Consider the following 1008873-nt stretch of genomic DNA (forward strand, 5'->3'; position numbering starts at 1 on the left):
ATTCATGCTTTTATTCCTCACTCATATTTCTTCTTTCTTCGGCAGCAATGAAAGTGGAGCCTCCTCACCGACGACAACAGTACTTAGAGAATTTTAAAGTGCCATCGGAATGAATAGGTGTTGCACCGCTAAATGAATAATGAATCGAGGGGAGGCAGACTTTGAGAACAGAGGAACTGCTCCGGTGACAGCGAGCACCAACACTGTACACCTCGGTGAAGACAAGTCAAAGCAATTTCAGCAAAGAGAGCAGTTGAAACAAATCTCAGCGCTTTAGCTGCGAACAAGTGCAATTCATGGGGTGACAGGTCTGAGAAACATACTTTATCTCTGCCAGGTTTATATTGCGTTTTTGAAAGCTGCTTTTTTAAAAGCCCTTTTTAAGCATTCCCTCTCAAGATGACTTGTGAATTTAGTGCATGACACGAGAGAGTCATAACCTTAGTTTTTGGTTTGATAAGAAGGCACATCAAGTACGAATCATTTTACATAATATGTTCAATATGATTCGATTATCTAACCGTACTTTTCTTTCTCCAAAAATGCAGCTCTCTGCAAGTAAATCTCTTCAAATATTTGCTTCGTGTGAGCGCGTGGCCTGCAGCATGGTCATCTCTGATGTCACTTCTGTCTCGCTGTTGAATCGCTCTGCCCTTTCAGAACACTAATGTTTATTCATAAATCCCTTCTCTGGCAGTGAGTCAGCCTTTATAACAGCTCTGTCTCGGGAGAACAAGTCCGCTTTTCTGTTTACCACCATGTAATCGATACAATCATTGTGCAAAAAATAAAGTACATGCAGTACGCACACAAAGTTGCATAATCAAATGCCTCTGAAGCAAAGATCATTTAAAGCAAACCTAACATTTTTGAACCTCTTGCTCCGTATCTTCCTCCATTTCCCAGGAGGTTCACTCTGCCACCACGTCCAACCTAATCACGCCTGTCTTCTTCGTGCCTTCCTCTACTTCTTCATGTCCAACATGTCTCTCCTGTCAGTGAGTCCGGATTAGTGATGGTGAGATGTGGTTTCATGACACAGTATTGAAGGGTTGACAAGGCTTCGTGAAACAGTGTCCTGAATTTTAGAGGCCACCAGATGGCACGGTCTGCTCTGTAATGTTTGGACTTGAACTAATTCAATGAAACCTCACATATCTAAACCAAGAGCACCATCTAGCGGCCTCTGAAAATTACGACTATTTCATCAACCCTGCAACACTGCTTCATGATACCTCATCTACCCATCACTAGTCCAGATCATCTGTGACTTTCTAACTTCATCACCCAACTCCTCCATATGAGCCGTCCCCTGTGATGTACACGTCTAATCTAGTCCAAGGAAAAGTCAAAGCATCCTGAATCCTGGCACCTCCAACTCTGCTTCCTTTATTTGGCTATAGGACTATAAAGCTCAGACCACCGCTAGTGGCCTTTTCCACCCTGCCTTATTCTTCTAAACTGGATGAAAATCATTTGTTTTCACCATCACTACACCACTTGTACACGTTAAGTAAACCAGATTAACAAGATTCCAGTATAAATAGAAGAAAACTGCAACAACTCAGAGGTAGAGGAGACCCAAGCGCAGAGGCAGGAAGAGGAAACTAAATAAGCAAAAAATGATTTCATGACAAAAGAAGTGAAAACAAGTGGGACACAGCCCAACTATGAAAAAACAGCAAACAGAAAGTGAGTCCAATGGAGCGAAACATGAGGTGATAAGTTCACAGTCCAGAGTGCATGATCCAAGAATCAGACTCTATGAAACAAGACCAGAAGAGTCGGGCACAATCGGGCAACACACGACACGGACAACTAAAACAAGAGAACAGAATGAGCACAAGCAAAAAAACAACTAAAAGTCACAGTGGCGAAAAAGGAGGGCAAACCAGCAGCAAAAAAAACCCCAGCACAAACGTAATTCAATGGGAAAATACTTGCACAGACAGACGAGGAAAACATGGAGCACCATGTGTCAGTGCCATTTCAGCGCAGGTGGAGGTGATCAGTGGAGATTGTGTTCAGGTGTGATCATGCCAGGCTTTGTCAAGCTGGAGGAGAGGGAAACAGATGAGGAGAAGGAAGCAGTAAGAAATAAAAGCAGAAGTACTTTCATTTTCAACTTTGTTTACGTTTCACTTTTTTACTGCGTTTACATTACATTTACAAAAGGCTACATTTGGAGACTTTCATGTGGTGGGCATGAAGGATAATGCCGATGTGGATGGTGGCCTTAGTTGGGTACCACTACTGAGGAGTAGATGAGGTATCATGAAACAGTACTGCAGGGTAGATGAAACTGCGTCCTAATTTTCAGGGGGCGCCAGATGGCGCTCTTGATTTCAAAATGATGTGCGGGTTAATTGAATTCGTAATTGAAGTCTGTCCATTTTACAGCAGACTGTGCCATCTGGTGGCCCTGGACGCCGTGAAACCTCAACACTTCGTCATGAAACCTCAGCTACTACATGAAGCCTTTACATTCCGATCAGGCTTATACTGCGATTTGAGTGTTCCGTGTTGAATGATAAGAAGATCTGGCGTCTGAAATCAAAAAGTAACGTCATTTGCGACAAAAAAAAACAAACAAAAAAAACCCTGTGATTCAGAGTCTCATAACAGATCAGTTTCAATGCCACAGGATGTTAGAGGATGACTTGTTCATAAATTATCAGGACTTTTTCCCCGCCTCCTGCCATCTTCCTTTCACTGAAATGAGTGTCATGTGACATCACAACAAGATGCAGGAAGCGAACCTGTCAAAAAAAATCAAGACACGACAATCCAACATGCATCATTCTGCTGAAAAGCAAACATATGACGTCTGTGTATGAGGTTCAAAAGATGAATAAACCAAAGTATATCTACCAGCAAAACTTTTTTCTCCTACATGATTGAATATTGATCACACCATCAAACACATAGAATTTGCCTCAGATCTCTGTGTTTTATACAACTCACGACGGCGTTGAAATGCTGTCAGCGCCACTTTTTTTGCGATGTGAGTCATAAACGTCCAGATGTCAGCAAAGGTGAGAGAACACTTATCCTGGGTTTCCAAACTGAGGGGGTAGTTGATGCTTATCAAAACTAATGAGCTCTTGATCCCATCCACAACTTGAAACATCACAAATCTTCAGATCCTCTGGCCTGCAGACAAACTCACTTAATTGCAACCCCATTTTTCTCCCAGTACTGAACACGGTTCAGGTATACTTCAGTTAATATTCAATTATTCTTATCACTTCCCCCCAAAACCGACTCTCTCTCTCAGCTAATAAACTCATTACCGCTCGACAGCAGGGTGTCCCTGTTTTTGATAAGTGTTCAGACTCCTTCCCAGAGACAAGAAAAGTTATTCGCATGAAACAAATTTTAATTCAAAATATTCTACAGAGGCTTCCACTGATGAAACCCTGTTCACATGGAGACGGAGTCCGAGCTGTGTGTCGGACAGGGAGCTGATGTTTTCAGTCTTTGGCCTTGTAAGTTGGTACACTGAATGAGTAAATGTGGCTTCTTGATCCGTACAGTACTTCCAAGCCTTACCTTTTTGAAAATGATGTATTCTTCTGCTGATGTGGTCATCATCCTCCGGGACCGTGGATATGCTCACAATGTAAGCCTCATGTAAACAGGGAAGGTTTCATCTCCAATCTAGATAGATTCATTCGGACTGTGGAAAAAGCGCTAATGCAACTGTAACTAGTGTGAAGCAGAGTTCCCCCCTAGAGGTGCAAACTGGGTTTGGACAGGTTACCTTTATCCAACTGACCATATGGTGTCTCAATAGTAATCCTGCTTTTACTGTAAAATAAACCAACTGTTCACAGTGCTGAGGCCATATTCCTAAAGATTGTTAGTTCAAAGTGTTGCTCCTACTGCTGATGGGTAGATAAGGTATCATGAAACAGTACTGCAGGGAAGATGAAACAGTGTCCTAATTTTCAGGGACCACCAGAAGACGCTCTCGGTTTAGAAATGGATTGAGGTTTCATTGAATCAGTTGTTCTAGTCCAAATGACACCTGGTCATCTGGTGGTCTCTGAAAATCAAGATACTGTTTCATGAAACCTCTTCCACCCATCACTCGCTCCAGCTTGCCAAAATCCAAGGAAGTTCTTAGAATTACGATGACTTCTTAGAGTAAAAATAAATAAAGAATAAATAATAATAGAATAGAAATGAAGAGTTTCATGAGTGTTGAAGGGTTGTTGAGGTTTCCTGATTTTCAGTGGCCACCAGAAGGCAGCGTCTGCATTTGTTAATACAAAATAGAGTTGAAATGCATGAGTGACCACCATGGCTATGAATCCTCTGCAAGAAAAAAAGCATGTTGAGATGCAGCCATATCACAACTCATCAAACAGTGAACAGTAAAAGCTACGCTCTAAGCAAAATTGTCATCAACTGGATGTTTTCTGCATTTTCTTCTTAAAATTTGTATTTTCTGATTTTGAGCTGTCAAACGTTAGATTTTAAGTAATGTCAACTTAAAACCTGCATTTATTTGCCCCCCTGGATACATCCCATTTCTGGATATGTCAGTTTCAATTGAAGGAATCGTGTGGCATGAAATCTTGTTGCATGGACAGTTCACTTGATTCTTGAGTGTATTTATCTGGTTTTTAGATGTCCCCCTTTTGCACTTCATCAATGTTCATTCAGAAAGATGTGGGACTGTTGGGTGCTGTTTCTGTGTTCAATGATGGATGAGTAAGGATGGAAACTGGCAGACAGAAAACACAAAAACTGGCTCCTTCCTGGCATGTGGGGGCGGAGTCATGACAGGAAATAGCGGCCCACACTCTTGAGGATGTTATTTGATGATTGTAAATAGTCTTCATTCGTTCATTTGCGAGTGAGCGAGTTTATCTGTGCCCTGGGATTGGATGGGACCTGTGTCCTTGTCTCGCTGTGAGTAGGTTCCAGTCCCCCACAACCCTATGAAGGAATGAATCAATATTATTTCATTTCACTGCGGTAATAATGTCACTTTGCCAAGCAGTTGCACCTCCACCCTGGCATTGGATGAGCAATTGTGTTGATGGTGTTATTTCCTTAGAGCATCATATCCGGAGCAACAAAAAATGAATTTCCACGAATCAGAAGTTGTTTGAAATTCTCTTCAAATGATGTACGACTTTAGTTCTCTCCAAAATGTGTTTGCTTCTCCGCATGGCTGCAAACTCCGGAACAAACATCCGAATGTTTCAGAAGTTTGGCTTTATTACACTGCTAATCGTGCGATTGTAATACACAGATAGAGACACAGCCACAGATAGACATGCACGACACTAGATGTTTTATGTCAGAGACAGATGAGCGCAGGGCCAGGGGAAATAAGTGCAATCTGCCTCAGGTCAAATAGACACAGCAACCACATAATAACACTCCATCAATGGAGGCCGGAGCTGCACCGTGCCACTTAACCTCGGTATTGTGTGAGACAGCTGCTGGAAATAAATAAAGAGAAGCTGGATGGAAGGCAGAGAGAGGCGGTCAATAGCCAACATCCCCATCACCCCTCCGGAGCGTGAACTTTTACTGTCTTTGTTGGTGCAGCCAGGTTCATAATTTTCGACAAGGTGAGGGGGCGCTGCGTTGCGTCAGCCGCAACTTTTGCTAGCATTACTCCTCATCACATCAAAGGCGTAATCAGCTGGAGCGTCGAGAAACAAGCCGGCTGGGCTCCGGCGGGAGGGATGGGCGAGCGGCTTCCCCGAGGAGCCGGGTCGATGGCATTGATTGAGCTGGCCTGCATGTTGGAGTGGATGTGGGGAAGGAATTTTTCCATCATTCCTTTGACTGCATGCTCATGTTCGGGATCTAAATTTTGGGTAAGAAAGTCTTCCATATAGGCTGTTGTAACTTCGACTTCAGTATCCGGGAATATGAGGTTGTTCTGGGAGTCAGTTCTGCTCTATTGAATAATTTTTTAATAGCATTACAAATCTTTATGATTTTTTTTTGTACTTATTGACACACTGGACAATATTTCATGGTTGGATGCTGTAATAAAAAAGTTACTGTATGATTATCTAGAATCTTGAAGAAATATAACTTCTTTCATGTGTAAAGAAATAAAAATAAATCACAATAAAGTCCAAGTGAATGAGCACTGTACATCAGTAGAAAACTGCCTGCTATTTAGTGACAGGTAGCTGAGGTATCATGAAACGGTACTGCAGGATTGATGAAACAGTGTCCTCATTTTCAGGGGCCACTAGATGGCGCTCTTGGTTTAGAGATGATGAGGTGTCATTCCAAATGACAGCGCCATCTGGTGGTCTCTGAAAATCAGGACACTGTTTCATGAAACCTTTTCAATACTGTGAACCCTCACCTACCCATCACTACTGGTATTCATTTGTTTGTTGGTAGTGACAGGCTTATGACGCCTCATGATACAGTGTCCTCATTTTCAGTGCCCACTAGATGGCAATCCAACTTGAAAATTATTTCTAACTATTTAATTGAAACCCGATATCATTGTGAAACCGAGCAGCGCCACCTACTGAGCTCAATAAATGACAAATGTGTTTCATGAAGCCTCATCAGCCCATCACTTCTTGTCGGTCTCTGGTTGAAGAAGTTATCATCACAGTAGCATACAAAATCATCAAGTCCAATCAAGAAAAAAAGGCATGGTTGATTCTGAGTAAATATTAAATAATAAAAACAGACATATATTCAGGACAGTCTAATATTTTAAACTTTTTAGCTGATTACAGTTGAAAAAAAAAACATGCTTCAGCGGTTGAACCGTCACTAACACACTGTAGCTTAGTTCCGGGCCACTGTGACATGACACCTGCTGGTCGACTCAGGATTTCAGGACTATTGTTGTGAAAGTGGGTGCGGAGGATGAAAAGCAGCTCAGATCGAGTCATCAGAGCTGGACTTGGTCCTGCATTTATCTTCCTCTAACACCACCATTATCACCGCTGCCGGACTGTACATGAATAACAGGAAGCAGAGGAGGAATACATTTTCCTGTGTAAAAATGCCTCATTAAAAGCGTCTTCAGACTGGATGACATAACTATGATTTAACATTGTGTTCCTTCTCAGCTGAGATGTGATTACTCTGTGTTGGAACTTGGGGTGTGAGGAGAGAAGACGATAATAAGAGTCTGTGTGGAAAACACCCTTGCACATTAAAGGTCTGGCTCAGTCATGATGGAGCATCGCGATTTTTCACCTATGCCTCATATGACTGCTTTGCTGCAGATGCCAAACAGATTTGCATGTTCCCTTTGAGGCAGGTCTGCAGCACAAGGCCCTTTTGCTTTTTACGCGCCGGATTCATTCATTCAGTTTTTAAATAACAATGTGTCAATTAAAAACAGTTGTTTTGCTGATAATTCGATAGGCATTGTTGTCTTTTAGCTAATAAAAAATTGCACTGTTTTACCTGTGGCTTTTGTTGGTATAGTCTTTAGAATTCAGCCTGGTTTTGATCATATCTATCCACTGATCTGCTGTTACAACAATGATCAGAGTCATTCATCTACATAGACCGTCTCAACTGTCAAGTCAGTGTCATACTGGACGAAATTCACTGCAATTTTTCTTCAGCTTTTTTTTGTCACTCAGTTTGTTTCTTGAAGTTATCATCCATCCATCCATTTCTTTTTTTTTTCAACGAACTGAGAAGCTTGCCCAGGTAGGGTTATTAAACTGGACAAGGACCAGTGTGTTCATGTTGCTTTTGAATTCTCTCATTCATCCCTTTAATTTCAATCTGTACAGCAGTGTTTCAAAACAAAACAACTCCCTTGGGAGCTGGAGGGTGGTCAACTCCAACATTCGGAGGCTGCCGTGCCAAGTATCCTTGGACACGACACCTCAGCATATGTGAATGTGCACGCATGGTTATGGTGGTGGTCAGAGGCATTGTCTGGTGCCAGTCTTGTCCAGGTCAGTCGAGGCAAATCTTGAATGAATAATGGCTTTACGGGTAGGAGAGGTTTCACTGTATTGTAGGAAAGTTTCATGAAACAGTGTCCTGATTTTCAGAGGCCACCAGATGGCACTGTCTCCTGTAAATTGTTTGCACTAATCATTCAAATATAATTTCTAAACCAAGAGCGCCATCTAGTGACTCTTAAAATTTAGGACATTGTTTCATCAACTCTGCAATACTGTTTCATGATACCTCTGCTACCCATCACTAATAAACAAACAGTCGTCCTCAACTGCAACCTTAAAAGTCATGTGATGTCAAGTCTTTCAGCTTCCAGTTGAGTTTTGACTTTGACATTTTTTTCACTTCATGAAAAGTAATTCAAAGTTTTTTTTTTGAGGACAACTCTGACAAAACAGCATCTCCCTGAATGAAGATTTCCATCTGAAATGGAAGTGGACCCCAATCTCTTGCTCAACAACACAGTCTCCGTGGTTCCCAGTCAGCAGGGGAATTGTGGTTGTTGCTAAGCAATCCAGCTCAGGTCTGTACAGTAAGTTACTGGATAAAACTGCTCTCCACTTATGTAGTCCACTTTATTTCCCCATCACAGATGCATTTAAATGCTAAGTGTTTTCATTGACTGGAGAGCCAGTAGGGAAAAGAGGAGCGCAGAAGAGAGAGGAGACGGGAGCGGGCGAGCGCGGATGCTGTCTCACAGTTTGAATCCGACAGATGGACCGATACGGCGGCCATATCTCATTTTCTTTTCTTCAGCTGTGGCCGCTGTATCTCACAGTTGCATCGTTTATTTATTTGTCTTCTGGTGTGTGTTCACTGTGGTGTTAATCAGACACACAGATCTATAGCCACTGTAGAGAGAAGAAAGGCGGACAGGAAGTCATTTTAGACTATTGACTGGTCTCGTGTGTGTTTGCAGCTGGTCGACAACACAGAGCAGTTTGGCAAGTCGTGGGTGGCCTCCAGTATCCATCCTGATTACTCCATCGATCCAGGGAGCGAGAAGGTTGAAGCCTGGGCCATCAAGGTGCCCAAGTTTCAGACGCTACTTCAGCTTACAAAAAAAGTCTCTCTCAAACAAACACTGAACACACCTGTGCTACTCACTGCAGATACACTTTTTGGCATCAACAACCATAACAAAATTTTTGTATTTACCAAACGATATTATTATTAAATCAAAGAGCGTCACATACATTTTTCTGACAGTTAATGGTGCATATTTTTGGTGCACTCAACTAATATCCGCCATCTAGACTTGCTGTATAATAAAAAAAAATGAATCAATGTTAACCTATTACAAGTGTGTTTATACATACAAGGTCATTTGAAAAAAACAAGCAAAAAAGAGGCACAAAAATGCATATTCATTTGTTCATCTTCTACCCCATGTTCACTTTTGGAGGTTGCGAGGGGCTGGAGCTAATGATAGGTAGATGAGGTTTCATGAAACAGTGTCCCAATTTTCAGAGCCCACTAGATGTCGCTCTTGATTTACAAATGATGTGTGGTTTCATTGACTCAGTTGTTCAAGTCCAAACATTTTACAGCAGACAGTGCCACCTGGTGGCTTCTGAAAATCAGTCCACTGTTTCATGAAACCCCATCAACCCTCCACTAGCTGGAGCAGATCTCAGCTACTTTTGGTGCGAGACAGGGGACACGCTGAAACATGATGAAACTGCTTTGTAGTACGGATCCCTCCACCGGCACAAGTCATGCCCACCTATTGATTGATATATGGATGATAAAATGCCAGCAAATAACAATGCAGGTAACAGTGGAACAATGCAGGTAGTCAAGGATAGAAACCCACAGACACAGAACACAAAGTGTGTTTTGTGTTATATTTATGATTAGATTGTGGTGGCGTACTTCTTCTTCTTCTTTTTACAATTATTGTCATTATTATTATTATTATTATTATTATTATTATTATTATTATTATTATTATTATTATTATTATTATTATTATGCACTGATACAGAATATAGAGGAAGGAAAACCAAGATTGCAATCGAACGAGGTTAGAAGAAGAAGAACAAGAACAAGAAGAAGAAGAACAAGAACAAGAAGAAGAAAAGGAAACTAGTTGTAGAAACCAGTACAAAATACGGATCAGAACAGAAGCCAACATGGCAGTCAGAACACTCAGGTGGAATAAGACAGAATGAATGTGGAACAGAAGGCCATGAACTTCAGGTCTCTGAAACAAACAAAACTCAGACCAGAATGCAAAACAAACCAAGAGCACAGGAGGGAAGCTAGTGGAAATGTCTGAGGGGAAACATTAGAGCTGGCGTCCTGATTGGCTGAGTAGCTCCAGGTCTTTGGTATTGTTGAAGTACACCACGGTAATAAAACAGGAGCATGACAATACTGGCTGATTGGACTTTTACCTCATGCTAACACATGATCTTAGCAATCTGGCTCTCGTGGATAGGCTTTTGTTTTATTTGTGTTGATGTATGGTCGTAATTTCCGCACCACGACCTGAAGTGATCAATACAAATAGCATGAGTGCACTCATGGGAGCTGCAGCCTATGATGACCTCGGTCACGGTCTTTCCCAGGTGAAATGAGTAAACACTGATCTCACCTTTGATTCACTTTGCATTCCTCATAACAGTCAGCACTGTATGAGTCTACTTTTTGTGTTGGTACGTCAACTTCACAGGTTCTGCGGACGCTGTTGATGTGCACCTCTGTATTGATCTTGCTTAACAGAGTCAGCTCTCTGTGAAATGAAGAGATAATTTAGAAAAGAAAAAATGCATCAGCCGCTGCGCAGCCAGTTGAGATGGAAGAGAGAAGCATATGGCAGACACAAGGATGCAAGTCAACTTTCCCAACGTCAATGTATTACGCCATAGGAGTGAGGATGGGTTGTTTGTGAAGATCTACATCTTTTCAGGTAGAAGCACAAACAGAAGGCTCTGTCCGGATTCGTCTGTAGCGCTGAGCATAAATGGGTCTTCATACTTCCACTGGTGCAATAACATCATCCGGTTGCCACGCAGCATTCCAGCATGTCTTCACTGATATTGAAGCTGAAGAGATTATTTACGATGACACCACATGGATTAGACGGCAGGATATTCCTCTTATGACACCGAGGTTACAAGATCATTTCCATTTCTGTGCATTCACCCATAGTTCTGGCCCTTTATATGTGTGTGAGCCTGGTGTAGACAGCTGTAACATTAACCCACCTTGGTATACATGTCAAGTATCTGCTGCTGCTGCTTCAAATCTAACAACATCACAGAAGAACTCCAGAAATGAGCTCCAAGAAATATCAGCCAAGAGTTCAATCTGCTCTGTAAGAGGAAGAATGAGAGACATCTCTATGTGTTAACACATAAAAAAAGCCTCATTACAATAATGGAGCGGCAGTAGCTGGTGGTTGTAAAACTCTAATCACTCATATTTAGCTTCGAACTGTTGGAAATGACCTTGCCTTCGTATTCACACGGCTCACTTTGTCAGTATGAATCCAATTTTACAAGTGTCAAATGCAAGGGCACGGTAGAAGGATTCTCCTTAAAAGGAATTTCTTGCTCTTTTTTCGGCTGGCATTCTACAGTAAAACCTGGTTCCAGCGCCTTACACAAACTCTGACTGGCTTAGACACGGTCAGGCCATTTCAGATATCCTTGGAGGACTCCAGGTATGAAATTGGAGGAAAAAAGGGAAGCCTGTTACACTCGAAAATATGTGTGCGTGCGGTGTATAGCCCACATTTTCCCATTTCTTGTTGCACCCATACAGTTGTTAGTGCAACAGGACATTAAGATTTTCAACCTGTGCTTCCAGAAGGATGGGAAAGTTACTTATCAGTCAACAAATACTACGTGCAGCCCATTTTTGCATCAAACAGAAGACAAACAGAGGAACGCAGGGAGTGCAACTGTCGCATCTGGTGATCCTGCATTTGGCTTCAGGGCATCAGGGACAAATTCCTTGCAAATGGACTCAATTAAGTTTCAGCTTTCAACTTTCAAACCTCCAACAGATTTTCCACCACCATGGAATCTGAAGCCAGTTCCACTGGGTATAGGATGAAGAGACATGAACTGCAAATCGATCACCATCATATTAATGGACATTTGTCCTGTGTTTAAATGCAAAGACTACTCACTATTTGGTTTAAATGTGCTCCTTTTTGATTTTTAGGAACAATTAATTTCATTGAAGTATAGGCACATGTGAATCTGAAACCCACCTAACACTTTACATTTTGAGCCTAATCTTTGCATTATTTAATTTCCAAAGCAATATTTTCTTGAATATTGTTTATAGCATCCTGCGCTATGGCTTTTATTTGACATTTAAAGATTTATTCCCCTCCTTTCAGTTCATAAATCATTCAGCTCTGATGCAAAACGCGTTTGGGCCAATTTGCTTTACTCATTATGTTTGTTAATGATCCGTATCAGCTTCAGTCCTTTTAGGTTTACTCCAATGTCTGAAAGAAATTTGTCTAGATTTGAGTCAATATTTGAGAGCCTGCAAGTGATGCCTTTGGCAAACAGCGAACTCAGACAGGTACCATTCGTACATTCACCTTATATGCAGCTCAGTATTGCACTGAATCCCTGCAGGTGAGCACACTTGTTTTTTTTGTTTTTTTTTCATCTGCTCTACAATGACCTATTGCTTGTGGCTAAAAGACAAATTGAATTTGGCTGAAAGTTACAAGTCATCACGGTTATCTCTGCACTTTGTCTTCATCCTCGGAGGCATACGTGGTTAAGCATAACATGACCCCATTTTCATTGCCTCAACAAAGTGAAAGGGGAGTTCAGGATGGGAAAGCTATTTAAAAACCTGAGTTTTCAACTGCAGCCATTGCCTCTAAATGTGACCTCTAGTTTATCTTCCAAGATGCAACAGAAGTCACTTGTTGTCATAAATGATCAGTCATTTCTCGTCCATACTTAGTTTCAATATAATGGATAGAATTGTCACTTGGAAAGTCTCAATGGTTGAATGAGTGAAATTGATGATTTCATGTACGAGCAAGGTGAATATTCTGGTGGGAGAAGCTTCTGACATTTTGCCTCTGGCAGTGTATTCTTCTCATAGTCACACAAGAACAATACTTTGACCCCCGGAGATAAATGATTCAGAGATTGAAACTTTATTAAATGTTAATGTTCCTTTCTTTTTGTACACTGCTGATGTTCCAACATGAGCACAACTGTGGTTTTTGTTCTTGCAACACATCCTCACTCCCATGGTGTAATATATTGACATGGAGAAATGGGATTTTTACGTCTTTTTGTTACAACAAAGGCAGCCTCCTGCGTTGCATGTGGACGTTTTTCAATTGAGGCACAGGGTCAGCCTTCTGCAGTGGTAAAAAAAAAAAAAAATTGGAGGTTGGGGTTAGTTAAACCATAAGATTGAGCTGCATTCATTCTGTGTCACAATCAGTCAAGCTATATAAAGCACATCAAATGGTACTGCACTTTGGTTCACAGTGACTTAAGGGCTTTATAAATACAAGTAACAGCCGACTTACGACCGGGATTGGTTCCAACCAACCGGTCGTAAGTTGGACGCAAGTCTAATGCCATTCAAAATAGCAGATGCGTGGTAGATCGCTGTGCGAGAGTGAGATGCTGGGATACTGTGGTGTCATAACTGATGTACGCATTGATGGGCTGCTACGTGATGCGGTGCCAGACATTGAATAATTTAAATACTTAATAAAAAAATCGGATTAAAAAAAATAAAATTCTGCTGGCCGTGGTTGTAAGTGTGGGTGGACGTAAATCGAGCTGGTTGTAAGTCGAATGTTACTTCTAGCAAATGACATCCAGTATGATTCAGTGAAGAGTCTATACGTCTCCCCCACTTGTGTGCATAGTTAGTGGGGTACACACACATCTGAATCTGTCTTCTCTGGAACAAAAGACAATATTTTTATTGTCATCAAATCAATAATTGTCAAAACTTTCCACTTTGCTCATGTTTTCTTCCACAGTGGCATCACTTCTACATTGGCGACATTCCCTTCACACACTCACCCAGTTCAAGTCAGGGTCCACTGGGCGCATCCAAGTCTTGGAGCAACTGAAGTCACATTCTGTTTCTTCTCAACAAATACAAATTTTGCAGTGACCAGTAACCTGTGACAAGGACTGTGTTTGATGTCTTGGCCCTGTTTGACTGAGTGTGATCCCACTGCCTTATATGTCCATTGCATGTTTGTGATGAATGAAGGTGGTATTCCCCAAACGCTTCCTTGCACGTGCTCCATAGTATGTGCAGGGCAATTCCGTGCACTCTGCTTCAATGACTCCTGTCTATTGTCGTCATAACAACTCTGTATGCAACAAGTACATTACATTGTTGTCAATTCCTACTCGATATGTTTTCACTCAGATCACTACTCTAGAGGCTACAGTTACTGTATAAACACAGTTGGATGCCTGAAACACATCAAATGCCTGATGATCGGCACATTCCACCTCCATTATTCCACCAATTCAACTTTAAGAACTTGGCGAGGACAGATATCCACATATTCTGATCCACTTGAGCCAAAAAAACAATTCAATTCCTGCGTTTCATTTGAAGTTGGATGACGCTTGAATTAAAACTGCATTCTTTGCACTTTTAATAAGTCATCCACTTCATGCATTATTGAGTATTCGCCAGAAGTTGTGATGAGATGATGCATTAATAATAAACGTTGACCAATTTGCACTTTGTGTAATTTCCTTCACTGCGGCTGGAGATTGGACTGACCCTGTGAACCTGCTTTCCTGGTTTGATCGCACAAATTGAGCTGCAGCGCTTCACTAAAGATGCCTTAAAGAGGCTGTTTATGCCGCACGGTTCATAAAGTCTCCTTATATTAAAGTGAGCTGCAAACAGGACGGTAATAACCCAAAATGTTGTCAAAGCTGTCTCGCCAGTTTCCAAAGATAAGGCAGAAGTGGAGCTCCCGGAGCTGGTTTGAACTCTTTTTCAGCCTTTTTTATTCGCCTCCCGGCGCTAACACCTCTGGACAGCTGGGAAGAGGTTAGCAGCCTCCCAGCTCAGCTTTCATTCCCCGCTGCGTCTGCGCTTCGGCACCTTCAGAGGTAGGAACGTATCTGGCATGACAGCACAAACACGCACTTTAATTTTCCTGCGTGAGACCAAAACAGTTGACAGCCAATGTTTTAGAGTCCCACGCCTCAGATGTTTGCTTGAGCCCAGATAATTACGCTGTTCCCCGTCCTCCTTTTTTCACTCGGGTTTTTGATGCTGGTGCAGGTGCTGAAAATGTGACAAATGGGCTGCTGAACTCACAACAAATAAAAGCTAATGTCATTAAATTTCTCCTTTTTCCTGTTACACTGTAGTTTCAGAGAGATGTGTTCAAACTTTACTCAGTACTCAAACTTGCTGGTTGGAATATTTGTATGCAAGATGGTATTTTCTATTATTCTTTATCAGTGAACATGATTGACAGGGGGGGCAAACTGAGCAAAATATCAATCCACCTTGTCGCAGTTCTTCTCAAGTGCGTTACTCAGTGAACTATCACATGCTGCTCTTACCGTTATTCTGCATTAAATCCATTGCAGTTCATGCATGAACGTCATTATTTTTTCTGAGCAGAAGAGCGGCTTCTGGCCTCACAGCGTTTGTGCTGCCTTGTAACGCTCTGTTGACAGGATTAAGCGGGGTCAACAGTCTGAGTGACTCACGTCGCTCCACAGGATTTGGGTTGCACTCAGGGTTCACTGACTCACTTGGATCCATGGACGATGGCAATTCCGTGCTTCAGGCTGACTCCTTGTCTCGTGTCTTCTGTCACATTGCACCACTCAGATCCGTGGAACGGAAAATCTACATATCTGACTGGAATCCTGTTGTGCAGGTTTAGAATGCTCTTCTGTTATCTATTATTAGGGGTTATGCTGACCTTTGAACACCAGTATTCTTAATCTTACTACAAACACGTTGCATGATCTACCTGCTCCTCAAGGACCTTACAAGAGACAACCACAGAGGGTGAAGAACCACAATTCTTACACTGTCTACAAACCTTTCAGAGAGGAAAAAAAAAGAAAAAAAAAACTCCTTGCTTCTACATCACATTTCACTTCACAATTATTCTCCCCCAGTACTTCAAACTGTCTCGGAAAATATAGTGAAAAATGAATGTCAAAAGACGTCGCAAAGATCACTCAAACTGCTCTTTTGATGATGATGTGTCGCAATGTGTTTTGTCCAGCTCTATTGTATTGTATTTGGCAGATAAACTAAGTGAAAATATAATAAAACAATCTGTTGATTTTTTTTTTTTTACACAAGCCTGAGGAAAAGAAATCAATAGCCTAAAATCCTAAGTAAAAAATGCTGCATGTTACATTCATGAGCACCCACATTGCCTTTAAACAGCCCATCCTCACTCCCTTGGTGTAATACACTGACGTTGGGAAAGTGGACTTTTGTGTCCTATACTGACGCCAAAGGTAGCCTTCAGCATTGCATGTTGACGCATAGGCTTTTCAATGGAATAAAAATGTTTTCTTTCTTTCTTACAGTGGTGTACGCTCAAAAGCTGTCTTGACTGAATTACATTGTATGTTATGCTATGTATAACCCCTTATGTGACGGTGCTCCTTACAGACGGTGCGAAGTCACTGTGACTGAAAGTTTTTTGTTAATGAAAAAACACCGCTGTTCATTTGGTAACATTTACATGAGGACATAAGTTTCTAACCAGTAAATGAAACGTCACATTGCTAGATAGTTAGATAGTGTCACTTTTGGCGATATTGTCTGTCACAGATCATCCCTGTCGACCCCGCCTGCTGTCTCTTCTTCACTACTTCTCTGTCCCTTGTTGTGAGTCATAACTGGTTTGGAGAAAATAATTCTGACACAAACATGAGAAGCAGATTGTGAGCAGTCAGAGATGAAGATGTTGGGGTTTTCATGGACCAGGAAGCTCATGATTGGACATGAGTCTATCAGAGGGACAGCTCACGTGGAGAAAGTTTGGAGACAACGTTAGGGAGTCCAGTTGGTTTGGACAGGTAGAGCTGCAAGGGAGGGACTTCTGGAAGGTGAATGTTGGTGTGTAGATATGGTGAAGCTGGACATGAAGACAGGAGTGTCTGTAGAAACCAAAGTTGGTCTGGTGGAGGAGGTTGATAAGCTGTGGCAACCTGAGACGGGAAATGAGAATGAGTGAATGAATTGAATGAGCTTTAATAGAAATTGAATTTTAGGTTGTATTTCATCATTCATCTGAAATTCAACATCCGAGTTTCATGAGATCAAAATATGAATGAAGTAAACAAGAAAATGCAGTCACAAATTGTTACTTGATGAAAAATCATTTTAGAAAGTGGCATTCACACAGTTCTGTGTTCGAGCAGCAACAGTAAACTGTCGATGAACAAACACTAAATGCCACAGTGAGAACAGTCGGGCTTCAGCTGTGAAGTTTTGAGAAAGAGCTTGTGTTTGATACTGTCTGCTCTGAGGAAGGCTTGTCGGCTGCACGTCAGTCGAAGCCAGCTCCTTGAAACTGGAGAGGCGAGGGAGGAGACGTGGCGAGAGGAACATGAGGCCAGTGACAAGAAAGGAAGTACATGAGGCTCAAAGTGAGCTGTACCAACTACGCGATACGTCTGTATGATGTACTCTGGAAAGTCAGCCGGGTGCATTTGTTAGCTGGAGAAGTTTTGTTTGCAGCTCAGAGCAGCTGTCAAGCAACAAGCAAAGCTCGCCCGCCGCCGACTCAGACAGTTACATGCCGACACTGAGGATCAGGGACAGAGAGGATGAGATAGTCTGCCAAATATCTGCTGGATACAACAAAAGTTTTGTCTCCTCCTGAGATTGTTAGCTGTTGGTTGAATTGTTCCGTCACAAATCATACTTTTCCGTGCACTTGCCATATGGTGTTTGTTTTCCTCTGGCACTCTTTTTACACAATAAATTTGAGGTGTAGTTATCGAAATCATTAAGCAATGAAATGGAGTAGAAAAGACGGATCTCATGAAAGTCAAAGGATTAAATGGGTCTCGAGGAGAAGGCTTTGACGTGTGTAAACATCTCCAAATCCCTCGCACATATAGACTTTTACAAATGACCTCCGCTTCCATCTGCACCATTTCACAGCGGGTTTAACAGACGATCGTAACAGTCAGTGGGCTCAAATATGAAGGCAGATAAGATGCTGCAGACTTTACCTCCGGAGATGATTAGAACAAATTCCTTGCCCTGAGGCACACATCTGTCTGCCTCTGCGGAGCCTCCTGGGTGACAGCACACAGAGGGGAACAAACAGCACCCCTTCATCCTACACAGCACCTGTTATGTTTGGACGTGATCGGCCTTGTGGGAAAGCCCTGGTGCTGGATCTACCTACACCGGAGACTCATTCATTAGCAAGCCTCTCCACAACAATCTGCTCACACGTGTAGCGTCTAGTGCAGATATGCTGAACGGGAAGGTCAAAGTCCTCATTTCTTTTGTTCAGTATCACAATTATAAGTATTTCAGTCAGATTCTTATTCATGAATTGACAAGTGGAACCCGCCTCAGGCACCAATACAAGTGGTGACCTGAACAAGGCCATGCTTGGGCTTCTACTGTACAATTCTCCCACTAATTCAGGAGTCAGGCACAACTGCAGACCAAACTGTTTTCAATTTGAAATGAATTACATTAACGTATAGTCAATTTATTTTCTGTTTGTTGAAGGCAAGTGCGATAAGCTAATGTGAAATCCATATCATTCACTGATCTCATGCAAATTCACTATTACCTATTGGCAGAGGGTAATGTAGTTTCAATACCTGCCATCCATCTGCTACTCCAGCCTTTCATTAAAGGGGACCGGTTGTTCGGTTTTTCTTCTTCAGTTGCCACATCTCACACCCTAATGAGTAGCTTCACATCAAATACCATTTGAAATGTTTGCCATTTCAATGGTTTCCAAAATGGCTGCCTGACTCGAAACGCTGTCTCTACATTAAGGACTACAAAAAACTACAAAGATGGGGTGACGTCTCATGCAAACTGATCAGAAATATCAATCGCTGCAGTATTTAAAGCAGCTTGAAGGAACATGTTTAGAATGAAAACAAAACTGACTTATGTCATCTTAGCAAGATGTTATAGCTGCATTTTAATACGCAAGATGGTGCCAAACTACTAACAAACTACATACTAAAGGTCCATTTTGCCCCCTCTATGTATGAAATTGTACCCATCTGTTTCAAAGATGGAACCATCACTGATCACACACATCCAGGCACTATTTGTGTTGGCATTGCTGTTCACCAATATATCCACCAGGGGGAGCAGCCCAGTGCCAAAGTCGATGACAAGGACAAACTCCAAAACAAACATGGTGACAGTGGAAGATGTATTGATGCGGAGCGCTGTCACTGTTTGTGCTGAGATATTCCCTTCCTTCTTTGTTTCCTACCAGTGATGGGTAGATGAAGCATTATGAAACAGAACGGCAGGGTTGATGGAACAGCATCCTAATTTTCAGAGCCCTTTAGATGGCGCTCTTGGTTTACAAATCGTGTGGTATCATTGAATTAGTTTTTCTAGTCCAAACATTTTACAGCAGACAGTTCTTGCCGTGGACACCATAAAGCTCACAGTTTTACTCATCCAAAAGGAGTTTTTAGTTCACGGCAGAGCCTCTCCAGTGAAGTGAGAGTCACAGATTCTGATCGCCATCAAAGTCTAGATCCAGGTTGAGTCTTTGAAAAATCCCTATAATTGAGCATAGGGGCTCTCGTCTCACAGCTGCCGCCCTGAAAAACACACTTCATTCTTCATGTATTAAGTTGGTTTATTCTTGGATAAAAGTCTGTCGTGCCTCATGCGCTATCAATTCGAAGAGCCTTTACTTGTAACATGAAGACGCTACTGAGATCTATAGGCAAGAGCCGTCAGTGGAATGAAGCATCTAATGTAAGCGTGAAAAATGCAATATTTCAAATGTGATTATTCCTAAATGAACATGTCTGTTTCACTCTTCAGTATATGTTAAAGCGACATCTCTTCCTGCTAATACTGCTGATGGGCTATTCAAAACAGTCCTCAAAGGGCTGGAGTGGTGCAGTTCCAACCCATCAAGCACATGCAGATTAACCAATGAGGTGTCGACTGAAACAAGCTGCACACTGAGAATCAACTGATTACGGTATTGATAAAGCTGTGTGTACTAGTTGGGTTGGAACAAATCCCATCCCACACTTCTGAAGACTGTTTTGGACACCCCTGCTGTAGATAGCGCTGAAAACATGAAAGACCATAATAGGGCTCCTTTAAATCAGGGTGGACGTTCAAGCCTGCCGCATGAATGCAAGAACATTTTAACATATTCCAGCAAGGTTAAAGGCTCTGCAAGGTCCCAGGGTTAAAAGACATTGTGGAAAAATATATCTGTGGAATGAATATGCTGACAGATGTACCTCTCGGCTACAGTGCTCGAAGGAAAAAAAAAGAACAGCTTCTGCCCCTCAGATGCTGGCTGCTCCCCGTGGCATCTGTGGTCCAACTTCACACTGTCCATCCTCCAGGACATGAATTTATATACATGTAAAAATAACTGTTTCTGTTTACAACCACTCAGGCTCCATAAATGGAGATGGAGGCTGACAACTTTCACCACTGGCTGAATGTTTCACCTCTTCTTTATCGACCCTTGTTACGACAAAAAGCTTTCCATCATTGGTGCTGACTTTATAAGAGCAGCTGATCTCTCAATATCAGCTATCATTTCACAATAGAATATAAACAATGTTGCACACAGGAAACATTGCATTCACTGATCACTTTACAACGGAATCATTTATGATGACAAGCAAAGCAGACACACACCACTTCAATTGCAAGACAGCAGATCATACTAGTGATGGGTCGATGAGGTATCATGAAACAGCATTTCAGGGTTGTCTTAATTCAGTATCTTAATTTTCAGAGGCCACTGTCTCATTACTTCCTGCTCGAAGGTCTCTGTCATAGTCTGAGTCCACATAGTTTCAGGACTATTGACAAACTCAGCTGCTTGTGTTTAATTTTTCAAATTCATTTATTTCTTTTTTGAGGGTTCCTTCGATCACTTTCGGACTTGAATCCCCAGAGGCTTCTTGGGTTCTGATGGTCTGGGTTCTGACAAATGTTCTGACCAATCACTGAGCCACTTGTATTTTCACCTCGGCCATGCCTTATCTCGACTGATCTGGAAGGCATCCCATTATACATTTACCCAAGTTTTCATCACTGTATGAAGAATCACATAAACTCTCTATATTTGTCATTTGACACCACACAACTTAACATTAAACTTAATGGTACAATAGCCTGTAGGGCCAACATAAGAATGCAAAACGCCCCATTTAATATATCACATATATTTAATATACCATCTATTGTTGTATCATATTTTTATTCACAAAGATTTGAAACGTGTGGCTATTTTTCAATTGATACATAATGGTGCTCAGCTGGCAATTTAAAACTCAGCTGCGCACTTCTTTTGTGACCTTTATTGCCATGTTTGAAAACACCTCACCACCATTAAGATGAATGTTGTACATTTTTCATTTTTTTAAATGTTACCAAAAAGATGGACGAAGAACTTCCCTCTGAATCCATCCATGTCTTTTTTGTCCTTTCTTACTGTATTCCATCACAGAGGTGCCCTTTCTGTTAGTAAACTAGTGTCTCCACAAAAGTTAGTACATGTTAGAGTTAGAACATGATTATGTGAAATAGAAGAGACAGAAGAAATAAACACAAATTTGCATGTCACTGGACTTTGAAATAAAATGTGAAACTGCATTACAGTGTCGGAAAAGCGAGAGTAACTAGCAGAAAACATTAATATTAAGAAATTCATTATATCAGAATTGTAGCTTATAGCTAGGTTTCACTCTCTTCGCTAGTGATGGGTAGATGAGGTTTCATGGCACAGTACTGAAGAGTTGATGAGGTTTCATGAAACACTGTGCTGATTCTCAGAGGTCACCAGATGGTACTGTCTGCTGTAAAATGTTTGGACTCAAACAATGAATCTTTCCAACATTTCTAAATCAACAGCGCCATCTATTGGCCTCTGAAAAGTAGGATATCATTTCATCAACCCTGCAATATTGTTTCATGACACCACATCTACACATTACTAAGCTTCTCTGCACTCTTTTTCTCCCCAAACACAACGCTTTGCTCGGTATTTTTCTCAAAACTGGCTTTGCTATTCTCTATCTCCACCACCTTTAACCCCGCCACCCACTTCCGTCTCATCACCGCGGTGTGAAAACACAACTGCGAAGCTGCAGCTGGATGTTTCTCTGACAGGGGAATGTCGTCATCACTACAGACCTGAGGAGAACATCAGCTCCTTTTGAAGAAAACCTTTCATCCATCACTGTGTGGTATTCGGCTGCAGATTATTCGCGCTGTATAGAATCACATGACATAGGGTTGCAGCCTTCTTGTTTTCGGTCTCTCACCACTGCTGAGGGTCCTCTTCTCTCAGTACTGGCGAGTGTTTGAAGACCACCTAGGAATATGCTACACAAAGAAATCCAATGGGGTCCACTGAGACTTCCCTGAGAAGAAGAAGGACAGTCGCTGAAGGGAACAGGAACAAGTTAGAGGTTTCCGTGTGAATTGATGTTTGGAAAAGCGTAGTGAAGGAAAAAAAAGGCAAGAGGAAAGTCGCAGCTGGGGAAAGATAAAGAAAGCCGCTGGAGCTTGAGCAAGGGAAGAAGTGAAATGCATGGGCTTTAAGCAAGAGAGCATTCTGAAAAATATTAATGAGTAGGGCATGGGGGTCTAGCTGTCAGGCCCTTGTGCTGTCAGCCCGGCTAATTTGAAAACATTTTAATGGTTTTCCATCCTTTTCACCCGCGCCACACTTCAGCTCTATCGCAGGCACAGCAGTTGAGCCACAATGAAGAACCTGACAGCACACAACCAATGAAGGAGGTGGAAAGAGAATAATTCTTCCCACTCAAGAATATATTACTCAGAATTGGCACATTGTGTGGTTCCGCATGACAGTTTGCCACGGGGCCCTGGAGCAGCTACTTTTACATAAAACATTCAAATGTTTAAAAGCATGAAAGTGGAGTTTTTATCGCAACATTAAAAGATAGGAGTTTGTCGCAGCCTCCCACCAACCGCTGCGTTCCACCGGTGGAATTCAGCAGAGAAAACAAGCATCCCGCAGAGACACCGACTCACCTCAGTGGAACATTCGGGGCCCGACTGTTACCAGTGTGGAAATGAACTAGGTCATCCTCTGCACAGTCGTGATATTCTGCTGTGTCCCTGTCCAGACGGTTTAAGCGTCACGGTAATGGTGTGCTGACAAGGTTAGTGTGTCTGTGTGCTCAGTGTTGCAGTGTGTGTCTGTGTGTATCTTCTCCTGGGGCAAAGAGGAAACTCTCTGGGGGATTAACCTGTACTGCCAATTCGCTCATGGGCTTGTGGTACTCAAGCAGATTTTTATTTTTATTTATTTTGGGTGTTTTTACGCCACGACTGAAACGACGAAATCAATCCAAAGGTTCTACATAGCTACAGCAGGGTCACTGTTTAAAGACACAAAAATGTAAATGGATGAAGAAATGAATGCTTGTTTATAAAACACTTTTTACACAGCCATGTAACTGAAACTGCGGCCGTATCAAAAACCGTAGCCATACATCTATACTCTCCTGCAAACAATGACTCACGTCACATCACTCATATTCCAGGTTGGGCCAAGAAAGATGGTAGATAATAAAAGAAGTTAACTCTAAACAAGAAAAAAAAAGGTCATACCTTACATTAAGGAACATATATTAACCATGAGTAAACTAAATACTTGTTTATTTATTTTTAATAATGAAGTAATTACATTGTTAGGGTAAAATACAGCTGTACAAGACACAACTCAGTACTGTGTAACGATTATTAACAGACAAATATCATCGTGACAACAACATGCTTCAATTTGTCTGATGTGCTCTCGTCGCAAGCAAAACTTTGGAAAAAATCTGTAGTGGGTTCCACAGGTGCAGGCCACTATAGCTGAAAGTGGCTGGTACACATGAATAAATACTGTATATATTGATGTTTTAGGATTTTCCAATCACATCCATTGGGGACTACAGAACACATTAGTACTAAGGACACAGAGGTTGGAATCAAGTAAATAAAGAAATAAATAGATCCCTGAAGTTATCTCAAATTTGTTGTGACAACCTCATGATGGCCGCCTTTGACTTACTGTTTGTAGGATGGTTTTTTTTTCAGCAGGAAAGACACAAAGGACTGTGAACAATGATATTTACATGTCTACACGCCACGGTCAACCAAGTAATAGAAAGCAACCACTAACAGAGCACTTTGAATGGATTCATGCAAACAAGAAAGAAGCGCAGTCCATGCCTGAAGTGGTCAAAAATGAGACTCATTCTCATTTCCAACCTCACACTCTATTGAGCAAGGATTTCTTAACTATACTCTTCATCATACCTGCCTGTGTCGTTGGTCACATTTTTGTGCTTCATTTGTAGTATTCACTGAAGCAGGGACTCTGACCAACAAACATTTGTTCAGCGTGCAACTTTAAAGTGCTGACAGCTGGTCATATTCACGGTTTTAACACTTGGTTTTATAGTATATCCAAGTCACCAAGAGGCTTCATCTGGTTTCCTCTCAAAGTCTATACATTAGCCATGAAATGCATGACTGTGAGGTGCGGAGGAAGGTCAACATTATATTGATTGGACTTGAAGCTCTCAAAGAACTAAAAGGAACATCGCGGAATTGCTTCTTTTAGAACTGAAGTGTGTGCAATAAATGGAGTTAAAGTGTAATTGCTGAGAGCGCATTCAGATTTTAGATTTAATGTAGAAGGATTCAGAGTCGAGGGCTGAGAGCTCTTCACGTGAAATCTGACAATCAAGTACACCAAAAATGATATCAGGGTTTTATCTGTACTTTTAACAACCATGAGTGCACTCCATGAGGACACACTCGCGTCAAGCTCTATCAAAAAAACTTGGCTGCTCTCCATCAGTTCAAATGGAGTAGAGTTTTTACCCAAATGTGTAATGCTCTGGTGTAAAACAAGGGCGATGCTTTTCCTTGGTGAGCAGATTCAACACGGAACAGCTATTATATTATTACCAGCACACTGCACAGGCCCATTTGACGCCAACCCTAGATGTAGTGATGCCTTATGAGTCTCCAGAGTACTTGTGGAAGCCAGTTCGAGGGAAGTTGTGTCATGGTTGACAAAGGATCATTGAGGCATGCCTGCAGCGTGTGTTCAAAAAGGTTGACAAATCTCCCGGTTCATCTCGGTTTGTTGTGCCTAGACCTGTGGATATGCTGACAAGCTACAATGCCCGTGCTTCCAACTTCCAGTAGCTGGAAGCACCAGGTATGAAATTCACAGGCATCAGAAATTGACAGGGCGGAATCAAGAAAAACAGTTTCCCTGAACTTTGCCGGGCACTCGCCTCCTCCGTTGTGTTGAGCATTGTGGTCTCTCCGGACCAGACACAACTCAGGCAAATTTATTTTGCAGTAATGGACTTGTTTTAGTATTGAGTTTTTGATTTCATGTAACCTTCTGCCAGCACTTTTGAGCCATTATGAATCAGTTTTTAGTCATTACAGGATTGGTTTCGACCAACTGGTCGTAAGTCGGGTAGGACGTAACTCGAATGCCATTCAAAATAGCCGACACAATGGTTATAGGTACTACTGTACTAATTTGGTAGGTCGCTGTGTGAGAGTGAGATGCTGTGATACTGTGCTGCCATAACTGTCGTACGCGATGCCGGCTGGCTGCTATAAGTAAGTGCGGGTGGACGTAAGTCGGGCAGGTTGTAGGTCGGATGTTATTTGTATTTGGTTCCTAATGCTACAATTCTAAGGATTCATAGAACAGGACTTGTAGGAGATGCACTTCGAAAGCGTGATTTGGAGACAGTATCTCTGGCACAAAGACACAAAGGTCTGAAAGTAGGACAATGTTTCATGAAGCCTCATCAGCGCATCACTATGGATATGGAGGAAACACGTTGACATCTTGACGGTGCCAGTCTATACAAGTTTTATGTACAGTATATAGATGTCATTTTTAGGAGAGAAGACAGAGAAGCTCAGAGTAGCAGCTACGTCATCAGTATTTACAATGATCAGATTTTTATGTTCCCATTTTGTTTAGTATGCCTTTACAAGCCAATTATAGCAGACATGCAGTTCCATCTAAACTTTTATTATGTGAAACCTTTCCTGTGTGTGATTTCAGTTAAATAAGAATGTAGGAGGAATTTTAGGCACGGCCAACTAGGAGGAGACCGAGTGGTCAAACCAGGACCAGGGGGAGGGACTATATCTCCAGTCGGAGCGAGTGGATGTAGTGAGTTTGGCGCGACCTTCGGAAGCTGCAGCGTCCACGACCTGGCAAAATGTGTGCATTTATGTCCATTAAAACATATTCTAATGTGTACATATTCTAAAAGGTTGTTTCCACATTTCTGTTTATGTCTGCAGTTTTAATCCTGACTTTATTCCTCAACTATAGCATTCTAGGCTAGCGATGGTTAGATGAGGTATCATGAAACAGTATTGCAGGGTTCATGAAACAGTGTCCTTATTTTCACTGGCCATTAGATGTCGCTCATATTATAGAAATGATGCGAGGCAAGATTGAATTTGTTGTTCAAATCCAAACATTTTACAGTAGACAGTGCCATCTGGTGGCCTGTGAAAATCAGGAAACTGTTTCATAAAACCTCATCAACAATTCAATGTTTTCAATATCTATGCAGACAAGGAATATTTTAAATGGCGGTACCATTTAAAACGAGATAAACAACTTTCATGGAGGCGGCAAATGAGGGCATGAAAAGCATCGGTGTGACCCGGGACAATGATAAACACAGGTTAAGGTGGAGGAGGAGGAATTTCTATCTTCTACCCTGACGGACACAAGAAAATAAAAATGCAAAAATAAAACAAAAATAATAATGGAACATTGTGACCTTGTTCAGATGGCATTATCCTTCAAAACATCAATTTTGAAGACGAAGGGGAAAAACAGATGAATGGCTCTGGTCACCGCATATGAGGAAATGGGTAGATACAAACTGAGATTATCTGGGACACCCTGTCCTGTCAAGAGGGTGAAAAGATTTAGAGATACACAGTGAAGAAGCTGCCTGAAGAGGAGGAAGGAAACAACCGGTTTTGTCTGTCATATGAGTCAGACTTTGTTCTGTCAGATTCTTACCTTTATCTTGACCCTTTCACTGATTCCTCCCTCACACCCTGTGGTTGCCTGTCTGCACCTCCACATGCACTTACCATATAAATTGAATCTTGGAGCTGCTGGTCTGAGTGGGTGGAAAACTCTGACCTGATTGGCTGCCATCATCTCCAGTTTGGCAGCTCTCCAGATAACATGGAAAAGCCCCAAGAGCATCACACAGCAGCTAAGAGACTAGTCAATATGTTTCTTTACTTTTAAGGCTGCGGCGCCGATTTTCATTATGTACATCCGCCCCCCACCCTGAAAGCTTGTCAATGTGTGTCAACATTTTAAACCCAACAAGTTAAGATCCTATCAAGACTGGAAGTTTCTGATAGTTTGCTTGCCCTTCGTTGTCGGACACTTACAACGTGGTGTGTTTTGTTATTCCAGAGGAGATTCTTGACCTGTTCCCAGGCAATGAGGGAGACGAGATCATTGGCGGCGTGAGGTCGGAGGTGCGCTGTGTGGGATTGATGGATGCAACCACAAAACCGCTAGAAGAGAGCTTCATCGACCCATGTTGCAGACAGCTCAAGGTGAACCAACCAGAGCATTAAAGAAGTTTAGTTTGCGAGGTGTTGCATGACTCAGACGTTGTGTGTATATTTCAGGGAATGCTTTATTGAAGTTAAGCTTTATCTGTGTTGCTTGTCTTAAAAGTGTCCGCATGAAATCTGAACACCCTGCTAGCATTGACTTGTTAACTGTTCGACTCACCTGGGGGGAGGATCAATGAAATGGATAAATGCAGTTTTCTTTCCTGGCCATGTGACACAGAGAATTGTGAATGCATTGGTATGTTATGCATGGTTATGAATGCATTATAAACGTAAAGATTTGATAAGGATTTTTGTGGTTTGAAAATAAATAAATAAACAAAAATGAGATGAAAAAACTTGCTTGCTTTTGGAGCTCTGAGAAAATAAAATTACATACCTGAAGTCACAATAAAAAACATGAAGTAATGACTTCAGAGAAATGTCTGAAACGTCCCTGTGTCAGGCTTCATCATAGCAAACATCTGATATACTTCAAATTCCTCCGGAAACAATCAATCTATATCTTTTTTACAGCTGAGACAAGTGCGCTCCCTCTGATAAATGGCAATATGGTGCTGAGATCAGGACACCGGCCAAATATGGAATCAATTTTGTTTCAGCGAACAGCATCAGTAGGACCCAATGAATATCGTGGTTTGGTTCTGTTCATAAATAATTATTATTTTCAATTGGAAATAAATGACCTAAAATTGTTATACAGTATTCATAATATGTACTAAGTAAACAACAACAACAACAACAACAACAACAACAACAACAATAATAATAATAATAATAATAATAATAATAAATTAAATTAAATTAAAATAAAGGAAGAGCAATTTTCACACATTTTGTTAATGACGTAAATGTTTTGAGTAATAGAGTGGTACTAGATTTACTAGTTTTAAAATTAGCTTTATTTCTTTCTTTATTTATTTTTATTTTATTTTAGATCACATGGCAGTCCAGGGTTTCAATAAATTCAATAAATAAATTCTCATTTTATGGAAACTAGTTTACACTACTGAATCCAGAATTAAACTGTTATTATATTTAATTTTTCTTTCACCATTTTCCACAAAGAAACCCATACAGGGGGTGGCAAATTATATACTTGCAATTTTGCGAGGGGCTAATCCAGTTTTCCTTATTAAAAACAGTAATACTATGGCAGACAAATGAATGAATAAAATCATTATTTTAGGGGGAAAAAAAACAGCAACATACATACATACATAAAACATACAAGAAACATAGACAGAACAATGAAGCCTGCGTCTGTGGTTACTTTCATACTTTCACACTGACCTCATGAGAGCAGGATAAATACAGGTAGAAGGTTGCCTTTGTGCTTTGCCTAGTTTGAGGCTGCCACATGTCCAATGTCATTGCAAAAGCTTCATGTCTGACATCCTGTATATTTAGTAACCAATTGAAAGATACTCACTGTTGTATACTAGTATTCATTCAAAAGGAAATGACATGGTTTACAATTAAAAAGTGCCCCCCAAGATTTCACACAGGGGCCGGCAGCTTCAGTAGCTGTCGTCATAAATCACAAGTAGGTGCAGGAAAGCTGTTAGCTGCAGATCATTTTAAACGCTTTTGTTCCCCCCAGGGGACAAAGGACTTTTGGGGGGTGTTTCTTATCCAGTTATTATAACTGCATAGCAGCACTACCCTCAGCTTACACCCCCGCCTCGCTCCCAGTTGATGGCTGCCTCTGATGGAGAGTGAATAAATGAGGAAGGAAGTCTCCTGGGCCCAGGATTAACACTGTGCACAGTGAATACATGGAGTTGGAGGTGCGGCGCCTGGTGAGATGAGTAAGCACTTGAACTCGTGGCAATTAGATGACCCTGGCTGCTTTGCATTCTCCCATATTTAAACGTATCCTGGACTGTTTTGAAGGGTGAGGAAAGGGATCCAATTAAAAGAGTAATACAGTCGTTCATTGGAATTCATCTACGGCTGGCGTCTCTGCAGATCAACTCACATATCAGTGTGGGTGATCTTCATTATCAGGTCATCCATTGTTTATGAGTTGCGCTACAACATTTGTACCTGTATTTCAACAGGGCTTGGTTTCTAATGGATGAGTTTGGGGAGCGTAGGCGGAATCAAGCGAAAGGTAATAAACCCTCTCCGTTTTTCTGGATGGAGCTTGGGTCCATCCAGTGTGTGCGGCTATTTTGCACTGTGTGTGGACAAAAAAAAATCATTTGGGGTTTGGGGCTACCTCGAGTATGGGGGTGTGCACGAGGCCTGCAATGCAACATCAACAGCCAGAAGTATCAAGAAGTGATAGGTAGATGAGGTTTCATGACACAGTATTGAAGGGTAGATGAGGTTTCATGAAACAGTGTCCTGATTTTGACAAACCATCAGATGGCACTGTCTGCTGTAAAATGTTTGACTTGAACAAATAATTCAATGAAACCTCACATCATTTCTAAACCAAGAGCGCCATCTAAATTACATTCTAAACCACAAGAGAGACTACATTCTCCTTCTCATGCTTCAGCTCCTAGTGGTGAATAGTGATGGGTACGCTTCAATACTGTGTCAAGAAACCTCATCGATCCATCACTAGTTCTGATATTTTTGTTCTATATGTGTACTCAAAATAAATTCTATGTATGACCAAACATTATTTTTGTTGAAGTCTAGGAATGTCCCTGCCTGTTATTTAAGGTAGTTCTGACTCCAATTTATCAAAGGTTCTTCCTTGTTCCTGCAATTCATCTGAGCGACAAAACTCTTGCAGCAACTTTGCAGCAATGAGTCCTTAAAACAAAGGGTTTTTTTGTACCCTCCACTGCTTTGTTGAGGATTTATATGTATGTTTATGTGCTGAATATGAACCACAGGGATCATAATGCTCTTGTTAGGAACAATAGGGACTTTATAAGCATTTGATATAACAATTCTCCCGTTGACAGAAAATCCTATTGTTTTATGACTGATCGACTGAATGACCGTCATAAAACTAAAGTACTACACTCTCATCGCTGCCACAGTAGCATCACAATGGTCTTGTGAACAGCTACATAAAAAAATCGGTGCTTTTGTTTTGTAAAATATGACAGCTGTAGTAAATTACTATTGTTTCCTGTCTGCCAGTCAATGCAGACGCAGCACAATATACTTCACAAGATTGAAAACATAAAAGTCTTTTAATTAAAACATCTGTATATAGACAATAGACCTTTATTTTTCCATATGTTTTCTCTTTCAGACCAAAAATCACTTAAATTTAATTCAGTTCATCATTTGAAAGGCATGAAAAAAATGTTTCCAAAATGGTTCCAAGGAATGTCTTTAATATTCCCTTTCAATTATTCATAATGAAACATGAATCCTTTCATTTTTTGTTTGTCAGGCAGTGGTATAGGTAGATCGACAGCAAACACCGTCCAAATAGAGTCTGCACTTTATGGTGCAGGTCAACTAGTGGGCACAAAATTAAATGTAATAATAATAATAATAATAATAATAATAATAATAATAATAATAATAAGAACAATAATAATAATAATAACAACAACAACAATAATAATAATAATAAAATTCATAATTATATTGTTCTGTTATTTTTATAATAACAGAGTCTAAAATTTAAATGTAAGAAAATATGTACTTTTTGTTCATTTATCACCCCAAGATTTAAAATTGCTCATATGTGGTTCAAACAGCAATAAATATTTTCATAGTTTGTGGTCACATTTTTACTGCAATATTCTCATCATTGACCTAAACTCAAGTCAACTTAAATATAAATATAATGTTTTGTTTTTAGAAAATGTGGTTGTTAAAGTATATTTGTCATTCTCGGTGAATATCCAGCGAAACGTTCAAGTCAGTCTCATTTTTGGATCATGTAATGATGTGTCATCTTTGACACTTTGAGAGAAGAAAGATGGGTCCAATAAACACGTGCATGATGTATTCAAATGATTTTCAATGTTGTGTTCATGTTCATGTATGTCTTTATTTATTTATTTATTTATTCAGTATACGAGCATCTGTACCAGATTTTCTCTGATCCAGCTGTTTGTTTCGAAGGGTTAAAATCAGTCTGACGAAGCCGCGAGCACAACAGCGTCTTTTAATCCTCAGACTTGCTGCAGGCTCTATTTGCTTAATGATGTAGCTGCAAATAATGAATTCCATTTCCCATTCTCATCCTGAAATATGCTCTTTGTTTCAGTGCAAATGTGTGAGGGCGTGCATGAGCGTGTGCGTATGGATGCATCCATAAATTCAGATTCTTTTGCTTGCAGGGATTTATTAAGCTTATGGAGTCTGTAAAATAATGCATATTTTTTCCACTGATCAGTGGGGCCTTCGCTTCTTTGAAAGGAAATGTCTTCTTCCATGCACGCACAGAAAGGAGAGACTGACCTGAAGCAGCACTGCAGCTCCAGCTCTCAGGTACTGACCTTTCTGACTGTCACACTAAATGTTCCTTTACTCACATACATGTGGAGAGTTCAGAAGAAGTTTTCGTCGGGTAAGCAAAGTGCCATTATAAATAGAACAGAAATGCACCCCACAACTATATTTGTTTCAAACTTGCTCTAATCTAAATACTGAATTTGATCCCTTCATGTCAAAGATGAACTAACAGCGCCAAGTGAAATTGTAATAGGGATGAGTCTAATGCCAAAACAGAGACTCTCACTTGGGGTTGACCTAATTTACCGTTGTTGGGATTTCTCAGCGTCGTGCATGGCGCTAGACAAACAATCTACTGGTGAAAAATACATGACCCTGTCGCTGTTAATATTTTAGGTTCATTTCGTGACATGACTCTGTTGGGGAAGCACTTCAAATGCCTCACAAAAACCATACAAATTCATATCTGTACAGCGCTGCGATACTTAAAAGTCTCAACATTTACATTTTTCGGTTGTTGTGTTGTATTTTTGCTGAAGTTTGCATGAAACATTGATTAAATCACTGCACTACTAAGAATGTACCACCAACCTTTGAGAGACGAAATGAGTAAATTATTGAAATCTTAAGAAAGACAAGGAGTTGTAAGGACATATTATGTTATATTAAATTCTGGACTATAAGATGCTCCTTTTTTGGGGGATTTCGGTTTGAACCCCGTGACTTATACAGCAGCCCGGCAGATGTACAGATTTTTACAGACATATGACTGTCATGCAGTATTGGCATAGCTGTACGCCAATATATCAACCAGGGGGCGCAGCTGAGAGTCAGAAAAACAACAAACTCCAAAACCAACGTGGTGACTGCAGAAGAAGTCTTGATGATGAACCTCTTAAACAAAAGGAGAATTGAAAATTTCCACCATTGTTATGGCTTTTCTCACTAGCACTACGTATCGAGTAGTAACAGCAACACTGCCCCCATTTGGTCAGTTTATTTCATATAAAAAAAAAAAAAAACAAAACAAAAAAAAACATGATGAATCATGTATAAAACCTTCTTTCGCTGGGAACATTTTTCACTGCACCAATTCCAGAAGCCCCACTTTATACAGTGTGATGCTCAAACCCCAAAAATCTAGATTAAAGTAGAAGTGCAAAAGAGTTTGCTGACTGAACTCTTCCACCCTGACTGTTAAGTTCATCTATCAACTATTCAACTTAAATTTGATCACTTCACTTTAAGTAATAGATGTATGAAACTCTTTTACAACAATATGGAGTTTTAGATTTAACAGAAACGATTGAGTCAATCTGTGTGCAAACACAGTAAGATCTACAAACAGAAGTGTGTGGCTGTCCCTCCTACTGCCATATAAAAGTGCCTAACCATGCGTCGGTGACCGACGTCATGAGTTCATGCCAGGTCCAAACACGGTGTTAGCAGTCATCCCTGGTGATGCGCCCAACCTTCTCCACGCCCCCTGCGCATGACAGACCCACCACAGATGACAGCCACCTGTTGAGAGCCCAGAGTGCGCTGTGTTTTCAAGCTGCACTGATCCAAACACACATATAGGGTCCACATGGTAATCGAGATCGCCCCCTAATTAGACGGCAGACCTGCAACCGCGGCAAGCAACCGTTAATGCGCCCGCTGTTCGCTTGTGCATCCGTCCTGCTATAAATACTGTTAGTTAACATTCAGTGTAAAGGGATCCTGGAGCTCTCCAGAGGGATGCTAAACAGGGTCCAGGAGAGGAAGAAAGCGTCCCTGTCTATGTGTCTGCAGGGGGGTGTGAGTGTGGGACTCGAGCTTCTGTATGAGCCTATGAGTCATCCACATATGCATTAAAACATTTGTCTTTTTTTTTGTTTAGCGTCTCAGACTCTACCTTTCGGCTCAGCTACTCTATTATAGAAGGGACACTATTTTTTCTTCTTTGAACTGAACTGATAGTTAAGATAATAGCGGAAAGGTCACCAGGTTTCTTTCAACAAGTAGCTATATGTTTTTTTTTAAATCGATGATGTGAAGGTTCAAGCTGGAATTATTGGCATGTTGGGAGGTTATAAATCCCTGCTGGCTGTGGAAAGCCTTGGGGCTCCATAATGAGAGCGGGAGCAGGTGTCTGGGTGGGAGGACGTCTGTTTTGTTGTCTCCGAAGAGAAGGTGTCCAAATTCCTGCTTTCATTCACTTCACTGTGCAAATCTGATTCGCTGTACCCGTTGTTTTTTAATCAAAGGCTCGGAAATGACAGCGCTGGATAATAAACCTGTCATAATACATTCACTCTGGTGTTTGAAAATGAGTCATCACTCCGCCACTGTTTTTAAATTAATGGATAAAAACAGCAAGGTAATGCTGATTGCGCCCATCTTTCAATCATGTTTATTTTAATCAAAAATGTTGTTTACTTTTCCCTGAGATGGATTCTTAATTTGCTTGGATGTTTTGTCTAACTCCCGTGGTAAGTAACCACAGAACAAGAAAAGCCCTCCGACAGTGCCGACCTATTTGGCCACTCATTTCTATTTTTGTTCAAGATTGTTTTTTGTGCATAATTCAAAGTGATATTTAAATATTGGACACTCATTGGTGGAAATGATGAGGCGTCAGAAAGCGGTGACATGAACAACTACTTATTTATTTTTTTAAACCGAGAGGGCCACCTACTGACCTCCAAAAATGAGCATCCAGTTTCATGAAGCCTCACCAGCCCATCATTAATAAACTTGTTATAGACTTTACTCACGGCAACAATGAGTGGAAAGTGCTGTGGTCGTGATTATCATGTGCGTCATAAAACACCCCCGCCTGGAAGAAGTAAATGTTTCATGCCCCCCAACTCTCCGCCACCTCTGAAAATAATATCATTTGTCTATAAAATTATCATCAGTACACCTCTGCATAACATTTATCCTTGATAATGCCGTTTTTCGGTTTTTGTGTGCTTTTATTTTGTTATTTCCTGTTTTCCTGTTGTTTCTGTTTGCTTTGTTTCCTCCCTCATCTGCTGATCACCTACACCATGGTTCCAGATGGTTGCTCTGTGTCCTGCGGTAAATTTCCCCACGTGACTTAGTTCTATCGCGTTCTTGTTAATGTTCGATTGTGTGTGCTTCTTCTGCCGCTTCCTTGGTTTCTTCCTTGTTTAGTGACCATCCTTTTCTATCAGCGTTTGTGCTTGTGTGAGAGTTTCTGTGCTCATGTCCTGTTATATCTTGTTTGCTTTTTCTTTGTTGCGTGTCTGTTTGAGTGTTCCACCACAAAGCGTTTTTTGTCGTTTCGGTGCGCGTGAGTTTATTGGAGTGCATTTTGGTTGTCCCTGTTAGTTAAGCTTGAGGGTTTCCCTCGCTCCGCGTTTCGGTGGCGACACCTTCAGTTCCTTGTTTCTGTGCCTGTTATTTTGTGTTTGAGTCTTCTGTGAGCCAGCTACAATTTAGCATTTGGATCCGTTCACTATGACAGTTAACATTAAAGAAAATGAAGAAGAAAGTAATATAGATCAACTTACAAGAAAGAATAACTTTACTGACATTGTTTTTGTCTTTAACAGAAAAGACTTGGAGTGCATCAATTTGCCTGAAAAAGAGTGGATGTGCAGTTACACTTTATTCTAGTCCAGAAACAAAAGTATGTTCTGAGGTCACATGCCATTGTGGTTGTGTTTTTGAGTCCATTTTATTGTTTAAATGTATTGCATTTTACCCTGAGCTATGTCTAAACATCTTGTGTTTGTATGTAATGTTTCTCTAACTGCCCTTAAAACCTGATTTCATGCAACCTGCCTTTTATCCGAGCTCTGTCGACAATCTGCTATACTTTGCTTTGATGATGCTTTGATTTGTTTTTTGTGCTTTTGTCTCTGTTTATCCAGATTTGCTGACTTCCACTGTGCTTCTCATTGCGTTATTGCTTTTGGACTTTAGAGTCATTTATTGTCTGGTACTTTTCTGACTCCTTCTATGGACCATTTTGGAATTTTTTTTTTTTTGTTTTTTTTTTTGTTTTTTTTTACGTAAAATGGGATTTATTTGTCTGCGCCTACACCTGTTCCCAATTTGTGCACCACCATTTTTCTGTTTATGTCAGCATATGATCTAAATAGCGAAATAACACATCAGAATTCTTCCCCATGTCAAATCCATGCGTTTTTTTTCAAACCAAACATTGTCCATGGACATCTCAGATTGACAGCTGTTCGACTGAGAATACAGTAGATACGTCTCAGACTTCAAATCAGCTGACTCTTGACGGTTCTTTGCTTTGGAAATTACAGGGAAAAAAATCCCTTCAAAGGATCAGAAATGGAAACATTTGACTCCCTCAGGCGCACCAAGCCAGATGTCTCTTTGTTGCCTAAATGAAGCTATACTTATCAGCACAGCCACGCCAGCCAAATAGTCAAGTCCAAATAACTCCATGGAGTTGAAATGCTTCTATTGCTGTACATTTCAATATCAAGCCTAATCTCCCCCTCAGACTGTAACGTATAATCACAGCCAGGCGAAAAGAGTGGGCTGCGAGCGCAGGATTTTCGGCATTAGAGCAACAAAGACACCACTCAGATTTATTGAATATCACAGGTTTCTCCTTCCAATTAGTTTCTACCTCTCACCCCCTTCCCTCCTCCTGTGTTCCCCACAACCTATTCATCATGTTGATGGCTCACTTGGAGCTTGTCTCATAGTCGACCAAATCTTCGCCGCCGCATTGTCACGATCTGAGAGGGCTGTCTTGCCTGCGGCCTGATTGCCTGTTTGTTAATTAGCTGAATGACAAGGATGAGAAACAGCCTATTTTTATTTCCCCACTGAAACGTCTCAATGGTAATAGCCCAGCATTATTTGTGAGGGACTTACTGTATGGGGAGGTGTGTGGCTTTAGCCTCTTGCCGCTGTCTCCAAACTGAATGTAAAAGCAAACATTCATCAACATTAAATGGTGCATTTTATTTGCGATTAATATTCTTTAGCTGAGAAACAAATAGTGGCACATTTTCTTCACTGGTTTCACATGACTTAATGGAAACACAGCATGGTTGCAAAAACTGTGTTGGCTCACAGGAAACCCCAGTTCACCAGGGTAAGAGAGTCTTGACCACCAGAATACCTCCCATGTTAGCTCCATTATACAGTATTCCTGAGATATTAAAGCAATCTTGGCTTGTGTAATGGTGTTGTGTTGAGGTTTTTCTCTCTTCAACATGAAAACAATGGTGGGATTGAGCCACGTGTCATGTGTACTTTGGAAGCCGTAGCCAAGCTGCATCTTCCCCCTGCAGTGGAAGTGTTTACATTGCTAGCGGGACGTCTTCTACCCTGAGTTGAGTCAGGGATCCACACCATGGTTCAGAGTTTGGTTTGAAGTATGCGGTGAGTTTTGCTCTCGTGATCGTGAGTCTTTACTGTGTTTATTGACTCTCCTGTGTGCGTTCCGTGGTGTGAGACAAAGTATTTCACACAAAGAGGTTCATCTTTGTGTTAGCTGCATGTAAATGTAACCAGTCTCGGGATGCTTCAACAATCGTTGCTTTGTTTTCAAGACAACGCAGGAGCATCTTTTTTATGTTATCTGTATCAGAAAATACAAGATGCGAAACGATAGTAGCACACCTCCACATGGTCCCTGGCATGCCTCGTGTCATCTAACAACTCAATCTATTTCACAAATACACATTTCAGTACATTAATTCAAAACCCTTTACAGTATAGAACCCTGCACATGTACATTAATGCAATATTCAAATTGTTCCTGTATCAGAAAATACAGAATGTGATAAGGAAGTAGCTCTATGGCGTGACCTCGTCTTTCTAGCTCACAATAAACACAACATTTTCAATACTTTTAACGGGTTAAGTTCCTTCCTCAGAGCCTTCCATAGAAGGCCCCTGACGTTGTTTTGCGCAAGTGCAACACCAAACATAAAAACAATGTCTTACACACGTAGGTTGGTCCCACAATCTTTGTGGGGACCGCTCATTGCCATAATGTTTTCCCCAGCCTCTCACCCTAAACCTAACCATCGAAACCAAACGGATAAACTTAACCAGGACTCTTATCTAAACTTAAATCTAATTCTCATGACCTTGTTGAAGACTCAATTTGGGGCTTAAACTTGAGGGGTCCAGCAAAAGGAGGAAAGCCCAAGAGCCCCGTAAGGAGGTGAAAGAATATTTAGTATTTTCTGATATAGTTTCATGCAGAGTAGCAGTAACGGCTGGATGTCAAAAAAGTGAATGACAATTCCTACAAACCTTCCAGATTCTTCAAAACTCTATTCCATCATCAGTTCCTCATGCTTTCAGAACATTTCGAATTACATTCAAGCGGAACTTACGCACTATAACACAATCTTCTTGGCGGAGTTAACAACATGGAGAATGATTTGTTGGCTATTTTGGGCAGGGAAAAATAAGAGCCAGAGCCCCCTAGACCGGTTTCCATACATTACTCATGTCTACCAAATAACAGCCAAAATATTATTATACAAGAGTATAAAGTTTTTACTTGAAACGTACCTTCTTTTCTTTAAGGTTAGTGGCTCATTACTTTTTCAGTGAATTATTTAAGTTCTTCAAGTTAATTTTGGTCACTACTACTGTTTAAGGTGGGGGGTCATTTTTTTTTTCTCTGCTTGTATGAGTTGATATATGTAGATCTTCTTCATATAATTACATGTAAATTCCGACGCAGGAATCCATGCTTAATGAATGGAGATAGGTATGTATGTATTCATGGATGCACATCCACGTGTGTGCGCACGGAAAAATTAAAATTGCAGATTGAAATACATAACAGTGCTGCTATGGCGCTGCAGTGAAGAGATGCCACTTTGGTGGCCAGGCACAGATCCTTTCAAAGTCTTTGAAGCAGAAGGAGGTTCCACTGTTATTACCCTGGATCATTAGGAGAGAAAACCTCTTGACTCTGGCTCGGGAGTGTCGACAGTTTCTCAGTCAGATGCGGCAGAGGGATTTATTTTGAGTTCTCTGATGAAACAATAGATTATCTGTTGAAATGAGCGGTCACTTCTAAGCACGGTTTTCAAGAAGGGTGAGCATCCCTCCTGCAGGCTGTTTCCCCTCAGCATGATGAAGCTGAGGCCTAATACCTCTGGTATTTATTAGAGCTTAATGTCCATGGTACATTCACAGGATGATGATGTGAGTTTTGGCAATCCACTGTTAAGCAATCTCCTGAAATCTACTGACAGCAGTGAAGTCATGATAGAATGTAAGAAAAAATAGTTTGCCTGAAGCTGTACTGTATATACAAACATGATATTAATTTTTATTACGCAGCTAAGCTGCATCTGGGGAAGCGTTCGGGTCAACGTGTTTCGAAGCCCAGCAGCTTTATTGCAAGCCAGGATGCTTTAAAATTGATGACTACTTCATCCACTTGTTGCTTTAGGACATTAAAAATAAGAGAGGATGAGTTTTCGTAGTTCCCGTGGCGTCAGTGGAATATCTTAAGCACACACTCTCATCCGGACCTGATCTTGGCTTTAGTATCTGCCTATTTGAACCAATGACTCACTACTCACCCTGCTTCATCCTCTGATATGTGGTTGACCTTAAGGCCAAAGCGGCTGCTCAAGAAATGAACTCGAGCAGAAAAGGGAGGAAGCCGACGAGCTGATCCCTGCAAAATCATTTACTCTCAGTACACAAGAAATATATATTTCCTCCTTCTGCGCAGTAACTCGTGCTTCGGAGTTTTATTTTAACAGGTTTTGAAATATGGGCCTCCAAGGCTTTCTGAGCTGACCTCCGCCATAAAACACTTTATGGCATTTGGCTTGCAATGCTCAACACAGGAAAAGTGACATTTAGAGCAAAGCTTTGCCACTATTTCTCCCCAATAACAAAAGTCCAAAACCAATGGATCTGCTACATTTTCAGAGTAAAACATGCTGACTTAAAATCACATTTCAGCGAAGTGTCATCATGACAACGGCGCCGACGCCACGATCTCCCTAAACTCTTGGCACGACATGCTTGTAAGTCGCTTTGGCTAAACGTGTCTGCAAAATCACATAAGAAAAATCAGCACAACTTAACAATGGTTTTGTTCAAAATCCAAAAATGCATCCAACAGGATGGATCCAGAAAGCAGTGGATTCGACAAACTAAAACAGGAATGTCCAAAAATGAAGCAGAAGGTTGGGGACTGGCACTTAGAACTGACAAATAAGAGGAGATGAGAGAATAAACAGATATGACGTTGAGTCCACAAGGTCTTCTCCGTCATTTCTTTATATTCCAATCTGTTCGCTTCACACAAACTGTTTTTCCATGTCCTCACTGCAGCCCTTCAGAGCGCTCAGATGAAGCTGAGACTGCTGGCCAGCAAAGGCAGCAACCGATGTCACAGTCACAGATGAACAAATGGGATTTTCTGGAAAACCTCGTAATGGTCGAGCGTGGCATCTGGATTCATATTCAGCCTTGCAGGTGAGACGTTAAGAATTCAAGTCATCGCCCAACCACATCATCTGAATTATAAATTTGCTCAAATTGAATACCATTACAAATTCCCCCACAATTCATACAGGCATGCATAACAGAGTAGCAGTTGGCAGCACAGCCACTCCATCATCGCTTAGCTTCATGCTATATTCCCATGCAGTTCTGATATCCTGGATGCTCCCAAGTGTTCAGCAACAGTCGCAAAACAAACGACCAATTCTGTAAGCACAAAGGGGCGCAGTGGGTGCAGGTTTTTGTTCCAACCAAAAAAGCGATGAAAAAGTACATTGTTGGAATAAAAACCTGAACCCACTGTTGCCCTTTGATTCCCAGTTTGACAACCTTGATGCAAATAGAAGAGTGGTGTCCTCCTGTCAGTAATCATTTGGAGGGTGTTTATTTCGGAAAAGCAGTGTAGCAGTTCCAGATACACGCGATAATCCCATTCCCTCCAAATTGCAAGCGTCATTTGCAAGCGATTGTCTTATTTTTTGCCTTCGCCAAGGAGGTTATATTGTCAAGGGAGTTGGTTTGGTTAAATTAATTTGAAAAGTTATGGTCAGGTTTGGATTCCATTTTCAGGAAATATGTGACAATGACGATTCAATTTTTAACTCCATAGGCAAAGCAGATCATTCGACTGTAGGTCCCTGCTTCAATCCCATTGTGACATGGGATCCCTTTTAGGTAGTTTTATTTTTACGTCTGAGCTGAATAATGAGGTTTGTTTTTTTCCATCATCACATGATTCAAAATTTTGTTTGGTTGATCTGTTTTTCTTGTAAACAAAACTGTTTTTTATTAAACTGTTTGTTTTATTTTATCATTATTAAATCATTTTTTTCATCACCTTGGCACAGAAAATAAAGTAGAGTATAAAGCTCTCAATATTCGTATCGTGACAATTAAATAACTTGTAATTTGTAGTCATTTATGATGGAGTCCCACTTACTGTATTATTCTATCACCAGGCCGCCAACTGACTAACAGTCAAACATTTTCTATTTCCCCTTCTTTTGCTTTTGTGTCTTCGTTGAGATGAGAAGGCAACATTATGCTTCCCAGCCCTCGAGGTGTCAAGGAGGAAATAAGGTTCAACATTTGATATAACTTGCAACAGCTCCAGACTGCATGCAATGGGACGAGAGCAACTTCATTTCTCCGGGTGACTGAAACGATTCAGTCAATTCCTGTGCAACTGTCATGTCCTGCGGACAACTTGAGCACCAGATTAACACGAGTACAGTAAATAGCCTTCCCTATTGAATGGAGTTGATGAATTACTTGTACTATTGAAACAACGCACCAAAACAAATCCACAACCGTCTAAATCATCTCATATTATCCATTGTTTAACACTGGTCCAATGTAAATAGTACTGCAGGAAACAACCCACACTAAATCCCGTGGTATAACATACTGTTTATATACTGTTTTGGGAAAATACAGCCTTCACTGCTGCATGTTGACAAATACGAGTAGGCTTTTCCATGGGGGTGGATGGTTACGGTGGGCCATTTCACTTCCAATATAGTGTTCCGAGTGGGGGGGTGGCCGCGGGGGCGGGGTGTGTGCACGAGAGGGTGACGGTATTGTCAACGCACGGCCGTTTCAGGGGCTTTAAATAGCAATTGACACATTGTTGCATGCACATGCTACCTGATTCAAACCTTTGCTGCGTGATGACCCGGATAACTGCGCACTCTCACAAACATGTACAGGCTCAATTTTACATGCACCATCCCATGACTTACCTAGCCTCAACCGCCATTGCTAAATGTTGGATGAAAAGAGCGCCATCACATGGCTTACCGAACCCAACAGTTTTTGTCTGTGTCGCGCTGCGGCGGGAGGCTAACTGTGCTTCATTTGAAAACCTAAACCTAACTAAGCGTGCGCATGCAAAGCCGAAGGCTGCCTTTGTCTTCAGTATAGGACGCAAAAGTCAGCTTTTCCAATGTGAAAATATTACCCCATGGAAGTGAGGTTGTCTTGCAACGTGTCTCTTGAGAACCATGGCATTGAACTGGGACTGAAACCTCATTGTGCATGGATCATAGGCATTCTAATCCAGTCCGATTTTTCCATTAACATCACCAATATCCCCCTGGTCATTCAAAATTCATGTCTGTTGTGAGCCAGGTGTGTTTAAAATAAAAAGGTCTCCACTAAGATGCCGGAGTCTAAACATGTCCCCTTTGTCTTTCACTGTTTATGTCGCATTGTTGAAAAGATATTGTGCGTTCTGTTCCATCATAATTCAACGCTGAGACCCCGAATGCAATACCTACTAGACTGATAAGCCGCCAGTGGTTTGGAGATGACAGAAAATCGCAGCTCTTTGATGCATGACTGTGGTTGAACCTTGAAGATATGCCACTCTTTTAATGATAGCTTGATGCTACAGAAATGGAGTAGAAAAAAAAAAAAAAAAACAAGGTGGGAACTTTGCAAAAAGATGCAGCGATGAATTGTTTTATCGTGGCTTGAGTGACAGTTGAGACAAGAGCCTTGTCTGCAGTGATACACTGCCACCAATTCATCAATCTAAAGTGCTAGAAGTGCTATTAAAGGCCTTTACAGCTCATCAATCACCAACTGCAGACATCAACCTGAAAATCTTATCAATACGTGAGCGTGCGCGTGTGTTTCTGAAGGTTTAATTCATTCAAATGTTTTTATCTGTCCCTATCTATTGCCTTGTGTGTTGGTGCGCACAGAAAAACGAGAAACTGAGACAGACGGATTCCGAATAAAAGAGAATAATCCTGCGATTAGTCTGCTGACCCTTTGTGTCTCTTCACCCATTAATCCTGTTTGTCCTTCTGCTAATGACTTCTCTCTGCCAAACATTGGAGAACAAGCGCAGCGAAACTTTTCACACATACTTGTCTCACACTCAAGAACCAGCCACTCTTTCTCCAAGTGATACTGCATCGATTATTGTCCTCGTGTGTCGGTATGTTAATGAGAACCTGGTGGAATCGGGAGTCGTGTTTGTGAAACTGACAACAAAACATGGGCAATATCAGTACAATTTGCAGTCAAACATGGACAAGCAAAAACTCAACTTTTCTTTGTTTGATCTTTATTGCCTCGCTGACATTGGCAATAAAGCTGATTCTGATTCTAGAAAATGTTTGGACTTGAACAACTAATTCAATGAAACCTTGCATCATTTCCAAACCAAGAGCGCCATCTAGTGGCCTCTGAAAATTAGGACACTGTTTCATCAACCTTGCAACACTGTTTCATGATACCTCCTCTACCCATCACAAACAAAAACCAAATGTGTTAAAGATGATTGCAGAAATCTTAAATGTGTTTAAGTCACTCAGCTTTTATCAGTCTTGAAATCCAAGTGTTTGGACAATATCGGCAATCGATATTGGATATCGGCAGTCAATGTTTCTGTGATCACCAATAGTCTTATACTCAACTTACCTTTGATTTTACCATCAATTATTACTGTAATAAACCTGTTTAAGAACAAGATATGAGTGTCACTGGCGAATAAAACACATTTTAATGTGATGGAAACTGAACATTGCATTTAAATAAAGTGTTCTGGACCGAATACTGAACCCTGGGGAACACCACTGACAATATGCAAGAATGACAGAGAAGGTTCTCCAGCTTCACTTTGTTTACTTATTTATTTTCTGTTGCTTAAATAAGAAAAAAAAGCTATTCTACTCTTTTTTTTTTGACTCTCTACAAATTCTCCAAATTGGTTAATTTTCCACATGTCACATATGCAACAGACAATAAGTACAATTACTGTCAAACGTCCAGGTTCATGTTCATTGGACGCTGTTCTAGTGGGGCTATTTTTCAGTATAAAGTAGTTTATTTCACATTACACCTTCAGCCTCTGATGTCAAGAGCCAAGCTAAATTGGATTTTAATTTCAGGTAAAACCATGGATCCCTGCTTAATCAGCTATCTGGGGTTTGTAAAATACCTCCCAGGTCACAACCTCATATTAAGAATCATCTTCAACCGCTGATTTGATGTGGGGTCATAGGGTTAACAGTTTCAGCAGGGACCACACTTCTCTTACTGTGGCCTCATTAGCCTATTGCTGAATCCATAAACAGCCTGAGGCACAGGAGGAGGGCACGTTATCATTTGCTTTCCAAACTCCAAATAACCTTGGACGACAGGTTTCGCTCGTATGTCCGGATTCTGTCTGGATCTTATGTCAACATGATGCTTATGTAAAACATAAACATAATATAGTGGTCTTTACTGTGGCATAAAATGGAACTGAAAAATAATTCAAAAGTCATACTTTGTACATTTGTGAAATAGTATTCAAATTCACCATACACTGCCGTATATACTTTTTTCTTTTCTGCATCTTTGCTCTGATACACATTTATGACATTCCAAATCACCTGTCAAGAACAGTCAAGATGAAGCAGTGTCATTTACCTGTGGGAGGTTCTCACTGTCGTGTTTCTATTCCAAAGGAGAAAGATATTGACTGTTGTCCTGTGCCACAGAAGTCAGCTACCTATGTTGCAAGTTGAAGCATATGTGCTAACCTAACCATAAGTGATGGGTCAATGAGCTTTCATGACACAGTGTCCTGCTTTCCAGAGGCCACCAGATGGCGCTGTCTGCTGTAAAATGTTTGGACCAGAAAAACTAATTCAATGAAGATGCACATCATTTCTAAACCAAGACTGCCATCTAGTGTCCTCTGAAAATTAGGTGATTGTTTCATGAACCCTGCAATATTGTTTCATGATACCTCATCTACCCATCACTGCTATCTACCTTCTGATTTTTCTTTCATGTTTTTGACAGTCCAGTGACGTGTAAGAAATGGCATAGGAGAGGAAACATGAGTCAGTTGAAAGTCGAATGCATCTACATGCAACGCAGAATGCTATTTTCTGTCTGTTCTGTTCAGAGGATTGTCAAGCTGTGAAGCTGAGCTTGGCTTTGAGAACAATGAAGCGCACAATACATTTAGTCCCGTTATGGGAGTGCAGTGTCGGTGCAGGTCGACGCAGACGGTCATCGTTTCTGAAGACAGATGAAGGGAAAGTGACCGAGTGGTACAAACAGAGGGTAGAGAAGGAGAGCTGCACCAGCTGCTGAGTGAGAAGGATGGAAGGCAGAGAGGAGCAAAGGTGGCTGAGAAGAGCATGAGGTCTCTCTCCTTCTGGAGTGTGTAACAATGAAGCTATAGGGAAGAGTCCACCTGTGTCTACAAGTTCGGGTCTGCCCAACAACTGCAACAGTTCATTAGGTATTTCAGGGAGTATTAAATATGCAGGGTAAGAAAAGAGGCTGCATGTTTACCTGTTTAATGATTATAATGGTACTTATTCTACATTTAAAGACAACTTCCCTTGGTGCCCTCGGGCAGCCATTTACGGAGACAAGGCCAAAGTAATATTTTCCTTAGGTTCTTGTTCTGACACTGGCGATGTTTAAACCTTTATTTCTGGAGAAAATAAGAGTCAACAGCTTGGCCCCTCATGTCATTTTATGCAGATCGCAGGACACTACAGCTGGGCTCTGACCTCAGCCATCAACCCCAAGAAATGATGTCATCACCTGGCAATGAAAGAGCTTACGAACCACAACTCTGTAGTCCAGCAGCAAAAACAGCAACACCATTCTCTCCAACAGACAATACTCTCTAACAACAACACATTTTTTTCCAAAACAGTTACACACTACAATTGGTTTAGCTCCCCAGCTGGCACACATTCCGAGGGCCGAGTGGGATTCCTGAAGTCCAAACCATAGATAAGTCCGGCGAGTTTTCCAAACAGTAACCCTTTCATTACTGGCATGAGTTTGACAGAAACTTCATAAATAGAATGTAGATGAGAGAAATATGTGATACCAAATAGATACTGAAATAATTACATGCAATATACATGGAATATAAGCTATTAAAAATGTGTACATGTTTAATAAGCATAGTTTGATTCAGAAATTCTCCAAAGGCATTGAAAGTTATCCACTGTGGCAAGTGCTCAGAATACATACTGCTGAAGTGCTCCAAATGGATCACCAACACAACTCGAAAGGCTAAAATTTGAAGGTCATAAATGATAATAATTAAACAGGAAAATGGTCCACAGTGTTGTGAATCGGTGGTAAACGAGTATTTAGATACAGTGGTACCTGGGTTTTTGAACATCTCGGACTTCGAACAAATCGGAGTTCGAACAAAAAAATTTTGAGATTTTTTTGCTTCGGTTTTCGAACGAAAATCCAGAACTCGAACACCCCCAAAAAAAGCCGGAAAAAAACATAACGTGCGCGGACCGATCAGCTTACACACGACGCGCTTTTGTGTAACGCAGCCTCTGTATGCAGACGTGTCCCGTTAGCTACATTTACTGACTGTTTTTTCTTCATATTGAGGTGTAAAACCTTTCCTGTCTCCGCACTGGACCGTGGTAGAGAGTCACAGGGGAGGAGCTCGCTCTCCACACCTCCGAGGCTGGAGCTCACTCCAGGGTTTGATGTCCTGTTGTGGGCTGGAGCTGGGACAGGAATGAGGCGAGTCTGGACAGAGTGTGACTTGGTTTATGAGTTTGTCACAGCCAAACTGCACAGAAGCGCACATTCAGAGCTGGACACGCACCGGGCACCTCTTCACTTCTGGAGAGACGTCACTCACTCGGCAACCCCTCCCACATGCAGCGGCCACACACATAGACGAACAGCGCACCTGCAGCAGACAGTCTACATTCACTCCTACAAAAGCCTATTTTAAGGCTTGGAACGCATTATTTCTTTTTTCCATTCATTGTAATGGGAAAAATCAATTCAGATTTCAAGCAATTCGCTCCTCGAACGGCCGTCTGGAACGGACTGTGGTTGAGAACCGAGGTACCACGGTATTTTGAAGCCTCATGTTACACGACGTGTTACACGTAAGGAACACCAGTATTGGAGTATGATAAAATGACTTTTTTCCTTATCAAAGAGTGCCATTTCTAGTTTAAATAAAAATTAATTTCGTTCAACATATGACTGATCAGATAAGGGTGGTAAAACACGAGTCTTCTTCTCACTAGTCTGACTACTGAAAAGAGCTTTATTTAATACACAGCACTTTTGGTCGCAAATTATTTTGAAATGCTGCCAGAATGAAATTGTCTCAGGGTTGGAGAGGCGAGCAAACTATAAACAAATAACCCCTCTGAACCGTCATTAGCCGCTGCAGCTGCAGTCCACATGACCGGGGAGTGTGTGGAGGAGGATCAACAAGGCGCGCTGGTCATTGTTCAAACGCTCCAGCAGGAGCTGAAGGTGAGGCCGCCCATGGAAACCCTTCTTTAATGAGGCGCACGGAAGGATTGTTCTGGTAAACCCAGGCTGAGGAGATGAAAGTGAAGCCGCCACATGCAGCGGAGAGAGAAGGTTCCTCTTACATCACTTGTGTTCAGGTGGAATCAAAAGAAAGAGTTGCAGGGATGTCAGGTGGGGCACACCCACTCATCATTATCTGTCTTTAACACTCCACATTAGTGGGGAAACATTTGCGTCTTGAAACATCACTGGCGGCTGCGGCGCTTTGAACGCAAAACACTCACTTGATGTCTTTGATTAAGAGCAGGGGATGTCTAATGATAGTTCTCGCAGATCAGTGCGCAGTGACACACGCCCAGCAGCAATTCTTTCAATCTCCCCGCAGGTCTTTTTTTGTACCTTTGGAGTATTAAACATCCATCCAGCCATTAGCTGGCATCAGCCCTAACAATCGCTAATCACATCTGACAGGACTGACACACAGACGACATTTCACAACATCACACTAAACCACTTAAGGCAATTTCGCAGATAAATAATTTAAAGTTTAGTCCCCGCTGTTTTTTTGACAACTTTTTTTTTGTGTGTGTGCGATTGTTACCGAACGAAATGTCAGCTGTAACAGAGGCTTTTGGAGTTGACTTTGATTTGCCACAGGGCTCTATTCTGCCTTGAATATTAAACAAAAAAAAAAGTTGGACTCGTGCTTAGATTCATTCAAAATGCATATATGCCCTCTGGTCATTTTCCATTGTGACACATGCAGTTTTTGATGGATTACGTTCACAAATCAACTCACAATTTCACGCCCAAATCATTTTATTTCATTAGTATGTTGTCCTTCTTCTCGCTTCAACCCTCATCTCAATTTTCAAATGAAAATTTGAGAGGACACTTCTATAATCATTAGCCCTGTTGCGCTTTAAACCGTCCAATATTGCCTCCTAATCCTGCAGTCATGCAGTTCTTTTTTGGAAAGGCCCGGCGGTGCGGTCGGCATCATCAATGCGTTTTTTTTTTTTTTTAACTGAACCGCATCATTATAATTTTTAAATGTCAGCACAAGTGTTTGTCATTCTGTCTGCGCCCATTTTTCGGGCCTTTCAGCCATTCAAGTCCCCGCTGATTTCTAGACTTGAAAATAACTCGCAAGCATTTTTCAAGGTAGTTTAAAGGTAAAAAGCTCAGTTGGCTTCCCCCTCCCCAAAAAAGTGCTGTCTTCTGCAGAACTCAGTCTTAACCAGTAGGAAGCCATGCATGTATTATTGGCCGCTGGTTGCAGCCACGGATTAGCACACTTGGTGGTTTGAGAGTTTTCCCGGAAGGAAGTGCGGAGGGGATGAAGTCAAAATAATCTACAGTGTAAGTGTGCGGGTGCGTTCGTCTGAGGAAAGTGAGAGAGGAGTCCTTAAAATACCCTGGCAGCTTCCTAGGAAAAGAACACAATTAAGGAAATGTAAAAAAAAAAAAAAAAAAAAAAAAAAACAATGGCAGCTACGACTACGGAAAATACAAATTAAGATGAACAGAATATGAAAAATATATTGGGAAATCGCAAATGCTGGTGTGCTCATCATTGTCTTTCCTTTTCCAAAACAAAGAGAAGTTCAAGTTTAAAACTTCAACCACATGGTGTCTTTTTGCGGTTTACAGAGGAAAAAGCACAGAACCGAGAGTGTCCCTTGCTTCGACTCATTGTATCTGGGGTCCAGTCTGCCGTGACCATTGCAATTTCAGGAATAGTGGAGTGAATATTCATGAAAAAGATTGCTTCTGCAAGTCTTTGAGAGGAGACACGCGAGGGTCACCATTTTTTAATGGATTAATTAAATTATTTAATATTTTTTCTGCATGTTTTCCATTTGTGGAAGGCCACAGATACTAAGAGGTAATAGAAAAAAAACTGAAATTCAGTCCAAAGAAGGCTCTGCATACAGTACCTTCACCTCCTAGTTCCCTCACTGATGCCCCATGTTATATAATATCAACATACAGTATACAGACAAATGGTGCCTCTTGAATTTGGCACCATTAAGCATCCACCACAACATTTCCCCAATGAGTTTTTGTCAACATGTGTGAAGACGAAACAGTTGTGGTCATTTATCTCACATCATTTTTACATCCGCAAGTCATAAATCCATCCATACATAAGTCCAGTTCAGAAACTAAAACAACAGAACTTCAAAGCCTCTCCACAGGTTCAAAGAAGCCAGCACGGATTCTAGTCTCACGCCAGAGTCTCCTGGAAGAACTCACAAATGTGGAAGGGAGTAATCCATCATAATCAACCTTTTAATTCCAGGATTGATTTGAAACTAATTAAACGTTGAATTGACGTATTTCATGTTTCTTCCAGCACAAGCTCATGTGCTGATTGTTGAAAGAAAGCTCTGACAGTTTGAATCAAAATAAATTTAGGGAAACCAATGTTCAATTTTGGACTTGAACATTAACCGGATGCAATACAAACCAGTCTATTTTTCCAGCCCTGAACGTCCACTTTACATCGACCACTTCTAAGTCATTGTTTACTAAATAAAATGTAAATAAAATGAGGAAAGGAACAGAGGAAACTGTTAAAGGTTCATCCTCAACTACATGACTCAATATCTTGGGGGGTAACAGTCACGCTGGAGGAAGGATGGAATAGGAAAATCACCTTCACCAGTCTGACCATGCTCAACATCGATGTCCACCAGATGTGGATGTGCGCTGTTTCCAGGATGTCAGTCCTGGATAACAATCATTGATAGACCCCGGAAGAGTCCGGCCCTTTGGACATTATTTAGGCCTAAGGTCAGCAAACGATCCACACTTCCATGGTGTAATATATCAACGTTGGGAAAGTTGTCTTTAGTGTCCTATACTGACGACAAAGGCAGCCTTCACAGGTGCATGTTAACGCATAGGCGTTTCAATGCACTAAGGGTGCATTCCAATACTTCCTTAACCTCCTTATCCTCAACCTCAACCCTCAAAAATGTACGTTTTCGCGAGGGGCTAAGACTGTCCCAATTCTAAGGAGGTTAAATTGAGGAACAAGATTGAGGAAGGTAGTTCCCCAATCTTGAGGAACCCTGCAACTTCCATTGGTAATGAAGAATACCCGGAATCCTTTGTGTACTATCCAGGATGGCATCGAAAACAAAGAGACCAAGCTCCAAATCTAAGTATTTTCTTTGTTAGTGGAGATATAAAAGACAAAACACAGCTGCAGACGCCATTGTCGCTGACCCAGTAAATGCTCCTTGCTCCTTACCCCTCTTCTTCTTCTGAATTGACAGACGGAACACCGCTTTGGCGTAATGCTGTCTCCAACAGGCTAAGTACGTACCTGCATGAAGGAGTGTCCCACTTCCAAGGTGCAAAATCTTCCTTAACCCTTGGTGTGGAGGAATGAGGTTAAAGACTGAGGACTGAGATTGAGGATTGAGGTTTAGGATTTAGGAAGGAATTTGAATTCACACTAAAAGAACTTCCTGTGTCGCATTCCAGATGGAGAGAGTGTGGATCCCTTGTCGTGTTGGGAGCGCACAGGAAGATAAAATAAACATGATTTCTCCTATTTAGTGATGACACTGTTTTAACACAGAATGCTAACAACTCATCCCCAGTGTACGCAACAGGACAACAGCGGCGAACAGGGTCTCGTGGTCCATAGTTCTGCATGTTATAATAAAAACAAGACGAATATTAACACAAAAAAACAATAAAGCACAAAAGAATAAAGCACAAAAAATATAATCTAAAAACTCACAGATGACAATAACTGCTGAAACATGCTGCCATGTTACATGTACATGCTTCATGCTACATGCTACATACCTAGCCCCATCCATTAAACGTGCGTCCCTTTTGCTTCCTCACTATCGGACGCAAAAGGCAACTTTCCTGACATCAATATATTACGCCACGGGAATGAGGGTGTGTTTCCGACAGCATTACATTTGTAAGCCATGGTTTGTAATGTGGCCACTTTGGAAATATAATTGTCCACCCTTCAGCGACACATATTTCAGTGAATGCGTTGAAGTGTGGCCTCACTACGTACTCAAAGGACTTCGTAAATGGCTGCCCTGGCATGAGGCATTCTAGTCCTTACGTGTTGTGGCATTCAGGTGGATAATCGTTTTTCATTTAAATGACTTCCCTGCTGTGCAGACCCTTGACCCCTCCATGGGTCCACTGAAGCGCTGTCCTGAGCAGTCATTAATTTTCATGGATTCATTAGCAGCACATCGTTGCGTAACTTTGGGCCTAGTGCATGGCGCAAATGTAAATGTTAGCAATTAGGTGTGAACACGCTTGATCAAAGCTTGCGGTGCGTAATGATGCCTCGCACTTGTCTCATAGACAATCTGCTCTTTTCATGTCGGTTGTTTGAAATGGATTGACGGCGAGAGCGACGGTACGATGGCAATTAGAAAAAAAAACAAGAAAGGAGCAAGGCACTTTCTTTATTCCTTAAAGGCTCATGTCGTTGGCTGTAATCCCCCATTTTCACTCCTGGTGCATCTGGTCGTGGACAGAACGTCTGAGGGATCAAATTGGAAGTTAATATGGAAACTCCACTAACAGGCCAGGCACATTCACTCAAACACAATCTCATTTGCATTTTGATGGTTTTTTAAAAGGGTTTGTGTAGCCGGGGGCCTCTGCAGGTTGTGCGGTAATCTGACCTGCAGCCTTTCATCCATGGACAAATCAGCATTTTTAATAAACAGAGGACGGGGGGGCGGTGGCATTGTCTCTCAGCAGAATTCAAGAGAGAAATCCTGAAAAGTGATTTAATGAAGCTTCTTCAATTAGCATTTCACTGGGATGGAAGGTTAAAAAAAGCCTCGGTCTGAGACTCACTTATCATATTAATTCACAGCCAAGTTGTGGGTGGTGGTGCAGAAAGGTGTTGACTCCGAGCACTTTTCCTCAAAAACCTGCAGGATGAGGAGCTGAATGGTTTTGGTTTTTTTTTGTCACCGGTAAACAAACCTGATAAAAATCAGCAGGCCGATAACAACACGGAGCAAATTGAGAGTACCTGCTTCCATTCACTGAACGACTCTCCGCTATTATACCTTTTAATGAGGTTAGTTTGCCGCTGTGCCGCAAGATAAACACGCAGTGAAAAAAGCCCGCCGCGCTAAAGACGGTCAGGAAGCTTAAAATGTCAAGTTGCCTTTTTGGCGAGCACAAAGACGGCGGTCTGCGCACGACCTTTTACCGCAGTAAGTGCCTCTCCCTTCGCGCACGTCCAACAACACCTGTGTGTGATTTCATGCTCCAAAACCCGCTTTAATAAGTGCTGAAATGCTTCGTTTTCCAAATTAACACACCAGTGCTACTCCTTGGCCCTAAGTAGTCATTTGCCTAAAAATGATAGATGTAATATCCAATTTTAATCCCAATTAGGTTGTTCTGCTGACTGGTTAATTGTTTGTTTTGCCCACCCCGGGGTAATTATAAATACAATATGCCGCAGGACAGTCAATTGTCGAAGACAGACTCATTATTGACTCAATTTGGGATGGGTTTCGGTGTTTGTCTTTTTTCCCTCGATGAGAGCCGGGACAAGCAGAAGGTCAGTGTTGACTCACAGTGACAAATGTCTTCTGGTTAGATTCCACAAGTCAAACTCATTTTGTCTGGTGTAATTATTTTCTCGATGTTTTTCTCTGCCTTTAAATATCACACATGATTTCTTTTAAAGCTGATGTGAACAGAGGACTGAACCTCAAGGGGATGTTCTAAAGTGGGTCAGGAGGCTCACGATAAGAGAGTCAAAGCCAGAATTACTGTACATCAACGGTACTGGCATTGTGCAATGTCTTGAAGTATGTTGTAATATTTTCACAGGTCCATTCACATGTCACCTTAACTGTCATATTGACAAGCAATATCACACGCACATCCATATGCGCGAACACCACTCGATTCATTTTGTTCTTCTGCACATCAAACCCTTTTTTCTATCCTGTTCAAAGCTGAAACTTGTGGGATCAATAAAGTCTCTTATCTTACCTTATGATGAATAATAAAGTCAGCTGAGGTGGGATTCAAAATTTTATTGCCACTGTTTTGAAGTCGTCTGTGGCGGATATTAAAATCAACTGCAGATCTCCTCAATGCCTTTTGACTGACACATGTCAGGTGGCTCTTTCGACACTCTTGATGTGAACACAGTTACCACCAGAGTTTACTGGTAGTAACTGTGGTGTATTTACACGGTGATGAGGCTCGCATGGTTGCTGGACTTCATTTTCAAAAGCTGTCAGGTTCAAGCAGTGCCAACACTATCGCTGATAACACAGTGTTCGAACCTAAACTATGTGCTTACCACTCTGTACTGCCGTTGTTCTGAGCAATCCATCCTCACTCCCATGGTGTAATACATTGACTTTGGAAAAGTGGACTTTTGCGTCCTATAATGCCATTTAACAATGTGTCTGCAGTGACCGCAGGAGATGCAGTCAACACAACCCGCCTACATGTCAACATGCAACGTCGAAGGATGCCCTCAGTGTCCGCATAGGACACAAAAGTCCACTTTCCCAAAGTCAATTCATAACATCATGGGCTCACTGTGTTGATGGGTTGTTCACAGAGTCCGCCTCAACTGCAGAAGTCAGTAAATGTACCTTTGTAGTGCAGAGGATTGAGACAAAACCCAAGGAAGACGGCCATATTGGATATTAAATGATCCTGTTTCTCTTCAGAATACATGTCGTCCGCGTGTGTCAGGGGGTCAGGACCGCTGTGAGCACAGAGAGGAGAGATAAATGACAAATGACGATGAAGGTTTTTGAGTTGACTTCATAAAGGAACACGTTTTTGTCATGATTCCGCTTTTATTTTGGTCCCTTGAGTCCCATTTTGTTTTCTCCCTCCTTCCTTCCTGTTTGCCGCACAATTGGCTGGAGCCAATCAACCCCGAATCTTCCAAGTTTAAAAACACCTGGACTCCAGCAACGTGTGCCAGATCGACTCCTTTGCTCCTACTGGTAATCTGCTCAGTTTGTTCTTCTTTGCCGTCGTACATTTTGTCCGTCTAAACCCTGGTGCTCTGAGTTTTTATATTTAGATTTCCTTTGTTCTCCCTGCTCCGCGTGGCTTCTTGGTTTTTTTCTCTGTAATCTCTTACTCGTGCATTCCTGTTGACAACCTCTATAGTTTACTTTGTGCATTACAGACTCTTCTTGCATTCTTTCTCCCGGTTTCTTTGACGCTTTTCGTTTGGACTCATTCCGTTGGGGACTCTTCCGGTTTTTAGTGACGCTCTGGATTTATTTTCTGTTTTCTTTCCCGGTTCGGTGACGCCTTTTTTTTATATATATTTTTGTATTTTCTTATTAAACAATTGTATTGACTCGCTCCAACCTCCTGTGACTCTTTCACTTGGGTCCCGTCCTGCGTCTTGAACCATAACAGTTCTGTTCTACTGGAAAGATAACCTACAATCATTTCTGTTCAATCATTATTGAGAGTGAAACTGGTGCTGCTGCTGGGCATCCGGAGCATTGTGGTGGCTCTTCTGTCATTGCACATCGTGACACTATTCCTCAGCCACACGAGAGATCTCACAAAGTTCCACCGTAATTACCATTATTCAAAGCTTGAGGACTTAAAGCGGGGGAAACTCAAATGAAGGAACGTCATTATCAGGCTTTACCAAAGAGCTACTACAGACTAATGAAGGACAAAGGGGGATAAGGCAAACGAGAGGGAGTAACCTTTAGTTAACAACTTTGTTCTCTGAATGACAAGCTTTGAAAAAAGTTTCGCCTCATTTTATTTTTTTTCAATAAAGAATGCACAAGGGGGGTTTCGTTTAAAGAAATGTAGTCGCTTCAGTTTTAGAAGGGACGGCCTTCTAACTATCTTCTCATGAATATATTCATTATTGAATAACTGCCATGACTTTCTGTATAGATTGATCAACGTCAGAACTCCTTCCCTTCTAAAAAGGACGGCCTCCGCACAGATAAAGTTTGTAACCAGCCGGAAGCTGGCTAATCCACGATGGAGCTTCCCCCTTTTGTTCCAGTGGAATCAATTCGGGCTGTATCGATTATTCCTGGCTTTGAGGTCCTCCTCAGTATTCTGGTGCTTGTGTTGACCTGCACCTTCAAAATTTCCCACTGCCTCAGGTATTGAGTGTCGTTCTAGTGGTGTCACGGTTTTGTTTTCACCTAAAAATGATCAGAATCAGTTATCGTTCATTCAGCATTAAAAATATGTTGCTACTACCACTGAATCAGGCGGTTGGAGTGTATTAGTCTCTAAGCAAAATAACTAAACAATCAATGAACTGGTTCCAATAAAAAATTCAGGACATATTGAAAATTAAACAATAAAAAATGATCAAATAAGGATGTTGTTCCAAATCACCATCTGGGTATGCGAGTCATTTGAAGATGGGTCACTCTCTGTAGTCCAGAACAAGTTGTTATACCTTTTGAATACAGTGTGACCTCCAGAGGGCAACTGCCCCCCGCTGTTCCATTGCACTCATTGCTATCAACAACATTTCAAATGCTAAAAAAAAAAATGCATTGTACTGCTTGTCAAAAACAGCTAGACCTCGAATCATCTATTGGTAAAGCTACTAAAATTTCGGTCTTATCTCGAGGATGGAGGCGAGTCCATCTACAGATCAGAGGTGGATTTACTGCTGATGCAGTAAAACAGTTACGATGGATAGATTTCCAAAGATCTCCAGTCACCTCCAGCCGACTCACCATCAGCTGCACCATCTTCATCCATCACCTGACATGGGAGATGAACTTCAGGCTCATCATGAAGAGGCCCAGGTGTGGATACACTTCCTGTGTCAACTGTGGAAATTCCACCTTCCACTGATGCTGGTGCAGTTGCCCACCATTATGAAGTCCACCATCACCTCCTCCCTCACCATGCAGTACTCTACTGCAACTGTACCAGAATGAAACAAACTGCCCCGGATCCATTTTGCAGGGAAGGTGTCGGGCTGCCTGCCTTTAGACCTGAATGTCACCAGGACACTAAAGCAGGAAGGCAGGATCGCAGATGACTCCTCCCCTCCTTATCTTTATCCATCTGCTGTTCGAGTCACTACCACATAATGCTCTGATGTGATATCCGATCTTCATTTCTTTTTATTCTATGATACACACAGGCTGGGCGGAGGCCTTTGTTTTTGCGTCAGGATATGCCACCAGAGGAGAAACAAGATTCAATTGAAGGCTTAACGGCCGACTCCTGCGTCACTCTGAGACATTAAAATCCACTTGACAATAGTCAATGTTTGACGCCTTCGGAGTGATAATGTGCTGGCCTTCATGTTATTACACGTATCTGTTCACCGTTCCAATCTAATGAAAACAATTTGCTTCCCACCAAATAAATGCAGACTGTCCAGGATATTGCATTCAGATCATTTAGGGGGCGCAGGTAAGTAAGTAAGCACCCTTCAGACAAGATTCAAATACAGCTCTATCATGTATCCTGTTTGAATCTGTGGGTCTCAATTTTCCTGGGTAATCGATCATTCGTGGATCACAATGTGGGGTAAATAGCAAGGAGCGTGTGTCACTGAGGCAAATCTGGAATCCATGTCATGCTTGCATGCCAGATATTTTCGCTCCTGTCATGTGTATATCCCTTGAATGGAGCTCTTAATGACCATGATGACTGGAAATGTACACCCGCAGGAATGTGTGAAGCAAAGCACACCATGCTCATTAGTGACAGCAATGTGAACATTCACATCGCTCCAAGCTCAGGCTTTCTCCTGCTGGCAGGAAGCATGCACTAATGGCATTTGGATGGACACAGCACACACACAAAATAAATAGAGAACACTTGGTCGTGGTGCATATGGAATTTGACCCCAGACAGCCGAGTCATTCTGGTGCTTACAGTTTATAATGAGGTACATTTGGTATGACTGTGTAAAAATCCCTCGATGCGTAGTGCGTGATCAAATCATTAAAATACTTCCATGATAGTGTCACACGTGTGCCCGAATGTGAGACAGTCCTCAGCACAGGTGAACAAAATGAAGGTGACATCGAAGATCCGCTGTTGCGCCTCATAAAAAACGACCTCAATAAAACAAGAAATGTAGAAGTTCTCTCTGAAGAGTTTGACTGTAACCAATTGTGTTTGCTTCCCTCAGAGACCCCTCCTTACACCCCCTTTACCATGCTCATCCACTCCTACTTTCATTTGCTCATTGTGTTTTATGCTCTTTGCCCGGCGTTTTATTGTGTTTGTGGCTCCCTAATGTGGTTATGTAGAGCGTAATGGCTTTCATACTGTCAGCGAGCGAGTGCTGGGTGAAGATATGGTTTGCAATCACTCTCACCTCTCTGCAGGTAGCTGCCCCGGACAAAGTTTCCTCCAACACCAGTAAATGAAACGTCTATATGCTTTCAGCCTGGTGAATAAAATGAGCACACATCATAATATGCGTTCCTCATTGTCCTTTAAATTAAAGAGGGACACTGAGACCCCAGAAGTTAAGTAGAAGAATATTGAAGTTGAATGTTGTCCTGTAGCAGCAAACAACGCATGTTTTTGTGTTGATATATGAAAGTCAATCGATCGTCTGTGTACGGAGGAACAGAGCGAGACGTGTGATCATCTTTGTCATTGTAATTTTGTGTTGGTGTGGTATTATTTTACCTTAAATTCAACATTTAGGCTCCACTTACTTTCATTTTTGAGCCTCTATTTTACAATATGTAATCTTCATCTCTGCTAAATTTGAACTTATTTTATTCAAATCAGCAATTTATTCACTTTGTTTATTAAGGTTTTACTGAACAATATGAAATTATTATTATTATACATAATAATAACAATAATAATACACTATGACAATGTTCTGCATGTGCGTGATAACAATATTCTGGAAATACATACATGCATATATACAAGTACACATCCAGTATTTGTTACTCAGCACGCACTGTACCTGGCCATGACAAAAACACAGTTAAAAACACACATTATTATTGAATATAATGAATAGATAATAATTGTCAATGAAAGAAAGAGTGTTGGCTTTTAATTTAAGGAATATATTTCTCAAAGAAAAAGCTTTAGTCATAATCTGCATATCATTATCTGTCTTTTTAGCCGCTTAACTTTCCCTCTTTTTAAAAGTTTGGAAGGTTGTACATGAATTTCATTTCATTTCATTTAAAACTGAGGAAAGGAATCACGTTCTATGATCTATGATCTGTGTGTGTTTCCATCAAATATTGGAATCATTATCAATTACAATCAAACTTTTCAGACAGCAAGGTGAAATCAAATGGACAATATCTCAGTTATTATCATTCAGTTATTGTCTTTGTTCTCTCCCAGGATTAGACCACTCTCTGTGGAACCAAAGGCCTAACAGAATCATGGATCTTATAAACATCACATGCTAGAATCACTTTTGCATTTCAGAAATCCTATAAACACCAATAGGAAACCCATCACTTTTGACATTAAAGAACACTTTCGATTATACTTGAAGGTTACAAAGCTAAACGCTCTGCTGCGTGATCTCAGAGGAAGGTCAGCAACCTCATTGACTGTGTCTTCTACTCACCAGTGGACGACTGCTGGAGTGTGACAAGCTCACGTACGAGCCCCAGCTCGCCTTCCAGGTGGGAAATGAAGCAGGTTTCATCTTCTGCTTGGTTTATTTCCAGAAGCGCACTGTCACTGAATCGGCATCTCCTTGGACCAGGAGTGCTGTTGGGATCTAATCAAGTGGAAAGGAAATGTGGTTTGTGTAGGAACTATAAGATTTCAGTCTTTCTTGTTTGTTGTGTCCCTCGGTTCTGCAGATGAGTCAAGAAATAAGCCCCGCAGACCTGGAGTTCCTTCTGGAGAGTTCAGACAGGTGTAGATTCAACAGTGGACTCTATAACTGGCTCCCCCTGGGTGAGATCACAGCATCAGCTCTGCCAAGTGACACTCGCTAAATTGTCTCTTGCAAACACATTGAAACAAATGATGGCGACCATCAGAAAAACTTAACTTTGTTCAGTGTGTTTTTGCTCCGTTGAGACTCATCTGGAATATGTCAGGGCTTAGTAACGTCTACCTAGTGTGACAGAGCTACATCAAGACCAGAGATGAGATGAGAGATACTGACCCCCATTCAGCTAAAACATTATGACCAACTTTAGAGCGAGAGAAGTGTATCTGTTCGCAGTAACCTAATATTGCTCACGAGTGGCCATAGCATTAACACTGCTGCCAGTACATGACTTTCAGTCATCATGATAGAACACGCTCCTCCAAGGCTTCTCGAAACTTTTATTGAAATCACTCAGTGAAATGTAAAGACAAATAGTAATAACAACCAGGTCTAAATCACAGTGAATAGAATAGATTTTAAATGATTAGACTCAAAACAATTTCCTTAAAAATGCACATTCAAAGAGTAGTTTGGTGCTTGTAGTTCACTCAACTCATCACGCACTCCTGATCCAGTTCAGCTGAAATACCTTATGAGCTCAAACCGGCAGTATGGAGTCCGAAGATGCTGGAAATGGAAGCAAAATTCAGCTTATTAAAAGAACTGAACACGTCTCACATGTCAGATCAGTTTAGCGGCATGATAATCTCTAAAGGCAGGGAGTTTCTCAGTCTCATGAATTTTTTAATCTCTTCGCTTCAAGTATTAACTCAGACAACATGCACAATGGACCGCAGCGTAGAGGTAAAAAATAAATGAATAAAATTACCAAACTATTAGCGATGGTTATCGGCATCCAATCCTGGCCAAAATGATTGGATCAGATCCAGTCCATAGTCCCAAATATTCAGTTTCACTATGTGTGACATGCTGTATTGTCTTGTCAAGCTAGTGTGTTTTTGTTTTGTCTGTTTAATTATTGCAGTATTTTTCCAAGTTGCACTTTTATTTATGCTGTCAAAAGCTTTATGTTTTAATAGAGCCAAAACAGTTGGGCACAACTTCAGTGATGTGGTGTTTTTAGGTGACAGTATTAGGCACTTCACATCCATAAACATTAGATCTTTTGTAGTGACAAGTAGAAGGTATCAGATCGACATCAACTGATTCTCAAGGCTCCGGCATCAGTATCAGTATCAGGTATGAAAAAGCGGTAGGATGGAAGGATGGATGGATGGATGGATGGATGGATGGATGGATGGATGGATGGATGGATGGATTGATGGTAGTACAGAAGGAAGGAAGAAATGAATGATGATGGATGGATGGAAGGATGGATGGATGCTTGGTTAGTTGGTTGGATACGAGGAAGTAAGGAATGATGACGGGATGGATGGAAGGAAGAAAGGAAGGATGGATTGGATGGACCTTACCGTAACAAACTACATATATCTTGTGTTTATTACAGCAGTAGGATTCATCTTTCACAGACAAGAAATCAGAATGTACAGTGCTCCGTAAGTAAATGCTAATACAAAAGATAAAAACAACAACATAACAACAAAAAGACACACATGACAAAAAACCCTTTAACTATACTCTGGAAGGAAGGATGAGACACGTGTTGCTAGCTTCTTGGCTTGAGCACCTGATCCTCCAATTTCTACTCTTGGTTGGGCAGTGCCGATGGAAGTTCTGGCTGGTCAGGGAAGAGCGATTTATAAAATGTATAAACAAATTAAATGTGGTGGTGAAAACAAAACCTGTTGCACAGTATGTTCTCCCATCTTCACTCTTTATTTCCTTAATTAAGCCGGTGACTACAACAGCACTCTGAGAGAGGTTTATAACACTCTAATAAAACTTCCAGCCAAGTACTTTCACTCTCACTTGCTCCCTTAAAGAGTTCAGTGTGGGGTTCTGTAATTGTTTCTCACGGCGTATCTGCTCCGCATGACACCACCAATCTCCAGAGATGAATTAAGGCATCCGTCAGCTCCTGCTTTAAAATGAAGCCCCTAATGGTGGTGTGACAGATTCATATTGCGAACTGCCCCGCCCCCCCGCGGCTGTTTCCTTTCATGGCGGAGATTGTGTTTGCTCAGCATCTCCCTTTGAATTTGATTTATCTATGAAGATCTTGATGAAAGAACAAAAAACAAAGTTAGTGTTTTTGCTTCATAAAGCAAAAATGTTTGTGAAGGACAAATATAATTTACTCCCTCTTTTTCCTGAAGATGTGTTGATGGATGCAGAAGAACAAGGTTTTGAGTGGGATAATTAAAAGCAAATATGAAAAAAAACCTTTCCATTCCGAGTGAAGTTTTTGAAAGAATGGAAGTAAACCGTCCCGCCGATGTGTGTGCCACCAAGACGACATGACCCAGACAATGGGGTTGGAAAAGGGAATCACTACTTGACCTTTGTTCCCCGATCTATGAGGTCGACTGTGATGGTTGTTGACATAGAAAAGGTTAAATACCTTCACCTTTGGCTTTTGGCCTGAACTGACAGCAAACCTGTGCTGCCCCCTGACTGCCTCTGTATTTCTGAAGCAGCCTCACCTTTACTCTTCTGCTCTTTAAATCAATAAGCCTCATTTACAGAAAACCTCCACACAGTGATGAAAAGAGAAAAAAAACTTTTTGTGTGTTGCAAGTATTGATTTTTAAAGTGCTTAAAAATCATTTAATTAGAAGAACAAATAGCGGAATAATAACAAGAACAGCCGAAGGTTTTTGCCGGAGGGTAAAAATATTCCGTGCTTCGTTTGCAAAGTCTTGAAATTTGGACACAAATTTGGTTTGGCTTTTGAGATTCCACATCCGTACTGGTGATAAGGTCTTAACAGCTGAAGTGTTAAGCAGCACAACAGATCAATACATGGAATAATCGTATACTTCAGTGGTCCATATGCTCCACATCAACACCCTGTTACGGCTAAAGTAAGGGCCCTGGAAAACTTTTAATCACCAGCATCAGGTGCTCCACGGTTGAAAATCTGCAGGCAAGAAGTGAGAGGAAACATGGGAAGAAAAGTGAGGAGGAGAGAGCTTCAAAATATTATTTATTTCAAGCCATAATGTTTTGAAAAACATCCAACATCACTTGCCCACCACACAGACAGGGTAGCGTAACTATCCCCCAGAGCAGATCTGGACAACCTGGTCTTTGAAGGGTTGGTGTGGTGTGGTTCCAACCAGTCAAGCACACACACTTTAACCAATGAGGGTCAGCTGAAACAAGCAACACCAGACTGACAATCAAAATATTAATATCTTAAAACACCTGGTGAAAAGGTGTCCTCTAGATTGGTTGGAAGAAAAACCTGCTCCCAATGTGGCTCTTTGTGGAACTAATTGCCCACCCCTGCCCTCGAGATAACTGCATAGTCATCATGGAGATATTCGGAGTAGAACCGTCCACCTCAATGAAGGCCATCTTGGATCTGTGGCTCAGGCATCTGCCAACTGAATGGTCATTCGAGTACATCAAAACACGCCCAAGGCCTCAGGTGGAGATCCGAGAGAAACAATGTCTTTTGGCTCAACCAAAAAAAGACCTCTGGTCACAGCAAGCCACTCCAAGGGCACTGTGTGACCCACCATCAGTTTAGCACAGTCTTCTGTAATAATGAGGTATATTGGAGGATAAATTCCATTCCTCTCTGATACCTATCCCATAACAGAGTTTTCAAAATGGTTACCCATAGTGTAAAGAGAAAGGGAACACAAAATCTTTTTTGGGGGGAAATTTTCATTTACTTATGTATTATGCGCTGGAGTTGGACATTGCATTTTTCTGCTCACTTGCCAACCTGAGAATATCATCTTCTTTAGGTATGTTCCAATTGCACTTTGCCATAGGAAATCAGCCTTAACCATCTTTTCCTGTCACAGTCATCCCATTTGTTTACCCCAAGTTTGTCCCTTCCCCACATAAGCAGTCCCTTGCATACACTAATGATAAACTATGATTATTATTATCATTCAATTTATTCGTTGTTGTTTTTTCTATGAATAGTTAGGCGAATGAATATACAGTCAATGTGTTGTATTGCAACACATTTTGCCTGTGTGGACTGAAACACCTATATATTCCGACTGCATCACATGGACAACATCAGGCTCCGCAGCAGAACATTTCAATTGCACTTTTGCAATTTTTTTCAATGTCAAAATGTCAGACAAACCACCTCATGAAAGCGCAATAATTTGGAATCATAGATAGACAGATAGATAGATAGATAGATAGATAGATAGATAGATAGATAGATAGATAGATAGATAGATAGATAGATAGATAGATAGATAGATAGATAGATAGATAGATAGATAGATAGATAGATAGATAGATAGATAGATAGATGATAGACAGATAGATCAAATCTGTGTTGTTGAATGAATAGCGAGGGAGCAAAAACTATGAATAGAAAAATATAGATTGGGGGCATTTTTGTAAGAAAATAGCCCATGGAGTTGGCTCACTGGTGTCTTTAGTAAAGCCCAGTCATCCCCTGCAGTTATTGCTGGAGTCACCTCATGACAAGCTGCGGCTGCTGCTGTGTACCAAAAATCATTGATGCCCGCAGAGATGGTAACTTTCCAGCTTTCACAGGGACATGGGAGGTCACGGAAACCTGCTGAAGAGTAAGGCCTTCAGGAATGTGCTTAGAGGGATCCCTAGGTGGTAATGTGGAGTGACAAGATAAATGTTTGTAGACAGGGGTTCTCTGCTGCCGCAGATGCTTCGATGATCCATCAAACGTGGTGGATCATTAAAGAGATAAGCAGTGAAGAGGCCTGAGAATTTTTTTTTTTTTTTTTTTTTGGTGCTGTAGTATTGAGTTCGGTTTGTGGCAGGTATTAGCTGAGTGACGATTTAAACATTTTATCTGTTTCTTCTTTGTGATGTGAAAACAAAGTCCTTGTGTTTCGTTGCAGCCCATCTGCCCCTTGTCTCCCCTTGATATCAGACATCACTGCCAGCATACAACGGACTCACATTGCAGGGATTATCCTAAAGGTCATGAATATATGAGACAACACCAGCGTGTATTAAAGAAACCCTCTAGTAAATGTCAAAGCTTTTCCAGTATTTTCGCATTCAAGTTTTGGAGCAGAACTGGGCTCTCTGTGGAAATATAATATTTGATGTATTCATAGAGCAAAAATTGTGTCATTCCAGAGGAAAAATGATTTCCAAGAAACTTCTCGAAAACAAAAGTCTGCCAGACCCTGCTTTTTGGTATTAAATGAAATTATTCAAACAGATGTCGTTCAATCATCTTCAGCCGCAACAAATACCACAAGTCTTCAGTGACGCAATTTGGGAACTCAGAAGGCTTAAGGTTTCCTGGCAGAGGCTGTTAGGTTTTTGTCCAAATCCTCTTTGATTTGATAAAAGCTGGAGTAAACTCCATTTTCCTAATTCACCGTGACTGTTTTTACCTGCAGAACAGAGTCAGACACTGAAAGAGTTTTGTTCGACCTTCTCTCGTGTTGCTGGGCTTCTTTGTGCTTTCCAGAGTGAAAAAGCCTCTTCCCAACAGTTTTCAGAAACAAGATTTTGAACAACCCATCCTCCCTCCCATGGCATTGTCATTGAAAGTGGACTTTTATGTACTATACCGACACTAAAGGCAGCCTACAGCGTTGCATGCTGACACATAGGCATTTCAATGGTGTACAAAGTGTTTCACAAACCATCTCGGGGACTGTTTTGAGGGCGAGGGGAGACGTTCAGGAGCTCTCTTCACTGACTTGCTAGTCACTGCAACTAAAATGGATGGCCGCATGTGGGGCTTTGAATAGCAACTGATAAGTCATTATGAGAAGAATGACGGATGTGCCATCCCATGCCTTACCTAACCCCTACCTCCATCTTTCTTTTACGTGATGCGCTGCCCACAGTGTCAGGATATGCCGCGGAAGGAAGATCATGTTCTTCAATTGAAAACCTAATGCTGCCTTTGCCGTCTGTATAGGACACAAAAGTACACTTTCATAATGTCGATATATGACACAAAGGGAGTAAAGATGTGGACAAAGGCAGCCTACTGGATTCCATGTGGACCCATATGCGTAGACTAAAATAACATTTTCCTTCCCATGTAGTGTTCCGGGCAGGGCAGGTAGAGCATCCCACACAGGGGAAGCGGGACTCACATGACAAAAAAAACTTTTCCTTCCATGTAGCAAAGTAGGCAGAGGGGTGCCTCGCACATTGCAGAGCGCCATACATGGGTCAGGCGAAGGCAGCATCGCTGGGGTGACTGAAACACACAGCAGTTCGACAGGCTTTATGTTTCATGTGGTTGAATGCATTGCCATCCCTTGGCTCACCTAACCCCAACAACCATCTTTTTTGCCAGTGCAATGCTGAAGGCTACACTGAACAACTTGGTTAACTTTACCAACGTCAATAAATCACGCCAAGGGAGTGAAGATGTGTTTTCTGAAAGCTAAAATAGCACACAATGTGTTGCAGGAGCAGGAAATGACTCTTTCTACAGTTAATGTGCTGCAAATGATTATGACCCGAGTCGTAAAAGCAAGTCATAGACATCGAAAATGACCTCACGTTGGAAAAGGTTGGCTCTAATATCCTTGGGGGGTTTCGGAGTGTTGAGCTCTGTCAGTCCCGTAATAGAAAAGTGTTCCGCCCAGTATGTCCCCTCTTCTCTCCAAATGTCAGCTTGGATCGGATTTAGCAACCCTGACCTGTCCAAAGTGATCAGTCAAGGATTACTGATCAACTGATTTCTGTGTGTGGGATGGATACTCTCGCACGTCACATGCTTCACAGCGGCACACAAACCGCCGGGTTTGTCAGTTGCACTTATTGATGTGAGATGTCTGTGTGGCGGTAAAATATTATCATTTAAAGCTGAGTCAGTGACCTTTTCCGTGATACTGTTCCAATCAACCGTCCCATGGCATCACTCACTGCAGGCAACATTAATATTCACAGATTAGCTTTGACATTCAGAGCCCTCACAGAAGAAGTGAAGAAAGAAGACTTGATCTTACTTCAATGCAACATTGGATCATGTACCACAGAGTAAAAGCAGGTGGTAAACAACTGCCAGCAAGTCAACATTTTACAAAAAAAATAGACAGAGACAAAGGGGAAAAAATGATGGGAGTCATAAGAGAAAAAAAAAAACACCATTGGTAGTGCACTGTACAGTAGCCCAGTTACAGAGAGAAATGAGTGGTGACTGATTTGAGGTATCATGAAACAATATTGCAGTATCCTAATTTTCAGAGGCCACTAGACGGCGCTGTTGGTTTCGAAATGATGTGATGTTTCATTGAGCTCGTTGTTCAAGTCCAAACATTTTACAACAGACAGTGCCATCTGGTGGCCTCTGAAAATCAGGACATTGTTTCATGAAACCTCATCAACCCTTCAATACTGCATCATAAAACCTCATCGACCCATCACTAGCATCCGAAAAAGACAATATCCCATCAGAGGTTCCTGATAATATTCAGAAATGCAGATCTAAATGAGTACCAATTCACAACTAAAACAAAATAGATCTGTATCATGTCAAGTTGTTTAGCAAGGCCCAGCTAGTTGTGAACAAACAATGCAGCGAAGAGCTGTTCAAATTTCACCAAATACCCCCGTGTCAGCAGTTTTTCAACTTCCTCATCCCTGGTGTTTAAATTCTCATCCATATTAATCTCCCATCGCCTTAAAACCTTGTGAAAACACAGCACCATACTGCGAAAAACCTTCCTCTCTCAGCTGACTGTGGCCTTCAGCTTGCACTAAGTTTACTTATCATGCCACCGTGCACATGACAAGAAATAAAAATTGTATTGACCAGCCCCTTTCATTTCAGAATGACTTTCAGAATCACCTGTGCCATAACAGATGCAGCATTTTGCAAACATGAATGCAGATTTGAAACCCATTAGATCAAATTGCTGCAATAAAACCGCTCGAACTGGGTGGTTTGCCGCTCCTCAACATAAGCTGTGATGGATAAATATCATGAAGTGGTGTGTAAATTGAAGAGAGGTGCCCAGCTTGCTGTCATTCCCCCGACCTGCATCATAATGCTCACCACTCAAGGAGAATCTGATAGGTTTGATGCTTCTCTTCTGACAACGCACTGTTTATTGGAGCATTTAACGGAGCCCAGATTTCATTTGGTAATTTCATTATTTGTTGTATTAGCAGTTCCACCCGCAGGCAAATAAACAGCAAGCGTCTGCCTCCCAGATATTTGGAGAGCACACTATCGAATTGTCAGTCCAACGACAGATTCACTGCCGCTTAATCCCAATGGGAACAAACAGGAAAAGGTTTGTAGAATGGAATGAACCTGCTGGTTCATCAGACTGTTGTAGCACAGACAGCATTTTTTTCCTGATATTATTGCAGTGTAGAATGGATCCTTCAAATGGAAAAAAAAGGCTCTGAGTTATATAGCGCTTTCCATGCTTATCCAGTAACCAAAGCGCCTTGCGCTAAGTCACCCGTTCACATACACATTCACACACTGACGGCAGTAGGCCGCGACGCAGCGCGCCATCTGAAACATCAGAAGCAAACCAGGGTTAAGTGTCTTGCTCAAGGACACAACGACACAGACACATCTGGAGCAGGGATCGAACCGGCCACCTCTCACTCACAGGCCAACCACTCTACCATCTATGAATCATGAGAAACTGTACGCACGCCGTATAGTGACTCTGCCTCTCAAGGGTTTTCAGTTTCAAGTCAGATAACAATCCACCGTGAAAGCCAGGGACTTTTTCACCTCATGTTTTGAGTGATGTTTATCGAGCTAATTTATCCACTATGAAATCACAGGAATGAGAACAGCTGATTGCAATAGCCTGCTTTATCCATTTATTTCTTCTGAGGAGCAGCTTGATAAAACACTGATCATAATATACACCAACATCCATGGGAGGGAGTGACGGTAAACCGATGGCAGCTCTAACCCCCGAGGAAAAAGCGGGACTGAATCTTCTTTTATTCCATCATGTGTCACGGTGACTGTGGCAGCACGGACCCCTCCACTTCCCTGTGCTGCAGTGCCCCGGGGAGCTCACTCCTTGGATGCACATGCCTGCACTCAGTACAATGCAGACTGGCTTCCCTACTCACACCCACACACTCAGCCTTCCAGTTTAGTTAATATTCTATGCCGTGCTCCGCTGCAACACAGTTGAAAGAGATGCATAGCCTCCCTATTCATGACCTGTTGACTCTTGAGAGACCAGAAAAACAGGCGCAGTCTGAGGCTCACACTAAGATTAGAGGATTGCTAATTGAATGTTGTCACAAGGCAAATAACAGGGAAATAAGATTGGAAAAATTCCAGGGCAAGTCTGTCCAAAAAAAGGAGTCTATCAGTCTAATGGGATAATGGTTTTATATTGACTGGCTTTCACTTTCTCCTCTTGACTTAAATACTTCCCCAATCTTTACCACAGCTGACCCTCCTCTGTGCCGCTGCGTACGGCCCTTATCTGCTAGATATACATCGATAAATTAGAAGAAGTACATTGAGAGGAGGCGTAACAGATTTGGTGTCTCACTATACTGCGTCAGTGCACTGTTTCCAATTCAAAGGGCTTTAACCGGGCCATGCCCTCTATGGGTCATGGGCAATTCTGGGCTAAGTAACAAGAGACTCCCTGGTCTCTTAGTCTCTTTCTGCAAATTGTCATTTTGATTGAAAACCTGCATTGGAAAAATGGAATGTGCCACAATATTGGGACTCTTCAGTGGTCAGATCACATCGGCATGTAGGACTAAGATAGATTTTAAAATCGACCAATGCAACATGCTGTCTTTGGACGACCATTTCTGGAAGTACAGTATTAGGATGACGTGTGCAGGATCAAACCTCTACAAATGTCACGACTGACTTAGTGGATACCCATTCTTGACCATATATTTTTTCAGGTCAAAGGTCATAAGGTCAAAATGAGTGAGCAAGAAACATCCTTTCGACAACTTTTGCTCAAAATGCTTCACTGGGGTATAAATTTTACCCAATATAGAGTGGTAGGAGGGGCTTAATGTGGGCAGAGAATAAACCCAAAATACATTTTTCCTTGGAACCTACTGATGTCATGCACCAGTACATTCTTAATTCTATCACAGAACATGTGAAGACTTACACTTGGTTTTGGTGTAATTCTGATTAACATCTGTTTCCTCTGAAGCACTCTGTGAATGTCAAAACATAAAATAGATCTTATAAAAAGTAAAAAAAAGTAGAATATTCACAATCATCTAGTGGACTTTGAAGTGTGTGTTGCACTTTGACGCATTACACTTTCCATCGAATCACGTTTCCTCCCATGAGAAATTTCTTGATGCAATATGATGTGCTTTGCGAGATTTTTCAAAACGTAAAAAACAACGTGGTTAGGGTCAGGTTATAGCCAAGGGTTGGTCTTCTGTATTCATGGTGCTTCATGGATTATCAGCTTGATTCATGGTGCCAACAGCCTCGGTAATATGATTCAAGCTCATGGTCGAGTGAAATTCAGAAGGGGAAACTGAACTGAAGCGCTGGATCGCCAAATGGGTCGACCTACAACATGGAAGCTCAGACACTTTCTGAACATCCACATCCTGCGACTGCGAAGTGAGTTTATGTTGCACATGTTGCACAAGGAAAAACAAGCCAGACGTGGAGTTTTCAGCCTCTCAAGTCTTTATTTTTGTTTTATTAGATTGTGGGAATTTGCTATTGTTTTTTTTTTTGTTCGTCACCATCAAGGGATTAAATTTGTATGGATGTATACATTTGTAAGCGCTGTACACTGCAGCTCTATGCTGCAATGATTCATCATTTCAGTTGGCTGGAAATGGAATGGCGTGCTTATTATTTTGAGAAAATTTGTGGGAATGGTCAGGCTAGCATTTCGGGCAATCTGAATAAACTCTGGCTTTGATGCATTGCTTCAAAAAAAGAGACACAGCATGGCTCCTTCAAGAAGTCCGGAAAATAAATAGAAAATGATCCATGTGCCTGAAAGAACCTATGAGACAGGCCTCCAGTTACAAATGAACTCACAGATGTAAATAACCTTCAGCCTGCGGCTCTATTTTCAGAATGGCATTTATTGTCAATAGGCCATTAATACGACAAGGACTAAGACGTACATAAATCAAAAACACATTTTTCAATCCTGCCTTTTGATAACAGGCTGTTGCAATAAATCTCATCCGACAAGCTTGTGACGCTGTCGGAGTGCCGTTTTGTTTATCTGAATATGCAAAAGAGAGCGAGACTTTTTAGTGCATTTGCTGGTCGAAGGTGCCATGGCAACCGTCTGTATGAAAAGCAGCTGTTGCTTCACGAGTTGCCGACGGATATTTTTTGCATAGCTTATACTTGGGGCCGGGATCAAACCAGAGTGGCACTCTCGCAGCTTGAAGACAAATGTTCCTGCAGTTCAAGGAACATGGTGTTCCTCAATCTTTTTTTTTTACAAGGTCCACCTTCTTAAAAAAATAAAATACACTGACCTGCCTTGTCACAAAATTGTTATCTGATCATATCAATCGATATTTTGGTGAGTGGTAAAGATATACTGTAGTGAGCAGACACCAACAATAAGATATAACACTTTCACTATCACCTGTATGCATAGGGATATGAAAACTGCTGGCCTGCTCATTGGCACCCACCTCCTCTAGAATCAGGAGAGCATCATTTGGCAATGAAGTCAGGGCAGTAACAACTGACTTTGTCTGTTGGTCACCTCCCACTCTAGCAAGCCATTGTCTTGCTGGTAGAGTTTCTGTCAAGAGACCCTGAACCTGACAGTCAAGACCAAGGCACACCAAGACCGAGTCAAGAGACCGGTGAGCGGTGACTTACCTTCCTTTTTAAAGCTTTTCTGCTGCAGGTAGATGGACAGAGACTCCAAATGCACAACCTTCATGATTGACGGTGGGAATTATTGATCATATTGATGTAGCATTTAGAGGGAGCTTGACACTCACAGGGGGAGCCTCTTATTTCCCTTCATTTCTGACGTGAATACGGTTGATTAATGGGTGCAAAAGGTTACACTCAGATGGAGGTTTTTCAAAAACAAGACTGAATTGGTTGTGAATTTAACTCCTGAGAGACTTAAACGTAAATCATATCAGACTGTTTGTGACAAAAAACGTCCAGGACTGCTAAGTCTGGACCTCGTCTATAAGCAGACCTTAAAATGTGGTCTTGACTCCAGCGCTCCTGTTGTGCTGCTGATGTGGATTTTATTTTTTTATTTCATATTGCCCTCATCTTCTTCAAAAGCAGCCCAGGTTCTGCTGGCCGAAAAGGCACTGCCAACACCTTGCGATCACTGAGGGCTGATGGCTCACAGAGGCTGTCGTGGTATAGGGCACAAAAGGGCGCATGATTTTACAATGCATGTCAACGGTCTACAGGCTTTGTTTATATTCACCGCAGAATTCAGTGACGCGAGAGAGGAATATATCAGTGGCACGATAAAAGAAAAATAGTCAACGGACCATAGCGGGACAAACTGAACCCACATCCCAACACTCATACCATACCTCAAAATATGAGTGAAATTCATGGAATTGATCCGTACGAGGTGAACTGAACATGAATGAGCAGCGGTGGTCGGCTCTGCTGATGCTACTTATGAAACAGCACAGCACATGTTTAGGTGGAAGTTTCAATGGAAACATTCCATAAACTTTAAATAAATCACATGAACTCCAACTTATTATCTGGTAAGCTTTGCTAACGCAGTTGGCATTACTATGTGCTGCTTAGGAAACAGCAGCACACAGTAACACGTGAATTCGTTGAAAGCGATGTTTAGGTGTCTTACAGCTGCAAGTGTGCCAGGCACATCTTTGTAATCCCAAGACCCGGTGTCCGGCACAGCAAAGCTTCCAGCCAATTCTGCACACGACGGACATCTGACATTTTTACCGCTTTAATTTACTGGCCAAAAAATTGTAGAACCCAGAACTAGCCAGTGACGTCCAGGGAAAAATATATACGCTAATACACGTATACGCGAAAATGAAAAGTTAAACATTCAGGAGTTTGTTCACCGCACATTGCTTTTCCGGTGACGTCACTATTCAGTGGCAATGTGAGTTTGCAAATGATGAACAGCAAGCTTTATATTGAAAGCACAAACAGCAAAGCATATTCACAAAAAGTAAAGTGCAAATGGACGTGTTTGTTTATTTACGTTTATCAAATGCTTTCATAACACTTCACATGCTGTATCTAAGAACCTAGCTAATGTGTTCGCCTGCGCTTTACTGTTTGTGTGTTAATTCGTTTTTTTTTTCCAAAACGGGTAGTGTACATGTATTTGAATTTGACTACTCACTGATACCAATACTTGCCTTTTTACACATCAAGTTATTTTGAGTTTTGTTTTCATTTTCTTTTTCCATGTATCTCTTTATTTGAACAACATTCCTAATTTTCTTTTCTTTTACATGGGTGAAGGTCACGAGTGTCACTGCAACACAAAGACAAATTCACAAAATTGTCATGCTGCCCTCAGTTTTGTGGAATAGGTGGCCATTCTATGTGTACAAGTAGTCAAGCCCAGTATCGGTATCGAGTCAATAAAACATTTTTGTAAAAAGTTTTCAAGAAAATACCAGAAACGCGAAGCACATTCAGCAAACTTCTATATGTTGTATTTACATTTTCGTGTATTTTATCCCACATATCAGTGTCAAGCTGCAATAGATGAGGTCCGCCTTTTTTTGTCTGCAAATTAGAAAGGTAGACGCATCAGTCATCAACGGAAGTGGCTGGTAGCCCCGCCTCGAGAAAATATCAGTAGCCGAGAATATGATTTACCAATTACCAATTATTCCTTAACCCTTCTTCCACTTTCAAAACAAGATAAAAAATGCAAACCAGTGTTTCACTGAGGTGGTCGTGGAAACCAGTGTGGAAGTCACGAATATGCCATGATGGTTAGGGCATCACGTCAGGCCACACAGGAGCGTTCAGGCGTAACCAGGCTGGTGTCGGACAGTGACATTGTCTATTCATTGTAAAGGGAAAACATATAGAAAGTAACACAAATGAACAGTGAAAACTCAATGTGCTGTTTGTGCCACCTTTTTATTTGAAATGGTTTCGAGAGGAAGATGTTTGTGCTGCAGTAGGGTGGAGCCCCATAAATAGGACCCATTGGATGCCTTATTCTGAGGGAACACAAAGCAAGTGTAGCGTTCAACTGGCAAAACTCGGCTCTTGCTGAAACTAATTGAGAGACTAAATTGGATCCTCTCCCTGAGGGATAGTAATCTTCACACAGGTAATATAACTAGTTAGAGCCTGAGCTGTAATAGCTAACAGCTTGATCCTGCCAGCACTCATTACATTTATGTTTGTAATCATAATTTAAACTTTGCATATCCACCTCCTCCCCCATTAAAATGATGTGGCGGTAAATGAAATGGTACAGAACTTTGTTGTGTTCTTGAGTCCCGCACACCTCGGCGCTGCATTCCAGTAGGGCTGGTTTGTATGATGGGACGGGCTCCTCCTTCTCTCTCAACTGACCTGACACTTACAGGATATCCAGCGAAGGATCAGCGCATGGCCAAGCAGCGCCCACTCCACTCGGAACACATCTCACCACGCTGCAGTGCCCGTTCCCTAAATCTAATTACAGCGCTAATAGCCCCAGTCATTCATTCATAAGCCTCTTTACTTTCCGTTGCTCTCAATATTTAATCTTCCTCATGATGGCTGAAGTTAGCTCGCTGTCCAAATTGCAGGACACGGGAAACGCCAGTAATTATTAGAAGAAACCTTTGAGAAGAAAAAAGGACAGTGTTGAATATTAAGAGCCGCGAGCTACAGAAGAGATACGTTGGCTTTGTCTTTTCTGCCTTTGAGACTAATGAATGTATACAAATTGGAAGTTCAAATTCTAGTGCTTTTTTTTTTTCTTCTTCATGAAAGCTGGAGAGCAGACTTTTTCTCTGGGCATGTAAATACTGTGGCTATTAAGGAGAGTCAACAGTACAAGTAAGAGACTGCCCCAGAACTTGTCAGTGTAATGAAACCATTCATCCTCCGGCCACAGAAGGAGAATCTAAAACCCATTAAAAGCCTGCCAGTCCATCCTCTTGTACTGAGGAGGGAGGACAGGCAGGTGGTTGGTGGGAAACGGGAAGATGTGATTGAATGAGAGATAGAGACAGAAAGTAATTTTGCTGTGGTGACCCCTAGAGGGGGAGAGGGAAAGAAGCAGATTCTGAATATGAATTGAACCGCAGCAGCCATCTTCATGTGTTAGTGTCAAACTGAAGTGGGTGTTATGCAGACTAAATCCAAGTGAGAAGGCGCAGCTCAGCCACACGCTCTGCAAGTCGGGTCGGAAATGATGAGATGTTTTGAGTGTAGAACCTTAATCTGCCTCTTTTTTATTTCAGTTAATGTGAATTATCTGATATGGACTTGGGAATTGTTTGATAGGAGACTGAATGAATAATGAACAGCGGTGCATTTAGGGCTGTTTTGCATACATGTCAGAATCTTGAAGCCCCAGGAACCAGCATGAAGATCTGGTTGTATCATTCAACAGTCAAACACCATCCTCTGACCATCCTGCTGTCAAACTGAACTAAGCCTAGGCCCAGTCTTTGGATTTCCAGCTAAGTACTATAGGTATCTGACACAACATAAAATAAATACTTTTTTTTTTTACTTTAGTGGTCCCAATAACTTGTATTTCACTTTGAATGGAGATGTATGTTACATATTGCAGTGGTACACTAGTACAGAGCCCTTACAAGAGTCATTTGAAAAGCCTCTAGATTGAGATTTTTTTTTCATAAACCATAAGATGTTGCTGCTTGCTAAGCCTTTGTAGCAGTGTGTCCAGGAAAGGCAACCCTCTCCCTCACAATCTGGGCAACACAATGACACTTTGCACTTGCCTCATGAACACACTTGCCACCCTTGGCTCCTACAGAGCGCACGGTGGGATCGTGGTTTGCGCCATTGCCTCTCAGCAAGATGGTTGCAGGGAAACCTCAATCCTTTCTTGTTGGAATTGTACTTTACCAGGCTTAACCGCTTCTTCCCACAGTTCCAAAACCTGGACTGGTAACCTGTTCAGGGTGTCCCCTGCTTCTGGCCCAGAGTAAATGGGATTGGCTCCTCCAGTGAGCCCCAAATGGGAATAAACAGTTGAAGCATTACTCCTTTTCATTCCAAAACGTTCTCTCTAAACATCAAAAGCCCAACAGGACCCTTTTTGAACAGCACAAGAAAGTGCTTCATTGTGTGAGTTTTTGACCACCACATTGCTTCCTGTTGCTTTTCACTGGACTGTTTTTATCACCAAGATTACATGTCTGACTGTCGTGTGTATTCTGTGTTTATGGGCTTGTACGCCACAAGCTTGACCGCCGTGTGATTGTATTGTTCAATGACGAATTATGTTCTTCCTTCTGTCCTGTGTTATTTCGCAATTTAATAATTTGTGAACGAGGATTCTTGTTGTGAGTTACGCTTGCACTTGGGTTCCGTGCACAAGCAGTCTCTGACAGCCAGATTAGGGTGAGGTGTTAGGGTTAGACTAAGTTCAGCTGGCTCTCTGTGATATTCCTGAGAAAGAAACAGTCCCCTGATATTGAAAAAAATAAAATAAAATAAACAGATTTAAATACAATAAAAAGACAGTTGCATATTTGCAAAAAAATAATTTCTTGAATCTTTTTGTGAACACACCTTTATCCTTCTGTGGTTGCTGGATAGCCATTGACTCCAGAGTTGCCTCAGGCCCACGCCCTTTCTGAGCCAACAGAAAACTTTCTCACTCATTTAAAATACGGTTTGTTTTTGGGTCCAAAGGACTACCTCATAGCTGTTAAATATTTAATGTGAGATTGTGTTTTGTGTTGTATGGAGAGACTCAGAAAAAAAGAATGAAACAAACGGCAGGGAAGATGATCATGAACAACCAATCCTGGATTGTCAGATGGACATAGTTAGTTCAAACCTCCAGCCTCGAGTGTTCTCATGCACCCAGGAGGATGTTCTTTCTAAAACATATTTTTGTCTTAAATTTTCACTTTCCTTGACCTCTCCACTGGTGTCACTCCAGATTATACTTTGTGCTTCACGTATGCACACTTTAACTTCGCAACTTAGAATCATGGCGTCATATGGTGATGTTTTATGCATTTTGTGTTTTGCTTTTATAAACAACCATCTGGCAACAGTGAGATTGGCTTCAACCCCCCCTCCTCCGTTACCAGAGCTTATGCTTTGGATACTTAGCTGCTAGCAATCCTGTCCGTCATACACCCAGGACTGAAATGTGTTCCAGACTGCTGTAAGTTCAGCTTGTGGATGAATGTAACACATAGCAGCGTAAGTCATCAAGAAAAAAAAACTGCAGCAAAAGCTACAGGGAATAATTGTAAGAAAAGGAGATTAGCACAGAAGTGTCGCAGACTGGAGGTGGAAAGACCTGCAGAGAGAGCGAGGAAGGAGTGAACACAGTTTGGTATTTCTGGAAGACATCATGTACACTAATGATATAGGAGCGGACGTGTTATGTTCTAAGTCAGTGCTATATAAAGGTGTGAAGTTATGTATGCACATGAAATCAGCCAGCGAAAGCAGTCAACCAGTCAAATGCCTGATCATCATAAATGATAATAATAATAATAATAATAATAAAGGTTTAAACTTCAGCAGAATTCATCTCTGAATTGCTGTATAGTATTTCATTAATTTACAAATTTCATGTCAACATGAAAAATGAAAAGGCATTGGAAGAATACCTGCCTCCTCCAAGATTCTTACGTCTGCTGAGCACATTACTGTTACCATACAAGTACAGTGTCAATGTAACTGAAAATCCTGATATCAAAGAAGAGACCCTCACGATGTAGTTAAATCCACTTTTTGCCTCCATAGTAATGTGAATATCGATATACAGTATTTTGATGTTTAATAAAGTCAAGTTTTCCAGCTTGTAGCCGTACCCCAATTCATGAATGTATAATTTTCTAACATTTTAAGAATAAAGAAAAAATGGGCTGCTGAAGGGCACTTTCTACATTCAGGTAAAAATGGCTATATTCGTGCACTAAACTGACATAGATCATCGTTTCATACACAGTTACGTGAGTGGGGCAGGAGCTTGTGCTGAGTTTTAACCAAAGAAGAAAGAAACTGCAGGAATTTAAACCAACACCGAATGAAGTCCAACAATTAAAGGTGATAATGAAGATTTGACTTGCAGATCAGAAATAAAAACATCTTAGATCCACTTATGTACAATGCACATAAACAATGAACAATACTGAAAGAGCCGTTATTTTGCATCTTTTTGTTAAACCGTGGAATTGTCCAGTTGCTAATCAAAAGCATAGAAAAAACAAGGAAACAAAACACCAGTGTCTGGCTGCAAGGGTTGCCAGAGGGAGGCTTTTGATTTGATCCACGACTTCTAACATTTAACTAATGAGACACATTTGCCAGGCTTCCTGTGCATGGGGAGTAAACAACAATATTTCCCTTTCCCTCAGTGACAGAAGGTAAAAGTTAACTTAGCATAAGCACAGCCTGCTGGAATGAATTTGCCTTTGCTTTCCCGACAAGTGTCCTGAAAGGGCTCATTTATGTCACCAGATAAATTCACTGCAACTGCCCCCAAGATGTCGCAGTCCCGTCTGCTGCCTCAACGAAGTCATTGTGGTATTTTGGGACATAACTACTAATCTAAGATGAAGTCATCGAGTTTTTTTGGGCGACGTCGTGACTCTTTTCACCTCAAACCTCTCCGCCAAAACCTTTTGAGGTTGGGTTCACACGGGCAGCACAAGGTAACTGGTAATGCAACCGTCTGCGATGTGACACATCGCAGTACATCGATGAGCAGGGAGGTGGAAACATTCATGTTTTATATTGTTAAACAAATGCAGAGATCCCTAATCCCCAAGGACATTGTTCATACTGAATGATAGTTCAGTATTTTCACAGGCATCTCTTCAACATTTGACTGTCAGCAGTGGTGTGTTGCAACATGAAGCTGTTCCAGTTATTTAAATGCTGGAAATTATGAATATACTGTCATGCATGGCATATGCAACACATGTTTGGTTTAGGTAAGAGTCACACGGTGGACGGAACAAATAGACTTTAAATCACATGTTCATCACTGGACTTATCCAAAATTGACTAAACCTGTCATTTGAAGCGACGCATGGCTGGATCCAATAAAATCAGTGACATGAGCTGCTATTAAAAAGATAGGTAGATAGAAAGATAGATAGATAGATAGATAGATAGACGGATAGATAGATAGATAGATAGATAGATAGATAGATAGATAGATAGATAGATAGATAGATAGATAGATAGATAGATAGATAGATAGATAGATAGATAGATAGATAGATAGATAGATAGATAGATAGATGTGTGAGACACCTTGTATATACTGTCTTGGTCAGACAGACAAGTTCCTAGACAAGTTCCTAAACTCCCGCCAAGAACACCTATTTGGTTAATCATGAGCAACTCTACCTTCATTCCTTCCTCAACAATGAAACAAAACCAGTCTCAACAAGAAAAAAAAGAAGCGTTGAACCTGTTTGTTTACTCTCAGTAGTCTCTTGAAATGTCTTCTTTTATTGTGTTGTGTGGCGTTGATGCGACGTAACATATTCAGCAGAGGCTTCAGAAGTGCATACAAGAGGTCCGTTGTGACATAAAATTGCTCTGTATTTTTTCTTTCTTTTTTAAATGACAGTTGTATATTAATAACCCACACTTCTTTCATTTGGTTCTTTTCAGTCTGACGTCTATAAAACTTTAAAAACTCATTTAAAATGGGGAAATCAAGCCCTTTTGCCTTGTCAGGATGGAGAAAGTGAACAGAGCATATTGTGCAAAATCACGTTTTCACCGGCCATTCTCACCTGCCGCTGCCTCTTATCTGCAGCTCTCTGCGGCGGATGGGATGGTTTCTGCTGTAAATGTGCGAAGAGGCCGGCGAATTCAGGCCACTTGAATCCTTCTCGCTCACCCGCGTGAGATATTCAACTCTAATCTGCTCGATTGATTGCCTCTCCATGGTCAAACACTCATGCACCCCCACACCTTCTGAAGCACTTGTTTTCCAAGTCTCTGCATCTCTGTCTCCCAGGCTCATCTGAGAGGGAACTACTCTTCTGCAGTATAATTACCCGTCGGTGAAGGGGAACCTGCCATTGACCCAGCTCTGATGTAGAAAGAGCCGGGTCTGGCAGCAAGAGAAGAGATATGGACTCAGAAGGAGGCGTGGAAGTGGGAGGACAGGCGGGAGTGAAAAAGCTGAGGTGGAGAAGCAGGTAAGGAATCGTGGGAGGACGTAAAGTAAATAGAAGATGCAGCAAGCAGAAAGGTGTCGCTACAGGTGAGTGTCATATCAAGAAGAGCATTGGTAATAACATAGATAAGACGATGACACCTCTCCTGGCTCCCTCCCAGGCTGGTGCCATAGGGGTGGCTCTCAGCAGGCAGACAGGCAGTCGATGATAAAGTGAGTGGGAGGTTTGTTGCCGTGGGGACGAGGCCTTTCGAAGCTTATTGATCAAGATTCTTATGCAAAGGTAATTAAACAACTGCTTGTCCATGCTTTTCCCAGATTCGGACCGGACACTCAGGGTACTCCGATCACCTCGCCGTGTGCACTGAAGAAAAAGGGGCTCGGTAGTGGGCCTCATATCTGTCAATACTTCCCATTATAATTCCAGCCAGGTTTCCACTTAAAATGCAAACACCAGTCTTGCCCTGCAGATAAGAGCAGAATAGACACCCAGCCTGTAGATATTGTAGCGTATAAAACGGAGGACTTTCCTGCTAGGTCATTCCTGCAGAGAATTACATTTTTGTACCATGTACCTGAGAGGAAAGCAAACGCTATGTACTTTATGGATTCAAGATTCTCCATTCATTGCATGCAGATGAATGCAGGCTCAAGTATGGACTATTAAAATGTGGCCCAAGTTTCAAGGTGCTATTGTGCAAAAAGCTGTCTCCCTCAGTCCACCGAATTCATGATCATGACCAATAGAAAGAAGAGATGTGGATGATGCCTTTGATGAAGTGTGTTGCAGGAATGTAACATTGTGTGTGGTGTTTTATATGTAATGTTTGCCTTTACTTGAGTGTGACCTTCGCTACTCCAGATGTGTCCTGAGGGTGAAAAATAAAGAGAAACCTTGGCGTTAGCAACAGTTATATATATAGAATAACAGTTCTGAAATGTCATTCATTTTTCCTTTGACAGCCATATGTGCAGCAGTTTGTTTTTCGTCTGGGAGGCTGAACATCTGACGCCTCTTTAAATGTAGCAGGCGCTGAGAAGATGCTCTTAACCAGTTCAAAATTATATGTTGCCCTGAAATGGATGGGAAATTGGCAAAAAAAAAAATATTGATGAACAATTTTCAAGTCCCAAGACGTTTGGAGTTGAAGCAAAGGAAGAAAGCACTTAGATATTTATTCCACATATGCATTTGCTTCCCATGAAGAATAAGGGAGGATCACAATTTCCTCAATCCTCAATGTAAACCCCCAACCTCAGCCCTCACAGCCCAGTGTTCAAAGCCATGTGTGGACTGTGAGGGGCAACATTGCGCAAAAGCCGGGTTCAATTTGTCAATTCAGAAGAAAGACTGACAAAAGATTGTGAAACAAAATAAATGGAATGTAAAAATGAGGCAAATTATCATTACCTGGGCTGAGATTATACAATGGTTTGTGTGATACTTAAAAAAACATTTGTAGAAAAGACATTTGTAGTCGCTTTCTTCGCTGCTTTGGACACCATTTTTATTAGTCTCGTTGTTCCTCAATCCTAAGGTAGGTGCCGGTGAATCTCAAAATTGAGAGAGATGCATCTCTCAATTGTGTTTCTCAGTTTAACTTCCTGAGAATTGGGATAGCCTTTGCACTTTTTTGAGGTTGAGGGCTTCCTAGCTTGCTGTCGCACTCAGCCCTCTCCCTAAACCTAGGTGAAGGTTCAACCGTCTCATTGGAGCTCATTTGCAATGCCATACTTTGAGGAAAGAATGTGATTTGACCTCTGAAGTTTGGTATTGACCTTTTGTGCTACTACTAGTGTGCAGGCATATGTCAAATTTATTGTAAACTTCTCTAGTAGTGCACATAACAAAATCTCAAAATCCAACCTGACTTGCACCCTCATCCACCCCCATCCACCAAAGCAGGAGCTCTGCACGCGTTCATCTGTACACAGTGGCGTATAAAGCACATTCCATGGAGTCTAAAGGTGCAGTGACAAGCTCCTGTGTCATGCGGGAGACGTTCCTCACCGCAACAGTGAGCAGAAACCTTCCACCTGACCAATCACAGCAGAGCAGGTACGGTCTGCGGGAATGAGATTTCAGCTCCCGCAAAACAAGGCATTTTCGCACTGTGTGATAGTGAAAATATTGCAGACCATACAGAATTTTGTGCAGACACACAATGGGGGTTGAATATTGTAAATTATCGTAAATTAAATTAATACATTAATTGCTCTTCATATATGCGAACAAAAAAAAAAATGATGAAAGTTGTGTATTCAAAACTGATATATTATCAACCAAAGCAGTTTCACTTTAATCTTAACCGCGTATATAGAGGTGCCAACGTGTAAGGCAGTCAGTGCCAAATCGTTTTTCAGCCAATCTTTCAACATTACTCTTTCAATTTGCCGATTTATTTTCTATTACAGTTTGCTGCTGGCTCTGCTAAGCAACGTATTATTTAACATAAATCCCAATTAGCAGGGTGGTATGTCAACTGCTGCTGCACACCAAAAGAGTCCGATGTCATTCATCTCAGTCCTCCCACACAACCAGCCCGTGAAAACGAACTAGTAAAAATTTGCGAGAGTGACTGTAATGTTCTCCTCGTACAGCACCATATGCATTGAGCACGAATCATCACGGACGGAGATGATCAAAGACGTCGCCAGCAAAGTGTTTTTAAATTATAGGCCAATATATTTCCCATCAAAACTTTCATCCAGACATAATGAGGAGAGTCACTTTGTTTGGGCTGAACGTAGGGGTTGCAGAGAAACCCTGTCCCTGACAAACTTCCATTCTCCTCCACACTTCTCTAAAAGCATGTTCATGTTCATTACGGACCAGCAGATGGAAAGTGTGGCATTTCTTTGGTCATTAACAGACTGAAGTGTTTGAATCTCAGCCAGGGTTTTCTCATCCTCCATATCCTTTCATCACAGTCCTTTGTCGGCAGTATTTCACAGAGAACACCTGAGCGCAAAGCATTTCCCATCATTTGGGATATTTAGTGCAAGTTAGGGCTTGTTAGTGCAAAAGTGCCGTGCTCATCAGAAGGAAGTTTGGATGAATGATGAAGGAGATGATTCTTTGCCTGTTCCGAAAACTTCTCAATGGGTTTCTATGTAGCTGTACATTGACTCTGATTTATGGACTGGAGTGGAAATTCTGAAGCTACGGTCCTGGCAACACAAGTGAGAGATAATGTTGCACTTCTGTCGGCCTGCAAAGTTCATGCGACAAACAGCTGGAGAACAATGTATGACTCAAACTCTTTGAATGACCTCAGGCTCTATGTTGCTGGGTTTTGTGCCTGGGGAAGGGATCCTGCGAAGGAGTCCCACTAAGAGCAAAACTATCAAATAAGTTAGGATGGAATGGGCAAATATGGAGTTGAAGACATGAACAACACTTTTACACTTCCAAGGTATCGTTCATTGACACTGAAGTGGAGTTTTGATTCCAATGTTGACTCGTAAATTCTGCGTTCCTGCAGCAATCATATTTTCTCATTACCGATATTAGTCTGCATATATGTGCCTTATGTGGCAAAAAGGTTGACTCACAGAATGTGGCAAGCTTATAAACACATGAGGTACCAGGTATACTAGGTGACATCAAAATGCATTCTGCGACATGGAGCACCTCGCATGGCTGATCCGTTACCCCGACCATTTTTTTCCTCTTCATTTGTTTAAATAAAGTGCCTGACACATCACACCATTTCTTATTACATCATCTACAGGAGGATGGACCTGAAAGAGACCAGTGACTGCAATGTGGTGGCAGGAAAGGCAAAGGCAGAGGACACGATTTAATGGTGGAAGCTGAGGCAGGAAGGGAATGGGTTGAGGGAAAGTGCTTATAGTGTGTATCACCGAGTAAAAGAATGGAGAAGAAGGGACTTGCTGGAGCGATGATAGTATCAGGAAAAAGAATGAAGCAAAGAAAATGCGGAATAAGCAGAGAAGAGTGGAGTGTAGCACAGAGTGTGTCGCCGATGTGTCACCAAGCTGTTATCAGTAGCTTGGTGACAGACAGGTATTGCTGCAAGTCAGCCAATTCGGTTGTTTTGGTCACAGTTTTGAGCGCTGCAGTCGATCAAACAAGTGTTTGGTATTCAGGACAGTGTTGCCTGTAGAATTCATCATAAACATATGATAACAATATATTTTTTTTACAGAATTATGGCGGAAATTCTGTCACATCAGAAAAGTAGCTTACAGCTGTTACTACAGTTTTAAAGTCACTTCAGAGTACTGTGAAAGTTGCTGCAGAAACAATTAAACCTCAGACCCAGCGACAAGCCGCACTTGATGAATGGCTGGGTGTTTGGCGACTAACAGGTTCAGTACAATTCACGGCCAGTCCTGCATAACCAATCTGACGGCGGTGACGTAAAAGCCCATTTTGTGTGCAGCTGGCGTGTCGTGGGCAGATAACCTTCATCAGGTGTTTGAACGGACAAATCCATCTGTATTATGACCTTACATCCTTTTGTTCGGATTCTAATCCCCTGATTGATTGCTCATACAAGTAGCCTTGGGAAAATGTTGACATGGGCATTCCATCGCTTAGCTACAAAATATGATGTGCACATTGATTTTCCGGAAGGATTACGGAAAACAAAAAGCTGCCTGTGCAAATTACATCTTCATTAATATTTATGAAACAACCTTTTTGAGCGTCCCTGTCTTGTAGACAGCCGACAAAAGTTGCAGCTATACATGGAATCGCTCTGTCTCACTCTTGACCTGACGGTACGCTTCCTATGGAAGTGCCAAAAATAGAATAATGAAGCATATTCCTATAGCGTATTCCTATAGAGAAGGCTGCAAAGGTTAGTTAAGCTAATCCTAATCAGGTAGAAATATCTCGGTCTCGAGCGTGACACTCATGATGAAGGTTGGGCGTTTTAAATACTCGCTTTAATGTCACTTCGCTCTGAGAAAAATGTGAGCAGCTTCTTCATCTCTGCATTGTTGGACCTTTAAAGGTTGTTTTATTTATGTTTATTCTTAATGTAATTGAACTGCATGTAACAAAGAACCCTGAAAACGTCATCCTGCTTGGATCCACGCAGTATGTCATACTTATAATGCCCATTTATTTTAGTGGTCCATACCAAGACTAAGCTAACCCCACCACTAAAATCAACACAATCGCAAACGCATCCTCACTCACAGGGAGTAATATGTTAGTACTGGGGACTTTACTGCATCTAAAAAAAGTTGAAAACTAAAATCCCAGCGTAGGGGTGGTCATTGTGGTGGTGGTCAGTGCGAGCTTAAAGCAATTGTGTGGCACTGTTTAAGGCTCTGCTTTAGAAAGACAATGCCACTTTACTTATATTATTACTTATATAGTAGCGATGAATAGATGAGGTATCATGAAGCAGTAGCAACGAGCCACTAGATGGCAAGCTTGTTTTATAGAGGATGTGAGGTTTCGTTGAATTTGTTATTCAAGCCGGAACATTTTACAGCAGACACTGCCATCTGGTGGCCTCTGAAAATCAGGACACTGTTCCATGAAACCTCATTTACTCATCACTTGTATATAGCATTGTCATAAGCTTACGATCGACACAATGGTGTGACCTTGTCTAAACACCAAACTTAAACTATTTTTGAACGACATTTGATTCTACTGAAATGTTTATGCATCAACGCAGAAGACTCAACTTTGGGTGCTGAAGTCTCCTTGATGATATTCAAAATATGAAGCTTTAGGAGAGTGAATATGTCCCCGCTGACAACACAAGTTCAAGCGGCCCTGGATCATTTACACCATACTAAAGTATTTTGTATACCATGACAGGACATGTGTGTGAATAAGAGGGACCCAAGTGGACAGGTAAAGATACAGGATTCAGAGATAAAGAAGGTGGGGCATTTGAAGTACTTAGGCTCAACTGTTCAGGGCGATGGAGAGTGTGAGAAAGAGTTGAAGAAGCTGGTGCAGGCAGGATGGAATAACTGGAGAAAAGTGTCAGGTGTGATGAGTGACGAAAGGGTGTCGACAAGGATGTAAGGGAAAGTGTACTAAACGGTGGTCAGGTCAGCTATGTTGTATGGTTTGGAAACAGTGGCACCGAGGAAAAGACAGAGGAGAGCTGGAGGTAGCAGAGATGAAGATGCTGAGCTTCTCTCTGGGAGAGAGCAGGATGGATAGGATCAGGAAGCAGTAGATCAGAGGGACAACACATATCAGGTGTTTAGGAGACAAAGTCAGAGAGAAGGTTTGGATGTACAGAGGAATGATATCCAGTACATTGGTAGGAAGATGTTGAGGTTGGAACTGCCAGGCAGAAGGTGGAGAGGAAGACCAAAGAGGAGATTGATGGAGGTGGTGAAGGAGGACATGAGGTTTGTAGGTTTGAGAGAAGAGGAAGCAGAGGACAGGGTGAGATGGAGGAGGATGATCCGCTGTGGTGACCCCTGAAGGGAGAAGCCGAAAGAGAAGAAGAAGATGACAGGACTAATCTCTACTCTTAGTAATAAATAACAAATTCCACAGAGACTGTAAGAGATGAGCAGATGAAGGCTATATGAATAAAAAATAAAAAAAATAATCTTTGGTTTATTCACATTTCAGTTCATTAAAATACAATACACATCATATTTTCAATCAGTCATTCATAGCGTCACTCCTGCTTTGAAATAAAAACCACCCTTATAGTGTGTTATCAGCATCTTGCAGAACACAGGCAAAGATAACTCCTGCGGATTACACCGCTTCCCTGACCGGCCATACTTCGACATTTTCCCCATGCAAGGTGAGTCAGTCTTTTCATCACTGATCACAAAGATTGTAAATCGCCCATTCATGTACACTTGTATCCTCCTTTGCTATGATCCAGGCGTCACTCACATCTTTAGTTCTCAAAAAAGGCTTGTAATACGGTGATAACACCCCAATCATTCCTGCAGCGCATTAACAGTTTGCACCTGTACAAAAGAATCATAATCAAACTGGCACCTGCAGACGTCAGTGGGGAGTTCTACATAAATTAGCTTTACAGTGCACCGGTATGTTCCACCTCCACTTCTTCACTCGTCCATGTCTCTGAGCGCATTATTAAAGCTTTCCAATAAGCAGTTGAAGGAGAGGCCGGGGATCTAGGGCTGAGACAACGCTGCAGAGCTGCACTGTAATGCGCACACTTGTCTACTGTACTCAGATGAAGCGGCAAGACTCTATACTTCCTGGATGTAGGAGGGAAAGTGTAGGCAGGAGAGTGCTTGATGTAAAATTGAAGAGGAGGGCCTGAACATTGGAAAGTGGGGAAATCACTTCAAATTTAAGGATTAGAGGAAAAAGAAGTACATTGTTCAATGGACACAGAAGTATAAGCACTGTGTGAACCAACAGAAGAAAGGATATGTTGGTGGATGGGAACGTTGTGTAGGTGGTGCTAAACATTTGAATGCATGTTCCTTTAACATTCAAACTGTCATATTTCACAGCCAACTATGACACAATGAACGCATTAAAAAAATGCAAAAAAACAAGATTACTCATACCAGCGATTGTTCAGAGACCATAATGTGCCCGGATCTGAATATAAAGGAGCAGTCTGACAATTTCTCTGTCGGACTATAGGATGTGTGCCTGAACTTTGCACATAGTGTGGAATCAATATTGTCCTTCTGAAATGAGGCTCATGTCTGGAGTTGGCACGGTTACAAGCAGCTGAAATGAGTTTCCTTCGACGTGTGGCAGGTTTTTCCCTGTGAGATGTGGTGAGGAACTCAAAGGAAAGCCACGGTTTCTCTGCATTGAAAGGAGCCAGAAGTGGTTTGGGCATCTGACAAGGATGCCCACACCTTTGGAGGTGTTTCAGGAATGGAGAGCTGGGGGAAGACTGAGGTTCGACCTTGGACCAGGTGGAGAGATAATGTCTCTTCAATGGCCTGCTAGTATCTTGAGATCGCCCAGTCAGAGCTGGGAGATGGACGTTTTGCACTCCCATTTGAAGCTGCTGTCCCTGCGATCCAATGAAGGATGGCATACCCTTCCCTGTTCCAACGAAAAGCATCTGCAGTGGGTACTGTAGATTTTTCAGACCAGTGCGTGATCGATCATGTGAGAAGATTGTGCTAGAGTTATAGCTCTATAGGCTTTTAATGGGAACAATGAGCGAGCTCCCGCTATACCACTAGGGTGTAAGCAGTAGAAAATGAATGACAGAATGAGCCGTTGAAAATATAATTGTCCTTCTCCAAGATAAACATTGTGAGATTGTCAGTTTGCTGCTGTTCAAATTCTGTTCGTTCTCTCTTATTTTGAAAGTTGACTGCATCCACTTTACTTTTCATCAAGTGAATTCCCACCTGAACCAACAAGGTTTTCAAGCAGCAAGTGCAAAAATGAGATCAGTATCGCATTTTAGGGGAAGGTATGCGTCACTGCGTTTCTGGGATGGTTCAGCGCAGATGCAAGGCACGGAAGGCAGCAGAACTCTTTTTGACTGGAACCAAAGCGATCGACGGGAACTGCACGTAGATGCTTTTGCTGAATGTGGTTTTGACGGCTCTTCCCCTGAGAGGTGTGGCCATGTCTGTAGATTTCCTTTAAGATCAAATGCCAGTTCTGCAATAGAAGCAAAAACATACACTAACTAAGCGTGGCTTGTAAATATAGTTCCCACACAATTTAAATGTCACTAGTAACAGAGATAAATAAAACACTTATTCAAAGATAATGTGAACTTTCTGAATTAATATGGAGAGGAATCAAAAGTGAGTCCAACTTCCGTGTCACGTAGCGTCTGCCATCCAGAACGCTCTTATAGGAGTTAGAAAGCTGTTCTGTAATCTGAGTTGGCACCAGCGATGTGAGAACAGACTGCTGTCATTGAAGAACACCCAAAAGTCAGCAGAGTACTTTTGAGGAGTCCAGCTGCCCTGCCTCTGAAAACACACTCAGTAAACGCAGTCAAATAAAGCATCCTGTCTTCTTAATTAATCCCCCAGTATTTCGTCAGAGACAAGTTCCTCTGTGGATGTGTAGCATCTTTCAGTAAAAACTTTAAATCCTGGTGACTTTGGAAGAAGCTGAGGTTTAAAAAAAAAGATAAGGAAAAAAAAAATTATATATATATATATATATATATATAAGAAATGCTTCGTCTGACATTTGAGTCTTATTCTTCAGTGATTTGTAGCAGCAGATTTATACAGTTCTAAATATAAGAAACAGAATGTCAATCCACTGGGTTCATTAAACCTCCATCATCATCGGGTTATCAACTACTGGGCGGAAAGTTTTATAACGAAAAAGAAGAGTCCAAAATAAATGCTGTGAAACTTCCTCTCCATGAATCTCCGACCATTAACGCTGCACTCATCTGCGTCCAGATGGTCTGCAGCCTTCCCTCCTGTCTGCGTCCCAAGGCACAACGCTGGCCTGGGAGCTCAGACAAGGGCATGAAGCCAGAGTGTTTCCCCTCCTGCTCTGTACAACCATTCAGTTAAGAGGTGGGTTGCTGGGATGTTCAAGTGCGCAATCTGTAAACTCGCCAATTAAGATGTCTCATGGGACGCTCGCCGAACGCAGGCTCATCTACTCTGGCTGGACATATGTAGATGGATGAGGGTTCTCGGAAGTTGCATCGCTCTCAGAGGTGGCAGACTGCAGCGCCAAAAATGAAGTCACTTGTGAATGGTACAGGTTTTAATTACTTAAGAGATCGCTAAGAATGCATGTGTGACATCATGCGAAAACAGCCTTAAGTAATAAGCAAGTGTGTCTGGACAAGAGTCAATTTTGGGGCACATGGAATTCTTTTAAGTGCTCAGGTGTGCAGTTAAGCTTCAACTTAGTGTGTAGACTGTCGGCTTGCACAATAACATATATTCTTCTTAATCACTCGGTACTACAATTCTATCCTGGTTGATGTTAATTTTTTGGCTGTAGAATTGTTTAGAAATACATATATAACTCAATGTATTGACCCTTTCCGCTGGTTACATTAAATATCTGGCAGTTATTCAACATTACCTTGAGTATTGCAGTTTATATGGGGAAAACAAGGCAAATCTGTTACTGGATCTTTCAATTCCATTTCATTGCCAGAACAGTAGAATGGTTGAATAAGCAACTTGACATGGTGACTTTAAACAATGAACTATTCTACATATTTACAATAGTGATGGGTAGATGATGTATTGTGTCTCAGTATTGAAGGGTTGATGTGGTTCCATGTGTCCTGATTTTCAGAGGCCACCAGACTAATTCAATGAAATCTCACATCATTTAGAACCAGCCGCGCCGTCTAGTGACCTCTGAAAATGAAGGCGCTGTTTCATCGACCCTGCAATACTGTTTCATGATACCACATCTACCCATCACTAATTTACCATAAAAACAACCTTTGACAATGTGTTTTTTTATTATTCTGCTTTTCTGTCACTTGCTAAAGGCAAGTGTGGTCGTACACAGCAGCCTGGTGAATTTTGTGATTTTTTTCTTTTTTTTTTTTTTTTTAATGTTGCAAAACCCATCCCAACTCACCTGCAAACAATAACAATACTGTTTTCTAACACATTCAAACACAATTAACACTGAACTCGCTCTACACCCCAACGTTCTTTTCTCACCCTCTCAGTGAACCCTTTGGTGCAGCTGCATGCGTTTAGAATTTTCTTATTATTTCTGTCTCAGAAGCTTAAGAAATCAACTACTCCATTGAGGAGTTATCGTCCCCCAGAAGTGTCAACCCATGTACCAGTGGATTTGTTCTGTGTTTGGGCGTTTCTGCTCCAGAAGTGCTTGGCATGAGCATGAATGTGGTGACATGCTTTTATTTTGGTTTTATTTTGTACCCGCACTTGTCCTCTCCTGTCCTCTGTTTTTTCGAGCTTCACCTTTGGCACACAGCTGGAACTAATCCCCAACCACCTGCTGGAGGCAGCAGCCTTTATATTCCGCCTGGTTCTGGTCTTGTGTGCCACACCATCAAGTTTCCACACTGTTAATATTGACAATTGTCTTCTCACCTTGGTGCATGAGCTCTCTAGTTGTGTTTTTGTTTTGTTTTTTCTGTCTCACTGTGTGTTGTCCTGACATCCACATGTGCTTTTGATTTCCAGACTTGTGCTCCCTTGGTTGATCCTTTGTTTTCTCCCAGGCTTAATGTACATTCTGGATTTTGGACATTTGAGACGTGGACTCCCAATATTTTGTGATTGTGGACTATTGTGAATTATCGTATTAAATTACTGAACTGTTCCTGCCCCGTTGTTCCCTCTACATTTTGGTCTTGGGTTCCACCCTGTTCTGCACAACGTCACAGTGAAGTCATAAGCCTCAGTTCTCTGCTTCCAGATGTCGCTTAAATTGTCATCCATGATGCCCATTCACTTTGTAAAAATGATTCTTCTGTCATCAAAGGTCAAGCTGTGACCTCCTTACTACCTGTGCCAAAGAGGTAATGTTTATGACGCCGTTGCTTTGTCTGTTGTGATCAAAACGACTTCTAAAGTTATGCATATATTTGGATGAAATTTACAGGAAATATGCAAAGTCAGACAAGGAACAAATTCCATTCCATTTTGGGAGTCATCCGGATCACCGCCCGGAGCCAGGATATTTTTTAGGATTCTTCAACAAAAGGGAGATATGGTTGGACCATTCACAGCACTTGTGCCACTTTGGTATTTGGATCCAGGATTTTATTCATTTATTTTTGCTTCATGGTGGATGTTTGCGCTCACTGAGTGCTTTTGTAGCCTCATTAAATTTCAGACAAGCCGTAAATGTCAAGAAATAGTGGCTGCAGGCCAACACTTTCACGGTCCTCCCACACTCCCTTCTCTCCTTTGTTGTTATCACATGACTCAGTTGAGCCTGGCACGCTGAGTGACATCTCATCTGTATCTTCTGCTCCTTAACATCCCTGACTCATTGGTGAAGACCGGGCTGACAGTAACTCAGATGCAAGCGTTGAAGTTGCTTGTCAACAGCAGCCAGTCCAATGCCTGGCACGCTCAGACTCCCCTGGAGTACTGAAATATTTTGCCATGCAGTAAACGTATGCTTCACACTATAAATATTTAATATGAAACATTGTGACACCAAACTCAGTTAGATGGGACCCTTTGGAATTTAAAACCACAATAAATGTGTTTAACAACTCGTACAGATCCTCTTGGATTCATAAAGTGTCTCCCAAACCTTTCTGGCAATCTGCTGAGGCGAGCCAGAGTGGGTCACATGTGCCGAATGTATTTCTCTCTGCATTTCACTTCAGGGTGGCTAATAGGGACTACTTTAAAGTGGACCTTTGTATCCAACGTTAACACAGATTTCAGCCTTCCATGTCGCACAGGTGTTTCAAATGCGTGACGATCCAAAAAGAGAGAGTTGGGAAACGGGGAAGGTGGGTTGACCAGGTTGGGTTACCGCATGATGCCGACTTGGAGGCACTTCAGGCTCTAGTCAGTGCAAACACATATACATATTCAGAGGGAAAGGTGTGAGCTGAAACCTGCTCTGAATGTTTTTTATGCAACAGATCTGCAAGGAAAACTTAGATTCAACTCAACGTCTAATGCATCAACATGGAGGGCTGGCTCTTGCATACAGAATGGATGGTAACCAAATTCGGTACTTCTGTTGGCACCAACCAAATTCCCGTTGGTTCAACAGAGTGTTGAGTCATGTAAACTCAAACGATATCATGTATCACATAATAACCTGATATGGACCATGCTGGACCCTTTACGCACCATTGCACACACTAGAGCGTAATGGTGTTCGCAGCATTGGAGGTGAAGCATGTTTTACAAATGTGACCCCTCCGTGGAATTGGTTCACATGACAGATGCGTGGTATGTAGGTTCAAGTGAGTCAGTTGGACTGTGAAGTACATGTATATTATAATCCATAAAGATAAAGTGTCATATTGAGGCAGCCATAGCAGAAATTGAATGGCTTTAGTTGAACCCATACTCTCTCATTGTTCTTTGGCCAGCTGTGTGACTGAGTCCATCCTTAACTCTAATTTCTAGCCATATGACAGGATCATAGCCACGCACTGAATGAACAAAAAAGGAAAAAAATATGAACAATTGGCGATGTGATGTCACACAGGAGGCCAGAAACTGGGCATTCAGAATTCAAACTCAAGCCTACAGGGTTAGTAGCTTAAGCTGAAGAGCAGAAGTCTGAAGCTTAAAGGCTTGGTTAAAGAGCAATGGACCAATACTTCTTCTCAAGTTTCCAAAAAACACCTGGATAATCCAGGCCCCTGGGCTCTTTCTGACAAAGGACAATTCTCACCAAAGTAGCCACACACATTCATGCAGATGATCACAGTGCTCATTTTTGGACACGCACCAGGTAGAGAGAGCTCGGGAGAGAACCTATTGTATATCACACATTCCCTCACATTAACAATTCTACATATTTTTCCAAAGTTCAGCCGTCCTCTCCTCTGGCCGTGCAGCATCTCTCCAGGCGATCCCTCTCCATCGCCAACTGGTGCAGCTCTGGAGGGCAGTCTGCCTGGCAGTCGAGTGCACCACTGATCTTGGTGCAGCGTCCAGCTTTTTCAAATGTATTATTACTTTGTTTTCATGCCTTATGTGAGCCCCCCGGCAAGTCAGTGAATGGAGCCAATTGTTTACTCTGTTGAATTGTTTCTAATAAATACAGAACTTAATAAAAGCCACCATTTTTCACATTTAATTTATTTTGCAAGTCGCCAGTGAATTGTTTGATTATTTTCAGTCATGCCAATGATGAGAATCTCGCCTAGGTTTATTGTCAAGCACCATGACTGACACGCCCAAGTGGCAGCTAGACCCTTCTCATTTTGCTCATTATGGCATGTTTAATCACTTAGAATCTGAGAGAATGAGGCACTTTCATTGTTTTTTTTCTTAACTGAGACAACGCGTGTTGCACAGTCACAGTTCTTTCCACCACTCACCACTGCCATCATCGCTCACACTAGCTTCACTCGATCTTAGAGAAGCGGTTCACAATTGTCAGATTCTCTGAGATTGTTAGCAAATGTTTATGTCTATGTTTATGTTTATGTTTAGCAAATGTTAACAAATTTTGGTTCCTCCAACCCGACTCAACTCGCTGCCGCAACCTGTAGCTTTGTATGGCGCAGAAGATGTGGCTATAAGACGACATCGACATCAAGGTATATTGATGGTTTGGTTGGATTGGTGTTCATTGTATGATCAGTGACAGTAGAGAAGCATGAAGTAACAGCTACGTCGACGGTTAGGATGGCACTAACTGCTGTTGTTGTCAGAGGAAATTAATGAGTTTTTAATAATGTCACATTTGATTTGTGCGAGATTTGTGCTACTACCGTGCTTGTTTTTACAGTGATGTCACGTTTATATTGTGATTCAAATCGGTCTACTTAAGCGGTATGATGAGCAAATATATTAAATGAGGTACAGTACATACATGTACATTGATTTAAATGGTTCACGTCGACCAACAAGGACCTCAGTTTAAAAGAACTGGAGCTCTCTGTCAACTGTTTCATGGCTCAGGCTTCACAGGGTTCATTTCGGTTCCAGATCAGACAGCACGACTCATTCCTCTTCAGCTGATGCTAAATCCACTGAGCTTTTTCAACTCTAAATGACAGTTACTCAAGTTTCCCTGTCATTTGTGCAACGCAGCAAACCGATCAAGAAGTTTTAAAGCATCCTTTTTGATTTGACTCTTTAAAAGCTGGCTGTCATTACGAACCAGACTTAGTGAGTGGTATCATAAATGGAACTGGTATAATGTGAAATGATACCCAATCTGATTAACCTGTTTCTCTTCCTTTATTCCATTGAGAATCGACAAGCGAATCACGAAGGAGCTAAACCCATTCAACAACAGCAACAGACTCATCAAAATCTTATCAATTCCCATCTCTGGTCAGCATGCAATACTGAAGGCAGCCGAGAAGCCTAGAACACTAAAGCTCACTTCCCCAACATCAGCGTATTATGCCATGGGAGTGAGGATGCGTTGCCAACACAGCAGATGCGATTCCACATGTGCCTCCGCTAATGTTTGTCCGTCATCTGCACTCACCGACTGCACACAACCTTGACAAGACATCTGTCTTGTCTTGACTAGCATTGTGATCGGAACCCACAGTATGCACCAAACTGGTTGAAAAACAAGGAAAAAACAGGGTCAGCGTGCTCCGTATGACTCAAACCGAGTGGCTCTTTTTTGCTTCAAAAACCGCTCCATCTGTACTAGAGTTGCAAATGTTGAGCATCCTCGTCCTCAATCAGAAACTTTCGGTGTGTGCCTATAATCGATTTCTACTTTCATCAAAATCAACTTTTACTTCAAGAACCGGTGTCCTATTTTTTCCATCTTACTCCCAAACAAACCAAACAAAATACTAACATCTTTTAGACAGAGTGAAACCGTCATCAATTTTCTGGCGGCTTTAGACTCAGGCTCCCTGCCGCTTTACATTCAGATGGGAAGCTGTCTCAAGGCCAGTAAACAGCAACAAGAAGTAAATTCTAAACAAGCTTTTTTTACTGCTTTCAATTACAGACTTTATGTTTACTGCTGTCGGTAGCTATGTCCTAATACCCATTTTTTTAATAGGGTGAATTCACTGCCTATGTTTCATTCACTCAGCACCACCTTCACCGTCTCACACATGAAGAGTAGTATATAATAAGTGGATAAGACTGTAGAGTAGCTCTGTAATGCATAAATGTATGAGGGTTTTTCATCCGTTTTACCTGACTAGTTTGTGTTGCAGAGTAAAGGTTTTCTTTGCACAAACATTGTGATAGGCAAATACATCTGACGTATGTGTAGCTGAACCATATACAGCTCTGTTCAGAACCATAGCACTGTTTGTTTTGTTCTATTCCTTCTGCTGAATACATCATGAGATCAACACCCTCTCAATCCTGCTTGATCTCTTAATCCCTGTGGGATCACAACTCACATTTCCATCTGACTTAGATCTGGTGGCTAGAGGGTCTTCACCTTGAGGATCAAGAAGTCCTCCACCTCTGCAAGTGCCCACAGATCTGCAATTGTTCTGCTGTAGCATGAAAAGACGGCTCTGTAGTCCAGGTAATGAAGGGTCTCGGCAGAGTCTCTCAAGGCTTGTTGAGGGGGTGATGAGCTTAGAACGGAATTCTGGTGTCACTGGGGAAAAAATGTTCAAGAGTTCATGCTTCGCATAAGAAGGAACATACCTGTTATGATGCGAGAGCAAGATGTCAGATGGTTGCTAGGTAACAGGTCAGTTTGGAGAGGCTGGTAATGTGAAAATGCCTCTCTCAGGGTAAACTGCAGAAATTCGTCTGAAACAAGATACTCGGCAACTATGGTCATGAGAAAGTACACTGAGGTTCCCTGAAAGGACATCCTGCCAATGTATTATTGTTCAGTCACATTTCTTAGTTTCCCCCGAGAGGATGTGACAATCTAGTGAATGTGTGGTTTCAAAAACGTTTTTAACATTATGTGAAATTGTCATTTCATATCCAGAAGAGAGAAAGAAAACTTGAGTGGAATCTGTGATGTGAAAGATTTTCAATGTTAATATCCCACTGGAAACTTGCTCTTTCCTCCCATTTGTAAGAATTAAAGGTGCAGTCTGTGTTCTCATGGTTTACCAGATAGAGGCGTGTGTTTAGAAGTTAGTGATTAGGAATGCAGGAGTTATTTGCTCTTCTTCTCTCGCTCATTTGTCATAATGATAGCTGCATTGTTGAAAATCACCTGTTCCCATACCATTCTTCAAACAGTGAACTCATTGCATGTTTATTTAATAAACGTGGAATCTGACAGAAGCCCATATCATCGATCGGATGTGCCAGACCAGGGGTAAACAGACTGTTGCAGAGAAGGCAGTGGGTGCAGGTTTTTGCTCCATCCATTCTAGCACAAACTACTTCACCAATCTGAAGACTGGAATCAGTTCATTGTCAGACTGGTGCTGCTTGTCTCTGCCAACCCATTCTCACTCCGGTGGCATCGTATATTGACATTGGGAAAGTTGACTTTCGCGTCCTCCACTGGCGACAAAGGCAGCCTTCAGTTTTGCATGTTGACACATTGGCAGCGCGGCACGTAAAAAGATGGGCATTAAGGTTATGTAAGGCTGTGCGTTTTAGTCACACATTTTGTGGAGGGTAGGGTTATACATAATAACTGATGTCCACTATGATTCAGTGAAGAGAAGCTCAGTATGTTTTTGTTTTTTTCCTATATGGTTTTTTTTTCTCTCCTTGTGCATTTTGCTCCGCAATGTGCGAACCCACCCAGCCTGGAAGGAAAACAACTGTATCTTAACTTGGTCCTATATCACAGCCAATTCCTTGATGGGACTCCTTAATATTGATGTCTCATTTTCAGTGCTCAGAAAACGGTGATCTGAGTTTAAATATGGTTCTGGGACTTGTTGAAATGCTTATGACACTGTTTCACGAAGCTTCATAAGCCCTTCACTACACCTTCAAAACATCCAGTGATATTATTTGACCTTTTTTAAATTTCGGAAATATGTTCTCTGCTCTTATCATTTACTCAAAATAAAAACATTTCTGAATGAATGATATATTTCATTCTAATTTGAAATTCATGATCACATGTGCCAAACTGAAAAAGTCTGCTTCATATTTATTTCCTCTGCTTGTGTTTTGGTCTAAGCCTTCCTCCTGGCTGCTGTGACCCAAAGAATTCAGCCATAGTTGGATTAGCAGCCCACAATCCCACTATAGTGCACAGCGGTCAGCTGCTGTGCCAACTAACCGGGAGACATGCGGTTTTTGTCTGGGATGGATGGAGGCTAATTAGCGTTGACAGAGCTGATGAGATGCTAATTAAATGTTTATCTTTAGCTGGCATCTGTCATAAAACAGAAGTCTGTTCGCTGCCTACAATCTGCAGATTATGGCAAAAATGTGGGGTTGAGTCCTGCTCGCAGTGAGATAAAGTGGAAGGAGAGTTGGGCCTCCTCTGGCAGGGAGAGCGCCTCACGCTCGCAGCGGATGGTGGCTCATCGTGGCAGTGATTGTTTCCGCCTTAACACAAGCTACCATACGCTCTGTCTTAAGCCATTTGAGCAGCCCCTCCCTTCTAAAGAACCAGACATATTGGGTGGATACGCAAGAACATATTTGACGTTCTAGCACACCATCGTCACGTAAAGTAAAACTGACCTAAAGGGCTGTACTCATGACCTCTAGAAGGCTTTTTGCCAGCGCCAAAAAATAGTGGTCATTTCAGTTCGTCCACCAGCCATGAACATTGTTATTTGTCAACCCTAACTTCAGATGATCTATTTTTGTCTCCGGGAGTTGCTCAGCAAGAAAGGGACCCATTCTAAGGGGGCATTGCCACTATAAGTGGGACCCATTTTTAGTGAGACGCCAGGCAGCTCTTTGTCACTGATTTTGTTGTCTTGTGTCGTAACTTTTATGAGTGTGGCTTTTATTTTTGATGGCCTTAGACTCTCTCAATGGATCGACCTGGGCATCAGCAAGATGAGCAGAGGAGTGCGGCATATTTTAATCTCACATGGTGGCACAAGGAAGTTTCCGCTTATCTATCATCTCAAGTCAGAGCTGAGCAGAAAAATCCATCATTGTTATAAAGTTCTGAAAGCTTCTCACCCTTGCTTCTGGTTGATGATATGATCCAGTTGGGTTTGTCTAGCTGGGACCACCACCTGTTATTGGAACAGGTTGGAGAGTGAAGAAAGGGACGCAAATGAGATCATTGTGATCAGAACCATGGTTCTCACTGGGACACGGGTGGAGTGCCCACCGCAGGTTGGAAGTTAGAAGCCATACGAATTGTTCAAGCAGACAGACAGCCAAAGATGCATCTCGCTACCTTAAGAAGGGGATTGCCTCCTGCATGGCAGCATGGCAGAACTAAAATTCCCTAGGAGGAGTCGCATCACTAAGAAATACATGCACACATACATAGTACGTTAACCACTGCTCAGTCCTGGTCAGGATGGGCGGAGTGCTGGAGCCTATCCCAGCGCTCATTGGGTGAGAGGCTGGAATACACCCTGGACAGGTCACCAGTCCATCACAGTCACTTTAAAATTTGAAATTGGTTCAACTTCCTTTTGTTGCACATTTACTCTTTGAGCTCAAATGCTTTCCATTTCTCGATGTTGGCTCATTGACCTGAAGCTCTTTGCTCTAATGACAATCGGGGTATTTGTTGAAACTGGCAACACTAATGAACTAGCTCAACAGACCTAGAAAAAAAGGCAGAGATTTTTACCCTAATATTTGTAGGGAAAGAGAGATGAAGCATGAAGACCAAATTAATGTATTCAGTTTGTCGTTGTCTCATATTCATGCTTATTTAAGACCAGCATTCAAAGTGAACAGGCGGGTTTAATCCAGAACAGTGTGTCCAGTTAGTCTGTTGTCATGTCTTGTTTTCAGTTGGATTCATTTTCTGTAAAATACACATGAATTAAAGCTAGTCATGGGAAAGAAAGACAGCACAGTGCTTCATGAGATGATAAAAATCAGCACAGAAAATGTGACAAAGAATGAAATACAGTCTGTAATCATCAAATATTTTCTCCAAATGGAAGAGGAAATTTTACATACTTAGTTGGAGAATGAATTTTGGCACCGAAGAGGAACAGAATCAGGAAATAGGCAGGGGTCTTTGGCAAAGCACAGCTGCCCAACGTGGTGGGCGGAAGGAAAACAAGAGCATCCAAATGCAGCTGGCAGATCACAGGTGCAGAGGACAAAAAACAAATAAATGAAAAAGATTTACACCGACGGTCACTTACCGCGATGTTCCTCATCTCCAAGAGATTCTTTCGTCCTGCTGTTGATGAGGTAAAACGGGTGCAGGTGCTCTCGCCAAGGGATGTCAACATCGTTGGTGACGAAGTCTACAAGTCATGTTCAGGCTGCAGGCATTTCCAATGGAGAGGGTTGGGCAGTGAGGGTGGAGGATTAAAGGCATAGGAGCTACTATAAGAAGCAAAACTAGAAAAGCAGGAATTGAGACAGTGCTTATAATAAAATATAATCTGGAACATGTTGGGACCCCGGAGCGGAAACAAGCAACTCACAGAAAAAAAGAAAAAAAAATGACTGCAAAAAGAAATTACTAAAAAACACTCAATAAAGCAAGCATCCAAAACATCACAATAAAGGAAATGACTCACAACAGCTGGTCTGAAAAAGCAAGGGTAAGGTACTCATGACCTATGGGTGTTGGGCATGACAGGATGTAGTCACAAAGGTCCCCAAGCAACAAGTGAAAGTACAATCGTGGAAGCAAAATATTTCAACAGCCAGGTGATAGGTAGATGAATGAAGAAATGATGTGAGGTTTCATTGGATTAGTTGTTCAAGTCCAAACATTTTACAGCAGACGGTGCCATCTGGTGGCCTCTGAAAATCAGGACACTGTTTCATGAAACCCCATCAATCCTTCAATACAGTGTCATGAAACCTATTCTACTCATCATTACCAATAATTTGGCATGAAAAAATAAGGTTGCTTTCGAAGGAGCTGTCTTTGTGTTACTTAGCTTTAGCTTTCAAAATAAAACTGGACGTTTGAAGGGCCATGACAGATCAAGGTTTGTCAGGCTTGAAATTGAGCCTTTGGTGTCATTGGTTACAGGGCTTCAGTGGCTTCGTACCAATTATTAAGAGTTTACTCATTGTATTACCACTTAGTTATAGCTGGTTGCTCATACACCTCCAATTGAATTGAACTTTTCAATCCCCACACCAATACCGCTCTGTTCTTATTGACTATGTATTTCTTCAGAACTTGTCTGAAACCAGCATTCACACAGAATAGATCACAGTCAAAGCAGAAGCAGTGCAGCACCTGAATCACGCTCATTGTTATCTAATGCGAGTTGTTTGGGGGCATCTGTGTTGATTAAAACTGAAATGCACTTTCCAGATAAACAAATGAAAGTGCAAATTGTGTTTGGGTTTTCAATTTCAACAACTTCTCAGTCATTTCCATTTCTTGAACTGAACACCACCGTTAATCGTGAGGACTGTATTAATGCAATGTCACATAATGCAGACTTTATCCCACAGCTTTTTGTCGACACAATGCTTTCTTCCCTCATGTTGATATGCAGAAACATTTGCTTAATTTGTTTATTGTTGTGCTACACTCGGTCTTTCTTTCTGATGTGCGCTTCGCAGCTGCTCATTTCAAGGTCTGAAAATGAGTCGGCCTTTTTTTAGAAGCCGACCACATTTTGCCTGCAGTGTAACGTCGTCCACAGCTTCCAAGATTTGACACTACGTGGGCTGCGAGCATTGTTTCCAGGTGTGAATGAGTTCAGTTTTAACTCTGCAAGATCATTATAAAGTCAAGTCAAATCCTATTTTCCTGGGGTTCAATGGAATAGCAGCAGAATCTGATGGATTTAATGACATTAAATCATGCACTTCTCACTCAAAACATTGTAGAGAGGTGCATTGACAGTGCCACCTCTTGAATCTGCTTGAAGGCACCTGTCGAGAAAGGAGCAGAAGGCTGCCGTCATCCAAGCCCTCATCAGCACGCTCAGCCGGCTCCGTCCTGCAACCTAGCTGCCAGCACAGGATGAGGCTGGTCCTACTGTTTGAGAATGTTGTTTCATTTTGTTCAATTTTCTGCTGTCAGTCACGCACACTTGTCTTCACCCTGAAACACTGCATTCATGACCCTTAGTAAAAGCAAGTGTATTCAAGTCTACTGTGAGTATACTTATTTTATGCTGAAACTGAGGCAGTAATACTTGAAGTTGTTCAAATACAAAGATTTTCATGTTGGGAGCGCCATCTAGCGGGGTCTGAAAATGAGGTTTCATGAAGCCTCATCAACCCATCACTACTTTCTAGTAAACTACTGGCGTATGGTCTAGAGCTTTTTTGTTATACTCAAGTATACTTAATAAAATTAAGATTAAGTGAAGGTAGTGGAAGATACACATGCCGTTATTTTACTTCAAAAGCAGCAGTCTAAAAAGCAGATGATTTACAGCAGCACATATCACTCCAGCTCAGTTCCAGACCCTCTGACAGACCCATGAACAATAAATAGACTAAACTAAATTTTTAACCGGCCCAGTAATCCCTGTGCCCCAGGATGGGCTTTACATTAAAAGTGCAGGAGATGTGTAAAGAAATAACAAGCTGAAGGAACCACTTCCACTTCAGAAGCGGAGAGACAGACGCAGCTCCTATTTTCGTGGAATTCTCTGTTTGGCCACTTTACTGCTCGCCTCTCCCCTGTTTGAGCTGCAGATCTCGTACCCTCACCATCTTACCTTCACACTTCAGCGGCGCCACCATCAATAGATTCTGTTTGATTGCAAATTCATATTTCCATTTAAATGCTGATGGGCTTGAGGATCAGTGTAAATTGGAAAAGCAAACCTATTCTGTTTTCCCCTTGTCCTGTTGTGATGATGTGTTTATGTAGGAGGCATAGATGTTTGCTGCAAAGATTTTCATGAATTTTAAGAGGATCTGAAATTGCAGTGACCAGCATTAAAGTGGATGACATTATGTGAGATGTCAGAGTTAAGCACTGACAGCCTCTAATCGCCAAAAAAAAAGAGTATTACACAGAGGAAATTAACTAATTCAATATGGCAGCGAGCAACACGACAAATATTGGGGCTCATTGGAGACCCCTGGTTCGTATGCAATAAGCAGCGTGCGCAGGGGGGACTCAGATGATTTACTTTGCCTGGCAGAGGACAGTCACCTGTCTTATTGGTCCTTTCCTTTGTGTACTTTAATTATTTTGTGAAGTGAGTTCCGTACATGCATGCGAAGAAAAAAATCGTCAACACGGATGGCCGAGCTCCACAGGCTTTGCGTGTGTTAATGTAAAGAAGACTGGGCTAAACACAGAAAAAGAGGTGCAGCTTGTTGGTAGTGATGCACTGGCGAGGCTTCATGAAACAGTGCCCTCATTTTCAAAGGCAACTAGATGGCATTGCTTCGTGAAGCTTCATGAATCAATCCCTTATAACAGGGTGTGTTTCGCCTCCCTCAAGGCCCATTTATGCGTTACATCTGGATCTGGATACGTTTCCACAAAGCCTACGGATAGAGACCAAACAGAGCAGTAACACCAGAAACCGTGGTGGCAGTGTTGCTGATACTACCCAATACAAGTAGCACTAATGAAACAGGAAGAAGACATAACAAAGTCGGAAATTCTTTTTAGTTTTTTTTAGATTTTAGTGACAGACAGATTGACTTCAATAAATGATGATGATGTTTTCATTGCCATGATCCTGCAGCTGCGCAGCTGTCTGCATGAGGAGAACACGATTTTTATCAAGTTATTGAAGATTACCAGACGATTGACTGATCATTTTTGATAAATCAAGACGTCCATATGACGCAGCTTGTTTCCACTATTTTCTTGTAAAATAAACATAATAACACTCTTTGACTTTTGGCTCTGGAACGCCACATTCTGTTACAGCCATGGCGGAGGCCGTCATCAGTTCATATCTGAGTTGGCAATGACTCGTAGTGTTAAGAAATGATAGAGAAAAAAAGTGGTCAAGCCGATGGTCGTAAATAGGTTTTGGGATCGTGACCCTGGTGTCACCAGACTGATGATGACTTGAGACTACGTAGAGAATACGACACATGTCCACATCAAAATGGTGGTAAGTTATATTAAATCTGAGCGTCTCGCGGCCCACGCGCCCCACGTGTGAAACAAAAAACCTTTTAGTGGCCCTCTAGGGGGCGTTTGCAGCCCAACCATGGGCCAGGGTCTTGTGGTTAAGAGCCATGATGTAAGGGATCGAAATGGCGTAGTGGGGAGAAGAGTTCTTACAATGGATAAACTTCCATGTCTGACACGGCTCTCGGTCATGCATTTGTTGTTTTTTTTTTGTTTGTTTCGTCATAATCGCAGTGTTTCACAAGTCACTGGTCATCGGTTCATTTTCTACAAGCAGTCTCTTCTACTTCACTTTTTTAGCAATATACCTGGTTTTCATTCAGGAGATCTTGCTATCTGCGACCGCCTCGTCTGGTGCCTTTTCGTGCCTTGGCAACCCAAGTTAAATATCTCTTTTGAAATCTGTCGGAAAAGTGTCAAAACTCAGCAGCTTTTAAACCTGAAGAGTTTTATCGGCTCCAGCAGAAGCAAGAAAGTCGTGATGAACCTTGACTTTGTTTGCTTCACTAAGCCAGAGAACAACCCTGAATCACACCTGGACGCCGGCCCTCGGTTGAAAATCTTTTCGTCCAGCAGCTGAGGATCCAAGGACCCATTTTCTTTACTCAATATAAATGACAATGATTTCATAGAATAGTTTTCTTTGATTTGTTTTTTGGAACTGACAGAATGGAAATATTTTTAATAGCTAATTGAGAACTAGATTCCATGTAAGACGAGTGGCACTTTTTTTATTAGGTGAAAGAGAAAAGTTAGGGTTCAACCGGCAGTTGCAGTGATTTTGGGAATGGCAATAGAAATGACAAAAAACAAAGGGATTTCTGATGTAAATATGCCCGATTGATGCTAATTTGAAAACACAATAATTTATGTTTGGTGACTTTTTTTCTGAACACATCTGACTGCATTCATCAAGAGGCGGAGCTAAATGGTTGCCAATGGTCCACTGGCCCCCCGCTGGTGTGGCGGTTCTAGAAACGCGAACAGGGTAACCCCCAGGTCAACATTGTTTGTTAAGCAGCATGTGCTATATAAAAAAAATAAATAAAAAAAAAGATTGTAGGAGTGCTTTTCTGTTCATCATCTGCTGTCACGGTCCTCCCTGGCATGCTTTTAATTTGGTCAGCTACTTCCTGCTCCTGGTTATGTTTTGTCCTCCTTGACAGCGCGGGCGCGATTGGCAGCTGCAACTAATCCTGATGATTGAACCTCCACCTCTTTAGGAGCAGCTGGAGGTAGATGCAGCGCCAGATTGCAAATTTCCCTATATTGTTGTATGGTTTTCACTCCCTTTCTGGCCGCTTTGGATTTTTCAAATTTATGTTCTTTTGTTTTCTAGTCCTCCGTTTCTCATGCCTGACCTATTGTGTTTTTTACTTTTTACACGACTCCCTGGATACTGGTCACTGTGTTTGCTCCTTTGGTTATTTGTTTTGGACTTGGGTTACGTCCCATTTGTGTTGGCTATGCTGTTTTTGTAATAAACCTTGTTTGTGTAATTTTCGTGTCTGCCTCTTACTTCGTGCTCTTGGGTGTCCCTCATTGTCTGAGTCTTCACATCTGCACAGCACTAGTGCTGCCCGCAGCACTAAGGCACTAAGCCAGCAGGTATGTGTATCACCTTTATTGGGACTGGAATATGGGGCACGGGCGATGAGGATGTGCTGAACCTAGGGCCAGTTCACCTCTGAGTCGACGGGGGGTGGGGGATCCTTTGCACAGCGCAAAATGACAACACTCTTCCAGTTAAAGCCAGACCTTAACTGTCGATCAAATAGCACATTTCATCCATGTTTTATTGGATAATGATGAATAAAAAACCTACAAATTCCATTTTTGCCTTTCATATTTTTTTCCTTGTTTCTGGTGAAAGATTATGCCATTTTGAAATGTAGTTTATTAGTTCAATAGTTTTCAGCTGTTATTTTTTGTATTCTTATGCCTCCCATTCTATTTTTGCATTTCTTCTACTTTTGTTTAAGTTACTCTGTTTAGTTAGTATGTTTTTGTTTTTTTCCCGACAAAACATTTCTGGCTCCGCCTCTTACTTCATCACAGGTCTTTTTGAAATAAATGAAGACCACTCTCTCCTTTTAATGCTTAGAAAAATATGGATGTTTATTAGACCCTTCTTTAACAAACATTATAATCCATTTCATGAAGCTCAATTCCTCTGATGTTAATGGAACACAGTCTACATCCAAGTATGAACAGTGGTACATCTGCTATTAACAAAACATTCATTCACTCCTCCTCCCCCACGGTTTGCAAAGACGCACAGTATAGTAATAATTGATCCTGTCAAATACTTGGTTAAGTGGGTTTCTATTCTGAACTCACAAAACAGTGATCATTTATAGCTGATTTTTTTTTTTTCTATTGAAAACATACTAATAGAAAGTCGGTCCCGTTCAGTTCGGACTTTCCCATGTTAGTGCTTCTAAATTAGCTTATTTACAATCGTCTACTTGAAGCAATAAATAAAAATTCTGCCATTGCTTTGATAACAAAACAAGCTAGCCATCACAATTCAGAAACTTAAAAAAGAACATACATATAGATATATATAGTTTTTCATTGATTGTGCTTTATAACCCACAAAACCGATTGTTTTTCGGAAATGGACCGTTTGACAGAGGCACCAGTCGCGAGTGCTAACATCCATTTCAGTTTCTCTCAATGAGATTCTACAGAGCTGTGAGTTGGGCAGAGCATGTCGCTTTGAATCCATGTATCTATATATTTATAAGTTCTGGTTCGTCACCTGTAGCGGCACCACAGGAGGTATTTAGTTCAACCATGCAAAGCCCTTTGAGAGTCGTCAGTAAAGGTCACAGAGTTGAGTTATTGGACAAAGGGCGTATAGAAAGGTTTTGAAAACACACAGTTGCTGTTTCATTTTTAAAATGCACAGAAAACAATTCAAACAATTAAGAAGGTGGAAATAATAGTTGACCAAAAAGCTTGAAAATACTACATGTCCCCCTTCCATGATGCTCTGTATGTATTGTACAGTGTCGCTTGTTGTCCCGGTCTCTTACAGTAAGCTAATGGATGATCTTGGTCCTGGAAAGGTGGATTTTGCAGGAACCTCAGTCAAAGAAAGTGAATTCCCAACCTGTTTGCTTTAATAGAAGGCCAGTGTGTCGTTCACCACCCGAGCCCGGCACTAACCATCTCTCTGTGAGGCTCTGGTGGACCCACGCTGATACTACACAGTAACCTCAGTCTTGCTCCCTGTGCGGTAGTGTTGTGGTTGCTGTGGCTGCTGGTGGTGCTGTGGGACATAGTGGAGCTGCTCCACAGTGTGAGTCCGTCTAGAGGCAAATGCTTGCCTTTTAGAAGTAGTCTGGTTCAATGCTAGCGTGTTGGAGTGCGGTGTGCTCCCGCTGGCCTGTGCGCCACCGCCTCCTCCACCGCCACTGTTGTTTGAAGCAGTGGGGTGAGAGTGCATTTTGGTCATCTTGTAGCGATCCATAAGGGGCGTGGTTGGGATAAACACATCTGTGTGGGAGATGGCTCGGGACATTGACTTGTCGCTGCCGTAAAACCCACCAGAGATGCTGCTGACCATGCCGCGCTTCAGTGACATCATCAGTTTGTCAGGCGAGAGCAGTGGATCTTGGGACAGAAGGCGGTCTTGTGAGTACAGGCGTTCTTGTGAATAGAGGCGGTCTTGAGAGTAGTGGCGGTCCTTAGGATAGAGGTGATCTTGGGACAGTAATCTGTCCTTAGAGTACACTCGGTCTTTGGAGTACAGACGGTCTTGCGAGGTGTAGCGGTCCTGCGGAAGGAGGCGTTCCTGCGATCGAAGGCGTTCGGCTGACAGGAGCTGTTCATCCGAGAGAATCCGGCCCCCGTACGGGGACACGCCGTTGGATGACATGTTGTAATCAGGCTGTGGGGTCCTATGAGGGGACAAGACACGGTCTTGCGACATAGCCCTCTGAACTCGACGGGGCCTCTGCCTTTGTTGGGATGGCTGCTGGGAGGACTGTGACTGAGAAGGCGCCTGGGAGATGGTGGACTGTGGCGGCTGGCTCTGATGCGGCTGCTGCGGTTCCCTATGCTGAAAAACAAAGGAAAAGAATATATTATTGAACCACCATTTTCTTACTTATAAAATTCTTACAAAACATGCCATGACTTCGATACCCTGCTTGGTGCGTCAGTAATTCTGTGTTATATGGTCTTCAAAGGTCTTAGAAACGTCTGATATAATGTGCTTTGGGTGGTTTACCTAATGTAAACCCAAGAAGAACATTGTTTAGCGTCTTAGCATTTTGCTAGCTACATCACGTAAACAAAGGAACATACGCTTTGTACCGCAACATAGTAGGACTAATTGAGCTTCATGAAGCAGAGCCCTCATTTTCAGAGCTCCGTAGGTGGTGCTCTTAGTTTAAAAAGGGTGTGGGGTTTCCTTGAACTAGTTCATCATAGCCAATGACTATAGAACAGAGTGTCACCACCAAGTCAATCCGACCAAATCGCTTTACCAGTAAAATACAACAGAGTTGTGTATTTTCAGCTCACTGCTGTCATATAGTTCAAGGTGAAGTCAAGTCCATGCAGACAAAGCTTTGAATCACATTCTACTCTGAAGCGTCAACATGACAACAGAGCCGATACGCCGACACCGACAGACAGAAGTCAGTATTCTGTGTTGCATTAGGTTATCATTTGTATAAAGTTCCCCCTCTTGCAGCATTTTCTGACGCCGTGGGCAGTGCCCTCATCGGACCACCCAAACGTAAAAACAGGATATGGTGGTCGTACAACAGTCGTGGGCAATCAAAGGGGTTCAGGTTCAGCTTTCCTTTCCAACCAGCAGGACAAGCTGTGACAACCAACTGATGACAGTGTTCAGCAACCTCATATCTGAAGCTGTGAGCTGCATGGGTTGGAACAAAAACCAGCGCCACCTCGCCTCTTTGAGGAACGGCTTGAACACGCCTGGGACACCACTCCAATAGTTCCACTCTTGAAATACAAGAAGATTGAGTCAAGCCCTTGACATGGAAGGTGATTCATATAGTATATAAAGTGCCATTGGAAGTGTGGTAATGTTGAAAGCTTAGGACCCCCATGGTTCCTCATTCTAACTCCACTGTTTCATGAAGCGTCATCAGCCAATCACTTCCAATGGACTGTGACATGATCGTCGATAGTGTCTTAAGAGTGGGAATGTATTGATCACAACCACAAATAGATTAGATTACATGAGAGAAGATATTGACTTATGGAGGCTTTCCACACACAAGTTTGAGACTGTACTCACTTGGTCCTGGCTCATTTTCAGAACATGTAAGGGAAGAGTGCCTCTTGCAGCGAGGTCTGGCAGGTGGCGCTTGCGAGTGTAGTAATCGTCAACTTCTTTATCTGCTGCAAAGGAGAGAAGAAAGAACACAAACAATTTGTGAAATGGCGAGAGTCAAACTTTTAATTGGCAGCACAAGAGTGCAGAGGACTCGTTTCACATCCCCGTGGTGACCATCGCGACATGCCAGGCACGACAACTCTCTTCATCTGGAATTCAAGAGGAAGCTGTGAGGGAAATCTTTTGAAAAGTTTGTGAGAGAATCGGTCATGATTGTCATGTGAGAAGGATGGAAGCATCTCAAATTGGCATGCTGGAAAGTTGGCTTGGTTATTGTGACATTTGACACCATGGTTTGAAGTCGACCTGACGTATGGTTGAACCCTTCAACAGACAATAAATACATGCATATAGACGCACAAGGAAGACAGGAGTAGAGTTTCGTCAACAGACAATCAAGAAACATCATGCTAGTGATACTGTAGCATGCTTGACATATTCTCACTTCCAATTTGGCCAAAAATAAAGTATTGGACTGGAGGAAATTATTTCACAAAGTTACAGATAATTCTATTGTGTGCTAACGTCACAGCGAAAATGGGCTGCAGTTCTGGAGACAATCCAAGTCAGGTCAAAAGGTGAGGTTGCGGGTGTCCAACCGGTCCTCAAGGGCCGCGGTGGGTGCAGGTTTCTGTTTCAACCAGTGCCCACACGGCTTCACCGATCAGATGTCAGAAGAATGTGACCGGTTATACTGTGTGTGCTTGAGGGGTTGGAACAAAGACCTGCACCCACTTTCTGGAACACTTTGGACACTCATGGCGTCGGTAAACCACCCCAGTTAGTTAGGGTACATCCCACCGAATTCATGCCTACAGAAAATCTCTCACATCATGGCCTGGTTTTGACATCAGGAAGGTGAAAAAAATAAGGCAACTCACAAAGGACAATTTGGAAAGTGAGAGCCTGCTGCTTCAAAACGTTACAAAAAAAAACCAAAAATGCTTGTCAGACCAAGTGATACAACATGAATTATTCAGGAATGAAAACATTTTTGGTAAAATGGTTGTCCTTTTCTTATTATTCATAACATCAGCACAGGGGCGAACAATGTTTCCATCAACATTACCTCCTTACTTTAGATCGAAAGTTTGTTATCTCTTTCAGTAACAGCCGCATGAATTTGTCCATCTGTCAACATTGTACTCCGCCAAAGTCTCCTTGAGCGAAGATCCAGCGCTGATTGATGGAAATTGTTTCATTATGAGAAATAATAAAGAAAAGAGACGTCCTTCTCTTAACCAGACCTGTGCGGGACTGCGGAAACAATTCCGAGTCGTTTGTGGCGTACACTGAGCTCCCCGCTTTTCTTCGGTTTGACACCAATTTGCATTAATATGCGCTCGTATTCCTGTCTTTTGTGAAGCCAACAATAAAAATCTCTTATCTTCACTGCAGCATAAGCCAACATGATATATCAGTGTGCAGACACGTTGGCTAGCAATAAGCAACTGGAAGCCTTTTGTCTGTTTTCTCTAACAAATAATTTGCATCGGAAGCAAAAAGAGAAGTTGACGAAAGTACAACGCCTTCAGACAGTTCCGTATTTTTACACCCCTCTGCTTCTGGGCAATGCTCTCTTATACGATTTGGTTTCTTCCATTGTCCGCGGCAGATATTATGTAAATACTCACAATATTCCCTCAAGCAAGCGCGACCAACAACAGTTTAATCTCTGAAGCCGTTTGGCCCTTTTGTTTGAGATGGTGCCCAAAAGCTAAAAGCTGGATTCAGTGTGGGAGAGAGAGAATGAGTTGTAGATTGTCATCCTTGGCTTTGACTGTGAGCCAGCAGTAAAGTAGGCCGGGCATGGAAGAAATTACACATGCCTGAAGGACTGTTTGCTTTTCTTAGACAATGCCATGAGATCATTACACTGCAGAAATCCAGCCGAGCTGGGATAAATCGATACTAATCCCGGCTGGGCACAATAACACTTTGTATGAGCAGAAAGAGAAATGGAGGTTGTAGGCCAGCTCAGAATTTTAGTTATTATTTCTTTGACATGATTAGGCTGGTATCAGCAGAAATTATTGTACCGGCAAGAAGTCCGTTTTCGCAAGTTCAAGAACCTTTTTTTTCCTCATAGAAAAAAACAAATTTCACTGATGCATGCCTTGATTCATCTCCGCAGTAAAAGCTTCGAGTCACTTGGTTGTCGCGGTCAGGAGTCACACTTTAATGCAGTATTCTCATCATGCAGTTCACCAGGGCAGGGAGTCTAACTCTTGCATTGTGCAGCGAACTTGGACCTACTGAGTTTCTTCAGGGACGAGAACCGGTTGAGGTCGGCTTTGACGGCCGCCTCGTAGGAGGGTGGCAGGTGAGACAGGCTCTGGAAGGAGCGTGAGAAAGACAGGTCGTAGGGCTCCGTCTGCGAGGTCAGGATGCCGCTTATCCGATTGCTTTCTAGAGACACATACATACATATACAGAGACAGAAGAGGGAAGAAAAAAATAGAAATGGGAAGGCTGACTATTGTTGTCCAACACCCTGCCCAGTGTGGGAAGGATGAGAAGACCTTGGAAGACCACCTGCTGACAATAAAGGGTCAGTTGGATGCTACATTGGAGAAGCTGGAGTTTTACTTGTGCAAACATTTCCTGAAGGTGAGATTAGTTTTATAATACTTCATCACCATTAAAGTAGAAGTCGCGTTACAGGTTTGGGTTCTGCAATGCTAGTTCAGCCTGAAACATCTTCGACACTACAGTAACTATGCATAGATTTGTGTGAAAAGGTTTTCATTTTTTTAATGATCATGTTGACATCTAGTTTCGAGTAAGTGCCGGTCCAGTCAGAAACAGAGTTGGTCACATGCACAAGGTCTGTGTTGAATAGGCCTTTCATTCACACAGAATTTTATTGAAACACTTATGTTGACACTTATGTGTCAACTTGCAAGCCACTTGAATACACTCATTATTGACGCCTTAGGACTGAGAATATGTTCTTATTTGCTATTAATTTCTACCACCAATTAACCTTTTTTTTTTATTATGGAGAGTGTCACGCCACAAAATCTGTATACAAGTAACATCCTACTTATGACTGGGATTGGTTCTGAGTCGAATGCTATTCAAAATGGTCGACGCGAGGGTTATAGGTTCTACTGTAGTGGTAGATCGCTGTGTGACAGTGAGATGCTGGGATACTGTGCTGCCATAAATGTCGTACGTGTCGCCGGCTGGCTGCCATTATTGTCATACACATTGTCGGGCTGCTATGTCCTACGGTGCCTGACATTGAATAAAAAAAAAAAAAAAAAGCATCTGCTGGCCGTGGTCGTAAGTACGAGGTTACTTGTTATAAGTATTCATACATATGATATGTCTGGGTGATGCTTCTGCAAAGCTGAATATTTACTGTGCCAGTGAATTCAAAAATATTTAGGAAAGGATTCACTGTATTTACTTGACTGTTTACCTTGAAGAAGTGGTTGCATTTTTAAAACTCCAACTTAGGTGGCGGATGGGGGACGAAGATTGCTACATCAGGTATTTTGAGGTTTTTGCTTGTGACTGACTGGACAAAGATTCTGACAGAAAAGGGAGGTGAAGAAGACGAAACGCACCATATGTGATGGTCAGTCACAAACAGGGAAGGGATCACAACCTGGACCAGATGTCTTTGACATGACATGACCTCAGCGACTACTTTTTATTCCCACATTTCCCTTTTGCTCGCCTCACAAATGCAGAGAAGTTGTCTCCTTCGCTGCTGTCTTCCACGCTCTGTCAATCTTATCTGCCCTACCATGCTGCCTCTGACTGTCCCGCTTAATTCTTTCTTGTCCTTTTAGAATTCCCTCTCTCATTTTCCTTTTCGCTTATACTCTATCTGGCCTTCCCCAGCGAACAGTGTCTGTCACGCAGTGCGGAGCAGCAGACATGGGTGCGGCTCAAGAGGAGTCTTCAATAAATGGATAAAAATAGGGCTTTAGTAACTGCTGCAGGATGGAGCGAGGGGAAAGGAGGAGAGATGTAGATAAGAAAATGCTTTAAAGGATAAACGGAGAAACAAGGAACAAAAATAAAAAAAAATACTGGGACACAAAGCTTGCTGGATGGGGATGGCAGGGGAAATTCTTTGGGCTCCCGGAAGCTATGTAAGGTTGCAAAGGTGTGAACCGTTTTGGAGACACGTCCACATTCATAAATCTGATAAAATAAGCACTTTCGCTTGTAAAATCATATGTTACAAATCCACACTGTATTTTAAAAATTGTAAGGCTGGATGATTCATATAGCCATGCTTGTTTGGAAATGATTCAGGGTTTGTTCAGCTTCTCAAACTGCGACTGATTATTAGTATTTAAAACAGAAGTTCTGTGGCAGGCGGCAATATGGACGTGATATGTTGCACTTCCGGTTGTTGACAGAGTGGACTGTTTAAACATCAATGGCCAGAGATAAATGAGAATGAGGAAACAAAGCAAAAGGAACACTAAACATGTGCGTGGGCATTTGTTGCATACTTTTCAACGACACTTCGGCGCATATCTTTTGCCCTTTAATTTTAGCTATAGAGAATGGGACTCTCTCATTGGCCCCTGCATAGTAGGTTGACAGGCAATAAAATATCAACAAATTCAGTTGTATAGATTTTAGTACGTAACAAATGTTTTCTTATTTTCCAATTTATTTATCAGAAGGAACGCGGCCTGAACTGCATTTTAAAATCCTAACAGGAAAGAATATGCACTTTGGCTTTTAAGAGGAGTGATGAATTCTAATGGTCCTGTCAGTGTGGAGAGGTATATTTATGTACAGAAGTTAAGAAGATTCTGACACACAGCCAATCAAAAGGGAACGGATAGTGCGAATTTAAGCAAGAAGCTCCAGAAATGATCTAGACATATGAGCTCTCTTAAGAGAATGATGGCACACAGAGCCAGTATTCACAATCTCCTTGCCAATAAACCCTCCAAAACTGGGCATTATGTAGCATAGCATCTGTTCAGACAAACATCGAATAGCCATTGAGGGGTTCAGAATTTAATGTCGATCAACATTTGAATCTGTCTCAACATATAATGCCAACCACTCTCTTATAGTCAAGCAACACAATTTGGTTTTGACTTGGCTTTGAGTCAGAAGATACAGATTATCCTGCATCCATATTCTTTTACTCCATCTTGCAACAGCAATTGTTCAGCAGTCTGTGTATTGCTTGCCAGTCCGTGGAAATGTATTTTTGCTTTCACTATTGATTCCTTCCATTTTTTGTTTGTTTGTTCTTACATTATATGAAACAATATATGCATTTGTAAATGTGATGCTTGTTTTCAGATTTTGTTCAAAAAGAAAATGGTTTTGATCATCATTGTTATTGGGTGTATCAGCATGAGAGGCCCAGGAACCACAGTGAGGAAAAAGATAACAATGAGATTCAGGAACATATTTTATGTCTAGGATGGAGGTTGCCCCCCCAGACTTTTTCAACTCAGCACGCAAAGGAGGGATACAGACCTAATGGGTCTACATTGAGGGTTTGCTTGGGTCAATGGCTCACTATCACAGAATGCACCAGCAACTGTCTGGCTATGGTTAACTTGAAAATGCTAACCTCTACCAAAAATGAGAAAAAAAGGTGGCATACAATGCAGGAGTCCAAATGAAAGCGAGCAAAAGTAAGAGTAGAAGGAAGAAAGAAGAAAAGGATCAGGAATCAGGATTGCCCTGAGAGTTGAGTAGATGGTGGTGGTGTCTGTTATCCGTGGCGTGATGGTGAAGGTGGCAAAGGAAAGTGTTGCAGTGAGAAGACATGGAAGAAAATCAGGATAATGTGTGGTCGAGTTCACGAGGCTCAGCATATTGTTATGAGCTCAAATGTTCTTGGTACGAGTTGAAAGCCATCATACTGCTGTCCAATGCCACAGGAAAAACTACTTGTATTATAGTGAAAGAGAGTATGCATTTCTTAAATCATAGGCTGCAAAAATGGCAACCAAAATGCCAGTTTACCTACCATTGAGGAATGGACTGAAATATGTTCCTTATGAATAGTATTTTGGCGATCATGTTGCAGGAGTGTAAGCTGTGAAAGGGACCCCAACCCAGGACACACACTAAATAATTTTCATCTCTGAAACATTTGGAACATGAGAGGGAAGCACAGACACAGTGGTGGGAGTCTAGCGTGTGTCACTTTCCTAAGGGAGTAATGGATGATTGTACACTAAAGTCAATAGGTGTCTGTATAACTTACCACGTCGCAAAGATCGGTGAGCTACCAAAACCAAATGAGAAACAAGTATTTCAGAGACATGTTGATGGAGAGAGAGAAGCACAAGCTACTGCACAATAATGAAAGTCACACTTCAGTCCGGGGACCGTCCATGTTGGCTTGTCTATTAAATCACACTCGTTTCAAAAGTGGGTTCGCCGAGGCCACTGGGTTTCTCATGGTTGTGGACCTGATCAAAAACATTTTGTGCAGAAATTTTTGAGGCTTTCACCAGACTTTTGATCAAAGTCTGTTAGATGTACGGCTGAAATGGATTTTTCATGCATCTCCGAGGCATCGCTCTGCTGTTGTGATCTGCTTATCTCTCGCCCGAGCCCCCTGCCTCTTTCTCTCGCTACCTATTTAATACATTTAAAATAAAACCTGAGGTCAATTACGGCTGTTTAGTGCACGTGGACTGCACGTTTACTGAACAGATGGTGCATCTAAGCTTTTTGAATTAAACAGAAGAGACATTGTAAAGATCAGAGTGAACGAATGAAAGAGACACTCAGCATTCCGCTCATGTCCTTCTTTTTTTTCCCTTTCATCTGCCTTTTTTCTAACTCTACGCTGCATCCTCAGCCAACCCTCTCTTCATGTGTGCCAGGTTGCAACCACGGGAATGTTTGCAGAGAAAGGGAGAAAACCTTTTTGGTATTACAACTTCACCAAGGTTGCATCAGGTTACAGGAAAGTTTCAGACACCCGAGAAGCGCCCGGTGGCTACCAGCTATTTGGTTTTCACTTGGGCCTGGAGCCAAGATGCTGTTAGGGGAATTAGTGACCTCAACTTTTTTGGTTGTCTCCACCACTTTTATCGGACCATCAACTAAGAGCTTCAAGGCACCTCTGAGGACCATTTTGAGACCATTGGGCCAAATTAATTATAGAAAGAGGTTAAATCTTGCAAAAGAACTTGAATATAAAGAGACAAATCAGAAATTACAGACCAGTGGAACAGTCTGGGTGCCATTGCTCATAAATAGCACTGACCCACTCCAAGTGAGGAAATGACTCCATCAGAGGTGCCATTTGCTAGTTCTGCCCATAACCAGAACTTCCTGCACAGAATTGTGATACAAAATGTCCCAGCCTTTTTAGCCATAATGTGACTCCGATGTCTCCACTGAGCTACACCAAATACCTAGGAATACTAGCGTCACATGGATGAAGGAAGACCAGCACTTGGTTCACGAGTAGAAAAGATGAAATAGCAAATGGAATTGGTTCACTGTCTGCTGTAATGTGGGAATTGTGTGGCTGAGGTCAAAGATTATTCGCGTTACTGAACTCACATTTTTATCAAGAATATTCCACTTTTCCACTTGTGGTATCTGGCACTGGTGGGATTTTAGCCATTTGCCAAGTTGCCTAATTTAGCGTTGTAGTACTCTAGATAGGTCTTGCTTTCGAGACCGGTCTCAACATAATTTTTTTCAGGTCTCGGTCTCGTCTTGGTCTCCAATGCATTTTCGCGGAGTCTTGTCTTGTCAGACTTGGGATTTCTATTCAAGACCAGTCGAGGTGGAAAGAGAAAACTGTCATAATTGGTAAAAGGTAAAGTATAAAGTATAACTGGTAAAAGAAGGATTCTGGGTTTTTTTTTCATTTAGTTTTGTTGTTTGTTTTTTGTGTTTTTTCTTTGATATTTATCCGGGGTCTCAAACTGATCCAAAGAGGACCACAGTCAGTTTTTGTTGCTCAAACAAAAGCCATTCACATCCATTAAGTTTGAGGGACAACGTCTAGTTGTTTAAGGGTCTATATCAAAGTCATTTAAGGTTGTTTTGCAAAGCAAAAAAGCAAAAATAAATACAAAACGAAGGTATTCTATTGATTCCTATGATTGGTAGAGTAGACATCGATCATACCATACCAACAGCGTTTCTTACCAACCAGTAGGCACAGGAGGAGCCTACTGGCCCATATGAATGGGTTGTATATACAGTAGTCTGACAACCACCCATTCAATTGAACGATCAGATCTGCATGGGGTAACTTGCCCACTAAATTTGGTGACTTTGAGTTTAGCCACCCAAGCATGAAACATTTTAGCTAACCAAATGTTGGTTTTTGCTGGTTGGTCTTTTTGTGTTTTCCATTCCATTAGAACCCTTGACATTAAATTATTGTGCAGTTTTGAAACATTGAAATGATGTTAAAGCATAAACATAGTCGAGTGGGTGCGCAAAACAACAGACTGGAAGACGGGTGAAGAAAAAGCAGAGGCCAAAACTGTTCAAAATGGGGACAGTATTAGCTGAAAGTAGTGCAAGTGATCACCTATTTCCACTCCCACTCCTTGTGCCCCGCACCCGCTAGATTTTCTTACCATTTTTAGGTGTGCGTGTGGGGCTACCTAAAGCCACATGGTTATAGTTGTGCTGATGGGTACCTGCAATGACAAAAGCAACGGAAATGGGGTTCAGTGTTAATGAGAGAAGCTCTGTATCGGTCAAAATACAGAGTGTTAGCAGCAAAAAGGGCAGCGAACAAATGGATATGTCATTGGGAAACATTTCTGGCAAATGCTCTTATTCGCTGATGTAAACAACCTGGCAGTGATTCAATATGGATGAAATATGAGTTTAATGTTCTCCGATGACAAAGATGGGAACAAAATAAATAATGCTGAATGAGGGATTAGTGTTCGCAGCATTCCCTTGTAACACACACCAATGGCATGTCAGTGCAAAAAAAGACAAAGTTGAAAGAAAGGAATCCAAGTCACTGTTGTATTTTTGACAGGAGGTCAGCCATGTGACTTGTTTACTAACACGTGTGGAGGGCTGGAGATTTGCAGGTACAACCTGCAAAACGCGGCTACCATTAATTCCACAATATAAAGCGCACCGGAATATTAGCCCCACCCACTAAATTTGAAAAGGAAACTTGATGCATAAGCCACACCGGCGTCCAGATTGGAGACTGACTCATGAAACAAACATAGCAATGTTCACTGAATCATGAACATCTTTTATTTACATTACAGCACTAAAGGCCACTGTTTTTGCCTGTGTGAACAACGTTAAAAAATTTGCAGCTTATTGTCAGTGAATTACGGTAATAAAACACATTGTGTCTTTCATGCTTTGCCAAGTCCAGAGAGTAGCATAAGGTAGCATACCGTGGTGATGGAATGATGAGGCTTCATGAAACCGTGTTTTTTTTTGCTTATTAAGTGACCCTCTCCATTTAAAAATAAGTTTTATTTCAATAGTTGTTCAAATCCAAAAATTTTCAAGTTGTGAGTGCCATCTGGTGGTCATTAAAACGGAGGATACTGTTTCATGAAGCCTCATAAGTCCTTCACTAGCATAAGTATTTTTCCCACCCGGAGAATTGCTGGATAGCACTCAAGCCTTGAAAAACTGTAAAATAATCCCAAAGTCATAAACAAGAAAGCAAGCGATAAATCTATGAAACTGCATTTTTGTCTTACCAGAAAATGAAAAAAATGTAAGTAAATGCTGCAAAAGGCCTACATGCTATTACATGCTATTTTACCGCTGCTTTACATTTTATTTTTTATTTTGTGAGCAGACGTGTTTGCGTGCTTCAACACACATAAACCATGGAAATAAATATACCCCATAACATTATTAAATGATTACATCAACATGTGTCCACGTGCACCTAACTGACACAAGCAGACAGGACCTTCAGGAGATGCAACAATGCCATCTGCACTCATCACGGTGTGCTGCCGAGGAACATCATCGTAGAGATGTGCAGCCAAGAGTTTGACAAGAGTTTAGTGTTGGACTCTATAGTGCAGTTCAACACTGAATGAATTTGGCAGTTAGTTCACCTGTCCTTTTCTCAGCCGCAGGGACACACACTGTCCAAAACCACCAGCCAACAGTGGAGGAGAATGGAAAATAACAGCTATGTTCTTCATTGAAAATCTGTACTCTTTAGTTGTCCCAATGTCTGCATTTGCCTTGATGTCAATTACACAAGAAGCTTTGAACAATTGCAAGCAAGTTGGGGGCAAATCATTTGATCCACCTGGTCAAGTCATATGCAATATATTTTGCATGACTGTAAAAACAAGACGAGTGCAGGTCATCAACACCTCTTTATCTTCCTCTCGCCTTATTAGTTGACCTCCTCAGAAACGCCAGCCTGTTCATGCCTGTCAAATCCACAAGTTATTTCACGTGTTATATCACCTCTTCCCTAAATCCCCTTCCCTAGCCCGCAGTAACATTCTTTAATATTTACAAAATCCACGGACTCAACAGCAAATCCCTCAATACCCCTTTACAGAGCCGTATTTGGACTCCATCCCAAACTGCAGTCTGCGAAGGTGGTTTTCCTCCCCTTGCTGCAGCCGAGCCCCTCTCACCTACGCACATGCTCACACACACGAACATACAGGTTTGTATCTCTATCTTTGTTAGGACTAGTCAATGCAATAATACTTTCTCCAGTCTCTCTCCCAAAGTCTAACCATCCAACACAAATGGCTAACCTTAAACAGGAGTTGGAACCAAACGTAAACCTATTTATCATGACCTTGTCACTTTTGTCTTCTCCTTCAAATTGAGACTTGGATTTGTGGGTTCCGGTCCCGACCACAATGCAAGGTCCCCACAAATAAGGATAAACCAGGTACACCTCTACAAAGATCCACACGTACACACATTTTATAAACATGATTCTTCTCTGAGCTTTGATCCAACCAACATACTAATACAAACTCCGATACACCTGGAACAAACCCAGGGAAATCACTTTACTTGTTTTTACACCCACAACCATTTGGTCAAAAACAAAGGCCATGCATGTGTTTGGAAAATAAATAAATAGAGCAGATTATTGAGAGCTGGAACAGCATCTGTTATTTGATGCAGCTGGATTATTACTATTATTTAATTTGGCTTTTTCTCCAAAAGTTATGATTCACTAAACAAATGGACGTTCTAATCTTTCACTTAAAGATCTGCACTCTTTCCTGCTAGAATTATTTCTTGATTTTATTATCATTTACATGTATTTTATACCTGGCTAATCCGATAATAATTTATTCCTATTCAATAACTAGACAGGTATTGAAGGGAGCGCAAAGTTTTTATCCAATAAAATTCCAACATTTAACTCATTGAGTGCTGGGTACATGAGGTTTCATGACACAGTATAGAAGGGTTGATGACACCATGAAACAGCCTCACATCATTTCTGAACCAAAAGTGCCATCTAGTGGCCTCTCAAAATCATGACACTGGTTCATCAGCCGTCTCATGCTGTTTCATGATACCTCATCTGCCAGTCACTACGAATGGTATTAGTTTTACAGCGTTCTGACCACATTTACAATACAATACAAAACAATTCTTGTGAATAAAGAAAATGTTCAAGATGACTCCACAGAATCTTATATAGAGCGCCACCAAAATCCAGCCTCAACTCCCAGCCAATCCTTAAAGTTTAACTGAAACATTTTCATCTCTTTTCAAGCTATTCTGTATACAAACGTTCCTGAGCACACACTGCAAGACTGGCTGACTTACACATGAAAACCTGTTTGGTCCAGCTACCTTCTTTTGCTCCACCGTAATGAGCACAGTTAAATGAGCAGCAAGAGTCGACCAGGGACACAGGAACACTTTAATTTCAATTCAGAGAACATCCAAGCGTTCCTTTGCATCACATCTCTCTGTTCCAAGGGTGCAGAGGTGTTATTGTCTGAGAGAGAAAAGGGTCCACTGCAGTGTGGAGGTGGTTTAGTTGAAGAATGAGGCTATTACTGACCACTCAGTTAAGGACAGTAAATGGTTACTTTAGAAAGTGTGTTTAACAACATGACTTCGTATGTGAGAAGAAGCTGGTAGAGACCTTGTCGTAAAGTGTGATGTTCATTTTCTGTCTGCTGCGGTGCCTGTTAAAAAATGCATTAGTGGCAGTTGCTGAAACATCCATTTACATCTGTCACAAAGAGGAGAGGGAGGCCCGGTGCGCACGTCACGGCTTTCAATATTTGCTCTGTGTGTGGAGATGGATGGGACGTGTCTGTGAGTGTGTCCCTTCATCACTTTTCGTTCATTCAAATGCTTAACAGTGAGTCACAAAGTAGAGATTATTTGAGTTCACGCACGCCTAAGCGGATATGTTCAATCTAGTCTGATATAAACACACGTCAGTAACCACATCCATCAATCTGGCTGTCAAACATCCACCAAAAATACCTTCAAAACAGCACAAATACTTTTATTCTGTCTGAGTTGATGTTCAGAAACGGCTCCCCTGTCATATCCCCAGGTAAACAGCCTTTTAGTTCAGCGTTAACTGAATCATCTGTTTGAAACATTCGGGGCCAGTTTGCAGTGATCACTGAAATAAATGACCAGAACTACATGAAAATGAGTCCAAGTTACTTTGAAAAAAAATGGTGGAGTACGGCCATTTAAATATCAGAGACTGTGTGTACTGGTTTTCAACTGTTTGAAGAGACAAAAATGCATGAAGGCACTTGGCCAGGCCTTGTTCAGCACCAAGGACAGCACTCAACTCACTGTTTTTACAGGGCTTGAGCAGCAAAAATGACAGAAAACAGGAGAGAACAAACAAAAAACAGTCATATATTAGAAGTCCCCAGCTCATGCATGATTATGTTACAATGTTTAACACAAGACTCTGTTGTTGATGAGTGCTGTAGTACTGGCAAGCCATCCTCGCTCCCATGACATCATACATTGATGCTAAGCAAGTGGATTTTTGCATCTTAAACACAACGCTTAAGGTTGCCTTCAGTGTCACTATCTGAATCAAAAGTCAATTTTCGAATGCATTTGAACTCAGTCTCAAGATTTCTGATGAAGGCATTTCGAGACCAAGAGAGTAGACAATAGTATATAGCATCAGCCTGGTGTCACACTAGGACTGACCACACCCCCTCTACAATGCAGATGAAGACCACTGAAGACGCTTGGATTCAATAACCATACAGCCCCAAGTGTATCGCAATATGACAGAAAAACACTAGTAATTTGTATATGCAATGGAAATGTTGTTGACATTGGTACTTGAAAGAAAGATATTGCTGTGGTACCTACTTACGTAACCTACCTACGTAAAAAAACAGTGCATGAATATGTTTCATCAAATTGAGTATATTTTGTTTAAATAATAATAATAGGAATAATAATTATAATTCATGTTGCCACTATTTTTGGTTCCTGGAGTACAAGGCTTGACAACGAGCGCATAAATACTACTACTGCAAATATTTCACAGACCAGCCTGGTCCATTCTCACATGCCATTAAAAAACAGATGTCAGCCATTGATCTGCCCTCTCTGCAGCATTTGTCAGTGGCAGTAAACCCTCTCCACTTCATCACAAATCCATGGACAGAGAGTTCAGCGTTTTTATACCTGAGATGGAACTATGCCCCACCATCTTTGCTGGAAATGCCAGAGTAAAGTGGCATCCCTTTGTTAATAATGGAAAGTGAAATATGATTGAATGTTGTGGATTACAGGCAGCTCAGAGATGCTACTGATCCATGATGTCTTTGCTGGTTTCTCAGGGAAATATGTCTGTCACATTACCGGCATCTTTCAGTGGTCTTTCAGAGATGCCTCGGCAGCTGCCGATGCCAGAAATTGTGCTGCTTATGTGAATCCAAACAAGCTCTGTGTCAACGTACGAATGAGGGATTTTTTTTTCTCACTACAGTCAGTGCACTCTGATGTGCAACACATACACATTGTTTCTACACACCGTTCCTTCGGAACATGCGAAATAGAGACACCATTTCTATGTGATAAATAGCAGACGGCAGATGGTGATTTTTTTTAATTTGCATTTTCTCGTCCTTGAACATGTAATTGCATCAATAAAAGAATGCAAAAACAAACAAACAAACAAAAAAAAATATCTACATCAATGTACTCAGATTTCAACTTTGGATCTTGGACAATTCAAATCAAGAAGTGATGTAATTCCAAACCACCGACCCCTGAAATGCAGCCTAAATCAAGTGCCAAGACTTTCATGAGTCAAACTTTATGATCATAAACTGTCAGAGGGGAACACTGTGTTTTGATGGACTGGAGTATCAGTGGTCCAACTATATTTTAACAACAAAGGAAGAAACTTTTTATTGTAGTTTGACAATCGTGTGTCATCATTAAAAAGTTTAAAAGGACTTTATAAGAACCAAGACACGGACCACTACTTTTCAAGAACTTTTGTCTCAATCTGGCGGTTTCCTCTGGAAGGCCGGTGTCCGAAGAGACGGCCGCAGCTGAGGAGAAGCATAAAACTTTTAGCTCATTAAGAGCCTGGACGGCCTTGTTCAGCAATCTCTCTGTAATCTAGGGACTAATTAACTCTGTTCAAGAGCAGGACCCGGCCCGAGCCGGCCCGAATATCTTTCGGCAGGACATCACTCTCCAAACTGCCTTGAGCTGACGTTGCAAAATAACTTTCATTTACAGAGTCAAATCCCCAGAGTGGCTACACAGAACTAGTTGTCAAAGATGAAAAGCTTGACAGTGAGAGGCGGCGCTGCCAGGACAGACAGGTGACCTGCGGCACTGGACGTCTCTGCATGGGCTCCTGTGGAACCCAGGAGAAGCAGGGAATGTGCCATCACAAATGTGCGATTCATACGTCTAAATAAAAACAACAGTCTAATTCATTACAGGGTATATGAGGAATTAATTGTGATTCATTCTTCATATATACATGATAATAATAATACTAAAGTTAATATTTCATCAAGAATGGCCTCATTTTAGTTGAATCTGTAAACATACAGTAGCTTTAAACATCAGGGTGGACGTGCCTCAGATGAATCTCTTGGCCGCGTGAGGTGCTGAAGTTTTGAGGCTTTAACCACTCTAACCATCAATTGATCTAAAAATACAATATCATCAGTTGCTTCTTTGGCATTGAATGTTAATAAAAAAAAATGAAAAAAAAGTTAAATTAATTAATAAAAGTTATGATATGACAAAAAGCAAAATAGCAGTCATTCATCCTGAAAAAAAATTTAAAAAAAACATAATGTTGGTGGTCAATAAATGTGATGCAGCGAGAAACACTTCAATGTCTCATCGTTCTGAATGAGTCACTGAGGCTTGGTCAGAATTGTGGAATCTCAAAAAAAAATCACAATTATTTTTGTATTTATCTGTCAAAAGTGATAAATTCAGGGCAGGAAAAACGCACGCAGTCTCGGACAATCCTAATATCTGCACTTTCAGACGTAATTGAAGTAATATTTCATCACCATAAATACGTGAAAATATGGTTATTTCGGTTGTGAAATTTTGAGCTCAACTACATGGACCTTCTCGCTCATCGTCACGCAGTTAATCTACACATCCCAATTTGTTTTCTTCAACGCGGCATTAAACGGACTGGCTAATTCACTGACTGATCATGATCGACACGCTCTTCGGAGAACGGGGGGAGAGGGGGACGAGGAGGGGGGTTTAACCGTGGGACTAAATTACTAAGTAAATTTTGCCTATATCCGTGTTGATGATTGCAGCTGTGAGTTTGTCAGATGGTGTCAGCCGGATGACGGGTCCACGGGGGAAGCAGTCGCCGGTCTCAGGCGTTATCCTCCTGCAGTTGCCGTTCATTACTCATATTTAATTTCACGACCCTTATAACGCCTCTCTCGGTAGCCAGTTTGCATAATAGGATCCAGATGGCGCACAAGTGACTCAGTAATCTGACATTTGTTGTGGTGCTTTTTCTCTTTTTCACACATCCATACATCATGTTCACATATAGCACACAGGGGAGGCATGTGGAGGCAACAGAACAAAGCCAGCCAAGGTTAACTAAGCATTTGCCGAATCAATTGCTCCTGCATGCCGGAAGGGACGAGGCAAACCAGGGGATGATTGATTTCCTGCTACGTGGGGTCTGTCAAAACCGTTTAACAGATTGTCAGTCATACGTTTGAGTCGCAGTTCTGCTTGGTGTGACCAAGATAATATTGGTTATACGCTGATGGTTGTTGTGCATCATCTCCATCCCGACATCCACTTTCAGGTGCTTATCACAGGTGGTCAAAAGTTCACGCTGAAAACTCACATTCTATCGCTGGAACTTGGCGTTTAACATGCATTTTAATGGTCAGATTTTGGCCTGACTAGGGCAATAATTCAGTTTTCTAGATGGTCATGTAGCCGTCACTCACATTTGCCTGATGTCCTCACCCAGACCTTCACAGTGGGTCAAAGTTTCAGTCACTAGTAAAGGTTTCTGACTATAGATGGCGGGAGGTGAAGCATTTTCCAAAAGGACAAAAAGCGTTTTCAAATGATATATTGGAACCTACAACAATTAATTCGAAAAATTAATCTAAGAATACAATTAGTGAAACAGTCATATCCAACAAGTCTGGCCTTGAAGGTAAGGTATTGTTTGTAAGGTTAGTAGTTTGGAGACCCCTTAGAAAAGTATGTTGATCTCTGATGGTAAAAAGATATTATGCCTTATATTTAAAACAAACATGATATCGTCTAACAGTGCGTTCACATCAACCAGCCGGTTTCTATCAACCAAAGCGACTTCTTCCACGTCACAAGTCGCGCAGTGAAAAAGTAGACTTGAGTCAACATGGCGAAACGGAGAGGCAGAAATGTAGCCCGTTATTTGGAGTGGAAGTATTATAATGCAAAAAGAAATTGGGTTTTGGGTGCTTGAAACACGCAACGGCTGCGACCATGTCACCTCAAACGTGTCACACCAACACCCAGTGACACAAGAGTACAGTTGCAGCGTAACCACTTTATAACTAGTAGTTTCCACTGTCCACAACAAACGCATATAAACCTGGGCAAGTGGGACCATGCACTCATGCTTTGTATGCTGTGTTTTATAAATAAATGGCCATCTCAGTGTTTGCTCAGTCATCTACACCCTTATCTACTGCCTTTCCTGTCTCAACCATTTAAACAGGATTCCATCCCAAATCTGGCTCAGCATCAGCTTGGCGCAGCAGGTGTGAACATGCAGATATATTTTCTTTGAAAGCGCGGATGTGATATAAATGCTGGAGGAACCGGATATCCTTCAAAGACAAAGACAGCAGAAAGAGATCGGACTGGATGTGAAGTCCAAATACTGGTATCTCTCTGAGACACATGACTGGGGGGACGGGATAAGGAGTGGGTGGTACCTAAAAACACAGTAGGCAGAACATAAAATGAGAGAAAAGACAGATCGGACAAGAAGATGTATTAAAACAGTGGATGTAGTGGACCACTGGGATGAAAACTGCAGTATGGGCCAGTGACCACACCGCAGCCCCCTAGCCGTCTGCCTCCACACCACCCACCCGACATCTATTAGAGAGCCTTCCTCGCCTCTGTGCTCCACTCTCCGCACGACATGCCTCTCTAAAACCAACAGCCCTGCCATCCCATTAGCCCTGCCAAGTGGAGCTGTTGAAGTTTTGAAAGACCCAGAGGAGGTGGAGCTGGTGGTGGTGGAGAGGGTACAGAGGGCACAGCATGTGTGTGTGTGTGACAGGTATGAATGTGGATATCTCTCTCCCACTGTCTCGGATGACAGCCTGGCGACACCAGCACACCCCTGCTCTCTTTTGGTAGCAAGAGGACGAGGAAAAGGGGAACCACTATGGGCTTGACATTTAACAACTGACAAAGACTGTTCACATTTAACCGCTTAATGTTAACTGCCATAATAGCCTCGATTCTCTCAGGTTATTGGGGGGCGGGATGTTTAAAGCTCTTGGCCGCCGGATAGAAGTATCCGCCGCACAGATGGGAGGAGGAGAAGGAACGCTAATAATAATGCTTAAACATGTGGCTAATTTTAGCTTCACCTTGACGATGAGTCAGAGTTTCAGCTTCAAGGTTTCAGCTTAAGTATGAAAAGCCAACCAGCATACATTCCTTCATCACAGCAGCAGTTTGATCATGATCTTCATCCTTCTTTTATTGTCAACTTCCTGCTAAAAGTCACAGTGACGTCTTGCATGTTACCTCCGCAAGAGACGTAATCGTGATTTTCAGCTGTCACTCTGTTAAAAAAAAAAAAGGGAGCGGTGTTGGAGGGGCCTCCCAAAACAGTGAATATTTTTGTTTGAAATATTCAGGCCATGTTTAAAAATGATAAACATTTTGGTTCCGTAGCCCTGTCACAATAGCTGGTCGTAACATTGTCAACAAACGATATTGTCCTCCACATTATTTTGAATAAAGTACATCCTTCTTTGTTTGTATTTATCATCGCTATTTACCATTGTAGGCAAAATGACTATTAAAGATCCTCAAAATGTCTTTTAAAAATACAATCATGCTTGTTTGGGCATGTTTGTTTTGATGTTTTTGCTGCTTTTGTTGTCACCGTGTTCAAATAAAATCGACATTCTGGTCCACATTGTTGTGCTCACCTCACACATTACTGATGGTAAAATATTCCCACAACAGAGATGTGGCATTTGGCTCTGTGGTCATGTTTCCTTTCCTCCATTTATTTCCACAAAGATTACAGCATCTTGTGTTGGTCCTCTCGGGTCTCGCTAACTTGCTGGACTACAAGACTGACTCTGAACTGACCGACAAGGAGGTTCACTCTGTTCATACGGCACAAATACGACCGATGAGGTGTCTGATATCATGGGCAGAGTGAACTCAGCCACTGTGCTGTTGTTAGGAGAGACGAGGAAATCAAACAAGCTAACATACACAGGTGAATTAATCAAAGGAACCAAGGTTATTTTTCATTATTGTATGATCAACTGACTTACTTGATATCGTGTTAAGTTCATAAATAAATACACCTGAATTAAAACATAAACTTAAAAAAAAAAAACTTTCCAGTGTTTTGAATAAAGGTACATCCCTTGTGGTTTAAAAAAAAACGGAAAAAAAAAACCTCAGTAATAATAAAAGGCAATTGCCGATGTAGAAGGATAAAGGTTAAGTCAAAATCTTGTTCTTGTCTATAAAGGAATCATCACGATGAATGGAGAGATGTGTCCCTGACAAGGTCAGCAGCCTCACACAATCATTCAGAGAGCAGGTGCTGAAAGCTTTTCCTGTCATTGAAACATTTTGTGCCATCGCTGCTCGACATAACAACACAAGAACCCTGACCCTGAATCGGATGACGAAACAATGCGTGTATATTTGCTCTGAATGGAGTGTTCCAATGAAGCGATGCAAACGTCGTAATAAACGTAGTCGATAACGCGGAAACCCTGAGCAAGTTGCCATGGCAGGGCTGCCAACTTATGAAGGTTAGACCAATGAGAATGACGGAGACCTGGATCTATCACTAGTGACGGCTCATAGAGTCCTGAAGAGTTGATGAGGTTTCATGAAATGGTGTCGTGAAATTCAGAGGCCACAAGATGGCACTGTCTGCTGCAAAATTAACTTTTCAAGTGAAATGTTTATGCAGTTCAAGCTATTACATGGCAGGTAAAAATCCCCTCCCGGGCCAGATTCTGGCCCCGGGCCTGAGTTCGACACGAGCATTTGTGTTGTAGTCAAGACTACCTAACCTGAGACCAAGTTAAGTCCAAGCCCAATGAGGGGCAAGACCAAGACAGAGACCAAACTGAATACAGAACATGCCAGAAGGTTGTTCAGATGGTAGCATTTGAGTTCTGGATCTACTTTGGAAAAAAATGTCCACTGTTTGTCTTGCAGTGAGAAATACATTTCTCTGTCAGTATGACTAATAGACTGAATTCAGTTTAGTCTCATTCTCGCCACCCTTGTTGATCTTGGTGTTGACTAGGTCTCAGGTTAGGTGGTTTCGACTATGACCACTAATGTGCAGTAGTGGGAGGAGAGGTTATGACAAACAAAGTTATTCACTATGATCCATTTCGTTGGGTCACTGAACAGGACCAAGCATAGCTTTACTGCAAAACAATATGCAATAAATAAAAATAACTACTATGGTAGCTAGCACAAATCATGACAGTTTGCTGAATGTTTATATACATTTAACAAAACAACCATTAATTATCGTATGAAAAAGACAAATTTAGTTTCAGTGACATTTTTCCTACAGCGTACAATAAAACCCCAGTGCTGGCTTTTGCCAGACCCATTTCCAGCGAGTATTGCTCTTTAGCTCATAACTCACAATCACCCGCAAGACACCAGAGGCCAAATGGTAACTTGACATATTATCTGCCTCTCCAGGCAGACAAATGTGCAGTGATGGTGTCAGGAGGGACGCGGGAGGGCAGCAGGTTGAGATGGCTCAGATATCAAGTTCATTTTGAAATGTGATGCACAGTGAACCCGCCGTCGACTTGTGTGACCCCGTGTATTAAGAGGCAATAAGAGATCCATTCTATTGCGGCGGTGCCTCGGCACGTTCCTAGAGACCTGCTTTCATGTGGCTCTTTTTACGACAAGGTCACGATGTAGAGGTAATAACTCTGGAAAATCAAACATCATAACAATTTCATGAAAAGCCATTTTCTCCGACAGATGATGGACATACCAACTGACTCCATTGTTGAAAAGCAGACTTCCAATGAGCAGAAGGCGAGGAAGAGGTAGAGGAGGAAGAGGAGGGTCCGTATATCGTGAGCAAGGATAAGCACAGATTTATCTGATGTCTTCTTAAAATAAAAAGAAGTAACATCATCAAAACTGCCTTTATCCATGCCTTCATAAACCAGCCCTCCTCTCCACTGAGACGGACACAGTCGAAGACCACGCACACCAGAGAGGTTAGGACAGTCGATTCGGTGCGACACACAAAAGTACATCAGTCAAATAGTACAAAAACATACATTTCAAAGGGGGGAGGATTAGAACAGAGGAGTGAAATGGGAGCAGTTGGGTTTCAGGGCAAATCACAATAAGAAAGAAAACAATGTGGGCCAGCTGCAACGACATCAAGAGGAAGGCATGGTCTTCTTTACATAAGGCTGTTTTGCTGAGATTTGTCCTTAATTAAAGCGGAGCTGCTCGCACACATCTTTGTGGGGGAACAACAAAAATCCATTTTACAATGTTTTTGAAGGCGAGCCCACATTAGCACACCACCGGTTACAACAAAACCCTACAGGGATGTAACAGTACATGCACCACCAACTCTTTAGTGTTCCGTTTGTTTTCCTTTAAATAATATAATCCCAGATTTTAAAAAAAGTGTTCTTACAAATCAAACATTAATGACAGTGAAAGTTGCAAGCAGAGCTACTAAAAATGCTCCTCAAAAAGAAAGCCGGCGATGGTCTGTATCCCCCTTTTTCTCCTTACAGGTGGTACACCATTGTACACATTGTGTGTATGACTGAGACTGCAGGTTCTTTTGTTCAGAATGGCAAATAACAGTTTATAAAAAATGGATTTATCATTATTTTTCTCATGTTCAGCTTTTATTTTGTCCTGTCTTTGTGAGCTTTACAGGAAATGGCACACACCCAGAACTGGATCAAGCAGTGTTTGATCTATGTGCCAGAACATTATTGCTCCTACTGTATGCTGGTACAGTTGGTGGTTTCATTTGTTGCTCTTGTGATCTGTATTATCTTGTTTCTCGGTCTTTTTGCTTTTGGTAAATAATTTCCGTGCGCTAGTTCTCACTCACTTCTGTTCCTTCTGTTGCGCTTCATACCATGTGCGAGTCGGCTCACCACACACAGATACGCAAAAAAATAAAAACGTTTAAATGTCAGGACTCCAGGGGTCGCTGTTGATGGGGACACAATCCAATCTCTAACTCTGAGCTTGCTCTTTTCTGTAGTTTGCTATTCAAACATTGGCAACTTTTGACGACTGGTACAATAGATTTTTTGAATGTATGAGTGAATGTTATGCACTGTTACACCCCTGAGATGGGAACACAGAGAACACGCTGTACAGATGAACTCAGCACGAAGACAAGAGAGCTAAATGTCAGGGAGAATACACAGTTTAAATATCTGAACAAGGGTCAACAGGGAAGGAAAACACTACAATTAACACTCCAGGTTCAAGCTGCCGCCAAACACTGATCAGATACTCTCTTTTTTTTAAATTGACCTACTGATGAGGGAGAGACGGAGAGAGAGAGAGAGATCATATTCAAGTGTTTAGGGGCAGAGTTGACCCTTTAACAAAAAACTGCCATCCCTACCATGGTGACTCTGGGAGCGGGAAGGCCAATGTTTTTCTCCTAGAAAACAAAACCAAGTGGTTATTGGATACAATGATTGGCTGTAATGGAAGTACAATAGGGAATGAGTCACATAAAAGAGATGGGAATTGTGGTCCGGCTGAATCGCAGAAATGTTTACGCATGTATTTCTTCCCCCAACATTAGGCACAAAACACAGATATAAAGGAAAAGCCTTGTGGATATGAAAACAATTTCAGTGCTTTGAAATCGATCCTTTAACCTTCCCATCAACAACACGATGTAACGTGACACCATTAGACATTGTATTGACTCATCTCTCTCTGACACACACATTTAGACACACATTGTGTTGTGTTCTTCAGAGCATGGCTAGTGACATTGAGGAAGTGAAGAGATTACCGGGAGGATTAGGGCAGAAGGAGAGAAGGAGACAATAATGGGATGAAAGGAGGAGTGTTAAAATTGGCTGTTGTTTCTGGGCCTGGACAGAGCAGGACTCCAGCCAAGCAGTACTTTGATCCATCTCCATCGATTTGCCATCACCCCCTCATCGGCGCTGCCTCCCACGCGACCCATGTCTTACCAATATGCAAATGTGTTGTGACCTTAAACCCAATGACCGAGAGAAAGTATGTGGATGAGATCTGTTTTACCACATATAAAAAGGCGGATTTGACTCAGGGTGAGAAATGCCAGTGGAACTACCACAGGTGGGCGGGGTCAATCCACACACACACGGTATGATGTTGTTTTGTCTTCTTGTGTAGCTGCTTCCTGAGATTTCCAGCAAACAAAAAACACGACATCAATGTGAAATAAAAAGATAAATAAAAAATAAGACCAGTAGTTGCTTCAGGAGACAGAAATTGGGCAATAGAGGGCAGCCATGATTTTCCACCATGTTACATTTTAGCCAGATTTACTGCTGATCTCTTTGCACCACAGTAGATCAACATCACATGAGGTCATTTTCCCAGGCAATGGGTCAGTTTGAATTGTGCATCACAGCCATTTAATGTACGTTGGAAAATTGAATCAATTAAGTAATTTATTTTTGTTAGTCTGCATGACATTTTTGCTAAATAAAGTAGCAAAAAAGTGGTGTTTTTTTATTTGTTTTTGTTTTTCATGCATTTAATTTCATGTATTTAGGATTTTTTAAAATGTTTTTTCGCTTTTTACTTGCGCCATAGAGTAAGCAGTGAGACGTCTATCCTGGATGCCATTTTCCTGAGCAACTTCTTAGGTCTGCTGTGCAATCCCAGCAAAGATTCCAAACTCCCAGGACCTTCTAAACATGCCTAGCCTTTTATTGACATTTATGCTGAACAATTTCACCATTCAGGGTGTGTTATTGGACAAATATGTGTTTAATTTCCTCCCATAAAAACTATGAGTCTTAATCTCTTATTGATCCCAACCTTGTCTTTGAGTGAGCAAATGTGATAAAAGGACATGACGTTCTCATCATGAGCACCGCAGCACATTCCAGTAATTGTAAAGATTACAGCAGAAAATGAAGACTGTTCGTTCCCAGGGTTACGTGCGCTAAACCATCCAATAATATGCATTGGTTCCAACAATTACCATTGATTTTTCCTTTTAAGTGGTCAGATGGGTTTGCGTTCCTCAAAGAAGCAAGAAGCAAAATTGGCAAATTAAATTCAAATTCCACTAAATCATATCATTTCTTCACTTCACAGTCATAATGGAGTATTGATCTGCACGTAATGGTGGCCGTCAGTGTATTTATTAAGGCTATTTAAACCTCATGATGCACAGAAATATGAACTCGATGCACCTCAGGGAACCATTGACATCTACAGTACATGCCGGTGTTTTGCCGAGCGGCGAGAGACTCTGTCTGGTGACCTTGAGACCATTCTCTGAGTCGATAATCAATCCTTTGATAAATGTGTCAAACATGTAATGCAAGGCTGAGGTATTGATGTGTTTCAGCTGCAGTGTCATATTGAAGTAAAAGGTGGGGCGGGAGGGAGGCTTCCAATATTGCCTTATCTGTGTAAGGATGGAAGAGGTTAAAATGTTCAGGAGCAGTTAAGTTTAAATCTTTGGGAATGAGACATGAAAAGTGTCATCCTTTACAGTCAGTCATGACCATATCTAGAAATCTGAACTGGGTGTGCTGGGAAGATGGAATTCCTGACCGTCCCATTCGCTTAAGACAAAGAGAAATGTTATACACGAACCAGAAAAATGTTGCTTTCCAACTTGTGGGAAGCTCAATTACCAGCTCCGGACCCAAGTTATGAAATAAATACAAAGGCATATTAATGACATATTCCAGCGGTAATTTTTATTTAATGATTCACAAGAGCATTTCCAAATAATCTTCTAATGTCGGCTAGGAGCTTCAAAACATTCCAAGTCCGTGCCCTCTCTTATGAGGATATACATTTTGCAATTGCATATTTTAAATGGTCAAATAAGGCAAGCATAAGAATAACAAAGCAAATCATACATATATTTTCAACTGCAATGTCTGAAGTCAACCTCATTCGGTGACACTAGCGACATCAATGGGACAATGTAGCCTATTCCATCAAAGCTTGACAAGACCCCCATTCCAGCTACTGGTAGAGCACACAGCAAGAGACAAAATGTGGGAGTCACAATCACAGATTTCTCTCTGTTGGAATCAATTTTTTTGTTTTCTAAATTGAGCAGTTATTACCTTAAAGTGACACCTGCTCAAGCTCAGCACAAATGTGGTTAGATGAGTCAGTGGGGACTGCATTCTCAGCCGCCTTCAAAACCATAGACAGTTGAACAGTCTTTCTGACGTCCATCCATTTTTCCATCTTCCACTGCTTATATGAATTTTGTCACAGCAGCTACTGGAGCAAAGAGGCCAAGACATTCCTCGGCTCATCTGTGAGGCATTTTCCCTCTTACTGCTCCAGGGTCTCCTCCCACTTGGAGTATCTCACCAGGAGGCATCTTAATAAGAGTTACCTCACCTGGCTTCTCTCAATGTAATGGAGCTGTGTTTACTTTTGGAATCTCTACCGAATGACTGATCTCAACTTATCTCTAGTGCGGACTCCAACCACCCAGCAGAGAACACTTACTTTATTCACTACGCAGAAGTTTATGTCCTCAGTTGAGGACGGAACATTGACCAGTATATCGAGATCCGTGCCTCTTGGCTCAGCTCGCCCTCATCAGAATAAACTGGGTTGCACCAATCTGTTTGGGGTATCTCACATTCGCTCTTTCCCACCCGGTGAACTCCACCACCGGGGGAAGGATGGCTCCTCAAGTCAATTCCAAGATGCAAAGAACCCCATTGAAGTGTTCTTGTAATGCACATAATATAATATGGTTAGTGCAAAACAATGCGCACAAATTATTATTAATAATAACATTATCAATAATAATGAAAACACAAACATTACACGAGTACTGAGTATATGAGGTATCATGAAACAGTACTGCAGGGTTAATGAAGCGGTGTCCTTCAAAGGTCACAAGATGGCGGTTTTGCTTCAGAAATGAGGTTAGGTTTTATTGAATTAGTCGTTCAAATCCACACATTTCACAGCAGACAGTGCCACCTGGTGGCCTCTGAAAATCAGGTAACTGTTTCGTGAAACCGCATCAGCCTCTCAATACTGTGTCATGAAACCTCATCGACCCATCACTACTTCACGCCTTTCTAATGAATGTTGTTATTGATCAGTTGACTTTCTGGGTTTATGGTTTGCACTCGAGCAATACTCCTCAACTGAGCAACAGGGAAAATGAAGGAAAGGACCCCATTTATCATAATCCATAATCTTGACTAACGACCTGAGTGCAGTAATGTGTGTTTTGTAACTGTTGCATCATTAGCGCCGGTGTAATTTGCACATTGTCGCTCAATCCCTCTGAGCGATGACTAGATAGTGGCGAGGGCATGAAGCAGTGTTTGTTCGGCACAAAATAAAAAAGCAATTAGACAAAATTACGACTCTCTTCATCCATTATGGGAACAAGAAAACCATCCACAGTCCTCCTGCTGTACTTCACAAGCTGCAGTGGCCCAGTAGCAAAAGAAAAATAGGAGACGCACAAGGAGATGTGTAATTAAAAACTCGGGGAGAAAAGTGCGCTTGGACGTCGAGGTGCACATAGTGTGGTGTGAGGTGTGAGGTCAGGTGGGGCAGGACGTTATGGTCAAACTGTCCTCAGGCTGTCCAGTCTGTATATATAATATTGTCATTTTATCTCATTTTTTAACTCTCCATATTGTCGACTATATATATATATATATATATATATATATATATATATATATATATATATATATATACACACATATAAAACGCTGTCTACCTCACTTGAACAGTTCCAAAGTGTTGCGTCCTCATCGAGTCTCCCTAAACAGCATCTTGCGGCGTCTAACGGACGTTTATCACGCCGCATTAGCATATTATCAAATCAATTGGCATGAACTTGTGTGCTGCTGCACACCTGTCGCACCTCACCAGGTTCAACATTGTGTGATTTTTTTTCGCATAGCGACACAACTAGCAGAACCACTCTGCTGGGTGCATCGGCTTATCAGTCACTGAGAAAGCTGCTTACATAACCGGGTTGTATCGCACCACGTCAGCCTCCATATTAGATGAAAGCATCTTAAATGGCTTGCTGACAACGTTGATTCGTATTTGCGCGTCATGAGAACGCAGCTCGCGTGAGAGCGAGGTTGCGCCCGACTGCGGCGTGAATGTGTTGAAGTGGAATAAAAGCGGATCAAAAACCAAAGTGGATCAAGCAGTTGAGTCCGCGTTGAGAGCAAGAAAAATAATTGTTTGTTTGGCAGCTCTCGTGATTGTTTAGGAAGCGCCTAAGAGTGAGATGTTAAATATTTATGCCAAAGTGGTTCAGGGGCAGGGATTGTAAAAGCATGAAAGCCAATCGTGACGCGATTAACAAAACCAGAGTCGGGAGCTGCCGAAGTTCTTTCCCTTCTTTTTATAGAAAAGAAAAAAAAAACCCTTTCTTCATTAACTCTTCATCGCATCCAGCAATCCCCCAAGCTCAGATAGAGTAGAGTGAGAAAGAGATTAAGGCGTAAGAGATTCCATGAAGAAGGGAGAGTCTTATTTCAGCGCTTCACTCTCTACTGGATGATCAAAGTCAAAATGCTGTTTTAATTCCAAGAATCATATCTCATCTCCTGTCCAAGAGCTTGTTACAGAGAATTATGCTGCAGGACAGAGGAGAAGGGGGAAGCAGCGCACCAAAAATAACCTTTACTTCCCAGTTAAAAATACCACTCCCTTACAAGCACGATGACTTACCCCCTTTGTGTTTAAAGAAGTGGCCCTTTTCAGCGAAATCTGAAGACAGGTGATGCTCCTGGATATTAGGATTCCTTGTCTTGTGAAGTTATTCTTACTGAGCTGGCCAGCCAAAAACCACAGCGTGTTGTAGTTTATAAATCAATGAAGTGGTCATATTAGATGCCAAATTCACTTGGGCAACCTACTTACAATAACGTGTCCGTTCTACTTCTCACTGTGAAGCACCAATGGAGTAAATTATTATTATTATAAACCTGTTCATGTCCAACTTCACAGGACACATGTAGTGTTGGTTCTACTGAGATCTTGGGCTTGACAAAGAAGGTGTCAGGGTATCTTCCTTTTGGTGTCTTTAGGTCATTTTTAGGGTGTGGTATTAGAGTAACATATTCACAACAGATGAAGGTTAGTATATATTGTTAAATAAACATTTATTGGCTCATTATCTACAGCCATTACATGGTAACGACGCTGCAGTGTCTGTTATGTATACGCATGAGACCCACTAATCTCTTGTGTATCAACTACAAACCATTTTACAGACTAAGTCATAAGCACAAACAACGTCAGTATCCGCGTCGCACCACTCAGACAGCAGAGCAAAGTGTTGCAACACTGACTGTTGTGACCCCAATTGTACTCTGAGACTCTCATCTATGACCAAGCTCTTCAACTTGTCTCAAGGAAACTCATGCACTCACAAGCAACACGTCCTCACTCATTCGGCATCACATGTTAACCATCATGACTGTTTTGTCCCAAGGTGGCGCGGGAGTCAGAACTAGAAGTAGCTGCTACAGTGGTCCTGCGACTTATACTCAGGCGCAACTTGTATATTGGATGCAATTGAAAAGTGTAATGCATCGACATGCAACACAGAAGCTGGACTTCGGTGTCAGTATTGGATTGTCAGTATGTTCCACCTTACGTCTATGAGTTACAGCATAACAAAAGTCCATATCCAAAAAATGTCTAAAACCCTCTTCAAGTCACTCATCCATCCACACCTGCTGAGCTTCCTCACATGGATAGTCTCCAGGGAAACTGTCCAATTCCACCACGGAAAGTACCTGGACCCCTGCATCTCAACATAGTTGTCTCCTCATTCCGCTCCACAGTCAGACCCAGCCAGGGCTTCAGTCGACACTCATTACAGCCAGTTAATAATAAATTCATTAACGGCTGAAACATAACAATAGTTTGCACAAAGGAGGAGCGTGTGGGTGGACAGCCTTTGCACATGAGAAAAAAGGGAAAGGCAAGGTTTTTCATAATCGACTGTCAGTCATTTGCGGAGATAAGGCTCTCTTTACGTCTGCGTAGGGGAGGGAGACCTGCACTTGCAATTTAATTAGCATTTTCCTCGACATGAAACGGAAGCAGGCCGTGTCATGACTGTGGAGGATTCTTGAATTAAAATGTGTTTCAATAAAAGAGCAAGTAGAAAGCTGCCGTCAAACTCTGACATGCCCATTGAAATTTACGTTTTGTTTTTTTCGGTGTTAAGCTCGGACAGGGAATGAAAAGACAAAAGCGTCCGATGTGTATAAACTAGTCTGGGGAAAAGGTTGAGGACCCCCTCTGCTGTTTGATTTCCCCTCAAGGCTCGCTCTTTTTTGGGGGAGCAAGCCCAGATAAATACTCTAGAGCAGGATCCAAACAATTGGATGCGGAATATTTGCCCCACCCCCTCTTAATGCGTCATAGAACCCACAAAATGACACGAAGAAAATGGACATTAAATAGTTGTACTTGTTTCTTCCAATTTTCAAATATTCAACTTTGCATTCTTTATGAGCAGACACGGTTGAAAGCTACAAGGATACATCTGGTGCAAGAACGGCGACGCCGGCAACTGCCGCTAATTCGCCCTGCGACGTCCCAAAGCCTTCCTGACAGTAATACTTCAAGGTAAACAGGTGCGAGTGGGCACAATCTAAATATCGACAGAGGACATTTAATCCAGCCTTGCCGTTATTGATGTGCCCTGTTAAATCTACTAAAGTATCTCCAGTGTCCCAGGGATACTGCTCTTTTCTGTCATGTTTTAATTGCCCTTGGTACGGCTTGCTGGGACTCATGGTAATGACTTAATAAAGTCATTGAGATTAAGCCAGCAGCCAGCGGCTACAGCCTTTCTACTGAGAATAGTCAGCTGTTCAAAGTAGCTGAATTAACGGTTGAGAAAGGTGCCACAGGTTTTATTGTCAGCATTCGTTGCAGGAGTTTCCATTGATTTCTTTGGATTTTCATCATGAAAACAGGCAAAGAACAAACTAGTGACTGTTTCTGATATCTAATTTGCCTCACTTCAGAAGCCCATAGATCTGAAACAATCGCTTTTACTAATCTGTTCGTCTTTGCAGAGCATTGATTTCTATTTACTTCACTTTCAATCAGCACCCTTTCATCGAATGAGTTTTATACTACCCGATACTAAATTACAAACCTTTGGATGACGCCACGCTCACTTCGCAGTCTACACCCCGTAAGCGATGTTCTCTCCAAACTCAATTCGACATGTCGGGCTGGTTGTTCCCGAGAGGGTACTTTCTTCCTGTAGCCAAAGCCATTCAACTGCAAAAAGCTAACAAACTTGTTGACATGAGCTCGCTACATTATTATATTGACAGAGTATACTGGAAATACAGTATGGCCAGTTACAGTAAAGCAACCAGTAGTGATGGGCTGGTGAGGCTTCATGAAACACTGTCTCATTTTCAGTGCCCAGTCAGTAGTGGTCTGAGTTTGAAAATGGTTCTGAGATTGATTTATAACATTGGTCAAATCCAAAGATGGTAGTGCTTTGAGTTCCATCTAATGTGCTCTGAAAATGTTTCATGAAGCTTCACAAACTCATCACCACCCACAAGCTGTGATGCTGACAACAAAGTCAGTATCCACCATGACCCAACCGTTTGATTGAAAAAACAACTTGTACATGTTCTTTTTCTTTTTTTTTTTTCATCAAGTGAGAAGATACAACGTTATTTTCATGAAAAGACATGAAGGGCATTTGTCTGCCAATAGAGGTTTTCACTCATTGGATTGGACTTTTCTTGCTCAAGGAATTTTCTTTTTTCATGTTCATGCTTCATGTTTGCCACTTAATGTCTGAAGTATCACGAACACTACACAACCTGAAGGCCATTTTGAAAACATCCAGATGCACAAAAATATAACGCTCCAGAGTTCATTTTCAACTGTTGTTTTTTTTTCCCCATCAGCACCACTTCAAGTACAAATATCTCCAGCACCTGTTGGGACTAACAACCTGCTGCATAATTAAGAGGCACTTTAAAAATAAGAACAGGACAAGGCCGGTGTGAAGGCGGCTTTGCAGACAGGAAACATTTCTGTGTGAAATTCCATCTGTGTCACCGCTAAACTCCGGACATGGCACATTTGAAGAGAAAGGCTGGAAACAGGTTGAGTCTGCAAAGCAACACGGCGATCTGTCAGCCGAGGACGACAGCATGTGGCTTTTGTTTGGGTGAAACACGTCAAACTTCCAGACAAATAGTTTGTTGATGGTGTGCGAGCGAGGCGTTTCTTTGGTCTTCAGCCGTCGCACTGCTGATATCATGTGGGGAAACAAATTGAAAAATGACTGAAGTGGAAAATTACTGTTAGTAGATTGTAACCCTATATGAACTGGTGAAGCATTGTAATTATGCACTGGAGCTGAGCATGAAATGTTTACCAAGGGAAACAGCTTAGCACGTTCGTAGATGCTCACCACGTCCATGTCAATAGATGAAATATGACAAGTCTTTATGAGTTAGTTTAATTATTACATTCTGCCGTTCTGGGGCCAATGTGCTCCCTCTGCCTTTGACAAAGTGTCATATTTCAAGCTGGCATGCGTTTCAGTCAAATGAAAGCGAGTCAGATTGATAGATGGAGGGCGTGCGGGGATGATGCATTCCCGCCGTGATTGCTTTCATGGCCATTACTCACAGCATCAGGTGATTAGTAGGCCTGGCAGCTGACACCTCGACTCACGCCTGCGTGACTCACAGTGGAGTCCAGTTACCTTTGCCACGACACTGATCCCTGATTGGTCGGCTCGATCGTCGGGCAAAAATAACAGATTGTGCGTCTCATATCAATCAACATTTTTGGCAAATGAAGAGGAGAGAATACTTCAGTCACTGTTTTTCTTTTGTTTTTTTTAGAGTATCAATTACATCTCCTCCCGAAATGTCATTGTGTTAAATTCCAGACATGTTTTGGGAGGCATCCGTCTCCTCTAACCTTGACAGGTGCTAGCGTCCGGTGTGCCAGGTGCCGTGATAAACTGGTCGTGCGACCCTTTCACTGACGCTTTACTGATGCCTGACAAACGTCACTCTGAAGGTGAGGCAGAATGAAAAAAAAAAAAAAAAACGAAAATGGAGTGCTGGTATTTTTAAAGATGAGACACATCCTTCTAGTCTGGGCTTTAACTGAAAAGTTCATTATTTTTTATCAGATATATTCTGTTTTCACTGAGCCCCAGGGCTTTACAAACTACACTCTTACCGTGTGTGTTTTATTAAGTCGTACCAATAATATAAAGACCTTCCCTTCCAGCCTCAACTACCTTCCAGGTTGCAACCACCATTCCATAAATTAACAATACATTCAGTTGGATTAACACAAAGCACAAAAATGGACAGATTGACAGAGAGTACAACACTCTTGTCCTTGTCAAACTAAAACAATTCCACTGACTTTTTCCTGCATTAAAGTCCAAATCAATTAGACCAAATGACGGTGCATTAGATATGCCCCATTAAAAGATCAAAGGACAGTCTTCAAAGAAGCTTTTCTTAAAGCTTTTTTATTATTATTATGATTATTTCAGCTCTATCTTTGGGATCTTTGGCCATGTACTGTAGTAGTGTGTCAAATCAAATTGAGAGGATTAATTTATTTCTCTGGCGAGAGTAGCCAGGGGTGAGGCCATTAGATGGGCTTGTTAGCCAATTCAACCATGGCGCCCTCGGAAATAGGCCATGCCCTTGGTCAGCGCCTTATATGAAGCCTCCCATTCCCTTTATGAATAGGACACAGACTCCATAATTATAGCGTTCACATTCTACAAAAGAAAACTTGTTGGGTTTTTTTTTTTCATTTTACTAAAAGTCATAAAGTGAAAAATTAACAGTCAGGTATGGAGCCAAAAGCTGATCGAGTCAAAAAGCTTGCAGTCAATATGCCTTTACAAATCCCCCATCTGAAGCCGTTACGGTTTTACGAGAGATTTCCTCTGGGGTGCTGCAGCATCAGCGTGGCCCATCTTCCTGGTTACATTTAATATCTGCTTGCCGCCCTTGATTTACTGCATCTGCCACATAAACCACTTCAGTCAATGGAGAGCACAAGGGAGCCACGGCATGTCAGATGCAGTTTGGAGCAACAATTCATTAAAGCATTAACTAAATAACGGCATGTTGGGTCGGAATATAAACAGCACTATCAGTGAGATGCTCATCCCGGAAGGGAACAGCACGAATTAGGTCAGGATCGAAGCATGTCGGGTATCATGTCTCCAACAACATGCAAAAAGTTGACTGAGCCTGATGCTTGTTTGATTCAGGATCAGTCTTATTTATTCATTTATTTTGTCTGATTTGCTAATCTATTCCCTTCACTTGGTTTTATACCCAGAGCAATTTCAATCCTCTTGGATTATGGGATATCATTTGAGCAAAAGAATTTTGAATTTAATTCACTTAATTCAGGATTATTGGTCCACAATAGTGCGATGGAAAAGGACATGACCTCATCTGCCTCAACACATATGCTTGAGTCGTGACTTATTCCACCATCATGTTCCTCCAGTTATTTCAGAATCCCTCCAGATCTTTCTTTTTTTTATTATAATTATTATTTATTTTTGATGTCACCCTGCATGTGTCAGTGGAAATCTTCCACTTCCTGCTGAAATATACTATGTATTTCATTTAATTTACTTTTATTTTATTGCACTGATTGTTTTAGCATTATCATGCTGGAAAGTAGTTGAAGCTAATGCTTATAGTTTCCTTGGAACTGGCAAATTCCCAGCTCTGCCTTCCCCATATGACGTCACGCTGACGTAGCTATAGAAGACGGCTGCTCGAAGTGAAGAGAGCGAAGAAGCGAAGAGACCTCCTGCAATATTGCATATATTCAACTTCAAAAATATTATTTCTAGTATTGTTTGACGCACAAAAAAGAATAAATAAATAAATAATTATTTTTATTTGAATTTTTTTATTTTTTATTTTTTATTTTTTTGTCAGCACTTTATTTGACTCCCCACTGACCATGGCAAAAAATTTAATTCTGATTCTGATTCTGATTCATACATAAAAATGTTTCTGTAGTGTACGGACCATGCAAACTGTGGCTATCACTAGTGTGGTCAATGTCAGCGACACGATGGAGTGTCTTCCTTTGGTAGTTGGAATGTCCTGAACTCAACTCTGACCTTCCACTTCCGATGTCACTGGACCGCAGCAATAAGGCATCTGGTGAGAATCATCCTAAGAATCAGTCGAAGGATTTCATATTATGTGGTTTCTTTTTTGGATAGAATAAGTCTATGACACATTACCGTCATTTGAAATGCACATCAGTGGCGACAGAATCTTAAATAATTCCATAAATGTGAAGCGAGAGGAAAGAAATGCCTCATTATTACAGCCCCTAACTTTTTGCGACTACTCAAACTAAGTTTAGGGGGAAACACTGATTTTCATCTTCACACCATGTATTTTTATTTCCAGCTCAAAAACACTGACTGAGGCCGCTCTGAACCTTCACTTTTCAGCCACAAAACTCATTGTGGCTGAAGAAAGGATTCAGCCGTACTTTATTAATGATTAATTTCTCACATATTGTAAAAGTAACTTTGTGAGGAATTGACCTCCTGGCAACTGAATCACTGTGTCCACTGAGGTGTATCATAAAGCTGCAAATGGAGATCAGGCACTGATGTGACTTTCCCCGCTGAGGGAATGAAGACAGGCGTGCACTTGGTTACCACTCCCTAGATGGACTGCGACAGAGTTCAGCAGCGTTTAGAGGGATCTGATCCAATATTGATGGCCCGGTGACACAGACAAAGCCCCGAACAGACAGATCAATGCCAAACCTGAAGCGGCATCGTGAAGGCAGCACCACTTTGTTTAAAACAAAATTGAACCGCTGACATTAGCCGTAAAGACTTATCCGACAAAGATTTATGGAAGAGATAATTACACTCCCTATGGGCTAATACTTCAAGAACTTTTTTGCATCCGTGGAAGACTGAGTCTGCAGTGTCACAGCACCTCACATCAGTGTTGCTGCTGTTTCCATGTTTGGTTTACCCAGAATCAGCTGACTTCATAAATTAAATGATGGAGCAAGCAAACACTGGTAGCGGTACACGAACACTTTCTACACTTATAGCACTAGTGCTGCGCTGTCAGCCTTCACGGTTCATTGCCTACGGCTGCAAAATACAACCCTGTCTCTGCTTCTGAGCTCCTTTTTTTCATGCGGGAAATGCTTGGATGCTCAGGCAGCGGATACACATGGCAGTTGATTGGTCTGTTGTTGGCGATGAATGTGATCCAGAGTTCTCTCTGCTACTCTGATTATCCAGTCTTTTAATTCAAAGCTGCAACAGCATTCAGTGAGACTCTGAAGATTCCTATGATGTCTTCACGTTGGTAGATTTGGCTTCCAGTCATTTTCCTTTTTTTTTTTTTCACATTGGACATCATAGAGATGAAGCTTGAATAAAACATGGCTGTGGAACAGTTTAAATAAAATACTGCTTTAGCACGTGTTCATCTGAATTATTGAAGTACTGACTTAGCTGCATACTGGGGTTGCTTCGATGAATGTGTCAGTCCATTTGAACCTTTACGCCTGTCAATATCTGTGTTCCAATTTGGAAGTTAGTCTGTGTTAATGTAGACTAGATGTTTACTATACCCAGATCAAAGGACAATTGTCACACTAGAGCATGTACAAGAATAGCCAATGCTGTTTACATACAGTAGACCAATCCCATTGGAATAAACACCTGATCTGAATGAAAGCGCTTCATCTAAACAGGCCTGATTCAGTGCATTCAAATTCACCAAATTCTGTCTGGGCTGATTTTTGTCTCACGTTTACCTCTCGTGTCATGACCAGTGAATGAATTCTGAGCAAACATAAGTCCTTGCCTCGTCGCAAAAAAAAAATGCTCTGACAAAGAGTCACTTGTTACGAGGTAACCGATGGCGGTTTGTTGGACAGAGAAAGTGATGGGGGGAAGACTTTCTTCTTCTGCGCTTCCAGCTATTTACCCAAGTCAGAGTAGTTCAGTGCATGAGCTCGAACAGTTGAATCAGTATTGTTTTGGGTCCTGAAAACAGGAAATGAAATGGGACCTTAGTCACTTCTAAGCCCCCAAGAGCTCGTGAATTGTACAATTTCAAGATCAAACTTCAGGTAATTCAAAAAAATTGTTTTGAGTATATGTTTTTTTTTTGGTATTTGAAATGTTGATGATCGCAGTGAGCTCAGTGGTGACAGTGGCATTACAGAACAAACCTGCACAATCCGTTTAAAGTCCGAAAAGTCTTCCAGGTGTGATAGACTGTGAAGAGAAATTCAATATATTTGTGGTGATTTGGAACACCACCTAAATTTCAGTGAAATCCGTAGAAAACCATGGCCGTAAAGGTTGGAGAGACAAATGCTGAAGGTGCCGACTTAATGTGACAAGATGTCACTAAAATAGGTTTAATTGAGCAATGTCCCACGAGTGTGGATAAGACACTACTTTCATTTTCATGGTGACTGAAGTAAAGATTCGTACTGAAGAGTCCAGGAAGAGAAGACATGGAACTGACAGGACAAGAGCCCAGACCAGTGATATAGTGGACAATGAAATGGCAATGTCCGCTGTCCGTTTTACTGTACTTGTAAATAGTTCAGATACAGCCAGCCATAAGGATTAGTTGTGATGATCATGGCTAATATCTGCAAGCCATTTTTTAGTACATCAGAGTATATGAATGTTACATCTTCAATCACCCTTTCATTCTGGAATCCAACTTAATGGACTTTCCTGTGATAGGGGCCTATTACAGAGCAGTTTTATATGAGGTCTATTTCAAACACATGACATCATTGGCGCCCCGTAGCGTTTGACAACGTGGACCATGGATGTCCATGTCCACGCTACCAAGAGATCAAAAGTTCTCGGATAACTTTGAACATTCCTGGGGGGGGGCTTCAAAATAAAAGAGCATCACGTCCTGAACGTCTTCAAAGGGAGGAAGCCAACGACTGGATGCCGGGACACAGTGAATATCTCTTTTACCACATCGAATGGATGTTTCAATCCTGCCGCACGTGCCTGCAGGGAATTCTCCCTCAAGCTTGCTTTTATTCTTTCTTCTCTTCTTCCTCTGGGATCTCGGCGCTGCTCCACACAGCTTCTGTCATCCGAAGGATGCTTGCTGGGAGCCATTTCTCCGACGCGTCCTCCCCAGGCTTCTGTCACCAACCACTGTCTATCGTAACAGTTCCTATCTTCGGCCATCTCCCACTAGCTACACAGTTTCTGCGCTGAGCCAAATGTGAAGTAATTAAGACGCACAACCACTCGGGTGTGGAGAGGAGGAGGGAGGCTCATATCCATCGTCTCTCAGATTTGTAAGGACACCAATTACAAGATGGATTCGCGGCTATGCGCATTTACTCTTTCAGAAATTAGATGCTTTGATCTTGAAAACACTTCTTCTCCCTAAATTGAAAGTTTTTTTTTTTTTTTTTTTTTTTTCAGGGGGTCGCAAACTCATACATTTGTAATTAATTATACTGTTACCCATCATTTAGTCAAGGGGAAGACAATATCAAACACAATGTCTTCTGTTAAAAATACATTTTCTTTGATGAAAAGTAACTTAAAACCCTGTTAATCTGACAAGGTCGCACCTTCTATTAGGCTCTAATAACATCGGTTTCCAATGAATGACTTAAACTAACAAAAATAACGGGAAGAACTGCATCCAAAAGCAAAACAGATTAAATCAAATATGAGAGCTGAAGCAAAAATATATCCCCATTGCGTTTCCTTCACACCTCATACAGTTATTACACTGTAACAGTGGGGTTTTGGGATTCCAGCTTTCTGAAATCAAGTTTGACTTTAGTGAAAATACAGGAATCTTAACAGGACACTTTCCATAACAAGGTTTTTGAGATATCCTTTGAACTAGCTTTGAGGCGTTCAGCAGCCACCTCGAAAGTCCGGGTCAAGGAAAATCAATAAAGTTGCGCTAAATTATTTAAGAAGGGATTTCGTTCTTCAGCAAATCAGCTGCTGGAGTTTGGGGTTGCAAGGAGTCAGGCAGTGTCGGGGGGCAGATGTGGGTTCTGTCAGGAGTTCATAAATGGTTGGCTTGGGTAAACAGAGGCTACAAATAGGAGTGTTGTTCTTCTGTTGGATAAACTTTAGGAAACGTATATTACGATAAATAAGCTATTTATTTCTATGTATATCAGCAGCATATGATCGAAATTCCATAAGCAACGGACACGTTCACTCTTGATATTCATTAATAATAGAATTATTACTATTGTTTTTTAGTGTTTTAATATGTTCCCCAACTTATTTTATTTCATTTAATTTTTTCTTTGATTCCTGTACAGTACCTGCATCTTACCAGAAAATATTTGTCATCACACTTGAATTTGAAATTCCCATTTGCACCCATTCGCATTTCTAATCTTGATAAATATTCAACCCATTTTTGAATCTTAATAATCCACTTCATCAAAGAAGGAATGAAAAGTGTTATGCATGTCATAAGTCAGACTATTGCAAGTGGTTAAAATTTGCTTTATCTCAGAAGCATATTGATACATGGAAGTGTGTCATCTTAAGACACTATGTCTGATCCCTATTCAATAAGTGCGTTTCGAAGTGATCCCTAATGAGGCCCAGTGAGCGAGACCCCTTCTGTGTTCCTAGACGTGTATCATATTCACACCACGGCCCTCTCGGCATGAGGTTAATAGGCTGGCTCCATATATATAAATATGAATGTGTCCACACCATCCGACACTCACCCTTTCCTTACCCTAATGGCCTCCAGGGAGGTTTCATTATTTATCACATTTAAAGTGGTCTTTCAATTATAATACCTTCGCAGTCCTGTGTGCTGCCCTGCAGTCAGGTCCTGCAGCATCTGTCCTTCCAAACAGGCAGAGTTTACAGACAACAACAGGGCGGAGCAGCGTTACCAGTCCTGATTTTTTTCTGGCCAGGTGATGCAGACAAGGCAGTGAGGTCATGAGGAAGCTGAAGTTACTTTTCAAAGTTCTAATGTCATAATGAGTGAAAATGGGATAAAGAGTGATCAGTGGAGTTCAGGGGCAAATGTCGATGGTCAAAATCGAGGCCTGCAGGCCAAACATGGCCAAGTAATTTGCAATGAGAGCATTAAAAAAACATGTTGACTAAAACCTGAATTATTAAGTTCGGTCATTTTAAAAACAGTCATTTTAAAATAATTGTAATTTGAACCACTTGAGTGGTACCTGACCGCACCACTGGCCTTTGGACCGGACCGGATCAGTCGAAGTCAGTGGAAGTGCTACAGAGACGACAACATTCTGTATCCGTGTCAAGCCCTGCATTAAAAGAAAAGAACGACTGCCATTGTGTGGATTCAATTCACCGAAGGAGTATTATTGCCACATCAACACATTCTCTCTCCAAAAGCATGACACAAATGAGGCACATTTCATCTTCAAGGCTGTTTCCAGGGACCGTAGGGAAAAATAAAGGAGCGGTTGCACTTGACCCTTAGCAATCAGTTTTTATATATATATATATATATATATATATATATATATATATATATATATAGTACACTGGTGAATTTTTAATTTTGGTTTATGCTCATGACCGCTCAAATCCGAGCTACTCCACTTGAACACAGCATGAGTTGAAACTGAATTTTATTGGGACGCAGATGCGTCAACATGCAGCGTTGGACTGGATGTTGGACTTTGCCGTGACAATGTGTTAATGTTCTTTATGTCATAACCAATGAATATTACAATGTGAAAGCTTTGCCTGAAGCTGAGCTTGAATGAAAGATGGGGGCCTGGAATACTGTCATAGCGATGGTGAACCGGAATAATGACATGTACATGCTCTATTCTATAGTTAGCCTCCTACTAACTGATGTCCCTGTCCGCTTCAACATTTCTTTCCTGTGAAAGGAGAGCTGATAAATGACACATTGTGTTCCATTCGCCTCATTCACTTGCTTCAATGTTTGAGAAAATGTGTTCGGTGGCTCTAGCAGTTGTTTGCATGTGAGTGATTTAAATGGAAAAAGATATTAAATGACTAGGACTTCAGCAGCACACACCTCTGATCGTGTTCAGACTGCTTTACCCAATTTAGAGTGGCAGTAAAAATAACTGAATGACTTGCGTTGTGCCAACTATGCTATTGTTTCAGGCGACTTGAAAGACCTTGGACTTTTTGGATTCCCATGGTTGATTACCAATAATTCATCCAGCAAGTTAAAAACCTCAACATCTTTTATTGACAACGCTTCCAATGATCTGACTTGTTCAGCTGTAATTTAGAAATGCTCGCTCTAAAATGTCTAATTCACCAACTGCAATGTTCATTTTGTAGAAGTGATGACTGCCGTGGGTAGAATTTAATTGGTACATTGTATCAGGACTCAGATCTTATTGCACAATTTGACTATATTTGGTTGGTGAAATGGTCTTTTCCTTCTCATTTTAGCTGCTTTTAAATGATATTTCACCCCTGTGGGGAGCTGTAGTGAGGTTTTTTTAGTAAAACACTGCACGTTTTGTATTATTTATAGAAGAAAATAACGTTTTCCACACACACAGGCCCCAGGTTTGAGGGCTGTTCCTGGACCAGGCAGCCCATTCCAATTGTTCCACTCTGCAATAATAACAAATAAAACTGACATAATTGTTTTTAAAGTTTTATTAACAGGGCGATAACTAACAAGAATTATTTATTGTTTTTCATGCTAAATTAATAGGATGAGTTTGCTGCACGAGATCAGCATTCAAAAGGCTGCCTCATTTTTCTGGGTCATTCCAGAACTGGAGGAAATTTTCATGGTGGCAATTGAAGAAAAAAAAGAAAAACAAAACATTTGGCTGTAGTGCATCCACACTTGTAATAAATCCCATCAAGAAGTCTCACCATCCATCATTAGTTACTGGAGGTGTAAGCATGGGCATCCCACAAAGTCCAGGTGTGATATTTACCATTAAAGCATTTCCCTGAGCCGTAATGCCTCAAAAGCAACTTTGTGATTGTTCTTATTCACCATACGATGGTGTTGTTCATTCTGAAGTGTAAAACTTTGAGAGATATTTGACAGTTTAATGGTCATCCTTGAGTCACTAGATTGAATTCAATTCAATTCAAAAAGCATAAATGACCAACACAAAATTGGGAAATCCCTCATTGAATGAAACTTTTTTATCTTCAAAGGAAAAATGACTTTGTGGAATCTCTGGTGGGCTCAACGTGAAACGCTCTGGAGACACCTGTCATGATTTTGAAACACTATGTGTAATGAAAATTAAAACTTTGCTCCTGCTTGTCCAGTAATAGCATTAGTCACAATTGCTGAATGTAAATTGAGAATGATTTCTGATAACTGCACCAGCCATGACATTTACCAGACCCGTGGCTCTGAAACAATCTAAATTGAAAAGAATCGAAAAACAAATTGAATCGAGGCAGTGTCAACAAACTCCTAATAAAAGATCTGATGTGTTTAATAAAAGTGGAAATGATAGAAAAACCAACACAAACCAGGCTGATAGTTGCCAATCATTTTCTTTTTTTATTTCAAAATGATGAATCGAACGTAGGAGATGAATCCAGAACTGGAGTTGATACAGTTTAATTTGATCCCACTCACACATCATTATTTGCACAATGCAACTGGCGGTGAAAGCTTATGTGCTCTGAATGGCAAGTCCATGGTTAAAATCTGCACTGAATACATAATCCCCCTCCTCTCTCCTCCAGCTCCGCTCAACATAAAGCAATCCTTCCATGTGTTTTCCCACACAATGGCCCCTGGATAATTGTTATACGGCGATGAGGGTGGATGGAGTAGAGAAAAGGCGACCAAGTTATCTGCCTTTTTTCAGTCTTCATCTCTGCCTCTTGGTTATGAATAATAGATTACAGATGAGAGCAGGAGTTTGCCTTGTGGGGAGGTGGATATGAAGCGGCTGGAGGTCAGCGCGACAAAGCCCAGACTGGTCTTTTGCCAGAACTTTTCAAACCACTTGCAGAGGTATCCTCAAAATGCCCTTAGCATGACTATTTATAACAGGTGATTTGTCACTTAAAGCAAGGACACCACTGCTCAACGCCCAGCTGTTTTTCAATTTGACAAGCAGCTTTTTCCGATGCTTTTTCTCACTTTTTGGGAGATCAGTCTGCCGTGACAGTGGAGCTGTAACTCTTCTGGTTTCAATACTGAGATGGACTGTTTGGCGATGTTATCGTTTCATTGCTGGATTCTGTTGCCCATGTGTTCGGGGAATTCAAAAGACTTTGCCATTCCAGTCGACTCTTCATTTCCCAAACAGATCCAGGACACAACAATAATAATATAATCTATACATTATGTGACGATCATCACCCAAACAACCTCAAATGCTCAAATTGTATTTATTAATATATTTTTTCTGATTAGACATAGAGATATTACAGTATTTTGCCAACAAGCAAAGTGCTTGTGAAATTATTTTGAAACAATGATATCAGATTTGTATCATCATAACAGTTGGGCACGTACTCTACGCTCTTATTTTATCGAGCAGAATGTTTGACCTATAAAAGTTGACCTAAATGCCACGCACATCGCAGCGTAAAGCCGTGCTCAGCACATTCTGAAGATTCTCACTGGGGCAGGACCAGCCTTCACCCAAATCTTTTCTGATAGTCAGGTGACCTCTTTTTATTTCACACAAGGCCCAAAGTGCTGGGACATTTTTTATGTTATTTATCATAAATCAAAGACAAACTCCATAAGTTAAAATGGAGTTCTTTACCATAAAAGGTCTCTGGCCTTAGTGTCAGAATCAGAATTAAGAATTAAATTAATTTAAAGTTTCCTGATTTAACGTCGACATGTGTAATTTCTGCTTGCTTAAAAACAGTCAGACATGAGATTCTCTTGTGGAGGTGATTTGGTTTATTTTGGTGCAGTGTCTTGTTGATTTTTATGGATCTCGACCCTAAAGCAGATTTTTATGTTTGTTCTGGCACCCTCACTTTGACAAAGGCTATTCTGTCAAGCAGTTGCCCATCACAAAGACATGTTTCCTTCATCTAACTCTCACTGAATACCGTCGTTCATCTCCAAAGCCAGAGAGTTCCTCACCTCATCACGAACCCAGGAAACAACTTTTCCAGCTATGATGACTTCAGCTGTTTCTTCTTCAAACTGGCTGAACTAATAACCTCAGGCAGAGATCATGATTGGCAGATTCATTGGCCAATCTGATGAATGTGAGGTCACAGGACACAAGAAAAATCCATGACCTCCCAGTGGGTCCATGAATTACTAGGTAAAATGCAACTAAACTGGAAGGGTACCGTCGGGAAGTGCTTAAAGATTTTGGGTCGCAATCCAAAATGTCAGGATGATTCGTCTTAAAAAATCATACCGCAACATTGCCTATGAAAATGTCCTTATCATCATCTTACTGTGCCGCCTTTAAATCAATGAATAGTTTGACTCTTCCTTCCCTTTTTCCCAGTGAAACCTTTCCATAGTTTTCACATCATGTGTTTAGAAAACAGTAGATTGTCTCCGTTAAACAAGTTAAGCCTAAACATATTATCATCCAAATATAATCGCAGTGGTGCTGTCAAGGAACTGAGAGAAGGTGAGCAGAACTTTCAGAAATTGAAATCCTGAGCCACCATCCAAACACCTTCCATCTGTTCCAAGGGAGAAGAAATCCTCAGGGAAAGAAATTTTGAGCAAAGTTCACAAGTTCATTCTATTTCACAGCCAGCCATAGCATTTTAAGTCATCTTATCATTTTGGGATGGACGTGCAGAAGGGTGGTGGAGTAAAACAGGTCAAGAAAGCTGAGATTTAAAGTTTTTAAAGGCTATTTTTCCGTCCGGAAAGTTCTGGGTGAAAGACTTTTCAGACTGTTTGTTCTGTACTTTAAAGGATGATAAATGCTCCTGCACATTAAGGCTGCACTTTTTTTTTCTATTTTTAATTGAACTCTGAAAAAAAGGTCTTGTGGAAACAACTGGAGACGGATCTAATATATTATTCGGATTCATTAAACAAATATAAAACCCCTGAGCTTGCTAAATAAACTCTGCGATCCACAGAGTTGATGCTTCAGCACATGGCAGATTCCAGATTCATCTGGCACCCTTTATTTGTGTGCAGGACCCTGCTGATCAAAGATGATGAATAACAAATCTAAAAGAGGAAAATTTGCATGAAAAAGTCCTTGCATTCCAACTGATGCATAAATATCTGCACTTACTTTAATGAGGTGGCGATAAAAGTTGCCACGGCGTGCAGCGGGCCGCCATGATTGATGCTGCACTTTAAGAGGAAAGTCACAAAGCTGGAGCAAACATCACAGCGGCTTTGTCGACCAACCGTCGCAACACTTTTCTCCTTTCTGCCGCGTACCTGTCAGAATGCTCTTTCTTCTGCACTCTGCTGTGTTTCCATCAATTCTCTTACTTTCGGTCTGCTTTTCTTTCCAGCAAATTAAACCTTCTCGCCCTGCTTTGAGATAAAGTTCCCCTGCCCTTCCCTCCTGAATACCTGCAGACAAATTGCTGCACTTGTTTTGAAGTGGCCACAACACAGGGCCTCGTGATAAGAGAGCTGTCTTCCCACTGTCATTTTCTCCGTCTACCCACACATCACACACCACTGTAATTGACTGCGGTGCATCTGTGAGTGCTAATGTTCCGCTGCAGCCCCGAGAGTGTTGTCAGTGATGGTCGCATGGCTTGTCAGTCACTGACCTTAACAAGACTCAGGCTGTATTTAGGCTTTAAAAAACGGGGCGACAAGGTGACGTGAGTAATTGAAAAGTGGTAATTCAATAAAAGTGGGATCTCAACAAGGTGCGACATGGGATGGAACCGATCTGTCGGAGATAGGTGTCAGACGGACAGCTTTTCGTTCTTGTCAAAATTGCCCTGGCGGCTCCTGTGATGGGAGAGTGATCTTGCTTTTTTGTTGCTGTAAAGTAGGGTTGTAGACGCAACTTAAGATAACCCTCGACAGCTAAACCAACTCATTAATTTAATGCAATAGAAACACCAATCATTTTAACCGACCTGTTTGAAATGATTGGATAGTGACATGTCTTTTTTGGAAAACAAACTATGACCATTGAAGCTACGGTTGCACAGCGATGGTGCTAGTTCACACTGCAGGAGAGCAGCACAGCACACACGAATCAATAACACAGTTAGGGACAAAATACACTCACAGAAAGCCATAATGCCTACAACACTGTGGTGTTCACCAGTCTTGACGTCTACTGGTATATATACTGTTTTAATTCCACCAACCGTAGTTGCATGTATTAGACTGTAATTTTGCCTGGATATGTACACTTGTCTATTAAAAGCATTGATCATTTGCTCAGTCTGAACCGAAAATGGTGTGTTTTCAAGATTAAACTTTCTCCTCAAGTCACTGGAAGAACTTTGGATACACTCTTTATCCATTATGAGACTTTGCATAAATAACTGAAGTTCAGTTACCTTCCCACTTCAGTGAAGTTGACACCTGTAACTCACCATGAGTTTATGCAGAACTACAGTATCCAGTACCTTTTGTCGTTCTCAAGCGACTTGAGAAACAACAGTCCTTCACTATATTTCCATTGACGGAAACTGAACAGATCTATATGGAAAATGCTTTGTTGCCACAATATGGGGTCATGATGAGCTTAAATTTGGGTTTTGTTTAGTGTATTGTTTTCCCTCTCCCCTTTCCTCTGCTAATGGCACACATACCGTACTGTAGTAGTACTCGAGATCGGTCCTGGTCTAGAGATGTGGTTTCAAGACCACGTATTCAGGATGCATTTTCACTTTGCTTTGTCTCGGACTCGCACTGGGCGGACCCGGATTTCCATTCAAGACCAGTCAAGACCGACAGATAAAACTGTCTTTGATATTTATCAGAGGCTGATAAGGGCCACAGTGGGTGTCGTTTTTTGTTCGGACTGAGGTGACTGTTAATTCTCAGACTGGTGCTGCTTGTTTCAGCTGACACCTGGCAGGGTAACCAGTGTGTGCCTGCCATCAGTTGAGACAACTCATGTCTTGGTCATGCCTCGGTGTCGATACTCGATAAAGTTTTGACGATACAATACTGAGATTGACTTCAACTGTGAGTCTCTCTGTTAATATCTTATTCTTCTGTGTTTGTTTTGACTGCCATCACATGTACAGTGTTCCCTTGCTATATTTCACCTAGTTTCACCTTCCAGCGATTCAGTCGTGAGTTTCTGCACAACTGCCATGCAAATGAGCCTGGTTGCAGTCTCCTACGCCACACTTCAACTTTCTCATGTGTCAAATATACGCCCTGATTCCTGTTGCTTCAAATCCTTTGCTGTGTTCCATCTGTTTCTTTCCAGACCCATTCGCTTCTCCTCTCTGTCTTCATGTTGTCCTGTATGAACATTTTAGATTGGGGAGCATTAACTATGAACTATTCATTAACTATTAATAAACGAATAATACTAACTTATTTGCAGTTGATACTTGGTAATGGTAAGTGCAATTTCCTAATCTGGAGGAAAGTGTGACCACAAGTGGTTTAATTTTAATCTCATCTGTTCCGGATTATTTGCAGCAGCTACATGCTTTCGGGTCGAGATCCAATCTCATGCCACACAAAACTGCTTTGGTTGAATGGTATAGTATCATAACTACTTCTACTAAAGCAAGCAGACTGAATCTGGGAATAAAATGTGTCCAGAGATGGAAACTGTTTTTGTTTTTTTTTTTGTTTTTTTTTTTCGTTGAGCATTGGTTTGATGAAAAAAAAACCAGCAACAACAATGTCAGCGTGTCCTTCTCCCTCCACCTGCAAAGACAACAGCAGGTAAAGCGCTTGCCGGCCAACAACGATCTAACCTTCATCCTGACACATCTTGAATATTCAGCAGCCGGCGCTCTAGAGACAGAGCAAGGACCGGAGATGTCCACTCATTTTTTCATATTGTCTGTCAGAGAAATCAGTCTTGATCTGTCCTTCGACTAATGAGTGCCACGGCCCCAGAACCGCACTCTCAGAGACCTTATTAACACGCTCTTATTGGCGATTCCACAGAGTGCTTAGCCAGCAGGTTAGCTGTCCCACCTTCCCTGAACCTCGCCATCAATTTGTATGAGCGGGTTCCCTGCGCCTGATAGGAGCCCGCTGTCAATCAAACTGTGCCTTTGAGCCAAAAGTGAGCTGTGTAAATGGGAGTTTAGCCTCTTAAAGTGATTTGGGGTTTTGATTCGTCCCTGAAGTGGGACTGAGCAGTATTTTCTAAATATTTTACAAGGGCGTTCAGGAAACTAGGCCCACGGTGGATATAAACCCTTTAATTCATTTTTTCTTTCTTTTTTTTAACTTCAAGGAGGCGATTTATTCAGCTTTCACCCTTTTTTAGATGTTTATTTATTTCATCTGAATTTATTTTATGTATTTATTTTGTCATTGTTGTCTTTTTTTGTGCTGGTGCCAGGGGGAAATATTTCCAGGTTTGCTGTGTACTCTCAACAAAAGTAAAGGTTTCCATTTAGGATCTTTTTAAGAACTGACTCATCAGCCGACGGCAGTTTTGATCACAGTCTGAGGAAGAACAACTCTGACTGTGAGCTTGTTCTTCTGATTCCTGCGAATGAGCTGTGAAGCAAACAGAGGGTGTCTTTTGCAACGCTTTTGTAAAGTTTCTCTCAAAAAGTAAACCAGCGCACTGATGACTATCAAACGATAGCTAGTGTAGAACATTGATGTTTCCTTCTTCAGAGTCTTACTTGTCGACTTCATGGTGGCAAACAAGTGCTGCAGAATGAGGAGCAATTAGTAGCTCTAGCAGTTATTACTCTGAGAAAGAGGCACGATGGAGATCCAGTCCAGTTTGGGGAGCAACTGAAGCCATGGGCTTGTAGCAACATGACAGCGATCCTGCGAGTTCTGTTGTGGCTGGTTACTGCAGGGTTCTCTTGGAATCCAGGCTGCCTCTGCCACTGGATTGTGGGGAGCAGTTTCCCACCATAAAGGAGAAGGGAATTTGAATTCTTTTTTCAGGCTTATTTTCTTTGTTGAGAAATATTGCTTATGTTTCTAATAAGAAAATCCTGGGCTGGTGGAGTGAGGTGCGATCAAAAAAGTAAGTGTAGAAGAGTGTCTCATTAAACACAAAAATATTGTCCAAAAACGCTCACAATTCTAAGTTTTATATGGCAGATATGCCATATAAAAATCTGGTTTTGGTAAATATGAGTGCCCCCACTGAAGACACAAAGGTGACGGTTAGATGAAGATCAGCAATTGAGGTAGTAATGACTGAGCTGCAAACACCTTGCATGGGTCGTCCACAGACGTGAGAACCTTGACAGGAGCGTCGTCCAATGAGATGGAATTAAAAAAAATTGGCATGCAAGGCATGCTTGGGCTCTTTAGAGATATAAAAAGCCAAACTGGGGTGATGTTTTCTCTTCATGTGGAACACACTACAGAGGAATGGCATTTGTGTGCTATCCACGATACCTAACCTGCCATGGTGTAATATATAGATGTTCATAAGTGGACTTTTGCAACCTGTGTTGATGCCAAAGTCGGTCTTCTGCATTGCTTTTTTTTCATCTAGTTTAATTTTATTTATTTTTTTTATTTTAAAGATAAATTGTATTTTTATGTTATTAGTATTATTATTTTTTTTTTAATTCTCTGTGTGATGCTCTTCCTGACTGTATGCCCTTTTTTGTCTCTATTGCTGCTGGAAATGTAAATTTCCTGGAGGGAGTCATCCCAAAGGGATCAAAGTCTAGTCTAAGTCTAAGTCTAAGTCTAAGTCTAAGTTGCATGTCGATGTGTGGGTGTTTCAATTGAAAGGCTGATGCATCAACTTGCAATGTAAAGGCTGGTTTTGGTGTCAATATAGGACACGAAAGTTCACCTCCCAACATGAATATACTGCATTAGGCCATGGGCATGAGAATAGGTAGCCACATTATTATTATCAATTTTATTTTTTGATGATGAACTGATGACTTCAGAACTGTCTGGGTGTAGCCATGATATGGTTGGATTCATAGAGATTGGTGCTGGAAGAGAATGTGTACTAGAAGACAATGATCAGTTGAACACCTTTAGGGAAATCTGAAGTGATAAGTTGGGCCTCACTCTGCGTAAACCCTCTGTTCTCTAATGAGATTGAATAATGAAAAAAGATGGACATGGCATAATGTCACCAACTTGTTTATTCCATGCCTATAAGACATAAAATTATTAAGGCCATTTGTAGTAGATACAGTCATTTCTATTGTGGGATGTACTTTTTATTGCACTGCCCTATTTTGAGTAAACTGAAAAATGTGTCATCTTGACTGTACTCTCATGTAATGTCAATGTTATTACCTGTGTGGCAAATAAATAACTGCAAAATGAGCAAATATACTTCAATATGTCATTCAGGGTTTGATGAGAATGACTTTGGCTCAGTGGGAGTTCTGAAGATTTCTACTGTGCTGTCGGTCATGTGACTTGTCATGGTGCGAAAATATGCAGAATACCTCAGTCTGCAGAATACTTTGCTACCGTTGGGTGGTGTTGCTTCACCAACCATTAGTTGATGGTCATGGAAAAACGTTTTAAACATTACTTTTCAAAGGGGGTTTCTCAATCCCACCCTATGATTCACCTTTTGCTTTCTTTCTTCTTCCTGGTAGTGTATTATAATTCACATTACATCGCCAATGTTTTGTCCTGGCTTCCGCATATTTTTGCCAGTCAGGGATTTTAGTTGGGGAAAAATTAATTGCCCACCTCAAACCCACATCATTGCCGACACATTGGCAATATTAATTAAAAACACAACAAGTTTGAGCTCCACCACAGGGCTGAATTAAAAGTTGGGTTTAGTAAGGTAATGAAGTCAAGGATGGAGGCTTTGTTTGAGGTAATCACTTCCCCTAGTGCCGTCGCTGGGCTCATATCAACAAAATGACATATGGGAAAATAATTAGAATGGACGCATTCAACCAATAAAATCTGGCAAGCTGTAGTTTTAATACAGCGTCACATTTGTATGCTCTATCCAATCTGGAGTCCGAGCCGGGGAACTTGCGTCAGTCAGGGCGGGTGAGTTTTAATCTGGCTGCATCAGTGGCAGGAATGCAGCTGCCGACTGCACTCAGCTTTCCTCCTCTTAAACATCACTGAGAAATGTGTGACAATGTGACAGTGATTTACGGCGTGGAGTTTCGCTGGGTGACAGTGAGTGAATAGAAAAGTACAGCGCATTCTTCTGTGACAAGCACGATTAATATGAGGCTGCTGTTGGGCTTTAGGCTGCCAACAACGATGCGGTGTACCATTGCATCACTTCTACCAGCAAACAAGCCCGGCACACTTACTCCAGCCCCGTCTCATCTGCGTCCTGAGATCAGTTTTCCCACAGAGCTTTATACAATTAGATTGACGTTTCACACCGCGGGCGGAGAAATAGTGCATCAGGGAGCATCCTTATTAGTCGAGCTGAGTCTGACAGACGCCTCAACCCCGCTGCCTCCTAATTTTGGACAACAGAACGCACAGACACAGCACTGTACGGCTCAGTCTTGCACAAGCAGATGGCTGTGGGGGCTGGAGTAAGGTGGGCAGCTGTGAGCGCCAAATAAAGTTTAGCAGTCTTGAAAGATTGTCAGCTCCGTCGTCATGAATCAAAACACCATAAACAACATGTATCCTCATGTGGGTTTTAAATAATAAAACACAGATATCTGCTCGGGAAGAAAATCCCTCAAATGCCAGGAACTGCAAGTGGCTTCGAGGGCAGATGGCTGGCTTGAAAAACTTTTAACACATTTTCTCACACAAATAGGTTTGTTCTGACGACACCGAGTCGCAAGATGGCACTCTGAATAAACAGAATTGCTCACAGAGTCCGAAATAAAGGGGATTTTCCGGCATGGTATTGAGAGATCCTGGATGGCAAGATGAAGTGATTAAAGTTTTGCAATCATTGGCACGGAAATGAGCCGCCAGAAACCAAACTTTTTTCCGTGCCAAAAGCAAACATGGTCTCTTGACAAAATCAGTGTTCCACTGATGCAAAATAGATTGGGGAGATAAGACTGCGGTTGGTTCACATTTCTGGAAAGGCTGTTACCCAGGGATTCCCTAAGGAGCAGCCTTATCGTAATACCATCAAGACCATGGACCAAAGAATAAACCGTGTTGTTAAATGTAGCTTATTATCCATTTATTCAATGTTATAAAATTGGAAAAAATGCAATAAAACACATTACATTATTTGCATAAAATGTGTGATTATGATTCATATATATTTTGAATATTGCAATATTATATTGATATTATGAGGAAAGGAAAAAATATATATCTACCGTATATAAAATCGTATATACTATTATATATATAGAGTCTATATAGTATAGTATATAATCATATACTTGCTTTGTTTTATAAAAAAAAAAATAAACACAGCCAGACTTAAACAAATATGGAGGTGTGTAGCCCAGATTTTATATATATATATATATATATATATATATATATATATATATATATATATATCCCACAATTTACAATTTATAAAGCTAATGAATAATAAAAACATGAAAAAAAAAAATAAAACTTATATATATATGATATAAATACTTAATAAGAATAAAACAAATGGGGAAAGAAAATGGACCTGAAAAAAACACTTAGAGTTAGTAATAGAATGGCATTTTCGTTTGACCTCACGAGGGCTGGCCACACTTTGTCCACCTGTGCTGCTACTTGTAAAAGCTTTACATCACTGCGTCTGCGTCTGCGGCTGTAGCGACATTTGATTAAAAAGAAGGAGTAATGAGAATGAAATAATGGTCATAAAAAATTCACCAGTTCAATTACGGGCTTGTCAAATGATGTCGATTATAATGACAGTGAGTACTTCATGAGTTATTGCATCGAGAAAAATGTCACTGAAATGTAATTTCAAAGTAGAAGGCCAGTGTAGCGACAGTAGGTGGTGAATTGTTGCGGTTAGCCCTGCACTTCCTACCTGACCACCCCATTCATTAGCTTTATAAAGTGGGGAGAAATAATACAATCGCAGCAACACTGATTCACTTTTTCTTTTTACTGCCGCTGTACAGAGGACAATTTATCCTATAAGTCTCTTTATGTTCACTCGCACAGTAAAGTCCAATCAGCCAAAATAAAAGGCTGCGATAATGTTCTCCTCGCTGCACATTTGGATGCCAGTAACTAAACAACACACTGACTGCACAGTGAGTAAAAGTGGGACGCAGCGTTAATGTTTGAGCAGCTGTTAGTGGCTGCTGGGCATCGCATTGTAGGAGGCAAGTGCACATCAAGAGCACATTCTGCAATCATGCAAGTTTGGCTGTACTCATGCTGATGTAGCCAAAGTTGAAGAACCGAAACCGTACACGCTATGATTTCAGATCTGCTGAAACTTCAGTGGCTAAGAACGTGTGCGAAATTGTCCAAGCAATAGACGGAATCCCTTATATGAGCAAGGTAAGGCGGTAAAGGAAACTTGTTTTCAATGATGACGTGCGATAATAAACCAAAAAACCTCACTGACGTCTGAAGGAATAGCTCATCTAGTCTTACTCTGATCCACATGCAGCTAAGCAGCGATGGGTAGATGAGGCATCGTGACACAGTATTGCAGGGTTGATGAAACAGTGTCCAAATATTCAGAGGACACTTGATGGTGCGCTTGGTTTAGAAATGATGTGAGGTTTCATTGAAATAGAGGCAAAACATTTTTCAGCAGACAGTGCCATCTGCTGGCCTCTGAAATGCAGGACACTGTTTCATGAAACCTCATAAACCTGTCAATTCTGTGTCATGACAAGGGGTGGTGCTAGGCTATTCTCTCAACTTGGAAGTTTTTGAATAAATAAAATAATCATAAGTGATCTTTTTTTTCCTGTTTTCTTTGAATTGTTAGATTGTATGTGAATATAGTTGCCACCGCCACAGAGCCAATGAGATAGTGTTGTCTGTATCAAGCTGAAAATTCCTGTCAACTATTGAATTGGATTTTAGGTTTTTATATGGTTCTAAAATCTGTGTGTGTGAACCCTAGCATAATGTTTAGCGATGTAGAGATCATGTGATGGCACAGCTACTGCCTTAAACCAAAGAAAATAATCCAAACTGGACCTCGTGAGTCACGACAGCTGATGTCAGGTTTCAGAACAGACCTCGACCTGGTTACAGCAAACGTCATTCTTTCATTCCTGCAATGTCACTCGTCTTCACCGCCTCCAGAGGAGTCGATTCTAGCCAGACAAAGGCAATAAGTCACCATTCTGGGCCGTCATATAACCGTGGCCATTACTCTAATGGAGACGTGTTCAAAATTATAAAAATGTTTTCTAACTGAATCTTCCCTCCAAGGCTCTCTGATGATTGAATATTGATTATATCCCTGTTATGCTATTTCTTTCAGGATTTTCATGGGGCTTTAACCTTTATTGACTTCACAACTCACCGCTGATGTTTTAATATTACAATGTGACCTTAACATCAGAGAAGTTCCGCCTACAATAATGGAGAGAATGACGATGCAGTCCTCTTCAGGTGAATCTGTGTGTGTGAGTGGTAATCGGTATTTGAGCGCTTTCATGTGGCCCTTGAAAGTCAAGAATGCATATAGAGGGCTTGAAATACATCATGATTCATGTTGATTTTGGGAGCTACGGTACGAAGTGGCCTCCTCCAGATGCTATCTGGGTGAGATGTGAACATTTGGGAAGTGAATGTGCTTTTGTTTAAGAAGAATGCCTACAGTACTAAGTACTAAGATTCTCTTCATTGGTCAAGTGAGTGACCATGTACGGCCTCACAAACCTAGTTTGGAGGGAAAACTTTTGCAAGCACAATAAAATTCTTTGCCATCCATCTATTCTACTTCATCTTCTTATCAGTTGCCGGGTCGCGGGGCAGTAGCTTCAGAAGGAATTCCATACCACTGGTTCCCTGCACCTGTCCTTTGAAACACCAAACTGTCTCGTATATGATATGTTAATGGGAAAAAAGGCAATTTTAAGTGCAAAAAGGAAGCATGGCCCTAGTCTACAGTGTGTGCACTAGTGATGAGTAGATGAGGTATCATGAAACATTATCGCAGGGTTGATGAAACAGTGTCCTAATTTTCAGAGATGCTGCTCTTGGTTTGGTTCTATTGTATTTGTTAAAATCCATTTTACAGCAGACAGTGGCATCTGGTGGCCTCTGAAATTCAGGACACTGTTTCATGAAACCTCACCATTCCTTCAATATTGTGTCATGAAACATCATTGACCTATCACTAGTGTACACGCATGTCTATTCAAACTGCTATGTTACATACAGTACGGTGTAACAATAATATATGTGTAGTTCACTTCTGGTGATTTTCGTCTGAAGATACTCTGTTACTCAGCTCTTCATAAAGTCACTTTAGACAACTTTAAATATCACTAATGAGTGAGTTTTCCTCTCTAATATCATCTGACAGCAAACACAAACAGCTCAGATGGAAATAAGTGATATTTCAATAGCAAAACCCAAACCCATCAGAACAACCCAGCAGAGTGTGCAAGTGGAATATCTGAGACGATATTGTCTTTTTTTTTTTCCTCCGCTGCCAAGTCAAAGCAATCTTTCTATCTGACAGAAACCCCCGAGATAATTTAAAGCTAACCAAGCAGAACTGTATCAAATTGTCTGAATGTTTCTGAAACGTTTTCACAGCAACTGAGGAAACTACTTGCTGCCGAGAATTACATTGTGAGTGCTGTGTGGTACAACTAAAAACTCAGATCACAATCTTTCTACTCGAAACGCAGGTTTCCAGTATGTATTTGGATATGGATTTGATTTTTCAGTTTATTTTCAGTGATTCCTATGAAATATGCCTGACCTGTCCAATGCATTCAAAATATCAGGAGTGCCAAATTTCGGAAATAGGCAGTAATAAATGTGGATAATAATTAAAACATGTTTGTTTTAAAATTTGATTAAAAAAATAAAAATAAAAATAAGTGGTTAAAGAACACATATTTCCTGAATTAGTGACATTAAAAACACTATTTTTTTTTTTTTTTTTTTTTTTTTTTTTTATTATATCTCTCCAGCAGTGGTCTCTCGCAACAGACTTTAGTTTTTATGATGTTTATTTCTGCTTTTTTCCGACAAATACACGCAAAACGTCATCATCATCCACCTCCATGAAGCATTATCTGTCATCGGTTTGTTTTAATGTTTCCACTTTTAATATGTTTTAATATGTTTGATCAAGTGAGATTTCATATATCAAACAGAGGGCATGTAGTCTCCCATTTAAGCAGCTGAAACGGTGAGGTTTGAACAGACAATATGTGTGTGTGTGTGTGTGTGTGTGTATATATATATATATATATATATATATATATATATATATATATATATATAGAGAGAGAGAGAGAGAGAGAGAGAGAGAGAGAGAGAGAGAGAGTGAGAGAGAGAGAGAGAGAGAATAAAGACACATAGTCTTTATTCAGGTTCAATTTAAAGCAGATTTAAACCAGATCATCATAACAAATCTCAGCTGGACATTTTTCCGGTCTCTTTTGTGAAACAGAGCTCAGCAATTAAAGCTGAGGTCCCATCGCACCGAGCCAGAGAAGGTCAGGTTCCGATCATTTGTGTTTCCCGGTGTACTTTATTTTTTTTAACTGAATGTTGTTTTGGCGTCCGTATAATTACCCAGGCTGTTTTGCTCGACAGCACACAGATGTGGAGCGTCTGTCTGCTCTGACACCCATCAGAACCTCCTGACCTCACCTGTCCCCCCGCAAGGCTTCCGCACACACAGAGCACAATTAGAAGGGAACGCTCTGTGCCGGGACAATTTAACACCGCAGCAGACGCCAAACAACTTCATCATGATGCCTGCAACATCTTTCGCCAACCTGACAAAAGCATAATTTGAACATCTGCTTTGAGCGTCAAACTGAGGAGCGACCGACGAGATGTTGTGTCTCTCTGTGGTTTTCAGTGTTGTTAGTCTCCACCAGAGCAGACCAAGCTGTGCAAACCTCCCCAGGAATAATGAAGCTACCATCACAATTTGAGAGGACAGATTAGTCTCCTGCTAATGAGTGAAACCTCAAGGTAACCTGACAGTCCTTTTACAGTTTATTTAGAATATGTCGCTAGCGCTGTTCAACAAGTTGAGCAGAGAGTAGAAATTAAATAAGATTGACAGTTTCAAAGTCCATCCAAATGTGTCATTTGTTGCAGTATATATTTCACAGGAAGGAAGTATCCATTCCTGGATTCAAATAAAAAAAAATAAAGCATTCAAAGGTATAATATTTCACATTCATTTCCACTGAGAGCAATTATATACATATCTCATCTTCAACGGTACATTAAATAGCTATAAACATTAAAAGAGTGAAGCGAAGAGCCACAGAGGAGTTTGACTTATATTGTTGTTTTCCCCTGACTGCTCAGAATTGATTGTTCACTAGTGAGCCGCTACATAAAATTCCAAGCTGCAAAGGAATCCAAACCAAATACCCAACCAGTGTTTCATTGATTTTTAAGATTCAATTCACAGTTACAGCTCCAGGCACAAGACAGCCCGATTAAAAAGGCAGCAGGTAGAAGCTTTGGAGAGTTCTGCCTGAATCCCTGGCTGGCTGCAACAACTTCAGAGGATTATAAAGTTTTGTCGGGGGCCAGCACGCAGATTGTTGTGGCTGAGTTGTTGCCATTGCTTTTGTCCATTCATGATGGAGCATTTGACCTTTTGAAAAACAGCTTGGTTTCTGAAAGTAAATAATTGAAGAGTGCATATATATATATATATATATATATATATATATATATATTTGAATGTTAAACTCATCTCTTTATAGTGATGGGTAGATGAGGTTTCATGAAACAGTGTCCTGATTTTCAGAGGCCACCAGATGGCACTGTCTGCTGTAAAATGTTTGGACTTGAACAACGAAACCTCACATCATTTCTAAACCAAGAGCGCCATCTAGTGGCCTTGATATATGAGATGATACCTCATCTACCCATCACTACCCAACACACTATCTATGTTAAGAATGTTTTTCCAACAAAATATGCTTCATTTTTTGAATAAGAATTTGTCGTTTCTCAATAGTTAAATGCACATCCTGGATGTGCTTGTGTAATAGGTCCGAGCAATGACCAGGTGTGGATTACTTTCACAACACAAATGAGTGCTATCGCGACACTAGATTTATCTACCACAGCAGCTCGGTGGAGCTTTTTTTATGTAACATGGTTCATTGGCTCCTTTAAATCATCATTGATTTTCTAAGCACCACAAAGAGGCAAATATCAGAGCAGTTCTTGCTGAGAATGCCGCATGAATGTCCGCGCTAGTGAGCTTTCATTGTCTACAGGGCATTCATTTCCAGTTTCAACAGCCAAGCCAAAAGTTGTGATTCTGGAATTTGGACGCCATCCTTTACACAAATGCCACATCTGACTCCAAACGGTGCACTTTCAGACCCTCCAGGCAAGTCGCCGAGCAAGGAGGTTTTAGTGATGAACTCCTACATTTCCTTGGCCCAAGTATTCCAATTGTAAATGCTAGGTGTTCGAAATGTGCGCTTGGTTTAAAAGCCAAAAATGCTAGAGCAGAGAGCGCCAACTAGTGGGCTCTGAAAATGTGAACACTGTTTCATGAAGCCTTATCAGCACTTCACTAGGTGCTTTGTTGTGGAGCTCCTGGGTATTGTTAAAAATGAGACCAAATATCAGAGAAAATATAAGACAGATAAAAACCAAAGATGAAAAATATTCTAAAAGGTGATAAATTTGGTAACATAAAATCATTGCAAACAAGACTCTTTAAAAAGCTAAACTAACTAAAAACTAACAAATAATAATAACAAATATAATAATTAAAATTGCATTGTTGGATAAAGTAGAAAACTACTACATATAAAAAAATGAAAATGGCATAATGTGCAGCGAAGGGAAATGCTGTCTTTAGACTATTATGACATGAGCGGATGACGGCATCCATATTTGTCCAAGGAACATAAAACACGATCAAATCATAAATCTTGGCGAGGCGGTGCTTGTTTGCTGGTGCGGAACCATCAGCAGTTTTTCTCCCAACATGAATGACTTTCATGGAGGGATGAGCCCCCTCCAGGGAGATGAAAACACCAGCAACAAAGAGCAAAAGTAAATTGCAACTCATTCCATGTAAACATAAATATAATCATTAGAAATAAGTGCGCGTCGGAGCTTCCTGCCCCCCGTAGGTTTCAGTACACTTTGATGCCCATAATCCTTTGCGGTAGAAACGTCGACCATCACCGTGCGAGAACCACGGCGCGACGCATAAATCCGACCTGGTATGTATTAAAGCAATGACGGGTCATCAGCTGCGGTAATTATGATGATGAACGGGAAACCAGCGGGTTTTGATGGTGAATAGGAAGAGGAGTGGAAATAGAAGTGGGGTGCAAAGCAGCACAGCGGTGCAGACGTAATGACATCAATATCCTGTGTTTTATAGGAATCTTTTCTTTGCTTTTACCAAAGCTGCAGTGGAACGTTACAAGCGATCTCTCTCCAGCACAAACGCTTCCAATTAAACTTTGGGAAATACAAGCAGGTAAAGGAATTGCCTTACAACCCCCCACGGAGGACACACACACACACGCACACACACGCGTGATTTGTGGAGGCAAAACGGATGAGGATAAATCACAAGAGCTCGGCCAACATGGCTGCATACTAATCAGCCATACACTCATGGGAAAACTCTGGCCCGGCACTAATGGCTGGATTTGTATGTGTGTGGTGCATACCCCTGTTTGGAGTCACCTTCTGCACCCCCTCCCCCGACTCAGCCATGCAGAGTGTATTCTTGCTTGTATTTAATTGGCAAACACTGAGGCAAAGGGGTTCACATGAATTGCACAGGAGGGAAATTGAATCTGGAAACATTTCACCCCCGTCGTGACTCCTTGGTGAACGGCAGTGTTGCAAGGAGACTGTAATGGGCTGTTGTTAACATTCAGCCGGTGTAATCGTAGATAAGAGGAGTTCATTTAATCTCCTGCATAATACATAAACTGGAACCAAAAAAAAAAAAAAAAAAACCAGACAACACTGTTACCTTTTTGATGGCCTCGACCAAGCGTCACAAAGCCAGATGAGATGAAGTTGTGGAGGTCGGCGCCGCCGCTGCTCCTCACGCTTTCTTTTCCGTAATGAAGACCTGTTGGTACAAACACAGCGCTGTCAGCTTTGTGTATCCAAATAATCCATGGAAAAATACACTCTCAATTTTTCATGAATATTTTCATGGTCTATAAATACCACAGTACAACCAATGATGAACACATCATGGGAGGGCAATCACATGATATTCCATGGCTGTTGAGAAGGGTTGGGTCTTAAATTTAACTCACATAAAAATGTGCAATTATTCCTTGATATTAAATACGCAGAAATGTTTGGTGAAATATTAAATTAAAAATATAATAAGATTTGATGTCACAAAATCTTTTCAAGAAGTGAATAGTTAATGATAGGATATATTTATCAATGTATTTAATGTATTTATTTGTGTAGTATATATATATAAATGAGCAGTTCTCTCTCTTATCTATCTATCTATATATATATATATATATATATATACTACACAAATAAATACATTCTATATATATATATATATATATATATATATAGTTTTATTTGTTTATTTTTTGACCTTCTTTTTTACACAATACAAATTACCATTAACGCAAAAATACATGTATCAAGTTTTAATGATATCAAAGAACGGTGGTGCGATAACCAGATAATTCAAGAACATGAACATATTTGAAATATATGTTGTTTATACCACTGTTTGCAGTATCGATGTGATAAGAAATGTACGCACATCTTCATCTAGCCTTGTCGAACTAAGCATGTGATGTCCATCCACAAAAATGTCCATCGGAACGTCACTAATGCAAACAACAGCTCAAACAAAGGAGCTTATTCTCCTTCATGTCTAGTTTACATTACACCAGACCACCAATATTATCCAGGTAGAGTCCGAGGATGACAGTTCAGGGAAAAGCTGGTCTGTTCTGGACTCCAAAAACCACCAGGATGTTGCATTTGCATGTCACTCTGGGTCCTACATACACATGTACTGCGCTGACAGATTTTAATTTCCACCACTTTTGCACTTTATAGAAGAGATAAAGGCCCAAATCTGAATAAAATAAACACCGTCCTCTACAGGCTAGTGACCAAATGCCTGCCTTAGCCACCGAGCTGGGTCTGAATAAATATAATTGAAATTGCGTTGCAAAAACATGTGCAGTATTTGTGAGAACATTTACTCATAATCTTCTCTTGGACTGCACTCATGTAAAACATTTTTACTCATCGAATGCAAACAGACTTCCTGGCGTATTTGAGCTAGGATTTTGACCTCGGTCCAAGAAAGAGTCCCTTATTATAGCGTGTGCTTACTGGCACATTACAGGCCTCCTGAAATCGTAAAGGGTTCGAAGTGTCATAAAAACCGTGTTTCAATATCCCGCTGCAGTACCTTCAAATTAAAAGCACTGGATTGGAAATTAGGAGTCATTGGGACGACCCAGTTAAAGTCAGTCAAGGCTAAACTACTGTCCCACGGAGAGGTGCGACTATCCTTGCTGTGATTACTCTTTCATTAACTGGACACGCTTCAAACAGCTCTAATGGCAGATGCCCTGTAAGATCCTTATGAGATGCTTCAACATGCCATTTAACCCTTTTATACGGGAGCAAGCCGAACTGTAGGGGTGACTTCAAATATCACCGCTGACATTTAAGAGAGGAAACAGCACCCACTAAAGGCAGATAATACTGCGACATCTTTACATAAGAATAGGCAAAGTTTGTGGCATCGTAATTCATGATGGACTGATGAGGTATCATGAAACAGTATTGTTTAAATACACTTGATCCCCATCACCCTAACCCTGAACCTAACCACATAGTACTTTATAGGAAATAAGATACACACTGTTTTCATGATGTTTCTTGGTTCCTCTACTGTTTGAAATAGCATCCTAATTTTCAGAGGCCACTTGGTGGCACTTTTTGTTTGGGTTTGATGCGCGGTTAATTGAATTAGTAGTTCAGCATTTTACAACAGACAGCGCTATCTGGTGGCCTCTGAAAATCAGGACACTGTTTCATGAAACCTCATTGACCCATCACTAGGTATAATGACTGAAGCAAAAGGTTGGCGGTAGAAGATCCATGGTGGCAGAACCAAGAAACAAAACAGAGAATTGAGACAAAGAGCTGCAATAGAAACAGATGTGTCAATGAGGTCGGAAACATTTTAGCATTAGAATAGAAGAGGTCTTCAATTTCAGACAGATGAGATGAAGCAGATGAGTGAGGTTTGAGCGAGAGAGTTGGTTAAGGTGGAGGAAGCAGAAAGGCATACAGCAAGAGGCAGAGCAGAGGATGGCAACTTCTCACCAGCTTCTCAATCATGTTGTGCATCATCACTTCTCTCAGTCTGTAATGCATTAGTAGTGCATTCATAAGACATCATAATACCTTCATAAGGCTTTATAGAAAGATGTTATGAATGTTCATGATCACGTATGTTCATAAAAGTTGTGGATTTAAATGAAATCCAGTTCTTGAGAGCCCTTAACCATCACCCTATCCCTGAACCTAACCACACAGTACATCATAGGAAATAAGATACACACTGTTTTCATGATGTTTCTTGGTTCCTCTAGTTCTTTTAAAAAACTATGAGTCAAGCTTATGGTGACGTCAGGCGAGATCACATCAAAGGACGTATAAGGCAGAACCTTTAGGAGCAGCACCAATGACCAAAACCTCAACTCCAACTGTCTTGGTTTAGAAATGTTGTGAGGTTTCATTAAATCACTTGATCAATTCCAAAGATTTTACAGCAGACAGTGCCATCTGCTGGCCTCTGAAAATCAGAACACTGTTTCATAAAACCTCATCAACCCATCACTACACGATTGAATAACATAATGACTCAGAAATACCTGGCACATCAAAAGGAGCGTTCACAGGATCTGTCAGTGCTGAGTCCATGATCACAAGAGAACTGCTCATTTAATCTTTTTTACTTTCTCCAGTGTCCTTTACTTTGGAATCAGAGTAAATAGTGAAAATAAATGAAACCAAAGCCGTTCAGCTCAGCAGCGAAGAAGAAAAAAAAAAGCAATATGTTTCAACCGCCCACATACAATGCACTTTGAACTCAATCACAAATCTCCCCACGCTGCCTTCATGGCTGCATCCAACATCTCATATCTACTGGGGTTATTTGCTGTTCTGTCATGTCTTGCATCCTGTGTTGTGTGGCGTTCAAGCGCCGTTGTTGTGCATTGTCACCTGTGCCGCATGCTGCTCCATGACTCACTGCGATAACCCTTGAATCTGAACGACCCCCACCTATCCTCATGCTTCTATTCCTTTTACCGTATGGAGAAGCTGCCGCAGGGAACGGATACGCGTCATGAATTCTGTGTCACAATAGAAAGAAATGTGTTTTTTTACGTGAGCAAATTGATCGAATTTTCTTTCATGTCGTTTGAGCTACTGCTGCATGCTGAACAGTAGCCACACACAGTGGAATAATTATGTAATTTTATCACGCACACGGCTGGCTGGGATGCGCCGGGGCTGTCATTGAGGAGGTGACCCAGCAAGGTCCATTAAAGCTGGAGTACAGGCACTTTACAACACTATCACCATGCAGATCTGCTGGAGTGGACACGAAGCTGCAGCTCTCTGTCTTCATTTCTTAATCTCCTCAAGATTTCAGCCCGAGATACCGACCAGAGTCTCCTTGGAAAAAAAAAAAATGAGGAGGCATCTTCACTGTCATCCTCCTGAATCCAGTGACACACACGTTCTTGCTCTTTGCGAGGTCAAAGGTCCTGCTGTATAATCGGGTGCAGTAATGAGATTTAAGCGGGAGAAGCCTCGGCAACACATGCAAACGCATCCAGAGTGAAATTGTTATTCTCTGACAGATGTGGGTGATGATGGGTGGGCGAGGTCGCGGTGGAGATGTGGTATTCACTTTAACTGTTAATTGAGGGGAGGCAGTGATGTGTTTGTGGGAGGTGCTGAGTAGAGCAGAGGTCAGCGAATATGAACGTGGAAAAGTATAATGGTGACTGTTGAGAATCATCAGCTCTGCTCAGGTCGTGTTTGTTTGTTCCACAGATGCATGATCGCACCAAAACGTGGACATTAAATATTATTTCCAGTACGTTTCCTCTTTTCTTCTGAGGATTTTTTTAATGTTGTGAGCCATCTACCTTCTCATCCGTCTGTTTGTTGATCAGAATTCATCCTCATTCACGTCTATACATCTTCATGTCCCATCAATCTGTCCACACCATTATGCAATCCATCCATCAGTGTAGCCACTGTTTCCCTCATCAAAGTGTATTCCTATCATCTATTTGTGCCCATCTATCCAAGTACCTATCCGTACCTGCACATTCCATTCATCCATTAATATCCATTATCCACTTGATATATCTATCCATATCCCCTCCCTCACTGTTAAGAGTGGTGGTGTATTTCTTTGTATGTTTTCTTTTGAGGGCTGATCTAGTAGGGCAGCAACAGTTTTTCAGTTTCAGAGTGAGACCTCCTCACCACCACTCGACATCTACAATCTAGATCATCAGCTCACCTGGTCCCTCAAGTGTCACCTCCTCTCCTCTCCTCTCCTCTCCTCCGCTGCCACCCGAAGAGAAGCCAGCCTCAGTTTGTGAGAACTACGAGAGTTGTTATGCTGGTTTTGTGGCTGTGTAACTTCAGATGGTTCTTGGTGTTACCAATCTCTATTTAGTTGTGAGTTCTCTGGTGAGCTAACCTCTGTTTCTAGGTTGGACACCCATAGATCTACCTCTTCCAACACAGACTGTAGGTAACCTGCTGTCTAGAAACACTAGTTTAGTGAGCACCACCCTGTGCACTTTTGGGGGACTGTACACCTGTTCTTTCATATTATGCCTTTTTATTTGGTGCCACTGAGTGTGTTCTCTGTTCCCTACATTGCTGTATGTTAATGCATTCTCCTTATCATAAATTATGCGAGTTATCATTTAAATAGTAATCCAATGTTTTTCATGTCTGGAGTGCCATCTAGTGACCTCTGCAAATGAGGACACTGTTTCTTGAAGCCCCATTGTTGTGACCCATCAGGGGGGACCAGCTCCAGAATAGGATTGTCATGTTTTGTTTTTTTATTTTGTGTTTTTTTTTCATGCATTAAGCTGATCATTAGGGGGATAACTGCGTTACTGACACATGCAGCATGATAAGACATTAACAGGAGGGACAGACGTGCAAAAAGTGAGAATACAGTGAATAGTGTCAAATCCGGACACATCTTGGTGCCACAGATGAGGCAAAGTAGGATGTAACGTCAAGCAGGTTCCACAAACTGACAAAAAATGTAAATGGTCTATGACATATCCATGACAAATGTTGAGCATGTCTTGTATGATCTTACTCAACCATTTTATTTGAGAAAGAGCATGCCGTTTTTCAATACCTTGAAAACCTAGAACAAGTGAGCACCTTCAGGATCACCTAACTTCCCTGATAGCAGCCTTGGTCCCTTGTTCACAAGTGTTGCTCCAAAAGCCCGAAATCTCTGCGTCCTGTTTTACTCTCCACTTTCATCCAACCTTCAGATTAAAAAAACAGTCCAGTTCTGTTTCTTTCATTAGTTGAAAATATCTAAATCAAGCCTATCCTCTCACTTGATGACTTAGAGAAACCTATTCATGTGTTCATATTCTCCCACCTGGACTCCTGCAACTCTCTCCTCATTGCATCAACAATCCAGCTCTAACCTACCTCCAGCTGGTTCAGAACTCGAGGATTATCTTTAAATATAAATACTCTGTCTTCCCCCTACTGAACTTCATTTCTCTTCTCTCCAGCTTCTCCACTGACTCTGACAAGAAATCGCTATATCATCTGCAAACATCATGGTCCCTGTAGACTCTTCTATAACCATCTCCATGATGTTCTCCTGCTCTCACCTTGAAGCCCTCTGCCACTCCCACAGCACACCTCACCACTGTCTGACAGTCCTCATGCATGTTCTGCACAACCCTCACTTCTCTGATGCTCCTGACTTCCTCATACAGTAGCACTTTCCTTTACTCTTCCTCCATTTCTTCTGTTTCATAGATTTTCAAAATGAACTCTTCATCAATTCATCCCTTCATACCACCATTCACCGATCATCTTGCGCCTAAATTGCTCTCTTTCCATTTGTCTGTTTGAAAATGAATTCTGGTCTCGCCATTCATTCACTCATCAATCATGCCGACTCCATCAAGATCCCCATGCATCCATTCATCAGTCGCACCAAAATGATTTGACCCCATCACCCTCCACCTGCTCAGTACTTCACATATCCATCCAACTATTCAATCATGTTTGACCTTTTACTCTGTCCAACTCTCCGTCGCTACATTATTCATGTCATCCTCCTTTAATAAATATAAAGTTATTTACCTTGTGACCGTAAGATCCCTGCACCTCCATCTGTTTGGGCGCTACTTACAAATCCCTCTTTCCTATCATGTTACACATCCACCAACCCAGCACTCTAACTATTCACCTTTTTAAACATTAATGCTTGCTGCACCCTCCATTCATCCATCACTCATCCAGCTTCATATTTATTTATCAAATCCCCACCTGGCCACCTTTCAGTCACACCACATTCACTTGACTTTTTCACCCTGCACCTGTTCACTACTTAATAAATCCTCCCAACTACTCAATCATCTTTTGACCTTTCCATCCATCCAACCACCGATCCCACCATTATCATTTTAGAGAACGATTTCTCCACACACCCAGTCTATGTGTATTGACATTTGAGATGAAAAACACAAATTTGGGAGCTGAAAGTCGCTCACATATGTCCACAAGTATTGTGAAATGCCTGTGCGTGTTTACGTGCTCATGACGCACTTGTGCATGAAGGAAGTGAAAAAGCTGATGGGCTACCAAACATCCGAAGGTCATGTCAAAGCCTTTAAATGGCTGGAAATGTTAAGCCATCATGAGGACCTCTAATTGTCCACAGTGGTTGACCTTTAAGCTCAGGAGGCTGGGCATCTCACACAAAAGGAACTGACCGCTCAAATCCCTCCCATAATAACCAGAAGCTTGAACACACACACAGATAAAGTCGCGGAGGGATTTGCGACCGCCACTGGAGCATCTAACACAGTTGTTCTTCGTCCTTTGCAGCCCCATAACTCATAATCCAATTTCCCTATTGTGTTCTCCTGCACAGCGGCTGCATGGCAGTAATTGTTTTTTTGTGTTTTGCCCGTAACACTGCGGTCGACTGGGCAAAACAGCTCCTCACTCTGTGTGCCATTTTTCATCATTTTGCATATTATGAAAGCGTCGGGGAGGAAGCCGCATGACAAAAACAAAAAGAGGAGCATCTTCGCTGGTGGTTTGCGCTCAATAAATCACGTTCATCTGCAGCTGTGAGCCAGACTGAATTACAAAGTGAAACCGTTATTATTTACCTTACCCAAGGCAAACTCATGAACAGGTACTTGGTCCTACTTTCCAATGTGCGCTCCATGTTGTGGCCGCGGGGTGCAATGTGTTTACAGCCCGCTCAAAAAGAGCATTGGAGCTGCACAAGGATACAGAGGGCGAATGAAAAATAGCAGCACTTGGTATCATATTATGCCATCTGGTCTGCTTTCGCCACAGGGCCATGGTTGTTTCTTTTCTTTCGCCCTTTCAAAACAAAATGGAGCGTTCTAAAGACGAAGGGAAGTTTTGCTCGCACAGTAATTTGACAGAGAGTGTAATTAAAAATGCTTCAGTGTTCATTGTTGGAGAGTCATTGAATTAGAAACTGTGCTTGAACCTCAGATGTGAATCTGAGACGGTGGCTTATGATGAAATAAATAAAAGCAAAACCTTCAGTTGGGTTTTGTTTGGGTGTTTCTAGTTATCTGCTTGTATTCAATGTTTAGCCCACGGATGTCACCAGATTAAACATTTTCATGTCATTATTCGCACTAAAGATGAGTTTGCACACAAATTTATCTGACATTTTGTATCTGTTCTGAATGTAACTTAAAGGAGGATTTCAACACGAGAGTATAATAAAGTCTGTCTTCTGCTGATTCTGTTTTTTGATCCCCACCACCTGCTTCTCCGACTAACTTGTGTTGAGCTGTTTTCCAGATCAGGCTGTGCTCTCCTTTTCATCCTAATCTCTGAAATAGCCAAAAATAGAGGCTGTCAATGAACATCTGGAGGTGATGAATCAGCAGAAGTTGAAGGGGAGTGTGTGATTCCCAGGGTTATGCCGGATACATGCATCTCTTACGGAGAGAATGGGACGCACATTCATGCATGACCTGTGAGGGGCAGTAATGAGCATTTGCTTCATCTGTTCTGCCAATAAATGACAAGAAGGAAATCGGCAGCAGCAGCAACAGTAGCTTTGTGAGAATGAGCTGGATACCATGGAAGACTTACAAGAGATTTCCTGGTCCCGTCTTGTTCCCGTGAACTCTTGTCAGCTGAGTGTCCCCTCACCTCCCTAATCTCTTATAATATTGAAAATAGTATGTCCTCTAGGAATCATATGTAGGGATACTCACTACACTTTTAGTTTTTATGCTCCTGCACTTACACTACATTTACAACCAGTAATATCTGTAATTTACAATCACACTTTTTTTTTATTATCTTGGTTTTAATTCTCGCTGCTTCCGAAACTTGGATGTGCTCTTGAAGACTATATCTCAGGTCAGATGTCGATGATAAATCCCTTTCACTGGCGCTGATGAATTAGTCAGATTGACATGGATTTTTATGAGGCAATGGTTTCATCTTGATTAATATGAATAAATTCCAGTTTAAGTGCTTTTCACAAGCAGTTTAAGCATGTCAAAGAGCCATTAGAAGAGTTTGTTTGTGTCAGCATCTGTGTGCCACCAAAGAATACAAGTTCTTGAATAGTGATATTCAAAAGTGTCATTTTATTTTATTTTATTTTCACAAATTGATACACTTTTTGGCACTAGTTAATATGATGGAAAGTACATTAAATGTACTTTAATATTGTGCTATATTCTTGTGATAAATCAGAGTTTTCTCTGGCACACAAAACCAGTGACTGGTTTGACATCCATGTCTGCATGGCAGCCAATCAGAATGAAGCACAGAACCAAAACCTTTCATCCCTCATGACAAACTGTTCTGAAATGGACATGCTCATCCACAAGATGGTGTTTTTGGCTCCAAACCAAGTGGCATAGCCGCCATGTAACCCTCAGGGAACAATTTTTAAAATGTTGAAAAAAAGACTTCGATGGTCCGGGGCAAGGAATAAAAACCCTGCATGTAAAGTGTAAACCAAAGTGCCAAATGACTGTCTCTAAGATGCTCCACTCTCTGCCAAATTCCCATTTGCAGAGCACATGAATAAGCATCTGCAATAAGAGCAATTGGGCAGGCGCTGCGACACTTCTAACAATTCACACGCCTGCATTAGTTACGCTTTCACTGCTGTCACTGCCTTTCATGTCCAAACATAGCAGGACCGCCGCGGCCCGTGGAGAGTGTCTGTGCGCTGGAGTCTGAGTGAGTTTGCAGGGGCAAGACTGAGAAGAGCCATGCAGGGGAAATAGTGGCAGTCCAGTTCAGTGACAAATAGAAAGATAAAGGGATGGGCAACCTTTAATGGGTATCAATACATGCAAGGTCATCAGCTCGCTGTGACATCCGTCTTCAAGGATGTAGGTAAAAGTGTAGTGCCCATTGTTTTTTTCCAAGTATATTCAATATATAAAGACGATGAGCAGGAATGAAAATCAAGGCGGGAGGGAAGCAATAAAGGAAGGGAAGCCATTCTTTTTTTTAATAGGCTTGGGAATTGAAAAGTCCTGATAAGTGACGGTGAATTCTTCCTATTACATTACATGAGATTTGTGTGCATCGTAATTTCATTCTGCGCCGCAGTGTGTTGCAGGGAATGTCACTGTCCTAGTTAACATGTTCTGTCAGCAAAGGTACAGATCAGAATTGCAACGCTGTTTTTCCATTCAAAGGAATTTAATGCTGCTGCACTGGAACTACAGCTGTTCTCTTCTGATTCCAATATTTTTTAGGAAAAAGGATTTCTGTATGACATTAAAAATTTGTCTTTTTTTTTTTCCCTTTGTTGAGATTGCATTCAGAGAATAGTCCCACAATCTATATAGTTTTCAATGTCCTGAACATACAGTTCCAATCTCTATCACTGGAGTTATGAAGAAGGATAAATAATTCGAATGATGCTTCTGAAAACAATAAATGTGAGAATTGGTCATTTAAAGATCAAGATAAATGTGTCGCCAATTTGATAGTACACATCAAATAGAACACATTGAATATTTAAGTTGAAGAAGGTGGACTTAGTTTCAGATCTTAAACATGTTTCAACATAATCCAGAACTTAAAATGACATTTCTTTAAGAGCTTCTGTAAATCATCTAATTTGAAATCATACACTGTCCCATAAGGTTGTCATTCATTCATGGTGTTCCTTCAGCCTGTCCCGGGCGACATTGGGCAGGAACCAGCCACACCCTGGACTAAAAGTGTGTCAGCTTTGTTAACTAGTCAGTCGGTACTTGACTGCAGTCGTCGACTATGCAGATACTATCTTGTGGAAAACCAAACACATTCACCCTCCATGAAGGATTTTAGGAGTATTACTACTCAGCTCATGTGTGGTTTGTGGATTTGCATACATATGAAAAAAATCCTAAAAAGACTTGAGTGAGTAAAGCAGAAATAGGGGCAAAGCAGCCTCATTCATCCAAAGCAGGGCAGTTATGAAACAGTCATGAAGCCGGAGATTCTTGGTGGTTCTGAATAATTCACAAACCATGCTCTGGAATAACAGCAAATCACAAATTGTCATAATTTTTGGCTCCATAAATGTGGGTTGCTTTCTTTTTTTTTCCTTTTTACTACATATCTGTCATATGACAACAATTGCATTTTATAGTTTTTTAGACCTTAATATGAAGTGATTTTTTTTTTAAGTTTGTCTGTCTATATATCTTTAGTATTTGATGTGTTTCATTCTGTAAATGTGATAAACAGAAATTAAAATCAAGATTAGGAAGATTTAGGATTTTTTTTTTTACTAAAACCAAACATCACGTGTGCATATGTGTGTGTAATTCAGATATTCAGACATACCTGCAGTTCAACTTTAGCAACACTTGTAGTACACATCAATGTTAGCTACACTGTCCTCCAAAATTAGAACTTCAACTCAGACTTGTCTATTCTTGAGGTGCTTTGATTCAAAAGCTTTAGCTTGAGGTTTTGGTGCTGCATTTCATTAATTATGAAAAGGAAAGGGAACAAAGTACACATTTAAATCCATACTTCTCCTGGATGTGTATGTCCTTCTTGATCCAAAGAGTAGTGCATTGGAATAATGGGTAGATGAGGTTTTGTGAAACACTGTCCTGATTTTCAGAGTCCACCAGATGGTGCTGTCTGCTGTAAAATGTTTGGATCTGAACAACTAATTCAATGAAATGTCATATCATTTCTAAACCATAAGTACCATCTAATGGCACTGAAAATTAGGACACGGTTTCATCGACCCTGCAATAGTGTTTCATGATACCTCATCTACCCATTGCTACATCATAGAAAGCAAAAACGTCTAACAATTATCTTTCCCAGCAGTTGCACCTCGCTCCCTGCCAGAGCTTGGGCAGTTCGAACAACAGGCACAGACTTTATTTGAAAAAACCCTGGTCCCCTCAGCATGGACGCCTCCAATATCCAAAAGATTTTAAAGTTGCTGATGTCTTCATCATTTAGCCATCTTCAGCGCTGCGATGTGAAAGTTCTCAATGAACTCTTTGCCATCACATCTGGTAAAGACTTTAAGGATCTCTGGGGTGCTGCGATGGGAAACAGGGTATAGGACTGAATTAAGATTCAGAGCAGCAGCAGCATTGACTCCACCACATCATTATGGGGAACAGAGCAGAGCCAGGAGCTTCGATCAGCCGGCGAAATTCTGTTTCTAATTCAACTATCAAGGGTTTGGTTTCCAGATGGTGGGTGAAGACCCCATCAGGGCTGCTATACACTCAGCTATATATTCAAGTGCATGAAGGCTGCCAAACCACAGCAGCAACTGGAGCAACACAAGTTTATCAGCTGTGACCTTGCAAACTACCCCATTCCACATGCTATACAAAGGATGCTATTGTACTCCTGACATTTGGATTTAAATACTGTGTCCCTCTCTTGTGCTATATGATATTATCATGCAATATCTGGGTCTTTATAAAGAGAGACAGATTAGTGGGAGTGCATGCCAACAATTGGTGTGAGAGTGATCTGGCGTCAGATAAGTGTCTGAGAAAGATGTGAGGCCTCAAAATGCCTCTCAAACTTGACACTTTTTGTCTTCAATTTTATATCCTAAAAACACTTTTTTCTACATTAAAGAAAATACAGATAAAGATGAGATTATGATTTAAATTTCCTAGCTAAAGTCGCATATTATATCATTTGACGGTAGGGAAAAAGATGGCGCCTGATGATAAGAGGATCCGTTTGTGACTTTAATAAATTTCTTTCTCTCTCAGTGACTCCCTGGTTTCTAATATCTCACCATGTTTCATCAGCGTCTCCGAGGAGTGAGGAAAAAGGAAAAGGTCCACCTGCCTCTCCTCTCCCATTATTCCTCCCTCTTCTGTTTTATTAGTCATTTCTGCTTCCTGTCTGCAGCGGTCACTGCGGTCTTTGCCATTGGAATCACTGAGATCTGCTACCTGTAATTATTTCCTGTGGTAAAACTCCCTCCCTGCATATATCTAATGATTACTGGATGTTAACAGGAGCGATCATGCTGCTGAAAGGTCGAGCGCAGTGGGTGGTGTTTGAAGGTGGAATGCAGATTTTACTTTTCACAGAGAGAGAAAGAATGCGTTGAGAGAAGTTGATGATTCAAGTTGATCTGAAGTTTGAACTTTTAACATGATAAAAATAGATTCAACGTTTGTTGTTAGCCTAGCAACCATTGAGCAACCAACATTTAGAATAAAAAAAAAATAATAATCCAACACCTTGTCTTAAAAATTCAATATTTGTGACTATTGATTCAAGCTACATTTAGTTGGTCGTTGTCATGCATGTTTCAAGTCGTTTTGGGCGCATGAGAAGCGGCAGTTGAGCTCGAGAAGCATGACACCATCCAATTATCTTGATGGGATGGATGTTTTTCTGGCTCCAAATGTGAGGTCAGGCTGGTGGGCCAACAAGACAGCCCACTTATAGGAAAAGGACGGAGCATGTCCGTCATAGTTGCTGAGGCGCTTCGCCTTATCCATTGCACTGAGATCCGCACATCATTGTGTAGCATGCCGCATCATGCATCGATGGGAGGCTGTTTTCTCAAAACACTGCAACTATTTCCATAAGTCCGAAAAGTGAGACCGAAGTGGCTGCATTAGGCTTTCAACAGAAGCACATGTTCAGCATGTCCGAAACATGGAGGTTGCGGCAAGGCTTAAGCCAGGGGATGGCGCTGCTTTGGCTCTGCATAATCAATAGTGTCACTTGGTTTATGACCTTAGTCATGCACTTTAGCTGCTGTGCTTACTTGAAAGTGCCATATATATCAAATTGAAGTAGCAGTGAGAGGTCATAATCGTCACCCCCCATGCAGGGGTCCATTCCACATACGCTACATTTGGAACGTCCGGCGGAAAGGGAACCATTTTACTCTGTTGAAAAGCCAATTTGTCAACAAGCATAGCACGAAGTGGACTTTGGCCTCAACGTTAGAAGCAGATAGTCTGTGTTTGACGCCTGGGGGGGTGATAATGAGTTGTCTCATTGGAATCAAATGTCTCCCCTCCTGGAACAGTTTGGACAGCTGTGTACTATATATATACAGTATATATAGCAAGTGACATGAAATTACATTTCAAGGGCAAAACCTTGAGGAGGGCCACCCCCTGGCTTCACCTTCCTTTTTAGTCATTCCTAACCTATCTACGGCATCAGCGGAAACGTGAGTCAAAGCTGACTTCTGTCTCATCCTAGGAAGCAAATGCTCGCATGAGGATTCTCGGTATTTGTTTAAGTTTTAACAGTGATGAAGCATTAGACAATACAACTAGGCATTCTTGGGAAGGATGCTGGTATTTCAGAGATAAGAAGAGGGGATTAGTTTGGATTCATACAAAGTTATGGAGAAAACTCGCAGCGTAGGATTCCCTGATGCCGAGAGGTGAAGCGTAATGAAGAGTAAATACATTGTTTCTGTGCTTAAGTGCAAGTTTTAAGTGTCTCTACTTTACTTTTTTGCCGGTAATTAGTACTTTCACTCCAGTCCATATGATGACAATCATCTGCACATTTGTTCCACAACATTTCTCTACAGCAGGCTCCTGGTTCTGCTCCACTGACTCTATACTTTCACGGTGACAACTTAGTCAAGCAGTGCAATTCCTTCAATCAGGAAACAGGTGGTGTCAAACTGAGTCGTGTTAAAACTAAAGAAGTGAGTGGTTCTTGATGTAATTCCCTGTGGAGCGGTGAGAGTTTCACAAATGCAGACCTTCATATACACAAAATTACTTTCATACTTCAGTACTTTTTAACTTTTAGAAAGGATAATCGCTCCAGGAGCAGTTGTACTTTTGTCCTGTAGGATTGTTTTCCGCCTTGCCGATGGGTTTGTTGCCTCTGCTAGTCACACGGCAACAGATAAGCTATCCTGTCAATGCATCTTTGAAAACACATTTTTTTTGCTTGAACTACACACTTGGTTTGTGTGCTCTCGGGTTCACTCAGCATCAATAATTGAACACAAATCAGCATTGAGAAAGCTCCACTTATTTACTGACAACAACCAGTCCGGCACTCGAGTCATGACAATATGAAACAGTTTGTATCGAACGTTTTTCATTTGTCTGTTCAGACCTATTCATATCAGACAAGTTTAATGAATTGCAATGATGTTTTTGACTTGACTTGGAAATCAACCAGAGACCAACTATAGCGCATATTTATTTCAGGCTGTTGTCGATTTCACAAAGCATCATTTTCTACTGATCGCAAACACAACACAAAAGTCGGCTTGGATTACAGAAAGACGTGGCTTTTATGAGTCAACTGGATCACAGTTCTGGTGGTTGAACCAAAGACTTCCTCATGATTCACTCACTCAGCGCTTGCATGGGGAAAACGATTTAATTAATAGATTACAGCTGCTGAAAATACACCTTGTGCGTCATCATCCGAGGAAATGCACTGTATATTTAAACTTCAGTGTCACCAAATTCCCAGCACTATGTCGAAGAGTCTTCACTCTTTATTTGGTTAAAGTGGAATAACATGATGTGCGTGCTCCTGAGTGTATTCCACATTGCTGGAGTTCAGCATCGAACCCTTGGAGAGAAAGCTGGAGGAAAACGTTGTGAAGAAGCTGCACAGATAATGTGACTGTGAGGTTTCGGTTATGCAACACATGTTTATTGAGTCAGTTAACTAAATGCCCTTGTTTCTTCCTGCATTTTTAAGCAGTTTGATCTTCACACGAGCTCACAATCATGTGCCTCATTTTATGCTGCAGCACCATACTGTATACAATTAAATAGGTTTGGCTCAGTCCAAAAGACCGCGGAGAGAAAATACTCCACGAGTTAATGAAAAGCTAAGTTCATTTGACATCCAAAACCGGTTGTCTACTTGACCATATTCAGAACCAATTTCTCCCACACCTGAGGTTCTTTCAAAATAGGATAATGTCCGGAGGGAAAAGGGCATCTTCAACCCATGAAAAAATTGCATTCTTACCGTGATTGGATTTGGAGCTGTGGACTGGAGTGTAGTGATTCTTGGATGAGGTTCTGACCGGCGTGTTGTCTTTGGGTGAGCCATTCATGGCTGCAAAATTCTCGCAGTCGTACTGGGATATTGGGATGGGCCCCTGCTGCCTTAAGATATCAGCCAGGGCCCTGCAGACCAAAGAAAAAAAAAAAAAAAGATACATTTCCATAGTGGCCGATAAAGTGATCTGAAGCGACAACAAGTCTGTTCTGCGCGTGTCCAATGGATGCTAATTGTTAAGACAGTGTCATGCCATTCTGTCTGATTCACTGCTGCTCTGCTTCTTCCTTTTTTTCAGGAATGTTCACTTGCAGAACGAACAACATTGGCGGTGTGAGTATCTCTTCTAATTAGGTTGATTTGAATGTTTTTCAGACCGCACCAGGTGCATATGGAAGCCTTCCACTCTCGAGGGAGAAGCCAGGGAGAAGCATTCATGATGAAAGAAAGTTCAAAACCCATTTTTTTCTCTGGTATTTCGAAGAAGAAATCATATCGCTTTTGCAACGTGAGCAGCTTTTGTGCAGCAAATGTATCAGCAGAATAGCCTTTTGCCTTCGAATGAATATTTCAACTCGCCCTGTCTGGCTGTTGCTTATTGAAAGTGCATCGGTGCGTGCATGTCACACGACCTTGATACATCCCAACATTAACACCATCCATTATTCACAGTCTTAAGATTGCTCAAGTGTTGAATAATGCATTTGTAAACTATTCAATCATGAGGAAATAATGTGTGTCAGCGTTTGTTCATCCTGCTGGACACTCGGGGGCCATAACACTCATGCGGTGGAGGGGGGGTGGAGATGAAATATGCCGAGTCCCGTCAACAGCCATGAGCTGATGTTTGATGATCTTGTTGGGGTTTGGGATTTGACAAGCTCCTCCGCCCGCTGTGTGAATGCTTCTACTGAGGATGTAACTTCTGGAGCATTTGTCATTCCCTCACTTGCTAATTAATTCAGGTTCAATTTGGATTTGCCGCTAATGAAATCTGACCTCGAGCTGCTCGCCAGTGGTTTATTAAGTCGCATAGCTGTATTTTTTTAAATTAAAAAGTCTAGCACAGAGAAGCATTGCACTTTAAAAGGTTGTTGACACTTGAGTTGCGCACTTTATGACATAGAAGTAAAGTATATGTTGATGTTAAGTCAGGATTCTCCCTCACTGTTCCACCCATCTCCGTCTGTCTCATGCTGCCACCACAAAACAAGGTCAACTCAATGTGAAGTTCTCTCATTTTTCATTGACAAAGACGTGTTTTTAGATGGAATGAAGTGAGTGAATGAGTGTTGCCATTTGATTTGGAGCTGAGCCTGATCTCATTCAGGTGTAGCAGATTATCTACTTTGGATAGAATTCAGGTTTCATTTGGATTAATTTAGAACTCGCGTCTAACAGCTACTTAGCTGTGGATTAGTCAGTCAAATTCAAACATAGACTTGCATTTGCCACATTAGTTCGTTTCTCATTATGTCATGTGACAGACTGGCTCATGACGTCAAACAGAAAACACAGGTCGCGTTTCATTGTGTAACGTTTATATCGTGCTGCATTCAAGAAAACCATTGTATTAAACGGTCTTGATCAAGTCTATTTTATTCAGGTTGTTTGGATCGTGGATGCCGTTCAAATCCATATGTCTATTGTTATTTTAAGGCGCGCTGTTTTAATATTTAAAGTTGTGAGTGACGAGTCAAATGTCCCCTTATAACAAAGTTGACACGAAGCAGATGCGATCTTACCTGTGAATATTCATTTCCTGTGGAGGTTCCGTGGCTTTGTCGTACGCAACTTTGACGGACACTCCCAGCACGATGATAAAGGCTATGATCCCACAGGTGATGTAGACCGCGGTGTTGGTCTGGTCCATGTACGACTCGAACGGCTCACCGGTCGGTATCGGGGACGGCGTCGCCGTCTGCACCCACACCGGAGTCTGGTAATTTTTGCAGGCTTTCTGGTCCAGTCTGTCCTTCTTATACTCGCAGCAGAACCGCAGGTAGCAGGTCCCGCAGCAGTATCGATGGTCGGTGTTGTTGCACTCGAACATCTTGTCATACTGCCCGCTGACGTCGTAGTAGCCCAGGCAGGTGTCATGGGTGCTGACCGGAGCCGGAGCGGGCGTCTTCTGCGGAACCACCGTGGGCACCGGGGTGGTCCTGGCAGGCTTCTTGGTCGGCTGTTTGGGCTTCTTCGGGGCGGCACCGAGCACGCTGAGAGGGTCCAGATAAACCAGCAGCAGCAGCAGGTTTGCGATCCACATGGTCGTTTGTCGATCTTCTGGTTCTGAGATGCTCTTCAACTCTGGTTCCGAATGGAAGTTTGTGTGGTCACTGACATGTCTACAGCTGGTGCTGTGCTCTGGCCGAACTAAACCCAGATGAAGCGCTTCGAAGGTCGGCGGTGGTGGAGCACCATCTTGACAGCGGAGGGTGCGAGGAGGGAACCCCGGACTGAGAGCTCTGAGGGCGGCGCGCGGGAGCCGCTGCGAGTCGCTGTCCGTGGTGCTGAACCCAGATCACCTCTGAACTGGAGATGCAAATGAACCACAACTAAAAATCATCTCAGGGCACATAGCGCACCACACCACTCGTGAATAATGTCAGCAAAGCGGGGCATTTTCTCTGAAATAAACTCTTTAAAAGCTCAAGTCTAAACATCAACACCTCCTCTCCGTCTGCTCGCAGCAACGGCTCTACTGAAGTTGACTGCAGTCTGCGTTCCTTAATATATTGAAGGGGTGTGGAAGTCAGCCTACCTCTGTGAGGATTCCCGCAGGGAAGTCTTTCTCAGTCTGACTCAGTGAAAGTGAGGGGACGTTCAGAGCTCTGGACCAGAGCCCCCTCCACTCTCTCTCCCTCTCTCTCTTCTCATCTCGCTTGCTCTTCTTACATCACTCCTGCTGGCGTCAGAACTCTGTCAAGAATTGGCAAACAGCAACCTCCTTGCTCGTTTTCCTCCCTAAACTAAGCGTGTTGCTTGTATTTATAATTCTTTCAAATAAAATCCCGTATACATATCTGGCTTTGTCGTCAAATTCTTGCACAGTCGTCCAGCCCAGGCTGGAAACACGCCTTGCTGTCAGGATGAAAGCAAAATTAGCTCCAGTTATTAGAGATTACATGGAGTAGAACAATTTCAGGCACCTGCAAGACTGTGAGTGGCAGAGAAAACAAAGCACATTTAATGAGCTGGAAAAGTGTCAAAATGTATCTGAAATCGTTTTACTCTCTGCGTGACTATCCCGCAGTGTTTCTTGCTTCCCTGTTTGGCTGTACGTTTTCTGGCTTTGTTTAAGCAACATCCTTGACAGCCTCAGGAGCCAAGGTCTCAAGGAAAAATGTTCCCAGATACTTTGATTTCCTTGCTCTCTTTTAAGTTTAACATCACATAATAGAAAGGAAAATCGTGAAATTGTTCAACTACAATGTAAGTAGAGAGACATTTCAAACAATTCATTTCTGATATCAAAATTAGTCGATTTTATGATGACAGAAACTGAATAAATAGAAATTAAAAGCTATTGAAAGCTGTGGACATAAATTCTATACACACTAACCCTTACATTACATTTCAAATGGAGTGCCTCTTGCCCATTACTGGATGATTGAAAATAAAAAAGTAATACAAGCATAATATCATAATTAAAAATATATAGATTTTGTTTTATTATTATTATTATTATTGTTGTTTTTATTATTATTATTATTATTATTATTATTATTATTATTATTATTATTATTATTATTATTATTATTATTTTGAGGTCAGATGTCTTTCATAATGCCTATATCTCTAATATCTCTATAACTGGATTGTTCCAAATTGTTTTTTTTTCTCTAAATGGTAAGTAGAAGTGGTTTCATAGAATGGCCCGAGTGGTGTTTCAACACTAAGGCAGTGAAATAATACAGCAGTTTGCCTCCGACTGACAAAGAAACTCCCTTTTATAAATGGCTGAAACCCATTCTTACACCTATTTTGAGATCATGATTGTCATTTATTCCTGGAAGTGCATTTGGGTGAAACTCCTTTCGAGTCAATCCAATTGAGCAGCCGAAGAAACCGTTTGGTTCTGATGGGTTTTACTGCGCTTTTTCTGCTGGAGGGCTTTTCTGTGCTCGGCGGCACTTTCTGATCGAACCCACTGAGAGTGTCACATACAAAAGGGGCTGAGAGCTTAATCATAGGCTTTTGCCGGATGGGAATTATTTCAGGTTATTTCCGGATGTTTCCGTCCATCCGTGCGAGCGATTGTAAGGACGGCTGCTGAGAAAGCAAAAGTGGTGACGGAAGAGAAAGGACACATTCGACCACAGGTGTTGTTGATATTGCACCTGTGAACCTGAAAAATATTGACTAGCATCTATGTTCAAGAAGGACGTTTAACAGCAAACACCGCGAGAGTCAGGTGTGAAATTAAACCACAGGGGTTCCATGTGATGTTACACCAGAACATTACGAGTGGGTACACAAAAAGCTGGTTGGGAAAAAAAACACAGAATGTTGCGTTGTTTTTGATCCACAGCAGACAGATTTGTTTATTTTTGTGCACAAAATATGTGAGTGCAAACAGCCTGCTGAACGGTGGTGTGTTTGTGTAGTATATACTTCACTGTTTAAAGTCTACTATTATTCTCAATTCAACTTAGATGCTTGATAATCTAAACTTGTAACAAGTTCCATTAAATGTTAATCAAGACCTCAGCTATATATACATATGAACAGAGTTTAGATATTCATACATGGGTCACTGGAGTCTTCAGAACCAGCTCCTGGAATCTTGCCCACCTTGGGCTAAACTCAAACTAAAGTTTGATTGATTTGTCTGAGGAAAAGAATCCCTGACTTTTGTGATTCAACTGTCTAACTTTTTGAGGCATTATTATATTTTTGGGAAAGACTTTTGGGCTATTGTGATTCCCATACGCGCTCACTGCTTATCTGCATGCCTGCAGTCTATTCTTCCCTCCTCTCTCTACCGGTCGGCAGATTGGAATCTTTTGCTGCGGTTGTGTTCTGTCCTGGTAGTGCTGAAGCTATTCTCTACTTTCCTCAGGCATGCAGCTCTCCAGGTACGGCCAGGTGCAGCTCGAAAGCATGTCCGACGTCTGCTTTTGAGACAGTTGAGGGGCTGAAGCGAGTCATGTCAAGTCGATGGAATTGTTTAACCTCACAGTAGAAATAAAAATATATCTGAGACAGGGCAAAATACATAGACAGCTGTCTACACACCTCATAATCTCTACATGACATGTTTAGGGGAAGGTCAATTAATCCAAGGTATATGTCAAACTCAATGACCAGAGTCCAAATCCAAGCCAGTGATTTGAACTCCAGTGGCCAGAAAAGGTTGAAATGTGAAATGTGAATACTAAATTAAAACACAAACAACAAATTTCCAGCATAATCCATGAAGATTAGACTATATTACATGATCTTTATTAGTCGCACAGTCTGCTCTGGGATTATAGGTGGCATTCCAAACACTGATGAAGAGAAAGGAATTCCATGAAGCACGATAGTGATGGGTAGATGAGGTATCATGAAACAGTACTGCAGGGTTGATGAAACCGTGTCCTGATTTCCAAAGGCCACTAGATGGCGCTCTTGGTTTAGAAGTTATGTGAGGTTTCATTGAATTAGTTGTTCAAGTCCAAACATTTTACAGCAGACAGTGCCATCTGGTGGCCATTGAAAATGAGGACAGTGTTTCATGAAACCTCATCAACCAGTCATGGGCGTGTATACATAGATTTCAAGGAGTAGATCAAAAGTGTTTTGTTTGTGACTCTGGTCAGCCAGCAACTGTGTTTAAAATTTTGAGCCTATATATGTACTTGTATGTGTTTGACACCCCATTTCTGACAGTAAGAAACACACAAGGAAGAACTCTGTTTACTAGAGTTGTGGCCCAAAGTTAATATACGGCCCAGATCCAATACTGATCCGGGTCTCATCATGGCCCAGACCAGGGTGCAATATGACAATAAGATTCCAGACTACAGCCGACACGGCGCAGGATTAGCGTGTCTGAATCCTATGCACATGTGGCATCCTGTAGCCGGAAACTGTCACTCACATTTCTTTTGTGGATTGAAATTTTAATCCAGCTCTTTTGGAAATTCACCTCTGTTTTTTGTGGTATTTTGTTATGTGAAATCAGCACACTGGTGGCTTTCTAGCATGCATAATCTTTATATCCAAACATGATGGGATTAGAGGCCTCTATGCCTGTAACATCTGTTGCTGCTGTTCAAACATTTGGTTGCCAACACATTGTTTCAAAGCATTTGTCAGACTTTACAGAGATCATGTTTCAGCTCAAGTTGGAGTTTCATTGTCTGCTAACTATTAACTGTGGCTCCCAAAGTCAAGTACCAACTCATTCACCCCCAAACATCCTGCAGCCTGCACAGCAGAATTCTCTGCTCTTAGTATTATCGTATTATTCCACACTTCAAACTCTACACACAGGTACTAGTGACTACAGCAGCGCGAACACTGATGCAGCTAACAGAAACAGACAGATCGGCTGATGATGTGAAACTTTTACATTCAAATATTTTCCCTCAGGAAGAGCAGCTCAAAACAAGCAGATTTTTCCTCAAAAATCCATTAGGCACATAAACGCACGAGTCCAGATGAATGCTAATGTTGCTCCCAGTCCGCTGGGCGTATTATAAATTGATATTGTGTCAATGTTTTTTCAAGTGGGGAAGTGAAAAAAAACTATTAATCCAGGATTAAGTTCGTCATTCCCAGCTGCACATCCAGTTACGTGTTGAGGCTTTAGCGAGATTGTGTTCGCCCGGAAGAATTAAAATATTTGCACTTTTAGTGTTTGCAGGATATGTGAGCACACTAATTAAAGCAGTGTCAACTTTACCGTGGGCTAGAATTCGCCATGAACTCATTTGTTATGTCTCAATACCTTTTTTTCTCCTCACTTTTATATTGAATTTCTTCTTTGTTAATTCTACAAAATAATATGGAGCCTTTTTAACATCATGTATCTGTGTTATTTTAAGATATCTTTGTTATTTAATGCATATGTGTGTGTGTGTGCGTGTGTGGTGGGGGGGTGCACAAGACTTTGAGAAACACAGACTGACCACTGAGAAACAGAAGCAGAAAATAGCCCATAAATTCTTTCCAACCCATAGAAACAATGCAGTCTAAAGCTATTTATTGCCCTGATATGTTGCAGACTGCTTTGTCTTGGTGCTGTTTGCTGGGTTTGACATGTTACTCAGGGTTTGTCTACTGTTATTTCCTCAGTGAGGACAGGAGTAAAATTGAACTCAGCAATTTAGTGTTTGCTTGATCGTACAACGTTGAAAAAAAGTATTCATTGCCAAGCTGAGCCATTTGAAATGACAAATGAAAACCTGGGACTCTTTGCATTGTGGAACAGGATGGATATATCTATGCTTCTAAGTGGTCATAAAACTATGGACATTTTTAGTGTCAAAAATTGGTTTGCTCTGCCGCAGCACATTTACCCCTTTACGTACAAAATTGTTCATTTCAAACAATGTTACCGTCACTGATCACATGCTTCCATACATTGTTTACGTTGGTAATGCTGTTCACCAATATATCCACCAGCGGGAGCTGCCCGGAGTCAAAAGTCTATGATTAAGAGGAAAACAACAAACCTCAAAACAAGCATGGCGACGGTGGAAGAAATATTGATAACGCACCTCTTGAACGAAAGAGGAAAACAGAGGTAGCAATGTAGGAGGCGGTGCTCTGTGAGGCATTAAATATATCGCGACTGGAGGATGGAAAATTTCCACCGTTATGTCTTCTTCCTGTCTCATTGGAGCTACATATCAGGCAGTAAGAGCAACACTGCCCACCACGGTTCCATTTGGTCCGTAGCCGCAATCTTTGTGGAAACGTGCAGAAATATGGATGAAATAAATGCAGAGCATGGGCATCAAAATATGGCGACCCGTACAATAATGGTTAATAAGGAGAGACCACAGTATGTACTGTGTCTCAAAGTACTGGCTGTGTGTGTTGGGGGAATGAAAATAATTTAATCCCCAAATGAAGGGTCCTGCAAAAAAAGTTTGAGAGCCACTACCTCAGACATATGTTGTAGCTCAGTGGTTAAACTGGTGACTCTCAAAGTCATTGTTAGACTATGTCTGGTCATACGTCTGCTGATAAGTGAGTCTACCACTACAACTGAAGCGGGTAACTGCAATACATGATCAAGTACAAATCCGGATAATACAAATGTATTGCCTCTAAACTTTCCTTCACAGGGAACATTTTTCAGTGCATCAATTCCAGGTGCAACACAATATACAACCAAAACAGGAAGTGAGATTGCACTGAAAAATGGAAAGGTTTGCATGTTGTTCTGAACGTTTTAAACAGCAAGTGTCACTGGAGCACTTCCACCCTGATGTTTCAGCATGTGTACGGACTGTACTTTACATTTGCTAATTTTTTATTTCTCTAGTTTAAAGAACACATGTGCGTATTTAAATATATGTGCATTAATAAGCCTCTACTTTCTGGATTTTGGTAGCAGCCTTTTGTTTAGAGGTGATTGTTGGGCCCAAATCCAGAGCAGTTAAGACCCACTGTTCTCACCCGATCGGCACAGATATGATTTAAACCGTATCGAGTTCCACAATAGATGTGCGATCGGCTAATGAAATTACAGGTGAGGTGTGAATGGGGATGCAGACATGAGTAGAGAGTGTGAAAAGCAATTGCCACGCCGCACAGCCTTGTGTGTTCGGAGGTGTGGCTGCCCGTTTAGATTTTCAGAGGTCCATTTTACACAAGGCTTGCATCCACAGATCCAGGATCTTCAGGGTGTAAAAGAGGACTATATTAAAATATGAAATAAAAACACAGTTACACAGCATAGCTGGGCCAAACATCTTCTTCATCCACAGCTTCACAATGCTGTTTAGAAGATGATCAGTATAAAAATGAAACATCTGGCTACTGTATCACCAATGTTCGGGAAGATCCGCTCTGCATCTGCTGGAGTTCTTGGAGAATGATGTAGGCACAGAAGAACTTTTTTTTTCTACATGTGAACGCTGGTGCCTTGAAACAGAGAGGAGGATTTTATTCCCATTTGTATTTCTAATCTGTCCTGTTATACAAGATATTCACAGCTTCTTACATCAAAGTTGGCTTCACTGGTCCAAACAACTGCATAATGCTGAGTGCACTCTCAAGCTGTTGTACCTGAATCACTAAGATGACTCACATTTATGTTGGAGACCATTAGACCTGAAAGTCCCAGATTAAGTTCGTTTTCTGAAGCGACTGTAGGCAGACAAAAGGAAGGAAACACTTAATCAGCGAAGTAAACTGGTAATAAGAAGATAAAAAGTTGGAGACACTACGACTGATCCGCTTTTTCCAAATTATTCTTTCGACACTATTGATAAACATACACACAGAAGTGACGTGAGTCTTCATTATCTTCATTGAATTACAGTAGAAGTAACATCCAACTTACGATCGGTTCCGACCAACTAGCCGTAAGTCGTAAATCGAATGCCATTCAAAATAGCCGACGCGAGGGTTATAGGTTCTACTGTAGTGGTAGATGACTGTGTGAGAGTGAGATGCTGGGATACTGTGCTGCAGTGACTGTCGTACGTGTTGCTGAGCTGCTCCGTGCCGCGGTGCCAGACATTGAATAAAAAAAATAAGCATCTCCAGGCCGTGGTCGTAGGTACAGGTGGACGTAAGTAGAGCAAGTCGTAAGTCGAATGTTACTTGTAGTTGCTCAAGTCCAAGCATTTTACAGCAGACAGGTTTCACGAAACAGTGTCCTGATTTTCAGAGTCCACCAGATGGCACTGTCTGCTGTAAAATGTTTGGACTTGAACAACTACAACAATGAAACCTCACATCATTTCTGATCCCAGATTGCCATCTGCTTTATCAACCCTGCAATACTGGTTCATGATACCTCATCAACTCAATACAACTGACTTCGGTGTCACTCTGGGAAGCAAAAATCTACTAGCCACTATTTGACAGCTTGGGAGTGAGAATGTGTTGATCGCTCACATGCCTGTTTGGGACAATTTGAAATCACTATCACAAATCACTATAAAACCCAGGCACAACTGGCGGCAGTTTACCCACATCATGTCAGTTTAGAGCCATATAAATTTGAAGTACCACCCAATTAAGCCCGCAGTAACTGTATCTAAGGAGAGATTAAAACTCTGCGTATTTTATTAGCTAAACACAAAGAGCGTGGCAACATATTGTCACTCCCATTTTAAAATGTATCCTAATGATTGTCATAGTGTTGAATGAAATGATGAAATAGCGTTTCTGTTGAGAGTACATGTACTTCCAGGATGAAGCAAAGAAGAGAGCAAGGGGCAGATTATAAATCAGAGTATCCCTTACATGCATTAATATCTACTGCTCACACACAGCCTATTGTTATTCATGCTATCACCACCATCACCTGATAAAACTTTATCTATAGCTCTGTTGGATGGTAAATTGTAACAGTGCTTCTTTCTCCACAAAAGGAGATGCCGATAAGATAAAGAACAGCATTTAAAAGTTTGTGCTGAAAATGAAATATGCACTTGCACTAACTTTGGTTTCAATTGTTAGAAATATTATGAATAAAATATGCTTGACTGTGGATCGATCAGCATTCTTCAACTCATCAAATCTGAAAATGAAAATGAAGTGTCACGATGACGTGTGAACTCGGATGTTTCTTGTCCCCAGGCTGGTAGAGTCAGAGGTGCCAGATTCATCCTGTCAGTATATCTTTAGAAGCTGAGCTGAAGCTACCCAACAGAGGCTAGTGGCCTGCTCCCTCTCCGGAGGAGAATCCAGAGCAGGTGAGGCGCTGGCTCACATTAGAGAAAACTCCAAGACTGAAAGAGTCGGAGGGAAACGCTCTGCATCTCTCTTATTTATCCCCAGCGGCGTGGTTCTCTCCAGATTGATGTCAAAGCCGATTTCCTCCAACTTCCTGTTTTCAGAATATCTGGCTGAAGTTGTCAGCCTCACTTGAGATGTTGATTCACTCTTCCGGAGGTTAAACTGTAATTCGCTCCGATCAAAAAACGCTTTGTTTTTGATTCGCCACGTTTCAAACACATCCATTCACCCTCGCTTTTGCACACTGTGCGACACGGCGAGGAGAAAAGAGAATATGACGGTATTTGTGCTTCAATTGCAAAGGCAACAACACTGCTGATTGGGGGGTTGAGAAGCAGTTGCTAAGTAACCGTGTTTTACGATGTACTTGTAATGAAAAATTTACTCCTCACTACACTAGTATTCTGTGGGACGTCGTCGAGAGATGTGTTCTTGACGTGGCACTGCTGTGGAGCTAAATTAGAAGCCCACATTCTGCACTTAAAAAAAAGCATACATATGGACATTTGTCTCTGTAAATAAACCATTAGAGTGTAGCTCCAAATACCAGAGGGCCCATGATCAGCCTCCATGTGTAAAGAGATTGCTTTAGCTGGGGAAGCTTACAACTGCAGCCCCAACTGCGAGAAGTTTACATTAATGTTTCACATCCATTTCTCTTCCTGCCTCATAGTAGATGCTGTGACCTGTGTGGTGATGCATTTAAATACTATCCCTGCATTCTTTTTTCATAGTACACTGATTTACTGTTTAAATAAAATACATTGAAACACTGTTTAAATAAAATACATTCTTTCTTATTTATGATATGTAGACATGGTTTTAATATATTTAATTTATTCAGAACTTTATTCAGTTTTTCCAATTTTTACATTAAGTGTATTTTCTTTTATTTAGTAAATTTTTATTTTAGTAAATTTGATGAATATTGCACCTGGTTCTGCTGCTGGTTGGACTTTTCGATGACAAATGAATATCTTTGCGATGATCACATGGTTTCATGTCATTTCACAAGGTTTCGGTTTGTTTATGTGTAAGAAGATTAAATATGGTTATTGATCACAAATGAAATCAAGAGTTATGAATCAGTTCTATTACTTCTTCGGGCCCTGGACCCATTTGTACTGGGAAAGGTGGGCTCCGTGATCGGAAAGGTTCAAAACCCCTGGCGCAAACCACAGTTAGCAATTAGCATATATGTGGCTCCAGCTAGCAGTTTTTTGTAAACATTCGACTCTTGTTCTTGTTTTGGCTTTCAAAATAAAAGTCTCAAATATTAAAGTTGTGTTTTCAATTGGCTGACTGGTTGAGGAACTTGATCCATTGATACCTTCAAGAGTCGTAATCATGACGTCCCACGTCGGTCTAAAATGTAAAGATGCAGCTTTATCTCTTGCAATATTGGAGCCCTTTGTGTTGCTGGAAACTCACATGTCAAAGCAGCAACAGTCAGTAACAACAAAGCCAAAAAAAGACATCCTGAGTGATACCAACAAACATCAAAGATCAGCATACGTAAAAACACAGAGCTACACAAAAAAAAAAGCAAATCCCATCACCGCCGCCCATCGACAAGTAACAAGTACTAACATTAGAAGAACCCGGAAGAGATGCCTTGAATGTTTGAGCGCATGTATCCTCTCAGTATTTTGATAGACATTAATATGTCTTCAATGCGTCTTTTATGGGTTTCAACTTTGTCTCATGTGACATATCAGGGCTGCAAAACGTCTGTTAATAATCAACATTTACCCATGAAGCCGAGCCACTTCCACTTTCCCAATTATTTCTGTTCAGTGGTGTGTCCAGCACGCAGGGTTGGTCAATAAATGCTTTCGCACGGCTTCATGGCAGGATATGTGCGTGTATAATAAAGCATAACTGCCAAGACAATGGCCAGGAGGGTCTCATCACTGCATGTTTATTATCTGGAGCTAATGGCGGCACGTGCCATTAACCACCCCGATGATACTGATGAGGGCTCAGGTAAGTCTCCCTCGGTTGGTTTGTGCAGATATTTGGAAATATTGGAAGCCAACTGCTCCGTCAGCTGTCGCTGATCTCTGAGGTCTCTCTCAGGTCCAGGTGCCAGATGTCTGCTTGAACGTGCGGCTGTGGAACAGCACTGGAGGCAGATCATGAGAATACTGGTGATTGGCAACAGCTCCGGTGGCGACTCCGCCACTTAGCATGACGGTTAGCGGCGATGAAATAAAGGAATGTGAGGAAGATGAGCGTGACATTAGTGGCGCCTTTTATTGGGAGCAGCCAAACACACCTGTGCAGTCACCAGGCATGTGCCATCTTCTGAATCCAGGTTGCATTTTTGGTTGATGGCTGTTGGGTTTTGGCTAGAAAAAACAGGGCCTTCTTTAAGATATGCTCATTTGCATGTCATTATTACACTGCCAATGAAACACCTTTTCAGTGCTGCTTTGGCGTGGTGACTGAATTTCTCAGGAACTCAAATCTTGTGTCCAGCGCTGGTCAAAGAGGGTAAGTCCAAACTCACCTCAAGTGCATTTGTTTACAAGGAAAGAGCCCAGCGAAACATCAAAAAATGTCATCACAGGTGTTAATATACACCATAGAATTCACAGGAGTAAAAGACGAGTCCACAGTCGCAGTGTTAAGATAAGTCCTTCTCCTCCTAAATCCACCTCATGTTTTCATCCAGGTCCGGTATTAAGTCCAGAAGCAACTATACCAAACGTCTCCTACTTACGATCCGCCTCCATGTCAATCCTTTCACTGAAACATTCTACCTGGAGCAGACGAGGAATCCCTCTCTTCCACATGACAAAACTTGTCTGTTACATCGTCCGGCTGATTGTTCCTTCATGCCGTATTCTTCTGCCGGTGCCATGACCTACTTTCTTCTGAGAACTGTTTGCCAAATTGCAGCGCCAGTACGAGTGCTTTTAAGACAAACTGTCCCCCTGAGTTTTAGTTAGCGTGCAGCGGAGTTGTACTCGTAAAGTGCTTTGTCAAGCATTTCCTGCAATGTTCATAACTGAGCCACAAGGTTTGTGCTGACCGCCAACAAAATGAGTGGTTGGGATCATCAGTGGTGTCATGGAAAAAGTCCAAATATTCAATTTGTACTGATGACCAGTGCGTATAAAAATAGTACGAAAGTCTCTAGCTTTATTTACTTGGTTTGTTCTGCATTCAGGAATTGTATAGTCTAGGGCTGGGGAGGGCAATTCAAATTCCAAGGGGTAACAATGTGTGACTGTTGTGAGTCGCCATCAAGCAAAATAGTAATAGTATTTTTTTTTTTTAATAGTCACTAAAATATGAAAGATGAACTTGATCGGAATCATTGTAATTAATTATTGATATTGTATGCTTAGTATATGTAACTTCTCATGTACTTTTTTTTTTTTTTTACACATTATAAAAGATTCTATGTACAAATCATAAAAATGTGAGGATCACTTAAGGTGTTGAACATCTTGGTATCAGAACAGTGTATAAATCCTGTCAATGTGAAATGGAGTCACTCACAATGCATTTTTTCAGAATCTTTTATTGCTTTTTTTTTTTTTTTATTGTAAATAATGTTAAAATGAGCACCACCCATTAAAATAATCAAACTCTTATTATTTACTTTAAACAGCTTCAGAGGAAGAAAAAGAGACACAAAATGGGGAATAACGGTTATAAAAACAAAACTATAAATATATATATATTGATATATATATATATATATATATATATATATAGAGAGAGAGAGAGAGAGAGAGAGAGAGAGATAGATAGATAGATAGATAGATAGATAGATAGATAGATAGATAGATAGATAGATAGATAGATAGATAGACAGACAGACAGACAGACAGATAGATAGATAGATAGATAGATCATCAAAAGTATATATTTTACAATGGACATATCAAGGACTTAAGTAAAATGTTTTGCAAAACTTGCTTTTCATAACACATTTTGTGCGACTAAACTTAAACTTCAAGTTTCATAACTACGTTTATATCAATTACTCTTTTACCAATGTAGTTAGCGTGTTCATCATCTCATACACATCATATGCCGACTAGTCGACTCCCAAAATACTCTAGCCCGAGCCTTTTGGTTCACATTTGATGCTGTATTGCCACTGCATAGTGATGGGTATCATGAGGTATCATGAAATTACTACAGGGTTGACGAAACATTGTCCTAATTTTCAGAAGCCACTAGATGGCGCCTTTACTTTAGATATGATGTGAAAGTTCATTGAATTAGTTGTACATGTCCACACATTTCACAGCAGACAGTGCCATCTGGTGGCCTCCAAAAACCAGGACACTGTTTCATGAAACCTCATCAGCCATCGTGAATGGGCCTTTAGTGATGAGTAACAGATGTCATGGTGAGTCAATGCAGATCAGTCCCACTGGGTCTTCAGCTTATGTGGTTAAAGTTGAGAGCCACCAGTTTTCAGCTTCAGAGGAGTTCCAAATGGCAAACATGACCATAAAACAATAACACCACCTCATCACTATAGACACCGGTAACCAGCACTAGTGTGTTTGTGGGGTAACACCATCTAAACCACAGGGAGTCCCACTTACTCCATTGCAGACCCGTAAATGAGCGTTTAACATTCCCGTGCAATTATTCATACTTTGTGGGTCTCAGATGCCTCCTGATAACATGCTGCAGTACAACATCTCCGCGCAGGTCGCTCCAATCATTCCACCAATTACTCCAGCAGCCATCACTCAGCGCAACGCGGAGAGAAGGAAGTCACCTAGGAGACGTACACGCTCGCGACGCTATAGGAAACACAGCGAGCCCCCGCAAATCATGTCAATGCCTCCCAGAGGACGACTTTTCCAGATGCCTCTGTTTTCCTCTTCACTGATGCATTAGAGCATGTGTGGGCGCGGGGATGTAAGTGTGCATCTCATAGCTTTCGTCTGAATGTGGGTCACAGCTGCCAATAGTCCAGTCTTTGCTCAATACCATGATTATCTTCAGCACAGAGAGAAGTGCATCATCCTTGTCGTTTCGCTGCTGTCATTCTGCTCTACTCGAAACATACATTGCTTCCATTGCAACGAGAAGGAACAGACCGACAACCCAGCAGCATAAATATTCCAAATAGGCTGTCCCACTCTTCCGTGGCTCCCTCTCTATCGCATATAGGCCGCTTCATTCCTCTTAGATATCTGCTGTCTTGTTTCCCGGGCTGCACATATCGTTGTTGTTGAGGAAAATTCATTTCGGTGCGGAGCGGTTTTCAATTTCGCCTCGGATTGTCCGAGTAGCTGCTTAATATTGAACATCCTGCAGCATGCAGAATTTGGTTTGACTCTTTGTTCCAGACTTAACAACACAACTGCGCCTGAAACAAAACTGTTTCTCTAAGCACATTCAACCATCTATTTGCTTCACTGGGATTCTTAAATTCAGGATATGAATTTGGGAGTGGATCTTCTCAAAAGGATGGCACACTTTAGAGACATGTTTTTACAAGAAATGAAGACAGTTTTAATATTTTCTTTTATTTTATTAGTTCTTATTAAAGCATATTCTCAGAGGTTTCATACTTCAACATTACAAAAAAATAATAATAAATGCATTACTAAATTCAATTATTATTTTACAACTGTTATGCCTGAGATTGTTGGGTTTTACTGACATAATAATAATTTAGCCTATTTGGGAAAAGAAACAACTCATGTGTAATTACAATATAATAATGATTTTATTTTACTCTATTTCATTTTCAGAAATAGACTTGATCATCATTAAGACTTGGAAGTCTACTTTCCCTCTGGTGGTACTGATCCTCGTCAAGTTATGCTCAGAACAGAACAACATTATGAGCACAGAAAATGTTGGAAAATATGACCTCAGTGTTGATGCAAAAACACACCTGAAGGGTTTTACTGGCCCTTTCTCTTCAGCACAGGGGAAAAATCAAACAAGAGGCCCTGTAAATAGAAACTATAATGGAGGCTAAAGTCAGTTACATTTTGTTTCTCTTAGCCAAAATATTCAGACAATTATGTAAAGGTTTTACCAAATAAATCTGCTTTGGTTTAGTTAGAACTCAATGTAGCATAGTATTATGTTACTTTTTGGGTATAATGATATCATTTATTTATAGAGAATAAAACCAGGTGTCTGTCGATCTAAAAAAAGAATCCTTGAAGTCAAATCCTATTTCAAATGATAAACATAAGCTTAGTCTTTGTAAATTGTTTTAAGTACATTTTTGCTGGATTTGTCCAGTCTAATAGAATAATTTAAGGATTTTATTTAGTGTCAGTATTTGTTTGTCCATCTGTGATGGATGGTCAGCTCGGGCCATAGATTTAACCATTTTTGCAATGGCCCTTTTAAATCTTAAAATTGTTGTTTGATGAGCGCATGTGTTGATGACTTACTGTACCTGGAAGGTACTGCCCTCCTGGACCGCACTTCGCTAGTTAGGTTTTGCTTATCTGTTAGTTTGAAGGTTGGGTGGTTCATTTCCTGTCAACTCACCACGTCAATTCAAGTAACAGTCTGGTTGAGTGCCGTCTCGTCTTGCCCCATCAAGTCAAGTCTCTGCATCAAGTCAAGTAACAGTCTGGTTGAGTGCTGTCTCGTCTTGCCCCATCAAGTCAAGTCTCTGCATCAAGTCAAGTAACAGTCTGGTTGAGTTCCGTCTTGTCTAAGCAAGTCATTGTCTTGTCTTGCCCCATCAAGTCAAATCTCTGCATCAAGACAAGGAAATGTTTGCGTGAATCCTGTCTTGTCTCTAGTCAAGTCTCCAGGTCAAGTCAAGTGACAGTTTGGTCTAGTCCCATCACCATAGTCAAGTCATCATCTCGTCTTGTCCTGTCAAGTAACAGTCTGGTCAAGTCTCATCTCATGAAATCCTTGTCTCGTCTTGCCCAGTCAAGACAAGTCTCCACGTCAAGTAACAATCTGGTCGAGTCTTGTCTGGTCGTTGTCTCGTCTTACCCTGTCAAGTCAAGTTTTCACGTCAAGTCATTGTATCGTCACATCCGTTTCATCAATTTTCAACCATCACTTTGTTATACCAAGTCTTATCAAGTCATGATCTTGTCTTTTCAAGGTCCAGTCTTCTCTAGTTACTTCTGAGTCTTAAAACTTGGTAGGCCTCATGACATCAGTCCCCTCCATACAACCACACTGTTTCTAAGAATAATTCGAATAATATTTTTAAGGAGCGATACATTTGAAAAGGTTGAGATTTTGCTGCCGGTGAAATTTAATTTTGCCGTGCTCACCCTTCAGTGTCCGTCCAATTTCCTGTGGAGGCAGCCATTGCCCATTGTCTGGCCTGATAGAGGAAGCTCAGGGGGTCTCAGCTGCGCCTCATGGATCTTAGTATGATATTGTTTGTTTACAATAAAAATAATTTTGTCACACTTGAAGAGATTTCCCTCGGCTGTAACTGCAGATGTTTTTCATCAGTGTTTGACATCGACTGCCTCTGAGTTCATGAGCATGATCTCTGATCAGGAGCTTCTCAGCCATCTTCAGCCGTTCATCTCAAATTCTGGCAAATAGTCACTTATTTTCATGACATATAATTAGTAAAGCAACTGAACATTAAATATAATAACACACTATGCATTCCAGTCGCACCTTTTGTGAACTAACTTTCAGAGTTGTTGTTTTTTTTTTTTTTGCCTCGCTCCATCTCTGTCCATGCATTTGCATTATTAAACAGCCTTGGTACTCTGTAGAATATTAGGAGTGAGGGGTGCATCCACAAAAGTGAGACCACAACTCACAAATTATTTATCAGCCGTGACACATACACGTCAGTCAGTGCGATATGGAGTAAACATTACTTTATTATTCCAGTTCATTAGCCACATTTACTTCAATCTCCATCTCCTCTCAGGAGACCGAGCGTCCGAGCTCGTACGGAGCCACCAGAAAATAACATGAACTTAGCAACGTGGACAATGCGAGAGTGTGGAGGAGCTCGGAGGGAAATGCTTCTATGTGTTGAGTTTCGCTAGATACTAATGAGCACTCCAGGCTCTCTACTTCTGCATCATCCATATGTTCAGGGCCATATTCACATGATGAAACTGCTTGAGCTACTGTAGCTCCCATCAAGCACTTCTGCCTCACTGCTGTGGGGACGGAAATCTGCCCGAGGCCTGTCTGTCTGCGATAAACAGATATTACAAACAGCCATATGGCCTCCACTTGGCAAGACTCTCTGTCATTAAGATGCGGTCACTCTTCTTAGCTCTCCAATAGTCTTCAGTAATGACTCTTGTGTATTTTTGGTTACCAAGAAATGCATAGTCCTTCATTGACTCAACTGGTTGGTGTTCCTTGCTGCAGAGTCATGGCATTTTAATACTAGTTAAATCAATGATGATATACAGTGAAATAAAAGATAAATATTTCAAACTGTTTACTAACCTTTACGTAGCTTCCCAGAATACTTTCCTTTCTCCGCGGTGGACATGAGGGAAATCGGCCTTTGATCTTTACTTGATGTTTACATCAATAAGACTTCTGAACATAGAGAAGATGTTTGTCACTGTGGATTGCTCACAAGAAATGCTAAGGGCTGGAGTTGAAAGGGTGAGCGAGCATGGCGCTAAGAATGGTGATTGTGCTTCAGGAGCAAAAGAGGACTTTCACGTTGGGCTCGTAATGAGCAGCCGTCCTTCATCAGTGCTATTGTTGCAGTGCTAGTCACTGTACTGTGTATTAATAGCTCGTATTTCGTGTTTGAGCTTTTTGGTTTTTATTTCCTCCTCCACTTTACATATCTTGCTCTGGTCACACCTATCTTCATCATGTCCACCTTCACTAGTCTTTCTCTTCTTTCACCTGGAGAGGCAACACCATGAAGGTCCTACAATAAAGTCTGTATTTATCGTAGTTATTGTGGTTATCGTTTCAGATGTAGAAAAGAACATAGTTAAGATGCGAGTCGACTGAGAAACAAGGAAGCAACGGGAGGAATTTTTGACATTTATTGCACTGGTGACCGTAAAAGTACTAGCTTTTAAGTAAATAAATGACTCATCTACAGCCACTGTCACCCGGACTGGGTCCATTCCGGTGTCTGTGATGTACATGCGAACCATTGTCATGGTCTTGTCATTTTGTTACAATGTTTATTTTTGGATTTTCCACTTAAAAACACTTACAACCACCATAATCATATCCATTTTGCCATTGTAATATTCACTCATTGGTCATGTCGGTCATTTACGAACATGTGAAATTATATGTTTTAATGTCGACCAGTCGCACCCTTAAGTTGCAGGACCAGCGAAACGTCGATAAAAACAGCAACTTCTAGTCTGGAAAATATGGTGCTCTTTTTCTGGTCCTGTCCTTCCCTGTCACTCCTGAGCATCTTCAACATTGACACTGCTAACTCTGCCTCCTGTCTTTGTGTCAGAGCTACTGTCTTCAACCATAAATCATGGCAGCTTTCACTACTGTCCTGCTGGTCACAGCGTTATAGCAGAGCAGCTTATCCTGTACTCATTAAAATGATACACAGCTTCACATCTTGAAGAAGAGACATCAAAAAGACAAGGTGAAGTCAGGAGCACGACAAAATGAACAATTAGTGGCCCTTATTCAACAAAGCCAGGTTGAAGAGAACTAAAATGTTATAGGGGCCCTATTAAGCTTTTCCATCTGTATGAGTTACAGAGTTCGCAAGATGAAACGTTGCCTTGACATATACTAGAACATGAGAGTAAAATCTATTTCCAAGAAATGAACAACCAATCTGGCGGCAACACAAAGTGATCAGTGCCATAACGCAATTATTACATCAGAAAATCTTGTACATGTAACCCACAAAGGATCGTGGGATCAATGTCGCACCAAAAGCATGCATTTTACTTTGGACACAAACAATCTTTCTGGGTTGTTTTTTTAAACTAAATTGAATGTTTAACTGCATGAATATAGACATTTAATGAGATGTAATTTTGATACTACAATAGCAGTGATGGGTAGCCATGGTTTCATGACACAGTATTAAAGGGTTGATGAGGTTTCGTGATACAGTTTCCTGGTATTCAGAGGCCACCAGATGGCGCTGTCTGCTGTAAAATGTTTGGACTAGAACAACTAATTCAATAACACCTCCCATCATTTCTAAACCAAGATCGCCATCTTGTGGCCTCTGAAAATCGGGACACTGTTTCATCAATCCTTCAATACTGTTTCACGATACCTCATCTACCCAACACAGAAAGTTACTATCAGGAAAATTGCACAATTGAGCCCCTTTACATGAAAGAGTTACACTAACACCAAAGTGTCCTTTGAAGTCAATGCATTTTCACTCCCAATGTGTCAAATGGCGACAACTTACAAGTGGACTTTTGGGTCCTATACTGATGTCAAAGTCAAACATCTGCATGACGCATTGGTGTGTAAAGGGCGGAAGATGTTTCTCCTCCCATGTGACATTACAAAAGAAAGGGTTGGGGTTTGGACACATACAGGCAGGAGCTTTTCTTGTGGTGCCTCCAAGAAGGCTACCCCTGAACTCCATCCTCCGTCTTCTTCTTCGTGACATGCTACCCACAGCATCACCTTGACCTTATGATAGACCCAAACGAAACATATGGTCATAATGATTTGCCATGGTGGGATACATAAAAAACAAAATTTCCCATAAATATTCACTCATTTTCACCTTTTGATGCCAAGTATCTGCAACTCCTTTAATCTGTTGTTTCCACTGCATCCGTTTGGGTCAATGTTTCACACTAAATAATAGCATGAATTCTAATTTTAGCGTCACTTCAGTTGACCTCTCGCCGGCATGTGTGGGACCCGTTTAACCGTGAGGGACAGTGATAAAGGCGCAGAGCCAGAGAGAGGAGGCAGAGTGCGGCGGAGAGAGCGGTGCCGGCGGATCAAAGGTTACACCCATGAGTGATGCTGTTAAACAAGCTCTTCTGCGTGGACATACGCACACATCAAAACAAGACCCAGCTGTGCTGAGCTGGCTGTGTATTATCTGTCTGCATGCAATCATACGCCTTCATGCATGTGAATTTGGAGCAGATATGAAGGCGCAGTGTGTCACCGAGTTCTCTATGTCTGGAGTTGACCTCCTTTCGTAGTCCTCCTTTTAAATCTCTGCATGTAATCGACGCAATTATTTTACAGTTGCGCCAGAAACCCAGCTGGCACAGAGATCTGGACCCAATTAGAGACTGATCACTGTTAAAAGCATCATGCACAGTCACTCTTCCTCTGTAGCGGAGTTGCAGTTCACCAACCTTCAACTTCTGGCAGCATCTGTAGCAGTGGTGAAACCAGTGACCGACATGGACCAGATAAAATCCTTCCAGATTTGGGAAGTTGTTTTGTACTACTTGCAGAGACATTTTGATCTGCCAGATTTTTATAACTGGACCACAATGAAAGAAACAGAAAATTCCAAGATGTTGTGAAATTCAAAATGTCAGCTGAGTGATACGCGTTTCATATCGCAACTCAAAGTACTGTAAAATATGAGTGACAGCAGACTAAGTTAAACATACAGATGTGCCGCAACAGTCATACACACCCCAAAAAACTCAAATGAGAGACAAAGAAACGCTGGCAACCTTTATCCCTCATGTAATAGTAGACTTCATGTGAAGCTCAAAAGGATTTGAGACATGACATCTGGCTTTAAAGGACGGTTACTGAAGTTCCTTAAGTTTTCTGCTGGGAAGCCGCACAGGGGAGTTGATGAGTAACTCTCTGACGGTGGGCAGCGAGTCGTCTCAGGCCATGCTCATGAGCCTTTATATTTAGATCAAACCTAAGCTACTCTGACAGAACATTCAGTGGCCTTATCTGAGTCTTTTTCTTTCAGTTTTTACGTCACAGAAAGGACTGTCTCACAGAAATGAAAGATGAAAGTCAAACGTGGAGCAGATGACTTGATCTTTGTCAGCACTGCTTGCTGATTTTTTTCGAAGGGCCAAGGTGGAACACTAATCTTTATAGGTCATGATGTCGACAGTCTTGTCTTGAGGATCACTTCTAAACTAGTTTTGAAAACGGGGTCAAGCATCGAGACTGACTCATGAAACAAAGTGGCCAATGTTCCTAACTTGTGTCATGAACTCCTCACATCTTTTATTTACATTGAAGCGTTCAAAATGCTCTGTTTTCACCAACGTCTCAAAAGTTCCAACACCACAGTTAGTCTCAGCTGCTGCTTCTCATCTCCAGCCCTCCAGGAGATCAAGCTCTGTTGACACGTGGGCGAAAACGGCGCATTTTGAGCGCTTGAAGGTAAACAAAACACCTGTCATTTCATTGGTTTGATGTGATGAGGTTCAGTATTTTGTCAACTTGATGCTCTTTAGTGTGTGAAAATCCATATATTAGTCACTTCGCTGTATAAGTCACAGGGTTTTAAACCACACTTATTTTTAAAGGAAAAAAATAGACAAAGACACCCTCAAAGGCATCGTGGCCAATGGTACTTCAAAAATTAGTAAAGCTTTTCACACACTGGTTGAACCACACAAAGACAATGAAAAACCTGTGGTTTGAGCTGTACCTCAAACCACAGGTTTTTGGTTTTTGGTTTGAGGTACAGTCTAGTGATGGATCTTTGCGGTTTCATGAGGCAAAATGAAAGGGTTGATGAGGTTTCATGAAGCAGTGTCCTGATTTTCAGAGGCCACCAGATGGCACTGTCCGCTGTAAAATGTTTGGACTTGGAGTTGGACACCCAACTAAACTCAATGAGACCTCCTAAAGGCAATCTAATCTAGTCTACTTATTTCTAAACCTAGAGCACCATCTCTCGGCCTCTTGACCATTTTGACAACCCTGCAACACTGTTTCATGATACCTCATCTACCCATCACTGGTACATTCATCTGTCATTACAAACAAAATATTTTTTTACAAATGTAATTCAAATAAAAGCAAATGGACGTAAGATACATCTTGCAATATCTGTATTATGGTGTGCCTTTGAATTGTGGACTTGCTTTGTGTGTTGGATACTGGATATCTGCATGAAGAGCCCTCAACAGTAAACATGAAGAGAGGCTGGTCACTGGAGGTGCTTAGTAATGTGCGATTTTCCCAGGTAAACTCGCTTTGAGTTCCAGTAATTTAAAAGTTGACCATCCAGCGCTGAGCCTTGTTGTCAGAAGTGAGTAATTGTGGCACCTTTATCTTTCCAAAGTGAATGCAATCCTGCGCACAGCGACTTCCAGTGAGTGAGGGAGCATCAGGCCTGGGTCAATGAGTAACCCATTATACAGATATACTCATGTGCGAGGAAATGGTGCATCGACCCCAACGACGTTTGCATGCATCTCTTTGCCGACGTAGATGTTTTTGACATCGCAGCAGCACAGACATTTAAAATCTTTGTTTTTTTACTTTTTCAGAAACAGCTTTCCTCCCATCGCCTTGGTTTAGTTTAAAGCTGGGTGCAGTATAATCTTGGCTTTTTCCAGCGCAGAGGAGAAAACGCGTCTTTCTTTATGGATCACTGCGACTTAATAGAATAATGGACCTTTATTATAACGTCCTTGGTCCCGACTGCTGCTGGGTTAAAACACAGAGACCTATAAGTGGCCCACTCATCCTAAATACCCCCCTCCTCATCAAAACCTCCACGAGAAGACTGAGAATTAGAACATTACGCACTTTTCTTATCAGAATAAAAACACCCATTTTGCAATCTCAGCATTCTCTCAGGCCTTCTGTGGGATCAATGTCATTGGTATGGAAGTGCTGCTGTTGTTCCTCCCCCTACCCATCCCACACTATAAGCCTCCAGGAATCCTCTTCAGCACTTTCCAAAATGGGATCCTGTGTAAATGCACAAGATAGGATTCTTTTATGAGGGTTTTTATTGACCTCCAATCACAATGCGTCGAATTATCATGATGTTAATCCAGCTCGCTCAATAGTCATGAATACTAGAGAGTTTGCTTTTTTTTTTTAAATGTTCAAGGCTGTCAACCTGATAGTTAAGGAGAACCAGATGAAATATATTTGAGGCTTATGTATGTTTAGAATTTTGAAAGGATGAAACTCTGGTCTTGAGCAGTTCAACACACCAGCCGAGGGGGGGGTGCAGTTTAAGGGGTGATATCCATGAGTATATATATATATATATATATATATATATATATATATATATATATATATATATATATATATATATATATATATATATATATATATATATATATACATATATATGTATATATATGTATATATATACATATATACATATATATATATATATATACATATATATGTATATATATGTATATATATACATATATATATACATATATACATATATATACATATATATATATATATATATATATATATATATATATATATATATATATATATAGCCATTGCGGGCCTTCAGTCAAGACTTCAAAGGACAACTGATCGATTTCTACTTCTCCACAACAGGTCAGACTAGGACAGGAAGCAGGCTCAATTCCAAAAACCCTGAAACACGAGTGTTTCATGTCTGCGTCAATATAGCGGGGTCATGACTGAATGAAGCCTAGCGCCGGGCAGTGCACACGCACAGTGCATTCATGGATATCTGGCCGCACAATAGTCTGCCTGGGGCTGCCATTTATGACCCTTACAGGGAGTGTCTCACAGAGATGTGATGGGATACATGGGGGTTGGCGCATGACACTAAAGAGTGAGATGTGTGTTCAACCAAATGGTTCACTGATCTGTTCATTACAGGGGAAGGTCGCCATAGTCTGACTGGAGGAAGAGATTGCAACGAGCCGAGAGGTGAAAAGTTGATGTCAGTCCGGTTAAGAGGACAATGATCTGAAAAGTCCTCTGATTTATAATAATATTCACATCAAAATATTTTTCAAATAATAACAATAGAATAAATAAACCATTGCTTCAGTGGGATTGAAAAATTAGGGCAAGGTAGAGGAGCGTGCACAGGTCTGTCCACCCCCCTTTTGGATTTCAAGCAATCGATTATGGCCCCATTTACAATTTAAAACAGGTGCCAATTGTTGGAGGCTCATCTTGTTTAGGCAGAAAGTGTTTCACAGAGCTATATCAGAATTTAGTCAAGACCATTCAACAACAGAACTGCTTCACTGGAAAGGTCCTCGCCGCTCTTTCCTCCCAGGCTTTTCATTTCCATTTGCTACTTAAGAAATTCGAGACAATGAGGTTTCTCGACGCGAGGCAGAAAAATTCTCTCTGGCTCGTGATGAAGCGGAACAGCAGCCACATTTTCAGTGCTCATTTGGTGGAGCTCTGTTTTAAAATGATGTGGGGTTGTGGGTCCAACCCAAAGATTGTGAAGTGCCATCAAGTGGCTTCAGAAAACTAGGATACTGTTTTATGAAACGTTGTCAGGCCATCACAGTCTCTGGTGTCTTCTGTCAATGACGGGGTTAAATTACTACATAGTCAGATGGCGCTCTCCTTTAAGAAATGTGAGGTTTCATTGAATGCTTTGTTCAAACATTTTACAGCAGACAGCGCCATCTGGTGGCCACTGAAAATCAAAAATCTGATTCATGAAAAGTCATCAACCCTTCAATACCGTGTCATGAAACCTCATCTACCCAACACCAGTGTAAGCAAACGTGGGAACACTATTCATTCATATCCAGTCTGGAGGACACATGAACAGCTTGGATTTACAGGCTCCATCTCCAAAAATGGTCGTCTAAAAAGCGCTGATGTAGGACATGAGAGATGTTTTCATTTGATTATTTATTTATTGAAAGCTCCCATGCACCGGCATGTAATCCCTGGTTCTGTCTCACAGGTTGAAATATTCATCGTAGTCACTCACTCAATAAGCTTTTTATCCACTTGGTTGTGAAATCATAACTCTGACACTTTTTGTGTACACGTAGAGTATTGCTGACTTTCATCTACAAAATGCCTAGCTTCAAATTGGTGAGACTTATCCATGTGTGATACAATCTATCACCTGACAACAACGCCACTGGTACCTCTCCAGTTGGAGAGACTGTTTTTTTTACCTTTTTGTTTTACCCTTTGAAGCTTAAGCCATGTGTAGTTTTGAAATCAGTGTCTCACAAGGTAGCTACTTGTTTCTATCACAGAACATCAGAGAAACACATACATGTGATGGAAAAAGGAAGGGAAAAGCAAACTATTGTTGCTGATAAATGCTGCTCTGCTTTCTGCTTTGAAACTTGATAGCTTCCCTAAGGTCTGACATACAGCTGAAATATTAGCTGGAAATTGAGCCATATATCGACCGTTTTCTCAGTTCAATATTGTTTTATATCCTCATTTATATGTGCACTTGAGTTGGATTTGGGATCTGTGTTGATCATGAAGATCCTGACCCTGAGTGGAAGTGGGCAGAGTTCAGGAGGAGAAGGATTCTTTTGGTGTCACTACCATTGTTGATGCTCCAGCTTCAATGGACACCAGCAGTTTTAATATTCTAGCTGTGTTGGCCAGAAGCCTGATCATTAAAAAAGAAAATACACTCAGTTCATTATAGGCTTCGTCTCACCTCCGAGTTTAGAAGGTTCACCAATACTGCCTCTCAAATTGATATGAATACAAGGTTATTTCTTTTTGGCTACAATTATAGCAGGTTCACGTAATGAGATTGAAATTAAACATCCTCCCCCCCGGAGCCATCAAGAAGCCTTGCGTGTAGTGTTGAGAATTACAAATTGAAGGTGCCAGTGAAAGGAACCGAGTGCCATACAGCAGTAGTTGCAATTGAACAATTAACGATTACAAGGTGAAGGTGTTTTTTTCTTTTTTTTCTGATTGTCGTGCTTTTCACCATTCAGTGACAAGAAGAGAAAACCATGCTGTTTCAATACTAAGCTAATTACTTACCTCATTTATTGCGGGGCGTCATGGTGCGACGGTGACGCATATGGACCCACAGGAGAGCCATTATACGGGAATGGATCATGTTGGAATACATGTGATAATATTAAAGGAGCCCTATGGTGATTGTTTTTTTCCCTCTTATTCTTTTCTTTGGTTCTTCACCTCTCACTGACTAAACAAGTAGGTGGAAGGAACTGACAGGGAATGAGCTAAAAGAGCTGTAACTCACAGAGATTTGCATGAAATAGGTGATTCAGAGGAAGCAAATATGTGCAAGAATCTAAAATAAAACACCCCCAAAAAAAATCAAATAAATAAAAATGGGGGAAAAATTCATTTCATTCAATTGAATGTGTTTCAATTCATTTCAATGTAGAAATTTCATTTGTCATACATCAGTTACAAGCTCAACAGAATAAAGCTTGTCACACCACTGTGGTATGATATATTTTTTTCCCGCTCAAAACATTTCAGCATTTATCACAACACTGTTGTCATCGTGATTCCAGAATCATGATGTACTTTATAGCCGAACGTTTACAAGGCAAACTTATCCACGGGCCATAAAAGTTCATAATCCAGATCGCACCAATGCATTCCAGCAGTTCATATATAAGGAGACATTTACAAGAATCATTTCTGCGGTGAAATACATCACAGAACATCACACCCAGGCATTATCCACCAAGTGCCACCAACAACACTAAACTGCTCCATTGCCTGAACAGCCTGCTCTCCACAGTGCTAAAGTGATTTATTAAATCACCTTTACAAATCACTTTTGGCAGTTAAAACACTCCTGAAATAGTGATCCTGTAACATGATGCCAGTGTAAGCAGAGCATTAAATGCAATTTTGTCTAATATTACAAACCTCCATTAACCTCTTGCTCCGGGTGATGCCGAAAGATTTCCGTGCTGAAGTTCTGCGATATTTTTATTTAACTTAATTCATTTGGCCTTTTCCCTCCACTGCTTGTGTTTCCCCACTCGATGCCACACTCCGGACACAATAACCTTTGTTGAGGTGCGGTGCATTACTCTAAATTTCAGTTTTTAATGTTGCCCTTTAAGCTCTTCAGCAAAAGTGTGGAGACCACAAAATAGAGAACAGATGATATGATTCTATTTATGAATTGATGACTTCACCTTTGTGTCTTACCAGTTTGCTCTGTCTATTAAACATTGACAAACTTAATCCGGAGATTTATTTTAAAACCCTGACAAATATTTTCTTATTGATACAGTCTGAATGATGTTGAAATGTAAAGGTAATGCTTTACTCTTTATTTCCAGCAACAATGACTTCATCTCTCAATGCATACAATTTGCAAGATTTAGATCAGTTAGAAAAGCAGTGATAGGAACTCAAAGTCAGCGATAGGCGGTTGAGGCTTCATGAAACACATTTAGCATTTTTCTTAAATGTTGAAGTGAGGATGAATGTTTGGCTGATGTGTACAGAAGAAAGTCACATGATCAAGGTGACCACTCTGGACAGCCCGGAAGTTGTGAGGGCCGTTCCCAGTCATCCGCAGTTCAGTTATAATCTAGCACAGTCTGGAGTATAACACCGAGATATAGTTATAAAGCAGTGGAAGTTACATTTTGGTTATGTTCATGACTGAAGTTTAATCATTTTTGAGGACTATTGTGTAGTGATGGGCTGATGAGGCTTCATGACACAGGGTCTTGTGTCATTTTTAGGGCTAGCAGGTGGTGTTCTCAGTTTAGGAATGACCTTGGAGTTTGGTTTTTGGATTTTGTTTAGTTCAAACCATTATAAAGCAGTAATGATGGGTAGATGAAGTAACATGAACGGTATTGAAGTGTGATGATGAAACAGTGTCCTAATTTTCAGAGGCCACTAGAAGGCGCTCTTGGTTTCATTGAATTGGTCGTTCAAGTCCAAACATTTTACAGCAGACAGTGGCAACTGTTTCATGAAACCTCATCAACCCTTCAGTACTGTGTCATGAAGCGTCATCTACCCTCAATAATAATCCGCCCATCACGCTTCCTGTGGTGTGCTGGGGAGCACTTGTTCCTCTCCAAACATGCTCTGCTGCAAATCGGTGAACACACACTGGCATTCTGTTCTGCTATAGGTTAGGCACGCAGCTTTCATAAATCGGGCGCCAACTTTTTTCCTTTCTCAGTATCCTAACATTAATGTCAATGTACATATATAAGAAGCAAAAAAAGCAAGTTGAAGTTGATTCAGGAATTTCAGCGTAAAGGTGGTTGAATTCATTTGTTTCTTGCTTGTAGTGAAGATCATAGTCAAAGTGTGGTGAGGCTGATGGAGAAGCATGTTGATTTATGTTTGAATATTCATGAAAAATGTAAAACAAAAATGACCTCCATATACCATAAAACCAGAACGGAGAAAGAGGGTGTAAATGAGGAGAAGTGGCAGACGCTACTCACCACACAGAGAAACCAATGACCCCTTTCCGGCTCTCACTAATTAGCAAGTATTAGACAAAGAGTCCTGGGAGAAAACAGAATCCATCCCATCAAGAGCATTGGCTCACTCATGCTGAAAAGGCTCTCGGAGCCAACTCACACTACAGAGTGCCAACAGCCCAAATCACACAATCCAAACACACCTTCAGCCAAAAGCTGTACTTCTGACACCAGAAACCAGGGTGGGTTTCTGGAGTTAGGCCCCAAAAAGTAACAGGAAATGCCGTCACATTGACAGTGAGTGACAAAAAGAGCAAATGCAATGTAGTTTGCATCCATCCTAGATGGTGGGGGGGTGCAGTACCTGAAGCTGCCACCTTCGACAGCTTAGTTTTACAGAAAAATACAGTTATTCTTAATAAGTAACAAGACGATAAGCACATTGTCTTATTATACAAAGTAGCTGTTGACAGCAGGGGGCGTACGTGCTGAGCACCACCTTCACACTGCTTATGCAAGACACTGTGTGACTCAAAGTCTGAGCTCAAGGTCTTTGTGTGATGACTTTAGCCACTTGGAATGTGCTATGAGTCGGCTCACCGGAAACCTCATGTGCAATGCTCCTTCGCTGCTGTGATTTAGACGCTAGTCAAAGTGGAATTGTTAAATTATCACGTGAATTGATGCATGTCTATAATCTTGAAGCCCCAGTTACAACTGTAAACTGTTGGGCATGTGTCACACTCAATCATTGGGCTTGAACAACTAATTCAATGAAACATCACATTACTTCTAAACCAAGAGCACCATCTTGTGGCCGCTGACAATCAAAACACTGTTTCATCAACCTGCGATACTGTTTCACGATACCTCATCTACCCATCACACCAAACCCAGGGAAATTGTAGGTTATAAATTTGCATTAGACTTTACAATTCAGCACATTACGTGAGCTAATTCAAAACATAAAACTAAATAACCATGGACATGTACAGAGAGACACCTAGTGGAGCTGAAGCACCAGCCCATTGCCCTGTTCTTGAGTCAGTATTTGTTAACAAGATCTTTACCTACTGTAGCAGCACATACCTGAAACCGATTCAAGACCACTCCCTCATAAGCCCTGCAGCTCCAGTGTTGTGTGCCAGCCTCTGGTTTCATGATCTCCTTTGTGGTTTGTATTTCTGGTGATTTATATTGGTTTGTTCCAAGAGCTAGTTTTGCCTGCCACGGGTTTTCTGTTCACCCTTGGTTCTCCATTACGCTCCTTGTTTACCAATATACTTTCCTGGTACTCTCTCTCCTTGCCGGTTCAGTGGCTTCCTGCGTTGTACTTTCTGTCTGTCATTGTTTGTGTGTTTCCTGTTTAAAAAAATGACTTGCTATCTACTTAAACCCTCCTTTGTCCAAGAGTGTCTGCAACCTGTTCACCACAGTTCTGCCTTGTACATTTCCTGACACTAGACAGAGTCACAACTAAGGTTAGGAAAAATGACAAGTCACTTTGGAGCAAAGTGGAGGTTGCACATGTTAACTGTAATCTGCTTCTCTAAGTAGCTGCATGAGTGAGACGCAGCCCTGAAACCTCCAGATGGTCTTTAATTCTTCTCATACATCGACTTTATAATGTAAAAGAATGGGCATCTCAATCAAAAGAGAGTTTTTGAAGCCAACAACTTGGTGCCAACACTTGCCATCTGTTCCTCGTGGAGGTTGGCGAAGTGTGGACTTCCTTTCATTGCTGTCAGCAAAACTTACTGTAAAACCCCTTCTTCAGCCTGTAAATGTTAACTTTAGCAAGGACCGAAGCGATAAGAAGGATATATGTAGATGAACGCAGGTTAGCAGCTGAGCGAAATATGAAACACCTCCAGGCAGCAGATGGTTGAGGGGCGTCATTGAACATGCAAGTGTGATAAATGCAGAAGTGTGAATCCAAAGCAATAGGCGTGGCCCCTGAGAATCAATCCATGATGAGGAAATGCGCCCGATACACATCTTTTTAAATCTGCTTCGAAGATACCATCTTAATTCCCAACCAAAGTAGAAGATAGTATCTCTCATGGCAGCAATGAGAAAAGGGAAAGAATCGCTTGAAGACACAGACTTTCCCTGGTGAGAGAAAGTGACATTATTCAAACTGAACGCCCATGGGTGCAGCCATGATGACTCACAAATGGGACGATTTTTACTCAAATGACAATTTGCTCAGTGAGACGTGTGGGTATTTTGCCTCCAAGGGTTTATTTTGTATGATTTAACAACACAACAACGCTCGCAATCTTTCATAGGTTGCACATACTGTAGTGTAAACGTAAGGCGTTAGATTAAAGCAGGCGTATTGCTTCAACCTCACCCCACACCCTATTAACAATGAACATATAATTGGTCATCTGTTGAAAGCTCACTGCTGCACACCTCAGGAAGGGAATGTCTGGTAGAAGAGGGTCGGACTTTGAAATTCAAAGCATGCTTGCTAAAACCATGCAAATTCTCACTTCTAAGGTGAAACATATTGGTGACTATCAAATGCTTTTTTTTGTCCCAGCGTGATGCGGAAGCTCGACTCCTGCTTTGTACACTGAGGCACTATACTTTCAAATGTCTGCCACATCATTTCCTAATGGCATAAACAAGGTCACCAGACGGTCCAATGTGTTAAATACATTTACAATAGTGTAAGAGTTAATCCATGGCTTAACTTAAAGGTCCTGCTCTTGAAATGGCATCTCATGTCACTTGGTACATAAGTGATCATGATCCGCTTGCGATACCTACTTCAGCACGGTGAATAAATATCATGCTCACATAAGTTATAACATACACCAAACAGTCAACACTGGGTGCAAAGGTGCATTTACCAGTAAGTAGTAATGCAGTAGTTTAATGCAACGTGGGAGTGAGAGTGAGTTGTCGAACCATTTTCCAAGATCAGCATCCCCAGCTTTAACACTGCTGAGTCAGGAAAACAAGGTTATCAAATGATGCTTTAGTACTTCTCCAGTAGACCCTATGTTTCTGATATTTCTGAGGCAGATAACTGTGATGGTAGATGATGTATCATGAAACAGTATTAACAGGGTTGATGTGACGGAATACTAATTTTTAGAGGCCACTAGATGGCGCTCTTGGTTTAGAAATGATGTGAGGTTTCATTGAATTAGTTGTGCAACATTTTACAGCCGACACTGGTGGCCTCTGAAAATCAGGACACTGATTCATGAAACCTCATCAACACTTCAAGACTGTGTCATGAAACCACATCTACCCATCACTACTGTTCAGTCAAGTTTGTGATTGTCTTTGACGTCTAGTCAGACATGCAGACATCAACTACAGTGTCTGCACTTTTTCTTCTGCCATCTAAAGGGAGTTCCTCTGGGAAAGTGATGCTGGGAGTCAGGCCTCCAATATATAATCACTGGCTGGTACCTCTTTCCAAAACCAAGTTGAGAGTCTGAACACAGACGGACAAATGCTAATGATCGGTGGCTGGGGCTTCATGAAACAGTGTCATCATATACTGAGCTCAGTAGGTGGTGAGCCTTCATTGAAACATTTGTTCAAATCCCAAGATATTACAGTAAAGAGGGCCATCTAGTGGGCTCAGGAAATGAGGGTACTGTTTCATGAAGCCTCACCAGCTCATCCTTAACAAATGCAAGTTTCAGGTTCAGGAATCCCCATAGTGCAAGCGAGTGAGGTGAGGTGCATCTCTACTTGGTGCATCTATGACGTTGGGTAATTCAAGGGAGACTTTTACATAGGAAGCGATGATGATAGCAGCTGTAGCAAGGTGAGGTGCACGGCCCACTGAGTTATTCCAGTTATATGTGTCTTGTTAGCCTTATGGCAGTCTTGTCTTAGCACTGTATCCAAACTACCCTGTCTTATTACACCACAACCTGTGGTCCCCTGGTTGACTGAGGCGTCGGCAGGGAAGCCCTTGTCTCAACTCGGGATCCGCTTCTTTTGCATCGCAGCACAGGATACATCAGGTTCATATGTGTCACAGCACAGGGCTACAGGAAGCACTTACCAATGCAGCATGCCCAACCTTCACACAAGCAGAAAAAGTGCCAAAAAAAAATCAACAGAAGGGCCAGTAAAAACTGGCAAATTTTGAATGCAGAAATAAAACCAATTCAGTAATCCAATGAAAAAGAAAATCTGTGACACAAACTGCTCCACACAGACATTTAAGTGGTGATTTGTTGAACACAAATTTTGCAAGTTAAACAATATAAATTCGATATATAACGCACCATGAGGCATAAATCTTTTCAATGATGGGCTAATTAGTCGTCCTGAAAGGCCTGGATTTTCTCTGACTCATTTGTCAAAATGTCATTGCTCTTTGGACTGGAGTGAAACACGGAGGTAATAATACCAAAATTTGCACATCATTAAGATCCTTCCTGTCAATGTGAACCTGTGATGTTCTTCCAACACTTTCTGAACCAATTGTTTTCCTTCATGGATGAAGGAGTATCGTGCTGAACTGGCGTCTGCCACTGCTATGTGTTCCAACACTTAGTAAGGTGGTACATATCAAAGAAACATTCACATGACTCAAGGGTTAATTTCAGAAGTATCAGCCTTCGCTTGTCCCAGATTTCATCCTGGTGCCAAAACGGACGGCGGGGTGCCGTCTCTTATTGTTCCATGGTCCGTTTGTGTTGCTCATGTGTCCATTGTTGATGCTGTTAGCCGTGCTCAGGGATCATCCTGACTCAACGTTATCACTCTTCAGACTTTGCTTTTGTTTTCCATTGAGTTTCTCCTGTCACAGCTTAAATGAGAGCCTCCGTGCATTCAGAATAATGAACTTTCACGTGATCAAAGGTATTATAAAAGTGAAGACATCATGGAGGTGGACATGATTGTGGTGGTTTTCAGGGTGTTTTTAACAGAAAAATCCCCAAAGAAGCATCACACTAACTCTATCATCATACTAATAACAGGAATATGTCCACTGGCCACTGAACTATGGTTACTACCATGGTACTGCAGATTGGAGAAAGATTTACTTCTGATGCTTAAAAATTATTGTTTTAAATTCAGTAAATGTCAAAACTACCCCCTCTGCTTCTTTGTTTCTCTGTCATCTCTTGATCATGTCTGCTCAGCTGTTGCTTTCCACCTTGGTTTAAAAAACTCCTAGCAGAAACCCTGTACTCCCTGCAAGGGACTTCGATATCAAGTAGCATTGACTGCAATTGCAATGAGACTCTTCCTTTGACCAATCGAGCTCTTCTCAACGCACAGGGACCAGATGAGGGTGGTCATGGTGGACATGATGTTCCCGTCCTCCGATTGGTTGATCACTTTCAATTTTGTTTAAAATTTTGTGGGCTCCTGGACACAGTATGGAGGATGGAAACAAAACATGAACATGTCTTTCCCCACTGGTTTTCTTGTTCTATTATTGTTCTATTAAAACTTGTGTTTTGCATCAAACACCTTCCTCTTTGTCATGTTGTGATGCATTTTCATACTTAAGATTTGTTCTCACCAAAACACGATCTGTGTCTGAAGTCACTGTCGAGGCATCAAACTTCAGTGATACAACATGGGAGTGAGGAATGAGACATGTTTGAGTCGCTGCTACTGCACATTTTCAGGCATTATGTGTCACATCTAATCCATAATGGTTGGCCAAACCAAACATTTTTAAAGCAAGGGAAAATTCATTTACAGGATGGAGAAATGAAAAGAAGTCGATGGGAGTGAACATCAGACAGTACAGCAGGAATTTGTGAGTCGCTAAATGTCTTGTCACTCTTTGCACATACATTTACAGATATAAAACTTCAAAACAACTTTCTTGAGCAAATGTTTATGGCTTTTGATCCATGCTGTATTAAAAACGGTAAAAAACTATTGAACATCTTTCTTTGTTTCAATATGGAGTTTGCAATTTTAGTATTGCGACTAATATTGCGACGATAAGTTCTTCATATCCTTCCCACTTGCAATTCTTATCTGACATGACTGTGTGCCTTTGAGCATACTTAAATCAGCTACAACCCTTGGGTTCCACTTGAGGCGTCTACATCCTGTCACCAGCACGCTACAGCACTCCGTGACAGAGTATGAGGCACTGCACTTCTTTAGACGCAGAAAAAGAGACGCGTTTGTTGTAATACAGCTTCACTCCCTTGACATAATATATTGACATTGGGAAAGTGGACTTTTGCTTCATAGGCTGACGCTCAAGGCAGCCATCAGCATCACATGTTGATGCCTTAGGCTTTCAATTGAAGCACATGTTCTGTCGATATGTCAGTATATTACGCCATAGGAGTGAGGATGGTTCGTTTTTTATGATTTCAAATGTGGTTCCACACAAAATCCCAGACATTTTCTAGACACACATCAACACAGAAATGGTTTCAGTACCATGTCAAATGGAGTTATTTTTCCTCTGTGATTTTTCCATGGACCAGTAGGTATTTTCTCTGAGTATACTCATATATATTCATCGCAAGTTCGCTTCTTAGTTATTATGGGCTGGAAAAATAGTGATAGTGCCGCTTCGTAATTATTATATATAGCTTCAGAAAATCCCCGTGTTTGCGGTCTCTTTCCATCTCCCAGTCAAGTCAGGTTAGTGCCGACAATTGGGTGTTTGAATAAGTGCTCCCGAGAAAACAATAAGTTGTCGCGTCTGATTGGCCGACAGTTGGGAGCGTGTGCTGCAAAGATTGCACGGCAGTAAATCTTAAGACGGATTCGCACACAGCCTTTAATAAAGAATGGAGGTAATTAGCTTCAGCTTTAGCAAGTGTCAGTTGTTATTTATTTAATTTCAGGCTGACATCAATAACAGATGCAAATTCGCTATGAAACCATATTTACGCATGCCAGCCTATTTGTAAACTCACGCTGGCAACTTGACTCCGGGTTTAAATCATGAAGCCTCCCGTCTGTTGGCATATTTCCTGCGACCAATTAAACTGCCCATTCCATAATGAATAACAGTGTTTATGCTGATTCCAAAAAACACACATTTATCCACTCTGTGTTTATACCTCATTTATTTTCATTCTCCTCACTTTCTCCTCGGTTTCAGCTTTCGCAGTTTGTGATGCATGACAGCAAGATTTTCTATTAGTCCCACCGTCTGCAGATTTGCCCGACTCTGAAGAGGTCTGTTTTGATACGAGAGGTTAGAAGAGAAATTGTTTTTTGGTTTCTTTTTGGGTGGGGTCTTATTTGTACAAGGTGCTGCGTTCAGGTCAAGTGTTGAAATTTAAATGTTTTTGTTTTCTTAAAGTCTGATGGACACAGTCGAATCCACCACTGCGCAATATTGACACGGTCACAGTATCAACTGTCAAGCACTGCAAGCTTGGATTATTTTCTCCCGGCTGAATTACGATGCGGTGTGAACTGGCTACTTACTGAGACGCCAATAAAAATGCAGTGAGGTGTGAAGATGTCTGTAAAAAGGTCAGCACCTCCAGAAAAACAGCGGATTGCTTTGAGATTGGTCCTGCATTGGTCTGTCCAGATTTTTTACTCTTCCAGGTTGTCCACTGTATCGACTCCACTTTACCCCTTGTCTGAATTTTGGGGCACTTCTGCGGAAGAGCGGGTGCATGGCTGCCTCATTGGGCAGCAGAGAATGTAAAGAGCAACATTTGCAGGAGGTTGTTGACGTCCAGAATGCAGTTGATCTGGAAACAAATCACTTCTCCTGCTTGGCCCATGATCCCTCATCCGAGCTCCCCTTCCTCATCTCTGCTGCCATTTTAAAATTCACAGCCATTGACATCATTTTGCACACTTACTCCTGCAATAGCGAGAGATCAGTCGTGTGCAGGAATACAATCTCCTTTCCATATTGCCCGCCATCTCATTCCTTAGATCCATGTCTGCAACACATCGATGATGCCACGCTCATTCCTTCTGGAGGCTTTAAAGGAGCCCTTTTACACTCTTTCATGTAAGCTATGGTGCTAGCATTTTGAAACGTCCCTTCAACATATACTGGAATGTCAATCTGGTGCTGCTCATTTTCCATAACTGCTCACATCCATTGCTGCTCAGAGTCACCCACTCCTTTCAGTTGCACACTGTGGAACTTAAACCTTTGGTTTAACAGTAGGACTGAACGATGTATGGCATTCGGACTGACATCATTATTTTATACATGATTTTCAAACATTTTTGAGATTGTCAAAGCTGAGTTTTTTTCGCTGTGGCGTTGCCGTGCATTTTATTTCTCAGCCTTTCTGCAAGAGAGACAGCATCAATCTTAGATGTAACAATGTTTAAAAACAGCAACCACACACCACAGTGCATTTCACAGATCTCATGCCTATTTGAGGAAGGCATATATCTTAGCTGTTTCTGTTCTGGTGAATGTGTTACACTTCACTCACACAGGATCGCTGAGACAATGTGCAGTATTGGGCGAGTGTTTTTGTTCTCTTCATCACTGGAATCGGTCTCAACTCACGAGATTGATTTTGTGTTTAACACTGGTTAAGTAAAGGCAGAGAGGGCTGAGTCCTGTGTGTGTGTTTAAGCATATCTATATGTGAAGCCCATTTTTGGGGGAAACATCATAAACTAAACTAGAAAGACCGCGATAACAACGAAACATGACGGGGAAAAAAAAAAAAAAAAATATATATATATATATATATATATATATATATATATATATATATCTTAAGTTACGAGGACATAACAGACCTGAAAAGATTAAATTGAAGTAAGTAATAATGTAAATATGCCATGAAGACTATGCAAATATTTCATTTCATATGTATTTTATTTGAATGTAAATCATCATAAAACTACGGATCAAACATCAAAGGCAGACAAAATGGCAATTTGAAAATTTATTTTAATGTATTTTGAAGAACAAAATCTAATGGCAAATGAAAAGAATAAACACAGTTTAGTCTTAAAATGAAATATGTTACATTGACTGATGAATTCGGAATGGCTAACAGGGCGCAAGGGTACAAAAATGTCAGATAAAAAGATTTGTTTTAGTCTCATGAGGACTGTAAATATCCAAGCAAAGGACCGAATATGGCCCCTAAGTCACACAGGTCTATAATACAAGTATCCAGTCACAGATCATGGACTCGTCCACGGCTCTGTGTGCGTGGGCGAGCATGTCATGTTGACTCTCCATTTAGTTTAGATCATAACAGCGTGTAACGTGAACTTTAAATCGTGTTGATCATGGAGCTGATGATAATCGCTGTCTTCTAGTCATGTATGAAATGGTTTCAAGAAAATCATGAATTCAATTGAAACCGCAACATTCTCCTAATAAAAACAACAAATCATAACAAGTGTGTCCCACAGATTTTTTGGAGGCTGTTGAAAGCCACTTTTTGATTGATCAAATCTCTCAATAGTCTCCTGTGAGTCTGTGAAACCACAGTTGAATCAAAGTTCAGGAGTCTCTGGGATGTGTTGAGTCAGTGTCGTCATTAGATCCTCAGATTGTGCCGTCTAAACTCTTGTAATTTAAATATAGTGTTGCTTTTAGATCAGTCACAAAACACTATTACAGTACAGCGGTGGCCATTTGGATAAATTGAATGTTTTGCAATAAGCCAGTTCAATCATTTTGGTCATTAGCTTGACTGAAAACAGCAATATCATTGATGATGATGGGAATAGTCAGATTTAATATGTAGTCTACATACAAAATAAAGTGGAGTCACATTCGCACAATATTCCTGACAGTCTATACCTAGCATTGCATCAACAAGAAATATGAATCTTGAACAAATATTTTCTGTGTCAACAAATTAAATATGCAAAAAAAAAATGGATGTATATGGCTCCACTTGCGTCTAAGTTTGGGGTGTGCATCCATTTTGTTACTGTCAAATTCTGTTTGCCCAAACATTTGCATTATAATGAACCAATCACCTTCTTTTATTTGCTGTATTAAAAAGCAACTGAAGAACTGGTCACTGACACTGAATATTCTCCACCATTATGAGTCACTCCGTAACTACGCAACCAGTGGACCTTGCACACCAATGTCGACATGAATAAACGGCCCAAAACTGAAAAGAATGTGGACGTGAATATTGACACATCAGGAGCATTGTTATGAAATACATGGCATTTGTGGCATCCAAGTCACAGTCAGTATTTGGGCCAAATGATTAGCCGTGATCACAGAATGGTCAAAGGAATTCCATATGGAATTGCACATGGAATCACAGAAGAGTGTCATGGAATTTAACATAATTCTGTGTCTAGGTAAAATTTGTTATGGGGGAAACTACTGCTACCAGGCGTAGCAAGCTTATTTTCCTCCAAACGTTCCTATAATCGTCATCTTTGTAGTTTTTATGTGTGTTGTTGTAAAGAACTGGCGCTGGGATATGAGCACAAGACAGAGGTGCGGAGAGCTCCGCAATTTACATCGGTATGAGCTTGATCATACGCACACCGTCCTCATATTCAATCTCCGCTGCTGTTTTCCTCCAAACATCCATGTAATACTTGTCTTTGTAGTTTTTACGTGTGTTGTCATAAAGAACCGGGTGCTGGGATACGAGCACCACGAGCACCTCCATCATGTTGAATGTTTGGGTATGTGATGCGTCAACAAACTTTTATAAAGGCTGAGATAATGCTGCTGGTGTGCAAGCTTGCACTGAGAAACTCCAGGTTAAAAAATAAATAAATAAATATAAATATTTGCAGGAAAAATACAAGCCTTGCAACTCATAGATCTCATGGATTCAAGCCACTTTAATTCAATTTTACAGAACATGTTCAGCATATGGAACCTACTAATGCAGTGCTGTGCTCTTTAGAATCACACGTGTTACAGGAGTGCACCCACAAGTGTGGGCTTTCAAGTGGACTGTCTGGTGTGGGCTCACCTGAGGAACTGACTCTGTTCAGCAGCCTGGCTGCGGGTGCTTCTTCATCACATGGCAGTTGTTTACCATACCATACCATGTCTTCATGCATGTTTCCATCCATCCATCCTTTGCACTGCGCTCTGAAACAAAGTGGATGTGCTAATCTGATGAAGTGAAACGGACTGACAAGCCCCAGAATTGAGTGAACACATTTGACGTTCAACCCACGATAAGGAAAAGAGACCCGAAGATAGCCCAGTTTTGTCATATAAAAATGGGAAAATGAGCTGAAATGAAGTTTTTTTTTGTTTTGTATTGTCAATATTTAATTCATCTTTATCACAAAGTGATCATTGTTGGTGACTCCTAAGTGAAGTGCTTCGCCTGGACTCCCGCTTTAGGTGGTGAATTATGGATAGAGAAGTCATCAGACGTATAAGTGAGCCAGGTTCCTGTGCTGGCAGCCAGGAACATGATTCCCCTGAAGATGGAGGTGTTTGACAGCCTTACCTCTCATTACACCTTGCTTCTGTGACTCAGTACCGGTGACCTTGCAGCACTTTGAAGGATAAATGTGAAGTCTAAATGAATTACTGGTGATCATATACGGCTGCTAATCATCCGACTCACTTGGACTGTGTTCTGAATCCTCTTTCATTTTTCAGCCGCCTTAGCTTAAGTGTTGTTGGCATCTCAAATTAAGTTAGCACCTTCTCCACCAGCTACGGTGTAAACACTTGATCGCATGAAGAAATTCCGCCGCAAGAGCATCGAGTTTCAGCGGATAATGAAATGCGCCGGCCCACTGGAGATGCTTACAACTCCAATTCAATGACACGACCTAAGACGGAGAGAGTTGTTCTTTTTTGCCGCGGAGAGGAGTTGATTCAGTGAAGCAGACGAAAGTGGAGCTGGAAAGAAAAAGGTAGCGCTGGATATTTAGGGAGAGAATTTGCTGCACGCATCGTTTGCTTCTTTAATTTAAGGATCTTAACAGGAGGAGTGTATGGCTGAGCGCCTCCATCCCTCATTATAAAATGGCTGCTTGTCTCAGTCCGCAGGTTTGCTCTTATTACTTCTCTGTTGCAGACACAGGTTATTATAAAGCTCTGCAACTTATTCTCAACAAGGGAGGTTGTTTGGGAGTGGCTCTTCCTTCCCAGATTCCAAAACTGGGGAACATTTCTTCTTACTTTGAAGAAGGCTGCAGACTAAAACCTTGCATCACGTCTAATTTTGAGAAATAGAAACATCATTATTTAGCGCCCGAGTTTGGCCAAGTGTCTTTGGCCCATCACGAAAGACCTTGCTAAATTGCTCCCATGTGAATCCTGGATTGCTCAATCGAAGGGTAATGGGTGAAGTATTGGCTCAACCAGTGACCTACCCCTTTTCTTCATTAGCTCAAAGGTGTATCTCATGAACCATCACCTGGCAAGTACACACAATATACAACCAGAGCATAACGCAATGTTCCAATGTCCGATGATGGTAGTACAAGGAACTGGACTGAGCCAGAGTAGTGAGTCTGCGTGGTTGGGAAGAAGAGGCAAAAGAGGCTTAGGACACTTACCTCTTCTCCCTCTCAATGCTTCATGTACTTCATGTAGTATTATGGTTTTCCTCTTGCAGTTTACATTACATAATACTTTATACGGTTATACTTAAGTCACACAACAGTATGTATTCCATTGGTTTATCATTTTCCACTTGTGAGACAACTGCACAAGGATGACAGGGACCCCTCCTTACACCAGAACACCCCAAGAACTTCTGGTTGCTTTCCTCATCTCTGTGCTAATGTCATGACTTCCTTCTGAGTTTCCTTCTTCCTCTTTAACCTGACAACACACCAAACGCTTTCTTTCTTTCCCTCACCATTTCCACTGTCCTCTGGCCGTTGCTGACCATCCAGAGCCTAAAGCCTTAACCTCTCCCTGAACTCTGACAATATCCTTCCTGCCTCCACTTCCACCACTAAATCAGCCTCCTCCTAGTCACTGGCCTCATTCCACAGATCACTGGCTTATGCTGCCTGACAACACCTGGCAATGGACATATGTATCCCCCACTACCATCTCCATCCTCTGACTCATTCACAATATGAATACCAGGACTGTCTCTGTATTTTGAACAGGACTTGACTGAGGGCACTTTCGTAATGCAGAGAAATGCAGTAGTAGAAATGCACCCCACTCTCAATCATCCCTCAGCGTGATGAAGTAGGAGACAAAATGACTCAAAAACAATCCAACAGTCTCCTTTGTGCACTCTGATTGTGCTGTGCACATTGAGTTGAATGACAGGACATGATCGCAATTAATACGACAGATCCAAGTGAATATCTGTCTGTGTTGGTTTGTCTATAGGGTAACCAGCAGAGGCATTCGACTGATTTAACTAATGTCTGGCTGTGTATTTGACACGTAAACATTGACGTACTGACTGACCGCCGCTGGGCTCCACTGTGTCTATTGCAGGGTTGTTTGATGCTGGTCCAAACTCCAAGTTTATCAGATCACACAACACAAAATGACTGGGTTTATCTACTATAAAAACACCCTTACCCACATGGTCACCTCATATACTCCAGAACTCCTCTTTCACTTCCTAGACTGCAAAAGATCTTGTCTCTGATGATCCAAGCCTTCCATCCTTCTGTCTTAGTTTCCTGCACTCGTCATATGGCTAGTGAAGGGTTGATTAAACAATGTCCTCATTTTCAGAGGCCAATAGATGATGCTTCGAAATGTAGTGATGTTTCATTGAATTGAGGTAGAAACATTTTACAGCTGACAGTGCCATCTGGGGGGCTGTGAAATTCGGGACACTGTTTCATAAAACCTCATCAACCCTTCAATAGTGTGTCATGAAACCTCATCTACCTTTCTTCTCATCATCTTCTCAGCTCTTAATTCTGCCCTACCCCACTCTTCCAATTTGCCCTCAGCCGTCCACACTAGATCTCCCTCCCCCTCTTTTGTTCTTTCCTTCCCAATGCCCTATCGGCAAACAACACCAGAGACAGACCTTGTTTACCCACCGTACTTTTATTAATTCTGATTTTCCCGATGTTCACCCTTGCAATGAACAGATATAGAGGAAAAAGAGATATATAGCAACTGTTAAATTCACAGTTTCTGATCAAAGAGGATTCACAGAAGAAGAGGTGTTTAAAAGGGGGTAGTTCATAATGTTTCCATCGCTGCCTGGAAGAAACCTTTCATCTGAACCATGGGTTCTTGCTGGCATGGCTCTCAGGCTGGTCGTCGGCAGCATGTCAGGGGTCCTTGAGGGTTCTGGAGAATCATTTTCCTTTGAAAATGTGTCCTCTCTGCTGCAGCAAAGTCTGAGTACCAGACTGTGCAGCCAAATGTCATGATGCTCTTGATGGTTCACTGGTACAATTGATGAGAGGCCACTGTGGTTTTAGTGTGTCAGGAAGAAGAGGCACTTCTGAGCCATCTTGACCACGCTGGTCCTATTTTGGGAGCCAGTGAGCAAAGTAGTGTCAAGCTAACAGTGTTGAAGTTGATCACAAGCTTTGCTCACTTCAGAACCCGCTTCATATCGCTATATATGTGATCCTGAGATGAGAAATAAGCAACAACCTAAAATATGTGTGTGAGTTTTCACGTCTCGCTGCATAAATCGTATTTTCATTTCGCAGCGTTCTGACCTCAAAACTATCTCCAATTCCTTTACTGGGAACAAACAACCACTTATAATAAGTGCTTTTGTTTCTGCTCCTGCTTCATTATTGATAACCTGAAAGATTCTTTCTGCAGTCCATACATCATGATGCTCCTAAATAGGTGTATTATTTAGTGGCAGCCACTGAATACTAACTTTTTTTTTCTTATCTCCAAAGACAGTCTTGCTGCCAGTTTGGGGGATGTGATTTCGATGCCATCCAAGAGTCTTGCGTCTGTTTCGTCCCACTGATGTTTGGAGTCACTTCCACAGTGATGCAAAGAATCAAATCTCTGCCTCCTACCTGCCTGTCATGAGTCTCGCTCGTCCTCCACCTGAGCCCTGCAATCACTTTGTTCTGGGATGTGATCCAAACTGAGCCTCGGCCAGAGGGAGATAATGCAGCCAGATAATGCATCCAGACAGTGTATTACTCTGATGGCCGGCTCAATGATGCTTGTGAGATTTCAGCCCAATCTTTACCTCTCTTTCTGGTCCATTTGGAGAGAAGGCAAGAGCGGAAGGATCGCCATGTAGTTGTCTGCAAACAAAAGCACTACTTGTGTTCTGTCTTCAAGCTTCTGTGGCTTCTTAGATGTTTGTTGCTGCTCGCCTTTGAAACAGTGACCAACAGAGCGGCCCCACTTTTGTTCAGCTGACAGGCCATTCAGACATCAGCCCACTCCCCTCAGTATCTCCTTGTCCTTACTTTGTCTGCCTCTCTTCATTTTCATTACCGCGTCTCCTTCTTGCTGTCACTCTCAGTGTCTTCCACCTCTCCCACTTCCAAATTACAATCTCAAGCGTCATTGGGGATCAGAGCTCAAAGGGATACACCAACATGGGAGCCATTTTATACACGGATAAACATCTTGAATGAAGTAAAATAAATAGTTGGACTGCAAGATCAATGTAATTGTACAATTTAATACAAAATACTGGATATTCCCACGTTACATACTTTGTGTTTTTTTTATGAAAAATGTCTTGAGAAAAATAGTAGAAATAAAATTAATAATAATTGTGTTTTTTTGTTATTATTTTGTTAATATTTCTATCATCTGAAATTGTTTAGCGCTGTACTCTTTTTTAATTTTTTTTGACTGTTTTTCTGGAAAATATGTTTTGACATTTTTTTTGTTTACTTTTTTAAAATTAAAAGCCATTATTTCCTGTTCATTGGACTATCAGTAAGATGGTATAATTTCAGATGGATTTTTTATTGTTAGTATTGTGTATACAATTAACAGTCTGGAGATCCAAGTTATTTATTGTTATTTTTGCATTCAAATAACCATTTCCTCAATCGATTTATGAAAAAAAAACAAAAATAAAAACTACCAACATGAACTTGAAATATAGGACAATTAGAAGTGTAGTAGACAGATGCTTCTCCTGCTTGTGTGAATGGGGACCAAAAACCTAAAAAAAAAAAGGAAAAGAAAAAAGAAATGAATAAAATATATATTCTTTTCGATTGGAGGGTTTTCTTTGGGTTTTTTTTAGCCTACAATACAAGCTAAGTTTTCAAATCAACATTAATTCATTCAATCTTCTCCACGGTTGTCAAATGTTTGAGCACTGCATTTACAAGTCTAGTGAATCTGAGTAAGGAAGGCTACTTGAATCAGTATTGCGTGATCTGAATAGGGAGCTGCTGACACATCACCACATGTTTGTGCTTGGCTCAGGATTCGCCGCAATCCACAGGATTGGGACGCCGTCACACCACCTTGGCTCCACTGCTAGCACGACTGGAGGCAAGGAAAGGAAGAGTGACCAGATTCTCCACTCACTCATCTGCCTCACACAATGAAGACGCCGGCCACTGCTGTCACAAAAATCTAGCTCACACACACATGGTTCAACAGAAAGGCAGCATATAACAAAGACTACAGACAACTCAACTCTTTCTTACTTTATCCTTTGATCATCTGTGTTACTCTCCAAAAGCTGAGACGGTCAAAATCTCTTTGAAATCTGCTACACTTGTTCTCCATTGATAAATACAGTATGTCAGGAGCGTTAAAGAGTTGGCCCAGCTTTATCCAATCTCTCCAGAAATGTGTATTACACAGGTTGGTTTTTGTTGCTATGAAAGTCCTAATGGAGAGACTTTTTTGTGATGTCAGTGACGATCCAGAGAAAACGTGACAGCCAACGCAACCTCCCACTTTTGCTGCAATAGCACACTCATTAACATGAAATAAATTCATTCTTAACTCAGTCACCATCAAAATATTCTTGCTGGTAAAGCAACTAACTTAAAGACTAATGAAGTGACTATCAACCAGTGACTTTTTAAAACAGGAATATATTATTTGATATGAATATTTGCTTGGAAAAAAACAGCTTTGCAATGATTTATCAATCTTGTATGAGCACCAGTCGTGCTTCCTACATCAAGCAATTATAAGCTATAACCCGAGACTCTTTCACTAACAAAGACAGACAAGAACAAGGCTGACCTCCTTAAAACTTGGTACATGTCTACAGTGTAACTCCACTCTTGACACTTGTTTTCACTCTTCCTTTTTCAACTGTCCTGGTCTTGTCTTTTAGAATTAGGACACGTGGAAGGAAGGAAGTGCGTGATGGCAGGCTGATAAGAGCTTATTCTCTCTCAAAAAAAAAAGGCACAAGGCATGCTGAAAGATCATAGCCAGGGAAAAAAAAACGCATCCACATTTACCGCTACTATTTTTGCTTTGCTTTTCCCAATTCCACATCTATTTATAAACCTCCCCAATACATTATTTATGATTTGTATTTGTCTTTTTTTGTCTCCGGCCGGATCCAGCTAAACTACATGACAGACAAGACTGCACTGTTTTTATTCAGTTTGAGAAATTGTTGTCAAAATCCTCTGGCCAAGGGAAACAAACTGATCATTCTTGTGCCACATTCATAAGGTACAGTCATAAAGAAAGACAGAGAGATGACAAGGTGGCAAGAGAATTAAACTCAGTCGAGCCCTGACTTGCTGGCATCAGCTAAGAGATTGAAAGAGACATCATAGTTTCAGATGTTTGTTCCTTTGGCAAAGGGCCTGCAGGGTGGACAGCATGTCAACGACTATCTACTATAGCTGCTTTGACAGTGACAGCATGTCGATGTTTTCAAGATGTGGTAAACATACGCTGTAGTACCATTGACTTTTCACAAAGAAACCCAAAATATGCTGACAATTCTGCAGTAAAGCTGTTGACTGAAGATCTTAGAAATTATATTAAAATGATGAGTCGATGAAGTTTCATGACGCGTCACGTCAGAGTCCTGATTTTCAGTTCCATAAAATGTTTGAATTTGAACAACAAATTCAATGAAACCTCACATCGTTTATAAACGAAGAGCACCATCTAGTGACTTCTTAAAATCAGGACACTGTTTCATCAACCCTGCAATAGTGTTGCAGGGATACCTCATCTACCCATCACTAGCCATTTTAGCCATTTTACAGTCCGGCGCTCCTAAAAATCCAGTATATACTGTTTTGACATTGTGTCTCTGTTTTAAATCAAACATAAAGGTGAAGCCACTGTTTTATTATTTCTGGGAAAACAGAGCTTCGTCTGTGTGGCTGTAATGTGTTTATAACTCAGGACTAAGCCTGTGGCAGTTTTGTACTGTGTACCTTCAATTCCTTATTAGAATTTGAGGGAGAGCTTGTCCGGATTACAGTTGGTGGTGGGCAGTTAAATCTCCTGAGGAGCCACATCATTTGCTATTATTGTTGTGACGGTCTGCCATATTTTTTATACATTAAAATAATTTCATTCAACACTTTGGTACCACTGTCAATGGGGGAAGGAAAACAGTGGAGGGAAAGAAAAATAAAGACCTACAAGATTGCTTTTATTTAGAATTCAATTCATAACTAAAGATGAAATGAACTTCAACTTCTTTGGTAGTTTTGCTCTGACCTCATGAGGGCCTCATAAGTGAAGCATATTTCCCCATGCCTGGTGTACAGTGTTAAACCCAGTTTTAACAGCTGTTTTTTCTCTGGCAAACTTGTTGAGAAACTCCATTCGGAGGCTTGATCCACTTCTGATAGCAAACACATCCATTTCCAACCCTTCTGTGCCTTAAAATTGTGGTCACCTGTCCGGCACTAATCTGATTGAAAATTCTGAAGAATCCATTTTAAGACTGGTTTTCCTGCTTTGTCAGAGGACACATGAGTCTGCAGGAAACAATATACAGGCACTTTATGATGACTTGGAACATAAAACCACGGAATGCTGTATATAAAGATAGGAAAGTATAACTCTTTTGCAACTTTGCTATGACCTCATGAGGGCCGCATAAACACAGGCACACTTTTCCCACGTCTGTTGTAGATTTCTTAATAATAATAATCTACGATTTTTGTTCTAAGACCCATTTTAACATTCTTTTCATCCTCAAAGGAACAACAACAGAGATCCTCCCGTAACAGTCTCACCATGAAGTTGTCTCCCCACGCTCTTTGCATTTCACCTGGCCCTGGGTCTCAATTGCTTCTCGGATGATCCGGTGGTGATGTGGCCCTCATACAGCAGGGTCCCCCTTTCACGTGCACTTCTTCTGCTGTGTGGTCATCTGTGTAATTAAAGATGGAGCTTTATTTTTGTTTGGTCAAGGATTTCCTGAGGTGAAAGAGTAATCACCTGGCAAGGCAAAGCAAGGTACTTCTTGGTCTTATTCATGTACAAATCACTTGGAAATGCTTCTCGTGGAAGGGAACACAAGAATGTGATTTAAGCACCTGGAGAAGCCAGGTATGGATAACACATTCATTTGTAGAGAAGCTCTGCTCGGGGGTCAGTGAGAAAACATTGCTGACTCGTACTGTAGTGATGGCGCTTAATCTATTTTTTTTCTCCTGCAGCTCAGAAAACATTTGCATTAATGGTGTTTGGTAGTGATGGGTAGATGAGGTATCGTGAATTGGTATCTGATTTTCAGAGGCCACTAGGTGGCGCTCTTGGTTTAGAAATGTTATGAGGTTTCATTGAACTAGTTGTTCAAGTCCAAACATTTTGCAGTAGACAGTGCCATCTGGTGGCCTCTGACAATCTGGACACCGTTTCATGAAACCTCATCAGCCCTTCAATACTGTGTAATGAAACCTCATCTGAATCGAGTGCATCATTGAGGAGTCGTATATAAAGCCATTTTATACTAATGTAAACGTGTTCCATGATCTGCCAACTGAAACAGAGTTGCACACCAGAATGTATTTGGTAGGAGAGTAAAACTATATTTATATTCTCAATCATACTTTCTCTTTTAGCCGCCAAAGCTACAGTTTGCTGTCGCTGAGGGGATTTTGTGGAATTTTACAGCTAAGGTTCCAACTCTGGTTGACCAAAAAGTGGACATGAGACTCCACTTGGTAGTGGTCACGCCAGGTTAAAGAAATTGTTCAACACAAGTTACATTGTTCCGTCACAACTATTAAGGCAGAACATTGATTCTGCAAAATTGAAGTCCAAATTCCGTCATTGGACAGTAAATGAAAGCATGCAGTAGTACCATCGTACCATAGTACCATGGTACCACAGCATCTTATTTTAAGACAGTCATAATGGATACACATTAACATAGTTGTGCCATTAAAAAACAAGGCCCCAAGTTTTGTTACATGTCTACAATATCAAAAATATACAGCATAAATCTAAATGACAGTTTTAAAAATGGCATTGGAATCTTTATCTGCCCTCAATACTTCCACTAACTGACTCCGCTCTCCCATGGTCTTTTTGCTGCTCTAAATTGGGACCCTTCAACTTTGGAGTGAGCTCAGAGTTATGAGAGTTGCTTCAGAGTCACGCCAGTATGACTTGGTTTCACTGCTGGTGTCAGCGTTCTCTCAACAAACTGTTTTAAGAATTTATGCAGCCTGAGCTAATTGATATGTGTTCAAGAGCGTAGAGAGCTGATGTGCCAAAGTCATTAGCTGAAATGTGAAGAATAATCATTTTGTTTCAGGGCCAAAGAGCAAAGGAAGTGAAGCCTTATTCTAATTCTTCCGCCAACTGAGACCCAATATGGAGCGAGCTTACCTGGAAATAACCCAAAAGCTCTGTGTGGAAGTTTTCCGTTGACATCTTCCAATGTCACGCAGCGGATTTTTGGGCTCACAAATACAGTCTTTATGGAGTTATGAATCTGCAGCTACTGGATTCTGATGGGAATGAATCAGTTAAATGTAAAACCAAAGACAAAAACAATACCTGGAAATGTGGTTCTCATTACTTTTGTAGGGACTTTGTTACATCGCTCATCTGTTAAAACATTGTCTTGTTTGCATTAAATTCTAAGACAGTTCCAGTGTTTGAGGTTCTCTTACAGCATTTATTCTGGGGTTGATGTTTAGTCTGTAAAATGTTAGCCAAAGCAGGTGTTAAAATGCTTTTTTAACACCTATAACGGAGGTGAATATTAAGAGTGAAGTGCCTTTATCGCAACAAACTGAGAGATAAATGGTGGGTGCGATCACGTGACTCACAATTCTGCAAAAGAATTTGATATTACTGGTTCCCCCGGAAGCATCGCTCCGTATTCGATTAGATTAGATTAGATGTTCTTTATTAGTCCCACAGTGGGGAAATTCAATATGTACACCATTCTCATGAAAGTCACTTCAATAGGTTATTTGTGTTGAAGTCGTGAACACCTAACCAGACACAGTCGTGACTGAGACCAGAGTATAGGGCGACCAAGTCCAAGACTTTGTAAGGCAGAGTCGAGACCAAGACCAATGAAGGGTGTGTTACCTTCACCGGGACCCATACCACACTGAAGAATTAAGAAGAAACAAACATTCTGTATTTAGGTTGGTCTTGGTCTGTGTCTCGCCTCCCTCATTGGTCTTGTTCTTGACTTGGACTCAGGCCTTCAAAGTCTTGGTCTGTGCGCTCTGGTCTCTGGTTAGGTGGTCTCGACTAACACTCACTTGTCTGTCCTAACTGCATGAGGTAAACAATTCCATCGTTCCTTCCCACCCACTGGTCTCAGGTTGCATGGTGGTCATTGTTGCTGTTTATTTATTTGTTTTGACATTTCTGCACGTTATTGTTGCATCGATTTAGTTTAGTTTAGTTAAGTCTCCTTATTGTATTCTTGTGTTTATCTGTATTATATTTATTTTTCTGGTTTTGTTTCTCCAGTAATCTCGCTCCAGCTCTGGACCTTTGCCTGGAGCTTTGCCTTTCCCTGTGCCTGCAAAGGTTTTCTACGGGCACTCTGGTTTCCTCCCACAGCCCAAAGACATGTACACTAGGTTAATTGGACACTCTAAAATTGTTTGTGAATGGTGTGTGTGCCCTGTGATGGACTGGCCACGTGTCCAGGGTGTATTCCTGCCTCTTGCCCAATGTCTACTGGGATAGACTCCAGCACTCCCCGCCACCCTGAACAGGACTAAGGACCGCTTAACTGAAGATGCCTGTGTGTTTCTACAGTATTGACTGTGTTGTTACTTTGTCCTTAAAGTCAAATGTTTGTCCCTAGTGTCTTAAACATTGCAATACTGCTTTAAAAAAAACGAAAAGTTCTCTGTTGTGGGAAGAATAAAGACAATCTAATCTGATGTTATCTAATCTAATCAAATAAAATTTAACTTGAAAATATAAGATCTCATCAGTCATTTTGGCTCAGCTGCTCTCCACCACCTCACCCTTCGATTGTGTCCTGTGTCTTGAGTCCTCGCAATGACAGTGTTGTCGTTCTATGCCAACCTTCTGGTCCCTCTGGCCTCTTGCAAGTAGCACCTTCCAGAGTTTAACCTGAAATCAAAACTGCATAAAATGAATGGTGAAAGATCAACATCCTGCAGTGGACCAAACGCTCCCGCCATAAAAACACCTTTCCTTCTGCAGCTGAACTCCTGAACCCCAGCTTCCATGGCAGGGTATAACATAGGTTTGAACATCACGGAAAATACACAAAAGGATGAAAAGCTATCTTCTCAGCCTGTTGCAAAGGGAGCTACAGGAATCCAAAACGTCTTTGTAAGAGGATCACAGGAAGAAAAAGGAACGATTGAATGGTTGCATGTTACAATTTTATTTTCTCTAATAACATGCAATAACATAAATAGCGTAAACTAATCCTATTGTGAAACCGCCTCTGCCTCTGCTCCAGTAAACCAAGACTCTTATTTTCCCAGTGAGTCACTGAGTGAATGTGAATGTACCAAGCGTCGGCTAAAACACCTCAGAAATACTGTCAGATTATCATAATGAGGGTTTACGTGATTGTGCGATACAACGGCGGCTAATTCATCTGCCTCTGATGATTACATTACAGCATTTTTGGACCTTTTTTGTCCCATCAGCGCAATTTGTTTCATATAAAAGGGCTTTAAACCCTGTGAAAAATCATCTTTGTGCCTCCTCTTTTCATGCAGCCTAAACCGGGGAGAATTGGGTCACAGGAAATATGTGAATGAAACGCGGAGTTTGATTCAGTTGCCAGGGGAGCCTGGTGACATGTGGAGCTGGAGAGAGAAGCCAGCGCACAGGACAGTTTTATGAATCAAGTTCTGCTTCTGTTTCGCCTGGGGAGTGGCCAAAAAACACCTGTAAACTCACACATGCTGATTCAGTGACTCGGGCAGAACCAGCCCATTTTATAGGCACACAGTCAAGTGCCTTGAAAAGCCATGTCATTTTGAAAACTGTGATTTTACATGCACTATTTGTGTCAATGGTTGGACAATGCTCATGACGGGATTGAGGCCACCCATGATGTATACAATACACTGGTGCTCATTTTGTCAATGCCTTCTCTTCAGTTTGGCACCTGTCAAGTATAAGTATAAGTGACAGAGAAATGTTCATACACAAATCCAGTGCTTCCACACATCTTCACTCCTGTGACGTAATATATTGACGTTGGGAAAGCAGACTGTTGCATCTCATACAACACCAAAGGTAGCCTTCTGCTTTGCATGTTGGCATGAAAGCATTTCAAAGGAGAAAAAAATTGTTTTCCTTCCTGTTTGAGGGGCGCTACGTGTAGAACCCAGTCCATGGCGTCTGGATATGCCGTGAACGGCTCAAAATGTCCTACAATTGAATGCCTAATGCCTAAACATGATAGATAGATAGATAGATAGATAGATAGATAGATAGATAGATAGATAGATAGATAGATAGATAGATAGATAGATAGATAGATAGATAGATAGATAGATAGATAGATAGATAGACAGACAAACTCTGGAATCACGGATAGAACCTGGGTACTGGTTATAAGTTATAGCAGTAATTCATGCAATGGGAGCCCCAACCAAGTGCTTTCCATATGTATGCTCTTCTGTAGTGCAACATTATGCATGGAAAATAGCTTGTATCCATTTTTTCTGAGATGTTAGATTTGTCACAGGCTGTACATCCTAGTCATCAAAATAGACAGAAATAAACACTTCAGAATATGTCTATCCGTGTAAACCGTCAATGTTTTTGATGCACTTGAATTTATTTTCTCAAGAAAATGTACTTTATGATGATATTCCAATTTATTAAGATGGACCTATTCAAGCTGAAATATTCAGCTAAAGTGATCTCCGCTCTCTGCTGCCTCTTTTTTTTTTTTAAGAGACTGGAGACACGGCAGATTCCATGGTAATGATGAGTCACATTATAACTAAGGCAGAAGTTGCTATGACTTTTTAAAATAACTCTTGAGAATTGCTGCGAATTAATGAGAGGATGGTCTTGGTTGCTGATTTTCTGTGTGCAGGAAGGACTGATTTTTTTGGAATCCAACTGTACTTGATCTTCTCTGTACCTTCACACAGATTTTAGGTGTTTGTTTGCTTGGTAGCTTCTCTTTACCCAAACGACATAATTTATTTCACTCAATGTCAGTGTTATACTTTTCAATCAGATTTGTATTCATAAAATACATATAAATAGAAATACTATTGTATCACATTATCATTTACCATGTACTCTTCATTATAAATGGCATTTTAAATCGCTCTTTTTTTAAGTTCGGCTGCTCCTGTGACTTGTGCTCTGGTACGACTTGTATATATTAGAATATAATTCACATTCTTAAATTTCAGGCTAGATGAGGTTTCATAACACAATATTGAAAGGTTAATGAGGTTTCATGAAACAGTGCCCCATGTCCCGTGACGCGTCACAAATGGAAAACGCAAAACGGATCATAAAAATGGACACAATTATGGTAGACTTTTGATGTAAATACAAATCCTGAAATGGCGGGAATGCTGGCGGAACTAAATATCCTGTGTACAGCCAGGACACTTGAATTGGGGGACCAGGTGACAGCGACTGCTGATGAGATTTATTTACTTCTCATGATTAATAGCTAGTATTATTACTGTCATCTGTGCAGTTTTCTTTCTTTGTTTCTCAGCTGGCTTGCTTGGCTCCATTCCATGTTGCAGTTCAAGAATTTAAGGGGTGTTTTTATTTTGAAGGGCACTGTAGAGGAAGTGTAGAGAATCGTGGGTTATTGCTCCTTAAGTGAAATCAGCCTCCATCTTATCCTTATCCTTTTAATAGCTACCTACTGTGGTTGTAACACTTCTATATTGTAACATTTCCACATCATAGCCCTGACTATATGAACGCCCTGGTGGCACAATGCAGAATTCTACCAACCTAACTGTAGAATCATGGAAGTTGTTTTATGTGATTGAATGTGTGCTCCTTGGCGGAGGTATGCACTGTTTCTGTCCTTTTCTGGTGTTGATATTATTGGTGCCTCCTGATAAACTTAAAGGACTGCTTGTCATGGTTGGCTCAGATGAACAGACCCAAGAGCTAGATTGTAGCGGGCACACAGAAGACTTGACACAGACGAGATTAAGTGGGAACAATATTTAATATACAATAAACAAAATAACAGGGCACAGACAGGAAAATGCGGAGCAAGGGAAGCACTCAAGGGCGGGAAAAACCTGAGAACAGAAAAGATGCAAATTATTAACAAAGCAACTAACGGGGACAACCAAAACCGCCCTGGGATATATGAACGAGGCCCAAACAACAACAAAAAAAACGCTCGATGGTGGAACTCAAACACGCACGCGAGGAAGAAAAAGCCAGCAAGAAACATGACATGAGTAAGAAAAACTCTCGCAGAGCGCACAATGCTGCTATGAAAGGTCGGTAACAAACTGGAAGAACAAACAGGAAAGCAGCAGAAACAACACGCACAATAGATAAATTTCAAAGAGCAAGTTTCGAGGAGGACTTTAACCAAGGATGTGGAACAACCATCTGGCAGCACAGACAGGAACCTAGGGGTAGAAATCAGCGCGGCTTGATCATCGGACGAGCTCCAGCTGCGCTGCCATGAAGCTGGAAAAAACAAAGGAAAAGGAAAACACAGACAGGTAAGTAAGTAAAAGCACAAGAAAAACACGGAACATAGCACTGCTATCATGTACAAGTATACAAACAATGGCAGTGTTTATGACAGGTTCTTGTTTTAACGCCATTCACCTGCTGCCTTGGGGATTATATTTCTTACCATAGAAAGAAGATTAAGTGTGGATTAAAATAAAGAATAGACTCTATAGGAGGTTGAGTTTGTGCCAGTCTTTCTTGCTTTGATTCATGAGCCACACAGCATCCTTGCCAGAAATGGGGGCGGATGAGACGATGATAGTTAAGCCACTACACCATAATAATTAGCATTCACCATTGTTTATTAAGACATGAGGCGGCCATTGTAGAATTGAACACGTTCTTCGACACAACATGTAGCCATTATTACAAACACCAAGTTTGGAGTTTCTGTGACACTTCTGGAGTGTTCCTCACAAGATTTGAGTTCAGTTGTCACCAATCCCAGCAGTTAAAACTTCATTTCACTTTCTGGTTCTGGTGTTTTTAAATAGTGGTTCTCATACATTTTGAATGCCATTTTTTGTGATCAAAGAGAATTAATTCAAGCACTTAAGCAAATGAATTCACAGACTGTCCTCCTGGAAATGAAAATCTGAATCAAACGGAAATTGATGAGAATGACGATCTGTTTTAAGTCTCACTCTCCTCCACTTGTCTGAGTTATCAGTCTTCACATTTTCATAGAAATGGCTGCATACAATGAACACTAAACATTATTTATTTTTATTTCTTTCTGAGCAAGTCATCTACAGACAGACTCTGTAAACCTCCATATTTTTTTGGACTGTGGGAAAAACCCGGAGTGCAAGCCCATACAATCACAGGGAGAACATAGATGCTCCTCAAAGAATGACGCCTGGAAACAAACCAGCAGTCTTCAACCTCAACTTGTGCCCTCCATTTTCTACTAAATTCCTTAAAACCCCCTTCAGACTCAGATCGTACCCAGTCGATGTAATTCTCTCCTTCAATTACCTGCAGAATACTGTAAACACTAGCGCTGTAGTCATAGACAGAGACCAAATTGAATACAGAACAAACTTGAAAGAGTGATGACTATTTAGTGTGTCTGTGTCAGAATGACCATTAGACTTCTGTATTCTGTTTTCAGTTTGGTCTCAGTCTCTGTATACACTGGTCTCAACATAGCTGTGGCTACTAGGAAAATCGTTCTCATTCATTTTAACCGACCCATGGAAATGATTGGACGGTGATACCTCAATCAAACTCAACTGTTCCACCCCTCGACACCCCCCACTCAGCTCAACATTCAATGAGAATAAATTCAGGAGACAGTCTGAAGAAAGGGGGGTCAGACTTTGTCCTAGATCGTCCAGTCCCCCTTTAAGGAGGATTGTGACATATCAGTAAAATGGAGAATCAAGTATAGCGACATCATTGACATTGAATGCAATAGTGATGCGCCTATGTTAAATTGTGTATTAAACACAGAGGATAAATGATGCTGTGCTTTCTATTTCTTAATGAAAATATGCAGTAAAATGAATGTCTTGTGTTCAGTGTTCCTTTAAATCTATTTGCTGTAATTTCAGCAGGGGAATTAGTCCTGCACACTGCAGCAACTGCCCTTTTCCACTTTAAATGCCTGCTCTCCTTTTCTGCGTAAAATGTGAGCAAACACTCTGCAGCATGGCCTCAGTTCTAATAGCAAGATCACGTTCCATCAAGCAGAGCCACCACAGTAGTGGGACATGGAATCGCAGTAAACAGACTGATAGTCCAAATTGAAAGCAATCACATTTTTCAAAGTGAAACGGAGAGCGTCGGCACACAGCGACTCCGCTAAACTCGACTGCAGCGTTTCATCAGTAATCCGCTTCCGAGTTTAATTAAATCTATAGTTACTGATGTAGAGGCACTTTGGAGCTCGCACACGCAGGCACCGGACAGCTGAGGGGGGGATTGAGGGGGGTTGTTGTCCTCTTGTTTGAGTGGGCTTGCTATCATTTAGCTGCAGCGGCTTGATAACTGGTGAATCCCTTTAATCTATTTTCATGTATCCCTGATCCTCTTGCTGGGGCTTCCAGTGTACAGCGAACCCACACACACACACACACACACACACGACGTAACACTTTATTCAGTCACAGAGAGAAGAGTCATTCCAGGATCGAGGTGAAACAGAAGGAAAGCCTGTGGGAATTTAAAAAAAAAAAAGGGTACTTACCTCGATACTTGTTGAGTCCTTTGTAGCGATAAAAAGGGAGTCACTGAAAAGAAGAATCAAATATCAACTCACTCTTTTACAGGTGCAGTGCTGCACTTGAAATGTGCACCTTCAATACCCCCCTGGTGTTGTACTTGGATCCTTTTAGTTGGTAGCGCGACTGACAAGTTGGATGTGACGAGAGCTGCATTGAGATTAAATCAGTCGTGAAAAGCTATCGAACAAAAAAGGTACAATAGGGCGGGAGAAGGAAACAGCAACCAAGCTACAAACAACGAAGCAGTACAAGAAAATGGAACCGAACATCAGAGCAAGCACGACCTCTATACTGAGGCATTTACAGAACCGCCACGAACGCCTTTGCATGTTAACATCCAGACTCAAGCGACAGAGCCACAACAATAATGGGAGATGTCAGCGTGATATGAAGCCATTTTCAGGGGAAAAAGCAATATTTTATTCCTGAAAAGAAGGTCAAGAAACAGCCCATAATGCTTTCCTCATGCAAACATTTGTTTACAAAAACTACCCAACATAACAGGTACTGGCAGGAACATTCTTCAGAATAACCTCAGAGGCTCTGAGGAGGCTTAAAAACATGCTAAAAGCATAACATTGTAAGCATTATTGTCCACTCTGGTGTTGATAAAAATGTTAATTTATGTTACATTTAGCATGATACAAAATGTGGGATTCATTTGCCATTAATCGCGGCAGCCTTTGTGCAAAAAAAAGAAACATCTTGGCAGCTTTTTCCTCATAACCTTCTCAAATGATCATGTTGTCCTGCTCCTGTGAAGCCAGTGTTGTGTCCTGTCTTCTCCCCCAAAGGCAGTTTAAAACACCAAATTCCACATCAACAGCAACTGATTGACATGTGAAGTCAATGTGAGTGTCACATCAAGTCCTGAAGTTGAAAAATCTGGATTCCATCGGCAAGTCACGGCGAGTTAACCTATCAGAGCCCAGATAATATGGTGATCTTGAGTGAAATGCAAGTCTCTGGTTACTGCATTTAATGACTCATTATTTGAGTCATTAATTGTTGACTCACCATTACGTTTTCTTTTTTTTTTTGCTTTTAGTATACTTCCTCAGTGGATAAAGGGCTACAGTTCTGCCTCTCTGATTCACCATGTCGACCTTCCTCTAACGTTAGACTCACCCCCAACAGTGTTCAATGCTACTTGAGAGGTGAGGATTAATGACTTTGACTCAGGTGTGAGTAGCGCGACAAGTGTGGCCAGGTCGCTTTGTTAAACTGAGTATATGCCTTAAACAAAACTGTGGAGGTTTGTAATGTTCTGGCTGATTTTCTACTTAATTTAGTGACTAGAAAAAAATAAAAAAATGTTAAAGACAAAAATCATTAAAACCAAAACTATCCCATGTTATTGAACCACTTTTAATTCACGTTTTAATCTCTTTTTTCCGTAGTATAAACTAATGACATGCTGTTTCCCTGTTTTCTGAATGTTTAACCTAGTTTATTGTTCCATCATCTTCAACGTGCCATTCTAGCGCACCAAGTAAGAGAAATGCTTCCTTGTAATTCTCCCACATATTTAAGTAAAGTATTCTTCTGGCTAATATCTGTATGTAGTTTTATTGATGTATATTTTTGGATCCAATTGTGAGCTTTTTCAAAAATGTCAGTTTTTGTTTTTGTCTTCTATCCAAAAGACCCCAGCTTCAAACCTCACATGGACAACAACAACAGCCCGCCTGCTGCTTTCCTTTCATCCAAAAAAACAAAAAAAAAAAAAACATTTAGCCCACATTCTCACACTGAGAAATGTCTGTGCCGCTGCAGCAAGGCAGTGATAAATAGACGTGTTGAGGCGACTCAAACAGAAGAGGCTAACAACTGAGAGCAGAGAGCAAGTGCAGCACGGGTACTTTAAAGAGTTTCCTGCGAGTCTCCGTGCTTGCAACCTGAAACAAAGCACACAGATACATTTTTCATTTACAGTTTTGCTGTCAAAGAAACACACTTTTGTTCTCAGACAAAGTCAAAGAGAATTGGGGTTTGATGCACCGCTGCTTATGTGTAAGGAATAACAACAATTGCTTCTCTGTCTGAGGCTAAGCTTTCCTTTGTTGCAACTGAAGCTTTGGCTTTTGTGTGTGATACGTTTTACTTTAATGGCTGCTGACAATATAACAGTGTTTAAGGTACTCTGTAATTATATTAGAACGGAAACAAGTCGGTGTTGCTAAGAGGGTGTGTACGCTGTCTGACACTAATGGAAAAGGAGGTGCTTTGTCTTTGGAAATTTTCCTTTAAAAACTGGTCATTGGATCAAATCCTAGAAGCATCTTTTTACTGATCCTCATAGCTTTTGCAAGATAAATGAACTTGAAATTGAACGCAAACAAAAGGCCCTACAGAGATGTTCTCAATTTCCCAAAAGTTACTTGGAAAGTTGCTTGTCATGAAAAGAGTTCGTAATAATTTTACTCAAGAGACTTAATGCAAGTTTACTCAAGTTAAATGTCATCTTGAACAACTAGCATAAGATCATTTTTATTTCTACTGCTGAAGGTAACTCGGAATCAACAAAATTCATTCATCTTCTGCAGTTTATTCTCTTATCAGTCTCACCAGGGGCTGGAGCCTATCCCAGCTAGCTAAATGAAATGTTATGTTTATTTACCAATCTGCCTTTTTTTAACTCAAAATCGCTATTCAGACATCGAGCAGAGATGGTGGTGAGACGTTTGCCAGTCGAGTTCCACCTTCTGCAATGACTCTGCTAACTGGGCTGCACGCTCCTCAGTGACACCAATAGAATTCAAATGTTCAAACACCTTACCTTCATGTCAGTTGTTGAGTCGATTTAATCAGTCTTTGTTTTGTTTGCAACTGTCTGAAAGCTCAGCACAAAATACAGCGATCAGAAACGGCTGAGCTACACAGTTCCACAGACTCATGGCAGGTGGCATCGCACTCGCCAAATGACGGATTCATCTTGCGACTCTTCACCTCAGTGTTGCCATACTAACTTCACCCTCAGGTATGATCAACAATCCACCAAACTACCTTGCAATTTTTACTGTGACTCACTCTTCTCCACTGTCAGATGTTTTTCTGAACCCTGAAGGCATCCAGAGCTACAAGAGTTGATGATGATTTGCTGTGCCCATTCCATGACAGTACACAGCGCTGTTGTAGAAATACATCCTACAGTTTTTTCTTAATAATATTAGACTGTGGGAGGAAACTAGAGTGCCCAAAGTAAACAGCAAAGGGAGAGTATATAAACTACACACAGACAGGACTGAGGTTGCCTCAAGCTAGAAGCCAACCTGCAATCATCTTGCTGTCTGAACCACCGGCGGATCCTGACTGGAATAAACAAAATTCTGAGATAGCCGCACACAATTGCGTCTCCCCACCAGTTGAGAGAGATCTGAAGCTTGTTCATTCACCAGAGACTCAGAGCTTTTTCTCAGCCAGGTCATCTTGGTGGAGATTACGCAACAGATGCAGGACCAGATGGAAAGATGATATCTGATGTCTGGCTTGGCTTATTATGAGCCAGACATCAGTATGAGCCAGGCATATATATAGGCATATATATATATATATATATATATATATATATATATATATATATATATATATATATATATATATATATATATATATATATATATAGTGGGCAGGAGAGTGGATTTACTTTTAAAAAGAATAAAACTAAACTTTTAAAAAACAGTATAAGAAATGTTCTTACTATCCCTTGATGGAGTGAAACTAAAAGATTTGTGTAAAACTGTTGGCATATTCTCGATGTACCTCTCTTTGAAGTGAAAAGAAGCTGAGATAAAACAGTTATGACAAGCTCGAAGCAACCTAACTGGTCTGAGCAGCAGACAGACTGTCAGGTCAGATGAAGCACTGAAGTGTGTTAGTTCAGTACTTGCGATGTCCCCTGAAGGCAAACGCTCCCACTCACCGGATGACCTGTCCCATATTTCACCACTTACCAGGTCTCCACACCCAGACAGGAATAACAGCTCGACAGTTTGCCGTGAAGCTGGGGACCATTTGATCATCCAGTTGAGTATCTGATGAACTGCTGAAAAGCCCTCCACAAATGCAGACAGTGATGCATGACCTTTAAGCAGCTTGCTGGTCACCGTTTTAGCTAACAGCATCTGTTTGGAGGCTGACCTCCAGCTTTATTTTCCCCCACTGAGCAACTATGCATGTGGCTTCTACTCACCACAGCAGGGCTACCGTATTCACTCTAAAAGCTGCAGGTTACAAAACTCACTAATGGATCCAGACAAAAACCCCTCTCTGAGCCGGCCGTCGAACAATACAGTGTCATGATGGAAAACCACTTGGTGGCCTTTTTTCACACACAAAATGGAGCGGAATCCACAAACTTGGCATTCAAATGATGCTAATGTATAAAAGGCACTCAAGATACACAGAAGTGATGTATTATTTATGTTGCATTTTCAAGTCTTAAGAAAAGCATGATGAGGCATATTAATAAACCAAAACTTTTCTCAAACAAAAGAATCATGGACGGACACTATGTCATGGTGTTACTGCTGGAGATTTGTCTCCTCCACCCTCACTTGGTTCTTATAGGTAACCAGCTTTCTGCACTTTAGGAAAACAATGTTAGAGAAAAAGGAATATATCTGTTTTTGAGAGAATTTTCAACAGGGTTTACCCCATATAATGAGGACTTATTAAATCACTCTGTCTGCTCTGTTCTGCTAGAGTGGAACCCGCTAACAGTAGAATGAAAATAATGATTATCAAACAAGTAGAAAAATATTCTGACAGGGATGATGCAATATGTAAGTATTATAACATGAATTTTGTTTTGGCATTGGATTTCCAGGGTACACCCACAGACCAAAGTCCAGTAGTGATGGGTAGGTGAGGTTTCATGACACAGTATTGGAGGGTTGATGAGGTTTCATGAAACAGTGTCCTGATTTTCAGAGGCCACCAGATGGCAGTGTCTGCTGTACAATGTTTGGACTTGAACCCTACCGTTCAGTGTGCTGCAAATGATTAAACCATGTACAATGGTAATTGACTGTTAATCCAAATGTTGCCATACTACTGAGGCTGATAAAATTGTGATTATTTCTTTCCGTGCCACAGAGTTCACATATGAATTACTGCTGTGTGTTCTTCTTTGCCTTCTTCCTGTGAATCACACAGCCTGTTTGCTGTTTGGCGATCCACTGTTATGAATCTTCACCAGCTTTATCTCCTTCTCTGGTCAGTTTCCATCAGCTGCGTTTCTCCACCCGGACGTTGCTTGGCCACTGTGGCATGAATACATCCACTGGGGATCCAGATGGAACATCAAGACAGACAGCACTGGGCAAATTCCTGAAACTGCAGTAATTAAAAACCTGTTTCAGATCCTGAAAACTTTAATGACTCCACAATCCAAACCTGTAACCCCTCAGCGGAAGTATGCAGCTCAGGTTCACACAGTATTGACTTGGACTTCTACAAATCACGGACGACAAAATCATGGCTGCTGATTCCAGACTTCCAGTCTTTCCCCTCAATGCCTGCAACACAATAACTCACCTTGTATAACTCAGGTGCTTTTTAAAGCTCAAAAAGATCACACCCAACCTAACTGCGGTGTGCCCCATGGCTCCACCCCGGGGCCTCCACAGCTTTGTTGTTTATCTCTCTTCAGAAAACATTGATTCAGTTTTTGCCTGAGACCCTGCTACAACTCCCTCTTAGATGCTCTCAAAGATATAAAAACATGGGTGTCAGCTAACTACCTCAAACTGAAACTGAATTCCTCCTTCTGACAGCTTCTCATTCCACTTTGATAAGTACACCATCCATCCCTCCTCTTGAGTGAGGAGTCTAGGTGTCATCCTTGACAGTCTTGTACGATGAATATTTTAATTGATGGTTTGGACTGTGCACTCCTGCTTTTGAAAAGTTGCCAAATCATTTTTTTTTTCAAACAAGTCTGTTTCTGAGAGATGTACTGATCCTGACATGCCAGAACACTGCTCCAATAACGGCCAAAGCTGGTGAACCAATCCGAAAATGCAAACCTTTAGGCAAAGAATACCGGAGGAGGAGGAACACAGACAATGGGAACACAAGGGTAACTGAGAAGACGTCAAAGCGCCTCACTGAAATAATTGCTTTGAAAGCTGCAGGACTTCCAGCTTCACCTTGTCCTGTGAATTATCAATAAAATCAAACCGATCCATTAGCAACAGCGAAGCCTCAAAGCTGTGTAAGAATCTGCCGAAGACTGTAAAGATGAGATCACTGCTCTGCACAGCAACGCGTAACTTTGCAGAATGGAAGTTGAAGGTTAAGTTGACGGTGATGTCAGGGAGGTGTGATAAAAGCCTGGTGTCTCTCCTTCGAGCACATCGGTGAGTATATGTCAAGCTTCTCTGCATAATCTTCAACAAGCAAATTTATTTATTTAGCTCACTGGAGTCAGCTTTTTCACTCCTCTCATGGGTCACACTGAAGGTCTGCTCCCCTAAAATCCCTTGTTATGTGCAGCTGAGTGCGTAAGTGCCACAGCACTGAAGCCTCATGCTGAGAGTTGCCTGACCTTGCTGATGAAGGAGTCCACATCATCAAATAAACGAATCAAGGAACATCGGCGCCTCTGAAGTTTAGTGCACAATCATGAGCTCTGACAAGCACCACGCTCTGAGTGGAGGCACGTGGAACATCATTTCCAACGACTTATCTGTTGCCGGGTTGAAGCGAAGGTCATTTCCTCGGTTCCACTACTCTGGAGATGATCAGGGAAAAGATAGAGTCAGGCTTTAATCTCGATCCACAACCCAGCTTCACTCCCATGGCGTAATGTATAGACATTAGCGTCCTATACTGACGCAAAACGCAGCCACCCGCATCTCATGTTGACGCATGGGTGTTTCAGTGGAGTAGAAACTATTCCTTCAGTGTAACCATGCAACCAGTGTGGGTCGCCCACTACAGGTCTGATGTGAGTCTTTCCCCCAAGTGGAGGAGTTTCAGTGTCACTTGTTAAAGAGTGAGAGGAGAAAGAGGATGACCAGCAGAGAGTGCTGCTGTCATAGGTCTATTGTAGTGACAAGAGAGCTGAGCCAAAATGCAAGGCTTTTGATTTACAGGTCAATCTATGTTCCAGCCCTCACCTATGGTCACAAGCTCTGGGTAGTGACGGAAGGGACATGTTCATGGATACAAGTGAGTCAAAATGAGCTTTCACCACAGGGCGTCTGGGCTCCACCTCACAGGGTCAGGAGCACTGACATCTAGGAGAGACTCTAAATAGAATCGCTGCTCCTCCATATTGAGAGGAGCCAGATGAGGTGGTTTTGGGCAGCATGTCTCCCAGATACCTCCCACCTCCCAAAGGAGGTGTTTCGGGCATGTCCATCAGAGAGAAGGCCATGGCACTAAGGCTGTGTCCCATTTTTCACCCTAACACTTGTTTTTGACTGTAACACTCGGTTTGGCGCGTTCATGTGTAGTGTAAGTGTAGTGTGTCCCAATACTCCTAAGACGAAGGGCACTCGTCGTTCCCCACTTGAAATGATCCCTTCAAACCAAGTTGGCTCCAGAGCTGACTTCAAACGTAGTGGGAATATGAAGTGTGGATAGATTTCCAGGATACCAAAGTACTCTATTTGAAAACAATGATGGATAGGACAACAGGGACATTTTAGTAACAAGGACTACACTTCCATTTACTTTCTCTCGTATCACACATTAGCGACCCAAATGGTCTTCCATGTCCGACCACATGAACAATACTACATGTACTTTATGTACAAAAGTATGTTCTTCTTAACAAACAACAGTCAACTAGCATCCAAGCTAACGCTAACATTGCCATACCTCTAACAGAGTTATCACCGCAACATTTTCTTCTCCTTTGGTTCACCAAACCAACTGAGATTATCAGAGCCGATACAAAAGGTTCCAAAAACATTAGAGCTTCCATAACATCTCCATCACTCGATATGCAGGAAACAAAACATAGCACGGCAGCAAATGACACGTCTTTACACGTGAAGTCATCACCAATTCTTAGGGACGACGTTCACTTCGTCGTCTGAGGGCACTTCATAGTGGACGACACTCAAAACCAAGTGCTCGTGTTAGGGTGGGAAATGGGACGCAGCATATATCTCCAAACTGCCTTGAGAACACCTCGGGATCCCCCCTGGATGAACTGGTGGAAGTGGCCTGGAGAAGACCCTGCAACCCTGACCAGGATAAGTGCATGGATGGATGGACCTGCAGTCTCTTCTGTGTAGAATACTTTCCCGTAAAGAAAATCAGACTTTTTAGTTTTCACGATTCCAAATGCAGCAATCTTGCCCTTTAGAATCTTGCCCTTTAGAGACAAGTGTTTTCTAACAAACTAATGTCAGTTATTTTAAGTTGTTAAACATTGATTGTGAATACTTTAATGAAAAAAATGCAGCTTCATCTGATACCAAAAACAAACAAATCAATCAAGCAGTTCCAGATTTGTGTTGCACTAAAGAATGCTGCCTTGGTTTCCCAGTCAGATCTGACGTACAATATGAAATAAAAGTCTCACTGTCAACATGACAAGTGACCTTGGTGCCTTCAGCCGTCATGCTACCAACCATGATGTCATCGTCGTCGTCATCATTGTTGAATATAACAAACAAAAGTTTAAAGGGACCAATTTAGACATAGACTATAGGGCTTTCTTATTGTCTTTCGCAAGGTTAAAAAAACAGAAATAACCAAAAATAGCAAGTAAGAAGAGCTCCACTCATTTTCCGAGTGAAGTTTAACAGCAAGTGATATATTATAATGAACAAACTTTTTCAGCCGCCAGACCTTTACTTCCCCTCTTCTTTCTGTTTCAACTTCCGTCTGTTTTCACCTGAACTTCCACTGTCTCCTTCCTGCTCCCTGTCCGTATGCATCCACTCCCACTAATATTGTCTCTTCATTCTCATTGCGCACAACTGTCAACCCATCTCCTAACTGCCTTGATACTGCACTCACTTCCATCCAGCGATCAAAAGTGTTTAAGCTTGTCATCTTTATTACTGCGCCATGTTTTGCTTCAGCCACTCAAAGAGTTGATTTATTGTTAACCTGAGCACGACGGAGTGAAGTGCCAGACCTTGTCGAGAGTGCACTTCAGGACTTGTCACACACTTAAATTTACACTCAGGTCCGTGCATCCGAGTTCATTTCATCATGTTTCTTAAATGGCTTTGATACTTTAGTTCTTCAAAATAATCATTACATTGTTATAAGCTACGTATTCTACTTTTTTTTTTAATATGGCTTAGCTCAAAGGCGTGGCATCAGTCAGGATGTTGAATTTCCTATTGATATTAATGTCATGTTTCCACTTGTCACGTAAACAACCGATATCACAGTGAGAAGCTGAGGAACACCAGTGACAGAGAATCATTCATTTGTTCATTCATATTCTGCAGCTTATTCTGTGGGCTGTATTTTAGTCCTCACCTGAAAGATTACACAGACCTTTAGGTGAAATGGGTCTTATGACTGGTCGTTGCCACTGTCAGCAATAAGATGTGGAGCTCAGTCACCCAAGTGAGAGACACTTACTGCCACGACCCAGTCAGTGAAACATCATCTGCAGATGAGTGTTGTGAGTGTAATAATGACTTCAAATCTTCGGTTCCTTTTTCCTATACAATTGGCATTATAGCATCACTCCGTATTATGGGTTGGCATGGGGCACAATTCCATTTTTTGCCCCTTATCCAACTGATAGTTTTTTCAGTCATAGTTGATAATTTTTTTTTTTAGTGATTTTTTTCCATTGTGAATACATTTTTTGCGATTACAGTGAAACCCAAATTCTCGCTGCCTACAGTATAATACAATTTTTTTACAATGTTGTTAGATTGTCCCCATAGCTACATAGTCATAAATTGTAGCACCATCACCTAAAGAATTTATCTTTGATTTTAAATCTAAACAATTTGGGTGACAGGGCTGAACCTTCCTCCACATTTCTTGCATTCTGTTATGATTTCTCATTGTCTCCTGCATTCATAGCCATGTTTTTCCATCCTTTCATTCCATTAGATTGTACGGTGTATCAACTCGGAATACAATGAGAGAAGGTACCTTCCATGGCAATTGAAGTCCAACCCACCTCAGGGGCTGCAAGTTCTGTTCTCCACATGCACCTGAACCACCAACCAAGACAAGAACAGACTGCTAGGGACTGCAGAGAGGATAATGTGTAACGTACTAATATGTGGACTGAATAGTGAACACATCTCACACAGCCGCTTCACCTTCATTCGCCTTGTGGTTGGCACTACAGAGAACAGAAAATAACACACTGAAACATAGCTGCATTGAACTTCACTCCATTTCTCCAAAGTCAAACTCATAAATCACTTGTGTTTTGCTTCTGCTCTGCACCTTTTGTCGCCTCGTCTTTTGATGTTGCAAAGAGCTTGACTGAGTCCCTTGTCAAATTTATGAACACAAATGTTTAGCTCTGTGCCTGATTCTGATTGATGAGTGGATTATTTCTATTGCATTGCATTTGTCAAACAGAAACAGTACTGTTGAACAGGAACAAGGACTTCATCATTGCATGATTCAAACTTTGGTATTTTCACTTGTCTTGGGGCTGGGAGGAGAATTATTTTATTTTATTGTATTTTATTTTATTGTATTTTATTTTATTTTATTTTATTTTATTTTATTTTATTTTATTTTATTTTGAGCTTTTGGGTCTCAAAGTGTAAGAAATAAGTCTCTCAGTGTCTCCCTCCAAGATGGCGCCGCTCTGCACATGTCCAGTCCAGTATACCGATAATCCAGACCCGATGTAGCTGACCACAACAGTTCAATTCAATTGTTGTGACAGAACCCAAGTCTTTGAATTTTTGCAGGCCAAAATGACTCTAAATCACATTTCAATGAAATAGTCAATGTTGTTATCACCATATGGACCAATAGCCTCCCACTGTGCCACCAATTTACAGTACACAGTAAGTGAAACTTATTACCTATGGACTCAATGACCCATAAAATGCCATTTAATGGTTGAATAATATCCATATTGAGTCGAAACAGTAGCTTTGTTGTGCGAGCGTGTTCCAAAGCGCAACTGCCTCAGTTGAATTGAATGTCAGTGATATCAACAATACTTCAAATGCTAAAAAATATCATCATGCTACAGGGTACAATATTATTGTATAGAAGTTCCACTATGGCTGGAGGTGAGCTGCATGGTGCAGAACTCCTCACACCTTCTTTTACATTTTCATTGGAAAGAACTGACGGAGGTGTTTGTACACTTGACAATCCGGAATGAATCATGAGGAGCTCTCCTGTAAACTAAAACTTTTGCTTGGTGAGGACAATTTATTCAAGCGCAGTCTCTCCAGTGTCCAAGAACATTTGTGGTGTTAGTGTTTGTGTTTAACAGAACAAGCATCCTGTGCAGCCCATTAATGAGCCTGTCATCCTGCTACACAGGCTCCCCACTTTATCCACCGGCATATATTTATACATTTAAATAAAGTATTAGTGTGACTCACTGATACGTGACAAAATATAAGTTATTCATGCAAGGCTTTATTCCCCATAAATGAGTGGGCTCACAAAATGACTCCAGAGCTTAAGTAGAAGTCCGTTACAAAGTCTTCTTAATTAACGTCGGCCAAATGACTCAGCAATCGCTGTGCATGTGACCTTCAGGCTCAGAACACTGTGAAGTCAGAAGTTTGTGATTGGCACGGAGCTGTGTGTGTGACGGGTTTATCCTCACTTGTGGAGAGCGATTCTTGACAAAACACCTTCTTGTGGAATCCTTGGGCATCTGTGGGGCCCTTCAGCCGGACCCCACAAGGTTCAGCCTCAATGTAAGGATGAAGACTTCACAAGAAGAAGGTCATTAAAATTAGGTTTAATATTGGTCCTGGTTAAGGTCAGCCATGTGTTTCGGATGGTTTGATTTAGGGTGAGAGGCTGAGGAAAGTATGATGTCAATGAGAGTTCCACAGATACAAGAATGTGTGTGTGTTCTTGGACTTTTATCTTTGTGAGGACATTGTGGTCGGTCCTCACTTTGGCAAGTCTCATTCCGAGGGTTAGAACTACAAAATATCTGGCTAATAATGGGTTTTAGTTTGGTTAAGAGTAAAGGTTAAGTTAAGCCATCTGTTTTAGATGGTTAGATTTAGGGGGGATGGCTAGAAACGCATGATGTCAATGTATGTCAATGACGGTCCTCATTAAGATAGGAAAACACGTGAGTGTGTGTGACTTGTATAGCTGTACTTGTGGGGACCTATTCTTGGAAACACACCTCCTGGTGGGGACTTTTTGCTTTTGTAGGGACCTTTTTCTGGGCCCCACAAGTATAGGCCCCAATTTGAGGATGAAAATGAGTTTGGTTTGGTCCTGGTAAAGTATGTTTCGGGTAAGAGGCTGGGGTAAGCATTATGTCTATGACTTCAAACACGTGTGTGTGTGTGTGTGTGTGTGTGTGTGTGTGTGTGTGTGTGTGTGTGTGTGTGTGTGTGTGTGTGTGTGTGTGTGTGTGTCACTCATTTGCTTCTCATTTGATTCAGCATTTTTGCTTCATGTTATTTCATCACCAGTGGATTTGAGAAAACCTGACTCATGTATTGGTGGAATTTTAGTATTTTATCAGCCACAGATTGAGTGTATGCTGCTCAAATCTTAGTTCATTTACATCATATTTGAAGGCTTCAACACTGTTTCAAGTATATTACAGTGTCTTTTTTTCCTTCTGTAAACATCACCTATAGAGTAGCTACGCATCAAATGAAATTTTAAATGTTAAAATAAAATAAATAAGTCTAATTAAAGCTTAAAATGTGTGTACCACTTGAAACACTGTTTTAAATTGAAAGAGCGACATTGACTACAAAAAATGGCCGACTGATCTCAAATATCAGTCACAGAAGCATTTAAACCATTCCAAAGAAACCTGTTTATTACTAGAAGAAAAGTGGCTCATGTGTCATCTTGACGCCGGTCTGTGGTGTTGGTGCAGCATGTCCACTGCGGCATGACATTGATCCCAAAATGCCTTGTGGGTACACATTTTTGTGACCTCAGTTTCAGTTTCAAAATGAGAAACCAAGTGTTTTTAGTTAGCGGCATGTTTGTTATTTTTAAGAGTACATTTCTCTGAAATGAATGAGCAGAAATGAATGAAAACACTTTTATCTTAACACTGTCGGTAACTCTGGAAACATGGGTGAATGCAATAGGGCCTTATGAAAGAAAAAAAGAAAAAAAACGAATTTTGGATAATGATTTATTTATGAGGCAGCCAAAGAGGACTCGATTATTTATTTTTTATTTTTTGATATTTTTTTTTTATTGACTTGGACAACATGCGGTATTGTCTGAGGCCATTATTTACTTTGAACGTAATTTAACTCTTAAAAGTTAAGATTATTAAAGATTATTAGACACTTTTATAAAAAAAAAAAAAAAAAAAACGTTTTCATTATTATATAATTATTTTGATGTTGAAGTCACTTTCAACAGAAGCATGGAGTTTCTGCTTTGGACTGATAAAGAAATTAATAATAATAATAACGCTATTGAAGAAAAGTTAATTCATTGATGTTACCATTTAAGTCCTAAACAAATAAAGAGCTGATTAATTCACTTTCACCTTTACATGTACAGAGACTGATAGAACTCTGTGTCACACAAAGGACCGATGGATTACTGGCTGTTGGACACCTGACTCTCCTCTTCTCAGTGGCGGCACCTTCCCTGTGGTGAAAGTAAACGGTTCACTGCTGCGTGTCGCCACTCCGAAACAAGCCCACTCCGCTCCCTGATAGCTTCGGTTCACCCCCTCCACTACTCCCGGACCACAACAACTTTGATTTCTCTGGGAAGAGGGGGTCGCGAAAGGCAGAGGGTGTGAGGCTGAGCATGAAGGCAATGCATCAAAACGCCTTTGCAGTGTTGCTGATAACACAGCTCTGCCTCGGGAATAATAGATTTGATTGAATTAGCCATCCATTTTTCTCCACGCTCGCGCAACTCACAGTGGCTCGATCCCACCGGCAGCCAAACGCCTGTGACTGAAGCTTCCCCGAGAGGGTGGGGGTGGCGGGCCGAAGAGGTGGAGGAAATTTTGAGATGTGACAAGAGAGGAAGAAGAGAGAGAGGAAGAGAAGTAGTGCGCTTGAATTTGAGATGACATGGAGGGGGTCGCGCAGGACACCCAAGGCTTTTGTTTCCCGCCCTTCAGATCTCGTCCTTCAGTCGCCGAAACCAAAGCGGAGAAATGATTTTTTTTTTTTTTTTCCTAAAGGGGGTATGTTCTCGGCTCTTGACAATTATAGACGACCAACAAAAAAACGCCCTTCACATGAATGATTAGAGATTATTCAGGATTAATCAAAGGGAGCGCTGAAATATGAAAGCATGGCGAAACATCTAAGTGCTAATATATAAAAGAACAGGTTACAAGGTATCGTCGGATTCAGCGAGTCGCACATGCCAGGAGAATATTAAACACGGAGCAGAGGCCCATCGGAGTGGAGAAAGAGGGGAGATGTGTCACAGTGGATCATGTTAGATCCAAAGGACCCAGACTTTGAACATCATGGCTGCTTATTAATATTCCTGTCTCACTGCGGGCAGTCATGGAGGCGGAGATGGGATTGCAGAGATAACTTGAAGTACACGGCGATAGATGCAATCCTGTGAATTACCTGAAACCTGACCGGCAAGCCAAGCCGCCCATAAGGCCGCCTGGAAGTAAATCAATGTCTGTAATTGGTTTGTTTCCCTCCCTCCGACACTCTCTGTCTCGCTCCCATGCTAACTCATAAACATAGTTGACACAGTCTCAATTTGTTGTCCTTATTGCTGTTTATGTAAGGATGGCAAATAATAAGTGCGAGCAGCAGCGGTGACAGAGTGGGAGACAAAAAGATTTAGGGGCTCCTCGGAGCAGGTCGTATTCTGCCGCCGTATCCAGATGTAATTTCCCCGACTTGCAGCAGTTTCTCCTCATTTGTCTTTGTTATTATTTCTGCACCGAGAAGCAATCATGAGATTTTATGTCTCCATTCATGGGGTAACGTGTCGACGCAACATGCCATTACTGTAATACGAATTCTGTCGGTGGACAATGGAGAGCTGTGCAATACTAATATTGCTGAATTCATGAGGCTTTAACATCACGGAGCAGCTCCTTCAGTGAGACAGATACCTGCGCAGTGTGCGACGATGAGGAGATGTTTAGGTTTTTGTCCTTAATGTCAGCATGCCGGACACTATACTGCAAGTTAGTTTGGCTGTTTATAAAAGTGTACTGCGTATATGGTTACATAAAATCTTTGCTAATATACTGCTATTGCCAGTAAAAGTAATGTTTAAATTTCTATTCAAGCATAAGTGATCATTTATTTACAATGTGTTGTTTCATTTGTGCCACTTCATTTCAGGAGTAATTTTTACAACAAATACAGTACATCTAACCCATTCCAAAACATTTAAGGATATCACACCAAGATGAATTTTTACAGCACATCTTTAGCTTTATGTGCAGGATCTTATGAAAGTGGAGTGACGGATGAGGTATCCTGAAATGGTGTTACAAGATTGATGAAACAGTGACCCAAAATTCCCACCAAACTGAGGCTGAGCAGCTCGAGGCTTCTTATTACGTCTCAAGAAGCACCACTTCAGGTTGGCGGAGAGAGGTTGTATTGGGCAGATGAGGCTTCATGAAACAGCGTCAGAGCTCACTGGATGGATCCCAACTATTTCAATTAAATGTCTCATCGTTTTGAAAAGAATGCCACTTACTGAGTTATGGAAATAAGTACACTGTTTCATGAAGCTTTGTCAGCCCCAGACAGGAAATCGGTTGGTGATTTGGTAAAATGTTTATAATTACACAATATGCAAAAGCTCGAGTGGCATTTTACCGTGGAAGAGCAAAATAAATATTACGTTCTAACCTGGAAAAGTGCTTGTGTAACTTGGAAATTACATGTGAAACCAGGACCAAAACACTACTTTACTTTACTTTACTTTACTTTACTTTAATAGCACATGTATTTACATGTCATTTAAGTACAAACACATTCTTTGTTGTTGGAGGTAGATTCCATAATACCCGCGAAATAATCCTTTCGTTGGTTCACAGCAGTGGCCGATGGTCTGCAGGGGCACCAGGCTGCCACCCCAGGACATGTTTCCCCCTCAGCGCACAAATCTCTACCATAGACGCTCAGTAAAGGTCCGAATGTGCAATAGCTCCCCTGCAGTACAATAACCAGGTCCATGTTCCGGCACTCTTGACTTGCGCCCACCCGATGACGCCTGTGTCACACATTTGCACGCAAGTATTGGCGATGGTAAATTCTACACACTCCAACAACTACAGTTATGAAGTCAGAAACAGAAGTTCTGCACATAATCACTTGGCAATCCTCACTACAGCTAGAATTCTGGTGCAGTAATGGAAAAACAGCCGATTACATTGATCAAGCTGGAGATGCCAAATGGAGGATGAGCTATTACTGAAGTGCTCTGACGCTCCCTCTCTAGTGTTTCTCGCTGCATCACTGAGGTCTAACACATCACATGGTCCTATTTCGCTCCAGTATCTATGAGCTGTTAAATGAATTAACATTGTACTCTGCAAACTCAAGGTCATTTCTCCAGGTCCTGGTTCCTGGATCTTTTCCACCATCACTTTTTCCATCACCCTCTTCTGGATTTTTAAACCACATTTGTCTGAATCAGCAAATGCACCGGCCTTTTGTCTCCCACCTTTCAAAATCATGTTTGTTTGGTTTTTGTTTTGGAGCCTGTCATTCGATGACAATGTTGCTATGATAGGGACACTTTGCCAAGTAGGATCAAGAGTTTCTGAGAGCAAATCTGTTGGCCTGAGTAGTTTGTAGTTTGTCTACTACCAGGTTAGCTTGTGATGAGGTTTTATGAAACAGTGTCCTGATTTTCAGAGGCCACCAGGTGGCACTGTCTGCTGTGTAATATGTTTGGACTTGAACAACTAATTCAATGAAACCTCACATCATTTCGAAACCAACAGCACCATCTAGTGGCCATTGGAAATTAGAACACTGTTTCATCAACCCTGAAATACTGTTTCATAACTCATCTACCGATCACAAGCTTGGCTTTGTGAGTCTAAGTATATCTATCCTTATGCAGTCCAATTTTGGGGAAAACACCCCCTTGCGGGGCCCTCACAAAAATGGGAAAAAAAAAAACACCTGTGTTTGTGTGTCGTGTCTTGTTTATCCTACTTTGTGGGAACTGTTTCTTGATTAAAACACTATCCTTGTGAGGACCACATGACTTTGTGGAAACAATTGGCTGGACCCCAAGAGGTTAAGTCCTGCTGGACCAATTCTTAGAAGCATATGAGGACATATGAGGTAAAGGTTAAGCCTCAATGTGAGGATTAAAACTTGGTTGTGAGTTCTAGTTGAGGTTAGTCATTGTTTTTGGATATATATGTCGAGGGTGAGAGGCAGGGGAAAGCATGAAAGTCCATGAAAAGTCCCCACAAAGATAGCAATGCAAGTGTATGTGTGTGTGCATGTTTACACGCACAAGCTGCTCCATTGACCTCCTTCTTTGTTTGGACACTCTGTAGATTGACTTAGTGTCTAAATATTTGTGTGCGTGCTTGTCTGTGTACCTGCTGAAGCAGGATTGAAAGTCATGCCCAACTGCAAGTTAGACCTTGTGGAACTGCAGCACTGGGCATTTCATATTGCCAATAGTTGCTGACATCTTTTCTTTGAATGTGTATATTTTATTGAAGTAACAGTCAGGAATTTCAAAGGACATATATTGCCAGACGACACACACACACACACGCACACACACACTTGAACAAATTAGTGGAGGTAGAGTGGCTGGAGGACACGCACATAAGCTCATTTTCATAGCGCCGATTGTTATTCTGTGGTCTACAGTTAGAATTGAGAGCTTAATGAGAATCCTGGCAGCCTTTGATGAACATCAACTCAGATGCTGAAGTTTCAGACTATATTGGAGTGAGACCACAGTCTTTCCCACAGTAATTGATCTACTAAAGTAACATCTAAAACAAAATAATTAACTGAGACAAAGTCATTGAAGCCATCACTTTTTATTATTGTTATTATTGAAAGTGATCATTTTGAAAAGCAGCATGAATCAAAGATCCTTTGGTGACATGTTATTTGTTGATTCATTCGGTGGTTTTGGAACTGTTCATCTGGATTTACGAATGTTATAGAATTCATTTGTACGGCTTCACTGCTGTGCAAGCTCTTGTTCTTCTGTGTCGCCACTCCACTGCCACCTGTTGTCTGATTCAGCTCATTGCTTTCAATGATATTTCAAATGGCATGAAGGCATTACATATAGTGCAACTCAAAAAGGCGCTTCACTTTGAACAGTTTATTCATTTATTTATTCATATTGACCTCAGGATTTACACCACAACACAAAACAAACCTGGCATTGGTTGAATACCATTCATCTGAATAATATTGGCCTGTGTACAAGTTGCTGGCTTGTCGGGCTCTTTTGGTTCACACATCTATGGTCTTATTTAGGAGCTTGTCGTTGAGCAAAGCTGCAGTTTATATTGAAGCTGGATGATAGAGGAAGGCTGCGACTCTTATGCCTTCACCGATGCCTTCTATTCCTGCCCTCCGACGTCTCCCTTCCACGATCATTCCCTCCCCTGTCCAGCTTGATGCACTCAATGCCCACTCCTCTTCGCCTTCTCCAGATTTGCCTCTCGGCTCCCCCCCCCCTCCCGCCACTGATCCTGTCGCCATGCAGACACAGACACAGCCGGTGGGGAGGGGACAGAAACTGCTTATTTCTGAATGAGGTGTCACCCATGTTGCCGTAGCTGACATCAGGTCAGGCTCAGTGGAATGCGACGCCGCGCCCATGTCACTCTGAGTATAACACATGGCAGAGGTGAAATGTGCGGCCACATCACTGTCTTCATGATAACCAGCTCGGTGCTTGTTTCCCTGGCCCCGTCTCTGACAGCAGACGACACGGGACAGTTTTGCTTGACGGTAATGGCACCTATGATGCCTAAATCACCCCACTCGCGGAATTGATCTCAAATGAAATGATTGATTTGCACTCCTTAGCATATCTACTCATCACTGTCATGATAAAGTGTCCATATACGACTCTGTGACAGTTTTATGGACGTAACTTACAGCCGACAGATTTCTGAAATTACTTTTTATTGATTAAAATAAGAATTCGGAAGTCAATGTATATATATATATATATATATATATATATATATATATATATATATATATATATATATATATATATATATATATATATATATATATATATATATATATATATATATATATATATATATATATATATCCCACAATCCGTTGCTTCAGAGGTAGTGACAATGTACTAAATTTAAGCATAACAACAACTGGTTTTAAGATGGTGAAATAAATGTGACTGTAAGATGATATGTTGTGATATGGCTGCATCTCAACATGCTCCGTACTAAGAGCAATAATAAACAATTGAATGTAGCAACATGTTTTATTTTGATGATACAGAGGCAGCAATGTAAAATATAATATTTTAACAATTTTAAAATTTACCTCATTTTGCATCTTGTCTATTGTAGTCAAAAAAGATTTGCTTATGCTTGAGATAAGATTTTTGTGAAAAGTCACAAACCAGAAATAAGAAATCTTTGCTATGCTTAAAATAAATTATCTAACACTTCTAACTCTTCTAGTTTCTTTTATCTTGTTAAGAACCACATAATTTGCGGGGTTATTATAATCATTTCTCCCTGAATACAATGAGTTTTTGTCGCCTAAAACTAGACAAAAACTACGACATGCAGGTCTGACTAAAATGAGACTAGAACTATTTTCATCCAAAAGACTTGAACTCAGACTAAAACTGAACTGGCTGCTAGAAAGGACGATGGTGTGCACCTCTCCGAGGACCTGTCCTGGAGCCACACTGCACAGCCATCACTGGCCCAGGAAGCCCAACAGCGCCTCTACTTCTGCGTCTGCCACAAGACCCTGCAGTGCATTGACGTTTGAACCCTCGGACCTAATGACGACCTGCCAAAGCAAAATGTCCTTATAAGGTCAGAGTGGCCTGATGGGCCTGTATAAGAATATTAATAGATGTATACACACACATTCTTGTTAACTTTATCTGGTGTCGTTCAAGTGAAGCACTGCTACTCTCTGACACTGGTTTCCGATCCTCAGCTCTTCAAATCTGATCAAGCTAAAAGGAAGTGGCTAACAGGAAGTGGCGTGCAGCCTCCCCGTGATCTGCTCTTCAGTTCCACGAAGCATCTGATGGTGTGGAGATAGAGACGATAAAGCAGCCGTCAGAGTTGTGTGTCTCACAGACGACACCATGGCTGCCCTGCTGCTGCTGCTGCTGCTGCCTCTCTGCTCCAACATTCAGGGTGAGGTCATCAGGGGCGTAGGGGGGCATCATCGCTTTCTCCTGGACGAGGCAGCAGACTTCTGCTCCGTATCCCGATGGACCACTGAGGGGAAGCAGCTCCTGTGGAACTCTTCAGGCTCCTATTATCGGCTACAACCTGTGAATGTTTCCCACTCGGGTCAGTACCAGGAGCAGTGCTGGACTCGGGGCAAGGTGACGCTGGACAGGAACTCCACGCTCCTTGTGTGTGACTACCGCAAGACAAAGTACCATGGGCCTGTGAACCTGAATGTTGCAGAGACAGTGGAGCTGAGCTGTGATGGTGTGGGACCAAACCAGAGTGTTCAGTGGGCCTATTGGAAACACGTTAGAGATGGATTACTTTTAATAGACGATGGAACACCTTCAGAGCACAAAGTCCAGCTGCTGGAGAACAAATCTTCCCTCCTGATCACTGCTGACAGACCTGATGACATCTCCTACTTCTGTCTGGAGAAGCAGCAGCTCAAGTGCCACCTTCTCAGTCATTTCTCTTTTGGAGTCCCAGCAGAGTTCATCCTGCGCTCAGTGGGAGAGAGTCTGGAGCTGAACTGTTCTGACGGCAAACAGACACACAGGTGGAGGATGGAGAATTCAGTGTTGTCTGGGCAAGTGACGGTCAAATCCAGTCTGATGTTTCCACCTCTGACGTTGGACCACTCAGGTGTATACACCTGTTTCCTGGGTGATAGTACTGAGGAGCGTTATCGTCTGTTCGTGTGTCCTGAGCCTGAGCCTCCTGCTGTGGAGCTCTTTACTGGGGGAGAGAACCTCATGCTCCACTGTGGGGACAGGAATCAGACTGGTAGGGTTCGCTGGTTCATGAGGTCCTACAGAACCGCAGGACGAGTCTTATATGTTCACAAGTTTCATCGATCAGACGCGTATCTCTCTGGCAGCAGCCTGGTAGTCAGGAACGTCTCTCTGCAGGACAGTGGACAGGTCTGGTGTGTGGTGACAACAGGTGACCTCTGTGTGTTCAGGTCTGAAACCCTGGTGGTGTTCGGAGAGCCAGAGGTTGAGCGCAACCTGTTGAGGTCCGTGCTGCTCAGTGCTGCGGTGCTGATGATGCTGTGTGTTGTTGGTGTTGCTGGGGGGTTGGTGTGGAAGGGCAGGAGAGGAGAGCAGCTCCCAGTACCTGTGGAGGAGCTGGAGATGTCCCAGCTGCCTCCAGAGTCAGACGCGCAGGAAGAGGCTCCGGTCTGAGCCACCATGATGCTTGTAAATAACCGCTGACCTTTGACCTCTTGTTGGGCTTCAATAAACAAACCATGCTTCTGAAACTCTCTCTGTCTGTGTGATGCTCACGCATATAAACACTTGCAAACACACACACACACGCAGCCACACTGACACGAATATGCCATACACATTAACACAAGATCCGAGTCACTGTTTACCGCTTCACAACTATACTGCAAACTATGTGATTCCTAACAAGGTATGAAAAAAAAGTGTTAATTTATCTTGTTTTAAACCTGAATTTCTTACTTTTCACTGTAACATCTTAAATCAAGTGTAACCTCATCTTTTCTGTCTAAAAAAGACCGGAAATATTAAAATCAGATAAATAACTCGTCTCAATATATTTTTTGTCTCCACCCCGTCTCATCAAAATGAATGCTGAGTGTTGATTATTGATACAGACATATCAGTCACCAAAACAGGAACACACTCACATCACTCCATATATATATATATATATATATATATATATACTGTTTTGGTTTAAGATGTCTGCATCATGTTGGAATATCATCCATTCACACCACACTGATTCGCTGATGTAAGCTGAGAGAGAAATTTCCTCAGTTGTCAAGTGGTATCTGCCACTCTTCACACCTGTAGCCATTTCAGCAAAGTTATTAGCAGATTCTTCCATGCGGCACCACAGCCATCAGTCATTTCCACTTTGATTTTAAGGACGATTCTGCACTCCATGGCTTAATGAATCTGTTTTTCTCAGGCTCACTCTGGCGTTATTTGGATCTCAACACCTTCCAGAACATAATCCTTTTCATCACATTGGATCTACTGTACACCTACCTGACTGACCGAGGCCAGCAGAAGAGGCTGGGATAATGCACCCCCCACACTGAACACACTGAAGACTGTGGGGATGATTGTTGACCCACTGATCCCTGGACACCACTTCTCCCTGGACCTGCAGCGGGAGAAAAACATCAGCTCCATTCTCAAGAAGGCACTGCACAAGATGTACCTCCTAAGGCTCTTGAGGAAACATTGTGTGTCCTAGACTCCTAGCTGGAGCAGTTCTACACTGCAGTTGAGGAGCCCACCCTGTGCACCTCCATCACTGTGTGCTTTGCCGATGGAACGGAATCAGACAAAGTACACTGTGATGACTGCTCAGCACATCATCCCCTCCACCATCAACCCATGACCTTTGGAGACCAGAAGAGCGAAGGGACCATCATGATGGACTCCTCTCACCCTGCACACAGAACCAACAGGCACCCGCTTCATCTCCCCGGAATTGAACATCAGAATATACATAGATATAATATATCGAAATGTTGACTTCTTTTTATCTGTTTGTAGCATGTGTTTCTTATGTCAGACTGCAGCATAAAATTCAAAATGTGATTCTGATCTTAGGAGACATATTAAGTGCTTCACTCTGAAATCTTAATGGCATCGTTGTTGTCAAGATCTGTGGTTAACAGGATGAGATGTCACTTGGATATTAGCGAGTTTTGTTTGTCTCCTTGTGTATTGTCTGCTGAAGGATTAGCACAGCTGATGTTGCAGCTTGACCTGAGCCACTCGGAACTTGTGATGTGGTGGAATTTGGAAAGACTGTGTATAAGAGCGTTCTTAAGGATAAACTCTGCCGTCTCGCCATTGCACACAAAGTCTATAAAGATGGACTTAAGAGTCTGATACATGGACAAAATCCCAAGGACTAATTGACAGCGGGGATTTGTATTAGCATTTTGTATTACTGTATATCACTTTTTTCTATCAAAAGACAAACTGAAAACTTTACTGACACCCAAAAGGTCAGTTAAAGTAATTGCAATTCCAATCGAATCATGTTTGTGTTGAGGTTTGTTTTAAATTCCGAACTATTTGACTTTAGAAACTTAGAGCTTTTCAGAAAGTGCCATTTAAAAAGTTCAAAAAGTTTTTGAAATGACTAAAGTGAGGCCATATTGACAGGTGTTTGTCTACGGAAAGGTCAGATAATGCATTCACGATTCTCCCTGAGCACATCCACAACCCTCCTCTCCCCTTCACCGCACAATGGAGCTATTATTGTGGAAACATTTATCTCGAATCTCTGTCAGTGATCCAGGGACAGCGTGTGACACAGCGAAAGACTACGCAGAGAGAGAAATATAAAATCAGAAAACGCCCACATACAGGATGTGGCAGGGAGCCGCACTGACTTTTATATTCGACAGAAGCTTAAATGTGCAGTGGTGATCAAATGAGAGCCTAAAATAGGATCAGGCAGAATCCAATAGTAGAGTCTTACTGCTTTGACTAGAAAATTTTGTGGCCCATTAGACTCATCTAGTGGCCTCTGAATATTGTTTCATCAACACCCTGTTTCATCAACACTGCAATACTGTTTCGTGATACCTCATCTCTTCTGATAGGCTATTTCATAGTGTTGGGTGGGTAGATGAGGTATCTTATAACAGTACAAGTAACATCCGACTTACGATTTGCTCGACTTACATCCACCTGTACTTACGACCACGGCCACCAGCTACTTTTTTTTTTTTTTTATTCAATGTCTGGCACCGCAGCACATAGCAGCCGACATCGCGTACAACAGTTACGGCAGCACAGTATCCCAGCATCTCACTCTCACACAGCGATCTACCACTACAGTAGAACCTATAGCCCTCGAATCGGCTACTTTGAATGGCATTCGACTTACGTCCGATCTGCCTTACGACCGGTTGGTTGGAACCAATCCCGGTTGGATGTTACTTGTATTGCAGGGTTGATGAAACAGTGTCTGGATCTGGGACTCGTGAATGTACAAGAAAAACGCAAGAATAAAAAGGTGAATGAAAACCAGGAAAAAGACACACAAACCTGAATAATATAACAGCTGAAAGTAGAAGTAAGATTGAATAAAGCAGACAAGGAAATGACTGCCAGCTTGCATGTGAGCTAATGTGCTAATGTACCCGCCAAAACTCACCTGCACCCCTTCTCTGTGAAACAGAAAACAAAACCCAGGCACCGAGCTGAAGCCATCAAAATTAAATGACACTAAAGCTACTCTTACTCTTTGTCTCTGCATGCAGTGTGATGAAGCAATCGTCTTTCTGTTATGTCTTAGGTACGTGTGTCAGCTTTGCCAAGCCAAAACGTACTGTAGAAGCTACATGCCAGCATGAAAAAGCTAATTTTTTAACGTTTCCATCGCCTTAATATGCTTTTAACGGTACATTTGCTATCCGGGTTGAGAAGGTCTGTATTGCTACTGTACTTTGGTACTGAACAAGTGTGTTCTGTTTCTGTAATGTGTGGAGTAAGTTTGTTTGTATGGGCAGTGCAGGTCTATGGTGTCATCTGTCAGCGTATGTGCATGTTTACTAGATGTGACAGCAGCATCAAGGACACCTCTGCAAGGCAGGGGCCAGTGTCTCACACGAGGACAGGGGTCTGGTGTAATGAGGTCTCCCTAGGCTTCACATCACCATAGCTGTCATACACAGACATGCACACGCATACATATAAGACTCAGCAAGACGCGACAGCTCACATCCTTCCACTGGTCTGATCAATATTTGGAAAGGGGTCTTGAGGTTCTTCAATCATTTCTACCGACAAACAAGGGACCCTTCGTGCCAACAGGGGGTCTCGCTCCACGTTTGGTTCTGCGGTGACGGATATCGAGTAAGATGTGGACTCTTCTGTGTCACTCCGGCCAATAATCAAACCCCTTGCACGGCTCTTTGACTTACAGTCGGAAACGGACGTGTGTTGGACTCACACAGCTCTCAGGCATTCATTAGTGTGTTACATGCTTAGTGGTGGGGAATGGCTTGACTTGTGCTGATCGGTCCCATAAGAGTGCCGATGCCCACGGCGTCAACACGCACCTTTTGCAGCAGGATAATCTCACGATGGGTACCGCAATCCAATTTTCACATTGTGCTGCACAAATGATTGTTGCCAGGAAGAAAACATATTGAAGATTTGCTTAAATCGCCACAAGCTCAGCCATAAATCAGCAGGGTCCTCTCTGGTCCAGTGGAAGGAGACAGTAGTCAGGAGGGCTTTGTTTTCGACGCAGGCTGGTAGAGTTAGCGGGGAAATTTTTAAGGGACCAAATCACATTATAGGCGTCTTAAAATGAAGTACAAACAGAATTTAAGCTTGTAGTTTTTGGACGTGAATGCAAATGGAGGCTCTCTCACTGGAAACAAACAGCTCCATCTAGTGCTTGACGTACGACTGCAGATGAGCCAGCATAAACGGGGATAAAAGAAAGTCAGACGGAGCCGCTCGCTTACATCTGCTCCCATCGCCATCTCTCTCACCTTATCTGCCTCACGACGAGACAAACAGACGCATGCCTGCACCACAGTCATCCAGCAGCAGACGATGAACATCTGAGATCAATAGTTTTCTGGGAGCACAGCCAGCGACACTTGTATGTTCACTGCTCCTCACCTGTGTCACTTACCACAGAATACTGTCGGCCTGAAAACACCACCAGATTTGCAGGCAAGAGAATCCCTCATTAATATTAGACCAGGATTGTTCTATTTAATGTGTGGCAGGGATTTATTGTTAACTATGCGAGGCGTAAAAAATATATATTATAGTCGCAACAGCAGTAAGGTTTTGATAAAGCTCTGCTTTACCCTATTAGGAGAGCCAATATGGTCCACCCAACCGGGTTTCAAAAATCCCTGCCCCCCCAAAAAATAAATCTAACAGCAAATACAATTCAGTCCAATGTTTTCGACATGTTTCTGGAATGCGTGAGCATGTTTTCTTCACTGTGATTTGCTCACTAACCATGTAATTAGTGGGTGAACTGGAACTATTCCATCGCAGCATGATTAAAATATTCTAGTTTTCAAGAATGTTTTTATTTTGGGTGAAAAAATTACCATAGTCTTAAAGTGTGTTGGCATCAGCTGAGAGGCTGTGGTTTGTATTAATACCATATTGCCCATATCCTATCAGAGAGAATGCAGAACTTCAGACTCGATATGGTATTTGTTCCCCTTACAGTGCAAACCTGGACAAAGTGCGTCCGGGGGGCCACCATGAGACCTCAACACATCCTCACTCCCATGGTTTAATATATTGACGGAAAGAGGACTTTTGCGTCCTATACAGATGAAAAAGGCATCCTTCTGCATCAGTAGGTGTTTCAATGGACTGAAAGTTTTCCTTCCATAGCATTCCAGGTGGGGCAGCGTGGATCGTGCGCGGGGCCACATGGAGCATCATCCATGCGCAATGTCCATATATTACGCTATGGGAGTGAGAATGTGTTGCTTCATGAGGTATTTTTATTTATTTATTTATTTCAAAATACAATAAATCTAACATAAAGTTATCGGTTTTACGAGTTTATTTGTTTTTATCTCAATTTGTTTTCACAAAAATCTTTTTTTTATTGTGATTAGGATATAAATACAATGTCCAGAAATACTGTTCCAGTGATGAATTGTTTTTTATAACACCTTCATTACACTTGTTATTATCATACTTTTACATACATACATACATTTTCTCAAGCATATATAAATATGTCACATATGTTTCATGATTTCCCATCTTGCTTTGGTCTTGATGGTCCTTCACGCCTGTCACAGTTGTAATAGATGAGGTTTCATGACATAGTATTGAAGGGTTGATCAAGTATAATGAAACAGTGACCGTGTTTTCAGAGGCCCCCAGATGGCACTGTATGCTGTAAAATGTTTGGACTTAAACAACTAATTCAATGAAACATTCATACACGTGAATAATTTCCATACCAAGAGCGCCATCTGCTGTTTCATGATGCTTCATCTACCTACCAAAGGCTAATTTCAAATGACATGTCAGGACCTACGTTCGCGAGATAAGCTGGATAAAATGTTGTCACCAACTATCAAATATAGTTATATATATATAGCTGCAGTTTATTGATCCCAAGCTGGTAAATAGCTGTTAAGTGTTGAATTCCCCCACTGTGGGACTAATAAAGGCCATCTAATCTAATCTAATCTCTTCAGCGGACATTGATATTTTAATCTGTTTGGAGTGGTGTGAGCAAAGATCATAGGAGCTGTCTGAACATTTTAGGTCCAAGTTATTTGGGCGAGGGGTTTCGGGCCAGATTAGCCAGCGACTTGTGTGGATAAGGTCCCCTTGGAGGACAGCTTTGTCTAAATGAAGTGTAATGTGATGTAATGAGCCAAGGCTGTGTTTGAACCACTTTGCTTTCAGAAGGATTTAAACACCACACCCTGCGTCACAGCCATTAATGTCGCCTCTGAGCTGACCAGCCACTTAAAGGCTTGGGCTGTCTGATCCAACAGATGACTCCAATTGTTGAAGAAAGTTAATACTGGTCCTGAAATGAGGATGAAAGGATATGCTTCACCACTTTTTGAATGTTGGACTTTTGAGTTAGGTACCCCGGTTTAACTACCTGAGATTTCTACATTTATCACCCTTGACCTTGTTGAAGGTTCCTTTTTTTCAATTTTCTTGAACTGAGGACAGGAACACCCTAAAAGAGCAGAGAAAGATCTACTGACACAATATTTCAATGTATACTGACGTAAATTCCAGGGCTCTCAAACTCAACCATGCATGGAACTAATACATTAAGCACAGTCCAAGCTGTGGGACGATACAAATATATGTTTATTGTCACTCTTTAAGAGAAAACAAAAGTAAAAACTTTTACCTTAACTTCTGATATGCTGCTACTACGTCTGTGTGCACATATGTATGTGGATGTATAGTATATTATCTGCTATATTCACATTAGTACTATTTTACCAACCTATTGGATTTTCCTTATATTTAACCACACTACTAGATTTGGTACAACACTAATATTAGTAGTATCAGTAGTTGTAAAAATACCTCCTCCACCGAGGTAATGCACTGGTTTGTTTGTCTGTGTTCAAAGTGACTTGTAAAATTATGGACGGATTTGGATGAAAATGTTCTTCAAATATGTGAAATGTCACAAGGATTCAATTTTGGGAGTGATCCAGATCAACATCTGGATCCAAGATTTTGTTTTAATATTATTTTGAGGATACTTTTTCAATGATAAATGGAAATAAGAATTCATTCAAGTAGTGTTGGGTGGGACTGAAGCTGCTTGACAAGTGCTTTTCTAGTCGGTATTAGTATTACATGCATCAGTACTATCATTATTGTTGCCATTGGTATTACTATTGTTGTGATTATTACTAGTATTATCATGTCTTAATATGCATATGTGTGTGAGGGTAGTGTGGAAGTATGTGTGTATATATGCACATAGTAGTGATGGGTAGGTGTAGTATCATGAAACAGTGTTTGAATTTTTAGAGGCCACTAGATGGAGCTCTTGGTTTAGAAATGATGTGATGTTCCATTAAATTATTTGTTCAAGTCCAAACATTTTACAACAGACAGCGCCATCTGGTGGCCTCTGAAAATCAGGTTGTTTTGTCTTGTCTTGTTTTCTGTGAACGTCTTCTTTAAAACATGTGTCTGTCTGCCCTCAGTCAGTCAGAGGCAAACTTAACAATAAAATACACCTGTGTTTTGTATAGACTTCCTCCGACCATCAAACCGCATCACATTTTGACTTTTATTTACTTTTAGTGTGGGATTTTGTTTATATGTGTTTAAAGCTCTTGCTGGCTGCTTCAAATACACCAACTTGTCGGGCCAGATTTGGCCCCGGGGCCTTAAGTTTGTGAGTTTAGTTGGCACTCTTCCTGGAGTTAGAGTCAGTCATTTGTGTTTGTTTGCAGTAAAGTATAACAGAGTAGTCGGCGTAAATCTGTAAACATTATGTGCTTCATTAAGTGAAGGCATGAAGGGCTAATTATTTCATGCAACAGCAACAATGTCCTCCATAGCTCTATTTAAGCTATTGAATCAAATAAATCTGTCTTCATTTGAGTTGTGCCCATGCTTCTCAGTCCTCTCTCATCACCGAACCAAGCTGCCTCCAGGGGAAATTCAAGATCTTGTGGATTCCCTGCAAGTCGTCTCCATGTTGATGCCTGATAGAGAATCCTGACAGAGGGCAGATTGCCCAGATGTTTTTGTAGCTTGTGAAAATAATGATGTGGACAGCGTCGCGGAGAAGGGTGAGGAGGTGGCGTTAGAGCTAAGTGTGTGAACAGTGTGTGTGTGATCAGTGAACGTGATAGAAAAAGAGAACAAGTTCTAGGTTTCTGGAGCAAATCAAAGAGCAGAACAACAACAGTGAAAATAGTCCAGTCGAGATGAGAATACATCTGAAAGCAATCTCATAAGTCCCTAAACGCACATGCAAGGAAGCCATACAGGCTGCTATCTCAAAATGGTTTCCCAATGCCCAAAACTGCATTGAACCGTCTGGCTTTTTAAGAGAAGCTGTAGATTCAAACAGTTTTAATTTTTAATAACTCATGTATCGTGAACCTCTGGTGCTTGTGTTTCTCACAGCAGCTATTTTATTCAAGGGTTTCATGTGAGCATTGTCTTTATTGGTTCCAAATGAGTGTGTTCCTTTTGTGCAAGATCCATCACCTGGTGGAGGACATTGTTATCTGCATTTGCACCCTCTAAAACAGAGTCATCCAACTTGATTCAAAGAACAGTGTCAAAATCGCATCGTTTTTTCTCTCTGTATAATCATCAATCTCCCAAGCTCAAAATTCCACCTTTTTTTTGGTTTGTGTGTCTGAGTTCTCCAAACTTTTGGCAGCACCACACCATGACACCCAGAGCATTTTCATCCCTCACAGTTGTTCGTATTACAGTCTGCTTTTCCATTTTCCATCACTGTTATCTACAGTAGTAGTGGTAGCATGATGAAACGCCACTGAATCATGTTGAATGTTATAGCTCCTTCGTGCCTCTTGGTCCCCTTTTGGGATTTTTTGAATATGAAAATCCCATCTATGAGATGATTATTATCTTAAATACGTGAGCCTCTGATTCATGGTTCCAATGACATTCCAAAGTCGCATCATAACCATTGTATTTTGTACAGATAGGTCATGACAGACTAAATATGTGTCTCGTGAGGACACTTCGAAAAAGATTGACTTTTATATCCCTGAATAAATCCCTTTTTCAGCCATCAGAAAACTGTGTGCATGAACTGTGGTCCTCCTTTCTGTGTGTGGCACACTCAGATATACACCACACAGAGACATACTAGTATTACAGTTTAAATGAAATGTGATGAATTTTTAATGCAAATTAGTGCCAGATTAAGGCATTTAATGAAGTCGTGAAGGAAAAAAGTCACTGGATTAAATAGGGGAGATTAGTCAGTAAACCAGTGTCTTTGCAACAGAAAGATTTGCAGTGAGCATTGTCAGAAAAAATATGCTCCTCATTCATTTTGTCCGCAAAATCGAACGTGGAACGGTTCTTAAATTTACTATCAGCTATCTCTCAGGTTCCTCCTCGCTCTGCAGGTCTTTCAAAAAGCGCTTCACGGAAAGCGAGGGAGCAAAATATAAATGGATGCGGGTGGCGGGTTTATGAGGAAGAAGCCCGGGAGGAGATGAGATCCTTCTTATCTTTCACGGCAGTTACACTTGGCGGATTGTTATCTCAGCTGGCAGAGAAGCGTGTGAGGCTCGCTTCATCTCGCGTTTACCTGATTATCTGCTTGTCAACATTTCTGACCATTACCCCTTTTCAAAGACCCCAGAGAGCTCTTTAAATATTGACTTCCACTCCAGCTGAATGTAAAGTTGCAAACCAAATTGAGTGTGCAGCCTCTTCGCCTGCCAAACCCCATTCTGCCGCTTTAGGAGAACACCGAATCGGCCAGTATCTTAACATCGACTCCACGGACAACAACCGCCTGTCAATTATAAACCTCATGGATAACAGGCAGAAAACAGCCAGTTCGATGCCACAAACTTCCAGCTTCCGCCTGAAGTCACCATATTTGGCGGCACCCTTCCCCTGGTCTGTGACTCATTTCAGAGGAACAATTACCATGATTTGGTTAAAATAGTCGTCTACGTCACTGTGTAAAAGGATTCCTAATGAGTGGCGGAGTAAATGGTGCCAGAGCAAAGAGAGATTTTCAGAAATCTAAATCCATTCACAGGCGGCAGGAATATCTTGGATGGAATTATGCATGATAAATCATGTCATTGTCCCGGCTGTAAGGAGTCATTACATTTTCAAATGAAAGAATTTCAGGAAACCTCTGAGCATGTCCTTTTCAATCACATAAGGCTGTGTCCTATTAACTTGCTGGAATTAATTTCTTTTGGAACCAGTCCAACATACCACTGTGAGTCCCTGCAGTATACTAAATATTGATACACGTATGTCAGGGAGGTAAGGCAGGTCTTAGCTTTTAGCTCCTTTATAAAGTTAATGGTTTGAATACCTGCATGTGTTTAAAATATCATTTTCTGAGTTCGTTTTTTTTTGGTTTTGCAGTTGGTTTGCTGCCCTGCTATCCCAGGTCTGTTACCAAAGGCTTCATGAAAAGATTAAGAGCATGCCTTTTTTGGGCCTCTAAAGGACAAGGATCCCCATTTGCGCCCCGACTGCTCTGTGGTCTACATGTTCATCAAACATGTGCCTTTGAGGGTTTTCTGGTGGGACCAGCTATTGAAGCGACAGAAGCATGTCTTGTTTCTGGCAGCCCTGGTCAACCTTCATTGGCCTCTCGCATCGGTAAGCTTTAGTTGGCAATGACCGTATGAACTGTTCAAATCCATTCTTGGAACACTTTTAACAGTTTGGGTGCCAGAGCTTTTCAATACAATATTCAACCTGGATATCTCTATTTCAAAAGGTTGTAGCTTGAAAATGCTTCGAGGTTAAGATAGATAGATAGATAGATAGATAGATAGATAGATAGATAGATAGATAGATAGATAGATAGATAGATAGATAGATAGATAGATAGATAGATAGATAGATAGATAATGACCTACAGTCATTGCAAGAGTGCCATCTACTACAGTTGCAGCACAGAGGCCCATGCCGTCGAATGGACTGCTAACAGCTGTGTTGGAAAGGTAGGTAGGATTCTTCAGCTCTGTGGAACCAGTCCACACCGCTGTGAAAAAGATATTTTAGCAGCCTTCCCCTCATTAGCACGTCAGATGAAAGAAAAAGAGGTCGATAGAAATTAGATGCCAGAATCATTATACCAAGCACCGGGCTGAATCCCGCGCAGTGTGCTGGCCCTGTGAATTAGGTTGGATGCCACCCCAATTTACACACTACCCTTAAGTGGGACATCCGACAACACCTTTGGGTCCAATCCCCGGATCAACTTGGCAGAAAGCTCACCAGCTTGATAGAATACTCCTCACGTGGTCACGCATTTGTGTTAAATAAAACTGACATGTATTTACTTCAGGAATCCCCGGCATATTCTCTTTGCACTCTATCAGTAACAGAACTGTTGTAGGTTCTTATTAAATGGAAACCTGAATAGTCCAGCGTCTCTACGTGTGGAGAGTCTTGAAGTTTCTTTTCGAGAGTTAAGCTTAATTCCAAGGGGTACACTGTCGTCAGGAGCCTGCGACTGTTTGAACCACACCACATGCTTCTTGGGCTGCAGTCTAACCTGAGCACCTCACATTAGCAGTGTACTTTATTGTTTAAAGTGATTTGTTGCAATTTTCCACGTACTGCGAGACGTGGACTCCAGGCATGGAAGAAAAATCCAAAGTGAATGACGCCCACTTCACACTGGATACCCCCTTTCCCTTGAGTCCCATCATTGTCACAAACAACCCAATCACTGTGGCGACCTTGCTGGGGACAGTTTGGCAGTAAGTCCCATTTGTCTTTTTGTTTCTCCACTCCATCTTCGAAAGTCCCTCCCTCCTTCTTCCTCTTTTAATCCTCCCTCTTTCTTGTGTGCTGTCTGATTTATACAAGTGGGTTGAAGACAATAGCCACTCGGAATGGCGGGAGTACAGGGAGGGCTGTGGGGGGGGGGGGGGGGGGAGGGGGGTAAGTGGGGTTCATTGGTGTTGTCACTATCTCAGTGATTTGCCTGGGCCGTGTAAAAGTGGAGTGGGTTCTGGGGCTGCCAAGGTCTCGCACTATAAACAGCCACAGCTGTCCTTGAGCTGCTCTCTGCACAACAATTGAGCAGAGATAACCTTTGGCCTGAAACAGACGTCCTGGTTGATCACATGGGCAAATGACTGTAAAGCAACAGATGCTACAAATTTGAAATACATGCCGGTCGTATTACAGCTTTCTGTGTTTCAGGTGTCGTTCTGTGTGTGTGTGTTTTGTTTTTCATTTGTTTTTTTTTTGGATGTGGAACGTGTCTGAATTGCAAGACAAAGTTACACCACATGAGCTTGTCTATCATTTTTCAACTCCTTCATGCATTTAAAAAATGTTCTGTTTTCATCACCATCATAAAAAATGATCATTCGCAGCATGTGTCAAACTCAAGGCAGACAGGACAAATCTTTCCCACCAAGCCATTTTATGTGGCCTGTCAGAACCTTAAGTGTGTGGAGTCAACTTAAAGTGAAATACTAATTCAATGGGCCTTGAAAACTGGAGAAGTGTTTCAAGTTTTGCCGTTCAGCAGGGTGTTCAAAAGGAGGTTATGAAGGTCTTCAATTCGTGTGGCAACTCCCAAATAGAAATGCTGCCCAGACAAGCTTTTTTTATATGATAATATGATCCAAATATGTTATTCTTTTCGCGCCAAGATAACTGGACTTGTAACATCAGACCAACGAAATTGTTTGATTTACATTGTACAAGTGTACAAGTGCTCAATGTGATGTTGTCGCCTGTGTATTACCTGGCCTTTCCACTAGTGGTGAGCTGATGGGGTCATGAAACAGTGTCCTCATTTTCAGAGTCCACTAGATGGCACTCCTGACTCGAAAATCTTTGGATTTGAACAACTACTTAAATGAAAACCCCCATCATTTTTAAACCAAGAACACCACCTTTTAAGGTCTAAAAATGAGGACACTGTTTCATGAAGCCTCATCACAATTTACCACCACTTCTCTGGTCTCTGCTTGCCTGGGCTCCATGCTCCAGCTGAGACCTACCGTGGAGCACATTGACGGTTTTAATGTCAATAACATGAGTGCTTTGATTGTTTAAGCCACGAGTTTCAGACGGTGTGAAAGAAGTAGCAGCTCATAGTTCGGAAATTACGGTACTAATGGGCTGATGGGGCGACATGAAAGTCCTTTTTTTTTGTTCAGTAGGTGTCATTTTGGTTTCAAAATTATGTTGGTTACACTGAAATGGTTTTGGAGCAGAGAGCGCCATCTAGTGGGCTCTGAAAATAAGGACACCGTTTCATAGAGCCTCATAAGCCCTTCGCTGCCAGTGATAAACTGTCAAAAATATTTTGTATGGCCTACATCATGTTAAAAATTGTGGCCCATTCCGTGATTTAAGTTTGACACCCTTGTTTTTACCGTGTCTCGGCCATTGTTTATAGACAGAGGTAAAATTAGTGAAGCATTCTAATAATAATTCATTGAGTCTTCTTGAAATGTTCAACTAAATTGATAGTTTTTCTTTTGTTTTACCTCTTCCATCCAGGCGTATATGTAACTACCACCATGTGCAGAAGTCAATAGGCTGAGATTTCTATGTACATTGTGTACGCAGTTCTTCTAGGTTAATGTGTCATGTGTTCAAAAGCTGAACTTGTCTTGGAGGAATCTCCCAGGTGGGCTAACCTGGATCTCCTCAGCAGGGAAGCGTCTTAATAAGACATCAAATCTGTCGAAATCCATTCCCCACCTAGTGGTGGAACTGCAGGTCTACTCTCAGGTGACTCAGTGACTCAATCGAGAGTGAGCCCTGCATGATGATGTGATGTGAGGTGATGCTGAGGTCTCCAAGCCTCGACTTTGTCTTTTTTTATCCTTTTGTTACTGTGTGGCAGTATATTGGACCTTCAGATAATACAGAAATGTGTGTGGACTGGTTTAGAAGCTTGTCATAGAAACACCTTTTCTTAAAGCCAGGTTCTCCTCTCCAGTAATTCAGCATGGTCCTGACCAGGGGGGCTTCGAAGAGAGATCCCCATCTAGTTGGAACAAGTCTCCAGGGAACCGCCATCCCAGTCAGCCAGCAAATTTTTGTTTTCAGGCATGTAGACGATTCCTTTCTTTGACGATTAAAATAGCCGCTGCACTTATAAGTAATAGGGTGGAGCATGAAAGTGCATTTTTGTGCTGATGTTTTTAACGTTATAAAAATATATAAGTACGTAAAAGTCAGGCTACATGAAGTTTAGCTTCAAATGAGAAAATATTTAAATGTATCTGCCTTGATCATGAGTTTGTCCATGAGTATGAAGTTCAAGAAACCGGGGTGAAAGTGGAAGCTGCGACAACAAAAGTGTTTAGTTTAAAACTAGCATTTTGCTATCTATATTCTCATCAGCACTCACACCCTGCTGAGGCGAGTCTTCAGTGTGAAGACGTTTCATGGGAAGCGTTACCTTCACACACCTGATACTTTTGAACTGAATACTCTCCCGGCCCCAAAAGGTTCTTCTGCAAAGGCTGCTGGGAATTTAAACAGATTCATTGTTGAATATTTAAAAGCACATTTACATCACTCAGTGTCAGTCCTGCATATTTGTGTGAGCCACATCGGCTCTGATAGATATCGATCATAGCCCAGTTTCAGCGCGGTTGTGTATCAGAGCTTTTGGGAATAAGCAGTTAATGTCTTTCCTGGAGAATGATAGTGTGCCGATGTTCTCGTGTGTCTCCCAACTCCACCCTCTGGGATAAACAGGTGAAAAGTAACTGCTCCACTGAAGAAAAAAAACTATCAGATTAAATGCAGCTCGACCAGGGGGGGAAAGATTGGAGACAAGCTCGACTCTCACTTGTTGACAAGGTATCATAAGCATTAGACGAATGAATAATTTTACCTCTCTGGGCCGTTTTGAGAAGCAGGAACGATGTTGGTGAAGTTACACAGTAATAGGGAGTTGTGTGGGCGGTTCATTGGGCGTGCAAGAGAAGGAACGGGCTGACCATTTAAACGCTCACAGACACCCATGCGTGTCCAGGCTGCCAACCCCCTGGGAAATCAAACCCAGGAAAGCTAAGGCTCCCCTCAATGATCTGGATTTTAAAGAGACGTGAAACTCTGAAATGCAGGCAAACCACGACCTGCCACACTTGGGGATGAGGAACATGTCATTTGTCGAACCTGTAAATTTCATGAGCCTTTCTCTCCTCTCTACTCCGCTTCATCATCATTGAGCTACAGTATTCGGAAGTGTCTGTGTATCTCTATAATGAGAACAACCCCCTCGATGTTATTGATCTATGTCCTCAATTACCTTCCAACTCTCAATTATTTAATACAGTTCCAGCGCGTGCACTTGCAGCAAGTGAAAAGAGGATGGCATAACTCTGCGCCGTTGTCTATTCCTGGCGAAATACAAAGTAGCTGTGTGCCATTTCTGATTGATTCTGCACTATAATGCTGCTGTCGGGGTCTTGCTTTGAAAAGAAAACATTTGCCAAGTTACCCCACAATACCAAGGTGACCGTCTCGCCGCCAAACCACCGCCGCACCTTTAAAAGCAAATTTACTGTGTTGCCAATGGAACAGTTTGTATTATTATCCAATTTTACCACGGCAGCGTGACAGTGCAGGACAATGATAAAAGGCGCTATAATAGTAATGAATTACAAGCAGAAGGGATGCGAGCTGAATACACGTCCCTAAAGGAGGCAGAGCGAACTGAAGCAGTGGTGTAATCACACGGCCTTTCTTTATTGAAAGTCTTTGCATGCTAAAGAGAAAATAACGAAACGGACCCCAGAGCACAAACACCTCTTCAGTCGTCAATCACTGTTTCACACAGGATAAGTTGAGCGTTGTCCAGTCAGGCTGAGAGCAAGGAACAAGACTTTCACTGCCACGTTCTTTAATTTACTTTATGGCCCTCTTGAATTTTCTTGTCCGTGTGATTACTCTTTAAAATCGATGGCTTCTACGATCACTTCCTTATCCCTAACTGTTCTTCTGCAACTGATGTTGACAAAAAACTGAGGTGTAGATGAGACCTGTCCTCTGTGTTGTCTGGACTCCTTGGTCAAATTTCATATTTTAATATGTATTTCAGTACAAGAACACATCATTGTCATATCATCCTATTCACTTAAATGTGCTTCAAAGACACACATCATGATTAATACATAACTTTAATTTGAAGAATGTGAAATCAAACAGAGTCACTGTGATATGTTTATTGGATAAGGTGAATATTGTTCTCGGTATAAAATCTCTTCAGATCCAGTTGAGAAGAAGCCACATTTATACTGAAGATAATTTGAGATTTATGGAGCCTGTTATTGCTGCTCCTCTAGGATTCAATATCATTCAAAAGCCCTTGAAATTAGCAGAGAGATGATAAAGCCCCATTAAAAGCCAAATTAAATAGATGTTTGATCTCGTGTTGTTGTCGAGTCTGCCTAACTACAGACCGAAACCAGAGCATACAGAGACCAAGTCTATGAGCGAGACAAATGAGGGAGCGAGACGGAGACCAAAATCAAAATGAGTATTGAACAACCTGAGCCAGTGAATACTATTCAGTTCTTGATTTGTTTTGTTTACTGCTGTTCTTTTGACAGTATGTGAAATGTATGTGAAGAAATATAAGTGTCTACATGAGTATTTGATTCTGTATTCTGTGTCCAATTTGGTCAGGTCTTGGTCTCGCCCCTTCATTTCAACTCGGCCTTGAACAACACATTCTCACCCCCATGACCTAATATGGACTTTTTGGGACAGTAGTCTTTTGCCTCCTATGCTGACGCCGAAGGGAGTGGTGGCGTGTGCTCCACACCTCCCCACCTGGAAGGCTACACAGGAAGGAAGGTTTTTTTACTCCACTGAAAAACCTATGCAACACAGAAGGCAGCCTTTGGCCTCAGTATAGGAAGCATAAGTCCACTTTGCCAACAACAGTGTATTACACCATGGGAGTAAGGATGGGTCGGTCTTGGGACCTGTATGCTCCGGTCTTGACTCTGCATTGGATTGGGTGACATTGGCTATCATTCATCATTTATCATCATTTAAAAATTATTCATATACAGTTGTATTAAGTGATCAAACTAAACAATCCTATACAGATGAAGTCAAAGAGTCGTGCTTCCACTTCTATAGTCTCTGATATGAAACCAGTTCTTCTACTCTCTTCCCTTGAACAGCAACACTTTACATTATTAAAGGAAATTAAATATTCATCAAACAGTGGGCTTATTTAGTCAAAAAAAAGCTTTCTTCATGCAACAACACAAACAGAAGAAGAACAGGGTTTCATGCCTTATGTGGACTAGAACAACAGGGATGACGTCCGTTTTTACTACAGGAGATACTGCTTCATGTGCGTTCAAGAAGCAGTTCGATTAAATAAACTCAGTTGTAAAGAGCGAGACAAATTCATCAATAAGGCTCTGTGGCTGTAGAAATCAACGCTTTGTGAATGTTCATCCTCGTCCAGTGAGATCCTGCATCTTCTCTCCACCTCCCTTTGAAAAAAGTGCCCATGTGTCAATGACCACAGTATAACATCCCATGTTCTTCTTCCATTATCCTCCCACACAGCAAAAGCCGACACATGTTCACTCACAAATCCTCTAATATTAATGACTGAACATTGGACTTTGCACATCAAATGATGACAAATTGAGTGACGCTGCAGCGTGCCATGAAATGGTGCACAAGCCTGTTGTTTAATTTACGATAATGGGGTTGGAGCACAGAGACGACAGCAGCAGCGGCACCGGGATAGTTCCCCCCGTTGATACTGAGTCAAGCGGTTCCTCAAAAAGAGCATGTTATCGTTGTGATGCGCAATCATATGTGTTTTAGGAATCTGGGATCGAAATTTGCAGTGAGAACATATAGCAAGGCAGATGACTGTGGGTTTGGTTACTATCCATGATTAATTGTGTTTTTTGTAGACGATTATTTCTTTTCTCAATTGGGAACAGATGTGTCTTTTTCAGCTTGGTTAGTCAGGAAATAATAGAGTGGATTAAAGGAGAAGCTAGATAAATTGGTTGGCAAAAGTCATTCCGAGCAGTGACTTTCAGCTATTTAAAATAAAAGTTGTGTTCCAGCTACGACTGACACTCCTCAAAGACCTTAAGCTGAAGGTCATTGTAGGCGTACTGCAGAGTAGGAATTCTGTCTTACATGTTCCAAGAATATGGGGCACCAAACCTGTTAACAGAGGGTTTTGGCTCATATGACTTCACCATTCCCATCCATATAACTTTAATGTTACAAATCATGAGTGATCCTAGGTGTCACATATTGATAGTGAAGTGGACTTTTATATGCTAGGTAGTAGGGTGAGTAGCTCAGTCACCCGCCTGTAATATTCCTGGAATATCAGTCTAGTATTTACATTTCATTTGGTGTGGCACCATCTGCGATATGTTTGTTGTAATTGACTGATGACGTACCTTAAATGGGTGTGATTAAAAGAATAGGATTCTGGGAAATAGAAGGGCCAGAGAAGTTGATGAGCATGTTGCGCTGTTATTAAAAGTATCTGTGTTTTCATCTTGGTTCGTCCTGATCATTTTTTGCAAGAACCCCAAGAACAAGACACCACCAGATCCTCAAAGGAGAATCACTGCAACTCTATATCAAGGCAGTTAAAGAGGCCTCCTGGACGCTTCCCTATAGTCTATTTAGGCAGAGGCCCAAGGGCCACAGCAGAACAGATAGGAGAGACTCCAGTGTCTCTCTTTCTGGGAAAGAGTGATTTAGGTGCCTGAATTGTTGTGTGGAAGTGTGGTATATGCTAGTGATTCATAGATGAGGCATCATGAAAAATGTACTGCACGGTTGATGAAACATGGTGGTTTAGAAATTATGTGAGGTTTCATTAAATTTGTTGTTTAACTCCAAACATTTTGACAGCAGACAGTTCCATCTGGTGGCCTGTGAAAATCAGGACACTTTCATGAGGCTTCACCAACCCTGAGGTTGGTGTACTGAGTCATGAAACCTCATCTATCTGTCTCTACTGGTTCTTTTATTTCTACTCCTTTCACTCTTCACACAGATTCCCACAATGGAACTGAAGTCGTGAAGATCAAATTTTGGCCACTTTGGTCACACATTTACTCCAATTTGGGGATGGCCAGTTTTCACTTTGAACCTGATATGGAGTGAAGAACACACTTGAAAAGGACGGGCGATGTCAGAACCTCTGGACTAGACTAGACTATTAATTTCTGCTGACTTCTTTTTGATAATGCCCAGAGAGCTCCCGACTCCTCCACTCCCTCACTATCCCAGCCCCAGTTAACCGATCCGCAGGAGCAATCTCATTCTCACACGACCAAAAAGAAGTAAAGAGGCAACTGTATTCCAGTGTGAAAGGTGGTTAGTTTCACTTTATCATGAAATCCAGCAGAAAGCAAAGATCACACAGCATGTTTCACATACAAGTAGCAGGTGACCAGGAGAGGCAAATTTCTTACCTAATGTTACCCAGCTCAAAGAGTTCTTCTAAGGCCAACCTCAGAAGCATGCAACCTCCTCCGACCCCAGTTTTAAAGAGAGGGTGAAAGCAGCTATGACAAATTGGATCAAGCAGGTTTAAGCCACATTCAACAGCGGCGAGCTTGTATATGTGTTTGTAAATTCCGCCGTAGCGTGCGGCTCGGGGAGAGAGAGGTGTGTGACTTTGCTGTGTCTCCTGCTTCCAATCAAAGCCTGTCAGACTCTGTGGGTTTAATCCCCCGTTTGTTTTGCCACACATACTAGTTAGTTTGCTTTTCTCTTCAGGTTTCATTTGCCTTGTTCGACTCCCCTCCCTGTCTTCTTAATTAGTTTAGATTGACTATTAAATCCCTTTGTCCATCAGCCTCCAGTGAGCCGCGGTCCAGTCCACATCCGTCTCTCTTAATGACTTGGACGTTCAGCTGAGAAATGGATGCTAAAACTCCTCACAGAGACGACTGCGATGTGAATACCTGTAATAACGCTGCTCATCGTAACCTCGGTATTTTCCTTTGTTTACCTGCTCCTGTATTTATGGCCTCTGGTGTCTGCGCGCAAGATTGTCTGGTTCCTAATAACAACTCACACGGACAAGATGAGACCAAGTGTGCCAGATAAAATATATATTTTTTTTTTTTTCGAGTCAGGCTTGATGACTTTTTGCATTTTTTTACACAGTGACTGGTTGCTGAAGCTTCATAAAACGGTGTCCTCATTTTCAGAGCACACTAGATGGCGCTATAATCTTTGGTTTTCAACAACTAGTTCAACAAGGTCTTATGATGTGCATTATTTTTAAACGCACAGCGCCACCTACTGAAGACACAGCTTCACGAAACCTCATCAGCCCATCATTATGGTCACACCCATATAAACCGTTGAATTGTCATGAGGCGTCATAAACACAATAATATTTCGACAGCTGCCTTGATGAAACCTCATCTTTTTTTTTTTTAACCCACTGAGCGCTAAAAATGAGGGCACTGCTCTGTGACGCTTCATCAGTTCATCCTGACCAGGTATACAACCGGTATAAAAATAAAATCTCGACAACAGAACGGTCCAAAGAACTCTATTTTAATGAAACCTTGCATCACTTTTTTAAACATGAGCACCACCTACTGAGCTCTAGAAGGCACTTTCTCGTCAGCTCTGCAGTCATGGCACTCAGAATAATTGATTTTGTTCATGTTATTAATGTGGAAATGTTACATATTGCATGTATGCAATTTATAATCTGCTTTACACAACAACAAAAAATGTACGTTCAATATGTTGCCCGCTATGTTGTAGTTTTGCCATGCTAAACTGGTGTCCAAATATTATTACTATTGTTGGAAGGTGTGCTGGTCAGTTATATATAATAAGACGGTTGAAATAAGCAAGGCGGAGATCCAGTGACGCCGGTCTCTTGTTGTGCATGGTCTCTCAAGAGAGGCAGTGAATTTATTTGAGACGAATGCTGGAAGATTTAAACTTTAAAAAAATTGAAAATAGTAACAATGAAAAATAAAAAGGTAGTGACACCCCTGAAGTCCTGAGTGTGGCTTTCACATGTGTTAGTATGAATGTTGTTGTTGTCTTCCTTGTGGCTTGGCTTATCAGAAACCACTGCAGAGAACGTGTGACTGTGAAGCAGTTGCGTTTCAAAGATGTCTGGCGCCCCCTAACACTCCAATCTGGTCCTGCAGTTTGTCTGTCAGCGCCACTGCGCACATCAGTGTCATGATAACGAACCACTGCACCCCTGTTCACTGACAGCATAGTCATCGATTATAGAGTCATGATTACGTCTGTCCGCTTTTGTAGACTGGAAAACATCCCCGTGCTCATCCAGTCGGTAAAGTCTGAGCGGATGGGAGACAGAGGAAGTCCTCCATGACTCATCCATCCGCTTGATCTCTGAGCTGAATAAGTCATCGCATCAACCACGGCGAATGTTTCAATAAAACTTTTGTATGAAAGATTGAGGTCAAAGACAGCGCGTCTTTTAGATACCGGCCCCACATTCATTTTAGAAATCAATAAGAACGAAGAGCTTCCTTATTAAAGCTCGGTGCTCTTGTGGTCGCACACTCTCATTAAAAAGGTCATGACTGTCTGGTTCATTCCTTCATTCCTCAGCATTGACTGTATTTTATTCCACGATTCATTTTTTTTGCATCCCATGCTAGCTATCAAGAAAAAAAAACATTTCAACGGTGCTGTACGCTCGAGCTGTTGAAATTCAAGTTAGATTTTAAAATCCATTTTTCATTCCTAGATGCATGCAGATCTTAATAAGATTGATCAGTTCATTCATGTTTTTTCGTTTAAACCAGCAAGTGAACAGGTTTCAGATGGAAGACTTTAAAGATGGTTCGGTTGAGTGATGCCAGAAGTTACATTTGAGACCATCTGTGTCATTTGTGGTTTGGGTGAAGCGATCTACAGAGGTCAGTCTGGTTTCATGGTGTAAAGAAAATAACCTTGTTCTCTACATAGAGAAGACCAAGGAGCTCATAGTGGTCATGACAGCCGCAGCTCATGCAGGATCTTGAAGTAGCCGATGCAGATGCATGATACTGAGACCTCAAGATACTGAGACCTCATTTTGTAGTTCAGTAGGTGAAGCACTTGTGAAGAAAACAGCCTTGTTCTCTACACAGAGAAGACCAAGGAGCTCATAGTGGCCATGACAGCCGCAGCTCATGCAGGATCTTGAAGTAGCCGATGCAGATGCATGATACTGAGACCTCAAGATACTGAGACCTCATTTTGTAGTTAAGTAGGTGAAGCACTTGTGAAGAAAACAGCCTTGTTCTCTACACAGAGAAGACCAAGGAGCTCATAGTGGCCATGACAGCCGCAGCTCATGCAGGATCTTGAAGTAGCCGATGCAGATGCATGATACTGAGACCTCAAGATACTGAGACCTCATTTTGTAGTTAAGTAGGTGAAGCACTTGTGAAGAAAACAGCCTTGTTCTCTACACAGAGAAGACCAAGGAGCTCATAGTGGGCATGAGAGAGAAGGGGACATCTCCTCAGCCGCAGCTCATGCAGGATCTTGAAGTAGCCGATGCAGATACATGATACTGAGACCTCATTTTGTAGCTCAGTAGGTGGCGCACTTTGACAACAACCTAAATGATTGTTCAAATCCATAGGTTTTACTGCACATAGTGCCATCTAGTGGCCTCTGAAAATAAGGACACTGCTTCACTATTCACAGACTTAAATGAGTGAGAGAAGTAAACAGAAGACAATAAAGCAACACTGGGGGGAAAAAAGACAAAGAATGAAGACAAATGCTTTAAAGGTATATTTGTTTTAAGGGTCCATATTGACGTTAAATGGAGCACAGATGAAATGTGAATAGCAGGATATTATATTCTAGAGTAATGATCAGAGAATTAAGGAGATGAGGAGGAGGGTGCAGGCAGGATGGGAAGGCTGGATCTGTCAGAAGGTATCTGTGACAAAAGAGTGGTAGGTAGAGTGAAGGGACACTCTATAGGACAGCAGTGAGGCCTGCCATGACCAATAGTTCAGAGACAGTAACTCTGTCGCAAAGTCAGGAAGCAGACTGAGAAGTGAAACGAGAAAAGAAACAAGTATATCAGAGGGAGAACTCATCTACAAGTTTGGAGACGAAGACTTAACAGGGAACATGTCCGGGAAAGAATGTTAGAAATGGAGGTATTGGGGGGGGGAAATACGGAGAGGAAGTCAAGCATTAAGCTTTATGGATGTGATAAAGGAGGATATCAAGAGGATGGGTGTGACAATGTGCAACATAGGCTTAGGTGGAGGAAACTGACTGGTGGCAACCACTGATGTGGACATGGAGAAAGCAGGGGAAGATAAAGGAGAAAGTGAAGAAAAAAATCACATTATAAAAGTCATGTTTTCAAAACATTTTTCATGAATTGTATTTGTGTATTTGTTCCCATCTGGAGGTCCATTCCTACCAGATAATAATAATAATAATAATAATAATAATAATAATAATAATAATAATAATAATAATAATAATAATAATAATAATAATAAGTCAACCATTAAAACATTTAATTATGAAATATTGATTTGGAACACAGAAATTGGGAGGACGGCTCCTGCATTGTAACAATGTGTTGTTGGAGTTGAGAAGGTCCCACCTTCGGCCAAGATGGCAGCCCGGGACGCTGCCATACATCCCATCCATGCCAGACGTCCGTAGCAGACATGGAAATGGATGTGTGAATTAAAACAAAAGTAAAGCTTCAGGAAAACGTAGCAGTATTGCCTCAGTACTGGAAGATCTTTGAGTCTGGTCCTCACTGACAAGGGCGCTGCAGGGTCTGCACCTCCAGTATCCTCAAGTGTTCGTTGAAACCTGGGCGGAGTGGCCCTCTATACCCAACAGATGGCGCTGTCTATTTAAAGATTCCACTTCTTCCAATAGTGTCGAGCCTACGGAAGCCTACGGGATTGTCGAGGAAACAGCGTCATCTATGGGTTGGAAAAGCTAAAGGTATGAGCTTTCGTTTGCATATTAACACATGCCGCAGTCCAGAAGAAAAATCCGTCCATGAAATAATGAAGTGTGAACCACTATAAGAACATGAAAAACGAGTTTGTCAGCTAAGAAATGTGATAAAGTGGGCGCGTATTTATCCCGCCCCTCCCGGTGAAATCTGGCGCTCTCAGTTGGAATGACGTGTACGGAGTGGGCGGGGCGTGGGCACAGGTGAGCGCCGAGCAGGTGGACGGAATCGCTGGGGGACATGTGCGTCCTGAGTCCGGCCGCGTACACTAGTAGCGCGCCCCTCCGCCGGCATGGCCCACAGCCGCGTGGGCAACTGCGCGCTGCTGTTCTTCCTGGCGGTGGTCTTTGACGTCACCGGCCTGGTGGTCCTGCTGGTCGGGATTTTTGGAAACCTGAACAGGGACGGTCGCTTCTACGGGGACTTCCTTATCTACACGGGCTCCATCGTTCTTTTCCTGAGCTTAGTGTGGTGGGTGATGTGGTACACTGGGAACATCCGGCTGAAGGACCGCCGGACCTCCGTGGACATCAGCTTCACGCACTGGGCCAGGAAACTCTCCGAACGGCTGAGCGTGAGCAGCCTGAAGACCCTGGAGGCTGGAGAGTGGAAGATGAGCCTGGAGAAAGAGCAGAGCGGGACCGCACGCTTCTCGGCTCCCGCGCGGGTCACGTGGGAAAGCAGCTGCGGCGGAGACTCGCCGGGTCACGACAACAGGGCGTTCGTTGGAGGCCCGGAGTGGACCCCGACCGACAAGAACATGGAACTGGGGGTGGTGAGGACCTCCTGCGTGGATGTGCAGGACAAAGCCGAGAGACTCCTCTGACAGACGGTGAGGGCATCAGCTTCATTCTGAGCCAAGTTGGCAAGCATTTATTTATTCCTTCTTTTTATTAAGTTTATCAGTGGTGTTGGACCCTTAAACTAACCTTTAAAAATAACATTGATTTAACCTTACTTTTGGATCCTTTACTCCATCTTTACCAACTCCCAACGTCCATCACCAAAGAGAACTCTGATTGATGAAGTTCAACACGAAAACTTAATTCAAAACACTTCGTCTTCTTGAATATGAACACAATTCAAAACCCTGTTAAACGTCTGCTCAGAAGTTAGTCTGGCTTCTTGAACTTCACTAGTCACACAATTTATTTTATATAAAACCCTTGACAGTAAAAATGACGCAACAAAAGTGATTAGGGCTGAAAGTTTCATACCCATGTGGAGTTATCACAAAATCACTGGCATTCATTTCCCTCCACTGGTCGGATATGATTGCCGTTGATTGACAGCTGAATTTTCATGTATTTATTTTTCAGAGAGAGACAACTTTTCATATTCACATTGTATCGATATGAAGGTATCTGGCATGAATATGAAATTTTGTTCATCCCTGATATTGATCCGATATTGATATTGATTGTTATTGTTGTTGCATTTTTATATATATATATACACACACACACACACACACACATTCAGTGTTGTAGAATGTATGCAAACTGAATCAGATTAATATTCTGAGAAATGCTCCATTGATAAATCAAAGTTTTACTTGAGAACTTGTGATAACTTGCCAGTTTCATCAGAAAATGTTATTATGTAACGCAAATCGACCACAGATAAGACTCCAGGAAGAGAAAAACCAGCAACATCGAGCTGCAACTACATTCAATAGTGGCTTTGATGTGCAATATAAAGAATGTAAGGTAAAATATCCATCATAAACCTACCAGAAGCAAAATGTTGACAACCTTGTTTATCTTCACGTGAATGTTGGTTTAAGATACAAAAACTCCAGTACTGGTGGTCACTTCCAGGTGTTTGTAATTGTGTTTTGATACTAAAAGCAACGATCTGTGTCAATCATTTCCATTTTCTTCATTTCGTCATCAAAAGCTCTGGATTCTGTTGTTGTAGTCAGAACCAGCTTCTACAGCCAGTTTGAGTTGGTTCACTGAAAGACAAGTCCTTCCAAGACATTGTCTTTGCTATAAATGGTGAAAATCCAATTCAAAACTAATTAAAAGTGAATATTATGACCTGCAAGGAAGAGTGTACAAGCTTTACCCCTCTACTGGGCAACTGGTTGAGATTATAAATGTCCAAAAATTGATGCTAGTAAACACCTCCTGCATTTTTAGAGGTGTCAGACATTCCTCTACTGGTGGGAAGAATAATGGCAGTCTAGTATAACAATGTCGCTCCTTTATGCCACGTCAACCAATCACAACCAATGACTACTGGGGAGAAACGGCTTTTCCATGTAAACACGTGGGATGATACTACGATTTGGGCTCAACATGGACGCTGAAGATTGGAAATTTAGTTCTACTTAACGGCATTTTCTGAACAAAGAATACAATTTAAAGACTTGTTTGGTGCAGGAGTTGGTCTGTGATTGAAACTTTTCCACTAATATCTGGCTGAAATCACAAGAAAGCGACGAACAAGCTGTCAAGATCAGCTTGTCTTCTTACAGTAAAATACAGTCTGGGGTTTGTATCAGTCTGGGCTGCAGCATCAGTTAATGACTTGAAATATGGTCTCCTCCCTATTGCTTGTCGTATTTCCTTACATTTACTGCATTGGCCTATAAATAATAAAAAAGTTTATTACCCTTTTATGGGCTCATACTTGACCGCTCTTGAAAGTTAGCCGGGCAACGTCCTGTAGTTTTCTACCTGGTTGTTATAAGCCTGTGAAAGATATTGCCCTGAGAAAACAAGTAAGGATCAGGTCATTATCAGTGTCCTGGTTTATATCCTTCCGTCAGTCTGTGTCCATCCGCTTCTCTTCCCCGACACTGTTATGACATGCCTGGCATTATAGTCTGCCGTCAGGTGACTCCTGCGGTGACTCCCCCCCACCCCCTTCCTTCTTCACATACAGCTGATCCCCTCAGGACCCTGCCAGCTCAACTCCCCTCATGAATATATCACTAATTAAATTTCTTTTTTCCTCCCCGAAAAAGATCTGCATTGGCCCGTGGCAGCTTTTTATTAATGAGCCTGACCGTTCCTGCTCACCTTCCGTCCCGAGCATTATTTTAGCCGTCACTTTGCTTGTACCTAGGTGGTGGGCCAGGAGCCCTCTGGGCCCAAAGGTGCAATTGCATTTTAATGGAACTCAGCAGTACTTATTGATCCGCGGGAGAGGAGCGTGGTAGGTGGAGAGGTAAGGAGGCAGGCCTCCCTTCTCTGTGATTAAATACAAGTCTTGCTCGCTGCACTAGTTCCAGGTGGTTAATTTTAATGGGCCGCAGCCTCGTTCTCTCATGATCTCACCTGCATAGTGATCATGAGATGTGGACCCGAGTGAGTTGGTGTGCCGCATACTGACACGCCAGCTGTTCATATGTCAAGCTTACGAATGGGAGGCAGAAATCCGCTTTAAACAAAGCAACTGGTTTTGTTTGGTTTCAGAATGTTGGGGTGTTTTTCTGCTTTAGATGCCGCAACTCATGATGTGGCTGTGCTGGTTTCCTCAGCAACCAGCTGTCAGAGCAGAAATTTAAAGAATATTGCTTTTTATTACCATTTCATGGGCATAGTAACTGTCCATTGAAGAGAGCTAGTTTTGATTTAAGCCCTAGTCCCTGTTTTTGCCAACGTTATTAGTGGTTGGCAAGTAATGATTTGCAAAAGTGTGATCATATGTTGCTGAAAGTTTTGGGCGCCTTCTCAGCAGAATGTTGGATTTGACCCACAACACCAAAGACTGTCTGCATCAGTTTTCACTTGCCGTTTCATAGATGGCTAAAACCAAATTATTGAGCGAGCTGAGTGAAACAATGTTGAATATTAGTCTGGGAACTCCTCAAAACCACAATGACATGGTGCAGTAAAACTGCATAAAACTTAGTGGTTTCTATTTTTCCCCTTTTATTTTCAAAACCATGTCATGCAGGAAATATATTAAATTCATTTTCCAAGTGATGACTTTGTTAACCTTTTTGTGAAAGTGATAGCCCCTTTTAATAGAAAATAAGTCTATTTTGTAATGTTTTTTCCACATAAAGTTCGTACTGGTATTTGCTACTTAAATCGATCATCCCCACAAAATCATTGATTTACATGATCCCGCCCATCTTTTAACATGTGAGCACACCTCTTAAAATCTCTATTTGCATCATTTGATCTTTTTTATTAACATATTTATTTACTTTTGCTAATGGTCTTAACATTTTTTTTGTGCTATATTTCACTTCCCGTAAATTCTGGACTAGTGAGTGCACCGGAATATTATCCACCCTCTAAATTTAGGAAGGAAAATAGATCTTGTTCATACATAACTTGCACCGTACCCGTGGGTACACTGGTGCTGTCTGCACCATAGAAAGGTCAGCGGAGCACCCGGCTTAAAAATGCATGAGGGTCACTTCTAAACTAGTTTTGAAAACAGGGTCCAGCATTGAGACTGACTCATGAAACAAACTCGGTAATATGCTGAACTTGAATCATGAACTTGTCCCATCTGTTATTTACATTAAAGCGCTGAAAATAATGCGCCGTTTTCCCCTGCATGTCCGAAGTTCCAACACCACAGCCAGTCTCAGCTGCTGCTTCTCATCTCCGGTCCTCCAGGAGATCGCTCTGTTGGCTTAGCTGCTGACACGCGGGTGAAAAACAGTGCATTTTTAGCATTTAAGGTCAATAAAACGCCAGTGATATCAGTTTGATGTGACGAGGCTCAATATTTTTGTCAGCATGATGCTCATCATCCTGTAAAAGTCCGTATCTTATTTGTACAAGCTGCAGGGTTCAGACCAGGAGAAAAAAGTAGCATCTTATAGTCCAGGAATTATTTTTTTTGTCTTTTGATTTGAGGATCTCTCACATCAGGCCAATTGAACAGTGCAGTTGCCCACCCCTGTTGTAGACAGAGGATTAGCATGTTCCGCTGCGGCCACCAACGCAACTGAAGGTCCTACAAGTGGGACAGGGGTTCTACCTAATTGGTGGATGCACTGTCACTGTCTCACTATTAGAGCAGCACTTTGTCATTGCACTTCCTGTATGTTATTGGGACCACAAGGGAAAACCCAAGACCAGACAACATCTCAATTCTGGCTGAGGAATGTCTGAGACACCACAGACCTGAGAATCGCACGGCTCCATGAACACTCATCCAGACCAATATCTGTCTTTATTCACACCAGGTGCAAGAGAGAATTATGACCTGGAAAAAGTGTTGAGCTTTCTTTTCTTTTAATGCCCAATTCAGGCATGAAATTGAGCGAGTCATTTTGATTCATTCAAATCAACTCCGGCTGTGAAAAGGGGCAGTAATTTAATAAAGGTGAAACTTCGAAATGTTACTTTGGGAACTAACGTGAGGAACCTGAGAAAGAGGCAAAGGGAGGAATACGTATAAAGCTTTATGGAGCGTGGTTATATTACAGCTGTGAGGAGACTTGGATTGTCCAAGTGCTCTGTACAGTAATGGCCCTCTGGCCCCCTGCAACCATTAGGTCCTATTTCTACCTTTTTTAATCTGGCCCTCTGGTCCACACCAAGTCTGCGACTCTCCAGAGCTGCTGGAGTTTAAACTCTTATGCATGTGTTTGTTGGTGAATTTCATAGTTTAGACTTTCCGCTTTGACTTAAGAACACCCAGTCGACCCCCCCCCTCTGGTTTTAGCTATGCTATAGATTATTGGAGGTCTGTTGTTAAGTTGCAGCATTTTATTCTTGTTGTGTTTGAAAGCCAGTTTGTTGAACTAATTAAGTGAAATAAATCACTTTGTTCCTGTACTTGGTTGCAGAAGAACACTTTGTAAAACACATAGTGAAAAGAAGAAATTCACTTTTTTTTTAACTTAAAATATTGATTAAAATTATCATTAAATTTCAATGATGAATAGTGCAAATAAGTGGTGCTTTTACTGTTGGATGTTTTTGATATTTTGACACCAGTGAACATGGAAACGATGATGATGTTGATGATAAAGTTCCTCAAATGTTTGGGGGAAAAATGAAGAAGAAATTTGCCATTACTTTGCCATTGAAAACCTGAGCGAATGTATTTCTTTGAAGAGGTTTTTGATGCACAACATTCCTGACCTGGTCATCAGTGTGGAAGTTACGTGCAACATGTTAAATTCAGTCTGCATGTTTTCACAACAACAATTGAATGCAAATAAACCTTTATATAAGTTTATGTATAGAGTTGTTAAGACTAGAGCTGGTGTTGATTCTGGTTTCCCAAATTGATTTCATTATCGACTCTATTTAGTTTAGGATACTTCAGCCACAATTTTTCCTGAATATAGAAGGGATTCTCAGAGAACCAATGCTGTAACCTACTGTCTTGGTGCATGATAGAAAGCATTCATGTGTTCTGTTTCATGCCAACTACAGGTCATACTACACACAGTAGAAAAAAACATAATAATTGATTCAGGGAAACACAACAAACAAAACAAAAAACAACAAGCAAAATATATTTCTAACCTTTTTTTATTTGAATCCAAGTCAATAACTATCAGAATGTTCTTAAACTGGACCAAAAAAAACAGTAAACCATCTCATATTTTTTTCTTTTCTTTATGTAGTTCTACCATTAGCTCATCGTTGAGCTCCAGTGACAGCTGGCGTGTTCTACATGAGCCAGTCAAAGTGTCTTAATGCTTCGATACACGCTTTGAAACGGATAAGCTCGATCAGCCACCTCGCATTTTAATGGCTAGCAGGCCTCTGTAAAACTTGGCCACTGTGCTCTGCATGGTTGTCCTTGATGTGTGACTGACTTTTATGTTGCGTTCCAGTTGCCTCCGAAGTGGGAAGATGGGGCTGAGACTGGCGTTACAGCGTGGAAACCATTCTCAAGCATAACGTGTCCAGATGTGGCCCACTTCTTGAGAAGTACACGCTCCGTTTACAACTAGAATGCCAGCAGCATGTGGAGGATTTTCCCAGCTTCCGGTTTGAAGAGTTACCTAGTCAATGAGTCTGTTTAGCCTAGTGTTGTTGAATGAGCTGGGCTACCGGGAATTGGACCGATAGGTCTAGTTCTGTTGCATCTCCAGTGTCAAGCATGGCCCAGGCAGAGTCATGGTTTGGGGAAGCGAAAATGCGTCTTGTGTTGGTCACCTCACATCTGTGATTGAACTAAGAATTGTTGCCATCTCATGCTCCCATCTGCAGGAACACTTTTTCTTCTATGTCAAAACGAATGTTTCAACAAGGTAATACTCCGTGAAAAACAGCCTGGGTCAGTAGAAACACTGTATAGGAGCAGTATTTGGTTCACCCATCGACAGAGGCAAGTAGGGAACAATAATATTAAGGGTTTGAAATTGCATACTTTTAAGACTGTCTGGAAAAGAAATCTGTTGATAAACATTGTTATTTTCATCCCACCAGTTAGACGGGGAGAATTTCTCTCTAAGGAAGAAGAGAAGTGTTTATCTTTGAACAGAATGAGAGAATTATACTTCAAAAGAGGGTTGTCATCCACTTACTTCTTTCCTATTGTTCTGTGAAGGATCGCGGTCTCTCCCAGATCTTACCACACATGTCACCTTCTCAAATATTTATTTATTCTTCTTGACCATGGTACTTCACAACACACACTTGTTGCATCACAACTCACAGATGACACTCTTAAAGCCACTGCCTCTGTAAGTAAGGAGCATTGTTACCACATATGGACACATGTTGCCAAACACATTAATTCGTCTTCATGCTGTCATTTCAAATCTATAAACCACTTATGAGTCAGGGAGAGGCAGTCCGTCTCTTTGTAATGTTGTCCTTAGGTGGAGACCTGTGTTTACTGCCCTTGAGTGCCCTGATAAAAACACTCTGTGGTCTCGACTGCAACACTTAATTTAGAAATACTCGGTTCCACCACACCCTCTTGAAGTTTCGCATGTGTTGTACTCAGAGGCCGCTCCTTCATTTGCCAGCAGTTGGGGGTTTGAGTATCACATTGGTGCTCTCCAGTATTGGGGTGCAGCAGGTCAAACTGGTTTGAGGACTGACCTGAAGGAATGGGGTCGCCACCCTGAAGCCTGTCATGGGACATTCCACCCAATAGTATTAAAAGCATGTGACACTTTGGTAGCGTCGATTAGCATCTGGTGAGGTTGATCTTAACTGGTTTTGGGACCTTCCATCCCCCCCAGAAGAAGGGGGGAGGCATGGTGAGCTGTTGTACCCGTTTTATTTCGGGCTTCATAGAGAGGGAGAAATGTTTGTGGCGTTTGAGGCGCTGGACATGTAGGGTCACATTGTTGTGAAGCGCCTGTTTATTTATTTATTTTCGGTCGAGGCGAGGCAAAAGGTGGCTGCCGTAACAATACTGTTGCAGGAAACCTTGATATATATTCCCTTTAAAATTACCGCTGGAAACGGCGTTTAAAAAGATTGAATTATCAAGACAGATTTTGGACTCAAAATTGTCCGTTATCATAAAACAGAAGTTGCTCAAGATGCTGTGTTTTGACTGTAAAACAAATATATCAATCAGTGGGCCATCACGACAATTTAGAGTCAAAGTTTAGCAGAAGAAAATAAACAACTGCCAATTGCACCCGATAGTTGCCAGGGCAGGGAGAAAATAGCTACTAAATTATCCCTGCAAGTCGAGTGAAAAGTGGAAGGTGATGGTTGATTACAGCTGCCTTTCTCTGAGGGTTATTTTGACAATCATGATGAAATGTTTTTGTCTGCCGGTGCACTAAACTGAGCCCATCCTCCGTCTTGTTTCCCCACAGGTTTACAGGATCCTGGTCCAACCATCCAAAAGACGACCAGAACACGTCACTTTGAAACCTCGAACTCACCATTTCTTCTTCAGGAATTAAAAGCCCAGATGCTCTGACTGATATTTTTTGCACAGACGTGAGAGAAGGTCTCTATTGATGTATATAGAAAATGACTATTTTTATGTGCCTATTTGTTTAAATTATTTTTTTCTGGAATAAAGTCATAAAGAAATGAACATTTCAGTGTTGTTATTTGATGGATAAACTCTCCTGTACCATTGTGGTTATTTTTGCCTTTACAGGTGGAGTTAATCATCTCGTGCTTCCGTCATCCTCACTTTGGAATTCCAATGTTGTTTTTAACCTAGTGATATTTTGACACAAGAAAAAAAAAAAGTCGTGGAATTTTGAGTATTGAAGAGATCTCTTCAGACAACAGCAATAAATAAATACGTTTAATGTTTGGCGCTAACAGGTTTTATCAGTCTTACTTTAACCTGAAGAACTGCTGAAGTCACAACATCTCACTCCCCGTCGACAAAACGCTGTCAGCTTCTTGAAAAAATTAGATGTAGATATGAAGAGGAATGTGAGCATTCCATCACCGGCTGGCTCAGTCGGAAGAGACGCTCACAAGAGCCCGAACGTTGCGCTATTGCCTTAAATCATCCACTTCCTCCGTCATGGATTACACTGCATTTCTTGGTCGGTGTTTGCCGTTTTTCTTCCTCGGCCTCATCATGGACATCGTCGGCCTCCTGGTCTTCCTGGTTGGGGTCTTTGGTCCATTTAGTTTCTGGGATTTCCTGGTTTTCACTGGACCTCTGCTCATCTTCCTGAGCCTGGTGCCCTGGATCTTCTGGTATCTGGGAAACCTGGAGGTGGAAATTGGGGATCTTCAGCCCAGACAAAGACTTGTTCCGCACTGATTCTGTCCCACATCAAAGGCTGCAGGTTTGGAGTGATATTCTGCAAAGCTTTCCTGTATTTAATTGTGATTTTTTTCTTTCAAAGGATGATGGAGGGAAGATTCCAATGGAACTGTTGATATTGTTTTAGAAGCGCCTCTCATTGTTTGACTTCCCTGTAAGCCATGGGTGGGCAATTCATTTTCATAGGGGCCCATATTGTATACTGGGGCTGTGGTGTGGGGCCACAGACAAGACACAAGAAATTCAACAGAATCTGTAGAATATAGAAAAAAATATATATAAATACTGTAAGATACATGAAATAAATATGTACACAAATAAGAACATTGAAAAGTGTGATCACATGACTTGTATGATGATGTTACACTTAATTTTATATACATATATTTTCAGATTTAATGGTAAATCACTAAATATGTGAAGATGACTGAAATAAGTGACTTATGAGTAAATGTGAAAGTATGATTACTACTTGAGTGTAGCTATCATACTAGTTACTTGAGAAGTAATATCACCAAATAGTCTTTTTTTTTTCATTTGTTTTTGTTTATGTTTCATAAGCTTCACTATGACTTCATGAGGGCCACATAAGTGCTGGCAAAGGGCAGTATGTGGCCCCCAGGCCACATCGCTTTATCGTCTCTCAATTGAAGACATGTCTCCTTGTAACTTGCTGGTCTGTAAACTGTAGTTCCTGTTGTGAAATCTGAGCAGCGGACCTTTCAAACAGAAACCAGTCAGACTGGGTCCTTCAGCGATTGGGGCGAGGGGTGCTCTCATTTTACAAGAATGGCCATTTGTGAGGAGGAGGAGTCCGCATGTTTCCCATCATCGCAACACAACAGGAGAGGAGCTGGATTCATTTGTTCTGCTCAAGGATAATCTGATCATCAAAAATGTGGAGCAGCTGGTTCTCCAGGGCCACACACTGTTGACAATGTGGCTTATAGTTAAACTCTTGTCTTTTTCCTGGCTTTGACTTGATTTGTTTTCAGTATTCTGCATTACAGATGGATCCATTTGTTTTATCCAGTGAACACCACAGGGTGATGGGTGCCTCATGCTTTGGTGTAACGGCAGCTCAAACAGGTGTCACAATAACCTCCCATCTCCAGGGGTTTGGGTTTCCACCTCACACCTAAAGTGTCTTTCCATTACTTGTCTGCCACACACACACGCACACATTGGGTCATCTGAACATGACACTGTTTGACTCTGTGCTGCGGTAACAAAGGGGACATGGATTAGGTTTTGCATGAAGTGTCACCATGGTGTTTGGTTGTTACAAACTGCCGGGAACTCACGCAGCAGCAGGCTCGGCCAGCGTTTGAAAGTGTGGGTAAAGATGGGGTTTTGCTCATATAGTCCGGTGTTATTAACGTCAAAGTTCTTTTGACTACTGATGATAATCTGTCATTAAAGTTAGGCAATACAAGGAGTGGCAAAATTCTGAAATAAATGCTGAAATAAATAAAGGACAATGTGTTCAAAATGAAAAACAAGCATATCCATACTCTTATTTAACTCTTTTGGCGCTTCAGTCTTCCGTTATTTAGTGGAGATACAGCTGTTCTCAGAAAGCTGTTGTCGAACATCCGAAGAAACGACTGAAATTAATTTGGATTTATTTGGGAGGTCATGAAACGTCATGAGGTTTCATGAAGCATTGTCCTGATTTTCAGAGGCCACCGGATGGCGCTGTCTGCTGTAAAATGTTCAAAAATTAAGTAAAAAAAAGTGTCATTGGAATGTTCAGTTTGAAGAGCCAGTTAAATAAACTACAACTGTTTATCCGTCATTCCATTTTCTCTGGATTATTTTCAGAGTGTTGGCAGTTGTCATTCAAGTCCATTTATTTAGAAAAATTGGGGCTGTCTATATTTCATCTGTTCTCTCAGTTATTTTGGACAAACTGGGCAAATATTTTGGTGTGTTTTTTTTAAACTAGGGTCTAAGGTTTAATCTTTTCAGCAGCTGACTATTCATGGTCTCCTGTTTTGGTTTCAGCATTAGTATGTAAACATTAGTAGCCAAGCACTGTGAAACTATGCATGACATGTACAAACACAAATGTAACATTACAACAGCGTGAAACAATATTCAAATGATCTTTCGTCTGTTTTTGTGGACTCTGTTGTTGCACACGAGGGTCATAATAAATGTCAGCTACTGAAGCCTCTGATGCAGTGCTTTGGAAGCTCCGTAGGTGGCGCGCTCAGTACAAAAATGCGAGGATTGTGACAGCCGTTCAAAACCGCACGTTGCAGAGCACAAGAAGACCCGTGTGATTGTTAATCAGACAGCGCCATCTTCTGGTCCTTAATAATATATACTTTTTGAAGCTTCTCCTGCCTGACACATTTACATTATGTAAATAAAACATCTATTTTTTTTTACCTTGAGGTCATAAATATTATTCTTGTCCAAGGATCAATCGTAGAATCTCACACTAGTCTCTTTAGGGTACAAAGTGTAAGGACTGGCGGTGAAAACCCCTATTGTTATTATGGTTATTATGTCTATTAACTTTACTTTCTTCCCTCATAGTCCTGAATAACGAATAGAAATCTACATTTTAAATCTAAGTGGGTTCTTGTTTCTGAATTCGAATCTAACATAACGGCTTCCGCTGCTTGTTGCTGCAATTCTCATTTTTCTCCAGCAGATGGCAAAGTTGCCATTTTGTAATGTTCAGTTTCTGCTACTACTACTACTACTACTAATAATAATAATAATAATAATAATAATAATTAATTGCCTTGTGCGTGTATAGGATTCTCTGTACATTTTTTTTTTTTTTTACCTCGGGTCTACTTTGGGCCTTTATTGTGTATCTACTTACTTACTTCTTTTTACGCTAGATGAAGCAGCGCATAAGTTAGCCGGGCCAGAGAACTCATTTCCGCTTGTGTGTTTTGGCTCACACAAACATCTGTGCTAATATATAAACACATGCATGGATGCAAACTCAAGGCTGGGAGCTTTGGTTTCTCACAAGAAACGGTGTGGATCTCACTGGGATCGACTTTTCGAACCTGCTGCGTTCGTTCGCACATTTTATAAAGGGTCAAGATTTGTCAGTTCGGAGTGTAGAAGTTTGTTAAAAGTCGTTTACTAAAATGCGTTTAGTTGAGTCATTTAGAAAACATTTTATGTATAAATTAAAGCAATTTCAGTTTTATTTTGAAACGTTAACCACGTAAAATCTTTATTACATTTTTAAATGATATTGCGAAGAGTAATATTGAATCGAAAAAACGAAAAATGTATGTAAATTTTAATAGATGTCTCTGCACATCTGCAGGCCTCATATAAAAATGTTTCAACATTATAAATGACATTTATCGTGCGGTAATTACACTGCTTTATGAATAATGTCTATTCCCTCTGCTCAACTGAAGTTGGATCGCAGGGGCAGTAGCCAGAAAAAAAAGAGACCTGTTGTGCTCGTCTTGTGGGAATCAGTGGGACACGTGCTCATTTCATTTTAGCGTTTCTTTTTTTTCACCATGAGTGAATTAACAGGGGCTTTTCATTCCCAGACTTCTTCACCATGAAGGAGTCCAGGACACATCCAAATCACCTCAACTGTCTCTCGGCGAGAGAAACCTTTACTTTGGTTCTACTCTGAGTCTAAGATAACTGAACTCCTCACAACATCCAGAGAAAAATATATTGGAATGTGTCTGAGAAAGGATTAATAGAGTGTAACGAAAGTATATTGTTTAAAGAACTTTGGGTATTTTCGTTCAAAATGTGTGTATATGTATTGGGCGGCTTGTTTCAGAGCGTTCCGTTCGCTTCATACATCGAGATAAGTTGTGCCTTTTCAATTACACGAAATCCACTCCGCGTCTTCATTCCTACACCACAACTGCGTGTCAGCCTTTAGTGCAACCGACCTCTCCGCTCTACGGCTATTTTTTTATTATTGTTGTCATTGGTAAACGTCATTCAGCCGCCCACCTATGCATGAATCTGATTGGCTACTGAGGACGTCAGCAAAGCGCTTCCGTCCGTTTGTCTGCTTTTGATTGGCTGGAGTTTGTCCCTTTTTTTTCCACCTCTTGGCGGCGGTGGCTCGGTGCCGCTGTAACCCCGGTCGGGCACGGTTCTTGCCGAATTCTGCAAGGTGGAAAAAAAATATCACTGTGTGGTGATTTAAAGCAGAGCGACAGCACTCGTCGATTCCCCTGTGGCGTTTCTCACGTTGTCCTAAACGCGGCTATACAAGAGAAGATGGCGGTGATGAGCGGGGTGTCGGGGTCGGCGTTAGCCCGGCTAGCGGGCCGAGAGTTCGAGTACTTGATGAAGAAGAAGTCGGTGACCATCGGTCGGAACTCCTCGCAGGGTTCGGTGGACGTCAGCATGGGACACTCGAGCTTCATCTCCCGGAGGCACCTCGAGATATTTACAGCGGGAGAAGACGGTACCGGCGCGGGGGAATTCTACCTCCGGTGTCTGGGAAAAAACGGGGTGTTTGTGGATGGAGTGTTCCAGAGAAGAGGTGCTCCCCCGCTCCAGCTTCCACGAATGTGAGTCGAACCTCCGGCATTTCTTATTCAGGCGTGATTGTGTGCGTTTTGTTGTTGTGTTGTCCCGCAGCAGCGACGCACGTGTTGTCAGGCAGCGGACGACGTCACCGTTTCTGTTGTGACGTCGTCTGCTGCTTGTGGACACACACGCCAGTGCGCGTGTGGAAAATGGACTCAAATGTAAACATGTCCCTCCGCTTCTTGTTTATAAAACTCGCAGCGCTTTATTGCCTCACATTTAACTCTTGAGTTTCTAACTGATAAATCCTCTACACGTTTAGTTGGCAGACTTCAGTTGTTAGTGTCCGCGGAGTGTTCTGGTGCAAGTAGGACGGCATGAAATTGAAATGTTGAGTAGTGCACACACACCACTGTTAACTGGAGCACATTCAAAATGGCGGATTGCGCAATACCATTCCATTAAAATAGTTGTTATGAATGCGCCACGCACTTTGTGTTCCAAAACCGAACTTTTAATGGGTAATTATGAGCTGACAAATAACCTTAATAATTATGTTTGTTTATTTTTTGGAAGCTCGCCTTATTTATTTCCCTAAAAACAAACTCTGTGTGTAAACATTCGTGTTTTCCTCAGCAACGTACCAGACCTAGCTGTATTCAGAAACCATTAAGTATATATTAGGCATGTTGGTTATGTAATAGTCAGTGAGGACCTCCATATTTAAACTGCTAAAATTCTCCAGCCAGCAACTGGTTGCAGGGCAGATCGCTGCTCTCTCTTCTTGAATCATCACGTCTGAAACACATTTAACACGGACTCTTGCACTTTTGTGTCTAGGTGTTGCCTTCGCTTCCCCAGCACTAATATAAAGATCACATTCACTGCACTGAAAATCGAAATGAGGGAGCAGAGAAATGCATCGGAGTCTCCAGTGAAGCCGGTGCAACCTCAGATTTCCCCGCTGACCATCAACATTCCTGACAACATTGCTCACCTCATGAGCCCACTGCCTTCTCCGACGGGCACCATAAGGTACTGTGGTCGTCTCAGTTTTGTCCGACTGTCTCGTTCTGTCTCACCTCAAAGCTGTAATACATTTTTAATCGCCGGTGTTTGATGTCTGCTTGCTGCTCTACACCAGAGGATCAAAGCTCAAGCACCAAATCATTACCTAGAGTGGTTTGTAAACTCTGTTGTGATGTTGGACTTTGTCCAGAATGGCTGACGGCCCTGGCAGAAAGCATGAATGATGCTGACAATGTGACCTGACAATATTACACAAATACAGGATTGAAGCTGCAGCACTAAAGTCACAGAACAGCATGCAGCCTATCAAACGGTGAGAGACGAACAAGGAAGCGGAGGAGGGAGATCTGCCATTTTCTTATTTGGTAACAATGAAAAAGATGGTTTTTAATCATGAGAACTAAATCTCTCTCCAGTCAGCAGCGGTCAGTCTCTTCATTTGTCCGTCTGGAATGCACGACTTGAATTCGGCAATCCACGGACAGTCATTATGATGTTTCTTAGAGTTTTTTTCCTGTTAAATTCACCTTGAATGTTGCGAGCTTACGTTCATTTGGAATTTGGTTACTGCATTGATCTTTTGATCATTTTAATTTTGCATTTGCAACAAATGTGTCACTTGGAACAGAACTTGTTGATATCCTTCATGATTATTTCTATATTTATGATAATGAGCAACATTTGTAGTTTAGTAACTGCCTAATGTTAAGTATTTTAATTACATGATTAATACAGTTGGTTCTAGCAAGGCCAAAGTTTTGTTCATAGAAATAAGGACTGAAAGACAATTCGCTTATGAAATGCGTTTCATAACTCCATAAAGCACTGAAGCTCGAGGCAGTTATCACTCATCCGCAAATGTGTGGGACACAGAAAGAAAATAGTATCTGCACCATGGTTCGACCGATGGTCCAGTGATCGTGGTGGAAAATCAGCTTTAAAACTTTTAAACTGCATCACCAGGATTACACGTTTGCATTTTATTTCAATGTTATGGTTTTGATATTTCAGAATGTTTCTTTCTTTCTTCTATATAATACACATCAGCAATTTGAGTTAAGTTCTGCCCTCCTTAATGTCTACTGTTACGTCCGGCGTGCAGTTAAAAGGTTTATCTGTTTCGAAAGTTACTGCAATGCACCTGTTAAAATCCTGAATTATATCGTTGCATTGAAACTGGTTCCCAAAGTTAAAGCATTAAGGTGCTCTGTTTCAGTGCCGCCAACTCTTGTCCGTCCAGTCCACGGGGGGCCGGACTGTCCAGCTACAGGACCTCTCGTGTCCTGACCTCTGACCTCATTGGAGATAACTCCCAGCTGGACAACGACAAGGAGGCATCCGGAGAAGACAGCCCGAAGGTGAGGAACCTCATGATGTTTGAGCCAAAACATGAGTCATGATTCCAGTGTCGTCTCAGTGAGAGATGCTAGCGATGGTGTGCAGGTCTGCATGTGCCGCTTGGAAAATATCTCCCTAATACTAACCTGTTTTGTTGTGTACACTTCCTCAGGACGACTCCAAGCCTCCTTATTCATACGCTCAACTGATTGTTCAAGCTATCACGATGGCCCCGGATAGACAGCTGACACTGAATGGAATCTACACCCACATCACCAAGAACTACCCGTACTACAGGACAGCTGACAAAGGCTGGCAGGTCTGAGATGCTCTTAGAGAGAAATAAACAGGGACTGGGAGAGGAAAAAATGCTCCGTCTCTGGGTTTTGGAGACATTAGATCCTACAATTACTGTTCCCAAGTCTGAAGAAAACACGACACTAAACGAAAACACGAATGTCAAGATTTTGGGACATTAAATTAAGTACTAGTCAAGCAACATTTATAACGTGTAATCCTAGGAAATATGTGTTTTTTTTGTTGAGGTAAAATAAGTTTGTAGCTTTGAAACAATGTTTCTCTTGAACAACTGACTACAAACTCCCAGTTGCAGTTTAAATCCAGGTGAAAGCTCTGATATCTGTGTCTTCAGAACTCCATCCGTCACAACCTGTCCCTGAACCGGTACTTCATCAAGGTGGCCCGCTCTCAGGAGGAGCCGGGCAAAGGCTCTTTCTGGAGGATTGACCCGTCGTCCGAGGGTAAACTAGTGGACCAAGCTTTCAGAAAACGCCGGCCCCGGGGAGTTCCCTGCTTCAGGACCCCTGTGGGGCCGCTCTCCTCCAGGTATTCATTACCATGTGAACCAGGCTGATGTTTGTCGAGGCTCGTTCACTTTCAGCCGCAGTCATTTTAGAGGACCAGCAGAATTATATTGTCTGTGATTGTTCTGTCCTAGGAGCGCTCCTGCCTCTCCCAACCACACGGGGGCGCTGTCAGCTCTCTCCAGTGGGATCCAGACTCCGGAGAGTCTGTCTAGAGAGGGATCTCCTATCCCCATGGAGCCAGAGCACCCGGCTCCTTCAGTCACCGCCCCGACTACTGTCGCGACCTCAGTCCAGCCCAAGCTGGCCGTCATCCAGGAAGCCCACTTCCCCCAGAACTCCCCTGGTAAGCGCCCATACCCCTGTCTTCTTGTTGGCGTTCATGACTCACTCGATTCCTCTGACAGGCTCGCCACTTACCAGCCAGCCAGTCCTCATCGCAGTGCAACGCCAGCTGCCTCAGACCACCATGAAGCCTGTGACGTACACCATGGCCACCCCGGCCATCGTGACCACTGCAGCCTCAGTTATGCAGAAGCTGCACGTTGTCCACCAAATTCCTGCCGCCACCATGGCCCCCATCGGAGGACTGCACTCCTCCACAGTCAAGCCGGAGCCCCATGAGAACGGAGGGCAGAATCACCAGGAGGTGAAGGGTGAGTGTCGGTCATGAGCTTCAGGGATCCGTCAGAGTGAGACTCACCCCCCACCTCCTCCTCTTGTTCAGTCAAAGTGGAGCCGGTCCCGACAATCTCAGCCTCGTCCCTCACCGGAGTCGGTCGCATCATACAGAGCTCACAGTCGGCTCCCCTGACCACCGTCACCATTGTGCAGCAGGCTCCGCTGGGCCAGCACCAGCTGCCGATAAAGGCCATCACACAGAATGGAACTCATCTGGTGCCCATCACCTCTGCAGCCAACAGCGGTGAGACCCTCAAAAACACTCTCTGCAGAGACTTCAGTGGAAGTGCACCCTGACACACAAGACATATCTTTTATATATATATGTATATATATATATATATATATATATATATATAGACAGACACGTCGCAGCTAGGATGATAACAACAACAAACATGTAGGAATCCCTGAACAAAAGCAAGCAAAAGTTGTTTTTGTTCAAGGAGGTTTTTCACTACATAATGGCCAGGGTTTCCACTACTCTGAATGTACTTCAATTTCTTATAAAATTGAAATTCTTATACAAATATTTTCAAGCTTATATAAAAACTTGAATATCGTGATTTATTTTGCTATTGTCAAACTGATGAAAAATTAACAATATTTTGTTTAAATGTATGTATGGGTCCATCATTAGTTTCACTAATATAACAAATTCATTCAAATTGAAAAATGTGGCTTCTTGTGGCAAATATTTTTATACCATTAAACTGCGATTAATTGAGATTAATTAATCACAAATTCTCGAATTAATTATATTATTTTTTAATCAAATCCCTCAACTAATATATATTTTTTTTTTTATTTATTTGCTAACCCTTGAATTAATGACTGTTGCTATTTTATATTATATGATATATGATTTTATTTTATTTTTTTATTTTATTTGGGATTCATTTTTACCACAGCTTGGAGCACAGCACCCTCTATTGGTAGCTCCACAAAAGTGTGATCGGGTCATGGCTGTTGATTAACTTATAGCAAACATCCGTGATATATTTCAGTCGTGAGTGTGCGTCACAGTCTCGGGCCTGGGTTTGTGCTGCGGGTCTCACGAATCATTCAAACGTGGCTCTCTACTTGTGTGTCCTGCAGCGGCCACCAACCCCCTCCACATCCTGGCAGCCCACGCATCCGCCTCAGCCCTGCTGCCCACCAAGCGGCAGAACGGGGGGGTGCAGGAGGAACCCGAGTCCAAGAAGATGAAGCAGCTGGAGGAGGACAAAGAGGCCAGCACCAACGGAGACGGAGGAGGACAAGTCAGTCAACTGGTGGGAGACAAGTAGCCCTCCACCACGCTGCCCCTCGCTGCCCTCCACCCACTGTGTACTCTGAGCCCGTCATCCGACCCGATCGACTCTTTAGGTGCCAAAAAGAGAAGCGATGTGGCAACACCTGCACAACATGGAATGTTCACACACACATACACACACATACACACACACACGCCCCGGTCTTCCTCCCCCGCCCCTCCCCCTTCATGCAGAGACCAAAACAATCAAAGACTTAATTGAGAAGCTACGAAAAAAAGCACATGATGAACTTCCAGATGAAAACCTCGCCCCGGTAGCATTACAGGTGTGTATGTTCCGTCTCTGGCAGCTAGCCTCCGTGTCGCCTCCCCCCACCCCCAACACCCACCCACCCTCGTCGGTAGTAGACGATGCAGTGTTCTGGTGTAACTGTGCGTCTGTGGGTGTCTGTGAGTGGTTCTGTCTCCTGCTGGGATCAGAAACACAACCTTCCCACCCAACATTTTTGGACACGCCCTCCCTGTCCCCTCCCTACCCCCACAACCCGCATATTTTTTTATGTGGACTGTTGTTCTGTGACATGAATGTAGTCTCCTTTTTAAAAGAAAACACTACGAGTGGATCAACGGCACCTGCGCACCCCCGCGGCTGTTCTTGAGCTTCTCATGAGCGCGCTTGAGCATTACGGAGTCTGCATGTTACAGATCTAGAGCCGATATATCTGAAGAACATTTCGACTGAATCTACAAGGAACGATTCGCTGCTGCACTTAACCCTTTTCTTTACAGGTTTCTCCTGTCCTCGTCATGAGCTGTGTTTTTGGGACCTTTTCCGTTGCTCCGTTCTGTTGTTTGACTTGGACTGTATTCTACATTATATGATGAAATTCATGGTAGTCCGTTCTGCTTCAGTGGGTAAATGCTTTTTATATAAATATATATACACATATATATATATATATATATATATACATACATTTATTTAAAACCCTCAGCCTCCATTTTTTTTTAAGTAAACGCCGTCACTGCTGCACCAACTGACAATGTGTTCTTGTGGACTTCTTTGGTTTGAGCAACATCCTCAGATTCACAAAGTTGTTGACATTGCTGAGGGACAATTGAAACTAGTGTTCAAGTTCAAATTATTTACAGCAGACAATGTCACCTGGTGGCCTCTGAAAATCAGGACACTGTTTCATGAAGCTTCATCGACTCCTCTGTACTCATCAGCCACTGACGAATTGAAAGTATGATGGGAGCTGCTCTCGTATCAAAAACTTATATTTTATCTTAAAATTAGAGGTGGGTGTCGAGTCAGAAAAATCTATCTTAGCTTTAAGTGGAATCTGTACATATGAGCTTAAACGTCAGGTTGGAAGTGCCCCAGTGATGAGGGAACTCTTCACTACTCAAGTGCTCACATTTTTTTTTTCTTCTTCTTATTCTGTAGTGTATATATATATATATATATATATATATATATATATATATATATATATATATATATATACACCAACTCCATCCATCATGATCAAGATTTGGCTACAGCTCAACTGTATAATTAGTGACTGAAAATGTCCTCCTCTGGGAAAGAAAGATTAGTCCGTAACTTTTAACCTGTAGTTTGTACATTAAAGATACAGCCCTAGTAGAAATATTTGGGCTATGCATTAGCCAGACTATCTAACTAGAAAATTATTTTCTTTTGTCTCTTAACAACAAAGAGGACATGTCTTCACAACTTTAGATTCTTATACCATGTGTTGAGGTAGATGGTGCACGTGGTTTAGAAATGTGATTTTTTTTTTTCATTGAATTAGTTATTTAAGTCATAACATTCTACAGCAAACAGTGCCATCTGGTGGCTTCTGAAAATCAGGACACTGTTTTCATCAACCCTGCAATGCTGTTTCATGATACTTTATCTACCCGTCAGGTCATGAGGCTTCATGAAACAGTGCACTCATTTTTAGTGCTCCTTAGGTGGAGCCTTCGGTTAACACAATGTTAATGTATAGTAGTTCAAAGATGGTAGACTGCAAGGCTGAAGCTTCTAGTAGATGTGACAGTAGTGATCCGGTTTCATGAAACAGTATCATGAGTAGGTGATGTCCTGAGTTTAAAGACAAAGTGAGGCTTCGTTGAAAAAAAGCTATCGGCAGCCAAATATAGTGCCACCTTGTGGACTCTGAATGTGAGGTCAACCCATCACTGGTCATGATTCCATCGACGAGGCATCGGACTGTAAAAGCAGACTATATTTTATTTACAAATCTGAACGCAGCTCATTCAAAATGCGTGACAGTTAAAGATCAACGACTGGGTGTGCAAGAGCTGAAATGTCGGTCAGGAAAGGATCAGCGGAGGTGAGATTTATACAGAGAGACCCAAACGTGACGCTCCTGGATCACTTGAGGAGATACTTGGTATGAAGGTGAAGTGGTTTATTTTCGACACCACCCTGGAAAAACGGTGAGAGCAGGACCTTTTGTAAGTGAGAATAAGAGCAGGTGCTCCATCAGGATGTCAAAACCAAGCGCCCCGTGCTGCTGTTACTAAGGTGAATGGTGCGACTCCCGCCTCAAAAATTCAAGAATTCTTAGCTAATAAGTGGAGAAGTGATTTGCATTTATTTCCACCGTGAATGTAAACATTTGAACCCGATGTATTGATCCTACTACTGGGCAGCAGCGGTGACGACTGTCGTGAAATCATATTGCACAGATGAAGCATTAACAAAAAGCATTGACTTTCTCCTATCTACTTTGTACAGTTGTGACGTTCAGTCTGTGTTGGGAAGGTAAATGTGATCGAGCGTGACAGGTGTCCAGGCGAGGCACTCCCAAGCGTCAGGTGTTGATGGAACTTCTGTGCGGTTTATAATCCTGTGGAAGACATCTTCAAAAACTCCCTCACGTTTGGTCCCGCCCCATGTCCTGCGAGGGTCCTCAGAGTCATTGCGGGTCCTCCGCCGCTCTCCCAGAGTCTGACAGAGTCACAGACGTGCGGTCGCTCCGCCCCGCTAACACTTTTTAACACGGGTTCGACACCAAACTCAAAGGTCAGATCTTCTCGTCAGTCATCTCCAGGAACTGGGCGTACACGTCCCGGGAGCACTCCCCCTTCTGGTTGAACAGGAACTTGTAGTAGCTGCCGTCAGCACAGATGGCTGGAGGGTGGGAGAAGTGAGACTGCTGAGTCAGCAAATGGGCAGAAGTTCGCCACGAAAGCTGGCGGGAGCGGAACTCACCGATGACTGCGTTGGGCTCGGTTCCGAAGGCACACAAACACGGGGAGCCAGAGGGCACCTGGAACTTGGAGAAGCTCCATTTAGAGCTGAAGTACTTGGGAAGGAAACTGGCTGAAGCCAAACTAGAGAAGGACAAGAGGACAAAGTGAAAACCTTTGTGGACATTATTTCTGAGATATAAGGGGCGATCAGTCCAGCAGGAAAGCAGCCGGGAAAGGTGAACGTGAACCTTGCAAAGTATTACGACACCATCGACTTAAATCTGTGATGTTTTATGATGCTGAAAATGAGGACACTGTTTCATGAAGCCTCCTCAGCCCCCATCACTACCTCCAGTCTCACCTGGACTGTTTGTTTCTTTTTGGATCCTCGGCTGCGAAGATGTGGACGGTGCCGTGGTCACTGGACACACAGATGAGAGAGGCATCCTGGTTGAAGTTGATGCTGCCGGGAGAAAAAAAAGTCAGTTGTTCAGAGATACTTTATCACAAGTCTCAGAACAGCCTGGACAGAAAAATGGATCTTCCACCAGGAAATGTTGATCATGTGAACAGATGATGAAATTACGGCACTGAACTGGATCCACAAATCATTTGAGGAGCAGAACAAACTGCTTTTGTTCGCGCTGTAGTCAAGACAAAGACAGAACCAAAGCCTACAGAGACCAAACTGGATACAGAAGACAAAAGCGCAAGTCTATTAGTCATACGGACACAACCAATTCTCACAGCAGAAGAAACTGTAGGATTTTGTTCTCAACACAGTCTTGACTACAACCCTACCATTAAGCATGCTGCAAAATTTAAACACTAAAAAAAAGTCAGATCATCTTCTTCTTTTCCTTTCAGCTTCTCCCTTCAGGGGTGGCCACAGCGGATCCTCTTCCTCCATCTCACCCTGTCCTCTGCTTCCTCTTCTCTCAAACCTACAAACCTCATGTCCTACTTCACCACCTCCATAAATCTCCTCTTTGGCCTTCCTCTCCACCTTCTGCCTGGCAGTTCCAACCTCAACATCTTCCTACCAATGTACTGGCTCTCTCTCCTCTGTACATGTCCAAACCATCTCCATCTAGCCTCTCTGACTTTGTCTCCTAAACACCTGACATATGCTGTCCCTCTGATCTACTGCTCCCTGATCCTATCCATCCTGCTCTCTCCCAGAGAGAAGCTCAGCATCTTCATCTCTGCTACCTCCAGCTCTGCCTCCTGTCTTTTCTTCAGTGCCACTGTTTCCAAACCATACAACATAGCTGACCTGACCACCGTTTAGTACACTTTCCCGTTCATCCTTGCTGACACCCTTTCGTCACACATCACACATGACACTTTTATCCATTTATTCCATCCTGCCTGCACCCGCTTCTTCACCTCTTTCTCACACTCTCCATCGCCCTGGACAGTTGAGCCTAAGTACTTCCCCCACCTTCTTTATCTCTACATCCTGTAACTTCACCTGTCCACTTGGCTCCCTCTCATTCACACACATGTATTCCGTCTTACTGTGGCTAACCTTCATTCCTCTCCTCATACCTCCACCTCTCTAGCTTATCTTTCACTTTCTCCCTGCTCTCACCACAGATCACAATGTCATCTGCAAACATCATTGTCCAAGGGACTTCTTGTCTAATGAAATCAGGGTAATAACATTGAGTAAAAAAGGTGAAATTTTTTTATTGTGACCCATACTACAGCCAGAGATTAAAGTTAAAAGGCACCTTATAGTACTTTTCAGGCTCACTAACTAACAATTACAAGATTGTTTCAGTGAAGACAGGAAGCGGAGCAGACCACTGACCAGTAGATGTTGGCGGTCTGCGAGCCCCGTCTGAGCTCCTGTATGAGCTGTCCAGCCGACGTGTCGAAGATCCGAATCAGGGTGCCCTGCGAACACAGCACACCGGTCACTCCCAGAAGAACACTATCAGAGTCTTCCTGTTGTGGACATCTGATGATCAAACATCTTAGCACGATGGAATGCGTCCTCTCGCTTCACTCTATCATCTCATTCATAATTTATAATCATCATCTCCCTCCTGGCCTTAATGGATTTGCTCTGTGGTCGCTCAGCAAGCCATTAGCTTGTCGCGCTGCGCCGCACCTTCTCCGACGCCGTAGCGATCCTGGTTCCCTGCAGGTTGAGGGCGATGCAGCACAGCGCTCCCTCGTGGGCAGGGATGTCCACCGGCGGCTTCTCTGTGTTGGCCAGATCGACGATCTGCACGTGCCCGGAGTGAGTCCCGGGAAAGGCCAGCAAGGAGTTGTTGCTGTTGGGACACAGCACGCACAGACCTGCGAGCGGAAGGAGCGGCGTGTTAGATAGCGCAGAGCGTCGCGGGGTGGGGTGTGAGTGACCGACCTTTAGGGTTGTAGCAGGTCTCAAACACATGCAGCTGGTGGGGGTTGTGGGTGAAAGTGAAGACTTTGATCATGGAGTCCAGAACGACAACAATCCTGGAGAGATGCTTGAAAATGAGTGTTTTTCGTCAAAATGTCAAGAGACGACACAGAAGAACCGGAGTAACATTCATTATAAGAATCACAAGGTGCTACATGTATTTAGAGTGGGCGTTGGAGTACAAAAATAGTATGTTGCAGGAGACAATGAAATCACGTGTTTAAAACAAAAAAAAACAGGTGATTAACCAATAAGAAAGGAGACCCGCATTAGGGGCGGGGCTTCAGTTACCTGTCGCGCCGAAGCTTCACTGCCTTCACCTCGGTGGAGAACTCGATCTCGATGACTGTCTTCTTCTTCAGGTCGTCCCAGATCATCACTGGAACCCAAAGAAGAGAGCGGTGTTTGAAACATGTACATGTTTGAAAATTGAGTTTAAAAAAAAACAACTGAAAAACAAGGCTGACCTTTGTTCGTGGGGTACTTGGGCTTCTTCCCTCCGCCCACCAGTGCCAGGTAGTTACACCTGAACAGCATCTCCACGTGGCCGACCCCACCCTCCAGGAACTCTGACATTTTGTTTGCAGGAAATGTAAAGTGACATTAGACTTCTGTTTGCTTATCTGATGACAGAGATTACGTCAGCGAGGCAGCACAGAATGGGAGACACCAGAACCAGTTCTGAGTCAGAGAGAGTCACACTTCTGTTCTCATAATTCCTCACACTTAAGTGTGGAATAAAACACAGAATAGAAGAGAGTCAAGTTTTCCACTTGGAAACCAGAAAGACAATACTGTAGACTGAAACCTCTTCACTCGCAAACCAAACTTGACAATAGCTGCAGTTAAAGCTCTAGTCGGAGGAGGGAATAAAAAGTGTCCAACCTTGCTTCTCCTTCTCTTTAAGGGGATCTGTGTTGTAGACACGGAAGCCATTCTCCATGCCACAGGCAAAGCATCCTGAGGAGAGACAGAAGCACAAGATCAATAAAGCTGTCAAATTCCTCAGACCACAGCAGCAAGGCCGTCTTCACATCAACACGCAGAGGCCTCACCTGCCAAGAAGATCATAAAAACACATCCGATTTCAGACACTCAATTGTTGAGGAAGAGATGAATCGATTCGATTAGATGGTCTTCATCCTTCCCACAACAGGGACGTTTTGTTGTTACAAAGCATAGCAACATTAAAGACAAACATTTTTTTTTAAAGTCAGTTTCATAAAAGTTCATTTCCTTGTTCATTGATCTGTGTTTTCTGATGTCATTGTTCTTACAACGCTCAGTGTTTCAGTGCTTCAGTGAAACTTGAAATGGAGGGTTTGGTGGTGCTTTCTACCACATGCAAAACATTTATAGCAAAAGACGATATTATTGAGTGTATTCCAACCATATGTCTGATGACGGCGAACGCATTGTGATTGGCTGCCATGTACTGCGACATCATCAGACCAGGAAGTAGCCTCGGACTCATTCCGTTCGGGTGAGCTGTCTACGAAGAAGTCCGACCCAGACTATTGTGAGAGGATGAAGTGTCTGAACGGATCAGAGAGATGTCGGCCAATCAGGATGCGGCAGTCGCCAAACCGGGAAGTGATGCCTGGCAAACTATCTGTTAGCATATATGGTTAATAAAACTGTCATAGAAACTGCCTTCGAATCCTTCATTTGCTCTTTTTTTTTTTTTTAAGTCCGATCATACTGCCAGACGTGACGTCATCGCCCGGACACATTCCACAAGAGGACACCTTCTAGTAAAGTACAACAGTCGCTCACTAGGCCACAGCACATCATGTGGCCACTGAGTCAATTGAATCACCCGCCCCTCAACTGAAGTGTGAAAAGATAATCAATACACCTTCATGCGTACAATATGGGACTATGGCAATAAACTGAATCAGGCCAAAAGGGGGTCACGTGAGGTCAACATGCCTCTATAGGCGGAAAATGTACGTTGCGCTCAGTTTAGACACGAAAATGGTTCTTAACAGTCAATATGACAATGACATGAACATATTTAAAAGCAACTTTAAAGTGATATACAGATTTCATTGAAGAAACCAAGTGACTCTAGTATGCTATTTGAGTCGAACGGACTTCGGTCCGTAGTTATCAAATATATACTAAAAAAACGGCGAAATGATAATAAGTAAAAAAAAAAAATTATCAAACTACTATTCGTAAACTAATCGGAGTCGTATTAGTTAGCGTGCTAGCAACGTTAGCTTGACCCAACAACTGCTGTGGCGTTCGGCACCCGACTATTCGTGTATTTGTGCGAAGAAGACGCGTAAACATGACATCGTTTCTGAAGGGTGTTATGTTTCTCTCGACAAGTGTCTTCGGCAAAACTGTTAAACGCTGATGACCTGAGGTTAGCTGCTAGCTGAAAACAAAACGGTTACCGCTCGCTCGAGTGGCAGAACGACAACTTCGGAACAATAGACACAGACTTTAGTTGAAATATAACGGTAAACGGAAAGGACAAACGCGCGTCGTCCACTCGCACACTCCAAACACGTCTTTTACCAGCTGATCTTAAGATTAGCGCCGTTAGCTTAGCATCTGCGACGCGACTGACTTCCATTCGAGAGGAAAACAGGGCGCTTCTTACCGTGATCTTGGTTGAACCCAGCGTACAGGAGCCCGTTCCCATGAGGATTCGACGGGAGTAAATTCATTATTCTGTTGAAATGGCCAAACGCTGAACAAGTTAATCCAACTGTCTCGATATCTTGCCGGCGATCATTCCTCCCGAGTCCACTGGCCTGAGAGCAGGAAAACTGAGGCTCGTCCCTGCTCGCCCGCAGATGTCAGCACTTCAAAACCGAACTTAGATCGATCCGACTATCGCGAGTAATCGAATCAACGCTGGGCTCATTGTGTTTCTTGGCTTATCGTGCGATAACATTCCACCAAATGAGCAATTTAATCAACTCCAGTTGTCGGATCGTACGTAACTTAGGGAGGAAGCGCGGGGCTCTTGCATCATACAAACAAACGTGATGACTCACGATGACGAGACGAGGGGTAAAGAATCATTTGTCGATCAAAAACTACTTTCATCCGGTGTTACAGGCTTTTCTCAATTCTATAGAGGAACAAAGACCAGCCACGTCGCGACAGCCCCAGTGGCCTAATGGATAAGGCACTGGCCTCCTAAGCCAGGGATTGTGGGTTCGAGTCCCATCTGGGGTGGTTTGTATTTTTATGTTGGTGAAACACTTTCTAGATAGAAATACGATGGAACATCATTCAGACGCACATTCATGACATCACCAACAAACATAAAGCAACCCTCCTTAGTTATCGCCACAGTCTCCATCCTTGTCCACTGGTCCCTATGGGATGTCTCAAAGCTTAAATTATAGGATTTGGCAGCACCAAATAAACTAACAAGGTGATCTGTTGCAGACTTTCACCTCCTTATGTTTGCACGTTATTCCAAAGTTGGTGGGATCCTCACTGACCATGGCAATAAAGGTCATTCTGATTTTCTGACTTTTAAAAAGCAGGTGGTTTGTGAAGCAAATGTCCGTTTACTTCCTGGTCTGACATCGAAACGCACAGTGATTGGCTGACATGACCACATTGGCATCAAACCAGGAATTAGCTCCAGCAGTCCGTGAGGGTGAACATTTTCACTATAATTGAATACACTGAAGTCTCTACCCATTGTGTACTTCGTTGTAAAGATGTGCAAATTTCGTTCTCACTTCAAAGCTCAATGGGTGGCGCTGTAGATTTGTAAATCGTGTGAGGCGTCATCAAAATTGTTGTTGAAGCTGTAGGTTATGGAGATCTGAGTGCTGGGGAGGCTGTGAAAAAGACGGTTCTGCTTGGTGAAGCCCATCCCAGCAGGCAACTCCACTCATTAATAAACATGTACACACCACAAATGACCAAAACAAGTCAACCTTTGGAAGCAAATGTACATTTTATTCATGAAAGAAAAACAACTATTTTCCAAATGAAGTCACAATTTGAACTTTGGAACAGAATTTTGTGAGGAACTAGAGCAAACAATTATGTAAAAATACAAAGTTACTTTTTTTTCAACTGTGCACTGTACAATTCCAACAGACTGTAGTTCATGGTCGCCAGAATACATGAGAAAGTCCAGCCGTTTTCCTTTCTCTCCATTCCTTCATAAAAAGGGAGGATAACAAGGCTTATATTAAGTAACATCTTCCAGCGTTGTCTAAGTGTGGACAAGCCTCCGGTGTCGCTTGAGGCCGTGCAGGCTGGAGAAGCCTTTGTTGCAGATGGAGCAGACGTAGGGCCTCTCTCCTGTGTGGGTTCTCATGTGCAGGGTGAGGAAGCACGACTGCACAAAGCCTTTGGAACACACAGTGCACTTAAAAGGTCTCTCCCCGGTATGATACCGCCGATGGATCTTCAGTTCTGCAGAGGACCTGAAGGATTTATCACAGTCGTCGCACTTGAAAGGTCTCTCTCCTGTGTGAATCAAAGTGTGCCTCACCAGAGCGTCTTTACCAAAGAACCCTTTACCACAGTGCTCGCATGGGAAGCGCATCCCTTTATGATGGAAGTTGTCGTGTTTCATGAGGCACCTGCGGGAGGAGAAGATCTTCCCACACTGGCTGCACGGGTACGTTTCCAGCGGTTTCTGCATCTCCGGCTCGCCGGTATTGTGCACTCGCTCCAGATGCCGGGTCATCGTCACGCTGTGTCGGAACTTCTTGCCACATTCCCAGCAAAGGTATGGGTACGCTTTGGTGTGTTTCCTCTGGTGCTCCACCAGGTCAGAGTAAGAGCGAAATCTTTTGCAACAATGAGGGCACTGAAATGGTTGGTAGCCGGTGTGTTTCCACTCATGGCGGATGAACCGCTTCAAGCTTGCAAAGGCCATCTGGCAGTGAGTGCAGATGTACGGCTCGGTGGGGTTGTGGACGTCAATGTAGTGCTTGTGAAGCGCCTTGAAAACGGGGAAGTGTTGTTCACACCGGTTGCACTGAAAGGGGGTGTGAGACTCCTTGTGCATGGCCAAGGCTTCCGAGTCACGGACCAACTTCATGCACACTTCACAGTAGAGCGGGTTGTGCGTCAGCTTGTGGGAATCCAATGTTGATTTGTATTTGAAAGCCTTGTCGCACTCGCTGCAGCGGAAGCAGTGCTTCACATCTTCAGGCTGCTCGGGATCCACCTGCTGCTCGCTATAGCAAATGCTGCGCTGATGGTACCGGAAGGTTTGCTTGCACTTGAATTCAGACCTGCAGTGAGGACAGTAAAACGGACCATCCAATATGCTTTTGGTGTCTTCTGGGCTCCTCTCCTCCAAACCATCATTGTTGCCCTTTTCAGCAGAGGTGGAGCCGTCAAGATCTTCTCCAGTGAGATCATGGGGCGACTGGTCAGCTTCGTCTTCCTCTTCTTGCTCTCCAGATTTGGTGCCATCTCTTGCTGGACATTTGTGCTGCTGCAGGTTGCGCTGACTCTTATAGACCTTCTTGCAGGCAGAGCAGGTGAGCTGCTCCTGCTGTGTGCTAGTGTGGCTTTCTTGCGTCCGCTCATCCACATCATTTTCATTTGACTCTGCGGCTCTGTTCAACGTTCCAACGGTCTTTCCCGTCTTGGTCCACTGTGACAGGTATCTCTTCATCTTGACCCCTCTGTTTTTTCTCACCGGCCTTCTCGGAGAGATCTCGAAGTCCGGGTCATCATCAAAGTCCCGTGGTTTGCTTTGCACGTCTTGCTTCCTTTTCCGACCACGTTTCTTGGGCTTTTCCATCACAAGGACAGAGACATGCCCGTCCTCTCCGATAATGAGGGTCTCGGGTTGCCCGCTGACTCCGTCAGGACCTGCCGAGTCTGGAACTATTCCACCATCCTCTTCAGCTTTGACACCGCTGTTAAAATCCATCCACTGACTCTGCCCACATGGTTCCGAGTGGCCAGCAACAGGAATCTCAGACTCCACCTCCATCTCAGAACAGACGGTATATGGAAGGTCTGTGGCGCTGTCGCTACGGGTCTGCCTACTGATCATATCATCTCTGTCCAGAGGGGGGAGACACAACACTGACAGGATGTCGCTGTCGACAGTGCATGACTCTGAAAAACAAACCACATCAATTCTCAACCGAATATTCATTCTAGTATTGGAAACAGCATAACAGGACCCTAGCAAGTCAGCAATCAATGCTCATTCTGCAAACAAAATGAACCACTGTCACCTTCAAGGATCGTGTGAGCAGATCAAACCATTATTACTTTACTATTTAAGCTTTACTCTACTATTTAACCTCACTGTCACTGTAATGGAAATTCAAATAGAATCCCTGATGGTCAATGCACAACACTCTCACTGCTTATCATTTTTCGAACCTCCTCCTTCTATAAACACAAAGTTGTGCAGCTCAAGTCTTTGTACCGAAGTCTTCAGGGTGACACATCTGGGATCACTACATTAGCGTGTCCAGACACAGGGGGGGGTCAGTCAGTCAGCCCTCAGGAAGGGGTGCAGTGACTAACTTTCAGACCGTTGAGGTGGTAAATAAGATCCATTTCAAATGAAAGAATTGGTGATCCCACAATATTGAGGAATATTTGGAAGACAACACAAAAAACAGTTGCTGAACAAATTAACTTACCTATGTTGTCCAGCTGGCTGAGGTCTTTGTGAGTGTCCAACATAGTTTTGAGCTCATGGGACGATGCAAAAGTCAGCATACACTCGTTCAGCACAGACGAGGCATTGCTGAGCAGGGAGGCGATCTGCCAAACAGACAAATCAATAATAAATCCATAACTATTAGCAGCAGTCTCAAATAAGGTTCCACAAGAAACAATACTTCGGTACCAATGGACTTCATGTATACAGGGGCGCTCACATAGTCCCACAAAATCATTTGCCGGTTCGCTTCCATCCAGATTGAAGTTTCAATTAGAAAGGGTTTGAAACAGTTTTTAATAAAAGGAAAATGTTTTGTTTTTTGTGGGATTGGATCAGTGTTCATAACCACGGTAAATTACTGGTGTAAAATGCTGCTGTGACAACCCAGGTGGAGTTGAAATACAACATACCTGTTGGAGAGATTGAGTGGGAAGTATTTTCTCCAGACGGGACACAAAAAGCCACATCAAGGACTGAATCGCTTTGTCGTATGTTGGTCCAAACTCCCCCGGGAAGACGTCCTGGTGCACAAACATGTCACGTCAGTTGTAACAACCACTTAATGCTGAAACGCCACTGTAACAAACTTACATGGAAAAAGTTTTTTCTCTCTTCAGAATCTCGCAGCAGGTTTTGAACCAGACCCATGAAACGCGAATCAGAAGATTCTTGTTCAGCATTGTCTGACTGTTATCAAAGAGTGACAGAAGTCAAATGATTATGAGTATTATCTGAGCGTATGTTTGGTCCTCACCTTCCACAGGGATTGCAAGGTCTCCATACGGTCCAGATGTGGCTGAATGATGTCGATGTCTGCCGTGTCTTCAGATCGACACAGCTCCAAGATGAACTACAACCAACCAGATTCAAGAATAACTTGTCAGTACCCTGCTGGTGGCAGTGGCCATCATTCATGGAATAATGTGGACAAACAAGTTGTCTGACAGAATACAGACACAATCTGTTGTATACCAGGTTAAATCTCCCCACTGTGTGACCCGTTTGGTCAAAAAAAAAAAAAAAAAATCTGTGTGACAAGGATCAGTTCTTACCCGCGCTCTCAAGCCCAGGATGAGCTCAGCCCGCTGTCTAGTGGACAGCAGCTGAGGGACCATCTCAGTCAACATGAACACAAACTCCTCCAGAAGTCCATAGTCGGTCACTATTTTCTGCTCCACAGTCTGCCAGATCGCTGCCGATAGCAGACGAATCGGGGGGACCAGAAGCTTCAGTGTGGAGAGGAGGGAAGAGGGAGCTGGACACAAGGCGACAAGAAGCAAGCGCAAATTATTTTCAGGTGTAGACGTCTACCAGGCATGACTTTGTGTCACTAGGCGTTACAGAAATATAAGTTGAGAGCATGGCAAATAGCAATCATCGCACTACACAAATGTGTATCAAGTCAGACATTAGTGCATAAACTCGTATCAAGCGAGACGGGTTTGATGAAGCTACCTTAGCATCGTTAGCATGTAGCCCAGAACATGGCTAAAAGCAGGATTTCCATGAGCTTAGCTACGTTTAGCTGTGATACGGGTTATCAGCAGTTACTTCTCACACGATTCGGGTATACTTCTATAAACAACTAAGCAAAACAGTCAGTTTGTTACAGATAGTTTGCGACGGCGATCCCGCGCGCGGGCTGCGCTGCGGCCTAGTCAAACAAACCGATATTTTAGTGATTAACACTCACATGGAGGCTCAGCGATGTCTCCGTCCATTCTCTCCGCTTGCTGCTGTCACATCACACTGGAAATCATACGAGCCTGGCTTTAATACGGTTCACTCTGGTCTACTTAGTCTTCCAAAAGAGAGCTTTGTACCAGAACGGTTGCCTTCAGTGTCCCTCCTTAACAACAGTCCGACCGACGCGCGTCAGCATCGAACTTCAGTTCCGCGTTTCATTTTAATTTCTCAGTCGCACAATGCCTGAATGTATGAAATTAAACAGCGTCTGTAACGCACTTATGTCATATCAACCTAATTTAAAGCTATGTCATACCGTTTATAACCTTTAAAAATCGAATTTAAAGCTGAATAGAAAACAAATACACGCACGCAACCGGTATAAATTAACATAAATCTTTTTTTGTTGAAATGCTAGAGTAAAACATAACGTTAAGCTATAAAAGCATAAATTGTTGAATTATTTCAAACACTACGGACCGTCACTGGTTATAACGCCAGGTCTCCAACTGCTGTGAGCCAATAAAATGACTTTTCATCGACTCAGAAGCTTCAAACTAGGTGCACCGTAATGTGGTCTGTCTTTCCTCGTCTCGCAGTGACCGCAGGTTTTACTTTGGAAGGCCTGGAAAGAGAGTTTCACAGTGGTTTTCATGGTTAATAAATGCATGAATTAGTGTCTCTGCATTGGTTTGAAAAACAAACGTCCACTCTCTCAAAATTATTTTAAGGACCTCTTTAAATATTTGTTAAAAAGGCGCCAACGTTTTTTATTTTTTCACAAAAATGCCCATAGTTTAAGGATACAAATACGGTACGGTGAAGGACGCGTCAGTTTTTATCCTTAGTTTGATGGTTAGACTTGTACACCTGGTTGTCATCATCATAACTTAAAACTGAAAGTTAATTCCGTGTCTCGCAGTGACAAGTGGATGCACGAATCAAACCAAAAACTGACAAATTAAGGCTGTAGCTTCCACAAATGATTGACACTTTTTTTGATGATTCTATTTTTAATGGTACAATGTCTTGTCTGCACACCTGGTGACAGGGCCCAAACCGTTAAGTCATCTGCATATTTTTTGTGCATAGTATAGGGAACTACATGACCATTCCTTTACAGTGAGTTTTAGATTTAATTCTTTAAAACACCACTGAAAAATGTGGATCACTGCAGACTGAAATCGCTCCACCAGGCCTTCACTTTCAGAAGGAAAAGGGTCAGTTATTTTACACTGGTCAGACCACAAGAATCTGCCTACTACCATATTGCTGGCAGGATAAAAAATGTTTTTCATGAAGATGTATAACAGCAGAAGCAGTAGTCTCCCTAGGTCACTGGGATAAGAGACTCCAAAATCCAAGGTAGTTTAGAAGACAAAAAGTAGGTTTAATGTTACATCAATACTTTCACATTCACAGCAAGTTGTATAAGTCTCAGAACTAAAAGCAAGGTGAAGTTGGTTTAACATCCTCCAGATGGATGGACAAGCCTCTTGTGTCTCTCAACGCTGTAGAGCTTTAGAAAAGCTTTCCCACAGATGTGGCAGACGAAGGGCTTTACCCCGGAGTGTATTTTGGAATGACTGTTGAGGTGACACAACAGTATAAAGCCTTTGCCGCAAACTTCACATTTATAGGGCCGATCAGTAGAATGACTCATGAGCATGTGCCTCTTGACCTCAGGATTGGAGCGATAAAGCTTTTCACATTCAGGAACGGGGCATTTGAAGGGCTTTTCTCCCGTGTGGATGAGCTTGTGTCTGCTGATGGACGATGAGGAGAACATTTTGCCACAGACGGGACAGGGAAAACGGAATAACTCCTTGTAGTGTTTTTGTCTCTGGTGCATGACCAGAGCTCCCTTCTCTTTGAAGGACTTGTCGCACAGCGAGCAGCTGTGCTTCCTCTCGTTCCGGGACTCGCTGTGGATGAAGTGGAGGTGCCTCAACAGGTTGGACCTCATGGAGAAGGCCTTTCCACAAACCGCACACAGGTGTGGTTTCTCTTTGGTGTGGACTCTCTGATGGCACTCGAGCTCATTGTCGCATGCGAATTTGGAACCACACTGAGCACACTGGAATGGCAGATGACCTGTGTGTTTCCACTCGTGCTTTATCAAGATCTGCAGTTTGGAGAAAGACTTGGGGCATCGCAGGCACTGAAATGGTGCACACAGTTTGTGAAGGAAGCGGCAGTGACTGATCAGGTGCTTGAAGACGGTGAACGTCTTCTCGCAGCGGGTGCAGTGAAAGGGCAAGTGTGAGGACTTGTGCCTCTCCAGCTGAGCGGTGTTCTTCAAAACCCTCCGGCACACACTGCAGTAAAGCTTGTGGTGCGTTCGCTCGTGCTTTGTCAACGCGTGTTTGTCCTTGAAGCCCCGCTGGCAAAGGTCACATTGGAATAGGCTCTCGCCCGGAACGGACTCCGCTTGCTGTTGAGTGTGTTCATTGCAGGTCCTCCTTAAATGCAGCTCCAGAGAGCGCAGGAGTTTAAACTTGGTATCACAGAAGGGACACGTGTACTCACCGGTGGGGAAGTGGGTTTTCATGTGAGTCTTGAGGCTCGTCTGTACCTGCACTTTGCAGATAAAACATCTGGTCTGACGGGTTACTTTTGGACTTGGTTTGGCTTTAGCTGCGGATGGTTTCTTATCTTTATTAGATTGAGGAGTGTCTGTCTCAGGATCTTTCTGGGTGACCTTGTCACCTGAATAATACGACCAGGAACCAGAACTGCGCCCACAGGAATCCTGATCCGAATAGTAAGACCATGAATCACACTCACTGTTGAGCGTGACCAAAGCCTTTCGTGAACTTTGCCTGGCTCCATTCAAGTCTCTACCCACCAAGTCATCAGGGCAGCTCGCAGTGGATGTGTTTATGTCGCTGGACATGTGAGTGGCCGTTGTCTTTTGCACACCTTGGTCTGCCTTTTTAAAACCTGAACTCACAGAACCATTGGAGTGACTCTTCGTGGATGGATTGATGTCGCCATCGTCGTCATCAATTTCTCGTTTTTCTTCCATCAGATACTGACCCATCCTCAAGCCTCTGTTCGACCTCACAGGGCGAGATGACTCCAAGACCTGAGTTTTTTTCCTCTTCTGACTATTGACTTTCAAAACAGAAGCAGCCGCCTTGACTTGATCTGTTCCGTTCTTTTCACGATCCGGCTGTGGAAGAGACGGACAAGTCTCGAGACTCTCAGGATGACTTTCTGTTATCTTGGTTGCTATCGTAGAATCATCTCTCTTCAACGGCACATCACCATTAGCATCATTCGGAAGTTTGGTCGGTAATGCTGTGACTGTTATTTGCCACATGTCCCTTTGATGCAGCAGCAAAGTTCTGAGGTCTTCACGCCGAGACACTGACACTATCGAGTCTTCAAGGACAGAGGACACATCAGAGCACATGGCAGCAACCTGGATTACAGAAAGGTACGCATCTTTGAAACCTTAACAATAAATGACATTTCCATGGCCCTGTTTTTTTTACCTGCTGAAACGTGAAGCTGGGAAGAAACTTCTCCAGTCTGGTCAGAAATATAACCATGAGTTTGTCCAGAGCATCGTCACACTGACTGAAGAACTCCCCAGGGTAAACTTTCTGTGCAAGAAAACAATCAATATGTAAAAGCTAACTGATATAACCGCAATGACATCGAGACATTTTTGTCACTAATGTGCGAAAAGAGTTCAAGAAAGAAGAGAGACAGAAACTGTGGCCAAAGAAAGTACCTGAAAAAGATTTTTCCCTTCCGATGGATTGTTCAGCAGCTGCTGAATGAACTCAGAAAAGGTGGATCCTGGCATGGCACCATGACAACTCTGAAAAACACACAAGGCATTAATCCTCATATATAGCATAAGAAAATTGAAATTAGACAATCACATCTGCTTGAAAGGCCTCAGCGAGTGAGTGAATCCTGCCCAGATGTGGCTGAAGAAGGCTGTGATCAACGATTCCTTTGTGCTTACACAGCTCCAGAATCAGCTGAAACCAAAAGGAAAGCTATCAGTACAGCAGGTCCCCTCTCAGTTGGAACCAAAAAGAAATCTTGCTGTAAACATTCTCAGTGACTTACACGTGCTCTGAGGCCTAGAGTGAGCTGTGCCCGCTCAGAGCTGGTGAGAAGCTCTGGAAGAACGCTGGTCACCACATCTACAAAACCTTCAAGCATCCCATAATCAGCCAGCATCCTTTTCTGGACTGTCTGCCAGACTGCTGCTGACACCAGCTGTAGTGGTGGAACCATGAGGCGAATGGACGAGAGAGGAAGTGGTGTGTCTGAGCAAGAGAACAGCCATTTTGATTTCTAAATAATAGGACTTTTCACGTGGTGGAAAAGAGGCAGTCACAGATTTACAGGATTGCTTACTATGAACAAGAGTGCAAGAAAGGAAACGGGATACACTTAAAAAAAAACGTAATAAATAAAGACAGACAATGAGACAGTTACAAAACCACTGTCAAACTACTCTTACATTTTATTTACAGAACGATAATAAAGTACAAGAATCAAGCTTGAGAGTATTTTTGAATAAACTGTTGTTGTCGCACTAAAATATGTCATGGACAGCACATTCTCTGTTATTTTAGAAAAAGGTGATGGACAAAAAAAACTTTAAACAAGCAACTGTATTAGTCATAACAGGACCAATGACTACCTTTGACATATTTGTAGTTGAAGAATTGTATGTGTATGTGGCAAACATAAAAAAAAAACATTCACAGCTTAATATAATTATAATGTCTTTTGGGTACTGTTTGTATTGTTTTGGACTATGGTGTATTATCCAGTACGTTATTTACTTGGATACTTGTGTAGTAGTAATATAACATGTTTGTTATATATTACTACTACGTCGATTATGATCGATCCAAAACATGATTTGTTTAGTATAGTAAATATATTACATTCACAAACACTTAACATTGCAGTAGTAGTAATAGTTGTAATCACAACACGAAGAAACGTGCCGTTGATGGATGGTGTGCAAAATTAGCAGCCAAACATTTTTACGCACAAGTTCGTCCTAAACATCACGTTGTGTATGTGATAGGACAGTTACTTTATCTATACTCTTCATCCCTTCAGCAATATTTTCGAGCAAGAGGATAAGTGTTTAGCAGCCTTAGCAAAATAAGTTCAGTTTCCAGGTTTACGTTCATACTTACGGCTCACACTTGAACAGCTACCATGGACCTCCATTGTATACGCAGATTCCTTTCTCTATGCTTAGTGGTAAAAAAAAAAAATAAAACGCTATAGAGTATAGCAAAAGACTACGTTACATATTTAAAGTAAACAATCACTCGACTGCGTCCATGAACGTGTCCGCTGATGTTTTGGGCTCGGGTTACACAGCGGAACAGTTCCTAATTCCTAACGTTAAAATAATACCGCATAAAACACCGAATCATAATATTCCCCAATGGACTAATATTTTACAATATAATGCAGTGAACATATTAATTTCTTTGGTAAAAATACTTATTGTAAGAAGCTTTTATTTTAGCGCCGAAATGCGATTTAGGTAAATAGTGACATCTACTGTCTGTTGCTGTGAAGTGCATCTCTAAAACGGAACCTGACTTCATGAACTCACGTTCTACACGTGCGCATAAACATCACGTATTATCAAGAGTGGGTTTCTTTATACGAGGCTGTATCTTTTAAAGAGGGGTGGGAAATACTCCGTATAAATTACGGTTCAACGGCTGGCGTGTGCAATACACATACATAAAAAAGAAATAAATTCATCAATATCAAATGTTTTTTTCAAATGATAAACAATACGGATATAATAAAAAAAAATCAATATGTAAATGTTAAAGCATAATGCAAATAATGAAATTCAGCTCCAATAAAATGATAAACAAATAAATAATATAAATATAGACAAAAAATGTAAAAATACAATGATTTCAACAAATTATTAAAATGTTTTCTAAAAAAACAATCCGAGTGCCACAGCTCTGGAAATATTCTTTCGTCCATGTCCAAGATTGGGAAGTTACTCTCTGTTTTGAATTCTTTAGCGTGCAACTGTATTGAGAGAGAAAAAAAAACAAGAACAAGCGACAAAGAATGAAACTAATTCTTCTGTGTCAAGATGTGGTCAGGAAGTAGCTCAAACAGCAGCAGGTACAATGTCAGCTCAGGAACGTCTCCCGACAGACTGAGGGTTGGAGGAGTGGACTCAAGTGGTTCAGGCTGGATTCCTGTCCTTGGGCATTGATGTGGCATAAAAGTAAAAAAAAAAAAACCTTTGCGGTCCGATGCACAGAAGTCTGTGACTAGATTATAAGTAGGGTTGGTACCAGGGTGAATAACTAGATCATGTTGTGTGAGGTTGAAAGAGTCTGACTCCAGCTAGTTTTGGGTCTCATGAGGGTGATGGTTGTGGCTTCTTCAGTTCTCCTGCTTTGGTTTAGTTTAAAACATCATTACTAGAATCTTTACAGCTACACATGACCAATAAATACATCACTTAGTACCCGATGGGCTGCAGTTTGTCAAAATTATATACAGCAGGAGGAGGTTGCACTGACTGTTTATTGAGGGGATGATATGTACAAGGGCACTCTCATGAAAGCTTCTACTTCAAAGGCAGTGCTCAACCACTTAAGTGAAACGGAACATGTATGTCAAACAAGCCAAAACATTATTAATGATGCAAAGTTTGCATTTTTCCATCACAGTCAAACTGAACAAGAAACAAAAATGACCTTCCAACATGAAGCCCAGCACATTTATTTTGATTGCAAATACAGTCAATAACAACCCAGCTCATGAGTCCACTTCCATATCACACAATGCCAAATGAGAGGCAATTTTATATCTCCACCTTAAATACACCAATGTGTCAAATCTTCAGCGTACACATTTGTATGTAGAAAACTTGTTTCACGTTTTTTTTTCTCTTACTTTGTACAGAGTATTAAAAAAGTGGAAGCAAGATGCATCAAACAGAAATCCAGCCCCTCTAAGGTGTTTGGGTTTCATAGGCGCTAGTGCAGACGGCGCCGCTCTCTGTCTCAAGCATCTTACTGGGGTGAGAAGACGGGGGAGATGTGAGAGCGTGGGATGCACCGGCTCTCTTGGTTCTCCTCCACCTGCCCACCGGTCTTCTGTCGGTGTCCCCATCCGCTCATCTTTGGCACTTAGGCTGGCAGACTCAACTTCTTTCCTTTCAGCACTGAAAAAAAGATTCAAAGACAACAGTGTTTGATTTGAAAAAATACTTCCTCATAACCGAAGAGTGCTTTCAGTTGAATGGCTTGGGCGATGAAAGAGTAACACAATACTAACCAGTTTGTCTTGTCTTGTCTGACAGTACATGTACAGTACATATTTTACACTAAAGAATCAAGACCGATATTGGAAATTGTTGTTTGTGTACTGCAGTCACTATCTCCAAACACACATGACCTTCTGGTCGTAATGTTATGCAGAGATTTAAGGACCAATCAAGTGTAGACAACTCTATCTTAGTTCTTCTTTTAAACCTAAATACTAAGAAAATTTTGAACCAGTGAATCGACTCACCTTTTGTAACATACAAATAGAAGAAGTCGCAGTACAGGATGGTCTGTACCACCCCGGCGACGATGGCGATCATGTCGAAGAAGCCCTCAAAGTAGAACCTCCATATCCAGTTGATAAGGTAGAGAGCTCTGTAGAGTCCCAGGAAGAACAGGTAATGGGTGGTGATGGTTTCAGCCTCCCCTGTCTTGCTGATCATGAAGAGCTGCGGGAGGATGGCCACTGACTCCAGATAGATGGAGAAAGTCCAGAGGATCTGATTTGGGGGAGCAGGAAGAAAAATAATGTTCTAGTCAGATGTAGATTCAAGATGCATTTGGAGGGAGCCTCAAAGGCAAGAACCCATCTGATACAATAAAATCGACTGTACAAGTTAAGAACATCCTAAAGAATGTGAGTTTAATGTTCATATAGAGACTGTGTCTATTTAGTTTGACGTGTTCTGGGTCGCACTCACTGGATACCTTTCAGTCGAGCAACAAAACTGGTTCAACTACAGCCACACACCTGATATTCAGAGCAGCAGACTCAGAACATTCAACACACTGGATATGTTTTTCCCATGAAAGTGAAGGAAGTTGAGTTGAGAAAATCGATTGTACAAGTTGTTGCTATGCATGACAAAGTCACGCGACTTTATGATATCAGCTCCTTCAACATGAGTAGGAGTTTCCAAAGAGCGCTTATAAACAGAAGAATGGCAGAGTAAGGCCGGGACCTTACCTCCAGAGGGGAGAAGTCGTGGTTGACCAGGAAAGCAAGTCCACCAACAGGCACGACCAGGAACTCCACTCTGAAAGTATCATGGTTTCCATCGTATGTCGCCTTGAACTTCATGTAGATGAGGTACACGGTGGCGTATGCACAGCCAATGTAAATGATCTGAAAGACACATCAGCACTCTGGTGAACACAAATGGAGCGTCAATGGAGCGCGCAGGGTTGTAGAATTTGATTAACAAGGGAGTGTCAAATTGGCATTTGCAGTGTGTGTTTAGTGTAGGGGGGGGGGAAGCAGCACCTTCATGGTGGTGTTGTACAACGAGATGAAGGAGGTGAGGAGGTCCAGGTAGCGAGTGGTGAAGACCAGAGCAAACAAGACCTGACTCTTTCCAGAAATACCTGCAGAAACAAAACCAAAATAAATCAAGTGTAACATGACATGAGTTATATACCAAAAGATCTAGGTAAAGAAGATAAAGGGAGCGATACTTTGATATGGATCTTATCTAAAGCATCCAATTATGTCTCAGTCAGACCTGCTTAATAAGCCCAGGAGCATTTTACCGTCCAACACTTGTTGTACCAGTGCTACCTGTTTCCTTGATCAAAAGGTACTTTCTTCAACAGTCAACAGTTTATACAATGGTGATGTCAGCACTGATAGCTGCGAATGCAAAACAGCTGCGACTGATCGGCATTGATTCATGTAATCTGAAGTAAACAAATAACTTGGACCTTTAGCCTCATGAGAAACAACTGCAATGTTTACAAGCCCTGTACACTTCAGGGGGAGACATCAGCTTCCTTCAGATGAAATCATGCGGACGCCACGTCAGACAGTTGACTTGTCACCGAAGCTAAGAAGTCAGGACTAAAACAATCGCCAGTGACAATCGGTCAACCACAGAATTTAGACACGTTTCCGTTCATTCAGCGCAGGGCCTGGCACAGCATGGCTAACAGTTACACATCAGCACTGCCACGAGCACAGCGTGTTGCTGTACATCCCGGAGAGACAGACAGCTGAGATGATGGTTCAGTGTGTCGCGGTCCAACAGTGTCAAACCTGAGTGACACTTGCGTCAGGAAGTGACAGGCACATGCTAGTAGCATCATTTAGCCGACAGTCAAGTAGCTACACAGCAGCACGGCTGAGGTACCTTTGACCGTAAGGCGTGTTATGAACAACAACGTATCAATAAAGGTAGAAGTGCGAAGACACTCACCGGCACAGGACCTGGTTTTCCATATCTTTAGCAGCAGGATGATGATGGCTGCTAAATGGGACAGGTCGCCGGTTAGCCTGAAGATGTTCATGTCTGTAGCGGCTCCGGGAGAACAAGGCGAGCGTACAAACTCGGGAGAGCGTTCGACTTCACTCTGTTAGCGTAAATAAATAATCTTTAAGTTACGGCGTCGTGATGACGCAGTGACAGCAGAAGAGATGGAATTCGGGTTCGGTAGTTGGGGGGAAAATGGCGAGTCAAGCGCGACGTGGCTCGGGGCTGTAACCAAGACAACAAGGGCCAATCACCGACGAGAAACCAAGCGGGGGTTAACCAATCAGAGGCGAGAGCTCCCGTGCGCTACATAATTCATGTGTGAGTTATGATACGAAGACCGCCGCATTCTTTGTAACCGAGATGACAAAGTGTAATGACGAAATATTTAAATTATGTTAAAAAAACGACTGGGTTTTTAACTTTATTTCAAGTGATTCCTTGTAATTATTGACGAACATAATCAGTTGTATTAGATAAATTATTTTTAAGCGCCTACCTTTTAAAAACAAAATGAAATACAACCTTCTTTTATTGGGACGAATTTATAAAAAGGCCACTGTCTTAGTTGAGAAAGTAAATCCATTTTATGTTATACTTGTTAAACGGCTTGTTTCCAATATTATTTGAGGTTCCACAGCTACGCGCTACTGTACAACCCATGCTGACACTTAACTTATTTAATCAATAACAAGTTTGACATATAAAAAAAACACCACAGGCCGCGATGATCGGCGCATGCTAATGACGTCACATGCATTCGTCTCTCTCATCCCGCACCATGGACGAAGAGGCGAAGAAACTTCAGCTTGAGGAGGAGGAGAGAAGACAGAACTTTATTATCATGTGCAATAAAGTGATGTCGGCCGTCCAGCGGTATCAGGCTCAAGCCGCGAGGCGCCAGAGACGGCGTCGCATCATGGTGAGCTCGCTAGTTTCCCAAGCTCGCAGTTCGTTGTGCGCATGGCGGTTAAGTTCTCATTCGCTCTGTGAATGCATTTCAGAGGGAACTCGCACAAAAGAACTTGCGAAGCCGAAGACACGGCGTTTAACTGGGCCTCCCGGCCACGGGTCGTCGTTGCTGTTGTTGGCGGAGGCCACAGAACATCCAGATGCAAGAAGACGCCAAAGTTCAAGTTCAAAGTTCAGCACTGTTGGGACTCCGAGGCGGCCGCTGCAGCGTCAGACGCGGTGTCGTCCGTGAAGAACTGCATCAGTTCGTGTTGTAATTGCTGTTACCTGCAATGTTATGTGTTTGACACATACTGTGTTTTCGACCGATAAATGGCTGTTCGCAGGTAGTTTTGATATTGTTTTGGAAATAAACGGTCAAACGTTGACTAGTTCCTCTTCATTGTCAAAATGGTGATCAACTGGAGCAAAAAAGTTGACCAGTAAAGCATCAGAAAATGAATGTAAATAGAAAATTAGAAAGCTCTCTGAGCCTTACAGCCTGCAGCAGGACTGCCAAAACACTGCTTGGCTGAAGGTGACATTACTCACTGCTGCTCCTGTCATCGTGAGCATCATCATTCAGAACAGATCTATTAGGAAAATCATGTCTTACCATGAGATGAGATTGATATACATGGGCCTGGGTCCTGAACCAGGCCATCTTGGACGGTCCATCAAGATTGATCTTATTTTCATTATACAGATTACATTTTATAATCTGTAATATCATAAAAAGTTATATTTTTGTAATATAAAACATATTTCAGAGAGTTCCAGCCTTTCCAGGGTGTCCCAAGCCTCTCCATATGAGGCAAAAATTGGCTGCAGGAGGAGCTGAAGGAAGTGTTTGGGGTCGAAAAAAGTTAAAATACTTATACCCTCACAAAGTCCACAATGTATTTACTAACACGTAAATGAGAACAGTCTCCATGAAACCTTTGTTGTTTGGATTTTACAGTACAGTACAGTGGTGCCATAGAACTGGCATCATCCTATTTAAACATTTTTTTGTTGTTGTCAATGCCGTCTAATGAATATCAAAACTGAAGTACCCGAGTTCCCTCTCTGCGGAAACCCAAATTGAAAACGTTTCCAGTCAAAGAAAGTCAGTTTGGCACAGTGAAGGGCGAAAGTGCTGGTCAATCAGTCCCTTTTTCACTCACACTCTCAGAGGCTCTCAAAACAAACACTGCATCATCCAGAACGTAGTAATCGTTGTACATGTCCCCTTCGCACAGGTACGGCAGCCGGGTCACGGCCACCAACTCAAACCCGGCCCGTACAAACACCTCATTGGTCAGGTTGGTGACTTGCTCCTCCCATGTCTTTCCGGAGACTTTAATGTGCTGCTTGGGCCGCTGCCACTTTCCCCCTGCGGCATAAAGACACACCAATGAACTCACATTTAAATCAGACCTGGGTTAAGCACGGCCCAGGGGCACATGTGGCCCTTATGAAGTCAGGGTGAAACTATGCAACTGGTCATCTACCAATGTTTATGAAGCTCAGCTGTAATCATTTGTAGTAGAGGCAATTCAATTGCTCACCCACTTTTCCAAAAGAATAACAAGACCCTCAGGTACATACCAACTTCCACGTAAGGCTGGAAGGGCAGCACTGCAGCCAGGATCAGCCTCCCTGAATGAGGAACCAGAGAGCGGCGGATGTCCTGCAGGAGAAGCAGCGGGTCTTCACAGCGATCCAGCAGGTTCAGACAGCTGATGATGTCATACTGGAAGCCGCTGTTCTGCCACTCATTGATCCCAAGAAGCCTGAGAGACACGGACGAGAGCAAACGTTCAGTTGACGGTGCAACTCCAACACTCTGTGTGGAAGGCACAAAACAGTAGCTTCCTCCTTACTTGTAGTTCTTCCTCTGGAGGTGCCACTTCATAGGCGGAGAAACTTCAGTGACGTAAATCTCTCTGAAATGTCCACTCATGACCTCGGTGACGCCCCCGTCACCAGCTCCAAGGTCCAGGAGCCGCTCCGCCCGCCATTCGGGGGCGATGCGTAGGAGTTTCTGAAATTGATCTGCCGAAAACACGAACATGGAGCCTCGGCCCAGGAACCTAAAAGGTCGAGGTCATCAGAGAAGCACGATGGAAGTGTGCGCGTTGGTGTTTAACCCACCCGTTGATGGAGGTGCGTGACACCACGGGGCTCAGAACTGAGGACACGAGGGAGTGATACATTTGAGTGAAGATCCAGCCAGATTTTTCCACGCTGCGTTTGAGGAAGGCCTTGGTGTCGGAGTCAAGATGGCTCTGGATGAAGAGGGGTTCCACCACTTCTCCAAGCTGGTCAGGACAACACCGGTACCACTGCAACAAGTTTAGAAAACACTGTAAACAACACCATACCTCCTTTCTGTCAATGCACTCAAGACTAGACTCATAAGCCATTCAAATACCTCCAGGGTTTCAACAGCTTCGGTTTCTCCCACCATGTTGCTGAGAAGTGAACGCACCACGGGACTCCGCACGTACTTGCCGCTCCACATCCTCCGGACCGACAGAAGGAAGCTGACGTAGCCCAGCAGCCAGGCGGCGAACACCAGCGTCCTCAGCTGTGGGTGACACATATCGGCCAAACAAGTTGATCAGATGCGCGGCTTCTGTATAAAAACCCACGCAGCAGCCACTACCTGGTGATAAGGAGGCTTAAACGGTAGCCAATTGTAAAGCAACACATGCCCCCGGCAAACAAAGCTGAGGGTGCGGTGGCTTTACAACAGATATTTACTCGCCATCTTATCCCCGTGAAGCCATTGTCTCGGACGGAGGAACAGCTGGAGTCTGCAGTTGCTCCCGAAAATCTCCACAGAGAGGCACGTCAGCTTCCACGACTCTGCCCTATAACAAAATAAAACACACCATCCGCATATTTGCACTTCCTGAGTCACAGCGAAATGCGTCCGAATTGGCCCCTCATGTGTCAAAGGTTCCTCCTCGTTATTTCTGACACAACCTCAGCGTAACGTCTCGAGTTTTCCGAACAATGAGGTGGATGGTTATGTCAGTAATGGAAATGGCGTGTGCATCAAGGCATTCCGTTTTTTTCCTCGATTGTCATTTCGAAAAGTGAAAAATTTCCTCGTCATATTTGGCACAAATGTGTGTTTTTGCTGCATTTCACATACTAAATTTATACTGACGCAGACTATGCAATTTTTACTTTTTCTCGAAATTAAGAATTAATGGAGTTTTAACAGATAAAATATTTGTCATTTTAGGGTGCAAAAAAAATAAGACAAAAAATCTCTTTGAATGAAGGATTTATTTTCCTAAATTTGACGAGGGAAAAAATCCTACATACAAGTTAAAAAAATAAAAAATAAAGACACCTGACAAATCTGTACATGCACATAATAAAAGTTTAGGGAAATCTTGAAACTAAAATTCACCATTTCAGAGAGAAGGCATGGCAAAGAAAGGGACTAAAATGTCCCTCTCAAGGACGTAAAGAGTTACCAGCGTCAGATATGAGGGTCAAATTCCCTATCCACCTGTGACTAGACATTTTTGAAACGTTTAATTTGATTTAAACCTTCTGGTTGGATGTCATTTATAAATGTTACTCTATTTTACTGCTATCAAAAATACGCTATTTTAATGATGGAATTGCCCCCTACTTGGAACAGTTTTGTCTTCACAGCCATCCAACCCTGTCTGTGGAAACAAAAGTCACTATTGGAATAATTCCTCCATTATACAAAGGCCAACAATCCCCCTGCTAAAGCAGACTGGACAACTCACCATGGCACAACGGACAGTTTACACAGGTAGTAATTTTATGTTTAGGATGAATAGCGTTTTTCACCATTGCAAATTCAACACCTATCTGCGCCACTCATTTTATCTGGCTTCTGGCCCTCAACAAAGACACACACTGCTGCAAAGGAGACTTGCCGCGATGAAGAAAATGAATTAGGATCACATGTATACAAAGGAAGAGTGACACATGTTGAAGAAGCCTTTATTAGGCGCAACAACGGGTTAACTAAGGTGGGGAACACTCACCCCTCAACAGTGTTGCTACACCAGCATCAGTCACATGACCCTTCATAGACACACACAAGTCTCAGGGGTGGTAAACTGCTCATCGGGCTCATGATACAAAGAGTAAGGGGAGAGCACAGTCAGCATTTCTGGATGCATCATTCGTGTTACTTTGTTATTGTGATAGGAACGAGAACAACGTTAAATAATGTTAGAAATACCATTATGACGTTCAGGTAGTAAGCAATGTAAACAAAACCAGAGGGCATGATCGCAGCATCAGAGTAACAGCACGTCTCGCAGCCAGCAGGAAGCCATCACGACCGGCCCGCAAGCGTTTGGAGAAAACACATGGCACAGACTGTAAACATCTTACTACACAGCTACTTTTCCAAGTATGAGAGAGGTTTCGGGAATGTTGAGGAATGATGTGGCCGTGGGGGGGTGGGGTTGCCTAGACCTCCCTTGCTTTTGCTCTGGACTCTGCCAGTGCGCTGTGGATGATGCTGCTGATAGACTCCGCCCCTTGTCCCTCCAGGAAGGTCAGGTGATCTCCATCGATGACGTGAACCGACATCTTCCCGTCGCAAACCTGAGGGAACACACAGCATAATCATGAATGCTAATAATTTTGGGAATACTGGCCACATTAAATATTCAGACAACGAGTCAAGCATTTCTCCATTTTCTCAACCATCTTTCACAGCAACAGTCAACATTTCTTTGGCCACTTGCAAGGTGGGCTTAACCTTGCAATTCTGCACTCAGCACTGTTTCCTACAGTGTCTGACTTGATGGTTTCAGGACGACTGTGTGTGTCTGCACCCTCCTGTATGTGTGTTTACTCATCAGGCTTTAAGCTAGAGAGGCATCATGAGTGCTTGTATAGCGCCCTTATCCTAGTGACATCATACTGCTTTCCATGAGAAGGGTGTTTCTCCCGGCAGCTTTGCGGAATGAGATCAATTTTCTCATGCCTTCGCGGACCAGCAGCTTTGCGCTCGACATCGTTTTCAGCAAAATCTTGCATTTGTCCACATTTCATGAGTAGCGACTCTTGCATTTGATTGACGTGACATGAAAAATGCCGTTATTAATGGAATGTCTGGCGCTGTTGGTGTTGTCTGTCCTCTTCCAGAAAGAGTGACGTCACAAAGTCACCGCGACACATCATGAGCCTTATGGACCACACAGGGTTGATGAATGAAACAGAATCCTAATTTTCAGAGGCGCTCAGATGATGTGAGGTTTCATTGAATTCATTATTCAAGTCCAAACATTTTACAGCCAACAGTGCCATCTGGTGGCCTCTGAAAATCAGCACACTGTTTCATGAAACCTCATAAACCCTTCAATATTGTGTCATAAAACCTCAGGAGAAAAAAAAAGATAGGCATAAATTTCCATTGTGGAAGAAATGTCAAGGACCTATGGTCTGGGAGGTAGCTAATGACTTAGATAACCTGTTACACTCAAACTAACATGTCGGTCAGTTCACAGCATAGACTGTATCTATAGGATCAATAATCAAAGTTTGAATGTGTAAAGCTGTTGCACAGATACAATTTAGCACTAGCGTTAGGTCATGGAGACCTTTCAACGTACAGAGACTTTCAAAAAGCTTTCTCCGTTCCATTTGCCAAAAGTCTCCTGCAGCTCACTGCAGAATGTCAACAGACACTGTTACTTACAAAATGCCGTCCATGGCCTGCTACAGATAGTGAAACCTTAGGAGCTTGACAGTCAACCTTCATAATCCTGCTCTGCTACACACACATACAGGGGTTGGACAAAATAATGGAAACACCTTAAAGCGTTTTTAGCTTTAAGGTGTTTCCATTATTTTGTCCAACCCCTGTATCTTGACTGATACCAGAGTAGCAATCTGACTGATCCCCTCCCATCAGCACGAGTAAGCGTTACCTCTCCTAGCTTGTAGTCGGCGCCCAGGTTCTGCTCGTATTCACTGTTGAATTTGGCACGTAACAGAGTGACGCTGCTGTTCAGCTTGCTCGTGGGGACGTAGCAGTCAGCGGCTTTAAGCTTCTGGTAGAAAGTGGAGGCAGCAAAGTGCAGTGGCTCTCTGCTGATGTTCTTATGTGTAGAGGAGATCAAGTTCACCGCCGTGTTGACCCTAGCCTCCAGGTCAGCGAGGGGCAGTAGTGTGTCCAGGATCTACGAGGAAAGAGGTGGTTATGAATAGACTGATGAATATGAGTTAAACATTATTAAAGTCACGTTGTGCCTTTGATTGAGCCTGGACGTCTTACCTTGTTGTACTCAACATCTGTGAACTGCTGGATGAAGGCACACAGAGCTTCTGTTTCGGCCTCTGACTCTTTGCCTGGGGTCAGCTTAGCTCTGTAGCTCTGGGGAACACACAGGAGAATGTCAGCTCTTGAACCAAATATCCAGAACTTTGAGGCTGTACCTGAGTGTATGCGGCCACGTACGAGTGGGAGCCATCCAACAGGAACAGATATTCCACTTGCTGGTGCTGGCTCTGCAGCTGAGTGCAGATTTCGAATGCCACACACGCACCGAAGGAGTAGCCTGCGATGCGGTAAGGGCCATCAGGCTGGACCTTTTGGATGCAGTCCACATAGAAGGCAGCCAGCGACTGGATGCTGTCCAGGGGGGCAGCTGATAGACGACACATCGGGATTTATTAGTCCAGATTTAAAGTCTGTATGTGGTACAGAATGTAAGCATGCCTGTGCATGGAAATACCTTTGGTACACTGTAAACCATAGCAAGGCACACTGAGCTTGGAGGTTAGAGTCCTGAATGCCGTGATGGACCCCTCGATGGGATGAACCAGAAACAGAGGACTCTCCTGACTCTGCACATCGTTGAGTGGGGCTACTGTGGGGCTGTCGGGGTTCACCAGGAGCTGAGACAGATCCGATTCAGACAAAGAACGCAGGACGGTTTTCTTATCTACAACAGAGAGACAAAACTGTTTAGAAAGACGCTGACTGTCCTCTGTCTGAAGAATCATTGTACCATTGGATGCAGCTGGTTTGCTGTTGGCCAGCTCCCGAAGCTTGTTGATAGTGAGCTGCCGAATCTCTCTCATCGCCATGACAATGTCATAGTCCCGCTCCAGGGTCTGTCGCACCTCAACACCCATTAATGAGTCAAGTCCCAAGTCAGCCAATGAGGCATCAGCATTGAGAGAGCTCACATCCCGGACACCTGAAGACATATTGATAGTCCATGTTTGTCAAAAGACGCACTTCAAGTATTAACGTTACAGATATTTCATGCGTTTACCTAGAATGTGGGCGACGGCTTCAACAAGGACCTTCTTGCTTCCAGCGTCACTCTTCACTACCAACCGCTCTGACAGAACGCAGCTTGCCATCACTGGCTGTGGCTGACACAGGAAGCGGTCCAGCACCTCCAGGCACGACGCCATCCTCTGCGGACGAGTTCCCCCGATCACCGCATCGTTTCCACCCATGGTTTCCAGCACCACACCCACATCTCCGATGGCACCCCACTGGATGGCCAACCCAGGCAGGCCGTCGTGGCGGCGCTTCTCGCAGACGCGCTCCATGGCCGAGTTGGCGTAACCGTAATTGCTCTGCCCAGCATTTCCACGGCCACAGCTGACTGACGAAAAGGTTACGAAGTAGCTGAGGTCTGGACACAGTTTTCTTGTTGCTCTGGAAGAACACAGTGAGCATCAGGAAGAGAAACTAACCACTTGGTAGCTGCAAACTTTTGAGAAGAATTTCAAGTATACGGGTCAAAACTGATGACCCACGTGAATGTAAACAACAACAGTGACACAATAACAACCATTAATAAAAACTTAGAAACATTTACATCCATATAAAAAGCTGCATTAGATTTAAACACAGAACCATTAATGAACTGTGTATAAAATTACAGAAAAAAAATAACGTAATGACGTAAATGACAGCAAAAAAATTTAAAAAAAATTTAAAAAAAATAAATCCAACAAGTATTATTCACTGGCTGGAAGGATTTACTTTATGAGAATTAGAAGTGCTATTGCATTATTCCACAGACACAACTATATATATATATATATATATATATATATATATATATATATATATATATATATATATATATATATATATATATATATATATATATATATATATATACATATATATATATATATATATAGGCGACATTGAAATACATTTTTCAGGAATTTAAGATAGATCATGTAAAATAAAACATACTCATCCAGGTTGATAGTGCCGTCATATTTTGGTCTGTTTACATCTAAGAAGAGCTGAGGAGAGAGATTCTCCAGCATCCCATCTTTCAACACCTATAGACAAACATCTTGATTAGCACAAGGAAAAAAGTATTTTGAGCATCACATTATAGAAAGTAATTTTGTCACCTAAACGCTTCTTAAGCTTCAAAGTTAAGGTCCATTTTATTGAGTGATAGAAATAATAGAACAGAACAGAATAGAATAGAACAGAAACCAACAGAAAACAAACATAAGAGACGGGTGTCTTACCATGGCAAGATGGAAGACACCTCCCACTGGTCCCAGCCTGCAGGCCTCAGTTATCAGTGTCTCGGTTCCCTTCATGCTGCTAACGTCACTTGTGGACACCAGAACCTCCACACCCCGACTCTGCCACTCACGGACTTGTTTAGCCTGATAACCTAGCAACAGCAAATAGCATCATTAAGTTTAGCCACAATTTTGAATCTGTGTACTTTTTCAATTTCAACATCCCATGATTCACAAGGTAAAAAAAAAACACTAATCATTTTAGTGCAATTCACAGTTTTGTGCATGTATCGATGCTGAGAAACAAAAATCAGAGGAAAATAAGAGATCACAAGCACAAAAAGAGCGGGAACTTTACCGTTTCTGATCCCAGATCTGGACGTCAGCACCAGTTTGCGAGCTCCCCTTTCTGTCAGCCACTGTGCCATCTCCAAACCAAAGCCCCCCAGTCCACCAGTGATGATGTAAGAGTGGGAGGCAGGGCAAAATGTTCTACAAATGGCTCTGATGGATAGAGGAGCAGGAGTTTGTCCTGCTGCCTTGTCCTCAGCGCGCACCTGTGTGAACACACATAAGGTCACAAGATCAGGATTCAAATTGTTTTTCTTTGGTGTAAAAAAATCATTGAAACTGACCTGCAGGAGCACCTTGCCTATATGCTTCCCCTGAGCCATGAATCTGAATGCCTCTTCAACATTATCTCTCTTAAAGACTGTGGTCTTCAGAGGTTGGACGACACCCTCTTTTATACCCTCCTTCAACAGCTCAGACACGTCCTCCCACTCATGGTTGCCCTCTTCAAACAGAGCATCTAGTAAGATTCCATGGAAAGCCACATTCTTCAGAAACAGAGCCATGCCTGAAGGGAAGAAATGAATTTCATGAAAACACACTCAACTTCTCTCTTTCCCAGAGGGAATCGCCATATTAATCTAGTCATCGACTCTCAACCAGATCCATTTGACACCTTACATTGAATGCATGATAAAATAAGTTTCAACTTTCATTTCGATATTTTCTGATAACTTTATTAACTTGGATGGAATTATCACAATGAATGCCTTTGGTTGTCACCTAATTATGAAGGTCTCAGAAAATCTGAGGAAAACTACATTTTTCAGCGAGCAATTTTTAAGATAGAATGAACTTTTTTAGTATTAAAAAGTCATTGTCTCGAATAGCTGGATGACAGTGATTGGGAAGAGAGGCTAACACAGTATAAATAGAGAAGTACATCTGTGGAAAAACACCCAAGTTTGCCTCCAAACTGCACTACATTGATCAGCACCGTGATTGCTCTTTGTGCGCCATTTTGTTTAAGAAAACAGGCTGTATCCAAAAATAAAAATCAATTGACCATTATAGACATCGGATGTGGACATAAACTGCTGGCTCAGTTCCCACAACCATCTTAACTCACCCAGGGGGGAGTTGTTGGACAGGTCATACTTTCCAATCTCCAGGAAACGTCCGTGTCTGGCCAGGCAGCGGATACTTGCCTGAAGCTTCTCTTCAGCCAAGGAGTTCAGTACCACATCAACCCCTGATGCACACAAGAAGAGGACATCAGAAAACATATCTGATACCAGCACTCATTGTTATGCACTTGTTTTCAGATCATAGACAATAGATTAATATCTGACCTCTGCCTTTAGTGTGGAGCAGGACATGCTGCTCAAACGTTGTGTCTCTGGAATTAGCAAAACACTCATTGGAAAGTTGAGGGAACCTCTGCTGCAGGTAGGTGCGCTTCTCTGCTGAGCCTGTGAGCAGAATAGAAATTAGTTTTTTCGGAGCATTTATTTTTGACAAAATACCGACAACTACTAACCAACGGTGGTGAAGACTCTGCACTTCTTGCTGAGGGCAATGGCAATAGCAGCTTGCCCAACACCACCCGACCCTGAGTGAATGAGAACACTCTCCCCAGATCGAAGTCTCCCACGAACCACGAGGGAGTAGTAGGCAGTGGCATAGACAACAGGCACAGAGGCGGCCTGCTCAAGTGTCCTGCACATGATAATAAAACAATGTTCTGCATAATGTAACTCATAATTAAAGGCAATCTTGTCTTACCACGAGGAAGGAACCTCCCAGAGGAAGCGATGGTCAGCATCCACACACGTTGCGAGACCTTTTGCGGGAAGCAGCCCCATCACACGACGACCGCTAGGGTCACGACCAGAAAACTCCATACCCAGCAAGCACTGCTGAAGGGCCAAGTCACCTACATGCAGACAGAGGCATGAATCAGTTCATTCTTTTATTTCACGTGTTTAAATTCTACACAAAGGTTGGATCTGTACCTGGGATGGCATCAGGGGGCAGCTTGCCCGTGGCCAACATAATATCACGGAAGTTTAGTGAACTGTAATAGACGCTGCACAGCAGCACGTTTGGGTTGTTGGACACAAAGTGACGGAGTGGAGAAGCAATCCATCGGAGGGAGGACAGGTCACCACGGGTCAAGACATTCACAAACGCCTGCTCTGTCTGCTCCTCACTTAGACCTACAGCAGACAAAAAAAGATGGTCCAAAGCCGGTTAAACACATATATAGTCAATAAAAACAAATAAAGCCATGACATATATTTTTTAATGCTTAGAAAATAGTTATGCAAAACATAGATATGCTGCTAAAGGCATGAACTTACCACTACTGATGTGCTGGTGTCTGAAAGTTCCCAACTGTCCATCTCTGAACACATTCATCACAAGATCCTGCTCCAGAACTTTTTGCATCAACTTGTCATTTGGCTGGAGACTCTGTGCTGCTGAGGTTTCCTCCAGGTTTGAGACAAATGCACAGCTGGACACACGGAAGCAGAAAACCCAAGAAAAAAAAATCAATAAACGTGCATTTTTAACCAATAATTTTGTTTGCTCTATATAGACATAGAATTGGCTGATACATCAGAATCAGCTTTCTGTCTACACTGGACCTACCGTATTCTGTTGCCACCAGGTTCCATCCGCAAGCAGTTGACCATTCCCACGACTCCACAGTGGGGTTTAGAAGCGGTCAGCCACACAGGCCTGTCCGAGGGTTCAGCAAGTGTAGCCTGGAAAGCAGACACACAGTCAAAGCTAACCAATAAATATCAATAATAATTTCATACATTTGAAAAGCAGTATAAAAACCCACCTGGAGCGTTTCCACCCACTTGTAGTCTGAAGTGTCCACTGGAAGGAAAATGGGTGTCTTGGCAGGTGTTTGACGCTTGCAGAGAAAGATAACTGAACCATAGTAAGACTTCTTCATAGCCACAAGAGACAGGGACGCATCAGAGATGGCCTTCTCCCAGTCAGCCTGCAGAGAGCAACAGAATGTTAACCTAAAACCCTAGTCCTAGAATTGAAATCATGAATGGGACATTCTTATATATACACACATTTCCAAAATGCAATGACAACAAATGAATGGAAAACTTTAGGACACCCAGCTTAGTCAAAAATAAGCTCCCAATTTTTTGGGAATGCTCACCTGTGAGAACAGTCCTTGTTGCTCCTTGTTCTGAGTCGTTCTGGAGAGGAAGGCAACTGTTTCTCCCATAGTTTCTCCCTTCAGCAGCGTGTGGAGAAGAACAAACCCTCCTTCTCGCGCTCCAGAAGTCAGATTGGCCACCAGCTGCCCCAGGTTTGTTCTTACTGGACCCCATGCATGGTTGCACACCACCAGGTCAGCCTCCCCTACGGTGCCACCAGGAGCAGGACCCGACAATGGATCCCACTGTGCTGAGGGAACGTTGAGCTCATCTAACGTGTCTTGGTATGGGGCTAAAAGATCCAGGTTGGCTGCCGTGGCGATGTACTCCATGTGAAATAATAGCTGAATGTTCAGTAGATGAACCACACGTGAAAAGAGCTGGCCATCATTCGAGAATGCCTGGTGAGAAATAGATAACAATAAACTAGTAACATTTTCCATTCTCAAATGAAGAACACAGTCATACAATTTCATTACTTCAAGGACTTTGATTCTTCCAGGGGAACTGTTCTCCAGTGTGGTGTCAATGCAGTTCCGCAGACTCATGTTATCCAGCATGCCTCGCAACAGCACGTCCTGAAGGAGACAAGCCCTCTCCTTCTGCACAGTCTGCTCCAGCTCAGAATCCAAGTTTCCATTGAGCTCCAAGTCACACAGCAGGGACAGCAGTCGAGCAAGCCCTGGTTCAGAGTGCTCGGTGCTGGGTAGGGGGGTGTCTGACACCCCCTGAAGACCCGGAATTGAGAGCTTCACACCATGAGAGGCCAACTTTTTTTGCAGCTTGTTTATTAATCCTACAGAGAAGTGAGAGAGAATGGAAAAGTATTTCATTAATTTTAATTATTTGTTATTAGTTAATATAGCATGCAAATAGTTCTAGTCTACCTGGTGTATTTTTATATCTTCGACTTATAAACTGATTTAAGACAAGAAAAAAAACACTGATGTTTTGCGGCCAATTACTATATATATATATATTTAATATATTTAATACTATATTAAATTGATCAAAGCGTAACATCATGCATTTTAATCACAAACCGCAACCCTTCATAGAACATTTTTACAGTTAATGTACTGTGCTATGAATGAAATCCTGCGAAATGAATTTTACTGCCATCTATAGAGTGACGGTTTCAAGAGATTCACCTTTGCATAGTCTCAGCTGCTCAGTGAGTTTCCCGCAGGCTGTGAGGCACTCTGTCTGCACATTGGGGACATACACAAACTCCTCCAGGGTTGGCGGGCTTTGTTGCTGCTGTCGACGAGGGGCTACTGTCGCATGTAGGCCACTGATCTGCACGCCTCCCGCTGTAATTTTGTCAAGGCAGCGATTGACATGGACAGGTACAGCTGAAAAAGAACACAACAAACTTATTTATGTGTGCTGAGTGCAAAGTTCACATGCAGTATTCTGCAACACATTGGGAACATATATACCAGGGGTACTCAAATAAAAATGTGGACGGTCCGCAAGGAATGTTTTTCAAGTCAAAAGGCCACTTAATGGGGTTGGTGACATGCCACGGCCCTAAACAACACAAATAGAAAACAGGACTGCTGTTTCAAACCTGGCAGAGTATGTACGTGTTTTTCAATGTGTGCCACTGATTCGACACTATTTACAAAAACAAACTTTCACCCCTGGACTTTTATTATTCAGTTTTTCCACAAATTTATGACAGCAATATCGAGAAGTTTTAGCCAATCTGGGCACGACTGAGCAGCCTGGTGGTCTCAAGTTCACTGACAGTCACAACATGGTTTTGAGTGAGAGCAATACTAAACACCAAACTGGCCTTTTAACAAAAAATAATTTTCTAATATATTCAACCGTCAATGAATCATAATTGGAAAGGTGCTGGGGACTACTGTGATGCAAAGCTCCAGTTCTCATCTTTCAGACGGAGTTTTCTACAGAGGAACCTTTGAGAAGTTAATAATATGCATGTCAAATCATGTTAGCAGCGACGCAATCGTCGATCAGGGGTTGTGGAGTAACAGGACCACTGATATGTGTCATTTACATAAAATTAGATTGATTCATCTAATGGGCTAGGAAAAGAAAAGTATGCGGTGTTTTCTTCATATTGAGAGATTTAAACTGAATAAACAAAAGCACCTTGTTTCCCCTCTGCATCCTCACACACTCTGTCCACGTGTAGCGCAGGGTCGACACAAACGGAGCGGATCCTGGTTGGCAGTCTCAGGCTACGACCTGGGAGTCCAACCACAATCATTTGCAGCATGGTATCCAAGAAGGTCACCCAGTTTCCTGTCCACTGAAGCTTCCCACTCTCTCCTGAAAACGTTCCAAAGTTTAAGCAGGGACAATCCAAAACACCTAGCACAGCCAGATACAAAATCCAAAGCAATTAGAAGTTTATTTCATTTGCTCACCTGTATTGTTGGACTCCAAGATACCCTGGAAAGTCTTTCCATAATCGTAACCACGCAGCCGAAGTTCTTTGTAGATCTCATGTGCCACTAGATTCATTTTAGAGTTGTCCCCCTCATTGTAGTACGCCTGCTGTTTTACTTGACTGTGGAACACATCGAGAGCCGCGTCCTCGAGAACGCTCACTTTACCTGATGATAAGAGAAGATGGGAAACTGTATGTCGAACTATGGAAAATAGCAATTAAAATAGTCAAGAAATGTAAGACAAAAATGTGAGGACATATTGACACATACAACGCACAAAAAAGGAAATTACTGTGGTTCCTAGTGGGTCATGCAGGAGAATAATAATAGAAAATAGAGAACATTCTACATACTACAAGTAATTGAAGAAAGTCTGAATGAAAAATGCTTTAAAAATAGTGTTACATAAAAACATGTAAGTGACAGCAAAAAAATAAGTAATTGAATTTATTAAAAGCTCAAATTGTTCGATAAAAACAGGAGAAAATCTAATAACAAAACACAAAAACCTCATGACAGGACAAAACGTAGGGAACGATGTTGATAGTTAAGTCAATCAATGTACTGCTTAATTTATCTGAATCCACTATAAATCAGGTGTCCACCAAGCACTAGGCCATGTACAATCTAAAATGAAAACATTTAAATTAAAGAAACCACAACTCCCTTTGATTTTAGACAGAAAATTAACCCAGACACCACACTCTTGGGATGCAGTTTGTCTGACTGCCATGGATGAAGTTGTAAATCAGTTCCATCTGTTCACAAAAACAACAAACAAACCTACCAGTGACTGCCAAGTTTCCATTTTCTGACACCTCAAACTTGTTGGTTGCTGGCATAAGACGCACCTCCAACTGCACGGAACCTGTGAATTACACCAGAGAAATGAATAAAATATATGCTGCATTCGCAGCACCATTAACTTTGAAATAAGAAGATCAAGTCAAGCCAGTCACACCTTAGATGGGTTGAATAGAAAGCCTATTTCAATGTTAATGTTGACAATTATCCACAATAACAAACATACGCTAGCATCTCACCATTACTGGGCAGGATAGTGGCTCTGTGTATGGTGACGTCCTCAAACACCACCGGTGTGGTTTCCATTACAATCCCGAGATTCCTCGCCAAGGTACGCCAGGCTAGGACCAAGTATCCAGTGGCAGGGTAAAGGACACGTCCATCAATGCAGTGTCCAATCATGTAATAATCGGAGGACTCAGGGTTCATATCTGTGAAGATTAATACAAAGCATTCATGTCATTGCCACTGAAAAACATGAAAAAAATGATGTACAGGTTGCTCATGTTTTGCTCACTGATGTTGTAGACAGCAGCAGAATTTGATCCTCCTGAACCGGCAGAGAAATCCTCCACCTTGGGGACATCCCAGGTTTGAGCATGGTCCCACTGCACCAATGGAGAGATCTGAGGGGTCCCAACTGGAACTGGGTACTTCATCTCCGGGCACAGGACGTTAGAATCCAAGTTGATGCTAAATAAGCATGGACAGAAAATCAATGTCAATACTGAAAAGCCACTTTTACGAGACCCAGACAACACTCACCCACACATGTGCATCTTGCCAATGTGTGTTAAGAAAAATTCAAGATTGTTTGCATGGCCTCTCTTCATCAGGGGCAGGATGGTACAGGTGGGTTTCAGGCTTCGCTTCAGGATCGCCTTTGGACACAGATTTAAAAAAAGCTTTTGAAGGCAAGTCATGTTTAATCACGGTACATAAAGTATACATGAGTTTGACTTGCTTTATAACATTACATGATGAACACACATTAGGCAAACATATTATTTCTAACCTAAAAGGGTTGTTTATTTTACTGTAAAATGATGAACAGAAAACCATGCATTTGCAAACATTTGCAGAATGTACAGCATACCTGCAGCAGAGCATGAGGAGCGATCTCTATCACCACCGCGTTGTCAGGGACCATGCTGAGGCCCTCCTGAAACAGCACTGGGCTCACCAGGTTGTTGACATGATAGTCAGCAGAACTATAGAGAGCCAGAGGAGAGTCCCACTCCGACTGAGGGATGCTGGTGCTCACCCAGCGAGGGGAGCGCTGCTTTGGAGTCTTGATCACCTGAAAATAACATTTGGTGTTTTACAAACCACATTTGTTACCACCCATTAACTGAAAGGGAATCATGTTTTATGAAAAAATATCCTCATTTTCACAAGCCACAAGATGACGTGGTTTGAACAACCATTTTAATAACACCACTCATCATTTTTAAACAGACAGTGCCAGCAACTGAGCTCTTAAAATGAGACAACAAATCCAGCTGAACTGGATTGAGCAACAAATCTACCGAAGTCATAACAAGTCCATACATTTTCCCAACATCCAACGCATGTTTACTGTCAACCAATGGAGTTGGTGTTCAAGTGTCATACCTTCTTTAGAGCAGACAGCAGAGCAGGAGCAATCGAGGCCATGTAGTAGGAGTGGAAAGCAACACCAGCACTTCGCACCTCTTTTGCAAACACACCCTGCTCCTTCAGCTCCAGCACAAACTTACTGATCGCCTCCTGTTAAATGCACAACATAATTAACTTGATAAGACAAAATAAAATGGAATATTATTTCTTACCTGAGGCCCAGAAATGGTGACAGTGTCTTCAGCATTGTGACAAGCTGGCACGACCCCTTGAGGACACTGCTCCATGCACTCTTTCCAGGTCAACCCTGAAACACGGGCGGTAAGTGAAAATTACCCATTCTGTCCTCACTTTGTACCAACAGAAGTCATTCCACACAATAAATTGGAGGGTCGAGGAGTTGAACTGTTGGTTCACAGGATGTCTGTAACATTTCTTGGGCAACACCTGAACGATACTGGTCACCACTGACCAAAGAGAGCAACCAGGATGGACCAAAAGTGAATCAAAGGCGTCTTATTTTGAAGAGATAAGATAAATATAAGATAAAGAAAAAGAGATAGATAAATATAAGTATAGCCTACAATACTGAATATAATATCATCATTTGAAAACTCACCAACAGCAGCCATGCCCCCAGGAGGAAGCTTGGCTTCTCTGATGCAGCGGCCTCGCCAGTAAGCAGCCAGAACGGCCTCAGCATGGCTGAGAGAGCCGTCAGCATAGCCGCATGCTAGCTCACCCACAGAGTGTCCTACAATGCCATCAGGCTGAAGACCCAACTTCTTAAGCATGTCAATCTGGGCAATCTGAAACAAACAGAGTTGTCATTCTCAAGTTTAGGTCACTCTAAACATTGTGTCCTGTACCTGTATGGCAGCCAGGCCAACGAAGGCATGAACAGTGTCTTCAAAAGTGGACTCATCAGCATCCATGAGGAGGCGAGAAATAACCAGGCCGGTGTCTTTTAAGGCTTCATCTGACCGCGTGATGGACTCTCTGAAGTCTGGCAGCTGCATCAGGCTGCGTCCCATCCCTGCCCACTGGGTTCCCATTCCTATGTATCACAACAAAGAAGGAAAATCGTCATAACCAAGTACAAAAAAGACTTGGTTATCACTTGGGACAATGCATTCATCTTTTAGTCAAAATGTGCCACACACAGACTGACCTGAACAGATGTACCAGAGTGGCCTGGGTGTAGCCTGCACCTGCTGGACTTCAGTGACATCTGACGTTGAGCCAACCACAGTGTAGCCTCTGTAAGGCATTCCAGCGGTGGGTGCTCTCGACACCTCATTCAGCAGGGACAGAAAATTATCGTCCGTGGTGAGCTCTTTTCCCTTTTCAAGCAAGCTTGTCACAGCTGCCTCTGTCCGACCGCAAGCTTGGACCAGCCTCGGAAGAGTCCTGGCCGGTGCGATGGCGTCAGCAGGGTTCGGCAAGCCCCTCACAGCAGGTCGGAGGATCACGTGAACATTTGAGCCTCCAAATCCAAAGGAGTTCACACCGACGATGCCACCACGCACAGGTATGGGTCGGTCAACAACTTGGATTCGTCCATCGGTGAGGGCAGGAATGTCAGGGTTAGGATTGTTGTAGTGCAGATTTGGAGCCCAGACACCTTTTTCTAGAGAAAGTAGCACCTGTTCAAAGAGTAAACAAGAAAACAACTTTAAGTAGATGCTCAACTATTACAGGATTCTGTTTCTGTAGGTTAATTACAGAGAGTCTGTCCTCTATGTTGCTCTCCTATATATACGACTAAATAATGAAAATGTAGGTTTCACCTTCGCTAGGGCAGCCAAACCAGATGCAGGTTCTGGATGACCCATGTTGGATTTGGTGGAACCAATGAGCAACGGCTCTTTTCTCTCATGGCAGAACACATTTACAATACCACCCACTTCCTGTGGATCACCAACCTGTGGGAAAACACAAAGTTGCATATACTACATTGAACAAATATTTTCCGAGACTCTAGTAAATCTAAACCTGGCAAACAAACCTTTGTTCCAGTGCCATGAGCTTCAATGTACTCGACCTGCTCAGGAGTGATGTTTGACTCACTATAAAGCGACTGCACTAATCTCTGCTGCATCGCACCTGAAGGAAATGTCACACCTGTGGACCAAGAGCAACCTGTTAAGACTAAAAACTAGCAAACAAAACGAAATAAATAATCCATAAAGACACTCAGAATAAGGAGTTTTACCATCCCTTACCTTGGTCTTTGTATCCATCTGTGTTGTTTCCAGCATTAACAACTGTAGAATAAATTCTCTTTGCTGCTGATCGTTTGGTCAGCAGTACAGCGACTGCTGCCTCAGAACGACAGTATCCATTCCCTGAGAGCATTAAGGTTAAACATTACTCATTATAGAGGTAAATGTTTTTTTCTGAATAATGAGCAAGAAACTAGCAAGGAATTAGCAAACCCAAAACACTGTTCAATCATCAGTCACATTAAGTTCCTGGCAAATACCAGTATACACTTCATCATTGCTATAATTTACCTGCAGCGTCAAAGGACTTGCATGTTCCTTCAGGACTGAGCATCCCAAGTTTCATGAACTGCACTGAGGTATTTGGCTTCAGCACCAAGTTAACACCTCCCACGAGGGCAGCATCACACTGACCCATGCGCATGGCGTGGAAAGCGTTTTCTAAAGCCAGCAAGCTGGAGGAGCAGGCCGTGTCGATGGCAGTGCTGGGACCTGCATGGGAGAAACCAACAGCAATGTTAGTTTATGACTCCCAAACTTGCTCGGTTACGATGTTATGAAACTGGGTGCTGAAGTGAGGGCTGTTTACCATTGAAGTCAAAGAAGTACGACAGTCTGTTGGCTAACATGCCGCGTTGGCAGCCAGTCATGCTGTAGCCCAGCAACTCCTCAGGATCTCTGCTGAATGCTTCACTTGCCTCTGAACCACTCACTCCAATGTAAACACCCGTCTTGCTGCCACGCAGTTCAGCTGGATTCAGACCTATACAACACAAGAAAATCTGGATTTGGCAAACACAAAATACCCACATTCATAAAGACAGAATGAAATACTATCAGTATCCAAATTATTATGGGCAAATTCTAAAGATTATACTCCAATAGATCTTCAGAAATAACTCACCACCATCCAAGATGGCCTCATATGAAATCTCCAACATGAGACGAAGCTGAGGGTCCATGGTATTGGCTTGTTTTGGATGGACTCCGAAGAAAGCAGCATCAAAGTGGCTAATGTCCTTGAGTTTCCCGTTTCTCTTTGGAAGGCCGTAAAGACCTGGAGTGTAGAGGTAGAAGAAGAAAAAGAAGTCAAGGTGGCAGGTACTTCATATTTATTATTTTCTATTCACATTTGTCCTACTTATGAACCATGATTTTTAAATATTCCTAGTTCATTCTCCTTTTTTTTATTCACTTATTACTTTCTTTCAATAAAATTTATAAACTCCTCAAAAATTCTGCTCACCTGGCTTCCACCTTCTGTCGTCCTCTGTCACCATGTCCACTCCATTGATGAGGTTCTCCCAGAACTCCTCAAGGTTGTTGGACTCGGGCAGGCGGCCTGAAATCCCAGCTATGACGATGTCATCCATGTTGAGTTACTCTGACCAAGAGCGGGAGAAAGAAGCATTTAGTATTCACTTGAATTAACAATGAATGACAGTGGATTCAGTCACAAGTCATATCTGGCCAAAATAATGTATTAACTTTTTCATCTGATCAATCCAAGAAAATAAAGCAAAACCGTGAATGAAAATCACATGGAACTTAACGTGTCAAATTCCTTATTGATGAGTTAAACTGTAGAATCCACGGATGCTTTTAAAATGATGCTTAGCAGACATTGATCTATCCATTTATCATTAACTGCTTCTCCCTGTTAAGTTGTGGATACACACTAGCATTTGTAAAGCAAACCCATTAACTACTGGATCTCACAATGGTCCCCTTGCAATTCTGTTGAATAAAGTTAAACAAATGTCACATACATGTGAAGACATCTGGCCCTGTCATCATATAAATATCAATATGCCCATAATAAAAAGGTAGGTTACAACTTAATGATCACAGGGGATGCTGAAGTTGTATCTTTATTTACAGACAAAAAAATAACTGTTAAACACTGTCACCAATCATTATAACACAAAGACCACAACATTACCACAGTGAAAGCTGGATTAAATGTCCAGTTTTGTCGACACCAAACACAGCTGAAATTTTTAGTTGGAAATGGACCAAACTGGAGGAGTTACATACTGATGTGAGGGGCATATACAGTATTATGTATACTTTGTATATGAAGAGAAAACTATATTTAATTAAATAGGTGGTGTAAATGGCCATAATTGAACAAATGCAAACATTAAAATATACCTAAATAGCGTGTAAACCTTAATATCTAAACAATTAATTGTGCCCCCTCAAAGTAGATGGTGGAGACGTCATGAGGAAAAGTATTTTCTTTTATCATCTTCATTTGCTGGGTCTGTTTGTTTAATAAACAAAATGTTTATAAAATGAACAAAACAAAGCAAGTCATAAAATACAGAAGAACAAACGGAGGCAGGTTCGATCTTATCCATCACGAGCCCCAATTAATGCAAGATAAACGTGGGTGTTTTATCATTGCACTTTCATGTTTTAGCATAACACAAATCTACTATAACATTATCAAACAGAATCGCCTCCCAAAAAACTGATACAATTGCTTTAGTCACATGTTTTGATGTGTAACTGTGTTCAAGCTGAGTGGCAGATTTGGAGATGAGACGACCCACTGAGCATGCATGACGGCGCAATCACGGCACACAATGTAGTCTGTGTGTACATCACTGAGCAAATTCATGATCCAGTCAGTGTGTACGTGAGCACGGGTCTCGTCTTTGTCTCTTTTCTAGGCCAGACCCCTATTGTGTCAGCTGGGTCAGGTGCTGCTCTTGACCAATAAGATACCAGTGCGTCACAGTTATGGTAGACTGCCTGTCTCCATTGAGAAAACAAACTGCTTCATTTTATTGTTTTAATCCATCAGTTTTAGTAGTTTATGCCTGAGAGACCAAACTGATGAACACTTTGCTATGGCAGTTGAGAAGATTTAACCTGCAGAATACCGTCATGGGATTAGATGATGAAGCACCTTCGGTGCATCACATGTGGCCGTACCTGACCCTGATCAGACACTAATACCTTCCACATGACACACAACAACACTGACACTCAGCATGGAAATAAACCACGATAGATGAGCACACTGCATCAATATCTGGCCTCAATAAGAAAACTGACGATGCAGTCTTTCAATATTCAGTCAGCGCTTCTCGCTCAATAGTATGTTTAAAATAGTTGAGGACAGCAAAGTTAAATTCAAGCAAAAAAGAAATGTGCTTTTGGTTTGCCATGTATTTCTGTTGCTCAAGAATGTCACTCTTGTTCAGTACACTTAGAAATTCTACCTGTACTAATCGAGCACATTTTAATAAAACTATGATAGTTATTTAACAATACAATTAATCCCAAGATATTGGGTCAGTTAAACTTAAATGTTTCAGTCTGTATTTAGTCAGTATTGAGCCAGTACTAAGATCAATATGGCATTGCCTCAAGCGGCAAAGACGGTGAAATTAAAAAGAAAGTACTTTGGATTGGAATTGGAAGCTGTTTATTTGTCCATAAAGATTAGTTTCTGTAGTTAAAGCATCAATACAGCTCAAAGTGAGGAGTGACCACAAAATGAAAACAAAAGAACTGTATTCAGTGACAATATTATAAACATTACTAAGCACTCTTCCAAGTCAATTCTCAGGCAGCACAGGACAAACAGCGACTGCACACTCTGGGAGAGAGGCCACTCATCCGCTTTAAAAAGTAGTAGATATCATAGCTGTGGAAGAAAACTGAGTAAGGTACGTAGCTCTTATCTCACTTGAAATTGCTTAGATTCAGCTGGATAGCTTGTGATAACAATTATTTTAGCATTATTGTCAAAACCAAATGCATAGGTACAAACCTGAAGTCACTGAACCTTTTGAAAAGCTGTGTAATACAAGCAATGTTTCTGTGAGATCTGATATTGGTTGGGAGACAAAGTCCCGCCCCAAGCAGTCTGTTGTCAATAACAGGTCAGACACGTTCAAACGACGACAAAAAAAAAAAAGCACATTAAAAATTAGCGCAGATGAGAGAGAGATGCGGTCGCTCCCATCTGTATTTTTGTCAAGAGTCATTCCCATCAGTCTGCCTCAGCAATGGGATGTTACCCACTTTCATATTTCTTAATTCAAATTCAGTGATGTCAAGATAACTCAGAAAATCATGCACAATAAAAGTAAACGTTGGTCATGATCATTGCAGGTTACAGCTCTCAACATCAGTCATAGCTGGACGTCTGTGACTCGCCGAGCACATACCTGAAACAGCTTACGTCAGCGAGTGACAAATCTTTTTGCGGTAGACTTTAAAATAATTCAGATCAATTTCCCGTGAGTATGAGCCAATAACTTCTAATCACTGTGAAAAAAATATGAAAACATCTGACTGCTTGAGACAGAAGGAACACCAATGGGTGCAGTACCAGTGTGTTCCAAACAAATGAAGAGCTCACCAAGTCGGTGTAACTTCACCAGAGTTAACTCTGTTAAACTGCAAATAAAACTTGGCTGTCCATCCTCCACAACACCGCAACTCAGTAACAAACAAAACAGAACTTCACATGATGACAATGATTTGAAAAATAACACAAAAGAACTAGGTGGTGTTGGTGCAGCAGGAGACTCAAAATCAAATATCATCCGATCACTATGTGATTCACTTGTCAATCAAAAGAGTCAATAGAATAATGCACATTGCAGGAAACATGGGATTAAAGTCAGAACATTGCACGTGATTTGAATAATCGTAAAGGATAAAAGCCACTGTTTGAGGACGCAGTAAAACAAAATCCGTACGTATTTAAAGCTTCTCGACACAGGGGAGTAAAATAAGGTGCTGTGGAATTTAGGACCCATCCGTCATCTGTATGCGTCGTACCCTCCGACCTCAGTCTCAAGACCAACCACATCCGTATAGCCGTATATACTTGATACGAGTTATACGGCCTAAGAACTCCTCGAGGTCGCTAAAAATGAAGCGAATGAGACTGGATTATCAGACTGAAGTGAATTATTTGGTCGAAAGTCACTTGCTGGTAACAAGTGAAGCCAACAAAGGGAAGTTTAGTATACACAAATTAAGTGACTAAATATACATTATTTACGTTTCCCGCTTCGTTTATTGCCTTTTACAATCGCTAAGGAAGATAAGCGAAAGTGTTTTATCTGCGTGGAGAGAGATAGCGGCTTACCTGAAGCTGCTGCAGCGGGAGATGCTAGCACTAGTTCGGCATGTATTCGCCTCCGTTAGCCGGCCTGCTGTCTGTGAGGTGGTCTGCCAGTCACGGTGGCATCGCACTCCTCTGGTTTCCTCCTATGAATTTAAATGTCTCACGTTGTTCCTGGCCACGCCACATGGGCTGACAGCTTGGCCGGCTGCTGCAGTCCAATGAGAGGAGAGGCAGGGTTCCCAGATCCTGCCCCGTCATCCAGGCGCGCGCACCGCGGAGACGCAGGCGCGCTCGCGAGCTGGCGGTCAAATACACGCTCGGACGGACGCACGCGCGCGGCGAGAGGAAGCGTGCGGAGGTTACTTGAGTTCAAAGTCATCGGAGGATTCTACAGTAGTCACACAAACCAATGGAATAGCAGCCTTCTCGACATGATTTCAAACCATTTATTGTTTCTTTCCAGCAAACTTGACCAGTAAACCTTTAATTCATTGGTAAATATTGTGCATTTCATGGCTTCGCATGGCGGCAGAAATAGAACGCAATAAATGTCAAAGTCTAAATATATATTTCAGTGAAAAGTTTAAGGAAACTCAACCTCGATTTACAACATTAACAATGAGGAATGTAATTTAGGGCTTTTTTGGCTATTTTATTTCTTTTTATATTTATTTTTATGTATTTTAATGTTGACCGTGTTGTTGCTTTGTGTCTTTATTCTTACTATGCTGCCGCAGCAAGTTCCATTTTCCCATAGTGTGATGAATAATTGCAATCTAATCTAATTCAGCATGTCGAAATCAATGTGTTTTCACTTCATAAAAAAGTGAGGGTCATTGGATGTGCGTGTGATTGCTCATGGATGCACTTCTGTTTAAAGTGATCTGCATTAGGATCAAAATGTGTTTCACATCATTAAAGCTAGAAGCAGACCATTGGTCCAATAATAAATGTACTACATTGTTCAGTAGTCTAGCGCACATTAAGAAGTAGGGCTGATCTTTGAACTTAGTTCACTCAATTGATTTCAATTGCTTTACATACCTGTTTAGCAACGTGTCATTTATTCCTACAATCATGTATAAACTGGGCAGTATAACAACAATTACCTTCCATGATGTTACATTCTTGAAAGTCCTAAAAGAAGTTGACGTGATGATCCAGACTGCAGCTCATGACAAACAGCCTTTGAGAAGACTCAGCTGTGGCCTTGACAAGTTAGTGCTGTTTTTCTTCAGATGCAAGAATCTCAACACAAACTCCCCTTTCTGTTTTCAGCTTTGTCTACACACAGGCATGCACCTGCCCACCAACACAAACATCATCAAAACATCAGGTGTATTATGTCTACTGAGGTCCCAGCCAAGATGACTATAGAAATGAAACTTGGATCAGGACTCACAGTCACGATGGTCCCCTCTCCGGAGAGTGTGATAATTTCATGACGAGTCAACTGGTCCTTGCACCACTGACTGCCGATCCTTTGATACACACACACACACACACACACACACACACACACACACACACACACACACACACACACACACACACACACACACACACACACACACACACACACACACACACACACACACACACACACACACACACAACTAGGGAAAAGTAATGAATGGAGGTCAGTCATATTCAAGGGACCCTGAACAGAATTCCAGTCATTACAAATAGACTGCTCAGGAGGACTGATGCCAACTGGTCACATTTTCATGGAAATGTTTCAGGCATGCCAAGTAGTCTGGAGTCAGTTCATACGTTCACTTTGACCTTGGATCTCAAATCACTCAGATGGCAGTGATAGAAATGACACACAGCAACGGAGAACATAGTTGCTGGAGAAGGATGAACGAAAAAGACAACTAAATAAAGACAACAGCTCACCCTCTGAATATAGCGTCTTATGTACCAGTTTATGAATATGTCTACTGATATACAAAAACATAAATATAAATATTCACAAATAAAAACACAAACAATTGTCGTATAGTGCAAATTATTTTTCGAGGTTTGGTCCTGACTGTCAAAGTGAACAAGCAGAAAAACAGAATATTTCCCCGTCGACTTAAACATTACGTAACACTCAGTCACACAGAGCGCGATTTTACAAGCACATCCTCGACACGTGGGAACACATACAGTTGAGCGCTTGACTGGCGCGTAAATCAGCCAATAGCAGGGACGGGGTGTGACGTTTATGCCAATCGCAAGGCAGAGCGCAGCTGTGCAACGAGATAGCGTGATAAGAAGGCGGGACAGATCCGATGAATGACGCAGGTTACTAAAGTTCAGCGTTTCCTCAGTGAAACGGCTTTCCTACTGACCTACTGCGAAGCTCGAGCGCCGATCTGGGCCGCGCTACAGACAAGCCGGATACTAAATTTAGTAGTTTTACATTTGACACTACGTTCTTATTTGGTCCCATTGATTCATAGTGGCAGACCATGACGCTATTCATTTACCGTCAGCAACTCTTGAAAAATGTTCAGCCTCAACTGAGTATCACTGGATCATTTATCCCCAGATGACTGGAATAAATGAGTTATACTGTCAGGAGATAAAATAAGATACAGCAAGATATGACAAAGTTCATTTTGGTATAAGCAGTTTTGAAAAAATGAAATATATAGATTAAATATCATAATGAAGTAATTATGAATATAGTTGTCTTGAGAAAAACATTGAAATATTCGGGTAAGCACAAAGGAAACTTCCGTGCTTGCAGTGGAAAATGTTGTTCAACAGGATGTGATTCAACACGAAACCTTGTGATGACCTTTCATTATAAACTCAACAAGAAAATAAATCAAAAGAGAATATCCAAATGGTAAAAAAGTTTATTTAAGTGTAAAAATAATAACATCACATGCTTAAAATAGAATTAAAAATGCTGTATTTTAAAGAAGGTGTTATGATATATCACAATATCTATGATTGATTAGTGATGGCATTAATCTGGTGAACGATTATCTCTGGTGATGTGTCAGTCTTTGACATTGTAGTTTCTGATCCGATTCTTTTTTCCAGCAGGTCCAGGCCCTCTGGTCTTTGTTGTGGTGGTGGTTCGACTCAATGGCTGGACTGTAGTTGGTTTATGGTTACAGAGTGATGCTGTTCCATCCAAGTTAGACATGTCCTTCCTGCCCTGATCACTTTCACCTTCAGACACAGAAGAAAAATGGGATTTTAGTCAGGGAAACTATACTTCGATCTATCTATCTATCTATCTGCATTAGCACAAAAAAGGTGTGAAGAAGACAAAAAGTCAAGCATGACACTAAGAATCTCTCAATTGTGTTCAGGAGAACACTTTCAGGATTGTTACTCAACAGAGTGGTCATTCCACTCACTCTGTTCTCCAGGGTCAAGAGGACTCAAGGCTCATCGGCCAAATCTGTATCATGAAGTCATTGTATGTGGCCCGCAAGAGAATTAAATAAAATATAATAGCAATCTAAGGTGCATGAAAGACTGGATGCAATTCATGTTGACACGCACAGAAATTAGAAAGCAACTGTAGTGACTTGTTGTGGAATAAAGAAAATAACACACATTTAGTTTTGGACACTTTGGAACACTGGAGCTGAATTATAAATAAACAAAAAACAATAGAAACCAATGAGTTCCAAACAGCGTCATTCTTTCATAAAGACAAAAATAAGATAATCCAAAACCTTCATCATTTAGTTTAAGATCCAGTTTTCTCCAGTTATACAGAATACAATTAGTTAATTAATTAGTTATATTCAGAATAATATATAATGTGCTCCTTTTAACTTTCATTATTTTTATACTTGAATATTTTTCTTTGCTATTACGCACATAAACCAAATGGTGTGAATAGTGTGGGTGAAGTTCTGACCTCCTTCGCAAGGGGTTCCAAGGTCTGAAAATGTGCTGTACCATTTACTTGAATTGGCAGTTAAAGGTTTGATGAATCCTCATATGGTTGTCTTTCCTCATATTTGTATGAGAAACGTAACTGCTATAATTTCACAAAAGTGACTGATGTGATTAATCTATTAACTCCACACATGACTACTTGTACGACAGTTTCTATTTAAAATGTGGATTCATTTCTGACGACTATCGCGCCACTGATTTACAAGCCGCTTCGATGCCAAACATCACAGCTGTGCTTAAATACGAATGACAGCTAAATTAAACCCTTGCACTCACTGACATGCTTTAATTTCACATTCCAAGAAACAAAACAATAAAAAAGGCATGAATGCTCGAGGCATGATTTTAAGGAGCATGACAACTTTCCTCAACACCGATCACGAGGTCACAAGCTTCTCCTTGTCCAGACTTGCCAATACGAGTCGAGTGAAACCAACACTCAAGTTGTGTAACTGGAAACACAACAGAATTAAGAGCTGCATTGATAAGCAAACCCAAAAATGCTTCACACAATGACGTTTCGAACTGAATGGGCGTTGGGCCCTGTCCAATCAAAAACAGGGCATGCTTGTTGGGAGATAGCGTGATTTAATTGTGGGCTTGACTGATGACGGAGTCAGTGAGCTGGTCTGACTTCTCTGGGTTACTCAAGTTCGACAGTTCACAGAATGATGGCGCAAAGAAACACTCGCTCTGACTGGGCAACGGTGAAGTCATGATTTGGGACTCAGGAGAAGAGATCCAGATCAGACTAGGCGACAGCTGAAGTGCGAACACTCTTCTTTGAAAAGCATTTTATATCCAAAAATTGTTCCAAGATTTCCTCTGCTTTGACCTAAAAAAGTCTTTCCTCAGTGTGTACATTATCTCTATGCTGTCCACGAACTGCAGATAACAAGTATGATCAAATATTTACCAGCACTGCTGTTCCAGATAACTTGACAGTGTGTTCTAGGGTTCACCTGCGTGTCACTGTGACTGCTAATGCAGACTGCAGGCACACAAGTGTCTGCGGCAAGGCCACGGGTTGGGCAAGACCATCGCATGGTCTCATGAAAGTACAGTTTGAGATGAGCCACACTTGAATCCATTTCATGTTCTATGGAAGATACATCATGAAGTTTTGGACCAATTAGTAGTGGTAAAGGGGAAAACAAAAAGCCAGCAAGAAGGTGTTGGGTCTGAAAACATCGCTGGAGATGTTATCTCTATAGGGTGAACCAGCCAGCTCCATGCTTCTGAGAAACTCATTGTAGCATCATGAAAAAGCAACTATGCTTAATATCTGGCAGCAATACGATATGTATCCTGATACAGAAGTAGTGATCCAACACATACTGAATACTGTTCAGTTCAGCAAAATATCGTAGTAAGAACCACTATTTTAAGGGGGGAAATCATGTGATACTGAGGCAACCTCTTCTATTTATTTTATATTGGTATTTATTTTTATTTCTTATCTACATAGCAGACAAAGGACTACTCATTGGCCATCATTGTTACTGTGATGATAAGTGCTTATGTAGCAATGAATTTCACCCCTTTATGTCCCCACAAAAACAGAAGAAACAAATTTAGATACTGTAATAAAATATATATAAGACAGGTATTAGATAATAAAGACACTGTGTCGATGTGGTGCTTAGGTATGTTTCTTTCTTTTTAAAGCTGAATTTCTAACGAATTTCTAACTAATTTAACATCGCATTTTTGTAAATCATAATTTTAGATATTTTCCTAAATTACCTAATAACCTTAGATCTATGCACATAAAACAACCAATCTTAAATTCATTTTTTTTGTAGATGCTATGTAAAACAAATTACAATTGGTGGTATAAAACTGATCTTCCAGACAAGAGGCTGGTTCTTATATTTGAGTCGTAGACATGAGACAAATATGATAACAATTCCTAAAAACTGTGTTTTAATTTTCTCTGCTGTCAGATAAGTCAGTTCTATGACTTTTTGTACATAGTTTGCATAAGCAGGGAATATAAAACCCGGTTAGGTTCTGACTCTAGTGACCTGTGTGTATACCTGTATGATTTTGAACATTACCTTCAGAAGGAAGGGACACACTGAGTCGGTGGTCCAGCATCTCCCAGATCTCTTTTAAAGGCTGTAGAGAGTCTTCAGAGTGAGACCGAAGCAGGACTGGATCTCCCTGCAGCTTCACTTCCACCTCCCTGTCTGACTGGTTGGCTGATACTGCAGCCTGAGTGAAGAAAGTCGACATCAGTGTTGGTTAACAAGTGACAAAAACCTTGTTGCAGTCTTACCTCAGGAAGTCTTTCTGACTTCTGGTCGCCCTGGGATTTAGCGTCATGACTGGATGGACCTTCAGGGGGTTTCTCCTCACCACAAAACATCTGCTTCAGCGCAAACTGCAGCTCCTGTCGAGCCAAACATGTCGCACAGTGACCTCTAGTGTTAGGATAAAAACATGACCATACATTCACACTCCTTGCTGTCAGTGATTTCTTTTTTTTTCCTGAACTGCCCGAGGAGCCAATAACAAAACGATAAATAAGTAAAATGTGAGCTAATGCTGTTGTACAATAACATTTTAATTCAGCTTGAGAACTGAGTCAGTTTAACATTGCTCACCTGTGTGGTGAGTTGATACTGAAGCTGCTCCAGAGCAGACAGTCGGTTGTTCTGCTCTTCATGTCCACCAGCATTCACCTCAGGTTCCTTTGATGCTGTTGAAGACAAAGTACAGGTAGGCTTAGCTCTGTGCAAGCTAGACAGACAGATGAAATGATGTGTTTAAAAAACAAGAAAAACAATGTTCCCTGTGTCGTTCTGTGTCCTGTATTTTTGTACCGTGTACCGTGGAAATGACCTGAGCTCGGAGGCTGTTGCCCATTTCAATCAGCTCCTGTTTCTCCTTGCTCAGCCGGGCAATGTGGGACGCCGCCTGCTTCAGCCGGGCCTCCAGCAAACAACGGTGTTTTTTTTCACCCGGGAAGTTCGTGGAAGCTTTGTCAGGTATTGGACAGTGTGGCGGTCGCTGGAGGTCTGGGTGGACTCCTTGGAGCTGACGTGCTGAGAGAATCTGAAAGAAGAATGCGATTTAGCTTCTGTCAAATGCAGTAATACCCGACCAAAGCTTGAGATGAAAACCTGTTCAATGATGCCAGCTACCGCAGACTCCATATTTTCCACTCTGGCTTCCTGTCTTTTACCAAGTGGGCCTGCAAATAACAAGAGAATGGGATGAGTAACAGTAAAACATTTACTGTCAAATTAGTGGACAAAATTCGGTTTCAAAAACATTCCCAAACTATGTGTTTCAACATGATTTGTTTGCTTGACTTTGATTTTAATTACACGACCAACCTTTCTTCGGTCCTTGTTTACACAGATATGTTTGATCTGAATTTGTGTTGGCCTGACGTGCGCTCTGATTGTCAGTGACTGATCCCGTAGCGCCATCTAGTTGCTCTTCCAGATTCCGGCATCGCCCTTTTAGCTTCCGCACCTCCTCCTCCAGAGCTAAAGCGTATCCTGAAGAAGAGAATTGTTTGGCAAGAGCATTAACCGAATTAATATAATGATAATTACACAAATCCTCATGCTGCACTTGCACAATGAAGGTATGTATATTATTAAAATTCTGTTAATGTGTGAAGGTTGTTTTTCTCCCCTTAGATGGAGAGATTCCTCGGGAAATAATATGAATGAATGGACATCACAATTTGTACGAGGCAAACCAAATAATGTGAAATCTACTGACTTACGCAACCTTCATTAAACTTTTGCATGCACAATCATTTAACCTTGATTCCATGCTCCAAATATTGCACAAAATAATTAACAAAGAGAAACAATGCAAGCAGGAATTATTCTACAATGACTTCTAATGCGATGGTCGACATCACTCTTGGGCTCATCTTACTGTCAGCTGCTGGCATGATGGTTGGTGCTCTGAGGCTTTCTGGATTCACAAAAGGCTGAAGAGGTGAGATGGCTTGTGCTCTGGGCCTGTGGTCAGAAGACTGATGACCAAGACCGTCCATGTCTTTCCTCATCTGGGACACCACCGCTCGCAAGATGCTGTTCTGCTCTTGCAAGGAACTGATCTCCTCTGATGCAAAGTGATCTGGAGCTGTCGCTGCACCCTGTGTGGGGTTGACACATACAACATCTTTATGTGAGGCATATCATTTATTTTTCATTATTTATTTACACATTTATCTCTGAACTTCTGGATGGAATATCAGGCGTGCCAAATCTGGGAAGGAAGTAGGAAATATAAACAGAAGTATGTTTTATTAACAACAACAACCACCATGATACTAATAATCATAATAGAATAAGAATACTAACACTATGAATATACATTTTAATAATTACATACATTGTGTATTACCATTTATCATATATTTCATACCTAACTTATTTTCCAAATTTACAAATAATGGGAGTCCTATGATTAAAGATAAACATGCAAATAAATAGAGCAACAATAATTGTTGAAATAAAAATGAAAATTTATTTAAATGGCAAAATATTTCAACTTTTATTTCAGTTAATTTCTCTTTGCCACATTTATATCCGAATTATAGTGCAGCTCAATGGGACATCATGAATGCTGTACATCAATATATAGATTTATATAATTAATAAGGAAAAATACATGGAAAATAAAATAAAGCACAACATGTGGGAATATGCTGTATAAGGAAAGATAAACTGAAATAATTGTGGAAACATAAATCGAAATATGTATAATTGATATCCAACTGGAAGGGCAAATATTACAGCTGAGGAGGAGTCCGAATCTCAATGGAGGCAGAGCTGATTTTCACTCCTAGTCAAACTTAATGCTGTCTATCAAATGAGGAGCTGATGATGTCGATCTTCAACAACTTAGAGACAGGCTCGTGCAACAGACAGTGCGATTAGGATCAGATTTTTCTCATCTGGACAGATTCGTCCTTGTAGCGACGGCTAAAACCACTTGACTTCAGAATAATGTGGCTGCTGTAGTTTATAGTGCAATCTGAGAAGGTCTTTTTGTGTTGGTGCGGCACACAGAGGTCATCCAGCTCAATGAGTCAATGCACACCGTCATGGTGACTCTCAGCACTCCTAAAAAAGACCCCAACAAGGGATGACTATTAAACACAAGGCGGTGAATGTGACACCATTGTGGCAATGAAATATTACTTTCTCGTACACTTGAACCATTTTAGCATTTCATTTCACTGATTTTTATGTGAAACACATACTTCCTTTTGTCGTCTTACATTACAGTACACGTTTCTCATGCTCACTTTTGGTGGGATTAACCCTCGCTGTGATGGTCTTTCATGATTGCTCTATAAACACAAACCTTTTCTGTCTGTAGTAGGTTTGAAACAATAGTGATTTAAAATATAACAGGAAACTGAGCTCAAACACAGCTCCCTGTTAATACAAGCGGAGGTCATTAAGGCTGTTTGAAGATGAATAGGTCCTAGCAGGCTTCAAAGGACGACTGCTGGGATGTAATGTAAATACAAACATGCAATGTCATGGAAAATGTGGACATGCTCATGCACGGATGAAGGCCAAATAAAGTTGTCTTCAATGTGTTGTGTTTAACGTCTCCATTTTGATTTTTACCAAAAGGTGTTCACTATTTCAAACCTGATATTCATGGATCATTAGTGAGTCTTTTTTCCTCAAGTCTTTTATAGACACGACTTCTGAGGTTGACATGAATCCCAGTCGACATCCCAATGGATTTGAGTGTGCACACAGAGATAAGAATGCATATAGAAAGAGAAGGACCTATGACGTGGCAAGGGAATTATTTACAGTCAAATGAGCAGAAAGAACGAAAAGAGAATTAGATGCAGTAGCCTTCTTAGTTTCGTCATGGCTGAGTTCTCAATTCCCAGCTTCCAGAAGCACAGTAGCTGCCATATTATAGGTCAAAAACACAACCCAAAACATTCTTCCTGGACCCAGTTGGGATTGTACTGCGTGAGTAAACTGTGTAGCGTTGTAGCGACTGGTGTCCATGGTAATGACTCAGGGATACTGTTTGTGAATACCATGGAGGGCAGAAGCATTAAGGATTAAAACTTCAATATTTAGCGTTGTGATTGCATGCTATGGATTTATGTGGAGCTGTAGGATTAGGATTGCCTTAAGGATTTGGGTAGTGATGGGTGGATGTGGTATCATGAAACAGTACTGCAGGGTTGATGAAACAGTGTCCTAATTTTCACAGGCCACTTGATGGCGCTCTTATTTCATCTGTCTTGGATGTGACGTTTCATTGAATTAGTTGTTCAAGTCCAAACATTTTTCAGCAGACAGTGCCATCTGGTGGCCTCTGATAATCAGGATGCTGCTTCATGAAACTTCAACCCATCACAAAGTTATTTCTCTGCAACACTGATGTGTTTTTCAGAATAAAAAAAAGTTCCTACCTGAACTGCTTTGTCTCGCTCATTTTTCATAGACCGTAGTAAGACGTGTAAATCCTCCAGTTGGTGTTCTTTCTCAGTGAGCTCTGCATTAGCCTGATGATTAGGATTAAACATCTATTTCAATATGCTACATAAAACAATATGATTAACCTGAACAACACTCATTTTAACACACACTTGAGGATCAGTTAAACCCTGACCTGGTCCCTAGCCTGAGCCAAGTCTCGGATCAGCGTCTCATTGGCCAGGTAGTGCTCAGCCTTCAGGTCTTCACAGCGTCTCTGCCACTCCAGGTCCAACTGCACCCGCTTCTGCTCGTGACATTGCTCTCGGTGCAAACTGGTACTCAGCTCTTCTTTGTACCTGACACAGAGGTTTAAAGACACCAAGCAGTTATCTTTAACTTTTAAAAATTTCTGAACAACCTTCAAGGCAGAGCTGAATATTGGGCGAATCAAAAGCCACTGGGTGCCCACTGAATTATTAAGCATGGTCCCATGTACTTGATATCAAATGAGTCATAACATCGACAGAGTAACAATGCAAACGGTAAATAGACCACATGTTTACTATAAAGCCAGAGCACTCAGAAATTCAATGTCATATTTTAAAAATATGTGGAAACCATACTTATCTGACTGTTTATGTGTACTTCTAAACCTTGCAATTCTGACCTTGTCAGTGCTCCCTTCAGTATATTTCTCATATAAACACTCCACTCCATGGGTTCTGAAGCAACAAGCCACATGTTCATGCCTTTAACTATTTTGTCCAAATGATGCTCCGATTTCGGTCCAATAAAATGATGAGTTAAAAGTTTTGTGATGTCATTACTGATATATTATTAGGGAATTCAAAGGTTCACAAAATAGGGATAAATATTCCCCCAGTGCACAAAAATAAATTAAAAATATAAGCAGTAGCGGGTTACTAGTTTTGGGAATATGTGTTTGATATTTATCATTTACATTGCTATATTAAGACAATGTAGTCTCTGGCAGCCTGGGAAAGCTAACTGCACACTCTGCTTTCAACCTCTTCTTCTTTTTTTAAAGGTCTGTTTGTCTCACCTCTCTATTTCCTCCCTGCTTTTCTTCAGTTCAGTCCTCAGTTTGTCCTCTCTCTCCTGCAAGGTGATCATCTCTGTATCCTTGGAAACCATCTCATGGGAGACCTGTGTGATGTACTGGTCCCAGCCAGTCCGTGTTGTTTCCACATCTTTGTAAAGCCTGTGAAAGAGGAAAAACAAGATAGTACCAGTTTAATAGTGCTTGTAGATACTGGGTTACAGCTTTCTTTCTAAAAGTGAGTGATACATTGACTGCAACTATTATAAGTTTAACACTTTTTATTAACTCACCTCTGTATTGTCTCTTCCTTTTGCTCAATGGACTCCTGATGCTCCTTGTGCTGAGAGTGTGCTTTTGTAGAGAGGAGCTTGATTTCATTCTGCAGTTTGCCAATGTGTTTTTCAGCCCGTTGCAGCTGCTGCTTGTGGGCACAACGCTGAGCTTCCAGCTGCTCCTCACACTTCTTCAGAGCACGGGCCACATCCCCATATCTTGAGTAAAGCAGCACAAAAGGTTAGTATTGGAGCTGTAAAAGAACCATTTAAACAGTCGACAAAACAACAGTTATAGTTGCAGTCATTGGTTTAGGGAAAGAGACACAGGAATACAAACCCAGCACCATTATGACGGTCATGATCGGTGGAAGTAGACATTATAAGACTGAATAGAAGGAACTTGGTGTGGAGTTCCTCCTAATCATTTCTTCTGCCAAGGGGGAGAATATGTTCTTGACAGTGTTGGTTTGTTTGTCAGCAAACTGACTCAGAAAATTTGGACATGTCAGAAATGGGACAAGGAGCATGCATGCATCATAACATTTCGGGGATGATCTGGATCAATGTTGGGATTCAGAAATTTCAAAAATGGTTCTCCATATATGCACACATCACGTCTGCTTTTCAGCCGCCTCATACAACTGCTATTTTTGTTGTAGAGTACCTGAACTGCTTATATGACCTTTTGTGTCTTTGAGTGCTGACTTAAAGTCAGACCACACGTAGGGTCTATGCGAGCGGTGACTAGTATCAATCACTGAGCAAAGTATAATCATAAGCTTGGAGCATGTTTTAGACACAAAATAAAGTTTGAGGGTTTGCTCTTCGATTGTTATATATTGATAACCGTAACATCTTTTACTTTGACACAACAAAACATTTAATCTAAAGTGGAAACAATCCTGAAGCAAGAGAAAATCTAAAGTGACAGAAACAGAAACTTGGAAAAAAAACTTCAAACTTCAAACCATAATATTGACAGTGTCATTTCCTGGAGAGCAAAAGTGAAATTACTGGCTCCCACTCCAACAGATGTACACATTGTGTGTTCATCTGTTGGGGTGGGACAACACCAGAACAAAAACAGCTACTCCCACAGAAACAGGCACAAATAACACACTAAGTTGACAACAAAGCCCACACATGACCTATTGATCAAATCAAGGGTTTACTAGGCTTTTAAACTAAATCACAGTTGGTCATGTCGAAAGGCAGAAACACACTGGCACTGGAACACCTACAGAGATGATTCAAACTCACATCTGATGAAGAGGAATATAGAAGAGGGATGCAAATCTAATGGTGTGGTTATGCTGTGAAGCAGAGAAATTACTTTGAAAAAGGAGCAACTGACCATAAAATGAACACATAAAGAGACCAAGTCTAACTATATTACAGTGTGCAAACGCCACAAAAGAGGTTAAATTATATTAACCAAAATAATCACCAAGTAAAACTGGAAAAAGTGCGGATGGTCAGTGATTTAAAAAAACAAAAAACAAAACTATAGTTCTTAATTCTGCTCCTGTTCAACCCTTCCATGAAATAAGATACAATGATGTGTACTATGCAGAGCAACGGATGGGACTGAAATACCGTGATTTCATGGGCATTACTAGAATCTTTGGCTGACTGACGCTTCTAAAAGCTTTATGAAACACATAATGTGCACTGCGCTCTTGTAACTGAGCAGCAGTATCTTAAATGTCTCAGATTCCTGGATATGAGACAGCAGTAAGAGTTGACCTGCTTTTATTATTATTTCGAAGCACTTTCCTAGTTGGTGGAATCCCCACTGACCATGGCAATAAATTCTGATTCTGATTCTGATTTGTACTTCAAGAGGAGACAAAGAAAAAAAATAGGGCAGCATGAAATGTAGATCAGCTCCATCATAACACATTATGTGTCTGAGTGAGAGAAAAGACTGTGTCCCTTTAGGCGACAATATATGGAAAGCCCTTGTACTGCAGTCCAGACGAATCTATCCGGAGATATTGGGAGGAACAGTCGGGCTATAAATGTATTATTGGGATCATCATAAGGTCACTCTTGCCGGCAGCATTTATTATATAGTGACTCATTCTTGTGAGCGCAAGTGCCACACTGAAAACTGCAAGGTAGTGCTTCTAGTGCATAGAAAAGTTACATTTCAATATGTATGCATATTTTCGCGCAGGTGTGTGTGTGCGTATCCAGGACCTGTGTGTTCTCCGCATGTGTCCACTCACTTCTTAACATGCTCATCTTCCTGCAGCTTCAGTTTGATCTCTAACTGTTCCTTCGCGTCTTCCACTTCCTTTATTCTGAGACAGAGGACATGTTCAGAAAAGTAAGCAAACACACAGACGGAACGGCGGTGAACCTTTTGTCCTTGGCAGCAGTAAGCCCTTTGATCGCCTCGTCTTTGTGATGCAGCTGACTTTGTAACTCCTTGCAGCGCTCCAGAGATGCTTCTAAAGACTCTGTGACTTGGAGCCTTGCCTGGGTGTGGACATCATTCTCTTTAGAAAGCAACTTCACCTGGTGGAGATAAAAACACTCATAAGACAACAAACACACTTGAAACAGGACGGACAGAAATCAATTCTTAATATTAGTCGTCACTTTCAACTAAAAAATCTTGACTCAGCAGATAAGGACACTGAAGTTAGTCCTTGAACTTCAAATAAGATGAACTAAATTGTGATTTATTGGGGACACCTTGGTGGGAAAAAAAAAGAACCTGCAAAGGGTTGGTCAGCAGTGACAGCTTGAATTGCACATTTCGTCACCTTTGCATCGTGAGACAACACCACAGCGCGCATCTCATCCAGTTTCTGATTGAACTCGTGCTGTTTGATTCTGAGTTCACTTTCAAAAGCTGACATCATCTCCTGTAGGCCAGACACACCAAACACTGGTTAGACGTCAAACAAAGACTTTAAAGGAGCAAGACAGTCTTAATTAGTGATGAAGCCTCATGAACATGGGTCCTCGTTTTCAGAGCTCAGCAGGAAGTGCTCTTGGTAAACCGTGTGAGCTTGACCGTATAAGCAGGGACTTACTTTCATCATTACATTCTATCAGTAATTTCACACCTATTAAATATTGTCTAACTTCTGTCTCCTTTGTGGCAGGAAGAACTCAACACCACGTCCCCTACTGTTCTACTCTTGGTATCAAACCGTTCAGCTCAGTTGAGGAAAGCGCAAATAATGCATACTGCGATTATCAAGTAGCAGCCTGGACAAGATTTTTAAACTACATAATACTAAAGATGATTTAATGGCAAATGAATCACACATACATAACTGTTCTGAATGTAACTTAAAGGAAAATATTAACACCAGATTGGCCAACAATGCTTTCCTCATGCAATTTACTCAAACAACCCAACATAACAGATATACTCTAGAACATTCTTTAGAATAACATCAGAGCTATTGAAGGGGCTCAAAACCATGCTAAAAGTACAACATTGTAAACATTATTATAGTGTAAACAGTGCAAAAAACTACATAGTATAATGCCATTGAAACATGGCAGTCGCTGCCTAGCTGCATGCAATTTAAGCACACAAACAAAACAGTACAGATGGTTTAGAATAGCAAAGTGCAACAGTTATCCCTACTTCAGACTTTGCAGACAAACCTTTCACAACACCATATCTACAGCTTCAAAACTCTGTTATCATACACAATTATGGGCAAAAGTGTTCGGCATTTTCATCATAAAAGCAAGACGTAGAAGGTAATTATGCTTTTTGGACTCCACATTGTTCAGTAGTTTAGTGAGTGCAAAGATGTAAGAATGACTTATGTACTTTTCCAATCCGGATCAACCTGTACTCTCTTGTTTGTGTTACTTTGTAGCACTACTACTGTTCTAATAGTTGAACTCAAAGAGCAAAGATTTCCAACCAGAAGGCTCTGAAAAAGTGCGGCACTCCAAGAAGCTTCATTACCTCACGTCTAGTTAGAGGGTAAATATGATGAACATAGACAGCACAAATATATTTATACTACACCTGTTTTTGTACGCATGCAAGTCTCTCTGCTTCTTGTATCCTCTGCTCTAGTTCAGTTTTTATCAATTCAAATTCCTCATTCTGCTTTTGAAGCTCAGCGTCCATTTCACTGCATTTCAAAAACACAAACACATTTTGGGAACAACAAGCTGTAAGAAAGACAATATCGAGCAAAATCACCTCACATGACCTTTGATGCTTTGATTCATATCAGGTTATTCACACAGGGCTGAAGGTTTGGGGGGTCGAATTAAATTTTTAAGGCAAAACAATGAGGAGTACACATGAAAAATTAAGTTGGTGATAATATAACAGCTATCTGTTCAGTGCACTAAAGGCAACACATGGGAAGGAAAATGAACACAGATATTGTCAGATTATCAGATATTTTTAATTGTAAAGTATTTTTTAACATTTAGCATTTAATTGGTAAATGAGAACATCTAAATTGCCCTCTTACGCTACACCTCGAGTCACAAACATCCAAGCCACCAACCCACACGATTTTCCATTTAAACTGTTGATATTCCTAGTCACCTGCTGTGAAATGCGAAACTCTCAAAATCGAGACAGGCAACATCGCTCAAGTCATGCTGCTAACATGGAACCTGATGTAGTTCCTACTTTAGACAAGCAGAGGGCAGACACCTGTGATGTCAACCTGAGCAAGATTTGTGGACATGTTTCTATCAAAGTTTAAGGAGTAAATATAGTTTGAAAACCACCCAGTGGGGAAGAGGGAGGTTGTGCAAGGCTGGAGTCTAGCAACGAGCAAGACAACATATTTGGCTGACTCAAATCTTGAAGAGGAATATTCACAACGATGATGCCCAGTGGTCAACTCAACATTGGGGTCGTCATATTGCACAAATTAGATGAACAAACAAATGTACTCATAATCCAAACTTTGGGTCATACTAATGAATTTTCATTCATCACTTACCTAAAACCATTTTCAAGTGACAATTTTTTGAAATAGCGATATTAGTATTTAATGGAAGAAAAAAAAACCATATGCCTAAAAGAGTAACATCATTGTTGGTGATTCAGAGTTTAGTGACTTTTAAATTGAAATGGGTTTAAATGTAAACCATGGCAGTATTTAATCATATGCAGGCCAGATGAAATTGATGGCGGTCCAGATTTGGCCCCTCGGCCTTGAGTTTGACACCAGAGAGTTAAGGAATGAAGCTACTTTTACAGCGTATTCCTTCACACTTTGACTTAGATATCTACAGAAATTGCAAAGTGTGTCACTTAGATTCACCCCTTCAGCTGGTCCAGTTGCAGCTGGTGTTGAGAAGCATTGTGATGATGGAGCCGCAGTAATTCCTGTTTCTCCTCAGCCTCTCTGGCCTTCTCTTTCTCCAGCACCACGAGCTGCTGATGGAGCCGGCTCAGCTCGGCCTGTCTGTAAATATCAGCAGATGTCAATAAGTGTCTTCCTGCTAAGGCCATTCAGATCAAATGTAACTCGGGTTTCATCTGATGCATTAGTGCTAGATCCACAGTGACACTACAAATGATGGTCTGTTATACAGCTCAGTCCTCCAAAATAGGACTGCAGTGTGTGAAAAGAAATGGTTAAACTCATTACAACTGGAACGGCAGTCCAGTGCATTGCAGCGTTAAATAACCCAAATCACGTTGTTTGCCTCATTTACTTAGGCAGCTGAAACACACACAATATTTTATTTCCAGCATCCAGGCACTTTTCTTTGTGTCAAAATTCACCTGCTGTGTTCCAATTTCAAAGCCTTGGTAGTCATGACATCATATTTCTCCAACTCTCTGTCTCGTTCATCCAGGACGGACAAGTTGAACTGGAAATCTTCCTTCAGCTGCTCATTTTGTTTTCTAGAATATTAAAGAGATTAAAATTGTGACATTTCATACAACAAATGTGTATTCAGTGGTGCCAAATAAGCAAAAACTAAATCATCAGACGAGTGACTGGGACAATGTCCTCATTATTCACCGCTACATTTTAACATTTTATCAGTTATCATAATATTTTTCAGATCAGATTTCACATGTATTACTAGGGCTACATCGAGATTTTTTTCGTGACAATATCAGACAATGACATTTCGGACCTGAATCAATTTTTTTCTACATATAATGCCCGCAAGATGTGACGTCATATCTGTTTCCTGGTATTCAGCTAGGAAGCCGAGTAGCCAATCAAACACACAAGTTTAATAGTCGTGACAGACACCAACTATGGTCAAATGAATCCTAGGGACTGGTAGGTGGATTCACTGAGCTGATGCTGGCATCGGCAGCCAACTGTCACTGTCACACAGTGCCACTTCGCGAGCGCACCACGGACTGCATTCATAATAGACTGTATATAATGTAAATATTAAGTCACTTGGCTGGAAAGATGAGATAAATGGGACAAAAGCCTCTTTTATGAGAGCTATACGCCGGTTAAGAGATAACTGGCCATCTTATGTTAAAATGTGAGCACAGCGCAGGAGGAGAAGAGGAGCCAGTTGCTTAGGTTGAAAACAAAGAAGCCAACATGAGCTCCCAAAAATCCTGGCTGAGCAGACTGAGTCATTCTGGGATGTGAGAGTCCACTGCTGAGCCTCCTGGAGATGGGATAAATCAGTGAAATGTAAAGGAGCAACCCTGTTAACTACCTCTTGTCTACATGTTTTCTCAGGCCTCTCCCAGCAACACCTGAGGAGCTGTCTTCTGCCAAGATATGCTGTTGATCTTGGTTCAGGGAGAAGGATGTCCCTACATTGCTTCAACACATCTTTTGTGTTAAACAATCCATGAAGAGCTCATAACTGTACAGTGTGACTTTACCTAATTTATTTATAACCAAAATGATTTCACTTGTGTGACAGATCGCTACCAACAAACCTGATTCCACAGTTAAAATCTCAATAAAGTATCTTTGTTTGAGAGGATCCTTATACAGTAGGATAGCATCTGGATCCATCCATTACTCAACATTGCACTACAAGTCATCTGAATGATTTATACTGTCAATGTTCTTTGTAGAATACAATGTCTGGACTACTTAGAGATGTATGAACTCAGCCAGTTGACTCACCAAGAATAGTGGGTTTTGTATTCAACAGCAGGCAGTGAAGCCCATCATCATACGTGGGAAATTGTGTAAATCAGAATCTTGACACTGCAATGTCGAATCCAGTTTGTGGCTTTCCTCAAAGGGAGAATTTAACGTTTCAACAGCAATCTGTCTTTCACAACGCCACCTGATAAAACACACACTTTCTTTGTAGGCGCTGAAAGTTAGGTATTCTCAACACATATTTCTAAACGTGAGCAAATAAAAACCTAACAATGAAAACATGGCAACACACAGTAAAATTATATTTCAGCAACTTTTACTGAGTGGAGGTCAAATGTTCAGGCTAGTTATGTGATTGATTAAATTGAAAATAAGCATTGATTTTGCAAAAGCAGAAATACCACAGATGAATCGTCTATAAACATTCTTTCTCAAGGGGCATTTTCCAGATCACCAGCACCAGGTGCACCACATGTGATGTCAAAACCAAAACTTTGATGATAGAGAAGACTAAATTGAGATTGCACTGACGGACAGAAAATTAAAGACTGGAAAAAAACCCAAAAAAAACCAAAAACATAACAGCATTGTTGTTAAATAAGATATCATCACTAGAGCACTTCCACCCTGATGTTTAAGCTTATGCTTATAGATTCAACTAAAATTTGATTCTGGTGTCAAATATTAAAATGTCACTGATCCTCTAATGATTATTTCAAATAAAATCCCACCCTTAATAACAAGGATAAAATGAGGAAAATAACATTTTTAAACACATTAAAAAAATAATGGAGATCAACTTTTATGTAACTGGAGATTGTACAGATACAGACTCTCCTACCTTTGAAGTTGGAAAAAAATGGACATTTCTGAGAACCCCTTCACGGGCATCAGGACACAGGTGTCTTGTTTTCGCAGAAACGGCTGTTGTATCACTATAAAACATTGACCTGGCCTTGGATACCCAGAGTACACCTGGGGACATGCTGGCGAGCCACTTTGCAAATTACAGCGTAATAAAGTCAAGTGAGTTGAAGAAGACGGCACACGGCACAATATTTGAACCCAATCTACATGAGCCATGTCAAATGCAGTTTTATCCAGTTGCTTTGAACCATGACTCAGCCTTATTCAACTGGAACAATCTATTTTAATACAGTAGCTTTAAATCATTTAAGAATAAAGCAGTCAGTGCAGAGCTACTTGGTAGTCATTCAAGCAGTGCCACTGTTCAGGCCGTGTCAGGCCAAAGGTTAAGAATAAAGAAGTATTATGGTGACAAAAGATAAAAGTGTAATGTTTGCGTATGAGGATGCAGGGTCACAGCGGGGTAAATATAATAATGTTTCATTCAATTTTTTATGACTGATTCGAGAGTAGTAGTATTTTCAGTCCATGACATATTACACATTTTCTGCACAATGTGTGTTAGAATCACAAATAGTCTATGACTGGCAATAAACAAGGACACTTGGATAAGTAAAACCTATAGATATATAGATAACTAAATTCATATTAACGTCTCATAGATGGAACTTTTGGAAGTTCTTTTTTAATTGAACATTTTTACAGATTAATTCAACAAAAGATTGAGAAAATGCTGCAGCGCCATAAGAGAGTCAAATAAAAAAAAAAACCCTAAAATGCAGCTAAACAGTTTTCATCACGCAGCATAGACAACAAAGGCCAATTCAAATAAAATTTAACGCAATTCCCTCATCAGAACAACCCACAACCAGATATACTCAAGTAAGACAGTTTTCCAGTAGCCAACACAAACACAAACAAGTATCAATTTTAGTCAGTTATTTGCAGCAGAGCTGAACAGAGCATAGTGGACCCTTTGGAATGTATTGAACTTCTTGTATTGTAAATAACTGTATAATGGCTGCATTTGATATATACATCCAGATACATGAATGTCCCAAAACCTTTCTGCACGGGCTCGATTTAACAATCAACACAATATTTTTTATTGCTTTTCAATCAGCACTTCAGGGATCGATTAAAATGTCTTATTATCCGCAACAATTCATTCAATAAAAAGTATCTGAGTCACCGCATGCTTATGAGCGGAACAAGCTGAGAAAACAGAGGAAGTGCAGCGGCCTGTCTGGAACCACAAATTCACTGCACCGTGCCAAAGAAACACTGATTTTAGCATGAAAAAAGCTTTATTCATTGTACTGAGTGGTTTTGATCACCTGGAGGGGTTTGTACTCGAGGAAGAGATTCTTTGATAAGAACCCCATGAGCAATGATCCTTGAAAGAGGCACAAATGAGACACAGTGACTTAAAAACATGGATCCCGGGACTTATTTGTTTATCCAAGTATTTATATGTTCCTTTCAAAAAGGCACGGGTGATTACTCCCAAAAACGAACAAGATATACTGACATTATTTGGGTCAAGCAGCTATGGAAAACAGCATTGGTCTATACATGTGACACAATTTGCTTGAAGAGATGTAAAGGCAATAGAAAGTTGAAAAATTGACTATGAATGTCTATATATCATGTTTACCAGAAAAAAAATCAGCTCCTGATTCATACGGGATAGACAGGAAATAATACAGATTATACAACGTACAAGCATAATATAGTTAATAACATTTATGGTATGATCATTGATGCTATATTGTTATTGACAGCTCCAGTAAATGTGCTTGTATTGTTAGTGGTAAAATTTTATGTAAGATGTTTTATTAACTAAGTGGAAACTCACTAAACTAAGTGAGAAAACAAAGACAGAGTGAAGTTAAAAAGATGGTACCTGAGGGTGAAGCACTCTTCCTTAGACTTTTTCAGAGAAGCCTCTAACTGGTGAACTCTGGCTGCCTGCAGCTCCTTCCATTCTCGCTCTTTACTGGCCACCAGAAACTCCAGTTCCCCCAATTTGTTGTCCTCCTCGTTGAGCATCCCGCTAATGCAAAACCAAAATGTTTTATTCATTGATAACTGGTATTTATGCTCAGTTTTAAAAACAAAAGTAATTATAATAACATCACAGAATGCAGACAGTGGACGCCGTCCACAAAAAAAAAAAAAAAAAAAAAACAGAATAATGAAACAAGTACAACAAAGACTCAAGTGAGGCACAATTGGGCCTTTGACTCCAATATCAAACAAGTGAATAGGGTCGCACCAGGATATTGAGTCGTTCAAAGCTCCATGTGAAAATAATAACAATGAAATAATGAATGATCATTTTTGGCTGATAATCATACACCACTGCCAAATACTGACAAAGACCAAACTGTATTTGAGACATTTTCCATGATCAGTGGGCACCTTTAACGTCCCCAACACAACTCTTACACTGGTTTCTATTTGTTTTTCAGTTTGTTTACATTCTAAACTCGATCCGTGCTGACTTCCAAAGCTGAGTTGAGAACTTTCTCTCCTGAAACTGTGGATGGCTTTTCTTTGTGTTGGGCACATAGTGACGTACATGCCAGGAAAAAGCCTATCGAATGTCTAAATTTAAAAATTACATAACAAGACGTCAATCAATCGCCTCATTCGGGACTCTCGCGAGATTGCTCCGCACTTCGACGCTTTATTTCCCACCGAAAACATACAAAGGACATGCTAAGCTTACCATTAAAAGGTTGGTGTATCGTTTGAGCCAACCGTACAAGATTGAGTCGCATTAATGGGCTGAGTGCAACTACTCATAACCGGTGTATAAAAGTAGATGACAATACGTGCAGAGTGAAACGCCACACTCACAACACTGGTTCCGCAGTGACTTCATTCGTTACCATAGAAACCGCACGTCTGCCAAATCCGTCCCCGGCATGCAGCGCCTGGAAAGGTAGTTCCTAATATGACGATGAAGATAAATATTCATTGTTTTATCTGACGCTACTCACAAAATAAATTACTCTAAATAGTTCGTCATTAAAAATCTTGATTTCTAATAAACTAGGTCGTATTCTATGTCGTTATAACGCTGAATTGGATGACATATATATTTAATACATAACTACTGGTGTATTTCTCTTAAATAATCACGCCAGTCACGGTGATTACGGGTTTAAAACCAAAACAAAAAGATGCTGACGTAAATTCAGATTTGAGGTTTACGAAAGATGCCTCACGGGTTTCCTGTGCACGCGCCGCCGTATATAAATGTGCCGGAGGCGCGCACGTGCGGTTCACGAAGAGGTGCTACTGCGTCGCCAGCATCTTCCAGGTACTGTGTACTTCTCTTTTCTTTCCGTTTAACTACCGCTTAACGGCCGACTTTTAGCTAGAAGTCGTTGTGATTTTGTGTTGTTCGTGTCCATCATTGTAATTTCGACCGTTTTGATTCATCCGATAATCAACAGGTAAACGCGCCATCACAGCCGACAACGTAAAGGATACTTTTCCGCTGATGTTTTTTCGTGCTTGTGGTCACCACTGAAGGTCTCCATATGCCAAAGTTGTCCTCAGAGTCGCAAGTGAATCCGGGTAGTGGTGTTGTTATGAGACCCTAGACAGACGCCTCAGTCCTCACGTACGCCACCTGGTTCAGCCGAGGCACATCTGTCACGAGGAGCACATCAGTAACTACACGTTTATTCACTTGAATTTGTACCACAGCTTTACCCCAAATAAGGAGATGCGGAGCTGAAGTAGCTGTTTCCTCTCGATGAGTAATGATGCAATCATTAAGCAACACAATAAAACGTTGAGACTTCTCTGTCATAGTGACGTCAAAATCCTCTACGTGCGCCAAGTGGCGTCTCAGTATGTGGACCACAGTATTTATTAGTAAAAGAAAATGTAAAAGAGAAAAAATAGAGAAACTATATATTGACTGCTTTGTGAAAGGTAGTGTTGTTATTTTGCCCTTTTCACTTTCAGTCATTACATAATTTCACTTGGGATTAATAAAGTTTTCTGATTCTGATTCTGAAATTATCTTTATGTACACAGAAGCATCATAACATGTTACTCCTATACATTACAGTCATTCAACCGAATTCACAAAAATGAATTCCAATCAATGAAGTGTGCATCTGGAAACTTAGACACTGACTGTTTATCTGTTTCATAATAAATTCAAGCATATTTATTTAAGGAATTTGAAATGAAAAACACCAGCAGTCGGCATGTATAATGCTGCATCTACTCGTCCTCGTGTGTTCATGTTTCATAGCTCCTAAGAAGCCCATTCTTTTTTAACTTTCTATTACTAGTACTTGAGGGATTTGAAAAAGACCAAAGCAGAGGAGGTAAGATTGTAAACCAGAGTTAAGTTGGTTGCTAGATTGGCAGCTGGTGTACTGGTCAAATGTCAGATGGATAATACCCATTACTGAGGATTACACGGCCTTACAAGCAGCAGAGTTTCTTTATTTACAAACAAAGGATGAAAAACATGAGAAATTTAATTAGAAATGAGAAAAAGAAAGGTGTTGAACCAGTTTTGTGTTTTTAAGGGTGTTAAATTATGAATAACAATTAAATCATGGGCATTAAATCCATTGCTCTTTTGGTGCCAGACAAGTTGAAGGTCACATTGCAGGCAACAACCATAGACAGTGTGCAACAGTGTCAAGTGATTGACAGGTTCGACACTGACAAATAGACACACATACAATAGTGGCCCATGTCCAACTACCTTTCATCTGTTTTCAAGTGTGCAATGTGAGTCACTGCGAGTCTTAATTTAGTGGGTCATGAGAGGGATGAGGGGTGTCGTTGGGGGACTAATGTCATGGATGTGGGTGGGCCTTTGAAAGGAAGGAATGTCTAGCATATACAGTATAGTAAATTCTAGGGCTGAACGATTTTGGAAAATAATCTAATTGCGATTGTTTTCTCTCAATATTGCGATTGCGATTAAATGTGCGATTATTTTTCAAGGTCCTTTTCTCATATATTGTACAGCAAACACAACTAATAAATCAATATGTATTATAATAAACCATATGTGATTCAGTATATATAATTGTTCTTCCTTATAGGCTATTCTTATGTTAAGATAAAGGCAAATGAAGCATGAATTAAAATGAAAGATGGTTTATTTGTCTACTTCAGTTTCAACTGTAGACTTACTAAACCAGCCCTGGCCAACCCTCTTTTCCCAGTTTCATGCGGCTCTTCACCAAACTTTGTCATTCCCTAAACTAAACGTATGGCATGTGTTTCACCTGTTATTCATTGTTGTGTAATTCAGTGAAGTGAAGATGAGACGCTCCAGTCTGCAGCGTCGCTCACACCCACAGACTGGGGCGTCATGTTATTGATGGCATGAGCCACGTAAAAAATATATATATAAGTAAAATAAATTGTGCACACATTTCTATCTACGTCGCTTGATATTTCAAGGAGGATCACGGTAAAAAGTATGAATTTTAAAAAATACATGCACAAGAGACATACGCTGGATGTGAACTATCAACCTTGTGACACACAGGGATGTGCTTCAACCACTATACTGACGCTCAGTCACGTGACCAGCTGTTCAGGTTGAGCGTTACAACCTTACATATTTGTAGGATGTGGCTCTTTTCAGCAACAAAGTAAAACAATGTGGCTCTTAGCCTCTGACTGGTTGGCCACCCCTGTGCTAAACTGATAAATCACACAAACTAAAGTGCATATTACAACAATAATGCAAACCAATATGTGGCTTTACCACTCGAACACATCCAACTCTTCATGTAAACGTAGATTGCACTTTTTAAGCACTGAACATAAACAGCCCATAATTAGTATTAAAAAAAAGCCGATTGGATAATAGACGTCACGTGACTACCGAGAACGCGCATGGCGTATTGCCGCCACTTCTACGAGTGCGCATCAGTTTTATTTACAGGTGCGAGAAGAGGTGCAAAAGGGTGCACGCGCATACGGATCGTGTTCTACGAGTATGTGGAACTGGTTGAGGTGGAAAACTTAGCAATGTGTCACAATTGCAGTTTCAAGAGCTCGTGTTTAGCCACTTCTATCTGTGCACTTAGAAAATGAACGTGAAATTACTTTTCGTGTTTGTATGAATGTAAATCTTCTTTTTACACGCATGTGCCACGGGGTTTACGGATGCAAATGTGCAGTTACGCGTATGTGCCTCTGACGCATGGATACGAGTCTTGTGTTACGGGTATGTGCCACTTTTGCACCCATTTTACCTTCATAGGCTAAAGCCGTAATTTACAGCTCAATGGCTAAAACTCACCGTTGTGCTGCGCCACCAACGTGAAAGTCACGTGACCAGTCAAATCGCAGCCTTACGGTTAGAAAATCACGTTTTATCATATTGCGGTATAATCGCAAATGCAATTAATCGTTCAGCCCTAGTAAATTCACCTGCAAGGGGCCTTTTCAGAAGGACAGCCAGCAGATGAAAAATTATTCAAAGAGTCCCGAATGGCTGCCACAGACAACAATAGGGCTACACAGCTGATTAAGAAAGATAAAAGTAGGTTTGATGTTCAGAACCAGTAGTACTCTATGAAGGCCTTCGTATGTGGTTAGGTTTCCTGTGACCGCATGTGCTTAGACACAGCTCTGTGTGAGTGTGCATCTGTGACCACAGATAGATTGGATGTGCATGTGGGCACAGCTTTTGTGTGAATGCAATGCAACATTCAAGTTATCAACTATATTACAGGAAAGTATATTTATAAGTATTTTACATTACAGGAAATGCACCACTCAGTCTAACTGAACTTAACCCCCCAAGTTAGTCTCAGGTGTGTGATACAAGTTTTTGAAATGTTTTGAAACCTTAGATTGTAATTGCGTAAAAAGCGGTTTGAAAGGCTTGTTTGGCAAATGTTTTCTATTTCGTCTTCTTTACCTTACTTTACTTTACTTTAGTCATACTTTGTCGATTTGGAACGTTATCGTCCAGGAGCCGCAACCATTTCTCTTATTGCGGAACAAACAGAGCTGTGACATCACAACTCATGAAGGCGTCTGCGACCAATTTCATAGCCGACTACACCAAATTGTCGTTGCTGCCCAACATGTAATTTAAATTATTTACATTCATCACTGCTTTGTTTTGGCATCCACTCTCATTGGCTACTGAGGTGAGGCTTCTGGGTGATAGCACTTTGGGGGGTCTTGAACACCCACCATATGGTTTGTTTGGGCTGTCTAATAGTATTTTGCTACATATCCAATAGCAAAAGATGCATTGAAGTGTTTGTAATGGAGGCGCTCCCTTGTTGAAACTTTGAAACCGGAAATACTGCTATTAAATCACGTCAAAGGGTGGTAATCACTGTATACCTTTCAACTGAAAAGTAGTTGTAGATTCATTTGGCTGTGGAAAATGTTCATCGTTGATCTTAGAAAATCCAAAAATATTTCATTTGAGAGCGTCAGAGTGCTCCTTCCCAGACCTCCTTATCAGTCTTCCTTAAGGGGAGGTCGAGGTGGTAGGCCACACTTGAGTACATATTGGCAAAACCACATCTTTCTGTAGGAGCGAAAAATGGCGATGGAGGGGGCTCCGTTGTCCTGCTACTTCAAAGATTAAAATATCTGTGTGAACGTATTTTTTTCAAATGAGAAGGCATTTGAGTCAAGTCAGAGTGATTTAGATTTTTAAGAATTTATGCAATGTGGATGTCAATGGAGAGTTCCCTAAAACATTTGAGAGCCAGGATAACACTTAGTTTTCGCCAGGTTTAGCAAATGATGTCTAGAAAACAGTGTTAGTCTGATAGGTCCATGATAACAAAAGTCTGAATGTTGGCTAGTCAAGATCAATTTGTGACTTGTCTCTAATGAGCGTGTGGGAGGCTACTGGAAGCCAAACAACAGGACAAAGAAGAGGGGCACAAAGAACTTGGACCAGTTGGGTGTCTGATTTCTGGATGAGTTTCAGAGGCAGGCTGGCATGAATAGTCAGACAAGCCAGAAGAGCGTTGTATGCTCAAGTGACTTGCAAAAAAAAAAAAATCGTTTTTCCTATTTTCCCCACAGTTTTTTTGGTTTCATAAACGTATAATCTATGACAGAGTTTGTTGCAACCCAGAGGTGGACGAGAGTCCCGTGAGTCAGTGATTTATAGGCATTTATTTAGGGAATGTGCATATTTAATCACAGAGGGCGACAGACACAGATGGCTGGGGAAAAACAGTCTTAAGATTTGGTGTGAGAGATGGATGACAAATCCACACTTTTGGGTTGTTTTAGGGAAGAAGGGACGCAAGGTGGCCTTCCACTCTTGTTTTGATTCCCTTCGATTATTTTTTAACAACTAATATTTTTTTGGACATCAGAAATGACAGGTTGGAAATGGGAGTAAGTTGATGCCAAGTGAGTCCACAAGGCATTAAAATGGGGTTAATGGATGCTTTGGCTAGATCCGTAAAGTATCTCAGAATGTTTTGCACATACAACTTCTTCAACTCTTTATACCGGATAAAGTTTATGTGTCTCCACAAGCCAGACGATTTAAGCAAATGAAATCGAGCCAATTCTGGGCTGGACGGACTCATTGATCGACTGGTCGATTCCAAAGATGGCTGCTGTTGATCAAAGCATTTTGTGCCAGGAGACAAAATGTGACCGGGTACATAGTGTTCAGAGCAGACGCCTTTTATAATCTATGATCAGGAAAAGCATCTAGTTTTTAAGTGTTCAGTGTCACTAGCTTTGGCTGCCCGTGACTCTGTCGCTGTGGTTTGGAGTCTCTAGTTTTGGAAATGAATACTTAACCTCATCAACACTGTCTTGTGGAGGACCTGAATGTGCCTCTTGTTATGACTTTAAATACCATTGGCTGTTCAGGGAAGTTCAATCCAGTCTGCGGAAGAAGAAAACATGCTCTGTGAACTGTACTTGAAGTACGATAAGGACACTTGCATGATGAAGAATAATGGTGGTTGAGTCGGCTATAATTAACAGCCATTAGTGACTCAGTTTGATGATAGTTCTGAACAAATGAAAGAATTAAATGTATTCTCATCGTGTGAGGGGCAGTGTTTTCCTGGCTTTATTCCTGTTTTTGCTCAATAGTCCTGGTTGATGGATGCAGGTGTAGAGTTACAGCCTGCTAGAAAGTGAGTGTCTGGAGTTTGAGACGACCTCTTCTTCTGCCACTGACTGACTTTTGTGACCTCTGAGAAACTAAATTGAGAAACATCTCAAGATGTGAATTGTTGTATTGTATGTTGTCCAGTTATGACAAGTTTTGTGGATTGCAAAATAACCCCATTGATGATGACATGAACTTGCATTGGTTGTACAAGAACGAGTTGAGACAGCACAGAGCCCAACTTCACTTCAACACAAGCTGCTCCAGGGTGAGGTGAACATTCAGTGACTAATTTGACTTCTTTCATCGCAGTATTTTGAGGAATTAGGAGTTTTTAAACCAAATATAATATAGGTTTTAGCCAGTAAGAAATTTGAGACACAAGTATGGGATTGTCAATTTCATTTCCTACAGGGTCAGGTTATACGCTGAGACAGTTCAGAGGCGAGAAAATAAAAGAATTTGATTTAACTTAAATTTCATTGCTAAAAGTAGGAAAAGGCATAATTGACCCATGACATTATGTATTTTAACGTTTAACGTTCAAAGAATATTGTTCACATTTTATTTTCTCAATATAGAAATTGATATTGGAAGGTCTTTTTTAGTGGTGTTTATTGCACCGTATTTTATATATAATATCATATTATTATATTATTATTATTGTATATATCTTATGTATTTTAATACTGATAAATGACCACGGCTTAATAATAGAATCTAATTTAATTTAACATATCAACATGCTCTTATGCTATAACTATTATATTAACTATTACACTATACGCTATTATACTAACAGCAGAAAAAAATCAGACACATAAAGTGTGAAAAAAATGTATGAAAAAGATTTGTATTTAGAATTCAACCAAAGCAATGACGGTGGAAAAGGTGCAATTTCTCTTGTGGTTTGCTCTGACATAACATATTTAGGAGCTTCATCTGAATGTCACGGCACAGCTTTGTTTTTTTTAAGATGCCGCTAATGAAACATCCTGACAGCGGTTGGTACTTAACGTGGCTCTAAAATGGAAAAGTACTTCACTCATGAAAAAAAGTCTGATGGTATTTAAATATAACCCTGGCCGCTAAGTAAGGGTTTTTTTTTCTAGCATGGAAACGCATTGTTCACCTCCTGAACGTGTCAAGGTATATGCAGTGCTTTATAGTGGTATTGATTTCACATGTCTTCACAAAACAGCGGGTGCTTTTGCCTCCCCATCTACATCCATTTTTTGCCAGCAGAGATCCTCAATGTACTCAAATGTTCTGTTTAAGCCACTTATTAGAGTTCCGTAAATTCTTGAGTAGATTGAGCTGAACACTGACTCTTTGACTGTAAGATGGAACAAGGAAGGAATATGAATGGAGAATAGTAGTATGCAAGAGAAACGTGCATGCAAGATCAAAATAATCACAATAACATAACATTATTGAAGCTTGTTTAGAATTGTCCACCAATTTGCCTGGCATCACTTTATCATCATCAATCTGTCATCGGTGTCGTCCGTCTGTCCTTCTTGAACTCTTTCCTCTGTCGTCCATTTCATTATCCACCGATCTCCTCCTACACATGAAGCCATCCTTTATAAATAGTGTTGATACTGTGCATCGTCTTCATGGGACATCAGTTGCTGCGTGACTTGCGATGGTTTTGAGGATGAGCCTCTATATGTGGTTGATTTAATGTTCATTTTGAAGTCGCCTGCTGAGAAACACTTCTTGAAAAGAAACACAAAATGTTGCTGTGCTGAGTCTGATAGTGACCTCTTGAGGGTCGGATGAAACCAGGCAGTAGGCCATATGTGTCCCCCTGGCTGTGCTTTGCCCTGGTTCGAGTTCATGAGCTATGAGCGTGTAGTGCCGGTGACAAAAGCTCACCTCTGCGCTTGGGAGAGAGTGCTCATTGTGTGTTAATCCAGGATTTTAGAACGAGTCCTCAGTCCTGACAAGCTGTCAAGATCCGATCATCATCACGTTCCCACATTTACACCCCCCTCTGCTCCTACCAATATGCAGATTGTCTTTCACACACGCAGTCCAGTAATAGAAGCGCTATGAAGTAAGCGCTGCTCACAGTATCCAACTGTCCTCGTCCACAGCGGCTGACCTGAACGCAAGAGAGCATCAATGGGAGGCGCAGTGGTGGACGACGGGCCCACAGGTGTGAAGGCTCCAGACGGCGGCTGGGGATGGGCGGTGCTGTTCGGCTGCTTTGTCATCACAGGGTTCTCCTACGCTTTCCCTAAAGCTGTTAGCGTTTTCTTTAAGGAACTGATTAGAGAGTTCAATGTGGGCTACAGCGACACCGCCTGGATATCATCCATACTGCTGGCAATGCTGTACGGCACAGGTAGGTACACTGATGTTGTGGCGTCACAAAATACTGACTTGTCTTTGTTGTTTACACCCACTTGTTACCACATATTAAAAATGAATGAACAAATTATTTGTTTATATACTGTTAATAATAAGTAGTGATGGATTGGTGAGGTTTCATGAAACAGTGTCCTGATTTTCTAATTCAATGAAACCTCAAATAATTTCTAAACCAAGAGCGACATCTAGTGGCCTCTGAAAATTAACCATGATACCTCAACTACTCATCACTAATAATAGAGAACTTTTGGTGACCATCCGTGGGTAAAATATAGTCAGGCTTAACAAGACACTCTACAGTGGTTCATTTACAGACTAATATCCTGCTCATACACTTACCAACATGTAGTTTGTTTATAGTTTCCTTATCTAAAGTGCAACCACAAATTAAAATTAGGGGTGTAAGTAATATTTTACTATTGTACATAATCTCATGTTTAAAAGTAGGTCATTTTACCAACTGTTTCAAAACGGGTGAGTTCATATCTGAGGTAAACTTAGTTACTGATCTCTCGATTTCATTGCAAAATCTTAAAGCCTGAAATGGTACCGTGAGTTTGACCAGTGAACTGACGTGCTCCTAAATGTATGCCAGGTCCACTGTGCAGCGTTCTGGTGAACAAGTTCGGGTGCCGACCGGTGATGATGGCAGGAGGACTGTTTGCCTCGCTGGGAATGATTCTGGCATCGTTTGCCACTAGAATAATATACATCTACCTCTGTGTTGGAGTCATAACAGGTGAGTCTGCGATTTTGTTTAGGTGTGAAATATGGATGATTGATTTGCACATCTCACCGCAGACGTGGTGTTTACGTCTCGGCATCTGGTGCTGTTGCGTAGTATATGGTACTATAGTGCTGGCGTGTGTATGTATTTTTAACAGTCATGTGGCCTATTGTGATCAGCTGGTGCTGCCAGTGCAGCAGTGGGATTTTGAAAGCCTGTTTGTTTGTCAGATTAGGTGCCCACGCAAGAGCCAAAACGCTCTCATTGCTAATGCGTCAAATACGGACTGTTCTCAGGTGGACTTCTCAGAATGATGCCGAAGTCAGCCGACTGGTATTGCTTCTTGACGCAATAGGCTTTCAATTGAAGCACATGCTTCACCATCCGTGTGCAGCTGGTCACGTAAAAAGTAGGTGGGGGCTGGGGTGAAGCCGTGGTGTGGCGCTCCTTTCACTCTGAATAATCACTTGTGTCACTCAGTATGTACAGTGTGTGGGTAACCACTGGGCAAGTGACCAACAGTTTAATGGATATTGTTCGTCATCTGGCTGTGTGAACCTGAATGCTTATTGGATTTAAGCATTTAGGCTATCAAAGAGGTTTAACAATAATGGTGAGAGGTCTGTCAGTGGATGCAGTAATAACCAAGATATTGAGTGTGACAATATCCAGCAGGGTTACAAGAGATGTGTTGAGGGGAAAAAGATGCAAATGATGAGAGGAATCAAACATGAAGCTCCTGTTGTTCAGTGCTGAGACAAGGTGAAGGAGGCTGCAACCCTATCACTACTGAACAACAAGGTTCGACATGACTAGCACATTTACAGTGGCCTTGGTTCCTGCTGTCACTGATGTCACTCGAAGAAACATTGTTATTCGCATACGTACAGTAGCCAGAAAACACAATCATTTCTATGCAAAACTACGGCATGGGTGTAAGTCATGATGTTTATATGAGAAACTTTTACTTTTAACAAAGCAGAGAGTGTAGAATCAATGACATAATTTTAAGAATTAAATCAATGAAAAAATGGAACTTGAATAAATGAATAAATATGTTCTTGGTAAAAATGATAAAAAGGTGTGGGATCAAGCAGCTGTGATACATATTTGACGTATTTGAACTGTGTCACTTGTCTCCTCAGGTTTGGGTCTGGCCCTCAACTTCCAGCCCTCACTGATCATGCTTAACCGTTACTTCAGTGAGAAGCGACCCCTGGCCAACGGGCTGGCGGCGGCGGGCAGCCCTGTGGCGCTCTGTTGCCTCTCCCCACTGGGACAGGTTCTGCAGTACCAGTATGGCTGGAGGGGGGGATTCCTCATATTAGGAGGGATACTGCTCAACTGCTGCGCCTGTGGCGCCCTCATGAGGCCGCTGGTGCCGCCCAAGAAAAAGCCTCACGAGCTGGAGGACGGAGAGCCCCCCGCCGAGGAGGAGAAGCCGCAGCCGAGGAGGAAGCTGCTGGACTTCACCGTGTTTAAAGACAGAGGGTTCCTGGTGTACACGGTGGCAGCCTCAGTCATGGTGCTGGGCCTGTTTGTCCCGCCCGTGTTTGTGGTCAACTATGCCAAAGGACTCGGCTACGAAGACACAAAGTCAGCGCTGCTGCTCACCATCCTGGGGTTCGTGGACATGTTCGCACGACCCCTGTGCGGCGTCATCGCCGGCCTGAAGTGGGTCCGGCCCAGAAGCGTCTACTTCTTCAGCTTTGCTATGATGTTCAACGGCATCACCGACCTCGTAGGCTCCCAGGTAGGCTCACCATGAACATTGATTGATGATTTTGTGTTCGTTTTTCAAAATGATTCATGTAGATGATGTTCGTCAACAGGCCATCAGTGTAAAAGAACAAGTTGAACATTGAACACTGAACATTCATATGTTTTCAACTGTATAAGGAACTTGTTTCCAGCAGTTGGACAAACACATAACCAGTGTGCAAGCGTCACTTAAAATAAACATTTAAAAGTCAGTTTTCAGATTCAATAGAAAGAAAAACTAAAACATAATAATATTGAGTATAAAATGTCATTTTTAAGATAAGTTTTTTTTAAGTGATGGGCAGATGAGGTATCATGATACAATATAGCAATTCGTGAAACAGTGTCCTAATTTTCAGAGGCCACCAGATGGCACTCTTGGTTTAGAAATGATGTAAGGTTTCATTGAATTGGTTGCTCATTTCCAAACATTTTGCAGCAGACAGTGCCATCTGGTGACCTCTGAAAATCAGGACACTGTTTCATGAAACCTCATCGACCCATCATCAGATTTTATTCAGTTTTTGATACAAGGCCCTGCTAAAAACCCAAATATTTCTTACTGTAATCCACACAATCTTGATGAGATAAGACACTTTAGACCTTAGCCAGACTTCTAACTCCTGTCGTCTCCTCCCAGGCCAGCGACTACGGCGGTCTGGTGGTCTTCTGTATCTTTTTCGGAATGTCGTACGGGATGGTGGGAGCCCTGCAGTTTGAGGTTCTCATGGCCATTGTCGGCACTGAGAAGTTCTCCAGTGCCATCGGACTGGTGCTCCTCATGGAGGCCATTGCTGTACTCGTGGGTCCTCCTGGGGCAGGTGAGTTACAGAAGACGTTTTTGTATGGAGTCATGTGTGTTTACTTAGGTCCATATAACACTGTCCACCTTCGACCTCCAGGTCGCCTGCTGGATTACACCCACAAGTACATGTACGTGTTCCTACTGGCCGGCTGCGAGGTGACGCTGTCCGCCTTCCTCATGGCCCTGGGCAACATCTTCTGCCTGAAGAGGAGGCAGCAGGAGCCGCAAGCCAGGCTGGAGATGGCCATGACTCTGGCGGAGAAGGAGGTGCTGAACTGCGTGGCAGACGTGCAGGAGGAGGCGGGCGAGTGGAAGGACAAGAACAACGGAGAAGCGTCAAGTGAGACAAGAGAGGCGGAGCAGGGGAAGAGCTCGGCGTGAAGACTGGAGCGGTGCAGGAGGGCAGAGTGACCATCTGTGGAAACACAGGAAGTGAGAGAGACAGGAAGAGGTTTAGTCATTTTCACACTCACTCTTATTTATGATTAAACGCTTTAGTCAGTGTTTTCAATTTGATCTGGGAAATCAGTAGAATTCATTATTCACTCATTAACACATTAATCCTGAGAAGCGACATATTTTTTTAGTGATATAAATCTATTTTAATAGTCAAGAAGCTTTATTTTATACAATCATTTAGAAAAATGACATCACTATATAGAGTATTTTTTTTCTTACTTGAGTTAAGTGTGGCATTACCACTGGGAGAGAGATGTTACTTATTCTGTTAGTACTGTATGGTGGCTGATGGATCTACTGTAGGTGAAGCAGCGTTTTCAGAGCGCCTTTGGTGAGCGTTATAAAGGATTAGAGCGCCATCTACTGGGTCCGGAAAATCAAGTCTGCTTTGTTATCCCGTCGTTACTGAGCAGCATCAGTAGACATCTTATGCATTCAGTTGAATCATAATATTTTGAGGTGCCGACTAAGATTCAGTTCATATCAGTTTTCAAAAAATAATCATACAATAATTGATTAAAATGCTGTGAAATGTAAGTGTGATCGAAGTTGAAACCACTTAAAAATTCACTCGCCAGAACAAAATCATATTCATTCGGCTTTGTCTGCCTTTCACGTCCTGGATTGCCTTAAAGGTTTGACTAGTGACGGGTAGATGAGGTTTCATGCAACAGTGTCCTGTTTTTCAGTCTGTTGTAAGATGTTTGGACCTGCTCATCATTTCTAAACCAAGAGCGCCATCTGGTGGCCTCTGTGAGTAAGGACACTGTTTCGTCAACTGTGCAGTCCTGTTTCATGATCCCTCACCTACCCATCACTACAAGGATGGCTTCATGAACTATGCAGCATCAAAGGCATTATTTATGTTCCACATTACCACACACCATTGATGTTATTGGAAAAACATCCCATGTCGATGGACGTCCATCACTGCCTTTGATCCGATACCTGGTTTGTACTTAACAATTTGCCGGTCAAATCGCTCACTGAATCTGTTGCTCGTTCAGACTTGCAGTTGTCTGTGTTTTCTCAATCACACCCTATAAGCTGCGGCCACACACGGGCCGAGGTCCAAGCGGGACAGAATCTACAATTCCAACATCTGAGTCAGGTGGCCAACTCTAAATGACTCCCATTCCGTTAACTTGTGTCCCGCCAGTTGGCGGTGAGGACGGCGTTCTCCAATAAAGGTAGCGCTGCTACCTTTATTTCCTGTTTTGATGCAACTTTTGATGAAATTCCTCCTTCAGTGTTCACTGACCGTTCACATATTTTGGTTGTCCCAACATGTCCTGCACTCGTCACCGCTCCTGTGATAGTAGGTCTTCCTGAACACTCCTTCAAGAGAGAAGCAAAACCGTTCTGTTCTCGTAGAGACCGCTTCATGTTAGCGCCAGTCAAAAGCCAGGAGTCTGTCTTCAATGGAACACATTGGCACTTTCATTAGCACTTTTGTTTTCCTGGTTGTTATTGACAGTACTAATGCTTGTAGTGCGCTCTGCTGATGTGCTGCAGTGAACTGTCAGTGATGCTGTGCTGCCTGTGTAACATGTAATGTTTGCACATGTATTCCGGGGAGGAAATGTTGCACAAAGCGATTATTTTTTCCATGTCTGGTTAATGTTTGTGCAAATATATGCTGAAGAACTTCAAGAGTTTGGGTCTTTACATTTACTAACTAGGTCCTGACACAAAAACCACAACACTTTCCATCTTCTGGCCAAACCAACAACAAAGTGAAACCAACAACTCCGATGTAGTTACAATTTATTTACACTTGGACAAATACAAAGGTGACAGAAAGCATGGTTGATAGAATCCATGAGTGAAAGAGTTAATGATTGGAAAACCAAAAAGTTTAAAATAATGCTGCAGAATGTTCCATTTGGACAAAAGTGGCAGTCAAGCCTCCCTCCTACATAAACTGCATTTCTTAAGACTGGCAGGACACACCTTCAGTGGCGTCAGCTCCGCAGTCTGCTTCATCTTGACACACCGAAACCTTCTAACAACAGCAAAGAGTTCTGTACAGATGCTTCTCCACATGGCCTGCGGCACTGCTCCAAAGTCTCAGGTGACTCATGATCCAATAAGGGCAGACCGATGATCGACTGAAGGTTGGTGGAAAATAACAAAACTCTATTTACACTTCTCTATTACTAGTATTTCACAGCTTGGAAATAATACAAAAAATGTTTTTTTTTCTGTACACAGTGAATAGAAATCTGGTCAATTGTATCAAATGACGCTCCGGCCCTCTACATAAAGTGCACTTGTTCTGTACAACACCAGAGAGGGTGCCGGGCTCACCGGACAGACCACCAGAACCTGGGAACTGCTGGATCTGTGAAAAAACATGTAGCTCAGATACAGCTCAGAGCTTATGGTTCTCCGGCAGGTCGAGCCGTCGTCCAGCTCACCTCAGGAGGGACTCCTGAAATGACTGGGTGTTTAGATCACGTAGTTGTGTGTTGAATCTGTACACATGATGTACCATTTAGAGCATGGGTCTGACCTTGGTGCGAGCTAACGTGGAAAGCCTGTATTGGAGAAAGCAAGACAGTGGAGGGAAGTTGGGGATTTGTTTAGTCCCAGACAGGAAGGCTGGGTCAGCAGGGAGGAGACTCTCCATAGAGTCATCGCGTGTATCTGACAGGGGGCAGTGTGGAGGTTTGTCCAAACATCTCCGGTCCATGTGGGAAGAAACTATCCTGAGGTCCAACAGGAGCTTTGGGGGGGACTGGGGAGGGAGAGTAAGAGACGGGGGAGGGGGGAGTGAGGTGGACAATCAGCTGGTTTCTATGGCAACTGCAGGCTCATCATCGTGGAGTCAGAGGATGGAGGCCAGCAGGCAACACACCGGACACCATCTGCAAAACATACAGGAAGACGGGAAGCATGAGTGTCTAAGCAGAAGCCTTTGGACGGTGTGTGCACGCGGCACTTCGAGGGTCCACATGGGCCCGTCTGGTGATGCATGCTGTGATGATGCAGCAGTGCAGGCAGCAGGTTAGAGCTCACTGCAGGACGCTTGCATAATACATGGAACAGCCAAACAGGATGTCGGGGAGTGTGGATCACAGGCTCAGTTTCAGGGTTAAACAAAAACAGTACGCATCACGTCTGACTGGGAATTGGGTTTTTCAAAACAACATCACTCAGTATAGTGAAGTGACTCTCAGTCGAGGAACTTTAACTTGACTGTACAAGCTCTGTCACCAATCGCATCACCACATGCATCTAAAGCAATTCCAGCCAATCATATGTATTTTTTAAAGTATCATCAAAAATGGCAGGTTGTCTAACTAACATGTCAGCACCATAATCACCCCATGACTGCCAGCACAGCCAAGTTTGACAGGTTGTAGTTTTGAATAACTCAAGATCCTGCATTAAATCCTCCAGCATTACAATAAAAATACAAACACTGAAGTCATTGTTTGAACAGACTGTATAACCATCCATTATACTACAGCTAGAAATTAAATGTCAATAAAACATTGAACATTTCTCGATAAGTCTGGTGTCCAACATCACTTTTGATTTAAAGTATAATTAAAATATAATTTATGCAAGTATTTTCAGACAATATCAGAGACCATAATGATGGCATCCAAGGAAGCGCCAAAAAACTGTCCAAACATAACTCAGACAGCTACAGTTATGATTCATGTTTTACAGAGGAAGAAGTCAGGAGAGGCTTAGCAACACAGCATGTGGTACCTAACCCAAGTATATTCAGGCAAAAGAACAGACTATCCTGTTAAAACATCAGCACTAGTCACAGGACCATCATTGAAACTGGGATCTCTTTTAACAACCCTGTGCAGTACAAGCACCCGTCCATCAGGGAAAATACAACTCCAAGTGGGAGAGTGGGGAAACATGTGAAACTGGTGAGATGCGCATGAATAAGGCCTATCTCATACTACAATCTCATCGTAGTGTGAGATTATCTCCCTCGGCAGATTGATGAAATGTGTGAGCACTTCTCATTTCTTACCTCTCCTCCTGCATTACTCTACACTCTCTGGAATAATCCATTAAAAACGTACAGAGGAATAAACTGTGGCAAAAGGTTGAGGTCTCTCTCTTTCACACCTGGTCACACAGTGCTAGTGCGGGCCATGAGGAGCAGGAAGCATACACTCAGCTTGATATCATGCAGGAGAGTTCGGTGAGAGTCGGGGAGGACAACAGCAAGACTGCCACGCAGGAGGGTCGAGTGGGGGGGCGAAGGTAAGTAGATGATAAACACGCTTTTTCGGGACACTTTTGCTGAGGTCTCAGGCATCAAACCAGGAGAGCAAAGCAACAAGACACAAGCACAAAGCTGATTTCAGGGTCACTTGTTCAAAGTAGGAGTTTTCTGGACTTGGTATGCAGATCTGCTCCAGTTCCCAGAGGGCTGCACCCACCCGATCATGTGGACGTGCGACATGAAGAACTAGCCTGGTGCTGCGGTGCGACCATGGAAGACTGAGTTAGAACATGCTTCGTGTTCATCTAGGATCATCACCATCAACTCGCTGCCTCTGAGGTCAATCAAACGTCTGCGGGTCTGATATTTTCACTGTGAGGATGCACAAAGTTCACTCTTGAAGCAGGCTTCATTCAGACTGTGGTGCAGCCCTGGGAGGAACTGGAGCTCTGCATGGTTGGTGCTTTGGGGACGTAACTCACCCAGTGTTGATACTGTCACACTAGAACATGGCGAGCGTCTACTTGGCGTGATGCTCGTAGGGAATGCTATTCTGAGGTTGGGGGGAGGGAGAGAGAAGGCCCAATATGTCAAGTTACAACCAAAATCATGGATCAACAAGTGAACACAAAGCCAGACTGGGCCACAAATTTGACTCCGTTCTCTCAATTGACTTCAGTCTTAGCTGGATTGAGTCCAAGTCAAGCTGTTATTTACGCAGGACAATGGCTGGTTCAGGTTAGAAGGCACTCGACGTTAGTTGTGCCAATCACTGCTACAACAACAAAAAGCTACATTGCTGGATGGAGGAGCAGTGAAGACGTGGCGAGAGAGAAAACATCTCTTGCCAGTGCAACAAGTCAGGACCAAATGGCATCAGGAAATGTTGTACCTGGGAGGTGGACATGCGCGAAGCATCTTGCCGTCCTGTTAGATCTGAAGAGGAAACGTTGACTGGAGCCCCGCGGTGTAACCTCATGCTCACTTTACGCTCGCGCTCCATACCAGAGGCTTGACGGGGGGACGCTGATAGACACAATAACAATTCATAGAATTAATAGAGTTCACTGCAGCTCAACAGCGACCTCTTTATTCAGAGACAGTGGACTAACCCGTGTGAGACGTCGGGGTCAGCGGTGTGGGCGGGGCTCCTTCCTGGGCTGCCCGAGGTCGGCCTGATGCTGCCGGAACTCCTCTGGCTCCTGGGTTTCTTCCGTGTCTCAGTCTGTCCTCTCTGTCCCGACGTTCTCGCTCTGCTTCCTCAGCGGCACGATTGGCCCCCTGCGAGTGACAAAAAAAAAAAAAAAAAAAAGAATGCTCAAACTCCCAACTTTAGCTTAATTTCCCCAATCCCTACAAAGTATTTACAAATCTAATAAAGGGCACAGGTTGTACTTTTCAGTGGCACCACAGTAGGTATTAGTACATGTTTCATGGCTACTCTTCTTTTAGACACAGACTCTAAGGTTGAAGAAATGAACTCTTTTTTTTTAAACCAAAACTACCTGATAGCCTATTCAACCACTGATGAACACATATTTCTGGTTTGAGGGAGGAATTATGAATCTTTTCCACACTATACATCTTTTAAATAAATCCCACACAGACTAGTTCATCAACATATTTGTACTCACAAACTTGAGCATGTTCCAGTCAAACACGTAGTCGTAAGAGAAGCCCTGTCTGTGAAAGAGGTTCCTGAAGAGCTGTCGCAAATACGAGTAGTCCGGCTTATCATCGAACCGCAGGGAGCGACAGAAGTTTAAGTAGGTGGCAAACTCAGCTGAGACACACAATACATGAAAATCAGTCAGGACCTCTTCAGAGTTGAGGTCAGAGATGAGACTTGTGTACATGATGTACAGATGCAGACTCACATGGGTATCCCTTGCACAGCACCTCAATAGGAGTGGACATTTTCTTCTCACTGATTCGTTCATATTTTTGCCTCTTGGTGGCAGCTTTGAGTCCCTGCCATGGCAGGGAGCCCAAATTAAAATACATGAGAACATAGCCCAGCGACTCCAGGTCGTCACGTCTTGACTGCTCTGTGGAAGCAAAAACAGGATGTGACCAAAGACATCACCGTTAACGTAAACTGCCCACAATGCCTTTACTTACCGATTCCTAAATGTGTGTTGATGGAAGCGTAGCGGGCAGTGCCAGTCAGGTTTTTATTCTCACGGTAAGGGATGTGCTGGTGTGTGCGTGCATCACGGTACTTTTTGGCGAGGCCAAAATCAATAATGTAAACCAGATTCCCTTTTTTCCCCAAACCCATCAGGAAGTTATCAGGCTTCACATCTCTGTGGATGAAGTTCTTGGAGTGGATGTACTCGATGCGACTGATCTGGTGAGGTACAAAAGCTTGTTTTAGGTCAGAGCTGCCCATTTGGGTTGCAGAGTTGAGCTGATAACACAAACCATCTGATCAGCCAGCAGAAGAACTGTCTTGAGGCTGAACTTGCGGGAACAGAAGTTGAAGAGATCCTCAAGGCTGGGTCCCAGCAACTCCATCACCATCACATTGTAATCTCCTTCAGCACCGCACCACTTTATCGTTGGAATGCCCACTATCATTACAGACAAAGCACACATTCAAGTTCAGATAATGACATACCCATACAAAGACCAAGACATTTGACCTTGTGTTAAAGGCACTGTTGAGGTCGAAGAAATCACTTATCTTGAGTTCTGCTCTGATATACAGGGCTGCAACGACTATTGACCTACTACCATAATGATTAGTGTCGGTATATGATGAGTAAAGGTTGACAAACACGCCGACATGTCTGATTGTAGTGTCATAAATAGCATTTTTTTCTAAATTGCTATTTAGAAAAAAAAATCCCAAAATACATGATATTTTGACCACGCCAGAGAAAATGTAGGACTCTATGGTCTACTTAAATTCAACATGCCAACTTTTCCAATGACTAATTTGTTTGTTGCTTTGTTTTCAACATATCTGCAAAGAGGAAGCAGCATTTATTAAACACAGAAAGAGGAGAGAAAGAGGAAGCAAGAAAGGTTGGAGCATAAACACGAGTCAGCTGACAGAAGCACCCAAACAGAGGAAGAAGCCTGCTGCGTGCACATGGTTCAGTCACCTCCTCCTTGCATCATCTTGTAGATCTTGCTCTCGATGTGGAGCTGGGGGTGTTTGGTCTTCACGCATTCCAACTTGATGGCGACTTCTTCGCCAACTGAAATATCAGTGCCTGGAAAGAGGAACACAGATTAGTATCGTTGTAATTATAATTCAAAGTAAATCAGCTTTATCAAGCTTAACAAGCTGGCAGCTCTGCAAAAATAGTTCTCCTCCTCCAACCTTGTTTATGAACATTATGTCCCGGTAACTACTTGATCGGCATTATTCTGGGTTGGATTTGACAAGCTACCTCCCACATTTAATAAAGGTGTGGTTGATACCAGTGAAACACAAACATGTTCAAGCCATCATCTTAGATTTTTGTTTTTTTTTGTAAGTTTACATGTACAGAGGATAGAATTGTGATCAGTCAGACTAATTCATCCATATTGCTATGTATAAATGTGACTTCCTAATATAGTGAGAGTGGAATATAGGAGGACGGGGGACAGCTGGTTTTCAGGCAGAGACAGAAAAGGTTATGTGGAGCCCAGTGTCGTAAATACATCGTATAAAATTAGCATTCTATTATAAATAAATAAATAAATCCAGTCACTAGTCATAGATAACTCCCTCCTACGTATCCAAGCATTCACATGATACTCACCATCCTATTATTGTGGCAAGCAAGTACATGAGTAATTTAATGATCACACTGGGTGGGGTGGAACCAGTTTAGTTTATGTAATGGTAGCGAGGGTGAATAAATCCCTCAGCTGTAAACTGTGGGTTTGACATTTCCAAACGTGGATGGAGTTAAATATATGTATACAGAAAACTAACACTTCAATCCTCTCAATAAAACACACAATAAATTGACAATGTGAAATGAAGAGACTACACTGTTTATTTTGTGAGGAGTCAAAGCACATCTTGATTGAACTTAATATTTTTATGATGAATTAAATATAATCACTGGTTCACTCCATCGTGGTAATATGCCCTTGGGCAAATTGTGTTCACATCTGACAAGTAAAATGGCACCTTAAATGTCAACCTTCAACGATTGTACTGGCCCAGAAGATTATATTCCTGTCTTAACACCGCGAAAAATGCGACTATAATATGGTGATTTCTGGATCACCTGACAGTGCCCTTGGGCAAGACTAAACCTCTCAGTGACAACCAGAACTTGTCTGGTTTCAACAATAACACCAGGAAGAACGTCATAAACCAACGTTGGTAACAAGCTGTGTGAATAGCTCGATTCTCAAACAGGACTTTTAAAAGAGCTAGTGGCCTTTTTTGAGGAACTCAGGGGGGAGGGGAGGGCTGTATTGTGTACAGATGACCGTTTCTCGGTCGACTGGTTTGGTGTTGACAACCGTGTAAATTCGGAAGTTGTGAGTTTTGAACTGGTTATTTTGATTTTAAATGTCTAAAATGTCGTTCTAGACTAACAATACTGACATGTTAGCACAACAGGGCATCTGCATTTTCCTCCAACAACCGCATAAACAACAGCGAACACTGAGCAGATTAGGAAGCAGACCAACTCAAAAGAACAACTGTTGCAACCTGAAGAATAAATATCTAAATAGAACGAACAAAACACAACCGACCCACATTTACTTACCTAAATAGATGTCACCGAAGGATCCGCTTCCAATTTTCCTCCCCAGTCGGTATCGGTTCCCTACTCTTAGTTCCATTTCGCTGTTTTTGACGTGGCTTTTATCCTTTCAATTCTGATAAAAAACAGAGAGTCCGCGGATTACACTGTCGTCCACCAACCCTCAATAAAAAAATCCCACCTACACTAATTGATTTACAACCCCCCTCAGTTTAACCTCCCTCTTACCCCCCGAATCCCGGATTCAGTGTCGGAGTCGAATCGAAATTTCACCATCCCTTTTTCGCGTTCCTGAGAAAATGCCACAAACAATTTCGATGGATTCCGATAGTTTCAGCTGTAAAGTTAATGTTCCCGTCGGTTTCGAGAACACAATCGACGTTAAAAGAGAAGGATTGAGACGGATTGTTGCCTAAACCCCCAAAACAACGGAGCTATCCACTACCAGATTCTTCCCTCTACGTGAACGCTATTACGCACGTGACGTCACTTCCCACAGCAACCACGGGCAGACGATGGAAATAGCCCCGTTTAAAGCTATTTTGAATCGAACCGAATTTAGTAAAATGCGTGATTTAAAATACAGCGGGATACAAAATATCGTGTAGAAAAATAGAAACAATGAGATTTGTTGTAAAGTGCGTAAATGTGTTTCGTTGCATATTAAAAGGAATGAGTGCCAGCAATTTTACTGTTCATTTTATAAAGTACATAGCTTTTGGAAAAAATGCATTTTAAGTATAAGTTATTTTTACACGATTAAAAATATTATTTTCCAACGCACAAACATATATTTTTAACAAACTAAGGCGCACATGCCCGATGCCGATTTCTGATTCGCTGAGCCGCTTCGATTTTTCCTATTGGTTAAGCCGTTTAACCAATCAGGTTCCAAATTCCGGAGCTCACATGGACGACCCGATGTTGAACAGATTGAGTAACCAGCTGTCACGTGTGTGTCAACGCTCTTCGTGCTGCAGTCATGTAACAGTCAAAACAACCAAGAAGAGTGACGCGCTTTTCCTAAGTAAATACAGTCAGTCAATGCGAAACAAAAACTTAATCGCGGAGTTGCTGCAGTATGTACTGTTTTTTTTCCCCACTTTTATACGTCACAGCATTCTTCACACTTAACTACCTTAGTATGAGATATATATATATATATATATATATATATATATATATATATATATATATATATATATATATATATATATATATATATATATATATATATATATATATATATATTATATAGTTTGGGAGATCATGTGATCTTTTGACTTTACAGGTAGTACCGGCATCCACATGGTAATCATGGATGTATGGACCGTAGTTTTATATGAAGTATGATATGAAGTATCATAAATAAATCCATGAAAAAAGTTTAGATTTTTAAAAATGTATTTAGGTATTTATTATGCCTACTGTCACACTCTACTCCATCTGTTGCATATATATGTGCTGTAGAAGCGTTCATGTATATTTCTTAAAGAGACCAAAAACCTGCCAAAGGTGAGCATATATTTTTTTCTAACTTGTTGCTTTCTGCTATACTGTTGTCTTCCCCCAGTGTGAGTCTGCAGGGTTACACAACAGCTGGCTGGATGTTGGAGACTGGAAGGGTGGAGTATGGACTTTTAAGGTTTGATTCTGGTCCAGCATGTTTTTTTCTTTGCTGACAATGAATTTGCTTTAAAGTAAATCATGAAACAAGTGTGAATAATTGTTCCACCTTTCTGCGAGTGGTAAATCTAGCTACTGGGTTTAAAAATGTCAGGTTTTGTTGTGGATCGTGCCCTAAAGCCCAAAACAACAAGTGAATAAAAAGGGTGTGTTGGAATGACAACATTTTTCACAAGCGAAACAGTGACGTCGTACCTCATTGTACATTCACTGTACACTTCTTGCCCTCAGTGCTTCAGAGATGAAGCTTTTGTTTGGTTCGTTGTGTCTTGTACAGGCAGGAACTGCTGCACGAGTCAGAACAGCGTGTGCTTGTCCATGCTGGTGGAGGGGCTGCCTCAGGTGGAGTAGATTAATAATCCAATTATTACCAGTGCAAGGCTGATACCACAGAACACATGCTGTATACTTCATGAAATGTGTTGGAGGTTCGCTAATCTCTCTCATATAACACAGTTATTTCCAATACATCATCTCTAACTGCTCCAGATAAACTAGTTAAAAAACAGCAAATGACTGAATGTTGGTATTGCTCTTGCTATGTACTTTCAAACCTGTTCTCTGTAACCAACTATATGTGACTGGCCTCTGCCTCACCAGCTGAACCAAACTCACTTCTACTGCTACTTCCTTCTTTTTACACACATTATCTCATGAGGATGTGGGACATAGTGTACTTCATTTTTTCATTACAACATCACGCAGCTCCTCTAGTTTGACTCACAGACGAACCTGTACACAGTTTTTGTGTGTAAGAGCCTATGCGAACTTGTAGAGCTCTGCCTGTGGGGACCAATTCTTGGAAACAGTTGGGGACGTCTTGCTGGTCCCCACAAGTTTAGGTTTTATAATTGAATTTGATTTTGGTTGAGGTCCTGGTTAAAGTTAGCCATTTGTTTTGGATGGTTAGGTTTAGGGGGAGAAAGCATGGACGTCAACTGTGTTTGTGTGTGTGTGTTTGGGAGGGGATCAGAACTATTGGATCAGACCTAAAGGAACCACCAGCACATTCACACATACATAATGTGAGTGAAGAAGAAAACGTGTCACTCTTAGAATGCCATAGTCATGTCACCCAACCCCAAGTTCTCTCCACCTCACATGATCTGTCAAAAACAATGAAGAGGCTCACCTATGAGGCACCGTCAGAGCCAACACCCACACTGGAAAACTCATACTTACATTAGTTTCTGGGACAGTCACCACACTGGTTGCTCCTGAACTACATTTCACATCAACCTTCGATGATGTATCAAAGGTCCGTGAGAATTGTTTTGGGGGGATTTGTGACTCACTTTATCGTCGTCATATGGCATGGCATTTTCCGTCAGTGGTTGCCACAGCTACTAGTCACCTTAACCCGGATGCTCCCGAAACACACCTATCTTCTTCATGTCCTCCTTTGCCAAATCTTGTCTCACTGTTGAATCGAGCACAGGATTTGAATGGGATACTGCCATCTGGTGGCTATTTTGTGTAACTGCAAAAGGGAAATTATGCCTGCACATCAACTAATAAAGTGAATTAAAAGAAAGTTACATGGATTAAACTTAGAAAAAGACTTCATATTGGGCATACTATCTTTGATTTATTTACCACTTTCATTTTAATCAATTTAGTTAGATCTATCAATAGCCTGAATTTTTCCAATATTTGCAAGGCAAATGAATTCTTTTCTTGTCTTAACGAAACGCTCAAACATGTCAATTTACAGGTGAAGACCACTTATATTTAAGAATCCAAATGGCTCCATACTAACAGAGACAATGGGTGCAACAGATGAACCGGATTAAGATCCAAACTCCCATGTCTGGTCATGTCAGTGAGAACAAACACTCTCCACTGAAGCATTCCAGGCATATTAAGACCACAAAGATGTGTGAAACTCTTCAGAGGCTTCACTTTATGAAATGCTTATTGAATAGCAAAGCAGCCGATGTGGCATGACCGATCAGCTCTTTTGAGTCCCAGTGCTCCTTCTTTTCTCACAAACATGTCAAACCATGATCTCCTCTCTTCCGCCTATTTGCTCATCTCTCCTCCCACTTGGTACTCCTCCACTTGTCTGGAGGAATTGGACTTCGGAGCCTGCTGTGTTTTGTGTTTGAGGAGTGAAGAATGGACCGATGAGCCAGAAAAGAAAAAATAAAGGAGCCTTGAATTTCGCTGTAGTAGAACAGACACACTCCCAGGAGCACAATCCAAACTGAGCTCAGCCAAAGTAAGACTTTTGTACATTTGTAATAGTTGTAACTTGTGAGTTGATGTACTTTGCGTCATGAAGGAGAGATCAGCTTGGTGTTGTTGTTGCACAGTGGCATGCGATAGGCTTCACAAGAACACTCACACCCACTCTCAATGAACAACAGCTGGAAGATCAGAACTTTTTTTTTTTGAAAGCCAGGAAGGAAAATAATCGTGGGATCATCTTAGTCATTTCATAAGAAACGAGGGGTGACTTGTGAGGAAGTTAAACGCTAATTTAAATTTCACTAATTTTTCAACTTCCAATATTAGAGTAATGAATACATGTAACTTAATGTATGTTTTATTACAACATTTTATATATAACATTAAATTGACAGAGAATTTAATGGGAATCCATCTTTAAAATATGTACATGTGTATCATCAAGCAACTCTTTTGTTTTATTTTTTTTTTATATATTGAAGAGTATTCCAAATCAAGGAATACAAATTAGTATTTCCACTGTTATACCTTACCTTACACCTCACCCTTTCATCACTCTAATCATGTTGTTTTTCCAGCAGTCATAAGGGGAAAAAAAACAAGGGAAAAAAAAGGAGAAAAGGAAACTAAAACAAACATTGCAACAAAGAATGATATGAAGGTGAATGTCAGGATAAACTTGAACATGCTGGGATTTTGAGAAAAAAACTATTGACATTTTTATTGATAATTCATTAAATTAAGTGCTATTAATTGTTGTTTTCTGTCTAGTGATGGGCAGATGACCGTGAAACAGTACTGCAGGTTGATGACAGTGTCCAAATTTTGAGAGGCCACAAGATGGCGCTCTTGGTTTAGAAATGATGTGACGTTTTTTGATTTAGTTTTTCTCGTCCAAAGCTCTTAAAGTAGACAGTGCCATCTGGTGGCCACTGAAAACCAAGACACTGTTTCATAAAACCTCACCTGCCCATCTCTACTTCTATTACCTCAACTACTTTCTCATTTATGTATTTAAAAAAATAAGTGATATATATATATATATATATATATATATATATATATATATATATATATATATATATATATATATATATATATATATATATATATATATATATATATAAGTGTGTTGAGAACATAAAAACACCCCAAAGAAAGGTGCTTCAGAAATGAACACACCAATAGTTGGAGAATTAAGTAGTTGAATAAGTGAAACCCCGATGATTCAGAATTTGACAATGTTGACGTGAATGTTGGTGTTGCCTGCACATGCCCCGGGCCTCAGTAAAAAAGTGATTCTCTGATCTGTTTGGATTTGTGTACTGTCAGGCAAAGAGGCAGGAGCGAAGTCCGCTATCTGCATACCAGTCGAACAAGATACACATCATGGCTGACGTGCCTCCATCAAGTCAGACGCCAGCCTCAACCTTTGGTTCTGTCCCTTTGTGTTAGATGACCAGATGTTTATGGACTCTCCTGCTCCTCTGCGTTTGCGCAGTGGACTCTTTCCGGAGCCGGAGCAAGAGAAGAGACCGCGACCCCATGCAAGGCTACATGGACCCCGACAACAACCATCAGAACTTCAGGTGACTTGAACCTTTGTCTGTGTTATGGTTTTGGTGATCAGGCTTATAGTAACCAGGCAACAACCCAGCTATTCACAGAAGGATGTTCTGAGCATAACACTTGTGATCCTCTGTCGCTGAAGACACCCAGAGATGAAAGAGTGTCGCCGCTGCTGCGACCCAGAAGAGGAAAGCCCTCCTCAGTACCCCGGCCATCACCCCCCACACTACAGGGTTGTTCCACACATCAACATCACATTGCTCAAAGGTAAAGAACTTTACCTTTATGAGTCAGTAACACTGCCCCTTTAACTTCTCCATAGACAAATATTGGATATTACATTAGACAGTTAAACAGTTATCGAGATTAACAAATGAGATTCAAGCATCTTATTTATTTTCAGAGATGATGGTGTTAGCTATCTTTGAATAATATTACAAAAATATCAAGTAATATAAAAGTGTTTTTTTTCTGGTTTTATTAATTTATTAGAGGAGAAAGGAAACAAATGCAATATTATTATTTCAAAAACAAAAAAAAAATGACTGCATATCTTTCACTTGGAAAATGAGTCATCTGTCATTCCCAGGTGAGAAAGGGGACGCTGGTGAACGAGGGCCCTATGGCAAACAGGGTAGAGCCGGACAAACAGGCCCTTCCGGGCCCGTGGGCATCAAGGGCAGCAAAGGCAGCATGGGCCTTCCAGGTGAACCCTGCAAGAGCCATTTTGCAGCCTTCTCAGTGGCTCGAAAGAAAGCGCTGAACTCCTTGGACTACTACCAGACGCTAGTTTTCGACACTGAGCTGGTGAATCTGTATGGCCACTTCAACATGTTCTCTGGTAAGTTCTACTGCTACGTGCCAGGCATCTACTACTTCAGTTTGAATGTGCACACGTGGAACCAGAAGGAGACCTACCTCCACGTCATGCACAACGAAAGGGAGGTGGTGATCCTCTACGCACAGCCCAGTGACCGCTCCATCATGCAGAGCCAGAGTCTGATGCTGGACCTGGACACTCACGACCAGGTCTGGGTCCGACTCTTCAAGGGTGAGAGAGAGAACGCCATCTTCAGTGATGAGTTTGATCTATACATCACTTTTAATGGACACCTGATCAAGCACAAAGACGAGTTGTAGTTCTGAAACAATGAAAACAATAGAATTTGTATGTAAAAATGAATGTCACTAAGGATCAATGTAATCCAGGTTGCCAGGGAGCAGATCTTGCACTAGAGGGCGCTCATCTAACAATAGTGTTAAAATCTCAATTCTCATATTTCTTTTCTGCTTCATCTTTTGAAAAGGAAAAACACTGATCACTGGGTAAAAGCGGCTGACACAGAGGGTTGTGCTGGCAAAGGACGGATGTATTCAGCAATATTCAGCAATTCTATTATTTCAATCTCTTTTTCCATTGTTTGAATTCCTTTGTGCACTTTTGTATTTAAACGACATAACTACTGTAACCAGTTAACACAGAATAATATACAAATTGTTTTGCCTTATATCCATAAATATATATATATATATATATATATATATATATATATATATATATACACACACACATATATATATATATATATATATATATATATATATATATACACATATATATATATATATATATATATATATATATATATATATATATATATATATATATATATATATATATATATATATATATATATATATATTTAAATTTCTGTCTCATTTTTGAATGTTGTCTTCTGTGGAGGTAAATTTGTACCGTTAAATTTTCAATCCAGGAAAAAGTATAACACAAACATCTTGTTGGAATTCAAAATGGAGTGGCCAATTCAAAACCTTGTTTTTTATTTTCAAAACATTTGTTTTTTTGATCCCAACCTTTTTTTTTTCAAATTGAAAACTAATTTTATGAATTTATTGTATTCTTTTCTAAACTTGCTAATTCTAGACCTTGTCATTCAATTTATTTTTTTTATTAAAAATATTTCCTTCAAAAGTATTTTTACAAATTCTATTATTTTGTTTTTCTTTTATTATTTCAAAACTTACATTGAAACGTTTTCTATCATATTCATTACCTTTCCCATTACATTTTTATGAATTCAAAGCTTGTCTTTAAAATACTATTTAAATATATTATTCCCCACCCCAAAAAAAAAAAAAAAAAAACTAGACAGCATGGATTTATGGACGTAAATAGACATAAAAAAAAAAAAAAATCATGTCAGAGATTTGCCTCTATTCAGTACTTACAGTCATATCATGACTCATTAATAATTTTCAAGGTCAAAATTCGTGCCAATGATGTTGCCAGTTCTACCAGAAGATTATTTAAAAAAATAAACACAAAACTTTAGGAAAACACATGCACACAACATACTTGAGGTGATTTACAAAAATCAGTCAAAAACCTTGTGTATGTTGCAAGTAAATATGTGCAAATGTCAAGTCAACCAGTTTTTGAGAAGTCATTAAACTATGCTGTTTCAAAAGACAGTTCGGTGGAAACTTTTCTTGCAATATGATTTGTTTTACATCTTTACTGTGTCTGTGAAAGGTTTCTGTCAGTGCAGAAAATAAAGCTGACTCACAATGATAAGCCTCTTTTATGTTTGTCCTCCCAACTGAGCTTTAATAAAAGCTAAGATTGGCATGCCTGCGGTGAAATCTCGATGAAACAGACTTTCTGCAAAAATCTGAACCGTCATCATTTCTGAGTGCACATCTGTAACAGGAAGTCAATGAACATTCAGCTTTAAAATGAGTGGCGAATTGGCAAAGGTTACATGCCATTTAGCAGATGACTGAAAGTGACTTAAGGCAGATCAGCTTGTGGCACCAAGAGCCCCGTCTACTCAGCGACTCAGCCACTAGATTTTTGGCTTATTTTGTGATCACTCTCTGAGTCTTAGCACTGACTCTTAGATGACTTAGCATTTCTGAAATTGTGAGCTTCGTATAGGGGATCAGTTAAAGTGTTCAACTTTCATATTATAGCACATCTGTAATCATAACCTACACTGAAATTTGATTTAATCCAAGAAGTGTTGACCAAATAAATATGGCTTGAAAAGCTGGTCATCCAGCCATACAGTAACTTTAAGAAGAACAAATCATTTTCGTCACAATTTTATTTTTAGGATATTTTCGATGTAGCTACGTACATAAAATGACCTTGTTATCATTCCCTTTGTTTGCAACTGAAGTAGTGAAATGTGATTTAATACTTTCAAATGACATTCACAAACCTGAATCATGTCAAAATAAATTCCTGAAGTCATTTCTTTTCCGTCTCCCAGTTCCCTCCATTGTTTTAAAGGCTCAGGCAGGTGCAGAATGAAGCGCTTCTTCTTCAGAGGAGGCTCCTGCTGGCTGTATGCAGGCGACTTCACGTAGCTGCTGCCTCTCTGTTGCACTGCAGTACTGCATGCCACTTTCAAGATTTTTTTCACACAGGACATCAGCGTCAAATAAAGATGCAAATACATTTCCTCGCTCACTGACATTCACGTGCACATTGAAGCACAAACACACGTGCACAAACTCATGCATGTCTACACGGACACATGTATCTATTCCTATCATTGTGGGGACATTTCATTGTCATAATCCTTGCCCCCACCCTAAACATAACCATCCAAAACAAATGGCTAACCCGAAGCAGGACTCTAAACCAAACATAAATCCAGCCACAGTGACCCAGTTGTCGAGGCTTAAACTTGTGGGGACTGCCAAAATGTCCCCACGAGTCCATAAGGTCCACACAAGTAGGTGTGTTTCCAACACTGACACTGTAATTCAGTGTTGGGGCTGCAATGCTCTTGAGTCAGGATTGCATTTCCTTCAGATAAATATTAAGACAGGACGTGTTTCACAACACCGAGAGGCCCGTCATGGAAGAGAGAGTCCTTCAGGACGAGCTTGCGTCGAGAGATTGCTTGCGGATGTGTAGTACCAAAATGGGTAAACAGTGTTATGAACCCCGTCGCGGAGTCTCTCCTCAAATATCTCTGTGTCCTCCAGAGTCTCCTCAGGCGGATCCTCGCACGTTCAAACTTTTCTCAACAGGGATGCTTTATCTTCTGCGGCTCCGTTGACCTTTCCAATGCAAACTCAATTAAAATAGTTATCATTACATCCCAAACGTGGAGTGATCCCGCGCTGATTTAGAGCCTGTCCTAGCTCATGAATGGTGAAAGGTTTATCAAGATGACTAAAGCATCTCATCTCATTTGCTCGTCCCTATTAGAACACGTCGCTTTCCTGCCATTTCATCTCTTTTTATTATCTGAATGAGGGTGACATTTTGGAAGTCTTGGCCACAAGGTCACCCCCATTTTTCTCTCTTTTTTTTTCTAGATTTTACCTGTTAACCGGTCTCACGCATGCCCATTGCCATAATGCCTCTCACCCTTAACCATCCTAAACAAACGTTTACTAACCTTAACCAAGACTGTGAATCAGACTCAAACCCGTTATTTTGACATTTACAAGCTCAAAACTATATGTGGACCAGCCAAAAAATGTCCACACAAAGTCAAATGTCCTCATAAGATCAGTGTCTTGTCAAAGATCGGTCCACGCATGAATATTAATACATACACACACAGACACACACACGATCCTCAGAACACTGAAAATAAATATCCAGATAAGCCTTGCATTTTCTAATTCATCATGTCATTTGTCCCAATTTCGAGAAACTCAGCGTGGGTGCCAGCTGTGCCATCTTTTTATATTAGAAGTAATATGGGCAATTATCACAGCCAATTAACGGTTTCATCGATAACTTTCAATTACCACCCAGTAATGAATGAGAAACTCTCAGATTTGTAACAAACTCGATTGCTAATATTTGTCTTCTGCTGGCACCAAAGTTACTGCCCACTTATAATTAGACTCAGAAGAACCACTTAGAGTGATTTAGACCTTCACTTACTTCCCATGCTGAACTAATTAAAATATCATTTTCATCTCTCTATTGTACTTTATTATAGAGGCATTTTAATCGCGGTTATGAAAAGACGGAATTACGCGGCGCCAGTGCCTGGTAAAACCCACTTTTGCTGTAAATGAGAGATCAGTGCTGCCAGTGTTTTGCGATGTTTGCCTCCCAAAACATGATTTAAACAGTGTTCAATGCAATATTACAAATTCCCCTTTAAGACCTTGCGTGGGATCCTGATCCCCGACTCCGACAATTTCTCCTTGAAATGTGTCTGATCTTGTAAAACTATATATTCCTTCTCATTCTCTCCACTTTTTGATTTTCAGGCCGTGTGTCCTGAGCCCCCCTCCGCTTTAGAAGAACCCCCTGCTGATATCAGACAGTCAGAGTCATTCCTGACTTTTGAAGCCAAACTTGGATTAACTTTTGGCTCCTGTAACAACTTAAGCATCAAAGTTGTCGCTCCCAGCCTAAAAAAAAAAAAAAAAAAAATCACCTGAATCGCTGCGTCAGCTTTATTTCCAAAGTAAGTTATGGATGTCCAACCTGTGTGCCTCTGTCTCCATTTTCGTATTCTTTCAGAAAGTGCTGCCAGTATCAAACAGAAATGAACAATTGCTAAGTTTTCATGCAGAGGAAAACTTTTTAAAGTTTTCGGCATTAAAAATAAAGGGGGTGGAGCCTCATTATGTTCGCTTGAGGGACCAGTTGCAGCCGTGTTGTGACCTCCAAGGCATGTAGAAAAAAAATCAAATGCACAAAAAAGAGGTGTATTGAAGTGTGTGCAGGCGACTTCACGGAGCTGCTGCTCCGTAGTGTAATATATAAAATGTTTTAACAATGTCTGAATTTAGAGAACTAAATAAAAAAAAAAATAAAAAAATCAGAAAATGGTTGAGCAATGCAAAAAAACAAAAATCCCAGAATTTTTTTTTAAAGAAGTTTGGAAATTTGTCCAAAATGTTGTAAACAAAAAAGTTTTTACTAAACTAAAAAGGTTGCAAAGAGAATAAAAATGTAAGAATTATAATTAAGAATGATAAAAAACGTTTTGAAACAATACAACAATGTAATAAAAAGGCTTTGGATTCAAACCTTTTTTTTTCAGATTCAAAACTTTGTGGCAGATGAGAAATTTGAGTCTGATCCTTGCAATTTGGTTTTCTCAGTGACCTTGCACCACATGCTTGAATTGGAATATTGCAGTTGGAGGGAAAACCTCCTGATATTATTCACTATAAGTTTTTTTTTCCCTCGCAGATTAAAGAAACTGTCACGCTCCCTCAAAGACAGTGGTGGGAACGGAAGCCAGATGTTGATGAGGACAACAACTGCGTTGTGTGCTTCCTTCCATTTATGGTCAGCCAGTCACCACAGCGCTCGCTTGTGCCTGCAAACATGGCGCCCCTGGGTTTTGAAGCCAGTGAGAATGTGCCCGAGGGCTTGTGTGATCTGGCAGAACACTCATTTGTTGTTCTTCAAACCGCTGGCTCAAGAGCTGTAAGGGAGGGAAGCGCTTTCGATGGCTCTAATGATGAGACCAAGCTCTCTTCGCTTGTCATTTTTTCAGCATCTCCACTGGTACTGCTTTCACAGTGTGGCAAAAATCACAAAACATCAATACACAAATCTTCCAAAAAGGTTTCGACAGCCTTTTAAATCGGAAACATCCATCCGCATCAGCGTAACTATTTCCTAGCCTCTGGCTGTGAGGTTGCAGGTTCAATTCCAGCTACAGAAGTCTTTGTGCGTCTCAACTAACCCATGGACTTGAAAGTAACGTGAAATACAAGTAAAAAAGTGAGGTATAAATGTATGTATGATGTCGTGAAATACAGACTTTTGAGACTGAACACAGAATACACAACCACATTGGTCATATAGGCACACTCATTTATTTCACATTTACTTAGCATTTATTTCAAAATCATCAAAACAAAAACAAGAAGTAGTTTTTTTCTTTATTCAGTCTGATCTCTGTCTCTGTATGCTGTGGTCTCCACATGGTCTTGATTCGGGCTTATGTTCAACACTGCCACACAATAATATTTACATTTCATTCATAAAAATCGAAATCACCTTTAAATGAATTAAAACAAAAAAATGAACAATTAATATTTTGACATTTTCGATCCACATATTTGAGTTACAGTAAAAACGCTCAAATCGAATTCCTTTTACGCTCGAGTCACATTCATGACACATTTATGAATCACAATGCACTGTGATGTTCTGACCACTAGGTGTCACAATTGTCTGTTATGTCGCGTAGCAGCGACAGCGTTAATTTGCCAATCTCCAGGCTTCTGCTTGTCTGAAGTCAGTTGTGCAACATGAAGGACCAAAGTGTTTAAACAGAGTTTAAAAACACTAAAGACGTCCAGTTTATCATTTTAAGGCGGTTTTTACAAATTTACAGTCATGGATAAAGCGAAATAATAACAATATATTTACCTCACGAATAATAGTTTGATGAATGTTTGTGTTAAAATATCGTTATTGCAATAGATTTTAATTATATCTTGCCCCTAAAAAAACAAAAGACAAACTTTTGGTTTTGTTGGTGTTCTGCCTTGAGACAATAGTCTGAAAAAAATATGGATTTGTTTTCTCAACTAAATATTTGATGTTCAGTCAGAACCACTGTTTATGTATAAAGTTGTTTTACAGCAGAGTTGAGCTCACAAACAGTCCATGAAGTAGTGTTGAGTTCTTGACGTATAAAGGTGCACTTGTTATAGCTGTACAAAGCATCTCCCTCGCTCACTTATCTCTGCACCTGTTTTGAGAAAATGCTTGTGTCACCATCTTCTCCCATTCGTTCCCCAAATAAACTACAAATGTGTCATTCAACACCCCGGAGCCCGCGTCCCTCGGGGACCTGCGGCCGCTCACAAAACACAGTCATCAAGGTGCCGGGTGTGCGAACGCAAGGGGCCACGAGAAAAATATCAATTTTTAATTCAGCCGGCTCTTTCAATGGACCGCAGCAGACATGTTGTCTATTTATTAGCATACGCCGACGGGAGGCCCGAACTAAATAATCAACCTATAAGGGGATAGCAGCACGGCGAGACATTAATATTTCATGGCACATATAGCGTGTTGTGTACCTGGGAACATACAACAGTGGGTATAAATTTTATCATGCTTTATTGGGAATTAAATATTAAACACGGCAGTTTCGCCTCTCGCTTTTTTCAATAATCAAGTGGACCATGACTAAACCTGACAAGCAACCAAGTAACACAAAGACAAGATTTGTTCTTCAATATACATTTTATTGTGCACATATATTGCGCTAATGCCTTTATTCATCAGGTGGGTTTCTTCTTTACATACTGTACTGAGCAACCTGTAAGACATTAGTGGAGAGGCAAGACTCTAAAATCTTGCTTTTTACCTTAAATATATGACTAGAGTTAAAAAGCAAACCTATCTTTCGAAGAAGTAGAGGCAGAACAGACGTCATTGAGGGGAATGAGGATAGAAAATATTTAAAAACGGTGCAAGAAAAAAACAGTTCAGGACTGATAAAGAAAAGTATAAATTCTCCGCCTGTGATCTATGTGTGTGATCATGGATGGTTTTCGCTTTTATTAATGAGGAAGTAAAGCTGATATGGGGTGGGGAGTGGGTCACCGGCTACAGCAGATTAAACAACACATCTGTGAGAGTCTCGCTCCACTCCAGTCAATCGATGACGGACACTGGTGGCTGTGTCAGCACTCGTGGGGCTCTGCAGCGATCTGCTCCTCTCTCGCTTCCTTTTTCTCTCTCTTTCATTCACACTTTAATTGACATTGAGTCAAGGCAAAGCCTGTTTTCTAAGAAAAAAAATCTACCTTTAATAAAATATATATATTCATTACATTGTACATTTAAACTCTTCTAAGCTTGAGGGAGAGTATTTGCTGTGGGTCCGTCTGATGGCCCTGTTGGAGAGGTGTAGGGAACCTTCAGTAGAAAGAAGGATCCGTTGGTCAGGAAAAGGTGGCTCTACTCATCTCCGTGTCTGAGGGCCTGGGAAGACAGGGATGCTCAGTCACTAAAGAAATGATCAAATCATGGTTGTGGTGGCTCGGAAGCAGCGGAGGGAGCAGAGAAAGTGCATTTGACTGAGGAGGTGGGAAAGGATACGGGACAGGGAGGCATCTACCACCTCATTTTATCTGATCTTTGATAATCTTTTGAGAAAAAATGGAATGTTTGAATGAAACCTCAGCTATTTCATGCTGACAAACTGGACTGAGCTTTACTCAAGACAAAGTAAAATTAAGGTGGAGAGTTAAACCTGTAACTGGACACTTTTTTGGAAAAAAATGTTTGGATTATTTCATTTATTTTATGTATTATCACTATTATCTATCTATCTATCTATCTATCTATCTATCTATCTATCTATCTATCTATCTATCTATCTATCTATCTATCTATCTATCTATCTATCTATCTATCTATCTATCTATCTATCTATCTATCTATCTATCTATCTATCTATCTATCTATCTAATGTGTAGAACAAGCAGCTACAAGAGTTCATCAAATCCCAGCAGGAAGAGTCGACTGTTCTTATTTAAAGATTAATCTTCAATGTCACTATTTATAATCTAATTCTGGGAGTATGGAGTCTCATTTTTAGGAGTAAAAATCTCGTGAGATTTTTCGTTTTAAATGTTCAAAGGTACAAATGTCTGAGACCCATATTTCATTCACATAAGCAGCACTGCCATTCGTATTCAAATGACACTTGCAAGGCAGGACACTATGAAAAGAAAGGGAAGGAAAAATACACAACATTGAGAGGCACATGGAAGAGAAGGAGAAGAAACATTCAACAAAGTCATAGAACAGGGGTCTTCAAACCAGTTCTCATACAGTGGGGACAGGGTGGTGCAGGTTTTTGATCCGAGTGAAGCACACATAGTTTAGCCTATCAGGTGACAGCTGAAATAAGCACTGGACATACAATGGACTGACTACAGTCTTCAGACACCTGACAGGTTGGATGAAAAACCTGTACCACCCTGTCCCTTTGAGGGTCGAGGTGAAGATCCCTGGGTCACAGTCATAGTAACAAGTCTGTCCAAGTAAAACTCCAGGAGACGCACAGGGAGAGAACAGTAAGTAAATACAAGTAACATCCGACTTACGACCAGGATCGGTTCAGACCAACTGGTCGTATGTCGGATTGGACGTAATCGAATGCCATTCAAAATAGCCGACGCAAGGGTTATAGGTACTACTGTAGTGGTAGATGGCTGTGTGAGAGTGAGATGCTGGGATACTGTGCTGCAGTGACTGTTGTACGTGTTGCCAGGCTGCTACGTGCTGCGGTGCCGGACTATGAATAGAAGAATAAGCATCTGCTGGCTGAGGTCGTGTGTACGTGTGGACGTAAGTCCAGCAGGTCGTAATTCAGATGTTATTTATAGAAATCTACACCAGGACACCAGTGAAAGAGAACAGACTTAACAAAAACCCAACTGCTGCATTGACAGCCACTGCATATAGAAGGAAAAATTGCATCGTGTTAGAATGTATGTGTGTGTTGCTGGTTGGCTTAGCTCTATGTCAGGTTGCTCTAAAGAAGGGGTCACTAAACTGTTCCAGAAGGGACTGGTTGGAACAAAAACCTGCACCCGCTGCTCTAAAGGAAGTTGGTTCTAACTTAGCCGCTTAACAGACTATAGGGAGTTTTCACCCCTTCTAGGTGATCGGAAAAAATGTATTTAAAAAACTTTATTTAAATGATAAATAATGACCACTTTTATTGCACTGACGGAGCAACACATCCACTGTTCAGTTGGACTTTTCATTCTCCAGTGGTGTCTCTAAAAGAGACCTGATCTCGATTCAATCCTCATGGTTAGCGGCTGAACACCATCAGAAACATGGTTGAAAGAGAGCACCATAATCTCTAATCACCAAGATTCCAGTTGCCTTAAACTGAAACCAGTCAAGATTCAAGATATTCTTTTAAATCACTGTGTTGCTTAAGGCGTCGGTGCACTGCCTGTTTGGGTCGAGTGGGTGACTGTGACCGGTAGCACCAAACACGAAACTCCCAAAAAGAGAAATGCGCATAAAAAAAAAACAGTGAAAAAGGCGACAGCATGAAATAATCATCAAGTCTTTCTCTTGTGCCAGAGATATATGAAACATTAATACACCCCCCACCTCTCCCTCCTCCTCCTGTGCGGTCTCAATCCTCTGCTTTTATCTCTGGGGAGAAAAACTAATAAAAAAAAAGAGGAAAAAAAAGAAGTTGATTGTATGCACAAGACAAAAACAATAGGATAAATGGATGAGCTAATATGAGAGGGAAGAGAAAAGGAGAGAGATGGGCTGGCGGACAGGGTGTGTAGGTAAGTGTCGAGGGCCAATGAGGGGTCGAGGTAGCAGTCGAAGAGGGGAGACATAGGAAGAAGTCGAGGACTTGCCAGTCTCTTTGTCTCACTAGTTAATATTCTAGCAGTCGACTTGGCACCTCCACCTCATTTCTGTCTGCAAATATTTACAGTGGATGGTTCTGTATCTATGTTTTCCCTTATCCACACATGCACACCCACTCTCACACGCACACACACACCTCATATGAAAACAGGGTTTCAGTTCACCTTCAGTCAACGTATTCAGTTGAAAGGTGATTCCTGGACTAGTCCTTCAACTCCCACTGAATCTATAGTATTAACCAGCAGTTATGAATGTTAAAATAAGCAATAAAACTCTGTGTTTTGCCTCAGATGGTGACACATTGTAGCAACATCTATTTCCTATATCACAAAATGGAAGATCCATTTTGTAATTCAATTATATGGCTGCACTTTGAGGGATCTAATAGCCCAAGAATTTTCAGAAATGACTTAATACCTATTGTAAAAAAGCGAAGTCTCACTGTGCTTTGCCATTGAGGTTGTTTATGTGCAGCACGAGTTTTGTAGTTCCGAAAATTGCACGGTGACAGACTGACCCACACCTGCCGAGTAACGCAAGGGCGTGCATCGAGTTCCTTCCTCTTCATTCTGTGAACAAGCTTGTTTTTTTTTCCCCTCAGCTATCCTCAACACACAAAGGTAATCCTCTAGTGTCCCCAGCCTGGAGTGGAGGTGGCAGAGTAAATTTCAAATTTTTTGGACTGATATTTCTCATCTGCCCTCCATCTTATATGCCACCAAATAAGAGTTTCTACATGAAAGGGTTGTCCTTACCGAGACCCGAGTCCCACACTCCTTCTCACTCTTAAAGGCAACACATGTTGACTGTCATCAAGTTGACGCAGTAGACTTTCCTATTAAATCAACTGTTTCCCCTCCTGTGGCATTTCCTGACTTTCAAAGAGAATGGTGCTGGAAGAGTGTGAAGCGGGGGTTGGACCTTTTCCAGACAACAACAAGTGCAAGACATGCTGGGTGTAGCAGACCATTCCCAGACGCACCACATACAACGACTATAAACTTGGGTTCTGATGAAGAAACTGCAACATCACTAGTCAAACTATCAGCAGATAATGAAAGTAATGCAGACAACTGAAGAAAGCAGGTGAAGATATGGTCCTCTAACTGAAAGACTGTTTGTGGGCTGAATATTTACCTCACCCAGATGAAAATTTGAGGTCTTCAGGTGCTATATGGTTGAGATGATGGGAAGACAGAGACATGACGGAGAAACAAGTGGACGAAATGAGTCCCAGGAGATTTTTAAGGGACTGTGTTTCTCAGTTGATCTGGGAATGCTTACCTCAGAAGAGCAGGGGACTGTTTCAGTGGAGAGGGAAGTCTATCCGTCGGCGTTCCGCCTGCCAGGAAATACATTAGTACTCCATATACTGTATGTGAGGATAGGCTGAAGCCAACAAGCTGAACCAAGAGTCGGATGTTATTAAATCCTCTGAATGAAACAGGCAAACTTATTTTCCTTTCTGCACTAATAGTGCACCATTTTCCAAACTATCCGAGACTTTCTACTCCATGGACCACCCAGTTATATGAAAATATCGTCTCTCAAGCAGCGGATCTCTCTTTTTATGGCGTTGTACATTACTGTGCTTAAACAGTTCGAGATCATTAAGCACCAAATAGGGTATTATGTTCTGATTTGCTGCATTTTACATTTGACAAATGTAAAATGTAGAGAGAATGGAAGCAATGAAGGAACGCGAGGTGGGAGGATCTCTCCAGTGACTCCAACACCATAAAGCATTTACTGTCTTTGTTGTTATTAAAGTACAAATGAACACACTGAGGCGCCTGTGGGGGGCAGAAACAGGGAAGAAGCACACAGTGGGGAGGTGTAAAGCGAGGTTGATGCCACTTACAGCCTATTTGAACGCCTATTTTATGGCTGTTAAAACACCAAAGGAGGCTTTCAATTCAGGCCGAGGCCAGATGTTGATATTCAGCTGGACCGCTCGACCCACCCCGAACTCCCTGCATGCCTCATTAATCGCAACATTAAACTATTTATCTCTATCGTTTTTCCACCTTTAATTCCAACTTTCCTTATTGTCCTGTTTTTTTAATTAAGTATCCGACCCACGTGAGTTCGGCCGTGCTTGTCGTGGTTTTCCTGGAAAATAGGACACGCTGGGGAGAAAGCACATTTGTCTGACTTGTAAACGATATTTGCACGTCAACGACAGTCAATGTTACACCCGCTCTGGGATGGACCGACTTATTGTTGGGAAAATTCCAGCTCAGTGGTGCAGGCACCAAAGAATACAGTTCAATCGACCCCTCTTGCTTTTCATATTTAATCATTTATTTATTGCCACATGTTATTGTTTTGTGCTGCGCTAAAATGCCCAGTTTAACCTTAAGGTAACATTTAATATTACCTGCAGTTATTATATTTTATTTTCTCCATATAAAATGGAACCCATATTGTTGTTTTTATTTTTCTCTTTAGAAAATCAAAACTTGAAAGTATCGCTGATGATTTTCTTCTTGTATATATGATTTTTTTTACGATATTTTTAAATGATTTATTCATATAATTTTATTTTAAAGCATTAAAAAACCCATAGCAACGCATGATCAGATGAATCCATGGCCAGTATATGATGAGGTGGTCACAAATATATATTACAACTTTTTATGACCTTCTAAAGTGTGTGGTGGCAAAAGTACAATAACTGGAACCAGGATGAGCTCAAGCAAAGCAAGACATTTATTGTAAAACAATTGTAAAACAGGAGAGCAGTCCTCACACCCTGTGTGCACAGAATCCAGTGAGACTTCTCAGAACTCAAAACATAGGTATAAAACATATATAGCACAATTCATTGACGTCATGCAGACAAACATAATTCCTTCTGTATCTTCATGACCTTGGACACATTTTCATCTCACACCTCCATTATTTTTATATTTCCTTTCTGCCACCCTGCAGGTGGTTCCTCTACTCATTGAAGGTCAGCATAGAAACAATGATAGCAGCAATGTCATCAACAGAAACCAGAGTATAATGTTCAACTGAATAATGAAAGCTACTGAATGTCCCTCAGTACAGATATTCTGTGAGCTATGTTTTAATCACATGCTAAAAATGCATGTGTATGAATAAATTACTATTAACGTTCAATGACTTGTGGCAAGTGACAGTGATATGGATTCATCGCAGCTTGATGTGCTTAGGTAAAATCAGTCTATTCTTTATAAAGTTGTGGTCATAATCTTCCATCACTTAACTCTGCAGTAGAGAGAGTCTTGATGCTGTGATCTTCCCGACCTGTTTTTGGAATGAGAATTTCTTGGCTCATCCTGGTTTCTTTGGGTGGTACTGTAAGGACAGGATTCTGACATTCTGGAGACTGGAGCCAAATGCAGACAGCAGGTGAGACAGTAAATTTGTTTATTCGTGGAAATCGACGAATCCCGGGAGAGGATCTTGTCTGGAGATAGGTAAGTAGTTTGATGGTCAGAGGAGGACATGAAGGCCACTGTGGGTTCTTGTGGGTAGATGAGGTTTCATGACGCAGTATTGAAGGATTGATGAGGTATCATGAAACAGTGACCTGATTTTCAGAGGCCACCGGATGGTGCTGTCTACTGTAAAACAAAACTACTATTGCAATGAAACCAACAGCGCCATCTTGTGACCTCTGAAAATAAAGACACTATTTCATCAACCCCGTAATACTGTTTCATAATGCCCATCAGAATCAGAATCAGAATCAGAATCAAATTTATTGCCATGGTCAGTGGGGAGCCCACTGACTAGGAAAGTGCCTTGGAATAAAGTGCAACAAAAAACAAATAAAATAAAATAAATAGAATTACATAACAACAAGGCTGTTCACGAATTTAACAGTCTGACGGCCGAGGGAAAGAAGCTGTTCCTGTGACGGGAGGTTCTGGTCTGGATGGACCGTAGCCTCCTGCCATAGGGAAGAGGAACAAACAGTCCATGTCCAGGGTGAGAAGGGTCGGCTCTGATCCGACCTGCACGTCTCTGGGTCCTAGAGGCATACAGGTCCTGAAGAGGTGGCAGGCTGCAACCGATCACCTTCTCAGCAGAACGTACGATGCGCTGCAGTCTGCTCTTGTCCCTGGAGGTGGCACTGTTGTACCAGACGGTGATAGAGGAGGTGAGGATGGACTGGATGATGGCCGTGTAGAACTCCACCAGCAACTTCGTCGGCAGTCGTAGTTTTCGTAGCTGCCTCAGAAAGAACATTCTCTGCTGGGCCTTCCTGATGAGGGACCTGATGGTGGGCTCCCATTTGAGGTCCTCAATGATGGTGGTTCCCAGGAAGCAGAAGGAGTCCACAATAGGAATGGATAAACCAGCCAACATGAGAGGGGACGGAGGAGCTGTTACTCTCCTGAAGTCTATGACCATCTCCACTGTCTTCTGAGCGTTGAGCTCCAGGTTGTTGTGGCTGCACCAGGACACCAGCCACTCCACCTCCCTCCTGTAAGACGACTCATCTCCATCTGAGATGAGCCCGATGATGGTGGTGTCGTCCGCAAACTTGATCAGCTTCACGGACTTGTGGCTGGAGGTGCAGCAGTTAGTGTACAGAGAGAAGAGCCATGGAGAGAGAACACAGCCCTGAGGAGACCCAATGTTGAGGGTCCGAGTGTCAGAGACAGTCGTCCCCAGCCGCACACGCTGACTTCGGCTGGTCAGGAAGTCTGTAATCCATCTGCAGAGGGAGTCAGGCACGTCCAACTGGCGAAGCTTGTCTTCAAGCAGAGCTGGAAGAATTGTATTAAAGGCAGAGCTGAAGTCCACAAACAGGATCCTGGCATAGGTTCCTGGGCAGTCCAGATGCTCCAGAACGAAATGAAGGGCCTGGTTCACTGCATCGTCCACAGATCTGTTGGCTCTGTAGGCAAACTGCAATGAGTCCAGGTGAGAAGCAGTGATGGACTTCAGGTGAGAGAGAACCAGGCGCTCAAAGGACTTCATGACCACAGACGTCAGTGCCACCGGTCTGTAGTCATTCAGTCCTGTGATCCTGGCCTTCTTGGGAACAGGGATGATAGTGGAGGACTTAAAGCAGGCAGGAACATGACAGGACACCAAGGAAGCATTGAAGATGTCCGTGAACACTGGAGCCAGCTCAGCAGCACAATGATTCAGGATGGCAGGGGAAACTCTGTCCGGACCTGCCGACTTCCGAAGGTTCAGCCTCCTGAACTGAGTGCGCACGTCTTGCTCCATGATGTCAAGAGAAAGAGGGGGGAGGTGAGGGGGCTCATCAAAAGTGACTGTGATCTTTGCTGTCTCAGTGACATCGTTGGTCTTAGTTGTGTCACTAAGAGACAGCACAGTCCTTTGTTTTAAAGTGGAACATGGGGCTGGAGAGACCACAGAGGTGTTGGTGCAAAATGGCTGCTCAAAGCGACAATAGAAGTTGTTAAGGTCCTGTGCAAGAGTGAGGTTGTTCAGACTGTGGGGGGCACGTGGCTTGTAGTTAGTGATCACCTTGAGCCCTCTCCACACCGCAGCCGAGTCATTGGCTGAGAACTGCTGCGTGAGTTTGTCAGAGTATGCGGCCTTAGCTTCCTTCAGCTCCCTCTGAAACCCATACTTCAGCTCTTTGTAGCAGCTCCTGTCCCCACTCTTGCGAGCTGCCTCCTTCTCCCGTCTAATCTGGCTGAGTTTAGCTGTGAACCAAGGTTTGTCATTTGCATAACTCACCTTGGTGCGTGTTGGAACTATGCACTCTTCACAGTAGCTGATCCATGAAGTCACAGTGTCTGTATATTCATCCAGATTATTGGTCGCAGCCCTGAACACCTCCCAGTCTGTGGTCTCCATGCAAGACTGCAGCTCCTCTTTAGCTTCACTTGTCCAGATCTTCATGCTCCTCACAACAGGCTTTGCCAGCTTCAGCTTCTGCTTGTATGTGGGAACAAGATGAACCATCAAGTGGTCAGAGAGTCCCAGTGCAGCTCGAGGGAGGGCGGTATAAGAGTTGCGGAGCGATGAGTAACAGTGATCCAGCATGCTCTGCTCTCTGGTGGGACATTTTACAACCTGCCTGTACCTGGGAAGCTCCTCACTCAGATTTGCCTTGTTGAAGTCACCAAGCACAATCACAGGAGAGTCCGAGAGTCATTGGTGAGTGGCACTGTCTCTCATGGTTGGTGTTTGTACTTTCCCAGAAGAGCTGTGGGGGCGTTTCTGTGAAGAAAGGAGCCTGGGTTTCTTCGCTCTAACTGCAGCCAGCTGCGACCTGATCTCTGCAGATGCATGGAGTTGGATGGTTCTGCTTTCAGTTCAGGCAGATCTCCTTGAGGAGAAGTCAACATCACCAGTTAGTTGATGAGCTGAGGGAGAGGTCTCATCTCTGCGGCTACTTACGCTACGTTTCAGTTACCTCTGAAGTGGGAGTTGGTGCTGGGAATGATGTCACAGTCAGAGTTCAGTGCATTCCAGTAACTGAATCCGGAAAAGGAGATAGTGACATCCATGGAGGTCCGGATAAAAGCGGCTATGCTCTACGTTTGCAACTAGAGATTTCGCAGGATGAAGATCTTCTTACATCGGGTGACGTCACGGTTGGTGGGGTGGGGTGTTCGGAGACAATTTCTAACACAACATCAACGCACCATTATCATTGCCTTGCTGAATGTGAAGATCCAATCTCTGACTACGGCAATGGAAGCCTTGAAATCTTCTACTCATTCACATACTGTAACAAACTTTTCTGTCCTCCAAAGTTAAATGATTTTTAAGTCACATTAAATTTCAGTAACTTTACACCTCTCAATTGCACCACCATCTGTGACTGGCCACTTTAAACAGTAGCTTGCTGGTCCCACACCACGGTGAGATGCCACCACAGGCTTAAAGACTTTCCCCATGCAGTTTTGATTGAATGAATTAAACCTGGACTGTTTCATTATTCACTCCTAACCGAGTCAGTGGTGAGTGCCTCAGGAGCCGCCGGTAGCTTGTGAGCTACATGTTGCAGACACACATATGGAAGACTTGTTAATTCAATTCCATTGTGTTCACTCCATTTGAGTAGTGGTGCCAAACTTCATCACTGAAGGGCTCAAAGAGAAAGAAAATACAGCCAACGACTAGCCAAACTCGACGTTTATTTTATCTAAGACTGATTACATTAAACTAGAAATACATATTTCTTAAATTGTTGCAGTCCATTATGAGACTTATTACTGGAATAAGCACAAGTATTTCAACTTGCATTATGTGTTTTAAAGTCATGACCCTTGACATGGAATTTACTCTCAGCACCGTCCCATTCAGACGTGTGCAACCAGAGAAACTCACACACACGCATGCACACACATGCTCACACACTCACTGCTCTGCGTCAGTGTAGCCCAGAACAATAAGGTCTAATTTGGTGAAATGAATCCGTCTACCACTGAGGATCTTCCTCCGAGGAGTCTAATCACTCTCAAATAAATGACTAAAACTGCGTGTGTGTGTGTGTGTGAGTGTGTTGGCGCGTATGTGTCAGGCTGTGATTGAAGAGATGCAACACAGGACAACGCAAAAGTCTTCAGCAGATTTTACAACGCAACTGGTGGCGTTTGAGGCCTTCCATTAAGACGACTGCGGGCCCACCATCTGCCTCAGACTCTCTCCGCTCCATTGTTCGCACCCCCTGCTCAGGAGCCCAAACGGCAACAGTCCTCCCAAATTCACCTCCCACTACTCCCAGCTGCAGCTCGCAGCCATCCCGGGGTTTGGGCTCCAGCAGCAGCGGAGGCCACGGCGCCGACTGGATGCTGGTAATTAATGGATTTACACACTGAGCTCTTGTCAAACACATGTCAAGGGCACGGTGCTATCCCAGCCCACCACAGCGATTAACTTCTTACTAACACACACTCACACACCGGCGAAGAAGGCTCAGAGTCCCTATGATATAAAAACTCCCCCACACCGTTGCAAAACACCCAGGCACACACAGGCAATTACCCCGACCTGGTGTTGGGAGGATTAAACATGCTGCATGTACAATGGATATCTGGCGATTCTTTTTCCTTTCCCGTCACTAAAGTATTAATCAGGATTAGCTGCTTGTTGAACTGACAATCATAAACCAAAATATTTTTTGAGGGAACCTACACAGAAATGATTCCAAGATTTGATCAAAAAGTTGCTTTAAAAGTTATAATAAATATACATATCAGAAATATATCGCTGTGATGAACACATAAATAGCAAATTTCATTTACTTGTTAAGCATGGTGTTCAGAAAAAACGGGTATTAATAAAGTGGTTCTTTTGTTTTTATTATCTCAACAATTCAGTGAGGCACCCTTTAATATAGAGAATAAAATGTTTAAAATTACTTTTGACATTAAACGGTACCATCTGAAATGTTTAAAACGTAATAACTTTGGCATGAAAAATAGAAAAAGATACATGGTACACAGTGATTTGTGTATTTGAAAGAAGAGTGTTCATCTGAAAGTGAAGAAGTAAAAGTTGATGACAAAATATGTAATATAAGACTGCAAAAGAAGCACATGTCTCCGTTTACACCTTTGGTCCACATGAAAATTCCAAGTCACGTCGGCAATAAAGACTTTGGGTTTTGACAAAACCTTACACTTTTGTCCACCACAAGTCTGCAGCATGTGATGGGATGACGAAGCTTCATGAAGCATTGTTCTCATTCCTAGCTCTCAGTCGATGACAACTTTTGCTCTGTAGTATATGGTTTTGAAGATATATTTTAATGAATCTTCACATGATATTTTAAACAAGCAGCGTCATCTACTGAGCTCTGGAAATCATGATACTGCATCATGAAGCTTCGTCACTATCCGCGGCTGATCAGAGTGGTTCCACCAGACACTCTGCTCGGAAACATTTTAGGCTCTTTCTGGCTGCCTGGAGCTTCTTGTTCAGTCGAGCAGGGACTGTCTCTTGGTGCATGCCGTGCCACGCAAAGCTAGGTATCCAATCTACGTGGCTCCACATGAAGAAATGGCTTGATCACAGCTTAAAACCAACAACCTTATTCATCAGAAAACGGTTGTGTTTATTGACGATCTACAATCTCGGGTATGACTCACTGAATATCCTTCTTCAATACATTGTCTTCTGCCTCTATTTTTTCAATAAAGGATGATAAGCATAGTCATGTTTCCATGAGGGAGGCAGCTGCTCGAGCACCTGCTGGCTCTCAGATTATAAGCTATCGTGAGAAAAACATCAGTATATTTAATGGCACGTCACGCTGGTCCATCTTTGCTAAACATTTACAACAGTTGTTGGCAGATTGCTGCACGGCAACTTTCATACGACCAGAATGAGGTTATCACTGTAAAACGTCTTCAACTCCACATTTTTTTTTCTGAAAAGATTTTCCTTTTATTAAATTGAGACTTGTGCTTTCATCAGCATTATACTTTCTTCTTTTTTGTGATAATTAAATCGACTTTCTAGTTTACATTCTGCCTTCAGGCAACGCTGGTTATTTTTTCCACAGGAAGTCTTTAAGCATGATATCACATTCCTGAATTTAAACCGTTCTTTGAAGCCTCAGCGCTTTCATGGTACTGTAGCGCTCGGAGAGGTCCAAACAAAACCCCGAAGAATATGTGTGAGAATGTGATCCATTGTTAAAACGAAAAGGAAACCAGCCCATATGTGTGTGGCGATGAGGACAGAGGGCAGTATTCAGTCTTAAATCACTTTATAGAACAGAATGAAAAAGAGTAACTTTCCTTCGTAAAATGAATCTAAAAAAAAGTTTTTCATGGAGGCACAGCCATCAGTAGTGATAAACAGATTAGGCCCAATGAACTCAATAAATAAATTCATGTAGGTAAAAAGGCATTTGTTGTGTAGGGAGAAATTGTTCCTTGAAGTCCCACAACTAAAACGATTTACCTTCATGTGAGCTGTGACCACTTCCACTTCACCAATCATCTATGAAACCAAGTGGAAAACATCTTTGTCACAACCCACCAATTTGAGAATCACTGCTCTGTTGTTTTTCCCACACACACATGTCGCTTCACCCAGTGCCAAGCAATGCTTTTCATGGCCGTATCCGCAAGTTCCTTGACAAACTTCCTCCAATTCCAAGATTCAAGACCGGTCGTGAGTACTACCAGAGTACCAAAAGCCTGTAGGCTCTTGTCCCAAAGCAAACCCAGCAAGGATTAAGATTTCAAAGATACGATGCATTTTCATATGCTTATAACAATCCATCCATCCATCGTCGTTGCTCACTTATCTGTTATTGGATCGTGGAGGTGGCAGCTTCAACAGGGAGCACCAAACAACCTTCTCTTGGGCAACATCCACCAGGATCCCTCAATCCTGAGAAACTCCCAGGCCAGCGAAGAAACATAATCCCTCCATCTGGTCCCGGTTTGACCCCTCTGTCTCCTCCCAGCTGGCCGTTCCGAAAACACCTCCAAAGGGAGGCGTCCAGGGGGCAGCCTCATGAGATGCCCGAACCACCTCTTCTGACTTCTTTTAATATCAAATCTCTCATAAGTGTCAGATTGCCTCACCCTATCACTAAGGGAGACTCCTGTCACCGGTTGAAGGAAACTCATTTCACCTGCTTGTTCTTTCTGTCATGACCGAAAGCGTATGACCACAGGTGTGGGTCTGGTTGTTCTGTAAAGTGGCCTAAAAAAGTGGGCAGGAGGTGAGGCAGAGCCAGGAACAGTGAGTGTCAACATTGGGCCTCAATGGACGCGAGTGCCTTTCAGACATGGAGGAGGCAAGGAAAGTCTACCAGTGATAGCAGATGAAACCACATCCCCTCTATTTTCCTATGATTAGCGTCTTATGATATTATCATTCTTCTTTCCGTTATGTTCAAATTTCCCTGTCCGCTCCTCACTCCAGACATATGGGTCGCCAGTGACACATAATTCCACCTCCACAGGTAAAATTGAAGTTCACAGAACAGTTAACAGAATAAAAGACAAATGTGCAGCAGAAGCGATGAGTTTACCGTCTTCATGTAAATCTGCTTCTGCAGCAAAACCTCCATCTTCACTAGTCAGCACTGCGGTTCCACACTTGACCTCTCGCTTGTATGGTCCAGTAAAGGAGCGTCTTCTTGTTTGTTGGTGTCAGTATTTTCCCGTCCAGACCCATTTTTCATGTTGGAGTTCATGAGAAAACTCTTCCACCACGACAGAAAACAGAGTAACGGGGTAGAGAGAGAGCATAGTAGATGAAGACGAGTGCAGCAAAGGGAAATAACAGAGTTTTAGCCTCTGATTACCTGCCTCTACTTTAAATACCATGAGCTGTCTGCTTCCCCTCAAGCCAGGTGCGTATGAGCGAGTGTGTGCCTGTGTGAGAAAGGTGTGTTTGTAAGAGAGAGAGTGGATGTGACTGAGATAGATGACCAGTTGTAAATAGAGCTATTATTCACAGCCAACAGTCAGCAAGGTCACTGACCACACAGCAAGATACTTACACTCTCTCCTGACTGTCGCTCCGAGCTTGTGTGTGTCTGTGTCAGTGCGCACACTCACAAGAAAAACATTGCTTCATAGATGTGTGTTTAATGTCGTCGGGGAGATCCATCCAACTTTTTCACTCACTCATTCATCCTCTCATCTATCATATATCTTTTCATCCATCAGAAAATACTTGCTCTCTATCAATATCTCTATCTTCCTTTCATCCATCTCTTGCTCCAACCTTTCAAATGCTTTAATTATTTTCCTGCTAAAAATTGAAGCAGCAAGCAAATGTGTCTACATTGGACACAAAAGTCCACCTGACAATGGTCAATATGTTTCGCCTAAGGAGTGAGAAACTGCTGAGTAAGTTTGCAGTACAGTTTGCTCAACATTCTCTAAAGAGTTTTACTTCAAACTACACAACAAAAATATATTTAAAAAGCAAAATTTGTTTCCACATTTTAGATTGCAACTATATCTTACCATAATCAAACTCCTTTTTTTTATTTATTTTGGTATTAGCAGCATACAAGCCAGTTATCAACCATCATTTTGTACTCATAAGTGACTTCTTAAGTCTCACTATAGTTTACTTTAACACCATAATTACCAAGGTAATAAAGAATATATCATCCTCATTCTCGAGCCGTAACAGCTACTACTGAGCACCATTTGCATAATTCAGACAAAGGTTATGTTTTTTTTTTTTTTCTGGACTGGTGTGTGATGTAAAATGGCCAGATTTATTATCCACTTGTAATAATTCTGCCGAGCCAAAAAATGCTTCCCTTTGTTTTTGTTCAAATCCAGCAAGAATATTTTGCCTTTTTCTTCATCAAACATTTATCCTACCTTCATAAATGCTCCATCCTTTTCACCTTGACTTTCCTTTCTCTCCGTCCAATCTCGCACCAATCCATACCCCCAACCAATTATCAGCGATCATCAATCTGCCTACACAGTCAAGAGCAACAATCCATCCTTCAATCCATAGCTACATCCATCTCATCAGAGCAGGTTCGGTGCCACAAAAACAGGTTGTTTTTTCAAGGCTTGGCAGGAACCCGCTCCCAAATGAGTGAGTTTAACTTCTCTTGAAAGACCTACTTTTCGCCGCGCTGGAGGAGAAAACGTCATGCTAAGAGATGAAAATGATAGTAAAAGCCCTCAGCACCCTGCCTTTGTTTGGTTCCGCCGCTCTGTCTCTCCAGCCACCCGTGATCCAATTGAAACAGGATTTCAATTGATTGTGACTATTAGCTGAAGGTGCACACACCTCTGCCATCCACAGTCAGTTTACCTGAACACAGAGTGACGGGAAATCGTAGGGTGTCAGGGAAAGTCAACAGTAATTGTCAGTAATTCCCCCCTCTAATTGTCGGGGGCTCACCGAAGAACACATTCAGCAGTAATCGCCATTCAATTATGCCCAATTATGAATAAATTATAGGGCAAACAGAGCTGATGTAATTTGCCAGCGATTTGTAGTTTAACCCTCCTTTTCAGTGAGGGACTGACAAATGAGGAAACGGAGGGTTCTGGAAAAGACCTCTGCTGTTTGAGGACAGACAAATGTGTTGTTCTGGGAGGGCGGCAGAAGGGATTTCACACTTATTTAAATCCATTATTAACTTTTGAAAGAGTGGGGTTCTCTCATAAAGCGGAAGCGTAACCAGGCGGCAAACGGCAGCAGAAGTGTTGAAGATGACTGATGGCAGACTGTCTTGCAGTGTTTGTGTCCCTCTCTTAATAACAACATGCACGCGACACATTCCCGCCTCGGAAGAGATCGTTTTAGGAGGGATTTATTTTGTGGAATGAATTACCCGCCGTAATTAAAAACCTTAATCTTTTTTTTTTTTCCTTCAACAAAACAATTTTGTTCAAACCCACAGAAGCAATCCAAAATTAATTTACCGCACCACTGAGTAGTATTAATGCTGTGCCCCCGTCCCCTGCCACCTCAGCCACCCATCCACATCCTCATCTCTTACATGGGTTGTGTGATACGAGACGATCGGCCGTGTGTTGCAACATGCGACGGCCGGCGTGTAATCATGGGGAACAGAACAATACACAGAGGATGGAGGGTATTAGCTCTAATAGACTGTCCTGTGAGGGACTCTTTGTTTGTGTGGGGAAACTGTGAGCAACCAACAAAGAGAACCACGGATGGCCACGCCATTTTAACCTGCATTCTTTTACTGTCCCTGAGGTTTCATCACACAGTATTGCAGGGTTGATGAGGTTTCATGAAACAACGTACTGATTTTCAGAGGCCACCAGATGTCGCTGTCTGCTGTAATATGTTTGGACTTGAATAAGTAATGCAGTAAAATCTCTCATCATTTCAGACATTCGAAACAATCACCTTCACCTTCACCTTCACCTTCTTCTACCGCTTATCCGGGGTCGGGTCGCGGAGGCAGCATTCGGAGCAGGGAAGCCCAAACTTCCCGGTCCGCACAAACCTCCTCCAGCTCCTCCCGGGGGATCCCGAGGCGCTCCCAGGCCAGACCGGAGACATAATCTCTCCAGCGAGTCCTGGGTCTTCCCCGGGGTCTCCTCCCGGTAAGACATGCCCGGAACACCTCCCCAGGGAGGCGTCCAGGGGGCATCCGAATCAGATGCCCGAGCCACCTCAGCTGGTTCCTCTCGATGTGGAGGAGCAGCGGCTCCACCCCGAGCTCCTCCCGGATGACCGAACTCCTCACCCGATCTCTAAGGGTGCGCCCAGCCACCCTGCGGAGGAATCTCATCTCAGCCGCTTGTATCCGCGATCTCATCCTTTCGGTCATTACCCAAAGCTTGTGACCATAGGTGAGGGTGGGAACGTAGATCGATCGGTAAATCGAGAGCTTCGTCTTGTGACTCAGCTCTCTCTTCACCACGACGGTCCGATACAGTGACCGCATCACTGCTGCCGCTGCACCAACCCGTCTATCAATCTCACGCTCCCTTTTTCCCTCACTCGAGAACAAGACCCCGAGATACTTAAACTCCGCCACTTGAGGTGCTCCTCCCGGTGGTTGATGGACTGATGTGACGATTTTGTTGCATGTATCCTGCTGTCTGTGATCTTTATGTGGTGTCTGTGATCTTTATGTGGTGTCTATGATCTTTATGTTTGTCTGTGATTGTATGTCGTGTCCAGGTCTGTGAGAACAGATATTTCATCCATGCTATATGTCTCGTACTGTAGCATATTTGACAATAAAGTTACCTTACCTTACTTACCTTACCTTTGAGGCAAGAACTCTCCACCAACCTGGAGAGAGCAAACCACCGTGTTCCGGTTGAGAACCATGGCGTCAGACTTGGAGGTGCTGACCCTCATCCCGGCCGCTTCACACTCGGCTGCAAACCGACCCAGCGCATGCTGAAGGTCCCGGTCCGATGAGGCCAGCAGAACAACATCGCCATCGTCATAGCGGAGATGAAATTCCGTGGTTCCCGAACCGGATCACCTCTGACCCCTGGCTACGCCTAGAAATTCTGTCCATAAAAGTGATGAAACAATCATGACAAGTCATTTAAAGAATCTGACTCAGAAAAACAAAAGAGAAAAATTAATACAAACTTCAAATGGTAGTTGTGCTTTTACTCTAACCTCACAAGCGCCACTTGATCCTAGATTTCATGATGCAGAGAGGGAAAATTGTTCAAGGCGAGGAAGCAAAATGGAAGAGAAGCTATGACTAGGTCTATGCCACCATGTTGACGTTCCACAAACTTAAGCCACGCCTCCAACCGATTAACCTTCTTTGTTAATGCACTTGACCGGTGGGGTGGGATTGTTTTTCTCGAAGGAAATTGACAACCACTTGGGTGACAGTCACAGTATAAGTGTGGCCAAATTGTGTGTAATTTTTGTCATTTGAAACATTGTTGATCACAAAGAGCTCTTGACCCACTGAGCTCTTTGCTACAATACTTCATGTGATAAATGTTATATCGCTATATTACACAGAAAACAATAACAATGGGTTATGAATCAATATATACTCTTGTCCACTTATAAATAATCAAAATGAATCACCACATTTTTTTTTAAATATCTGTTCCTGTATTGAGTCTAATTACAAAAATTCTGTGCATGCAACACAGTCCTGGGTGTACGTCAACGTTTGAACGTCGTCTGTCCGTGTGCACGCAGTACGAGACCGGCACTCTATGTGGTGAGTATCCCACCCTTCAGCTAATGTCAGAAGGGCTTAGCATCATGTCAGAGTTAGAATAATTGGTATCTGATGAATGAATAAATGAATAAGGATCCATCCATTATTCACTGTTATCCAAGACCAGGTTGTGAAGGCAGCAGACTGAAGTAGCAGATATTAATAACCAAACAGGGATTCAGGCAGCAGGACCACAACCAAGATACAGCGGAGAGGAGCTTGAAACAGCCGTGTCGACTGGTGAGGCCGTTATTTTATTTAACTGCATATAAACAACCGCAGGTAAACAATATGTATTTCCAGATTTAAAAAATGCTTTATTTGAGTCACATCATTTTGGAAGCAATGATGAATCGTGCATGTCAGAGGACCAAGTCTCCAATGAGGGGTGTGAGATAGACACCTTTGAAGTGAAATATACCATTCTGAAGGTCATAATGTAAACACAAGGATTTCCTCTTGACCTGGTGCGGTTGGCTGCTTTTCGACATGATCTTGATCTGAGCTGTTGGCCTTTGTTTGAAAACCATTGACCTGGCTGTCAGTTTCAGAACCTGTTTCAAGCTTAAGGATCCTGCACAACAGGCGACTCCTCCAAACTGTCTACATGATCAAGTTTATGGTTGAGACTACCAAACCCGAGTTGAGACCAAGACCAATTAAGGCGGCGAGACCGAGACGGAGAATAAACTGATAGATATGAATGAATGAATGTTTATTTCAGTACTCTGAATTTATTGCAGTGTTGAACTCCACAAAGTCCTGTCCAATGTCCAGAAAAGGCAGCAGCACACCGATACGATTGTCTTGGACTGTCGACAGCAGGGATTGTTTACTACACAATAGACCGCGATGACAAAGTGCTGCCGAAGTGGATCGATACCATGAGGTGTACGAGTCGGAGTGTGTGTCGGTGCGGACAGTGTGGGTGTTCCATGTCAGTATTATGGTATCAAGGTGGAAAAGACTCAAAGATGTGTGTGGGAAAGACAATCAGCTGAGAGTTTGTTTTGTTTAGGGAAAAGATTGCGGTGGAGATGGACAATGGCACTCCATCTTATGTCCCCTTGGAAATGGAATACAAATCGCTATCAGTGTCCCAGGAACCGACTTGTACATGTTTAGGTCTCTGTGAGCAGCAAGAGTGGATTTGTAATCATGGGCAGCAACAACGTGAACCTTGAGCTTTCTGAAAAAACAAGAAATCTCTGAGCGTGATGACTCACACTTTAGTTTACAGCCTCTCTGTGCTGTATGTACGCGTGAGGCGAACGTGATGACCACTACACTACGGAAACCTGTACAGGAACCTTGATACCTTATGAAAGAATATCGTGCCATACTAACGGTTGAGAAGAATTGCTGTTTCCGCCCGGTATCGAATCGGGGACCTTTCGCGTGTGAGGCGAACGTGATGACCACTACACTACGGAAACGTACATTGTCAAAATAAAAGAAAAGAAAACAAACACATCATTGATAAACCTCAGATCAGTGTTATTTTCAGATGCTCTCCAGTTCTGTCAGGTTGGCTGGTGAACCTTTGTTGACAGCCATTTGGAGGTCTCTCCAGAGATGTTCAATTGGGATGAGGTCAGGGCTCTGGCTGGGCCATTCAAGCATGTTCACTGATCTGTTCTACAAAAGCTGAAACCTGTACAGGAACCTTGGTACCTTATGAAAGAATATCGTGCCACACAAACGGTTCAAAAGAATTTATGTTGCGGCCCGGTATCGAACCGGGGACCTTTCGCATGTACGGCGAACGTGATGACCACCAACAAACTTCTTCCAATGAAGGATTATGGAGGAAGTGCCTGAAGAGCTCAGAGAAAGAATTGTGGAACGGCAATGCACACATCTGGCCAAGGTTACGAAAAGAAAGTATCTTTCATATTCACAGACATCCAGTGAGATCTATGACATACTTCAAGGTGGATTTATTGTTAACTTTGATCCTGCGAGGCAGAAGTAACCGGTGTGAATCAGACTGCACATTTGAATAGTCGGCTTTGCAGAACAAAAGCATTTTGTTTCCGCCCGGTATCGAACCGGGGACCTTACGCGTGTGAGGCGAACGTGATGACCACTACACTACGGAAATGTGCATTGTCAAAATAAAAGAAAAGAAAACAAACACTTCATTGATAAACCTGAGATTAGTGTTATTTTCAGATGCTCTCCAGTTCTGTCAGGTTGGCTGGTGAACCTTTGTTGACAGCCATTTTGAGGTCTCTCCAGAGATGTTCAATTGGGATGAGGTCAGGGCTCTGGCTGGGCCATTCAAGCATGTTCACTGATCTGTTCTACAAAAGCTGAAACCTGGACAGGAACCTTGATACCTGATGAAAGAAAATTGTACCATACTCACAGTTCAAAAGAATTGATGTTTCCGCCCGGGGACCTTTCGCGTGTTAGGCGAACGTGATAACCACTACACTACGGAAACCTGTACAGGAATCTTGATACCTTATGAAAGAATATCGTGCCATACTAACGGTTGAGAAGAATTTTTGTTTCCACCCGGTATCGAACCGGGGACCTTTCGCGTGTTAGTCGAACGTGATGACCACTACACTACGGAAACCTGTACAGGAACCTTGATACCTTATGAAAGAATATCGTGCCATACTAACGGTTGAGAAGAATTTTTGTTTCCGCCCGGTATCGAATCGGGGACCTTTCGCGTGTGAGGCGAACGTGATGGCCAATACACTACAGAAACCTGTACAGGAATCTTGATACCTAATGAAAGAAAATCGTGCCACACTAACGGTTGAGAAGAATAGTTCTTTCCGCCCGGTATCGAACCGGGGACCTTTCGCGTGTAAGGCGAACGTGATGACCACTAACAAACTTCTTCCAATGAAGGATTATGGAGGAAGTGCCTGAAGAGCTCAGAGAAAGAATTGTGGAACGGCAATGCACACATCTGGCCAAGGTTACGAAAAGAAAGTATCTTTCATATTCATAGACATCCTGTGAGATCTATGACATACTTAAAGGTGGATTTATTGTTAACTTTGATCCTGCGAGGCAGAAGTAACCGGTGTGAATGAGGCTGCACATTTGAATAGTCGGCTTTGCAGAACAAAAGCATTTTGTTTCCGCCCGGTATCGAACCGGGGACCTTTCGCGTGTGAGGCGAACGTGATGACCACTACACTACGGAAACGTACATTGTCAAAATAAATGAAAAGAAAACAAACACATCATTGATAAACCTCAGAACAGTGTGATTTTCAGATGCTCTCCAGTTCTGTCAGGTTGGCTGGTGAACCTTTGTTGACAGCCATTTGGAGGTCTCTCCAGAGATGTTCAATTGGGATGAGGTCAGGGCTCTGGCTGGGCCATTCAAGCATGTTCACTGATCTGTTCTACAAAAGCTGAAACCTGGACAGGAACCTTGATACCTGATGAAAGAAAATTGTACCATACTCACAGTTCAAAAGAATTGATGTTTCCGCCCGGTATCGGGCCGGGGACCTTTCGCGTGTTAGGCGAACGTGATAACCACTACACTACGGAAACCTGTACAGGAATCTTGATACCTTATGAAAGAATATCGTGCCATACTAACGGTTGAGAAGAATTTTTGTTTCCACCCGGTATCGAACCGGGGACCTTTCGCGTGTTAGGCGAACGTGATGACCACTACACTACGGAAACCTGTACAGGAACCTTGATACCTTATGAAAGAATATCGTGCCATACTAACGGTTGAGAAGAATTTTTGTTTCCGCCCGGTATCGAATCGGGGACCTTTCGCGTGTGAGGCGAACGTGATAACCACTACACTACGGAAACCTGTACAGGAATCTTGATACCTTATGAAAGAATATCGTGCCATACTAACGGTTGAGAAGAATTTTTGTTTCCGCCCGGTATCGAACCGGGGACCTTTCGCGTGTTAGGCGAACGTGATGACCACTACACTACGGAAACCTGTACAGGAATCTTGATACCTTATGAAAGAATATCGTGCCATACTAACGGTTGAGAAGAATTGCTGTTTCCGCCCGGTATCGAATCGGGGACCTTTCGCGTGTGAGGCGAACGTGATGACCACTACACTACGGAAACGTACATTGTCAAAATAAAAGAAAAGAAAACAAACACATCATTGATAAACCTCAGATCAGTGTTATTTTCAGATGCTCTCCAGTTCTGTCAGGTTGGCTGGTGAACCTTTGTTGACAGCCATTTGGAGGTCTCTCCAGAGATGTTCAATTGGGATGAGGTCAGGGCTCTGGCTGGGCCATTCAAGCATGTTCACTGATCTGTTCTACAAAAGCTGAAACCTGTACAGGAACCTTGGTACCTTATGAAAGAATATCGTGCCACACAAACGGTTCAAAAGAATTTATGTTGCGGCCCGGTATCGAACCGGGGACCTTTCGCATGTACGGCGAACGTGATGACCACCAACAAACTTCTTCCAATGAAGGATTATGGAGGAAGTGCCTGAAGAGCTCAGAGAAAGAATTGTGGAACGGCAATGCACACATCTGGCCAAGGTTACGAAAAGAAAGTATCTTTCATATTCACAGACATCCAGTGAGATCTATGACATACTTCAAGGTGGATTTATTGTTAACTTTGATCCTGCGAGGCAGAAGTAACCGGTGTGAATCAGACTGCACATTTGAATAGTCGGCTTTGCAGAACAAAAGCATTTTGTTTCCGCCCGGTATCGAACCGGGGACCTTACGCGTGTGAGGCGAACGTGATGACCACTACACTACGGAAATGTGCATTGTCAAAATAAAAGAAAAGAAAACAAACACTTCATTGATAAACCTGAGATTAGTGTTATTTTCAGATGCTCTCCAGTTCTGTCAGGTTGGCTGGTGAACCTTTGTTGACAGCCATTTTGAGGTCTCTCCAGAGATGTTCAATTGGGATGAGGTCAGGGCTCTGGCTGGGCCATTCAAGCATGTTCACTGATCTGTTCTACAAAAGCTGAAACCTGGACAGGAACCTTGATACCTGATGAAAGAAAATTGTACCATACTCACAGTTCAAAAGAATTGATGTTTCCGCCCGGGGACATCCCGCGTGTTAGGCGAACGTGATAACCACTACACTACGGAAACCTGTACAGGAATCTTGATACCTTATGAAAGAATATCGTGCCATACTAACGGTTGAGAAGAATTTTTGTTTCCGCCCGGTATCGAATCGGGGACCTTTCGCGTGTGAGGCGAACGTGATGGCCAATACACTACAGAAACCTGTACAGGAATCTTGATACCTAATGAAAGAAAATCGTGCCACACTAACGGTTGAGAAGAATAGTTCTTTCCGCCCGGTATCGAACCGGGGACCTTTCGCGTGTAAGGCGAACGTGATGACCACTAACAAACTTCTTCCAATGAAGGATTATGGAGGAAGTGCCTGAAGAGCTCAGAGAAAGAATTGTGGAACGGCAATGCACACATCTGGCCAAGGTTACGAAAAGAAAGTATCTTTCATATTCATAGACATCCTGTGAGATCTATGACATACTTAAAGGTGGATTTATTGTTAACTTTGATCCTGCGAGGCAGAAGTAACCGGTGTGAATGAGGCTGCACATTTGAATAGTCGGCTTTGCAGAACAAAAGCATTTTGTTTCCGCCCGGTATCGAACCGGGGACCTTTCGCGTGTGAGGCGAACGTGATGACAACTACACTACGGAAACGTACATTGTCAAAATAAATGAAAAGAAAACAAACACATCATTGATAAACCTCAGAACAGTGTGATTTTCAGATGCTCTCCAGTTCTGTCAGGTTGGCTGGTGAACCTTTGTTGACAGCCATTTGGAGGTCTCTCCAGAGATGTTCAATTGGGATGAGGTCAGGGCTCTGGCTGGGCCATTCAAGCATGTTCACTGATCTGTTCTACAAAAGCTGAAACCTGGACAGGAACCTTGATACCTGATGAAAGAAAATTGTACCATACTCACAGTTCAAAAGAATTGATGTTTCCGCCCGGTATCGGGCCGGGGACCTTTCGCGTGTTAGGCGAACGTGATAACCACTACACTACGGAAACCTGTACAGGAATCTTGATACCTTATGAAAGAATATCGTGCCATACTAACGGTTGAGAAGAATTTTTGTTTCCGCCCGGTATCGAACCGGGGACCTTTCGCGTGTTAGGCGAACGTGATGACCACTACACTACGGAAACCTGTACAGGAACCTTGATACCTTATGAAAGAATTTCGTGCCATACTAACGGTTGAGAAGAATTTTTGTTTCCGCCCGGTATCGAATCGGGGACCTTTCGCGTGTTAGGCGAACGTGATGAACACTACACTACGGAAACCTGTACAGGAACCTTGATACCTTATGAAAGAATATCGTGCCATACTAACGGTTGAGAAGAATTTTTGTTTCCGCCCGGTATCGAATCGGGGACCTTTCGCGTGTGAGGCGAACGTGATGGCCAATACACTACAGAAACCTGTACAGGAATCTTGATACCTAATGAAAGAAAATCGTGCCACACTAACGGTTGAGAAGAATAGTTCTTTCCGCCCGGTATCGAACCGGGGACCTTTCGCGTGTAAGGCGAACGTGATGACCACTAACAAACTTCTTCCAATGAAGGATTATGGAGGAAGTGCCTGAAGAGCTCAGAGAAAGAATTGTGGAACGGCAATGCACACATCTGGCCAAGGTTACGAAAAGAAAGTATCTTTCATATTCACAGACATCCTGTGAGATCTATGACATACTTAAAGGTGGATTTATTGTTAACTTTGATCCTGCGAGGCAGAAGTTACCGGTGTGAATGAGGCTGCACATTTGAATAGTCGGCTTTGCAGAACAAAAGCATTTTGTTTCCGCCCGGTATCGAACCGGGGACCTTTCACGTGTGAGGCGAACGTGATGACCACTACACTACGGAAACGTACATTGTCAAAATAAATGAAAAGAAAACAAACACATCATTGATAAACCTCAGAACAGTGTGATTTTCAGATGCTCTCCAGTTCTGTCAGGTTGGCTGGTGAACCTTTGTTGACAGCCATTTTGAGGTCTCTCCAGAGATGTTCAATTGGGATGAGGTCAGGGCTCTGGCTGGGCCATTCAAGCATGTTCACTGAGCTGTTCTACAAAAGCTGAAACCTGTACAGGAACCTTGATACCTGATGAAGGAAAATTGTACCATACTCACAGTTCAAATGAATCGATGTTTCCGCCCGGTATCGAACCGGGGACCTTTCGCGTGTTAGGCGAACGTGATAACCACTACACTACGGAAACCTGTACAGGAGTCTTGATACCTTATGAAAGAATATCGTGCCATACTAACGGTTGAGAAGAATAGTTCTTTCCGCCCGGTATCGAACCAGGGACCTTTCGCGTGTAAGGCGAACGTGATGACCACTAACAAACTTCTTCCAATGAAGGATTATGGAGGAACTGCCTGAAGAGCTCAGAGAAAGAATTGTGGAACGGCAATGCACACATCTGGCCAAGGTTACGAAAAGAAAGTATCTTTCATATTCACAGACATCATGTGAGATCTATGACATTCTTAAAGGTGGATTTTTTGTTAACTTTTAGGCGAACGTGATAACCACTACACTACGGAAACCTGTACAGGAATCTTGATACCTGATGAAAGAAAATTGTACCATACTCACAGTTCAAAAGAATTGATGTTTCCGCCCGGTATCGAATCGGGGACCTTTCGCGTGTGAGGCGAACGTGATGGCCAATACACTACAGAAACCTGTACAGGAATCTTGATACCTAATGAAAGAAAATCGTGCCACACTAACGGTTGAGAAGAATAGTTCTTTCCGCCCGGTATCGAACCGGGGACCTTTCGCGTGTAAGGCGAACGTGATGACCACTAAAAAACTTCTTCCAATGAAGGATTATGGAGGAAGTGCCTGAAGAGCTCAGAGAAAGAATTGTGGAACGGCAATGCACACATCTGGCCAAGGTTACGAAAAGAAAGTATCTTTCATATTCATAGACATCCTGTGAGATCTATGACATACTTAAAGGTGGATTTATTGTTAACTTTGATCCTGCGAGGCAGAAGTAACCGGTGTGAATGAGGCTGCACATTTGAATAGTCGGCTTTGCAGAACAAAAGCATTTTGTTTCCGCCCGGTATCGAACCGGGGACCTTTCGCGTGTTAGGCGAACGTGATGACCACTACACTACGGAAACCTGTACAGGAACCTTGATACCTTATGAAAGAATATCGTGCCATACTAACGGTTGAGAAGAATTTTTGTTTCCGCCCGGTATCGAATCGGGGACCTTTCGCGTGTGAGGCGAACGTGATAACCACTACACTACGGAAACCTGTACAGGAATCTTGATACCTTATGAAAGAATATCGTGCCATACTAACGGTTGAGAAGAATTTTTGTTTCCGCCCGGTATCGAACCGGGGACCTTTCGCGTGTTAGGCGAACGTGATGACCACTACACTACGGAAACCTGTACAGGAACCTTGATACCTTATGAAAGAATATCGTGCCATACTAACGGTTGAGAAGAATTGCTGTTTCCGCCCGGTATCGAATCGGGGACCTTTCGCGTGTGAGGCGAACGTGATGACCACTACACTACGGAAACGTACATTGTCAAAATAAAAGAAAAGAAAACAAACACATCATTGATAAACCTCAGATCAGTGTTATTTTCAGATGCTCTCCAGTTCTGTCAGGTTGGCTGGTGAACCTTTGTTGACAGCCATTTGGAGGTCTCTCCAGAGATGTTCAATTGGGATGAGGTCAGGGCTCTGGCTGGGCCATTCAAGCATGTTCACTGATCTGTTCTACAAAAGCTGAAACCTGTACAGGAACCTTGGTACCTTATGAAAGAATATCGTGCCACACAAACGGTTCAAAAGAATTTATGTTGCGGCCCGGTATCGAACCGGGGACCTTTCGCATGTACGGCGAACGTGATGACCACCAACAAACTTCTTCCAATGAAGGATTATGGAGGAAGTGCCTGAAGAGCTCAGAGAAAGAATTGTGGAACGGCAATGCACACATCTGGCCAAGGTTACGAAAAGAAAGTATCTTTCATATTCACAGACATCCAGTGAGATCTATGACATACTTCAAGGTGGATTTATTGTTAACTTTGATCCTGCGAGGCAGAAGTAACCGGTGTGAATCAGACTGCACATTTGAATAGTCGGCTTTGCAGAACAAAAGCATTTTGTTTCCGCCCGGTATCGAACCGGGGACCTTACGCGTGTGAGGCGAACGTGATGACCACTACACTACGGAAATGTGCATTGTCAAAATAAAAGAAAAGAAAACAAACACTTCATTGATAAACCTGAGATTAGTGTTATTTTCAGATGCTCTCCAGTTCTGTCAGGTTGGCTGGTGAACCTTTGTTGACAGCCATTTTGAGGTCTCTCCAGAGATGTTCAATTGGGATGAGGTCAGGGCTCTGGCTGGGCCATTCAAGCATGTTCACTGATCTGTTCTACAAAAGCTGAAACCTGGACAGGAACCTTGATACCTGATGAAAGAAAATTGTACCATACTCACAGTTCAAAAGAATTGATGTTTCCGCCCGGGGACATCCCGCGTGTTAGGCGAACGTGATAACCACTACACTACGGAAACCTGTACAGGAATCTTGATACCTTATGAAAGAATATCGTGCCATACTAACGGTTGAGAAGAATTTTTGTTTCCACCCGGTATCGAACCGGGGACCTTTCGCGTGTTAGTCGAACGTGATGACCACTACACTACGGAAACCTGTACAGGAACCTTGATACCTTATGAAAGAATATCGTGCCATACTAACGGTTGAGAAGAATTTTTGTTTCCGCCCGGTATCGAATCGGGGACCTTTCGCGTGTGAGGCGAACGTGATGGCCAATACACTACAGAAACCTGTACAGGAATCTTGATACCTAATGAAAGAAAATCGTGCCACACTAACGGTTGAGAAGAATAGTTCTTTCCGCCCGGTATCGAACCGGGGACCTTTCGCGTGTAAGGCGAACGTGATGACCACTAACAAACTTCTTCCAATGAAGGATTATGGAGGAAGTGCCTGAAGAGCTCAGAGAAAGAATTGTGGAACGGCAATGCACACATCTGGCCAAGGTTACGAAAAGAAAGTATCTTTCATATTCATAGACATCCTGTGAGATCTATGACATACTTAAAGGTGGATTTATTGTTAACTTTGATCCTGCGAGGCAGAAGTAACCGGTGTGAATGAGGCTGCACATTTGAATAGTCGGCTTTGCAGAACAAAAGCATTTTGTTTCCGCCCGGTATCGAACCGGGGACCTTTCGCGTGTGAGGCGAACGTGATGACCACTACACTACGGAAACGTACATTGTCAAAATAAATGAAAAGAAAACAAACACATCATTGATAAACCTCAGAACAGTGTGATTTTCAGATGCTCTCCAGTTCTGTCAGGTTGGCTGGTGAACCTTTGTTGACAGCCATTTGGAGGTCTCTCCAGAGATGTTCAATTGGGATGAGGTCAGGGCTCTGGCTGGGCCATTCAAGCATGTTCACTGATCTGTTCTACAAAAGCTGAAACCTGGACAGGAACCTTGATACCTGATGAAAGAAAATTGTACCATACTCACAGTTCAAAAGAATTGATGTTTCCGCCCGGTATCGGGCCGGGGACCTTTCGCGTGTTAGGCGAACGTGATAACCACTACACTACGGAAACCTGTACAGGAGTCTTGATACCTTATGAAAGAATATCGTGCCATACTAACGGTTGAGAAGAATTTTTGTTTCCGCCCGGTATCGAACCGGGGACCTTTCGCGTGTTAGGCGAACGTGATGACCACTACACTACGGAAACCTGTACAGGAACCTTGATACCTTATGAAAGAATTTCGTGCCATACTAACGGTTGAGAAGAATTTTTGTTTCCGCCCGGTATCGAATCGGGGATCTTTCGCGTGTTAGGCGAACGTGATGACCACTACACTACGGAAACCTGTACAGGAACCTTGATACCTTATGAAAGAATATCGTGCCATACTAACGGTTGAGAAGAATTTTTGTTTCCGCCCGGTATCGAATCGGGGACCTTTCGCGTGTGAGGCGAACGTGATGGCCAATACACTACAGAAACCTGTACAGGAATCTTGATACCTAATGAAAGAAAATCGTGCCACACTAACGGTTGAGAAGAATAGTTCTTTCCGCCCGGTATCGAACCGGGGACCTTTCGCGTGTAAGGCGAACGTGATGACCACTAACAAACTTCTTCCAATGAAGGATTATGGAGGAAGTGCCTGAAGAGCTCAGAGAAAGAATTGTGGAACGGCAATGCACACATCTGGCCAAGGTTACGAAAAGAAAGTATCTTTCATATTCATAGACATCCTGTGAGATCTATGACATACTTAAAGGTGGATTTATTGTTAACTTTGATCCTGCGAGGCAGAAGTTACCGGTGTGAATGAGGCTGCACATTTGAATAGTCGGCTTTGCAGAACAAAAGCATTTTGTTTCCGCCCGGTATCGAACCGGGGACCTTTCGCGTGTGAGGCGAACGTGATGACCACTACACTACGGAAACGTACATTGTCAAAATAAATGAAAAGAAAACAAACACATCATTGATAAACCTCAGAACAGTGTGATTTTCAGATGCTCTCCAGTTCTGTCAGGTTGGCTGGTGAACCTTTGTTGACAGCCATTTTGAGGTCTCTCCAGAGATGTTCAATTGGGATGAGGTCAGGGCTCTGGCTGGGCCATTAAAGCATGTTCACTGAGCTGTTCTACAAAAGCTGAAACCTGTACAGGAACCTTGATACCTGATGAAGGAAAATTGTACCATACTCACAGTTCAAATGAATCGATGTTTCCGCCCGGTATCGAACCGGGGACCTTTCGCGTGTTAGGCGAACGTGATGACCACTACACTACGGAAACCTGTACAGGAGTCTTGATACCTTATGAAAGAATATCGTGCCATACTAACGGTTGAGAAGAATAGTTCTTTCCGCCCGGTATCGAACCAGGGACCTTTCGCGTGTAAGGCGAACGTGATGACCACTAACAAACTTCTTCCAATGAAGGATTATGGAGGAACTGCCTGAAGAGCTCAGAGAAAGAATTGTGGAACGGCAATGCACACATCTGGCCAAGGTTACGAAAAGAAAGTATCTTTCATATTCACAGACATCATGTGAGATCTATGACATTCTTAAAGGTGGATTTTTTGTTAACTTTTAGGCGAACGTGATAACCACTACACTACGGAAACCTGTACAGGAATCTTGATACCTTATGAAAGAATATCGTGCCATACTAACGGTTGAGAAGAATTTTTGTTTCCGCCCGGTATCGAATCGGGGACCTTTCGCGTGTGAGGCGAACGTGATGGCCAATACACTACAGAAACCTGTACAGGAATCTTGATACCTAATGAAAGAAAATCGTGCCACACTAACGGTTGAGAAGAATAGTTCTTTCCGCCCGGTATCGAACCGGGGACCTTTCGCGTGTAAGGCGAACGTGATGACCACTAACAAACTTCTTCCAATGAAGGATTATGGAGGAAGTGCCTGAAGAGCTCAGAGAAAGAATTGTGGAACGGCAATGCACACATCTGGCCAAGGTTACGAAAAGAAAGTATCTTTCATATTCACAGACATCCTGTGAGATCTATGACATACTTAAAGGTGGATTTATTGTTAACTTTGATCCTGCGAGGCAGAAGTAACCGGTGTGAATGAGGCTGCACATTTGAATAGTCGGCTTTGCAGAACAAAAGCATTTTGTTTCCGCCCGGTATCGAACCGGGGACCTTTCGCGTGTGAGGCGAACGTGATGACCACTACACTACGGAAACGTACATTGTCAAAATAAATGAAAAGGAAACAAACACATCATTGATAAACCTCAGAACAGTGTGATTTTCAGATGCTCTCCAGTTCTGTCAGGTTGGCTGGTGAACCTTTGTTGACAGCCATTTGGAGGTCTCTCCAGAGATGTTCAATTGGGATGAGGTCAGGGCTCTGGCTGGGCCATTCAAGCATGTTCACTGATCTGTTCTACAAAAGCTGAAACCTGGACAGGAACCTTGATACCTGATGAAAGAAAATTGTACCATACTCACAGTTCAAAAGAATTGATGTTTCCGCCCGGTATCGGGCCGGGGACCTTTCGCGTGTTAGGCGAACGTGATAACCACTACACTACGGAAACCTGTACAGGAATCTTGATACCTTATGAAAGAATATCGTGCCATACTAACGGTTGAGAAGAATTTTTGTTTCCACCCGGTATCGAACCGGGGACCTTTCGCGTGTTAGGCGAACGTGATGACCACTACACTACGGAAACCTGTACAGGAACCTTGATACCTTATGAAAGAATATCGTGCCATACTAACGGTTGAGAAGAATTTTTGTTTCCGCCCGGTATCGAATCGGGGACCTTTCGCGTGTGAGGCGAACGTGATAACCACTACACTACGGAAACCTGTACAGGAATCTTGATACCTTATGAAAGAATATCGTGCCATACTAACGGTTGAGAAGAATTTTTGTTTCCGCCCGGTATCGAACCGGGGACCTTTCGCGGTGGATTTATTGTTAACTTTGATCCTGCGAGGCAGAAGTAACCGGTGTGAATGAGGCTGCACATTTGAATAGTCGGCTTTGCAGAACAAAAGCATTTTGTTTCCGCCCGGTATCGAACCGGGGACCTTTCGCGTGTGAGGCGAACGTGAAGACCACTACACTACGGAAACGTACATTGTCAAAATAAATGAAAAGAAAACAAACACATCATTGATAAACCTCAGAACTGTGATTTTCAGATGCTCTCCAGTTCTGTCAGGTTGGCTGGTGAACCTTTGTTGACAGCCATTTTGAGGTCTCTCCAGAGATGTTCAATTGGGATGAGGTCAGGGCTCTGGCTGGGCCATTAAAGCATGTTCACTGAGCTGTTCTACAAAAGCTGAAACCTGTACAGGAACCTTGATACCTGATGAAGGAAAATTGTACCATACTCACAGTTCAAATGAATCGATGTTTCCGCCCGGTATCGAACCGGGGACCTTTCGCGTGTTAGGCGAACGTGATAACCACTACACTACGGAAACCTGTACAGGAGTCTTGATACCTTATGAAAGAATATCGTGCCATACTAACGGTTGAGAAGAATAGTTCTTTCCGCCCGGTATCGAACCAGGGACCTTTCGCGTGTAAGGCGAACGTGATGACCACTAACAAACTTCTTCCAATGAAGGATTATGGAGGAACTGCCTGAAGAGCTCAGAGAAAGAATTGTGGAACGGCAATGCACACATCTGGCCAAGGTTACGAAAAGAAAGTATCTTTCATATTCACAGACATCATGTGAGATCTATGACATTCTTAAAGGTGGATTTTTTGTTAACTTTTAGGCGAACGTGATAACCACTACACTACGGAAACCTGTACAGGAATCTTGATACCTTATGAAAGAATATCGTGCCATACTAACGGTTGAGAAGAATTTTTGTTTCCGCCCGGTATCGAATCGGGGACCTTTCGCGTGTGAGGCGAACGTGATGGCCAATACACTACAGAAACCTGTACAGGAATCTTGATACCTAATGAAAGAAAATCGTGCCACACTAACGGTTGAGAAGAATAGTTCTTTCCGCCCGGTATCGAACCGGGGACCTTTCGCGTGTAAGGCGAACGTGATGACCACTAACAAACTTCTTCCAATGAAGGATTATGGAGGAAGTGCCTGAAGAGCTCAGAGAAAGAATTGTGGAACGGCAATGCACACATCTGGCCAAGGTTACGAAAAGAAAGTATCTTTCATATTCACAGACATCCTGTGAGATCTATGACATACTTAAAGGTGGATTTATTGTTAACTTTGATCCTGCGAGGCAGAAGTAACCGGTGTGAATGAGGCTGCACATTTGAATAGTCGGCTTTGCAGAACAAAAGCATTTTGTTTCCGCCCGGTATCGAACCGGGGACCTTTCGCGTGTGAGGCGAACGTGATGACCACTACACTACGGAAACGTACATTGTCAAAATAAATGAAAAGGAAACAAACACATCATTGATAAACCTCAGAACAGTGTGATTTTCAGATGCTCTCCAGTTCTGTCAGGTTGGCTGGTGAACCTTTGTTGACAGCCATTTGGAGGTCTCTCCAGAGATGTTCAATTGGGATGAGGTCAGGGCTCTGGCTGGGCCATTCAAGCATGTTCACTGATCTGTTCTACAAAAGCTGAAACCTGGACAGGAACCTTGATACCTGATGAAAGAAAATTGTACCATACTCACAGTTCAAAAGAATTGATGTTTCCGCCCGGTATCGGGCCGGGGACCTTTCGCGTGTTAGGCGAACGTGATAACCACTACACTACGGAAACCTGTACAGGAATCTTGATACCTTATGAAAGAATATCGTGCCATACTAACGGTTGAGAAGAATTTTTGTTTCCACCCGGTATCGAACCGGGGACCTTTCGCGTGTTAGGCGAACGTGATGACCACTACACTACGGAAACCTGTACAGGAACCTTGATACCTTATGAAAGAATATCGTGCCATACTAACGGTTGAGAAGAATTTTTGTTTCCGCCCGGTATCGAATCGGGGACCTTTCGCGTGTGAGGCGAACGTGATAACCACTACACTACGGAAACCTGTACAGGAATCTTGATACCTTATGAAAGAATATCGTGCCATACTAACGGTTGAGAAGAATTTTTGTTTCCGCCCGGTATCGAACCGGGGACCTTTCGCGGTGGATTTATTGTTAACTTTGATCCTGCGAGGCAGAAGTAACCGGTGTGAATGAGGCTGCACATTTGAATAGTCGGCTTTGCAGAACAAAAGCATTTTGTTTCCGCCCGGTATCGAACCGGGGACCTTTCGCGTGTGAGGCGAACGTGAAGACCACTACACTACGGAAACGTACATTGTCAAAATAAATGAAAAGAAAACAAACACATCATTGATAAACCTCAGAACTGTGATTTTCAGATGCTCTCCAGTTCTGTCAGGTTGGCTGGTGAACCTTTGTTGACAGCCATTTTGAGGTCTCTCCAGAGATGTTCAATTGGGATGAGGTCAGGGCTCTGGCTGGGCCATTAAAGCATGTTCACTGAGCTGTTCTACAAAAGCTGAAACCTGTACAGGAACCTTGATACCTGATGAAGGAAAATTGTACCATACTCACAGTTCAAATGAATCGATGTTTCCGCCCGGTATCGAACCGGGGACCTTTCGCGTGTTAGGCGAACGTGATAACCACTACACTACGGAAACCTGTACAGGAGTCTTGATACCTTATGAAAGAATATCGTGCCATACTAACGGTTGAGAAGAATAGTTCTTTCCGCCCGGTATCGAACCAGGGACCTTTCGCGTGTAAGGCGAACGTGATGACCACTAACAAACTTCTTCCAATGAAGGATTATGGAGGAACTGCCTGAAGAGCTCAGAGAAAGAATTGTGGAACGGCAATGCACACATCTGGCCAAGGTTACGAAAAGAAAGTATCTTTCATATTCACAGACATCATGTGAGATCTATGACATTCTTAAAGGTGGATTTTTTGTTAACTTTTAGGCGAACGTGATAACCACTACACTACGGAAACCTGTACAGGAATCTTGATACCTTATGAAAGAATATCGTGCCATACTAACGGTTGAGAAGAATTTTTGTTTCCGCCCGGTATCGAATCGGGGACCTTTCGCGTGTGAGGCGAACGTGATGGCCAATACACTACAGAAACCTGTACAGGAATCTTGATACCTAATGAAAGAAAATCGTGCCACACTAACGGTTGAGAAGAATAGTTCTTTCCGCCCGGTATCGAACCGGGGACCTTTCGCGTGTAAGGCGAACGTGATGACCACTAACAAACTTCTTCCAATGAAGGATTATGGAGGAAGTGCCTGAAGAGCTCAGAGAAAGAATTGTGGAACGGCAATGCACACATCTGGCCAAGGTTACGAAAAGAAAGTATCTTTCATATTCACAGACATCCTGTGAGATCTATGACATACTTAAAGGTGGATTTATTGTTAACTTTGATCCTGCGAGGCAGAAGTAACCGGTGTGAATGAGGCTGCACATTTGAATAGTCGGCTTTGCAGAACAAAAGCATTTTGTTTCCGCCCGGTATCGAACCGGGGACCTTTCGCGTGTGAGGCGAACGTGATGACCACTACACTACGGAAACGTACATTGTCAAAATAAATGAAAAGGAAACAAACACATCATTGATAAACCTCAGAACAGTGTGATTTTCAGATGCTCTCCAGTTCTGTCAGGTTGGCTGGTGAACCTTTGTTGACAGCCATTTGGAGGTCTCTCCAGAGATGTTCAATTGGGATGAGGTCAGGGCTCTGGCTGGGCCATTCAAGCATGTTCACTGATCTGTTCTACAAAAGCTGAAACCTGGACAGGAACCTTGATACCTGATGAAAGAAAATTGTACCATACTCACAGTTCAAAAGAATTGATGTTTCCGCCCGGTATCGGGCCGGGGACCTTTCGCGTGTTAGGCGAACGTGATAACCACTACACTACGGAAACCTGTACAGGAATCTTGATACCTTATGAAAGAATATCGTGCCATACTAACGGTTGAGAAGAATTTTTGTTTCCACCCGGTATCGAACCGGGGACCTTTCGCGTGTTAGGCGAACGTGATGACCACTACACTACGGAAACCTGTACAGGAACCTTGATACCTTATGAAAGAATATCGTGCCATACTAACGGTTGAGAAGAATTTTTGTTTCCGCCCGGTATCGAATCGGGGACCTTTCGCGTGTGAGGCGAACGTGATAACCACTACACTACGGAAACCTGTACAGGAATCTTGATACCTTATGAAAGAATATCGTGCCATACTAACGGTTGAGAAGAATTTTTGTTTCCGCCCGGTATCGAACCGGGGACCTTTCGCGGTGGATTTATTGTTAACTTTGATCCTGCGAGGCAGAAGTAACCGGTGTGAATGAGGCTGCACATTTGAATAGTCGGCTTTGCAGAACAAAAGCATTTTGTTTCCGCCCGGTATCGAACCGGGGACCTTTCGCGTGTGAGGCGAACGTGAAGACCACTACACTACGGAAACGTACATTGTCAAAATAAATGAAAAGAAAACAAACACATCATTGATAAACCTCAGAACTGTGATTTTCAGATGCTCTCCAGTTCTGTCAGGTTGGCTGGTGAACCTTTGTTGACAGCCATTTTGAGGTCTCTCCAGAGATGTTCAATTGGGATGAGGTCAGGGCTCTGGCTGGGCCATTCAAGCATGTTCACTGAGCTGTTCTACAAAAGCTGAAACCTGTACAGGAACCTTGATACCTGATGAAAGAAAATTGTACCATACTCACGGTTGAGAAGAATTCTTGTTTCCGCCCGGTATCGAACCAGGGACCTTTGTCATGTGAGGCAAACGTGATGACCACCAACAAACTTCTTCCATTGAGGGATTATGAGGAGCTCAGAGAAAGAATTGTGGAACGGCAATGCACACATCTGGCCAAGGTTACGAAAACAATGTATCTTTCATATTCACAGACATCATGTGAGATCTGCGGCATACTTCAAGGTGGATATTTTGTTAACTTTGATCCGACGAGGCAGAAGTAACCGGTGTGAATGAGGCTGCACATTTGAATAATCTGCTTTGCAGTACAAAAGCTACTTGGTTCCGCACAGTATCGAACCGGGGACCTTTCTCGTGTGAGTCAAACGTGATAACCACTACACTACGGAAACTTGTACAGTCCCATTAATACCTTATGAAAGAAAATCGTGCCATACTAACGGTTCAGAAGAACAAACGCTGCCACCCGGTATCGAACCGGGGACCTTTCGCGTGTCTGGCTAACGTCATAACCACAACACTACGGAAACCTGTACAGCTGCTTCGTTACCTTATGAAAGAAAATCATGCCACACTAACGTTTGAGAAGAATTCTTGTTTCCGCCCGGTATCGAACCGGGGACCTTTCGCGTGTGAGACGAACGTGACGAGCACTACACTACGGAAATGTGCGTCACCAAAATAAAAGAAAAGAAAACAAACACGTCATGGATAAACCTGATGCACCGCTACGTTACTGCTTTGGCAATCCTCACCAGGTTTGCTCTCTCCAACTTCCTGATATATCCTCATCATCAAATGACCAGACAGTAAGCAGAGATGTGTTCCGGGATTGCATCTCTCATCAGATCAGAGAATCTTATTCCTCACACCCCTTCACTACATCTCTGGAACTCAGCCACAGTGATCTTTAAGTTTTTCTTTACCTCTCTCCCCAATGCTCCTCTCCCACGATTGCTCAGTTTGGCAGGACGGCCAGGTATAGGCAGAATTCTGGTGGTGCCAAACTTCTTCCATTGAAGGATTATAGGGGCAACTGTAGGAACTTTAGGAACTTTGAGTGCAGCAGAATTCTCTGGCATGGCATTAGTTAAGGTGTATCCGGAAATAACTTTTGTTTCTCCAATGACTCCTGCTCATATTTTTTTTTAATCGTCTGCTTTGCAGTACAAATGCTTACGTGTCTCCACCCGGTCTAGAATCGGGGACCTTTTGCATGTTTGGGTAATGTGATGGTCCTGACTGACTGTCAGTCAGGACCATCACGAGGTCTTAGTTCTGTCCGGATTTGAAAAAAGAAAAGGGAGGTGCATGTTATTATAAATAAGTATTGAACTGTCGAGTGAACAGAGTCGTAGATTTCACTTTCATCGTTGCCTCATATATTACTTGTGCAAACCTTGAAGAATAATACATTGTCATGTCCTTTCCTCTTCCACTAAATTTTGAGCTAAGAAATAACGGTTGTGGAATTTCAAGAGGTCACATTACTTGACCGAAAGTTGTTTCCGTCGCCGTCGACTTGGCGAGTAGCGAAGGTGAAATCAACAACGAATGTCGAGTCGAGCTGCATCAGAGTCTAGCGTTTGAAGTATATTACTGGTGTGGAAAAGTCAAGCGCGGAGTGCAGGAGGTGGGCGTGGCTGTTTCTCCCCGCCACCGTCTTCACCGCGCTCGCCTCCAGGTACTTGTCAAGTCACAAGCAAGTGGTAAATGAATAATAAATCACTGTCATGTGTCTGATCAATATTCATGAGAAACTAAGTTTTATTGAAATAAATCTCCAATGATGCTTCATGATTTATGCAGTTCTGGAAAATTACTGCCCTAAATCTTTCATCCAAATAGTACGTTAAAGCACTTTTTTAAAAAGAGTTTGCTTGACTTTGGCTGCGTGTCTGCGAGCGCTCCATCACCTGAATATCCACTTGGCTTCCACAGTTCTGCAGACGACAGCAGTGAAGACGAATCAAAACACTGAGAGACTGAAATGGGGCAAAGAAACTGAAGTGGACACCAGGTTGCGTGTGAAACAGCTTTAATAGAACACCTTAACAGAGTAGTTACTGAGAAATGTTTCTTACTCATAAATATGGTATAACGGTAATAATCTGTGTGATAATAATGTACCAGTATTGTAATAAATAGTATTGTAGCACATTTGGAAGCATATAGAACAGAAGTAGAACGACGGGAAAACAAGTTCAAAAACAACTCAAATCCCTGTACCAATGCAGAATATACACGTAACAGCACCGTAGAGAAGTGTAGCTCGCACATGATCAGGTTTTTTTTATTTAATTAGCGGATTGGAAAACTCAATTTACCCCCCGTCAGTTTGACAATCGCAGCTGAGCTAATTACTACACATCATATCTGCCGCAGTTTATAAAAGATTACTAATTCAATTATTTCTAGAACGTACTTTATCAGCCACTATTATTTAATAATATTAGATAGCCAACTTTGTTTTTTTTCTTTCATGATTAACCTGAACTGAAGTTGATAAAATATGTTGAAATGAAAACACCCTTGACTCTTCACTACAGTTCTGTTTGTGTGCGCTCATGTAAAAAGTGTTGTGATTGCACAGGTAAAGTGAAGCCACACAATAAAGTTTGCACTTCTATTATACAGTAATACTGCGAGCGGCAGAGAAAAGAGGAGGATCTGTACAGATGGAATACAAAAGCACATTGAAGCATCAAATAGATCAAACAGACCATAAACAGACAGACAAATACAACAGAATGGAAGGAAATTAATCTTTTTTCTTTCTACGTTACTCATTAGTCATTCAAACCTTTGTGCTTTGGGGATCTGCATAGGACAGGAAAGATGTTTGGGAGGTTTGTTCGGGGGGACAGATGGGCTCCTAAAGGCAGCAGTATACACGGACCAGAAGACGCAAACTAAATACGGTTGGATTCTTGGCGTCTTTGTTCTGTACAGTTATTTACATCAGCGAGTAGAAGAAGGGTAAATCTGTTGGTGTCTTTGAAGTTTTGCATCGTGGTCCTGAGTGAAGTGAAAGGTCGCGACCTTGACAACCTCCTACATTATGTTTCCTGAACGGTGATCATTGGTAAACCTACTGTTTTCTATTTAACAAACTGACTACCTAGAAACTTACATGTGCATATTTATACTGGAGGAGATGTGCATTTTACAGGTGACACACCAGGTCTGCCTCTGATGAGTATTTACATTATTGGTCTTTATTACTGTGATATCTCTGTGCATGTCGCTTCAACGTCATGATCAAACACTCAAGAAACACATGGAGCCATTGGCAGGTTTAACTGTAAAATAATGATCGATCATATGTTCAACATACTTGGCCTCCTGAAACTCAAAATTAAACAAATGAAATTACAAAAACATAGCACAACATGGACATGAGTGTCTACACGAATGAATAAATACAAATTAATGAGAAAAACATGGATGGTCAACTACTACTAGCTGATGATATGTTGAAAAATATTAGCATCTGTGTCTTAGAGGCTAGTTTAATAAAATCAAACTGAGTTAATGTTTTATTTTTCTTACACTTTGCAGGCTGACAGAGAATGCTTTAGGTTCAAAATCATAACCTCCTTCCATGAAGCATTCTATGGAGGGTTAAAAAATGAAAATGATATAAGTATATAATTTATAGAAATTAAATAAAAAAAAATAAAATAAAATGAACATAAAAATGTTGAAACTGCAACGGACTTGCATAAGATTGAAGTATACGTTGTTGTTATTGTTTGCAGGCTGATAGTGTTAACTAAAAATAAACAAATTCTTGTGATAACAAGTAACTTCAGTTACATCATATCAGTTATATGAACAAAAGCCAGTTGAGAATCAGTTCTCATCTGATAAATGCTGCATTGACAATGTGACAAAAGTGATAACTAATGAGTGAATGAACAATGAAGCTTCATGAAACAGTGTCGTCATTTTCAGATCTCTGTAGGTGGCGCTCTCCTTTTAAAAGACAATATGAGGTCCATTGTTCAAAGCCAAAGACTATAGTGCAGAGAATGCCATTGAGTGGCCAATGAAAATGAGGACACTGTTTCATGAAACCGCATGAGCCATCCACAGTGTAGACAGCTATTCAATAGTAAATGAGTCATAATATTGAGTATGAAACTCTACCAGTATACCAGTTAAAGAGATGAGTGCTTGATCCTCACTTAACATCTGTGTATCATCACTGTCGCACATAAGAGTCTCGAGAATGAAATTCGACGTTTAGAATGCTATTCAAGTTTAGTTTACTGGTGCTTTTATTGGAACAACTCAAAACACTGAACTTAATCATGGACAAAGTTGGTAAATAATGAGATTGTAGAGATGTTTTCTGATCCCAAAATTATGTCGTGACTTGTTCGATTGTTGAGGCAAGAAGTGGAATAGGGAAGTGGAGTGAGAATTTGGACCAACGATTTGGTTGTGTTGAGCTAAGAAGCTGCAGACAACCGAGGCAAATACAAGATTGACAACTAAATAAAAGAGTTCCTTAGTGACTGGTAAAAGCCCTGCTGGGAGCATGAGACGGTATAAGCATATCCACTCCTTATTTTTTTATAGTCCACCCAAATAGCATCCCACTCCTGCACGAAAAAAACAGAACGGCAAACAGTGTTGTGACAGCCTTTGATGTCAGCATAGTTAGTTAAGAAATCCTTCACAGACAAGACTCACAGCCGGTCCTGTGGTCAGTATACTGCAGCCTTTATCATGGAGGTCAATGGGGTTTCTGCGGGGAGGTAGGTGTGGCTTTGGCGTGATGGTTATAGTATCAGGGGAAACGCCAAGTGGGAGCTTACCGAGGTCTGGTTGCAGGAAGGTTTCATAAAATAGCTGCTTGCATCTGAGGTATACAAAATATAACCAAACATGGGGAAAGTTTTGCAGAGGACCCACCCAGGTTTATAGCAAGGAAGCTCAAGGATTTCTCATATTGAGGGTTGAGAGCATATGAAAGGCCCCGGGGACCAGAGAGGGAGGGGCTTGAGGATGGAAGGGCATGTTCGCTTCGTCAGAGGGGTTGAGTCAAAGTTACAGTTGTCAGCCTTAGATAGTACCAGAGCAAGAATGAAAGCTGCTTCACGTCTTCTGTTTTCAAAATCTCCCCAACCAGTAACGGATGGAAAGCATTTACAGTACATGTAAACAAGATGGGAGTCTTTAACCGACAACGGAAGGAACAGAAAATATAAATCAGAACATGGCAAAGACCAGACAAAACCTGGATCTCTGCGAAGATTGACATCTTTAGTTGTTTTCATTGTTTTTTTTTTTGTTGGTTTTTCAAAGTCTTCTTTTGATCTTTGTCTTTCGTCATGAGTCCCAGCGGGCTCATTCAACAGTTCCAGTTGAGCTACTCAGGACGGTGGCGGTCAGGCCTTATTTTTTTTTGTTTTTTTTGGAATCCATTGGAGCCAGCCACGTGTCTGTTTAAGTCTTTGATGCAGCAGTGAGTCCACAACAGTCCTGCACTGTTGAAACCGACTGACCCATATTGGAAGAAAAATAAATGCAGATAAATGAAGATATAGCTGGATCGTTTAATACAGAGGAAACTCGGACTGTAACTTGACACTGTCAACATTCCAGCGGAAACTGGATGAGGGAGAGAGAGATGAAGACCAGTTGTGGACATAGACGGGAAAAAAAAAATCTTATTAAGTGCTTGGATCTAACTCAAGTGAATTAAGGCTTTTTCCACAGGTCTTACTTTATCTGCAACACATGGATCTTGATCCTAAAATGCATAGCTCATCACCTTAAGTGCAGGTATCAGGGTCTTCAGCAGGGAGCAATGATATGTGAGATTGATTGCATAATTGGAGAAGGAATCTTGAGACATGGTGGAAAAAGGGTGAGGTCATCAGTCTGCGCCTCACATTCTCACTCCTGCAGTGTCAAATGCAGACTATTCTCATGTAGACCTCTGGAGTGATGCTGAAGTTAGGGGGTTGGAACTATGGACTCCACTGAACCATAAAGCACTAAAGTCTGTCAGAGGAAGTAAAGAACGTGCTGGTTTGTGATAGAAATTTTGAAAGTTACTGGGGTGGATTTGAGTGCCAGGAATTTTTAACAATTTCCAGGAGCATTCACTAGGTAGAAGACCACTTTCCACTATGGCTTTGGTCCCTCTCTACGTCTTCTGTCAGAGCTAGGCGAAGTGATAGGGGTCATGGGCGACAGATTTTATTTATGCTGGTAGGTGCTCAAAACTTCATGTCCCATGGGAACACTGCACCATTTCGTGGTATTAGACAGGCCTCATTTGCGTGCCAAAAATAAACACGCGCACAGAGACAGGACAGTTCCGTAGCAACTCTGTGATTCTCTGGGAATTTCAGCGGATATTGTTTGGAGGTGCTGCTGCTTCCATTCTGCACCAAAATATGTGGACCGTACTGGTATCAACATGTATATTTAAAGATCAAGTTTTGTCTCCGGGGGAGAGGAATCGTGCAATCGTGGAATGAATCAATTGTTCCACTGATAGTGATGGTCTGGTGAAGCTTCGTGAAACCAGTAGGTGGCGCTTTTGGTTTCTTAAGACTTAGTCTTAGACTTGCTTAAGGTAAGGTTTTGTCAAAATACATAAAAAGTTAGTTCAAAAGCAAGGACTACAGAGCAGACAGCACCACCTAGAGGGTTCTGGAAATAGAGGTAATGCTTCATGAAGCTTCATCAGGCTTCATCTGGACAGAAATAGGGAATTAACAGGTCGAACAGGACCTGTCTCAGGTTCAGTAGTGGGAAAGTTTAGTTCTGAATGAACAAAAATCTGTTATGCCTTGGAGTTTAGGATGCAAGTCTAAACACATAAAGAAAACCATTTGAGTGTTTAGTGGTGGACCACCAATATCCTCACTCTCTCTCCCCCATGCAGGCTGCAGGGGTCGGCCACAGCAGCGCACCAGCGCGATGATACAAGCCAGGAGGAAAAAAAAATGAAAGGAAAATCAATATTTCACAAAAAATAACGTTCTTTTCATCTTTCCCTCCGACTTCCTCTCACACAGGACGAGCTGCTCCCTGTCTCCTTGTTCTCATCAAATTTGGAAAGCCTGGCTGAGAACAATTCTGACTGATCCTGTAATGCTTCCATATTTTCGCCTCTCCCACCCCGTCCCACTTGCTGCAGGGCGCCGGTCCACCCTCACCCCACCGCCCCTCCCCTCCCTTCCTTCATCTTTTCCTAGTTACAGTCTGTCTGGGTCAGTAGAAGATAAAGTCCAGCATATCATCAGAAACATTTTGCTATATCATTTACATAAGTATATCATTTACAGAGCACTGTATGTATTTTTTTCAGTATATATAAAACAACAACACCTACCTAGAAAGTTTTACATTCAGTAGCTGAAACCGAAAACAGAGGAAAATGTCACACCAGTAAAAACCTCATCATACGTGGACAGTGCATTGAATCCTGCATGAACGTTTGGAACTCAAACTGATGCTGAAGTTGCAGATCACAAATAGATATATCTATATTCATATATAAATGATTTCTTCTTACTGGTAGTACAATAAATACAACATTAGTAAATGGCTACAATTGACTCTCCGACCATGCCTGACAGCATGTTATTAGTACAACGTTTAAATATAGAAGGATGTCACTAAAGATCCATATAAATAGCAAGAGACGCTTAATAAAACTTTTGTTTTCTCTTGACCTCTTTTTTTAAGTTCATATAGGCCCCGCCCACATTTGATCGCTCCTTTGATGCATCTCGAATTTGATGGTTCCCACCGCCCCCCCCCCTCCCCACGGCCTGGTCCGCCCACCCCGACCCCGACATGACGTACAAAAGCAGTTCACTACACAGCACAGCCACCTCCACCACGACACCACAATGAATGTTGGGTAATGATGCTATGGATCCAGCAGACATGACTGACCTCTCCGCTCGGGTTGGCAAATGAGTTTTGAAATATAAAAAAAAAAAAAAAAAAAAGAAAGTCATCAGTGGAAGACGGGCCTTTGATTTTCTGTGTTAAATCAGAGACATGTCTGCTGGTCCAGCGACCCCCTGCCGCCCAACAAACACACCTCCCTGCCCGGTTGCTCCATAGCAGAGGTTTAGTGGACGGGGAGAGTGCGTTGCAAACACAGGGAGGGAGGGGGCGCTGGCATCACGCCACCTCGCCACCTGCTTCTCAACTGCAAAGACACATTTTTTTAAACTATTATATTACACACATATAATATATAATACGTCGATATGTACATTAAGTCTTTTTGCAAATCATAAAAAAAAAGTTTACAAAAATAAAATGTTTTATGGTGACCTGTCTCATTGGTCTCTTCCGCTCGTCAAAGGCTTTGTGTTTCAGGGGTCAGGGCCGGTGGGCCCCCGCTCCCCGCCCTCGTGGACTGCAGGCTCAATGGTTCAGGTCCTGGCCTTCAGAGGAGGCCCGAAAAAGATCCTTTATCCGTTCCCTCTGATCGTTTTCACTCTTGACAGCAGGGCTCCTTCACCAATATGCTCTTTTTTTTGTTGTTTTATTTATACAGTTGATCTTTTTGAGTGTCTGTCTGTTTCCGTGGTTTTTTTTTCATGGATGTCCATCTGATCTCATCCCTCTAGACTTTTATTTACTAGAAGAAAGGACATGAGAGAGAAATAAGCAGTCAGTTGGACAGGTGAGGAAATACCCATTTGAGTGCCAATGAACAGATATTTAAAGGAGGCTTGACAGACTTTGCAGAAAAGCAAAGACTTCAATGTGTTCATTTTAAATTCACTGTGATTTAACAACAAAAAACATCTTTTAACAAAGCAAATCTTTGTGGTAAAACAGGGGAACATAGCAGCTAAGTGATGTCAAATAGATTTTAAAGACTTAATACACAATTCAAACATTTCACTTTTTGTAAGGTATGAATCATCTTATTAACAATATAAACAAGAAAAGAGTGAGCAGACAAAAAAGTATTTTTTTGAATTGTCACATTTTTTACTGGTTAAAATACTTTTTACTCGACAATAATATAGTAATAACAGTTGTAATAACCATATTGTAATAACCAATGTATGTTGACCAAAATTAAAAAATAAAAACCTATGATAAAAAAGAAAGAAATAAACAGACCCCAGACAAAAGCTCAAGGCTCAAGTCACTGCGCAGGAAAAAGTGATTTACCTTTGCTTTACTGACATCGGCAGTCTGTTTTTTAAAGCTGTAATAACAGAGGACGGGTGTATCTGTGAAGTTGAAATGTGGGGGTTTGTGCCATTCAAACATGGTGTTAGTGTTGCAATTGAGAATGCTTAACCTGAATCTGAGTCATGACAAGGTCCAAGCAGGTGTGAGACCAAGTCCGAGACTGAGACCACTCTTGTCTATTTGCCAATGGTAAATCCAAAAAGAGTGACGTCCATGGTTGGTGGAGAATAACAGTTAGAGCTTCTTCCCCAAATCTCTTTAATGGTAAATAGTCAGCAGGGTAACATTCCACTGGTGTTTCTTTTTGTCAAAAACAAAAGACTTGGGTGGCAATTAAACAAAAATAGACATGAAAAAAAAAGAAAAAAAAAAGATTCAAATCCCAGCCACCGTGGTTTTGACCAAAAAGTCCAGATTGTCCCACAACCCAGACATTGAACATTTTTTGGGGGGAAAACCATGTTGCCTAGAAAAGGTTATTGTGAGTTATATATTACAACTTGTGTTTTGTTTTCGTCAACATAAAAACGTATTTTCTGTTGTTGCAGCACCAATAGTTGACTCCAACAGACCAGTTGGGAGACGTCAGACAACTGCAACACATGCATATCCATCCACTAAGACAAGAACAGATACAATTATGAACCATCTCGAGACAACCACACAGAGTCTTTGTTTTTCTTTTGCAACAGGATTAAACAGCAAAGTACATCAGGTAGCAGCCGGAAGCAAGAAGAAGAGTTAAACTTTGTCCCGGGAGGCTTGTCTTGACAGGAGGAGGTTTGTAGTCGTATGTGTGTGCGCTGTCAGGGACGGTTGGATCTTCAGAAGCGAAGAACAAAGGCGACCGACTGTAAATTCTTGTGCTGCTTTGTAGTTGCTGGGTCCTGCCCCTCTGCAGAGAGATGGCACCCGCGCAGCAGAGGCACTGCTGTGTCGCCAATCGCAGCCAATAACTGCCGTCTCTCGTCTCCGGCTTAACCGGCTCACACTCTTGCTGCTTTATATCGGAGCTGGAGCCTCATAAGGGACAGGCAAGCTAGGAAGGAAGTGGAGAACAGCAGGGGCTGAGGGGAAGGGTGTGGAGGAGGGTAATATGAGCCGGGTAATGGCCGGTTGAGTGAGATGGAGATAACCTCTCCTGAGGTGAGATAAGCTAAAGGATATTTGCTATCTCCAACTCTTGTGGAAGTTCCAACACACCTCCACTGTTACTGAGTCCATGTGAGACTCCAGCTTGCAGCACTCCAAGTGGATGCATCGGTGGAGCTCATGAGCCATAGCACTGTTACCCTATAAAGAAGTGGCGTACACGCGTGCGGTGGGCTCAAGCCCGCTTCACCCCCTGCTGCCGCACTACACACATCTATCTTCAGTGGTGTGTCCCATTTTTTCTTCACTCATTCTGGCCAGCTGGGGGTGGCCAGAACAGCAGTTTGAAGCATCTAATTCTACACCAAAGAAGATGCCGTCTCAGCTAGCTCTGGTTACTCAATAGTCTTTTCAAATGGATCAAATCCTCCTGGGCTTTTCCTGTGGTGTGGTGTGGTAGGGTGCAATGTATGATAGGAATCTTTGCAGTACAGTATTTGGACGCCCAACACGGAAGGCTAACTTTTGGGTTACCCTGAGACGAAAAAGTCAATAAGTGACGCATTAGGAATGAGAATAGTGAGAGTGTGTTGTGGCAGCTGGCTCTGTCAAACGCTGTTGATCGAGTTGAAAATGTCAGCGTCATAGTGTCTTTTTGTCGAGTTGTTTTCTTTCCAAATACCGCTGATTTTATTTCAACAGACTGTTTCATCGTTGTCTACTGTAACTTGAGCAAAGTTCCACACCTCCTGCTGTGCGCTTGTTGGAGACATCCGGGACAAAATCCACCTTGGCTCAATAACCACTTGCCTAGTCAGAGACTCTGTAGTGTGAATGGGAGACACCTCATATGAGGACCACAATTTTAGACGTCACACAACAAGAGGGAAGTGTGGATGTTTTCCTTCCTGGTTCACTTTGCTGCAATGGCAGGAGATAGACGGCAGAAATTCATGATTTTATTTTATTTATGTATGTGAGACTTTTGCAGTGAATTATACCAAGTAACAGGGACTCAGTCGGGTCTGTGGGATTCAGAACATATTGAAAATCACTGACAAGTGAGAGGATGAGTGAGTTTCAGGGGTAAATAAAGACAGGAATAAAGTGTCTCTTTGACGACAATGTATATTGACAATTGAGGATAAACAGTTAAACACTGGGTATTTTCTGCATAGAGACAAGAGATGAACTACATAAGGAAAAAAAACCCTTTTTTTTTTTTACAAATACTCATCATAAATTACTAAAATACAAATAACTAGATATATTAGTACATTGGTTACAAAAAAAAAAAAAAAAACATGCATCAAACTTCTGTGAAACCGTTTTTTTTTTCATTGTGATATAAACCTCGACCTCAGACGCTCTGGCCATGTGAATAATTTACAGAAAATGAGAGGCAACACATTAAAAAGACTGCCAACAATCGGAAACAGGCACATTTGTGGTTGAACGGGCGTAAAAAGCACTCTGGAGATGCCTGACGTGGACCAGCTGCATCTTAACACGGCTACTGGCTGGAAATGGCCGTGATAAGTTCTGCTACGGCTTTATGAAAAATATCTGGCCTTTAAATTGGCTCCCCTGTGGCTCTTGTGATTGGAGAAGCTGCTCTCTTCATAAGTCTGTTGACTCGAGGGTCTGTCACCCACAATCCCACAGAGGGAAGTCTCTGCGGCTTTCTGCTGCACACACTGGCTCACAAAGGTCTGGCATGCACTTGTGATGAAGACCACTAAAGGAAATGTGGAATCAAGTGTTGCAAAAACCCTCTTTGGAAGTGAATATTCTTTATCAGAGCCAGATGAAAATAGCGTCGTTTTATCAAAGCTCCTTAAAGTTGGCATCAAACCTTGATGTTTTTGTGTGAAATCCTTTTTTATTTTTTCCCAACAACAAATGCATAATGTTCATTGTTAAATAACTAATTACACAGTTGAGTTTAGTATGTTTTAAGTGTTTATATTGATTGTTATTATCATGTTATTACAATAATTCCAGGATTGTTTTGTTTGTTTGTTGGTATTCAATGTCAGTCAAATCAAATAAATAATTAAATAAATAAAAATAAATAAATGAATAAAAAAATCTAGAACGTTCTGAACATATTTAAGAGCAAATCCCATGAAAAGATGGAATACAATTTGAGGGAATCATGACTTAGTTGCTCACATATAGATTACTCTCACTCTGCAGATTTCCAGCCTGATTGAAATATCTTTTCTTGAGTTCAGCTTAACAAAGTCCAAATGAAAAAACTAACATTGATAAAAACCATGCCATAATCATTTACCGCAAACATTTCATCAAAGTCATCAAAGAAGGAAACACATGAAATATGAATGTGTTTTAACTGACAAATTGAGACTCTAGGTACAGTTACTTTTGGGATACTCTCTCATTTTGTATGCCAAGTTTTTGTTTTACAATATTATAGTAGGATGAGGAAATAATAATGGCTGTCCAGTAGTGATGGTTCGGTGAGGTTTCATGAGACAGTGTTCTCATTTTTAGAGGCCACCGGATGGCACTGTCTGCAGTGAAAAGTTTGGATTTGGACGACTAATTTGATAAAACCACACATTATTTCTACATCAAAAGCGCCATCCAGTGGCCAATGACAATGAGGAGACTGTTTCATCAACCTTGCAGTACTGTTTCATGATACCCAAGTCCAGTCCGAGACTAAACCATTTAGGTCTTAATCACGAGGGCCAAACATAATACAATGTTCTTTTGCTTTACTGATTCCACAGGTGAAAATCAAAGTGATGTGGTGACGGACTATTTCCAATTTCATGTTTAGTGCGAGAGAAACTCCTCCACAGGGACGCAACTGGTAAACCTCTTAATTAACTGTGTGTGTGTGTTTGGGTGTGTTGTATCGACTGTGGTTAAGCGGGCGAAGGAGTAAATGTGCTGGCGTAAACACAAACAGCCTAACAAATCCAGAAAGCATTTGTTTTTGGATGGACGCCCATTATGCCATTTTACAAATGACTGCATAAGAGAGCAAATTTCACTGATGATTTAAAAGCTGACTCGGCAGTGATTGTTGACCTGTCGACTGCCTCATTATTAATACTTCAATAAGTTAAAAAAAAAAAAAAAAGTCTGGGGCTTGAAAAGAACAATCTAATTTTCATTTGGAATTTTCATTGGCAGTTGTTTAAATGTAGCTTTCATTTCTGTCGAGTCAAGGTGGAGCCATTCTCAAACTGCAGGAGACTGAAATGAGCGTTTGTGTTGAGATGAGAAACACTTAAAATGATTAACGGCAAAGGCAGGAAACTATTATGAGGATATAAACTGTTGGAAGTTTACTTCAAAATACTTATGCCTGGAACACCGTGCCCCCGATGTTCACTTCCTTTGCCAATTATTTGGTGCTCTTCACCAACACAGAAAAACATCGTGAGATCAGCTAAACTCCTGCAGTCTGAGTTGAGCTGGTACGCACTTAAAATCTTTTCAAAAATGAATTTGTTTGGGCAAATAAGACAAAAGAAAATCTCATCCGGCACTTTACAGAACAGAAAAGGGATCATTCCACTGTGCCCGGAAAATAACCCCCTCCATGCACGAACCTCCCACCTGCTCGACTCTGAGTCTGTTTAAAAAAAACAGATGGAGAAAAAATGACTTAAAATAAATTGTTTAAAAATAACCAAGTAAATAACCAGATGGCGCGACGAGACACAGTATAATGAGGCCACGTACACATAAAGGACACACAATTCACAACACTCATTGTCAATATAAAATGCTGCCTTTATCAGACCCCTCACCACCAGCAGAACTAGAAAAGGAAATACAAATTTTTCATTTTCAGTCTCGGTGATACATCTTTTTTTTTTTTTAAAGTTTATGGTACAATATGTTGGCTCACTAAACTGCAGTATAATAAGTGTTAAATGCTTTTCCATCTTTTTCCTATGATACACTTGAACAACATAAATCTTCCAAAATTGTAAAGTGCATGAGACAATGATGAATAAAGACATACATTTGATTATTTACAAGAATATAAATACCAGATGATATCCCATCATCGCTAAATGTTTATTATACTCCGTGTAATGTTGCATTTGTACATACCTGTATAATGTCCATGTTCTTATGTGACTCTCATGTCATGTTTAGAATCCAGAGGCTTCACAGCCCAGAGGTATTTTCTGCACTGTCCTCTCTGTTTTCATACAAGTGAGTCTTTTTAATGGTCTGTTGAGCTAAAAACAACACACTATAGCGTATTTTACTACACACAAGCAACTAATAAATATAATGTTTAAATAGAAATATCTCTGGCACTAGTACATCATTTATTAAAAATACAAAAAGATGTTTTTTTTTTTCTTATAGTCATTTGAACAACTAAGAGCTACATTTATTTTTTCCACAATAGATGATCATGCAATCTGTGGAGTCCAAGCTGACCCAATTGTTATAACCGTTGTTATCGAGTCGCCTCATATTTACATTAGCTGGTCAGTTTAATTTGAATCATGAAATGACATAGAAAGTAAGAGCTTCCTTCATATTTAGATTTTTTTGTTAAACACTCTGGGGCGGGTTGTCTGCACCACAATGTGTGCATGATTGGTTGGTACTTTTGCAGCTGTGTTGTGTGTTCCAGGAGGTAAAAATGCTAGTACTGCAGGAGGTTTCCATCTTCTTTTTAAAATACATGCATCACCAAAGCATTTTATTTGTATACTGACAGAAATCATAGATTTATTAAATGAACTATAAACAATCACAAGGAGCAAATACTACATTTGGTGCCATAGATGACAAGGTCCAAGAAACTAACTAAACTGTGACGGTTTCAGCCAATCGAGATTCTACGTCTAACCTTTGAGGAGTGACAAGCTCAAACTGTATTTATGAGTTTTGTTGTTCCCACAAATCATTTAAAATAGCGTGTGTTCGGGTTGCATTTTGTTCTTATGGTATGTTTCAGCTATGCACGGAACTAGGTAATTCCCAGCTCCGGCCCCTCGATGGTGTCATCTGATGTCATTCCCCAGTCAGAAGGAGGGACAATTCCCACTACCCTGAGTACGTCCGTCCATAGTGTCAGCAGTGAGTCGAGCTCCTGTAATATCATAGCTACACTGAAATGTTTCTTAGGTGTAATTTCATATGCAAACTACAATGCTGACCGTGCTAACAACGACTATCGACTTCCAACTTTGGTAACTGGAACACACTGAAATCAGCAGTGATGCCATTCCCAGCTCCGACTTTCAACTTCCGAGGCAACTGAAACGCACCAGCAATTGTGGCTTTTGTCCACAGTATTTCAATTGACATTGCCCGGTGTCTGTCTTGGTGCTGAGAGGTCAAAGGAATGGTGAGAGACGGCAAGTGTACTGTGGTGGAAAACTCTGTCAGGGGTCGAGGACCCTCGGTGTCTGAGATCCTTGCTCCACTTTACTGCTTCTTATTGACTATTCTCAACTTGTGTTCAGTTATGCAAGCATGTAAAGGCATTTCTTTTAACCCAAAACCAGCCATGGACAAAAAAAAAAAAAAAAAAGTTTTTGAAGAGTGTGAGATAGAACTAGAAGGTTCCAGAGGAAGAAGCTGGAACAACAGAGAGGGGCGACTGGAAATATAAATCTGCTAAATAATCAATTTTACCGTCATTTTAAAAAATGAATTTTCGCATTTAAAAAGAAAATCTGTCCATTAAACTGTGATCACATCATGTTTGTTTCGTTTGTCATCACACTGATGCAGTGATTCATCTTTCCGAATAGGTAATGTGTCGTCGACAGCGATAGCATTAGCGACCGCTAGATTTGGATCTTGAAAAGAAGCAAGCCCTTCACTCGATAACGTCTTCACTTAAATGACAATCTGATGAATGAAAACAGACGTGTTGCCGCGTGGAAAAGAGTTGACATCATACCAAACAACTATTGATGTGGAACGCAGCTATCTGATGGCAGCGTTTGCTTATGTAAAGCGAAGGCGCGTCCAGACAGAGATACAAGATCGGCTCAATCCATATTTACGCTGCTGCAGCCAAAGACGAGCCAGAGGAAGGACGACCTGCACACAGACAGTGGCAGCAATTGTGTGTGTTTGGGTGCGTTTAGTTGGCCTGCTATATCTTCAAATGAGATCAGTGCTTATTGACTGAACTCTCTTATCTCTAATCTGAGGCGTAAATTGCCTCGGATACTGCTCCTCTTCACACACCCTTTCTTCCTGGGCTACTGATTCCCCGTCTTTACGATCCCATCAGACGCAGCAGGCACAGATGCTATTTACTGGTGAGAGAGATGGTATGTGTGTTTTTTGTGTATATGTGAGTGGAGGAGAGGGAATTGGCTGGGGAGCATTAGGAGGAGTTCGCTGCCTTTCTTTTTTGGCCTGTGCGAAAGAGCTGGCAAGTGTGCACCATGAGGTTTGATCATTAGTATGCAGATCTGGCTACAGTGCTCAGCCAGGAGTTCTGGGGAGGATTTAAGTACGAGTCACTAAAGAAGAGTAAAGATACACATTTGTTTTACGATTGTTGGTTCACAGACAAAGATACTTTTACACTTCCAACAATCCAGTTTTTGTTTTTTTTTCAGAGGGACAACCCAGTTATTTATTAGAAACAATCAATTAAAGGTCGTCGTAGCTGATGTATGGTGCGGGTGGATTGGATTTTTTAATTCGGTGTTGCCCATATTTCTTCGGAAATGAGCTTCACATGTAACACCAAGTGCTGTCTCACTGAAAATTGTGATTGTGATTTGCACAACTCCAGCAGAAATGCAGTCACAGCATGACTTCAGCTCCGATGACACTCCTTTAAATATACCTGTATGAACTGCTGACACTCCTCGAGCCAAGACGTCGTCCTCCCGACTCACACTATCAATTCGCTGGTGACGTTTTCTAGCGCACTGATGAATGACAAGGTGCTCTGTCTTCGGCGAGTTCAGTGTAAAGTTTAGGGTGGACAAGGTTTGTTCCTGATATTGACCTCCTCATCCATGTCTATCTAGATCAGCCATTCTCAACTGGCTGGCCACTTTCACTGGGCCTTTTCCCGGCAAAAAAAGCCAACAGCCTGGTTTCCATTTTGAATCAATTCAAGGTTTTATAGTGAATTAATCGCGATTAATCGCATTTTTAAAATCTGACCCGAGAATGATCAAATTTAGATGTATCTTAAATGTAGCTTCAACATCAGGCGAAGTGCTCCCCTGATGACGGAACTCTTTGCTCTGTCAGTTTTTAATTTCAATTAAACGCACTAAAGCTGAGTTAACTTCCACATTTTGTATCTGTCCTAAATATAACTTACAGGAAGCTTTTATCAACACCACAGTGGGCAGTAACGCTCACAATGTTATGTTTTTAGCATGTTGTTGAGCCTCCTCAGAGCCTCTTCTAAAGACTGTTCTGTATGTTCTGTATTCATTGAGATTAAAAATTTCAATTGATTGAGCAACTTTTTTTTGTGCTTGGATCCTGAAGTATCCTGAAGAGCTTTAATTTCCCATCCATCAGTAAAATCTCATGTCACCTCCTTCATCATGGATGTTTTGGTCCTGACATCACATTGTATCGTGTGGTGCAATTCGGAAACTTGTTCCGATAATCTGTTATTTTCATCACTTAGTTTTTTTCTGAGATTAATTAATCTATATGAAGGAATTAGTCCCTACTTCATACATGAACTTCAAACTTTATTCCGTCTTTCTTTAATACACATTTAAATAAGTGAGGGAGACATCTTGTCATTTAAAAGTTGTTTGTTACACCAGGAAAACGACTCTTAGTAGTATGTCATTTTGTTTGTTTTGTTTCCTTTTGCTTTGGTCCAACCCTCAAATTAGGGTTTGTTTCATAAAGGAACAAGCTTAATATGGCAATGACTTAAAATGCCTTGTAGACTAAAATTGCATCCTGTCAAAAGTGAAATTATCTTTGGTCATGAGAGACAAAATAAATAAAGAAAGTAATAAAGAAACAAAGTCTTAAATCGCTGGGAGCATTTATATATTGATGGACTTTTTGTGTGTGTGTGTGATAGCTACGTAAACTAGCGTAGTACAGGCAAAACCTCCCAGTCTAAAACCTCCCAGACAGAAACCTCAAGTGTCAGCTTCATGAGTCCGTCCTGCTCGGAGGGTAAAACATGACGTAAACCAAGGATCCTATTCCACACTCTGTGCAATATTTCAGTCTTTTTGCATATGCAGCAAATGTGGGATTATTGCTTAGTATGTGCAGGACATGAGAAGACGTAGAACTGTGAGAAATGTGCAGAAATAATGTTGTTTTCTCCTTTAAAGCCATTGAGCAGTAATGGGATATCTCCTGCCTGTGGCGCTGCGCCAACAATCAATTGGCTCCAACGCCGCTGCTGCCCATTCCCCAATGGCGGCCATAGCTCTTCCTCCACACCCCGCTATACATCACTTCCTCCTGCGCTAACATTTAGTCATAGATCACACTCGTCCTCCTCACCACTGGGCTTTCATTATGCATCACTTCCTGCAAGCATTCTGTCGCCGCCTCACCTTCTTTGGGCTAAACATTTCTGAGTCCCATTAAGTCGGGCTGAGACTCAGCTCCGCTCGTTGGCTCACTTATTGTGGCGCTCTTTCTCTCGGGGTGCAAATGGCTGCATCATTTACTTAATAAATCCAATGTGAATTTTGCTGAACATTACTGCTCTTAATGTATACGAGCCAAATGACGAATTGGAACAATAAAGGTCGGAAATGAGATGGAATTAAAACCAGCGGTGAAGCAACCCCAAAGGAGCTGAGGCCGACATCAGCGAGGAAGGAAGAGATTCTATAAACTCTTTTTTTTTCACCCCCAAAACAGACATTTCAGAGCGTATACATTGAAATCTCCCCCAAAATAAATACATTACATCCATTGAAGACGACATATACACTTTAAGTGACTGGCATTTTGGGGTTACATTTGCCACCTGGAAGCTTTTCGCTTTCACTGTTCCATGAAGAAGGTGGAGATTTAGTGATTTCATTAGTCGTTTTTGTTTGTTTATTTGCCTGATTTGTTGCGGAACGTGTCTCCCTCTTTTCTAGTAGGGAGTGAAGCGACTGCACCCTCCTCTGTAAAGGCTAGCCTGCAACATCAAAGATGAAAAAGCTCCAATCAGTTTCCAAAAGAGAAGCTATTACTGAATATATTCAGAAGACCTTCTCTCTTTTACCCCGAAAATCTCCTCCCTTTTTTCCTGGGGTGCATTTTTCAACTTAGATAAACACTAGGTAATTTTAGAAATCCATAATTTAAATGAGTAAAACAGGGATTTGATCATCTATGTATAGAACTAAAAGTGACATTCAGGACAAAAAAGGTCAATGTCCTTTTGAACTTGGAAAGTTCATGCCACAAGTCGATGATGACGCACCAAATAAACCTTTAAACACTGATGTCAAATGCTCTCTGGATTATCAACACATTGCAGTGCACTTTGAAAAGCACTTGAACCAAGAACCTCACCAGGAAAAAAGTCAGTTTGGTGACAACTTTCCTGTTATTCTGGCGAGGAGACTCAACAGATCCAGGACTTTAAGACCTGCATGAGGCTTTGTAAGTCACACACTGGTCATAAATCTCAACATAATTCTTCCTCTAATTTTCTGGAATAGACTATAATCGAAAATGCCATTGTCAGTGCCAGCGTTTGGAAAAAGGGAGGAGTAATTTGAAGACAAAAGAGAAGAAAGTATAAGGAGGAAAACACAGGCCACTGGTTTAATTAAGTAAATGAAGAGGAAATAATGGTCGTAATTAATGAAGGCTTTTAGCTAGCAGCTGCACTAAGGGAGTAAGCGAGACATTGGGGGGCACGTGGGCTTTTCGATTCCCATCACTACACGCGTGTCAGCACTCGGCATCAATCCTAATTTTATCAGGGTCCAAAAATGCCGCAGAGAGCAGCACAAGTTCCAATCTCCCTCCTTCACTTTCTTTCCCATTGTTTTCTTTCTTCGCCGTGAATCTCACGATCTTGTTGGAAAATCATTTTCATCTTTGATGTTAGCTGCAAAGCTAGCTAAAAACAAACATTAACCATTCGACTGTCTCCCCCCTGGTGGGAATTAGAAGAGAGAGGTGGACAATGTAGATCCACTACGGTCGCCGTCGAAAAGGACAAGTTTGGGGTTCATAAATTTGGATGGGGAGAAGGACATTTCAGAGCGTATACATTCAAATCTCCCCCAAAGTAAATACATCCAGTGAAGACGACATATACACTTTAAGTAACTGGCATTTTGGGGTTACATTTGCCAAGTTTGGGGTTCATAAATTTGGATGGGGAGAACGCTAAAACCTTTTTTCATTTACTGAAGTGGCGAGTCACACTGAGCAGTGAGGGCAGATCACATGATCAAGACGGCTTTTCTCCTTGAACCAAACACAAAAATGCTTGTGACAATGGAGAATCTTTTCTCCAAACCTTTGTCTTATCTTAAAGGTGGCTACAACTGGGTCAGGTGACCTTTGACATGTGCATTTTGCCCTTTTCACTGCTTGTAACGTGACATGTATTCAGACGGAATAATGTAAAAAAGACACTCACCATGGTGCCAACGCTGTATGTGGCTGCAGGTCCAATCGTGTGGTGATATGGGTCTGCTGTTGCATAGACTCTGCCGTAGCTGGAAACAAGGAAACAAGTCGTCTTTACCACATAAAAAGCGCAAGTTTCCGCACATACCTGCGCTATACATTTATCACTGTGACAGCATTGCCCCAGGAAACACTGAAGCATATTCTATCATTGAACACTTTGGATTGGCGAAGTAATTGAATAACATCTTGCACCTAAGAAGAACATTAAGATTAATATTTCACCATGAAAGTGGCCACAGAAATATACATATTTTCAGGTGAGTTAAACTTATAATTAATTGGAATATTGATGACTAGCCGTGAGCAACTCAGCAAATGTATGTTGGATTACTACTTTGAACTTGTTTGACAAAGTTTTTGGGTCATTTATACAAGCTTATTAATTTCACCCAACTAACTTTATTCAGCAGCCCACGAGACACAATCACGCTTAAAAATGCTGTTGATCGGCAGCTGGCAAATGTGAACAGAAACAGATCCTTGGGCCACACTGTAATTCGAAAATAAAATATAAAGTAAATAAAGGCAAAGGGCTGTCGTGTCTTGTCAAGTCTTCTTTGAAAATTTACAAATATGGGGGTCCATATCCACCAGATTATAAAAAGACAGAAAAAAAAGAGAGGCTTATGAGTACTAAAAATGTGAGTGAATCGAGGCCAAAATATATTATTAATATCAATAATATTATGAATAGCTTTTTTGATTCAAATATATATATATATGTGTTGATCCAGGATTCCACTACGTTTTATTCGTACCCTTCAGTTCTTCCCCGGCTTGTTCGAATCTGACTGAGACTGCTGTGTAAATCAGATTATCCCGCCTCAGTGATTTTCCCTCTTTTAGATATTTTTCAGCCCCTCCTTGCTGTCTGTGCCGCTGCCTCTTCTGTTCTGGAAATTATCTGTCGGCATGCTTGCCCTTCTCCGCCGACCTCCGTTGTGATCTTCAGACACATCTTTTTTCACAAGTACCGATCGAGTCCCTCGGGAGGATGAATAAATCCCTCAGACGACTTCTGTTTTAGAGAGTTTTTTTTTTGGTATTCCCAGTGGTTTATGACACGCACCTGGAGAGACGGATTTAAGGCCGTAATGAATGACAGTTTAACAGTCACATCGACCTGAGTCATCAGGTGAGCTGGATTGACGAGGCAGTCTGAAAACATTTATAAACAAGACTGAGATTGGCTGTTAACAAATGGCCTGCAGAGGACTGGCAACTCATTGAGAATGCATCTCTCAATGGCCGTCTGCCGAAACACCATTAGGGTCAATATAAGAGGTGGGAAATTAATGCATCTGTTGGAAATAAACAGTTGCAACCTGACCACTGCTCTTAACAAAGTTACCAACCAACTTTCTGACAACCTGCATTTGTGAGTGAGTAACTGCTGATCCTACACGGGGTATGGGATTACATTTGGAACTCAAAGCAAAACAGGTCCAGCAAATGGGTTATGGCGTACCTGGAGCATGGAGAACCCAGGAGAGGCACTCTTGATGCCATCATTTTTGTCGATATCCTAGCAGCTCAGTATGGTATTTACAAGTGATGGGTTGATGAGGTTTCATGAAACAGTGTCCTGATTGTCTGAGGCCACCAGATGGCACTGTCTGCTGTAAAATGTTTGGACAATTCAATGAAACTCGCAATATTAGTAAAGCAAGAGCACCACCAAGTGGCCTCTGACATTTCGGACATTTCATTAACTGCAATACTGTTTCATGACACCTCACCTACCATCATGAGTATTTTCAGTATGCTACATTTTATCGATTTAAATGAACATCAGTTCTACTTTCATCAATACCAACTACTGCAGTTGTCAGTACCCAAGGGATAGTACTGCACTGTAGATGATACGGCCTTTCAGCAATGAAATAAGCAATTTAATCTGCTTAAAGTGAAAATATATTAACCCAAATTGGCACAAATGAAGCAAATATGACTGTGTGTGTAGGTTTAATGCCATTTTATCATTAAATTCCAACCAATCACACGTATCTAAGAGCCTTAGGAATTCAACTAAGTTGTTTGGATACATTCAGGTGTACTATACTCGATCTGTGATGTAACACTTTTCATGCTTATTCAGCGTTACAGTGTACGACAGGCTGTGACTCAGTTTGCCAGCACGAGTGATGAGTCTTCTACAGGAACACATTTGGAGGTGGGATTAAACCGCTGTCCCAGTCGCAGGGCAGCCGCTCAACCAACTGGGCTTTGCCCATCCCATCGTGTCGGGGAAAAATAAAGTTTAAACTGACTTAGTTCTCCATTTCCCGCCTTATCTTGCACTTCCAACAGGTTTTCCGCCCTGGGACTGTTTAGTTTACGAGGAAATAGATTCCCATTCTGACATTCTGACTTGTTGTCGAAACATAAAAGTATATGGATTGTTTGAACCGACGCAAATCAAAGCTGGGTTAAATCAGATGAGAAATTGTTAATTATGTTCCTCCTGCCCAAATCCAAGCACCGGACATAAAGCTCCTGGATGTGGGCTTTCATAATGGATAGCCTGAGCAGACCCGACACAATGAGTATGCATGAGACATGTAAGGCAACGGGTCGTCGATTTTAACTGTGGTCCGGAGCGAGATCTATAATCATTTCCTACTAACAGAAAGCTCACGGGACGAGAATGCAGTCGCGTCTCCTAATAAATTTACATTGTAAAGGTGAGAGAATGTGATTGGAATGATTTGTTTTACCAGTTTCCATTTATGAGGAAAAGCAGATGAGTGTTTGAAGGATTGTAATAAAACTAATGTCAGCCAGGAAGGGGAGAGATAAGGGAAAAGCAATAGGCAGAGTGATAACAGTGGTAGGCAGATAGCAATAAGCTCATGAACAAAGGGAAAATTTTGAGAAATCATCCCGGAGGGCTAAAACATCAGGGACAGTAGGTGCGTGTGCCAGTGTGTATCTGTGACATATTAGTTTGTAAAGTGAAAAAAAAGCATTTCAAAGAAGGATGGTTGAAACAGTGGGCACAGAAAAGTCATTTTCTCTGAAGGTGTCCCATGCCTGGTTCTTTCTTCACCTCTATCTCCCCTGCTTGTCATCAACTCTCCCTGAATTCCTCCGTGTGCGAGTCTGTCTCCAGCGACTTATTTCCGGACTCTTCACCGGCACTGGGTTGGAACTAATCCCCTCCCCCAACACCAGTTTCTTTTCTTATTCCTCCCTTTCTTTGACTGAGGCTGCTTCGTTTAGCATCCGTCCTACTGTTGTCTTTGTGTCCAACTGAAACGTGAAGCGACGCCAGCATTGCCAGCACTGAAAGGCAAAGATAAGTGTGTGCACTGTTGACTGCTGTGAGCTGAACAATGCGATACTGAGTTAAAATGAGTGAAAAGCGACATCAACTGTCAATGGAAAATGTAAGTGACGAGAAGCAAAGTTGAAAGTATTTTCTCTGTTGAAGATGGACTACTGCTGTAGGTGTCTTGAAAAACCTCAGCTAGTATTACAGATGTATAGTCATCAGCCCATCGCATGGGTGTTTTCTTGGTACAAGTCACCCATCGGTTCCTGCGGTGCTTCCCAAATAGTAGAGCAGGCTGTGATCTCCCCCATTCTATGGGCAAAAGAATGGTATGAGGAAATCACCCCACCCAATGCCTCACTCTATAAGTAATGCTGTATTACTTGGGGTTGCGTTTCAGTTACAGTGACTTCGATGGCATGATCAGTAAGGTGGAGAGCCACATAAGGGGCTATATTTAGCAAGTGACATGCAATATAATTTAGTGAACAGAGGTTCTGAGGGGGAAGTTCCCTGGTACGTTAGATAGGACAGGAATATGTTTTTACTTTTTACTAAACACCTATGCATCCACATGCGACGCTGAAGGCTCCCTTTGGTGCCAGTATAGGAAATTCATTATCGTAATGTCAATATATTATGCCATGGGAACGACAAGTTTTACTTGGTTGATGTTCAAACATTTGTGGCACATTTTTGGCTCAGTGAGCCACTCTCAATGGCACATGAGCTACCAAGTGACGTCACATGGATGGGTCTGAAACACAAAGGTGGACCACCTGCACAGTTTAGTTTAGACTTGAATACAGCAAATGCCATGGCAGGGGTAACATACAATAGAATTCAGTTGACGTGTCAACAAGAAACACGGCAGGCTGACTTCTGTATTACCCAAAAGCCACCCACTTTGACACTGTGAGAGTGAAAAGTTGTTATGGGTCTGTGATGCCGGGGTCCATGGTGGCCTTGGGAATACTTTATATGCCAGTAAGTGTTCCACTGACCAAAATGTTATCAACTAGTTCTGGGATCCATACTCAACAGATAATTTTAGTTAGTTTATATACACTGCAGCCATGCCATCGAAGTGCTAAAGATGTTGGAACCATGAATAATGCTGAATTTAAATGAGATCATATTTTAAAAACGCATATTTAAAAAAAAAAACACCGGTCAATGGCTCCTCCTTCTTGAACTGTTGAACAGTCCGATGAAGCACCGCAGTGCCAAGCCATGCCACGGGATGGGAAATGTCAAGATGCAACATCAGCATTTTCCAATTGTCTTCTCACCGCACTCTCTTCATTCTGCATGTTATATTCTGTTAGTGACCAGGTTAGTTGGTTGACTACTACCAATATATGATAAGAATGTTGAGCCAAGCATCAACCATCCCTGAGAGCTACACGCACACGGCAGATGGAAGTGGCTCTGTGGATCTGCCGTCATCCCAGTCCCGGTGACAGTATAGATCATATATATTCATGGTGCAACTATTTAAAGCAACTATGTATCAATGAAATCGCTCTGTTTAAGTAAAATGAGTCTCCATGGCTGCCATTATCTTCCTCCGACTGTCTGCAAATATGGGAGCGGATCAAACTCTCTGCTCTCAGTCTCTCGGTGCAATTTTTCTTTCATCGCAAACTACAAGCTCCCCTCCTCTCCTTCTCTTCCTGATTTTCTTTTAAATCAAGGATGCTTAAAAAATAGAACACAACCCGGTTTAGAGGATGGAGCTGAGTGCGGAGAGCGGGGTAAAATACACCTCCGCCTGTGAGAGTAAGTGATGTGAGGGAAGTGTGAAGGGTAAAAAAAATGGAGAGAATTAAATAAGTCTTGTTGAGAAAGCCGTGCCCCTCTCACCTGCTTCGCTCTCCTCTGCTCTGTTCATAATTCTCCCGAGCCCGCCACTTCTCCACCCACCGCTCCTCGCCTCTGATGAATCTTACATTATCAGAGGCCTACAGGCTCCTGCTGTGGCCGTTCCTTATCTGGGCTGACATGCTCTATCTCCCTAAGATTAGCTCCCCGAGCACCGTGCTACACAGACACACACACACAGAGACACACACACACTATCTCATGGCTTAGTTCAGGTTTTCCGGTATCACAGGGCCAGCTCAATGTTTACCGCGGTAGATCACAAACCTAAGCTGCACTGATTCACACGATCGGATCAGAACCTGCCGGCAGCTTCGGCGCTGACAGTAAACAGATTTCAGGAAAATTGAGTCATCATTCTTGCAGGATACTGACAAGACGGAGAAATGCTGAGTTTTGAATATCTGAGCTGAGACCCAGCGCAACTGCCCACCAAAGCGACCCAAACACAAATCACCATTACTGAATTCGGAAGACAATATCAGCGTCTTTGTTGCGTTAAAACATTTTTCGGTGAAATGTTTAATCACACGAGAATTTTAAGATGAAAGCAAAGATCTAATAAACACATGGACCTCCACTGAGGAGGAAGAGAAACAGACTGTACCTGTCACTGTAGGCAGCAGCAGCAGTCGCAGTCGGCTGGGCATATCTGTACGCTGCATATCCTCCCTGAAGAGACAGGAAGTTGACAGGAATCGGAACATTGCGACGCAGATTGTGTGAGGCAAAACCTGCTGAAAATCAATACTCACATATATTTCTGCGCCATAAAAACCATCTTGGTAGACAACACTGGAAATAAAACAACGGGACGTTAAAAACAGACCACAGATGAGTTCACAATTTTATTCAGCCTCAATGAAACGGATCAGCTGCTGATTCGATGTCATTTGAAGGCGTTAAGTAAACCGATCCGCTCCTCCTTATCACAAACGCCTCTCTTTCTTTCCTACTCTTTCTCTTCCAACAGCCTGTGTGTCTCCGGCTCTGCCTGAATTGGGATCGTTGGGGTGTGGAGGGGGGTCATAGCAGTCTATTCACAGCCGAATAAAGAATGACACTTCAGAAAAAAGAGAGACAAATTTGGCCCTTCTGGAATCAAAGCGCAATTTTCCGCTCTATTAGAAGGTGGCCTTTTTGTTTTCCACTCGCCATTCTTCTGTGTGTGTGTGTGTGTGTGTGTGTGCGGACAAGTGCATCAGTGTATAAATCCTGGCTAGTCTGAGAGTGTTTTTTGCTGAATTAGATTTGTTCAGAACTGTGTTTTGGTCCTGTAGATCTGTCATACGCTGTTTATTTGATTATGTCTGGGATGTGTATGAACACCTTGCGTGTGTGTTTGTGTGTGTGTGGGTGTCACTCACGCTCCGTACGCAGGGATCGGTGGTGGAGGAGGTGCAGCACGGAACGTGTTGTAGACTGCTCTCCCCCGACCTCTCAAATGGGCTCCTCTGTAGGCCACTGCTGCTCCTGTGCTTGGGTACGGGAACCCTGTCACTGAGAGAGTAGCACCGGTTAAAAACGTTTAGCTCTGATAAAACACATAAAAACAGACACAACTTTGACAGTCAACTAAATTAATTCCACTCAACACAACAAACCTGTATTCTCTTTTTTATCTGGGAAGTTGTGGCTTTCTCTACTAAACTATAAACTGTCCTGTGATTGGAGTGAAAGACATTCACTTAGAACAACAGTCTATCAGGTGTCTTTCTCAGTTATCCAGACTCAGATCCAGATACACAATGACCAGGATCCATGTGGGGGACAGCTGAGTTCTACAACACAACCACCTTTGTGGCATCCTTGCAACATCTCCATGGACATCTACAGATTCTTCACACAAAATAGAAGCTTGGAGAAGTATTGAAGCTAAACTTTCAAACTTTCACACAAGATTACAGCTCTGACATTCAAAAAAAAAAAAAGAAACTAAGTGGTGACATCCTTTATAATGGCTTATAATGTAGAATTGTTTCTCTATGATACCGGTTTCCTGAGCGCTCAAAAATGAGTCCAAGCGACACATGTCCAGATAGTCAACATACAGATTTAAATTTCATAAAATTTCAACCAAACCTAAAAGTATGCCCTTGATGCAGGTTTATGTACCACTTGTAACGCCCATGCTCAGACAAGTACAAAGACAGTGTTTCAATATTTGACATTGCTCAACGTATAGGATAGGACCCAGGGACTCTGGTAGTTCCCATGGAATTTGGTCCTTTTTAGCAGTTAGGTCTGTTGGTTAAGAAACCTTAAAACCTTACCACCCCATAATCAGCTATCATGTAATGTGAAGGAAAAATCAAAGATTTTATTTATGAGAGGAAAACACAGGACAGGTTGCCAGTCATTGAAAGGTTTACAATAGTGCGAATACTTCTATCCTCCCCCTTAACCAAGTTAACTTCTACCATGAAAGTAAACAAACAAAAGACAATACCAAAAGTTGCTAAAATCCCATCCCATTTGATCATTCCAGAGTGATCTGTGACTTTCCGCAGCTGCAGTGAGAAACACAACGGCCTATAAGTGTCCAGAGACCCGGCGTTCTATCTCTCCTCTTCTATCCATCTGTCTCCTTTCCTCTCTGCAGGGTGATGGAGAGCCTGTGCACTCTGCTGTTTCTGCCTCTGCCTCCTCTAACTAGTCGAACCACGGCATTAATATGCCACGCAGCCTGCAAACAGTCCATTGGTGATATATTTTGGGCAAAAGATCAATTTCCCTGTGCTGCCCCCACCTTCCATCGCTCTCTCTCTCTCTCTCTTAATACCCAGCTTCCATATATTCCGACCTGCTTGCGTGTGTGTGTCGGGGGAGGTGTGTGCGCTTATGCATGAGCCTGAATGAGGACATGTGTATGTGCATGTTGTTTGTGGTGTGACGTATATGAATGCAATCTGACGATGAGCTATGGCTTGTGCATGCAACGGTGGTGCTGTAATAACCCATGAATCATGGCGGAGCTTCTCGCTGACAGGCAGCAGGCCCATAAAATAAACAAACAACAACATCCACTGATACACACATGCGTAACGTACTACATAAAGCGCCTCTTGAGGCCTCTCTCTCGCACACGCACATCAGGTGATGCATGTGGTGTGTGATAATAGCAGCACTCACAGGTGATAAGAACAAATGCGCAGATATGAAAATGCATTTCTTTAAGTGACTTTCAGATTTGATATTGAACAAATGCGTGATTATCTTTCTAGTGGGCTTTTAGCGCGAGCATCGTCGACTTGAGATATAAATCCACCCACAAAAAAGAGGTCTGCCATATATACAGTTAGATCTTGACACGCAACATCTGCCCTCTGTTTGATGAAGTCACTCATTTCTGGATCACTATTCACTGGGCTCATTTGGAAGTATTTACAGTAGGTATTTCACTGGGTCCCAAACCATATTAATGGAAGTGATCTGCAATATTCAGAAACATTTCTGCAGTCCAATAATGCAGCTAAAGAGCGAATGGTGAATGGAGAGGTTTTTGTTACTCATATCAAGCTCTGAGAAGATTCATAACTGGATCCTAATAAAGTCTCCACCTTCTCGTCTCAGATGCAGGGAGGCTGCACAACTTTGATCATTCATGATTGCCAGTTCTTATTTGGTTAAATTTGCTCGCTGAACAAATTCGCTGAACCTCTCAGAGTACTGACAGTGGCGTATTGCTTTGGTATCCTAACTTGTACAATTACTTTTAGTTCCACATGGCAGTAGTTGGAACAAACTATAGATAAAAAGGAAGCTTTGGCAACTACTCACTAAAATGTTTATGTTTAAGATATTTAAGAAGATATTTCACCAGGTGACTCGTCCTGAATATTGCAACAGGTCTTTTTTTCTATGAGAAAAAAAAGTCATGTAAACACTGCAGCGTGCTGATTTAGAAGAAGTTGATCCAGCACGAATTGTAAGTACTTGCTGTAAAAGAGTGAGGAGTTAAGCTTTTGCTCATTGTTAAAAAAATTTGTCACAGGGATGTACATAATATTTACCGCTGCGATTTGGGAAAAATGACCATCCACGGAATGACATAGGATGATACCAGCAATTTTCAAGTTTAATTTCACGTTATGCATTGTCAGGAATGGAAAAGTTAATTTATTTTAGTCAAAGGATCTCGAGTTATGATATATGTCTGACTTCCAACACATTTACATTATGTGTTGGAATTTCAAAATTGCACCCATTGTACAACAACAAACTCAAATATGGCGACTGTGGAAGAAGTACAGATGATGTACTCCTCCGCTAAAGATGAAAATGGCTGCAGTGTTGTAGGAGGCCGCGGTCAGTGAGGCAGTTAAATATATCTCGACTGGAGGATGGACAATCTTCTTCGTGTCTCATAAGAGCTACATATCGGCAGCACTGACCCCATGGTTTCTGGTGGTCCGGCTCCATTTGTCCCGTATCCGTAAGCTTTGTGGAAACGTAAATGAACCGAGAGCACGGACCTGTACTTAGTATTGAGCATAAATGGGTATAGTGAGTGTTTAAGGCATTAAACCAAGGAGCCATAAGAATTTTTAGGGGGACATTTTGGGCTATCTGCAATCACATTTGGTCCCTAACGCCTGCAAAATGCAGGTGGTCAACAGAACTGATTTGATGAGGACAGATCCGGCGTCAGAAAAGAAGGTGAATGAGTGTCAAAATATTGCTATAACACACAACCTTTGTGCTCAAGTGGTTTACACTATCAAAGAATATGATCATGAGCCCCTTTGTATTTTATGAAATCTGCCTTTAAACCTCTGAGATTACATGAGAAAAGTACCAGCCCTTATCACAAAAACACAATTTGAGTCCAAGTGAAGAGGAAGTTCCCGGCTCCTGCCCCGCTCAAACAGTAATTTGTATTTCTGACAGAGATGTAGAAAAGATTACACTCTCGGGAGAATCACAGAGCAATATATGGCAGTATGCAGTAAATGCCACTTTAATGACATGTGCTTCCTGAGCAGTCATTTATATTCAGGACACGCAAACCTGTGCAATAACGGAGGAATCATTTAACAAAAAAAAAAAAAAAAAAAGTCTGGCGAGATAATATTCGGATTCATATGCATTTCATGAGCCAAAACACATGTTCATGTTGCAGCCAGATCTCAGCTAACAGGTGTAAATATTGAGCAGCTTCTAACGCAGCAAACCCATAAACATGCCAGACGCGTTGACTTACGGTGGAGGGTCATCCGATGACAGTTACCGTTGGCTGGCCTTGGACCAATGACGGAGCACCGATATAAAAAGCCTGTGTCTGTCTAATGTCCTCCTCTTAACTTGCAAATTTCCAGCAATATGTAAAACAGCTGAGACGCTTGCCTTGTTACTTGCCGGCCTGCGTTTTTGCATTTTAATCTTATTTGTTGTGTTATAGAGAGGCGCGCTGCCAAGCTCAGCGTTCGCAACACACATCTCACTAACTCTCATACATTTGTTCTCTTTTGCATACACTCAGTGTAGGACACAGTCAATCAGTCAGTGTTAAATTTCCCTCATTGTCCTTCATGGCTGTGTAGGCCACTTTACTTACCTGAACATTCATGTGCGCCCACACAGACCCACACCTAACAATCATTTCTGACAGTGATGAGAAAGTCATTCACATGGCCCGAGCCTTAGACTAAACCATGGACGATTTAAATCTGTGACCTGCCAAAGCTTGTTTTCTGCCTGAACCAATACATTCTTTGACCTGCTAAATAGTACAGTTCTTTTTCATTGCATGTAAATATTTTTTTAAATGGTTGTAATTGCAATTCTTTTTGTCCTTAAGAACCTTTACGTCTTTAAATATGGTGTGGGTTACTGTTACTGTCTCTACAAGTTTGTAGACTTGAGTGGAAGAACCCAAAATGTGTACTTATATTATTCTTAACATCCAAAACTCCCTCTTTGAGCGCTACATATTGATGATCGAGGATCGATGAATGTTTCCCCTCATGTGGAATTTGCTGACACCAACTGCAGCAGGACACTTGACGCCAATGGTTGGTCAGGGTGATGTTGGTTTGGAGCTTCTAAAAATTCCACTCTTTTACATTTAACCTGTCACATATAGTTCCTCATGTGATCATAAACAAGTTCCGCCACATGGTGGTGAACAATGGGAGCTTATTATCGTACCTATCATCCTAACCCCAACCATTTTTTGAAGGGCACCAAATCCAGCAGGAGGGGAGACATTTGATCTTACTAAAGCATCAAATGTGTTAATATGCGGCACAAAACTCAAAGTCCTGTTGATCCTCGTGATGATCAACATTATGTTTTGACTGAAACAGTGTTGTTACCTTTTGGTTTTGGTTGGTCTCATCTATAAAATCTCCATGTGCTCAAGTCTGGGCTCTGTCACGGGTTAGGTGGACAACACTTTTTATTTGATCACGTCTCCATTTTTGACATTCATCACCACTATCTTCTGTGCACAACCTCTACATTTTAAACGTGATTCTTAAACTCCCTCTACAGGCCATTTCCACTTTTGACTAATGGACTCAACTGTTTTAAGGTATTTATATTCCATATTAAACTGGACTGTTTCCACAACAGTTAAATTCCTTTATTATGAGGACATGTACATTTTGCAAACTCTGCTTGTTCAAGGTGTCATAAAGCTAGCCTCATTTACTACACCTGGCAACTCAGCGAGTGTTCTCAAAGGGACAGACTGCCTGGCGCTAACAGAAAATAACTTTTCCTCTTCATAACACACTGAATATGAATTTCATTAATTGCCTGCCAAATTGCCTCAACAGTTACTTAGTCAAGACATTTGTTTCAAGCACTTACCTGACCAAGCATTTATACATGCTGAGAATACAGTATGTCATGGATGGACAATTATTTACCAAGGGTAAGGCTTGTGCTGTCCATCCTACACTGGTTTTCCTAATTTGAATCTTCCTTTTTTGTGTCTTCTGCGTCTTATGGTGCAGTTATGCTCAAGATACATACAGATATCCAATAGCATGTGAGCATGTGCGCCAGTGGAAGTCATCCGTCATTCTTCTGAATGGGATTTGCGCACAATAAACCTGTAGCCGAGCCCGCCAATGGAGATGGAGTGCACTGTCAGCTGGCCAGGATTTATGGAGGCCGATTCAGCTGATGGGCGCTGGGAAAAGCCGTCTGATAAAGAGTGATTAATCGCCCTTACATCCTGCTTTACATCCTGCTTTACTCCCGCCCCAAACTAGATTAAATGCAGTCATAATTATTCCAGCAGAAATGCCAATCCCACACGCTTTAGCTTCCTGGAGGTGGTTTTTCATTTTTATTTTTTTTTTTCATGGCAAGGTAGAGAGAGGGGTGCGTGGATGGTGGAGACTATTCAAATGTGCAGAAAATTTCATATATAGAACACAAAGCAAATGTGATGATCTGAAAGCTTTTTAGGATATCATGTTTCTATATTTTGCAAGTCGGGCATTTTTAAACTCCAGCACAGAGTTTAGAAGAAATTTATAAAGACGGGATGAGTTTTGTTTGAGGCGTACAACCCCATCACCATTGCCTTTGCCTGCACAGGGTAGGCCTTACTGTCTGTTTCTGGTCCAGTGTTTGCATCGGTGGTCTCACATCACACAATCTGCCCTCACTACAATTACCTCTTAAACGTGATGGAGCTAAGACTGGCCAGTTCCCTTCTGCATGTCATGTCCCAAACCTCCCATCCTACAATACGCGAAACACAAAATCTCTGACTTCCTCTCAAGAGGTTTGTCTCCAGCTTTTCACATCAGAGATGAGAGAGAGTGCTGGCTGCAAATGTGAGTCTGAGGACAGATTGAAAGATTGTTGAACTGGACTCTCTCTGAGTGTGAACACACAAGTAACAAGTAACTTGTCACAGTGGTTCCCAACATGGAGCTGAGAGCATGGGAGGGCCAACAGTGGAGACTTAAAGGAGTCAGGCCCATCTCCTCAACCTATTCCACGGGGGGTTTCAGGTGGTAGTTATCTCCGGGGTATGTGCAAGCATGGTGGGCAACTCGGGACACGAAGGGGGTGTGGCTGAGGCGGTGGCCCAGGGACATGCCTGCGTGCATGTGTGGCACATGGTACAAGGGTAGTGTGAGAAACGTGAGTATGATACAAAGATAGTGGAAGTATCATCACCGGTGCATGGTAGACTTCCTGGGACGAGTCACAATGACTCACAAAGGGGTACAAGTTGAAGAAAGGTGAGCACTGTACTTTTGCTCTGTGCACCTAGCTTACAATTCCACGTGGGTCACTTCTAAACTAGCTATGAAAACGGGGTCTAGCACTGAGACTCGTGAAACAAACTGGGCAACTTTCTGAACTTGAATCTTCAACTTGTCACACATCTTCTATTGACATTAAAGCGTGTCCGAAGTTCTCACACCATATCTGGTCTCAGCTGGTGCTTCTAGTCCTCCAGGAGATCAGCTCTGTTGGACACGTTGGCAAAAGCAGCGCATTTTGAGCACTTTAAGTTAAATCAAACGCCCGTGATTTCATCATTTTGATGGGATGAGGCTCAATATTTTGGCAGAATGATGCTCCTTAGCCTATAAAAATCCATATATTAGTCGCGTTGTTGTATGTTTCATGCGCCAAGACTGAAGAAAATATTTTCATTTATTTATTTATTTCTTGCAACAGCTTAAGAGAACCTGCAAAATACTCTTCTCACTTAAGGAACAACAATGAAACAAGTTCCTCACCTTCAAATCCATCTCATACACTCAGCAAATGTATGAGATGGATCCTTTTATTCACAGGAATAAAAAGTCAATTCCTGTGAAGATCCTGATGCAGCAAACTATGTGGGCTCACTGACCCTTGCTGATTAATTCAGGAGAGTTATGGAGCACTTTATTTGTTGGCATGAAGGACTTGAGTAATTAGTCAGCTGAGATTGGTGTCACTTAAATCGCCCTACGTACGCCCTAGTGTACGTTTTTGGCTGAACAAACATGGATGTGTTAGGACGGCTCCCCGAATCCCAGCCTCTAATTTCTTTCCAACAACTTTTATTTTGCATTTACTATCATGTTATTTATGTTGCAGGGATTTGCTTTTGCCCCCAAATGGGCAGAAAATCCCAACTGTCTTGAAAGATTTATGTCCACACCGTTGCAGGAATACACACAGGCAGACACACAAGCGTGCGCTGGTTACGGCATACGACGGGCATCCGAGCATGAAAACAGTGTTTAAGGGATTGAGGTCATCTGAGGATGCTGCTTGGTTGGGTCTGTGGATGGAAGGATGGATGGTAAGGTAGAGGGACGGAGGCAGACAAGCTGGGGGAAAGCGAGGGAGTGAAGGAGAAATAAAAGAGATGGATGGCCCTTCTCTGTCAGCGCAGTTATTTAAAGGAACGCTGTAAAGCTGTCTGGGAATGAACAGATTTCAGACTAATGAGCAAAAAGGAGAGCGGTTATGGTGAGCGGACACTCACGGTGCTTCTACCAAATGAAACCAGCCTGCCACTTCAAACACACACACACACACACACACACACGCTGACGTCTACACACTGTGTGGATATGTTAATCCGATCTATGCATTTCATTGTAGATCCCATGCATAAAGCTGACTGTCAAAAAATGAAAACATAAATTTGGATGTGGAAATAGTGAATCCATTACCTGCGTAAAACTCTGGACCATAAACTGCGCCGACCACGGGATTGAGCTTCCAGCCTGCGAAGGGACGGCAGACTTGTCACAACAGTGGATAATGACTTACACAGGGTATCTTTCATTGGATTAGCATTCATACAACAACAATAATATCATGTTTTTTTAATTCCTGTTCTGGTCATCAGGGATCAGATGAATGCTGGTTACAAGTCAGGTCTCTTAACTGTGGCGTGGGTGAGTGGGTGAAGATGCTTTGGACAGTGTACATCTCTGTATTTTTTCAAATTCCGTTACCCAGACATAATCTCACAAAGGCCTCTTCCAACTTGAAAATATGCCTGGATGTTTATTTAAAAAATAGAAAATCCAAATTACATTTTCCAGAATCTTCACTGTGTTGTGTCTCTTCCTTCCTTTCCACTGCTGACCAGGAATACAAAACAAGATCCACAATTTTGTCAACAAAGGTCAACATATATGAGTGTATGCTAGTGTGTGACTCCCTTACACTCCTTTACCTCCCTTTAAATCATGACACTCTGTGTCTCCTTGCAGTGCTAGTGATTTCCAACTGGATTTTTCTTAACATCTTCACACATCTGGGAGTGTTGACAAACTGATGGAAGTTATTACACAACAATTATCCTAGGTCAGTGTCAATAACCCATTCATTTCTTGCATATTTTTGTTTATGATTCGTTGTTCAGCTACAATCTGTCTGCACATCACCGAAGCAAGAGAGTGAACGTAATTAAAAAATGGAGTGAAATACAGTGTGTGTGTGTGTGTGTGTGTGTTCTGCTTGGACCTGATGACATTGATGAATGGAAAACCCTTCAGGGCTCATTTTCTCTCTCTACGCACCCTCAGACTGACTGTGCGCACGTGTGTGCGGGTGAGAGCGTAATGGTGAGCGAGAAAGGGGTGCTGACATGTCTGGCCATTTAATTCCCTCCCTTGTTCAATTCCCTCCTCCCTTCTTCACTCCTCTTCAGCGTCTCAGTCACTCTCTCGCTGTGCCCACCTCTCTGTCATTCAGTCCCCATGAACGAGTATTTGACAGAGCAAAATGCAACCTCATAGATAGGTTCTTCTTTCCTCCTTTTTTTTTGCCATCCACTATCATTCACGCATTGGCTCTCCACAACCGACGCAAAACTTGTGCCCCTCCCGCGCCCTCCCCTCCACCCACCTGCTGCCCAACTCTATTCCTTTTTTACCGCCTCTGCTTGCAGAGAAAGAAAAGATTGCTCTTTGCTATTTGCGTGATATTTCAAACTAAATGGACTCCCTTTTTGACAAATATTGATTTCATTAATCAAATGTGAAGGACTAGGCATCAGGGGGAACCTTTGCATTCACCTGCTCTTCCTTTGCTCTCCTCTTTCGTTCAGGTGATTTACTTAAGCGGTTGATTTAAAGGTCTCCTTTGTTGTTGCACGAAAACACGAGCGCACAACTTTTTCTCGACCTGTATTTTCTTATTTCAAGGTTCATCAACCTCCCGAGTCCGCCTGCCTTCACTGTCTGGTTTGCAGACAGATCCGCCTTGTCAAGGATGCGTGAGTCAGGGGTATGGTTAGTGCTGCTCCTTCACACTAAGAAGGTCCAGATACTGCCCAGGGGTCAAACCTTTTTATCCAGGTGTAATGATGATCGCCATTTGTCAGAACTGTCAGTCTCTTTACCGCACCACCTGGCTCGACAACTTAAATAGCGTAAGATAAAAATATGTTTTTGAACATAGTCAGAGATGGGTGGAGCTATGGAGTATAAAAGTAGAGGAAAAGAGCGTGAATGAAACTGGGATAAAAACATGAAAGCAACCATGACAGACTAAACGTGACCCCATTCTTGTTTTGCTAAATACGGTATGAACGGCCTATAAAAAGCCCATTTATGCTCAATGTACGATACGGATCCGGATACGGATGGAGACTTCTGTCCATGCTCTGCCTTCATTTTGTCTGTATTTCTGCACATTTCCACAAAGCTTATGGATAGAGACCAAACGGAGCAGTACCACCAGAAACCGTGGGGGCAGTGTTACAGTTACTACCTAGCTCTAATGGGACACGAAGAAGTCATAACAATGGCGGAAATTCTCTGTTCTCCAGTCAAGATGGAATCTACGGCCACCACCTCCTACAACGCTGCCACCATTTCGTCTTTAGTGCAAGAGGTACATTATCAGTACTTCTTCCACAGTTGCCATTTTTGTTTTGGAGTTTGTCGTAGTCATAAACGTTTGACTCTGGGCTCCTCCCCCTTGTGGGTATATTGGATAACAGCAATACCAATGTAAAGAACACATGGAAGCAGGAACATAGTTCGAAACGGACGGGCTCGTAGAAGGAGCATAAATGAGCCTTAAGTTGGCTCTTAAAACATCCACGTTTATGCTTGTTAAATAAAATAACTCTTGTTTTTCATGCCATATGTTGTAATGTATGAACTGAAAAAGAGATATTTTTCATTCTACTGGCTCGAACCACATATGGCTTTCCAACTGTGCCACGGGAACACTGAAAAAGTGCTGCGTTGCAGTCAGACACATCTGATCCTGATCCCCGATGACTAAAGTGCATCTTAAAAACCCAATTAAATTTTACACCTGCATTCCACAAAAACATCAAGCCTAGGTGGCATTTTATCCATTCAGTGGTTCACCAAAACCGTGACACCTTGTTGTGTGCTGTAAAGGTGAATTGATGGATGGAAAAAGGACACCAAACCAAACCAAACAAAAACACCCTGAAGGCAGTAGGTTCCCCTCAAGCCACTACGACTAATCATATTCTAGTCAGACTGGAGCAGGTGAGACAAAACGTATCAAGTTGGGTTGCTATCTACACGGACGCCTGCTTATCTCCTCAACCTGAAAAAAAGACCATGTCTAAGCACACGAAGAGGTCATTCATTTTGTTGCGGGAATTCACAAACAGGGCTGTGGGAGGCCAGAAGTCAGTCCCAGCTCCGAGGGTTCAGACCTGCACCCTTCTTGGTGTGAGGCTGAAGCACTAATGTTTATTAGTGTGGATCTCTATGTGACCCAACAATGTTTTCATCCAAACCTTCAATGAAAGACACTGATAAGCAAAACACCAAGTATGACTGTGTCTTTCGCTGCTGAAGCACATGTTCCTCCTGTCACACCAAGGAAAACAGAGTGACTGAAACATAAGCCAGTCAAATTTGTTCTGGGCGGTTAACCACACCTCACGCTTACAAGCGGAACCGACTTGGTGATTCAAGTGTGACCGAAGCATGAGGCATGTTATTATATATGAATGGAGACCGATTGAATTTCATTTATGGTATTTAGGAGACGTTTTTTCAGAGATACCACAAAAGACGACATGGGAAATGATGTGAATGAGACTGACACAGAGAAATGTAGTTTAGTTTTTCTGCCCATTGCCACCGTAGTGTTTCGCGAGGTGAAAATGGAGAGACATTACACCTATAGAAACTCTCGTATTGTAGGCATGAGCTCACAGTTGCAGAGAGCTTCCAAAATGAGGGACTCCAGTGCATGGAGAGTGTGACCAAGTCACAAGAGAGGACCAGACACTTAAGTGCTACTGATTTAGATTTACTGGAAGGTACTCTTACTTATGGTGGAAATGCCTGAGTAAAACCAAAGTTGATTTTTTGGAGTATATATATTTTTTTGTTTCTTTACACATGATACATAAAAAGAGGAGCAAAATACGCAACTATGAGAACAAGATCTTACCGTTTGTGTAAGGGTTTGCCACCTTTTTGTTGGTCATTACTCTCGCTGTTGCATTGTTAACCTGTCAAACAGTGGGGAAAAACAGAAGCACAATGTTTGAAATTCAAATGATCACTCCTTTGCGACCAACATTTGTGCCATTTCATCATGCTTTTTTGGAGTTTTTGTTTCATTCCCACCAATAAAACGACATGCAACAACACACCCAAAAGGATGTCACACACCAACCACACAATCCAAATAATAGACAACACAGTGTAGACAAAGTAAAACACATTCTTTTCAAATGAAATTCCTGATTCTACACATGGCCACATGGTCACATACACATCTGATTCTTTAAAGGATTTGAATTACTTTGATGCATAGAACGTGCGACTTTGTTAGTGAAACAAACCTTTATTCTGTTCTTCAATAAAATGCTAAATAAATATATTTCAGGATGTTACTTTTTTGAAGGAATAAGACGACTACAAGGTAATTTTCAATCATGTACAATTATGTTTGTGAGCTGCATCGACATCACCATTTTTGGGGGTTAAATCTGAGTTAAACGCTGCCGTGTAGGTCTGTGCCACTCTTGGTCTAACACACACACTTACAGCTCCGCGTTTCGGCATGCAGCGTTCAAGGTGCAGCAGGCAGGTAGGAGACACGAGGTAGATGGAAGAAAAGAGGAAAGGCATTGCAGACTGGCAGGCATTATAAGGACAGAGAGTCAGGGGAAGAAGGAAAGGAAAGGCACCTCGATTTTGCGTCCCTCTACGATTGTACCATTAAGTTTCTCCCGTGCGCGATCGGCATCTGCTGTAGTTTCAAATGTTACAAACCCAAAACCCTGTGGTCAACAAGAGGTGGGTGAAAGGAGGAAATGAGGGAAGGAGGAGAGAAAAAAGGACACGGCATGTGTGGGGTTAGAAAGCAGAAGAACAACAAAAAGGCAGGAGACAACAGCTGAAACAATTATTGAGAGACAGGAACATACGCTCTGAGCTCTATGAGATGTTTTTCTGAGCCCCAAGATGGAGCTCTGTCCTGGGTTATGCAATGATACATTTATTGACCCCTCATTGTTTGCAGGCCAGTTGAAACAGTTCAAACAAAGAGAAGGAACACAGTCATCAATTTACCTTTGACAGTATGGAAGCGTGAGCACCAACGTGAAGAAGAGAAAAAACAAACCAAAAACTACAGAGAAAAATTCCCTATACTGAAAGCTAAAACCCCTGGCCATTCTTGCTCATTCTGACACTGCACTTCGAACCTGTTATCCCAATGCACTGCTTCACGGTGCTTTCCTTCCTGAGAGGGGGACTCTCCTTTAAAGCCTCACGCTTTTCTCCTGATGTGCGGTTATTGGCTGTAATAGTTCTCAAAGGATTTCAGTTGAGCTGTACATTAGTCTTTAGAGAGAAACTTCCTGTGCACTCTTGCAGTGCTGCTGATCTACATGGTCTCCAAAACCCCACCTCCCCCCTTCTCTGACTCGTCTCTCCACACAGTCGGTGACCCACTTTGTCACTGTTGATTCATGGGACTTGGGCAGAGACTGTGTTAGAAACACTTGCTGCTCTTCTGTGTACTGAACATTTAATGTCAGGTAACAATCTGAATAAAGCAATGACTTTGATTCACAAAAAAAAAGGCAAGTAGTAGAACAAAAACATTTCAGTCAATTCAGAGTGTTATTCTGCGTGAAAGAGGACACACTTCTCTTTCACGACTGTTTACGTTACTCTGTATGAACATGGCTACAAACAACATCAAAGAAATCGATAACACATATCTCAAGAACATCCGGCCTCCTTTGATCTCCTTTTAGAGTTCATGTCGATATTTTTAAAGACCATAAAGATTCAGATTAATGACAGCAGACTCATGAGAAGTAACTAGAGGCTCAGAAAACCTCAAGAAAAGACAAGACAAAATTTCGATTGGCTTTTTAAAGCCCAAATGAATTTGCTGTGATCATTATAACTTTCCAGCAAACAAATAAAATTCAGACTTAAGTTGACCAGTTGTTTACTTTTGATCAACCGTCCGTCATTTCTCCAATATCTTTTGCGTTCACATCAGAAACCACCAAGAATCCTTATTATCAATCATTCATTGAATTTGCTGGAGAGGTTTTTAAAGAAACAAGATCCTACAAGTAACATATGTAGCAAAGCAAAGGCGAGGTGCTGAAGTGTGAGTGCTGCAGTTTAGTGCGCCTTTTCAAGCGAAATGACTTACTAAATAAATAAAAATCTGTGTGGCATAAAGGGAGCAAAGGGGGAACAATCTGGCAAGGGGTTTCTGGCCACCATTTCTTGCGTAAACAACCCAGCACTATGCCGCCTTGCCTCCATCATGTTGTCAATGCACCCTTGTTTTTCTGCAGAGGACAACTCAGTCATTGCGCTTATCCATTTATTATCTATTTAATTTTAATATTGTGCCCCCTTGTAATGTTTTGTTGAAATTTAAAGTGATATTCATGTCATCTAGACACAGAATTGAGACGGTCCCCACTCTTCTACTCAGGGAGTGTGGAACAACTGAAGCACAACTCCACTGATTTTACTACAACTTTGAACCATGTGTCTGCATTGATTTAAAACCACAATGACCTTTTAAAGAGCTGGTGCAGCATTCTGGCTCGGCAGAGTAGCAAATGCACTTCAGGCTTATCTCTTACCATTATGGCTTGGGAAGCTAACCAGGCAAGACAGTGTGGTTTTGCAGACTGTGTGATTCCTGATGTCAGCATTAAGATAAGTGGGAGTGACTCGCCTTGGCGTATATCACAATGTAAGGCAGGCCGAGTGCGAGGAAGAGCCGCCTGAAGGCAACTGCCACTGATGGGTTCATAATTACTATTAGACAGAGGGAATGAGAGCTGCGAGGACAGAGGGACCGGGACTGTGAGATATCGGGAGGCAAATACCAGTTAGAGCGTTCATGAATCTGGGTTCTCTTACCTTGGAGCCGCGCTCGTTAAAAATGATCTCCACATCCAGAATCTTGCCAAATTGCTGTTGAAGACAAGGGAGGAGGAATGAGGGAGGGACAGAAAAACGGTAGGAAACAATTAGAAAACATTGGCCAGCACTCGTCCAAAGAGACACTTGAACAACGTCCAACCGTTAATACCTAAACACTAAATGCTGCAAGTAAACATATTTCCAGTCTCAGTTTTTAATCTGTTTAATGCTGTGTTAGCTCTGCTGCCTTGGTGAGCCAGGATCCACGCTGTTTTTGAGCATTACAGTGGCGGCTCAATGCATACCACTGTTCTTTATGATGCTCATCACCTCATATTTCCACCGCCCTCCCCCCCCAAAAAAAGAACCCTGAAAGAGTACTTTTATATCGGGGATATAGTAAACATTCCCATGGATGGCTCTGAACATCCTCAGTTTCAACACCAAGAAAACAGAAGTCAGTGTGTCTGGTAACAGACACCGCTTGTCGGTCCTAAGGTTGACCTTGGCTCCATTTTTGAAACAGTCTGCCACCAGCCTCTGTATTTCAATTCATCCACTTTTAAAAATTTGATTAGCAAAATAGCTCGGGTTTGAAGAAGAGCTTTTTCCACCTCAGTCAGTCAGCAAATATCCAGTGTGGACTTTGAAAAACTCATCCATCCTTTCATCCCTTTGAATCTAGATTACTGCACTGCTCCTTATTTCCTTATTACGGGGTCATCCAGACCTTTCTCGCCCATTTACAACTGATGCAGAACACGCAGTCATGACCACATTACCCTCATCCTGTGGTGTCTGCACTGGCTTCCTGTACATTATAGAATACATTTTTAATATCCCCCTTTTACTACCTTAGGTGAAGGGGTGACCGGGTCTTTTCTGTGGTGGCCCCAAAACAATGAATCACTTTTAAAAAAATCATCCTTTTAGCCAGGCTTTTAGAGAATAAGTGATTTAATGTTTAACCTACTTGTATTGTAACATTGTTAACTTATTGTACCTGCACAACACTTTATAAATAAATAAAATGCAGTGGACTGGATGTTGCATTGATGGAAAAATAAGTGTATGTCAGTAGTTTAAATTGTAATATTATTTATATTAAATTGTAATATTGCAACTTAAGTCCACATTTTCAAGGTCTTTGTCTTCTCTTGTGTTCAATTGCATCTAGACTCATCTGGTCTCATCTGTTAAGGACCATTGGACCATTGTGGATGTTTTTGTCATATAATCTAAGACCAGTCAAGGCCACAGCTGCCGTGATTGAGATTGAAACAAACAAAAACTCTCCAATTTTTGGCTTCACCTGAATGCTGCCTTGGTGTCTATTAATGAATCTCATTTACACAAATGCAAACAACAACCCCCGATAGAAAAAATGGAAAAATAGCGTGTAAGAACTTTCCAACACCCAAATGAAACCTACTCTGACGTTCGAGCTGCTAAGAGGACCAGGGAATTTCCAGTACCTTGATGCTGCTACACACAGCAAGGTGAAGAAATGGTGTCAACAAATTTGAAGACTCCACAATGCTTAGTGACCAGCTCTGGGTTTGAGTATTCGCTACATGTATTCTCCACGACCTGGTGGAGTCATCTCAGGTGAGCCTAGGTCTTTGCTCGTCTTTATGAGCGAAGACCCGACAATCAGGCTTGCTGCCAGCTCATGTCTCCATTTTCCTCCTCAGGAGAAGACAGTGATTCAGCAGAGCGGCATCTCACCTCGCCAGCCAGTATGGTAATACAAAGCCTTGTGCACTCCGTAACTAGACCTTGAATCAGGAGGAACATTTCAATAAATAAATAAACATGGAGCAGACATCACAGCAACGGGAAGGTCACTGCATGGCAACCCTGAACTTAAAGGACACCGGACAGGAAAACTCCCTGTAAACACGATTTCCATCCGTGTGAAGGCGTCTTTCTTATTAGTGGACGAGAAGGACAAGCTGTGTCCCAACAAAGTAACTTGGAAAACATTCTCGATATTACTGACGATTTTTAAATCCTCCTGAGTCACACCACTACGCTTCATGTCTTCATCTATCAGACTCATGAATTTCAGTGTTCCTCTCCTCTACACATGTCCCAACTAACCAAGTCGGGACTCCCAAACTTTGTCCCCAAATTTCTCTGTCCATCACAATACTTTCTCCCAGTAAGAACCACAGCAGCTGCAACTACACGTCCTGTCTTTGCTTCAGAGCTACAGCCTCCAAAGCATACATGATAGGAGCAGCCATCACAGTATAAAGAAACAGTGAAAAGCTTAACATCTGACCTTTCTTCACAACAAAGACTATTGGCCTTATTCAGAAAAAAATTATATATCCTCAATATTAGTACGAGGTAATTACAGGGCATTACATTGTCTTATCATGCAAGGAACATCCTTCAGAGACAATAAATGCTCAACACGTGTGTATACTGGCTTTCAGAATGTCTGTCCATATGACTGAAGTCTCCATTTCAATTGATAAATTTGGATGAATTAAACTTTCAAGTTATTTAATAATCATTGATTTCAGATTCTACATTGAAATTAGATAAAGATAAAGATAAATGATACAAATCCAACATCCTCCAGTCTGGTTTCAAACCAGAATTATCGGAAAATCTGTTTCCCAAGCAGCTTCCTTGTTCTGTGGCTACATATCAGAGCAGCATTCCACCTTAAAAATAAAGTGAACTTAGATACCAATAGCCAGGTGCCCTTGAGTTTTAATGCATTATTTGACTCGTTGGTATTGACTGACAGGAGAATGGCATAAAATATGAACAGAGGAAAAAGTTGCCGTAAGTTGTTAAAAATAAAGACTACACAGTGTAAGTTCAGGAGATAAGGATGGATATTGGTTAATATTTAGCATTAATGATTGAATTTGAAGAAGGGATGGAGAAGGGAAGGTGGAGCAACTTCAAGAGTATAATGATGAAAAAAAAAAAAATAATAATACCATGCAGTAATTTGTGCAGCCATGGCTTATACCAGGAACATTATCTGGCAATGGCAAAACTTTCATGGTCATGACCATAGTTGAGAGAGTCTTTTAAAGATGCCTGGCCAGGGAACGCCTTGCTACTCCCCTGGAAGAGCTGGTAGAGGTCTCTGGCCAAGGAAAGTCAAGGCCTCCTTACCTGGGCAGATTAATGAGTAGAAAAAGCCAGTAGAAAAAAATAGTTTGCTGCTTCAAACGCCTTGTTTACATGACATGCTTCTGCTAAAACTTTAATATCTCGCGCTTGCTCTCAATAATAACATCAACATGTCCTTCGTCAGTAGTAAAAAAAACCCTGCAAGTGTTTCTGAGCGTCATGAACAAGTGGCTCTCCTCTATATTATTCCACTGACATGATCATCTGACAGGGACGCCAGAAAAAACTCTTCCCTTAATGAGAAAATCAGTCCTGTTGAAGAAACACGCTTTTTTTCTAACGACTTTTCTGCTTAGTGGCCCAATAGCACATGCCTCTTTTTGTTGTCCACTTTCCATTAAGGAAACTTAGACCTAATGAGGCATCTCCTTCGGATGAGGTCCATTCTGGCACTTTGAAAACATGTCCGGATCATTTATGTGGTTCTTTTCACCACAGATTTCGCATTGCAAGTGGGGTACATGTGTTGGAAGAGGGAGGGCCGATTTAAAGAGCTGACACAAGCCCTCCGGTTGTATTACAGTGTATTAAAAGGTGTCCAGTGCTATCAGTGTCAGGACCACACCACTGCATGTTTGGAGGTGACGGGAGAAAGGTAAATGACTATGATGTAGATTAGATTGAAGTGCTTTATTTTGAAAATTGAGCTTGACCCTCCTGAGTGCTGCTCCAGGAAATGTGTCAAGGTATCTACTTCTTAAGTTCCGAAAAAAAAAGCTGCTTATGCTCGACACTATTGCGTTTTAGCACTGAACTTGACGAGAACAAAGTGGCAAATAATAATTCCCTGTCACTCAGAAGGCCCTTCTGGGGTTTATATGAGGGTTTATATGAAAGCAGACATGAATGACATGAGTGACAGAATTTTTTCTTTGGTTACAGTGAAACTAAATGAGCCAGTTTGCGTCAGAAATAGAACAGAAACAGAATAGTTCAAATATAAAATGGGTGCTAAAATCGGTTGTTCAAAAGTGACCACCCGAAACCAAACCCACTCATCGAATGATGAGTTGACAGTTGCATCAGAGACCTCCCTTTTCTTCACCACTTCCACAGGGACTTAGCAGAGGGCCATGCTCCTGAGTGTGGATCTGGAGTTTGAGCTGTTTGTTTTAAATTGAACGCTCAAATACATTCTAAAATTTAAAAAATGAAAGATGAAAAAAAAAAGAATAACTTTAATAAATACATTTTTGGTTTGATTAACTTTTTTTCCATTAAGGAAGCAGCTTCCAGGTCACAACTGAGTTGGACAGAGTCAAAGAAGCATAAGTCCCAACATAGTTTATATTGCATTTTACTAAATCTACACGACTTCATGAGACACATGTAACAAGAAAATGAACATCATGCACAGCTGGGCTTATTTACGAATGGTTTGTACGTACAAAAACACATGCAAACCTATATGCTATTGTTAAAATAACAACACATACAAATAGATTCATTAAGTCCAGGCTTTCCAGGGGCTTCATTAGTGCTGATGAGGTTTCATGAAACAAAGTCCTGATTTTCAGATGTCACCAGATGGCACTCTGTGCTGTAAAATGTTTGGACTGAAACAAGCAATTCATGGGAATCACACATCATTTCTAAACCAAAAGAGCCATCGAGTGGCCTCTGAAAATTAGGCCACTGTTTCATCCACCCTGCAATACTGTTTCATGATACCTCATCTACCCACCTTTACAATATGCTATAGTTAAATGTATACTTGTGCGGCGTGCTGGCGAGTCTATATTGCGGTGAGTTACGACTTCTCTGTATGTTACGTTTCTTTACTCATGTGTGTTTTAATTCATTTATCCTCATGACTCTTGTACCAGGAATCAGACCAAATCTTGTATGATGGTCAAAAAGAGAGGTTGAGATTAGGACTCATGGCTTTGTGCTTAAGTGAAGCTCATGCGCATATGAAGCGCTACATATTTTGCGAAAATGAATTCCCTACAACTGACTTTTTTTTTAAGTGAAGTGTTGCTTGCGGCTCCTCGAATTGCTGTGGAAGTCCAAATGTGATTCAATTGAATAACTAATGTGTCAGTATCGGATGCAAATTGGCGTGTCTCCTACATTTTACTCACACTTAAGATACATGGAGGTGGTAGATGTTACATGGAGAACACCTGCAGCCTGTCGGTCATCGATCATCGGTCAGTTATAAAATCCTGAAGTATTTCAGAAAAAAGTTTAATCAAATTTCCTTGCTTGTTTATGGCTATCAAATCCACTTGATGTCTCAAGAGTATCTTCCAACTTGAGCAGGAATTTAAACCAACGGTGTTGATAAAAGTCTGCACTCAGTGCAACAATCGCTCAAAGAGGTTCACATTTGCATTACACAGCTCGGCCAAATTCAATTTTGTTGGTTGCACGTCGCACAGGGGTCTGAAACGCACACACACAAAAAAAAAGCTTGGGCATGCATGCATGCATACATCACACCACACTCCTATAACCAACAATATTATGTTCCAAATTTAAATCAGCTGGAATTACATTTAGACCTAGCTCGACGTAATGGGATATAAAGCAATAACATGTATCACTGGCCCTCTCTTTTCTAAACACTCTAATTGTCTTAATCAACTCAAACACACTGGCACCGGCGGGGATGCAACCGAGTCGGAGTTTCGCCTTTCTAACTACCCACTCTGTGCGAAATAGCTCCGCTGGTTGGCTGATATGTTGTTGTAAATGAGCAGATTTTCCAATTATAATTACATCTGGCCTCCTCAGAGGCAAAGAGGGGCTCGGATAGAGCCCTGTGGGATCAGCTTTGAATAGGAGGCATTAAAGAGAATTCCCTTGCTGGGAACGCTGGGTTACCTGCAAAGCTGGAAGCCTCCAGAACAGGTGATTAGGCAGGAGTAGGTGTCATTAAAACTCAATTACCTTAAAAACCCACCCCCCCCACGCCCAGACATATACGCGGCTACAGTAGAGACCCCCAGCCTTTTTCTGCATCTGCATGTGTTAGCCACTGTAGGTGTAACACATGCTATCTAATGGCTCATTTAGGAGCCCCACCTCTGGGAATGTGACAGTGAGGACACTCTTGCGGCCTGCTCACTAAGTGCCTGCTTATTAATTAAACACAGCCAAGGCTCCGGGGACAGGAGCGGACCTGCACATCAGCTTGTCAAGTTTCACTCCACGTGGGATGAAGTGAACAGGGGCCTTCAGCGAGCTCCGTTTTCACTCACACATACAGAGTTCCTCGCTGGACAAGTTCTTGACGGGCCCCTTTGAAAGCTCTGGAATACTGATTGATTTAAAGTGCAGCCCTCTGAATAGTGAAGGCGTCAAAATTGTCCCCCTTAGCAAAACACATGGCGTTTCGCATCGGAATATTTACCTAATCCGTCACCTAATTTCTATTTCAGTTGCGAGGGGTGCTATTGGTTGGGAGTCTTAAATGCAGGAAGGTTAGAGCACAAACCTTTCTTTGAATTCTTGCCTTGTATCTTCAAGATAGGACAAAGGTGAAGTGGTGTTCTATCAAATGACCAGGCCACAAGGCCAATATTCTCCAAAGGGTATCCCGTATTCCAGAGGTATTTTACAGGGGAGAAACTAGTCAAACTTGTCATCCACCAAATATGTACAGTAAAAGACATTCCCCTGTTCACATGGTTGGCAGGAGGCTGGGCAGTCTAACTGAAAGATTGTTGTGCAACACAAGGCTCTCGACTTGTCAATGGGATAAGAAGGTATATTTCTGTAGTTGAGCGTACAAAAAAACTCATTCTCATTCCCCCTTTACAACAGATGATGGAAATATAATGGAGTGATCTTAAAGCTAATAAAAGAAATCCACATGAGCGATTGTCTTTTGTCTTCGTCGTCCCTTACCCCTCACAGAAAACTGTAGTAACAATTATTAACATTGTACGACTCAACACAGCAACATATCTTGCTAAAAATACACTTTGTAACCCAGAAAATCTAATTTACTGCTGAAATCTTCATCAACATTTCCCCTCCCACAGGCGCACGCACTTTGGGGGCCTGATTCTCACTCGCACATTATTATTGTTTTGTCACTGAAATACACACACAAAGTGTATTCTCCATGTGCAATTTTAAATGTAATGCATGGAACTCAACAGTCTTAGAATGAAGCACTTTCATAATGCAGATAGCCACCATTAGGGGGCGTCAGGAATGTCACCCCTTGATTTTTGGAAATGTTGAAAAAAAATGGACCATCACTCATGATTTTTTTTTTTTTGGTAGCTCACCTACTAAAAATTGGTGTGACACAAACAGAGGAGGAGATGAACACTGTGTGTTGGAATCTTCAGCATACTGCTGATATAAAAAACACTTGTTTGCGGAAAAAATTATCCGACATTGTTGCTATATTCTATTCAGCATTTCACACATGGTTTTCTTTGCAACTGTACTGAGAATTGCAAACGCGATAATAGCCCTCGATGTGGCTGTAAAAGAGCGAGCCATTACTCGAGTCCTAGATTACAGATTTGAGCCACATGTTGAGAATGAGAGAATTGAATCAGTGAAGCGATGTAGCTAATGCCAATTATCATTCTACCATTAAGACCCTCTCCTCCGACCTAGTAATTTCCCTCCAAATGTGTTTTTCTAATTATGAATTAAACTGAAATAAGCTTGGGTAATGGACCCAGCTTTATTTCTTTTGAGGCCATACTTCCTCCCACCATGTATCTCGGTATACTGCAGCTACACACAATAATCTGGCTTCATTCCCCCTTCTCTGCTGGACTGGTATCACTGTGTTACATTGTATTGTTGTTCATAATACATAAATTCCCAGAAAGCTTGTGACTGCATCACCTTCGATTGAACTTCTTTATATGGCTTTGTTTAATGCTCTAATATTGCTTTTCTATTACAGCTTTTGCTGAAATGACTCAGAATTCCATTTACTGTAATGCCCCAGCTATTGCCTTTGTTTGCATTGTGCTGGTACTATAGTGGAACCATAATGGGAGATTGAGCGAATCGAGGGAGGAGAGCTCCGCTGTAGCCCATTGTGGTTAAAGCTGAGGCCAGGTTAAATCTAGACGGCCGAGCCTCTGCCCTACCCTCAGGCATTCGCTCTCAGAGCTGGACCATTACTGGAAAAAACAAAACTAAAAAACGTTGTTGCGTGTGTTCACACACTACAGACCTGCTGACAGGCTTTTACTTCAACCAGTAGAAAGTGCCCAAACACAATGGATCACAGCTGCTAAACTACTCTGCTGATGTGACAAAAGCAACATAAATAGTGACACAAAAAAAAAGTAATTGCAGGAAAGAACCAGCCAATGCGATTTCTTTTCAAGTCGTGCGCCAAGTCAGGCAGGTCTTCTTAAAGAATGGATCTAGATTTTGTCATGTGGTCATGGACGGAAATGCTGTTTGTGTGCTGCGCCTTGTGAGCGTAGAGTCAATAAGCTGCTGGATAACCATCACACTTTCACCGTTCACATCAACTGTCACCATTAAAGGTCTGTGTCGAAAGTTCCCTACTACTCTGTCAAGTAGCCTGGTCCTTGCCACTTCATTTGGCCCAATGGGTTTTCAAAAACCTGGTTCACCATTCAGCTGTCTTGTGTTCAAAGTAATGGATCATTTTCAGTTTGAAAGAAGTCTTTGTGTCTCAAACATCTTCATCTTAAAAGAATCATTTAAATTGAGGATAAAAATCTCTGAGAAACTCCATATTATTGTAGCATGAAGTCAATGACCAGATTTGGGTGGAAAGTCAAAGCTCCAAATATATTAGACAGACTCCAAAAATAATTTAGATATTCACTGTATTCCAAATTTCATGTTTAGTTAAAGCCCTTTGTTTTTCTGTTTTTATGAGTTACCTTCAGCGTTTTCACTGTGAATCATTACCTTAACAAATACTAAAATGTGAAACAACTATGTGCATCCATGCAGGAGTAATTTACTTTTTACAGAAATAATAACAAATATTGCGCCTAAAGAAAAGGGAATTTCGACAATTCTGTCCTGACGAATAGATGTTGTGAAATCCCTTAAATGTAACACGCAAAGGATCATGGGATTGATGACAAACCGCAGCCGGGCAACTTGAGAACTCCATGGAGTGACTTTTTAGTCATTCATAAATATTGTCTTGAAAGATGAAGATGTGTGTTTGCCTTTCCTAAAGGACTGATAAGAAGGCGTTCGTTATCGCGGAAGTGGAAAGTTGAATCTGGGAATAATTTCACAAACTTGTTCAAGAAAAACAAGATATTGACGTCCATGTATTCTCATGCGTGCCTTGTCCAGATATAAGCATCTTCTTGATAAACATGTGCTCTGTTTCCTTCTAGGATACCCACTGGATGAAGAGGAAACACCAATGTGTTTGGTTCTTTTTGTGTATTTCACTGATTCAATACTCCCTTGTACTCTCCAGCTTTGAAATCCAACATCTGGTGACATCACCATGGGTCGTAACTGGGAAATTCTCAATTCCGAACACGAACGAAATTTTATAAATTTGTAAATATTGTGTTTCAGGTGATGTGGCCATTTACAAAACATTTAAAACTTTCTCTTGATTCTAAACTGCTATTGCTATTGAAGAAAACATAAGAGGAGGCCACTTTTTATTACGATACCTGCTCACTATACTGGCTCTATCCTTGCTATACAAGCACCTTTGCGTCTGATGGTAACACAAACAAATGTCATTACCACATGAAATAACTTTCCATTAGTTAGTATTTCCCACGGTGCTGTCTTAAAGTGCCGCCGGGAAAAGTTTCCAGGCTCTGATGGCGGCGAACCCCTGTGATGCCACTTGTCAAACCAGCCAGCGCGGGCTGACCTCTGAACATCAGTGACTGTAGTGAGCTGGACCAGATTGTCTGTCTCTCCTCATTCCCCTCTTCCACACTCACGTTCTCGTTTCTCACTCTTTGAGTCGCTGCAAACGGATGCCGGTTGCCGGTTAATTGCGGCGCAGGGCTCAGCGCGCCGGAGTCTTTGCTAAGTGACTGGAGACTGCAGGGGGAAAGTTTAGAATCCCCACTCCTTTTCAAGAACGCACACACACACACAAATACAAATCCAAACACACACAGACAGTTACTCCCCACCGTAACTGGAGCTGTCACCCTACATACACGTAATGAGGATAAACTCCCTTTTAACCTCACTGAGGAATCCCATTAATTGTGTCTCCACTGACGGGCCCTGCCATCTCTGCGCCTTCTCTCCACATCAAGAGCCCTAAAGCTAGGGAAAGCCGGCTTCACTCATGGAGCCCACAGGAGCAGATGTTTCACTCCATTTGCGGAATGGGGAGGTGGGTGTTGGTGAGTCTCCAACCACCTATTATATAAACCATTCATGCTGGCTTTCTGACAGAGCTAAGAAATGTGACCGCGTGTGTGTTTTCCACGTGCATTTAGATATCATCGGCAAACTGGAGCGATGATAACCGCGCAGCATCTAAACAAGCTTGGACCCGGACTAGCACACACGCACACACAGACTCACACATCCATTAAGAACTGTTTGGAAAAAGACTGTCAATGTGTCCTCCCCTAGCACAGTGCAAGCTGTCCCATCTCTCTTTTTTCTTTGTGCTAATCAACTCCAGCTATGGGGCGTCTCCGCAACCTGTCTGGTATAAATATAGGACTTTAACTTTGGGATGGATGAGTTAAACATCATCCCAAGTGTTCGAAAGCGAAAAAAGCACCAGCAGGAAAAGACTTAACTTGTTGGGATTGAAATCGAAAATACAATTTTAAAGAAACTCAGGATGTAGTTTCTGCTTTGATCTAGCACAGCATCAAAAGCATTAAAGTGTCACGGCTCCAGAACAATACATAAAAATGCATGTGGAAATGATCGCTTATCGGCTACAGCTAAGCTAATGAATTACAATGCTAAATTGGTGTAGAACTAATACTAAGTGAATCAAATTCAATGCCTTTATGAGGTCACCGGAGGTAGATCCTGTCGACGCATCCATTAGAATACATGTAAAAAACTTTCCTGCTTCAGTATTTCAGTCAGAAATGCCGGACCGTTTCATGACTGCTGGCTGTGCCACTGGTTACAGTGAGCACGGAAGCCTGTTCTGACCAATAGATGAATAGTGTCATAAGAAATGGTGAGGGGCAAGTGGCAACCATCTGCATCGTCTGCGATCATTTTGCTGATCTGCCGGAATCTTTTTGCATGAAACCTCGGCTCAAAGAAACATAAACAAACAGCGAGCAATCACAGCAACATAACAAAACAGTGGAGAGAAACTTGCTTGTTGTTTACCCACATGCATTATATGTGTTGTACCGCGGGGCACTCTGAGCTGAGTGTAAGTATCTACTTCCACTTAAACTTTAGATTTTTATGTTGAGTGTTTCAGCTGTCCATATCTGATCCTACTCCTCGAGACACTTCATCCTTAGACAAGTGCGAGTTGTCGCTTTCACAACAACAAGGTTCGAATTAAAATGAGTCTAAATTTGCCTAGACCTCCTTTACTTCCTCAAAAACATTTGAGAAATCGCAAATTATTTGCTGATATTGCTACAACTTCCTTCGCTTCAGTGCACTTGGCTCTTCACATTTGGGATCTCGAGTGACCACACAAGATGGCCGCGTTTTACCCACTTACGAGAAACTTATCAGAATTACAACAGAATTTACCATGTCATGTATGAACACTAAATTTAAGTGATATATTTATTTATTTTTGTATCCACAGAATGAGCATTTTTTTCTTACTTATTCTGCGTTGGTTGAATCCATGTCTGTGACGCTTTTAGAACCTGCATCTGATTGTTGACCAACAACATTGCTGCAGCAACATGATGATCCTGTACAACATGAAGCCAAAACTTCTGACTCACACGGTCAGCACAAGTCCAAGGTCTGGTCATCTCACGTCTAGACGGCTGCCAAGCCTCCTGGCAGCCCAGTGAAATCAGATCTAAGACTGCAGTTCATTCAGAATGTGCAGCCCAAGTGGTTTTCAATCTCCAATCTTTTTCCTCAAAACGCTGCCTGTCAGCTACACCGGCTTCCGGCAGCTGACCACATCGGTTTCAGGGTTCTGGATGAATCAGGCCTGGTGCATCCTGGACCTGGCAGATCTGCAGCTCAGCAAAAGCCAGTCTGCATGCTGTTCATTTATCAAGATGATCAATGCTCACGCAAATGTCTGACTGTAGTTTCCTATTGACACCAGTGTGGCTGAGAATCCAGATTCTAGATAATGGACTAGATAATGATGAAAATAATCATAATTATTATTAATAATGACTTTGCCCTCCACTGACTTGAGGTGAAGGACGAACTTGAGGTTGAACCAATAACGAAAGTCACACTAGATAAAAATGTTGTAAAAATGAATGTAAAAATAGGAGCAACATTCTGAATATAGTTACAGTATCATGCAACGAAAATATTTATTTGCTCTTCCTAACCCGCAAACCAGTACGATTTTTGATGAAATAAGAGCAGGTACTGCTCAGTTATTTATTTATTTCTCTCTCTCTCTCTCTTTCTCTCTCTCTCTCTCTCTATATATATATATATGTATATATATATATATATATATATGTATATCACATCTAGATGGCTGCCAAGCCGTATATATATATATATATATATATATATATATATATATATATATATATATATATATATATATATATATACATAAAGACAGAGAGATAGATAGATAGATAAATAACTGAAGAGCAGTTATTTTATATATATATATATATATATAGCAGGTGACAGTGAGGAACAACTGAACCTTCAAAACATTCGAAACTACAGCTACTATCAAAATCAAATAATTTCTGTCCAGTTCCCATTTTCAATCAGGTCTGAAAGTTCCAAGGAAACTGTGTTTAAAATAATTCTGTTCGCAAACCAACCAACGAATTTTGGTCAACTTTCATTCATTACATTATGAGACATTTGTGTGTCTCAGGCAGATTCGTGCAACGTTTGACATACTTTATTTGTACACATGTTTTGCTCATTATTATTGATGCTACATTACTGGATGCTTTCAGAAACCTTTTACTTCCAGGCCTCACATCGCTGACATTAATTTATCTGGACGCTCACTTAGAAGAAGAAAGCCACCACACATGGCAATTCATTATTCATTTCTATGAATATATGTATATTATATATATATATTGAATAGTCCAATCTCAATTAACAAGTCATCGTCCATCTGTGAGCAAAAAAATAAACTTCAATGAAATGCAGATCAAAGTTCAAATCATTCTTCCCAATAGAGCAATTAATGATGCTTCAAAAGCAAAAAATCAAAATCAAAATCAGATTGTCATATTGAGGAAGTGATTAAAGTGCATTTTCTGGTAGAATCTATCCTTCACAACCATGGTTTTCAAGTGTCTTTGAAACCTCTGAAGGACTCCACTGACCTGAACCTGAAATCTGCTGCATTGTTCCTCCTGTTTGAGGACGTGAGGCAGGATGAAAATTTAATCTAAATTGTCTAATTTGGGCTAAAGGTCGTCCAGAGGTAGGGACATAAATTATTTACCCTTCCATAGCGTGGCGATTATGACCTACTTCTCGGACACTCGGCAGAGCTGCGGTTGGATTCCTGGCAGCTGAAGATGTTTCGACCCAGAGAATGTAAAGCGAAAATACTTGGATTCAAACGGCTGTTAGCATTAACAGCAGCAAATATGTAAGATTTCAATGAGAGTTGAAATCCTTTTGGACATGAAGCAGAAGTTACGCCCGTAGCCTGGGAAACGTCCATGGTGTGTCTTCACACACACAGTGTCTTCTCCAGGTCTTCTGTGCGCTAAGTCTCTCCACAATAACCTCTTGAAGCAACTTCATGTCCATGTATATGAAGCTGTGCACAGAGATGGGGGTAATAGCATAAACTTAAATTTAAATGTGTATCTTTTAAAAATTGTGTCATTTTTTGCTGGTAATATTTTCACACTGGCGTTAGAGTTTCAGAGCACTTTATTGCAGAAAATGTCCAATGGTCACCAATTTATGAAGTGCTTTTGAACACAAAATTATACATTGTGGATCATAAAATATTCTATAAACAATTCATTTCAACAGGCCCATTAAAAAAAAAATAGTGTTTTATCTACCGAACTCAACTGCCATTTGCCAAACCACAATGCGATGATGGGCCATTGAATTCAAATGACTGCTCACATTGTTTTTTCAAGATCCTACCTTTAATTTAAGTTTACAAGGAGTCGGAACCAACACCTTTACATTGGTGTTTCTTGAAAATATACATGAATCTCAAGTTTCAGATAAGAAAGGTAGAAAGTTTAAAGAACCACCAACTGGAGTGCAAAATATTCCGACCTGAGAGCTACTTGTGTTAGACAGTCAGTAAAAAAAATGTGAATATAAATGGAGGTGAATGGTCCTGACATTTGAAAAAACATCATAAAACACGGAGGCAAAGCTTTAATATGGCTAGAATTCACTGCTTTATTTCTTTTGTTCTCTTGATGCAGAATAGATTTGACAACTTTCATAAAGCCAAATAATATCTCTGACCTGCATTAGTGTTGCAATTTGGGTCTGCGGAGAAAGTTCTGAATAATATATACATTTTTTTCAGTCATAATAGAATTGGTTTGAAGTACCTTGTCTGATGAAACAGATGAGATACATCTGCATCTTTTGCCTTCATCTTTCCCAAAAAGTTATTTGATGTGAGTCCCGAGTGTGTCAGTCTTACCCCGAACATTTGCCGCAGGTCAGGGTCTCGGAATCGGAACGGGATGTTGGAGACGTGTAACCTTTTGGGCTGCTGCTTCTCTGAGGAGTCGTTCGGCTGCAGGTGCAGATGCTGGGATCCCTCCGTCTGTGCAACTTCCTCCTGCTGACGGAGACAGACACAGGAACGCACCTGTCAGTCACCAGAAGTGTCAAACAGCATAAACAACAAGTACAGTTTTTGTCTCGCCCCTTTTTGAGACCAGGACAAGCCAATTAGCTGGACAAAAGGATGTTGGATTTGCAGTGAAAAGTGTCTTCATTACAGTTATATCTTTTTTTTTCATGGCCTCATCACTATAGAAAGAGCGTGTTGCCTTTTTATGCATTCAAACGTTCCGAACAAGCTCAAGGATTTTGCTGAAGACAGATGTATTGGCTACTTTCTCTGGCAAGCGTCCATCTCAGCCCTATTCAGAAATCCGGGTGAGGGGTCAATCCCAAGAATGTGAGCCTACAGTGGGATGCAGAAAGCTCCTGTGCCAATTTGTGAGGCGTAACAAGATCCCCAGTCATTTCAGGTGATCTCCATTCTGAATTCAACTTAAAACACCTTTGTTTTCCAGCTTTTCTCAAGCCACTATAGTGCAGCTGCGTGGTGAGATGGTGTCCGTTGATGTGATGGGAATGGAATAAATGAAATAAAATAAATAGAGCTCAAATAGAAACATTGAAGCAATTGGATTACTTTTAAAATAAAGCTTCATGGCTTTAGACATATAGCTGTCATGGCACGTAGAAACACAGCAGCAGAGTCTTAAGAAAGAAAATCTGCACTCTTTATACTTGTCTCACATTGAAGTGCGCGTTTCTGTGGCAGCAAACTATGGTATTCTGACATTTAAAGTAGTTACACGGCCACTACATGCTGGAGCCAAGCACATCTACATCAGCATTGTTCATTCAGTGCAGGCAGTGTATGAAGAAATTGTTTATTCTCATCTGAGATATAGTGCAAATGTGGCCCTCTCACCCCTCTCTTGAAAAAAGGCTCAGTGTTCCGAGTGATCCTGTGGAAACAGACCTCCAGAAAACAGCCTGGATTCAATGTTCTGTTTCTACAGAGTCACCACATCCAGCGAGTTGTCCATCTTACAGATGGATTCTGCTAATTTAGAATCTGGCTTCTCATTTTTTCTTGAATAAGAAGAATGTGGAATAGGAGGACGGGAGCAGATGGTGATGGAGGAGAAAGAGGAAGAGAAGGCGAAAAAGAAGAAGATGAACAACAGAAGCGGGAACGTGAAAAAGAAGAACAAGAACATGAATAAATTGAGAAAGAAGAAGAAGAAGAAGATCAAGCCGAACTCGGCAAGAGCCAGGAGAACACAAATTATTTTTTATTCTTTTGTGCGGAGCGTTGGGAGGCCAGCTTCTTGATGACCAGTATCTGGGTCATAAACGTTCACATCCAGACACCCAAAAACAACTCGATGCAATCGTGCACTCAAATTTAGGATGGGAAAAATTTCAACGCTTCTGAGCGTGGCATTTCCTCTGGTGACACATTTGTATAATGAATCGGGGTTTTCCTGCCCAGCAAATCATTATCTGAAGATGCTGCTACAGCGAGAACAAAAACACGATGAAGAGAGCAAAGAGAGCTGGCGAAGAGGACAAATCCCCCCCCTCTGATGTGTTTGTCTGATCTTGTGATGCCTGCGCCCGGCCCAGTTTCAAATACTCCTGCTGAGTTGTTTGCAGTCGGCGGCAGTAAAAAAAAAAAAAGAAACAAACGAGGGAGTGAGAGAGAGTGAAAAGATTTTGGACCGACATGAAAAAGAAGGAAGAGGAGAGAAAGAATGACAGGGGGAGAGATTGAGATGGAGCGATGATGTCAGCTAAACCTGCTCGATCAATGAGGGAGAAGTGCTGAAGGTAGCAGCATTCAGAGAGGGCGGAGAGGCGAACCATGGTAGAGGGAGAGGCGAGGCAGGAGGGATGGAAGGAGGGAGGAGGCGCAGAGATCAGGGCGGGAGGGAGAGTTCAGAGATGCGCCCAAGCTAAGTGCTGATTGAAGAGAGAACAGTAAAAACGGAAAGACGGGCAAGTCAGGATAATGGCATTACATCACAACACACACATGCACTTACCACACAAACACACACACATGCACAAAAGCTGAATAGGCAAAGAACAGCCTTTAACTGAACGAGGGGAAGCAACAATCTTGTGTAGTTTTGTCTCTCGCCTCGTGTGTGTGTGCATACCTTCCTGCTTCAGCTATACTCGGAGGGACAAATTATTGGAAACACACCTACCTGTAGGGACATTGTTGCCGGTCCTCACAGGTTTAAGCCTCAGTTTGAGGATGAATGCTTCATAACAACTAGGTGATTTTAGTCATTTATTTTTAGGGTGAGAGGCAAGAGAAAGTCCCCACAAAGATAGCAGCATGTGTGTCCATTAAATTCCACTTGAAGTGATGGTTAGATGACGTTTCATCACACAGTGGTTGATGAGGTTTCATGAAACAGTGTCCTGATTTTCAGAGACCACCAGGTGGCACTGTCTGCTGTAAAATGTTTGGACTTGAACAACTAATTCAATGACGCCTCACATCTTTCTAAACCAAGAGTGCCATCTACTGGCCTCTGAAAACTGTATCATCAACCCCGCAGTACTGTTTCATGATACCTCATCTACCCAGCACTATTCTTTGGAAAGGCACATATCATGGTGAGTTGTTCCCCCCCAAAATAGCTGAGAAATTCTCTCTGGAGGTATTGAATGGTGAATTTATGTTTCATTTAACTCAGAAGACGGTGCTCAACACAGACTATTTTTCCCTCTGCTGAGCAGCACACTCTTTTACTTTTAAGTTCAGAAGGTTACATCTGGATGAGAACAGATTCATGAGCTCATTGTAACTTTTGGGGCTACTTTTAGTTTGAGTAAAGATGTTTTTATTTTGACATGACTGGTTATGCAGAGCGCAAAGAAGGTTTCATGGTTACAAGGCTGCAGCATCTTCACCTCCCTGGTTGGTGTCTCTGTTTAAATTCATTTGCTGCTGGAGACACCATGAACACAGCAAAACCTTCTCAGTGAAACTACTATGTTAAATACTGTTGATAGAAGCCTGCCATTTGTGACGATCCAGATCCTGGTCCCAGGTCCAAGATTCTCACCGCCGACGATTATTGTCCTCCTCATTACACTCCAAACACATCTGCTTTCCCTTTACACCGTGAGTAGACAACAGCCTTATTCACATTCACGTCCAGGAAGGTTAGCTCATTGATACCATAGCATCCCCGAAGCATTCTCCATCTGCCACGTGCTTCACCATCAGTACATCTATGCTTCGACTTCTCACATCTCCATAGTGGACGTCCACCCCTGTCTTCCACTGAGAGCTTCTTTCGCTCCTTTTCGTCTCCTCTTTCCTTTCATCGCATGCTAACTGAGCTGCGTGAGTCCGAGCGGAGCAGCAGAGGTGGGCGGTAATTAAAAAGAGGTGGAGCTCGGGGTCAGACCCACAAGGTGTGCGGGGATTCCTCACACTGAGGTTCCAGCTGTGAGGTGAGGTTTCAAGGTCCAGATTTAGTGAGTCCTTTTGAATTCGGAAAATGAAAGTAATATCAATTTTGAAGGAAAAAAAAACACCTAGTAATATAGTCAGCATGTGTTCATCTACATTAAAACACATTGATTAATGGTCATGTACATTTTTTGGTTAATTTTATGTTATCGACACAGCCATTAATTATTATCTATTTTTAACTCAAAATATAACTCAAAAACATATTAAAACATATAAAGACATTCCAATACATATTACGGATTGAGTGGAAATGGGCAGAACTGTCTAGCTTTTGGTGACCACTGCCACCTACTGTTTGATTCAGCTCACTGCGTTCAATGACATTTCAAATGCTCATATTTCATAAATGCAGGGCACAAACAGAAAACTATTATAAGCTCAATTCATGATATAACAAATGTAATGGGTTGATAAAAAAAAGTGTAGATGAAAAATGTATTGTGTGTTTTGGACAACAAGTAGTAACTTTAGAATCTTACTTGGAGTAGAATGACAAAGGTCAGGGCTGATTTGTCCATATTTATATAAGAGTTGTAAAAAGGGACTTTCAAATTTCTAATAAATAATATACCGTATATTGGAGCCATGCCTCAGCAATACTAGTTACATACAAACATGTCAGAAGAGAATATTAAATTGTTGCAAAAAATGGGGGCATATTTCCCTCCATGAAAACATTATTAAAACAGCAGTGAGAACAAAACTCACTGAAGATGAATATCAAGTTTACATCCCTTTTTCACTCAGCAAAGAGTTTGAGTCAAACTTTAGCAGCTTTAGGAAGCGCATTTCTCTGGACAAAGAGCTGAAATCCACGGCTACATTCGGTCGCCATGACGCCACCACGCATGGCTTGTGAGCACTCGGGAGGAAGAAGAAATAATTACATAAACATTATCATACACAAACAGCCAGCTTCTTGTCTCCTGTCACCAGGGAAACAGTGAGAGTTGTGGTTAGTGTGTGCGCTCGCATGCCAGGTGTGTGTCGACTGCAAACTTTAAACACAGAAACCACCATTATTGGTCGCAAAAGATCAAATCTTGTTTTTTTTCTGCGTATGTTTGACAGATTAAATGAAGCAATGCGTTATGAAATGGCATAAAACGGCGGCATATTACAGCCTCTTCTCCGGAAAGCAACACGGAAGACAGGCAACGGGGGAGTTTTTGAAGTGCTCTAGAATGTGACTGCAGAAGTTAGTTGTTCTAGCACTAATGAATTCTGCCACTTTTGTAGTTACAAGACGACGTGTCAGCTGGGGTTGAGGTGCTGTTAATACTGTTTTTTAAATTTTATTCCGTCTTATTCAATGTACCCAATAACTCCAGAAAGCAACATCAAGTTTATGCAAATCCTTTTTTTGCATTTAAATAATTTATCATACATTGAACTCCATATCTCAGATGAAATGAAGTGAGTCTCTACCAGTGAGTTAGTGGAACGGCCAGTTTAAGTATCTATAATAATGAGTCAGAATAACGGACAGAGTCAGGATTCTCAGGAGGGGGAGGAACTCAGGGGTGGGCAAAGTTCGGCCCGGGGACCACATGCAGCCCATTGCCTGTATTCATGTGGCCATTATGAGGTTAGTGCAACATTAAATTCACAATTTGAATTGCAAATGTTTGTTTTAAATTAATTAATTTATTATTTATTTTTACTGTTAATCATTTATATTTTTATTGATTTTTGTCCCTCAAAATTATTAAACCTAAAATACCTAGTAATAAAGTTTATTTTTAAAAATCATATTTACATTTTACATGTTTTGTTGTCAAGACTTTCCATTATTGATTTATATTGAGACAAATACAATAATATACAATAATATAATATAATTAAATTACAGATTTTAAACATATAATACCCTTGAGTAATTATATGCATTTTTATGATATTATACAAAAAATATTTTTCTTCAGAAGCTTGATGGCCCCTACTATATAATATTTTTTTGTTATGTTTTTTTTTTTTTCAGATCAATTTTATTCAAATGATAGAAACAAAAAAATATTTAGTTTGCTGTTCACAGTGTACGATACAAAGTCAGTGTGTGGGCATCCCTGCCTTTGTGTGGTATAAGCAGGGTAACAAAAAAAGGATGTAATCTGTACTTTGGTGCTCTATGAATCACAACCAAAACTAATCATAGCAACAAAGACTTCTGACACACACGCTCACATGCATGCAGGCACGCACACACGGCCACTGCCGCAAACAACAACACTTAATTACACACTCAATTAGATCCCAGCTGCGTCTTTACTATCTCCCCAACACATGTGCGTATGTGCGCGTCTGCCCGCGCTTGTGTGAAAGCAAGACTTGCTGAGCTCAGCAGCGTGTCTGTGAACTACCTCCACAGGCTTATAATGGAATCAGATGGGAGCATCAGCAGACAGGTAGATTACACGCTGCTACAGAGCCGACTCTCGGCGGGGATTAGACCCGCACACACACACACTGACACGCGCTCACACACATGACTAGACATCAATAGACGGCCAGATGTGTGTTTTAATGGAAACATTTACGTTGAGAAAGTTCCGGCGGCGGCAATGAAAGGAGAAGACATAAACAATCGTAAAAGGCCAGTAGGTTGCCATGGCAACTAGCTCCGATAACTGGTTTTCTTCGAGTTTTAATACTTCGCCATCTACAATCATGCTCAAATATTTGAGCTGCTTCTACATCTGCTAGTCCCACTGATGCCATTTCAGTGAAGAGCTAGTGAAGCTTCATGAAGCAGTGTTCTGAGGCCACAAGGAAGAACTGTGTGTCAATAACTGGCAGCTTCGTACAACATAAAATGCCACGGCATTTTTAAATCGACCACGCCACCTACTGAGTTCCAAAATGTAATGTTTCGTGAAGCATCATCAGCCCTTTGTTTGCAGTTCGTTGGTACTACTGTCATCTTTGCTCAGTTGGATAATAAATACAGGGACAACACACTGTCATCATAGCTGAAATTCAAGTCGGAAAACATTACTGTGGTATAGTTAAACGGTGTCGTCATTTTCAGAGGCCACTAGATGGCGTTCTTGGTTTGGAAACAATGTATGGTTTCATGTAATGAGTTGCTCAAGTCCAAAGATTTTACAACAGACAGTGCCATCTGGTGGCCTCTGAAAATCAGGATGATGTTTCATGAAACCTCATCAACCCTTCAATAATGTGTCATAAAAATCTACCCATCATTAGTTGCAACTATCACCTGGCAAGTGAGGTTTCATGAAACAGTGTCCTCATTTCTGGGTGTCAATAGGTGGCACTCTTGCTTAAAAAAACATTGTCAGGTTTCATTGAAAAGGCTGAGCAAAACTAAAGATTATAGGGCGCCATCTAGTTGTGAAAATGAGAACACTTTTTCATGAAACCTCACATGCTTGTTACTAGTTGCAACTGTACCGATTCCGACTTTTTGTACGATGAATTTCACTGTCATTGCAAATACAGACACAAGCGCAACACAAAATATTAATACCGCTGCACCTGTTTGATGAAAACCTTTTGCTCCCTTTTTGCACACTGCACCTTTGCCATATACTGCTATGCCAAACATCTGTGTTGCATTGTAGAAATACTTGATTCCATTAGAAGTCGGAGTAATGTTTTGCTTTTCTTTCATCAGAAGCACTTCACAACTTAAGTGAAGTAAAGTCATTGATTATATCCCTATATCAAATTGTAGTACAATAATACAACAGCAATCCACCAGTAATTAAGAAACGTATGACCGACTAAATAACAACCGAGTGCTTCTGTGGGTAAAGGCTTCATCCTGCAGCGCAGGTTTGACCCTCGTTACGGGTTTATTTTTTACGACAATCAGTGCAGTAAATGTGTGGTAGGCTGCAGAGAGAGAGAGAGAGAGACGGCGCCTCCTCCTTTACCCTGCAGTAACTGTGTCTCCTGACAGTAACAGTTACAGCCTGTGACAAACTCTCCACAGCGACTGTAAAACACTCCCAGTAATGCTGAGTGTGGACTCCCCCTCTCCACCGTCACTCCATACACACTCCCCATACCGTCCCAGCATGCTCTGCTCTTATTGGGGCTGACAGTTTGAAGGCTGCTCACCTGGAGACAAGTGGAGGTGCGGTTAACTAAGGAGTGGACCGAGCTGGTGTGTGTGGTGGTGGTGGTGGTGGTGGTGGAGTGGGGTGGGGGGTTATGGAAATATGAATCCTGTTCATTTGTCCTGGACTACCTGCTGTGTCAGTGAGTACACTTGCGCGTTCGCACACCGGCTTGATCTTATAGCGAAGGCCCGAGAGAGATAAGTACGCATCCTTTTAAGTGAAAGCTATCTCTTCTCTTTTTCTGTTTTGCATATCTTCTGGGTCTCATTTGCTTTCCTGCTTCATGCATTTTCTCAGATTTTAGAGCCGTTATTGAGAGACTTGGGTACTTTTAACTTCTTAAGTTTGAGGTTTCATGTTGTGTGAAGTGTGGCGTCAAAGGAACTTCAGAGAGACAGTCCTAGAGTCAACAAGAGAGGTTTCACACACTCCCTGCATGCCTCGCAGCGCACCACCCACCACTACAAAAGCATTTGGGCTGAGCTGAGAGCTGTGAGTGAACTCTCTGTCTCAGCCATCTCAAACTCTCGCTGCCTTCAAAGGCCAGTCGCACACGGGGGATTACTGGTTAAACATACATAAATTAATCTCCTGATTGTAAGTATTCTATTCACATCAAGCGCCACCTCACATCCATTGGCGGATACACACCGGCTCTCTTAACATAAACAAGATATGAGGAATTACCGGACTAGAAATGTAACATATGTTTTTGGGCTCCCTCTGGCAATTTGGTCAGACAGCATTAACTCTGCACCCGCGGCTTTTCAAAGCTACTCTGTATCAATATGAGATGACCTATTTAAGACACAGGCTGGATGCTGGTGTGACTGTGTGGACTTGGGATGGGCTCTCTGGGGATTCAGCAGAGCTGGGCAACTGCTACAACTGCTTTAGCTCACATAAAAATCCCAGAGCGAGAGAAGGTTTGAATATGTGTTGAGGGGAGACGCTGGGAAAGTTTAGAGCCAGTAAGTTTGTAGGTCTCTTCATGTACAGACACTGAGGGTTCCAGACTTGGAGATAGCTAGGGAGGTGTCTGGTGAGGCTACGATTATACAGACAGACAGACAGACAGACAAACAGATAGATAGATAGATAGATAGACAGACAGACAGACAGACAGACAGACAGACAGACAGACAGACAGACAGACAGACAGATAGATAGATAGATAGATAGATAGATAGATAGATAGATAGATAGATAGACAGACAGACAGACAGACAGACAGACAGACAGACAAACAGATAGATAGACAGACAGACAGACAGACAGACAGACAGACAGACAGATAGCTAGATAGATAGATAGATAGATAGATAGATAGATAGATCGACAGACAGACAGACAGACAGACAGAGAGAGAGATAGATAGATAGATAGATAGATAGATAGATAGATCGACAGACAGACAGACAGACAGACAGAGAGAGAGATAGATAGATAGATAGATAGATAGATAGATAGATAGATAGATAGATAGATAGATAGATAGATAGATAGATAGATCGACAGACAGACAGACAGACAGACAGAGAGAGATAGATAGATAGATAGATAGATAGATAGATAGATAGATAGATCGACAGACAGACAGACAGACAGACAGAGAGAGAGAGAGATAGATAGATAGATAGATAGATAGATAGATAGATAGATAGATAGATAGATAGATAGATAGATAGATAGATAGATAGACAGACAGACAGACAGACAGACAGACAGACAGACAGATAGATAGATAGATAGAGTTCCAGAAAAGGAAGTTAAGGGTGTTGGCACATTCTTAATTTAGAGAATAGAATCTATAGAATCTAGAATCTTGTTCAAACACAAAGGTTTTTTGGCTCTTCACATAAGAAAAGTCGAGGCATAAAATCTGAATTTTGATAATCCAATATTCCTGACTCACTGATGTGTTGATAACAAGCTAGTTGTATTCACTTTCTCCATTAGCTTTCACTCACCGTTACTGTGTTGGCTGTGAGGGCGGGGGTATTGCTGTCATTTACCGGTTGTTCGCTCTGCGTGTGCGTAGGCGTGTACAGCGTCAGGGCGTGTTCGGCCACCGTGGTCGCGCCTGTGAAGTCAGTGGGCGGGTGAGTGTGGGGCGTGGCGTACTCAGCGGGGATCCCATTCTGTGGTGGAGGAGGGTACTGCGCCGGTGGGAAGGGCTGGGCCATGGCTTCGGGGGGAGCTGGGGCCTCTTGGTTACCCTGTTGGGACAGAGCAAACACAAACTTAAGTATAGTTGTAGACTCTGTACACTCTAGTGGACATAAAGACTAGAGGTAACTTTTGCAGACAAACGTCATGAAGCTCCTCTACACATCGCCATGACCACAGATCAGAACAAGGAACCTGCACAAAACGTCAGACTTGGACAATATGTGACAATTGCGTTGCCATTGTTTTTGCGAGGTAGTAACTGTAGTTTAGCCGTTAAATGTATTTATTTACTCAAAATATGTTTCCCTTTTCAATCAGATTTTTTCAAATAATGTAAGAATATTTTTTCCATTATTATATTGATAAAAAGAAATGTTACATATATTCCATAAATTACAATTTGATTTGATATCAGGACCATTTCTGGAAGAAGACTTCTCGTAAAAAAAAAAAAACCCACACCATCTGATGATATTATATTGAGCACTATAAAAAAATCTGTTATGCTGGACTGGAAATGATTGACAGTCGATGGGGCTTGAGTTATGTGGAAGCAGATGCAAGTGGAATTAACTGTTGGACAGTTGAGATTAACAACCGGTGTTAAAATCTTTACAGTATCAGAGAAAAAAGTCTCACAAGAAGTCATCAAAATCACCGTCATAATCTTTAAAAATGTTACATGAGGCGATGTGTGTTTACAGTTTGTGTGTGCAGGATTTATCCTTTACGCAGAGAAAAAATATATTGGCGCTATTTGTAGAGCGGAAACTGCGTTTGATCACAGCATCATTCCCATGAAGAAATATAACGCGCACACAAGCTAAACGACAAACATGGAGACCAAAGGAAAGTAGTGCAAACTGCATACGAGATGAGCCAGATCAATTAACTGACAGGCCTTTGATGGCATGCTCGGTTTGAAGTGCGTGTTTCTAATTCAACTTGGCATTTCACTTCTCCACTTTTGCATGTATCTCTCAGTTGTGTGTGTGTGTGTTTTTTTCAGCCCCTTTCATTTTAAGGTGAAAATGGTTCTCTCCCTCTAATCTACATGCCTGTCAGATAATAATTTCCCTCGGCCGATGATGATGAATCCATCTGACATATTAGCGACCCACCTCTCTTACGCACCGCTTCCAAACTTGATGAAAAGTGGCTTAAAAAAATTTAAAAATCAATGGCCAGCAACTTTTTGAGGAGGGACGAGGCTTTGACCTTAGCCGTTTCCAAAGGTTTTTCCGCGATCAATACGCGTATTGGAGTTGGCTATTCTTATGCATGGAGATTGATGGTGTTGAGCATAACAAAGCCGATGGCCCGCTGACTGTTGCCGCGATGCACCCGCGCCAACATCCGCGTCCCGACTCCCCAGGCGGGGAAAACGTTATGCTCAATTAAGGGTTTACTTAGGCTCACCTCACATAGAAAAAAAAAAATAGATCTGCAGCAGGAAATGACTCACATCACCAATAATGAAACCAGACTCTTGCTGTCGATTGAAATGCTCAATAATCGCACACTCCCACAAGAATAAAGATTTTTTTTCTATTCTTATGATTAGCTTTATTCATTCTAATACTAGCGTATTACTAGACTCTGCGTCAAATCATGAACTTGTGGCGAGATCACCTGGAATGAAACCATTCACCTAAGCAAAAATCCATCTATTGATTCAGCTATTTATCATTAGCTCCCCGCATCACCTCGTTGCAACCTTCGCCGTCCACGGCAACTATTAATCCTCCCGGCCATTTGTTCATCCAACCGATGCTTGTGTTTCACATTCCATTCAATTAGGCTACTATTCATCGATTTCAGTTCAACAATCTATTCATCTGACTTCCAGCCGTTGAGAGGTCTGAAGAACTGCCCATGCAAGTAACACCCATTTCCTTCCCCATCTATACATCAATGAATCCATGAAGTATTCATTACTTTCTTTCAAGCCTTGCATCCATCTATATGCAGCGACACAAGCAACACTTGACTTCTGCGTTACAGTCACCGGACAGTCCAACACGTAAACACAACAATGGTTGGGGTATGAGTTACACCACGGGGTGGTGAAACTTATAGTACGAGTGAGGGGTTTCATGACACGGTATTGCAGGATTGATGAGGTTTCATGACACAGTGTCCTGATTTTCTGTCTGCTGTAATATGTTTGGACTTGAACAACTAGTTCAATGAAACCCCACATCATTTCGAAACCAAGAGCGCCGTCCAGTGGCCTCTGAAAAGTAGGACATTTTCATTCCCTGTAATACTGTTTCATGATACCTGATCTACCCATCACTACTACTTATGGCTCCGACTACAGAATGTCATTTGACGTCAATGATGACAAATATTTTGGGCACCAAAATAGCTACTGCATATACCAAAGTGACTTCATGGAGATATAAGTCAGTGAAAATGTTGCTATTGTAAATCCAACATTTCACACATCCACCATTGCTTATATAAATATACTCATCATTTTCAATAAAAATGAAAAAAAAAAACATACTTTTCCTGCAAAACCATCCATCCCGTCCATACAATAACACCAACGATACTTTCTGTCTATCTTGCAAGAGCATCATATTCATTGTAACCATCGATCAATAACATTCAATGTATCGCCACATCACTTTTGCCATTTATTCTCTGTATACAACCTTTAACATGTCGTCTTTAGGTCAACTCATTCAGTCTGTCATGCATCCAACTTTTTATTTATTTATGACTCCAACCTTTATGCAGAAACTCATCCGTCCATGCGTGCAACAATCCATTCCAGCACTTCTCTATCATTCATCATCCACTCTACAATCCGTTCATCTATTCATTCCTTCAGCCATCCATCTGTGGTTTTACCAGCTAGATGTTAATACTACTCTCCATCAACCCATCGGTACATCAGTTACTACAAGGATCCTTCCGTTTATCCAATCAATTATCATCCATTTCATGATCCATAGATGCAGCTTTTATCATCCATCCTTTATGCATCAATGCAGCAATTCCCCATCCATTAAACCATCTCCCCAAACATCTCTCCTTGCGGAGGTATCTCCAGGGAACCACATAGCATTCCTCTCCTCTAAAGCAGTGTCCAGCCAGGACTTTCTTGCAGCACTGAACAGAGGATTTCACTTTTGCTCCTCTTGTGATTACAGTTGTGGATGTGAAGGTTCACACTGGTTCTCACTTTTTTTCCCCTCCTCTGTTGTTCAGCTTCTTTTTCTGTTAATCTCTCCACAGTCGATAGCAGGGGTGGAACTGTGGCCTGGTGTGAGTTCAGCTTCACTAAAACAAGGAGGCTCATCGATAGGCCTCCCTGCTGTGCAGCATCAATGAAGACCTGCACTGATACACCACTGCCAATACACACCCCTGATCAACAAACTAAACATCGGCTAATTCGCAGGCACCACCAGTGAAGGGTTATAAATGGCAGGTTCATGGAGCTGCAGAGGAAATCCGAAATCAGGAGGTGATATACAGTCATACACAGGCACGCACACGGAGGGAGAGTCTTCCGTAGCTGGTGTGTAAGGCGGAAAAAAGGCGAAGAGGGAGAAAGCGTTAGAGACACTGAACTTCCATCATCCATCAAAGTGACTGAGGCGCTGACACACTGAGACATCCCCAGATTCTTGTCGACAAATTGCGCTAGTAAATGATTTCTCCTATCAGCTAAATCATACTATCCATCCCTCTCTCCCTCCATCCCACAATCTATCTCCCTGCATCACCACTTGTCTCTCCTTCTCCGTTCTCCATCTTTCCTTCATTGAGTTTATTTCTCTTTGGCTCAGTGGAGCACCAGGAGCAACGTCTGATAGACTCCGGCTTCACATTAGCGGCACATGCGAGGCTGCCGCTTTCACCGCACACAGACTGGCCATTTGTGGAGAAGCGGAAGGAAACGTAAAATATGCACTTGTTTAATAGTACTCGCTGATTTTATAACACACGTTTGGACCATACATTTCTTTTGAATGAAAGAATTTAGGCTTTAAATGTTAGTAGTAAAGAAAAAATGAAGTCAACATTGGCAAAAATTCAAGAGGAACCAAATCCTTGTTGTCTTGTTATTTGCCATTACTGCAGCGAGCTCCCATTACTTTGCATATGTGACTAAAATTAGTTTTCTTCTATGAAAGATGCTGACAGAAGAAGAGAGCAATTGTCTTGTTTTTGTTGTTGTCTCTGGCTCCTGCTGAAAAACTGGACCTTTCAGAGACCAAAGAAAATGGTCTCAGAAAGGCAGATTTGTTGGCTTAAAAGGTGTTTTTTTATGGCACAAAATCTGGGTGTAAATTCATGTAGACATGTCTTTTTAGTAGGTGGGAATAATGACACTGAAGGTTCTTATTTGTTCAGCTTTATTTTTCTCAAATCAATTTAAAGATCTCCTTGAACAAAACATTTTCACCCTAAAAACTAGATCAGCGAAGGGCGTGCCTTTGCTAATACAGTGCATATCCTCACTCTGTCGCTCAGAGTGCTTGGGAATACATCCTGAGATTCACTCAGCTGAGCTGCCATGCATACAGCTGGAGTGCCCACTGGGAGTGACTCGCGGGTTCACCGTCTTGTTCACGGACACTTTGACACATAGATACATGGAGCTGGGGATCAAACTGCCAGCGCAGAGATTAAGTGGACAACCTGTTTTACCTCCCGAGGCCTAGAGACCCTGAAAGCCTAATTTTAAAATAATTAAGAATAAATGCTCCGTGTGCCTCAGCTGTGAGGGAGAACCCTCCGAACATCTGCAGTGACAGGTCAATTTCACCAAAAGCTCCATCCAGCACCTATAATGTCAAAATAAATAAATGTCATCGAGCGTGAAATGTTGCGGTATCTTCAATATCTAAAATGAGACAAGATAAGGGGTTTGGTCTGAATGCCCTAAATGAAGAGGAGGAGGGGCCCCCCACCAGCAGGGAGCGGAATCTTTGTGGGCTGATTTAAAGATGAGAGGTTCTCGGTGTCTACAGCAGGGAAGATTAGACAGAAATATCAGGTTAATTCATTGCAGGGTAATTAAATAGCTCACGCACATCTTCACACAGCAGGTGTGTGTCTAATATTGATTCCCTTCTCTTCAGCTACTTTCCATAGTTGCCCGGGGCTTCTCTCCACCCCTACTAACCATTAACCAAGCTCTCTGCTGGGCAGAGATGCTTCAGATCTGCCCTCCTTTCTCCCCCAGCCGCCATGACTTCTCCCCCCTCTGGCTACACCACCCTTTGTGTCTGTATATGTGTGTGCAGGGTGTAATACATGGTAATGATCTGAGAGTGAAAGGGGAGTTGGCTGTGCTGCCGAAAACTATCAAAACCAAGCGCTTGATATACCCTCCGAACACAAAGTAAAGAGGCGACACGTACACTTAAACACAAGCTGTTGGGTGTGCGATCCTGCCAGTGCCACGCCGTCTGGGCCCCGTGCACATCACCTTTGCTTTATTGTTCCTGTTTGACAGAGAAAACTAATGAAGATTGGGGCTGGGAGCCAGTGAGGCCAATCAGCTGGGGACACACTCGCGCTCAGAAGTGAACAACATAGAAAGACAGAGAGTCTAGATGTGCGCTCAGACAATCAGAACGCTCAGTGTGACGGAGGGTCCTACTCTGCATTTAAAGAGAAATTTAGCGGCGACACACACACGCACACTCCAAAACACAATATCTATATCTGCATTTGCGCGTGTTTCTGCAGAGACCCGATGCAGTGGTTTGCCCAGTGCAGCCTTTTCCCCCCCAGACTGTGTAAACATGCCAGAAAGTTGCTGCTTTAGGAGGCAATAAATATTGATGTGCAGCGCAGACTTCAGACATAAGAAGAGAGGACAGAGGGGAAGAAAAAGTTGGAGGTGAAGAAAGGCTGGAAGGACGTTACAAACATGAAAATACTGCAGGCGTTTTGCAAGTAAACAAAAGGTAATGTGGGCTTAGCTGGGTTCCTCTTTAATTAGGTACAAGCAGTCATCTATTTAAACAAATGTAATAGGGAGACGTGAGAGGATTAAGGGTTTCAAAGAATGAAGGTTAGAGGCTAAAATCAACCTCTTTATTTTTATTATGAGTTTGCGGGAAGTCAAGAGAGGTATTGTGTCCTTCACTGTGTGATATTATCCAGTTAGATAAACAGACAAGAAGTAAACTCATGGTGAGTTCAAACAGTGAGACTTTGACGAAAGTCCGCTTCGAGTCCAAAGTGATTCATAGGAACGAGGTGTGATCCCAAATAAGAGCCCTGTGAGACGTCAAGTCCTGTCAGGAAAGTGGCACTTCAACTGAAATTCTCTAGTGATTTTTGGATTACTCTATGCTGCGGGGGGGGAGTATTTTGAAGTATTGTTTTTCTTCGTAATAACCAAAAAAACAAAAAAACAAAAAACAAAGAACAAACCAACAAAAAAGGTCAGAGCATGAAATGAAATGTGCAGAGAAATCCACTAATCATGTTAGAATTTTATGGTCACAAATATTTCAAGTACAAATTCATATGTTTATAAATCTAGGAAACACTCATTAAATTTGTACAAGTCTTGCCATTCGCAAGGCAAATGAAGATATTGGGTTAGATCGTTGAAAAAAACCCTTGTGGTGGTTCATTGTTTACTAGTGACTGGTGGAAGAGGTATCATGAAACATTGTCCTAATTTTCAAAGGCCACAAGATGGCGCTCTTTGTTTAGAAATGATGTAAGGCTTCATTGAATTAGTGGTTCAAGTCCAAACATTTTACAGCAGACAGCGCCATCTGGCGCCATCAGGACACTGTTTCATGAAACCATCACGATTGTTTACCAACTTCGACAACACTTCATATTGACGAACAGATATTAACTATTAATAAACTATACGGTTAATAGCTCAAGAAGCTATTGCTTCCTTTCGCATGTTAAAGTCTACATGAAAATCAAGACCTTTTTTTGTTTTTTTGTCGTCTACAGCTGGACGATGGAAGTCCGACAAGAGTTGGTGCAAAACTACGGTAGTTCTGACAGAGACACAGGCTCAGTTATTCATCTTCAGGCTCGGTGCACCCCAGTGATTCTGTAATAATTAAATAATAACATTATGATATATACTCTTATAATATATTATCCAGTGTATAATAACCTCCATCTGTTCACAGAATAATACAGTGATGAAATTAAATCCTCTCTTGCTAAAAAGACACTCATTCTTCATTTGATTCATTTCCCCCTCCCACTGCAGAGAAATGGATGAGTTACTCATGCAGGCGACGCCGAGACGGCTTCCCGAAGCAAGTCCCGGTGACTTGCACCGGCAGGCGACGCGTGCATCATTTTTATTTTTGTAATCATCATCAGCAAAAGACGTGTGGCTCCCCAAACTCTGACGACGAGACAGTGACCCAGTCTCTGAGTGAGCTGAGCACAATTGTGAGACACAAACGCTCACACACGCACACATCCTACTCTGACAGAGAGGCAACGGAATCTAATTTAACACTTGACTGAGCAGAGATTGGCCGACACTCCCAGTCCCTCACCGGCCAAGCAGGGACACTCCAAGACCCAACCACGATGCGTGCGTGAGTGTGTGTGTGTGTGATGATAGTTAAAGAACAAGGGAGCCACCAAGAGCGAGTGAGAGAGCGAAACAGTGAGTGAGTAGAGCGAGAGAGAAGTCATGTTCATGAAGGAGAAGAGCGACAGGGCCGAGGGAGAGCCAGGTCTGTTTAGAATTCAGCGTGCTGCAGGTCCACCGGCTGCCAGTTCCCTGCGGGCCTCCGACATGATATTCACTAACCCCCGTAACAATGGCAAACATATGTAAATCTACGTGTGTGCCCGGTTCAATCAGATCCCGACACAAAGCCACCGACGCCGCCGGTGCCACACTGGAAGACGACACACGGAGGACACACTTTTGAAAAGTGTGCGTCGCTCTATTCATGAGGATTCATAATGAAAAAGCCCCACACACACAGTGTTGATTGAACCAAATGTAATTATGCAGTCAGTTATAGGCAGGCTATGAATATAATCTAGAATAAGGTTAGATGATTTTTTTCGACTGAAAATAAACTCCAAAATATAGCTATGCACTGGGGCTGCAACACTCATGACAATATCATGATCATATGATTCATAAAGCCTGTGAAAACATCTGTTTTCAGAGCTTTATTGAAAAAAGAGTGCAAGTTACGCAGAAAAAACAAAACTTCAAATCTTGCCTAATAATCCAAAATAAATAAAACTACTGAAAAATTAAGGATTTACCGAGAACTAAGAACATATTTGCAGTAGTCCAAGTCCAGTTCTGATATCATACTTGCATTCATTGCCTCGCCTGAACATGGCATAGCGTATGGCAAGTAGTGCTGGTGGTTTGGAATTGGAAAGGTTTATTTTTCATTATCATTTATTTTATATCATTTAATTCCTGCACGCTGTCTTCAGGCAGGGGGGCGGGTCACACGTCAATGATTGACAGGTCTCAGTCAAGTGGCATAAAGCAGTTTTGCTTTGTTTTGTTGATCGTGGAACGTTTTGGCGAATTGAGTCATCTCTAAATATATCTGCATTTTTTTTTGTTTTTAGTTGTAATCTGGAGCTGAGTAAATCGCTGATGATCAGTGCACTTTAATCGTATTAGATGTGAACTTTTAAAGTACCCACTAATAACCCAAAAGTAAAATAATAATTTTTCAAGCATGCAATGAGCAGAATGGTGGAGCATAGGTAAGTGAATATAGTATTGCATTTAATATTGACAAACTGCTTTTATCCCTTTGTGTCATTTTTTAAAATTAATTTCATAAAACAATATAGGCATGTAAATCAGAGCAAAAATATCTTGCAGTCTGGTCATTTTTCTTTGCATATTTCTGGAGATTTTTCTGGATGCAATAAAGAAGGGGAACCCCGCCTAAAATTCTGTGAATTAAAAACAAGAAAACAGTGTTTCATTCATGTAACAACAAAGGAATCCATTTCCTGGCAAATACTCTCCACCAGAACCACAAGCGTCAGCTCGGACGACATAAGCAGATGCACACACATATCTGTACACACACACCCACACACACAATGTACTTCTCTGATCTCATTATGAGGGAGCAGTGAGAATCAGCAGGTCCTTAAGTGTATCATGATCAGAGATAACAGCGACTGGAAAACTATTAGGAATCTGCTGCTTCCCTTTGGGACTCTGCCAGATAACATCAGCCCTCATGAGCCACCGCTCTCATTTCAGTAATGACTGCCCTCATTCTGTTTGGATCCTCAGCACGAGCACATTCCCTGCTAAATTGAAATGCTGACATATTTGTTTTATATTTATTTATTTCAATATGTTTATATGTCTTTATCGTTCTCCCGGGTTGTGCAAGCAGGCCGCATGCGAGCCGCGCACGCACACACACACGTGTGGCCATGGAAATCCATTAGGCTAAATGATTCTAAACTGGCTATAGAGATAGACTGTGGCCAGCTCAATCACGCCAGAGTGCTTTGGACAGCGGGCTGTATCGATAGTGAACAATTGAAGCAGTGCTGATACAGTTGGAAAAGAGAGCAAGGGGAGCAATCAAGGGTCCTAAAAATCGAAGGTGGAAAAGAAGGAGGAGCAGTTAATAAGTGTTTTCATTTGGAGCGCAGGAATGAGATAAGTCGTGTTTTATAGGTTTTTCACCAAAGGAAGCAGGGAGGAGATAAGTGTCCTCTTGAATGCCTGTTTAGCTTTTAAACCCAATAAAATCCCAAATATAGCAATGATAGTGACATGCCAAGCCTCCTGCATTCATGAGAGACATGGGTTAGAGCAGAAGGTTGAATATGAAGCATGAGTTCCATCCATTCACTGTGGAAAAACCCAATGAATTTGTAGGTTATGTTTTACTAAAAAAAAATACCAGTCTTTAAATCTATCTTCCATCCTTTGGCTGAGCACACTCTTGCCTCCGTAGTGAGTTTTTCATCCTTGAAAATAACAATGATACACTTCATTAAATTAATAAATGAAACTTTGGCTTCTGTTTTTCAGCTATTTTCTGAAGATGCAGACTTTTTTCTCAAGGCTAGTTTGGAATTAATCACTGGGCGTCATTTTTCGAGACAAAACCTGCAAAGTTTTCCAGGTTTTCTCAGCGCTTCTTGTTCAGCGCTTCGATTTCAATTTCCAGAAATTCCAGAAACACCGCCATCCCATGTCAGTCTCCAGTTTTCTCTTGCTACTTTGACCAAGAGATTCTCACTTCTATGGCACCAAATATCAGCTCTTGTCAAGTGGACGTTTTCATCCCAGAGTGACACAAAAGTCAACCGTCTGTGCTGAAAGATGGTGCATACGGTTTTCTTCTGAATGACGTCTTCCCTCCTTCTGCATATTCTAGTGAGCATCACATTAAAAAAGTGAGTGACGCACTGGAGTCATGCCTATGTGTTCGCATGTAAGTTGACCCCTGAGTCAACACTGGACACCAAAGTCCACTTGACACAGGTTGTTATGTGAGGCCTTAGGAGTGAGAATGTGTTGCTTTGACAACTGATGTTCGACAGATTATCAGAATCCATTGAGGAGATGTTTCATTTAAGGCTGCAGGCATTCTCTCTGTGGTGTCATCGGTTGGAGCTCCTGGGTCACACTCGGGGTTACCAGCAGGCTGTTACCCAGGAGAAATTGGATGCCTTGTTTCTTTTGCAGGACACCCTAAATTTCCAATCATCAGGGCCCGAATAGTGCCCCAATTGTAACGCTGTGAAATGGGGTTTCCATGAAAATGGAGTTTCTCCTGCTCGTTGCGACACTCGCAGAAGCAAGATGTCAACAGCATGATTTAATTTGGACGTGTACCTTCTGTGACTTTATTGCCTGAGCTTATCCGTGAATGAATATTCAAGAGAGAAGCATTCAAAAGTGCGAAAAAAGGAAGTCTATCTTTTCCATCTCACCTTACACTAAACGCTGTTTTGCATACACCCAAATCTAGCTGGATTGTTAGACGAAGGCAAACCAGTCTGACCTTGTTTCATGCTTACAAATTCTCCATTGTGCTGATAGTGATTAAATACACTGTGGTAAAAATTGGGAGAAGTGTTGAAGTTGCCGTGCCCCCCAACCAGCCGTGCCCTTTAATGGAGAGAGAGGCCCTGTTAAATGTTTGATGCTTTAAGACTGTTTCATTGTAAAAGGAACCAGAGCAGAGTGATAACAACACTCCATTATTCATAAGGGGCTCTGTATCACTGCACTCTTTCTGTCTGAGGCAGAGAGAGATCAAGTCTGAGGAAGAGACATGCGGGAGAAAGGACGGAGAGACACTGATGGAGAGTGAGAGAGACCGCAGGAGACAGAGAGAGCATGGGAGGTCAGAGAGACTGACAGGGACAACATTCCACTTCTACTTACAAATGAACAATCGATGTAGGGTTCAAAAGGCATCAATATCACAGACACTTAACCAAACTAAACAACAGCCGAAACAAGGAAGTCTTCTCTTGTGTAAGTAGAATTTCAGAAATAGAAGTTTAGACGTTTCAGAGCCCATGAAAAGAGTCCCATCAAAGGGTTAAAAAAGTTGTCAGCAGGGATGTGGAGAATGTTAACCAGGTAATATTCACATATCAGTGACCCTTAATGGCATACGCTAGTAATTTGAGAATTTAATTTTCCAAGAATTATGTACGGTCAGCAAAGCACCTTCTTCTCTGTGTCACTGCGGGTGCTGATGCTGTAAAACACGCTTGCGTTTCACCAACCAATACTGCTCTTTGGGAAGCAACTCCACCACTTTTCCTTTAGTACTTATCACATTAAAAACTAGTATAAATGACAGTCCATTACTGTTACTGTCTTTAAGGATCCTTTTAAAAAAAAACTAAAGCATTTTTGGGGCTTTTATCATGAAGAACCAGCTGAAATGACTTTCAACACTGCACTGCATTAGCAACTGTCAATGCTTTTTGTTCTGTACACATTTTCAAAATTCCCAAAAGTGGACGGTTCATCACCACCAGGCAGCAGAAGTTCAAATGAGAAAACCACTGCCCAATGTGCTATCTAGTCAAGACTGTGTGAAGACCATGTTGAGACCGAAGCATACAGAGACCAAGTCCAAGATAAAGACTGTGAGATCCCAAAACCGGGTCCAGATCAAGACTGAGACGAAATGAACACAGAAAGAACCACACAATCTTGAACTTGAACTGTCTGTTTCGAAATTACACTAAAGCTCATAGATCTGACTGTCCTACCACAGTATGACAGCAACAGAAGTGAGAAGTAAACATTTGGAGACACACACTAATGACTCGGCAATCCAGTACAGTGTAGATCCGCGCTCAATCTGTTGAATATTTCATTCACCTTGGATTGGTGTTCACCATTTCCCTATTTTTTCAGGCAATTTCATCATCATTGTTGTCTTCTCCAAATGCTTCGTCAGTGTGTGGGACACAAGTGTGACTTCCAGAATATCCACCTATCTCAGCAACCTAACACTGGTGACAATGTGACTGAGATGGAGGCTAAAATACTTACTTTTATTCAAGTCACTGACTCACTTTCTGAGGAGACATGTTACATGTTTTGTCCAAGGGTTTTTTTTTTCTTGTAGTGGATATTTTCAAGCTTGGATTCTCCCATCAATCCAAATGTTTGATCATCGTCTCATTAGCGAACAAGATGAGATGAAACAAGCAAAAATCTCCCATGTCTTATGTCTTGTTTTACTGCATGATGTGAATTTTTAATGTTGGATAAATAGTGCCTACTCTGGAATAAAGCAAGTGGACTCAGGAAAGTATATTCATTTGACCATTTTTCATGCAGTGGAGTGTAAATATGCCGTATATATACACGTCTGTTTAATAGCCTATGATACTCTGGTTGATCTCCCATGACAAAAGGTGAGATGCATCGGTTAGTATAGCAGATATAATAATACTGACGTGGAGAAAGTGGACTTTTGCGTCCTATATTGACGACAAAGGCAGCTTTCACCTTGCGCATGGGCGTTTCAACCAAGTGCATCGATGTTCAGGAGCTCTCTTTACTGCATATTTAGCAAACTACCGCTAACTGCCCTCCTTTAACAGGAAATATGAGTCGGATTGTGATCATTGGAATCTTTGAGACAGTACATCCAGCACAATTGTTTTTGTGTTTGCCATCTTGAAACACTCATGACACAAAAGTCAGGTGCTTTCCATCAAATCAGATTCCTCCATATCAACTATGTTTTGCGAAACACTCTTCCACTGTTTCGCGTGTGACATGTAAGTCACTTCAACATTACTCTGCAGTGACTTAAATTTAAATTTTGATAAAAGGTAATGGCAGCCGGGATTTGGCCCTCGGCCCTGGTGTTCGACAAACTGTAAAAATGTAACTGCAAATACATCATTGGCAACATATTTTCTCCCTTTGACTTCTGTTAAATCCCAGATTACTGAATTAAAACAGGTAACAGGTAACTCATTTGCCAATTTGTGTCCTTGAAAGACAGTCACCGCCTGTGTTTCATGTGAGATGAAATGCGTCGGATTTGCTTGCGTGCGAACCATTTACAATCAGTGTGATTCAAGAGCTAATTATAAAGTAAAACAATTGCATTTACACAATCCGCCTCAAAGCAAACAGCAGACATGGAACAGATGGCCGGCATAGCGCACCATTTAGCAGCTGCAGAATAAGAAATATTTCTTCTTGATTAAGTTATGGCCAACAACAAATGATGCCAGATGAGTGATACGGTTGTTGAACAAAGGCAACGGAGGGATAGGATTGCTGTCACGGTAAAAGCAAGTAAGATCCAGCAAAGATAAAACGCTAAATAAAAAGCTACTGCGACCGGATGTGATGGTGGTGACATGATTTCAGGAGAGTGTTGATCAGCAGATGACAGATAAAGACGAATGAGGACACTGCGCCGTACAAGAGGCCAGGCTTGTTAAGCTAAACGGCCCTCAGTAAAGAAAAAAGCCTGATGGAACCAGTGGCCCACATCCATTTGTCTGATCAATGAGCCGGTCGCTTAGAGTGGAGCGAGATGGCCTGATCAATTGCCAATTTGGGTGCAAAGAGTTAGGGTCTGGAAACTGGGACTTGATCAATTTATCAATGCGCGAATTTACCTATTTTTTTCCCCTCCACAAAAGGCTTTGCTTCGTTGGATGATTAAATTAATTTGAGCAAAGTGAGTGAGAGATCATGTCTGACACAAACATAATGATTTATTCCCCCAAAATCAGATTTTGCTTTGTGCTGTTTTGAGTGCGGCAACTGCTCTTTGGCTGTAAACTTGCGCAGCAAAGTTGCGAAGAGGATCTTCGACAGCATCAAAGATTCGTTTATGATCAGTATGCTACTGTTGTAACGTGTTGACCTTGGGATTGTGGGGTAGTCAGAGGTTGCCTCTTTACCGTTTTACCCATTTTTTAATGTCAAATTCTTATTGAGTGAAGCCTCTTTGCAAAACGTATTATTATTCAAAACTTTTTAAATGAACGATGTAACAGTTTAGCATTTACTCATTTTTCAGGGCATTTCTTCGGACTTCATGCTGCAGTATGTGTGGACAGGGTGAAATCTAAAGACTAGTGATTGGTAGATGAGTTGCCATGACACAGCATTAAAGTGTTGATGAGGTTTCATGAAACAGTGTCTTGACTCTCAGAGGCCACCAGGTGGCACTGTCTGCGGTAAAATGTTTGAACTTGAACAACTAAATCAATGAAACCTCTTGTCATTTCTAAACCAAGAGCGCCATCGAGTGGCCTCTGAACATGAAGACACGTTTCAGCAGCCCTGCAGTACTGTTTCATGATACGTCACCCACCTATCACTACTAAACACCATTGAGGCACTGGTGAATGAATAAGTATGCAGATAGAAGCGACACTGACCAAACCTTCCTCACTAGCACTGTCTATCCACTCATTTTACATTTGTACTAAATGTTTAAGTGGGGAAGATGGAGTGTAACGTGATAGCCAAGTGCATGTCTTCTGCATTTTGCATGGCGTAGCAGAGTCAAAGCCCGAACCCGAAGAACTCCGGGTTAGGTCCAATTCAGCTGTTGACCAATTTAGATGTATTTTTCCAATTAACTTATGACAAGAGGTTTGCGCTACACAAGCTTTCTAGTCAGTTTCCTGAGTACTTCACTGTTCAGCAGGTAAATGCCATATGAGACGGGAACACTGCTGCGTTACAAGTCTCTGATTGCAAAATGCCGGCTTGTTATCTGAAATTACACAGTCATTACCAAGCTGTTGAGCCACGGAAAACTCTTACTGTGTGGATGTCAACATCACCACACAACATAAACACAAACAGTCGAAATGAGTTACAGCTGCGGCGCTGAAAGATCGGCTCGCTGACATTTCAAGTGAGCGATCCGATATTTAGAAGCCGCGAAAGCCTGTCAAACTGGGAAAAAAACATCTGTTGTCTCCTCGACTGTGCTGTAAATGTGCCTGTCGAAAAACAGATGCATCACTTGTGAAACATTTTCATGGAAAATTGAAGTTTATCATTCAGTGAGTGACAACACTTCCAAAACTGCTTCCCAGGACGGTTACTGCTAGTTGCCGGTCTCATAACTTATTTTGGTCGAGTAATACAAGGCGACGACACACAACCCATGGAGTGGCATTGTACGTAAACCCTTGTGAATTTAGTAGTCGAATAATATTTGTCTGCAAAGATCTGATCCAATTGACTATGTAAAACCCACCCAGCAATTTGGTTCCTGATACTGTAGTTTCTCTTCGCTTTAATGATTTTACTATTTATGCTCGAGCTAGTACAATGGCCTCTGTTATTATTTATTTATTTTTTAATAGTGATGGGTTGATGAGGCACCATGAAACAACATGAAACAATATTGCAGGTTGATGAAACAGCGTCCTAATTTTCAAATTTATTTATTTTTTTTACATTTGTGCAATTTCCCAAAATTGCTGAAAAAAACCCAAACATTTTTATAACCTGTACAGCGACACAACTCTACCCCCAAGTTGCATCTCACGGTTGCTCCCGGTCAATAAAAATGCTGGAGTTACTGTATATTATGAAATGATTTTGTTTCGGAGGGAAAATTTATGTCTCCATCTGGGTGTTTTCCATAAGAAGCTGCATGGTAAGGGAACAGTGCAACGCGACACAGGCATACACACAGTCATGTGCACTTCCACACAATCAAACGACACACGAGGCTTGCGCATAAACTGATGCAGTTGGAGGCCGTGCACAGTAAATAAAAATACAATTTTCCAAAGTGACACTTCCATTCTGTTCAGCGCCCAGTCAACTGCCTGTAATTATTTTAAACATTCAGAGAGAGAGAGAGACAGGGAGAGAGGGAGTGTGTGTGTGTGTGTGTGTGTGTTTGTCTGCGTATGTTCAACCTGAACCTAAAATGCACCATATGCACAATTCAGCACACGAACATAGTATATTGTACATAGCACTTCACATTCACACATTTCTTTTCTTCGTGGATTCAGGCTTTGAACCTTATATATATAAAAGAATGATGATTGATTCTCCATATTATTTGGTGTCTCCTGCAGGAGATTCATAAACCTGGTTAAAAAGGTGATTATTAAATTAATTATTAAGTTAATAAATAAATGAATAAAATCCGTGAGGCATCATGCCTTGTAACATCAAAGTGTAGTTGATCAAGTTAAAATTGACTTGGTCATTGTATTTGTATCCTGCTTTTATCCGTTTATCTATGAGCAAAATCACCCAAAAGGTTTTTTTTAATAAGGCTAACAATGCATGATCAGATGAAGTTTTAGTGTTGGATTCGGATAATTTGTTACAGACTGTACGGTGGCACCACGACGGCAAAATGGAAAGCTGAACAACAATATTGAATCATGAACTCCACAGGACAAACGTTGCCAGTGCCGTGGCCACTTGAGACGCCAACATGGTGATCTACTGGAGTGGTTCGACACATTCTTCGCTGCAGTTTAATTCCAAGTTGTTGAAGCACATTGACAATTGACCTCTTGATTTGCTTTTAATGCATGTTTTATAAAGTGATGTAGTTGAGCGCCTTCCTGTCCTTTCTATCTATGTATCTGTTTGGAATCCGACTATGGATAACGGATTCAAAGTGAATATTTCCACACCTAAATCCACTAAAACGATGTATGTCTCACCTGCTTACATTCATTGAAATAGCTGGACGTCTTCTTGCTTTTTGCATTTTCTAGAGCCGCTTGAAAACACAAATATTTTTCTCGTATTGACAAGCACGTGTGTGCAACCCTGATGAAACCCATGATGCTTGTTGTTCATGTTCACCTACGACGCTAGAAGTAACAGCTCAGCAATTTTTTAGGCTGTGGGTATTTTGCAAATATGATAGTTTGAGTCAGACGTCCAACTTTTCAAATATGCTTCACTTTTTCCAAGAATGCCGTTTTTCCTGTTTCCCAAAAATATCCAAATATGTAATCTCTTACTCAACAGGGGAGCTATTTTTGGCCTGCACCCGTCCTTCTGTCTGCTCTCTCTTTATCATCTGTGCTCTTCTGCTGCTATGTCCCTGTCTGCTTGCCCTGACTAATGGGTACAGAGTGCCCCAAAGTGCCCCGAAGTGCCCTTTTGCATTTCAACCACGGGCATTCCATCACACACAGAGACACACACACTAACAAAAAATAAATAAATAAAAAATAAAACAACAGGACAGACTTCCCCTCCATTTACACACACACACACACACAGATGCTTGCCTCAGAAACTCCTCCGGGCAAGAAGGGAGGACTGTGTTGGGGGAACCTTCCTTCCTCTGAATATCTTGCATAATGCGTTCTAAATAATGCAAATGCTCGGGCCAGCAGACGTCGGGTACAGCTTGTTTCCTTGGCCAAAAAGAGGACAATTTCAGGGTTACACACTTAAGTGGCCATGTACTATTCATGTAGAAGAAGGGGGAAAAATGTGTGGAGTTTGAATCCCTAATGAGCGTCTGTGCTCTCAATCTCTCTCAAACCCCTCTTTTGGTGGTTGGCTACAAGATATTAAGAGTCCAGAAACAGATATTAAGCGTGCAATTGTGCTTCCACCGCCAAAGTTCTGAAGCCCAATGCATGTACATCAGAACTGGCAGCATTGTTGCGTTCTACCTGCTCCACGTCTGAAAGATACTTCAATCGCTGAACTCAGTAACCAGAATATGTGTGTGTGTGTTTGTGTGCGCCGCACGCTGCCACCTCACTCAGACGCTGAAAAGCAGAGATTACCCTCTAAGCTCTTTTATATCTCACCCTGTCCTCTTCAGCCCCTGTGATTTCCTCACTGTTACCATATGAAGTGAAAGAAGACTGAAGACATAAAGAGATCCCCGCAACCCTCTCCACCACACAAGACCCATCCTTAACAGTGCAAGCACAGCATGTCTTGAGATGACAGAAAAAAAATGTATTCTGGTCATCAAAATGATTGTATTACTTAGTTGTATCACAGAGTGGGGGAGGGTCGTCCAGTGGCGATTTTGTTTCAAATGTTGGGACAAAAATGAATCCCATTGGATGACACAGGTCATTCTTTTTCTCACCCCAACCTCTGAACATGATTATCTCCTTTCCACTACATATTTTAAGTGTTTGTCACACTGTACACGATAATAGAACATAGTTTTTTTTGTTTTTATTTTTGCTTATGACCCCCAAAATAGCAAAAAATAGTTGGCCAATTCACCCCAAATAGTTCCAATCCATGGGCCAGCATTTTTTTTTTTTTGCTAGTGAATGCTGACAAAATTTTAATGGATCCCGGATCATATGGCGGTGGATGTAAGAATGAACATATGTCAGCTCTATCACGCTCTTTGACGGACGGGTAACCTTTACAGGGTTGACCCCACCACTTGCCCACAGAAGGCTAGACAGGATAAGCGGCAGAGAACACATACATGATGTGTTATATGTGTACTGCGCAGTGACAGTGCGGCCACACACATTACCTCTGACAGTCGGACACTCGGGCTTAAAGACACACTCGCTGTGACACACACTGTCGGCGGCCAGAGAGGCTGTAAGGTCAGACTTTAATTAAGTGTGCATGTTGCAGTGTGTGCTGCAGCAAGTGTGTTGGGGGGGTGAAATGGGTTGCTGCCCATAACAGCGGGGCTAATAGGACACTGTGCTCAGGAGTGCTGATGTGGGCAGGACGGAGTGAAATGTTCCTCCCTCTCCTCTCTGCACCATATATGTTTATTATACTCCATATGTGTGTGCGCAGTGTCACTATCTCCTCAAAACAGTGTTTTCCAATAAGAAACGAAGCCCCTCCCTCCTCCTGTCGGCCCTTTCCTCTTTTTCTTTTCCCACTAGAGCACGATTCATCATGTCAGATGTTAATATCCTTAAAGGTCAGAGAGAGTCATAAAAGAGGAAAATATGCTTTGTTAAACTTTTTTTCTCGCCATTTTTCCCTGTCGACACCCCCCCGCCCTGCTACCTCCCCATCCCCTGCTAACCTTATCATATCGGTGAGGGTTGATGTGGTGACCCGGGCGGCTGTTACCACAGCAATCTTTAGAGAATGATTGATAACAACAATAACCGGTGCTGGCGCTCACCGGCGCTCAGGAAGGAGAAGTGGTGGTGTTTTTGATGTTTCCCATGCAGAGTGGCACGTGAATAAGTCAGAGGAAAGTACCAAGGAATCATGTTTCTAAGTGGTGTTTAATATGAGAGACAGACATTTATATACCCATATGTTTCACTATTACCGTCTCTGATCACTGTTCACAAATATACCCACCAGGGGGAGCAGCCCAGACTCAAAGTCCAAAACAAACATGGTGACTGTGGATGAAGTATTGATAATGTACCTCTGCACAAAAGAGGAAGCATTATAGGAGGCAGTGGTCGGTGAGGCCGTTAAATACATGGCGACTGGAGGAAGGAGAATTTCCGTCATTGTTATGTCTTCTTTGTGTCTCATTACAGCTATGTATCGGGTAGTAACGGCAACATTGCCCCCACAGTTTCTGGTGGTACTGCTCTGTTTGGTGCGGATCCCTAAGCTTTGTGGAAATCGGGATGAAATAAACATGGAGCACGGACAGAACCCTCCGTCCGTCTCAGGATCTGCACGGAATGTTGAGCATAAACGGCCTTTAATGCTCTGTAATTCAGAATCACAAACAGAAGAACACAAAAAAGTTTTTTTTTTTTTAATCATACAGGCCTGAAAACGGCAATTCTGAAAAATATATTACATCAAGGTGCCAGAAGCTGTTTATCTTGCTACATAGCAAATGTATAAATAATTACAACGTCTTTATTGTCGGACAAATACTGACCCCAGAGCAATTTCTCTTTTTTTCCCCAACAATTTCGAGTCCTCCGCATTAACAATAAATGAGAAACGATCTCGATATGAGAAAAAGCACGCAGCACATTATTCAGTTGAGGCGCTCCAACATTATGTACACGTCTGATGTAATGAATCATTTGTCAGTGTAGTTTGGCTTAGATAAGAAACCGAAAATAAAGAGCATTTGTTTATTTCAATCTGCCTCTTGGCCTGACACGTGAAATGACACAATCATCATATTAATGTTTTCAGCGTACGCTTCCAATAAAACCAGATGAATGTATTGGATGAAATATTCATTCATGTACAGCACAGATGGAGATGGAGTGCATAACCTGCGAGTAGCCCGAGGCCTGCGCCTTCCAACGGCTCGTGCGCTGCATTTTTGCATCAAATTTCGAGAGTTGTTCATGTTAGTGGGGACAGTTACAGATGAAAAGCCCTGAGCTGGCAGGTCTGAACCCTGGCGTATGTTGGGGGGTTTTACATGTAGTATCGTGCGTGGTGAGAAGGGCAGGTGTATTTGCATGGATGCCCTTTCATCCTGAACACCATTTATCATACATCTATACGTCCTCCTTTACAAATTGACAGGGACTTTGAGGACATACGGACAGAAGGTACATGACTATCATGAATAAGAGATTAAACAGAAGCGCGGAGCCGTGACGCCGCCGTGGCACTTTATTAGTAGCAGATTAAAAAACCTGACGTGAGGGAAAATATGAGATGGGTGAGACATGTCCTGAAGATGACGTGCTAAACTACAAGCCGTCCCTGCGTGTGCGTGCAGGACTGCTTTCACCATCTCACCATCTAGAGTGAGGGACTGAGTGAGCCACCAAATAAGTGCTTGTGTGCCAAGAGAAATTTTGAACTTTTAAAACAGGTGCATATCATTGGGGGACAAACCTTTTTAAATCAGACAATGTTTTTCTGGTCTAGCAGAGTGACACCAATGTCACAAGCAGTCCCACGCGGTACTTCGTCGCATCTTGGACGGTACTAAAGCCTGATGGTTTTCGTTTCGTCAGCCTGCAACATTTGTCACTGTGGACAATTTCATCATGTAAAACGGAGGCTGATGTTGAGAGTTGAAACACCCGCCCTTTCGATGAATCCAAATTTTGTGTTGACATTGGAACATGTCTTTAAAAAAAACAAAACTCTTTAAAGTTCTGTTAACAAAGCTAAAATAAATTCCAAAAGTTCTGACAGGTTACACTTTCAATGTGTCTCCAGTGAGTTTTGGATTGGCTCTTGCAAAACCACGATGCTTGCTTTTCGTGACATTTGGGTATTACCACCCAACTAAGGGGTTACTTTGTTCCAAAGAGACTGGAAAAGGTTTCCAACAAAGCTAGCCTTCCAAATGCTACAGATTTTTGCGTGTCATGTTAAGTAATTTAGGGGCACTTTCGCTTTGGTGCTACATTTTGGGGCAGTGTTGTGCATGTTCACAGCACATAGACAACAATGCATTTGTAAAATACCAATGAAAGACGTGTTTTTTACGTGCAAAATGGCTCTCTGTCTTAATTGTGGGTAGTAAATATATTCATTGACACTTTATAAAATGCTTCTACTGTGTATGCCCCAAATTGCACATTCATAGGAGCAATAGTATTACTACCGCCAATAAGACTTCCATCTTGATAAAATCCTGTGTGTACATCCAGCATGAAGAGACAAATTTGCACGAGTTAACCCTACCAAAATAAAACCCGACTTGAGAATGTATACTGTACTTCTGTGTATCTTCAGATACAAGTGAGGGTTTTCTCTGTGTGTGTTTATCAAATAACCACACCATCTCCATGAAAGTGAGCGGGGGAATTGTGTCGCTGTCTCGATGCACTTGTATATTTAAGAAACTGTCTCAGTGCAAGTATTCTTGTATTTTGTCTGTGGGAGCAACAAAGCAGTTTTTTTTTATGAATGTATGCATGATTTTTATTGGTGGTATTTTCAGTTTTATATACGATGCACTCACACACCCACATGCACACAAACATCTTTACTTTCAAACAAGTGCACTCTTTCAAATGTATCAAATACAAAAAACACACAGAAAGACGGTCGCACACACTACTATGTGCCCTATGCGAGCGGACTCCCACTCCAACGCACACTCTCTGATATTGAGACTTGCAGAATGAGCAGCTGACTTCACCTGATTAAGATAATGTCGCAGGAAGTGGGGGAAGTGAATCAGTTTGGCATTTACACTTCATAAAGCTAATTCATGGCTTCCAAAATTCTGGAGTTTATAGCTTTACTGCTGACACAAACAGCCATATTTTAAAAGAGGCTGAACTTTGGGTGAATGATTTCAAAAGTTAACAGTGCCATTAAATATTCTCGCATCAGCAAGTAACAGGAGTGGGAAAGAAGTGTAAATCAGCTAGTGCAAACAGACACCAAAAAACTAGGACTTGAGGGAAGAGAACGAGGAAACAACTTCAAAGTATCACCCAGAGATTACAAAACATGTACACTGAAACAGCAAAGCGATCCTTCACAATAAAACAAACAGCACATCACACGTTTCCAAACAGAGAGGAAACCAAAGGCTCAGTGTTCATCCTCATCCTACTTCTTTTGCTTCTCCATAAATCTTAATGAGCTTCACTGGGCCTCTCATCCTGATATACAGTAGGTGTGTGTGAGACGGTGTGTGTGTGTGTGAAGGTGGGTGCTTCGCTCCCACTGCTACTAAGCAGAGACATGGCACTTCATCAGCATGTATGAGCGCAAATGAAGGAGGGAGTGCACGGAAGACGAGGGGCCGGGGACCATCAATTATTCAGCAGTGGACATTTTTCACTTATTACTTAACTAAATTCTCAACATTCACACGACTCTTGTCCAATTCATCCTCCACCTGGCTCAATAAAAAGCCCCAGACGAGATGGGTTTCATCTCTCACCCGAATACAGCTAAAGATCGGAAAAAAAAACAGTGTTATATCAACCATTTTGGCAGACAGGGGACATATTGGACTAAAGTATGCATTATTACACGTGTTGAATGTTGTTGAAATTCTCTGTTATTTTCACAAAGACTGTGAAACAATTTGTTTCGGTGTTCGAGTAGGTCGTCAAATGAAAGCTCCTCTGTAAGTATTTAGTCGCAGTGTCATCGAAGTCAAAGCAAAATTGGCAGCAGAGATAATACTTTATCAGTTGCCATTGATCTATGATTATTAGTGTTGTAGTCAAAACCACCAAGTGGAGACCGAGCTACTTTGTTCCAATGAAAGCATTTTTTTTCTCAATCCATTTGCAGTGAGAAATAAATGTCCACATGATTCTACACTACAGTATATGCTTCTGGATTCTGTGCTCATTTTGGTTTCAGTCTTGGTCTTGCCCCCCTCATTGGCCTTGATCTTGACTCGATTTCGGGCCGGTCTTGAGTAATGTGTTCTGGACTACAACAACAGTGACCACTTGGCTGCTGAAATAGCTGCCTTGTTCCTTCTTTGCAAAAGTAGGTATAGGATGTAAAAGTGATATATCGTTGGAAGGATTTTGGGCAGCCTGACTTGGAATTAATAGAATGTCCTCCTCTTAGATACATGTTGAGAGGAAATGTTCCAGAATTTGTGGTTACTTGAATTCCAAGAGCCTGTTATCAGATTGAAAGTAGAGGCGACTACAGATCAGGAACACCACCATAGCGTAACCCCTCCCTCTGTCTTCCTTTTATCTTAAAAATAGGGAGCAGGAGGCAAAAATGTCTGGGGTGAAATCAAAAGCAACCCTGAAAATTGTTGCTTTTTGATGCATCAGTAGGGACAATGTGTTGGTTTGTCCTTGTTGTTCGTGTAGCGCTAGCGCACGCGAATGGGCCAGTCCAACCCAAAGACGACATGCGACATCATGTTAGACGGAATAGTTCCAGCTTACCAGGAAACCTACAGTTTCGCATGAGGGACAGTTCTCAGCTGCAAGTACCTTATTGAAGTGAGTCAGTGCTCCTTTGTGGCAATTTAGAAAGTCAGTTTATCACAGTTATTAAGTATTAAAATTAGTACCATTAATGCATTTTTTGGGTTCGATTTATGGGTTGTAAAAACTCATTGCGTGCATATATTTTCCCATCCTTCTTTCACTTTTTTTGCACAACAAATTGTATCCATTATAGTTTATGATTTAATCATTTTTCATTGCAACAAATTTAATCCAAAGAAACCTTGAGATTATTCAGATTTTTTTTGACAGTGAAGTATTAATATTATGGAAGCCCTGTATGTAGTTACACAACATTTTAAGGAACTACATTTCTTCAAAGGCAGCTTCGTGTGATCTTTGGTGCTGCAGCCTCACCACAAAAGGGTTGCAGGTTCAACTACGGCAACTCACGAGCTGGAGTGAACCTGCGTCCTTTCAGTGTGGAGCTGTTCTCCATGTGAGTAAGTTCCCTCCCAGAGTTTTGTGTGCCAAGTGATAGGCAACTGGCAACCGGTTCCGGGTCTCCCCCTGCCCCTTGTCCAAGCAGGTCCGGCCCAGTATTTATTTTCAAATGAATAATGTGTAAATACCCACAATCCAAATTGTAAGTGGGAAAACTCTTGAAAAGATGATCACTGTTTATTTATTTATTTATTTAATTTAATACAGAATGCAACGTCTCCGGGCAAGAGAGCAGACTGAAGGAGACCGGGTCGTAAATAACCCTGCTGTGAAAATGCAAAACAGAGAAAACATGACTGCACTAAATGTCACAGCTGATAATACAGCAGGAAGATGATTAGTCACTTCATCGGGAAAAGAAGAAAAAAAGCCAAGGAGGAGCCGATCACTCCCGTCTATGAACAGATGAGCCGAGTGAGCGAGGGCGTGAACGTGCGCCAGCTGCTTCCAACATATCCCAAAACAAGTCCCTGTTTTAATTAAAAATCTTTCCCCACCCTTGCGTCACTTTCAAAAAGCAATCGATCATGTTAAAGGGCTACCAAGCAGATACCCCCAAATTAATCTGCACTAGTTTTGGTTTATGGCGACGCAACACATCATGCTGGTGGACACCGTCATGAAAGGCCCCACATACCGTCTGTCCTCAGTGGAGGAGCTGTGACATCAGACACCTGTCTGTCACGCAAATTGTCACTGATCCGTCGCTTCCCACTGAACGCTTTGATTTGGCTGCATCCCACTCATTATGTCTTCAAATGTTCTGCTGGTGAAAACGTCCTAAAAAAGATCTGGAATCGCTTCTTTTCTTTTGATCTACTGAGCCAGTGAGAGCATGTGTGTCGAGAGAAATGGACGATGAGGCTAGTTAGCTGAGGTAAAAATCCAAAGCTTTTTAAATAATGTGCCCAGCATTTCTTTAACTCGGAATCTGTCTGTGTTTGCTGATAAAAAAAAAATAAAAAATGTTGCGCTAGTCCAAGTCCTTAATTCATAGTGATGTGTTGGTGAAGCTTCATGAAACAGTGTCCTCATTTTCAGAGCTCTGTAAGTGGTACCTACTAAAATGGCAAGGCTCTGATCAGAATAGCAACAAAAACAATAGTAAACACCGCCATCTAGAGTCACACTGTTCGATGAAGCTTCATCAGTATAGACCTGTTCAGAGTTTGTAAACAATGATGAAATATGAATGGGTGCACGTGCATCATCACAGCAGAAGTATGGAGTTGTTCCGTTGTTTGTTTTCAAGCTACCTGCTAAAAGATAGCATTTTTTTCCTGCAAAAACAAACAGTGATGGATGAAAAATAGATCCCAGACCTGAATCCTGAATCTACTGAATCCTGCCGGGAACTTTATTCTATTCTAAAAAAAATTAAACATCACATATGTTACCCTCACATGCCGTTAATGATTATGATAATAATAATTGTAATAATAAGTATCCTTCATGATGAAGATTCTATTATATTGCACCAGTTGGGGTCAACTAAAGATGGATCGTGGGCCACAACTGGCCCACGGGTTATAGTTTGGACGTTCCTGTCATTTATGGCTGTGGGAATTTATGATGCAATAGTCCGGGTCAGTGCTAGGTTCTGCACCATTCACCAAAGGTCAGGCTGGTACCACCCTCACCAGAACACAGTGAATAACATCTGTGAAAATAGAAACGAATGCATCCGCTCTCACATGAGCAGAGCGAGGCAGGAAAGAGCCATGAGCAACTCCAGCTGTCTGAAATAAGCTGCCACACCGAGTGATCAGCCACCATTTATTCTAGATATACTGGTCCCCTCCGTTCCAAGCAGGGAGAGGATTTGGAATCCAAACATTAGTATGTTCTGTGAGCTATAATGTAAACGATTGTCAAAAGACAGTTTGGAAATTAATCGCTCATCGCATGTCCTGGCAAGCCAGGGCTTCACAATAACACATTTCATCATTCCCAAGTAAAACACTGCTCAGTTTCCATTGTCACTCCCTCCAGAAAACACTTTTTTTTCAGCCCATAAGCTTCTTGATGTGGAAAATGGACTTTATTTCTATGGTGGGACAAATTAAAACACTTCAGGCCTCACACCATTAAACCACTTGGGAGGACCAGAGGGGCAGGACGGCGAGGGATGTAGAGAATTAATGGTGTGGCGGGATGGGACACGGAGAGCGAGCGGGTCGCCTAAGGCAAAACTAATCTATGTGGCCTTCCAACACCGGTAACCACCCATCTCTCTTTCTTTTTTTCCTGGCCACAATATGAAACACAGAAACACACATGTTTACCGCCTTTTATTCCACATCAAAGTCCACAGTCTGCGACTCACACGTCCAACATTTTAGGTGAGTCGGTCAAGGATGTATGATTTAAAGATTGTGTTTATTGTTGTTGTGTGTACATGTGTACTGGAGAGAGGCAGCTTGGATGTGTGCTCATTTATTTCCAGCTACGGTCATTAATAAAACTGTGTGCGTGTGTGTGTGTGTGAGCATTTTGAGTGGCCAAATGCGGTTCACTGAGAAGCCGGCTGTGAATAAATGAGACATTTTGTTGAGTGAGTAAATGTATGAGTGATTGCGTTTGTGTGTGACAATAAAAACTGAAGTAGCGTGAGAGTGATTAAATGAATGAATCAATAAATACAAGTGAGTGTGTGTGTGTGTGTGTGTGTGTATGTGTGTGTGAGAGAGAGAGAGAGAGAGCTTGAAGAGTGTGATTCATTAAGCACGTCGGTAAATGAGGGTGGAAATGTCACAAGTCTTTAAATAAAAGAGGAAATTAGTTTGAATGAAACAGTTGGTGAAACGGCTTCACCGCGTGAAGGTCATGGGTTCGATTCCAACTTGAGGCAAGGTCTGTGTGCTGGGATTCTTGCTTGGGACTTAAACATAATCTTATTTTGAGTCTGCGGCTGAATGTTTGTCTGTATATAAGTCTGTCTGTGATGGATTAGCAACCTTTCCAGGGTGTCCCTCAGCTTTACTCACAGAGTAGTAACTCACTCAAAAACCAACTGATATTTGTTTGCAGTCCTGAGTGTACAATTATTATGGCGCAGTTTTAGGGAAATAAGAGTAATTAAAACACCTATCGATAAATTCAGTGACCTGAAAATAAAGTATGTCGATTTATCTTAGAGATTTCCACTTTTAGATTTTTTTTGTTTCATCTGAAGTACTTGTACCCTGCATACAAATATGTGAACTGAAGTCAGATATTTTATGATGTTGCTGCACAAGTCAAGTGATCAAGTCGGAAAACAAACAAACAAACAAGTTTAAATCACTGACTGATAGAAACACGCTCTGAAAAATGCTGCCGGTGTCGGCCCGACTGCACACACACACCCACTTATTTACACTCTCCTCCACCCATTCAGCCGGTGTGAAACCACTCTAATGGGCACACGGACTGAATTCAATAGGCGACGGAGAGCGAGGAGGCCAGCAGGTCTACACCATAAAAACCATTGTGTTCAGAAAGAATCAATCAGTGCTTTTCAGTGTAATTCGATTCTATTCACAATGGGCCGGGAAGCAATTTTAAAATGGAAATGCCACTTGACTTCAAGTGGGTTGGATGGAGGGTGGAGGAGGACAGACTCAAGCGATTCATTTGAGGCTGTCGCGTACTGGGCATCTCTCACAACGCCTGCTGCCTGAACAGTATAACAAATACACGTGACGCTTTTTAAACTGTTTTAAGAAATCTTTATTCACCTGATAGCCCTTTTAGCTTTTGCGCTAACACGTTAACATTAGTTTACAAATTCATTTGATTCGAATCATGCTTAAATATGTGACTCCAGAATGAGCCAATGTAAGTTGAATCTGAGCACATAGGCTTCAACATCAGGGTGGATGTGCTCTAGTGATGCAGCATGTGCAAGTGCGCACTTTTTTAAACCTTAGCTTTTCGCCTCCTTCATCATGGATGTTTGAGTGCCCATGCTCAATCTCTATTTGGATTAAATGACACATTTTCTGAGATTACAGAAGCAAAATGAGGGTATATTGAACCCCCAGTTATTTAACAATTATTTTTTCACGTAGAAATGTAGTTGCCAATTTGCCAACTTGCTTACAGATAAAAAGACAGTGATGTTTATCACCCTATCACCACTATCCCAGAACAAACTTCACAATTCTCTTGAGCCATGATGCTTTCCAGTTTCCTTTATTAATCTGTCTGTATGTATCGAAACCTATTGTGGGCTCAAAAAAAAACAAAACAAAAACTTCCTAGACCAAATTTGGCCCCCAGGCTTTGACTTTGACACATGACTTTCATCATGTTTTTCAGTGTAAATGCTTGAATAAACAGAGTCATGTCAATAACTTTCCAGGTGAGAAATAGTCTTTACAGGAGAGTTCTGTCTGGAGAATCTAGAAAAAAAAGGTTAGACGTGAAAGACATATGTCTTTTACAGCTTGTGGTGGATTTTATGAGAAGCCTGTCATTTCATGCTAGGATGTCAAAATTAATTTCCCCCCTTCAACGCTGTTTTTGCAACGCTGCATCCCGTTAAAACGTAATTTGGTGGATCATTAAATCAGCTGGTTGGTCGCAGTCGTCTCCAGTTGCAACTATTTTAAGTCACTGAACACCTTTGCGGGACTGGGACCATCCTTCTTGCTTTAAAGATGTCGCCACTATTGCTCATGAGGGCTCACTGGGTCCTTTTATTGACTTATAATATTTGGGTGTCCGTTACCAGGCCACACACGTCCAGGAACCTTTCCCTGTGCTTTCCAGGATTTTTCATCCCTTCAAGCCAAACGGTGGGAGGCATAACTGGAGGGTAATTCTTGGAAGTCATGCTGACTCCTCAAGAACCACAAAGAACTTTGTTCAACTAGGAAAAGTTTGACTTTCCGGTAGCTTTATGCACTTTGGTGCTTGAAAGTTTAACAGTAATTTGGGAGTTAACTGACTCACATTTGAACATTTATTTTTCAATCAAGATGTGATTTTCTCTTCTGCTGAACTTATGCCTTTTTTTTAAATTAAGTAATACAGTTTTGGTCTCAAATGAATGTGAGCTTATTGTGAGGCTCAGGGGCTGTTTGCGGCCGCTCATGTACATTGTTAAACCTAAATGTTTCAAAGATGCTTAGTGAGTCAAATAAAAAATGAAATTGTGCAAAGAGTTTTAGATCAGATAAGATTAGATAATTTGAAGAAGGTAGAGAGTCAAATTATTGTTGAGTCGAGTGACACATTTGCGCTTCATCCACATAAAAAAATAAAAAATAAAAACAGTATGTTTCAAAATTATTATTCTCCTTTACATTTTAAAATTCTGATTTGCAAAGACAATAGATTAACATGCAAAAAAATGATGCACATATTCAAAAAGCAAGCCTCAAAAAACAAAAACCCATAAAAATAAAATAAATGATTTATCATTATTATTGTTATTAATCCACTGAATTTGTTCCATTATTTTTGGGTGGAAATAATATATTCACCCTATTTCTTACACATACAAGGATCGGCCATATTTTTCCCCCTCATTGAGCGTTCATGAGCTCCACTTCATCACTTCTGGACATTATAGAAACCTAAACTCCTCTCATCTATGATGAAAAAAAAAATGTAATTATGCTATGATTGAATTGTTTCAATCTAAGATGAGTGAATTCTCATTAAGTCCACGGCAATGTTCTAATTTATTTAAACAGCTGGTGCTATCAGGCTCATTACCTGCGGTGGGAAAGTGACTTTAAGTGGATTTACTCCTAAAACTGCAATTCTTTTACTTCACTTTTTTTCCCCCCTTCATCACGGCAGATCCCACTGAGTCGTTATTTGCTCTCGGCCTAAGTAGGTCCTGTAATGGTCACCCAGGAGAACTGACACTGTAAAAGTTGGATGATGTAAGGATGTGTGATGATGACTGCAGAGCCGCGTGGAGAAGCGAGGCAGTCGCTGGCATGGAAATTCAGGGCTGGATGGAATCAGACAAAGGGGCAGTTTGACTGACGGTGCCTAAAAACAAACATGTCACTCCAAGGTGTGTGACAGTTAGCACCTTTCAGAATAAGTGTGTTCGCACCAAAAACATGTTGCTAATCTTTGGAAGGTAAAATAAAAATGAATTTATGTGCATGTGTAAACCTACAGCGATTGCAATTTCATCCATGTTAGAGGACGGAATTGATTTAGGTTGACACAAAACCTGGCTGAAGCAGCACAATATTGGCAATGCTGAACCTTTGTTGGGTGAAATACAACACTTGACTTGCCTTTTTGTCCGTCTATTCACTCTGTTTCAGTGATGATTTTTCAGAGAGAAAAATGTCCAGATCAGTCTCCATTCAGTCAACAGCTAGGAATTATAACATCACTTCTTATTCATTCTCATTCATTCATTCATTCTGTTTGTGGTGTTACATCTCAAGTGCTATAGAAATCGATCTATGTTACTCCGCATTTATTGTGTGCATGACCCGAAGCGTCCATCCTCTGTGGAGCTGTCCATGGTCCTGAACTACCCAAACCCTCACGTATCACTCTACAACACAAAGTCTTCAAACCTTGGCCCATTTTAAAGTGTACCTCTGTGACTCCACCCACTCTGGAGACCGAAGGCTCTTTGTAAATCCAAATATTTCATCAAGAAACACTGCAATGTTTGTCTGTTTCTTTTTTTCATCGGTTCCAATCAAGTTCCACTGAGACAAATTGAGTTACCACTGATTCATCATAAATAAGTCAAGAAATTCTCAGAAATGTATCCCCACTTTAGATCGAGTTTGCGAGACGCTGTTTCCATGACATCATACCTGATTGGACAGTAAACTCATAGGCCAGTGCCAAACTTCATTTCAGTAAATTTGAGACACAAATTCGAGCCAACACACGGATGCGTCATAAATATTTATCACAAAATCTAGTCACGTAATACACCTCTTTCTTGCTTAAAAAAAAACTGTAACAGAAGAACAGTATTATACAGGCAATGAAGATTTTCACCACCTAGTTATGGTGCCAAGTATAAATGCAGTCAATAGACGCCTCACTAGCTTTCGTCATTTTGTAATGTGACTTTAAAAAAAGGCAAGACCATTGATCCCCAAGTGACAACTTTGGACTCAGAACAGTAAGTAGTTGGAAAACTGGGGTTTTAACTTCCACCTAAGTTTAAAGCACAAGCAAACAGATGCTGCGAGGGAGGCTGAAGTTTTAAAATGCCACATAAAGAGCAGCAGCGTTGCTCAGGTTGAGCGGTCTGGCAGAAGGCAGGCAGCCATAGTGGGAGCGCAGCGCTGATGGCTTAAGTGCACCGCTGTGATTAAAAGAGTGTGTTGGATTTATGTTGCAGCGAGAGGAGGGTGGCATCTGAATGAAGTGGCAAGTCGGGCAGAGTTTGAGGGTGGGAAGGACTTTGTTTTGTCATGTGGGTGACATGAGGCCTGAGTGTCAGGACTGTTTAATGGTCTGACGCGGGGAGGCTTCCAGGATCCAGCAGCCTGCTCCCCCACAGATAAATTCATCTCATTGCCAACACACATGCCAAGCCTCTCCTTATGCGCACACACACATATATACATCCCAGCGGTGAGTGGTCCTCTGTCCAGGATCAAGCCAAGGTCAGCTTTGTGATTAGCGCTTAGCGCCGGAGGCTAACACTGGCAGGCAGTTTCCCCTTAATGAAGCCATCACTGCATGGAGAGAGTGGGAGAAATACTGCCAGTCAGCCCAACTGGACCTGCCTGATTTACAGCCGCAGCAGTCGACACGTCAGCCATGCTAAGGGAGTATACGGGGACGCGGGTAGAGGAGTAGTTAAACTTTCAGTGAGTGACAGCCTCATGATATAATGCCAGCTTCTAGTTCATTGGCATTTGGAAAGTGACACATTGTTTTTCACTTTATATTCACACCAGAAGCTCACCCACTAGGTATGAACTGGCACCGCGACTGGGAGGTGGCCTGGCTCAGTCGAGCGTGTATTTGATTCCCCCGTTCTCATCTGGCTGCGGTTAGGGAAGTCAAGGCAACATTTGGGGGGTTTCCCACCACATTTGGTTTCCACACCTACTCAAACATAGTCTGTCTGAAATAACCCCGAAAAAACACCATCCATCTGTTAAGCCTCCCAAGGCTTTGATGTCCATTGAAGAAAAATTAATACCATCTGCTATGTCTAAAAACATAGCTGGTTTATGTTGTATTTTTGCAGAGGAATTAATTATTGTTAATCTAGAATTATGCATAAGAACGTGTCACTCAGCTATGAAAAAAGAAAAGAAAAATCAGAATTAATAAAAACATCCAGAGAAACTGTACAAAACTAAAAAACAAACAAACAAAAAAAATCTTGAAAATGAACGCACATTTTGATAACAAAAACTACTTTCATACGCTGAAATAGAATTTCATTTTTCTCCAAAATTCACCTCTCGTGGCCGACATATAATAAGACCAAACGAATTGAAGAATGCCATTGTTAATTGGAAGCAAAGTACCTCATTCTACATTTGTCTGTTTCCCCCCAACAATCTCAGTTATGTCACTTGTTTTGCTTCCTGTGATTGCACGACTGTGAGAACAAAGGCTCCGCTAATGGCTTGACTAAAATGTCCGCATGCCATTTTCGCTTCTCAGAGTTCAAGTATATGGGGTCTGACCTAACACCATCATACATGGAGACGTGGAGGCGATTGCTGTCATAATTCTCCATAATGAAACTGCTACACACTTAAGACACACAGACACACACACACCAGCACCTGGAGCGACTACTTCAGGTGGCAACAGAGAAACGTGAAAATAGTGTCTCATAAATAAGATCTGAATGGAATAATGAATGAAAGTAGATCATGACAGCCTGGGCCTCAGGCTTCTGCTGCTATAACACAGCTTAGGCAGCCGGCGGGGGGACAAAAAGACCGGACCGAAGATGGCTTAAATCACACTCTCACACACACCCGAGGCTTCGAGAGTGAGAGAAAGGCCACGGCCGAGTCGGAGGAATTAATTGAGGTAGTTTGTTTCACAGCAGGGAGTCTATTAAATGCCATGTCACCACTGGGCCATGGGGAGAAGCATACTAACAGCGACAGGGAGGGGAGTGCGTGTGGTGCTGGCGGTGGGGGGGGGGGGGGGGGGGGTGACTGAGGTGGGATGGGTGGGAGTTGTCCTGAAGTCTCCCACCAGTACGAGCCATTCCTCTAAAATCAGCACTCATGTCGCAGCTCATTCATCTCTTACTCCATCTCTGTCTCTCTCATCGCCCTTTTTCCCTCCTCAACAGAATCCCTGCAGCAGACCACATCTGCTGCGGCTGATCCTCACTTTAGTGTAGGTTTCTGCTGCTATTTCTCATTTTCACTTTAGCATATGATGAATCACGTTTCACAACTTTTGGGAAAGACACTGCTGCCCCACTCAGAAGGAAATGCGAAATGTGAGTACGGCAAAAGTGGGATGTGATCGGTCAGGTGGCAGTCACTTCTGATTTACTGTTACTTCAAAATAAAAGCCCCTAATCTTTGAAGAATTCATTTCAACATAAAATAAATAGAAATTAATATTGTATGGTGCCAACTACATCGGTAAGAAAAAGAGAAATAAATAAATACACAAACCTCTAAAAGATAAGGAGCATAAAGAAAAGTAGGGATGGACTTTTTTGTTTTATTTCAAAGAAACGAAAGAAGAAATAAGATATGAAATTCATGAAAAGAAACTTCTTGTCAGCGGAGGTGGTCGGGTGAAGCTTCATGAAAAGGTGGCTCTCTTTGTTTACTAAGGCCGGGAGTTTGTTGGAATAGTTGCTCAAAAGCAAAGATGAGAATCACAAGTTGAATTATTCCTTTTATTTATTTTAATATTATTTTATTTGACTTTGGTCTTTTAACTGATTTTTCACCATTTTGTTTTTCTCATTTTAATCTCCCACAGATAGTAACTATTATATCAGATTCTAAAATTAAATTTGTTTATTTAAGATAGATAAGATAAGAATAAATAAAGGATATCCCAAGACATATGGTGAGATATTCAATACTTAAAACAATCTTGGAGTGTATGTGATTTATACAGGGAATCCTGAAATATAATGTACTCACATTACATATGTTACGCATATATGGTCATGGTGTCATTTCAAGGAACAAAATTAAAGTTCTATTTAGGATCAACAGTTGCAGTTTATAATGTGGCTCCTTAGGGAGTTTCATTTCAGTCAATGACCACTTGCCAGGACAACATGGACAAAACACGACTCAAAAAAGCAGTCATGGAGGCTGTGTTCCGTTCTGACTGCAACACCACTCACACCTTAATTATACATACACAGACTGGCAGATCTCACAAGTGCTCGTTCAGCATATGAGCTGGAATAACGCGAACACTTGACTCCAGATCTCATTTGGAAGTGAAGCATACATTGCTCACAGCTCCAGGATCTCCAAGAGACATTTCCCTGTTTGGATTATCTGGACAAACCTACGGAAGCTCGCTGTCGAGAGAGTTTTCCCCCAAAATCCCTGGCTGGAAATATTGACAAGCGAGCGTTTTGCCTGAACAAATTAATTTTCTCCAAGTTATGCCAAAGGTATTGTCGAGAGGAAAGAGGGAGGGCGTGTGCATGTGTGTGTCTGTGTGTGTTTATGTGTGTGTGTGGGGGGAGATCTCAGCTGACGATGACAGAAGGGAGATGAAGGAGAAGCAGAGTGGCAGAACAGACACAGAGGGACATGAATAAATAAATACTAACTGAATTTGATAAAAAGTGTGAAAGCTTTAGTTTAACTCTGAAGAGCTTTGATTTGTTTTATCGAGTTTCGTCCAGCCACCTCATGCCAGCATGCATCCCAGTATGAAATAATTCTACCTAATTTGGCCTTTTTGATGTCATAAAAATGCATTTGACGCAAAGCTAAATCGTCACATCTACAGCAAATCTGGCCACATGACAAGTAACTGTTTGCCATTGTTCAACAGCCGTTCAGGCACTGACTACAGCAGGAAACACTTTACAGTCTGTGTGTTGCCTTTACAAACACAAATAATCAAATGAACGTCGCCAACAACATATTTCAACTTCCGAACAAAAGTTGATCTGAAACTCTAACCAGGTTTCACACAAACTTTACTCCACGCCCTCAACATTCATTTTGTAGTTTCTCGTCTTCTTAACTTTTAATTGGCAGCAAAACCTGTGGAAAGATCTCAGGCTCAGGCTCAGATATCTCCAGCGATCGTTCTTCTTTTGGACGAAATGACAAACCGGCGCATTTGTCACGTTTGATTAGTTAAAGATGGCAGAAATGGGAGCAACATTGTTGTCAGCAGCATTGACATATTTTACGATTTGACAGATAATAAAATATAAATGATAACACTGTAGACGTTAAATGATGCATAAACAAGTTAATTACTCTTTTTGCCACGGCGATAAAAAACAATGTCTCGAGTTTGAATATTTAATGTCGAGCATCTTATGGGTTTTATTATTATTATATAGCCACAAAAGGAATACAGCTATGATGTTTGCAAGCAAGGGAGGTATGCAGCGACTGTGATTTGTGCACCCAGCCAATGTATCGATGCGAGCGCGTCTGCCATGGCGCCATATGCAGCGACTCTTGTACCAGGCCAGTTCATGTAATTGATTTGGAAAAGTGGAGGGAGGGCCATAAAAGTAAATAGGGGTCCAAAAAAATGAAATGGAAAGGAGGCATCTGTTCGTCTCTAAACTGCATAGAAATAACCAAATTACCGGTTCCACCCACTTTTCATTGCTTTTTTAACTTGAACAACCTCATTTAGTCTCGCACCACCTTTGCACTGGCTAAATATGACCGTAGATATCTAGCTGGGAAATAATGATAACGCTTTCACGCCACTTTCCTTAATATGAGGTTTGTCCTTCACTCATCTTTTGTGTAGTGTCGATACCGTGTTGTTATGATATAGTTGTCACAAGCAAAGTTCAGTTATGGCATACTGACTGCACAAGAGAAGCTTTTTCAGGTATAAATTTAAGAAATTATGATTGGAAGGTCATATTTTGTCAATATTTCTCTGCTTTATTCTTAAATTAGCACTGTAGTTTTAAATACTGAGGGGAAGATGAGTGTTCAAATGAAAGGAGAAAAAAAAGGAACTAAAAGTGGATATATACATTTCCATTAGTACAGATTCGCTACAATATTTCCTTTTTTTTATGTCCCCTCATTTTTACACCCCTAGTATTCCATGATATATGAAGTAACTTGCATGTTAGAAGGTTGCAGGATCGATTCCCGCACAGAACTGGTGGTCTTTCGCTATGGACTTTGCATGTTCTGCCAGTGGTGCGCATGGGTTTTCTCCAGGTTCCTCCCTCTTGATAGGTAAAATGGACACTCTAAAAACATTGCCCCTAGGTGTGCGTGTGTGTGAATGGTGTGTGTGCCCAGCAATGGACTGGTGACCTGTCCAGGGTGAAGTCCTGCGCTGGTTGACTGACAATGCATGCACAGTATGTATAACATGTTTTTTAAATCAGTGATATTGAGGTAATGGATATTTCCCCGCAATTGTTTGAAATTATTTTATGGTTTTCTATGAAAAGGTGAGGGGGATTCCAATGATATGAAATGGTGAAAAAATGAGGTTGGTTTCATTTATTTATTCAGTCCATACCCATAACAAACGGAATAAATGACAACACTTATTTACCGAAACAAAATTTTTTCTCAAAATGTATACTTAGTGGTTGAGACAGATTCTGATAAATCTGTCTCCTGAATCCATATTCAATGTGACGCTGCCCAAATAAATCATAGTTACTATTTGAGATTAATCACGATTAATCGCGATATTCACACATTTCAAATGGACTGCGATTGCTAATCGATTGATAGCTGCAGTCTGTTTCAATATCCCAATGGATGTTTCAAGGACTCGGAGTCTACAGTGATGTCCAACTCTGGATCTCTTCTGAGTTGCAGTATCAACTCCAGGATGCAGATTCACCTAACGTTCCGCACCGGCATCTGTGATTTATCGCCCTAGCCATCTCTCCCTGAAAACACCCTACGATCCAGTGAAATATGCGTCCTCCATTCACGTTGCTTCTCCCTGATTCATAAGGACCGGTTGGCTGTTGTTGCACTGCCAGCAAATAGAAAGTGGAGTGGGAAGTGACTCATTTGCTGGCAGAGAAAAAAGGTCAAGAGGCAGAGAGTTAATATCATTGCTGGCAATCTTACATCTGACATCAACCTTTAACTAATTTGTCACCACTTCAGTCTCCCATTCTTCCCTGGAGGGTAGTGAGACGCTGGAGATGGAGGGAAGGTATTGAAAAAAACTCAGGTAGAATTGCAAATATGTTATCACACCGTACCAATGATAGGCCTGTGATGACCATGCAGTCAATAGTTGCACCAACAGGGGCCACTGTTGATGCTGCAAATTACACAGTGAAGCTTTAAACTAAGCTCTAAGAATCACAAACGGCTTTCACAGTCTTTTTATGCGCATAATCACTGACGGCGGCTGAACAGACTCATTGAAGTGAACGCCACTTGTAGCCACCATTCAAGGATTCCATTCACAAATCTCGAGCCATGCATCATCATTTAACGGCAGCAGGAGACTTTTCACGTTGAAATTGTTGTCACTCGCAGCTAGATATTCTTCCATGAGATCAAATGATGCTGGATAACAGCTATTTCCACATACACACAGCCCTCCCCCGACCCTGCCTCCCCTCCAACTCTGACTCCATCGCAGTGTAATCCCTGGCCCCTTCGTAGTGTAGATGATATACATCTCAGGTACTGGTCAGAGCATCTATTATGAATGAGAAGCACACACTACTGCTCGCTCTGGTAATGGATGTGCTGGACACAAGCTCCGGCCACACACACACACACACACACACACACACACACGTACAGTCCGAGTCTGGGAATAGCCACACTAAGTCATGTTTGGGGCTGTAGCAGAGCTGACAACTCCTGCACATTCAGCACCGACTGTCCAGTTTGTTTCGTGCCAAGAGAGAAAATGTAGGAAAAGAGAGAAAGGGAGTGGGGAAGTCGTGGACAGATAATTTAAAGGTGTCATGTTGTTTTGCAGTGCGGGGGTCGCACATTTGCTCTGGTCAGTGGTGTATTCTCCCTGTTGCATCAAAAGAAAAATGAGTAGAACCCGGCTTATGATGTGCGCGAATAAACACACCAACAGTAATTTGAAAAAGACAAAGCATATATGTTTATTATTGCACTTGTGTAGTGTTAAATATTATTTTGACACTGAATTTGAATTTCTAAAAAAATGTAAAGGTATGTTCGACACGTCTCACTTAAGTACATTGTGAAATGTTCCACACGTGATAGCCATTTCTCCTCTTTCTACAGATTGTGCTAACTTCAGGTTTGGAAAAGATAGCAACTTCTCGATGCATGAGGCCATCTATGATCACCACAATTATTATTGTTGCAGCCATAAACGTTGACTACTTATTTAACAGCAGAAGAAGCCAATAACATATTCTAATGAGGCAAAATTATATACTAGTCGGCTGTGAGTAGGGGTGGTTATTGGTACTAGTTCAGGCTGAAATGTCTGGATAGTGTATTGGATTTATTTTTTCAAAAACCTGTCCATCAGCTCAAATATCTTCAATTTCTCTATGTGTGACATGCTGTAATGGCTTCTTAATTTCACGCTGGTGCATCAAAAACAAAGTATTTATCTTAATATTTGAGTAGATATTTCAATATTTTTGCTATATTGCGTTGTGTTACGCTTTAATAAATCCAAAGCAGTTGCGTACAACTTCTGTGGTGTGGTGTCTTTTGGTGTCAGTAGTTGGCATCTACTGTATGAACACTGTCGACTGCTTTTTGAGTGATGGTATCGGCTGTGACAAAAGTGAGACACACAGTAAGACGTTTATTATTTATGTATTTATTGTATTATTTTGGGGGCCAAGGACAGTGTCAAAAATGGAAAGAAAAATAAACAGAAAACAATATTGCATTTTGAGCTGAATTAGGAATGACCAATACAAAGGTACAAAATAAAGTGTCTTTTCTGGAGTTTGGTAATTTTCCTATGACCTCATGAGGGCCACATAAACACGCGCAATAGTCCGTTTATGGCCCCGGGGCCACGCCCCTTCCCGGGTCTGAATCATTTGATCTCTCACACACTCACTGAGATTAACTTCTACGGTTCTGGTAATAAAACGCATCACCTCACGTCTTGTTTGACAGTTTTAGCTTAAGGTGTTGCTAATGGTCAAGGGCTGCTCGAAATAACTGCGTCTGCGGTGACAAGTTTCATTATCAATGAACACTGGCACATACCTCGCCTTAATGTACTCCGGTGATCTGAAATGTTATGGTTCACAGCACATGCATGCTCCATATATTGCCGCAGGGCTGCTCGGAAAGGTTTGCATAAATTATTAGCACACCCACTTTTCAAGTCGCTGCCACTCCATATAATCTATTTCCTATAAAGGCAAATAGCTTGATTTAATCCTTGAGTGCCTCGTGCAACTCCAGGCCGTGGTGACTTTTGACCTAGCCTCCCAGTTTGTGACCCCGCCGGGGGTCGTGACCCATGGCTTAGATCTGAATGGGAGTGGTTCAGGGCGAAGGGTCAGAGATGGAAGTGGGCAGACCATGAATAGGGATCAAATCAACTCAAAGGGGTTCCCTTGGGATGTTGTTTAATAGCGATGCAAGAGCTTTGTGGTCTAGTTCCTTTCTCTTCTTTCCTTTTTATTGCATGCGTCTAAAGCGGTTTGCGACTTCAAGCCCATTTCTTTACTCAGCCAACATGTTCACCAACCATTGCCCTGTCCATACAGATCAATTCCTACTGTAGCTTAAGCCTGGAATCCTGTGGGATCATCAGTAGTTTTCTAGATTCCTAAAATTCGGGAAAGGATACTTTACATCCTGCACACAGTTCAGCCTTCCACCTGCAGGTGAGACTTGGCTCTCAAATAAATCATGAAATCCAATTGATCTCTTTCATCTTGAAAGCTAAAGGTTGAAGAGGTTGACCTGTCTCAAAAAAGTACGAGCTTCAACAATCCTTAATGTATTGCATATTGCTAGGTTCCCTCATAAAAAAAGTACATATGTTGATTTTTTATTTTTTTATTTATTTTTAAAGAAGTTTCACAAAAATGTTTATTAATCCATTGAGAACACTGGTATTTGAGATCAGTAGAACATGAACCACATTTCAAATATTCAACATGCATTCAAATATGATTTTATTTAACAGCTTTTAACCATGACGTAATGTGAGTGCTGTCCAAATAAATTCTGACTGACTGACCAATAACATTGTTGTTTATGTGACACAATAAACCTTGAAAGTTTATGGGCGCGATCATGGACTATGTGACAGTGAAAATACTTAGTTAGAGCAGGCCAGGCTTTGGCTCCAGGCTATGGACTTTGATTGAGGAAAGGCTGTAAAATATGGGGATGAATATCTTCAATATTTAATACAGTCATTGTAAGCCAGACAGACAGCTCGAGGGGCGACCACTTTTCAAATGAACCCTAATTTCCCCGGCCAAGTGTGAAGTTCTTCCATCTTTGTGTGGCTCCAATATAGAGGCAAAGCTTCGATAACTTTGATAAAATGTCAAGTCCGGAACTGAAGGGGACCGATGCAATTAAATAAATACCTCCATTCTGGCTTCAGTTTCCTCGATGATGGAGTGAAATGAAATGAGAAGTGGAGTGGAAATCAAGCCAAGCAAATATAAACATTTACAATGAAATGAAAAGTGATAGTCCCATCGGTCAAAGCCAAGTCCAGAAGTTGCGTTGCAGTGATACTGAACCTCACTACCCTCTTTCTGTGTTGATACATTTAATAAAGCACCAGAGGATTCCTGCATGGAAGCGAGGCACAGCATATGAGGGAGAGAGTCCCACTCGAGAGACTGATAGGTGACGTGCAAATACATACACAGCAAGAAATGAGATCAATGGATAGATCCACAGTAGTTGAAAGAGCATATCTCTCTATGCCGTAATTCACATTTATAATTCATTCAGCACAACATGGAAAAGGGAGAGCGAGCCAGAGCGCACTTCAGAGGAAAGATAAGGCCTTCCTCCGCTTAGCCGGAAGGATGGAGAGGAGAGAGAAGGTAAAAAGAGGTGACAGAACTAGAGTAGGAATCACACAAGGGATTATGTGGAGCTAAAGACCGTCTGAACGCAAAACAAGTGCAGAAAAAGGAAGGAAGTACGCGCGAGAGAGAGAGAGGGATGTGTTTTTGAAATGTGGAGCATGAGAGAATGTGGATATCTTTCAAGCAAATAATTATTAGTGATCTGTATCAGTAGAAGCAAGAAGAGAGTCTCATGAGAAGAAGGGCCACAAGACAAACGCTGACATTTTGTGGCTATCAGTCGGTTAATGCAGCGTGCCAATATATCCCACGGGTCGAACTAGTCCAGTTATGAATTTCACTTCAGAATATTTCGTTAAATAGAAATCCATTTCAACACTACAAAACTGAAGTATGAGAGCGTGGTATGTAGTGGTGAGGGCTTGTCGGGACGATGGGAAGTTTGGGTTTAACAGGCTTCCACTTTGATGCAAGACAAGACTGTTTGCATGTTTGCTAAATATTTCACTGAAAATTTAATACGAGAAAAATGCTGGTATTTTCTGTGTGACTGAAGGAAAAATACATATATTTACAGTAGCGTTTGGACTTAAAAACATTTATTTTTACATCTACTCCTACTACTACTGTCAAAATACAGTTCAACATTTACATCATAAACGTGATGGTGGAAATGCTCCGGTTCACTCTGCATAAAGTGCACATAACATCCCTTTTCTCTGTTTTTCTTTTTTTTTTCTAACTTCCTGACTGTCCATCATGGATCTTTTGGTTTTTCCATATGATTTAAAGATGTAATTTGAATCAAATATCTGTACATAATTAATTAAAATCAAAGTTCCATCCTTCCATTCCTATTTCTGGAATTATTAATAACAGTTTTGAAACACTGGATTTTGTGTTGCGAGCCGTCATCTAACACAAAAACACCATGCCAAGTGAGGAGTCTGATCCTGACCTGTGCTTTCATTTGAACCCTGCTCTGGCGATGGAAATGAATCATGCTGTACACTTGTGCCCAACATAAATAAAGCTCCAGGCCTCCGACTCCAGGACGTAAAATTAGAAGTTCATAATATTCAGATACATTTAACAGAAAGTGGAATTGGTGGCAACTAGACGCACCCAACCCAATTTTGTATTTTTATTGGCCTGACATATTGATGCATAATAGCAATCCCTCACTCCTTCAAGCCATGGATATTGATCACAACCCGCCTTCCATTAGGAAGGTGAGGGAACAAAAACCCATTTGAAAGCTATTGGATCCATAAAATCAGGGCAGCAGTTACCCAGCATGAAATGAGGAGGTGGACCTTTAACTCCCTCATCTTTCATTATCTTTTTTTACCTCGCTTTTTTACGGCTGCTTTATGTGCTTCTCCTCAACCTTTTGGTAATAATGTTGACTGAGCAACTTACTTTTATTCTTTAATTTGATTCCACTATGCAACTATATTAGTGAACAAGGCATTTTCCCCTGCTCTGTTTTTGTTTTTTGTTTTTTTTTAAATCAAGTTTGAGAGCCTCAAAAGTGTACTACAACAACTACTTCCCCTGATAGCCGCTCTGGGCTTTAAACATTCAAATTTGGTTGAGGAAGAAAAGAAATAAAATGTTAGCTTCCCAGGTCGGAAGAAATCAAGCTAACAAGATGTATCTAACACTTAGCTTATCATGGGTTGCTTCTCCATGTTTAAAGAGTACATTGGGTGACATTTAAACCGTGGCTCACATTGTCTTTAAAGATGAGGTTTTCAGTTGTGAGGGAGTGAAACATGTATTTGCCTTTCCTGTTTTATATATATATATATATATATATATATATATATATATATATATATATATATATATATATATATATATATATATATATATATATATATATATATATATATATATATATATATATATATATATATATACATACATATATATATAGACCCTTTTACAGACATGTCAAGCTGCATTTGAAGGTTAGTTGTAAACCTTTTATGCTCAAAGGAGCTATTTCATCCTAGATCTTGACTATTAATAAACACATTTTAAATGAATAAGGCACTGAAGTTCATCTAAGAATGAGGACAGACATTTGAACTGAGGGAGAAAGACAGCATTTTGACAGCGCTCTTCAAATCAGTGTCTCAGTCGGAATTGTGATGTAACGTGGTTTCAATGTTACACTTGCTCAATAAGTTCTAGCGGAAATGACAAAGATGTCAGTTTTGTTTTATTCACAAATGGTTTAGTTTAAGATGCTTTCAGCGGTTCGGTGATTGATTTTTGTGATCACTGTCACAGGCATGCCTCATCATCCAATTTTGTAGTCTTTGATGGTCTTTCAATGTTAAACAGCGTTTCGCACGTGGCGAATTATAATAGAATTATAATAAAAGTTTTACTCTTATGGAAAGCTACTGTTCTACAGTATGATCTGACATTTGATTGCTGAGAAAAAAAAAAAAAAAAAAAAAAAAGTCATTTAACATTTTCTCAACCACATTGCAGGCAGACACATTTTACACAAACGTGAATTTCGAAATGAAATGAAACATGAAACATGCAATACATCCCGTAACGTCTCAACATATCACATCGCTCTGTATCACTATGTGACATGTCATACTTTTCTAAGTTTCATTGTTGTTTTTAACTGAAACTGTTGGCACTAGTCCTTGGAAAAATATACTTTATATTTCACTCATGCACCACTGTGACAATATATAAGTGCAGAGATGACCGGTCCTGCCAAGCTTGGCAAATTCAACCATTATCTCCTCTAGCATGTCGTCTTTATCTATGTCCCAAAAAAAAGTACAATATTACTTTAAACTGACCATACTTTCAGGAAATTGACTGTCAACGCAATGAATAGAAGTGGTTTACTGCCAACAACCTTCATTCAATCACGCGTTCTATAGTTTCTTTAATATAATGAATGACTTGTATCAGCACATTCCCCACCGTCCTCCACTGATGTGCTGCGTGTGCTGGACGCACGTCCATGAGAAAGAACGCTTGCTGTTTTAATTTTGCAGAAGGTGTTAATATTTTATCTGACTTACTGGGATCATTAGGGAAGGTTGTTCAGCAGGTCGCGGCAGATGAATGGAGTTTGTTTTACAAAAGGGCCACAAAATTATATTTTCTTATCCTCACACCACCATGAGCGCGTCAAACAAAGAACCTATTTGAGAAAATCAACAGCTGCTATAAAAGTAGTAACAAGGTCCACATCGCACACGGTTTTAGAAGCAGAGTTGGCTCTCGGCCCTTTACGAGGGTCTATCTATTTATCTGTACGATACTCCTCGTGAGGAAATTAAACCCTTAGATCATCACAGGGCTCGGCTCCCCGCGTCAACTCAGCCGCGAAGTGGCTCCTCTGCAGGAGTGAGGGGGTTTAAGGTGAAGGGAAACATGTGAAGAAGGAAAGTTTGCTGCGAAAACGTGTTTGTCAAGCCGAGCACGAAAAATCCAGTCAAATTTCTGTCCGTATTTAAAGGGAAAATAATTCAATTTGTCATCATTGGCGCACACGAACGCACACACCACACCCTGTTGCGCCGATTCAGCGGTGGACCACCAGTGATGCTGTGCCCCGATATTATCGGATGAATTGAATTAATATAATCCCATTTCCTCTTAAGTGCTGCTTACCTTATTAAGTATTGGGAGATGCAGGGGCATGGACCACCTACTAGTTAGCCAAGTGTAACAGCATGTGAGAGTGTGTGTGGAGGTGTGTGAGTGTGTGAGTGTGGTGAGAATCTTAAGTCGGTATCAAATGTGAGCAGCCGAGCCTCTGTAAGGACACATGTAAGCATGATTGCATGCACTGACACACACTTATACGCAAGCACACACACACACACGCGCGCTCACGCGCCGCACGTACATTAATAGGCCTGCTACAGATGAAGCAATATCTGGAGGCTGCTGTAATTAGAGCCAATTCAATTGGACTCTGATACTTCATTATACACCTGCCAACAACAGCAGCGATTGATAGCCATATTTTCCTTCTCCATTCCGTTTTCTCGCTCATTAATGGTGTGAAATTAATGAAAATGGCTGTGAGTGGCCTCGCACGCGGCTAGAGGACGGCATTAGTGCTGTGTCTGGAGCGTGTTTGTGAACTTTTCACCTGAGGCGTCTGAACTGTGTTGTATTTTTCACGATACACAAGCCTTTAGCCACGCTATGAACCCTTACACACACACACACACACACACAGGCGCGACTGTCTCCGCTGCTAACGCTGGACGCATATATATTTCGCCGTCCTCCACACGCACATGGACGAGGGAGGCTGCTTGGATCAGTCTAAAGCGTGAGCCGATATTCATAAAAAAAAACAAAGCCGTGCATTGTAATCAATAGGTGAGCATCATGAGGTTGCCAGTTCAGGGCAGGGTTGCCAGAGTCACAGACTTAATGTCCCTAAAGAAGTGCTGAGTTTACGTTTCGGTGCCCACACCTTCACAGTGACTAATGGACTTGCCTGGTTGTGACCAACCTGTGTGTGCGTGTGTGTGTGTTGGTGCCGATAAACACAGCGGATCTGGACATGCAGCAGGTCACACACTCGCGGGATGAAAGCGGGGTTTGACAATCATCCTCATTTCTAATTGTCACTGATTAATCTATGCAAATGAGGGTTAATGAGGATCTATCTGAAGCATTTGGGGGAGAAATTCCTCCGAAAAACAGCTTTGTCAATTAGCATCAATATTTGTCTTCCACTTGTGATTCAATTTAGACCTTGTTCCCGCGTTAATGGCAACAATTAATGCAAATTACTGGGAGTGTGTGTGTGTGTGTGTGTGTGTGTGTGTGTGTGTGTGTGTGTGTCTATGAGCCGTGATTGTTCAAGAGCGGAATAAGCCGGTTGTCAGTTTGTGTATTTGTTCAGAGGAAGTGGAGCCTCGACAAAGCAGGAAGGAGGTGGCAGGAGAATCCCACCCGACAGCGTGGACACACCAGGCAGCAGTGATGATTCCACTGACACACACTTGACAAACACACCTCTGAAGTCAGCGGAGGGAATCCAGGGGTAAATACCGAGGGTAATTACTAACCACCCTCCCCGGCAAGTGTTGAGAACGGAGCCCGCGGACTTCTCAGTGATGAACATAACCTTAAACAAATGACAGGAGGGTCCTCCCCGGACGCTTCCGAGGTCAGAGCCTTTGACCTACTGACCCCTCTTTCTACTGTATGCTGTCACATCAGCGGCGCACTAACAAGCTAGCTTGTCTGGATAACCTTTAACTGCTCTGGCGTCCACCTGCTCTGGGACCTTTAGCTAACACGATGCTAGAAACCTCCGGCGTGTCAAGCTGCGACCTCCTCCTTGATACTCGCCTGTGGGTCACACCTTGATTCATTTTCCTACTTTTCCCTCGTATTTTCCTGTCCCATCCTGCTCCTCTGCTGTTCACCAGTCACTCATTTCACTGACGTTATTATTACACTGCAGTACAATTGATTCTGCATTAGATCCTACATCGGCTCTTATCAATTATTATCATGTCCAAACTGCAACGGAAATGTATTTTCAAATCTTGAGGAGTATTTCAACATATATATTCATGCATGAACTGCCAGATAATCTCTTCATTTTGCAGAGATTGCATATTTATTTTTAATGTAGATATAAATTGGTTGCCTCAAATTTTAAATACAATTTATTATGACACTAATAAGCATGAACTTACTTAAAAAATTATACTTTCAAGTGTATTTTTCAAACACATAACACATATCTTACAATCATGCACATGTGCATGTATCCCACTGCTGAGGGGGTAAACCTCCTTCAACTGTATGAGTCACACTGTGTGCGAGATTCAATGAGTCCTAATCCATTCCTGTTGAGTTTGGCAAGTCATTGCATGAGAACAACTTCCAGGTGAGTAATGACTTTCCTAATCTCCTGGTACATACGCGTCGATGACTCCTCACGTCTACATGGCAGTAACTCAGAGGTCGTTGGTGAACAATTGTGTAGTCATTCCCCTCATTCAGAGCCCCCTGGTGGGCAACAACAATTGTGAGTACAGTATTACAACAAGGGCTGTGTCTTCTTTGATCAAATGGGCTTGTAGAAAACTCAAGGTCTGGGGGCCAAATTTGGCCGTCCCAGTCATTTAATGGAGCTTGGACACGTTCCCATTCAATGGAAACATGGAAACAGGTCTTACTGTTTATAAGTTCAACAATTGATCAGGAAACTTCCAGATCAATTGTTGGGAAAGGGATTTTTTGGGGAGGTGGAGCAACACAAGTAGTGTTAAAAAAATAAGAAAAAACCTTCAAACAGAGATTGAAATTGCAGACTAGCTGTTCAACAAACACAGTATTTGTTCGGCTCATCACTTGGACTGGTCGTTTAAATGAGGCCCCTGGTGGGCCAACCTTACTTTACTGTTGTAGGACAATGTAACAGTGAATCCAATTCGAGACAAGCAAATGTGCTACGGCCACCTTTTTCATATGTGATCATATCTTGCCATATATCTACCTATATACTCACAGTGAGCTAATCTTGGTGAATCTTGAAGCTAGTTTCCTTGCTCCCTCACATTGATCTTGGATATAAACATCACAATATTTATTGTCTGGGTTACGGTGAGTTTCACCAAGACTTTTTTTTGACAATGGGAGAGCCTGACCACAGGGCGAAGCCGTCTCCCACAGGTCTGTGGTCTGTGATGGCCATCCAGGATGACTCATGCTTTGTTTGAATTCTGGCACTGCAGTCTCACCACGATGTCTTTGGAAGACCATGGCCATTCAATGTATAGAGGGTGGACCAGATTTGTCGGGCGCACTGTTGCTGAACCCTAATCCAACGGGAGGTTTGTACCTATTTTCTTAGGTGAAATGCGGTCGTCTTTTAATGGTATGCAGTAAGGGGAGTCCACTTTAAGAGTGAATAGAATATCGCTGCTTGATAACCACTCATAAATTAAACAGCTTCAGAAAATGAATGTACATTTCTTCAAGTCTTTCACCAAAACTGGGATAATGGAGTCTCTCAGTTGCCAAAACCCACAAGACAATGAGGGGATGGTAAGACAATGACATGCCAGCAGACGGAGGGGGTTGGAGACTGGGGGGTTGTCAGGCAATTGGAGACCCTCAGCTGGCTCAGAGGTCATGAATAACGGCTGAATGATGGCAGATTTATGAGACACAAATATTCCAGTAGCAGCCCGTCATTTCAGCGGCGCCATCACTGTTCCACTCTGCATAAGCGAGGACTTCTTTCTCTCCCATGTTTTTTTTTTTTTTTTTTTTAATCGTAATTATTTCTCGAAGTGACCTTTTTGGTTTTATGGCTGGAAAGTGCTACCTGTGCGTTGTTTACAGCTTTGTTGTTCCTTCATAACAATGAGGGTTGTAAATCAAACAGCAGCTGAAGCACAAGGAAACTTTCACACCGTCTGAGTGGAACAATTCACGGCAGGATGGCCCTGTAATCCAAACCACCATATCATTACCTGTCTGCTGTTTATAAGCCAACAACGTCAAGGTGAACTGTATATTTCACTGTCCAACAACGTGGAAATAAAGACAGAGTGTGGGGGAGCAGGGGTGGGAGACAAAGGGAGACAGGAATGTAAAGGAAAATAGAAAGAATGAATGAGGGGGAGAGACTTGGCTACATCCAATTACATCGCTCCTGCTTTATAAATTGGGACATGGGTGAGAAAAGCTAATGAGAGGCAGAACACTGTCTGACAGAGATCGTGTGTATGTGTGTGTGAGTGCTTTCATAACAGGATGAAAGAATGACATTAGGAATTCAGTTCTAACTTTGAGAGATGTAAAACATGTTCTGTTTGAACTTGGCCTCAGAGCAGGTGGGCTTATCTGGGATTAGGAAACTTGTCGAAGAACCTGACCGACTATCCAAGTAGAGAGAGAGATGGTTAAGATGGAGGTAGGAAGAGCACAGAAGATGAGCCAAAAATTGATATATATATATATATAAAGATATTGATTTGATGCTGATGTGTGTGGAAGGTAAAATATATATCCAACGCGCCATACCTTACACTGCCCCCCTCTTTAAACCTGAGTTGACATCAGAGAGCGGAGTTTGTTTTAAAGTTACTCGTGAACTACAGATGAGTTTAATTTTTTTCATCCAGATTTTTGACTGAAAGAAGTTACATTTCACAACACTCTTCCATGAACTATATAATATGTGTCGCCACCATATAGACTTTGTAATTCTTCGACTTTTGGATAAGATGCACTGCAACGCTGCAGCAAATGCCAGTTGTCAGAGTGAGAAGGGACATTCATTTATCTGCAGTTCACAGAGATGTCAGTGGTGTTTTTTTCTCATTTATTTATTTATTTTTTTAACCCTTTAGTCGCCTCACCAAAGGAAAAAATAAGACATACAGTTACCAAGCAAGTAAACTGTTAGGAGTGGGCTCCAGGGACACCTGAAGTGCACGCCATCTCTCTGCTTCACATAAAGGCGACCATGATTTGTGGATCTGAATAAAAGTAACTGACACAAAAAACGCAGTTGAAGGTGCAGTAATGTGCATGTATTATTTAAGGAAACGACGTGGCAGGATTTTGGAGGCAAAAACTGCATCTCCTCATTAATCAGCCTGGATTGAACTGTTATGTTCTCGAACACTGTTTGTGCTTCTCGGCGGATATTTTAATTAAGTCAGAGTGCAGTTGAGGAGTACAGATTGCCATCAAGGCCCTTGTAATATTTCAAGAGAAATTAATGAAAATGTCTGGAGCCGCCCCAAAATTGAATGGCTGAGCTTCACGCTGCAAAATGCAACTTTTTTTTTTCTCTTTCTGTCTGACATATAATTGTGGTTGAAGGTCCTGTCGCTGAGGCCAGAATATACATAAACTTAGTTGATGGTGGTGTCTCAAATACGCCGCGATGTTTTTCCAATTTACTCTAAAGTGACTCAAAAGGGAGGAGAAGAGGGACACAACCCATGAGATTCTGGATGCGCTAAAGGAGGATATGAGAAGAACAGGTGTGACTGAGGAGGATGCAGAGGACAGGTGACAGTGGAGGATGCTGTGGCACCCATAACAACATTATTTCAACCCTGAAATTTAAATTTTGTAATCGCTCAACTAAGCAGTTTTGACTATCACTGTTTATAACATCAATACGTAGCTAACTAGAAATCAATAAAGCTCAATAGACAATGATAATTATTACTTATTTCTATCCAATAATAAAAAAAAATAAAAAAATTCTCATCAGAATCAGAATCAGAATCAGAATCAGAATCAGAATCAGAATCAGAATCAGAATCAGAATCAAATTTATTGCCATGGTCAGTGGGGAGCCCACTGACTAGGAAAGTGCCTTGGAATAAAGTGCAACAAAAAACATTCTGTCAAAAAACTAATTCTGTCTGTCGCAAATGCAAATTGAAAACGTTGAATATGTTTTAAACTTTGGTAGATACTACAGATATGTCAAAAAATTCAACATCTTTTGCAACATTTTTAAGTATAAAACAAGCTGACAACAGCAAAGTGTGTCAGGTGGAAGCCTCAGTAGGATTTTATGCTGTAGCTGCTCCGCATCAAAGGCAGTGGACAAAGCAGAAGCCAGTCATGTTCGCAATCTTATCACTCATAGAATGCAAATGCAAGCTGAGGAAAATTTGAGAGTTCTATTTTAGGACTTATGTTGCTGTGACACCCTCTCTACTATCGTCAGCTGATCTCAGCGGTGCTGGTCTATCTATCTTTCTATTTATACATTTCTATATTAATATAATTTATAATAATATATGTATTGTCTTTTCACTCGTAACTACTTAAATTATATTTATTTTGTCATGATATTTGATGATATATTATGGGCGTTTGACAGCTTGTCACGACACATTTTTTATGTATGCTGATACTTTGTGGACATCTTGGATGTCTGTTGTGCGTCTTAAATATCTTTGGTATGTGTCAGTGTCTTCGTTGTCATTGGCTACTGTGACACGCTTGAATTTCCCCGCAGTGGGACGAATAATATAACATCATCTAATGTAATCTAATCTACCTCATGTGTTAAACCTGAATGCAGCCCTTCCACCCAGCGCAACGCAGCAGATCCACTTGCTTCTCACCGAGTCTGAAAATCAACTAAATCGCTCCACTAAGGGCCGACATAGAGTGTTCTCCCACAGCTTGGTGTCAGCACCCATTGACATCCGCGCAAGAGAATAGCTGGGACTGAGGTTCTTTTTCAACGTCTTGACAGAAGCAAATTACTCCACACAAAACAAGGGGCAATTTGAGATGGCTTTTGTGACTTGCTTCAGTCTGTAAAGACTTCCTTTTTGATTATGTGTTTCGGGGTTTGGATCACGGTTGTTTCGCGCTCTTCACAAGTTGGGATAAAAGCAGCTAAAAGATGAGACAGCAAAGACAAGTGTGAATATATCTGTCATCTGGAAGAAACTTGTAATGCAGGCTCCAAAGTGTCTCATCGTTCCAAGCATTGTGATGCTTCCGTTTTCGTTTGTCATGGATGCAATATGATGTATAATTGACACAGAATACAGTGTGATCTCTCACTTGAAAGTTACTGCTTTTTTTCAATACACATAATCTTCCTTGTATCAATGAACTTTGTTGATGTTTGTGTACTAATAGTCGCACATTTTGAGAAACAAATCAGAGACGCGAGTTGTAAATGTGAACATACATAGCTCACTGTAACAATTCCGAGAGTGACAGCTGATTTATCCGGGGAATACCGTGCTCTTCCCCCCCTCTAATGTCAGCTGAGATGATTGGCTCCAGGACCCCCCTGGCAAACCACTTAAGAATCAGCTGTAGGTTCTGACTGGATGTGTGGAGCTGTCCCGGGTGCTGAACCACTTCTTATTAGCCGCCAAACAGTGCGGACATCAGAGAATACAGATATTAAATAGAAATATGGAATTGATGCTTATAATTGAAAAATAAATCCATTATTCCATAAAATAGCATTTCTCTTCCTCAAACACTGACATTGATTTAGATTTTGTTATAATACGTAGTTGATACATTCACTGTGTTGTTTTACATTTGTGTCATTTCCTTTGAGATAAACATGCGAGTCAATGCAAAAGAGGCTTAATTTAGAGTCACAGTTCTTACTGTCTGCGTCCTGACAATGTAGCACATTATACATATTAGAGCTCTGAAGAAAAGATACATTCACAACAATTGTTTTCTTGCACAAAGCTACACAGAGAGAGAATATACTCCATTCTTCTTCGGAACCAATCGTACCCACATGAGACGCAGGAACAAACCGCGTGTTCCTTCGCGGAACAATACAAAGTGCTACAAAAGAGGGCGGAAAAGAACAAAGGGCAGGACATGAGAGGAAAAAGAGCGAAGAATAAAGCCAAAGAGGTGAGGAGGAGGAAGAGGGGAGTTTATTTCACCACATTCCTGGGTGTATTCCGACCAGCAGAGAGGAAGTGTTTAACTATTAGGTGCGCCTTGGTAAAGGATCCTCCTCCTCCCTCCCTCCCTTGGGAAAGCAGGGAAGCTTGCACAAGCAGATTTAGCACATCGTATTGACTTACGAGGACTTTTTTTTTTTTTTTTTCCAAGACATCGCCTTGGGAGAAGCGAGAGAGAGATACAAAGGGGCGTATTGGAGAAGAGAGGGTGGAATGGAAATCCAATATGCACGGAGGGATGAGATGAATGTTTTAGAGGAGCGCTGGTATGTTTCGCTGTGATCCATGTTGTCTGTTCAAACGGATGGATGAGGTGAACGCTATCGCTCACAAACATAAACACTGAGATGCAGAAGCAGCTCTGAAGTGACTATACTCGACAATGCACAGAGAACAGAGAGTCACTCATGACTTTTAAATCTTTGTATATTTAGTCACCAGGAAGTCCTTTGTAATTTCTTTTCCTCTTTCATTGTATACTTCAATATTCCATTCACTTCTATCTACCCTTCTTTCATTTACCAGCACCACTTTCAAATTAAAAGGTTTCGGTTCAATTCACTTTGAGCACACATGACACATCAAGCCATGAAAATCATTAACAATTCAATTTTAAATCAGAATTATTCACAATATTTTCAAAGAAGTCTCCCACTAGTGGAGGAGAAAGACAGATTGAAAGTGTCTGTTATGAAATAAACAGGACAGTGTGATGAATAAATGACTGAGCTCCGTCAGCAAAAACCCACATGCAGAAAAATCTGAACAGTCACACCTAAAAAAAAAAAGAGCAACGCAGCAGGATTAGATGATGAAAGTAATAATTATTCCCTCACAAAAGGACAAGCATGTGAACGGCACCATAGCACATCCGTGTTATATAGATTTAAGAGTCATAGATCAGACGAAGAAAAGAAAGGTGAAATCGTTTAAGCATGGTGGTGGTAAAAAAAAAAAGTGCTACAGTTTGACATGTTTTCTTCTGGCTTATGAATCAGTCATGAGGTGAGCACATTTTATTAGGATTCTAATTTGGGCATTTCTTCCACTTTCCAAAGGAATATGACAAATTTGAAACAGAAATAAAGAGCACAGTGTCATGAATAATAGGTGAGCTCCCTCAGCCATGAATATGGAAACTGAGGCGCCATAAAAAAGTTCAATATGAAATTAAAAAAAAGGAGATAAAGCAGTGCTGTCATTCACAACATGGCTGAAGATGCAGTCATCTTTTTAAAATGTAATCGAGCCGCCACAGCATCGGGTTAAATCGCCATACATTCCTGAGGAAATGACGGTGATAAATGTGTTGTTTAAATTTTTATTTGCGAGGATGTTGTTTAAAAACAGGTTTTCATAACATAAAATAAAAAGAGACGATGTAGAATCAGCCACCAAACTGGGTGATGAAGTGTAAGCAAGTGATGAGTATCGAAATGTCTTCAGAATATTGATATGTTCCTTTTTAAAACATCACTTGTTGTTAAATAAGCCAATATTCTCACTTTAGTTCCACACCCTTCTGAACGTTTATCTACTTTGGAGAGGAGCCTTTGAGCACAAGACTGAACGGGTCATGGGACCAGAATATTTTCATTAAAAATTAAGTATTCCAATTTTAATTTAAGCTCCTGCTCCTCAACAGAATACGTAGAATTTAAGTGTAGGGATCTCTGTTTTGAAATGAAGAGCACGGTCATGAATAATGAGTGAGCTCCTTCAGCAAGAGCACATGAAGATGAGAAGTGTGAACAGTGCAGAACTTGCAAAAATACCAAGACAAAATAAGTGATTCAGACAATAATACTTTTCTCGCTATGTGCATTGGAATGATACTGATGAGAAAGCAGGTCTTTAGATCATACTTAAACACATGAACATTGAAGTTTATGTCAGAACGGACATAAGGGAAATAACGAAAGGCTCCAAAGTTTTAAACTTCTATTAAGTTTTTATCTTTTAAAATAAAACTAAATGGACGCCCTTCTCGAGAAATTGTAAAATAATATTTAATAGGGCTTCCTCATGAGTAATAAACGATGAAATACACATTACTTTGGGACTAACAGACTGCTTCCCAGAGGACTCATGGAGCTCCTGTCCCCACATGGAGAGTAGAAGTGTGTGTGTGTGTGTGTGTGGATCCCAGCTGGTGCTGTGTGTGTGTGTGTGTGTGTGTTTGGGCCCATGTGTGTTGCCAGCCTGCTGGTGGTCTGGGCCGCTGTGTAAAGGTGATGTGTGGCGGCTATTTGGAGTCTGGACGCGGCAGGTTAGACCGGCACAGCCCGCTCATATTTTATACGGCAGCTCTCTCCAGTCTTATCATATTTTATACGGCGGCAATAACAAACTGTCCAGAGAAAACGGGGACCGCCTGCCACTGCACATGCTTCCAGTAGTGCCATAAAACAACAACAACAAACACACACACACACAGGCGGAAGTTCTGGCACCTATCTTTGCAATTGACCAACGTGGCGAGCACTTTTAAGTAAACAAACGGAGCCAGAGATGAACTGAGCAGCCACTCCAAGAAGTGAGCCAGCAGTCGTTTGCTTCTATTGTCTAATTCAGTTCTGAGCCGACATCTGTCCCTGTCCCGTTGCCCACTAGACACTCACAGCCTCACACACACACACACACTCCAGGGGGAGGGGTGGACTTCTCCATGTGTCACACAATTCAATACCAGTTTTGGGATGAAAAGAGGGGTGCGAGAAAAAGTTAAAGAGCCGAAAGTGGACACAAGTAAAAGTAACAATGCGCTTTGAAAAGTTGAAATGAGAGTGCGTGGGTGGGTTCTTACCTGGGGAAGATAGAGGAAAGCAGGGGGGCATTGAAGAGAGTGGGGTAACATCCCGGTCCCGGACAGCAGAACACAGCCAGAGTTTGCCATAGAGCACAGCATGTGGAGACGGGACCCCTTACTCATAGAGACACTCTGTTTACACGCTTCAGTCTGTCAAGCTCTCTCTGTCCTCGCTACTTCTTCTCCCCTCCCTCTCTTCACTACTGTCAGCGGCGGCAGCGGCGGCCAGTCGTAGAGTTACTACTTCAGCGGATACCGACGAGGGATGCTGACACACACTCACACACACACACACACACGCACACTGGAGCAGAGCGGATCGGCGTGGAAAGTGTGTGTGTGTGTGGGAGGCTAATGTGCACAGGCGGCAAAGTGATGCTTCTGTTCTTCTCTCCTCTGTTTACTTGGAGAAAGGAGGTGGGGATGCCGAGGCATGCAAATGGTTACGGGGAGGAGGGAAGGAAGGAAGGAGGCATGGAGGAGAGGGATGGAGAGAGGAGGCGGGGCAAGGGAAGCTGGGGAGGTCCTTGAGGGAAGGAGAAGGGGTGATTGGAGTAAGAGCGAGGAAAGGAGAGAGAGAGCGACAGAGAGGGAGAGAGAGAGAGCTGACGGAGGGAGGGAGTGGGGGCAAGCGTGCCAGAGGGGAGCGCGCACACACTTTAACCCCATCCACCACCTCTGATTATTCCAGATAAATACTCGAGCTTTGGTGCCGCCACTTGTTTTCCATAAAGCAAGAATAAATCCTCCACTTATATGCAAACAAGCAAATGAAAAACTGTCAGAAACATTCTCCTGAAGACATTATTCCTCCTCTAAATCCACTGAGCGCAGTGTTTCTGCAGGATTTACACCGTCCAGATGTTGTGAGGACGCATTCCAAACATCTGCTGGTGTTTACACACACTCACACACATCGCGCACTAATGCTTTGCAAGGTGGAACACAGACACACAGACACACACACACGTTGAAAATTATTTGATTTAAAAAACAATTAGGGACGGAAACAATTACAGCGATTGTTGAACGCCTTTCCCCCAAAATGGCAGAGCTGATGTGGCGGCTTAATTAAATTTATTGCTCAGTTGTGAGGAGGATATTTTCTTTAAGCGTAGCATTTCCCTAGAAAGGAGCAGGCTAATGGCTGAATAATGAGATATAGTACAATATACACCCCCACTCGTTCTCCTGCACCTTCCCCACGCGGGGCCTCGCAACAGGAACACGGCAGATTATTTATATTTTTGGCGGTGAATGTATATGAAAGAAATGAGTGAGTGTAATCTGACGGTGATGGAGGAGCGATGGTTCTATAATGAGGAGCAGTAGGAATGCATTCTTCACTTCTCTTCCTCTTATCTAAAACACACAATGGCAGGTGCACCTTTTTTTCCCAGTGTATTTGCTATTGTTTAGAAATATTCCCCATAAAGTCATTTCAATCATTGGTAACGTAATAATACTAGTCTGAGGTTGATAAAAATGTGACTGACAAAACCTGATAGAAGCCCCTTAAGAAGAGCTTTAAAACACACGGACGTTGCCTGAGATTTGAGTCCGATAGTCACTTTGAACAAGGCCTGATTCACCATCAATGCATCTTGATATCATGCCTTGTGAGGACTACAGTGCTCAAGTTTGCTGGTCGACATGCAAGCAGAGATCCTAATTGTAGTAGAGCCGCACCAGCACATGACCCGTGTGATGAAGCTTCATGAAGCAGTGTCTCCATTTTAGGGCACTGTAGATGCTGCAGTCTAAATTTGCTTCTATTTCAGCAAAATCTCAGGAAGAGCAGAACCGATTGAGCTTTGAAAATATTTAAATAAATATATAAATAGCTGTCATTGGTCACATATTTGACTATTCACCTGAAAAAACACATCATTCATTCATTCATCCATAATAACTATAAATTAGAGTGGTGCAAACATGGCAAAGACCATGGCAAAACCTTATCCTTAGTGTTTTTCAACCTCTTTCGAACCACGGCACACTTCGTTCATTGAAAAAATCTTGGGGCACGTCACCGAAGGTATGTCGGCCAAAGCTCAATTGTACTTAGTTGAAAGTCTGGTAGAAAATCCCTTTTAATTTGTCAAAGTCTACGAGTGTCAATAAAGTTTTGAAGGGAGATGTCATATTAGCTGTAGGATCTGCGGCGCAGACTGTCTTTGTTGTCACAGGTAGAGGCGCATCAGGTTTAAAAACAACTCGAAGTGGCACAGCTTCTTCACTGTCAGTGTGTGGGAAGATGGACATTGTGCGCAACACTGTGCTCTGCGAGTGATGGGCGAGTAGCGTCAGCATACATCTGTAGTGTATAGAAAGAATGTGACCAAATCCCTATAGTCTCCTTGCATTGGTAGCTTGTCAACAGGTTTGAATTGTTCATCATTTAATGTCATCATATCGTCCGCCGTCATCTCCCGAAAATGTGTGAAACTGGATCATTGTCTACGTCGCACCTGACACACTAGTGTGCCGCGGCACACTGGTTGAAAAGCACCGATCTAACTGACTATGTTCTCATCAGTGAAATGACTTTCTTCTTCTCTTCACATCTCCATCCATTCCTCCTGTTGACACTGGGGATAAGAAAGTTAGCAAGCAGACTTAAATGGACGGTTACTTTACTTTGATGGTGCAGTTGATAATAATGGCCACAGTTTCTCAAAATAAACACTTCATAAACTTCCTCTTCTGCTAGCGCGACAGACCAATCTGCATCATATCGTTTTCTTAGTATTTTAAAGCCAACACTTTCTCTGTTTGAGGCTTTTCTGAGTTTAAATGAATAAGAAGTAAATGTGAAAGTACAAGTGACTAAAATTGAGTTTTTGTTGAAACTGCTATTAGATACTGATGATCCATTACTTTAATGCAACCTAAAAATGTTAAGTACAATTCCCTACCAGCACCAAAAATGAGCCGCTTGAGTGGTTATCAGCAATGAAAAATGGGTTTGGTATAAACCATCGGGGACACCCCAAGTGCCTCTTAAAGGCTTCACAGCCCACCAGCTTGTCACAGGCACAAACCACTACAAGTACCAAATAACTCAAAACATCTGTCAAAAGAGAGACCTGTTATCAGCTGATCTTCCTCACAATGACCACTCCAAAAGTGGCATTTTGTCATATTCCCAGAGCTTCTCGAAGATGTTAGGAGGTTCACCAAAAGGGAACGGAATACACAAAATACCACCAAGTGACTTTAAATGTCATCCATGTGAAATAAAGCGCCCTTGAAATCTTAACATTTGGAGTTGAATGTTTCATCTTTATTTGTCTTGGTGAAGGTCAGTGGTATCACTGAATAATGGCACCATTACAAATAGTTTCATCTCATTTCCTTTACAGCATGATAACAATTATCCAGCAGGAAAAGGGACGCGCAGGTTCTCATCTCGCCGTAACGTTTCATTATCTAAAGATATTAGCGGCACGCTCCCCTCTCGCTGTGCAGTACAACAGCTAATGTTTCCGGAGTGTGTGTGTGTGTGTGTGTGTGTGTGTGTGTGTGTGTGTGTGTGCTCATGTGTACATATTGGTTTTATATCATAATCTACTGACAGATATATTGAGAGCTACATTAAGTCTAACACTTCTAATGAGGTGGCAATCGAGAGGACATACCTTCCGTGGAGCTTTTAAATTATTAAACAACAATGTAAAACACTATCACATTTTCGAAGCGATATTCATCTCGGCATATATAATGAATTGAAATATGACTCTGGAGCGGATGTACAGGCCAATCTTGTCTGTTTTCATTTGAATGAACACAGAGGCATGAAGGAAAAAAAAAGAAATCAGGGGTTTAAATATGTCAATACACGTCAATATGCTTGGAGGAATGATCCGAACGGAGAGGGGGGCTTGAGAAAGTCCAGCTGGAGTTGATTCATAAATATTAATGTGTGTTCACAAAAAAAAAAAAAAACATCTGAGACCAGCTACATGCGACGCAAAGGGTGAGCATGCTATCAGGCGACCCAGGCGGCTACAAGATATATAATTTTGATGCTCACCAAATTCGCTGCTTGCTGCCTGAGCTCAATATTGTGGGTGGGCACTGAGCACTGGATTCTTAAGTTGATGCTAGCTAAGCTCAGTCGCAGGAGTCCGGGCTGTCTCTGGCGTGTTTGACAAAGATCTTGAACTGTGTGTTCTTATAGGTGCGTTCTTGATTTGGACGTTCGCCATAGTGAGCAATAACATTACAAGAAAAAATGGTTCTCTTCTTTCCTTCAGGTCATGCAGTTGCATGGAAAACTCACGCAGTCTTATCTTCTATAAGCGCTGGTCGACACAGTGCTGACACAGAGGTCTGGCGCCATCACGTCTAAGATTCTCTCAGATCAATATCATTTTGTGATGCATGATGAAAATTAGAAAATATTTTAGGGGAGTCTTCCCGCTGTCATATGCCTGTTAAACCTATCATCTTTTGTCCCCATATTGAACTCATTAGAAAAAAAGAAGAGTGGTTAACAACAACAAAACAAAAACCACTTCATATATTTATAAAGCATTTTGTCATCGGTTTGAATGTGCGTCAGAAGCGACAGCATGAATGCGAGTCCTCATGAGCCCAAACCTGCAGGCGTCTTTTCTGCCATTGCTGTCTATAATCTATAGACGGCAATAGCTGATTGTGTATTTACGCGGTACACACTTGAAGTCGAAACTCATCACCTCTCACACTTTCCTTGGATGTGCATGTCACATTATAAATGGAAGTGATTATTTTAAGTCAGCTCATCTATCTCACATTGATCCCTGCCTCCTCAATCATAGTTGCATCTCTGTAGACCGCGTGGCATCAGCAAACAGCTAACTCGTAGCCCCTTCAATCAATATTATATACAGTATTATCAGGATGAAACTTGTGATTTACAACCCTAATAATAATGGCGATACATAAGGGGTCGATCGTGACATTCAGGATATTTTACGCAATGTAGACTTTGCTACATGAGGCATTTTAACATGCTAAAAAATGAACTCATACTGGATATCAGGAGCAAAGAGTTGTTGCGATCCATTGAGTAAAGGCATGAAACTTAGATCATAATAACTGAATTAAAGTCTTTCAGCAATGAGAAAAGCTCAGGTTTCTCTTTTGTGCTGCAGTGTGTTATACTGATGTTGACTTATAGAGGCCACATGATTCACCAGCTGTAGGAAATTCATCGCTATAAACCAAAAGATCTGAGTTATTTAGGGACCTTTTTTCATGTCAGGTGTGATCTGTGACTGAAAGAGTGGCATAGGACGGTAGTGAGATGATGCATGCCATGATGTATAGTGGAGAGACAGTAGCACTGACGTGAAGACAAGAGGCAGAGTAGATGGAGGCAGACTTGGAGATACTCAGGGTTTCATTGAGTGTGAAGGAAGAATCAGAGGAACAGCTAATGTAGAAGTTTGGAGAGCAGTCTATGGCGTTAGAGTTGGAAATGGCTGGAGACACCAGGAAAAAGAAGTAGTGGTGAGCACCCACTGACGTCGGTTTACACAGTAAAGGAGAGCATGAAGAATATAGGTGAGTAGGAGGCCGAAGAAGGAGGACGAGGAGCGGGAATAAGAGGAAGAGCGGGCAGAGGAGAAGAAGATGGAGAAGTGGAGCAGTGGAAGAAGAAGGATAGTGCTTGTCCAAGGGTATTCACCACCAGTATTTGTCACATATATCCATACAGTACGTGCTCTTTACAGTCTTGTTGAATATTTAATCAAGCATGGTATTCAACCTTTATCACCACAGACATTTTTAATGAAACCCTCAGAATTTCACAAAGTCAGAATACACTCAGAAGGACACAATAACAATCGGCAACGGCAGCCTACGGTTGCAGCGCTGAAGGAACAAATCAATTTCAATAATAATTCAAGATCCAAGACTTCTATTTGTCACTCTCCAGCATGCCAATGACGTGCAGAAAACAATGTTTCTGCTCTTGTAGGGTGTAATAGTGGGTTGTATCTCATGGCTCACTTTGCATCTTTGCCCACGAGGCACAAGCTGCATCCGACTCACTTCGAAGAAAAGGTTTAAACAGGGTAGTCTGCTAGCACCAATGCTAGTTAGCACCATTGCTCGTGCTGTGCTGTACAGAGGTCTGTGCCTGTCAACGTTTTTGATCACTTAGCATCAATTATTCAGAACAATGAAGGCAACACACTTTCAGCCCCACAACCAAATCGTATTGGAAAGATGACTTGAGGACAGAGCCGCAGGACCACTTACCACCACAAATGGCACTTGCGTATCCATCCACAGCAGCTACAAGTTGATCTGTTTTCGTTGGATGAGCCGATTGGAAACACAAGTGTCAGATGTTTAATGGAGCACAATGGTGAATAAACTTTCAGCTGTAATGAGCTGAAAACAATAATAATAAAATCACCAGACAACCAGCCACTCCCACCATCTGTAAAGTATTGTGACAAGTGTGTTGAACATTCCGACATTCGCAAGGAGGACGTGGTGTTTATATTGGTCAAGGTTTTACTTTCAATATCTGTGCTAAATGGTGAGTGAGAGGAAAGAGCTAAATGTATAATTGAGGAAGACAAATTTCATGAAAGACAAATGAGGGGAGTCTCAGTGAATTATTATATTTGCTGATGATAGAGTGATTTGTGGTGAGAGTAAAGAGGAAAAGGAGAAGCAGGATAGCGAGTGTAAGACGTGCACGTTCATGCAAGACGTATAAATGAGAGAGAGAGGAAGGAGGACCAAAGAAGAAGTATTTTTGATCAGTCATTGAAAGTCCTGTGACACAGATCATGGGAGGTGAAGAGGAGAGTGCAGACAGGGTGCAATACATGACTTTAAAAGAGTGCATCAGAGTAAGCGCTCGTGTAGAAAAGTTTGGAGACAAAGTTATGACCAATCAGGAGGCTTGGATATATGGAGAGGGAGACAGAGACGGGGGACAAGACCAGACCACAAATGAGGTTCTTAGGTGTGATGAATTAGGACATGGAGGTGAGACTAGAGGAATATCAGGGTGGTGACGTCAATGGTTGAACTGTAGGATGGAAACTCAGTGGACTCTATGATAGAGGGACACAAAGTGAGACTTTGATACACCTCCAACTTCAGGAGCTATTGTCATTGTCATTTGCCCACTGAGCCGGCACACAAAGTGAATCTTCCGAAGCAGTCTCTCATGGATGCATCACATCACACCCACTCCAAAAACACTTCAATCCAACTTTGTCTCTTTCCCTCCATCCCTGTCGCTCAACAGACCTGTAACTCGTGAGGCGTTTAATTACTGCAAACACGGAGTGTCACATCAGGTGAGAGACAGAAGCATGTTGAAGAGCATCTCCTGAAATGTAAACCAGAGACCATCGCTCACTCTGCTGTCATGTGAACTGATGCAAACGACACCTGCAGTTGTTTGTCCTCTCTGTTAGTGATCTGGCGCGCACCTACGAGGAGCATGATGTATATACATTAGATGTTTTTCATCTACTCTCTCTGAGTGCTACCGAGTCTGATGGTGAACTTAAAAGGCCGGTGACATTGAGGCTTCAAAGTTAAACCGCAGCATCAAAGCCAGTTTGAACATGTTGAAATATTTATTCTTTCTATTCCGAATAACTGCTGGCTTTTGGTTTGGGGCGTCTGCAGGACAGAGGTCAGAGGAGGAGTTCAGGAGAGTTTGCATTTTGTATCAGAAGAAAAAAAAAACACACACACACACAGTGTCTCTTGAAAGAAGCCAATGAAATTTTAAAAGCTCTCCACTGAGTGAAAAGGACAAATACAAGATGAATAAAGGCGAGTGAGTGAGACAGTGAGAAGGAGATACCGCCCGTAGGAGGAGACACCAGGAGTCCTTTTTAGCAAAGTGCAGGCAGGTTGACTCGGCAGCAAAAGTGACTTTGAAAGCGTGGGCCAGTCCCTGCTGGCGAGGTGAGGCGGCGTTTAGGAAGAAAGAGGCGAATCAAAGCGGCCCGAGGCTTGACAGGGCGACGACATTAGGCATTCTCCTCCTCTCATCCCCTAAGGTGCTCGTCCTCTGCAAGGTGGAACCACACTCGCAAAGTCGGGGAAGAAACAAAAGAACCTGCTTGTATGGGTTTTTTTTTTGTTTTTTTTAACTGTCCCGGACCATTGTGTCCTTCAATTGACTGTCTTTGATTGTCTTTAAGAAAATGAAGTTTTCATCTTCAAGGTAAAAATCATGCTTTTCTTCAAAGACACTCTTAATATTTAACAACCCACCAGGTACCAATTAAGCCAAGGACATCCTACTATAAATATAATAATAGCTACCAACGCTAGACTCTGAATACGGAACTTTTTTAGGAGAGGTATTGAGGGATCGTAACAGGAGAAAAAAAGAAATAAAGTTTGGAGCAACACAGCAGCCACGTCAACTGAAACCTAGACCAGTTTCCTGATTTTTACATTTCGACGATAACAATGATGTAACAGTGGTCGGCCTATTGTCCAATGTCAACAGGAGCCTGCGTTTCATACAGAGACAGTGTTGCGGAGGCTTTTTGTGCTGTCAGACTGGCTTCCACACAAATCTGATGGGAAAATATTTCTGACTGTGATGATGTCATCTGGCTTGTCGTAACTCTACTTTTAGTTGCCTTGTGGTGGGAACTTTTTTTTTCTTCTCCTTCCCCCCTCCTAGACTTTCTTCCACCTCAGAAACTGAATGAAAATACTAGCAATTTGGGTAGCAATATCATGCAGCAGACTGTCTCACGATACTTCAGCTCCTTCAGTAGCATATGGGGCTCCAAGTTTGGGGCGTTTGTAATGAATGAATAAGTGATGAATTTATGAAGGTAGCATGTGTGTGAGGTTGAACAATTCCCACCAAAGGTCAAGTAACTGATGACCCTTTTGGAAATTTTAACATGTCCTAAAGGTAGGGTATGAGATTGCTTTTTTCCCTACTGTTTTTTTCAAAACCATATTTCTTAAACTCTAAATTGAAAAATAAAATACATGTAGAACACTTGTAGATCCTCCATGAAACCTCCATCCATTTTCCCATCACCATATAACCCTTCATCTTTCTCATTGTTTGTTTAAACACTCAGAATGGCCATGAGTCTTCGTGGTCATGCTATCAGTATGCTTCGGAACTAATGTGGTCAGTGCGTTTTAAAGTAATATTGAATACAATTTTGAGCCAGATATGTTTGATGAGAGGCCACATGAAAGACCAAGTGGGCTGTATCAGGTCCGTAGGCATTAAATTTGACATATGGCTTTTCCATTCTGCATGAACAGATCTTTTGCGGGTTGTTTTGGGCAATCTAGAGGCTCTGTTGGGTTAAATATGGGTTGTTGCTCTCGTCAAACATCTTTCCCCTTCAGGAGATTGAATGTATATGCATGACAAAATGAGAATTTTCATTTAAACAGAATGAACATGGGATTACGGCGCTTGTGTGTGGGCACCTTCATGCACACCAACCATCGCACACATACACCAAAAGAAATAATAGAAGGAGGTTCAGCAGAATAAGTATCAGCACTGAGCGAGAGAAATGGTCGCTGAAGTTGAGACTTTTGTGCAGTCGCGTGGGTGTGCGCTAAAGTGTATAGGCCCCGGTCAAAACCCCTCTCAGCACTTCATCACAGACATATGCTGACTAGAGGCTTTATGCCATTTGATGAAGTGTGGCCACCAGTTGTGAGTTTGATATTCTGGATCTTTCTCTTTCACTCAGATCAACAAACAGAAAAGCTGAATTACTTGGGCATACACACAAATCCACACGTTATTCAGTGTTTGTACGAATGAAATTCAGTGAATATCAAAGTATATTCAGTGCACTGTGGAATACACGACATGCCTTTGCCTCATGAAATGTCACTAGTTTAATAATGCAGACTGTTCGTGTATGTGGCTGTGTTTATGTGTGTGTCAGCCCTTAAAACCTCAGTTTCTTAAAAGGTACAAAATAAGTGTTTGGGACTATTTTCAGTGAGAGATAAATCCACACTTGCAGCATAATGAGCAAATCTTTGGGCAGGACAGTTTATGTGGTTTCCTCTTCATGAATGTGTGTGTGTGTGTGTGTGTGTGTGTGTGTGTGTGAGGCAGTCAAAAAGTGTCTCTAAGTGCAACAATGTGGCTCATTTTTAATAGTTTCCCAACAACAATGGGACTCTGTGGCACAGAGGAATAATATATCAGGCTAAGGATACTCACACTCTACTTCTTAGCCGGATCAATTCATTGTTCCTCGCAGTGATACGTGCATTATGTGCATTTAAATGAAATAAATGAAATGTCAACACATTTGTCTCCTGCTTTTTCAGCGCCGTAACACAGAGTTTCTACATCCACCCTCCCTGTGCATATCTGCTGCTGCATAATTCATTCATAAATGTATTAAATGATTAATAGAGGAGGGTGTGTTAATGTATTCGGTGTCTACAGTGTTATTACACTGTGTCACTATCAGGCTTCTGACAATACGGAACAATTGATGGTGAGAAGGACGAGCTCTGGAGGATGTTAATTCCTCCGTCCCGGCGCGGCGTGGTGCGGCCGCTGAACGCTTGAGCCGCGCTGTCGCTAAACCAAATTGAGTTTGACCCCACGCTGGGCCCGATTGCATTAGAGCATGACTCAAACATATGATTAGCCTGCTCCAGTTAGGTTATTAGGGAATAATAGTAAATCTAATTGGAAGGTAATTAGCGTAGGATTGCTTGCTGTGTTGCGCTATGTGTGGAAGCGTGTTTGCCTCTGGTTATAAAAGGTGCGCAGTGAGGGACAATGACATTAAAAGTTGAATTTCTGCTGCTTTTCTTTTTAAATGACTCGACGTGGTTTGGAGTAAGTCGTACAAACTATATTCGTATAGGAATCAGCATTTTTTTTTGCAGCCGTACTCATTTAATATTCATATCCGTCAAGTCCAAAACTAGTGGTGGAAATTGTTTGACTCATGAAATTAAAAAAATGTCCTCCATCAAAACACATTTTAAGGCAGACTTGCTTTGCTTTACAAAAAGAAAGTTGGATGTTAGATATTGCAGTTTGGATTTACAGTGCCATTTGAAAATACAGATAAAAAAAAAAAAACGAATTCTTTTTGGATTCAACTCCGACTTTATGACAGGCTTCTCACTCAACATTAACAGTTCCAGGTGCGTAGGTCTCACATTTAACATCTACATATCAGCTTTAGGTTTGTTGTGACTAAATTCAGGTCCCACTTTTTTTCCCTGCGGTATAGCGATCCTCAGGAGTGGGAATCACAGGGTTCCTCATGATCAGTGATACCAATATAATCACCAAAAAATATATCTTATATAATAATATACAATACAAGTATATTATATAATAATATAATATACTTGTACCGCACATCGATGAGGAATGTTTGAGGCAGAAACCTCTGGTTACAAGGAAAGTGAGAACATGGAAGTAAGGTGTTTATATAGTCCAATAAGAGACCACAGAATCAGGTGGTGTTACACTCGATGTGTCAGGTACAATTTGGTTTTCTACTGGATACATGAGCATTTGACAGACGAAGGGACAAATAAGGTTGTTTTTATCTACTTGCTATGGATTGCTAAGGATGTTAAGGATGACATACTGACACCTTAAGCTCAGAGCAGGCTCAGAACAGTTGTGACCGAATATTACTGAACCTCCGAATCATTCTTCTTGGAGTGAACATTTGAGATGATTTCTGGGCTGGTGAAAGATGTATCAGACAAAACACGACAGAAACATTTTGTGCCTCATTTGAACATGCAAATGTTGGGGGGAGGGGAAATCTGCGATCAGTTTGGAGGTGAAATGGCTTCCTTTCTGTGACAGATAATAGTATCAGATTATATCTAATAGCGGTTAATGGGAGCACTCAACAACATAAATTAGCTATAGCGGTTTAATTTCATCCTGAAATCCATCTAGAACCAACAAATTCTTCATCTCTGAACAGAAGTTCAAAGGACCACGTGTGCGGGGAAACCCACAGCAGAGTGGCCGCCCTGAGACTGGCTGCTGGTTCCATCCCAGTACTATACTGTATCAACGTAAAGACCAATGTTGCCTTCTTATACAGTATTTACAACAAAGCCATAAGCATTCACATTCAACCTAAAAGCTCTGGCAGTTAATTTATTGGCCGCGTTGTTTTAATTTCCTTTCACACAAGCTTCTTTTGCAATTAAAAACCAAATGTTTTGGTGCTGAATCACAGCAAGAAAAGCTATCACTGTGTAGAAAAACAATTTGGGAAGTCCTGAATATATTGAAACATTGAAAAATATCAACACAAAATATCAGAAACACCACATGGTTCAGCGAGTGCTGGCTCCCCTGATGTGACTACCCAGATTTGTAAAGTCTTTGGGGGACATGAACAGCGGAGATTTTCAGTATTTGTCAACAGAGATTTGTTTGATGCAGATTGCCAATCGTATATGAAACGTATGGAGGATTAGAGGAAGAGTGAAATAATGGCTTCAAAATAATACCGTGGTAGCATTTTCAATTCTCTTTAGCATCTTCAGCGCTTCTTGCGTCTTCATACGAGGGCTTCCACGTTTCATGGAAATGAAATATATTAGAAGTAAATCCAGCTTCTTGTTGTCTGCACCCTGGAGGAATGTAAAATACTTGCACTTTCTGCTATTCAAATTAATTTGATCAGCAGTAAAGGGAAAAAAAAAAAAAGAGAATCGATACCAAGACCCTGACAAGCTCCTCTTTCTCTCTTTTTCCCCCCCTCCTCTTCTCGTCTCTGCTCTCCACTGAGGCGGAATGGAGGGGGCTGACACGGCAGTATTTCACCCACAGCCTGCTGACACCTGGGCTCTGTGCGAGGGGAGCAGCCGGGGACAGCAGCCCCCCGTCACTGACCAGGCGGTAGCCGACGCTCCCATGAGGACGCCGCAGGAACAGGGCCTTTAATTTTCAGTAAATCTTTTAAAGAAGCATCCATCATCGCGCGCAACGATGAGCCGGGACGCTCATCACTCCATCTTTTGTTCCCGCTCGTGTCACATCATCTTTTCCAGCTGCAGTATCGCTAATGTGCCAGAAAGTGTTGAGACGCATGCAGAGTGAAGGAGGGCAGAGGAGGCACACGAGAATGAAAACAATAAAAATAAAACACCTTTTTCGCGTTTTGACGTCACAATTCTCAGTCCTGCTCGTTCTGCTTTAGCACTCCCAATGGTCGGCCACGATATACATCTCAGGCAGACGCACGCACACACGCAGGCGAGAGGCAAGAGGCAGTAAAATATCTCTGGGAGAATTTAAGTGCACCACCACCAACATTTGCATTTCTGTGGAACGAGTGCATCTGATTTATAGAAGCTTGGCCCCGGAGCATCTTGGGAAATGAGGCGGGTGGATGGAAACTACGTTTCCCAGAGGCTGGATGTTCTGGCCATGTCAGCAGCAAACGCTTCAGACATGTTGTTCTGCAGTGCCGACGAAATTCCCCAAAACAAGAGAATAATTACGAGCGTGCGGACGAACAGACGGCCAACATCAAAACCACTTTTTCTGTCTGGATGTAACGCTTCTTTTCTGCAAAGGTAGAGAGGAAAGTTACACGGGCCTCCTCCTGCAGCGTGATGTGTGCTTTCGTGTTTCCTCGCTGGCTTCTGAAGATGAACAAATTAAGTTGTTTTTTTTATGAGGAATCCAAGAATGGAGGGGGAAGAAAATGAACTAAAGAGAAGTGAAAATTGAATAAAAGAAGGTTGAGGGCGAGTGCAATATAATGAGAAGAAAAGAGGCCCGGGAGCAGACATGGGAACGACAAACCTTTTTTGCCACACTATCATTACTGATCCTCCAGTCTCGCTCTGTAAATAAGAGATGGGGCACGGTGGGGGGGAGGAGGAGGAGGAGGGTGGTGGGCAAACCGATTCTGCACAGAGGAAATTACAGAGCGGATGGATTTAACAGAACGACTGAGTGGGAACGAGGGATGAGACGGAGAATTGAAAATAGAGAAAGCAGACGGCCAAATTAGTGAACAAACGCAAGATGGAGGGTGGAGGAGAGGGGGATTGACATGGGGGAGGGCCGGTGTCCCCGCCGAGTCGCTCTCTGTATTATCTATCAAGTGTGACTCGTAAATTTCCTGCGCGTACTGTGAGCTGATTTATCCGCAGTCAGACGGGTAATTCCGCCTCTCAGGGGAACGTGGCCCCCTGTCGCCCTCCCACACCTACTGACACACACACGCGCGCACACTAGCCTTATCAACCTACCATCACTGTTCACTTTTGTGAGTCACTGTAGGAGAATGGGGCTCCCGACTCTCCCTTAAGGATGCTGCGACCAAGACACCTAAAATCTGACTTGGCTGCTCTTAGAAATTCCAGAGAACAAGTGGAAATTATGATCTGAACCCCATAGTATGTTCACATCATTTATTCAGGTCAGACTTTCGGGAGGACCTCTGCTCCCGTGAAAGCAAGGGTCTCCAGAAAGCAAGGGACAGTTCACCGCCAAGAATTGGGAACAATTGCTCTCCACTTTATTGACCATTAGAGAGCATTTTTAAAAAGCGTAACAGTGAAATTATCTCACGTGCAGATGCGTGTGAAAAAAGATTCAGGAATTCCACAAAGATAATTCTGCAAATCATGGGCCATCTTGCAGATGTGCATGCAGAAAGCTCAATCTTGGACGATCTCCAAAAACCTCTGGCCATTTTAACATTTCATCAAGCTGATGCCAGATCAGTCAGCCCGACCGTCTGCAGGACCACACAGCCAAAACAAAGTCAAACTCCTGAGCTACACCTCATGAAAGAAACATGGCGGCCTGTCAGCCCCCGCGGCGTCTGCGTTTGGTCCAGGTCCTCATCCATGAATCAGCGTGCGTTCAGAGCCGCGGAGGAGCCATCCCTCATTGATGTCAACTCACCTGAGTGCCCCGGCTCTGACCCCTGTCAATAAACCCCGATGTCCATCCTGCTCGCTCTCTCTTCTGTGTTGCCTGTGGTCCTACTTCCGTGATGTGTTGTAGCTCTTGCACTGAACACCGGGAAGCCGAGAAGCTATCATATATTTTACATGACAGAGGCTGGAATCCACGCTGGCAACATGGAAAAGATCCATAACACACATGTCTCCTTTGGTTTTGCATCACAGCAGAGCAGATTTGGAGTTTGAAACACAGGTGGACTGAATTGTAGTGTGGGGCAAATGACGCCTCAGTGGGTGTATGACATACTCATTCGTTGAATCAACACTGCTCTGATACTGATCCAGTGATCCATAATGCCGCCATCTACTGGAATAAATTACATTGAATTTGAACACACCATGATTCATTGAAAATAAGTAATTCTTGCAGCATTTTGGGTCCAAACCGATTTATATTGAATGTATTTTATGTACCTTTCTGATTGGCAAAATATATGAAAGCTATAATGGATAGTAAATCCAAAATCACAGGAGCTTATATCTTTAAATACTGGTTGAATTATTACAATGAGAAATACATTGCTTTCCTGCATGTGTGGGAGAGGAGGAGGTACTTTGGACACCAAAGTACGATGGCACAACCGATGACTTCAGGGCGATAAATAATAAATGAAACGCTACAATTCATCCAATGTCTTTCACCATGTGTTGTACAACGCAGTTAAATGTGCAACTTCCAAATGACAGCAGCTGAATTGGTCACATTTTTTTTCTTAAAGTGACAAATAGATCGACGTGTTTCTATTGGAGGCCACATCTATGTGTCTGGGTTCATCCAGTCCAGTTCCAAATCCAGACATTTAATTTACAGCAGAAAAAAATGTTACACTATGGAACTCAAACTCCCGTGAATCCAAGCCATATACAGCACTATAGTATATACACTATTAATGCTGTCAACAGGTCAGAAAATGAAAACCTTTTCACAGCTATCTTGCCAACAAAACAAAATGAAATAATCTGTAATCTGAAATTATGCTTTTTTTTGGTAAGATACAGTGATTGATTGACTGTTATTGTAGCATTTGTTGGGCTTAGTTCTCTTGAATCAATTCGCAGCCCAAATTCCTGATCACACGGATGCACCTTTAACAATGCTCCCCTAACTGGAGAATGTTTCTGAGAGGAATCATACTATTCATATTGGTGAGAAATAACAATTATTTTCCAAATCAATTTCTCATTTTTATCCCTTTCTTACAGAAAGCATTTGGCCAATTGGATTACTAATTCCACCCTGGAAAGCACTGGCATGAAGCTCAGCGAGGCGAAATAGGAGCGAGAATAAAACGCATGGTGTGGTAAAAATCATATTCAAATCAAGTTATTCTGGAATCACAGCCAAAGACTGAGAGGGTCAATTCAATACGCTGCGTTCCATCTAATAAACAAGAATTGCATTTACACTTGATTTTTATAGAGAAAGCGACAAGCAGGAGCCTCGACTTCAGTGAGATAAACTCTCATATTGAGGAAAGCCTCGGTGAAGAGGGAGAAAAAAGAAAAAAAAGAGTGTGTATGTGCATGGGCGAGTGTGTGTATCCAGTTAAACCAAGCGAGCGGTAAGTCTCCACTGACACAGACTACAGGTCGTGTGAACTCTGCTGTTCACCTGTGCATGGATATGCTGACCCATAATTCATAGGCAGTCATCTTGCTTGAGGGGAGCACTGTGTGTGTCTGTTCGTGTGTGTCTGTCTGGCATGGTTAACAGCCCTGATGGCCACTGGCATCGGCACAACAGCTATTGCAGCACTGGTGTTGAAGAGAAAGGGAACAGCTGGCACTGCTGGGAAAGAGAGATGCTGGAGGGGCCGACAGAGAGGCAACGTGTGTGATTTAAGAAGCATGAACTCACTTCTGCAGAGGCTGGAGCAGTAAAATGCAAAACTACACTGGATCTGCGTGGCTCTAATGTGTCTGAGCACACAGTAAGAACCATTGCAGAGTGAACTATCGCTAAAGAGGGCTGGCGCATCATCACTACAGGATTATACAAAGCCAACTGACTGGAAGGAGAGGAAGACACGACAACAGCCAGGACATGTCTATTAAAGAATTAAGCCAAGTGACAGTGAAAAAGGCGGCTTAGACCTTGGACACAACGGCAGCATCCTCAAAATCAATTAGTTTCGTCTGAGCTTATTGTTGGGATCTGTATACTCACTGTGTCACTGAAAAGATCCAAGCAAGAAAGAGGGTTACCCCAGTCCAATTATTCCTAGAGTATGATCTAGCTTAGCACAATGGAATCAGAAGCACAGCAATTGATTTTTTTTAGAAACATCATTAAGACCATTGCAAGTCTAAAATGTGCAATAAATAAGCAAGGTTTGAAGATGTAACGCCTGTCTTTAAGAACAAAGGAGATTCTCTGAACTGTGGCTGTAACTGTGGAGGGGGAGTCGCACTGTGAAGGCGCGGCAAAGAGTTGTCAAATCCAGGCTTAAAGGAGAAGTGAGCATCAGTGAGCAGCAGTATGATTCATGCTGAGAATGAGCACCATAGATCCATTGTTTGCTCTGAGGGTGTTGATAAACAAGAAGGTCAGAGGGAGTACTGTGGCTGTAGAAAAAAACCTAGTTCCTAGATAGGAAGTGTGATACTGCATGAGGAGGTCAGGAGCATCAAACAAATACATGAGGGTTGTGCAGAACATGTATGAGGACAAGGGCTTCAAGATGAGAGCAGGGTTACAACAGGGATTTGCACGTTTTATTTACTATTGTCATAGACAGATTGATAGATGAGGATAGGGAGGACTTCATGGACTATGATGTTTGCTGACAACATAGTGGTCTCTAGTGAGACTACAGATGAGTAGCAGGAGAAGCCGGAGAGGAGGAGGAACCAGATGGAGAGACAAGGAATGAAGCTTGGTAGAAGCAAGACAGAATACATGTGTGTAAATGACAGAGGGGCAGGAGGGGCGGTGAAGATGAGGGAGAAGAGGCATTAGGGATCAGTCATAGAGAGTCAGAGGAGCTGAAGAGGAGAGAGTAGGCAGGTGGGAAAAGGTGGAGACAACTGTCAGGTGTGATCTGTGACCGAAGGGTAGCAGTTAGGGCGAAAGGGAAGCTCTAAAGACACACCTGCCGTGATGCATGAGCTTGGACGCAAAGACAGGAAGCAGAGTTGTCAGAATTGGATTTGCTCAGGCTTTGGGTGGAAGTGACTTATATAGTAGAAACAAATGTATAAGAGGGACAGCTCATGGAGAACCATTGTGGTTGATGGATGTGATAACGGAGGACATGAGGAGGACAGTTGTGACTAGGAAGGTTGTGACTTGCTGAGGCAACTTCTGATGGGAAATGAGAAGAAGAATAGAATAGCAACAAAATGAGCAATACTGCTACTACTACTACTGCTACTACTACTACTACTACTACTACTACTACTAATAATAATAATAATAAAACAACTAAGCAATGGTAAACTGAAAATGATCCCCAATGAGCCAGGACAGTAGGTTCTTTGCCACAATGAGATTGTTGAATCTTGAATTGTTAAGTCTTTAAATGCGTTTCTTCAGACATGACAAAAGTCTGAAGCCTGGTGTCCTTAAATACTAAATACTCTTTGCTTCACAAATACAGAGGGAAACACTGTGATGTTCACTTACGCTCTGAATGAATCTGAGCCTCACAAAAGTAAAACTGACTAAAGCCACAAGCCAATTTACATTTGCAATTTGGATTTCATTCCATACACCAGGATGGAAACCTTACATTTAATGTTATCCTGCAACACAATGCAAGTCTAATCCATGTTTTTTTTTATTACTCTCCTACCCACTCTGGTAGAAATTATAGGCACAAAGGAAACACAAAACTGTTTCACTGCACAGGGAGACGGCAAGGAAGTGTGAGGATGCTTTTGTTCACCAGGGATTCAAAGAGACTTTTGCCTCCACCCTGTATTTTCTTCTACTCGCCGCCGTGTTCTGTTTCTCATCAGAGGCGGCTGAGGGCAACAGTGGTGATAGCATCTCGTTATGTACCGAGGAGTAAATGACTAACCGCCTGCCGAATATTAAAAACACACAGCGCTGCTTCCTGAATGAGCCTTATCTCTGCCTGAGACAACACACAGTTGTCATCCGCTGCACATTAAATGATCATGAGAACGAGGAGGGGATAACAGCTGTTTGATCCCTCCATGTGCGTCTGTATAGGCAGATGATCCGGCGAGTGTGTGTCAGGCAGCTAAACAGGACAAGAGTGTAGACGGTCAGGACATTCATTGGTGAGAACGTTTTTCTTAAGCTCAACGAAGCCATTAGGCTGTGTGGCTGGTTCTGTGTGACACTCCCGGCAGTCCCAGGGGATTGAACCTCTGACCTTCCCTCCCTGCAGCCTCATGGATACATAAGTTTGGAATCTATATAACAGTGTTCCTAAGAGAAGCAGATATTTTGAGAGCCATTTTATTTTTTATTGGCGGTGAGAAGCCAAAAAGTGGATGAGGAAACCATCCTGAATCCGCATGGAACACCAACAAAATATAATCACTCTCTGGTGGCGCTAAGAAGTTACTGGCAGCTGAAACACATTTCACAGACCTTCTTTTTAGGGACTAGTTTGCGGCAATTAAGCATCACTGCGTACGTCTTAATATGATGCGATGCAAAGTAAACATGTTAAAAGCCTCTTTACACAGTTCAGGCCGGCACTCAGAGAGCAGCATGCTTTTTCGAAGCGGCGTATGGTTTGTGTTTGTATCGTAGGGAAACTTAAACACAACTAAGCCACTAATAACCTCTTAATGCCTGAATTAATTTGACATTATATTGAAAATATTCACGTATAATTGTCTCTCAAACAGATGCTGGATTCAGCTGAGACTTGATGGATGCAAATTTAAATAAAAATGAGCGACATTAAGGATGCAGGGAAAGTAGTAATGAGACAAAAGTTTGAATTGCAGCTGCGTAAATGACTTTATCGATGCTTCTGTTGCCTAAGCAGCTTTGAAATGGAACAGCGGCACGTCCCGTTGACTGAGTGCAAGCGGTCACTGCATTAAGTGGTCGGGCGAAACACAAATACTCACGGTGGAGAAATTGATGTCTCGCCCTGAAGAAGATTAAGCTTCATTTATGTTAGTACTTCCCCCCTTTGGATGCAACTTAAATGTGAATTAGAAAAAACCATGTGATGACTATATAGAGGAGTTATTTTTGTGCATGTTGTTTTAGCGTTACATTTACAAAACACTGGAATTCAAGTGTTAATATTCCGCAGGTGTCTCACAGCGTTGCGTGTCTGTGTGTGCTCACACATGGGGGTGTTGGCTCGCGTAAGACTAAACTCCGTAATCTGCAAACGGCGATTTTGCTGCTGAACAGCTAATTCTCTTGGATTAAAGGATCCAAGCGAACACAATTCCCTTCATCGCCGCGCTCCCTCTCGCCCCCTCTCTCCCTGTCTGTGGCATTTGGCGAACGATTTGTACTTTAAATATTAATGTGGGGATGAACGGATGAAAAATCGAAGCGAGGAAATTAGAGGCACCTCATTTCAACTGGTGAATTCACATGAAGGAAGACGCCACACACGTCCGCAGGCACAACCCTCTTGCACTTCAAACGCACCCAGGACAAAAGCAGAAGTAGATAATTGCGAGTATCAAAGTGCCGACACCGGGTGTTGGCGTCTTCTCTCTAATTTACAGTAAGCGCACCCAGTCAGCCGTTAAAGACTGATAACCTGATTGGTTCATTAGAGTTTCCACTTCCCTATTAACGCCTGCTAGCAAACAATCTCTCCCTGATAACTGACTCAGCACCACATGGCTTACAATCCACCGACTCCCTCTTGCTCCTGTGCTCCATGAGAAACCATCCCTCCACTTTAAATACCCCTCTAGCCGCCTCTCACTGCTATTACTTACTTGACTTTGCCATGAAACCCAATTACTGTCGCTGATATTATTTCTGCTGTAATTACACACGAGGTAGAACGTAACTGGCTCCGTTGTGAAATCAAATGAATCTAGGACTCTGTCTAATTGGCTCATTATTTTGTCTAAATCTCCGTTATTGGATGGATGGCAAAGGCATTATTTGCAGCGACGTAACAGCAGGTGCAGGTGTGTTGCTAATTTCATTGAACAGGTAATGAAGCTGATGGAAAAAGTTAATAGAAATGGGGGGCGTCCCACCGGAAATTGGTTTTCTGGCTCTCAAGTTAGCGTGATATAAGACCTTTTTCAACAATGGAATCTTCACACGTGATACGATATATCATTTCTGCGGTCTTTTACATTGTGCAGTCAGTTTTTAAAAAAATAAATAACGTGTAAATTAAAATATAATAATAATAACAAGCATCTGGTTTTGGGAGACGGAGCCATTTTTATTATCTAAAGCATGAAGTATTAAAGCCTGTTCCTTCACCACAAGTGTTGTTGTTCTTTAGGTATGTTATGGTTACTGACCGTTCATTTTCACACTCTGTAGGTGTTTGACAGAAATAAGTGAAATGTTTAAAAATAATAAGGAAAGTTCATCACCTCTTGCATGAGAAGTGATGCAAAGCTTATTATTTTAACTCAAACCAACAAGAGTGGTTCCATCGCATGCTCCGTTCAGAAATGTTTCTGCCGCGATACGATGCCACAATTTCTGACTCAACTGAGCGTCAGACTTGCAGCTACTGGGATGGAACTTGTCCTTTGGACAAGAAGGGGACCATCTTCAATGTTTAAGCTCACGTCTGACGTCACACAACACCAGATATACAAGTGCACTGTACGCTATGCGACTCATCTGCCATCAAAACAATAAACTTGGTCAAAACCCCAAGAAATTCACAATGTGCTGTAACGTATTGTGATCAGTGGGGTGAAACTAACCTGTCCCAGTTTCCTAACCCAACACCTGGTGAATTCTGCCTCATAATGTAGAGCTGACAGCAAAGGATGCTCTGAACACATGGTTGGCATGAGGCAGGTAAACATGCGGTAACATTTTGTGCTCAATCACATGCGTCAAAGCAGACAGTTATGTCATATTCCGTCTTTGTCTGCACTTATTTTGCCTATTCCTTCTTTCTTTGACCGCTCTTCTGTTCTCCCTCGACAGGTGATGACATCCGCAATCCACAATCAACTGCTGTTTTCCATAAATGTCCTTCCACAGAGTCACATTGTCTGTGTCCCTACGAAGTCGACCTCTTTATCCTCCCTGGCATCTCTTTTTAACTGCCACTTGGGCTTTTGTAAGATTTGTTCCCATGTGTAAACTTTCTGTTTATTCCTCCGTTGTTCTGATTCCTTTCAGAGTATGAATTTTCTATTTTCGAGTCTTGACCACCATAATATGTTCTTTTCTTTCCTTTATTTCTCCAGTTTCTTTTCCACTAAGTTTTCATGTGTTGTTCCTGTCAGTCCAGCGACACACGTTATTTTGTGTTGTGCTTCCTTGTAATACACGAAACTTCATCCTGCTCTGGTGAGTCTCCCTGTCTCCAGTGTTTACATGCACTTGGGTCCAGTTAGTTCCGCAAACCCTAGTTTTACATATACTAGACTAAAAACTTTTGGAAATGGTTCAATAAGGATGTGCAGAAAGTAAGTGAGTGTAACTTTGAATGCTGCAAAACAGTAGTAACACCTTCATTGCTACGATCACTCTGTTCTTTTCTGCAAGATTTTAAAAGTACTCAACATAGTGATTGATTCTGCGTCTAATTTAAGATCATAGTTTCTGTTGTGTCACTGGGAAACAATATTCTGGAAAGCTGTCGAAATTCAACGCCAGGACACAGCCAGGTAGAACGCACACGCAGGAACGCGGCAGCGTTCTTCAAGCTGACCAGATAAACAGTCCGGCCACTCCGGCTGTCAAATTAAGCTGTCAGGTGCCTCACATTGTCTGGTCAAAAAGTGATAGCGGTGCACATCATTTACATAAGCCTGACAGTCCAATCAATACAGCTCTGGCCGTTTGGAGAGAGATATTAAGGTATGGTATTAGCTTTACAGATATCTGATCATTTTAGTCATGTAGACAGCTGCTAAAGTTTGAAACTTCTGACAGGAGTGATGGATGTTTCCTGCTGAGCACGTAAAAATGACCATCAACCTTTTTATTGGTCGGAGTGGTAAGATGTGCAAAAACAAAATCAGCTTTCTTGTGACTCATACATGTATCTGATGCAAAAATGAAACATATATGAATACCCTGCAAAATCCAGACCACGGCAACTCAACAAACTAATAACTGTATGAAAGGCACCATGTTCAAATAATAACACAGACTGTTACAATTATGAAGGGGTTTTTAACTTTAAGACTTATGTGTGATCTGTAAGTCATGGAGCAAGATTCACGTAACATTTATTTGGTCTGAGGAGTTAACCTACACTGCAAAACAAGATTTTTCACATCAATGCAGGAGACACAATTTTCATAAAAACAAATAGTGTGACTTGAATTCAAACTCATTCTTCATTATGAAAGCTGAGCTACTTCTTTTTATCATGTAGTACTCGCTCAGTAAAGGTTCAAAAATAAATGTGATTGGAATTGGACTATGTGGATAAATAAATTATTAATAAATGGTTTAACACATTTTCCAATGTCTCAAGTCTTAGCAAGGATGACTCAACAGTTTGCCTAAGAGGTTTCAGCGATCTCTGCCATTACTTGACCTTAGTAATGTTAAAAACAACAAACCAACAAACAAAAACGGATTAAATAAATACATGAAAATACAGTCAGTATATATATATATATATATATATATATATATATATATATATATATATATATATATATATATATATATATATATATAATGCAAATAACAGCACTATTTCACAACCCTTTCAATGGAAACATCTGACCTCTAAAACTTCGTGACCCATTGTCGCTGGAGCTGAATTTGAATTCCGCCGGCTGCATTGTGCTTGGGCGGCGTGTCGTCTTGTTAAAGAGCAGCTGCTATTAAACAAACAGCCGGGACTCTCAACTGTGCCTGTACATATACTGTAGGTGTGAGAACATTAAGAAAAGTATACAGTGTAAACATGCACACAGACGCACACACACACACAGGAGGCCTCTCTCGCACACACACACACACACTGGGGAATTCTTATGCAACACCAGCATAAATCTCATCTCCCCATGGTGCATGTCAATACAGCGCGTGTGTGTAGAATAACCAAGTGTGATCAATTAAATAGTAAAAGAGATGCAACAGTAAACCGTGTTGGCGAGTGTGCATGCAGGCGGGTCGGGTGGCGATTGTTCCTTCGGCTTTCATGGAAATTCCACCGGCTACTGCGAGACACATTAGGTTTGTGGCGAGTACTTCTGACGGAAACTGATTAAATAATTCATAAAACAGAGTGAAATAAAAAGAACATTTTGTTATGCAAGGGTAATTACATAATAACAACATCCAAACCCTAATATGTCCCAAAAAATGACCCATTTCTAGGTTTGCAGGGCTGGGGCAATTTCTGAGAATAGTTTTGGATTTCTTGTTTATCTTTAAAATGGATCATTTTTTCCAGAATAACAACATACGTGAATACAACAATATTTTTCTTTAACACATTAAGGAAGCAATGTTTGAAGTTAAAAAAAAGATTAATAAAGGTGAAATGAACTGCAACAATTTACAGGACAAAGAAATGGCTACAAACAAACAGTTATTTGTTAAAGGCTCAGAAGTTTTTTGTCGTGAACAAAAATATTTCCGCCTCTTCTGAGCACGGGTGACTTTCGTTTCCCCATGCTCCAATGCTCATAAGAGCGAAGAGTGAGTCACAAGCTAGCGTTTGCTCCCACTTGTGCTGGATTTAGCCTTAGCCTGACTTCGAGCTTCAATTGTCACATACATAGTGGAGTGCTGGTTTGTTGTACTGAACGTTCTTGTAGCTAGTCCACGTAATACTTGGTGACACCCTCCTCAAGTGTCAATGTGACTCATTGCACAACAGCTAACGCTCGTATTATCGATCAATATCCATTATCATAAGGAAGATGGATGCATGGCTGATACAACAGTCAGACATTGAGATGACTAGTTGGCACATGGTAACAACAGGTGCAACACATTACAAGTCAAAAGCACTTTTGTAACCCCCACTGTTTTCACTGAACCCCATTAGATTTGTTCGTTTATAAAAGACGGATGTAAAGAAAAGGGCATAAAAGTCCCTGGATTCAATTTAAAAGTTTATTTCCTCTCCTTCATCACACTTCTCCCTTCAATTCTGGCTGTTTCCCAGAAAGCGTCTGTGCGACTCCAACGGAAGTGCGCTAAAAAGGCTTTTAGAGAATGTTACTCAAACCAACCCACGCATACACCCAGACGCACCCTGCACACCATTAAATAGTGTGAGAGACTGACAGTCAAATCCAGACGATCCCAGAGGGTCTCCATGCTCCGGAAAGCAAATATCCGACAAAATCAGCAAGATGCTATTACACGGAAGAGTTTGATGCTGTCCACTACTGCCCCTCTGAGACAAGAATAATGTGCTGCCCTTCTGTTTGTTCTTGGATTTGAGAGGTAATGTCTTTGTTTTTTTTGTCCTCGAGAAGTTGGAGCTCTTCACTCCCTAAAAGTAACTTTCAACTTATACCAACTGACTGAAAGAACAGCCGGACCAAACAAACAAACAAACAGCTTGTCCACTGTTTTCTTTGTAATAATCAATGATTCAATGTAGAGTGAAGTTTCATCTGGAGGGTTTATAGAATTTTGGTAACATCCTGTTCAACTCAAACAATAAACTACGGTGAATTCTGACTATAGAGTGCAAAGGCTCCAGTTAGCCCCACCCACTAAATTTAAGAAGGAAAATAGATCCTGTTCATACGTAAGATCAGAAGATCAGATCAGAATCAAATTTATTGCCATGGTCAGTGGGGAGCCTAGGAAAGTGTTTTGGAATAACGTGCAGTCAAAAAGTAAATAAATGAATAAAATAAATAATAAAATAAATAAATAATAAATAAATAATAACTACAATTTAAAAAATAAAATTAAATAAATAAAATAACAACAAGGCTGTTCACGAATTCAACAGTCTGACGGCTGAGGGGAAAAAGCTGTTCCTGTGACAGGAGGTTCTGGTCTGGATGGACCGTAGCCTCCTGCCAGAGGGAAGAGGAACAAATAGTCCATGTCCAGGGTGAGAATGGTCGGCTCTGATCCGACCTGCACGTCTCTGGGTCCTGGAGCACGGTTTATAAGCTGCAGGTGCAGTGGTGCTATCTGCGCTGTAGAAAAGTCAGTGGTGCACCCGGCTTAAAAATGCATGAGGATCCCTTCTAAACTAGTTTTGAAAACAGGGTCCAGCATCGAGAGAAACTCGGCAATGTTCTGAACTTTAATCATAAACTCTTCACATCTTTTTTTTATATTAAAGACCTAGAAACGCGCAGTTTTCGCTCGCGTGTCCGAAGCTGCGACACCACAGCCAGTGTCTGCTGCTGTTTCTCATCTCCGGTCCTCCAGCAGATCGGCTCTGTTGATGGAGGTCAGGGCAAAAACAGTGCACTTTGACTGCTTTAAGGTCAATAAAACGCCTGTGATTTCATCGGTTTGATGTGATGAAGCTCAATATTTTGGCAGCATGACAATCTTTAGCCTGTGAAAATCCATATGTTAGTTGCACTGTTAAGTATAAGCCGTAGGATTGGGTACATCTGAGTCCCCTGTATTTCTCAAGACAAACAAAGTGTTCCCTCGCTCTGATGGTTTGGCGTCCCGTCGAGTGTCCCTGCTCTCTGCCTCACAGGAGCTGAGGAGCCGCTGAGCCCACTGCACTGTTTTGATGCTATCCTTCATGAAAGCCTACAGAATGGAGCATGATGTCATCATACATGAGAAGCATCCTCAACACATGTCCTCATGCAACTCCAGGGCACCTGTGGCAAACAGGCAATATGGGGATAATCATCACCCCTTGCTGTGAGGTTCTTGAACAACATGATATGACCTTATTTTACCCAAATTGCCATGGACTGAAAATCCAAGGACGCAATGAGCGAGAATAATGGGCATAGACGGAGCAAACTGACTCCAAAGTTGATGGAAGTTTGCCCATGAAGTTAAAGAGGCCAGACTTGGATAGTTTGGGCATGTGGCGAGGACAGACAGGAAACAAGTTGGCGGAAGAATGTAAGAAATAAAAGATGAGGAAGACAACGACGAGGAGACTAAGAGGATTGGTGTGAGAGGCAGGCCAAGGTGGAGGAGGCTGGAGGGTGGAAAAAGACAAAGACTAAAGGTAAAACTGCATTGCCTGTGTGGCCAGAGCATAAAAGCATCAAACATAGAACATTGCAGGATACTATACATTTAAGACCAATTTCCTCAGTAAATAATTTAAGAGCATTTGCAAATCAAATATTTTGTTTTGCAAAGTCCAGGCATGGACCGTGTGTTATTTTTTTTAGCTCAATTTTAGCTCTGATTTTTATTTTATTTTATTTTTCAATATAATCCAAATCCTCTTAGTAAAAGCAGAATATAACATGAGGACAAAAATAATAAATGAATTCATTAAATGTCAAAAATGAAATGAAAACCAAAAGCCTCTCCAGTGTTGCCTCAACATAATACCTTTTATTTGGTCACAATATCTTAAAATGTCTTTCTTAGAACAAGAAACGCCCAAATTGTTGGTATAGTATGTGACATGACAAAGGAGGGCTTCACTATGCTTCATCATTCCTTCTTTTTGAAGCAATGATTGACGCACCATTATACCACCATTAAACAAACATTTCCCATCATGAATTTACATCGCACTTTCATTTAAAAAGTCCAAACACGCCACTGTCAGCTGCAGTGGCATCCGCCGGTTTCTTACTCAGCTATGCAAATGCACTCTTCCTTTATTGTTCTGGGAAATGAGTATATGAAATGAAAAGACTAAATCCCTGCTTTACTATAGAAGTGAGTAATTGTGTTTACAGGAGCGCACGAGAGGGCCATCGGGCTAAAAACTCAACATAAACCTGCAAGTTTTAATCTCAACCCACAGTGTCCAAGTCATGTGGCTGCAGATGAAATCCAAAGTTCCAGCTTGACCTGGTGAGAGGGGTGTAATTGAGAGAGAGAAAGAAAGAAAGTGGCAGAGAAAGAAGTGGAAAAAAAGAGAGTCGGAAACAAGCCATGTTCAGGTATAAAAGTTTGTAATTTATATGAGCAGTGATGCAGCCCTTTCACACCGCAGTGTGTGTGTGTGTTTCTGTGTGTGTACCTGCCCTCGCTGCCACAGTCTCTTGCGCTGCCCTATAAATCCTTTAAAAAACGTTCAATATCCTATAACATTAATGTCACTGGGTTGCTGTTCCATTTACTGTACGGCTCCTGTGTGTGTGCGTGCGTTTGTCCAAACAAGTTCTTAATGAGCCGTACTGGTCATTTGGTGTGGGTGTCCGTGTGTGGAAATAGGAAATTTGCCCCACGGACCACAATGTGTCTCGAAAGGATCATTGGCATCTGTGGCGAAATGGAAACTGATGGAGGAGTAAAAAGAGGTAAAAATACTCCAACCAGAGGCGCTTTAATTTAATATTGAGAAGCAGAACAACCAAACACCAGCCGTCCTTGTAACGTGATGCTCTCCTGGCATGTCTTCTGCACAATACACGGAATTAAGGTGGAATAACTAGATGAGGAGGCACAGCAGCTGGAGGGAAGTGCGTGAAACACAAACTGACACTGAAGAAAGACCTTCCCACTGACGGCTGCAGCTCTGTGGCGCACCTCTGGGACAAGAGGATCCTATTTTATTTTTAGCAAAACCTCATCCACAATCCCCAAATTGGATTACTAATGTAAATGTCGCATGTAAAACAAAGTAATAGCCAAACAAAAGTGCCGCAAATTTCCCTTACGATATATATCACCTTGCGGCAATGATGAGTAGATGATGGTCATGACACAGTATTGAATGGATGATAGAGTTTCAGTAGTATTGTAGTACTTAAGATTGGTCTTGGTCACCACTTCTTTGGGCTTTCGTCTCAGTCCTAAATGCATTTTTACTGTCTTCTCTTGGTCTCAGACTGGGTGGACTCGAGATTTCTATTCAAGACTGGTCGAAAATTATCGGTAAAAGTAAGATTCTGGCTTTTGTTCAGTTTTGTTGAGTTCTTTCTTTGATATCATTCAAGGGCCTCACCACCGGTGAGGTACAACACTCCGAAACAGTGACCAGATTTGCAGAGGCCACGAGATGGCACTGTCTGCGGTAAAATTCAGAGGCTTTTACAATGATTCCGGACCCCACTGAAGGAGATTTAACAGTTTCCTTCCAGGATACGTCTTCCTAGTAAGGGTTAAAGCTCCCCACTCACACTGAAAACCAACCTGATTTTATTAAAAAAGGCCTGACCAAACTGCCATAGACCAAAGTGAAAGAGACAGGAGTGATGATGGAAAAATAATTCTGTGCATGTATATATGTTTAAAGAAAACATTGCGTTCATGCTAACCAGTGTGTGGACGTTGTCAGAACATCATAAAACTGTAGGTGGCAGTGTAACGAAAAGCAGAGGACCACGTTATCCAACCAGAATCTTGAGAATCGCAACAGTGCAATAGAGTCTCTGTGCCTCCTTAAACTTGAGCATCTGTATTTGCAAATGCAAACACGCAAAGAAGGCTTGTACCGACATCAATTCTGCACCCACACCATATTGGTCACACTTTTGACGTGAGTAAGTTCTGTTACATACCGCTGGCATTCCTCCATTTTCCTCTGTTTACATGCCAACATGCAACCACAGTGCTTTCAAGATCTCTACTCTGCCAGGGGGTTTTCAAAAGCATTTTTCAGAAGTGAATTCTCTGTTTGTGCATTAAGAAAGGGTGCAAACAAAGGGAAATTTCATTGTTTCTAAAAATAGCCAACTATGTCTAAACGGGGCCTGAGTCTCTTGAATGCACTTCTGACCCAGCTGAAGCCTTTTCAAAAGTTGAGCAGCAACCAGAAAGAGTTATAAGGACTGTTTACCAGAGCAATCCACGAGTCAAGTGGAATGGAGTAGGCTAGCGTCCTCACGCAGTCGCAATATTTACGCTTTAGTGGGCTGTTTATTTGTCTCTCCATTATTTATTTAACCCTTTGTTTGTGCAGTCATTTGCAGTACCATATTTACACACGATGTAGAATATCTGTATTTAGACCCTTTCAATCAACAGGCTAAAATGTTGTCTTTAACTTGGTCAACCGCAAAAAATAAAAAATAAAAAATAAAAAATAATTTAAAAAAAATATGCAGGTATCTAAAGTTTCATGTTTTCTTTTTGTTTTTTTCCCCCAACAGTACTATAATGCATTACCGCATTCAAACCTCAGCAAAAGCCAGGTGTGTATGTATGTTTCACACAAACCCTTGTTTGTCCCTACTGTATGTTTACCACATATTTTTGTTGTAACCTTGCACTGATAACTGAGGGCTTCAGACATCGTGGATGGATTTGAAAGCTGCATTGCAGTGACTCACAACCTAGCTTTCAGCGAGGTGTCCTGATTTTATTAGATTCCAGATGCTTCACAAAAGTAAGCAACACACAAACACAAACTGTCACTTGCTTAACCTTTTTAAAACTGTTCATTTCATGCTCCTGCTCACCCACTGATCCCGCTCTTGAAACCCACTCACTTCATCAGGCCAAGTATCAGGGTGTGGACCCCAGGGCTGACCTTGTGCTGCCTCCTGGAGAGCCAGCAGAGGGGGGTGAGAGGTGGAGGCAGAGTATTGATTGATAGCTAACATTATTACCTCAAAGCCTCCAGCTCTTGTCTTTAAAACCCGGTGTGTATGTGAGGTAGACAAACAGAGACCAGAAGAAAGAGAAAGAGAGATACAGTGAGATGCAGCTAATGGTGCTGCTGGTGATGACTTCATATCGCATTTAAAGTGAAACGTCCTCTTCATTTATATCACATCCACAGCAGCTGGTCTTTTTAAAGTCCGGTAGTACCTCACAGAAGTAAAGACTGTGTGCTCATACTGGGTCAAACCGGTTCAGCATTTGGACCAGGATGACAGGTTTGGATTGGTTCTATTCATTTCATATTACGGATGTGAATGAAGGGGTTCAGGAACTCTTTCAAGACTGTCACCAAAGCAAGGACTTATGGGCATGTTCATCAAGCAGGTCTATTGCCAGACGATTTGGGTTTCATCATTCCATCATCTTGCAAACAGGCACCATTAAACATGAACAACAAGCGACCGTCAACACCCAGGGCAGTCATGTTACGGACCCTCGCCAAGGTCTAGACATTGTTTGTGGGATCGTACTGTAAATTGCCATTGAGCAATACCCCCACATTTATTCCATACACTTGTATTTGACTCATCCAGATAGATAGACACTGCCATAAACGACTGGGAAATTGTTGTCTGTGGTTGCTCGTCGACAATACACATTATGTTGTCATGACTGAGTAGTGCACACAGATACATTGCGGTTTTGGGAGGGATCTGATACCATCACAGAACTGCTCTGATAGTTTGTCGTGGCAGAGTGAACAGTGGTCATACACACTACTGATGGTCCATTTAGACCACATCTTTCTCCCATGGCCAACTATAATAAATCTTGACTCTTCTGGTGGATTGGTTTTTGTTTGTTTTCTCCACCAAACGTGGAATTTATAAGTGTGTAAACTAGGTCTCGGCAATCCAGTCCTAAGCGTCTCGATCTATACGTGTCACCTGTTGTGTCACGGCATCGCAGCTGATGGCAATCAATGGCGCAATTTCCACTGGCAACATTTCTGAATCCTGAATTCTAACCATGCTCACTCCCATGGCAGACATGAGGAAAGTGGACTTTTGTGTTCTATGGTGGCAGCCTACATTGTTGCATGTTGATGCATTAAGCTTTCATCTGAAAGACATGTGCCGCCTTCCTCGGCATATCCTGACGCCGTGGGAAGAGCGTCATGTGAAAAAAAGACGGAATAAAAAGAGGAGGTTGGGGTTCAGTCTACATGTTAATATATTGCCCCATGGAAGCGAGAATGGATTTATCTATGTATTGACTGAAAATCAAAACATCAACTTAAAATTAAAATAAATGATCCACTTTCACTCACATTTGCCGACAGACAACATATACTAGAAGGACACCCTTTCTTCAGCTTGTCTTTGAGGGAACAATAGAGCTCTGCTGGACTCACATTTCAAGATTTTGGAAGCTGAACGGAACAGAGACCAAAACCTGGGGGTATTGTTGCGCATTTATTTGTGAGTTACGACAAATGATGAATTTAAATCCAGTCATAGAATGTCCTCTGAAGTTTGATTGTTTGTCTTAGCTTTGTGTGGACCACTCAGACGTGCTGTCTGTCAGCACATGACGCAGCTAAAGAGCTAAAGAGTCACAGCCCAGGTAACATTCACCAACTCCCCCAAGAATCGGGCTGCGATAAGAGAACGTCGGAACGCTGACCTTTCCCGGTTGGTCCTTCTGTAAACACTTCTAATGATGACTTCAGGTGATAACACCAACCTCCTTCACTCTTCTGCTCTCTTTCCCTCCATCACAGACCTCTCTCCTTCTCTGAGTCGTACCCTTCCCCTCCCCTCTCATATCCCTTTGTACTCACTGGAGAAATCCTAGAAATCCCCTCGCCTGCTCACCGTTTAATCTCCTTATCAGTGTGGAGATTACAGCACACAGTGAACGAAGGAATAAGCGGCAGAGAGCCTGGACATCTCCAGGAAACCTCTGAGAGTGATATGCCGGGCCTGCAGGGATTACACGGACCCATAGATAGCTGCTGACACCCCCTCTGGGACCTGTACAATAGCAGTTGAGATATTATTAAATATTTCCCAGCATTTAAACCTGAATACATTTGCTTCAAGTGGATTAGCCGCACATTAGGGGAGGAAGATGTCAAGGTAGCAGGAGGTTCTTTGTGGGAGGAAGGGGAACACATTTAACCACTGTTCAATTATCGAACGGTATCTTTTATTGGTTCTAATTGGCAATAAAAAAAGAGGAAAAAAACCATAATGTGATTGTGGTACACTAAAATACTTTGCAGATGATGCAATTTATTTTGGGAGTGTTGGCTTTAGAGACAATATTCTTAATATATGTGTGATTATTTAGTTTGGACTTTGGATGATTTTGGATTATTTTGAGTTCAAGAAAAACAGTTTTTCAAAGACGGTAAATGATTGGATGACAAACAGAAGGCTCTTGATAGTTGTGTTGAACATTCACTGCAAACTGCAATTCCATTCTTCTATTCTTGCTTTCCAGCAAAAGTTCAACACTGTATACAAACTCTGGATGACTGAAGCACCGAAGCGTGCACGCGTGATACTTGACACCTTGGACAACAAAGAAATGATCAAGTAAAGAGGAAATCTATGAGGCATGGGTTGGAAAGTCAAAATCATTTCGACTTGTTTTAAACCGCTCCTGTTCGGTCACCAGCCGACCGGGCAGGGAACTATATCCCTCACTCACGATGAAGTGAGGGATTGTGTTGCCAGATTCCTAAAACTGCGCCTCTGAGAATGGTGGAGTGGGATGCCAGAGTTTTGTCAGCTGTTTTTTTTTTTTGCACTATTCGGCCGGATATATTTGGCGACTGACTAGTCGGTGCATCCCTACGTGACATTTTAAAGGTTAACAAAAAGTTAACCAGGATTTGGGGTGTTGGAGAAGTGTGTGGATTTGGAGGAGAGGTTTATGTTGGTATGAGGGTGGTTTCTTACGTGTGGGGAGTCTGGGGCTCCATGCTCGACTGCTGCCCCTAGAACCTGACCTTTTTGGACACATATTGGTATTGATTTCCATGGCGCTTCATTAATCCTCCATTAGCTTCAGACAGACACATGAAAAGCACTCAGCTGTCACTTAATGACTTTCTTGATGTGTAACACTGATGTATTTCATGATTCACACTTTGGTGACCACAAGCAAAATGTGTTGAAGTGCGGCTCTTCTGAAAAAGGCACAAAAGGAAACTGTTCTTGAATCATCTATGATTCTATTGCCCCATTTGATCGTCCCATTTCTTCAAGTCAGTTACAGGATCTGATCACATAAACGTACAACTGCACAACAGCACAAATCCTGCTTAATCTCTGCCGTGCCACATGTTCTCTCAACACCATATGCTGTGATTAATGAGCAAAATGCCACTTTATGTGTACATAATGGAATATGCACATGTAAACATTTTTCACACATCTGGCCACGAGGAGCAGCCCCGGATTAGTCAAGTGAAAGCAGCAGCTGTTTACCAAAGATTCATTCATCAATGCTCAATGGCAGCCTCAACTGAATCACGGCGCGGCGAAGAGTTAAAGCACAAGCGAGTGGACGCGCACACCTTTAACCAATTAACACTTTGGGGGATTTCTTGGATGAGTGAGCACCATTGGAGGCAGTCGGAGTCAGATACTCCATGTGGACTGTCACAGCAGCTAAATGATGTGTGTTGGTGCGTGATGTCAGGCATCAGTGTCAGGGAGAATGCGGCATACACACGCTAATACTTCCACATCTTCATAAATAAATTAAACATATCCACTGCCCAGGGAATTTCGGTTCACATCTTAATAATTGATCCAAAAAACCACTCACATTCCAGTTCCTTGGCATTTTTCCCCACCAAATTGATCGAAATCAAACCCATCACCTTGCAATTGTAGGAGATTGAGGATTTGTTCGGCCTCTGTCTTGTTCGGCTGCTACTGTTGTAGTTGTTGCCAAAGTTTAAGAGTGGAGGACATATCAACAACGAACATAGAACCAACACTCAACCAACCAACCTGCAACCAACAGTGGTGCAGGTTGGTCCTGCCCCATGGCATAATATATTGACATCTACACTGAAGTGGACTATTGTGCCCTATATGATGCCGAAGGCAGCCGTCAGTGTTGCATGTTGATGCATTAGGCTTTCGGTTGAAGCACATGTTCTGCCTTCTGCGGCATATCCTGCTGTTGTGAGCAGCAGGCATCGTAAAAGAAAGATCAAGTTGGAGTTAGGTAAGCCATGGGATGGCGCTCCTTTCCTTTTACATAAAACAAAAGCCCCTCAAACGGCTGTGCTTTTCAGTCATGTTGACTTCCTGGCGGTGTCCGCAGTAAGGAGGAGAGCCACATAAAGGGTTATATAGCAACTGACATCCAAGGTACTTCAGTGACAAGAGCTTACTAACAGTCCCCCGTGCCTCACGCCGCCCCTGTACCACTGTACTCTCTGCCCCCGCCATCCATTCCACGATGTGGCAAGCACCCTTTCTTACTCAGTTTCTACTGCCTTGTGTGTTTTCCAGAACAATTTTTTATATCAATGACATTGTAAATGCTAAAAAGGAATCATACTATAAAATCATACTATAAAATGTAATGTAATAATAGAGGGTGGAAATAACAATGTGTCTCTGTGATTTTTTATTTTATTGTTTACTTTATTTCAGGCTAAAATTATTTGTATTGCTATTTGATATGTTTCTCTTTTTTGATATGAAGCTCTCTAAAAGAAGTAACATTAATTCATTCATTTCCAGATGTCTATTCATTAAAAGTTTCTCACCATTTGTTTTTTGTATTCAGTGTTGACATTGACAAGCAACAAAATAATCCAACACGACGATAAATAATGTGATGTTATAAAGAATGAAGAAATGGTTAGTAGTGCATTTAATATGATGGTTAATGTGTTGAATTAGTATTCATGCTACAATAAATGATTATTATTTCATGATTTATCAGGAATTATAGGAACAACTATAATTATTATTTGTAAAAAAAAAAGGTACATAGTACAAACATACATCTTGAGCTGACCAACGCTTACTTGTTCAGGGTTGTGGTGAGTGTCTCATTGGTCGACAGGCAGGAACACACCCTGGACAGGTCGCCAGTCCCACACACACATTTCACAGACGCACACCTGCGGGCAATTTTAGACTGTCGAATTAACCTAGAGAGCATGTCTGTGGGAGGAAACCGGAGAACCCGGAGTGAACCCACGCAGGCGCAGTGAGAACAAACTCCACCCAGAAAGTTCCAGAGCTGGATTCGAGCCCTGAATCTTCTCAATTGTTTGTGTTAAATACTTGTATCAGGGATCAATGAAAAAGCATAGTCACAGTAAACATTGACTGGTTAAATGTCTTTTTTTTTTTCTTTATCAAGCCAAGTTTTCCGGCTTGTGCTTGAATCTAATCAGAGCAGGTCACATGACAAACCTGCAACACACACCCACCGACCCTAAAGTACTATTGGCATAGCACAGAAGACATGACTGGTGCACGCCACTTGTATGTACTTTTATCTTCAGGGTTCCCCTTTAACTGGAGCTCTGCTGAAATACACTCAGACATCTCACTCCTCTGTCAGAAGCAGGAGAGGTTGGAGGCTGCTGGAGCGTCCGGCAAGATGCAAACACCCTGAACACAGCGAGATCAGGGCGTCTGCTGGTGAAGCGACGGCAGAGGATCAAAATCATCTCACCCTCCCCTCCCAAAAAAAAAAAAAAAAAACAGGAGACGAGCAGCTGAAAGGATGTAATCTCTATTCTTGAGAGGCTCGTCATTTCACCGTCTAGCGCTCCAACAGGCCTGCCTCTCTCTCCTCCTCTAATCCACGCAGTCCCTCGCTCAGCACACTCAATTATTTATTAGCTTATAGACGCACCGAGGAGAGAGCGGCGCATCTCCTCCTCGCTGTTGCTCATCTCTCCTCCTCCCCGTGAGTGACCATCCCGCATGTAAGCATTAATATTTAACACTAACGACCCTGCGGCCAAAAAACAAGGGGAAGGGAAACACATGGGTCATCACCTTTTCCTTCTGTGCCTTCCTGTGTATCTGCTCGGATCCTGGCTCCCGACACGCCCTCCTTCTTTCCTCCGCTCCTCCCCCCCCTTCTCTCTCCTTCCGTTTCTTTTCTACCTGTTCATTAGTTCCGGCTACTGCAAGTCTTCCACCGCCTATTATCATCCTCACATCCCTCAAAACCGGAGGTCTTTGTTCTCATGGAGAGTCTCTAAAGGGATGGATGACTGTGTTTCAAGTCTACTGTTGTCAGAACAGCAGACATCAAGGAGATCACAGCAGCCTCTGTGTGTGTGGATGTGTGTGTGCAGCAAAGCTGCAGCACAACAACTGTATAAATACACCTGATGCACTTTCAGCTTCATTGCTGAAACTGAGTTTCATTTCGTTTTCCCCAACACCTTATTAAATCGACCGCGCGCAGGTATGAAGGTGCGTGTGCGCGAGCGAGCCTGATTGAGTTTTGTACGAAATTCTCCAATATGTGCTGGTGTTTATTTATAGAGCATTTGCGTCTCAGGGAGAACAAGAAAGGGAGCGAGCTGGTGAGCACTGGTGATGAAGAGGAATCGCTAATGTCAAGCGCACTAGCTCGCCGCCTCGGTATCAAAGCCCCCTGCTTGCTTCATATCTGCAGACAGCCACAAGCTACAGACTCCCCTTCATTAACTACTGTACAGCGCACCGGACCAAGCGAGAGCGCGGAGGGAGGGCAGCGGGGAAGGGGAGACAACGCCAGGGAAACAAGATAAAGAAGGAGTGTGAAAGAGACAGAATGATGAAGAGAATGCAGTGGAGGGCAAAGATCGACTCGGGTCAAGAGGTTGTTATGTCACCTCTTGCTGTCCACGCTTATTTACTTCCATATTTGTCTCCTCTGGTTATAGCTTCCCATATACATCTCTTTTTTTCAGTCGTGAAAAAAAATAACTTTGACATGTAAGATCCCCTCCCAACCCATCTGACTGTTACAGCAGCAAATGACTGCTGCAGAATAAATGGAAATAAATACGATGGCGGATCTTACATAAGATTTACGGTCACGGAGGAGATGGGGGAGCAGGTCACTTCCGATGTCTATGTGCATTCTGTGGGGAAAAAAATGATTTCGCTCAAACAGCATCAGCGGCGAAATGAATTCGGATTCGTAAAGTGCTTCACGTGCTGACGAACGGTTTGGGTTCTCCAGCAATTGCTCAAATCACAGTGCGAACTCCAAGGCAATGCGACAACAGAGAGAATGTTTACAAGAAGAAAACAAGCTCAAATATCAGCAAGGTGTCAACAGCCTCGGTGAGTCAGTTTACTCCAAGCTGCTGTCAGATGGTCACTTCCAAAGGCATCACATTCTCACTCCTGAAGCGTAACAAACTGACCACCGTCGAGCGGACTTCAGCACCTAATGTTACTCCTCCTGCAGGATTTTTTGAGGCAGAAAACAAATCAAGGAGCGTTGGGGGCGCTTAGAGTTGGCACCAAAAATGAAGCACATGCTTACACAAAGTACCAGACCAAGTGTCAGGAAAGGATCTGAAAGAGTGCCTTACCCCAACTTTCTTTTTCCTGTTTTGATTGTCAATACACAGTTCTACGTCTTGAGTGAGAGTCAGTTGCCAAAGAATCCGCCAAAACAAGGCTCCCTTTTCTAGTTTGAGAAGACACACCATCTGCATGATGGTTTATCAATGACGGAAGCAACAAGGGGGTTTGATGTAGAGAGTTGAAAATGTAACATGAATGAGCTGCTACTCAATGAACGATAACTGTTTCCAACATTTTCAATAGGTAATGTTGCTTGATGTTTGATGTCTGTAGATCGATCGACATGAATGCTACTGTAGATGCAGAATTCTGGTTCCAAATGGTAAACATAAGACGGTCTCCCCTTTCACAGCATCGATCTCTGTCAAATCCGACTGAATATGATCCATCAAATCATCAAATCTCTAGGTCGTAGTGAGGTGGAAATGCCATGATGAGAGAATGTCAAGAAGACACAAGATGCACAGACGCAGAAAACTTACAACAGTAATCCAGTGGCTGTAACCAGCAGGTGTCACCAGAAGGTGAGAATGTTTGCTGTTCACTTTTTTGGCTACTGTGTTGTGAAAGAGTGAACACCCAAACTGTATGGGGTCCGTCTCCATACAGAAACCCACTGCACAATCCAACGCAATGAACAAACGTGCACACTAGTCAGTACTTTTGCTCCATAATTTTAGGGGCAGATATTTCAATACAACTACCACAAAAAAAAATATATATATATATATGTGTGTATATATATATATATATATATATATATATATATATATATATATATATATATATATATATATATATATATATATATATATATATATATATATATATATATATATATATATATATAAATGCTATCATGACGCGACACTGCATCCATGAAAAGACAGACAGCACACTTCTCATGTCCAAATAGAAATTACTATTATTATTATTATTATTATTAATAAATCCACATCTAAACCCACACAATCTGCGGTGCCAAACTAAAAGGCTACAGATGACTGGACCAATAACAAGTCCAGGATGTTCATTGGAATCAAGGATGATGGAACCAGAAGCACGCTAGTTTCAAAGTGCGATTCCACGTCAACAAGTCCGCTTTCTGCGCCTTGTTCCTACTAGTGTACTACTTTACTGCTGTTACCATGTTTGACAAGCACGCGCAGAGACTGGTCATTCAATTTTAAAACTGAAGATGATCATAGTTTTCTAAAAAGTACCCGCCCCTCCCCCCCTCCCACAGCAAAGGATGGAGACGACCAGTGAACAGAACTGGGCGTGTTGTCGAGCAGCGGCGTCTGAACATTGTTTCAGTGGCCTCACCCTCTGATGAGTACTTGCCTCCAATTAGACTGAAGCAGGATTTTCCACAAGAAATAAACTGAGCCTGAGGGGGAGTCGAACATTTCCAGCGAGAGTTGCTTCTCATAATGTTGAGTGTTTTAATTTCTGGAAAAAGAGCCTGAAAGCGACCCCGAGCACTGAGTTGCACTGCATCACAATGCAAAGCCAGTGTTGAATCAATAAGCTGAAGCCTTAAGGTTTGCTGTTAAATAATACACGCGAGCCCACTTCAGCAATCAAACCGTGAACACTGATAGCTTGGAAACGCACACTTGACTCCGTGGGCATCCCTTCACTCCAGACTGGGGGAGAGAAAAAACACACACGCCCCGTGGTAGGCCTTCATTTCGGTGGGCTTTTTCATGCGAAGGTCAGAACATGCCTTATCACTGTTTTCATTGCGCATCAATGAAAATCCTCCTTTACACTCTTTGAGCTGAATATCCTGTCTAGGCTCAACTCCCAGGACACACACTGCGGAAACCCACACTCGTGCTCGCACATATGCTCGCGCCGTGTGATGGAGCTGCTAATCCTCACGATGTTTAACCCTGATAATGGGATATAGCGCAAGCATGCCCGGGGCCAGATGAATGACGGATGTGTGCAGCAAAATGATGTGTGTATCAGCGTCTATGATGACTACGGAATTTATTCAAGAACAGGCGAAGCTTGTGTGGCAGTGGCTGTGTGCGCACCAGCCATGCAACTTCTGACACTCGGACGTGCCACTGGAGGGTGATTTAAAGGCGTCTTTCCAAAATAGCAGCATTAAGAAGCGTTACAATCAATAAGTGGGCAAATCATTTTGCATAATCCTTCCCCAGTCTGATTTATCTAATACCCCATTATCCAATTTAAACTCCCGCCCTCAAAACGCCTGAAAAACAAATGAGGGAAATAGAAGCGAATGAAAGTGGTAGCATTATTTATTGATTAGCTTCATTCTAAACGCGTTTGGCGTTTTTAATCTGTCAAAGCTCCAGTTGCCTCATTGCAAAACTGATAGCCATCCGGTTCAGCAGCTTTACTTTAGGATATGCAGGTGTTCCTTGGTCAGATTGGAGATGTGATAAATGAGTTTGGTGTCACAATAACACATACATCTTCTCTTCCTCTTTGTCCTCCAGAGGACGGTTTGGGGGACATATGTATTTAAAACAAAAGTTATGACACATTCTGACTGAAATGTTTATAATTCTTATATTCAAATTCTGTTAAATTGAGAGGCACAGTTCTATAGTCGAGCTTCAAATTTGCACTTTTCCACTACAGGTTCACTGAGCAGAAAGCTAAGGGGCGAAAGGCGGAGGACACCCTGGACACATCAGGGAACCCATAGACAGGCAAAGACTCATACTTTCAAAAGGCATCAACATGCTTGTTTATTTATTTTTTGAGTGTGGGAGGAAATCAGAGTGCCCAGAAGCGCTCAAGAAAAGCTGGGGAAGAACACACAAACTCCACACAAGAAGGACTCATGATCCCTGGTGTATAATAACCCACAAATGGATGAACAGATCTAAATAAAATGTACATGACACGTTGGTAATGGGGAAAGGGATGCATGATATAATTTTCGTGGTGTTGTGGAATGTCTTCAAAATCCATAAGTCTGAAGACTCTCTGTCAAGCTCAAGAGCAAACTTCGCTAACATTTCCTCCTTGTTTGTGTGGGTTGTGTGAATGCTACTTCCACCAGCTGTCCCACTGAATTCTGTCATACAGAGGCTTCAAATCTAAAATGGCTAAACAAAGCTAAACAATGTTGGGTCAAAATCGCACCATGGGTGGTGTGAGCGGCTTGGCACAGTTCACTTTCTTCTGTGTTTTAAAAAGGTTTGCAAATTATTGTGCAGAATCCATGACATGGATACAAAACCCAACCTTTTTTTTCATTGTTCTAGAGAAAGAAAATCAATAAGAAAAAAAAAATATATATATCATTTGTGTATTTGGACTATATTCCAACTTTTCTGATTAAATAACGAAAACAATTAAATATTTGACAGCCCTGTGGCTACGTCTTTTAATGTTGCAATGCAAAGGTAAGTAATGAAATAAAAAATAAAATGAAATATATGTTTAAAATATATGAAAAAAAGTTGAATTAAAATATACACATATTCAAACTGGAAATTGAAGTAAACATTGTTGTAAACATAACATTGTTGGCTGCCATGCATCTCCACCTCTTGATCCAGAAGTATTCAAACATTTCAACTCTGTGAAAACAACAAAAGGCCAACCTCTAAATTTTCCTTCGTAATTCTGTGAAGCACAAAGTCACTTTTTGCACTGCACCTCCACTGGCTTGCAAAGGGCCTGCATGCGAATAACCGTAACGATGACATCACTTGAGTCTGAAACTGTATCTCAGACCTCATTTCTGCTGACTTTACTTCAAACTGCTAGGGAGACAGAAAAATAAAACCTGGACACAATCTTTCCAGAAATCCTCCAGCCATCAGCTCTAAATGAAGCCATCAATAATGTACCCTTCCCCACACGCAGCGCATCACAGTTCCTTTAATTCAAGATCCTTTAAATTTAATGTACATGAAATAAAGTCCTTAGCCAGTGATGATTCAACAGCAACTTCAGATTGAATAAAAGATCAGTCAGGACTGTCAGCTACTCAACCTTTCACAGAGACAATGGTAGAGCTGCATGAGGCCTTCGCTACTCACCCAAAAATACATCATCATCTCGGCTGAGAGGGGATGGGAGACCAAGGGGTCGAAGACGGGGGTATGCAAGGACACTGGCGAGGCCAGGGCTCTGCCAATTCTTCTCACTGTCCTGAGAATCCTGGTCTTCTTCGATCCTCTTCGGCTCGTGGTCTCACTTTTTCTCTTCTCTTTGGAAAAACAAAAAGTTCTGCACCGCAATTTGAAGAGTTTTAAGTCCGTCTGAGAAGTTGCTCTGTCCTTGAAGACACTTGCTCCTCCAATCCTGCTGTCTGTTGTAAAGTTCACACTCGGTGCCAACAATGTCGCCGAGCTCCCCTGAAGCTACAGGAAAGAGTGAAAAAGTGCTATAAAGCGTACTCTTCCTTCACTTTCTTTATCCTTCCTTCTCTAACTTGCAGACCTGAAACTTGCTTCCTCCCCTCACGCGTTCTCCTTTGCTCCGTTCACTCTTAAAGCCTGTCTGCTGCTTCGCCTTGTGAGTTTAGCTCTGGGTTCAGCTGCGGTGTTGGAGAAAGGAGAGCGCAAGCCGGACTTTCTTCTTCAGCATTCCCGGGCGAGGAGGAAAAGGGGGTTGGAAGGAGGTAAAAAAAAAAGAAGCTGAAGTTCACCACACGGTACAGTAGCACGGACGCTTTCAAGTGGGGAGAGACAAGTGCAGAGGGGAAGTGGCGGAGAGGAGGAAAAGTCAAGAAAAAAAGGAGCGAGTGAAGGAGAGAGGGGAGAGAGGGAGGGAACGCTGAGAAGGAGATGAGTTGGTGAAGGGATGCTGGTGTTGCAGTTACGCGCCGGGAAGCAGGCGATGGTGGCAAGCTGCGCAGAAGTTGTGGGATTCCCATGCAGGAGCCAGAATAAGGGAAGGCGAGTGACAGGAAAGAAAGTGGTCCTGATGTTGCTTAAAGAGTGTCAGCCGGATTCTTTGAGTTGCACCAGGAACCACGGGGAGGAGGGAGGGTTGTCGGTTCAGCACATGAGGCAACAAAGCAGTGATAGCAGCATAGTATATTGTTGTGCAGAGAAGTACAGGAAGCAAATTTCTTGTTTATTTCTTTCTTATTTCCCCCCTTGTTTCAGTGGATCCGGTAAGCTTTTGTGTGTGTTTGTGTGTGTGTGCGGTGCTGCATGCGCTGGTCTACAGAGATCCAGGTTTCAGAGCTGTGTTGCACATTAGTCTGTAGTATTTATTAGCAAATGGCTCGTTTATCTCTCTCTCTCTCTCGCGCGCACACACACACAAACGTACACATCAGCATCTACATCACTGCATGCATCTCCTCTTATGTGCGCCTGTGCATTTGATGGGTGTGTTTGCAACGTTGGCTGGGTGAGGCAGACGGAGAGGGAAGGGAGGAGGCGGGCGGGGGGTGTGTGGTGTGGATTGAACGTTGTAGCCTGCCTCAGCACATTTGCCCCTCAACCTCCCCGCCTCCCCACCCCAGCAACCACCAATACAGTCAATACATTCACGAGTGAGGCAAGCCGCTATGTTCACACGGCTACTCGCTAAAATGCTGCACTGTACTGAAAACACTGGGAAGGTGAGGGGAACTATGGGGCACTGGGAAATCAGGCATGATGGGAACCCTGGGAGAAGTGAGATTAAGGGACAGCGCTACAAACACCACGGCAAGGAGGCAATGCAAAGACCATTACGCTGAAACCCGGAACATTTTCCTGCAGGACTCATTAGGCTCTCGGAATGTTGGCTCAATCCACTACAAAATCCATATAATCTGGAGCGGCTAGATGAGAAGAAAAAAAGTATGTAAAAAGGCCTTTCCTATTTATAATTGATCATGAGGCAAAAGTGCATTGAGACAATAAATAAATAAACAAATAAATGAATAAAAAAACACTCCCCAGAGATGAAATATATATCATATATCCTTCATGCCCACTTCAAATTATAAACAGTATAGAGAAACGCTAACAAAAGGCATCTCATCTTTAGGCAAGTATTATCTACTCATAACTCCAAATTCGTCACCACTACCCAGTATGTCATTTTCGTGGCATGTTATTGACAAAAGAGCTGTTGTCACATTAAAGGCTTTCAATGATTGTTCCCTGTTAGCTTAGCATTAGCTCAAATTGCTTCACTGATTTCAAGTGTTATTAAAATAATGTTGGAACCCAGTGGAACGCTGCATATCAAGAAACGCTTCTTATACTTGTGCATTGTGATTAAAAATGATGTCAATTTTAGATTCATAAAAACAAGAATCATGAGTCTATTGTAAAAGTATTAGTTCAGCCACATGAAACATAGAAAATTAATAAGAATAACTGTTTCATAGTTCTGTGTATCTGTTCTGTGTGTGTATTTGAATTTAAATTCACAGGAGAAAAACAAAGTACTATGATTCCTTTATTATCACTTTATTACAAATTGTCTTTTAGGTTTTAATGGATTTTTCTTTTATATTTATTTAAGTATTTATTTTATTTATTTATTTTTTCAATTGTCAAATCTGAGACTTGGACAGTGAAGGATGAGATGTGAAATTGCCTGTGAAAACCAGTTTAAAAAAACTTAATTCTATACCTGTCAGGGATAATAAAAGTTAAGTTGAGCACTTAGACAAGTAATAACTGAAAATGATTAATCATTTAAAAAGCAATACACTTTTATCGATGAACTTGGGATTTCTGTAAACATTAAAAAAATCGAATTAAAATAATATACAAGATTTGTTTCTAGCTTAGATCAATGATAAGAAACCTTGGAGCAAAGAAAACTCAAAATAAAATGAAAATAAATACATGAATAATGACAATATACTGTCTCATCGGTGAGATAGGACAGAGCAACCCTGTGTTTCAGATCTTGCCAAAGGGTCCACACAAAATTTGTCGATGTTACCGATTTTACCATCAATCAGCTCTCTCCTCCAACATTTGTTAAACAATATTTAAAGCTGTATTTTACCACTAAATGACACAGGATCTACTCTCTGGACTGTATCAAGGCTTTTTCAGTTCAGACAACAGTAGAACAGAACAGAACCCTGAGGCAACACTCAAAAGTTTGAGGTTATAATATTAATAAAAAAATATAGTTAAATTTTGAGATTAAATATATCAGTATTTTATCACACTTTATATTGCAGTGTATTTCAAAAGCTGTATTTTTCCACACATCTAATAAGAAGACAAGCCTTTTTTTTATGAAATTTGGCAATGGATTTATCGAGCAGAACAATGTTTTATTATAATCCATGCCAGCCTCCCTCTTCACCTCTCTTGCTCATCATCTCTGCTCACCCGTCCTCTTCATGTCTCGAGTCATCCACCTCATTGGGGGTCTTTCTTTTCCACCAGCTCCACCAACACTTTCTCTCCTCTTCACTCATCAAAAGAGCTCACTCAACATCTTGTTATATTGGTTATTATTTTATATTTAGACGCCAACATCACTGTCTTCCTACCTTAGAGACGTTTTAGTTGATGTATTATTGCTGCAGTCTCTCTTAGGGATCTGAAAAATATGTTCTGATCTAAACCAGATTATGTGAAATCATGCAAAGAAAAGAAACATGAATTTAAAAAAAAAAGTTTGCTGTGAAAGTACCGGTCCTTTCAGAATGTTGTCCATTTGTTTGAACTGCGTACATAAAATCCTTAGTTTTGGTAAAGGGTGTTTGATGAGGAGACCAAAGTACAGAGATACATTTCAGTCATGGGATTCTTTGCAGTCGATAAACTATGGGCTGAATAGACCAGAATATGTCCCCTTATAAAGTGTAAGCCAAACATTTGGGAAATATAGAAAAACAAATTCACGGAGGACAAGGTGAAATAATAGAAGTCAACTTTCAAGAGTCGTGGATGATAATTGAGAGTGAAAAAGTTAGTAATCATGTGAAATATTCTAGACTTTATATAATAACGCTGGAGATGATGATCATATATTATAAAGTTTAAATTTGTTTTCACAAGTTTGCCAGCTGGAGGGACTATGTATGTGGGTTGCTGAGGTTTCATGAAACAGTGTCCTGATTTTCAGAGGCCACCAGGTGGCACTGTCTGCTGTAAAATGACTTGAACAATAAATTCAATGACGCCTCATATCATTTCTGAATCAAGAGTGCGATCTAGTGGCCTCTGAAAATTAGGACTCTGTTTCATCAACCCAACAATACCGTTTCATGATACCTCATGCACCCGTCACTCGACAGGTACAAGACAAGGTACAAATGATGTCCATGATCATTCGCCAGTGCATGTTGATGTGGCGACTGATCCTCTGGATCCTCTATATGTGGATTTATATATAGCACGATTTGTCGACAATTGGCCGGCATTTGGAGAATTGTACAGCACTATTGTTAGTGGCCTACTTCAACTGTACTGGAGTTCCTCTTTAAACACACAGAACAGTGAGTTTGATGTTATGGTTAATGTTTCCATGGTTTCCTGCGATGAGTAAAACCTCCATACTGGATAACAATAATTCAGATTGTTTCAAAGGTACGGAAGAGATTCGCGTAGAGTGAAATCAGTGTGCAGCAGGACGAGTTACAGTAGCAGTGCTGCTACAAGGATATTCCGAGCTCTGATTTATGCACATTAGCTCTTTAACTGCTGCACTGTAAATGCAGATGGGCTTATTTTAACATCTGCACGGGGAATACATCCCACATTAAAGTTGCATCAAATCCATTCACTATGGTAAGCGCCTTTTTTTCGCAATTTTCTGAGAGTTTTTGGATCATCCGATCATCAATAAGAGATTAGCACGTTAATTTTAAAACACCGGAATAATTATTGTAAATGAACCGAACCGGTACATATATTTTACAATGCCGGACTATATGGACCGAAACTGTGAATGTAAATTATTGATTCAAAGGAGGTTTATAACTGGAGCCTTATGGCTGTGTAGATTTATGACAGACAGCGCACGACTAACATTTACGTTTGACATAGACACCAACGCAAAGAAATAACGATCTAATTTATAGTAAAAACTGGATCCATTTGTGACCAAATTTGTGTTGAAATGAGGCCATTTACATACATGTATGCATGCTTGATGCAGCCTCGGCTCTCGGCTCTTCTTCACATCTCCCTCTGAGACGAGCGAGCGCGAGGAGACGGGCTGACTTCTCGCTTTCTTTCCCCAGCAACTACTACTCAAAAGAGAACATTTCCCTATCAGATTTGGTCGTCATGCTATTTCAAGTCTGGGTCATGAATAAGTTAGTCCAGACTGCATGTGAGTGCGCTAATGCAAAAAGAAAAAAAAAAGAAAATGACAGTCTGTGAGAGGGTGTCTTGGGGTGTTGGAGCGGATTTAAAACATCAGCTCAGTCAACGGAAAACGGAGAATTAGCTGAAGGGAGTGCACATGGGCAACCTTTACTTTGACCTTGCCAAGGTCAAAGTAAAGGTTTCCCTAGGCACGACATAAAATCAAGACAAGTATCAAGATCTGTATTTTCGAGCTCTCTGTTAACTGAAGCAGAGTTGTTTACACCAAATTTTGTGGATCCTTTCCTCAGCAATCTAATTCACCACAGCTCCTTGTGGGACTGTGTCATGCGCGTGTTGCAACTGAGTCGCTACTTATATGCAGCAAGAAACTGTCGGAAAGCTTCAGTTACTGTAGCACCTCATCAAAAGCACGATCACTTTAAAACGTGATGAATTCTGGTTGGTTTCAACAAGTTAGTCAGCGTTTTATGTAGATGGAGTGTAAACTACGGTAGCTCTGAGCTGCCAGCAGGGAAACGCATTTTCGCATCACGCTATTTCATGATATTCAAACTTTATTCCATAATATTATCATGTTATTTCATGTTATTATCGCATTATCTCACGCAATCACATTATTCCGTGACAGGTGTCATGGTATTTTGTGATACTTATCACGGTATTAAATGAGGTTATGACTTTTTTAACAATATAATCACATATTGAATTATATTATCATGTTATTTTGTGCCATCACATTATTTTGTGATTCATATCACGTTATTTTATGATAATATAACTGACTAGAAAAGTCATAAGGAGATGGATGGAAATGCAGTCTTCTAATTTCCAGCAGAACAAGCATCTCAGACTGGCATCTACTACATGTTACTAGAAAAGCTTCCATCGGTTCTCAGTCCAGTGGAGCACCTCCGGGGCGTGGTGGAACAGGAGATTCATGGATGAGCAGCCGACAAATCCCTGGCAACTGAATGATGATGTCATGTCATTATGGGCTCTTTTGACTGGGTAACACCCAGTTGAATACATGCAATGTAGAGCTGAGGCCACTCTGAGGGCCAAAGTCCAACTCAATATGAGTTAGGTGAACCTAAGTAAGTGTCGGGACTGTGAGTGATTTTTGGTGAAAGGGAGCATTTTCATGCTGAAACACATTATATTATACTTTAAAAGACAGGGATGGTTTTCTCAAATACAGGTTTCTTTAGGTTTGGGATAGAACTGTCAATATTCAAAATAAAATCTTTTCGGAAAGTGAAGCTACTAACCATGGATCGTGTGTTTCGGGACTGTTTCTGCACTACGTTAAATTGCAAATGCACTGTAAAATCTTCAATAAAAACCTTAACAAGACTGCTGAAGATTCAAGAGTGCTTACACCAGAAGCACACGGAGATCATTTAATGTTGTTGTCAGATCAAAACTCAAACAGAACCCCAAAATCCTTTAGAACAGTCTCGGCAATGAGGGTTTCCCGGTCTAGGATTTTTTAGTGAATGGTCTTCATAAACTACTGGTTTTATTTCACACATAACTGAAATTTCTAGCACAGGACCTCAGTATACAGCGATCTGGATCTTACATCCGTCCCCCATATACAGCATTTCTTCGAGCTGAAAAGCCATAAATGGGTCAGGATTAAATCAGAGGTGAAAAAAGGTATTCTGATAAAATGAGGCACTACATTAATATGAATTGTTAATGACCACTTTTATATTAGTTATTCAGATACAGGCTTCAAGCTTACATGACACACTTGATACACTTCAGTGGAGAGTCATCCTTCCAGAGACTGCCTGTTTTGCTGCCAACTGACTAACCAGTGTTTAGTCCTTCCAATCCTTAATCCTTCCACTGTCACGAATATTAAAATGTATAATTACATGTAGTGTTATGGAACAAGGATTTATTTAGATAGTTTCACTAGACTAAAGGTTTTCACCTTTTTCTTGCTGAAACAGTCACCTCCACTCATTCCCATTCCTTTCCCTGCTTTACATGGAATGATTTATTTCCACTGGCTTTAGTCACATCTTCACTGTTCCCCCTGACTCCATCCTCCTCATCCATTCTATCTATCCATTCTATACAGCCAACTTCTCCTCCACTCACAGCAAATCACTATATCATTAGCCAACATCATGGTCAATGACAGCGCACTATCTATCTATCTATCTATCTATCACTAAGAAGATTGCTTATGAATCAAATATCAAAGGTCATTGTTAGCGTAGCCCCAGTGATCACCACACACATGCTGCATGTTCTTCAAACACACATTCTCGCAGGTCATTAGCTTTTAGGGCAGTTGCCTTCGTCATCAGTTCTGGTGCCCAATAAAGCTGGTGGAGCAGGAGCTATGGAGATCTTGCAGCTCCGTCTCTGTCTGGATTCATTATTATTAGCTCAGTTAACAGAATAATGACACGTCCCCTCTGATCGAGATGATTCACAGACTGATGAGAAACGGAAACAGGTTGTTTTCATAGTGAAGCTTTGAGAGAAATGATCTAGAGCATCTGTTGAGTCGTCTGAGATGACATGCATCACAAACAGAACTTTAAGAATGAAAATACTGAAGAAAACAACCAGCAGAGCATGGTAACAATACTGAGCATTCACTGTCACGTTCACTTGTCAGTTAATGCAGGGCGGCTATATCGGGCGTAGCTCCAGAAGTACTTTTTTTCACTCGAATTATGATCTTCACCTTTGAAACTACCCACACAAATTTCACCCATCTTCAGATTTCATAACTAATAAGACCAAATTTGAGTTTCAGGGTTGCCATGTTGTTTTTCACAGAATTCAAAATGTCTTAAAACACAGTGTTTAAAAGCCTGTCGAGATGTTTGGAACTATCGTTTGAAATTAAAATCTATGTCAGTTTGGGAGGCGACTTTTTGCCCAGGCTGCCCAGTCACAATTCTGTGAGCCATCGAAACCCAGGTTATTTTCAGTAGTACAGAAAATTCCGACACTCCAGAACGCAGGCATCCAAGATACTTGAGTCAGTGCTTCACCTGAGAGAGTGAAGGAAATGAAGAAAAGTGGGGACCGTCCTGGCCTGATCAACAAGTGCAAGTAGTTTGATCTATGGTGGCCTGAAGTGGTCAAAAGGTAAGTCTCACTCAAAAGGGATTCATGAGAACGGATAAATACCACAGTGATATTTCACTTGTATTGAGTCTGTGTCACAGATGCTGTTATAGTAAACTAACGCTCTTGTCTACAGGAAACAAAAGTAGTTGGGCGCTACAAAGTGTCACCCAGGTGGAAGTAAACAACACACTGGTAAAATGACCAGTCGCGTCGATATTCCGAAAGCGTTTCTTTACTGAGATTGTTTTCATCCAACAATCAAGCATGCGATGGCTTTTGATGAGGAGGAGACACAGGCAACAGTTATGTTGAAGGCATCTCATTTGTAATAATCCAGCACATTCATTCTATCTATCCATTCTATACTGCCAACTTCTCCTCCTCTCGCACCAAATCACTATATCATTAGCCAACATCATGGTCTATGACAGCACACCTCACCACCCTCCTCTCACGGTCCTCATACAGGTCATGCACAACCCTCACATAATGCACCGATGTCCCGACTTCCTCATACAGTACCACACATCTGGGAACTCTTTCATAGATTTCTCTACAAAGACAGTGCAACTTCTTCTGACCTTCTCTATCAGCCCCCTCAGAGCAGATCTGTGGTGCTTGTTCTTAAAAGCTCTTTCCTACATTGTCTTGGTGTGACTCATCAACTTGACACCATTGCAGCGACTCGTGTTCCAAGCATTGCTTGTTTCCTAAGAATATATATATTTACTTTTATATTTTACTTTTTGATTGTTGGATGAAAACAAATAATCTCAGTAATAAGTCTGCATTTGCCAATATGCTGTATAGTGCAATCTTAAGTCCATTACACCGACCGACGCTGTCGTGGTTCACATTGTACCAACTTTTCAGGTTCCAACCCATTATTTATTGATTTATTCATTCTTTTTAAAAATGCCTGTCCGTGACTGGGATATTCTTCTTCGAGGAAGACATGGATATATTCCAAAACGACAATCAAATTGTGAAAGAGTTGAGCATCACGTTCACACACGGATGGCCACCACTGAGTCCAGACAGCTTTGTGGAGTCGTGCGACTGTATCATCAATAAAAGATCATGGCTGAATGAAAATAAATTACAGGAACACATCCCATTATCAAAGCCGAATGTGAAAACAGTGTGTGGTGTGACAGAAAAAATGAATGGACTTCAGTGAAGCCTGTCATCACTTCAACCTGAACCCTTTTGACTATAACTGTTTTGTACAACCTGACAATGTGGTGATGCTCGCACCGAGCATCTGAAATGGTCTTCAATGATGGAAACGGACCATGAAAAATACTGAACTTGACATGAGCATTCAACATCATCAGCAAACACATGAGGCTAATTACATGCAAGTCTATTATGGAAATGGACAGTCAGCACTTTCGTGTCTGACTGAGGAGCAACTGAAGGGAGTCGAAAAACAAAACAAAAAAAACCAAAACAAATGTGGTGCAGGGAGAGGACAGATGTTAGCTTTAGCATGAGGTCCGGCTCAGCGACACCCAACATCTGCAACACTGTGAATTAGTGAAAATAGCTGTGTGTGCGCATCGTACAGTGTAAATAAAACATGAATGATGTAGTTTTTGATGATATCAGCTGCTCTAAACATATACACATTTTAATTATTCACAGTGTTGGAAATAAATATTGTAGGTTTCCGGAAGCTGCAAGTCGGCACTATCTGACAGTCTGACTGATTTCTGCCATGGAAAAAAAAAAAAAAAAAAAAAAAACATCTATAAGAAAGAAAATACCATTGGTCCCTCATGAAGGGAAAATCAACTGTCTTTCATCGGAGACAAATCTGAGAATGTGTGTTTGTGTCGCGCGGACTTATGGGCCACTGATCAAACTGAGCCAGCAAATATCCTCCGCTGTATCCTGACAGGGGAGACAACATCAATATCTATCAAATATAACATTTATCAGCAGTTCAATAAAACAGAGCCAAGCAATCAGCCAGTGACACCGAGGAGATTACAGCCTAATTCAAAGTTAATTGAAAAACCAGTAATATTGCATTAGTTTGTGTTAATGCAAGAAACCAATCCATTATTTAAGGAGTGCAGAGACAGATGCCTTCATCATGCATGCGTGTCTGCAGCGGGGATTGCACAAATATCACTCCAGCAGAAGTCCTTGCGATGTTTCTATATTTCATACGAGGAGCTGAAGGAGTTGAATTAATGAAGGTAGTGAAGGACACTTCGAAAGCAGCATCTGACTGTAAACAACTCCTCAGATTAAATATCATCGCATCCAAAACACCTCGAATTTGCAGTGTTTATTTATTATTTATTTATTTTTACAATGGTACAATTGCCTTTGTTCATCTAAAGAGCGGTGGAGACATGAATTTATTCCACATCAGAATTTCAGAATGCACGTCCTTGCCTGCAGAGCTGTTTGTGCCAGTCTGGTGATCCAATATAAACAGTAATGATGGAACAGTTCAGCCTTCAAGTCAGTGATTCATTAGTGACAGGATCCTTTCTGTCACTGGATCGTAACCAAGAGACCTACTTTCAAGCAAAGTATGGAGTAAGCTTGTTTATCAAGCTGCTGAAGGTAGGACTGTCTGTGCTTCAATGATTATTTATTTGTATAGTATTGTAAGAGATCAGTTAAAAAATGTAACCTCTGCCAACCTTTGTTATCTACGGAGGTCCCGAAGGCCAAATGACAAACACAAAAGAAAAGTACGACTACAAACCAAAAGCACATTTACAAAACAGAATCGCAATTACTAAAATAAAATCGCAACCTCCAAAACAAAAATACATTTCCAAAAATGGAATCACAATAACTTTGATGCAAACCGTAGGAAGGAGGGAACCTGCAATGAAGCCTGTTGTTGCTTGGACAAATTGCACAACAGTTGCAACAGTTTTTGTGATTGCGGTTCCATTTATGTCATTGCGATCCTGTTTTTCTAAATGTGTCTCTGCTTTGGGGATTGCGATTTTGATTTTTTAATTTCGTTTCGTTTTTGTAAATGTGCTTTTTGGTTTGTGGTCGTGCTTTTCTTTTGTGTTGTCTTTTGCCCAATGGGGCCACCGTAGTTATCAAGCTCTGAAAAAGACAGAAAAGACCATGGATTGGTCTTTCGAGACAGAAAGAAAGAGTGTCATTCTGAAACACAGAGAGCTTTAGGATTGTCACAGTTCAACCCATCATCACTCCAATGGTGTAATGTGGTGACGTTGGTAAAGTGGAATTGGAGTAAAAAGCGTAGCTTCCAGGAAGGGGATGTGGATCCAGTGTGGTATTCCAGGTGCGGGAAGACGTTAGGAAGCGCCCTTTGCTGAATTTCCTTGGATGTCAACTGTCTCAAAGAAGTCACCGTGACCGAAACACTGAGTTGTTCGAGATGGTTTCAATGGCAGTTAACATGTACATGTTAAATGTAAGTCAACATGAAAGTCAACATGCAGCGCTGAAAGCTGCCTTCGCTGTTGGCGTAGGACTTAAAAGTCCACTTTCGCAACGTCAATATATAACGCCATGGGAGTGAGGATGGGTTGCTCAGTCTGGATCTGGACTCTTACTGCCCCTGTTCAGACAACACAATACCCAGAGTAGATGAGAACCATCGAGAGTCAGTTGCATCTTCAAAGTAGGATAGTTCTGTTTTAGCACATTAACAACCAGAAGTTTCTAAACATATTGTAGAGTAGCTCTCATTCAATTACACATAGTCTGAGTTCAACTTCCAACAATCCCTATGGAGGGAGCTCTGCAGAACAATATGACTGAAATGATGTAAGCTGAACAACAACAAACTCATCAGCACCAACAAATGCCAATGAACAGCATAGACAACTCTGACAAGTCTGTCAGTCAAGACCTTTGGCTGAACAGCAGCAGGTATGCCATCCTGCTGAAAGATTTTCTCACCACAAACCATGCGAGTCCAAAACCACGGCACAGTCAAACCACGCAAAAGAAAAATGCAACATGAAACTCACCAGTCTGGTGACGAGGGGAACCCCAAAGTGCCAAAAGTGCTCGTTGAGCAGGCCGCTGTACACCACGTTACCGAACAGAGCAATGGTTCCTGGTTTGCACAGACCACTTCCTGGCTTGGTTTCTGGAATTCAACACACATACTAAAATTAAAACAATTAAAAAAATGATTTGGGCTTTCAATGAAATGCAAGTCCAAGTCTTTTTTCTCACAATCATTTTTTTTGTTTTTAATTGTGAAGATGTGGACTGGTGTTGTAGTCGAGACCACACCAACCGAGACCAAGTCATTATTGAGACTGGTGACTACCAAGAGCTAGACATGCACATGATATTTGGAGGTTGAGACCGAGACAAGACCAAGACAGAATATACTGTATAAGGTGTCTGAGTGCTCAAACTGATCCACAAATTAACCGCAGTGGGTGCAAGCACACATTGGTGAACCAGTCAGGTGTCAGGTGAAACAAGCAGCACCAGTCTGACAGTCAACAGTCTTCAGACACCTGAATGGTGTTTGGTGTTTGGGTATCCTCCTGGTTAGTTGCAAAAAACAGCACTCACTGTGAACCCAGAGGATCAGTTTTGAGACCCCAGATAAATAAAAGTAAAAAAGAAAGACACAAGAAAACAGAAAAAAAGCCCAATTATGACCGTTTTCTCTGCTATTCTACCGGTCTTGAATAGAGACAAGAGAAACAGCCTAAAAATGTGTTATTGAGACTGGTCTCGAGACCAAGACCGATCTTTGCACGATAACACTACCGCAGACCCATTCAGAGTTTGTAAACAGTGTGTTCTATGTTGTTTGTCAAGCAACTTGTGAGGGCTACCTATGAAAGATCATGAAAGTGATGTGAAAGATGAGATATGGACCGGGTTTCAGAATCAGAATCAGAATCAGATTTATTGCTATGGTCAGTGGGGATCCCACCAACTAGGAAAGTGCTTTGGAATAAAATAAAATAAAATAAAATAAAATAAAATAAAATAAAATGATGACAGCAACAGTAAATTGAAAGTGCTCTCCAAGGAAGACCAGCTCAATTCCAACTTTTCTTTCTTAGAACAAAAGCCCAAGCAAGTTGCTTTTCTGTTTCACACTTAAAACAATGCACACAGTCAGTCAGAATCAGATTATCATTTATTCTTCACCTCCTATTTCCTTAATCGGACTGTTAGGACGCTGGACACTGTCGCTCCTCCACAGGTCGAGAGGCCATGGACCCTCAGGAGTGACTGCCAATCCACCCCAGAAAAGATTCCTATTGAAGGTTTCCTCATCCTCAAACTTACAAGTAGAAGTTTTGCATGAAATTGAGTAAAAAGTCCAGTCCCATTCAGAAGACTGGATCTTCAAGAAACCCCTGGCTGATCCAGTGGCTGGAAAGCTTCTACGGAAGGACTTTCACCTCAGAGTTTCTCACCTCAAGTCAAGAGAGAAAAGGCGACAGATGACACTCTAAGTCGCCATTGTGGAGACAGAGCGAGACGTCTTTGTTATGTTCGCAGTTCAACAAAGATTTCGCTAGTAGCAGGGAAGAATGCAATCCCCTCCATCTTCCTACATTACGGTTGTCACACGTCTCACACCTGCAGGGCTCCTGCAGGGTCTTTCAGGGAATATTCAGCAAAACAAGTTAAGATGTAAAATAATTGAGACAGCTTGCGCTCAGATAAAGGCAACATCAACCCGCAACTCATATGAGGCGGCACTTCAAAATCCAAATGAGAAACGTCAAGACAGTGGAGTGTTTTCCTGCAGGTCCATAAAGAGGGCTGTCTGCTAAACCCAGTGAAGAATTTAGAAGTGCTTTAATTGGGTCTGGGACTTGATTCAAAAATGAATAAAATAATGAATGGCATGTATATCGTGTTTTATGTACAATATAAATTGCAGGATATATTAATATTTATTATTTTATTAATTGCAGGATTAGCGTGGTGAATTACCTGAAAGTATAATCCTGATTGTGAAGCCAAATTCGTCCTCTTCCTATTCCCCTACACGCAAGCATACTGCCAAATTCAATCACAAACAGTACACGGTACACATACAGTGCTGTTCAACAAACTCCTCTGTTGGCTGGACTCATGGTGCCGTGCAACGGCTGTAAGTGCATGTTTTCGCACTTGATTAAAAGAGGTCTGGCGCGACCATAAAAGCAAGCGGATCGCATGTTCTTCCGAGTGTACTGAGCTATGTGTTGAAGTGTATCGGAGTAGACATCGGAAAACGCGTGCGACCGGAGATCAAATTAGTCGCTGACTTGTTAAAATATTTTATTCATTTATGTGTGGCACTTTACAAATTTCAGTCGGAGCCACTTCCAGTGGAATTCTTTTCTGTTTCTGTGATTCCGTTGTATTACCAAAAAAGTTCATAGGATTCAGATACTTAACAAACATTCTTTCTAAGCATGTTCGATTTATCATCACTGGCACACATATATATTTTGTGTACTTATTTATCCAGTACTACCCGAATGAGAGACAAACACCAGTGTTGTAGGCAAGACCACCTAACCCGAGACCAAAGCCAGTGAATGCAGAGACCAAGACCAAGACCAATGAAAGGAGTGAGACCAAGATCAACTGAATATGTATATATATATATATATATACAGGAGCAAAACTCCATTAGTCATATAGACACACAAATGCATTTCTTACTGTAAGAGAAATGGTAGTCATTAAAGAATAAAAAAATGCATAAAAAAAGTTGCTTTGCTCTCGGTCTTGGTCACGACTTGTTCTAGGGCCCTTTGAGACTTTGTCTTGGACATGTTCTCTGTATGCTGTAGCCTCAACCTTAAATCGGTCGCGGGATTAGGTGGTCTCCACTACGACACTAACAAACACTGATAACAGAATAAAACATTTTTTCCTAGCAGTGTAACTCAAGTGTTTCAAGGGATACGAAACACCACAAATATTTTCTCCATCAAGTATCGAAATATAAAGATCACAAACTATGTGTTGCCATCCATAGATTAGTTATTTAAAAAAAAAAACTGGACCGGCAAATGGTTAGATCAATGGTTTGGTTTAGTTTATTTTTCTGTTGCAGTTGCAGCAATGCCCCGCAGTGTGATTCAAATCGACCACTTTCAATAGAGAAAGTAAGTGAGAACAGACGTCAGTATTGGAAATGAAGTTATTGTATAACGCCTTTGAAGATCAACAAGACATTGATCCAAAAGCAAAGATGTACTAAGAATATAGGCCATTTCGACTCATCATTCCAAATCGCTGCTTTAATAACATGTCACTGGTCACTTTCATTTGATTTGCACCTATAAACGGAAAACATCAGACGTTTAATCCCAAGCATCTTTTGTCTGTTTCTGTCCATGCATAATTCATATTTTGCCAGTGTGAATTGAAATACTGTTTTCACCTCAAAGGACTTCTACCTTCATTTTTATTTTTTTTTTATTATGAGACAAAATAGCCAATTAAATTAGAAAGAAGCAGCTTCTGCAAAATTCCCTTTAAGCATGCTCGGTTTCCGCTGGAGGACAAAAGGAAGCTGGGTGCTTCATGATCTTCAAATCTGCACTGAATAAATTTGAATATGAATCCCTAGGATTATTATTTTATTTAAGACACATTCCCTTACAACCCTGAAAAAGAGTACAAGAGGCAGCCAAAACATAAAATGGATCAAGCTGCTGCTAAAATACAGGTGGTCGCTTTCACAATTGAAATATGACCAACCTTCAACCTGAGTGGCGTCACACGCCGAATAAAACACAAGTGTCTGATAGGATTTGACCATGTCAGGTTCTTTGCACTGATAACAATCATTGGTCTCAAAAAGCACGAGTTGGCACTGTGTGTTGTGGAACCACTATCAAATTAAAGTGCGTTAAGTTTTCCTGTGTATCATTTTTCAATTCCATCTGTTATGAGAAAAAGAATAATGCAGCAAACTTGAGAAACAAAGGAAGATGAAACTACTCTTGGGAAAATAAGTTTTGAACGTGTGATAAAATGGACACAAATTCTAAAAAAGTAACAGTAATAATAGTTTTCAGACTGGTTAACATTTGTTCAAGGCCTCAGGTGGGCCGACAATCTTCACAACAGTCACTTCTATTGAAATGACTTTTGAAAGTTTCAATTTTATACATCTCTGAAGTTGCACTACAGTAACACAATCAGACGAGTCACAGAAGTCAAACTTGATAAACTATAGATACACAAAATCTGCCAACATTCTAACTTGAAATGGCAAAGATTAAAACAAGGAAGAAGAATCAATAAATAAATTTTAAAAAATATCGATGTATATATATATCTGGAGAAAACGCACACATCCACAGGGAGAACAAACATAAGCAAGTTGAAGCTAAACCCTTCTTAAGGTGAGGCTTCAGCACTAGTACTGAGAGACACCACTGCTCGCTGTAAAAAAATAAAATAAATAAATAAAAATCACTGTTTAATGATGGAAAATACAAATAATAGCTGATGGACAGAGTCAAGGAGCTCAATAACAATAATATTCATAGTAACATAGGAATAGTGATTTTGAAAATGTGTTGAGGGAGGATCAAGTGTTTCCCTTGATAAAGTCACTGAGTAGATAGAACAAGAACAACTCAAAACTCCATCAGTTGAAATTAGAACGTAATAGTCGTGAGGAAAACAGAGTCTACTACAACTAATACTAATAGTCATCATCACCATCATCATCTTCATCATAATACATCAGGCGCCTTTTGAAGGACCAGAATGACTGTCACTTGCATCAAAAATACTTTTGGATACTCACTCCAAAAAAACAGAACTCTATTCATTGCCATTCTTTACAAGAGAATCATCTCATGCTGCAGCTATTATAGAACCATTAGACTTTTTTTTTTCAACTGTATGGGGGTAAGAATGTGCACCACACACACGATAAATGACGCTCATGCTCACCAGCCTCCTGAGAAAACAATACTCGCAGATTTATCACATGTCCAACCTTATTTTATTATCTACTGAGGGTTTTTATAAAGCCTGATTGCCGGGGCTGCTGTAACACCCTGACCACCTCCACCATAACTTTAATTGAGCGTGACTTCACGATTATAAATCTCTGGCCACTCAGAGACAGGTTGCTGCAAGCAGCGTGCGAATTTACAATTCTGGGTGGTATTTAAAAGGTTTTGGAGAGTGATTGGCTTATCTTACCATCGGCGCTGACAGTCGGTGAAGTGTTTACTGTAATAGTCTATAGATCTGTAATGGGGTGTACCATTATTGCACCAACCCCAAACAATATCACTTACACCTCTTGTTCCACACATTTTTATAGCCACTTCTCTCACAGCAGTTATTTTTTTATAGCTGCTAAATATGTTTTTTTTTTCAATTTACTTGTTCATTCAAACCCAAACTTAAAAAATACAGTCACAGTCTGTTGTCACGTAATGGTGCTTTATCAGGCAGCAGCAGGCCGAATCTAAAGTTTGTAACAAAGTGCAATGTAACAACACACACTGCTCTTGTTCAGTCGGAATTTCACTTTTTGTACCAAAGTACAAGTTGTTCCTCCATTGATTATTTCTTCCTTCGAAATTAGCCAAATGTGCTTTCTTCTGTTACGTGGAAATATAACAGAATATACACACACTTGCACTCAGTCGACTCATTCGCTTAGTGGCTCCAACTTGTGATGAGTATCTAAGGTATCATGAAACAGCACTGCAGGGCTGATGAAACAGTGTCCTCATTTTTAGAGGCCACAAGATGGCGCTCTTGTTTTGGAAATGATGTGAGGGTTCATTGAATTAGTTGTTTAGGTCCAAACATTTTACAGCAGTCTTCAAAACCAAGACACTGTTTCATGAAACTTCATCAACCCTTCAGTGCCGTATCATGGAGCCTATCCCACCCATCACTAGCTCCCATGATAGCTAGTGATATAAAGTTTTAGTCGATCATGAACATAGTCGCCAATTGCTGCTTGAGTTGGGTGTCATTTGGAGTTGAACTCTTCCAGTTGTATTTCCTATTCTCATTTTTTAAAGGGCCTCACCATGCTTTCTGATGCTTCAAAAGTTATCTACAGTGTCAGCAAGATGAAGTGTCACCTAAAGCATGAAGAAGTGTGAAAAGACCATGCTCATTCACTTGTATGGTAGCAAATTCCCACTAAATTCAAGAAAGAAAGATTAGATGCCCTTTATTGGTCCCACCAAACAAACATGGTGGCTACAAAGGCTTCCCTGAGATATATTAAATGATTCTGTGATTTATTGTAGTTCTTCCCTTTTTGGGCAAGACAGCGATTTTGTAAAATTGATATAATCTTGAAATGTTAAACAAATAAAATGTTATTTTGATGCAAAGTTACGACACTCTTAAGATGGTAGATGAGGTTTCATGAGGCTGTAGTGATGTGAAGGTGAGGTTTCATGACACATTGTCATGATTTTCAGAGGCCACCAGATGGCACTGTCCTCCGTAAAATGTTTGGACTTGAGACAGTAATTCAGTGTAACCACCTAGGCATCTAGCGGTCTATGAAGGTTAGGTCACAGTTTCACCCTTTAGCCACCCAGTTATCACCCTGCAACACTGTTCCATGCCTCTTCATCTAACCATCACTACATACCACAACAAAAAGACTTTCATCAAACGCCTCATGCTCCACGACTGATCATTTAGAGTTCAAATAACTGATTTTCAGGTGGATTTAAAATAGAAATGTATCTTGCTTGAGCCATGTACTTACTTCCAAACAGCAGAACTTAAACCAGCTGAGGCCCACAGTGTGCACTGACCATATAAACCATCCAATAGTCGACTGAGCGCTCCTGCTATTTTAGCTCTCTGTGGCTGTGGGAGCACTTCATTCCCCTGTGATGTGCTGGAGTCAGACAGCTAGAATGAAACAAATCTCAAAGCACAGTAATAAAGTTGATGCTAAACAGATACTAAAGGAGAGACGGTGCAGCTATGATAAGATGAAATGCAGGGCCAGAAACAGAAACCAATAATTGGCCAACCTCAGTGACAAAAATTTTAGAGTAAAATTAATGTATGTGCATCATTCACAACAAAATAGTTCTGCGGCGTTGACTAACCATGAATTCTCGCTGAGAGGGAGAAGTGATTTCGGAAAGTCAGAGTCACCATACTGAGCAATGACCCACTTCTATACAAGTTTAATGGATTCAAACAAGGCTTTTTCAACTTGGCTGCCTTCAGCCGGACTGGGAGTCGCGTCTGGGGCGTGGATCCTCCGAGCGGCTGAATACCAAGTGTTTGTCTGTAGATGTGATTAAAATTAAAGCAACTAAATTTAGCTGTTGAGTCCTGTTTTGTTTCGTCTGGAAGAGCTGGGCTAATATATTTTCACTGATAAGGAACGCCCAATCGCATCAGTTAATACTGTGTGCCATGAGATTGGCAACAACGATCTTCTGGCTATGAGAGGACCCTCGCTTGCATTCCATCACGTTAAATAGTCTGACACACACAGTGTTATGGCCTGGTTTGGCTTGGATGCTTCCTTGGCAAGTGTGTATTTGCTAGGCCTGCATCCCAGTCAGCACTTCAATAGTGTGTGTGTCAAGGAGAGAAAGAGAGCGAGGAAATGCTGCTCAGTCACTTGGCTCACCTGATGTTGATGGAAAGAATATAAGGACTCTTTCTCTCCCGCTCCCTCGACACGCACTCAAACACACACATTTACACCCTTGGAGAGTTGGACGTGCCCAGTTCTTCCTCAGTCGAGACAAATTTATCGCCCCCTCTCCTCCAGCATTCAGAAGCACTCTCTCGAAGCGGTAGCTCACTTCACAGTATTTATCACTTTCATTCCTGTGGGACAAAGATCACCCAAACGAAATCCAAAGGGAGAGGCCATTTGAGGAATTACGCCATCTGAGAACAATGTGATTCGCACATTGGAAATATGGGGTGTAAATTCACACACTGGCACTTGAAGAAAGAGGGTTTGTTATGAAGAGATTGTGCAGAACTATGGATTCTAATAATCGCGAGGTATTCAGAACACTTATTTAAGATTTCTTTATTGAGGGTTTAAGTCAAAGCGCTGACCTCCTATTGATCTCTGTTCACAACAGCAGTCGTAATGAACTGTCAAATGAATCGTTCAGGCTAACCAGGCGAACTCTTCCAAAGCTGCTGATTGGTTCATCCATAGCCGTGGGATTAGCCCACCACATTAAAAATTTACTTGAAAGAAACCTGGAATTATGCCGGTGTTTCAGTTGCATAAGGGCCATCATAGCCACTTGCTGGATTTACCTGAGTGTTTTAAATTCCTCCTCAAGATAGCGGAGTCAATAGCTAGCTCAATTATTTTCAAAGTTATACTGTGCATAACCGTCTCTTACTCGTGTCAAAAAGTTGGATTGTAGGCTACAGATACGGAGGCAAACTCAGAGGTTGTTTGTATTGTATAAGTAAATTAAACACAATGTAAAGCCAAGTCTTCTTATATGCCCCCAACATTTTTAAGGCGGGACTGGCAGCTGCGACTTGATTGCGCGCACCATTCCACAGAAATGAATATGATTAGAGACTCAAGCCAGAACTTTATTCCTCTCATTTCAGTGGAGAAATGTCCTCTGAAAGTGGTCACAAAAAAAACAAAAAAAAATGGCTGGCCCAAATTCAATATTTTCATAAAGCACACTGCACAAACCAGGCTGTGGCCATTTTAGCTTTTTTTTTTACTCCTTCAGTCACATTCACTCAGCTGCACATCTGGAGTTGTGAATACCACCATCAGGAAAATATTGTTTATGTTTATTTTGAGTTTGAGTGGGCTTGCAGGGTCAAGGGATCTCTTTAAAATTGTTCGGAGACACCTTCTCCTGTATTTTGAAGCACACATGCGGCTCAGGAAACGCACAGAAGAGCTTCTTGTTTCTGGTGAGTGCAATAAACACTAAGTCCAATAAATGCTATCATCGGTATAGGTGATAGGTGGATGGCTTTTCACCTCCACGGTTACGTGGTCCTTGACATATGTCTGTTGACAATACGGAGTGGGTAACACCGTCTTGTAAGGAGTTGGAATGTTCCCTTTGTGCTTGATTTTCTCCAGGCACTCAAGTTTCCTCCCAGAGTCCAAATATAAACAGACTAAATTGTCTGTGAGTGTGGGTGTAAATGTTTGTTTGTCTATATGTCAGAACTCCAGGAGGGACAAAGCAGAAGAGAATAAGATGAGAACGTTCACGCATGAGCCCTCAAAACTCCAGATTGCTGAAGACATTACTAGTGGTTTGTAATGCAAGGGTTTGTCACTTTCGCCGTTGGAACCTGGGTTTGATTCCTGGTCATGACACGTCCTTTTCACTGTGACCCAAACACAATTTTTCCATCATAGAAGTAGTTTGGACGGTTTGATTTTATTCTTTGTTCAATAAAGTCATATGAAATGAGCTCCTCTGCGGAGGTATGTGCTGTATTAACTACTATTAACCAAGTACTCAGTCAGCTTCACGCATCTGTGATTCTATCAGATCAATTTGACTTTGCTTATTGACTGTTGACACTTCCTTTGACCACTTCAGCCCCATGTGTTCGGCTATGATCAACTTGAACTGTGGGCGAGTTGGCACAAGCGTGGTGACCATCCTCCTCTCTTACTTACCGCAGCAACTTGGGATCATTTTGTCAGCTAAACGTCTTTAAGCTCTTTGGAAACACACTGAGTGGAAACAGAAACTTCTTGCTCTCCTCATCAAGCAATCTGAAAACCCAATAAAGACTTCACAGCCCATCAAGCCAGGCATTGGATTGGTCAGCACTGTTACTAATAACTGCTGATGAAAATCATAAAGCCCAATAAAAGCCCATGGATGAGCTGCTGTGCTTTTCTATTACCATCCAGTCATCTGGAGACAAATGTGTCCAGGACAGCATATCAGCTAACTGCAGGACAGTTTTACACACTACATCTGCAGCAGCTGCAACATTGTAAAGGCAGGTCCCTGGCGCAGTTCGAGGACTGTGAATCACCCATTAAAAAACAAGCTCTTCCTACATTTAATTAAAACTGGGATGCAAATGTATTTTAACACTTTAACATGACACTGTTAGTTAAATTCGACATTTGCGTAAGAGCACAGGACGACAAATCCCCAACAAATAGTGACGGAAAATTCAAACAATATCAGAGAAGTGTCTTTCCACCAGAAGTGGTCACTTTTCAGACACAGTAGTGTATTGGTCATGACTTGAAATATCAAACCTATTAAAATGGACATTTATTTTATTAGTTCCAAACACAATGCAGCCATGGCAACCAAACAGTCCCACGTATGAGGCGTCACATTTCGACACCCCAAAGTCAAATGTTCCACTTCCCACATCACGTTTCAAAAAGAGTGTTTAGGAGGACGACAGTAAGCTCGAACTGTACATGTAATGTTACTTGGTATACATAGTATTTATGTGATCATAAGCGTCACTCACAGGTCACTGGGTCATCTGCTGGGACACAAAAGTCCACTCGACAATGGTCGATATTTGACACCTTAGGAGCGAGAATTGAGAGTGAGAATGTGTTGCAAGGAAGAAGAGTCAAAAAGACACCAAATTGACAGTCAAGAAAATATTGAAGTTACGATTTAACTTTGTAAACATTAATTTTACTGTCCAGGAACCTGATGTGATATGCCAACTAACATGTCAACAATGCATATAGTGATCAAAAACATGAAACTGATCCATCTAATAATAACGTGTTTTCATAGTATCATTATAAAAACATTTTAGAAAAGAAATGTGATAATAAATAAAAATACACCTTCACCTTCACCTTGCAGGACAAGCATGGCTCCTTCATCGTGTCAAGCCCTTCAGCCCTTGGTTACAAACAAATACAAATTCATTTATTTACATCCACGTGGCATATTTCATCGTGAAGATGTGAGAATACGTTTTGCTCATACTTGGCTACTCAGTATTTCATGTTAACAATGTTGTGTTTCACCTGGAAGTAAGTCACCAAGTGGAGCCAAAGCACAACAAGCAGGAGCAACATAAGCTCCTGCTGAGAGGCAATCTGGAGCACATGTTATCGACACGTCGACCACAAGGCCCCTCATTGGTTCCTAACCTTGTTTCTTCACCTACATTTCCAGCCAGATACTTATTCATGAATGCTCCAAGACCTTTTTTGCCACACTGGCCCAACCTATCAATGCCTGGCTAAATCAATGCTTAACATCCTTGAGGATTAGCTCCAAATCATAAAAAGAGCCCTGACAAGCCATGTGGAGGAAGTAATATGATTCAATTACGCTCACTAACCTTCCCTCTGGTATAAGCACACACACTTGCAGACGCCCACACACGCCACTGTGAACGGCAGCCTAATAAAATAGCTCTTAATTGGCATACACACCAGCCGAGCGATCTGTGCCGCATGTTTATTCAACAAGGTGCTGCGCTGATAAGGAGAATCACAAGTAATTGGTTACTGAAGGACACAAGAAGACTGCGCAGTGCTCTACGCGTGTCATAGTTATGGCATTAGCCAGGCGCATGAATTATGAATAATTGAAGTAAAAGAAAAATTACATGACCACATAGGGGACGGTAATCGAAAACACGGACGTCAGTCACATTAGCAGGTGTCGGAGACGGTAGTGACCGCTGCTGTATACCTTTAAAATGCTCTACATTACTGTAAACCCTGGAGACAGGGGATGTGCCGTCTATTGAGCTTGACAAATATAGAGAGGCCTGTGACACGGACTGACTAAATACGGTGAAATCTATTAAAGGGAATCCAAACTGGCGTATCAATTCATTTCATTGCACGCTTTTCCTCCGTCCGCTCTGTTGCGACTCGCTCCTGTTAAGTACCGTCCTCTGCTTTGCTTTTCCATGTCTTATTCTATAATTCATTTTCATTCAGGCACATTATCTCCTCTCTCCCATCCTTTCATCTCGCCATCTTCCCCTTTTCTCTTGGCTCTCCACCAGGGACAGCTGGTTAGGTGGGTCTGACTGTTCCTGTCAGTTTAACTGGCTTGGCTGCGCGGCCTGTACGGCTTTGATCCACTACCAACATCCACGAGCCCTGCCAGGGCTGTTAAGCACTCGAGTCGCTCCCTGCAATGGCTCCCTGACTGTGGCCTGCGTGAGGTGGCCAACCTTCCCCACCTACTGGAAGTAGACACACGCAGTTATTGCCAAGGTCAAAAAAGGCCAATGGCACAGGTGGGGGGGTATTCTGAAGGGGAAGGGAATCCCAGGGAGAACCGGACACGGAGCATCGGTCCATATCTCCACTCTCTGTTAATCATCCAGCAAATTAGCAAACAGGAAAAGCCTTTGGAGCTTCTGCGTTTGATGACTAAGCCAAATTTAAAATTAAGATGTAGGGGGTGGAGGCTTTGACAGAGACAAGAAGCCCTCACCAACATTATTATCATAGCAGTTTTAAAGACCTTTAAGCACTTAAAAAAGAAGATAACTGGACCTGAAATGAGAAGGAAAAAAAAACAGCTGAAACATTCTGGAACGTAACCAGTGTGATGAGTTGGGCTTGACCTTCGACCACAGGTGCCCAATGTTTTACGATCACATTTTATTGTTTCTTTTTTGTCGCGATCTAAAGTGCTTGTAAATGCCTCATGGTTATGTATTTGTATAACTAATGTGGAAACATCAGTACCAATACCAATCCCTTACATTCACACTCTCAGTTTGCTCTAGTGAACTCTTATCTTTGTGTAGTTACATTTTTTTGGGGCACGTTTATTTGATAGCATATTTACTTTTTAAGCCAGTTATTAAACAACTACAGAAACCTTGATGCCCAACTATTGTAAATAAAGGTTTGAAATGAAATTCTAGCTGTTAGCTCTCATTTTGCCACGCAGATGAAGGTAGTCAAATAAGAGGAGAATCAGCCTTAAAAACATCTCAAAGTTGTGCTTTCGACCGGCTTGTTCGCACTTACTGTGTGAGTTTGTGCGCGGATATAATGCAGCCACATTGTGTACCAGGTTTCCTCTGGGAGTGACAGTCAGACTTTGGGGACAGATGTGATGAATTAACACTAGTGTCTTAAATGTTGTAAGACGATTGCCTTAATAATTTTAGTGGAAAAACAGACAGGAACGCACGGCGAGTTCATCCCCCTCAGAGCAACACATAGAAAGGGACCTGACTGTGAGAAAAAAAAATTCAAAACGGGTAGATGATCGCCAAGCACCACAGCCTTAGATACTGTATAGGCCCACCAGTGGACACACCCTATTCAATAATACTTAAGAATATAAAAAGGAAAGTTCCATTATCACTGAACTCATTGAAAGAGTTGCTTCTAATATTATAGTTACATTATCAGTGACCTTGATCCATGCAGAAGGATGTTAACTCTGGTGGTCATAAAACTGACTTACTAAAAGGAAACTTTTTTGTTTGGACATTTTACTGACTGTGAAAAACAGTCACTGCGACTGAAGGTGTTACAAATTGTGACGTTCTAATCCCCAATAATCACGTGCCCAAGCAGCATGTTTTCCACAATTCACAGGTCGCTCATACAAATTCCCTCCAGAAATACAGTGCAGTCAAAAGTTAAGCTGTTCCTGGTAGCGAAAGGCTTTGGGGCAACCCAACAACGCCTGCATACAAAAGAGGCACCCCGCTGTTGGTTTCAAGGCCTTCACATGAATTGGCGCAAAACACAACTAGTAATACACACGCAGCATGTTTTTGCACGGAGCTTCAAAGCGTCTTCTAACATGAGAATAGAAATGTGTTATTCCCTCGCAGCCTGGAATCACCTCGACTGCTCGCTTCTGTCAACAGCTTGCTTTGAGAGGATTCCCACGAGGCCAATGGGAGGACCGGGGGGAGGGAAGGGGAGGTCGCCAAGCTTTGTGCCGGCTTCTCCTTGTGTTGCCTGTTTATTCCAAAGACTAAACGCTACAAAGCCAGCTAACTGTAAAACAATTAGATTAGCATAAATATGTTTAATTATACATGCAGATTTAAGGCGCCGTACTTTGCAACAGGGACCATATCCCTGAATTATTCACAATGTACAAATATTGGTAAAATAAGGCCCAAACAACATGACGCAAATACTACTTCATTACTCGGTGCTGGCCTGGGAACACACCATATGCTTCTGTCCACATTAGTTAGGTTTTTATACTCTGTTTACTCACTGTTTTCCTCAAAGACCTGGGGAGTTCACGCTTACACACAGCGCATGAAACCTAATCCTTCAGAGCATATAAAGACTTTTAGACACAGGGAACATTCCCAATCAGAGGTAAAGAATTTAGCCACACAACAGCAGGTTTCCACACATCCCATTCCACTCATGTCCTAAAGACCGTCAAATGACGAGTCTTCCACCAGAAAACTAGGGTATTGAAAAAGAATGGCCAATGACGTTTAATGACAAAGATCGGGTTACAAGTTACGTAAATATTATTTATAAATACGTACCCTCGATTCGCCCCAAAGTCCCTTATTTTGGAAATGCTATCGACCAAGATGCTTGCTCCCTGGTACTGTGTCACATCAGAAGCATTTCGGAAAACTGCTTCTCATATGAAGCGGGGTCCTCCAGTTCAATCAGTCACACAAGGAACGCAATATCGCTTAAGGGTATTTAAAGGGAACAGTCAAGTAGCTCAGGGCTATCTATACTATCCAATCCGTTATTTGAACGCAACTTATTTCCTGTGAACGATCAATGGTGTCACTTTGTATAGAGCACACTAAATGATCATGCATTTCACGGTCCACACTTGAGCAACCCCATTGACCCCAACACCTCAGTGTCAACATGCAACGCAGAAGCCCGACTTCAGTGGCAACAATTATAGCCACTATTTGACCCTTTAGAAAGGAGACTGAGGTGTCATGTATCAAGTCACCGTGTCTGTCATCTGGTGACCGCTGGTCATGACATGATGCTTATGTTTCAGACTAAAAAAACATATATATGGTGTTTTATTTTGCAAAATGAGCAGATCCACTTTTCACTTTTTTGCCGACTTCCTTCCTGAGCGATCTGCTGTATTCTAAATATACGCAGCTTCCAAAAGGCTGGGGTTAAAATAGGATGCCATTGTATTCTAGGCAACGCATGTGCCACGCTGCTCTGGGGATTTTTGAGAAACATAGAGCGGCGTGCCTGGTGGGAAACCTCACAATGAGTAGATTTGAGGTGATAACAACAAAGAGAAAAAATAAAATAAATAAGATAACAGTTTTATAGTTAAGATGGCCTGTGGATGGATCTTCATTGGTGCATGGCCGGTTTGCTCTTGTCTTTAATTTGTGAGATGTCTAACACAAGCTCAGAAATGATCAGGTTTCTTACACTATACAGAAAGCCAAATTCCTCCTCCTTACTTGTGGGAGTTCCACAGCTGACATTGGTGACAGGTCAACAGCTAGCTACTGGAGTAGTGAGGTGGTGATGTTGAGGAGACGTTCATCATGGCGCCAGTGTTATTGCAAAACTGGGCCTGTGCCTAGGAGACATTGAATGGTGCGGAACTGGTCCCTGTTTGCTTTTTCCAGCATCTGTTCAAAATCGAAATGAATACAGGAACAAAACCCAGGAGTCTGGTCCCTCGAGGCCACACCCAGAGGTCCTCACTGTCCTGCTGTTCTGCTTGATTGCCCCAAAATCTGCCATTTCATTAATCAATGTGTTCCAGTGGCTTGAGGCATGGATTCCCCTGATGAGCTCCATATGCAAGGGTAACGCTAAGAGTAGCCCAGTCCTCTGGGATCCATCATTACCAAGGCTTGAAAACAGGGGCGTGGAATCAGGGGCTATCAAAAGCTGACTGCTGTGAGATAACAGAAGTGGCGATAGCAATATGCAAGAACACAAATGTCCTCAGAAGACCATGTTTTATTTGCACATAGTGTCCGAAACATTGTCACATTGGATCAATCTTCATTTCTAGGAGGTTGACTCAGGCCCAGACAGCTGGGAAGGCGGGTCTGGGCCAAACTGTGGACACTATGAGCACTAAATAAAGTGTGTAAATACCACTCTTTCTTTGGGATCTGAGTAATTAGGTCCTCACTCTTTAATCGTTGTTTACAACATTAAACATTTGTCACAAGGAGCTGGTCTGGACACATGCTGAGAGTCGGTGATCTACACTCCTGCCACCAGTCAGCAGCGTCAGCAAACAAGTTCCAAGAGCCTGTTGTGAGATGCAACTTCCTGAAAACCTTTTCAATTTGTCAATAAGTTTTACTTCATTGCAGGTATTCAGACACGATGCACTTTAGAAAGGTTCAACGTTTGGGAGGGTCCATACAGATGATGTGCCACTGAGTATACTGTACATGCTATAAATAAAGCTTGAGAAGGCTTTGCAAATAGAGTCTATCAGGTCACATTGAGCTTGTCACTCACTATGTAGTCACAGTCAGGGTATTATGTTGAGCTGGAGCGGTGGACGGCATTCTCCAAGGTTTCCTTAAAAGGGCTGTTTAAAGACAAGTATTAAAGAGCAAACAGTTAGGGTGTCAATAAATACAAACAAAAATTCCGATCTCAATTAATCGTGCTAAAGTTGAGTTACGATTAATGGCGAATTAAACACACATTTTGTATCTGTTCTAAATTTAACTTAAAGGCCGCTGTTCTCAACACTAGAGTGGGCAATAATGCAACATTCTAAAAGCAAACCATTCTTAACATTATTGGCCACTTTTGTGTTGAGAAAACCTTCCTTCAAATGACATATAGAAAAAAAAAGTGTGATTAATTCATCATTAAACGCGAGTTTGCTCAGCTTTAGAGCAGTTAATTCAGACTAATATTATTAATCTATTGTCAGCCCTACAATGGCCTCTAGTGATTCATAAAAATTTAAACCTTTGGATTGAAACCATTTTCCTCTGTCAGTAGAATGCGTATGGAAGTAAGATTTTCTGTTGAATGAGAGCATCCACGCTGGAATATTTAATTCCCCCTTTAGCATCAAGGATACTGGCCAATGCAATTCCAAAATAACAACAGATTCCTCTCACTATTTTTCATGTGGGCTACAGAGGTTCTACAGAAAAACATCTATATTTTTACAGCCAAACCAACTGATAAAGGAGGAAGTGACAAGATCTCTTACTAAAGAAATACACTGCCGGGCCAAAAAAAAAGTCGCTACCAAAAAAAAGGGTCATACACTGTAATATTTAGTTGGACCGCCTTTAGCTTCGATTACAGCACGCATTCGCTGTGCCATTGTTACGATAAGCTTCTGTGATGTCACATGATTTATTTCCATCCAGTGTTGCATGAATTTTTCACCAAGATCTTGCATTGATGATGGTAGAGTCCGACCGCTGCGCAAAGCCTTCTCCAGCACATCCCAAAGATTCTGAATGGGGTGAAGGTCTGGACTCTGTGGTGGCCAATCCATGTGTGAAAATGCTCCCTGAACCAGTCTTTCACAATTTGAGCCCGATGAATCCTAGCATTGTCATCTTGGAATATACCCATGCCATCAGGGAAGAAAAAAAACATTGATGGAATAACCTGGTCATTCAGTATTTTCAGGTGGTCAGCTGACCTCATTCTTTGAGCACATAATGTTGCTGAACCTAGACCTGACCAACTGCTGCAACCCCAGATCCAGGATCCAGGTGGCGACTTTTGTTTTGGCCAGGCAGAGTATTTTCATGGCAGACTTATCCAGAGAAGGACAGCCAACCACAAAGTTTGTATAATAATCCGGCACTAGTTTATATTGGAAACAATGGTGAACTCTGGCAAATCATGAACAGTGTTGATCTCAAATGCATGTTTTCATTCACATTATCCTTCAAAATGAAGAGTGCTCCCGGGCTCGACTACGTTCTCTTGACTCTCACAATAGCAGGTGCTGATTCTGTTCAAAATATTAACACACCATCTTCTGCACCATTTATGTTGGCTGAAACAAAGTTATATATATATATATATTTTTCAAAACAAAAGTAGAAACAAAGTGTGAGAGATTAGACATACTGTATACTGTATGTCGGTTGACTGCTACGGGTTGGTAGTGTGTACTGCGGTGGACAGTCTGTGTAGCCAACAGAAGCAGTAACTACGGTCCTCTGCCTCAAAAGCGTCTTTTATTGCTCATCGTCAAATGGAACAGGATTGTGACCTGCAAGCACGCCACACCTTTCGTCGGTGGTGGAGATTCTACCTTCCACTTTTGGCTCTTCCACCATGCTGATCTCAACCTGGTGTGTCAGAGACGCTGCTGCGCGGGAATATGAAACAGATCAATACAGAACATATTTCTCTTAATATGAGCCTGTGTACACACACATGAATAAAGAAACAACACGCGTGCACAACCCCATGTTGCCTAGGAGAGCAATAATCTGCAAGGTCAAGGGAGCCGTCGTTGATGTAGTTGGTGATACATACTTGTAGTCTGTCTAATGCTCGCTCCAGGGAAATCATTAAATCTATAACACCGGGATGTATGTGCATCACTGGAAGCTTTCGGTATGTGTGTCTCTGTGTGCTGGGTGTGTTGTGCGGAACTACCAAGGGACAAAGACTAGTCATTTCATGCATGAAATGTTCCTCCCATTGGTCTTAAAGGAGGAGAAAATCAACCTTGGAAGGATGCACGGATGAAGGAATGCAGCGACGGAGGGATGGGGCAGGGTTGAAAGAGGTGTTAGGGGTAGAGAAGAGGGAAGAATGTATTATAAATGAGCTTAATTTTAGAGTGGGGGGGTGTGCAGAGAGAGCAGGTCGTAACTCTCAGTTCAGCTTTAAAAAAAAACACCACGCTGCTGCAAATAAAGACGGACAACATAAACACAATTCTTTTTTTTTGCCTTTGATTCTAGCGCTTGCCCATCACACTTCGCGCTCTCTCTCTCTATTTCTTCTCCCTTGAAACGCATCCACACTCACTCATTCATGTAAACACAGCCTCTCTCCAGTGGTGCTCCATTACCAGCAGCTACCAGTGATTGAGGAATCCTGGTGATGTGGGGCTGCCCTGCTGCCATCTGGCTCCCGGTATGACTGATACCGCACCATGTGTGAGCAGGGTTTTTGTTGAAGCAGATAAAGACTACGCTGTATTCATTCAGTAATGTGCTTCTGCGATCCATTTCAAGGAAGGTGGCAATTTCTTGAAATCATCGTCTGTGTAATGTAGTCTGTATTGTTAGCTAGTAATATGGATGTATGTGTTGCAAAATTAAAAAGAACAAAAAACTACAACAGAAATACTGAAATAAAAATGTACAAAATACATGTTAAAATAGTTTTGCTTTGTTTTTCAATAAAGTAAATATACAATTCAGGACTGCCTATGATTAACCTATGTAAACATATCATTTAAGTTATAAACATAATACAATACACAATACAAATTGTTTTTGCATTTGTTATTTGCTTTAACGACAATATGTAGTCAACATTTTAGACTAAAGATAACAAAGTTTCATTTAAACCAGATCATCTGCTTTTGCAAGGATGCAAACGGAATTATTCAGATGATGTTTTACAGATTGTGAACATTGTAATACATTCTCACAATTGTCTGCACGAACATCGGAATTGTTCACATATGATATAAAAGAAATAAACATATAATGTTTAATGTCTGTGAAAAATGTATCTGTTTTTATTCTGCATGTAATGCTTTGTTTTATTGAGTTAGCAGAGATGATCTAAGACAGTCTGCTGACTGCAGCATGAAGCTTCGACCAGCCTAAATGTGAGTCTCTTGCATCACAAAAATTGTGGAACCTTAAACCGCTATAAACGTTTGATTTAAAAAATCACACTTTAAAAGTTCAAATAATAAACTAATACGGCACTTTTTAAAAAAAAATAAAGTTTTGCCAGACATCTTCTGTGATCTATTTTCCTGTAATCCACTTTATCAAGTGAATTTAAAAGGTTTGCAAAAAACAATGACAACAGTGGGGAAAAAAAAAAAAAAAAAGAAAGTCCATTTCAGTCACAGCAGGCAAACTTAATTTCCATCTGTCTCTGTTCTTTCGCATTAATATTTTTACTCTTTTCTGCTGTAAACTACCACATGTCAGCGTGTCCATGCCAGTCTGTGCTGCGTAAAAAGAAAAAGATTAAGACCATTTTATTTTTTTCCCGACAGTTCACTTGTTAAAAAAGTGTATTCAATTAAAGCACCACAGTCTGTTATTCATGTCTGGATCACCACTACAGTAGAGTGTTCAATGTAAAATGTAGCATAGTGGATGCTGAGTTTATCATACTTGATTTAACAAATACGAGTATATAGGAGACATGAAGTGTAGCTCCACAAGTGGAGTTGAAGCAGAAGTCATGCAGTGAGAATATCCACTTGCTGGACACATTGGTCACCATTTCCTTCGCAAAGCCTGTCACACAATGTGTGATTCAATGCCAGCCCAAAATAATGGGGTTCACAGGCAGATGCCAATGGCATAACAGTCGCAGTGGACGCACATTAAAAGCACAGATATTATTGTAAAAATAATGCATTTATTTAGCAAAAAAGGTTTAGTGGAAACCCAGCTAATGAGTGACTAGCCTCATGACACCTGTAGATGGCATCCAGGCCCACAAACACGTTTGATTTGGCCCCTCAGACTTCACATAATTCATGTACCATAAATCATGTAGCACTTCTTCATGTGGTACGTGTACAATACAAAAGTGTTCAATTGTTTCTAATTGAATATGCGTTCGGACTAAAGGACTAAAATATGTAGAACCACTTGGAAGCAGTTTTTTACATGCATTTTCATGAAACCAGTTTAGGAACCGCTCAGACGTCAGACTCTGCTGCAGCCTCTCGTGCGACACACCTGTCATGGCCTTATGGAGATTTGGTGCAATTTTAAGTGTCATGGAAACCCAGCTGTTGATTTGTTTGGGCCCCTCAAAATATTTTGGCTTCTGTGATAAGTTCCTTTTGTGCTTGTCTACAGGCCCTTCCATTGGTATTTGTATAGACAATGTGACCTGTTCGTCTCTCCAGCCACAAGTGTCAAGGATTAAATACTTATCTTTCTTTTTTTGTAAGAGTCCAACTACTTAAAAGCAGCAGGTGGGTTATGTTATTTAGCTTTCAAAGTAAACAGAGGACATTTTAAAAAGCTCCCAACTTGTATAGGAGAAGCACACAGAGAAGTTTCCAACCAACCATCAGTGAAGTTGACGGAAACATCGACTTCAAGTATGTGTACGAAGGGACGTCCGTTTGTTCATTCTCTGACCCGCTCGCTCCCTTGTTTTCTGATCCTTTGGTTTACCCTGGTCTCTGAGTTAGTGTTGTCATATTTGTGTGTTCTTGATCTGATTTCTGCATATTTCCTGTTTCTTCTGAATCTGTATTTTCCCCATCGTGAGTACGTTTTGACAGCTGCATTTGTGATATTGTTATTTCTGACCGTCGTTTTTGTATTTCTATTTCTATTTTCAGATTTACGTTCGTTGATCCCCTCGTTCCGTGACGCTTTCTGTTGGACTTTTTTGGCTCGTGTACATCTCCTGGTTGGGTGACTGTTATTTTTCTTTTTTGTTGTACCATTGTCAAATTAAATACTGTACTTGATCCTCAACTTGTCTCCTTGTGAGTCTGCCATCGAGGCATTTGGGTTCCGCTCGGCTCCTTAACTGGAGTGCGGCAAAGAACGGAAGGACAAATGATGCACTACAAATCTGCAAGAGAAATTAAACTGTGATCAGACCAGAGATCCATGGTATAAAATAAATAATAATAATGAAATATTTCCCATATTCACCTACTTATACCTGAAAGTCACACCTCAGCATCTCCAATGATTTGTTATTTTTGTGTCAGAGTGAGGCACAACAATTGCTCTCTTGGCTGCCAAATGAAATGGGAGAAAGCCTTCGCTGATGCTTCCATTTCTCCAGCAGCGCTGGAGCAGAAATTAAGCACATTTTGCTGAATAGATGCATAAATACCGCGATAGGTTTCCGCCCCTAGATTTCTCCTCTTGCTCTCCATCATCCGTCTTTCTGATGGATACTTAAACGTTTGCTGGGTCTGCATGGTTCGCTACCCTTCAGTGGCTCTGCTGGGCAGAGCCAGCCCCATATGCCCTGAAGCAGCCAGCGCAGCATTGGCCAGAACCGGTCTGGCCCGGCCCGGACTGGGCACCGGTGGTCCAGGTGGATGGAGGCCATTTCTCTTCTCCGTCCGTTGGAAAAAGAGCCACCAGGGGATCCTTTATGCAATAATGATTCACTGGATGACATGATATATGTGTAATTACTGGAAATGGCTCGCAGAAAGAAGACACATCATATCGCACGTGGCAGCCGTTGGTAATTAGCTGTAATTAGCTGCTGGCTGGGATGCAGAAGCTTCACCATCGACTATTGTTATAACGCTGGTCTAAATGAAAAGGAAACAAATCTTCTTCATTAACGCAACTGTATTGCTTTCCTGTCTTTCTTCTCTCCTCAATATCGCGCCACTCTGCTAAACATCCATGTTGAGGCACCGACAACTCTCACAGCCAGTGTTGCTACATGGTTGGATGACACCACCATTTACAATAGTACATTTGTTGTGGTGGTCATCGAACAGCGGCATTTGTTTTTGATCAATTCAATGCAGAGACACCACAGGTCCTCTCCACCAAGAGCAGGCTCCTTTCTACTCTCCTTCTAAGTTATAATACACACTGCACACCAGCGGCAACATGAATCAATGGCACGAAAATTCAAAAAAATTCTGATGCGCCTCGCTATGCACATCAGGATATGGGATATGAACACAATCAAATGGTGCCGTGCGATGTGCTTGTCCCGAGTGAAACTTTGGACAGATCGGCTTTGGCTTGTAAAAACTGAAGCCGCAGTTTTGCTCAGCGAAATAATGTTACTGGGGTTCAACAGCAGGTTTGAAAATAAATAATGTGAGAAAAACAGTTTTCTCAAACTTACTCACGTAAAACTAGTGAGGCTTCATGAAACAGCGGCTTCATTTTTAGAGCACAGCAGGTGGCACCATTCGTTGTAAAAGATGTGACGTTTCGTTGTCAAAAGCAAATATTATTATCAGACAGCACCATCTTGACGACATAAAAATGGAGACATGTTCATCAGTCAAGCTTCATCAGTCCATCATTACTTACAAAAATAATTCAAAAAGTTCAAAAACTTCAGGGTTTATTAAAATGTAAACAGTATTTCCTCATAGAATCAACCGCAGTCGGTCCCCAACTAGCTATGAGCAGTTGAAGCTTCATGAAACAGTGTCCTCATTTTCAGGACTCAGTAGTTGAGGGTCTTTCTTGATATATGATCGGAGGTATCATTAAAATAGTAGTTCAGAAGCAAAGACTGTTGTTAGACAGCACCATCTAAAGGGCACCAAAATACAGACACTGCTTCATGAAGCTTCATCAGCCAATCTACTGTTTTTCCAATCGAATAGCTTGCCTGTAATATCATTGTTGAGTAGTGGTGGGCAAATGTAAAAAAATGTAAAAGTGTGAGTTTTTGTTGATAAACAGAGACTATTGTCAGACTGTACCATATACAATTCAGCCACTGTTCTTGACGCTCCATAAGACCATCACTAGTGCTGAGAATGGACCCATAGATCCCATACCTCTAAACAAATGTAAAATATGAAAGGAGAGTGGGGACTGCATCATGCATCTACACTTCAACACCAGCATCGTATTGTAAGTGTTTATTGTTTAAATTCACACCATAACACAAATTTAAGTCCTCGCTAGTATCATATGTGTGGCAGACGCAGTTATTATTTTATTATTATTATCATTTTCTTCAGCAGGATCGTCAGTCCTTGGAACTTTTTCTGCTTTTATTCTGTGATGTCCTGGTTACTTTTCTTCAGGAAACATTTACGTATGACTGCTTGTCTTCATGAAGTGATACGAGAGAGAGGTGATGAAAGGTCATCCCCACCTGAGCTCTCCTGTGCAGTACACACGCTGCTGTGTGCGCTGGAAAACAAAGGAGACCAGGCAGCTATGTGGACAGCTAATCAATAGTAGACTTACTGCCTCATAACTGGTCTGGTTAGAAACTCAGTCTCCATCTCCGAGCACATGCCATCACCACTCCCTCATCAGAGAGAGAAATAGGGAGAGAAAAGCAGCGGGGAGGCAGCGAGAAAGGGCAGGTCTCCACGGCTGTTCAGCAGGGAAGTGTGAGAAAATCCCCACCAAAATGTTTTTTCAATGCACAAATCCCATGGTCAAAGACCCACACTTGGTTTACACCAAACATAGGAGACGACTGGTTTCACCTTGAGACAGGGAAATTTCATCACAATAAAACTTTATTGAAAAAGTTTTCACAATACAAAAACAGAAATGGTTGGAAAAGAAGTAGTTTAGTTGAATATGCCGTGTCACCGTTCACCATGGTTTTGTCATTCATTAAAACTACAAACTGTTTTAAGAAGTTGAATGATCATGAGGCAACACTAGCCACTTCTGTTTCTGTTGAAAACACTGGATAATATCACGCAAAGAATGTTTGAAGCAGTAAATATTTTTTTAAAAGGATGGATTTTACTACAACAGGATTTTATTTATATTTGAACTCTTGCTTGGTTTTTGCAATGCAACAAATTTTATTCCTGAATGTGGAGATAAGTTCCTTCCTGTAACTTCATATTGTTCAGTTGTGCAGTGATTTATTTTTTAAATAAATTTTAAAGTAATGTAAATTTTTGTAATTTAGTACATGAGACATGTTTATTGATACAATGCTGCCCTTGTGTTGAAAAAAGGCAGATCACACAGTCAGTGTGAGCAGTGACTACTAGTGATAGGTAGTTGAGGTTTCATGACAGTATTGAAGGGTTGATGAGGTTTCATGAAACAGGGTTCTAATTTTCAGAAGCAACCACATGGCACTGTCTGCTTTAAAATATTGGACTGAACAACTAATTCGCTGAAACATTTTTAATTTGAAATATTTTTCATCCAAAACTACTAGAGCTGCCAGATGATTTAAGTAAGAATTCCAAGTGGAATAAGCATTTTTTTTGTTGTACTTTTTGTCCAAAATCATGATTGCAGTATTGCTGATACTGTACTGGTTTACATGAGCATCTCATGACAATTCCATGTCTGTTTTCAATGGATAGCTGTCATTATGATGATAAACACTCTCCATGTTCCACAGCCTTATTGCTATGTTCCTAACTGAATGAAATAATATTGATCCACTTTTATTGTCCAGTAATTGTGTTACGATTATTATAGTGGAAGCACACAGGTTTGCTGTCAGTACAGTTTCATTAAACCTGAAGTTAAATATTGATGTTTGTCCACCATCTCATTTGGCCAAAGGTGTACAGTAAAGGTGCGTCGGTCTGTCTACAGTGGAGGAGCCACGTCGGACTGCAACACGTGGGAATACTCCTCTATCAGAGACTGCTGTTTTCCCATTACGCCCCCAGCTGGGATCTTCCAATTCACCCACTGGGCTGCGAGATCCATGCCCTGCCGCGCTCCTGCCTGCTAATAGGGGAGCTGTTATAGGACGTAATTGACTCCATCAATTAAGAGACAGCCGGCGTGCAGCTGTCTGTGATCTGGATTCTTGTTTTTACTCTTAAAAACTTTTGCTGCATTTTTTTTACTCCTCAATGCCTCTGGAGAATCATGACAACAGCTGAATTCGATGACACTCACACCCTTCATCGGTACACAAATGGAAGAGTAAAATACGCACATCACATGCACACACACACATTTGTCTTCCTATCTTAGTGAGGACCATCATTGAGATAATGCTTTCCTCAGCCTCTCACCTGAATCTAACCTGAAACAAATGGCTCGACTTAACCTTTACTCTTAACAAAACAAAACCAATTATAATAAACAAGCTATTTTGTCGTTTTAACACTCAAAAATGAGGCTCACTTGCAAAACTGTCGTCACTCTATTGAATAAAAAAATCACTAAGATGGAAGTACAAGAATTCACACACACACACACGGGCGAAGAAGCACCTGTGATTTGGAATCCTTAGCACAATTGCAGATGCAACGGTTGCAAAACGGAAGCTAGCAGCAAGATGCTGTCACCGCGGATGTAATGGACACTGAATTGAATAAGTGTAACCGTTCTTGCCGTCTTTGCTCTTCTTCGCCTCTGGCAGCGTGATAAAAGCGCTCACCCTAACTTGAATTGCACCACTGATAAATGGCTTCATAGCGTGAGAGTATTGTGCACAAATAGTTCGGCATTCATCTCCGGCACAATATGTGGCACACTGTTGTGCATTTATCAGTTGTAAAATGTCTCGCAGGAACAGAAAAAAAAAAAAAACCTTGCAAAACCAACAGCTGATCTTACACCGCACAGGGGTGAGATCCAAGATGGTCGCCATAGCTAGGGGAAAGTAGGAGGCTTAGGGTGGGTGGGCGGTCGCGGGGGTTTACAGTATAGAAGACAACAGCTGGCTGACAGTCACAAATGAGTAAACAAAGGCTGTGCGACTTCACCATTTATTATGGCATAAGTAGGCATTGTTGTTATTGTTGTGGGTAGACGAAATTGCTGTGTGTGTGTAACGGATGGCAAAGGAAGTGAATCACCTCACAGGAACATACAGTACTTTTTACTTTCATATCTGTTGGCGAATTTAGTGCGACTTATCAGAACACATCTCAAAATAAGTATTGTTGTTGGTGGTTTCTCAACAGCGCTAAAGCCAACGATGGGGAAAATAAATAAATAAATAAATAAAAATATCAGATTTGCCCAACTATTAAAACCCACCAATTTAGACACAAACATACCGCCACTACCACAAATGCAGCCACACAATATATTCATCATCAACACAAGTTAAATCAGTATTCGTAAGTATGCAGTATTTGCATTTGATTCCTAAATAATTATGTCATATGGAAAAAAGAGACTGAGGAGCTATCTCATCCACAGATGCTTTAGATTCTTATTTATGGCATTTTAGGAAAGTTTTTAGCAGCAGAACGGATAACTCAGGCTCCCAGGTGCCAACGCCATGAGGATGTCAAATGAGTTCATAAATATGAGCCACTCACTTTGTAGCAAGTGTGTATTCCCACCATTTCCGTTCACAGGGAGTAAAATTGATGTGTGGGATCACTTTCTCTGGGAAAGCCTTTTAAAGCAGTCGTGTCACTCAAGTACAATATGGTGATTTCCTTGGGAATTTCTATTTCCAAAACAGAGCAGTCAAAAAGAATACACTCATGCAATCTGAGAAATGCAAATAAATCACATAGAGTTTAAAATTTGGCGTGCACATATTTTACTATAGGCTCTGCTGGAATTATATTACTGTACATGACACCCTTGAAATTTGGCGCAATCTCAAATATGAAAAATCTTAGAAAAATCTTTAGACGCACTTGCATTTCTATCGTTGTGGGGACGTTGTGAGGTTAGTCTTTTTTCCCCAGCTTCTCACCCTAAACCTTACCATCCAAAACACATGGCTAACCTTAACCAGGACTCTGAACCAATGTTAATGTCCCAGTTATGCTAAAGTCTTCATCCTCAAATTGAAGGTCAACCTAATAGAGCCAAATCACAAAGTCATGCAGTCCTCACAAGGATAGTGTTTTGACCAGAACTGGTCCCCATGCACACACAAACACACACAAGAAAACTACACAGTTTCAGTTCTCAACATTGTCAGTATCAAAGTCAACAAATAACCGCGAATATCTACAACACAGAATAAAAAATATACTATCAGATCATCAAATGAAAATTTAAGAATATGACTTTTTTCAATAGTTACTATTTCTGCGAGAATGTGGATAATCCAACCCTGGATTCAGGGAATTTACTGTGATAAGAACTGGTCAGTGCTGCTCTCAACAACTGACAATGGAGTAACTGGGACACATTAATATGTGCGTTTTATTCTAAACAGAATAAGGATTTTCTTTTTTGAGACATTTTGTTTGTTCATGCAGAATGATTATGTGATTTCAGTTCGGGCTGGGACATCAACAATTTCAAGCAATGAATGAATTACGGGAAAGATATTGATCCATTAACAGATTAATCTTCCTTTTATAGGGAACATCTCCCAGTGCACCAATTTCAGGTGCAGGAGACTAAAGGAGATTGTACAGCTGACAGCAATGCGAATAACACACTCGGAATCCATGCACAGTCATGGACAGCACCGCACATAAATTCCATATCAGAAGAAGTCAAAGCAGATCCATGGATTAGGTTCTTCAGAGCACCACGGAGAAGAATATTAAGTCGCTCTCCCGTGTTGGAATGGCTTATTGTTTGAAACAAAAGTAGCTTTTCTTGGTCTTTCCCATTATACACAATCCCATCCAGTGAGGATTTAGTCGACAACACCAGAGAGTTTGAGATAAAGCAGAGTGGATCCCGACCAGTCATCCATGGCAAGTGTGGGCCTGCTAACCGTTTGGATTTGGAGGTCAGGAGGCAGCATCACTGCATGCACTCAGCCGGATAATAAGGGATTTTCCTCTCCACAGCGAGGCAGATCCAGAAGATCCCCAATCTCTAAAGCCTTCACGCAGAAACACAGATGCATAGAGTCTACCAGGTAAAAGTATTCATTCCTCAAGTGTGTGTAAGAGGGAGCAGTGGGTCACCCCCCTTTAAGTAAGAAGGATGGCGTTCTCGCTTGAAGAGTTCCAACTTCCATTTTAAATTCATCACATATTCCTGCCTGGACTGGAACAGAGCCCTCGCTCATTCATGACACACATCTACTCTATTGACGGCTTTCCCCTTCCATCTGTCAGTAACTCTTCTCCTCGACCAAACACAACCAACACCCACCTCAGACCGATATATTGTATTCTTTTTTTTTTCCCACTTCTCAAGAGCCGGTACCAGCCCCTCCCTCTCTTGGCAAAGTGAGTCATGATCTTGCTGTTCGGGGCCTTCGGGTGCACTTTCATTCAATATCAGCAATAATCATAATGCCACAAAGAGGAGGTGTTTTTCAGAAGCAGCGAGGCTCAGCAAAAGAGTCATTTATTAGGCAGTGGCACACAGACTGATGAACCAATATTCCCTTGTTGGCACACCCACTCAGGTATCACAGGAGATGGGTACATTTGTCCTGATGGCACTGAGACACTGTGCTTTGCAGTTTGCCATCAAAAAGTGAGTTAGGAAATGTGTAGCGCTGATCCCTTTGGCACTGATAAATAGAGACGCAGTGCATGAATGCACAGGGGACAAGGTGTTAGATGTGAGAGCTACGAATATCATAATCAATGAGGGACGAGATTTGAGAGTGTAAAACACCAGCAAAAATACTCTTTTATAGTAATAGAGTTGGAGATAGAAAGGTTGGTTGGTGAACATTGAGGCTACGGGTTGAGCTCAGAAGTTTGGCAACTGCAGGAGAAGATTGATGACAAAAGAAGATACAGGCACTGGATGTGAGGGATGTGGCTTCAGCTCATGGTGATCAGGTCAATAAGAAGTTTAGTGGTGACCCCACTCTGCCACCGATGGACTTCGGCTTGGATTGTTGAGGAGTGAAAGGGGTGACAGTTGAAACTGTCATGCTGAGGAAATACTCTTCCATCCAATGTTGTCGCAGAGGTAAGCTTTCCACATTGCAAATGGTTGCATCTGTGTTTCAATGGAGTCATTCAAAAAGAAAGGTTGGGATGTTTCTCATACCGCTATATGCTTCAGTCATGGGGCCAGCAGTTGAAAAGAAGTCCAGATGAATCAAGAAACCTTAAGGAGAGCCTCCTCATGGCTAAATCCTTGTCCCCACCACGTGGTCAGGAAAAGGCCAAAGGCATGATTCAAGTGAATCCCAAATGTGTCACCATACAACGCAGACACCCACTGTGTCACATCGTGGTGCGATAGTCCACTTGATAATAGTCGATATTTGACGCCTTCAGAGTCAGACTGTGTTAAACTACCATCTCTACAAAGAAGGGACAGATGGAAATGGTTCACTGGCAGTTTCTTTTTCAGCCGAAGGGGTGTCATCGATGGAGTTGAGGGGTGTGGCAGAGAAAATTATGTGGGGGAAATGGGGATGACATACAGAGGCGATCGCATGTATTTCACGGTCAGTGGTCTTCCTTAAAAGGCAGGAGTCCTTTTTTATTACTCTTTGTATATTGCTGCAAAGTCTGTGTATTTTATTTTATTGATTTACTTGGATACTTTATAGTGAAAACTGAATGAAGACGTAATAGGTTAAAGAAAGAGGTATCATGAAACAGTATTGCAGGGTTGACGAAACAGTGTCCTAATTTTCACAGGCCACTAGATGGAGCTCTTGGTTTAGAAATGAAGTGATGTGTCATTGACTTTGTTGTTCAAGTTCAAACATCCTGTGCCACCTGGTGGCCTCTGAAAGTCAGGACCCTGTTTCTTGGAACCTCTTCTCCCCATCACTAATTTGCATGAAATGAATGCAATCTTGTAAAAGAGTGAAATGCAATCCTTTCCTTTCTGACAGTGTAATCACTCCTGGTTAGATTTCTCTACCATCGATATGCAGCTTCCTGTGTTTCGATGTCTCTGGTTTTGTCACACAATAATAAGTCAATTGATCGAAATACTGATTGTAACGTGCACGAGGATCTAGATATAGATTTAGGCCAAATATTTTGACGTCTCAACCCCTACAGAAATCCACAGATGGTCACCAGAGGAACCAAGCAATGTGGACACTGACACAATCTCCGGTTATTGAGACAATGCTATTGCTATTGTTCATAATAACATAATGGCTTTTCCGTGGCAACACACAGTAAATAGGAGTTCATTGCAAGCACTGTTGGGATGAAGGCTGGACCCAGTAGGAGCTTTCAACTAAAGCCTCTACAGGTCCTTCTATAACAATGGAAACAGATGAAGAACTCAGAATATGCTGACTGTGAGTTTACGGAACAATTCTCCCCCAAAAGTGCTGTTGGTGTTTTTGGAGACTTTATTGTTGCCTGCGTTCAAAGAACATAAAAAAAAAAATCTCCGAGCTTATTTTGGACTCCGGAGCTATTTGTTCCTGGGTTGTCTCAGTTGGACTGTTTTAGCATTCTCCACATTAACAGGCCCATCATAAATCATTTGATATAACAAATGGACTTATCCTCTGCAGATAGTACTTCTCCTCCCAAAGCCCAGAACAAAAAAGCAAAGGTCAAATGATTAGCCTTGCTATGCCTGTGTGCTCTTAATGATTGTGCCGGAACCTTTGTGTATGGCGCGTGCCTCCTCAGCACATGCGGCGCTTGTTAAATACAGAACAGAGAGATAAATTAATGAATGCTTGCTCCTGCTGCTTTGTTGGCCTCTGCATAACCTAGCGGTGATGACTACGCAGAATCCTGGCCACACTAGTGGTGTTGTTCAAGAGCAGGAAGACGTGCGCCAATGTTGCTTAACAGCAAGACAGGACGGGTTTATAATTGGAAACACGTTCAAAGCGTTTTTCAAGGGGCCAACAGAAGAAAGTTTATGTCGTGGGAAAAAAGGAGTCACTGTTTGTGACTTAAACATTACGTCCATCCACAACTGAGCAGCAAGTTCATGAACAGACAATGACAATTCAATCACTGAATACTACACAAATAGTGTAAATCATTACTATAGATTCAAAATATCCAAGAAATACAGAAGTGATCGTGGATCTGTTGGCAGCTGGAACATCCGTATTACTACAGGTAGGGATGACAAAAGTATGTTGTAGTCAAGGCAATCCATCTTGACAGACCAAGACAGTGAAGTAGTGATGGGTCGATGAGGTATCATGAAACAATTCTGCATGGTTGATGACACAGTGTCTTAATTCTCAGAAGCCCCTAGGTGGCGTGCTTGACCTTGAAATTATGTGGGGTTTCATTGAATTAGTTGTTCAAGTCCAAACATTTTACAGCAGACAGTGCCACCTGGTGGCCTCTGGAAACCAGGACACTGTCTCATGAAACCTCATGAAACCTCCAATACTGGATCATGAAACATCATCGACCCATCACTAGTTTGAAGGAACAAGAGCAAGTCTGAGACCAAACTGAATGCAGATCCAATTCATTCATCTGCCTTTGTAAATCCAGCAAACCCACAGGGCACAAGTGAAATGAGGTCTTTTGTAAGTCACCTCCAACAGAGGCCAGAAAGTATTACTGAAATATCTTTGTCTGTTTTAGAATGAATTGTTGTTATGGACGGATGGAGACCCCTAACACTGTATAGGTACATACTCTCCATGATTGGCAGCGGTGAGTACATTGTTGCATTCAGTGCTAGCTGGACCCTTTTATTCCTCTCATTGGGGAATTTAAAGGAGGTTCATTAATGGGCATGAAGGTACACTGCAGCTGCGGTTTTCACTGGACAAAATAAAATAAAATAAAAATAAGAGTCTGTCATGGCTGAACCCAAGACGAGTCAAGACTTGAGTCCAGTCTTAGAGAGAGACCGGCCTTGAGTACTGCAACTGTAAACTGAGTGTCTCTGACATAGCGTTTCATTCAGCTCATACATCAAACACCCTCTACTGCATAGTGTTACCCGAGCCTACATTACCCGAGATACATTATGAGGTATTGGAGAGATCCCCAAATATCGGGTGAAATATTTTCCCCAAAAATAAAAAAATATATCTTGCAATATATGGTTGAAGCATTGTCGCACACACCAAAAATCCGTCCAATTCCATGATCATTTCCACAGTATCAGTCACAGTATCAAAAGTTATTATCTATTACAATGGCTTGAATGTCATGAAGGGCAGTGTTGTGAATGTCCTTGAAATGGTTAAGACAGTTGCAAAAAATATAACTGTAAAGGCATGAATTGAGTTCCAATTTGTGATGTTGAATAGTTTAATGATTTTTTGTGAAAGAATGAAGTAATTGGGAGAAAAAAAAAGTCAGTGCAACCATGCATACAGATACCAATTATTATAGTATTAGCATCTACATTTGAGATGTCATTTACGGCCATAAAATCACTTGAAGGTTTGATAAATCACTTGGTGCTCACAAGAAAATATCAAAATTTCCTCCTCTGAAAAAAACCAAAAAACAATGTCAGTCTTTCCTTACCTTGATCCTAGCATGTGCCCACCAAAGACAAAGCAACAGCACATATCAGGAGTAGTTTAACTCTCTTTCATGATTTAATCAGCCGATCGAGTTGCACATCTCCACAAACCAGGACTAACAAAAAATCCATAGGTAGCAGTTCTAACCTAAACGCCGCATCCTGCAGTCCTCTTTGACAAATAAAAACACCATATGTTTACCATTACGCAGAGATTGCATAGGGAACAAGAGCCAATTTGATGCCAAACAAGCTGTCAACTCCCCAAATAAATGTGTGCACCTGCAACACTGAGAGCGGCACCATCCTGTTGCTCCAACACTTGCCACAGCACTGGCCCGATAAAGTAATGCAAGCAGCAGAGGAAAAACACACAATATCAAACTGTTTTATGTACTACTTTAAACACTCACTGAGGACTTCATCCCCAGCAACTCCATTCCCCGCACTGTCTCCCCAGGCCTCCTCAACATTGCAGCCATTTACTCTGTTTCGATCTCCAGCTTATGGGCAATTATTAGCGCGGCTATAGGATGCGGAGCGCAGACTCAGCAAAAAAACGCAGTGCAAACACTCATTTAGCATGCCATCACAGGCGGTAAGGAAGCAGAGGAATAGGAGGAGGGGTGCACCGAGGAAGGGAGTCTTCACAAAGCGGCTGGAAATAAAGGTGGGGTGCATATGTGCGTGGTGACGGCGACAATTCCAGATGCAATCGAAAGAAGAGAACAGTTCCATGAGTGGTCATGGTTGCAAAATGTAATTGAGGACTACGTGCAATATGGAGGAAAAATTCAGTGTTTTCCATGTCAACATACAATATTATAAAAATTCAATCAAGGTCAGTAGAAAAAAAAATACAATTACTCATCATATCCCTAACTTAATTTGCTTTTGGTTGTTTGTGGTTGTCATGAAGAGCATGTCTTTGCAGCTCCAAAATGGCTTGTACTCCTGCAAAATGCTGAGACACTGCCAGATGCACACTGCAGCAGAGGTGAGAAATGCCAGAACGTTCTGGAGAACCACATTAATGGAAAGTGGTCACTGTTGCCTGCAGGGTCGAGTAGGCGTCTCAGGGGTTTCAATGTTTTAGCAGGACCTGCAGAACTTAGAGGAACAAGAGGGAGCAGAGCACATAACAACCATCAAATATAGAGTACCAAGAGGAATATAAAGGGAGTCCTGCAGGGTCAACGGAGAGTCCCTTCTACCTTGTTTCCAATGAGACCCAAAGACAAGAGACCAGACTACACTGTGATGTTAATTTGGTCACTACAGATAGTTAGTTTTACTACTGAGTTTGGGCTGAACTATTACTAGTACTAAAGGCAGACGTGATCAAGTGAGCCAGCAAGAGAGTATTGCAGATTACTCTCTTGCAGCAGAAACAATGTGTCTTTTCTATCGTGCTATGAGCTTAACTGCACTTTGCTGCTTAGTGGCAGCACTGGCTAGTAGCACTGTAGGAAAATACACTTTGCTCTTGTCATGTCTTGTAGTCTAGACATTTTCAGTCAAGACTTCCCTACGTCATTTCACAAGGTCCTAGTTTAGGTCCCATTCTATGAGGTAACAGTGACCCACCTTCTGGTCAAAGCATTCCAGCGTTGTAAAGTGCCTTTCCACAGATAACCAGACAACATAGATGATATATTGTAGGATTCTTGCTGTTCTACAGTGGCATGTCTAGGTGATGGCACCAGCTGAAGCAGTCAAACAGAAAGACCTAAAGATCTATCCCTCACCAAATCCTCCTAGCTTCCCTGATAAAAGTCTCCGCCCCTTGTCCAAAAACACAACTCCTATAACTCGAAATCTCAGCATGCTATTTGACTCTTTCTTTTCATTTGTTCCTCAGAATAAAAAGAGTCAAGTCCAGGGAGAGAATCTAGAGAATGCCTATGACAGAGTTCCTAGCATGTGAACAGTATGAGCAGGTCAGGGGCATCAGTTGTGCAGGATACATGTAGGGACACAGGGATCAGGCAAGTTGAGTGCCCATGTTGAGTCGTGTGCACGTTCGCAGTTTTTTTTTTCTTTAAATGTAATATCTCACTACAGCCTGAGTGAGTCAAAGATTCTGACACTAACTTAGTTACACACTTTCTGATGAATCATCAGTCATCACATATGAGTGTCGAACCTAATATAAAATGAATTCACTCGGCATAGAAATGGCCCAACTTTGAACCATGGGACTTCCTTAATGAAGTCTGCAACACTGACCCCACCTTGCCGCCCATTCTTAATAGATGTATATTTTATTCAACACTCATCTCATTATTAACCTCCCCATAATTACATTTTTGGAAGAATCAATCATCTGACTCATTCATAAAAGACATCAAAGATAATTTCAGCGGGAACATAGTCACTTAGTGCGGCGCTACAAAGATGAGCATTTGTTCATTTATGATAATTAACGCAGGACGCCCCGTCACATTTGTGAGGGTCTGCGTGACAGTAATGATATTTGGAGAAGTTAACAAATGCTTCCTTGAATCCCTGGATTCATCCAGCTTCGACTGAGACATTCATGGATCAGCAGGTGCAACATGGATAGTGCCCACTGGAAGCCAAGCAGGAATAAGCTGAGGCTAGAGGATGACCTCTGACCTCCTGCAGGCGACCTTGGCCAGTGAGCTATCTCTGCAGAGGTCATGGGAAACAACCGCTCTCCATCTGATCACAAAAATTCTATTTCACCGCATCATGTAGTGGCATGAACAAAATACATAAAACATAACTTGAGTTTCGCCTGTGTCCATAGCTGGGGTCATTATCTTGTTTGTGAGCGGAGGCATCTGGAGTGAGAGGAGCCGCGCTCTGATTAGCAACCATCACAGAGCTGCTTATTTTCACGCCGCTGTTTGATTCATGACACACAAGCAGCGAGTCAGCGCAGGGTCACCAAGTCTATTCATGAGTTATGAGAGTATTTAGCGGGTACTAGAGAGCCATTAGCGTTGGCTAATCACCACAGGTGTGTGTATGAGCGTGCCCCGTGGACGAGGTTAATTGCACGTAAGGAGGCCGTGAAATCTAGCAGGGGCTCCGGTGAGGAGAGGAGAGGTGCAGGAAGAGGTGGGCAAGAGGTGAACGGTCAGGGAGTTGCTCCGGGCTACAGTTATTGGAATGGGATTCACTCGTGGTCGCATGGACGTGCTTAAAAAGCAAGGCTGCAGTCACAAGAAACAATAATACAGAAACCTGCACGAAAAAAAAGAAAGAAAAAAGAAATATATATATAATAATAATACAAATAAATAAATAATAATTAAACAGCAGAAAAAAATGTGGACATTTATCTGGAATTGTTTTGTTTTTGTTGTTAAAATAAAATAAAATAAAATAAAAAACTTTGACAGTTAGTATGTAGAGTGCATGTCAACTGCACGTGTTCTTTTTGTGGCAAATATTATGTCAAATATGGCGTATATAATATCTGAGACAAGGAGGCAATTGTTCTAAATCTTGCTCTAACTGTGTAATTACTCGCCAATCTTGAGTATAACAGTAGAATGATCGCCATGATCAGAAAAGAAGAAACTCAAGCACTAGGGATTTAACTTCTTAATATTTGTAATTATAGTATAATTACACCAGAGTTGAGCGCTTTCTGATGTCCTTGATTTTGTGCTGGGAGGGAAGATTTAGTCAGGTGGCTTGTGTTTCCTCGAACTTGCCATGAAGGGGCGAAACTCCAACAACTTGTTTTAAGTAGTAACAACAATCTGAGTTCTGCTTGACAACCACAGTGATGCATCAGTACTCTGTCCTCACGACAACAAGGATCCATGCCTGAATCCATATCGGGGCAACTCTTACTTTGCAATGGACTGGTTTTCTTTCTGCTTGGTGTTTGTGTGGCACGTCCTCTGAAAACTCATATTTCCTATCACAGTCCAGCGCAGGATTAGCAATACCCCCTTTGAGCACCTGGTCTGTTTTTAGAAACACACCACCATTTATTGTTGACTTGACCAAATTTTTTTGTTACTGACTACTACCTGATACTTGTGGGATGGCTACAATGACAACATTAATATTATCCCCCAATCATGGTAGTGTGTCTTCATTCATAGACACATTACCATATGATCATGAAGAATGGATTTCAGTGATGGGTCGATGAGGCATCGTGAAACAGTATTGCAGGATTGCTTAAACAGTGTCCAGATTTTCAGACGCCAGTAGATGGCACTCTTTACAAATGATGTGAGTTTTCATTGAATTAGTCCAAACATTTACAGCAGACAGTGTCCTCTGAAACCCAGTACACTGTTTCATGAAACCTCATCCCAGCCCCATCGCTAATGGATTCCTGGTGTGCCATTTATTGAGTCAGACATTTGGTGCCCAGGGATGCCATGAGTTACATCTGCTTCCTGTCTCAAACACACCATGAACACTGCAGACCCTGCACTAGTGATACTACTTACAACCACAAGTGTAATAATAAGCACACAACTTTAATGCAAATGAAATGATTTCACTCGAAAACATAGTCTCATCTGTGGATCAGCAGAGCTCTGATTAATATAGTGAGCTTGTCCTTAAACATCTCGAGATAAATGTTCTAAACATCTTTGTTTGCAACTGGAAAACCCCTGTGTGACGAGAGTTTAGTCAGTCAGGATGTGGGTTGCTCTCATTCCAGGTTATATCCATCATCTGTACAATCCCCAAAGGTGAAGATTTCCCATCATGTTTACACCACCGAGAGGCATTCTACCAGCAGGAGAGTAGTGTGATACATCCTGTCTCCCATTTCCTGTTGTTCTTTCTCCCCGTTCTGTCTGTATATTTCTTCTGTCTTGTTTTTTTTTTTTGTCCATCCCTCCGGTCAGTGGACCATGTATCTTCCCAGCGGGGATATAACCACCGAAGCCACAGAAAAATCATGTCAATGTCACACCGTAAAACAGATTGAAAATATACTGTGATCCCTCTGGGAAAATCAGCGAGACAAAACACCAACACCTGTCTATTTCAATCTGCTTCCAACTAAACACTCTCCGACAATGCCGCATCGAGAGGGACGGTGGACTGTTTTATGATTCATGCCCCCGAGGATCAAAAGCACATCCTGAGTCTGCAAAGCGTCAAACACTTTACCTGAGCATCTAATGATAAGGACGCACACACGAAAACACACACACAGCAAGAATAAAGCGCTTATTCTGCTGTACTCCAACTACTGTAAGTGATCCAAAAAGCCAGCCACTTGGCTTTCCATTTACTTTGTGATGTATGTTTTCAGAACCACTTTGCTATATTTCTGAGGCAGCCAACGGAAAATTGAGTTAGGAGTGGAAAAACAGTTTACAATAACAGATTAAACATCACTCCACAAAAAAAAAAACCAAAAAAAAAAACTTCAATTTGGGTCAGATAGCAAGCTCAATTACATGTTAGCTCTTGCTGAACATTTAGACAACATTTCAACAAAGCAAAAAGATGCCCCCTTACTGTTGAATTATCATCATGCAGACTTGGAATTGTGGTACAAGTGCTTTAACTGAAATAGTGTGGCTGTAGTAGAAAGGAAATCTGCTGAAACAAGTCGGAAGTTTCTCAGCTGTAGGGCATCACAGCGTTTGAGACACGTTGCACTAGTGTGCTATGTGGTGTGTTATGAGGTGGACACAGCTCTTCAAACAGTCAGTCATTGGTGTTGTTTTGAAACGCATCAACAACACTTGTGTCTGTCATCCAACAAAGCATGAGTGGTCTGAAGACAACACGTGGACAGAGTGTAGGGTACATGAAAGACTCTGGCATACATATAGAATGTTCTGTTTTTGATCAATTTGATCATCAAATTATTGCACAAAAATCCACTGCCAACATTGTCATGAACTTTACTACTGCCAGTCTCACTGTGTAAGTGAAAACAATGCATTCTCTCTTGCAAGGGGGGAAGATGGTGAGCATCATGTGGGCTGGTTGACACACAGACGTTCCAATTGAATTAAACATTGGTGTTCAAAAAATAATGCTAGGGATGGTGATGAGTACGAGGTAGTGCTGGTGGACTTGCAACTGTGATGCAAAAAGTGCACTTGTCAACATGTTATGCCTTCGATGGCATATTCTGACGCCGTGGGCAGCATGCCATGTAAAAGAAAGACGGATGGTTCGGTAAGGCATGGCATGGAGCTACTTTTGTTCCACATGAACCGACGTGTATATTGCTATGAAAGTCCCTCAAATGGCTGTGAAGTTTAGTCATGGAGCACAGCCACACACAGAGTTACATATAGCAAGTGACATTCACTGTAATTCCTGGAACACTACGGGAAGCATTTTTTTTTCTCCATTAAAAGGCTTATGCGTCAACATATGACACTGAAGGCTGACTCAAAGACTCAAAAGTCCACTTCCCAACGTCAATACATTAGGTCAGGGAGTGAAGATGTGTTGAACAAACGTTGGAGGTCATATATGTGAACACCCTCCTCTACAATATGATCCGGTAACACGCCCTAGTTCATCTTACGCCACTCTTGTTTGGCGATGTATCACCTGAAACCTGAATTTTGTAACAATATATGATCAAGGACTACAATCTCTAACAATATGAAGTAAGTGAACTGGTCAACGGAGCACAATGGATGAATGTATGACTAAACTGTGGATGTAGAGCCATGCAGCAAGCCATGGAGGATAAAGATGTAGCTTTGGTAATTTAAATGTCACAAAAGATTTGGATTTAACATCTGATGCACACAGATCCACGATGTAATTTAGAACAGCCGCTTTTTCATGCAACTTTAACGTGGCTTATGTATCCCGAGGCATTCCCTAGCAGTGGAAACGTAACCCCTCTCTATGTCCAGACGATGGAAAACACTTTACATTTCTAGAAGCAGAGTGTGAATGAAGGATATATTCGACTGCACCCATTCAGTTCTGGATCTATTCTAGGGCACACCAACATTACTGACAGCAGAAAACAGCAAAGTCTCGCCATAGTTTCTCCAGTGTGCGGTGCCCAATTAAGTAAAAATGGCAGCATATTTGCCTGCTCAGCCGTTTGAGCCACCTCCTCTTATCTGTCGTCCCTCTCCTGAGTGACGGACTGAGTGACAGACGGAGAAAGTGCTGATTACAGGTTATCATCTCCAGTGAGGGTGATTAGCAGAGGTGCAGTGTGGTCCAAGAGCCAGGCGGTGACAGGGACCCTCTTAGGGATGAAGCGGGGGCTACAGAGATCCAGCACCAATCTCTGTCTACCCTCAGGCACAAATTGGATCAATCTCCTCTCAGCCCTCCATCGCCTCAAAATACCACGGTGAGAGCAGTGTGAAGGAGGCAAGCAGAGGCTGAGAGTGGAGCGATGAAACAAAACCATGTGTTTGGCACCATTTTATTTAGTAATGAACAAAATATCAGTGGAAATAGTACTGCATTTTATATCGCATTCGGAGCGGGGGAACAACATCTCAGCTGAGTTCAGTGTGGTCCGGTTATTAAAGTTAGAAAAAGAGATAGTGAAGTGCCTTGATATAAGCGATTTCTAGGTAAATATGTGTTGTGTTCGCAACTACAACACCTGGATGAAGAGGAAACATGGATTTGTGGATTGTCTTTGTTTTTTTTGGGGGTATTTCATTGATTCGAAACTTCTTCCTTCTGTTTTTGTCGCGGGAAGCCATCTCGGATTGCATTCTCGGACTGGAGAGGATTCTCCCACTTTCCGACTGTAACTGGGAACACCGTGGTGTTGGTCAGACAGCGCTGCCATATGAATGGAAAATAGAATGAATGCAAGCATATTAGAGTGATCAAACCAAATCTGTACCGCAGCAGGATTAAGTTCTATTTTATAGTGTAACTTTTTTATATAGTCCCCTGAGGTAGCAGTGCAACAAAAAAGAATAATGTTCAATACATAAAATTAATTTCAAGATTTTCAAATAATTCTCCTTTTCATTGTTGTGACTTTAAACTCATAAAATTCACTTTTTGTAACTAACTTTCCTCTGAGCAGTGGGCTTTTCCCCTTCCATCCACAGAAATTTGGGTTTTTTCCACTGCTCAACCCAGTATCAGATTACAACACAAATGCATTGAATAGGACCTAAAACTTCCAGTTTGCCAGTGCACAATGAATAAATTCACAATTTGTAAACAGTACCACAGCATTGAAGCAAACGACAACATTGCATAAGCCTGCCAAATACTGTCCGAATACAGCAATAGTACACATCACATCCAGTTCACACAGAAACTGGTTACTAAATCTGCATTGGTTGGACCAAAATCCTGCCATCAAAACACTGGAAAATGTATGTCAAGTAATACATCCCACAAGATAAATCTCTAAGGCAGCAAAAACTATAACACTGACTTACTGTATCGATAGAGCTGCCAATTCATTACGATAATCTAATCTTTTTTTGCACTAAAGCTCGGAGTTAACTCTGGATTAATGGGAAATTACTCACACATTTTGTATTCTAAACAGAGGAAAACTTTATCAAGAGTGGCCAATAATGTTTACAATGTTATGCTTTTAGCATGTTTTTAAGCCTTTTGAGTGCCTCTGAGGTTCTTCTGAAGAATGTTCTTGACAGTATCTGCTGTTCTTGTGTTGAAAGAACTGATAAAAATCTGCGATTAATTTGTTATTAATTGCGAGTTAACTCAACTTCAATTCATTGAGATTAAAAATTGACAGTTCTATGTAGGGATAATGATGACAGTGGCACTTAATGCTTCACACGATGTTACTAATGTGCTTTCACGCAGAGTCAGGTTAAAGCAATGTCACTCATATTGGACTCTATACTGTACTGGATCCTGGACTTGCTCAGACTTTTGACAGGGTTTAACCTCCACCGCACCAAATGTATTATCAGAGTCAAACTCATACTTTTCACTGTCCTCACTTTCTCCTCACAAATCCTTTCAGGAGCCTGTAGTCTCTCCCCACATCATCCACTTGCCCGCCCTTCTAGTCAATGAGTGGCTGGACACTTTTGAATCATCTGGGAGGAAAGTTACCTAACACATCCAATGTACTCAGAACCATTACATGAACGTAATACGGAGATGATGGCCCGATATCTCTTTCACTTACTATTAGCAGGTGCGATGAGAAACATAGTAAAACGTGTTGATAATGACACTGGTGTTTATCTACTGAAGGGAGGGAAAGTGACGTGATGTGATGGATGATATCAAACCGCAGGAGACGTCAGGACAGACTATTGATATAAGGAGAGGAGGATTTTTCTCCGCTGAGATGGACAGTGTCCTTTCAAACAACAGAGAGAGTCATAATAGCAGCTTGCCTGCCTCTAAAAGCATGAGTGTCATTAAATCAATAATTCATTTACTTTAATGAGATAAGTACTCGCAAAACTAATTGCACACCGCCCCATTTAGCCCAGCCAGTCAGGGTCTTAATGCAAAATATCTCATTGCTATTGTAGCTGCAGGACAAAGAAAATGAGAGAGTAGACAGATGAATGGAGATGGAAGGATTGGAGAAGTTGGCGGAAAAAAAAGAAGAGAGACAGGAGAGGAGAAATCAGGAAGCGGGGAAAATGTTTGCATGGGGAAAGGGAGAATGAGTGTCAGCGTCAAGGAAGAAAAGGAATAAAAATGAGACTAAAGCTTTTATCAAGCACTTATCTTAAGGATTTAAAATATATTTATCTTACTAACAGTGGAAATAAAGCCCGAAGATTCAAATGAGCAGCACTGTTTGAACCTCTCCGAAACTAAGCAAAATAAATATGAGAGTTCGAGTTATGATTTTAGTATTTGTTTGAATTCTATATTATATTTCACTCATCTTCAAAGAGAATATTCAAATTATTCATTTTATTATACAGCTACAGAAGTTGGAGGCAATTTTAAATATACTGTCATGTTCATTGGAATTGGAACAGACCCACAACAACCAATGCAGCACGACGGTCAGTCCTTCCCATTTCGGACTCTGCAAACTCCTCCAAGAATTGATGGACTCCAGTGGGTCATCTGTTTGCAGTGATTTGGAATGTTTAAAAAATAAACAAATAAATAAATCACCATTCCATTTCTGATATTGAGCTGGGATTGTGAGGTCGATCAGTCTTCACACAGATCCACATCTCATAGCTCATCCTGTACGTCAGGAGGTTTGTAATAGATCATGGTGTTTGGCAGCAGCCTGCTGACGGTGAGGAATTTGACTATACGCGGAAAAAAAATCTTGCTTTCACTCTGCCTGACATTGTCCAAGAGTTAACCCCTGAACTCCGTCACAGTGTCACCAATGGTTCTCCGGGATTATTTTTCCATTTCATCCATTTTCATAGCGAAGTGTCTCCAAGATGCTGTATATCGAGCCATCTTCGCTTCCACCAGGAAAGCACTGGGACAGTGCACGCCTATTCATTCCAACTTATTCTTTTGCAACCAATCCTCTCTCCCGCAGTGTCATATTTTGATGTTCGGATGTCAGTTGCTATTTGTAAGCCTTTATGTGGCTCCCCTCCTTACTAGAGGAGGAGCTACATAACCCCAAGATATGTCTTTCTGTTACTTAGCGCGTTACCCACGTTGTCAGGATACACTGCGGAAGGCAGAATATGTGCTTCAATTGAAACCATACGTCAACAAACAATGCTGAAGGCTGCCTTCAGTAAGAGTATAAGAAGTAAAACTCCACTTTCCCAACATCTACATATTACGCCATGAGAGTGAGGATGTATTGACTTTTGCCTGATGCCATTGCCAGACATGTACAGTAAAGTATCTACCTCATTTGTGTTCATAATATCAACAATGTGGTCATGTAGTGACAAGAGAGGTACATGTACTGTAGGTAAGGAAACATTGCTAAACACACCCTTCAATTTTGCAGTGCTGAGCCATGAGTCTGTGTTTCATGAAATAGACAGTTTCTCCCATGTAGCCATGAGTAAATCGCACGAGCCATTGTTAACCTACATTTGTCTTAGCAAACCAAACAAATTCCACAAGACTGCAGGTCCACATGAAGTCAGGAGCATCTTAGGGTAAAAAGAGATTTGAAAAACTAAATTGGCTTCATAAATCAGAAGCGTTCTTCAAGTTTACTCCAAATATTTTAGAAGCCTCATGACAACATTGACTGGAAAAACAGTTCCAGCTGCGACCTGTAGTATAGGATGTTATGTCCATGATGGTAGACAATGGCTCTTCTCCATCTTCTTTTTGAGACACCTCCCATGTTGCCATAGCAAGTCTCCGCCTTAGTTATTTTCTGCTTTAATCTGGTCTCCATTTCATGTCTCCAACCATCATGTCCCCTGTATTCCTTCACTGTGTCTAAACCATTTAAAGTCCAACCTGTTTAACTTTGTCTCCACAAGAGCTCTTCACCCTATTTCCTTTGTGTTTGGTTTCTGTCCGACTACTCTTTCCATCTTCACTCGTCCTCCTGCCTCCCCTCATTTACGCATATGTCTTCTCTTGCATCAAATGGCTTTCATTCCTCATCTCGCCAGTTCATAGCTCCACCTATCCATCTTCCCTAAATCTCCACTTTACTTTTACTCCAACTCACTAGTGCCGCACCAACCTCGTCTGTCAGTCTGTCCATCACCATCGTAAACAAGAGGCACTAAAAAGAACTACAAACAGTCCTCACAGAAAAGTATGTTTCATCAAGTTTGTAGCCCAATTTGAATTCTTGTCTATTTCAGTACCTAATTCAGAACCTAAGGCCCTAAATAAGCTTGTTCCAAGGGGGAGACAGTTGAAGGGTCAAGGGTGGTGTTTTCTCATCTAGGCAGTATTGTGGTACTTAACTAAATTACCTAGCATATCACCTGAAGGAACCTGTTCTCTGAAAGTTCTGAGGCAAAGCTTGCTTCACTTAAGGCCCAATCGCAGGGGCTTCCCAGCTGGAACTCCACTTCAATGATTCATAATGTCTTGTGTTGGTCTTAATGAAGAAGAAGAAGGTATGGAATCCTACAAAGCAGTGTCTGTAGTTCAGCTGCATCAATTTTTATGGCGGGTCAAATTGCAGCAGGTATGGTGGGTGTCGATAAAACCTTCACAGCTTATGCTTTTAAGTGTCTAGCGTGCTGCGTGGGAATGGAGGCATTTTATTTGTCACACAGGACGGACAGTGAAATGCGACTCGAGGAGTTTTAGCATGTTTTATAGAATGAAAATGAATTTGCGATGGTCTATGTCATATTAAAAAGCATGCCTCAATAACAGAGTAATGCACAAAAGAACTCCGCAAATTGGGAAAATTTGACTGAACTGGGGCGTCTCTTGCTGGACAAGGAAGGAAGCGAAAATGACCTCAGTGCAAGAACCACTGCCAGTGTTGAAGACAGGAGCACCAGCAGCCTTGTAGCAACAGTTAGTTTTGCAGCTATGCTTCACGTTGTGTTGCAGGCTTTTTGGTGTGAACTTGTAAAGGATGACGTTCATTTATTTGGGTTGGGTTGCATTACAAAGGGGGGGGGGACAGAGTTGGCTCTGTGCACTGATCTTTGAAAGATGCACTACTGTGATTTTGTTCCACCTTAAAGGAGTGGCTTGACAGTTTGGTGTGTGGTGTGTGCTGCTGCCTGAAGCTGAACCTACAGTGATCCCCAGGGCCATGTGCCAGTGGGTTACAGCATAAATTTGACATTTTATTGGAAATGCATCAACATGATTTCATTGACAAATCTTCTTTAAATTAAAAAAAAATCTGATTTCAACACATTTTGTAAGATTTGTCTTGTGACTTGTGCTTTAGAAAATGTATTGTGTGATGATTGGAAAGCACAAAATAAATAATACCAGCCTGGACGTTTTGAAACCATCAAGTATCTTCAACGGCTTCCATCACATTCTTCTTGTTCGACCAATGCCGCAACATGCCCAGGGGTTTTTCCAGCTACGCATCCGATTGATGCTGCAGTGCTGTTTTCATTTTGGCTGCAAATACTCACCTATTTTCTCACATTGTATTAATGTGCAGTGAAATTACAGTACAGGCAAAAAGTTAGGGCACATCTTCTGATTCAGAATCAGAATCAGAATCAAAATCATATTTATTGTCATGGTCAGTGGGGATCGCATCAACTACGAAACTGCTTCGGAATAAAGTTCTGTCAACAAAATAAAATAAAATAAAAAGTTTTTACTACTTTCTACTTTGAAGACACATACTGAAGACATCAAATACAGGATGCATTGAATTATGTTGCAAAGAAAAAAATGTTAAATAACTCAAAATGTTTTTAGTTTTGTTAAAGTTTTGATGACTGATAGCAGCCACCATTTGATGTGTTGACAGAGCTGTAGACCCTTGACCTTCTTCGAAAATAGGCTAGCGGAGTCATAATCAAGCAAAGGCTGACTCCATTGAAGACTCTAAAATAACAAACATGTTTTGAGTAATTGCACACTTTCTTGTTTCCTACATCATTCCATATATGTGTTAATAGTCAACGTGAACAGTCCTGAAAATGTGAGAGGTGTGTCCAAACGTTTGGCATGTACTGCACAAGCCTCAGTTTTACAAAGTTGTATTTAAAAAATAAATAAATAAAATAAACAAACATATTATCCATGACAACCTGGGCAAAAAACACAAACTAACTAAAACTCGGATTGTTTTGTTGCATATTCGACATTTTTTCAGGCCTCGTCTAAGTGTTGCTTTTGTTCAAGTTATTCATGCATGTATCAATATATATCTATATTTTTTTTTTACCATATTTCATTCTATTGTTAACAGGTACTTTCGGAACTAAATGAAACCCTAATCCAACAAGAAGACAGCAAGTCAGACTCTGCTCCAGTGTCCTCATACTGCAGTATTGAGAAGTAATTAACTACCCAGAACATTTAGATTCATGTCAGCAGAATAAGATCATGGTTCTCGGCAGGTGAATGCTTTCTGCACCCAAACAGTCCCTTCCTTCAATCCAAAACAACAAGCAAGACAAATGAGAGCAGTGTGAGTCCACCAACGCTCAGGGCTACGCTTCCTTACACAGTTACTGAGCTTCTGATGGGCCTCACTTGAAATCTGGTTTGGAATGTCCAGAAAAAGTCCAATATCCAGTAAGTGGATTATGCCAGCGTGGATGCTGGATCCTAAGTGATATTGCCGTCAAAACTTCACATCCCAACAGAGGAAACTTCAAGATTGTTGCTTACTTCACAATACTTCTTATTCCGACAGCCGAGGAATGATTCCTTCTCTGGGATCTTCAAGTGTTTGTTATTGAGATCCAATTGTCCCTCCATGTCTGGCACGTTTGCCGATAGAAACTACATTCCTTCCAGAGGTTTCGACAGCCAAACCCCGAACGTGATCAATAAGGCTGCAATCGTGGGACTTCAGCCGAGCAAATCGGAACGTCATGTGTCTGCTTAGGGATCCAGCTGTCCACCAAAGCCCCCTCCATCATGGTGGATGGAGGGATGGCCTGTCAGCGTGGAGGACAAGTGATACATGATACTCACAGACGGGGCTCGAGGTACTGAGCGAGCGATGATGGAGATTGATTGATAAAATAGAGGTGTTGTCTCTATCATGCGGTGAGTGATGACAGTGTGTGCGTTTGTGAGCGTGCGGCGGTTTCGTGTACTGTGTTTGTTCGCCGGTTTACATGACGTCCCAAGATCCAGGCTGTTGATTGATGATTATTGCTCAATGACTGATGAAAAGCTTTGCGATGATGAAATCAGCAATACCGACTGTAGCCTTTTCATATGAGCCGCCGCCTGCGCCGCCGCCGATGTCAGATAGAAGGCCCGTTCCTGAAACTGCTCGCTGTGTGTGATCGTGTGGAGGTGGTGAGGTCACTCGTGATTTAAAGGTGCCACCGTTGAGGGTTCAACGCCAGGCCAAACGCACTGGCAAGGCCATCAATCACAAAACGATGTCGGAGTAGACAAAGAAGGCTGAATCCACAACCTTCCACACCATGTTTGCAAGACTCTTGAATGATCGTAAATACAGCAAATGTTTGGTGGAGATAACTGTGAAATACTGTGAGTGAGCATGATGTGAAAGGATTAAAAACAATACACCTAAAACGTGCCATAAGGATGTGGCACTAGTCAACACATTCTCTATTCTAAGGCATCACGTACCGACAACCATCAAGTGCACTCCGACAAGTCTGCCTTCAGTTTGGCTTCCTAGTAGCATCAAATATTTCCCCTAACACTCTTATTTCTTGGCGTTTAAAACATAATGGTTGGAGTAAGGATGGTGACGCATGGGTTGATGATGACGTACTCTCTCATTGCTTCCTATATGGAATGTTACTCGGCATGTATAGTATCATACATGGCCATGACTTTGACTCACGGTGCCAAACTGGATGGCACAGCACCTCACATGAGTGAGGGGTAGATGAGGCACCATGAAACAGTATTGCAGGGTTGATGAAACAGTATCCATTGTCCATCAGTAAAATGATGTGAGGTTCTATTGATTTACCTGTTTGAGTGCCACCTGGTGGCCGCTGAATATCAGAACACTGTTTCATGAAACCTCATCTATCCTTCATTAGGGTATAGTAAGTCACATTAAATTATATGTCGTAAGGGGAACCTTCAGGAGCTCTGCCGACTGGCTGAACTGTTGCCACTTTATTATTATTGTTATTATTATTTTACTTAGATAGACTAGTAAAGTGACGGCCACAATGCCAGGCAATGCAGCGGGAGAGAAGCATTTGTTTCAATTGATGACCTCATGCAGGCCTGGCCAACCCACGGCTCCTGAGCCGCATGCGCCTCTTTCCCCAGTTTCATGCAGCTCTTCACCAAATGTGCCGCAGAACTGGCTCAGGTTTTGGTTGCTGTTGAGATGATGGTTTATGCAGACAAAAAAGACAAAAAAGTAAGAGCTGTTCTGGCGAAATATCAAAAAAATGTTCAAAGACTTTGACTTGTGTTAAATTTTGAAACATAAACAATAAACCTCGGCATTGAACGTGCTCCAAGTCGGGGGCTCTTGAAGCACGTTCATTGCCAATGTGAGTCACAGTCCCAAGACTTGGACCGCCATCAGATCCACTATCAACAGGATTTAACGTTAGTTCCACGTTTCACTATGTCGTTCCCTAAACCAAACGTGAGGCATGTGTTTCACCTATTATTCTTTGTTGATCTTCGTGAAGTTGTTCATCTGTCTCATTGTTAACATTTCCCTTCAACGTTATTAAAATCCATTCCATCCATAAATTATTTATTTTGGTAAAATGCTCATCAATATGGCTCACTGGTCATTTCTGCAATTACAGCTGCATTTTATTTTATTTTCACTGTTTTTTTCTCTGGCATCTGGGTTTCAACAATTTTTACTGCACTTATGCTGTGTCTTTAATGTGTGTCTCTCATGTTCGTACACTGCTGACAAGCACAATTTCCCCATTGTGGGATGAATAAAGGAAATCAATGAATCAATAGATGACCTCAATCAGACAGTAGGTGGCAGGAGTGTCACAGAGCTCCTCAGGAAGAGGAAGGCACCAATGTAGTGTTCCTGTCCCGTTGACATCTGTGAACTTTGAATGTTGGTACACACTTGATTTAATGTATGTTACCATTCTGGAGTGAAGAGCACAATGAGATGCAGCCTGAACACAAGGACAGCAGACACAAAGCAGACGTGTTTCAGTGTCAACTTGTGATGACTCTTCCTGAAGCCTAACAATTGTTCAATCAGGATTTTTGCTCAGCAATTCTTCTCAGGGCTCAACATGTTTGTTGTCAGCTAGAGCTCAGTCTGGCTCAACCACCTCCATTCCACCCTCCTGCTGTTGGTCCCAGGGGACACTGAGATCTCAGGTGCTCAGATCTCGTCTTCAGAAGCTTGTAGAGCCAGTCACACAGTCAGTCAGGGACAGCCTCCCAGTGCAGATTTAAACTGAAATGAACACCAAGTTCCAAGGTGTGTGTTTCCACTGGCAGGAGAAAAGACTTAGATATTTATTCCCACTTTCTATCTCAGTGTGTTTGTGTGCATGGCAGTCCAGAGCCGCAGTTGAAAATTCAAGTTGTGAAATCCTGAGATATCCACTGTGGTAGCTGTCAAACTTGAATGTGTCTACTGCCCATCGACACACACTCCCTCACGCCAACAGGGACTTCGTGCTGTGGGGTAGTGGAGTGGAGACGTAAAATATTCAACAGGTACCGAAACCTTCCCTCCTTCTATCCATCCACGAGTCTTGAAAGAGACATCTCTCACACTGAGCATGTGATGAGGTGGAGGTTGTTTTTTTTTTTTTTTCTCCTCTGGATGTGGAGCTTAGCACACAAACAGACACCTCTGTGGGATGAGAAGATCATGAAGATCCGTTGTCTAATCTTCCACCAGTCAATATCACAGATGTCTACTTCACACTTTGTGGGTTTCCTTTAAAGCTTCAAGAGCCATCTGAAGCCATTTTACAGTGTGTTTACGCTGATATAGAAACTCATCAACACATCTCAGCTCTTTTCACTTAAATGCCCCCAAAAGGATGCGGTTATTGATTTTACATATGAAACCATCAGCGCTGATGAAGAGGCGTTTAGTGTGACAATGGCATGCGAAAAGGATCCGGGTGTCGCAACGACCCCTCAGGGGCGACACTATAATGAGTCACCTGTTTAACAACGGGCTCTAGAGCGAGTCCATCACACACACTGCTGGTGGCCCCTGTACCTAATAAAAGCCTGTATTACACACTGAGAACATGGAGGGAGCGGAGGAAGTACCTCACGCTGTCGCCCATCTAATATGCGGATTCAGAGCGGGAATCGGGTTGGTTGGTCCGGCATGTTCTTAGCATGGTTAGTCAGCGTCAGAATGTACTGTAAAGTACAAGAAATGCCTTTGTGAGCCCTTCACTACAGTGAGCCAATTATGGAAGCATGAAGAAGATTAAAGCCAGAGTATCCTGTAATCTGTGAAAGAAACGGTTTGACATCTTGGATTTTCTGAAGTTTATGTGATGAGAACGACGAACATGCATCAAATCACATGGTGTGTGATGAAGCCTCTGTTGGGCACTTTGAAGACCAAGCTTTATGATATTTCCAGCACTTTAAAGCGAAGCTCGCTGACTCCATTCTCATATAGGGATTGTGTTTAAAGTGTTGAAAGCCACTCATTTATAAGTAGAGTCAATGTACAAACGCGAAAATGTACAAACTATTGGGCAACAGGATGGCAACGGAAAACATTTGGTTCACAGCTTCAGTCCGTTTAACTGACCCAGTAGAAGGTGTGGGAGACAGGAAGATCTTTCCCCATCCACAGTAAAGAACCCTTCTCACAGTGTTGACCCCTTAACCTGAGTGAAAAATCATGTTTAAAATCAGATATCAGTGATCCTAACCTGAGCTGATGGCCAAACACAAAAGCACATTCAGGGATCATATACTTTCTTCACTACACTCACTGCCATTCTAAAGCCTGAAAAACTGGGACACTTTTTCCGCTAGGTAAAGACCACCAAATGGTCTGCGGTGTCCCCTCCTCAAGCAATAAACTCACAGGGAAGGAATTTGGCGTCGCCTTATTTGTTTATGCGAGAACTCCACAAGGGCAAGTTTAATTGACACCTCAGAACGCAGAAACACGATTACAAGTCCAGGAGGGCAGTTAGAAAAGCAGTGAGATGTTTTTCACAGGTTGTAAAACCCAAATCCCACACCAACCCTATCATCTCCACCACGTATGCAAATGAAAACGCATCAGCCAAAACCCACTTGCTGAGACACTTTCCACTCGTTCTTCGACGTCAGCTTTTGTGTTTAAACCAGCTGCACCAACGGAAATGTAAAAAGGGATCCTGCAATGATTTGTTTTCATCACTGGATAACGCAACGGATTGTTTGTGAGGGTGCAAGAGTGTTTGTCTTTGCTCTGCTGTGTCTCATGGACTGGAGTGCTGTATCGATCTCAGCCTAATTATATTAAAACCACAGTCATCCAAGGCTGCGTATAGATTATCCTGCTGGCTGCGAAGGTCCTCAAAACACATATGTGTGTGTGTGTGTGGGAGAGAGCATCGCTCTGTGTGCAAGGGTGTGTGAGAGTTTGAGTTGAAACCAATGCAGAAAATCTACCAAACGATTCAAACCTTTTTTTTTTTCTTTCTTTTGTTCTAAACATAAACTTGTTTAAATGAGGACCACTTCCTTCCGAGGGTGAGGTCAGAGCTTTTGGCCCGGCTTCAAGATGACGCGAGATTGTTTGATATATCGAGGAAGCTTCCCGCGTCTCTGCTGCCTCCACTTAAATCATCTCGTGACTGAAAAATCATTTACTTGTACAGACATACAGTAATTAAAGTCATGAAATCCTAAGAATAAACTTCTAATATTCATTATTTTTTCGCTAACACGAATGTCAATTTGTGCTTTTCCTCCTTCTTGCCACTAGCTAATGGTTTTACATTATATATATATATATATATATCCGGCACTGAATCCGCACAGATCAAAGACATGTAGATCAGCAAGAAAAAGAAACAAATGAAGAAAAGCAGCGACAACAAAACCGGACGTAAGATGTGCGCATTCTGGTTTTCTAAAACAAACTTATTTCACTCAGATCAGCTCAAGCAGGTAGTACAAGTAGCTTGATCTATGGTGGCCTGGAGTGGACAAAAAGTAAGTCTCACTAAAGAGTGATTCATGGGAAACGACAATTATTTACGAGTTGAAAAAAATAAAAATCAATTGAAAAGCTGCCTGGGTGATAACCTGATTATTATTATCACTACTTTAATGGATTTTCTTCTTTTCATTGTATTTTTCACAAGTACTCAAAACTAACTGAAAGAAATTCCAAAATATATTTTGGATCTCCTTAATGTTTTGTCCATGATTATTATATGATGTACTGTGTATTGAGAATCGTCAAATAAAATGTATCTACAATGAAAGTGTCCTACGCAAACAAAACCTGTCCTTGCAACACTATTTTGTTTATTTATTTTTAATGTTTAATTTTATCTCAAAGATCTCTTTCTTCACCCCTTCTCTAGCTTGTCCTTCAGACAGCGCCTCATAAGAGCATTTCATGCGACTCTTTTGGGAACTTTACTCGCCACCCCTGTAGCCACCAACTGATATATCAACTGCTAGCGCAAATTACTAAGCGCAAGAACCCCGTTCATGAAGGATTTACAGGCTACTGAAAAAATACAAAACAAGTTTAATCTCACCAGTCTCCACCTTGTGTAGCTGGTGGATAACTTCACTGGTCTGCGCTCCTCATGCCATGTGTACGAAAAGCAGGGGCCGCAGAACCAAAGGAGGAAAAAAAAAAAAATCAATGCTTGGCGTCTCAATGAATGTGGCGAGTGCTGGATTGATCGCGACTCTAAATTGGGTCAACAGGATTGTCTATTTAAAGGGCAGGACCCCTTAATCATCGTTTTAGCTGAGATAGACTCACTGCCATGCACTGCTCTTTCACTAACACCTTGTTATCTCCACCTTGATACAAGAAAACACTCAAAGCTAAACGCACACCGAGAAAGACGTCAGACGTTGCCTTGCATGCACAGACCAATGATAGATAGCAAGACACAAAGTGCCCAACAGTTCGGTGGCACTTGGATTACAGCGGGTCAATCTAAGAAGCAACTGTGAAGAGTGACGGCAATAATTCTAAAGACTTGAAATATCAGTTGTGTTGAAGTAGTGTGGTGTGTTGTGAAGTTGTGGCTGACAGTCATATTTGAAAAAGTTGGAAAGCAAAGTTGGTCTTTCGTCAGCCTGCTGCTTCAGCTCTGTTCTGACGGTGTCTCACAAACTCGGTGTTGACACAGATAAAAACAAACTTGTGTCTGCACTTGACCAGAGCTCTTTTAATGTTTTAAAAATATTTCAGTATTGAATTTCATAAAAAATTCAAATACATTCAGAGTAGTGGAGACCCTGGCCATTGTGTAGCGAAAAACATCCATGAACAAAAGCAAACAGATGCTTATGTTTGCTTTTGTTCAGGGATTCCTCCATGTTTGTTGTTGCAGTTATCATGCTACCTGTGACGTGTCTTGCGCATCAGTGTGATTAGTGGACCTGGTTCCCTGTTGTCTGGAGAGCAAACAGTTAAATTAAATTATATTTATTGTAATTAATAAATCGTAATAATAATAATCCCACCACTAGTTGTAAAATGACTTCGACCTAAAAAAGTTGGGTGTAAATTAAGTTTTCACTGGCAACTGCTGTGGCACTGTAGGGACAAATGTGTTGTTTATGTTTGATATTTGATATTGTCGAGGTTGAATACGAACCATTCTGGGTCGTAGCAGTGCAAACATGGTGACGCAGTGTGACGAGGAATGAGTAAAAATACAGAGGGCAGTGGTTGTGAAACTGAGTGAAATGAGTGATATTTTTTGATAATTGTTCTCAGTGGTTGCCACAGCAAGGCTGCCTCTGACACCCAGCCATCATCCTCCCTAGTCACAACTATGTTCTTCATGTCCTCACTCATCCATGGCCTTCTTTGGTTATCTTCTTCACGCCAACATTCTCGGTCCAACTCTCTCTCTTCTCCACATGTTCAAACTGTATGACTCCCCCTAAGTTTGTGTCCAAAAGTCTGCATGAGATTTCCATCTTATTTACTCACAGACAATGTCGTCCTTTTGTGGTAACTCCCGACCTGACGCCTTGAGCACCTTCAAACCTGTCACTTCTCACTCTGCTTCTTGTCTTTGTGTTGGAGCTACTGTGGCTAAACCGTACTTCAACATATTATCACGAGTCAAGATAAAATATCTGTGTCAATGATCTGGTATTTCAAGCGCAGTTTCAAGACCACACCTTCATAGTCCTGTCTCGGAAATGGCTGCATCCGTTCCAGGTCTTGCCTCGGTCCACCTGGACCAAGTTTATTTACTTATTCAATTATTCATTTATTTATATTGCAAAGAGCTGTCGAGACCATCGCAGCTGCTGTGATTTTCCGAACCAATTAAGCCTTTTGTTTTGAGCGTTTCCGCCCACATGCTTGTTAATACAGGACGCTCCATTAATGAACCTTATTTACGTCGTAAGGAAGAGGGTCAAAGCAGAGCTCCGGCTGTGAGCGTCGAGTCAAGTGCACCATCATTAGCTTCAGGTGCTCGGTGTGTGTGTGTGTGTGTGTTCTTGAACATTTTATTACATGGTAGATGAGACTATTTCAGCTCTTGAATTTTTTCCACTTGTGAATCACCTCCTTGGTCTTGGTCCTCATAAGCTCTAGTGTTGGTTGTGACTTAAAAGTCTTGACACTACTATCTGCTCATATTCATATTCAGGTTTTTTTAGGTCTTAACAACAGCATTATCCACTGCTAGGCTTCTAATACCTACTTATCTGCAGTTGCTGTGATGAGACCAACCATGTTGCTCACATACGCAGCATCTCCTTGTACTTGGAAGTGCCAGTGACCTTTCCCCTCCTAGACATTCAAGGCCCTTGACTGCAGAAATATGGTAAGGCAGCGGAAGACCATTAACAGACCTGTTTATTTAGTTTCTAAAATGGCTTTCCGTAACAGACCCTCTCCTGGGAGCAGAGAAAACAGCCATTTCAGCAAACTCACACCCTGTTGCCCCCAGGCTCAATATTTGCGTGTCCAGATTGCTGGTGCTGGCGTGTATGTGTGTGTGAATTTGCCGTGCTATAACACGGCAAAAACAGAGTCGGTTGTTTTCCTCTTTGTACAGTGATGCTTCAAGTATTTTGCTCACCCTCAGATGTTCATGGCAGCAGGGCTCACTTATTCATCGCTGACTCTAATCCCAAGCCACAGCCGCTAAATCTGCATTCCGGCAAATCAATTGATTGCAACATTCATTCAGTGATACGTCGATTAATGGGCGTGTTATTCATGGTCAGTCTGACACATAATCAGAGGCTGAGTTTAAAAGAAAACCACCGGGCCGTTGATGACGTTCCGGTGCGCAGGGTTGCCCATTCCAGGTCTGAGGGAGTGTGAGCGCGGATGAAGGCACATGGCTTGAACACAACAGCCATCACAGCAAAATGTTGCGTGGTACGTGAAGTCACCCACAGTGCTCTGTCTTTCAAGGATCCAGCCGTTCCCTGCAACAGTTTAGCTCTTTGAATTTTAATTCAGATGGTTCAGGAGAAGGCTCCTGATTTAGGTCCAGCTTCAGGCAACCTTTCCCTTCGACATTCCCTTCTGACTCAAAAAAAAGTTTGTCCTACCAAAACAAATTGTTTTTTTGCTGTAGAAACACAAGAGAACCAAGAGCTACCAAAAAGTCAATTTTATCAAAACAAAGAGCAAAAGCACAAGTGTGCGGCTCCTAAACAGGTAATAAATACAGAATTGTGTCCAATATTTCAACCTTGCCTGGAGTCTTTATCATCATCATGCTGCAGTGATCACAACTGCACTTTTGTTTCATCTAATAACCCAGGCGTATAGAATCTTAGAACAAATGTATGTGTTGTATTTTATATTTTTGTCACTGTAGTATCCAGTGGATGAACTTTTGAATGTCAGTCATTGTCAATGTTTGTCCGCGTAATTTCCTAGTTGTTGAATACGTAACAAAGTAATGACTAAATGGAAACACTGGTTAAAACATAAACCAATGAGGCCAAGTAACGTACGTGATGCCAGACAATGCAAATGATTCATGAATTGTATGTTGGGGGCTTTAAACTCGCTCAAATCTTGAGACTGAAAACATGTTCGGAAATAACATCCTGGTATATGAAGACAGCACCAGACATTGGTGATCAGTTACATAGTGCTATCACCAGTAACCTAATAAACATTGAATTCTAATTGATTTAAAAAAAAAATATACAGTGAAACTACTCTGTCAATTGCCATAGAACTAACTTTGGAAAAAGAAATATATGGAGAAGTCTTCCTTATATGTGCTGCTGGAGCTGATAAACAACAACAAATGTGTCCACTTCCTTATGGAAGACAAACACAGTCCCGCTCATGACGGGAAGTAGAGTACAGTATCAAAATAAAAGCACCTGGTTAACTTTCAAAATAGAAGTCATATAAGCGATAAAACGTCAATAAATACATAAATAACATAAAATAACCGGGTCACAGTCTTCATAATCCAAGACAACATGACTCCACCTAATGTTGTGAGGCCATACCGGCTCACTCCAGCAGCCTGTTTTATTTGCATGTAAAAACAGGTTCTTGTGTATTTGTGATACATATTAGCTGTGTTGATCTACATTGGTGGCAAACAGCTCATTTGAATAATTAGTTGTGGGAGGTGTGATCTTCCTCCCTCCGCATCTCAGCACTCTAATGATGATGACGATGATGACCATCATAGTATTAATGATGTGCACCGGGAAAATGATGACTTGAAGCCGGAGGAAGAGAAGTTGCGCGATAGACAGGAAAAGAGGCGCAGGACCAGACATGCTTCTGTCTGCTATTTTTATAACATTTCAAACTGAACTTTTGGCCGGAAAGACGCGGATGCACTGTGGCCCACGTGAATCAAGGCGTCTCTATGATGCGACCTCAGTTGAGGGGGCGCGTGTTTTGCTGATGCAGTGCAGCGTGGAAGCGCACCTGTGATTTGGGAAGTGGTGGTTTGATGTGTAACGGTTTAATGAGGCTGTGACACACATTACGGCTGTCTGTAAGTCGTGCACGAGGGCAGCGGGAGACACACCAGCTTGATGAGAGACAGACGATGTGAGTCAGAGAGTTGTCAGCAAACAATTATGGAGAGGCAAACACCCGCATCAGGAGCGTCAGCGTACAGCAACAGACCAATAACACATTGAATTATTCATTTTCTATTGAAGAATACAGGAAAGCCTGCCGTAATACCATCATTTAATCCGTTTCTATTTAGTTCCATTGGCACAGATTTATTAAATTTGCTATGCTCCTTCCAGCATGATGGACATAGACTTCGATTTTAGGTCCCTGTTTTACCTTTATTTTATTTTATTTTTTATTTTTTTTGACCGACATCTCAAGCATTGACTTCTTATAGCCTGGGTGCAACAGAGGTGGCACATAACTCACCACTCAACTAACTACTCAACAACTAAATTGGGTTGATACTGTTGTCTTCCATTGTAAAGTACAATCTGGTAGGTAAAAGAACAAGTATATATATATATATATATATATATATATATATATATATATATATATATATATATATATATATATATATATTTTTTTTTTTTTTTTTTTTCTGCAACTATGTTCTGGACAGGGATAAAGTTTATTAATTTATATAGTTATGTAGTATCTGATTAAAGCCATATCTGATTTAAAAAATAAATAAAAATACACCCCAGGCAAAGCAAGGTTTAGCACAGAAGACAAAATTGAAATGAGGTCTCGGTATACACATCCAATTTCCGATTTTGTCCTAAGTTTGCAGAACAACAGCTATTAACCAACTTCACCTGTGGGTGTATTTAATTTCAAAACCACAACAGCAGCAAAAAATAAAATCTAAAACGTGAAAATGGAACATTTGTTTCACTGATACTCTCAATGCTAAACGTTTGTATAATGGTAGAATATCTACATACTGTACATATCAACAGATGGGCACTTGCTTTGTCATTCCTGGCATGTGATATTACATTGAGATCAATTTTCAGAAAACATGATTGCACTTTCTGTACTAGTCATCTTCAGTTATCCATTGCTGCAAAATAAAACAAAAAAACCAAACACAGTTTTCTCCTTCACACCTTGTCCAAGGTCATTTTTATGCAGTGTGTTCACGTCATAGTTGCAAATCAGTATGTACGGCTGGATACTTAACAAAAACCATTTGCTCTGAGCTGGCAAAGTTTATTTTCAGATCCTTCTCAACTTCGTGGAGGACTCGTGGAGGAGCACTGCGCTTTCCTCTGGTTCACAAAACACAATGTTGACAGCACTGTCCGCCAGTGTTCCTTTCGCCCCAAATATGATTTGCAACAGCCCTCGCGGAGACAGACATCTGCAACCTCCACATTAAATTGACATTTATATGCTGTTTGAATCAGCGGCAGACTCTGACATTCACACCTGTCTAGTTTTGTTTTCAGACATTTCAGCTGGTAGTTGCAACCGCAGGACCTCACTCGCTTTGCAAATTGATGTTTAATATTTAATACCGGAGTCCAGTCTTTTTTTTTTTTTTTACACAGACAAACATGCCATTTTATTTGCGAGAGCCAAAGCAGGTTTATTATTCAAAGGGCAAAAGTCAGCTCAGTTTTAAATTGACTTTGTCTTAGTTTTAAACCATTAAGCTCTCTGCTGGTCCTAGTTTTTGAAAATCAAAAGTAATATGCATCTTCTATTTTGTGCTAACTCGACTTGTCACTGGTGATGTTTTGGCGAGTGATGCAAACCTTGAATTGTATTTTTTTAAGTCACTTATACTTTGATTTCTTATTGTATCATACTGAACTAAAACACTAAATAAAAAAGCAGTTTCGATTCGAGACTAATGGCAAGCTATGTGATAGACAGACAGGCCCAACATAAACCATGTAGACACACATATTTCATTACACCGTGACAGCTTGGGAGGAAAAAAAAAAAAAAAAAAAAGAAATCCAATTGTGTGGTGAGGCAATCAAAAACGAGTGACCCTTCCCATTGAGCCAAGGGGAATATATCGAAAGGATTCAATTAAGGATGCAGAGTGATGGCAGGACGGCCGGCGTGGAGGGGGCCAGAGGATGGATGGGTGTAGGTGTGCTGCCAGTCAGACCAGCTCCGACGCACACCAAGGAGGCGCGTGTCAACCGTCCGTGCAGGTGCGCCGGTGAAATCCGAGAGGTAGGAAGACGACGCCATCAATCACCTGATCAATCACTCACGGAATCAAATGAGCCTCAGCGTGACAAATGGCGCACTAAGCAGGTTTGGGTTTCTGCGGTGAGACAAAGGATCGCGCCATCGTCGGTGATAACATAACAGGTCTTCACAAAGATAACCGACACTCCCCTACAGGATGTTGTCTGCTGCCCGTCAGGCCTGTTTACTAAACCTGAACTGGAGGAAGATTGAGTGTCATGTTAAACAAAGCGGGGTCTAAGTAAGAACGTAATCTATATTTACACCGTGTTACGCGTGCTTCATGGTGGAGTGAGATATGAGGGAGACAATAAAACACTGTTTAGGTGAGATTACAATGAAATCTTTGTCTTTAAGCATCTGAAGATCACACTGCACACATGAAGCGCCAGTCTCTGTTTCCTCGACTTAAGACTCGAAACCATTAAGTCAAAACCCGTCGGCTGTACAACTGACTCATTGAGTCCTTGAGTTCTTGCTTTGACACACACTCTTAAGAATGTGTGGGGCAGTTCAGATCACAACCAGAACGGCTACATCATCGTAGTTCAGAGATTTCTCAAAATGTTTCAGTCCAAACCTCAAGAAAAAATAAGTCTATGGTCGACTACTCTCACACATTCAGCCTTTAAAAAAACAAAAATAAATAAAGTGGACTAGGGGGCACTCATTGACATAGGTAGTCTTCAGGTTACTCTGAAGAGAAGTACACACACTAGTGATGGGTCAATGATATTTCATGGCACAGCATTGAAAGGTAAATGAGGTTTCATGAAACAGTGTCATGATTTTCAGAGGCCACCAGGTGGCACTGTCAGCTGTAAAATGTTGTGTGTTGTGTGTGCCCTACTTGAGGTCTTCAGCGATTCTTTGAGTCCAAATCACACACACACACACAGGGATTGGTGGAGCCCCCTGCTGGACACCAACCTTGAAGTAAATACAAAATAACTCGGCAGACACCAGGATTGATTTGCAGTAAATCCCAGTCAGCGGAAAAGCAGTTTCCCCGTCTGAATCTATTTAATAATTAAGGTTGCTTCTGTTTTCAGACGAATGAAACAGACGGAAAAATATTGAATTATGTCTGGGTACATTCATCTCGTTCCTGTTTTCATCTGGTCTTCTTGCAGATAAAATAAAACAGAGTTCAGCCAGTCTGGTTTTATTTTTACAACTGTTTTTTAAGAGTTCTTTTTTAGCAGAAAACTAAAGCTTCTCACGGCTGAGGGTCGGTGTGTAGCGGTAAACTTTGACATTCAATCCTACAAGCCAAAATCTGGTCGAAGAATGATCCTTCTTCGTTCCATTACCATCCATGCTGCCTTTGATGGGTTTGGTCTTTCGCCTACTGACTGTAGCACAGACGAAACGCAAAGAAGATAATCTAGATTTTTAAAAATGCATATCTCTGGTGAGAGGCCAGACCTGCAAGCGAACGCACCCAGGTGGAGAGCGCTGCTTCATCGGCTAAAATCCACATCCTGTGGGTTACACATGTTCCTGGGTAATCATACATGTTCATGGGAGCATTGAACCACATCTGCTCGTGCTGGCTACGATGAGACGGAGGGAGTCCCATCGCACGCCAACACACACACTGGCTCCCATGGAAGGAAATGCTAATGAAGTCGGAACATAAACGATGTGAGGCGCGAGGCAGCCAAAGACAAAGGGAAGTCTAATTAAACAGAGAGAGGAGGATTAAAGTGAGTTATTTGAACATATCAAATTAAAAAAGCAGTGATTTCTTCGCTTTGTGTCCAAACAATCTGATGTTTAAAATGGAATTCCTTCTCATTCGGGCTCAGGCTTCCTCCGCCCGGACTCAAACAGCGGGCACAGCCACTCCAATCCCTCACGGGACTCCAATAGGAATCTAATTAACCAAGATCAATATTAACACCATCTCTCGCTCTCTCTCAGTACTTTCTTTCATACCTGCATTCCAGCGGCAGTGGAAACTCATTCCAGCAGTCCGGCAGACTCAGAAGTCAGAGGCGGAGGATTTATTCGGATCATATAGCAACATGAGTTAACATGAAAAGATGGAGGGAAATAAGAGCGAAGAGCAGAGGGAGAAGAGCAATGACAAGTTGTGAGAAGGAGCAAGGCAGTGCCCAGATCGAGGGAGTGATTGAAGGGAAGATTTAAAACGTGTTAAGGGCTTAGTCTGTAAATGTCTCGTTGTATTGTTTCCCTGCATGCAGATGGCTTCAATATACAAAAGCAAATGCCGGTAACTGAATCAACAGATTGATGGTGTTTGAGGGCAAACAGGCTGTCGGCAGAACGCCAGCCAGAAAGCGCGAGGGGACTCTGAGACGACGTGCTGCTCGCTCGCTGATCCACAGCTGCAGCTTCTTTTGTCTACTGGAGTTTAAATCGGAGTAGGGATGTGTGGAGCTGCATGGAGTAGAAAAAAAATAGACTTTCTCCTGAATTCCACTCGTACAAGGGAGGAACCCGCGGCTTGTGTTATGGTGCATTTCCAGCTTCTCTGTGAACCTAGCAGGGAATCCTGAGAAACATTGAAGGGGTTACCCTTCACACGTCTTCCCCCAGTAAGACTGCTTTTTCACGTCCTCATCTCTTTTTCCTCTCATATGATCCATGAAAGAACTCCAGGGTGAGAATGAAATTTTCGAAATAATCCACAGGTTGTCTTTCTCCTTCAGTCTTGTGGTGGATTCGGGGACTAATATGCAGTCTCCCATCCTAGTGTTAACCGGGCCAAATCCTGCTCGTATCCAAGGGGAGATGGGACCCGAAGCGCCTCTTTAGATGGCGGTTCAAAGGCATTCTCAAGATTTTTGAGCTTCATAAGACGCAACATAAAAACAAACCAACTTCACAGCGTGGCCAAATTCAGCTCATGTTGAGCTCAATATTTCAAGGGTAAAGTTGGAACTGCACAATAGGACCCCTTTAGATGAAAATGAAGATTCACAAAACAGCTTTCTCATTGTCAGGGCCCCCTAGATGGCGCACTCTACGATACGATCTTTAACTATTTTAATGCAATGTCACATGATTTCTAAAGCAATAGCTCCACCTATAGTGTAATAAAGACACTGCTTCATAACCTTCCAGGTGACAGCCACCTCACCAGATTCTAAATGGCACATTCCACGATCTCAATAACTTGGGAGGTGTTTACCATCGATTGCACAACTAAACTACGTCTACCCAGTGGCAGTTTTCATTTCTTGGTGCAGAAATTATTTTCATTTCCAACCTTTACAGTACAACTAGCCCCAGTTCCAAGACATTCAGCAATGAACCACTGCGCTTCTGAGGATGCCGCAGATGCCCCCAAACTGCACTCCGGTGTACCGTACAGTCGTGATGGGCTACTAAAACTTCATGAAACAGTGTTCTCATTACCAGTTCTCCGAGGTTAGTCGTTCAAACCCAAATAAAATATAACAGAAAGTGCCATCGAGAAAGCACTCAGATTAAGAAGACACTGTTTCGTGAAGCCTCACAGTGAGGAACTAGCAACTTTTTTTTTTTTTTTAATAAAGGATTGCTTTTGCTGTTATGTATTTCTGTAAAATGGAAAATCAAAACAAAACAAACTGGTTCACCTTCACCTTCTTCTACCGCTTATCCGGGGTCGGGTCGCGGAGGCAGCATTCGGAGCAAGGAAGCCCAAACTTCCCGGTCCGCACAAACCTCCTCCAGCTCCTCACGGGGGATCCCGAGGCGTTCCCAGGCCAGACCGGAGACATCATCTCTCCAGCGAGTCCTGGGTCTTCCCCGGGGTCTCCTCCCGGTAGGACATGCCCGGAACACCTCCCCAGGGAGGAGTCCAGGGGGCATCCGGATCAGATGCCCGAGCCACCTCAACTGGTTCCTCTCGATGTGGAGGAGCAGCGGCTCCACCCCGAGCTCCTCCCGGATGACCGAACTCCTCACCCTATCTCTAAGGGTGCGCCCAGCCACCCTGCGGAGGAAACTCATCTCAGCCGCTTGTATCCGCGATCTCATCCTTTCGATCATTACTCAAAGCTCGTGACCATAGGTGAGGGTGGGAACGTAGATCGATCGGTAAATCTGGTTCTAAAACTGGTTCATTCATCTGGAATTCGTGGTATCATTCATATATTTTTCATAAAAATGTAGGATGAATGGGCTATTTGGAGCTGCATCTCCTGAGTACAGTACTGAGTACAGTACTTTTGGGACCTCTCATTTAATATCTTCTCAGTTGAGCATTAGGATGAATGGCAGAACTCTGTGGCACCAGTACCATTTTTAGCTGAGTGTTTACAATCCGACAAAGCCCCCCATGCTCACTGACAGTTCCCACTCCGGACCAAAAGTTTGAAAAGATTCGGGACATGGTCGATCACTCAGTGGAGTCCATCACGTCCCTTTCTGCGTAAATGGCATCTTGGAGTGACACAACGCCCTGCAACAATTACAGCTTTAAAAACAAATAACATGAGCCAAAGATTTGTGATCCTGATTTAACATGATCAGAAGTGTAGTAAATCCAAATGGACAGACATTCAGCATCACGATGACACAGTCAACTTTGCACCATTGGATTTGTGTGTGAGCGAAAAACACACTATGAGGAGGTTATGTGTGTAGTGGTATAAAATGGCAACTGAGGTATGAAAGATGCTGCAGAAGGAAGGAGACAAGGACACATTCTCCCGGGATGTCATCGTTGAGACCTTTACAGTGTTCAGATCTAATGAGGTACCGATGGTCATAAAAGGACAGTAAAAGGAGGTAACAACTACATAGAAGCAAAACACAATTAGGGAAAAAAAGGAGTTTATATTTTAATTGCTAATCCCTGTTTTTATTGGTGTGCAAACTCCCAGGTGTCTACCAACTGTGCTGTACTTGTGAGGGATTCAGGAGAACCGGAGTGAGTGAGGAATAAGTGAAGTGGAGCTGGAAGAGCTGCGATGGCGCAGAAGCTCCGGCGTGCGCGCCACAGAACCCTCCTGCTCCGCTCATTAGCCACAATGGCGAGTGGAGAGAGTGATCAAAGGGCGGTTGTGATCGAGCCGGCACACAGCTGTCACACTGTCACCACCGTAGGGAGGTGGAGAGACACCTATACCACACTGGCAGAGCGCGAGAGATGAAGCTGATGTGTGGAAGGGTTGAGATGTAAATAGGTGGAGGTGAGAGACGATAAGGGAAGGAGAGTGCAGAGGTGGGAGAACGGATGAGGAGGGGAACCAGGAGTCTGACAGGGCGGAAGAACATGATAAAGTGAGGATGTAAATAAAGGATGTGGTGAGATAACACTGGCTGAAAAAGAAAAAAAAAAGACAAGAAAAAGAGAGGAAACATGAAGAAGGATTTACTTAGATTTGAAAGCACAATGCTTAGGAATGCCATGCATGCAACTTTATCATATTTCCATCATCTACAGCACGTACACGATCATGCTATGAAGTTAAGAAGTGAAGGGATTTTAAACACAGATGATATCAATCATGTCACCCCAGGATTGTCCATCTCCCATTGTGTTCCACCAGTTCAGAGCGCATCACCATCCTCAAAGTCATCTTTCATCTCTTCTCCATCACCACCATTCCTTTGTCCATCTCCTCTTTGAGGGAAAGACAATAAGGAAGCGGAGGAAAGAGAGCAGCAGGGAAAGCAACGAGGGTCAGGGGGATAGTGAAGAAGCACCAAATGAGGAGTGAGGAGAAGATTGGGTCGAGCTTCTACGCTCATCCTACTGGGAGAACATCAGCAGAGGGTCATGAATGCACACGCAGCCCAGTGCAAGAGACAATTGACATGAGAGTGCTGCGAGCAACCGACAGCTCTAAGACACCTGCCGTTGGATATTTCACAGCTTCACTCATTGTCTTGGGGGGACGTCCATTTTTTTTTTTTCACTCCCTCATGGATGACATCACATATAATGTGGTATACTTCTATTATTCATTTTTGAATTGCTATATTAAGCTTAAGTGTCTATTTGAGACATTCTTATTTTATTTCAGAATTTTAATTTATTTAACTGAATCGCTGTATTTGTTTAACATTTTTGAAAACAGCCCGATTTTATTTATTTAACTGTATTGTTGTTTGTTTCACATTTTTGAAGACAGCTTTATTTTATTTATTTCACAGTATTGCTGTATTTGTTTGACATTTTTGAATGATGCACCTGGCCTAACTGGTTTGCGGATGTGCTTGAGCTTTACTTTTGGATTTCATTTATCAAACACAGTTCACCAATAAAAAAATTGATTTAAAATCTTCTCTTCTTATTGTATTTAATTGATCAGTCATACACTACATTTTTTAATATCCTAGGACTCAAATTCTTTATGAGGAGACCTTTAGCAGATATGACAAAAATGTGATTAATTCGATTTTACAAAATCCTGTAATTAATTCATTTTTTTTAATCGACTGACAGCACTGATATATATAAAAATATATATATCAAATCAGTCCTTCTTTTTTGTAAGTGTCATGAAGTGAACTGCGTCTGTCACTTGATCTCCAAAATCTAAGTACATCTGAAGGATAGGAAGACAAAGGTGGTGAGAAAGAAAGATGAAACAAAAAAAAAAAAACAGTGCGAGTTGGCCTCTTCCCCTCCTCATTAATTATGACCAGCTCCACTTAGAGGTCAATTACAATAAATCAAAGTAAGAATAATAAGCCCATCAAAGCCTTGTTCAGTCATTGGCCTCTGGAGTCTTATCACACAGCTTCATCATGTTTTATGTTCACTATATCACACCAAGGGGCAGTAGAAGGAGTATGACGACCTGAAAATCATCCCAGCATCCTTCATTTCTCTCCTTTCTCTGTTCCGAGAGCCCATCTGTGAATAATTGCACGACATGGTTTGATAATGGAGGGCGAGAAAAAAGGGTCCGTACAAGATTAGTGCGTCCATTGTGTGGCATTTCACCATAAAGAAATATAGGCATTTCAACATTTTATACTGAACCCGTGGAGAGGCGAAGCTTACTGAACGTTTTGCAATACTTTGACTGCAGATATAATATCAATATTTCATCAGTTAATTCATTTTTTTTCTACTAAACAGTCTGTTACCAGATTATTATATCAAATTAAAAATACAACACTTGTCATCTTCATCCACATTAAACAGAGAGGATTCGCATTTATGTGTAGCAACGCTGCTTCAAAACTCAGACAGATGCAGATAGAAAAAGACTCCATCTCTCCGACACACCTCACATAGGTTTCAATCTGTCAGCAAAGGAGGCATTCACACGCCCAAAAGGTGAAGCAATCGATAAAAAAAATGAAGAAAAATCAGTGTCTATTGCGTTTGACAAGCGACCCTTTTGTGAGTGGAGGACAAAGACTTTCATCATCCACCAACACTTGGCTTTGTTGCACCTTTCTTCCTTTTTTGTCCAACGTTTTATGATACTTAGTGAATCATGATGAGTTAAATGAGGTCGCATATGAACTTGTTTCACCCTAAATTGTGTTGCGCTTTGTTTTTAAATTAATATTTTCCTACAAGATTAACCTTCTGCCAAAGCAGTGGCTCCATTCCTCCTGCCCCCCACCCATCTCCCCTCCACACTGATCAAACAACAAGTTTATTGGGCGATAGACTTTCCATTAAAACCCTTTGCATAACCATGAAAGTATTGCATGGAAGACCAGGCCGTTGAGCAAATATTCAATATGACCTTTTCTGAAGGCCTGTATTCCAATAAATACTAATTTCCTGTTGATCTAATTAGTGCCTGGAGGAATTTGTCTTCATCAATAATTGAGGAAAAACAGGAGAAACTCCATGGTCTGCCATTGTAATGGATTTATTACGGTATGGGTGGAGGAGTGGTGGGGTGGGGCCACAAATGCAAGGCTATTATTTATTAAGCAGTTCTTTAATTGTGTTGAAACCGGCCGTTGCTGCCGTGCTACTGTGGCATATTGTCCCCAAAGGCGACGAGAGGCAGAGTAAACATGTGTATTCCCAGCAGAGGATCCTGCAATATTTGATACGGAGCTCAAAGCAGAACTGTTTTCTGATCTCCGTGATGAATGTGATCTTCAGACCCAGGCTTGAGTGTTGACGCGATGTTCGGAGGGCCACGCAAGAGAGCCTGAGGCTGGAAGTGTACATTGTCTGAGAAGCTTGCATGGCATCTATAGAGTCCATATCAACTTGACTCAGGGAACAACGGAAGCTGAGTGGGAGACTGGTGTAGTTGGTGATGGTTGGATATACGAGTATGGAGCCTGAGCATCATGACATGTACCCACGATGGCTTCTCAAATCCATGCGATCAAGTCGTCTAGTCAGTCAGTATTTTTCTTCTCTTAAGTGAGTAAATCCGAGCCACAAGAAAGTATGTAAGCGGTGCATGGGAGGTAGGGCCGAACAATTTGGTAAAATATCAACTATTTTGATTGGTATTCTATTCATAATTATTTATCACCATTATTCATAAAGCTCAGGAAAATATCTGTTTGTTTTTTTTACTTAACAAAAATGAGCTTTCAGTGTAATATTAGGTTTTAAATATGAATATGCAATCATGTATTAAAAAAAATAATATAATCCAAGAATTTGGGAAACTTTGGAAGTTTTCATTGAGTGCAACCGTGAGGGAAAGCAATTACAAAATACACTTTTAATGTCCCTCTCTCATTCCACTGACACTCTGCGGTAGCATGACAACCTAACATGTGAATTAGTGAGCATTATGTTGCGTTCCAGTTACCTTGGAAGTGGAATCTGAGCTGACACAGCCGAGCACAGTGTTTTCCAGTTATCAAAGTCGGAAATGAAGATGGTGTCGTCCAAGAAAGGGATTCCAGAAGATAAGCAACTTTTTGGTAACTATGTGTTCTGTTTTTGGCAAGAACACCAGCAAAGCAGGGAATGTCCCAGTTCAGAAAACAACCAGAATGCAGCTTAAATGTGGCTACTAGCAGAGCATCAGCTGTACGAACAGGTGGGTTTGGCACTCTCGTAAGCCATGGTTGATACCTATTTTCATCCACAGCTCATTGAAACAATGGTCTCCTGACCGCACACAGAACGGGGGGGCGTGTCATGCATCAATGATTGACAGGTCTCAGTTAAATATCACAGCATGTTTGTCTTGTTTGATGTGGAACCTTAGTGAATTACACAGCCAAACAGATGGACTGAGTGAGTCGGTCTGAAATTGACTTCTCTAAATTTGGTCGCAGAATTGCAAATATTTGGTCGCTGTCTGAATCACTGTAGATAGATCAGTTGAGTTTAATCATGGCAGCCAAAATAAAACGACTGTACTGTTGGAGGACACTGGGGTGGAAGCCCTGATGTGGAAACAGTGGCCTAAAAATGAATAGAAAATGATCAATTCCAACATGAAACAACCTTATGACGTGTCTTTTCATGTGAAGTAGAACACACATACGCATAATACATGAAGGAGCGAACTCAAGTTTGGAGTTCACTTTGGACGTAAAACTTGAGCAAGAGTTTTACGATAACACAATGAATTCAATTCATGGCGGTTTGTAACATGGGAATATATTTTTCACAAATACTGGAATAAATAGTTTTTCTTTCTTTGTTTTTTTTTCTTTGTTTTTTAAACTTCTGAAATCTTGGCTCTGAAAATACTTGCAGTTGCAGTATGACTCGGTAAATAAATGCCTTCATAAACTGCTTTAGTCGACGTGTGAATTCTTGAAAACACACCTCTGTCCTGAATTTCACTGGAATATCAAATGAATTTAACTCAGAGGATCTCGGCCTCCCTTTCAAGAGGAAATGATGAAGCAGCAGAACAGTCGCTGGCTTGGACAAGGATTTGGTGTCACCTCTACGAAAGTGATCTTCCTCCTGTCACACCACGACTACCACATCCAGTCAGTGGGTGAAAGCATAATTAAAAAGGTAATGGCGCTGGCAGCGGCCTGGCTGGACGGCTGCAGGACGGCCCACCGCTATCAGGCCAGCCAGAAATGAGAGGTTATCAATTTCAAAGTGTCCTTCCGCATCCCCTTGCTTTCACCCAGGAGCACATAATCTCGACGTCCTTCCACACCATTCGAGCTGGCCAGTGCTGAGGCAGAAGGTGGGAGTCACAGATACCGCCTTATCTCTGGGTTTAAAATTTAATTGTCGTCATCCCTCCACTAACTTTTTTCCTCCCCCTTCAGTTCAATCTTTAATGAAGATTAAGGAGTTTCAACAAGGCCTTATCAACATGACGGAGGAGGAGAGGTCTAATCAGGGAGAGTATCCGTGCACGCACACATTCACCCTCCTCAATACACGGAAATATGCTTACTAAATTAGAAATGATGAGGAACCACACTCCCTCAACCTTGAACTGGAGTACACGCCACTACAACAAAGTACAGAGTCAAAATGGCCACAAGCAAGACACGACATGACACAGCTTAGATGGAGTGGAACTGGTGGCAACTGTTTTATTTCATCAGCCACTTTGATCCATTCAGTCAATAGAAGCAGAATTTAGAATTCCATCCCAATCATGCATCCTGAAGGTAATGACTAGCTATGATGCTGTTCAATTTTAGGTCAGTAACAATTATGTTGAGCATCAGCGGCATGACGGTGACAATAGGACTTTCAACCAAAATTCATTGCGGTTATAGACGCTGGATAATGTTTTTACTTCTTTCCGCTCAGTGAACTGTGACTGACTACGGCTGCTACCGAAGTGTGCTACCCATGAGCAAGAACGGAGCAGATATCGAATGTGTAGAAAGTTAAGAAAAGTACAGTCCATATTGCACTGCAAGACACAGCTGCGAGAACAACAATCATGGACTTACTTAGAGTTGTCAATTTAAGATGCTTTGCAGCTCCTTCGACTTGTTGTGGATGAAGGACTGCTGTTACTGCCGGGTCATTTCAAGCACCCTCCTCTTGCCTACACTTATGCTTGGGGAACCTTCAGGAGGAGTTGACCAAATACTGTTGAAGCTGCTCTCTTGAATTTTTTATAAATTCAAAGCAGTATTGCATAACCTCAGTTATTTTGTCAGGGGACTAGAAAAATGTGTAGCTTGGGCAATGACGTGTTTTTAGAAATCTGTATTCAGAAATTCAGTATTATCATTGAAGGGAAGGAAAGAGAGGGCATTGTATTGGCATCTGCATTGGATCAGTGCTGAGCGATCCTTAAGTCTGTGATATCGGTATTGGACTTGAATAAGTGATGGAGCCAAACCTTCTTGTTGGTGGATACTAAACAGTCCCTCCAGGATTTCACAGTCTCTTTTATTGACAACCAAAAGCTGCTGATTTTGAGGCTGATTTTTTAACCTTTTTTTTGCAGAGAAAGTTACTATTTATTGTTCTGGAACAACGTGACTTGTTAAAATAAATAAATATTACGGTCACATTTTAGCCAGGAAAAGCTCCAGGCTGCAGTGATTTTAACAAAACATGCTTTACAGAGTGAATGAATGAACATGATGAATAAAAACAAAAAAAAAATGCTGATAAAATAAGTCCAACTTTTTTTTTCAATATGGTGTTTTGTGAATAGTTTCCTGGCTGACAGTGTGTAGTGAGGCTTGTTGTTACCGAGCTCCTGACAAGAGCAGAGACTTATGGACGTTTGGAGGGAGTCTGAGAGGTAAAGGTAGGGAATGTTTGTGTGTGTGAGTGTGTGACCAAAGTTGTTCTTATTATTGCAACCAATTAAAACAGTAACTGCTGACATGTTCCACAGGGTCGGAATGTAGAGAGTCACAAATAGCCTCGATATAGACGGATCTTGAGATCAGCCATGTTTGTTTACATTATAGTGTTTCGGTGACGCCGCGCTGCACTAGTGAGTTTTGCTTTCTAGTTCTGTCTGTGACTTCATCTCAACAAGGAGGGAGGGAATATAATGACGCACATGCCATGTAGAGGGGCGTGCGAAAGGAGTCTAAAGTGACTGGTCGAATTTGCGGGAAAATCGCTGTGATCGAACACAATTGCGTCAATAGTTGCAATCGCAACATCACAATTTCCTGGAGAGACTGACTAAACTCATAACACACTCTCAATTCACATCTACATCACTGTTTGTTTTTTGCACTGCGAGACTGCATTCACTTTGTGATGCCATCTAAAGATTGTCAGTCTTGTTTATAACTCTATAACCATAAAGTTGAGCTGAATCACAATCAATTGATCCACCAGACACAAAGTCAAACAGCAGTCGTGGATTGTGATGCCAAAGCACACAAATCGAGACGTAAAACACTCGTGCACAGCGATAAACAATTAATTAATAATGAATGTATTTAAGTGAAGCATGCTGTGCTGTTCAATCAGGCTGCAGATTGAGATATCATTTGATCAGTGGAATTGGTCTCTCTGTTAATTGTTTTGAGTCAGCACTATGGCACAGCAACAACTCAACAACCTGAGTGAATTCTATTGCAGCGATTGCTTCCCTTTCTTTGCCAACACGTGGCTAGGATTGTAACTCACGCTCTGTTTTTTGATTGTTGTTTTCACCCATGAAATAATAGCATTTAAAATATCATGATCCCACTCAAATCCGGGTCGCTAAAATCCTCACTACTGACAAAAAAAAATGCTATTTCTGAGCAAAAACGAAGCTTACTTCACATTTTACCTTGCAGACAACTTAGAGCAACAAATAAGAGCAAATTTCAAATGGAAAACAAGAAAACAAGATCACATTTCCTCCACTCCAGCATGAATATGTTGTTTCCCCCCTGTACATTTTTATTTAGGATCCACTAGTTGGGTAATGGAAGTGAAATTTGAAAGTTTGCACTGAACAGCGAGTCAATTCACGAGCAACGGGCGACTCCGCCTCGCGAGCTGAATCCCATATGGATGTCATATGTAAAATGCTTTCTACTGAGAAGAAATTACTACCGTTTGTGACTCTCGCAGACACACACTCACACGGGCACGAACACACACTCATATGCCATCAACACACCCGCACGCATATCTCGATGGCGACGAAAGAAGGGGAGGGAGAGATAGAACGAGGAAAAGCTGACTTAAACATTTTTCTCCATTTCACAAAAGTAGCTGTGCTGCTGTCAACATGATGAATGAGAGTATAAAATGTGTGAGAGAGAGAGACATAAAAAGAAAGCAGAGAGAGAGACTGAGTGTGTGTGTGTGTGTGTGTGTGAGAAGGAGAGAGAGAAAGCATGTTGGGAAGAGGGCGAGTGAGGAAGAGTATGTTTTCGAGGACGGCTTGAGTTGGAGATATCTGCCCTAAAGATGTGACATCTGTTAAACGGTTTCCAGCGCAACAATTTTAGACAATTATGCATGTGACATGTTTGTGTGTGTTTGCTTCGTGATGATGCTTTAGTATGATATCATAAGTGTTTATGTTGTGCATGTGCAGCGAGCAGTTAAGAAAAACTGTTTATTTTATGATTTTTTTAAATGAAATCATCACTAAATACAACAGAGAAACAAAATACAAAGTCTGGAAGTGGGGAAAGGTTCACAGCTGTGGTCCCATGATGCCTTGTTCACTGCTGAAGACGCCATGTCCTGAGGAGGAGAACAGCTACAGACCATTTGCCCTCCTCACAGTGAAGATGATGGAGAGAGTGGTCTTGCACCTCCTTCATCAAATGGTGAGCTCATCGCTCACTGGAGTTTGACTACTGGCCTGCGGTGACGCGCTCGACTAGCTTCTTCAAATATTCCTGTCACATCTGGAAAGGCCACTGGGAGGATCATAGCGCTCACCGGTGTTCTCCATCCAGCCTGCACTGCTCAAGGTCAAGTAGCTGGGGGTCAGAGTGAATCCTGACCTCACAGACTGAACCCTGGACCACAAATCATGAGGAGGAAGAATCATCTCTCTGAGAAGTTGTTCTGAAGTGCTGGCTCCCTAATTTAATCTAGTTTTCCTCACCATATTTTCACCTCTCAAAATGTCTTGCATGTTTTTCCAGATCTTTCCGTTTATAAAGGAGGCAGCTAAACAATAGTAAATAGTAAAATGTGTGTGTAGCAAATGGGAAAGGAAAGACATGGATAAAAACAAAAAAACATATCTCTTTAAACTGATATTTGACCTATAAATAAATAATACATTTCAAAGTCATAGTTGACCTCATGTGAGCTTAAATGTAACAATAACAAAGGTCGTAAAGGCAGCGCTTTGACCCCTCATGGTCATCTGGTCGACTCTTTCAATCAGATTGTTGCTAAATAAATATTGTAAAAGGCACGATTTATCAGGATCAGCTTGTTCTCTCGACAGGAAACAGCATGGAAACAGAATACAGAAATCTTTGGCGATTCATTTTCACTCTGCTTCTGCAGATCAGTGAACAGTGAAGCCACGGGGACTGATTGACCCACTACAAGCTAATTTAAATCGATTTAAAACCTCAGATATCTTGACGTGCTCTGTTTTTCTTTCAGCTTACTATTTAAATGCCACCCCTAAAATGAGAGTCTGGCCGAGACAGAAGGAAAGTTAAACATCTGGTACCACCTGCTGGTCAGATCCAGAGCTTCTCCAGTGACAGACGCCTGGAGAATCCGCTCCAAATCGTCCTGATTGTGCTTTTTAAAAGCAGAGAGGGGGACTTTATTCACTGCAGTGTTTGAAATTCATCCTCGGCCGGCGACTGCTGCCGCCTATTATAACCAGTAAAACAACATGAATATTGAATGTGAAACGTCCGCTCTCCCCCGGATGGCCCCGCGGTCCTGCTCGCTGATTGTGATCCATGGTAGCTGACACTCAGCCCATTGCGGAGGGCTATAACCTGATGCTTGCGCGCTGATGGCGGTGTGAGGCGGCCGCCTCAAACCGAGCAGTAATTGGACATTACTCCTGCGAAGAGAGGCTAAAAGCATCTCCACCTCTCTTTGTGCTGACATCCCTCTTTTACTCTCATCACACTCTTCTCCATTTCCCTTCGCTTTGGCCGGGGCTCCTTTAATTGTAATGGCCTTTCTGGGAGTGTTAAAAGCAGCTCGGAGACACTGGACATCACTTTAACAAATACAAAGAGAACCTTTGTCATTTACACTTGTGAGACGTCTGCGTGTTTGCGTCCTCAGAGTGAGAGGCAATAAAACCCAGCGCCATCTGTGTCCATCCCACCTCCCCCGGTCGTCCTAATGACGTCTGCGTACACCTGCAGCCGGACCCAGAATATTAGAGCTATATTTGGGAGTATTGTCAGTGAAACAATCATCACCGTGATTTTTTTTTTTTTTTTCCTTTTTCCCTTTTAGGCCCAGATGCTGGTGTTTATCTGTGTTAATAATGTAAAGGTGGCTTTAACAGCTCAGCAGTTGCTTTGTGTCATCGCCATTAAGGCCAAGCTTCAATTTTTAATAAGCCGGAAACAAACACACGCTTTGCTAACATTAACTAATGACTGCGAGGTCGGGCTCTGCCAATCGGCGTCAGGCAGGCAGCACGGAACGGCAAGTCGCCCAGAGCCGTCAGCGTCAGAGGCGCAGTTCGGATTAGCTCCTGTGCTGAGGGATCAATCAGCCCGTCAATACTTGTTTCACTGTCTCTTTGGTTGGGCTTTCTCTGCAGAGACTAGTTTGTGTGTTTTCACCACTTTACGCGACTTTGGACTGGTAGCATTACTACCTACGGCTTGTATTGTTACCAGTCAAGTAAAGACATGAGCTCGGGTTGCGCTGTTTATCCGCTTCTGTGAAGGAACCTTTGACATTGAAGGATGCTTATGGTGACTCTGAAACATGATATTTCCGTAACCTCCTGTTATTCAGGGGTCCAGGAATCGAAGTGGCCAAGGTCAGTGACATTTTTAAAGGTAGTGTATGGGATTTTTCCTGGGGCAGATTTCACTCTTTAAATCCCCTTTACACCCCAAGTGAAACCAATTAAAACACTCTAACCCTAAACTGAAAAATGTGACCTGACGAAACTATGGGATTGAAAGCCCTCCATCCAATCATATCGACGTCATATCGACATTGAAAAGATTGGATTGCAAAATGTCAGTCAAACTCAAGCAGGCTTTTCAATTGCAAGGTGTCTGGCGCCTTGTTATAATTTTCCTCCACTGTTTTCCACAGACTCTGAAAGTGATTTGCAGACTAAGGCTTTGTCCCATTTCTCACCCTAACACTCGTCTTTGACCTTAACACTCGGTTGTGTGTCCCAATACTCCTAAGACTTGAAAAGATCCCTTCAAACCGAGGGAGCTCCAGCGCTGACTTCAAACGAAGTGGGAATATGAAGTATGGATTCATTTAAAAACAATGTTGGATCGGACAGCAGGGACATTTTAGTAACAAGGACTACTCTGCTTTCTCTCGTACCACACGTTAGACACCCAAGTGGTCTACCGTGTCCGGCAACATGAACAATACATCATGTGTGTATAACAGTACGTTTTTATTTCTTCTTAACAAACAACAGTCGGCTAGCATCCAGTCACACCTCTAACAGATCTATCATCGCAACATAGCGCCGAAGCCGGCTTCATCTGCCCATTTCTCCTCTGTTGGTTCACCAAACCACTTCATAATGGAGGACACGCAAGACCAAACGCTAGTGCTAAGGGCAAGTGTTAGGGTGAGAAATGGGACACAGCCTACCATCCATTGGTCACTTCACTTGCCGATCAAATCTCGCAGGTCACATTTCATTTGTCTAAATTCTGTTGCTGTGTGGACGGCCTCAGAAAAAAAAATATTGCTAAAAGCCTGCCATTTGTATTTTCACTACTAGTATCATTTACTGGTGCGTTGATCACTTGTTCGGACTTATTATGTTGCTAGGTATATTCAAATCCAGAGATTGAGTCATGAAAAAAAGTGAATGAGGAGACGTGGCTTCTCAAATAAGAGGGTTGGACGAATGAAGTCAAACTGTCACTCAAACTGAGAGACTTCTCAAACATGCGGAACACAACAAATGAATGAAGGCATTTCTTTAAAGCATGACTTGCATTGATTTCTGAAACCTTGAAAGACATGAGGTGGAGTACGATTACAAATGTGGTCATGACACAGTTTAACTTTTATCATAAATGCTCTTCCTATGTCCTACTGCATTTTTTAATTGTTCATCAGTTCTGCTCATTTTTTGTTGCTACTTCTTTTATTGGTTTAACTTGTTTTCTTTGTACCTTCTGTTTCTAATAATCCAGATTTGACAGCTTTTATAATTTGGATTAATTATAATAGGTAAGCAAAAAATGTATTTTCTTCTGCAGTCAAAACTACAAAAAAGAAAAAAGAGAAAATAATGAATATTTGTTGAAGGGTAAATAAAAGCAAATAAAATACACAGCTCTCAGTCTTCTGCCATTTACACTTGTGTCACTGGTTTTAAATTAAATTTCATTGTGTTTCCTCAAAAAGGTCCCCCTGCAGAAGTATAATAAAATAATATATAATATTCCCATTCATTTATGTGTCCTGGAAACAAATCAACCCAGGCACTGATCTCTGAGGATCAACAACAATCTTAAAGGGGGGTAAGAAATCAACTAAAATGGGGGGCGAGTCCCAGCAATAAAAACAATATGTATTTTCAAGCATTTTGTGACTCTCCCGTTCAGAGGCGCAAAATATTGAAGGGATGGAATGGAAATTTATACAAATGGCCAGTGCACCTGATTTATCACCGCAGACTGGAGGTAGCAGCAGAGGAAATTGCATCTGAAATTTAATGTCTGCTTAAAAAAAAAAAAAAAAAAAAGGCAAGTGGCAAGTGTAGACTGGGTAGCTCTACGCGAGTGGATCCACACAGCAGCTGCGGGAACAAGAACCAACATTCTGTCGAGTAAAACAGCAGGGAAAACTTTTGAAATTTTAGTATATTGCACTTCTGGATCTCATATATCAGCCACTATAGAACCTTATCAGGATATTACATGAAGGAATACATTCATCTGGAAACCACCGACTGGACTTTTGATGAAGGGTTTGTCTGAAGCAGAAGCCGAGACGACTGACGCTAATCTGACACAAAAGTTGCTGTCAAACCAGCAGCGATATTAGGGTCAGAGGTTTTGGGGTGTTGAGCATCCACACTGTTGGCCATCATGCCAACATTCATGGAAGAAAGAGATGCTTCTTCTTCAGCACTCTAGAAGCAGAATGTGCTGAACAGGACTCTGATTCCCTCAAAATATAACCATTACAGGGAAATTGAAAGGCTTTCCTCAGCTGGTGTAAATAAACTGTGTGTAACTGTGTATACTGTCAACAAAGAAAATAAATATATAATAAATAAATTAAATTGATATCTGAAGTAAAAACCATATAACATTTATTTAACATTTAATTATTCCCAGCAAAATATCTGTTTCAGTTTCTGGAGTGACTTTGAGATGCACAAATGCAATGAACAATTGCAAGTTGTAATGAACAATGACTGGACTGTTAGGTCACCGGCATTAGATCAGTGGTGGAACATATTTCATTGCTGGTGTTGTAGTCTAAAATTATTTTGACCCAAAAGATCAGAAAAAAAAAAATCCATTAGAGCCACTAAGAAAAAACTATTATAATATTCAAAACAAATTATGATGAAAAATGATCAGTGGAAAAATTAGTCAGAAGGATGGAAAAAAAGAATCAGAAAACTTTATTAATCCCAAGGGGAATTATGTCTGTAACATGCTCTGTCCCCAACACATCACAATAAAATAGAAAGAAATTATATTATAGAGTGCAAAAAGCTATACGAAAGAGCTTAGAAACAATGTGCAAGAAAGGACAGAGTGAACAGAAAAAAATGAGCCAAAGAATCCTTCACTCTAGATACTGTAGATACACTGTAGATGTAGACAGTAATATATAGTTATATAAGTTATATAAGTTAAATAATATTTGATGTTTCATTTAAGATTATTTTTGTCTGTCCCGTCTTCTGGCTTCATGTTAGCCACAGGAAAGAACATACATCTTTTGAACTATGAAAACTATGACACTTGCCTGTAAGACTATGCGTCTTAGTAACAAAATGAAGAATCCCAAGGAAGTGGCTGCGTGAGACTTGAATGAGCGTCTCACAGGTGCATCACTGTTGCGTAGAGGTGACTCTAGACAAGTTCCAAGTCGGCTGAGAATCTCATGAGCAACGCAGCTTTCATTTCCAGCTGATGTCGATACCGTGTTTGTCACATCAGTTCTGGCGCTGTATCACCGACACATATCTCCGCGCGCTGCTTCAAAGCTACCGTGGCTCTCCAACAATGATCTTCACTTTGAGCTCAGCGTAACTTTCCAATTAGCTGCCACGTCAGTGTGATTGGGCGGCACAGCCTTGATTGGGCCCGGAGGCCTGTTGACGAACGCTGATAGAAGCTAAAGCAGGCCGGGCTGTAATTGAAAATTATGGGGAGACAAAGTGTGTGTGTGTAGACTCATCTACTGTGGCAACATATTACAATTTGCTATGATGTATACCAGTCAAGCAGTGTCCCGTCTTAGACTTAGATTTGGGGTGTTGTTATGGCTCCAGAAACAACCGTTGTCCTAGAACTACACAACTAACATCCGATTTACGACCTGCTCGACTTACGTCCACGCCAGCGGTTTTTATATTTGTCACACCGCAGCATGTAGCAGCTCTGCAACACGTACGACAGTTATGGCAGCACAGTATCCCAGCATCTCACTCTCACACAGCGTTCTACCACTACAGTAGCACCTATAACCCTTGCGTCGGCCATTTTGAATGGCATTCGATTTACGTCCAATCTGACTTACAGCTGGTTGGTGGGAACCGATCCCGGTCGTAAGTTGGATGTTACTTGTACGTGGGATTTCAAATAAGATAGATTTCACTGACATAAAGAAAATGAAACATGAATCAAACTCAAGCAGGTTTGAGATCCAGTCTGAGTGAGGGCCACTCACGATGGACCTCATTTATCCAGGGAAACAAGAAGTATGCTGAGATGGAGACGAATAAATGGCCTCCATGGGCTGTTGTTGGGGGGGCCACTCTCCACATGACATTGAGGCGAACGTGAACCACAGTGCAAATTCCAGCTCCACATCCCGGCCACAATAGAGTGGTATGAAGTCACAGAACGGGCCGTGTACATTTCCACACATCTAAGTTAGTTGTGATTGATCTTTCCTCTTGCTATTAGATTGCTATTGATGGGCCAGTAGGACAGATGGCCACACCTACAGCCAGGGTCACGCTTCAGAGCCACAAATTCAATCGAAATAATACTACAGTTTTATGATGGAGCTGCGCACGAGGCTTGGAAGCAAGCGGAGAGTTGCAGAGAGTGAACAGGGTAACATTAGGACGGGAGGTTTACAGCCTGTGTTTACGAGTCTGCACTAAAACACTCGGAGCGCGCAGTGAACACTGGGAAACATAACCGGCAAAAACTGCCCAGTATTTGTGCATTCAGTATTGACTAATAATTACATTTCATCAATGCTAATACATGCTTTAACTAGACGCGGAAGTTACGGTTTCTCACCGAAGTCTCATTTGATTAGACCGGAGAAAGAGCGAGAAAAGTGATGGAGAGAAATTGGATGGATGGATAGATGAGCAGATAAAGAGAAAGAGCGAGAGAGTGTGCAACAGCATGGCAGAGGGAGGCAGAATTAAAGAGGCTTTTTTGTGGCGTTTAATATCCATTCATTGGCTGGACTGCTGACACAGTCAGAGCACTGCGCTCAGGATTTATAGCCACATCTAATGGGCATGCCCAGAACCAAAGCACTGCAGTCAGCACATTCTCACTCTGCGCATACACACACTCGAGAAGACAGCCGGATGCACACACATACATCCACCTGGGGTGCAGTGCTGTGGATGTCTAAGTGCATGTATCAGTAAAACCCTCTTGAGGTGTAGAGCCAATACAGCGAGGTGATTGTTGGAGACACACACACACACACACACACATGCATGGACACACTCACCTGCCCAACTGGGGGTCTCCATGAACAGCCAACTGGTCGAAGGGAAGGGACCTTTGACAAGAGGAGACAGGAGGAGAAAAGGTTAGCGATCAAAACATTTCTGTTATGAACAACCAGCAAACCCTCCACGGAGACTACCTTGAACTGCAATATATACATCCATCCTATTGATGGTAAATCACTGCACTCCAACAGGTCAGATCATGGCAGGACACCTTTTCTTGGAAGTAAAATCAGATCCTTTTTCAGACTTCCAGTCACTTTTAACGTTTGTATTTCCGAGGAAACAGCTGGTGATGACTGAGACCAGATGCGTACAGTAAAGGGAAATCTATCAGTGAATGCAGTACTGATGGGAAAAAAAGATTTATAAAAAATCTGGAGTCAATATTGCGATCAATCAACTTCCTATAAAGTATTTTCTCAAGGTAATTTTCTGATCTGAAAAGCAACAGAAATCCTGACTCATGCTGCACAAATGAGTGCAGACAGCGTGCCTCCTCTTCATCCATAAAGAAGTTGACCAGGTGGAGGAAAGGTGTATATACATGTTGATGAGAATGATTGCAGTATTATTGCAGAACTAAAATAATCATACACAGAAAAACTGGAGGCGAGATCCAGCCTGATTTAAAACGTGGTGACTTGCGTCTCTGTGTGGCCAACTCTTAAATGGTTGGTATTAATCTAATCTGAAGCAATAATCCCTTCAGCGAGTGGTGGCAGTGTTGGTGCGTACAGGAGAAACTGAGGATTTAGAACTGAACGCACGTGTTCAAGGCCTACACTTATCCAGTGGATGAGCTTGTGGTGGTGTCAACATGTGTCGTGTCAGTTTTTTAGACTAAACTGAAGACAGAAGCACCAGTCTATTAGTCACATAGACAAACTTGTTTATTCCTTCTTATTAAAGAAAATGAAAGAAATGAAGTGCAATCCTTGGAACAAACTGGCAATTCATTCTGTATTTGGTTTGGTCTCTGTCTTGGTTTCTGTTAGTGATGGGTAGATGAGGTGTCACGGTTCAGAAATTATGTGATGTTTTGTTGAATTAAGACCCATTTGTGCTCTCCTTACATACAAAACTGTGCCTGTCTGTTTCATACAATGTCACTGATCACATGCTTCCATGGTATTGCTGTTCAACTGTATTTCCACCAGGGGGAGCAGCCCAAAGTAAAATGTTTAGATTTAGACTTAGACTTTCTTTATTGTCATTGCACAAAAAAATATCACTATATTATGGCAACGAAATTTCGGTCTGAGGCCTCCGGTTTCCAAAAATATATATACTACTTATATACTTATATAATACTGTATATATATATATATAATACTTGTATACTAAATATAAAGCTATAGCTGTAGCTATTTTCCAACGTTCAGCAAACTGACAGCACCAGGAACAAAACTGTTCCTGAATCAGGAGGTTCTGCATCGGATGCTGCGGAACCGTCTGCCGGCTGGCAGGACGGAGAACAGTGCATACTGGGGATGAGTAGAGTCCGAGATGAAATGACAACAACAAACTCCAAAACCAACGCGCCAATAGTTGAAGAAGTACTGATAATGAAAAGACGATGAAAGGCAGAGGTGTAGGAGCCTTAATGCCTTTCGTTGCTCAAGTCCACACATTTCACTGCAGACAGTAAATCAAATAAAAATAAAAATAAAAGTAAAAGTAAATCAAATAAAAAATAAAAGAGTGCAAGTCTGGTGGCCTCTGTAATTCAGGACACTGTTTCATGAAACCTCATCTACCCTTCACTAGTTTCTGTACGCCCTGGTCTCGGCACTGTTTCGATGACAACAACAGTGAGAGACAAATGAAGCCTGATGGACTTCAATCTTAGTCTGCAGGATACAACAGGTGGAGTAGAGTATTGTTAAAACATCAATAAGCTCAGCATAAAAGGAGAAGCAGTGCTTTATCATTCAACATTAGCCTTCTGAAATATTTTTGATTTAAGTCTGCCTCATGATGAGGGATGCCTGGCCTCTCTCTCCGCGACATCAATGTGAGAACCATAAGCTCAGATTCAGCGGCGGACAGGAGGGATGAAAAGGCAAGTGGAAACGGAGCAATTCCACACCAAATGAGGTATAAGCAGGGCGAGTCAATGGAGTAAAAGGAAGGCAAAAACAGATGACAAGTGAAGACAGAAACGAGACGGAACACAAGAGCGCGTACAACACTAATGAACCCATTCACAGCAGTGATAAAATTCTTTCAGCAAACAAAGCCAACGAGATAATTAGCTGTCAGCAAGAATATACTTTACACATCCCCCCCACCCTCTGACTCGCAGCAATATCACACGCATACACACATAATTTAACAAATATAGACAAAGTGTCCACCGCAGATGCATTTATTCCCTTTAACAAACAGAGCAGCCGGCAGAATGTAGCTGCTGCGGAAATAAAAATGTCTCCACTGATTCACAGCGTTTAAATACGTTGAAAGGAAAATAGATGATTGTGCTGCTGAAGTTGGGGGGTGGCCCGAGGTTTGCTGCAAAACTTTAGAATTTAGGTTAAAAAAAAAAGTTTAAATAAATAATGAGATGAGTAAATAAAGTCACAACAAAATGTGTTTATAATTCAATAGACACATGAGAAGCACATTTGTATTTCTGATTACTAGTGGCGGAAAAGGAAGTACTTTTTTATAGTGATGATACCTAGTAAAAGAGTCAGGAGTCAATAATTGTGTGAGTTGATTTATTTTTTTATTTCTTTATACTTGAAATAGCAAATGTGGCACCTCAAATGACCTGGGTGATGCGTGAACACACTTATTCCCATCATGAACAGAGAGGAAAGAACTGTCTGCTTCACACCATAACAGCCACATCTTCACTCTCCGCAGCTCCACCTCTTCATCGAATCAGCCTGACGAAACTTTGTGTGAGACTGTTTCACGAAAGGCGCTTCTCTCGGTGTGCGTTTATTCATTTGCGTGTCTGTGTCTAGCAGCGCGTCCAGGAGCCCTCGGCAGGTGACTGGGTCTGATTACATTAAGCAGCCAGTAATTTGACCCATGCTTAATCAAATTAACTTTAATACCTCCAATCAAATTACATCAGCCTCCAGTGTCCCATCACACTGAGCCTGAGCTGAGACGGAGGGATGGTGGCAGACAAGGAAGTGAGACCAGGATGTCTGAGTCGGTTGGCAGCAGCAAACAGAACGCTACACACTGTAGAGCAGGGCTTCTTAACCTTTCTGATCTCAGGGTCCAGCTTCTCCAGAACAAATGGGTCCGGGGCCCATTCAAGGAATAGAACTGATCTGTGAGTACTGATTTCTGTTTTCAGAATTATTACATTTTTTTCTGTGTTCAATAACCATACATGTAAACTAACCGAAACCTTGTGAAATGACATGAAACCATGTGGTCAGAGCCAAGATATTTGTCATGGAAAAGTCCAACCAGCAGCAGAAGCAGGTGCAAGTCATGTCCATCGAAAAAAAATACAAAATTGGAAAAACTCAGAATAAAATAAATATATATTTAAAAAAATCATAAATAAACTCTAAATAAGATAGTAAAGTGTAAATGAAAGTATCGCCATAAAATGTTCAAATTAATTTTAAAAAGCATGGAAGCTCCTATGCAGCAAAAGGTGAAGATGAAGAAGATGCTCCACTCAAAGATTTACCTAATCCTTCTTAAAAGTTAGTCAGCACATAAAGTTAGGTGACTTCACAGTGACTTTAAGTGAACACTTGATCAACTGACAACCTCATCATTAATGTGCCAATAACCTCCCCAAATGTTCCCTCACTGAGAGCCATAGAGGAGGAAAGAAAAAAAAAGTCAATAGCTACCATTCAAACCTGCTGCGACAGGAATAGGAACATGACACCAGAGTATAACAGTCCAATAGTTTATAATTCCAAATTTGAAGGACTGGGATGCAAATCTGAAGAGATAACTGGCTATTAAATAGCACTATGAGGAGAAGACTGATGTGTCCATAAAGTCCATATCATGTGGCATTTGGGGTTTTCCCAGTGGCTCATCAAATTTGCCTGTCATAGTCAGGGTTTTTTCAAAACGATTGTGGAACGCCGCCAAGCAAAATGAACCCTGTCGTGCCTTCAAAATTAGAATCATAATTCTAATAATTATTATTTTATTCACTTCATGATTGATTTGTCATTTTGATTTCATGTTACAAATGTCAATTACAATGCATGAATCATTTCTTAAAATATATAGTCTACATCTGTGCACTTTCAAGGACGGGAACAGAAACTTTAAATTGTATTAACTACAAATTACATTTGGAAAATGCACACTGGAGTCTGAGCTTCCTGTCTGTTCCTGAGCAGGGGGGCGCAACAAGGCTGAGAGAAAGGCTTCTAAGGGGGATAAGGATTTTTAAAACCTTCAGAGACCCCACACATGAAGATAAAGTGCGGTGTGCCCCGATAATGTCAGCACAGCACACCACACACATAAAGATTCCGTCCTGGCATCGATCGAGAAGCTCGTCCTCCGAGCCAGAAATCTTTTGAGATCACATGATAACACCAAGTGGAAACATCCCAGCAGAAAACACTAGAGGGAAGTGGAAATGAGTATGGTGGTTTTCGACATCTTTAGGATTATGATCACTAACTGGAACCCAGCCGCTGCTCTCCGAACTTGTTAAATCGCATCTTGACTGACGACATAATGTTTTTGATGGTTTGTGTTTTTCATCAATAATTTTGACTCTCAAGAAGCAGGATCGCCTCGCTGTGAAGCTCGAAAATCACCGATCCTCCACTGAAAAATACACCTATTTTCTCCATCAGAATGTCTGAAGTGGGCATAAATTCCAACTTTTATTTCATAATTTCTCCAGAGATCAGAGCAACTGTGTGAAAACACCGCAATACTGTTGATATTTTTGACAGTTCTAAAAAGTAATGATAACATGTATGTCCTCTCAACACTTTTCAGAAGTTTGCCCAGCAGGTAACGGTGCACCAACACCTCACATAGTCTCCTGACGGGGCAAGACGAATGACTACGCTGGCTGGCACATCTCCGCAACACCTTCACTAAACCCCATGTAGCAAATGTTAATGAGAGCCCCCAAATGCCAGCACACACAGGAGATAGGCCTGTTAAAGATACAGTCACTGATGGATAGCATCACCCGCCACAACACCAAGGAAAACCAGGGTGAAAGCGTAAAACAAAAGACACCTCCATTCATAAGAGAGCACACCAGGTGAGACCTAGAGCGGGAAATCACGCTGGGGTAGGGGCAGGTTGATGGAGTGCTGCGTGAAGACAAGAAAAAGATTCAAAATGTGGAAATGAGACGATAGAGAAGAATAAATGAACAGTGCGGGCATTATGCATATGAAGATCATCTTCAATAGAATGCAGAAAAAGAGAAGAAAAATTGCTGATGGGGAGGTTGTAAATATGAAAAACGACTAACTTTAAAGCCTCCAAAATAAACGACAGGAATGGATTAAATCCAAAGAAAAACATGTCGCTTTTATCCGCTGGGCCAAGTGTGAGTTACTACCCAGAATGCGATACTTTACTTCAAATTTCTGTTGATTTAAGAAAATATAAGACACCATAAAAGGTAACAAGGATGTAAAGCTGCCTCGTAAAAATACATCATGTCATACACAAAATCCCCCCTGGATGGGTGAGGAGTGAAATGGAGGGCGGCTGTCGTTGGCGGTTTGGCCAAGCAAGATTGTGAAAGTTCTTCATTGGACCGTGGTTGTGAAGTGAGAGGTGGCTGTGGCGGGGTGGAGGGGGTGGCTGTAATGATAGGAAGTGCGCTTGGATGATGTCAGCTGTTAATGCTGGAATCACAGCTTCCCCACCAGCAGTCATCTCTGAGATTCCATCTTGCTTAATTGGAAGCTCCGTCACTACAAGCAATGGTGCCCGCCTATGACACTACACCTCCCCTGTATCTCTCTTCCTTCTTGCCCGAGAACGTTTCCGGAAACCATGATGTTTCTGTACAGATTTTTTTTTTCTTCATATTTCTGCTATCGTTCTATAATTACATTTCATTTGCCTGAAGACATCAGGCACATGTACACCACAGAGCCTGACGGGATTCCACAGACTTTCAGTCCGCACTCCTCCCACCACGATGCAAATAGCTCATCGAGCTGATCTAGCTATCCGTGTAGTTTGCCAGATGGCAAATGAGGCTAAACTGCGGGGAAACAATGAGGGATCAGGGGTTTGTCCCTTACTTAAGCGACATTTGATGGCAGTGGTGGAAGAGGAAAATTGGGTTGGCGTTGTACATCACCTTTATAGTGGAATAAAAATCATCAGAAACCCACTGGAGGCCAGGAAGACAGACGACGTCACGTCTGGCGTATCAATAGTTATTTACATGGATGCTGAAACACAGCTTTTGACCTTTTTCAAGACAAGGCTACGCAGTTGTATCTACAAGAGCCAGGGACGGGCAACATCCACACTGCAAATGACATGGTTCTTTACAAGGTAAAAGAGAGTTAGAAGTGTTCGATAAGTTACCTTGGTTTAAGCGTGAGTTTCTTATTCTTTTCTGTCTGTAAGACACAACATTTTGATATTCGGTAAACAGTTGTTAGAATCTGATATTTTACATCTCTGCCCATGTCGATCAAAATAAATCTTGTTTTAAGATGAAGTAACAAACTCAAGTTGCTTAATTCAGGTGTTTATTATTGCACTTATTTCATGACCAGATACAGTTATATCACAACCCATCAAACAGTGATTTACTTCATCAATTCTGGAACTGTTAAAGGCTATAATCTGATCAGAATCATCTTAATGCCAGATATGTTCTGCTATTTTTATCTTAAATGTAGTATATTATATTTATTTTTGGGCTGTTGAAAGTTACATTTCAAGCAATATCAACTTAACTTTTTTGCTCAATTTACAGACTCCTGGCTTCATCTCAATCTCGAAATAATCTTGGTTCATGGACAGATGATTTCACATGTTTGTTCCTGGTGCATATTTACACAGAATGATGATGTGCCTCTTCAGTACAAGTCCTCCTCTGTGAATAACTTGAGTCACAACAATAGTCATGACAACGACAATAACAAGCAGATTATTTACACATCCTGCTGAAAACAAGTTTTCAAGAGGTAAATTGTGAGTTATGTTTTGGCTGGTTTATAGCCAAAATAAATCAAAAGACCTATCACATGCCCCTTTTCTCCAAGTAGCACAGTGCTGGTCAACACTATGAGAGACTCACGTCTGCCAAGTACCATGGTTTTGCTTTGTATAAAATGAGATGCAGACGTGCATGGCGTCATGCATCTCACCACAAATCTTACTACACTATAATATTTATGTTTTGAAGAGCTGATAGAGTGCCACCTACTGAGCTCTGGCAATGCTTCATGAAGCGTCATTATGCCACTGCTTCTGACTTGCCAGTGGACGATGGCAATTTATCATACAATCGTACCAATCGTACCTGATTCGTTTTCACAGGAGAAGTCGATGAATGCCCACATCATTAATGTATTCATATATTCCAACGAACAGCCTCATTGTCTTACATAGTGCTTGAGATGTATCACCACGTAAAAGTAAGACACAGCGAGTCAACCTCCTCCACCTAAACCCATCTGGATCATCCTTCATGAACGATCCTCATTCGGGACGGGAAGCTCAATGGTTATGTTCCTCTTCTTCTTTCACCTGGTGCCTCCGTGTCAGACATTCTCAATTCAACATGTCCCCTCCTTCTTCTATCCAAACCATCCGGCAGACCTAACTATCTCAAACAGCTAGGTCGCTCCAAAACCTCAGCATCTTTAAGGCGCCATCAAACTCTGCTAAGTTTCCAGCCCCTCCTGATGTACCACCTATGAAAACCAAAAGAGAAGATGACAACACTGAATATTGTGTTATTATTGGACGGAACATTAGCTCACATGCTCAGCCCACACCAGAGCAATTTTAATTCGATCTGTCTCTGGGTTGGGTAGCAATGTCCAACAGTAGAATAACAGTGGAGGAGATCAGTCAGAAAAATACGTTGGACCAATTGAATTTCAGTACACTGAAACCAATAATGCAAATATAGAATTGAGTGAATATTTGGATGATCCAAAATGGCAGAAAGGAAATATGCTACATATATTTTTTCGAAATTGTCTTGGTTTAGTGTCATATTCCTTTAATATTGGTGCAATAAATAAATATTAAATGATTCAAGAAAAAAAAAAAAATAATAAAATTAAAAAAATAAAAATAAAAAAATGTACGATTGAGACTAGAAAGAATGAAAGAACATTTAGGCCAAAACCAAAAGCACTCTTTGCACACTTTGCTTCATTTTTTGGACCACATTTATTTATTTCTGCATTTTGGTTTGAAGCGCCACCAACATGTCAGTGGAACATTGGATATATGGAGCATAAAATGATCACATATTGTCTAGAAATCGGATCTGTTGGATTGCAACGCAGAATAGGTGTCGAACAATTACTAAGTGAATCAAATTCCACACATAGAACAAGAAAGTTTGTGATAGCACAGGAGTTACTGTAGATCCTGTCTGTGCATCCAATCTAATGCAGGTAAGAGCGCTATAGCTGTATAGAGACATAGAGCGTCATAAGAAATGAGTGAAGCAAGTGTCAAGTACAAAAGACAAGTCGCAACCGTCAGCGTTAGTGATGAGTAGATGGACTTTCATGACAGATTACTAAACAGTAGATGAAGTTTCATGAATGCCAGTGTGTGAATGGTACTGTCTGCTGTCAAATGTTTGGACTTGTCATTTGTAATAATCATATTTAAACCAAGATCTAGTGGCTTCTGAAAATCATGTGACAAAGTGAAACATGATGTTGTGTAGACAAGAAGAACTAGTGTTCTGTGCACCCCTTCTTTTCACCAGTTAAAAATAGGTGGGATTTTGGGGGTATTTTTGCTGCCTCCTGTTTAATTGCCAAAGGCCCACATATTTTCTCCTTTATGGGAGGGCATTTTTAGAAGCCCAAGAATATGCAGAATAGCTGTTTCGGTCCTCATCCTGGTTTATGTGCCAGGTCCACATAAAAAGCTTGATTGTAGCCGTATACTGCAGTATGCTTGGCTGTGTGTTATGGCCACTGATCTTTATGTGTCTCTGCACAGGAGGAGAAGACCCCAGTCTCAGCAAAATGCCAGCTACACAGGCAATTGTGCTTCCATGCTGTGACTTTCTATACGTGCGCGTGATTGAACTCTCCACCACTACTGCCACCATCACCACCACACCACCAGTTCATCTGCATATATTCTCCCCGGGGATGCATACAATAGGAACACTTAAATGAGGCATGCATAAATGGATGAAGCCGCGGCCGCGTCATACACAAGGCCCCGTGTGGGTTTTTCCTGGGTGCATGTGTTTTATTCGCCTCTCTACATGCCTGCTGGTGGCAGATTGGTAATTGAAAGCAATACGGAGAGGAAGGTAAAGGAAGGCTGGAGAGGGGGATGAAAAGTGAGGGTGAAGTTGTACACGTCAGACGCAATTAACCCCTGGAATAATTCAGGGTTCTGATGCAGTGTAAACACCTGATGGGAAAAAGGGATTGACTGGGATGAAATGAAAGAGTGCAACATGATAACGTAATGAGTCCCACAGTGGGTACATGCCGGAGAGAAAGCTGTATTTCAGGATATGGTAATTGTGTATCTGTGTGTGCTGAAGTGTGGATCTCTATTGAATTTGACTCCACCTCGCTCGCTTTGTAAACATCTGAATGCCTCTATGTCCGATGGGTGAGTGGAAAGCTGCCATCTTTGATACGGTGAACTCTATTTCACGGGTTAGTGCAACAGTGAGCAACGACAGCTTCAAGCTTCTTGACTTTATAAAGTATAGTAAGCAGTGTCCTGCAAATACAGTCTCTCCGCACCGAAGGGGTAAGCTTCAGGGAGATTCCACGGCCAAAGTAAGAATTCAAAAAGCGCCGACTGTGTCCTCATTTTAATAGTAACCATGCAAGAAAAAATATTGCAAATGAGGACAAGGATGGACGACAGTGTGAGTATCCTTTTAAAATATTGATAGCTGGTTTAACATTTGAATCCCCCAATACTGTACAGCAAGCCAAAATGTCCCCAAAGGTTTAGTTAAAATTGAAGAACAAAACAAAAGAGAGTAGTGGATGCAGTGCAGGGAATCATCACGCTATAGAACCACTCAGTTCATTTTCATATTCACTTTTCATGTGACCATGAGTCGACTGAAATGTGGATATAAATAAATGTGGAAATAAGTACATAAAAATAAATAAATACATACATTTAATATAAATGTATATGTACATGTTAAAGAAGAAAAATAAATGCATAAAAAATATTGTATGAAATTATACATATATATATTTTGTATGTATTTCTGCATTTATTTATTCTTGCATTTATTTATTTATTTATTCATCTCTGCGTCAATAAAAAAAATTGTTTATTTTTCCAACAATTTAATACATCAATTATGAATGCAAATTGAGAGAAAAATAGCCAACATGGATTGGGTTTCAAATTGTAAATGGAAATTTATGTACTTTGCCCCAACACATTCTGCAATTTTTACATATTCTATTTTTTTTTTTTAACCCAACCATAGCTGAAATGTTAAACACACTTTTAAATGTGGTGATTATCTGATCAGCCAGGTTAGCCTTACTCATTACAGATAAGCACTTAAAAACTGAGAAAACCTGTAAATCCAATGGTCCAAATCTGATCAAAATATCATCAGTTGTCTTTGAATTGTGTTATGTCAAGACTTTATAGACAAACAATATAACTCAGAACAGGACCATTATCATTTTTTAAAATTCATTTCAGCAAAATTTAATCAAACAAAAAGTGACATTTGACATCTGCCGTCCTCATCTTCTTGATAGTGAGACAGCAAAGGTAAATCCCTTCTTGTAACCACAACACTAAACAACAATCTCTTTAGTTACACTATTCTGCGCGCTATAAACGACTGATCAGTGCGGTCATCACGGTCCAAAAGTGATTTTACAAAGACAACCTTTATCTGTCCACAACTTTAGCTCCACCGCTCCAAAAATAAATACAAGAGTAAATAAGCATTTGCTTCAAAACGGAGCCACTCATCCAGCTGCCGATGTACAGGAGAGAAACAAAACGGTGAGGTGTGGAGATATTTAGCCCATAGAGACATTAATACTCAGCAATGTTTTCAGAGCCTCTACAAGCCTTCCATGAGTGCTGAAAGTGCTGAGCTGAGAATAATCTAAGCTAGCATTATCAGCTTGTGTCAGTGGTAGAGGGAAACAATGCAAGACTAATGGGCGCCTGGTAGAATAAGTCCGTGTGCCCAGTGTGTGTGTGTGGGTGGGTGTGTGTGTTTGTACACCCAACAGTGGTTGTTACATTAACACTAACTCAGACTAAGAAATTCCACACTCCTTCGATTGATTTGTCTTGAGTTTGAGGTCTGCGAAGCATAGCCAGGATGTTGACCAGCAAGCATACGGTCGGCTATAAAGGGAGATCAATGTTGGGGAACCGAAGAATACTTTGAGAGAATCTGCAAGACAAGTCACTCAACGACTCCCCCTGTGTTCACACAACGCGGCCATATCCGGATTAATCATCCTCATCGCTGCGATCAGAGGCTCAGCCGTCCAGTAAAGGGAAAGTTACCGCAAGGGTCACATCCTCCAAAGTGACTGGCATTGTGATTTTGCCGGACACTTGGAAAAGGTACACGACCGCAAAATCCTTTCATTTAAGAATACATTGCCGTTCAAATATACTATTCAATTTATCCAAAGTAAAACACAGGTGATTGTACATGAGTCATACCTGCCACCCCACCTGAGCTGGGACCAAGGCTCCATATTTGCCACCAAATATTTAGCTGTTTGTGTGACATAGTTCAAGATCTAAATTGGTATCGGGATTTTTGCACTGGTTGAAGGTTCATTTTTCACCGACAGTCAGTGATGTGTAGGTGTTGGCCATGCAGGCCGTCTCCCTTCATCATCACAGGTTCACAATTATTACTGGTGAGGCTCATCTATGCAGCCGATCTAGGAAAGGGAAGGGATCGACCGGATCAATGATGCATGAATAAAGCTGTGGGGACCGCTGTACAGGCAGATTTAAGCGGAACACAGTCCCTCTTGATGCATGTTTTCCCAAGCAAGGATGATGAGATTGCATGGTTCATATTCAGAAGCAGACTATTTGGTTTAACACCAGGATTTAACGTCGGGTCTACACCCGGACTAGGTCCCCCCCGACTTCTGTTCAATGTTTCAGGAGTGGACAATTAAATCACCACACTGTATACTGTGACCATCGTCAAGCCGATACACAAGGGAAAAAATACATAAATAAAATTTAATGAAATGATGTGACTTGAATATTATGAAAGGGAAGAGAAGATTTTGAGAAGAAAAATAATAGAAAATTGAAAAATAATGCAAATAACCGAGATTCATCAGGGATCAATTTGCTTTCGGAGGCGACAGATTCAAAATAATGCAATATTTAATATTATTATGTATTATATTTATCGTAACATTAACACGTGGTGAATCACTAGGAATACCTCTTAGAAATGTTATTTATTTATTTATTTATTTGTTGTAGTTTCATTTTATTTTTTGTATGAGTTTTTTTTTTTTTTTGTTATGAGTTAAAGTTTGCAAAAGAAACATGATAGAAACATGAAGTGTGCATGTGAATCACTTCCGGTTTGAACAGATCACGAACTGTCAATCACAGAAACATTAACAATAATAAAGATGATGCAACAATTTAACCGACTCACATTAGTGAGACATAAATCCAGCATTTAAACAAGGAAGTTAGTGTCACGGTGAAACCATGTGACGCCACAAACCCCGACACGGAATGAGCGGCTGTCACTGGGTGCGTTTGAGGTGACCCAGACTGGCATGGCACCGATGGATGGGTGAGCACTTGCTTGGTTACCAGATGCAGGAGGAAACACATTTGACAGTGTTGTCAACATGAAGGGACCCGTGTTGCAGAATATTAAGAATATTTCGTTCCAATTTATTAACCCAAGAGGAGTTTATTGGTGTTTTAGAATATGGCAAAGTCACATTATACAGTTTCAGTGGAGAGATACAGTGACTCAGATGTCAAAGTTAAGATCCAGGCCAGGTCTTTGGAAGTGCTCCTGGGTTATGAGTGAGCGGATCTCAATGACACCTGTAAATGCAGCTGCGTACGGCCGTCAAACCGTCCACGGTGAGTGTGTTTGCTGCTAAAAACCACAAATTCAGCTGCTGCTCCGTCTTTATCATCCAGAGAGCGACGCAGTTTAGGTACGGCTCATACACGTTCCTCCTCCTCACGGACAAAAACACACATCTTTTGAGACAATATTTGGCAGTGGTTTAAAAGCTGCTCTGCAAAGTCCGTAAGCAGCTCTGTTTCAAGCGAGCGCCGCGTGATCGATCCCATGATTCTTTGCGGGTCACATAGAATGTTTTGTGCCGACAGATTCAGAAATGGATGAACATGGTTCTTCCACACTGAAACCATCAGTTAAGTTGAGGTTTCAACACGGTTGACACCTCTTAAACCATGGTTACCATTCGTGGTCGCCAGTAAAACATGCTTGACTCTATGCCATTTCATGTTACATACATTCTATTGAAGGATTCTCAATATAAATTATAAGTAATAGATAAGATGGTGAATATCTTGATGAGCACTATGGGTAAAAATACGACAGAAATTGCTTCATCGCAAGGTATTTATGAAAACTGTTTCAAAATCTATTACTTTTGTAATTGCTCTAACATTTTTAGGGCCTAAATAAGGGCCAAAAGTGGCCCCTGGGCTGTGTTTTGCCCACTGTTCTTTACGTTTTTCCTTCTACTGTACTTGGCTTTTCCCCAAAAAACTAAAGATTTTCTTGAATGTGGCGATGAAATATGCACCTGTGAGAGATAGAGTTTCATATTTACCTGTAAATGAGATTAATTTAGTCGGTAAATCCATGCTGTTAAAACATGCAGTATGTGTGACGGAGCGTGTGTTTGTGTGAGCCTTTAGAGAGCAAAAAAAAATTACAAATACAGGAAGCATGCAAAGGTTTCTGTAGACATCCCTCCCCCTAGACCTTTTTACCCATGTTCACAAACACACACATTGACCCGGGGTGTAAATCAATGCATCGATGTTGTGCATTTGTGTGTGTAAAGGTGCTGTGTGACTGTGATTACACTGTGGTATGAATTGATGTGCTGTGTACGAGAGCGGCTGTTAGCGCGGACAGAGAGCGAGTAGTCTGGCCAGACCGGGAAGATGGACGCAAAGCAATAGCGACCGAATAACCCATTAGGTGGTCAGACGAGACCCTGAGTGTCAGCACGGTGTGTCGCTCCTTTTAGTATCATTGTGTCTCGAGACCTGTGTGTGCGCGCGTCCATGTTGAAGATGGAGAAGGGGCCCTCACTGTGTGACATGATTGCCTCGTATTAAACAGCACATTCTGCTGACAGTTGCAGAAAGAAGCCGAATGGCAATACACACACGCAGAGACACACACACACACACTGTCTCACCCCTCACCCTCCTCCTCTGCTGCTTCTGCTTTATTGATTCTTAAATGACACCAGAGTCACTGTCATGGATCTGCTGTGACCACTCTGCTGCCTGGTATGTTTCATTATGTCTGGGAAAAGGAGGCAGTGAAGAAGGGTTTTTGGAGGAGTCTCACTCTGTAACACTCATGTTAAGTGAAAGAGAGGTAGGATTAAAGGGAAAATTAAGTGTGAGATTTTTCAACTCATGTTCAATAGCTTGTCCTCATCAGCTGAATGGTTGAGTAAGATGGTTCCAACATCTCTCTGGTGGCCACTTCAGCCAACCCTGACTGAAGGATCCGCAGACACTTCCAAGGCCTGATGCAAGACAAAAAAAATGAGAACCTGTGAGGAGCATCAACCTCAGCTTTCCAAAAGCAAGCTGCTTCCCAAAGACCTTGGGAGACTGAAGACACCCGAAACACCCAGGTTTATCTGTCAAATAGCACGGCAAAGAAACACTCATGAGCCATGAGAATAAAGCACATTGGTAAGGAAAGTCGTCTGAAATCTAAGAACCATGGCCAATGAATTGACGTTATTTTAAAAACGTGCAGCCAGAAGCAAGAGCGATGAATTCTTAAGGGGTCTAAACAAAAAACGATGAGTCATCTTTGCTTGTGCTGATCTTGGGTCTGATCAGATTATCATATAAGAGAATCCTTACATCTGAGTGAACTGGTGGTGATAACTGCAAACCGTCGAGGCTGACAATCCAAAACGTAAAACATATTAATGACCAAGGATCTCTCCTGACCTGAACTAAGACCTGGACTGGGAGGTAACCAATGACAGTCAAAGGTTGTGTTGCGGTTGCATTCAGAACAGGGAAATTTGTTATTACACCCCTCGTCCCCAGTGACGTCAACCACTGTAAAATTTCGGATAAAGTCGGATAATCCTCACCTCCACAAGTACGCTGTCCAAGATGGCTTCCCTACAGTGGAAGTTTTAAATCAGAAACCTCTGAGAATCTGAGTTTCCTCTTCATCATTGGCTTCTACTTGCAAGCAGAGCATGTATTTATCCAGAAGTTTGCATCTATTTGGCCATGGTACGCATGAGAATAACTTTTGTTGGCGTCAATATCCCGTTTTCCAACTTTGATACGACTCACTGAATTCGGCTGTGACATCATTCCCTGTTCTGACTTCCCATGCAGCAGACACCAACCAGGTCTTATCTCCAGTTTACGTTTCAAAATAACCAAACAATGAATACAGAACAAACCTCCCAACAACAGTCGTGGATTCTTCACTTTCACGAAAAAGAAACTAGCATCAACTGTTTTCATCAATTATAGATGCACTGGTCACCACAGTACTTCACTCTCACATTAACTGGACAAACAAGTCAGTCCCAGGTGACTGCAAAAAATAAAAATAAAAAAAATAAAATCATTCTCTTTTGATTAAAAGCTCTCAGTGAGTGTTCATTTGTCTGTGATTTGCATATGATATGAAAATTTCCATTGCATTGCATAACTCATTTTTACTGACCTGCCACCCTTTTTGTGAAGATCTTAGTCCAAATATGCTGCGTATGCATCACTTTATATCAAGCCTCTCCACCCACATGAAACTCCCCAACAGAACCCTTCTCAAGGGAAGAAGAGGCTGAAACCATTTTAGCGCTTTTAGCCCGCGGACATGCAGAAGCATTAGGTACATATCCTTTAGTTGATGAAGTCATCGGAGAGGTGGCATGACGGATTTCATTTGTCAACATCACTGCCAGATGTCAGGCAGCGCAAACACCGGAAGCCACCACGTCACCTGATACAGTGGTGTTTTCAAAAGAGGCAAAGCAAAATAATTGATAATGATATACTCAAATTTCTGTGGCAGATTCACAACTTTAGTGTGTCTGGACTTTAATATAAGGTGAGACATAAAAAAGAAAATAAAGTTTGGATCAGGGCACATGATGTCAATTTGCAAAACCAACTAACAAATAAACATCATACAACAGCGTTGATACCAAAATAAAGCAATAAAAGCAGATTATGGCGGCGATAACTCAAGAGCAGCGTTCAGAGTCCCTCCAGCCAAACACAATCTGTGTTGTGACGTGCTGGTCCCCATCCCCCCCTCGGGCGGCTTTAATTGAACACATCAAACCACTGTCTAGACTTTAATTACACCTGACAATCAAATACATGCCAGACGGTCAGAAATCCTCCGGATGAGATATAAGATCTCACGGGCAGCAGTGGATGTGATTTATGCACTCCAGAACTCCCACAGGATGTTTGAGGGTTGAGGGTTTCTCAGAAATTCTACCACAACATATTAAGAGTGACTGCCATGTTGAGGAGGGAAGTGGCCCGTCCTGCTTTTAAATCGCAGCCTGCTCCATTAGCCTTGCACCTCCTGCTTGCCCCAAACACATTGGCCCACGACCGACACCGCTCTTCAATGCCTGCTACATAGGGGTGTCTTGACTGGGAGGTCAAATCATCACAGGTTTCTTACCCCTGCATGGATCCCGTACGATGTAGGTCCACGACCCCTTTTCAGCTGAACTATTCAATCGCTCACTAACCTCATTTACACACACACACGCACGCGTCATGAAACGTCCATCAGAAGGCGCTCTCTCCTCTACAATCTGTGGATATTAAGAACTACTTCTTCAATGCATCTCAGACAATGAGAACTGTTTCAAGAAGGGTGATCATCTTATCACAACTGATCAATGAAAACAAATGAACCACTTTTGTTACTTCATGATCTGTTACTATATACCAATTGTTTCAGTTATAAAAACAAAGACTAATTCAAAAATAAATGTGGAAATAAAGCAATTAATAAATTTGTCTTTGTTGAATGGAAAGGAAATAAATATATCTGTTTTATTATTTCAGTTTCAACTGACTCCAGGAGGTAGTTGATTCTATATTAGGGCATTCCCTCTACAAAAGAACTTCTTTGCATGGTTGTAAAAACAGTTACAGTGAATACACGGATGATGGAATATTGGATGAAAAAGTATTTAAAATATGATGCAAAATGATTTTTTTCTAGCCATTCATGAAAACATTGCAAACAGAAGTGGCTTGTTAATGATGGCCACAAAAAATGGACTGGCAAAATTCAGTTTTTGTACAGTGTGAGCTTATAAACACATGGCATGTTTTCTGTACAACTCTTTTCCCTTTCTCTTTTCTTTATATATAAAATTATAATGAAAGGTCAGCCAAACAGGCAAGAAGTGAACAGCCAACAAAAACATGGTCCTTTGACCCCTGAACTTTAATCAATAGGAATACAACCACTATCACCAGATGAACAGCCCACTGTGCACAGTCCCAGAGGCTCGTCTGTGCACCACTCAGACAGACACTGAGATGCAAGCACATGCGTTACATTGCTGCGTTCTCCAGATAGAAATAAACCCACACCAGTGGAGTTGTTGAATACAATAGGATCGGCGACATTTGTGAACAACATAAGATCTGAGATTCATCCCTTGCCAAGATGCCTTCCTCGAGATGTTTTCTGGGCCGGTCCAAATGGGAGGAGGTCAACCCATAACATGACGGAGAGCTCATATTGGTTCCCCCGAAAAGAGCAGGATTCTGTGGTGAGGGAAGTCTGGGTTTCTGATGATCCAGCTACTCACTTTAAGCTAGCACAATTTCCCTGGTGTGCTGTATAGTTATGGCTTGTCATGGGTAGATGAGGTATCATGAAACAGTATTGTAGGATTCATGAAACAGTGTCCTAATTTTCAGAGGCCATGATATGGCGCACTTGGTTTAGAAATGTTGTGAGGTCTCTTTGAATTAGTTGTTGAAGTCCAAACATTCTTCAGCAGACAGTGCCATCTGGTGGCCTCTGGAAATCAGGACACTGTTTCATGAAACCTCATCAACCCTTCAATGCATCTTCGCTTAGCTGTCAAGACGTGCTAAAAATCTAAGAGCACTGTGGCACACTCGCTTGTTCTCACTCACCATCACACAAGTCCAAAATTCAACCCCAAAATAAAATGATAGAAGACGCTCTGTCTTCTCTGATGACGCTGTTGTGATACACTAGTCCGACACCTTTACCAAGTCACGACCTTGACAATGGGTTTTCTACAGGGAACCCTGCGGGGCTGTATAAAAAAGGGAGGATGGTTGAGAGGAGGAGCAGATGGACAGATGGACAGCTCACTGAGAGATGGATTTGCTAATCTACTTTAGGTTTGTCACAGGTGGCAATAGCTGAGTTGAGGGTGCGATTATTTACTCTACTGTAAAAGTGCAGGAACCCCACTATTGTGTTTGTGTTGTTAAAGCCCAGGCTTGGAAACATTGAGTTCCCTTCACGCCACAGTCACGAACCATTAATGCGATTTACATCAGGGACATGAAAGCAGTGAAGTCAGCAGCATATTAATGGTGGAAAAGCATACAAATCAATACTAAGAGCAGGACCTAAATGAAAACACACAAAACCCTGAACATACAAAGTATGGAATTATTCCGACTATTTCCCCCTCAAGTACATTATCCCCCTCCACTTACACCCCCTCCTTCCTCCCCCCCTTTCATATATGTGTGTAAAAGCATGTTCCTTAAAACACTTGAATTGTGTTTTACCAGCAACTCAGTCGATCATGTGGCTTATATATCTTGTTGATCACTGCAAAATCACACAAACAAATGCATTTAGCCAAAGGTGCGGGTCAGCATGCAACTTTTACTTTTCCCTTCAGATTGGGATGGTGGGAAAATCAATGGATGAACTATTGATTGAAACAATCTGCCGCATAATTTTACATATAGCACCGCTCTTTTATAGTCGTAGGCATGGTACGCATCAAGATTAAAGCTGTGCATTGAAAGTTCCACAGTTTGCAACTTTGTATTGGACATTCGCATGATAGAGAGGCTTAGCTGTGAGGGAAAAACTAAATCAACACGAGATGCAAGGTGGTACATGGGATCAAAGTCAGGCACATACAGTACAGAAGGTTTTTCAGTTCTCATCATTAAAAAAGTATATATATATTTTAAATGCTATGTCAATTTGTGTTCTACTACAAGTAACTTTCGACTTCCGACCTGCTCGACTTACGTCCACTCGTACTTACGACCACGCACAGCAGATGCTTATTTTTTTATTCAATGTCTGGCACCGCAGCACCTAGCAGCTCGGCAACACGTGCAACAGTTATGCCAGCACAGTATCCCAGCACCTCACTCTCACACAGCCATCTACCACTACAGTAGAACCTATAACCCTCGAGTCGGCTATTTTGAATGGCATTCGACTTACGTCCAATCTGACTTACGACCGATTGGTCAGAACCGACCGGATGTTACTTGTATATTGGTTCCGTCCTCCTCTAGTGTTCTTGGCTTCATATTCATTTCCAGTTAGGGTGAACCTTTAACTGTTGAGCAGGACTAAACTCAGCCGTGGTGCGTCAAATTGTAGACTATCCACAGCATGAGCAAAGGGCAAAGAACTATTAAGACGGTGCTTAAAGGTACACAATGATGTTCCTAATAAATTAAGTCTGGGATAGTGACTTCATGACAGGTTCTGGGAACATAGAAAGACCAAACGTGCTGTGGCCAGCAGGGGTGTGCAGGGAGCTAATAAATTATTCGATGGATGGTAAGCTAGTGACTGAAAAGTAAAAGAATATGAAGGGTTTTTGTTTGTAAAAGTAAGTGAAAGGGTTTAATACTTCCCCTTCCACGACTCCAAAATTGATCAGTTGGTTGTCATAAAAGTTTAATAATCAGTCAACGGAGTCAACAGTTAATGTTGGGCGCATGGCAAAAATAATGTGGTTGCAGTTTGTCCTCCCAGAACACAAAAAAGTCTATGCAATACACCTTTAGAAAACCTACCTCTAAATGAGCAATATCACGTGTACAAGAGCCAATGCACATATGAAGACGTGCAAGATGCTCGGCGGCACTTAATCTTGGCAATTCCAAAACTCATGCTGAGGATGAATCCAGTAGCTCAGACACAAGTGTCTGGATTCCACCCAAAGTTGCCTCGACTCTACTCGCACTATAAATAATTGATACAATTGATGATGCTGCAGTTTGATCGGACATTCCAAGAACCTCACTCGTTTGAATTTGTTCCATCCTTGATCGTCACGTGTGGACGACGGAGGCGGACACGCACGCAAGAAAGCAATGTTTAGTGGCTGTAAATAAAACATAAAGGCCGTTGTTCCCAGGAGAGGCCTATATTAGGGTTTCTGCAGCGGATGGCAAAGTTTGCAGAGAAACCACTCGCCCTCCGTCTCTACGCACGCTTTCAATTCTCCTTTATTCAATTTCAGTGTGATGCATCGCTGTAAATGTAAAGAACAATATTGCAATGGCAATAAGATCAAAGTCCAACACTTTTACATGAAATTGTTTTACAGTCACTTTTCAGTCTGAGTGCTGGCGTGTCTCTCCATCAGTCATTCATGCTTGATGTGCTTTTATGCAACTGAGAGTGACCTTCAATCATTTACCAGCAATATGTGACAGTCCTTTGAATATGATGCTTCCATCAGTGAGCTTTGCCAAACACCGTAATGCAACCCGTTGAAATTTAAAACCAAATGTCACACCGGATACACACATCTCACCATCTCTCTTTCACTTGTGCATTTACGCTCATAAAGGCTCCTGGTTTCCTTGGCTGGGTAGATATTTGTAGCTCTTTTACGGAACACCTGGGAATATAGGAACCGTTTTAAATAGTTTTTGGGGCGTCTGAGTGCTGACCTGTGTTATTGTTTTTAAATAAAGAGCAAACTTGCTGATTTTGGGAAAACTTGGACCAGTAATCAAACACCAATGCTGTATATGCAAATAGCACATCCAATAATAACAGCACATCCATAACAAAACATTGTTATGCCACAAAAAGGAGCTAAAATAAATCCATACAAAGAAGCAAACATACAGACCACAGGTGATAGCATGGGCAAGGGACAAAATAAATAAATAAATAAATAAATAATGAATTATTTTTTTTTTTCTTTTTTAATATACAACAATGCAATATCTTACATCAATCTCACCTCATCCGTTGACATACATTTCCTTTAATTTATGCATAATATATGTTACAAGCATTATTTTGTTGTACATTTGAGCGATTGGAAAGACGCAGGTAGCAGCATTTTTTGTTATGATGCTAATGTTTTTTAATGTTTTTTTCTTTTTTTACCCCACATTGTTTTCTTCGTCTATATAGTGTCTTTGTCTGTCTTGCTTACTTAAAGCTGCCTTTATTGTTTGTATGGTGCTGTATTTCTCTATTGTGTGATAAATAGAGGGAATATAATATAATATAATATAATAAACATTTCTGCAATTTATTCAAACTTTTCTTTCCTTTCCCAAAACCTGGATATTTGTTAATCAATTTAATAAAATTTTTTGTTTCACTTTTTGTTCTTCAAATCCATGTTGCTCCCGATCTTGAACGTTTTCACTCTTCTGAATATAGATGTAACTGTTCCAGTGATAGAATTTCAGTTCTTGATTTATTGTTAAAAGGTCAGTGCCCTTTCTCTTGCAGTAAGACTGTGTTGCTGACTAACACACTTATCCGTCTGTGAGGCCTCTGTCTTGGTGCCTGTATGCTCTGGTCTCCACAACAACACCATCTCAGGGTAGTGGAAACTCATCTTTGCCCGTTGAAACTGCGATGTTCCCCTGTATTTTCCTGGAAGTAAAACCTCGGGAAATATAGAGATGTCTGGATGGATAAAAGTATATAGCAAAAGAAAGGTGGTGTATCGCTTTCTACCTGCATTGTGAATTTTACAACCCTCATGCTTTAGCAAATAACTGACTTAAGAGTCTAACTCTCCTGGACTGGAGTGGACTGGATAAAGCACAAGGACTATCAATATATTCTTTATTGTGGCTCCCGACAAAGCCCTTTTGAGTGCTTTATGTCGGCACTCGGCGAGCCTGCCATAAGTAGCTGTAATCATTCATATAGAGTTATGGCCACTGGCTGTGCCTGTGAGGAGGAGGAAGCAAAAAAGACAGGCGGGGAGGGAAATCTAAGCAGAAAATAAAATCAGGATGGAATCAAAATGAAGAAAAGGCGCACCAATTTATGTTTGTGGAGTAGTTTGTGGCATGAATTGGCATGCATGTAATGTGTACACTCAAATACTGTATATCTGAGTCATCAAGTGTAAACAGGGGCCAAAACACAGCTTTGACATCTCTGCATTCGGAACTGTATTTTGTTATTTCAATTAAAATAATAAAATAATAATAATAATAATAACAATAATAAACAATTAATATATGTCAGTTTGATATAAATGATAATAAATTCGATCATATTTAAGCCTACAATTGAGCACCAGCACCATAGAAAGAAACCGGAAATTTTTCACCGCAGAAGAATGCTATTTTGAATTCATAAGAGAAGAGAGTGATGCTCAATAATCACTGACAATTTAGTAGTTCAATATATTTTCATCATCATATGAAAATTTGGGGGTGAAACCAGTCGTTAAACACCAAAACACGTGACTAGAAGCTCAGTCCATTCCTTCAAACATTCAGCCACATTCAAGATGCATTCAACGTTGGGGTCAATTTGCATGTAAAAAACATAACCACGGCAGCAAATACATGAAGTTAAAAGTTACAAGTAGCATGATGAGGAGTGGTAGAAGAGAAGGAGCTAAGTGAGAAATGAGAAAAAGGAAAGGAAGAGGGGAAGAGGGTGTTTGTGAGGGCAGGGGAGAGAGAGGGCAGGGCTTCTTAAACTAATGAGATATTGATTTGGGAGATACACACCTCCTCAGGGCTTCCGGCTGACACTCAGATAAATGGGCAGCCATTCATTACCCAGAGAGAGAAAGATATAACACTCATGCATGGAGAGAGAGCCGGAACGGGAGAGACAGAGGCAGAATTGGTAAAGGACGGGCGCAAACCAGGAGGGAAGAAAGCTGAGCCGTCACAAACACACTGGTCAGTGGCTGATAGGAACTGACTCTGCAGGAAAATGTGATCAGCCAGAAGTATGTAGAAGCAGGACGGAGCGCATTAAAAGGAAAATTCATCTCAGTATTGGCCGGGTCTGAGACGTGCCGGGCTTTATTGAATCTATCACTTATGACTCAGGCAAAGATTCCAGATCAATACTCAGCTTTAGCCGGAGCACGGACTGACACACGCTGCGATGACCGGGCCAAGTACTGCGAGTGAAAGGCCTCAGCAAAAATGTTGATTTTTCTTGGTTTTAATGGAGACAATGCAGGACAGTTGAATCTTCATAATCTCTTGATATTTTTGATCTTAGATTGAGGCAAGCTAAATGATGTAAAGGGAACAGTGGGTTAAGAAAGACCAGCATGCCACACCATCGACACACGTGCACTGGTGCAGCAGATTTTCCCAGAATTCTTTGAGGCAAACACGACTTGTCTTATCCAATGGCCAAGCTTCATGTGAGTCACTAACTGAAGTGTCAAACCTAATAAGAAGCTGAGGTTTTGACAAAAATCAATGCAAGTTTTTTATATTAGACAAATTCTAAAGTGAGTATTATTTACATGTTGGCCTCTTTACTCTGTGCCTACAGATAAAATTTCTTTTTAAAAAGACCAGAGCAAGCAAAGATCAAGGCTAAGCAGTCTTCGCACGCTGCTGACATTATTATTTACTTCTTTTTTTTGTATTCTCAGCAATAATATAAACACGCAACCTCTTCTATGCTTTTTTTTTTTGGTTGTGCAACAGGAGACAGCTATGGCAGGACAGTTTTGAATCTTGTGAGTTAAGTGGAGAAGACAGACAAATAGACCTGCCCCTAGTTTCCACGACATTTATTTAAACTCCAAACTGAAGCACCACATGTCACACAATGATCGCAACTACATGGTACTATATTGTACTACATAGAAGGGAAATAAAGGGGAAGAGAATGTCAATGATGGAATGTCTTGTGTTCATGTGTGCCTCAAGGTTTGACACACATCAACAGTATGGCACTGTGTCACCATCTCTCAGACTCACTGGACCACGGTCTGGTGAAGACTGAGTATCAAAATACTATTTGAAATGACCGACCCATGTCTCTCATGCTTGCTCTTCATGCGATCATTTGGAGGGTGAAGAATCAAAGGAGTTTGGGTCTGTTCTGCTGGCTCTGTCAACGTGTTAATGGCTCACTGTAAACCGTCATTCAAAGTGTGGATTCTAGTGATGAGTTGATGAGGTTTCATGAAACAGTGTCCTCATTTTCAGAGGCCACCAGATGGCGCTGTCTTCTGTAAAATGTTTGGACACACCACCCAGAGGCCTCTGAATATCAGGACACAGTTGCATCAACCCTGCAATACTGTCTATCCACTACGACTATGTTATATATGCCTCGACTGAAGTGACCAAGATCCATCGAAACCATTATTAAAATCATGTCTTAACAAATAACCCTAACCCACAGGAATCCGAAATCTGGAAGTGATTCTGAATGGGTAAGTCTCCTCATAGACAGTATCTCACAAAGAGGCAAGCTAGAAGTAACTTAATACAGAACAGTCAAAGACCAATATAGAACGTAATGTCCAACACTGCGCAGTGATGATATTGCCACTTTTATGTCGCACGGAGCTGCTTTGGTGGAGACCAGTACAAAGTGAGTTGCAGTATATACACCCTAAACAAACACAGATCATTTGGGATCTCAACACTTGGACACGGTCGACTGGGTCGTGTCAGCATGTGGCACAAGAAACGCCAAAGTTGGCGGCGCAAAAGTGCAACTGAAGCAAAGCCAGCTTCCCCCGACAAAAGACGGCCTTCCTTGCTTTATGGTCTAATTTTACTATCCACTGAAACAGATGACCACATTAGCAGTCTCCATTGTATTGGTGCACGGCACCAATGCATTTTGTGTGTTTTAGTGCAATTAACTGTGTTTAGGTATTGTTCCTCCGAGTGTGCTTGCATCTGCAGATACAACTTTTTAAGAGGGCTCGTGGCGGAAATACATTCAGGCACATCGTAATTAGGATGAACAAAATAGATGTATATTTAGGTTTTTGGACTTGCAAGTGTGGATTATTGAAATTAAACTCTTGACACAGACAAATGCCCCTTTACACACAGTGAATTAAACATATTGGCTTGAGGATAGATAATACAAAAATTGCCAATTACAAACTGGAATGCATAATTTGAGACATTTCCATTCCATAGGAACTTGTAAACTTTTATTCTTGTGTGGTGTTGCCGAGCTCTGATGACGCACATATGGGGGCACAAAGTGCCTTGAAAAAGAAAAAGGGAAAAAAATGAATTCACCTCCCAGATAGCTCATCTGTAACTTGGAAGTCCCACTGACGTACGTTCTTTCCTTGTTGACTTCCTCTGTAACAAACAGATAAAAGAACACGACCCGCAGAACAACGTCCTGTGTCTGCTTGAAAATCCACTTGCCTTGTTATGAAAGATAGATCACATATCTTACACCAAAATCATTCTAAGTTCAGCGCAGTATTGATTTTGAATAGTTTTTAATGAAAGTTTTCTCCCACATAAGACGACATTTGAAATCAATGTCGGCTTGCTGCTGGAACATTTTGTCTTTGCTACCCTTCATCCACTTTGTTATCCGTCAGAAGTCCAGCTTCAAAAAGGGACTTATGATGAAATACATCCTTCACCTAAATGCATCTAGACTTAGCTGACATTTTGCTTTCAGCATTATTTGAGGTGGGGTTTTGAAACGTCTGCTATGTGTAGATGACCCTGCCAAACTCAGGACGGGGAGAACATGCATGGCACACCACAACTGAGGTGGACATTTCCTTTTTTTTTTATTGTCAGTGGTTGGCTCCTATTGGAGAAGACTGACCAGTCAATATGAGACCAATAAAAACCCAATCAATTTATCGTTCTTCTACTCCTCAGTCACATGGTTTGGGCTCCAACATACATCCATGACTCACAAACTCAGGCTCAGCTTAATGCGACATTGATTCAGCCACAATACATAAATCAGGGTCTAAATTACAGAGGGGGTGAGTCATCAACAATTGGAGGAAGTCGATCTAGTCTACAAGATGAGATTGTTGGGAGCACACAAGTCTTGTCAATTTATGATTCAACTCAAGCAGCGATAAAACCAGTGAAAATACCATCTTGTGATCATAAAAGCAGCAACTAACTGCAAACTTTTCAACACGGAATGTGCTTCATTCTGACTACTTTTACGCTTGAATGTTATGTTCCAATGGCAGCATGAACTGTGCAAACACTTTTAGTTCATGAGTTATTCATTTATTCATCATATTTTCAGGTTACCCTTATGACGTGTGGTGCCATAAAACACACCGTTATTGAAGCAAGTTTTGGGGAAGTGAGAACGTTTTTAGCATTGCTGGTAAATATTCGATAGAAAGACAGATGCTACTTTTCACTACACATGATACGATCATTTGTTCTTCAGCTGTTCCATTCGTTTATCTTATATTAGTCACACCATCCCTGATGATGCTGAAAGATTTCCGATGAGCGAACAATCACCATGACTCACTTTCCTGACCCTTCTTGAGGGCCCAAAAGACACCATTGATTTTAGCCAGTGTCTGCTTCCCTCTGCCAGAATCCCTCCACCCCCGTTCTGACCCTCCGCGGTGGAGTATCTTCAGAAGGCCTGTTATTGCTACTCCACATCTTAATGGCTCTGCTATTGAGTGTGCACTGATTGTTTTAGCTGGTCGACGAGAGCCATTGACCCAGCTGGGCTGTCTAACAATAGGCCCTGTGGGACGACGAACCAGGTCCACGGACAACAACGGCAGAGATAAGTGCCCTCTCCCGAGACCAAGTGGGCAATCAAGAGGCTAAACAGATGTTGACTATGAGAGAGAGAGAGGGAGGGAAAGGTGTTGAGGTGGTTGTGCAAGGAAGAAGAGGGATGATAAAGGCCAGTGACAATCGATAGGGAGAAACGGTTGGAAGCGAGTTTGGAACTGCTTACAGAAACAGTATTGGAGTCCAACGTTAACGCTTGGGCCAGTGTGATATTGTAGAAGGGATATCAATGAGTCCCTATACGCAACAGTGTTTCAGCTGCCCATTGTAGTTGTGGATATTAATTCAAAGAAAGTTACTCGCTATACGCTCTTTTGAAGGACTCCACCGCGTGATGGCAAGAATATCCGGTCAATCATTTTTCTTTGGCCTCAAAAAACAATCCAGAAAGACACTGCAGACAGTCTCAGCTTATCGCTTAAAGCAGGGGTTCTTAGCCTTTTTGGTCTCGTGGCCCACCATTTCCAGAACAAATGGTACCAAGGCCCATTTCAGGAATATAACTGATTCATCACACTTGATTTCACTTGTGATCAATAACCATATTGAGTCTTCTTACACGTAAACAAAGCAAAACCTTGTGAAATGACATGAAGCCATGTGATCATCGCATGATGATATTAGTCTTCGAAAAGTCCAACCAGCAGCAGAACCAGGTGCAAGTCATATTTAGCACATTTACGGAAGAAAAAAATAAAATAATAAACTTATTGAAAATTGGAAAAACTGTATGCCATGAATACAATTCTGAATTAAATAAATGTGATAAAACAATGACTAAATATCATATAATAATAAAAATAATGTTTTTTATTTTCAAAATACACACTAAAGAAGACACAAGTACATTGTAAATGAAAGTATCACTGCAAAATTTTCTAAATAACAAAAAGAAACTGCTTCAACAGGTGCTTTCATGAACAGTTTTTACGGTTGGGAAGGGCAGCTTCACTTTCGTTATCATTTGTTACTTTTTCTAGAATTTGCAGCTGTCAAGTAATAGACAATGACACACCACTGCCACCATATTTGGCAAATTTATTAAAACTCTCTCCCTCTAGGGGGCGCTCACAGCTCAACGCAGCTCAACGGTGATATAATTTAAAGATATATGGCATGATCTCATCAAATTTTCATGCACCACCACTGGAAATGACATAGTTCCACACCAAGGCTAGTGAAGGAGGTAGGTGTAAAAGGGCAGGCTCAGCGGTTGCAGAAGCAACCATTGTGCTGTGGCCAAAACAGAGAACATATGGGCCACTCATGCAGCCTCAATTTGGACACACACTCAAGCTAGCGGTGAACCGGCGATGACGTCATGTGACGAAAGACCAAAGATGGTGATGTATATGTTCCCAAAATCGAACAAATTTCCTGAAAATTTCATCCTAATATGTCTATAGCTTTTCAAGTTATTTTCAACACAGACGAACCAACGCTGGCAAAAACAAAGCCTTGTTGACGGTAAAACTAGAATCCAAATTTGTCGAAACTTCACAGGACCACTTGCCATTACTGACAAAAGCGACTTGCGAAGAGGATTATTTTTACAATATTTTGAACAACACACCTGTTATTGGCAGTGAAACACAGAATACACCAGTGAACCTAAAGAAGACACAACAAGTCACATTCCTTTAGCAGGCCAAACACACATATATTAATGCATAATAAATGCTACACACAAATAAATACTCATACGCGGAGAGTAGAATGAAAAACATTACAGCACTTCTGCTTGTCTGGAGAGGCCCTGCGATGCCAGAACAATAGTTTTGCCCTACAGAATGCCTTCATGAAATATAACCCTATTCCCTGAGCCAAGACCATGTGGTTTTGTGATAAATCGCCCTCCGAGCAGCAATACACAAGAGAAAACATGCATAACCAATACCTGGACACGGCTCTGCCTCACGCTCTCACTGGATTAAAAGAAAAGCGTCAGTGATTTAGCTGCTCTGATATTTCCGGCGATGTCTTCCGCCGAAGCGTCAACTGGTTTATTGTTATGCAGAAAGAAAGAAGGGGATGAGATCAATCTGTCAACAGGTTGGCCATTTGACTTAAAGGTGAAATTTGCAGCTTATTAATGTGTCCATTAGCGCATTTCTTAACTCTCTTCAAAAGAGCAAAATGAAGTATGAGATATTTTGTGTCGGTTAGAGGTGTGGAAAGTATTAAATACACTGGCTCTAGCGCAGATGCTGGATGTCTTGATGTGGTAGACATTGTCACAAAGTTGGGGAAGATGAAGCCCACACGTGCCCCAGCACATTACTGGAGCCTTCATTGCTCTGTTGAAAAAACATTCCTTGGAGAGCGTTTTGTTACCTGCTCCCACTTCAGCTGGACCACAGTGCCTCACCAGTACTGTGCATGATGAATTCATACAATGAATGATAAATTAAATAATGTGAAAATGAATTGAATTTTAATTGAAAACATCACATCTTTAAAAACTATATGAATACATTTTAAGATATGTTTAAAATAATGATATAAATGTTAAAACATGGGGTGCAAAATGAAGAAATTTGAGCACATTTCTTTCAGTAATGTGGTGAATCATTTGATGCTTATTGTTAGAGCAGCCAGTGAGCTCAGCCGAACGAGATTTACACAAGAAACCGGAACCTATTGCATTTGTTTGTTTTTTTTTGTTTTTTTTTGGAAAGACATTAGCTGTGAAATTTCGATTTTATGACTCGCTTTCTCATTCATTTAGGTTGGTGTTTATAGCAGATGACCGGTCACTAGCGCATCACCAGCCATTTAGCCTCTGTTTGCTTTAGTATTTGAGTCGTAAAACAGTGAATGGCAAAACACAAACAAGCATCATAGACTTTATTGTTTTTCTCTTACACTATATTGTCCAATGATGGATAAAATACACTTTATAAAAATGATGATTAACTTGAAACGTTTTAATGTCGATTCAGTGTTTAATATATTTAAGGAACCAATGTTTCTTTGCACTTTCTGGACTGCTAACATTAATCTTTGTTTTCGTATTTCTGTTCAACATTTAATAAAGCCTTGTCATTTTGTTACTGTACTCCCAATGGCCAGACCAACGTATGGTGGTGAAACTCGCACTTAAACTGTACTTTAGAAGTATTATAGCTTGCACCTTGAGGTTTCCGTTTTATTAAGATTTTTTTGCTCAACTTTTAAACCTCCTTTGTGAAGACTTTAATTGTCTTGAAAATGAGTTGTAATAATTAATGGATGTTGTTCTGAAAAAGGCAATAGCGGCTTTAAAGGCAGGGCATCGGGGACCGCTTCAGCAGCAGTGATACAACTTCCCAGGGTTCAATTTAAAACAGTGTCACAACCCAGTTTGGTACTGCTCCTCGGTACCATCCATGCCCTCACATCCCTCTATCAGTACTTTATTTCTGGTTTCATTCCGTTACTGTCCGCTTCTTTTCACAGAGTCACTGGCCTGGAGAGTTCTAAAAAGTTTAATTTCCGGTCTTATTGATGGAATCGGCTTCTCTTACAAGCTGTGTCTGTGTGTTAATTAAACACAAGAATACCATCAACAAAGTGTCTTTTTTCTGCCTAAGTACCGGCCGATTGAAGCTCACAGTCACTCAGTTTCTGAAATGTATTTTTATTTTCACTAGTCAATCTTGGGTTTTGCTCGCAGGCCACAGCTTCAGTTTTCTAGGCAAATTCACTGAAGCCAAATGAAGACAAGACAAGGCACCGATAAACTGTCCAGGGAAGACTTGGGCAAAGCATTGGCAGGAGGCAAAATGTGGCCCTTTGCTTGTGTTTATATGGCCCTCGTGAAGTGACAAGTATTGGCTTTTTTCATTATTTATTTATTTATTGCCCTTCTGGAAGAGAAATCAGTGAAAAAAAAAGTTGCATATGCCTCACTGTCATATTTTCATTGTTTGCACATGACTCCTTTCCACTCAATTTGACAACTTAACCAGATAATGTTCACATACTGTACATATTGATTTAGAATGAAAAAATATAAATGAAATGCATCTAAAATAAAGTGTATTAAAATTGATGCTGTCAATGTCAACACCCAACACACTTGTTTGCACTTTTCTTTGGTGGTCCTTAAATGTCTCATCCCTGGGATGTTCCCCGTGTCTGGAGTTTTAGAAATATATAATAGTATAATATAATAGTGTCATATTTCAGAATGTAGAAATATTTATTGTATTATGTTGACAGAGATGGTCGCTCATTATTTTCACTATGCCCACTGACATAGAGTCTGATACCACACCACCTAGTGTGCGCTTATTTCATGTTTCACCCATGATGGGCATCTTTCGTCATTTTCCCCATGACCCAAAATTGTCTAGTGTATCTGGGGTTTCAGCCTGGTATCCATCACCATGGCAATCTCTTTAAAGTCTTCAGCTGCCTTTCGTCCACAAAGTTGGGTTTTTCACTTTGCCTGTCACCTCACTTTCTTACCAGTAAAGTCTGTGTGTCACTATTTTGACTGCTCTTCTACTGTTACTGTTCTCCTCACCTCCAAAACTATGACCGCGGTACACTGCTTTTTCTTTTTTAAGACCCTCTAACATTCCTCTTATCTACACCTCAAGTCACTCTTTCCTCCATCACGCCATCCCCCCGACACCGAGCTCTATTTAATTGCATGTCATAATGAAATCTCATTTGATCGGGAACAATCCATTGGTGCCTAATCAAATTAACAAAGTCCTCCTTTGATTTTCAATTATCTCCCCTCCGAGCTCCAGCTAGCTTTATTTCCTACCCTCCACTGGCTGCCCGCCATGGGCAAAAGATAGACTGATGGATCACACGCGCACTTGCACACACTTGACAGCCAGTCACAGGCAGGCCTCTCAAGTATAGAGACATACCTTTGAGTTGCTGAATATGCAAATTCCATCAGGTTAGAATTCACACAAAACAATGACTATCTCAAGGCCAATTCTAACCCTTTGATAAAAAGAGTGCAACCTAAACCGATGCATTTGTTTCCCTCTGAAGCTGGTGATCAGCAAGAGACCGTGGAAACCAATGACATTTTCTTCCCTGCTTTCATCCTCAAACAGAAACCTCATCAGACAGTCTTGTTCTTCAGTGACAAGACATCTGGAAGTGAAATGTATGGAATAAAGCAAGGATTAAATGTGTGTATGGTGAAGTAAATGTGTGTTTTAACTACTTGCAGGAAAGTGCAACTCACACTTCATTCATTATATGCTCTTATTTCGAGCCAAACATTTGAAATGTCTAGTGTATGGGGGTTATCTCCTGTTCTGAACCCGATAACAAAAGTTACATGAAAAAAAAAAAAATGAGTGAACTGTTCACATGCAAAACTAATCACTTTAAGTCACATATTTGGGGGAAAAAGGATGTGCTTTCAGCAGAATCTGCCAATTTGTTTCAGATTTTGTTTTTCACAATGTCAAAATGTCAAAAAGTTAAGATAACCTTTTGACATTAAATAATATATTATTTAATGATACTACATGACACTATATTATTTAAAAGAACAACCAGACAATAAGCTAATTCTTTTCTGTCGCGGTGTGACCACTGCGACGTACACAATGCGACTAATATAAGGATTTTTACAGGCTAAAGAGCATCATGTTGCCAAAATATTGGGCCTCGCCGCATCAAACCGATGAATTCACAGGTGTTTTGCATACCTTAAGGCACTCAAAATGCACTTTCTCGACCATGTGTCAACAGCTCCGCCAACAGAGCTGATCTCCTTGAGGACCGGAGACGAAGGAGCAGCTGAGACCGACTGTGGGCGGACACTTCAGATACATGGGCGAAAACAGGGCATTGTAAGCGGTTTAATGCAAATAAAAGATGTGACTTCAGTTCATGATTCAAGTTCAGAACATTCTTGATTTCAAGTGGTACTCGTGCATTTTGAAGCCAGGTGCACCACTGCAAAAATGGAGTCGAAACACCAGCCAGTGAGTTTGAATGGTGTCAGGTCAGACAATGTCCGACTGTCGGACATCTGATATGTAAATCCGCGTCAGAACCAGAGTCCAGAAAACTACAAACACAAACTTAATGGGCAAGTTTCAAAGAACACTCGACAACATGTCTTCACACAGTGTTTGTGGGCCACACACTAATAATGGAGAAATTGCCTTCTTCCGTCTGATATTGTAGCGTTAGAGCACAATAAAACCAGATGAGGGAACACTCACCTCGGACGCAGTTAGGAGAGCAGGCCGGCAGGTAATAATAAAAGTGCATGGAAATCTGATTTGGACCAAACAGAACACAGGAGCACAAATATTTGAAGCAACTTGCCTGACAAGCCATTTCATTACAGCTTTATCTCAACCTTGCTGGTGTTATCGATGCTGTATATAACGTGCATTATTAATGACCGGGGTGTAACTGCACTGGTGGTGTGCCACGCGGCAATTGTGCTGGCTTGGGTCAGGCGACGGACACACAGCAAAACCAATCATTTCCCAGGAAATGGCCACAAAGCCATCAAATGGAGTACAGCGAGCAAAAGATGTTCACATGAAGCCAGTCTTGTGTGTTCGAACCATATTGAAGGGCGCTCGCTCAGTGTGTTGCACTCAACAGCCGCGGAGATTCATGGCTTTTATTAGCCTCTGACAATAACTGTCAGCCAGCATTTCATATTCAAAGTAATGTGTATAATTACAGTTTTACGAGCGGCCTCTGAATACATTTAGACAGCGATTTTATTTCTGAATGTGATGCTGTTCCACAGATTATCAATAGTTAATGTGCTGAGAAGGAGAAAGAGAAGGAGTGAGAAAGAAAGGAGAGAGAAAGCAACTATACAGCAAGATCCTGCTGCCCATTAGTGTAGAGACACAGAGGGTTCAAATCCCAGACCAGTACATGGTCATTAGGTTGTCTTGAGTGCCGTTCAGCATTATACCTGAGAACAACTCCTGCTGCCAACCAGTGGGGCCCGAAGTCATCATCAAGTTGAAACTGAAAACCTTCAGATTTGGATTTAGATGAACTCACTGTAGTTCATCTGAAAATGAGACCTTGACACTCACTAATGGTCAGACCGTGTAGCGGTGAGACCTGCTGTTTACTTGTGTCTGTCAGCAAAACAGTTCGCAAAGTTCCCATCGGATTTCTATGAAATCTTCAGGATTTGTTGACGTGATAAGGAACTGATGTCTACATTTTGCTGAGAAGTTCCATCTGGATTTTAGGAGGCTTAAAGGGGTTTATATCACTTGTGAAATCATTCCATTCACGGGAAGTGATTTTTCTAAAACTTTAACGGTTTTATCTAAACAGTCTGGGTTTGTTTTTAATGTGTGTTGGGTCCTTTTAATATAACTTTGCGTGCATGTGCTGTACACAAGATATGGGTGGATGAGGTATCATGAAACAGTACTGTAGCGTTGATGAAACAGTGTCCTCATTTTCAGCGGCCACTGTATGGCGCACTTGGTTTAGAGGTTTCATTCTTGTTCAAGTCCAAACATTTTACAACAGACAGTGCCATCTGGTGGCCACTGAAAATCAGGACACTGTTTCATGAAACTATTTCAATACTGTGTCATGAAACCTCATGGACACATCACTAGTGTAGAAATTGTGAATGCTTTCTAAATAATAAAGTTCAAGGTACTCAAGGCAGCATGGATGGACAGAAAAAGCAGACATTCGACCAGAATTACCCTCAGAAGGTTTCAAGAAGTTCTTGGAGTTGATGCCTGAGGCATGCATTCTTTTTCCTGGGTAGCTAGTTAAGTTCAGAGAGAGTGGTGTGGTAGTCTACTAGACACAGGAGGAGACATTTCATGCCCACCGCTGCACCACTAAAAGAGGCATTGAGTATTTGAGCATTGAGTAGCGTTCATTGACAGAGAGTAGAACGATCAGAAACCATTTGAAGTTATAAAAAGGTCAAATAAGGGCAATAACATGGTCAAAAAGATTCATGATTCACTCACGTCAGAATGATCAGCACTTGTCATGCCAGTACGGATACATCCAACATACGGATCTGACAATCTACACATAAATGTCGCGCGACGCTGGAAATCAAAACTGACTTCATTTAGAGACACCTGGGAAAAAAAAAAAACACAAACAAGGGGGTAGAAATTCTGAGTTTTGTTCTTGCACTGCCCCTTTTCAATCCCTCATATGAAGTCATTGATGAAACACAGTTGCTGTGTGGGACTGAAAGAAGCATTCATGTAAATGTTTTCACCGACCCATCCTCATTTCCATGGCGTAACACTGATGTTGGGAAAGTGGACTTCTGCGTATTATACTGACGAAAAGGCAGCCTTCAGTGTTTGTCACGCATAGGTGTGTCAATGGAGTAAAACGTTTTCCTTCTAGGCGGGGCGGCGTGGATTGTGAGTTACGTGGGGACACATGGGGGGAGGGGCAGGACAAGGCAGGGGCTGAATGAGGCTGGATGTCAGGTGTTATTTATAACTACTCAGGTAGCTGTCCTCCTTAGTGACGGAACAGAAAGTCACCGGGACTAAAACACATAGCCGTTTAAATAGCAATTTGACATGTTACTAAATGTAGCATGACTTAGCCATAGCGTACCCCAACGTGTTAAGCTGCGTCAACATGCAGGGCTGAAGGCGGCCTTTTCCGTCAGTACAGGACGCAAAAGCCAAACTTTCCCAACGTTAATATATGACACCATGGGAGAGAGGATGGGTGTGTTTTCACATGACTGACGTATTTAATGTATTTTTTATTTCTCTCTTGAGGTGCATTTGTGTTACAGTTTTTGTTAAATGTTTAATTTTTATCTTCAAAATTGAGCGTGTGTTTACTGCACTGAAATGGAGGAAAAAAAAGTATCGTACAATAAAGCAAGCTACATAAAGTGATGACACGGTGCATTATCTGATATTTAATGATGAAACACAGTTTCATTATGGCATACTGAAATTTCACTATCCAAGCCATAACCTGTGTATATTTTTTATGTCTCAACAAATGCTGAAATTTAAGGTGACAATAAGCAACATCTTCAGCCGTGTTTCCTCAGTGCTCAAGATGAGAGAAGACTCTTAGGATATTCGTCACATCAACTTTTATGAGGGGAAACGGATAAACCGTCCAAAAACAACGGCAATAAAAGAAAGCACGTTCGGAGATCTATTGTGATACTGACGGACAAAAATCTCTTCAAGTGGTTCTTGTTCGCATTTTTGCTTTGCATTCCAAATGCACTTTTTCAAAGTGTGTTTTCTAATGTTATCATTATAATTTAAGTGAATTAAAAATGTATTAGCGTTGGAAAGCGTTTGCTGATTCACGGGGTTAAAAGCACCAGTAAGCAACACTGGTCATCCAAGATTGGGGTAAAGAGAATAATACACACTTTAATCAGGACTGCACACACATACACACACACACACACACACACAGCCTGGTCACATCAGCCCATCATCGTCCTTATTCACGTGCTTAGGGAAGCACAATGTCACATCCAGGAAGGAACGGTGGCCATAGTTTCAAGGTACGCACACTCCCTCCTTCCTTACATTTAACTCATTACTTTTACCTAATGCATGCAGATTTGCTTTCTGCCTGGCTGCAGCTACAAACCCGACACAATACAAATGAACGCCCCCCGCCCCCCGAATCCCAGGCGCTCTGTCTCTCTATGCAAAGTTATCCCGTAAACCATTCATCCTAAATTTAAATAATGTGCAGATAATAAAAGGAGAACGTGCGTGTGAAGGTGTGCGCGGGGGTACAGGGGAAACCTTTCATTTCCCATTCATCATGGCCATGACAGCTCTTTGTAGTGGAGACCCTTCCTCCTCACATCCACCCACGAGAGAGTGTAATCACAGGTGCCATTCAATCATTGAGAACGGTCAAACACACACACTCAAATACACACAGATCTTTGGCCATTTGATCTAATTACAAACCTGACCTTTAGTTTGAATGACTGCTGGTATAACAGTGCGTCCGCTGACACACACGCACACCGTAGTAATTACAGCAGCTCTACAGTCGATTTTCAAGTTGCGAAGCTATACATTTTTTTTTTCATCACCTTGAAAATCTTTTGCATCTTTTCAATAGAGTCCTGCAGAATTCTCTTCCCATAGGTTGTTTCAGTCTCGATGGAACTCCACCCTTCCTTATCCTCCCATGTAGCATCACGTCATGCGACCACCTGAAATGGGATCACTCAAAGTTTGTACTTATCCCAACTCTTACTCCAGAGATATGGTCATGGATACGTTGTGTTGTCCGATGACTATGCTGCGCATAAAGCTTGAGTTTATGAAATGTTGGGTTCTGGGTGGACGCTAAGGAAACACCGCTGCAGAGGTGTCATCAGAAAGGTGGCGGCTTGGGCGCTTGACGTTTATACTGCGATCGAGACAGTCAAACTCCCGCAGTGATGTCCGGGTGCTTGCTGACATGCTGTACAGCTGATGATGTCAGTGGACTGTAGCGCTTGAGTTCTGCATCCAAGCCAGCTGTTTCAACTCAAGCAGTTATTCTCACACAGAGTCACTCTCACTTTTAAACTGTCAATTGTCTCTTGAAACATGTCACACGCATCAAGCAAATATCACAGTTGGTCAGACTCACAACTCTTTTTCTGTGAACTGGTGACCCAGACCCAGAAAAAGGAAGCAAATGTGAGACAATTTATAATCCCACTCCCACGTTCACACAGATTGCTTTGTCTCCAAAATGCAGTTTTGAAAAAAAAAAAAATATATATATATGTACTGTGTATATATTTAGTGGTGGGACTTTAGTGAGTTAATTACGATTAATTAATTATAACAATAAAATAATTTTATCTAATTTAACAGTTTGCTCTCCAGACAACAGGGAGCCTTTGTAAGTGCAGGAGTTCCTGGTCCACTGATCACACTGATGCACAAGACACGTGGCAGCGAGGATGATAACAACAACAACAATAAACATGGAGGAATCCCTGAACAAAAGCAAACAAAAGTTGTTTGCTTTTGTTCAGGGATGTTTTTCGCTACACAATGGCCAAGGTTTCCACTGCTTCAAATGAACTTGAAATTCTTATAAAATTGAAATTCTGGTATACAAATATTTTAGAGCTTTATCTTAAATAAGGTGATGTAAAAACTTGAATACAGCCACCATCGTGATTTATTGTGCCATTGTCAAACTGATGCAAAATACACAATACTTTGCTGTTTAAATGTATGTATGGCTCCATCATTTGATTCAGTAATATTCCAAATTTGAAAAGGAAACAAATGTCGGACAGTGAAAGTCACCAAGTGGTGGAACTGAGATGCCTCGCGGAGGCCTCCGAGCGCTTTCCCAGTTAGTTTTGCAATTGTTCACATTGTGCCGTGATCATACTATAGCAGACCATGCTGCGACAATGTCTTCATTCATTTGTCTCAAAGCTTTGATGCTCACAGTGAGTAAAAAAAATAGACCCGATTATTTTATCTAAACTCCTCAACAATTTTTAAATCAGAGCAATGAGACTGCGAACACAACTTGTTTATACAAACACCTCCCCCGAAATGAAACAGCTCGGGTGATTTATCGTGAATTGCTCTCCTGACAATGGATCATTGAGTAATATGAAGATGAAGAGCCGGAAACTGAGGTGAAGATGAGCAACACATGAATCACAGCAGCACACACGTGCAGCCAGAGGCAGATGGTGGGGGAATTTTACAGCTAGTTAAAGTAAATGTTATTAGAACGACAAACTATTTACGTGGAATGTGACACCCAAATTTTACACCTTCTCAACACGCCAGTAAAGGACATGATGAGAGCATCTGCTCCATTAAACGTTTTTACTAGACACAAGTACAGACTTATATGTGTAAAGGCATCAACATGGTTCGTCCTGTGAAGACAAGAGGCTAAAAACAACATTAGCTCAAAACATAAAAGACACATCTCAGAGTCAAGTGCTCAAAACATGAAAGTCCATCACGTAGATGTGGGGTTCTATGAGGGAGGGATTATTACTGGTCCAATAATATACTATATAATAATAATATAATAATATACACTATAAAAACATATATAAACGTGTCGAAATGTGATTTATAGGACATACATGGACTTACTTCTTTCTAGAGAGAGTGCTTTACATTTTGTGTAAATGTCTGTGTCCGCAAAAGCTGGGTTCTTCAGGGTCCTCCATTAGGCCATACCTCAAAGGTAGAGTCCTATTCATTTCACTATGACAACATCTTGACAAAAAAGCTAGAAACAGCAATGAGGGACCCCGTGCAGCTAAAGTGCTGGGGAGAACCCTTGGCGAAGGTGAATGAGGGTGACCCCCTCAACAGTTGAAAGACCATATATTTGTATTTCTGTGACCAAGTTTCGGCAGTTGCACTGTCTTTTTGGTATAAAAGCAACAACAAAACACTATAAAAAATTACTAGTATTTTGTTATTTCTATACATTTAGTTTTTTTTTTTTCTTAGGAACTAAAACACAGTATTCAAAAATATGTTTATGTACTATTGCACTAGAGGGCAAATTTTTCCAATGCAATGCAAAGTTGTCTGAACCAAGCATTTACTGACATTTTCTTTATTAACATATTTTTACATAAATTATTAAAACAAATTAAAACAATTTCCATACCTCTTTAATGGACCTGATGCTCATTGAAGTGTCTTCTAACAGCGGTCTTAATATGTTTACATAATGATTGTGAAATGATCTCGCAGACGTCAGAACATCTTTCCAACACAAAAGCTGACAGCAAGATATGCAGAACTGACTTTAACAGTTTCATCTAACAATAAGAAAAAGTGTGAAGTTAAAAGCTCAGAGGAAGATGACGCTGATGAAGGTCTCAACAGCGAGTGTCATAAAACATGCTAAGTGCAAGGCACCAGATTTACAGGGCCTTTACACCCGTGCTGAATGCGCCATCATTTTCCCTCTCAAAACGTTAATGTCACACAAGACTGCAATAAATACATCAGTGCGCTAATTTAAGGGTCAGCACTGGATGAAACCCGTTCATTGTTCCCTCTTGAGGCAGAAAAATCCACTGGAACGACAGCGATTTTTATGAACACGTGTGGTGGTGTGTTAAAGGTGCAGCTCTGCTCCACACCCAGCAAAACATGTGGACTGTTGACAAGAGGAAACCGATGTTGAATCCAGAATTTCATTCACAAAGCAATAGATTGAAGCCCGCACAAACACTGAGGCGCTTTGTTGAGGTGAGAACCGAGGAATTATTAGACAACGTGCTCACAGATTGGATAAAAATGACCATAATTAAAAAGTACCATATGTGAGCAGCAAGCCAGTCAATTAAGCCGTTGTGCAAACAGTGTGAGAAATGAAAGAGACAGGTTTTATCATTCCCACTTGCTTGCCAGCAGAGGTCCTTCGCACAGGTAATACATGGCAACAATTACACAACATCCCATAATGAGGGGTGTAAGGGAAGACAATGGCTAATAAGCCAGAGAGGACCATTCGCCACTTTGCAGGGAGCTAATGGAAGCTTTCATTAAGTGTCAAACTGGAAGGCTGCGCAGGCACCACACTGGGTGTTTCTTCAAATCCGTCAAGAGAGTGCAGCCCAAACGGACGGCTAGACTGCTGCGCCAAAGAAAATAAGGCTTTTATTCCACGCGATGCACACTCGACACACACGCACACACACACACACACAGACGGAGAATTAAAAATTGAACATGTTTTGGAGCCCTTGTTTCTCGCGCTGTCCTGACTCAGGACCAGGTCACATACTGTGCGGTCAGCAACTCTCTGTCATCAGCACCTCAACCTGAGCTTCACTGATGTGGGACCCAAAATAAATAAATGAAATAAAAAACCATGCACAACAAGTACTTGAATATTTTTGATTGACTTGAAAGTTTTCAATATTGGATTTATGTCTAAAGGATTTCTAAGACCATCAGTATGATATTTTCATAACAAGGTATTTCGCCCATTTTTTAAATGAATATTTCGAAACATTATTTACAATGCATTTATCATGTTTTATAATGTAATATTTCTCCAAAATATGAAACCGCCGGTGGACGGTGTTACATCACTGAACAAGGTTCACTGTCACTTTCCAAGGTGCTGGTCATTTAAACTAGTCTTTCAAAGTAGAATGGGAAGACTCAGTGACTAAAAAAACAAAGGGGTTTTTGGAATGATATAAATCCAAGATTATCGCAAAAGAGCTTGCATGGTGGAGAATTTTTGCCAAATGGAAATTGGGACAACGTCAGCAGAAAAAGTAAGTGTTGCTTTAAAATAATTAGATAAGGTTTTTAGCTTTAATGGAATTAACCGGTGGTAAAGGTCTGATCCAGAATCAGGAAGGTTCTAGGCCTCAACAAATTTAGATGGGATTTTCTGCTTTGACAGATATTACTCAACAGGGTTTTAATCATTTGCAAAATTGTTTGGGGGTACATGCTTTCAAATTCTAAATTGGGATTATTCACAGATCACAGATCAGTAGAATAAGATTACTTGTTGTAAACTTACAACTGCCCACATAGAATACTTTCATCAGGGGGTAGCAGCAATATGAAGTGAGGTTAAACATGGTGGAGAAATCTGGAATTTACACTGGGATTTTTTTTTTCAACTCCCCTGACAGGACTGTGGATTACAGGTTCACCATAGGTGGTGGGTGGAGCAAAAATACTATTTTGTAGAACAAGATGCATCAGGAAATCAGCATGTGCAATAAGCATTTTGGACTTTGGACTCACAAGAAGCATCTCTCATCTTCGATTTTTCTTGAAATTATCCACCATCCACATCAATATTAATGGGATTTTCCAGATTAATTATTGACATTCGTACTGTCTACAGCGAGAAAACACCTTGTTAGACGGCAAAGCTGGAAAACTGGTGTCTGATGGATCACTGGAGGTGATCCTATGCGAAATGGATTTAAATGGACCGACTATGGTCCTGTATATTTGAAGTGCTATCTACTGTGTGGTTTTGACAACATGTACTGAAGTGTGACTCACAATGTCAGTGCTCCTTCATCAAGGAAGATGTTCAGGGAGGAAAGAAAAACCGTGAAAGATATATGTATATATTTCCCGTCAAACTCTGCATTCCAGTGATGGGTAGATGAGGTTTCATGAAACAGTGTCCTGACTTTCAGAGGCCACCAGAAGGTGCTGTCTGCCATAAAATGTTTGGACTTGAACAACTCATTTGATGAAACCTCCCATGACTTGTAAACAAAGAGTGCCATCTAGTGGTCTCTGTTTCATGATACCTCACCTCCCCGTCACTAAGGCACACTGAAATGAGAAGCAACAAAGTTCTTCTGTTTGATCACATGAGATGTACTTTATTTTCCAAGCTATTTAACTTGAAATATATTTTTACATTTTACATCACTTATGTGCCTTCAGATTGTGAAAACAATGATTTTGCAGCATATTTAAACACAAATAAATGCTCTTTTTTTTTAATACAACTGTGAACAATATGTTGTCCCAAACAAGAAGGAGCACAAAAGCATGAACCGAGGGAGGAACAGAAACACGGCGCTGCTCAAATCATGGTAAAATGCAGCAACTAACGTCTTACCAAGACAACACCAGTCACTTTATCTGTTATTAACCACATGGTCTCCTTAAGCTGCTTATAATGCTTCGGTGAAGTGTACTTTTGATTGGTTAAAATCGCCCATTTTTGTAGTCGTGTCTTTGTAAAACAGGACTTTTTCTCCAAGGCGACCATTGTGCAAATTTTAACTATAAATATTTCCGAAGATACAAACATTTTCAATTTCCTTTTTTGACTCAAAGTCACTCTGTATTGCTGGAGAGCCCATTACTGAATTATTGCAGGCCTCATGAATTGACTCGCTGGACCCTCAGTTTGGCACATTCAAGTGAAAAGATTCCAAGTGATGTGAAGCATAGTGAAGCATTATCCTTATTTACTGAGCCCACTAGATGGCGCTCTAAAACCTCTGGGTTTGAACAACTTTTTCTCACTGTTTATAACCCAAGAGCGCCACCAACCGATCTCTGACAATAAGGACGCAGCTTCATCAGTAATACATTTTCTGATATGGAGAGAAGTGAAGATTTACGCCAGTGGCGAGGAAGCGGAAGGTTCTGCTCGTAAATAAATCCTGCCCGCGAGAAGAAATCCAGGTGTGGTAGAGAGAAGCATCACATGCAGAGATGCAGGATTACGGAGAGCTATTCCTAACATAAAGTGCAGGAACCAACTTAAATGAGGCTGGTGTGATCTGTTTCCATGACATCCAGGTCCACGGATGTCTCTGATGGCACACACTTAAAGTGCCAATGTTTGGAAGAAGAGTTTTGAGACACGGGGTGAAGATGTTTTTTTTTTTTTTTTTTTGGGGGGGGGGGGGGGGGGGGGGGGGGGGGGGGTCTGTGTGTACGCAGCTAAAGGTCCAAGTGAGCCACTAGGGACTCGATGAGGCACTTGAAGCACAGCTTCCAATTGTGCCATTTGTGTGAGGCTGTGTTCACTTCATAGGACAGAAAAATTAAAATAAATAAATTAAATTAAATTAAATTAAATGGAAAATTCATTCCAAGCTGCAGCAAAAACATCACTAAAAAGAAACTGTATGTTTCCTTGGAATATAGTTCTGTAAAAGAACATATTTTAATTTTAATCCATTTATTTACATTTATTTACCTTTCCATCCACCTCTGCTTGCAGACTATAGGTACGGCGGTTTGTGAAATGCAAAGAGGTGTCTCACAAGAGTGATGTCAGCCCAGGCAACTCATGATATGGTACGATATGGGCTTGATATCACTGTTCAACAATTGCTGGCCTCTGTGCATTTCCAGTTCATCAAATCCCACCCTCTTTTAAAAACATTCGGGGCCTAATCTGGCATCTACCACCGAACTCAGGCTCGGAAACAGATTAAAAAGCCTCATCTTATGAATTTGAAGCCGTTTCTAATGTTTGGTCGGGTGATTTGTAACCGTCTGTGATGTGTACTTTATATACGTCAAAGCGCGGCACAGCACACTGACAGTGTCGGCCTCAAATTACAATTGATTCGAGTCAAACTTCAGTTTAATAGTTTCCATTTATTTCCCTTGATTTTGATCCCGCCCTTCCTCTGGCCTTGATCTCTTCAATCCCTCTCTCTGCACCTTGGTAAACAGACTCCTCATTTCTCCCATTGCATCATCTGTCAGCGTTTGCCTTTCATTTGGATTTGTTTGTGTCATCATTTGGATGAAATCATTAGCCTGGGAAATCATTTTGTTGTAATGCATCCAATCACCCATCTTACTTTCAGTGCCTTTTTTTTTACTTCCTGGTCCTCCAGAAACAGTTTTGCTGTCAGAAAAAAACTGCATTCTAAACACAGTGCAGATGATAATGGGAAGAAAAAAGCTCTCATCTCTGCTCATGATCTATCTCATCTGCCTTCATCTCTCTTGCTTTCTCTATTGGCTTCCACTGCTTGTTTCCCTTACTCTTCCTCTCCCACCGCTCCCCTCTTCTGGTTAGGGGGGAGGTGCCGTAATGACTGTAATTAATAATGGAAATAAATGCAGCTTTATAAAACTCACAGGGAATTCACTCTTATTGAGTCTTATTTCCCACATACAGCTGCGTCTCTGTGCAGGGACTGATTGCAGGTAAGGCACACACACACTTACATGCATGCACACACAGACCCCTCCACACACACACACACAGCCTGCAGATACACTTATTATAAAATAGCTGACTAAAGTGAGCAGTGGTACAGTGGTTAGTGCCTCCCAAACAAGAAGGTTGTGGGTTCATTAGGGCCTCCCAGCGTTGGTTCGCATGTTGTCTTCACAGCATGTGTTCACTTGAGCTTCCACACACGGACCATAAACTTCCAGGTGAACAGAACGTTTGCCCAGAGAGAGGTGGAAAAAGTAGGAAGTTATTGTTGAGCCCCATTCTGTGAAAATTTTTTTTTTTTTGAAAAAAAAAAAAAAAAGAATTTTGCCGTTTTTCAACATGTGGTGAGTGATGAACATGTCTGGCAAATACATAGCATTAATCTGTTATATATCTGTTGTTATTTTTACAATCCTTATTGTATTATTTTAATCGATTTGATTTAAATGACACTCTGACCATGTCAGATGGTGTACTCCCTTCCTCCTTAAATATTTGATACAGTCACCATCGGTCAACAGCAAACTGGTGAAGATGAGGAGCTTTGTGAACCTTTTGCTGACATGAATCATCAGGAGAATCTGGATCTAGCAAGCGAGGAGACAGACATGCTCAGTGAGACATATTGCAGAAAGTGATGCATTCACTTCCTACCAAGGTCACGTCACTTTGACAAAGGGCAGCAGCGGAGGTATACACAAGTCTCAGCTCCGGACGAATGAGATATTGTCAATATTACAACTGTTTTATTTATTCATGAGACTTGTATAAAGACAATGTATTCTCATGTGAAAAGAACATTGCTTTGCTCAATATCACAGATCAAAGAGGAGGTCTCAAATCAAAATTTGGGTCTAGACACAGGTTTGTCACTGCGTCTTTGTGAGTGCCGCTCATTGACATCATGCTTTCCCCAGCCGCACACCCTAAACCTAACCATCCTAAACAAACCAGCACCTTAACCAGGACCAAAACCAAACTTAAATTCATTATGACCTAGTTATTTCGAAGTCTTTATCCTCAAATTGAAGCCTAACCACGTCACAAAGAGCAAGGAGGTGTGTTTCCCACAAGTATAGCTATACAAGTTCACACACACACATATAGAAACACACACAGACACACACTATCATGTTTCTTTCGTTATTTTGGTGAGGACATCTTATTGACATACTGCTTTCCCCAGCCTGTCATCCTTAACTTAACCGTGCAAAACAAATGTGCCACCTTAACAAGGACTCTGAACCAAATTTCAATGGCGTCCTCACAATGTCCTCACAATGCAAAATGTCCTCACAAGAAGTTGACTTGTCAAGACTTGGTACTCACAAGTATGGCAGAACATGTCTTTCCACACGCTGAGGTGGGGAGTTTAAGACACACAAGATTTAAGTCAATCAATATGTGGTTTAAATCTTGTGGTGTAAATGTAGCACTGTTGTCAGGGAAGACGGAAACATTGCACTGTAAATAAATAAATAACCTTGAATTGTTACACTTCTACTTCCCCACTCACTGCAATCACAGGGCTTCTCTCTTCATTCACCACTTTGACTTGTCATCTACAGAATGATACAAGTTCCAAAATATCGTCCAGAAGGAGCAGCAACAATGCTACACCAAGTATTGAGCGGCACCACTTTGGTTTAGTTGTCTGGAATTTATTGTGAAAAACAGAGAATCACTGTTGTGTAAATACACACACAGACACATATTTGAATAGTATGTGTTTATGTACATAATATTATTATTTTTTGAATTCTATATAATTAAAATATGTTCTGGTTTCCTGAAGAAGCCAAATATCAAATGAATGGTGTTGATAGACACCAGTGAATTCACATTGTCATCATGAAAATCTTAGGGTCTGTACAAAAAAGTTATGTTTTACAATTCATTGAGAACAAAATTAAAATTCCCATTGGTTTTTAAAGCAGGTTGTATAGTAACTACTACAACCTTACGTGTTACTAAATCAAGTTGTGGGTCCTCCAGAAGTCTCTCAATGTGTGGTGATACTGCCATCTATTGGCAGCTAACTCAAACGACCAGCCCGCCGGAGCGCACAAGGATTCATACGCGTCATGTTTCTTGTTTCTCTCTATGTTCGTCACTGCTTCAGAACAGTGGGCTGATAATAAATCAGGTTTCCGTACATGTTTTTTTTAGCAGAGTTTATTTAGGCTGGATCAGCAAGAACTTAAACGCGCGCTCGGAGTTTCTCTCTGAACAGAACAAAGTCATGCAGTAGTGAGGTCTGACCACTAGATGGAGTAAAAAGCGCAGACATAACAGTGATCGGGGAGGCAGTGAACGCGTCACAACAGCAACATCAGATGAAATAGTTTTTATTTACCATACAACTAGATCATTTCGCCATAACTCTAAAAGAAAAAAAATACATACTTATATGTCAGTGCCAGGACAACAGGATGTTGTAGCCATTCATATTGTGGAAGGCCTTTCATACTGAAATTGGATTGTTTAAATTATTTTATTGAAGAAATGTTAACAAAAAACAAATTATTCTTTAAGACAATAAATACACAAATGATCATGGATTTGACACTGACCCCCTGTGACTAAACGCTGGCTCCCTGTTATGGATATAATTTGGGAGTTGAGAAAACTAGCTTGCAAAATTCAATAGTTTAGGATTCCCTCTATTTTGCTTCACAGTTAAATGTTCAAGTTTTATTCTCATCCTTAAGAACTTCACTAAATCATAATGAAATACAAATTAATTTCAGGAAGTTAAATCGCCGCAGACATGTTCAAATGCCGTGACATAATCACACAATTCCAGGGTGCTTCACTCATTGTGAGCCAGACTGGAACATGAGGCCTTCACTATCACAAACATACAAGTCCACAACCTCACACAATCAATTTCAACTCCTCACCCAGCGCTGAGGGGGAAGCTTTCTTCGCTGCCACCAACCGATCGACGTCTCCCGGGGGGGGAATAATCTCAAGGATGTCTGATGCGGATTACACTTTTCACGGAATCCTCCCACTGACTATGAAGCAACGAGGTGAAAGCAGCGGTCTTGGTGCTTCCACACGTGTGAAACTGCCAATGCAAAGAGGTTTTATAACAGCGAAAATGAAAGCTAATTTAATTACGGCCTTGAATTATCTTCTGTGACACAGAAAGCAAATACCATAATGACTCATCGCGGTGATGACTCAACTCAAAGCCTGAGAGGTGGGCGACATCGGGTTATGAATCCCTTGACTGTTTGCACATCCAAGCGCCGTGCGTCTGCTGGGAACGGGAAGAAAAGTGCAGAGAAAATGGATGTGCTGCGAGCAGCAAGAACAAGCTGGAGTGGATCAGGGGTGAATCACCTGTCCTTCTCACAAAACAAACTTGAGAAGTAAACAGTGGACTGACTTAGTGATGAGCTAGCAGAATCTTTGGCCAAGGAGGGAGTGCGTGAAGAAGCGCTCCGCTGGCCTCAGGCTACGGCTGCAGGTAAACACCCAATCGCTTCACACAGATGAACGGTAGCTCACCAGGTTCACCACAGACGAGTGAAACTGCTGAGCAAATCTCTTCACTGAGCACTGAAGAAGGGGAACGTCAGTGAATGGCTCTGACCTATTTTCATACATTTCCATGCTTCCTTTGATGTGACTGAGAAGAATGACTTGTTTATTTTAAGAATTTAATTTCGTTTTAAATGGCTGCAAATATACGTGACAAAAGTGGGACAAAAATAATAAGAAAGACAACAATGAAAATTAGGAAACAAAAAGACCACCACTCCTTTTGGGCATCCAAAAACTGTCTTCTCTAAACATATGCATTGGTCACATGACAACAGAGCTTGTTGGCCTCCCAAAGCACCATTCAGCTTCATGACTCCTCGGAAAATGGGTGACAAATAACATCCTAAAACTCATCGGGGGCCACCGCCAGCAACCCCAACAAGGAATAAGAAGGCGGGAAAAGAAGGGATGGGACACTTAAAGCTTCCACTGGTGAAGCTCTGTGAAACACTGCGTGCATTTTACAAGCAAAGGTGGCGCTCTTGTTTCATAAATGATGAGGGGTTTTATCAAGTAGCTATTCAAAACCAAACACTACAGAGATGACAACATGGTCTAGAGACAGCGCTTCACAACGCTTCGTTAACACAGATGGTGTTCAGCAACCTTCACGCTCGCACGAAAGGAGTGAAAGTGATATGAGGAAAAAGTACGGTTAAATGCTTCGAAAACTACTAACTCCCACAGGAACAAGTTCCAATCTTGAAGCGTTTATTTGCTGTCGCTCAGTCATCAAAGGATCGGCACATGCGCAATATGCCGGATCACTTTCCCAAATTGACGTACAATTTATAATACCACTAAATTGCAAAAATCTATTAATATTATGGCCATTTTTATTATAAATTAGTAACATATATTTCTTTATCTATTTATTTTTTTAAATCCAGATTGCGTTTCTTCGTCATTTGCTGTCAGACTACGATGTCGTGTAAAGAAAAAGCTAATTTCTGAGCAGAGAAAAGCATGCGTTTTTGTCTGCTTTTCTTGTTTATATCTCACTTGAACAGAATAAGTAACATCTGACTTACAACCTGCTTGACTTACGTCCCCCCGTACTTATGACCACAACCATCAGATGACAGCAGATGGTTTGTTTTTTTTCAATATCTGGCACCACAGCACTTAGCAGCCCGGCAACATGTCGGACAGTTATGGCAGCACAGTATCCCAGGATCTCACTCTCACACAGTAGCACCTAGAACCCTCGCATCGGCTATTTTGAATGGCATTCGACTTACGTCCAATCTGATTTAGGACCAGTTGGTCGGAACCGATCCTGGTTGTAAGTCGGATGTTACTTGTACTAAGCCCTCGACCATGATGTTTGCTGATGACAGTGATTTTAGTGGCAGTAAGGGAGAGTTGGTGCAGAAGTTGAAAAGGTGGATGTATGAGATGGAGAGGTAGATGAATGAAAATCAGCAGGAGTATGAGATAATACATGTGTCTAAATGAAAAAAAGGCAGGAGTTTAAAAGTGAGGAAGTGGAGGATGTCGAGGTACTGATGAGTTCAAGTATTCATTCAGTCATTCAGCGTAAGGGACAGAGATCAAGGGAGGTAAAGAGAAGAGTGCAGGCAGGGTGCAACAGCTGGAGACAAGAGTAAGGGGCAATCTGTAATAGCTGCAGCTGGAGCTAAAGGGAAGTTTTGTAGGAGAGTAGTGACACCTGCCATGATAGATGGTTCACAGACAGTATCTCTGGCACAAAGACAGGAAGCAGAGCTAGAAGTGTCAGAGTTGAAGATGCTCAGGTTGTGTTTACTCCTGCAACGCATCTTGTACTAGAATAGTAGGAACCACACCAAAACTTGTGATGTGCCAGAACGTGAACTTACAAGCATTCAAAGGTGGAAACTCACAAATGTACAACTGAATGAAGCTAAAGTGCTGTGCCTTTACATGAGTAATGGTATGATTGGAGTTAATGTTTCGCTGAAAATCACAGTTTACGTCCATCATTTAAGCGTTGGATGCTGGTCTGTAACTGTCGAGTGGAAGCTCATAAAACCCAAAATGTGTTGATTCAATAGTTGCTGCTTCATCTTTCAACACCTGGCAATTAAAAGTGGGTTAATGGGTAAACAAGGGCTACTCAATGATTTACACTCCGCAGTCTCGCCACCAGATACGCTGAGATTTTACACAGTGGCCCCATTCCTCACCACCTGCCGGCTTTCCACATGACACCCAAGTTCCCACATTAGAAGCAAAATATCGCACCAAATATATTTGCGCTGGCACCAGCAGAGGATCCGTCCAGTCCTCCATCTGCTAACCTGCGGAGGAAATGGAGCCCTGCCGCTTTTTCAAATCTATATTAGATTAGGTACGTGGCAGCACCCGAGATGTTGTGTATAATCCCGCTCCGCTGAAGTGGGAATTGTTCCTCGAGAGACTCGGCGTAAAGGTCAGAGAGAGACGGGTGGACGGGACAGATATATTACCTTTAACTGCTCGCTGAGATCGCTGCATGATCATGAATTTTAACGAGAAATAGAAACTCCGGTTCGCCTCAAACCGTCCAATTAGCACTTTACTTTAATATCCCCTTTTCGCTGCGATTGAGAGCCACTATGAGGATTGGTTTAATCTAATCCATTCGCCCAACTACGGCTCTCATTATGAAAGTATCCGCTCTAACAAGAGATTTGTACGGTTGCTGATCACAGAGTGAGGGTCAAGTCCTCTTTATTCAATTTCCACGTCAGTCCAAGAGCATGTTTTGCACTGAGCTCATGGAGTAGGATCAGCACCATGTTTTCAGTCTCAGTGCCGCAGTTACTGAAGGAGAGGTGAGCAGAGCTACACTTGTAATTTTTTCCTGCTTTCATTTTTGGCTATATTGAAGCTAATACAGCACAACCAAGGCTTGCTAGCTCAATGTAATGGAAACATAAAACACAGATGACGGAATCAGAAAGATATCTGAGAGTATTTTGGCATTGGAGGTGATCTTAGCGGCATTTGCACAGACAGGTAGGTGAAGGTCCTTTTTGAAAAACACGATTTGCAGCAGTAAATACGTTGCTCGCTGGTTGGCAGTCGGAACCGGTATTCAAAACATGGATGAAAGTAGATCCAGTATGCTTTTTTTCAGAATTTTTGCAGAAAAAAAATCCCAGAACAACAGAACTTCAGCATACTACGGTACTACAAATCATCAGTGGCATAATCTGAATGGATGTATATCTCCTTGCTCTCTTCCGTGCTTTTTCAAGTTGGAGTCTACGATACAATTTCAGCTGTGTAACTGTGGTTCTGAAAGTAGTGTTGTACTGTCAATGGAAGCCTTTGAGCTTGTGTTCAAAATATAACATTTTAGTGTAACATTGATACATGTCAGACTTCTTGAGATATATATATATATATATATATATATATATATATATATATATATATATATATATATATATATATATATATCATGTCATGACAATCCTCCAATCGTCCAACTTCCAGCTGCAAACTGTGTCCTCAGTGCACACACCACTTGCAGCATGCAAGTTTTTTCACACAAAGAATGGACCTTTAACACGACCAAATACTGTCGTCAGCATTGCATGATGACAGACGAGTGTGACCTGGAATGCTGGACACTCCAAAGGCCCACAGGTGTTTTTTTTTTTTTTTTTTTTTTTTTTTTACAGAAACAAAATCAAAGTAAGTTTGGACAGAGAAAATAACGTCAATACAATGTACAGTCCAGCAATCCTGCTAGCACCACAGCACTTTCTGTGAGTCCACAGAAAAAGCAGGAAGAGTAAGAATGAGAACTAAAACACGGAGACATTGGGTTGAAATAGTCTAGAACAAGGAGCATGTAAAGGATCGACAGTTAACCACTGACTCTGTACTGATTGCTGCTGGCACTTTGTTGCTCTCCCCAATTTCTTCATCCCTACTGGTTTTGTAAAAAGTGCTGAACAAAAAAAAGGCACCATTGAAATTCATTGAGGGAAAGCCTGAGGGATTAGAATTGCTTTTCTTTCTTTCTCTCTTTCTTTCTTTCTTTCTTTTGTTTGTTTCATGCGGCGACCTTCGGAACCCCCGCCATCCCCTCACTCTCCCCTTCTCTTTTCATGAATAAAGCCAGCAATGGTGACCGTTTTTAGCAATTCAGCTCTTGCTTGCAGGGCATGGCGGCTTTCCCTGCACTATCTCCTGGCCCAAGGGAAGGGTTGAGGCCAAATGGAACAAAAGAAAAGACCCAATATTTCTTGAGGTACAAATCAAATACAAAAACAACCAGGAACCACGTCATCTACGCGTTTTCCCAGAGAAGTGTTATCTTGGGGTAACTTCACACTGCTGCTCTAAGGACACGTTTATGTCAAACACTGGAATGAGAGTGTCTCAGCAGCTTTGTTGGCAATACAAGTGAACAAAATACTCAATCAATATTGAACTGAAACCACATATGTAGCAGCACTTTTCACTCTTGTCCTGTCTTTTTTACACAGTGTTACAGCCCCATCGTACTCCAAGCATTTAATCCAAAAACAATTCATAGCATTTGAAATATTGACAGCACAAATACTCAAATTCAAAAGAGCTCATAAAGACAGCAGGTGGCAGTACTTGTACCCGCTCAGTCGAACAAAGAAGGAAGCTTGTGTCACGGAGAGACAAATTCTTCAAGAAGCATATCCTCACTCTGATAGCACAATGCATTGATGTTGGAAAAGTAGACTTTTGCTGGCTGCCTTCAGTGTTGCATGTTGACACTTGGGTGTTTTCCTTTCCATGCAGCGCTCCACGTGGTGTGAGTGCTTCCCCACTATGTCTTCTGCAGAGCACAGGTGAGACGTTCAGAAGACCTCTTCACTGATACACATTGGGTGTCACTTGCTATATATAACTCTTTATTTGACCCTCTTCTTTACTTTGTCACCATGACTAAAACACCAAGCTGTTTGCTATGTTTGTGGTTGTCTTTTTGTTTGTTATTTTTATGTGCCTTTGTGATCAGTATTGGACGCTAAACTCCACTTTCCCAACGCCAACAATTTGCGCCATGGGAGTGAAATTGAAATCCATTTATCTGTTTCTGAGTTATTTTGCCAACCAAGATAAACAGCGACAATCACATAACCTTGGCAGAGAGAATAATAGATCATAAGAACAGAATAAGACTGGATAAAAACTCTTTTTTTTTTATTCTCGTAAAAAACAAGCCTTCATGGTGTTTTAGTAAATGGCCATATTCGGTTCCAAAAATAGAAAAGAAAAATAAAATTCTCTACAAATGAGTTCAAATTAAAATGTTAATGTCCAATTAAATTCAAGATCAAAACTACTGTCCTACCACACAACCTTTTTAAAAGAAAAAAAAATGAACTGCATCATGGTCAAAATAAACGCTTTCACACAATATGTCTGCTAAGGTCACACCAGTTCAATCTAAGCTGACATGAAGTCAAACTCACGCCGAGATAAAGAAGATAACTTCAGCTCAAATTCTGAGTGGAGTTGTGATCAATACAAACTCTGCGTGTGTGTTACTCGCACACACCAAGTGATTAGAAATGGGATGTCAAACCAAAGCACTGCGGGTCATTGATGCACACACATGCACAGACACGCACCAACACACACACACAGAGACGCACACCCTGTAGTGGAAGTAATCCATCCAGGGCCTTTCCGCCTTTGGGGGTTTAATGTAAACACCGTGATAACACAATCAGCCCCAGTCTTCTCCATCCTTCTCTCTATCTTCCTGCTCCTGCTTCCCCCTTTCACTATGCTCCTGGGCTGGATAATGAAATACATAAATGCAACATAAGTTTTTCTTCTTTTTTTTTTTTTTCCTTTTTAAAGACAGTGGGCTGTGTTCCTCCCCTCACCCTTTCAGCCTTTGATGTCAAAGCGTGTTTGGTTCCAAAACAAAATTCACAACAGCCAATGAATAATGGAGCCGCAGCCACCTTCTAATCTCAGCAGGCCTGCAGCCCAACGCTTCAAAGCTCCATGAGCCTGCAACACCACAGCAACGACGGCACAATTATCATACACTATCGCTGCAGTTGTGGCTGGAGAAGGCTGGAACAAACACTCAAAAACGCTACCGCACAACAATACATAATGCTCACATCAATGCCAGTTTCTCCATGCAGACATAGTGGGTGATATAAGAATGTAACTGTGCCTATTTAGATTTTGAAGCAGACAGATAAACCAAGGCATATTGGTTTTTTATTGTGTGATTTGTCTCACACTTCTTCAGCAGTCTCTTGTAATGTTGGCCAGCAGTAGCATCCTAACAGTGGCGTCAAAGATTATATACAATTTGGAAGTTTTTGCTCAAACATTAGCGTCTTTGCGAGTCACTGTCAAAATTGTGATGACCTACTATCAGTGCACAAATCCCAGCTGGAGCGAAGAAACCGACACAACCTCAATCTCATCTGGAAATACATTGATGTTCGAGGGTTGAATTTTTGCGTCTAATACTGACGCCAAAGGCAGCCTTCAGTGTTCCATGGCATATCCTGACGCAGCCAGCAGCGCGTCATGAAAGGAGCATGGGGTCAGGCGTACAATGGGATGGAAGTCCTGTTGCTTTACATACAATTGCTTTCTAAAACCCCTCAAACACCAGCGTGTTTCATTTAAAGTGACTTACTGGCGGCACCATAAGTATGGAGGACAGCCACATACATAAGGGGATATCTCTCTCTCTCTCTCTATATATATATATATATATAAAGAGAGCTACCATGGCAGAGAGGTTGAAAAAAACAACCCTGCAACACAATGCTGCCACCAAACACTACACTGGGATGGTGTTTCCTGTTCCAACTGGGGCAACGCTTCCACCAGGTTCTGCAGCTTTTGTTCTCAGGTTGATGCGCACCTTTCACTCGGTGATACGGAAGAGTGGAACGAAGGCTGGGTGTTCTCAGTGTTGTGTATAAGAGCTCCAACAGATGAACCTTCACATTGAATGCATTGCTGTCACTGCATTGGTGGCTCTATGAATAAACAGACGATGAAGGTGAATGCAAGTCAAGTTTCCTCCGTAGATCCATAGAGGATCATTAACATGGCTCATCAACACGCTAACAACTCGTGACATTCTGAAGCTTGACTCTGACAGAGCTGGGGGTTCATGCCCATGGCACTGGATTTAACTGATCATGCATCTCAGAAGATTGGCTTTTGAAATGATGCCAGATGATTCATCAACATCAAAGTTAAGCTGTGTGTAGATTATTTTTGTCAATTATCTGATCACTGAGCCTTTTTATCTGTGCCAAGGCCCTTTGGGCACCAAACCAGATGGCCAGATGGGAGATCCAGTTTAGGTTCTCCAGGGATAAATTTGTTCTTTAAAACTTAGTGCTGGGCGTTAGACTTTTGAGCATCAATAAAATCTCCTCTGTTGCCAGGTTAAATAGAGCACCAAATTAAACCAACATACGTGAAATACATACAATAAAAAATGAAGCAGAAGATAGAAATTGATATGTAAAAACATAATATTAAAGGACAAAATGAATTTCTGGACTATTACCTTTTTCGCACACTCTGAACCCTGCATCTTAAACAACAAATGTGGCTAACATGGATTTTTATGGCCGAACAAGCTTCTTGATGTTGAGCCCTGTCACATCAGACCAATATAATCAGAGGTGTTTTATTCACATTAAAGAGATCAATGCACTGTTTTAACCATGCGTTCTTTACGTTGGTTGCAGTTCACCAATATATCCAGCAGAGGGGGGATTTTTATTGTCAAAAGTTTACGACAACAACAAACTCCAAAACAAATGGGATGACAGTGGAAGAGATGGTGATAATACATCTCTGTCCGACCATTGCCATGTCTTCTTCATGTCACATTAGAGCTACATAACAAGTAGTAACAGCAACACCCCAACGCCCCCACGGTTTCTGGTGGAACTGCTCCATTTGGTCGGTATCAGAAAGCTTTGTGGAAATACGAATGAATTGTACGCAGAGCACTTACAGAAGGCTCTATCTGTATTGTGTGTCTGTATGTAACATTGAGCATAAATGGGCCTTTATGCAAATGAAACTCCCACAATTTTATCGGTCAGGCGTTATTTTTCCTCTTATATTCAGGTGCCCTCAACAGTCTGGAAGTTACGGTCCATGAACGCAACTTTCGGTTGCACTTTTATTGTGGGGGATAACTCTCTCTGTCCTCAGATTTAGAGATGCCGCAGGTGATTCATTCTCATTCTACTCACGGGTACTTTCAGAAGAAACAAAAACATGGGTTTGTTAACTAGGAGGTTGGATGCCATGAAGGAACACAAACTAAGCCTCTTGAATCACTCCAGTGAAGTGCATCCACAAAAAAACTTACCAGAGGAACCGTCAGTCTATGTTAACTCTCCTTACATCCACAAAGTGTATCACAGTGGCTTTTGCAGACAGCGTGATTAGAAAAGAGTGCAGCAAAGGTGTGAATCAGGTCAACCGGACTTGTAATAGTCAGAAAAGAGTGACAAAAGTTTTGGGTAAAACCAGAAAAATGAGAATATGTGTGCGGATCTAATGACAAAGACATCATAAATCTATCTAGCCGTCTGAGGTCGGATTAATTTTTGATGTTTTTTTTTTTTTACGTTTTTGTTTTGAGTCTTGTTGCTGAGGAGCAAAGACACTATGTATCATCGTAGTAGTGTGTAACTTTGAAAGAGAAGAGACTAAGAGAGAAGAAGCAAATTCTGATCATGTCAAATAAATCAATAAGTCAATGTCAAAGGTCACTCACAAAGCTCATAACAAGAAACAAGGGAAGTTTGTTTGGGATTAAGAGAGTTTTTTTGGATGTGCGTTCGTATATTTCTTTGTGTACATGTCATTACAAGGACTTATTTGTCTACCAGAGGCACCGAGGAGATTTACCCAGGGCTGAGATTAACTGTATGTAGGCTATTTATAATTCCTATTGTCAATGAGGCTGAGCGCTATAGGTGATGCGCGCAGCAACACAATGCTGTCTGGGTGGGGCGGCTGATGTTTCCAAGCAATTATTATGCTTATCATGGAATCAGGGATAATCCTCTCATATTGAAACAAGCAAATGAGTAAGACGGCTGCGAGTAGGATCTTCCATTAAGCTAATCATGCACAGTGCCACTCTTCCAGGCGTTATTTCATTACGCCACGCTACGCACCACATGAAACACCTTTGTTTGCATAAACACCGCAGAGGGATATCTGATTGACAGAGTCGAAACGATGAGAGGCAGATTTCTCTGAGCTCGACACCGAGGCCGCTCAGTTTCTTCTCTGCGTTTAACTGGTTTCTTGATTGTCTTTGTTCTTGTACCATGAAACATTTCAATGATCGAAAGAAAAAAACTTCTGGCAAAAACAAGAGTGACCTCTCTCTCTGTACTAATCTGAGAACTTCTCAGGGTAAAAGTTGCAGGGAAGTGTCCAAGTCAGAGAAACAATTTCACCATCTTCAGGCACTGCTCTGTTTTCACCTGTCAGATTTCAATAACACGAGTTCTGCCTCATCTTTCAGAGACAAACCCAGTTCATTTTTGGGTCAAAAACACAGAGAGAGAGGAGAACTTGATGTGTTTCTTGTTTCACATTATTGTACTGCTACAATCGTTGGCCTTAGATTTGGATGCTAAATACCTACTGTGGGGTCAAATAGATAAAAAAAGAAAAACAATATTAATAAAACAAAAGTGTATAGGATAGCGATGGATAGGTGCGGTTTCATAAAACAGTGTCCTGACTTTCAGAAGCCACCAGATGGCACTATCTGCTGTGGAATGTTTGGACATGAACAACTAATTCAATGAGACTTCACATCATTTCTAAACCAAGAGCACCATCTAGTGGCACATGGAAATTAGGACACTGTCTCATCAACCCTGCAACACTGTTTCAGAATTCTTCATCTACCCATCAGTAGTATTTGAAATATCGTGAGCATACCAGATGAAAATTTTGAGATTTTTTTCGGAATTCAAATGAAAATCACAACTCGAATGCCCCCCAAAAAAGCTGGAAAAAACATAACGTGCACGGACCGATCAGCTGACCCACGACGCACTTTGTTATTGTGTATAACGCAGCCTCTGTATGCAGACGTGTCCCGTTAGCTACATTTACTGACTGTTTTTTCTTCATATTGAGGTGTAAAACCTTTCCTGTCTCCTCACTGGACCGTGGTCGAGTGTCACAGGGGAGGTGCTCGCTCCTGTTGTGGGCTTGAGCTGGGACAGGGATGAGGCGAGTCTGGGACAGAGCTAAGTTACTTGGTTTATGACTTTGTCACAGCCAAACTGCACAGTAGCGCACATTCAGAGCTGGACACGCACCGGGCACCTCTTCACTTCTGGAGAGACGTCACTCACTCGGCAACCCCTCCCACATGCAGCGGCCACACACATAGAGGAACAGCGCACCTGCAGCAGACGCTCTACATTCACTCCTCCAAAAGCCTGTTTTAAGGCTTGGAACGAATTATTTCTTTTTCTAAAAAAAATCTATTCAGATTTCGAACAAATCGCTTGGAACGGATTGTGGTCGAGGACCACTCTACATCTATTTAAATACGCACAAAATGAATTGACCCCAGGGCCTGAGTTTGATATATGTGCATTGCATTCAGATGTAAAGTTACACAAAGAGTGGAGTAAATAAAGCAAAAACATCCACCTTTCTAGGATGAAAACCTCAATACCCGAAACTGCAGACATTACTTTTTTACCTCCTTCCTCGCTGGTTGCCAAGAAGACTGCCTTCAGACGCAACTCCAAAGTTTGATGCCCTTAATAGTTAATGAGTACATTTCCCACACAACTAGCAGGGAGTCCAAACTTTTAAAGCACAGCGGTGACAAACATGAAAGCTTCTGCAGTCTAAATCATAATCAAATTCGTGACATCCATGCCACCACGTTTTCTTCTCGGTCAGCCGTGTTCGGGCAGAGCAGCACCCAGACAGTCATTCAGTGTCCTTTGTGTGAACAGTTTTTGTGAGGAGAGAGGAACCTGAGCCGCGGAACTGGGCAGAATTTTACCTTAAGTTAGCGCTCCGAGTCACAGAGAAGGCTTTTGTTACTGAATCTGCTTCAACCGTTGCAACCCAGAACCAGTGAGATAGCTGGCCTTTCAAATGAACTGTGTCCAATCTGAGTTCGGCAGTGTTGGTCCAAACTTTTATTGACTCACCTTCCATCTTCACGAAGCACGCAGCTTCAACTACCTCCTTTTTCTTTCACTTTGTTCTCGTTAGGCGACTTGGGCAGTTGAGACAGAATAATGTATGACTTTCATAAGAAACCCCCACAAGCCCATGCAAATAAGTGTGAAATTGCAATGTAATCTGTTATGCAAATGACAGCATGCTGAGGGGACGATCCATAATTTCCCACAAAGCTACAAACACCTAAAGAAACAGAAAGTGTAGTGTGGGAGGGGAAACAAAGGCAGATGTGTGATGCTCCTTGGGCGAAAATATTGAAAACTTTTTTTTCAATAATCTTAATAATTCAACATTTCCTGTACTGTGTGATGATCTGCAGAATGGAATAAGAAGATTAAAACGGAGCAAAAATATTCTTCATTTTTTTCATCAGAGTGTCAAATTATTATGCATAGTGCACATAGGGAGCTAATAAAATAGATCAGGAGGCGAATGTGTTTGCTCAGATGTATAGTATAATTTTAAGATTTCCTGAAGCAGATCTCTTGGACCAAACGTCACCCTGATGGCTTCATCGGTGCTCGATCTACATGTCATCAGCATGTTGGGCATGTTGGTTATTAAAGCAGTGGATGAGATTTGCATATAATTATGATAGATATGCAACAATGGGTCAGTGTGGTTAAACAAACAAACACATTTTGCTCATAGAGAAGAAAAGAATAGCCAGGCACCCAAAGAGACAATGGATATCTGGTCAACTACTTGGAATCACTTAACCTCACCTTGTTACTTCTGCCACCAAGAAGCAACAATGGTTATGTTAGTGTGCCTGTTGATATTTGTTTGTCTGTAACAGCATATATTAACACACTTTGAATGGATTTTCATGGCAGTTTAAATGGTGTGTTTCACAAAACAAAACAGTGATTGGTAGATGAGGTTTCATGAAACACTGTCCTGCAGTTCAGAGGCCACCAGATGGCGCTCATTCACAACTCATTCAATGAAACATCATAACATTTCTAAGCCAAGAGCACCATTCATAAACCCAGCAATATAGTTTTATGAGGGTAGATATCTCATCTACCCATCACTACAAAACAGGGTCTGTCTAACAATGAGTCAATGAACAATTCAACTTTATCACCATTTCAAAAGGAGGTGACTTGGAGATAAAGGCATACTGTAAATGGGGGAAAAAACCACAACATAATTTTGTTCTTATGATGTCGACAAGTAGCAGCCTTGCTGAATTACCATATGCATAGCACTTTGCCGTGTTTTGCGTGCATTTTCTCTTATGGTGTCAACATTTTTTATTCTCTACTACCAACATCAAAAGGTTTCGACGAAGCTTTCACCATCTCCCCGGACTCACCAAAGCAAAGCATTGGTTTCAGCATGCATCGTTTGTGGACCGTCATGGTTCCTTGTCCCTATGTGCAGAAGCAGTGTCACATTCAGTCTCACTATATGAATAAACAGCTTCATCACAGTGTAAATACTCCTTATCAAAATCTAAGTCAGTCAAATATATTCTCTTGCTCTCTGTCACGCTCCTACTAAGCAACAGCACGCTCTCTCTTGTCACCATGGAGGGCAGTCTTCAAACTCTATATTACTTCAACACTTTGATATAACTATGCCCACAAATGTTGCTCAGAGTTGAGATACAGGTGTCTGCTATCTGTCCATGGAAAGGAGTAAACTACATCAAGCTCCATGTGCTTTAAATGCAAATATATATCGGGTGAAATCCATCATATTGCATCGTAGTTTGAATCTGCACCTTAGTTTATGCTCTTGCTCCACTCAATGATACTGAAACGATGACTACACACGTTCATAATGCCACATAAGAATATAACACATTCCACTCAATGAACACTAAACAAGACGACGAGAGCTTGGAAAGAAATTGTGCTTTCCTATATTTTTTGTTTCATCTGTACTTACTGCTAAATCTGTTTTATGTTATAAATACTGAGTAATATTGAATAGTTAATCCGTGTTCCACTATTGGGGTTTTTTCGTAACCTCAGGTAAAGGCTCGGCGTGGGGTAAATTTGACTCACGGTCATTTGAACTCATAGCTCAGCTTGGTTCTAAGACCAAAAAATCAGCGTATGATGGCTCAGAGTCGGACAATCCACAGTCGACTATGTTAAACCTGCTTCATGAAACAGACATCTAGATTGGTTTGAAATGGGCTCATTTTAGGGTGATTTGATTTTGATGGGAGTCTGTATTTCCACATGGATAATGCTCATTCACTCGGAGGGTTTCACACTGTTGCTCCTCACTTCTCCAGTTCCCAACCGAAGAATGTGGTAAGTTAGAAGACCACCACCACCGCCACCACCACCGTTTAATGAATGATATGTTATACAAATGCAAACTTCTCATAACTTTCAAACCACCTTTTCAACTTCCCAATATTTTCTATACCTTGTCATCACTGTGAAAATAACAATCTGTATGACAGGAAATCAGAGGGGAGAGAAGAAATAAAGAAATTGAAGACTTAAAGACAGAACTCAAGTGGAAGCAATAATTCCTCATAGTGAGTGATACATCAGATTCCTGCTGGGAGATTGACAGCCGAATTCTGACACCTGACAGGGGAAGACAATGAGGGAGGTAGAGCAGATAAAAGTCTGCCCGGATGTCAGAGCCTCCTTTCAGTCTCCTCTAAACCCTATCAGGAGATCCTCCTCTCAAATCCCACTGCTCTTGTCACTGCGGTGATAAGAGCGTGATGGATTGAACTCATTCACGAGGCACATTAAATGTGTCTAATTCAGTATCAAACAAATATCTATTCAACAAGTCTGCTTATTTTCCTGCCAAAGTGTCGCCACTTGCATATGGTTCTGCTATCAGCACATTTGTGTCTTAAATATGAATGAATATAGCAAAAAGTAATGGGTTTGATTTAAACACTTTGGTGGGTTGGAATGTGGAACTGACCTCATGGACATGCTATTGAAAGAGATGATGTAAGGAAAATAAAACAGGGCTGTCAGTAGGGCAGTCTCAGACACATGAAGCAGAGTTAACTCCGGTTTTTTTTGGGTCTGTTGTAAATTTAACAGAGGGATGTTTTGCATGGCCGATAACGCTTACAATGTTGTGATCATATGTGGTAAGAGTTTGTGAATAAGTCTGAGTGGACTCTGCTATAGTGCAATAAATTGAGGTTGAAAAATTCCATTGAATGAGAAAAAAAAGTAAACAACAGCATTTAAAACTAAAAAAAGAACAATAAAGAACAATAAATGGAGTGTGTGGTGCCATGAATCATATTTACTTTGTCTTGTCCTCTTCTTTTTTTCCTCTCCCTTTCGTTGTCAGAGTGTTCCCAAGGTAATGGCACACAGCTGGTGCTAATCTACAAATCATCATGTCTTAAGCGCCTTGGTTCTAGCAACATGTGCCAGATCAACCCCATTTGATACTTGGTGAATTGGCTTTTCTGGTTCACGCATTTGTTTTCTTCCCTGTTCCTTGATCTATTAGTTAGAGTTCTTATTTCTGTGTTTCTGACCACCATGTGTTTTCTCTTTCTTGACTGTGTTATCTTTTGCTTTTTTTATGGGTATATTTTGACAACCGTGCTTATGTTTTGTTTTTGTTTTGTTTTTTCTGACCATCATGTCTGTGATCAGATTTCTGTTCGTCGATCTCCTGTTTCGGTGACATTCTCTTTATGGACACTTCTGTGATTGTTTATTTTATTGTAGGATTGTGGAATAAACCTTTAGTCTGTTCTCAGAAGTGTGACTGTCCCTTCAAATGTGTTTGGGTTCAGCTCCGCTCGTGTTATTCGTTTTTATTTCACCAGATATCAGGTATTTACTAGCATTTTTGTTAACACCACAAGCTATGTCCTCCAAGTATGTTTTTTGTTTTATTGACAATATATAATATAGAACTGCCTCATGCCTCTCTGGGTCCCCATTTGTGTACTAAAAACAGTAAATCTCCATTTCCACTGAGAGTTCCCTGCCATGCATCACAGTTTCTGTGATTTTCACAGTGATTTTCACAGAAGGTCAGGGTCGGGAGGGTCTTCATTTAAGTGGCCAAAGAACCTCATCGCTACTTTTAGCAGATCGAGTCTGCTGTGGAGGAGTAAGAGTTGAGGTTGATGGCCAGAGGATCATGGATACAAGCGTTTAGATTTGTATACAAGCCTGTTGAGTTTGCTCAGACATGATTTTAGGAAGCCTCAGGGATACCTCCCCACTGAGGCACTAAAGGTGTAGACGCTAGGGCAAACTCAAGACCCAATGTCTCTTGGTTTCCAAGACAAACCTGTCCGATCAAGAGAGAGATTGAGGAGGTTTCTGGGAAGAGGGAAAGCTGCGGCTCTTTGACCCAGATGTTACCCTCATGACCTGACTACAAACTGGCAGTTGAAAATGGATGGATTCAGTGTTTCATAGTTTGCGTCATGACCAAGTTAACAAGCCATAGCGATCAAAATGTTACACCTTACAACACTTGCTTAGCAGTTGGATTATGCTGAATGGTGTCATCGCAAGTCAAGGTATTAGATCAAGTGCTTCAAACTACAGGGATCTAATAGAAACCAATATGATGGTGACCACCTTCCTCCCAGCAGTTTGATTTTCACGCTCCACTCCAGATTCTGTCATAATTAGGGCAGGAATTGTTTTGTTTGTTTGTTGTTGGCATGAGCAAACAGCACGTTTCAGTAGCGCTGGTATTTAGAAAAATAAATATTCCCTGCCTGAGGTCAAAATTAACATCCTGGACACAACATCATTCACAAAAAAACATGTTGTTTACATCAACTCTCCTAATTATGCTACAGGGTGTCCTTCTATGTACAGCAAACCAACTCGCAGGAGACGTTCATGACATACTGAAGTTCTCATGACATTCCCAAACTGTGGCCAGTAGATCACCTGTGAGCCGAAGTGAAGATCTCTGCGCTCTCTGAGCACTTGAGTTTCCAAACGCAAACAGGCCAGAAGTGTTTGCAGTAACATGAGATTAAGCTGCATTTCTGTGTCAATAGGTGGCCAAAACTGATGGATTCTCCTTTTGTGTAAACGTGATGTGAATAGTTGAGAGCCAGTTAGTTCCTCTTAATGACTTTGGTGTAATTATTCAGACTCAACATGCTGGCAAAGTTTTCAGACACAAGAATCCTGAACCGAGTTTCACAGTCAGTTTAGTCTGAGACACTTCAGGAGGTCTGTGCTGGCAGGAAGGTGGTCTGCAAGTCTAACTAGCTGGCAACATATCTACAATCCATGAATGCTGCTTTTGTTTTGAACATAGCCAACAGTTGTGTATCGCACGTTTTCTCTTCGCCCAGAATTTTATTTGCATGCTTTCAAATGAATCCCTTGTAATTAGAGAAAAAGGGAAAAAAAAAAAAAGAGACCCAAGATTGCAGCCTTGGAAGTCGACCGTGTTATTTATAACTGCCAACTCTTAAAGATGCATTTGGTTCACAGGGAAATATGTAGATCATCTGTTAGAGGCAGTCACGTCTTATTAAATATGGAAAGCAGGGAAAACAAACCCTGGCAAGCTCCATCCCAGACACACGTGCGAGCGCACGGCGAAGTGTGTCATTTCGGATTGTGTTGCATTGACTCAAATGCACTCGTTCATTACCCCGCCATGAAACATACAGCGTGTTGTCATAGAGCTCCGCCCTCCCCCCCCCCCACCTCTCCCCTAAAGGGACACCCAAAAAATGATTTAATGGGCTGGATTAAATTGAAAACCTTGCTCATACTTACAGCACACAATGGGGATAATGCATTCAGACACTGGGTTTATAAATCTGCAAGTTTGGGCGTCTTGACTAGCAGTTCACACTAATGAGTTCACGCTAAGAAACATGGCCTTGTGTTGATTAGTGTTGCTCAAAAACACAAAATAAACATTTAAGACGCACACAAACAATAGTTACTGGCTGACAGGATTGATGGAAGCGGCCATGCACAGTATTTCTTTTTTTATTATGGGAAAAAAATGAAGACAATTACACGCCTGCCTGAGTAGAGAGTGACATTCACATTCTAATAAAGAGCATCAACGGCGGTTGGCAAAACCCTTTCTTTTTTCTGGGGTAGTTTTTAATTCTCATTGTACGGCATGGTGTCGTATGACCAGGCCACATGAATTTTTTAATGTTTGTTCGAGCTTCTGCTCTTGTGTAATTAGTCTTGGGGGCAAGATTTGGGACAGATGCCTTCATTTCGAGACTGTTGGACTTCTTCATTACGCACACCAGAGACTGACAATTCTGCGCCCCGCATCCATTTTCTATCAACGGAACAATTCTCCGTTGGATAGAAATGTGAAAACAGGGTGAAAAAAAAAAAAACAACGCTTCTGTGCTTCTTCTTTCGCTGCAGCTGTAGCAATGTAAGACACAGAAATGAGAGATCGAGAGCAACTGCAACCGTAAACCATCATTTAAATATATACCATTTGTGTTGCAATGAACATGTTCAAATGTGGGTGTAGGCTGACACACCGCTGAAATCGATGAGCGAAGTGAATTTTCTTCCCTGTGGATTTTTACGATGTCCTCCAAATGCCAATCATCCAAAAGAAGTTAAAGTTGTGTGAAAGTTACAGTGAAACGCCGAGTGTTTTCCCTGACTGTGCTAAACAGCGTAGCCCGCAGGCCTGTAGAGGTGAGCTTAAAGGAGGGAGTGCTTATGAGTTCCACTGTTCCTCATCTTTCCCTGAATCTCTCCGGAGGACGGAGTAAAGCTTCAGGCCTCTGATCTCCTCATCACCAATGCCCAGTGCTGTGTGTGTTCTTGTGAATCCTAATCAACCCCCTTTCTCAACATTCAATTCACTTCAATACTCAATCTTTATCTTTCCCCTCTCTCGCCGCACCCTTCTACCCAGCCCCTACTCCCGTTCCCATGCCGTCTAATTAGAAATGTTTAAAAAAGCACAAATAAACCATGAGTCTTTTGAAACATTGGATCCCTGGGTGGCAAGCTGAGATTTGTACGGGTCAGCGTGACGTAGGTGAGTTTGTGTGAAGGTGAGCTGATGCTATCCTAGGACTTTATTGAAGTCCAACACTTCAAAGATGGTTTTGACAGCTGAATACTTAGATTTATATGTTCAACACATGCATTTCTTTGGTCCAACTAAATGGTCACAAAAGTGGTTTTGCCTAATAACGTGAGGTGCGGTTAGAATATCATTACTAGTCCAGTGTGCCCTCTGCTGGTGGCTCAGTTCAGGGATTGTTTCAGCCACACAACCCGGTAATGCAGAGAATAAGCAGCCGCAAATGAAATCTCTTGAAACTAGTGATCAGGTGTCACGAGTATTACAGGGTTAATGAAACAGTTTCCTCATTTTTAGTGGCCTCTGAATAGCAGGACACTGTTTCATGAAACCTCATCTACCCATCACTACTTGAAACTATCAAACAAGTACTGTGCAGTCTCTTCTTCTTTTCTCTCCATGTGTCTAAACCATGTGGCCTCCCTTCATTTGTGTCCAAACTTCTCTGATATACTCACTGTTGTCTATTCAAGTCACTCCTGACATCTTCATCTCTGCCACTTCTAACAACTGCCTCCACACCATTCATCATGGCAGGTCCGATAACTCTTCCCTTTCACTTTAGCTGGAACTCTACTGTCACAGATCACACTCAACTGATGTCTCCACCCGCTATTATTTTCATCTGATCCCTGATACTTGAAGTGATCCTCACCTGAACCCATCGCCAGCACTACTTCCTGCACCACCCCTTCTCATTCACACTTCTGTCACATCTGTCTTGCCTCCACTGACTTTCAGTCCTCTTCTCTCAAGCTAAATGTGCAGCTCCATGTCTACTGAGCACCCACAACAAATCACTATATCACCATAGAACATCATGGTCTACCAAGACTCCTCCCCAAAAAATAAAAGAGTGAGTAAAAACTTCAAGTCAATCCCTACAGTCAGACGTCACCCCATTTCTTTATTATACACAGATTCGCCGGCTACTTAGATACACCTCCCCTGCTTGACCAAAAGAGGTCGCCATGTTCAGAATCCGACTTTTTCTGTTGTTGCAACTTCCCTTGAGGATCACAGTGCATCACCCCCTAAGTTAACCGAGTGCATAGTATACTGTTACTATAATTGTGTCTCTAATTACTTTGTTAGTTTGTTTTACCACGGACTGTTTTAAAGTTTGTTTTTATTTATAGTTTACCATCCAGTTTTTTCAAAAACTGGAATTTTTATTTATTTTGCTTTATTTTTTTACTCTCACACTGAATCTCACCCCATCTCACTCGTTGCCCAAATTCATTGAAAATTATTTGTGTCAATTATTTGTTTCAATAAAGTATGAAAAAGTGCCATACATTAATGAATAAAAAGATCGGCGAGGGTAGCATATTTCACCTCGCCGTTCTCTTGAGAATGGCTATTATTTTATTCACCGCCAATCGACTTTAGCTTTCCCACGCAATAACAATCCTTTTCATTCGCAATTCTGATGTCAATAAGTCCTCTCCGGTTCTATTGAGTTATTCTACCCACCCAAAGTGATTTGAAGAAGAAACCTGTTATGGATGCGTGCCGTCTTTTGTGAGAAGTTACGGTAACTGGATTAGGCACAAATAAAAGCGCACAGCAGCTTGTTTTGAGGCTAAATGGAAGAATGATGAAGACAAACCTGGCGACTCCAAATCAAGGCTGTATAAAGTGTTTTCTTTGCACTTGTTACTACCTTTGCTTCTTCGGAAAGCAAAGAATGTACTTTTCCTGGAAAAAAAAAAAGGTGAGATCCTATTTAATCTCTGCATGGCCTCAATTTTACAGCTACGATTGGCAAGAAATTCACCTCATGCCATCTTCCTCCTCTTTTTCTTCTTTTAAGCAATCTCTGTCCGCCTCTTCTCATTCTCTTTATGACTCCCCGGCTTCCCCATTTAAAGCCTCTCACGACTTTTCCCACACAGATGTATTCACTCTGTGTCATTTATGGCAATAAAGGCGCAGCAATCTCAGCGCCGAGATGACAACGTTTCCTCTCTTGATTCACCATTTATAGAACTTCAGAGTCATTTGGCTGCATGAACTGAAACTAAAGAACAACAACGATGCTTTTTGTGACTTTGTTCCCCCAGCACAGCACCGGAGGAGTGTGAGAAGCAATAGAGGTTAATTCAGCGGCAGATTAACTTCTCGCAGACATCCGAGATGGGCTGCAAAGGATATTTGTCATGGCAGTATTGATTTATGCTCTGATGGAATGAAAATGCATGGATGCCCTTTGCACGCTATATACACAATGTTGATGTGGTCTAAAGAGCAAGACACTAGAGGCCACTTCTGAAGCTAAAACCAGCCAGCTCAGTGGTTTTAATGGAATATAAGATACCGAGATCACTCAATTATGGATGGAAGTGTTGCTAGTTAGCAAGGCTCCACGAGAGAGTTTGGTCACTACTTTTTTTTCATAAAGGAATGACATTTATTTTATTGGATATTGACATTCAAAACACTCAAAACTCGAATCAACTGCAAAATCGCTTACTAACCAACTACATAAGGATTCACTGTGTATGCAACACAATTCATGTGACACAAGATGTAACACGTTAACCAAGTTCAGTATGCTTTAAGTTGTATAAAGACATAGACACACAAGCCAATTGATGTTAAGAACAACACAAAACGTTAGCAATGGTTGCAGCTGAACATGATGAGTTAGCAAAACAATTAAAATAGAATTAATCATTTACTAACAAATACAACCAGGTTTCAAAATTTAGAGCATGTGAGATCATCATCAAGCTGCAGCTTACGTATATTTTGACTCATTCACAAGGTTCATATTTTTGTGGACGCAAATGTTTTCATGTATTGCAAATTTGAAGCACCATTTAATATTGGAGAAATATATAAAAATATACGGATGTAAAACTGCATCGCGCGGCATCAGGCGAACTCTGGACAAAACTGCCACAGCCTAGTTGTATGCAACGCATTTTGCATACATTAAAACACTTGCATAGGGAAAGAAAAAAAATACTGTTTAATAATACAAACAACAATAAAAAGAAATAAAGTAGTCCTGCAAAGTACATCAGGAAAACAGTATGGATGATCCTTACTAGAAAGCACAAAGGCCATCTGTACTTCTTCACACTTACTGAACACCAGAAAAACGTACAAATGCCTCTCGGCTAAACTTAGGTTGAAGTTATTTGTGTTGTGCGAACAGAATGAAACAGCCATGTTTGTGATTTCAGTAAATACCAGTGGTAAAGTATCCACTGACTCACCAACTGTGACTCTATAAAAAATGTAATCCTCAAAAGCAGGGTGAAAACATTTAGTACAGTACATTCACTTGACGCTAAGAAATAGGTATAAAACTCAACACGGACAATCCATTCTCAGAACCATGGCGTAATATAATGATGTTGGGAAAGTGAGTTTTTGCATCTATACTGACGCCAAATGTGCATGCTGATAATAAACATCAAGATCCCAGTGTTTAACACGAGGACAGACAACCTCGCAACAGAGTCACATCTCCCACAAAAGGAGTGCCAGTTATGTATAGTTTGGTATTGGCATGAGCATTTTGTTTGGCCGCTGACCATGACTGTGTTGGAGGTTTAGCCACCTTTGTGTGGGTGAGTTTGACATCCCTCCAGTTGTAGAGGAAAGTAGCGGTAAGCTTGAGGTTATTCAGAAGTGGGAGACAACGCTGGTCTTGCAACACTGACTCTATATAGTTTCAGTTAGACACTTCAAAGTTGTACAGAAAGTGTTGAACAAACAACAAATGTCTCATGAAGCAAGCAGCAGCCTGGCGACGCATGTTTATGCCGAGCACGGTCTGAGAGACTGATGGCTGCCATCAGGAATCGACCTTGAGAGTGTTGAATCTGACCTCGAAAAACATACAGCCTGGATCATATCGCTGACAGCCAGAATACACTCATGGACATGAGAGCCCCTCTATACTGTGAGTTATGGTAGGGTGAGGCGGTGAAGAATGGGATGGTGCCGTGGGAGGAGAAACATCGGTGTAATATTTTAACACGTGTTCTGGCTCCATGCCACGCATCAGCCGGAGGTCTAATCACCAAGATAACAAACTACACATATGCTGCTGCCGTAACTCAACACGTGTGGTATGGCTATAACGGTTGTGAAGCCTTGGAAGGAATCATACACACTGACTGGCCACAAGTAAAAAAAAAGTCACGGTAATGTTTCGTTCAACCGCCTTAAGCTCTGATTGCGACATTGTATCGATTGGCTACTGCAGTTATTTATTCTCACTGTGATATTAATTTCCATCAGGATATTGTACTGATGATGTCAGGGGTCCAACTATTCCACAAAACCTTCACCACCCAAACCAGACCTCTATCCCAAGCTGGACTTGAAATGATTCCACAATTTGAACCCCGTGAATCCTGGCATGATGGAAGACAAGATTCAATGGGTGTTATAATGTGGTCGTAAAGAAAGTCATTCTCACAGCACACTGTTAGACTATTGTTCTCACCTAGCAGGAAGCTTGGTGGTCAAATTCAGGTGACAGTCTTCAACAATATCTGAAGGAGGTAGTGTATTCTTTGTTGACCATGGAGTTCTTCATGAAGTGCTTTGACCCAACACTTCTAGTGTCAGCGTTTTGAGTGAGTGAATGAGAGAATGAATGAATCCAAACTAGATGAGGCATTAGGGCACGCAGGACATCCGAGGTAGAGGACCAGAAATGACAAAAATGATGACAAAGCTGGCTTTTTGCATGACATGACAAGAGCTGCAAGTTCATACAGATACCATCATGGTTAATAATCCATGGAAAATCTCTGCGTACTTGCTGTCACAAGTACAGGCTTGTCGGCTGCTTGGACACACGTCTTCTACCGGACCACCAGAGATCACCATGTTCTGAATCTGACCAATGATGGCAAACTGCACCAGTCAAAAACACAACCTGTGTATTCTCACTGAAGTGAGCTCTCATCGAATGTCTGAAACCAAATTGTAAATGTATTCAACTACTCTTGTGGAGCAGTTGTGGAGTCAGTTTGCCACCAAGCTAACCACCTCCAACATCAGTTCCTGCCTCTCCATCTCAGTGTGCCGAGTGGAGACTATTGTTCACAAGTTTCTATGAGTTTATTGGAAGGGCTCCGTTGTTTTCAACTGATGAAGACACCCATGGCATTATTCAGTGCTAGGTTGGCAAGAGGCTCGAGCCTCTGCTAACCACACACACAGAGTCAGGAGAAGGTCACCAGGCCATCAAAGAGCTTCTTAAAGTCAAATAAGAAGACAGAAAACACTGAAAAAGGACACAGGAAAACCAACTACTTCCAAAAGTGCTCAACTATTTCTCAAGTTAAAACTTCTTTTGTAACAATTCTTATGACAAACAACCATTTTTATTAGCAGCACCATGAATAACGGTGCCCAGTTAGTAGTGAATGCCCTTCCACTTCAAAAGAAGGCCAGACATCTATCTTTATCATTTAACATCCTTTAGGACAACCGTAGCTGCTTTCCAACACCTAACCAATTATAGCGGAATGTTTAACCTCCCCGTGGAGTTGTGTATTTTTTCGCTCAACACAACAACATTTTCCCAACACAGAGCAAATCCCTCCACTCAATCTGTCTGCATCTTTGATTCCCAGCGTTTCATGAGTGAGCTTCCCGTCTGCTCCACCTGCTCAGGTTTAATAGATGCATGCGTCTGATAGACAGGTCTGGACTCGCAGCCCCAGAGACCGAGCCCATACACAACTAACTGTTTTTGCAGTAGCGTTGCTTATTAAGGAATCAGAAGAGATATTTAATGTACAGACAGCAGCTGCTGCTGGGAGCTGGAGGGTTAGTTGGTCTGATGTCCTCAGCCAATAAACCGCATCTCTCTAATTGTAATGGACAGTGCAGATCTGATGTAGCGTGGCATGAAAGATTTTTGTCTGCAGCGATTGGAAGCAATGCAAAGCAGGCTGTCTCCAGATATTCAACACAGATTGATGTGGTTTTTTGCGAACACGCCGGATGTTTCCATTATAAAAGTGCATTAATCAAGGTTGCTGCATAAAGCAGGGCCAAGATGGCTCCCATATGATAGACGCAAGAGACAAGTTTAGTTATACCACACTGAGTGATGTTAGCTTGTGCTGCTTCCTTTCCTGAGAGAATGAAAAGACATTCCAGGAACAGAATAAAATATCAAATGAAGCATCCCAATTTTTCAGTTTTCTTCGCTCATAGTCAAGGTTTTGCTCATCATTCTGCATATAATTCAGTCCCGAAGTCACATTTATACTCACACACTACATTCCCTGGGGTTTTTATATTGTTATGACTCGTCAAAAACATCATTTTTAACACTCAGATATGGTTTGTCATTTGCTTGTTATTCGTGCAACTGTACTGTCATTTTTTTTATCAAGAGAACCCTGTTTACCGCATTCTCAGAGATTGATGTTTTTAGTGTGCTAAGTTCACTTTCTAGGTCCCCCCCAATGGATCTGACAGAGAAACAAGGGAGGAGAAGGGGGGGTTCACTTTAGTTGAATTGGTGACCATAAAAACACTAGGTTTTAATCATGAGAAGTAAATCCCTCTTCACCCGGTTTGTCTCTGGCCGGATGTGCAACTTCAGTTCCACTTGCAACAAACTTCAGTCATTATGGCGTTTCCTTCCAGATTTTTCAGTAAGAAATACACTGGACACTGCGTTGGTGAAGTACTGCAAGAAGCAAGGATGTTTGGTGTCAATACAATATTGGACATTGAGAGTGTGGTATGGGGAATAAGGGACAAAAAAACAAAAGAAAATACTATACCAACACTGTTGATCAGTTATAGCTTCATCACAAACAGAAATATCAGTCACACACACAACCTTCATCCTTATCTGCCTGAGAACCTTTACAAAATATCCAACTGCTGCAAAGACATTTGCTTGCTGACAAAGCATTGGAATAAGTGCCGAGTCGTAGTGTCCGCTGTTCAGTCAGGACATCCCACTTTTTTATTTTTTTTTTTAATTCAATCACTAGAGGCGACACACTGAAGCAGAGAAATTGATCATCACTTCTTTTTGCTTCATCCTGGAAAGCCAGGGACATATTTCAATGTCAGAATCCTAAAGTTGTTGGATGCAGGTGATGAATACATCGCATGATAATTGTATTAGTAAAAGAAGGACGTTCTGGCTCAGTGTACAGACAGAAGGGTCCAGTTTTTGCTAGGGTAGGTTGTTTATTTGGAGTTTACAAGTAGACTTATAGACAGCAGATACATTTTTGCACCTGCAGGCTTTCAAAATGATGCATCTTAGTACACGCACACACACATGTGAAGTTACAACCTGTTGCATCAGACTGACACACACTCATACACACTCCACCAGAGACATGACCTGCCCTTAACTGTAAGGTTTTATTTTTCTGGTCCATCCTTAGTCACATTTATTTTATTTATTTATGTTTCCATGATAAAATAATCTAAAAAATAAAAAGAAAAAATACATTTCAATAAAATATAATTATAAAAATAAAACCACTGAGGGCAAAAAAAGGTTTACGACATATAATCAGATTACTATTGCAAAATGACGCATCTATCAGAGGTTTTCATTGTGAAATAAATGTCAAAAGCAACCTGAATAACACTCAGACTCTGGCATCTCTTTAATGCTTCTTAAATGAGTACAAATAGTCAAGTTATCTAGCTCCACTTGCAGGCATTTTCAATGAATGCATTAAAGGAGTCTGCTTAGTTCATGGGCTTTTAGTGGAGCACAACCTTAAGTTTCTAAAGTTTCTTTACTACATATCTTAAAACATAAACATTCGAAAACAGCACCTTCAGATTCTCAAAGCCCCAGTATTGGCCCCACCCTGAGAGTGCCTGCAGGCGAACGGCTGCGAGTCCTCTGAGAGACCCGTCTCATCAAAAAAACACAAGTTGGATTCACATGTTTCGCTATCATCAGATAAACGTGCAGCGAACTAACTCATTTTAAAGGGGCCCCACAGAGGCTGCCCACTTCAATATCACGCCTCTGATCCCTGCGCTGAGGGCCATTCTTAAATTGATCGATGACTGTCTGATCTTTTTGTGGGACACATCTCACATTGTCTCCATTTGAGAAAGGCACAGTCAATGTTTATGCACGACTTTATGGGACCAAACACTGGAATAGCAACTTCCTGTCCCACGGCTTCCAACTGTTGAGTTGAAGAGATGGGAAGGCACATTTGGAAAACCTCTAAACCTGTGCTACGTCACCGAGCGCCTGCTTGTGTATGTGTAAACTTGTGTAAAAAGATTCATTATTGTCAAGGTCTATTTGTTCTCTTTTGACAGAACACATGAAGTACAATAAAAGCTAATGTTATAATGCAATTATTAATGAGTGAGGTCATTTTTTTCAGTCAAATGTGGCAATAAGTTCACCACTCCACATTTCTCTGAACTTTGCTGTCCAAAAAATTTCAGAATAATTTCCACCTCATTCCTAAAGTTATGCTCATAACCTTATGACCTTTGTCAATAAAGGTGACTTGGAGTGCGTGTGTGCGTGTGTGTGTGCGTGTGTGTGTGTGCGTGTGTGTGCGCGCGCGCGTGTGCGTGTGCGTGCGCGCGCGTTATGGGGAGTGCGAGGGTCGGGGACTCACAAGATCAAACATAGCTAAACAAAGTGGAAACATCAAAATAAACAGGTACCATGGAGGCGGAGATTAACATGACACTTTTATGTGTGTTTTTCTCAAACAAATCCCAAAAGACTGAAGTCCGTTGCTCGCAGAACTCAAGTCGCACATTCCAGCCGGACACATGAAGAGACGTACCACGTGAGGACAGCTGCAGATTGGAGAGAGAGATTTACTTCTCATGATCAAAAAACTTTATTGTGACCAATTCAGTAAATGTTCCTTTCCGTTCCACACTTTCAATATATCCTGATGGAAACCCAGTAAACATATGTTTGACTCCTTTTGGCAAGAAGGACGGTGTCTTCGTATCTATGATTCCTCACATGTCCAGTTCATATCTTAGCGGAAGAAGAACAATTAAAGACTTGCCGTATACAAAAGTGAGAGCTGAAAGCCAGTGTACATATTAACAACCACGCTCTGCCTACCGAGGGAGCATTTTTCCACACTATCGCTGCAGACGAATAATGTTCCCTCATCTCCTATTCAAAGAGTCAACACACACTTAAAGGCTGTGGAGAATTATATTAGTGTGATTTACAGTTGATCTTTAGCAACACAGAGCTGGAGGGGAGCCTCTTACTTTCTCATTCTGAGGAGCAGACGCCTGGGAGGAGATGGGAAGATTGATTGAATGATTGTCCAGATACACCAGACGGCAGCAACCAAAACAGGGAGAGAAAGAAGATGCACACAATCTTTAATAAAAATTGAGAAAAATGACTGCCTTTTCTCTGGCCCCGGTGTTTAGGGAAGATGCTTCCAAAAATGCTGGCTCTGTGGTGTTGAGTTTCTTCCAGAAAAAAACAAAGTTATACTCACAGGAACAAGACATTACAACCTTTCTAAAACATCAGTGAGGAAATGAACCAAAATAACATAGTTGCACACATGTGAAAAGCAGGACAAAGGCCTAAAACGTTTGTTTTTCTCAGCTCTTTATATTTATCATACGCTAACCCAGTTATTAAAACTAAGAGTGACATCATGGGTATGAATTGCATCTTCTAGTTGCTAGCAGTGTGTCGGCATTATTGAGCACACTCAGCTGCTGTGATTCTAGAGGGAGGTGGTGCAACTAAAGAAACTGCACACAGTGAGTGGTGATGAAGTCACTTCTCACACTGTTGTTAGGGTAAAATTGACTTCGACATTCGCCACAATACCTGCTCCCTTACATCCTGAATTTCAGTTTATTAAGTGGAATGAATGTGCTTCTTTGCCCCAAACTCACCACACTGACAACGATGAAGCGCACAATCTCTGATATAAATATGTGTGCCACAAACGTTTCACACTGGTCCTTTATTGTAGCCACAATCTTCATTCATGAAGATCAATTTATGCTCCTCTGACGAACAAAAATACACCCATCTTTTGCAAGCGAAGTTACCGTCACTGATCACATACTTGAGTTCTTTATTTTATGACAATCTCCAAAACGCTGTGGAAGGACTGTTGATAGTGAACGTCTTGTACAAAACACGAAAACGGACGCATTGTTGTTGGAGGCAGTGGTCAGTGAGGCCGTTAAATATATAGCGACTGGGGAACGAAGAATTTCCGTCATTGTTACCTCTTATTTGTGTCTCATCAGAGCAACATATTGAGTCGTAACAGCAACACTGCCCCCTCAGTTTAAAAGTGGTACTGCTCCGTTGAGGCAAACGTATAGAAATATGGACAAAATGAACACAGAGCACAGACAGAAGGCTCGGTACATATCTGTATCTGTATGTAATGTTGGGCATAAATGGGTTATTTATAAATCACCACAAAAATGTGGACTGCACTTGGTACACACAAAATAACTATTTTGTCAATTGTTGGTTTAAGTTCCCTCGCTAGTGTTTTGCGTTGGATTCAAGTTGTCTATGTGGACTACCACACAAACATATTGCAAAAGTGAAAGCAAAACAGCTAAAAAAAGGTGGTGTGAAGACACCTCTGACACACACCGCCAAACAGCACACACACCCCCAGACACCTCAAAGACCTAAAATTAATAGGTTTTGCTTCATCTGAGTCCTATGACCTCAGGCTGTGTTCAATACAAACATGCGGCTTCTGTTCCCGCTAATGAGGCAAAGACTCCTCATCTCAAGGTGAGTCAAATAACAATAATAATAATAAAAAAGTTATGCTTGCTGCTGGAAAATAAATTAGTCAGAGAGCAGCTAAATTGTCAAGGCCGGCGGCGTTCTTACATGATGTCTTTCAGTGCGGCTGCTGCTCCACATAAAACGCCGCGCAGTGAAAAGCTCATTATTGTGTCAGAACTTTATTGCGCCGTCGTACTGAAAAGTGGAGTCAAAAGGGAGAAAAAAAGACCTCGATTGTTTGCAGCGGCAGTCGACTTTGGCCAGACTTGTGTGTTTTGCTGATGTTTTGAAAGAATGTTTGGAGAGCTCTTGTTCTGAAGGACCTTGCAGTAACTCTGACCTGATGAATGGCACTTAAAAGAATAATGATGATCAAAAGTAAATAAATGAACCTTTCCTTCACAATGCCCACTTTATTTTCAGTATCTCGGTTTCAGTTCCATTTTCTCCTGATATCTGTGACCACTTGCATGGGCGATGTTTCACATGTATGACAATAGTAGAGCGAAGGAAAAGAAAAAAAAAAAATCAACTATATTTCAAAAGCAGGAAGTGCAACTTTTTTCCCATTAACTTCACAATTTATCATGTCTAAAAAGAAAAAAATCACTCTAGTGGATGTAAATCAAAATGTTTTTGTGATGCTACATTTGAGTGAATGACCAGTAAAAATACAGTATGGGTGTGGGTAACATACCTGTCACTGAGAGGTTGCCGGTTCAAGATCTGTTTGTGTCATTGTGTAACTGTTTTCAATGTCTCCGGAACAGCTCAGAGAACCAACACAAGCCCCATGTGACAGAATTCCATGTTGATAAAAAACAAAGTGACATAGCGAATGACATGCAACACAAATCAATAATGAAATTCCGTGTCGAGACTTGAAAGATTTTTTTTTTTTCTGTTCAGTTTTATTGATTTGTTGTCAAAACTGTTCAAGGCAGGAAGTGCAGCGAAGCAAAGGATAAAAGACTCCTCAGGAGCCAAGGTTTAACTGGTGAACAGGTTGACCTGTTTTGTCAAAAGTGAATGGTAGTTAAGTCAAAAGAATCAAACATTAAAATGGATTCTGTACGTTTCATTACAACAATGGGTATTTTATTGAAATATGAAGGGCTCTTTTCATAAAAATGAACCTACAGTTTCCACAGAGAAGCTTCTACCAGACCTACAGTATTTCATTCATTATATTTCTTTATTTCATTATTATTCTTTACATTAATAACAGAGATGAATAAATATGTTGAGCATGCAAGTAACTCTACATAGTGTTTTATTCAACTATTTTATGTCACTTTTTTTCAATACTAGGCAATGTTTCTGGTGGCTATTGGTGTGAACTAAACAGACATTTCCTTCAAGGTACTCCACCATACAGCGTCACACAAAATAAAAACATTGCTTCAAACAAACGGACAAACGGTCATGCACAACTCACAGGAGAGTACACATCCCACACGCGATAGTCCAAGAAGCGATGCAACGAACAACAACCGCAGCTTCTGAAAGTCACTTGATTTCAAGATCTTTTTTTTTTAATATTTTATAGGTTTTTCAAGTTGCTGCGCAGCAACTAACAACTCTTTGCAGCGTCACTAGTTCTTCCTCATATATGGAGATATATATGAGACTAAGATATATGGAGAGACTAAGTGTCTCTGTGACTGATAGGATTTGAGATATTTGTCTTCAACATGAAGTTAACTTTGGACCAGTGATGGGTAATTAACTAATAACTATAATTATTTATAGTGAAAAATAAAATAAAATAAAATCTTAGCAGTATAGAAAACAATGAAAATACAGTGAGGCAAATAATAATAATAATAAAATAGCTAAATATGTCATTTAATGGTTAATAGCTGCAATAAAGTAGAAGAAAAAATGGGATGATAATTATTTAAAAACAAAATAAAAAGATTTCAACATGAACATAATGTCTCAGAAATATTCAGTTTCACTGTTTCACCATGACTTTGTGGGCTGCAAAAATACAAGCAAAAAGCTGTAAGTGGCCAGCAGGCCACACTATGCCACAATCTGTTCTTGACAGTGAGGATTTGTATTAAAAGACAGAGAACTGTTTTCACTTCAAATGACATGCTCGAGTCTAATAGAGGTGAACCAACAGCAGAGACTCTTGTAAACAGCCGACTATCTGGGCACCTTCAGACCAAAGCAAAAATCAGAAAAATCTGGTTACTTACAGTGTTGTTGAGAAGAGCAAGACTTTGGATTGTGTCCTCGGGTTGTACAGAAACCTAGAAAAAAGGGGAAAAAAACCACATTAGATACAGTAGATACAGCAGTACTGAGGCGCTCAGTCATCCACGTGTTAAAACAACAGAAAGTAAAGTAGTTATGGCTGTTGCAGCGTTACCAGATGTTCATTCAAGGGGTTAGGCGACGTCCTGTCTTTTTCTTTTTGAACAAAAGAAGCTGCCTCTGCTACAACATGTGCGTATACTTTATTCATCAAAAAAACTGAAACAGCGGCAACGTTGGATCGCCTGCTCTGAACACAGCTTGCCGCAGCAGCTTTGAACGCGGCGATGACAGAATAATGGCATGTATTCCAGTCAGATTTTGTCAGACTTGATGAAGTACCAGTATAGAAAGCCATGTTACACATCCAGGCTGTCAATGAGCGAAGATTAATTAAAATAGCTTGTCTATCTGCGACTAGCGACATTAAAATATGTCGAAACACTCAGTGTCGGCTGTCAACTTGCCCCGATTATATTTTATTTTACGATATGCAGTAATTTAACTAAAGCGATAGGCAGCTGTCTGCATTTTCCAGCACAAACAATCATTATGTGCTTTTTTTTGTTTGTTTTTTTCTGCTCTGTTCCGCTCAACACCCATGGTGGAAAATCTCTAGTTGGTAGACAAACATTTCGTTTTATTTCCAAACAATTACCCTGCCCTGCACTGGCAGTTCCCAGTGAAGTAATAAAGAAACTGACTGGATGAATTAACGTTGCACGTTCCATTTGACTGCAGGCCAGGCTCAAAATAAACTGTACATAGAGTCATGTGGGGAATTAAAGTTTTACCCGCAAAATCACTTTAGGAGATACTGTATGTCTTCAGAGAGATTATGTCTCATAGGCTCAAGACAATATGGAATTATGAATTAGATGGTGGCAATTGTTTCTTTAATTCGTTCCTGAACATTTTGCCTTTCAGTCAAAAGACTCAAGAGGAGCTAAAAAGTGCAGATATAAACAAACTTCAAGGCTTTAACTATTTTCTTTTTTCCACAGCTACCAGACAATATGTGGAGCACTGACTTAGTTTGACTACGATTCGTCATGTTATGATGCGACACACTCAACGCCGTAGAGCAACAGGAAGGAAGAGTGAAGGAAGAGCTCTCTGTGTGTGTCAACAAATTCAGATGACAAGTTAAAGAACATTTGACAGGAAGAGTCTCAAGTATTTATTTTGTATTACAGGTCAGAGAGAGTTAGGGAAATCCCCTTGTAAAACAGCGAGCAAATGAACTTTTAGAAATCTTGAATGCCACGCACCCAAGTGTGCAACGCTTTCTCACTCCGAAGGCGTAAAATGCCAGTTGGCAAGTTGGCTTTTCGCCTGAAGGCATTCGACGTTCATTTAAATCAAATGTGTTTCCCTTCCACGGCATTTTGTTGGAGTTGGGTGAAGTAAGTATTTGCATATGTGGGATGTGGGATAGTACGCTCTCATTTTACTATCCATCAGATGCACCTTCATATATATCAACTTAAATGTTCAGGAACCCGAAGCTCTTGATCACAAGAGGTACGATACATCGGGTTTGCCACAAGAGGGCCAGGATGTATTTGTCGCTTTGTGTTAGCGAATGACAATGCTGTGCTAATTCTGAGAAGAGCCTAATGCATCAACTTGCGGACTGAAGCAAAAAAAATGTGTTGGTCAAAGTATATATAAGGTTGTGACTTAATATTCAGTGCTGTTCAACCTAGCTTCATGTCCCTGATTTAACTTTAATTTAGTACAAATTTTGAGATTATTCTTTCTTTTCAGCAGCTATTCTTGATCTACTAAATCAGACCGGGGCAAAGTGTGGCCCGGGGGCCATATGCGGCTTGCTGCCTATATTTTCATGGCCCTTTTGATGTCAGACTAAAACTATAACTGATTGATTTATGATATTGTTCCTCAAAATATATTGAAGGAATATTGTAAATATATCTTGAAATAAATTGCAGACATCTTGTCGATAGTTATACTGATCTATACTAAAATTAAGTGCATATGAAAGGAAATTGAATCTTTTTAGGTTCATTTTGTCCTTTGGGATATTTTTCCGTCATACTTTGTAGTCATTGCGGTCTTTCTTTTGATGATGCCCCCTCACGTTACATTTTCTAATGTAGCTCCTCAGGAAATGTAATTGCTCGCTTCTGTACTAAACTGACCCAAAGTCTACACAAAAATCTGAATATGCTTTGAATAGTAGATTAACATTTTTATTTCTCTTGCTATAACACTTCACAATTCAGGTTTACACTGTATACGACATCCACTTTTGACACGTTTCTCTTTTCTTTTTTATGGAAACATATACAAATGCTCAAGTCCAGACACATCTTTTTGAAATGAAAGTCAGCAGCATGAATATATAAAATGAATGGGCACATGCACAAGTATTTAGACCTTCATGCGCCTCAAGCAAGAGCGATGGAGAGATACTTCCGATATCCATGACAGATAAGCTCATTCATCATGCTAATGTGGTAAAATATTCTGATTTATTTGCCCCAAACAAATTACCACTTCACAGCTTGTCAGTGGAATGAAACCCCTGACACGTCTTCATTAGTTCACACCTCTGTGAAGTTTTAATGGCTGCTACACTCGAAGCTGAAGTTGCGTCTATAGCTATACTGATCAACGGGGGAGCCAGCCAGCAGGCCAAACAGATGGTGTTTCATGGCAAAACAAACTACGCCTAAACAGATACACACAACCACCCTAACTGGCTGGCAGCCGCTCACTGTGACTGCCTTAAACCGACGCAATTAAAATATTTTTGCCTGGATAGGAGACGAGTGGAAGACGCTGGGGATTCAACTCTTTTGGCTATAAGATATCATGCCAAACTGTTGCTATGGCGACTGAGTTTGTTAAAAACACAGGCACACAAGATGCTGCGGGGATGGACAGAGGCTATAAAATCTGACTGCTCCTCAGTGGTGGAGCTGTGCAAGTAAAGACTCATTTAATTAACCCACATCGCTACATTGACTCTTGAGCCACGTAGCTACCTTTCCAATGACTCAGATTCACAACTGTACGTCGGCATGTCACCACAATTGGTATATATATGTATTTACAAATCACCAAGCACACTGGTGACAAAATAAATAAATAAATAATGACGGACAAAGGATTTCACTCTAGAAAACACGCTCTTTGGAGCGATGACAACTTGGTCAAACCTTTGCATGTAAACGTTGAAGGTATGTGTTGCTGCGACTTCAGTGACAAGCAGACATCCTCTTTAGAAACGGTTGATTTTGTCAACACCCTTCAAAAGTTATCAGGCAAAGACAATGGGTAGTATTAAAGCAGGGGTGGGTCCATGTTTCAGTTCTAACCAGGGAACACCATTTCACCAATCAGGTGCCTTGAGACTGTAATAGATGCAAGTAGATTGTCAGTCTGGTGTTTCAGCTGAGGCCTCATTGGTGAAATGGTGTTTGCGTGGCTGGTTTTGTTCCCGGTCCCTTAGTCCTCTGTGGAGGCGGGAGACCCCTCCTCACTCCCATGGCGTAATATATTGATGTTTGCAGGTGGACTATTCTGACGCCAAAGTCAACCTTCCATGTTGCATGTTGATCCATAGGTGTTTCTATTGAAGGTGCTTCCCTACGCTACACGAGACGTCACTTGGTATTTATGGCACCTTAAGCGACTCTCTCGCTAACTGAGTAACTTTGACAGTGATGGTGGCATCGAGATGTTGCTCACGGTTATTAGAGGCGCCTTATAAACCAAGTGAGCCAAGCAAAAGGATCAATGTCCAACCAACTTCTGTCGTTCTTTTACACGGGGGGATAAGATAATAATGGCATATATTTATACACTGCTTTTTACGGCATGGTCCCTCTGTAAACTTGATATAAGCTTGTTGATGATAGAGCTGTATTATTATTGAAAATAACTGACTACCAAGTTATGCCAATCTATTGCTCCATCCGCCCTCTGTCCATCTATCCACCCGTCCATCCATTTTTCTGTCTATGCATTCAAAATTTGTGTTGTACATCAACCCATGGCATAGAAAACAAACAGTGAAAAATAAAAAGTGAAACAAACTTGGAAAAAAAAAATGACCTCAGCAGAGCAGTGACATCCGAAGCCAGCCACGCTGAACCTCGACCCTCATGGCTCTTGTCAACGTCCCAGTGTTTGTCTTCCATAAAGCTGGATATACAATCAGCTCCCAGTGGAGCCACCACAGGCAGGACATGACAAACTAACCACATCGAAATCAAACACCTTTACTTCTTCCTAGAGGCTCCTTCTGTGAGCAACATGTTTTCGGAGCAGCAGCGTCGCTATATTCCAGTTTCAGCTTTCTATCCTCATAACTTTGTAATGTTGACAGCTTTCTACGAGCACCTCTCCTCGAATGAACTCAAACAGAACATTGAAGACGTGTGCAAGAAGTTACAGACAAGAAAATGTTAGGATTTTATTGCTTTCTGCAAGAAAAGCATCGACTGAACAGTTCAATAGCTCTTTGCAGATATGTTAGTTAAAAATCTTTCTTAGCTTCAAGGTCATACTTTATGTTTGACAACAGAGACAATGTCAACAAAATAAATTTTTCCCAGAGTTAATAGTGAAGCTGGTATGTTTTGCTTTTTTTTGTTTTTGCTTTAAACATACTACTGCTGTTGAATGCCTTTAACGCAGTATCAGAGGTGAAATTTCTGGGTTACATGGTCACATGGAAATGGCACATACCAAACAGCAGACTGAAAATATAAAGATAACTTTGTATAATGAACAAATGCAAATTCTATTTGGATGAAAGAGCATTGAGAACACTGTACTGATACTCCCACACTTGCTCTACTACTGCTTCTGGAACAGAAGAAGGCTATTAGAATAATATATAAAGTAGAACTCAAAGCACACACGAATTCACTGTTGATTTAAACAAGAGTATTGAAGTCACCTGAGCTAGTAGATAGACTCATAGATAATGACAGACAAACACTGCCGTGCATGTTTAGAGCCAGAAATGGACTGCGGCTGGATGAGGAGGAGGAGTAGAGAAGAAGAGGCAACTTCTACCAACCATGTGCTAGAACCACACAGAGACCAATGTAGACAGCAATAGTGGGAATGAAAATGTGGAACTCACTGATAAAGGAAATGAAAAATGTCAACAAGAAAATGAATCTGACATGGAAAATGTGTCAAAAACCTATTTTGTATTTTTATTAAAAAAAAAACGTTTTGAGATTGAAATACAGTGGTACCTCGGTTCTCGACCACAATCCGTTCCAGACGGCCGTTCGAGAAGCGATTTGTTCGAAATCTGAATCGATTTTTGCCATTACAATTAATGGAAAAGGAAATAATGTGTTTCAAGCCTTAAAATAGGCTTTTGTAGGAGTGAGCGAGCACCTGCCCTGTGACACTCGACCACGGTCCAGTGTGGAGACAGGAAAGGTTTTACACCTCAATATGAAGAAAAAACAGTCAGTAAATGTAGCTAACGGGACACGTCTGCATACAGAGGCTGCGTTGTACACAATAACAAAGCGCGTCGTGGGTCAGCTGATCGCTCCGCACACGTTATGTTTTTTCTGGATTTTTTGGGGGGGGTTGTTCAAGTTCTGGATTTTCGTTAAAAATCCGAAGCAAAAAAATCTCGAAACTTTTGTTCGAACTCTGATTTGTTCGAAGTCCGAGACGTTCAAAAACCGACGTACCACTGTATTGAGCACTTATTCTGAATAGCTTTGATATATGATAGTTTAGAGGAAAAAATAAATAAATCACTCGCCCTGAAAAGTATCACAGTAAAGTTTTGGACTATTATTTGCGCACAATTTCACAAAAATTGCACTCTCCCATAAACAGTTCATCTCAACTGTGTGTGAGACTTGTAGTAATGGCAGATTTGATTTTCCTCATCATCTGCAATTGTTCCCCGAGATTCGAGGCCAAATAACAACAACAAAACAGCTTACTGACCATTAAATCCTTCTCCAGAGCTCAAACTCATTTTTACGCTCAGTCGGGCTGTTGCTCTAAAGTGTGTAACATTAGTGCAGCCTCCACATATCCACTGGCCCACTGTCATACTGTGATCTATAGAAATATTACGCCGACCAAATTAACAAACATCGCCGCTCCCATCCCCTGACGGCGGCAGCCTGTGAATAACAAACACGCCGAGGGAATCCATGCAGACCACCAACCTGACACAACTCTTATGGATATTAATATTTTCTTTCCCTGTCATTGGTTATTTATTTACCGTCGTTCCAACCCACTCTCCCTGCAGTATTGAGACGATCCATCCTGTCAGCTTTATCCTGTTAAACAGGGTTGAAGAAGGAAAGGAGGGGGTCACTTCAGACGCTGTACATTTTGTGTTCTTATGCATCACTGTATGCTGGCAGCAGGGGACTGTTTGGGCAAGGTAATGAGAGCATAGTAAGAATGTTATTAAAGGCTGTAAGAGGCCCACTGAGGCTTTTCAGGAGGCTGCTTGTTGGGGAAAAAAAAAAAAATCTGAAAAAAGCCACTCGCGACCTGAAAGTGAAAGTAATCTCTCATCTATCTTCTTCATCCCCGTGTTCAACTCTCCTCCGCTGCCTGTCGGTCTCCGTCTCCCTCGGTCATGCTTCATCTCCCCTACGTTTGCCATCACTCCCTCCATTGCACCGTCTGCTTGTGACATTCATGGTCAAACACTTTTGTAACAATAAAAACAGGCAGTAAATCTCAGCGAAGAGTATGCCACTTTAATGTATAAGTTACAATAACGGTTATTATCATAATGATATATATATTTTTTTTTTTCTTAGTGCTATACTCTTGTATTTTTAGTCCTAACCGTTTACACAGAATGCATCAGTGAGAAATAAATAAATAATAATGGTAACAATTTAGATTCGGGAACACATTAATAAATAATAAACAAATTACATATCTATTTACGGTTAGCAATCAGAAATTACGATTTTATTTCCAGTGGACTATTCCGGGGCAAAAATACAGCCTGGCTTAACAAGACGCTAAACAGTACTTTACAGGCTAATATGTGGCTAATATGCACATGAATAAGTAGTTATATACTTTTTAACATGATGCCACAACCCCCCAAAAAAAAAAAACTTGGTTGCACAGAAATGTTTTCAGAGCACATCCACTCACCACCAGATCACCTCCATCAAGTGTGTCAGCCAAAGTCACCCAAACAATTCAAATTTGTTCATGCTTGTGGTCTGAAAAAAAGAACAACACTTTCTGTGTGCTGACTTTTGGCAGAAGATCGTGTCCCAGTCGTGCTGTGATTGTCAGCAGCAGGACAGACATACTGTATGCCAACAGTAAGATCTTCTGGTGCAGGTTCTTGTCTGCAAATGTAAGTTTGTAGAAGACCGGACTATGATGTACATGATAAAGATGGATTTGATTCTGGAACAGTAGATCTGGCTCATCAATTCCTTCTGCTATTCAAATACAATTAGTTGACGAAAAATAAAGGACATACCTTTGTGAGTTTATCATGATAGAGCTGCAATAGATGCTGATTATTGATAATAATCATGAACCAGATTGAATACCATTGGAAGAAAAGAGAGACAAATCTAAACAGTCTTCACGGAAGATTGGTAGCATTCTTCTTTGTCCTTGAGGAACTGTTATTAGGGTTTTTTATGGTGATAGAAACAAAAAAACGAGATAGATAAACAGGGTTAGAGTCTGAAGTAATAAAAATTCATGACAAATCATTCGAAATGTTGCTATTGTCAAACACGCCGCATGTAATACCCCAAAACACTTTCAGTTATTCTCAATATGATCAAAGAAGTATTTCCCTCCATATATTTCTGATCTTTAGCCTGTTCTCTGACGGCACAACATGGTCAGCATGACGCATAATAATGATTCATCATTCAAATAGTCCTGAAAAAATCAAAAATATAAAAAGCTTAGTCAGCAGTAAGTCATCTTACGTCACCCACTGCGATGAAACTCTTAAGATCTTTGCTGATATAGGCTTTTGAAGGGCTCCAGATTGAGACCAAATTTTAGGGACCCAATTTGGAGACAAGGCGAATATACCTATTCACACTCATCCGATCTGTATGACCACACAGTTCGCTGTAGTTTGGTATCACAGTGCAGTGGCATCTGCCAAGAATTTATGTGTGACCTGCCCTTTGTCTGAAGAGTGTGCGGATGCAAACGTCAGTAGCCCAAGTCTCAATGAACGGTGGCTGGGAGAAAATAAATATAAATCCTGGCTCAGAATAGAACAAAACGCAAAACCTGCGCTTACGCGACATCGCATGCTAAATGGTCATGCTAGCACCAAATGTAGAGGAAACTAGAGAGGGACATTCAAGCTGTATTTGTTTCCAATGATCTCTGTGTTTGTTTGTTCAATATGTATATATTAACATTAAATAAAATAATTCCACTCACTTCATCCAAATTCACATTGAACCTCTGCTTGAATTCTATTCTGACTGCTGGGTAGCTGATGAAGGTATTGGGCCAAAGCAGATGCGACCACTTCCCTGACAGTCCACACTGACTGGAAAACTTCCAGAGAGCAGACGGCAAGAGGACGGCAGAATGAAAACACAGGAGGACAGAAAAAGACTTTAAATGGGGTCCTTCAAATTGAAAAAGAATTTGCCCCAGGATGCGGGAATCCAATTCCCTGCAGTCCGGTGGGATTGGCATTGAGCAGGGTAAATAAGGATGGATTGTTTGTCCGTTAGCCCACTGCAGCGTGAATCCACCACTTAAATTTAAAGTGACAGATACACCCCCCACACCAAACCCCACACCTAAGCTAAACTCTGTTCTATCCCTCTTTCCATTGTTTCTCTTTATCCAACACAACTAGTCCTAATGAACAAAATAAAGTCACCTACACACTCACGACTCCACACACACACACTCCCCGCCTAAACTTACATAAACCTTCCCTGCAGTATATAATGTGTCACAAAGAGCTTTGCTTTGTTTGGATCTCGACGTTATGTTGTGTAACCCCAGCGGAGTCTTCTGAGAGCGGCAACATCAAACAACTGTAATTAGAAAGATGAGAATGACAAAGGATACTAACACTAACAATTATCAGGCCACGCTTCTTCCTCACATTGACTCTCACAGGGTCTGTTTCAACAGATGAATACAACAAATCATCCTGAAACAATTACAGAGACTTTGGCACAAGATTCTTAACATGAAAGGATGATTTCGTTACTCATCTTAGGTTACGAGATGTCGTGATTGTGTCTGTCTGTCAGAGGGTCCTCACTGACATGACATAATATAGTCACGTTGGGAGAGTGGACCTCTGTGCCCGAGGTTGTCATCGAAGGCAGCCTTCAAACATAGCTTGTTGATGCATTAGGTTTTCAATTGAAACACATGTTCTGCCTTCCTACGACGCCGTGGGGGTGTAAAAGAAAGACAAAGGTTGGAGTAAGGTAAGCCATGGGATGGCGCTCTGTTCATTTACTGTGTAACTGCGTATAAATTGCCATCTACAACCCCTCAAACAGCTTTGCGTTTCAGTCATGTTGACTTTCTGACTCCGCCATCAATAAGGAAGACGGCTAGGTACGTTTTTTTCCATGTGACATCCAATGTCATGACAGTGAAGGGAGCTTCCGAGTGTCTCCCTGCACCTCTCCCTTGCCTCTCTGCGTGCGCTTCTCCTCAACCCCCTGCCTGGAATTCTACATTGGAAGTTTTGCACTTCATTTTTACTCCAGGCCAACGCTTAGGAGGCAAAAGTCCACTTTCCCAACGTCAATATATCATGCCATGAGAGTGAGGATGGGTTGAGAAAATGAATAAACTTCAACAACTTTCACAGTAGCTGTTGTTGAGCAAGGAACACTAGAACCACCTGCTGTCTCTTCATATTTTACTATCAATGCAATGAATGATGTCCCAAATGGTGAAGAATAATGAGTTATGTTTTTCTAGAGAATTTCTCTTTTTATTTTTACGAAAAAAATATTTTTTAATAAGAGGGACAAGGAACATGCACATACATTTTGGTGGTGTTCCAGAATACGACCCCGATCCACAAATCTCAACCATTATTTTTAATGACAATATCATAACCAGAAGTTGACCAGGTTTTCTTCTCAGTTTGGATGAGGACCATCACCTTATTTTGACATTCAAAAAATAAGGACCATCATGGTTTGGAGGAGACAGAAAGTTTTCCTGACGGTTAACATTTCGATCTTGCAACTGGCATTTGCCACGGATCTTAAGATAGAAGCTATTTTCCTCCCAACATTTGGGTGAGTCCCCAGAAAAGCAGCTAAATGATCTACTGACACTTGGGCTCTCATTAGCATGATGTTTGTTCAGTTCATTACAGTAACAAACAATATCTCTCTCTGATCAATGACATCAGTTCAGACGTGCTTCTCAATTATATCTGCACACCAGCATGATTTAACAACTTTTCTACTTGGTCCTCTGGGACTCTGACTGCTGCATAGGACTCGGAGATATCCGTATAACTCAGTATGCAGTAAGAGCTTCAAAATATACTGTTTATTTCATGTTGATATTCTCAGCCAATATATCCGATCAGTCATTTTTCAGTGATGTGGATCTTTCAAACCTTGCTTGATTAAAGGGCGAGAGCATTCTAGAGTTCATGGACATCCTGTTTGTTTGGTGTATATATATATTTTTTTTTTATGTATTTATTCGTTTTCTCAAATGTATGACTGAATTTAATTACAATTTCTAAATGCTAGATAAGTTGCATGTCAGAAAATGTCAAGTGCTTTGCACAAGTATGAGTGAAACCCCAGGTAGTGGCACAAACACTTTTCACTTCAGAAATATTATGTAAAGTTATTCCTTATTCACGGCTTGTTTCTTCACTTTCAATGAGTAAATACGGGAAATCGTGGGCTCACTTCAGCGATGACGCATGAACTTGATCGAAGGACTTTTCAAAGTTCTTTGGAGAATTCACAAAACGCGGCTATAGACGGTATCAGCACTTGATGGTGAAATATTCTCCCACAGTAAAAATGAAGCAGCAGCAGTCTGGAGATACTGATCTTGGTCTCATGGTCAACTGGCATAAACAATGAAGTTCATTTGAAGTTTTGGACCCAAGGCTTCAATGATTCTTCAGGAGATGTCAATATCTGCAGATGCCACCCGTCTGGGGGACTTTTTAAACTGAAGCTGAGGTCAGACATTTGTTCAACAGCTTCTATATACATGGATCTGCATCGTCACATCTGCACACATGCTTGGTCCCATCAGTGTTCACTGACCAAAGTTGAATAATTATACTAATAATCATAATAATGACATATAATCCTAATGATAATGAGATCATAGCAATGCTGAACATCATTATGTATAAATATAGTTATATTCTTCACAAACTTTAGCAATCGTAATAATTGTGTTTACTGAATTGCTAATATTTCCAGTGCAATATCTCCACTGAGGAAGCTATTTCACTGGACATCAAACATATTCTATGGTCATGACATTTATTATGACACTTTTAGTTTGGATCACAAAACACACATGAAATTTATTGACAACCACAAATGCTTTATTTATTTATTTGTTTTTTCATTTAGTTGGGTTTTTTTTTTGTGTTAAACTCATTGACTAAAAGATAAGTCGTTGCATTATTATTGTATTTTAATTGTTTTAATTTTGCATGAAACAAGTGTAACAAGAAAAAGATAGGATGTAGAATATGCACTCATCGTGTTTATCACTTATAGAAGTAAAAATAAATCAATCAATAAATAAATAAAAAAACAATAATTAAGTTAAGTCAATTTATCGGCACCAATGTTGATAATTATTTTTTTATTTGGTGACACTGTTCAAAACATAATATGACAAGAAACTGCAAGGAATCAGAATTGCACTTTTTGAAGTGGGCATGTGCCACAGGGGCCCAGAGAGATTGAGAGACTTTCAAAATATTTTAGCTATAAAAACACTTCCACCATATAACATAAGTGGGGAGTAGACACTCAGAGTTGAACTGTAAAATTGTGAATTTGAAAAAACTGATTACATCGTGCGTTGAAGGGAAGGCGAAGTGACGAAAGGCTGCTAAATTGCTTGTTGCGGCTTTTGTAGTGACTTTTTTTAATTTTTTTTTTTTAAAGGGGGACTCTTGAAAACGTGGAGTGTTTATTTGGTTAGAGGTGCAACAGTATTTATAAGACTTTCCAATGCTGCTTTCAGCAGCTCATGTCCAATACAGGTTCAATAGAACCCTTGCGAAACCATTGCAAAGGGCTGTTGAATGGTCAAGAATCTGCTGCTGCAGGTGAATCACTCTGTGCTTCAATTGGTTCAGTGTGTTCAACTTTTAAATCTGATTAACTGTGGCGATGGATAAATATGTGTTCACTTTTACTCCCCGTTGTTCTACTGAGGGGTCTTAAACACTGATCTTGCAGGTGAGTGAACACATCAGGCATGAAAACTTTTGCAAGAAGAGGAATACATTCACTCAGTTTTGGATTGCATTTGTCCTTTTAGCCGTGAATAACACCTTCTGTTTCTATCATAACATTAAAAAAAGCAGTATGGGCAGGAAGAAATTTGCCACATAAAATAAAGTCATGACTCATCGTAACCGGTAATTTCAGTAAACAGACACTCAGCTGAATGATGAAGAACCTAAATGATCCTTTTTTTTTTTTTTTTTTTGAACTTCAATGTGATTCAGCTGCACAAAACACATTCATCTCCACATGTGGCCCGTGTCACAGATAAAATATTAATTAAAGCCCTTCCCTCGGTTTCACCTTCTGGTGTGATAGTGGAGTGTGAGTCTGGGCACTATCAGCGTCGGGGTGAAAAAGGTGAAGAGAGTCAGGGCACTTCTGGAGTTTTGGCGTTAAACCCGAGCTGAGGGATTACCTGGCGAGGTCCATCTGATACCGGCACAGTTAGCACATCCAGCTTAGCCTGTGATTAATATCAGCACATGTTGTGGCTGTGCACTTTGAAAACAGAGCACACAGTCAGCCGGCAGCTACAGCAGACCATCAATTACATCGTCGTTGCTGGCGATTTCGGGCATAAACACTGGAGTATAAACGCACGTGCTTATTGCATTGGTTCCATCTGTTTTCATCACTCACGCTTTTAAAGAATGGTTACACACAGACGCACAAACAGCCACACAAATCTGTCTGAGTACGTTTTGCGGCTTCTATTTTCCTGGCCAGGCACTGAGTCACTTTGTGTTGCGGCAGGTAATCACAGGATGACAAGGTACGGGCTGCTCTGATTTACTGCGCCACCTTGCCTGGGGGTTAAAAATGGAAAAGTGATAAACATGAGGGGAGAACACACCCGGGGACCCTCTGGAGGAGGAGAGGGAATGTGTGTGTCCCCGCACACCAGTGTGCTGTACAAAACATGTTTCTCATCAATCTTTGACTCCAGCAGAAGAGTAGCTGATAGGGATTTCATAGTCTGTTTCTTTCGTATCGTTGGGGTACTATTGAGGACATGCTTGTTTCTTAGAAGATTCACAAATTCTCTGTGCATTGTGTTTAGCAAATGAACAGTGGAAATGGGTCTTTTTTTGCACATTGCAGAGGTGAGAAAGGAGTGATGGGTAGATGAGGTATCGTGAAACAGCAATGCAGGGTTGATGAAACAGTCTCCTATTTTTCAGAGGCCACCAGATGACGCTCTTGGTTTCATCGCATTAGTTGTTCAAGTCCTTTTACACTTTACACCAGACAGTGCCATCCGGTGGCTGAAAATCAGAACGCTGTTTCATGAAACCTCATCAACCCTTCAATAGAATGTCATGAAACCTCATCTATCCGTCACTAGACCGAGGCATTAGGGGAGGAAGGAAACATTGAAACACTCATGGTCTGAAGAGATAAGACCCTCATCCGCAGCATTCATAGATAGGCCCTTACTAAGGTGTGCCATGTAAAACACCAAAAGTATAGGGATCGACTGCACCGAAACGTGTGCTGATGACAGTATGTGAGTGGGATGGATGCCTACATCAAACTGTTTCGAGCATCTACATGTGGCCGCCACATCTAGATGCATGGCGTCATACCTTTACTTTTCACCTGAAGTCCATCACTGCTTCTCACCTGGACTCATTGCAGTTTGCCTACAGAGCCAACAGATCTGTGGACGATGCAGTGAACCAGGCCCTTCATTTCGTTCTGGAGCATCTGGACTCCCCAGGAACCTATGCCAGGATCCTGTTTGTGGACTTCAGCTCTGCCTTTAATACAATTCTTCCAACTCTGCTTGAAGACAAGCTTCGCCAGCTGGACGTGCCTGACTCCCTCTGCAGATGGATTACAGACTTCCTGACCAGCCGAAGTCAGTGTGTGCGGCTGGGGATGACTGTCTCTGACACTCGGACCCTCAACATTGGGTCTCCTCAGGGCTGTGTTCTCTCTCCATGGCTCTTCTCCCTGTACACTAACTGCTGCACCTCCAGCCACGAGTCCGTGAAGCTGATCAAGTTTGCGGACGACACCACCATCATCGGGCTCATCTCAGATGGAGATGAGTCGGCTTACAGGAGGGAGGTGGAGCGGCTGGTGTCCTGGTGCAGCCACAACAACCTGGAGCTCAACGCTCAGAAGACAGTGGAGATGGTCATAGACTTCAGGAGAGTAACAGCTCCTCCGTCCCCTCTCATGTTGGCTGGTTTATCGATTCCTATTGTGGACTCCTTCTGCTTCCTGGGAACCACCATCACTGAGGACCTCAAATGGGAGCCAACCATCAGGTCCCTCATCAGGAAGGCCCAGCAGAGAATGTTCTTTCTGTGGCAGCTACGAAAACTACGACTGCCGACGAAGTTGCTGGTGGAGTTCTACACAGCCATCATCCAGTCCATCCTCACCTCCTCTATCACCGTCTGGTACAACAGCGCCACCTCCAGGGACAAGAGCAGACTGCAGCGCATCGTACATTCTGCTGAGAAGGTGATCGGTTGCAGCCTGCCACCTCTTCAGGACCTGTATGCCTCTAGGACCCAGAGACGTGCAGGTCGGATCAGAGCCGACCCTTCTCACCCTGGACATAGACTGTTTGTTCCTCTTCCCTCTGGCAGGAGGCTACGGTCCATCCAGACCAGAACCTCCCGTCACAGGAACAGCTTCTTTCCCTCGGCCGTCAGATTGTTAAATTCATGAACAGCCTTGTTGTAATGTTATTCTATTTATTTTATTTTATTTGTTTTTTGTTGCACTTTATTCCAAGGCACTTTCCTAGTCAGTGGGCTCCCCACTGACCATGGCAATAAATTTGATTCTGATTCTGATTCTGATTCTGATGTTTACCTGATCCACTGGTGATACTCTTCCTTGTCTCTCAAGCAACAATGATGATGGTTTGGCATCATCTTTGTCATTTGCACCACTACAGCCTCCTCCACTATTCTAAGTGTATTTTCTACTGCATCTGTTACTATTTCAAAATTCATTTGTTTTTTTTTTTTGTTTGTTTTTTTTCCCCACATTTCTGCTGCCTCCATCACTATGTTTTCACGAGCATCGGCTCCAGTATGCGCTGCTTGTGGCCTGACACTATGCACAATTATGCACTCTTTCCCTGGCCGACTAAAAATCTTCATCAGAGTGTGGGTATTCCTCTTCAGAATCTGAGTCAGGCAAATTCACTCTCCTGCACTTGTCTCCTTGACTAGGGAGCAGTTTCCAAACTCTATATTCTCCAACACTCACTCTCTACATTTGAAGCATATTTAATTTAAATGTTGCTCACCGACATTTTGCAACTATGGTTCATCCCATTATTTATGTTTCCATGTAAAAAGGGCTTCAGAAAACATTCTCTGTATTTCAGTGGGTTTGCCAGTCACATGGGTAGCAGGGAGGAGCTTGAGTCCTTCAGGCAGGTTGACCAAGCAAAGTGGTTCAGAGAAAAGCATCTTTGAAATTATAAGTACTGAGCGCTACTGCACCATGAACACTGAGTTCATAATGAAAGCATTTATCAGACAAAATGAGAAAATAATATTTTCTTTGAAAATCTTCTTTAGTTCTTTTTAACACACCATTCAGATTAACATCGCTAATATCTCTATTCCCTATTTCCAGGGTGTAATCTTGCAACATCATAGCCAGTGAAGTCTAGCTAAATACTTGTTGACTTGTGTTGGCCATGTAAGTCGGATGACTCGAGGCAAGCTGATGCTTGAGATTTTCTGGTTTGCTGACTTAACATTTTAGCCTTACCCTGCAGTGTACACACGGCTTGTATACGTGTGGGAAAATTCAGTCAGCTCGAGCTGCTTTTGTAGTCACCTGAACAAAAACATTGCGTCAGTAAAAGTGGAGGTAAACAAACCCCAAATTCCCAGAAACTTTAATTATTTTTCGGGGGGAGTTAAATGTTTTTCGAGCTTCAGTTACATGGGGTGTTTCTTGTTCTGCTGTACCTGGTGTAGCTCCGATTGATTTTGTTTTGGCATGTTCATTTGATTTCCAAACGTAAGGTTAGTGGTTCCCATGAACTACTAATAGTATTTGGTGTTGCAACGCATCCTCACTCCCATGGTGTAATATATTGTCATTGGGAAGTGGACTTTTACACTATATATTGGAGGCCCTGTGAGCCACCGGGGAGATGGACCTCTTGTATGGCTGCCCCTTCTCAAAATTGCTGCGACTGAAATGCACGGTCGGAGGGGCTTCAAACAGGAACCGACACGTTGTTTCATGAAGAATGAAAGAAGTGCCATCTCATGGCTTACCTAACACCTCCATCTTTCTTTTACATGACACGCTGCCCACAGTGTCAGGATATGCAGCAGAAGGGTGAGTGGCACATGCACGTGCCTTCACAAAAATAATGACAAATTTGACAGAACGTAGCCACATTATTTGGAATGCCAGTGAGATTTAGTGGATTTCAGAACATGAAATGTTGGCAAACAAAAATGTTTGCACTGAATAAACTGCTTTGTCATCATCTGCAGTTAAAATAAAATAAAATGAAAAATGCATGATAAAATCCGAATCTGAACTCAAATGGCTTTGCATGCATTTATTTTACTTTCATGCAGGGTTAATAATTCAACAGCTATGTTGTCCAGCAGTGTGCACGCTCTCACAACCTACCCATGGTTGCAGCCTACCAGCTCCTTAACTGGAAGAGTGCACAACCGTTAGAGTCCCTCCTACCAGTGTACTCGTTGTACTGTACTTGTACCGCCCACTGCTGCCAGCCTCCTCCATCTGCAGCACACACTGTTACCATTATAGAAGCAGGGCTCAGGGATTCAGCTTTTTTGTTTACAATGATAATCTCAGAGGAGGGAGAATATAAGATGGGTTTGTTTTGGTTGGAAATAGCGAGGGTGTAGGTGTGCAGGCAGCCATATTTAGTGTTGGGATCAATAAGAGAGGATGGTGGATGAAGGGAGGAAGAAGTAGAAAACACAGTAGGATGATAGAACCAAATGGCAATAGAGGAGGACAGAGTAAATAGAAGGAGAAAAGAAGGAGGGGGTGGAAGACTATTGAAAAGGGGGGGGAACAATGGGATAGACATGATGAGGGAGTGATGGAAGAAGTGATATAAACTTTCACATCAAGAAAAGTTACCTCCAATTCAGCCCACCTCACATCCTCCAGAGATGGGCTGCAGCAGCGCCGGAGGAGACGCCATTAACATATAAAGACCATCTCACTTCGTCAATCATGCGGAAGTTAAGTCTAATAAAGATTCTTTATTTCCCATAGCATCACTGGGAGGGTGTTGTTTTGCTTGAGGAGAGAAAACACAGAGGCAATCTGTTTCTCCCCCCCCCCCGTCTTTTACCAACTCCCATTTTCCTCTGTTTCGCTGCAGTTTTGACTCGTGTGGGCGTTCTTCATTGTTTGCCTGATTGATTAAGACAGTCTCAGTTAACAAGACCGTCAGTGCGGGCGTTGTCATCTCTTAATTTCATCTATTCATCTTAGCACAGCGGAAAGTGGCGAGGGGGGGGGGAGCACCCATATCAGTCCTTGGTAATTTCTGCCCACAGAGGAAAACGAGATTCTGCAGTAGAACTTACACAATGAGGAAAAAGTAAAAAGGTGCTCGGAAGGCTACAGCGTCACATAACCAACAAATGAGATATTTTAAGGCTTGTCGGGAGACTTGCGACTGAAATAGAGCTGCGCCTGAAGGCAAAACAATGTATTTTAAAATAAACGTTCGCAATGAATCTGCTTCATAAATGAATAACATCAGGATAATCGGGTTACTCGAGGTAGTTGGGGTGAATCTATGACAGGGCACAAACAGCCGCGCATAATTTGGTCATAATTTTACCCCATGTACTAATGCTGTACTGAAAGGAAGGACTCCTGCGATGTCCGCTTTAATGATGTACAACACAGCGTTGAGATGCCATTGCTATGAATCACTGTTGTTTCCAAAACATGTCTTGTCTTGTAGTCTGGAAAACTACTAGGACATTCTGTGCAAGCTAGACTACTAGACACTGGAATGATGAGTTGCGCCTTTGAATGTGATCAAAGTGGCCATCAAAGATGTGCAGCACAGACCAAGGAGTTTGAAATGCTACTTAAAAAAGCATTTCCTGAGTTAATTCTTGATGGCAGTGCAAAATTTATTTTACTATATACCGTACATTACGGACTGTAGAGTGCAGTAGAATGTTAGCTGGAACCACTAAATTTAAGAAGGCAAATAGGTCTTGTTCATGCACAAGCCACACCAGTCTGTAAGTCCAGTGGTGCTGTCTGAGCCATAGAAAGTGATGCACCTGGCTTAGAAGTGAATGATGAACTCCTCACATCTTTGATTTACTGTTTTCACCTGTCTGTCCGACACCACAGCCGGTCTCAGCTGCTGCTTCTCATCTCCAGTCCTCCAGCAGATTGGCTCTGTTGGCGGGGCTGCAGACACGCGGGTGAAAACAGCACATGTTGAGCACTTGAAGGTAAATAAAACGGCTGTGATTTTATTTGATGATGTGATGAGGCTCAATATTTTGGCAGCATGACGCTCTTTAGCCTGTAAAAATCCATATATTAGCTGCGTTGTTGTATAAACTGTAGGGTTCAGTGAGTAACTTATTTTTCTTGTTGGCTAAGACACTTTGCTCTTCAAGATGGGAGACAGAAGGTCGGGATTTGTGCTGTCTTTCGCTGTTAGCTGCTTAAACAAAATGGCTGAATCACTGGCAACAAAGTCATCTGACTTCCGTGATATGACGAAAATAGTGAAAAACAACAACAACCATAATCATGTCCAGCTCCGTGATGTGTTATGTGTTATCGGTTTCAGTGTTTCCACTTGGTATTAATACATTGGATTGCATGAGAGTTCAGCCAAAAAGAGACCACTTTTCTGAAGGCATGGTGGTTACACAGTTGGTACTTTTATTTATGCATTTATTTATATTTATTTATATTCCATGCTGTGTGGAAATAGAAGAACCAAAAACATTAAACAATTACATTTTATCTTTGTTCAGAAGGTAATTTTGTAAATTAAACAAAGGAAAATAATGTCACATTTGTGACCTCTTGTCTTAGCCAATATGGGTGTAATGTTGTTATTTCACCACAAGATGGGTGGATAGTGACCCTAAATGTGCCTTATTGGTCAAAGTTGAAAAATGTGTTCAGAACTGAAAGACAAAAATGTAATGTACTCGTACGATGCAGGGTCCAAGGAGGTCAATGTATACATGACCTAGAAAGTCCATCGAATTGACTTTATGATCATGTATGACAAGAAAACATCAGAAAAACGTATAGTTTAACACATGACACAAGACTAACACTATGATATGAAATCACCACCTCCGATAAAGACCAACTGAAGTGAAGGAGGAGAAACCAAGAAAACAATCTGATCAGAGGTCAGTTATTTCACTGTGCTGCTTCTCTGACCTCTGACATTAAGGCTTCATCGATCGCTTGTCCACCTCCTCCAATATTTATCTCTCACTTGTGGGATCTGTAGTTCACTGTGAGTTTATTGGAGATGCTGCCCAAACAGCGAGACGTACACAAGGAAATATCAAAACCATTGATTGGTTCGTGTTCTCTGTTGTGCACCTGCGTTAGACGGTGAATTATTTAGAGGGGTGGGTATTGCCTGGAGGGGGGTTGTTAGAGAGGAGGAGGCGGCTGAAGAGTACAGATGGAGAGTTAAAAAAAAGTCAGTTTTCATCCTGGTCTGCGCGTGCGTGTTGCATGTGTAACATTTCTGGCATAAAGCAGCACAGGTTAAGAGTCAATAGAATGTAAGCAACCAAATTCATGAATCCACTCACTGGTGACTTGCTACACAGATGTATTTTACACACAACATTCAAAGTATTACTTTTATTCAACAGTTTTTTGGTGCTCTCAATCCTCCTAAATACGAAGAGGCTGAGACACGACTGTGATCATAAAGCAGACATCAATTAAGTAAAAGAAAAAAATGGTGAGATGTTATGTATTTATTTATTTTTTACGCAGATCATTGAAGGCCAGCGGTTGGACAAACTCTGGATGGTACCCAAGCAGGCAGGAAAACAACGCCTGAGCTAACTGTTGGCCATTCTTTAATAAGCATGTTTCCACAATAAAGAGTGGGAACTCTGCCAAGTGTGTCACTTCCAAAGACATTTTCGGAAGAATAACTGTCATATGTGATGATTTGTTCCCTGCTTCACCGCAACTCTCTGCTGAGCTTTTAAATTGGGTGGGAATTGTGCCATTTTTCTTGGTTGCTCTAACTGTGTTGATTTTCACATCTGAAAAACCATTAAAGTGAGGAAGATTTTTATTCGAATAATGATTGAAGTGAGCTGAGCATGACGGTGAGAGGTGCATGTTTTTGAACTGCAATGGACAGTAGCTGTTAGTGCATATCAAATATGCAATAAAAGTACGCAAGAGATGGGTAGATAAGGTTTCATGTCACAGTATTGAGGAGTCGGTGAGGTGTCATGAAACAGTGTCCTGATTTACAGTGGCCACCAGAAGCCACTGTTTGCTATAAAATGTGTGGACAAGAAAAAAAGAACTCATTGAAACCTCAGATCATTTCTACACCAAAAGCGCCATCTAGTGGCCTCTGAAAATGAGCACACTGTTTCATGAACCCTGCAATACTGTTTCATGATACATCATGTACCATTACTAGTGGACAGTAGGTGTGGACAGACGACAAGGTTGAAGTGTCAACACGAGTCACACTGGACTACAAATTGAAAGACCCAAAACAGTGGTCAGAGACACACGTTTTCTGAGTGTGAGTGTTTTCAGCATCTCTGCCGACAGCTTAAAATGAGTAATGTATTTGAAATTGAAGTACATTCAAGTTATTCCATGATTTCAGTAATAAACAAAGTAATAAACTATCCTTCGTAACAGTAGTACATCTGTGTTTGCAGCAGTTGTTCACTGTTCATAGTGAGATTCGGTGTTAATATTCACAATACAATGTTCGAAAAACTATATAGAGGCAGATAATGGAGGGTAATACTGTATTGTGTGGAAAACATTTTTCTACCACAAACTGATTTTTAATATAATACCGCACAGCATTTATAGGAGATGTCTGAGTCATGGGAAAATGGGGGCCCGCAAGCACATGTGTGCGTTGTACATCATCTCAATTCAGTGTTTTTGGAAATAAAACAGCAATAATTATGGTGATGAATATAAGTAAGAAAAAGTCAATAACCCTTTGTGGATGTTAAGCATTAATCTCATTCTAAATGTCAGAAAACACAACATGGAAACACCATCATTGCACTTTCAGTACATGTTAAATAGGCCAACAAACAGCGACACCTTGGGGTGTAGACTTCCACCTACACACCCCTGAGATTAACACAATGAAATAATGTGACTAAGAGGAGAAACGGTTTATTCCAACAATTGCCTGGGAGTAGTCATAGAGTTTAGATTGTAAATGTTCATAAGTGCTTCAGATAATGTTGAGGCTTGGCAGTAAAGGCTTTGATGGCCGGGGCCACACACCTCTGCCAAATGGTTTGTGCTGTATTGAGGTTTGCAGGAGGGCGGGTGCAGTGCAACACAAGAGCTAGGTGTTGGGGACGCCTCTTTAAATCTTTCAATGTGACAGAGGAAAAAGGAGTTTGGATAAAAACATTCAGGAGCTGCTCATTTACGTGTTCATGCCTCAAATGATGTGTTGACTGCTGCAAAAGAATTGAGTGGTCACACAGTGAATGACCACAAAACACTGCAATAGATGGATCTCTTTACAGGGATTTTAACATGAGAGAGCAGGTTTATTAGTCATTGTTTTTAGTACGCAGACAACTTATGTAAATTTGCCCCTGTGCATTAATGACAACATCACTCATTATAAACACGGCACCACACTGTCATAAAAATTAATTAAACTGTTGCTGTCATAAATTGTGAGCTTCAACTTCATGTCAAATCTGTTTGAACTGAATGACATGAATCAGTGTTGAGGGCGAGTTTTACATTCACAGAGTGACTTGACGTAAGCTGCATTCACCATCAAGCCAGAGCAGAGGATTAATGTGGTCACACTTGACGGTCTAATGTTTGGCTACAACTTGATCGCTCACGTTGAATACTATCAGTCATTTCTAAAATGCTGCTGAGTCTTTTATTGATCATGTGCAAATGCAAATATCAGTGTGTCTCTTGCTGAGGATGGAGGAGCTGAGGAGCAGGTGACTGCCTGCCACCACAACAATAATCCTGATGGAAAGTTTCAAAACATTCTAAAGATATTTCACAAACACATTCTCACTCCCTAGGCATCTAATAGTGACTATTTTCAAGTGGACTTTTGCGTCCGAGAGTGACACTGAAGTCAGTGTTCCATGTCACATCGACAATCGACCCACATGTTTTGCCTTCCATTGCGTATACCTGATACTGTGGGCAGTGCGTCATGTAAAAGAAAGAGGAAGTTTGAGGTTATGGGGCTCCTTTCACTCTGTAAACGTCATTATGTCACTTTGTCACTTCTACAGCACTGTCAGTGGGGAGGGGAATCACAGGAGGTGCTACGTACAGTATACCAGAAGACATACACAATGAAGAATGAAGCTCCTCGTTGTCACATCCATGTCGGTATCCCCGAACATCACACAGGAGGGGGAACTTTTGACTGTGTTGAAATACCAATGCATAAAGATGCAACACAGAAGGCTGACTTTGTTGTCAACATACAGTAGGATGCACCAGTACATTTCAAAATAGCCACTATGAGAGGCCTTAGGAGTGAGATGGGATTGATTTTCCAAACCTCCTATATTTTTAAGATTGAAAAATTTAAAAAAGCACATTCCACAAAACCATCTAAGAAGTGAATAACATTATCCAACTCATCCAATGATGAAATTTAAATAAATATTATAGCCTATTATGGGATGAATACTGAATGATATATGGGAAACATGTATGGCAATATTTCTGTGTCGGTGATGTAAGAACTCATTAATTGAAAATACATGTAGAGGTACTACGTTTTGGGGTTTCAAGATTGAACACAGAGGTTTCAGGTTGCTACTTTGGCAAGGTTCCATCTGGCAGCCATGTCAGTCATTAACCTTGGTGTCCCTGCTGCAGCTCGTGTTCCGTTCTGCAGGTGCAAATGAGGACACTATGTGGCCACAGTGTCATCTGAGGACACTTCACTGGAGCAGTTTAAGAAAGCATAAAATACAGCACCTTGACCCAACAATATTCCTGTGAAAAAAAAAATCCATAAAGACATCTGTACTCACTGTAGACCTGAGAAAGAGTGGGGGTATCACGCACATGAGTCAAGTTCTTCCCGTCATTCCAGTCACACAGAGGCTGGCCCTCATCCCCGGCTACTTGTCAGAATCCTTTTGACAAATAGTTAATTTTATTTATGGGTAGGAGTTCTTGCGAGTACATTAACATCTTGTAGTTTTACGATTGCATAATTGCATCTTTGAAGCAGCCATCACTCGGAGCTTGCTAGCGGTGCTAAATTGCCAACTGTCACTGTCGCTATTTATGTGTGTCCTGAGAGTTATTTTGGTTGTAAGTCTTCACAGTGGGAAGGGAAGCTAAAACGCCAGCCAATTACACATGAAATGTTTGCAAGGGGGTTCACACAAAGGAGGAAAAGGGTCGTGAGAACTGGGGATGGAAATGAGTCACCACAGTGAAAGCAAAACACATTTCCAACTGAATGTCGAGTCGTTGCATGAAGTTCAAACTGAGACAATGATAACAACCAAAATATTTGTAGCGGATGGAGCAAGAAGCAGCTGCTCCTTGAGCAGGCAACCAAGAGCTGAGGGCTCACCGAATGATCCGACGCCGTGGTGTTGGACAGGAGGTGTAGGGATGCTGGCGGTCGGAGGTTGGAAGTTCAGGTGTGGATACTGAATGATTGGAGCGATTATTGGACCAGGCGAGGTGCGCTGGCTGCGTTTTGAAGAATGACCATCCAGTTCCCCTATTGAGGTGTCAGAATGATTGATCGGCCGTGAGACTACGGCCTAATGGCTTCATCAGCCCGAAGCGACAATTCGGAGGAGCGCACACAAGCTCTAAACACCGACATCTACACACACACACACTGATGACCAGCATACTTCAAGCTCATTCACACAAGCCCAATACTCGAGTCTGACATCCACCACTCCCTAATCTCTCTCTAAAAACAAAGAGCAATTAAACTAGTTGTCTCGGCTTAACTGGAATGTTTCTCTTCCACAAACTCCCTCTCACACCATGAACTCCTTCCCCAACTTGTTTTTTTTGTGTCACCAATTGGTCTCCTTAGCCTTCTTTCTCTAGATACACTCATCTTCAGACCATCCCTCTTTCCGCTCTCGCTTTCAAGTCAACTCACAAGCCAATTAGGAGTCCTAATTTTCCCTCTGCCCAAACACTCCTTGCAACCAGCAGCTCTCCATTTGTCTTTCCCCCTCTTCTTTCGGGAGCCTGGCCTATTTTTCCAAATGTTTGAGCTTTCCTCCCCCTGCTCAACTCTTCTCCCCTTATTTGTTCAGCAGAATGGACGCTGCCATGTTGACTGAGAGTTTATAGACATCTTCGGTGTTCGGTGAGCTGATCCCGACCCATGAGTGAAAAATAAAACTTCTCACACTTTAATCTTCTGACTTAAGATAGCTTTTTTCACATGGAATACAAGTGTGTGGAAAGAAAATGACTTCCATGGCCATATTATTATTATTAGCAAGGGTTCCCTGAAAGGAGTTTAAGGGGCTTTTCACACTGCGGGTTCTGTCTCTGGTGGCCTGAGTTTGATTCACCCCCTGCTGTGCAGCCTCGCACCTCTGCGCCCCAAGTGCAGGTCCCTTTTTTCCCTGCTCAACTGGCGGCGCTCTGCATAAAATAGCAGGTTTGTAACCCATGACGTAGCACGTCTAAAGGAAGTCGACATGAGCCGCGCTACAACCTGTTTACCACCATCGGCTTGACCTCCTTATTTCTGTCAATTCTTAGTACTACGAGTCGTCCTCTCCTCAGATATGAACTGATGAATGGTAACAGAATCGAGAAGATTTTAGTCAGTTAAGTCCAGATCCAGACGACAGAAATGATCAATGAATAGTCTGCTGATCTTCAGCAACTTGGAAAAAACGTCTTTCCTCTTCACTGTCCTCATAACACAGACTTTCTGAGAGACAGTAAAGGTTTTGATGATTAACTAGAAGTCAATTAAAAGCATGATCAGACGGAAAAGATTTAAGTCTGATGCAGTAGCAGGATTTGTTGCAGTGCAATAGAGGAAGTAATGGATTAAGTGAGGGAGGGAGATTAAACAAAAGGAAAATAATGGATAAAATAAAAGGAAATCAAAGGCGATGCAAAGATATAACTTCGCAATTGAGTGGGCGAGTTGAAACAGACAAAAAAAAACAAGCAAAAGGTCAAGCAGCAACATCAGCCAAATTCAACATTTTACCCAAAAACCAAACCGTGTCTGTTTCATCATGGTGCCTCAATGAATCCAAGCTGACCTGGAAACCAAGCACGGGCTTTAAAAATATCCTCATGGAAGAAACTGGTAGGAAGGAGCAAAGCAATAATTGGCTCAACTCTAAACTCATTATCTGAGAACACACAATTAGAGAAATGGAGCCGTCCGGTAATGAATCTGTGTTTATAGTGCGAGTCTTAGAGGCTTTGGTGGCTCGCCTGAGCCTCTGTGACAGATTCCTGTCCAATTATACGACATTATCGGCGCACCATGAACCTAAAACGCCACGCTCCCTACTCTCCAATTACAGGCGGCTTGGTATTGGTCAAGGCAGTCAAAGAGGTCTTCTCTGTGAAACTTTCATGAGAGAGTGTGTTGCCTCTGCTCGGATCGCAGCCCGACCTGCCGCCTAACTATTTCCTACGTTTGAAACCTGTGGTCTGATTAACTGTTTATTTCCTCCCAATTTTCTGTCCGTCTCATTTTGCCTGCAGGGTTTTTGTCTTTGCAGGGTGCATCTGATGGATAAATCACCGTGATGCCCTGAGGTTGTTGTTCTCTCCGCCAAAGAAAGTAGGTTCTTCGAGCTGCATCTATGATCAGGTTTTATTTTAACACACTTGTTGCACCTCGGGAGCTGACAGCTTGTCATCAGGTGGCACTTTGTTCGAAGACGGCTGTGCGACTTCACACTATAGAGTGCAGCAAAATTCAGTAATTCAGCGTATGTGACGAAAATGTTTTTATGTGTGAGTACACAAATGTACACATTGAAATTAAGAAAAGTGGTACGTTATGGGGAAGCCTTAGTATAAAATAAGAATGTACTATGCCACGCTTTTCCCTGACAGTCATCTCCACCCAGTCTACCCTGACTTCATTCTCTTCTTCACCTCTGTCTGATATCCATTCAAACACAGTTTCATATTACTCTGTATTTATGTTCTTAATGTGTGTTTGGAACTGGAATATGTATATTTAATATCAGGAATATTAAAACCAACATTGAAATTCAGACAATGCTCACATTCAAATATCAGTCAGACACATCTCCATTTGTTAGGGAAAAAATACAAGTATTTTTGTCAAAATAACAGAAATAAATAGTATGTGAACATTGAACATATTACATTTTGTGTAATATTAATTTCCGTGGATTCATAGGGAGGTACTCAAATCATCTCTCACCACACCATCCTTCCTGTTTAAAAAAAAATGCCTTGTCTCAGTGATGAAAATTTTGCTTATTTTTGATTTAGTTTCCCACAACTCAGCCTGTCAATCGGCCACACTTGACTATTGTGCCATTGAGACTCCGTACCTTGGCGGAAGGTTGGTAATATGTAAATCCTACTCAGCTCTGGTCACAGGTCCAATGTGCCCCAAAAATGGTCCTGTTTATTGCACTGAAGTAGAGCTTGCGCAATGATTTGTGCACCCTGGGGTCTAAATGTGTCAGTGATCACGCGACACACCAACAAATGGAACAACTTATTATCTATGCAGGATAGATGGACACATAGAACAAACACATTGAACATAATTTCTAGCTTACAAAAGTATTTATTCATTTTATAATGTCTTCTATGTGTGAACAACTATGGCGTGCGGTGGTAAGCCACCCTGGCGCCCTCTACTGACCAGCCGCTAGTGACCCTTTACCTATCTAAACAATTACCTAACAAACAATGACTGTAACAGTTTTTCATATTGGAGCACAGGAAGGGAGTTACTTGGAGACATTAATGATGAATCTGTTAACAGTGTTTGTGCTGAAGACACAGTAGCCCACTGGCCTCGTGCCATCTGGTATGGTGTTCCAGTTGTGCCCACTGTGGGAGTGATAACCCATATCATGAGGCATTGACGTCAATTCATCCGCAGTGGCTCGAGAACATGTTAGATATTTTTTTATTCATGGAGAAAGACGGCGTAAACTCAGGCACTTTTCATGTTTTGTATGATGATATCTTCAAAAAGGCATGGCAAGGCAGTGTCAATGCTCTCATGGATAACAGAAGAATTATCTTCTCATAGTTTGTAATGCAATATACAAGAAAAGCACCCAAGAGAACGCAACCCTTCTCCAACAGCCTCAACTCACAAGACCTTATAGAATCCCAAACAACATCAGTGGCCCTGCATTCTGGAGTCCTTATGTCTTTATGTCTCTCTGCTTAGTGCCTTAAGTGACTGAACGTAAAAGCAATGTTGACTGGCTGTTTACAGGGGAAAAAAGTACTGACCACAGTCACATGAGAGTTGATTTGTTTTCACAGTTTGATTGTATGGACTTTTATACAGCAAATCTGTCTGGTTTCGCTTTGTTTTGATGAGAGTTGACCACAGCTACACAGCAGATGCCATAATGTTCAAAATAACTGAACCCAAAAGAAACGGCAACACAGCACCAAAATCTAACTACTCTAATTTCAGCCTATTTTCAACATTTCCTGAAAGTTTTATAGAAATTCACACACATGAATGAAGAATGTACAGTTTAAGAGTGGGTATGTGACATCAAATTAAATGTATATTAAGTCATATATTGAATAAAATGTATCCTTCAGTCTTGAGGGACTAGTCTGAATCTACTGTATTTGCTTTTGGTGCCCAATTTTTTTTAACAAGCAGCTGCGTCTGCAGAAAGGAAGCTGAAGTCTCTCATCATCTGTCGTGATGGTGCTACTTTTATTATTAATAAACCTTGTATTAGCTTTTCTCGATTTCTCTTAGATTCCTCAGTATTTGAATTATTCACAATGTTTTTGATTTTACATCAATGACATGGAAGGCAGTGAATCCTAGCGCAATAATCAGTGGCTTACAGTGTGTGATTCAGTACCGAAAGGAAGCCTCGGAATATAAAACTAGCGGGAATGTCGCTATGTAGGCTACGCTAACATCTCCATGCTTATCAGGAGGTGGAGGGGAGGCTCGAGGTTTTAATACACGGCAAATGGCTGGTAGCCCTGGCACCTTTTGTACCGCCACATGTGACAGGAACATTTTAATAAAAACATATTTCAATGTACAAAGGAGATGTGTTTGGCTGAGTCAGTCTGTGATTCTTTTAGTAACACACTTTTACTGTCCAGATTTTATGTGATGTCCATTGATCATACCACGTAATAATAATAATGATAATAGTAATAATAATAATAATAACAATAATAATAACAGTTTCTTCCCAGCTTTCTTGTGTGTATGCAGTCTCTTGATGGCTTTTTCTACATTGCCAAGCAGAGTTGAGCAGGTCTGTTAAGACTCACCAAAAAAGTTTATTTGTGATTTAAAAGTGCATGAAATCTAGTCAATACAAAGTTATTTGGGATTTTTTTTCAGGGTTCTCAATGCCAACCAACAGAAATGAGCTAAATCACAAAAGCGCTGTAAACTTTAAGCGTATATGATTGACCCACCCCTTTGAATAGTTTAAGGTCAGCACACGGCGAGGTGGACCGATTAAAAAGCATAAATTAAATAATGTTATATATTGAGGCAATCCATCAAAAGAGAGGCGTACCCCCACACATAAAAGTCAAACGCAGGTTTGCCCGTTCACTCATATATCCCCTTGTTTGATTTGATTTGTCTCCCCCCGTGTGTGGATTAGAACAAGGTCTATGGTTTTGAATTCAGTCCATGTCAGAAGAAGTTTGGGTAAATAGGGTCTACGGAGCTGCACCACTCTCTGCTACTTTATGAGCTCTCTCAAGTCGGAGACATAATTTCGTTCAAGGTAGTTTAAAAGTCAGGGAGACGCCGGAGGGGAAACGAGGAGAGACAAAACACACACACATGGAAGGCGGCAGTGTGTGGACAGAGGAGCGATTGCACCCATCTCTCACCCAGCTCCTCTTTTGTTCTCTGAGCACAAGCTTTGTAAGTTTTACAATTTATGAACCGTCTCCATATGAAAAGAGCTTACTTGCCATGTCCTCCCACAAACACTTCACACAATATCACACTAACCTCAGTCTCTTTTTTGTTCAGACTTAAAAGACTAAAAGAGCTCAGAGTGATGAAATACAGCCCATGTGCACGAGGAGGAAGTGATGGGCTGAGCGGCAAAATAGCGGCTCAAGTGTCTTTGTAGTCATAGTTATTCTGTGAAATAAAGAATACACGAGTGCCCGGCAGAGGCCCACTGTGTTCCAGCGAACTTCTTATCTGATCACAAAGAGCTGTTGCGGGTTCCCTGCTGGACGATACACCGTTTCACACATTCAACATCTGTTGTGTTTGGTCTCTTAAGGACACTGTGGTTTGATCACTTGATGCGGGAAGCTGGAGTAATAAAAAGAGTCGAGGTTTATATCGCTGTATTCGTCAGTCTGACCATGCTCGGATTTTGAGAGTAAGTCAAGGGTAGTTCCAAGGAAATCCCCGGCCAGGCTCATCAACTTCTCTTCCTCCGATGGCATTTCCAGCACAAGTGGACTGAGGGATTGAGGAACATTATATACCCTGTCACTGCGGCAACGCAATTATTTCCTCAAACACGAAGTATGTCGTAATGTATTCACAGTAAGAGTCATCTGGTTTATCTAATCTTAGTGCTGGACGCCCCACATTGCTCCACAAGTGTCCATGGCTCATGAGCACGGGGCTAAATGGAGAAGAGCAAAAAAACAAAAAAAAAAAAAACACATTTCTGAAAACTGTGCGTTGTATCCCTTCAACAGGCTTTTTGCATGAATTTTTTAGAGGGCGTCCCCATTACACACGGCTGACTTGCTGGCCAAAAGCCTGACTCACACACCATTTAAATGGCGTCTTATTTTAAACTAGAAAAACACTCAGAGAGCTCAAACTTCCGCCAAGCTGCTTCAGTCCACCCTCAACACAATCTCCCACTGACAAAGTATACTTCAAATAAATTGTTGGATCCAAATGCTGAAAATGGTCATACGTCCGAATGTGTGTTAAAAATTTCCTGGATCCAGATCACTGCTAGCAACTGTGAGCTGAGGCGGGCTGAAGGTCTTCTTCTGACCAATCACAGCAGAGCGGGCGTGGTTGGTGAGAATGAAAATCCATCCGCTGCAAAAATTTTCATTTTTGATGGGTAGGGCGAGTTCACATTTTTGAATAAAAATACTTAAATGATAAAGTGTTTTGTGCAACCAGAGACATGCCGATGTGTTCCATAGTGTATATCCCAGCCTTGGCTTGAAGGAGCCCTTTCATGATTTTGCATGTCTTAAGAGTTATCTACAGTGACCGCGTGTACATGCAGGGAATAACCTGGTTATGGCGATAGCTTGGCCGTATGCACTAGTTGACATGCAGCAGTGAGTGAAGCAAATTGTCCATGACAATGGGTGGTGCTCTGACCTCTTAAGTCGTCCTGTTCAGCTGTCACAACTTGATCTGCAGAAGGCTGGCATAGATACATTCTGATAAAGCGATCATGCTGAACAATGAACTCATGAAGTCAACTGACGGAAGGCGTCCAGAATCCCTGCGTTGGAGTGATGGTTCAACGTAGTCACCATCTGTGAGTTGTATAAGTAGCAGGGAGGTTTGGCTGTTTTTTAGCTTGTCTTCTTCTTCTTTTCCTTTCCCTTCAGGGGTGGCCACAGCGGATCATCTTCCTCCATCTCACCTTGTCCTCTGCTTCCTCTTCACTCAAACCTATAAACCTCATGTCCTCCTTCACCACCTCCATAAATCTCCTCTGTGGCCTTCCTCTCCACCTTCTGCCTGGCAGTTCCAACCTCAACATCTTCCTACCAATGTACTGGCTCTCTCTCCTCTGTACATGTCCAAACCATCTCCATCTAGCCTCTCTGACTTTGTCTCCTAAACACCTGACATGTGCTGTGCCTCTGATCTACTGCTTCCTGATCCATCCAAACAATTGATGCAACAATCCCATTCAGACTGTCAACACTAGCTCACCAGCTCTGGACTCAACCACCGCAGGCCCAAATCCTCAAACAAACCATTGACATCATTTCTCAGTCTGTCTGGTGACAGTGAATCAGTCAGTAAATAATGATGATTTTATGAGCTGTAGAGTCTACACAGGAGTGACGGAACATCCAGGCATTGACTTTCATAATTGTTCAGTGTCACGTGGGTTATCCAGCCAAAGTGGTCGCATCTAGAGTGCAGAAGTCTGTCGACCTTAGGCTGGGTAAATGTGTCATCTCCACAGGCATCATTAGTGGAAACATCATTAATATTGCTGCCCAGTCGGGTTCTCAATCTTTTCATTAAAATGGGTTATGTATGTTAATTAGCTGCTGTGCTCAACTTGCTCTCACTTCATCTTTTTTTTAATGCATAAAATACAGTTTAGGTCAAACCTTTTGTGCATTTAGAAGGTATGATCTGATATTTATATCACACTTGTGTTTAAATTGCAGTCTCACGCTGCGTCTGTGTGTGTGTGTGTGTGTGTGCGCTGTTGATAAATGAGGACCCTGGAAGCCACAATTAAGCTCTCATGCTGTGAGTTCGCAACTCAGCTTAAAATCCCAGAAGGATAAAAGCAGGAAAGTAAGCGAATATGGAGTGTTTCTGTGCTGAACTCGCACACCTCTCCAAACCCTTTAGGAGAGATGGGAGTCAGTATGTGAAAGTACTGTAATATACATGGCGTATGCCCAGGCAGCACATCCTCACTCTCATGGCAGAAACGGTCATGTACTTCAGTCGCGGTGACTCCCAACGTAATTCAGTGAAGACTGCTTCTCAATGTCGCCCCGTGCCTTGTGCTGCCCCCAGGCGTTCCAAGTGGAGGATCCACACCCTCTGCCTGGGATGCTACGCCGGAAGGAAAACGTTTTTCACTTCATTGAAATGCCTTTGTGTCAATATGCAATGCGGAAGGCTGCCTTGAGTGTCAGTGAGGGAGGCAAATCTCCACTTTCTCTACGTCAATATATGATGCCATTGGAGTGAGGATGGGCTTGTTCAGGTCCAGTAAAGAAGTCAACTGCAACACAGAGGCCAGATGCATGTTGGATGTGGTAAAACAATGCATGTTTTTAAGTATTATTTATCTTAAAATACATTAATTGCATTTTAGTCATCGTCCTCTTAAGGCCTTTAATTCCAAATGGCCCCAGCCTGAAACTGAGAATGGAAAATTAAAAGCAACAAAATGGCATCGGTAGAAATAGTATTTTTTTTACTTCACAGTTCAGTTGTGACAGTTAACGCAAAAAAATTATTTGCCCTCTAAGAAGTGAATAATAAAATTCTGACATATAAATTCATGAACAGGGTGAATGATGTATGGCTTAACACCCCAGCACATTGTCACTTCTCGATCTCAATCTCAAACCTGGGCCTCTTTGGAAAAGTGTCACATATGGTCTCCTCTTTTCATCTCACCTGTTGCACACACTCTATCCTGTAGCAGAACTAAGCAGTTCAGTTCACATTATGTAAACTGCAGAGTCTTCCTGACTGTACGTTTCACACCCAAAAGTCAGTTATAGGTGGAGTGATGCGCTTAATTCAGTACCAAGAGTCTTCAACTTCAAGCTCCTCATCCATTATAGCGAGTATGACACCAAGCAAGTGATACAACTGTGTAATAGTGTCACAAAAAAAGATGAATCCTGAACTCTCAAGAAAAACGCTCATTAATTGCTGGATGTTTTCCTCCTTACTTTCCTTTAATTGGGGCGAACCAGCCGACAGTGAACGCTAAGACAGCCATGTCAAAACATAACCATAATTTCTTCTTTTATTCAAAAATAGCTGGAGCTCATGCGGTCTCCCCCTGTTGCCGTGAACTCTGTCACTCCTTTCATGGCAGCCGCTCAACAAGGCAACTGTGATAGCCGGAGAACACTGGACACATGTTGTGGAGGCTCCAGCTGAAACTACAAGCGCATGAATTTGAAATGACGGCTCCTAAATCAGCGCCCAGCCATCGGCCTAACTGGTCATAAATCAGACCACTGGGCCCCGTTTCACACTAATTAGAGCCTGATTATGTCCCATCATAAAACATAACTGCAACTGCCATTAATTAGGGCCTGATGGGCCTCTGTGGAGATCCAGAGGGCTTTGAGAGGCCATATGTAGTGTGTGTATCTGTGTGTATCCAGCAAGAAAAGAGAGCGCCAGAGAGAGGGCTGCGATCTTCCGAGATGATGCCACACAAGCCTTATCTCCACCTTCTAATCTGTACAGCAGACGATCGCGGTGTTGCTCAAGGGAATAAGAGATTGTGTGTCTCAGGGAGCGGGAGGGAGAGGCTTAGGTGGTGGCAGGGGGTGGTAATGCCTCTGAGACCAGGGTTAAGAGCTTTAGCCTGCCTGCCACTTCTCACACCTGAGGCATGTTCTTTCCCGCTGAGAGACGATACACAGAGTCTCTGCATCATCTGCCACTTGTCAGTCCCCGCCTCAACTTCCCACGTCTGTTTGCACTCTCAATAATCTTCAGGTCAAAGTGAGACTGACTTCACAAACGCCGTGAACTGTCGGGAAATAATCTATATTACGAGCATCAGTCGCTGTGCTAGGAAATATTATTCTTTTTCTTTCTATTTTTTTTTTACAGTCGCCCATCAAAATATACTAAACTACAACACAGTATTGCAGTACATGATATTAATAATAAGCATCGTGGGATGCGGCGAGGACATACATTTTTTTTTGTAGCTCACACTGCAGTAATTTATAGAGCTCCAAAATATCTATTTCTAATAGTACACAGATCAAAATAGCTTTCATCACTTCACATTGCTTCACTCTTCTTTATTATAATAATAAAAAAAAAGGATTCAAAGACGGCAGGCATGTCTTCATCAAAAACCTGGCAGCCAAGAGTATTTCCACATGCTAATATCAGCCGCCAGCCCTGCCTTCCGGTATATGCCATTTGCATTCCTGCCTCTCTTGAGCAGAGCTTGGTCCAACTCCCAGAGTGTCCTCCCTTCAGCTACCTTCTTAATTAATCTCTCATTAAGCTAATTATCAGCAGAGCAGCATTCCGCACCTCGCCCCTCCCCCTCCGGCGACCACCCACATTTGATGCAAACAACACCTGTGGCGGGTCTGCCAGGAGCTCTCCTCTCGTCCGCCTGACTGGAGATACGCGTTGGATTTAGGGTTGAACCGTAGGACCCTAAAGTTCCGTTGACTTCCAGTTGCATTTTGCCTCTTCAACTTCAAACACAAATTCACAGCTACAATTTAACATTTTTTTTTTTGAGTTGCTCCAAACCAGGTTTAAGAGAGCTCCTGCTCACATTTCTACAACAGTTATATTATTATTTAATTAATTTATTTTTTACATATATTTTGTTTTATTTCTTCATTATTTTTATTTGTATTTTTATTTTAGTGGCTACACTGCAGAATATTAATATCAGGATGGATTTTTCCAATGCCTTTTATTTTCTCTCATCGATGTAACGGATAGCCGCTGTCACTGTTTCCGCAAATGCCGTCCAAGACCCTTAGGTTTATCAAGCTGCTTTTATTGGGTCACTGTCATTATGCACTCGCAAAACAAGCCAGTCGGCAAACCATCAAACACAGAAAAGTTTGATTTAGTTGTCATTTGATTTGGTGAATCACCTCCATCAATGTTTCAGCTCATGGAGATATTGAACTTAATAAATCTGAGTACAAGGGTTGAGAAAGATACAAATTGAGTAAAGTGAACATGTTTAGAAAATTGATCTAAAATACCTGATTTGAGATGTGAAAGAGACCAGGAAAATGAGCCAAGTTCACTTGACAAGTCAGTGACCGGCTTGTTGTGTATCACATGACTTCTCCTTGTTATTGTGCGTTTTTACTGTTGTAGATGTTTTTGCCATTATAGTATTGTATGTACACTGAAGAGCTCAATACCCTGTTTTCCCATGTGTGTATTCCAATCACTTCCCGCCACTCACTATTTTTTGAATTAGTTTTCCTCATCATTTATCAGCTTTGATCCTGAACCCTGTTTTTAAAGCTTGTTGAAAAATGTTTTGAGCATTTCTAAGACATCATACGGAAAACCCCAGCCTTTAAGTGTATACCTGCGTAGGCAACACCACTCATCACTAGTGTCATGTATCATATGAGATCATCTTTCATCTCCCGCTCGGTCCCTGTGCTGCTGGTTCTGCTGTCATGTTGATGCTTTGAGGGTAGAATGTGACTCAAAGTCTACAAATAGAGGGGGGTTTGAACATTTTATATAGAGACTTTCATCAGCTGATTTCCAGCCGGAATGATCCTCTATTCACCTACTAGACCGAACCGCACCGCAAAAATGGAACTCAAACTTCTTTAGCCGTGCAGCCCAGCAGTGTGGATTGGGAAAACGGACCGCCCAGACTTGCTCTGAGTGCTCTGGTTGACATGCATTCATTATCTATTTGCAGCACAGCAGGAACAACACAACCATAACCTGTTTGCTTCCTTCGTATAGCAGGGGTCTCAAACCGATCCTCAAAAGACCCCAGTTGGTGCAAGTTTTTGTTCTAGCCTTTTCTGGTGTGGTGCTGCTTGTTTCAGCTGAGAACTTGGTTAACTTGTATGTGCTTGTTTCAACAAAGACCTGCACCCACTGCAGTCGCTTAGTGGATCAGTTTGAGACCCCTGATACAAAGAGAGCAATGTCAACAAAAGTCAACACTGAACACTGCGTGGAAGGCTACATCAAGAACATATTATACAGTGCACCCACTGTCAAATAAAACAGTGTATGTGTACTGTCTTTGCATGCCAGAAATACAACTGGCGTCCAGCTCTTCAGGTAAGATGTGGTTGAACCATTAAATCACTCCAATGTTATCAAACAAATTCTCCACAGTTATCTGGCATTTGAAGAGTGTTTATCATTCAAGGTTCACAAAGAAGCCGCAGCCATCCTTATGCAAGGCAGAGATGTTTGTAACTGCTCATTAAACATGGAATATAGACCCATTTCACACTATTGACTTTGAGGTTCAGTTGCTTTAATTGAGTGTGCCGAGTTCACGAGTTTGTATTGCTCCTCTCTTCCAAAATCTTATGTGCTGAGCTTCAAAAAAAAAAAAAAAGTTTCCTGTGCTGGCTCCAGCATTTGTATGGGAGTAAGTGTGAAAGTCGGCGGAAAGTTTTCAAAGAGCAGAAGAAGGGCATTAGAGGGTGAAAAGTGTCAGTCATGTGGTGATGGTCCTTCATGTGTGTCTGGGATGAGAATCATTTTTGGGAAATTGGAACAAAGAACAGACACTTCAGTTCAGAATTGCCTTTCAAGGTTACACTTGTCAGACATGGATGAACATATTTAAAGGGCTGAAGATTTAAAGATTTTCATTTATGGAAAGCATTTATATGACGTTTCTCCTCAATATCTTTCAGGACTACGTGAGTAAGAGTCATTTGTTATGATTATATCAGTAGGTGATTTACAGAACAGTAAGGTCATTAATTTAATGCTTATGAATAGACAGGCCAAATCTGTTAAAAAAAAAAAACCTGCTTAAATGTATGGTATTTATGTCTAAAGAGTCCATTTCTTGTTTTTTGAAATAGAAGCATAACCTTAAATCATATAGACAGATCTTTGAAACAAAGCCTGTGAAGATGGCCTCCTGATGGGTTCACACTCTTTTATTTGTATGGATATCCTACAACACTAAGACCCTCTCAACCAATCTGGACGTGAACCACTTCATAAGACAGAGTTCCAAAAGACTTTAGATCAGGGATCATGCTGCGCTATTGCAATGCAGAAACAAAAGAAGCAATGAAAAGGAAGACACATTGAAAAGAAAATGGAGAAATTTACTTAAGATATTTGAGCTGTGAATATAAAAAAATCTGAATTAATTGAGGATATTTTCAATAGAAACCGTTCATAAATTAAACGCCACCTATGAAATCTAATGACGCATCTATTTAAAAGCAAAAGCATAACACACAGGAGGCTTCAACTAAATAAAATAACATTCATTGGCCTCTGTTTCTTTAAAAGTATGATGAGTGTTGACAGTGTCGTACTTTAACACCAACACTCCACAAACATTACATCATTTCAGATTTAAATTCGAGGTGGATGACTAGATTTAATTGGAAATGTCAGTTTGTCTTTGGCACATTGCAAACTTCTTGTTGATGGCTCTCTTTTTTTTAAAAAATTTATTTATTTATTTTGTTCTGTCTGAACCATTTCCAGCCATCAGATGGTGTTCTCGCAACACATGACAGGTGTGTACCTTCCTCGGCGTGGTGTCAGCAGGAAAGGATATCAATACCTAGACAGCCTGGCATTATGAGAGCAGTCAAATCGAAGGCAAACTTGATGCGCGGTGTCGTCCTCTAAGTGCTGCGTTGAGGACAGCTCTCTCAAGATCTGACACATGATTTATGCCCGGGACTTAAAGTTCACTTAGCAAACCATTAACAACATGCAAATAAATGTCACACGGCAGAAGCGGAGTCAAAACAATGCGATAAATTAAAGCCGCCACGCCAATCACCAATTAGGATTGTTGTCCTCGATGACAGAGCCCAGACGCTCGGGTCACAGCTTGGCAAGACTGCAGGGGGCTCACAACCTTTTCTGCGGTTGGCAAGTGGCATTTATGAGACATGGCGACGGCAGAGCGTGAGCATTATCATTTCACCCACACACACCATCAGGGCGTTAATGTTTGACACAAGCTGTGTTTAACATGTTTTAGCTGCGTTCATTTGTAACCGACTCACTGGTGCCAACTCAGTCAAGCGCTTTTGGATGCATGCATTAAATGAGTACTTAAAGCAGATGCTATTTATGCAGCAAGGTTATGTAGTTTGCTTGTAAATTGCAAGTGGAATGCTTTGAAAAATGATGCACAGTAATTAAATAAATATCTGGCTGTGTCTTTAGACTGACAGTAGAGAACGTCCACGAAAAATATCATTATAAAGTCACGCAAAATATTCCCATAAAAAGACCATTTCCTTAAAACCTTTTTCATGAAATGACTCATGTGAATGCTATCTAATTTCCTGGGTGTCTTCCTGTAAAGCCCGCCCAAGGCTTTTCATAATAACACTACAGTTGATGAGCTGTTTTCCTACTCTGTTCAAATTGATTCAAAATGATTAAAACGACGACTGAGAGCCTGTTCAGACGACACAGTTCTGGTTCTGGAACCGGCGCATTCTGGATCCTCAGAACTATGATGCTTTCTATTGAGCCATTGTTGCTTACACTTTCATCTTACACATGTCACGCTCCTGCCTTCCAATGACATGAAACATTTTTCCAATACACAGATTATTGCAAAGTAGTACTTTTTATAGTTCAGTGGTACCTCGGTTTTTCAAAGTTGGAACAAAAATTTTGAGAGTTTTTTGCTTCTCATTTCGAATGAAAATCCAGAACTCGAACATCCCCATGCACGGACCGATCAGCTGACCCACGACGCACTTTGTTATTGTGTATAACGCAGCCTCTGTATGCAGACGTGTCCCGTTAGCTACATTTACTGACTGTTTTTTCTTCATATTGAGGTGTAAAACCTTTCCTGTCTCCACACTGGACCGTGGTAGAGTGTCACAGGGGAGGTGCTCGCTCTCCACACCTCCGAGGCTGGAGCTCACTCCAGTGTTTGATGTCCTGTTGTGGGCTGGGACAGGGATGAGGCGAGTCTCTGACAGAGCGTTACTTGGTTTATGACTTTGTCACAGCCAAACTGCACAGTAGCGCACATTCAGAGCTGGACACGCAGCGGGCACCTCTTCACTTCTGGAGAGACGTCACTCACTCTGCAACCCCTCCCACATGCAGCGGCCACACACATAGAGGAACAGCGCACCTGCAGCAGACACTCTACATTCACTCCTACAAAAGCCTATTTTAAGGCTTGGAAGGCATTATTTCTTTTTCCATTCATTGTAATGGGAAAAATCGATTCAGATTTCGAACAATTTGCTTCTGGAGTGGCCGTCTGGAACGGATTGTGGTCAAGAACCGAGGTACCACAGTACATATTGTTGCTCACTGGACTTCAGTCAGTCGAAGCATGGGCACACCACTTTCTGAAAGTTAAAACTTCATTGTTGAATCTGTCTCTGTCAATTGAATTATCTGGGCAATGTTTTCTATTGGATTGTGTTGGATTGTGTTTGTTTCTCTGTGTTCAAAATAACTTAAAAAGTTATGGTCAGATGAAATTTTCACAAAATATGAGAAATTTTGGGAGCAATCCGGATCACCATCTGGATTTCTGCCGGCATCTGTGCCAGATTGGCATTTGGATCCAGCATTTGTTTTGGAGGATAATTTGTCACAGGGAAATTGTGTTGGTTGTGGCTGTTTGGTGGTCTGTGATCAACTCAATAAAAATAAAAAAATACATAAATATAAATTGATTAAGAGCACAAGCTACAACATGCTGTGCATTTGACCCTGTGCAGAGCAGCAACTAATGGAATGATCTCTTCATGTGAGCTGCTCCTATTAATGATGCTTACTAGCCAGGAGCCACAGGTAACGCGCAACAACAACATGTTCATCCTCCACGATGAACAGACGTTAAGTGTTACTCTCACTTTATTGAAGTTGCATTTAAGGATTCAGCGGTAATACGTACCACTCTTATCACATTGTCAGGGCGACGGCTGTTCGGTATTTGCGTGGAATCGTTTCAAAATTAACTTTCACAGAAGCATCATCTCCTGAGGAAAATGCATTTTAGTGAGATTTATGACAACTGGCGTAAAATGCTATTGGAGCAAGATTGATGATGTCGCTTATCTGGGTATATTTTAAAACAATTTATTGTCCTTCACAGGAACTATAAAACCTTGCAGAGTATCTTGAAGGAAAAAAGCAGGTATTTCATATTGTCCAGAGGTAAACAAGTAAGAAAAGAGAAACTTTAAATGGTCATTGGCTGGTGAGTTCACTCTGGAGCAACATGCACAAAGTGATGAGTTTTCACGACACAGTTTGGATGGGTTGATAAGGTTTCATGGAACAGTGCCCTGATTTTTTGAGGCCACTAGATGGCCATAAAATGTTTGGACATGAAGAACTAATTCAATGACACCTCACATCATTTCTAAACCAAGAGCGACATCTTGTGCGTTTTCAAAATTTGGACACCTTTTCATCAACCCCGTAATACTGTTTCATGATACCTCATCTACCCATCACTAGCTCTAGCTATGAAACTACTCACTATGAAACTCTAAAATGTAATTATAACAACTGCTCCAAAAGGTGCTTTCATGAACAGTTTTTACTGTTGACGGCGCCATCACTTCCTTTCTCATTTTTTCTTTGTAAAACTTCGTCATAGTTGGTAACTATCACAAATTTGCAGCTGTCAAGTCAATTCAATGACACACTACTGCCAAGTGTGGCAAGCGTATTAAAACAGAGCATCTTGCGGCTTTCATGATCCAGAGGTGTAAAACAGAATACTTCAAGTGGCCCTCCAGGGGGCGCTCACCAATTTTTGATTTTTATTCAAGGTTTTCCTCTTCCTCTTTCCTGTCCTCTAGTGGTAAGGTTAACAAAGCTAGCTTCATGTGCTTGTATCCAGGGTGGTCCCAGACAAAGGAACAGCCACATTCATGTCATATCACGTTGGGGGGCGGCAAGATCAGAAAATCACCTGGCAAATTGTCGCCCACTATAGTTTCAGAATCCCCTTGCTTCTACTGAAAGCATCAACGGAAGTGCAGCAGTTCAGTGCAGCTTGCAGCCTGGCACCCTGTCAGGCGTGTCAGAGCACTGCATCTTTGCCAGGTGTACCTGGCTGCAGCTAAAATCCACAGTTAACTCCAAAGCACCCATCCTCAAAAATATAACCGAGTGAATCAAGGAGCAATGCCTGGTGGATCAATTCTCACTGACCACACTTGAAGTGAAGAATTGTGGGTAATGGCAAGGTGTTGAAAAATAATTTTGTGGTCACCTCTCACCAAGGTCAACTGGTTCAGTCTTGACTTCTGCTGGTGTTGGGGTGCAAGTACCAAATAAACACAGAGCTGGACAGATGTTTTAGTTCCAATAACCCAAATGTTTCTTACATTTCAGAATCAGCTCCAATAAGGTTGGCAGCATGAATGGTATGCTTCTAAAGGAAATAATATTATGTTAAAAAGTTAACAACAATGAGGAGATGATAACATGCCGACAACTGTTTGGATTTTACTCCACCACAAATACTGTAAGCCATCGTAGGCCTGACTATTTTCAGTAGTATAAAAAAAATGCTACTGACCACACCACCCGCATGGATCCGAGAAAAAGAGAGCGACATACAGTAAATGTGAGCTATGATGTGCGTGCTCCCGTAGACCGTCGTGTAAAAGAAACATAACCCTTGTTTATTACTGCCAGATCAGCTCAAGCAGGGAATGTAAATAGCTTGATCTACGGTGGACTGGAGTGGACAAAAACTAAGTCTCCCTAAAGAATAAATACTTACCGAAGTAAAAAAAGTTATATTTCACTAAAAGATGTAATAAGCCTGGGTCACAGATGCTGTTATAATAGCCTAATGTAAAGTAAAACCCATCATTAAACAAGCCCCCCACTGCTCAAAAGTCACTTTTGCTGATGGCTTTTGTCTCCCCCACTTCTCAAAACAAACTGACCTGCCCTTGCTCCAGAAGCGATGTGAACTGTTAATTCAGGAAAGGCGCATTTAACTACCCGCTGATACTCTCTCTACAATAATGTTCTGTGTTGAAACGACTCACCACATAATAACAGTATTATTTAAAGCGACATTTGCTGAGTGGACCAATTACTGCTCTCAGATGCGCATGAAGCAAGTGCGAGTTCACTTCCTGTTTTCCCTCTGTTACAATTTTTATCCAGAGAATGCAGTAAACCCATGTGAAAGTAGTCAATAAAACATGAGCACTATGATCTCTGAAGCCGATCTCTCATGTTAGGGCCAATTGTCATACAAGCTGTCCGGTTGAAAGTTGGGAGACTCCTGTGACCCAGTAACTGATAAGCGGCTCCTCAGGAGATAAAGAAAAGGAGTTTCTCCGTTTGATTTAATGAAGCTCTTTAAGAATTGTTGTTAAAGTATATATCAAAGCCGAATGTCTGAAAGTGTTCCTCACTCTGGGGTAAAACTGCATTTATAATGGAAATGATTAAACTCGCAGAACAAATTGGAAATAATGGAAGATCAGAGACAACAGATTTATAATTCAGCAGAAGAAAAACAAGGAGAAAATTGCACTGTGAGCCTCTGGTATCGGGATCCGTGCCTTATCAACGCATTACAAACACAGTGGATACAGAAGAATTTGAGGTTTCTTTTCCGTGGTTTTCCTCTCTCTACTTTCAGAGAGCAGTGAACCCAATCTCATACATTCCCCCTACACAGACACAGCGCCTCAGCACAGTCTGACGTCTCCTGGTTGCATAACTAAATAAAATATGTAAGGGGGTGTCCTTGCTTTTTCTGTCCCGTCATGCTGCTGAGGCGAACACTCACATGTACACAGTGCTCAAGCTTAGGTGTAAGAGAGAGGACAGGGGGTGGAGGGTTGCTGCGCTCGCACCCACAGAGTTCTATTTTGAATTTAGGCTCTTCACAACACATTGCATCAGAGAGACGCACATCAATTGGAAGAGAGAAACCAGGGGAGCTTCTCAAAAGGACACGATGGCCACGTTTGAACGCAGCTTCCAGGAAATTCTGCTCTCGGTTTATTATTTCAAAGATTATTGTGATGCGCTGCCTGTTTTGCCAGTCTAATTAAGAGCACCCTGTTTAAAATTACCCAGCTAAATATAACCAGTAATGAAGGCTTTTTTGTTTTTTGTTTTTTTCCCCTTGTCCTTGTGATAGGTATGGAAACCCTTTTTCCAAAATCTTTGTCATTTCTGACTTCAGCAACAGCATTAAGGACCATGAACTTCAATATATCTGGTTTACAGTTATGATGAAGATCATTTTTCATTTTAATATTCATGTGTCTCTTGGAATTGTTTCGGAAGATAGTCATTGCCCGAAGCTGATAATCTCAGGCTCTTCACATAGAACCGAACCAAAGAAAATGAGAGCTGCAACAAGGTATTGTTGACTGACCAGCTTGCTCGACCCATCTAGGAGAAGCCCAGCAGCAAGAAAGGAAAGGTTCTCAGAGCAGCATCGCAGGATAGAAATGTCAGGATGAATCTGATATGATATTTTAACTCCGCAAATGCGTCATAAATCTTGAATCACAACTGGTTTTATTAAAAGACAAATTCCCAACCTTGATAAATAGATGAATAAATGAACTATAAAACATAAATGCACGCTTGAACCAAGAGTTTCTTCTACATATAAATGATTGTGGCGCACCGCCGCGGCATAAATGGGTGGCACCATGCTAAGAATAATAATGAATCTCACGTCATCAAACGTGTTAAAACAAAGTGGAAACATAGACATAAGGAGAAAACGCATAGTGCATCATGGAAGTGGACATGATTATTTGTTTTTTTGGCTCATTTTTGATGGAAAAATCCTGAAATAAACATCATAAGTAAATAAACAGGAATATGTAATAACAGGAAATACAGTTGCACGTGTGAAGAAGACGAAAGACCGACTGAGAACGGCTGCAGAACTTTCAACAATCATGATCATACTGTATCTGTGTAGCACGAAGCCATGAAGATGCTGTATGTATGAAGTGTCCTTGTCCTTAATGTACCTTTCATTAGATTCAAATAAAGATTTGGCGATTTTTACAGACTTCAAACTCTCATTCTTTTGATTTGATCGTCCAATAAAAAGGATTTAATGAGGCTCATGTGACACTGGATATATACAAATTCTCCCACAATTTAATGAGCTCCATCATTTTTGCTTGCCATCAAGTCGGAGAGGCAGTTGTGACATTTATTTGCCAGATGTGTCCAATACTGGTGATATCAACAACAAGGAGAAGTCAGGGTTAGAGCTCCTCGTGACTTTCATAACTGTCAGCTGCTTCTTGGGCACATACATGTCACTCGTCTTTTAAAGTGTCCGCAATTACTGAAGCAAGTCAATATATGTTGTGGATGCTGATATTAGTGGTTCAGAGAGAGTCATTGATGTTCCTTTTCCCTGGCATTTCCTCTCTCTTGCATAAACTGTTTTGGCTAATGTTTGCGCATTTGTGGGAATTAAGAAGGTCGAATATCACAGTGGGCAGTGTTTGCAATATAAATATCGCTTCTAGAGAACGAATTACACTCATGCCATCATCGAGGAACACATCACTATTTTTCCCTAACTTCCCCAGCTGACGCTTTGAAAGAGTCTTCAAGTCCAGATGCCACCACTCGACGTGTTTATGCACTGTGGAAGGTCACTCATATACAATAAGTCACATGTCGCACATGTCATTGTCTACATTGAAAGAAGCTTGAATCACATAGTTCATTTAAAGGCAAAGCTTTTTCTTGGTCCATGACACAGAAAATGAGCTGTGACAGCTCATGGCCACTGTTCTGGAGGGCTTCAGTACAAACAATATTGTGAAAATGGAGAAACTTCTCGGGAGAGAACATTCATTTGAGTGTGCTTAGTGTCTAACAGGGGGCACTGTTACTTGCCATACATTGGTTCCAGGGAAACTGTAAATGTTAAATTGAATTTATGCAACATGTCTGGATCAGTTTGTATTAGATTATTCTAAATTATGCATATAAGTTAAGTCCAAATGAAAATCAGAACAACAGAATTGATTTTCTGAGTTCTGTCTTTTCCCATCAAGTGTACCGACCTCCATACCTGTGATACATGTGATTTCTCCCAGACCCCAGTGAGACGACGATTTGTTTCGCTCAGCTAAGTGACTTAAAATGAAAGCGGAGCAGCTGAGAATCTTTCATCCAAAATAGGCAGGTGATGGGTCTAATGTTGTCCCAGTGGCGGGATCAGGTTTTAAAGGCGGGATTCAGGCTGTCAACGCTGTTAACTAACTGGTATTGAGAGGAATTGATAGGTTTTACCAGGATCTTTTGTGGTGAGGATTTTATGAACTAGCTCAGGGTAAAATGAATTTATAATAAAACATAAAAACAAAGGTGATAACGCATTATAGACATACATTGGACAAAAACCAGTAACCTGACGGAAGCAAGATGAAGTGTTCTGACCACTAAACTACCACAAAGTCAAATGACTGGGAGCTCAATGGCCGCCCTGCTTCTAAGCTTTGACTTTGAATTGACGCCACTGTGGTCTGAGGATGTATATTGTTTGTTTTTTTTAATAATCAGGATAATGCTTTGATATTTCTAAACATATTTTTATAGAATGACTATGCTCTGTGAGAGCACCCAGTTTTGTTGTAACCACTAGGCTAATGACAAATAAAAACCATAGTAGTATTTTCAATTAAATATTACGTTTTTTCCCAACTGTTTTGTTTATTTTGCGTTTAAAGGGCCCAGAAACTATATTCTACTAATCTTCCATATATGCAACTTCGCTTTCTCGCTTCTCCCTCCTTCATCTACAGTGGAATTTTGCATAATGGCAGCACAGTGGTCTACTGAGACCCGTCCACTTAAGAAGAGTGTATTAGAGGGATTGTTCTCTCTCATGGAGAACTGTTTTATTTTTATTTTTTTATTGTCTTTCATATAATTTTTTTCAATGTATTCACAAAAATATGGCCTGATATAAAGAGTGAATCAACTCAGTTAACTCATGTAATATGTGATCAAATCCAGGTCTGCATCACTGTATACAGAGCGACTGCTGTATACAACACACCCACAAACGGGATTACAAGCACGAGTGCACCAATTTAACTAATGCACACTATGTATTTTGTGTACGCACTACATCCATATCAGATGATGTTAAAATTGTGTATGCATGCGGTGCACTTATGCAAGTCCAATAGCCGCGTCCATGCCTTTCAGAGACCACTAACACTATAAACCAAGCCACAAATATGTAAATTGCTTTTACGATGCAGCACTTTCTGACCTAATGCTTTCCCATCACTCCCTGCTACCTTTTAATCTTTTTTCCTCTCACATTTTATCAGGCACTTGACAGCTCACATGCTGAGGTGTTCCTGCGCATGGAGATGCGACTTTGTGGATATAACAACACGCAAGTGAATGCACAAACACGTTTGCGCCAAACCTGTATCTGTAAATCTATTGTACCTATTGTACCTATTGTATCAACCTGTATGTGTAAATTTATGATGAATGACTTGTTTGAAAATATGCAAAAGTAAATTGAGCAAACTGTTGAGATGCACCAACCAGTCCTCACCGGCAATGCATAGTTCTACCCACTATTTCTATTGACCTAAACAACACTGACTTCATTTTCCATAACACGAAAATAACAATAATAATAATACCTGTTTCTGCTTCATTAATACAACTTTGCTACTTTGAAAATCCTAATAACTACAGTATCAATTAAAAAAATGTGAAAGACATTGCATACATTTTCTGTGCCACAAACGTACCAACAAAAATATAGGAAATTCCACTAACAGGAAGGATGAATGAATGGATGAATTGTTTGTAACGTCATTATTCCAAGGAGCACATGGGGCTTTTTATACACTTGATCTCAGCTTCAAGAGTGACAGGGGACTCTTAATCCCAAAAATAACCGTACATTCAAAAGACATTTCAAATAACTATATTGTTAATGAGATAGATGTGATGAATCTGCTTGACTGACTGATTCGGTTGACATTTAGTTTCTTTTATATTCCTTACGCATCTCATGTGCTTCTTCAACTACCGAACCGAATCAAAATATCTGGGTTCTAACTCTTCATTTATCTAGAAAGAAAATTTATTTTACAATTCTAAAGGTGAGAAATAGTGCATTCATGTGACCAAAAGTCAGTGTTTCTGTAACCTGTGTGATGAAAACAAACCAAGACACAAAGTGAATTTGCTGAAGAACAGTGATGAGTGTGGAGGATGCTTGTGCGGGATTCGCTGGATAAATTCGCTAGACTGCCATTGTCTCAGAGGCTGTTAAAGGCCAGTAATGAAGCACATTAATTTAATCATCACATCTAATTAATCTTCACACCTCAACTTGTTGTCTGATGTCTCGAGAGGGGTCGAGAACGTGAGGGAGAGAGGGAGCTGGGATGAGAAGTGGGAGATGGAGGAGAGAAAATGAGATTGCTGAGCAAGTAATTCCATATTCTGTCTGATACCAGTGAGGGTGATAATCACATACAGTACACATGTGGAGTATGACGGTCCCCTCCACCAGAGATGGAAGCCATTCAAATGGGTTCCATCCAATCCCACATGTACTGTCATTGAATATTAGAACTTTCTGGACAAAATGAATGAGCCTTTCATTTAACACCTTTAATGTCCATACTTTTATTTTTACCAGAGGGAAAGTGAGGCAGTACTTGTAGAGCTGGGCAGTGTTGGAAAGTGCCCTCATCTTATTGTACTGGGGAGACGTAACAAACACTCTTATTATTCTTATTTACAGCAACAAGACACAGCAAAAACAAAACAGGCTTCAAATATGAACCCACTTGCATGGTGACTGACCAAGGAATACAAGAAGAGTTAAGAGGTTGACATGTTGATGGTGATAACAAAAGTTAAGGGTGGGTATGGAGAAACAGTAACAGTCTTTATGTGGCCATTTAGTATTCTGTGTCCAAATGAAAGTTGAACTTTAGCCCTGTTATTGTACCCCACCGCAGCATTTCCGGAACCCCAAATCCGAGCTGCTAAACACCTCCACCAAATGTTTTGTTCAAACCAAAAGGCCGACGGTGACCACAGCACAGAACTCAACATTCGAACGAGGATGAGATGGAGTGTTGGAGTGTCTAATTGTGATGAATGGTATCTTGTTGTCAGCGTCCCGGCGGATGTCATTTCCTCTCCGCAGCACCATCCTCCCCTTCCCTCCGGCCTCACACACACATTAATTAACAAGAATTAATGGTTTTATCTGCACTTGGTAAATAAAACATTGTCAGCCCTGGCCACCGATCCACTCTGCCTCTTATCAAGTAGTGTGAAAATGTCAAGGTGTCTTATGTCGAATTAGCCCAGACAAACCTTTCACAATCCATCTTTGTCGGAAAGGACGCCTTCTTCAGTCGAGCGTCACTGGAGCCATGTGACGGATGGCAACCATGCTCACCGTCAAAGCGCGGATCGTGTCTGTGCTCAGGCTACACCGGTGTGGTGTCTGTGACAACCAGCATCACTTTGGGAGAGCTGCTGGCTGCTTCTCTAGAAATGTATCTGGTCCACCACATGCTCTTCAGGGAAAACGGACAAGACCTTCTTATACAAAATAAATGCACTTCATCCCCCGATTTATTGTACCATTATAAAAACCCTCAATGTCTGTGGTGTAGATACACAGCAACATTTAACACCATTGCAGCCTATTTTGCACCTAATATCAAAATCTTAAATTGTAAGGTTGACCAGAACAGTTCCCCCATTGTGCTCTCCCGAAACAGTCGGCTGGCTGACAGTAGTGCAAAAATTTTATCATCACTGATATATACTTTCCATGAATCTGAAACAGCCAGTTGTATTGGAATAAATTCAATGTGTAAGAACAGTAGTAAAACAATCACTTCTGTTCTGAGATAAGCAATACACTGTAATTTCTGGACTATAAGATGCTACTTCATTCACTTGAAACCTGAACACTGCGGCTTTCAATGCACAACAATGTGGCTAATTTATGGATTTTATTGGGCAAACAAAGTTCTTGCAGTCAAGATATTGAGCCTCGTAACGTCAGACCAATGAAACTGCAGGCATTCTATTTACATGTAAGTGCTCAAATTCGTATTTCCAGCTAATGCCCTGGTGTTCCTGCAGTCTCCACAGCAGTGTGGGGCTCCACCTCACAGCAGAGCATTGAGGGGGAGTGTGGGGAATACACATAGGCAAAAACAGCATATTCAGTGCTTTCATTTAAACAGACCGCCTGTCATTTCACTGGTCTGTTGTGACAAGTATAGTTACACTGGCAGCATGTTCAGAGCTTCTGTTCAGAGCTTTGTTTTGATCATTATTCAGACTTGATGCTGAGCCCCGTTTTCAAAATTTGTTCCGCATCCTCACGCAGTTATAAGATGGTACACGGAAATCACTGACCTTTCCACAGTGTAGACTGCACGGCTGCACCTGCAGCATATAGACCAGCGCTGCTTACATAGGTGCACAATCTTCTTCCTCTTAAATTTAGTGCGCCTCAATAGTCTGGTATTTTGCCTTCTCGTAATGTAACCTTTAAAAGCTCTGACCAGACAAAGCAGTTTATCAAAGATTTCAAATGAAGATTGAGTATGATTATACAGTCATTAAACAACGTGACTAAGAATATAATACAGGAAAATAATATTTCTATGAAGGTTATAGGGATATTTTCCTTGTTTCAAATGCTGCAGGAGATCACACACGTGATGCGTTTGTCCACCATTTGTACACTATATACCACCGTCAACATCTTGGGGATGGAAATATTCGAAGGGAAATTCCAGAAATGCTTTTTTGTTTAGTTGTTAGTTTCTGTGTGAGATTTTTTTGCTGCTGTTTCCTCATATCGAGCAACTTGACTGTGTGCAACCAGCAAATCAAACTTGTGTGTCTAAAAATAGAGATCTGGATTATTTGGCGAACACTCAAAGTGTCGCACTCAAATATTAAAAATGTTAAATTCTAATACCAGTTTAAACAAAAACAACGTGGATTCCGGAGTCTACTGAAGTGCGAGACTGAGGTTGTACCGTTTTCTTATACAAATTTAATTGTGTTGATTCAGTAGACAAAGCAGTGATTGTTGGCTGCATGGAGTCCACGGACTGAATATTCAAAAGCGTATATCGCTCAAACCCAACTTGTAATTAGCATCAATGATGCAAATTGGATGTGCCGAATCTAGAGCGGTCTGCGGAGTCAATCTGTGACTCGGCGGGAAGCAGGTTGAAATATGCAAACGAGGCTGAATGAGAAGTAGCGAGAGAGGGAGAGATCTCTTTGAAGTGCAAGTCCGATACTTTGGATTGGATTTGCAGGGTAAACAGGCAAGGCAAACAAAGGCCTCTGGGTAAATGACAAACGGGTATATCAGCATATGAGAGGACCGGCAACTCAGCAACTTGGGTGCGTATGTTCTTGCAGAGGCCAAGTCACATCTTATGACAAAATCTTTTTCAACATGAGGAAAGTGCTGAAAGACTTCAAACAGCGAGCGTCCAGGTTTTTCAAAGTCATACAAAAGACATTTTAGATTATGTCATGATGTAACTTTGAACTTTGAAAAGCGGGATAGCGCACCCCAGGGGCACCTCTACTGAGGTCCCTCTAAAATTGGTGTGCACTATGTCTGGTTGTCTGTCTGGTTGTCAGTCACAATCTCTCATGAAGTTGTCATGCACTCTGTCCTCCAGAAAGACACCATGACTCTGACAACGCTTGTGGATTTATGTAATGTTCGTTTCCTTGTAACATTTCCAACATTTCTCCTACATGACAGCGAGGGCATGCAACTAGGATTTTTGGAACGTGTTGCAAACGTTTGTAGACATTTTGGAATGCCCCTTGTTAATTCCTGTCACAAAATGGTGGTGAGCTGTCACAGCAAGGCGAGATACTAAAATTAGAAATGTCGACTTTTCCGTCGTCATGTAGTGTTCACTACATATCTAGAAACAAATTATTTCAAACACTGACGACCAGGTAGCACATGAGAAATAATCCCTGCCTAAAACAATGACAAATAATAGCTTCATTACAAGTTACGATAACAAGTCTGATGCCATATGAATCTCTAGACCTCATTGTAGATGCGATACATAGAATGGCAAAAAGACTAGAGATTAGGACACAGGCTTGCAGGAGGTGAACCAGTTTTGAAATGATCTGTGGACACTTTGTATCACATATTTCATTTCCAAATCGCTCCTCAAATGGTCTGCGCTTTCATCACCGTCCAGTGGAGCAACCATAGCAACACATTCTTGGCAAGTTTCCTCTAGCGTTTTACTGTAGAAGCAATCCATCGACTGGTAAATCTTACGCATGCCACTTTATAAGGCGCAACAAAAGAACCCAATCTGATAAAAACCTGTTTCGCTCAGAGCTCTGCTTATGATTTTCTTGCGCCCAACGAGGCGACAAGACTGCTGAAATAATGAATCACACTGTTGCGCAGTTCTTGAACAACAGCCCCTGAGCCAAGAGGGACTATTGAACCAGATATTTGCTTGTTTGCAAGGTTATCAATATGGCCATGTACATTCTGACCCGAATCGACGGCCTCGTTTCTGACCATCGATCGGAGTCAGCTTGCACAAATCAAACCCAGCGTGCAACAGCTTGGTGAAAAATTCTAATTTGCAACGAACAGCACAACAGAACCTCCTACCGCCGCGCAATTTAATGGGAGACGCAATGCAGGCCACACATGCGGACTCACTCTAATGAGCATGGGAAAGACCTGACACGATATGGGTCTCTCTTCCGCTTCATTATTCAAAACATTTTTGTCAGGAGGATAGAGAGTACATAGTAAGTTTAGGCACCTTTGACACTTTACCTCACGTCCTTCTCTGTTCAAGCACGTACACGGACGTCGATCTGAACCTTGTGTAAGAATGCACAGAGGTGCCGCTTTGATTGATGGCAATTAGCATGCTGTAATGGTAACAGCTGTTTGGGGTGTCAAGAGGCTGCTACTGTACCTGACGCCCACCGCACCATCTGCTGCCTGTGGCTGTGTGCTGGTGATGTGTGTGTGTGTTTGACACAGAGAGGGTGTTTTATTGCTTGAAAGGGAAGAATTTGACATAATAATCCCACAGGTATGTAAAAAAAAGAATGGGGAGAATATGTGGAGAAGTTGCTGCGTGTGCGCGTGTGTGCGTTTTAAGCGTGCCAGCTTGTTAATGTTGAAGCCAGCTGCCGGTTGTGTTAATGATGGTGCCATGTTCCCTCATATCTCCTAATGGTATTGCATGTCCATCTATTAATGAGGCACACCTGTGACCTGCTACAACCGACTCGCAAGTCCGTTTGCATGTGTTCTAGTGTCCAACTTCTGCACTTCATTTGTCCATCTGGACCTTCATTTGTCCGAGGTCAGCAGGTCCAGGCGTGTATCAGTCCGATTCCGCCGCTTCCAAGTCTGCCAGCCAAGAATCAGTGTGACAGACCCTGTTACCCAGGAGAGAGTGGGCTGACTAAGCAGAGCGCACACGATGGAGGTTTGACCATACTCTGCAGCAGTCACTACAGTCACTCACCTGGCAGTGCACTACCACTTCCGCCTCCCCCAACAGTGCTCCGCTCACATCGTGGCATACGGAACTCAACAGTGTGACTTAGCAACAGAGAGACATCAGTAGTTTGGCATCCCTTTCAAGTTACTAGTCTTATTTTTTTTTTTTTTTTTTACTTTTTTTGGCGACTTTTGACAACCAATTTCTTGGTCAAGACTATTTCTTCTTTTGCATTAGTGGGCAAAACAAGCCCATCAAGTTACTTCATATAGGCTTAAATTACCGTACGGACTATAAGTCACTACTTTTTTCTCGCGGTCTTACAGGATGAAATCAGATTAAATCAGAGGCGATGAAATCGATGAAACCCGAGGACTTTTAATTACCCTTAAAACACTCAAAATGCGCTGTTTTCGCTTCCTTAATGTTTCGTTTTTCACGTGTCCACAGCTCCGTCAACAGAGTTGATCTCCTGGAGGTCTGGAATAGAGAAGCTGAGACCAGCAGTAGTGTTGGAAATTTCGGCACATGGGCAAAACCAGCGCATTTTTAGGGCTTTAATGTGAATAAAAGATGTGAGACGCTGTCTGGAGACAAAGTGCATCTGGCGCACCTTGTCCATTGCGAGAGCAGCGTGGATAAATCAAGACGCTCCGTATTACGCAGTTTGTTTCCGCTGTTGCCTCACTAATTTTGAAAAGCGTTTTTTAGCCGGTGCGCTACTGACTTGGCCACAAACAGCACCACTGAACCTCCGGCTTTTAGACCAGCACAGCTTATGAATAAACAAGATCTATTTTCCTTCTTAAATTCAGTGAGTGCGGCTAACATTCCGGTGCTCTCCACAGTCCAGAATTTGCGGTAAATTGAGCCAACTCACAATTGAATTCACTTCAAATTCAGAGTTCACCAAAAAGTCGTCATCCTGCAGTACATGATGTATGTTGATGTTGATGTTGGCATGTTTCGGCTTTGTCATTACACAGGCTCATATCTCAGGCATCGATTATGGATGTCAACATCTGGTAACCAAACCACAGCTATAATAATACGAAATCTGTTATGGAGATGCTACTGGACGGGTGTGCTATGAAAGGATGGAGAAAGGATGTACTGCATCATTGTGTTTCTTGTGTCATCAGGCAGTGATGAACCACAGTTATGATAATACTTGCCTCCGATAATATATATTATAATAATATTTTCTGAAATACAGGCCATAGACCTGGACTATATTTAACATTTTTCAACCCAGAAGCACCATCCTTAACAACAAATTCTCACTCCTACAGTGTTAAATAGTAACAAGAGTTTTTTTGCGTCCGTCTGTGTTGCGACATAGTTGTTTCTGTGGGGGTCTAATGTTTTCCCCTCCCGTGTGACACTTCAAAAGGAATATAGTTGGAGTTAGAATGTGCGTGGGGGAGACAATTGGGATCTGTCACCACTACTTTGACTAAGATATTACTTGGTATATCGATGACCACATGTGGCTCCGGGTGGAAGCACATCATCATTGAAGGTGCGAAATATGGCACAATTGACGATACCAGACCGCATACCAAAGCTCTCTTATTCCTTTCAACTCTAAAAGAAATGGTACTTTACGTATATTGTTCTGTGTTCGCATTAGACTGACTGCACACTGTGCACAAGAAAGCAAAGTCTCAAGAGAGAATTAATCTGGAAATGATGAAGTCAAGAAGAGGTCGTCTATCAAAACATGTACACAGCAGAAGGTTCCTTGAGCTTTAATTTATCATCCCGGGTTCAAAGACGGCCACATGAGTTCGTCCTAATGAGGTGTGCGCTCAAAACTGAATGGCAGGAAACAAGTCCTGCAGCAAGCTGACTCATGTGCAGTGTAACTGAGAAGATGCTTATTGGCAAAAGCAGACACAGACTCTGCCAGTTCTCTTGGAAGGCAGCGAGCCCAGACTCCGGCCTGAAAGAGGAAACTGGACAAGCGCACACGCAAAGTGAGTCAGGAGTGGATCAGGCCATCGCCACCTCCCCCTGGTACTCCCATCTGTCCGGGAAACGACACCATGCCTAAAAACAACGTCCAGTGAGGCATATGGAGTAACTGTTCATGTTGCTGGAGAGAACAACGATACAGAGAACTATGCAGTATGTTTCGCTTTATTCATTATTTTTGTAATGGTCAAAAAAACAAACCAAAATATAAGGAGAAAGAACAGCAACAGGTGTTTGGAATAATCTGCTTCACAATGAATCTAGTTAAACAGTAAACAGACTAATGGTACAGCAATATAATTCGCATAAACTATATCCTGAGCAAGAACTAAATCACCTAGGTCTATTCAATCTTAGTGGGCTTCAGTGTAGTGCGGCCAGTCTTATCAGATGAACTCACCACTCACCATGAAACTCACTTTCACTGTTCACAAGTTTAACCCAAATTGTTGTGCTTTTAGAGTCATAAAATATGTCTCACAAACACAGTACTTTGGCTCAATATTTGGAGCATGATGCATTCTGAAACGCTCGAAGAAGCAGATGGAGCCAGTTCACAATCAAGCTGCGGCGAAAATTTAGACTGGCTACTGGATCTGGCTCAACTTCATATCATATTAAGGCGCCATACAGAAGCACCCAGGAGCAGATCTCTACCAAAAGTATTGTACAGGAATAACACGCATTGGCTTTGAGAGATGCATTTTCCTTTTCCTCCTCATCATACTTCACAATTATTTATCAGCTATATTCAAATAGATCAGGATTCAGGCTATTTTGTGAGGGGACAGTACTTCGTTGTTGGTAGGCGCCTGAATTAAAATGCACATGTGCTTCAAAGCCTGTAGGTACAATTTAATTTTTAATGTGTTTACAAGTTATCGCCCAAATGTTGTGGATGCAGTTTCTGTTAATGAGGTTTGGGCTGGGGCTGTTCAGTGTCCCTACAAGGCCTGTGATAGAATATCACACACATCTGGGTGTGTAGCTGTGCACAGTGACACTCGCCATAAGACTTCACAGGCGACTTCTGTTGGAGGTTCCATTAAAAATGAACAGCAAGTCTTTGATAACGAGGACAAACTGCATGAGTCATGGTGCGCTTTCAGTTTCAAGACACCTTTTTTTTCCCACTTTAACAAGACACAGCGATTTAGTTAGTGAAACTTGGGATCTTTTAATTGACTCTCATCAACAACAGGAGACCACAATAGAGCTGATGATAAAAGGAAGACAGTGGCGTCCGTCAACCCACCCCGACGCTCATGAAAGTAAGCTGTCAGACAGGATTCTCAGCGATTTGCTGTGGTTCTGTCAGCAGGTCCACCAGAACATAACTGGCCTCACCTGCTGCTGTCGCTTGTTTCGCTGTTTGCCATCACTTTGATCACTTCTCTTTTCATCAATTTCAGTTTTGCGGAAGAAACTCGCCTTTATCTCAACGGGATAAGGTGAAGAGAGCTTTATTATTTCAGATTTCTTACAAATATCTGCTTTCATTGGTGTCACTGTACTAAACAGTGGTTAGAAGCACGAATGGGCTCTCATTAAAAAACTGTCTGTTTAGTGATAAAGTGAGCAACACACTTCAATAAAAAAAGAAATTAATTCAGCCATTTGGTTAAAAAGCATGGTCTGATGTGACTGAGGGAAAATTGTACTTTACTGTACTTTACTTCATGTTGCTGATACACCAATGATATAACTTGAATTTTGTTGCAAGAATGTAGCTAGTAAAATCTTAGTGACCCATGGTGATTCCAGGTAAAGACTTCCAGTTGTCACCCAATGTTGGATTTCCCACTCGGAAAGTCAAAGAATCCTCACCAGCCCAAGAACAAGATCTAAGATGGCTTCCTGAACGTAAAAGGAAGTAGGAATAAATCGATGCAATACACCAAAAGAAACTTCTTCCTGCAGTTGTTTCCTCGTGCAGGTTCTCTAGTTGCAAACGGAGAACTTTTCAAGAGGTCACGTCATTGCCAGACAAGTCATTTTTGAAGCAACTGGAACACAGCATTTAACGCAGTCATAATTGACATGTCATATTTAAGTTACATTTAATACTTATATAGTCATATTGTTTTAATTTTTAAAAAATATAAATGCATTTGATTGACAGTGGTAGTCTGTTGCTTAGTGTAACACATGGTAAGTGACCGAATGTGTTCCAAATATGTTCCTCTGCCTTCAAAATTATAGCGCCATCTCTGGAGAAAATTTTGCTGAAAAGTCAAAAGAAGTCAAGCCAACAGACAACTGAACAAAGACCTTTGCTCCATGTCACACCATATTGCTCGGCGCATTTTGAGGCGTTGATGGGGTGTCACGGTGGGAGGCTGAAAGGTCTCAGCAGGGGTCTCAAATGTCAAAAGTTGAAGTATCACCAGGTATAGAACAGTTTCAAAATATATATGTTTTTTTCGCTGTAGGAGAAAAGTTGAACTGCCTCGGCTGTTATTGACAGAAAAGATGAAATAACTCGAATGTCTTGGTGACTTTAACACAGTGGCAGCGATCAGAAAATCCAATTCTCTTGAGATAACTGTTTGTTTTTGGACCTATGGAGAGGAGGAGGGCTTTCTGTTCATGTTTGTTTGTTTGTGATGGAAGGCTGGTCTTGTCAAAACTTAGAAAGTAAATGTGGAAATCAGACAACACGTCTCATAAGATTTAATTGAAATGCATTGTCACTGAAACGTAATTGAAAGAAAATGATTGTGTGAATTAATAGATTAGAAATAAGATTAGAAAATAAAAAGTTGTTTTGTTAAGAAGTCGAAAAAAGAAATTTCCCGAACAAGAAATAAACTTTCACACATTCCAGTACTGTGCTGTGGCTTTACCGTTAACATCTCAACAGAAAAAATAAAATAAAATGATATAAAATAATACCATATGTATTATTTTACCATAGTACCATATGCCTCAATCAACATTATCTATATGTTTCATTATTGTTAGGGACCACAAAGTACCCCAAAATAGAGTGAATGAAAAAGTCATGCAGTAAAGGGTTATTTGAGTCATAAACTATGCTTTAGTATATATGTGTGAAAAAAATGAAAATGTAAAACTACAAAAACGTGTTGGTTTTGAGTGGTACGTAAAGATGGGTTCAAGATTCTGGTTCAGCACCACATTATCGAATCACATATGATGGATGGCTTGGAGTCGAGAAAGGAGACAGGATGGGTGGGTGAAAGCATTTTTAGGGCAAGAGAGTGAAGCAGTTCTCTTCTGAAAATATAGCGTTTCAACAGCATTCTGTTTTTTTAACTTGTTAAAAAATAAAGTGAAGAACTCTCTCAGATTTTGGGGGATCTGGGATTCAATAATAAAAAAAAACTATGTAGAAACTAGGTCTGAACGATAAAATTGTACCTCTATCTATTGAGATATGAACAGATGTGACACATTCATGATATAAGCATCACCAACTCATTCATCCATTAACCCCACACGTCATGTGATAGCAGTGACCAAAGTCACTTTTCAGCTCTTCCTTCAATGCGGAGCCAAAACCACACACCTTGTATCAAGTGTGTCAATGGCCGTAAACTGATGCAGCCAGACAAGTTGTTTATGTCTCTTGAGAGCTTTATGGATACTTTCAGGAACATTCTCAACAGAGCGCCATTCAGAAACACATGTTTAATGCTTGTGGCTAACATGCATTTTCAGACAAACTGACGCTACTCACAGTTAGCTAACTAAGATGGAGCCGCACAGCATCCTTCCTCTGAGGCTGTTAATGCTGGAAAGACACCATCAATATGATCAAGGGTTTATTGGTCATTTCCAAGTCTTGAGAGGTAAAAAGCTCAGAAAAACCCTTGGAAAAAGAAAACCTCTAAGGTAATAAATAGAGCTAGACCGCAACAAAGTCCTTTTAGAACAGGGGGTGTGTGGTGGCCTTGAAATGTGCCTTCTTGGACAATGTCACGTCATCACTAGTATATGGTTAAAGGCACACAAGACCAAGGTCCAACTGAGGTACATATTCTGTTGCATCTGAGCAGGAGTCTCTCAAAAGACAGGCTGGCGATCGCTGAAAAAAGGTTTTCCAGCACATTGTTATTGCACATGAATTGCATTGTGTCTTTGTAAAAAAAAGTTGATGACGCAAAATAGGACAAAGGATCCTTAATTATGTTTATGAAAAATGCCTTTTCATAAAGTCAAACATCAATGTGACACACCCTGTTACCCAGGAGAGAGAGGGCCGACTGAGCAGAGCGTGCATGATGAGTACCACACGATGGAGGTTCAAAAATGGAGGACAAAAAAAAATGTAATGTTGCAAAGATCTGGATATGGTCCTGTGATCAAAACACATCCCTGTCAAACAGTCACTGCTAATGGGGCTGAATTTGAACAGATGTTCCCTCTTCAGATATATCACAAGCACTGCATCATCGGTAGTCACTATTTTCCTGTCAAAGTGAAGTTATATTGCAAGTAGAACAACAGCCCCCTGAGGGTCAGATATCATGATAAAAGCCCCTGAAATAAGAATGGTGCCCAGTTTTGCTTTCAAAAACATCCACATCCAGTTCTGAGACTAGTGTAGACACCGAGGTATGGTTCATCACAACCTAAGTGCCAGAGCTGATTCAAGAGACACTAGAAGTTATTTTCTTACTTGCATTTGTACTTGCGTGTCTAACATCCTGCCTTTAAGTTGCTCTCGAACCGAGACTAAAAAACCCCTGCTGGGCTTCTCCTTTACACCACTTCTCTTTCTCCTTGTTGTCTTCCCATTCTCTTTATTCTAATTCCTTCCTCTGCCACACCTTTCCTCCAGCACTTCTCCCCTCTTCAACCCCTCCACCGCATTCTTTCCCGCTGGCTTTCATCTGTGCCCTGTCAGGTGAGTCTTTTGAAGGGGTGTGCGGGGCAAAGCCGCGCCGAGGAATAAGCTCAGGCTGACACAATCCATTCTGGAATCATTAAAGGGAATGTTACGTTTCTTGCTTTAATGAGGCATCACCGTACACTTTGTCAACAGAGTACAAAGAGCGCTTTAAAGTGAAGGGCAGGTGCATCGTCTTTAGGTCAATCGTTGCTACCGGTTCCTTCTTTATAACTCTAAAAGACTTCCGCAGTTGTTTGAGGACCCTCACATGTACTTGCAGCAGGTCAAATGGAGTGTAAGCTCTTTGGTTGGGAAATCAGTTTGATGGAGTGGGTGCTCAACTCTTCAGGCCTACAAAAGAACAAGGTAATAGCACCTTTATGACAACCTTTGAGATTTATTCGCACCATCCAGCTTTGCACAAATAAAGGCTGAAGAAAAGTGAGCGAGCGTGAAGTGGGGAGAGTGATGCTGAAAGGTAAAGGCAAAAAACATACGAAAAAACAACAACAATGCAACAATCTAAAAGAGTGATTGTGTTCCTGTCCTTAGGAGGGAAAAAAAAGCAAGTGCATGGGTGAATAAATCATCGGTGGGTTAATAAAACTGTCGTCTCTTTGATTCTACAGAGAAAGAAGGGAGGCGAGAACGGGCGAGAACAACTGCAAAAATATGACCCCATCAGCATTATCTCTGCATTTGATTGCTTGCGCCGAGGTCACCCTGAACATGGCTCCTCTCCTCATTTCTCCTTCAACCTTTGCGATATCATTTTTGCGCGCCTGCTTATGATTTTCCTCCTGCTTAAATCAAATATTCAGCAATATGTTCGCAAGATAAAGTGACAACACATAGATGGGCATTTTGTGTGAAGGAACAATCGACATTTTACAACCCTCACAGCTGAAATTCGAGATCTGAGACATGAGGCGCTCTCACAACTTTTGTTCGCTAGGGGCAAGCATACGTCCAAATGGAAACAAAGAAAAATGAACAGTGAAGTAAAAAGGAGATATCAAGGGATTGCGTAATAGTTAAAGTCTTTCAATGGGGTAACACAGTGTGTGTTTTTTTAGAACCATCTACTGATGAATCAAGCGTTTGCATAGAGAATATGCCATGCTTGGGGTTTTGCCAGCTAAAAAGAAATATAGAAAACCATCATATGGGCACCTGGCTTAAAATTGGCACAGGCAGATGCTCAATATTGCAGTGCAAAATAAAGCCATTGTACTATCTGTGTAGCCGTGTGTTTGTACAGTTGCATGGATGTTCGTCCTTCACAATGTTATACACAAGACCAGTGTCTTGAGTGAAACATTAAAATACAAGTTTGTTGCTCCTGGAGGATTCATAAGTGTGTTTTTTTTCTACTTAAATAATGCCCCGGCAGTGCTGTCCTTGGTCTTGTGTTGCTTCTTAAGCTTGCCTTCTGCAAACCACAAAACATGCAATCTGAGATTCAAACAGGCATGACTTCCAAAAAAAATAAAACATTCTCACTCATTGTTGAAGACTCTTTTCAAGAGACTTTTGCGTCCCTTGTAAAGTAGTGTTTCAATGGACTAAAACTGTGTTCCTTCCTGTGTGACTTTCTACTGGGGACCATTGGGATATATCATACGTGGGCAGATAATATAATGCTCATATAATATCACTTGGTACATATAGCACCATACGGGGCTCTCCCCTTTACTGAAGTCACTTAAGGCACTTTGTATACCAAGAGGCACATCAACATGTATTGTTGAAAGGCTTAACCTCTCTATGTGCTACCAACGGTGTCAGGACATGCCACCTGAGGTGCAGCATGTGCTTCACTTGAAAGCCTAGAGTGTCAACACATAAAGGCTAACTTCTGGGTCGACGAGGGAGTCCCTTGAAAATAGTCACTATGTGACATCTTTTGAATGAGAATGTTTTGTCTTCAACCGTAAGAATCTGTTTACTATATTACACACAGTCTACAGGTGAAATTCAGCTATGAAAAAGGGTTGACCCAGTACCTCAATACTCTCAAGATATGGAACGGTGAGGGAAAATCACATGACAATTGTCGGCTACAGCTCCCCAAAGTTGGGTCAAATGAAGACATTTTCAACTGCTCAATTACATACGGTCACAACATATTGCATTTTATTGATACTGTATTAGTATTGTTAATGATCTGGACAGTGGCTTAGAATTCCATTTCTATTTATTTGGCCGCCATGGGGAGCGTATACACTTTTGATACACAAAGACTATCGAAAGATCAATTCAAAGATTAAGCTTTTCACACACGGCTTGAAACACAGCAGGACTTATTTAGACATGCCTCTTGGGGACATTTTCAGACGGATGGATTAAGGTGATGACTTTGTCTCAAAGCCGCGCATGACCTTGACCTCAAGGCCACCTCTGGCCAGATAGCAAACTAAAAAGACGTTGACTTCAAAACAACAAGGGCATTATAAGAACCAGAGTACTGGTTAAGTATAGCCATTTGTTTTGGATAGTTACGTCAAGGATGAGAGGCTTGGGAAAGCATTATGTTAAAACAGACCCCACAAAGATAGTGCGACAAACCCGTGTGTGTTCAATCAATCCAGTACCTCTGAGCAACACACATCTCTTTTCCGAGCTGAAACTCTCTTTTTTTCACGCTGATCAAATATATGTTTGCCATATGTCTGAGTGGGGAAACTCTAGATTCAATTTACACTTTATGAATCGTTCCTGAGGCAGACCGTGGCTAGGCAGCGAACGGGGCTCATCACTTTCTGAAGGGTTAAGTGGATACATTTGATTTGGGAGGTCAGCTGGCTGGGTTTGGGCTCTCCCACTGAGTGTATTATAGCACCTCTGTTGGATTTTCTGGCCCGCAGCTCCAAAACAAAATGGCAGTGTTGGTAACCTGCAGTGAAAACCACTCACGCAGGGGTGAGAGTGAACTATGGGGTGAATTGGAAAGAAAAGAGGGACATGGATGGTTTGATGATGGAGAAATAGAATGGTGGGTACAAGTGGAGATCATGTCCAGCGGCTCACACTTTGATCCCATTTTCAATTTAGGATTTGGCTAAATCCACTTTGGCATGGTACATGACTAGTAAAGTCCCTAATGTTAATCATCCAAGCCTGGACCAAGCTATATTTAAAGCGTTGTGATGCAATATTTCCAACATTCCAGCCATTTATTTCCAAATTATTTTCCCCATGATTAATGCATGTTTGCGAACTCATGTTGAGTTCAGAGGCAACTTCAGTAACCAGCGTTGTAACGCGTTAGATCTGCATACTCGCTCTGTTCTGACAGCACAGTCCTTTCACAGTGGTGCAGTGGTGAGACTTTATCCTGGGTAATTAGGATCGGCAGCTTGTTTATGCTCGACTGTCAGAGCTCTGACTACCCTCCCCAGAAAGGGCCCATTTATATTTCACTCACTCATCGTCATTGTGGTTTCAATACACTGCAACAGCAAGAAAAACACAGAAGAGCATTTGTCTTATCGTAAAGCAACACTGTAGCACTGTGTTTATTGGCAACTGTCTGAAGTGCCGTCTCCGAACATGGCTGCTGTTAATGGCCTTTATGGAGCCGTGCTTCATACTTTTGATCCTTCAGTTCAGTTTATTGACTTTAGAATCCATAGAAAAAAAGAACCGACGTTATTGAAAAGTAGTCCGTACTGGAGGTCATTTGCCGTAAAAGTAAACGTTGGCTGATATGGCCCATTAACTCCACAATGAATTAGATAAACTGCTCTGCTTATCCTTTCAGCCAGTGCGAGTGTGTCTGTGTGCCCGGAGCTGCTATCTGAGGTCTGCACTGCTGCCTCATCCTCGCTGTACAAAAGAGCACCTGGCCGACAAGCTAATCCTCTCAGACCCCCTGAAGTACCTGAGCACCGGGGTTCCCCCCAGAGCTCGCCACTGACCGCGAACAACTTCCGGCATCTGGACGGTCATCACGAAATGCTAATATCACAGACAATGACAGGAGCCGTTTCCCCACTCAGTAGATTTTGGATCTGTTTTTAACATGTACATTTTTTTTTCTGGGTGATGAGGTAGAGCAGAGGAACAGAATTAGTGACGGGTGTGTTCGATTCCTTCCAAGAATCTCCCCCAAAGCAACAGAATCTGTGCTGCTTTTTAATTCTCCAACCATCTACCGCGGGAATGCTCGCACACAAACAGCTCCAGTCTAGAAAGTCTCTCAGACCCTCCAGATACCTCCAGCCCATCGCTTTCTTCTCTCTCCTCCTTGTATCTCACTCCTGCGCAGCCTTCTTAAAGAACAGAAAGAATCCTCAGGAGAACAGCAGAGGCATTAAACTACTATTACCATCTCCCAGTCACTTTCAATATTAACACATGTTGGTTAAGGCCAACATTATATTGGAAAGTTCTTAGTTCATATTTCTAATTTAAAATCCTTTCTCATATATTTATATACTGTACATTCCTTGTACCATTAACTAAAATGTTTAGTGTCCTTCATATTCATATTTTTTTAAAGCCCTGTGGCCTAAAATTAAAATAAATAAATTTAAAAAACAATAAAACAAAAATAGAAATCTTACAAGTAGAGTACTTCAGTTTCATAAATAAAGCTTTGTGTCTTTGATAACCAGTGAACGTAAGCAAGAGTGAGAAATCCAAAAGTGACACCGCACTCTATTCACCATGTCAGTCACGAATGAAGCTGAAATTCTTGTTTGATTGAGCACAATTATTCTCAAGCATAATTCATGAAGAGGGTGTTGTATCTCTGCTTCACACTGTGACTGTGTGTGTGTTGAAAAGGGAATCACCAGGTGAGTGTCTTTTCCAGAGGATAACTGATGCGTGCAAATATGTCAGTGAAAAATATGACTTCTAAACCTAAGAGATTCAAGTGACGATGAGAGATTGCAACCACTAAAGCGACACACATTCAACATTTGGAACAATCGTCACATCGTCCCTAAGACTATTTCTCGCATTTAGTGGTCTACAAAAGTGGGGGTAAAACAGGACGTGAAGGACCCATGATGGAGTGTCCCAGTCGGAGCAGTAGTGTTTGAGTGAGATAAGCCAGGCCAGTGTTCGGTCCACTCTTTAAACACAGCAGGGGAGACAGGAAGCAATCTAATAGTTATGAAAAGTGCAGAGCCAGATTGAAGCGAGATCGTCTCATTTAACTTACATCAAGAAGAAAAGCCGAGGCTTCATAAGTTATGTGACAAACTCATGGACAGGAAGACCAAATCTAGTCCAACAAGTCATTCTATATGGCCCCCAAGAGCTGTTGGGAGTTTCAAACTGCAGACAACGCTTTACCCCATTTTAACAGCTGTGCCCCATTTCTTGGGACTCACTACGGACAGCTACCCCCCACACAAACACAACTGCTTTTGGAGAGCACAAGTTCTGGAACCAAAGAAAACCCAGTCTCAGCATTCTCTGTCAAACATTGTTGATCAGAATCAAAATCAGCTTTACTGCGAATGTCAGTGAGGATCCCACCAACAACAAAGAAAAAAAAAGAAAAACAATAATAATACTAATAATAATACTTGAATAAAAATGTACAATAATAATGTAACTAGTAACTAATAAATAACTAAACAAAAATGGGTGAAAACCTCAAGCATTTAACTATTTGCCATGTAACATTTTATGTCATGCTGTTTTGTGCCAACAGCCATGAAAAGCACAAAAATGAAAATGACAAAGAAGCACAAACAAGTAGTACTGTACCGCAAATAAGAAGAAAAAGAAAACTGTGATGACAGCTAAACTGACTGATAATTGACTTGTCACTACTCAACAATCGAAATCAATTCAACCAGTTGAGACTATTTAAATCACGGAACCGGAGCAAAGTTTGCATCTTGAAAATGCTTCTATTTCCTGCACTCAGAAGCGTAGAAAATATAACAAAGTATAAACACTCATGTCCAGTTCAGCAATTGAGTCTTCTCAGAACATTTCTGGATGAAATCAAACCAGCCAAAAACCAACTGTCTGGCATATATATTATCAACTCATGCATCTTCTTGTTTGGCTTCTTTGCATGAGACACTAACATAGCAATAGCCGATCGCCTTTCGCATTGAAACCGGGACCCCCTCAAAGGACAACTTTCCAGTTTGATATGCACTTCTGGATTAGTACAAGCTGCATGGCTTACCTTAAATAATTTTTGAGTGCTGAATAACATTCATCTGAACACATTACTACCTTGTTGCTGCGCACCAATAATGTTCATGTGACCCAGAGACTACAAGATCATAGGTACCAACCGATGTTTCCTCAAGTCATTTGCAGAAACCCATTCACCTAACTGGGAAATAAAGAATTCCATTCCGTATCTCCAGTTGTCATCTCAAGTTTTCTGAAGATGAGTGTTGTTATTCAAGGTTCCAATTACATCCCATCATTCACACTCACAGACGACCAATAGAAGACACGCTCAAGAGATACGCAAAAACACAAATGGATAAAAATGTGGAGGTGCTTCAACACAAAGCTATAATGACCATAATAGGAGAGGAAATCATTTTCTCTGTCAAGACAAATAAATACCCATAAAACTGTCCTGCTACGCTTCCATTTATTCATAACCCGGCGCCTTACCTTCACAGCTGAGGCCGCTTGTGTAGAAGATAAAAATGAGATGTTTGATACTTTGTTCAGTCTGTCAGCATCACTCCCTCCGCTCTTCTTCTGCTGAGGAAAATAGAAAGCAATTAGCTTTTCGAAGAATGGTCACACTTTTTTTTTTTTTTTTAATCCGCACAGAATGATGACCAAGGTCAATTTTTGTGAAGTGAATCTTCACCAAAGGCAGCTTTAACAAGAAAAATTGCTCATTTATCTTTCAGGGTTTCTAGAGTGCACAGAAATACAAATAAATCAGACATATGGTGGGAAGAACATGATGCAGAGAATGCTTGGGAGAAGTGAAAATTCAAGAAGAAGAATCAAATGATCAAACTACATCTAATAAGATATGATAAAAAAGTGATTAAAAAAACTTGGTCATACAAGGTCTGATAGACAGGGATTGGTTAAAGTATGTATCAACCTCATTTTCATCATTTCCTGCTGCTTCACTCAACGGGCTCAGGTCCAGAAGAACCCAAACCCAAATCATGAAGCATGTCACTGTCTATATTAAGTACTGAGAAAAGAATAATAATCCAACATTGCTCAAGCAAATATTATATAGTCTGATAAAAAAAAAAACTATCAATAAATAGTTTGCCATTCTTCAATAACTTTAGTGAAATCTGTAGTTGTAGTCTTTCCTTATGATGAAGATGAAAACCCAGACTCCTATGAGAACACAACAGGGAATTACAATCCTTCGCTGTTGAAGAAAGTAAATTAATCTATCAAAGTTGATGTTCATCAGGCTAATAAAAGCCAAAAAATACAAAAATGATCAAGCATGCAAACAGATGTTTGATTCTCCGCCACATTCACCCAGATGCAGCTGAAGACTTGGTGTCCACTCACATTCTGTTCAGACAACTCCACTTCTCATCACTCTAGAAACAGCCTTTGACCCGGACCTGAATCCATGGTGTGAAAGCCTGCTCCAACTTTGACCTGCTCCACCCTAAAGTGACAACGCTTCCCAAGGTGAGTAATTTGCCGCTCCATGAATTAAAGCTCTGGTCCAACTTTCTCAACAGTTTTGGCGACATCCCCAACTTCCACACCATGTTGCAGAAACGTGTCAGCCATGACAGTCTCGACACCCAGAGACTCTGGCTTAATTGGACAGATCTTATCAACCCCAAAGAGGATTCCCTCTGCCAAGTTCTACTGCAACTCCAGCCAGGAAAATGGATGCTGATCACCTATAATGTTCCAACTCAATTAAAGAGAGATTTCTGGGCCATTTGTTGATTGAGACCGGTGAGATGAAGAGGTACTTAAGTATGTTAATGTAGATCAATATTGTGGGTCGCGAGGCGATCCTTGGGGAGGCGTCAGAGGGGGATGGGTGTATTTTGTTTTTTATTCTCTCCTTGCCGGATGGTTGCAGTGTGCAGTTTGGCTGATGGAAAAATGTTGCATATTCACGTCAAAGCTCTATGTTGTTGGAAATACATTGACCACACACAGAGGACACAGAAGCATCACCGCGGCATTCAGGCATCCATTTAGAGCAGAATCAGACTGGTTAAGTATGTAACCACCACCACCACCAGTTCATATAAGTTTGCAGCTGTGTATTAACTGCTGCAGACACCACGACGTTCTCCGCTGTGCAAACCACGGGCTACAAATTTATACTGATGCTTCGCTTTAGTAACAAAGTAAAATCCTGTCGCCTCTTCATGTGTGGATGAACTGGCACGCAATCCTCTGTAGCGCTCATGAATATATATAGATAGACAGATAGATAGATAGTTGCAAGCACCATGCTTGCGAATGACTGTAATACAACACTCGTGACTGCAGTTGGAAGGCCAGTTGGTGCCATCCAGGGTTGTGGTAGTGTAACAATTGCAGTATTGGAAAATTACATTTCAGTATGTTAAAAAAGTACTTTTATATTTTCAAAATGAGAGTCGCCAAGGGGGTTTACAAGGTCACCAGATTTAACTTCAAGGTCAGCAAGTTAAAAAACATAGAGTACATTCTTCCACCAAGCCATTCATTTTCACCCACAATGTGAATTTTATCAACCCAGTATCAAAGTGCTGAACCATTTAACGTCGAACTTAGCTTAGAAAATTTATACTGTTTTCCATTGACATATGTACAGTCCAGTTAAAAAGACCTGGTAGTAGGACATTGAACCACACCAGTTTGACCCAACTCGTTTGGAAAGGGCCTTGACTTGCAAACATATTGTGTGAAATACTCTTTATGAATAAAGTTTGATAGATCTATTTGATTTAATTCAATGGTTGCCGTTGCTGTTTGAAAGTACAGGTCACTATTAGAAAGAATACAGGTGAGGCGGATGAAACAGTTTCAAAGCAGTCATAAAAGGACATATAGAGCGGAAGGAGACAGCATTTGGTAAGTTGTTCACAATGCCAATACACATAAGCAAAAGAAGGGAAAATGCCTATCATTTTGTTTTATTAATGATAATATTCTGTAAGATATCAAAGAGAGACAATTACTCAACAAAACTATAGTACATGGGCATACTTAAAGCAAATGATACTGAGACATAAATATAATAAATATGTTGTCGAAAAGAAGACGGAGCAAGGAGATAGCACCATATGTTCACAATCTGGGAAAGACAATTTAAGCCTGTATCGCAGACCAGGCAAATAAACAAGCTGTTGTGTGCGCGTGTGTCTGCGTGCGCATGTTTGTGTCTGTGTGCCTGAGAGTGAAGCTGCTATGAGCACAACAAGCAAAACTGTCAAACTCAACAAGCTTAACAATTACCTTGCCAGAGCCTTCAGCCCAATTAGCATATTTAAAGGAGGGTTCCACTTGAGCTCAAAGATAATTATGGTGAACTTAAAATAACTTTGTAAGATTAAACGTGCCAGCCAGTGGCCGTGTACGTGCGTGTGTGCGAGTTTGTATGTGCGTGTGTGTGTGTGCGTGAGTGCCATTACACAAACTTGTAGACAGATGAACCAATTAGCTGTGTTTAGTTTAAACCACAACAAAAAGACAACATCACTTGTCAGTCCTCCAAAACTCTGGACAGCATGTTGGGGAGTTTCACAACATGCCGCACCGAGAAATGGACACAAAGATGCAATTAAAAGTATTCGCTGTCTCGACGCAATCTTCAAGTCGTTAAGCTTATTTTACAACTGAGAAAGTTAAAGAGTAGAACAGAAAAGCTACACTTCAATAGTTTTTATCGCACTGAAAACTGCACTGTAATAGCAGTGCTGGTTTGTTGACCTTAGATCAGGTGTCACCAGCATGGTGGCAAGGGGCACCAGGTAGCCCGCACAGACCAAGGGAGTAGCTTATGGGGTGTTTAAAAAAACAAAAAAAATCTCTCTCTCTCTCAGTATTTATATATCGGTTTTCGAACAAGTCGGCGTTCGAACAAAAATTTCAAGATTTGTTTTGCTTCAGATTCGAACGAAAATCCAGAACTCGAACGACCCCGAAGAAAGCCGGAAAAAAACATAACGTGCACGGACCGATCAGCTGACCCACGACGCGCTTTGTTATTGTGTATAACGCAGCCTCTGTATGCAGACGTGTCCCGTTAGCTACATTTACTGATTGTTTTTTCTTCATACTGAGGTGTAAAACCTTTCCGGTCTCGGTGGACTGTGGTAGAGTGTCACAGGGGAGGTGCTCGCTCTCCACACCTCCGAGGCTGGAGCGTGCACTCCAGGGTTTGATGTCCTGTTGTCGACTGGAGCTGGGACAGGGATGAGGCGAGCGTTACTTGGTTTATGACTTTGTCACAGCCAAACTGCACAGAAGCGCACATTCAGAGCTGGACACGCACCGGGCACCTCTTCACTTCTGGAGAGACGTCACTCACTCGGCAACCCCTCCCACATGCAGCCGCCACACACATTCATTATATATATATATATATATATATATATATATATATATATATATATATATATATATATATATATATATATATATATATATATATATATATATATATATAAGCTCAGTTTTCATCTAATAACCATCTTATTATGTTTGATTTTGTGATTCCTTTTTTGTTACACCATTGGTATTTATTGTGAAAACTCAGCAATGAGACAAGTATTTGAGAGGAATATCATTTATTATCCATTATATATGGTGGTTTCAGAAGTGTGTACTGAACCAATGGTAGCCCTTTGTGTCATACAATGCTCGCGGTTGTTAAAAGGTTGGTGACCTCTGCCTTCAATAATCTTGAGTAACACACTGCAGTCCAGTATTCTAAATAATTACAATTATTTGCACCTGCTTTAAATTGCTCAAGCAATCTCTGTAAATCATGGGCAACCTGTGGTTCAGCTGTTATTGTTAAATATGTGTAAACAGGCTCTTGATCTAGATAGACACCAACGATCCCACACATCCATTCTCCACCACTAAACTGTGGTCGATGGCGGCAGTCTGAGCAAAGATTTACAATTTTCAAGAATTGTATTTTTGTCCCACAGAGAGGAAGAACAGCGATTCTGACATACATAGAATAATTGTAAAATAGTGAATGTACGCTCAAACTCTAACAGTATCTGTGCCTGGAAATTGTAGAATTTTCTTGTAATTACACAAACCGAAACACAATTGTTCCACATCCGCAATAAAATCACATCTTGAAATAATAACATACAAGTCGGTGCCAAGCAGAAACAGAAATTGAGGCAATTGGAAACGGTCTGTGTGTGTGACCATGGTGATGTCTCCAAGCTCGGGTAGTAATTGTCAGAGTTTGGCAGGGCAATCAGTTCCATGCCACTGACCGCTGCCACGTCTCAACATGTTCTATAGCATCTCTTGGTACACACACAGACAAGTGTGCAAGCAAACACACACACACACTCAAGTGCCCGAACCCCACACCTGTTCACTGGCGTGAGACGGAAGAAAGAATCCTGTTCCCCACTGCCTTGGCTCAGAGGAACACAGGAACAAACTCCTACTCATTTTCACGCATGGATAAATGCAAAATCCCTGTGTGAGGCAATGTATGTGGCATATAGGTCTTTATAAATACAAGAAAATGATAGAAGTCAAAAATGTCTTGGTTCTCTTCACCATAAGGGTCATCAGGAGTGGTGAAGCCTCTAGTTCATTTTTACTCTTGCCTTATATAAGACCAAAAAAGAATCAACTCTGATCTGAACTCCTTAAAGGCACGAAGCGCTTTAAGTTCCGTGGACGAATGAAAACTGCAATGGCAATTCTACCGATACTGGAAGGACCCTTAACAACACAAGTCAGATCAGAAAAGTTCTCACTCTGAGTGTGAAATTTTACTCTTCATCTTCTCTGGAAGATTCAACCACCAGGAGACAAAATATATACACACTACAACTCTCAAATATCACCCTGCATGCTTCCATTACCGAGCAATACTGTACTTTATTTAACAATATTGTACAGTCTTTATGACTTCAATCACAATAGAAAATGACAAGTGATCAAATTAAAGTACTTTGGTGTCCAGCAATTCTCAATACCTGTTGTCGCCTTGTATCAGACAGTCAACTTTGTGGCTGAGCACCCTGAGGACGCCCCATCTGTTTGCCTCAGTAACTGTGAGCACAATGTCCGGATTCACCAGCAGTTTTCTATTTGCGGCACTGCCTGGCACCATATCACTCAAGACAACTATAAACCAACTTTGTGGCAATAGCATAGTAATTATTGAATATCCTCTAGTTGTGTGCCTTGCTATATGATACAGGCATGTACAGCATGTTTGAACTATGTTTCCCAGTGCCAGGTGTAAACACCAAATTATAAATTGAGAGTAAAGATGGTTTACATCTTGTTAAACATGTATGTCCGCATTGGCAGATAAGACTTTTTAGCTGTGAATTACAAATAAATAAAAAAATACCGTGGTACCTCAGTTCTCGACCACAATCTGTTTCAGACGGCCGTTCGAGAAGCGATTTGTTCAAAATCTGAATAGATTTTCCCATTACAATGAATGGAAAAAGAAATAATGCATTCCAAGCCTTAAAACAGGCTTTTGCAGGAGTGAATGTCGAGTGTCTGCTGCAGGTGCGCTGTTCCTCTATGTCGCTGCATGTGGGAGGGGTTGCCGAGTGAGTGACGTCTCTCCAGAAGTGAAGAGGTGCCCGGTGCGTGTCCAGCTCTGAACCAAGTAACGCTCTGTCCGAGACTCGCCTCATCCCTGTCCCAGCTCCAGCCGACAACAGGACATCAAACCCCGGAGTGTGCGCTCCAGCCTCGGAGGTGTGGAGAGCGAGCACCTCCCTTGTGAATCTCTACCACGGTCCAGTGCGGAGACAGGAAAGGTTTTACACCTCAGTATGAAGAAAAAACAATCAGTAAATGTAGCTAACGGGACACGTCTGCATACAGAGGCTGCGTTATACACAATAACAAAGCGCGTCGTGGGTCAGCTGATCGGTCCGTGCACGTTATGTTTTTTCCGCCTTTTTTCGGGGCCGTTCGAGTTCTGGATTTTCGTTCGAAATCCGAAGCAAAAAAATCTCAAAATTTGTGTTCGAAGTCCGGGACGTTCGAAAACCGAGGTACCACTGTACTGTACTCTCTGATGGTGTTATTCTTAGCAAAGGTGAGTTTGGGCGCGTTTCAGCCCTGTATTAGTTAAAATCAGTCTCTCAACCAGCTTAACCAACATGTTTTAATCTGTCAAAACATACTGAATCAGAGTTGTATCCTCTTTGTGTTTCTCAAGTTAAAAATACAGTTATATATCTGGCAGCCGGCTGCGACATTGTAAAGGGGCGAGCAGCATCCGTGTGACAGCGCAGACCCGAGCAGCACACGCACACCCAGGCAGGTGACAGACACTCACACATTGTCTCAGCCAAACCTCCACAGACACTCACAATTAAATTATATGAATATTGTCATCACAGGTGCAACCGCCACTTTCATGCATTCAAATTCTTCTTCGGCATATTTCCCAGCAACTGTTGTTCCATTGAATTGCTTATTATACATTTCTATACATTACTATTGATGCTTAGACTGTCTGGCTAACTTTTCTCAGCTGGGAAAAAAAACGTTTGCTGGTCACGTCCAAACCAGTAGCTCCTGACGGGTGTAATGTCTGATTGTCATGTTTTTTAACGGAGCGAAGATGACATTTGAAGTGTGCGCCATGCACCGAAATTTGTTTACAGTCACGCACCGTGAAATAACTTGATGGCTCCTGAACACACGACGTGGAGAATAAAATTGAAACATAAATAGGTTTCTCAGAACTACAGTCAAAGTTGATCACAACTGTTTTGTTTGCGGCACTGATTGTTATTTTGACTGCCATTAGAGACCACAGTCCAATAAGTCAATGTGAAACACGTAATGAAGGGCGATATAAGAAAGGAAAACGTTGCCCGGTGTGCGATGTGTATCATATTAGTGACGTGCAGAAGAAAAAAAAAACAAAATGAAAAAAATAATTAAATAGCTGGATAAATGTTATTTTCAATTGAACTTATACAACTTCAAAATGTTTGTTCAAAAACAGTGTCCTTGTTCAAATACTACGGAGAGGTACAAGCTTGCCGAGCCTCAAATTCTCCTGGTGGGGGCAGTTGTGAAACTAAAGATTCCTATTACGGTTCAATGGTTTACAAAAATGCTGATTTTTTTTTTTTTTTTTTTTTTTGCTTTTTACCAACCCTGAAGATATATTTTCCCATGAGTAAATCAATGAACATGATCAGTTTAATTTTACTAGAAGTAGAACCTGTTATTTCACCTGGTATAAGATCATTTGGATGCAATAATTTTAATGTGTGGTGCAACAAACAAATCAGAATCAGAATTGCTTTATTGCCATTGTCAGACTGGGAAATTGCTTTGGTGCTATCGTGCAACATTAAACATAAATAATGGAAAGAAATGCAAATCTGAATAAAAACATGAGTGCAGTCACATGAAGCAAATTTAAGTATGCGCACTGTGCGGCAGAAAAACTATGACCAATTACAAAAATGTAGTGTTCATGTCCCAGATTGACCGTAGTCTCCTGTCTGAGGATAGCAAGCCTGTGGGGAACAAAGACTGTTGCACTGGGGATTATTAGATTGCATGTCAACTATTGTATTGTGTAGCGGATACAATGTTTGTTTACATATGGACAGCAACGACTGGACTGGATACTTTCAGTGTTCTTTTGATACTGTGAGTTCTGCCTTTTATATTTCACTCTTGTTAAACAATGGCACTGCACTATTTGGAAGAACTGAAACAACTTGCTCTATATTGTTTGCATTGTGACATATTCTATTGAATATTAAGGACCCCGCACCGTTTTTGTCTTCAGAAGTAGGTCAAAAGACGACAGTCAGCTTTCTAAGGGGCAAAGCAGTGGGCTGCATGGAAGTTCCGTAAACGTTGAAAACACAACCTTCAACATTGTCACTAGAGGGTGAGTGGCCAAACTGAGTGTGTGAAGCCAGTGAAGGAGTTCCTGAGTGGGCAATGGAGAATCCCAGATATCAGAGGACATTGTTCTATTTGGACATATCGCTGAGACCTGGTGGATAATACGAGTGGGAATGTCGACTTGTTCTCTGGCTGAAGATTAAAAGGCCAACGTCACAGTGGGTTGAGTCCACCGAAGACAGCATTCCTGTTAGAGTATATGACATGTGACGGCAGGCCGACCACCAGCAGTTCCAGACACATACCAGTTGGTCAGATTGTTAACAATCCAACAGATCGTGAGAGAATTCCCTTGAACAATCTGTTCAAGCAATGTGTTAGAAGGATGAGCAACCTTTCTGTCAGCGTCCCTACACGGCCCCCCCCATGGTTGGTTGGGACAAAATGTAATGTTTACACACATTATACATACACAACACATTATATTGTAGCTTTCATATGTGAGGCTGAATTTCTTTCAGTCAAGAAAAGCAAAAAAAATAAAATCATCATAAACTGCAATTAAAAGAGGGAACATGTTCTACGGTTTGACACAAAGGGTTTGATTGAGTGTAGAAACAGGGGCAGTTCTGTTTTGTTTTGAACTTAGTTGTGCATTAAATTCATGAATAGCAATTGTAATTAATTAATCCAATAGCGCGGGAGGAAAAAAAGCTCGCACATTTTCCATGTGTGAATGAATACACAGAGGATAAACATCCTAATATATTTTCATTACAGCTGCTGAGTGTCATTAAGCAACATGTTCATTCCGGGCGCAGTCTGCGCTTTCAAGCAACTGGCTCTGGTCATTAGCGCAGCCATTAATCAATTATTTTCAAATGCTGACAAACACCGACGCGACTGATGCCAGCCGCGCTGATGACACGCCGCTTTCGCCGCTTCTCTCAGGCTCCTAATCAAACACGTTTCCACACCTTCGCTCTTCCCTCGCCAATCTCCAAAGTGTTGTTCTCCTCCGCTGTGTTCGGCTAAGCCTCTTCTGTTTGAAATAGGACAGTCATCCATGGAGAGACTGTAGGCCTAATGAGAGGACAGCTAAAAGACAGGAAGGGAAAAAATCGCCGAGGACGGAAAATCTGTAAAAGGCTGAGAAGGGATGAGAAGGCGAGGAGAGACATAAATAATAAAACATAATCCCCTGTGTCCAGAGAAAAGAGGAGTTATCCCTCCTTTATCTAAACTTTCTATAAATATCGCAGTCTATTTTCTGATTTGGCTGGATACAGAATTTAGACAGCAAAGGGATAAAAAAGGCGAGAGTAAAAAGGGGGGAGTGAAGCAGGAAGGGGTGTGGAGCTGCAAGATTGTTCCAAGTAAAAGGATGCCAGGCTGTGCATGTCAGCATTTCTATGCTGGCAGGAAAGCGGTGCCCGGCCCTCCTCCTGGGTGAGCTGATGAGGCAGGGAGCAGAGGGTGGGGGTCTCTCCATTGGAGCAGTGAAAGGACGGAAGGGTGGGAAACACAGAGGTCTAGTTACACAGACTCCACTGGACTCCGTCCAGAGGGAGCATCTCAAGCAGATTCTGAACGTCGTCCTGGCACCACGGAGACGACCTGGCTGTCTCTCATCCACACACACCAAACACACACACACACACACACAGCACCACCAGCACTCGGCTTGTCCATTCCCATTCCTACTTGGTTGACTCGGCCTGTCAGACTCGGCCTGTCGGAATATTTATCAGCAGGGAAAACAGCTTGTCCTCGTTGTTGCTGTCATGTATGCCAGAGGGGTGGGAGCGGCCGAGGGCAAGAGAGCAGCGCACACGCAGACAGGCAGACGCTCATTTGTGTTCATGCTACTTGTTGGCTGTAAACAGATGTGTAACTTATGAATGAAAGGACTCAAGGGTGGGTCTGACTCCACACTGGGGTCTTCGAACCATATTTATATCAGACAAACCCTCCGATCATATCAGATTCAAGCTTGCGACACGCTCAAGTCAATTCTCTTGCAGTCACTGTGGAAAGAGCATTGGGGGAAAAAAAGACATAAATGTAAAGGACCAGCTTCGGCAGGATTAGTCAACAAAGTGGCTAAGTGTGGGGTCAGAGGTTATACAACGCCAAGAGGACTGTAATAAGTGAATTGTCAGTCTGGTGCTGCTTGTTTCAGCTGGCAAGTGATTGGTTAAACTATATGTGTTTTCTCCGTTAAAAAAAAACCACCGCAGCCTCCTGTGACTATGTTTAACACCCCTGTCATGTAGTGTCAAAATATGTATATTTCAAGAGTGTTATTTACTTTTTAAAAATACACAAAGAACAATGTTGATGTAGACTGAGAGCCACAGAGCTCTGCTGCGAGGCAACAGAAGAAAACACGGCTGAACTGGGATTAAATAACCAACCCCAGTATGACTCTTGGCCACATTGAAGTCTGTCTCCAGCACACCTGGGCAAAGTGTGGCCCGGGGGCCACATGTGGCCCATTACCTATATATCTGTGGCCCTCATATAGTCAGAGTGAAACTACTAACATAATAATCGACAATGTTTTGAATGCCAAAGATTACCAAAAGAGTAAATTTTCCCTCTTAACTCTCCTCTATGTCATGCATTATTTTCTATATGCTACCAATTTCTTCTGACTTGTGGGTTTATGCCCCCTCACTACGCTCCCCCTATGTATTGTGGCCCCTGAGGAAATTTGGTAGCCCACCCCTGGTCTACAGCCTTAGAGGAATGATACTGAGCACGTCCGTCATAAAAACCATGTTTATTATTAGCATCCACGTGGATCCAGCAAGGAGTTCTTGAAATACAAATTTACTCAAGCTCTTCTTTGATTTGAAAATTTTGCCTCAAATATTAAACTTGTGTTTTTCACTGGCTGCTCCGTTGAGCATATATATATTTTTTTAACTTACCTGTGATGCGTTCAAAAGACATAGTCAAGGTGGAGGGCTGTTACCAAGGCTATAAAGAGCTACAAGAAACCCTGTTCTGCTGTGTTTTGCTTTCAGTGTACAACTCTCTGTAGAAGCCAAACCCCCTTAGCAGCGCAGCATCAATTTGCTCATGTTTTTTCATTGTTTAGACACATCACCATTAAGTCATTTCGAAAAGGTGAGGTGAAATTACAGGACCGTGATTTCACAGTGCTGTCCTTTTCACTGGAGGCAACATGTTGTGTTTTTGTGTTTCACCCATTCTCGCTTCCAACACCATAAACAGCGACTATCTGTCAGTTGGCATTGAAGTCTGCTTTGAACATTGACACTTAGGAGTTTGAATGGAGTACAAATTTTGCCTTCCATGTTATATTCCAAAACAGGGAAAGGGGGATGACATACATCAAGAGTTAGATGTCACTTGGTATATATAGCATCGGGAGTGAGAATGTCTAGTTGTGTGACAGAATGTACTTAATTTGTTGCAATTGCAGTACGTAGGGAACTTTAAGTGACATATCAATAATGAACCAAAAAAACATCCTGGCCTGCCATCATATGTTTCAAGACCACAGAAGAAACCTGGGGTGCCCAGAGGATGCCCACACAAGCACATGGAGAAAGGAAAGTGTTTAGCATAAAACAGTTAAAAACATGAGCGGAAACTACTACTATTACCATACTATACTATGGTACGATATAATTGCCATAAAAAGATGGAGCATGCTCCTACAATCCCGTTATTTGAACCGCAACAAAGGTTATCACAGAGGCTCACTCTTGGAGCAGAGAGCGAAACAAAGGGGAGTTTGACAGAATTGAGCGCTTGTTAGTGGACCCAAACCTGCAGGCGGGCGGACAAGACTTGGTCGACCTGTCTAACCTTATTCCTTTAAAGTAGGAGCAACCATAAAGGCCAGAAGGACCAAACACATGCAGCCCCACATCTGTGCTTCTCTGTGCTGAAGCACTGGATCCTGTTTTGTTTTGACTGTGCACAATAAAAAATTAATTGTCCTATTTTTGCCTATGAGCCCGTCTCATCTCTGGCGCTTCTGCTGCAGTACATTCCCCCCCTCTGGCTCTCATTGATGTTCTGCTTGCTTTGGGCTACAGTTGAAAAACAAAAGACACAGACCATTTTGTGTCTGTGAAAATGATATCGCCTGGTCAGAATGTGTCAGTGTTTTTGGCTGCAGTTTTGAAACTGGGCAGAGACACTGTTTTAAGTTTGTGATAAAAGGTCACACACCGAGTGAAGCCTTTACAGATGTTTTGTCACACACATCTTAGAAAGACTTGAAATGTCATTAGGCTATCCTGCAGCATGCTCAGAGGAAACGTTGTAGATAAGGATACGCAAGAGACTTGTGCACGGTCTAATGACGGCGCTAAAGGGGGCAGCATGCCACAACTCAGAATTTAACACCTTCTCTGCAAATGCTATCTGTATTCAGAACAAAAAGTTGGGTCAATTGAAGGCGAATAAAGTGTGCAAAATATCATGTGTCCCACATACTGCCCTCGCCATGATGAAAATACAATTTCTCATCTTCTGTGCTTCTTTTCCTTTTAATCTTATGCTCATCCCAAAAAAATGAGAAGACAGTCGTACTGAAACTTGCGCTCATTGTTCAACCACTTTATATGCAGTGTATTGAGAAGGGATGTAATGGTACTTACTGTTTCAGCACAGGGCACAGTTGAGACACAGAGCAAGCAAGTACACAGACAACTAAATTTATTTTTCCTACACAATCCTTAAATCAGAAGCGCACAACAGACCGGGGCTGTCAATAGCAGGTGCACAAAAACAGCACTCTTCCACGTCACGCCAAACTGTCAATTGAGAGTGTTGTGGCTCGCAAGATCAGAATCAGATTTATTGCCATGGTCAGTGGGAATACCACCAACTAGGAAAGTGCTTTGGAAAACGTGCAGTCAAAAACATAAAATACAATAAACAGAAGCAACTAATAAATAACACACAAACAACAAAGGCTGATGAGGAATTCAACAGTCTGAGATAAGGGTAATTGCAAGATTTTGACTGGAAAAAAAACTCAATGACAAATCCATGGGTCCACAAAGGCATGGAAATTGGTGAATTTCGATCTATTATTGTGAAATTACCTGGGACAAAAACCATTTTTCTGGAAACCAGTATGATAGCGTTGCGGATAGGGCAATATACAGACACTAACAATTGGGAATTTAGGGTGTCTGCTGAAAAAATGGCACCTAATTTCTCATGTTTTTCAGTTTAGGGTGGCCCCATTAACGTCTCTCAAGGGAAAAGCTTGCCAAGAGCAGGGGTTTCCATTATTCTTACATGATAACTCAATATGCACTAAATTATTGGAACCACTAGAATTTAGAAGTCTCTCAATCTCAAATGTCACGAAAATATTTTTATGCTCTCATGATGTTTATCAGACCATTTATAGCAAAAAAAAAAAACTACATGTCACAAGACCTTCTGCACCACATTACATTCCTCTCCCAAACCTTCCATTACCAACAAATTTCTTCTGAAACTTCAGAATTTCTGTCCATTTTGCTCAATACTGTCAACTGGCAACCTGCTGCTGATATTAATCTTAACAGTACCAACATTCAGCAGGTTTTAAGGCAGTCTAGGAAATAAAGGGCATACACGTGAGACATGTGTTGGACAGTCCAGATATCATTTGGCTGTTGTGGCCGTCAGACAGCGCAGTCACCCCGGAAATGACTGGTGCATTGGGGCACCAGATCTTGCCAACAGTTGTAATCTGGCAGGAAGAGATGGCACGAATGTTCATAATACAACAGTACGTCAAATGTATGTCAAAATATTGTCTTCGTTTAAAAAAATAGAAGGGCAAAGGAGCACTTTGAATAAATTCCATGGAATCAGTGGTTTCACCATGCGAAAATTTAGGCTACTGAGCACTACATACAGTAGCTGGACCAAAGAACAGTGTGTACTGTCGCAGGAAAAGGGGACTGCAAAACTCAAAAACTGACAAAGCATATTTAAATGGCTTGAAAAAATTAACATATATATATATTTTTTACACAAGGTTACTTCATGTAAAGGATATACAAATATTTAGCCGAAGATTACAGCGTAAAGAGTCAAAATTATGTGGCCTTGACTGTTAATTGCCATAGATACTGAGTAGGCACAAAGTTAAGTTAAATCCCCCGGCCTCCACACGTCTAAAGTCGTAACAATATTTGCCTATTTTGGTTGATTGCCTTTCATGTGAGCTTCCAGTCACTGCATGGTGCCTTGTCTGCCTGCAGCTCGCCGGCTTCAAAAGCTGAGCTGACCTCATTTCCCCGTCCTCCCGCTGAGCCCAGCCCGCTGCAGATGGTCAGGCACGGGGAGCTGATCGTCACGCTCACAACAACACATCTTTGTTCCATTCACCTCAGCTCTTTGACGGCCAGTTAGGCAGGCGCTGTGTGTTTATGTGCGAGACAAATTCTCATGGTGTCACGAGTTTGTTGCCACAACAAACTCGAGAGGAGAAAGTGAAAGAAATAAAAAAAAAAAAAAGACAATACATTGTATCTTTGAAAACAAAAGCAAAACGTCTTTCAAATGACACTAGAACCTCCAACCGTGTCCCAGGGCTCATCAGTATTTCGGGCCCGTTCACCTCGTGCCTGTCACCAAACCCAGATTGACTGGTTAATTAGACAAACGTGCACTCACACACTCCAGTGTTCGCACAGGGTTGGACCAGTCAATCCTGTCATGTTGAGAGATTGAGGTTTTGATTTAAAGGTCGTGAACACATGAATACACACATATGGGCTGTCACATAAATAACTCCGCCGTCAGGTCAGAAGAGTCATCGTGTCAGACTGTTGATCATGTTTGACTGTTACTTCAACAGCAGCTTTGTGGTTTTTCGTAGCATTCCAAAAAAAAAAGGGCCAATTAATATAATACAGAATATTTTATCATACATGAATATCAAACAGGCCTCATATATATATATATATATATATATATATATATATATATATATATATATATATATATATATATATGCAACAGTGTTGACTGACTGTAAGCCATAATCATCACTAGTGCCATGGATTTTAGTCAAGAGCTGTGGTATTTCAGAATGGATCTCACTGTAGTGCTGGAGTTAGCGCCAGCGTATGACTTAGACTGTTTAATATTCATCCATATCTAGCCATGTCTGTCACTAATTATTATTTTCAAAGGGAACCCACAATATGGCAATGTAAACAATTTACAATTGAACATTGTCATGATCCTTGTAACTTCTGACTTACTTTGTTGGTATTTATTTCCGGTTTGCTTTGTTGGTTTACAGATGTTTGCAGGTGTTTGTACTCAGCAGCAGCACCACAAGAGTTGGAGTTTCAGTTCAGCAGTTAAAGAGCAAAAGGCAGGCAGGGTTACAGATTTATTTTTTTTCTGAAAACAAAAGTACCATAATTATGGGTTGTTTTTCAGTTCATGCAGCACAACAAGCCGTGAATTGTTTTTTATAATGTTGTCTTAATGCTACGTTAAGTTTAGATTTCGAAAAACTGAAGTTCGTGTTGCAACGACAGAACACATTGTACATCAGTCCTTTTTAAAAGGCAGTGTCCATCTCAACTTCGCTCACAAATATTACGTATCACATTTTGTTACACTCTGACTAGAACAGCGTAAAACTCCTATTTTGCTGCTCTCAGCGTCAGAGGGTCAGAATCCCAAAGCAGTGTGGAGAACCCAGCTAATATCCCCCAATGTTGTCCTGGTTGGTGAAAAGCTGCAGCATTCCTTCTCCTTCGTCTTGTCCGTTTCAGGATAAAGCAAATACATGAATTGCCATTTTATAATGTTGTCTTAATGCTACTTCAAGTTTAGATGTAGAAAAACTGAAGTTAGTGTTACAATTTGTTTACCATGACCAAACTGCAGCTCTGAAAATGTGTTGCTGCCATATTCTAGCTGGATGCCTCTCTGTGTGCAAAGCTGGAAGGTTAGTTTTCATTGAGGTTCCTTTTCCCCGATCATTGGAACGACAGAACACATTGTACATCAGTCTTTTTTAAAAGGCACTGTGACTTCTTTCAAAAATATTACGTGTCCAATTTCGTTACACTCTGACTAGAACAGCGTAAAACTCCCATTTGGCTCTCATCTTTACTCTTAGCATAGAGGGTCAAAGCAGTGTGGAGAACCCAGCTAATATCGGCCAACGTTATCCTGGTTGCTGAAAAGCTGCAGCATTCCTTCTCCTTCGTCTTGTCCATTTCAGGATAAAGCAAATACACATTACTGCCCCCCACTGACCATGAATAAATGCTTGGATGACTCACCCTGATACTGCAACAATTTCACAACATCTCACACCCTTGGTAATAAGACATTTCCACTCACACACTGGCTAGTGTCAAAAAGCAGTCAGACAGTCTGAGAATTAAAGAGAAATGACCTATTGAAAATATGAATAGGATTTTGGTAAGCCTGCTCTCAAGAACATTTTTATACTGTGGACTTCCTGCACTAAGTTATATATTTATGATATCAGAGTCTGGCTGAGGATGAACAGAGACTCTATGGATAAGGACAAATGCTGCCACATTCCAATTCATCTTTTTGCAATTGAACCAGTGTCTGTGCTCAGCCACTGAGGATATGAAACACTTCCCGACTGTCAGAGGCAATGAACATGCACATGCACTGAATCCCCTGGCATGCCTCTTTCTCCCAGGCCTTGACACGCTCTCCCCCAAAAGTGTTGCTATAATGTGTATTCAATGAGTCTATAAAACAAGCTGCATGGCTGGAAAGGCATCATTCATTGGTTGTGGTTCTTAAAACTACAGGGATCATTTGACTGTCTGATGGAGGATAAAGGAGCTGCGGATGAACATTTTCAAAGTGGAATTGAGTCGTGTGGACTGTCTATTGGGACTTTGTATCTAGCTGTGTGTGGTTTGTAATGTGCTAGATAAATTATCCTTTGAGACTGAGAACTATCTGGGTGTCAGCCGAGGATAGTGTGTGACAACCGATGGTTTAAGATAGATGAATATTTTGCGTTTTTTTTTACCTCGTTCTTAAGCGAACGAAACACTAAAAAATGTTTGCGTGAACAAAGAAACAAAAAGTGGTCGTAAAACACGCAGTGATGCAAGAGTTTTCTGCACATCAAATTTGATTTATATAAGCCATAAATGAAGAAATAGCCATCCAAAAAAATGCGTTTTCCATCCTCCTCCCTACATGTCAAGCAACTTTTCCAGTTTTGTAAAGTGCAAAGCAAAACATTGACTACACATTCATAGGAAACTAACTTTTCAAATGACTTTTCAAAATGAATCTTGAACCAAGTGTAACATGGCAAGGTCAAACGATAAATTCACAATAAATCCCCCTCTCTTATTGGGAAGCACGGTTCATGAAAAATATGACAATGTAGTGTACATGAGATACATCACACCTTCGCCGCTCAACCTTGGTTTTAGGTAATGCATTATCCCAATATTAAATTGGTTTATCATTTATAAAGAGTATTATTTAGTCTTTATACAGTGCATACACAAAGCTGTTCATGTGCACTTGACAGTAAACATTTGGAGTCACTTGTGATTGAGTTAGTGTGAGCCAGCATCATAAAGACAGACCTCGATTCACAGTAGCAAACAAAATCGATTAGGATCTGGATAAAACCAACATCCAACCAAGTATTGCACCCCAGCACAACCCTCGATCGTATTGATGGTGTTAAATCAGCATGTACAACCAAAGAGGAGGTAAAGCAGCTCCTTCTAAGATAGCGTTTTAGCATTATATTCTTTGGTGTACATTGCCATATTGTTTGAGTTGGGTCTAAAAATAAACACTTACACATATATTGAATGTCTTTTTTATTGGTTGGTCTGTCCAGCATGAATGCTGTATGTTTCAGAGGTGCCTTCAAGAGACGTAAACAACACAGTTTGTCAGGCTGGTTGCAGCTGTCAATCTGTGGCTGGTGTTTCAGCTTCGCTGTGAAGTACAAGTAAGAGCGCAAAAGTGAGGTTGACCACTGTCATCCCGTGACAAGCAGGGTGAATGTTATTGTTCATTTTTTGTTGCCAGTATCTTCAATGTTCCCCACTTACTCTGCACAGCTTTAAAAGGTACTTGTATTGATGCTCAGTTTTGTATATTTTATTTTGTAAATTGGCTTCATGAATGAAAGAAAAGCAATGCGTTTGTGTTTCTTGTGAATTACTTTCCCGTGGAGGAAAACGAGAAAAGGACGGAGATAGCGCACACATCCACCACAATGCTCATTTCGTGTGGATCAAAACTCAACATGCAGTGAGATCGACAAAACAACTTCCATGAAAAAAAAACTGTTGGCTGGCTGCAACAATTAAGGTCTCTGCTGGGACTGAAAGACTCGTCTCTTCAGTAAAAATAACATTTTAAGTACCACACTGTTTGGTCAGATGCATTCATGGGTTTTCAAGACAGTTGCACATTTCTCATCTCAGTCACATGAAAGTTGATATATATGTGTGATCCTATTGTTCGCTGTTTAAGTCATATTTTCTTTCTAGCTAGTCCTGAATAGACACAAGGCCAGCAATACGAGTGAATGAAGAAACCTACAAGACCAACCCAAATCTACACACAAAGAAAGCCTATTTTAACCTTGAATATTTAATGAAGATCCAATTCCCAACGTCTTGAGTTATTCTGTTGGCAAACAAACCCGAAGAAAGCATAACTCCTTACTAGTAAATGGGGAAGAGCGGAACTGGAAAGTTGAATTGAAGAAAAACCAAGTGAGTGATAGCCTCCGATTTAAAAGTCAGCATCTGTCTTGATGTTGTGTTTTGAACATGCTCAAACAGAGAGTGAGATGGAGGCCACGAGAATGTGTCGCTAGTGGCCAAACACTAACATATTGACCACATCAACATAATTCCTCCTGAGAGATACCATCAGCCTCCGCAGTGCAACAGCAACAAGCTTCACTGCACATGGACAAAACAAACAGGTGGGAGAGATACAGAGAGAAATCATCGAACACAAAGAAGAGAAATTCTCCCTCTCCTGCTTTATAACTTGATCACGGGCAAACTTGATTCATAAACACAGCGCATGGCTGGAATAAAGGGTTGTGAGCAGGCGACACGGTCGGGCCCAGTGGACTGAGGGAGGCGGAGTGGAGGACTGCCAGAGCTGCAGAGAAACAATTAATGTTGGAGGAATGACCAAACCCAGGGTTCATTAACTTCAGGTGGCTGTTTTCCCAAAGTCCCAAGAAAGCCAAGTGCTACCACAAACCAGATGTCTATGAAGAGCAGAGCCAGAGGCTTAAAAATTCAGTGGCTCCTTGGACAGTTAATAGGAATATATTACGCAATTAAAGGAAAAAGAATACCTGCAGTTAAACAAGGCTGAGCACGGGAGACATGCAGGGATGTATGTCTCTGTCCTTCGTCCTTTTTGAAATAACAATTTTTTTTTTGATTGATTATAAGTAGGGATGGGTGATATCATATTGATATACTGCCAAACACAATCTCCACCATGAGAATTTTGCATATCACGATAAATTCGAGAAACACACGGCTCACTTGCTGCATTGGATCTGCATACAGGATCGTGACGTGACCGTCTCCAGCTCCGCGGTGTTTGACAACCGTCACCGCCGTATGACGGTCGTGGAGTTTGGTGGACTTCGGTTCACGATTGTAGCTTTAAACATATATTTAATACACGGAACCTTTGATTATTACATTGATTGACTCTGAGTCTCTGGATAGGTTTTCTGATGCGGATGTCTGACTTGGTTCATATCAACACATGCAGGCGAAACACCGTGGTGAAAACAGTTGGATAGTCGACTGACATCCGCTCCGGTACTGGCAGGGCGTCCTCTTCCATGTCCCAGATTAGGGTTCACTGATCGTGGACACACTCACACAGGCAGCACTAATGTTACACCCCAGCATCAGTTAGGGACCATCAACAAATTTGGTCAAAGTATTAATGAAATCTTCAAACATGCCAATGAAAGACAACCACTTTAGGAGGGAGAGCTGTGAAATGTTTTTTTTCATCACACCAGACTGACATAATGATTTTGAGAATAGAATATGAAATGATCATTTATTCACATTATTTCTAATACTTCTTCAATAGCATCTAGGAAATGTGTCCAGAAGGGTCCCTAAATAAAACTGGCAGAGCAGTCAGTCAGACACGACCGGGTTCTACCAGAGACATGAAACATTGAACTTTTCATCTCTACACTTAGTCAACTATTATATCTAAACTAACAACGATGATGTTGGAGACAAACTCCACCAATAAGTTTCATCATAAAACAGTTTCAAAAGAGACTGTAGTGACCAACACATGGAATGTAATGAAAACGTATTTATTGTGATAATCGTTGTTATCGCTGAAATGACAGCATTTATCATGATTTTTTTTTTGTCCATAACGGCCATCCATAATTACAAGTCAATTCAATATTGTTCCGACTGAAGAATAACAATAACCAGGAAGTCTGTAACCATCTGCAGAGGGAGTTTGGCACACTCCAGAGGAACAGCTGGTCCTAGAGAAGTTCTCGGATGATGGCAGTGTCATGTTGTGGCAGGATGTTCGGGCAGTACATGTATTTAAATATATGTAGGTATGCAATTTAAAATAGATTTTTAATTTTCCCGATTGCATGAATTCAGTCCCTCAAATCGACATTTAAATTCTTCAGGGAGAAATATATATTTATTCTTTTTTTTAAGAATTTTCTACACATCTATTGATTTATATTTACACATACTGTATCCGTCAGCTCACAGGGAGGCCAATAGAAAGACATTTATGTCTGCATAAATGTCTGCAAAAAAACCCCCAAAAACATAACATTGTCGACATATTTCAAGCACAGCAATTATCAACAGGTGAGGAACAAACCCTGACAGTGAGTGTACGTATTTGTGAATGGCCCGGCGGCCGACTGGAGCGCAGAATGTCATGAATATTAAGCAGAGCGGAGAGGGGAGGTGCCGTTCAGGGCTGGTGATTAATGTTGACACAGTAAGTAGGGGCCAGCCTGTTGACATCCATTACTGCTCTCAGCTTAACGAGTCCGGGGCCACGGAGACACCCACATCAACCAGGCTGGCAACACGCACACACACACGCACACACACAAATAACACAACCTCAGCTCTGCACTGGAGGCTCAGGAATCATTTTTACATGCCCTGATTTAGAGTCACAGTTCAGACCCACAGCAGGTTGCTCCCAACGTGGTGAGAATGTTCACTCGCCCAACTTTGTTACTCACTCACTCACCTGAGTTCTTCCATTGGTTTTCCTCACATAGCCAACCGACACCCTAACATGGCTTGACATTTTATGACTCTTCCCAAAATCCAGCCAAAGTACTTGCGTATGTATATATATTGCTTAAACACCTTTGTTAATGTTTGTGTTTATTGCACTAGTGCACTAGTAGATTCCCAAAGATTTTACCTCTGCTCAGAAAATCTATTATTAGTTGGCTGATCATTATTTTATCTACTATGATCATTTTAAAACGCTTCCTCTGTTCTGCACCTAGTCAGTTCACATACAATTTAATGTATTTCTTAACTCTCTGGCCATCAGCACCTATTTAAACTTTGACTGACTGTTTGACTGTTTTCCTTCACACTGTAAATCAAACAAAAGCTTAAATTACTTCAGAAATAGGTAGTTTGTATGTCAATAGTCAAACTAACATTTAGTTAAGTGTTTTATATCATGTGTGATGAGCCTCACCAAAAAGGAAGTGATGTAACTCTGGTGAATAGCTCAAACACAAATGAATGTGTTTCAACGTTCAGGTCTGGCTTGAGAGACAGGTGAACTCAGAAGTGATTTTGTGTTGAATTTCGGTGGCGCTCGGAAGGTTTTGAAGCGAGGGTCATTCATTTGTGTGTCTCAGCTGCGACTGGAGCTCTTTGTGAATTTTGCATGAGCTTTTTAATACTACTTCCACCTGCTGTCCGATTAAGCCCATTGCTTTCAGTTACATTTCAAATCCCCAAAGAGAGGTATATTTTGCAGTGCAAAAAAAAAAAAAATCACAACTTGTGTTGTCATTTTCTAGTTGCTCTGTTTTGGAATCTGTGATGCTGTAGGTACCTTTTCAATTCATCATAGACTATGGTGCTGAAACTCCCAAAGCTGTGGAACATGACAGTCTGACATTTCAACCCAAATTATTCAAACCGATCAATTTCGTGAAATGGGGCCACATGGCGGCCGAGTGGTTAGGACTCCATGTGGCCTTGCAGAGAGAAGGCTTAAGGTTCGATTCCTGGGTTCGACCGGTGGCCTCTCTGAAATTGTCCAAGGTGTGTTCCTGCCTCTTGCAACCCTGGTTAACCGATGATGTTTGAAGTGGTGAATCTAAAGTAAAATGATGGATTACATTTGCAGTGATCCAAGTTTAGAAATGACAAGTAACTATCCACAACAACCAGACACTTCATCGGCATCTATAGCTCTGCACCCAGCATGGGCTCCAATAGGTCTTTGATTGCTCTAAGTATATCTGTTCCTCTCTCCTTCTCCTTCAGCCTTCAGCGTCTCAGCGTCACCTCACAAACAGAGAATGTGCTTGAAAATGACAATCGCTGACAACTGCGGAGTCCCTGAGCTGCAGGAGCCAAGCCAGCCGTTCCCCTCAAACAGTGACAATGCTCTGCGACAGCCGGGGCGCCGCGTTTTACTTCTCGTTTCACCACACCACCCTCTCTTTATCACAAACCCTATCTGGCCTTTGATGGGGGCCCGCTGATAGAAGCAAATCCTGACGCAACCTCGGCCACCACCAACCTTTCCGAGTCTCAATCTGTGGCTCAGAAGCCGGCGGCTTTAAAAAGCAAATCTGCACTCACTTCAAAGGGCCCTTCAGTGCTTCTTTAGAAAAGAGCTATAGCTATGTTAAAAGTGAGGCAAATGTGACGAGAAGTCAATTACCTGCTGGAGAGCGATAATAGAGATGATTGTGGAAGTGTGAGCGGGGTCGAGCCGTCTAGTGGGATACACCGTTTGGAAAGCCGGATGCTTTATCCTTGTCTGTTCGCACGGCGGCCTGAAGGAGAAGAAAGCAGAGGGTTTCTGTTTTTTTTTTCAACTAGAAGGCTTTGCGAAGCAATAGTCTGTATCAGTAAAGCATCATCAGCTGTGGTCCACAGCCTCCGTCTGTCTGAAATAATAGCACCTGACAAACACACTTAGATGTGCGCTTCTTTATGACACCTTTTATGAATGTGTTTTATTGTGGTACGAACACTTGAATACATGAGCGAATAGGAGTTCCACAGCACTGATATGATATAGGAAACTCTTCATTACGCTTTCTCACCTCACTCATGGTGTAATAGAAAGTAGCTCAAGACATTCCGAAACTTCAGATCACGGAGAGTAATTACAACGATGGGTGAGATTAAACACTTTGTCCCATCAATAGGATGCATCTGTACAATTGATCACTGGTTGACCCCCCTCCCTTCCCCTCCTCGAACATGCCAGCAGCTCTCGCCAGCCATTGAGCCCAGTTGGACAGGAAGTTCAATATTTGTCTTCCATCGCGTTCTATTGAACTGTGTGTTGCGATTATTTCCTCCCGAGTCAATGGGCCTGACACGGACCAAGGTGAGTCAGACTTGAGAGTGTCTGATAGTGAAGGAACGGCGATTTACTGAAGGCTCCTGAACATGACATGCTTGTCGAGAAGAGTGTCGTCATGATTCAACTTGAGCAATCTTTTGGTCATTCATACAAGGCACTGATGGGGAAAAAATGAAGCCAGTGTTTAGGTTTTTTTTCTTCTTTCAACCTCATGTAACCATCCAGTATACTGTATGTCAACATCTCAGATTCAGTTCAAATATTCCACAAGGTTAGTAAGTTAGCAAATTTTGTTTTATTTGAGTTCCACTACGACTGCAACAAGCTTCTTGGCAACTTTCTGAATGTTCTGGAATATTAATGCACATTTGGCAGGAGTTAACCCAAGTTTAATGCGACAAAATAAAATAATAAAAATACAGTCCTGGAACATCATAATCTACATAATGATGACTTAAAATTTAGCGCAAATGTCAAAATTTTAATGAAGTTCTTCTTGACTGGACCCTGACTGAAAATTGCACACTACACTGCAAAGCTGTTGAGATTCCACATCAATTTTGGGTTGGTCAGATTCAGTCTAAATGGATGAACTTTATGAACTTCTCTTGGTGATACATTCTGCATTATGTGAGAAATCCATTGTGTTGTTCCGATTTTAATTTGTATATAAATGTTTATAAAGTCAATGAACAAAACAAACATTTGCATTTTCCCCTGGATCCAAGATATGGCAGCTGCCATGCCTTGCCATACCCAACTGACCCCGCTGGTTGGAGGCAGCGTGTCACCAGGAACTAGGGTGAACGGTAACACACCCAAGTTCGGTCTGATGCCATGTCCAAATAACCCTCTTCTAAAAAGAAAACCATCATGTCTGATGAACTGAAGTTTGTTTGCCCTTGAACTCTGTGAAGAGCATTCTGATGTCTCCAGGAAAACAAACAGCCAGGCACTTGGTTCTGAAGAATAACACTTGTGTTTGAAGTGGGTTTAAGACTCATGAAGGATGTTCACTGAAGCCTTTGTGAGACCAAAAGGAATCACACCTACTCAAAGGATAAAGGGAAAGTTTTTATTCAAACAACTAAATGTAGTGAAAACCAAATCTCTACCTTCAAATTATTCCTGCCAAAGCATATTTCAGACTCAGTGGTTTAAAAGGATTTAGTCCCTAAACCCTTGCTATCTGCAGCCGGATGCTGCGAACTTTCATAAACCTCAAGTCCGATTTGGGACCCAAATATTCTCCTTTTCCTCCTTGGCTGGGGCCTGATAGTATCGATTGGCCATTTGGAACTGGAGACTCCAAAGAGACGGGCATAATTACAAGGAGATAAGGCAATCTACTGCAATTAACCACTCCTCCCATGGCAGCTTTGGCCGCGGACCATCTCTCATCCTAAGCAGGAAATAAATTACCTCGGCCGGGCAGCCGCCATCGTGGCCACTGAAATATAGAACAATTAAAGAGGAATTAATTCTAATTCATGCAGCCCCTATCACTAAAGGGACATATTTTAACCACAGTATTAAAGAGCTATTACACAAAATTAATTGTAAACCACAGTTTCTTTGATCCTCGTAATAAATCATTGGCTCTTCCATAAAGAGCTCGGGAAAAGATAAGTGTAACGTGGTTGTCAGACATTTTCTAAGGTTGGAGGGTCCTTCGGCAAAGCGCTCTATGAGGAAGGTTATTCATTATAATAAATAAATCTTGTCACGGAATTCAGTGTGTGGCCAAGTCTGAGGAGTAGAGGAATTTCCTTTAAATGTCATTTGTAGTTTTATGTGGTCCAGACCTTTCCGAGCCAATAAAACGTACAATATAGCGCCATGGAAGACACATTTCTGCTGAACTTTAAACAGCCCAAACAGCGCCTTTTATTCCGAATGAATCACCGGCGACATATGTGTGACTTTGTTTAGACGTTTTATTTCTTAGCCACTCTCAAATGAAGTCAGCGTGATTGTATTTGGTGTTATGCACTGGTTCATTCAGTTTTCATGCCTGAGAATACTTCTTTATCTTTTTTTGTGATGTTTTTCGATGAATTTGACTGTGTACAAGGCTGTGACATTCAAATAGCAGTTTCCATACACAAGCCACCTTCATTTCTCTGTAAAGAGGCAAGGAAATGCTGATGTAAGAATGAATCAGGACGGAGTGAAAATACAAAGATAAAACCAGCAGCAATGCAAAAATAAGAACGTACGATATTAAAATTCTAAAAATATATTAAAATTTAAAATTGAAGCTTTGCTAATAGGGTGTCTAACCCTGTTTTGGAGGGAAAATAAGCATAATGTATGCATGAAAAAGCAGCGCAATACCACTTCATTCTAATTTACGCCCCATTTACTCTAGACTTATTGAGCTAATAAACACGTACTACATAACATGCACAGCTCCTCGACAGAAGGAGGTTCACCATTTCCTGCCTGTCTCATTCTAAGTCACGGCATATTTTGAACATCAAGAGCATAATTCTAACAGCTAATCCGTGACATGAAAATGAAAAGGTTTGTTGACAGTCTTCTAATGTTCCCAGTCAACATATATCTTTGACTTAAACAAAGAGTTTCAGCAATTGCTAACCGTCATTATTGTCTTCCGAGTTCATTGAAACTTTGGCTCTGCTCTCACAGATGGGCCAAAATTATGTTGCCTTTAGTACCCAATAGATAAAACTGAGAGTAGGACATATGCTCAGCAGTGGCAGTGATTCCAGACACCAAGGCTGCATACTTTAACAAGTCCCCAAATACATCAACAGAGACATTTAGTGATGTCAGCACTATTTTAACAACTAGAACCCACAAAACAGCCCCCATTTTTTTCGCCACATTTCGGCATTTCTAACCTTTAGATGTCTTTTTTTTTTTAACTCAGGATCCAGACCTAGTTTTGGGTCCTGACCCTGTGGTCAAAAACCTCTAGTCAAAACAATGTTTCAGTCCCACTAGTGGCAGATTCCCTGGAAGAAGCAATTAATAAGTAAAACGTAATTTCTCTTTCACACCTCATCATTTTGCATTGAACAAAATGCACTGGCATATCGGTGCATAGGCAGGATAATAGGATTTCCCAGCTGGATCTCCTACTATCCACCAGGCACTCGACAGCCCCCAAAGACTGGCTTTCTATTCTAGGGCTCCTTAAATAACAGAAATGTTACTTGACATGGAATTACAACTGTCAGTAATGAGGACAGGGGCTGTCTCCTGCTGATCCGTAGAACAGAATGAGAAACAGACAGTGGAATTATTCATTAGAGTCAACTGCAGCATCATCACTTCTCACACTTGTCTGCATTTACAATTTCAGCCAATTTTACACCAGATTACCACAATGTCAGGCCTTCACTTCTCTGCCAGAGGATCATTTTCATAATGTTCCTGTCTCTCCAGCACAGGCTAAAAAAGGGAGCAGGGTGGGGCAGTTTGTTTGTCTGTCCGGCCGCTTCATTCCTTGTTCCATAAAAGGGGAAAGCAACTTTCTAAAAAGGGAATTTTAATAAGCATACGGTCACTCTGCAGGTAATTAGCTAGGGGATGAAGAGAGGCGGTTTGGATTCGGCTTTTCATTTGAGCTGCTGTTCTCGTGTACAGCTTGAGACAGCAGTGTTGAAAGTGAGAGCCCCTGGTCAGCCTTTAGGGAGAGAAGCCCAGTACATTAAAAACCTCCATGCTCTGACTTTTGCAGCATCAAATAGCATTTCAAATCCATTTGTTTCATTCACCATCTGTGGGAATTGCCCCCACCCCCCACCATCCTTCTCCCCTCTTTTCCTCAAGCCTTTCGCTAAGTCTGGCTTCTTTTGATTTTGCTGAAAATCAGGGCTGTTCTCAAACTGTCATGCTCATTTTTGTTGCTTCACCAAAGACGAAGCCTGATATTATAACAATGAAATCCTTAACAGGAGGCTCTAGCATTATTTTGATTCACAAAATACATGTGTCATAGTAGAGTCCAGAGCGTAGGGAAGGCCGGACGACATGAAGAATTGTACATCTTTCACCATAAAAGGCAAAGTTCTTCAAAACAAATGATTAGAGAGCGTTGACAATGTGGGTCACGTTGACAAAAACGGCAGAACAGCGAGTCAAAATCCCGGCGTAGGGTGCCCCTATGGTGTAAAAGCAGTGTGGAAATCCCTGGTGTCTGTCAGTGGCTACAACAATTTATAAAACCATTTATAAAAGGAAACTTTCTACAGATAAATTTGATTTACTTAAGTGAAATCTGGAGCAAGTAATGAAGAGATATGTACACAGTGCAGGGTTTCCTCAGCATGTAAACAATCGTGGCACACAGCCACGGCCTTCACAAAAGTTCTCTCTTTGCAAAGATGAAATTCAACTTGATCCAGAATAATGGAAAGAAGCGGAAACATCGGAACGAGTGAAACGCATCAAGGGGGTGGTCATGTTTATGGTGGTTTTCGGCACTTTATTATCAGAAAAATCCAGAAAGTAATGACTGAAGTCTGTTGCTTGCGGAACTTAAGTCGCACAATCCAGTCGGACATATGAAGAGATGTATGCTGCTGATTCGATTTTTCGATCGAGATTTACTTCTAATGATTAAGAACTGTTTCTATTGTCATCAATTCAGTAAATGTCAGAATTTACCCATTCTGCTTCCACTGTAATTTTTTTTTATATATATATTTTTTTGTGCCACAGTTTTGAAAAATATTGGCAGTAACCAAGCTGTGACCAACCAGTACAGGTCACAGCATATGGACCAGAACAACCCGATTCAATCTTTAAAGGCAGCATTTCTTCATGGAGAGAGGACTAGACTACTCACTTTTATAACCAGCACTGTAATATTTCCAGAGATGTCCCACCTACAGAGCCCACACTGATCACTTGAAGTCTGTTTTCTTTTTTTTCAGTCACATACTGCCACATTTCAAGAGGTCCAACTGGTCCCTAGAGTGTAATGAATATTCTGTTACAGTTATTCTGAGGCTAAAAACATAAAAACATTCAATACTAATTGAGTGCGCTCGATGTTAGGTCAATGTTTATTCATGTAAAACAAACTCAAAATTGAACGATTCCACTTCTCTTCATGAGTGAAAGCCTTTTTTCAACAAAATAAAAACCGATTTATTAATTAAAAGAGTACAAATTTTTGTACTTTTTTTTTGCCTCATGAACAGAGCTGGTCCATTTTTTCCTCAATGAATAATACACCACTTCACTACAAATGCGTGTGGGCAAATAAATATATTTATACGCAACACATGACCACTCACATTGTCCCATACTGTCAATATTCTCCATTTATCATTCTTTCTGACAAGAAAAAAATGACAAAGGGAGTCAATATCAAACTGACCACCCCTTCTCTCGGCTTTATTGAGCATCAGGTGTCTTTTAATGATGGATCCTGGATCGTATACCGCTGACCTGACCAACATGACACCCTGTATCTGGCCTGGACAGCACCGATGACACCAACCACCTTCAGTTTAATGAAACAAGGCAAAGCCCACTCTCCTTTGTCTTGAAAGCAAATAACCACATCTTAGAATAAATGTATCTCGAGTACATAAAATGTATGTACTGTGACTCGTTCTTAAAGAAACATCAACATGTGTGTGCTTCCTTTGAAATGCAAGTTCTATTGTTTTATGTGCAACTGTACAGGTGAGTAAGAGCTTTTACTTTATGGAGATAAATTCATCCTTTGGATTTTAAATGCACAGGATGTTGTGTGTGAAAATATGAGTGTAGAAATCCACATGAATTGCACTTAACAGGTGTTTGTGCATGTAAAAGGTTACATAAATATAGTAATTTTACTGCGCTTGTGTGGCCATCTTTGAGTAATCTAAAGAATAAATGTGTGCATGTAACAGCACTGTTTTTATTAAATGTATTGGATTATTAATTTCTTCCTTATTTTTTTAAATGTATATGCGTGTACAAGTTGACGTGTAATTCGGACGTGATCCTCAAAGAACTTGAAGACAGAATTAAATATGAGTTCTGGGAAAAACAATATTTATGTGGGACATTTTTTTTTCCGTTTTTACATGAACCAAATACTTGGAGTGCACATGCAGAAGCACTAGCTTGTTACCACATACTGAGAACTTGTGTTGCAATCTGAGGGTTAGAGACGACGGGATGGAAGGGGGTGTGGAGGGGGGTCGAGGAGATGTGAGGAGTAGCGAAGGATGGAGGGAGAAAGAGGCGAAGGAGGGTAGCTGACAGCTGGTTCTGCATGGCTGCACCTAAGTCGCATAGAGGCAAGGCCAGGCTGAGCAGCCGAACACACACACACACACACACGCAGGAGTCACGCACATGGGTGACACACACAGAGAGAATTCAGCGTGACTCAGACTGAAATATTTCTGGCCACGGTGGGCATGTCACTTATTAATCTCCAGTAGTTGACGCTTGAATGACAGCAGCGGTGACGAAATACAACATGTCAAAGGAAACGCAGACTGACCTCTGCTCCACCCAAATGTCTTTTGTCTGGACACACAAGTCTGGCCTTATTGACACACTCGCTTGACAGTTGACTGTCACTGCGGTGAACTGCACTTCAGAATGTGTGAGAGGAAGAGGAAGCGAGGGATTAATGTAGGTGAAACAGGAAGAGAGTGATGGATGAAGGTTGTAGTAAGAGCCTAGTGGGGATGTGGGAAAAAGTGATCCAGCTGGGTGTCATCCGTCCGTTTTACATCAGCAAGTGATGGAGGAGGAGACGGGAGAAACGTGGTTGACCCGGAGGTCGCCACAGATCTGGACTCATTTTCTTGACTCAGTGTGAGAGCTCTCACATGAGGGCCGACCAATCCCCAGTCCTGCTGAGGGGCAGAGCACGCATGTGCGCACAAACACACACACTCACAATTCAGAGAGAGAGGAATTGAAAATTAACTTTTGGCTGACCAGCTCAGCCAGTTTAATGGATTTTACAGCACAAGCAGCTTTTCGGTTTGTCCTTAAATTGATGAGACAGTCAGAATACAGAGGGATGAGCAGAATTACATTTGGCTACCTTCATTCACCACTATTCAGAAGAACATCGACAAAAAGGAAATAAACTGTTGATCATTTGGTGACATGTTTTAGGTGATCATTGTTTTCAGAAGGCTTTCAAGTGCTTTTTATAGAAGTGCTTGTCTTGAATTTGAAACACAATCCATGACTCTTTGCCAACTCAGACAGTGCAGGTTCACAGTGGGCTCAAGATTAAAAACCCCTTTCTTGGTGGAGCAGGATAATACTGAACCCAACCAAGTCATCTGTCACGGTTTGGGAAGTGCAACGTGGTGCTTCGGCCAATCTGTCATACTTCAAACAGCCTCCTGTGGACCTCTTTCATCCTCACTAGCTTCATGCAGCATCCTTGCAGCCCTTCTCACAAGGGTCAACTGTGAAGGCATATTTAACCTACAGTAGACAGCAGACTTGTCATCCAACAAAAGTCACACCCACTCCACCTTTGCCATCCAATCTTTGTCCCGTTTCACACAATAATTACTTAGTATAGCTACAAAATAGATACAAACATGAGCAAAAATATGTTCGTAGTAGAGGTCCAGTGAGGGTGTGCCAAAAGATAGGAGGCTGAACACATTTTTGCAACCAAATTTGGAGGTAGAGCAAGCAACTTAATCTTGTACAGCCAAGCTTATAGAATATGCAGGTATGTGAACTGTTGCGTCTATGTGTGTGGCCGCTGCATGTGGGAGGGGTTGCCGAGTGAGGGACGTCTCTCCAGAAGTGAAGAGGTGCCCGGTGCGTGTCCCTGCCTCGCCTCATCCCTGTCCAAGCTCCATCCAACAAGAGGACATCAAACCCTGGAGTGAGCGCTCCAGCACTCGGAGCCCTGTGACACTCTACCACGGTCCAGTGCAGAGACAGGAAAGGTTTTACACCTCAATATGAAGAAAAAACAGTCAGTAAATGTAGCTAACGGGACACGTCTGCATACAGAGGCTGCGTTATACACAATAACAAAGCGCGTCGTGGGTCAGCAGGTCCGCGCACGTTATGTTTTTTCCGCCTTTTTTCGGGGTCGTTCGAGTTCTGGATTTACGTTCGAAATCAGAAGCAAAAAAATCTCGAAATTTTTGTTCAAACTCTGACTTGTTCGAAGTCCGGGATGTTTGAAAACCAAGGAACCACTGTACACTAGCAATATGCAGCGGTGCAGACACTGACACTGAAAGCTAAATGGTCATGCAAGTGACTGGCCAAATTCCCCATCGTGGGATGAAGAAAGGACTTTTATCTGTTTTTACTATTATTGAAAGCCTTTTATGATATTTCACAGCAAGAATTTCACCTCTTCTCAAGGTTAATAATGCAACTTGCAACTTTTCCGACAGTATATATAAACCATTACAGTCAAAGTCTTGCACACAGTCACCACAGCTTCCATCAGCCATCACTAGCAAACCTCACAATCACACACTACCTGCTGCGAACAAAAGAACCACTTTACTTCATACATCTAGGCAACTCACTTAACTCTGTGGCAACTGAAATACACAGTATTCCCCATTTCTTTATGTCTCATAACATCAGAAGTGTCGCCTCTCTCGCTCCAGCATCATTGCTGGCTCAATTTCATCTGAGGTCTCATTTAAAAACAAATGAGGGGAGAGGTTCAAAATGAATGCCAGGAGCCAAAAAAATCTCCTTAAATATTTCGTGAGAACTAAAAAGTCTAACTAAAAGTCTACCTTTTTTCGACAGCAAATGTTAACTTCTAACTGCTAACAATATGTGAGTGCCTATTGCAGCTTTGAATGACGTCAGCAGCTCAACAGGTGCGCACAGAAGATATTTCCTGGACAGAGTTATCACCAAGTCACTTTTCCTTTCTTTCTCCGCTCACCAAAACACAGACAGTATTCAGACTCAGGTGTAGTATCATCATCATCCAGCAGCTGCACACACAATGGTGGGGAGTCGGGGAGGGTGCTGACAGTGTGCTGAGTTGCTTCTTCAAAATAAAAGTGTGTTGAATGAGTTGACTAAAAAAAAACAAAAAAACAATTGACTGTGGGGAATATGCACCTCACATTTATACTGAGAGCACTGTATTGATCTAAATCGCTTCCAAACAATTAAGAAATACACTTATTTGGAAAGAACAGACTTTTATCTTTGTATATCTATTTTTAAAGCGATAATAGCTGTTGAATAATTCAAATACCGACAAGAAGAGTATAGAGTACCAGCCACTGTTTCATTCTGCCTTCAATGGGATTGAACCAGTGACATTTTAATCGCTACCCAGCAATTTAAGCTCATGAAGGGTTCAAAGACACTTGTAAAACACTTTAAGTTTTGCAGCGCGAAACGCCCTTGAAGATATATACTGATTCATCTGCAAAACAAAGCATAATAAGTGTTAAAGTGAAGGCTGCAAATGACTCCAAAAGGACAGGAGAACTGTAACTATAAAGGTTAATCAAACAAACAATAATTCCAACCTTTTGTGTGTGTAAATAAATAGGTTTCAGTCACAGCTCTGTCAGTAAAAACCTTGAAAAACATAACTAGCGTCACTGAACGCTCATTCTGTGACTTGAATAACATATTTCTCTGAGGAGCAAAATATAAAAAAAGTGTGTTCCTCTCATTTGCTGAACAGCCTGGCTCCTTGAAACTACATTTCAAAGTCATGAGCGAAGCATTCACATGCTAAAGAGTCAATCTAACCCCATGGTGACAGAAAGATCGTTTGTGACATTGTGGGGCGTAAGTAACAGCAGGCTGCTCTACAGTACCAGGCAGCACAGAAGACACTTTCAATACCACTGAATCTCAGGATTGTCTTTGACCCATCTTACCATAAGTTAAATCACAATCTCGCCGGCTTTTTTTCAAGCCAAAAACACCCCACTAGGCATTCTCAAAAAAGCAAGTTGTGCAGTGTCAATATGGCTTTCCGTGCTTTTATTCAAGAGAACCTGTGACATGTTAAATACTTTGTGATCCCTTTAAATATTTTCCAAAATAAAGGCCACTGATTGTTTCACTTGCCCAGCGCTGCGTTGAACAGTCTAACTTGTATATTGAATGAAAGAATGAATGAATGAATGAAGCTTTATTGTCATTGTAACACTAGTAGCAAGAACGAAATTGAACTCCCGTCCGACAAGACATAACATACAAGACATAACAGGGAGGACAGAAGTAGCGGCCATAGTGGGAATAGAGAACATGAGGCAGGAGGAGGGAGAAAAAAGCAACTCCTAAAGTGTAGGTTTCGGAAAAAGAGTTTAAGAGATTGAAAGTCAAATTTACTTATCTTTACTTATCATTTTGGAACTGAGAAAACTAGAAAAAAAAGCGAAATTCTACATGGAGTTAAACATCCGGAGGTGTTGTGATTTCCAAATTTAGGCTGAAAGTATGACACTTATCTTGTGAGATAAAGTTTTGTTTGTCTTGCAGTATTTCGTTTAAAGAAATGTGTTTTTCGTAAAAAAAAAAAAAAAAAAAATGAAAATGAAAATGACTGTGTTTCTCCTTAAGTCTGGTACTGGTAAAATCATATTCAGCGCTTCTCAGAGAACTTAAAAAAACTATACATTTCAAATCATGCATAGGGAAAAAAAGTGCCCTCTATTATCTAGCTTTGAATGGACAATTAAATTTCCAATGGGGCGACATCATCTACTGTAACTGTTATGAGGGGCCATCAAGCCAAAAGACAGGAGGACAGAAGAAAAACAGTCTTGAGTTTCACCTACATTTTGGTACTTTAACAAAAAAGAAAAACAAGGAGAAAATAGGAAAATGTCACACGGCATTATTTATAGCATGTTATTTGTTCATCTATATATTTTTTTCTCATTTTATTTTATGATTTTGGATATAAATCACAAATATCTATCATTGTTTTAGAATATCTTGCCGACAAACTTTTTGACAAGTTATATTTGTTTAAGTATTAATATTTTAATATCAAATTGATTTGCAGTGACCTCACAAAGTCCACATAAATAGCTCCTACTGAGCTCGCTTTATTGCTGGCGACACTGCGACAACAGTAAATGAAATTAATATTATCGTGTCCAACATCTTAGCTATCCTTCTTGTTAAACTGATCCTTCAGCTGGGCATTTCCACGTCTGCGAGAGATATTTATGCTGCTCTAGAACTTGATGTGTGCTTTGTTTCAGAGAATTTAAAACACTGGCTCATTGTTCTGGTCCATTGTAAAAGGAGGCAGCTTCACAAGTGTCCCATCACAACAGGAGTGATGCTCTGTTGGGTGCAGTTTTGTCTCTTCAAGATCACTCAACGTCTTTCTCATTTGAAAATAGGTCGAAGTTCAGAGCCAAAGTGAAGTGCTTCCAACTTCATTTTCAAACACACAATGTAAACCTCTTGTTTCTAAATCATACTTCGCAAGACCTGAAAACAGCGGCATCTGATCGTACTGCTCGATCGCTTATGAAATTACAGCACCTTCTCTCTATCTCCATGTCATCCACACACCCTGCTCAGGAAAGATGGGGTTCGTACTTTGGTGAAACATCTACAGTGGCTACCACGCTGTTTTCATTGTTGTTGGAGGAGGCCTTTTTAAAGGGCATGTTTAATTTCACACAACATTAAGCCTCGTACAATACAGTTTTTTTGTAGGGGGTTGTGAATGGCCCTTATGGGAAAGAGGCTGCGTAAGGATCAGAAACCTCACATGGAAAACAAAGTGCATGCATGTACTCATTCTCACCCGTGATCAGTACTTTAACTGGGGCAATTCTGGATTCCCGTCTCTCGTAGTCATCAGACCTAATACTCCAACTATATATACACTCCACAAGAGACAAATAACATGACTATCTCAAATATTTTTTTGGTCATTTCCACCAAGAGCAATAAACACCAAAGAACATTTTGTAGTCATGGGTAGATGAGGTATCATGAAACAGTGTCCTAATTTTCAGAAGCCACTAGATGGGAGTTTAGGAATGATGTGAGATTTTACAACATTTTACAACAGACAGTGCCCCTGAAACTCAGGACACTGTTTCATGAAACCTCACCAACCCTTCACTAGTTGTCGTAATTGACAGGGAATTTGAAGATGGAAAAAAACACACATGTATGTAGACAGATTTTATACAGAAACAGGAATTTAAAATGAAGAGAAGGAATAAAAAAAATGATAAATACAATGAACTCTCACTCAGTGTTGTCACCAGAGGTGAATCTGTTGTACAATTGTCCATTAAAGGAAACAAGGACTTTCTAAGAAGGCCATGAAAACACCTCACATTTTTCAATTGAAGACATATTGTAGGGTTGATACTTCCTTGTCCAACAAAGAGTGAGTCGACGTTACAAAGTCAGAATAGAATATTTTTATCAAACAGCCTTGAAAAAGTAGCTTACTAGTTGGCCCCCGTGGCCTTTCTCTGGGCCTCGAAGCAGCGAAGCCTCTTTTAGAGGAACAACTCTCATCAAGGACACCCATCGTCACTCAAATACTTCTCCTTTTCATTCTTTTTAACATAGAGTTCAGGCTTTTCAGATCAAGAAAGCAGATTTTTTAAGTGCCTGTGGAGGTGTTTTGGTGAATGGGCCAAAGGATACTAAAAAATGATTTTCATTTTGCAATTCGCTCAGATCACACGTATGGGAACACATAAGTATTAAGAAACCAGAAGAATACGTAAATTTTAAATTTGCACTGGGGGAGCTAGCAAACGCACACAAGCACAAGCTGGTTTCATTACATGTCTCTATGACAACCGTGCCGACTCAGCACAGCCTCAAGGCTCATCCAAACTCCTCGATCACCTTCACACACTCACACAGATGCACACCTGAACACGCCTAATCAGCAGCTGTGTGTCCCTGTAAATCAGGAGTGAGCCAGAGGCCCCCGGGGACCAGACACCACCGGGGCTGTGATGAGACGTGCCAGACAGGCTTTGTCCGACACGGCTCTTCAAAGCCGGTTCAGAAACTCCAGTCATTGAAAAAGTGCTGATCGTCTTTCTTTGGCTTTACATGGACTCCTTAACAACTCATATTTTACCCCTGCCTTCATTTAAATTTTTATGATGAAGGACTCGGGGCAAGCCCCATTTTTTTTTTTCTTTTTGTGTTTGTTATGCGCGTGTGCGACACTTTGGTTTTCTGCCATCAGCAGGAAGTGAGGGTGGTTGGTGACCTTCAACAGGCTAGATCACTTTCAATCATCACCCTGGTTAGCTGTAAAATCCCTTGCCTTCGCCGTTGCCTGTAACTTCTCATCAACCTCTGGCCATGTGTTTCATAGGCGCAATATGTCACAACTCTGAGCGGAAATTAACAGTTGGTGGAAACGATTACAACACATGAAGCGACTTTCATTGGATACAGTTTGAAGAAGAGGAAGATGCTGACTGAATGCCAGCAGAAGTTAAACCTGCACTGGGGAACATTTCATAAACACTGACTCACTCAGATAGAAACCAGCACTGCAGACCTCCTCCAAGAAGCTCATTTAAAATTTTGAATCATCAGCTTCCAGTCAAATCATTAAAACAACTTTGAAGGTTCAATAATTGTGCTGGGATTTGAACTTAATGGAGCAGCGCTGCCATCACCAGTGAGGAATGCTGATCACTAAACCCAGTAACATGACTGTACATTTTGACACTAGCTACATAAACGATTATATAGTTTAGTCATTCAACTGTTTTTTCTTGTATTTTTTGTCTTGTTCCGGACAGATCTGGTGACATGGGCACTAGTGATCAGAAGCCATGCATGTGAATGACGATTCCATCAGAACCTCCCGAGCTGTTCTGGAGGTTTGAATTTGAATGTCCACCAGTTCTGCTCTACTATTGTTCATTTATTCATTGTCCTGACACCCGAGTATTTCCATTAACCATAGTTCTGTTGTTGAAAATCCCGGTGGTTCAGTTTACTTCCCATAGCACCAGTTGTGTTTTGTTTCCGGAACTCTTCAGACTTTGATACGATTGTATTGGGACATTAAAGACTGGGGACATTTCATTTGTTTACCGTTAGATATGACTTGTGTTGTCATAAATTTCCCATTAAATCTGTTTGTTTTTATTACCTGTTGCATGTGTCTTTAACTCTCTGTCGTGTCAAAAGACTAGTCTCTTTCAGATGAATATCAGACTTGAAGTAGCTGCAAGCTTCACATACTTTAGCTCAGGTAAAACGATTTCACCGCTAGTCGTTCTCCTATCTTTGTTCTTCTCTGTTGATGTCCTTGCCATCTTAAGAATAAATAAACAGGATTAAAATGGCTCAAACCAGACCTCATTCAAAAAGAGCCTCAACTGAAATATCTCTTTAATAGCATCACGATAGTTATTTAATTACAGCCTTTCTTATTCATACATCCTCATGATGAAACTGTGGTGCTTGTGTTGTGCATTATCCACTTCTCCTCTCAGTCTAGACATGCTCCTTATGTAAAGTGCGCTCATTTAACTTTGTTTTTCTGTAAACATGATTGATATACAGTTGGGTCACTAATAAACTAACACACTACTTCATTCTTACTTTGACATTACAAATATATCAGACACTAGAAATACTTTTAAACAAGAAAAGTTAACAGTCCTTCTGAATATTTCTGACAAAGTAATGCATGCTGTTGTTTGTTTTATTTTACACAATTTGACCACAATAACATATCAATTACAATATTCAAAAGCAGTCAGGAAGTCAGTGTAATACCATTTTAAACACATATTAATTTTACATCCTTCAATTCCAAGGCACAAATGCCAGAACTGGTCCTATCCCCCCCAACATTAAAGAATTGTTTTAGAAATTCCTGGCTGTATTAAATTATAAAATATAATTGATGTGAAAAGTACTGTACATAAGTATCCGTACAAATTGAAAACTTGAACACTGCTGCCTAAAATGTAGAGCTAGTCTGATAGTTTTGTCTTGCAGGCAGTAACTATGATGCCGAAAGATACATTAAAATATATACAGTTCAATCCACTTTAATGCTGCGTGATGTATGCACATAAATGCATAGACGTGTGTGTCTACTTTCTTCTTGATGCATCACAAGTAAGGCCAGTTGCCAAGAAAAAAAAAAAAAAAAGCCTTCACAGAGACTACTTTTTGTCTGCCAGTAATGGCGTCAAAGCACCGCCGCTAAATTAGCATTTATTCAATAAACTAACCTTCAGTATTTGTGCATAGAGAATAGATAGCTTAATCTCCAACCGCAAATCAGATCTTGCATGAAGCAATAGAGTGGCCTTGAAGGACGAGAAGAGCAGCCGGTTTAAACGTAGAAACATGAACACACGACGTGTCCTGCAGCTACGCCCGTTGAGCACGCAAACACAGCCATCAGGGGAAATTGCACCGCTAACGTCAGTGTGCAGTCTAAATAGCTCATTTGTACCTGTTGTGTCTCCGGCTGCTGTCTGGCTCTGTGTGTCGGCTGATGGGAATGTGACGCAATCGCCTGTTTTTCCAGCCTCGGTTGTGTTCCGACATCTTTGTCATTGTTTTGGAAAAGGAAATGTTTCGTTCACCAATTAAATTCAAGTCTTGAACGCTGCTCATCCGGCAACACATTCTCGCTCCCGAGACGTTGACACATTGAGGGTCATTAAGTGGACTTTCGCGTCCCATGTTGATGCAGAAGTCATTCTTCCGGGTTGCATGTTGCCACATTAGGCTCCCAGCTGAATCAAATGTTTCCCCTCTTGCTCCATTTTTGATTCCAACAGGGTGTTTGTATGAGGTCATGATGTTGCTGGGCATAAGAGTACTTTGCATGACCAAAAGGTTTCACTCAGCGTTGAAAAGTAAGTCACATCATTTGCTTATTGATGATTGTCACATCACTTGATGGTCATGAATATTTTGCGCTTTGTAAGAACATTTGAAAATACCAAAATATGCGCCAATTTCATTACTTCCACAGTAACACAAACCTGAAAGTAACTCTCAGTGAACACATACCTTCCACCTACATTGTGATTATTTTACCCAATATTATTTCCCTACATTTATTCTAGGCAAACACTTAGATAGCATTTGATATATATATATATATATATATATATATATATATATATATATATATATATATATATATATATATATATATATATGGCACGCAATGAGCTCATTCTGACAGCAAGTGGGAATAGCGTGCCCACGAAGAACTGCTTTTAGCTGTCTGTGAATTACAAAACCTCCGACACCTTCAACCAATTCAAAAAGTTTTATTGCAATATGTTCACTGCCGTTTCAAACTAACCAATGCGCGCAGCTACATAGCTTCATCCACTCCTTGCTTGGCAGTGGTAGCTGTGGGCACAGGTACACTTACAAACATACATCTCTGGTTAGCTATGAATTAAAAATGTAAATTGGATACAAAGGCAGCGACAGAAGAGCAGCACAGTGGGCTAGTGGTGGGTACTGGAACTACTAGGTTGCAATGAACACATGTCCTTTCTGTGTGAAGTTTGTGTGTTCTCTCTGTGCGTGTGAGTACTCTGGTTTCCTCCCATAGTCCAAAAACATAGAGAGGTGAATTGGATATTTGTTTGTTTGTCTCTACGTGCCCTGTGATTGGCTCGTCCAGCCTCTCGCCCAAGCAGTTAAGAAAAAAAAGAAAATGCCAGCGACTTCACTATTGTCGATTAGTATTGTGTTTTGATTAATAATTTAAATGTACACTAATTATAGTAACAGTGAATTAAAACCACCATAATTATCCCACACATCTTTAATTACTAAACAGGCGGTCATAATGTTATGGCCCGTCATTATTGTATTTGTCACATCTTATGAGCGCTTGAAATGAAAAGAAAATTAGAGGCCAAAACTCCCTCATTCACTTACAGAGACTGCAGTCGGGAAAACTGGGGTTCTTCCCTTCTCCCTTGCTTTATCTGTGACGGTGCTTCTCACAAAGGCCAGACAAGGGTCTTGTCACGCTCGGCATTGTCGCACATCTTGGTAATTAGGTCTCATACTTTTACACAGTTGAGCTTCAAACAGTGCAAAAGAATCGCTGATGACTCATCACTTCCTCTTTAAATTTGAGAATGAAGAAATGGCGCCGGCGTCTGCATTTCAATCAGCCTTGAAAGCACTTGTGTCAACTCATTTGTTCACTGATTTTATCACATTCTCCACTTCTGTCTGCTTCCTCCACAAGGGATCTGCGCTGCCGATCAACACTCTTTGTTTCTCGCGACTGCTCACATCTTTCTCTCACAGCGACCACCCGCAGGTGCCCCCACTCGATAACCCCCTTCAGTTTCACCATTGTCAATGTGTTCTTGATTCTCTTCTAATAGTCCCTTCAAATTCTGGAGACACTTCATATCAGGCATCACTCTTGGTACCCCAGACACCGCACCTTACCCGAACTCCTTTCCCGACTGTCTCCATGACTTCTTTCTACTTAGTACTGTCTGTTGTCTATGTATTTGTAATTCCACTGGTTTAGACGATGAAACCTGGATCAGTGCCATCGGAAAATAGGTCAAAATGTATTTCACTGGATCAAAACTGTTAAGCAAAGTGTTGTGAATTTTAAAAAGCATGTTATGGATTTTATGTTCTGTTATGCTGTTCAGAGTGAAGTTCTGGTGACCATTCCTAGGGAAAATACAGTCTGTCTTCCAAAGATGCAAATCGTTTCCATGCAATGATTAATGACAGGCTAATATGCTGCTAATACACATATGGGTAAGTACTTATTCAGGGAAAAGTGTGTTCACTCATCTGAAGTGTAAGAAAAAACAAAAACAATTAAGATAAAGGAACACATAATAACCATTGGAAAAACTAATTATTTGCCTATTTAATGTTAATAATCATGAATTATAGTTTTTTTTTAAAAGGTCTTTTGGTGAACAACCAAGGGTGAAATATAGTCTAGCTGCACAACACAATATTTATAAGTTAATAACAACTTATACCAGGCTAATATGCTTCTAATATACATGTGAATTGCCAGATTATTTTAAGGCTTTATTAAAATTAAAAACTATTATTATTATTATTATTATTGTTGTTGTTGTTGTTGTTGTTGTTGTAAGCAAAAATATAATTTCTAAAATAAAAATCCCGTTTTGTGCCCATCTTGCAGTTTTACAGTTAATACTTGGTAATTATGGTGTCGTTCACAGTGAACTATCAGTGACTATTCCAGGAAAAAAAAATCTAGTCACAATTTATAATGACTACTTACTGGCTAATATACTGAGAATACAGATAGGAATAAAGAGTTTATTTTGGGGAGTAAATATTCCCTAATCTAAAATGCGACCATAAAGGATATGCTGTGTGTATACTGTACGTAACTGGCTCCGGTTTCATTGAATGACCCATATAACCTGATATGGTTTTTGAAAAAAAGCATTCCACCCCTTATAATATTTTCCATATAATTCTCCCAATTTCAGACATAGAGTAATCTGCTCCTGAACCTTCAGTTTTTGTTCCTATCGTAGTCACAACTGGCATCCAAGTCAATCCTAGGTATCGCCACCCTGCCCTCTTCCCACCAACCTTTTTTCTTTATAGCTGAATGGAATAAACTTGAGGTTTGAGTTTAAACTCAAAAAGGTAGAAATGAAATAGAAGTCCTGAGAGTCTCTGATGCCTTAATTCACTGTGGGAGGGAAATATTTAAAACGCTGCTTTCTAGCTTTCGCACCGAAGATGTTTCATTTGTGACAGACAGAAAAAAAAAAGCAATTGTGGACAGGAATTTAATTTCATTTAGCCATTAATATATCTTGTAGCCATGACCCTGGCATCAAGTCTGGAATTCGCTCTGAACAACAAGGAGGCACTCACCAGCATTCACAATGGAGAGAACGAATTTGAGGAGAGCTGTCTGCCTCCGTGCTGGAGCGAAACCCTCTGAGGGTGTTTCTCCGTGAATCCATAACAGCGTTTCAACATCGGCCCAGTTTAAAGCCCCCCGTTAATACCAGGCCACTCTGTCTCTGGTGATGTGGTGAATAATTAAAATTGAAGTGCGAGCAAGAGCCACATCCACACATTGTCGGCAGTTTTGTGAGGAAAACATCTTCCGCCCAAATATGCCGAAGTGTCTTGCATCACGTGAGCTGTGGCATATCCATAGCTGCCTTCATTTGAGCTCAAATCCCTCACCAATAACCTGTCAAAGACCGAGCCGAGGCACAATGTAGCTGTTCAATTACCATATTCAGCTTATTGATCAGAGGCCAAACAGCAGCTAATGTTTTTCAGATCATTAACAAAGTCTTCTGTGGTTTCAGCTCGGTGTCTGATGAGAGCTCTGTGCCTGTGGCAACGTTCGAGTCCAATAACAGGCGGGTGTTTCACCTCTATTAGCGCGGCTGAAGACACGTAGAAAGCCTGTGCCACTAACAATTAGCACCACACGTCCGGGTCTATCACATCGGCTTTGTGGTAATTACATTTAATGCTGGCTTTATCGGAAGCTCCTTGTCTTGTGACAGCGGTTCAAGACGGGAGGCAGAATTCTTGTGATTTTGAGGGCGCGCCCACCTGGCGGGATCGAATCCACACCTGTCCAAATGTAACCTTTAACCTCAGGCTTCAGTTCAATGGAAGGGTGTTGAGCTCATCATCATGCAGATCTCTTTAACCTTCTCTCTATGTGAAACACAACATGTGTTTCGATGTCTCATTCTGCTCCATTAACCGTATAGATTATTTTAAAATGCAAACAAGCAGACGCTTTGGAAAGAGGAGCTCAACTCGTAACAGCACTTCGACCCAACATATTTTCGGGTGAGTGATCTGTAATGTTGGGCTAAACACAGATTACACAGCACTTCACTCGGACACACGTGAGTGTGATGCATCTGACATGAGGATGATCTGCTCTACATCCCATCACACGACTGTATCGTGGGGAGCCAGAATGTCCCAATGAAGTTTCAAATCAGATGCTCCTCTTAGGGCTAGTACATGAACAAAGTCATGATTGTGTACTAATCATCAAATATCTTTCAGCAAAACAAAAACCTACATAATATGAAGGAAAATTTTAAAAATGTTATTTTTTAAATTATTTTTTATGTTAATTTTTTTGTGCCGTAAATAAACCAATGAAATAGCTAACAAGTGAGAAAGACCTCGATCAATTGTTCACACACGCAACAGATTTACAGTCTCCAGTTGCCAACAACAGGCGTCAAACTCAAGGCCAAGTCCTGTCCACAAGTCATTTTACATTCAAATTTAAAGTGCAGGTACACAAAAAAGACGACTTCTGTTGATATCAAGACCTATGAATGCTACCAAAACTGAACAGTTTCCTAGTTGTGACATTGGCAATAGAGCATTTTCTGATTCTGCTTCAGTTCATGCAGATGGAGGGGAAGTTGATGATAGATATGAAAGCAGATGTATGTTCCAGAACAGAAGCAGTGTTTCTAGCAGAGTATGTTTAACTAGAGAACGTTGAACTTTAGAACGAGTATTGTAGTCGAGACCACCAAAGATCTAGCCATGGCCAAAGCAAGTCTCTGAGCGGACGTGACCAAATGTAAAACCCTCAATTCTGATGATAAAATAACCTGCAACAGACTCATGATCGATGAGGAACCATGACTAAGTTCTCACACTGGCTGAGATAAAAAATGGACAATAACACTAAATAACACTTGCCTGGACTCACTGGAGAAATGAAGGAAATCCTTTATTTCATTGACATCAGTGTTGCACCGTGAGCGAACATGACTCTCACAGCTGGAGCTCAACTTTGCAGCTCTTTCTTAATGATGCGAGCAAGCTTCATTGGGGCGCAAACAAGGTATTAACGGACATACAGGCAAAAGTTTTTGTCTGGTTGCATTTCACCTCTGGAAGCCAAATCGCAGCGGGTGTGGTCTCAACGGTTCTCAACAAAGCTCAACCTACTCCAAGGTAAGTGTTCTCCCCAGGGCTTTAGCAGCAGTGCGGCTCCCTATAATAGGAAATTACCTGTGAATTCACAGCTATTTCAGCTGTTTTTGTCAACATGAAACTTCCGACACGTCTCGGCAATCAACATTTTTGGTTGAAAATGGGCTGGTGAGGGTCTCATCTTTCACTGACTGACTGGCTTTGTCATTTGACATGACAAATCCGATTCAAGGCAATGCTTCATAAAGATTCGTTGAAGAAATGTGGCTCTTGGTTGCCATGGTTACTGTTGCAATACATCCTCACACCAATGGTGTAATGTATTGATCCCAAGGCAGCCTTCAGCATTGCATGTTGCATTAGGCTTTCAACTGAAGCACGTTCCGCCTTCCACAGCAAAACCTGATGCCGTAAAAAAAAAAAAAAAAGACGGAGGTTGTGGTTAGGTGATGGCGCTCCTTTCATTCCACCTTTAACAATATGTCAATTCCTATTTAGAACCCCTCAGACGGCAGTCACGGTGACTTCCACTTTCTCGACGTCAATACTGTATATCACACTGTGAGAGTGAGGCTCGGCTGCGGTAACTGCTACTCTACTGCTTTGAATAGACTGTTGTTTGTTGGAACAGCTGAACCTGGAGGTGGGTCACCTGTGACCTTTGTTTCCATCCAAATGTTTTTGGGGGATTTCCAGCAATGTCAAATCCATTCCCAAAAGGGAAGGGTCTGACAGTCGTCTCGGACTACAGTGGCAACCTGCCCAGCTGTCTCTTCCAGTTTTGCATTGTGTCTTGGTACCCCGGACTCTCCGAGCCCCGCAGCACATCTTGCCTCATTTATGTCATGTTTTTAATTAAAGGCGGATACTAATATTCAAAGTAAGTCTAACATGAGGCCATTAAAAGCATCTGCGCCCTCTCAACTGCACACACTTAATTGTTGGTGACATAACCACCATTCCAACACTCACAGGCCTCGGCCTTGCGGGAATTCCCCGCATCCTGTCCCCTTTGAAAGGATATTTAATCAGGCTTTGATGCGCGGGAGGATGACAGAACAGTGTCAGCATGGCTGTATAGACACCAGCACAGACACCTGGGTTCGTGTCAGTATTTCTCCACAGACAGGCGAACAGCAGACACCTCCATAATCACCAAACATTCCTGTTGTTTCTTCCGCTAAGCTTTTTTTTTTTTTTTTCTCAGTGAATCTGGTCCTCTTTGTCTTTCCCTCTGTCTCTCCCTCCCACACACGTATTTCATCTTGCTTCCTCTGCCGCCGCTGGAAGCAAAGCAACGAGCGAAAGAAAGAAATGGTAATCTTCCTCCCCCCCTTTTTTTCTTTATTTCCTGTTGTCCTCTCTGACACCACGACAATGAATTAAACATCAGGACGGCAGCTTGCGCATTTCCCGCTCCCTCAGACGGGACAGCGGCCGTACTTTGGAGTATGCAGAGGCGGATTTTCAGCGAGGCAAGAACGACTTTTTGGAAGGAGGTGACGGAAGAATGAGGAGGTCAGAGGGAAAAGAAGAAGACAAGGAAATTAAATCCCAAAGCCAGAAGGACAATGTTGGACTCCTTTGCTCGCCGTGTCCTCTTTCCGTCCATGTCATATCTCCTCCTTTTCTTTTCCTCCCATTGTCATCTCCCTCCAGACAATTGATTTCAAGGTGTCTCATCTTGTTCTGACATCTTTTCTGATGCAAATACTTTGTTTGCAGCTTACATTTCCCTTCCCTTTTTGGCTTCACTTAAAGATAAAAGTCGGAATATGAAACAGACCAGCTTTTTTTTCTCAACTATTGTCCCGCAAAACAACGTTACAGCATGACCAGGTTTTCAGTCTGGGTACAAGAAGAAGCGTTCACTTGCCCATTTTCAATTTCCACGCACTACACAATAGATGTTTTGGCTGAAGTCACACTTGAAGCTTAAATCAGGGACTGGAAAAGGTTTTACACTTCGGGTGAGCGTCAGGCTGCCAAAGCATGTCCATATATACACCCTGTTCTACGCATGGTTGGTTGAGAGGGGAGACTTTACATAAATTCTCAAGTGTGCCTGAAATAAAACGGCAATCACATTTTACATTTTTGTCCAAATATACGGTACATTGTACTTTTTTCTAAGATATAGTAGATTAAATATTTTGAGCCTGGAGTCTTTCATTTAGCTTTTGACTGATCATCTATGGGGGTGCCTCATATCAACACTGTTGACAAGAAGTCACACTCCACACTGCTCTTGAGGAAGTTGAGACGGTTCCAACTCAGACTCTTACAGGTGTGAAACTATCCTGTGGAAGGCACCCTTCATCAAAACATGCAGGTAAAGATGGCTGCCTTCATTGTTGGGAGGAAACAGGACTGAGGTGATAGACATGGGGACCAGGGGAAAATCATGATCACGATGAACCGTAGTCATAGACTGAATGATTCCGAAGCTTCTTTGTGCCAATGACTCGAGAGTGGACAGCAGTCTGGCCATAATGAGTGAAGCTGAGTAGAAGTGTTAAGCGCCTCTGTTGCACAATGTAACCTCCCAGCTGTTAATGGCCATTATGATTTTTTCCCCACATATTAACTCAGCATAATGTGTAATGTAAAAACTTATCACCTAAAAAGTACATTAGAGCTTTATTTATATGAGATTTTTAAAACTAATATTGACCTTTTATACCTTGCTCTCATTATTATTGAATGTCATTCAAAATATTAAGGGAAAAATATTTATGTTTCATAAATATTGTTTAATTTATCCTCATTGGTGGGTCATTGCAGTATTCCAAATTAATTTTATCACAGCATAATATTACGATAATTTAATTACAAATAATAAACGACAAAAATGAAAATAACGTGAATTGTTTTCTAATTTTATAATAATTCAACTGACACCTGCAACACTGCTACTATGAAATGCCCCTCCACTGACATTGATGTGATGACAATGAATCCCCTCACTAGTGGATCAAAACCCATGTTTTACCATCTTCAGTTTGAGTTTTGTCTGAGTATTTTTCTATTAAATGTTTTCTAATTTCATTTTATTATGTATAAATCTTCCATTCACACATTATTTTACCATACACACTTGCACATTGCGCTATTAACATTCAATTTAGCGTATATACTTTATATTTTTCAAGCGCATCAGGAAAAAAACGGAATAATGAATGAATAAAAATGTGGACTGACAGGTTGATTGACAAGTGACACCTGCTACGCCAACCTAAACTCAGCAACAGTTTCTATTTATGCGCATGTCGCAACCCCCAAACTCTTGAACCGAGAAACTGTGGCTGAGCAGGGCAGATGTGTCACCAGGATGAAGATGAGGCAACATCTCAGCTGCAACTGCCGTTCACTTTATCTTCACTATGAGAGCGAGAAAAGGACAAGATGCAGGGAGGAGAAATGTTTGTCCAGGGGGTAAAAATAGCTGCCGGATAAGTTCCACCCTGAGCTATAGCAATAAAGTCAGGTCCTAAACATCAAGGCAAGTGATTTAAGTCGCTAATATGTGTTTTGTTAAGTACAAGGAATCTCTTTAAAGGAGCTCAGTCAACAAGTTGCATGGCTGTCTTCCTGTGAGAGGTGAACCACATTTGTCAAGTAAATTCCAGCAGATGAGAAAACATACATTTAGTGTTGTTTTGAGTCTAATTTGAAAACAGTAAGATACAAATAAATAAATCAATAAAAATTGGTTGAGTGCTCGCCACACACTCGGACAATGGCAGAGGTCTCAGTTGACCACCTCATTGTGTACACATTGGAATCTTAATTCATGAAGAGCTGCATCGAGATGCTTAAGTACATGAAGGTGAGAACAGAACATAAATAGTCAGTATTGAAGCCCCCAGCGGCGATAAATGTTAATCTCTTTAGCGAATGTCCTTCCAGGCTCTCATGAGTGTGTGTTTGGATATTTGCCCTTTACCCCATCCAGAGAGCGTCTGAGTGCGGGTGATCACAAATTTACAGACTCAGTTTTGGCTTCCAGTGTGTGTGTGTAGGTGTGTGTGTGTGTGTCTCAAGCCTCTATCAAAGGCAGATAACGCTTGCTGCTGTCCTATCTGCTGTGGCCTGCAGCCCAGTGCTGAGATAATTGAAGTTATTAGCTTGCTGCCTGTTAGCCAGCTCCGAGCTGGAGGTGGCTCAACCAGCTTTAACCTTGCCACACACACACACACACACACACACACACACGGGGAGTCGTCCTAATCTATCCCTTCCCATCGCCACTGTTTATCAAGGATCATCTTCACTGGAGGGTGGAAAGTAGGTGGTCTCTTAGTGCCTATGTGACTTCCACAAAAGACACATTATCCCGATCATGTTCTTTAAAGATAAGAGGCAGATTCCCCTCAGTGGGTTAGCTCATTGGATGATTCAGATTATGGAATATGAATTATGGAATATGGAATATGAATTTCGATAAATTGCATAATGAAATTAATAAATGAAATATGTTTCATGATATGGAATTCATTGATTTTGGTGCCCTTAGAAAAATGATAAATAATATAATAAAAAAAAATGTCAATGTTTCAGAAGGGAAAAATATTTAGAGTTTGAAAAGTAAGGAATGATTTGAGCGTATATGCTGTATATAACCCTTTTTTTATGAGGTATCTTGGTGTTGAGAAACATTTTACATTGAGGCAAATACAAACTGTTATGAATATTCATGATCGCCACTTAAAGGCTCCTATGTTCAGAGATAGATGAATATGGGAGGTTGCTAATGGGCTGTTTGTTTCAGTGTGACAATACGTATGATGAGCCAGAAGGCAGCGTTCTCCATTCTCCAATAAATTTACATTAATACGGTCACCTTTTGATATGAGTTAATACCAATTACAACACGGATTAATAAATGCTAAAACTAGCTTCCTCGGGCAAAGTGGCATTTCGGTCGACGGTTCATCGTGGACTCTTCTCATCACTTGTGACCTGTAGGATGCCAAGACATGAGAAATGGTGCTCTGTCCAGGTCTATTTACCCTTGGGAATGTGAATAACGTCCACGACTGGTGAGTTAAGTTAATCATTTAAGAACTTTTAGATAGATCCCTCCCTGGATGTTCACGATTTGCAGTTAAATTGTAGATAAGCCGAATTTGTATTGAGTAAAGGAGAGTAACTCAAAGGAGACAAGCAAATATCTGAGCGTCTGGATTATGCACATTGAAAAATGATGAGAATTAGAATCTAGTCATGAAGTTGCTATTTTTTTCTGCTCAGAAGATCATGGGCAAGAGGTTCAACTTACATGGTAGGCAAGCTCACTCAAGCTCTCCACATGCTTAAATAGATGGCAGATGAAGAAACCAGAGCGGCTCTGTGAAGATTTGCGGAGTCAAAGTTTGTCTGTCGTCTGCCAAGTTTTGTTTTTGACTGTGTTCTGGATGAAAATAACTTGAAAATAGAACCATGGATTTCAATGAAAATTTCAGGAATGTTCGATAACTGAACAACAGATAAAACATAACATATATATATATATATATATATATATATATATATATATATATATATATATATATATATATATATATATATATATATATATATATATGCCACAATAAGGCCTATATATGCCTTACAAACATTCACACAAACACGCTCACATCTATGGACAACTCAGTCACTCTGTATGGTACTGGAGTGTGGGAGAAAAATGGAGGACCCAGGGGAAATCCGCTCAAGCCGTCTGCTACACTGTAACCCATGACCTTCTCACAGTGAGGCTGTTACACCACTGTACACCAACTGCTTATTATGATTGTTATTCTTGTCATATTCCTCAAGAACTTAAACAATGTAATTACATGTCTACTGTTCAATCTGCTCAAAGGGGCTTTAAATTAATAACATTTTGATTGCATATCTGTACTTGTATATTTTTATGGTTAAAACAACTCAAGTATGTGATTTATCACATATGAAGTATGGCAAAGAAATCCTGCCTTGTGTGTCTCCTGCACTGACATTGTCCTTGTTACAGTGAAAGATGATCTAAAATAGCCTAAAATATCCAAAGACATTGTAAAATCCTAAAGTCACAGTCACTCTGAAGCACTAATACCTAACCAGGTTCATCTAAAAGACATATGAGACTAGAGATATATGAGACTAGAGATCCTTGATAGACTCCTCAGAGGAGAATTCAACTGATGCATAAAATCACGTTAAGGAGGTTAAGGGAGTGTACACGTCAACTTTCTGATCACGGCACTTCAAAGTGATCCTCAGCGAGATCGAAAAAAATTGGTTTTATTTACATTCTGAAGCGCAGTCCATTTGCAGCAATAAGCACATAATAATTGGCACTAACACCCAGTTAGGTGGCGTGGTGCACTTAGAGACATCAGGTATTTGTTTTCATCTTTGCATTATTTAGAACAGGATGTGCAGACTAAAAAGTCAAACCAGAGCAGAGGCTAGAGTCCCCTGCTCACCAATCCCTGGAGATCATTGGGGCGTTGGTGGACTGGTTCGAAAATGACAAGATTAGAGAGGAGAGAACAAGTCTGTCTCCTGGATTCTACTAGTGAAGATGCTTGACGCAGCTATAATAACAATGAATCATGTCCAGTTCTGAGTGTAGGAAATTGAAGGGTTGCCCTTTTTGGGAGGGTTTGCCTCAGTGACAAATGATAGACTGGTCCTTTATTAAATGATACAGTATGTTATATGGATCATGTTATACAATAACATATATATATATATATATATATATATATATATATATATATATATATATATATATATATATATATACACACACAACTTGACAGTACTTTTTTACACTTTGCGTGACACTCTCTAATGTGGCCTCACTTACTCGGCCCCATGAGACAACTGTCATATCACAAAACCCAAACTAGTACATCTAGAAATATTGTAAATACAGTAAATATTGTGCTGCTAAATGTAAATGTAAAAAAAAAAAATAAAAAATAAAAAAATAAAAATTAATTACTGTCCTAATAATGATAATAATGTATTCTTTCGCTGTTGAAATAAAAATAAATGTTATATGATTAATACGGAGCAACATAAATAACCTGTTGATGAACCAATAAAATAAAAAAAATCAATAGTTGCAGCATTAATGTGTCACTTGTGAATTTCCACTACGACAAGACTTTGGACCGTTTCAAACTTGTCAAATGCTTGTTAAGTACTGCACAAACACAGGAAAAATGAAAATTCCCAGTATATTTGGAGCAAATAACCACTCTTCAGAATCCCAATCGAAAATCATTAATAACTTCCTCTGATACACCCATTTAAAAAACAGGAAGTGCTCACTGCACATAAGAGTTGAGTTAAAGTCAATACAAGTCAGCAAACAATCAAATGAACAAACAAACAAAAAACAGGATTTGGATGCATGAATCAATATATTGACATTTAAATCACATATTTATTGTTGTTGTGGGCAGATGGTATGTATAAAAATAAAATTTTAAAAATGCCTGCTCACATGTACATTTACTATTGACTTAAATTTATCCAACATCCTGACGCTGACAGCTGCATGTTCCTTAAATCCCGTACAAGCTTATTTCCCTGTGTTATTATTTCTGGTGAATTGGTTAGTTTCACTCTCAGAATGTCAGGGTTGGAAAGCATCCAACTCTCTCGCTGTTGTAGGAACACGGTAAGGATATGTTCCAGCTGGACAAAACAGAACCAAACGGATTTAAGGATCAACTGCTCTTCCGTCAAGATGTGATATTCGTCTACTGCAAACATACACTGCGAAATCTGTAGAGAGGAATCGGGACATCAGGTGGAGCACAGCTTTGCGAGAAGTGCAGCGAGCGATGAGAGGGGGAAAAAATCTATAAGCTGGGGAAATTCAGGAATTACGTACATCCTTGTCCACGTGACACTTGTTGAACCAGCGTACTTGCACCTAAACACTGGTTAATGTTACCTCTCCTGCTGTGTCTTTGTGGATTCATTCGTGTGCTGGCGTGTAAACCAGCTAGGTGGGTGGTAACTGAACAAATCTGTTGCTTCACCCGCACTGTGAATAAATGATTTAATGCTATGTATAAGTCAACACATTTACTGAGTTTTTAATTGTGATTGTGCATGAAGCAGTGTGTTTAAACCAAGACTGTTTAGAGCACAATATAAGACTTGCTGGTTGTCAATCCACGGCACTGAATGGGCATATTTATTTTCAGGACCATTTCTTTAAATCAGCGCTATTAATAGTCTCACATTCTGTTGTATAGACGGACCAGAAAACACCCCGACCACATCCATTCACAGTTTATCTAACAGAGCCACATCTGTTGACGCCCCTCACCCTCCTCTTCGCTCCCTCTCTGGCTGTCTGTTGCCTTCTCCAGATGACACCAAAGGGAGGTTTCACTATGTAAGGAAAATGCAGCTTTGGCACTAAGCCGTCTTTATCTGTTTAAAACCACTGAGCTGTTTCTTGTGAAATCTCTACATGTTAAGCCGATAAACACGGGAAAACAATAAACAACATCATCGGAGTGCTTGCTAGGCATCCCTCCTTTCATCTGACTGAAGATTAGCTTCATTTGCACAACTCACGGCTTCTCAGTTACCCAGATTAAAACTGTAGCGGAGCTTTTTGTCATCCCCCGACGCGCACAACGCCAGGCGTTACCTTGGAGGAGATTATGCCGTGATTAGGCAGATCAGATACAATCACAGCAACAGCTTCAGACAGCCCACTGGCTGGCAGACTCACCGTGAGCTAGACTCAGATTTAAATGTCATTTATTGAACAATATGACACGTCGGAAACGCTGCCAATGGAGGGGTGTCGACACTGGCACTTGAGTTCATTGTGGAGATGTAGAAATCAGAGGCGTACAGGGTGAATGACAGCTTCTACAGCGGCCTCAAACTCATGGCCCGGGGGCCATAGTTGGCCTGCTAAGTAATATTAAGCGGCCCTGAAGAACTATAACAGGTATCAAAGAGCTTTTTTTGTATGTATGGTCAAACAACTACTATACATGTTATATTTACAAGCACATGTGAATAAAAACAACAACAAACATTGTGTCTGGGTGGCGAAAGAGTTTTGTAAACAAGAATGCAATGACTGCAGTAGTTTTCAGGTTTTGATTTTTGTTTAGATTCTCCTTGTATCACTCATTAGTTACCTGGAGGGCTTACCGTGTCCAACAAAATCAACAATACAACTTTTTCTTTAACAAACAATGGTCAGCTAGCATTCAGGCTAACCTTAGCGTCGACATATAACAGATGTCAGACCGCAAAATAACAGCGAAGCCAGCTTCGGTTGTGGGCTTGTTGTCCGTTGGTTCACCAAACAAAGTAAGATTTTCAGCACCATTACAAAAGGTTCCAAAAACACTGGGGCTGGACATTTCGAAACGTGTCAAACACACAATCTACAGTAAACAAAACACATCAGGGTAGCCAATAATTCTTATGTTGTGTTAACACGTGATGTAAGTATAGTAACGTCAAGAAGTGCGGTCCCAATTCTTAAGGACGTCAAACATGTCTCCCTTTGTTGTCAGAGGGCAATTCATAGTTGAAGACATTCAAAACCAAGTGCTAGTGTTAAGGGTGAGAAATGGGATTGGGTCATAGTTCAGTTCTGTCTATATCTTTCTCACTTCCGCAAAAGACACTTTGCTCCAAATCAGTCACCACTTCACCAATGGGAGTGTGTTGTACATGCGCTGAACTAACTCACAAGCTCACGCATCACCGCTCTGATATGATGCAAAGCAGACACGTCTCTGCCGCACAACTCGGTCTAATGGGCAGGTGGACGGGTCCAGAGCTGTGCTGAAAGCGGAGGCAAGAGCAATGTCACGTGACATTTAACTTGACTCCTGTTGCCATGAAGCCATAACTTGAAAACGGAGTATCATCATGATGAGGGGCTTACTGACTCACGGAAAGGAGTGAGTCAGGAAAGTTGGTTTTGGAGGCTCCCAGCCCTAATTTAGACAGTGTAGACATTTACAACCTTTACATATATTACAATTACAACATAGGAAGTCAATACCTCTGGAAAAAAAAAAAAAACATACCAGATAGAATGCAGATCTCTACAGACCAGCTCAAGCCCTCTGCGCTTGTTATCAATAAATCCCATCTCAATCTACTCCCCCCTTTTACCCTAACCACCAAAGCGACAAGTGAATATTCATTTATTTTTGTGTTTCAGTTGGAAAATGAATAAAGCAGAAAACTTGAGCGCGAAATGCATTGTCTTTGCCTCGACTCTCGAGAGTCTTGGCCTTTGACTCACAAGAAGCTTTCACTGCTACTTGTCATCCAAATGTTTCTTTTAACAGTTTTCAAGCTCCAACCAAAACAGAAACACCCTGGAAACAGGCTATTCAGTTGCAGACACATTGATTTTACAATAGCAAAATAAACAGTATTTTTTAATCCCTGTGGGGAGAAAACAAAATTAAAACAAAATGAAATTGAAAATATTCTGAATGCGCAGTCATCTAGACTATACTCAGCACACAAGCATCCATTTAATTTCACTATTTCCCTCATCCAACCGTGAGTCTCCTGAGCCTGCACTGGGGCTAATCTGAGACCCTCCAACACCTCAGGCCAAGACTCAGATTGCCGGGCATTGAAGCAGAGGCTCATGATGCTAGGAAAGCTACTTGCTCCTCTGCTTGTGGGGCCGTAACCTTCCCACATCCCCTGGGGTGAATGATCCATCTGGTTTCCCAGGTACCTGATGATCACAGGATTTGTGGCAAGAGCCTCTAACAGTGATCAGCCCATGTGGTAACCACTCATATATTTTCAATACTTTCTCAGCGCCCATTCACACACAATGATGGCAGGAGACTACAGAAACCTCAGCAGCAAGTGTCCAACTCAGGGACACGTCTCTACCATCTGAGCTTTGGTGCTCCTTGAGTAGACTAGTCTCTGTCTGCGGCAGGTAAAACAGAATTCTGAAGTTTTCAAATGTATTAAACATCATCTACACACACAAAAAAATAAAAAATAAAAACTTGTGGTGAACTTGATTTGATAGAACTCGCAGTTAAAAGTTTTAGTGTTGAACAGTTTTCCAGACCCAACGGACATAAGGCTACTCATCGAGAAAGACCTTCAGACTGCTAATGTACTTTTAACAAGGTGTGGAGGGAAACCAGCAGGAGTCTTCGAGAAAAACAGAATCTGAATGGAACGCACAACAACCATACACGACACTTTCTTCATCTGAAAGTTGTTAGCGAGGCTCTTTCGCACTTTGTTCCTCTTCTCATGGTGGAACTAACAGGTATCAAAGGCTTTTTGTCATGAGAAATACTGAAAAAAAAAGAGAAAAAACAGCCAAATCTCTGCTGTGTATGGATATTTAATGCTGTTGTGTGTTCTCTCCAGCTTTAGGCAGAACGCTGGGGACCTGTAGCTCCTCGACATGCTCTGAATGGATTTCACAGTTGGCCATGGTGATACGAGGCAGGCCTGGGTAGGAGTCATGTGGGGGCATATCCAGAAAATCACAGCTTTGATTGCTTTGAATCCAAGTAGCAAACGCAGGTATAGTGCACCAGAGACAAGACTTGAATGCGAGTTGGCAAATGTTACGCTTTCTCGACGAGCAGGGAGTAAAAAAGTTCGCCAGCATGTGAGGATGATCAATTTGAGGTTGAACAGAAGTGTAAACACAGTGTTTGTTTTCTATGATTTCTGAACAAGTGAAACCGGATGCCTCATTCGACCGACGAGTCCAAGTAGATCGCAAAAGATTTTGGACGATTTGTCCCAAATGAATGCACCTGAAAGCATTTAAAGCTTATAAAACTGCTGGGATCCATATCGTATCATTAATACTAAAGCACCAACACTTCCTTAATCTTCATGGGCCACCACAGAAGCCAAGCACATATCAGCCTTGGATGGTCGTGACTTGACCCACACAAGAGGCCGAAATAAGGGCAGTAACCACGTTTAGGAATAAAGAATAAACTGGTTTACTAAATGGTGCTTGATCCAGTTGTCTATTTATGATCAAATTCCCATCAGTTTTTAATAAATTTTTCAGATATATTTCTGACATTTATAGTTTCCTCTTTCTAGTCTGTGGAAAGGTAAAACATGAATATATTCTTGTATGTCATATTTACATGGTGATCTTCAATTATCTTCAATTTGCCACATAAAATGAAGGCTGTATGAGTTAGACATTTGTTTTGATACGAGTGTCCATTAAATCACTGCATTTGAAACGGCAGAACTCCATGTCTATGTTCATTTTAACTGCACATCCTCGTTTTGTGCTCCCTTCCTTATGAAGTTGGTAAAGTGTCCATGTCTCACTTCGGCCTTGAATTAAACCCCCAAAATGATCCCACCAAATGTGGGTAAGTCGCATCACCACCACGTCCCGGGCCTTGTAAACACACTCAGGTGATTCTGATCTTTCTTCATACGGAGATGAAGAGGCTCAACTCCAGGTCTCTGATGCATAACGTGACGCTGACATAACTGTAATGGAAACACAGCCAGCTGCCTGACTGCGGTCTTTTCAGCAAGATAGATTTACTTTTGGACCCATGGGGAAATTGAGTTGCAGCGAACACGAGGCATTCAGTACACAAACAAAGGTTCCCACAAGCACACCACAACTGCCTGGATATTAAATATTTGTAATTAAACTGACCAAATAATAATTCAAAAAATTATATGCAAAGAAAAATGAGGCGAGAAATACTACCAAGACAAGAGAGACAAGTGTGCACAACCTGTTGTATTAAAGATGAAAAACAATGGCTTGTGTTATGGAAAAAAAAAGGAGTTCACTGCGGTGCGCTGTCCAGACGGAGGGAGCAGATATGATGAGTTTTGTGGATGGCTGTCCTTTGACAGGATAACATCAACTCTCTTATCACCCTCTGATTGTACAAACCTTCAAAAGTTGAATGTTTGAAATGCATCCATCAACTCACCTTCCTATCTTCGGTGCCAAAAGCCAACACACACTTTACAAAAAGCTTTAGTAAATTAATAAAATGAGTTAAAGAAGGCATGATATTATCTATTCTTTCCCTCACTGACTACTACCAACAATACTAGCAGGAAGCCAGGTCGTAGGTTCAAGTCCAGCTTGAGGCTCACAGGTAGGAGTTAGCCTCCATGTGTTCTCGCCATGCTTGCAAAGATTTTCTCTTCCTTCCGCAGTCCTTAATAATAACAATGACAATACATGACTCCCTTTTTCTAAACACAATCTTCTCATTAATATCCATATTTCTGAATATTTTGGACTACAAATGATAGCTATCAGAATGCCACAAAGCCCCCTAGATTGGCAGTTTATGTGTTTGAGGAGCGTTCTGCTCAACCACAAACTTCAAAATCATAAACTTTTAATCTGTCGAAGATTTAAAAAATTCAGGCTCCAAAAGTCAGAACACCGCACACATAAAGATTCTGTCCTGCTACCAGTCAGGAAGCTCAACTCCAAAGCCAGAATTTTTTGTGATCATCCAATAAAATAAAGAGGAAACATCACAAGCAACATGGAAGCAGACAGAATTTTTTGGGGGGAAAAATCGAATTTACCAAAGAGCCAAATGACAGTAACACATCTGCTGCTCATGGAACTCACGTCCTCATGAGCCGCCCAGACACCTGATGGAACAGAACAGGCGAGGGCAGCTGCAGAAGGGTGTTTACCTCAAAAAAAAAAAAAAAAAAACCCTCCAAGGTGCTTAAAAGTCAGTGACTTCATGTGCTTGTGTCTCACCAAAATACACAATCAATGTCTACTTCCACAAGACTCAGGACCCATCTCAAGCTGTTGGTTTGTGTTAGTCAGCACAGTTTTTAGCTAAAGTGAATATCTGCTCCTTAACAAATGGTGTGTGGGAGGGTCCTCTTCTTCTGCCTTCTTCACAGGGTGGCATCTGGGGTGGCTCAGTTCCAGGGACGGTACGCGTCACCTTTGTGCCACCACTTAGACAAAATGTAAGACCCGTTCTGAAGCTGCTGCGTTTCATTAAAGTATTTCCAAAAAACAGACACAAACACTAATATATCTAAACCGGACATGGTTTGGAACACAACTCAGAAAACACGGCACTTCACAAAGTTCTGAGATGCACATAAAAGAAACCCTCCAAAGTTGAGCGATCCATCAGCTGAGTTTAAGCTTCGTGTTTTCAACTGAAATCCCTTGACGGTCAGCTGCTCTGCGAGCCAACTGCACTCTGTGGAACGTATTTCCTGTACATTGGTGAGAGGCATGCCACAGTTTAGAGGTCGCAGAGCAGTTGACTGGGAAGAGACTTCAGCTGAAAACATATAACATTTAGCATGTGAGCATTGGAAATAAGCACCTTGAGCTAAATCTCGCCTTACTTCAGTTCTGTGATGTGCTGTATTTATGGTATATATGAGGAAGTTGGAACCCAAAGTACACATAATAAAGTGGAGCGGTGGTGCTTGCTGACTTAATATACAGTAATATTAAGTATTACAGTAATATACAAGTAATACACTGCTGCATGTGAACAAATAGCGTAGCAAAACATGTTGAATGTTTACACTTCTCAAACGCAGTTTTGTGTCCTTAAAATACAGTAGTCAGATATCTCCATTGTTGGACTGTTGTAGGACTGTCTTTCCTACGTCACACATTTAGACTTACCTGTCAGAAAATCGATTTATTTATGCTCCAAGAGCTATTGCATGACATTTTGCTGCTCAAGTTAAGCAGCTTCCATGCACTTTCTGCATATATCTACCTTGGATTTATTAAATATTAAATGCTAAAGTGAAACCTTCGGAGTAGCAAATTGGTTTTCAGGATAATATTTTTACTGTTTTCCTGACATCCTTCTGTGGTCCTACACTGAGCTTCAGTTCCCCTTCATAATGAATACACCGTCAACAATAATGATAGCAAAATATAGCAAACTGACATATCGGAGGAATGTCGGTATCAGCAGATATCCAAATGTATCGGATCGGAAGTAATAAGTAATAAATAACCATTTTTACATTTTACTGGGTGCGATGTGAAACACAGACATGAGCACATAAAGACTTTTATAGACGTAACTATATTTTCATTTTAAACCATACTGTAAATTGTAGGGTATACAGGGAATAATCTTGGTAACAAAGGCTGGATAGTGTAGAAGTAATATTGGAAAAGACATTAAAATACAAGTTTCGAACCTTATAAATTACTGGTAATAGAGGAGGGCGTCCCACATATATGTTGCAACTCAGCCTCGAAGACTGATCGACATGCCCTCTGAAAAAAAAAAAAGAAGGAAAGTGACATCTCCAGTCTCACACTGTCAGACTACGACTTTCGATCTGCGATACAGTCCAGGAGATTCACTTCACACATTTAAAAGGACCTCAATTAGGGTTAATTCAACTGAATCCTTTCGTCCTTCCACTATTGACTGGCACAGCTCCCCGTTTACAGTCACCTGCCGTGACCCCAGTTTGAGATTAATTCGATGTCACGCTCGCTCTCACAGCCAGGATATGAAGGTCTGTGCTCGCGTCGCGGTCACATGTAATGGAGGACGGTTTGAACGGCGGCAATTACCATGAAGTGACAATGATCATCAGAATTCAATTAGATTAGTCAATTGCTTCACAAGTGCCGTCCGCTGTGAAGGAGGGAGAACGAGGGGGGAGGGAGGGGGTCGTGGAGGACTGACCACATTGTTCCGAGAATATTTAGTTCATTATTTTGTCATTACTAGAAATAGAGTGAAACTGACTTTGTGTAACGTATTACAATAAAAGAAATGGCTTCTGCTTCAACTACTTAAGCTTTGTAGTTGTTTTTTTTTTGTGCACTGACGCCATGCGAGGCGACACCAATAACACTGTTTGAAGGCCAATAAACATAAAACCTGTGTAGCTGCTGTGGCACATGAAGTGCATGAGCAACTCATCCTTATGTATTATTATGTGTTCAATTCATTGTTTGAACGCATTGTGGGATGCGCTTGAATCTGTAGCCAATTTGCTGAGTTTCTTCAAGCCGTGCTGTTGGTATGATAATTAGTTTTTAATGTCGACTTTGGAATTAAGCTATAAATATCTGCGTGTTCGCGCTGTCGGGGGGGAAAAGGCCATCGATGTGTGAATGCGATTCAAAGTTGCTGGCTCGGATTTGTTGAAACCTCCTCCACAAAGTTGGTAAACATTTTCTGTGTGTTTATATGAGTTGATATTTTTATGCTTTTTAGCGACCAATTAACTCGTGTCATACGAGGTGACGGGCGTGCAGACCTGCGGGACCAGGCGGCGTCGGGACTGGGTGCGATGAGGTGACATGAGTGGAGAGTACAGTTGAAGTGGAGCTGAGGTCAGACAATCATTCAAGGGCACGTCTGGGAGAGCCCGGGGAGCAGGCGAAGGTCAAGGACTCCCTCATGAGCGCTGCTGCATTATGCATGCCGCTGCATATTTTATGCATATTTGTGGAAATTGTGAATACTGTTTTGATAGTTCAGTCCTATAGATGGTGTAGCCATCATGTACAGTTTTTGTAAGCGTAAAGTGATCTGCAGTGTGCGACTTGCGTCCAACAGGAGCAGCCGTGTGCACCGATAGACCCCTAGTGGTGCTTGAGCATTAGTCCGTTTTTCACCCATGAGAAGAGCGCCAACACTCACGGACGTAAAGGTCTTCTTACAAATAGTCTCTTTTTAATACCATGGTCGCGAAAATAGGTGGAGTTCTTTCCTCATTCTTAAATTCTCAAGAAATAAAAATTTTACAATTTACAATTTTGTCACCAGCTCTCTGCGCTGTTTGTTTGTTAAAGTTCATCTGTTAAACTTCCATTGTGGTGCAAAACCTGCTGTGCTACTCACTGCCACAACAGTTCTCACGACCGCTTGGGAAAAACATTTGCAGGTTTACTCGCTCCCAAATTGGAAGAATAGCCAAGGTCTCAGAAGTTACAAAGATGCGCTGAATAGCCTGGATAGCAGCGGTAAGACACAGATAGAAGTCAAAGTCGACCTTCTACCTTCAGTCACAGGAGATTTTCTTTTGAGTTTACGGAATGTTTTAATCAGAAATTCCACCAAAGCATGTGTTGTGCTGTTTCATAAGTAGCAATCAATAGCAGCGCTGACCACCTCTGCTCACTCACTTTAGGTTCACCTCTCACTTAGTGAGTCTCTGGATGTGAGTTCAGTTTGTCCCAGAATGGTCCATCGTTTTTTTTTTTTCTTTTTTGTTGCACTGATATATTTCTCTCCTGTTGCACTGGATTCCACCGAGAATGTAAACAAAGTCCGTTGACCATTAACATGCTGGTCGGCTACAGCCCATAATGCTCTGCAAAATCACTTCACCTGCACCATGTATTTCTCGTCACACACACACACACACACACACACACACACACACACACACACACACATATATATATATATATTTTATATATATATATATATATATATATATATATATATATATATATATATATATATATATATATATATATATATATATTAGTGTCTTGATAAGACAGAAAAGTAATTGAAAGTTCAACAACGTAATTACCAAGCATTAACCGTAAATAAAGAAGGAATTAGATCATTAATAGTTGGGATGTGTTCCCCAATCTACAGTGTGGCTGTATTTTGATATCTGACATGACATTTATTTGAGTTCTTGTGAGAATCCCTGACCGGCCCCTAGGCACCCATAGGCCCTTGCCATGTGACCTTGTACTCTTCCTCAGACCACACAACTGTTTATCAAAAAACATGTGTCAACAAGTTTGATGTATTAGCTGACATCAAAATGCCTATATTTTAAATGGTTTTAAGGCGCCTCAGACCTGATGTTCTTCAGCGATGTGTGTTCCACTCTGTATAAATAAACATTGTTTTAAACTGATGATGAATACACATAATATTTCAGTCACAATAGACTCATAAAAGTTGAGTATTTTTTGGATATTTTGCATGTCGCGATCAAAGTTACGTTCTTCAGCTTGTCCTCATTTTTAGCCGCACTTGGCCACATCACCAGAAGTAATAGAAATAAATAGGGAATCCGAAAAAAGCCATACATTTCGGAACGGGTCTCTTTCTTTTTTCCCATAATGTGATCACCTGCCCCACAATGTGTCTGAAGCGGAGGCGTCTTCATAATTATGGAGGGGAGTGAACGCAGCAAGCTGAGCGGGTGATGGACAAAAACGCCCGACTTGATTTCAGTGAGGATAATAAGACTGAGCAGACACTCAACTCACTCTTCACCATTATCTATATCAAAGTGACTTAACAGCAGGAAGATTGAATAAAAAATCTAAACTCTCTGTGCAACATAAGTACATATCCATGAGTTTGTCTCCTTCCCCAGGAGCAGCAGATAAGCTAATGGACTCTTTAAGTGGAAAGAAAGCCTCTGTGTGATAGCGCTCCCTCGCTCTCTGTCTCTCTTGCCTTCGCCTCATGACTCATGCGCCCGAAGAGAAACATCTCTCAACATGAAGATAACTGATGCGGCCAACAAGGTTGTCAATCGATATTAATTGCTTAATTAAAAGGAATACGTTGTCACTTTGAGTTTAGACGCAGTTCGATCTTCCCATGGTATATTTTCAGATGCATCAAAGATCAACAAGGGTGAGATGAAGGGACAGAGGGAGGAACGGAGGCTGGCTTTCATATCCACATGTGCAGCGCATCAGCAAGGATCGCATCTATACGATTGAACAAGCTCGACGGCTCGGCGATAACACACAGTTGTGCACCTTTGAAGTGATAATCAATCGAATCTCAGTTTTTGTTGTCATCCGCCGGTTCACAGGGATCACCGCTGAGGTCTACGCTGAACCGCCAGGGAGATTTCACACTGTGCATCTTTGGTTTTGTCAGACTGTTTATCATTTCCAATATGTCTTCTGTGAAAAGCGGCCACAAATTTCCAAACAAATTTTGGGTTCTCAGTTTTGGGATCTAAATAAGAGCCAACTAAATGTTGATATGAAAAATAAATATTTAATTCTATACGTAATTCAAAATCCTCCGTCACTCAGCATTAAATAACCTAAAATGTTTAGTGTAACGGGAAGAGCGAACAGCTTTGTGCGTTTTTTCTGCACATTTTGGGACTTAAAGCTGTTTTATTGCTGCACTGAACTGATTCCGACATGTACTTTGAACGCAAGAGAGGAAACAGATGCAGAGCAGAGTTGCATATTAATGTGAAATGAATGTATTATTTACTATTAATGCATAATTAAGAAATGTGTCAAATCCAGTTCTCCTGAAATTCGTGACACAGAAAGCCTCTTTTGCTGCCAAGCCTGAAATTGCGCTGACCTCCTCTGTGGCGCTAAGCTTACGCTCTACATGTCACTCAGTACTCTAAATACAAATTAAATGATTTTTTTTAAACACAAGTTCTGCAAAATTTTAGCTGTGAAAAGCAATATTAGTGCAGTAAATTGCCACGGAGCAAATGCATAAATGCTGGCAATATTGTCTAGATTTATGATGTGGGTCCTAGTTCCAGTCAACAACTCATGTAAAACACCAAACTTTGATGACAATATCGCTTTATAGTTTGGCACATATGCTCCAATTAAACATTTATTTATTCTAAAACTCAAAAAGCCTTCCTCATAACTAAATAAAATTTGTCCTGTAAAATCTGGTCCTAACTCTCTGGCAACCTGTTTTCCTATGTGTGTTCACATTCCAATCCCCCTCCCTCTTATTTCCAGTATACTCACCTTCCAGCTGAACTTCTCTCTGAAGCATCAGTGTTGGGTTCAATAAAATTCAAAAATTTAAGAATCTGGAAATGTTTTTTTTTTTTTTTCCCCGATTGAATGGTCCACAACAAAGATTGAATTTCCTCATGATTCTAAAACATGCCAACTATGAGACGACCATGAAGATAAACTGCTGGAAATACTTTACCAAAAACTTTTTTTTTAAGGAGGAAAAAACATGGAGTGATTATTAAACCTTATTCGAATATTAGTGAAACAGGTGCTGCAATTTCGTTCCAGAGCAAATGATAGATTAGGAGAATTAACAAGGCAGTAGTGATGGATCTCTCGAGCTTCAGCCGCTGATGGTGCAGCCGATGGAGCCCGGAATCTAAGCTAGCACTACATGGATCACCGTGGACAGGATAATCATTCAAAAGCTCATCAAAACAGAGAATGATGGTGATTTGTCAGTGAGAAGCTCCTCTGGAATGCACAAATGGATCGTACGAACTGTGGGGGACTGAGTGAGGGGGGGGGGTTGAGGGACGGCGAGGGCTAAATGAAGTTGCAGACTGGATCAGAGGGAAGACGATAAAGGGAAGCGTCACTTCAAACTGATAGTGGGTCTTCACCTAACCCTTCACAGGGGCTCACTTACACCCTACATGACCTTTCACGCATGGCTGGGTTTCAGGGGGATGAACCTCAACTGATCATGCTTTATAACGTCGCACAGTCAGCAGTTTCAGAAACACCTCCTTTCTGCAATGACATGAGCTTCGTCTGAGTGATCCCAAGACAGTTCTGGCTGAGTGGAAAGATTTAGCATCTACACATGCTCTTCAGTCTTCTTTACGGTGGTCACAGCCAGACTGACACCCCCAGATCCTGTTGACCTAACTCAACTTCGATCCCTCGCTTCATATTTTTTATGCTTCCATCTTGACTCAACTGTAGTGATTTATGCAGTTAGAGTCTCCACCAGACTTCACAACAAGTATTTGTGCTTTAAACTCTGTAATGCACACAAGTTTAGAGGTCACTCGAGGCATCACTGCCATCTCTTGTTAATAATCTCATTAGTGTCCCATCACATATGCCCTCAAAGAGATCAGAAGAGTTTAGCCGTGTGTAGGTGTCATGACTTAACTTTCAGAGGCTTAGCTTGTGCTCTCTAATATATTGGACACTGTTATGAGGGCTCAAGCTCAAGAGCTATTTTTACCCATTGGAAACAATGGAGACTCACTTAGAGCTGACCCCCCGGATTACATTCAGTGACCTCAGAGAAACTTGTGCCTCTGTACGATGAATTTCCTTTTACGACAAGCTGCCTCCCACTTCATCGAAACACATAGACCAGACTTGGATGAGATTTACTAGTGTGAAACTATTGGCAGAGTTGTATTGTCTTCGCTTCAGAATTATGAGACTTGTTGGAGGTCAGATAGATACCGCAGCTTTATATCTGCAAGTTAAAACAAAGAAAAGTTTGCAAGTCATGACTTTAATTTTATTACAATGCAATTCAAGTGAACTCCAAGCCAGAAATATGTCAATACCACTTTGGCCTTATTAGACTCCAGCCCTCCATTTACGCTGCGCTGCTGACCTGATACCTTTTATTTGCTCGAGATGAAGTTAAGTGTGTTTCCTTTCAACAGTCTGCAGGACTCAACTTCAATAAAGTTCAAAAGAGCCTCAGAGTGTTTCTCCACTTCAGGCTGTGATTATGTTGTTTCCTCCGAGGTGCTGGACTTTCTGTTGCTCTGAAAAATGAGGCAGTAAGTCAAAATTTGACAGGAGCTGAGAACAACAGCCACCATTTGGAGTTCAAATGATTGCAGTTTAATACAACTGAACTAAATCTTGCAGTCCATGTGTCCTTGGTTTGTAATTCTTGTTGTGTTTGTATTTATCATATTTGTGAAGTTTTTATAGCTGTTTCGTACTACGAAACCTGGCGAAAGCCCTCATATGAAGTTTTTTTTTTTTTTTTTTTTTTCCTGGTGTACGACATTAAAACAATTTACTATGTTCTCTATTCTCTTAAAGTCATCTTGTATTTCAACTTCCATGAAGCCGCTATCGAATACGACCACCAGTCTTTTGGATGAGCTCACATCAATGGTGATAAGGAGAGTGCAGCCAGGGTGGAACATGGATGCCCTGTCAGTGTGAATAAAGGTTTGGAATACAGCGTCATGTTATCCGATACCTCCGTTCATATAAGAGGCAGGACCGTATCGCGTTCACCTCAACCTTCAGCGCACCCTTGCGTACCACTAACCAAGACTGATACAAGCAAAGGTGGCTCAAAGTAAATCTGTTGTGACACAGGGGCAAGTTTACACTTGAGGAAGAGCTCTGCTCATCTGCTCGTCTGTATTTTTGTCATTGAATAAAAGATGTGGTGATAGTGCGGCGTGCAAAGCTGCTAATTTAGCTGTCACTTGTTATAATGCGATAGAAGGCAGAAATGTGTTCTTTGTTTACTAAAACACCTGTCAACGCTAAAGCGTGGTGTGACTTGTTCCCATCATCCGCTGCTGACACGATGACAAATGACTTAAAGTAAGAATCCCAGTAAATAGATGGCATTTAGTGCAAGTCACTGTCAATTTTTAAAACAGTGTCGAATTTGAACCTTTTTTTCATTGCAGCTGTAGCTTAGCAACATGCCTCTGACCTTCATCTGAACCTCAAGATTGCTTTAAATAATTGTGCGCTTAAGTTGTGGGTTAGCTTCGTGACAGTGTGTGTGTGTGTCTCACTCTTTTCTCTGTTGGGTGAGACAGCCTGGATTATTTCTGCTCCATCACTGGGAGATATGTTAATAACTGGTGCAGGAGTGTGTCCTGTACCCACGTGCACACACACACGCACAAGCTAATGCTGCCAATTGGTCATTTTACGGACCATAAACATTGGATTATTTCATTCATCTTCTGAACACATACACTCCAGTAAGACGGATATGCACCAGTCACCCAGAATATAAAACAAAAATCAAACAACTGCCATGTCTTAAATACGCAGAAATGCACACGGTACTTCAAATGACCAGTTGATATTTTACATGTAAATATTCATCTTCTAAGCTCATAGGAAATAAATACAAATGTCAGCTATTTAAAATGTAATGACTTTCATTTTGTCGATGAATAGGGATTCATATATATATATATGTATATATATATATATATATATATATATATATATCCGTCATAAATATAGTCTGAAAATCAAGGGGTGAAAAGATGTCATGAAAAACAGGCAAAGTAAAGTATTTTGGTTGTTATCTGTGTTTTATAAAGTCGAGTATTTTTTTGCTAGCCATGGGAGCTGGGTGTGCGTGAACGGCAGTGGTAAGGAAGCCTTCAAAACCATCCTAAATATACACAGAACTACTCTATCTCCGCCAGGTCCAGTCACTTGTAACTCAGCCCATTCATAGCCAGTTCTGAGTTATGCTGTTGACTGACAAACAAACAAAGCCATGCTGGCAACAACCTTGGTGGGGTAATAAACTCTGAGCTGAAAGCCACTTTATTTTCTAGCAATACGTGTAAATGTAATTGAGCAACTTTGGTGGTTTCACTTTGGAAAGCAGTTGATTAAAAATAAATTCTTCTCGTATATTCAAAGAAAGTAGAGGGTTTTTTTTTTCTTCTCGCCTCCAGTCAAAAATGTTCCATTAGCCTTGGGTGCCCCGTCCTTGTGCCAAAAACGGGTGAGGAAATCAAGGTTGCGTGTGCGTTCATTTACGGCATGAGCACTGATTAGCATTTAGATACAGTACGGGACATTTCCCCTGAGCTGCCGCGGTGGCAGATTGAGGGGCCGCGAGTTAATGTGTCCTGATGGGACAACAGGGGTCTGCAGCCTCTGCACATGCAACACAACCCTCAGCTGGCCTGACGACAGTGGGAGCCAGGTAACTGGAAGTTAAATGCCGTCAGAGTGAGCACAATAATCCAAGCTCCGAACTGCCCCTTCAGTCTTACATCGCCTGGCATTAGATCGGCAGTCAACCACTCAGGGGCTACTCTTCCCTCTGTACTACTCGAGATTTACTGTCTGTGTGTGCTGTTGCACCATTCTCAGAGGGGTGGTTCCACTTTTCAGAGGACCACAGTGTCCGATATGAATTTAGTTAAGTGTGGCAGCTGGAGCTTGAAACCGAAGCAAGCAATGACAAAGGACTCTTCAACATCAATTCAATAGAAGAGCACAATGGGAAATTTTAGGTATGGTTACACTAGTTAGCGGCTAGCTTTTGACTTGTTTGAGTGTGATTCAAGGCCTGAATGATGAGTCTCACCTCAGCGGATATTCCTATATACGCACACCTCACTCCCCAGGTGCAATATATCTGACTTTGGGAAAGTGCACATCATGGCGCCGTGGGCAGCGCGTCTCGTAATAGAAAGACAGAGAGTTTCATTGTGAATTTCCGTGGATGGTGGACAGCAGCATTTATTTGGGAGCTGAAAGACTTACTTCAACATAGGATGAAGGAGTCACTTGAATATACTTGACTAGTTGGTGCCTTGCAGGGGCAAAACTGTTGGTTTAGTTTAACACCTAGCATTTCAGCAGCACAGTGTTTAACGGAGATTCTTTTTTTCGCTACAAATAACATAAACACAGGCCACAGTGAGTACTGAAAGCGTGGGATACTGCGGTCAATGTGGTCGTTTGAAGTCAAGCAGTGGAGTTTGGCCCAAACGGTCTGGGTCCGTTCACAGACATTCCTAATGGTAGATTCGCATAACATGTGTTGCTCTCCTTCCACTGGAGTATTCACCAGGTTCCTGCCTCCGAAGTGACTTCACCAAGGCTCAGAAGTTTAAAAAGAGTGTAAAAAAAAGTAGATTAATCTGCAAAGTGTGGAACTTAAAATTATTAGAAAGTCAACATGGCGAATCAGAAAGGCAAACTTGTACCTCTTTGTCTACTGTGAAAGCATATTGAAAGCAGCAGAAAAGATGCAAACACGATTTGGATGCGGCCATCTCTGAGTACATCAAAAGAGTTGATGAATTTTTGCTCTTAGATCTCGGTTCTGAGGGGTTAACCACCAATGGTTTGAGTGTTGCTGTGTCAAAGGTCACCAGAAACTAAAAATGCATTGAAGCTGTGACCCTGTGTTCTGTCCCCCCTGCCATATTGACTTTACATTAAAATGAGTTGCTTTTGTCGTTTCAATTCCATGCAGTGCAATCGTACAGTGAATGAGACTAGAAATTTTAAAAAATAAATGTTGCATCTCTAGATATTGCTTTCATACATGGTACCTCTCACTCAGACTTGCAAACTTATCGGACAAACATCATTGATTGGCATTTTTAGACTTTCGAGTTGCATTGTCAACAGAAATTACACACTCAATATGAAACAGTCTTTAATACCAGCAAATGGATACTTTGACACGTTTTAATAAACAACCTTGAATGAAGTGCGTCGCTGCTGGGGCGCAGGCCACTCACCATTCAAGCCCATGATGTCGACAGGTAGTGCCAGAGTCCGGCCCTGAAATTGTTAAACTGGCTATTTATAGAATTGATATTACTACATTCCATCTCATGCACTCTCCTGGATTCTCCTGCCCTTTCCCTCCTCCCTCGCCACCACCCTCTCATTCTCCGTCTAAGAGGGGTCAGCTGTCTTTTCCCATAGCTGTCAACTCTCTGGCCCTTTACAGCAATCTGACGACCCCCCTCTTCCTCAGACACACACACACACACACACACATTCCTCCACACCCTCAGCTGTCAGATGCACCCTGCGTAGATTGGGGGTGAACAGATAGATGGTGGAGGAGGACGAATAAATGAGGTAATGGGATGGAGATGGAAACAGACCAGCAGCAGCGTTGACTTTATCTTATAAAAACAGTAGTTAAATACATTTAAGAGGCTGAACTGAACAGGTATTTTCTATCTCCACCACCTCTCCTGTATTATTTTTAGAGTTCTTGGTCAACGCCTGGGTGACTTTCTCTCCCTCCGAGGATTTAAGGTCAGCACTTGATGTCAGGAGAGAAATGTCCTTGTCGCGACGTGTCATTGCGGTCCACTATTGACTGGACCAAGGGGCCATGATTGGCAAGCACACAGGCCAATCATTTAAAATGATGAGAGAAGTGAAATATCTCACAGACGTAGCGGGAGGAGAGACAGACGGCCATAAATCCACTGTTTCCTGGCCGTTAGCCGGCGAAGGCACAAGGATATGAGCATTGATTTTGGACACTTGTGAGTGATTCAAACACTGGGCAACTGTCTGACAGCACAACTTTGCATTAAAAGTTTTCTGTGGATGTGCTCTCCATAAATAGAGGCTGTGGCGTGAAAAGCTCATGAGCAGATTGAACTGTACTGCTGCAGTTCATCCAGAATGTGGTCCAAAAAAAGCTTTAGAAAGGATGGTGCCAGGACACGGTGGAGAGATTACGTCTCTCGGGCCTCGAGGGATTTCCTTCCTTTTTCTCACGAGGTTGCATGGAGAGGGAGGTCTGGGCCTCTGTACTTCCACTATTGCCACCTTTCCGGATTGATGGATCAATGTGGATGTTGCATCAATGACCGAAGTTAGGTAGATGTTCTTGAGGTCGACATTAGTCTCTAAAACCCACTTTGTTTTGGGTTGTTTTTAACACAATCTTGGGCTACAAAGGGACCTGTGCTCTACTGGTGTTAAATAAATGTGCTGTGTTCTATTTCTATCCCAAGCATTTCATTGTACCAAAATATATTAAATGGCTATAACATAGTGTTTTCTAATAATTGGTCAATGAGGTTTCTGTGGCTAGTGTGCATTTCTTTTGCTGTTATTGTCTGTAAGATTTTGTCAACCGATAAAATATGGGGCAACTTTCTTCAGTGGCGAGCATTCGGCGTTCACAACGTTAACTTTTCCACTTCCTTTAATCCAGCAGCTATTGTCACTAACAAGTCATTCATCCATCAGATTTTTTTTATTTAAAGCGACCAGATTGGCAGCAGATAGAGAATGAGTGTAAAATTCCATCATGGCATTCCTGAAAACGCTGTCCCTTGAAAACATGACATAAAACTCTCAAAGTTCCTAATAGTGACTCCATAGCTTTTCATCTCTCACGGCTCCGATTCTCTCTCTCTGGGGTTGTGGTGTCAGTCTGTCTGGCTCGCCCTAAGCCCCCCATGCCTGGATCTCCGTTTCCCATCCTCCCCTTGGCTCGCAGTCTGGTGCCAACCCCCTTTTCACCAACTAATACCACATCTCCCCCCTCTTTCTTTTCTTTCTTTTTTTTTTAAACCATCCTGCCTTCCACCCCCGGGACTTGCATTCAATCTCGCTATCTTCTTGCAGCAGGCCTGTCAAATACCCCGCCATCGAGCGCGGCAAATCGGCCTGGAAACAGGCAGGGAGGGGGTGACGGCGCTGAGAGAGACACTGGTGGATGCAAATAATGGGAGAGTGGTGTTCGATGGAGTGAAAGAGGGTTAAAGTGAAAGTGCAGAAACAGCAACAGAAGAACAAAGCGGAGGACACTGAAGAGATGGTTGATAAGAGAAAGAACAAATGAGAGGTTGAAGGGAGATGATGATGAAAAGAGAAGCTACATATGGATATGCCGCCTTGCATTCCCCGACACAGTGAATATAAGTTGTCTGTCAAATGTCTGAGCCACCAAGGCTGTCTCTCTGCGCCTCAGCAGCAGCAGTTAAAACAAGTTTTTCCATGAGGCGCCGTTTCAGGGTCTGCTAAATTAGGATGAGACACTGCTTCTGACGTTCAACTGCAGCAGAACAAATCATTTCATAATCATAAATTTGTGGTGATGTGCAGGAGAGGCTTCCCCAGACTTGAAAAATGAACCTTTGAGTTGTTCATGCATAAAGCTGAATGAATCAGATGAGTCACATCGTTCGACATCAAGTGGCTCTCGGGTCTAAACTGAGTCAGGGAGTCAGTGACCTAACACACTTGCAAAGGTCCCTGGGGCTTTTCTGTGAGGCAATGAGTCAATGATGGGCTGGAGAGGACTTAAGTGGAGCATGTTAGCGAGTCCCTCGGATTCCAGTTTCCCCAGGAGAATGATTCGAATCACCTCTGACATAGAGAGATATAGAGACTTGACCAAGAGGACTAAGTGCGTAAAGAAGACATTCTGAATCATGAACATGCAAAAGCAACTGCCACACTGCTGACATCATTATCAAGACATTTCATACGGTACAATTATTATTATCCTGCATGGATGCAAACAGGGACTATGGTTTGGGAACTTGCTTGCTTTATGTGAAATATTCCTTCATTTACGGTCCAGCATTTGTCACCATAAGCCACAGACAATGGGTTTATATGCACAATTTCTGGGACATCTGAAATGAATAGTGAAAAATAGATTTATAAACTTCTCAAATTGAGGTGAAGCAAATTGCAAATACCTATTGACAGAACATTTCGGCAGCCTTAAGAGATCCTGCTAGTGGGCGGGGCTCCAGACAACTGCCTGGCTTGCCTGTCTTCAAGCCCCGCCCTTAGCTGTAGGTGTATTAGCCTCCAGACCATTATCTTAAAGATCATGAGGAGGAACACGTCTTTGATGATTCTTGTACTCAAAAAAGTTTTTACACCATTTTATATCCATATGTTATGTTTTACATTTTTATTAAAATTGTTTGTATTATATTTCATAATTATATGGGAGAGGTTTTATACAAGATGAAGTGGCAGCAAAAGGTTTTGTGCCACAAAAAACTCCTTGGTTAAACCTTGGTTAAAAAAATACATTGCCATCCTTCTAAAGTGTATCACTGCTTGGTGCGTCACCTTGCTAATAGTTGGAACATTTTGGACTCAGGGCACAACATGAGGACCGCAGGCAACAGATCAACACATAAGGTAGAGCTGAAGGTGGCTGGAGGTTGACAAAACAAATGTTGTAGTGAGTCGTGTAGAAAAGATGTTTTTTTCTTCAATTATTTTTTCATGAAACAATTTGTTTTTGTTAATTGTATTTCTGATCTTCGTTTTGAAATCATTTGCTTGTTTTCTTGAAAGAAAACTACTTTTTAATTAAAGCACAATGGAAAACAGTATTTGTAGACACATTTTAAATCAAGCTATCAATGAAAAACACTGTGTCAAACGTGACCACACATACTTTTGACCCTGTTTTCTAAGCATACTTCTTTACTCCGAGTGAAAGCCAGAGCTTAAGTGTGAGTGGAGCTGTCCCTGGTGCTGAAATGAAACACCCGTGAACTGAACTGTTTTCACAGCTCTCTAAGGCATTATTTTCCAGTAAATGAGAGGCTTTGTCAAGAGTTCATGGAGGGTTAGTCTGATTATTATTATTGTTGTTGTCGACTTGTGAATTTGTCTAGACATAAGTCTGCGTGTCTTTTATTCAGCTGTTTGGTTACGTGTTCTCGAAAGTGCATTTGAGAACTACAACTCCAATCCAGACTGTCTTCGCCTGGAGACTTAATGGGCCTTTATATCCCTCCTGTACTGTATATTGGTGTCCAGCGTGGCATCTGGTGGATGGATATGAAACAGTATTCATGGCTCAAAGTCAATTCTCGGTTGCGTTTACAATAGTACAGTTGACAGAAGACACAAGCGCAAGCAGAGAACAAAAACTTGGTCAATGTTTACCATCAAAGTTGGAAGAGGCAAAAGTGAGAGAGGCTCTCTTTTGAATAGAGACCGACACTCCCATATTTGCACAAAGGTGTGTGTGATTTTGGCAGCAGGAGAATCCACATTTTGTTTATTATTCACGGCACTAACTTCTCAACTTTAAGCCTTCCATTTGTAAAGATGGACTATTCAGGATGACTGGTTCAAATGCCTGTCATCAAGCAGACTCCACTTCCTGTGACAGTCATTTCAAAGTAAGAGCTGTGGGGAAATTGTGAGATATTTCGCGTGGTTCCTACATTAGGCAATTGTATTGCTGCAGCGGATTAAACAGCTGATAGTCTGAAGGTATGAGTTGGTATTGACTGAGGAGTTGCCTCTTATGTCTAACCTACATTGTCTCTTAAGTCAATACATGATTTAGTTTTCGTCCTTTAAATCTATTGGATGATGGATGTGTGGACGACCTACGAGTGTCGTAAAGATCAGTGGTACAGACAGCAGTCGGCAGCGGAGGGCTTGGTTCGACCACGGACTGATGTTTTACAACGTAAAGTGTCTCCCCTCTGCATTTTCAATTGCCCCATCCTCCAAACCTGTTCCTTCATCCTCACACTTCTCATCTGGAGACTGAAAAGCTCTGATTAAAGCCCTGCATTCTTTTTGAAGCTGTGTACAGTCGGAGCATGTAACATCTCCCCAGCTTACTACTTTCCTGAAGAAATATTTCCTCCTGCTCGCTCAACTGCTTCTCCTCCTTTCAGAGAGAATGATTGATTTTCAATCTCTCCAAAACCTTCCTTTTTCCTTCTCCTGCTCCACTTTCTCCTCAGGAGTGTGTTTGAGAAGAGGCTTTTTCAAAGACCTGGAAACGGTAAAATATTTAGCAGGTCAGAGTCACAAAGTCCTGCAGTGATGCCCTTGGGCTACTGAGCAACTGATATGCATGAGTGAGAGGGAGACGGGGCAGGAGTTAGTGAGGTGGGGCCAGGGGAGTCACGGGTGGGTTCATCATACCAGGAGAAGGTTCAAACCCCCCAGAGGACAGCGATTTGGTTTGTTGGCTGAAAATACAGTGATACCTTGAAATGGATGGGGAGAGAGGGAAAAAAAAGAAGTGTGTGTGAGAGGTGTCAGTGAGTGATGTGTGTGGTCTGCGGCAGCAACAGATTTATAGGTGTGTGTCGTGTGTATATGTGTATGTGTGTGTGTGTCTGGACTGTAAAGTGTGGACATAAATAAAGCTGCGGGGAGAAAGTCACCATTCAACATCATCATGTGGATCCCGCCCACAGACCTTCATATCTATAGCTCACATGCACACAATGACAGGTGAGCACCTTTAACACGGCATCCTCATTTAAATGTGGAGAAAGAAATGTGAAGCTGCCTATGGAGAACATCTGCGGCATAGAGCCAAATATCTCTTTCTGTTGTGCCAATTCTGTCAGACACACTTTCCTATTTCAGCTAAATGTTTCTCCGTTTGTGCCGCCAACAAAGCACTTCCTTAAAAGTAATATTGGTTACGTTCACATGACACTGCAAGGTTTCCTCTGCCTGTTTCTTCTTGTACCAACTCTTTGGGTCATGAAACTTAATGCAACAGCTATGAACCATCACGTCACTTATTCAGAACACAATCTCCCAAAATTCTAGTCTGCAGCTGATGTGCATGGATTTCTTTGTGATAATCCGGTTACTGTTCATGCGAACTCCATGGTCTATTGGTTATGAACGACATACTTTTTATCTGGTTAGTCTAGCGACTTACAAAATTAACTCTGAGGCCTATTACATCGACACGGTTCTGGCTCTGAAACCTGTAGCGTTCTGGATTCCTTGAAGCTTCCTATCCAACCAGACCACGTTGAGGTTAAAGTGAAAGTTAAGTGAAGGGGTTTTAAAGTGTCACACAGGCGGACGTCAACAACACACAGGTACAATGACAAGTCGCATCAATAATTTGAAAGTGTTTGTCACTTTTAAATTTTTGTTCTCATCCAACAATCGAGGAAGCGGCAATTTTTGATGATGAGGTGACATAAAAAAAATTTATATTTTGTAGATATGACCGACAAATATCCAAAGCAATAATGTCAAGGTTTGAGAGGTCGAACCAACATTTGAGTTCAATAGCATTTTTGCCCGTCTGGTTCAGAATTCAGTTCGGGAGCTGTAACTGGTGCCGGTGCGGAGCCCTCACACTTGAGTAAATCGAATACAACATATAACTGGAAGCCAAGATCAATGGGATCATGATATTTCACAATGACTCTCAGCGATAAGTGAGTCTGACTCACTTCTAGTCCCGTTATAACAGACAAAACGTTCCACAGGTGGAGAGACAGCAGTAAGACTTGGCGGAATATATTGACATTGGGAAAGTTGCCTTCTGTCTCCTACATTGACGAAAAAGGCAGCCTTTAGCGTTGCATGTTGACGCACTGGCAGTGCGAAGAAAAGAGGTTGGGGTTAGGGTGAGCCATAGGATGGCGCTACATTCATTCTATGTTTAGCTCTGTGTCAAATTGCTATTAAAGGGCTATAAACGGCTATAAACTTAGTTAGGGTGACTTTCAGTACCATCACTCAGGAGGAGAGCCACTTAAAGCTTCTCGCCTTGATCCACACCCGCGCCTGGATCCGTAGGGAAGTAGAATGTGTTTTTTTTTTTTTTTTTTTTTTACTCCCACCCATGCATTGCGTGATGCATGATGCACCATTCACCAACACAACGCACAATCCACTTTGCCCTGCTTAGAACACTCTTGGACTTTCGTCCATTGAAATGTCATTGCGTAACATCGAACACCGAAGGCTGTCTTTTTCATGAGGATAGGATGTAAAAGTCCACTTTCCCAACGTCAATGGGTTGATCTTTGACAGGCTTGTTTTGTATAGTTTGTCGTTTTCTGTTTTTAATGCTGTCAATATCGCAATTAAATTGAATTGTTTTCATTCACATGAAAGTGCTCGATGCTGCATTCACGGCACTTTCTGCAGACACTCCTGGTGTGTATGCTTATTATTACTAACCTGTCTTGATGCGAGACCCCTCATTTTTAAGTGGGTTAAAAGAACTTTTCTTACTGGCTATATGATATGGCACACACCACTGACCACAGGAGTCAAGTTTCAAGTGAGATCATCTCTCATTTGGCTATTTAGTGCTGGCGCTGCCAGCTCCATGGTCATGTTGAAAGTTTGCTGTCTGTACTTTATATTTAGCGACAGATTTCCTGCGTCAACCAGCCACTCTTCTTCTTCTTCTTCTTCTTCTTCTTCTTCTTCTTGACCGGCAAGGCAACTCGGCTCCGCAAAAAATAGAACTTGATCCTATTTTAGCGGATCTGGAAAACAGTGAGAGCACTCGGACTGACATGCACGGCAAAATACAAAATGCGTTATCAGATGAGATTTCAGCGACAAATTGCATAAATAAGCAAAATGAGTGGGTCTCTGTAGCTGATTATGGTTGCCAGCTGACTTTGGACGGGCACCGTGGGACTTTGGCAGGGGTCACCAATCCAGCACACAACTCAAAACTATTGCTTCTTCACTCCTTTGTAAAGCGCCGGATTCGCTGTTGACACGTAAGTTAATAATAATTGAGACCATTCCCAAGCTCGCCGAGAGAAGCGGGGAGTCCGCTGGGGCAACATGGATTCAAAAAGGATAAAAATAACGCGGATGCAGTATTCCTCTTGTCATTTTCCAGTTCTGAATAAGCGCCCAACTTCTATTGAAAGCGCTGGCAAAGCAAGCGGCACTGGAGAGAACATAGAATAGAAGCTCCGGAGGAAAATATTTTGGAGGGGAGAGAGAATATTTCAGATGGGAGCAAGTTTGTTGTGATTTGCAGAACACCTGTCTCTAAAACTCCGGCCGCTCGCTACAAAACCTCTCTGAATGCATATTAACGGTTCACGGCTCCGTTAAAGCCCTTGTTCACATGCAAATCCTGCTTATGCTTCCGTCTGAAAGCCTTCAAAGCTGTCTTCAAGAACACACAACACACTATTTTATGGCGACTTGTCACTCCCTCTCTCACGCACATTCATCGTTTTCTCTATCAATCTCTTATTCTCATGTAGAGGAAGGATTAGGCCCCCAGGAGGAAAAAAAAATCTGTTCAGTTGGTGCATCACATCAGACAGCAACACAAACAGATACACACACACACACAACAAATCACAACACAGCATTCACTTCCCCACAAAGACACTTGCTTAAACAGCTTGTAGGTGCAACAAGCTACAGTAGCGATACAGTTCAGTGTGGGCTTGGATAACAACTGTGCTTAAAGGGGATTAGGAGGTGTGTGAAATATTGGACCATGCCCACCAAAACGCTACAGAGACTTTTTTTTTTTTTTTTAAGGAGACCTACGAAGAGTGTGGGTTTGTGTGGAGGAGCTGCTTTCAGAGGCTTTGTTGAGCAGTGTCGGCCTCTGACAGTAGAGGTGTGTGATGAATTGCTGAAGCAGTTGAAGGGTAAAGTGCGATGTTCTCTGTAATGGAAATGGATGTTTATGAGAAAATGAAAGATGTAATTGGAAGATGTGATTTGTTATCAGAGAAATTAGTGGGTGATGAGGATCAGACAGGATCAGCTAATAAAACTTTGGTTGTTTACGGGGATATTCCAGATAATGATTTCAAGTCAGTCCCTTTTTTTTCCTGGCTTGAATCGTCAAGAATTAATAACAGACCTCTCTATTGCAATATGTTCACAAATCAACATTTGTCAAGTGAACATTTGGATGATCGAAGCCGCTCATTGCCAACATACCTGTGCTGGAACTTGTTATGTGGTACATTTGGTTAGGCGTCGTGTCAGGTTTTCAGCACCACGAGTCAACCTTATGATCATATGAAGTATCAGACTTACAAGATGACACGGAATTGTGTATCTTTAAAGAGCCATTCATTTACCTAACCCTTACCTTATGAGGACATTTTGGCCTGTCCTCACAAGGTTGAGAGTTAGTAAAAGTAGTTCGGGTCAGAGTCCTGGTTCAGGTTAGCCGTTTTTTGGAGGGTTAGGTTAAGGGTCATGTCAATGAGTGGTCCCCACAAAGACATAAATACAAATGTCAGTGTGTGTGTTTGTTGTACAGTCTGTTTATGTCAGGAAGTGCCACTGAAATGGAAATATTTTATGAAATTTTAAATCTTTGCATCAAAATTGGATGCAAAAGTCCATTTGGCGGCCATCAGTATGTGACCCCCTAAGTTGTGTGAATGTGTTGTTTCAAGTGGCAGCAAAAAACCTTCATCTGAAGCATACAACCTTCACAATGGTTGATCACATACAGATTGTTGGAGAGGATTTGTCTTTGGTTGAAGACACCTCAGCGTAGCGACCCATAAAAGACATTTGTAATTTGTCCATTTGTCTTGAATAACTTCAGGCTTTAGAATCAGGTATATAATGCATAATCTGTGAGTTAATGTTGCGCTCCTATTGTATGTAACACATGTATATTAACTGTTTTTACCACCACACAGTATCTCCGATACCCAAGCAGGAAAGAGTGAGGGTGAACCCTCTTTAAGTACAGCAGCATTCGAGATAGATTTTGATAATGTAAACACTCTGTTGCTTTAGTCTGTAGCGCCTTAAAGAAGTCACTGCTGGTTATGTCACCAACCCCTCCATCTTCCACCCATGTGAAAATAAACTCAATGTCAGACACCTATGTGTCTGACATTGTCTATAAGACGATAGTTCGAAGAACTAAACTACTTCCTGGAAACATTCCTGGAACAAACAAGGCACTAACTATTCAGTAGCGGCTCATCATAAAAGCCTTGCTGTTTTCCCCTGAATGGATGGAGGGTGATGCTCACATGACCCGAATTGGGGGTACATTTACAACCGTAAACAGTAAAGCGTTTAACCACAAAGCTCGATCTGATGGAACAATCCATCCTCCTCCAGTTAGGTCAGCTATGCACGAGCACTTTAGTGGGAACTTGTGAACTGAAATGAGCTACGAGGAGCAAAATCCTCTGGAATATGTTAAAAATGATTGAACCTCGCTGCAAGACCCAAGTGTGAAGCTGGCGTCCCACCTCTACCAGCTATGCTAAATGATCTCAGCTTGTGCATATTCACAGCAGCAACAGTTGCCAAAAAGGAGGAGCAGCCGAGCGACTTGAGGAGTGAGGCGAACTCAGATCATGCACATGAATCCACTTCATTAGAATTTCGAAGCACAATACTGACATGAAATATATGGATAGTTGAGAATGTACTCTATTATTATTATTATTATTATTGTTATTATTTGGGTTGCTCCTTTCATTTACTCATTATTTTTCATATAGGACTTGCAACAGACAGCGTTATCATCTGTGTCACTATTTGATGGTAAACAAGTGACTCATGTGACCCAACACATACACCTGCAGCATATATACATACAACAGACCCCTAACTGGGCTCATGCAAAGCTATGCTGCAGCACTCTCTGGACCACGAGCGCCGGCGCTGTCTTGGTGTCCACCTGCCGTCTGGTGCGTCATTAGTGGCTCAGTGTTTGTGTGTGAATGCACTGAGGAGATATTGATAATTGGCCAAAAAAGAAATGGATAAATAAACTACTCAGATCAACGCACGCATATGGAATGACGATGGTGCTGTGAATGTTTTCCCTGGGAAATGAAATATAACTGTGGCTTACTAACTGGCAGCAGCACCAGGTTGATGCTAATTAAATTACCGCATATGCACCATTATTCCATCCCCCATGCAATTGACTTATATCCAACCTTGTACGCTGATATTTTTTGGCATCAGCACCAAGCCGTCACAGCGAGATGCTCGTTTCAGAGGCACTTCATTGAGGATGATTGAAGCCAAGTGGGGAAAAGACCCCAGTTCTACTGAGCAGTAAAAAAAAAAAAACGTTGCCTTTTGTTGTCATGTAGTCTGTTGCTTGACGCATTGACAACACAAATCATGTTGAACTGTATAAGATAGCTACAAAACCGATTTAGAAATCACTATGAATTATTATTATTTATAGCATGATCAGTGAATGATATGAGAAGATGTTTGAGTCTTTTTCTTGAGCTTTTCCGAAGGTGGGCTACGACCTGAGCAGCTGTTCGTCTGCTGCCATAATACAGCCACTAATACAGGCTGACATGTTTTTTGAGCGCAATCCAAACAGTTTCTCATTCATTGAGCGACTGGTGCCATCGAAACAAAGCCAAAGTCAGCAGCAACATCAGGCTCAACGATTTACCATCGGCAGAGAAAACTTTTCCGGCGTGCAAACTGTATAGCTTCCCCTTAAAATCCCCTCGTAGTTTTAATTCCTTGCAATTTGTGAATAATATACACAACATTATAGGAAGTGCTTTTATGAAAGACATCAAATATTCATGAGTACCTTTTCCGCTGGAGTTGATCTATGACAAAGGTTTTCACACACTTAGATATCAACTTCATGATCCAGCATGCAAAAATAAAAAAAAGAAAAACAGGTGTGAAGCCCTTCTCTTCCAACCTTCCAACACACCAAGAAGAGGCTCCACACTGAGATGCTGCCTTTGAAGTCGACACACCCGGCCCAAGTGTCACATGCTAAATCGTTATTGTAAGAGTAAATCCCAGCAAAATGCCACAGATATCCTCCACTCCAGAGACGCTCCGGAGCCCCGGCAGACGACAACAACAAGCGCTTCTTGATCCACCCGAAGAACATCCTCTTCTAGCACACAGACGTGCACACATTTCAGAATCATTTATGCCTTCACCTTGACATGCGCCATCTTATCATGCACATCACAATTTCATCAAATCCAATTCCTAGTTTCCAAGTGCGCTCGAATCACTGAAATCTTTGAAGCTGCGGAAACTTGGAGGAAAAATGGATGTTCCGGCCATATTTATAACTCTAGAATGACTTGTTTTGCCTAGTTATCTCATCTCCCTTGCTATATTTAAGTAGCTCCATAGTCTTTTTCAGAGAATTTTTTGTCAATAGTGTTGCTTTGTTTTGCATTAAAAAGTCCCACTTGGGTCGTTCCTCACATTTGCAACGATAAAGAAGAGAATAAATGAAAAATAAAAAGTCACTTTGTCTCCCGTTGCAGCGGCTGGTTATGACTTTGTGGCGTCTCCTGTGAGAAACATAATCTACAGCCTTTCAAGAAATAATTACTGTGACAGGGCAGAAAAAGAAAGGATGGCAGCAGTTCTTATAATCCCTCCTTTTTTTTTAAAGAAGTTCCTGTAATCTCTCTTTTTAAGTTTCTCCTCCGCCCCGGCAGAACGTGGTCGCCCTGCTCTCCCCACACTTGACAGAAAACACACTCCTACAAACGAGCGTGGAGACACATTTAGACTTTCCGAGAGTGTGTGTGTAGGAGGGAGATAATGTTTCTACACTGGGAAACACCACTTCAGAAGAAAGTGCAGCGTAGACAAAAGCGACACGCACACACACAAAAAAAAAGTCTCTTTTTGAAGACATTAAAGAAAGCCAAAAAAGTCCATTTTAAGATTGTCGTGTGTGAAAAGGCAGCAACAGTTCTGATCTGAAGTCAAAAAGTTCCACAAAAACATCAGGTGTAGTGGATCGGAAATGCTGAGGTTGCAGAAAACAGACACGAACACAGACCCGTGGTGATATTAATAAACAATGTAAGATTGTAAGGCAAGTGTCGGGAAGCAATTCAGCACGTCTTCCTCTCAGTGTACTACCCTGCCGATTGTATAACGTGAGTGGATGAATGGAGAAGCGAGTACAGTACTCACGATGCTCAGGAGTGTTGCTCTCTGTCAGCTCGCTCTTCTCTGGCCGGTCCTCTCTTTCCTTCCTTCTATACTTCTCTATGTTTTCACTGATGCTGAGGAAAGAAGCACACACTCTCACACACACTCCGCTGTGTTATGCTGCTCTGCCGAACAAGCGCTCAGAGCGAGACTGAGATGGTGAGGGAGTGAGAAGCGGAGTCAGAGTAAGAGGAGGAGGCTGAGCTGTGTGCGTGTCTGTGTGTGTGTGTGTGTGTGTGTGAGATGTAGGTTTGAGGGGGAAGATGCTCCGGCGAGTGAGTGGGAATACACCGACACGGAAATGTGACAGCACATTCCCCGGCATTCAGCACCTGAGCATCAATAGAGTCAGGAATAGTCGCGCACATATGCTCTGGTTTTGGCAATAAAAGGAAGAAAAGGAAGGAAATCCCCAATTTGCTCAGTGCGACTGAGTGAGCGTGTGTCCTTTAATGACACTGTGTCAGGCAGGCAAGTACTGAATTAAACAAGCCTCTAATCCTCTCTGAAGCTAAATTCATTCATTTATTCATTCATCTTCTTCCGTGTGTTCTCATCAATCCGAAAGAATGGAGCTCGGCGTGAGACTCACGAGGTAAGTGTCATCCATTAGCCACAAACGATAACATTCTGCATAAAAGCACATGTTTAAAGATGATGAATCGCTCACCCAATGCAGATGTTATCAGTCCATTCAACGTTTTGCAAGTACATATCACCCACAGCTTCCTATTGGCTCATATGAATGGCTGATATGCACGACTGAAAAATGGCCATTCACCGCTGGGTTCTCCCCAGCGCTTCAGTTTTCCACTGTTGACAATATGTAGTGAAGTGTGGGTCACAATGTCAGCACTCATTCATCTTCAGTCAAGGAGGCTCCGCCTTTTAAGGTAGACCATTAAGGAAGACCATTAAGGATGGGCAATGCAGTCTACTGTTCACGCGACGTTGAGAGAAAAAAACTGGGGAGAACCCTGCAATGGACGATCCGGTAAATCCAGTCCTTTGAGGACCAGTTTAAAGACCCGTGCTGTTGACCCATTCATGACTTTATGAAAAATGTGTCTGCATATCATAGCAACAGCACATAGTCGACTATAATTCATAGGAGTCGTCACTGTCTTATATGTGTGAGTGAGGCTCCCACATCATCACGTCCCAGAACACCGAAGGTATGGGAACGTTTCGCAATGGACACAACAAAGACTCAAGTGAGTTGTGACAAAAACATACCTTTCAAACTCCATTTTGGACAGTTGAAATGTAAAGTATCCTCAACATTTACCACTATTCAGTATAGTGGACAGCAATTTCCACGTGATTTTTCTCTTCTTTCATTTATTACTTTTTTGAAACACAACAATCAATTGTCAGTCTGGCCATGTCAGAAACTCTCTGAAGTTATAGCCCTCAGAGCACTCACCGATGTACTTCAACCTACTTCCGTTGCCGAAATGTGCACCACCCATGAACCAATGATCTCTTGTCTCTAAACAATGACAATAGGTTTTTCCGAGTCTGACCATTCTGTTCTACCTTCAAGTGACAAGAATAACTCACCTGCTGCATCAGGGCTTCTAACTCCTGCTTAAGGGCACAACAGTCCGTTGAGATGGCTCAAAGTTATTGCCGACACAAAACTGTTAATGAAGTTCCACGGTTAACTACGTTCACTCAATGTCATGAACTCCCGCTCCTCCGTCAGGTCACCGACGCCTGGCTCATTGCCGTTCTATAATAGGACACGAAAAGCCATCCTTCCACTAGAGGGAGACAACTAGAGTAAAGCAACATCAGCGTCTGCATTTGATCAATCACAACACGATTTTTTTTTTCGAGTCACCAGCGAGGGCAATAATAATTCCATTAGCTCGATTCATATTTGTACGGAACGCAGATGTGAAGATTGAATTTGAACTTTGTTGAGCTTTAAAAACAGTTGTCTTGTCGTGTTCTGATAGTTTTTTATAGAGCTAATAACCATGTTATTACATTTTCGGATGACTACATAATTCTTGTACATGAGGGTTTTACTCGTACAACAGTAGGAATCCATTGTCAAAAGATACATTCATTAAAACTGAAATGTAATTTCAGTTGAAATGGGGCTGAAAACCTCCACTAGTTAGAAAAAGAAAAATATTGCTGGTTCATTACAGGTGTTTCCTAAATTGAGCTCAGTGGCCTTGAAGCAACGCGTAAGGTGTCCCAGACGTTCCCTCCATTTTTGTCTTTGACACAAAAAGAGATTTGCCAATTAATCTTCACCCAATCAGCCGTGATTTAAAGTTTGAACCAAATTTGAGTCTCAACAACTGGGAATTGTTCGACAGGAGAACTTCAGGAAAGTATTAATTCAACACTATGGGAGTCGAAATGACACAGCGTCTGAGCTCAGTTCAACTTGGTGAAAGTTAACCACCGTTAAATTACTCAACTTGGGAAAAGGATGAAGAGTCAGAACATTAGCTAAAATTGAGGAACTAGAACAAAACAACGCGTGTAAAAAAAATTTTAAAAAAAAAAGCAGGAAGACGAGACAGAGGAGCTGATGAGCATGTGGGAATCTTCCCCTTTGTTTATAGTGATGCTATGACATTTCACTCATCTATTCTTCCAAGTAAAAATATCATTCTCCTCTGTTAGGCTCATATCCTGTCTCCAAATCACATCACCTGCATGTTCAGTGGTACGAAGAGCAGCAACATTGTCAAACTTGTCAGCGCATGGAGAAGTCTTCATTCTCCAGGGCTGCCAGGAAAGCACAAGCTCTTTACTAGAGATGTCAAATGAGTGTAATGTCTGGATGAAAAAAACAGGAACACAGGTAACCCAGGCAACCTTCTCTTGGCGGATTCCAGCTGAAAAAGCAAAGGCGTTAAAGTTACATACCGGGATTTAGATATCTTTACTGAGCTGTCAAAACATTACGACCACTTAAAGGTGAAATAACTGACCCTGATGAACCAGTTACCATGGTGTCTCTAAGTAGGAGGCTGCTTTTAGTCAGCTAGTGTTGCTTTCAAGGTCGATGTGACGCTTGGTGCTTGGTGTGTGATTCTGACCAAATTACTGGGCCATTGAAAGAAAAGTCTGAAATTTAAAATTATGAACACTTTCCCTCCGGAAAATGAAAGCAAATCATGTTGTCACTGTTCTATATAAGATGTGGTCTTCATAGTTAAAGTAAACGCTGTCTAAAACGCTGCACGTAATGACAATAAAATCGCGAGCAGAGACCTGCATGAATCCATTCTTGACAAAAAGTCACATGCAACTGACTTCCGTAACGCCGCCGAAAAATCAAACTATGATTCAAAAGATTCTGGGGAAACTTCAGGTTGGCTTTGTCCTCAGGTCACCTTTTGTTTTGGTTACCTGCCTTTCTATCTGCTACATTAAAGTGGCGCATTTTTAATCTGGGCCCGTACACAGCCCCGGCTTCTCCACCGCACATTTAATTAAAGGTGAAATTAGCTATTAGATTAGCGTTATGGGAATACACTGATCTAATGGAGAGAGGCTTCAGCTGTACATCTCCAGAGAGAACCTCAGCGGTGAGAACATGGCTGCCTGGATTCCTGGAGTTTTAATGATCGCTGAGCTCAAAAGAAAAGCCAAATTTTAACTCAAAGTCAATGTGAGGGAAAGAGGACAAGGACGGACCGAGCAAACACTTTACGATAAAATGTTCCATCATTTATCCTTAACCATGAGATTTTCAATCATCATATCCTTTCTTGTGTTGTCTGTTGTACGTGCATAGATATGGGTTTGATTTTGGTGACTGAGTGAAAAGAAACGCTTTGGATCACTTGTCTGACTACCTCCAACTTTTGCATTTTTGTCATTTGACTTTTTGGCCTTTTTTCTTTGCTCTTTTGTTTTCCTTGCCCTGGCTAGGAACGTTATGTTGTTCCTTTATTTATCTGTTGTTGTTTTTTTTTTTTTGTGATCTCTTTTCCAGCATATTTGGTCCTAATTTTTTCTAAATCTTTGTGTGTATTGCCATGTGTTGTGTTGCCGTGCCCAGTTCTGGTTTTGTATTCTTTTGAATCTATTTTAAAGTATTTTACAATATTTAATGTTCAATATAGGACATTTATTATTATTATTATTGTTATTATTATTATTATTATTGATTAAATTTCACTTATTTATATATATATATAATATATATATATATATATATTTTTTTTTTTTTTTTTTTTTTTTGTCTTCATCCATTGCAAAGTTAATTTACACCTTTTAAAACATCCAATCTTGTTCAGAAAGTTTTACATGCAGTGCACCAACTCTCTACAGCTATTAGTTATCCATGTATGTGGAAATATGAACTCAGACCTCCATATTGCTACATACAACAAGGGAGTGCTGTGGCCTCAAGGTCTTAGTTGCTAGACAAGCTTTAAGAGTTCTCTTGTCTTATCTTCTCTGTGATTTAGGAGGAAAAAAGGTACTACCCTAAAGCAAATTCTGACGTAAACAAACGTGCTACAGTGCCCATGATAACAAAATTAACAAGACAATAAGTCTCCCACCTTTACTTGATCCATTTCAGGGCAATTTTTACAGCTAAAATGATGAAATGAGGGGGGTCCTTTGAAGCCCCATATGGAATTTGGCATCACACACTATATGGCCACTAGCTGTCCAAAGGATGTGAGGTACTTGGAAACCTCATAGGACTCCGCTCCAAGACTCATTGGTAGTCTCGGTGCAGCATCACGTATAATTTGCATAAAACAGACCTTGAATTTATTTTTGACCCTGCACAATTGCCTCTCCGTCTCCTTCTCTTGATAATGAATGACAGCCTGGCGGCATTCCTCTCTCCTGTCACCAAATAATTTGAGGTGGGACTGCGGTTCATCCCATCAATTTATGCTCACAACCATGTGCCACTAATGTAAACACGCCGGGGTTCCAAAGGACTAATTTGTCATTTCATGTCCACAAAATGTCTTTTTTTTTTTTTTTTTTTTTGAAGCAATGAGGAGGGACCTTTTTAAACTATGGACCGACGTGGCTGAGACCTGCATTTCATTAGTTGGGTCTGTTTCGATCAATATCATGCTAGCTGGTTTAAACAAATACATCATCTGCAAACCAGAGGTATTAAAAAAATATATCCCAGTATGATAAACATGACATCTATGACCGTCCTCATCAGGACATGCCTTCAACTTCAGAAATGAGTCTGTGGGACTCTCTTGAAGAGGAGAATTTTTCTTGGCCAGTATCTAATAATCGGTACTAGTATCCAGGTACTAGTATCTGTGTCGCATTTTCTGGTGAGAATCTCAGTGTACCTCAATGTATCTTACCTATTCTAATGCACCAGAAAAATGTTTGTCTCTCACTGCATGTACTTCAAAGGAGGAGACAGCGCTCAAATAAATCAAAGGACACAAGTTAAGATCCTAGCAATCCAAACGCGAAACTTAAACCATGTGCTGATCACGGATCTGATTGAAATCAGTCAATCGCGTCTTTTTCTATGAGTTTGGATGAGATTTACAGTATAAATGAAAAAAAAATAATAATACAGACCAAGCACAAACGGTTCACAGCCAGTGGACAAGTGACACAGGGAGATAGTGACACGGAGAACTGCAGGCTATTAAGGAGTGTTTTTATTTTCATTTTTTTTCGTTGCACAACACAAATAATTACTCCTGCTTTCGCGACTTGCATGCACCTATCTCACCTGATGCAGCCATGCCACACGCACACATTTGAGGACACTCTGTTAGAATGCTTTCCCCAGCCTCTCACCCTAACCTTAACAAACAAGTGTGTAACTTAACCATAACGCTTAACCAAACATAAATCCAAGTGTAATAACAGTTATTATACATTTTTAACGCCCAAACTAAGAGTTGAAGATGTGAGGACCAGGCAAAATGTCCCATTCTTATGGATCCGTTTGCCTGATCCGAAACAAGTGTGGACCAGATCTGGCCTGCAGTAGCAAAAATCGAGTTAATATACGGTCTGAATCCGGTTCAGATCCTTGCCACATCAAAGGTACGGGTGAGTAGGACTCCAGTTCCAATTCCAGTCAACTCTTCGCCAGACAATCGCCTAGAGGATTCTGTTCGAAACTGGTGCGGCAGCAATTAGTGTGTCAACTTGTTGCTGGCGCCGACACGAAGTCGGCTGCTATCTGGGCCTCGTCTTGTCTCTCCACAGTCTTCATGTTTCAAACCCTGAAACCCTTCTGATTCAATTAACACTTTCTATTTCAGTAAACACTGGCTTGGACAGTTTCAGAGATCACAGGCATCAAACAGGGACTGGAAACACTGCGCTGATGGCTACTTTGCGAAATATTTTGCTGCACAACTAATGAGCTTCTTCTTGTTCTGATTTGTTGGCAACCCAGTCAATATTTTGGAAATAACAGCATGAGACATTGAGAGGGTTTTTGCACTTTTCTTTCTCATTTGACAAGTCGGATATGTAATCTAGTTCTATATCTGATTCATTCCTGTGATCACTCAGGCAAGAATATTGTGTTTATTTTTGTATAAACATTTGTTGAGAAGTGGCAGTAGCAGCATCACTGGGTGGCACATTGACTTTATCACATCACCCTCAAAGTAGTTTTGCTACGAAGGGAGTGTTTGCCTCCTCCCGTGATGAAATATTCAAAGTTGACGGGGAAAGAATTGGGTCTCCGTCACAAACGGTCAAACATCAGCCCAGAGATTTTTATTATAAAAGTGGTCATCATGGCCCCGCTGAAATGAAGGCAGGCAAACAAAAGTGATGAAATTCCCACCACTGCTCTGCATGTTGCTGACTACTCTGAAAGCAGCGAACGAGGCAGAAATGAGGCAGAAATGCTAAATTGCATCACGCTGGTGTCTCAGCAGAATCATGGTCAAAGATAAACTTGCATGAGACGCTTCATTTATAGCAGTAATGATGTTATCAGGAACACACAGACAGATTGTGGGGAACCTTGGTCGTCGTGCTGAGATAAACCGTGAGGGTTCAGGAAAGGACAATGGCATTCTGAGCGTCTAAAAAGCGGATACACAGTATATGAAGGTCTGACTGTTCAAGGGTGATTTTGTAACGTGTTTATTTGATCCAGGTTTCACCTGTGGGAGATGTGCAATAAAAGTCAGGTTGCTCATAACTTCTGTGTTTAATAACTGAGATGGTTGTATCTGTGTCAGCGTAAGCAGTAGCCGAGTTGTAAAAAAGATTTCAGGAGTGTTTTTTTCACACCTAAAAAAAAAAGGGCGGGTCTGCGTTCCTGACGCAATGGGATGTAGGACAGTGTATAGCCCCCTGGTGGTGCTCGCATATCATCATTTGTTCCCTGTTTTTCCCTGCGTGAGAAAAGTACAACTTCTTGAACAATTCATTTAATTCATTCTTGAGGAAAAAAATGGGTAAACTGTCATGCATTACATTTAAAAGTCAAAACAGCAACCTCTCATTTCCCAGTGATATGCCGAACCACGAAGCCACTAACCAATCATATGCAAATGAGCCATGAATGTTGAACATATTTTTGTCAAAATAGACACAAAGTTTGTTAATTCCGTGACAACAACGATAATATTGTTTTGCGATTTGAGCCTTGTGTGTTGCAGAGTTGTGCTGTTTGTTGCTGCTAATTGTCACTGCAGTTTGCCGTGCAGGGTAAGGAAGCGATAAAAGACAACCACTCACGGTGCATATACTCATGTATATGTTTCAAATGCTGAACTCCTCCTCTCCATGATGCAGTAAGTCTCTCATCATGATGAGGCTCCCGTTTCGAAGTTCCTGCTTTTCTCCCTCATCGGAGATCTTGGTCAAAGAGAGGATACAAAAGCGAAACTCATTGTTACGTAACATTTCACGTATGATGTACCTTGTGCAGCTCGGACCCTCGGTGAAATGATTCTCTCCGGAGCGATTTGTCCTTCACTACAAGGCAGATGTGGAAGAGACAAAGGGACACAGACCTGGGCCATGACTCATTCAAACAGTTTTAAAGTGTTCCTTACCGCAAATGTGGTCCAGATTCTGGCCTAGAGACCAAGGGTGGACTCCTTCCTTAATCCTTAACCTCAGTCCTCAACCACAAAAATGCCTAAAACATGTATCTTCCTTAATTCTGGGATTCGCCAGCACCTCCCTTAGGAATGAGGAGCTCCCGACTACCCAGATATAGCATTTTTTTTGGCTACAGTATTTTCATGTTAGAGATATAAATATTCTTTTTCCATCCAATGCATTATTTACCTCATTATTGCATGGCAATTGTTTTTATTTTACAGTAGTTTGTCGATCTTGTTTTGAATTGACCGCTTTTGTGCAATGCTGCCCACCACACTCTGAGGACGTATCTGCATTGCAAGGCTGTCCCATTTCTGAAGTCACTCGTAGCCCTTAACATATGGTTGAGGGTTATAACTGATCATGAGGGTTAAGGATTGGGGATTAAGGAAGGATGGAATTCAGATCAAGGCCAGTCTGGGCTACTACAACTCTCTTCCCTTCTGGCCTCTGAGCTGACATGTTGTGAAGTGTTTTGTACATAGCAGATAGTGTTTTACTTTTTCCCTGGATTATGTTTTCATTCTCCAACTTGATTCCTCCTTATACTCCTCCTATATACCTTTATTATTTCTTTGTCAATAACTGCGATGGTTTTGGTGGTTTATGGGACATATGAACAGAAAGGTGGCGTTCCAACCACCTGGACCATTTGAGGGATTCGTCACTCTGAGGTGGACTGCAGCATGTCGATGTGTACCACCTAATTTTAGCGATAGAATCAATGTAGGGCAATAATATCAAAGGAAAAACTAGGGTAATTTGACATGACAATTTTATAATCCACGAATATGCAGCCCGACTGAGGTCCAGTTTCATTTTATTTCCCTGAGTGTGACTGAACTACAGTGACAAGTCTCAATGTTAATGAGCAAACATGTTTTTGCATGACAAGGAATTATGATGAAATCACCCCGTCTTGTTTTCTCCCTCGATTTCTTACAAGGGGCCATGGGATTTTGTGGCTGCTCTCTCCGCTCATAGATAATCATCTCCATCGGCAAAACAGACACACACGCACGCACCAGGCAGGATGGAGTTCATACTCTAATACGCATTCTTCAAACACTTGCTCCTGGATTATTAAATAGGAGAATAACGGGTGATAAGTAGGCAGCGGGGTTTGCGGTGTAACTGACAGCAGCAGAAGCAGCACAGACATACACAACTAAATAATGAAGCCCCATTTATTATTACTGCACATGGAGAAAGCTGAGAGCTGTTTGAAGTGCTCTGGCTTCCCCTCGTCTCCCTCTCCCTCCCTCTGTCACTCTCTGTCCTCCATCACTTCTCCGTCCTCATCCTTGTTCCCGTTCCTGCCTTTTGTCTTCTTCCCTTGACTCGGTAATTCCTTATCACACAGTGAGAAAACCACCTGTACTTGTACTGATATATAACTCCTTTCAGTCATATTATTAATTCTCACAAGAACTAGAGTTCCCCTTAAAACCCCCTTAAATGATTCTGATGAAAAAAAGCTGAAAGAGAAATGTTTCCAAGTCTAGTCTTTTATGTCTGAGCTTCTGACCGTCCATGGGTTTGGAGTTATGAAAAGAAACATCTCCAGTGAGGTACGATTTCGTTATTAATCAAAAAATATTGCCCTCTGGTGGTAGCGGATGTCATGGAATTTGGAGTAGATGGTGCGTTGTCTGCGATACATGCCCTGTATCTGTATACGATATATGATATTTAAGATAATAAACTGCTTCTGCAGGTGTTTGTGCTGTCGTGCATCCAAGAAAAATGTATTTTCTTGCAGCATTAATGTAGAATCTAAGAAATGGAAATATATTTTCAAAACATTTTGTTAAGGATTTAAAAGGATTCATGAATGGCACTGATTTTTATCGTGTTTTTCAGTTCAATCGTATTTGTTATTTTGTCAGTCTAAGAGAGGGGTGTTTTACTTTGTTGTTGAAAAGAGCCACATCCTACAAATAAGTAAGGACAATGACTAACAGGTGAAACACATGCCATACGTTTAGTTTAGGGAATGACAAAGTTTGGTGAAGAGCCGCATGAAACTGGGAAAAGAGCCGCATGTGGCTCGGGAGCCACAGGTTGGCCAGGCCTGGTCTAAGGCTTTGCTAAGCCCAAGCCTATTCTCTGATATTGCTGAATAGAAAAATAGGTCACGGGGGCAGCATTCACAGCACAGATGCCCAAACCTTCCTGATCCATGCACACGTCCTCCAGCTGCTCTCTGGGGATCCCGAGGTGTTTCCAGACCAGCCCAGAGTCATAGTCACTCCTGCGTGTCCTAGGTCTCTACCCGGGGTCTCGTCCCAGTGGGACATGCCCGGAACACCTCTCCAGGGAAACGTCCAGGAGGCATCTGAAACAGATGCCCGAGCGACTTTCAATATGAAGGAGCTCTACCCTGAGCTCCCTCCGGGTAACTGGGCTCCTCAGGGAGCACCTAGCAACCCTGCAGAAGACGATCATTTCAGCTGGATGGATGGAAGCTGCAATCTTTACTATTACATTTGTGATTCCATGGAAAAAAATGAAATTGCACTAGAAAGGAATATGTGTTCTGCGAATGTAAACTGATGTGGATGTTGGTTGTTGGTCACTGTCTACATGTATTCTGTCAGTAACGGTTTCTCTCTAGTTCTCTTTTACAACCCCTTTTCACAGCAATGAGCAAGAGTGACTTTATCCACTGAAAAGTTTTACCTCAATGTAGCTGTTTATTTATGTTGACAGAAGAGAGATTTGTCCCATTTACTGATAGTTCAGCATAATTTACTCGTGGGGTGGAATAATTCAACAATTTATATTTATATTAGGTTGATTATTAAAGTTAGCTTTGACAAGGGGCCAGATTTACTTATTAATCTTGTGTATCCAAGTCACTGTGCATCACTAGTTTCTCATTTTCCTGGAGAAAAATCATACATTGGCTTTATCCGGTTGCGTCAGCTCACATGTGAAGCAGCTGGTTAAACAATCATGTGGGGAGCATAGAGGTGCTTGTTTTTCCAACTGGAAATCCCAGTGTTGCCGTCACAAAAAGGGGAATTCTCATTTTCACCAACCAGAATACTCCCACCATAGAGTTACACCTTCAATCCTGGTTGCAAAATCCAGGGTTAGGTCTTAACACATGATCAGATTGTGCCTTTTTACCAACATAATCTCAGGTTGAATGACCACTTAGTTTTCCCCAGTGAAGGGGAAATGATGTTGTACATGTTTTACTGGTCAATAATGCACAACTGAAACCACCCCTATGGTTGCTATCGTGTCTCAACGGAAACACCAAGGCTGCAGCTGGACTCTTCCCAAAAATGCAGTCATCATTATGAGTGCTTGCTACAAACAACAATATGAACCCAACAGGGTCCGTAGCCACGCCCACATGACGGACTAAAGACAGCACAGCAGTAAAAGGCAGCCTGGCAAAAGTGTCTGTGTCCAAAGTGCAAAACCAAGATTCTATACCAGTTTCTGATGAAGGTTGTCAAGTCCTGCGAGACAAGTGGAAAATAAAAACAAAGTGTGTTGTGTCGTCTTCTATCCTTTTTTTGCTCCCTGTCTTCTGAAAACTGTACACTCTCATGGCTGAAGTTGTTAGTCTGAGCTTTAAAGGTAAAATCTATCCTGGTTGGTTCTGGTGAGGCTTCAAACACACCACCTCAAATTTGAAGACTCATGTCCCGACACATTATTGCTGACATTACTGTCATTGAAGTGAGACTTAAGAAAAGTGGTTGCCACTATGTTGAGGCAGAGGGCGTGCTGTCGGCAGCTGCTGCGTGTAACTAGCAAAGCAACTTGAAATCTAACTTTCAAAATGGAAAAGTAACAATGCAACTTTGTAAGGGAGTCGATCCATTGGCTTTTTCAAGACAACGGTGGCAACACTGGCAACAAGTGGTTCATTTCAATGATAAAAAAGTAAAGAAAATGGAAAAAAAAACAATTGGAAGAGTGTGACAGAAAACAAGAAAGACAATGAGAGTAAGCTAGCAAACAGCAAGAAATGAATGCAAAAGTTGGACAGCACAAAGCATCAGAAGAGCGCAACCAAGAGAGGGTGATCACATCACATGTTACTGAAGATTCAAAGGATGAAAAGCAGCTTCATTTATCCAAAGACCCGTCTTTAGGTATTCATGGCTATTTTATTTCTTTGGTAACGTTTTGCAGTTTACATGAAGAGGATGCGAACACAAAGCCTCCCTCTGCTCTCTCAGATACGTCACGAGTGTCCCAACACATAGAGTGTTTCCAAACACATAGTGAGATGATTTCGAAAAGTCATGAGGATGAACCCGAGTACAGCTTAATTTGTAAGTTGAAGTATGGCATTGGAGCTTTACTGCCCAAAGGCTAAATCCCATAAATACTAATCCGTGCTATATTTTAAATTCTACTATCTACATCAGCGGAATATGAAAAGTCTTTCAGTTACTCAATGGAGCAAGAAATGGACGACAAACATCTAGTTTGTTATACCTTCTGTGAGAGGAATATTGAGACAAAATTTCCCAAATAAAATATTGATTTGGGGCTTTTCGAGAGTCTCAAAAACAATCTCAGATGTTGCAAAACAAGCAGGTTCTCAGCGATGAGTCGCTGCAAATCAAAAACATCGCTTCAAGGAGAGATGGACTTAGTTGCGACTGTATTTAACACTTTTCCCCCAAAATCTTAATCAAAAATCACAGCAGCTACTGAGCACATGGGATGTTATATGATGGACTGGACTTTAAACACTCCAAGCGCTTGTTTGGTTGAGAATTTTCCCACTAAATGTCATAATGTCATAGTGTCATAATGAGATTGCTGGCAAAGAGATGTGCGTCTTGTTGGGCTATATGAACATGATTCATGGCTGAAGGCTCTTACACATTTTTTTATAATATAAAATAATATATTTTAATAATCAGCATGCATTTACTTTTTTCTCTTTTTTAAAGGCACTGGCCTTCAGGAATTTCTGGATCGTACACTGCAGCATCAGTTTTTTATTCTCCATTGTGCTTGAAGGCGAGCAAGATCCAAAACAGCTTGTCAAATGGAGCAGTATGTTAAGACTGACAAGATTATTCCACTTGAATAATCCATGTATTAAGCTTTCTTAACGCACAGCTAAATTCAATTTTCTTTACGAAATCGCACAGACAACAGTTTTCACAACCTTGAGTCGTGGGCTGACTCTACCTGCTTGAACAAGAACGCGCCCCAAAGCCATCAGTTCGAGATTTGTTGGGAAAAAAAATTTATAGGTTTTGAATAATAATATTTATGGGGCAGTATTCAAGAGTTTTTGGATTGAAAAATAATTCATTACAACAAATTAAATGATATATATATATATATATATATATATATATATATATCTCATTTAATTTAACAGTTTGCTTTCCAGACAACAGGGAGCCTTTGTAAGTGCAGGAGTTCGTGGTCCACTGATCACACTGATGCACAAGACACGTGGCAGCTAGGATGATAACAACAACAACAAACATGGAGGAATCCCTGAACAAAAGCAAACAAAAGCATCTGTTTGCTTTTGTTCAGGGATGTTTTTCACTACACAATGGCCAGGGTCTCCACTACTCTGAATGTGTTTGAAATTCTTATAATATTGAAATTCTTATGATTCTCATGATTTATTGTGCTATTGTCAAACGGAAAATAAACAATATTTTGTTTTATATATATATATATATATGTATATATATATATATATATATATATATATATATATATATATAAAATGTGACGGTCACAACTCACGCATAATAGACAAAGAACAGAAAATGCACATAGTGGAGAGACTCAACACCGAATCAGAAAATGAAATGAAGAAAAGGCGTATGAAGGTTCAAAACACCAAATTAAAAAAAAAAAAAAAAGAAAAAGAAAACAACATTTTCAAGACAACAGGAGATCAAGAGAAGTCATCCTTACAATTGTAGAAGCATGGACAATCTGAGAGGAGAAGAGAGAACAAACAGGAAATGCAACAACAAATTCGAAGTACATATAAAATAGACCATGACAAATATTAAAACCAGGGTCAGCTCTTGGTATAGGCAATGTAAGAAAAAAAATAATGATTGAAAAAAAAAGTAAAATATAACTGAATGTGATGCCCAGTCAATTCATGGAATTTCATGAGTCATCTTAAAGTTTGAAAAAATGTCTAAACATCTGATAATGTGGTGTTGGGGGGAATTAGAAACAGAAAAACACCTTACAGTGCCATACGCAAATAGTCAAAAGGTGGTCACTTTTGACTATTTTGTCAAAGCACATTACAACATGCGCTGACCCTGGGGACTTTCTATTCAACATTTGTCACTGCTGAGTATCATTTTCTCAGGATCAATAGTGAGGGAGAGAAGTGTCACCATTATCTCGTCTGTCCTGGTGTTTGTTTGTTATTTTGATGGTATTTGCAGGGTTTCAAAACGTGGACACTGAGGAGCTTTGTCAGACCAGAGCAGGTCGTCGTGATGGGAAGTGACACATAGAAACATCAGTCTGAGGTGAAGAGGTGGCAAATGTCAGCTCAGAGAACAAAGGGTGTAGTGGACGGAAAGTTTTGGGTTGCAGCGTGCTGCTTCACGTCTGTGAGCTGTAAGCCTAGCGGAGACGGAATGAAGGCTCTTCACAGCACTGGGAGGCCAAAATAATGATTTGTTAGTGGCCCTTGTGTCCCCCGCAGTGTCACACAGTGTCGTCCTGAAAGTTCGTCCAGCTGCCACAGTCAATCTGCTCCTACGCTCGGTCTCCATGGCGGCTTGGCTGGTTGCTGCAGCGCATCCAGTCATGCCTCCACTTCACACACAACAAACAATCAGCTCGCTTGTTGTTGTCACAGCGGCTACCTCTGCACACACTCACACACCCATGGGAAAAAAGGATGATGTGCTTGTGGTTCATTCTTGTGTTTGCGGGAAGTTTCACTTCTGAAACTTGGCAGATTGTTTATTTTACACAGATGTTTTTGTTCCTTTCGATTGTTGTGGCTGAAGGTTGAATCGTCTGCAAGTCTCACAACTCCAGACAACTCACCTTTGCGATCTAGAAGAGCACTCGGGACGGCCCTCCGCCAAACGCCATCTATTGGAGTCTGAAACTACGACACTACAAGAAATCAGTAAATGATATTTAAATAAAAATTTATGAGGTTAATCTTTTAAATGACAGTTGTAAAATTGGTGACAAATAACCAGGTACATGGAAACTTCCAAAGGATGAAAAAGGTCTTTGTCTGTTTGTCCAAGCTTTGACTCCTGATGCTGGGAATTTTTGTCACGCACTTAGGTCTAATGTCCTGAGGAGAATCGTATATATTTTTTTTTCAGTCAATCTTACTTTACTATTAGAATAAAAGAAGCAAATTTCAGATTACCAGAAAGGAAACTGCTGTGGGAAACTGATCTTGTAATGTTTCAAACATAACTTGTAATATATAGTTTGCGTGTCACCATTTCAAAGAGCAGCCTTCTGTGTTGTGTGTGTGTGTGTCTTGAAGGAACAGAAGTGATGACATCCACCTGAAGCAACATCTCACTGTGGGGCTTTGTGAACTCCTTTCTCGCGGGTCATGTCACAAGATTGTCCACTTAACTCTTGTCCCCATGAGTCCCCTACCATGTGACCTACTGACACTCCCAGTGTGACTTCCTGTCAGAACACCGTCGCCCCCTGGAACCACAAACTGATACAGCCCTGAACAATTTTCACTTTAATTGACAAACTTCAGATCAAAGTTAGTCGCATAACACTGTCACTTCGGTTGAAGAATTCAACAAAAATCTTTTTTCACCACCTGAAAGTTCTATTAGTTAAATATCGCCATCACCTCTTGAGGTTGAAAAAGAAATGAGCATGTGACTTTTAGCCTGGAAGTATGACAATATGGCTGTATTATACTAGTTTGCTCTTTATTTGGACACTTTCTTCATTGTCCCTGGTGCCATGTACCAAGCATGACTTGTGGTAACCCTTCAGCATCAATTGTGATTCAGGATACAGTGCTGAACCTTGGGAAATTTACCGGCACCTGACTGATGCTGGAGTGATGCATTGCACTTACGATTAACAGGGAACCCAGTCTGGAAAGAAATAGAAGTTCTGTTTGTTTGGGGGTGATGGTGATACAGCTCGGACAGAGCGTTACTTGGTTTATGACTTTGTCACAGCCAAACTGCACAGAAGCGCACATTCAGAGCTGGACACGCACCGGGCACCTCTTCACTTCTGGAGAGACGTCACTCACTCGGCAACCCCTCCCACATGCAGCGGCCACACACATAGAGGAACAGCGCACCTGCAGCAGACGCTCTACATTCACTCCTACAAAAGCCGATTTAAGGCTTGGAACGCATTGTTTCTTTTTCCATTCATTGCAATGGGAAATTATTTTACAAGGAAATAGCGGAAACAAGCTGCGTAATACAGAGCCTCTTGATTGATCCACGCTGATCTCACAACACATTGAACAAAGTGAGTGAGAAAATTTTAGTCACTGAAGTACAGATCCAGACATCAGAAATGATCAGCGAATAGTCTGGTGATCTTCAGTAACTTGGGAAAAATCAACATCTTCCTACTTGCTGTCCTCATGCAGACAGCTGCACTGCTGCGAGATCGCAACAGTGAAAACAGTTACTGTAGAGTGCAGCTAAATCTGTCTGTCAATAACATCAGGTGTTTATCAGCCTATGCCTGAGGTGAGATGCTCACCCCCCCCCGGAAAGTTTCTAGATACTAGGTGCAGCTCTCCAGCCGGGATCAAGTCTGCTGGCAAAACACGACTCACATCTCGGACTTCTGAGCCGAAAGAACTTTGTCCTCGGTGTGAAACCTCCCTTTAAGTCTGACCTGACCACACTACACATGCAACACACATTTACGCCGATGCTTATGGTTAATAACTGAACCAAAGGATTGTGTGTGCTAAATATTTACATTGCAGAATGAAACGCTTTGTCCTTTTTGATGTGCACTTTTGTCCTGTTTAGTACGAACAAACCTGAGAGAAATCCGCCCTCTGAAGCCCACACTAATATTGCCGAGCCTAAATGTGTGTAAACTTGACCCAGTAACGGACTAATTGATTTTAATTGCTGTTGGCTGTTTCCTTGCGCGCGTGTTTGCACACACGAGTCGTGTGTTTGGTGTTGATTGTGTCCCTTGGGTAAGTTTGAGCTTTGCAACTCATCTTATATTTGCATAACGCCATTAGGTGTCCCATAGACATTAATTACTGTGATCTGTTGCTCTTTCTTCCTGTCATTTTCTTTCTTTCCTCTCCCTCCCGCCGCTAAAGCGCCTTTCCTCCTCCATTAAAGGTCAGTGTTAATCGCTGGCTGCAATAAAACTCTCTTCGGAATGAGCGGCTTGTGAGGCGTTGCGACAAGACCAGTACGTCTCAACTTCCGCGCAAACGTCTTGTACCCTTTTAGTGTCGTTTCCAAACCTCTTTCCTCTCTGTCTCTCCCCAAACTCCTATTTACTCCCAGCAGAGGCTGCAGATAAAAAAAAAAAAAAAAAACTCATTTTGAAGCAGCAGCCGCAGCGCTGGTGGCTACTCGCACTAAAAGTCATTCATTCCACTGGAAACAAGACAGTCGATGCTGGTATTCTATCAAAGCCACTAAAAACAAGTCAAAAGGCCATCTGTCATCCACTACAAGTATGGATTAACTGCACCCAGAAGAAAATGTATCCACCATGAGGTCATTTATACTGTATTGTCCTACACTAAGTTTCATTCTCCGGAGAGAACAACACATCATAAGTAAAAGCAAAGTCTGAACTCCAGCCGCTCGTACATAAATACAAGACAAGGTGATGATACCTCGGGGTTTTATGAAAACACCGCCTCTGCAATCCTTCACTTGATGTGGGAGCTTCAATTCAATTTGTTTTAATGGCTTCGCAAACTCCTGAAGTTACTGAAGTTGCAGCCTGGCACGTCTTCCTACGTCTTCATGCAACTCCAGGTCTCGGCGCGAAAATAAAGCGGGTCCCAGAACCTTCCACCAGTCATTTAAATAAACAACAGCATTTTAATTAAACAGTGATTAGCGGCTAATTAGCCGGTGATAGCTCCCAGATGCCAAGTGAGAGTAGGCGACACGTCCGGGTGCTGGATGAAGGATCTGTTGCACGTCGAAATTGTGTCATGCAACCCCCCCAGGGTGGCGCGTTCCGAAATTATCCTCCGCGATTATAGATGATACCTTCACGTTGAGTTGCTCCTAACTGACGTCACTCTGATGGCTCCCAGATGACGGACGCGTGGAAGATGGAGAGTCTGTGTGCCTTTTCATCCAATCGAGGCAATAATCTGCTACTGCAAAGCAACAAATACATTTTTTAAAGCAGCAGAGTTGCCAGCTGGTAAATGAAAGTGAGCGCGGGTAATAAGGGAGTTGGTTTATTGAGAGAGTGCGGGGATGTCTGTCAGCAAGCATGTCATTAGATCTCCCTCAAGTTGACACCAACTCACAGTCGGACTCATATTGACTGAGTTATTATCACTGGAGCGTTATATGTGGATACGGCTGGCCTGAAAACCTCAATTGTCTCATAACTCACCAAATGTTCTGGATATAAAGACACACAACATGAATGCAAAACGTGGCAGTCAGGTCATATTCACCGTATTAGTTGGCAATATATCAGTGTATCGATTAATATCCCTACGATCGATCTGCGCTCGGCAGGTTGGCTTCTGAACGGCATATACTTATCGGCCATTGTTTTAAATTTAGAAATCATTTCATCACGGCAGACTTTGTGTTTTTCTGAAATGTATTAATGATAAAGACATTACACATCAATCGCGTGTTAATGACAGAGTGGAAGCAGCTTTTCCAGGAATAGAGATGCAGCTTGTTGGATTTTAAGTAAAGTAAGTAAAATATGACAGCAACATGACACCGCACTGTTGTTAGTTCATAAAATGAGAGGAGTATCCGTTTCAACATCGTGATGGGTAGATGAGGTATCATGAAACAGCATTGCAGGGTTGATGAAACACTGTCCCAATTTTCAGAGGCCACTAGATGTTGCTCTTGGTTTAGAAATGATGTGAGGTTTCATTGAATTCAGTAAAGAGTTGATGGGGTTTCATGAAACAATGTATGATGACACTGTCTGCTGTAAAATGTTTAGACTTGAGCACGTAATTCGATGAAGCCTCACATCATTTCTACACCAACAGAGCCATCTAGTGGCCTCTGACTCATCAACCCCGCAATACTATTTCATGACACCTCATCTACCCATCACTAGTTGAATTAGTCATGTTTTTTCTATTCTGGAAAAGAGAGCTGCTATTCTATTTTGTTATATCCTCTGCCACCATGACAATAAAGGCCATACTACTACCAAGGCCTGTTTTTTAGACTCCTAAACGAATGCCAATTTCCCTATTGTGGTGGACATGATGTAGGGAGCGGACATCCTGGACTGCAGATGCACTTTTGAAAGTCACCAAGTGACTTCTCAGGGTTTATGAGAAGATGTTGGAGGAAATTGACCATGCTCTGATGTAAACCTTAAAGGTCAGTAGGAGTTTACTTGTCATGTTTGCTAAGCTAAGGTGGACCCATGAGCAGATGACTGAACTCAGAGGACTCTGACAAGCGAGGTTAACAGTTAACCAAGTTTAATACAAATAACAAATAATACACGAACAATAAGGAGAACGGAAGTCGACGACACCAGAAGCGTAGCGCAGAGAATGAACACGAACGAAAGGGGATAAACTTGAAACACAAAGCAGGTGTAAGAAATACAAGCCTGAAAACTGGGACAACTAAGAGACACTCGGATATAACTCTCACGAGGCTAATACAAAACTAAAGACGCTCGGTAGAGGTGAAAACCGAGGAAATAACTAGCGCACAGTCTGAAGTAAAGTAGCCAGTAACGCAAGCACTCGAGGAAGCTAACACCGAGCTAATGACAGCAAGCGATAGGAGAGCTAGATAGAGCGAGAAGAGAGACAAAGGTGGTCGAACAAGGACATGAACACAGAGCAAAACAGAGAGATAAACAGGGTCACAAGCGAACGGCGCAATCGAGAGAGAACGTACCATGAGAACATAAGACGATCATCTGGCAGCACATGTTGGTTCTCCATGGAATAAATCTCTGCAGAGGCAATCAGTGGAATGAGGACCAGCTGCGCTGCCATGAACACAGGAAGTGACAAAGTAAAAGCACAAACCATGACAGTACTGGCCCATTGAACGTGGTGAACGCTGCCTGCTGTACCAACTATTGGGCCCACTTGGAATCTATAGATTCCATCTGAATTGGTGACATGTACAATATCCATACAGGGTGCAAATCCAACAAACGCTGCTGTGAGGAAGACACTTGTTTCACTCACCTATTTTCTCTGAGGGAACCTCCCGAAGGGACTAATAAAGTCATCTCCCTGTCTGTCTAGTGATGTGTGAAATGAACACTGAAGTTCTTTACTGTTTTGAGGATCTAGTTCAAGTTAAAATCACTAAAAACACATCCATAAATCCAGTTTTACTTAAGATGTAAAATATACCTCTGATTCTGACTCATTTTCATAACCTGGTGTCCTGTATTCAAGGTTTCAACACGAGTATAAATAACAAGTGCATTTTCCCCACATCAGATTTGGAAAACACTTCACAACATGCATTATTCAAACACTGAAACATAAATAAATATATAAAAGAGCTCAACAGTTGACCGTGCGCTAACAGCTGCCCTGATTACCAGCCAAGTGTGGCAGGAATTATGGCAACATAATATTAAATGGCAATACATCAAATAAAGCCAGTGAATAAATGCACCAGCATTACAAAGTCCCAAACCATGAATAATGAATCACGTCACCCTCCTTTCAATTATTTCTGTGTGCTTTGAATCAAGGCTGTGCGTGTGTGTTTGTGTACGCCCTCAGTCACAAACATGTCTCCCACATCGAATGAGCCCGCAGCATCAACTGCCAACATCAATAATTATACATGTATTATCGTGACAGCCATTTCTCACAAACACTTTTCCCCCTTTCTTACTGTGTCAGAGGCATGGCGGACTGTTGACACAAGTCTTTTTCACTTCTGTAGTGTTTGCTCCTCTGTATAAAACTAAAATGCTGAAACAAATTGATGCGTCAAAGCAGAACATTGAGATAGTGCTCAACCATGTATGTAAATATGCCGATCTGTTTAATGTGCCAGCACAGATCAACTTCCTAACTCTGTTTGAGGCAAACAAAAGTCCATTATGATGACAGCGGGAATCCAGTGACTCTTCCTCTCCAGATGGAGGAGATAAGTCCAAGCAGTGGTGTATGTTCATGACTGAGGCACAGTGGATGTTAGCTACTGTCAACCTGCAGACTGTTTCCCCATCTCATTTTGATGCCAGAGGGAAAGCAGCCAGAGTAAAGCTGGATTCTACGTTTGATGAGTCCAACATGAGAGATTGTGAAAGCGCAAAATTCCACAGTGCGCATGCAAATAAACAAACTGGGACCCCAGTAAATCTACCCTGAACAGCGAGGTAAGGGGGTTGGAACCCCCCATTTTGCCCTGTGACACGTGGTATAACTCGCATCGAGTTTCCAAACACATTCTCACTCCGAATGTGTTACTATTTGGAGGTGGACTTTCCTAGACTGAAAGAGAAGTCAGCGAGCAATCTGTGTTGCATCTTTCTGTCTTTGGAGCTTAATTGAGGCATATGTTGGACCTTCTTCTTCAAAGTCTGACATGTCACGTGACATAAAGTTGGGGTCAGGGTTGAGCCATGGCTTGGCACATCAACATGCTATCAGCTTATCTTCCATGTCACTTCAATGTATTGTTGATTAATTTTCCATACCATCATACGTCACGATTGTTTATTGTGCTGTGACTTATCGCCGGAGTTCTGATTTTGATGTGACAACTGTCTAAAATGTGTGATTCTTCTTAAAAATAAAGTACTGCTTACAACGTGATGCAGACTAGTGCGATGCTTCTTTTTATTTATTTTTTTTACAAATATCTAAGATGGGTGACCAGTACATAAAAAATAAAAATATATAAATAAAAAAATAAAAACTAAAATAATAATAACGGGAGTACATAAACACCGCTTTTCTCCACCACGTCTGCTTATTAACGTTTCAGAATTATTTGCCTTCTACTTCAACAGAACCAACTCTGTCAAAAACATATGATGATTTCATTCTGCATATTTCCACAGCATTTTCAAATCAGGTGTGGTGTGAATGTACAGTGAGAGACAGCTGTGACAGGAGAGGTGGGATAGTGGCAGTTGAGTTTGAATGACATATCACCATCCTATCATTTTGAACGGGTGGTTTGAATCAATTTGACTTAGTTTTCTTGTTATTTTTGTGCTGGACTATTTCATTATGATGGAATTTTAAGCGTAGCAGTACAAGAGTTAACCAGGAAATAAATCTCATACCCCACCTTTAAGCGTGCCCAAAGTTTCCTCTTTGACGTGGAAAAGACTGAGGAATTCATCTGACACCTCAAGATGATTTGGTCAGAGGAAAAATAAATAAATAAAAAGCACATTCATTGTAACTTTCAGGTGTTTTGTGAGTGTGTTTGACTCATACAGATAACGCCAAGGTGAACGAGCTCATTCAAAACCATTTTGTGTTCTCAGCAGATTTTGAAGAATTCATATTGTTTCTTTTCCCTACTTTGACTTTCTGGCACAAAGTGTAAGGTATGACAAGTCTCCTCTGCTGTCTGTGCATGATCCACCAGCAAAGTTCTTCCAAGGAAGCACACCACACGTGAGTCATCAGTGAACTGGGCGAAATCCAGCCAAGACAGCAGATGCAAATTGAAAATAAAACGATCAGTATGAGAGTAGAAAACCACATCGATCCGTGTTTCTACACAGTGTTTGGCGATAAAAGGTGGAGCAGGGAGTTAATGAGTGATAGGAAAAGAGAGAGGAAGAAGAAGAGAGTGAAGGCAGAGCGCCACAACAAGAATCGAAGATGACGCGGCTGAATTTCACTCAAGTGGAGTAAATTTCAAGTGAGTGAGTGGAATCGATCATCTCATATTTACTGTGTGGGAATAGACTGTGCTTGATATAAGTCAAGACTGTAATATCTCTAATGCCTCCTCGAGATCCTTGTGACAGCCGACAGAAAAAAAGACGTGGCGCCACCTTCCAAGTTATATCCCCCCCGCCCCAAATTCCACTCTCCTGACTCGGCTATATGTTCTCTTCACTCCGGCCCCTCATCTCTCTCTTCGGGTTAATTTCTCCCAGGGATCAACGGTGATTACAAGCCCAGCGGTGCAAGGCGCCGCAGTCAGATGGCCAACGGAAAGATCGATTTCTGTTTTTACCAACTTAATTCAATGCGGGCTATTTAAACTGGCAGGGCAAGGAGAAATTAGATTGTATTTGCTGGGTATGGATTTTTGTCTGGCGGGAGCAGCAAGCAAAGGAGGGACGGGGGGAGGGGTCCGGTTACAAGGACCGACACCCTCCTCGGCACTCAGCACACGTACCCCAGTCATCAGAAAGCATTAGCTTCTATTGATTATTCAATATTTTCCCAGATCATGTTGTTTTCATCTCTACTAAAAGACTTAACAGGTTATTGATACTTACTAACAGAGGCGAAAGGTGGTAGAGGGGAGAGTAATGTCACTTATACTGCGCACATGCACACATGTACACACAGGTTCCAATTTCTGCTAATGGAGACAGGAAATGAAGAGCATCCATGTCACTTCACCAAGTGGTGGGCTATGGTCATGGCACGTGTGTGTGTGTGTTCATGAGTGAAAGGCTGCCCATGAGTGACAGGAGGTTTGTCGACCAAATGGGTTTGCCAATAATGACCTTTCATTAAAATCAGATATGGACCTGTCTGAGGTGTTGATCTGACACGCAGGACTTTCTAATCATTGGCTTGTTGGAGTGTGTAAAAGCGCCGAACGAGAATACCTTGACATGAATCTTAGCCACTAGTCTCAGCTGCCATTTAAATGTCCTTTTCAATGATCACTTTCATTTACACTCAACGGGCGCGCTGCGGTGACCGCAGTGAGAGCCACAGACGGGTCTTATTTTTGATGCAGAACAAGTCACAGACCAGTGCTTTCAAGCGCTCAGCTATTTTTTGGCTTGCCGTGGCCAAGAATATGCACTGTAAAAATAAATAAATGTGGTGAAATATCATTAATGGATCGGCAACAACATGAGCACTTTCTCAAATGAGCTTGGAAAACACTTTGTGTGTCATAATTGCCTAGGAAGTGACCCAAGTGCAGATGATTGCAGGCTGACAGAAGGCACGGACAACGAGATTAAATGAAGAAATTTAATACAAAAAAAAATCAAACAGACAACGAAGACAGGAACTGAAGGCGCCGGAGCCAAAACACGAACCGGGAAATATACAGAGGGACTAGGGAAAAATCTGCAACAAAAGAGAGGTGAATTAGACTCAACCTTCAAAAAACAGGGAGAACTCAAACACGCTCGGATGTAAACTCACGAGGTCCAGATCAACTAAAAGTGCTACGTGGAGGAGAAACACTCAGACTCACACGCAGGAAAAATCTACAACAATCGATAAATGAAAAGTGAGTTTAAGAAGACTCACACGCGGACTGATTATTCAATTTGGAAGAGCCGAACTGAAGCGGAGCAAATAGGAGTAAAATGAACTAAGAAAGCGGCTGAAGAAAAATTGAAGCGCGCACAAAAATCTAGAAAGCTCAGGAATACAACAAGGAAGGTTAAGTCGTGGGAGATTGATCGAGTGACACGAAGTGACCATCTAGCAGACAGCAGTCTGGAGCTCGCCAGGTGATATCCACAGAGGAGTTGATGACGGGATGAGCTCCAGCTGCGCTGCCATTAAGCTGGATGACAGACAGGAAAAGGAAACTACAGGGGGTTAACAAAATAAAAGCACAGCAAAAACAGACAAAACACATAGTGAGAACATGACATGATGTACGTTTTTAGCCTATAAAACCTGTTGATTTTCACACAGTATGTTTAACTTGCAAAGAGCAATGAACACTTCAAGTGCAAAGAACACACACACTCACAATGTAAATAAATGAATAAATGTACATTCTGAATAAAGAAATGATGATAAAATAACTAACTCTATACACTTCCGAGATGACAGCGTGAAGTGAGCGCTCGGTGTTATGTTACAGAGCTCCTCACAAGGGCGGAGACTGACGGTTGGATGGGCGGAGTCTGAGAGGTAAAGGTTGGGATATGTTTGTGGTTCGGGTGACGGTGCTCTGCACTAGTGGGCATCGCTTTTTAGTTCTGTATATTCTACATTAAAATAATTTGGACATGGAATTTGGACATTTGTGTCCATTTCCGAATCACAGCCCTTGGTTGGTAATATTTGTGGGCAAATGTGAGCATTTGTGGGTGAGTGCATATAATCCCTTCAGGCTTGCCAGTACTAATTCCCATGAGCAATATAGGTGCTATACACAAGGTGCTTTACGCATATATCATCATATATCAGCCCACGTGCACAGCTCTGAGCCCCAGGCCCTTCATTTGGATGCAACATTGGATGTAAAAGGGGCACTTGCAAGTCATCGCTATTTGGCACTTTTGGACTGAGATTGTGTCATTTAAATGGATGGTCCTGGTCAGTGAATTTGATTTCAGGAGACACTTAAGGAACTACAGTGGTACCTTGGTTTTCGAACGTCCCACACTTCGAACAAATCGGTGTTCGAACAAAAAAATTTTGCGAAAATTCATACCTCGACCGCCCCTGAAAAAAGCCAGAAAAAAACATAACGTGCACGGACCCATCGGCTGACCCACAACGCGCTTTGTTATTGTCTATAACGCGTGTCCCGTTAGTTACATTTACTGACTGTTTTTTCTTCATACTGAGGTGTAAAACCTTTCCTGTCTCCGCACTGGACCGTGGTAGAGTGTCACAGGGGAGGTGCTCGCTCTCCACACCTCCGACGCTGGAGCGCTCACTCCAGGGTTTGATGTCCTGTTGTGGGCTGGAGCTGGGACAGGGATGAGGCGAGTCTGGGACAGAGCGTGACTTGGTTTATGACTTTGTCACAGCCAAACTGCACAGAAGCGCACATTCAGAGCTGGACACGCACCGGGCACCTCTTCACTTCTGGAGAGACCTCACTCACTCGGCAACCCCTCCCACATGCAGCGGCCACACACATAGAGGAACAGCCACCTGCAGCAGACACTCTACATTCACTCCTCCAAAAGCCTGTTTTAAGGCATGGAACTCATTATTTCTTTTTCCATTTATTGTTATGGGGAAAAATTGATTTCGAGCAAAACACTTCTCTAACCGGATTGTGGTCGGGAACCGAGGTTCGACTGTATGTCAAATCCTACTTTCAATAAATCTTTATATGCACCTCAGGATTTGATCAACCCAAGATGGCAAGGAAATACTTGCAATGAAACCTGCAACATGTCTTTTTTTGTTGCCCCACGCTGGACTTGAACCTGCCACCCTGTGAGGCTTTTACAATTCACCAGTGCACTTTACAATAACAAAACCACATTCTCCAAAACGAAAAAGACCCATTTCGTGATTTCCTGTTCTCCTTTATTTCCCTGTCTCCTCATTCCCTCCGTTCGGTAATTGCGAGCATTAATAAAGGACTCTTCCGTGGCATAAAACTTTAAATGAGTCTGGATGGAGCCACGAATTACAAGAACAGATGTTGCATCTAAATCAGGTGAATGTTGCAAACCTTGCAGTTTCCAGAGAACAAACACAGTATTAATAAGCAGAGAGAATAAATTACCAGTGTGGAGATTCTCCATCTGGAGGAAATATTAGATTGGACAGTCGTTCTCGACATGATCCACTTAGTGTGCGCGTTCATTGCAAAATTATTAGGTTCAAACGCTAGACAATGGAATACCTGCAGAAAGCCATTTCCACAGCTGATCTGTGCGGTGACCTCGGTCACACTTCCTATCACTCCTCTTTCTATGCTGATTATGGAATACCAGCCTTGATCTAATAGCTTTTATCATACAGTTCCAGTCATTGGTATTCATGCTATGTAGATGAGCTGCTGCCTAGGCCTTGAGGAAAGGCTGCAGGGCTACAAAGTACTGATGCCTACCTTAACTTACAGCACAGACCCTGACCTGCCACAGACTACCGAGGAGAGACGGCACGTGTGAGCGAGCATGCGTGCGTGCTGGACCACTTGAACGCCAGGATTGTTAGCCTTCCACTGAGGCGGTTGTTTTTAACTTGAAGCTTCAAGTCATCATGTAATATATCATCATGTATAATGTGACTTTGCCATGCATCGTGGTGCTATATAGATAGATAGATAGAGAGATAGATTTTGTATTATTGTTTAATTATATATATATATATATATATATATATATATATATATATATATATATATATATATATGTAATATCTTCGGGTTCCGTTTTACTGGCTCTTATCCGAAAGAGACGGAGACTCGTGTGGACGTTACTTGCACGTGTCTTTATTATATAGCGTAACTCTAGTGCCACAGCGTACGTACCTTACGTACTCCACCACACAATTATACAGCACCTTAATAACAACCTATTCAACAATACCCACAGAACAATCTTTACTAAATACCGGAACTAAGTATATATATATATATATATATATATATATATATATATATATATATATATATATATATATATATTGATAAGACTGGCTGGATTTTGCTCTTGAAAAGTCATCAACACTCTAAACAACACCATGATTACCAAGTATTAACCTTCTTTATTTATTTATTTTTTTTTTCAACATCAAAATCATTCGCCGTTTTCAGTGGTAATAGACTTAATAACAGTAATACTTACACGAATAGGCCTCTTGTTACAAGGATGTATTTATCTTTGAAGAGTAGGACTTGTCCCAGATAGCACAGATACATTGAAAAAATAAGTAAATAAATACATGAAATAAAAAGGTTTCATGAAACCGTATCATTGGAGGTCAGCAGATGGCACCGTGTAAAATGTTTGGACTTAAGCTTCAACAAATTCAATGAAACCTCACATCATTTCAGCACGCCACCTGTTGGCCTCTGAAAATTAGGACACTGTTTTATCAACCCTGCAATACTGTTTCATGATACCTCATCTATGCAGCAACTTGAGTGTATGAGGTACCAAACCAAATTAGCCAAACTGCATGATAACACCGTAACACTGTGTCTCCATCATCACTCTCCACTCACAAGTTTTATCAGGGCTCCATCTCCTCCAGAACATGTCTTAAGGAGCAACTAAGGTGAAGAAATAAAAAGTATATTGAAGAATCCATTACTTCGATACCTGAAGAATTGGAGATCGAAACCCCTATTCTCAAGTCCTTGCTTGGGTTTTTACATGGCTCTTGACGGAACTGTGAACACGGCTGTGCCATAAATATATTTGTGACCAAACAAGGTGATATATTCAAAAAAACACAGAATTTGGTCAATAAATAAGCATCCTCCTCATGCAATTACATTTTTTCAGTGTGTGTCACGTTGCATTTTCTTACTCATCTGCCCTTGTTTCTCTGATGATTGTCATCTTCAAAGATCCGGTCTGAGAAAGGTATCCACAGAGTTGCGCCGCAGCCATTTGCGTGCACGCATGCGTGCGTGCGTGTGTGTTTGTGGTCAGCGGTGAGTCGCCAGAGCTCTGACAGTCTGATTATGATTAATAGCACCTTTCGCTTCTTGGCCTGACACGCAGCATCCCTGCTGTTTTTCTTTTTTCTTTTCCCTCCCCAGCTCGCCGGCTGTCTCCAGGATTAGAGAAGTGACAGCAGTGGCGCGAGATAAACACGTACAACCACGCGCACATCGGACCGACACACATGCAAACATTAAAATACAACATTGGGGGGAAATATTTCACGATTTCTGAGGAAACACAGATGCGTCGAGTGAGTACAAGCAGTCACCTATGGACTCGGAGTAATCCCGCACAAGCTGGAAATTGTCAAGGTCTGCTATTTTATACATGCTGAGTCCTTGAGCATGGGCACAAAAATCAATAGGAAAACCTGCAAACATGCTGGGCGGTTTTCAATACACACTTTAATCAGTTAAAGAAGTGGCGCTCTCAGGGAGGAACGAGTCAGAAAAGCTGGAGGAGAGCAACACATTTGGTTGGCTTCTCATTCAAACAATATCAAACAGCTCCTAAATGCTCAGAATTTGAGGATGCGGATGTTCACATGATTTTTTTTTCAACACGATTTCCTCAAGATTTGCTTGACTACACAGATGTTTGTGAGTGCTGGAACCATGCTACTTATAGAGATATATTTCAAAGGCTCATGTCAAGCATTGGCCTGGACATCAACCCAGCCACTCTTCAGGGGTGGAAGAGCTTTGGGCTTCACCACAGTGAACAGGAGATAACCGACTGGGGGGTCCTGGGTTGTGAAGGACAATGCACAAAACTGAAGGGTAAGATTAGGATTGAAGTCAGTCTGTGACTGAAGATGATCACCTGGGGAGGACTCGAGGCAGAACAACCTTGAGGGTGTACGGGAGCCGTGAGGAGAGAAAGGGTTCTCCTCATAAAACTACCGATCAGTTAATCTCCTTTAGAGTCCAGGTAATGATGGGTATCTGGCGAAGGGTTAAATTCAATGATGTCAACTGAGGGTTGCCTCATTATCTTCTCCACCATCCTCAATCATGCCCATTGCCCTCTGCTTTATGATGCACAGCAGAAGAGAAAAACACAAGTTGACTTTACATTATTTTGTTGTATAGTTCCCCTTCTTAACCTAACGTCTACTGCCCCCATAGTGAGACATAGCCCTGTTATGCCATCATTCTCACCATCCAATAATTGTGTAGTCTTCTTCCTTTAAACCGTATCTCAAGCTCAAGCTCCTCTCCATCTCCGACATGTAAGTAAATGTTTTCTCTTAACAGTTCAACGTGAGCTGCCCCTCTTGCACATGTTTCTCTTCTGGTCCTTCCTAGTCACTACCACGGAAAACTGAGCATCCTCTACTGTAATCTGACTCATCTGACTCTTCCTCTCGAGAGCTACTGTTTAATATGTCTGCGATGCAAACACATGCCCATTGTGACCTGGAAGAGAGGCCATCAGGAGGATCCAGTTGAACCCTTAACCACAATGCTCACCTGTTGGTGGGTCAGTTGTGACTGGCCAGGCCGCTTCCCCTCTCCTAGGGTTCCACCTTGTGCCCTCTCTCAAACGCTTTTCCCATCTCACCAACAGCTGCTGTCTTCAAGTTGTCTTTCACTTGATCTTTATCTCCAGAGTCCACCCGGATTGAGGCAGGACTCCTTAACATGTAACTTCCAGCTTTAGCTTGTATTTCTCTCACTCTCTGTTGTGCCCTCTCAGTCCTCATACCACAGCACTGTCCACTCCACCAGTATTATTTTCTTCCCCTCTGGACGAAGCTATTGGGTCTTAGTCTGGTGAACAGTGTTTCCTGCAGAGCTCAACCTCCATACCTATGGTTGTGGGCTCGTGTTGACCCATAGGAGTTTCAGTGTCCTCTCCCTCGTGAAATGGAGACTGAGATGTGTATGAGCATGAGTTTGCCTCGGAGGTTACTTGGTATATTCTGTATAGTACCTGACATGATTATGTGCTTCACTCACAGTGCCATATGAGATGCCGTGTATAACAAGTGAGTGAATGCAAATGAATTTCAAGAGTGAAATCTTAGAGAACACCTGACCATTACTCTATTTTTGGGACTTGATGCCGACAGTGTTAATGTCAGTGTGATTCAACCATGTTGTCAACATGGTTGACTTCTGCTTCCCTCTTGAGATGGCAAAATCCACTTCATATTTGATATTTGCTGCCTTTGGAGTGAGATTGTGTCAGTACACAACAGGTCTTGGGTGCTCTTCAACAAAGGCGTTGCTGCCCTGTAGTGACATGAAGTAGTCTCTGTATGGTTCACAACTCATTGTACCCCTCTGTAACGCTGTTCACTTTGCAGACTGTTTTAGTCATAGATTCGTATTGAATTTTTATAACAAGTCTCCAATGAAAAGACATTTTTGGGGACTTGTCGCTGTTCTGCACTGATCACCTCTATCACTCTTCTCAGCCGTGGCTGGACACTTCTCTTCCCTTGTTTATTCCCGTGAACTCACCACCTCTACGTCCTGCATCGTCACTCTCCTGTCTTGCTTCCACTGACGTCCAGTCCTCCAGCTCCACCCCTTCAGCTTCTCCACAACCTTCCCCCGTACATCATCACCTTCAATCATTGCATCATCTGCAAACGTCCACGGAGACTCCTCTCTAACCTCCTCTGTCCATCACCATGGTAAACAACGGGCTGAAAGTCGAGCACTTGTGAGACAAAAACATTGGCTTCATGAAGGTTAGAGGGAAAACTTGATCTTATACAGTCTTAACTGGGTTTGGGAAAAAAAAACACTGCTTGAAGAGGGAGCCCATACCAGCCTGTTTACGAAGAAATGAAAGTGAGCCATCATTAAAACTCCTAAAAAATTGTGATTACTTATTAGCATCAATAAATAAACTACAATATCTAATCTGTGAGAGCGTTCCAGTTTGTGGGTACTTTGGTCTGCTTCGGATTCATCTCTTTGCTGAATGTAGATGATGCGATTCTGCCAGACTCGGGCAACAAAACAATATGAACGAATAAAACAGAACTCTTTCATCTTTCAGCCAACGTTGCCTTTAGTGTATCTACTTTATATTGCAAAATCGTTTTTGTCGAGGTGCTTTAACAATTCTTCTGGATTTACCCACCCATGAAGAATAAATAAGCACACAAATTATCCCGGGGCTACTTTTTGGTGTGTTTATCTCGCTAATATTGTTAGATGACAGATAAGATATATTCGCCGGCTTTCTTTGGGGGGTTTGTAATTGCTGCTCGTGATATAAATCCCAGTGTTTATTGAAGAAAGTGTAGCCGCAGAAGTTAACCTTTGACACTGAAAATGAGCTGAGATGCTTGAAAAAAGTTTGTTTCATCTGGAATTCAAGTAAAACAAACTTTTGGGTGTGAGTTTTGATTGATGCCTTTAAATTAAGATGAGTGATGCATTATGCAGCAGCGAAGCTCAAGTTTAGATCGAATCTTCCCTCAAGGCACTCCCACAGTCCAAACACATACATATTTAGGATCAAAAATGGATGTTAAAATGGAGGCAAAGTCAGTTGTTTGCTGACATAATGGTCCTTGAGGCCTGACTTCATATTTATGTAAGTGCAGTACCTCCTGTGACCAGAGGGGCGAAACCAAAACCACTGTAGTTCTACATGTTTTGTAGCTACACCGTCTCCTTTTAACTAGAAGAAATTGATAAATGTGCTTTTGGAAACTCAATACATATTGTTAATTTCTTTTTCCAGCATGGGAAACCAATCGACTTTGGGAAAGAAGGCTTTTGTCGCCGATACTGACAACAAAGGATGCCAAGTGACATCAAGAGCTACCAAGGAAGGAAAACTTTTTTCACTCCATTGAAATACCTGTCAACATGAAAGGCAGCTTTTAGCGTTGAGTTTCATTGTACATTTGCACAATAGGAACCTTTTGAGTTCTCGTAATGAGAGCATGTTCACATGGACATTTGTGGGAGTAAAAGGTGGCCAGCCCAACACGACTCAGAGTCTCTGTCACTACTAATAGCATTATTGAGCATTTCATGTATCAACTATATATATACATATATATATATATATATATACATATATATATATATATATATATATATATATATATATATATATATATATATATATATATATATATATATATATATATATACCTTCACCTTCACCTTCTTCTACCGCTTATCCGGGGTCGGGTCGCGGAGGCAGCATTCGGAGCAGGGAAGCCTAAACTTCCCGGTCCGCACAAACCTCCTCCAGCTCCTCCCGGGGGATCCCGAGGCGTTCCCAGGCCAGACCGGAGACATCATCTCTCCAGCGAGTCCTGGGTCTTCCCCGGGGTCTCCTCCCGGTAGGACATGCCCAGAACACCTCCCAAGGGAGGAGTCCAGGGGGCATCCGGATCAGATGCCCGAGCCACCTCAACTGGTTCCTCTCGATGTGGAGGAGCAGCGGCTCCACCCCGAGCTCCTCCCAGATGACCGAACTCCTCACCCTATCTCTAAGGGTGCGCCCAGCCACCCTGCGGAGGAAACTCATCTCAGCCGCTTGTATCCGCGATCTCACCCAAAGCTCGTGATCATAGGTGAGAGTGGGAACGTAGATCGATCGGTAAATCACTGCCTCTGAGCTGGTGTCAGTGTCCACACACCACAGATGTGTGAGGATAGTTAGACTCGTTCCTGTGAGGTGGACCCTTACTGACGTTTGTAGAGGTGTGTTGTGGTATGAACACTGTGGAGACCGACACACTGCTGACGGAGATCAGGGGGTGGAAACTGAGCGGATCATGAGGGCACAAATCACTCATCCCATTTCGACTCATTTACACTGTCAAGTCAGAGTTCAAACATGAAGTACATACATTAATATACATCTGTAACAAACAACTGGAATGTGAGAAAAGTGTAAGCTCTCTCTCTGGATCCGTTGGATCTTACCGGCAACCGAGTATTGTGTGTCTCACTCTGGACTGGAGACTGGCTCAAAAGAGTGATAGACTTTGTGAGTTGTGACGCTTGTGAACTTTAAACAAGTGAAGTAGAGAGCAGAGCAGCTCCGGAGAGGAAGATTTGACTGCCGCAAATAACCAGTGTTGTGTATATATATATATATATATATATATATATATATCTATATATATATATATATATATATATATATATATATCTTGTATAAAGGTCGATTGGGTCGGGGGCTCTAAATAGCCAGCGAAATATATGAAGCGGCTGACTTGGGACCTGTTGTCATGTCGATGTGCAGTGCTTTTCCCAAAGCTCAACTGGCAATGTAGAATCAGCAAAAAAAGAATTGAATTTTTCTTAGCTTTTCATCCTCTCATCAACATCCAAAAACTCTAAGAAGAGTCATTAGGAATCCCTGCGCTGATGATTATTCATCACGGGCCAAGCAAACGTTGATGGTGCGGAAGTGCTGGCGTAATTGAAGACGAAGGGTAGGGCATAAATCCGGGCGCTGAGATAATGAGTGAATCCGGAGCGCAATCCATTCATCTCAATGATGCCCATCTCCAACCATGATGGATCACTGCCGAATCCCTGACTGGCCAATCATAAATCACCGTGCCCGGCCTCAGCCGGCAACAGCGGCGCTTGTGAGGTTCATTAGGTGAGTTAGTTAAGTTGCTCAACAGCACAAAACTCAGCACCACTAAGTGAGCCGCGTCGCCTTTGTGTTGAAGTGAGAGCCGGTTGGCTGGAAGTTTGCAGGGAGAGTGTTTTGGAACAGACTGGATTTCCAGGCTCCGCCATCAATCAGGGAAACGGAGAGAGAAAACAGAGCGAGCCAAACATGGCAGGATGAAAGGAAGAGATCTATGAAGGTACAAACATTAACAGCGCTGTATTAATCTCACTTTCCTCCTCAAAACGCCAAAAACCCCTTCAAGGTCAACCTCCAATCACCGCTCAGGAGGCGACGGGAGGAAAATCAGCAGGCTTCGCAGGGCGACACACAACTCTTTCCCCTGTAGACCTGGAGTCACCTCCCGCCCCTCCTTCGGCAGCGTCCATTATTGGAATGAAGTGGTCGGGAGGCTCAGAACTGTGTCTGACCTTTCTGATCTTATGAGCGGTGAGTCACTGTTAAATGTCCCTGGTGCAACACTCAGGGCCAAGCGTCCACTCAAGGAAGGTTCAGGCTAATGTGATGCGTAAAGTGTCCTGGAGAGGTCAGCAATGGAAACGTTTATGCGATGCTCCGATACTATTGGGTTTTCCTTTGGCTCCTTGAGGAAAAATGAAATACTTCAGCATGTCAAGCCAAGATAGCAATTTTCCTCTCAGTGTTTCTTGTCAGTCTCGAAAAACATTAGTTCATTTAAAGAGGAAATGATGGAGAAAGAGCACCAGGAATATACTTGAATGAATACAATGTGAAATATTAGATGCATTAAAATGACAACAGGGGACTCCGCGAAACCCTTTGTCCTGCTAGTGTGGTCATTATTAAATGGGTTGAATGGACATTAATAATTCCATGGAAGGGACTCCATGGAGTCATTGAGAACTATACACGTACACTTGAGAATATTTTACTTGGTGGTCATGTACTCTTAAAACTGCTTGCAAAAATGAAATAAATTCAATGTTTATTGGATGTATATTTCAAATTTGACATTGACCTAACATGGGTCAAAGTCTGCTCCAGGCCCAGCGCTGTTCTATGTACAACTATATCGGCGATGTCTGTTGTTGGTCTGCCACTTTTTCTTAACTGACAAAGTGGTCGAAACTGTTTCTCATTTGTTTTTATTATTAACATAAATAACAATATTTGCAATTTTAGTTTAATTATTACTATTCATTTATTTATTTTTTGAATCAACTGTAGCAAGAAAGATTCCAGAGTGATAGGAAAACATCTCACTAGCTTGTAGACAATGATAATATAATAATATATAGCAATTTAAGAGCTACCTCTTGGGTGCAGCAGACAGTGTCAGTAAGGCATGAGGATTTTTTTTTTGTTAAAATTATATATTCTCCCATCCAACATGATCCCCTCCTGAGAGTGATGTGGATGATCACAGATACAGCAGATTGTCACCGCAAAGAGGCGTCATTGAAAAAAATAAAGATTAAGAATGGAACACTTTTGTCATCCATATTGCAGGTCTTGACAGGTGAGCGAATTTAGCGGTTATTTTTTTCAGTTTGTTTGTTTTTTGTCTATGAAAGCTGTAATTAAAACAAACGGCTGAGAAAAGTATAGAGATGAGAACTAGACCCTTAAAGATTACCATTACTAGCCATTGCCAGAGTATTCAAGTCCATCCACATTTGGTCGTCTGACTTACCATCATGAACATTATGGACCTACTGTACTCACTGTCTTTCACGCATGCTAGTCATGGTAAGATGAGGTGTCATGAAACAGGGTTGATGAAACAGTATTCTGAGGCCGCTAGATGGCGCTCTTGGTTTAGAAATGATGGGATTTTTCATTGAATTACTTGTTGAAGCCCAAACATTTTACAGTAGACAGTGCCATCTGGTGGGTTCTGAAAATATGGACACTGTTTCATGAAACCTCATCAGCCCTTCAACACTGTTTCTTAAACCTCATCTAGAAACACATTTCAAAAAAAGGATGCATCAATATGAGTTCTGAGATCCCCAGAAAAACATGCTGTATTCTATCATGAACCATTTTGCAGAAATATCCAACTGCGTTTACGTTTTTAGTATAATAGTCTCTATTTTAATAGTATGCAATTAAGGCACAGGACGACTGGAGCACATGTAAAGAAATTCAATCAAACAGCTCAGCGGGACCCGAAGGGACTTAATCATCGTCTTGAATTTTCGATTTTTGATCTTGCTTTGTGGGAGCTTACGTGTACAGAAATGGAGTCAGTGTTTGGGCGCGACGCTGCGACATGAGCGCGTCATGTTCTGTGCTGCATGTATATTTTCTGGATTCCACCATTGGTCTTGTCTGTGTTCCCTCTTGTCCTCCACCCCCCACCAGTGCCCCCATCCCATCTATACCATTGGCAGCTGAAGAAGCACTGAGTCAGAAAATTAAGTCTGTGCTCAAATATGACCCTTTTCACAATGGTAGATTGAGATTGGAGCGGTGCTCGTGGCTCAGAGCGGCGCAGCCTCAACGGCACCTCATGCAGAAATTAGACACAACAATTAATCTCCCCTCATTCAGAACTAATCACAAGTCTGTGAATGAAAAAAAAACTGAAGAAGTAAACAACACAAGCGCAAGCTTTTTTTTTTGTTTTTTTTTTGGAGTTCCATTGTGTTGTATTTCATCTGAAGGCTGCTGCTGCTTTTTACAATCTGGCCGACTCTGTGAAGGATGACGCTTGAAAACAGAAGAAGGAAAGAAAAGTAGAGAACAGGACAGCAACTGTGTGAGCTGTCGTCAAGAAAAATGATGTTGCCACCAAAAGCTTCCACCAGGACTCGCCCGCAATCCACCATAGTGGCTGAGCAGTAAGTGTTTATCAATTACACTGAAGCCAGAGTGTAAGTGCCCACTCCAGTGTGTGTGTGTGTGAATTTTCTTACACATCTGCTAACTTGTCCTTGTTTTTTTTTTTTTTTGTTGTTGTTGACTGCCATCCAGGAAGATCCATTCTATGCAATACACAAAGAGAAAAGCTGGACTGCAGCCATTTGCTCCAATGTGTGTGTGTGTTCATCCATTCATTTGTGGGTGTCTGTGTGCGTACAAATTGTGGGTTACACATCTTTATGTTTGATATCCGAAGTGTGTCCAGCGATAACAAGTGTGAGTGAGGAACCAAGCAAAGTTATGTTTTCGCGTCTTTGAATGAGTGTGTGTCAGTGGCGGCTGGTCATTTATCTGGTCATTGCCATAATGCTTTCCGCAGTCTCTCCCCCTAAACCTAACCATCCTGAACACATGGCTAACCTTAACCAGGACTCTGAACTAAAGAAGATGTAATCCTTAAATTTAGACCTTGTGAGGACCAGCAAAAACATCTCTCTACAAAGCAAAATGTCCTCACAAGTAAGTGTGTTTAGGCTTATCTATACTAGTGAGGACCAACTTTGTGGTCGACACCTCCTTGTGGGGCCCTTATGACGTCATGGGGCCCTTTTGCTTAAGCCTGAATTTGAGGATGAAATCTTAAAAATAACTGGTTCATTATAAATAGGTTTAAGCATTTTGGCAATGAGTGGTCCTAACAATGTAGTTGTGAGGACCAGTTCTGGAAAAAAAACATCCTGTGCTTTATTTATTTTGACAAAATAACTGCATGTATTTTAACAATATTTTATATTCATTTATAGCAGGTGATGCTACACACAAACACACATTCGGACCAATATGTTGCTCTTGGTTTTGTGTGCGCATCAATAAGAACTATTGAATATAGCACAGCTATTCTTCTACTTATACGTGTTGAGATGTGTGAGAGTGAAACTGGCACAGTCCCCCCTAGATTTTTTTTCTCTACTGGCTGCCACCGGTGTGTTCGCTATTGTACTAAGGATTGTATTCCTTTGTGTCAGAACAAGTGTTCGTGTAGTGTGGGTTTGAATATTCTCTGTACAATATGTGTTTCTGCACAAGTGCTGTGTGTGAACACAAGGTGAGTGGAAAAGCACATTTTTAAGTTTTGGTTTTTTTAAGAAACTAGGTGACCTCATAATTCACTTTACTACTCAGTGTAGTGTGGTAGTGAGTACTACTCACTATATATATCTGTGAAAATGTATAGTCTGTGAAATGTGCGTAATGTGTGCAATGGGTTAAGTGTGTTATGTAGCTGTGACAACTCATGACTGGAAACATAGGAAGGGTTTTTGTCGGTTTAACAGTGTACTGTACCATTAAGTGATGGTGATGACTGAGTACTTTTGTTTTGTTCTTGGGTGTGGTTCGACTCTGTATCAATGAGTGAAACTGTGTTCGTGCAAATGGTTGTTGTGCATGATGGAATTGAGACTTGTTATACTTTAAATGGAAGATTGTAATGAATTAATGCCAGCCAGCGCTTGTGAGCAAACTGCACACGAGGCACAGGAGGTGTGTATCAGTCCTAGGGGGAAAAAAATCATTCTAATCCTCTGTATGTGGAAAGAGGCGTGTCAGACAGAAGCCTGTAACAAATGAAAGGATACGGATCGATCCTCTGCGGCCGAAGATCTAAGGAAGGAATCCTCAAGTCAACTATAATGATGATGTGTGTTTGGTGAAATGCCCACCTGCTGGAAAAGGAAAATTCAAACACTTAGCTGCTGTTGCCATAACAACTGACAAACTTGTCGCTAGCGCATAATTAAAACCTTGTTCTTAGCAGCACATTGGTCGTGTCAACAGAAGTAGCCAGGACGGTGAGATTAAAAAAGCAAGGTGATTTTTTTTTGTGAGAGGGGAAAATGCACTTCTCAGTTCAGTGTTGCTGAGCATACATTGTTCAAAATTATTTATTTTGTGGACTACACACATCAAGGGGCTGTTTTACTAAGATCCCAGCGTCTCTAGACCTTGCAAGTTCCGCATTATGCAGACAGCTAAATCGTGATGATTTACGAAGCTGCCACATATAATTCAAATTCAGCGTTAGAGAGCCCCCTCCTTAGATCAGCGATCACGTGGATCCTGGTGTCTGACATAGCAAGTTATGAGGGAAACAAGCATCTGAGGTCAACTTGATACATTCAGGACACCACCAGGTGGAGCCACCAGGGTGGTGCACACCTGGATAGATATGGGATCATGAAACAGTAGTGCAGGGTTGATGAAACAATGTCCTAATTTTCAGTGGTCAGTGGTTTAGAAATGATGCGCGGTCTCATTGAATTAGTTGTTCAACTCCAAACATTTGAAAATATGATATTGTAGGTGTTTTCACCCATTCCAGTCTTCCATTATTTGCTCCCAGCACTGCAGCTGCGACTATTGTCCTGCAAAGGCAAGAAGGTACGGAAGCTCTGAACTGCCATGGTGAGTTATTTTTATTTCTGTATTATCTAGTTCGTATGGGATAATTATTACGTTCGTATGAGAAAAAAACACATTCACACGAGATTATTATTACGCTTGGACGAGAAAAAAACAGGTTTGTACGAGAAAAAAAGCACTTTCGTACGACACAATTATTATGTTCGTACGAGAGAAAAACAGACAACTGATTCTCCGACTGCGGCTTCTCATGAATCCGTCGTGTCCTTCCATTGAAACGACGGATTCATGAGAAGCCGCAGACTGTCAGAAGACCATATTAAGACGGCAGGACGTAGACAATCTGAAACACGTCTAACGTGTTTTTTCTCATACGAATGTGTTTTTTTCTCACACAAACGTGATAATTATCTTGAACGAACATGTTTTTTTCTCATATGAACATAATAACTATCTTGTACGGACATGTTTTTTTCTCAAATGAACGTAATAATTATCTAATACGAACGTGTTTTTTCTCGTACGAATGAGAAAATCAATAAAAATAACTGACATGGCAGTTCAGAGCTTCCATAAGAAGGTGTCAGATCATCGCCATGTTTTTGTGCTGTTCAAATTTTGAGGGGAAAAAAAGGAATGAGATGATTTAAAATAATCTGTAATCGATCGGATTCCTGTTAGTTGCTCAGCGTCAGACGTGCTTTCCACCTCATCGCTTAGTGACTGACCTTTCTATCGCAAACAATCAGTCATATTGTTTTACTGCGTGTTTTTACAGGGGCGTTGCACATTTGTAAATTAATCTTATCCCATTCAGCCAGCAGACTTTTGTCCTGGTGCAGGTGAACAACAACTAATTTACAGGGGGGAAACAGCACAGGAGAATCAGAGCGGGTGCAGAACAAGGTCAAACCTGATGTTGGAATATTTATATTTCAGAGCCATGTACTGCTCTGCACATGGCTGGAAACAGCCCACATAAGATCTCACCACCGTCCCTGTGTTTTTCATTGAAGATTTAATGAGTTTAATTTTGCACTTTGGAATCAATTTGGCTGTTATGAACCTTGATCATGATGGCAGACCTGGCCGAGGACTCCGCGCCTGGCTTCAAGGAAATCCTGTCTTGAGAGCAAATGGTTTAGTTCATCAAGTTCACAAGGTTGGAATGAAGGCCTTTGACTGCAATGTCACTGCAAGAGCTTGTCTGAAGTGCACTTTTAGAAAATAATGGGGAATAGGGGAGCTACTTCTTTGTCGAAGTGTCACCCTTCAATTGACGTACCATTTTTCATAGAGTGATGTCCAGACCTTTTGGAGGACCATCCAGAAAATCTCCAGCCCCTGACTTTAGAGTTCGTTTCATAGGAGAAAAGGTGCAACTAATCCATATCACCAGAGATTTGTGTCATATTTAAGGCAGTTTCATGTTGGGTTCATGTTCTTTTGATGCCATAGTTTAGAAGAAGCTGAGTTAAACTATAAACCACAATACCTTGGTTTAGTAATAGTTATGTCGCACTTACATTGAAAACAGTGTAGATGGTGTTTTTAAATATAGTGTATATGATCGTTTTTAGGCAGGCAACTGCAGAATATTCATTGTAGTTGCCCCAATATTTTATTTAGAATCTGCCTGTTTTTCATCTGTTAGATTTCCTCTGTGCTTTTACTCGCCTCACCACTTAATTTACTTGTTCTTTTTACTTGGCCGCTCCATTTTTCTATCACTGTTTTTTGTCTTTCCAGCACTTTATGATTGTTTGTCACCATGTTTCTGTCTTCTCCCTCTGTGCCTCTTGCGTTCCTTTTGGACTCTTCAGGTCATTTTGTTTCATTGTTTTTCATTTCAGATTATTTTAGTTTTGTAGGAAATAATCATGTACAAACTAAACCCATCCTGACAATACAGTGTGACCCTGAAGTGCAAAACACATTAACAAATCACTATAGAGTGTATGCAGTGTTTTGAACTTCAGGGCCACCATATGATGCACATACTTTTTGCTTTCACTCAAGATTTCTTGAGCAAGAGCAAAAATTCAAGCATGAAACGTCAGTGTCAGGTTGACTGCTTTGACGCAGTACTATGAGAAGAGTTTAAATACAAATATTCATCACCTTTATAGCTGTTTACAGAAGCAAGCACCTCTCCATCTCTGGGTCGAATACACCTCCATTTCTGGTTTGGCGACACCACAAGTGAGAACCTCTCAATGCTAAATGATCAGACTTCACTTGTTCACAAAGATATTTCAGTCAAGAGCCCCATGCTTTGTAGTAGAGCCTTTCTCTCAACCTGGTTAATTCATTGTAAACAAACAACTCATCGAAGTCCCGTGTTCAGTAGTGATGGCATGATGATGCCACATGAAACATTGTCCTCATTTCGAGGGCTCAGTAGACATCACTCTGTCTTATACTTTATATGGCTTTCAACTGATGGGTGGATGAGGTTTCACGAAACAGTGTCCTAATTTTCAGAGGCCACTAGATGGTGCTCTTGGTTTATGTGAGGTTTCATTGAATTAGTTGTTCAAGTCCAAACATTTTACAGCAGACAGCGCCACCTGGTGGCCTATGAAAATCACTGTTTCATGAAGCCTCATCAACCCTTCAATACTCTCATCTAACCATCAGTACTTTCCCTGATTTCTTTCACACCATGGAAATCATGAGACTGCTTCATGAAACTCAGTCAGCTCATCACTACTCAGAAGAATTGCATGCCCCCACTAAAATGTAAACTGTGATTTTTTTTAAATCATATCTTAACTTGTATTTTTAGCTGATCACTTTGTCATAAATGCCTGTTTGGTCCTTTATCGCTTTTATTCCCGCCTGTGCTTGATCTTTATTTTATGTAAGGTGACCTTGGGTCCTGTGAAAGGCACCTATAAATAAAATTTATTATTGTCATCAGTGAACCCATTGTATGACTTCTCCAGGTCAGGTGGGAGTCTTAAAGGGAGTCGATCGGTTCTGTAGGAAAAGAAGATTTAAGGCTCAAGTTAATGTCCAGCACCAGGTTCCTTTAACATCCTCCACAGCCCTTTTAACAAACATGGCGCCCTCTACAGCCAGGTGAAGACATTTTCTATTTCACTTGTTTACAATAGTTCATAATAGATGTATTGTCAATGTCTGTTCAAAAGATAGCTGACTCGCTCAGTCCTGCTGAGAATGCGTCGACCTTCACGTTCATGTCTTTTGAATTCTCTAAGACATCACCGCAGTTTCAAGAGCCCTTTGTCCCTTGCACTGCAAGCATCTGCTTTTACTGATGGGAATTCAAGTTACCCTCCCTGAGGGTTTGTGGTGGTGGTGTCTTCCATCTCAGAGAGCACCATGATTGTTGTGCCTTATTCCGATCCATACTAACAAATTATTATCAGCTTTACCACGAGTGTCTGGTTCCACAAGCAGGAAGTGCACTGTGTTAAACTGCTGCTGAAACAGACTGATCGTCCGCCTCTCTCAGATACGACCAAGCTCAGTGCTGGACGGCCTGCACTTAGAGAGTTCTGTGTTTTTAGACTGCAACTTTCCTTACATGCTGCAGCCAGTGGATCCAAGAATGAAACCCAATCCATTGAAGAGCAGTGCGTGTGTGTTTGGTTGCTGTTGGTTACAAAGAGATGCCCCAGATTATGATGCAGTCAGACCTCTACATGCTGAACTGAGAGCTCAACCATCATGTCAGACAGGACTGTTTTTCTCACGCCCTCATGAGGTCAGAGGGAAACTAGAAACCTTTTTTTTTTCTTTAATCATTCATGACTATCTGAATTAACTCATTTGTTTTCTGTCTTTATTTTTCATTTCCTCCGGTGTATCTGTTTTTCTACCAAGTAGCCATGAATAAAAAGTTACATTTAAGTAGAGTCTAGTCATTTCTGATGCTCATTTCAACAGTATTACTTGAACGTCAAATAAAGAAACTGCATCAGAACGACGCCTTCAAATAAAGAGCCTTTATATCACAACTTTAACCCAAAGTTCTGTTGGTGGGAAGAAAGGACTGCTCAATTACTCAATAAAGAAACATAACCAAATAACATATTTAGACAGTATAAGTGCACGTTTTCCCATTTTTCTGCCAATAAAATAGTTTTTGGTCTTTGATAAAATTACAAAAGTATAAAATAAGATATTATAAAAGAATAAAAAACATACAACAAATATGCAAAACAAACTACAACTAATAATAATATTGTAAATTCCATACTATGGAATGCACAAGAATATTTGCCACTCTGACCACATTTAAGAAGGAAAATAGATCTTGTTCATTCATAGGCAGCAGCGGCCTATGAGGCGCCGGTGCAGTGGTGCTGTCTGTGCCGTAGAAAGGTCAGTGGTGCACCCAGCTTAAAACTGCACGAGGATCACTTCTAAACTAGTTTTGAAGATGGACTCCAGCATCGAGGCAGACTGATGAAACAAACTTGGCAATGTTGCGACTTGAATCATGAACTCCTCACAACTTTTATTTACATTAAACCGCTCAAAATGGGCTGTTCACACCTACGTGTCCGAAGTTCCGACACCACAGTTGGCCTGAGCTGCTTCATCTCATCTCCGGTCCTCCATGAGATCAGCTCTGCTGCGGAAACACAGGTGAAAACAGTGCATTCATCTACAGTAGCATCACTGTTGCTAGCTTTGTGTGCCACGGCAAGAGACGATCCGCACTGGACTGGACGACAAGTTCCGACATCAGACGCTGCCACTATGACTCCTCAGTTCCATAGCATCTCTGTATCTTAAGTTGAATTAGATTCAGTTGTTTACAGGAATGGAAATGTCCTTGAGTAGTTTTGTTTATGTTTCATATGTCTCCAGTTTTAAATTAAAAGCAGTAACGGGTTACTTTGTGCCTTGGTGTTTGTACATACTGAAAATCAATAAAAGAAAAAGAAAAACAAACACTGACAAGGTCGAGTGAAGTTATTTTCTGGGATTTTTGCCGCATGGAAATTTGGGCAAAGGTTGTGGAGCCATTCTGTAAAATGCCCTTGAAAAGCAAAAAAATAAATAAATTATGAGTCCTGTGAGGAGACAAATAAGTGGCTTTTTCAAACTCCCCATAAGTGAGTTTAGTAAATATGCCGTCAGGTTGAAATCCTCACGTGCGCAGTGGTTAAACCAGGCAAGGAATAAAAGCACGATTGACCTGATGGAATGTGAGGAATTGCAATGCGGTTTGTGACAGTCACAAGTTGGCCATGTATTTAGGAAAAACTGTGTAAAATAGTTTCGGATTATTCAACAAACTGAGTCTGGACTGTTGTAATTAAAGGTCGTATTTGGAGTCTAGACTCAAGACAAGCAGATGTCAATAGACTTAAAGTTATTTTCAAAGTCTTCAACGAGCCAAGCCTATTGACATGCTCTCTTTATTAGTTCACTGGGAAAGTCAATAGAGGATAAGAGGCAAGACTCCAGGGATAAAATCTTCTTGCCTGTTTTGAATAGCTAGCAACTTTTAAAGAATCTGACTCGTGATTTAAAAAGGGAAATGCGGTCAAAGGAGGAAATGCATTTTTAAAAAGTTGTCAGGAATTTCCTCAGACTTACTCCACACATGATTAAAAAATGAACCGGCAACTGCATCTTACAATCACTTTGTGCGTTATGTCATCAGTTGAAGTTGCACATGAGCCGTTCTGTCCTGATTTGCCTTGAAATTGGAGATGTTTTTCTTTTTCTATCTTTTGCAGGGAACATTTTTCAGCCTACCACATCCAGGTGCATCACATCAAACCATGCAAAGTCATACCCAAAACATCCACGATCAAGAAGAGTGAAAAAACTGTGCTGGTGGAAAATTTAGGTTTCACTAACATCAGGATAGAGGCATGTAAATGTTGCTCTGGGGACCTAATGCAGCAACAAGTGATATTTAAGATCATTTTGATCTTACATTCTTCTTATATATATATATATATATATATATATATATATATATATATATATATATATATATATATATATATATATATATTGATCTTAGATCTTAGATTTTTTTTTGTTTGTTTTTAATCAAGTTCCACTTCATTTTTATACCATTTCATTTTCTGTCCATGAAACAAGGTAATTCCATGACAAAATATTAGCTACGCCCCCACACCATCAGCTATTACTAAGTTCATTGCAAATCTGAATCTCGACTGTCACTCCATCGTGTTCCTTTCTGCACAAGTCATCTTTGACTGTAAATATATACCCACACATTTCTAAAAATAGCTTTTAGATGATGTGCCCAGTATTGTATCCATCATTTATTAGTCACTCTGTGAAGGTCTCTCTTACAGGACCTCAATCTAGACCAGGAAACCGGTCCCCAAGGGCCGCAGTGGCAGCAGGTTTTTGTTACAACCCAGCTTGCACACACAGTTGACACCTGGTTTAACTGTGTGTGCTTGATGGGTCGGAGCACCTGCACCCACTGCGGCACTTTCTGGAACTGTTTGGACACCCATGCTCTAGGCCTTTAGAATGTAACCAGTCTGAATAGCTGTAGACCAATTTATAAACTTCCATTTTGAGCTACGTAAAAGTTTAGTCTCCCCAAATGTCACACTGTACTGAAACGCTCTTGTAACGGCAACCAACAAGCTCCTCTCAGCAGCCGACAAGAGCGAAAGCTTCATTTCTTTTCGCTCTCTACACAACTTTTCACTCACTCACGAAATTATGTGGGGTCGCTTCCACTCTTAAGTTCATTTCATTCACGTCCTTTAGTACCGTAGGCAACATCCCACCAACCAGAGGAAAATCAATGCATGGTGTACCACAGGGTTCTATTTGAGGCACATTTATTTTCCAACCAAGAAGGGATTTTTTGAAGGCATTGCAGGATGTGCGACATGATCTTGATGATGTCACCAATCAGATGACAAAAATTGCCTTCATCTGAAACTGTCAAAAAAAGGATTGCAATCTTTTGTGGTCCCTTTTAAGAATTGATCTCAACATGTTATTACTTAATAAATAATAATTATATGCCACACAGCGGCCTAGTGGTTAGCACTCTCGCCTTGCAGCACGCAGGCGGCGACCTTTCTGCGAGGAGTTTCCATGTTCTCCCCTGGTTTCTCTGGTTTCTTCCCACAGTCCAAAAACGTGCATATTTGAAGTTTAGGCCAATTGAGCACTCTGTGTGTGTGTGTGATGAGCTGGTGACCTGTCCAGCGTGTCCCCTACCTATCGTCCATTGATGCTGAGACTGGCACAGCTCCCACCCCTGCGACCCTCCTCTGGAGGACAAAGCGGAATAGAAGATGCATATGTTATTATTATTACTATTACACAGCAACATCTGCAGGTGTGAAGACAGCAAAATTCTTGCTATCATGAGCACGATCAAGCTGCAACCATCAGTCGCTTCCCTTTATGGTAATCGTGCAGAAGACCATTTTGAACAGTTCACTTGAAGGTAATACAAGAGCAGCCATCTGTTGGCGAGGTACTCGGCGTGTGTTACAGTTGTGCTGGAGGTCGTCCTCACATATGGAAAACCGCAGCTGCTAATACATGTAAAGGAGAAGGAGCAGACAGTCGACAGATGCTGGTCGCCTTTTTTGACAGCAACCATGTGCAGACTGTGCGCAAGGGCAGATAGAAAATGAGTCTGATCAAGTGACATCAGAGTTGTCGATGAAATATGACAAGAGAAAACAGAAGTGACAAAGTAGATTGCAGAGAAGATGATCGCTGGAATCCTCAGATGATGAAACAAAGTCTCCGGCTCATTTATATTCATACACTTATCAGTTGCAAGGAGCAGTTTTATCAGGGATTCCCAAACTTGACTTTTCCTCAGCCAGTTCAGGGGGGAGATCGACACCAGCTATTGTGAGACGTGGGCTGGCGAGACTAGAAACACCTCAGTATCTTTCCTGTCGTATGAAATAACTGAAGAAAGTCTAACTGAAATATTCTTGGGGTTTTTTTTGTTTTGTTTTTAACAAATGTGGGTTTCTGTTCAGTGGAAAAAGAGGGAGGTCACCTTGATTTCCGAGGTCACCCCTTCTCTTTCCCCCTCCACCTCACTCTTGAGCACCATTTAAAAATGCAAGAACAATTTTGGTTGCCTGACAACAAATAATGACATAAAGTTATCATGTCAGGAACAAGGTTTTTATCTTTGTTACATTGCCAGATTTATGGACCAAAGCGACGTTTATGACTGCTGATCTGTTTACTGTTACCACGCAACCAGCATGCTGTATTGCAAGACTGCGAAAATGAATCAAGTATGTCAGATAACAGTTCTACTGCAAGGTTCCGCAACAATCGCTGCTTAAAGAGAGATTTCTTTTCCATCCACATATTCTCATCTGGAACAGCAGTTGGAAAACCTCAGATGGTTTTCTTGCCATCATTTTTTTCTCTTTTTTGTATTTTATTTTGTAATCGTCCTTCTCAGACCAACAAAACAAAAGCAGAGGTTTATGCTTCACAGCAAGGTCATAAGTAGGACTCCAGTTGAGGGCAACTCACTTGTTGAACACAGGGCGAACCTGCGTCTCATCTATGCGGAGTAGCGTGGTCTCCTGTGTTTTCTCCAGGCACTCCAGTTTCCTCCCTCAGTCCACTCCTCTTCATGGTGCCCCACCCGCCCACCGAACCGGGAGAAGAACACACACAAAAAAAGCCATGTAAGCAACTTTTACTGTTACTTTAAGTAGCTCAAACAATACCAATTCAAAAAACATCAACCTGAATACTGCAGTGTTTTTCAATGATCTAAAATATCCAAGCATAAACATGACCATGATATATCAAATTGACGATAACTGACCTGAGAAATCTATCAGGAATCAAAGGATGAAGACAAAAAGAGCCACGGCAAAAAGGGTGCTTTTCTCATGCAGGGACATGAGGAAGTCTGAGCATAGCTGGGCATCAAGTTATCTTAAAATAAGTCACCCTGTCTTACAAGGAAAAAGGAAACAACACCCTGTTTCCTTGTGCTGGAATACATCAATAAGACCCTTGCTGTACATTGTTGCAGTTTAAATAGTCTTGAAATTAGCTGGAAAAACAATGTAACTAGGAAGACTGTGGTGCTTCCCAACATTAGGCAGAACTAAACCGAGCTGACCTTACGTAAACCAAACCATTTTACTGGTATGGATCAGACTAGCTTTAGAGTTTCAGCAGCGGAAAAGACCCTCATTTGGTGCCTAGCAACAGTCCTCGTCCAAAAACAACTCACTAGTCGGCTCCATTGAAAAGCACAATATCAGGATCAAGGAGAAGTTGTGGCTTCCATGTGAAAATCAATTTGACTCTCGGGGATGTAATTCAGCAACAAGAATAAAGAAGAATGGAAGACATTGTTGAGGAAAAGAAAAGAAGTGGATGGCATGATTCAAGAAGAAAAGATGTTCCAGTATAGACATTGCCCTGATATTGTGTGAATTAAACCCTTGTTTTCCTGACAGGCAGTACAGCCTTGAACGGCGATGCTAAAGTGGTGAGTGTTCTGAGGAATAAATAAAAAGCTGTGTTTTCGACAGAAAGCATTTCAGCACCAGAAGGAAGGTTCGAGCAAGACTATGTACGTGTGATGAGAAGCTTCATGCTCTCAGAGATCTCAGGAACTCATTCCTTGAAGGTTCCCCACAGCTATAGTGGCTGAAAGGGAGTGGGAAACATGTAGACCACTGTTGCTCTTTCTCATCTGCCATAGTGAATCTGCAACTTTGGCACCATGACAAAATGACAAAATTCCACTTGACCAAACCATCCCACTTCTATATATTGACGTTGGTGACTGTTGGTTCCTTTACTGACGGCAAAGGCATCCTTCAGCATTGGCAGCGCGACATGTAGAAAAAAAGATGGAGGCTGGGGTTAGGAAAACCATGGAATGGTGCTCTATTCATTCTACGTGTAACAAAATGTCAATAGCTATTTAAAGCCCCTCAAACAGCCGCCCGTTTTAGTACTGCACCGTCAGAAAGGGCGAGAGCCGCGTAAGGGTTCATAAATAGGAACTGACTTCCAAAAGAGCTCCTGTACGTCCCCCGGTCCCTTGCCCCCGGATCCTGACGAAACTGACCGGCTGACTCGCAATCCACGCCCCCTGCCTGGAACGCTGGGAAGGAAAACATTCTTTAGTCCATTGAAGCACCTTAGCCGTCAGCATGGGACACAAAAGCACACTTTCCCAACGTCAATATGTTACAGCATCGGAGTGAGAATGGGTCGACTTGGTCACCTCCTCTCCTGAAAACTGGACTGGCATTCATGTGATATTGTCTGACTCCTCTCGAGTCTGACCTCTGTCTGGCCAAATAAAAAAAGTTACTAGCCATATTGAACAAAGCGAATAAGCACATGTCTCCTTTCAGAGTGTGTGATCAAGGATAGCGACTGGAGTCTGTATTCCTCAAATGTTCAATAGACTTATGACTTGTGTCATGACTCTACCGTTTCCTGTATTGCAGCCCACTAAGAATTAGATCTGATATTCATTCAATGGAGATGAACTTTGCTCACTGTTATTTTTAGACTTCCACCAATTACAAATTCCCACCAGACCCAAAATGAATATTTCCCCAAATATTTTCATCGACCCGTCAATTTCCACCGACACCGAGTGCCGCTTTATTCATTTCCAACTTCAGCCATGTATGTTGATGAGTCAGAGCACTTAAGGCAGCTGTATATCACCGGCTGGAGATCCGCCTGTCACTCAAACACTAAATTATGTGAAGACTTGCGTTGGGATTTTTGCCGTGGGCAGGTCCGGAGGAAGGATCAGGGGAGGAAAGAATCAAACATCATAAGCAGCATCGACGGAAGATGAACGGGGTTTTTTCCTTGCTGGAGATTAAAATTGTGTTCTCAGCCTTGAAGACCCCAAACATACTGGACTTTGTAATACATCAGTTGTGAGAGGCTTCCCAGTGGCATGAGAGTACGGATGTTGTTACACACATCATGCACACAGATAATAGATATGTATGGGCTTGAATTTCACCTCGCCCAAACACGTGCACACTCTCGTAAAAGGCGCAGATACACACATCATTTACAGTCTTTTTCTACTCTTTGGCATTTCACATGTTAAACCATGCAGAAGTACTTAATATTTTTCACACACAGTCTAAACTTAACCATCCAAAACAAATGGCTAAACTTAACCGGGACTCTGAACCAAAAACCGAATAATAATGACCCAGTTATTTTGAAGTCTTTATCCTCAAATTGAAGCTAAGCCTAGTGGGGACCAGCCAAATGTCTCCACAATGTTATACAGTCCTCACAAGGATAGCGTTTTGCCACAAAGTAGTATAAACAAAGTACACACACGTTTGTTTCGCTATTTTTGTGAGGACTTCTCATTGACAAAATGCTTTCCACTGTCTCTCACCCTTAACTTAACCAACCAAAACAAATGACTAACCTGAACCAGAGCTCTGAACTAAACTCAAACTTAATAATAATGAACTACTTTTACTGGCGTTTTAACCCTCACCCTTTTGAGGACAGACCAAAATGTCCTCACATAGCAAAATGTCCTCACAAGAAGGTGGCTTGTCAAGAATGGCAAAATATGCCCACACACACAAATATAGCTAGTATTCACCCTACAATTTCACCAGAAATACAGACATAGATAGCATTCCTAACACATTTAAAGCTCTCATATTTTGATTTTTTTGCCACACGCACTTATAAAACGCACCTACATGTTAACCAGCTCAACCAACAAAACACCTACACATCACACATCGGCCTCAGGCACACACACATTAGCACTTATGTGCTCCATTTTAACAACAAAAAAATGGCACTTGTTTGTCTACCTCACTTTCATGAAAAAAATACACCATATTTTAGCTGCTTACAAAGTAAAAACCACTTAGGGCTCACACATAAATCCACATGTATTTATGCTTCAAAATGTCTTGTATTTCTATTGTATTTGTTACTTTGAATAGAATGAGTATTTGTTTTGAAAACTATTTTAATTAATACATCTTTTTTTTCTAAATAAACGCGCAGTAGTGGAGACAATGGGCTTGGACCATAAGGTAATTTGTTTCAGCTGCTATGTATTTAGATAAACGTTTCTGAAAAACAAACAGATTACCATAGGAAATGGTCTACAAAATATAAACCATGTGTAATAATAAAAAAATTTAAAAATGTCGAACAAGTCTGCAATACAAGAAGAATCCACAGGGACGGATGATGGACCAGAAGCTTAATGAAGAAAGAGACAAAATAAAATGAGAAAATCAAAGGTACTATTTGTATGGCCACAAAACTGTGGTGGTGCTTCACATAAGAACATAGACAAACAACTTAAAGGGTCTGAGTCTGGCGGCCACCGGAGCATCAAACACAGACACACAGAAGATGCCCTCACTGAACTTCTCTGCTACTTCCCGGCACTCGATTATATCAGTTATTTATGTCGAGCATATGTTGCGAGTCGCTCCAGCTGTATGGTATTTTTCTTGCTCTCTTCACACTTTTTATCAATCCAAATATTTCTTCAAGCGAGTCCACATTCCCGCTGCCATCCAGACTTTATCAGCTCTGTAATGAGCCCACATGGGTCGATGGAAATGCAGATTCGGGTGCTACAAGCCCACAATATTGATATTTGTGTGGTACATTTTAATTGGAATGGTGGGAGAGAAAGGCCAACTAATTTGTTTAAAAACACACACACACATATGTGAAAACATGTCATTAGTATAAAGTTACAAGACGCACCCACGTAAATAACTTCACATATCCTTCATCATTATCACTCAAACTGTATTTCTCATTTGGAAAAAAAAAGTTTTTTATTCAGGTTAAATTGCTTGACAAAATTTCACCCAAATTAATAGCTATATTTGCAAGAGTATTTCATGTGACTTCTTTGGGGATCATGAATGTGAGTTTAACAAATGATGCCAATTGGAGTCAGAAATTATGGGACTCTTTGCTCAAGACTCCAACAAGTGTTCTCAACACACGAGTCCTCACTTGTTAATGGCAATTGTGCACTCAGATATTTTGCAGGGAAGAATGAAAAGCCAAAGGAAAACAAAAGTTAGTGCTGAAATTAAAGATGGAGGAATGTTTTTGGTTTAACAGATATCAGCTTAGTGACAGCTCGTTGGACCTTGAAATGAGTGGAAGAAGCACAAAAAATCTGTAGTACTTTATGGGGACGTGTCACATATGAGACAATGGTTCAAGAGTTTCTACAGAAACAGAAAGAAAGAAGAAAGAAATATACTGTTTTTTGTTGTTTTGGGGATAGATTATTAAATACATTTTTACATTCTTCATAATTTCAAATATATATCTTTATAGTTTGTTTTTCTCTCCTGAGGCAGTGATGGACTGATGAAGCTTCATGAAACACTGTATCTACTTTGCTCTACATGGTGTGTCAACAGTTAAAAGCTTAACTTTTGAAAAACTAAGTCTCACATCATTCACATACCAAGACCGCCACCACCTGAGCTCTGAAAAGGATGACAGTGTTTCACGAAGCTTCACCAGCCCATCACTTGCAGAAACAGTTTGAAGTTATGTCCTAGGGTTGCAGTCGAGGCCACCTCGAACAAACAACATTTCAGTTCTTCATTTGTATACACGTGACATCCGACTTACAACTGGGACCAGTTCTGATCAACCAGTCATAAATCGGATCGGACGTAAGTCGAATGCCATTCAAAATAGCCAACACCAGGGTTATAGGTACTACAGTCGTGGTAGATCGCTGTGTGAGAGAGAGATGCTGCGATACTGTACGCGTTGCCAGGCATTGAATAAATAAATAACATAAATTTGCATCTGCTGGCATCTGCTGGCCGTGGTCTTAAGTACGGGTGGATGTAAGTCGGATGTTACGTGTCTGTGTGTGTGTGTGTGTATGTTTTTTTTTTTTGTTTTTTTGTTTTTTTTTTCAAAGACTGTTGTTTTATTTGCAGGAAGAAATAAATGTGTGTGTCTATTTGACTCTGAAAGCTTCTCTATTCAGTTTGGTCTTGGTCTCCTGGTCGAGACTCGGGCTTTACAGGTTTTCTTCTGCACATATATATGAATTCATATGGCTGAATTCAGTGCAGGAAACAAGCAGCCTTCCCCTCGCGCAGCTGCTCCTGAGCTGAAATATTCAGCCCAACCATCAGTAACATCTGACACCAAGCCTCGGACGGCCATATCAAACCAAAGTAGCTGTTTTGCCTTGAATAACATCCAAGAACTTTGAGACTGACAACACAAGAAGAAGCCATTGTAATAGATCTCGTAGGCCTTCATTAGACCTTCCTCCAGAAATCTCCCTTAAATCCCTGATCCACAGATTGTGTACCAAGGAGGATGTGACTACAGCCTGGTATAAATGAGCACACACAGGCGTCAGTCTGCAGATTAAATTACACTTTCTAATGAAATGGCAACATACCCGCAGTCTTTGCTGGATTGATGGTGATAAACAGGAACTAATGAAGCGTCATAATGCAACGCAGATTAAAGACAATGGCTTCCTGATTAAAGGTGATGAATAATTGCACATACTTTTGTGAATGATGTTCAAGGACAGTACACATCAATCTAACTGGACCTCGAGATCCATCACAGATAGGCATCTCTGCTTCCCTCTGATGGAGGGCTCTGATCTGAAAGTCAATGCAACTCCCCTGAGCTCCTTAAAACTCTAAATCAAACAGAGAGTTTGAACTGCGGCGTCGTCCGCCGAAACCAACCGCCGAGATAATTTGAGTCTCCATTAAAGTTGAGGAGTTTCAGAGGGAGTGGAAGTCATCCATTGTTGTGCCAGCGCATAAATCAGGAGCTCCCACTGATGTGAGCAAACATTAGCCTATTAGCATGTGACCGCCTTCTCGGAAAAATGGAAAAGACAATCTCAGACTCAGTAGTACCATGGAAATGAAGGAACGGTTTTAGCAGAGTGTCATCTGGTGCTTCGGGTTGCTTCAAGTGTTATGTAGCCCAAATTTTTGCACGTGGCTTTTGTGCACAACAATTTCCAGACTATTAGCCGCAACCTATATTTTTTTTCTATGTAGATTTTTACAGGCTAAAGAGTGTCATTCTGTCAAAATATTGAGACTCGTCATATCAAACCACAGGTGACCTTCAAGCGCTCAACATGTGCAGTTTTCACTCGCGTGTCCTCAGCTCCGCTAACAGAGCTGATCTCCTCAAGGACCAGCGATGACAAGCAGCAGCTGAGACCGACATTGTGAGTGCTTTAATGTAAATAACAGATGTGACGGGCCGATTCAAGTTCAGCACATTGCCTGTTTGTTTCATGAGTCAGATTTGATGCTGGACCCTGTTTTCAAAACTTTTTTAGAAGAAATCCTCATGCATTTTTAAGCGGGGTGCACCACTGACCTTTCTACAGTGCAGACAGCACCACTGCACCCGTGGCTTACATATGAACAAGAGCTATTTAGTAGGTGCTATTTTAAACACACTTAATTTATTAATACATCTTATTTTGAGATTCTATACACTCATTCTACTCAAACATTATCTGGTCATTTTATGTTACATTAATTTTGGGGTATTTGGTGACAATTTCACCATGAGTTTCCCCATATTCTTTCCTCTTTGATTTAAAAGTGATCTATACATATGTTTTCCATCTATCTATATCTTATTATATGCATTTACATTTTGAATATTTTATTTTATTTTATTTTATTTTCACTTCCTGTCATTGGCATGACAATTTATTGCAAAATTTAGACTGTCATCAATGTTGCAACAATGTCTGTATTCTTGCAAACCATTTCTAAGTCAATAAAAATATCAACCACGCATCACTAACCAACCATCACAGTATATAGTGTGTAAATCAGATTAACCATTCAATGCTTTCAAACCAAGTCCAAAAGAGAGGATATAGTGTCCCATAATTTGCAAAATAGTTACTAAATCTTAACAATTATTTTACTCATCATTTGTTGCTTAATGTTGTTTACTCACAAGTGTCTCTGTGCAGAGAACACATGGGATGCTGTTTCACCCCTGAACTAAAAGTCACCTCCTCCGTCGACCAACTTGCTTTATACTGAACCTTTGTACTTTATTTGGCAGTGACTTTGATTTGACACCCAAAGCATTGAAGTCCATATATGAGTTGTTGGCATTGTATTTATTTCTATAGTCAGTTATCCCTTGATGCAATGATGAAAAAAACAGCAACATTCTCTCTCCTCTATCGATAACAATCCCAGTCAATCTCACTTCACATTTATCTATTCATCATGTTGCTCAGGAGCAGCGGTGGCGGGCGACTGGGAATCCGGGAAAGTCATCTTACACAGTTGTACTTTCAATTGTCAAATCAAAGACAAGGAGGATTGCCATCTATTGTCACAGAATCTCGGTAACAAAAACCTTGCCGGAAAACAAATAGCTGCTGGATTTCCTGCAGGGCCGGAGCTGGATTGAAATTCAAAAACTGGCTTTGCGAGGCCTTTCGGAAGAGCCAGCCACCTCTCCTCTGGAGCTGGTGTCAGTTATCCAAACCCTGGCAGTAATTCTACCTATTGTGGCAGCCTGGGCTCGGCTTCTGCTGCACAGTGGCATCACAGCATGGCCCCAAAGTAACCCATAATTGTGAACCCAGACCTTACTAGGTGTTTTGATGTGTAGTCTTCAGAAGGCTCCAGATGTGGCCGGCTTTTGGCAAAATGGCTGTGCTCTGAGGGGCAGAGTTCTGGCTGCCACGCACTGTACATTTGCTCCACTCTTTTTGTTGTTTGCCATTGTTTACGCCCTGTCACAGGGGAATGTGGTGAGGGGCTCTGACAGATGTGTTGCTCTTCATTACAGCCTTGTCTCTCACGGCTATGGTATAGTTTTTTGTGTTTATAAACAATTGGCTAACTAACCGTCAATAAGACATCCATTATTATTATTATCATCTAAATGTCAAACACAAAAAGAGATTTATTAAGATCCCTGTTTCTTCATCGCTGCTGAAGTCTTCCATACCAACTAGCATTGTCTGCTGTAAAATGTTTGGACTTGATTCAATGAAACCTCACATCGTATATAAACCAAGACAGCGCCATCTAGTGGCCTCTGAAAATTAGGTCACTGTTTCATCAGCCCTGCAATACTGTTTCATGATACCTCATCTACTCGTCACTAATAAGAGCAATATCCGGGTGTTTTTAACCAGTCTCTGTAGGAGTGAGCAGCCTGGTGGTCTCTATGCCTTGAGAATTAGAAAGTTAGAAAGTTCGGAAGCAAAGGAAACTCTCATAACCCTGAAGAATGAACATGGTATATCTGCCTTATGATCGGGCAGCCCTTCACTGGAAGTGCTGGGGTCCATTGTATTGACTGATATTTGAGTGCAAAGCCCTGGCTTTCTTCTGTGAGATGGTGCTTCAGTTCCATACATAGTATGAACCTTTGAGGAGTTACGATACTTAACAGTAAGTCAGCCAATTATCCATTGTCAATATCACGTTTGTCACTGGGAGGAATGTCTTCAAACACACAATGGGAGAGAATGCTTCATTACACATGGCCCGAGATGGACAGTTCAAGACTTTGTTGGCTGCCACTGTATGGCATAGATTGTTTTTCACCTGCGTGTTTGAGGTTCCAACACCACAACCGGTCTCAGCTGCTGCTTCTTGTCTCCGGTCCTCCAGGAGATCAGCTCTCCAGATCGATGAGAATTTTTTGAGAGCTGATGGATGGCTGTTAAAATTTTGTCCTCTTGAATTTGACACCCCCACGCTGAGTTTTGGTGACCATGAGGGGGCTCCCGAGCGCAGAGAATGACCTCACCATGTCCTCTGTCTAGACCAGTGGAATTGTTTTATCATATATATTCGTGGATCAGATGACTTGAAAGAAGGGGATTTTCACTCAGGAACCTGAGTAACATAAAAGGAAAGTTCAAGTCAGCCTTTTGAATTTGAAAACAGAGTATATCCTTGGGCTCCAGACGGTGGAATGAACTCGACACCGGAATGACAGATCGTCTTCACATCAATGTCTTCAAACAAAAGCGTTTCTCCACAACACCTGGACAGGACGACAAGAACCTAAAATGACCAGGTCAATGGGAAAAAGTTAAAAGTGAGCTTGATCACATTATTTTGAATAACAAGAAGTACTGTGAGCATCATGCAGCTTTAAAATAACGTTAAAAATTCAGCAGACGGTTGCATGTTTTGGGCCCAGAAAGAGTTTAAATCAATTATGACATCATTTTAGATATTTATTTTTTCATTTTTTAAATGTGTTGAGCATCTTCCATGATGTGATCCGCTGGCCTAAAATACAGGCGGGCAGAATATCACTGACTCAACATTAAGAGGCTTTGATGGACAATTGTAGGTCCCTTAAAAACGGATGTAAAACAAGAATAAGGAGGGAGAGGAACAAGCGAAATCACAGGAATAAAGTCGTGAAGAGCGGCTGAACATTTAGGAATGTCAGAGGAGGATTATGAGTTGGGAGAAGCTACATGTGAACCCGCTCTGTCTGTTTTAATATTCCCAGCAGACACAGAAACAGACAGAAAATCGATTCATTCATTTTTCTCTGATATGAAAGAGTTAGACAAAAGGCTGAGCTTCACGTCTCCCCTCTTTTTTCTCGACTAACACCTTGAAAATCATCTCATCTCTTATCCGTAAGTCCTATAGACAGAGGAGCGTGTCTGGGGGAACGTCCGGGGAGAGAATGAGAATGCGGGCTGAAAGTGTAACTCACACGCTCGGCCATTATTGCCTTCGCTCCAGCCGTTTCTGTTTCTGGCAATGTTAGAAACTTTCAATTTGATCCTCCAACATTCGAGATTCGAAAATACAGACAATGTCATGGATCAGCAGCAGTTGTGATCCAAACCGTTTTAATAACGGAATGTAAACGAAAGGTCATCTGAGTTCAGGAGTTTGATATTCCCACATAGGGAGCGTTCTAACTAATTCTCATTATACTCCTCTGAGCGGAAAATGAACAGCCGCATAATTACTCAGGCTCAGTTGGAATCTAGAAATAAAACTTTATTTTTCCAACAGGTTTATTTTCCTCCTTCCTCTACTGAGTAATTCGTCTCATAATAAAACAGTTAAAAGAGACTTGTTGGTAACATTTCCTTGGTATATATTGCTAATGTGGTCATTAAGTGATTCATATATGGAGACTTAAGTTAACTAAACTAGTTAGTTGCTTATTCACTGGTAATACTCTGTTATTATTGTGTTGTTCAAGTAACAAAACTTTAATTAATGTGTCATTTCTTTGGTTTGGAGGTATATAATATATAATTTCATAGATCGGTTAGAATCACTGATGGGTAGAAGAGGATTCATGACACAGCACTGAAGGGTTGAAGAGGTTTCACGAAACACTGTCCTGGTTTTCAGAGGCCACCAAATGGCACTGTCTGCTGTAAAATGACTTGGACAACTAATTCAATGAGACATTACATCATTTCTAAACCAAGAGCACCACCTAGTGGCCTCTGAAAAAGACACTGTTTCATCAACCTGCAATACTGTTTCATGATACCTCATCTACCCATCACTTACCAACATGGGCCAAACATGAAGTCATTGTTGTCATGTTTTTAGTTTCTCACCACCAAAAGACTTGCTCCTCGATCTTCCATAAAAGTGAACTGTTTCAGACGGTGCATGGAAGCCAAACAGAAAATACCAACCAGTATCTTTTGTTTGCAGTTGGAATGCCTTGTTTAATTCATACACAGCTTGGGTGGTTAAGGTTAGACATCAGGGTTGTGCAACTGTATCTTGATGTGGTTTTAGACATTCCTTGCCTGACAAGGGAACAAAGGAGGGAAGGGTGGAGGAAATGAACATGCTCAAGGTCGCTCTGAACATCATCAAGGTAACAGAAGAGGGTATCTCAGGAGATTGTGGGTGAGAACCCTTATATGAGGATCTTTGAGGTGCATAACTCGAGATTTGAAAGCGGGAGTGGAAGTTGTGAATGAATCACTTTTGACAGTGTGAAAATGAGGAAGCAGGATGGAGCACAATGGCATTTCCTATGCTTTGAAACATAAATATGTAAAGTCAGTAACTGCATTTTCAATTCAAGCGTGGTTATGTCGCGAAGAGATTTCCGAATCCATCACATATATTTGTCACATCCAATGGCATCTCCAGGCGACGGACTGAATGACGTACAGTCCGGACAGAAAATGGCCGCGTCTTAGCCGTAGTCATTGCCTGTCTCTGTTTCTGATACCACTGCCTTCCATGCGCCCAGGCTGGAGGGGCCCGCTCGCCCTTTAACTGATCAAAACAAGGAGACGCTGGTGGCTTTGGGTTGTCTGGATGGAGTCTGATTGCCTGCCCGTCTCTGCAGTCCAATCCCCTATCAGGTTTGACGGTGCCACTCAGAAAGCCCTTGCACGGACACACTCGCACACACACACACACACAACAGCAAATACCTCCCCACATACACACGGAAGAGAAGAGCTCGGTCACACTCCAGTGAACACACAGAGAATGAAATACTACGAGAAGCAGATTTCTCTCATACTCACTCGGGGGAGAAAGTGTCAGATATTTCCATATGCCTGAAAGTTCCAATGTTGTTGTGCGTATTCTTCGTCATTGCCTTACACACACACACTCACACACCAAGTACACACAGATACACACACAGTTAATGAACAGCATTCCTGCAAGCGTCTGGCCAAAGTTTGATCTTTCTCTCAGATCAATGTCAGAAGATTGCAAGGAGCAGCGGGGCTCACATCTCCACTCAATAGAAGGACTAGACCAAACGTCTGTGTGATGGTACGAGCCAGAAAGAGAGAAAGACGCAGGAAAGGCACTTGTTGAGCATTTATTGAAAAATGTCTTGAAGTCTTCATTATTTCCAACCAGTGAAAAACTGTAATGTTTCTATTATAAATATTCCCCAGACACTTGCTCTGTGCTCTCAGTGCAGCGCATTATTGGCGAAATGCAATCTCAACTTTGTTCACAGACTTGTACCCATTTAAAGCCCAGTATTCCTTTGGACATGGAGCTGCCACAAGATTTTAGCCAATAACAGTTGAAGAGAGTGGTGTCCGATAGTGATGGGTAGATGAGGTATCATGAAACAGTATTGCAGGGTCACTGAAACAGTGTCCTAATTTTCAGAGGCCACTTGATGTAGTTTACACATGATGTGAGGTTTCAGTAAAGTAGTGAGCCTCTAAGTACCAGGACACTGTTTCATGAAACCTCACGCTTCAATACTGTGTCATGACACCTCATCGTGCCATCACATTAGATGGTGCTAGTTTATATGCCGCTGTCATCAGAACCAAATGACAACGGCACATTTTGAAACCGACCTCAAAAGTGGAGAGATTTGGTGTCAGAGCCGTCCGGCACCGTGTGAAAACTGATGTCGGCACCGCTGAGTTCGGGCCTGTCAACTAGAGAAAAATCCTGCTGTGCACACATCACATTCATCACGACAAGGGCAGCAAGGTGAGGAGCAACATTTGAAAACATTCCTTTCACAACACATTTTGAGCAATTAAAATATAACATTTCATAACAACATCTCACAGTATGCAAGTGTTGACAACAATGTCCTTTTTTTTCATTGCTATAAACAGCTCTACAACCCATATACATCACACACCATCTGGTAGGTTAATCATTACTAGTCGTTGACTAGTCAACTATCAATATGGTTGTTAGCCATTGCCCTAAAAAGGGCGATGCAAAGGTTGTCCTGCTGCCTAGCATGTTGATGCTCAAGTTTCCCTGGCATGTGGCAGTTCCTGACACAGAGGGCAGTGCATCACATGTCTGTCTAACAGGCATTAGGAGTGAGAGTGCTGTGAGAAACTGCACAAGGAGTGCAACAATAAAGTGGACACTATTATACTAGTGACTTTTAAGCCTGTGGAGTTGATCAGGTGCCACTGCTGTGTCGGATCAGTTCTGAGTTGTGAATTTTCCATAGTTTTCAGCAGAGTTGTCGTCACGTGAATGTAGTTTTTTCCAACATAAAATAAGGTGCACTGTCCTTAACACACCAACCGAAGCAGGGTCTTTTAAATAGTTCCACTTTCTCACCTCTATAAGGTGCAGGTAGACATTAAAAACAAAATAGCAGTATACCCTCAATAAATAGTAGTTACTGTTAGTAACTACTAATAATAAGTTTTGTTTTCATCTAATAACTTGGATCAGATCTAGCAGGGGAACCCGCACTCACAGACACACCTTGAAGATGATGCGAAAATGTCGGGCAAATGCTGAAACAAAGGATCTGTCATGGTCAATACATGTCAGGAGTTTTGAGGTATTGAAAACTTTGAATGCAGGAGCAGGGTACATTCTTCCAGCATTGTTCATTTACCTCCCTGCATTGCTGCTCACCACTTCCTGTTCCACCATTGCTACTTATTTGTCGTCCTCAGTCATCAACAGAGTTATTCCACACCTGCCCTCTGGTGCCACGACAGTCCTGGTCCTGTCGACCATCCTTGACCTCAGATGCTGCGACCTTGCCTGCCCTCTCAGAAACTCTCTCAGAAAGATGATGTGCCTTTGTTCCCTCCTCCTGGGACGCACTGGGCTCTGAGCCGCTGTTAACAGGTTTAGCTTATCTTATCAGTTAAATTCTACCTCGGATCAAATAATTTCTCAAAGGATATTTTCAAAATTAATATTTCCTGCTCGCACAGGGGAAACTTCAGTCCAACCTAAGAGTCATTTAAAAAAATAATTTTCCTATTTACATTTCAATTGTGACATGCAGAAAATGAATTGCAGACGGCAACTTAATTGTGGCTTGTCACTGCCAAGTGAGATATATTTTTAATTTTAATTGATCAAATTTTACTGAAATTAATGTATGTATTGTAATTTAATGTAGTTTCAAATCAAATGTCTGGTTTCAACTACCATATACATTGTGTCACTTTTAATACGTAAAATTCAGAGAAGATACAGAGTAAACAAACCACAGAATAATAGATGTTTTATGTTTCGAGAGTCAAAATGGAGATTGTGAGACAAAACCAATAAAGATGAAATGAGACTCCATATATAAATAGATAAACCCCACGGATCACTGTGCAGCAACTGTTCAACGAAACCGAGTCATTCTTGCATTTGTGAAATGTAAAAGCTCCAGATTGAGCCAGCATGACATCATTCTGCGCTTTTCTGAAACGACAGATGTGTCCCTTTGTATTTTAAAGTTACATTACTTTCCCTCACAGAGCCGTGGTGAAAACAGAGGTCTCGTAATGAAGAGAAATCTTGAGATCATCTCAACTATTTGATAAAGTCTGAACTTTTTTTTTTTTTTTGCTGTTGTTGCCCTAGGTGTGGATTCCGCGACGATCTCGCTCGCATCTTCCCCGGCTGCGTGGAAATGAATTTACTGTGTACACACTGAGAAGAAAGGCTCTCGTCTGGACGTGAGCACACTGACAAATCCATTTGGCTTCTCCCAGCTGTGGATTTTCCCACACCCTTCCGGGAGAAAGTGTTCCAAGGAGGCTTTTTAAGCTCGACTGATCAAGCCTGCCAATGGACAGCAATCAATCCATGTCCACCCGCCCGTTGCTTATAGCACCCTCTGCCAGATATTCCATTCAATTGTGCCATTCTGAGGAGGGACTTGACCCGGGCTCAGCCTGTCTCCCTCTCTGGCAAGCGTACGGACACCGGCGGCGGCGTGTTGTCCACCTCCTGCCCCCCACCGCTGCAGAGCCGGGGCTTGTAAATGAAACAAGACTTAACCAAGCATCTGCCCCTCATCCATCTGGAGCGGCTGCACATAGAAAGACACCTTTACAGGACCCGCCACCACAGCCAAAAACACCTCACCGGAAGAACATCAATCAAACACTGGCACACACACGTTTTCACGACTTCAGGGGACGACGACAGCCATGGAACAATGGAGCAACATTAACATTACGAGAATTGGTCCTTAAAAGCTGCCAGATCTGAAATGATTTGGACTCACAAATGAGCTTTGGATTTATGTCATACAGGATTTATTTAGTGTGTCGGGTGTTGAAATCGAAATGTGCTGACTTTGCACATTGCAGTCATGAATCACTTTTAAGCCATTCAACATCGGCAAATGCTTATTAAGTGAACATTACTGACCAAAATCTCATGTCTGATGGCATAGCACAGCGGTTACATGTATCCCCCATGGAGACACGCGACAAGTTTGGGAGGAAAAAAAAGAACAGATTAAAGTAAATCCACCGTGTTTATCTGAGCAGGCGAAACATCGGAAAGTAAGGTTGCCATCTGTCCCGTACAATGCAGAATTGTCTGGTATTTGATGTGTTAATGAAATATGCTATGTTTTTCCCTCTTTGCGTGTTGAATCTTTGAATACAGCACAGATGCTTCCCCCCACAATACAAGAATAAAATCCCGGAATACAAGGAGGGACAAAATCAGGAAATAAAAGTTGGAAAAAAAGGCAAAACAAACAAAAATAAAAGTGGTTATATTTATTTACATCTAAGCATGTTATATTTCCATATTTATATCTACATGTATTTCCACAATTTGTCACTCCTGGTATTCCATAGACTTGAAGTCAGTCAAAGATAGAATAATTTCATCCATTTTAACTTCCTTCATGTGCTCACTGCAATGAAGTCAGTGAAGAGAGTTTTAAACACACGTTACTCCCAAGCAGTGTATCCAAAAGATGAAATATTCCATTCAAAGTTCATGCATTTCAGCAGCAAATTACTTCAAATATAAACAATGATTCATCTGAAATAATTGCTCTTTAAAAGACTAGCTGATAAAAACACAATTTAGTTGCCAATTGTTCTTGTTCTTGTTCTTTAAAGCCCTTTCATTATGAAGGGAAAATGAAGGGTTAAGTAAAAGACATCAGTAGTCGGAAGCACAATATTAAATCCACAAGGAAATACACATGCACGGAATGAGAGGACTCCAAACTAAAACGGAGTATGTCCAAACATGAAGGTAAACTGTGACACAAGTCCTGCACGAGCTGAAGCTCATCAATCACCGGACGCTCTGTCACAAGACAAAAATACACGTGTTGGTTGGCAGCATGGCCACAGGAACAAGTGAGAAGGGCTCAGGCAAATCAGAATTAAAACTGAAGAGTTCAAGAAGACACAAACAAACAAAGGAAGTGAGAATAAATAACAACATTGACCGTATATCTTCATTGACGATCAGTGACAGCTAAGTCAGTTGTATCGATTCAGAAAGAGGAAAATAAGAGCGAGAAAGAAAGTGAGCGTGACCAAGAGTAGCAAAATGTGCAACAGTAAAAGTAAAAGTGATGTGTTGGTGAGGTTTCATGAAACATTGTCCTGATTTTCAGAGCCCACCAGGTGGCACAGTCTGCTGTAAAACGGTTGGACTTGAAATACTAATTCAATGGAACCTCACTTTATTTCTGAACCAAGAGCGCCACCTGTTGGCCTCTGACAATTAGGACACTGTTTGATCAACCCTGCAATAATGTTTCATGATACCTCATCGACCCATGACTGGTGTCGACACTCTCCACTAAGGGAGTGGGTTGAAAAGCCCAGCCATCTGTGAGGGATTCAAAGGAGCTCATCTGGAACAGGAAAAGTCATTTGAGGTGTCTCAGGCATTTTGTTAGGATGCCCTTTCTGGTGAGGTGGGGTTGCACCAGTGGGAGGATGCCATGGGGCAGACTCATGAAACACATCTGAGTTAACACAAACTTCTACCACTGAGAGCAGGAGGAGAGTCTCTGAGAAGAGGGAAGCCTGCGGATGGACTGACGGACGGACGATAAGGGAGTGAATGCACTCTGGATGGATGGATGGACGGTTAGAGGGATGGATGAAAGGATGAATGGATTCCCACTCATGAATCCTTTGATGTGAATAAATCATTTGTTTCCTAAATAACAAAGAAACTCCACTAATTGCCGAAGACTCCAGCCACTTCAGCTTGATGTGTTTATGGTAAAGTTTCATAAATGAAACTATAAATACCCACTGCCACTAATGAGCAGGTTGCATATAACATTGGGAGTAATTATAATGAGAATCCTTCTCACATATCTGACAAACGTGCAGTTAGAGGTAATTTCCCCTCCAAAAAAAGGTCCTTATCTGTGAGAGGCTGGTGGTGCACTGACAGCTATGTGAAGGGGGCATGATGTCTCACAACCACAAGCGAACAAACTCGCTTAACTCTCTTAAAGTTTGTTTTAATTGGATTCACAACGTGAAAAAAAAGATCGGATTCATTTTTAGAACCATTGCAGCCATTTTGCAGTCATCTTCAGCCTCATTCTGGTGTCATGGCAGGGAAAGGACTAAATAAACAAAGGCTTTTGAAAAGTGTTTTTAGGGAAATACGAGTGTCATTATCCCCCAGGGACGAGTACTGAACTCATCATTTTACAGCTGTATCTTAGGGCGGTTTCACACTGCAGGTTCTGACTCTGGTGGCCTCAGTCCAATTCACCCCCTGCTGTGCAGCCTCACACCTCTGTGCCTCACGTGATGTCCTTTTTTTTCACCTCAGCTGGCGGCACTCTGCGCAAAACAGCTGGGTTGTGACCCACGACGAAGCACGTCTGAAGGAAGTCGTCATGAGCCAAGCGACAACCTGTTTACCACCATCGTCTTGACTACCATATTTCTGAGTCAGTTCTTAGCGAGTCGTCCTCACCTCAGATATTAACGGCTGCAGCAGAATGTGGGATTCACAGACAAAACTGACAATGGAGAAGATTTTAGTCACTGAAGTACAGATCCAGACATCAGAAATGATCAGTGAATAGCCTTAGGTGATCTTCAGTAACTTGGGAAAAAAACAGTGAAAACAGTTACTGTAGAGCACTGCATTATTCATTTAAGTAACTCTGTCTGTCAATAACATCAGGTGTTTATCCGAGTCACCTTACACACTACACACTCACAACTTTTCAGATTGAAATTCCTGCATTGTAGAAGGCAAAGGCAGGAAAACTCTTCATGTCCTGATCAACGCATTCACACTCCTATGTGTCAAGTAGCGATTCATTTCCAGGGGACTTTTGCATCCTGACATCACTCGGGACGGGAAACGTTTCACTGTGTCAACAGTGGACGCAGAAGTCCACTTGAAAACAGTCTCTGTTTGACACCCCAAGTGTGAGAATATGTTGGTTTGATCTAGCATGGTGTTTACCTCTGTGAAAGCAAGGAGGCAGGAAGAGGTCTTACCAATTCCTGGAGACCTTTTTACCAAGTCTGTTTCTGTCTGTGCGCTCTGCAGGACCACCACTGAAGAGGCTGTGTTCTGTATCCCAGAAGGTAACGTCCAGGCAGCATCAAAAGTCAGAACCAATCAGACTGTAGGTCTCCTGCATCCCTGCATATCCAGGTGGAAGTCCAATTGTTTATTCTGCGTAAGTCACATCCTAATGGGGCCGAATGTGATAGACGTGATGCGACGTGATGGGAAAGAAGAAGACAGAGTTCTCAGGATTCATTCCTTTTACTGACGCTTGAAAATCATACCCTCGACTTTGAGTAACGTGTGTGTGCGCTCGCATGTGCGTGTGTTGCCCAGACCTGGTGACAGCTCTATCACTTAGACGTGTTGTTAGAATGCAACGAGAGATTAGCATAAACATGCAGCGTTCTCCAGGAACGCCGAAGTCAGGAAGTGTCAGTGCAGTAGTGCTGACACCACAGAGCACCGAAGCATTAACCTCCCGCCCCAACTCCCCCCTCCATCAGTCCTCAGGACCAGAATGGATGAAGAGGATGTAAACAGGAAGGAATGTAAAGAAAAGGCATTTAAATTGAAGGGAAAGAAGCAGAGGATGAAAGTGGAGCGGATGAGGAGGGAGGATAAACGGAACAAAAAGGACTCGGCAGACTGATATCAAGGATGCTGTTGGAAAGAGGACGAGATGAGACGAGGATGAAAGAGTGAGGGAGAAACCTGAGAGCACTGAAGAGGGAGAGTTGAAGAGAGGATTAAGTGTGTGTCATAGTGGAGTGATCACACACAACCCTCATCCATCACACACCCAACAGGAGGGAAGTCCCGCTGTCTGATCCCACGTTTCGCTGCTGCTGCTATACCAGAGACACTTAGAAAGAAAGACAGGCGTTTGCTGGGATCGACCCGTAGCAACACTGGAAAGAGCCTCACCCTCCAACTCGTCTTAATATGCCATCAAGCAGCTTTGGTTAATCTGTCAAGGTCGTGGGGGAATTGGGAGCCCTGGGTCGAGATGATTGCACTTAGCGTTTTGACTTCTTGGGTCAAGACTTAAAATCACAGGTCAGTTTGCATCTGTGTCGGAAGCAGATTGGACGCCGGCAGTAGGAGAAACCATTCTTCATATGATGGCGTGTGAAACAAAGAGCGTTCTTTACCTTTTTTTCCCACAGAAAATAAAGGCTTTTGCTGCATTTCAGCCACATTGTTTTATCCTTGGGTTTGGTTTGAGAGTGAGGGTGAACAAGGATTTGTGGGTGAAACAGCGCTAATGGGCTGCATGCACAGGGTGCTTCTGGGAAGAAAATAAGCCGGCTCACCTTCCTCTGCCCCTTGTCCACTTATGGAAAGTTTGTGGGCTACGAATCAACACGTAGTTAAAATCAATCTTTGATGAATGTTTTTTTTTTTTCAAGTAGTCCACTAGTCGTCTCCTAAGAGAGCACATTATTATATAACAATTACATGTACGTTGTTTATCCCATTTCAGGTAACTCCTGAAAATTTCGTCCACATCCGTCCACAATTTCTCATGTTATTTTGAACACAGAGAGACAGACAGACAAACCGATGCTGTTGACGCCACATTCATCACAGCAAGCAAGCTAAACTCTGGTGACAGATTTTATGGTGACGTATGCAGAGGTCATCAACAGGAACAAGTGAAATGGAAGACAAGCTTTCACACATGACTCACTGGGCTGATACCGAAGCTCCTCTGATGGTTCTGATGGACCAAGAGACGGCGGCATCCAAGTCTTTTTTTGCCTTCATTTATGTCCACTGTAGATTAAGGGCTGCAATCCTGCCCTGCCACGTTGCTTCATGTTGACTTTCCGCTAACTTTTGATACGCCCAGACCAGATTGACCTAGTTTTTTAACGCAACATGAGAGGTGGAGTAAGTCGCTTGAGTAGCGAGAAGTGTCACCAAGTCAAGTTTGCTGAGAACATACCGTATCTTTGTCCACCGCATTAGAATAACAAATGGATTTCATGACATTTTTGAAAGGCGTTGAAGTTTCTTCATCCGCTTCTATGGTATCTCACTGCTGCTAGCTCCATTCAGGTCCGTTGTTTTTTTAAACACGGCATACAATCGGCACTTTTCTAGCTTCATCGAGGACGAATTAACTCCAAAGTGAGCCGTCTTTATGATCTGTAGAGTCTTCAGTCGGGGTTAGAGGAGACACCTTGATAGGACTGTTCCCCAAAACTTGCTTCTCAGAATCATATTCCAAACAACGATTTCATGTTGTAGATCAACAAGTCGACATGAAGCGATCTGTTGTTTTAGAGATTGGTCGAACTACACAGCTTCCTGTTGTAGCTGCTGTGAAAATGTAGCAATGACGTTTCTACTCTAACACGACTCTGATTCACATAAACACTGGGAGGACGAGAGGCAGGTGTGTTGGGGAAAACACTGACCTCTACTGTTTGCTTTGTCAGGGGAGTCAGGGGACCAGGCGACCCTCAAATACTCAAGGGAATTTATTAAAGATGGAAATGTGTATTTTTCATAAATCAGTCATTTGACATGCTTCAGCTTCAGCTCGTGATGTGTAACAATTGTTTGTGTGTGCGAGTGTGTGTTGTGGATGTAGATGAGTTTTCTCAGCGCTGGAGAGGAATGGGCTGCGGTTGGCTGGCCTGACTGCAGACCGCTCTGTGGAAAAGAACGACTTTTTAAATTACCCATACATCACTGTCACCGTCGCACAGACTAGGGTGACAGTGCTGCGATCACACACAGACACAAACACACACACCTCTCGCCAGTACAAACCAAATCGCACAGTGTACAGACATGCCAGCCAAATCGGAGGTTTGTTTCCGGACGACAAATGAGAAAAAGTGAAATACTAATGGACCTTCTGAGGTGATTGAATTACTCTTTAAATGTTGGGGTATGAAATGTGATCTGGGTTTGATTCGGAGAACATTTTAGTGGAGGACCTCCTGCGC

The 1008873-nt window shown here is 41.6% G+C and overlaps 14 protein-coding genes and 46 non-coding genes across 95 annotated transcripts; 5 read left to right on the top strand and 55 right to left on the bottom strand.

The window, feature by feature from the left end:
• Positions 1-105959: 105959 nt before the first annotated feature.
• Positions 105960-187002, bottom strand: LOC128758466 (protein shisa-6). Of its 11 annotated transcripts, XM_053864410.1 has the most exons (10): positions 186942-187002; positions 185926-186712; positions 184148-184308; positions 168354-168455; positions 131560-131598; positions 117800-117862; positions 115447-115467; positions 111492-111644; positions 109137-109240; positions 105960-107924 (listed from the first exon to the last, which is right to left on the bottom strand). In XM_053864410.1, the coding sequence occupies exons 2-10, from the start codon at positions 186444-186446 to the stop codon at positions 107067-107069; spliced, it is 2022 nt and encodes a 673-aa protein (XP_053720385.1). In that variant the 5' UTR covers positions 186447-186712; positions 186942-187002; the 3' UTR covers positions 105960-107066. The 11 variants fall into 11 exon arrangements, with proteins under 11 accessions (XP_053720385.1, XP_053720387.1, XP_053720386.1 ...); XM_053864412.1 differs by lacking the exon at positions 131560-131598; XM_053864411.1 differs by lacking the exon at positions 115447-115467.
• Positions 187003-288458: 101456 nt separating this feature from the next.
• On the top strand, positions 288459-297067 carry LOC128759493 (transmembrane protein 238-like). The gene is made up of 2 exons (XM_053866495.1): positions 288459-289049; positions 296940-297067. The coding sequence occupies exon 1, from the start codon at positions 288510-288512 to the stop codon at positions 289041-289043; it is 534 nt and encodes a 177-aa protein (XP_053722470.1). The 5' UTR covers positions 288459-288509; the 3' UTR covers positions 289044-289049; positions 296940-297067.
• A 4842-nt stretch (positions 297068-301909) lies between these two features.
• Positions 301910-307729, top strand: LOC128758745 (forkhead box protein K2-like). Its single transcript, XM_053865034.1, has 9 exons — positions 301910-302397; positions 303197-303391; positions 304602-304743; positions 304896-305042; positions 305376-305569; positions 305682-305893; positions 305955-306203; positions 306275-306472; positions 307327-307729. The coding sequence occupies exons 1-9, from the start codon at positions 302102-302104 to the stop codon at positions 307515-307517; spliced, it is 1824 nt and encodes a 607-aa protein (XP_053721009.1). The 5' UTR covers positions 301910-302101; the 3' UTR covers positions 307518-307729.
• A 1641-nt stretch (positions 307730-309370) lies between these two features.
• Positions 309371-316156, bottom strand: wdr45b (WD repeat domain 45B). Of its 2 annotated transcripts, none has more exons than XM_053866446.1 (10): positions 314186-315241; positions 314016-314090; positions 313598-313699; positions 313422-313509; positions 313092-313186; positions 312834-313024; positions 312531-312616; positions 311076-311177; positions 310734-310855; positions 309371-310652 (listed from the first exon to the last, which is right to left on the bottom strand). In XM_053866446.1, exons 1-10 carry the CDS (start codon positions 314199-314201, stop codon positions 310546-310548), a joined length of 984 nt encoding a protein of 327 aa, XP_053722421.1. In that variant the 5' UTR covers positions 314202-315241; the 3' UTR covers positions 309371-310545. The 2 variants fall into 2 exon arrangements, with proteins under 2 accessions (XP_053722421.1, XP_053722419.1); XM_053866444.1 differs by lacking the exon at positions 314186-315241 and adding an exon at positions 315745-316156 and having other exon boundaries at positions 309392-310652.
• A 99-nt stretch (positions 316157-316255) lies between these two features.
• On the top strand, positions 316256-316328 carry trnar-ccu (transfer RNA arginine (anticodon CCU)). The gene has a single exon. It is a non-coding gene; the product is annotated as a tRNA-Arg (tRNA).
• Positions 316329-317048: 720 nt separating this feature from the next.
• LOC128759027 (zinc finger protein 23-like) lies at positions 317049-321627 on the bottom strand. Its single transcript, XM_053865615.1, has 8 exons — positions 321591-321627; positions 321461-321516; positions 320820-321022; positions 320522-320617; positions 320359-320454; positions 320178-320288; positions 319745-319868; positions 317049-319205 (listed from the first exon to the last, which is right to left on the bottom strand). The coding sequence occupies exons 2-8, from the start codon at positions 321486-321488 to the stop codon at positions 317332-317334; spliced, it is 2532 nt and encodes an 843-aa protein (XP_053721590.1). The 5' UTR covers positions 321489-321516; positions 321591-321627; the 3' UTR covers positions 317049-317331.
• A 1236-nt stretch (positions 321628-322863) lies between these two features.
• Positions 322864-327469, bottom strand: LOC128759572 (zinc finger protein 37-like). Its single transcript, XM_053866631.1, has 6 exons — positions 326637-327469; positions 325543-325745; positions 325350-325451; positions 325196-325285; positions 324954-325064; positions 322864-324880 (listed from the first exon to the last, which is right to left on the bottom strand). Exons 1-6 carry the CDS (start codon positions 326668-326670, stop codon positions 322919-322921), a joined length of 2502 nt encoding a protein of 833 aa, XP_053722606.1. The 5' UTR covers positions 326671-327469; the 3' UTR covers positions 322864-322918.
• Positions 327470-327999: 530 nt separating this feature from the next.
• LOC128759574 (ER lumen protein-retaining receptor 2) lies at positions 328000-331233 on the bottom strand. Its single transcript, XM_053866632.1, has 5 exons — positions 330956-331233; positions 330028-330128; positions 329731-329889; positions 329011-329263; positions 328000-328660 (listed from the first exon to the last, which is right to left on the bottom strand). Exons 1-5 carry the CDS (start codon positions 331044-331046, stop codon positions 328626-328628), a joined length of 639 nt encoding a protein of 212 aa, XP_053722607.1. The 5' UTR covers positions 331047-331233; the 3' UTR covers positions 328000-328625.
• A 593-nt stretch (positions 331234-331826) lies between these two features.
• Positions 331827-334879, bottom strand: mettl9 (methyltransferase like 9). 4 transcript variants are annotated; one of them, XM_053864728.1, is made up of 6 exons: positions 334611-334879; positions 334377-334532; positions 334097-334287; positions 333826-334035; positions 333551-333735; positions 331827-333335 (listed from the first exon to the last, which is right to left on the bottom strand). In XM_053864728.1, the coding sequence occupies exons 2-6, from the start codon at positions 334464-334466 to the stop codon at positions 333103-333105; spliced, it is 909 nt and encodes a 302-aa protein (XP_053720703.1). In that variant the 5' UTR covers positions 334467-334532; positions 334611-334879; the 3' UTR covers positions 331827-333102. The 4 variants fall into 4 exon arrangements, with proteins under 4 accessions (XP_053720703.1, XP_053720702.1, XP_053720704.1 ...); XM_053864727.1 differs by having other exon boundaries at positions 334713-334878; XM_053864729.1 differs by having other exon boundaries at positions 334709-334878.
• A 1046-nt stretch (positions 334880-335925) lies between these two features.
• Positions 335926-356341, bottom strand: fasn (fatty acid synthase). Of its 2 annotated transcripts, XM_053864725.1 has the most exons (42): positions 356136-356341; positions 352263-352400; positions 351921-352073; positions 351606-351779; positions 351308-351508; positions 351017-351139; positions 350800-350915; positions 350582-350716; positions 349963-350437; positions 349661-349848; positions 349411-349600; positions 349004-349098; positions 348807-348941; positions 348289-348492; positions 347958-348073; positions 347710-347885; positions 347432-347623; positions 347176-347256; positions 346365-346553; positions 346087-346266; positions 345114-345317; positions 344442-344758; positions 343962-344363; positions 343623-343787; positions 343424-343539; positions 343132-343286; positions 342784-342987; positions 342554-342704; positions 342309-342487; positions 342121-342240; positions 341898-342020; positions 341113-341336; positions 340836-341034; positions 340478-340629; positions 340188-340279; positions 339241-339635; positions 338971-339162; positions 338695-338904; positions 338396-338607; positions 338235-338333; positions 337888-338139; positions 335926-336556 (listed from the first exon to the last, which is right to left on the bottom strand). In XM_053864725.1, exons 2-42 carry the CDS (start codon positions 352387-352389, stop codon positions 336419-336421), a joined length of 7551 nt encoding a protein of 2516 aa, XP_053720700.1. In that variant the 5' UTR covers positions 352390-352400; positions 356136-356341; the 3' UTR covers positions 335926-336418. The 2 variants fall into 2 exon arrangements, with proteins under 2 accessions (XP_053720700.1, XP_053720699.1); XM_053864724.1 differs by having other exon boundaries at positions 338695-339162.
• A 2609-nt stretch (positions 356342-358950) lies between these two features.
• ccdc57 (coiled-coil domain containing 57) lies at positions 358951-379553 on the bottom strand. 10 transcript variants are annotated; one of them, XM_053866865.1, is made up of 21 exons: positions 379465-379553; positions 378470-379401; positions 377642-377791; positions 373551-373673; positions 373084-373227; positions 371817-371925; positions 370582-370683; positions 370173-370330; positions 370039-370113; positions 367823-368023; positions 367533-367691; positions 366663-366825; positions 366463-366555; positions 363936-364158; positions 363377-363544; positions 363161-363231; positions 362861-363092; positions 362642-362736; positions 362314-362427; positions 362093-362249; positions 358951-359288 (listed from the first exon to the last, which is right to left on the bottom strand). In XM_053866865.1, exons 3-21 carry the CDS (start codon positions 377785-377787, stop codon positions 359113-359115), a joined length of 2709 nt encoding a protein of 902 aa, XP_053722840.1. In that variant the 5' UTR covers positions 377788-377791; positions 378470-379401; positions 379465-379553; the 3' UTR covers positions 358951-359112. The 10 variants fall into 10 exon arrangements, 8 of the variants coding, with proteins under 8 accessions (XP_053722840.1, XP_053722845.1, XP_053722846.1 ...); XM_053866870.1 differs by adding an exon at positions 374887-375052 and having other exon boundaries at positions 377642-379401; XM_053866871.1 differs by adding an exon at positions 377073-377131 and having other exon boundaries at positions 377642-379401.
• Positions 378726-392643, top strand: slc16a3b (solute carrier family 16 member 3b). The gene is made up of 6 exons (XM_053866873.1): positions 378726-379066; positions 386962-387212; positions 387834-387977; positions 389111-389718; positions 390367-390547; positions 390629-392643. Exons 2-6 carry the CDS (start codon positions 386990-386992, stop codon positions 390910-390912), a joined length of 1440 nt encoding a protein of 479 aa, XP_053722848.1. The 5' UTR covers positions 378726-379066; positions 386962-386989; the 3' UTR covers positions 390913-392643.
• Positions 392644-392744: 101 nt separating this feature from the next.
• On the bottom strand, positions 392745-401815 carry csnk1db (casein kinase 1, delta b). Of its 3 annotated transcripts, none has more exons than XM_053866875.1 (10): positions 401797-401815; positions 399919-400030; positions 398302-398412; positions 397616-397764; positions 397313-397541; positions 397069-397239; positions 396826-396974; positions 396304-396472; positions 396084-396217; positions 392745-393860 (listed from the first exon to the last, which is right to left on the bottom strand). In XM_053866875.1, the coding sequence occupies exons 2-10, from the start codon at positions 399992-399994 to the stop codon at positions 393810-393812; spliced, it is 1239 nt and encodes a 412-aa protein (XP_053722850.1). In that variant the 5' UTR covers positions 399995-400030; positions 401797-401815; the 3' UTR covers positions 392745-393809. The 3 variants fall into 3 exon arrangements, with proteins under 3 accessions (XP_053722850.1, XP_053722849.1, XP_053722852.1); XM_053866874.1 differs by lacking the exon at positions 401797-401815 and adding an exon at positions 400144-400400; XM_053866877.1 differs by lacking the exon at positions 401797-401815 and adding an exon at positions 395674-395744 and having other exon boundaries at positions 399919-400400.
• An 836-nt stretch (positions 401816-402651) lies between these two features.
• Positions 402652-406887, top strand: c1qtnf1 (C1q and TNF related 1). The gene is made up of 4 exons (XM_053866878.1): positions 402652-403822; positions 405247-405380; positions 405503-405627; positions 405950-406887. The coding sequence occupies exons 2-4, from the start codon at positions 405247-405249 to the stop codon at positions 406498-406500; spliced, it is 810 nt and encodes a 269-aa protein (XP_053722853.1). The 5' UTR covers positions 402652-403822; the 3' UTR covers positions 406501-406887.
• A 26841-nt stretch (positions 406888-433728) lies between these two features.
• On the bottom strand, positions 433729-433801 carry trnav-cac (transfer RNA valine (anticodon CAC)). Its single transcript has one exon. It is a non-coding gene; the product is annotated as a tRNA-Val (tRNA).
• A 595-nt stretch (positions 433802-434396) lies between these two features.
• Positions 434397-434469, bottom strand: trnav-cac (transfer RNA valine (anticodon CAC)). Its single transcript has one exon. It is a non-coding gene; the product is annotated as a tRNA-Val (tRNA).
• A 410-nt stretch (positions 434470-434879) lies between these two features.
• trnav-aac (transfer RNA valine (anticodon AAC)) lies at positions 434880-434952 on the bottom strand. Its single transcript has one exon. It is a non-coding gene; the product is annotated as a tRNA-Val (tRNA).
• A 515-nt stretch (positions 434953-435467) lies between these two features.
• trnav-cac (transfer RNA valine (anticodon CAC)) lies at positions 435468-435540 on the bottom strand. The gene has a single exon. It is a non-coding gene; the product is annotated as a tRNA-Val (tRNA).
• A 283-nt stretch (positions 435541-435823) lies between these two features.
• On the bottom strand, positions 435824-435896 carry trnav-aac (transfer RNA valine (anticodon AAC)). Its single transcript has one exon. It is a non-coding gene; the product is annotated as a tRNA-Val (tRNA).
• Positions 435897-435961: 65 nt separating this feature from the next.
• trnav-aac (transfer RNA valine (anticodon AAC)) lies at positions 435962-436034 on the bottom strand. Its single transcript has one exon. It is a non-coding gene; the product is annotated as a tRNA-Val (tRNA).
• A 65-nt stretch (positions 436035-436099) lies between these two features.
• Positions 436100-436172, bottom strand: trnav-cac (transfer RNA valine (anticodon CAC)). Its single transcript has one exon. It is a non-coding gene; the product is annotated as a tRNA-Val (tRNA).
• A 65-nt stretch (positions 436173-436237) lies between these two features.
• trnav-aac (transfer RNA valine (anticodon AAC)) lies at positions 436238-436310 on the bottom strand. Its single transcript has one exon. It is a non-coding gene; the product is annotated as a tRNA-Val (tRNA).
• Positions 436311-436375: 65 nt separating this feature from the next.
• Positions 436376-436448, bottom strand: trnav-cac (transfer RNA valine (anticodon CAC)). Its single transcript has one exon. It is a non-coding gene; the product is annotated as a tRNA-Val (tRNA).
• Positions 436449-437043: 595 nt separating this feature from the next.
• On the bottom strand, positions 437044-437116 carry trnav-cac (transfer RNA valine (anticodon CAC)). Its single transcript has one exon. It is a non-coding gene; the product is annotated as a tRNA-Val (tRNA).
• Positions 437117-437976: 860 nt separating this feature from the next.
• Positions 437977-438049, bottom strand: trnav-cac (transfer RNA valine (anticodon CAC)). The gene has a single exon. It is a non-coding gene; the product is annotated as a tRNA-Val (tRNA).
• A 283-nt stretch (positions 438050-438332) lies between these two features.
• On the bottom strand, positions 438333-438405 carry trnav-aac (transfer RNA valine (anticodon AAC)). Its single transcript has one exon. It is a non-coding gene; the product is annotated as a tRNA-Val (tRNA).
• A 65-nt stretch (positions 438406-438470) lies between these two features.
• Positions 438471-438543, bottom strand: trnav-aac (transfer RNA valine (anticodon AAC)). The gene has a single exon. It is a non-coding gene; the product is annotated as a tRNA-Val (tRNA).
• A 65-nt stretch (positions 438544-438608) lies between these two features.
• trnav-aac (transfer RNA valine (anticodon AAC)) lies at positions 438609-438681 on the bottom strand. Its single transcript has one exon. It is a non-coding gene; the product is annotated as a tRNA-Val (tRNA).
• Positions 438682-439196: 515 nt separating this feature from the next.
• On the bottom strand, positions 439197-439269 carry trnav-cac (transfer RNA valine (anticodon CAC)). The gene has a single exon. It is a non-coding gene; the product is annotated as a tRNA-Val (tRNA).
• A 283-nt stretch (positions 439270-439552) lies between these two features.
• Positions 439553-439625, bottom strand: trnav-aac (transfer RNA valine (anticodon AAC)). The gene has a single exon. It is a non-coding gene; the product is annotated as a tRNA-Val (tRNA).
• Positions 439626-440474: 849 nt separating this feature from the next.
• Positions 440475-440547, bottom strand: trnav-aac (transfer RNA valine (anticodon AAC)). Its single transcript has one exon. It is a non-coding gene; the product is annotated as a tRNA-Val (tRNA).
• A 65-nt stretch (positions 440548-440612) lies between these two features.
• Positions 440613-440685, bottom strand: trnav-cac (transfer RNA valine (anticodon CAC)). The gene has a single exon. It is a non-coding gene; the product is annotated as a tRNA-Val (tRNA).
• A 65-nt stretch (positions 440686-440750) lies between these two features.
• On the bottom strand, positions 440751-440823 carry trnav-aac (transfer RNA valine (anticodon AAC)). The gene has a single exon. It is a non-coding gene; the product is annotated as a tRNA-Val (tRNA).
• A 65-nt stretch (positions 440824-440888) lies between these two features.
• Positions 440889-440961, bottom strand: trnav-cac (transfer RNA valine (anticodon CAC)). The gene has a single exon. It is a non-coding gene; the product is annotated as a tRNA-Val (tRNA).
• Positions 440962-441556: 595 nt separating this feature from the next.
• trnav-cac (transfer RNA valine (anticodon CAC)) lies at positions 441557-441629 on the bottom strand. Its single transcript has one exon. It is a non-coding gene; the product is annotated as a tRNA-Val (tRNA).
• Positions 441630-442039: 410 nt separating this feature from the next.
• trnav-aac (transfer RNA valine (anticodon AAC)) lies at positions 442040-442112 on the bottom strand. Its single transcript has one exon. It is a non-coding gene; the product is annotated as a tRNA-Val (tRNA).
• Positions 442113-442627: 515 nt separating this feature from the next.
• trnav-cac (transfer RNA valine (anticodon CAC)) lies at positions 442628-442700 on the bottom strand. Its single transcript has one exon. It is a non-coding gene; the product is annotated as a tRNA-Val (tRNA).
• A 283-nt stretch (positions 442701-442983) lies between these two features.
• Positions 442984-443056, bottom strand: trnav-aac (transfer RNA valine (anticodon AAC)). Its single transcript has one exon. It is a non-coding gene; the product is annotated as a tRNA-Val (tRNA).
• A 65-nt stretch (positions 443057-443121) lies between these two features.
• Positions 443122-443194, bottom strand: trnav-aac (transfer RNA valine (anticodon AAC)). Its single transcript has one exon. It is a non-coding gene; the product is annotated as a tRNA-Val (tRNA).
• A 65-nt stretch (positions 443195-443259) lies between these two features.
• trnav-aac (transfer RNA valine (anticodon AAC)) lies at positions 443260-443332 on the bottom strand. The gene has a single exon. It is a non-coding gene; the product is annotated as a tRNA-Val (tRNA).
• A 515-nt stretch (positions 443333-443847) lies between these two features.
• trnav-cac (transfer RNA valine (anticodon CAC)) lies at positions 443848-443920 on the bottom strand. The gene has a single exon. It is a non-coding gene; the product is annotated as a tRNA-Val (tRNA).
• Positions 443921-444203: 283 nt separating this feature from the next.
• trnav-aac (transfer RNA valine (anticodon AAC)) lies at positions 444204-444276 on the bottom strand. Its single transcript has one exon. It is a non-coding gene; the product is annotated as a tRNA-Val (tRNA).
• An 849-nt stretch (positions 444277-445125) lies between these two features.
• On the bottom strand, positions 445126-445198 carry trnav-cac (transfer RNA valine (anticodon CAC)). Its single transcript has one exon. It is a non-coding gene; the product is annotated as a tRNA-Val (tRNA).
• A 283-nt stretch (positions 445199-445481) lies between these two features.
• Positions 445482-445554, bottom strand: trnav-aac (transfer RNA valine (anticodon AAC)). Its single transcript has one exon. It is a non-coding gene; the product is annotated as a tRNA-Val (tRNA).
• Positions 445555-445619: 65 nt separating this feature from the next.
• trnav-aac (transfer RNA valine (anticodon AAC)) lies at positions 445620-445692 on the bottom strand. The gene has a single exon. It is a non-coding gene; the product is annotated as a tRNA-Val (tRNA).
• Positions 445693-445757: 65 nt separating this feature from the next.
• trnav-cac (transfer RNA valine (anticodon CAC)) lies at positions 445758-445830 on the bottom strand. The gene has a single exon. It is a non-coding gene; the product is annotated as a tRNA-Val (tRNA).
• A 198-nt stretch (positions 445831-446028) lies between these two features.
• Positions 446029-446101, bottom strand: trnav-cac (transfer RNA valine (anticodon CAC)). Its single transcript has one exon. It is a non-coding gene; the product is annotated as a tRNA-Val (tRNA).
• Positions 446102-446382: 281 nt separating this feature from the next.
• On the bottom strand, positions 446383-446455 carry trnav-aac (transfer RNA valine (anticodon AAC)). Its single transcript has one exon. It is a non-coding gene; the product is annotated as a tRNA-Val (tRNA).
• An 849-nt stretch (positions 446456-447304) lies between these two features.
• On the bottom strand, positions 447305-447377 carry trnav-cac (transfer RNA valine (anticodon CAC)). Its single transcript has one exon. It is a non-coding gene; the product is annotated as a tRNA-Val (tRNA).
• A 283-nt stretch (positions 447378-447660) lies between these two features.
• On the bottom strand, positions 447661-447733 carry trnav-aac (transfer RNA valine (anticodon AAC)). The gene has a single exon. It is a non-coding gene; the product is annotated as a tRNA-Val (tRNA).
• Positions 447734-447798: 65 nt separating this feature from the next.
• trnav-aac (transfer RNA valine (anticodon AAC)) lies at positions 447799-447871 on the bottom strand. Its single transcript has one exon. It is a non-coding gene; the product is annotated as a tRNA-Val (tRNA).
• A 65-nt stretch (positions 447872-447936) lies between these two features.
• Positions 447937-448009, bottom strand: trnav-cac (transfer RNA valine (anticodon CAC)). The gene has a single exon. It is a non-coding gene; the product is annotated as a tRNA-Val (tRNA).
• Positions 448010-448207: 198 nt separating this feature from the next.
• On the bottom strand, positions 448208-448280 carry trnav-cac (transfer RNA valine (anticodon CAC)). The gene has a single exon. It is a non-coding gene; the product is annotated as a tRNA-Val (tRNA).
• A 281-nt stretch (positions 448281-448561) lies between these two features.
• On the bottom strand, positions 448562-448634 carry trnav-aac (transfer RNA valine (anticodon AAC)). Its single transcript has one exon. It is a non-coding gene; the product is annotated as a tRNA-Val (tRNA).
• Positions 448635-449483: 849 nt separating this feature from the next.
• On the bottom strand, positions 449484-449556 carry trnav-cac (transfer RNA valine (anticodon CAC)). Its single transcript has one exon. It is a non-coding gene; the product is annotated as a tRNA-Val (tRNA).
• Positions 449557-449839: 283 nt separating this feature from the next.
• Positions 449840-449912, bottom strand: trnav-aac (transfer RNA valine (anticodon AAC)). Its single transcript has one exon. It is a non-coding gene; the product is annotated as a tRNA-Val (tRNA).
• Positions 449913-449977: 65 nt separating this feature from the next.
• Positions 449978-450050, bottom strand: trnav-aac (transfer RNA valine (anticodon AAC)). Its single transcript has one exon. It is a non-coding gene; the product is annotated as a tRNA-Val (tRNA).
• A 65-nt stretch (positions 450051-450115) lies between these two features.
• On the bottom strand, positions 450116-450188 carry trnav-cac (transfer RNA valine (anticodon CAC)). Its single transcript has one exon. It is a non-coding gene; the product is annotated as a tRNA-Val (tRNA).
• Positions 450189-450386: 198 nt separating this feature from the next.
• On the bottom strand, positions 450387-450459 carry trnav-cac (transfer RNA valine (anticodon CAC)). The gene has a single exon. It is a non-coding gene; the product is annotated as a tRNA-Val (tRNA).
• A 2292-nt stretch (positions 450460-452751) lies between these two features.
• Positions 452752-939185, bottom strand: rbfox3a (RNA binding fox-1 homolog 3a). 10 transcript variants are annotated; one of them, XM_053866321.1, is made up of 17 exons: positions 938988-939184; positions 879263-879377; positions 855905-855997; positions 789262-789315; positions 709428-709478; positions 628692-628813; positions 517677-517925; positions 508034-508177; positions 493147-493200; positions 490929-491021; positions 490184-490244; positions 486451-486504; positions 478171-478303; positions 477559-477598; positions 477411-477475; positions 471593-471671; positions 452752-459349 (listed from the first exon to the last, which is right to left on the bottom strand). In XM_053866321.1, exons 5-17 carry the CDS (start codon positions 709447-709449, stop codon positions 459347-459349), a joined length of 1119 nt encoding a protein of 372 aa, XP_053722296.1. In that variant the 5' UTR covers positions 709450-709478; positions 789262-789315; positions 855905-855997; positions 879263-879377; positions 938988-939184; the 3' UTR covers positions 452752-459346. The 10 variants fall into 10 exon arrangements, with proteins under 10 accessions (XP_053722296.1, XP_053722291.1, XP_053722298.1 ...); XM_053866316.1 differs by lacking the exon at positions 452752-459349 and adding an exon at positions 461447-470128 and having other exon boundaries at positions 855905-855994; positions 938988-939185; XM_053866323.1 differs by lacking the exon at positions 452752-459349 and adding an exon at positions 461447-470128 and having other exon boundaries at positions 517722-517925; positions 938988-939185.
• Positions 939186-1008873: the final 69688 nt, after the last annotated feature.

Source organism: Synchiropus splendidus, chromosome 5 (genome assembly GCF_027744825.2).
Source record: "Synchiropus splendidus isolate RoL2022-P1 chromosome 5, RoL_Sspl_1.0, whole genome shotgun sequence".
NCBI lineage: Eukaryota > Metazoa > Chordata > Actinopteri > Syngnathiformes > Callionymidae > Synchiropus > Synchiropus splendidus.

Excerpts from the sequence above, each read along its gene's own strand:
- LOC128759493 (XM_053866495.1), top strand. The coding sequence starts at position 288,510 with ATGGCCCACAGCCGCGTGGGCAACTGCGCGCTGCTGTTCTTCCTGGCG.
- mettl9 (XM_053864726.1), bottom strand. The coding sequence starts at position 334,547 with ATGTGTCACCCACAGCTGAGGACGCTGGTGTTCGCCGCCTGGCTGCTG. Across the intron at positions 334,288-334,376 it reads AAGCTGTTGAAACCCTGGAG|TGGTACCGGTGTTGTCCTGA; the intron begins GTATTTGAATGG and ends AACTTGTTGCAG. Across the intron at positions 333,736-333,825 it reads CTCCAGAGGAAGAACTACAA|GCTTCTTGGGATCAATGAGT; the intron begins GTAAGGAGGAAG and ends CGTGTCTCTCAG.
- ccdc57 (XM_053866864.1), bottom strand. The coding sequence starts at position 377,820 with ATGAATAAAACATTTTGGTTTTGCATTAGCGGGATGCTCAACGAGGAG. Across the intron at positions 370,684-371,816 it reads TTGCATGCGTACAAAAACAG|GAGATGATGTCAGCTTTTGA; the intron begins GTGTAGTATAAA and ends TCTGGCCTACAG. Across the intron at positions 366,556-366,662 it reads TGGCTCAGGCTAGGGACCAG|GCTAATGCAGAGCTCACTGA; the intron begins GTCAGGGTTTAA and ends CCTAATCATCAG.
- LOC128758745 (XM_053865034.1), top strand. The coding sequence starts at position 302,102 with ATGGCGGTGATGAGCGGGGTGTCGGGGTCGGCGTTAGCCCGGCTAGCG. Across the intron at positions 305,894-305,954 it reads CTTCCCCCAGAACTCCCCTG|GCTCGCCACTTACCAGCCAG; the intron begins GTAAGCGCCCAT and ends TTCCTCTGACAG. Across the intron at positions 306,473-307,326 it reads CACCTCTGCAGCCAACAGCG|CGGCCACCAACCCCCTCCAC; the intron begins GTGAGACCCTCA and ends TGTGTCCTGCAG.
- c1qtnf1 (XM_053866878.1), top strand. The coding sequence starts at position 405,247 with ATGACCAGATGTTTATGGACTCTCCTGCTCCTCTGCGTTTGCGCAGTG. Across the intron at positions 405,381-405,502 it reads AACAACCATCAGAACTTCAG|ACACCCAGAGATGAAAGAGT; the intron begins GTGACTTGAACC and ends CTGTCGCTGAAG. Across the intron at positions 405,628-405,949 it reads CAACATCACATTGCTCAAAG|GTGAGAAAGGGGACGCTGGT; the intron begins GTAAAGAACTTT and ends TGTCATTCCCAG.
- fasn (XM_053864724.1), bottom strand. The coding sequence starts at position 352,389 with ATGGATGACATCGTCATAGCTGGGATTTCAGGCCGCCTGCCCGAGTCC. Across the intron at positions 349,849-349,962 it reads ACTCTGGTACATCTGTTCAG|GAATGGGAACCCAGTGGGCA; the intron begins GTCAGTCTGTGT and ends TGTGATACATAG. Across the intron at positions 342,988-343,131 it reads ACACCAGCACATCAGTAGTG|GTCTAAGTGAGGAGCAGACA; the intron begins GTAAGTTCATGC and ends TGTCTGCTGTAG.
- LOC128758466 (XM_053864410.1), bottom strand. The coding sequence starts at position 186,446 with ATGTGGATCGCAAACCTGCTGCTGCTGCTGGTTTATCTGGACCCTCTC. Across the intron at positions 131,599-168,353 it reads TGGTCGAGGCCATCAAAAAG|GAGAAAAACATTGGCCTTCC; the intron begins GTAACAGTGTTG and ends TTTGTTTTCTAG. Across the intron at positions 109,241-111,491 it reads CTCGTCCCTGAAGAAACTCA|CAGATAAAGAAGTTGACGAT; the intron begins GTAGGTCCAAGT and ends TCTCCTTTGCAG.
- csnk1db (XM_053866875.1), bottom strand. The coding sequence starts at position 399,994 with ATGGAACTAAGAGTAGGGAACCGATACCGACTGGGGAGGAAAATTGGA. Across the intron at positions 397,765-398,301 it reads CAAGATGATGCAAGGAGGAG|TGGGCATTCCAACGATAAAG; the intron begins GTGACTGAACCA and ends CTGTAATGATAG. Across the intron at positions 396,975-397,068 it reads GCTGTGCAAGGGATACCCAT|CTGAGTTTGCCACCTACTTA; the intron begins GTGAGTCTGCAT and ends TGTGTGTCTCAG.
- slc16a3b (XM_053866873.1), top strand. The coding sequence starts at position 386,990 with ATGGGAGGCGCAGTGGTGGACGACGGGCCCACAGGTGTGAAGGCTCCA. Across the intron at positions 387,213-387,833 it reads GGCAATGCTGTACGGCACAG|GTCCACTGTGCAGCGTTCTG; the intron begins GTAGGTACACTG and ends AATGTATGCCAG. Across the intron at positions 389,719-390,366 it reads CCGACCTCGTAGGCTCCCAG|GCCAGCGACTACGGCGGTCT; the intron begins GTAGGCTCACCA and ends GTCTCCTCCCAG.
- wdr45b (XM_053866444.1), bottom strand. The coding sequence starts at position 315,811 with ATGAATTTACTCCCGTCGAATCCTCATGGGAACGGGCTCCTGTACGCT. Across the intron at positions 313,700-314,015 it reads TAAAGAGAAGGAGAAGCAAG|AGTTCCTGGAGGGTGGGGTC; the intron begins GTTGGACACTTT and ends ACAAAATGTCAG. Across the intron at positions 311,178-312,530 it reads CAGACCGCCAACATCTACTG|CATCAACTTCAACCAGGATG; the intron begins GTCAGTGGTCTG and ends TTCTCCCGGCAG.
- LOC128759572 (XM_053866631.1), bottom strand. The coding sequence starts at position 326,670 with ATGGAGGTCCATGGTAGCTGTTCAAGTGTGAGCC. Across the intron at positions 325,452-325,542 it reads CTCTAGGCCTCAGAGCACGT|CTGATTCTGGAGCTGTGTAA; the intron begins GTAAGTCACTGA and ends TTTTGGTTTCAG. Across the intron at positions 324,881-324,953 it reads CCAGCTTCACGTTTCAGCAG|GTTGCTGCCATGTGCTCTGA; the intron begins GTAAAAAAAACA and ends TCTGTAATCCAG.
- rbfox3a (XM_053866317.1), bottom strand. The coding sequence starts at position 709,449 with ATGGAGACCCCCAGTTGGGCAG. Across the intron at positions 493,201-508,033 it reads ACCTGCGGCAAATGTTCGGG|CAATTTGGCAAGATTCTGGA; the intron begins GTAAGACTGACA and ends TGTCTTCAACAG. Across the intron at positions 471,672-477,410 it reads GCTGCTGCCTACAGTGACAG|CTACGGCAGAGTCTATGCAA; the intron begins GTACAGTCTGTT and ends CCTTGTTTCCAG.
- LOC128759574 (XM_053866632.1), bottom strand. The coding sequence starts at position 331,046 with ATGAACATCTTCAGGCTAACCGGCGACCTGTCCCATTTAGCAGCCATC. Across the intron at positions 329,890-330,027 it reads TGTACAACACCACCATGAAG|ATCATTTACATTGGCTGTGC; the intron begins GTGCTGCTTCCC and ends TGTGTCTTTCAG. Across the intron at positions 329,264-329,730 it reads ACGACTTCTCCCCTCTGGAG|ATCCTCTGGACTTTCTCCAT; the intron begins GTAAGGTCCCGG and ends CCCCCAAATCAG.
- LOC128759027 (XM_053865615.1), bottom strand. The coding sequence starts at position 321,488 with ATGGACGGAGACATCGCTGAGCCTCCAT. Across the intron at positions 321,023-321,460 it reads AGACATCGCTGAGCCTCCAT|CTCCCTCTTCCCTCCTCTCC; the intron begins GTGAGTGTTAAT and ends CCTTGTGTCCAG. Across the intron at positions 320,618-320,819 it reads TCCTGGGCTTGAGAGCGCGG|TTCATCTTGGAGCTGTGTCG; the intron begins GTAAGAACTGAT and ends GGTTGGTTGTAG.